Here is a 1153433-nt window from a genome sequence, read left to right as displayed (position 1 = left end):
TTTTGCAATCTACTCATCTGACAAAAGGCTAATATCCAGAATCTGCAAAGAACTCAAACAAATTTACAAGAAAAAAGCAAACAACCCCATCAAAAAGTGGGCAAAGGATATGAACAGACACTTCTCAAAAGAAGACATTTATACAGCCACAGACACATGAAAAAATGCTCATCATCACTGGCCATCAGAGAAATGCAAATCAAAACCACAATGAGATACCATCCCACACCAGTTATAATGGTGATCATTAAAAGTCAGGAAACAACAGGTGCTGGAGAGGATGTGGAGAAATAGGAACACTTTTACACTGTTGGTGGGACTGTAAACTAGTTCAACCATTGTGGAAGTCAGTGTGGTGATTCCTCAAGGATCTAGAACTAGTAATACCATTTGACCCAGCCATCCCATTACTGGGTATATACCCAAAGGATTATAAATCATGCTGCTATAAAGACACATGCACACATATGTTTATTGCAGCACTATTCACAGTAGTAAAGATTTGGAACCAACTCAAATGTCCATCAATGATAGACTGGATTAAGAAAATGTGGCACATATACACCATGGACTACTATGCAGCCATAAAAAAGGATGAATTCATGTCCTTTGTAGGGACATGGATGAAGCTGGAAACCATCATTCTCAGCAAACTATTGCAAGGACAAAAAACCAAACGCTGCATGTTCTCACTCATAGGCGGGAATTGAACAATGAGAACACTTGGACACAGGAAGGGGAACCTCACACACTGGGGCCTGTTGTGGGGTGGGGGGAGGGGAGAGGGATAGCATTAGGAGATATACCTAATGTAAGTGACGAGTTAATAGGTGCAGCACACCAACCTGGCACATGTATACATATGTAACAAACCTGCACGTTTTGCACATGTACCCTAGAACTTAAAGTATAATAATAAAAAAAAGAATTGCATTCAGGAATGCTAGGCCAATAGAGTTACTATTTCTACCTACTGCCCTCCCTCCCATTCAGAGCGAAGGGTGTTTGACAACTTAGACTTGCCAAAAGGATTAAGCCTGAAAATTGCCTCTGCATTCTGAAGACAGTAAACTACCTGCCTCAGTAGAAATGCTCCAAGGGAATGGGGACATGAGTGTTCATCAGAGGAGAATTTGAGGTAACTTTAGATCCACATAATGATTGTCTACAAACCTATGGTTCTCGCTCCTACTTGTATATTAGAATCATCTGGGAAGCAGTCATGTTGAGAACTACCACTCTAAAGCAGTCTTCCTAAACTTCCATGAGCATAAGAATCACCTGGGACCTTGTTAAATCCAGAGTTTGATTCAGCAAATCTGAGGTATGGCCTGAGATTCTGCATTTCTGCTAAGGGCCCAGGTTCCCAAGTCCAAGGCTTTTGGTGGAAGAACCAAACTTTGAATAGCAAAGATCTAAAAGAAACACAAAAGATTTAATTATAGTTTCAAAATAATATAAATATTAAGCAACTTGATCACATGAAAGTAAAAGTATAGTTAACATAAGTGGGAAAGTGGGAGGAGATAGGAGAGTGAAGATAATTAAAAGGATGATTATTTCATTATCTTTTATATCTCACATTTCAGGGTAAATTGATACTGTATAAAGTTGAAATAAGAAATATGTTTAATTTATTATTGAAATCTATTAAATACATAATATAGCAAATAAGAGGAAGTAAAATAAAAATAGCCATGAAAGTGAGCTAAAATTTTCATCTTTCAAATTTAATAAAAATAAAATTTACTGAGCACATATAAATACTATTGTAAACACCTTACAAGTATCAACTCATAAAATCTTCACAACAACACTGTGAGGTAGGTACTGTTATTATCTTCATTTTTACTTTTGAGAAAACTGAGGCTTAGAGAGATTTAAAAAAATTGCTCAAGGCCACACACCAGGAAGTAGGAGAACCAGCATTCAAACCCAGGCAGTCAGGCTTCAAAATCTATACTGTTAACCACTAACATCTCCTGAATGGAAAGGAGTCAATAGATGCTATCTAAAACACCAAGAAAGAAAAGCATAAACACATTGTCGAACACTAAATTTGAAACCACCTGAAAAGTAGAAACTAGTATAAGTGTTATCTCTATCTGTGGGACTCAAGAGAAGCCGGGGGTGGAAATGAATAAATAAAAATTTACCTTTTATTTTAGAGACTTCTGAGTAGCTTGGAAGTGCTTTACCATGCACCAAAACATTTAATTTTAAAAACTGTCTTAATGCTTTTAAGAGCATTCAGGGCCAGGCACAGTGGCTCAAGCCTGTAATCCCAACACTTTGGGAGGCTAAGGCAGGAGGATCACTTGAGGTCAGGAGTTCGAGGCCAGCCTCACCAACATGGCAAAACCCCATCTCTACTGAAAATACAAAAATTAGCCAGGCATGTTGGCATGCACCTGCAGTCCCAGCTACTAAGGAGGCTGAGAGAGGAGGATGGCTTGAGCCCAGGAGATTGAGGTTGCAGTGAGCTGTGTTCATGCCACTGCACTCCAGCCTGGGTGATGGAGCAAGCCTGTCTTAAAAAAAAAAAAAAAAGGCATGAAGAAAATAAGAAAGAAATACACCAAAATATTAAAGATAACTGTTTTCTATCTGTGGGTGAGATAGGGTAGGAAATTATGATCATTTTTTTTCTTCTTTTCAACCTTTCAACCATTCAAACACAGTGGTTTGAAGATTTTGAACACAAAATTTCCTGAAGTTACTTTTATCTTCTAAACAGTGGAACAAACTTAAGATCTCAATGTGTAGGCCACATCGTCAGAAACAGTAATGCTTTTTGATATTTTATTGAAAACAACTAACATAGAGAGGTTAGTGGTGGTCCTGGGACTTCCTTGAGACATCTTGAGAGGAAGACTAGATCAATGAAAAAAGTCTTACCCTAGTATGGCCCTGCAAAATCAATATGGATTATTATCTAAGTCTTCCTGATCCCTCTGCTTGTCCATTCCTCTCCCACATCCACCATGAAAAAGTAGGTTCCTTAACCAGTTATGTCAAGAAGCTTGTCAGGCTGTACTCTTTTACAGTCCTTTAAATATCAGAATCAATTCCAGGACATCAGAAAGTGCTTCTGTCTGAGGTTTTCATGCAAACAGATTTTGGATATGCTACATTTAGCATGGTCAAGTTAACATGAAAACTGCCTTCTTGAAAAATACAATTCCTCCATACAATGAATTCCTTATGAACAGATAACTCATCTTGACAGCTTTGAACAGCTTACATTTCTGGGGTGGTTCTCTTGTGGATGCCCCCTCCTGATCCAGTTCAAGACCCAGGCTAATCTGAGATCCCTTTCAGTTAAACATGAAATTCAACCAGCCTAAAGAGGTGAGTCTAGGAGATCTTTCAGCATTAAAATTTCCTATGGATATGACTCAATATAACCTAGAATTTGCAGGGGCAGACAGTTCAGGATACCAGCATTCAATTAGTATGCTCTTAGAAACTCAGCAAGGGACTCTAATGTGTTTTACCTACTGACATGATATAAAGAATATATCTCTCTGGTTTGGAAAGTAATCCTCAGAGAGACTTGAGAATAGTACAAATAATAAAGACATAGCCATAAAGCTACTTGTGGTTATTCTTGATTTCTGTTACAACAGAGTTGTCTCAAAAATTTGTACAGAATTCTTATATATAGATAATCTTGCTCTTGAGTTTCAAGCAAGTGGAAATGTTGGTAGTGACTTTTTGGGGTTAAAAGGAAATAATAAAAAGAGGTGGTTGATGTTCACTCCATACATGGAAGCCAATAATTTCTTAGCAGCCTAGAAATTGTCCATTAGCTATTTCTGATAAGCTTCAAACCACACACTTTTTTTCTCGGTAGACAATGAAGTGACTCAGAAATTTTTGACTTTTATGGAAGAAAAACACAGTAAAGATTGAGTTGCCCCAGGGAAGCTTATGCATCCTTATTTTAGGGAGTTGAGGGTCTCACAGTATAGCCCAGGCTGGTGTGCAGTGACTATTCACAGGTACAATAATCACATACTGCAGCCTCAAACTCCTGGACTCAAGCAATTCTCCTGCCTCAGCCTCCGTAGTAGCTTAGACTACAGGTGCACACCACTGTGCTCAGCTCTAGATCTTGCATTTTTAAGGGAATGGACTCCCCTGCATCTCCTCTTGCTGCAGATGGGTACGAAGGGGTAAAGAGGTTGCCAGTTGCCTAAGAAAGTAACATTGGAAAGATGGACATTTTATTTAGTTGTTTCTTGTGTTTGATTTAACTAAACAAGACTTGAAATAATATCCTCAGATATTATTGGAATATATTATCAAACCTGGAGCCATCAGATGCAGAGTCTTTGTGAAACCCTGAAAACTTCCAGAGAAGATGGCAACTTGAATCCATGGCAGGTACTTAATTGGGAAGATTCCTTATTGAGAATGCTCTTACAGATTTTTACAGTAGTATCATCTGATGCTTGATACACCTGGGCAAGTTCATTTTACCAAGACGTGCCTGATAACAAGAATATCAAGGAGTTACTCAACTCCTAAAGCTGGACACAGGAGTTGGGCTGGCAGATAAGTGCCTTGTCCACAGAGCACTCATAATTTTTTATAAGCTCACAGGGTATAAATTTATACCTGTTGTGAGGACTTAATGAAATGCTAAATCTCTTGTTTTTCTATCACTTAGGATAAAATGCATAGTGAATTGGTACAGCAACTAGAAGTACACTGAGTAACACTGGATCCTTTCTGAAAGTTCCTAGGTCCTCAGAGAAAATGTTGAGAAATCTGTTGGACAGTTTACTCTAATTAAAATGTTCTAATTTTATAAATGTCTTCAACACTGATTCCTGTGTGTATGGACAAATTCCTTCTCAAGAGGTTTTTTGTACCACTCAAGATACTTCCTTGACAAATGACAAAATATAAAAAGCAATAGTTTTTAAGCATTTGATAGTGAGCATACAGGTCTGCTATGCTCAGCAGAGGAGAAACATACAATTTGACTTTCACATACTCCTTGGCTTTCTGCCTGTGGGAAATTTCCAAATTCCAGTGCAGGGAAATGGAGCCCAGGCAGAAAGCAGCAGTCTTGTGGAGTGAAAGAAAGAGAGATCAGAATTATGAGCTGCTAAGTTGACTAAAATTTGTAGGGAAGTTACTGGAAATTAGGGGGTTAAAGGAATTTGTGTAAGAATGCTTTTTGTTTCCTTGACCAAATCTTCAGCTCTTCATGTTTAGGTTAGAACTCTATGAGGCCTAGCAGAGAATCCTTATTAGGAGTCTGGGAGCTGAATGGAAATTTCATAATGTACATAACACTGAGGATATTTTAGAGTTCTGAACCCTCCAGAATGAAGCGACCTTGGTGAACACACTAGGCAGTCACTTGAGACCTGAGAAAGGCCACACATTAGGAATAAGAACCACAAACTAGGATTAAGCATTATAAGTCTGGGGGGAAAATAAAAATAGCTGCCTTCCACCCCCAAATGAAGCCTAAAACCAGGCCTTGACAAGATCCAGGAGATTCAGCAGTAATTTCAGTGCCTTCCAGAAAAACAAACAAACAAAAACAAAACAAAACAAAACAAAACCTTAATCCTGAAAGAAGATAACCTAATTCAGAGTTTCTACAGCATGTAATTCACAATGTCCAGCGTACAATAAAACAATTCATAGACCTGTGAAAAATCAGAAAATGTGAACCACAATACTAAAACCCAATTCATTAGGAGACCTAGAAATTATCCAGCTATTGGAATTAACAGGAGGAAAATTTAAAATAGTTATTATAAATATGTTTTATAAATTAGAGAAAAAGTGGAAAACTGTAAAGAAATGTAAAAATTCAACAGAGAAAAGGAAATCCTGAAAAGGACAATATGGAAATTTTGGAACTAAAAAAATGTATATCTAAAATAAAGAAGTCATTGAAATAGAAGACTACCGAACATAACAGAAAAGGCTTAGTGAACTCAAACACAGATCTTATGCTGCCTCAGAGATAGACATTATCCAAACTGAATCAAAGATATTACACAGAAACAGAATAAAGAAAAAAAATACACATCAGAGACTTTTAGGGCAATATCAAATGATTTAGCCTATATATAATTGGAGTTTTGGGAGGAAAGGAAAGAGCGAGAGTAAAGCATAAAAATTTTTGAAGGGATAATGACTGAAATTTTTGAACATTAAAAAAGGATACCAAACAACAAATCCAAGAAGCTCCACAAATCTCAAGCAAGATAAATATGCAGAATGCACTTACAGACATCATAGTCAAATTCTGAAGACCAAGGGAAAATAGAAAATCATGAAAGTAGCCAGAGAATACAGTAGCATTACATATAAGAGAACAATGATAAGAATGACAGCTGGTTTCTTATCAGAAATAATGAAGGACAAAATAATCTTTTAAAAATGGAGGTGAAATATAGACATTTTAGATAGAGCAAGTTGACAGAATTCATCTCCCACAAACCTGCACTGTAAGAAATATTAAATGAAATTAAATAGGCTGAAAGGAAATAATGTCACATAGAAACCTAACTTTTCAGAAAGAAAAAGTATCAAGAAGAATAAATTGGTCAATAAATATGAGTACATTTCTAAACATTTATTTTTATTTTTATACATATGGATTATTTAATGTCTTAAAAACTATTGGCTATTTAATGTAAAAATAATGACAAAGAAAGTGCAGTTTATGGCATATGTGAAAATGAAATATATAATAACCCAAAGGACGGGAAAGCGGTAATTGAAATATACTTCATAAAGTTATTGAATATTTCATGTAGTAATATATTTTGAATGTAGACTGTGATAAGTTAAATATGTATTGTAATCTCTGTAATAATTATTAAAAATAATACAAAGGAGAATAACTAAATTGTCAATAGGGGAAATACACTAAAACATTTAAATTTGATTAAGCCAAAAAAGATTAGGAAAGTAAGAACAGAAAAATAAAGGGCAGATGAGGCAAATAGAAATCAAATGCCAACATGGTAGACTTAAATAAAAAGTATCAATAATTATATTAAATGCAAATAGACTAAACACCCCAGTTAAAAGGCAAGACATCAGTATATTACCAACTGTGGTGGCTACTGGGCAAAACTCCTGCTATCATCAAACTGGATGATAAAGTAAGATCCTACTTACTTTAGGTTTCTTACTTATGTTTTTTACTTGATATATGTTTTAAACATAAATACATAAAAAGCTGAAAATGGAAGGATGGAAATAAGTATTCCATGCAAACTCTAAGCATACAAATGATGTTATGGCTATATTAATATCAGACAAAGTAGAACTCATGATGAAGAGAATTACTAGAGATAAAGAAGGTCATTTTACAATGATAAAAGAGATGAATTATCAAGAAGAGATAACCATCCTATATGTGTTGCACCTAAAGGCAAAGTCCCCAAATATATGAAGCAAACTCATCAGAAATAAAGTGTTGACAAATTTACAAATGTAGAGACTTTAACATCACTTTTCTCAGTAATTTATAGAACATGTACAGAAAAAAATTAGAAAACATATGGAAGACTGAAACAACATCATCAACAATTTGACCTAATTGACATGTGCAGACTATCAGACCCATTAATGGCAAAATACAGATTTGTCTAAAGAATTTTTACCAGTATAGGTTATATGTTGGGCCACAAAACAAGTCCTGATACATTTTTAAGGATGGATATTATACAGACTATGTTCTCTGAGCACCCAGTGATTAAAATAGAAACCAATAACAGCAAGATACACAGAGTCCCCAAATGTTTTGAAATTATATAAAACACTATTAAAAAATCTCATCAAAGAAGAAGTCATGAGAAAGATTAGAAAATATTTTTAAAAGAATGCTAATAAAACAACATATCAAAAATTGTACGATGCAGCTAAAATACACCTTAGAAAGAAATTTATAGCTTTAAATATCTATATCAGAAAAGAAAAAATAAAATTAATGACCTTCATTACCAACTTAAGAAATCAGAATAAGAACCAATTAGGAGGTGGAGCAAAATGGTGGAATAGAAAGATCCACTTATCATCCTCCCAACAAAGACATAAAGTTAACAACTGTCTACACAGGAAAACACCTTAATGAGAACCAAAAATTAGGTGAGAACCCATAGTACTTGGTTTTAACTTCATATTATTGAAAGAGGCACTGAAAAGATAGAAAAAAAACAGTCTGAAATCACTGACACCACCCCTCCCCAACCCTAGCAGCAGAGGTATGCTGCAAAGAGCCTCTCTGAACACTGGGAGAGGGAGAACACAGTAATTGTGAGGCACTGAACTCAGTGCTGTACTGTTAGAGTGGAAAGAAAACCCAGGCCAAACTCAGGTGATGCCTGACCATGGAAGGAGCATTTAGACCAGCCCTAGCCAGAAGCGAATTGCCCATCCCAGCAGTTCAAACATGAGTGCTTGCAAACCTCGCCACCCAGGGTTACAGAACTCTGTGTCTCCAAGTAAACTTGAAAGACAGAATAGACCATAATGACTGCAACACTTAGGTGAGTCCTAAGGCTGAACTAGGCCCAGAGACAGTAGACTATGGGGGCACGTGACATAATGAGACACCAGCTGGGGCAGCCAAGGGAGTGCTGGCATCACTCCTCCCCTAATCCCTAGTTGCACAGCTTGAGTCTACAAAAGAGACCCCTTTTTTCCACTTGAAGAGAGGAGAGGGAAGAGTGGGGAGGACTTTGTCTTGCATCTAGGATACCAGCTCAGCCACAGCAGGATAGGGCACTGGTCAGAGTCGTGAGGACCCTATTCCAGGCCCTAGCTCCCATACAACATTTATAGACACATTCTGGGCCAGAAGAGAACCCAGTGCCTTTGAAGGAAAGGATCCAGAGCTGGAAGCATTCATCACCCGAAGAGACCCTGGACCCTGAATAAGAAGCAGTGATACCCAGATACTACATCGAGGGCTTTGGATGAGCCTTTGAGACATGCTGGCTTCAGGTAAGACTCTACATTACCATCTGTGGTGAGTACTGGGCAAAACTCCTTCTGCTTGAGAAAAGCAGAGAGAAAAGTAAAGGGAACTTTGACTTGCACCTTAGGTACCAGCACAGCCCACAAGGGTAGAGCACCAAGCAGACTCCTGGGTTCCCCTATTCCAGGACTTGACTCTTGGACAGCATTTTTGGACCTGCCTTGGGACAGAGGGGAGTCCACTGCCCTGAAGGGTGAATCCCAGACCAGGCAGCATTCACCACAAGCTGAATTAAGAGACCTTGAGCCTTAAGGGAACATCAGCAGTAATCTGGCAGTACCCTCGCTGGCCTGAGGTGGTGGTGGCTATGGGGTGAGGCTCCTCTGCCTTTGAAAAGGGAAGGGAATATTGAGAAGAACTGCATCTTGTTGTTAGAGTGCCAACTCAGCTACAGTGCAATAGAACACCAGGTAGACTTCTAAGGTTTTTGACTGTAGTCCCTGACTCCTGGGTGGCACGTCTGGGACACATCCAGATCCTGGGTGACCTCACCACCATGAAGGGAAGGATACAGGCCTGGATGGCTTTGCCACCTGCTGATTGTAGAGCCCCAGGGCCTTGAGTGAACATAGGCAATAGCCAGGGAGTGGTTACAGCAGGACTTGACTGAGAACCAGTGTTGTGCTGGCTTCAGGTTTGACCCAGTATAGTCATAGTAGTTATAGCCACAGGGGTGCTTATGTCACTCCACCCCCAGCTTTAGGTGGCTCAGAACAGAGGAGAGACTGTATGTTGGACAGAAAGTGAGGGGAGAGAACAAGAGTCTTTGCCTGATAATCCAGAGAAGTATCCCAATTCTTGTCCAAGACTATTAAGGAGATGCCTCTACAAGTCTGCAAATACTATGGTGTTACTGGGCTTGGGGTGACCCCTAAAGCAGATACAGCTTAGATCAAAATACCCAAGTCCTTTCAAATATCTAAAAAGCCAACTGAAGAAGGACAGCTACAATTAAGGCCAGACAGTGAAGACTACAATAAATACCTTACTCCTCAATGCCCGGACATCAAACAGCATCTACTAGCATCAGCATCATCCAGGAAAACACGACCTCACTAAATGAACTAAATAATGTACCAGGGACCAATCCTGGAGAAACAGAGATATGTCACTTTTCAGACAAATAACTTGAAATAGCTTTGTTGAGGAAACTGAAATTCAAGATAACACAGAGAAGGAATTTAGAATTCTATCACACGAATTTAACAAGGAGATTAAAATAATTAAATGAGTCAAACAGAAATCCTGGAGCTGAAAAATGCAATTGGCATACTGAATAATGCATCAGAGTCCTTTTAAAGCAGAATGAACGAAGCCAAAGAAAGAATTAGTGAGCTAAAAACAGGTTATTTGAAAATACACACTCAAAGGAGACAATGGAAAAATAAAAAACAATGAAGCACACCTATGGGATCCAGATAACAGCCTCAAAAGGGCAAATCTAAGTTATTGGGCTTAAAGAAGAGGCACAGAAAGAGATGGGAGTGGAAAGTTCATTCAAAGGGAAATAACAGAGAACTCCCCAAACCTAGAGAAATATATCAATATCCAAGTACAAGAAGAATATATCATGTGAAGCATATTTAAGTCAAAAACTACCACAAGGCATTTAGTAATCAAATTCCCAAAAAACAAGGATAACAAAAGGATCCTAAAAGCATCAAGCAAAAGAGACAAAGAACATACAATAGAATTCCAATACATCTGTCTGGGCATTGAGGAGACTTTTCAGTGGAAACCTTACAGGCCAGGAGAGAGTGGCATGACATATTTAAAGTGCTGAAGGAAAAAAAATTATTTACCTTAGAATAGTAAATTCAGCAATCATCCTTCAAATATGAATGAGAAATAAAGATTTTCCCAGACAAACAATAGCTGAAACATTTCATCAACACCAGACCTCTCTTACAAGAAATGTTAAAGGGAGTACTTCATTCAGAAAGAAAAGGACATTAATGAGCAATAAATAATCAACTGGAGGTACAAAACTCACTGGTAATAGTAAGTACACAGAAAAACAAAGAATTTAGTAACTTTATGATTGTGGTACATAAACTACTCTTATCCTAAGTGGGAAGACTCAAAGATAAGCCAATCAAAAATATTAACCATGACAACTTTTTAAGGCATAACCAGTACAACAAGATATAAATAGAAACAACAAAATGTTAAAAAGTGAGAGAACTAAGTTAAGGTGTAGAGTATGTATGAGTTTTCTTTTTGCTTGTTTGTTTATGCAAATAATGTTGTTTTTATTAAGTTAAAATAATGGGTTATGAGATAGTATTTGCAAGCCTCATGGTAACCTCAGAGCAAAAAACATGCAATGGATACACAAAAAATGAAGCAGGAAACTAAATCATATCACCGGAGAAAATCATCTTCACTACAGAAAGGCAGGAAGGCAAGAAAGAAGGAAGAGAAGATCATAAAACAATGAGAAAACATATAACAAAAAAGCAAGAGTAAGTTATCAATTATAACTTGAGTTACTTATCAATAATAACATTCAATGTAAATGGACTAAACTCTCCAATTGAAAGGCATAAACTGGCTGAATAAATAAAAAAAAAACAAGACCCATTGATCTGTTGCCTACAAAATACCCACTTCACCAATAAAGACACAAATGGACGGAAAATAGAGGGATAGAAAAAAAGGTATTCCATGCCACTGGAAACCAAAAAAGAGCAGGAGTCACAATTCTCATATCAGACAAAATAGATTTCAAGATAAAAACTATAAGAGACAAAGAAGGTCACTATATAATGATAAGGGGATCATTAATCTAGAAGATGTAACAATTGTAAATATATATGCACCCAACACTGGAGCACCAAGATATATAAAGCAAATATTATTGGAGCTAAAGAGAGAGATAGACCCCAATACAATAATAGCTGAGGACCTCAATAGCTGGAGACCTCAACAGCTGACATTCAGCATTGGCTAGATCTTTCAGACAGAAAAATCAACAAATAAACATTGGACTTAATCTGAACTATAGACCAAATGGATCTAATAGATATTTAGAGAACATTTCATTCAACAGCTTCAGAGTACACATTCTTTTCCTCAGCACACAAATCATTCTCAAGCATAGACCATATATTAGGTCATAGAACAAGTCTTAAAATATTTTAAGAAACTGAAATAATACTACACATCTTCTCTAAGCACAGTGGAATAAAACTAGAAATTAATAACAACAGGAATTTTGGAAACTATACAAATACATGGAAATTAAACAATATGCTCCTGGATGACCAGTGGGTCAATGAAGAAATTAATAAGAAAATTAAAAAATGTCTTGAGACAAATGATGAAACACACATGCCAAAACCTATGGAATGCAACAAAAGCAGTACTAAGAGGAAAGTTTATAGCTATAAGTGCCTACATCAAAAAAGAGAAAAAACTTCAAATGAGTGATCTAATGATACATCTTAAAGAACTAGACAAGCAAGAGGAAACCAAACCCCAAATCAGTATGAGAAAAGAAATAATGATCAGAGCAGAAATATAAAGTTGAAATAAAAAAGATAGATAAATAAAAAAGTTGTGTTTTTTTAAAAGTTAAACAAAATTGACATACATTTAACCAAACTAAGTAACAAAAGAGAGAAAATTTTCAAATAATATCAGAACTGAAAAAGGAGACATAACAATTGATACTGCAGAAATTCAAAGTATTATTAATGGCTACTGTGACCAACAATATGCCAATAAATTGGAAAATCTAGAACAGACAACTTCCTAGATCCATTGAATCTACCATGATTAAACCAGGAAGAAATCCAAAATCTGAACAGACAAATAACAAGTAACAAGAATGAAGCCATAATAAAGTCTTCTGCTAAAAAAAATCCCAGGATGTATAGCTCCATTGCTGAAATATTACAAACATTTAAAGAAGAATTAATACCAAGCTTACTCAAAGTATTCCAAACAATAGAGGAGGAGGTAATATTTCAAAATTCATTATACGAGGCCAGTATTGCCCTGATACAAAAATCAGATGAAGACACATACGAAAAACAAAACTACAGACCAATATCTCTTAGGAATATTGATGCAAAAATCCTCAACAAAATACTAGCAAACTAAATTCAACAATACAATAGAAAGATCATTCGTCATGACCAAGTGGGATTTATCCCTGGGATGTAACGATGGTTCAACATATGCAAATTAATCAATGTGATACACCATATCAACAGAATGAAGAATAAAATTCATATAATTATTTAAACTGATGCTGAAAAAGGTTTTGATAAGCTTCAACTTTTTTTATGATAAAAACGCTTACAAAACTGGGTATAGAAAGAACACACTTAAACAGAATAAAAGACATATATGACAGACCCACAGCTAGTATCACACTGAATGGGGAATAAGTGAAAGCCTTTCCTTTAAGATCTGAAACATGACCAGGATGCCCACTGTCACCACTGTTACTCCACATCTTACACGAAGTCTTAGCTAGAGCAATCAGACTAATGAAAATCCAAAGTGAAAATGAAGATGTCAAATTATCCTTGTTTGCAGATGATATAATCTTATATTTGGAAAAACCTAAAGACTCCACAAGAAAACTATTAGAACTGATAAACAAACTTAGTAAAGTTACAGGATACAAAATCAACATACAAAAGTCAGTAGCATTTCTATAACCAACAGTGAGTGACTTGAATAAGAAATAAAAAAGTAATCCCATTTATGATAGCCACAAATAAAATTAAATATGAGGAATTACCAAAATAAGTGAAAGATCTCTATAATGGAAACTATAGGACACCGAAAAATATAAAAGTATTCCATGTTCATGGATTGGAAGAGTCAATATTGTTGAAATGTCCATATGACCCAATGCAAGCTACAGATTCAATGCAATCCCTATCAAAATATCAATGACACTCGTCACAGAAGTAGAAAAAAGAATCCTAAGCTTCATGTGGAATCATAAAAGGCCCAGAATAGCTGCAGCTATTCTAAGTAAAAATAAAAAAACTGGAGGAATCACATTACCTGATTTCAAATTATACTACAGAGATATAATAATGAAAACAGCATAAAACTCACATAAAAACAGACACGTAGACCAAAGGGACAGAATAAAGAACCCAGAAAAAAATCTACACACCTACAGTTAACTCATTTTGACAAAGGTCTAAGAACATACACTGGGGAAAAAGACAGTTTCATCAATAAATGGTGCTGGCAAAACTGGATATCCATAAGCAGAGGAATGAAAATAGAATCCTATCTATAACTATATACAAAAATCAAATCAAAATGGATTTAAGACTTAAATCTAATACCTCAAAGTATGCAACTTCCACAAGGAAACATAGGGGAAAATCTTCAGGTCATTGTCCTGGGCAAAGATTTCTTGAGCAATACTCCACAAGCACAGGCAACCAAAGCAAAAATGGACAAAGGGGATCACACTAAGTTAAAAAGCTTCTGCACAGCAAAGAAAACAATCAACAAAGTGAAGAGACAACCCACAGGTTGGAGGAAAATATTTGCAAACCACCCATCTGACAAGGGATTAATAACCAGAATATATAAATAACTCAAACAACTCTATACTAAAAAGTCTAAATATCTAATAAAAACGGGCAAATATTTGACTAGATATTTCTTTAGAAAAACCTACAAATGGCAAACAGGCATATGAAAAGGTGCTCAACATCATTTATTATCAAGGAAATGCAAATCTAAACTACAGTGAGATACCAATTTGGCCTAGTTAAAATGGCTTATATCAAAAACACAGGCAACAACAAATGCTGGCAAGGACATGCAGAGAAGGGAATATTAGTACAGTGTTGGTGGGAATATAAATTATTACAACCACTATGAAGACCAGTTGGATGTTTCTCACAAAACTAAAAACAGAGCTACCATAGAATCCAGGAATCCCTCTCCTGTGTATATACCCAAAAGAAAGGAAATAAGTATAAAAAAGAGATATCTGCACTCCTGTGTTTGTTGCAGCACTGTTTACAATAGCCAAGATTTGGAAGCAACCTAAGTGTCCAGCAGTAGATAAATGGATAAAAAATGTGGTACATATACACAATAAAGTACTATTCAGCTATATAATAAAACAAATGAGATCCAGTCATTTGCAACAACATGAATGGAACTGGAAATCATTATGTTAAGTGAAATAAACCAGGAACAGAAAGACAAACATCATGTGTTCTCACTCATTTGTGGGATCTAAAAATCAAAACAATTGAACTCATGGACATAGAGAGTAGAAGGATGGTTACCAGAAGATGGGAAGTGTAATGGGGGCCTGGATGGGGAGGCGGAAGTGGTAATGGTTAATGGGTACAAAAAAAATAGAAAGGATGAATAAGACCTATTTGATAACAAAGTAGCATGACTATAGTCAATGACAACGGTATGTTTTAAAATAACTTAAAGTGTGTAATTGGATTGTAACTCAAAGGGCAAGGTGATACCTTGAAAATTATTGAGAAAGTGAATTCCCCCTGATGTGCTTATTTCACATTGCATGCTTGTATCAACACATCTCATGTACCCCATAAATATATACACCTAATATGTACCCACAAAAATTAAAAAGAACAAATAAATCCAAAGTAAGTAGAAGTAAATACATAATAAAAATAAAAATAAAATTAATAAAATAGAAACTAAGAGTAGGGATTTTCAACAAAGGCATAAACTTGTTTTCTGAGAAGATAAATAAAATGAATGAACAATGAGTGAGATTTATCAAGAAAACAAAATAATACATTACCCTAAACCCCCACACCATCATCTTTGCCACCGCAAATGTATGTGTGGAGATTGGTAACCTTGTCCCCACTGCCACTGTTGCAACTGCTGGTAGTATAAACACATTCAGGAAAGCTGCAGTCCCACCCCCTCCAGTACCCCACCCCAGCCAATGCACATAGATCTCACAGCACTGCTGCTGCTGGCATGTGTTAACAGGCATAGATCACACTGCCACCATTCCAAGGGAGTGCTTTGGCTGGTGCCACCGATCAGAGTGCTGTGGCCAGTGGCCAGGAACAACTGGACCCCTCTAGCACAGCAGATTCCTAACTTGAAGGGCAAAAGAACAAAGCAGGGGTCTTGATACTAGCTCCCGAGAGTTAGATAACACAGCCCAAGAGTACTGAGCTGAGCCTTGACCTCTTAAAATATTCCAGAAAGGAAACCAGTCAACTGAATTCAACTTATATCACATTTGAATCCCCAAGGGCATCAAAGAAAACAAAAGCAAAGCAAAAAAAAAATTATCCTAAAGCCAGCAACTGTAAAAATTGAAGGAACATCAGCCCAAACAGATGAGAAAGAACCAGCACAAGAACTCTGCCAACCCAAAAAGTCAAAGTGTCTTCTTATCTCCAAACAACTGCACCAGTTCTCCAGCAATGCTTCTTAACTAGGCTGACATGGCTGAAATCATAGAAATCGAATTCAGAATATGGATAGGAATGAAGATAAGATCATTGAGAATTAGAAGTCTAAACCCAATCCAAGGAATGTAAGTAATACAATAAAATGATATAGGAGATGATAGACAGAATGGCCATTTTAAGAAAGAACCAAACTGATGTGATAGAGCTGAAAAACTCACATCAAGAATAACAGAATACAACCACAAGTATTAACAGCAGAATCAACCAAGCTGATGAAAGTATCTGAGCTCAAAGACCAGTTCTCCAAAATTACTCAGTCAGACAACAATAAAAAAGATTAAAGAAGAGTGAACAAAACATCTCCCAGAAAAATTTATCCAACCTTGTTAGAGAAGCCAACATTCAAATTCAGGAAATGTAGAGAACCACTCTGTACACGATACTATATGAGACAACCATTCCCAAGACACACAGTCATCCAATTCGCCAAGGTTGATATTAAAGAAAAAATGTTAAGGGCAGCTAGAGAGAAGGGGCAGTTCACTTATAAAAGGAAATCCATCAGGCTAACAGCAGACCTTTCAGCAGGAACCCTGCAAGTCAGAAGAGTTTGGGGGCCTATATTTAGTATTCTTAAAGAAAAGAAATTCCAACCAACCAAGAATTTTATATCTGCCTAATTAATCTTCATAAGTGAAGGAGAAATAAGATTCTTTTCAAAAAAACAAATGCTAAGGGAATTCATCACCACCAGACATGCCTTACAAGAAGTCCTTAAGGGAGTGCTAAATATGGAAATAAAAGACCAATACCAGCCACCACAAAAACACACTTGAGTACATAGACCAATGACACTATAAAGCAACCACAAGATCAAGTCTGCATAATAACCAGCTACCAACACAACAACAGGATTAAATCTGCACATATTGATATTAACCTTGAATATAAATTGGCTGAATGTCCCAATTAAAAGGCACCAAGAGCAAGTTGGATAAAGAAACAATCCCCAACAGTATGCTATCTTCAAGAGACCCATCTCACACGCATTGACACCCATAGACTCAAAGTAAAGGGATGGAGAAAAATCTACCAAGCAAATGGAAAACAGAACAAAGCAGGGATTGCTATTCTAATTGCACAGAGAACAGACTATAAACCAACAAAGATCAAAAAAGACAAAGAAGGGCATTACATAATGGTAAAGAGCTCAATTCAACAGGAAGACCTATCCTAAATATATATGCATCCAACTGAGGAGCATAGAGATTCATACATCAAGCTCTTAGAGGCCTATGAAGAGACTTAGATGACAACACAACAATAGTCAGAAACTTCAACACTCCACTGATAGTATTAGACAGATCATTGAGGCAGAACATTGGCAAATATATTTGGAATCTGAACCTGACACTTGGCCAGATGGACCAAAAAACCACGTACAGAACTGTCCACCCAAAAACAACAGAATACACAGACTTCTCATCTGCACATGGCATATGCTTTAAAATCAACCACACAATTGACCATGAAATAATTTTCAGCAAATTTAAAAAAAAATCATACTAACCACAATCTTGGACTATAGCATAATATAAATTGAAATTAATACTAAAAAATCACTCAAAACTATAAAATTACATAGAAATTAAACAATGTGCTCCTGAATGACTTTTGGGCAAACAATGAAATCAAGGCAGAAATAAATTATTTGAAACTAATGAGAACAAAGATACTTCATGCCAGAATTTCTGGGACACAGCTAAAGTAGCTTTAAGAGGGAAGTTTATAGTGCTAAATGACCACATCAAACAGTTTGAAAGATCTCAAATTCAAAATCAGTGTGCAAAAATCACAAGCATTCTTATACACCAATAACAGAAAAACAGCCAAATCATGAGTGAACTCCCATTCACAATTGCTTCAAAGAGAATAAAATACCTAGGAATCCAACTTACAAGGGACGTGAAGGACCTCTTCAAAGAGAACAACAAACCATTGCTCAATGAAATAAAAGAGGATACAAACAAATGGAAGAAAATTCCATGCTCATGGGTAGGAAGAATCAGTATCGTGAAAATGGCCATACTGCCCAAGGTAATTTATAGATTCAATGCCATCCCCATCAAGCTACCAATGACTTTCTTCACAGAATTGGAAAAAACTACTTTAAAGTTCATATGGAACCAAAAAAGAGCCCACATTGCCAAGTCAATCCTAAGCCAAAAGAACAAAGCTGGAGGCATCACACTACCTGACTTCAAACTATACTACAAGGCTACAGTAACCAAAACAGTATGGTACTGGACCAAAACAGAGATATAGACCAATGGAACAGAACAGAGCCCTCAGAAATAATGCCACATATCTACAACTATCTGATCTTTGACAAACCTGACAAAAACAAGAAATGGGGAAGGGATTCCCTATTTAATAAATGGTGCTGGGAAAACTGGCTAGCCATATGTAGAAAGGTGAAACTGGATCCCTTCCTTACACCTTATACAAACATTAATTCAAGATGGATTAAAGACTTAAATGTTAGACATAAAACTATAAAAACCCTAGAAGAAAACCTAGGCAATACCATTCAGGACATAGGAAGGCATGGGCAAGGAATTCATGTCTGAAACATAAAAAGCAATGGCAACAAAAGCCAAAATTGACAAATGGGATCTAATTAAACTAAAGAGCTTCTGCACAGCAAAAGAAACTACCATCAGAGTGAACAGGCAACCTAGAGAATGGGAGAAAATTTTTGCAATCTACTCATCTGACAAAGGGCTAATATCCAGAATCTACAATGAATTCAAACAAATTTACAAGAAAAAAACAACCCCATCAACAAGTGGGCGAAGGATATGAACAGACACTTCTCAAAAGAAGACATTTATACAGCCAAAAGACACATGAAAAAATGCTCATCCTCATTGGCCATCAGAGAAATGCAAATCAAAACCACAATGAGATACCATCTCACACCAGTTAGAATGGCGATCATTGAAAAGTCAGGAAACAACAGGTGCTGGAGAGGATGTGGAGAAATAGGAACACTTTTACACTGTTGGTGGGACTGTAAACTAGTTCAACCATTGTGGAAGTCAGTGTGGCAATTCCTCAGGGATCTAGAACTAGAAATACCATTTGACCCAGCCATCCCATTACTGGGTATATACCCAAAGGATTATAAATCATGCTGCTATAAAGACACATGCACATGTATGTTTATTGTGGCACTATTCACAATAGCAAAGACTTGGAACCAATGCAAATGTCCAACAATGATAGACTGGATTAAGAAAATATGGCACATATACACCATGGAATACTATGTAGCCATAAAAATGATGAATTCATGTCCTTTGTAGGGACATGGATGAATCTGGAAACCATCATTCTCAGCAAACTATCGCAAGGACAAAAAACCAAACACTGCATGTTCTCACTCGTAGGTGGGAATTGAACAATGAGAACACATGGACACAGGAAGGGGAACATCACACACCAGGGACTGTTGTGGGGTGGGGGGAGAAGGGAGGGATTGCATTAGGAGATATACCTAATGTTAAATGAAGAGTTAATGCGTGCAGCACACCAACATGGCACATGTATACATATGTAACAAACCTGCACATTGTGCACATGTACCCTAAAACTTAAAGTATAATAAAAAAAGGTGTATCTGCACTACCATGTTTATTGCAGCACTATTCACCATAGCCAAGATATGAAATCAATCTGTGTTCATTAACAAAAAAATGGATATAGAAAATGTGGTGTTGGCCAGGCATGGTGGCTCATGCCTGTAATCCCAGCACTTTGGGAGGCCAAGGCGGGTGGATCAGTTGAGGTCAGGAGTTTGAGACCAGTTTGGCCAATAGGATGAAATGCTGTCTCTACTAAAAATACAAAAATTAGCAGGGCAGGTTGGCATGCACCTGTAATTCCAGCTGCTAGGGAGGCTGAGGCATGAGAAACAAGAATCGCTTGAACCCAGGAAGTGGAGATTGCAGTGAGCCGACATCATGCCACTGCACTCCAGCCTGGGTGACAAAATAAGATTCTGTCTGAAAAAAAAAAAAGAAAAAATACATACACACATTAGAATACTATTCAGCCATAGAAAAGAACAAAAATCTTGTCATTTGCAATGACATGGATGAACCTGGGGAACACCATGATAAGTGAAATAAGCCAGACACAGAAAGACAAATACTGCATGGTTTCACTTACATGTATAATCTTAATTTTTAGAAAAGCTGATATCACAGAGAATAGAACAGTGATTATCAAAGAATGGAGAGGGGACGGGGCAGGGGAAGATGGAAAGAAGTTGTTCAACAGGTACAAAGTTACAATTAAATATGAGGAATAAATTCCCATGTTATATTGCACAGAAGTATGTCTACAGGTAACAGCAAAATATTTTTTTCCAACTTTTAAGTTCAGGGTTACATGTGCAGAATGGGCAGGTTTGTTACATAGGTAAACGTGTGCCACAGTGGTTTGCTGCACAGATCATCCCATCACCTAGGTATTAAGGCCAGCATCCATTAGCTATTCTTCCTGATGTTCTCCTTCCTCCCACCACCCACTCTCTGACAGACCCCCAGTGTGTCTTGTTCCCCAGGATGTGTCCATATGTTCTCATTATTCAGCTCCCACTTATACATGAGAACATGGCATATTTGGTTTTCTGTCCCTGTGTTAGTTTGCTGAGGATAATGGTTTCTGACTCCATCCAAGGACATGATCTCGTTCCTTTCTGTGGCTGCATATTATTCCATGGTGTGTATGTACCACATTTCTTTTTAATCCAGTCTTTCATTGACAGGCATTTGGGTTGATTCCATTTCTTGGCTATTGTAAATAGTGATTCAATGAACATACACTTGAATGTGTCTTTATAATAGAAAGATTTATATTTATTTGGGTATATACCCAGTAATGGGATTGCTGGGTCAAATGGTATTTCTGCCTCTAGGTCTTTGAGGAGTAGCCATACTGTCTTCCACAATGGTTGAACTAATTTACACTCCCACCAACAGTGAAAAAGTGTTCCTTTTTTTTCCCCACAACCTTGCCAGCATCTGTTGTTTTTTGACTTTTTAATAGTAGCTATTCTGACTGGTGTGAGATGGTATTTCATTATGATTTTGATTTGCATTTCTCTAATGATCAATGATGTTTAGCTTTTTTTTGTCTGATTGTTGTTGCATGTATGTCTTCTTTTGAGAAGTGTCTATTCAATGTCCTTTGCCAACACTTTAATGGGGTTGTTTGTTGTTTGCTTGGTGATTTGTTTAAGTACATTATAGACACTGGATGGATAGATTGCAGAAATTTTCTCCCATTCTGTAGGTTGCCTGTTAACTCTGATGATAGTTTCTTTTGTTGCGCAGAAACTCTTTAGCTTAATTAGATCCCATTTGTCACTTTTTGCTTTTGTTGTCATTGCTTTTGGCATCTTCATCATGAAATGTTCTCCTGTGCTTATGTCTTGAATGGTGTTGCCTAGATTTTCTTCTAGAGTTTTCATAGTTTTGGATTTTACATGTAAATCTTCAATCTACTTTGAGTTTATTTTTGTATATGGTGTAAGGTGTCTAGTTTCAATTTTCTGCATATGGCTAACCAGTTATCCCAGCACCACTTATTAAATAGGGAATCATTTCCTCATTGCATGTTTTTGTCAGGTTTGTCAAAGATCAGATGGTTATAGTTGTGCAGTCTTATTCCTAGGTTCTCTATTCTGTTCCATTGGTCTATGTGTATGTTCTTGTGTCAGTACCATGCTGTTTTCATTACTGAAGCCTTGTAATATAGTTTGAAGTCAGGTAATTTGATGCTTCTGGCTTTGTACTTTTGCTTAGAATTGTATTGGCTATTCAGGCTGTTTTTTGGTTCCATAGGAATTTTAAAATAGTTTTTTTTTTTTGAGTTATAGGAAGAATGTAGTAGGTAGTTTAATAGAAATGACATTGAATCTATAAATTGCTTTGGGCAGTATGGCCATTTTAATAATATTGCTTCTTCCTAATCTTGAGCATGGAAGATTTTTCCATTTGTTTGTGTTATATTTGATTTCTTTTTTTTTTTTTTTTTGAGATGGAATCTCACTCTGTCACCCAGGTTGGAGTGCAGTGGCATGATCTTGGCTTGCTGCAAGATCCACCTCCTAGGTTCATGCCATTCTCCTGCCTCAGCCTCCCAAGTAGCTGGGACTACAGGTGCCCGCCACCACACCCAGCTAATTTTTGTATTTTTAGTAGAGACAGGGTTTCACCATGTTAGCCAGGACGGTCTCGATCTCCTGACCTCATGATCCACCTGCCTCAGCCTCCCAAAGTGCTGGGATTACAGGCGTGAGCCACCGTGCCGGCCCCTGTTTGTGTTATATTTGATTTCTTTGAGCAGTGGTTTGTAGTTCTGTTTGAAGAGGTCCTTCGCTTGCCTTGTTAGCTGTATTCCTAGGTATTTTATTCTTTTTGTGGCAACTGTGAATGGGAGTTCATTCATGATTTGGCTATCTGCTTGCCTGTGGTTGGTGTATGGGAATACTAGCTATTTCCCATAGTATTTCCAATACTAGCAATCAATACACATTGATTTTGAATCCTGAAAATTTGCTAAGATTGCTTATCAGCTTAAGAAGCTTTTGGGCTGAGATGATGGGGTTTTCTAGATATAGGGTCATGTCATCTGCAAACAAAGATAGTTTGACTTCTTCTCTTCCTATTTCAATACCACTTATTTCTTTCTCTTGCATGATTGCCCTGACCAGATCTTCCAATAGTATGTTGAATAGGAGTGGTGGGAGACAGCATCCTTTTCTTGTGCTTGTTTTCAAGGGGGAATGCTTCCAACTTTTGCCCATTCAGTATGATATTGGCTGTGGGTTTGTCATATATGGCTCTTATTATTTTGAGGTAAGTTCCTTCAATACCTAATTTATTAAGCGTTTTTAACATGAAGAGATGTTGAATTTTATCAAGGGCCTTCTCTGCATCTATTGGGATAATCGTGTGGTTTTTGCCTTTAGTTCTGTTTATGTGACGAATCACATTTATTGATTTGCATATGTTGAACCAACTTTGCATCCCATGGATGCAGCCTACTTGATTGTGGTGGATAAGCTTTTTGATGTGCTACTGGATTCGGTTTGCCAGTATTTTATTCAGGATTTTTGCATTGATGTTCATCAAGGATATTGACCTGAAGTTTTCCTTTTTTGTTGTACCTCTGCCAGGTATTGATATCAGGATGATGTTGGTCTCAGGGAATGGGTTAGGGAGGGTCCCTCCATTTCAAATTTTGGAATAATTTCAGTAGAAATGATTTCAGCTCTTCTTTGTACCTCTGGTAGAATTCAGCTGTGAATCCATCTAGTCCTGGGCTTTTTCTGGTTGGTAGGCTATTTATTACTGCCTCAATTTCAGAACTTGTTATTGTTGTTGGTTATTGTTCCATTCAGGAATTCAATTTCCTCCTGCTTCAGTCTTGGGAGGGTGGATGTGTCCAGGAATTTATGCATTTCTTCTAGATTTTCTAGTTTATGTGCATAGAAATGTTTATAATATTCTCTGATGGTTGTTTGTATTTCTGTGTGGTCAGTGGTGATATCCTCCTCATCACTTCTGATTGTGTTTTTTTGAATCTTCTCTCTTTTCTTCTTTACTAGTCTAGCTAGTGGTCTATCTATTTTATTACTTTTTTCAAAAACAAGCTCCTGGATTTGTTGATTATTTGAAGAGTTTTATTTTTGTGTCTCTATCTCATTTAGTTCAGCTCTGGTTGTGGTTATTTCTTGTCTTCTGCTAGCTTTGGGGTTTGTTTGCTCTCAGTTCTCTAGTTATTTTTGTCATAATGTTAGGTTGTTAAGATCTTTCTAGCTTTTTGATGTGAACATTTAGTGCTATAAACTTCACTCTTAACACTGCTCTAGTTGTGTTCCAGAGATTCTGGTACATTCTATCTTTGTTCTGATTAGTTTCAAAAAACTTCTTGATTTCTGTCTTAATTTCATTATTTACCCCAAAATCATACAAACACAGGTTATTTAGTTTTCATGTAATTGTGCGGGTTTGAGTTATTTTTATAGTCTTAATTTTTAATTTTATTGTGCTGTGGTTTGAGGGAGTGGTCATTATGATTTCAATTCTTTTGCATTTGCTGATAATTGTTTTATGTTTGATTATGTGGCTGATTTTAGAGTATGTGCCATTTGGTGGTGAGAAGAATGTATATTCTGTTGCTTTTCAGTGGAGAGTTCTGCAGACGTTTATGAGGTCCGTTTGAACCAGCGCTGAATTCAGGTCCTGAGTATCTGTTAATTTTCTGCCTCAATAATCTGTCTAACACTATCAGTGGGCTGCTGACATCTTCCACTAATATTGTGTGGGAGTCTAAGTGTCTCTGAAGTTTCTAAGAGCTTGTTTTATGAATCTAGTTGTTCCTGTGTTGGGTGCATATATATTTAGGATAGTTAACTCTTCCTGTTGATTTGATCTCTTTACCATTATGTAATGCCCTTCTTTGTCTATCTCGATCTTTGTTGGTTTAAAGTCTGTTTTGCGCAACCCCTGCTTTTTTCTGTTTTCTATTTGCTTGATGGAGAGAGAACTCCATTCCTTTGTTTTAAGCCAATGTGTATCTTTGCATCTGAGATGGGTCTCTTGAAGACAGCATACTGACAGGTCTTAGTTCTTTATCCAGTTTTCCATTCTGTGTATTTTAATTGGGGCATTTGGCCTGCTTACATTTGAGGTTTGTATTGTTATGTGTGGATTTAATTCTGTAATCATGATGCTAGCTGGTTATTATACAGACTTGTTTGTGTGGTTGCTTTATAGTGTCACTGGTCTGTGTACTTCACTCTCCTTTTGTAGTGGCTGGTAATGGTCTTTCCTTTCCATTTTTAGAGCTTCCTTCAGAAGCTCTTGCAAGCCAGGTCTGCTGGTTACAAATTCCCTTAGCATTTGCTTGACTGAAAAGGATCTTACTTCTCCTTTCTCTTGTCTAAGAGAGAAGGCTGGAATTCAATAGAGAAGTGATGGCAAACACCTAAGGCAAGAAAGGACAGGCAAGACAGGCAGCCTGCTCGGCTGGGATTAACTGGGAGCCTAGTGAGGCTCCTCAGTGTGGGGAAAGGGTAAGTGAGTGACTCCTAGCAGTCTACATTCCCACTTCCTACTCTTGCAATTCCAGTCATAGGAGAGTTCCTTAACCCACATGGGCCCTGGTGGTAAGATAGGGAACTGCCTAGGAACCACACAACAGTGTTGCTCCAGAGAGGAAACTCACATTGGATCCCACACATTTCCTGAGTCCTAAGCAGCTACAACAAGGTGCCATATTGAAATCCCAGGCCTCACCAGATTGCATCCTGCCATGGGACCCCAAATCCCCTGCATCTCCACATTTTGGAGCCCCATTAATATCCTTTGCACAAAGCCAGGCACCACTGCTGGATGCTGTCACTAGGGCTGAAGCATGAGCCATTGGCAGTGATGCCACCATGGCTTCCAGTAGCAAGGCAACCACTCATTTAACCCACCCTGAGGAAGGTTTCTCCATTTATAGCCACCCCCTAGGGCTGAAGTGTGTATTCCTCAGCCACCTGACTATGAATGCTGCCACTGAAAGCAACCCCACCCTCCCCACTATAAATGAAGGAAAAATAAGTTTATCCCAGACAAGCAAAAGCTGAAAGAATTCACCACCACTAGACCAACTACAAGAAATGTTTAAGGGAGGCCTGCATATGGAAGCAAAAGAACGATATCTATCATAATAAAAACACACAAAAGTATAAAGCCAACTCAGAGCAAACACACAAATGAGAAAGAAAATGGCATTCAAAGGTTACCATTACAGAAAACTACCAAACCACAGTGATGAACAGTAAGAGAGAAAGAAAAAAAGAATATACAAAACAACCAGAAACAAATTAATAAAGTGAGAGATATAGGCCCTCACACATCAATAATAACCTTAAATGTAAATGGCTTAAACATTCTACTTAGAAGACATAGACTAGCTGAATTAGTAAAAAAAAATTACCCAACAATATGCTGCCTACAAGAACCTCATCTCACACATAAAAATACATATAGAATGAAAATAAAGGGATAGAAAATGAAAATGCATGCAAATGAAAACCCAAAACAAGCAGGAGTAGCTATTTGTATATCAAAGAGACTTTAAGTCAAAAATTTAAAAAAAATAGAGACAAGGAATGTAGGTCATTATATAATAATAAAGGGATTAATTCAGCAAGAGGTTATAACATTTCTAAACATATGTACACCCAATGCCAGAACACTCAGATATATAAAAAATATAATTAGATTTAAAGGGAGAGACAGACTCCCATATAATAATAGTTGGGGACTTCAACACCCCACTTTTAAATTATACAGATTATTTTGACATAAAAATAACAAAGAAACATTGGATTTAAACTACACATAAGATCAAATGGACCTAACACACATTTTGAGAACATTTTATCCAACAGCTACAGAATTCACATTCTTTTCATCAGAACATGGAACATTTTCCAGGATAAGCTGTATGTTAAGACACAGAATAAGCCTCGACAAATTTTCTACAATTGAAATCATATCAAGTATTTTCTCAAACTACAATAGAATAAAAGTAGAAATCAATAACAAGATAAACTTTGGAAACTGTACAAATATGTGAAAATTAACCAACATACTCATGAATGACCTTTGGGCTGAGGAAGAAATTAAAAAGAAAATTAAATATGTATAATGAAACAAATGAAAATAGAAACACAATATACCAAAGCCTATGGGATGTAGGAAAAGCAGTGTTAACAGGGAATTCTTTAACAGTTAATGTCTCCAACCAAAAAGTAAAAACATCTCAAATAGTACTCTTCAAGGAACTAGAAAGGCAAGAACAAGCCATACTCCAAATTAGTAGACGGAAAGAAATAATAAAGATCAGAGAAGAAATACATGAAATATAGACAAAGAAACCCCAAAACATTAATAATATTGGTTTTTGAAATAATAAACAAAATTAACAAACCATTTGCTAGACTAGCCAAGAGCAAAAAGAAAGATGACCCAAGTAGATAAATCAGAACTGAAAAGGGAACATTACAACTGATATCACAAAAATACAAAAGATTATCAGATACTATTATGAAAACTATACACTAAACTGAAAAACCTAGAAGAAATGTGTACATTTCTGTACATATACAACCTACCAAGATTGAATCAGGAAGAAACAGAAAACCTGAACAGACTAATAATGGGTAGGAAGTATGAATCAGTAAGAAAAAGTCTCCCGATCAAGAAAAGTCCAGGACTAGATTACTTCATTGTCAAATTCTACCAAACTTCTAATGAAAAGCTAATATTAATTCTTCTCAAATTATTCCAAAAAACTAAAGAGGATGGAATTCTTCCTATCTCATTCTATGAGTTCAGCATTACTCTGATACCAAAACCAGACATGAACATGACAAAAAAAGAAAATGAATCAAGACCAATATCCCTAATGAACATAGATGCAAAAATTCTTAACAAAATACTAGCAAATCAAATTTAACATCACATGAAAAAAATGATACAGCATGGTCAAGTGAGGTTTATCCCAGGGATGCAAGGGTGATTCAACATACCCAAATCAATAAATATGATACATCAAATCAATGGAAAGAAGAACAAAAGCCATATGATTATCTCGCAAGTTGCAGAAAAAGCAGTCAATAAAATTCAATATCCCTCCATGATAGAAACTCTCAACAAACGAGGCACAGAAGGAACATACCTCAACAAAATAAAGGCTACATGGACTCTTCTCTGAGAACTGGAACAAGGCAAGGATGTCAACTTTCACCACTTATATTCAACATAATACTGGAATTCCAAACCAGAGCACTCAGGCAAGAAAAAATAATAAAAGGCATCCAAACTTTAAAATAGAAAATTAAATTGTCTATCTTTGTTGATGACATGATCTTACATCTAGAAAAACCTAAAAACTCCACCAATACACTTATATCTGATAAATTTAGTAAAGTCTCCAGATATGAAATTAACATACAAATCAGTAGTGTTTCTTTATACTAATAATAAACTAGCTAAGAAATAAGAAGGCAATCCCACTTACAATAGCTACAAAAAATAAAAATACCTAGTAATAAATTTAGCAAAGGAGGTGAAAAACCTCCATAAGGAAAACTACTAAAGTCTAATGAAAGACATTGAAGAGAGCACAAAAAATGAAAAGACACTCCATGCTTATGGATTGGAAGAATTAACATCATCAAAACGACTGTAAGACCCAAAGCAAACCATACATTTAACGTATTCTTTATCAAAATATCAATGCCATTTTTTGCAGAAATAGAAAAAAATTCCTAAAATGTCACAGAACAAACAAACAAAAAAGATTCAGAATAGCCAGAGTAATCCTGAGCAAAAAGAACAAAATAGAAGTAATACAGTACCTAACTTCAAAATATGTTACAAGGTTAGAGTAATTAAAAATCATCGTATTGGGATAAAAAAAAAACACATAGACCAATGGAACAGAATAAAAAAAAAAGAAATGAATGCATGTATTTACAGCCAATCGATTTTTGACAATGGTACCAAGACCATACATTGGAGAAATAAGCACTCTCTTCAATAAATGGTGCCGGGAAAATTGAATATCCATATGTTTAAGTGGTGGGGGGGAAAAGGAGAGTTTGGTTGGTGAGAACAAGCTTTCACTTAGATGGAGGAAATAAGTTCTAATTTTCTATGGCTGAGTAGGGTCACTATAGTTAGGAATACATATTGCATATTTCAACATAGCTAGACAAAAGGACTTGAAATGTTCCCAACACAAAGAAATGATAAATAGTCATTATTATGGGTACCCCAAATACCGTGATATCTCATTACAAGTTCTTTGCATGTAACAAATACTCACATGTACCTCATAAATATGTAAAATAGTATCAATCAATAAGATAAAAATTTTTAAAAAATGCATGCACTCCTATGTTTATTGCAGCACTATCCACAATAGCAAAGATATGGAATCAACCTAAGTATCCACCAATGGATGAATGGATAAAGAAAATGTGGTATATTTACACAGTGGAATACTAATTGGCCATAAAAATGAATGAAATTCTTTCATTTGCAGCAACATGGATTTAACTGGAGGTCATTATGTTAAGTGAAATAAACTAGGCACAGAAAGACAAATACCACATGTTCTCACTCATATGTGGCAAGTAAAAAATTTGATCTCATGGAGGTAAAGAATAGAATGATAGATGCCAGAGGCTTGGTGAAGGAGGGAAGATGAAGAGTGGTTGTTTAATGGGTACAAACATATAGTTAGAAAGAAGGAATAAATTATAATGTCAATAGCAGACAGAGTGACTATAGTTAATACGAATGTAAAACCTTTTGTTGGTCTAAGTTCTAAAGAGTTCCTGATGTTACAGTTGAGTCAAGGTGGTGGCTCCTTCCGCTCCCCTGCCCTTGGTATGCCAATGGTACCCATCAAAAGAAAAAAAATGGTGGCAGGCAGGGGAGCAACATTAATATTATTATTAATTTTTAGAACAACTTGAGAGTATTATCAAGGCAACTGGTGATGTATAAAAATGGTAGAATCTATTTGAACTTGATCCTTGGAATATTCTCTACTGATTGGTATGGAAGCATAACATTGATTCTATAGAGAGGCAGTTATACTCTCAGTCCACAATGTGGCTGTACAATGAATTCTATAGTTATAATCATATAAACACTGCTTGCTGATATTCAACTTTAGGATCACACTAAGGACATATTGCATGACACTTAAATATGGTTACTTAATAGAATGTAAATGTTATGAATCTTGACAATATAAAAATCAAGGTGTAACTGAGAGAGATTAAGAGGTGTGAGATGATGATGAGCAATAAAAGGAAGAATAAGAGTGTTAATGTCTTCATCTTATGAAGTGGGGCATCAAGAGAAATGGAAGTTAAATTGTATTTAACATTTCAGAGGTAACTAATGGTAGAACTGAGAATAGAGACATAAAATGTATTGGGACTAGAAATGGACAGGAACTTATATAAATTCACCACATCTTCAACTAGCATAGCAGAATATCAATAGATAATGCCTCAAATCAATTAAGAATGGGCAATATAAACATATTCCTTACAGATACTGAGATAACATGAGAAATCTTAAAATGTTTAAAAAGCTTAAAAAAAAAGTATAAATCTTTCTGTGCTATTTGATTTTCTAACCATGTATTTAACCATTAACTGTGCTAAAATATTTTAAAGTTTTAAAAAGGAGTAACTTTGAAGGATTTGATTATAAATTCTATGTATAGAGAGAACATACTCTATATACTTTACAATGTGCTATCCAAGAATTCTTCAAAATTATCTTGGTAAGTGTGATAGCACAGCCCTTCAATTAATGCAACAATGACCTCAGAATACTTTAAATTCTGTTTATTTCAGTCATCCACCAATGATTAATGCTGAAGAGCAGTGAGTTCTCCATAATCCCACAAATTCATGCTGTGTCTTCATCCCATGTCATAGATACAGGGATTTATGATAAGTAGGGACAGCAATAATAGTAGCACATGTTGCGCTGCCATCAATTTTTAGAAGGAAACCATGTTTTAGAAGGAAACCACTTACAGCCTTGGGAAAATAAATGTATTTTAGCATATGAATATTAGGGAGCAGGCTAACTTTGAAATCTTTACAATACCTCCGAAGAGCCACTTTATGTAAAGGATGTTTTTATTGTAATATGGATAATCTGTTATTTACTAGTCTTATTAGTGAATGGGTTTGTACAATACAATAATACTAATGACCAGATTCTACTTATCTTTTCTTTTCTTTTCTTTCTTTCTTTCTTTTTTTTTTTTTAGAGACAGGATCTCACAATGTTTCCCAGGATGGTTTGGATCTCACGGCCTCAAGTGATCCTCCTGCTTTGGCCTTCCAAAGTATTGGGATTACAGGCATGAGCCATTGCTCCTGGCCCCAGATATTTTTTTAAAAGAAAATAACAGAATCCCATCCTTGTAGCCATAAAAATGTTGATGTTGAGAACCACTAAGCCAGACAATGGACAAACCAATCTTAAAAACAAAAACAGTATTTTACAGGTACCAAATGATTCTGAAACTAACTTCACTCTAGTCACTGTATTCTACAACCACAGTCGCTAAAAGGAATTAAAGGAATATGTAACCATTTCATGCGTAAAGGTTGTTTTCCTGGAATACTTGAATTCTAAATTTTTAAAAAATAAATAATAGTTATATAAACAATGTTTTATTTTATTCCCTTATTTACAACTCTAACTCAGCCATAATTCATGGTCTTGCTACTGTAGGAAGACAGTGGAAAAATCGTTGCTGGCTATTCTCTCCATGTATATTTCTCTTTTCCTTCTTTGTTTTACATCTTTCCTTATTTTCAACTGTCCTACTTGCTTCTTTTTGTTTTCTTTCTTGTTTTCTCCTACCAAAGCCCTAGGTCTACCACTGGCACCCAGTGGTACCCCAAGGCATTGCTGTTTGCACTCAGCTATTTTAAGTGGTTGCTGACCACTATCATTATTTCTTTGCTAAGGAATTTTCTGTTGAAATTTTAGTTGAATCATCAAAATTTTTCCTTAATCTTCATTTTTCCTCTACTATAATGTGACTTTTTTTCTAGATGTCATTGCTCTGTTACATTTTTTAGTAGCCTATTTTTCCAGTATATGATTAACACCTACCTTTATTGAAAATTTCAAGATGGTTAAAAACATCAGTTCACTTAACCTTTCCCCTTGAGTCAGAGTCACAAATACCTATGTTTCTTTGTCTTTTGCAATACTTATCTTCTCACTAACCTATTTTTTAAGAAAGACGTGTGAGAGATAATGCAGAGGCTTAAGAAAATAAACTCGAAAATCTAAACTTTCTTGCCTCGGCAAACAAAGCCCAAAAGATGCATATTAGGAAAGCCTAGTCCTCCAGAAATGAGTTGCCAATGAGGTGAGGAAATGGGTTTGTGAGCTCACAGAGCCTGCTAATGGAAATCAACATCAGTTTCTAGTACCTGTTTGAAGAGGCAGGTAAAGGGGATATCTTGAGAGCTCCCATTCTCATTCTGGTGTCTGCTTATTATGTTTCTGAAAGGACACATAGCATTATTCAGCCACTTCTCCAGAAAGGTAACTTGCAGATTACCCAAGTACTGAACTTTACATACTGAACTGCTGTTCAGTATGTAAAGTTCCCCGAGCCTACTTTCATCTACATCTGGCAGAATTTCCCATATGAATTTCATTCTAAGTACATACTTCTTATTTATTTTGTTTTCCAAAACTCAATCATTGAAGATAATTTAAAAATAAGATTGGTCTTCTACTAGTGTATAATACTATCTCCCTATACTGACTATTTTTCTCAGATAAGTGTTTTCTTGTCTGATAAGTATAGAGAGGTAACACAATACCCTCTCATGACAGCTATTTCTGTCAAAAAAGAACACTGTGTAGTGCAGTCAATTCTTAATTAACCAGGGTCATGGGGAACAGGCAAATTATGGATTAAGTATAATTCTACAGGTAAGCCCTACAGTTCATTTTTATCCATTAATTTAAACCTCTTTCCTAATCACAAGTTTTATCAGAGCTCTTGATAATTAAGTAAATGTGGAGATTTTCGTTTCACTTCCTTTCTTATCCTTGTCTAATGAGCAGGGCAATGGAGAGTGGGGAACAAGGGGCAGTGGTATTATCTCCTAATATGATAATCAGTTACTGGATCTGAAGAAGTAGTCTATGTTGGCTCATTACATAGTCTTAGTTTCTTCCTGAAGTTTCTGGGGTTTCATTATTAAGACTTGACCACAAATCAGGAATCAAAAGAATAAAGAAGAGATAATTTTTTTTAAATCCAGAATGGTTTCAGATGTCTGAAATATAGCCACTAGCTGTATACTTCTGGGGTCAAGAACTGCTAATTCAGGCAGTTTTAATCCCAGTACTGCTTTTGTCTTTCTGAACAATCTTTCTGCTTGCAAGCTTTGATTTTCTGTCTGTGAAAAAAGGATTCCTCCAGACTATCCTTGGGTTAGTTTGAAGACAAACTGATAATAACAAAAAAAATGTATTTTGTAAAAATAGATGCAAAATCAATGTGGTAGTCATTGAGCTGTGTTCCACAGAGACTCTAGCTCCAGAAGACTACCCTGGGAGACTATGTCCAGCTGGAGATCCACAGAGTTTCTGAATCTCATCCACGTGAATATAAACACGTGCATAGGTCACTCTGCAATCTTCTATGCGGGTTGCAAGTGTTCCAGGCCTGTGTGATAGTTGCATCTTCCTAGCACAAACAAGCAGTGAAAGCAACTGTATATATAAACTGTGTGCTAATAAATAAATACACAAATAAATAAATTATTACTTACATTAGAATTTCCCTTTCTCTTGGCCTCATTCACTCCCATCTGTAAAAAGAGGATGTTGGACTAGATGATCTTTAAGGCATTGTCCAGCTCTATGAGTCTGTGATGCTTGTTGTAAAACTTACAACTTTGCCCTGTTTGTTCTTCCCTTTGAGTCTTGCCCTCAACAGAAAGTCAAAATGTCTGAACTTCTGATGTCAGCCATACTGCTGAATAGAAAAAAAAGAAACATGGCTTTTTCTCCTCTATTTGGGTACTTTTATTATACTTTGAAGACAAGAAGTGCTGAAATTAATGTGGGTGCATATTACAATTTCTTTGTTCCAGTCTGATATCTATGTTTGGTAGTCTAACAAATTTTACCAAAATGAGTTGATATGTTAAATGAAGCTGAAAATAACTAAATACCAATTTAGAGTGATGACTCAGGCTGGACTTGATAACAAATAAACAGGACTTTTTAATAAAAAATCATGTTATTCTTGTTTAAAGAGAGATTACATGTTTGAAAAGAATAGATCATTATTATCTAGTTCTCAAGAACAACATAGGCATATACTATATCATGGGCACCAATTAGCAATGATTTTCTTAAACCAGTTTAGTAGGGACAAAAAGACATGTAAATAGACAAGTGCGAAAATATGTCCATATGTGGAACAAGGTGGATCATGAAGGAATAAGTAATCAGTTTGAACTAGAGGCAGAGGAAGTGGCCAGAACATAGGGTGTAAATAAGGACCCATGGAGAAGTAACGCTCAAAAGCTATCTGGCCCCATAAAAGACATTATAAACCCCAATAAGGATTTTGACTTGATCCTTTAGACCAGTGTGTCCCAAAGTGTGCTGCACTTATGAGAGATTATTTTGGCTGGCATATGAGTGAGTTTTGTTATTTTTAATAGTGTGATATGTATTTTAATGTGTATTAGCAAAAATGAATTAAGTCTCCAAAGTTATGGTTTCACAGATGTTATTGCTCAGAGCAAAGCTAATTTTTTAAATGAATAAATTTAAAGTAAAATATTACCTAAATAATAGTAAAGATGGTACACAGGTATGGCCAAAAAAATATAAGGGTGAAATGCAAGTGACCAGTATTTGGGAAACACTTCTGTATGGGAGTTACTGGAGGGTTTTTTAGGCAGTAGAATAAAATTGTCAAGTTTATGGTTTAGGAAGATCAATCTGCCTGTAACACAGAGGATGTGTAAAAGAAGGGAATAGTTAGGAGAATATTGCAGTAAAGCCTGAAGTAAGGCAGTAGCAGTGAGACTGTGTAGAACATATAGATGTGAAAGATATTAAGTACACAGCATCCATAGTTCTTGGTGACTTTATTAGTTCATGGTCCAACCAGCAAAATGGAAGCCATTCTAAATATAACTGAGATGACAAAAAAAATAATAATAAGGATTAGCAACAGTGGGAAGCCCGTACAACTCCTAAGGCTGAAAGGACAATAAGAAGAGATTGTGGTGCCAGAGACAGAGAGCAGAGGCCACCCCATGGAGGCTTGAATCACAGCAAAATTGTCCAGTATTAGCTGAAGACATGGAGGAAACACAGCTGTTACAATTAGACATTGGAGTATCTTTTCTTCCCATCTTTCAACTTCCTACCAGTGTCTCTTATGGGTTGAATTCAATCAGAAACTCCTGTCAAAGAACCCTGGGAAACACAGACTGCAGGAATCAAGCATTCTGCAAAAAAGAACAGACCAGGGAAGGGTGAGGAATTCATCGAAGGGTAAACAAGTCTATGATTGGCATACTTATGGATGGAAAGTGAGGGAGAAAGAAATATCTAAGACAAAATCCATATTATGACTCGAGGAGTTGGTGGTTAATATTTTCATCCTCTGAGATAAGAAATATTGGAGTGGAAATAGGTTTAGGGGTATGATGAGTTCATTTCTTAACAAATTACCTTTGAGATATCTGTGGAACATCCAACTAGAGAAGACCTGTAGAGAGTTGAAACACAGTAGGGAAAGCTGGCTGGTGATAAAGATTTAATCAAGAGTGGTAGTTAAAACATGAAAATTAATTGATCAGAAATATTGTGCAGATTGAGAAGATGAGAGAGCCAAGGAAGTTGCTTTAGGGAAAACTACCAATAAAATGATAGGCAGAGAAAAAGAAGGCAGTAAGGAAGCCTGAGAAGGAAACTTCGAAGAGGTGGGATTGCATATAGTATCTCAGGAGCCCAAGCAGGAGACAGTTTCAAGAAGGGAATCTTCAACAATGCCAAATTCACCCAAAGTGATCAAGTAAGGTGAGAATTGAAAGAGGTCCATGGTCTCTTCCTAATAGGTCATTAATGTCCTTTGAAAGAGCAGATTCAATGGAGATTTAGAAGTAGACAGCATTTTATAATGGTCTGAGGAGAGAATGGGAAATGAGGAAGAAATTGGACAGAGTCGTGTGCACCACTTCACAAAAAGTTTGTTAAAAAAAAAAAGATCCACCTGCCTCGGCCTCCCAAAGTGCTGGGATTACAAGCGTGAGCCACCGTGCCCGAAACCCCGTCTCTACTAAAAATAAAAATAAAAATAATTAGCTGGGCATGGTGGCAGGCGCCTGTAATCCCACCTACTTGGGAGGCTGAGGCAGGAGAATTGCTTGAACCTGGGAGGCGGAGGTTGCAGTGATCCGAGATTGCACCACTGCACTCCAGCCCGGGGAACAGTGTGAGACTCCGTCTCAAAAAAAAAGAAAGAAAGAAACAGAAGAGAGGGTAATAGCTTGAGGAGAGTGCAGGATCCAGAGAGGTTGGTAAATTTTCCTTTTCTTTCTTTCTTCTTTAAATTTTATTTTTCCATAAGCTATTGGGGTACAGGTGGTATTTGGTTACCTGAGTAAGTTCTTTAGTGGAGATTTGTGAGAACCTCGTGCACCCATCACCTGAGCAACTTGGACCTGCTTATATGTGTATGGAAAGGAGTAAGAAACATTGAAGATGCAAAGAAGAGAAAGAATAGTTAATAGAATGATATTCCTAAAGAAATGTTAAGTGTTAGGCACCAGAAGCAAGTAGAGATATTAGACTTGGACAGAAGAAGGAAACTTAGGAGCCCAGAGGAAAGGAAATGAGAGAGAGTTCACAAAAAGATGATTTTTAGAAATGATGAATTAAGAGCATCTATCTGTAACAGTCTCAATTTTGTCTGTGAAGTAAGAGTTAAGATAAACTTCTAAAGATAGTGGGGAGGTGATGGAGTAGAAAGTTTTGGAATTGTCACCCTGAGGTCTAGACAAGGACAGGGACCGGAAGCATAAAATTGAGAATGAAATAAGATTGGAGAACACAAATTTGCCACAACACCAATTTGCACAACTGTGTGATTTCTTCCAGCAGTCTCAATATTATTCGTTGTAGAAGTTGAGAAGCGAGCAGTTGGAATAGTCTAAGCACAGTGGATATGTCAGAAAAACTGGAAGTGGAGGCCATGGAACTTGTTTATCAAGATAGTGGTTTCAGTGAAGCATTAGGGGTCCAGGATCAAGAGGTAAGGGGCTGAAGTAATAAAAGAACCTGGAGATCCCATCATTTGACAAATTCTTCTGCTGGAATTTATAAATGTGACACTAGTGTAGTATTGGATTGTTTCTGGTTCATTTCACTTAAGTTTTGTGAGCTAGAAAAAAATAAATAAATTAGAGAGCTATATATGTATTACATCCTGGCTACATAAAACACATCATTTTAGTTAACCTTCACAATTATCTGTAGAGTAGATATCCATTTTAGAGAGGACACAACTGAAGCTCAGAGAAATCTTGCTGAAGTTAACCATGGCTGGTTATCAGCACAGAAAAGACTCAAATTCAGATCCGTATGACTTCAAATTCAGTGCTGTTTCCACTATTTCCTGCTGTCTCTCTACCAAAAAGAGAAGAAAATTTATATGTGAATTTAACATATGATCAAATGGGCATGAAGCACTCCTGGAAAGCAACACTTCCCAAAATGATGTTTCCAGATGGGACCACTGGTGTTCTCCAAAGGTCATCCTGATCAGGTCCATAGACTGATCTCTTGTAGGTGTTAACATTTACAGTATAGCAAGGCCTCTACTTTGTTTCCTGGCATGAATAAATAATTTGCTTATAATATTTAAACAAGACATCATCTCATTGGTGTTTCACTTAAAGTAGTGCCAGCCTTCCCATTAGTTTTAAGGAGTTTGGGTTTGTTTTCTTGACTGTGGCAAGTGAGAGTTGGAGGTGCACATGATCCACAGAGCTTTTACCACTGGTAGAGGTCCACAGACTGAAAAAGATAGAAAGCCACTACAACAACGTCCTGGAAGCTGTGTACTACCTTCAGAGCTTAAAGAAATGACTGTGTACTTTAGCGAGGTAATGCCTGACACTCAGAATCTTGACTAAAGTTAGTAAAGATCTAAACTGAGTCAGGGGCAGATTAAAGTAGCACAACAACCAAAGCTGGCAAGCCAGAATTCAGCAACCTCGCCCTAGAAATCCTCCTGGTCCCCAGCCTTAAGCTGAGACAACCATAAGACAGCTGAGTTCTCTAGACTCCAGTTCTTGGTATTGAAAGCAGGAAAAGGGCATCGTTTTCTTTTCCAATTTGTGAACACCTCCTCCCCAAAAAAAGCCTTAATAATTGCAGTATGATGGAATTAGGCAGTAGGTACTCTGGAATCGGTCAGTGATTCCCTTACATTGAGTACTGAAATAAAAGGAAGCATTTGTTGAGCATCTAATGCATGCTATGCACTAGTTTTATCCTCATAATAACCCTTTGAGGCAAGAATCATTACCCCTACATTAGAGTTGATAAAATGAGATACAGAGAACCTAATTAAGTTTATCAAAGTTATGTAGCCAGTAAATAGCAGAAATGCGTTTTGCATGTACATCTACGTGATTGTAGAATTCCTTATGTCATAAGATTTCTAAGTAACAAAAGGGAGATAGTCATTTGTAATAGCCACATAAGCAAAGTGATTGCAGCTTATCCTTCCCTGAAGCTATTTATGAACAGCAATACTACTTATATAATGCCTTATGAGAGTTCCTTAAAATTTTTTGTGTGTTCCATGAAAATCTTTAATATCTGGAGAAGCCTCTAAAGCCCTTTTAAAATGTGTAAAATACAAAAGAATACAATGTAAATACATTGAACTGAAATTTAGTTATCAAAATTAAAAAATTCATATGGCAATATATACACTTTTTATTAAGATTTTAAATGAAAGATCCAGCAGTGGATCTGCCTATAATTTCAAAATACATTTATAATCAAAGGATATCCTAAATTTTACTTAGAAATTAATAAAAATGAACATGTAATTTTTCTTATAAATTTTTTTAAGCCTGAATTCTATTCTTTTACTCTGTGAGGGCTTCACAAGGGGACTACACAGAGACGTGTTGGAGCTGACATGAACTGGCATGCAAGAGATGATTATGGAATTTTCAGGAAGTTTGCAAACTGGTTGCTCAATGCAGTAATTGCTAAAAAGGTAAATTATATAATTTTACAATTAAAGAAATTATATTAAAAACAAAGGCAATAAACATTCAAAACTATTATTTCCTAATTCATTCACTGCATTTTATTATTGTCTATGATTTCTAGGTTATATATTTGTATCTATTGGATCTGTATGATGGAAGTGCTGTGTATCTGTACAGTGCATTCCACCATGGTATCACTTCCCAAGTCCACATTCAGTGACATCAAGTCGGTAATTTGAAATCAGCTATGGAGATTGGCAAGTGCTACAACCTTGGGTTTTTTATTCTGCACTGTCAGCTGTTAAATACTCAATGGGACTCCTTCGTGTTGCTGCACTCCAGGTAAGAACATCTAGTAGGACAAGTAACACACCTGAAGATCTATATCTAAGGAATTCTTTCAAATCAAGGTTTTAGGGTAGTTCTAACAAAGATTGGATTTCATCCAAATTAAGAACTTCTGCTCTTCAAAGATATGCTTAGGAGAATGAAAATACAATCAATGGACCTGGAGAGAATATTTGCAAATCTCATACCTGTTAAAAGATTTATATCTAGAATATATAAAGAATTATTAAAACTAACAATAAGAAAACAACCAACCAAATAAATAAAATGGACAAAATATTTAAATATACGTTTCATCAAAGAAGATATGTGAATGACAAGTAAGCCCATAAAAAATTTCCAATATCATTAGTCATAGGGAGATAGAAATTGAAGCTACAGTGAAATACCACTACTTACACACTCAAGAATGACTAAAATTAAAAACACTGGACATACCAAGTGTTGATGAATGTGAGGAGCAACTGGAATTATCATACGTTGGTGGTGATGGGAATGTAAATTGGTGCAATCTCTTTGGAAAAAAGGTTGGCAGCTTCTTATAAAGGTAAATTTTCCCCTACCATATGACCTACCCAGTTCAGTCCTTGGTATTTCCACAAGAAAAATAAAAGCATGTGTTCATACAAAGACATGCCCATAAATGTCTATAGCATAATTATTTTTAATAGTTAAAACTAGGAACAACCCATATGTCCATCAAAAGATGAATTGATAAAACATTGTGGTATAATAATTTAACTGACTACTACTCATTCATAAAGAATAAGCTATTAATACACAAAACATTAATTAATCTTTTAAAAAATTATGCTGACTGGAGGAAGCCAGTCAAAAACGAATGCATATTGAGTGATTTCACTTAGAGAAAATTCTAGAAAGTGCAAACTCATCTGTCATGGCATAAAGCAGATCAATGTTTGCCTGGGAGTGGGAAAGGGTAGAGAAGGTGGGGACGGACATGAAGGAAGGATTACAAAGGGGCGTGAGGAAATTTTGGAGAGCGACAGACATATTCACTATCTTTTGATTGTAGTAATCATCAGTGTATACATTTGTCAGAGCATCAAATTGTATGCTTTAAACATGTGCAGTATACTGTATGCCAATTGTACCTCCAAATACACCTTTTTAAAAGAGTAACACTGATTCTATTAGCAAAAGCTCTAAATAGACATTACAGCAAATAAGATATATGGATGGCAAATAAGTTCTTTAAGCAGGGTTATTATATTTCCTGATTAACATGTTTAAGGCCCTTTCACTATGCCAAGTCACTAGGGACCAATTATTTGAGAAATAACTCTTCCAGATTTGCTAAGTGGTATCCTCATAAGGTCTAAATATTCCACCCAAAGTAAATCACACATTTTCCTCCATATCTAACACATATTATGTGAACTATGTGGAAGGTGTAAGCAGAGTGAGTTTTCCTTTATAGGCAGAGAAGGTAAGACAGAGATATTAAGCCATATGTCTCAGGTGACACAATTGGTCAATGGCAGAAATGGGACTAGAATCCAGATATCCATCTTCTCAGTTAAATGACTAAGAGAAAGGTCTGTGTTGGAAGAATTTTCAGTGATTCCACAGGGTGATTAGAATTCATAGCAGGCTACTGAGAGGTAAGTCTGCTTGTTGGAGGAATCCGTTTTCTGTTCAATTTTAACAAGGCCTTGGGAGAGATTGCAGTGTAATCAAACTTGGCACTCCTAAATGTTTAAAGCATACTTTAAGTTTGGTAGCATTTTTCCTTCTTAATCAAAAGGCCTCTTATCAATATGCTATTGCTTGATACTGCTAATCTGTCCATTTAGTACATAGAAGACTCACATTCATCCACAGATCCAGGAACAATATCTGAGCCAACATTTCATTAACTTGTATATTTTTCCCAAACCAACGATTGGTTGTGTCCCCATCCCCTGCTTGCCCCACCCCTTTTCTCTTTAGATGTTGCTGGGGAGATTCTGGCACAGCCCTCCAGGAGGAGGAGGGAAATGGGTAGAGAAAGGGGGAGTTAAAGGGTGAGTTACCAGAGGTCACTGTTCTCAAAACAGACAAAAAGGGAGAAAGGAATGGGAAAACCCAAGCCTCTGCATGCCTCTCCCAGAGACAGGGCCTCCTTATGTGGGAATCCTGCCAGAAAATTTGAGGTAGCTTTGAAAAGGAAGGCCATAGGGATTAAGGATGTTCTTATACTCCTGTCTAAGGACCATTTACAGAGTATAGGCAGCCTATTATACACAAACACCTATTCTTCAATGGAAGACACACACGTCACCTACTTGTGTGTACACAATGGTAAACAGAGGCCTCAGCAGCTACAGAGATACGCACACACTCTCAGGCAGAAACAAAGGGACAAAGGGACGCATCCAGAAAAACGCACATTTTCTAAGCCCTCTAAAGATCACTTAAGCCCAGAAGGAAAATGTGGGAGAAAGAGTAAGGAAACCCATAGGTGGTAGGTGAGCCATAGCGAGTGGGACTAGGGTGGGGTTTGGACTTGCAGAGGTGAGAGACTGGATTAGTAGTTAAGTGTGAAAGAGTGAGGGTAAATGAGTTAGTCTGATTCCATAGAAACTCTACCTAAAGGTAGATTAGAATAGAATGAGCTACAAATCTTCCCAAATACTAGTGTTTCAAAGCTAGAATTCTCTGTCAAGGCTTGCATTCTCCAAACTAAAATAAATTTTAATAACTTTTCCACCTTCTCCAATAGATTTACATTTTAGCACAATTGTGGAAGTGCAAAATGACCATATTAATATGTATGGTTAGATTTATTTTATTTAAATAATTCAAACATATAGGAAATATATTTCTAAGGAAATGAGCATGCACCTCAGGTGACAGAAAGGCAAAAAGCCAAATGCAAAAACAACTAGAGCTATCTGAGAACAAGAAAAAAAAACATATAAAATTGAGGGCATCTTTTAACCATTGAAAAGCAGAAATTAGACAAAGAGAATAAAAAACTACCTATTTCCTTTTTGAATTGTTTTTAGTGTTGGCACATATTTGAAGGCACATATAGAGACTGCTAAATCAATGCCCAATATAGTCTCACTATACTATTGTGAGTCACTGGAGGCAGGGCTACGCTAAAATAGTGGAAAATCTGAAAAACACATTTTTAAAGATATGTACCTTTATTAAGACAGTTACTTCAACTATGTTAACAAAATTTTGCTTAGGAAAGTATCTGTTTTCCACAAAGAGTTCAGAACGGATGTTTAGTACAACTGCAATTACCCTTAACCCAGCTAATGAGAGTTTTTCAATGAAACAGATTCCCCATTGGCACTCCATCTCTCGGGGAAATAACAATAGCTAAAGTTTGTTGAGTACTTCCTATGTACCAGGCAGACATTGTTGTAAGCATTTACATTTTTTGTCACATTTATTTCTCACAATTACCTTATGAAGTAGATTCAATGATTATACCCATTTTACTGATGAGGAAACCTGTGACTTCCAAAAATTAGGTACTTTCCTCAAAATTATACACGTAGTAAGAAGTAGAGTCCAGATTTGAACCCAAATAGGCTGACTCCAGAGCCTGTGCTATTAGCTGGAGTACTGTGCTTTCTCAACATAAACAACCTTTTGCCTCAGGTAAAAAATCTGGTATCAGGGATTTGTTTTCAAAATGAGAGAAACTTTCAGAGTATGTTTTGGCATCAGCACACACTGAACCCTCTCTTCTACATCCTCCATCTCGGCAGCTACATATGTGGTTCCAAACAAAGCTCACTGACTTTCAGAGTCATGAGCCTCAGGGTCTGCAGGGATCTTCTGGCATCGAAGAAAGAGCCAGTTATCTTCAGTGGACTCTATTTCTAAAGCTGGAAAGCAAACTAGCACCTTTCAGAGGAATTTGTAACATGGATTGAACATATAATTGTTTTCTGCCTAACTTTCAGTTAACCAGGAAAGTAAATCAACTACAACCTCCCATCCCTGAACAGTCCAAGAAATCAAGGCTTTGCTGCAGTGAGTCTAACAATTATTTACATGTATATGAATACACTTTTAAAAGTGCACCTCCAATCATTTCTTGGAAAACCTTTTCTTCTTTAGCTACTACATAACTTTAGCCCAGCCCTACCTTATTGCAATTTTCAAAGATTATTAATTACAAGAGTCTGGATTAATGAAGATTTATGTATTTGCCCTTGATAAGAAATACTAACGCCAATCTAATATAATCATTCAATGTTTTTATTGTATAATAAAATAATGCACTTTGGGAGGTCGAGACAGGCGGATCACAAGGTCAGGAGATCAAGACCATCCTGGCTAACACGGTGAAACCCTGTCTCTACTAAAAAATACAAAAAATTAGCCGGGTGTCGTGGCGGGCGCCTGTAGTCCCAGCTACTCAGGAGGCTGAGGCAGGAGAGTGGCGTGAACCCGGGAGGCGGAGCTTGCAGTGAGCCGAGATCGCGCCACTGCACTCCAGCCTGGGCGATAGAGTGAGACTCCGTCTCAAAAAAAAAAAAAAAAAATGCTGTATGAATCAACAATGATTATGACTATAGACCAAAAAAGGAGAGGGGGAAATTGAAAGAAAACTAAATAAATAATTTTGATAGGTTCAAAAGTTAAAAAGCTACTGGGTTAGTTACCATGGATACCATGTTCTGACTGTAATACTGGGCTTTTGCTCACAGACACTAAAGGTCTGACTCTCCAGCTGCATACCTCCTTTCTGTGCCTGCAGTAGTAACTACTTGAAATGAAAATTCTGTATTTTGATGAATGAGAATGCAATGAGAAATTTCCTGTGCAAGAATCGTAACTTGCTGAAAACATATTCCAATGAGGTTAATTCCAAAAGGATTTTTATCTCATTTTATATTACCAAAGACTTCTAAATAAAATTCACTACACGACAACCTTTATAAATCCATAGTAAAGAATCAGAAATCAGGAATTGTTCAGAACTACAATAGGCCTATATGGCCCTTTTTTTTTTATCATTGACTCTTGCCACCCACTGGCACACATTCTTACTGCCCATTTATTGAGGCTTTATGGGGTCTGGGCAGAACAAATAAAATGGCAGATTGGGAATTCCCTCCATAAATTGCAGAGACACGAATACCAGAAATATTTACCAAAATAAGTAGCTGTGTGAAGAGTTCTTTGCTTCCTTCATACCCTCTGGATTTAACAAAATATGTAAGACATTTTCTATTGAATTACAAGAGAAAAAATGAGCAGATAAGAGGATTTAAAAAAAAGGCAAAGAAGGAGAAACACCCTTGTGTATAGCATATGGACTATAGGGTAAAATAGACACAAAGTTAGTGTCTAACACGCTCAAATCCCAGCTCTGTCATTTTACTAAATGGGTAACCATGGGTAAATTACTCAATCTCACTAAGACTCATTTATTTATAGGAAAGAGACCATAACTGTAGAGTTGCTCTAAAGATAAAATGAGTCATATGTGTCGAACACTTGAAACAATGTCAATTATTCACTAAATGTTAATTTTTAAATTATTATCTGACATCTCTTAGTCACTGATTTCCTTCTGGCTGTGGCAAATTTACGAGCTTCTTGCCATATCAACTACTTTCCATATTGTAAGGGAACACTGACAAAATCTTCATTTCCTACGTGCTTCTTCATGCACCTCCCTACTTCTCCCTGCCCCCAAGTTTATTCACTATCAGGCTTTCTAACCCCATAATCTGATACCTGTTTCACCTGGCCTTCTACGCAGCTCATGTTCTTCACTGTTCTCTGCTCCATGAGAAACAGAACCCGGCCTTTTGTGGCCCTGTATCTTCCTTGCCCCTGAGTTATGTGAATCAGTAATTTTCCACAGACTTCAGGACTTTACCTTGTTCTCGAAACCTTGACTCACTCTTTCCTTTATTTTTATATTGCAAGCCCCCTGACTAATCTGAAATGATCCTCTCTATCTTTAGGGAACATTCGTCTCTCTAAATATTTTTACTTATCCACTCTATTGTGCTTTCTTCTGTGCCCTGTGAATTGCTTTTTTCAGAATCTTCATATGCTGTTATCAAAAGCTTTCTACACACTCAACAATATAGCTATAAAAATTCCTTTTTTAAAAAATTTACTTATTTATTATTATTATACTTTAAGTTTTAGGGTGCATGTGCACAATGTGCAGGTTAGTTACATATGTATACATGTGCCATGCTGGTGCGCTGCACCCACTAACTCGTCATCTAGCATTAGGTGTATCTCCCAATGCTATCCCTCCCCCCTTCCCCCCACCCCACAACACCCCAGAGTGTGATGTTCCCCTTCCTGTGTCCATGTGTTCTCATTGTTCAATTCCCACCTATGAGTGAGAATATGCGGTGTTTGGTTTTTTGTTCTTGCGATAGTTTACTGAGAATAATGATTTCCAATTTCATCCATGTCCCTACAAAGGACATGAACTCATCATTTTTTATGGCTGCATAGTATTCCATGGTGTATATGTGCCACATTTTCTTAATCCAGTCTATCATTGTTGGGCATTTGGGTTGGTTCCAAGTCGTTGCTGTTGTGAATAGTGCCACAATAAACATACGTGTGCATGTGTCTTTATAGCAGCATGATTTATAGTCCTTTGGGTATATACCCAGTAATGGGATGGCTGGGTCAAATGGTATTTCCAGTTCTAGATCCCTGAGGAATCGCCACACTGACTTCCACAATGGTTGAACTAGTTTACAGTCCCACCAACAGTGTAAAATTGTTCCTATTTCTCCACATCCTCTCCAGCACCTGTTGTTTCCTGACTTTTTAATGATCGCCATTCTAACTGGTGTGAGATGGTATCTCATTGTGGTTTTCATTTGAATTTCTCTGATGGCCAGTGATGGTGAGCATTTTTTCATGTGTTTTTTGGCTGCATAAATGTCTTCTTTTGAGAAGTGTCTGTTCATGTCCTTTGCCCACTTTTTGATGGGGTTGTTTGTTTTTTTCTTGTAAATTTGTTGGAGTTCATTGTAGATTCTGGATATGAGCCCTTTGTCAGATGAGTAGGTTGCGAAAATTTTCTCCCATTCTGTAGGTTGCCTGTTCACTCTGATGATAGTTTCTTTTGCTGTGCAGAAGCTCTTTAGTTTAGTTAGATCCCATTTGTCAATTTTGGCTTTTGTTGCCATTGCTTTTGGTGTTTTAGACATGAAGTCCTTGCCCATGCCTATGTCCTGAATGGTAATGCCTAGGTTTTCTTCTAGGTTTTTTATGGTTTTAGGTCTAACATTTAAGTCCTTAATCCAACTAGAATTAATCTTTTGTATAAGGTGTAAGGAAGGGATCCAGTTTCAGCTTTCTACATATGGCTAGGCAGTTTTCCCAGCACCATTTATTAAACAGGAAATCCTTTCCCCATTTCTTGTTTTGGTCAGGTTTGTCAAAGATCAGATGGTTGTAGATGCGTGGTATTATTTCTGAGGGCTCTGTTCTGTTCCACTGGTCTATATCTCTGTTTTGGTACCAGTACCATGCTGTTTTGGTTACCATAGCCTTGTAGTAGAGTTTGAAGTCAGGTAGCATGATGCCTCCAGCTTTGTTCTTTTGGCTTAGGATTGTCTTGGCAATGCAGGCTATCTTTTGGTTCCATATGAACTTTAAAGTAGTTTTTTCCAATTCTGTGAAGGAAGTCATTGGTAGCTTGATGGGGATGGCATTGAATCTATAAATTACCTTGGGCAGTATGGCCATTTTCATGATATTGAGTCTTCCTCTCTATGAGCATGGAATCTTCTTCTATTTGGTTGTGTCCTGTTTTATTTCATTGAGCAGTGGTTTGTAGTTCTCCTTGAAGAGGTCCATGACATCCATTGTAAGTTGGATTCCTAGGTATTTTATTCTCTTTGAAGCAATTGTGAATGTGAGTTCACTCATGATTTGGCTCTCTGTTTGTCTGTTGTTGGTGTATAAGAATGCTTGTGATTTTTGTACATTGATTTTGTATCCTGAGACTTTGCTGAAGTTGCTTATCAGCTTAAGGAGATTTTGGGCTGAGACGATGGGGTCTTCTAAATATACAACCATGTCATCTGCAAACAGGGACAATTTGACTTCCTCTTTTCCTAATTGAATACCCTTTATTTCTTTCTCCTGCCTGATTGCCCTGGCCAGAACTTCCAGCACTATGTTGAATAGGAGTGGTGAGAGAGGGCATCCCTGTCTTGTGCCAGTTTTCAAAGGGAATGCTTCCAGTTTTTGCCCATTCAGTGTGATATTGGCTGTGAGTTTGTCATAAATAGCTCTTATTATTTTGAGATACATCCCATCAATACATAATTTATTGAGAGTTTTTAGCATGAAGTTCTGTTGAATTTTTTTGAAGGCCTTTTCTTCATGTATTGATATAATCATGTGGTTTTTGTCTTTGGTTTTGTTTATATGCTGGAGTACATTTATTGATTTGTATACGTTGAACCAGCCTTGCATCCCAGGGATGAAGCCCACTTGATCATGGTGGATAAGTTTTGATGTGCTGCTGGTTTCAGTTTGCCAGAATTTTTTGACGATTTTTGCATCAGTGTTCATCAGGGATATTGGTCTAAAATTCTCTTTTTTTGTTGTGTCTCTGCCAGGCTTTGGTATCAGGATGATGCTGGCCTCATAAAATGAGTTACGGAGGATTCCCTCTTTTTCTATTGATTGGAATAGTTTCAGAAGGAATAGTACCAGCTCCTCTTTGTACCTCTGGCAGAATTCGGCTGTGAATCTGTCTGGACCTGGAATGTTTTTGGTTGGTAGGCTGTGAATTATTGCTTCAATTTCGGAGCCTGTTATTGGTGTATTCAGGGATTCAACTTCTTCCTGGTTTAGTCTTGGGAGGGCTTATATGTCCAGGAATTTATCCATTTCTTCCAGATTTTCTAGTTTATTTGTGTAGAGGTGTTTATAGTATTCTCTGATAGTAGTTTGTATTTCTGTGGGATCGGTGGTGATATCCCCTTTTTCATTTTTTATTGTGTCTATTTGATTCTCTCTTTTCTTCTTTACTAGTCTTGCTAGCAGTCTGTCAATTTTGTTGATTTTTTCAAAAAACCATCTCCTGGATTCATTGATTTTTTTGAAGGGTTTTTTGTGTCTCTATCTCCTTGAGTTCTGCTGTGATCTTAGTTAGTTCTTGCCTTCTACTAGTTTTTGAATTCGTTTGCTCTTGCTTCTCTAGTTCTTTTAATTGTGATGTCAGGGTGTCAATTTTACATCTTTCCTGCTTTCTCTTGTGGGCATTTAGTGCTATAAATTTCCCTCTACACACTGCTTTGTATGTGTCCCAGATATTCTGGTATGTTGTGTCTTTGTTCTTGTTGGTTTCAAGGAACATCTTTATTTCTGCCTTCATTTTGTTATGTACCCAGTAGTCATTCAGGAGCAGGTTGTTCAGTTGCCATGTAGTTGAGCAGTTTTGAGTGAGTTTCTTAATCCTGAGTTCCACTTTGATTGCAGTGTGGTCTGAGAGACAGTTTGTTATAATTTCTGTTCTTTTACATTTGCTGAGGGTGCTTTACTTCCAACTATGTGGTCAATTTTGGAATAAGTGGGATGTGGTGCTGAGAAGAATGTATATTCTGTTGATTTTGGGTGGAGAGTTCTGTAGATGTCTATTAGGTTCACTTGGTGCAGAGCTGAGTTCAGTTCCTGGATATCCTTTTTAACTTTCTGTCTCGTTGATCTGTCTAATGTTGACGGTGTGGTGTTAAAGTCTCCCATTATTATTGTGTGGGAGTCTAAGTCTCTTTGTAGGTCTCTAAGGACTTGCTTTATGAATCTGGGTTCTCCTGTATTGGATGCATATATATTTAGGATAGTTAGCTCTTCTTGTTGAATTGATCCCTTTACCATTATTTAATGGCCTTCTTTGTCTCTGTTGATCTTTGCTGGTTTAAAGCCTGTTTTATCAGAGACTAGGATTGCAACCCCTGCCTTTTTTTGTTTTCCATTTGGTTGGTAGATCTTCCTCCATCCCTTTATTTTGAGCCTATGTGTGTCTCTGCATGTGAGATGTGTCTCCTGAATACAGCACGCTGATGGGTCTTGACTCTTTATCCAATTTTCCCGTCTGTGTCTTTTAATTGGAGCATTTAGCCCATTTACATTTAAGATTAATATTGTTATGTGTGAATTTGATCCTGTCATTATGATGTTAGCTGGTTATTTTGCTCGTTAGTTGATGCAGTTTCTTCCTAGCCTCGATGGTCTTTACAATTTGGCATGTTTTTGCAGTGGCTAGTACCGGGTGTTCCTTTCCGTGTTTAGTGCTTCCTTCAGGAGCTCTTTTAAGGCAGGCCTGGTGGTGACAAAATCTCTCAGCATTTGCTTGTCTGTAAAGGATTTTATTTGTCCTTCACTTATGAAGTTTAGTTTGGCTGGATATGGAATTCTGGGTTGAAAATTTTTTTCTTTAAGAATGTTGAATATTGGCCCCCATTCTCTTCCGGCTTGTAGGTTTTCTGCCGAGAGATCCACTCTTAGTCTGATGGGCTTCCCTTTGTGGGTAACCCGACCTTTCTCTCTGGCTGCCCTTAACATTTTTTCCTTCATTTCAACTTTGCTGAATCTGACAATTATGTGTCTTGGAGTTGCTCTTCTCGAGGAGTATCTTTGTGGTGTTTTCTGTATTTCCTGAATTTGAATGTTGGCCTGCCTTGCTAGGTTGGGGAAGTTCTCCTGGATAATATCCTGCAGAGTGTTTTCCAACTTGGTTGCATTCTCCCCATCACTTTCGGGTACACCAGTCAGACATAGATTTGGTCTTTTCACATAGTCCCATATTTCTTGGAGGCTTTGTTCATTTCTTTTTATTCTTTTTTCTCTAAACTTCTCTTCTCACTTCATTTCATTAATTTGATCTTCAATCACTGATACCTTTTCTTCCAGTTGATTGAATCGCCTCTCAAGCTTATGCATGTGTCCTATAGTTCTCGTGCCGTGGTTTTCAGCTCCATCAGGTCATTTAAGGACTTCTCTACACTGGTTATTCTCGTTAGCCATTCGTCTAATCTTTTTTCAGGGTTTTTAGCTTCTTTGCGATAGGTTCGAACTTCCTCCTTTAGCTCGGAGAAGTTTGATCATCTGAAGCCTTCTTCTCTCAACTCATCAAAGTCATTCTCCATCCAGCTTTGTTCCATTGATGGCTAGGAGCTGCGTTCCTTTGGAGGGGGAGAGGCACTGTGATTTTTAGAATTTTCAGCTTTTCTGCTATGTGTTTTCCCCATCTTTGTGGTTTTATCTACCTTTGGTCTTTGATGATGGTGACGTACAGGTGGGGTTTTGGTGTGGATGTCCTTTCTGTTTGTTAGTTTTCCTTCTAACAGTCAGGACCCTCAGCTGCAGGTCTGTTGGAGTTTGCTGGAGGTCCACTCCAGACCCTGTTTGCCTGTTTATCAGCAGCGGAGGCTGCAGAACAGTGAATATTGTTGAACAGTAAACATTGCTGCCTGCTCGTTCCTCTGGAAGCTTCATCTCAGAGGGATACCCAGCCATGTGAGATGTCAGTCTGCCCCTACTGGGTTGTGCCTCCCAGTTAGACTACTCGGGGGTCAGGGACCCACTTGAGGAGAGTGTCTGTCCATTCTCAGATCTCAAACTCCATGCTGGGAGAACCACTACTCTCTTCAAAGCTGTCAGACAGAGACATTTAAATCTGCAGAGGTTTCTGCTGCCTTTTGCTCAGCTATGCCCTGCCCCCAGAGGTGGAGTCTACAGAGGCAGGCAGGCCTCCTTGAGTTGCAGTGGGCTGCAGCCAGTTCGAGCTTCCTGGAGGCTTTGTTTACCTACTCAAGCCTCAGCAAAGGCGGTGCCCCTCCCCCAGCCTCACTGCCACTTTGCAGTTGGATCTCAGACTTCTGTGCTAGCAATGATTGAGGCTCCGTGGGCATGGGACCCTCTGAGCCAGGCATAGGATGTAATCTCCTGGTAGGCCGTTTGCTAAGACCATTGGAAAAGTGCAGTATTAGGGTGTGAGTGACCCAATTTTCCTGGTGCCATCTGTCACAGCTCCTCTTGGCTAGGAAAGGGAATTCCCTGACCCCTTGCACTTCCTGGGTGAGGCGATGCCTTGCCCTGCTTTGGTTCATGCTCGGTGGGCTGCACCCACTGTCCTGCACCCACTGTCTGACTAGCCCCAGTGAGATGAACCCAGTACCTCAGTTGGAAATGCAGAAATCACCCGTCTTCTGTGTTGCTCACACTGGGAGCTGTAGACTGGAGCTGTTCCTATTCCTGTCCCATTTTTTAAATTAAGAATTTCAGCATTTATTGACAAAGTGTAAATTAGAAGAAAACCACATTCTATAAAAAATGAAAAGTGTGGAAAATAGCAGAATCAAACAATGTAAAAGTGTGAGACTAACATAGATAACTTCAACAATGTAAGTGGACTTATTACCAAAGCAGAAAATATATTCCAAAGGGTCTAATTAATTTTCAAACTACCAAGTATTTCTTTTACAAAATTATGACCATATATTCATTAAAATATCTTCAAGTTCTTAAACCAAGGGAAAAAAAAAAACATATAACCTGTAACTTAAAAGAGATTTGAAGGCATGCATTGTGGCTTGGGTGATAAATTGAAACCTTCTGTCATTGTTTATTCATTCTTCTTCATTTTCTGTGGGTAGACAAGGTTTTCCAGCAGAGCTGGCCCAGTAGGCACACCTAATAACATGAGGTAACTCTTACAGGAATGGTTTAGATTAACTTGCAAATCAAAGAGAATTGTTACCACTAGCAAGATGAAATCAGATTTACTTATTTAGTTTGCTCTATTTTTTAATTGGGATTTTTGGTTCTCATTGAGTTATAAAAGTTCTTTGTATGTTTTTGATTACAGTCATTTATTATATATGTCTTTTGCAAAGACATATATAAAAATATTTTATAAAATTTTCTCCAAGAAGTCTGTGGTTTGTCTTCTCATTCTCTTGACATTTTCTTTCGTGGGGAAGAAGTTTTATATTATAATGAAGTTCAGATTGTCAATTATTTCCTTAATGAATTGTGTATTTGGTGTTTTACTGAAAGCAATCATTGCAATACCCAAAGTCCTCTAGGTTTTCTCCTATGTTTCCTTCTAAATGATTTAAAGTTCATCATCTTACATTTAGGTTTGTTAACTATTTTAATTTTGTGAGGGTTGTAAAGTCTGTGTCTACTTTCATTGCTTTTTGTGTAAATGTCCAGTAGTATGATGATCATTTGGTGAAAATATTATCATTGCTCTATTTTATTGCTTTTTCTCTTTTGTCAAAGATCAGTTGACTATATGGGTTGATTTCTGGGCTCTCTAGTTTTCCCCATTGATCTATTTGTTTATTATTTCACCAGTACCACACTGTCTTGATTATTGTAGCTTTATAGTAGGTCTTGAAGTCAGGTAGTGTCAGTTCCCAGAATTTGTTTTTCTTCAATATTGTGCTTTCTATTCTAAGTATTTTGCCTCTCCATATAAGCTTTAGATTGAGTTTGTCAAGATCCACAAAATAATTACTAGGATTTTGATTTGGATTGCATTAAATCTGTAGATCAAACTGGGTAGAACTGACATCTTGACAATATTGTCCTCCCATTCCTGAGCATAGAATATCTCTTCATTTAATTAGTTCCTTTTTGACATTTTCCATCAGGGTTTTGTAGTTTTCCTCATACAGATCTTGTACCTGTTTTGTTAAATTTATATCTAAGTATTTCAGTTTTATGTTAATGTAAATGTTATTGTTTTTAAATTTCAAATTCCACTTATTCATTGCTGGTTTATAGAAAAGAGTTTGACTTTTACATAGTAGCCTTGTATTCTGCAACCTTGCCATAATCTCTTATTAGTTCCAAGAGGGTTTGATTTGGTAGATTCTTTCAGATTTTCTATATAGACAATCATGTAACCTGTGAACAAAGACAGCTTTAATTTTTCCCCCAATCTATGTACTTCCTATTTCTTTTCTTGTCTTGCTGCAATATCTAGGGCTTCTGGGATAATACTGAAAAGCAATGGTGAAAGAAGATATCCTCCCTTCTTCCTCATCTCAGTGGGAAAGCTTTGAGCTTCTCACCATTAAGTATGATGTTAGCTATAGGATTTTTGTAGACATTGTTTATCAAATTGAGAAAGTTCTACTCCATACCTGTTTTACTGGGAGTTTTTATCATGAATAAATGTTGAATTTTGTAAAATGCTTTTTCTGCATCTACTAATATGACCATGTGATTTTTCTTCTTTAGCTTATTGGTGTGGTGGATTACATTATTTGATTTTTGAATGTTGAACCAGTCTTGCATACCTGGCATAAATCCCACTTGTCTATGGTGTAAAATTCCTTTTATACATTGTTGGATTTGATATTTTGTTGAAGATTTTTGCACCTATGTTTATGAGAGAAATTGGTTTATAGTTTTGTTTTCTTGTAATGCCTCTGTCTGGTTTTGGTTTTAGGGCAATGTTGGCCTCATAGAAAGAGATAGGAAGTATTCTCTCTGATTCTATATTCTGAAAGATATTATAGAGAATTAACATAAATTTCTCCTTAAATATCTGTTAGAATTCACCTTGATAGAATTTACCATCTGGGCTTGGTGCTTTCTTCTTTGGGAGATCATTAATTGTTGACTCAATTTATTTAATAGACATAGGCCTATTCAGATTATCTATTTTTTCTTGTGTGAGTTTTGATAGATTTTGTCTTTCAAATAACTGGTCAAGCTTTCTTTTATTTCAAATATTAGTAATTTGTGTCCTCTCTTTTTGTTTTTATCTTAGCTCATCTAGATGCTTATCAACTTTATTGATCTTTTCAAAGAACCAGCTTTTGTTTTCATTGATTTTTTAAAATTGACTTTCTGTTGTCACTTTCATTGATTTCTGTGGTAATTTTTAGTACTTCTTTTCTTCTACTGACTTATAATTTAATTTGCTTTTCTTTTTTTAGCTTCCCAAGGTGCATACTTGGTGATTTATTTTAAATTTTTTCTCATCTCAGTGTTATAAATTTTTCTGTAAGATTGTTTCACTGTATCCCATAGATACTGATATGTTTTCATTTTTATTTAATTCAAAGTACTTTTAAATTTTTCTTGAATTTTTTGACCCATGTGTTATTTAAAACTGTATTGTTTAATATGCAGTGGGTATTTTTTTTTTGGATTTTCCAACTATCTTTCTCTTGATTTCTAGTTTAATTCCATTGTGATGTTGTTGGGCTCAACTCCAACCTTACAGATTTTTTTGCCTGATAGATATGTTCATCTCTTATAAAGGGTTGTTGAGGTATCTAACTCTAATAGTGTATTCATCTATTTCTCTTTGAAGTTCTATCAGTTTTTGCCTCATGTATTTTGATGCTGCGTTGTTAGGCACATGTACATTAAGGATTATTATATCTCCTTGGAGAATTAAATTAACATTATGTAATGCCCTTCTTTATTCCTGATAATTTTTCTTTATCTGAAATCTGCTCTGCCTGAAATTAATATAGTTGCTTCTGCATTCTTTTAATTAGTATTAGTATGGTATATCTTTCCCCATTCATTTAATGTATATGTGTTTTCAAGCTTAAAGTGAGTTTCTTATATACAACATATAGTTGGATTTTGTTTCTTCACCCACACTGACAATCTCTGTCTTTTAATTGGTACATTTAGGCCATTGATGTTCCATATGTTTCCTAACAGAGTTGAATTTATATCTATGATATTAGTTACTGTTTTCTTTTTTTATTTTTTATTGTTTTTAATTATACTATAAGTTACGGGATACATGTGCAAAACTTGCAGGTTTGTTGCATAGGTATACGTGTGCCATGGTAGTTTGCTGCACCCATCAACCCATCATCTACATTAGGTATTTCTCCTAATGCTATACCTCCCCTTCCCCCCAACCCCTGACAGGCCCTGCTGTGTGATGTTTCCCTCCCTGTGTCCAAGTGTTCCCATTGTTCAACACCCACTTATGAGTGAGAACATGTTTGGTTTTCTGTTGCTGTGTTAGCTTGCTGAGAATGATGGTTTCCAGCTTCATCCATGTCCCTGCAAAGGACATGAACTCATTCTTTTTTATGGCTGCATAGTATTCCATGGTGTATATGTGCCACATTTTCTCAATCCAGTCTATCACTGATGGACATTTGGGTTGGATCCAAGTCTTTGCTATTGTAAATAGTGCTGCAATAAACATATGTGTGCATGTGTCTTTATAGTGGAATGATTTATAATGCTTTGAGTATATACCCAGTTATAGGATTGCTGGGTCAAATGGTATTTCTGGTTCTAGATCCTTGAGGAATCACCACAGTGTCTTCCAAAATGGTTGAATTCATTTACACTCCTACCAACAGTGTAAAAGCATCTTATTTTTCCACATCCTCTCCAGCATCTGTTGTTTCCTGACTTTTTAATGATTGCCATTCTAACTGGCATGAGATGATATCTGACTGTGGTTTTGATTTGCATTTCTCTAATGACCAGCGATGATGAACTTTTTTTTTCATATGTTTGTTGGCCACATAAATGTCTTCTTTTGAGAAGTGACTGTTTATATCCTTTGCCTACTTTTTGATGGGGTTGTTTGTCTTTTTCTTGTAAGTTTGTTTATATTCCCTATAGATTCTGGATACTAACCCTTTGTCAGATGAATAGATTGCAAAAATTTTCTCTCATTTTGTGGGTTGTCTTAACTCTGATGATAGTTTCTTTTGTGGTGAAGAATCTCTTTAGTTTAATTAGGTCCCATTCGTCAATTTTGGCTTTTGTTGCCATTGCTTTTGGTGCTTAGTCATGAAGTCTTTGCCCATGCCTATGTCCTGAATGGTATTGCCTAGGTTTTCGTGTAGGGTTGTAATGGTTTTAGGTCTTACATTTAAGTCTTTAATCAATCTTCGGTTAATTTTTGTATAAGGTGTAAGGAAGTGGTCCAGTTACAGTTTTCTGCATATGGCTAGCCAGTTTTGCCAACACCTTTTATTAAATAGGGAATCCTTTCACCATTGCTTGTTTTTGTCAGGTTTGTCAAAGATCATATGGTTGTAGATGTGTTATATTATTTCTGAGGCCTCTGTTCTGTTCCATTGGTCTATATATCTGTTTTGGTACCAGTACCATGCTGTTTTGGTTACTGCAGACTTGTAGTATAGTTTGAAGTCAGGTAGCATGAGGCATACAGCTTTGTTCTTTTTGCTTAGGATTGTTTTGCCTATATGGGCTTTTTTGGTTCCTTATGAAATTTAAAGTAGTGTTTTTCTAATTCTGTGAAGAAAGTCATTGGTAGCTTGATGGGAGTAGCATGGGAGAGCAGGAGCTCTTGTAAGGCAGGTCTGGTGGTGACAAAATCCCTCAGGATTTACTTGTCTGGAAAAGATTTTATTTCTTCTTCACTTCCCTTTGCTTAAGAAGTATAGTTTGGCTGGATATGAAATTATTGGTTGAAAATTCTTTTCTTCAAGAATGTTGAATATTGACCCCCACTCTCTTCTGGCTTGTAGAGTTTCTGCAGAGAGATTCACTGTTAGTCTGATAGGATTTCCTTTGTGGGTAACCTGACCTTTCTCTCTGGCTTGCCTTTAACACTTTTTCCTTCATTTCAACTTTGGTGAGTCTGACGATTATGTGTCTTGGGGTTGCTCTTCTCGAGGAGTATCTTTGTGGTGTTCTCTGTATTTCCTGAATTTGAATGTTGGCCTGTCTTGCTAGGATAGGGAAGTTCTCCTGGACAATATCCTGAAGAGTGTTTTCCAACTTGGTTCTATTCTCCCTGTCACTTTCAGGTACACCAATCAAACATAGATTTGGTCTTTTCACATAGTCCCTTATTTCTTGGAGGCTTTGTTCATTGCTTTTCACTCATTTTTCTCTAATCTTGTCTTCATGCTTTATTTCATTAAGTTGATATTCAATTTCTGATATCCTCTCTTCTGCTTGATCAGTTCAGCTATTTATACTTGTGTATGACTCACGAAGTTCTAGTGTTGTGTTTTTCAGCTCTAACAGGTCATTTATAATCTGTTTTAAACTGATTATTCTAGTTAGCAGTTCTTGTAACCTTTTATCAAGGTTCTTAGCTTCCTTGCACGGGGTTAGAACATGCTCCTTTACCTCAAGGACTTTGTTATTACCCACCTTCTGAAGCCTACTTCTGTCAATTCATCAAACTCACTCTCTGTCCAGTTTTGTTCCCTTGCTGGCGAGGATGTTTGATGCTTCGGAGGAGAAGAGGCATTCTGGTTTTTGGAATTTTTAGCATTATTGCACTGGCTTTTCCTCATCTTCATGGATTTTCGTACCTTGATCTTTGATGCTGATGACCTTTGGATGGGGTTTTTGTGTAGGCATGCTCTTTGTTGATGTTGATGTTATGGCTTTCTGTTTGTTAGTTTTCCTTCTAACAGCCAGGCCTGTCTTCTACAGGTCTGCCGTAGTTTGCTGGAGGTCCACTCCAGATCGTTTTCCTGGGTATCACCAGCGGAGGCTGCAGAACAGCAAAGATTGCTGTCTGCTCCTTCCTCTGGAAGCTTCGTTTCCAGAGGGGCACCTGCCAGATGCCAGCCAGTGATCTCCTATACGAGGTATCTGTCGACCCCTGCTGGGATGTGTCTCCCAGTCATGAGTCACGGTGGTCAGGGACCTACTTGAGGAGGTAGTCTGTCCCTTAGCAGAGGTGGAGCGCTGTGCTGGGTGATCCACTGCCCTTTTCAGAGCTGGGGACAGAAATGTTTAAGTCAGCTGAAACCGCACCCACAGCTGCCCCTTCCCCCAGGTGCTCTGTCCCAGGGAAATGGGAGTTTTATCTATAAGCCCCTGACTGGGGCTTCTGACTTTCTTTCAGAGATTCCCTGCCCAGAGAAGAGGAAGGGTTCCAGGCGCCATTGGGGTATGAAAAAGAAATCCTGCAGCTAGCTCAGTTTCTGCCCAAACGGCCACCCAGTTTTGTGCTTTAAACCCAGGGCCCTGGTGGTGTAGGCACCCAAAGGAATCTCCTGGTATGCTGGTTGCAAAAAGTGTAGTATCTGTGCCGGCTAGCACTGTCCCTCATGGCACAGTCCCTCATGGCATCCCTTGGCTAGGGAAGGGAGTTCCCCGATTCCTTGTGCTTCTTGGGTGACGCGACGCCCCACCCAGCTTCTGCTCACCCTCCATGGGCTGCTCCAACTGTCTAACCAGTCTTAATGAGTTGAACCAGGTACATCAGTTGGAAATGCAGAAATCAACCACCTTCTGCATTGGTCTTACTAGGAGCTGCAGACCGGAGGTGTTTGTCTTTGGCCATCTTGCTGAGTTACCCTCTTGTTACTGCTATCTATTTGTTGCCCTTGTTCTTAGTTCCTATTTTTGTCTTTCACTCTTTTTTTGCCTTTTAATTTTAATTGACCATTTTGTATGATTCTAATTTCTGTCCTTCATTAACATATCACTTACACTTCTTGTATTCCTTTATTAGTTATTGCCCTAGAATTTGCAATATATACTTACAATTAATTCAAAGTCCATTTTCAAATAACACTACACCATGTCACAGGTAGTGTGAGTAACTTATAATAATAAAACAAGTCTAATTTCTTCCTCCCATCCCTTGTATAATTTCTGTAATTCATTTCACTTATACACAAGTGCATATCTATGTATGTATAATCTATTGTTGCTATTATTATTCATTCAATTAGTATAAAAAATAAAAATCTTAATTTTGCCATAACTTATTGCTTCTTCGATGATCTTCATTTTTTTACATAGCTTGAGCTTCTGACCTTTATCATTTTTCTACCCTCTGAAGAATTTCTTTTAACATTTTTTGCAAGGAAGGTCTACTGGCAACAAATTTCCTCAATTTTTGTCTGTTTGAGAAAGTCTTTATTTCTCTTTGACTTTTGAAGGACAATATCAAAGGGTACAAAATTCTAGGTTAGTGGATTTTTGTTCTCAATACTCAATATTTCACTTCACTATCTTCTTTGTCGCATAATTTCTTAGAAGTCAGATGTAATTCTTATCTTTGCTGCACTTAGGTAAAGTGTTTTTGCACTCTGGACATTTTCAAAATTTTTTCTTTATTTTTAATTTTCTGTAGTTTGAAAATAATATTAATAAGTGTAGTTTTTGTTATTTGTCTTGCTTGGTGTTCTCTGATTTGATGTCTAACATTAATTTGGGAGAATTATCATCATTATTGTTTCAAATATTTCTTTTGTTCCTTTGTCTCTTCTCCTTTTTAATTCTCATGCATATATACCTTTTCAAGTTGTCTCATTGTTCTTAGATATCCTGTTGTTTTTTAAGTGTTTTTTATCTTGTTTTTCAACTTTAGCATTTTATATATAGAATTCTTCAAGCTCAGAGATTATTTCCTTATGTGTTCAGTCTACCAATAAGTCCATCAAAGGCATTCTTCATTTCTGTTACAGTGTTTTTGATCTATAGCATTTCTTTTGGGTTCTTTCTTAGAATTTCCATCTCTCTCCTTACATTGCCCATCTGTCATTGTATGCTTTCTACTTTATCAGTAATAATCCTTAGCATCTTAATCATACTTGTTTTAAATTCCCAGTCTGATAACTCCAAGATTCCTGACATATCTGAGTGTGGTCTGATGTCTCTGCAAATTACCTTTATTGCCTTTTTGTACATCTTGTCATTTTTTCCTCGATACCCAGATATGATGTACAGGGTAAAAGCAAGTGCTGTAAATAGGCCTTTAGTAATGTAGTAATAAAATGTGGGGGGAGAGGAAAATGTTCTATAGTCTTACAAGGAGGTCTCAGTCTTTTAGTGATTATGTACTCTAGAGACTGAACTTCACATTTGTTTCTCAGTCTCTATTCTCCTGCAGTGTGACATATGGCTAGAGCAAGCTGGAGTTGGGTATTTTCCTTCCTCTAGGTCAGTTAGGTTCTGCTTACATCCCAGCAGGTGAGGCTCTGGTTAAAGGGTTTCTCCTGAGGGCAGACCTTGTGAAGAACAGAATGCTCTGGCATATTTCAAAATGGCCCCTTTTTCCCTTCCCCTGCTGGAAGCATGAAGGGATTTTTTCCCCTAATATTTACTGTGAGAACCTGGTAGTGCTCCAGGAGGTAAAACTCACAAAAGTGTGGGGAACCTCCCAATGACTGGGTCCCCTTGAAGTTTTTATTTTTCAGACTTGTCCACACTAAGCCTCCATCAATTAGTCAGTTATAGTTCAGGTTTCCCCACCTCAACATTTGTTCCTGTGGAAGTTTATGCTTGTGGGTTTCTGTTCCAGCAAGCTACAATTTTCTGCATTTGCCTTTTTTTCTCCCAAATTTGAAGGGTAATGATTTGTCCTGTAATCTCATCTATCTGATAGACTTAAGAAGAGTTGTTGATTTTTTAAATTTGTTTAGCATTTTACTTCTTAGAACAGAGTGGTTTCTTCCAGTTTCTTATATGGTGGACCAGAAACAATAATTCCCCAGTGATTTTTGAGAATTATTCTTTTATTTAACAAATAGTAATTGGTTGCCTACTATGTGCTTGGAGATAGAGCAGGAATAACAATATATTTATTGCGCTGGGATTGGCAAGTGTTTATTAACAGATGATTTCTTTGCTTTTCCTATGTTGCTTGAATTCTTTCTAATGAGGATGTATTTATGTACTACTTTTGTAATAAACTATTTTTTAAAATTCAAATATTGAACTTAATGAAAGGAAAACCTCCTGGCAAAACATTGAAGTCAGGCTGTTTTAAGGGGAGGAACATTTTGGGAAATTCTATGTGCCAGGTGCTATACCTTCGAGGACACCCTCTGGAATATGAACTTCACTGGAAGACAGCCTACTTTGGGATGCTAAAGAAGGCTGTGAACTCTATGCTGAAGTAAATTAAAAAGGTGGACAAGGGTCCTAGGACATATGCTCAAAGTGTTTCAATATCCAAGAGTAGTAGGAATTATCTAGGCTTCAGAGTGTAGAGAGAATAAAGTGCATGGTAAAAAGAGGGAAGCATGGAGCCATGAGTAAATAATCTTATCTGATCTGAGGGCATACACAAGAGAAATTTGCAAGAATGTAAAATGATGAATAAGGAGTATATCAGTTAGTGTTCATAGTTGCAAGCAATGAAACCCACTCTAGCTATTAAAAGCAATAAACACATTTTTAAAGGGATTCTAGGTGGCTTCAGTATCATTGAGAAGGCTCAAGAATGAGGATTAAGGCTAAACTTCCAGAAATAATACCTGAGGAGAACTACAAACCACTGTTCAAAGAAATAAGAGAGGACACAAACAAATGGAAAAACATTCCAACCCCATGGATAGGAAGAATCAATATCCTGAAAATGGCCATACTGCCCAAAGTAACTTATAGATTCAATATTATTACCATCAAACTACCATTGACAGTCTTCACAATATTAGAAAAGTCTATTTTAAATTTCATATGAAATCAAAAAAGACCCCATATAGCCAAGACGATCCTAAGCAAAAAGAACAAATATGGATGCATCATGCTAACTGACTTCAAACTATACTACAAGGCTACAGTAACCAAAACAGCACTGTACTGGTACCAAAGTAGACATATAGACCAATAGAGCAGAACAGAGACCTCAGAAATAACACCACACATCTACAACCATCTGGTCTTCGACAAACTGGACAAAAACAAGCAATGGGGAAAGGATCTCCTATTCAGTAAATGGTGCTGGGAAAACTGGCTAGTCATATGCAGAAAACTGAAACTAGACCCCTTCCTTACACCTTATATAAAAACTAACTCAAGGTGGATTAAAGACTTAAATGTAAAACCCAAAAGCCATAAAAACCCTAGAAGAAAACCTAAACAATACCATTCAGTACATAGGCAGGGGCAAAGACTTCATGACTAAAATGCCAAAAGCAATTACAAAAAAAGCCAAAATTGACAAATGGGATCTAATTAAACCAAAGAGCTTCTGTGTAGCAAAAGAAACTATCATCAGAGTGAACAGGCAACCTACAGAATGGGAGAAAATTTTTGCAATTTACCAATCTGACAAAGGTCTAATATCTAGAATTTACAAGGAATTTAAACAAATTTACAAGAAAAAGACAAACAACCCCATCAAAAAGTAGGTAAAGGATATGAACAGACCTTCTCAAAAGAAGACATTTACATGGCCAACAAACATGAAAAAAAGCTCAACATCACTGATTATTAGAGAAATGCAAATCAAAACCACAATGAGATACCATCTTATACCAGTCACACTGGTGATTATTAAAAAGTCAGGCAACAATAGATGCTGGTGAGGCTGTGGAGAAATAGGAACACTTTTACACTGTTGGTGAGAATGTAAATTAGTTCAACCATTGTGGAAGACAGCATGGCAATTCTTTAAGGATCTAGAGCCAGAAATGCCATTTGATGCAGAAATCCCATTACCAGGTATATACTTAAAGGAATATAAATCATTCTAGTATAAAGACACATGCATATGTATGTTTATTGCAGCACTGTTTACAATAGCAAAGACATTAAACCTACCCAAATACCCATCAATAATAGGCTGGATAAAGAAAATGTGGCACATATACACCATGGAATACTATGCAGCCATAAAAAGGAATGAGATCATGTCCTTTGCAGAGACATGGATGAAGCTGGAAGCCATCATCCTCAGCAAACTAACACAGGAAGAGGAAACCAAACACAGCATGTCCTCACTTATAAGTGGGAGTTGAACATTAAGAGCACATGGACACAGAGAGGGGAACAACACTCACCAGGGCCTGTTGGGGGTTGGGGGGTGAGGGGGGAGAATTTAGAGGATGGGTCAATAGGTGCAGAAAACCACCATAGCACACGTATACCTATGTAACAAACCTGGATGTTCTGCACATGTATCCTGTTTTCTTTGTTTTTTGTTTTTTCAGAAGAAATAAAGAAAAAAAAAGATGTTGGCATAGATGTGGTGAAAAGGGAACACTTCTACACTGCTGGTGGAATTGTGAACTAGCACAACCACTATGGAAAACAGTGGAGATTTCTTAAAGAACTAAAAGTAGAACTACCATTTGATCCAGCAATCTCACTACTGGGTATCTACTCAGAGGTGAATAAGTAATTATACGAAAAGATACTTGCACTCACATGTTTATAGCAGCACAATTCCCAATTGCAAAAATGTGGAATGAACCCAAATGCCTATCAATCGATGAGTGGGTAAAGAAACTGTGATATATACATATATATACACAATGGAATACACTCAGCCATAAAAAGGAATAAATTAATGGCATTTGCAGCAACCTGAATGGGATTGGAGACTTATTCTAAGTGAAGTAACTCAAGAATGGAAAACCCAACGTTGTATGTTCTCACGCCTAAGTGGTAGCTAAGGTGTGAGGATGCAATGGCATAAAAACGACACAGTGGACTTTGGGGTCTCAGTGGGCAAGGGTGGGAAGGGCGTGAGGGATAAAAGACTACAAATTGGGTTCAATGTATAGTGCTCGGGTGATGGTTGCACCAAAATCTCACAAATCACCACTAAAGAACTTGCTCATGTAACCCAGGAACATACCAACTGTTCCCCCAAAACCTATGGAAATAAAAAAAAATAAAAATAGGATTTGTATATGTAGAGATGTGGGTTAAAGGAGAGAGGATATCATGAGCAGCACAAAATATTTGAAGAAAGAACAAGATGTCTGTATTGGCTAAGGTTCAGGATGTACAAAAATGAAGTTGAAGATGTACATTAAGACCATATTGTGGAGGATCTTGAATGCCAAGCTGAGGGGGTCTGAATTGCATCCCATAGACAAAAGAAAGCCACTGAAGGAACTGAGATCTTAAGTGACACAATGAGAGTTGTGTTTTAGAATGATGAATATGACATCTGTCAGGAGAGTGGTCTCAGGATTCAGAAGCTAGGAGATCATATAGCAAAGTATTGCAGTGGTCGAGGTGAGAGATAATGAGTAGTGGATAGGCAATGAAGAGGAAGAAATGGATCTCAGGACTACTACGGAGTGGGACTTATTAGATGTGGGCTGCAAAGGAGGAGACAAAAGGCAACAGTCAGGTTTTCAGCCAGGATGAATGAGAAGGCTGTTATTTGCCTTTAGACTTAGTTAACTTCATCCAGCACTTTAAACTGCTAGGCCACACTACTGCCCATGGGCCAGATAACGTCAAAGAGAAAAAATATTTTGTGATTGTTATGTAGACAAAGAATTGAAACAATTATTTTGATAATTTTAATGAAAAAAACCTGCCATTTAGGGAAAAGAGTTCTATCATCTAAACCACTTAACACTCCTTATTATGATTATGTAGACAGAGGTGTGTAAACTTATGACAAATATGGAACCACAAAATATGTTATTTGCTGACAGGAGATGTCAAGATTCATCATTCCTCATCAATTAGTAATATATTAAATATTATTAAAATAAAGTATTTAAGCTTTATGAGGTCATGAACTTATCCGGTGTTGTTCATTGCCATAACTCATGCACCTAGAACTGGGCTTACCACACAGTAAGCAACCAATAATATATGTTGAATGTATGTATAACCAAACTAGGAAAATTTTACTCTGATCTCATTTCTAATGCCATTTATAGTCACATTGCTCTAATGGGCAGGCTCTGTGAATCTAACAGAGAACCTACATAACAATGAAATTATGAAATTAGGCATTAACAGGAAAGAAGATAAATCATTGTTTCTGTTCTGATATTTTGCTTTTATTTTTATGTTTACATAGTAGGTGTATATATTTATGGGGTACATGGATATTTTGATTCAGGTATTTAATATGTAATAATTGTATCATGGAAAATGGGGTATCTATTCCCTCAAACATTTATGCTTTGTGTTACAGACCATCTAACTATACTATTTTAGTTTTTTTAAATGTACAATTAAATTATTTTGATTATAGTTACCCTGTTGTGCTATAAAATACTGGGTACTATTCATACTTTCAAACTACTTTTTGTACCCATTAATTATCCCCACCTCTCCCCAACCCCCACTATCCTTCCCAGTCTCTGGTAACCCATCCTTCTACTCTCTATGTGTTCAATTGTTATGAGTTTTAGATCCCACAAATAAGTGAGAACATGTAAAATTTGACTTTTTGTGCCTGGCTTATTTCACTTAACATGATGACCTTCAGTTCCATCCATGTTGTTGCAAATGACAACATTGTATTTTTTTGTGGCTGAATAGTACTCAATTGTGTATAAGTACCACATATTCTTTATTCATTCATCTATTCATGGACACTTATGTTGCTTCCAAAGCTTGGTTATTATGAACAGCACTGCAACTATTTTTGAGCATTGAAATTATTGACTAGCCCACTGCTGTTAGGTGAAAATGAGCACTCCATTCCCAAACAAAATCAGAAACTAAAAGCAACAGAGTTACTATCATACCTGAATAGGACCAGCCACATAATTTGCAGGGGCCAGTGCAAAACAAATGTGTGGGGCTTCTTGTTTTAAAAAAATGCCTTTAGAGGTACTAAAACATAACGCTTTTTTCCCTTTCTTCTGCAGACTGTCACACCCCTCTCTGTTGTTTAATGCTATGTTAAATAGTAAAATAATAAAATTTTGAGTCATTAGCATGAATTTTAACATTAATCTTTATATTGTGCAATGTTCAGTTTCAGATGCAAATATAAGGGCATTGAAATCATATGGAATCACTGAAACGATATAATTCATATTTTATAGCCCTAACATGCACATGCATTTTGTTCTTACCAGAACAGTAGAAACACTGCACAAAATTAACTCAACTGTTTTTCTTTCAGTTATTGTTACACTCATATTCTACCAACAGTATCTTCAGCTTACTAATGAATATGAAAGGATTGAGAGGGAAACGAAAAATGGTTTCTTCTACCTTTCCATTTTCTTATTTGTATTGTTTTCATCTTAAGTAGTTGGTTGATATGGGGAAGTAACATAAATAAGAAATAATATCGTAAGTTTCCCTGATAGTTCATATTTTTTAGAATCCTGTTGCTTTCTTTCCCTGTTAGAGCTAAGTTCTCATAGGAATGGAAACTGTGACCTCTCTTAACAGCAACTTTCTTACTCATTTTAAGTCTCACTGAACTACCACACTGAGCGGGTCCACAGGAATTCTGTGCTCTGGGGCATCCATGAACACTACATACAAATAGGGTGGAATTGTGGTGGACATGCATATTGCATGTATTTCCTCTGCTCATATGCATCTTCCATTGTCCCATCTGACTACACTTACAAAACACAATTTTAAAGATAAAATTGTTAAGAATGTCAAGATGGTGACAGCAGAACACTAAATCCAGCATGCACGGTGCTCTTCTGAGTGTGGAGTCCTATGTGACTCTACAGGTCATATGCCCATGAAGCTGTCCATGGACCTTATCCTTTCCATCTCAAATCCTACATTGTTCTCCCAAACAGAAAAAAAAAAAAAGAAAAAGTATGTATGTTAACAATGTGGGTGGTCACATCAGAGTGAGGAGGTAGCAAACTTTCCTGATCTGGCCATCAACAATGAAAACTCTAAAAAAGGATCTTTAAGTCACTTGGTTAGGAAAAGAGAATGATTAAAAGTATTTTCTGGCTGGGCACGGTGGCTCACACCTATAATCCCAGCACTTTAGGAGGCCAAGGTGAGTGGATCACCTGAGGTCAGGAGTTCAAGACTAGCCTGGCCAACATAGTGAAACCCCGTCTCTACTAAAAATACAAGAATTAGCTGGGCGTGGTGGTGGGTGCCTCTAATCCCAGCTACTTGGGTGGCAGAGGCAGGAGAATGGCTTGGGCCCAGGAGGCAGAGGTTGCAGTGAGCTAGTGAGCTGAGGTCAAGCCACTGCACTCCAGCCTGGGCGACTGAGACTCTGTCGCAAAACAAAACAAAAAAACAACAGCAAAATTCTTCTGCTTGTTGGAGCTTCTGTGAATGTCCTTATTCACATATATACAAACATCCTCAGTAGATGTTTACATCCTCCTGTATAGGTCCTCCACACTCATATAATCACAATGGTCACAATCTCTAACAACTCCTACGTGTGCGCATTTCTAGCTCAATACAGCAAGATGTCTACCATCATAGTTAGAAAATAAAGGTAGAGAGAATGTGAAAGAAAGGAAGTAAGGAAGGTAGAAAGAAGGAAAAGGAAGAGAGGAATGAAGGAAGACGGGCTGGAAAGCAGTGGGTAAACAGACAAGCAGGTGAAAGAAGTATGAAGACTGAATGATAGATAAGAGAAAAGATAAGGACAGACAGGAGGGTGGGCAGAATGAGTTAGACCATGATAAATGGAAGCACTTGCGGCTGTTCTGTATTGACAGAAAATGAAGTTGAATGATTAAAAACTCTGACTTAATTACAGATAAAGACCAATTTTCTCAAAATATGGGACCCACTCTATATCTCATATATACGTAGCTAGTTGAGAGATTATGAAAGATTTGACTCTAATAACAGAATCAAACAATAACCTATTTCACTCTGCTACAGAGTACAGCACATCCAGCTCCTGTCTCTGATAGGGTTGACTGAACTTCTTAAAAGAAAATTTAGTTTCTGACCACATTAGTTATGTTTCAGTAATGCTAGTTTGCTGTTTCTTACTTTATTGAGGTTTCTGAAATGCCCATTAGTTTTAGCTGCAACTAGGCCTCTATGCATACAGGGTCACAGCAATAACACTTTGAGTTTCTCCTCTTATGAGGAGTATGAGGTCTCCAAGGAAACAACACAGGGCAATTGTACCAGCTGCTGTTTGGGGTCTTGAAAGCTACTGGAAGTGAATTTTCTTAAAATTGAGACCTTATTAAACTTTATGGTACATTTTCCTCCAAGGACATCAGCAGAAGCAGCATTTTAAAACAAGATGGTTATTACTTGAGAGTAGGTCAAAAGCACTGCACATTTATTTGGTTCAATTTTAGTGCTCCCTCTCCACCTACCCATCTATTTTTTTTCTTTCTGAAGTAGTTTTGGACTTCCTGTTTATGTACAGTGGGGAATGATTACTAAATTTTAAATAAGAACGTGTCCAGGAATTTAACCATTTCTTTTAGATTTTCTAGTTTATTTGCATAGAAGTGTTTATAGTATTCTCTGATGGTAGTTTGTATTTCTGTGGGATCAGTGGTGATATCCCCTTTGTCATTTTCTATTGTGTCTGTTTGATTATTCTCTCTTTTCTTCTTTATTAGTCTGGCTAGTGGTCTATTTTGTTAATCTTTTCAAAAAAAAAAAACAGCTCCTGAATCCATTGATTTTTTTTTTTTTTGAAGAGCTTTTTGTGTCTCTATCTTTCAGTTCTGCTCTAATCTTAGTTATTTCTTGTCTTCTGCTAGCTTTTGAATTTGTTTGCTCTGGATTCTCTAGTTGTTTCAATTGTGATCTTAGGATGCTGATTTTAGATGTTTCCCATTTTCTGATGTGGGCATTTAGTGCTATAAATTTCCCTCTAAACACTGCATTAGCTGTCTCCCAGAAATTCTGGTACGTTGTCTCTTTGTCCTCACTGTTTTCAAAAAACTTCGTTGTTTCTGCCTTAATTTTGTTATTACCCAGTAGTCATTCAGGAGCCAGTTATTCAGTTTCCATGTAATTGTGTGGTTTTGAGTGAGTTTTTAAATCCTGAGTTCTAATTTGACTCCACTGTAGTCTGAGGGGCTGTTTGTTATGATTTCTGTTCTTTTGCACTTGCTGAGGAGTGTTTTACTTCTAATTATGTGGTCAATTTTAGAATAAGTACAATGTGGTGCTGAGAAGAATGTATATTCTGTTGATTTGGGGTGGAGAGTTCTGTAGATGTCTATTAGGTCTGGTTGGTCCAGTGCTGAGTTCAAGTCCTGAATATCCTTGTTAATTTTCTGTCTCATTGATCTAATATTGACAGTGGTGTGTTGAAATCTCCCACTATCTCTCTGTCAAAGGTCTAATATCCAGAATCTACAAGGAACTTAAACAAATTTACAAGAAAAAAAAACTTCATTAAAAAGTGGGTGAAGGATATGAACAGACACTTCTCAAAAGAAGACATTTATGCGGCCAAGAAAAATGAAGAAAAACTTATCATCAGCGGTCATTACAGAAATGCAAATCAAAACCACAATGAGACACCATCTCACACCAGTTACAATAGCAATCATTAAAAACTCTGGAAACAACAGATGCTGGTGAGGATGCAAAGAAACAGGAAAGCTTTTACACTGTTGGTGGGAGTGTAAATTAGTTCAACCATTGTGGAAGACAGTATGGCAATTCCTCAGTGATCTAGAACCAGAAATACCATTTGACCCAGCGATCCCTTTACTGGGTATATACCCAAAGGATTATAAATCATTCTTCTATAAAGACATATGTACACGTATGTTTATTGCAGCACTATTTACAATAGGAAAGACTTGGAACCAACCCAAATGCCCATCAATGATAGACTGGATAAAGAAAATGTGGCACATATACACCATGGAATACTATGCAGCCATAAAAAAGAATGAGTTCATGTCCTTTGCAGGGACATGGATGAAGCTGGAAACCACCATCCTCAGCAGACTAATACAGGAACAGAAAACCAAACACCACATGTTCTCATTCATAAGTGGGAGCTGAACCATGAGAATACATGGACACAGGGAGGGGAACATCACACACCGGGGCCTGTCAGGGGGTGGAGGGTTAGGGGAGGAGGAGCATTAGGAAAAATACCTAATGCATGCGGAGCTTAAAACCTAGATGATGGGTTCAAATCACCATGGCACATGTATACCTATGTAACAAACCTGCACATTCAGCACATGTATCCCATAACTTAAAGTAAAATAAAATAAATAAAATAAATTTAAAAAATAGAAAAAATAAGAATGAAATTTTGTACTACTGCAGAAACTTTCATGGAACTGTTCAAAACGTTTTTCAGAAAAAACTTGCTGATGTCCCAGTATTCAAAAGAAATTGGGCAGGTTGTTTTTCTTTTGCACACTTTACATTGCTACTGTAAGAAAGAACTGTAGGCTGCATTCTTTCTTTTTTTCTTTCTTTTTTTTTTTTGACAGAATTTTTCTCTTGTTGCCCAGGCTGGAGTGCAATGGCATGATCTCGGCTCATGGCAACCTCCGCCTCCCAGGTTCAAGCAATTCTCCTGCCTAAGCCTCCCTAGTAGCTGGGATTACAGGCATGTGCCACCACGCCCGGCTAATTTTGTATTTTTAGTAGAGATGGGGTTTCTCCATGTTGGTCAGGCTGGTCTCGAACCCCCGACCTCAGGTGATCCACCCGCCTCAGCCTCCCAAAGTGCTGGGGTTACAGGCATGAGCCACCACGCCTGGCCTGTAGGCTGCATTTCTAATTCCAATGGGGAAGGAAAAGACTATGGCAAAAGAGGTTTCCTCTTCGGAAAAAATTTACTTTTTCCCAGTTTCACTGAAGTATAAATGTATAAAAATTGTATATATTTATGGTGTACAATGTGATGATTTGATGTACATATGCATTATAAAATGATTACTACAATTAAGTTAATTAACACATCCATCACCTCAAATACTCTTTTTGTCATGAGAACACTTTAGATCTACTCTTTCAGAAAATTTCAAGTATACAATATAGTAGTATTAACTATAATAAGAAACTTCCTCTTGAAACATCTTAATAATACTAATATTTTGCTTTATATAAGCTCCTTTCATTAACTGCCTTTACAATTCATTAATTAACTGAACCTTATAAATTCCTATAAGGTAGAGTAAGTGTTAAACCATTTTCATATGATAAACTAGACACAGAGAGAGCAAACTATTTGCCTGCTAGCATATACCCAACCAATGCCAGAACCAACTAGGGAGCTCAGGGCCCTAATAAAAACATGGCACAAGGAGGGAGCCAGAGCAAAATGACTGAATAGAAACCTCCAGTAATTGTCCCCCAACAGAAACACCAAAATTGAACAGCTATCGTTGCAAGAAAGCACCTTCATAAGAACCAAAAATCAGGTGAGCAAACACAGTACCTGCTTTGAACATTATATCAAGGAAAGAGGCACTGAAGAGGGTAGGAAAGATGGTCTTCCACTGCCTGCATTACCCTCCCCAATCTCCAGCACCACATAGTATGGAAAGAGAATCTGTGTGCTTGAGGGAGGGAATGCGAAGTGATTGCATGATGTTGCATTGAAACTAAGCGCTGCCCTATCTATCACAGTGAAATACAACACAGAATTCTGCCAGCACCCATGAAGGGAGCATTTAAACTAGCTCCAGCCATAGGGGAATTCTCCATCCCAGAAGTAGGAACCTGAGTTCCAGCTAGCTCCACTACCAGCTGATTAAAATGCCCTGAGGTCCTGAATAAATTTGAAAGGTAGTCAAGCCACAAGGACTGTAGTTTTTGGGCAAGTCTGGGTGCTGTGCTAGGCTTAGAACTAGTGGAATTGGAGTGCATGCAACCCAGTGAAATATCAGTTGTGGCAGCTGAGGTTGTGCAGGTGTCACCCATCCCACAGCTCCAGGCAGTAAAGCTTCGAGAGAGACTCCTTCTGATTGCAGAAAGGAGAGGGAAGAAAACTTTGTCTTGCAACTCAGCCACATTAAAATAAAGCACCAAGCAGATTTCTGAAGCCCCCAGTCTCAGACCCCAGCTCCCGGATGGCATTTCTAAACCCACCCTAGGCCAGAAGGAAAACAGCAGTGGTGAAGAGAAAGACCCTGTCCTGGCAGGGTTCATCACCTGCTGACTAAGGAGCCCTTGAGCCTCGAATAAACATCAGCAGTAGCCAGGCAGTAGTAATCACGGGCCTTGGGTGAGACCAAGCAGTGTGCTGGCTTTGGGTGTGACACAGTGCAGTCCCAGATGCAGTGGCCATGGGATTACTTGCAACATTCTTTCCCCAACTTCAGGCAGTCCAGGATGGAACGAAGGATTTCTTCTGCTTGGGGAAAAGTGAGGAAAGAACAAGAGAACAAACCTGGTAATCTAGGGAATTCTCCTGGATCCTATCCAAGCCTACCAAAGTGGTCCAAGAGTTGCAGTGTTACTGGGCTTGGGGCACTTCCTAGTGCAGACATGGCTGGAGTGACCAAAGGTTTGGATCACAACACTCCTTTGTTTACCTTTCAATACCTGAAAACCTTTGAATACCTCAAAAGCCTTTTCAAGAAGGATGGGTATAAACAGGCACGGACTGTGAAGATGAGAATAAATAACATTTCAGTGTCCAGGCTTTGACAAATATCGAAAGCATCAAAAACACCGAGGAAAAACATAATCTCACCAAATGAACTAAATAAATCACCAGTAATCAATCCCAGAGTGACAGAGATATGTGAGTTTTCAGAGAGAGAATTCAAAATTATCTGCTGTTATGAAAAAGCTCGACAAACTTCAAGAAAACACAGAGAAAATTCAGAATTCTATAAGTTTAACAAAAAGATGAAAATAATTTTTAAAAATCAGCAGAAATTCTTGAGCTTATTCAGTTGACAAGCTGAAAAGTGCATGACAGTCTGTCAACAGCAGAATTAATCAAGCAGAAGAAAGAATTAGAGAGCTTGAAGACTAGCTATTTGAAATTGTACAGTCAGAGGAGAAAAAAAAACAGTAAAAAAGAATTAAACATGCCTATGACACCTAGAAAACAGTCTCAAAAGGGTAAATCTAGTTGTTGGCCTTAAAGAAAAGATAGAGAAAGAGATAGGGGTAGAAAGTTTATTCAAAGGAATAAGAATAGAGATCTTTAAAACTTAGAAAAAGATATCAATATTCAGGTACAAGAAGGTCATAGAGTACCAAGAAGATTTAACCCAAATAATCCTGCCTGAAGATATTTAATAATCAAACTCTCAAAGATCAAGGATAAAGAAAAGGTCCTAAAAGCAGCAAGAGAAAAGAAACAAATTACATATAAAGGAACTTCAATATATCGGGCAGCAGATTTTTAAGTGGAAAGCTTACAGGCCAAAAGACAGTGACATAACATATTCAAGGTCCTATAGGAAAAACAAACAAACAAACAAAAAAAACCTTCATCCTAGAATATAACACCCAGCAAAAATAGTCTCCAAACATGAAGGAGAAATAAAGATTAAGACTTTCCTAGACAAAAGAAAAGCGGAGGGATTTCATCAACACTAGACCTGTTCCACAAGAAATGCTAAAGGGAGTTCTTCAATCTGAAAGGAAAGGACATTAATGAGCAATAAGAAATCATCTGAAAGTACAGAACGCACTGGTAACAGTAAGTACAGACAAATACAGAACGTCTAACAATAATTGTGGTGTGTACACCGGGGCCTGTTGTGGGGTGTGGGGAGTGGGGAGGGATAGCATTTGGAGATACACCTAATGTTAAATGACGAGTTACTGGGTGCAGCACACCAACATGGCACATGCATACATATGTAACTAACCTGCATGTTGTGCACATGTACCCTAAAATTTAAAGTATAATTAAAAAAATACAAAATTAAAAAAAAGAACTCATGCTTCTTGAATTTACATCTTATTAGTCCTAGATAATTCTCAACCATAAATTTTTGCATATTGCTCTTTTTCACTAAATATCTCCTTCTGAAATGCCTATTAGATGAATATATGACTTTTCTTCTTGTTACATGAAGTCTATCCTTTATATAACAACATCTTGTCCACATGTGTTATCTTTATCCTGCATTTGGTGTAATTTTCTCAAATCTGTCTCCCAGTTCATGTAAAAAAGCATAAACATAAGAGCACAGGCTCTAGAATTGGCATGCTACAGATCAAATCAGAACTCAGCACCTACGAGCTGTGTCACCTTGGACAAAATGACTTGTATTTTGGTTTCCTCATTATGATTATTAGGATAATATAACTAAATATTTCATGGGGTTTTCTGAGAATTAAAAGAGTCAATATATGTGAAGTGCTTTAATATTTTCTGATATTGTATCAATAAGGTGAGTTTTTAATTTTAATGAATAAATCTTTAATTTCTGGACAAAAACATAATTGTGGTGTGTAAACATAAAAAGGTTTTTATAAAAATAACAAAAAGTTAAAAAGCAGGATGGGAGTTAAAATGCAGTTTTTATTAGTTAAAGCATAGAGACTTTCTTAGCTTTCTTTATGCTTGTTTGTTGTTGTTTTTGTAACCAGAGTTTAATTCTTATCAGTTCAAAATGCTTGATTATAAGAGGTTATTTGCAAGCCTCATGATAACTTCAAATAAAAAATCCTAAAACACAGAAACAAAAAAAATATAAAGGAAGAAAGTAAAGCATATTACCATAGCAAATTATTTTTACACAAAGGAAGGAAAGAAGGAAGGAGGGAAGGAAGGAAGGAAGGGAGGAAGGGAGGGAGGGAGGGAAGCAGGGAAGGAAGGAAGGAAGGAACCACAATCCACCAGAAAACAAATTAAAAAATGGAAGTAGGAAGTCCTTACCTATCATAACAACAGTGAATATAAAAGAACTAAACTCTCCCATCAAAAGCCATAGAGTGGCTGAATAAATTTTTTAAAAGGATCCAACTATATGTTGCTACAAGAAACTCACTTCATCTATGAAAACACACACAGAATGAAAATAAAGGGATGGAAAAAGATAGTCCATGCAAATGGAAACCAAAAAAGAGCAGGAATAGTCATACTTACATCAGATAAAATATATTTCAAGACAAAAACTGTAAAAAGAGACAATGAAAGTCATTATATAATGGTAAAGAGTCAATTCAGCAAGAAGAAGTAACAATTGTAAATATATATGCACTCAACATTGGAGCACACAGATATATAAAGCAAATATGATTAGAGATAAAGAGAGAGAGAGACTCCAATACAATAACAGCCTTCACAGAAAATCAACAAAGAAACATCAGATTTAATCAATACCATAGAACAAATTGACCCAATAGGTATTTACAGAATATTTTATCCAACACCTGCATTTTTCTCCTCAGTACAACAATCATTCTCAAAAATGGACCATGTTAGGACACCAAAACAGTCTTAAAAATTTAAGAAAAATTATGTCAAGAATCTTCTATGACCACAATGGAATACAACTAGAGGAACTTTGAAAACTATATGAATACATGGAAATTAAACAATATGGTCTGGAACAACCAGTGGATCAATAAAGTAATTAAAATAAAAAATTTAAATTTCTTAAAACAAATGACAGTGAAAACACAACATAGCAAAATTTATTATATATTACAGAAGTGGTACTAAGAGAAAAGTTTACAGCAATAAGGGCCTACATCAAAAGTAGAAAAACTTCAAATAAACAACTTAACAATACATCTTAAAGAACTAGAAAAGAATACAAACCAAACCCTGAATTAGTAGGAGAAATAATGAAGACCAGACCAGAAATAAATGAAATTTAAACAAAAGTAATACAAAAGATCAACAAAACATAAAGTTGGTTCTTTTTAAAAGATAAAATCAACAAACTTTTAGCCAAACTAAGAAGAGAGAAGACCCAAATAAATACAAGCAGAGATGAAAAAGGAGACATTATAACTGATACAACAGAAATTTGAAGGATCATTAGAGACTACTATGAACAACTGTCTGCCAATAAATTGGAAAATCAAGAAAATATGAATAAATTCCTAGACACATAAAACCTATCAACATTTAGCTATGAAGAAAAACTTGAATAGACTAATAACAAGTAATGAGATCAAACTCTTAATAAAAACTCTCTCAGCAAAGAAAACCCAGGACCCAATGACTTCACTGCTAAATTCTACCAAACGTTTAAAGAACTAATACTAATCCTACTTGAAGTATTCCAAAAATTTGAGGTGGAGGGAATATTTCCAAACTCATTCTATGAAGCCGCTATTACTCTCAAACTCATTCTATGAGGCCACTATTACTCTGATAGCAAAACCAGACATGGACACAACAAAAAAAACACTGTAGGTCAATATCTCTAATGAAAATAGTTGCCAAAAATCCTCAGCAAAACATTAGAAACCAAATTCAACAACACAACAAAAAGGTCATTCATCATGACCAAATGAGAATTATCCCAAGGATGCAAGAATGATTCAACATATGCAAAATAATCAATGTTGTACATCATATCAATAGAACAGAGGACAAAACCGATATAAATATTTTAATTGATGCTGAAAATGTATTCAATAAAATTCAACATTCCTTCATGATAAGAACTCTCAACAAACTGGGTATAGAAGGAACATACCTGAACATAATAAAAGCCTTATATGACAGATCCACAACTAGTATTAAATGGTGAAAAACTGAAAGCCTTTCCTCTAAGATCTGGATCAAGGCAGAATGCCTACTTTCATCATTGTTATTTAATACAGTAGTGGAAGTCCTAGCTAGAGCAATTAGACACGAAAAAAAAATAAAGAGCATCCAAATTGGAAGGGAAAAATTCAAATTTTCCTTGTTTGCAGATAATACAACCTTATATCTAGAAAAACCTAAAGAATCCACCAAAAATCTATTAGAAAACTGATAAATATGTTCAGTAAAGTAGTTGCATGATACAAAATCAACATACAAAAATCAGCACCATTTATACATGCCAACAGTGAGCAGTCTGAAAAAGAAAAAAAAAATCCCTTTTACACTAGCTACAAATAAAATAAAATACCGAAGAATAAACTTAACTAAAGAAGTGAAAGATCACTACAATGAAATCCATAAAATTTGATGCAAGAAATTGAAGAGGACAAAAAAATTTAAAAAATATTTTATGTTCATGGACAGGAGAAATTAATATTATTAAAATGTCTATACTACCCAAAGCAATCTACAGATTCAATTAAATCATTATCAAAATACCAGCAATATTTTTCACATAAATAGAAAATATAATGCTAAAATTTAGATGGAACACCCAAGACCCAGAATAGCCAAAGTCATCCTGAGTACAAAGAACAAAATGGGAGAAATCACATTACCAGACTTCAAATTATGCTACAGAGCTATAGTAAACAAACCAACATAGAACTGCCGTAAAAACAGACACACAGAATAGTGATACAGAATAAGAGCCCAGAAATGAATCCATAAATCTACAGTGACCTCATTTTTCACAAAGGTGCCAAGAATATACACTAGGAAAAGGACAGTCTCTTCAGTAAATGGTGCTGGGAAAACTGGATACCCATATGCAGAAGAATGAAACTAGACTACTATCTCTCACCATATACAAAAACCAAAAGAAAATGGATTTCAAACTTAAATCTAAGACCTCAAACTATGAAACTACTTGTATTCATTCATTTTCATGCTGCTAATGAAGACATACCTGAGACTCAGTAATTTATAAAGCAAAAGAGGTGTATTGGACTCACAGTTCCGCATGGCTGGGGAAGCCTCACAATCATGGTGGAAGGCAAAGGAGGAGCAAAGGAGCATCTTACATGACAGCAGGCAAGAAAGCCTGTGCAGGGGAACTGCCCTTTATAAAATCATCAGCTCTCCTGAGACTTATTCACTATCATGAGTGAGACTTATTCAGTATCATGAGAACAGCACAGGACAAACCTGCCTCCATGATTCAATGACCTCCCATCAGGTCCCTCCAAAGACACATGGGGATTATGAGAGCTACAGTTCAAGATGAGATTTGTAGGGGGACACAGTCAGACTATATCATTACTAAAAGAAAACTTAGAGAAGCTCTGCAGAATTGGATGGGGCAAAGATTTCTTGACTGATAGCCCACAAGCACAGGCAACCAAAACAAAAATGGACAAATGGGATCACATCAAGTTAAAAAGATTCTTCACAGCAAAGAAAACGATCAACAAAGTGAAGAGATAACCACAGATTGGGAGAAAATATTTACAAATTACCCATCTGACAAGGGATTAATAATCAGAACACATACAAAGCTCAAACAACTCAACAAGAAAACAAGCCCAAATAATCCCATCAAAAAGTAGGCAAAGAATAGACATTTCTCAAAAGAAGACATACAAATGGCCAACAGGTATATGAAAAGATGCTAAATATTACTAATCATCAGAGAAATGCAAATCAGAACTACAATGAGATATCATCTCATCCCAGTTAAAATGGCTTATATCCAAAAGACAGGCAATAACAAATGCTGGCGAGGCTGTGGAGAAAGGGAAACCCATGTACACTTTTGTTGGGAATATAAACCAGTACAACCACTATGGAGAACAATATGGAGGTTCCTCTAAAAACTAAAACACCTCGTTCCTCGTGATGTGCTTACTTCATATTGCATGCCTGTATCAAAACACCTCATGTACCTCATAAATATATACACCTACAGTGTACACACACAATTAAATAAATAAATAAGCTTTTTTAAAATAAAGGAACTACCATATGCTCCACCAATCCCAATGCTGAGTATGTACCCAAAAGGAAGGAAATCAGTATACCAAAGAGATATCTGCACTCACATATTTATTGCACCAATATTCACAAAAGTCAAGATTTGGAATCAACCTAAGTGTCCATTAATGGATAAGTGGATAAAGAAAATGTTGAACATGTACACAATGGAATATTATTCAGCCATAAAAAATAAAATTTTGTCATTTGTAACAGTGTGGATGGAACTGGAAGATGTTATGTTAAATGAAATAAGCTAGGAACAGAAAGACAAATTTTGTATGTTCTCAGTCATATGTGGGAGCTAAAAATTAAAACGATTGAACTCATGGAGATAGAGCGTAGAAGGATGGTTACCAGAGGCTGGGAAGTGTAGTGGGTGTGGGGTGAATTGGGAATGGTTAATAGGTGCCAACACACAGTTAGATAGAATGAATGAAGTGTAGTATTTGATAGTAAAACAGTGACTACAGTCAATAATAATTTATTTTATAAAAATAACTAAAAGTGGATTAGAGTGTTTTTAACACAAAGAAATGATAAATACTTGAAGTGGTGGATATCCCCCCTAAAAATGTCAGTTATTCTCTTTTAAAATGTATTGAAACATAACATATGCAAAAAAGTAAAAATTTACATTTTCAGCCCAGTTACTTTTCACAAATTGAGTGTCTCCACTTAACAGCACCCAGATGGAAAAACAGAACAAAACTAGCATCCCAGAAGCCCCCTCAAGTCTTCCAGTCAATACCTTACAAAGGGTAACTAGCATCCTGACTCATAACATCATGTATTACTGTTGCCTATGTTTGCACCTCACATAATGAAATCATACTGTAGGTACTCTTTCGTGTGTTCTTTTTGGCTTACTAGAATGTATTTATCCATATTGTTGATGGGTATTTGAATCCAGTGTTTAACTGTTATGAATACTACTGCTATGAGCATTCTTGTACATGTCTTGTGTCAATCATGTTACATCATTTATTTTGTGTGAGTATATAGGAGTGATATTGCTGGGTTATAGGATATGCATATGCTCAGCTTTTAGACAATATTGTGAGATAATTTTCCAGAATAATTGTCTGAATTTATACTCCCACTACCACTATCTGAGTTCCAATTGTTTCTGATATTTGCTGTCTTTCTCATTTTAGCAATTCTGGGTCAATATATGGCAGTATCTCATTGTGGTTTTAATTTGCATTTCAATAATGACTAGTGAGGTTGAGCATCTTTTGTATATTTATTGACTTTTAAAATATCTTCTTTTTAGAAATGCCTATTTAAATCTTTTATCCATTTTTCAATTGGGTATGCCATATTTTAAAAATTGATTTGTGGATGTTCTTCATATATTCTTTTTTAAAATTTAGATTCGGGGGGTACATGAGCAGGTTTGTTATGTGAGTATATTGCATAATCCTGGGAATCAAGCTTCTGTTGAATCCAATCACCCGAATATTTAACCTAGTACCCAATAGGTAGTTTTTCAATCCTATCCGCCTTTCCTCACCCACCCTGTTTTGGATTCCCCAGTATCATTTCCATCTTAATGTTCATAGGTACTATTGTTAGTTCCCACTTATAAATGAGAACATGCAATATTTGATTTTCTGTTTCTGCATTAATTCACTTAGGATAATGGCCTCCAGCTGTATCCATGTCTCTGCAAAGAATATTATTGCATTATTTTTTATGACTGTGGTATTCTTTATGTATCCTTTACCTATCCTCTTTCAGATATATGAATTGCAAATAACTCTTATTCTATGGCTTGCCTTTACAATGACAGTAACTTATTAAATATAAATAGAGCCTATTTTAAAAGACACCACAAATACCTCATGTATTCTTAGCCAGCCTCTTCAGATAGGTAGGGACAGGAAATTCTGCCCATTTTACAGATATGGACATCAGTGAACCACGTTAAGACATTAAAGCCTAGAGAGGAATCTCATTACCTTGATTTTGTTAGTGTTCCATAAATACCAGGTACTATTTGGATTCCTCTCTCCTCAGACCTCTCCCACCATACAATTTGACTGCATATTAATACTTGGACTTCTCTCAGAGGAAGTACAATCTTGATGTCAACTGTAACCAAAATCAGTTTCTGGCTCTCTACTCCATTCGCTGTTCCCAGAGATATTACACAATTGTTAAACTGGTCACCAATTAAACCTATTTATAATAAGATTAAACTACAGTATTGGTGGAAAGATGCCACACACATTAAAAGTGCAGCAACTTCTATTTAATAACAAAATTTACACTGAAATTTTAAGGTTAGCCGAGGTTAGCTAAGGCAAAAGACTAAAGTACTCAAAAGACCTACTTCTGGAAAAAAAAAATGCTTTCAGATGCTCACTCAGTATTCATTTAAGGTAGAAAAAAAGAAAGGTTTTCTTTGTCTCCAGGAGGACATATTTACCAACTTCATAATGAAGAATAAGATTTATAACTTCAACTGAATTTTTGTCAGAGTAGGAAAAAGTGTATACCATCACAAAAAGGTGAATCTGATATCCTGATGTCTCTGCCTTTAGCCTACAGTAAGCTGGTAAAAGTCAGAGTTGTGTTGGAAGACAACAGTTACAACGGAGTGATTTCACAGATCTAAATAAGCTTTCTTCTCCCTCAGACCCAGTTGTTTCCTTGTCATCTGGTTGAAAACACACCCAGAACTTTATTTTGTACTTCAAGGTTTTGACATCTATTAAAATTAAATTTGAAGATGTGGAGCCATAGAAAAAGAAATGCTCTCAAATTCTTTCAAATACTTTCCTGAGAAAAGATTTGGATGAAGGGAAATGTGTGTGTGTGTGTGTGAAAAAGAAAATAATATATTTATTCTGGTGGCTTTAAAGATATTGCAGCTTAAACTAAAGAAAGGGATTTCATTAGATATTTTTTCCTACACGTAATTTGTTCTAGGACTATCTCCCTGCTGGATGAGCTGTGGTCCAAATTCAATTAGACACTCTTTTCCCACCTTGAGTTTATTCCCCACTATGTGTCTTTACTGACAAGAATGTTGGCTAACAAAAAACCATATGCTAAAAGTAGTCCTTAATTTAATCTGCTTAGAAAATTGACAAGCCACATGTGGAATAAAGAAATAAATCCTCACTTCTCACTTTATACAAAAATCAGCTCAAGATGGATCAACTTATATCTAAGACCTGAAGCCATAAAAATTATAGAAGATGACATCAAAAAAACTCTTCTAGACGTTGGCTTAGGCAAAGAATTCATGACTAAGAACCCAAAAGCAAATACAAGAACAAAAATAAATAAATGGGACCTAAGTAAACTAGAAAGCTTCTGCACAGCAAAAGAAATAATCAGCAGAGTAAACAGACAACCCACAGAGTGGGAGAAACTATTCACAAGCTATGCATCCAACAATAGGCTAATATACCGAATCTACAAGGAACTCAAATTAGCAAGAAAAAAAAAAAACAAATAACCCCATCAAAAAGTAGGCAAAGCACACAAATAGACTATCCTTATACAAACAGCCAACACACATGAAAAATGCTCAACATCACTAATTATGAGGGAAATGCAAATTAAAGTCACAATGGGATACCACCTTACTCCTGCAAGAATGGCCATAATTAAAAACTCAAAAAACAATAGATGTTGGCATGGATGTGGTGAAAATGGAACACTTTTATACTGCTGGTGGGAATGTAAATTAGTACAACCGCTATGGAAAACAGTATGGAGGTTCCTTCAATAACTAAAAGTAGAGCTCCAATTCAATCCAGCAATCTCACCACTGGGTATCTACCCTAAGGAAAAGAAGTCATTATATGAAAAAGATACATGCACATGCATGTTTATAGAAGCACAATTAGCAATTGAAAAAATATAGAAACAACCTAAGTGTCCATCAACCAATGAGTGGATAAAGCATATGTGGTATATACATATGCCATGGAATACTACTCAGCCATAAAAAGGAATGAAATAATGTCTTTTGCAGCAACTTGGAAGGAGCTGTTAGCCATTATTCTAAGTGAAGTAACTCTGGAATGGAAAACCAAGTACTGTATGTTCTCACTTACAAGTGGGAACTAAACTATGTAAAGGCAAAGGCATAAGAATGACATAATGGATTTGGGGGACTTTGTGGGGAAGGTTGGGAGTGGGGTAAGGCGTGAAAGACTGCATATTGGGTACAGTATACACGTCTTGGGTGATGGGTACACTAAAATCTCAGAAATCACTACTAAAGAATTATTTATGTAACCAAAAACCACATGTACCCCAAAAACTACTGAAATAAAAAAATTTAAAAAATATATTTGGGCTAAATGCATTACCTTTGAGAGTAATAAAAATTTTGTTTTATTTTTTCTCCAGTTGAAGCTGTAGTGCTGATAATGACTTAGCTCAACCATGTCCTCATTGGTGGAGCTTCTCTTGACTTTCAGTATTTAACGTAATGTTTTCTTCGTTTTCAAATGAAATGTTGTACATATTTAAAAAATTAAAAATGAATAAGAATAGGCCAGGTGCAGTGCCTCAGGCCTGTAATCTCAGCACTTTGGGAGGCTGAGGCAGGAGGATTGCTCGAGCCTAGGAGTTTGAGACCAGCCTGGGCAACATAATGAGACCCGGTCTCTACAAAAAATTAAAAAACTACTCTTGCATGATGGCACATGCCGGTAGTCCCAGCTACTTGAGAGGCTGAGGTAGGAGCATTGCTTGAGCCCACAAGGTGAAGGCTGTATTGAGCCATGATTGTGCCACTGCACTCCAGCCTGGGTGACAGAGAGAGACCCTGTCTTCCAAAAAAAAAAAAAAGGAATAATTGTTAATTAGTACATTTAGTATATCCAATATTTTATTTTATTATTTTTATCCCATTTTTAAAATGTTTTGTTTTGCACTTTTTTGTACATAGGAAGTGTATATAGTTATGGGGAATATGGGGTATTTTGATACAGGCATACAGCGTGTCATAATCACATAAGGGCAAATGGAGTATTCATCATCTCAAGCATTTTTCCTTTGTCTTACAAACAATCCAATTATACCTTTTAGTTATTTTTAAATGTACAATTGTTGTTGACTACAGCCACCCTGTTTTGCTATTAAATACTAATCTTATTAATTATTTCTAATTATTTGTTTTACACATTTACCATCCCCACTTCTCCCCAGCCGCACTATTCCCAGCCTCTGGTAGCCATCCTTCTACTCTATCTTCAGGAATTCAATTGTTTTAATTTTTAGTTCCCACAGATAAACCAGAACATATGAAGTTTGTCTTTCTGTGCCTGGTGTATTTCACTTGACATAATGATCTCCATTTCTAACCACATTGTTGTGAATGACAGGATCTTATTCTTTATTATGGCTGAAGAGTATTTCATTGTGTATAAGTACCACAGTTTCTTTGTCCATTCGTCTGTTGATGAACACTTATGTGAATAATGCTGCAATAAACATGGGAGTGCATCAGTGGCAGATTGGATAAAGAAAATGTGGTACATGTACATCATGGAATACTAAGCAGCCATAAAAAAGAATGAAATCATGTCTTTTTCAGGAACATGGATGGAGCTGGAGGGTATTATCCTTAGCAAACTTTCAGAAACAGAAAACTGAATGCCACATGTTCTCACTTATAAGGGGGAGCTAAACGATAAGAATTTATGAGCACAAAGAAGGAAACAACAGACACTAGGGTCTACTTTATGGGGGAGAGTGGGAGGCAGGAGAGGAGCAGAAAAGATAACTATTGGATAGTGGGCTTAATACCTGGGTCATAAAATAATTTGTACAACAAACCCCTGTGACATGTGTTTACCTATGTAACAAACCTTCACATATGCCCTCAAACCTAAAATAAAAGTTTAAAAATGAAATAAAATAAATATGGGAGTGGAAATATCTCTATGATATACTAATTTTCTTTCTTTTGGGTGGATACCTAGCAGTGGGATTTCTGTATCATATAGCAACTCTATTATCAGTTTTTTGAGGAACCTCTAAACTTTTCTCCATAGTGGTTGTATTAATTTACATTCCCACCAACAGTGCCTAAGTGTTCTGTCTTCTTCACATTATCGCCATTATTTGTTATTGACTATCTTTTGGACAAAGGCCATTTTAGTTCGGGTGTGGTGTCTCATGCCTGTAATCCCAGAACTTTGGGAGGCCAAGGCAGGTGGATCACTTGAGGTCAGAAGTTTGAGACCAACCTGGCCAACATGGTGAAACCCCGTCCCTAACAAAAATATAAAAAATTAGCTGAGTGGGGTGGCGCATGCCTGTAATTCCAGCTACTCAGAAGGCTGAGGCAGGAGAATCGCTTGAACCTGGGAGGCAGAAGTTGCAGTGAGCCAAGATCATGCCACTGCACTCCAGCCTGGGCAACAGAGTGAGACTCCATCTCAAAAACAAAACAAAACAAGCCATTTTAACTGGGGTAAGAAGATATCTCATTGTCATTTTTATTTGCATTTCTCTGATGATCTATGATGTGGAGCATCTTTTCATATACATATTTGGCTTTGTAAATCTTCTTTTGAGAAATATCTATTCAGACTTTTTGTCCATTTTATTGTTAAATCGCATAACTAGATTTTTTTCCTATAGAGATGTTTGAGCTCCTTATGTATTCTGATTATTAATCCCTTGTCAGATGAGTAGTTTGCAAATATTTTCTCCCATTCTGTGGGTTGTCTCTTCAGTTGGTTGATTTTTTCCTTTGCTGTGCAGAAGCTTTTTTACTTCATTTGATTCCATTTTTCTATTTTTGCTCTGTTTGCCTGGGCCTGTGGGGTATCAGTCAAGAAGTATTTGCCCAGTGCAATGTCCTGGAGAGTTTCTCCAATTATTTCTTTTAGCAGTTTCGTAGTTTGAGGTTATAGATTTAAGTAATTAATCCATTTTAATTTGATTTTTGTATATGGTAAAAGACAAGGGTCTAGTTTCATTCCTCTGCACATGGATATCTAGTTTTCCCAGCATCATTTAATGAAGAGGTTGTTAGTTCCCTGATGTATGTTCTTGGCACCTTCGTTGTAAATGAGTTCACTGTAGATGTATGGATTGTTCCTAGGTTCTCTATTCTGTTTCATTGGTCTATGTGTCTCTTTTTATGCCAATTCTATGCTGCTTTGTTTACTATACCCCTGTAGTGTAATTTAAAGTCAGGTAATGTGATTCCTCCATATTTATTCTTTTTTGCTCAGTATAGCTATGGCTATTTTGGGTTTTTGGAGGTTCCATACAAATTTTAGGATTGTTTTATCTGTTTCTATGAACAATATCATTGCATTTTGATAGAGGAGGGGTGCATTAAATCTAGATTTCTTTGGGTATTACAAACATTTTAACAACATTGATTTTTCCAATTCATGAACATGGAGTATCTTTCCATTTTTGGGGGGTTGTTCTATTCAATTTCTTGCATTAATGTTTTATAGATTCCATTGTAGAGGGATTTTACTTCTTTGGTTAAGTTTATTCCTAGGTATATTATTTTATATGTACCTACTGTAAATGGGATTATTTTCTTAATTTCTTTTTCAGATTGTTCACTGTTGGCATATAGAAGTACTACTGATGTATGTATGTTGATTTTGTATCCCGCAACTATAATGAATTTGTTTATCAGTTCTAATAGTTTTTTTGTGTATTCTTTAGGTTTTTCTTGATATAAGATTATATGATCTGCAAACAGGGATAATTTGACTTTTTGCATTCTAATTTGGATGCCTGTTATTTATCTGTCCTGTCCCATTGCTCTAGCTAGGAATTCCAGTACTATGTTGAATAACAGTGGTGCAAGAGGGCATCTTTGTCATGTTCCAGATATTAAAGGGAAGATTTTCAGTCTTTTTCCCACTCAGTGTGATACCAGCTGTGTGCCTGTCACATATGGCTTTTATTATCTTGAGGTATGTTCCTTTTGTACCCAGATTTTTGAAGGTTTCTATCATGAAGAGATATTGGATTTTATCAAATGCTTTTCCAGCATCAATTTGAAATGATCATATGGTTTTTGTCTTTCATTCTGTTATGATGTATCACATTGACTTGCATATGTTGAATCATCCTTGCATCCGTGGGATGAAGCCCACTTGGTCATGACAAATGAATATTTTAATGTGGTGTTGAATTTGGATTACTAGCACTTTGTTGAGAATTTTTCCTGAATGTTTATCAGATACTGGCCTATATTTGTCCTTTTTTGATGCAAGTTTGTCTGGTTTTGGTGTCAGGGTAATACTGATCTCATAGAATGAGTTTGAAAGTTTCAAGAAATTTCTCAATTTCTTTCTTAATCTCTTTATTGACCCAATGCAAGAGTATATTATATAGTTTCCATGTGTTTCTATAGTTTCCAAAATTCCTCCTGTTGTTGATTTCTAGTTTTATTTCATTGTGGTCAGAGATGGCTGATATTTCAATTTTTGAATGTTTTCATACTCTTTTTGTGGCCTAACCTATGATCTATCTTTGAGAATAATCCATGTGCTGAGGAGAAAAATGTGTACTCTGGAGCTGTTGGATAAAATGTTCTATAAATATCTATTAGGTCCACTTGGTCTATAGTACAGATTAAGTTTGATGTTTTTTCATTGATTTTCTGTCTGAAAGCATTTATGTCATTGCATTTTGATAGAGGAGGGGTGCATTTAATCTATAGATTACTTTGGGTAGTACAAACATTTTAACAATATTGATTCTTCCAATTCATGAACATGGAATATCTTTCCATTTTTTTGTGTGTCCTATTCAATTTCTTGCATTAATGTTATATAGGTTCCATTGTAGAGGTATTTTACTTCTTTGGTTAAGTTTATTCCTAGGTGTATTATTTTATATGTACCTACTGTACATGTATATGTAGATGTACTGTACATGTAAAGTCCAATGCTGAAAGTGTGGTGCTGAGGTCTCCAGCTATTATTGTATTGGAGTCTCTCTCTTTAGCTCTAATAATATTGGCTTTATATATTTTGGTGTTCTAGTGTTGGATGCATGTATATTTACAATTGTTATTTCCTCATGCCAAATTGATGGATTTATAACTATATTATTTGTCTCTTCTTTTAGTTTTTGTCTTGAAATCTACTTTATCTGATATAAATTTAGCTACTATCCTGCTCTATCCTGGTTTTTGTTTATATGCTGTGTTAGTTCATTTTCATGCGACTGATAAACACATACCAGAAAGTAGGAACAAAAAGAGGTTAAATTGGATTTACAGTTTCACATGTCTGGGGAGGCCTCAGAATCATGGCAGGAGGCAAAAGGAACTTCTTACATGGTGGTGGCAAGAGAAAAATGAGGAAGAAACAAAATGGAAACCCCTGATAAACCCATCAGATCTTGTGAGACTTATTCACTATCACAAGAATATCATGGGAAAGACTGGACCCCACGATTCAATTATCTCCCCCTGGGTCCCTCCCACAACACGTGGGAATTCTGGGAGGTAAAATTCAAGATGATATTTGGGTGGAGACAGAGAGACAAACCATATCATTCCATCCCTGGCCCCTCCAAATTTCATGTCCTCACATTTTAAAACAATCATGCCTTCCTAACAGTTCCCCAAAGTCTTAACTCATTTCAGTATTAACCCAGAAGTCCACAGTCCAAAGTCTCATCTGAGACAAGGCAAGTCCCTTCTGCCTATGAGCCTGTAAAATCAAAAGAAAGCTAGTTACTTCCTAGATACAATGGGGGTACAGGTATTGGGTAAATACAGCTGTTCCAAATGGGAGACATTGGCCAAAACAAAGGGGCTACAGGGCCCATGCAAGTCCAAAATCCAGAGGGGCAGTAAAATTTTAAAGTTGCAAAATGATCTCCTTTGACTCCAGGTCTCACATACAGGTCACGCTAATGCAAGAGGTGGGTTCCCATGGTCTTGGGCAGCGCCGCCCCTGTGGCTTTGCAGGGTACAGCCTCCCTCCTGGTTGCTTTCATGGGCTGAAATTGAGTGTCTGCAGCTTTTCCAGGTGCATGGTGCAAGCTGTCAGTGGATCTACCATTCTGGGGTCTGGGGGAAAGTGGCCCTCTTCTCACAGCTCCACTAGGCAATGCCCCAGTAGGGACTCTGTGTGGGGACACGAACCCCACATTTCCATGAGGCTTGCAAATTATGTATTATAAGACATTATTTTAAACTGTGACAATGCATCATTAATTACATAAACAAACAAGCAAAAAGAAAACTAAAAACCTCTGTACTTTGACTTCATTGCCCCACTTTTAAACGTTTTGTTGTTTCTATTTATACCATATTGTATGTATTTATACCATACAATATGGTATAAAGACTATCTCTGTCTTAAAAAGTTGTTGCAGTTATCATATTTGTTTGATATCATCTTTTCATGTTTCTACCTAAGATATGAGTTGTTTACACACCACAATTAGTGTTGTACCGTTCTGTGTGTTTCTGTGTACTTACTATTACCAGTGAATTTTGTACCTTCAGATAATTTCTTTTTTAAAAAAATTTATTTTATTTTAGGTTCCAGGATTCATGTGCAGAACATGAAGGTTTGTTACATAGGTAAACGTGTGCCATGGTGGTTTGCTGCACCTATCAACCCATCACCTAGGTATTAAGCATTAGCTATTTGTCCTAATTCTCTTCCTCTTCCCACCCTGACAACAGGGCCCGGTTTGTGTTGTTCCCCACCCAGTGTCCTTGTGTTCTTATTGTTCAGCTCCCACTTATGAGTGAGAACATGTGGTGTTTGGTTTTCTGCAGATGATTTCTTATTGCTTATTAACATTATTTTCTTTCAGACTGAGGAACTCCCTTCAGCATTTCTTGTAGGACAGATCTGGTGTTGAAGAAATTCCTCAGCTTTTGTTTGACTGGAAAAACCTATTTCTCATTCATGTTTGAAGGACATTTTTTCCAAATATACTAGTCTGGGATACAATGTTTTTTTTTTTTCCTTCAGCACTTTAAATATTCATACCACTCTCTCCTGGCCTGTAAGCCTTCCACTGAGAAGTTTGCTGCCAGCCATATTGGAGCTCCGTTGTATGTTATTTGTTTGTTTTTTTCTCTTACCCATTTTAGGATATTTTATTCATCCTTGGACTTTGAGAGTATGATTATTCAATGTATTGAGGTAGTTTTCTTTGGGTTAAATCTGCTTTATGATATATAACTTTCTTGTATTTGAATGTTGATGTCTTACTCTAGGTTTGGAAAGTTCTCTGATATCAACCCTCTGGTAAACTTTCTACTCCTCTCTTTCCACCTCCTCTTTTAGGCCAATAACACTTAAATTTGTCCTTTGGAGGCTGTTTTCTAGATCTTGTAGCAAGCTTCTTTCTTTCCTTTTTATTTTATTTATTTTTTAATATTTCCATAAGTTATTGGGGTACAGGTAGTATTTGGTTACATAAGTTCTTTAGTGGTGATTTATAAGATTTTGGTGCATCCATCACCTGAGCAGTATACACTGCACCATATGTGTAGTCTTTTATCCCTCACCCCGCTCATGCTCTTTCCCCCAAGTCCCCAAAGTCTATTCTATCATTCTTATGCCTTTGTGTCCTCATAGCTTAGCTCCCACATATCAGTGAGGACATGTGATGTTTGGTTTTCCATTCCTGGGTTACTTCACTTAGAATAATAGTCTCCAGTCTCATCCAGGTTGCTGCAAATGCTGTTAATTCATTCCTTTTATGACTGAGTAGTATTCCATCATATATGTATATCACAATTTCTTTATCCATTCATTGATTGATCTTCATTCTTTCTTACTCTTTTTTTCTTTTGTATCTCTTGACTATATATTTTCAAATATTCTATCTTAAAACTCACTGATTCTTTCTGGTGATTAGCCTTCACCACTGGAACTGTGCTAGGTCATTCCTGAAGCTGGCACACACTGAGTCTTACCCATGGCCCTCTGTAACCACTACCTGGCTACCATCTATGTTTGCTCAAGACTCTAGTAATCTAAAATCAGGAGATGGTGAAGCCAGTCAGTCTTGTGAACTTCCCTTCATGGTGGTGAGGTCCCCTGGACCCTGGGCACATCCAGAGATGCTGTCTCAGAGTCGGGGCCTGGAGTTAGAAATCTACCTGGTACCCTATTCTACTGCAGCTAAGCTGGAACCAGAAATACAAGACAAAATTCTTCCCACCCTTCCCTCCCCTTTCCTCATGCAGAGGAGTCTCTCCCTATGTCCACGACCACTACAGGTTTATGGGGAATACTGCCAGGGTAACACTGATGTTCACTTAAGGCCCAAGGGCTCTTCAGTCAGCTTGTGGTGAATGCTATCAGGCTTTTTATTTACCCTTCAGGGCAGTGGGCTCCCTCTGGCTCAGGGTAGGTCCATAAATGCTGTCCAAGCACCAAGGCCTGGAACTGGGGACCCCCAGAGCCCACTTGATGCTTTACCTCACTGTGGTTGAGCCAGAACTTAAACTTCAAGACAAAATCCCTTTTACTTTTCCCTCTCATTTTCTCAAGCAGAAGCAGGCTCTTCTTGTAGCCACAACAGCTGTGAATATGTTGGGTCACACCTAAAGCCAGCATGTCTTAGAGTTTTACCCAAGGCCCACAGTGTGTACTACCTAGTTACCATTGCTGACTATTCAGGGCCCAAGGGCTCTTTACTCAGCAGGTGATGAATCCTGCCAGGACTGGGTCCTTTCCTTCAAGGCAGTGGGGTCTCTTCTGGCCCAGAATTTGAAATGTCATCTGGGAGCTATGGCCTGGAATAGGGGCCTCACAAGTCTGCCCAATGCCCTATTCTGCAGTGGCTGAACTGATATCCAAGTTGCAAGACAAATCCTCTTTAGTCCTCCCTCTCCTCTCCTCAAGCAGAAGGTAGGGGTCTCTTTTGGAGCTGTGAGCTGTGCTGCTTGGGTTTGGGGGAGGCAAACACTCCTTTAGCCACCCCTGCTGGTGTTCACTAGGTCATGTGCTCCCCAAGTCCACTAGCTCCAAGTCCAGTACAGAACTAGGACTTGCTTAGGAGTTGCAGTCCTTGTGACCTGATTGCCTTTCAGGTTCATTTAGCACCCTAGAACACTTTAGCCCAGTGTGGCAGGGCTTGCCCAAACTCAAGTTCCCATTGCTGGGAGGTGTGATTCCTCTCTGGCTAGGTCTGGTCTAAATGCTCCCTCCATGGGCATTGGCTGAGTTCTCCCCAGTGTTGGCAGAACTGAGTTCCAATCCAAAGCCCCACAATTGCTGCACTTTCTCTCCCTCAAGTGCACAGATTCTCTCTCTGTTATGCAGCCATTGCCAGGAGATGAGGGAGGAGTGGTGTCAGCCATTCAAGACTGTCTTTCCTACCCTCTTCCATGCCCCTTTCAGTGATATGAAGTTAAAACCAAGAACTGTGATCACACACCTGATTTTTAGTTCTTAGGAAGGTGGTTTCTTTTTTTTTTTTTTTTTTTGCATAGATAGTTGTTAAATTTGGTGTTCCTGTGAGGAGGATGATTGGTGGAGAATTCCCCGATAATCACGTAGGTTCTTTTCTATTTTCCTAAGCGTTGGCTAGCTTGAGAAATAAAGGGACAGAGTACAGAAGAGAGAAATTTTAAAGCTGGGTGTCCAGGGGAGACATCACATGTTGGCAGGATCCGTGTTGCCCCACAAGCCACAAAAAACCAGCAAGTTTTTATTAGGGAGTTTCAAAAGGGAAGGGAGTATATGAATAGGTGTGGGTGACAGACCTCAAGTACTTAACAGGGTAATAGAATATCACAAGGCAAGTGGAGGCAGGGCGAGATCACAGGACCACAGGACCTAAGCGAAATTAAAATTGCTAATGAAGTTTCGGGCACCACTGTCATTGATAACATCTTATCAGGAGACAGGGTTTTGAGATCAACCGGTCTGACCAAAGTTTATTAGGTGGGAATTTCCTCTTCCTAATAAGCCTGGGAGCGCTATGGGAGACTGGAGTTTATTTCATCTCTGCAATCTCGACCATAAGAGACAGGTACGCCCTGGGGGGGGCAGTTCAGAGACCTACCCCTAGGTGCGCATTCTCTTTCTCAGCGACGTTCCATGCTGAGAAAAAGAATTCAGCTATATTTCTCCCATTTGCTTTTGAAAGAAGAGAAATATGGCTCTGTTCTGCCCGGCTCACCAGCGGTCAGAGTTTAAGGTTATCTCTCTTATTCCCTGAACAATTGCTGTTATCCTGTTCTTTTTTCAGGGTGCCCACATTTCATATTGCTCAAACACACATGCTGTACAATTTATGTAGTTAACACAATTATTACAGGGTCTTGAGACGATGTACATCCTTCTCGGCTGACAGGATTAAGAGATTCAAGCAAAGACAGGCATAGGAAATCACAAGGATATTGACTGGGGAAGTGATAAGTGTCCATGACATCTTTACAATTTATGTTTAGAGATTGCAGTAAAGACAGGCATAAGAAATTACAAAAGTATTAATTTGGGGAACTAATAAATGTCCATAAAATCTTCACAATCCACGTTCTTCTGCCATGGTTTCAGCCTGTCTCTCTGTTTGGCGTCCGTGACTTCCCGCAACACACTCAGCCATCTTGCTTTGCCTCCCTCCTGTATATCAATTCTTTTATATAAAATAACAAAATTTTCCTAGGGTCCTTGATTAAAGTTACTATTATTTTGCAAATATGAAGAAATAAATTTCTAAGGTAATCTTGAGTCTGGTCAATCTAGGTTGTCCCAATTTTTGAACTGGTATAATCAGAATTTTGCACTTATTGATTTTAAAATTTACAGTATAATGTATTCATGTATTAGCTAATTAATTACCTGTGTCAGGGCACTGTACTGGGAGCTTAGGATATCAAATACATCATCTTAAATATGGAAGCTGACTGTCTAACATGGGGAACACTCATATAAAATATTGTTAAAATGTAAATCGAGAAATGTCATTGTTTTAGCAAAATATTATAACATCACAAAATAAAAATTCACTATTTGGGGTACAGCATGAGAGAGGACTTTTCAGGGAAAGCAACATTTGCGGTGGTTATTGAAGGAAGAGCAGAATTTGCTCAGTCAGTACTGGGATCAGGGATTCATTGCAAGTATGGAGGCCAGCATTATTAAAAGCAATGGCAGGTCCAGATAGTTTATATAGGAGTCACTCAGGTTGGTAATCTGGATGGCAGGAATGTTTAGGAGACTTCTCGTAAAGTAAAAAAGAAAACAAAAAAATCTAAAAACAAAACACATTTTCATGGAAGACATGTCACTACTCCATAGCTTGGGTAGTTATTTGTGATAGCTTTGGAGGGCTGATGGAGGTTATGGGAGTTCTGAAGCCCTCCCAAGCTCTAACTACATGAATGAGTATATTCAGGAAATGACAAAGAATTGGCTCTGTTTGGCAGAAGCATTCAGGTGGAGGTGAGGTAGTGAAGATAGCCCTCCCTTCTCTAGTAGAAACGACAAGAAATGAAGCTTTCACCATAGCAAATCATAATCCCACCTTTTACTGAAGGACAATTCATAATTAAAAAATAAGAACCCACTTCAATTTTTACAACCAAGGCTATTCATTTGATTGGTTTTAGCAAGAGAATGTGCCTTCATTAAAGTCATTTGTTCCTATGATTAAGCACTAGCATTTTTCAAATTTACTTCAATGGTTGAAGTCCATGTGTCTTGTATTTCATGGTATGGGTAAGAAGTTCCACAAATAATTTTATATATTGGTCACTGCTAACCAGGCATAACAATTAATTTTAGTTAACAAATGTTTATTTTTCACACTACAAGTATAACCTCGACCTCAAATCATAAATTTACTAGTTGTTCCTCCCTACAGATTGTACTAACTGCTGTTCATGCCTATCACCTCGCTGTCTCCAAACAAAATACACCTTAGTCTGGGTTGATCTACCAAACTCAAAATAAGTACAAATTTTATAACGAGCAGCATTTTCCTCACTTCTCTATACACTACATAGAACATAAACCAAATGATAAGCATAAGCAATAATAGTAAGAATGGCAATTAGTATCTTTGTTATCAAATATCAGTTTCTTTCATTAAACTGCCAATATTATAACAAACTATGTTATTCACTTCATTTTTTTTCTTCTCATGAAAGGAGCAGACATGTAGTGGGAGAGAATATCAAAAAAGACTTGAGAAGTAGCTTAACTGGTATAGAGTGTAATCTAGATGGTTATCAAGACTCACTATGAGGGGGATTCTGGGATGATAGTTGGCATACCTCCCCAATTGGGAGCAATGGTCTAATGGTGAGCAGGCAAGTACCAAACAGACGATACAAGGATGAAGGCCTAAGTCAAGGTGTGGTCAGCAGGCAAAAGCAGACACATAAGCAGAGACATATTACTATGGAAGGTGAGGTGGAGAGAGGTCATGGATAAGAAGGAGAATTGAACAGGTAAGGGATTGGTAGAGATAAGGATTAGGTAGAAATAATTATAGAAGATCCTTGAGACAGGAGTTAGTGAGTTAGACAAGAAGTAAAAGTTACAAGAACTCAAGAATATAATGGGTATAGGAGTGAGTAATGATGGTCAGGCTGGGGATGGAGTCCAGTAAAGTATGAAGGTCATCAGTTATCTGAGTGAAGTGAATAATAGCAGAATAATTGAGTGCCACAGTGAGATCAGAGAGCTTGTAAGAAGATTGTGGTTTAAAAGAGAGCTGGATAGAATGAAGGTCTATCATTGTTGGTGAGTAGCAAATGTAACACAAAGGCAAATATTTAGAGGAACAATGACTTCTCTGTCTCTGGCATCTGACAGGTCACCAACAATAAATATTTACTAATACATGGCTCAACAAAGATGTTGCTGAGAAAATGGCTGGGGAAGAAGTGAAGAGGAAAAAGTCATCTATATGCTAGTTATCCACAAAGAAGGTGATAAAAGGAGAGAAGTGGGTCTGAGCTATCATAGTTATAATTAGCATATGAATAAATCTTGAGATATATGAAGTTTAAGGAAAACCCTCTGAGCCTCACATTTGTTGTCTGTAGAACATGGTGGGGAAGGTTTTGTACTAGTGATCAGTAGGGTTCCCATTTAGCTCTGATACTTCATGGTTTACATTATGTGGTGAAGTTCTGAGTGTGCCACAGACACACCTCCTCTTCACTTCCACTGACTTGAAAGGACCTCCAAATATTTGAAAAGGCCTCCTTGTTGAAGCAGTAGAGAAGTCTGTGTTTGCAGGAAAGAGCCAGAATTCCACCCTGGTAAGATAAAATGGAGAGGTAAGATGAACTGTGTTCCAAGATTTGGTAGGGAGTTGAGGTTGTTCTACATAATGAACTGGAATAAAGAGAGAGATGATAAAGAACCAGAGATGTTTTTAGGGATGTAGTAAGAATATGCTATAGGATTGTTATGTTTAAAGACAGGACCACAGTAATGAGAGGTTTGAAATAGGACCAATAACGTGGAGAAGAGGGATGAGGAAGACATTTTATTGAATAATACAGTAAAGCTCCAGAGTTAGGCAGGCAGAGAGAAAGAGTGAATTCAGGGCCACAAGAGGGATATGTTAATTTGAAATTAAACAACTGGCCTTTCATTCTTATCTTCTCTTCTGGTTCTTCAACCTGTAAGTATGGACAGATAAACACCTAACTTCTATTTTTCATTTCTCTGAGGCAATATGACACAATGCAAACATAGGCGCTTTAGAGTCAAACAAATGTGGTTTGAATCCAGCTATGTACTAGCTGGATGACCTTGAATAAGTTACTTTAATGTTCTGTACCTCGTTTTTCCTCAGCTACCAAATGGATAACAGCACCTACATCATACGATTACTGTGAGGCTTAAATGAATTAATTCAAAGAAAGGCCTTCTGTCCTCTCCTCCAACTTATGGCCAACCAATCCCAACAATTGCTACCTCAACCTTGATATTACTCCTGTGCCCAAAGTAGGAACCTAAAGGGTAAAAGGCTAGTGGGTCATAAAATCCTGTTAAATGTTATGTGGCCAGACTCTTCTAGTGGAATGCACACAGGTTTTAGAATAAGGCAGAACTAAGTTCAAATCCCAATTATGTCACTTATAAGCCATTTATTTATTTATTTATTTATTTATTTTGAGATGGAGTCTTGCTCTGTCGCCCAGGCTGGAGTGCAGTGGCACAATCTCGGCTCACTGCAAGCTCCGTCTCCCGGGTTCATGCCATTCTCCCACCTCAGCCTCCCAAGTAGCTGGGACTACAGGTGCCCGCCACCACACCCAGCTAATTTCTTGTATTTTTAGTAGAGATGGGGTTTCACCACTCACAGCATGGTCTCGATCTCCTGACCTTGTGATCCGCCCGCCTCGGCCTCCCAAAGTGCTGGGATTACAGGCGTGAGCCACCGCGCCCAGCCTGTAAGCCATTTTAACCTTGTGTAAGTTACAGAACTTCTCTGAGCCCCCATTTCCTCACTTTATTGTAAGGTAGAAATGAGATAAATGTAAAGTGGCAGGTACATAGTAGGCATCAATAAACTTTCATTCTCTATTTTTCATCACCAAATTTCTGGAGTATGTTGTTAATACGGTACTGTTAAAAGTCTTTGGATTGTTCCACCCTCAACTTGGCTAGTTAAGGTCACTGAAAAACTCAGTGCCACATCAAGGACAATTTTTCTTTATTACATATACTTCTCTGCTGCTGTTGATGGCATGAGTCATTACACAATCTTAAACATACTCCCCAATCTGGGCCTCAGGGATATCAGTCTTCATTGGGTTTGCATCTCATATCTTTGGCTTCTTCTGTATTATCTGTTTCCATACTTCTGAATCAAAGCATTTTCCACTGGCCTTATGACTCCCATTTAGGATTTTTTTATTATTATTCAAATGAAGCCCTGGCTGTTCTTGGAGGAACTGTTAGGGATCCCCAAATCAGTGGGACTTATAGACCTTTTCACTATAAAAAAAGAGAGAAAAGTTAGTTATTCTAAAAGCTGTCAACAAGGGATATGGAGGTACCTCTTCCTTGACTGAATTAATAAATCAATCAAGCTAAAAGTGCTATCAAGAGAGATTAGCAGCTACGTGCTGATTGCCCATAGCATTGGCTTCTGCTGACATTCTAAAACCACCAAGTTGCACAATTCTGGACATGGTAGGTTTACTGTACCAGGGTCAATACCATCTGTCTCCTGGATTCAATTATCATTTCTGTGGATGACACACAAATCTCCTTGTCTGTGCTGCACTTAATCCCTGGGTTCAGTCCTGTATAACTAAGGCAACCATATTTTCTGCAACAAAAATCAGGAGACACATGCATGGTCTGACAAAGGATTGTTTTTTTTCTGATCTGTGAATTATTCATATGAAGACTTGCAAAGATTGAAAAATTCAATCACATTTAGTTGTACTTTTAATGAATTTACTTTACTGAAAGATATCTAGCAGATGTCTATCGGTGTTACCATCAGCATGAACATACATTTATCCTCTGCAGCTTCCTCCAGGCTAAATTTTCCTAGCATAAATAGGAAATTTGATCTTTTTTTTACATCCTTGGTGAGGTAACTTAGGGAAATGTTCAACTTATCTAACCTCTTGCTCCACACATCAATCAGTTTTTAAATTACCACTTCTTTTAGGAAAAAAAATGTTTTTTCACTACTTTATTCTGCCTAACTCTGCTGCCACAGTTGTCATATATAAGGCTAATGATTCATCAATCTATGTGTGTGCCAGAAACAACTGATGAAGCTTATTAAAATACAGATTCCTGAGCCCCACCTCCACAGAGATTGATTTAATAGAGCTGGTTTAGGGCCCAGAAATTTGCAGTTTTAACAAGCTTCCAGTTGTTCCTGATGCAGGTGATCCAAGTATAGTATCACACTTTGTGTAAATCTTTTCTGTGTGAATTGTCTACTTTGGTATTTAATGTTTAAATTCAATTATTTTAGCAAAGACTTCTATTTGAGGCCATAAAAAGATATTGAGGAAAAACTAATGTCTGTGATCCAACTTGAAGATAAAATATGTGTCTTGTAGATTTCATCATGATACTGAATGAATCAAAATACCTACTGGCCTCATTCTGATAGCACTGTAATCTTATTGTGGGACAAAGTACCTGAGGAGGATAAAATAGTGGCTTGAGGGCTGAATCCACATATTGAGACTCATAGCATAATAATGGTAATGAAACAAACAAAACCTACAAAGTGAGCAGATGGAAGCTCATCGCAGCTTCTTTTCATTTTTATTTCACTCTTATTTGAAACCTTTTTTATATTACTAATAAACTGCTTATATTCAACCAATAGTAACTTTGAATACCTGTGAATGTCCATCTTAGCATGTAAACCGACAGAGAGGTTATAATTTCACTTTACATTGCACCCAGTTTAACTTCATATTCACTTTCTGATCTGTGATATGGGAGCATCCCAGGCCAGAAGAGAATTGGATCTAATAACAGAGTAGGACTGGATGCTTGTGAGCATCAGTTTTAAATGGAATATGAAGTGGTCTAATGTTCGGCCTCAAGAGGATACACTGCCTACATACCAATTACACATTCACAAGACCATGCTTTTAGAAATTCTTATCCTGTATTGTCTCCTCTAGCATAAGACCCATGCTGTTAAAATTCTTTTCCTCCCTAGCCTCGATGGCTCCTCATCTCCCTGCATACCCCTGCCCAGTTGTCTCCATTGCTTACACTTCATCCTCATTCACCTGTAATCATTGCTTACTCAGACAAGGTTTGTTTAGTCCTGTAGAGACGTAATTGCAAAAGTAATCCTTTACTATTATTGTACTTACAAATGTTCCAGGATGAAGTAAAAATTATATTGCACTTTCTTGGTTGGGATTGGCTATGTTTCCCAATTCATAGGCATGCTGAGGCCCTTTGTCACCTCCTTATCTTGTACAAAATTAACAATATGTCCAGTGAGATTGCCGTTCTGCTCTTGTGTTCCTTGGTTTGAGGAAGAGAATTACAGATGCATTCTTTTTTTAACTTTCCTTTGTATAAATAGTAACATACTATATACAGTGTTGTCTAAATTGCTTATCTCACTTAGTAATTTGTCTTGGACACCTTTCTATATCAGTAATATAGAGCTGCCTCTTTTTTTAAAAACTGGTACCAAATATCCCATTGTATAAATGTACAACAACTAATTTAATGAATTTTCTAATGAAGGTTATAAGTTTCTATCAATCTTTTTCTATTAAAACAGTGCTGTAATAAACATCCTAGTACACACATTATCTATGCAGGGGCCACTAGAATACTAAATCACAGGGTATGTGTATTTTTATATGGATGTATAAGGCCAATTTATCCTCCATTGAGTTTATATTCCATTGATATTTTAAAACTCTAACAGCAAAGAGTTCTTTCTTCCCTACTTTATATACTTTTGCCATTTTAAATTAATTTTATTTAAAATTAACATATTCTCTCTTTAAAAAGTAAAAAAAAAATAGAGTAGGCTAAATCCTATTTTACAGTATTCCCAAATCTTGTCTCTTGTCTAATAGTCATCCCCTCAAAGTAATCACTATATTTTGTGAGATATATATATACTTATTGACTCTTTTGTATGCATTGAAAATGTATGTATAGCTATTGAAGATATACAGTAGTACTTTGCAGTTTACATTTTTTACACAAATGGTATAGTATTATGTATATCATTTGCATGTATTTTTACTTAACAATAAACTTTGGAATTCTATCTCAGTTGATTTAAAAAAGGTATATTTCTGGTATATTTCTTGCTCAAGCTACATGTCCATTAAGGACTGTTAGAGGGCTCTGTTCATTGGAATCACTTAGGCACCCAGGCTGCTGGAGCAGATACCACTTTAAACATTGACAATATCCATGAATGAAAGAAAGTTCTTCATAGTTTCCCACTTGTCACAGAAACAACAACTCATTGACCAAAACTAGACACATAGCCCCAACCAGCCATAAAGAATCACTGAGTGCAGTCCTACTGTGTGCCCAGGAGAGGAGAACTGGATAACAGTGAATAACAGTAATGAATCTAAATATGAGAAATAAAACTGAAGTGTCATAAGGTATAAATATTTCCCACTTTAATAGACAAGACACTATCAAATTATATTCCCAAGTAGCTATACCAATTGGCATTTCCACTATCAGTTTATGTGTATATGTATCTACTCATATTCTTCTCAACACTTATTATCATGTCTTTAAAAATTTTTTAGTCTGATGAGAAAAAAATGGAAATAATACAATTTGTATTTTCTGATTGCTATTGGAGTTGAGCATCTTTTTGTTTGTATTGGCTATTTTTATTTCCTCTTCTGTCATTTGCATGATCACCTTCTTGGCCATTTTTCAATTAAGTAGTTTGTTGTATTGTTATCAATTTGTAGAAGTTCTTTAAATATTCTGGATATAAATTCCTATCTGATATATATTGCATTTTTTCCAGATTGTCACTACATTTAATGTCACTTCATTAAATTAAGTCTGTTTATTTTTATTATTCTCCTTGGGCACAGAAAACAATTGCTTTTAATTTCTCACATAAAGTCCCCTGAAACATTTGAATGTAGTCATCAAGTCATCCCCTAGCTCTTTCTTCTTTGGACTAAATAGCCTCAATTCCTTTACCTTATCCTCGTAAAACTGATATTTCAATTTGTTTAATCACATTTCCTCTTTGTCTACACCTTATTAAAATAGTGGCCTACTATAAACACCATTAACTTCTAAACTGTATACCTTGCCTGCTTTCTTTCTTTCTTCTCTTTCAAATTGGTAGCTAAAAAGCTTAAAGCTAAATCTACTTTCCACCAACAGAAAGGACATATGTCTTTATAGTTTGCATTATTTGAGTCCCAATTCTAGTCTTTTCATGTTCTCACACTTGTTTATGTTTCTTTTTGGCCATCTATTTTTAATTGGCATTATATTTTATTTTATGTGTCATTCTAAGATGCCTAATTATATTTCTGAGAAAAGGCACAGTGTTATATAAACAAATGGGTAAGGAGGTTTGAGAGGCATGGAGAGAGAGAGAGATCTAACAATTTTACAATATACAGGATCATCTCCCAGAACATTTTTACCTTAAATTTACCCCAATATTTGGTTAGATACTTTTCCTGCAATAGCTTTATGCTATAGATTATGCCAAGTTTTTATTTTCTCCATCCTTGCCAGTCTTTTCCTTCTACACAGGTGTCTAATCATCAGTCCATTCTAAAAGTAACAATTTGTATTTTTCCCTTTTAAGTTTCATTATGTGTCTGTAGGGGCATTTCCCCCAATTGGTCAAGGTCTTTTTGAAGTGAATTCTGCTTTTGAGAATATGCAGTAGCCCCTGTGTAATTCAGCATCATCTGCAAACTTCATGAGATTTTTCCTCAAACATACATCTCAGACAAAGTTGTATACTTAAAGACAATTTTCGTCTTGGTAGTTTGATTAGAACTTCATTGTTTTCTGATTGCTGAGGATTTCTAGTGGCACAGCTATTTATTTCAGTCCTGGTTTGCAACATCAAGTAGTGTTCCTGCTAAGCAGAATCACCAGAATGGCAGTGTCGCTTATAAGATAATGCACCCAGGCCTGCTGAAAACAACTGAGGACCCCAGAAAGCTTGCAGATGAATACTATGACTGTCACCTCTCACTCTAGGTAGATCCTGTGTCAAATCTCTTAGCAGTTACTGTGCCTTCATTTCAAAAACTCTTGTTACAGCCATCATTATTGCTCCTTCTTTTCTATGTCCATCACCCACACCTTGTGCAGGTTAGTTGCCTCAGTTACTTTTATACTGAAATCACTATGCATTAGAATGTCACCTTGTTTAGTATTGTTCTAGTAAGAAAAAAATTGAGGCCAGCAGATTTCAGTTTTCCATAAGCAAAAACATTCTTACAATTGGAGCTTATTCCAACAAAGGAACAGACTGTCTCTTGAAATAGGTAGCTCCTGGGGGGAGGAGCCAACATGGCCGAATAGGAACAGCTCCGGTCTACAGCTCCCAGCGTGAGCGACGCAGAAGACGGGTGATTTCTGCATTTCCATCTGAGGTACCGGGTTCATCTCACTAGGGAGCACCAGACAGTGGGCGCAGGCCAGTGGGTGCGCGCACCGTGCGTGAGCCGAAGCAGGGCGAGGCATTGCCTCACCTGGGAAGCGCGAGGGGTCAGGGAGTTCCCTTTCCGAGTCAAAGAAAGGGGTGACGGACGCACCTGGAAAATCGGGTCACTCCCACCCGAATATTGCGCTTTTCAGACCGGCTTAAAAAACGGCGCACCACGAGACTATATCCCACACCTGACTCGGAGGGTCCTACGCCCACGGAATCTCGCTGATTGCTAGCACAGCAGTCTGAGATCAAACTGCAAGGCGGCAGCGAGGCTGGGGGAGGGGCGCCCGCCATTGCCCAGGCTTGCTTAGGTAAACAAAGCAGCCGGGAAGCTCGAACTGGGTGGAGCCCACCACAGCTCAAGGAGGCTTGCCTGCCTCTGTAGGCTCCACCTCTGGGGGCAGGGCACAGACAAACAAAAAGACAGCAGTAACCTCTGCAGACTTAAATGTCCCTGTCTGACAGCTTTGAAGAGAGCAGTGGTTCTCCCAGCACGCACCTGGAGATCTGAGAACGGGCAGACTGCCTCCTCAAGTGGGTACCTGACCGCTGACCCCCGAGCAGCCTAACTGGGAGGCACCCCCCAGCAGGGGCACACTGACACCTCACACGGCAGGGTATTCCAACAGACCTGCAGCTGAGGGTCCTGTCTGTTAGAAGGAAAACTAACAAACAGAAAGGACATCCACACCGAAAACCCATCTGTACATCACCATCATCAAACACCAAAAGTAGATAAAACCACAAAGATGGGGAAAAAACAGAACAGAAAAACTGGAAACTCTAAAACGCAGAGCACCTCTCCTCCTCCAAAGGAACGCAGTTCCTCACCAGCAACGGAACAAAGCTGGATGGAGAATGATTTTGACGAGCTGAGAGAAGAAGGCTTCAGACGATCAAATTACTCTGAGCTACGGGAGGACATTCAAACCAAAGGCAAAGAAGTTGAAAACTTTGAAAAAAATTTAGACGAATGTATAACTAGAATAACCAATACAGAGAAGTGCTTAAAGGAGCTGATGGAGCTGAAAACCAAGGCTCGAGAACTACGTGAAGAATGCAGAAGCCTCAGGAGCCGATGCGATCAACTGGAAGAAAGGGTATCAGCAATGGAAGACGAAATGAATGAAATGAAGCGAGAAGGGAAGTCTAGAGAAAAAAGAATAAAAAGAAATGAGCAAAGCCTCCAAGAAATATGGGACTATGTGAAAAGACCAAATCTACGTCTGATTGGTGTACCTGAAAGTGATGCGGAGAATGGAACCAAGTTGGAAAACACTCTGCAGGATATTATCCAGGAGAACTTCCCCAATCTAGCAAGGCAGGCCAACATTCAGATTCAGGAAATACAGAGAACGCCACAAAGATACTCCTCGAGAAGAGCAACTCCAAGACACATAATTGTCAGATTCACCAAAGTTGAAATGAAGGAAAAAATGTTAAGGGCAGCCAGAGAGAAAGGTCGGGTTACCCTCAAAGGGAAGCCCATCAGACTAACAGCGGATTTCTCGGCAGAAACCCTACAAGCCAGAAGAGAGTGGGGGCCAATATTCAACATTCTTAAAGAAAAGAATTTTCAACCCAGAATTTCATATCCAGCCAAACTAAGCTTCATAAGTGAAGGAGGAATAAAATACTTTACAGACAAGCAAATGCTGAGAGATTTTGTCACCACCAGGCCTGCCCTAAAAGAGCTCCTGAAGGAAGTGCTAAACATGGAAAGGAACAACCGGTACCAGCTGCTGCAAAATCATGCCAAAATGTAAAGACCATCGAGACTAGGAAGAAACTGCATCAACTAATGAGCAAAATCACCAGCTAACATCATAATGACAGGATCAAATTCACACATAACAATATTGACTTTAAATGTAAATGGACTAAATTCTCCAATTAAAAGACACAGACTGGCAAGTTGGATAAAGAGTCAAGACCCATCAGTGTGCTGTATTCAGGAAACCCATCTCATGTGCAGAGACACACATAGGCTCAAAATAAAAGGATGGAGGAAGATCTACCAAGCAAATGGAAAACAAAAAAAGGCAGGGGTTGCAATCCTAGTCTCTGATAAAACAGACTTTAAACCAACAAAGATCAAAAGAGACAAAGAAGGCCATTACATAATGGTAAAGGGATCAATTCAACACGAGGAGCTAACTATCCTAAATATATATGCACCCAATACAGGAGCACCCAGATTCATAAAGCAAGTCCTGAGTGACCTACAAAGAGACTTAGACTCCCACACATTAATAATGGGAGACTTTAACACCCCACTGTCAACATTAGACAGATCAACGAGACAGAAAGTCAACAAGGATACCCAGGAATTGAACTCAGCTCTGCACCAAGCAGACCTAATAGACATCTACAGAACTCTCCACCCCAAATCAACAGAATATACATTTTTTTCAGCACCACACCACACCTATTCCAAAATTGACCACATAGTTGGAAGTAAAGCTCTCCTCAGCAAATGTAAAAGAACAGAAATTATAACAAACTATCTCTCAGACCACAGTGCAATCAAACTAGAACTCAGGATTAAAAATCTCACTCAAAGCCGCTCAACTACATGGAAACTGAACAACCTGCTCCTGAATGACTACTGGGTACATAACGAAATGAAGGCAGAAATAAAGATGTTCTTTGAAACCAACGAGAACAAAGACACAACATACCAGAATCTCTGGGATGCATTCAAAGCAGTGTGTAGAGGGAAATTTATAGCACTAAATGCCCACAAGAGAAAGCAGGAAAGATCCAAAATTGACACCCTAACATCACAATTAAAAGAACTAGAAAAGCAAGAGCAAACACATTCAAAAGCTAGCAGAAGGCAAGAAATAACTAAAATCAGAGCAGAACTGAAGGAAATAGAGACACAAAAAACCCTTCAAAAAATTAAGGAATCCAGGAGCTGGTTTTTTGAAAGGATCAACAAAATTGATAGACCGCTAGCAAGACTAATAAAGAAAAAAAGAGAGAAGAATCAAATAGACACAATAAAAAATGATAAAGGGGATATCACCACCGATCCCACAGAAATACAAACTACCATCAGAGAATACTACAAACACCTCTACGCAAATAAACTAGAAAATCTAGAAGAAATGGATACATTCCTCGACACATACACTCTCCCAAGACTAAACCAGGAAGAAGTTGAATCTCTGAATAGACCAATAACAGGAGCTGAAATTGTGGCAATAATCAATAGTTTACCAACCAAAAAGAGTCCAGGACCAGATGGATTCACAGCCGAATTCTACCAGAGGTACAAGGAGGAACTGGTACCATTGCTTCTGAAACTATTCCAATCAATAGAAAAAGAGGGAATCCTCCCTAACTCATTTTATGAGGCCAGCATCATTCTGATACCAAAGCCGGGCAGAGACACAACCAAAAAAGAGAATTTTAGACCAATATCCTTGATGAACATTGATGCAAAAATCCTCAATAAAATACTGGCAAACCGAATCCAGCAGCACATCAAAAAGCTTATCCACCATGTTCAAGTGGGCTTCATCCCTGGGATGCAAGGCTGGTTCAATATACGCAAATCAATAAATGTAATCCAGCATATAAACAGAGCCAAAGACAAAAACCACATGATTATCTCAATAGATGCAGAAAAAGCCTTTGACAAAATTCAACAACCCTTCATGCTAAAAACTCTCAATAAATGAGGTATTGATGGGACGTATTTCAAAATAATAAGAGCTATCTATGACAAACCCACAGCCAATATCATACTGAATGGGCAAAAACTGGAAGCATTCCCTTTGAAAACTGGCACAAGACAGGGATGCCCTCTCTCACCGCTCCTATTCAACATAGTGTTGGAAGTTCTGGCCAGGGCAATCAGGCAGGAGAAGGAAATAAAGGGTATTCAATTAGGAAAAGAGGAAGTCAAATTGTCCCTGTTTGCAGACGACATGATTGTTTATCTAGAAAACCCCATTGTCTCAGCCCAAAATCTCCTTAAGCTGATAAGCAACTTCAGCAAAGTCTCAGGATACAAAATCAATGTACAAAAATCACAAGCTTTTTATACACCAACAACAGACAAACAGAGAGCCAAATCATGAGTGAACTCCCATTCACAATTGCTTCAAAGAGAATAAAATACCTAGGAATCCAACTTACAAGGGATGTGAAGGACCTCTTCAAGGAGAACTACAAACCACTGCTCAAGGAAATAAAAGAGGATACAAACAAATGGAAGAACATTCCATGCTCATGGGTAGGAAGAATCAATATCGTGAAAATGGACATACTGCCCAAGGTCATTTACAGATTCAATGCCATCCCCATCAAGCTACCAATGACTTTCTTCACAGAATTGGAAAAACTACTTTAAAGTTCATATGGAACCAAAAAAGAGCCTGCATTGCCAAGTCAATCCTAAGCCAAAAGAACAAAGCTGGAGGCATCACACTACCTGACTTCTAACTATACTACAAGGCTACAGTAACCAAAACAGCATGGTACTGGTACCAAAACAGAGATATAGATCAATGGAACAGAACAGAGCCCTCAGAAATAACGCCGCATACCTACAACTATCTGATCTTTGACAAACCTGAGAAAAACAAGCAATGGGGAAAGGATTCCCTATTTAATAAATTGTCCTGGGAAAACTGGCTAGCCATATGTAGAAAGCTGAAACTGGATCCCTTCCTTACACCTTATACAAAAATCAATTCAAGATGGATTAAAGATTTAAACGTTAGACCTAAAACCATAAAAACCCTAGAAGAAAACCTAGGCATTACCATTCAGGACATAGGCATGGGCAAGGACTTCATGTCCAAAACACCAAAAGCAATGGCAACAAAAGCCAAAATTGACAAATGTGATCTAATTAAACTAAAGAGCTTCTGCACAGCAAAAGAAACTACCATCAGAGTGAACGGGCAACCTACAACATGGGAGAAAATTTTCGCAACCTACTCATCTGACAAAGGGCTCATATCCAGAATCTACAATGAACTCAAACAAATTTACAAGAAAAAAACAAACAACCCCATCAAAAAGTGGGCGAAGGATATGAACAGACACTTCTCAAAAGAAGACATTTATGCAGCCAAAAAACACATGAAAAAATGCTCATCATCACTGGCCATCAGAGAAATGCAAATCAAAGCCACTATGAGATATCATCTCACACCAGTTAGAATGGCAATCATTAAAAAGCCAGGAAACAACAGGTGCTGGAGAGGATGTGGAGAAATAGGAACACTTTTACACTGTTGGTGGGACTGTAAACTAGTTCAACCATTGTGGAAGTCAGTGTGGCGATTCCTCAGGGATCTAGAACTAGAAATACCATTTGACCCAGCCATCCCATTACTGGGTATATACCCAAAGGACTATAAATCATGCTGCTATAAAGACACATGCACACGTATGTTTATTGCGGCATTATTCACAATAGCAAAGACTTGGAACCAACCCAAATGTCCAACAATGATAGACTGGATTAAGAAAATGTGGCACATATACACCGTGGAATACTATGCAGCCATAAAAAATGATGAGTTCATGTCCTTTGTAGGGACATGGATGAAATTGGAAACCATCATTCTCAGTAAACTATCGCAAGAACAAAAAACCAAACACCGCATATTCTCACTCATAGGTGGGAATTGAACAATGAGATCACATGGACACAGGAAGGGGAATATCACACTCTTGGGACTGTTGTGGTGTGGGGGGAGGGGGGAGGGATAGCATTGGGAGATATACCTAATGCTAGATGACGAGTTAGTGGGTGCAGCGCACCAGCATGGCACATGTATACATATGTAACTAACCTGCACAATGTGCACATGTACCCGAAAACTTAAAGTATAATAAAAAAAAAAAAAAAGAAATAGGTAGCTCCTGATTCCAGAGGTATTCAAGCAGAGATTTGGAAAGCTCCTATTTTCCCTCTAAATTATACCTTCTGTCATCATTAAAACCAATTAATTAAATTTTTAATGGTGATATCTATTATGGTTTTTTTTCTGAATATACAAGAGTATTGTAAGAGAAAATTAAAACCTCCAATATTATCAAAAACCCCAGGGATCACCAGTGTTAACAATTTCATATATGTTCTTCCAGCTATTTAATTTGACTATATAAACATATTTGTTTTATTTTTTTATTATTTTATTTTTATTTTACTTTAAGTTCCAGGATACATGTGCAGAACATGTGGGTTTGTTACATAGGTATACGCAAATGAGATCATAGTATATATATGACTTTTTGTAAGTTGTTTTGTTCATTGAGAAGATTGGATATCTTTCCATGTGAATTCAAAATATTTTATATTGTAACTTTGTATTAATTCTGTTAACTTACAGAGTATATGCCAAACTCAAAATCATGGAGAATCAGAAAAAGTTGAGTTACAATGAAAACATACTATGCATAATACTTTTCAAAATTTTATTATGATAATTTTCATTCAGAAAAATTGAATGAAGTGCACAATGAATCTCTATATTCATGCTACCTTGATTCTGTAACTGTTAACATTCTCTTTGCTTTATCACATATCAGTCCACCTTAATTTTTGATACCTTTCAAACTAAATTGCTGACATTAGTACAGTTTACCCCTACATACCCCTAAATCATTTTTCAACAAAAATGACTTCCAGCAGCAGCATATCTTTAACTTGAGCCCAGTGTTTGCTTATGACCCTTTAATTAGATAAAATTACATACATTAAAATGCATATATTTAATTATTTAACCATTTAATGAGCTTTTAATAAATGCATGCACCTATGCAACTCAGGCCACTATCAAGATAGACATCACACCCAAAAGTTCTTGCTGCATGGCATTTTGTTTATATTTTCTGTTTTTCATGCTGCCATGAGAAAGTAGACGCAATGCTATCATGTAGTGTGCTTTTTTTAAGTTAAAAACATATTATGATAATGATTTGTTGCAAATAAATATAGATCTCATTTATCTTTTTTTATAAACAAAAAACATGTTTATGCTGAAAATTCAAATGGTAGTTTTTTCTCTCAAGTGGTGACATCATGTAAACAATACTGATCTACAGTGTGATTTTGTGGTTTCATTTTACCATATCTTGAGCATCTTTTCATACCATTAGTACATACTGAGCTACTAATCTTTTCCACGTATATAAAATTGTATCAGTCCATTTTCACATTGCTATAAAGATACTACCTGAGACTGGATAATTCATAAACAAAAGAGGTTTAATTAACTCACAGATCCACATGGTTGGGGAGGCCTCAGGAAATTTACAATCATGGCAGAAGCAAAGGGGAAGCAGACACCTTCTTCACAAGGTGGGAAGAGAGACAGAGAATGGGCAGGGGACACTGCCACTTTTAAAACCATCAGATCTCATGAGAACTCACTCACTATCATGAGATCAGCATGGGGGAACAACCCTCATGATCCAATCACCTCCCACCAGGTCTCCCCCTCAACATGTGGGGATTAAAATTTGAGATGAGATTTGGGTGGGGACACAGAGCCAAACCATATCATTCTGCCCCTTGTCCCTCCCAAGTCTCATGTCCTTTTCACATTTCAAAACCAATCATGCCTTCCCAAAAGTCCCCCAAAGTCTTAACTCATTCCAGCATTAACCCAAAAGTCTAAGTCCAAAGTCTCATCTGAGACAATGCAAGACCTTTCCACCCATGAGCCAATAAAATCAAAAGCAAGTTAGTTACTTTCAAGATCCCATGCGGTTGTAGGTATTGGATAAATGTAACCATTCCAAGTGGGAGAAATTAGCTAAAACAAAGGAGCCACAGGCCCCATGCAAGCCTACAACCTGGCAGGGCAGTTATTAAATCTTAAAGCTCTGAAACCTCCTTTGACTCCATGTCTCACATCCAGGGCAAGCTGATGTAAGGGGTGGGCACATACGACCTTGGGCAGCTCTGCCTCTGTGGTTCTGCAGGATGCAACCCCCACAGCTGCTTTCACGGGCTGGTATTGAGTGCCCGTGGCTTTTCCAGGTGCAAGATGCAAGCTCTTGGTGTATCTACCATTCTGGGATCTGGAGGACAGTGGCCCTCTTCTCACAGCTCCACCAGGCAGTGCCCCAGTGGAGACTGTGGGGGCTCCTACCACACATGTCCCCTCTGCATTGCCCTAGTAGAGGTTCTCCATGAGGGCTATGACCCTGCAACAGACTACTGCCTGGACATCTAGGCATTTCCATATATCCTCTGAAATTTAGGAAGAGGCTCCCAAACTCTTGTCTTCTGTGAACCTGCAGGCCCAACACCACGTGGAAGCTGCCAAGGCTTGGGGCTTGCACCCTCTGAAGCAACAGTTCAAGCTATACCTTGGCCCCTTTTAGCCACAGCTGGAGCTGGACTAGCTGGCATGCAGGTCACCATGTCCCCAGGCTGCACAGAGCAGCAGGGCCCTGGGCTCAGCCCATGAAACCATTTTTCCCTCCTAGGTCTCTGGGCCTTGGATAGGAGGGGCTGCCATGAAGACCTCTGACATGACCTGAAGATAATTCCCCCAAATTAGCATTCAGGTCCTCATTACTTATGCAAATTTCTGCAGCCAGCTTGAATTTCTCCCAAGAAAATGGGTTTTTCTTTCTACCACATGGTCAGGCTGCAAATTTTCCAAACCTTTATGTCCTGCTTCCCTTTTAAACGTAAGTTTCAAACCATCTCTTTATGAATGCATATAATTGTATGCTTTCAGGAAGACAGGTCACATCTTCAATGCTTTTCTACTTAGAAATATCTTCTGCCAGATACCCTGACTCATCTCTCTAAAGTTCAAAGTTCCACAGATCTCTAGGATAGGGGCAAAATGCTGCAGTCTCTTTGCTAAAACATAGCAAGAGTCACCTTTTCTCCAGTTCCCAACAAGTTCCTCATCTCCATCTGAGACCACCTCAGTCTGGACCTTATTGTCATATCACTAACAACATCTTGGTCAAAACTATTCAACAAGTCTCTGGGAATTTCCAAAATTTTCCACATCTTCCTGCCTTCTTCTGAGCCCTCCAAACTGTGTCAACCCCTGCTCATTAACAATTTCCAAAGTAGCTTCCACATTTTCAGGTTATCTTTATAGCAGTACCCCAAACTCCTGATACCAATTCTCTGTATCAGTCTGTTTTCACACTGCTATAAAGATACCACCTGAGACTGTGTAATTCATCAACAAAAGAGGTTTAATTAACTCACAATTCTGCATGGCTGGCGAGACCTCAGGAAACTTATAATCATGGTGGAAGGTGAAGGGGAAACAGGCACCTTCTTCACAGGAGAGACAGCACGCAGGAGAAACTGCCACTTTTAAAACCATCAACTCTCGTGAGAACTCCCTCACTATCATGAGAACAGCACAGGGGGAAACCACCCCCCACAATTCAATCACTTCCCTGAGGTCCCTTCCTTGACTCGTGGGGTCTACAAATTGAGATGAACTTTGGGTAGGGACACAGAGACAAACTGTATCAAAAATATTCAATAATAGGTATGTAACATAATTTTTTTATGTTTTACTTTTTGGAACTTTTATTTTAAGTTCAGGGGTACATATGTAGGATTTGCAGGTTTGTTACATAGGTAAAAGTATGTAATGGGGGTGTGTTATACAGATTATTTCATCACCCAGGTATTAAGCCTAGTATCCATTAGCTATTTTTCCTGATCTTCTCCCTCCTCTCACCTTCCACCCTCCAATAAAACCTAGTGTGTGTTGTTCCCTTCTATGTGTCCATGTGTTCTCATAATTTAGTTCCCACTTATAAGTGAGAACATGCAGTATTTGGTTTTCTGTTCCTGCATTAGTTTGCTAAGGATAATGGCCTCCAGCTCCACCCCTGTCCCTGCAAAGGACATAATCTTGTTGTTTTTTATGGTTGTATAGTATTCCATGATGTACATGTATCACATTTTCTTTATCCAGTCTATCATTGATAGGCATTTAGGTTGAGTCCATGTCTTTTCTATTGTAAATAGTCCTGCAATGAATATATGCATGCATATGTCTTTATAATAGAATGATTTATATTCTTTGGGTATATACACAGTAATCAGATTGCTAGGTCAAATGGTATTTCTGCCTCTAGGTCTTTGAGAGATCACCACACTGCTTTTCACAATGGTTAAATTAATTTACACTCCCATCAACAGTGTAAAAGCATACCTTTTTCTCCACAACCTCACCAGCATCTGTTATTTTTTGACTTTCTAATAATAGCCATTCTGACTGGTGTGAGATGGTATCTTTTTGTGGTTTTGATTTGCATTTCTGTAATGATCGGTGATGTTGAGCTTTTTTCATATGATTTTTGGCTACATGTATGTCTTCTTTTGAGAAATGTCTATTCATGCCCTTTGTCCACTTTTTAATGGGGTTATTTTCATTTTTCTTGTAAATTTGTTTAAGTTTCTTATAGATGCTGTGTATTAGACCTTTGTCAGATGCATAGTTTGCAAAAATTTTCTCCCATTCTGTAAATTATCTGTTTACTCTGTTGATAGTTTCTTTTGCTGTGCAGAAGCTCTTTAGTTTAATTAGATCCCCTTTGTCAATTTTTGCTTTTATTGCAATTGCTTTTGGTGTCTTTGTCATGAAATCTTTACCCATGCCTATATAACATAATTTTTATAACCACCTCTCGTTGATGAACATTTGAACTTTTCAGTTTTTCAACATTGCAAACAAGTTTACAATAAAAAACTGTATAGATATTTATCTCCACACTTGTTTTATTGTATCTTTAGGAAACCACCCAGAGATGGAATAACAGGATTTTAGGCAAAGTACACTCCCATACACATTCTGCACACCCCCCCAAAAAAGTGTATGTGATTTCTATTATCTGATCTTAATTTGTGTTTTACGGATTTCTACAACTGGCAAGATAAAGCTTATATTATAAGGCTGGGGAATAAACTTAGAGATTCAAGGATGAAAAAAAAAAGCCCTGGGGCTTCTAAGTTAGGAATCCAAGCACAAAGCCCAAGTACAAAAGGAGCTGAGACAATTTTAACAATATTAATAATAGCTAACACCTGAAAACAATTTATCATCAGCCCCAAACAGGAACAAAATAAGGAATAAAGATGTGTAATTATCCAGGGAATTCATAAAGCACAAAAATCTAGAGCAGTAGTTCTCAAACTTGAATTTATATCAGGATCACCCACAGGGTGTGTTAAAAAAACCATTGTTGAGCCATACTCCAAGAGTCTGATTCAGTGGGTCTTTAACAGGATCTGATAATCTCAATTTCTAATAATTTCTCAGGTGGTGCTGATGCTGCTGGTAAAGGGACCACATTGAGATGCCCTGATCTGGATAACATAGACTAGAAAGGTAACTCTCTTATGTTTCAGCTGATATTGGTCAAAATATTGTTCCAACTTTTCACTTAGCCCATGTGAACAAATCTCTGTAGATAAAGATCTAGTGATAACTAATTTCTTCCAACTTTTGTCTGAATCTCCTTTTTTTCTATGTGTTTCTGAAACCAAGCCAATTTTCCTTTAATCTCTGCTCCCTTAATGTTCTATATCTCCCCATCTCCATTACAGGACTGATATTAGAAATTTAAAATTTAATGAAAAACATCTTCAATAACTGAATTTGTCAAGTGACTATATCTGAAAAGTAGGTACGGATCTTTGTCACATATGCCTGCATAGAGCCAAGCTAGAGAAAATGCACAGATTTAATATGTATAGTGGAAAGTGGAATTAACTACCTTTCTCTAGATATAATGCATATTAATTCTGTTAATTTACAAGGCTACATGCCAAAGTCAAAATCATGCTGAATCAGAAAAAACAAATTACCAGTATAAATGCTTTTGTATGCACAACCACACTATTCCCCAGGGCTATTTAACTGCTATTTAACTTTTGAGACATCAAATGTACCAGCCCTAACCTTTTAGCCTTTTAGTAACAAACCACATCCATATGTCACAAAATTTCTTGTAAACAATATATATATATGCAAATTATATATGTATGTATATATATATATATATAATGCAAGTTTATATGCTGAATTCTGCTGTTTCTTATTTTGTCACTACTAATATTTCAAATAAATTAAACGTCACTTACAAGTTTAAAAGAGTAGCCAAAATTATGTCAGATTGTGCAACTCAAAAGACATATGTTTCCAACATTTACTGGACGCCCACTATGTACTGTTTCCTAGGTGCTAGGAGTACAAATCGTAATGAGACAAGGGTTCCTGCCTTTGAGGAATTTAGTCTAGTGAGGGAAACAGATATAAAAAATAACTACAAGCCTATGAGAGAAGAGCTATCATAGAAGCATGAAGAAAATGCTGTGGAATTACAAAGAAATGAACCAGTGGTTTTTTTGGTAGGAATCAGGAAAGGTCTTCATAAAAATTGTGACATGTTAAATGGGTCTTAAAGAAATTACCTTGTCAAAAAGATAAAAGACCATTTTAGGCAAAGGGACTTGTGCACATGCAGAAGTTTGGAGTTATCAAAGAGCTTAGTGTGTTTAGGGGAGAGCAAGCAATTTGGTGGCTATGTTCTAGGTGAGAGAGACAGAAGCAGTGGAAGATGAAGCAAGCAATGTAAGTATGGACTATGTTATGAAGGACTTTGAAATCCATGCCAAAGAGTTGGCACAATACAGTGAGTGGTGAAACTTGGAAAGAGACAGATGGTATTTCTCTGTTAGAGCTAAAACATTTTATTCCACCTGTGTAAGTGCTTATTCATTTATTCATTCATTCAACAAACATATAGTAGGAATCTATTATGTGAAAAAGCACTATACCAAATCAGTTTGAGAGATGAATCAAATACAACCAAGCAACATGCTCCCTAAACTTGTGTCCTATTTAATTACTCTTATACAAAAACAGCTTGAGCAAGGACAGGGAGAGTGCTTTGCACTGAATTATGTCCTCTTACCAAATTAACATATTGAAGTACAAAACCCTAGTGTTACTGTATTTGTAGATAGTGCTTGTATAAAGTAAGTAAGATAAAATGAGGTCATAAAGGTGGGATCCTAATTTGATAGGATTGATAACCTTATAAGAAAAGAAAAAAAATCTCCCTGTCCCAATATATGCATGTGTATAGAAGAAAGGCCATGTGGGCACACATCAAGGAAGCTGCCTGTAAGTCAGGAAGAGAACCCTCACCAGAGTCCAATCAAAGTGGAACCTTGACCTCAGACTTCTAGCCTCCAGAAAAAAATTATGTTGTTTAAACTACCTAGTCTATGGTATGTGGCTATGGCAGCCTGAGCAGCCTAAGACAGAGAGGGAGTGTATTGCTAAGTAGATTTTGCCCAAGAGTAAAACAGGACTTCTCTAGACCAAATGGCCACCAAGTGTAAGTATCAATTCTTCAGGATCCCTTAGCTTGAAGCTATCCAGTGATAAAGGACTCACTACATAATGAAGCAGCCCATTCTATAATGGATAACTTTGGTGGTTAGAAAAGTCTTATACTAAGATGTGTAAGACTTATTCAACATATGTACTTGTAAAGGCATGTATAAGACTTTTACAAGACATATACAAGATGTCTGCCTCTAATTGCCATTGGTCCTTTATTTTGCCTTGTAAAGTCACCCAGCACAGATTGGTAACTACTAGCTCTAAAAAGCATCAAGTGTTTCTTTAAAATGCTGAGACCTTTCCCAATAACGTTACATTTCTAAATTGACCTGAGGTTGAAGATTTGTGCTTCTCCTAGGAGCCATCTTTGGAAAATGTAAACTGACTGAGAATCCCAGAGAATTTACATTAACTCACTTACCTGGTGTCTGCCAATGTGGGTCCCTAAAACAGCTGCTGCTCCACCTGGGGTATGTCCTATCTGATTATAACTTATAAATTGTGGCTCCCTATCTGCTGAAGTTCCTCCAGCTCTGTAAGAACTCTCAGTGTTGATACAACATGCTGTAGCATGAATGCATTTTATTATTACAACAAAGTCCTTTCCTTGCACATAAAATACTGGGTGCTTATTTGTATTACAAAGGATGGTCTAATAGAAATACTGTGAGTTATTTGTCAGAAAATCTGGGCTTTCTATTTATATTCAATTAGAAATCACTACATGACTTGGGGGAAATATCCTAACACCTCGGTGCCTCAATTTCTTCATCTCTAATATGTGAATATTATTTGCTTTTCAATTATAAATATGTGGTGAGAATAGAATGAAAAAGTCTTAAGAAATAGTCTACACAGTTCTAAAACCTCTTAGGAACTTCTGTTTCTGGTGAGATATAGTAGACGTTCTTTCCTCTATTCCTTCCACAAGTCTAACTTTAATATGAACATTATATATAATACGAACAAAAGAGAGGAGAGGGCAGACTGACTTAAAACCTCAGGATCCAAAAGACAACATGGTGGTGAGTTCCCTAGGTTTTCTTTCTGCTTCATGCTGAAAGAACCAGAAACCCCAACATGCCAATGTACCCAGACAAAAAGAAAACCCGGCAATATCCTGCTTCCTCTAGCCGAAGGACCAGAAAAGGGGCAGCTTAGCCAGATGAAATACTTTTAGACTAATAAACACTATATTCCAGCCAAACACCATAGAAAACACTGTGGACACACACACACACACACACACACACACACACACACCCTCCAGCAAAGGCCATGCTAGCCAGAGTATAATAAGTTGCCCCAAACTCCCTGCTGGGGTGCTATCAGAGAAGGCCAACTACAGAGAAGTACCAAGCGTAGACTTCATCCCTTCTGGGAAGTAGTATGATTCTCACTACTGACTCTTGCCACCTCAGTATCAGTGGAGACCATGTGGGGAACCTGGACTTCTACTTGGCATCTGGCAATAATAAGCCACCACGCCCTCCCTGCATTGGGATGGTGTCAGAAAAGGCCTAGAAGAGTGTCAAGAATTTCCCCACCACAGAGTGGTAGTGAGAGCACAATATGGTGGTGTCAGTGGAGGCCATATTGGGAGCAGTAGTGAGGAGGACCTAATCTTCCCATCCAGGGAGGTATCACCGTAGGCCTATTGGGGAACAGGATCTCCCACCCTCACTCAGCAGTCATGAAGAGCACCGCCCCCCACCTTAGGTATTAGTGGAAGCTGAGTAGGGAAACTGGATTTCTACTTCCACCTGGAATTAATGAGGTAGCACTCCTGTTTCCTCTGCTGGAGCAGTATTAGAGGAGTCCAGCAGAAGCAGGTTTAAATAGGAACCAGAGTCTCATAACATAATATCCCAAATCCAGATTTCAATCAAAAATCACTGACAACAAGAATCAAGAAGATATCTAACTGAATGGAAAATAACAATGAATAGATGTCAACAGTGTGATAGGAGAGATATTAGAATAATGTAACAAGGGATTCATAAAATTATGCATCAAAAGGTATTTATGGACATGCTTGAAACAAATGACAAAATAGAAAGCCTCAACACATTAAAAAAAAGATGTCAGCAACTAAACAGAAGATTTTTTTTAAAAAGACAAATGGAATGCATTGAAGTTATATGGTACAAGAGCAACACATAAAAATTAGTTATATTTTCATACACTAAAAATGAACAATCTGAAAAGAAAATTAATAAAATAATTCAACTTACCATAGCATCAAAATAATAAAATGCATAGAAATAAATTTAACCAAGGAGACAGAAGGTTTGTACATTAAAAATTACAAAATATTGCTGAAGGAAATTAAGGATAAACTAAATAAATAAGTCATCCTTTGCTCACAGATTAGAAGATTTAATATTGTTAAGACAGTAATACTCCCCAAAGTAACCTACAAATTTAATTCAATACCTATAAATATCTCAACAACTTTTTTTGTAGAAATGGAAAGGTTGACACCAAAATTCATAATGGTATTTCCAGGGACCCAAATAACCAAACAACCTTGAGAAAAAGAAAATTGGAAAACTCACACTTCCCCATTTCAAAACTCATTACAAGCTATAGTAATCAAAACAGTGTATTACTGGCATAAATATACACATATATATTAATAGAATAAAATAGAGATTATAGAAAAAACCCTCAAATTTATGGTTGATTGATCTTCAATAAGGGAGACAAGATCATTCAATGAAGAAAGAATTGTCTCTGCAACAAATTATGTTGAGACAAATTGATGGCCATATGCAAAAGGATGAAAATGGACTCTTACCTCACACTATAATACAAAAATTTATTCATCATAGAAAAAAGACCTGAATATAAGAGCTAAAAACACCAAACTGTTAGAAGAAATCATAGGGGTAAATCTTGGGCCCTGGATTTGGCAATGGTTTCTTAGAAATGACACTAAAAGCACAAGCAATTTAAAATACAGATAACTTAGACTTCACCAAAATTAACAAACATTTGTGTATCAAATGATATAACCAAGAGAATAAAAAGACAGCCCATACAATGGAAGAAAATATTTACAAATCATGTATTTGATAAGGATCTAGTATCCAGACTATATAAAAGACACTTACAACTCAACAACAGAATGACAAACAACCCAATATAAACATGTCAACAGACTTGAATAGACATTTCTCCAGAGAAGATTTACAAATGGCCCACAAGCACACAAGAGGTTTCTCAGCATCACTGGTTATTAAAGAAATGCAAAAAAAAAGCACAATGAGATACCACTTTACCCACACTAAGATGACAATAATAATAATAACATCAGCAATAAAAAGAAGAAGAGGAAGAGGGGAAGGAGGGAGGGGAGGAGAAGGAGGAGGAGAAGATGTTAGTGTTTATGACTATGTAGGACATTGGACCCCTCATACATTGCTGGTAAAAATGTAAAAAGGTGCAGCTACTATGAAAAACCATTTGATGATTTCTCAAAAAGTTAAACATACAAATACTACATGACCCAGCAGTTCCACTCCTAGGTATATACTCAAAAGAACTAAAAACAAATGTTCAAACATTTGTAAACAAATTTATACAGCACCATTATGCACAATAACCAAAAGGTGTAAACAACACACGTTCATAAAGTGATGAATGAATTAAAACGATGTCCGTATCCATACAATGGCATATTACTCAGCTATTAAGAAATGGAGTACTGAGAGAGTGTAGCAAGATGGCGCAATAGAAGACCACTAATTGTGACCTCCCCCAAAAGTACACTAATTCAACAACTATCTACACACAAAAAGCAGCTTCATAAGAATCAAAAATTGGGTGAGCACTCACAGTACCTGCTTTTAACTTCATATTGCTAAAAGAGGCACTAAAGAGGTAGGAAAACAGTCTTGTATTACCAATGCCACCCCTCCCCCATCCTCCAGCAGCTGCAGCATGATGCAGAGAGTGTTACTGTGTGCTGGGTAGATGTAGAGCACAGCAATTGTGAGACACTGAACTCAGTGCTGCCCTATTATAGCCAAAAGTAAAATTAGACCAAACTCAGCTGACACCCAGCCACAAGGGAGCATTTACAATAGCCATAGCCAGAGGGGAATGGCCGAGCCCAGCGGTTGGAACTTGAGTTCTTACAAGCCTTGCCACCATGGGATAAAGTGCTCTGGGGCCCAAAATAAACTTGAAAGGCAGTCTAGGGCACAGGGACTGAAATTTTTAGGTGAGTCCTAGTGCTGAACTGGGCCCAGAGACAGTGGACTAGAAAGCATGAGGCCTACTGAGACACCAGCTGAGACAGCTGAGGGAGTACAGGCAATACCCTTCACATCACACCAGGCTTCACAGCTCATGGCTTCAAAAGAGACCTCTTCCTTCTGTTTGAAGAAAGGAAAGGAAAAAGTGGGGAGAACTTTGTCTTGCATTTTGGATACAAGCTCAGCCACAGCAGGATAGGGCATGGATTAGAGTTGTGAAGCCTCTTTCCTGGCCCTAGCTCCTGGTCGACCTTTCTAGATACACTCTTGGACAGAAGGGAGCCCAGTGCCTTGAAGGAAAGGACCAAGTCCTGGCAGGATTCATCACCTGTTACTTAAAGAGCCCTTGGACCCCAAATAACCATCAGCGATACCCAGGTACTATGACAAGGGCCTTGGGCCAGGTGCTATGTCAAGGACTTTGTCTTGTGGTTTGAGACACTGAGATATGCTGGTTCAAGGTAAGACTCAGCACATTCCCAGCTGTGGTGGCTATGGGGCAAGAGTGCTGCTTGAGAAAAGTGGAAGGAAATGTAAAAGGGACTTTGTCTTGTGCCTTAGATACCAGCTCGGCCACAGGGGGATGGAGAACCCAGTGGGCTCTTGGGTTCTCCAATTCCGGGACTTGACTCTTCGATAGTATTTTTGAACCTGCCCTGAGCAAGAGGGGAGCCAACCACCCTAATGGGTAAAGTCTTAGGCCAGGCACTATTTGCTACAGCTGACTGAGGAGCCTTGGGCCTTAAAGAAATATCAGCAGTAGTCTGGCAGTACTTCTCATGGGCCTGTGGGGGCAGTGCCCATGGGGAGAGGCTCCTCTGCTTTTGAAAAGGTGAGAGAAGAGTGGAGAGGAGTGTGTCTCATGGTTTGATTGGCAGCTCAGCTGCAGTACAATAGAACACCCAGTAGACTTCTATGGTATTTGACTCTAGTCCCTGACTCTCAGATGTTACCTCTGGACCCACCCAGAGTTTGGGGGAACTCACCACCCTGAAAGGAAGGACATACACTTGGGTGGCTTTGCCACCTGCTGATCGTAGAGTCTTAGGGCCTTGAGTGAACATAGGCAGGAGCCAGGCAGTGGTTACAGCAACTCTTGGGTGAGACCAGTGCTGTGCTGGCTTCAGGTCTGACTCAGTGCAGTCCTAGTGGTGGTGGCAACAGGGATGCTTATGTCACTCCACCACCAGGTGACTCAGAATAGTCACCTGGTGGTGGAGTGACTCAGAATAGAGAGAGAGACTTTTGTTTCTTTGGGAGAAAGTAGAGAAAGAAAAAAAGAGTCTCTGCTTGGTAACCCAGATAATTCTCCTGGATATTGTCAAAGATCATTGAGATGTTACCTCTATGCGTCTGCAAGAACCACAGCATTACTGGGGTTGGGGTGTACCCTAAAGCAGATACAGCTTAGATCACATTACCTAAGTCCTTTTGAATATCTTGAAAGTCTTCCAAGAAGGATGAATACAAACAAGCACAGATTGAGAAGAATACAATAAATAAATAACTATTCAATGCCCAGACACAGACAAACATTTTAAAGTATCACAACCATCCAGGAAAACATGAACTCACTAAATTAACTAAAAGAGCCAGCAGGGACCAGTCCTGGAGAAACACAGATATGTGAACTTTCAGACAGAATTTTAAACATCTGTGTTGAGGAAACTCAAAGAAATTCAAGATAACACAGAGAAGGAATTCAGAATTCTAGCATACAAATTTAACAAAGAGATTGAAATAATTTTTAAAATTATTTGTAATTTTTTAAATTGTAAAAATCGAGCAGATATTCTGGAGCTGAAATCTGCAACTGGTATACTAAAAAATGAATCAGAGTCTTTTAATAGAAGAATTGATCAAGCAGAAAAAAATTATTAGTGAGATTTAAAACAGGCTATTTGACAATACACAGTCAGAGGAGATGAAAGAATAAAGAATAAAATACAGAGAAGCACGCTTATAGAATCAAGAAAAAAATAGTCTCAAAAAAACAAATCTAAGAGTTACTGGCCTTAAAAACAAGGTAGACAAAGAGATGTGGGTAGAAAGTTTATTCAAAGGGATAATAACAGATAACTTCCCAAACCTAGAGAGATATATCAATATCCAAATAAAGGAAGGTTATAGAACACCAAGCAGATTTAACCCAAAGAAGATGTGTTATTCCGTTCTCATGCTGCTATGAAGAAATACCCATAACTGGGTAATTTATAAAGAAAAGAGGTTTAATTGGCTCACAGTTTCACATCACTGGGGAAATCTCAGGAAACTTACAATGATGGCAGAAGGCACCTCTTCACAGGGCAGCAGGGGAGAGAATAAGTGCCAAGCAAAGAGGGAAGCCCCTTAAAAAACCATCATACTGAGAGGGGCCAAGATGGCCGAATAGCAACAGCTCTGTTCTGCAGCTCCCAGTGAGACCAACGGAGAAGGAGGGTGATTTCTGCATTTCCAACTGAGATACCCAGTTTATCTCATTGGGACTGGTTATGCAGTGGGTCCAACCCACAGAGGGCAAGCAGAAGCAGGGTGGGGTGCTGCTTCACTCGGGAAGTGCAAGAAGCTGGGGGACCTTCCTCCCCCAGCCAAGTGAAGCCCTGAGGGACTGTGCTACCCAGCCAGGTTACTGTGCTTTTCCCACAGTTTTTGCAACTGCAGATCAGGAGATTTCCTCGTGTGCCTACACCACCAGGGGCCTGGGTTTCGAGCACAAAACTGGGCAGCTGTTTGGACAGACACCAAGCTAACTGCAGGATTTTTTTCATACCCCAGTGGCACCTGGAACCTGAGTGAGACAGAACCGTTCAGTCCCATGGAAAGGGGGCTGAAGCCAGGGAGCCAAGTGGTATAGCTCAGCGGATCCCATCCCCATGGAGCCCAGCAAGCTTAAGATCCATTGGCTTGAAATTCTTGCTGCCAGCGCAGCAGTCTGAAGTCAACCTGGGACACTGGAGCTTGGTGAGGGGAGGGGCGTCCACCATTACTGAGGCTTGAGTAGGCGGTTTTCCTCTGGCAGTGCTAAGGAGGCTGGGAAGTGTGGACTGGGCAAATTCAGCACAGTGTGGCAAAGCGGCTGTGGCCAGACTGCTTCTCTGGATTCCTCCTCACTAAGCAGGGCATCTCTGAAGGAAATGTAACAGCCCCAGTCAGGGGCTCACAGACAAAACCCCCATCTCCCTGAAACAGAGCACCTGGGGGAAGGGGTAGCTATGGGAGCAGCTTTAGTGCATTTTATTGTTTCTGCCTGTCAGCTCTGAAGAGAGCAGCTGATCCTGTCCAGAGGGATTCTCCCAGCATAGTGCTCAAGGTCTGTTAAGGGCAGACTGCCTCCTCAATTGGGTCCGTGACCCCCGTGCCTCACCCTTCATACAGTAGAGCTCTGGCTAGCATCAGGCTGGTGCCCCTCTGGGATGAAGCTTCCAGAGGAAGGAGCAGGCAGCAATCTTTGCTGTTCTACAGCCTCCACCGGTGATACCCAGGTGAACATGGTTTGGTGTGGTCCTCCAGCAAATTGTAGCAGACCTGCAGAAGAGGGGCCTGACTGTTAAAAGAAAAACTAACAAACGGAAAGCAATAACATTAACATCAACATAAAGGACTTCCATCCAAAAACCCCATCCAAAGGTCATCTGCCTCAAAGATCAAAGGTAGATAAATCCACAAAGATGAGGAAAAACCAGTGCAAAAACGCTGAAAATTCCAAAAACCAGAATACCTCTTTTCCTCCAAATGATTGCAACTTCTCTCCAGCAAGGGCACAAAACTGGGTGGAGAATGAGATTGATGAATTGACAGAAGTAGGCTTCAGAAGGTGAGTAATAATCTCCTCCAACCTTAAGGAGCATGTTCTAACCTAATGCAAGGAAGCTAAGAACCTTGATAAAATGTTACAGGCACTGCTAACTAGAATAACCAGCTTAGAGAGGAACATAAATGAACTGATGGAGCTGAAAAACACAGCATGAGAACTTCGTGAAGCATACGCAAGTATTAATAGCTGAATCGATCAAGCAGAAGAAAGCATATCAGAGATTGAAGATCAACTTACTGAAATAAGACAAGATTAGAGAAAAAAGAATGTAAAGGAATGAACAAAGCCAACAAGAAATATGGGACGATGTGAAAAGACCAAACATATGATTGACTGGTGTACCTGAAAGTGACAGGGAGAATGGAACCAAGTTGGAAAACACACTTCAATATATTACCCAGGAGAACTTCCTCAACCTAGCAAGTCAGATTGACATTCAAATTCAGGAAGTACAGAGAACACCAGTAAGATACTCCTAGATAAGAGCAACCCCAAAACACATAATTGTCAGATTCTCCAAGGTTGAAATGAAGGAAAAAAGTTCAGGGCAGCCAGAGAGAAAGGTCTGGTTACCTACAAAGGGAAGTCCATCAGACTAACAGCGGATCTCTCTGCAGAAACCCTACAAGCCAGAAGAGAATGGGGGTCAATATGCAGCATTCTTAAAGAAAAAAATTTTCAACCCAGAATTTCATATCCAGCCAAACTAAGCTTCATAAGCAAAGGAGAAATAAAATCCTTTACAGACAACCAAATGCTGACAGATTTTGTCACCAACAGGCCTGCCTTACAAGAACTCCTGAAGGAAGCACTAAATATGGAAAGGAAAAACCAGTACTAGTCACTGCAAAAACACACCAAAATATAAAGACCAATGACACTATGAAGAACCTGCATCAACTCTGTGCAAAATAACCAGCTAGCATCATGATGACAGGATCAAATTGACACATAACAATATTAACCTTAAATGTAAATTGGCTAAATGTCCCAATTAGAAGCACACGCTAGCAAATTGAGTAAAGAGTCAAGAACCATCTGTGTGCTATATTTGGGAGACCCATCTCATGTGCAAAGACACACACAGGATAAAGACAAATGGATGGAGGAGTATTTACCACACAAATGGAAAGCAAAAATGGCAGGGATTGCAATCCTAGTCTCTGATAAAACAGACTTTAAACCATAAAAAACATCAAAAAAGACAAAGAAAGTCGTTACATAATGGTAAAGGAATCAATGCAACAAGAAGAGCTAACTATCCTAAATATATATGCACTCAATACAGGAGCACCCAGATTCATGAAACAGGTTCTTAGAGATGTACAAAGAGACATAGACTCCCACAAAATAAAAGTAGGAGATTGTAACACCCCACTGTCAATAATAGAAGATCAACAAGACAGAAATTTAACAAGGATATTCAGGACTTGAACTCAGCCCTGGACCAAGCAGACCTAATAGACATCTACAGAACTCTCCAGCCCAAATCAACAGAATATAATTCTTCTCAGGACCACATGGCACGTATTCTAAAATCGACCACATAATTGGAAGGAAAACACTCATTAGCAAATACAAAAAAAAAAAACAGAAATCAAAACAAACAGTCTCTCAGACCACATTGCAATCTAAATAGAACTCAGGATTAAGAAACTCACTCAAAACCACACAACTACATGGAAATTGAACAATCTGCTCCAGAAACACTTTTGGGTAAATAACGAAATTAAAGCAGAAATAAATAAGTTATTTCAAACCAATGAGAGCAAAGACACAATGTATCAGAATCTCTGGGACATAGCTAAGGCAGTGTTTAGAGGGAAATTTATAGCACTAAATGCCCACATGAGAAAGATGGAAAGATCTTAAATCAGCACCCAAACATTACAATTAAAAGAACTAGAGAAGCAAGAACAAACAAACTCAAAAGAAGACAAGAAATAACTAAAATTACAGCAGAACTGAAGGACATAGAGACACGAAAAACCCTTCAAAAAATCAATGAATCCAGAAGGTGGTTTCTTGAAAAAATGAAAAAAAATAGATAGACTACTAGCTAAACTAATAAAGAAGAAAAGAGAGAAGACTCAAATAGACACAATAAAAAATGATAAGCGGGATATCACCACTGATCTCACAGAAATACCAACTATCATCAGAGAATACTATAAACACCTCTATGCAAATAAGCTAGAAAATCTAGAAGAAATGGAGAAATTCCTGGACACATACACCCTCCCAAGACTAAACCAGGAAGAAGTCGAACCCTAAATAGACCAATAACAAGTTCTGAAATTAAGGCAGTAATTAATAGCCTGCCAACCAAAAAACAAAAAAGTCCAGGACCAGACAGATTCACAGCCGAATCCTACCAGAGGTCCAAAGAAAAGCTGGTACCATTCCTTCTGAAACTACTCCAAACAATTGAAAAGAAGGGACTCCTCCCTAACTCATTCATGAGGCCAGCATCATCCTGATACCAAAACCTGGCAGAGACACAACAAGAAAAGAAAATTTCAAGCCAATATCCCTGATAAACACCAATGTGAAAATCCTGAATAAAATATTGGTAAATTGAATCCAGCAGCACATCAAAAAGCTTATCCATCACGATCAAGTTGGCTTTATCCCTGGGATGCAAGGCTGGTTCAACATATGCAAATTAATAAACATAGTCCATCACAGAAACAGAACCAATGACAAAAAACACATGATTATCTCAATAGATGCAGAAAAGGCCTTCAATAAAATTCAACATTGCTTCATTCAAAAACTCTCAATAAACTAGGTATTGATGGAACATATCTCAAAATAATAAGAACCATTTTTGACAAACCCATAAGCCAATATCATACTGAATGGGCAAAAGCTGAAAGGATTCCCTTTGAAAACTGGCACAAGAAAAGGTTGCCCTCTCTTACCACTCCTATTCAACATAGTATTGGAAGTTCTGGCCAGGGCAATCAGGCCAGAGAAAGAAATAAAGTGTATTCAAATAGGAAGACAGGAAGTCAAATTGTCCCTGTTTGCAGATGACATGATTTTATGTTTAGAAAACCCCATTGTCTCAGTCCCAAAACTCCTTAAGCTAATAAGCAACTTCAGCAAAGTCTCAGGATACAAAATCAATGGGCAAAAATGACAAGCAATTCTATACACAAACAATAGACAAGCAGAGAGCCAAATCATGAGTGAACTCCCATTCACAATTGTTACAAAGAGAATAAAATACCTGAGAATATGACTTACAAGGGAGGTGAAAACCCTCTTTAAGAGAAAATATAAGCCACTGCTCAAGGAAATAAGAGAGGACACAAATAAATGGAAAAAAAAATTCCATGCTCATGGGTAGGAAGAATCAGTATTGTGAAAGTGGCCACACTGCCCAAAGTAATTTATAGATTCAATGCTATTCTCATTAATCTACCATTGATTTTCTTCACAGAATTAGAAAAAATGACTTTAAATTTCATGTGGAACCAATAAAGAGAAAAAAGAGCTCATATAGCCAAGACAATCCTAAGCAATAGAACAAAGCTGAAGGCATCACACTATCTGACTTGAAGCTATATTACAAGTCTACAGTAACCAAAACAGCATGGTACTGGTACCAAAACAGATATATAGACCAATGAAACAGAAGACCAACCTCAGAAGTAACACCACACATCTATAACCATCTGGTCTTCAACAAACCTGACAAAAACAAGCAATTGTGAAAGTATTCCTTATTTAATAAATGGTGCTAGGAAAACTGGCTAGTCATATGCAGAAAATGGAAACTGGACCCCTTCCTTACACCTTATACAAAAATTAACTTGAGGTGGATTAAAGACTTAAATGTAAAACCCCAAACCCAAAAACACTAGAAGAAAACCTAGGCCATACCATTCAGGACATAGGCATTGGCAAACACTTAATGACTAAAACACCAAAAACAATTGCAACAAAAGGCAAAATTGACAAATGGGATCTAAGTAAACTAAAGAGCTTCTCCACAGCAAAAGAAATTATCATCAGAGTGAACAGGCAACCTACAGAATGGGAGAAAATTTTTGCAATCTACCCATCTGACAAAGGTCTAATATCCAGAATCTACAAGGAAATTTAACAAATGTACATTTAAAAAAAACCAGACAACTGCATCAACAAGTGGGTGAAGGATATGAACAGACACTTCTCAAAAGAAGACATTTATGTGGCCAACAAACCAATCACCGCATGTTCTCGCTCATAAGTGGGAGTTGAACACTGAGGACACATGGACACAGGGAGGGGAACATCACACACCAGAGCCTGTCGGGGGTTGGGGGACAAGGGGAGGGAGACCATTAGGACAAATGCCTAATGCATGCAGGGCTTAAAACCTAGATGACAGGTTGATAAGTGCAGCAAACCACCATGGCACATGGATACCTAAGTAACAAACCTGCACGTTTTGCAGACGTATCCCAGAACTTGAACTAAAATAAAATAATTAAAAAAAATTCAAAGATTCTGGATAATTGTGATGCTCCTTGGAATGTCATAATTCTATCCATAGTTACTGGATAATGTCTATACTTTTTAGAATGCAAAAAGAACCTTTGTGATCCATCCTCTGACTACTTCATCCACCTTTTCTCTTCATTCCCCTCTACACTCAACCTATGTTTGTACAATATTGTCAGAAGTTATTACATTATCTTTGGCCATTTGTGCTGTTGTGCATGCTGTGCTATCTTTCTGAAATGCCCTTCTTCCCTTGGATAACCGCTACTCTGCTTTCAGGACTCATCTTTCCCTGACTACCCTCCTGCTACTTCTGTGACCTATTATGACACCATCCTACATGCACTGTAGCAGCTTGTATTGATATTTCAGTATTTCATCACACTTTATTACAATTATCTATTTACTTGTCTTTTCTCCACTGGACTGTGGGTTCCTTGAAGATGGGGATACAATATATATTGAACAATCAAACTCCAGAATAATGACTTTGATATATGTAAGGCATCCATGAGAACCAATCAAATTGCTTTGGAGTCACAAGCTTATATCTTGTTTTATTACATATGCATACATTAAAAATTCTTTGAAATAAAAAAATCAGATCATTTAAAAATTCACTCACTATCACAAAAACAGCATGGGGGAAACTACCCCCATAATTTAGTTATCTCCACCTGGTCCCGCCCTTGACACGTGAGGATTATTACAATTCAAGGTGAGATTTGGGTGGAAACACAGCACCAAACCACATCAGAAGACTACCTCAATACATTTAATAATCAAATTTACAAAGATCAAGGATAAAGAAAGGATCTTAAAAGCAGCAAGAGAAAAGAAACAAATAACATACAATGGAGCACCAATACATCTGGCAGCAGACTTTTCAGTGGAAGCCTTACAGGCCAGGAGAGAATGAGGTGACATATTTAAAATGCTGAAGGAAAAAAACTTCTACCCTAGAATAGTATATCTTGTGAAAATATACTTCAAATATGACAAAGAAATAAAAACTTCCCCAGACAAATAAATAAATAAATAAATAGCTCAGGGATTTCATCAAAACCAGACCTGCCATGCAAGAAATGCTAAAGGGAGTTCTTCAACCTGAAAGGAAAAGACATTTTTGAGCAATGAGAAATCACCTCAAGATACAAAACTCATGGGTAAGTATACATAAAAACACAGAATATTACAACAATGTAACTGTACAACAACTTTTTAAGGCATAGATAGTACAATGTGATAAAAATTAGAAACAACAAAAAGTTGAGAAGAAGAGAGATGAAGACAAGGTGTAGAGTCTTTATTAGTTTTCTTCCTGCTTGCCAGTTTGTTTATGGAAATAGTTTTAAGTTGTTATCAGCTTAAAACAATGGATTATAAGATACAGTTTTCAAGCCCCATGGTAACCTCGAATCTAAAAACATTCAATGAAGACATAAAAAATAAAGATCAGGAAATTAAAACCTAAAAGAGAAAATCACCTTCCCTAAAAGGAAGGCAGGAAAAAAGGAAACAAAAAAGAGAAGATAACAAACGACCAGAAAACAAATAACAAAATGGTGGGAGTAAGCCCATACTTATTAATAACATTGAATGTAAATGGACTAAAATCTCTAATCAAAAGCCTTGAAGTGGCTGAATGGATTAAAAAACCAAGACCCAATAATTTGCTACATACAAGAAACACACTTAGCCTATGAAGAAACATGCAGACTGAAAACAAAAGAATAGAAAAAGATGTTCCATGCCAATGGACACCAAAAAAGGACAGGAGTAGCTATACCTGTATAAGATAAAATAGAGTTCAAAATCAAAACTATGAGAAGAGACAAAGAGGGTCACTATATAATGATAAAGTGGTCAATTCAGTAAGAGGATATATTAATAATAAATTTAAATATATGTACACCCAGCATTGGAGCACTCAAATATATAAAGTGAATATTAGAGCTGAAGAAAGAGATAGGCCCCAATACAATAATAGCTGGAAATGCAAACAGCCCACTTTCAGCATTGGACAAATCATCCATACAGACAATCAAAAAGGAAATATTGGACTTAATCTGCACTATAGACCAAATGGACCTAACAGATATTGACAGAACATTTCATCCAATAGCTGCAAAATACATATTCCTTTTTATTTTCTTTATTATTATTATTTTTTTTGAGATAGGGTCTTACTTCCATTGCTCAGGCTGTATTGCAGTGGTGTTATCTTGGCTTACTGCAGCCTTGACATCCTGGGTTCAAGTGATGCCCCCACCTCAGCTTCCTGAGTAATTGGGACTACAGGTGTGCACCACAACATCCAGCCTTTTTTTTTTTTAATTTTTTAATAGAGATGGGGTTTCACCATGTTGCCCAGGCTGGTCTCAAACTCCTGGGCTCAAGCAAGTTGCCTTGGCCTCACAAAGTGCGGGGATTACAGGTGTGAGCCACCCTGCCCAGCCAAAATACACATTCTTTTCCTCAGCACATGGATCATTCTCAAGGATAGACCATATATTACATCACAAAACAAGTCTTAAAACATTCCAAAACATCGAGATAATATTAAGCATCCTCTCTGACCACAATGGAATAAAACTAGAAATCAAACCAGAGGAATTTTAAAAACTATAAAAATATATAGAAATTAAATATGCTCCTGAATCACCAGTGGGTTAATAAAAAAATTAAGAAGAAAATTGAAAAATTTCTTGAAACAAATGATAATGCAAATACAATATATCAAAACCTATGGGATACAGCAAAAGCAATACTAAGAGGAAAGTTTATGGCTATAAGTGTCTACACCAGGAAAGAAGGAAATCTTCCAGTAAACAACTAACAATGCATCTTAAAGAACTAAAACAGCAAGAGCAAACCAAACCCAAAATTAGTAGAAAAAATAATACAGATTAGAGCAGAAATAAATAAATTGAAATGAAGAAAACAATACAAAAGATCAATGAAACAAAAAGTTGGTTTTTTTGAAAAGTTAAACAAAATTGGCAAACCTTTAGTCAGACTAAGAAAAAAAAAGAAAAGACCAAAATAAATAAAATCAGAGATGGAAAAGTAGACATTACAATGGATACTGCAGAAATCAAAGATTATTAGTGGCTACTATAGGCAACTATATGCCAGTTAATTTGAAAATCTAGAAGAAATGGACAAATTCCTAGACATATACAAGCTACCAATCTTGAACTATGAAGAAATCCAGAACCTAAGCAGATCAATAACAAATAACTAGATCAAAGCCTAAATAAAAAGTCTCCCAGTAAAGAAAAGCCTAGGACCTAAAGACTTCACTGCTGAATTCGGCCAAACATTTAAAAAAAGTCTTAATACCAATCCTACTCAAACTATTCAGAAAAATAGAGGAGGGATGAATACTTCCAGACTCATACTGCAAGGCTAGTATTTTGCTTCAAAAAGAATAAAATACCTAGGAATCTAACTTACAAGGGACCTGAAGGACCTCTTCAAGGAGAACTACAAACCAATGCTCAATGAAATAAAAGAGGATACAAACAAATGGAAGAACATTCCCTGCTCATGGGTAGGAAGAATTAATATCATGAAAATGGCCATGCTGCCCAAGGTAATTTATAGATTCAATGCCATCCCCATCAAGCTACCAATGACTTTCTTCACAGAATTGGAAAAAGCTACTTTAAAGTTCATATGGAACCAAAAAAGAGCCTGCATCACCAAGTCAATCCTAAGCCAAAAGAACAAAGCCGGAGGCTTCACGCTACCTGACTTCAAACTATACTACAAGGCTACAGTAACCAAAACAGCATGGTACTGGTACCAAAACAGAGATATAGATCAATGGAACAGAACAGAACCCTCAGAAATAATGCCACATAACTACAACTATCTGATCTTTGACAAACCAGAGAAAAACAAGCAATGGGGAAAGGATTCCCTATTTACTAAATGGTGCTGGGAAAACTGGCTAGCCATATGTAGAAAGCTGAAACTGGATCCCTTCCTTACACCTTATACAAACATTAATTCAAGATGGATTAAAGACTTAAACGATAGACCTAAAACCATAAAAACCCTAGAAGAAAACCTAGGCATTACCATTCAGCACATAGGCGTGGGCAAGGACTTCATGTCTAAAACACCAAAAGCAATGGCAACAAAAGCCAAAATTGACAAATGGGATCTAGTTAAACTAAAGAGCTTCTGCACAGCAAAAGAAAGTACCATCAGAGTGAACAGGCAACCTACAAAATGGGAGAAAATTTTCACAACCTTCTCATCTGACAAAGGGCTAATATCCAGAATCTACAATGAACTCAAACAAATTTACAAGAAAAAGACACTCAACCCCATCAAAAAGTGGGCAAAGGACATGAACAGACACTTCTCAAAAGAAGACATTTATGCAGCCAAAAAAACACATGAAAAAATGCTCACCATCACTGGCCATCAGAGAAATGCAAATCAAAACCACAATGAGATACCATCTCACACCAGTTAGAATGGTGATCATTAAAAAGTCAGGAAACAACAGGTGCTGGAGAGTATGTGGAGAAATAGGAACACTTTTACACTGTTTGTGGGGCTGTAAACTAGTTCAACCATTGTGGAAGTCAGTGTGGTGATTCCTCAGGGATCTAGAACTAGAAATACCATTTGACCCAGCCATCCCATTACTGGGTATATACCCAAAGGACTATAAATCATGCTGCTATAAAGACACATGCACACGTATGTTTATTGTGGCACTATTCACAATAGCAAAGACTTGAAACCAACCCAAATATCCAACAATGATAGACTGGATTAAGAAAATATGGCACATATACACCATGGAATACTATGCAGCCATAAAAAATGATGAGTTCATGTCCTTTGTAGGGACATGGATGAAATTGGAAATCATCATTCTCAGTAAACTATCGCAAGGACAAAAAACCAAACACCGCATGTTCTCACTCATAGGTGGGAATTGAACAATGAGAACACATGGACACAGGAAGGGGAGCATCACACTCTGGGGACTGTTATGGGATGGGGGGAGGGGGGAGGGATAGCATTAGGAGATATACCTAATGCTAAATGATGAGTTAATGGGTGCAGCACATCAACATGACACATGTATACATATGTACTTAACCTGCACATAGTGCACATGTACCCTAAAACTTAAAGTATAATAATAATAAAATTAAACAAACAAACAAACAAAAAAACAAAGACACATCAAAAAAAGAAAAACTACAGGCCAATATCTCCAATGAATACTGATGCAAAAATCCTCAATAAAATACTAGCCAATTAAATCCTACAATACTTTAAAAAATCATTTATCATGATCAAGTGCAATTTATTCCTGGGATACAAGGATGGTTCAAAATATATAAATCAATCAGTGTGATACATCATACCAACAAAATGAAGGACAAAAAGCATATAATCATTTCAATTGATACTGAAAAAGCATTTGATAAAATTTAACATCCTTTCAAGATAAAAATATCAAATGACTGGGTACACAAGGAATGGCCTTCAACATAGTAAAGTCATATATGACAGATCCACGGCAAGTATCATACTGAATGGGTAAAATCTGAAAGTCTTTTCTATAAGATTTGGAACATGGCAAAAATACCCATGTTCACCACTGTTATTCAACATAGTACTGGAATTCCTAGACAGAACAATCAGACAAGAGAAAGAAACAAAGGACATCCAAATTGGAAAGGAAGAAGTCAAATTAGCCTTCTTTGCAGATGACATGGTCTTATATTTTCAGAAACCTGAAGACTCCATCCAAAAATTATTAAGACTGATAAATTCAGTAACGTTGTAGGATACAAAATCAACATACACGAATCAGTAGCATTTCTATATGAGAGCAGTGAACAATCTGAAAAAGAAATTTAGAAAATAATGGCATTTACAGTAGCTACATATGAAATAAAATACCTAAGAATAAACTTAACCAAAAGAGTGAAATATTTCTATGGCAGAATCTATAAAACATTGATGCAAGAAATGAAAGAGGATGCAAAAAATAGAAAAATATCCCATGCTCATAGATTGTAAGAATTAATATTGTTAAAATGTTCATACTACCCAAAGTAATCTGCAGATTCAATGCAATCTCTGTCAAAATGCAAACAACATTCTTCTCAGAAATTGAAAACACAATCCTAAAATTTACATGGAACTTCCAAAGACCAAGAATAGCCAAAGCCATCCTAAGCAAAAAAGAATAAAACTGGAAGAAATGCATTTCCTGACTTCAAATTATACTACAGAGATATAGTAAACAAAACTGCATGGTACTGACATAAAAACAGACACATAGACTAATGCAACACAATAGAGAACCCAAGAACAAATCCACACAGCTACAGTGAACTCATTTTCAGCACAGGTACCAAGAACATAAACTGGGGAAAAGACAGTCTCTTCAACAAATGGTGCTGGGAAACCGAATATCCATATGCAGAAGAATGAAATGAGACTCCATCTCTCACCATATAAAAAAAGCAAATCAAAATGAATTAAAAACATAAATATAAGACCACAAACTATGGTACTACAAGAAAACTTTAGGGAAACTCGGCAGGACATTGATTTGGGCAAAAATTTATTGAGCAATATGCCACAAGTACAGGCAACCAAAGCAAAAATTGAAAAATGGGATCACTTCAAGTTAAAAAGCTTCTGCACAGCAAAGGAAACTATCAATGAAGTGAAGGGACAACCCACAGAATGGGAGAAAATATTTGCAAAATACCAATCTGGCAGGGAATCAATAACTAGAGAATATATAAGGAGTTCAAACAACTGTATAGGGAAAAATCCAAAAATTTGATTTTAAAAATGGGCAAATAATTTGAATAGGCATTTCTCAAAAGAAGACTTGCAAATGGCAAACAGGCGTATGAAAAGATACTCAACATCATTGATCCTCAGATAAATGCAAATCAAAATTACAAAGAGGTATTATCTCACCACAGTTATCATTGCTTGTATCCAAAAGACCGTTAATAACAAATGCTGGCAAGAATGTGGAGAAAAGGGAACCGTCATACATTCTCACTAGAAATGTAAATTTGTACATCCACTGTGGAGAACAGGTTGGAGGTTCCTCAAAAAACTAAACACAGAGCTACCCTATGACCCAGCAATCCCACTTCTGGGTACATACCCCAAGAAAAGGAAATCAGTATATCAAAGAGATATCTGCACTCCTATGTTTGTTGCAGCACTGTTCACAATAGCCAAAATTTGGAAGCAACCTAAGTGTCCATCAACAGATGAATGGATAAAGAAAATGTGGTACTTATACACAATGGAGTACTATTTAGCCGTAAAAACAATGAGATCTTGTCATTTGCCACAATATGAATGAAATTGGAGGTCATTATGTTAGGTGAAATAAGCCAGGCACAGAAAGACAAACATCACATGTTCTCACTTATTTTTGGCATCTAAAAATCAAAACAATTGAACTCATGGAGACAGAGAGTAGAAGGAAGATTACCAGAGGTTGGGAAGTAAGGGGAGTGAGGGGTTGCAAGGGGAGGTGGCGATGGTTAATGGCTAAAAAAATATATATAAAGAACAATAAGACCTACTGTTTGGTAGCACAACAAGGTGAATATAGTCAATACTAATTTATTTGTACATTCTAAAATAACAAGAATTGTATAATTGGATTGTTTGTAAGACAAAGGATAAATGCTTGATGATATGGATACCCCATTTTTCATGATGTGAGTATTACTGATTACCTGCCCCTTTTAGCCATAGCTGGAGCAGCTGGGACACAGGGCACCAAGGCCCAATACTGCACACAGTAGGGGGGCCTTGGACTTGGCCCAGGAAACCATTTTTCCCTCCTAGGCATCCAGGCCTGTGATGGGAGGGGCTGCTATGAAGGTCTCTGACATGCCCTGGAGACATTTTCCCTGTCATCTTGGTGATTAATATTTGGCAAACATCACATGTTCTCACTTATTTTTGGCATCTAAAAATCAAAACAATTGAACTCATGGACATAGAGATTAAAGGAAGATTACCAGAGGCTGGGAAGGGTAAGGGTAGTGACAGGTTGGAAGGGGAGGCAGGGATGGCTAATGGTTACACAAATATGACCTACTATTTGGTAGTGCAACAAGGTGAATATAGTCAATACAAATTTATTTGTACATTCTAAAATAACAAGAATTGTATAATTGGATTGTTTGTAAGGCAAAGGGTAAATGCTTGATGGTATGGATACCCCATTTTTCATGATGTCAGTATTACTCATTACCTGCCTGTAAAAGGTGCCAGTGTACAGCTCAGGCTGTTGCTTCAGAGGGTGAAAGCCCCTAGCCTTGGCAGCTTCCATGTGGTGTTGGGCCTGCGTGTGTGCAGGAGTCAAGAATTGAGATTTGGGAACCTTGGCCTAGATTTCAGAAGATGTATGAAAACGCCTGGCTGTCCAGGCAGAAGTTTGCTGCAGGGGCAGAGCCCTCATGGAGAACCTCTGCTAGAGCAGTGCCAAAGGGAAATGTGGGGTTGGAGCCCTAACACAGTGTCCCCACTGGGTCACTGTCTAGTGGAGCTGTGAGAAGAGGGCCACCATCCTCCAGACCCCAGAATGATAGATCCACTAACAGCTTGCACCATGCACCTGGAAAAGCCACAGACATTCAAGGCCAGCCCATAATAGAAGCCAGGAAGGGGGCTGTACCCTGCAAAGCCATAGGGGTGGTACTGCCAAAGGCCATGGGAGGCTACCTCTTGCATCAGTGTGACCTGGATGTGAGACATGGAGTCACAGGAGATCATTTTGGAGCTTTAAGATATGCCTACATTGCTGGATTTTGGGTTTGCTTGTGGCCTGTAGCCCCTTTGTTTTTGTCAATTTCTCCCATTTGGAATGGGTTTATTTATCCAATGACTGTACCCCCATTGTATCTAGGAAGCAACTAACTTGCTTTTGATTTTACAGGCTCATAGGTGGAAGGGACTTGCCTTGTCTCAGATAAGACTTGGGACTTGGACTTTTGAGTTAATACCCGAATGAGTTAAGACTTTGGGGGACTGTTGGAAGGGCATGACTGTGTTTGGAAGTGTGATGACATGAGATTTGCATGTGGCCAGGTGCAGAATTACATGGTTTGGCTGTGTACCCACCCAAATCTCATTTTGAATTGCTGTACCCATAATCCCAACATGTTGTGGGGGAGGGTCCTGGTGGGAGGTAATTGAATCATGGGGACAGTTACCTCCATGCTCTTCTTGTGATACTGTGTGAGTTCTCATGAGATCTGCTGGTTTTATAACGTGTTTTTGCCCCTTTTGCTCGGCATTTCTCCTTGCTACTGCCATGTGAAGAAGGATGTGTTTGCTTCCCCTTCCACCATGATTGTAAGTTTCCTGAGGCCTTTCCAGCCAAGTTGAACTGTGAGTCAATTAAACCTCTTTCCTTTATAAATTACCCAGGCAGTCTTGGGTATGTCTTTATTAGCAACATGAGAATGGATGAATACAAATGGCATCAATTAGAAAATGGATTGGAAAGTTGGACTGGAAAACACGACCAAATTCTGCTGTCCAAGAAAATTGGGATCAGATATAAAGATATAGGCAGGTAGAAAGTAAAATAATGAGAAAGATATATAAAAATTAATCAAAGAAAATCAGGAGTGAATGTTTCAGAAAAAGTAAACTTCAAAGCAAAGAAAATTACCAAAAGCAGAAAGGGATATTATATAATAAATAAAGTATCAATCCACCAAGAAGACAGCAATTCTTAATGCATCTGCAGCAGACACCATAGCTGAAAAATATGTGAAATAAAGACTGACAGAACTAAAGGAAATACTTAATTTCACAATTATTGTTGGAAATTTAAACATTAATCTCTGCAAAATTGATAGAATGACTAGACAGAAAATCAGAAAACAGAGAATTCAAAAACATCATCAAACAACAAGATCTAATCAACATTTAAGAAACACTCCACCCAACACCTGAATACATGCTCTTCAACGGCTCACAGAATGTATACTAAAGTAGAATACATCCTAGGGCATAAAAATCTCCTCAACAAATTTAAAAAATTGAGGTGATACAAAGTATCTTCACTGACATAATGGAATCACACTGCAAATCAGTAACGGAAAAGATAACAGGAAAATATCCAAATACTTATAAATTACACAACACACTTTTAAATAACCCATGGGTCAAAAAGTAAGTTTTGACTCAAGTGAAATAGAAAAAATTTATTGAATAATCTGTTATGTGATTAGAGAAAAAAACCAAAAGTACATAAGAAAATGAAAATGATATATCAAATTTTGTGAGCTACAGATTAAGTAGTGCTGAAAGGAATATTATAATACTAAGTAATAACATTAGGAAAAAAGGAAAAATCTCAAATCAATAATTTAAGCTCTCATCTGAAGAAACTAGGAAGAGACAATAAACCCAAAGGAAGCAGAAGCACACATAATAAAGACAAAAGCAAGGATCAATGAAATTGACAACAAAATATCACTTAAACAAAGATCTGGTTCTTTGAAAAAACTGAATAAATTTGACAAACCACTAACAAGACCAACAAAAGAAAGAAAGAAGACACAATTACAATATAGGAATAAAACAAAGGATATTACTACAGACCCTGCAGACATCGAAAGGAAAATAGAATGCTACAAACAACTCTGCACATATAAATTTAACAACTTCAATGAGACCAATTCATAAAAAAACAGAAATTTCCAGCACTCACTGGAAATAGAGTCATCCCTCCCTATATATGAGGCATTGGTTCCAGGATTCCTTGTGTATACCAAAATCCATACATGCTCAAGCTTTGTGGAATATGCATACAGAAAAAGCTGTCCCTTTGCGTATGAGGTTTTGTATCCCATGAATACTGCATTTTCAATCTGTGTTTGCTTGAAAAACATTCTCATATAAGTGGACCTATGCAGTTCAAACTAGTGTTTTTTTAAGGGTCAACAGTAGATAATTTTAATAGTCCTATATCTAGGGAAATTAAATTCTTTATTTAAAATTCCCCATCCAAGTTTCCAGGCCCATGTGATTTCACTGGAGAATTCTATTAAACTTTTAAAGAAGAATTATTGCCAATTTTATATAATCTTTTCCAGAAAATATAAAAGGAGAGAATTAATTTTATGAAGCTAGTATTACCTTAATATCAAAATGAGAAAAAGTCAATACAAAATGAGAAAATTACAGGTCAATATTTCTTATGAATATAGACCATTTGTTGAAGATATCTTTTCTCTGTCAAATTGCAAAAAATATAAATTGCAAAATGTTAGTGGTAAAACTCAGCAATACATAAAATGATTATACACCGTGATCAAATGGAGTTTATCACAGGGATCTAAGTTTAGTTCAATATTTGAAAACCAATGAGTGTAATCCATCTTATTGCCAGTCTAAAACAGAAAAATCTCATGATTATATCAATCAATCAATACAGAAAAATCATTAGACCAAATTTTACACTCATTCATGATTAAAGCAATAACTCTCAGAAAAAAAAATAGAAATAGAAAGAAATTTTCTCCACTTCATAAAGAGCATCCATATTAAAACTAAAGCTAAACTTACTTAACGGTGAAAGACTGAATGCTTTCTATTTAAGGTGGCAACAAAGCATGAATGTCTACTCTCACCACTCTTATTTGACATATTATTGAATATTCTAGCCAGAGCAATAAGGAAAGAAAATGAAATTTAAAAGTACAGATTGGAAATGAAGAAATAAAACTATCTTTATTTGTGCATCTCTTGATGATTTCAGTAGAAAATTCTAAGGAATCTATAAAAATCTCTTAGAACTAATAAATGAGTTCAGCATGGGCAAAGTATGTAAAATAAACATATAAAAATCAATCATATTTCTATATTCTCAAAATGGATACATATGTGGCCATTGAAATTTTAAATACAGTACAATTAAGCATTCAAAAATAAATTACTTAAGTATAAATGTGAAATACATGTACAGTATTAACAACTAACAAAATAAATTTTAAAAGATCTGAAAAAATGTGGATAAATGTTGTGTTATTGGATTGGAAGACTCAGAAAAATTAAGATACCTGCTTTTCCCAAACTGATGTGTATAATAAATTTCTATCAATTCTCAGCAAGTTTGTTTTCAGTTATAGACAAGACTGTTCTAAATATATATGGTGTCTTAGTTCTTTCAAACTGCTATAACAAAATACTTTAGACTGGGGAATTTATAAATAACAGAAATTTACTTCTCACAGTTTTGGAAGTGGGGAGTCTAAGTTCAAGGCTCCAGTACTTTCAGTGTCTGGTGAGGCCTTGCTCTCTGCTTTAAAAATGGTGCCTTCTTGCTGTGTCCCCACATGCTGGAGGAGCAAATAAGATCCTTTGGGCCTCTTTTATTAGGGCAATAATCTCATTCATGAGGGCTCTGCCCTCATTACCTAATCACCTCCCAAAGGCCTTACTTGACTATTAATACCTTGTTGGTTAGGTTTTAACATATGAATCACACATTCAGACCATAGCATGTGAAAAAGCAAAGACACTGGAAGAGATAAAACCATTTTGAAAAACAAGAATAAAGTGGAAAAATCACTCTATCTGATTTCAACGCTTATATAGTCATGTTACCCGGTGTAATGTCTATTTGACATAGCTGAATTTCTACCCCGCCCTAACTCTGCTTATCTTTAAGAAACAGAGTGCCTGTGTTAAAAAGTTCCCTCTGTAACTGGACCAGCTGAGACTGGTTAGAACCAAGATAGCCAACTGAATTACTTCAAAAAGACCTCAGGCTTCATGATAATCTCATTTCCATGCTAAATTACACTGCCACTAGTGCCATGACAGTTGACAATTTCTATGACAATGAATGGAATAAGCCATAAAAGAACAAAATGGAAAGCAGCCTTCTCATTCTGGGAAGTTCACAGCCCACTTCCAGAAAAGACATGAATATTCCTCCCCTTGCTTTCAATGTCCAACCCCTTCATTAAAGAAACCCTGTTTTTTAAACCCCTAAGCCCCACACTAGTGGAGGAGTTGACTTGTTAGTCATGCTCCCACTTCTCAATTTCATGGTCTTCAAATGAAGCCTATACTACTTGACACTCACTTTTGGTTTCGTGTATTGGCTCTGTGACACTGAACAGGAAAAAATCCCATCTTTGGGGACCAGCTTTGTTGGTAACAGTCATACTAATCAAGGCTATATGGTATTGGTTTAGGGAAAGACACAAAGATCAATAGGATAGAATAGAGAACCCAGAAGTAAACCCACACATGTACACCCAACTGACTTTTGACAAAGATGCAAAAAGAAAAAAAGCAATTCAATAGAGGAAAGACATCTTCATCAAACAGTGTTAGAGAAAATAGACATTCATAGCAAAAATCAATTGACCTAAGTGTCACATGTTGTACAAATGGTATCTCAAAATAGATTACAGAATTAAATGTGAACTGTAAAATATAAAAATTTTAAGAAAAACCTTCAGGGTCTAGGTCTAGGCCAAGAGTTCTTAGACAAAATATCAAAAGTACAATACACAAAAGCAAAAATTGATAAATTGGACCTCATCCAATTAAGAAGCTTTTGCCCTGTGAAAGAGCCTAGTAAGATTTTTAGAGGATTAAAAGGCAAGGTATAGACTTGGAGGAAATATTTGTAAGCCAGAAACCTGACAAATTACTTGTTTTCAGAACATAAGAATTATTAAAACCCAGCAGTAGGGGAAAATCCGATTAGAAAATAGACAAAGGACATGAATAGACATTTCACCAAAGACTATATACAGATAGAAAATAAGCACCTTAAAAGATAATAGTCAAAATCACTTAACCATTGTGGAAATCCAAATGAAAACCACAATGAGGTATCAGTGCTTCTACGAGAATGGCTAAAATAAAACAAAAAAATATAATAATGGTAGCACCAAATGCTAGTAGGGATGCAGAGAAGTGGATCACCCATATATTGCTGGTGAGAATGTGAAATGATAAAGCTACTTTGAAAAACAATTTGACAGTTTCTTTAAAAACTAGGCATGCAATTACCATACAACTCAGCAATTGCATTTTTGGACATTTATCCTGGAGAAGTGAAAACTTACATTCCCACAAAACCTGTACACGAATGTTCATAGTAGCTTTACTTGTAATAGCTAAAAGCTGGAAACAACCTAGATGTCCTTCAATGGGTGCATGGTTAAACAAACTGTGGTACATCAACCCCATGGAATACTGGCCATAAATAGAAAGAAATTAACAGTTGATACATGTAACAACTTGGATTAATCTTTATAGAATTATGCTAAATGAAAAAAAGACAATTATGAAAGGTTACATACTACAATAATTTATTTACTTTATTGAAACAGCAACAGGGTTGAAATGAAAAACAGATTAGTGGTTTCAAGTGTTTAAGGGAAGGGTGCAGGCAGAAGAAATGTGGGTGTGATTATTAAAAGGCAATATGATGTATCCTTATGGTGACAGAACTATTGTGCACCTTTACTGTATTGATATTCATATCCTGGTTGTGGTATTGTACTATACTTCAGAAGATACTGCCATTGAGGTAAACTAGGGAAAAGGCACAGGCATACCTCAGAGATATTGCAGGTTCAGTTCCAGACCACCACAGTGAAGCAAGTCACACTTATTTATTTTTTTTTTGGTTTCCCAGTGCAAATAAAAGTTATGTTTACACTAACTGTGGTCTATTAAATATGGAATAGCATAATGTCTACAGAACAATTTAATACCTTAATTAAAAATACTTTATGCTAAAAAGGCTAATGATCATCTGAACCTTCAGTGAGTTGTAATCATTTTGCTGATGAACAGTCTTGCTTTGATGTTGATGGCTGCTGACTGATCAGGGTAGTAGTTGTTGCAGAAGGTAGGTTTATGTGGCTGTGGCTATTTCTTTTTCTTTCTTTCTTTCTTTCTATTTTTTAGAGATGAGCTCCCCCTATATTGTCCAGGCTGAGACTACAGGCTGCACCTATGCACCTGGTCACCCAGCTGTAATTTCTTAAAATAACAGAAAAATGAAGTTTGCCACATTGGTGTACTCTTCCTTTCACAAAAGATTTTTATGTGGCATGCAATGGTGTTTGATTGCATTTTACCCACAATAGAATTTCTTTCAAAATTAGAGCCCATCCTCTCAAACCCTGCCACTGCTTTATCAACTAAGTTTATATGATATTCTGAATTATTCATTGTCAGCCAGGTGTGGTGGCTCACACTTGTAACCTCAGCACTTTGGGAAGCTGAGGTGGGCAGATCACCTGAGCTCAGGAGTTCAAGATCAGCCTGGCCAAAATGGTGAAACCCTGTGTCTACTAAAACTACAAAAATTAACCAGGCATGGTGGTGTGTGCCTGTAGTCCCAGCTACCTGGGAGGCTGAGGAAAGAGAATCGCTTGAATCTGGAAGACAGAGGTTGCAGTGAGCTAAGATCACACCACTGAATTCCAGCCTGGGTAACACAGTGAGACCCTGTCTAAATAAATAAATAAATAAATAATTGTTATTTCAACAATGTTCACAGCATCTTCACCAGGAGTAGAATCCATCTCAAATAATCACTTTCTTTGTTCAACCGTAAGAAGCAACTCCTCATTCATTACATTTTTATCATGAGATTGTAACAATTCAGTCACATTTTCAGGGCCTACTTCTAATTCTATTCCTCTTGATATTTCCACATCTGCAGTTAGTTTCCCTACCAAAGTCTTGAACCCCTCAAAGTCATTCATGAGGGTTAGAATTGACCTATTCCAAACCCCTGTTGATGTAGATATTTTTAATTCCTCCCGTGAGTCACCAATATTCTTAACGGCACTGGAATGGTCCATCTTTTTCAGAAAGTTTTCAATTTACTTTGCCCAGATCCATGACAGGAATCACTATCTGTAGGAGCTACAGCTTTATAAAATGTATCTCTTAAATAATAAGGTTTGAAAGTCAAAATTACTCCTTGATCCATGGGCTGCCGAATGGATATTGTGTTAGCAGGCATGAAAACAACATTAATCTCCTTGTATGTCTCCATCAGAGCTCTTGGGTGAGTAGGTGTATTGTTAATGAACTGTAATATTTTGAAAGGAATCTTTTTATCTAAGCAGTAGGTCTCACAAGTAGACTTAAAATATTCAGTAAACCATGCTGTAAACAGATGTGCTGTCATCCAGGCTTTGTTGTTCCATGTATAGAGCACAGGAAGAATAGGTTTAGCATAATTCTTAAGGACTCTAGAATATTTGGAATGGTAAATGAGCATTGGTTTCAACTTAAAACCGAAGGCTGCATTAGCTCCTAACAAGAAAGTCAGCTTGTTTTTTGAAGCTTTGAAGCAAGGCATTGATTTCTCCTCTCTAGCTATAACAGTCCTAGATGGCATCTACTTCCAATAGAAGCCTGCTTCATCAACATTGAAAATCTGTTGTTTAAGTGTAGCCATCTTCATAAGTTACTTTAACTAGATCCTCTGAATAACTTGCTACAACTTTTACGTTTAACACTTGCTACTTCACCTTGCACTTCAATGTAATGGAGATGACGTCTTTCCTTAAAACTCATGAACCAACTTCTGCTAGCTTCAAACTTTTCTTCTGTAGCTTCTTCACCTCTCTTAAACTTCATACAACTGAAGAGAGTTAGGCCCTTGCTCTGGATTTGGCTTTGGCCTAAGGGGATGCTGCAGCTGGCTTGATCCTCTCTTTAGACCACTAAAACTTTCTCCCTCTCAGCAGTAACGCTGTTTTGCTTTCTTATCATTTGTGTGTTCACAGGAGTAGTACTTTTAATTTCCTTTGAGAACTTTTCCTTTGCATTCACCACTTGGCTAAGTGGTGCAAGAGGCCTAGCTTTCAGTTTATCTCAGCTTTCAACACGCCTTCCTCCCTAAGCTCAATCATTTCTGTCTTTTGATTTAAAATGAGAGACAGATGACTCTTACTTTCACTTGAATGTTTAGAGGACATTGTAGTGTTATCAGTTAGCGTAATTTCAATACTGTTGTGTCTCAGAAAATAGGGAGGCCCAAGAAGAGGGAGAGAGATGGAGAAGGCCTGAACAGTGAGGCACTCAGAACATACACATTTATGCATTAAGTTTTCCATCTTATATGGGTATGGTTTGTGGTGCTCCAGTACAATTACCATAGTTTGACACCAAATGTGACCACAGATCACATATCACCATAACAGATACAATAATAATGAAAAAATCTAAAATATTGTGAAAATTACCAAAATGTGACACAGAGATATGAAGTGAGCACATGCTGTTGGAAAAATGGCACTGGATGCAGGGTTGCCACAAAACTTCAATTTGTAAAAAGTGCAATATCTGTGAAGCATAAAAAAAGAAGATATGTCTGTACCTGACATACTTCTGTATTTTTTATAACTGCATGTGAAGCTACAATTATCTCAAAATTAAAAATTTAACTTAAAAAAGGCTACACAAATGCTGCAAATTATAACATTTTTGATATTTTATGATATTTTTAAAAGAGCTCTTTTCTTTCCTCCATAATTTTCTGACTGTTTAAAAAACCACTAAAGAAATATGAAAGATTATTCTAGAGCCACAATTTTAAACTTTCCAATCAAAACACAGGAAGAACCAATCAACCAAGTAATATATATATTTAGATCTTAGCATGTGACATATATTGCAAAGGGTTATAGAAAAGTCTAAGACACAGACTCTGATTTTGAGCAGTTTACAATCTAGGCATGCACATAAGAAATGATGCAATTTACATAAAACCATATTTCATCAATTCTATTATGTACATTTTTCTCATGTTAACTTTTCTGAAATCAGAATGGCATCTTGGAGTCAATGAAATGCAGTAGACAAAAGGCAAGATGTGACATGTCACAAAGGAGTAGGATAGGAAAAGTGTCCTCATAATAGTTCAGAGGATAATTCATTGTAATTTGAAGTGGCAAGGGAAGACTATATAGAGGAGGTGAGAATGAATCAGGCCTAATGTGTAGGTAATATTACAATAGACAAATGATATGCAGGTGAGTGGTTTAAATGGAAAAGCAAAGAGAATGGAGCTAATTATAAGATATAGCATAAGAAAAGACTGGTACTTGGGAATATGCAGATCACATTTTAGGTAACAGGGCATGAATCATTTTGGCTTTAGTAGAGCATACATTGAAAAGAAAAACAGAGCAACCTCTGCTTCTGATAATTATGTAGTTCCTACTGATGGCTCCCAGTTGAGAAATATTTAAAAATCATCTTGAAAGTAGCAAAATTGGAATTACTTATCAAAATCAAAGAGAAAGCAATATCTCAAAGAGATAAGCCTAGTATTGAAAGCTACTTTTGCCCTGAAGTCTTTGACAGTCATAAAGAGATAGCTGTGAAATTGAGTAGTGGTTTTGCCAGTATTACAGGGTGAGAGGGACAGAAGTCAAAGCCCAATATCTTATCAATATGGAGATTCTTATGAACTCCAATAAGCTTGGATCCAAAAGGGCGACATCTTCAAGTGTAAAGGGGAACTGGGCTTTCCCTTCCACAGACTTGCAATCAAGTTTATGAGTGGTCCAGGGAATGTCATGCCATGAACTTAGGTTAACATGGTCCCGAATTGTTAAGCCCCCCTGGTGCCTGGCAGAGGCATCTCTGGTGAGGATACCTTCTACCTCAACCTTGAATTATTCCTATTAAGAAGTATTAAGATGCAATTGTTAGCCTACATTAAAAGACAACCAGGCATACATAAAAACAATATATTATTTGAATGAACCAGCAGAAAAACAGCAGAAACAGGTCTACAAAACTTCAGATTTTGTACTTATCAGCCACGGACTATAAAATATATATTTACTATGCTTAAAGAAATAAAGGACAAGTATGAATATTTCTGCACAGAATATGAAAATATGAAAGTGACATAGCAGATATAAGAAAGAACAAAACATAACTTCAGAACTGAAACATTTAATATCAAACTAGAAGCTCTTTGGCAGATATAACAGCAGATTACACATAGCAGAAGAGAGATTGATGAACTTAAAATAAGTCAAAACATAGTATTCGAATACAGCACATAGAGTAAAATAATGGAATATACAGAATAGAGGGTAAGAGACAAAGAAGAAAATTGACATATGTTTAATTGGAATACAAAAGGAGAGAAGAGAAAAACATGGGGCAGAGGCATTATGTGAGGAGATAATGATTGACAATTTTTTAGACTAATAAAAAAACCCAATCTATAATATTTAAATTCCTAGAAATATAAAGCAAAATAAATATAAACAAAGTCACACCTGGAAGCATTGTAGTAAAATTGCAGTAAACAGATAGAGAGAAAATTTTAAAACGCCTGATTTTAGAATGGCAGATTACCAACAAAGGAGTGAAAAGACTGACAACTGACTCTCAAAAGCAACAACAACAACAACAAAAACAGAAGACAAGCGAATGATAACTTCAATTAGCTTAAAGGTAACTGCCAACCTAGAAATCTGCAGTCAACAAAATATCACTTAAAAATAAAGAGAACATAAAGACTTTTTCAAACAAACAAAAACTAAGTGGTCCATTGGTAGATCTGAAGTATAACTAAAGCTATTCTAAAAGATATACTCCAGGAAAATAAAAGAAGAAATGAAGAACAAGGAAAGTAGTAAACATATGAGTAAATCTAAGTAAACATTGCTTGTCTGATACAATAATAACTGCATGTAGGATTTTAACAATATAAGATTAAAACACAGCATCACACTCTGGGGACTGTTGTGGGGTTGGGGGAGTGGGGAGGGATAGCATTAGGAGATATACCTAATACTAAATGACGAGTTAATGGGTGCAGCACACCAGCATGGCACATGTATACATATGTAACTAACCTGCACATTGTGCACATGTACCCTAAAACTTAAAAGTATAATAATAATAAAAATAAATAAATAAATAAAAAATAAAACAATAAAACCGCTCTTAAAAAAAAACACAGCAACAGGAGCATAGAAAACTGCACGTAGGAAAACTGAGTTAAATTCTTCTAACAGATGATGAAAGATAAGTTTGAAAAGACTATTGGGGCCATATTATTAGGAAGATTAAATGCCAAAATAAGGAATTAAGGCTTCAATGAAGAGACAATAGATTAGGCACTTAATGACACAATGAGAATAGTATATTAAGAGGATGAGCTTAATCTTTTGTTCAAGTGGTTTAGAGGAAAGAAATACAAGAGACAGAGAGGTTAGCACAGTAAACCAGGTGTGAAATAATAAGGACCATAACTATGGGTTGGGGACAGTGGAAACAAAAACACACAGGGATAACATAAGAGTAATTGGGAAAGAAGAATAGATGGAACTTTGTGACTGACTGGGTGTAAAAAAAACTGACAAAAAGAAGCAAAGGTTTCACAGCTAGGAAAATAGTCTGCTAACAGAAATAGTTAAGTCAGAAAAAAATTATTTTTGCAGAAAGAGTAGCAAACTAGTGAACTTATTTCAAGATCTTTTAAGTTTAGGTGAAACAACCAACTGGGTCTATCCAGTAAGGAGTTTAATATGAAAGGACCTGGAGAAAGAATTGGGATTCAGGCATATTTTGGCATTTTAAGCAGCGTGAGAGAGTACATGCAAAGAGAAAAGCAGATAGCCAAAGACTGAGCCAAAGACTGAACCAAAGCACACATGCTTGGGAAATACGATTATGAAAGTGATCCAAAAAAGAAGATAGAAGAAGAAAAAGAAAGTGGTGGTGAGAGAGGTAGGATAAGACCAGGGCAGTGTAGTGTCATGGAAACCAAAAGAATAAAATTTCAAAAAGGAGAAGATGATCTAAATTAAGAGTTATAGGCAATTAGAGATGCAGAAGAATGAAGTCCGAGGACAGGCCCTTGAAGCATCATCTATTCTCTTCTTACTTTCTCATCAGCTTTAACTTATTGAAGTGGGGCAAGTCCCTTTTGAAAGCCAAAGAAAACAAAAAATGAATTAAAGATAATTTGCAGGTCATTTTTATTTACAATCTAAATCCAGCTTTCTCCAAGATTTTTGTGGTGAGACACTATTACGCTCCTCCACCAAACCAGCATGAACAGCTACTACTGAAATCAGAAGATGCAGAAGCCTCCAAGAGTTCCTCCATAATCTACTAGGAGAGGCAAAGGGAGAGAAGAATTACATCAGCATTTCAGGCAGTGAGTTAAATTATGGGACATTCCTTCCTTCCTTCCTTCCTTCCTCCCCTCCTCTCCCCTCCCTTCCTCCCTTCCTCCCTTCCTTCCTTCCTACTGTCTTTTCTTTCAGTTGACAAAAATAATTGCATATACTTATTGGGCATAAAATGATGCTTTGAAATATGTATATATTGTGAAATGGCTAAATTAAATAACATATGCATTACCTCACATACTTATCATTTTTGTGGTGATAACATTTAAATTTACTCCCTTAGTGATTTTCAACTGTACAATATATTGTTATTAACTAGAGTCACAATGTTGTACAATAGACCTCTTGAACTTATTTCTCCTATTTAGCTGAAATGAGACCATGCAATATTTGTCTTCTGTGCCTGGTTTATTTCACTTAACACAATATCTTCCAAGTTTATCCATGTTGTCACAACTGACAGGGTTTCCTTATTTTTATAAGGCTGAATAGTACTCCATTTTATAGATATACCACATTTTCTTTACCCATTCATTTGTTGGTATACACTTAGGTAGATTCCATATCTTGGCTATTATGAATAATGGTTCAATGAACATGGGAGTGCAGATATTTCCTTGACATATTGATAACTTTTATAGATATACTCAGTAGTGGGATTGCTGGGTCATATCAAAGTCTCATTTTTAATATTTTTGAGAACTTACATAGTGCTTTCCATAATGACTGCACCAATCTACATTCCCACCAACAGTGTAAAAGGGTCTCTTCTCATTTCTCCATACCTTTGCCAACATTTATTTCTTGTCCTTTTGACAACATCTAATCTCACTGTAGTTTTAATAGTCATTTCCCTGATGATTAGTGATGTTGAACATGGTTTTATATATCTGCTGACCATTAGCATATCTTCCTTTGAAAAAGGCTATGCAGAGCCTTTGCCCATTTTATTTTATTTTTTTAAATTTCAATAGTTTTGGGGGAATAGGTGGTGTTTGCTTGCAAGAAAAAGTTCTTTGGTGATTTCTGAGATTTTGGTGAACTTGTCACCCAAGCAGTGTACACTGTACCCAATGTGTAGCCTTTTATCCTGCAGACCACTCCCACCCTTCTGCTACAAGTCCCCAAAATCCATTATAAAATTCTTATGCCTTTCCATCCTCATAGCCTAGCTTCCACTTTTGAGTGAGAACATATGATATTTGATTTTCCATTCCTGAGTTACTTCACTTAGAATAGTCATCTCCAACATCTTCCAGGTTGCTGCAAAGGCCATTATTTAATTCCTTTTATATGGCTGAGTAGTACTCCATGATATGTATGTATGTGCATATATTATTTCATTATTATATAATATTTTATTTATCTATTCATTGACTGATGGGCTTTTGGGCTGATTCCATATTTTTGCAATTGCAATTTATGCTGCTATAAACATGTGTGTGCAAGTATCTTTTTCATATAATGACTTCTTTTCCTCTGGGTAGATACCCAGTAGCGAGATTGCTGGATCAAATGATAGCTCTACTTTTAGTTCTTTAAGGAATCTCCATATGGTTTTCCATAGTGGTTGTACTAGTTTACATTTCCACAAGCAGTGTAAAAGTATTCTCTTTTCACCACATCCACACCAACATCTATTATTTGTTAACTTTTAAATTATGGCCATTCTTGCAGGAGTAAGTTGTATCTCACCGTGATTTTGATTTGCATTTCCCTGATAATTAGTGATGTTGAGCATTTTTTCATGTTTGTTGGCCATTTATATGTCTTCTTTTGTGAAATGTCTATTCATGTTCTTAGCTAACTTAAAAAAAAAAGAAAACTAGAAACTTATTTGCTCACAGTTCTGGAGGCTGGAAAGTCCAAGATCCAGATGCCAGCATGGTGGTTTTTGGTGATGGCTCTCTTTCTGGCTTGTAGACAGCCACCTTCTTGCTATGTCCTCACATGTTGAAAATAGATCTCTCTTTCTCTTTTTTATTTTATTTTATTTTATTTTATTTTATTTTATTTTATTTTAAGTTCCAGGGTACAAGTGCTGTATATGCAAGTTTGTTACATAGGTAAATGTGTGTCATGGTGATTTGCTGCACCTTTCAACCTATCACCTAGGTATCAAGCCAAGCATGCATTATCTATTTTTCCTGACGTTCTCCTTCTCCCCACCCCACTCCCTCAGCAGGTCCAGTGTGGGTTGTTCCCCTCTCCATGTCTATGTGTTCACATTTTTCAGTTCCCAATTATAAGTGAGAACATATAGTGTTTGATTTTCTGTTCCTGCATTAGTTTGCTGAGGATAATGGCTTCCAGCTCCATCCGTGTCCCTGCAAAGGATATACTCTCATTCCTTTTCATGACTGCATAGTATTCCATGGTGCATATGTACCACATTTTCTTTATTCAGCCTCTCATTGATGGGCATTTAAGTTGATTTCATGTATTTGCTATTGTTAATAGTGCTGTAATAAACATACTCATCGTAGCTGACTTCTTGATGAGCTTATTTTTTTCTTGCTAATTTGTTTGAGTTCCTTGTAGATTCTGGATATTATTCCTTTTTTGGATGTATAGTTTGCAAAGATTTTCTCCCAGTCTGTGGGATTGTCTGTTTACTCTGTTGACTATTTCTTTTGCTGAGCAGAAGCTTTTTAGTTTGATTAGATCCCATCAATGTATCTTTGTTTTTGTTGCATTTGCTTTGGGCTCTCAGTCATGAACTCTTTGTCTAAGCAAATGTCTAAAAGAGTTTCTCCAATGTTATCTTCTAGAATTTTTACAGTTTTAGGCCTTAGATTTAAGTCCTTGATCCATCATCAGTTGATTTTTGTATAAGATGAGAGATGAGGATCCAGTTTCATTCTCCTATGCGTGGCTTGCCAATTATCCCAGCACCACTTGTTGAATAGGGTGTCCTTTCCCCACTTTATGTTTTTCTTTGCTTTGTCGAAGATCAGATGGCTGTAAGTATTTGGCTTTATTTCTGGCTTCTCTATTCTGTTCCATTGGTCTATTTGCCTATTTTTATACCAATACCATGCTATTTTGGTGACTATGGCCATATAGTATAGTTTGAAGTCGAGTAATGTGATGCATCCAGATTTGTTCTTTTTGCTTAATCTTGGTTTGGCTGTGTGGGCTCTTTTTTGATTCCATATGAAGTTTAGGATTGTTTTTCTAGTTCTGTGAAGAATGATGGTGGTATTTTAATGAGAATTGCATTAAATTTGTTGATTGCTTTTGGCAGTATGGTCATTTTTACACTATTGATTCTACACATTCATGAGCACGGGATGTGTTTCAATTTGTTTGTGTCATCTATAATTTATTTTAACAGTATTTTGTTGTTTTCCTTGTAGATGTCTTTTGCCTTTCTGCTTAGGTATATTCCTAAGTGTTTTATTTTTTGCAGCTATTTTGTTAGGTATTTTTTTCAAGTTATTGTAAAACGAGTTGAGTTGTTGATTTGATTCCCAGGTTGGTCACTGTTGGTGTGTAGCAGTGCCACTGATTTGTGTACATTAATTTTGTATCCTGAAACTTTACTGAATTCGTTTATCAGTTGTAGTTGCTTTTTGGATGAGTCTTTTGGGTTTTCTAGGTATACAATCAGGTCATCCACAAACAGCAACCATTTAACTTCCTTTTAACCAACTTGAATGCCCATTATTTCTTTCTCTTGCCTGATAGCTCTGGCTAGGACTTCCAGTACTATGTTGTATGGAAGTGATGAAAGTTGACATCCTTGTCTTTTTCCAGTTCTCATGGGGAATACTTTTAACTTTTCCTCATTCAGCATAATGTTGGCTGTGCATTTATCATAGATGGCTTTAATCACCTTAAGGTATATCCTTTCTATGCTGATTTTTCTGAAGGTTTTAATCATAAAGGAATGCTGGATTTATCAAATGCTTTTTCTGCATCTGTTGAGATGATCATGTAGTTTTTGTCTTTAATTCTGTTTATGTGAGGTATTACACTTATTGACTTCCATATGTTAAACTATCCTTGCATCCCTGGTATTAAATCTGCTTGATCATGGTATATTATCTTCTTGATTTGCTGTTTGATTGAGTTAGCTAGTATTTTGTTCAGGATCTTTGCATCTATGTTCATCAAAGATGTTGGACTGTAGTTTTCTTTTTTTTGTTATGTTCTTTCCTAGTTTTGATAGTAGGGTGATATTGGCTTCATAGAAGGATTTAGGGAGGATTCCCTCTTTATCTTTTGGAATAATTTCAGTAAGATTGATACCAATTCTTCTTTGAATGTCTGATAGAATTAAGCTGTGAATGCATATGGTCCTGGAATTTCTTTTCTTGGCAACATTTTTTATTACTGTTTCAATCTCACTACTTGTTATTTGCCTGTTCAGAGTTTCTGTTTCTTCCTGATTTAATCTAGGAAGGTTGTATATTTCCACGAATTTCTCCATCTACTCTAGATTTTCAAGTTTGTGCACATAATGGTGTTCATAGTAGCCTTGAATGATCTTTCGTATTTTTGTGGTGTTGGTTTTATCTCTCATTTCCTTTCTAATTGAGCTTATTTTGATCTCCTCTCTTCTTTTATTGGTTAATCTTGCTAATGATCTATCAATTTTTATTTTATTTTCGAAAAACCAGCTTTTTGTTTCAGTTATCTTTTGTATTTTTTTGTTTCAAATTCATCTAGTTCTGTTCTGATCTTTGTTGTTTCTTTTCTTCTGCTGAATTTGGGTTTGGTTTGTTCTTGTTTTTCTAGTTCCTTGATGTGTGACCTTAGATTGTTTATTTGGGCCCTTTAAGACTTTTGGATGTAGGCATTTAACTTTCTTCTTAGCACTACTCTTGCTGTATCCCAATGGTTTTAATAAGCTGTGTCACTATTATCGTTTAGTTCAAATATTTTTAAAATTTTTATCTTAATTTTATTGTTAAACCAAAGATCATTCAGGAGCAGATTATTTAATTTCCATGTATTTGTATAGTTTTGGAGATTTCTTTTGGAGTTAATTTCCAGTTTTATTCCATTGTGGTCTGACAGGGTACTTGATATTATTTCAATTTTTTAAAAATTTATTGAGACTTTTTTTGTGGCCTATCATGTGGTCTATCTTGGATAATGTTCCATGTGCTGATGAGAAGAATATATATTCTGCAGTTGTTGGATAGAATGTTCTATAAATATCTGTTGTCTATTTGTTCCAGGGTATAGTTTAAGTGCGTTGCTTCTTTGTTGACTTTCTGTTTTGATGACCTGTCTCGTGCTGACAGTGGAGTATGAAAGTCCCCCACTATTATTGTGTTGCCATATATCTCATTTTGTAGATCTAGTAATAATTGTTTTATACATTTGGGAGCTCACACACATATTTAGGATTGTGATCTTTTCCTGTTGGACTACTTCTTTAATCATTATATAATGTTCCTCTTTGTCTTTTTTAGGTGGTGTTGTTTACAGTCTGTTTTGTCTGATATAAGAATAGTTATTGTTGCTCAGTTTTGGTTTCCATTTGCATAGAACATCTATTTTTCCACCCTTTTACCGTAAGTTTATGTGAGTCCTTATGTGTTAGGTGAGTCTCGTGAAGATAGATACTTGGTTCGTAAATGTTTTATCCATTCTGTCATTCTGTATCTTTTAAGTGGAGGTTTTAGGCCTTTTACATTCAACATTAGTATTGAGATGTGAGGTACTATTTTACTCATCATGCTAGTCGTTGCCTAAATACTTTGGTTTTTAAAATTGTGTTATTGATTTATAGGTCCTTTGAGATTTATGCCTTAAGGGGGTTCTATTTTGGTGTATTTCAAAGTTTTGATTCAAAATTTAGAACTTCTTTTAGCATTTCTTGCAGTGCTGGCTTTGTAGTAGTAAATTGTCTCAGCATTTGTTTGTCTGAAAAATACTTTATCTCTGCTTCATTTATGAAGCTTGGTTTTGCTAGCAAAATTCTCAGGAGGAAATTATTTTGTTTAAGGAGGCTAAATATGGGCCCCCAATTCTTTCTGGCTTGCAAGGTTTCTGCTGAAAAATCTGCTGTTAATCTGATAGGTTTTCCTTCATAGGTTAGCTGATGCTTTTGCCTCACAGTTCTTGAGATTCTTTCCTTCATCTTGATTATAGATAACCTGACAATTATACACCTAGGGGAAGATCCATTTGTAATGAATTTCCCAGTTAGTCTTTCAGCTACTTGTATTTGGATGTCTAGATCTCTAGAGGGTCCAGGGAAATTTTCCTTATTATTTCCTCAAATACGTTTTCCAAACTTAGATTTCTCTTCTTCCTTGGGAACACCAATTATACTTGGGTTTGTCCATTTAACATAATCTCAAATTTCTTGGAGGCTTTGTTCATTTCTTAAAAAAAAAAAAAATTTTTTTTTGTCTTTGTTCAATTGGGTTAATTTGGAAGACTTGTCTTTGATCTCCAAATTTCTTTCTTCTACTTGTTCCAGTCTATTGTTGACACTTTCTAGTGCATTTTGTATTTCTCTAAGTGTGTCTTTCATTTCCAGAAGTTGCAACTGTTTTTTCTTTATGACATCTATTTCTTTTTTATTATTTTTTAAATTATACTTTAAGTTCTAGGCTACATGTGCACAACGTGCAGGTTTGTTACATATGTATATATGTGCCATGTTGGTGTGCTGCACCCATTAACTCATCATTTACATTAGGTAAATCTCCTAATGCTTTCCCTCCCCCTTCCACCCACCCCACGACAGGCCCCAGTGTGTGATATTCCCCTTCCTGTGTCCAAGTGTTCTCATTGTTCAATTCCCACCTATGAGTGAGAACATGCAGTGTTTGGTATTTTGTTCCTGTGATAGTTTGATGAGAATGATGGTTTCCAGCTTCATCCATGTCCCTAAAAAGGACATGAACTCATCCTTTTTTATGGCTGCATAGTCTTCCATGGTGTATATGTGCCACATTTTCTTTTCTTTTCTTTTTTTTTGTGTGCAACAAGGCTGCTTATTTCACCTGGGTGCAAGTGGGCTGAGTCCGAAAAGAGAGTCAGTGAAGGGAGATAGGGGTGGGGCTGTTTTATAAGATTTGGGTAGGTAAAGGAAAAAGGGGGTTGTTTTCTGGCAGGCAGGAGGGGGGGTCACAAGGTGCTCAGTGAGGGAGACTTTGAGCCAGGATGAGCCAGGAGAAGGAATTTCACAAAGTAATGTCATCAGTTAAGGCAAGGACCAGCCATTTTCACTTCTTTTGTGGTGGAATGTCATCAGTTAAGGCAGGAACAGGCCATTTAAATATCACTTCTTTTGTGATTCTTCAGTTACTTCAGACCATCTGGATGTAAACGTGCAGGTCACAGGGGATATGATGGCTTAGCTTGGGCTCAGAGGCCTGACATTCCTGTCTTCTTATATTAATAAGAAAAATAAAACATAACAGTGTTGAAGTGTTGGGGCAGCGAAAATTTTTGGGGGTGGTATGGAGAGAGAATGGGCGATGTTTCTCGGGGCTGCTTCGAGCAGGATTAGGGGCGGCATGGAAACCTAGAGTGGGGGAGATTAAGCTGAAGGAAGATTCTGTGGTAAGGGGTGATATTTTCTGGTTGTTAGAAGAAACATTTGTCATATAGAATTATTGGTGATGGCCTGGATACGGTTTTGTATGAATTGAAAAAAGAACGGAATAAGACAAGGAGAAAAACAGGTATTAAAGGACTAAGAATTGGGAGGACCTAGGACATCTAACTAGGGAGTGCCTAAGGAGGTTCAGCATACCCTGCCAGCAAAGATTATTTATTTACTTTAAGAGGGAGTTAAGAGTGGCAGTTTGGGGATAGCACCAGGACATATCAGCTGTGATGGCTTGGAGAAACAGCGCAAACTGGCAGTGTAAATAAGACCAGGGCATTTATGAGTAGTTGAGAATGGTGAATAGGAGTATGACTAGATGGAAGATAGTAGGGATGATTGTGCCACATTTTCCTAATCCAGTCTATCATTGATGGACTTTGGGTTGGTTCCAAGTCTTTGCTATTGTGAATAGTGCCGCAGTAAACATACGTGTGCATATGCCTTTATAGCAGCATGATTTATAATCCTTTGGGTATATACCCAGTAATGGGATGGCTGGGTCACATGGTATTTCTAGTTCTAGATCCTTGAGGAATCATCACACTGTCTTCCACAATGGTTGAACTAGTTTACAGTCCCACCAACAGTGTAAAAGTGTTCCTATTTCTCCACATCCTCTCCAGCACCTGTTTTTTCCTGACTTTTTAATGATCGCCATTCTAACTGGTGTGAGATGGTATCTCCTTGTGGTTTTGATTTGAATTTCTCTGATGGCCAGTGATGATGAGCACTTTTTCGTGTGTCTGTCGGCTGCATAAATGTCTTCTTTTGAGAAGTGTCTGTTCATATCCTTTGCCCACTTTGTGATGGGGTTATTTGGTTTTTTCTTGTAAGTTTGTTTGAGTTCTTTGTAGATTCTGGATATTAGCCTTTTGTCAGATGAGTAGATTGCAAAAATTTTCTCCCATTCTGTAGGTTGCCTGTTCACTCTGATGGTAGTTTCTTTTGCTGTGCAGAAGCTCTTTAGTTTAATTAGATCCCACTTATCAATTTTGGCTTTTGTTGCCATTGCTTTTGGTGTTTTAGACATGAATTCCTTGCACATGCCTATGTCCTGAAGGGTATTGCCTAGGTTTTCTTCTAGAGTTTTTATGGTTTTAGGTCTAACATTTAAGTCTCTAAACAATCTTTAATTAATTTTTGTATAAGGTGTAAGGAAGGGATCCAGTTTCAGCTTTCTACATATGGCTAGCCAGTTTTCCCAGGACAATTTATTAAATAGGGAATCCTTTCCCCATTTCTTGTTTTTGTCAGGTTTGTCAAAGGTCAGATGGTTGTGGATGTGTGGTATTATTTCTGAGGGCTCTGTTGTGTTCCATTGGTCTATATCTCTGTTTTGGTACCCGTACCATGCTGTTTTGGTTACTGTAGCCTTGTAGTATAGTTTGAAGTCAGGTAGCATGATGCCTCCAGCTTTGTTCTTTTGGCTTAGGATTGTCTTGACAATGCAGGCTATTTTTTGGTTCCATATGAACTTTAAAGTAGTTTTTTCCAATTCTCTGAAGAAAGTCATTGGTAGCTTGATGGGGATGGCATTGACTCTATAAATTACCTTGGGCAGTATGGCCATTTTCACGATATTGATTCTTCCTACCCATGAGCATGGAATGTTCTTCCATTTGTTTGTATCCTCTTTTATTTCCTTGAGCAGTGGTTTGTAGTTCTCCTTGAAGAGGTCCTTCACATCCCTTGTAAGTTGGATTCCTAGGTGTTTTAGTCTCTTTGAAGCAATTGTGAATGGGAGTTCACTCATGATTTGGCTCTCTGTTTGTCTGTTAATGGTGTATAAGAAAGCTTGTGATTTTTGCACGTTGATTTTGTATCCTGAGACTTTGCTGAACTTGCTTAAGGAGATTTTGGGCTGAGACGATGGGGTTTTGTAAGTATACAATCATGTCATCTGCAAACAGGGACAATTTGACTTCCTCTTTTCCTAATTGAATACCCTTTATTTCTTTCTCCTGCCTGATTGCCCTGGCCAGAACTTCCAACACTATGTTGAATAGGAGTGGTGAGAGAGGGCATCCCTGTCTTGTGCCAGTTTTCAAAGGGAATGCTTCCAGCTTTTGCCCATTCAGTATGACATTGACTGTGGGTTTCTCATAAATAGCTCTTATTATTTTGAGATACGTCCCATCAATACCTAATTTATTGAGAGTTTTTAGCATGAAGGGCTTTTGAATTTTGTGAAAGGCCTTTTCTGCATCTATTGAGATAATCATGTGGTTTTTGTCATTTGTTCTGTTTATATGCTGGATTACGTTTATTGATTTGTGTATGTTGAACCAGCCTTGCATCCCAGGGATGAAGCCCACTTGATCATGGTGGATAAGCTTTTTGATGTGCTGCTGGATTTGATTTGCCAGTATTTTATTGAGGATTTTTGCATCAATGTTCATCAGGGATATTGGTCTAAAATTCTCTTTTTTTGTTTTGTCTCTGCCAGGCTTTGGTATCAGGATGATGCTGGCCTCATAAAATGAGTTTGGGAGGATTCCCTCTTTTTCTATTGATTGGAATAGTTTCAGAAGGAATAGTACCAGCTCCTCCTTCTACCTCTGGTAGAATTTGGCTGTGAATCATTCTGGTCCTGGACTTTTTTTGGTTGGTAGGCTATGAATCATTGCCTCAATTTCAGAGCCTGTTATTGGTCTATTCAGGAATTCAACTTCTTCCTGGGTTAAGTCTTGGGAGGGTGTGTATGTCAAGGAATTTCTCCATTTCTTCTAGATTTTCTAGTTTATTTGTGTAGAAGTGTTTATAGTATTCTCTAATGGTAGTTTATATTTCTGTGGGATCAGTGGCAATATCCCCTTTATCATTTTTATTGCCTCTATGATTCTTCTCTTTTCTTCTTTATTAGTCTTGCTAGCAGTCTGTCTATTTTGTCGATCTTTTCAAAAAACCAGCTCCTGGATTCATTGATTTTTTGAAGGTTTTTTTGTGTCTCTATCTCCTTCAGTTCTGCTCTGATCTTAGTTATTTCTTGCCTTCTGCTAGCTTTTGAATTCATTTGCTCTTGCTTCTCTAGTTCTTTTAATTGTGATGTTAGGGTGTCAATTTTAGATCTTTCCTGCTTTCTCTTGTGGGCATTTAGTGCTATAAATTTCCCTCTACACACTGCTTTAAATGTGTCCCAGAGATTCTGGTATGTTTTGTCTTTGTTCTCATTGGTTTCAAAGAACATCTTCATTTCTGCCTTCATTTCGTTATGTACCCAGTAGTCAGTCATTCAGGAGCAGGTTGTTCAGTTTCCATGTAGTTGAGCAGTTTTGAGTGAGTTTCTTAATCCTGAGTTCTAGTTTGATTGCACTGTGGTCTAAGAGACAGTTTGTTATAATTTCTGTTCTTTTACATTTGCTGAGGAGTGCTTTACTTGCAACTATGTGGTCAATTTTGGAATAAGTGGGATGTGGTGCTGAGAAGAATGTATATTCTGTTGATAGGGGTTGGAGAGTTCTGTAGATGTCTATTAGGTCTGCTTGGTGCAGAGCTGAGTTCAATTCCTGGATATCCTTGTTAACTTTCTGTCTCATCGATCTGTCTAATGTTGATAGTGGGGTGTTAAAGTCTCCCATTATTCTTGTGTGGGAGTCTAGATCTCTTTGTAGATCTCTAAGGACTTGCTTTATGAATCTGGGTGCTCCTGTATTGGGTGCATATATATTTAAGATAGTTAGCTCTTCTTGTTGAATTGATCCCTTTACCATTATTTAATGGCCTTCTTTGTCTCTTTCGATCTTTGTTGGCTTAAAGCCTGTTTTATCAGAGACTAGGATTGCAACCCCTGCCTTTTTTTGTTTTCCATTTGCTTGGTAGATCTTCCTCCATCCCTTTATTTCGAGCCTATGTGTGTCTCTGCACATGAGATGGGTCTCCTGAGTACAGCACGCTGATGGGTCTTGACTCTTTATCCAATTTTCCAGTCTGTGTCTTTTAATTGGAGCATTTAGCCCATTTACATTTAAGGTTAATATTGTTATGTGTGAATTTGATCCTGTCATTATGATGTTAGCTGGTTATTTTGCTCATTAGTTGATGCAATTTCTTCCTAGCATCGATGGTCTTTACAATTTGGCATGTTTTTGCAGTGGCTGGTACCGGTTGTTCCTTTCCATGTTTAGTGCTTCCTTCAGGGTCTCTTGTAGGGCAGGCCTGGTGGTGACAAAATCTCTCAGCATTTGCTTGTCTGTAAAGGATTTTATTTGTCCTTCACTTATGAAGTTTAGTTTGGCTGGATATGAAATTCTGGGTTGAAAATTCTTTTCTTTAAGAATGTTGAATATTGGCCCCCACTCTCTTCTGGCTTGTAGGGTTTCTGCCGAGAAATCCGCTGTTAGTCTGATGGGCTTCCCTTTGTGGGTAACCCGACCTTTCTCTCTGGCTGCCCTTAGCTTTTTTTCCTTCATTTCAACTTTGCTGAATCTGACAATTATGTGTCTTGGAGTTGCTCTTCTCGAGGAGTATCTTTGTGGCGTTCCCTGTATTTCTTGAATTTGAATGTTGGCCTGCCTTGCTAGGTTGGGGAAGTTCTCCTGGATAATATCCTGAGGAGTGTTTTTCAACTTGTTTCCATTCTCCCCATCACTTCGAGGTACACCAATCAGATGTAGATTTGGTCTTTTCACATAGTCCCATATTTCTTGGAGGCTCTGTTCGTTTCTTTTTATTCTTTTTTCTCTAAACTTCTCTTCTCACTTCATTTCATTCATTTCATCTTCAATCACTGATACTCTTTCTTCCAGTTGATTAAATCGGCTACTGAAGGTTGTGCATTCGTCACGTAGTTCTCATGCCATGGTTTTCAGCTCCATCAGGTCATTTAAGGACTTCTCTACACTGGTTATTCTAGTTAGCCATTCATCTAATCTTTTTTCAAGGTTTTTAGCTTCTTTGTGTTGGGTTCGAACTTCCTCCTTTAGCTTGGAGAAGTTTGATCATCTGAAGCCTTCTTCTCTCAACTCATCAAAGTCATTCTCCATCCAGCTTTGTTCCATTGCTGGTGAGGAGCTGCATTCCTTTGGAAGGGGAGAGGTGCTCTGATTTTTATAATTTTCAGCTTTTCTGCTCTGTTTTTTCCCCATCTTTGTGGTCTTATCTACCTTTGGTCTTTGATGATGGTGACTTACAGATGGGGTTTTGGTGTGGATGTCCTGTCTGTTTGTTAGTTTTCCTTCTGACATTCAGGACCCTCAGCTGCAGGTCTGTTGGAGTTTGCTGGAGGTCCACTTCAGACCCTGTTTGACTGGGTATCAGCTGCAAGGCTGCAGAACAGCGAATATTGCTGAACATCAAATGTTGCTGCCCGATCGTTCCTCTGGAAGCTTTGTCTCAGAGGGGTACCTGGCCATGTGAAGTGTCAGTCTGCCCCTACTGGGGGTACCTCCCAGTTATGGTACTCAGCAGTCAGGGACCCACTTGACAAGGCAGTCTGTCCATTCTCAGATCTCAAACACTGTGCTGGGGGAACCACTACTCTCTTCAAAGCTGTCAGACAGGGACATTTAAGTCTGCAGAGGTTTCTGCTGCCTTTTGTTCGGCTATGCCCTGCCGAACATGTTACTATATGCCTAATACTGCCGAGCGCAGTATTAGGGTGGGAGTGACCCGATTTTTCAGGTGCCATCTTTTACCCCTTGCCTTGGCTAGGAAAGGGAATTCCCTGACCCCTTGTGCTTCCAGGGTGAGGTGATGCCTCACCCTGCTTAGGCTCACACTCGGTGGGCTGCACCCACTGTTCTGCCCCCACTGTCCAATGAGCCCCAGTGAGATGAACCCAGTACCTCAGTTGGAAATGTGGAAATCACCCATCTTCTGTATTGCTCACACTGGGAGCTGTAGACTGGAGCTGTTCCTATTCAGCCATCTTGGAACCCTCTGTATGATATCTATTTCTCTGGAGAATTATTTATCCACATCTTATATTTTTAAAATTTGTTTAAGTGGGTTTTTATTTTTCTCTGGTATCTCCTTGAGTAGCTTAATAATCAACATTCCGAATTCTTTATCTGGCATTTCATAGACTTCTTTTTCGTTTGGATCCATTGCTGGGTAGCTAGTATGGTCTTTTGGAGGTGTTATAGAACCTTGTTTTGTCATATTTCCAGAACTAATTTTCTGGTTCCTTCTCATTTGTTTAGGCTATTTCATTGGAAAGATCTGGAACTCAAGGGCTGCTATTCAGATTCCTTTGTCCCACAGGGTGATCCCTTGATATGTGGCACTCCCCCTTCTCCTTGGGATGGGGCTTCCTGAGAGCCAAACTGCAGTAATTTTTATTGCTTTCTGGGTCTAGCCACTCAGTGGGTCTACCAGGCTCCAGGCTGGTGCTGGGGAGTATTTGCAAATAAATTCCTGTGATATGGTCTGTCTTCAGACTTCCCAGCTGTGAAAGAAGTGGCAAGCTGCCTTGCCACCAGCACCTTCTCTGCTAGATGTAGCAGGGGAGTGAAGTAGACTCTGTGAGAATCCTTGGTGGTGATATGTTTATTGTTCTGGCTTTCTCCAAGACTGGGTTTGCTAGCAGTGAAGTTGTCACATGGACAGACTCAGGATCTCTGGTTACCCAGGATGTAGAAGGCAGTGGAATTAGCTGTTCTTTTCTCTTTCCTTGTAGCAGGGTTATTCTGTCATGAGTTGCTGTAATGTCCTGAGTTGGTTGGCCTCCAGCCAGAAGGTGGCACTTTCAAGAAAGCACCAGCTATGATAGTAGAAGTGGGGATACAAGCTTGCCCTAAGTTGGCCAGGATAAGTATTTGGGTTTCTCAGGCTATGACCAGAGCCATAAAGCTCCCAAGAGTTTATGTATTTTGGGATCAGCTACCAAAGGTGGGTAGAGAAATACCATCAGGTAGAGGCAGGGTTAGGTGGGTCTGAGCTCAGATTCTCCTTGGGCATGTCTAGCTAAGTGGGGGGTGGATGAGGAGGTGGTACTCAGGCCAATGGGTTATGTTTCAGAAGGAATTATGGCTGCCCCTGCCACCAGGAAAGTGGGGCAAAGCTGGTAGTGATAGACCTCACCCAGCTTCCATGCAGTTGACTAGACCTGTCTCACTCCCACTGTGCCCCGCTAACAGCTCTGAGTTTATCTCCAGGCAGCCTGTGCACAAGACTCAGACATTGCCCTAGGCTACAAACTTTTCTCCTGAGAAAGCAAGCAGGGCTTTCAGGCCTTGCCACCACACCCCCACCACCACGACCCAAAATCTGCCTACACTGTCATCCATGGCCCCTGTGCTCTTTTCTGCAGCAGTTCCTGTTTGCCCCTAGGTTCTGCTCAAGAGAGTTTGTGCCCAGTCAAAATTATTACAAAGCTCAATTGGAAACTTCTTTCACCCTGTGACCCCTTCCAAATTCTGCCAGCTGCCTTCTCCAAGGACCCCTGTGAGATATAGTCAGGGATGGCTTCCCTAGGCTCCAGCTGGAAAATGGGAGTGCCTACAAGGCTCTCCCCGCTGCTAAGTCTACTTTTGTATTTCATGCTAAATCTGTTTCAGCCCTAGGTATAGTTAAATTCTTTTTCTATAATCTGGATTTTCAGGCTCCCCAGTGGACAGGTTTTTCCCTTTCACACTTTGGGAACTCACAGTTTTTCATGTCTCACAGAATTTGCAGCAGCTTGCCACTTCTTTCAAAGGATCTGTGAATTCTTTCAGTTTTCTTGGTACATTTCTGCAGTGGTTCTTGGAACAAAAGTCCATGGTGTGAGTCTCCAAATGCTAGTCTCTCTGTCTAAGTGGGAGCTGCACATTAGCCCTGTCTCCTATGCACCATCTATTGCCCATTTTTAAATTGAGTTGTTTTCTTGCTATTGAGTTGTCTGAGTTCTTTATATATTTTGGAGATTAACTCCTTATTACATGTATGTTTGGCAAATATTTTCTCCTATTTTATAGTTCATTACCTCACCCTGTTGATTGTTTCCCTTGCTTTATAGAAGCTTTTTAGTTAGATATAATTCCATTTGTCTATTTTCACTTTTTTTGGCTGTGCTTTTGGGATCTTATCCAAAAATCATTGTCCATACCAATATCATGGAGCTTTTCCACTATGTTTTTGTCTAGTGGTTTTAGTTTCAAGTCTCTAAGTTTTTATCAGTTTTGAACTGATTTTTGGATATGGTATGAGGAATTGATCTAATTTCATTCATGTGCATGTGGATATCCATATTTCCCTATACTACCTATTGAAGAGATTTTTTTTCCCCATTCTGTGCTCCTGGAAACTTTGTCAAAAATTAATTGACCATAAATGCATAATTTATTTCTTAACTTTATATTTATTTCACTGGTCTGTGTCTACTTTTATGCCAGTATTATTCTATTTTTATTATTATGCCCTTCTATTTTATTTGTAGTCAGGTAGAGAGATGCCTCCAGTTTTGCTCTTCTTGCTCAAGATTGCTTTGGCTATTCAGTCTTTTGTGGTTCCATATGAATTTTAGAACTTTTTTTTCTATTTCTGTGAAAAATGTCATTGGAATTTTTCTAGAGATTAGATTTAATCTGTAGATCACTTTGGGTAGTATGGATATTTTAACAATACTAATTCCTCCAATCTATGAACATGGAATATATTTCCAGTTATTTGTGTCTTCTTCAATTTCTTTCATCAATATATTAGAATTTTCAGTGTACAAGTCTTTCCTTTCTTGGTTAAATTTATTTCTCAGTAGTTTGTAATTGTTTTTGTAAGTGGGATTGTTTTCTTGTTTTCATTTTAGGATAATTTTTGTTAGTATATAGAAATGCTAGTGATTTTTAAATTTTTTTTATTTCCATAGGTTACTGGGGAACAAGTGTTATTTGGTTACATGAGTAAGTTATTTAGTGGTGATTTGTGAGATTTTGGTGCACCCATCACTGGAGCAGAATACATTACACACTCTTTATAGTCTTTTATCACTCCTCCCTTCCCACCCTTTCCCCCAAGTCCCCAAAGTCCATTGTGGCATTCTTATGCCTTTGCATCTCCATAGCTTAGGAAAGAGTGGTGTGTGTATATATATATACACACACCATATATATACTATATATATGGTGTATATATATACCATATATATAGTATATATATAGAATATATATATACTGTATATATGGTATATATATACACCATATATATAGTATATATATATACTGTATATACAGTATATATAGAATATATATATACTATATATATGGTGTATATATATATAAAATATATATATACTATATATATATAAAATATATATATACTATATATATAAAATATATATATAGTATATATATAAAATATATATATACTATATATATATAAAATATATATATACTATATATATATAAAATATATATATACTATATATATAAAATATATATATACTATATATATAAAATATATATATACTATATATATATAAAATATATATATAGTATATATATATAAAATATATATATAGTATATATATATAAAATATATATATAGTATATATATATAAAATATATATATAGTATATATATATAAAATATATATATACTATATATATAAAATATATATATACTATATATATATAAAATATATATATATACTATATATATATAAAATATATATATACTATATATATACTATTTCCATAGCTTAGGAATATATATATAATCTCAGCCATAAAAGGGAATGAATTAATGACATTTGCAGCTACCTGAATGAGATTGAAGAAATGCTACTGATTTTTGTATGTCGATTTTGTACGTTGTACCCTCACTGAATTTGTTGTAGTTTTAACAGGTTTTTAAGGGTTTTCCATATATGTGATCATGTCATCACCAAACAGGGAAAATTTCACTTCTTTCCAATTTAAACTTATTTATTTCTTCCTCTTGCCTAATTTCACTGGCCAAGACTTTCAGTGCTATGTTGGATAGAAGTAGTGAGAGTGAATATCCTTGTCTTGTTTCTGATCTTAGAGGAAAACTTTCCAGGTATTCACCATTGAGTATGATGGTAGCCATGGGCTTGTTTCATATGGTCTTTATTGTGTTGAGGAACATTTCTTCTAAACCTAATTTGTTAGAGGTTTTTATCATGAAAGGATGTAGAGTTTTGTCAAATTTTTTTTCTGCATCTTGTGAGATGATCATATAGTTTTTATCTTTCATTCTGTTAATGTGGTTGGTGCATCACATTTATTGATCTGCATATGTCAAGCCATCCTTGCATCCCAGACATAAATCCCACTTGATCATAGTGAATGAACTTTAATGTGCTGTTGAACTCAATTTGCTAGTAATTTGTTTTCAAGGATTTTTGCATCTATGCCCATCAAGGATATTGGCTCATACTTTTTTTTTCATGTAGCATTCTTATCTGGCTTTGAGTAAGGGTAATGCCGGCCTTGTAAAGTTAGTTTGGAAGTGTTCCTTCTTCAATTTTTTCAAAGACTGAGAAGGATTGGTGTTAGTTCAGGACTAACTTATGTTTGGTAGAATTCAAAAGTAAAGCTATTAAGTCATAGGCTTTTCTTTCATGTGACTTATTATTAGTGATTTAATTTCCTTACTCATTATTGGTGTGTTCAGATTTTTATTTCTTTGTGATTCAATCTTTGCAAGCTGTATGTGTGTCATAATTTATCCATTTCTTCTAAGTTTTCCAATTTGTTGGCATATAATTGTTCATAGCAGTTCTATATAACCCTTTGTATTTCTGTGGAAACAATTATAATGCCTCCTCTCTCATTTCTGATTTTATTTGAGTTTTTACTCTTTTTTCTTTTTCAGACTAACTAAAGGTTTATCAATTTTATTTATATTTCCAAAAACCAACTCTGGCTTTCGTTGATCTTTTCTATTGTTTTTCCAGTCTCTACTTCATTTATTCCTGCTATAATCTTTATTATTCCCTTCTATCTGCTAATTTTTGGCTTAGTTATTTCTTGTATTTTTCAGTTTCCAGAGGTGTAATGTTAGAGTTTTTTTAATGTTAGCTTGTTTATTTGGCATATTTTTTCTTTTTGGATGTGGGAATTTATTGCAATAAACTTTCGTCTTACAACTGCTTTGGCTACATCCAGTTTGTTTTGGTATTTTGCACATCCATTTTTGTTTGTATCAAGATGTTATTTTAATTTCATTTTCAATTTATTTTTAGACCCATTGGTTGTTCTGAAGGATGTTGCTTAATTTTCAGGTATTTGTATATTTTCTGAAACTTCTCCCATTATTGACTTCTACTTTCAGACTGCTGTGGTTGGAAAAGATACTTGATTAAATTTGTTGAGTTATTTTGTGGCCTAACATATTTTCCATGTGCACTTGCAAAGAATGTGCATTCTGCTGCTGTTGAAAGGAATGTCCTGTATATATCTGTTAGGTCCATTTAGTCTAAAGTGTGGTTTAAGTCCAATATTTCCTTATTGATTTTCTGTCTTAATAATCTGTCCATTTCTGAAAGTACTGTAGTGAAGACCTGGTATTATTGTATTATCATTTCTCTCTCTCTTTGGAAGTACTAATTTTTGCTTTGTATATTTAGGTGCTCCAAAATTGGGTGCATATATATTTACAATTTTTATATCCTCTTGATGCACTGACCCTTATATGATTATATAACCATTTTCTTTGTCTCATTTTATACTTTTAGAGGTATTCTGCTCTTTTTTGATTTTCATTTGCATGGAATATCTTTTTCTATTACTTCACCTTAAGTCTATATGTGACCTTACAGAAGAGTGAGTCTCCTGCAGGCAGCATATATTTGTTTCTAGTTTTTCATTAATCCAATCTGCCATTTAGTGTCTTTAGTTAGAGATTTTAATCCATTTAAATTCAAGGTAATTATTGGCAGGTAAGAACTTACTTATACCAGTTTGCTAATTATTTTCTCATTATTTCTTTAGATACTTCGGGGTTTTTTTCCTTTCTCTCTTGCTGTCTTTCTTTGTGGCTAAGTAATTTTTCTCTAGTGGTATGATTTGACTCATTGATTTTTATCTTTTATGTCTCTACTATAGGTTATGACTTTGTGAGTACCATGAGGCTTATGTGGAACATATTATAACACAGTATTGTAAATATTTTAATAGCTTTATCTTCAACCTTTATACTGAATATATAAGTGATTTATACACCATTACAGTATTCAAGTATTCTGAATTTGACTGTGTATCTACTTGTTCTAGTGAGTTTTATACTTTTGGATGTTTTCATGATACTCATTAGTATCCTTTTCTTTCAGTTTGAAGATTTCCTTTTAGCATTTCATGCAAGACAAGTCTGGTTGCGATGAATTCTCTCAGCTTTTCTTTGTGAGGGAAAGTCTTTATCTGTCCTTCATTTCTGAAGGACAGTGTTGCTGGGAAAAGTGTTCTTGTTTGGCAGTTTTTTACCCCTTTATATCCTGTAAATATATAACCCCACTCTTTTGGCCTAAAGGTTTTTGCTGAGAAGACTGCTGCTAGCCTACTAGAACTCTTTTATATGTCATGTGCTTTATTACTCTTGATGCTTTCAGAATCCTCTCCTTGTCTTTGATTTTTGACAGCTTGATTAACGTGTCTTGATGTATTAGTCTGTTCTCATGCTGCTAATAAAAAAATACCTGGGAATGGGTAATTTATATAGAAAAGAGGTTTAATTGACTCACAGTTCCACATGCTGGAGAGGCCTCAAAATCATAGTGGAAGGTGAATGAGAAGCAAAGTCACGTCTTACGTGGTGGCAGGTAAGAGAGTATGTGCAGGGGAACTCCCCTTTATAAAACCATCAGATCTCATGAGACTTATTCACTATCATGAGAACAGCATGGGAAAGACCCACCCCCATGATTTAATTACCTCTCACTGGGTCCCTCCCATGGCATGTGGGAATTATGGGAGCTACAATTCAAGATGAGATTTAGGTGGGGACACCACCAAAGCATATCATTCCACCTCTGGCACCTCCCAAATATCATGTCCTCACATTTAAAAACCAATCATGCCTTTCAACAGTCCCCCAAAGTATTAACTCATTTCAGCATTAACTCAAAACTCTACAGTCCAAAGTCTCATCTGAGACAAGGCAATTCCCTTCCACCTATGAGCCTGTAAAATCAAAAGCAAGTTAGTTACTTCCTAGATACAATGAAGGTACAGGCATTGGGTAAATACACCCATTCCAAATGGGAGAAATTGTCCAAAATAAAAGGGCTACAGGCCCCATGCAAGTCCAAAATCTAATAGGGGAATTATTAAACCTTAAAGTTCCAAAATTATCTCCTTTCACTCCATATCTGTCACACCTAGGTCACACTGATGCAAGAGGTGGTTTCCCATGGCCTTATTCAGCACCACCTATAGCTCCCCTCCTGGCTGCTTTCATGGGCTGGCATTATCTATGGCTTTTCCAGGCACATGGTGAAAGCTGTTAGTGGATCTGCTGTTCCGGGGTCTGCAGGATGATGGCCTTTTTCTCACAGCTCCACTAGGCAGTGCCCCAGTGAGGACTCTCCAACCCCACATTTCCCTTAAGCACTGTCCTAGCAGGGTTCTCCATGAGGGCTCCCCTCCTTCCCCAACAGCAAACTTCTGTCTGGAAATCCACGCATTTCCATACATCCTCTGAAATGTAGGCAGAGGCTCTCAAACCTCAGTTCTTGACTTCTGTGCACCTTCAGGCTTAACACTATGTGGAAGCTGCCAAGGCTAAGAACTTGCACCTCCTGAAGCCATGGCTGAAGCTGTACCTTGGCCCCTTTTAGCCATGGCTGGAGCTGAAGTTGGGATGCAGGGTACAAAATCCCAAGGCTGCTCACAACAAGGTGGCCCTGGACCAGGCCCAGGAAACCATTTTTCCCTCCTAGGCCTCCAGGCCTGTAATGGGGGGGGGGCTGATGTGAAGACCTCTGACATGCCCTGGAGACATTTTCCCCATTGTCTTGGCAATTAGCATTTGGCTGCTTGTTACTTATGCAAATTTCTGCAGCTGGCTTGAACTTCTCCCAGAAAATGGTTTTTTCTTTTTTATTGCATCATCAGCCTGCAAATTTTCCAAACTTTTATGCTCTTCTTCCTCTTGAGTGCTTCACCACTTAGAAACTTCTTCCCCCAGATACCCTAAATCATCTCTCTCAAGTTCAAAGTTCCACAGATCTCTGGAGCAGGGGCAAAATTCTGCCACTCTCTTTGCATAGCAAGAGTGACATTTACTCCAGTTCCCAACAAATTCCAAATCTCCATTTGAGACCACCTCAGCCTGGACCTTGTTGTTCATATCACTATAAGCATTTTGGTCAAAGCCATTTGACAAGTCTCTAGGAATTTTTGAACTTTCCCACATTTTCCTGTCTTCTTCTGAGCCCTCCATACTGTTCCAATCTCTGCCTGTTACCCAGTTCCAAAGTCACTTCCACATTTTTGGATATCTTTATGGCAGTACCCCACTCTATGTGTACCAATTTACCATATTAGTCTGTTCTCATGATACTAATAAAGACATACCCAAGGTTGGGTAATTTATCAAGGAAAAAGGTTTAATTGACTCACAGCTCCACATGGCTGGGGAGGCCTCACAATCACGGCAGAAGGTGAATGAGGAGCAAAGTTACATCTTACACGGTGCCAAGCAAGAGACTGTGTCCAGGGAAACTCCCCTTTATAAAACCAGCAGATTTCATGAGAGTTATTCACTATCACTAGAGCACCAGGGGAAAGACTCATCCCGATGATTCAATTACCTCCCACCAGGTCCTTCCCACAACATGTGGGAATTATGGGAACTACAATTCAAGATGATATTTGAGTGGGGACACAGCCAAACCATATCACTTTTTGTAGTATTATTTGGAATGAATATGCATGTAAACCTTTGACCTTTCTGTGCCTGGATATTTACATCCAAATTCCAGATTTCTGCTATTATTTCTTTAAATAAGCTTTCTACCCCCTTGTTTCTCTCTTCTCTTTCTTTACATTCTATACCTTAAATGTTTGCTTTTTCAATGCTGTCCAATAAATCCCGTATGGTTTATTCATTCTTTTTTCTTTGTTTTCTCTAACTGAATATTTTCAAATAACCTGTCTCTAAAATCACTGATTCATTATTCTGCTTGATCAATTCTGCTGTTGATGTTTTCCATTGCATTTTTCATTTTGTTCATTAAATTTTTAGCTCAAGAATTTCTGGGGATGGCTTTACAGTTTCATTCTGTGTTAATTTTCTAGTTTTAGTCACATATCATTGTCCTAATTTTGTCAAATTTTTTTTTGTATTTTCTGGAGGTTTGCTGAGCTTCCTTAAAACAATTATTTTTAATACTTTGTCAGGAAGTTTATAAATTTCCACTTCTTTAGCATTGGTTATATGTGCTTTCTTTTGTTCCTTTTGTGTTTTTCTTTTTCCTTGATTGTTCTTGGTCCTTATGGTCATGTGTTGGTGTCTGTGCTTTGAAGAAGTAGGAACTTATTTCAGTCTTGGCAGACTGGCTTTGTCTGGGAAATCCATTCACTAGTCAGCCTTTCCAGAGATTCTGGGAAAGACATCTGGTCTGTGGGCAGCCTTGCTACCAGAGTCCTTAAACAAGCTGGCCTGGTGCTGGGATCAGCAAATGGGCAGACATGGGTCCTGGGTTTGTGGCTTGAGCTAGCAGCCCTTATCCACTGGAATGGAACTGTTGATTGAGTCCATGGGTGTGAGCTGAAAGTCTAGGTCTATAAGGGTGGACCTGGAACCTGCATTGTGTTCATGAGAGCCAAACTGAACACTAGGTCCACAGGAGCTGATCTGGTACTGGGGTAAGCCTTGAGCCTGAGTCTGCAGGGGTCAGCCAGGCACTGGGATGGGTCTGGAGCCTTCATCTGCAAGGTTGGGCATGGATTCTGAGTTCACAAGGGCTAGTCTGGAGTTTGGGTGTGCAGGGGTGATCCTGGAACCTCAGTTTATGGGGCTTAGCCTTGCGCTTTGGTCTACTGAGACAGACCTGGACCATATGTCTGATAAAGCATGGGGCCACAGGAGTTGGTACAAAGTGTGGAGCCGCCTGGACCAGGCTGGTACAGAATAGGCCTGGAGCCTGTGTCTATGTGTGCTGTTGTGGTACCTGAGGCTAGGCATGCCGAACCCTGGGGCTGTGTGAATCTACCTAGCTATGAGCTGGTCTGGTGCTTAAGGTGCACCTAGAGTCTTGGGGCTGCAGGGATTGGCTGGCAATGAGTGTACCTGGAGCCTGTATCTATAGGGGTCAGGCTGGAGACCGGGTTCATACATGCCAGCTTGATGACTAGGACTGCAGAGGCCAACCTGGTATTGGGACAGGCCTAAAGCCTGAGGCCTTCGGGACCATCCCTGTCCTGGAGGAAGACCTGGGGTGGGTCTACAGACTGAATCGACAGATTACTCTGCCACCTGCAGCCTGAGTATTTGGGAACAGGGTTGTCACTGGGGCCAGTCAAATGCCTGTGGCTGCTGTAGCTGAGCCTGAGACTGCTGGGTTTGGCCTGGTGGTGGGGCAAGTTTGGAGACTGAGTCTGCAGGGCAGATCTGCAGCCTGGAGCTGTGGTATCTTGTCTGGCATCAGGACAGGTCTGGAATCTCAGTCTATGAATACCTACCTGGAGTCTGGGGCCCTGGGTGCCTGCCTGCTGCTGGGCTTTCCCGGGGTGGGCCCAATGTTGCGGGTCTGGGGGGAAATCTGATGCTCACTTCTCTTTCCTTCCCACAAGTGGATGGTACCCTTCTTCATACTGTGCTGCTTTGGGTTGAGGGAGTGATGATGTGGGTAAGGTAAAAGTGTCCTTCCTACCCACTTCAATGCATCTTTTGTCTTTTATTTCTGTGGTACACCCAGGTAATCTTTCATGTGGTTTCCTAGGTATTGTGGTGATATTTTTGCTTGTGTCAAGTTATTCAAATGGATATTTCTGCATGGAGATAAGCACTGGAAAGTCCTATTATGCCATCTTTTTTTACATCAGGACTGAGGCTATGGGGGCATTCTGACCCACCATCAGCCAGGTTAGATTCTGCAATAAACCACAGGGGCAACATTACCAATAGACGGTAGTTTCAAAAAAATTATTATGTGATTTTTTTTCTGTTGTAATTAAAAGCCTACATTTGTACAACCCACTAAAAGCATCAACATTATGAGCAATAAAGTACATGCCTCAATTTTCATGCAAAATTTATTAGTCTTTGATGAATTCCTTTAAAGTTTCTTCTCGTTGATCCAGGTAAGAGATAGCTTGTGATTATAATTAAAAGCTGCAACACCATATTAAGTTCAGACATCAATTTTCAGTGTTACTTTTACCTAAATCTCATTCATAAAACCAATGAATTGACTGTTAATATGCTATATTTATTATACAACACTCCAAACTCATATACTCTAGATGCTTTAAACATCTGTATATAATTTGGCTGAGGTACAAATATGACCATGATAAAGACCCATCTCTACCTATCATTTGTCCTCCTAGAGAGAGATGGCCAATTGCATCTATTTTATCTTCAACTGGGTCCATTTCTCACCTACTTTAATCACATGCTACTATTCCTGAGCTGAGACAATTTCCCTTTACCTGGCATCAGTCTGTTCTTGGATTCCTTCAGCTGCTTGGCAACCACTGCAGGTTCCTGTTGATGGCATCATTACCATCTCTGTTTATTTTCATTCAGTATGATGCCTGCAGCTATAGGAGCTGGAAATACAGGATGTTTGAAAGTTTTCTCATCACACTCAGGCTCAACTATTAAGACATTTTATTAGCAAAACATTTCCTTTAAATTGTCATATTTACAGGGAGATTCAGATTAGGTTTGTAAGCAAGAAGAAGGACAACTAGACTTGATTCAGATTAGGTTTGTAAGCAAGAAGAAGGACAACTAGACTTGATGAATAATTTATATCAGCCCTCAAAGATCAAGCTACTCATTCTTCCTGTAAAATATTCAAAAAGGAGTCAATGGTTGATGTTTGGATGAGGTAAACTTTATATTTCTTTCAGGCCAAAGGCCACATAATGAAGGCTATTGTACTTGATGTGACTATCCCATTTCCCAGGTCATCAGACTCACTTTTTAATTTAATAATTGTGCTAGTCAGGATTTTCTATAGAAACATAACCAATAGGCTATCTATATATCCCTATATCTACACACATACACACACACAGAGATATATATATATATATATATATATATATATATATATATATATATATATATAGAGAGAGAGAGAGAGAGAGAGAGAGAGAGAGAGAGAGAGAGAGAGAAAGAGAGAGAGAGAGACAGAGAGCGATTATGGGAATTGGCTCACGTGGTGTTGGAGCCCAAGAAGTCCCATGATCTGCTGTCTGCAAACTGGAGAACCAGGGTAGCTGATAAGTGTAATTCTTAGTCCAATGCCAAAGCCTTGAGAAACTGGGGCAGGGGGTTGTAAGTCCTGGAGTCCTAAGGCCCAATAACCAAGAGCTCCAGTGTCCAAAGACAGGAGAAAAAATATGTCCCACCTCAAGAAGAGAGAGAGATAATTCATCCTTCCTCTGCCTTTTGTTTCATTCACGCTCTCAACAGATTGGATGATGCTAGCCCATATTGGTGGAGGAGGATCTTCTTTACTCAGTCCAAAAATTTTATTCTAATCCCCTGCAGAAATATCCTCACAGACATGGCCAGAAATAATGTTTTATCAGCTATCTGGGCATTCCCAACCATCACAATAATGATAACAATAATAACAGTAACTAAAATTTATTGAGCACTTCGGATATGACAGGCACTGTTTTCAGTGCTCAACTTTTATAGTGTCAGGCACTCTTACATTTTATAAGTGTCAAATGAATGCACCACAAAGTATTGTGAAAAAGACAAGATAAAACCTGGCCCCTGTTTGCCATACAAAATTTAACATCTACAATATAATATAAAATTATAATAGAACATATTATATAGAAAATAATGTAAACTATAATAGAAATCAGAAAATAGAAATTAGAAATAGAACAAAATTATAAATAGAACAAAATTTAACATCTACAATATAAATTATAAGTAGAACATAAAATTAAAAGCTTCCATATGACAAAAGACAAGTTAAGAGACAAGATAAACAACTAATTAGGAAAAATATTTGAAATATGCATGACACAAAAAGGGTTAATGATTTTAATATAAAAATAGTTATTTTGTATAAAAATATAAACTTTTGTTTCTCAGGCATTCAAACAAGGACGGGAATCTATTCCATTGTCTGTTCACCTCTCAGGCCTTTAAACACTGCAACGTCAGTTTTCCTGGGTCTCCAGCTTGCAGATAGTAGATTACAAGACTTCTCAGCCTCCATAATTGCATGAGGCAATTTATTACCTTATAATAGATTTTTTCATATATATATAAAATAGATTTTTTCATATATATATATTCTGTTTCTCTGGATGAAACTGACTAATATTTTTCCTCACTATTCAAACAAATATAATTTAAAATAACTATAAGAAAACCACTTCTCACACATCAGTTTAGCCACGAAAAATATAGAAATACTCAAGGATGATTGAATATGTAGAAATGGGCACATTCATATATTTCTTATGAGAATATAAGTTGGTATAACCCTTTCTGGAAGGATATTTCACAATATGCATCAAAAGCCCTATGTAAAAGGACAGGATTTTACCTAGAAATAATTTACAATAATATATTATGAGAAAATAATAAAATAATGTTGCAAGGATACATGCACAAGGATTATCATCCCATTTTTGTATATAATATTGAAATATTGTGAACAAATGTCAGCCATAGGTGATCCACTGAATACAATGTAGTGTATATGTACAATGGAATATTATATAACCATTAAAAAGATTGTGTCAATTTATATTATTTGGAGTACACAGATATATTTCATTAATTAAGTGAAAAATCAAATTTAAAATAGCATGTATAGTCCTATGCTTTTAAAATACATATATATCTTTATGCATGTGCATAGTAAACAGGCCAATATGTATACATCTAAATGCCAATGGTGGATTTTGCTCTTTTTTCTGTTTTTCTTTTTATTAAATAAACTTGATTGAAGTATAATTTGCCTAAGATAAAATACACAAATTTTTAACATAAATTTTACTGTGTACATTTAAAGTATACAACATGATGTTATTAGACAAATAACAAAATTGTTATAATAGTGAATCAAATTAACATATCCATCATCTTTCTGTTACCCATTTTTGTGTGCATCAAGGGCAGCTGCACAATCTACTCATTTAGTAAAAATCCTGAATTCAATTCACTATTATTAAATATAGCCCTCATGTTGTACATGAGATTTCTAGAGTGTTCATCCTACATATCTGTTATTTGTACACTTTGATCTACATCTTCCATTTTCTCCCCAATATTGACCCTGCTCTTGGTAATCATTGTTCTATTCTCTATCTCTGTATATTTGGATTTTTAAAAGACTTCATATATAGGTCACATCATGCAGTAATTTTATTTCTGTATCTGGCATACTTCATTTACCATAATGTCCTCCAGGTCTATTCTACATTGTGGCAAATGACATGATCCCCTTCTTTTATAAGGCTGAATAATATTCCATTGTATATAAACACCCCAGTTTCCTTAACCATTCATCTGTCAATGGACACTTAGGTTGTTTCTATATCTTGGCTATTGTGAATAATGCTGCAATGAGCAGGGGAGTGCAGCTATCTCCATGAGGTCAGAATTTCATTTCCTTTGGGTATATACACACAAGAGGGATTGCTGGATCATCCAGTAGTTTTATTTTTAATTTTTTAAGGAATCCCCATACTGTTTTCCATAATGACTGCACCAATCTACATTCCTACCACATTGTATAAGGGTTCTCTTTTCTCCATATGATCTTCAACACTTGTTTTCTTTTGCCTTTTGGTAGTAACTATCCTAATGGGTGTGAGGTAATATCTCATAGTGATTTTGATTTCCACTTCCCTGATGACTAACGATGTTTAACAACTTTTCAGATACTTGTTTTTCATTTGTATGTCTTTGTTTGAGAAATGTCTATTTGGGTCTTTTGCCCATTTTTCACTTGGATTATATGTTTTCTTTATATTGTGATTTATGAGTTCCTTATACATTGGATATTGACTCCTTATCACGTATACAGGTTGCAAATATTTTTCCCCAATCCACAGGTTGCATTTTCATTTTGTTAATTGTTTCCTTTGCTATGCAGAAGCTTTTTAGTCTGATGTAGTTCTATTTATTTGGTTTTTTATTTGGTATACTAAGCTTTTGGTGTGATATCCAAAAAAAATTGTATATCTGCACCTATGTTTTCTTCTAGGAGTTTTATGGTTTCAGGTATTATATTTAGGTCTTTTGTCCGTTTTGAGTTAAACTTTGGTATGGAGTAAGGGTTCAATTTTATTCTTTTGCATGCGGAAATCCAGTTTTCTAACACCAGTTATTTAAGAGATTATCCTTTCACCATTGTGTATTCTTAGTTCCTTTGTCAAAAATTAGTTGACAATATATGTTTGGATTTATTACTGGGCTCTGTATTCTGTTCCTCTGGTCTATGTGTCTATTTTATGCCAGTTTCACTGTTTTTATTATTGTAGCATTGTATATGAAATTGGAAATCAGGAAGTGTTATGACTCTAACTTTTTTTTCTATCTCAGAATTACTTTTGCTATTTGGGGTCTTTTGAGTTTCCATTTGAATTTTAGGATTTGTTTTTCTATTTCTGTGAAGAATGCCACCAGGATATTGATTGAGATTGCATTGAATATGTGTATTGCTTTGGGTAGTATGGGCACTTTAACAGTATGAATTCTTCTAATCCATGAGCACGAGATATTTTTCTATTTATTTATGAGTTCCTAAATTTCTTTCATCAATGTTTTACAGTTTTCAGCATACAGGCCTTTCATTTTCTTGGTTAAATTTGTTTCTACCATTTTTTGATACTTTCATAAATGGGATTGTTTTCTTGTTTTTGTTTTGGTTAGGTTGTTATTTGTGTATAGAAATGCTACCAATTTGTGTATAGAAATGCTACCAATTTGTGTGTGTTGATTTTGTATCTTGCAACCTTACTGAATTCATTTATTAGTTCTAACAGGTTCTTTGGTGGAGTCTTTAGAATTTTGTATATGTAGACTCATGTCATCTGCAAATTTAGATAATTTTACTTCTTCCTTTTGGATTTAGATATCTCTTTTTCTTGTTTGATTGCTCTTGTTAGTACTTCCAATTCTAACAAGAATAGAAATGGTGAGAGTGGGAATCCTTGCCTTGTCCTGGATCTTAGTGGAAAAGCTTTCAGTTTTCCCCATTGATTTTAATGTTAGCTGTGAATTTGTCATAAGTGGTTTTTCCTATGTTGAGGAATTTTCCTTCCATACCTAAACAGTTGAGAGTGCTTATTAAGAAATGATGTTGAACTTTGTTGAATGCTTTTTCTGCATCAGTTGAAATCATGTGGTTTTTATCTTTCAGTTTGTTAATGTGATGCATCACATTGATTGAACTGTGTATGTTAAACAAGACTTGCATGCCAGGAATAAATCTCACTTGGTCATGATGCATAATCTTTTTGATCTGTTGTTGAATTTTGTTTCTTAGTATTTTACTGAAGATTTTTGCATCAAAGTTCTTCAGAGATGTTGGCTTATAGTTTCCATTTTTTGCAGTATTTTCATCTGGCTTAGGTATCAAAGTGATGCTGGCCTCCTAAAATGTGTTAGGAAATATAATCTCTAGCTCTATTTGTAAAGGGTTTATGAAGTATTTCTATTAATTGTTCTTTGAATGTTTGGTAGTATTCAGCCATGAAACCATCTGGTCCTGGGCTTTTCTTTGTAGATAAGTTTTTAATTACTCTTTCAATTTATTTATTATTAGTCTGTTTATGCTTCCTATTTGTTCTTGATTCAATCTACACAGATTGTACTTTTAAAGGAATTTATCCATTTCATCTAGGTTATCCAATTTGTTGGCATATAATCATAATAGTCCCTTTAGAATCTTATTTCTGAAGCATCTGTTGTAATGTTTCCATTCTTATTCCTCATTTTATTTGATTATTAGTCTTGCTAAGGGTTGGTTGATTTTGTTTACTTTTTAAAGTAAAACAAATCTAGTTTTATTGACTTTTCCTGTGGTTTTTCTATTCTCCATTTGATTTATTTCTGTTTTGATATTTATTACTGTTTTCCCTCTGCTAACTTTTGGTTTAGTTTGTTCTTCTTTTTCCTCTTCCAAAAAACACAGATATTAAGTAAATAGTTCTAAGAACATTTCAAAAATTCTACTTTAAAAATCTTTATCAGGTCAGGAATGGTGACTTATGCCTATAATTTCAGAACTTTGGGAGGCCAAGACAAGAGGATCCCTTGAGCCCAGGAACTCAAGGCTGCAGTGAGTGAGAATCATGCCACTGCACTCCCGCCTGGGTCACAGAGCAAGACCCTGCCTCTAAAAAAACCCACAAAGCTTTATCAAGGAATAATTAACGAACAATAAACTTTATAGATTTTAATTATGCAATTTGATATATTTTGACATATTTATACACCCATGAAACCATTACCACCATCAAGGTAATGAGCATATCCATTAGCCCAAAAAGTTTCCTTGTGCATCTTTATAGTAATCCTTTCCCTCCCTCTGTCCTACCCCTGTTCCAGCTACCACAGCCTTGCCTTCTATCACTATAGATTGGATTTTCTAGAATTATATATAGGTGAAATATGCCTTTTTCCTGCTTTCTTTCACTAATAATAATGCTTTGAGATTCATTTATGCTGGTTAGTTATCAATAGTTCTCATTTTTAAAATTCTCATCTCACACCATATGAAAAAATCAACTCGATTGGATTAAAGAGTTAAAGGTAAGACCTGAAACTGCAAAAGTGTTAAAAAATCATAGGGAAAAAGCTTATTGACATTTGTCTGGGTAATGATTTTTTTATATGACCTCAAAAGCACATGCAACAAAAGTGAAAATAGACAAATGGTATTACATAAAACTAAAAAGGTTCTGCACAGTAAAAAAAAAAAAATAACAGAGTGAAGAGACAACCAATGGAACAGGAGAATATATTTGCAAGGCATATAGCTGATAAGGGGTTAATATTAAAAATATATAAAGAACTTAATTCAATAGTAAGGGAAAATAGCCCATTTTTAAATAAGCAAAGGAACTGAATAGGCAATTCTCAAAAGAAGACATATAAAAGGCCAACAGGTACATAATAAAGTGCTCAACATCATTAATCATTAGGGGAATACAAATTAAGCCCACAATGAGATGTCACTTCCCACCTGTTAAAATGTTATTATCAAAAAGACCAAAGATAAAGTATTAGGCCATTTTTGCATTGCTGTAAAAAAAAAAACTTGAGACTGGGTAATTTATAAAGAAAAGAGATCTAATTGCTTATAGTTCTGCAGGCTCTACAAGGATGGTGCCTGCATCTGTTAGGCTTCTTGGGAGGCCTCAAGGAGTTTTTACTCATGGCAGAAGGCAAAATGGGAGCAGGCCCTTCACGTGACAAAAACAGGAGTTAGAGGTTGGGGGAGAGGTGACACATACTTTTAAACAACCAGATCTCACGAAAACTCACTCACTATCATGAGGACAGCACCAAGCCATGAGAGATCTACTCCATGATCTGATCAGCTCCCACTAGGCCCCATCTCCAAAATTGAGGATAACAATTTGACATGAAATTTGAATGGAGACAAATATTCAAACTACATCCTATATTAAGTGTTGACAAGGATGTGGAGAAATGGGAACTCTTGCACACCATTAGTGAAAATGTAAATTAGTGCAGCCACTATGAAAAACAGTATGGGGAGTCCTCAAAAACTTAAAAATAGAACTATCGATATGATCTACCAATTCCACTACTGGGTATATATCTTAAAGAAAATAAAATCAGTATGTCAAAGAGATATCCACATGCTCTCATGTTTATTGCAGCATTAGTCACAATTGCCAGATATGAAAGCAACCTAGATGTCCATCAAAGGATCAATGGACAAAGAAAATGTTGTATATATATACAATGGAATGCTGTTCAATCTTCTAAAAAAAAAAGACTATTCTGTCATATGTAACAACATGGATGAACCTGGAGACCATTATATTAACTGAAATAAGCCACACACCACATCATCTCACTTACATGTGGAGTGTAAAACAGTCGAATTAAAAAAAACAGAGAGTAAAATGGTGGTTACCAGAGGCTGGGAGGTTGAAGGAATTAGGGAAAAGTAGGTTAAAGTACATAAATTTTCAGTTAGACAGGAGAAATAAGTTCAAGAGTTCTATTTTACATCATGGTTACTACAATTAACAATATATTGCACACTTAAAAATTTCTAAGAAAGTAGATTTCAAGTGTTCTCCGTATTTAAAAAAAATAAGTATCTGAGGTAATGTGTATGTTAAATAGCTTAATTTATCCAACCACAGTGTATACACATATCAAAAAATCATGCTATATACCATAAATATGTACAATTTGTACTTGTCTATTAAAAAAATTAAAGTATCCTTTATCTAGTCCATGGCTGCAAAGTTTCTCTCTGATGTTTTTTATTAAGCTTTTATATTTTACATTTCTGTTTTTGGACATTTTTAGTTAATATTTATACAAGGTATGAGGTTTAGGTTGAGGTTTTGTTTGCTTTTTTTCTATGGATGTTTAATTGCTCTAGCACCATTTGTTGAAAAGGCTATCCTTCCATATTGAATTGATTTTGCACTTTTGTAAAAAATGAGTTGACCATCATGTGTGAATTTATGTCTGGAGTCTATTCTCTTCCAATATTTCACCAATACTGCTAATATAAATTGCTGTAGAGATAACTCTTGAAATCAGGGAAAGCGATACCTCCCAATTTATTAGGCTTTTTCAAAATTGTTTTAGCTATTCTAGTTCCTTTGACTTTCCACGTAAGTTTTAGTATAAGTTTGTCTATTTCTACAAAATACCTTGGTGGGATTTTTTAAATTGTGTCAAACCCTGGGGAGAATTAACAACTTTACTATGTTAAATATTTCAATCCCTGAACATGGTGTGACTCTCCATCTATTTAGATCTTCTTTTATATCTTTCATTCATGTTGTGTAGTTTTAAATATCTAAGTCTTGTACATGTTTTGTTAGATTTACACATCAATATTTCATTTACTTTGGCTGATTATAAGATATAATTTAAATTTTGGTTTCCACAAGTTTACAGCTGGAATATGAGAATACAATTGATTGTTGCATGTTGATCTTATATCCTGTGACCTTTCTAAACTCAGTTCTTAGCCCTAGAATATTTTTGTAGATTCATTAATATTTTCCACTAAAAACCACCAGGTTATCTGCAAATAGACACAGTTATATCTTCCTTTCTGATCTGTATATCTTTTATTTTATTTTCCTGTCTTATTATACTGACTAAAACTTCCAATATGATGTTGAATAGTGGTGGCAAAAGCAGCAGACATCCTTACCTTGTTCTGAATAGCAGTGAGAAAGCATTCAGTTTTTCACCATTCAGTATGATGTTAGCTGTAGTTCTTTTGTAGATATACCTTATCAAAATGAGAAAGCTCCTTTCTATTCCAAGTTTGCAGAGAAATTTTTTGATGAATGGACACTGAGTTTTGTCAAATGATAGAATTGGGTGATTGTTTTTTAGCCTATTCATATGTTGCATTGAATTGATTAATTTTTAAATGTTGAACCAGACTTACATATCTGGAATAAACCTTGCTTTTTCATGGTGTATAATTTTTTATATATTGTTGAATTCTATTTGATAATATTTTGTTAAGAATGTTTGTATCTGTATTCATAAGGGATATTGGTGTATGGTTTTGATAGACAGAATTATACCCATCCCAAAGACATGAACATATTATTATCCCATCCCTGTGAATATATTACTTTATATATTCACGAATATGTAAATAGACCCTGCAGGTATAATTAACGACCTTGTGATGAAGAGATTATTCTGGATAATCTAGGTGGGCTCAATCTAATCACGTGGGTCCTTAAAAGCAGAGAACCTTTCCCAGATGTGGTCAGAGGGAGATGTGACTATGCAAGAAATAACCAGAGAAATGACAGCATGAGAACTTGGGCTGCAGTTGCTAGCTTTGAAGATAGAGGAGGGGGATCATATGCCAAGGAATGAAGGTAGCCTCTAGAAGCAGGAAAACTCAAGGAAACCGATTCTCCCCTGGAGCCCCCAGGAAGAAATGCAACCCTGCTGAAACCTTTATTTTGCTGAATGAGACCCATTTTGAATGTTCTGAACTATAGAACTGTATGATAATAAATATGTGTTGTTTTAGGCCATTACATTTGTGGTAATTTGTTACAGTAGCAATAGAAAGCTAATACACAAGTTTTCTTTTTTGGGCTATCTTTTTCTGGGTTTTGAATCAGACTAATACTAGCTTCATAAAATGAACTAGGAAATTTTCCTCTTCTTCTATTTTCTGAAAGAGATAGTATAGGATTCTTCTTTAAAGATTTAGTAGAATTCTCCAATAAAACCATCTGTGCCAGGAAATTTCTTTTCAGGAGCTTTTAAAATACAATTTCAGTGTTTTTATAGCTATAGGACCATTCAAATTATCTGTTTAATATTGGATTAATTTGTTAATTGGTATTCTTCAAGTAGTTGATCCATTTTATTTAAGTTGTATTAATAAAAGTTGTGTGTCTACAGTTGTTCATGGTATTTTTTCTTATGTTTTTGATGTCTGTGAAGTCTGTAGTAATGTCCTCTGTTTTATTTCTGATATTGGCAATTTGTATCTTCTCCTTTTTCTTTGTCTTTGTAGGGAAACAGTTCTTTGTTGTATTGATTTTCTGTTTTCAGTTTCATTGATTTGTGCCCTTATCTTTAGTATTTTCTTTCTTCTGCTGGTTTGGGCATTTTTGCTCTTTTTTCATAGTTTCTTCTTGTGAAACCTTATATTACTGATCTAAGACTTTAGCTCTTTTCCAATAGAAGCACTTAGTGCTATAAATACCCATCTCAGCCCAGCTTTCAGTGCATCCCACACATTTTCATATGTTGTATATTAATTTCCATTTAGTTCCATGCATTTTTATTTCCTTTAGACTTACTATTTGATCCACAGATTATTGAGAGTTATTTTCTTAAATGTTCAATTGTTTTGAAATTTTCCTGTTACCTTTTAATTACTGATTTTTAGTTTGATTTCACTGTGGTCAGAAAACACACTCTGAATGATTTCAATTCTTTTACCTTGGTTAATGTTTGTTTTATGATCCAAGATTTGGTCTACTTTGGTATATGTCCCATGTACACTTGAAAAGGAATGCATTCTGCTGTTGTTGGATGGAATTTTCTACAAATGTTGATTAGATCCTGTTTGTTGATGGTGTTGTTTAGTTCTTATATATCCCTGCTGATTTTTTCTCCGTTCTATAAGTTGTTCACAAGGTGTGTTAAACTGTTCAACTATAATTGTAAATTTGTCTATTTTTCCTTTCAATTCTATCTGCATTGGCTTTGCATATATTGCAGCTCTGTTGTTTGGTGGATATGCATTAAGGATTGCTATGCCTTCTTGTTGGATTTACACTTTTAAAATTTTGCAGTAATATACCCACTTCTCTTCTATTGATTATATTTACATGGCATATTCTTTTGCATCCTTTTACCCTCAGTCAACCTATATTTTTACATTGAAGTGGCTTTCTTGTAGGTAGCATGTAGTAGGGCCATTTTTTGTTGTTGTTGTTATCCATTCTGCCAATTTCTGTCTTTTGATTGGTGTATTTAGACCTTCTACATTTATTGTAACCATTGATGTATTAGGCTCAAGTCTGCCAATTTATTTTTTGTTTTCTCTTTGGATTCTATTTTTTATTTCCCTGCCTTTATATGAGTTACTTGGCCACTTTATAGAATTCCATTTTGATTTATTTATAGCATTTTTGAGTGCATTTCTTGTTTTGTTCCTTTAGCATTTGCATTATGTATTATATATACTTAATTTATCACTATTTATTCCTGTTGACATTTTACCAGCTAAAGTGAAGTGCAGAAATCTAACTTCTTTTACATTTCTTTACCCTACCTTATTTATGAGTCATAAATAATTCTCCCTACACATTAAGAACCAAAGCAATAGTATAATTTTTTTCTTTAACTATCAAGCATAATTAAGAAAACTCACAAGGAGAAAGAAAATCTATTATATTTACTCATATTTCTCCCTTACACTTATTCTTTCTTCCTTCCTGAGGATCAAAGATTCTTTTATTGTTTCCTCTCTATTTAAAAAACTTCCACTAGCCATTTTTTTAAAGACAGATTTGGTGGTAGCAAATTTTCTTAGTTTTTTTTCATATAAGAATGTCTTGACTGATCTTATTATAGCTATACCAATTGTCATATGCTTATCATTTGCATAAGATATTTTTTCACATCCTTTTTATTTCAACTTAATTGTGTCCTTAAAATTTGTCTCTGCTGTGCAGCATGTAGTAGGTCTTCATTTTTTATAAAATCTGACAATCTTTGCCTTTTACTTTGAAATTTTTTGTCCATTTATATTTAAAGTAATTATTGACACATTTCACTTTAAATATCTTTCTATTTGTTTTCTGTTTGTCTCACCCACTTATTTCTCTCCATTCTCTGTCTTCTTTTTCACTAAATGAATATTTTTCAATATTTCACTTAATTTTGCTATTAACTTCTTAGTTCTATCTCTGTTTATTTTTAATGGTTGCTCCTGATATTGGAATATACATCTTAAATTATCATAATTTGCTTAGAATTAATACTGTATTTTTTCACAATTCATACATTTCAAAAGTAAATAATGTGACAGCAGTATAATTCAATTTCACACTCCCATCCTTTGTGTTATTGTTTTTATATGTTTTTCTCTATAATACATCATAAACTTTACAATGATATTATTTTCGTTTAGTAATTTTTTCTTTAAGAAAATAAGAATAAACACAGCTCAGTCTCATACTTTATCAATATTTCATTCATTATAATCTTTGGTGCTCACTTTTCCTTCCTGTACATATATATTTCTACATTTCCTTTCTGCCAAAAAACTATATTTTAGTATTCCTTACAGTGAAGATCTATTAAAAATTGCTTCTGCTTTCATTTATCCAAAACATCTTTTTTTCACCCTGATGTTTGAAGATTATTTCTCACTAGATACCGAATTCTGTTACAGTTTTTTAAATGATGAGAATATTTATGATCACTCTCTTAACAAATTTTAAGTGTACAATATAACATTATTATAATCGCCATGCTGTACTTTAAATCTCCAGGATTTACTCATCTTATAACTGAAAGTTAGTACTCTTTGACCAACATCTCATTTCCCCCACACCTCAGCTCCTGGCAACCATCATTCTACTCTCTGTTTCTATGAATTAGATTTTCCTTTTTAGATTCCACACTAAGTCATACTAAGTCATATAATATTTGTCTTTCTCTGTCTACTTTCTTTCACTTAGCATAATGCCCTCAAAGTTCATTCATGTTGTTTCAAATGATAGTATTTCTTTCTTATTTTGGCTGAATATTCATTGTATGTATATATGTATGCATGCGTGTAGATGTGTGTGTATGTATGTATATATACACATACACATATACACGTATGCATATATGTGTATATATACACATACATACACACATACAAACACATATATTACATTTTCTTTATCCATTCATCTGTCATTGGACATGTAGGGGTTGTTTCTATGTCTTGCTATTTTGAATAATTACACAATAAGCATGGGGTGCAGATATCTCTTCAAGATACTGATTTTGTTTCCTTTGGTTATATACCCACTATATGGTTTGGCTCTGTCCCCACCCAAATCTCATCTCAAATTTTAATACCCACATGTTGGAGGAGGAGCCTGGTGGGACCTGATTGAACCATGGGGATTTAATTCTCCCTGGCTGTTCTCATGATAGTGAGTAAGTTCACACAAGAACTGATGCTTTTAAAATGTGGCACTTCCCCCCGGCTCACTCACTCTCTCCTGCCACCAAGTAAGACATGCCTAGCTTCCCCTTCCCCTTCCACCATGATTGTAAGTTTTCTGAGGCCTCCTCAGCCATGCATAACTGTAAGTCAACTTAACATCTTTTCTTTATAAATTACTCAGTCTCAGGTAGTTCTTTATAGTGGTGTGAAAAAGGACTTATACCAAAAATTGGTACTAGGGGTTTGGGACACTGCTATAAAGATAACCTGAAAATGTGGAAGTAACTTTGGAACTGGGTGACAGGCTGAGGTTGGAACAGTCTGGAGCAATCAGAGAAAGACAGGAAGATGTGGCAAAGTTTTAGAACTTCCTAGAGACTTGTTGCATGGTTGTGACCAAAATGCTGATAGTAATATGGACAATAAAGACCAGGCTGAGTTGGTCTTAGATGGAGATGAGAAACTTATTGGGAACTGGAGTAAAGGTCACTCTTGTTATGCTTTAACAAAGAGAGTGGCAGCATTTTATCCCTACTGTAGAGATCTATGGAACTTTGAACTTGAGACAGATGATTTAGGGTATCTGGCAGGAGAAATTTCTAAGCAGCAAAGCATTCAAGAGGTGACCTGGCTTTTTCTGAAAATGTACAGTCATATGCATTCAGAAAGAGAAGGCTTGAAATTGGAACTTATGTTTAAAAGGGAAGCAAAGCATAAAAGTTTGGAAAATTTGCAGTCTGACCATGTAGTAGAAAAGAAAAACACATTTTCTAGGGAGGATTTCAAGCCCAAGCTGGCTACAGAATTTTGCATATGTAATGACGAGCCAAATTCTAATAACCAAGATAATGGGGAAAATATATCCAGGGCATTTCAGAGATCTTCATGGCAACCCCTCCAATTACAAGCCCAGAAGCCTAGGGGGAAAAATGGTTTTGTGGCCAGGTCCAGGGCCCAGCTGCTCTGTACACCCTCAGGACATGGTGCCCTACATCCCAGCCACTACAGCTCCAGCCAGGTCTATAAGGGGCCAAGGTACAGCTTGGTCCATGGCTTCAGAAGGTGCAAGCCCCAAGCCTTGGCAGCTTCCATGTGGTGTTGGGCCTGCAGGTGCATAGAAGACAAGAGTTCAGGTTTGGGAACCTCCACCTAGATTTCAGAGGATGTATGGAAACACCTTGATGTCCAGGCTGAAGTCTACTGCAGGGGTGGAGCCCCATGGAGAACCTCTACTAGGACAGTGTGGAGGGTAAATGTGGGGGTTGCTATTTATCACCAATTTTGAGGAATTTTCAACCGTTACTGCTTGAAATATTCTTTTCTCCCTCATTCTAGCTTTCTCTCTTCATCTGATATTCCAACAGGCCATTGAGACTCTGTTCTTTATTGTCTTCAATCTTTTTTTACCTCCCTTCTTCAGAGTGGATCACTTAATTACTCTGTTTTCAGATTCACTCCCCCTTTCTTCTGCTTTCTTCAATCTGCTGTTAGGTTCATCCACCTTATTTTTTATGATATACTTATACTTTTCATTTCTAGAATTTCCAATTGGCTGTGATTCCCCATGTTTTCACTCATTAAGACCATATTTTCCTCTAAATGGTTGAACATGTTTAACATTATTGATTTAAGGTCCTCAGCTGATAATTCCAAAATATGGGCCATTTCAAAGTTGTTGTCCATTGACAGTACATATTTTTTCTTGATTTTGTCTGAATTTTTCTCCTTCTTCATATGTCTAGTGTTTTTATTGTATGCAGGTTATTGTGAATGACACATTTTAAGGTGTCTGAATTTATCTTCCTTTAAAGAATGATAAGGTTTGTTGTGAGTGGTAGTTTATTTTCTAGTGGTTCTCCTTGAATGTGGGGATGCTTAACTTTAAGCTTTCTTTTGATGTGTCTAAAGTAGCCCCAGTACTAGGGAATGGACTTTACTCTTGTTATGGCCTTCCTGGTGCCTCTTCTTTGGCCCTAGGTTTTTAGCAAGCTCTCTTCCTTCTGTCTGGACCAAAATTCCAACATCTCCATACACTGTGTTATCTCTAGTATCTCCATTTTGTTCACAACCTGTAGCAGCCATTCTCTGCTAGGCTTCCTGGCGTCTTGCTCTACCCTTTTGCAGCTCAGACCTCAGCCAAATACTTGCAGTAAATGCTCTCACTGAATACTGGTCTCTGTGTCATTGCCTCCAAACAGTTAAATGGAGGGAATGTGAGACTCACCTCATTTGTCTCCCTTCTCTCAGGGTTCATATTTCTGTGCTGCTGCTTGTTCAATCCCTGATAAGGGTTTCCTCAAATATTTTTTTCCAGTTTTACAGTTATTTACATCAGGAGGGCAAGTCTATTGCCAGTTGCTTTGTCATGATGGCATAAGATATCTGGTTTTTTGTTGTTGTTGTTGTTTTGTTTTTTGTTTTGAGACAGAGTCTCGCTCTGTCACCCAGGCCGGAGTGCAGTGACACGATCTCGGCTCACTGAAATCTCCGCCTCCTGAATTCAAGCAATTGTCCCACCTCAGACTCCTGAGTAGCTAGGATTACAGGTGCGTGCCACCACAGGCCACTAATTTTTTTTTTTTTTTTTTTTTTTTAGTACAGATAGGGTTTCATCACGTTGGCCACGCTGGTCTCGAACTCCTGACCTCGTGATCTGCCCACCTTGACCTCCCAAATTGCTGAGATTATAGGTGTGAGCCATCACTCCCAGCCCAGGATGTCTGGTTTTTATCCATTACACTTTTCTAAATTTTTAATATGTTTACTATGAATTTATATTGCTTGAATAATAAGAAGAAAGAATAAAGGCATTTTATTATGTAAAATCATAATTAAGTCAAATGTAAACCAATGAGAAAAGGTCTATTTATGAATCAAAGGCAGTATTAGATCCCCATGTTGCACCCTCTGTTAGCAATATGTTACTAGAGTTACAAAGATGGAAAAATATAAATGATTTAATTATTATATTGGAGTACTATAACAATTCTTTATTCTATTTTGAGTTTCCCTTGAATAGTCAAGCTTGAGAAAAGCATCGAAACATGTGAGCAGGAGGTTTCGTGTGCAAGTTAGTATATAAAAGATTTCTGAGTGAGAGTATTTATGGATGTGTGTACAATCTGAGTATCTGAAAGGAAAGAGATGTGATTGAAGGTAACAAAAGAAAAGGGGAAGAAGTAGAAGGAGGCACGATGTATGTTGGGAAACAGAACACTCAAAATAGGAAAAGAATGCACATAAATTTAGAAGATGTCACTCTCATTATTCATATTATATATTAAATTTACTCACAGTATTTATTAATCTGGGAGTAGCTGAATGCACAGTAGGACTTAATAAGAATGTGTTGGTGTAGTGCTTCATTCATTGCTTCTGAATAAATAAATGCAGATTGTATCAGCTTTATTTTTTCTTGCAGACCACCCTATTGGGACAGAAAGACCATCTACTATTGAATCCCAGTTCTTCATCATCACTTACCAAATTAGCAAAGATAGCACTTTATATATATTTGCAAATGAGTATGCTTGATGGGTGCAGGGAAGCATGAATTGAGAGTGGTTTAGACAGCATGAATAATAATTAGATTGTGAAGCCCAGGAGGCCCATCTAAACAATGAATAGAAAGAAAAGCTTGGGACCCAGGTGTGGGAGTGAAAGAAAGCAGGCACATAACTGAAGAGTCAGTCAGGGACCAATGAATTAGTCCAAAAGTCAGTAGGCTTCTGTCACATTGCTTCTCCTTTTGTGTGTGTGTGTTTTTAATTTCTCTGTCTTTGGCTGTTCCAGCTCTCCTTCCTCCCACTTATTCCCTCTGACAGTCTCCCAAAGTTCAGTTCTTGCCCCCTGTCTATTCCCTTTTGTCCTCACTCCTTCAGGGGAGTTCATGTATTCTTTTGATTTTGGCTACTCCTTGTGTACAAATGACTCTAATATGTCCAGCACCAGCACTGACTTAATTCGAACTTCTTGTTTTCATTGCTGTATTCTCGTTTCAGTTGCCTGCAAGATATTTTTCCCTTGGGTTTCCTACTATCCCCTGAAAATTAATATGTCAAAATCTTAATTATTCTCCCTTCTCACTTGTCTGACCCTTTTCAAAACAAGAATTCCTCCTAACCTCACCATTACCACCAATAGCACCATTAGTTTTCCAATGTCTATCCTTGCAGCTGTGGAATGATTTTAATCCCTGTTAAATCTTTATACTACATCCAATATGCTGCCAAATATTTCTATTCATTTCTCTGCAAACTCCTTGAATTTTAACTTATTGTTTTCTTTCTAAAATCACATTAATATGTAGGTTATTACGATATGTTCTTAAATGGCTTCCCTGCCTTAGCTTCTCTGCTCTACTGCATCCCTCATACAGATGGTAAATTCAAATCATGTGACTACACTTCTCTGAACCCCTTTAGTTTGCTGATTTAGTCAACTCACTCTTTAGCATAGAATTCAGTACCATGCCTCAGTTGTCTCTCTTTCCATGCCCATCTCAAATTCTGCTTTCATTTATCCTGAATGTAGAATCCCAGAAAATACATATTGGAATGGAACTTTAAGCTGGAAATTCACACCAGGCATTTAGAAGAGATTTCTAGATATCTCGAACTAGGTGTGAAAGACATCTAGACATACATATTAGTTGAAGAGGTGGTAGTACATAAGACACTGGGGAGGTGCAATATGATGAAAGGATGGGTCCAAGGGCAAAATCTCGAGGTATGGAAATCTTTCTAAGGAGACAGGAGGAGGAAGTCCTGCTTAAGAGATTTTAAAAAGCAATTACAAAACGTGGGTAGAAATAACTTAATTTGTACCAACTATATACTGGGTGTTTTACATCCTTTTCTCTAATCTTGACAACTCCTGGCAAAGTAGACATAATCAACCCCTTTTCAAAGATTTAAAAAAAAAAAAACCTATGGCTCAAAAAGTGACATAAAGGTAGGGCCAGAATTTGAATTCAAATCCACATCAGTTTTGAGCTGAAGTCTATGCTCTTTTCATCAAAGCACACTACAAAGGGATTAAGAAAAGGAAAACTAAAAATATGTTTTTGAATTTGATGAGAAAGAGGACATTAGTTACCATCCAGAGTTCAGCTTCTGTACAGAAATTAAAGTAGAAGTCAAGTTGCACATTGACTGAGACAGGAAAAGCAACATAACTCTTAAGAAATTTGAAAAGGAAGAGAGATGAAGCTGTAGCTTGAGTGTGTGGTAGGGTTAATGGAAAGTATTTTATGGTATGGTGTTTTATTTAAGAGACCGAAACCATGTATACTTGTATCCAGAAGGAAAGGAGCCAGTTGAAAGAGAGGGTTTGAAAATACAGGCAAGAAAGAGGATAAACAGTGGGAAGAGATGGAGATACAAAAATACAGGTACAGAGGAGTCAGCTTTTAGCAAGAATGAGGTGTCTTAGTCTGATTCCTGTTGCTATAACAGAATATGAAAAACTGGGTAATTTATAAAGAAAAGAAATTTATTTCTCACAGTTCTGGAGATTGGGAAGTACAAAAGCATGGTACTCACATCTGGTGAGGGCTTTCCTATTACATTATCACAAGGAGGAGGGTGAAGGAGCAACCAAGTGCATGAAAAATGAGAAAAAAGGAAGGGCTAGGCTTGCTTTACGGCAACCCACTCTCAAGATAACTAATCTATCCCTACAATAATGCATTAATCCATTCAGGAAAGAGGAGCCCCCATGACCTAACCCTTCTTAAGATTCCATCTTGGCCAGGAGCGGTGGCCTAGGCCTGTAATCCCAGCACTTTTGGAAGCCGAGAAGGGCAGATCACGAGGTCAGGAGATCGAGACCATCCTGGCTAACGCGGTGAAACCCCGTCTCTACTAAAAATACAAAAAAAAAAAAAAAAAATTAGCCGGGCGTGGTGGCAGGCGCCTGTAGTCCCAGTTACTTGGGAGGCTGAGGCAGGAGAATGGCGTGAACCCGGGAGGCAGGGCTTGCAGTGAGCCGAGATCGTGCCACTGCACTCCAGCCTGGATGACAGAGTGAGACTCCATCTCAAAAAAAAAAAAAAAATTTTCCATCTCTTAATAACTGTTACAATGGCAAATAAATTTCAGCATGAATTTCAAAAAGGACAAACACTCAAACTATAGCAGGGGGGAACAATTATTTCTTAAAGACAGAATATATCAAGAAAGAGAACAGAGGAAATTAAAGATTTTGAGATAGAAACCATGAGAGTTCTCACTGAATCTCCCTATACTCTTGGTGAGATGGCCAGTCAGGGGGTACTTAAGGAGAGTGGGAAGGAGTTAAGGAAACTAACATTCCATAAGGGCCTACAATATTCCAAGCTCCTTAAATGTGTTTTCTCTCCCCCAGCCCCATCCTTCAACACTTCCTTTCTGGATCACATTTCCTGCTAATGGCTCACTTTGTTCTACCCACTATGCATCTTCCCTATGCCTTAATAAATTCCAGGCATGCTCCCATTGCAGGACCTTTGCACTAGCTAGTCCCTCTGCTGCAAAGCTCTTCCCCCAGAAATCTGCATAATTCACTCTCCCAGCTCCTTCAATTTTCGGCTTAAATGTCACCTTCTTTGTGAGGGCAATTCAGACTAGTCTTATTAAAATTGCAATTTGTGATACCCATCCCCACATGTACACTCCCAATCTCTATTATTTTGTTCTACTTTGTTCGATAGCACTCATCACTGTCTAACATATTGTATCCTTTACATATTTTTCAAGTTCACTGCTAGTTGTCTGTCTCTCCATATTAGAATATGAACTCACGGGCAGGGATTTTTGTCTCTTTTGTTGACTGATATATTGCACATACCTGGAACAGTATCTGACACATGAATATCTGTCACTGAATATTTGTTGAATAAATGAATGAATTATGGTTTCATTATAGTTATAGTAAGAGAGACCAAAATTCAGAGTTTGGGTAAAGCCATGGAGGTAGAAGAGCTGTGAGTGGCAACAAAGTCTGAAGTTATAGCCTCCCATGAGAGGGATGAGGAAGTGGTGAAAAAGATCACTGGTACTAAGAAAGTCAAAGTCACCTTGGTACCTGGCTGGTCGCAGAGGCATTGAGGAGACACTATGAGTATTATCTGAGGAGTCTTGTAGCCTAAAATTGCTGGATGCAACAAAGAAGGATACTCTCCTCACTTACTGTCACACTTACAGGGCTTTTTCTGCAAGTTCCCCCCACCTGCTCTTCAGCATCTAGTTATGTGCTGAGCACACTTCAGAATGGCATTTGAATTAATCATCGAGAGGAAAATAAAGGAGAAATAGTAAAAGAGAGCTCAAAGGATCTGCATTAGTAGAGGAGTAGGACTTAAGGAGATTCTCACAACCATTTTTGAGAAGTACTGGTACAGAGCACTTTTTAAAATCACACACATATAAATTATGCTCAGCTACTCACAGGGCTAAACTACAATTTTCACAAACTTTACCCTTTACACAAATGTTTATACAAGTTTGCTCACATGTGCTCATATCTCTCTAAACACTCAGATCTCGGACACATATTCCCCTATACAAACACATTTATTTGAGATACTTAAACACACATCTAGGTATCTACCATGTCCTCATGTAGGGACATACATCCAGACTTCTTTATATCTGCTACTATACACACAATTCCTTAACTCCTTCTCCTCCCTTCTTTATGTGCTCACAGACAACCATAGTTTTGTGCACCGATAGGCAAATACATCAACCATATGAGTCAGTTCCAGAATAACTCATCTCCACTCCCCTGTCCTGTTTACCATCTGCAATGGAAAAGAGCTCACCACCTCTATAGAGAATAACTATTAAATAGATACGAACCAGGAAAAATATTTTTTGTGCATTATTGTCAGCTATTTGAGTAACCAGATCAACAAAGCACTGTTATAACAGACCACCTGCAGTGACAGGTAAATCGCTGTTGTAAAGATCCTTTATAACAGGAGTTTACCTTTGGCTAAGAAAAGTGTCTGCTCATAGATTTAAGTGTAAATAAGGGAAATGTCAGCCTATTTAAGTGAGAGTGAGGGCCTTAACCAACCTTCATTTATATTTAAATAATTATAAATAATCCTTATCTCTTTGTTAAAGCACTTATAGGAGTCTCCTAGATTCTCTTTCAGTTAGCAATATGACTGGATACATTTGAAAGTAATACAATCACATTTCTTTCAAACTGTTCTACTACTTAGATTTTTCATTAATTCAGACTGATTTCAACTCCTCCCTTTCTCCCACTCCCAACCCTTACCCTGCAATCAGAATGAATTAGGGCAGTTGCAGTTTGTGTAAAGACTTAAAAGTTTTTTCTCCTTTTCTGCTGTGTACTAGGAGGAAGTAAAGGAAAGAGCAGAATGTCAACACTGAGGCCCCTGAGGGGAGAAATCTGGGAGGTCTGAGCAGATGGATCAGAAGGAAGAAAAACAAGAGGGGGATTATGAGGGAAGTGAGGAGAGAGTGGGAGAGAGGGGTACAGAGAAGGGAGTGCAGAGAAACATGACTCAAGAAGAAAGAAGCAGGGAGAAAGAAGGTGAGAGAGAAAAGGGCCAGGCATCTAAGTTGGAGGAGGCAGGAGAATCTACAAGGCGTAAAGGAAGGGGAAACAGGAAACCCAATTTGGGTGGTGATGAGCAGGAGCTGAGGGAGGAGAGTCCTGGGAAGTCAGCAAGATCTGACATCCAGAACCAATCTATGTGCTAAATACTACAAGCCACACACACACACACACACACACACTTTTTCTCAAGTTTGTTTAGTTCAGTTAAAATATGAGTAGACCAAAGTATCAAACATGCTTCCTTCACCATTTTGTCCAAGATCAATTATGTACATAAATATAGCCCATAAATACTGACTCATGTCTTCTTTAGAAGGTGAGAAATCATTCTGCTACTTTGAAGAGATTTACAACCATCCCGGCATTGTTGCCTATGACTATACATACTCCCTTTTAATTTCCCAACATCATTGTGATTACGTAGGCACTATGTCACTGATTCATTTCTCTTCATTTCTCACCCACAATACCCCCCTGCAACCTTCCCTCCAAATTCTTTCCAGCCACTCACCCCTCTGAAACAGCCAAATGATATTCCACACCTACTCTGGTCTCACAACGTAAGTGGCTACTGTATAGGCAGCTTGTGGGTGTCTCACGGACCAGCTGTGAAACTGCTCTGAAATGTGGCATATCCTTGTGGTCTCTGGAAGCAGCTGAGGAAAACGGCCACTGGCTAAACACATTGTCTCTGCTCCCGGCTGAGTTGGGGCAGCTACTCACCTCAGTAACATTTGCAATTTTTCCTGAGGCTCTCAAAGGGTCATCTGGCTCCTCAGTTCACATTCCCCTCTGCTGAAGACCTTGGGTGCAAACTGTCAGGACCTAGGTTAGACAACATTTTACCTACTTACTTATTCTATGTCTTACTCAAAAGTACTCTTTCGAAAAATGAGCCAGTGAGTCAAGATATAGTCCAGAGCACTCAATTCTCATCTACTTCTGGGTAAAATCCTTTATCATTCTTGATACCGTGACTCCCTTCCCCAGAAGTTGGGGAGTAGTGTGACAGTAAGCTTTGTATCTTCTCTTTGATCAGGAGTGTTAGTGTTATTGTCCTGTAGCCTGACCACTGGTCATCAAATTCTCTTCATCATTAACCCGAAAAGGTCTTGTAGTCCTGATGCAAGTAGGCCCATTGGCAATAGTTGCTCATAAAGTAAGGTAGGAATGGGGGTATGTGATAAGTACCTCCATCTCTAGATGCCAACTCAAACCCAAAATTATGTTCCTCTTTAGAATCCCTGTAAATCCTCCAGATGGACAAAAGGAGTAATAAGGAAGTGAATACTATTCTACCTAAAGTAACCCAATAACCCCAAGACTTGGTTCCCAGGATGGAGCAGGCTTCCACATGTCAAGAACTCTAGGCTGTGTGGGTGGCACCTTCTCCTGTCTGGCACCACAGAGATGTAGAGATGAGATAAGCTACATGCAAAAGGAGTTTCCAGCATACACCTCCACCGGCCCCCATCTCTCCCTGCCAACTCCAACCTCCAATAACTTCTATTCACAGGACATTTTTTTTTATAAGAAAATTCCTCACCTAGCCCTCTTGTTTCTTTGAGTCCTGGTAAACATAGCACTTTCAGAGCCTGGGTGCTCCCATCCCAGCTTCCAGGCAGCTAAACAAGGGAGTCAAAGAATTCAGTACTGCATCTTCAGCTGCAGGTTACGGGAAATAGGTAGTGCAGAAAAGATTCTTTGTTGTTTTTTTTTTCTGAGACAGAGTTTCACTCTTGTTGCCCAGGCTGGAGTGCTATGGCTCCATCTCGGAGCCTCACCGCAACCTCTGCTTCCCGGATTCAAGTGATTCTCCTGCCTCAGCCTCCCGAGTAGCTGGGATTATAGGCATGTGCCACCACACCTGGCTAATTTTTTGTATTTTTAGTAGAGATGGGGTTTCACCATGTTGGTCAGGCTAATTTTGTATTTTTAGTAGAGATGGGGTTTCTCCTGCCCTCCTTTTGTTATTCCCATTTTCCCTCACCTGATCATCCAAAGACATTCATTCAAGTCTCTTAATCCTAAGGACCCTCTTCAAGCATATTTATACTTATTTTAATAATTATTGTCTTTATACTGTCTTATACTGTCTTTATTCATTAGTGTCAAACATTTGTGGACACAAATATTGTGACTAGCCCTCTCCCAAATTTCTTGTGTTAATCACAAGATGAGTCTTAAACTTTGATTTTTCTTCTCTTTCTGTTATTCCTGTTATAGTAACTAGATTTTTAAGTTTAGGCAGAGGCTGAAAGAGTTTGGAGGACTCAAAGAAGACAGGAAGATGAGAGAAAATTTGGGACTTCCTAGAAACTGGTTGACTGGTTAAATTGTTACCAAATTGTTGATAGTTATATGGACAATGAAGTCCAGACTGAGGTCTCAGATGCAAATGAAGAATTTATTGGAAACAGAAGTAAAGGTCACTTTTGCTATGCTATGCTTTAGCAAAGAGCCTAGCTGTATTGTGCCCCTGCTCTAAGGATCTGTGGAATTTTTAACTTAAGAGTGATGATTTAGCATGTCTGGTGGAAGAAATTTCTAAGCAGCAAAGCATTCAAATGTGGCCTGGCTGCTTCTACCAGTCTATGCACTATGAATGAACAAATAAATGACTGGAACTTATATTTGAAAGGGAAGCAGAGCATAAAAGTTTGGAAAATTAGCAGCCTGGCCATGTGGTAAAAAAGAAAAGCCAGTTTTTCAGGGGAAAAATTCAAGCAGATTGCAGAAATTTGCATAACTAAAAGAAAGGCATGTGTTGATGGCCAAAACAATGGGGAGAAGGCCTTGAAGGCATTTCAGAGACCTTCACAGCAGCCCCTCCCATCACAGACCTGGAGGTCTAGGAGAATGGAATGGATTCTTGGGCCAGGCACTGGGCCCTGCTGCCCTGCACAGACTTGGGACACTGCTCCTTGCATCCTGGCCACTCCAGCACCAGCTATGGCTCAAAGAGGCTCAGGTACAGCTCAGGATGCTGCTTCAGAGGGTGCAAGCCTTAAGCCTTGGCAGCTTCCATATGGTGTTAAACCTGCAGGTGTGCAGATTGTAAGAGGTGAGGCTTGGGAGCCTCTGCCTAGATTTCAGAGGATATATGAAAAAGCCTGGCTGTCCAGGCAGAAGCCAGTTGCAGGGGCAGAGCCCTCATGGAGAACCTCTACTAGGGAAGTGCAGAGGGTAAATGTGGGGTTGGAGCTCCCACATAGAGTCCCCATGGGGGCACTGTCTAGTGAAGCTGTGAGAAGAGAGCCAACCTCCAGAACTTGGAATGGTAGATCCACTGAAAGCTTGCACCATGTGTCTGGAAAAGCCACAAGCACTCAATGCCAGACCTTGAAAGCAGCCATGGGGGCTGAACCATGCAAAGCCACAGGGACAGAGCTGCCCAAGGCCCTGGGAGCCCATCCCTTTTATAAGTGTGCCCTGGATGTGGGACATGGAGTCAAAGAAGATTATTTTGAAGCTTTAAGATTTAATGACTACCCTGCTGGGTTTTGGACTTGCATGGGGGGCATGTAGCCCCTTTCTCTTGGCCAATTTCTTTCTTTTGAAATGAGAGTATTTACCTAATGCCTATACCCTCATTTTATCTGGGAAGTAACTAACTTGTTTTTTTTTTATTATTTTGCAGATTCATAGGCAGAAGGGACTAGCTTTGTGTTAGATGAGACTTTAGACTGTGGACTTTTGAGTTAATGCTGGAATGAGTTAAGACTTTGGAGGACTATTGGGAGGACATGACTGTATTTTGAATGTGAGAAGGGCATGAGATTTTGGAGGGTCCAGGGGCAAAATGATATAATTTTGATCTTTGTCCCTAACCAAATCTTAAATTGAAATGTAATCTCCAGTGCTGGAGGTGGGGCCTGGTGGGAAGTGATTGGATTGTGGGCACAGTTTCTCATGGTTTAACACTATCCCTGCCTGCTTGGTGCTGTTGTTGATAGTGAGTTCTCATGAGATCTGGTTGCAAAAGTGTGTGGCACCTCCCCCTCACCTCTTGCTACTGTTCTGGTCATGTAAGACATGCCTGCTTTCCCTTTGCCTTACAATATGATTGTAAGTTCTCTGAGGCCTCCCCAGAAGCTGAGCACATGCCAGCATCATTGTTTCTGTACAGCCTATAGAACTGTGAGCCAATTAAATCTCTTTTCTTTATCTATTACCCAGTCTCAGGCATTTATTTATGACAGTGTGAGAATGGGCTGATTCTTATGGTGGCAAAAGAATCAGCAGGATTTGGTAGTAATCAACAGCTTTGGTATATCTCTGCAGGCTTTATGGCACATCCTCAACATTGTTCCTGGGAGATGGGGCACACTTTCACGTTGGCCTCATTGAGTTATTCTCAACATCCTCTACACTTCTATGGGCAATACTAGTGAACAAGGCTTGGCTCCTCTGAGATCTGTAGCACAATCCCTTACTTCTAATAATGTGCAAGCATTCTTAGCTTTTTAAGATGGTCTGGTTCACTCCATTGTGGTTAGGGTGGTGGACCTATTATTATCTATTTCATATATTTGTATCTATATATTTACAGTGGTACAGTGATTCCTCTGCTTCACTTCTTTTTCAATGAAACTTTCTCTCACTCCCCTCATAAGTACCTTTTATAAGCCATGACATCTTTGTCCCATGGTTTCTAGGATGCTGCTGCTTCTTCAAGAGGTCAAGCATCACCCTCTGGTTAAAAGATCGGACACCTAATAGATATGTTACATAACTCACTGGGTCAGAGTTTTTCAATTTCTCCCTTTTTCTAATCTGTGACACATTCAGCTAAAATTTAACTACTCACAAAAGAATCAGAGTAGTCAAAGCAATCCTGAGCAGAAAGAACAAAACTGGAGCCATCTCAGTACTTGATTTCAAATTATACTACAAAGCTATAGTAACCAAAAAAGCATGGCACTGGCATAAAAACAGACACATAGACAATGGAACAGAAGAGAGAACTCAGAAATAAGTCCATACATCTACAGTGAACTCATTTTTGATAAAGTTTCCAAGAACATACACTGTGGAAAGGACAGTCTCTTCAATAAATGGTGCTGGGAAAACTGGATATCCATATGCAGAAGAATAAACTAGACCATTAATTCTCACCATGTACAAAAATCAAATCAAAATGGATTAAATACTTATATCTGAGGCCTCAAACTATGAAACTACTAAAGGAAACATTGAGGAAACTCTCCAGGACATTGGGCTGGGCAAAGATTTCTTGAGTAATACCCTAAAAGCACAGGCAACTAAAGACAAAATGGAAAATGGGATCACATCAATTTTTTTTAAAAAAAGCTTCTGCATAGCAAAGGAAACAATCAACAAAGTGAAGAAATAATCCACAGAAAAGGAGAAAATATTTGCAAACTATCCATCTGGCATGGGATTAATAACCAGAGTATATAAAGAGTTTAAAAACTCAACAGCAAAACACCAAATAATCCAATGTAAAATGGCCAAAAGATCTGAATAGGCATTTCTCAGAAGAAGACATACAAATGGCCCACAGCTATATGAAAAAGTGCCCAACATCATTAATCATCAGAGAAATGCAAAACTAAATCACAATGAGATTATCATCTCCCCCAGTTTATTAGGCTACTATCAAAAAGACAAAAAATATGAACTGTTGAGGAGGATTTGAAGAAAGGGGAACTCTCATACACTGTTGATGAGAATGTAAATTAATTCAGCCATTATGGAAAGCAGTATGGAGGTTCCTCAAAAAACCAAAAATAGAACTACCACATCATCCAGCATTCCCACTGCTGGTTATATATTTAAAAGAAAGGAAATTGGTATATTGAATATATATCTGCACTCCCATGTTTATTGTAGTAGTATTCATAATAGCCAAGATATAAAATCAACCTAAATGTCCATCAATGGATGAATGGATACATAAAGTGTTGTATATGTACACAATGAAATATTATTTAGCCATAAAATAATGAAGTTCTGTAATTTACAACAACATGTATTGAACTGGAGGACACTATACGAAGTGAAATAAACCAGGCACCAAAAGGTAAATACCACAAATTCTCACTCATATGTGGGAGTTAAGAAAAATTGATCTCATAGAGGCAGAGAGTAAATGGTAGTTACCAGAGTCTGGGAAGGGTAGAAGGAGGGGGTTAATAGGTAATGGGTACAAACATACAGTTAGAAGGAATGAGATCCAGTATTCAGTAGCACAATAGCAACTATAGTTAACAATAATTATTTTATATTTCAAAATAACTGGAAGAGTAGAATTGGAATATTCCTAACACAAAGACATGATAAATATTTCAGGTGACAGATATCCTAATTACTCTGATTTGGTCATTACACATTGTATGCTTGTATCAAAATTTCACCTGTACCCCATAAATATGTACAACTACTATATACCCCAAAAATAGTAATTTAAAAATTAAATTAACTGGAAATAAATAAAAATAAAATTCAACTACTAGCAAGGTATTTTTTAGGGGCAGTGGATACAATTCCATATTCTCTAAAATAGAAGGGCTGGCAGTCTTGTTTTAGCTTTGAGTTCTTTCTATGTTATTAGAAACTAAAACTTCTTTATTTTTTAAAAATAATATTGCCTCAATTTTTGTGGATGCTTTTTATCTTCCCTGATAATGTAGAATCCAGAGAGATGGTTTTACAACCTGCACTTTCTCCTCAAGAACAGCAGCTAGATGGTTTTTGGTAGCCACACAGTCAGTGCTTAACTCTAACTGGAAGTACACTCACTTCAAGATACTAGAAAATTCCCTTAAAATTTTCTTCTCTTATTTTGGTTTGAGATTCCATATATATCCTCATCTTTTATGGGCCCTCTTGGTAACCAACTGATTCAACGACCTTAATTTATCACATTTTCTGTTGCCCTAATAATATGAGCTTCTGTTTAGTACTTTGCCAAAAAAAACCCAATGTCTTCAGAAATAAATATTTAAATTACATCTATAAGCACACAAATAGCATGCAATTTTACATAAAAGTTTTATAAACACACAGCAAGATGCCTTTTTGAAGTAATTGGCTTACCATCACTAGGGATATTGAAAAAAACTGTATGACCACTTGTAAGAGTGTAGTGGAGATTCCTATGTTGAGTTGGAGGCTAGTCTAGGTAATCTCTAAAGTTTTTTCCAACTCTAAGACTTCATACTTAAAAACTAACCCTCAGAGCATATACCCTATGCTATATGACCCAGAGCTAAAGTCTTAAGCCCTAGGAGCCCTCCACATGTGTTGTGGATATCTGGCATTTTTGGCATCCCTGGTGTATACTCTGAACTCTGGGATAGTTGTCATACCATATGAGGACTATGTGACTGAATACACTGCCCGAGGTAGGTAGCATCTTCATATTCTTCACTACATTTAGTAAAGTCATGCACATGTTAAGAACAAAATAAATATTTGCTGTATTTGAATTTTCAGATCCAAAGCTGTCATGGAGTACATGCTTTCTGCCATTCCTGAAATTAATGGTGGCATGATGATAACACTCTTTGCCAGGTTGTATCCACTGGCTTGGGCAATTTATGTTTATGTTCCCCTCTATCAAGACTTTCCTTGGGGTGGCATGAATCTAGGGTCTTCCAGAGGGGGAATTCATGGAGGAAACCACACCATGTACTTTTATCCACTCTCTATACATATTCCTAAACCTACTTATAGTAAAATAAGATTCAAATATACATTAAATGTAGCATTAAATGAGGAAAATAAAGTTATAAAATAGATATATTGGAAGTGAGAAGAAGTAGCCTGATTATTTTACTTTGTAGATAGTTGGAGATTTTATTAGGCAATTGTTTGTATAATGGTCTCAATTTTAGTAGTCACAAAAGGAGTCACTTTTCCCTCACTACCAATCCCCTTGGGCAAAGAAGACAGGGAAATTTTCAATTCACAGTGCCCTAGGAAAAACTCTGCCTCAAATTTGTAATGATTTTTGGTTTAATTCCTAAAATGTTGAGTTCCTTTCAGGTAAAATCCAAGGTTACACCATATATTAGTAAACATAGTGATAACTGTAGTTCTTTTAGATGCTATATGGGTTGGTAGGCAGGTAGAAAGTAAACGGAACAGATGATTGAACAGGTAAATGAGAGAATGGTTTACATTGGAAAGAATGGCGGAGTAGGTTGATGATGGAGACTGGTGTTGGCATTATTAAAAGGTCACCCTTTTCCTATGTGAATTCTGAATCATATGTGACATAAGACAAGACAGTGAACCTTTATTACTGATAAAGTCTGGATTGAAGGATGTAACTATTGTTACTGGTCAGGAGTATTTCTTGACACTGAATCTTAGCATTAACAATTATCTCTATCTAGTTAAAGGTGATGCTGTATGAGAGCATAGGTTGCATGGGGAGTCATTTTCTCAGAAGAGCAAAAGAGGATGTAGATGGTATCCAGTAACAAAGAGGGGGCTGTATTAAAATCCAGTTTTTGTTCCCAAACTTATTAACCATGTCACTCTACCTCTCATGGTGGAAGAATAGTAAAGGGTGAAGAGAGACCAAGTGCATTACACATATGGTGATGCCTCCATAGAGTAGAAAACATTAGCAGTAGTGAAGTATTTCACTCCCAAAGGGGGCTTTTAGGGAAGAAAAGAAGTTATTAAAAAGTGACTATAAAATATTAGCCATTTTTATTTGCTGAATGAGAAACACTTATAGCAAGATCCACAGTGTACTATTACTTCAGTCTGCTTATCCGAATCCAATTAGATCAGGAAAATCTTCAGCGTTATCTACTACAGTGATGAAAAAAGAAAGTTCTTGTCACATTTCAATATTCTGTATGACATAGAAGTGCCCTTACCTAGGGTAATTTTAGCACATAAATGATTCCTTTTGACCATCTTGATAAGACATCTAAAGCCCAGAGTAGAAATAAGACTTCAGTATGAATAGAAAGAGACTGCCAGTAGTATTGTATTGCAACTATCTAAGAACTTGCATAATTAATAGTTGAATTCCTCTGATACTGAGCTTTTACTGACAAACACATGGGTAGAGCAAGTTGTTCCTTGGATTTTATAACAATTGCCATCTCTCCTAGAGGTTGATGGCAAGTTAATATTTTTTATTTTTCTAGAAGGCAGCCATACCAACAAGGCAAAACTTAATAACCTTGTCTATCAATCATTATTTATACATGGGCAAACTCGGTATTGGGCTTAGAATTACAAACAGTTAATTCTGAGCCAATATACATCAGCATTTTTAAAATGAATTCTGACTGGAAGCTATTACATTTAACTGGTTATTTTCAAATTTAAAATTAAAAACACATTTTTAAAAACTACCACACACAATTATCATTTGCATTATTCCTCTGCAGATTTAAAAAACTACATTCAATGTAAACACAATTTGGTTAGAGACAGAACTGATATTGATATCAGGGAAAGACTAGTTTACAGTTTGAGCATACCTATCATGTACCATGCCCCAGTTTTGATCCTCTACGCAATGATTAGGTCTCTTCCCTCTTAGATTAGTGCAAACTTCCAAATGCAATGAATGAAAAAGATAACTAGGAACTTTCTTTTGATTGCTGCACAAGCTACAATAGAGACAGACCATTGATGAGAGAAGTAATTAACAACATCACTGTCAGTTGAAGTTACACTCTCTGGATCTCTCCAATGCGTGTGAGAAAACCAACAGCATAAAAATAATGTAGCCAAAAATATTAGTTTTAATAATGATATTTAACATTTTAACATTTTAGAAGGTTAACTACTGTCAAATCAACAATATCTACTTTCCAGAGTTTCTAGAACAGTCAAATCAAAACTGAACATAAAGGACATTTACATTAAAGCAAATATTTTTGTTGTCCTTCCATGCAGTTAGATATGTAGTTTTATGTATGTTGTGATTTATTGGGTCCAATAAATATATTTCCCCCACTGATAACTGAAATTTCATTCTTTCTTTGGTTTCAAAAACTCCCTCTTTGGCCTTTTACTTCCCATTAAAGGCAACCAATATTTATTGGACACTGACAGTTCCAGTGTGCAGGTTGCTAGGGTTACAAAGATGAATAAGAGCCATTCCCCACCCTCAGGTAGTAAAAATACTCTTCAGAGGAGTATCATTAAATCCCTAACACCTAAGTGAGAATTGGTTTTATCGATCCCTTCCTGCAAGAGATACTAAGGAATAAAAAGGTAGTTGGAGGATGATTGTGCTCTGGATTTGAAAATGCAGGGAAAGGAAGGATTTTGAAAGGGAAATTTGGAAATAACTTCTACTAGCATGAAGGCCTGCCTTCTGTCAGTCATTAATCCGTTTCAATTTTATGAGGAATAAATTCCAAATGCATGGAATAAAGCTAATTATGCAAAATCCTTAGTTGTTCCAGCAATGTAAAGTCATATTTCTTTCAACTACAGGACGGAAACAGGTTCCATGGCCACACATCAATTATCGGTAAAATTGGGGTTGGGGTATGGTGAAGAAAGGCCTTGCTTTATAGGCGGACAGGCCTAGGTTTCAATCCTAACTTTACCATTTACTACCAGTGGGATCTGAACCACTTAATGCCCTAAACCTCTGTTTTCTCATCTATAAAATGAGGAAAATAATATATAATGTATACAAAGTATTAAGCACAGTGCCTAACTTATAGTAAGTATTTTATAAATATTGCATCATTTTCCCTACACTAATAGTGTAGAACAACTATTCTAACTATGTAGTCCGGGAACGCTTGCAGGTCTCTAATCCCTTCTCAGGGTGTTCATAAAATCAAAACAATTTTTATAATAATACTAAAATAATATTTTCCTTTTTTACCCTCATCCTCTTACAAGTTTACAGTCGAGTGGTGTATCACAATGGGCTGAATGCAGAAGTAGATATGAGAATCCAGCTGTCTTCGGTTAAGCCAGACATTTGGAAAAATGTAAAATTATGGCACTCTTCTTGCTATCATTTTTTAAAATTTAATTTTATTTTAAGTCGGGATACATGTACAGGACATGAAGGTTTGTTACATAGGTAAACATGTGCCATGGTGGTCTGCTGCACCTGTCAACCCATCACTTAGGCATTAAGCCCTGCATGCATTAGCTCTTTATCCTGATGCTCTTTCTCCCCCCACCCCCACCACAGGCCCCAGTGGGTGGTGTTCTCCTCCCTGTGTCTATGTGTTCTTATTGTTCAGCTCCAACCTGTAAGTGAGAAGGCGCCATGTTTGGTTTTCTGTTTCTGTGTTAGTTTGCTAAGGATAATGACTTCCAGCTCCATCCATGTCCCTGCAAAGGACATGATTTCATTCTTTTTTAGGGCTGAATAGTATTCCATGTTGTATATGTACCATATTTTCTTTATCCAGTCTATCACTGATGGGCATTTGGGTTGATTCTATGTCTTGGCTACTGTAAATAGTGCTGCAATGAACATACATGTGTATGTATCCTTATAATAGAATTATTTATATTCCTTTTGGTATATACCCAGTAATGGGATTGCTGGGTCAAATGGCATTTCTGGTTCTAGGTCTTTGGGGAATTGTCACACTGTCTTCCACAATCGTTGAACTAATTTACATTCCCAACAAAAGTGTAAAAGTGTTTCTATTTCTCCACAGCCTTGCCAGCGTCTGTTGTTTCTTGACTTTTTAATAATCACCATTCTTTACCTACTCAAGCCTTGGCAATGGCGGGCGCCCCTTCCCCAGCCTCGTTGCTGCCTTGCAGTTTGATCTCAGACTGCTGTGCTAGCAATAAGCGAGGCTCCGTGGGTGTAGGACCCTCCGAGCCGGGCGTCCAATATAATCTCCTGTTGTGCCGTTTGCTAAGACCACTGGAAAAGTGCAGTATTAGGGTGGGAGTGACCAAATTTTCCAGGTGCCATCTGTCACCCCTTTCTTTGACTAGGAAAGGGAATTCCCTGACCCCTTGTGCTTCCTGGGTGAGGCGATGCCTCGCCCTGCTTCGGCTCAGGCTCAATGCGTTGCACCCACTGTCCTGCACCCACTTTCCGACACTCCCAGTGACATGAACCCGGTACCTCAGTTGGAAATGCAGAAATCATCCCTTTGACCCAGCCATCCCATTACTGGGTATATACCCAAAGGATTATAAATCATGCTGCTATAAAGACACATGCACACATATGTTTATTGTGGCACTATTCACAATAGCAAAGACTTGGAACCAAGCCAAATGTCCAACAATGATAGACTGGATTAAGAAAATGTGGCACATATACACCCTGGAATACTATGCAGCCATAAAAATGATGAGTTCATGTCCTTTGTAGGGACATGGATGAAGCTGGAAACCATCATTCTCAGCAAACTATCACAAGGACAGAAAACCAAACACCGCAGGTTCTCACTCATAGGTGGGAATTGAACAATGAGAACACATGGACACAGGAAGGGGAACATCACATACCGGGGCCTGTTGTGGGATGGGGGAGGGGGGAGGGATAGTATTAGGAGATATACCTAATGTTAACTGACGAGTTAATGGGTGCAGCACACCAACATGGCACATGTATACATATGTAACTAACCTGCACGTTGCACACATGTACCCTAAAACTTAAAGTATAATAAAAAAAATAATAATCACCATTCTAGCTGCAGCCAGTAAGGTGCATGCCCCACACGGCTGCACACCCCTTCATCAGCTGGGCCTGCTCCAGCACAAAGAAAAGGCCACCACAGGCACAGCACACCCCATCAATCTCCTTCCAGTCCCTACCAGGCCCTGCCAGCAACTTCCACCAAGAGCCATGGCTCAACACCAGATGGAAAGTAGACATCATGATCCCTCCAGTTAGCCTTAATTACAGACCCCAACAGTACAGCTTGACAGCTCCCAGGACCATCACTTTCTTCATCTGACTTTATTGAACTTTTACAAACTAATAGTCACCAGCACCAAAGAATTAAGTCAACTAACCTGCCTTGAATATTAGACCAGCAATCCATATGGCTTTATCTGGTATAAAGCTGCCTTTGATCACTTCTGGACCATAGGAAAAAGGAATAGCAATCATTAAAATCTTGGGCCAGAGAACACTATTTTTACATAACAGTTTCTTAACCTAAAATCAAGGCCTTGGACCCTTCCTTGAGGGTTGCCTAAGATTCCTTCATGCTTTCTATTCAGGGCTAAGTCCTTTATTGCAGAAGTGTTAGCTCTAATATCTCCCACAAGCTAGAGGAACTTGAGAGTATATTAAGGACACATCTGACATCCAGTGTTTGGTTAGAATATACAGTACATTTTGATAACACAAAAAGTGGATTCATCTTGTATGATTATAGGCAGAAGGTATTTTGCACATTTTTATGTATTGTTTATGTACTGTACAAGTAACTTATTCTTGAATAATGCAATTTTTGCTATAGTGTACAAATTGCTATATGTACATTAAAAGTTTTCAGAATCTTGAAAAAAACACCATTCTGACTGACTTGAGATGATATCTCATTGCGGTTTTGATTTGCATTTCTCTAATGATCAGTGATGTTGAGCTTTTTTCATATGTTTGTTGGCTGAATAAAAGTCTTCTTTTGAGAAGCGGCTTGTTCATATTCTTTGCCCACTTTTTGATAGGGTTGTTTATTTTTTTCTTGTAAATTTCTTTAAGTTCCTTATAGATTCTGGATATTAGACCTTTCTCAGATGGATATACTGCAAAAACTTTCTTTCATTCTGTAGGTTGTCTGTTCACTCTGATAATTTCTTTTGCTGTGCAGAAGCTCCTTAGTTTAATTAGATCCCATTTGTCAATTTTTGCATTTGTTGCAATTGCTTTTGATATTTTCATCATGAAATCTTTGCCCATGCCTATGTCCTGAATAGTATTGCCTAGATTTTCTTCTAGGATTTTCACAGTTTAAGGTTTTACGTTTAAGTCTTTAACCCATCTTTAGTTTATTTTTGTTTAAGGTGTAAGGAAGGGATTCAGTTTCTATGTTCTGCATACAGTTAGCCAGTTTTTCCAGCACCATTTATTAAATAGAGAATCTTTTCCCCATTGCTTGTTTTTGTCAGGTTTGTTGAAGATGAGATGTTTTTAGATGTGTGGTCTCATTTCTGTGATCTCTATTCTCTTCCATTGGTCTGTGTGTCCTTTTTTGTACCAGGACCATGCTGTTTTAGTGACTGTAGCCTTGTAGTACAGTTTGAAGTTGGGTGGCATGATGCTTCCAGCTTTGTTCTTTTTCCTTAGGATTGTCTTCGTTATATAGGCTATTTTTTGGTTCCATATAAATTTTAAAGTATTTTTTCTAATTCTGTGAAGAACGTCAATGGTAGTTTAATGGAAATCACATTAAATCTATAAATTATTTGTGGCAGTATGGCCATTTTCACAATATTGATTCTTCTTATCCATTAGTATGGAATGTTTTTCCCATTTGTTTGTGTCCTCTCTTATTTCCTTGAGCAGTGGTTTGTAGTTCTCCTTGAAGAGGTCCTTCCCTTCCCTTGTTAGCTGTATTCCTAGGTATTTTATTCTCTTTGTAGCAATTGTGAATGGGAGTTCATTCATGATTTGGCTCTCTGCTTGTCTGTTGCTGGTGTACAGAAATGCTTGTAATTTTTGCACATTCATTTTTTATCCTGAGACTTTGCTAAAGTTGCTTATCAGCTTAAGAAGCTTTTGGGCTTAGAGGATGGGGTTTTCTAAATATAGGATCATGTCATCTGCAAACAGAGACAGTTTGCCTTTCTCTTTTCCTGTTTGAATGTGCTTTATTTCTTTCTCTTGCCTGATTGCCCTGGCCAGAACTTCCAATACTATGTTCAATAAGAGTGGTGAGAGAGGGCATTCCTGTCTTGTGGAGGTTTTCCAGGGGAATGCTTCCAGCTTTTGCTCATTCAGTATGATATTGGCTGTGGGTTTGTCATAAATGGCTCTGATTATTTTAAGGTATGTTCCATCAATACCTAGTCTATTGAGAGTTTTTAACATGAGGGGATGTTGAATTTTATCGAAGGGCTTTTCTGCATCTATTGAGATGATCATGTGGTTTTTGTCATTGGTTTTGTTTACATGATGGATTACGTTTATTGATTTGCATATGTTGAACCAGTATTGCATCCTGGGGATGAATCTGGCTTGTTTGTGTTGAATATGCTTTTTGTTGTGCCACTGGATTTGGTTTGCCTGTATGTTCTTGAGGATTTTTGCATTGATATTCATCAGAAATACTGGCTTGAAATTTTTTTGTTGTTGTATCTCTGCCAGGTTTTGGTATCAGAATGATGCTGGCCTCATAAAATGAGTTAGAGAGAAGTCCCTCTTTTTCAATTGTTTCGAATAGTTTCAGAAGAAATGGTACCAATGGTACCAGCTTCTCTTTGTACTTCTGGTAGAATTAAGCTGTAAAACTGTCTGGTCCTGGCTTTTTTGGGGTTATTTATTACTACTTCAATTTCAGAACTTGTTATTGGTTTAAGCAAGGATTTAACTTCTTCCCAGTTTAATCTCAGGAGGGTGTATGTGTTCAGGCATTTATCTATTTCTTCTAGATTTTCTACTTTATTTGAATAAAGGTGTTTATATTATTCTCTGATAATTGTTTGTATTTCTGTGGGGTAAGTGGTAATATCCCCTTTATCGTTTTTTATTGTGTCTATTTGATTCTTTTCTCTTTTCTTCTTCATAAATCTAGCTAGCTTTCTATTTTATTATTTTTTTCAAAAAACAACCCCTGGATTTATTGATTTCTGAAGGTTTTTCTATCTCTATTTCTTTAAGTTCCACTCTGATCTTGGTTATTTCTTGTCTTCTAGCTTTGGGGTTTGTTTGCTCTTGCTTCTCTAGTTATTTTAGTTGTCATACTAGGGTATTGATTTGAGATCTTCCTAGCTTTTTGATGTGGGCATTTAGTGCTATAAATTTCCCTCTTAACGCTGGTATAGCTGCATCCCAGAGGTTCTGGTATGTTGTCTCTTTGTTCTCATTGGTTTCAAAGAACTTCTTGATCTCTGTTTTAATTTCATTATTTACCCAGGAGTTATTCAGGAGCTGGTTGTTCAATTTCCATGAGTTGTGTGGTTTTGAGTGAGTTTCTTTATCTTAAGTTCTAATTTGACTGTGCTGTGATGTGAGAAACTGTTTGTTATGATTTCAGTTATTTTGCATTTGCCAAAGAGTATTTTACTCCCAATTATGTGATTGATTTCGGAGTAAGTGCCATGTGGCACCAAGAAGAATGTATATTCTTTTGATTTGAGATGTAGAATTCTGTAGATATCTATCAGATTTACTTGATCCAGAGCTGAGTTCAAGTCCTTGTTCATATCCTTGTTGTATTAGTCTGTTCTCACGCTGCTAATAAAGACATGCCAAAGACTGGGTAATTTAAAAAGGAAAGAGATTTAATGGACTCACAGTTTCACATGGCTGTGGAGGCCTCACAATCATAGTGGAAGGCGAAGGAGAAGCAAAGGTATCTTACATTTTAGCAGGCATGAAAGCTTGTGCAGGGGAACTCCCCTGTATAAAACCATCAGATCCCATGAGACTTATTCACTACCATGAGAACAGTATGGGGAAAACCACCTCACTGATTCAATTATCTCTACCTGGACCTGCCCTTCACACATGGAGATTATTAAAATTCCAGGTGAGATTTGGGTGGGGACACAGCCAAACCATATCACTTGTTAATTTTCTGTCTCAATGACCTGTCTAATATTGACAGTGGAGTGTTAAAGTTTCCCACTATTATTCTGTGGGAATCTAAGCCTCTTTGTAGGCCTCTAAGAACTTGTTTTATGAATCTGGGTGCATATATATTTAAGATAGTTAGCTCTTCTTTTTGAATTGATTCCTCTATTATTATTTAATGCCCTTCTTTGTCGTGGGTGACCTTTGTTGGTTTAAAATCTGTTTTGTCAGAAATTAGGATTGCAATTTCTGCTTTTTTCTGCTTTTCATTTGCTTGGTAAATATTCCTCCATCCCTATATTTTGAGCCTATGTGCGTCTTTGTATGTGAGATGGGTCTTGACTCTATCCAGCTTGCAATTTTGTGTCTTTGAATTGGGACATTTTTAAGCCCATTTACATTTAAGGTTAATATTGTTATGTGTTAATTTGATTCTGTCATCATGATGCTATCTGGTTATTTTGCAGACTTGTTAATGTAAGTCCTTCATATTGTCATTGATCTTTGTACTTCAGTGGGTTTTTTAAGTGGCTTGTAATGGTTTTTCCTTTCCATATTTAGTGCTTCCCTCAGGAGCTCTTGCAAGGCAGGCCTGGTGGTGATAAAATCCCTCAGCATTTGCTTGTCTGTAAAGGGTTTTATTTCTCCTTCGTTTATGAAGCTTAGTTTGGCCAGATATGAAATTCTGGGTTGGAAATTCTTTTCTTTAAGAATGTTGAACATTCACTTCCAATATTTTCTGGCTTATAGACTTTCTGCTGAAATGTTCACTGTTATTCTGATGATCTTCCCTTTGTAGGTGACCTGACCTTTCTCTCTGGCTGCCCTTAACATTTTTTCCTTCAATTTGACCTTGGAGAATCTGATGATTATGTGCTTGTGGTTGATCTTCTCATGGAGTATCTTACTGGAGCAATTTGGATTTCCTGAATTTGAATGTTGGCCTGTCTTATTAGATTGGGGAAGTTCTCCTGGATGATATCCTGATGTTTTTCAACTTGGTTCTTTTCTCCCTGGCTCTTTCACGTACCCCAATCATTTGTAGGTTCAGTCTTTTTACATAATTTCATAGTTCTTGGAGGTGTTGTTTGTTCCTTTTCTTTTGTTTTTCTCTAATCTTGTCTGCCTGTCTTATTTCAGCAAGAGAGTCTTCGGGCTCTGATTTTTTTTGCTCTGCTTGGTCAATTTGGCTCTTGATACTGTGGTTGCATTGTAAAGTTCTCGTGTTGTGTTTTTCAGCTCCATCAGGTCGTTTATGTTTCTCTCTAAACTGTTTATTCTAGTTAACAGCTCCTGTAGTGTTTCATCATGATTTTTAGCTTCTTTGCCTTGGGTTAGAAAATGCTCCTTTAGTTCAGCAAAGTTTGTTATTACCCACCTTCTGAAGCCTACTTCTGTCAATTCATCCATCTCAGCCTCTGCCCAGTTCTGTGCCCTTGCTCCAGAGGTGTTGCAATCATTTGGAGGAGAAGAGGCACTCTGGGTTTTTGTTTTCAGCATTATTTCACTCATTCTTTCTCATCTTCACGAGTTGTCTTTGATATTTGAGGCTCCTGACCTTTGGATGGGGTTTTTGTGGGGACTATTTTGTTGATGCTGTTGTAGTTATTGTTGCTTTCTGTTTGTTTTTCTTTTAACAGTCAAGCCCCTCTTCTGTAGGGCTGCTGTGGTTTTCTGGGGATCCACTCCAGACCCTATTCACTGGGATCCCTCTCACACCTGGAGGTGTCATCTGTGGATGCTGCAGAACAGCAAAGATGGCTGCCTGTTCTTTCCTCTAGGATCTCTGTCCCAGAGAGGCACAGACCTAATGCAGGCAGGAACGCTCCTGTATAAAGTGTCTGGAAACCCCTGTTGGGGGGGTCTCACCCAGTCAGGAGTCATGGGATCTGGGAACTGCTTAAGAAAGCACTCTGGCTGCCCCTTGTCAGAGGGGCTGTGCTACAATGGGGGGAATCAACCTCATCTGGACTGCCCGGATTCCTCAGAGCCAGCAGGGGGAAAGATTAAGTCTGCTGATCTGTGGAGACTGCAGCCACCCTTCCCCACAGAGGCTCAGTTTCAGGGAGTTCAGAGTTTTGCCCCTAAACCCTTGGCTGGAGTTGCTGAAATTCCTGCAAGGATGCTTCATCCAGTGAAGAGGGATGGGTCAGGGTCCGGCCTAAAGAGGCAGTCTGGCCATGATCTGCCATAGCTGCTGTGCTGCACGGTGGGGAAATCCTCCTGGGTTCAAACTGCCCAATCTCCTTGAGACAGCCAGGAAAAGATGGCTGACTGGATCTGCAGTGATTTTTGCTGCCTCTCTCCCAGGGAGTTCAGACATCTTAGGCTGCAGGCAGCTGTAGTGATGGCTGCCACCCCTTCCCCCAGGGACTTCAGTCATCTTAGGCTGCAGGGAGCCACAGTGATGGTGGCCACCTCTCCTCCCAGAAACTAAGTAGTCTTAGTCTGCAGCCAAGTGGCCATTGACAATCTGCACAGCTCTGTGCTTGGGAGCCAAGGCCTTGGAGGCGGGGGCTCACGAGGGGAATCTCCTGATGCATGGGTTGCACAGATCCATGGAAAAAGTGTGGTTTCTTGGGCAGGGTAGCACTATCACTCACTACCTCCCTTGGCTGGGGGTGGGAGCTCCCCTTGCCCCATGTGGCTCCCAGGTGGGCCATTGCACCACCCTGCTTTTCCTTGCTCTCCATGGGTTGCACCAACCATCTAGTCAGACTCATTGAGACAACCTGGATACCTCAGTTGCCAGTGCAGAATTCACTTGCCGTTTTCTTTCTTGTCTGTGAGAGCTTCTGAATGCAGCTATTTCTAGTCGACTATCCTGGCCCCTCCCCCCATACTATGGCTATCTTTTTTGTTTCTGAAAATGTAGGGGTTTTTCATACTTATATTATTATGTTAACATATAATAGATATATTATTGTTCATCTTAAATGAATTAATAAAAAATATTCTTAACATTTCTCAGTTTTAATTATTGATATGGTAAATATTGGAGGATCTAATTTACATAAACAAAAGGTCTTTAAGCTTTTATGTTTCAGAATCACTGGAGATAAATCATTGTAATTCTTAACATGCTCACCCCCAAAACTAATTTGAGACCTTGGCTTTCCTATACTTACATCTATATTTTTCGTAATTAATAAATATCAACTGATTTAAGGTTTATCCCATTCTCATTTTAGCATCTATCACTTTCTGGTAGAAGTGTGAATATGCCAGAAACCAGCCAAAATGTCAACAAGAGAAGAAGAAATGGGCTTGGAAATTTCACCGAATAGTTAATCAGTTGTGACTAATTGTTAATGGAAATAGTTAAATAATATCTTACAATGTGTTTTATTAATGTGAGATTAATTTAGATACATTAAAATCCCCCCTTTTGGTGTACAGTTCTGTGAATTTTGAAAAATGCATACAGCTGTATAATCACAATCATGATTCAAAAATTTCCCTTGTGTCCCTTTGTAGTTAGAACTTCCCAGCTCCCCTCCCACCAGCCACTGGTCTGATTTATGTCCTTGTGGTTTTTTATTTTCTAGAATATCTTATAAATGGATTCAAACAGTATATAACCTTTTGAGTCTGATTTCTTTCGCTTAGCAATACACATTTGAGATTCATCCATGTTGTTTCATGTATCAATAGTTTGCTTTTTTTTATTGATAAATTGTGTTCCATTGTGTGGATGGATGAATCAGAGTGTTAATTCATTCACTAGCTGATGGACATTTGGATTGTTTCTGCTTTGGGGAGATTATGAATAGAGCTGCTATAAACAATTGCATATAGGTTTTTATATGGACATACGTTTCCCTTTCCCTTGAGTAAATGCCTACTAAAAAATATCCAAACTGTTTTTCACAGTGGTTATAACAATGACTTTTCCATCAGTCATGACGTTGATAAAGATTTTACAACTATCATAATAAGAAAATTGATTTCCTGTTGGAGAGTTTTCTTTTTAAACAGTAAAAGACAAATACTGGGGAGAACAAATGCATTCTGTGTCTCATCTTAAATTTAATCCTGAGAAACTGGGTTTAAAAACCCATAAAACAGCTCTGATTTTTCAAGGGTTTTTTAATTACAGAAATGTTATCTGAATTTTATTGTCATTAGAAAATATAAGTTTATGCATGTTGAGTGGTGCTGTCACAACAAAAATTGACATTTGATGTTTGTTTTTCATCTGCCATCCACCATAAAATATAAAACAAAACCAGAGGGAATGTGTTCACTTTCCTTTCCAAAAGGGGGAGTGAACGCAGGAGAGTTATTTCTTTTTTAAAACAATTTTTTTTTTATTTCCATAGGTTTTTAAGGAACCAATGGTATTTGGTTACATGGGTAAGTTACTTAGCGGTGATTTGTGAGATTTTGGTGCACCCATCACCTGAGCAGTATACGCTGAACCCAATTTGTAGTCTTTTATCTCTTACCCCCTCACCCTTTTCCTCAAGTCGCCAAAGTCCATTGTATCATTCCTATGCCTTTGTAGCCTCATAGCTTAGCTCCCACTTATGAGTAAGAACATACGATGTTTGGTTTTCCATTCCTGAGTTACTTCACTTAGAATAATAATCTCTAGTTCCATCCAGGTTGCTGCAAATGCCATTAATTCGTTCCTTTTTATGGTTGAGTAGTATTCCATCACATATATATACCACAAATTCTTTATCCACCCATTGATTGATGGACATTTGGGCTTGTTTTATTTTCTTGCAATTGCAAATTGTGCTCCTATAAAGGTGTGCACCAGTATCTTTTTCGTATAATGACTTCCTTTCCTGGGATTGCTGCATCAAATGGTAGCTCTATTTTAGTTGTTTAGGGACTCTCCACACTGTTTTCCATAATTCGTTGTACTAGTTTACATTCCCACCAGCAATGTAGAAGTGTTCCCAACATCTATTTTTTTTTTTTTTTGACTTTTTGATTATGGGCATTCTTGCAGGAGTAAGGTGGTATCACATTGTGGTTTTGATTTGTATTTTCCTGACCATTAGTGATGTTGAGCATTCTTTCATATATTTGTTGGACATTTGTGTATCTTCTTTTGAAAATTGTCTGTTCATGTCCTTAGCCCACTTTTGATGGGATTCTTTGTTTCTTTCTTGCTAATTTGTTTGAGTTCCTTGTAGATTCTGGATATTAGTCCTTTGTCAAATGTATAGGTTGTGAAGATTTTCTCCCACTCTGTGGGTTGTCTGCTTATTCTTTTGATTATTCTTTTTGTTGTGCACAAGCACTTTAGTTTAATTAACTCCCATTTATTTATCTTTGTTTTTATTGCATTTGCTTTTGGGATCTTGGTCATGAAGTCTTTGCCTCAACCAATGTCTAGAAGGGCTTTTCCAATGTTATCTTTTAGAATTTTTATAGTTTCAGGTCTTAGATTTAAGTCCTTGATCCATCTTGAGTTGATTTTTGTATAAGGTAAGAGAAGAGGCTGCAGTTGTTTTTTGTTTTTGTTTTTGTTTTTTTGAGACAGAGTCTTGCTGTCGCCCAGGCTGGATTGCAGTGGCACAATCTCGGCTCACTGCAAGCTCCGCCTCCCAGGTTCATGCCATTCTCCTGCCTCAGCCTCCCAAGTAGCTGGGACTACAGGTGCCCGCCACCACTCCCAGCTAATTTTTTTGTATTTTTAGTAGAGATGGGGTTTCACCGTGTTAGCCATGATGGTCTCGATCTTCTGACCTCGTGATCTGCCTGCCTTGGCCTCCCAAACTGCTGGGATTACAGGTGTGAGCCACCTCGCCTGGCCGAGGATGTAGTTTTATTCTCCTCCATGTGGCTTGTCAATTATCCCAGCACCATTTATTGAATAGGGTGTCCTTTCTCCACTTTATGTTTTTGCTCACTTTGTAGAAGATCAGTTGGCTGTAAACATTTGGCTTTGTTTCTGGGTTTTCTATTCTGTTCCATAGGTCTATGTGCCTATTTTTATACCAATACCATGCTGTTTTTGTGACTATTGCCTTATAGTTTAATTTGAAGTCAGGTAATGTGATCCCTCCAGATTTGTTCTTTTCATTTAGTCTTGCTAAGTCTATGTGAGCTCTTTTTTGGTTCCATATGAATTTTAAGGGTGTTTATTCTAGTTCTGTGAAGAATGGTTGTAGTATTTTTATGGGAATTGCATTGAACTTGTAGATTGCTTTTGGCAGTATGGTCATTTTCACACTATTGAGTCTACCCATCCATGAGCATGGGATGTGCTTCCATTTGTTTGTTTCATCTATGATTTCTTTCAGCAATGTTTTTTCGTTTTTCTTATAGAGGTCTTTCACGTCCTTGGTTAGGTATATTTCTAAGGTTTTTTGCAGCTATTGAGAAAGGAGTTGAGTTCTTTATTTGATTCTCAGCTTGGTCACTATTGGTGTATAGCAGGGCTACTGATTTTTGTACATTAATTTTGTATCCTGAAATTTTGCTGAATTCATTTATCAGTTTTATGAGCTTTTTGGATGAGTCTTTAGGGTTTTCTAGGTATAAGATCATATCATCAGCAAACAGCAACAGTTTGATTTCCTCTTTACAGATTTGGATGCCTTTTATTTCTTTCTCTTGTCTTATTGCTCTGGCTAAGATTTCCAGTACTATGTTGAATAGAAGCGGTGGGAGTGGGCATTCTTGTTTTGTTCCAGTTCTCAGGGAGAAAGCTTTCAACTTTTCCCTAGTCAGTATTATGATGGCTGTGGGTTTGTCATAGATGGCTTTTATTACATTGTGTTATGTCCCTTGTATGCCAATTTTGCTGAGGGTTTTAATCATAAAGGATGCTGGATTTTGTCAAATGTTTTTTCTGCATCTATTAATATGATCATGTGATTTTTGTTTTTAATTATGTTTATGTACTGTATCACATTTATTGACATGTGTATGTTAAACCATTCCTGAATCTCTGGTATGAAACCCACTTGATCATGGTGGATAATCTTTTTGATATGCTGTTGGATTCAGTTAGCTAGTATTTTGTTAAGGATTTTTGCATCTATGTTCATCAGGGATACTGGCCTGGAGTTTTCTTTTTTTGTTACATCCTTTCCTGGTTTTGGTATTAGGGTGATAATGGCTTCATAGAATAATTTAGGGAGGATTCCCTTTTTCTCAATTCTGTGAAATAGTGTCGATAGGATTGGTACCAATTTTTCTTTGAATGTCTGATAGAATTCAGCTGTGAATCCTTCTGGTCTTGGACTACTTTTTATTGGTGATTTTTTATTACCATTTTAATTTTGCTACTTGTTATTGGTCAGCTCAGGAGTTCTAATGCTTTCTGATTTAAGCTAGGAGGGCTGTATATTTCCAGGAATTTATCCATCTTTTCTAGGTTTTCTAGTTTATGTGGATAAAGGTGTTTATAGTAGCCTTGAATGATCTTTTATATTTCTGTGGTATCAGTTGTAATATCTCCCATTTCATTTCTAATTGAGCTTATTTAAAACTTCTCTCCTCTTTTCTTAGTTAATCTTGCTAATGGTCTATAAATTTTATTTATCTTTTCAAAGAACCAGCTTTTTGTTTCATTTATCTTTTGTATTTTTGTTTTAATTTCATTTAGTTTTGTTCTGATCTTTGTTCTTTTATTCTGCTGGATTTCGGTTTCATTTGTTTTTGTTTCTCTAGCTCCTTGAGGTGTGACCTTAGATTGTCTATTTGTGCTCTTTCAGAGGTTTTCTTTTATTATTATTATTATACTTCAAGTTCTAGGGTACATGTGCAGAACGTGCAGGTTTGTTACATAGGTATACATGTGCCATGGTGGTTTGCTGCACCCATGAACCCATCATCTACATTAGGTATTTCTCTTAATGCTATCCCTCCCCCAGCCCCCAACTTCCAGACATGCCCCTGTGTGTGATGTTCCCCTCCCTGTATCCATGTATTCTTATTGTTCAACTCCCACTTATGAGTGAGAACATGCAGTGTTTGGTTTTCTGTTCTTGTGTTAGTTTGCTGAGAATGATGGTTTCCAGCTTCATCCAGGTCCCAGCAAAGGACATGAACTCATCCTTTCTTATGGCTGCATAGTATTCCATGGTGTATATGTGCCACATTTTCTTTATCCAATCTATCATTAATGGATATTTGGGTTGGTTTCAAGTCTTTGCTAATGTGAATAGTGTCACACTAAACATAAGTGTGCATGTGTCTTTATAGTAGAATGATCTAAACTACAAGAAATGGATAATTTCCTGAACACATACACTCCCCCAAGACTAAACCAGGAAGAAGTCAAATTGCTGAATAGACCAATAACAAGTTCTGGAATTGAGGTAGTAATTAATAGCTTACCAACCAAAAAAAGGCAGGACCCAACAGATTCGCAGTGGAATTCCACCAGAGACACAAAGAGGAGCTGGTACCATTTCTTCTGAAACTATTCCAAACAACTGAAAAGGAGGGACTCCTCCCTAACTCATTTTATGAGGTCAGCATCATCCTACTACCAAAACCAGGCAGAGACACAACAAAAAAAGAAAACTTCAAGCCAATATCCCTGCAGAACAATGTGGCGTAAATCCTCAATAAAATACTGGCAAACCGAATCCCAAAGCACATCAAAAAGCATGTCCAATATGATCAACTTGGCTTTATCCCTGGGATGCAAGGCTGGTTCAAAATATGCAAATCAATAAACTTAATCCATCACACAAACAGAACTGAAGACAAATACTAAATGGTCATTTCAATAGATGCAGGAAAGGCCTTATATAAAATTCAACATCCCTTCATGTTAAAAACTTTCAATAAACTAGGTATTGATGGAACATATCTCAAAATAACAAGAGCTATTTAAGACAAACCCACAGCTGATATACTGAATGGGCAAAACCCAGAAACATTCCCTTTGAAAACGTGCACAAGACAAGGATGCCCTCTCTCACCACTCCTACTCAACATAGTATTAGAAGTTCTGGCCGGGGTAATCAGGCAAGATAAAAAAGTAAAGGATATTCAAATAGGAAGAGAGGAAGTCAAATTGTCTCTGTTTGCAGATGACATGATTTTATATTTAGAAAACCCCATCGTCTCAACCCCAAAACTCCTTAAGCTGATAAGCAACTTCAGCAGAGTCTCAGGATACAAAATTAATGTGCAAAAATCACAATTATTCCTATACACCAACAATAGACAAGCAGAGAACCAAATCATGAATGAACTCCCATTTGCAATCACTACAAAGATAACAAAATACCTAGGAATACAGCTAACAAGGGATGTTAAGGACCTCTTCAAGGAAAACTACAAACCACTCCTCAAGAAAATAAGGGAGGACACAAACAAATGGAAAAGCATTCCATGCTCTTGGATAGGAAAAATCAGCATTGTGAAAATGGCCATACTACCCAAAGTAATTTATAGATTCAATGCTATTCCCATCAAACTACCATTGACATATTCCCCGTAATTAGAATAAACTACTTTATTTCATATGGAACCAAAAAAGAGCCCGTACAGCCCAGAAATCCTAAGCAAAAAGAACAAAGCTGGAGGCATCATGCTGCCTGACTTCAAACTATACTGCAAGGCCACAGTAACCAAAAGAGCATGGTACTGGTACCAAGACAGATATATTGACCAATGGAATAGAGCAGAGACCTCAGAAATAACAACACACATGTATAACCATCTGATCTTTGACAACCCAGATAAAAACAAGCAATGCGGAAATGATTCCCTGTTCAATAAATGGTGCTGGGAAAACAGGCTAGTCATATGCAGAAAACTGAAACTGGACTACTTCTTTACATCTTATACAAAAACTAACTCAAGATGGATTAAAGACTTAAATGTAAAACCCCAAACCATAAAAACCCTAGAAGAGGAAGGAGGGATAGCATTAGGAGATATACCTAATGTAAATGACAAGTTAATGGGTGCAGCACACCACATGGCACATGTATACATATGTAACAAACCTGCACGTTGTGCACATGTACCCTAGAACTTAAAGTATTTTATATATATATGTATATATATACATGTATACATGTATATATATATGTATATATATACATGTATATATGTATATATATGTATATATATACACGTATATATGTATATATATACACGTATATATGTATATATATACGTGTATATATGTATATATATACGTGTATATATGTATATATATACGTGTATATATGTATATATATACGTGTATATATGTATATATATACGTGTGTATATGTATATATATACGTGTGTATATATATATATATATAAAACAAAAGTGAGCAAAGGATATGAACAGACACTTCTCAAAAGAACACATGTATGTGGCCAAAAACTGTGTGGAAAAAGCTCAACATCACTGATCATTAGAGAAATGCAAATCAAAACCATGAGATACCATCTCATGCCAGTTATAATGGAGATTATTAAAAGGTCAAGAAATAATAGATCCTGATGAGGCTGTGGAGAAATAGTAATGCTTTTACACTGTTGGTGGGAATGTAAATTAGTTCAACCATTGTGGAAGACAGTGTGGCAATTCCTCAAGGTTTTAGAACCAAAAATACTATTTGACCCAGGAATCACATTACTGGGTATATATCCAAAGGAATATAAATCATTCTACTATAAAGACACATGCACAAGTATGTTTATTGCAGCACTATTTACAATAGCAAAGAAATGGAACCAACCCAAATGCCCATCAATGACAGACTGGATAAAGAAAATGCAGTACATATATGCCATGGAATACTATGCAGCCATCAAAAGGAATGAGATCATGTCGTTTGCAGGGACATGGATGAAGCTGGAAGCCATTATCTTCAACAAACTAATACAGGAACAGGAAACCAAACACCACATGTTCTCACTCCTTATGGGATACAGCAAAACCAGTTCTAAGAAAGAATTTTATTGCAATAAATGCCTACATTAAAAGAGAAGCTCTCATATAAACCACCTAACTGTACACCTCAAAGAACTATAATAGCAATCTAAGCCCAAAGTTAGTAGAAGAGAGGAAATAATATAGATCAAAGCAAAAATAAAAGTAATAGAGGCTACAGAAACAATAGAAAATGTTAACAAATTAGGGGTTGGTTTTTTGAGATGACTAACACAATTGATAAGACCTTAGTCTAGGAAAAAAAGAAAGTATATGCAAATAAATGAAATCAACGCTGAAATAGGAGACAGTATGACTAACATCAAATTCATAAAAAGGATCACAAAAGACCACCATGATCAATTCTACAGCAACAATTTGGATAAGATAGAAAAAATTGGATAAATTCCAAGACACATACAACCTACCAAGACTGAATAATAAATATATATATAAAATCTGAACAGACTAATAATGAGTAAGGAAATTGAGTCAGTAATAAAGAGTCTCCCATTAAACAGACTCTCATTAAAGAGTCCAAGCCAAGGACTTGATGGCTTTGCTCCTGAATTCTATCTTCTGCACAGCAAAGGAAACAATAAGCATAGTAAAAAGACAACATACAAATTGGGAGAAAATATTTGTAAGCCATACATCTGATAAGGGGTTAATATCCAAAATATACAGGGAACTCAAACAACTGAATAGCAAGAAAACAAATAACCCAGTTTAAAAATGGTAAAGGATTCAACACAGAAATCCCACTACAAGGTTTATGCCCAAAGAAATATAAATATTTCTATTATAAATACACACGGACATGTATGTTAATTGCAGCACTACTCACAATAGCAAAGAGATGGAATCAACCTAAATGCCCATCAGTGATAGATTGGATAAAGAAAATGTGGTACATATACACCATGGAATACAATACGGTGATAAGAAGAATGAGATCATGTCCTTTGTAGGGACATGGATGGAGCTGAAGGTCATTATCCTAAGCCAACTAATGCAGGAATAGAAAACCAAATATCACATCTTCTCACTTATAAGTGAGAGCTAAATGATGAGAATGCATAGACACAAAGAGGGGAACAACACAAGCTGGGGCCTTTTGGAGGGTGGGGCATGGGAGAAGAGCGAGGATCAGGAAAAATAACTAATGGGTACTAGGCTTCATAACTGGGTGATAAAATAATCTGTACAGCAAGCCCCCTGTGACACAAGTTTACCTATGTAACAAACCTGCACATGTACCCCTGGACATAAAATAAAAGTTAAAAAAATGTTAAATTAATAGAAATGGTAAAGGCCTAAATAGATATTTTTTCAAAAGGAGACATACAAATGACCACATATTTGAGATACATGAAAAAATACTCAACATCACTAATAATTAGGGAAATGCAAATTAAAACCATAATGAGATATTTCCTCACACCAATTAGAATAGATGTTACTAAAAAGATGAAAGAGCAAAAGTGTAGGAAAGGATGTGGAGAAAAGAAAATCCTTGTACACTGTTGGTGGGAATGTACATTAGTATAGCCATTATGGAAAACTATATGCAGTTTCCACAAAAAACTAAAAATGGAATTACCATATGATCCAGCGATCCCAGTACTGTGTTTATATCTAAAGGAAATAAAATCAGTATGTTAGAGTTAACTGCACTTTCATGTTCATTGCAACATTATTCACAATAGCTAAGTTATAGAATCAACTTAAGTGACAATCAAAGGATGAATGGATAAAGAAAATGTTTTATATATGTGCAACTGAATACTATTCAGCATCCCAAAAGAAGAAAATTCTCTCATTTGAGACAACGTGGATGAGCCTGGAGGACACTTTGTTAAACAAAATAAGCTAGGCACAGAAACAGAAACACCTCATTATCTCACTTATATGTAGAATCTGAAATAATTGAACTCAGAAGCAGAGAGTAGAATGGTGGTTACCAGGTCTAGGGGGCAGATATAAATGGGGAGATGTTGGCCAAAGAATACAAAGTTTCAGTTAGATAGGAGGAATAATTTTTTGAGATATATTGCACAGCACAGTGACTATAGTTGATAATAATGTATATTTCAAAATTGCTAATAAGACAGCAAACTTCCAATGTTTTCACTACAAAAAATAAGTATTTGAGGTGGTTAATGTGTTAATGAGTTGATTTACCCATTTCTCATTGTACACATACATCATCACGTAAATTTGTATCCCATAAATCATGAATATATACAATTACAACTTGTCAATTTATAATAAAATAATAATTTTAAAAGATAAACTAAATATTTTTTGTGTTGAGAACCTCTGCGAAGAAAACCACAAAACTTTACTAAGAAACAGAAAAGACATAAAAGAAGGCTTAAATAAATGCAGAGACCTTTCATGTTTCTCAAGAGGAAGACAATAGTGTAAAGATGTGATGATTCCTTCTCTCTTGAAAACACATCCTTCTCTTGGAATTTGTGCTACAACCTTTTCCTGTTTGTGTTTCCACCTTACTGTCTGCTCCTTTCAGCTTCTTACCTGGATTTTCCCTTTCCTGAAAACTTCTGAAGGTTTTGGTCCTTAACCATCTTCTCTTCTCTATTTGCATTCTTCCTAGATGAACTCACCTTTTCTTATGGTTTTAAATATTAACTATATGTTGATGACTCCAACCCTGACCTCTCCCCTGACTGCCAGTCATGTACCCAATTATCTACTTGGCAAGTCACACTGATAAGTCTTAGCATGTCAAACTTTGAAGGTACAAAACAGAACTCTTGGCTTCTAACTTCAGTTTGGGACACTTTTGCTTCAGATCTTCACAAGGCTTCTTCTCATAATTCAGTTCTCAGATCAAGTGTCACCTTTTGAAGCCACCTGATCTAAGCAAACCCTCACCATTCGCTGAGATGGTCATATTACATTATGCTGTTTAAATGTTGCCATGACCTTCATTACTATGTGAAATTATCCTGTTTGTGTACCTATTTGCTTGTTTATAATTTATCTCCATATCATCGCATCCAACTAAAATGTAAGCTCCTCAAAATTAGTGATATTGCTTGACTTGTTCACTGACATGTTCACCTATCACTAGTATGTATACTAGTGTCTGACAAATAGTAAGTGCTCAGTAAATACTTACACTTTAGTCTTCTCCTAAAGGATAAATTCCAAGACTGCAGTGGACACCTGAAGCCACAGATAGTACCCAACCCTATAAGTACTGTTTATTGTATGTATGCATATATATGATAAATTTTAATTGATAAATTAGCATAGTAAGATATTAACAACAATAGCTAATAATAAATAGAACATATATAGGAATATGCCAGTATCACTATTCTTGTGCTTCGAGGCTGTTATTAAGTAAAATAAGGGTCACTTGAACACAAGCACCATGACAGTCAATCTGATAACCTACATGACCACTAAGTGACTAATGGGTGGGTAGCATAGACAACATGGTTACACTGAGCAAAAGGAGGATTCATGTCCCAGCACTGCAATAGCACAAGATATCATCATGCTACTCACAGTGGTGCACAACTTTAAACATGACTTGTTTAATTCTGGAATTTTCCATTTCATATTTTTTGGGCTTCAGTTGACCTCAGGTAACAGACACTGTGGAAAGTGAATGGCAGATAGAATAAATGAATAAAATAAAAATAATGTTTAAGTTTTAACTCATTTCAATCAAATCCCAGCAAATCCCAGTAGTTTTGGGGGTAAGCAGATCTGCAACAAAGAGATTATTAAGTTGTTTGGAAAAAATAAACAAAATAAGATACTGAAGAAATTTTTGTAAAAAATAGTTAAAAGAATTTGCCCAGCCAGGGATTTTTCAATGTCAAAAATTAAATAATGAATCATTAAAATTGTGTGGTACTGTTGAGGAAGGAGTGGTAGGTCCATAGAATAGAGCAGAATGTCCAGACAAGATCTAAATACATATAAGCCTTTAATATATGATAAAAGCAATGTTTTAGATCAGCCACTGACAGTAGTGAAAGGTAGATTATTCAATAAACAATGTAGTGATAATTGGCTAAGTCATTCTTTCTTCTGTGTACTACAGTATCTCTGGAGTTTTGCCAGTTTCTTGTGTATCCTGCCAGAGATAATATCTGCACTTTCAAAGATTTTATATTTACGGATTCCATTCTCCCCTAAATAAATGGTACGACGTTACACTGCTCTGCATCTTGCATTTTTCACTTAAAAACATATCTTGGATGCCCTTCAGCATAACTACATATTGAGCTGCCACATTCTTTTCAATAACTACATAGAGTATTCCATTAGATAGATTTACCATAATTTAACTAGCCCTCTGTTATGGCTGTTTCCAATATTTTGCTGATAAAAACTATGCTGCAATTATTATTTCACACAAATGTAACTATTTTTACAGGACAAATACTCAGGAGTGGAATTTCTAAGTCAAACTACTTGTTCCTCTTTATTTTTGTTGTATTATTTCCAAAATGCCCTCCATAGAGAGTGTGCCAATTTAAACTTACACTAGCAATGTATTGTCTTCACTGATTCCCTTCACTGTTCCCAATACAGATTGTTATACGTTTTCTGATCTTTACCAATCTGATAGGTGAAAAATGTTATCTGAAAGTTGTTTAATTTACATTTCTTTTATTTGCTTCTTTTTCTGCAAACTGTCTAGTCATAATTTTTACATATTTTTCCTGGTATATATTATTGATCTGTTTGCTTATTGACTCGTAGGAATTATTTATATAGTATGAAAAGTTGGCTCACCATTTGGAAAAAAAATTCAGCCCAATACCATAAGTTAAAATGAATTCTATGTGGATTGAAAATGTTAAGAGAAAAGAAGAAATAATAAGATGCTGGTGAATATATATAATCTTGTGGTGAGGAAAGACTTCCAAATATGAACTTAAAGGCAGAAGACATAAATGAATATATTAAACTATATCCAAATTTCAAATTTATATAGGGAAGAAACCAACTATAAGCAAACTTAAGAAGCAAACTACAGCTAAATATGTGCACATGTTGAGGTGAGAGAAAGGGAGAGAGAAACTGAAATAGAGAAAACAAACCTCGTGAAAGTAGTGAAGAATACAGACAAGTGGTCATTATACATCTTGAGCATCCTGCATTTGAAAATCCAAAATCTGAAATACTCCAAAATCGGAAACATTTTTAACTCCAAAATGACATTTTAAAAAATGCTCCTTAAAGCATTTTGGATTTTGAATTTTCGGGTTTGGGATCCTCAACTGGTGTAATGCAAATATTCTGAAATTAGAAAAAAAATGCTTCTGGTACCAAGCATTTTGGGTAAGGGATACTCAACCTGTACTACTCTTGCAACTTTTCTGTAGCCTTAAAATTTTTCAAAATAAAATGTTGAGAAAAAGTAATATTAAAAATAAGCAATAGAAAAGGTCAAGTAATAAAAATTTAGAATTAGAAAAATTAAGCAATTACTACAGTGTAATAGAGATTCTTAGAAAAAATTCTTATAAAGTTATATGCAATAAATTGGAAAATCTTGAAATAAAAATGGCAAACAGCAAAATATAATATAATGTTTGAAATATAGATGACAGCCAGATGAATAATATCCTTAATATAGAATGTGTTCTTATAAATTAATAAGAAAAAGTGCATACTCCAGTATGTGACAGTAATGGGCAGAGAATAAGATCAAGCAATTTACGAAACAAGAAATACAAATGACCAACAAACGATAAGAAAAAGTTCAAACAAATTCAATTTTGTTAGTAGTTAAAAATGAAAATTAAATGACATGCCATTTTCTGTGCATACGGTTAGCAAAATTTAGAAAAAAATAAAAATGCTCAATGTTGAGTAGATGGAGGAAAATGGGTGCTGTTTTAAAGTGTTGGATGGTGGAAAGGTAAATTGTCGTAACTTTTCTGGAGAGCTACTTAGCAACTTGTATCAAAAGTCTTAAAAGTTCATGCCATTTTACTTTGCAATCCTTTTTCTAGGAATTTATCTAAGGAAATAATTGGAAAAATGTTAAGATATTTGTGCACAAGGATGTCCTTCATATCATTATTTTTAATTCAAAAATTAGAAACAACTTATATTATAAATAAGAATTTGGTTAAATATTTTAATTAATGCAGTGGACTATTATGAACCATTAAAACGCATATGTACATGTATACATAGAAGGATGGATAGATAAATAGATATGAAAAAATTCACAGTAAACTAAGTGAAAAAAGTTATGCATATTATGATCTCCCTCTTTCATGCCCCAGATAAGCTTTGTTTTATGTCTCTAAGAACTTGCTTATTCTAGGCCCTTCATATAAATGGAATCATTCAGTATTCATTTTTTCATATATGGCTTATTTCACTTAGCATAATGTTTTCAATTTATCCATGTTGTAGCATACATGTGATCTACTTTTTTTTCTACTTAGAAATATATTTTGACTGTCTGTGCCAGTTATGTAAAAATAAGAATTTTAATCATTGCAAAGCATTTCTTTAAAATATGGATTTATCATAATTTAACCAACTGAGATTGAGATTATTTAAAATATCTTACTTTTATAAATAACAATTTGCTGGATATTCTTTTTTATTATTTTATTTTATTTTATTTTAACTTTTATTTTAAATTTGAGGGTACACATGCAGGTTTGTTACATAGATGAACTTGTGTTGTGGGTGTTTGTTGTATAGATTATTTCATCACCCAGGTATTAATCCTAGTACCCAAATAGTTACTTTTCCTGATCCTCTCCCTCCTCTCTCTCCACCCTATGATAGGCCCCAGTGTATGTTCCCCTCTGTGTGTCCATGTGTTCTCATCATTTAGCTATCATTTATAAGTGAGAACATGCAATATTTGGTTTTCTGTTCCTGCGTTAGTTTGCCAAGGGTAATGGCCTCCAGCTCCATCCATGTCCCTGCAAAGGACATGATCTCATTCTTCTTATCACTGTATTGTATTCCATGGTGTATATGTTCCACATTTTCTTTATCCAATCTATCACTGATGGGCATTTAGGTTGATTCCATGTCTTTGCTATTGTGAGTAGTGCTGCAGTGAACATACATGTGCATGTGTGTTTATAATAGAAAGATTTATATTTCTTTGGGCATAAACCCAGTAATGGGATTTCTGGGTTGAATCCTTTACCATTTTTAAATTGGGTTACTTGTTGTAAAAGTTTTGGAAATGGAGATAGTGGATGGTTGCACAGCTTTGTGAATGTACCTAATGCCACTGAATTATACATTTAAAAATGGTACATTTAAATATGGTAAATTTTATACATATATGTATTACTACAATAATACAGCAGATCACAAATAATTATGTAAAACATGATCTTATTTTGTACCTACCCATATGTGTGTATATAGTCACTCAAAAGTTCATTTGACTAAGCACCACATGTAAATAGTAGTTTTATGTCAGGTGGCAGCTTTGTAGGTGATTTTATTTTATTTATCCATATTTGTCTGTATTCTCTTCTTTCATGAACATGAAATACATGTGTAAGAATATTTTACAAAATTAGAAGTGCTAAATATCTGATAAACACAGAATTAGAAAGAAATCTTTAAAAATTTAGGAAAAATACAAAACAAATATAACTCTTAGTTAACTTTCATTTCTCAAATAACAAAAATGACTCTGTGTTAGACTTTGGAAGCAGGTTCTTCAGTTTATGTTTATAGGCCCTTTATCAACTTATATAAATCTTTCCAAGTTAAGCCTTAAAGTTTTATTTCATTAAGTCTAAAATCTTCAAAATGGAACTTATTAGTGTAGATCTTTATTGTCACTTTAACTTACTTTCATTTAACTCAAGGATTTCTGGGCTTTGCTTTAAAATGAATATCTCTAAAATCTTAACATTATTTGACAGATAAATATTTATGATCCTCTTGGCTTCTAATTTAGATATTGCATTGATTTGAAAATTATGCTTATATTAATGAACTTCAAATTAAAATTTAGTGAAAATGAGAGTAAATAATGTGTCATTCGGTCAGTCAATAATATTTATCGAATGCCTAATACAGCAGTGAACAAATCAGGCTTAACTTCTACCTTCATGATAAAGTAAAATTTCAGTTGAAATCTTAAGAATGAGCAAAAGTAATCAAAGTTACATGAAGAAGCAGGAAAAACATGACTCCAGGAGAACAAACTAGGTTGTGTAAATTTTCAGAAGCAGGAAAAAACTTGAAATGCTTTGAGATCTGGTCTAGAAACTTTCATGTCACTGGTATCCAATGATCCGCATCATCTTTTCATTAGCTTTTGAAACTTTCATCTTAAAAAAAAACAGAACAGAACAACTCTTTGGGATTCACTTAAGCTTTTAATAGAAAAATAAAAATGCCATGGATCTGGGGAAAAAGTTGAGTGTTCCATTTAGGGGAAAAATCAGGCTAGCAGTGGATTATTTGTACAAGATGAACTGCATTCAATGTGGCTAATGCTGTTTTCCAGAAGTTTGATTATGGAACATAAAAATAAAATGAAATAGAAAAAGGTTAAGGCAGATGCACATCAAATGGGATACAATACTTAATACAAGTAAACACTACAAAATGGAAAGCACTTACCAGTAACTCAAATGTAACCCATTATTAGAGAATGCATTCCATAGAAATGGTTTTAATAGTAGTCATATCCAAACAAAAAGATACATCTTCAAAAACATACACAAAACTATGGAACATGATTTGGGTACAGACAGACAAGTACTATTCATCGGCAAGGCTATATCTATAAGCGCACAGTGAATGAACTGGAGCCTAACCAATCCATTTACTGTGATATCCTCATGATTGATGTGGAGAGCCAAATGATTGAGTGAACCCGAGCAATCAGCATCAATCTTGATGATGACCGAAATGAACAAAGTGGCTGTACCTAACCGAACAAGTCATCAAGTCAAGTGAACAAGTGCTTTTATAGCACTGGCTGTATGCCCAGAAATGTTCTAGATGCTGTGAGGGCTACACAAAGTTAGAATACATAGCCTGTGCCATAAATTAACATGATTTTGTTGGAATCACAAGTTCTAAATACATAAACTATCAAAACATATAAAGCCAAATATAGAGTACACTGTATTATACATGCTGTATGACTTCAGAGATTGGTGTGAACTAGATTGAATAAAATTAAATTGGCATAAAAGAGAAGATACAATTTGAGTTGTCAAAGAGAAAGAGAGGAGAACTGTAGTACACATTTGCTGAGTGCTTTCCAGGAATCCCATTTCTCTCTTCTTCTGGCAAACTTCAATCTTGTTTGGAAAACCATTCCATCCACAATTTGTAGCCAAGTGGTTCAGACAGAGTTGACTTTAACTCCATGTGTGCATCATAATTGTCTTAAGTCAATCAGAATATTCTGTCCTCCTGGCACTAGTGACTGACTTAGGGAAAGGTATATAACTCAAGCCTAAACTAATTCGTGCATCTTATTCCTCTGGGCCCAGTAATTAAATTGAAGCAGACACTGAAAGGGTCTTATCAGAGTAAACTTCTGTACATTTTTTGGAAATGCTAGGACACAGATTCTCTCTTCTACCAGATGGTATTTTATGGGGATACAAAGCTTATAGCCATTAAAAACCAAATCACATGTGTGTGGTGAAAGGAGACCATGTGGTCTTTGACAGTTGGTATGGACACCATCGAAAACAAAGTGGAAGAGATTTAATCTGGATCCTTGGCAACATCACTCAGACGCTAGATCAATCCTTGCCTAAAGCCATTTTCTCTGGATTTTTAGTTAAATGAGCTAGTAAATTCCCTTTATTATTAGAGACAGTTTAACTTGATTTTTCATCATGTGCAATACAGAATCCTAACTGATACAAGAACATTTCAAGTAATAACACTAATATAGAGGTAAGGATGAAGTCAAGTTTTGTCCAACAATTCACCTGGCAAAAGTAAAGGATTTCTGTTGATGAATACTGAACAATCATATCAGAAAATGAAGAAAGTTCATATTCTAGAGAAACTTGAGTAACAGGGACAGGATTTTTGACTTGATTTGTGAGGCAATTTGAAATTATGACTTGTTCCTGAAAAAGATAATGATTTGAATGAAGTGGTGGCCTAGGAATATTGATCAGACTGAGATGAGAAGAATGGGTTGCAGGAAAAAGAACAAGAAGGGAGGGAAATCCTTCAGGAGGAATTGAGGCTTAGGTTTATGGTGGTGGTGATGGAATAGAGAAAACATAGATGAGAGGCAATAAACTATTGGTTAATAACATGAGTTCTGGAGACAGATGGCCTAAGTTTGAATCTGGATTCTGCTATTGTTATTTACTCTCTCCATTACCCTGCTTTGGACACCAATCATATCACTTCTATCCAACTATTCACATCATCTTTCAATTGGCTTTTGAAAGTTTAATCTTGTAAAGATTATGCATCCTTGGATAAATTAAACTTTCTGACTCTCAATTATCTCATATGCAAAATGGAGATAAAATAGCACCTACTCCCTGAGGTTATTATTATGATTAAATGTGGAAATACATGTAAAATGCTTAGAAGAGTGTCTAGGACATTGTAATATTCAATAAACGTTAGCTATTATATAAACACTTTTCCAAGGCAGAATCTAAAGTACCTGGTGACTGACTGAAGGAAACAAAAAGAGGCAAAGAGAACTAGATTAGGATACATGTGCTCTAACTCCAGGTTTGCCACCCTAGCTGTAGTGAACTTGAGCAAATTTCTTGGCCTTGTTTGGGACTTTGATTAGTCATCTGTAAAAATATGTATTTGTATTAGATGATCCCTAGGGCTGTCTTCAGGTCCAATATATTATAAGTTTATAAAATCTAAGTATTGTTATATCATAAAAATTTATAAAACAATTTGAATGCATTAATTTAAACTTTTTAACAACCCTGTGAGATAGACCATTTTACAGATAAGGAAACTGAGGCTTAAACTATTTTAATGACTTCTTCAAGCATGTATAGTTGAAGCTAAGACTTAAAGTCAGAGGTTCACATTTTGAGCAACATACCATTTATTATGACCCATTATCTTCAATTTAAAATGCCAGGATTAGTGTGGGAGCTGTAGTGTTCCTGAACTCTTGGCTATCATAGAACAGGTCTGTTTTCTGTTGGTAAATATAGCAGATGTGGCAGATACAAACAGCATCGAAGGGCCTCTAGATTATTGTAAAATATTCTCATTTCCATGAGGGCAGTAATTGTGGTTCTAAGGAGGAAAAGGGCCTTAAAGAAGGTTGGCTTCAACAAGAAATGACCCTTTGATGAGATCCAGGCATCATTATTATGCCACCGTGTACTATATACAGAGAATATGTCTCTGAGATAGGCTAGTAAGAAATGGCATGCGTAGGTTAGATTGTAGAGTGTGTAGACAGCCATGTGTATGATAATAATGAAGGTTATGTGTTAGAACAAAGCTGTGCTAGCTACATGGTAACCTTTTAATATTTGCTAGGCCAGCCTCGGGTGATGGCAGGGGAGGAAAAGCCAGTGGTCACTGCACATTTAAATATGAAGACTTAAGAAAATATAGTACTGTAGGCCAAATTTAATGCCCTAGAAATGAATTCAAGGCCAAGATCTCTAGGGTGATGCTTTCTCAAATAGCATCTGTTCCATACAGAGAAAAAAGAGTGGGCACTCCAAATTCTCCAGAATCCACAAGAACTCTTTTTAATAGTTATAGGATACACAGGAAGGCTGGGCTACACTTTAACAAAATGTCATCATGAATCTTGTATTAAAAAGGAAAAACTACGAGGCAAGATAGGAGAAAAGGCAAACTGTTGCAGATTCCACTAGAGTAAAAGAATATAAGAAAAGTTTGACAAATGGGCCAGGGCTATGACAGTGAAACAAAGAAAATTGGAGGCAACTTATAATGCCAACCTTAAAATAATTTACTGATACATAATTTTTGTACATATTTAAAAGACCATGTGATATTTTGTTACATGCATAGAAGGTGTAATGATTAAGTCAGGTTATTTAGGATATTAATCACCTCCAGTATTATCATTCCTATGTGTTTGAAACATTTCAGGTACTCTCTTCTAACTATTTTGAAGTATGTAATATATTGTTGTTATCTATAGTCACCCTACTCTGCATTAGAACATTAGAACTTATTCCTTCTATCTAACTATATATTTGTACCCATTAACCAACTTCTTTTTATCCCCTTCCCCACAACACATCTTTCCCAGCCTCCAGTAGCTACCATTCTACTCTCTATCTACGTAAGATCCACCTTTTTTAGCTCCCACATGTGAGTGAGAACATATGACATTTGTGTTTCTGTGACTGGCTTATTTCACTTAATATGATGTCCTCCAGTTCCATCCATGTTGCTGCAAATGACAGAATTTAATTCTTTTTATGGCCAACTAGTATTTAGTTGTGTGTATGTACCACATTTTCATTATCCACTCATCCGTTAATGGACAGAGGTTGATTCCATGCCTTTGCTATTGCGAATAGTGCAGCAATAAACATGGGGTGCATGGTTCCCTTTGATATACCAATTTTTTCTTTGAAATAAATACCCAGTAGTGGAATTGCTAGACTGTATGGTAGTTCTAGTTTTTTATTTTGGAGAAATCTCCATACCGTTTTCCGTTATGGCTGTACTAATTTATATCCCTACCAAAAGTGTATAAGACTTCCCGTTTCTCTGCATCCTCAACAGCATCTGTTATTTTTAGTCTTTTTAATAATAGCTATTCTAGCTAGGGTAAGATGCTATCTCATTGTGGTTTTGAAAGAACAGCTGACATATATAGGGAGGGGTAAAAAGTAACTAAAATACGATATACATATATATACTTTTTCTAGAAGCTTTAAAAGGAAAATAGCTGAATTAGAATATAGGCCAGGATGCAAGGATATATAACTAGACTTTAAGCAATTTGGTAGAAGGAGAAAAACCAACCACTTGCAATGCCAAGGTACATACAGACTACAGGAAGGCCCAACCTGGACAGATAAGTAAGCATGTTGCTATGTGTATGAAGGCAAACATACATAGTATAAACATAGAATATTAGATAAAGAAAGGGTAATAAAAAATCTGTGAGTGGAAAAATGAAATTTTTTAAATATAAAATGTGTTGATAAAGTTACAGGCCTATAGTCATTACAGAAGACTTGACAGGAATAATACAATTTTGGCCACATTATAGAAATTAGGTGATGTAATTTTGGGAGGTCTTCAGTTATCCACAAACTGATCAAATATTTTGTCAGAATGAAATGTAAAATTGAGGTTTGCATAAAAAGTATGGCTACTTACTATAATGAGATTTGTAGGATTCAAAAGAATATGGTTTTGAAAGAATATAAATATCTATAGGAGATACTATATAATAGTAATTTAATTTTACATACTAGCTTAAGCAAGTAAACCAGAATTATCCATCACTTGGTTATCCACCTTTAGGAGAAAGAGTGACAATACAATGTAGGTATTGCTATTTCAAAAATATATTTTCACAGATTGAAATCCCATAGGAGTACTTTTCAAAATCACTTCAAAAAGACCAAATATACACTCAGTGTATCAAAAATAATTTAGCAGTCAAACAAAATCTAATTTATCCATGGCTATATGACAAAGTAAAGAGCCTTGGGGAGGTAGGAGGACAAGAGGAGCATATTTTTTTAATGAAAAAAAAAAAGCTGCCTACATGCAGACAAGAAATCTGTAAATGTTGGCCAATAAAGTAAAAAATAATAATAATAATTCCAAGGATCACCTTATAAGACACTCCTAAATGAATACTAAATTTTTTTAAAGACAACAAAATCAGGAAGTGAGCTACAGAATCAGTGGGGCCACTTTATGATATAATCAGGTGTGAAAGAATGGTAACAGAGAGACTCAGTGAGGTATTGTGGTTATTTTCTTTACAGAGGAAGCCATTAAGGAGAATCTTTAATCCATATGAAATTTGAAGTACCAGAGGCATTCAATCATAAACAGTTAAACAGGCAAGTTCTAGACCTGACGGTAAATAATATACACATCAGGTGCCACTTACTCAGATATTCTGAAGAAACTCAAGGGTGAAATGGTGGTATAACAGCTTCAAGTCATGAACTGTTCCCGGAAACAGAACTAGAAGATTTTCAAGATGACTAAAATCCACCAACAAAAACCTGGACCAGAAAAACCTCCTTTGGGGATTCTCTTATATAATTAGCCACCTGATAAAATAAATAGCATAAACATAATATGTTTAGGAGCAAGAAGCAACCTGGCATCGATGTTTTTGATGCTACAGAAGTCAAACATGTCGCCCTTCTATTCCCAAAGTCCTCTACCCTTGCCTTAAACACAGTGATACCTCTATCAGAATATATTCCTCTAAAAGAGCTGACACTCTCTGATAAGCTTTTAAGGATTTTCAAAATATTTTCAAAAATTAAAATAACCTTTACCAGGATGAAAAACTTGGCCAGCTTTTTGATCTTTGCAATTTTTTTTTTGGGGGGGGGTGTCAGGATTTCTCTAAAGAGCAAAAACTTCCTACCCCTAGAAAAGAGTTTCTAATAAAACAAAAATCATGGCCCCAAAAAAAGAGTGATCTTGCCAACACAGGCTCTGAAATACCTCACAGATTTTGAAATTCACTTCTTTCTGATAGTTCATTCCAGTATTAATTCATCAGAGAAATAAAGCAGCAAACTATCAGTATAATTACTTATTATAAATTTATGAAATAAACTCAACACTACTTCCAAAGGAGATAAGAGCATGTCATTCACATTGATGTTTACATTTTTTTCCTTTATTGCACAGTTGACCTTTAGAGGCATTTTCCATGAAACTGTTTATCATTCTGCTTCCCATTTTGGCTATCAAAAATGCAGCTTTATTAGACAGCATCCTTCTTATGAATTTTAAAAATCATTTATTATAGATTTAACCATCTTCTAACTCTTCATGCACCAACATTATACTTTTTTACATTGAACTTTTATTTTGAGATCATTGTAGATTCACATGCAGTTGTAAGAAAAACACAGAAATATTCCATATACACTTTACCTGCTTTCCTTCAATGTTAACGTCATGCAAAACTATAGTACTATCACACTAGGATATTGACATTGATACAATCCACCTACCGGTTCAAATTTCACCGATTTTACTTGTACTGTTTTGTCACCATAAAGATCACACATGTTGCCATTTTATAACCACATCCACTTCTCTCACACGCCCGTAACCTGCAGCAACCATAATATGCCCTTAACATTTATAATTTTGTCATTTCAAGCATGCTATATAAATGGAATCATACAGTATATAACATTTTGGATTGGCCTTTTTCATCCAGCATAATTCCCTGGAGTTTAATCCACATTGTCATGTGTATCAATAGTTTATTTTTATTGCTGAGTACTATTCCATGGTATGGATGTACGACAGTTCATTTAGCCATTCACTTGTTAACAGACATCTGAGTTGTTTCTAGTTTGAGGCTATTAGGATAAAGTTGCTATGAACATTTGTATGCAGGTTTTTGTGTGAAAAAAATAATTCATTTTTCTGGGATAACTGCCCAGACTGAAATTTCTGATTTGTATAGTAGATAAATGTTTGATTTTCTAAGAAATTGCCAAATCATTTTTTGAATGGGTGTACCATTTTATATTCCCACCAGCAATTTATCAATAATCCAGTTTCTCTGTGTCTTTGCCAGCAACTGATGCTTTACAACTTTTTATTCCAGGCATTCTGTTAAGTATGTAGTAATAGCTCATTTTTTGTTTCAATTCACATTTTCATAATAGCTAGTGATGTTGAATTTTTTTATGTGCTTATTTGACATTCATATATCCTCTTAGGTGAAATATCTATTAATGTCTTTTGCTCGTTTTCTAATTGAATTGTTTGTCTTTCACTGTTGAATTTTGAGAACTCTTCATATATTCTAGACACTAGTCATTTGTCAGACGTAGAGTTTGTGAATATTTCTTCCAAGTCTATGTAGCTTGTCTTTCTATCCTCTTAACAGTGTGTTTCACAGAGCAAAGTTTTTTTAAATGAATGAGGTCTAATTGATCAATTTTTGATTTTCTAGATTGTGCTTTTAGTCTTAATTCAAGAACCCTTTTCCTACCCCTTGATCTTGAAGATTTTCTACTATTTTTTTCCCTAAAAATTTAATAGTTTTATGTTTTTCATTTAAGACCATAATCCATTTTCAGGTAATTATTTTCTTTTTTCAAATACAAAATGTTTTACAAATTTGCATGTCATCCTTGTGCAGGTGTCATGCTAGTTTTCTCTGTATCATTCCAAATCTAGCATATGTACTGCAAACTGAGCACCACTTTGAGGCATTTTTTTTTAATAAGATGTGAGTTTAAGTCAAATTTTTTGTTGTTGTCTGTGGGAGCCAATTGCTCCACCATCATTTATTGAAAAGTATATTCTTCTTCCGTTGAACTGCTTTTACACCTTTGTCAGAAATATGTTGGGCATATTTTTGTGGGTCTATTTTTAGCTTCCATATTCTCTTCCATTAATCCACACATCTGTTACTCCACCAATATGACACTCTTGATTACTGTACCTATTATATAATAATTCCTACTGTAAGATATAATGATTTCTCCCACTTTATTCTTCTTTTCAAGATTGTTTTAGCTATTCTAGGGCTAGGGCCTGTGTCTTTCTACATAATTTTTAGAATAAGTTTTTCTATATTTTAAAATCTTCGCTACAATTTGAATAGAGATTGCATTAAATCTACAGATCAATTGTAGAGGACTGACATTTTTATTATATTGAGTCTTCCAATTCATTAATATACCATACTCCACAACATGGTAGGTTGTGTCTCTTTCTTCTGGTCTCCATGGTTTCAGATGAGAAATCCTCTGCCATTCCAGTAAGTGTTCCCCTATAAAGGCATCACTTCCCTGTGGACGATTTGAACGTGCTTTTGGCCTTTAGTTTTTAGATGTTTAATTGTGATGTGCCTTAGCATGGATTTTGGTGGGCGGTTATACTATTTGTGGTTTGCTCAGATTCTGTAGATGTATGCCTTTTGTCAAGTTTGAGACATTTGGGTCATTATTTTTTTCATGTGTTTTTATTTTTTTTTCTCCTTCTGGAACTCATAGAGCCACTGTATTTATAAGTGGTATGTTTTCCATAATTGCCCCACAGGTCCATGTGCCTCTAATCAGTTTTTCTCACCTTCTCTCTTTTGCTCAGAACGTGTAAATTTTATTTATTTGTCCTCTAGTACATTGTTTCTATATTCTTTCATATCCACTCTTACTATTCATCCCATCCAGTGATTTTAAAATTTTAGCTGTTGTATTTTTAGTTCTGTAATTTACATTTGATTCTTTTATAAAACTTCTCTTTTATCAATAATGGTTTTCCTTTTAAAAATGTGACCAAAAAAAAAATCAGGCTGGCAAGATGGCCGAATAGGAAGAGTTCCAGTCTGCAGCTCCCAGCAAGATAGATGCAGAGGGCAGGTGATTTATGCATTTCCAACTGAGGTACCCGGTTCATCTCATTGGGACTGGTTGGACAGTGGGTGCAGCCCATGGAGGGCAAGCAGAAGCAGGGTGGGCAGTCACCTCACCCAGGAAGCACAAGGGGTCGAGGGATTTTCCTCCCCTAGCCAAAGGAAGCCGTGAAGGACTGTGCCATGAGGAATGGTGCACAGATACAGCACTTTTCCCCCAGTCTTCACAACCCACAGACCGGGAGATTCCCTCCGGTGTCTATGCCACCAGGGCTCTGGGTTTCAAGCACAAAACTGGGCAGCCATGTGGGCAGACACTGAGCTAACTGCAGGAGTTTTTCTTCATAACCCAGTGGCACCTGGAACACCTGCGAGACAAAACTGTTCACTCCCCTGGAAAGGGGACTGAAGCCAGGGAGCCAACTGGTCTGGCTCAGCTGGTCCCAACCCCATGGAGCCCAGCAAGCTAAGATCCACTGGCTTGAAATTTTTGCTGCCAGCACAGCAGTCTGAGGTTGACCTGGTATGCTTGAGTTTGGTGGGGAGAAGGGCATCAACCATTGTTGAGACTTGAGTGGTGGTTTTACCTTCACAGTGTAAACAAAGCCACCCACCCAGGAGTTTGAACTGGGTGGAGCCCACCACAGCTCAGCAAGGCTGCTGTGGCAAGACTGCCTTTCTAGATTCCTCCTCTCTGGGCAGGGCATTTCTGAAAAGAAGGCAGCAGCCCCAGTCAGGGAATTACAGATAAAACCCCCATCTCCCTGGGACAGATCACCTGGGGGAAAGGGTGGCTGTCAGCGCAGCTTCAGCAGACTTAAACATCCCTGCTTGATGGCTCTGGAGAGAGCAGTGGATTTCCCAGCACAGTGTTTGAGCTCTGATAAGGGTCAGACTGCCTCCTCAAGTGAGTCCCTGACCCCTGTGTATCCTGACTGGGAGACGCCTCCCAATAGGGGACAACAGACACCTCATACAGGAGAGCTCCAGCTAGCATCTGGTGGGTGCCCTTCTGAGACAAAGCTTCCAGAGGAAGGAAAAAGGAGCAATCTTTGCTGTTCTGCAGCTTCTGCTGGTGATACCCAGGAAATAGGGTCTAGAGTCGGCCTCCAGCAAACTCCAGCAGACCTGCAGCAGAGGGGCCTGACTGTTAGAAGGAAAAATTACAAACAGAAAGGAATAGCATCAACATCAACAAAAAGCATGTCCACTCACAGACCCCATCTGAAGGTCACCACCATCAAAGACCCAAGGTAGATAAACCCAAGAAGATGGGAAGAAACCAGCATAAAAAGGGTGAAAATTCCAAAAACCAGAATGCTTCTTCTCCTCCAAAGGATCACAACTCCCCACCAGCAAGGGAATAAAACTGGATGGAGAATGAGTTTGAAGAACTGACAGAAGTAGGCTTCAGAAGGTAGGTAATAACAAACTCCTCTGAGCTAAAGGGTCATGTTCTCACTCAATGCAAGGAAGCTAAGAACGTTGAAAAACGGTTAGACGAATTGATAACTAGAATAACCACTTTAGAGAAGAACAAATATGACCTGAAGGAGCTGAAAAACACAGCACAAACACTCTGTGAAGCATACACAAGTATCAATAGCTAAATTGAACAAGCGGAAGAAAAGATATCAGAGATTGAAGATCAACTTAATGAAATAAAGTGAAAAGACAAGATTAGATAAAAATAAAAAGAGTGAAAAGCAATGAACAAAGCCACCAAGAAATGTGGAACTATGTGAAAAGACCAAATCTATGTTTGATTGGTGTACCTGAAAGTGATGGGGAGAATGGAACCAAGTTGGAAAACACCCATAAGGATATTATCCAGGAGAACTTGCCAAACCTAGCAAGACAGGCCAACATTCAACCTCAGGAAATATGGAGAAAACCACTAAGATACTCCTCGAGAAGAGCAACCCCAAGACACATAATCGTCAGAGTCACCGAGGTTGAAATGAAGGAAAAAATGTTAAGGGCAACCAAAGAGAAAGGTCAGTTAACCCACAAAGAGAAGCCCATCAGATTAATGGCAGATCTCTTGGCAGAAACCCTAACAGCCAGAAGAGAGTGGGGGCCAATATTCAACATTCTAAAAGAAATGAATTTTCAACCCAGAATTTCATATCCAGCCAAATTAAGCTTCATAAGCTAAGGAGAAATACAGTTATTTACAGACAAGTAAATGCTGAGAGATTTCGTCACCACTAGGCCTACCTTATAAGAGCTGCTGAAGGAAGCACTAAACATGGAAAGGAACAACCAGTACCAGCCACTGCAAAAACATACCAAATTGTAAAAACCATTGACACTATGAAGAAACTGCATCAATTAACAGACAAAATAAACAGCTGGCATCATAATGACAGGATCAAATTCGTACATAAAAATATTAACCATAAATGTAAACAAGCTAAATGCCCCAATTAAAAGACACAGACTGGCAAATTGGATAAAGAGTTAAGACCCATTGGTGTGCTGTATTCAGGAGACCATCTCATGTGCAAAGACACACATAAGCTCAAAATAAAGGGATGGAGGAATATTTACCAAGAAAATGGAAAGCAAAAAAATAGTAGGGGTTGCAATCCTAGTCTCTGGTAAAACAGACTTTAAACCAACAAAGATCAAAAGAGACAAAGAAGGGCATTACATAATGTAAAGGGATCAATGTAACAAGAAGAGCTAACTATCATAAATATATATGCACCCAATACAGGAGCACCTAGATTCATAAAACAAGTTCTTAGAGACCTACAAAGAGACTTAGACTCCCATACAATAATAGTGGGAGACTTTAACATCCCACTGTCAATATTAGACACATCAATGAGACAGAAAATTAACAAGGATATTCAAGACTTGAACTCAGCTCTGGACCAAGCGGACCTAATAGACACGTATAGAACTCTCACCCAAAATCAAGAGAATATACATTCTTCTGAGCACGACTTTGCACTTATTCTAAAATTGACCACATAATTGGAAGTAAGACACTCCTCAGCAAATGCAAAATAACAGAAATCATAATAAACAGTCTCTCAGACCACAGTGCAATCAAATTAGAACTCAGGATTAAGAAACTCAATCAAAACTGCACAACTACATGGAAGCTCAACAACCCTGAAAATAACAAAATTAAGGCAGAAATGAAGATGTTCTTTGAAACCAATTGGAGCAAAGACACAATGTACCAGAATCTCTGGGACACACTTAAAGCAGTGTTTCGAGGGGAATTTATAGCACTAAATTCCCACAAGAGAAAACAGGAAAGATCTAAAATCAACACTCTAACATCACAATTAAAATAACTAGAGAAGCAAGAGTTAACAAATTCAAAAGCTAGCAGAAGACAAGAAATAATTAAAATCACAGTGGAACTGAAGGAGATAGAGACATGAAAAACCCTTCAAAAAATCAATGAAGCCAGGAGCTGGTTTTTTTTTTAAAAGATCAACAAAATAGATAAACTGCTAGCCAGACTAATAAAGAAGAAAAGAGAAGAATCAAGTAGACACAATAAAAAATGATAAAGGGGATATCACCACTAATCCAACAGAAATACAAACGACCATCAGAGAATACTATAAACACCTCTATGCAAATAAACCAGAAAAACTAGAAGAAATTGATAAATTCCTGGACATATACACCCTTCCAAGACTAAACAAAGAAGAAGTCGAATTCCTGAATAGACCAATTACAAGTTCTGAAATTGAGACAGTAATTAATAGCCTACCAACCAAAAAAGTCCAGTACCAGATGGATTCACAGCCAAATTCTTCCAAAGGTACAAAGGGGAGCTGGTACCATACCTCCTGAAACTATTCCAAATAATAGAAAAAGAGGGAATCCTCCCTAACTCATTTCATGAGGCCAGCATCATCCTGATACGAAAACCTGGCAGAGACACAACAACAAAAAGATAAAATTTCAGGCCAATATCCCTGATGAACATTGATGGAAAAATCCTCAATAAAATACTGGCAAACTGAATCCAGCAGCACATCAAAAACCTTATCCACCAGAATCAAGTTGGCTTCATCCCTGGATGCAAGGCTGTTTCAACATAGGCAAATCAATAAACGTAATCCATCACATAAACAGAACCAATGACAAAAACCACATGATTATCTCAATAGATGCAGAAAAGGCCTTTGACAAAACTCAACAGCACTTCATGTTAAAATCTCTCAATAAACTAGGTATTGATGGAATGTATCTCAAAGTAATAAGAGCTATTTATGACAAACCCACAGTCAATATCATACTGAATGGGCAAAAACTGGAAGCATTCCCTTTGAAAACCAGCACAAGACAAGGATGTCCTCTCTCACCACTCCAGTTCAACATAGTATTGGAAGTTCTGGCCAGGGTGGTCAAGCAAGAGAAAGAAATAAAGGGTATTCAAATAGGAAAAGAGGAAATCAAATTGTCTCTGTTTGCAGATGACATGACTGTATATTTAGAAAAACTCATCTTCTCAGACCAAATTCTCCTTAAGCTGATAAGCAACTTCAGCAATCTCAGGATACAAAATTAATGTGCAAAAATTACAAGCATTCCTATACACAAATAATAGACAAACAGAGCCAAATAATGAGTGAACTGCCATTCACAATTGCTACAAAGAGAATAAAGTAGCTAGGAATACAATGTACAAGGCATGTGAAGAACCTCTTCAAGGAGAACTACAAACCACAGCTCAAGGAAATAAGAGAGGACACAAACAAATGGAAAAACATTTCATGCTCATGGATAGGAAGAATCAATATCGTGAAAATGGCCATACTGTCCAAAGTAATTTATAGATTCAATGCCATTCCCATCAAGCTACCATTGACTTTCTTCACAGAACTGGAAAAAACTACTTTGAATTTCATATGGTACCAAAAAAAGAGCCTGCACAGCCAAAACAATCCTAAGCAAAAAGAACAAAGCTGGAGCCATCATGCTACCTGACTTCAAACTATACTACAGGCTACAGTAGCCAAAACAGCATGGTACTGGTACCAAAACAGATGTATAGACCAATGGAACAGAACAGAGGTCTCAGAAATAACACCATATATCTAACCATCTGATCTTTGACCAATCTGACAATAACAAACAATGGGGAAAGGATTCTGTATTTAATAAATGGTATTGGGAAAACTGGCTAGCCATATGCAGAAAACTTAAACTGAATCCCTTCTTTACACCTTATACAAAAATTAACTCAAGATGCATTAAAGACTTAAATGTAAGACTGAAAACCATAAAAACCCTGGAATAAAACCTAGGCAATACCATTCAGGACATAGGCATGGGCAAAGACTTCATGACTAAAACACCAAAAGCAATAGCAACAAAATCCAAAACTGACAAATGGGATCTAATTAAACTAAAGAGCTTCTGCACAGCAAAGGAAACTATCATCAGAGTGAACAGGCAACCTACAGGATGGGAGAAAATTTTTGCAACCTACCCATCTGACAAAGGGCTAATATCCAGAATCTACAAATAACAAACAAATTTACAAGAAAAAAGAAACAACCCCATCAAAAAGTGGGCAAAAGATATGAACAGACACTTCTCAAAAAAAGACATTTGTGTGGCCAACAAACATATGAAAAAAAGCTTATCATCACTGGTCATTAGAGAAATGCAAATCAAAACCACAATGAGATACCATCTCACACCAGTTAGAATGGCAATTATTAAAAAGTCAGGATACAATAGATGCTGGAGAAGATGTGGGGAAATAGGAATGCTTTTATGCTTTCAATGGGAGTGCAAGTTAGTTCAACCATTGTGGAAGACAATGTGGGAATTCCTTAAGGATCTAGAACTAGATATACAATTTGACCCAGCAATCCCATTACTGGGTATATACCCAAAGGATTATAAATCATTATACTATAAAGACACAGGCACACATATATTTATTGTGGCACTGTTCACAATAGCAAAGACTTGGAACCAACCCAGTTGCCCATCAATGATAGACTGCATAAAGAAAATATGGCACATATACACCATGGAATACTATGCAGCCATTAAAAAAAGAATGAGTTCACGTCCTTTGCAGGGACATGGATGAAGCTGGAAACCATCATTCTCAGCAAACTAACACAGGAACAGAAAACCAAACACTGCATGTTCTCACTCATCAGTGGGGGTTGAACAATGAGAACACATGGACACAGGGAGGGGAACATCACACACTGGGGCCTGTCTAGGGGTGTGGAGCTAGAGGAGGGGATAGCATTAGGAGAAATGCTGATGTAGATGACAGGTTGATGCAGTGCAGCAACCTACCATGGCACGTGTATACCTATGTAACAAACCTGCACGTTCTGCACATGTATCCCATAACTTAAAGTATAATAAAAAAAATTAACAAAATAATAAGAGCCATTTATGACAAACCCACCACCAATATAATACTGAATGGGCAAAAGCTGGAAGCATTCCCCTTGAAAACCTGCAAAGACAAGGATGCCCTCTCTAACCACTATTATTCAACATACTGTTGGAAGTTTTGGCCAGGGCAATCAGGAAAGAGTAAGAAATAAAGGGCATACAAGTAGGAAGAGAGGAATTCAATCTGTCTGTGTTTTCAGATGACATAATCCTATATCTAGAAAACCACATTGTCTCAGCCCAAAAGCTCCTTATGCTGATAAGCAGCTTCAGCAAAGTCTCAGGATAAAAAAATCAATGTGCAAAAATCATGAGCTTTCCTATACACCAACAATAGATAATTGACCGTATGTGGAGAACCAAGGAACATAATGAAGCTGATTGGTTCCTCCTAAGTTCATTGGACCAAATGATGAAGAAAATGACGAACTCAGGGATTCTACCTTACAACTTCAGAAGCAAATACTGAGCCTCAAATCTGCCAAGACTGCCCTGAGTGAGAACCTTATCTCCTGTAGAGAAAGAGCTGAAATTGTGGAAAAACATACACAAGCTCTTATCATGCAAGTGGCTGACCTGCAATGAAAGGTGCATGCACAGCCTCACCAGGTGTCTACTGTTAAAGTGAGGGCATTGATTGGAAAAGAATGGGACCCTGAAACTTGGAATGAGGACTTGTGGGAGGACCCTGATGAAGGTGGGTACACTGAGTTTGTAAACTCTGGTGAACCTTTTTTTGCCAGAAGAAACAGCTCCCCCATCCCCAGTAGTGGCAACATCCCCTCTCCGGCCCATGCTGCCATCAACCTTGACACCTTTGTCTGAGGAGATAAACCCTGTGCTGCATGAGGCAACAGTGATGGCTTCCCCTGAGGCAGTAGTCAGCCAAGATAACGTTGATTCTCAGGAGCCACCCCCAACACCCCTGTTTGCTTCCAGACCTATAACTAGACTAAAGTCCTGGCGGGCCCCTGGAGGTGAGATTGAGAGTGTGACCTGTGAGGAGGTGCACTACACTCGAAAATAACTGCTTGAGTTTTCTAATTTATGTAAACAGAAATCTGGAGAACAGGCATGGGAACGGATATTAAGGGTATGAGATAATGGTGGAAGGAACATAGAATTGGATCAGGCTGAATTTATTGACTTGGACTCACTACGTAGGGACTCTGCATTTAATCTTGCAGCTCAGGGAGTTAAAAAAGGTTCCAATGGCTTATTTGCTTGGTTAGCTGAAATGTGGATTAAAAGATGGCCCATTGTGAATGAGCTGGAAATGCCTGATCTCCCTTGGTTTCATGTAGAGGAAGGGATCCAAAGGCTTAGGGAGATTAGGATGGTGGAGTGGATTAGTCACTTTAGACCAACTCATTCCAGGTGGGAGGATCAAGAAGAGATACCCTTGATCAATGCCTTGTGAAATAGATTTGTGAGGGCAGCTCCTTTATCTTTGAAAAGCCCTGTAATTGCTCTTCTCTGCATGTCAGATCTAATGGTGGGAACCACAGTCACTCAACTACAAAATTTAAATACAATGGGAATAATTGCATCCCGAGGTAGCAGCGGCCAAGTGGCAGCACTCAACCATCAAAGGCATGGTGGGCTAGCTACGGTAATGGACAGCAGAGGCAAAGCAGCAATCAGAATAGTCTGATTCATGTGGAGTGCTGGCATTGGCTAATTAATCACGGTGTTCCTAAAAGTGAAATTGATAGGAAGCCTACTGCATTCTACTTAATTTATATAAGCAGAAAACTTCTATGTTGAATGGACAAAAGACTAATTTGAATTAAAAATAAAACAGAGAATCATGGCCCATCAATCAATTTCTAGACTTGAGCCACTTTACAGACCCAGAACCCCTTGAATGAAGGGGAGACTGGGTTCCCTTGAGGAAGGACCCCACTATGTTACTGACAACTTATGCAGTGAATCTTTCTCCCATTCTTCCCCAAGAAGACCTCTAGCCTTTTACTGGGGTAACTGTGCACTGGGGAAAGGGAAATGATCAGACATTTCAAGGACTGCTGGGCACTGGCTTTGAGCTGACATTGATTCCAGGGGACCCAAAACGTCATTGTGGTCCTCCAGTTAAAGTAGGGGCTGATGGAGGCCAGGTAATGAATGGAGTTTTAGCTCAGATCTGACTTACAGTGGGTCCAGTGGGTCCCTGGACTCATCCTGTGGTCATTTCCCCAGTGCCAGAATGCATAATTGACATAGATATACTCAGCAGCTGGCAGAACCCCCACATTGGCTCCCTGACTGGTAGAGTGAGGGCTACTATAGTAGGAAAGACCAAAAGAAAACCATTAGAACTGCCTCTACCTAGAAAAATCATAAATCAAAAACAATATCGTATCCCTGGAGGGATTGCAGAGATTAGTGCCACCATCAAGGACCTGAGAGACAGAGGGGTGGTGAACTGCCTATAATGAAGTGGGTCCTTTCTGATACATCTAGCCATAAAGTGGGTCATGCACAGCAGCATTCCATCATCAAATGTAAGTGGTATATACGTGATTGGGCTCAAGCAGTTCCTGAAGGCACAAGTAAGTTACATGAGGAAGTGGCTCAAATGCCATGGTCTCCACTCCTGCCACCCTGCCCTCTCTTCCCCAGCCTGCACCGATGGCCTCATGGGGAGTTCCCTATGATCAGTCGACAGAGGAAGAGAAGACTAGGGCCTGGTTCACAGATGGTTCTGCACGATATGCAGGCACCACCTGAAATTGGACAGCTGCAGCACTACAACCCCTTGCTAGGACATCCCTGAAGGATAGCAGTGAAGGGAAATCTTCCCAGAGGGCACAACTTCTAGCAGTACACCTGGTTGTGCACTTTGCATGGAAGAGAAATGGCCAGATGTGTGATTATATACTGATTCGTGGGCTGTGGACAATGGTTTGACTGGATGATCAGTGACTTGGAAGAAGCATGATTGGAAAATTGGTGACAAATAAATTTGCGGAAAAGGTATGTGGATGGACTTCTCTGAGTGGTCAAAAACCATGATGATATTTGTATGCCATGTGAGTGCTCACCAACAGGTAAGCTCAGCAGAGGAGAATTTTAATAATCAAATAGATAGGATGACCCATTCTGTGGACACCACTCAGCCTCTTTCCCCAGGCACTCCTGTCATTGCCCAATGGACCCATGAACAAAGTGGCCATGGTGGCAGGGATGGAGGTTACACATGGGCTCAGCAACATGGACTTCCACTCACCAAGGCTGACCTGTCTATGGCCACAGCTGAATATCCAATTTGCTAGCAGCAGAGACCAACACTGAGCCCTCAGTATGGCACCATTCCTTAGGGTGATCAGCCTGCTACCTGGTGGCAGGTTGATTATATTGGACCTCTTCCATCATGGAATGGGTAGATGTTTGTCCTCACTGCAATAGACATTTACTCTGGATATAAGTTTGCCTATCCTGTATGCAATGCTTCTGCCAAGACTACCATCCGTGGACTCACGGAATGCCTTATCCACCATCATGTTATTCCACATAGCATTGCCTCTGACCAAGACACTTACTTTACGGATAAAGAAGTGTGGCCGTGGGCTCATGCTCATGGAATTCATTCATCTTACCATGTTCTCCATGAGCCTGAAGCAGCTGGATTGATAGAGTGGTGGAATGGTATTTTGAAGTCACAATTACAATGCCACCTAGGTGAGAATACTTTGCAGGACTGGGGCAAAGTTCTCCAGAAGACCTTGTATGCCCTGAATCAGCATCCAGTATATGGTACTGTTTCTCCCATAGCCAGGATTCATGGGTCCAGGAATCAAGGGGTGGAAGTGGAAGTGGCACCACTCACCATCCCTGATGATACCCTAGCAAAATTGTTGCTTCCTGTTTCCAGGACATTACATTCTGCTGACCTAATGGTCTTAGTTCCAGAGTGGGGAAAGCTGCCACTAGGATACACAACAACGACTCCATTAAACCAGAAGTTAAGATTGTCACCTGGACAATTTGGGTTCCTTCTACCTTTAAGTCAACAGGCTATGAAGGGAGTTCCAGTGTTGGCTGGGTTGATTGACCCAGACTATCAAGATGAAATCAGTCTACTACTCCACAACAGAGGCAAGGAAGAGCATGCGTGGAATACAGGAGATCCATTAGGGCATCTCTTAGTATTACCATGCCCTGTGATTAAGGTCAGTGGGAAACCACAACAGCCCAATCCAGGCAGGACTACAAATGGCCCAGACCCTTGGAATGAAAGTTTGGGTCACTCAATCAGGAAGAAAAAGAAAAAACAAACAAACAAACAAAAACAAAAAACATGACCTGCTGAGGTGCTTACTGAAAGCAAGGGGAATACAGAATGGGTAGTAGAAGAAGGTAGTCATCACTACCAGCTACTACCACATGACCAGCTACAGAAACGAGGACTGTAATTGTCATGAGTATTTCCTCCTTCTTTTGTTAAAAACATGTTTGTGCATGTATACACTTGTACTAAGAAAATATCTTCATTTTATTTTTTTCTCCTTTATCATGTGACATAAGATTTATTGAATTCACATCAGCATGTAAGTATTGTTAACTTTATGAAATACTATTTGGGTTGGGAATTGGTGCTTTTCCGGTTGTATGAAGGATAGTTGTATCATGTTGGGTGTAATTATGACCTTATTATTGTCTTTATCTGAAGATTATGTATGATCTCAGGAAATTTGCATGGGTTTAAGTTGACAAGAAGTGTACTTCTGATGGCTAATACTGAATGCCAACTTGATTGGATTGAAAGATACAAAATATTGATCCTGGGTGTGTCTGTGAGTGCGTTGCCAAAGGAGATTAACATTAGAGTCAGTGGACTGGGAAAGGCAGACCCACCCTTAATCTGGGCTGGCAAAATCTAATCAACTGCCAGGGAGGCAGGCCAAAAAATGTGAAAAAGAGAGACTAGCCTAGCCTCCCAGCCTACATCTTTCTCCTGTGCTGGGCGCTTCCTGCCCTCAGACATAGGACTCCAAGTTCTTCAGTTTTGGAATCAGACTGGCTCTCATTGCTCTTCAGCATGCAGATGGCCTATTGTGGGACCTTGTGATCGTGTGAGTTAATACTTACTAAACTCCCCTTTATATATATATGTGTGTCCCTCTCGAGAACGCTGACTAGTAAACCAACTTCAAAATATACTACAAAAACAGCATGGTACTGATACCAAAACAGACACATAGACCAATGGAACAGAATAGAGAGCTCAGAAATAAATCCACACATCTACAACTATCTGATCTTCAACAAACTGGACAAAAACAAGCAATGGGGAAAGATTCTCTGTTTAATGAACCGTGCTGGGAAAACTGGCTAGCCATATGCAGAAAATTGAAGCTGGACCCCTTCCTTGCACCTTATAAAAAATTAACTCAAGATGGGTTAAAAACTTAAAAGTAAAACTCCACACTATAAAAACTCTAGAAGAAAATCCAGGTGATACCATTCAGGACACAGGCATGGGCAAAGATTCCATGATGAAAACATCAAAAGGAATTGCAATGAAAGCAAAAATTGACAAATGGGATCCAAACCAAAGAGCTTCTGAATGGCAAAAGAAACTATCATCAGAGTGAACAGACAATCTATGGAATGGGAGAAAATTTTGCAATCTATCCATCTGACAAAGGTCTAATATCCAGAATCTACAAGGAACGAAAACAAATTTACAAGAGAAAAACAAACAACCCCATCAAAAAGTGGGTAAAGGATATGAACAGATACTTCTCAGAAGAAGACATTCATATGGCCAAAAAACATATGAAAAAAAGCCCAACATCACTGATCCTTAGAGAAATGCAAATCAAAACCACAATGAGATACCATCTCATGCCAGTCAGAATGGCACTTATTAAAAAGTCAAGAAACAATAGATGCTGGCAAAGCTGTGGAGAAACAGGACCACTTTTACACTGTTGGTGGGAATGTAAATTAGTTCAACCATTGTGGAAAACAGTGTGGCGATTCCTCAAAGATCTAGAAGTGGAAATACCATTTGACCCAGCAATCTCATTACTGGGTATATACCCAAAGGAATATAAATCCTTCTGTTATAAAGATACATGCACGAGTATGTTCATTGCAGCACTATTCACAATAGCAAAGACATGGAATCAGCCCAGATGCACATCAATGATAGACTGTGTGGAGAAGGTGTGGTGCATATACACCATGGAGTGCTATGCAGCCATAGGAGGGAGTGAGATCATGTCCTTTGCAGGGACACAGATGGAGCTGGAAGCCACTATCCTCAGCAAACTAACACAGGAACAGAAAACCAAGCACTGCATGTTCTCACTTATAAGTGGGAGCTGAACAATGAGAATGCATGGACACAGGAAGGGGAACAACACACACTGGGGACTGTCAGGTTGGGGGACGGGGGCATGGAGAGCATCGGGAAAAATAGCTAATGCATCCTGGGCTTAATACCTAGGTGATGTGTTGATAGGTGCAGCAAACCACCATGGCCCACGTTTACCTATGTAACAAACCTGCATGTCCTGCACATGTATCCCAGAACTTAAAATAAAATCAAATAAAATATTTAAAAAATGAAGTAATCTCTAACTACTGTTGAAGCAATGTTATGGTGGCTACCTTAAAATATTCATCAGATATTTCCAACTTCTGATTAACTTCAGTATTGCCATTAATTAATTTTTTAATTCCAGTTGTGATTTGCCTGGATCTTGGTATGATGGGTGAATTTCTATTATATTGTGTATATTTTGGATATTAGGAAACTCAATGCTATATAGATCTTATATTTTAGCAAGCAGTCACCTTGTTTAGGTTTAGTACATAGGTTCTGGCCTACTTTTGTGGTCTGTAGTCCCAATGTCATTTAGTTTTCTGAGCTCTTATGGTACTATTCTGGTCAGTTTCCTTCTAGCTCCACTCAAGTTCCTGCTGGATCCTTGCTGGTGCCATCTGGTATCATTAGGTGTGGAATGGAGATACCAGACCCACAAGATGAAAAGTTTTTCTCCTGACCTGTTCCCCCATCACTGGATGCCTGCCAGTGGGCTTCCCACTATTATTTCTGCTTTTGCCTCTAGGGGAGGAAAGTACCTACATGGACCACCTTCTGACACTAGGTGGAGGGGCCAGAAGCTGCTGAGCCTGTGTGGCTTTCTGCCATTCAAAGGAGAGTCAGGATGCAATATCCCTGGGTTATATTCTGCTGCTGGATAAAACCCAGGAGACATCAGGCATGCTAGTGCCTCTACTGTGGGCAAAGGGGCCCACTTGCTGCCTCTTAGTATTGGATGTGAGGTGAGTTGTCCTGACCAAGTTCTGCTATTACTGCTGTAGGCCGATTGGGTCCACTTCAGCTGGCAGGTGAGGGATGTAAGGTGGGCTAGCACCACCAGGGTCAGTCCATTTTTGCCACTGCTTCTAATGGGTAGACATGCTTCTACCAGCAAGTATATTTCTTCCTAGTAAGTCCCTGCTGGGTTTCCCATTTGGCCAGAGAGAGCAAATGTTTTTTTTTTTACTTATTGGGTAGTTTGTCTACACCTGTTGGTTTTTCTACATTGCAGAGCGCTTCAGCACACAGTTCAGGCTACTTGGGATATAAAGATAAGACCCAAGGAGCTCACTGCAGTGTCCTTCTCCAAATTCTGAGTTAGCCAATCCACCATTTTTTCCATCTTTTGGATATTCTTTATGATTGTATTTAGTTATATTTAGATAGAAACAGAGAAAATGTAGTCTATGTCATCTTGTCCAACATCATTCTTTATAAGGGCTTTCCAAGTCATCATTAAAGCCAATTTGACATTATTTACACTTTTCTGGGTAATAAAAATGTCCAGTGATTTCTACATTTTAGCGTATATTACACTATAACAGAAGTTGTCAAACTATGGTCTTCTATGGGCCAAATCAGCCCATATATTCCAAAGTCTGAGTTGAATAGTTGCAACAGAGACTATATGTGTCTTGCAAGTCCTAAAATAATTTTTATATGTCTCTTTACCAAAAAATCGCTATTCCTTGCACTATAATATTTTAAGCTTAGTTAATTAATTAATTTGGAAATATGGACACCACCACAGAAAAGAGTGTTATTACAGTGCTAAAATGAATTTTTTGTAGAAGGAAAGAAGGTATCAATTCAAGTGACAGGGTTAATTTTTTAACAAGAGAGGACCATAGCACTGCACCACTAAAACCCAATTATGGTAATATCAATATTCATTCACTAATTCATACAGATATTTATTTTTTATGTATTTACTTATTTATTTATTTAATAAGCATCCATTGAACATTATAATAGGTATGGTAGCAACAATAGAGCTCATATATAATAACACAGATACACTGGCACACAGAGGACATTTAATGAACATTAATTGATGGAATAAATTATGAATATTGACTAAAGTCCCAGTTCTCAAGAAACCCACAATTTAGTAATAGATCAATGAGGGAGATAGATACATAAAATGATAATCATATTACAAATGGAAATGTGCTTAAGTAGTATTATGAGAACCTCCTAGATGGGTATAGCAGAAATCACAGTTCTCCACCATTTTTCTCCCTTTCTTGGGCACACAACCATACTACATTCTAATCTCTAATGCAATTATATGTGGCCAGGTGAATAAGCTGTCTCCAGTGAAATGAGAACAGAAATGGTGTACCTCATTTCCAGATCTGGGTTTTAAAACCTCCCATGCATGCTCCTCTGTTCTCTTTTCCCCTTCTGTATGCCTGGGGTGCCAACATTCAAGGCAACTTAAAAGCCCTGTTTTAAAGATTGGAGTGCTTTCTCAGCTTAGGTCTTGAATGACTAGATAGAAGACAGCTATCTCACCATCTCACCAACCTGAAAAATCTTTCACAACTATTAAAAGACAAAGACAAAAATATTTATACAGTGCTAATGTGTGATAAAATTTGGGAGCCTATTTGTTAAAGCAGCCTGAATTTCCAGTACTAACAGTGAAGTAATAACTTCACTATGCCTGGCGAAGTTAGGCAAGGCTTCACAGAGGAGATAATGCCTGAGTTGGGTGTTTAAAATTAATGAGTTGCCTTGGTGTCAATGAAAAGAAAGATATGTATGGTAGCAGCATGGGAGAATGAGATAGAAATAGAGAGAGAAAATGATAGGAAAGGAGGCTGGAGAACAGATTAGGACTGACTGTGAAGGGTCTTTTTTGTATGTAGGGAGTTTTACTTTATCATTTTGTTATTGAAGAGAAACTGAAGGTTTTTAAACTCGACAGTAAAATAATCAAGATAGTAGCTGAGAAGTGCTACTGAAAGCACCAACGGTGATAGATTAGCCTTTGGTTGCATCAAAAATACAATTCTTTGTAACTACCCTGTCTCCAAGTTTTAATGCCATAATTGAGATCAGAAATTTGTTAGAATTAAAGCCACTACTGAAAAAAATGCATACTCAAAAATCTCAAAAAGACAGTTTTAGCATAGAGGTAGAAGAATTAGAACTCCAGTTTGTGGTCTAATTAAAATGATATTTGTATTTCGTTTTAGAGGTGAACAAATTCATCTGAATCAGACATTTTAACAATTCTTAATATTTTGCAAATTCTATAATACTTGAATATTGTGCTTTTGACATGTGGGAGTATTAAAAGCCTTATCTGTAAGTATGAGGTGGTTGACAGAAATGAATATAAGGTTGATTTCATCATTCACATTATATAAATTATGATATTATATAATGATGGTGTTTATTTCAGATTTGGAAATCTTAGCATTGATTTTGGATCTTTCAAAACATTAAATTATTTTTCTTTGAAATTTACTTCATTTATGTCTAAAATAACATTTAAATGAATATAACTTCATTTCTGAATAGTGTCATAGCTATCCACAAATGTCAAAAAAAATTGTTAACTATTGATAGAAATTCTCTATGCTTAGTATAAATTAGCAGAAATTGTATATTGTAACAGTATATGAAATGCTTTTCTATAATGTAAAGGCATAATGAAAGTTTTTATTAAGATTTAGGGGAGTGAGGGGGAGGTGGGGATGTTTATTCAGTACAAAAACCAGAAAGAATGAATAAGACCTAGCATTTGATAGCACAACAGAGTGACTATAGTCAAAAATAATTTAATTGTACATTATTAAATAAATAAAAGAGTATAACTGGATTATTTGTAACACAAAGGATAAACGCATGAGGTGATCGATAACCCCATTTACCCTGATGTGATTATTATGCATTGCATGCCTGTATCAAAATATCTCATGTAACCCATAAATATGTACACCTACTATATACCCACAAAAATTTTAAATAAATAAATAAATTTTAAAAGTAAATAAAATATTTGGGGAACTCAATAAAAAGCAAAAAATGTCATAAATTCAGAAATTGTAAAGATTAACTGAGAATTACTTTCTTTTACTTCAAATTATGGCATTGTTTGACAAAAATCTGACAACTTAACTTTTTGTAGAAAAAAAATTCAGGACTTTGAAAATTATTATATCACTAAAGAATATTATACCCTAAAAATAACAGTGCAGAATATAAGCCATTCCATATTTTCAAAGCATCACTGCCAAAAGAAGTTGATTCTCCCCTTATCACAAAGACAGACAAATCTTTAATCAGGTGATAGAGATAATTCACTCATCACAATACACCTTTGTGTATACACTTTGAAATAGTGAGCCCTATAATCTATAGAAATTGCCAAAGTGTGTTCCATTTTATCTCAGATCTGCAGAAAGATAACGCTGAAGGTTTTGATAACATTTCTTCAAGTACACTGGTAAGTAAAGATGTCTTTGAAGGCTTTCTTTTTAAAAATGAAGCAATGAACTCATCCTTTTTATGGCTGCATAGTATTCCATGGTGTATATGTGCCACATTTTCTTAATCCAGTCTATCATTGATGGACATTTGGGTTGGTTCCAAGTCTTTGCTATTGTGAATAGTGCCGCATTAAACATATGTGTGCATGTCCTTTGTAGGGACATGGATGAAGCTGGAAACCATCATTCTCAGTAAACTATCACAAGGACAAAAAACCAAACACCGCGTGTTTTCACTCACAGGTGGGAACTGAACAATGAGAACACTAGGACACAGGAAAGGGAACATCACACACAGGGGCCTGTCATAGGGTGAGGGGAGGGGGGAGGGATAGCATTAGGAGATATACCTAATGTAAATGACGAGTTAATGGGTGCAGCACACCAACATGGCACATGTATACATATGTAACAAATCTGCACGTTGTGCACATGTACCCTAGAACTTAAAGTATAATAAAAATAAAAATAAAAATGAAGCAATGAATAATGCCGAATGAATTCAGAGTTAACTCTTGTAATCTGATCTTCAAGGAGAGAGGAAAAAAAGTTGATAATAGCAATTATAATGGAATTTATTTGTTTTTCATTATTGATATATTGTTTCTAGTCCTTCTGTATCAACCGTATTGTCAACCATGACTACCACAAAATAAAAATATGTCTACCACCAAAAAAATAGTACAATATTTTTGGTGCACACAAAATATAGTAAAACATATAAACCACATTTTTCTTGTCCTCTTGAAAGCAGCATGACAGACTACATGCTCAGACTGATCTTCTATCTGAAAAACAACAAAAATAATGGGTCAAATATTTTTCAAAAGATTGTTAACACCTTTTATGAACTGACAAAAAGTGAGGAATTGTTAGGCCAGGGATTAAATGAAAAGGATAGCTACCCAGAAAGTTAAGTACAGCCCTGAAGCTTTTATGTTAATAACACTTGGCAAACTAGATGAAATTAAGCATTACTTTTTGAAGACTTAAAGGATTTGGGGAACAGAAGACAAAGTTGAGGAGCCCCTAAAGTGAGAAATGAATTTAAAAATTCTTCCATAAATTTGGAATCTCTGATGTTTGAAGCTTATTTAAGAGTAATCCACATATAAACTGGCTTCTGAAGGGGACCAAAAAGAAAATGGATTATCTTGAATCTTGGTGCTAAGTGATGATAGAAAAATAATTCCTGAGAACTCATAAACAGAAGAAAGCTTCACGTAGGTTTACATATACAACATTTTTTACCAAGAATATCCAAAAACTCAAACAGAAAATTAATTAAAGTGGTTTTAGACTATTGGTATCCCCACACATCTCAAATATGTAACCCAAACATTTTCTGTAGGTACTCACCTAAGCATCATTTAATCTCCACTGATGAACATTCAAAGCAAGTAAGTGATTGATAGTCAAAAGTCTCTATGCTCAAATGGTTAAGAAGAAAGCACCATAAAAGACAGCAGAAAAGAAACAAGAGAATCAAACCAATAAAAAAACAAAACTAAAGTTCAAATCTTGAAATTATAAGACAGAGAACATAAAGCAAGTATACTTAATATATTACAAAAATGAGAAATGTTTAAAAATAAGTAATGAACAAACTATAGAAATGATCCCACACATGTACCCTAAAACTTAAAGTATAATAATAATTTTAAAAAATGAAAGAAACATGAAAAAAATAAGTAATGAACATGGCAATTTTTTAAAAAATAGAAATTCAAAACATTAACAATATAGTAAATGAGATTATAAACTCAATGGACAGATTTAACAGCAGATCAAATAAAGCCAAAGACAGAATTAGATATCTGTAAAAAAAAAATTCAAGAAATTTTCTTTTTTTTTATTATTATACTTTAAGTTCTAGGGTACATGTGCACCACGTGCAGGTTTGTTACATATGTATACATGTGCCATGTTGGTGTGCTGCACCCATCAACTCGTCATTTACATTAGGTGTTTCTCCTAATGCTATCACTCCCCCAGCCCCCCACCCCCAACAGGCCCGGGCGTGTGATGTTCCCTGCCCTGTGTCCAAGTGTTCTCATTGTTCAACTCCCACCTATGAGTGAGAACATGTGGTGTTTGCTTTTCTGTCTTTGTGATAGTTTGCTGAGAATGATGACTTCCAGCTTCATCAATGTCCCTGCAAATGACATGAAACTTGTTCTTTTTTTATGGTTGTGTAGTATTCCATAGTGTATACGTGCCACATTTTCTTAATCCAGTGTATCATTGACAGACATTTGGTTTGGTTCCAAGTCTTTGCTATTGTGAATAGTGCTGCAATAAACACACGTGTGCATGTGTCTTTATAGTAGCATGATTTATAATCTTCTGGGTATATACCCAGTAATGTGATTGCTGGGTCAAATGGTATTTCTAGTTCTAGATCCTTGAGGAATCGCCACACTGTCTGCCACAATGGTTGAACTAATTTGCACTCCCACTAACAGTGTAAAGGTGTTCCTATTTCTACACATCCTCTCCAGCGTCTGTTGTTTCCTGACTTTTAATGATTGCCATTCTAACTGACGTGAGACGGTATCTCTTTGTAATTTTGATTTGTATTTCTCTGATGACCAGTGATGATGAGCATTTTTCATGTGTCTATTGGCTGCATAAATGTCTTCTTTTGAGAAGTGTCTGTTCATATTCTTTGCCCACTTTTTGATGTGGTTGTTTTTTTTTCTTGTACATTTGTTTAAGTTATAGATTCTGGATATTAGCCTTTTGTCAGATGGGTAGATTGCAAAAATTTTCTCCCATTCTGTAGGTTTCCTGTTCACTCTGATGATAGTTTATTTTGCTGTGCAGAAGCTCTTTAGTTTAATTAGATCACATTTGTCTATTTTGGCTTTTGTTGCCATTACTTTTGGTGTTTTAGTCATGAAGTGTTTGCCCATGCCTATGTCCTGAATGGTATTGCCTAGGTTTACTTCTAGCGTTTTTATGGTTTTAGGTCTAACATTTAAGTCTTTAATGCATCTTGAGTTAATTTTCGTATAAGGTGTAAGGAAGGAATTCAGTTTCAGCTTTCTACATATGGCTAGCCAGTTTTCCCAGCACAATTTATTAAATAGGGAATCCTTTCCCATTGCTGGTTTTTTTCAGGTTTGTCAAAGATCAGATGGTTGTAAATGTGTGGTGTTACTTCTGAGATTTGGCTCTCTGTTTGTCTGTTATTGGTGTATAGGAATGCTTGTGATTTTTGCACATTGATTTTGTATCCTGAGACTTTGCTGAAGTTGCTTATCAGCTTAATGAGATTTGAGGCTGAGACAATGGGTCTTCCTAAATATACAGTTATGTCATCTGCAAACAGGGACAATTTGACTTCCTCTTTTCCTAATTGAATTCCCTTTATTTCTTTCTCTTGCCTGACTACCCTGGCAAGAACTTCCAACACTATGTTGAATGGGAGTGGTGAGAGAGGGCATCCTTGTTCCGGTTTTCAAAGGGAATGCTTCCAGTTTTTGCCCATTCAGTATGATATTGGCTGTGGGTTTGTCATATATCGGTCTTATTATTTTGATATATGTTCCATGAACACCTAGTTTTTTGAGAGTTTTTAGCAAGAAGCGCTGTTGAATTTTGTCAAAGACATTTTCTGCATCTATTGAGATAATCATGTGGTTTTTGTCATTGGTTCTGTTTATGTGATGGATTACATTTATTGATTTGCATATGTTGAACCAGGCTTACATCCCAGGGATGAAGCCAACTTGATTCTGGATAAGCTTTTTGATATGCTGCTGGATTCGGTTTGCCAGTATTTTATTGGGGATTTTTGCATCGAAGTTCATCAGGGATATTGTTCTAAAATTTTCTTTTTCATTGTGTCTCTGCCAGGATTTGGTATCAGGATGATGCTGGTCTCATAAAATGAGTTAGGGAGGATGCCCTCTTTTTCTTTTGATTGGAATAGTTTCAGAAGGAATGGTACCAGCTCCTCTTTGTGCCAATGGTAGAATTCGGCTGTGAATCTGTCTGGACCTGGAGTTTTTTTGGTTAATAGGCTATTAATTATTGTCTCAATTTTAGAACCTATATAGGTCTATTCAGAGATTCAACTTCTTCCAGGTTTAGTCTTGGAAGGGTGTTTGTGTCCAGGAATTCATCCATTTTTCTAGATTTTCTAGTTTATCTGTGTAGAGGTGTTTATAGTATTCTCTGATGGTAGTTTGTATTTTTGTGGAATTGGTGGTGATATCCCCTTTATCTTTTTTTTTTTTTTTTTTTTGCATCTATTTGATTCCTCTGTCTTTTCTTCTTTATTAGTCTTGCGGTCTATTTTGTTGATCTTTTCAAAAAACCAGCTCCTGGATTCATTGATTTTTTGAGGGTTTTTTCGTGTCTCTATCTCCTTCAGTTCTGCCCTGATCTTAGTTATTTCTTGCCTTCTGCTAGCTTTTGAATTTGTTTGCTCTTGCTTCTCTAGTTCTTTTAATTGTGATGTTAGGGTGTTGATTTTGGATCTTTCCTGCTTTCTCTTGTGGGCATTTAGTGCTATAAATTTCACTCTACATGCTGCTTTAAATGTGTCCCAGAGATTCTGGTATGTTGTGTCTTTGTTCTCATTGGTTTCAAAGAACATCTTTATTTCTGCCTTAATTTTGTTAATTACCCAGTAGTCATTCAGGAGCAGGTTATTCAGTTTCCATGTAGTCATGTGGTTTTGAGTGAATTTCTTACTCCTGAGTTCTAATTTGATTGCACTGTGGTCTGAGAGACAGTTTGTTGTGATTTCTCTTCTTTTACATTTGCTGAGGAGTGCTTTACTTCTAATTGTATGGTCAAGTTTAGAATAAGTGCAATGTGTCCTGAGAAGAATATATATTCTGTTGATTTGGGGTGGAGAGTTCTGTAGATGCCTATTAGGTCCACTCGGTGCAGAGCTGAGTTCAGGTCCTGGATATTCTTGTTAACTTTCTGTCTCATTGATCTGTCTCATATTGAGAGTGGAGTGTTAAAGTCTCCTATTATGATTGTGTGGGAGTCAAAGTCTCTTGGTAGGTCTCTAAGAACTTGCTTTATGAATTTGAGTGCTCCTGTATTGGGTGCATATATATTTAGGATAGTTAGCTCTTTTTGTTGAATTGATCCCTTTACCATTATGTAATGGCTTTTGTCTCTTTTGATCTTTGTTGGTTTAAAGTGTGTTTTATCAGAGACTAGGATTGCAACTGCTGCTTTTTTTGCTTTCCATTTGCTTGGTAGATCTTCTTCCATCACTTTATTTTGAGCCTATGTGTGTCTCTGCATGTGAGATGGGTTTCCTGAATACAGCACACTGATGGGTGTGCTCTTTATCCAATTCGCCAGTCTGTGTCTTTTAATTGGGGCATTTAGTTCATTTACATTTAAGGTTAATATTGTTATGTGTGAATTTGATCCTGTCTTTATGATGTTCGCTGGTTATTTTGCCCATTAATTGATGCAGTTTCTTTCATAGCATCGATGATCTTTACAATTTGACATGTTTTTGCAGTGGCTGGTACCGTTTGTTAATTTCCATGTTTAGTGCTTCCTTCAGGAGCTCTTGTAGGGCAGGCCTGGTGGTGACAAAATCTCTCAGCATTTGCTTGTCTGTAAAGGATCTTATTTCGCCTTCACTTATGAAGCTTAGTTTGGCTGTATATGAAATTCTGTGTTGAAAATTCTTTTCTTTAAGAATGTTGAATATTGGCCCTCACTCTCTTCTGGCTTATAGGGTTTCTGCCAAGAGATCCGCTGTTAGTCTGATGGGCTTCCCTTTGTGGGTATCCCGACCTTCCTCTCTGGCTTCCCCTAACATTTTTTCCTTCATTTCAACCTTGGTAAATCTGACAATTATGTATCTCGGGGTTGCTCTTCTTAAGAAGTATCTTTGTGGTGTTCTCTGTATTTCCTGAATTTGAATGTTGGCCTGCCTTGCTAGATTGGGGAAGTTCTGCTGGATAATATCCTGAAGAGTGTGTTCTAACTTGGTTCCATTCTCCCTGTCACTTTCAGGTACACCAATCAAATGTAGATTTGTTCTTTTCACATAGTCCCATGTTTTTTAGAGGCTTTTTTCATTTCTTTTTGCTCTTTTTTCTCTAATCTTGTCTTCTCACTTTATTTCATTAATTTTATCTTCAGTCACTGATATCCTTTCTTCTACTTGATCAAATCAGGTATTGAAGCTTGTGCATGCATCATAAACTTCTCATGCTGTGGTTTTCAGGTCCATCAGGTCATTTAAGTTCTTCTCTACACTATTTCTTCTAGTTAGCCATTCGTCTAACCTTTTTTCAAGGTTTTTAGCTTTCTTGCGATGGGTTAGAATATCCTCCTTTAGCTCAGAGAAGTTTATTATTACTGACCTTCTGAAGCCTATTTCTGTCAACTCATCAAACTCATTCTCCATCCAGTTTTATTCCATTGCTGGTGAGGAACTGTGTTCCTTTGGAGGAGGAGAAGCACTCTGGTTTTTGTAATTTTCAGCTTTTCTGCTCTGGTTTCTCCCCATCTTTATGGTTTTATCTACCTTTGATATTTGATGTTGGTGACCTACAGGTGGGGTTTTGTTGTGGATGTCCTTTTTGTTGATGTTGATGCTGCTCATTTCTGTTTGTTACTTTTCCTTCTAACAGTCAGTCCCCTCAACTGCAGGTCTGTTGGAGTTTGCTGGAGTTCCATTCCAGGCCCTATTTGCCTGGGTATCACCAGCAGAGGCTGCAGAGCAGTAAATATTGCAGAACAGCAAATATTGCTACCTGATCCTTCCTTTGGAAGCTTTGTCCCAGAGGGGCACCTGCCTGTATGAGGTGTCTGTCGGCCCCTACTGGGGGGAGTCTCCCAGTCAGGCTACACAGGGTTCAGGGACCCACTTGAGGAGGCAGTCTGTCCGTTATTGGAGCTTGAATACTGTGCAGTGAGATCCACTGCTCTCTTCAGAGCTATCAGACAGGGATGTTTAAGTCCACAGAGGTTGTCTGCTGCCTTTTATTCAGCTATGCCCTGAACACAGTGGTATAATCTAGAGAGTAGGCTGTGCTGAGCTGCAGTGGGGTCCACCCAGTTTGAGCTTCCCAGCAGGTTTGTTTACCTACTCAAGCCTCAGCATTGGCAGATGCCCCTCCCCTCACCAGGCTGCAGCTTCACAGGTTGATCTCAGACTGCTGTGCTAGCAGTGAGCAAGGCTCCTTGGGTGTGGGACCCACCGAGCCAGGCATGGGATGGAATCCCCTGGTGTGCCAGTTGCTAAGACTTTGGGAAAAGCACAATATTTGGCTGGAAGTGTACCGTTCCTCCACGTACAGTCTGTCACAGCTTCCCTTGGCTAGGAAAGGGAAATCCCCCAAGCTCTTGCACTTCCTGGGTAAGGCAATGCCCCGCCCTGCTTTGGCTCACTGTCCATGGGCTGCACCCACTGTCCAACCAGTCCCAATGAGATGAACTTGGTACCTCAGTTGGAAATGCAGAAATCACCCATCTTCTGCGTCAATCACACTGGGAGCTGCAGACCGGAGCTGTTCCTATTAGGCCATCTTGGAAGATCTCCCAAAAATTGAAGAAATTTTTTTAAATGCTATCCAAAAAACAGTATGGAAAATGTAAAAAAGAGAGTAAGAAAGCAGGAAGACAGAATAAGAATATATAACACATGTCCAATTGAAGTTGAATAGGAGAGGAGAGAAAAAGTAGGTTAGAAATAACACATGAGATAATGGCAGAGAATCTCCAGAAGTTAGGTTTGGTGATCAAAGCCACCAATAAATAGATTCAAGAAACCTAATGATTCCCAAACAAGATGAATAAAACAGAAATTCACACCTTGATACAGCATGACCTTCAAAATGTCAAAGATAAAGAGAAGACTTTAAAAGTAATCAGAAATGTTTAATATGCTGATAAAAAGAAAAAATAAGCTATCAAAGTAGAATTTTACACATTAAAAATACCTTTAAAGAATGAGAAGAGAATAATGATTTTTAAACCAAAAAAAGATACGTAACCAGTAATTCCTCACTAAAATAAATTCAAACATACAATTTCAAGGATACAATTTAGATGGGGAAGAGAACAAGATAGAAGGCCTGAGATGCAAGAAAGATAAAGAAAATGTTGAGTACGTAGTTTACAATTTCTAGGGTAAAAACTATAAAAGTAAGAATAGAGTATATGAAAGAAGATGTACAAATGGCTAACAAATATGTGAAAAGATGGTCAACATCAGCAGTCATAAGAGAAATACAAATTAAAACCTTAATGAGATATTACCTCATACATGTTAGGAAGGTCACTATCAAAAGAACAGAAAACAACAAGTGTTGAGGATGTGGACAAATTGGAACCCTTGTGCATTGCTAGTGGGAATGTGAAATGGTGTAACCATTATGGAAAACAGAATATATGTTGCTCAAAAAATTAAAAATAATATAAATTACCATGTGATCCAGTAATGCCACTTTTGGATGTATATTCTGCCTTGGTAAATTTTGTAGTGTTGTAACAGAATATCAGAAACAGTGTATTTTATAATTAAGATAAATTTATTTCTCACAGTCCTGGAGGCTGTGGAGCCCGAAGTCAAGGTGTTTGCAGCTTTGATGTCTGGTGAGAATCTGATCTCTGCTTCCAGGATGACACTTGGAATTCTGCACACTCCAAAGGTGAAGAATGCTATGTTCCTCACATGGCAGAAGGCAGAAGGAAAAAAAAAAGGGATAAAGTCCCTCCACCAAGCCCTTTTATAAGGGCATTAATCCATTCATGAGGGTAGAGCCTTGAGGACCTAAGCATCTCCCAAAGGCCACACCTCTCAACACTGTTGAATTGGGGATTAAGTTTCTAAAACATGAACATTGGGGAACATGTTAAAATAATATACCCAAGGGCTTGGCATGGTGGCTTATGACTGTAATCCCAGCACTTTGGGAGGCCAAGGCGGGTGGATCATGAGGTCAGGAGTTTGAGATCAGCCTGACCAACATGGTGAAACCCCGTCTATACTAAAAATAGAAAAATTAGTTAAGCATGGTGGCACGTGCTTGTAATCCCATCTACTCAAGAGACTGAGGCAGGAGAATTGCTTGAACCCAGGAGGCGGAGGTTGCAGTAAGCAGAGGTCACGCCACTGCACTCCAGCCTGGGCGACAGAGTGAGACTCCATATACATATATATCCAAAATAATTCAAGGCAGGATCTTGAAGAAATAATTGAACACACGTGTTTATTCTATAATTCTTCACAATAGCCAAGAGATGGAAGCAACACAAATGTCTGTTAGCAGATAAATGTATAAAGAAAATGTGGTATGCACATACAATGGAATATTATGTAGGCTTAGAAAATAAGGAAATCCTATCACATGCTACAACATGGATAAGCCTTGAGGACATTAGGCTAAGCAAAACAATGCAGTCACAAGAGCACACATACTGCATTATTCCATTCATAGGAGGTATCTAAAGTAATCAAATTATAGAAACAGAAGGTGGAAAGGTGTTTGCAAAGGGTTAGAGGGAGAGAGTAGAGAATATTAGAGTTTAATGGGTATAGAGATTCAGTTTTACAAGATAAAAAAGTTCTAGAGATATGTTACACACCAATGTAGATATACTTAACACTACTGAACTGTACACTTGAAAAAGGTTAAGATGGTAAATTTAAGGTTTTTTTACCACAATAAAAAAGAGAATAACTTCCATATAAACAAAAGAATGAATAAAATGGGGAAATAATTAATAAATCAAAAGATGATAGCCAATAAAGCAAACAAATATAGAAATGGCAAGAAAAACAGAAATATAATGCTCTAAAAAGAAATCTAAATACATCAGAATTACATTGTTTGTAATCGGAAAGTATTCAAAACAATACACATGACCATACATAGGCTAATCCTTGTATAAACTATATTATATTAATATAATGGAGTATATATACCTGTAACAAAAGAATGAGTGGACTTCTGTTTTCCAGTCTAGCATGTAAGGAGGTTGAGATATGTCTTTCTCATTCACAAAACAAGAAAAAAAACTGAACAAAATGAAAATCAATCTCTTTTTAGATTCATCAGGGAACTGATATCACAGGGCAAACCTCTGCCCCCAAACTGGAAGAGATGGACTGATAGAGATGGAGGATCACAACTTACCCTAATGGAAAGCAATGAGCAGAAACCTCCACAGAAACCAGTCTGGGGAGGGGGGAAAAAAAACACCTTATGATGACTACCTAGAAGCTTAGTGTGGACAAATTTAAGAGTTTAAAATTCCAGACAGCCTAGTCTTAGTGGGGATTGAGGGAGCTTGGTTTTACCTCCAGGAGCTTTATTATATTCTCACAGTCAAGACCAAAAAATAGTCCCTTCATGCTTCTGGTAAGACAAGAGATAAAGTAACAATTTAAAAATATGCTCAGAGTATTTTTTTTTCTTAACAAGGGCTGCCCTCAAGAGAAGCTATTTTAGTGGAGTGTAACCTACTGGAGCTTTACAAAGTCTAACCAACTTGGGGAAAAGGAAAATATCCACCTCCAGCTTTTGCTACCTTCCACATGGAGGAAGCGAAATGTCCAACTCTAGTACCCTCTTAGCCTTCCTCACTGTCCTAAAAAGAAAAACAAACAAACAAACAAACAAACAAAAACCTCAGAAGCACTTGTAAATGTCACAGCCCAGTAGTACAGGATTACTAAAAAGACTTTGATCTAATCATGGAAATACAGATTGTTGTCCCACTACCCACCCACCACCACAATAGAGCTCATGTATAATACAGAAATAGAACTGAAATAACCCTGTGCCTCAGATGATATTTAATAATTCTCCAAGGAAAACGCAAAGACAATAGGGGAGACAAAGCAAGGACGCTAGAGAAAAGTTTAACTTCTAAATGTACAATGATAGCAAATAGTTAACACAGCCTAAACCCTAACTAGATAAACAAAAAATCTCACATTAAAGGCCTATTTACTTCAGTTCTTTTTAAGCAGTATATTGTGCCTGGGTAAAAAAAAATTTACCAAGGATACTAAAAGACAAAAATCAAGTTTGAAGAAACAGAGCAAGCATTAGTCAGACTCAGATATGACAAAGATGATAGAACTATCAAACCAGGAATTTAGAACAACTATAATTAATACGATAAGAACTCTAATACAAAGTTGGACAACATTAAATAAGAGATAGATAATATAAGTGGACAGACAAAAACTCTAAGAAAGAATAAAAAAGAAATGCTAGAAATAACAAATTACTATAACAGAAATGAAGAATTCCTTTGATAGTCTCATTAATAGATTGGACACAGCCAAGGAAAGAATTAGCAATTCTGAAATCCATAAAGAGAAAAGAATGCAAAACAGAACAGAATATTTACCTCAGAACTGTGAGTCAATAACAACAGGTGTAAACACACAGAACGGGAATACCAGAAGGAGAAGAAAGACCCCCTACCCCCCCCCCCCAAAAAAAACACAGAATAAATATTTGAAGCAACAATAACAGAAAATTTGCCAAAACTAACAATAAAAACTAACCCACAGATCCAGGAAAGTCAGAGAATACCAAGCAGGATAAATACCAAAAAATCCACACCTAGAGATAACATTTTTAAACTTCACAAAATCCAATGGAAAGAAAAAAAATTGAAAAAATCCTTTGAAGAAGCAAGGATAAAAATTATATTGAGAAGAAAAAGCATAGCAAGATGGCCGAATAGAAGGCTCCACTGATCGTCCCTCTTAAAAGGACACCAATTTAACAACTATCTAGATGGAAGAAACACCTTCATAAGAACCAAAAATGAGGTGAACCCTCACAGTACCTGGTTTTAACTTTGTATTACTGAAAGAGGCACTGAAGAGATAGAAAAAATAGTCCTGAATTGCCTATGCCACCCATCCACCACACCCCAGCAGTGACAGCATGGTGCGGAGAGCATCTGTGGATGCTGTGGGAGGGAGAACACAGCAGTCATAAGGCATTGAACTCAGTGCTGTCCTGTTAGAGCAGAAAGGAAAATCAGAAAAAATGTTGACCATGGAGCGGGCAATTACACCAGCCCTAGCCAGAGGGCTAAGCTAGTCACCACAAGATAAAGTGCTCTGGGTCTCTAAATAAACTTGAAAGGCAGTCTAGGCCATAAGGGCCACAACTCTTAGGTGAGTCCTAGTGCTGAACTGGGCCGAGAGACAATGGACTATGGAAGCATGTGACCTACTGAGACACGAGCTAGGGCAGCTAAGGGAGTGCTGGCATCACCCTCCTAAACCCAGGCTGCACAGCTCACAGCTCCAAAAGAGACTCCTTCATTCTGCTTGAGGAGAGTGAAGGGAAGAGTGGTAGGACTTTGTTGTATATCCTGGATACCAGATCAGCCACAGCAGGACAGGGCACTGGACAGAGTTGTGAGGCCCCAGTTCCAGGCCCTAGCTCACATGGCAGAAGGCAGACATTTCACCTGGACAGCATTTCTAGACACATTCTGGGCCAGAAGGGAACCCACTGACTTGAAGGGAAGGACTCGGTCCTGGAAGCACTCATCACTTGCTAACTGAAGAACCCTTGGGCCCTGAATAACCAGCAGCGATAACCAGGTACTATATCAAGAGACTTGGGTGAGACTCTGAGACTTGCTGGTTTCAGGTGAGACTCATGACATTCCCAATTGAGGTGGTTATGCGGTAAAAGTCCTGCTTCAGGATAGCAGAAGGAAAAGTAAAGTGGACTTTGTCTTGCACCATAGGTACCAGCATGGCCACAGAGAGGTAGAGCACCAAGTGGGCTTTTGGGGTCCTCAGTTCCAAGACTTGACTCTTGAATGGCATCTCTGGACATGCCCTGTGCCAGAGGGAAGCCTACTTGCCCTGAAGGGTGAGTCCCAGGTCAGGTAACATTCACCACAAACAGGCTTAAGAGCCCTTGGGACTTAAGTGTACATCAGCAGTAGTCTGGCAGTACTCCCCATGGCCTGTGGAGGCAGAGGCTATGGGGTTAGGCTCTTCAGTCTTTGGAAAGGAGAGGCCAGAGTGAGAAAGACTGAATCTTGTGGTTTGAGTGTGAGCTTGGCAACAGTATAATAGAACACCAGGTAGAATTCTAGGGTTTTTGACTCTTCTAGTCCCTGAATCCTGGATGGCAACTCCAGTCTCCTCCGAGACATGAAGCAACTTGTCACCATGAAGGGAAAGATACAGGCCTGACTAGCTTTGCCACCTGCTAATTGTAGAGCTGCAAGGTTTTGAGTGAATATAGGCAGTAGCCAGGGAGTAGTTACGGCAGGCCTTGGGCAAGGCCTAGAGGTGTGTTTCCTTCCAATCTGACTAAGCATAGTCATAGCGGTGGTGCCACAGGGGTATTTATGTAACTCCACCCCAAATTTAGGTGATTCAGACCAGAGAGAGAGACTCAATTTGTTTGGGAGAAAGTAAGGAAAAAGAATAAGATTCGCTGCCTGGTAATCCAGAGAATTCTCCCAGATCTGGTCCAAGACCATCAAGGTGGTACCTCTATGAGTCTGCAAGAAACACAGCATTACTGAGCTTGGGGTGCCCCCTGAAGAAGACACAACTTAGATCACAACATCCAAGTCCTTTCAAATATCTGAAAAACCTTCCCATGAATGCCCAGACAATGAAGACTACAATAAATACCTTACTCTTCTTCAATGCCCAGACACCAATGAACATCCACAAGCATCAGCACCATTAAGGAAGACAAGACCTCATCAAATGAACTGAATAAGCCACCAGGGACAAATCCTGTAGAAACAGAGATTTGTGACATTTTCAGACAGAGAATTTGAAATAGTTATTTTGAGGAAAGTCAAAGAAATTCAAGAGAACACAGAGAAGGAATTCAGAATTCTATCAGATAAATTTAACAAAGAAGTTGAAACCATTAAAAAGAATCAAGCAGAAATTCTGGAACTGAATAGTACGACTGGCACACTTAAGAATGAATCAGAGTCTTTTCATAGCAGAATGGATCAAGGAGAAAAAATAAGCGTGAAGGCAGGCTACTTGAAATTACACAGTCAGATACAAAAACAGACATGTAGACCAGTGGAACAGAATAGAAAACTCAGAAATAAGACCTCACACCTACAACCATCTGATCTTTGACAAACCTGACAAAAACAAGCAATGGGGAAAGGATTCCCTATTTAATAAATGGTACTGGAAAAACTGGCTAGCCGTATTCAGAAAATCGAAACTGAACCCCTTCCTTACAACTTATACAAAAATTAACTCAAGATAGATTAAAGACTTAAATATAAAACCCAAAACCATAAAAACCCTAGAAGAAAATCTAGGCAATACCATTCAGGACATAGACACAGGCAAAGATTTCATGAAGAAAACACCAAAAGCAAAAATTGATAAATACGACTTAATTAAACTAAGGAGTTTCTGCACAGCAAAAGAAATTATTATCAGAGTGAATAGATAGCCTGCAGAATGGGAGAAAAGTTTATCAATCTATCCATCTGACAAAGGTATAACATCCAGAGTCTAAAAGGAACTTAAACAAATTTACAAGAAAAAACAAAGAACCTCATTAAAAATGGGCAAAAGACATGAACAGATACTTCTCGAAAGAAGATATTCATGCAGCCAACAAACCTATTAAAAAAAAAAAAAAGCTTAAGCCAGGCACAGTGGCTCAAGCCTGTAATCTCAGCACTTTGGGAGGCCAAAGCGGGTGGATCACCTGAGGTCAGAAGTTCGAGTCCAGCCTGGCCAACATGGTGAAACCCCATCTCTACTAAACATATAAAAATTAACCGGGTATGGTGGCCCATGCCTGTAATCCCAGCTACTTGAGAGGCTGAAGCAGGAGAATCACTTGAACTCAGGAGGCAGAGGTTGCAGTGAGCTGAAATCAAACCATTGCCCTCCAGCCTGGGAGGCAGAGCGAGACTCTGAGAAAAAAAAATGCCTATCATCACTGATTATCAGAAAAATGCAAATCAAATCAAAACTACAATGAGCTACCATCACATGCCAGTCAGAATGGCAATTATTAAAAAGGCAAGAAGCAACAGATGCTGGTGAGGTTGCAGAGAAAACGAAATGCTTTTATACTGTTGGTGGGAGTGTAAATTAGTTCAACCATTGTGGAAGACAGTGTGACAATTCCTCAAAGATGTAGAAGCAGAAATACCATTTGACCCAGCAATCTCATTACTGGATATATACCCAGAGAAATATAAATCATTCTATTATAAAGATACATGCATGCATATGTTCATTGCGGTACTATTCACAATAGCAAAAACATGGAATCAACCCAAATGTCCATCAATGATAGACTGGATAAAGAAAATGTGATACATATACACCATAGAATACTATGCAGCCATAAAAAGGAACAAAATCATGTCCTTTGCAGGGACACATAGATAAAACTGGAAACCATTATTCTCAGGAAACTAACACAGGGACAGAAAACCAAACGCCAAATGTTCTCACTTATAAGTGGGAACTGAACAATGAGAAAACATGGGTATATGGGAGAAGAAACACAAACTGGAGCTGATGGGGTGGGCAGGGGGTGGGAGAGCCTCAGAAAGAATAGCTAATGGATGTTGGGCTTAATACTTAGGTGAGGGTTTGATCTGTGCAGCAAACCACCATGGCACACGTTTTCCTATGTAACAAACTTGCTCATCCTGCACATGTATGCCAAAACTTAAAATAAAAGTTGAAGAAAAAAATAAAATAAATGTTCAGAGTAGACAAAAGAAAAGAGAATACAAAACAATGAAGGACACCTACAGGATCTAGAAAAGAGCCCCCAAAAGACAAATGTAACAAATATTGGACTTAAACAAGAGGTAAAGAAAGAGACAGGGGTAGAAAATTTATGCAATAGTGTAATAACAGAGAACTTCCCAAACCTAGAGAAAAATATTAACATGCAAGTACATGAAGGTTATAGAACACTAGGCAGATTTCACCCAAAGAAGAATACCTCAATACACTTAATATTCAAACTCACAAAGATTAAGGATAAAGGATTTTAAAAGCAGGAACAGAAAAGAAACACACAATGGAACTCCAATAAGTCTGGCAACAGACTTTTCAAAGGAAACTTTACAGGTCATGAGAGAGTGGCATGACATATTTAAAGTGTGGAAGGAAAATAACATTTTTACCCTAGAATAGTATATCCTGCAAAAATATCCTTCAAACATGAAGGGGAAATACTTTCCTGAACAAAAGTTGAGGGATGTCATCAGCACCAGACCTTTCCTACAAGAAATGCTAAAGGGAGTACTTCAATAACAAAGAAAAGGATATTAATGAGCAATAAGTAATCACCTGAAGGTACAAAACTTACTGGTAATAGTAAGTACACGAAAAAAAACAGAACACTATAACACTATAGCTGTGGTGTGTAAACTACTTTTATTCTAAGTAGAAAAATCAAACGATGAACCCATAAAAAATAGTAACTACAACAACTTCTCAAGACATAGACAATACAATAAGATATAAGTAGGAATGAAAAAAGGTAAAAAGGAAGGAGAAAAGCTAAGGCAGCAAGTTTTTATTAGTTTTTTCTTTATTTGTATGTTTAGGCAAACAATGTTAAGTTGTTATCCACTTAAAATAATGGGTTATAAGAGAGTATTTGCAAGACTCATGGTAATCTCAAACCAAAATACATAGAATGGATACACAAAAAATAAAAAGCAAGAAACTAAACCATACCACCGAGGAAAATGATCTTCACTAAAAGGAAGATGGGAGGGAAAGAAAGAAGGAAGAGAAGACCACAAAAAAACTGGAAAACAACAAAATGGCAGAAGTAACTTCATACTTATCAATAATAATATCAAATATAAATTGACTAAACTCTCCAAAGAAAAGACATAGATTGGCTGGCTGAATTTAAAAAATGAGACCCATTGATCTGTTGTCTACAAGAAACACACTTCACCTATAAAGATATCATAGACTGAAAATAAAGAGATTTAAAAAAATTTCATGCCAATAGAAACCAAAAAAGAGTAGGAGTAGCTATACTTCTATTAGACAAAATAAATTTTGAGAGCAAAATGATGAGAAGAGTCAAAGAGGGTCACTATATTATGATAAAGGGGTCAATTCAGCAAAAGGATATAACAATTTTAAATATATATGTACCCAACACTGGAGCACCTAGATATATAAAGCAAATATTATTAGAGCTAAAGACAGAGATATACTCCAATCCAATAATAGCTGGAGACTTTTAGCACCCCACTGTCAGCATTGGACAGATCTTTTAGACAGAAAATCAGCAAAGAAACATCAGACTTAATCAGCACTATAGACCAAATGGATCTAATAGATATTTACAGACTATTCCATCCAATAGCTACTGAATACCCATTCTTTCCTCAGCACAGGATCATTCTCAAGGGTAGACCATATATTGCATCACAAAGCAAGTCTTGAAACTTTCAAAAAATTAAAATTATATTAAGCATCTTCTGTGATGACAATGGAATAAACTAGAAATCAAAAATAAGAAAATTTGGGGACTACACAAATACATGAAAATTAAACAGTATGCTCTTGGACGATGAGTGGGTCAATGGAGAAATTAAAAAGGAAATTGAAAATTGTCTTGAAACAAATAATAATTAAAACAAAACAAACCAAATCCTATGAGATACAGCAAAAGCAGTACTAAAACCAAAACAAACCAAATCCTGTGATATACAGCAAAAACCATACTAAAAGGCATTTATTGTTATAAATGTGTACAATCAAAAACAAGCAAAAATTCAAATAAACAGCCTAATAATCCATCTTAAAGAACTGAGAAAGCAAAAGCAAATCAAACTCAAAATTAGTAGAATACAATAAATCATAAAGATCAGAGCAGAAATAAATAAAATTAAAATGAAGCAAATAATACAAAAGATCAATGGGAAAAAAAAAGATTTTCTGAAAAGTTTTAGAACATGCCAAACTTTTAGCCAGACTCTATTAGTCCATTTTCATACTATGAAGAAATACCCAAGACTTGGTAATTTATAAAGTAAAAGAGGTTTAATGGACTCACAGTTGCACGTGGCTTCAGAGGCCTCACAATCATGACAGAAGGCAAAGGAGGAGCAAAGGCATGTCTTACATGGCAGCAAGCAAGAGAGCCTGTGCAGGAGAACTGCTCTTTATAAAACCATCAGATCTCATGAGACTTATTTACTATCACAAGAACAGCACAGGAAATACCCACCGCTATGATTCCATTACCTCCCACTTGGTCCCTCCCATGACATGTGGAAATTGTGGGAGCTGCAATTCAAGGTGAGATTTGGGTGGGGACAGAGCCAAACCATATCACAGACTAAGAAAAAAAAAAAGAGATCCAAATAAATAAAATCAGAGATGAAAAGGGAGACATTATGACTGATACTGCAGAAATTCAAAGGATCATTCATGGCTACTATGAGCAACAAATGCCAATAAACTGGAAAATCTAAAAGAAACAGACAAATTCCTAGACATGTACAACCTACCAAGACTGAATTATGAAGAAATCCAAAACCTGAACAGACAAATTACAAATAATGAGATGAAAGTCATAATAAAAAGTCTCTCAGTAAAGAAAAGCCTGGGACTCAAAGGCTTTGCTGCTGAATTCTACCAAGTGTTTAAAGAGCTACTACCAATCCTGCTCAAACTATACTGAAAAATATAGGATGAGGGAATACTCCCAAACTCATTTGATGAAGCCAGCATTCCCTTGATACCAAAACCAGACAACACATCAAAAAAAGAAATCTACATGCCAATATCTCTGATAAATATTGATGCAAAAATCATCAACAAAATACCAACAAACCAAATTCTACAATACATTAAAAAGATCATTTATCATAACCAAGTGGGATTTAGCCCAGGGATTCAAGGATGGTTCAACACACACAAATCAATCAATGTGATACATCATAACAAGAGAATGAAGGACAAAATCTGTAGGATCATTTAAATTGATGTTGAAAATGCATTTGATAAAATTCAACAACCCTTTATAAATAAAAACCATCAATAAACTGTGTATAGAAGAAACATACCTCAATATGATAAAAGCCATATATGACAGACTTTCAGCTAGAATCATACTGAAAGGGGAAAACTGAAAGCCTTTCCTCTAAGAACCAGAAAAGGACAAGGACACCCACTGTCACGACTGTTATTCAATATAGTACTGGAAGTCCTAGCTAGAGCAATAAAAAAGACAAAGAAGTAAAGGGTGTCTAAATTGGAAAGGAATCAGTCAAATTATTCTTGTTTGCAGATGATATGATGTTATATTTGGAAAAACCTAAAGGCGCCACCAGAAAACTATTAGAACTGATGAATAAATTTCGGAAATTTGCAGGGTACAAAATCAACATACAAAAGTTAGTAGCATTTCTATATGCCAATAGTGGACAATCTGAAAAATGAATTTTAAAAAATAACTCCAATTTACAGTAGCTATAAATACAGTAGAATACATAGGAATTAACCAAAGAAGAAATCATAATCTATAATCTTTTCATTATAGAAGATATCTATAATGAAAACTATAATACATTGATGAAAGAAATTGAAGAGAACACCAAGAAATTGAAATATATTCCATAAATTAAAAGAACCAATATTGTTAAAATGTCAATATTACCCAAAGCAATCTACAGATTCAACACAATCTCTATTAAAATACTAATGACATTCTTTACAGAAATAGAAAAAAAAATCCTAAAATTTATATGGCATCACAAAAGACGGAACAGCCAAAGCTAACCTAAGCAAAAAGAACAATACTAGAAGAATCACATTACCTGACTTCAAATTATACTGCACAGATATAGTAACCAAAACAGCATCTAACTGGCATAAAAACAGACACATAGACCAATGGAACAGAGTAGAGAACCTAGAAACAAATTCATATGCCTACAGCGAACTCATTTTTGACAAAGGTGCCAAGAACACACATTGGGGAAAGGACAGTCCCCTAAATAAACGGTGCTGGGAAAACTGGAAATTCATATGCAGAAGAATGAAACTAGACATCCATCTCTTATCATATACAAAAATGCAATTAAAATTGATTAAAGAGTTAAATCTAAGACCTCAAACTATGAAAATACTACAAGAAAACATTGGGAAAACTCTCCAGGACATTGGTCTGGGCAAACATTTCTTGAACAATACCCTACAAGTACAGGCCACCAAAGCAAAAATGGACAAATGGGATTACATCAAGTTAAAAAGCTTCTGCAAAGCAAAAGAATCAACAAAGTGAAGAGACAACCCATAGAATGGAAGAAAATATTTGCAAACTACCCATCTGACAAGAGATTAATACCCAGAGTAGATAAGGAGTTCAAACAACTCTATAGGAAAAAATATTGTAATCCAGTGAAAAATGGGTAAAATATTTAAATAGACATTTCTCAAAGAAGACATAGGAATGGCAAGCAGGCACATGAAAAGGTGCTCAGTGTCATTGATCATCACAAAAATGCAAATCAAAATTACAACGAGATATCATCTTACCCCAGTTAAAATGGCTTATATCCAAAAGACAGGCAATAACAAATGCTGGGTGAGGATGTGGAGAACAGGGAACCCTCTTCCACTGTTGGTGGGAATTTAAATTAGTACATCCATTATGGAAAACATTTTGGAGCTTCCTCAAAATATTTAAAATAGATCTACCATGTGATCCAGCATTCCCATTGCTAGATCTATGCCCAAAAGAAAGGAAGTCATTATATCAAAGAGATATCTGCACTCCTATGCTTGTTACAGCACTGTTCATAATAGCCAAGATTTGGAAGCAACCTAAACGTCCATCAACAGATGAATGGGTACAGAAAATAAATGAAGTGGTAACTAGCCATAAAAAGAATGAGAGCCTGCCATTTCCAACAACATGGATGGAACTGGAGGTCATTATGTTAAGTGAAATAAGCCAGGCACAGAAAGACAATTATTGCATGTTCTCACTTATTCTTAGGATCTAAAAATCAAAACAATTGAACTCGTGGAAATAGAAAGTAGAAGGATGGTTACCAGAGGCTCGGAATGGTAGTGTTAGGGTGGGAAGGGGTGTTCAGAATGGTATATGGGTACACAAAAATATAAAGAATGAAACAGATCTAGTATTTGATAGCACAAGAGGGTGACTGTAGTCTATAATAATTAAATTGTACATTTTAAAATAAGTAAAACAGTATAATTAGATTGTTTGTGACACAAAAGATAAATTCTTGAGAGGATTGGATACCTGCCCCCCCCCCCCCAAAAAAGAGACATCCACACTCTGGCAGAAAAATCTTTGCAAAACAAATATAAAAAGGACTGGTATACGAAATATACAAGGAAATCTCCACATTAAAAAAAAAACAAACAAAACAAAAGAAAACAAAGAATTCTGTTTTAAAAATGAGACAGAGATCTGTACAGACACTTCACTGAAGAAGATATACAGATGGCAATAAGCATATGAAAGTATGCACTACATCATATGTCATTAGAGTATGGCAACATAAACAACCGTGATATACTACTACTACACACCCATTAGAATGGCCCAAATCCGAAAACACTAACAACCCCAAATGCTGGCAAGGATATGGAGCAACGGGAACTCAATATTGCTAGTGGGAATGCAAAATGGTAGCGCTATTTTGGAAGACAGTTTGTTTCCTGTAAAATTAAACATACTCATACTATATGATCCAGAAGTCTTGCTCCCTGGGCATTTATCTAAACGGATTGAAAAGTTATATCCATCCCAAAACCTGCAAATGAATGCTTATAGCAGCTTGATTTATAAGTGCCAACTCTTGGAAAGGACCAAGACGTCATTCTAGAGGTGAATGGATATACAAACCATGGTACATTCATACATTATTCCATCATAAAAAGAAATGATCTATGAAGCCACCAAAAGACATAGAGAAGCCTTAAATGCCAATTGCTAAGTGAAAGAAGCCAATCTGAAAACTCTACATGCTGTATGATTCCAACTACATAACATTCTAGAAAAGATACAACAGTAAAAGATAGTAAAAAGATTAGTGGTTGCCAGGGATTCAGACAGAGAGAGGGATGGATGGGCAGAACACAGGGGATTTTTAGGGTAGTGAAATTTTTATTCTGTATGATACTGTAATGGCGAATATACATGATTATACATTTGTCAAAACCCATGGAATGTACAACACAAAGACTGAACCCCGATGTGAACTATGGACTTTAGTTAATTTATCAATATTGACTTATCATTTGTAACAAATGTGCCACACTAACACATAATGTTAAAAATAGAGAAAATTGTTGTGCGGGGTAGTGAAGGGCATATGAGAACTCTGTATAATTTGCTGAATTTTTTTTCCACAAACCCACAACTACTCCATACATTAAAATCCATTAAGTATTAAAAAATAAGTAAAATCTCTGTGAACATCAGTTCGAGTACATCATAAAGTGGATAAAGCAAAGTGTAAAAGAATATCTATTGTAAGCTATATTTTGTGTAAGAAAAAAAAGGGAAAAAAGAAAAAACATTACACACACACACACACCCTAGTCTGTTGGTTTATGCAAAAGGAAATGCAGGAAGAAAAATGTAGAAATAATTAGATTGGTACCTATGGTTGGTGGGAAGGCAGGGTGGGAAAGGATGGGGGTTATTATACTTCTCAGAGTACATCTTTCTCTACACCTCTGAACTTTGGAACCATGTTAATGTTTCACATACTCAAAAATGATGTGACTAAAATCAACAAGTATGGAGGAAAACAAAATAAAATGGAAACAGAAACAAATGAACTTGTCACCAAACTGAAAGAGAAGGCAAAATGAACCTAAATATTGTTTGAACACAATATTTTGAATATATATCCTCAGACTAAAGACAAAACTGTAAACAAATATTTAAATTGAATTACAGGTTTGTTTTTCATAGTAGTATAGGCTATCAATTATGAAACTGCTGTGCATTTTAGGATAAGCAAATGAGTAAATATATTGTGGATAATCGGAACCAGATTTCTCAACATTGAAAGAAGAGAAAATGCTAGAATTAACCTGCATTATTGGATTGGAATTTGAGTTATCAGTGTAAACTTTTGGTTTTTATAAATACATTTCACAATATATGTGATTATATTATAATTAGTATAACAAATTTGCATTTTATGTATATAAATAAATATAGAAATAGAGGTAGTTTGGCCTATATAGACATAGAGGACCTAGAAGCAATGACATTCCAATCGCAATAAACACTAGTAGCACCCAGGATTCCTTGAAGAAAGGGCCCACTTCAGGGCTGGAACTGAGAAATTAAAAGATGAGTCTGGAGTATCTTGTAAAGTCAAAATATAAGAAAGTGCTCACTCTTGGACATAAACGTGGGAACAATAGACACTGTTGACTACTAGACGGAGGAGGGATGAAGGGGGTCGTAGACTGAAAAACTACCTATTGGGTACTAAGGTCTCCACCTGGGTGCAATATTCCCATGTAACAAACCTGCACATGTACTCCCTATATCTAAAATAAACGTTGAAAATTAAAAAAAAAATAAGGAAGTGCTGAAAGAATGATAATCACATGGCAAAGAAAAACAGGTGTCGGTTTGAAAGGGCTTTCACCAGCCAAATCTAGGACTATTTGAGTACCAAAATAAATAATGATGGTAATGGATTAAACCTATCAAATAGATTGAGTCCATAAATCCATACTACTATAAGTAAATAAGTACACACATAAACAAAATCATGTTATAGTAGAATGCCAACTAATAAATGTAGAATGAATGATCAAATAGGAAAATTTTAATTTCGTAATAATCAGAATAACAATAGACTCAGGCTAAAATCTCCAATGTATACTAAAACAAGTTGGCGAAAGATGTAGAAATAACAGAATATTTACATAGTCCCAAAACATCTTCCCATAAGATATTCCTTAGTTACAAGTTTTACCTTATAACTTTACGGTAGAGAAACTTAGTAGATTCTACCTTAGGCAAGAAATCAAAATTTAACAACAGAAAAGGACAAATCAACATTGTTGATTCCTCACATGACATTCTGAGAAGAACACAATATCGTTTTTGTGGTACTCTTATCAAAATGTGTAGCCTAAATGTAGTCACGGAAAATCATCAAATAAAAAAAAATGAGGGTATTCTAGTATGCTACTAAAGCAGCCTTAACTCTAATAGTATTGAGATCATTATAAACTAAGAAAGAATGAGGACATTTTCTAGATCAGAAGAGGCTAAAGAGACATGACAAATCAATGTGATATGAGATCATGGATTAGATCCTGAAGCAGAGAACAAAAATATTTTCTGTAAATGTTATTATTAAGATACTTGGCAAAATTTGAATGAAGTTTGTAGATTAAATAATAGTAATGCACCAATGTTAATTTTCTGATTTTAACCATTATAGTCCAGTTATGTAAGAAAAAATTTTAAGAAACACACTGAAATAGAGATAAAAAAGCCATCATGTCACCAATATACTTATATATTTGAACTCCATGTCTATTGATAGCTATACAAATAATGTAGTAAAGATATAATAATAGCCAATTTGTTTAAGGGTATTAAAAATCCTTAAGATGGCCGGCCGCGGTGGCTCACGCCTGTTATCCCAGCACTTTGGGAGGCCGAGGTGGGCAGATAACCTGAGGTAGGGAGTTGGAGAACAGCCTGACTGATATGGAGAAACCCCATCTCTACTAAAAATACAAAAAATTATCTGGGCGTGGTGGCGCATGCCTGTAATCCCAGCTGCTCAGGAGGCTGAGGTAGGAGAATCACTTGAACCCGTGAAGCCGAGGTTGCGGTGAGCTAAGATCGTGCCATTACACTCCAGACTGGGCAAGAAGAGCAAAACTCCATCTAAAAAAAAAAATCCTTAATATTCTTGCAACTTATATGTAATCTGAAATTACTTCAGAGTAAAAAGTTAAATAGTTTTTTAAAGTTAAAAAATAAAATTTGTGAGACTGAAGAAAATGTTCAGCTATAGGCTAAAAGAGACAGCCAAAATATAAGGCTACAGTCAATTTGAAAGTAAAATAGCAGAAATAAAGACTGAAATTTGGTGTAATTATACTAATAACAGGCAAAATATAGGAAAAAAGAACGAATAGAGATAAAGGCAAAAAGAACTACTAGAGAAAAAATGTTCACTGTATAATGCTAAACATTTCATTTCACAAATAAAATATAACAGTTATAAACTTGGGTATACCTGACAGCATGACTTTCGAATATGTAAAGCAAAAATTGTAGAATTCCTTGGAACAACAGACAAATATACCATCAGAGTGAAAATTTTTAATACACTTTCACCAGTAATTAGTAGATCAAGGAAACAAAATATCAGTAAGGAAATGAAAGAGCTTAATGTCACACATCAAAGTCTGATCAAATATATATAGAGAGAACACTGAATCCAACTGTTACCAATTACATACTGTTTTCAATTATATATTATTTTATGTAATACAACCAAGAAAATGATCATTTTTGAGTCATAATATTAGTCTCAACAGAATACCAAATGACTTCTATCACACAATGTTCTTAGACCAGATTGCAATTAAAAATTAATAACAAACAATGATAGGTAGAAAACCCCCATATGTGGGAAATTAATAAATACACTGACAACTGATCAAAGAAAAAATTATAACTAAATTAGAAAATAGAAATAAACTATAAAAATATTACACTTGAAACCTAGAGTATACACATAGGTCAATATTTAGAGGGAACTTTACAGGTTTAAGTACTTCTATTGAAAAGGAGAAAACTGAAAATGAAAGCTAAGTATCCATCTTAAGAAATTTGTAAAAAAAAAAAACAGTAAAATAAACCCATATACTATAGGAAAAAGGAATAATTATAAAAAAGCATAAAATCAATAAAAAATGAAAAAGTAAACAATAGAGATCATAATGAATTAAAACAAAATATGATTCCTCGAAATGACTAATAAAATTAACAAAATCATTACCAAGATTGATCTAGGAAAAAGAAGATAGAAGTCAAAAATAATCAACATTAAGAAAGAAATGGTTTACCTAACTATGGATAGACAATAAAATACATTTAAAATATATAATTAAATTATATTGACAAATTTTATCAACCTGTATAAATCACAATTTTTTAAATAAATAATTATAACTTACCAAAATTGAAACAAAAAGAAGTGAAAACCTGAATAGTTTTATAATCCTTGGGTAAATGAATCATTCAAAAATGTGTCTATAGTGTGAACTCCAGATCCACAAGGTTTTACCCATGAATAATACCTAACATTCAAAGAAAAAGTAATTCCAATCTCACATTAATGATCCCAAGCCAATCTCATTCATGAACTGAGATACAGAAATCATAAAGGAAACATTAGTAAACCAAATTCAGAAATGTAAAAAAAAAAAAAAGTATGCCATGGCAAAAATGTATTGATTCAAGGAATACAAACTTTTTAGTTTTAATAGCAAATAATGTAATTTGCCACATTAAAGATTAAAAAAATAATTGAACATCTCAACTGATATAGAAAATACTTTTGATAAAATTTGGCATCTATTTATTTAAAACATTCTTAGAAAACTAAAAGTAAAAAAATTTTCATCTGATAAGTTATATCTGCAAAAATCCTTTATAAAAAGAGCATACTTATTCATAAAACAATTGAAGGCATTCTCTTTAAATTCATGAAAAAGACAAAATCATCCATTATTATCACTTCTATTTACCATTGTGCTGAAGAACCTAGCCAGAACAGTAGGAAATAAATTGAAAATAAAATACAAATAAAAGTCATACAGATTGGAAAGGAAGAGGCAAAGCTTTCATTATTCACAATGTAGCACACCAAGAGTATGGACAAGCAACTATAGATAAATCATTAGAATAAATAAGATAGCAAGGTGGTTGGACAAAAAATCGGTATACAAAAGTCACTTGTATTTATATACACTGGAAACAAAAATATTGAAAAATTTTTAATTTTGCCATTTCTAATACATATAAGAAAAAATTAAAATAGGACTAAATCTAATGAAAGATATACAAGCATTCTATAATGAAAGCTACAATACATTGCTGAGAATAGACATAAATAAACTGAGCCTTATATCACGTTTTTGAACTGGAAGACTTAACATTGTTAAGATATCAGTTGTAACCAAATTGAACTACAAATTTGGTACAATCTAAATGAAATTCCCAGGAAGAATGTTTGTCAAAATTGATAAGCTAACTTTAAAATTTATATTAAAATATAAAGGGTCTAGTATAACCAAGAAAATCTTGAAGAAGAACAAAGTTGGAGGATTTACACTGTTTATTGGATTATAAAATTTACAATAAAACTACAGTAATTCAGAATGGTGTGGCATTGGCAGAAAGGTAGACAAGTAGATTAATGAAAGAGAATGGAATCCAGAAATAGGCTACCCTGACAACAACCTCATACCATACAGAAAGACTAATTCAAAATATATCATATTTCTAAATGTAAAATAAAGTGAAAAGGCTCTAAAAGAAAACATAAGGAAACAACTTAATAACCTTGTATAGACAAAGATTTCTTAAGACCCAAAAAGCAATAATAATTTTAAAATAAAAAACTGGTCTTTATTGACATTAAAAACTGTTCAAATATAATCATTAAAGTCGGTGGCTCACGCCTGTAATCCCAACACTTTGGGAGACCGAGGTGGGTGGATTACCTGAGGTCTGGAGTTTGAGACCAGCTGACCAACATGGTGAAACCCCATCTCTACTAAAAATAGAAAAAAGTAGCCAGACATGGTGGCACATGCTTGTAATCCCAGCTACTTAGGAGGCTGAGGTAGGAGAATCTCTTGAACCCTGGAGGCAGAGGTTGCAGTGAGCCAAATTCGCGCCATTGCGCCATTGCACTCCAGCCTGGGCAAAAAGAACAAAACTCCGTCTCAAACAAACAAACAAAACCCTTTGTTTGTGAAAGTACACCACGAAAAGAGAGAAAGGGCAAGTCAAATATCTGACAAGGGCCTTATATACAGAATATACAAACAATCCTTACAACTCAACAATAAAAATAGAAATAACCCAATTAAGTATGGGCAAATAATTTGAATACACATTTCTGCAAAGGAGATACACAAACGGCCAATACATACATGAAAAGATGCTCAACATCATTAGCCCTCACAGATATGCAAATCAAAACCACAATAATATGCCACTTCACATCCACTAAGATGGCTATAACTTTTTAAAAAGACAATAACAAGTCTTAGTGAGGATATGGAGACATTGGAACCTTCATATATTGCTAGTGAAGATGTAAAATGGTACAGCCACTTTGGAAAACAGTCTGCCTGTTCCTCAGTTAAACATAGAGTCAAAATATTATCTAGGTATATTCCCAAAAGAAATTAAAGCACATGTCCACAAAATCATGTATAAGAGTGTTCCAAACAAGCATTATTCTTAATAGCCAAAAAGTGGAAGAATCTCAAATGTCCTTCAATGGATTAATGAATAACCAAATGTGGTATATCCAAACAAGGGAATATTACACAGCTATAAGGAATGAAGTACTAATGTATGCTATAATATAGATGGACCATGTTTACTCTAAGAAGCCCGTAACAAAAGACCACGTGTTATATGATTCTATTTACGTGAATTTTCCAGAAAAGGCAAATCTACAGAAACAGAAGGAAGATTATGTGGGAATTGGGAGATAATGGAGAGTGACTGCTGATAGGTACAGGGTTTCTTTTTGGAGTGATGTGAATGTCCCAAAATTAATTGTGTTTATGGTTGCACAACTCTAAAAGCCATTGAATTGCACACTCGAAAGGAGTAAATTGAATAGGGTATGAATTGTGTCTCAGTAAGACTGTTTAAAAATAAGTTGTTTATAAAATGGAGAAGTAAGCTAGAGGATTGCAAAAGGTATCTGCAATGCATGTATCTGACAAATGACTCATCAAGTATACATAAAGAAAACACACAAATTAATAAGAGAAGAAAATACAACAAAAACATGGCAACAAACTTAAAGAGACACTTTACAAAAGAGGCTATTATCAATTGGATAATGACCAATTAGCACTTAAAAAGGTGCTCATCATTTAACAATTATATTAGTGAAATGCAAATTAATACTGCAACCAGATACTACCCACTAGACTGACTCTAATTTAAAATATTGACAATACTAACTATTGGAAAAAATGTGGAAGAACTGGAACTCTCCTACACTCCTCCTGGAAATGTAAAATTGTATAGCCACTTTTGAAAATTGTTTGAAAGTATTTACCAAAGCTAATCATATGCCTACTTTATGGATTAAGACCTAGTAATTTCATTCCTGGGCATATATAGCCCAAATAAATGAATGCATATACTCACCAAAATACACACACAAGACTGCTTCTAACAGCTTTATTTATAATAGCCAAATTAAAACCAAGTACTCACCATCAAAAAATCTGACAAATAGTAGTATATTCATACAAGGCAATACTACTTAATAAAGGGCACATCAATGACACCACAACAACATGGATGAATCTCACAGACATAATGATAAGCAAAAGAAGCCAGACTCCAAAGACCACATACTGTAAGACTGTTTTCATATGGACTTCAAAAAAGTTAAAACTAATCATTAATTTGTAAAAACCAAAATAGCAGTCTCCTTTGGGGGGATAACGGACAGCAAAGCTCACATATTCTAAGGTGCTGCAAATCTTCTTCATCTTTATCAGAATGATAGTTAGATGGGTGTATGTATGAATTTTCAAAAATCATTGAGATGTGCAATTAAAAGTAGTGTATTTTATGTGCTTTATTGTATCTATGTTATCCCTTGATATAAAACAATATCATCAGTAATGTAACTTAATTTGAGTGGAAGAAGACAGACATAAAATAATACATACTTATTGTTCCATGTCTATAAATTTCAAAAACAGACAAAACAATACGTTGTTTCTTTTTAAGGATACATATTTAAGTGCTAAAAACTTTGAAGAATCAAGGAATGATTACCACAAAATTCAAATGTTTATCTCTTGGGAAATGTGAGGGAAATATGATGACACAAGTTCATACACTAGGCTTCTGGAGTAGAGTAATATTCTGTTCCTTGGACAGGGTGGTAGGTACAAGGATGTTCCTTCAACTGTACATACATTTTCTTATACTCTTGTATGTATGCTAATCTTCAAAATTAAGAAAAATGTAAAACAAAATAAAACAACTACACTATAAAGGAAAAAATATATTAAAGTATCCATATAAATTTGGATCCCTGAGAATTTCACTAATATCTTAAGGCTGGATAATTTCCTAAACGATACATTCCTTACCATCAAAAGAGTTAGTGAGTGTTTTATAATTGGTATGGAATAAAAACATTGCATTCATTCATGCTAGGGAACTAGTGTTGGAAAATGTTTCTGAACACTAGGAAAATTTTTCCAAAAGAAAATACTCAGAATATTAAAGTTATGAAAATATATATCCAAGTTCAGCAAAATATTCCCATAACTGAATCATAAGAGCAATCAAAATAATTATGTAGAGATCTGGCAAAAGAGTATGAACTGATAATATACCAGAAAATGGAACTAGCTCAGTATTTTCAAATATATTCATTTTCTGGGATATTCATGGAAAGGTTCTTTATAATAGCAAAAATTGCAAGCAACATATGTCTACCAGTTAGGTATTAGTTCAACAAGTTACAGTGTATTAATAAAATGAAGTACTCTGCAAATTATTAAATGAATATGTATATTTTATGTTCCTGGGGTGTCCAGTACGGTAGCCGCTAGCAATATCCAAATTTAAACTAATAAAGTTAAATAAAAGTTGAAATCCAGTTCCTCAGTCAAATTAGCCACATGTGATTAGTAGCTGCTGCATTGGACAGTACAGAATACAACATTTCTGTCATTCCAAAAATTCTACTGGACAAGTATTTTTAAATGTCTTTAGCAAACTATTAAGCAAAACACGTAAATTATAAAAATAGATTTCTTTTAATCTATATTTGCATTTGTGCATATTTGTGGGAAGATATACCAAAATGTTGACAGTGGTTATCTTTAGGACTAGCTTGTGAGTGAGGATGATTTTTGCTTTCTTTCTCCTACTTTGTTTTCTGAAAATTTTTACAATAGCACATATAACTTCTATAATCAGAAAAAAGTCAATAAAAGATTCAATTTACTGGAAAAAATGACAAAATGTGCTCTTTGATATATTTCTTGAAATATATCTTCAGGGAATAATCAAAATTGCAGACAAAAGTTTAATCACAAAGCTGTCCATTGCAGCATTGCTCGTAATCAGGGAAAACGGGGAGGGGCTATATATCCAGTAATAGTAACATGGTTAAGTTAATTTGTGGTATGATTTACGATGTTTTTCCCAATGGGAATGTATTGTCATATAATATGTAATATGTTATGTTATGAAGACAGAAAACGAGTCTTCTTAGGAAATTTTCCACCACACAAAATAAAGCCAAAAGTATAGAGGGCTTCCAAGAAGGATGGCAAATTGAATGCATGCATTTACTTTTGCTCCCTTCTGAAATTCCACTAAAGCAACAGTAAGGGGAATTGTGTAAAGGCATCAACCAACAGAGACAAATATATAATAAAAGAGGAGATAAAAGTAGCAACATGTTAGGTAAGCAAATATCGCATGTAAGGAAAACCATATTTCCCCACTCAGTTTTTTGAACATGGGAAGCCAGACCTAGGCCTCTCAGGCAAGAGATTTAAGTATACTTCTCAGGAATCTAAACAGCTTCTAAAAGGACATTTCTAGAGTACAAATTTGGGGTTTCCCACAAAAAATGACTTAGCCCTTCCAAACAACATTAAAATTATTTATTGTGAAATATTACATACAAGTATATATATATTTCATATATAATCTATTATACATTATATTATACATATTATATATTATATTCTATGCATTACACATTATATAATATATAATATTCAATATATATTACATATTTTATAACATATTATATTCTATATATTATATTATTTATAGACTATATATAATATATAGAATATAACATATCATATATTATATATGAAATATATAAAATATTACATAATATATACTACATATGAAATATATAATGTATGATATGTAATATATAATATATATGAAATATATAATATGTGATATACAATTATATAACAAATATGTAATATGTGATATATGATATATAAGAAATATATAATAATTGATATATAGAATATTATATTTGGAAAAAATATATTATATATAATATATTAAAATCTATATATTATATATAATGTTATATTCTATATATTATATATAATATTACATTCTATATATTATATAAAATGTTATATATATTATATAAACTATTATAATATATATTATATAAAAGATAATACATAATATAATATAAAATATTGAATATATAATACATACTATATATAACATATATAGTATATAATATATATTATCTGTAATATTATATTATATACTATATAATCTTACATAAAATATATATTGCATATTATATATAATATATAATATTATATAATATATACTGTATAGTACATATTAATATATGATATATATTATATACACTATAGTATATAATGTATAATATATACAAAATAAAATATGTATAATAGACATTATATATGCAGTACCTATAACATATATATTTCTAATATATACTATATATGTATTATAAATAACAACATATAATACGTATATATTCTATATGATATATATCATATAATATATAGTATATTATATAAAATGTATTATATATGATGTATAATAAAATATGTTATATATAATATAAAATATATTACATATGTCATATATTATATAAAATATATTACATATGTCATATATTATATATATGATATGTAATATATATAATATGTAAGATTATATAATATATAATATATATTACATATAATATATAATATATATTACATACAATATATAATATACTATTACAAATAATATATATTACATACTGTACATAATATATGATATATTATGTATTGTATATATAATATATAGTATATATAATATATGTTATATATAGAATGTATAATATACAATACATAATGTAATATAAGTAATATATTACATACTTTATAGTATATATAATTATATACTATATATAGTATATATACTATATATAGTATATATACTATATATAATTATATGTAGTACATATAATTATATGATGTATATGCATTATATATACTATATAAAATATAATATACATATATATACTATCTACTATATATGATATTACATATACTATATATAATATAATGTTATATATATTATATATATTGTATCATATTATATATATTATATAAAATATAATACATTGTACACACTACATATAATACATATTCTACCATATATAATATATATAATATGTCTGATATATTAAATATACAATATACAATATATTATATCATATATACTATATATGATATATATTATATCATATATACTATATATGATATATAATATCATATATAGTATATATAACATGTATTATATCATATATACAATATATAATATCTTATATGTTATATACAATATATAATATATATTATGTACACAAAATAAAATACATATAATATATATTATATCTACAATACGTAATATGCATTATACATACAATATATATATTAAGTATTATATATAAAATACATAATGTACATTATATATTATATATACAATACACGAAATATTTTATATATTATATATACAATATAAAAATATATACTGTATATTATATATACAATATAAAAAATATATACTGTATACTATATATGCAATATAAAAAATATATACTGCATATCATATATGCAATATAAAAAATATATACTGTTTATTATATATACAATATATAAAATATATGCAGTATATTATATACACAATATATAAAATATATAGTGTATATTATATACACAATATATAAAATATATAGTGTATATTATATACATAAGATATAAAATATATACTGTATACTATATACACAAGATATAAAATATATGCTGTACATTTTATACACAAGATATAAAATATATGCTGTATAGTATATACAAAAGATATAAAATATATGCTGTATATTATACACACAACATATAAAATATATGCCGTATATAATATACACAATATATAAAATATATGCTGTATATTATATACACAATATATAACATATATGCTGTATATTATACATACAATATATAAAATATATGCTGTATATTATACATACAATATATAAAATATATGCTGTATATTATACATACAAAATATAAAATATATGCTGTATATTATACGTACAATATATAAAATATATGCTGTATATTATAAGTACAATATATAAAATATATGCTGTATATTATATATACAATATATAAAATATATGCTATATATTATATATACAATATATAAAATATATCCTGTATATTATATATAAAATATATAAAATATATCCTGTACATTATATATACCATATATAAAATATATCCTGTACATTATATATACCATATATAAAATATATCCTGTACATTATATATACCATATATAAAATATATCCTGTACATTATATATACCATATATAAAATATATCCTGTACATTATATATACCATATATAAAATATGTCCTGTACATTATATATACCATATATAAAATATATACTGTACATTATGTATACCATATATAAAATATATACTGTATATTATGTATACCATATCAAAAATATATACTGTATATTATGTATACCATATCAAAAATATATCTTATATATTATGTATACCATATATAAAATATATATTATATATTATGTATACCATATATAAAATATATATTATATATACCATATATAAAATATATATTTTATATTCTATATATAATATATAAAATATATATTTTATATTATATATACAATATATAAAATATATATTATATATTGTATACAAAAAATATGAAATATATATTATATATTATATACACAATCTATAAAATATATACTATATACACAATATGTAAAATATATATTATTTATTATATATTATTTGTAATAATATATATATGATATATATTACATGAAATATATATTTTATATTATATATTGTATAATTTTATATATTATATATTACATATAATATATAATATTTCAAATATATAATATAATATTTACAATATATACTACATAATATGTTAAATATACAATATATAATATATAATATCTTAAATATACAATATGTAAAATATATAATATACTATATATAAAATATATATGATATATAATATATTATATATAAAATGTAATCTATACTGAATACAAAATATGTAATGTACATTGTGTACACAATATATAATACATAAAATATACATTACATATAAAATATATAATACACATATAATATATGTGCATAATATATAATATATACAATATAACATATGTTGTCTACACAATATATAATATATAGCATATACAATATATTATATGTTGTATACACAATATGTTACATATACCATACACAATATATAATATATATTGTGTACACAATATATAATATATATTGTGTACACAATATATAATATATATTGTGTACACAATATATGATATGTATATTGTATATTGCATATACAATATATATTATATATTTTTTATATAATTGTATTGTATTGTACAATTTTATTGTATTGTATTGTATGTATAATATATTGTATACATTGTACATACAATATATAATATATTGCATATATAATATATTATATATCACATATATTGTCTACATAGTATATATTATATATTATATATTGTGTATTTAACCACTTACATGTTATGTATTGTATATATTATAGAAAATATGCTATATGTGACATGTTATATATTATATCTAAGATATATAATATAAAGGATTATATAATATATAATATATATTACAAATAATATATTATATAACATATGAAAAATAATATTACAGATAACATACATTATGTATTATACACTATATATTGTATATTCTTTTTATCATATATAACATATTGTATGTTGTATATATCATATATAATATATTATATAATGTCTATATAATATGTAATATATATTTTATACATTGTCTATATGATGAGTAAGCTATATTATATATTGTATGTAGACTATAATATATAATATATTGTATATAAAATATATTATATAAAACGTATAATATATAATACATTATATATACAATATATTATATATTTTATATATCGTATATTGCATATATAATATACCATATCTACAATATATTATATATAATATATTGTATATACAATGCATTATATATAATATATATTATATGAATAACATATTATACATATTACATATTGTATATAAAATGTATTATATGTTATATATATAATGTATTATATCTTATATATTGTATATATAATGTAGTATATGTATACTATATATTGTATATATATTGTATTACATATATTATATATTGTGTATATAATATATAATATGTATCGAATATATAAAATGTAATATATAACATATAGTATATATAATATGTAATATATATAGTATATACTAAATATACAATGATATATATTATATATAGTGTATACTACATAAAATATACTGTATGTGGTATATAAAACGTAATACATATTTTAAATTTATATATAATATAATACATATATGATATACAATTTATACAATACCATCTATATTATATATACTATACAACATGTAATATTTATCTTATGAATAGTATATATAATATACATATTTTTATAGTATATGTAATATAATTGATATATTTTATATAGTATATATACTATAATAGATATATGTAGTATATATCATATAATATATATATTATTTTTGGTATATATAATATAATATATTATACATTATATACACAATATATAATATAAATTATATACACAATATATAATTAAAATTATATATTATAAATTATGTACAGAAAGTATAATATATATATTATGCATTATGTATAATATATACTACACATACAATATATATTCTATATAATACATTATATATACATGATATATGGTACATATTGTATAAACAATATATAAAATTCATATTATATATTAAATGTATAAAATATATATAATTTATTATAGATGCAATACATAAATTATATATTATATCTCATATATTATATGTATAAAATATATATTATGTATTATATGTACAATACATATGATATTCTATATTATATAAACCATATACAATATATTATAAATTATATACAAAATATATAATATATTATCTCTTATAGACAACATATAATATATTATATATTATAGACAATATATAATATGTTGTATATTATAGACAATACATAATATAGTATATACTATAGACAATATATAATACGTATTATTTGAGATATTACAATATATATTATATGTAATATATATGATATAATAGTATATGTTACATATTTCGTTATATGAAATATAACCTACATTGAATATAATATATATTATATATGGTATATCTTATACATTGTATTATTATATGTTGTATTGCATATTGTATATACAATATATAATATATTATATTATATTATACATATAATATATTATATGATGTATGTATTATATATGATGTATTAAATATTATTTATTATGTATAATATGTATTATATATAGTATATTATATATGTATAATATGTATTATATATTATATATGTATCATATATATTGAATATTATTTATGATATCTATTTTATATATCATATATTATATAGAATATGTATTACATATATTATATAATATATATTATATATTATATATTATATAATATATATTATATATTATAAAATACATATTATATATTATATAATACATATTATATATTATATATATTATATAATACATATTATATATTATATATATTATATAATATATATTATATATTATATACATTATATATAATATATATTATATAATATATATATATTATATGATATATATTATATAATATATATATTATGTAATATATATTATATATTATATATATTATATAATATATATAATATATAATATATATTATATAATATATATTATATATTATATATATTATATAATATATATTATATATTATATATATTATATAATATATATTATATATTATATATTATATAATATATATTATATATCATATATTATATAATATATATTATATATTATATATATTATATGCATTATACATTATATATACAATATGTACTGCATATATACACAGAATATAATATATACATTATGCATTATATACCCAGCATATTATATATAGTATACATTATATACACAGTATATACTATATATTACACATTATATACACAGTATATAATGTATATAATATTATACAAATAATTTATAAAATATATATTACATATACAATATATAATATATACAAAATACTATATATACAATATATAATACAGGCAAAATATTACATATACAATACATAATATATATAACATTAAATATACAATATATAATACATAAAACTTGTTATATAAACAATATATAATATATATCATATTATATAGAATATATACAATATATATAACATATAGACAATATATAATATATACACCATAATATATAGGCAATATGTAATATATGTAACATATTATATAGACAATGTATAATATATAGTACATATTATATAGACAATATATAATATATAGTACATATTATATAGACAATATATAATATATAGTACATATTATATAGACAATATATAATATATAGTACATATTATATAGAAAATATATAGTACAGATTATATAGATAATATATAATATATTGTATATTATATATACAATACATCATGGAGTATATATGATATATGCAATATACAACATATTGTATATAATATGGACAATATACAATATATTGTCTATAATATAGACAATATAAAATATGTATAATAGAGACAATATACCATATATTGTATATAATATACACAATATACCATAAATTATATATAATATATATTATATGTTATGTGTAATGTTATATTGTATGTATTATATAATATGTATTATATGTAATATATATTATCATATATAGTTTATACGCTATATATAATATACAATATTATGTATACTATGTAATGTAATATATAGACTACATAATATAATATGTATTATATATTATCTACAATGTCTATATTGTATATTATATATATTGCATATATATTATATATACCATATATATAGCACATTATATATGCTCTATGTAACATGTATTATATATATTGTATATATAATACATGTTATATATATTGAATATATAGTATATATTATATATTGTATATATTTTATATTATATATAGTGTATATATAATTTATATTATATATGGTGTATATATAATATATATTATATATAGTGTATATATAAAATATATTATATATACTGCATATTTTTTATATAATGTATTATATATATTATTTGTATTATATAATATAATATATTATCTAAGATATATAATTAATGTTACATTATGTACTATACATAACATCTTATATATTATTATGTATTATAAGTGGTATATATAATATATAATATATATCATATACAGTACATAAGATATAGTATATATTATATACAGTACATAATATATAATATATATTATAAAGTACATAATATAATATCAATTATAAATATTATATAATAAATATTATATAATGTAATACAATATATTATATATACTATATATTATCTTGTATATACTATATATACAATATATATTGTATATATATACATAATATATCAATTATAAATATTATATAATAATTATGTAATATATACAATATATTATATATTGTATATATTATATTGTATATATTATATATACTATATAATATATTGTATATATTATATAATATAATACAATATATTAAATCTTATATATACTATATATTATATTGTATATATTATATAATATAATACAACATATTATATATTATATATGATACATAATATATAATATATAATATATTCCATATTATATATAATATAGTATATATAATATATAATATATATAATATAGAATATATAATATATAATATAGAATATATAATATATAATATATATAATATAGAATATATAATTGAATATATAATATATTATATAGTCTACATTATATATAATATAGAATATATTATATATTATATATTATATATAGTATATTATATACGATATATAATATATTATACATTACATATTATATAATATTCTATATATAAGATATAATATATTATATATTTTGTATAATATATAATATATTATATATAATAGATTATATATAATATATAATATACTATACATTATATAATATTATATATTGTATACTATATATTATTTACTACACTATATATTACATAATATTATTATATATTATATATTATATATTATACAATATATATTATATCTGATATATTATATATAGTATATTATACATTATACATAATGCATTATATATAATACATAAGATATTATATATTATATATTATGTATAATATATGAAATATTATATATGATGTATTACGTATTTTATATAATATATAATATATAATATATCATAGATTATATATCATATATAATGTATTACATATAATATATAATATACTATAGATACTATATAATATATAACGTGATATATGATATATATAATATATCATATATAATATACAATATATCACATATAATACATATAAAATATAATATATTATATCTAATATATAATATATTATATCTAATATATAATAAAGAATATATAATATATAATATATTATATCTAATATTTAATACATAATATATTATGTATAATATATAATATATAAAATATTATATATAATATGTAATACATAATAGATAATATATTATCTATAACATGTTATATATAATATATTATATATAAGATATAATATATAATATATTATATATATAACACATATTATATTTAATATATAATATATAATTTGTAATACATGTATTATATATTATGAAATTATATATTATATATGTAATAATATATTATATCATATATATTACAGAATATGTAATATATATGATTACATAACATATAGTAATAATATATTATACAATAGATATTAATCGTTTATATTAATTAATTAATATGTATTAACATATTAATAAAATAACTTACACTATCTAATATATTATGTAGATTACATGATATGTATTATATATGATATATTATATGTTATGTAATATATATTATGTATGATATATTACATATAGTATACCGTATATTATATATGAGATATTATATTTTATATATAATATATGTTATATATGATATATTATGTTTTATATATACTATATATTACATGTAATGTATGATATATATTAGGTAATATATTTTATATTTAACATATTTCATATATTATATATAATAGCATATACCATATTTAATGTTATGTAATATATATGTGTTATAACTTATATAATTATATTTAATACACATCATATATATAATATATACATTATATTATACGTATTATATATTATATAATACAATGTAATAGATTGTATTATATTTTATATCATATATTATATATTATATATGATATATTATATTGAATATCATATTATACATATGATATTATATATAACATATTATATACATGATATTATATATAATATAATATATTATATATGTGATGTTATATATATCACATATTATATATATGATATTATACAATATTATATATTATATATAATATAATATATTTTATATGTTGTCTTATACAATATTATATATTATATTATATTATATGTGTTATGTTATATAATATAATGCATATTTTATAGAATATATATTATTCGTAATATATTATTTTATATTATATTACATATATTATATGTAATATAATATATTATTTAACATAATATATTATATATTGTATAATATATTTTGTTGTATATGAAATATACATATTTATAGTATATATATGATATAATATGTATATTATATATAATACATATGTTATATTATATATAATATGTATCTTATATATATCATACATAATTAGATAACATATAGTAATATCTATGTGATCATATAATATTGTATATAATGTGTTATATATTGTTTATACAGTTGATAATACATTCCATAATGTATACATAGTATTATATATATTATATAAGACAATCTATAATATATACATTGTATAATATATACAATACATAATACAATCTATAATATATACATTGTATAATATATGCAATATATAATATAGATTATATATTACATGCAATATATAATATATATGACATATATGCAATGTATAATATATATGATATATTATATGCAATATATAATATATATGATATATTATTTGCAATATATAATATATATGATATATTAGGTGCAATAGATAATATATTATATATTATATACAATAGATAATATATTATATATTATGTACAATACATATTATATAACAATTAAAATATTGTATATTGCATTATAGATAATATATCATATTATATTATACATAATAATATACAGTATACATTATATGTACCATATAATATTTATACTACATATTAATATATACTATTATATATTATATTGGGTATATATAACATAACATATATAATATATAATATAATATGTTATATGTACGATATTACATATACTATATACTAATATTTGTACTATATTATATATTATGTTAATATATATTCTATTATATAGAATATATATTAATACATGTGTTATATTACATATAGTATATGTTGATATATGTAGCATAAGATATATTCTACAGATAATATATATACTGTATATTATATATAGTATATATATCATGATGTATAATATAACACAGTATATTATATATAATATAATATACAATATTTTAATTATTAGATAATATTATATATTGTATAAGTTATTCATTTTATATATTATATATGGTATTATATATTGTATATACAATATATATAATATATTACATATTATCTATACAATATATAGAATACATTATGTGTTTTGTTTTGTATATATATGTGACATGTATTATATATAATATATTATATAGAATATATATGATGTATGATGTATGTTATATATTATATATTACATATGTTATATGTAATATGTATTATATATATTAAATATTACATGCTTTATATGTTATATAAAATTATTGATATCATATACATTAGCATATTATATAATATATGTAATGTGTAGTATATATTATAGTTTATAATATATATACTATATATAATATATAATATTATGTATTATATTCTATTTAATATAATTTCTATAATATATAATATGTAACATATATTGTATATATATTATGTATTATATATTATTTATTGTATATATAATGTGTTTTATATATTGTATATATATTATATATCATATATACTATATATTTTATATATAATGTATTACGTATATCATATATTGTATGTAATATATAATATATAATATATGATATATATATTATATAATATATATCATATATTATATAATATATAACATATATGTTATATAATATATGATATATTCTATATTATATAATATATCATATATTGTATAATATATTATATGTCATATATTATGTAACATAATATGTAATATAATATATAATATATTGTATAATATATTATATATCATATATTATATAATGTATGATATCTCATATAATATATCATATATCATATATGATATATTATATGATATATAATATATTATATAAAATATAATATATCATATATGATATAATATATCATACATAATATATTATATAAAATATAATATATCATATATGATATAATATATCATATATAATATATGATATAACATATAATATATATTATATAATATATAATATAATAGATTATATATTATAAAACATATAATATAACATTTTATATCTTAGAAAATATATAATATATAGTATCATGTAATATATATAATATATATTATGTTATGTAATATATAATATATATTATATTTTGTAATATATATATTATATTATGTCATGTAATATATAATATATATTATATTGTGTAATATATTTAATATATACAATGTATTATATATTTTATGTGTTATATATAACATATATATTATATATAGTGTATATATTATGATTTATAATATAATATATAATGCAATTTTATGTTATATTTTATAATATGTAGAATATATTATACATTATATATAATATATTGTATTTAGTATAATATATTAGATATTAGATATTAGATATAATATAGAATAGATATTATATATTATATATTTTATTATATATTTCATATAATATAGAATATATATTTTATATAATATATTTTATTATGTATTATATATTATATGTAATTTAGAATATATATTATATTATAATATATTACATTATTTATGATATTGTAATATATTACATTATATATTATATCATATTTTATTATATATTATGTTATATATATTTTATTGTATATTATGTTATTATATATATATCTTATATTTTTTGTATAATACATATTATATATTTTATCTGATATATATTTATGAGGGAGAGAGAGATAGAATAGAAGATCACACAGAACAAAGTACAGCTAAGTGAATTATGACAAACAATCTCTTAAATACCCTCCCAGATAATTAAGTAGAAATTTGCCACCAGACCCATTATCCCCATCAAGATACTTTTAAATCTCTGCCTGCTCCTTCCTCACCTACAGGTAACCAGTATGTCAATTTTTATAGTGAGCATATTCTTGATTTTCTTTATAACTTTCCTACCTTGGCATGTATCCTCAAACATTGTTGTTTAGGTTTGCTTAATTTTTAAAGCTTCATATAAATAAAATCATGTAGTGCATATTATGTATGGCTTCTCATAGTCAGCATTATATTTGTGAGTTTCATGTGTGTTGCTGCATATTGCTGCAGTTGATTCATTTCATTGCTGTCGATTAGTGATTCTCAAACTTGAGAGTGTATCAGTATCACCCAGATGGTTTGTGAAAACAGAGATTTCTAGGCCCCCAATTTGCAGTTTCTGAGTTAGTCAGCCTAAGATGGGGCTCACGAATTTGCACTTCTAACCACTTCCCAGGTGATGCTGGTGCTGGTGGTTGAGGAACCCCACTTTGAGGATCACTGCTATATAATATTTTATTTTCTCTGAAGGTACCATGATTCACTTATACATTCCACTGTTAATGGACACTTAGGTTGTTTCCAGTTTCGGGCTATTTAGAAAATGCTATTATGAATAGTCTCGTACATGTTTCTTGGTGTCCATATGCACACATATCTATAAAGATTATACCTCTGCTGGGTTATAAGGTATGGATACTTTTTTTCTTTTCCTTCCCTTCCTTCCTTCCTTCCTTCTTTCTTTCTTTCTTCCTTTCTTCTTTCTTTCTATTTTTTCTGAGATGGAGTTTTGCTCTTGTTGCCCAAGCTGGAGTGCACTGGTGAGATCTTGGCTCACTGCAGCCTCTGCCTCCCAGGTTCAAGTGATTCTCCTGCCTCAGCCTTCTGAGTAGCTGGGATTACAGGCACCCACCACCACACCTGGCTAATTTTTTGTATTTTTCGTAGAGACAGGGTTTCACCATGTTGGCCAGGTTGGTCTTGAACTCCTGGCTGCAGGTGATCTGCCCACCTCTGCCTCCCAAAGTGCTGGGATTACAGGCATGAGCCACTATGCCTGGCTGATGGATATTTTTAAATTAGTGGAAGAGCCAAATGGTTATTCAAAGTTGTTTTACCAATATACATTCCCTCTTAGCATTGTCTGAGGGTTTTGGTTAAACCACATCCTTGTCAACACTTGATATTAGCCATTTTGTTGCATTGACATTTTGTGGAATTTCCTAATAACTAAGAAAGTTGATTAACTTTTCGCATGTTTTTGGTCATTTGGTTGTCTAGTTTTGGAAGTGCATAGTCATGCTTTTTTTCCTATGGATTTGCAGGCATTCTTTGTCAGATAAATGTATTGAAAGTATGTTCTGTAGCTTATCTTTTCCCTTTCTTAATAGTTTCCTGAATAGATGCTCTTAAATTTATTATCAAATTTATAATTTTTCCTTTTAGTATTTTTTAGCATGTTTAAGAAATATTTATTTACTTCAACATCATAAAAATATTCAATTATCTCCCAGAAGCTCTGTCATCTTGCCTTTCACATGTAGATCTACATTCCTTCTGAAACTAATTTTTTATATATGGCATAAAGTTGCAATCAAGTTTCTTTTTTCTTTCTAAATTGCTATAAAATTATTCCTACATTGTTCGTTGAAAAACAGCCCTTTCTCCACTGCTCTGCAATTCCAGCTTTGTCTTAAATCAAGTGGCCAAATATGCATAAGTCTGTTTCTGGGCATGCTGTTCTGTTCCTTTGCTCTTCTCTATTTCTGTCCTGATACCAAGCTTAATTAATGTTGTTTTATAAGTCTTCATGTGTTGTGGAGCAAATTCTATGATCTTGTTCATCTTTGCATTTCCATATAAATTTTACAATCAGCTTGTCAAGTTTCACAAAAACCTCTTGGGACTTTAACTGAGATTTCATTAAATATATACAAGTTTGGGAAGAAGTGACATGTGTTTAAAGTTGAATCTTTCAATCCTAGAAAAAAGGGTGTGTCCTTTCATTTCTTTACATGTTCTTCAATATTGCTTAATAATGATCTATAGTTTTAGGTATAGAGGCTTTATATATCTAACGTTAGATTACTGTTAGATTTATTCCTAGGCATTTGACATTTCAATGTTATTGTAAATTATATGCTTTTATTTATATTTCTGTCTATTACTGGTATGAGTTTTACATATTAACTTTATATACCACAAAATTTATAAACTCACTTATTAATACTTATATTTGTAGGAGATGACTGTTTTATATCTTTCTTTCCAATCATAATACCTTTTATTTCTTTTTTTCTATTTTTCCCTTAGTGTACTGGCATTATCCAGTACAATATTAAATAGAAATGGCGATAGTGGTCACTCTTCTCTTATCTCCAACCTAATAGAGAATGCCTTCAACATTTCACCATTAAATATGAGAATTGCTGTGGGATTTTATGTATCAGTATATTTTATCTGCCTCGAACCCTGTTTTCTGTTGATGTTTATCAAGACAATTTGTGCACCGCTGAACATAGACCCTTATCAGTAGTTCTCCTTTTTGCCCTTTGCTTTGTGATCTTTGTTGGACCCTTATCAGTAGTTCTCCTTTTTGCCCTTTGAAGCATGTGATCTACTCCCTGTTCTTACACCCCTCCCCTTTTGAAACCCTTAATAAAAAACTTGCTGGTTTGAGGCTCAGGTGGGCATCATGGTCCTACCCATATGTGATGTCACCCCCGGAGGCCCAGCTGTAAAATTCCTCTCTTTGTACTCTTTCTATTTCTCAGCCGGCTGACACTTACGGAAAATAGAAAGAACGTATGTTGAAATATTGAGGGCGGGTTCCCCCAATATGCTTCCCCTTCTGCCATGATTGTAAGTTTCCTGAGGCTTCCCCAGCCACGCAGAACTGTGAGTCAATTAAACTTCCTTTGTTTATAATTTACCCAGTCTCAGGTAGTATCTTTATAGCAGTGTGAAAATGAACTAATAACTAATAACATTAGCTATTTTCTCCTTCTTCTCCTCCTTCTTTTAGGTTAGTCTTGCCAGGAGTCTGTCAATTCTTTTCATATTTTCAAGTAATCCACTTTTGTCTATACTGACCCTCTCTATAGTACATTCATTTTCTATTTCGTTGATTTCCATTCTTATCATTGGTATATCCTACCTCCTTAATAAATTTAATTTACTGTTCTTTTTAACTTCTTCTGATACATGCTTAGCTCAATGATTACAGCCTTTCTTCTTTTCTGTTTTTTTCATGTAACTGTACAAATTTCCTTCTGAGCATGGCTTTAACTGAATAATGCAAGTTTTGATATGCAGTATATTTTTGTTATCATTCAGTTAAAGTAGTTTCTAAAAATTTCCATTATGATATATTATTTTACCTATTGATTACTTAGAAGTGTATTTTAAATTATTAAACATGTAAGTGTTTTCTAGGTATCATTTCATAACTGATTTCTCACTTCACCTGTGATCAGATAACTGACTCTATATTACTTAAGTCCAATGAAATTTGCTGAAACTTGTTTGATGGCCTAGTGTATAATGAATTTTTATGTATGTCCCATGTGTGCTTAAGACAATGTATTTTATGCAATTATTGGATGTACTATTCTATATGTAACAATTCAATCAAGTATTTAAATTACGTGCTCAAAGATTCTTTATTCTTAGTATTTATTGTTGTTTACTTGATTGGTTACCAAGATAGATATATAAAAATATCTAATCATGATTGTAGATTTGTCTATTTCTCTATGTAATTTTGTTGGATTTTGATTTACATGTTTTGAAATTATAATATTAGTTACATATATATTTAGTGTTTTTATATTTTCTTGATAAATTCACCGTTTTAAATGTAGTGCCTCTTTTTATTTCTACAAGTATTTTTGGCTTAAAATGAATTTAACAAGATTAATACAGTTAGACCAGCTTTCTTTTTGGCTAGAATTTATATAGCATATCTTTTCCATTTTTTTACTTTCAACATTTCTATATCCTTTCAGATTCTCGAGTAAACAGCATGTAGTTGGGATTTTAAGCTGTCTGACAAGCTTGTCTTAATTGGAATATTTAGTCCCTTTCCACATAATATAATTACTTTTTATTTTGAGTTTTTAAATACACCTTAATGAGGCATTATTGACATAAAACATAGAAATATTAAGTGTAGAACTATGAATTTTTATACATATATATACCCAGCTGACTGCCATACAGAACAAGATTCTATTTGCTTAAATCTACTATTTTATTATACACTTCTATTTCTCCCATTTTCTCTATTTTTCCTTTTCCCTTCCTTTCTTCCTTTCTTTTGGAGTGAATATTTTTATTATTTTATTTCCCCCTCTATTGGCTTAAAAGTTATACACTCTTGTCATGTAGCTAAAGTAGTGCTTAATATAGGCTTTTAGTTTAAAAGCCTATATTATAAAATAAGAAAGATCTCAAATCAATAACTTGACTTATTTAAGACAATAGAAAAATAAGAGTAAACTAAACCTAAAGCAGAAGGGAGAAAATAATAAATGCTAGATTTGTAATGAATAACATAGGGAGTATAAAAACAATAGAGAAAATCAACGAAATCAAAATTGGTTATTTAAATACATCAACAAAATTGACGAACTTTTAGATAGATGAACCAGAAAAAATAGAAAAATAAAATTATTACAATCAGTAAAGAAAAATGTACATTGGGACCGAATTTGCAGAAATGAAAGAGATTATAAAGAAATACTATGAACAACAGTATGTCAACTAATTAGGTAAATTAGATAAAATGGACAACTCCTATAAAAGCACAAACTTCTGAAGCTAAGTGAAGAAGAAATAATCTAAGTGGGCCTATAACAAGTAGAGAAAACAAATTAGTAATTTAAAATATGTCACAAGGAAAAGCCAAGGTCCAGATGGCATCACAGGTAAGTTTTATCAGAAATTTAAAGAATTAACAGCAATCCTCCACAAATTCTTTCAAAAGGCAGAGGAGAAGAAAACACTCCCAAACTCATTCTGTGAAACCAATATTGCTATGATACAAAACAAGACAAAAGCATTGCAAGAAAACTGCAGATGAATATCTGTTATAAATAAAATAATCCGCCACAAAACACTAGTAGAATAATCCAGAAACACACAAAAAGTATTTTACACCATGACCAAGTTGAGTTTATCCTAAGAATGCAATATTGATTTAACAATTAATGAAATACACAATACCTATACAATAAAAGACAAAAATCACATGCTCACCTCAATATAGGCAGGAAATAATTTGACAAAATCCAACACTATTTCATGGTTGAAAAAAAAACTCAACAAACTAGGAATAAAAGGAAACTTCCTCAACCTGAAAAAGGACATCTACAGATGACCCACAGATAACATCATACTTAATGGTGAAAGATGGAATGCTTTCCCAAGACCAGGAATGAGATAAAGATGTCCACTCTTGACACTTCCATTTAACAGCATATAAGAGGTTCTAGCTAAGGCAAGTAGGCAATAAAAAGAAATAAAAGGCATCCGGGTTTGAAAAAAATAAGTAAAACTCTTGGCATTCAAGGATGATATGATCTTTTATATGGAAAAATTCTAAGAAATTAACCATTAATACTAAAATACTTGAACTAATATTTATAAATAAATTCAGCAAGGTTGCAAGACAAAATATATAAAGATTAATTATATTTCTCTATGTAAACAATGAACAAAATGAAATTGACAACAATTCTGTTTACAATGGCATCAAAAGGAATAAAATACTTAGAAATGAATTTAACAAAGGAAGTGCAATGTTAAAGAAACTTTAAAAATTGGTGAAAAAATAAATAAAATCAGTATAAATATAAATACATTCTTTTTCAGAAGATTTAATATTCTAAAAGTGGCACTGACCTCCCCCCAATTAATCTATAGATTCAGCAAAATTTCTATTAAAATCCCAGCTGTTTGGAAGTTTTTGCTTGCAAATATTTACTAGCTAATCCTAAAATTCATATGTAAATGCAAGAGATAATCTGGAGAAAATGTTTGAGGATGCCATTTACAATTTCAAAACTTGCTACAGAGCTGCAGGGATCAAGACGTATTAGCATAAGGATAGATACGTGAGAGTTGAAACAAAATTGAGAATCCATAGATACACACTTTCAGTATGGTCAATTGAGTTTCAGTAAGGTTCCAAGATAGTGCAATAGGGGAAAGAATAATTTATTCAACAAATGGCAATGAAATAACTGGATATCCACATGCAAAAAAATAAAGTTGAACCCCTTCCTTAAACCATACACGAAAATTAACTAAAACTTGATCATGGACCTAATGTAAAAGCTAAAACTAGAAAATTCTTAGAAGAAACTGTAGGAGTTAATCCACATGCTCTCGAGGTAAGCAAAGACTTTATAGATAATGACACCAAAAGCATAAGCAACAAAAGAAAAAAATATATGTTTGACTTCATCACAACTTAAAACTTTCTGCTACAAACAATTCCATCAAACGAAAGGACAATACACAGAATGGGACAAAATATTTGCAAGCATCTGATAAGGGATTTGTATCTGTAATATATAAAAAATATAATTCAATTATAAAGACATAAATATCCCATTTTATAATGGGCAAAACATTTGAATAGATATTTCTCTAAAGAGTACATAAAATGGCCATAAGCATATGAAAAGATGGTCAAGAATATTAGCCACTAATGAAGCACAAATCAAGAGAGCAATGAAACAATGAACTTCACACAACTAGGATGGCTATAACCAAAAAGATAGACAATAAAATGTGTTATAAATGGCGTGGATAAATTGCAGCCGTCATGTATTGGTAGTGGAAATGTAAAATGACTCAGCTGCTGTAAAAAAAAATTGGCATTCTTCAAAAAGCTAAACACAGAGTTATCATATGGCTCAGCAACTCTACTCCTAATTATATGTCCAAGAAAATGAGGACATACATTCACCCAAAAATCTGTACACAAATGTTCATGGCAGCATTTTAATAATAGTCAAAAAGTGGGTAAGAAAACAAATGCCCCTCAATGAATGAATGGATAAACAAAATGTTACATAACCACACAATGAAATAATATACAGCCATAAAAAAGAATAAAGTAATGATGCATAAGTAGGTTTAAATTTAATTTTTAAAGTGTGCAATATTTTTATACCCATATTCATAACAGCCTTATTCATAATAGCTACAAAGACGATGCAAACCATATTCATAGATGAAAGAATGATTACATAAAATTTAACATATACATACAATGGGATGCTATTAACCCTTAAAAGGGTGGGAAATTCTTACACATGCCAAGACATGAAAGAACCCTAAAGACATTATGTTGAGGGAAATAAGTCAGTTAAAAAAATATTGTAAGATTCCACTTATGTGAGGTACCTATAGTGGTCAAATACATGGAGACAGAAAGTAGGATGGTGGTTGCCAGTGGCTGTAGGTGGAAAATGCTGTGGAATGGGGACCTAATGATTAATTTGTATAAAGTTTTGGTTGGAGAAGATGAAAAAGTTCTAGAGATGCTTGCTGGTGATGGTTGTACAATAATGTGAATCTACTTAATGCCACCAAACTGTACGCTTAAAATTGTGGCAATAATAAATTTTAAGTTATGTATATTTTTACCACAACAAAAAATTATTTGATTTTTAAAAGTGCACAAGTAAGTTACACTGAAAGCTACCAATTATCGATGAGAGAAATTAGAAAAATCTAAGATAAATAGAAAATTCATGTTCATAGATTGGAGGCTCAATATTGTTAAAATGGATGTTTTCCTGTAGTGCCTTATAGAATTGATGAAATCTCTGTAAAAATTTGAGCAGCCTTATTGGAAAAATTAACAAGCTCATGCTAAGTCCCATATGGAAATGCAATGTACCAAGAATAGCCTAAATGATTTTGAAAGTGAAGAAAAATGTGAGAGACGTTAAACTACCACATTAAAAAATTTACGATAAATCTACATTAATAAAGACAGAATGATCCTGGCTTAATGATAGACACGTACATCAATAGTGCTTTGGTCTAAATGTGTCCTCCAAAATGCATGTGTTGGAAATTTAATCCAACAATGCAACAGTGTTAGGAGGTAGGATGTTTTGGAAGTGTTTAAGTTATAAAGACTCTGCCCTTATGAATGTATTAATGCTGTTATAAAAGGGTTTGATTGGGGGAGCTTGCTCTGTTGGACTTCCACCTTCTACCATGTGATGACAGAACATTTTTCCCCTCCAGAGAATGCAGCAAGAAGGCTCTCACCAGGCACCAGATGCCAATGCCTTCTTGGACTTCCTGGCCTCCAGAACTGTGAAAAATAAATTTATGTTGTTTATAAACTACCCAGTCTCAGATATTCCGTTTTAGCAGCACAAAACTACTAAGACAAAAATTGGTACCAGAGGAATGGGATGTTGCTATAACAAATACTTTAAAATCTGGAAGCTGTTTTTGAACTGGGTAATAGGTAGAGGTTGGAACAGTTTTGAAGTGAATCCTGGAAAAAAGTCTGTATTAACATGAATACAGCATTAAGAGTGATTCTGGTGAGGGCTCAGAAGGAGAAGAGCTATAGAGAAAGCTTCACTCTTCTTAGAAATTACATAAATGATTGCGAACAGAATGTTGCTAGAAATGTGGGCAATAAAGACTGTTCTGATGAAGTCTCAGGTGGAAAGGAGGAACAATGTGCCGGAAACTGAAGAAAAGGTCATCTTTATTGTAAAGTGGCAAATAACTGGGCTAAATTGTCTATGTCCCGGGACTTTATGGAAGGCAGAACTTAAGAGCAAGGAAGTGAGATATTTGGCAGAAAAAAGCTCTAAGGAGCAGATTGTTCAGGACACTGCATGGCTTCTCTTAACTGTTTATAGTAAAACGCCATAAGAAATTATTTGAAGACAAACCTTATAATTAAAAGGAAAGCAGAATGTAAAGATTTGGAAAATTCTCAGCCTGGCCATATCAAGAATGTAAAAGTGTGATTAGTAGAGAAAACTAAGAGCATGGCCGACAACTTTTTGATAAGGAGATTAGTATGAATAGAAAGAAGCCAGATTTTGTTCACCAAGACTATGAGAGAGTGATCCTGAAGACATTTCAGGGATCTTCTAAGCTATCCTTTTCACCACAGGCTCAGAGTACTAGGCCCTTTGGAGTAGAATGATTTTCATTAAGGGGCCCAGGGTACCTGCAAGACCTCAGGGCTCACTGCCAAGGGTCACCTCAGGTCTGTGCTCTCCACATTATGGTGCAGTACTCCTTGGCCCACCCCATCTGTGGCTCAAGCAGGCCCCAGTGTAACTCAGACCACTGGTCCAGAGGGCACATGTGGTAAGCCTTGGCAGCATCCCTGTGGTACTAATTCTGCAGACATACAAAGTGTAAAAGCTGTGGAGGCACGGCTTCCTCCACCTAGATTTCAAAGGATGTCTTAGACAGCCTCAGGGCCCAGGCAGACACCTGTCAAAGAGGCAGGTCTCTCACAGAGAGTTCCCACTAGGGCGATGCCTAATGGAGCCATGGAAACAGGGCTGCCCCTGAGGCCTCAGACTTGTAGAGTTACCAGTATTCCACATCAGCCTGGCGTAGTTACAGGCATCTGACTCCAAACCATGAGAACCATGGGGGTAGGGTTTTGGGGAGCCTTGGACACCCAACCTCTGCCCCAGTAAGTCTGGAAGGTGGGATATAAAGTCAAAGAAGATAACTCTCCAGCCTTAAGATTTAATGATGTTCGTCCTTTTGGGTTTTGGACCTACTTGGGACCCACTACTCTTTTCTCCTTTCCTATTTCTCCCTTTTGTGATAGAATTGTATAACCTGTGCCTATCCCACCACTATATTTTAGAAATGCATAACTTGTTTGATTTCACAGCCTCACAGATGGAGGGAAGTTTGCCTCAGGATGCATCGTGTCTTGAGTCTCACCCGTATTTAATTTAGATAAGACTCTGGATTTTAGGCTTTTGAGTTGATACTGGAATGAGTTAAGACTTTGGGTGCTTTGGGGATAGAATGAATGTATTTTGCATGTAAGAAGGACATGAATTTTGAGAGTCCAGAAGCAAAATGCTATATTCTGAATGTGTCTCCAAAAATCCACATATTAGGAACTTAATCCCCAGTGCAACTGTTGGGTCTTTGGGGAGATGTTTAGGTTATGAGGGCTCTGTCCTCATGAATAAATTAATGCCATTATAAAAGGGCTTGATGAAGAGAGTCATTGACCTTCTGCCTTCTGCCATGTAAAGACACAACATTCTTCACCTCTGGAGGAGGCAACAATAAGGCCTTTGACAGACACCAGATGCTGGCTCCTTGATCTTGAACTTCCCAGTCTCTAGAACTGTGAGAAACAAATTTATTTTATTTATAAATTACCCAGTCTCAAATAGTCTGTTACAGCAGCACAAACCAACTAAGAAACATGAAAAATAATAGAAAGCACAGAGAATATCATTATATTTATGCTAAATTGATGTTCATTAAAGTTATCGAACCAAATTGCTAAGGAAAGAATAGTCTTTTCAACAAATAGTACTGAGACAATTTGATAACCATATGCATAAAATGAAGTGAACCTAGATCATTACCAAAAACCGTATGTAAAAATTAACTCTCAATTTATTATAGCTCAAAATATAAAAGCTAAAACTATAGAATTTATAGAAGAAAACAAAGATGGAAAATTTGTTTTGACCTTGGGATAAGCAAAGATTTCCTAATATTACACTAAAATCATGGCACAAAAGAAAATAAAATTAATGAATTGGAATTCATGAAATTTAAAATATGTTTGCTCTTCTTCAAAAGACATTATGTTGGGCTGGATGTGGTGGCTCACGCCTGTAATCCCAGCACTTTGGGAGACTGAGGTGGGTGGATTACTTGAGGTCAGGAGTTCAAGACCAGCCTGGCCAGTATGGTGAAACCCCGTCTCTACTAAAAATACAAAAATTAGCTGGGTGTGGTGGTGGGCGCCTGTAATCCCAGCTACTCTGGAGGCTGAGGGGGGAGAATAGCTTGAACCTGGGAGGCGGAGGTTGCAGTGAGCAGAGATTGGGCCATTGCACTCCAGCCTGGGTGACAGAGCAAAACTCCATCTTAAAAAAAAAAAAAAAAGACATTATGTAAGTGGAAATTCTGTCCCAGACTGTAAAAATCATATACGCGACAAAACAATATTATTCAGAATATATAAAGAAAACTTACAGCTCACTAATAAGAAGATAAATAACTTAATCAAAATGGGAAAATATTTGGACATTGCACCACAGAAGTTACACAAAAGATGCTCAACATTATTAGTCATTCAAGAAATGCAAATCAAAACCTCAATGAGGTTGGGAGTGGTGGCTTATGCCTGTAATCCCAGCACTTTGGGAGGCTGACATGGAAGGATCACTTGAGTCCAGGAGTTCAAGACCAGCCTGGCAACATATCAAGATTTCATCTCTATAAAAAAAATAGCCAGGTGTGGTGGCACATGCCTGTAGTCCCAGCTAATTGGGAGGGCTGAGGCAGGAGGATCACTTGAGCCCAGGAGGTAGAGGCTGCAGTGAGAGGTGACTGTACCACCACCCTGCAGCTTAGGTGACAGACAGAGACCCTATCTCATAAATAAATAAGAGTGACTTACATTTTCTCCTCTGGCTGCTTGTTGATCGTATCTTCAGTTTGGGTTTTCAGCAGTTTTACTATGATAGGCTTAGGTGTTTAGCTCCTTATACTTATTCTAGGACAGTTAAAATAGAAAAGACAGACAATGACAAGTGTTATTCATTTTGTGGAAAAATTGAAACCCTCATACACTGCGGTGGAGATATAAAATGGTGCAGTTGCTTTAGGAAATAATTTGGGGCTGGGCGCAGTGGCTTACACCTGTAATCCCAGCACTTTGGGAAGCCGAGATAGGTGGATCACCTGAGGTCAGGAGTTCGAGACCAGCCTGACCTATATGGTGAAACTCCATCTCTACTAAAAATACAAAATTAGCCAGGAGTGGTTGCGCATGCCTGTAATCCCAGCTACTTGGGAGGCTGAGGCAGGAGAATCACTTTAACCAGGGAGGTGGAGCTTGCAATGAGCCGAGATCATGTCATTGCACTCCAGCCTGGGCAACAAGGGTGAAAATCCGTCTCAAAAGAAAAAAAATTGGCAGTTCCTCTGAAAGTTAAGTTAATTATATAGTTACCACATGACCCAGCAATTCCACTTCTAGGTAGATATCCAAGAGAATTGAAAACATACATCCATGCAAAAACTTGTACACAAATGTACATAGCATCATTATTCATTATAGCCAAGTGGAAACAACTCAAATGTCCATCAACTGATGAATGGATAAATAAAATGTGGTATGTCTATACAATGGAATATTATTCAACAATAAAAATGTATAAAGTACTGATATATGATACAACACGGATGATCCTTGAAAACATTATGGTAAGTGAAAAAAGTCAATCATAAAAAATGCAGAATGTATGATACTCTTTATATGAAATGTACAGAATAGGGGAATCTATATAGACAAAAGTAAATTAATGGCCGCCCAAGGATTAGGATGATAGATTCTGGGAGAATGGATATTGACTGCTAATGAGAATAGGGTTTCTTTTTTGAGTGATGAAAATGTTCTAATATTAGAGGTGATGGTTGTACAGCTCTGGGAATATATTAAAACCATGGGATTGTACATTTTAAAAGGATTAATTGTGTGGTATGTGAATTATATCTCAATAAAGCTGTCAAAGAAAGTTGTACACTCTTGTATTATCTTCAAGCAGTTACCCCAGAGATAACAAAGATAGAATCTAATGCTCATTTGTATCTTTACCTTTTATTTGAAAAACACAAATATTTTAGAACAGTTTAAATCAATTTACTCCCTTCCTGATTACTGTCTTGTATTTTCATTCTCTATATTTGTTAAAAAGCAACAAGATATTATTAGGAAATATTCTTTCAGTTTAAGGTACATATATTCTATTTTCATTGTTTATTTCTCTTGTGTCTCCAACCTTTTATCTGTATCCTATTTCTTCTGCTTGAAGAATATCTTAGAGTATTTTCCTTGAATTGGATCTGTTGTGGCAAATTCTCTTGGTTTTTGGATGTTTGAAAATGATTTTATTATACCATCATTCTTTAAGAGTATTTTAACTAGACATAGAATTCTACATAGGCAGTAACTGTTTTTTCAGTACTTTAAAGGTATCATTTCATTGTCTTCTAGCTTCCACTAATTATACTGAGAAGTGAACTGTCAGTCTTATTTTGTTCCCCACCTTTTTTTGAGACAGTATAACTCTGTCACCCAGACTGGAATGCAGTGGCACAATCATGGCTCAGTGCAGCCTTGACATCCAGAGCTCAAGCAATTCTCTCACATCAGCCTCTGGAGTAGCTGGAACCACGGGGGTGATTGCCATGCTCAGTTTTTTTTTTCATAGAGAAGAGGACTCACTATGTTGCCCAGGCTGGTCACAAACTTGTGGGCTCAAGTGATCCTCCCGCCTCAGCCTCGAAAGTGCTGGGATTACAGATGCGAGCCCCTGGGCCTTGTCTTACTTTGTTCCTTTTAAAGTGACCTCTAGGCCAGGCACAGTGGCTTATGCCTGTAATCCCAGCACTTTGGGAGGCCAAGGTGGGAGGATCGTTTGAGCTCAGGAGTTTAAGACCAACCTGGGAAACATAATAAGACCACATATCTACAAAAAACTTTAAAAACTTAGCTGGGTGTGGTGACACACGCCTGTGGTCCCACCCTACTCCAGAGGCTAAGGTGGGTTGGTAGCTTGAGCCCATGAGGTTGACACTGCAGTGAGCTGTGAGCACACCTGCACTCCAGCCTGGGCGACAGTGAGATCCTGTGTCAAAAATAAATAAATAGATAAATTGACCTATTTTTCCTCTACCTGCTTTTTTTTTTTTTTTTTTTTTTTTTTTTTTGACGGATCTCGCTCTGTCACCCAGGCTGGAGTGCAGTGACATGATCTCAGCTCACTGCAACTTCTGCCTCCCAGGTTCAAGCCATTCTCCTGCCTTGGCCTCCCAAGTAGCTGGGATTACAGGCACGCACTACCACACCCAGCTAATTTTTATATTTTTAGTAGAGACAGGGTTTGACCATGTTGGCCAGGCTGGTCTTGAACTCCTGACCTCAGGTGACCCTCCCTCCTTGGCCTCCCGAAGTGCTGGGATTACAGGCATGAGCCACTGCGCCCAGCCCTCTGGCTGATTTTATAATGTTATCTTTAACTTGGGTTTGAGCAATTTTACTATAATAGGCTTAGGTGTTTAGCTCCTTGTACTTATTCTGTTTGGGTGTCTCAATGTCTTTTATTAGTTTGGGAAAACTCTCAGCCATCATTTCCACAAATATTACTTATGATCTATTCTCTCCTCTTTTTCTGCATCTGAAGCTAAACATATGTTAGACCTTCTCTTTGCATTCTTTATGGTTCCTTCCTTGTTTTAGTGTTTTTCATCTTTTGAGCGTGCTTTATTCTGGATATTTTTCTTCTGATCTTTCCGAGGAAAAATTTCACCAAATTTCAGTTCACCAAATTTTTCTTCAGCCAGATTTAAACCTCCTGTGAGAACACATCCATGGAATTCTTAATATTGTTTTTCATAGTTTTTCAATTCTAAAATATCCATTTTATTCTTCAAGTCTCATATCTTCTTAGTTTTTATTACTCTGCCAAAATTCTCAATCTTGTATTATAACCCCTTGAATATGATAAACATAGTTACCTTAAAATTTGTGTGAGATATCTCATATTTCTGGATCACCTGTGGAGATGCTACTATGGTCTATTTTTTCTGTTGATTTTTGTTCACATTCTTTTTTTCCGGTGTGATTTTTACCGTATGTTAAACGTTGCAATTAAAATTGGTTATAAAAATAATTCAAAGTTTAGGATAATGTTATCTTCCTCCAGAGAAAATTTACATTAGCTTTTCCCAAGCTGATTTTTTCAAATTTCGGTCGTCTCCTTGGATCCAAGTTCAGTGTTTTTTCACTACCTTATTAACTCTCAGATGCACTGAAGATATTAAGAGATATTACTTCTTTTTTGTGGTTTAGTCCAACTTACTTATTCTGCAATTACCAGAAGCAGAAATCTCCAGTCAACATTTCAGTTCTACAGTCTTTAACATGAGCGGGCAACCAAGAATAACCTGATAACTTTCTCTTGTGAGAGACAGCAACCAAAACAAATAGAAGAGATCAACTTTAAGTAAACAGACTATGCAATGTATTAGATAAGTTGCAAATTCAACTTCGTGTAAATGGCAGGTTACCTTCTTCTCATTACCTCACCCTCAAAACAGCAAATATAAGATAGTAGAGTAAGAATAAGATAGAATGCAATTAAAACTGAAATTGGCTGGGCACAGCAGCTCACGCCTGTAACCCCAGCACTTTGGAAGTCCAAGCTGGGCAGATCACTTAAGCCCAGGAGTTCGAGACGAGCCTGGGCAACATGGCAAAGCCCCATCTCTACCCACCCCCACAAAAATACAAAAACTAGCCGGGCATGGTGGTGTGCACTTGTAGTCCTAGCTACTGAGGAGGCTGAGGTGGGAGGATTACTAGAGCCTAGGAGGCGGAGGTTGCAATGAGCCAAGTCACGCCACTGCACTGCAGCCTGGGCAACAGAGAGAGACCCTGTCTCAAAACAAAACAAAAACAAAAACTGATATTGAAGCAAGGTAAAAATGAGAACATGTGGTAATCACTGCCCTGTAGCAATCATCAAATTCTGTTCAGCATGATTGAGATAATTTCTATTGTTTAAATTTTATTTTAGATTCAGGGTGTACATGTGCAGGTTTGTTACAATGGGCATATTGCATAATGCTGGAGTTTGGGTTTCTATTGAACCCATCGCCCAAATTGTGAACATACTACCCAATAAATAGATTTTTAGCCCTTTCCCCCCTTCATCCTTCCCACTTTTGTAAGTCCCTGGTGTCTATTATTTCCATCTTTATGCCCATGTGTACCCATTGTTTAGCTCCTACTTATAAGTGAGAACATGTGGTATTTGGTTTTCTGTTTCTGTGTTAATTCACTTAGAATAATGGCCTCCAGCTGCACCTATGTTGCTGAAAACGACATGATTTCATTCTTTTTTCTGGCTACATAATAGTTCATGGTATTACTTACAAAAACAAAGTTAAGTGTAAAATAGCCTCAGGCAAGTCCTTCAGGAAGTATTCCAGGAGAAAGCATTGTTATCATAGGATATAAGAGCTCTATGCATATTACTGTCCCGAAGACCTTCCAATGAACAAGATGTGGAGGTTGAAGACAATGATACTGATGGTCCTGACCCTGTGTAGGCCTAGGCTATTGTGTGTGTTTGTGTCTCTGTTTTTAGAAAAAAGTTAAAAAAAAATCAAACTTTTTAACAATAGAAAAAAGATTATAGAATAGGGATATAAACAAAAAATTGTACAGTTGTACAATGTGTTTGTTTTAAGCTGTGTTATAACAAAAGAGAAAGTTAAAAATAGTAAAAGTTTGTAAAGTAAAAAAGTCACAGTAAGTTGCATTTATTATTGAAAAAAGAAAAATAATTTTAAGAAAACTAAGAAAAATAATTTAGTGTAGCCTATATGAACAGTGTTTATAAAGCCCACAGTAGTGTACAGTAATGTCCTAGGCCTTCATATTCACTCACCACTCATTCACAGACTCACCCAGAACAACTTCCAGTGGTAGAAGCTCCATTCATGGTAAGTACCTTATAGAGGTATAGCATTTTTAAAATCGTTTATATCATATTTTCACTATACCTTTTCTATGTTTAGATGTGTTTAGATACACTAATACCATTGTGTTAGAATTGTATACAGTATTCAGTACAGTAACATGCTATACAGGTTTGCCACCTAGGAGCAATAGGCTATACTCTATATCCTAGGTGTGTAGTAGGTTATAACATCTGCGTTTGTGTAAATGAACTCTATCATGTTTGCATAGTGACAAAATCGCCTAACAATGCATTTTCTCACAACATATTCCCATCATTAAGTGATGCATTCCATTGTATAGATGAAATCTATACACTGTATAAATAAAACAAACTTTGTCCCTTTATTTACCAATTAAAGGATATTCGGGTTGTTTTCAGTTTGGGGTAATCATAAAAAATAAACTGCTATAAATAAATGCAAGCTTTGTGTGAATGTAAGTTTTCACTATTTTGTCTAAATAGCTAGCAGTGGGATAGCTGGAATGTATTGTAAAGTGTCTGCGTAACTTTATAAAAAACTACCAAGATGTTTCCAAAATAGCTGTGACATTTTGCATTTCACTAGCAACGTATGAACGTTCCAGTTGCTCCTCATCTTCACCAACATTCCATGTGCCAGTTTTTTTTTTATATTTTGGAAATTCTCATAAGAGTGTAGTAATATCACATTGTAGTTTAAAATTGCACTTCACTAATGACTAAGATGCTGAGAATTTATTCATGTGCTTTTTTGTCATCTGTGTATCTTCTTAGGTATATAGTGTCCATTCAAACTTTTAACATCTTTTATATTGGAATTGTTCATTTTCTTTTTATTGAATTTTGAGAATGCTTTACATGTTCTGAATACAAGTGTTTGATCAGATGTATGTTTTGCAAATATTTTTCCCACTTCATTTCTTGCCTTTTCATTTCTCTTAAAAGTGTCTTTCACAGAGCAGAAAATTAAATTTTGAAGAAGGCAAACCTACAAGTTTTTCTTTTATGGATCATGTGCTTAGTGTCATATGCAAAAAATTTTTGCCTAACTGAAGGTTAACAGATATTTTCTTATATGTTTTCTTCTGGAATTTTTGTAGGTTTGGGTTTTACATTTAGGTGTAACACACATTTTGAGTTAATTTTTTTATAGGATGCAAGGTAAAGATCAAGAATAAAAAGTTCCCAGGACCCAATGGCTTCACTGTTGAATTTCAGAAGAAATTTAAAGAAGTAATACCAATCTTACTTAAACTTCACCAAAAAATAGAGGAGGTGGGAATACTTCCAAACACCTTGTATGAGGCCGGCATTATTACCCTGATACCAAACCCAGACAAAGACATGTCAAAAAAATTAAACTACAGGCCAATATCCCTGATAAACATTGATTCAAAAATCCTCAAGAGAATACTAGCAAACCAAAAAACCAAATTCAACAACAAATTAAAATGATCATTTGTCATGATCAAATGGGACTGATCCCAAGGATGCAAAGATAGTTCAACATATGCAAATCAATCAAGGTGATACGTTATATCAACAGAATGAATGACAAAAACCATACGATCATTTCAATTGATACTGAAAAAGCATTTGATAAAATTCAACATCCCTTCATGATACAAATCCTCAAAAAACCAGGTATGGAAGGAACATACTCCAACACAATAAAGGCTACATACAACAGACCCACAGTTAGTATCATCTTGAATGCAAAAAAATTGAAAGCCTTTCCTCTAATATCTGGAACAATACTCGAATGCCCACTTTCACTACTCATATGCAACATAGCACTGGAAGTCCCAGCTATAGCAATCAGACAAGACAAAGAAATAAAGGGCATTCAAAATGGAAAGAAAGAAGCCAAATTACTCTTGTTTGCAGATGATATGATCTCATATCTAGAAAAACCTAAAGAGTCCACCAAAAACTATTAAAACTGATAAATAAATTGAGTAAAATTGCAGGATACAAAATCAACATACAAAAATCAGTGTCATTTCTATATTCCAACAACAAAGAATCTGAACAAGAAATAAAAAACGTAATCCCATTTACAATAGCCACAAATAAAATAAAATACCTAGTAATGAACTTAACCAAAGAAGAGAAACATCTCAACAATGTAAACTGTAAAAAACTGATGCAAGAAGTTGAAGAGGACACAAAACAAATAAAAAGATATTCCATGTTCATGGATTGAAAGAATCAATATTGTTAAAATGTTTATATTAGTTGAAGCAATCTACAGATTAGATGCAATCTCCATCGAAATACTAATGACATTGTTCACAAAAACAGAAAAAAATTGTAAAATGTATGTGAAACCACAAAAGACCCAGAATAGCCAAAGCTATCCTGAGCAAAAAGAATGAACTGGGAGGAATCACATTACCTGGCTTCAAACTATACTACAGAGTTATAGTACGCAAGGTATGGTACTGTCATAAAAACAGACATAAACCAATGGAACAGAATGGAGAACCCAGAAATAAATCCATACATCTACAGTGAACTCATTTTTGACAAAGTTGCCAAGAACACACGTTGGGGAAAGGACAATATCTTTAATAAATGGAGCTGGGAAAACTAGATATCTATATGCAGAAGAATGATACTAGACCCCTATCTCTAGCCATATGCAAAAATGAAATTAAAATGGATTAAAGAGTTAAATCTAAGACCCCAAACTATGAAAGTACTACAAGAAAACATTGGGGAATATATCCAGGACACTCGTCTGGGCCAAAATTTCTTGAGCAATACCCCACAAGCACAGGCAACCAAAGCAAAAATGGACAAACAGGATCACATCAAGTTGGAAAGCTGCTGCACAGCAAAGAAAACAATCAACAAAGTGAAAAGACACCCACAGAAGGAGAGAAAATATGTGCAAAATACCCATCTGACAAGGGATTAATAACCAGAATATATAAAAAGAGCTCAAACAACTCCATAGGAAAAAATCAAATAATACAATTTAAAAATGGGCAAAAGATCTGAATAGACATTTCACAAAAGAAGACATACAAGTAGTAAATAGCTATGTGAGAAGATGCTCAACATCAGTGATCATCAGAGAGATGCAAATTAGAACTACAATGAAATATTATCTCAGCCCAGTTAAAATGACTTATATCCAAAAGATAGGCAATAAGAAATGCTGGTGAGGATGTGGAGAACAGGGAACCCTTGTACACTGTTGGTGGGAATGTAAATTAGTACAACCACTATGGGGATCAGTTTGGAGTTTCCTCAAAACCTAAAAATAGATCTACCATATGTTCCAGCAATCCCATGGCAAGGTATATACCCAAAAGAAAGGAAATCAAGTGTATTGAAGAGATATCTGCACTTCCGTGTTTGTGGCAGCACTATTCACAACAGCCAAGATTTGAAAGCAACCTAAGTGTCCTTCAACAGATGAATGGATACAGAAAATATTGTACATATATACAATGGAGTACTATCTAGCCATAAAAAAAAGAAATGAGAGGCCGGGCATGGTGGCTCACGCCTGTAATCCCAGCACTTTGGGAGGCCAAGGCGGGCAGATCACGAGGTCAGGAGATCGAGACCATCCTGGCTAACACGGTGAAACTCCGTCTCTATTAAAAATACAAAAAATTAGCCGGGCGTGGTGGCGGGCGCCTGTAGTCCCAGCTACTCAGGAGGCTGAGGCAGGAGAATGGCGTGAACCTGGGAGGCGGAGCTTGCAGCGAGCCGAGACTGCGCCACTGCAGTCCAGCCTGGGAGACAGCCAGACTCCGTCTCAAAAAAAAAAAAAAAAAAAAAAGAGAGCCTGTCATTTGCACCAACATGGATGGAACTAGAGTTCATTATGTTATGTGAAATAAACCTGGTACAGAAAGACGAACTTTACATGTTCTGACATGGGAACTAATTTGTGGGAGCTAATAAAATTAGTTCTGTCTATCTCCATGAGCTGAAACTACTGAACTCATGGAGATAAGAGGAAATCATGGTTACCAGATGCTACGAAGTGTCGTTGGGAGGCAGGTGAGTGGGGATGGTTAATGGGTACAATAATATAGTTAGATAGAATGAATAACATATAGTATTTGATAGCACAAGGGGATGACTACAATAATAATGTATTGTACATTTAAAAATAACTAAAAGAGTATAATTGGATTGTTTGTAACACAAATGATAAATGCTTGAGGTACTGGATACTTCATTTATCCTAATATGATCATTACACATTGTATGCCTGTATCAAAATATCTCATATACCCCATAAATATACACACGTACTTTGTACCCACAACAAAATTTTAATAAAATAAAGAATCAAGGTTTTTTATTTTGTTGCTGTTGTTGTTTGCACATGGATGTCCAATTTTTTCAGCACCGTTTGTTGAAAAGATTACTCTTTCTCCATTCAATTGCCTTTGCACCTTGTTTCTGGTCTCTATCTTTTGTCCATTGATCCATACGTATGCTCTTTCACAAATATCACACTGTCTTGATTACCATAAATTTATAGTGAATTTTGAATTCAGGATGTGGGCCCTCCTACTTAAATCTTTTTCAAAGTTGTTTTGGCTATTCTAATTTATTTGCTTCCTATATAAATTCTAGAAATTGACTTGTTGATATCTACAAAAGATCTTGCTAAGATTTTTATTGAAAATGCATTTAATCTATGGATAAGATTAGGGCGTTTCAACATATTAAGACTATTGAGTCTTTCAATCCATGAACATAAAACATTTTTCTATTTCTTTAGGTCTTCATTTCATCAGTCTTTTATAGTTTCCAATGTACAGCTCATGCACATATTTTATTAGGTTTATATGTAATATTTCACAGGATTTGGTGCCATTGTATCACAGGTTTTCGGAACCTTCGTAGCTTCTTTGGCAATTCAATATCTTTAAAAACTTACAGGCTTCTAGACTCATTACTTCTTCTCAGTCTCATGAGGGAGTAAGAACATACAATGACCTTTTCTAGAGTTAGTTTTTAATCCGATCTCTGATATTTTATTCATTAGTCTCTGTGTTTCTCCTTACTCTTTCTATCTCAACCTAATGGTGGATACCTGGAAGTCATCTAAAGTAAGTTTCAGTGGTAAGAAAATTCCCTTACTTTAATTTTTGCTAGATCCCATCATCAGGAAGAGAACTCTTAAATAGACCCTCCTAAAAAAATACTTGGGGCCAAAATTTTCTCTCCTTCTAATACCATCTTATTGATTATCACTGTTTCATTTTGTCATATTGAAAGTAATTGTTTTTTTTCATCTGTGCATGTTCCGCAAGTAAAATTAGATTGTAAACTACAAGCATAGCATGCCTCCTTTTGGCTATCTCTGGATTGCACTCTCTCTCTTGTGAGAAAACTTAGTAGTTAAAAGCAGCACAAAGTAAGAGATGCACCAACATTATGAATTTTTAAAAACCATTTCCTCTAATACTGAAGGCTCAGTTAGCAGCATGTGGTCGGACTTGCAAGATATCCTAGGTGACTGTTACCTTTAACAAAAGTGTACCAGCTTTCTGGTATGAAAAATCTGTCCTTGCCACCTGCTGTCTAACCACTTCCAGTTTTCCAGGATGTTCAGAGGCAATGAATTTTCTCTTCCACATGCAGAGAGAATAATTATAACTAAAATCAATATCCCTGATATTAGAGAAGATATTGAACTATGAAATAATAGGATCCTATTTAAAAATAGAGAATAGAAAAAAAACTTTTCAAAGATGAAAAAATATGAAAGCAGAAATGGAATACTCAATAAGAATACAGCAAAACACCTGGAAAATAGGACAGCAAATAAAACTCAAGGACCTCCTGGGTCTGAATAAATTGAAAGCATATTTAGAAAATAGGTGGAAAATATATGGTTGAATTAGTGCTACTAACAAAAAATTCAACAGCCAAAAAATATTAATTCCAAGAAGAATACAAAGTAATAGAGGAAATGCAAAGTATCCTAGTATGTTACCTGGCTCACCTGTTAATTGCATTTGCATAGTCAAAACAATGGAAACACAGTATATCTGCAGTGGAAAAATGAAGGAATGTGAAGGGTGCATGTGTGTGGAGTGTATATGATTGTCTATGTATCTATGTGAAATAGATCAAAATACTGATCTTTCATAGAGAGAAGTTAACAGATACCTAAACCTGAACAATCAAGACATAACAATATAAACACTTAGCTTAGAAATAATGAGCTAAGAATCAAAGATAAAGGCATAAGAGATGAATATTGTTGCCTCTGGAGAGGAGAAAATGGGGGAAGAGGACTGTTGTTTTTATAATAATCTTTGTAGAGCTACATAATTTTTAAAACCATGACCCCAAATGCAGCGATAACAAAACCCTGCCAGGATGCTACACATAAGTGTAATTCCAAATTAAATGAGCACTAGAGCTTCTCACTCCATGTTTTCCATGGGTGTTGATCATTGGCTACTATGGAGATCCTGAGGGCCTTTTGGAATATTTTTATTAATGTCTTCTTTTAGTCCCCTCACCTAACTTTAAGTGGCAAGACAGTATCTTGGCAAATGAAATGAAAAGGATAGATGAAAGCAGGTATGATCATCTTCAGAGAGGAAATAATAACCAAGGAGAACAGAGGAAACATTTCAAGGGCAGTCTGAATATGAAAACTTCAAACAATGCAGCATTGGATATCCAGCTGAGAAATAACAGTAGCAGAAGACACATCAGTTTGGTTTGTTTAGCTATCAGAGACTGAATGTCTGTTTCCAAACAAAGTTTCTAGGGTAGCACAATAATAATCTGAAAATAACATTCTCATAAAGCTATGAATCACCTTCATGCGTGTTCTGCTTTTGTGCAACAGACTCTTATAGTCCCGCTCAAAGATGAAGATAGCTAAACCCATCATTTAATTCATATTATGTATGATAGCATTCATCATAAAAAAGTTTAATACTATATTTGGAACTAAGTAGGACAAAACTTCCTCCATTGCTTTCAGGTGCTCCTTTTACCTACCCTTCTGCAAGCTAATCTCCAGAGTTACACAGTAATTTTACAATTTTTAAAATTTTTTAAAATAAAATGACAGTAATTAATTGCCTAGTACATGAAGGTACTTAATACATATTTGATAAAAAATGGAAAACAGACCTGGGAAAGTAGTGTGGAATTTGACAAAAAATTAAATTGGTAGTATTTTTTAAAATACCAAATACATTTCAAGATTAGGGTGATAATAGGAATAATAATAGAGGAATATATGAGACTGATATAGCCATGCCGAAAATGACAAGGGCTAGGATTTATGTTCATATAGTTGTTTGTGTAAATAATATTAAAAATAACATCAAACTGTTCAAACATTCTGCTTCACTGATTACAGCTATATCAGTTCTGCCTTATCCTCAGGGGACACTTTCTGAAACCCCAGTGGATGCCTGAAACCGTAGATAGTGCTGAACCCTCTATCTGCTGTTATTTTTTTCCTGTACATTCATACCTGTGACAAAACTTAAGTTATAAACTAGGCAGAGTAAGAGATTAACAATAAGAACTCATAATAGGCCGGGCACAGTGGCTCACGCCTGTAATCCCAGCACTTTGGGAGGCCAAGGAGGGCGGACTGCCTGAGGTCAGGAGTTTGAGACCAGCCTGACCAACATAGTGAAACCTCATCTCTACTAAAAATACAAAAATTAACCAGGCGTGGTGGCAGACGCCTGTAATCTCAGCTACTTGGGAGGCTGAGACAGGAGAATTGCTTGAACCCAGGAGGCAGAGGTTGCAGTGAGCCGAGACCGGGCCATTGCACTCCAGCCTGGACAACAAGAGCAAAACTCCGTCTCAAAAAAAAAAAAAACTCATAATAATATAGAACAATTATAACAAAATGCCAGCATCACTTATCTTGCATGTTGGTGTTATTATTAAGTCAAATAAGGGTTACCTGAACACAAGCACTGCAATACCATGACAGTCAATCTTATCACCCAGATGGTTACTACGTGACTAACAGGTGGGTAGAGAAGACACTGCTGATACACTGGACAAAGGGAGGATTCATGTCCTGGAATGGATGGAGCGGGATGGCACAAGATTTTAACATGCTATTCATAATGGTGTGAAATTGAAAACTTATAAATTATTTATTTCTGGAATTTTTCCATTTGATAATTTCTGATTGTGGTTGACCACAGGTAACTGAAACTACAGAAAGCAAAACTACATATAAGAGGGGACTACTATACAAAATCACATGTGTGTACACAAAAAGATGGGGAAAATGAAGTTATATAGAGTTTAATGTTCAATGGGTTCTATTTTCCGTAAAAATGTTTAAGTGCATAAGAACTCCACTAAATCTCTTCATGCCAAACACCTAGGAGTTAGCTTTGATTCACTCCTGTCCCTCACAATCTAAATCCAATCCTGTTGCAAGTTCTGTAGACCTTACCTTCCAGATACATCCCAAGTTTGTGCAATTATCTCTACATCCACTACCATCACCATTGTCTAAGCCATCTTTATCTAGAGCACTAAAATATTCTTCTAGTTGGTCTCTCAGCTTCCACTTTTGGCCACCTACAATTCAAGTGGCACCCAGAGTGCCCTTTTAAAACATAATCCAGGTAATCTCATTCTCCTGCTACAATCTCTCCAGTGGCTACCTATTGCACTTTGAATAAACTCCAGACTCTTTACCCGTCCTATAAACCCCTCCCTGATGTGGCCCCTGTATCTCTGATCGCACTATGTTAAAGTAAACTGGCCTTCTTTCTGTTCCTCCAATATTCCAAGCTCACGAAGGCTTTTATACCTTTGTACCTTTCTGATAGCTTCTGTTCCTCTGCCTGGAATTCTTCTTCTGATCTTTGCATGGCTGGTTTCTTCTTGGCATTTGGGTCTCAGAACAAAGTCTTCTCCTTTGGAAGAGACCTTCCCTGATGACTCAATATAGTTAAATTATCCATCATATCACCCAGTTCCATTTTAATCATAGCATTTGTCACTACTTAATATTTTCTAATGTGTTTATTTATTTGGCTACCCCCTTACTGGAATATAAACTCCATAAGAGTATAAAGACCTCATCTGTCTTATTCATTGCCATATCTGCAGTACCTTAAACACTAGCTAGAACATATCTGAACTGCAATAAATGTTTTTGAATAAATGAATGGAAGAAAAAAGGGATGAAAACAAAGTTGTAGTTATTTTAAGATGTTCCATTGTTACATTTTTTGTTCTGAGAGTACAGTGAAACATTCTCTGTGGAAATGATTCAACATAAGAAACAAACTAAACATACAGAAACCAGAGAGTACCTATCTGTCCTCTTTCTCCCTGTCTCAGAAACATTAGAAACGACTGGGTTCTAATCTCTCATTTTTTAAAGAGTAAACTGGGATTAAATGGCCTACTTAAGATCACACAGCTAGTAAGTGGCAGAAATGGGACTAGAACCCACCTCCCCTGAGTTCCAGTAGAGTGTTCTTTCCATACCTTTCTTGTTACTAAAGATCAATATTGTGGTCATTATCAAATACTGGTTCCATTATGGCATAACAAAGGTCAAATGGCAGTCCAACTAGTTCGCGAGGAGACATGAAGGGTTAAAGAAAGTTTTATTAATACTTATGAGTAGGTGGTATGCTATGGGTATGTACTTGAAATTGTAAGACAAAGATATATCATACATGTACAATTCTTATGAAAGAGGAGCACTTAGCCAAAGCTGAATAAAGATCTCTAAAAATTAGAGACCGTATTTAGCAATACAGTTGCTAAAAGTAATTTGTAACACTGTAAACTATGACAATGATTAAATTTTAACATATGAGACTTTCAATTCAAAGAAAGATTATGGAGAGGAAATCAGTTTGTACTTCAAGTAATAGAAATTTAAAGATACATTTCTCAAATATTATGTCATGCTATTATTTTAGGCATAAGCCTATGGTTCTAGTAAATTCAGTGAGTTTTTGTTTGTTTTGTTTTAATTTAGGGTAGGTAAGAATACCAAATAATCAACTTAAATTGAATGTCTGTAGAATGAATAATATTTCAAGATTCCAAATCACACCTGCTTTCAAATTTATAGTTTAATCATTTTAATTATACCAACACCCTAAAAATTTACAATTAATGGCTATTACTGCCTCCAGATGGTATACATTACAAAACAAGAGGCTGTTATATCTATCTTCTAGCATACTCTTTCGGGTATAAAATGGATGAGACAAAGGAGTCACAAGCTATCAGAATGTGACATGTATGCATTTGAAAATCAAGCAAAAGTATTAGGTGACTAACCAGAGTTATGCCACGCAGGGAGCATGAAAGCCAGGCAATAGATTATCCCTATCCTCAAGAAATATATAATCTTGTTCATGAGAAAAAATTATACTAAAACCGCAATTATATTGTAAACACATATACACAGACAAAATCATAGAAAATGAATAAGCTTCAAGAAAAAAGTAAGTTTTCTCTGATAAATATCAACTTGTACAATTAGGTACTTTGAATAAGATTTCTCCGTTTACCTGTCTCACTCTTTGCAGTACTCTCAGCTTTGATTCTATTACACCTGGAAGATTCCAGGGGAGTGCTGAACCATGTGACAAAAGTCTTCAGGTGGACCTTAATCTTTCAAGAAATCTTTTTAGGTAGACAAAACACTTTGCTTCGTTTGGTTTTTTATTTTTTAATACTGAAAGCACCAATTTTATTTTCCAAGGGACACTTCCTTTCAGACGCAAATGTCAACCATTTCTTAAATGCTGTATTCAAATGTTAACATTATTCCTTTCTGAATGCTAATTAGGAAAAAGAAAAAATGATTTACTTGTTTCTTAATTTTGAATCAGTGTGAAGTATTAATATGCTTCCCTCTTTGGACCAGATTTTGCCTTAAGGTATCTATTTTGTTTTATGTTGCAAAATATATCATATATACAGAAAAGTACATAAGTACATATATGCAGTTTAAATAGTAACTATAAACGGAATGTCCAAGTAACTATGACTCAGGTTAAGAAATACAATTCTAGGTATTTTTAACGCAGTCATAGAAGGAAGAGAGCAGTTCACTATGAGAGTCTAGATTTCTTTGTTCCATGACCACAAATGAAAGTTTTCCCTCCTTATTTCTCTTTTGACTTCTTAGTCTCAAATTTAGAAAAGGTCCTGAAAAAAATAAGCACAAACATTTTGCCTTCTAACTCCTGAACTCAAATCACATTCTTTATGTAATAATTCATGATCCTCCGTGATAATGAATTTAAGAGGAAGAAACAACATATAATTAATGAAAGAAATATTTTAAACTTACACTGCTATTTTCATAATTATAATTTATTGTCCTGTATTGCTGTCTTTTTAAATAAACCTTATGTGAAAAATTTTGTCAAAGAGGGATGATTAACAAGCCTAAAGAAAATGTATTCTCTAACATGACTCACAGCTGCAGTGGCCCTAAATACTGAAAAGTGTATTGAATGACTGATATTTCACCTTCTGCAAAAAATAATACATTGTTCTCTGAGTTCATCACCTTATGTAGTATTTTGCATTTAGGTAAAATCTTTTCATTCAACAAGTAGTTACTGGGTTCCACGCAGTAGTAGACACCATGAAAGGGCAAACAAAAGTAGAAGAATGCAATCCCTGCCCTCAGGAGGGCTTACAAAACATTTGGGATGATAAAGCATCCACTCAGGAGGCAAATGAAAAGTACTTACATTTCATAAACAATCATCTGACAGTAAAATAAAGACTGAATACAGAAACTCAGGAAACTTAAAATGGTTGTATTTCAAAAGCAGTTTGTAAAATGATTGCTTCAAACTTAGAACACATTTTACCAATAGAAACATTTTAAATAAACGCCGATTGGATTTATATATTTGCCAAAAGAAACCCATTTAATTCACAATATGTGAAAATTCTGTCTGCATATCTGCTATGAAAATACAGTAGAAAGAAAAAGTGTTGCAATACTAACAATTAGAGAAACATTGGAAAATAAAAGTGATTACAAACTAGGCTTATAAAATATATCTGGACATATTTTGAATGCTGATGATTGAGAAAGAGCATGTTTAATTAAAGCAGATAGATGAAGATTTCTGTATAGATTCTTAAGGGGATCCTTTACAAAAGCACTTGTGATCCTTGAGGTATCTCTATTTCAAAACTTTTTTTTAATTTTCACTCACTCCTTCAGCATATATTTATTGAGAGTAGTATCTACCATGTGTCAGGCACTGTTCTTGGCATTGGGAATACAAGGTAAGTATACATGGAGAATATATGTGAATATAGGGAGCTTATATTCTAGTGGAAGGAATGAGAAAGGAAAAAAAAATGGTATCAGGAACTGCTAAGTGCTTTTCCTTAATGGAGGTTTATCATCACCATTACCCTAAGACTAATATTAAGTAAGTTTACACTTATAACCTTACATGATTAAGGTTAAAACTTCTCTTTGTTCCTAAATGGAACTAAAGACAGGAGGGGGAAATCAATGGGCACAGACATTTCCTGAGGTTTCTAACAACAACTACAAGATGGGAAAGAAATATGTGTGAGAAAAAGATTTGCTGACCTGTGATAGATGAGGAAAACAATGGGCGTGATATTTTTGAGAGGGAAGAGATGTTAAGTTGGGCATAAGTCACCAAGCCTTGCCATCAGTCATGGAGAGTTTTGGCATGGTTGCAAGTGATTTGGAGGGGGAGGTAGTCTGCATTGATGTTTTAGACCAGTCTTGAACATTGTTGTTCTTCTCTTTCCCTTCTCCCTTGTCCCTCCCTCCCTTCCTTCTTCCTTCTTCCCTTTCCTTCCTTTAATCCTCTTCCCTTCCCTCCCCACTACCCTCCCTCCCACTCTTCTTTTCTCCTTCCTTCCTTCCTTGAAGCAAACATGTACTGATAATTGCCAGACTGTTATACCAAGCATTAATTCCTGGTCCTCGAGGAGCATATAGCCTAGAACCGTGTTCTCAACTCTGGGATTAGTTATATCCAGGCATGGTAATTTTAACTGTTCAACAACCTGCGTAGCACAAGCCAACCAATAAGAATGTATGTCAGTCAAAATTTGAGTATGGAATCCTGGAAGCCCCTCAATGTGCCAGTAGTTAACCTTGTAGTTGCGGGATAGTGGAGAGGTAAAAGGTCCTAACGGAGGTGTTGTAGTAGCCAGGACAATGGGTGGGCAAGAAGACTACTCAGTGGGGAACAGTTTCAGGGCAGTAGCTATTTACTAAGTGGTAGAAAAGTATTCGTTATTTTACCAATGACTATCATTTAACAATGATATGCCTGTATGGATGAATACCAACTAAATCCTTAGCTCCACCTACATCCAATGCTTAAAGAGATTAGGCGGTGGGATTATGTGATGGAGGAAACCTTTTTCTGGGTCTTGATCTTATTCTTGAGAAAGATGATTGGCATCAGTTGGTGATGAGGAAAAAGAGGGAAACAGCTTAAGTAAAGGTGGAAATTGAGAAATCATATACAGAATGCCATTAAGAAACCAACCTGTGTGGGGGTGTGGGCAGCAAGAATGTACTGTAATAGAATGGGAGGCAAATTTGGAAGAAAAGGTTGTATACAGCAAGAGAGAAAAAGAGGTTGGTTGTCGTGTCAGTGGAGAACAGGGAAACATATTAGGGTTAGTTATTTAATTCTGATATAGCAGAGAAAGGGGGAGGGGGGCTTTTGTATGTCCTTGAGCAGGGAATTGTATGATGAAAGGAACATATGAAAGGAAATATTCTGCTGGCTATATGAAGAAGAGACTGAAGAATGCAGAAGCCAGTTTAAGAAGTTACTTAGGCAATTCTGGTAGGGTTAATTATGGCAGGGACAAGGATGGTGACTATGAAAGTGAAACAAAGGGTTCAATCTGACAGATATTGCAGGACCATGTGAGGAGTGGAGAGAGGGGAAACAACAAGAAACATAATACATATTATCCTAAATATGACAGCTGGCTTTCTAAATATCCAAAGAAAAATATAAGTCTATGATACTAACTCCTTTAAAATAATATATTTAACCATGTAATTATCCTACTTGATTTAAAAAATAAAGATTCTAACTTTTGAAGACAAGGCAGTATGAATTGATAGCCTTTTGACACTAAGAAAAATACTGCTATATGATATTAATACGGAAGAGCATAGCATTAAGCTAAATTTTCTATTATTGATTTATATTAGCATGGAGAACATGTATGATGTTAAATCATTAAAATTTATGTGAAACCTAGCAGACTTCATTGTTCTGATGTTTATCTTACTTAGTAAAAGTTATTTCCAAATGAAACTTTTATCTTTTGAAGGTGGGAAGAAATGCTTGATTTTTAACTAAGTTAATTTTAAGTTGACTCTTAAGATAACAGGAAAGCTTTAGGAGCCTAATTAAACCATGTATTTGCTCTAATTACTTTCGCTGGAGACTGCTAGGAAACAAAAGCAGCAAACAGACCTGTTCTGTGTGCAGCAGTCAGGCATTTGATGGTTGTTTTCTCTAGCAGAGGTTTTGAGTAGCACAGAAGTAAAGAAGCTGAGAAGCAAAGCCATCATCTACAAACTGGCTGCAGCCACAAATCACAGGGCAGCCCTTATTCCTGCATAGTGTAGAAAGCATCTTTCATTGTACATGATTTATGTCCCAACACAGAGAAGCAATTGTCATCACTAACATCATTTTTTAATATCAAGGGTAGCATCACATTTTTATCAGCATAATTGGACGTTAGCTCATGAAGCTTTTAGAATTAATACTTAGAAGATAATTTATACATGGGACAAGAATAATAGTTTTTTGATACCGGTTACTTTTCCTCTTAGGTTTTATTCTCTTGAATAATGTAGTCCATATTTAATACAACAGTTTAATTTTTAAACTAAATAAATCCACACTTGAATTACCCATTTTGATTTTAGTACAAGTTGAGTTTAGAATATTCATGATCATGTATGTAAGAAAAGAAGCAGATGAATTTTTGTTATCACTGACAAGTCAATTCAAACAATTGCTTTCTTAAAACAGGACTCACAGGAAATTCCTTTTAAAAGCACACATCATTAAAGGCATATTTCTTCATTAGTTGGAATTGGTTTTAAAGGTATTGTGGCTATTTATCCATTTACATTAGTTTATAGCCATAAAATGCCAGTTACAATGCTTGTGTTTTTATCCCTTGAGTTGAATTGGCAAACTAAAACAAGAACTATTTTTTAAGTCTTATTATTTATTATCTGTTGTTTTAAAAATCTGTATTTCAGACGCTTTGTGCAGATTCCAAACTTTACAGTTGTAATAACTGAATATGCAAGGCAACTTTAGCCTTCTGGGATAAACTGTCCTAAAATGAAAACAAAAACGAAAAAAAATAAGAGACAGGAATCTATAACCAAGAGAGGGTAGAGCATTAAAGCCACCATTGAGTGAGTTCAAGCCAAATAAAAATTCTCTACATTTTGCCTAAACCATCTAGATATCTGTTTTACTTTGCCTATGAGAATCTGATCTAAACTAAATGACTATTCTATATCATTAAGTTGTCCAGGAAAATGAAAATTTAAATGTATGTCAGACAAGCTCTAGCATCTGGTACAATTCAGTAATGATGGTCTGCTCTACAGTGCTTCAGTGTTGAGACAACTTTAGGACTGAGAAGGTTTGGTTGACCTGTAGGAAGAAAATAATGTTCTAGTCAGACATTCTCCCAGTTTACAAGTACTCATGCTTGCCAGATTAGGAAAGATACAAAGTAAAATTCCTCTGTGAAGCATCTCACTATAGCTCTAATTCCACTTTGCTGCAGCCAAATAATATACCCTGGGTACAAAGTGATCAGCACTGTTCATCTTTCACTGTAATAGTTTAGAAATTATTTTCACACTTCTTTTTTTAACACATTGATTAATGCTAGATATTTCCCCTTAAAATAGAAAATGTCTCATAAAGTATTATTTCAGAGTGATAAATAAAATTTAACTAATTTAGATGCTCTCTTATAATTTGTTGACAAAAGAAGAAACCTATTTCTCCTTTTAAAAGAGCATATAAGCTGAAATATATGAGATCTTTTAAAAGAAGTTTAAAAGTGACCATGGTGACATTTGTATCAACAGCTCCCTTTCAAACTGTGCTACAAATCACATCGTGCCCAATTTACATATCTTTCAAAATAGAAGAACATCAAGTTAAATGTGATTTTTAAAGTCAACAGACTGGGGAAAAAAAACTTGCAACAAATACCACAAAGTTTTAATGTATTTATTACATAAACAAGTTACACATAAGAAGAAAATACTAAGAATACAATAGACAACACAAAGGACATATTATAGGAAATATAATGTCAGTGAATATATATAAATGTTTAATCTCACTAGTTAAAAAAAAAAAAAAGCACATTGAAAGAATAGTGGAGGCCAGGCGCAGTAGCTCAGGCCTGTAATCCCAGCACTTTGGGAGGCTGAGGCAGGTGGATCACAAGGTCAGGAGTTCGAGACTAGCCTGGCCAACATGGTGAAAACCCTTCTCTACTAAAAATACAAAAAATAGCTGGGCATGGTGGCGGGCACTTGTAATCCCAGCTACTTGGGAGGCTGAGGCAGGAGAATTGCTTGAACCCGGGAGACCGAGGTTGCAGTGAGCTGAGATCACATCATTGCACTTCAGCCTCGGTGACAGGATGAGACTCCATCTCAAAAAAAAAAAAAAAAAGAATAGTGGAATACCGTTTCACCCATCTTATCTCTAATTTTTTAAAAATAAGAATGTCCAATGCTGACAATCAGTCTGCTGACAGGGTAAACTAATATAATATTTTTGAAAAATAATGTATTAAATATTCATATCTTTTAGCCTACTAATTCCAGTGCTCAGTTTTTACCCAATGGGAATTTTAAAAGGCTGTAGGTAGAAGATATTCATTGACATGTTATTTATAATACTGAAAAAAATGAAAACAACCTAAATGCCCCAAAGCAGATGATTAATTACATTAATATTCATTGATTGTGTTGGATAATATGTTGTATTTTAAATGATATTTATGCTGATGCATAATAATATGGGGAAATATTGTATAATGTTCAGTGAAAAGAACAGGATACAAAATTATATAAATTGTAAGCCTACTGCTCTATGTAAAAACTATATGTACAGGAAAAAGGACATGAGGATTTAAAAATCTCCAGTATTTTCCCATTTCATTTAATATTCATTTTGATATTTTCAATGTCATGTTATTACTCAAAGCACTTTCAAATATGTTGCCTTATTTGTCACATTTCTCTTTAAAAAAAAAAAGAAAAAAACCTTGTGCTTGGAAAGACTTATAAAATATCCTAATGACTATCAAACAAAATCCCAAATGAAAGCATTTGTTATCATTTTGGTTGTAAGTGCAGGGAATCTTGTATATATGTGACTACGCAGCTGAAATATGTAGCAGTCACAGTCAGGGATCTCTCAGCATCCACACTCGTTCTGCCTCTAGCTCCCTTCCGAAACCACGGCTGCTTCCAGCACCTGTGAATATATTGCACTTATAAACCATTGGCAGCAGAGGGAATGTTATTGAATATTTGTAATATCTGGGGGACAACCCAAACCAATTTCTTTTTCTCTTAAATTATAGCATCAAAAAGGAGCCATTTATTCAAATACGTGTGTTCTGTTTCTAACAGAGAGCAAATTCTTAAGAGGGCAGAGATATGGTTTATTTTTATGATATACACATTGCCTAGTTTACTGTTGGATTTTATAAATAGTACCCTTTGCCATATCAACCCTAGAGCAAGGGTGAACTGACATTCCATTCTTTCAGAGAGAAATGCTGTATTTCTCTCCTCCTCTCCCTCCATTCCTCTTTGCAAACCTGGTCACTCCTTTGATAATTCACGACCCATCTCCACCATTAAGAGTCTAAAATCCTAGTCAAGGAATAACTGGGGTGGTGGGGGAGACAGGGAGAGGGAGAGGAGTCTAAAATCCTAGTCGAGGAATAACTGGGGTGGTGGGGGAGAGAAGGAGAGGGAGAGGGAAAGGGAAAAGGAGAGGGAGAGAGAGAGAGAGAGACTTGAGGAGGTTGCACTTACACTCCGGCAGTTTTTCCAGAAATGAGGGAGGCAGTAGTTCTTACTTTTGTGATGTCAACTTGTAGACTGAAATGCATCAAAGCTCCTCTTCTTCTTCTTGTTGACGCGAGGGATGTGAAATGTGCTCTAGAATATGCATTCAGCGTGGTCCTTTGTTCTGGGTATGAGCTTTTCTTTTTCTAAAGTTTTTCGGTCTCGCTCAAGGAAAGGAAAGCAATATTTTGAGATTCTTTTAAAGGCACCTTCCAAAGCATTTCCCACAGAAAAATACCTTCACAGCCCAACACTGGTTATTTCAGTAAGAATCGAGTCCAATTTTTTCCAATATGGCTGTATACATTGCAGGCCCCCAAATTTGTGCTTTCATAGTCATCGTTAATCAAATAGGCAGAAACACTGTATTTAGGGAACCTGTGTTTCGTGGGCTAGAAGTGCATTCTGATTAATAAAGATCATGTTCATTTTGAATTCATCGCTGTTATTCGTGTGCCTTAGAGTCGCGGGCTTCTGTCAGGGGTGCAGCGGGCTCGGGAGTGCCTGCAGGGCGGTGGGAAGCAGTTCTGAGCGCCCTGGTCGTCAACCCGTTTTCAGGGGGTGCCGACACTTTCTCCCAAGAAGCTCGATCCACCGCCTTGTGCGGCTGGAAAGAATGAACCAGACTGTGACAGGAACAGAGAATTTATGTGATTGACAGGGAGTACCAGGGCACCCGACTCCATCCCGGGTCACCACGGCTCTGGGATTTGCACGAGTTTACCACCACCATTAACAGCTATTTGCGTAAGGTTGTTTACCGCCTGAGAGCGCCACAAGCCGACAGCGAAGCCACTTTGGGACCCCAGCCACGCCCCCTCTCCCCTCTCCCCTCTCACCCCTCCCTCCCGCCAAACTAATGATTTCGGGGCTGCCTTCTTGCCGGACCCTCCCATTGGCTCCTATCCCAACCAATCAGAGCCTTGCAACAGTTTCACCTGGCTCCCGCTTCCCAAATAAACAAACAAACCGTCCCGCGACTGTGCCCGCTCTGCACCCTGGCGCCGCAGGCAGGCACTGCTTGCGCTACGCCCCCTCCCACCACCTCCCACCAATGGGGTCCCGACTGTGGCGCCCTCTCCCGACCCTGATAGCCGGCTGCTTTCTCCTCCGCCCCTCCAGGCCTTCTCCCGCCCCCTCATGCCTTCCTGGACTCCCTGTTAGAATCAGCTTGGCCAGAGAGCCCCGCCTCCTCCTCTCGGTCCTCCCTTGGCCCACAGGCCTGGAGATTCACCGGGAGGGTTTGGCACAGCCGGAGGTGGCTCCGCCTCCCGAGCCCGCCGCCTCCTCCCTTGCTCACCTCTACTGGTGGCCGCTCGCGCCCCTCCATTGCGCCGGTAGCAGGATCCGCAGCGGCCGCCGCGTGAGGCTGCGGTCACGTGTTGTTTTGCCCGCTGTCGTGCGCTCAGAGTGGAGTGGGCGGGGGCGCGGGCCAAAGCAGGAGGGGGCTGGGGCGGGCAGACGAGGGTAGACAGCCTCTTCCCCCAACCCTCCCTTTCCTGAATTCCCCCTCCTCCTCGCTCACCTTAAAACCATCGTGCATCACCATGGCGAGTTGCTCCTTCACTCGCGACCAAGCGACAAGAAGACTAAGAGGTGCAGCAGCGGCAGCAGCGGCAGCTCTAGCAGCAGTGGTGACCACCCCGCTTCTTTCCTCGGGAACCCCGACCGCACTCATTGGGACCGGGTCGTCTTGTCCGGGAGCCATGTGGCTCTCCACGGCCACTGGCTCCCGGTCAGACTCCGAGTCCGAGGAGGAGGACCTGCCCGTCGGGGAGGAAGTCTGCAAACGCGGCTACCTGCGGAAACAGAAGCATGGGCACAGGCGCTACTTCGTGCTCAAACTCGAGACTGCTGACGCCCCAGCTCGGCTGGAATACTACGAAAATGCCAGGAAGTTCCGGCACAGTGTCCGCGCCGCGGCGGCTGCAGCAGCGGCGGCCGCCTCTGGCGCCGCGATCCCCCCGCTCATTCCACCGCGGCGCGTGATCACCCTATACCAGTGCTTTTCCGTGAGCCAGCGAGCAGATGCAAGGTACCGACACCTCATTGCTCTTTTCACCCAAGACGAATACTTCGCGATGGTGGCCGAGAACGAGTCGGAGCAGGAAAGCTGGTACTTGCTGCTCAGCCGCCTCATCCTCGAGAGCAAGCGCCGCCGCTGCGGCACGCTCGGCGCGCAGCCGGACGGAGAGCCGGCCGCGCTGGCGGCGGCAGCGGCGGCGGAGCCACCCTTCTATAAAGATGTGTGGCAGGTAATAGTCAAACCCAGGGGGCTGGGGCACAGAAAAGAGCTGAGCGGCGTGTTCCGGCTGTGTCTAACCGACGAGGAGGTCGTGTTTGTGAGGCTGAACACCGAAGTAGCCAGCGTGGTCGTCCAGCTCCTGAGCATCCGTCGCTGTGGACACTCGGAGCAGTATTTCTTCTTGGAAGTAGGCAGGTCCACTGTCATCGGTCCGGGAGAGCTCTGGATGCAGGTCGATGACTGCGTGGTTGCCCAAAACATGCATGAGCTGTTTTTGGAGAAGATGAGAGCCTTGTGTGCAGACGAATACAGAGCCCGCTGCCGCAGCTACAGCATCAGCATCGGCGCCCACCTGTTAACCCTGCTGTCCGCTAGGAGGCACCTGGGCTTGGTGCCGCTCGAGCCGGGAGGCTGGCTCAGAAGGTCCCGCTTTGAGCAGTTTTGCCACCTCAGGGCCATCGGCGACGGGGAAGACGAGATGCTTTTCACCAGGCGCTTCGTAACACCCAGCGAGCCTGTGGCCCACTCCAGGCGAGGAAGACTGCACCTGCCCAGAGGGCGCAGGTCAAGGAGAGCGGTTTCAGTGCCGGCCAGCTTTTTTCGCCGCTTAGCACCCAGCCCAGCACGTCCCCGGCACCCTGCAGAAGCCCCGAACAATGGAGCTCGCCTGTCTTCTGAAGTGTCTGGCTCTGGCTCTGGCAACTCTGGGGAGGAAGGCAATCCCCAGGGCAAAGAAGATCAGGAAGGAAGCGGAGGTGACTACATGCCCATGAACAATTGGGGCTCAGGAAATGGCCGGGGCTCAGGAGGTGGCCAGGGCTCAAATGGACAAGGCTCCAGTAGCCATAGCTCGGGAGGAAACCAGTGTTCAGGCGAGGGACAGGGATCCCGAGGTGGTCAGGGCTCAAATGGCCAGGGCTCAGGAGGAAACCATTGCTCTGGAGATGGCCAGGGCACCGCAGGTGGGCACGGTTCAGGTGGTGGCCAGAGACCTGGAGGTGGGCATGGCTCAGGTGGTGGCCAGGGACCTGGAGATGGCCATGGCTCAGGTGGTGGCAAGAACTCTGGAGGGGGCAAAGGCTCAGGAAGTGGGAAAGGATCCGATGGTGATGGTGAACGTGGAAAATCTCTGAAGAAAAGATCCTATTTTGGCAAATTAACTCAAAGCAAGCAACAGCAAATGCCACCACCTCCACCACCTCCTCCTCCACCCCCACCAGCTGGAGCAACTGGTGGAAAAGGGAAGTCTGGGGGAAGATTCCGACTTTATTTTTGTGCTGACAGAGGAGCCACAAAAGAACGCAAAGAAGCCAAAGAAGTGAAAGATGCAGAGATCCCAGAAGGTGCAGCTCGAGGTCCCCACAGAGCCAGAGCTTTTGATGAAGATGAGGATGACCCATACGTGCCAATGAGGCCAGGGGTGCCCGCCCCTCTTGTAAGCTCCAGTGATTATATGCCAATGGCTCCTCAAAATGTCTCTGCTTCAAAAAAGCGCCACTCTCGATCCCCTTTTGAAGATTCAAGAGGGTACATGATGATGTTTCCCAGAGTGAGCCCACCACCTGCTCCGAGTCCTCCAAAAGCACCTGATACTAATAAAGAGGATGACTCAAAGGACAATGACAGTGAGAGTGACTACATGTTTATGGCTCCTGGAGCCGGTGCAATTCCAAAAAACCCCAGAAATCCTCAGGGTGGCTCTTCCTCCAAAAGTTGGAGCTCCTACTTCTCTCTACCGAACCCTTTTCGGAGCTCACCTTTGGGACAGAGTGACAACAGTGAGTATGTGCCAATGTTACCTGGAAAGTTCCTGGGGAGGGGCCTAGACAAAGAAGTCTCCTATAACTGGGACCCCAAAGATGCAGCTTCAAAGCCTTTAGGTGAGGGATCATTCTCAAAGCCTGGAGATGGGGGATCACCTTCAAAGCCTTCAGATGATGAGCCCCCAAAGAATAAAGCTAAGAGACCTAACCGACTTTCTTTTATTACAAAAGGATATAAAATCAAGCCAAAACCACAAAAGCCCACACATGAGCAGAGAGAAGCTGACAGCTCTAGTGACTACGTCAACATGGACTTCACTACAAGAGAGAGCAATACACCAGCTCCCTCTACTCAAGGGCTACCAGATTCGTGGGGCATAATTGCTGAACCCAGACAGTCAGCCTTTTCTAATTATGTGAATGTTGAGTTTGGAGTGCCATTTCCAAATCCAGCAAACGACCTCTCAGATCTTTTAAGAGCTATACCACGTGCCAACCCCTTATCTCTGGACAGTGCTAGGTGGCCACTTCCTCCCCTTCCCCTCAGTGCTACAGGTAGCAATGCTATTGAGGAAGAGGGTGACTACATTGAAGTAATTTTCAACTCAGCAATGACACCAGCCATGGCTCTTGCTGACAGTGCCATTCGCTATGATGCTGAAACAGGTCGAATCTATGTGGTCGACCCATTTTCTGAGTGCTGTATGGATATTTCTCTCTCCCCCAGCCGATGTTCTGAACCACCACCTGTAGCTAGGCTGCTGCAGGAGGAAGAGCAGGGGAGAAGACGCCCACAAAACCGTTCTCAAAGTTTCTTTGCAGCAGCCAGAGCCGCTGTCTCTGCTTTTCCAACAGACAGCCTCGAGAGAGACCTTTCCCCATCCTCAGCCCCGGCTGTCGCTTCGGCTGCAGAGCCGACTTTAGCCCTCAGCCAAGTTGTAGCTGCGGCCTCCGCGCTCGCCGCAGCCCCGGGCATCGGCGCAGCAGCCGCAGCTGCTGGATTTGACTCCGCCTCTGCCCGCTGGTTTCAACCTGTTGCTAATGCTGCTGATGCCGAAGCAATAAGGGGAGTCCAAGACGTTGCCGGTGGCTCGAACACTGGAGCCCACAACCCATCTGCAAACCTTGCCAGAGGTGATAACCAGGCTGGCGGGGCTGCCGCTGCAGCTGCCGCTCCGGAACCACCACCTCGCAGTCGCCGGGTGCCAAGACCCCCGGAGAGAGAAGATTCTGACAACGACGACGACACTTACGTGAGAATGGATTTTGCCAGACGTGATAACCAGTTCGACTCTCCCAAAAGAGGTCGGTAATTTTAGAATTAATTTCCCTAAAGTGAATGGTCATTGTCTAATGATTCGATGCGCTACAGTCTACAGTGTTAGGGATAATATTTCATTAACTGGTGCTATTCGACATGGAGTATATAATTCAGTTTTAATTATTCACAAATGCCTTTTTGATCTTTGCAAAAATTTGTTTTTATCTAATCAATTTCTTTATCTGGACAGAACTGATTATCATTTAAACACTGGTTCTACTTTTTTAGGAGTAGTTAAAACGCAGACATAAAAAGCGTAAGGATACTTTTAAACATCCTTCCCCATCATTTAATGATAATGTAAAGCAGGATATCGTAAATTGGGTTCCACCAACTAATTTTCAAATCAACAATTAAAAGCTGCTTTTCTGCAAATGCCCATATTTAAGTGTAGGAATTTAATAAGAGCACAGACTATTAAGCAGTAATAATCAACTATTTATGTTTAGGGAGGATAATTTTCTCCTCTGAAAGTTACTTTTTAAAGAGCAGTCATTGTTATGCTAGTTTGCTGTGATTTACCAAGAAAGTTAAATCTCAATTGTTAACGTGAATGTCTGGGGGGAACAAAACATAAATAATCCAAAACAGGAGGTGATTAAAAGAAGATAGTATTTGGCTCTGGAATGTGTTTGTGTGTTGATTTTCTTTTTGTTTTTACACAGGATAAATTCCAGAAACCTTGAGTGTTCCTTTTCTCTGTCACTAGTAATGACAGGCAAGTCACATTTGCTGTGCCTCATTTTCTTCTTTTAACCCCCCACCCTTCTAAAAGAGGGTGTGGTGACAACTTGATAATGGATATGAGTATTATTTCAAAGGTTTAAAAAGCAGTTAAAACATTTAATTCGTATATCTTATGGGAAATCAAGGAAAGCAAGATAAGGCTGACTCCAGGGGCAGCTTACCCTGGAATGGTGGAAGTTTTTAAAGGGCTACTTTTCCAAAGGAAGAAGTAAGGAAGAGTAGGAGCTGTCAGACTTGGAAACAAGACTTAGAGTAATTCTACTGTGTACAGCATTGTGGAATGTTGTCATCAGTGTGTCTTGAAACATTTTCAAGAGATGATTGCAGAAGATGATGTCTCCATAGTCTCAACTACCTTGCCTCTTAAGTAGAATATGCTTCTTTCCCAGTGAAGGGAAGGGATGGACCCCAGCAGTTTTCATTCCAGTAGTCAGTTTAGTGAAGATTTTTGCTTTGCTTGCTTTGTGGAATGCTTTTGTGATTGGATCTCTGCCCACTGTGCTTGATCAGGCAGAACAAGTCGGGGACTGATCACAACAGTCACCTAACAAGCTCCCTATTTAATGCAGGTGTAGCCCCCCCCACATCCCCTTTTTCTCCCTGCTATAGAAAACTTGCCATACACAAACTCACATTTGCAGCGTGGACACATTAAAGAGTGATCATTAAAACAACAAAAGGATGCTTTGGCTTGCCAAAGGATTCAATTCAGACCTCTTTTAAACTGTGAGTTCCCTCCCCAACACACACACATACACACACACACAAACACACATGATCACCACTGCTACCATAATCATACATTTAAAATATATAATTTCATTTCCAAGTCTTTAATCCATAATAAGATTTTCAAGAGTAGATCTACTTTATTCTGTAGAATATACCTGAAAATTGATCTCAAGCTATTGTTTGAGTCTAACTATTGAAGACACCATTTATAATTTTGATGTAGATGATACCTAGTTGCCTGTGTCCCTGTAGTACTTTCAAAAGGACCAGTTTTCATAGAGGTTTATTTTAAGAAGTTTAAGATTTAAATAGTGAAATCTTACTGTTCCTTGAATAAATTCTGACTTCCCAAGGAATACCTAGACACAATGATCATTATTTTAGCATAAATTCCTGATTTATGACTTTGTAGCTATTTTGGAGATTTAACATTCTGTAAATGCATTGTTTATTGAGGAAATTCCTAGCTTTATTGAGTGACTTTAGCAAGGAAGCTCTATCTCACAGGGAGGCAGGCGCTTAGGTTGAAATAAGAGAATCAACGTGGAAGCACTTTGGAATGTTAAAGCACTTTACAAATGTAAGATATTTTTAGTGTCATTGGATTAATACTGAAGTGAAATTTCGGCAGTTTAAACTGATTTAGTTTCTTGCAAAATAATTGATCTTGAGGGTGATTCCTGCACATAATTTGCTGAAATACATGAAAGGAATGGTGGGGATTGCCGGCGGGGGGGTGCGGGGGTGGGGGGGGGGGTGGTGTTGATGGTGGTGAAACAACCCATTGTAGGAAATGACTTTGGTTAGCATTTTAATGTAAATTGTATGGTAGAATGTTGTCTGTGAAGTGTTAAGAACAAGCTGAATGATTCTGATCCTTTTTTTATTATAAAGCTGTAGAATAATTTTCACTCATTTCTGATCTCTATTTTCCTATCTAACATTAAAACAAAAACAATCACGTTAGGAAACAAAGACATAATGCTTTGACAGAGGAACAAATACCATCTTTATTAGAAGTTATGTATTTCAAAAAGTCATTTTAATTGATGGCAGGTGCTTAGAACAGTGCCTGGCATATAGTAAGTACTATACATGAATTATTTTACAGTTATTGCCATTGTTATTGTTGCTACTGTTATTATTACATTTAGAAAAGCAAACCTAAATTAAGATTCTCCATCTGAAAATCTCACTTTTCAGTTAGTCTTTACTTGCATTTAAAATACTTTACATTATTGTTCAGAGTTGGCATCTTTATAGATTACCATTTAAGTGAAGTGAGATTATAAATCTGTGAGACAGCTGTTCTCATGTAATACAAAATTAATATGTAATTCCATTTACCTACAGTCACATTGCGTATAAGGAAGTACCGTAAAGGAATTTACTCAAGTCGATTAGAAAGAAACACCCAGAAGTATAACCTTAGACATGACTGTATTAATAAATGAAATAATTTTTAATCATTTATTAAAGATGAAGTCTTCACATTTTAAACACATAGGTTATAGGCATTAGCATTTAGGAGAAGAATGTTGTTTCTTATGTAGTTTAGTTTGACTGTTAACCTATGTATGACTATTTGCTTCTTTTTCTACCTTACCTGATGTAGAATTCATAGTTCAAAATGACTTGAGGTGAACATTTTCCTGGTTTTTTTATTCAAGAGATGGGAGGATATAAAAGGGCAGCTCTAGGAGGGGTGAGAGAATCAGTCAGCCAAATTAGTAATGCTATGATGGCACTTGGCATTAAAAAGCAAAAAAAAAAAAAAAAACTTTAGTAATTAATTTTTGAGTGTTAGACACTGTTATCACCATGAAGGAATCTTATGCTTCTTTTGAGTGTACTACTGCCAAACTTGTTGCTATCAGTTATAGGCACTAAGAACACATTGTTTTTATTCCATTGAAGTTAATTATTATAATTTATTAGAATAAAATTTCCATATAGCAGAAATTTCCCAGCTACCATTGACGGATCATTTATTTGAGGTAATATTCAACACCTCAAAATTGGACAGTGTTTGGACTAATGAGGTATTTGACCTATAACAATTAAAGAGGACCTCACTTAATTAAAGTTAACTAAAGTTGTTCACAATCATTATTCATTTGCATTCATTCTATTTTAAGAGTGATGTTTTCAGGGTAAAAATTTCAACTACTAGCAAAATACTTACCTTAAACAAGGACCAGAACTTTAATTAAGCACACCAGAATGTCACACATGTATAAAAATTCGAACGAGATCTCTTACTTTCTTTTTCTCTCCCTAATCCCCTGTTTTGGGAACAAACTTAGGCTTCTCAGAGTGACAAAAAAATAATTCCTGTGGGAATAGATGTGGCTGACGAGTGTAGGGAGAACTAAGGAATAGTTTATGTGATTTAAAAGGGTCTATTGTTAAATTGTCAAATTGTTGATTGAGGAAATGCTTTCCAGTTGCAGATTGCCTTATAGTTTGCAAAGCACATTCACATTCATTATTTTACTGATGGACGGTAAGTACTGGAAATGAAGCCCATGTTGAGAATTTTCCCAAGATCAAAAAGGTAAGTGGCAGAGCTGAAAATCTAACTCATACATCTGATTTCAAGTCCAGCGCTCCACCCAACACATGACACCTCCCTTTAATCAGGTGTTTAGTCTGTTATTTTTCCATTGGTGACAGATTATTACATGGTTAATGATTAGGAAAAAATTACAAGTTTGCTTTCACTTGATAGTAGCAAATTTTGTTGTAAGTAATTCATTCAGAGCATTATAACTGTGGACTATCTTCCAGGACCTGGGTAATTTTATTACATTGAACTGTTTGCCCTGGCTCTTAGAATAAAAGAATTTGACTTGTGCTGGAATTGAATGTTTTAAATCTGATATAGGGAGGAGTTGGTTAATCTTCACTGCCCAAACACAAATAGTGTATGTATCTATTTAGATCCCACAGAAACACTGAAAGGAAAGAAAGTGAATTGAGGGTGCATTCAGTAAATTTCCATTAATGGTCATTTCTTTAACTGAAGTTAGATTTCTTTGATTTTCCTAATAATTCATTGACATCTGGGAGTTACAGCAAAAAGTCTTTTCATTTAATTTCTTCCTTCATTATAAAATTTGGTATTCTAATCTAAATCAGCACAGTAGGCAAAACAGGATAAAGTAAGACAGGTGGAAGAATAAGCAGTGTAGCAATAGACGTTCTTCATTTGTTTAAAAAGTGAACTTGCTTTTGGCAGTCAGGCAAGTAGATTTTAGAAGCCTTGAAAATCAAACTCTCTCCTTGGGACATAGAAATCCCTGTTTACAATTAAGTTCATTTTGATTTAGCACCTTTTTTAAGGCTTTAGGAGTATATAAAAATAGCCCAGACGTTTTATTGGCAGTATTGGAAAATAGCTTTTGTAAAATGCTTAATTAAAACTTTCAGTATATTTTCTCTAAGAGGTGCTGCCAGACTCTTAGATAGTGAGGATCATTTACTAGAAAACGTTGCTTGGTCTTGAATGAGAAATGAGAAATTTAAGACACTGCTTTTTATAATAATGAAATAAATATATCACAAAGCACTGAGTTTTTGCCACAATCATTGGATTGCTGATTTTAAAGCTATTGATAAAATTGCCAAGAAAAATGTGCTTGCCATATGAACTTAAAATATATTCTCCAGCAATTCTGCATTGATTATTGGTAATGTAGCTACAGGACTCACATTTCCACCTTATTTTGGAAAAGTAGACTCAACACTTGAGAAATAGAATGTTTAAAGATTTTTCTAGTGTAAATTATATACTGTTTTAGATATGCATTTTTAGAGGGTACCTTTCAACTTCTGGCTGAATAATTAATTCCTTTTAGAATGGAAAACATGTACTTAAATACTTATTAAGTGAAATGAGAAAGTTACTGCTATTTTCTCTTAGCTTCCTGATACCTCTTTCTTATTGGTTAGGGTTGCATTGGTTGTGTTCTGTGAGTCTTACCCTCATGTGCCCTTTGCCAAACTTGTGCCCTTGAATTCAGGCAAACATGCCCTTTCCTGGTCTCTCTCTGGCTGAAAAGGTGAGGGCCACTGTGGGAGTCCTGCAGGGCCCATAGAGGGCTTCGCCAGATGTTGATCACTCCCAGTACACAGCCTTCTTGCACTTAGCTTGCAGAGGCAACCTTCCTTGTAGGGATCCTTGTTGTACAGATCCAAGGCTGTGCTGCCTGCCCTACTGTCACTTGGCACAGAAGCAGCTGGGCTGGTGTTTAAAGCTATTTTCATGGTTGGATTGATCACAATATGTTTGATGCTAGCCACACCTTCTGGATTTACTGAATATCTAATTCCCTATATATTGTAGTCACTTTAGCTGGTTTTGACAATTTATATAATTTTTCTCCTATGATTAATAATTTCCTACTTATGGACTTGAAACTTAGAATAACAGTGAAGTTTCCATCTCACAATTAATCTTGAAAATTGCTCACATGTGTATCCATGGGGCCCTTGAAAGTCTGACCAGCAAATGTGATTTTTTACTCTTGCTTTTTAAAGTTTTATGCCTCCAGTCTTGAAAGCTTACCAACCTTGTCCTCGCACTCAGAGTCCTGTGCCCCCACCCACCTCCATGATGAAGTCCTTATTGTTGCTGCAGCTTTTACCATAGTTTCCCTTCGGCTGTCACCCTGCCTCTGACTATTCCAACTGGTTGAGTGTGGGGGACACAATTCCTATTGCCATGGCTGGAAGACATATATTCCTGGAGTCTCAAACTGAAACTTCACATACATCTTCCCTCAGAAATGATGACTGGGTATAGTCAAAATAGTTCTCTGTTAGTTCAGGAGTTGCATAGGTTAAATATAGGCATATCTAGACAAAGCTATAAACCTATCCACCATTAATTTATGACATTGTTTCTACAAGATAATTTATTCTGAGTTTCAACTAAACAATGACCTTGGAATATGTCTGTTTTGTAAATTTGAAACTGCCTATATTAGAATTCTAGTAACTTGCATTCTTTAAGTTGGCAGTAACTAGGCAGCAGAGTGAAGTGGCCCATGTGTGTGTTGGGAGGTAGTGGAGAAGCTGACCTACCATGAAAATCCTGTAGCTGATCTCCATAGAGTTTGTATCCAGATACTCAAGACTGGAATGCACATGCATAAGTGGCCCAGGGCCTGCTAACAAAGGGCAGGTGTAAAACGATTGAGCTGACCTTTGAGGAGATGGGGGTTTACAAATGTCATACATTTCCCTTACAGATTCTTTTGAGCATTCTGTCCCAAAACTATTGCCATTGTGGGAACAAAGGTATTTTATCATCCGATCTATGAAGGAGATAATAGTCTGGTATAATTGGTGTTGTAAAGACTAGCAGCGATTATTACTAGTTTTTAGCCTTGAGCAATAGCACTTAATTTTATCAAGTCCTAGAGAGTCATCCTCCTCTACAATCACAGGGCACAGAAAAGTATGATGATCCTTTCTTATTGAGAAAAAACAAAAAAACCTACATATACTCCAGAGACAATGCTAAGCTAACTAATATAATTGCATTATTATACATTCATCTTTGGCATGTATGCTTCAACGTATCTTTCTTTGCTTCCCTTTTTTTTTTTTTTTTTTTTTTTTTTTTTTTTTTTGGTGCTTTGCTTGGTTGCCCCTGCTTATGTGAGCTCCAGTTGATCGCAGGGGTGCAGGGATAGCATGCTGTCAAATGAACAGAGTGAGGAATTTGCAAAAACCCTTGAAAAACATTTTTGAGCTCCAGGAAAATTGGAGCTGAAAAGATAACTAAGACAATAAGTTTGCAGAAAGGGAAAAGAGAATGAGAGAATAACAATATATTGTTATAGGTTCACCTTTCTCTGAGCAGAGGAAATACTGCTGTTTCGGACTTCAAAATGTAATAAAGGCATATTTATGATTCATATAAAGAGGTCTGAAATACCCTGGAGGAACTGCCTTCTTGGCTCACCCTACAAATTTCCAGGGATATTGAAGTCATCTGTGCATTATTAGCGTATTAAAGATTAATGTTCAGGTTTATATCATTATGTAACTCGAAACAGAAAAGTTTACTTCATTTGTTTTTGAGAAAAAAAAGTTCCCTGCCAGATTTTGGTAGGAGGAGTAGGGAAATATTTTGACTCATCAGAGTCCACTGAGGTTTTCTATCTTACAGAGAAAAATTACCTGAAGAGTATACCACCCATTAAAAGGGGTGAAATTAACTTGTTGTTTAAAAGACCTTTGATTAATTGGGAAAATAAGAATATACAATAAGGTAAGTATTTATAACCTGTCAGTATCAAATGGGAATAATACATCCAAAACAGACCACATTATTACAAGCATCACCATTTACCTTGCTGATGGTGAAATCACATAAAAATGAACGGGAGACAAATCTAAGGTATGACTTTTAGCCCTTTAATATTCATTTTGCAGACTGTTCACAACCAAGTTTTAGTCTTGAATTGCTTTCCTTTGCCACCCAGCAAGCTTCTGAGTTGCTTCCTTACGCTGTTCTTTGGAATGTGCCCTGGGAATGTAAACTCATTTTAATATTGGCCTAAGTAAAATAGGATTATAAAGGCAAATCTGTGGCTCAAGTTCCCATAATGCATTTCAAAAGCAAGTTAAATTATTTTGGGATTATCCTGTTTGGGATAACATTATTCCTTTCTACTAGCATAGTTAATCAAGAATTGACAAATGTATTTTGTGAAGTAAACATGAAATTACACAATTATTTGTCACTTTTTATTAAGTTACCAAGCATTCACTTAATGCTGGTGTAGGTGTTATAGGAAAGCAATGGCAATATGAATCAAATTTTAGTAGAGGCTCTGTCATTTAAAAAAAGGAAAGAGAAAGAAAAACAACTCCAATAAAAGCAAATGTTCCTAATCTTAGTATAATGCCAATAGGGTAGTTATATGGAGCTTAATTTGCAGGTTTCTGGGAAAATATATATGAAATCCAGTGTATCATATAAGACAGCAAGAAGTCCCTTTTAAAGCACATGCAATGTGCTATATATGGACATATGAAAATAATTTTGGTATTAAAACAAAATAGTAAACTAAACTAGGTGAAATACCTTCCTAACCTTAAATATCTATTTTAAAATGTAGCTGATATCTGATAACACTGTAATACTGGTACTGGTCTAGCCTAATTTTGCAGCAAATTAACAGTTACTAATATGCATTCTCACAGTTAACTGTGGTTATCACAGACTCCTTTCTTCCTGTGTAGAACTAGATACATAAAATGTAAAATTTCCTAAACCCACTGCTGACAGGAAAGCTTAATATCTTTACTAATCTATGGCATTTTTTTGAGACAGGGTCTCACTCTGTCACCCAGGCTAGAGTGTAGTTGCGTGACAGGGTTTCACCATGTTGCCCAGGCTGTTCTTGAAATCCTGGCCTCAAGGGATCCACCTGCCTTGGCCTCCCAAAGTGCTGGGATTATAGGCATGAGCCACCATGGCTAGCATTTTTTTAACCTTCTAATCTACAAGAACAAACCTATACATTGAATCTTAACGAAGAGACACAACTAGTAAGAGGGAAATGTGCTGTTCCCACTCAGTGCTTCATCCAGCTGCAAATTTGTTACATTTTAAAAATCCTTGAGCCCAGGAGTCTGGGTGGAGCTGCAGTGAGCCATAATGATGCCACTGCTCTTCACCCTGGGCAGCATAGTGAGACCTCATCTCTTTAAAAAAATTGTAAAACCTTTGATGAGAAAATGAATACTTAAAATGTATATTTCCAGTTTAATAGACAATCTTGTACTTGAAGCCCACTCTGGGGGATGTTTTCCATGGATTCTTTTAGGATGTCTCAAATAAAATAGAATACTTGGTACTTTGTGGTGACTTGATCTTAAGGTAACACTGGCATCCCATAATCAATTTGCTGATCATTTATTCCTATCCCTTCTCTGGTCCAGCACCTTCTTCTATGTATCTGATCACCCCCTGCCACACTCCCCATTATGCACCCACTCAAAAGCAGAAAGCCAAGAGAATAATGCTGGAACTTTTTTCTTTTATTAAACAGATGGGAATTTCAACTCTCCTTTGCAGGTATGACTTTGTTCTATTAGAAGAAATACAATGATTGAGTCTAGAGACCATCACCAAGGCTGTACTTAAATCCTATGACTTGTGCCACATAACCTGGTGAAGGCAGAGTCAAACATGTAGAAGAAGAAGAAAAAAATCTGTTTCTCTGCACAATGCCTGGCTCACTTGTGGGCTCCACTGGAAGAAAGTAGAACAGTGCACGCACGTGCAAAGATGCTGTCCACTAGAAATGTCAGTGACAGCCTGGGGGCAAGAAGAATAACTGCCCTTGTGTCTTTGCCCAGCTGATATTCCTCACAGGCAGCCAGCAGAGTTGATTAACCATGTCCATGCCCAGGCAGTCTCCTCTGTATATCTCTCAAAAACTTCTAGTTAGATTTTGTTTTGTTTTATGTTGTTTTGTTTTAAAACAGGGTGGGGGTGACAGCTCTCCACATTAATTCTGCAAGTAACTTTTGTTTTATTATCTTTTTCCTAGAGTGATTATATTGCCACAAAAACACATTTTAGAAGAAAAGTGTTGCTTATGGAATTTTATCTTCGTCTACTCCAGATCTGCCTAAAGGAAAGAAAACTCAGAGGCTTCTGAGTAGAAAGCAACCCAAATTTCTACAAGCCTACAAGTGGACTCTGGCAATTGAATGATCCTATTCATGCAGATCATTCATACTGCTGCTTATGGATCCAGTGATTTCTAATTAACAATATTTACACTGTGCTTTGTTTTTTGTTTTCTGGTTTTCCTCCCCAGTCTGTCCCTTTGAAAGGAAACAGATACTATACAAGTGAGCATCTCATAACGCTTTCCCTCTTTAAAAAAAAGTAACTTAGAATATGTATAAATTTGGTCAATGCCAATTTTAATAATGTAAAATATTTAGATTCAATTTTGAAGTTGAAAAACTTTAAACCAGGGCACATAAAGAAAAAACAGCTGTCATAATTGGAAGGAAGGTATGATCTGGAATCTTTTTTCCGAGTATTACACACACAAAACATTTCTTGATCAATGAATTAAATGTCAACTGAACTGATATCTTGATGGGGCATTACCAGTATTTTAAAGGCAGGACTAAAGGGCAGATTATTTCAAGTTTTGCTCATTAGCAAAACTGCAACATTCTGCTCACGTTATATGTCAATGAAACTAATATCTTGATTGAGCATTTCCAACATTTTAAAGGCAGAACTGAGAAACAGCTATTTGTTCACATACAACATTGTGATGTTCTGCCTGAAAATCGATTGAGTATTTCCAAACCTATTATTTTTCATTTATTGTGAAACCTACATTTACCTCCTAAAAGAAGCAAAGCTCTTCAAAAGTCTCTTCCCAAGGCCCCTCCCTGCTTCTCTGGGCCTCTGCCCACTTTCAACCTCTATTCTACTTTTTCTTATTCTTTCTCAATTTTCCCCAATGCACACTCTTCCTCCTATGCCCATGGCTACTATAAAAAGATCAATTTCCCATATTCAAGAAATTAGTATTTACTTATCAATCAATATTCTGACAAAAACTTAAGCCAAAAGGAACCTCTTATAAGGCCTTGTTTCCTTCTGGATATTGAGCCAATATAAGATGTACCAAATTAAAAAACAAAAATCAGAGCAAGCTCCCCCCCATTCTATTTTTGCTTGCCTCTGATGTAAACTGAATTAAGATTTTAGGAACCTGGACCTTTGAGAACATGACACTAGCAAGGTGGTGACCACAGAGAATAGGTACAAAGGTCTTGAAGCTTGCTTAGAGCTTTGTTCCGTGGTGGCACACAAATCTTGGCTTGCTGTACCATCATTGGCAAACCTCATCATATCACAGTTGGGTGTGTTTGTATGTGTGTGAGCACTAGTGTGTGTGTGTACATATTCGTGTGTATGCACACCTTTGTGTACCTGTGTACATGTGATTGTAGATGTACCTGTTGTGTGTAAACTCTGTTAAAATGAAATTTGCTTCGCATTTAATGTGCAACTTTGAAGTAGTGTAATATTTATCTAAAGGTTTTCACTACTTGGTTTTAATGTCTTTGAACGTGTACTTCTATCTTCAAGCAAGCTTATAGTACGTGTTGCTAAACTAACTTTTCCAAAGAACCGAGTTGACTTCTATTTTTCCTTGCCTACCAACCAAAGGGATGGTGGGCTCTTTTTCCCCTCTTGTAAATTGTGCTGAGGAGAGGACGTGGCTATGAGATCAGTCATTGTTCCAGTTACTGGTCATTGCTAGGGCATCAACTTTATCAGTTCCTTCACACTCTTCTCTTTTTCCAACCTAATCAAATAATGCAGTGTGGCTTTTGTTCATTATAACAATGCGCTCTTTAGGCAACTTTTTTTCAAGCCTTCTGTCACCATTTTATTTTTTCAAGTAAGTTAAGTAATAATTGTTCAGAATTGTGGGAAAAAAAGATTACTTGGGGGAAAATGCTGTATCACTTTATTTGCATATTAGGTTCAGAAGCTGCCAGCAGACAGGGTACAGAGGGTACAGCACAGATGTAACAGTTGCTGAATAAATGAATGAGAAACCTCATACACAGTAGTACGTATTATACAAATAGTAACAGGTACACATAGTCACAGGTACTGCATAACAAATGCAATCTTGTTCTCATTATTTATTAGTTTACAGACAATTAATTTATTCAGTATTGTGCTGGAAGAATCTTTATGGAATATGTTTACCAACTTATCACTTACCTTCCAGCTATCAGTTCATGCTGCTAAGAAAAAACAATGATGGAATTTTTGTGTGTGTGTGACCTCTACATTTAATTTGGTATCAGGCATAGTCACTTGGTCGTTAAAAACTGAAACTTTACAGTTCCACCAGCTAATTACATCTGCTATTTCTGCTTCACAGATGTGCTTTGAGTTGCTTTGGCTTTGTCTTCCTTTGTAAATACTCTTGTACTTTCTTTTCCTTGTAAACATCTCGTTTGCAGTTTTGGGAGACGACTTTGCAACTCTGTATAGTGTTTATATATATATGTATATCTATATATATCTGACTTGCCTTTCCATAGAGCTACTCACAATAAATGTGTTCATGTAAATTATTCCTGTGGAGATTCATTTTTTAATACTATTGTCTCTATTATAAATATATTTTCCTGCTTTGTAGTAGGATTGACTGCATTTTTCAGAATGAAACAAATGGGGTATTTTAGGGTTTGGGCTAAAGGTACTTTGCCTAGAAACATGAGGCTTTTCAATAGAGTCAATAAAGTCAACTCTTGATTTTTCAAATGTAGAGGTGATACTAGTGTAGAACAATTTATAAAATGACTTACCTAAAATTTCATGCAGACCTTGGATAATGAGTGAATCCTATATTGAAGCAACTACTCAAGGAGGTTGAGGTGATCATTTACTTTTTTTTTTTCTGTCTCCTTCCCTTGACACTTAATCTTGCTCTTTAAATTACTCTTTTTTTTTTTTTTTTTTTTTTGAGACGGAGTTTCACTTTGGTTGCCCAGGCTGGAGTGCAATGGTGCGATCTCGGCTCACCACAACCTCCGCCTCCCAGGTTCAAGCGATTCTCCTGCCTCAGCCTCTCAAGTAGCTGGGATTACAGGCATGAGCCACCACGTCCAGCTAATTTTGTATTTTAGTAAAGACGGGGTTTCTCCATGTTGGCCAGGCTGGTCTCAAACTCCTGACCTCAGGTGATCCACCCGCCTCAGCCTCCCAAAGTGCTGGGATTACAGGCATGAGCCACCGTGCCCAGCCTAAATGACTCCCTTTTCATTTTCTTATTTTTAACCACTAGGAAGGCAACTGTGAGTACATGGAAAATATACTCATCACAGACAAGAAAGTATGCTTGCACTGATGGAATGTAAAAGGATAGATGGGTTGAATATCAATAATTTGTTAGCAAATTATAATGCCTGCCTTATTGGAAACTAAAAGTTTAAAAGAACTCTAGAAAAATAATTGGCCCCTACTCCTGATTCTTTCTTTACCAAATCACCCTTGCCACGCAGAAGGGCGGTAAGAGTAAGACTTAGAGACCAGTGCCTGTCCAAAGAAGGCATCTGTGGGATCACATGGGCCACAGGATAGGAAAGCAAGTCACGAATGGTGTGCAAAAATCTACAAGGTACATGGATTGTCTATATACAGACAATTAAGTTGATTGTACAGCTTCACTTCACTTGATGCACCTAGGGGGGATTTTGTAAAACAATATCTACATCACAATAGGAAGGTGTAATTAGACTGCCTTTATATTAGAAACTGTTAGAAACTGTCTACAGCAGAGACCATTTTAGGATCAGTATATATTTACATACTATATACACATATGTATATATACATAAACTTTAATCCTCACTTCAAGGGGGCAATCTATATTTGCCAGGGCATAGTCCAAATATACTTTATTCATCCAAACAGCCCCTCAAAGACAAATAGGTACACCTGTGCTTCTCAGTCCATCTGATTTTGTATACCCCTTTGGGGGTTTACATCTTAATGGGACTTGAATTCCTGAAACAGTAACCATAGTCTGTTGCTGCTTAGACAAATCATCAGAACTCACTGGCAGGAAGGATTACATTCAAGAGTGCATAAGCAGAACTTCAGCTTCCCCACTCTCCTAGACTCATATATGCTAACCAAATGTTTGCTGTAGAATGTGAAGTAGTACTGTTTCTTTATAACATAAAACCTGTTCATAAGACTTGTCAGGTAAAAGATGCATAAGTGCACAGTAGTTAAACACCTCCCATGACTACTTGGAAGAATATTACCAGGTACTAATTGAGCCCAAAGAGCATCTTGGAAATGCACCAAGATGCTTTTTCATAATGTTTTGAAAACTTACATCAGCATAGTGTGGGAAGAAAAGGAAAAATAAAATAAATGTTTTGAAAACAAAGCAGACAAGAGGCACAACCTGGAAAATGTGAGCATGAGAATTTGGGTAAGTCAGATCATGGTCCTTAATTTATAAAATGTGTAAAAGAGAAATTATGTAAAATTAATGCACAGAATGAGATGGAACTGTATTCTGCTTTAGAAAACCCAATTCATTTCCCCCCCCCCAACCCCCCGCAAGATATGCATGTTAATGGACGCTGGTTTTCAGGCAGCTACCTTAAGTCCCAGTTTGCTGCTTAAATGTACTTCAGAGATAAGAAATGCAACTGAGCTATACAAAATGAGACAACTTCCCTCCTGTCTTTTGTGCATGATAAATGCTAAAGCAATTAGGAACCACTGTTGCATGCTACATTGGAATTTCTCAGCAACATCAGTGCCATTCTATGTAAATGGGGAAAGCTTATTTAGAATAAAGTCCTGAGAATTTAGGAGGAGACCATTGATTTTACTTAATATTAAATGTTTGGGTCCATAGAACTGAACTAGAAGCAATACCCTCCTTCACTTTTCAATCTCAGAATATCCATTATAGGATCTTCTATTTCACTGGCAAAAATCTGAATTAGTGTTTCAATAACAAAAGGAGCAAGGAAATATTGAATTGGAAAACAGATTCTTAAATATCTACAGAAAAAAAAATATGAAGTTTGCAATTCATTCTGTATTTCCACACTTGTAATCCCCAAGAACGTTTTCAACATTTTTGGATTTTCTGCATTATTTTCAGGGAATTAAAAGTATGTAGGCCGTTTAAAATATATCCATGCTCAGACTTTTGTTATAGTTGTTTTAACTTTCTCACAAGCAGCTAGGGACTATCTTTCTAACCTTGTTTTTCATTCTGTTTTCCCCCTTTTTATATTAAGGTTATGTTCATTCCAGGAACACAGGAGATATTGGTGGTGGTGCTTAGTGCTTAGAATTATAGCTAAATATATTACTTTAATTACAGTAGATAAAACTCATGTGTGATATAGATACTTGAAAAAAACTTTTTTGAAAGACTACCATGTCTTTTTGTGGATGTGTGACAATGACACTTGGTCAACATTTAGTCTTGAAACGGTCTAGTTTGACTCCATAACACTTTAGAAAATGATAGTTGACTCTGTATAGAGTGGGTATTCTGGAATTGGGTTTAGAATTGCAAGGAATCTTAGATATAGTATAGACCAATCCCTATTAGTCTTCAACTATGTCTCTGTTCATTTACTTCTCTCCCTTGGAGAAGTTATTTTAATCATCTTTCCTAGCTATTAAAGTCCTAATAAAAGGTCTTGCAGGGGAATGGGATGGAAAGATTTCTTCTTACACTACAGTTTTCTGACTCATAGTAGTCATGGAAAATGAAAGTTTGCCATATAGGATTTAAAAGGAATATTGTCTCCTCTCCCTCCCTGTTATGATTCTCCCTACCTTCAACAAGAAATGGCTTAATTTCACATGTGTTCACAGGACTTCTTTCTGTGAATTCCAAGACTTTAAAACCATTTTCCACTTTCTTCACTTATGATAGGAAAAGTAAAGCCCCATCCTGCTAGAATTAAATAAAAACACATGTTAACTGAAGTTCCAGTTGAGAGAAAACTGAGACACAACTGAGACAAAAGATTAGGCCATCTTATACAAGTATTCATATTGCAAGAGACACAACAGATGACCCTACACTGAAAGCCTATGTGCCACATAGTAAACAAAATCTTCTCGAAGAATTTTGGCCTGTTGTTGTAGTGAATATATACCCTGCCCTGGCACCAAGGCATTGGAAGTAATGAGGACTAAAAAACTTTAGGAACACTTCAGCTTCTGGCCAAGATGGATCAGTTTTACCATTCCACCTGAACAATCCCCAAAACACCCAAAATATGAAACAAGGGTTTTTTTTGTTTTTGTTTTTGTTTTAATGACACTTGAATCAGGCAATAAAAGACAGGGATCCCTAAGAGACGACAAACTTGGTGAACCCTACAATTGCCTGGGCTTACTGATTTGAGAGCGATTTTAGGCCATGGGGTAGAGTTGGGGAACCCAAGTAGACTTCCTAAATTGAAGAGATGGAGCTCAGGGTCCAAAGAGAAGAAGGTGGCTATAATTCATGGGATAAGGAATAAGAGAGGAGAGAGATTCACACACACACACACACACACACACACAGAACTCCAGAGATCTGCAGAGGGAGGGTCCTCCTTGAGTATTCATCAGACTACTGATCATCTCACTCATACAATGAAATTATCTGAGGCCAAAGAAAGAACAACCTGAAAGAAGTAGAGGTAACAGTGGTTGACATTCACACATACTCAGCAATAGGACATATTCCCATTAGCCAGAATAGCAAAATTCAGGATTCATGGAATGTTACACAAAAGTACACAGAAGGGTCTTGCCCCAGTAATGGGGAAAAGTTGATCCTAGACTGAGCATTGCTCCAGACTTAGCTAAAAAAATATTACTAGCAAGAACTGAAAGGAACAAACAGTTTCCAAGTAATTTAACTGTTTCAGAACAAAGCTAAAAGTATTTTTAAGATTAAAAAAAACACAGGCAGGGCGTGGTAGCTCATGCCTGTAATCCCAGCACTTTGGAAGGCCTAGGCAGATGGATCACCTGAGGTCAGGAGTTCAAGACCAGCCTGGCCAAAAGGGTGAAACCCTGCCTCTACTAAAAATACAAAAATTGGCAGGGCATGGTGGCACATGGCTGTAATCCCAGCTAATCAGGAGGCTGAGGCAGGAGAATCACTTGAACCCAGGAGGCAGAGGTTGAAGTGAGCCGAGATCGTGCAATTGCATCCCAGCCTGGGCAACAAGAGCAAAACCCTGTCTCAAAAAAAAAAAAAAAAGAAGAAGAAGATTAAAAAAATACGCAGCATTCAACAAGATCACAATGTCCAGTATTAAATCAAAAAATTACTAGACATGCAAAGAAACAGAAAATTATGACCCACATTAGAGAAAAAAATATGTGTAAATCTATCCAGAAATGACAAAGAGGATGGAGTTAATAGACAAGGTCGCTAGAACAGTTATTATAACCATATTCCATATATTAACAGTTAAGTTGAGACTGACAAGATATATTTATGTAAATGAAACAAGTAGAACTACTAGAGACAAAGACTACAATTACTGAGATTAAAATATACACTGAATAGGATTAATGGCAAATTATACACTGCAGAAGAAAAAAGTTTGTTTACCTGAGGTCATAGCAATATAGAAAATTCAACATGAAACACAAAGAGAAAAATAGAAGTAAAAAATAATAATCAACAGAGCATCAGTGAGATATGGAACAACTTCAAGTGTCTTGATATACATGAATACTGTCTGTACAGCAAAAGGGAAAAGGGCAGAAAACTGTTTTGAGAAATAGTAGATGAAAATTTTCCAAATTAAATGAAAGCATAAATCCACATATCCAAGAGTCTCAATGCATACCAAGTACAAGAAATATGAAGAGAAGTACACCAAGACACAGCATGATTATGTAACGTAGAAAGAACAAAGATAAATATGACAACTTTCTCACCAGAAAGTATGCACGTAAGAAGATGTTGGAAGAGCATATTTAAAGTATTGATAGGATTAAAAAACTATTTACTAGAAATCTATATCTAGTGAAATTGAAGGCAAAAATAAAGATTTTTTCAGACTTATAATAGCTGAAGGAATTCATTACCAGCAGACTGCTCCATAAGAAGTGTCAAATGCTGGTGAAGATGTGAACAGAGAAACCGCGTACACTGTTGTTGGAAATGTAAATTAGTACAACCACTATAACAATTTGGAGTTTTCTCAAAAAACTGTAAATTGAGCTACCAAATGATTCAGCAAATATGCACTGCTGGGTATGTACCCAAAAGAAAGGAAATCAGTATATGAAAGAGATTTCTGCAATCCTGTTTGTTGCAGCACTGTTTACAATAGCTAAGATTTGGAAGCAACCTAAGTGTCCATCAACAAATGAACGGATAAAGAAAATGTGGTACATATACACAATGGAGTACTATTCAGCCATAAAAAGAATGAGATCCAGTCATTTGCCACAACATGGATGGGACTAGCAATCATTAAGTGAAATAAGCCAGGGACAGAAAGACTAACATAGCATGTTTTCACTTATTTGTGGAATCTAAAAATCAAAACAATTCAACTCATGGACATAGAGAGTAGAATGAGGGTTATCAGAGGCTGGGAAGGATACTGAAAGGTTGGGGGAGGAGGGAATGGGGATGGTTAATGAGTATAAAAAAGTTAAAAAAAAATGAAAAGACCTAATATTTGACAGCAGTCAATTTGATTTATTGACTACAGTCAATAATAACTTAACTGTACATTTTAGAGAACTTAAAGAGTGTACTTGGATTGTTTGCAATTCAGTGGATAAATGCTTGTGGGAATGGATACCCTATTCTTTATTATGTACTTAATTCATATTGCATGCATGTATCAAAACAACTTATATACTCCATAAATATATACAACTACTATGTACTCACAAAATTTTTTTAGAAAAAGAAAAAGTAAAGAAAGGTCAAAGGAATTCTCTCATACGTGGAAAATAATACAACATGGAAATATAGATTTATACAAAGAAATGAAGAGCATTGAAAATGTAAACTATATATAAACTATTTTTATTATTTATTTCTTATTATTTAAATGAGGGCATTAGTGGAAATGGTGCTCTAAGAAACTCTGAAAATTCACTTCTCCATAAAAGCAAAGAGAACACTGAAAAAATTTTCAGAATCAACTTTTTAAGAACTCTGAAAATTAACAAAAGCCTTGTAGCAATCTGGGGAGTGTTTATTTAAGAAAAATGTCTGCATCTCAGTAAGAACAGTGAGATTCCTAGTATTTTAACTTGCTCTATTCCCATCTCCCTCTCCCCAAGCTCTATAGTAGCCTAGTAAACTAATAGCCCTCAATCATAATCATGATGAAAGTCACCCACCTGGTAGCCACTGGAGGGAGCAGAAAAGGGTTGGAGCGTTTTGAAAGCTTCATTCCCAGAGAACGGCCATTATTGACCTGTCTGGTGATTCTGTGGACACCCTAATCACAAGGCTTGTCACTATTTGCCCTGACACAGAGCTCTGCCCATGCAAACAAATTTTCCTTGGGGGCATTTGTTGAAAACACTCAGTGGCAATTGTTTAATATTGCAGCTGCCTGAGGTGGTGAATGACAGTTGGGGAAAACATTAGGCTAACTAAAAATCTGAAAAAGAAAATGGGAGGGAGAATGAGATGCCCATAGGAGACTTTGAAAAGTTACAAAATAGTTTGAAGAACCTAGAAGAAAAAGTACAGGTGTAGTGATATGATAATGCCCAGGGCTATGTACAGGCTCAGGAGAGGCATGAGAAGGCCCAAATCTCTCATCACTGCCTAATCTTGATGCTTCTATATAAGCAAGGAGTGAAGACTAAGGCAGAGCTAAAAACTGCCTAGCTGAATGTTGAAAATGTGTCCTAATGAGCACACAGAACCACTCAGAAATGACTGGGAGATTTATTAATCCTAGTCATTTAGGGAAATCTCTCTAAAATAATTAGCTGGAAACCAATTTAACTGAGCAAAGACTTTAGTGGCTACACATAACAATACAGATTTTACAAAATTAGTACACAAACACCATTAAACAAACAAAAGACAACAAAAAATAGCAACAACAACAAACTCTGGGAGTTGGGAGTAGTGGTGGAATCTGGTTTCCAAAGTTGCCAGATTATATTATGTTAAATGTCCAATTGTGAATAAAAAGTATGAGAAGTAAAAAAAAAAAAAAACAACAAGGAATTATGGCTGACACACAGGAAAAGGAGCAATCAATAGAAAGTGTTCTTGAGGAAGCTTTCACCTTAGACTTACCAGACAAAGACTTTTGAATTAGCTATTTCAAGTATGCTCTAAGAACAAAAGGAGACCATGTTTATAGGACTAAAGAAAAGTCTGGGAAGGATCTCTCACCAAATAGACAATATTGATACAGAGAGAAATTATAAAAAGAACTAAGCAGAAATTCTGGAGTTGAAAAGTACTGAAATAAAAAATGTACTAGAGGGGTTCAACAATAGATTTGGACTGGCAAAAGAAGGCTTCAGCACCTTTGAAGATAGGTTCAATGAGTTTATCTAGTCTGATAAACAGAAAGGTAAAATAATTTTTTTAAAAGTGAGCAGACCCTCTGAGAAATATGGGGCACCATCAAGCATACAAACATGCATATAATGGAAGTACCAGAAGGAAAGGAGAGTATACAGGGGCAGAAAGAACATTTGAAGAAATAATAGCCAAAATCTACCCAAATTTGATGGACTACATTAATATATACATCCAAGAAGCTCAACTCCAAGTAGGAATAACTCAAAGACAACCTCAGCAAGATACGTTATAATTAAACTGTCAAAAGTAAAAAGACCATTTCTCCAAAGATATACAAATGGCTAATAAGCACTTAAAAAGAGTTTCAACATCACTAATCATTAGGGAAATGTAAATCAAAACTGCAATGAGATAACACCTTACATCTCTTAGGATGGTAACTATGAAAATAATCAGAAAATAATAAGTGTTGGTGATGACGTAGAGAGGTTGGAACCCTTGTACACTATTGATGTGAATGCAAAATAGTACAGCCATTGTGGAAAACAGTATAATGTTTCCTCAAACTTATAAAAGCAGAATTACTGTAAGATTCAGCAATTTCATGTCTTGTTATATATCCAAAAGAATTCACAGCAGGCTCTCAAAGAGGTATTTGGACAGCCATGTTAATAGGAATATTATTCACAATAGTTAAAACATTGAAGCAACCCAAGTGTTCATCAACAGATGAATGGATAAGCAAATGTAGAATATAAATACAATTGAATATTATTCAGCCTTAAAAAGGAAGAACATTTTGAAATATGCTGCAACATTGATGAACCTTGAGGACATTAGGCTAAGTGAAATAAACCGGTCACAAAACCACAAATACTGCATGATTCCATCTATGAGTTACTTAAAGTAGTCAATATCATACAGAAAGAAGGTAGAATGGTGGCTGCTAGGGGCTGGAGGGAGGGGAAAATGGAGAGTTATTGTTTAATGGGTATAGAATTTCAGTTTTATAAGAAAAACAGTTATGTAGATGGATGTGGTGATGGTTGCACAACATTCTGAATATATTTAATACCACTAAACTGTACACTTAAAAATGGTTACGATGATCAATTTTGTGTTACATGTATTTTACCACAATAGAAAAGTTTTAAAAATAAAAAAAATTAGTCAAAGGCAAAGAATCTTGAAACAGTAAGACAAAAGTGACTCATCGTGTACAAGAGATGCTTCATAATATTATCAGCTGATTTCTTATCAGAAACTACAGTCTAGAAGGAATTGGGATAACATACTCAAAGTGCTCAAAGAAAATAAAGACTGTAATTCAAGTGTTCTATTCCAGTGCATCTATCCTTCAAAAATGAGGGAGAAATTAAAAGATCACAAGATAAGTAATCATTAAGAGAATCCAACACTAGTGGATTGCCCTACAAGAAGTACTAAAAGGAATTCTTCAGGTAGACATGAAAGGACACTAGACAGTAACTTAAATACACGTGAAGAAATAAAAAACACACGTAACTGTAGAGGTACATATAAAAGACAGTATAAATGTAGTTTTTGTTTATAACTCTTTTTTACTCCTAATTTAAAGGACAGCTGCATAAAGCAATAATTATAAATCTGTGTTGATGGGCATACCATATATAAAGATGCAATTATATGACAGTAACAGAACAAAGGAGGGGAGAAATAATGGAGCCGTTTAGGAGTAAAATTTATTTTTACTATGAAATTAAGTTGCTAGATTGTTATAATTTAAGATGTTAATTGTAATCCATAGGGCAAACAATAAGAAAATAACACCAAAAATATAGTAAAATAAATGATGAGGGAATGAAAATGCTATTTAACACAAAAGGACATGATGGAGAAATAAAGGAACAAAAAGACATGGCACATACACAAAACAAATGGCAGCCATAAATCCCACATTATCGGTAACTGCATTAAATGTGAATAGATTAAACGATCTATTCAAAGGCAGAGATCGGCAGAACAGACATAAAAAACATGGTTCAAGTGTATGCTGCCTAGAAGACAAACAGTTAATCAAAGAATCAGCAGGCACGGTGGCTCATGCTTGTAATCCCAGCACTTTGAGAGACCAGGAGGGTGGATCACCTGAGGTCAGGAGCTTGATACCAGCCTGGCCAACATGGTGAAACCCCGTCTCTACTAAAAATAAAAAAATTAATCGCGCATAGTGGCGCTTGTAGTCCCAGCTACTCCAGAGGCTGAGGCAGGAGAATCGCTTGAACCCAGGAAGCGGGGGTGTAGTGAGCCGAGATCGCTCCACTGCACTCCAGCCTGAGTGACAGAGACTCCATCACAAAAAAAAAAAAAAAAAAATTCAAAGACACAAATACATTGAAAGTAAAGGGATGAAAAAAAGATGAAAACGGTAACCAAAAGAGAGCTGGAGTGGCTATATTAATATCAAATGAATAGCCTTTTCAGACAAAAATGGCTACCAGAGATAAAAAGGGCATTTTACAAAGATAAAAGAATAAATCCATAAAGAAGACATAACAATTATTCAAATAATATATAACACATATATATATATATATACCTAAGATCAGAGTCTCAAAATGCATGAAGCAGAATCTGACCAAATTGAAGTGATAAATAGGCAATTCAACAATTATAGCTGGAGACTGGAATACCCCACTTTCAATAATGGACAGAACAAGTAGGCAGAAGATTAACAAGAAAGTAGAAGACTTGAGCAACACTACAAATCAACCAGATCCAATAGACTTCTATAGAACACTCTACACTGACAGAATACATATTGTTCCAAAGAGTATATGGAACATTATATAGAACAGACCATATGTTAGTCCATAAAACATATCTCAATAAATTTTAAAGGATTGAAATCATACAATGTATGTTCTCTGACCACACTGGAATGAAATTAGCAGGTGGAAATTTGGAATATTAACAAATACATGGAAATTAATTAATACTATTCTATGTAACCAATGAGTAAGAGAAGAAATTACAAAGTAAATTAAAAAAAAATTTGAAATGAATGTAAACAAACCACAACCTACCAAATCTTATAAGGTACAGCTAAGCAGTGTTTAGAGAGGAATTTATAGTTGTAAATAAGCAGAAATACTTTAAATCAATAACCTACTCAATAACCTTCCACCTTCCACCTTGAAAAACTAGAAAAACAACAAACTAAACCCAAAGCAAGCAGAAGAATGAAAATAAATGAAATGAAGAATAGAAAAATAATATGGAAAATTAACAAAATCAAAAGTTGATTCTATAAAAAAATTAACAAAATTGATTAATCTTTCACTAGATAGACCATGCCAAAATAGAGAGAAGACTCAAATTACTAAATTCAGGAATGAAAGAGGGGACATTACTACTGACATTAGATAAATAAAAATGACTATAAAATAATATCATGGGTTGGGTGGAGTGCCTCACATCTGTAATCCCAACTCTTTGGGAGGCCAAGGAGGGAGGATTGCTTGAGGCCAGAAGTTCACGACCAGTCTGGGCAACGAAGACAGATGCCCGTCGCCACAAAAAAATAAAAATTAGGTGGGCATGGTGGCACACAGCTGTACTCCCAGTTACTCAGGAGTCTTAGGCGGGCAGATCACTTGAGCCCAAGAGTTAGGCTGCAGTGAGCTATAATCACAGCATTGCACTCCATCTTGGGTTAGAGAATGAGATCCTGTGCAAACAACAAACAAACAAAAAACAACAAAAACAGAAACAAAAAAACCAATACTATGAACAATTGTATGCAAACCAATTAGATACACTAGATGGAATAGACACATTTCTAAAAGGACATGAGCAATAGAAATCAACAGGAAAAATGAGAAAACTGCACAGATATAAAAATAGAGATTGAATTGGTAATTTAAAATTTTTAACAAATAAAAGCCCAGGACAGATAACTTCACTGGAGAATTCTACCAAATGTTTAAAGAAGAATTAACAACAACCCTTCACAAAAGTTTCTAAAAGATGGGAAAGGAGATGAAACTTCACAACTCGTTGTAGAGGCCAAAACTTCACAGAGGCCAAAAACTTGGTACTATAACTAGACATGAATACCACAAGAAAAGAAAATACAGACCAATATCCCCTATGGACATAGACACAAAATAAAAAAAAATAGTAGCAAATCCAATCAAGCAACATATTAAGAGTCCAGGACCAGATAGCTTCACAGGTGAATTTTAACAAACATTTAAATAATTAACACCAATCCTGCTCAAACTCTTTTTAAAATTGAAGATAAGGGATTTCCCAACTTACGCTCTCTGAGGCCAGTAATATCATGACAACAAAGCCAGATAGACAGTATAAGAAAACTATAGAGCCATATCCCTTACGAATAAATATGTAAAAATACTCAACAAAATACTAGCAAACCAAATTCAACAGCGTATTAAAAATATTATACACCATGACCAAGTGGGATTTATACCAGGAAAGCAAGACTGGTTCAACATATTTAAATTAATCAATGTCATACACCTAGTTAATAAATGAAGGATAAAACTCACACAATGATCTCAATTGGTGCAGAAAAAGCATTTGACAATATCCAACATATTTTCATGATAAAAACACTGCACTCAACAACTAGGAATACAAGGGAACTGTCTCAAACTGAGAAAAGGTATCTATGAAAATCTACTGCTAACATCATACTTAATGGTGAAAGACTAAAACCTTCCTCCTTAGACTGGGGCCAAGAAAAAGATGTTTATTCTCATTGCTTCTATTTAATATTGTACTGAAGTTTCTAGCCTAATCAATTAGACAAGGAAGACAAAATAAAAAGCATAAAAACTGGAAAGAAAGAAGGAAAGCTATGTCAATTTGCAGAAGACATGACCTTATATATAGAACATCCTGATAAGTCCACTAAAAAACTATTATAGCTAACAAATGCATTAGGCAAAGTTGCAGGATACAAGATCAATATACAACCAAAAACAAAAATTGTATTTCTATACACTAGCAATGAAAAATATGAAAAGGAAATTAATAGAGAAATTCCATTTATAGTAACACAAAAGAATAAAATACTTAGGAATAAAAGTGCAAGACTTGTACACCAATAACTACAAAACATTATTGAAAGAAATTAAAGAAGATCTATATAAATAGAAAAAGAGTGTTTGTTCATGGGTCAGAAGACTTAATACTGTTAAAATACGATACTCCCCAAAGTGATGTACAGATTCAGTGTAATCTATTAATATCCCAGTTGTCTTCTTCTTCTTTTATTTTTTGGCAGTAATTGACAAGCTGAGACTAAATGCATATGGAATTGCAAGGGAGCCTGAATAGCCAAAACAATCTTGAAAAAGAACAATGTTGAAAGACTGGCACTTGACTATTTCAAAACTTACTGCAATGTTACTGTAATCAAGACTGTGAGGCCAGGCACAGCGGCTCATGCCTGTAATCCCAGCCTTCTGGGAGGCGGGGGCAGGAGAATTGCTTGAGCCCAGAAGTTTGAGACCAGCCTGGGGAACAAAGTGAGATACCGCCTCTACAAAAACTTAGCCAGGCATGGTGGCACCACCCATGGTCTCAGCTACACAGGAAGCTGAGTAAGGAGGATCACTTGGACCCTGTAGGTAGAGGCTACAGTGAGCCATGTTCATGTCACTGCATTGCAAACTGGGTGACAGAGTTAGACCCTATCTTAAAAAAAAATAGACTGTGTAGTACTGGCATAAACACAGACATATAGATCAATGGCACAGAGAATCCAGAAATAAAGCCATACTTCTGTGGTGGATCCGTTTTTGACAAGTGTATCGAGACAATTTAATAGAGGAAAGAAAAAGTCTTTTCAACAAATGGTGCTGGGACAACTGCATGCAGAATAATAAATTTGAAATCTTACTTCACACTATGTTTAAAAATTAACTCAATATAGATTAAAGACTTAAATGTATGAGCCAAAACATAGGAGTTAAACATTGTGCACTTGGATTAGGCAATGATTTCTTACATGTGACACCAAAAGCAAAAGTAACAAAAGGAAAATATTTTTGATATTTCATTAAAACTAAAATATCCTGTGCTTTAAAAGACACCATCAAGAAAGTAAAAAGATAACCCTCAGAATGAGAGAAAATATTCAGAAATCATATATCTGATAAAGGATAGGTATCTATAATATATAAAGTACTCTTACAACTCACCAGTGAAAAGACAAATAACCCAATTGAAAATGGGCAAAGCATTTACATTGACATTTCTCTAAAGAAGATACACAAATGGCCAACAAGCACATAAGACTCTCAGAATCATTAGTCATTAGGGAAATGCAAATCAAAACTACAATGAGACCTGTGCAGTGGCACCATGCCTGTAATCCCAGTACTTTAGGAGGCCAAAGCAGGAGGATAGCTTGAGCCCAGGAATTTGAGACCAGCCTAGGCAACAAATCAACACCCCATATCTACAAAAAATAAATAAAAATAAATTAGCCAGACATGATGGCATGTGCCTTTAGTCCCAGCTACTCAGGAGGCTGAGGCAGGAGGATTCCTTGAGTCCAGGTTTTGAGGCTGCAGTGAGGTATCATTCTGCCACTGCCCTCCAGCCTGGGTGACAGAGCCTTGTCTAAATAAAAACAACACCACCACCACCAAAAACCACCACAATGAGATACCACTTTACACTCACTGGGATGGCAATAATTAAAAACGGAAAAATAACATATTTTTGTAAAGATGTGGAAAAATTGGACTTTTGCACATAGCTGGTGGGAATGTGAAATGGTGTTGGTCCAGTAGAAAACAGTTTGGCTTAACTTCCTCAAGAAGTTAAACAGAATTACTATATGACTCAGCAAATTCACTCCTAGGCATACCCGAAAGACTTGAAAACAGGTATTCAAACAAATATTTGTCCATGAATGTTCATAGCAGTGCTATTCAAAATCACCAAAAGGTGGAAACAACATATTTGTCAATGGATGAATGGACAAACAAATGTGGTATAACCATACGATGTATTATTATGCAAGATAAAAAGAATGAAGTACTCATACATGCTATAACATGGATGAACCTTGAAAACATTATGCTAAATGAAAAAAAAAGCAGACCCAAAAAACTCACATATTGTAAGATTCCATTTATATAAAACATTCAGAATAGGTAAATCTATAGAGACAGAAAGTAGATTAGTGCCTGCCAGTGGCTATGGGGACTGGAGAGTGACTCCTTAATGGATACGGGGTTTTCTTTTGGAGTGATGAGACTGTTTTGTAGCTAGATAAAGGAGGTGGTTGCACCACACTGCACACTGTGGATGTACTAAATGGCACTCGAATTGTTTGCTTTAAAATGGTTAGTTTTAAGTTACTTGAATTTCACTTGAATTTAAAAAATAAAGGAATGAAGTACCAGCACATGCAACGACATGGATGATCCTTGTTAAAGAAGCCAGACACAAAAGGCCATATATGTTGTATGATTCCATTTATACGAAATGTCCAGAATAGGCAAATCTATACAGACAGAAGACAGACTGGTGGTTTCGTAGGGCCGAGAGGAGGAAGGGATGAGGAAAATGGGGTGTGATTGCATGGGATTATTTTCAGGGTGATGAAAATGTTCTGGAATTAGACAGGATTGATGGTTGAAAAATTTTGTGAATATACTAGAAACCATTACACTGTACCCTTTAACAGAGTGAATTTTATTGTATATGAATTATGTCTAATATAAAAGAGAATATACTGTTTAAACAAAAATAACAACAATGTAGTGTGGTATTTATAACATAATAAACATAGCGTATGAAAATAGTGGTGCAAAGATCAAGAGGGGAGAATTGAAAGTATACTATTGTAACATTCTTATAGCATACATGAAGTGGTATTATGTGACTTGAATATAGACTGTGATAAGTTAAAAATGTGTGCCATAAAACCTAAAGCAGCCACTAAATTAACCAAACAAAATGTTATAGTTAATATCCACAAAGGAGATAAAAGGGAATCAGAAAAAATATTCAATTAATCCAAAACAAAGCATAAAAAGTGAACCCATTATGAATGAGGCAAATAGAAAACAAATAAGATAACAGAGTTGAACTTAACCATATCAATAAGCACATTAAGTGCAGTCCATTAAAAAGTAAAAATTGTCATATTGTATTAAAAAGTATGATCCAACTATGTGACCCTCAAGAAATGCACTTCAAATAGAAAGACAGAACTAGGTTAAAAGTAAAATAATGAAAAAATATGTTAACACTAACACAAGGAAAGGTGGATGGCAATATTGCTATCAATGTAGTTTTCAGAGCAAATAATATTAACATTTTCTTTACTATATTACCATTATCATAATAATAAAGAGATCATTTTATCAAGGGGATATAACAATCATAAATATTTATGCACCTAAAAGCAAATTTTCAAAATAGATGAAGGAAAAACAGAGCTGCAAGAAGAAAAGCACTAGCACACTTTCATGCACCCATGGGTGCTTCTGCCTGCTCAGAGAATAAAAGAAAATGCTGCTTTCTGAGTAGGAGAAGGAAGTGTTTGTAAAAATGGCTTCAGGTTGTTATCACTTTACACTCCATGGGGAGTAGTTTTCTGTGCTGTTGCTGGCCTTAAGGTGGGCAACAACTGCCACATCTGAAAGTACATAGTCAACTTAATAACATACTTAAACCCAGTAACCTCAAAGCCAGGCTTATTTCTGATTACAAGAAGCTATGCAGAGCCCTATTTTAGCCCACATGTTCTGTAACTTGTCTTTAACCTTTCCTGCCTCTCTAATCTGATAAATAGCCACATACTGCTTGGCCCAGCTGGCTTTATGTTTGCTCATATGATTCCCAGTGTAAATTTCTGCTAAAGGGAGTCAAATAAGGGAAACTTCTGCATGTAAAATGTGACCAATGGAGGTTACAGTTAGCAAACTCAAATTGCTTCTATACGTTTATGTATATTAAGTGTAAACAAAATATAATGAACTTTACTGTTGGAGCTAAAGAAATTTTCCCCTCCATGGAGTCCTTTCTGCATAGATAATAAAATTAGTAGGATGGTCTCAGATTTACAAAACTGGCCCTTCCTTAGAAACTAATAGCATTGACGAGACTGCAGGCCAGGGCATTTAAATTCCAGGAGTTCATCTGGATTCAAAAGCCCTGAAGAAGTTCACATGAGGGCACCAGGCCACACCCATAAACTTTTCTTTAGCTATAGAGGCTTAGACCAGACAGAGTATCCTGAGGTGCAATGGATTAACTATAAGCCCCCTGTGTCTAAAGGTTAATTCCAAGGGGTTTCAGGTGCTGCAAAGGTGCTAGGAAAGCATTCATCCTTACCTGGGAACCAAGACTTCCAAAACATACAGCCTATCACTTCTCATGAGGCAGAGACCTCTATATATATTGCTATGAATGTCTACCACACAGGATTATAAGATTTTAGATATAGGCATCTTCATGGCTCAAAAGTGACGATTAGATTTGGAGTGAAAAGAACTTAGTAACTTGTCCTGTGACTTTTGGGGTCAGTTAACCATTCCAAGGCTCAGCTTCCACATCTGTATATTGGAGACTAATCCTTGCACTGCTTGAGTACATCAGAGTTGTTGAGACTCAGATGAAATGTGTAAAGGATGATATTTTAATAAGAACTACATACATAAAAGGTGTTAGTCTTATTACTACTGAGGTGTTAGAGGTAGCCTTCCTTGCAGCCCAAGCAAAGGTCAAATTATTGTGTCAGAGAGACACAAGGATCTGACATCGGGGGTTACCATTGTAGCTTATGATAGACTGGCAACAGCAAGCACTTTGCTGGCCCTATGAAAATCAACCAGGAAACTATTTTGCTTGAAGAGAAAGTATGTTGGCTTCTTGGTAGGTTCGGTGTGGGACTGGTTGAAATTACCAAGTACAGTATTCTCAGGCTGTCTTTGGCTTTAGAACATGACCTGTCTTCCATAATCCCTAGTATAAGCATTCACTCTGGTACCCTTGAACAGAAGGGAAGCAGATCTGAAGAACTTCTGCAGGCTTACTTTTACAGATGCTCTTGAGGCTAGAAAACCACTAATAAATTACTCATTTCTCAGCTAGTAACACTTCAGGGCTTTTCACTGACTGCAAGCAGGTATATCTGGCTTAGCAGATTCCTCTGGTTGAAGTAATACTACCGGGAGTTTCTTTTTGGAGCTTTCAGAGATGAGTTATTGGTATTTGTAATCTAGTCTGCTAATGGGTTAACAAATTAATTATTTGAAGTTAAGATGTAGGAAGACAAATGACTACCTGGGGGAAATAAAAGTGCATTCTTTAGAGATCCAGTGGGACACTAATTGGAAAAAGATAAATAATTTAGGATCATAAGGAACATATTTTGCCTCATTTCACCATAAGTACTCTGGAACACAGCTTCCAATAACTCTTGATAAACTAGGTCTTAGAGTAAGTGGTGTTAAGTCATATTTCTGCTGGCCCATCCCTTAGTTCAAAGTCAAAGATGCATGCTTAATCATGCATGTCAGTTTTATCAATTCACCCTCATTTTGTCACATATGGAAATAAAGCACTTTCTCTAGATTTTGGAAACTAGAAGTGTTGAGTATTCGTTGGAGTATCAACAGCAAAAGTACAACACACTTAAATTAGGATAATCTGAGGAGAGTTTAATTAGAAATATATAGATGGTGTGGAGGGGGAATCACAAACGGTTGTTCAGGAATCCAGGTCTAGCAGCACAGCAACAGCAGACTTGTCACTATACCCATCACACCTAGACCTGAAAACATGAGAAGGGGTTAGTGGAACCAGAAAGGAAGATAATTAGGAATAGTAAGTCATCTTGAGAGCAGTAGGGACATTCAATTGAGAGTCACAAACCAACCTGAGGTAACCTCATAGAGAAAGAGCCATGAAAATAAATACCCTAACCCAACTCTTGTCCCCTCCTCTGGTATTCTGCTGGGACTTCCAACTGGTTGAACCCAATCAGAAGCCAGAGGGCTCAGGAACCCTCTGGGGCAGAAAGCAGGATGAAATGTGATGGTAGAGGGGGAAACAGAAGATATTTGGCATAAATTGGTATTATGTAAGCAATTTGTTATCCTGTAGGGTCAGGTGTCGGGTATGCAGTCCACTAACAGAGAAATAGATGATTAAGATTACATAAATGTGATTTTAGCCCATGTTTTGGGGAACAGGTTGGTGAGCCAGCTTCCTCCAGACAGCTACTCTTGCAAAAATCCCCATTATCTGGCCTAGAATTAGTAAGATTTGGTAGTCAAAGACAGACTAGCATACCTCTTTTCCAGTGTACATACAGTAAGTCCTCAGTTAACGTCCATAGGTTCTTGGAAACTTCGACTTTAAAGCTAAACGACATATAACAAATCCATTTTTTCTTCATCAACATTATAACTGAATAATATTGGACATCGTTTCCTTTAAAGTCACAGCTTCTAAAAATATATTGACCACGTGAAGTGAGGATTTACTATATTATGGTCACTGCTTATTCTCCTGGTTGAGTTCATTTTAGATTGCTATCCGTCATGGTGTCCTTAGCTAACAAGCATCCAATCAATATTTGTTGATATAGAACTCAGGAGACAGGCCTCTCTGGATTCAATTCCAACTTAGGAGTATTTCCACCAAACAAACTTTCCAAGCTCCCTGAATATACTCTAAAACCACTGCTCTAAAATGGAAATGACATATGATTTTAAAATATTATTCAATTTATTTTGGAGCTGCCTAGGGATGAAGGTGTTTGTATAGTCCAGCCTGAGAACTGAGTTTCTCTGCCAAGGAAACCAATTGAAGTTCCGGCCAAACAAAAGTGATTGCTCCTTGCTTCTGTGTTGAGAGGCATGGGAAGTGCTACCAGAACCAACTGTTAATCAGGCTCTTAAGAAGAGAATCTAACCAACATGAAGAAACCCCGTCTCTACTAAAAATACAAAACTAGCCAGGTGTGGTGGCACATGCCTGTAATCCCAGCTACTCTGGAGGCTGAGGCAGGAGAATCGCTGAACCCAGGAGACGGAGGTTGCAGTGAGCCGAGATCGTGCCATTGCACTCCAGCCTGGGCAACAAGAGCAAAACTCCGTCTCAAAAACAAACAAACAAACAAAAGAGAATCTTTGACAGCAAAGCTGTTCTCTTCGTTTTGGATGCAGACATTGGGAAACTAGGCCACCTCTTCAAGTACTTGCTAATGATTTTTATGAGGCTGAAAGAATAAATGAAACTTAAAACAGGGAATCTAGAGACAGGACTTTAGACAACCCTACCACCACCAACAATGAGCTCAAACAAATCATTACACATGCTGATTCATTTTTATAGGCAATAGTGCCCTCTTGTGATTAACTTCTGAATAAGCATTTGATGGCTTGGCATGACATTGAGGCAAAGAACCTTATTGCCACTACAAGAATGAAAAAGTGTTCTTCAAATTTGGATGGGTGGGAAAAAACATCATACAATCACAAGGTGTCCAATACAACCTCCTTTGGAAGCAATGAGTGTGACACCAACATGGCATAGATCAGGCCAATAAGCTATAAAAATAATTGGAATGTCTACTTTCTTACACAACATATGTGTGTGTATACACTTATCCATGTGTGTATATATATATTATATATATGTATATATATAATATGTATATATAATATATATTATATATATGTATATATATATGTATATATAATATATATTATATATATGTATATATATAATATGTATATATAATATATATTATATATATGTATATATATAATATGTATATATATACTATATATATAATATATATATAATATATATATATAATATATATTCATGTAGACCTCAGTTTTTCGGAAGATACATGTGCATGTGTGTGTGGGTACACACACACACACACACACACACACACACACACACACACAGCTATAAAATACTAGGATTTGGTCCTTAAGTAACATCTGAATCACGAAAGATTCATTAACTGGTAAAACCACATTTGGTACACATAAATATTTGGTAGTCAAACTATCTGATTAAGCAGAATAGTTCATTCATTTCCTGCCAATGTGAGAAAGCTATTAATTGTGTATGACTGTAAAACTTACCATAGTACTTCTGGAATTTTCACAGATGATAAAAAAGCAAAAAAAACAAAAACAAAACAAAACACAAAAAACTCACCATAGGTAACTAGTAGAGCAGCTAGATTAATCTTTGAATAATTCATGGCAAGGGAGGGTTAACAATATTAATGTCCTGGAATGAATTTGTGTACTTCAAACAACAAAGCAGGGCTAGGAATAGTTAGGAGATTTAAGAAACACATAGACTAGCTGCACGTGCAACAATTTAAAAATTAGGAGGTTCTGGGATGGGCGTGGTGTCTCAGGCCTGTAATCTCAGCACTCTGGGAGGCCGAGGCAGGCAGATCGCTTGAGCTCAGGAGTTCAAGACCAGCCTGGGCAACATGGTGAAACCCCGTCTCTACTAAAAATACAAAAAATTAGCCGGGTGTGGTGGTATGCACCTGTAGTTCCAGCTAGTCTGGAGGCTGAGGTGGGAGAATCGCTTGAACCCAGGAGGTGGATGTTGCAGTGAGCCGAGATCACGCCATTGCACTCCAGCCTGGGTGACAGAGGAGACTGTCTCAAAACAAAACAAAACAAAACAAAACAAACAAACAAACAAAGGAGGTTCTTTTTGGGCCAAGGCTTTCAACCAGCTATAAATGAGAGGGAAAGCTACAAAAAGCAAAATCTTTGGAATTAGTGTTTGCGACTATAACAGAAGGGGCACCTTTGAGTGTACACCATGTAGAAGAATCTGTGGGGCTGTGATATGGTGTTTTCAGTTACAATTACTCATTACTGACTTTATGCATGGGACTAAATGAAAAAATAAAGCTAAAATTTGCGATTGGTGGCTATCCAGAATCAATAAAATAATTAGATAGTTATCATTGTTTGGATCCTAAGTTTTACCACCAGAGATTCTAAGCTTTAGATTTTGCATAGGTCCATATTAGGATTTAGAATACTCAAAATTGTTTTGGTTGTTTTATCTTTTAGCTGTAACACAAATTTTACTATGGAAGTTTTTAATATTTTATTTTTAACAAGTCCTTGACTATTTTAGAGAACTATGCGTGTTCATTCTTAATCATTAAGAATATTAGGTCACTAACCTGCTTTAAACATTATTAATGAATTCTTCCCCAAATAGAAGCCAGTTGTTTCCTTTCTTAGCCATTAACACAATGTTGTCAAGAAATTTATTATCTCGGAAATGTCTTCCAATAGGTAGTTTTCTTCATTGGAAAAAGTTTACATTACTATATGTTTTCTATCTACTATCAGAGTGATCAAAGCATGGAGAAACTGATTCCCTGGGAAAAGATGACTTGTTGATGTGCAGATTGGTAATCTATCTGTAAATGAGCAGGGGTTTTTTCCACACAGGCTGAAGAGACACACAACAGACCATCCTTACAACATATATTTTTAATTAAATTTATATTGGTGGGTTTAAAAAACATTAAGTGAGAAGATGATAGCTAGGGAAATAAGGTATCCTGTGAGTATTTATAACAAAATATTTAAAATTTAAAAAGAATAAGAAACATCAATTGGCTTTTTGTAACTTAAAAGAGACTAACCAAGTGTTGTTTCCCAGTTTTGTACAAGCAGAGGCCACAGGAGGATTCTTACATAAGAAGCACAGGGAAAAGAATTGTTAATTCTGCGTGTGTGTTTTTGTTTCTCAGAATTGTTTGGAAGAACTTTGTCCAGTCAGAAATGAGTGAAAACAAGATGTAAGAAACATTAAAACAGGGGGCATATGGTCTTAAGAGATAATCTTGGAGAATATAGCAAAAGACAAATTGCTCCATTAGATATTATAATTTGGTATGTAACATGAACATTTAAAATTCTGATTAAAGTGACTAAAAGGGTTTGTTTTTTTAAAAAAAATCAAAACAGAACTTACGGGATAAAACTCAAAATAAATTTACTCTCAGTAGTAACTTGATGTAGGAATATAAGTCCTCTCACTTTGATAAACATGAATATAAAATATTGCTGTCTGTATTCTAGGGTTTCCTACATTTTCTGTAAAGAGTGATTCATGCTATGTCATATGTAAATGACTCAACATTTTGAGCTAAAAGGCTGTTCACAATATACACATTCTTTACTTACAAAGCAAAATAAGCTTAACACCTTTATATTAAAAACCCGGGATACAGCAGGATTAGTAGCACCGTGAAAAATAATTCTTCCCACAAACTGCAGTCTTTTATTTTACTCAATGTGACTCTTCTCTTAATTGAATTTTTAATGTACCATTTTAGTAACTGGGCAAAATATATAATTTTCATCTTATAATTCTTGGAGAAAGTCATTCTGGACCCAAAAAGTAAATTCACTTCCTTATTTCTTTAGTAGAAAAATAATAGAGACTTTGCTCTGGCGCATTGCTGAGGTACATCTGAATCTTCATGGTTACTAGTCAGCATGTTATCTTGGTCATATATAGTAGCACCATTGACGGCAGCAGTAGTAAAGTTGGGGACAATGAGACATTGCATCCTAGGAATTTTATATATTTATATATATATATATCACATTTTAAAACACAAAAGGAATTCTTCAAAATGTTATGTCCTCTTCATGCACACTTGACATCGGCTAATTCGTGTCCTCAAGTCTCCTGCTTTCAGCGTTTCTGACTGAGGTTTACTGGGAAATAAGAAATAAGACAATCAGATCCACATTTTCTGGTATTTCAATTCTGTTACTGGTTCAAATTTATAACTAAACTTTTTTTTGTGTTAAGTAGCTCTCTTGGTGACTTAATGGTTTACTTTTCAGCAATATGATCTAATGCAGCGACTAGTATGGTTTAAGAGCCATTAGTGGTCATAGATATTTTGTAACGATTCTCCCCACCACTATTATCTTTGTATATTTGTGTCTCCCTCTCATTTTCTATCTTTTTCTCTTTCTCTCATACATTTTTCTAATATTCACAGGATGAGGGAAATCTGGGCAACTGACGATGTTATGATAGATAACAAGGACCATAAGAAAAATACCAAGTAGTGATAACCCAAAAGCAACACATAAAAATAAATTTAAACTGAAAAAAATCAACAGAATGAAGTATCCTGAGGTACATATATTATGTATGTCTTGCTCATTCAAACACTTAAATGAGAATCTTTAAAATATCCTGGGAAAGGAGACCACTGGACTGAGAGGGAAAAGACAGACTGTAACTTCAATTCCTGGGGTGGCCTCAATCTAGTTGAACAGCTGCTGACTTATTAGGAAGGTCACATAACCTTTCTTTATCTCTGTTTCATTATTGAAGGATTACTACTAAGCTATCACAAACCAAACTCACCTAATATTAATAATCAAGTCTGTTTTTCTGACCTGAGTCATGTATATGAGAAGAACAAGCAAGAATAAAGTACACAATCCAATAAATTCCTAACATTTGTTGAGGATAAACCATCCATAAATTGTCTCTTTCTTCCCTAGCATCTCTGAAGGAAGCTTTGGACCTGAATTAAAGCTATAAGCACTTTACCTGAACATGTCTGACACATCTACAGTTGCCAGCCAAAAGCTGTAGGAGTTGGCATAGTAGTTACAGGTACCCCTCCCATGACATTCGATGAAGGGAGCTGAACGAAACTCTTCCAAGCAGGAACCAGGGGAGGCTAGGGCTTGACCTGAGCCTTCTGCCCCTGCACTTGTATGCTATAAAAGACAAGGAAAAATGTGCCGCAATACCCATGTGCCATAATAGCTTAGTGAATATCCAAAGATGTGTGCTGAGCTTGGCCAAATTCAAATCTAGTGAAGGAACAGGCCCAGAGGTAAGACAATAGTATCCACACCAAGGGTAGTCAAAAAAAAGTAATAGGCAGATTATGAAAATATGTTACAAAAAATGTGTGAGGGGGAACACAGTGCTTGGATAGAAGCTGTTTGAAGTTTAAGCTTCTTATTATGCAAATGACAGGGATTCCTCATATTGGGAAAAAATGTAGATGGAATGGACAGTCAGCTATGATGACAAATGCAAGGAAGAGTGTAAAATACCATCATGAAGGAATAACCAATCCACAGAGAATCCCATCCCTGAGGACAATGGGGAATCTGGATCGTCTGACTGTGAACTGCGATCACCACAGCTGGAGCTTCACATACTGCACATCTGGTAAAGGAAAAGGAGAAGAAACATAATCTACAGAGTGAGCATGTGAGAAGTAGCCATCCTGCTTCACTGGAAGCCTTCTTAGTATGGAAGCCGATTAATGTCTCTTTCAATGATCACAAAAGGTGAAAAAATGCACTTTGAGGATTGCATTTGCTAAGTATTGTCTCCCAGTATGCATAATAAACTGTAAACTTTTTTCAAAACACTGCAGAACCAGTGCAATGGCCTTTTAATATTCCATTATGCCCTAAATGTCTATTCATACTTGCTATAGTCAATGCCTTAATTGCCGTAAGAGTTTGGTTTGGTGTATTGCACATACTACTTGTTGTCAAAGTACTCAATTGGAGGGGAGACATTTAGTAATGCTGAAACTGTGGTAAGAACAATGTCAGAAAGACTGGAAAATATAAGAAACGGACACTTTCTCAATCTCTACTCATTATTCTTGGTCCAAAGGACATTTATAAACATTTGACTATATCTGGAGAAGTACACCATATCCAGAATGCTGGGCAGGTACCCAGGCACTTGGAGATGTGGCTGAAATCTATAAAATCAAGTAAAATAGCAACAGAATGAATATAGCTGAGACTTCCATATCTTTAATAAAAAACATGAGTGGACCTCTTGACATATTACTGAGGCCAGTTTTGCAGTTTACCTAACAAAATAGTTAATACATTTAGACAAGCTTTTACTCCCAAGAGTTGGGACTGACAAAATTGTACACACACACACACACACACACACACACACACACACACACACTCCCAAATTCCCAAAGGATTCAGGAAAATGTATTAAAAAGGGCACCATGAATTTGCTACTAAGGCTGAACCAGCTTTAATCTTTATATTTACTATCAAAGGAACGAGAATTTCCAGCAATTCATCCTTTATGGTTATTGAAATCCTGGGTCATGATCAGAATAAAAACGGCAATAACCAACATTCCTAAGAGACTGAGTTAAACTAGGTTTCAAAATGGCAAAACTCTAAGAGATTTCTATTAATGGTATCACCCTCCTCTTAGTTACTCATGCTCCAAATCTCAGCTACCACCTTCTTCCCATAGCTAATCAACTGTCAAATCCTATCTAGCCTAATAATGTGATACATGTACCCCACTGTGAGTTCCAATTTACTCACATCAGGGCTATAGCAATACCCTTCAATCCAACTGGTCTCTCTACCTCGAGACTATCCCTTTTGTAATCCATGTTACACATTGATGGCACTATAATCTAACCTGAAGTGTAGCTCTAAAATATTTCAGGGCTCCTTGTTACATATCAAATAAACTTTAAACTACAATTTGGTACAGAAGGCCTTCTACCATCTGGGCCCAAGCTAACTTTACAATCTTTTCTCCCAACATAATCTTTACATACTACATCTTAGACACATTATTTTATTACCCATTGTCATTTATCTGCCTAGTGTATATCTCCCCTTTATAACTGCCTGTGCCTCAAGTCCTTTTAGTCATTCAAGGACTGACCAGTTCAAGACATATTTTTTTCCATATGGCCATCCCACATTTCTCCAGTTGAAACTAAACATCTCTTTTCCTATGTTTTCATAACATTTTTATTATATCTATTATAGAACTTAGCCCAAATCTGATATATATTAGACAAATTTATGTAATAAATAATTACTACACTGTGCGTTATCTGGCTATTACACTATGTCTATCATGGGGGCCTGGTCAAAAGCAGACCCCCAATAAATATGAGTCAAACTAAATACTTAATTGAATATTAAGAGGTAGCTCTGCTCTACCTAACCTAGGAGGAATATCATCAGATTGTTAGCTTTGGACTCAAATCTGACTAGCTAACTAACTGGGGATTGGTAAAAGTCACAGCTAAATCAATGCCTTACCGACTAATGAATGGCTGGATGCTCTGGCCCTTTAGGGGTTGCATGCTCATTGGCATGGGCTCTGGGGTAGAGAGCCAGTAAGAATAGTCATTTCTTGAAGCAAAGTTGCAAACATTATTGATGTTGCAGAACATGAAAGGCATGGTACTAAAGCGACGAAGGCAGCTGCCAGCCGTCCCTAGAAAGATTTGGAGAGAAAACAGTAAAGGACTGCGTGATAATGATACTTTGGTTTCTTCTAAAACAATAGCAAACAGCCTTTCAAGGAAACTTGCCAGCCTTTCATAGGTAATAAATATACTATATTTCTTAAGTCTAAGATTTACTCATATTTTAACATTTATAAAATTAGGATGTGTTTAATAAAGTATGTTAATATTTATTGTGGTAGCTCATTATATATTCCCTAATGCTGTTTTTAAACTAGTGATGCATCTTATAAACAATGGTGTCTTATGGAGAATATTTAGTAATTCATTGTGTACAAGTGAAGGACACATACTGAGTCCTTACGATATCTTATCAATATTTCGTGCTCCAGGCTGCCCTCTCTTCTTCTAAGACTTCCTCAGTATGTATCTTGTGTGAATCTGCAATCTTCTTAGGCCTAGGGACAATAGTAATGCTGGCCAGTGTGCACAGCCACCACAGTCAGGTTTGAAGAATACGTAAAAAGGAAAAAAATAAGACAGGAAGGAAAGATGTGAGGGGAAAACAAACAAACCAAAAAAAGAAAGAAACTAATCTTTGAAATTCAGAGCTAGTAGGGACAAGAGAGGTTATCTTTACTTGTGATCAAGCCTTTCTTTTCTCATTTACTCACAAAAGAATGATGAAAAATGCACTCTCTTACACTTTTGAAAGTTAACATATCTAAAGTTTTGATATCTAAATTTCATCGTAAGTTTAAATTGATACTGTGCCAGTATTAAGATATTAGTCATTGTCTCTCAGCTCCACACCCACCCTTCTGTATTCCACTTTGTAATAGCAGGGACTGGGAATTTGCAAACCACATTTCTACCTTGCCAGCTTTCATTTATGGTGTTTTGTGAATATTGATATCTAAGAACAAACTTTTATATCACTCTTTTAAATGCATCCAATATAATGATCTGAGATCTAACATTAACCATTATATAAAATATATAAACTTGTCTTTAGCAGTTGGAAATTATACATTGTTCCTTCTACATTTAAAAATTATATTTCCATTCCACTTTTCTCACACAGTTTTTTCCTAATGTAACATATTTTTATTTTTGAAAGTTTTTTATTTATCATGCTATCATATTTCTCAAAAATTAATACTGAATATACCTTTTGAAAACTTTCTGTGACTATAAGACTTTACATGTTAAATGTTTTATTTTGACCTGTCATTGTTATTATTAATTCAAAACTGATAAAAATATATGTATTATAAATTTTTATATAATTATTACAAAAAAACTTTTATTAGAAACGTATTTCTTAGAAGGTTGGATTAAAAGTGAATTACAGAGCTTGAGTTAATGGAGACTTTAACAAAACCATTAATTTTTTATTTGTGCAAAATTATGGGGCACATGAACATTTTTTTATGTATATAATCCATAGTGATCAAGTCAGGGTATTTAGGGTGTCCATCACTCATGTACAATATATTTTTTAAGTATAGTCATTCTCTTCTGCTATCAAATATGGAATTAATTCCTTCTATCTTACTGTATGTTTGTATCTCTTAACCCACTTCTCTTCATCCTCCCCATTCCCCACACTTACCCTTCCAAGTCTCTGCTACCTGCCTTTCCACTCTCTGCCTCCATGTGTTCAAATTTTTAGCTCCCATATATACGTGAGAACATGTGATACTTGTTTTTTTTGTGCCTGGCTTATTTCACTTAAGATAATGACTTCCAGTTCCAACCATGTTGCTGCAAATGACATGATTTCATTTTTATATGGCTGAATAATATTCCGTTATGTATATATACCACATCTTCTTTATCCATTCATCCTTTGTTGGATACTTAGGTTGATTCCATATCTTTGCTATTGTGAATAGTGCTACAATAAACATGTCAGTGTAACTATCTCTTTGATATACTATTTTCCTTTGGGTAAATATCCAGTAATGGGATTGCTGGATCTAATGGTAATTGTATCTTTAGCAAAGCTGTTATTTTGAATTATCCCTTTGAATTTGTCTGTCAGAAGTTTTCAGACTTCAAGGCAATGTGCAAGAGTATGACTCTTAGAAAGTGGGGAATGCATGACAGTGAAAGGAGATATGGGAAAGGAGATTGCCCAAAGCACATCTGCTAATGTCAGATTGACTTTAGGAGAAAATACATATAAAAGTCGAGGAGTTGAAATTTGATTTTTAAAAAATAATGCCTCTGTGCATCATGGAAATTCTTCATATATTCAAAGGGGTATGCTTATCTCAGACTGAAGATGACTGATAAAAGACCAATAGACCTTAAGCCTGTATTATCAGAATTATTTGGAATTTTTATACAATGGATTTGGCATAGGACTAGGAGTCTTAAAAAATTCCCTAGGTTGAAAATCATTGATTTAGTCTAATTTATCCCTTTAAAAAACTCGTTAAGAAAAACCTGACTGACTCACAGTCATGTAAGAGTGAACAACATGGGAAAATTTAAAAAGAAATGGATTTAGAATTGGCAGGTGTTACCTCCATCACTTTCTAACTGTAAGTTATTTAACCTATTAGCCAGTCTCTTTGTGTATAAAATGAAAAAGCAGAATATTTATATACATTTTTCTTAATCATAGTTGTGTAAATTAAATTAGACAATGGACATGAAAGTGCTTTGTACATTATAAAGTAATTAAAAAAAACCTATTCTACTGCCTAATTTGGGACAGAGCTGAAAATATCCAGTCTCGTAAGGAAAAGAAAGGTAAATAAAAGGAAGGCCCATAATGATGGAAGTATCTGGAGTATCTGGTTGCACCTGTGGCTGCCCACAATGATGCAGAATTCTGGGTTATAGTCTCCAAATTTTCGAAGAGAGAGTGATCCCATATACTCCCAATGCCCTCTATACCCCATAGTTATAAGACTTTAATAGACTAATGGTTCTCAGTATGTTTTTCTTTTCTCCCAGACAGAAAAGCTTTAGTATTTAATCCATCTTCTCTGTCTTCTTTCTTACATCCTATAATCCTTCCACTAATTCAACACAGACTGCATTTATTCGATCAGGAGGTAATTGTTTCTTTAACATCAAAGTGACAGCTGCCTGTATCTTTGCTTAGTCATCAAGATACTTCCAATGTGATCCTTGTGTGAGCCCCAGCAGAGCCTCTGCAATCCAGGACCATTCCTAGGATCTTGGGCTCTGTCATGGCCTTCCTGTGTCTGAGGCCTAAACTGTACCAGAGTCAGGGCCAGTTTATAGATTCCAAATCCAATTGTTCTTATTAGAGAAAATACATGGATTCTGAAAAGTTATAATTACATGCTGATAGCAGATTCCATCTTCTAACTGCATTACATTTTTGAATTTCGTAGTGCTCAAAACTTATAATGGTTCCTCTGTTGACCTGGTAGGTTAGGGATTTGAAGTTTAAAGTTTGATTATAAGTCTGACAGTGTAGAGAGAATGAACAAAAAAGAAATTTATAGGAGAAAGACTAGAGAAAATTACCTGAAGATATTAAATTAAATTAATTATTTAGATATTCATTATTCGATTAAATTATGGAAAGATAATTTAATTACTAATTTAATGAAGATTTGTCAATTATAAAATTTAAAAAGATGTAACCAAGTGAAAAGGAGAAAGAAAAGTAGCAGAAGAAAGTTGAAAAGGAGAAAAAGGAAATATAAACGGAAGAAAAAAAGAAGATGGAAAAGAAAACTATTGGGCAAACCCTTACATTATTTGGTTTCATAAAATGGCCTATGACCACTGACTTACATGTAAGTGAATATCCTTACTCTGGTGGGCCAGAACTGGTGTGGCCATATGCCTTGGAAAAATAGGGAGTAAAGCTGACCTCCAGGGTCTCTGCTGCTGCAGAACCATTTCCACAGAATGAATGGCCCAGACAATGAGATCTCAGGAAGCTTCTCATCATAGAGATCCCAGAAACTGGGAGCCCAGACTATCTTCTTAAATGTCTTTATGGAGGCAAAGGGGATAGTCAGTCTTAAAATATGCAGCCCTGCTGGGTGCGGTGGCTCACGCCTGTAATCCCAACACTTTGGGAGGCAGAGGTGGGCAGATCACGAGGTCAACAGTTCGAGACCAGCCTGGCCAACATGGTGAAACCCCGTCTCTACTAAAAATACAAAAATTAGCCAGGCATGCTGGTGGACGCCTGTAATTCCCAGCTACTTGGGAGGCTGAGGCAGAAGAATTGCTTGAACCTGGGAGGCAGAGGTAGCAGTGAGCTGAGACCACGCCATTGCACTCCAGCCTGGGTGACAGAGCAAGGCTCCGTCTCAAAAAAAAAAAAACAACACAACAACAACAACAACAAAATGCAGCCCCAGGTAAGACAATGGGACTTCAACATCCAAAGTCAGAATTCCAGGAAAAGAATTCATGGGGATGGAAGAGTCCTTGAGAGTGATTTAGTCCCCTCATCCCATCAACCTAGCTGTCCACCCCAGTATAGAGAAGATATATGGGAACACCTTAAATGAACTGGATTTTGTACAGAAATGTCATACTTTATATAGCTTTAAATGACTCCAGTAATACTTTATAAAGCTAAGGCACTTATTTTAGGAACTACAAACTAGCATAATTAAACAATGACCTTACTTTCTTTGATCTATGAACCAAGATTCTCTTCAGAACTTATGAACTTGATGAAGACCAGTTTCAAAGACGAGGTAACTATCTCCCATGAATTATAAACACTGCACACTCAAGCAGCTGCTATACTGCAAAGAGCCCAGGGAAACTGTTCCCTTAATAACTAATCTAACTAAAAGTAAATGTGGCCTTTTTGAAATGATCTGCTTTAGGCCAAGAATTGTACCTCACAAGAGCTAATTAATGCTTTTAGTTTAAGGTTAAATATTATTTATTTAAAAATCATAGTGAATATATTCAGTTGCCTTTGACATGGTTTTCAATTCGGAAGCCCCAAAAGAATAGAGAGAGGCACTTTGGCCAAGGCTACTCTAGAACCCAACAGGATTTCTGAAACAAAAACAAAAGGCACAGTAGGAAATTAGATATTGATTGTCTCACCCAAGTCTTGACCGTGGGCTCTTTTATTTCCTTGTACATACAGGAGAGAAAAGCCTTCATAGACCTGAAGTGTTCCCTGCGGGCATTGTGGTGCATCCGTTGTCTGGCTGTGGCGTGTAATAAGAAATCCATGTGCAATAGAGGAGGTTCCAGGGGGACCTGGGGGACCTTGCAATCCATCTGGACCGGGGGGACCATCCAAACCACGGGTACCTATTTCCACGAAATAATCAGTATACAAGATTAAGTAAGCTCTGATCCACTCTTATGGGTATTGACAAAACATTATGACCTCATTTGACTAGTTAATTTATTTGATATTTATAGAGTGTCTATAAAGGCATTGTCAGATATCATGGGCTAGGAGACAAATAAAATATGCTTATTTGGAGAGTCTGTATGTTATTTAGTCTCTCGTTGTACTAAAAGAATCTGAACCCCATGGTCAATTTTCAGCCTGCTGTTTTGTTCATCAATGAGAAAGGAAGGGTGTGGTTGCCATCAATCTGCCAGCTTCATTGCTGAAAAACATTTTCCTTTGAATCTGTCTGGGGGAATTATTCTCAGGCATACCTTTTTGTGTAGAGAACAGGCAGGGCATTCTAAAGAAGTATTTTCAAAATGCCCATTTTCAATCCACCACTGGCTTCCCTTCCTGATTTAGCCTCTTGGTTTGAGTTCATTTAATAATTTTCTGTATATACAGGCCTTTGGACAGTCTGTGTATAAATTTTCATTTTAGGGAAACTTCACAGAAACACTTGTGATGAAGATGACACTAACTTGTTATTTCCCTAGAAATATAGCATTAATGAAATGTCAGGGCATTGACTCTAGGAAGGCTATAGGTATTACCACTCTGCTGTGTTGCCACTGATATTTGAAATACAAACTCTTTATGTTTATTTATTAGAGTCATATTTATATAATCTAGAGTTGTTAACATATATAATGTATGATCCTCTATTTCTATTTTAGAAACCTTAACATTAAAGTATTTTTTATTTCAAGTTGACTCAAATTCTTTTTGGAAGTAGGTTGAGTACAGATTGAAAATCTAATAGATACCAGACTCAATATTATCAGGAGCACCTATTAATGCTCCTAATATCAATTTATCATCTCAATATGAAACTTCACCATGACTCTTAAAGGTCTATGGCAACTGTTCATTTATATTTGCTGCTCTTTATGAAAGAAATTACAGCCTACTGCAATATTTTCAAATGTGGAAATATTCACAATAGTTTCAAGATGGTCAAGGGATTTAAATCAACATATTGAAAATTTGCTGAACAAGTAAGTACAGTGAGTGCTTGGAAAATTCAACTGAGTTTTCCACTGCTCTAAACACAAATAAAAGCAATCTTGTATGCTTCTCTTATAGTGACAAATCTCCTTATTATGTGCTTTCCTATTTTCCTCAGGTCCACATTCACCAGTCAGCTACACTAACATCAAGAGAAGATCTCACAGCTCTAAGTGGAGGCCCTATGTCCAGAGGTCTCCCAGACTCAAAGACTTTCCCTCCACCAACAGCATGTTTTACTTGTCTTACCTGGCTGTCCTGGCAGACCTGGGTCTCCTTTGCGCCCTCCTGCACCATCAAAGCCAGGGAGTCCATTGCGTCCAGGATCTCCTGGAGGGCCAGTTGGACCTACAGGAAAAGAATGAGGCATTCAAATATGAGTAGAATATTTTCACATCTGGACAGATCTAGGAGACATAAGGTTCTCGAGACACTGAATTCACAATTTGGTTTTGTCTTAAATCCAGAAAAAAGAAGAGATAACTCAAGTCCAGGACCAAAGAAGCCAACAAGGATTTAGCTTTAGTTTTCAACAATCCATTTGCTTCTGGGATGCTTTTAATGGAGTTGTGTTCTCTTCGTCTTCAGAATCAGACAAGAATGTAAGTCTCAACTTTCGTTTTCTATTCCACCATAAGTTACTGCCAGGTATACTTTGTTTTTGATAAGACTGTCACTTGATCACTCAATAAGAGCAAAAGACTGAAGTTAGTTCTAGCTTTCTTTTATAATGATTAATGAAAGTTGGCTATAAGCGTAGAGTCAAATGGCCAGCTAGACACCAGTTAGTTTAAAAGACAAGGGGCTTCACAGTGGGAAACTGATAGCCCACCAAATCAGCCTTCAATCTTTCTGCTGGATGATGTACAGAAAGCACCAGATCTTAAATGCATTTTCATTTCATTATAAATTTTTCTAACATTAACTAGTTGTTCAAATTGGAACAGCCAGAGGGGCTAACAGTAACCTGACATAGTCTAAGAGAAATTCAACCATGAGAAATTAACACTTTCAAGAAAAAAGAAAATGGAACTTGTGGTCTGGTATTCTACTAGTTGCTTAGACTCCTATTGTCAGAGACAACCTCTGACATGTAAAAGGAGAACTAGGGAAATGTTCTCCAATGAATAAGCCTTAAAAGAATGATCTGCATAGGAGTGGTGAGAGAGGGCATCCTTGTCTTGAGCCGTTTTCAAAGGGAATGCTTCCAGCTTTTGCCCATTCAGTATGATATTGGCTGTGGGTTTGTCATAAATAGCTCTTATTATTTTGAGACATGTTCCATCAATGCCTACTTTATTGAGAGTTTTTAGCATGAAGGGCTGTTGAATTTTGTCGAAAGCCTTTTCTGCATCTATTGAGATAATCATGTGTTTTTTGTCATTGGTTATGTTCATGTGATGGGTTACGTCTATTAATTTGTGTATGTTGAACCAGCTTTGCATCCCAGCAATGAAGCCGACTTAATCATGGTGGATAAGCTTTTTGATGTGCTGCTGGATTTGGTTTGCCAGTATTTCCTTGAGGATTTTCGCATTGATGTTCATCAGGGACATTGGACTGAAATTTTCTTTTTTTGTTGTGTCTCTGCCAGGTTTTGGTATCAGGATGACGCTGGCCTCATAAAATTAAGGAGGAGTCCCTCTTTATCTATCATTTGGAATAGTTTCAGAAGGAATGGTATCAGCTCTACTTTGTACCTCTGGCAGAATTTGGCTGTGAAGCCGTCTGGTCCTGGACTTTTTTTGGGTGGTAGGCTATTAATTACTGCCTCAATTTCAGAACTTTTTATTGGCCTATTCAAGGATTTGACTTCTTCCTGGTTTAGTCTTGAGAGGGGGTATGTGTCCAGGAATTTATCCATTTCTTCTAGATTTTCTAGTTTATTTGGGTAGAGGTGTTTATAGTATTCTCTGATGGTAGTTTGTATTTCTGTGGGATCGGTGGTGATATCCCCTTTATCATTTTTTATTGTGTCTATTTGATTCTTCTCTCTTTTTTTCTTTATTAGTCTTGCTATCAATTTTGTTATCTTTTCAAAAAACCAGCTCCTGGATTCATTGATTTTTTGAAGGGTTTTTTGTGTCTCTATCTCCTTCACTTCTGCTATGATCTTAGTTATTTCTTGCCTTCTGCTAGTTTTTGAATTTGTTTGTTCTTGCTTCTCTAGTTCTTTTAATTTTGATATAAGGGTATTGATTTTAGATCTTTCCCGCTTTCTCCTGTGGGCATTTAGTGCTATAAGTTTCCCTCTAAACACTGCTTTAGCTGTGTCCCAGAGATTCTGGTACATTGTGTCTTTGTTCTCATTGGTTTCAAAGAACTTATTTACTTCTGCCTTAATTTCGTTATTTACCCAGTAGTCATTCAGGAGCATGTGGTACAGTTTCCATGTAGTTGTGCGGTTTTGAGTGAGTTTCTTAATCCTGAGTTCACTCCTATTCAACATAGTATTGGAAGTTCTGGCCAGGGCAATCAGGCAAAATGAAGAAATAATGGGTATTCAATTAGGAAAAGAGTAAGCCAAGTTGTCTCTGTTTGCAGATGACATGATTCTATATTTAGAAAACCTCATTGTCTCAGCCCAAAATCTCCTTAAGCTGATAAGTGACTTCAGCAAAGTCTCAGGATACAAAATCAATGTGCAAAAATCACAAGCATTCCTATACACCAATAATAGACAAACAGAGAGCCAAATCATGAGTGAACTCCCATTCACAATTGCTACAAAGAGAGTAAAATACCTAGGAATACAATTTACAAGGGATGTGAAGGACCTCTTCAGGGAGAACTATAAACCACTGCTCAAGGAAGTAAGAGAGGGCACAAACAAATGGAAAAATATTCCACGCTCATGGATAGGAAGAATCAATATCATGAAAATGGCCATACTGCCCAAAGTAATTTATAGATTCAATGCTATCCCCATCAAGCTACTATTGACTTTCTTTACAGAATTAGAAAAAAACTACTTTAAATTTCATATGGAATTTAAAAAAGAGCCCATATAAACAAGACAATCATAAGCAAAAAGAATAAAGCTGAAGGCATCACGCTACCTGACTTCAAACTATACTACAAGGCTACAGTAACCAAAACAGCATGGTACTGGTACCGAAACAGATATATAGACCAATGGAACAGAACAGAGGCCTCAGAAATAATGTCACCCATCTACAACCATCTGATATTTGGCAAACCTGACAAAAACAAGCAATGGGGAAAGGATTTCATATTCAAATGGTGTTGGGAAAACTGGCTAGCCATACATGGAAAACTGAAACTGGACTCCTTCCTTACACATTATACAAAAATTAACTCAAGATAAGTTAAAGACTTAAATGTAAGACCTAAAACCATAAAAATCCTAGAAGAAAACCTAGGCAATACCATTCAGGACATAGGCATGGACAAATACTTCATGACTAAAACACCAAAAGCAATGGCAACAAAAGCCAAAATTGACAAATGGGATCTAATTAAACTAAGGAGCTCTGCACAGCAAAAGAAACTATCATCAGTTTGAACAGGCAACCTACAGAATGGGAGAAAATTTTGGCACTCTATCCATCTGACAAAGGGCTAATATCCAGAATCTACAAGGAACTTAAACAAATTTACAAGAAAAAAACAACCACAATCCCATCAAAAAGTGGGCAAAGGATATGAACAGACACTTCTCAAAAAAAGACATTTATGAGGCCAACAAATATATGAAAAAAGCTCATCATCTCTGGTCACTAGAGAAATGCAAATCAAAGCCACAGTGAGATATTATCTCACACCAGTTAGAATGGTGATCATTAAAAGTCAGGAAACAACAGATGCTGGAGAGGATGTGGAGAAATAGGAATGCTGTTCCACTGTTTGTGGGAGTGTAAATTAGTTCAACCATTGTGGAAGACAGTGTGGCAATTCCTCAAGGATCTAGAACTAGAAATACCATTTGACCCAGCAATCCCATTTTGGTATATACCCAAAGGATTATAAATTATTCTACTATAAAGACACATGCCTACGTATGTTTATTGCAGCACTGTTCACAATAGCAAAGACTTGGAACCAATCCAAATGCCTATTAATGATAGGCTGGATAAAGAAAATGTGGCACATATACACCGTGGAATACTATGCAGCCATGAAAATTGATGAGTTCATGTCCTTTGCAGGGACAAAACCATCATTCTCAGCAAACTAATACAGGAACAGAAAACCAAACACCACATGTTTTCACTCATAAGTGGGAGTTGAACAATGAGAACACATGGACACAGGGAGGGGCCCATCACACACCAGGGCCTGTCAAGGGGTCGGGGGGCTAGAGGAGAGATAGCATTAGGAGAAATATCTAACGTAGATGATGGGTTGATAGGTGCAGCAAACCACCGTGGCACATGTATACCTATGTAACAAACCTGTACATTCTGCACATATATCCCAGAAATTAAAAGTATAATAATGATAATAAAGATGATCTGCATTGGTACCTGGTAAGCCTTGAGGTCCTTGGGGTCCTGGTAGACCTTTTAGCCCAGGCTGGCCAGGGATTCCTGGAGGACCAGCATCTCCTTTAATTATGATACTCTGTCCTGAAGGACCAGGTAATCCAGGAGGACCTATGAGACAAAACACACAAATTTTAAGGGAAAGAGAAAGGTTACAAGAAATGGAAGCCAAAGTGACCTAAGTTCAGGACAAAAATGGGTGTGAGAGAAACCAGTTTTTGAATTGCTGCCATATCTAACAGAAATCTGTTTAGGAAAACTAAAAATTGAAAAATAATTTTCAATTGAAAAATAAGTTTCTTAGGGTCAGTGTAAAAATTAAGCATATCATCTCTATTTTCAAACCTTGAATCTTACTCAGTTACTACAAAGTCTCATCCATCTGTGTTCAAATCTGTGAACACTGGTGTCAGGGGAACACAATTTTATTCCCTTACACATCCATTCTGACTCCAACATCATTTGCAGTTTTTGCTTGCTGTGCTTGTCAAGGGACCCTTTGATCTAGTAGGGGAATTTAGCAGATTCCTTATTTCTCAATTTATAAGAAACCTCTATAAGCCTCTTAGGAAAAAGAACTATTTTAATATCGAAAATATTATAAAAAATTCATATGTGACTTGCTCTTGTGATCTGTTCAATTGAATTTGGGGAAGTTAGTATAGAAGCTAATGTCAAGGAAGCATTTTTGTTGATCCTGCATTTATCTTAACTTTAAAAGGTCTGCTATCAATATTATGTTAATAAAATAGAGAATTTAAGAGATTAGTAAATAAAGGCAGAGCCTTGTTTATTTTGCCTCAGTTGTTGGGGACTTAGCCTCCGATGGTCTGGCTGAAAGACAGAATGAAAACTTTCAAATTCTTTAAAGCATCTAAGTATCAGGTATAACTATCTTCAGGAATAAGTCTTACCTGGAGGACCAATAAGTCCCGGTTCCCCCTCAGGGCCAGCTGATCCAGGTACTCCACTGGGTCCTTTCATGCCTGCACAGAAGGTACATACAGTTTTATGGCAAAGCAACAGGGCTACAACCTTTACCCAGTCAAATCAGAAAATGGCTATCTTGCCCCAGAGGAGTTTAATATAAAGGGAAACCACAAAAATCCCTTCAAATACCTGGGAATCCTGGAACACCAGGGAGACCAGGATCTCCTTTCATTCCATTGAGACCCGGCCGGCCAGGATTACCCTGAATAAATAAAATCATTAATGTTACAAAAAAATTGCAGCGAGGGGAGGAAGGTGAGTGAGGGCATAAGAATTACATAGTGGCATATAGCACTATTTCTAGAGTCAAACTTCCAAGACTGTAATCTCAATTTTGCCTTATAGTAGCTTGTGTGAATTGAGTTGATTATTTAACCTCCTTGATTCATAGTTTTCCCACCTCAAATTTGGAGAAAATAACAGTATTTACTTCATAGGGTTGTGGTGAGAATTAAATAAGACAGTTCATATTGTTAAAATATACCCCTGGCTGACAGACAAAATGAACTTCCCATGGCTAACTGAGGTGCGCAAAGTTAAAACACAACCAACTGGCCGTGGTTGGGTAAGGGAAATGTCACATACCTTGTGTTCTTGGAAAGACGTTGTAAAAGTGTCACAGGATCTCCCTTTCTACAATCAAGTCAAACCACTGCGAAGATAAACTGTGGCTTGAACACACCCCCTGCCCATTGGCCATTTGAAAGAAACATCTGGCAGACTTCTGGCTTTGGTTTTGGAAATCACCTGATCAGGGCTCAAGTATTTCAATCAATCAGAACTGACAAGTCTGAATCCTTCATTTGCATAAATGGACCTGGTTGAGAACATGGGTGAGAACTTTCCCTACTTAAGCCAAACCCTCCCTTTGTTCTTCAGAGATCACGCTTTCGCTTGTACTGAAAGCTGTGCCTTCCCAATCCGCAGATTACTTTTTACAGAAAATAAAGCTCTTCCTTTTTCTCCTGTAGATCTCATTGTCTTTTGCTGACAATATTAAGTGCTTAGAAGACTGGTGTGTGGTGTGTACTTAATGAAAGGTAACTATTATTTTATTCTTTCTTTTTTCTTTCTTTTCTATAGAGATAGGATCTCACTATGATGCCCAGGCTGGCCTCAAACTCCTAGGCTCAAACAATCATCCCCCCTCAGCCACCCAACTACAGGAAGAATATAGAATAGCAAGATCATATAGGAGGCTATTGCTCTACTTCAAGTGCAGGACAACGAAGCTTATGTTAGTAAGAATGAAAGAGGAACAAGCCTGGAGCATCTTATTATGAAATAATATTAAAAAGTGCTAAAAAAATAGTTGGAGGGAAGTACATATCAGAAAAACATCAAATCCAGCTTGAAGGGGCTTCCAAATCTGGAACAATGAGAGCATCGAAATAAGTAATGATAGTTTAGAAATTGTAAATTAGTGGAAAACATGAGAAAAAATGAGTCAAAAATGATAAGAAATGCATAAGTAAACCAGAGAGAAGGGAGGGCTCTTGCTTACAGTAGGACTGACTAGTATATGTGGAGGTAGTGCTAGAGTTGAAACAACATCATTTTGCCACTATCCCACTAGAGATTGGTTGAGGCAAAATCATTAATAGATGTTAAATCTAAGGGAAATTTTTGATGAGTATTGGTATATTTGCACTATCTTAATGTGCCTTCCTACAGTTTTATTAGTTGCAAGGAAAAACCTAATGATACAGTGGAGAAACTGAGCAACAACTTGACTGGATGATCAAAACTAAAACCACAAATGAGAAGCAGATAGACATCATGGACCTCCTTATCGGTTAGCCTGAGAAGGACACAGAATCACTCATGTAGTATTCCAGCTGGGGATGCATAAACTGAATCTAATTATGAATAAACATCAGGCAAAAAAGGAATATTCTATTTAAAAATGGGGGTGGCGGTACAATTTCTTAAAAATGTCGAGGTCATGAAAAAAAGAAAATAGACTTAGGAACTGTTTCAGATTAAAGAAGGCTAAAGAGATATGACAATTAAATGCAAAACATGACTTGGCCTGGATCCTGTACTGGAAGAAGAAATGCTAAGAACATTATTAGGTCATTGGACCCAACTGGAATATGAAAGATAGAAATTAATGTATATCTATGTTAAATTTTCTGAAGTTAATAAGTGTACTGTGGTTATATAATTAAAAAAAATTTAGAGACAGGGTCTTGCTATGTTGTCCAGGCTTGTCTCAAATTCCTGGCCTCAAGCAACCCTCCTGCCCCAGCCTCTCAAGTTGCTGGGATTACAGGCTGCAGCCAAGACATTTGGTAAGAATTTTATAAAATATAAACAATCCCATAGCTTTTTATTGTCATCTTATAATAAAACATGAGAATATTTTTAATCTTAAGAAATCTGCATTAAAATATTTAGTGGTAAAGGGGTATAGCAGGTGAAACTTAATTGTTTCTGGAAATATGCATATTTATAGGGAGTGAGTAGAGAATGAGTAAACAGAAGTAAATTTTTAAGTCTAGGTAACTGGAAGAATAGTGATGGCATGGGGAAAAAGATTAGATTTTGAAAAGCTTTAAGGACCACTACTTTAAATACTTTTCTTCTGCCATAAAGCAGTCTTCAGAATTAAAAGACAGTCCAGATTGTGTTGACTGCCAAATCCACCAGCAATCATCTTGACCGAATGGAGGCAGTTTTGAGAACCCATAAAGAGGAATGTGACTCTCTGCTCTGGGTCACTCAAACCAACATAGAAAGCACATGAGTGGATATGTTATTATTCTCTTTTTATAGGTGAAGACAGAAACCCAGTGTCTGCTTTCCTCATAGATACAAAGCAGAAGTGTGCAGGGGAGCTGACATTTGACCCTAACTTTATCTAATTTCAAAGCCTAAAAGATGCCTCTATTCACCATAATTACTTCTCTATGGGTGGATTCATCTATATGCAATGCTCTAATATGCATGTCTCCTTTGCATAAATTTGCTTTCACTGAAATGAAGGCTACTCAAATCCAAATATGCATACCAAAGACTCCAGGTGAAGTATCTTTTCAGGAACTCTGACTATAATATAGCAAAGTCCCTTTAGGAGACTATAGGAAACTTGCCTTCTACTGTCTTTTTAATTCGCCAGTGAGCCACACATAGAACCTTGTCTAGTGAGTGTTAATTAAAACGATGCAGCTTAGAATTCACATTTTGAATACAAACACCCACATTCTTCTCTCATCAGATATCTACTTCCATTTCCTACCTGGAGTCCTGGTGGTCCTTGATCTCCTTTCAAACCAGGCAAGCCAGGTAGCCCAGGTTGGCCTGGATTTCCCTTCTCTCCTTTAATACCTCCATTTCCAGGGAGACCTGGAGGACCTTCTGGACCTGGTAGACCTTAATAATCCACAGCAAATGACGACATTTCAGTATAGTGTAAGAGTAGCATAAAAGTCAGGCTTTTAAAATATCAGTCATCTTCCTATTAGTTTGCAGAATAAAACCCACACAACATTAAAATATCTAGACCTATGCTGATTTCCTTTCTAATATAAATTGAACTGGATTCTTTTTGTTATGAACACTGATTTGCAGACTCTTTTAGTTTACATTTTATTATATATTAAATTCAATAAAATAACATCTAAAGAAAAAGACTCATGGCTTAACAATGTGTGGCTCTGTAATTCTTAACAAAGAGTTTGACTTAAAGTTAAATTAAACAGAAACTGTAGGGCATTTTCTCAAATTGGAGCATGCATCAGAATCAACTAGAGGGCTTGTTAAAACAGATTCCTGGGCCCACCCCAAGAGTTTTGGATTCCGTAAGACTGAGGAGACTGGTCTGAAGGTAGTGAGTTATCTCAATTGATTGTTCAGTTATAGATTGAACTCCTTGTTCAACTCTTTCCTCCCTTCTTGTTACTGCACTTGACCAGTCTTAAGAATAAATAATTTAGAAAAAAGAGACTTAGGAGAGGCCCAATAATTTGCATTCTAACAAGTGCTTTGTGGAAGCTAAAGCTGCTAGTTCCAGGACCACACTTTAAGCATCACTGCTGTAGGGCAATCAGAAATTCAAGCCATGTCTCATTGTGATTAAAATCAAACTGCTTTATTGGTAAGTAGTTACATTTATTCAGCTTTTATTACTATGCAATACAGATAGCAATTTAAGCAAACTAATTTCATTTTAGTGATATGCTTGATACATAGGAATTTTTTTAAATGTTAGAAATTTATTGAATCTATAAAGTACTTTAAAATTCATTTTTAAAATGTTTTCATATTCTTTACATTTTAAATATTTTTCAAGAAAAATAAAGAATTCTGTATGTATCTTGTGAATAAACAAAATAATTTAAAACAGGATTTTGCTTAGCATTTTTACTTTTGCTGTGTTTTTAATTTCTTTTTCTGAATAAAGGTATGAGGTCCATTAAGCAACCAGGGAGATCTTATCATTGGCCAAGTCTTTTGTCACCAGGTGGCAAATAGGTGTTACTTGCTTGCAGAGTGTTCAGTGGCTGAGGCTGAGACTAAGTAATCCTGCCTTAAGAAAATAATTACAAAACCCTAAATAATGAACAGCCAATAGTTAGCATTTACACCTTCTCTCCTCTAGTCATTTCAAATTTTATTGATTTCAACAAAAAATGAAGATATGTAGGGATTATTTTTTGAGGAACTATAATAGGCACTTGTTATGAATTTAGAATAGAGTTCATTCTTATGGACAAAGGGTTGTCTTTTTAATCTAAAATAAAATTCAGACTTTAGTTCCCTTTCCAATACTCTTAAGATTCAGAATCAATGGCAAAATACTAACAAGGCAGAATGACACTGTGATTAAGAACACTGGACTTTGGAGCTAGAATGCTGGGTTACAAATACAGCTCCATTAGTTATTAGCTGTTTGACTTCAGTAAGATTATTAATCTCCTTGGCTTCAATTTCTTCTTCTATAAAATGGAATTAAGAATAGCACCTACTTTAGCAGGTTGTTCCAAGGATTAAATGAGATACCATGTAAAAATTACTTAGCACAGTGCCTGGTATATAGTAGAAGCTATGGAAGGACTTTTTAAAATTATTATTATTTTCTTTATTAGTAAAATTGAAGATAAAAACATATCTTAAAATATGAGCATCTTTTTAATCTTTCAGGTATTTCTATGTAATTTCATAATATAACATGACTCTATCTGGCATATGAGAAAGAGGAAGGAGATTTACAATAGTACAACAATTGTTTTACATTTAAACAATTTAACTCATATAGTCACCCTAGCCTGGCAACCAGTCAACACAGAAATTCCCTTCTCAATCATAACGAAAAGGTTTAGTACATTGTACATTTGAATAAAAAAACAGAACTTCAGTGTTCTAAGCAAACTTGTCAATTTAATCCACAATGTATGATTTGCACTAGAAATTAAGTAGCAAATCAGCTAATTATGAAAAATAAATAAACTGTGAATCAACCTGATAATAACAAAGTAAGATGGGAAAAAAAGAAACCTTTTATGACCCTCTACTCCATTTTAAAAGTTATCAGAACACTGTATCATCTGAAATAACCTAAGGCACTGCACTTTTCGAAATTAAAAAAAAAAATGGGAAACTTGCATGTTAATTCAGACCTGATGTTTAGAGTCCTTCAAATTATGAGTTATTAATTACATAAAGAACATATAAGTTTTATTTTTAACAGTATTCAATAGTATATCTCTGCCATCACTGAAAATAGCCATAAATACACAGATCAGGGCAATCTGAGAAAACAAAATTTTGAGAAAATAAAATCAATATTCAGAGATTACAAATAGGTCATATGCTTGCCTAAATATTTTAATGCAGTCTTGAAGGTAAAAATAAGTGTATTTCCGTTTAAAATTCAACATGTCTTTATGTATTGATTACTTATTATAAACAATTGCAAACACAAAGACCCTAACGTCATTTGAAACTTAATTATAATCAAGTCACATTACCTTCATCAAAATGTTAAAACCCCAGCTTGAGGATAACAGCACTCTTCAATGACTTCTGAATTATAGCAAAAAATTGCATTTCTCTTATCACACACACAAAGCATTAAAAAAAAAAAAAAAACGAATTGACCAGTGAAGAGTCTAACCTTGAAAACCTGGGAAGATCAGAGTTCACCAAAGCCCAAAGATCGATGTTAGCAGTATCAGACATCACACAGTACAAAATAAGATTATGAGTTAGAAGTGGTTCACATTATAGTACAAGTTAAAACAATAATGTTCTTTGCCAGCATTTCTTATACTTACAGCATAATCAGTATGTAAACAGAACCATACAGAAGTATAGAGAGCCAAACTGTTTCAAATAGAGCTTATTCTAAAGGATAAGCTGTTGGTCTTCGTTAATCCAGAAAATAGAAAACTCTACTGAAGACATCATGTTAACACTGCTACTGTGGCTTTCCAAAAATTAGCTTCTCAAAACGTTAAAGTTGGCTAGATAGTACCATTTCACCAACAGCCTTCAAATTCCTTTAGCAAAGGGGTATTTTTGGATTAACGCTGAAGTTTATCTTGGCTTGTGTTATCTTTTAATAAAAACACCAGGTGCCAATTTCTTGATATGCTCAGACTGCTTCAAGAAGATACAGTTGACTTTAAAGGCCTCATTGGCAATAAATATAAAGATCATGGGTTACAGAATAGAAAAATCAAAACATGAATATACGATGGCCATTACCAACTGTACTTTTGCTTGTATTTGAAAAGCATTTCATGAAGCCACATTCTGATTTTTTTCATAATTTACCAGGAGGTTTTCCTATTACTATTTATTGAATTATTATTATTATTATTATTATTATTATTATTATTATTATTATTATTTGGACAGAGTCTCACTCTGTCACCCAGGCTGGAGTGCAATGGTGTGATCTCAGCTCACTGCAACCTCCACCTTCTGGGTTCTAGGGATTCTCCTGGCTCAGCCTTCCGAGCAGCTGTGATTACAGGCACCCACCACCACGCCCGGCTAATTTTCCTATTTTTAGTAGAAACGGGGTCTTACCATGTTGGCCAGGCTGGTCTTGAATTCCTGACCTCTGGTGATCCACCCACCTCGGCCTCCCAAAGTGCTGGGATTACAGGCGTGAGCCACCATGCCTGGCCTATTATTATTATTATTATATTATTATTATTATAGTACTTGCAATAAGTTACTTAAGGAGAAAAAGCCAATATATATTTGTACAACATTGAACACAAAAATAAAGATTCAACTTTTCCAAGATATGAAGCCTATCAGTGAAAGGGTACTTGAAAATGTTTTGGCATGCAATATCCCACCCCAAACCACAGAAAATATCATATTTACTCTATTATTATTCAATGCACATATTAAGACAGGCTATTCACTATTAAAAGAAGGATCATTAAATAAAAAGATTAAAAGCCTACAAATAGAGCACCTCTTGGTTAGTGTTAATTGACTAAAAACACAATTTTCTTTTCTTACAAGTCTTGCTATGATTTATAAGCACCAAATGTTAGCAGAGAGAATAAATTGTGCTAGAGCAATGAATCCTAGGAGTTAGAAGACCTAGGATCTATTTTTGACTCTGCTACTTAATAACTATATGACTTTGGGCAATTCAATCTTTCTGAGTATGGTTTTTTACCTGTAAAATGGGAATACTGGTATCTGCCCTAACCTCCCTCACAGGAATGTTTTAAAAATCAAATTCAAGTTTTAAAATACTGGCCTAATGTCTGCCATGTGCAAGGTGCTACAGGAAACACAAAGATGAGCAAGACTCAAACTCTGCCCTTAAGATGCTTACAATAAAAGTACATTATATGATGTAAATTGTGGCATGTCATATAAACAGAAAACATTATCATTATCTCCTAATAAAATTTGCAAAGCATTTGATACTTTGAAATTCAGAAAGCTAAATATTGGCTTCTGTTTATTTAAATTGTTTCTAAATCACAGACAGCAAATTAACTCAAGACAATACTTAGAGCAGAGTCTGGCCACAAAATTAGTTAAATAAATTAGAATTCCCAACTAAGACAACTCAGGGTTTGAGTAAAGACATTTTATATATGTGTTTGATATAGAGGGACCAATAACAAGAACTCTCAGCAAAATATTTCATTGAAATATGACATTTCAGCCTGAGTAATTAGCAAGGAAAACTGTGGATCATATCATAGCAAAACTTCTAAGACTCTATTTTAAAAGGCAACATTTTAATGAGCTATATGCCAAGTCAATTTTTTTTTGTATGAGGTTCACAATCCATTATTTTTCAACTATGTAACAAAGTTAAACTGAAAAAGAAAACAAAACAAAAACCTAAAATATTGTCCATAAGTAGTGATTACTAAAGGTATACTGATGAATTGACTGGTATATTTTAAATTCAGTTTCCACTTAAGGTTGTAGTCTTGCAAAGAAGAAAACATCACAGAGACCAAGTTCCAACAACTATGCAATTTAGAGCACATTTTGTAAATAAGAAATTGTTAAATTTCTTTTAAAGGAATGTGGCTACTTTTCTTTTTCTTCTTTGAATATATTATAGTAACTCAGAAGATAGAAATCTCCTAGCTAACAGTAGAGTTTAGCAGTAATCAAAGTGGCAAAATTCTATGTAGGTCAGATAAGGTGGGACTCAACATTACTTCAAAGTAACCACCTAGTCTTTGCTTTATCTTAGTGATAGTTAAATAGTATGCACTGTCTTAATCTTTTTGATGACATCATTTAAGAAGAACACAAGAAGCAATCTGGTTGATGGAGGTGTTGACGGAGCTTTTGAGGTAACAGAAAACAAGAAAGTGGATGCAGCGAACAGTCTGCTCCCTGTAGAATAGACACCTAATTGATCACTGGGGAGCCTTAAGTCAGAGTCCCAGTTATGCCACTAACTAACAGTATTACCTTGAGCAAGTTTCTTAACCTCTTTGGGCCTCAATTTTTTCATATGTGACAAAGATTCCTTGATCAAACTTTAGACAGGCTCCTCTGAGCCCTCCTCTCAATTAGGCCTCATCCTTGGGCCTACTTTTTGGCCTTCCAAATCCATTTACATCAATAATCCTGCTAAATCGGTTTAGAGAGAGTCCCTTCACCCCGATATCTGATCAAGTTCCTCATCTCCCACCTTTGATGTCTAAATCCTTGGCCTGTTTCTGGCAAAAATCCTGTTGGGCCAGTTTAACAAGAACCCACCCCTCTCTACCCTTGATGTCTCCTCTTAGTAATTTTCCACTACTGGCCCTCTCACTCTGCTCCTTGGCTGTAAATAATCACTTTTCTTTGTTGTATTTGAAGTTGAGCTCAGTCTCTCTCCTACTGCAATAGTTTCTACTCTAATGCAATAGTCCTGAATAAAATCTGTTTTGTGGATAATTTCTCCTTGACATAGGTAAAACTTAGGTCCCTTCTAGATCTGACATTCTATGGTTCTATGAAACAATGAGTTTGCAGTGGAGTAAGAAACTAGAGAATCAATTCAGGTAGAAACAAATGGCTCCCTAAAAATAATCTTGAAAAATTATGCTTTTTTAATTTTATAAGATGAAAAAATGTCCTGCCATTCTCAACAGCCAGATATCATGGGGTATACTATTATCTCTTTTGATTCTTTCTTAAAAATTTGAAAAGGACTATTTATTTTGAATAACAATAAATACATTCAAATATTTGTGGCTCTTTTTACTGCTAATTAGGTAAACAAACATCTTTCACTAAGAATCAGCAATTTTCCATTAGGTAGCTCTTGGTAATTGTTCTTTGGTGTGTACTATTTACACATGTATAATGAAAATAAGATTAAGAACCTTGTAATCTGTGCTGGTTGCATTGATTTTTTTTTTTCTCTGTGCCTATTAGTCTCGCCCAGGCTGCGGTGCAGTGGTGCGATCTCAGCTCACTGCAACCTCCACCTCCCAGGTTCAAGCAATTCTCCTTTCTCAGCCTCCCTAGTAGCTGGGACTACAGGCGCACACCAACACGCCTGGATAATTTTTATATTTTTAGTAGAGATGGGGTTTCACTATATTGGTCAGGCGAGTCTTGAACTCCTGATCTCAGGTGATCCACCCGCCTTGGCCTCCCAAAGTGCTGGGATTACAGGCATGAGCCATGGTGCCCGGCCCTATTAGTCCATTTTTAACAGCAGTAGAATTGAGAACTTTGTGACAACCCAAAATGTGAAGGTGGGATAGTTTGAAAACCTGCAAAAGATATGGCAAGTTAAGAATTACATATTTTCAGGATCTGATAATACATATTATTGTTTAAAAAAAGAATGTCCTTTTGAAGGATAGTTCAATTCGTTTGCATTAACAGATATAAATTAAACATAAGAAACAGACTCCAAAGAAAGGTAAAATATATAAGGCTGTTTTCGGTACTACAGATTTTCAACTGAAAATGACACAAATATATGAATTTTTAAATGTTAAATTAGTTTTCCTAGTTAGGTAATTTTGGGTCTTTCCAATAGACAGAAACACTGGGTTCTATAAGTTCCTAAAAACTTAAAGAGATAAGCCACTATGTAAGAATTGAATTGGCACATATGCTCTTAAAATACATTCAAACACTTGAAAACATTTGGTACAGGTATATAAGTTTCAAACTTCATGCAGTTACTACTTTGGAGTTAAGGAGCTAACCTGTAGGACCTGGATAGGGATCAAAGTTCACCAAGGCCCAATGTCATCATTAACAAAAAGGAAAAATATCAAAACTGTTAGAAATATCAAGAAACTAAAAAGCATTACACTAAATACTTTCAAGTTAAAATTTATTTCAATAAAAGAATACTCTGAAAGTTCATATCCATGCATCTGTATATAAACCAAATTATCACCACTTAGTGACAAAACTAAAATGAAAACAGCACACTGTGGCGTATTTTTAAAGGCCAAAAGTCATTGCTATCATAATCATTACTATGAGCTCAGACTAAGAACAATCAATTCTAAGAGCAATGGGGTTTACAACTCAGTTTTAATTTATAGTTTATGAAATAATTTGAGAAGTCACAAACACTCATCAGGTGTGCATTCTTCTAACTACTTTTGTTATTATTTCTTTAAAAATGTAATTTTTAGGACATCTTTGTGACTAATGGCTTCATAGCAACAAATTTCAAAGTAAGGTTCAACAGTGAGCTCATTACTCATTCATTACTAGTAAGAACGAATAACCACAGTGATGATTAAAATATAAAAAAGATAATAGTTTGGTTTATTTGAATTACTGCATGCAAAACCAAGCAAGATACTTGCTTCAGTTCTTTACATGCAAGAGAGTTAACATGGCTGAGGAGATTTTCACTGGTTTTCTTCAGTAGTATACAAACATAAAACCTTAAACAATACTTTCCATCAGATTATGTCAGATCAGATAAAATTTGGTTTTGAAAATGATCCTCTGAACACAGTATGTGATCCCATTTAATTCATGTGTTTAGAACATCTTATTAAAATGAATTCCAATCACTTTAGATTTTACTGTAATATAAATAACATTTTTCATTTTGAAATGCACTTATATAATGTCAGAGACTTTCAAAGAATAAAAGGACATTTACTTCCAAGTTTTCAGTGACCAGAAATATAAAATTTGAATATCAAGTCTCAAAATCTGTTCATAACCTATCACCAGTGACTAGGCTCAGCAACATTAATCAAGGATGAAAACGAGCATTTCCAAAATTAGTAAAATGAAATGACACAGCACAGATACAAAATGAAAAGGTGAACATTGGATGCAAAACTGAGACTACTAGAGCAGTGAACACAAGACAAATGAGGTATAGACATGAGGTTGGTATGAAGAGATCACTAGTCAATTTGATCATGCTGTGATGTTGGAGATAAATTTGATTGCCTAGTTCCTATAGAAGATAATTTTTTTAATTGTGCCTGGTGAGATTTGCTGATCGTATGACAGAACCACAGCAATACTTCTGGTATGGACCACAAGCATCTATTGGGTGATCACTAAAATGATTTCTGTGATGACATGCTGAGAAGCTCACATTTAAAAATGCAGATGGCATTTTGCTGACAGGTTAACAGTATAGTTTTACCTTTTAGTAACAAGACTAATAAAACTACCATTTCCTTTATTCCTCCAAATTGTTTTACTTCCTCTATATAAATGATGAAATGCATTACTAAAGCAAATTATTAGAACCATGGAAATAGATGGAGTTAGCTATGAACCAAGCTATTTACTTGTAAGAAGTTATTATATCACAAATTTTAAAGTCTTTTTTTTAACATCCTACAATGCACTGGAAAAATTCTAAAGTCTTAAAGACTGAATAACCTGCCAGCAAAACGAAATACATGGACTAATAAATAGACCATTCTCCTACCACTCACAGACATACCTGGTCTCCCAGGAGGACCTTGGGGCCCAGGGTTGCCTTTAGGTCCTTCCAGAGCTGGACCCGGAGAACCAGGAGGGCCTGGGGGACCCTGCACACCAGGGAAACCGTGAAAGCCTGGTTCGCCCTTTGGACCTGGAAGGCCAGGATTTCCTGGAATCCCAGGTAATCCTCCATCACCCTTTTGGCCTATGAAAGTAAAGTATAATTAGAAGATAAATAATACTGGGTTACAAGCTTGCCTATAAGGTTAGCTATTCACATACATTAAGGCAATTAATGGAATTCACAAGAGTCATTTCTATCTCCTACCAAATCCCAAATCTACCCAGAAAACCATCCTTCCTATTAAATATATGCATTTGTTAGCAGAAGTATTTATTAGAGTATACATAGAAATGTAGAAATAATAATAGCTTTCATCCTAAAAGGTATCCTTTGTGTTAAGACAGAGCAATGATACATCACCAATAGCTGTGAGGAAAAAAAGTATAAAGTATCTTCAAAAATAGTTTCAAGATGGCTGGAGGAAATTTCTAAAACAAATATTTTGAGTCTAATTTTAAGACTAATGAAAGATATGGCTCTTCAATGGTTGTCATGTGTCCCCGAAGACCATTCTACCCAATATTTATAATCACCGTCTAGCAAAATTGTTCTCAACATTTTTTCTCTACCTCTGACACTTTTAAGAGCAATATAACAGTGGCACATTAAAGTAATAATTTCCATGTTGGTATCATGGGAAGGATATCTATCTGACTTTACAGGAGATATGTGTATGGTTTGAGAAAATCTCCATAAAATGGCCAGTCATCATTTCAGAACATAAACATACATGTCTGTATGTACATTCAGTCCTTCTACTATTTGGTGCTCACAGTAAGAGTAAGCACAAAAGAGGGAGGGTAGATGTGTGTGTGCACACACACATCTACCCAAATATGCAAAACATATATTAAGACTGAAATTTCCAGAAACATTTTTATTATTGGCGTATATTTCTACAGACTTTTCTTATCTTCCTGCAATTTTGCCTTCTTTCTTTATTATTTCCTCAGCACTTATTTATGAATTTAGTGAAGAGATCTCTACATGTAAATTTCCTTAAGGATACGTTTTTATTTAACACCACTCCTTAAACTAAGTTGCTAAATAATAAATGTTTTAACGTTAACACTCGGTTTGAGTTTTCTGGGTTCTTACATGCATTTTATGATAGTAAAAGGTGGAGATGGAAAAATAGATGTATTTGGAAATAATCTCATTTTATTATAGATTGATTTAGCATGTTTTATTAAGGTTTACCAGAAAGTCCTGGAAGTCCAGGGGGTCCTGGGTTTCCAAAGCCTGGTTGACCTGTCAGAGTACAAAACAAAACAAAAAAAAAACTCAAGTGGATAATACAAACTGAAACAAGGCCAAATTATTTTTAGATCATTGAGGTTTTCATTAGGTGCAGCAATGTATATTATATGAAACATGCAGAAGATTTATTTCCAACATAGAACTACAATTCTAACATGAGAAAATGATCTAAACATATATTCTATTTCCGATGAATGTTAAATATATCTATATGCTTATAAGAAAAAAAATCAATGAAATATAGATTGCATAGTAAACCACAGAGAAATTTGCAAAGGCTAGGTAACTTCTTTTTGATATAAAAAATTAGACAAGAAAAGATATGGGTTTTTTTTGTAAGAGGCAACTTGATCAAGATACATGAGCTAATAGTCTCAGGATGAAGAGGAAGACGGTAACTAGGAAAAGGGGAAAGTGTGTGGTAGCTTAGTAAGAAAGAAGATACAATTTCACTGTGGGTAATAAAAAGGCAAGTTAAATTCAACACGGAGAAAATTAGAAAAATAGGAAAAATGAAAAAATACAGCACCTGGTTCACCCTTCTGTCCAGCTGGTCCAGGAATACCATCTTGACCGGGTTTGCCTTTTTCGCCTGGAGGCCCTGGTTGCCCAGGACGACCTCCACCACCTGAAAAATTGAGTACAGCAGGTTACACCCAGTTTTCCAATTTCCAACTCCCTTTTACTTCCATATGCTCCCTTCTTTATCCAAAAGAAACAAGGTGCTTTTGAGACACTCCTTTGGATCACAAAATGTTATAAAGATATGAAGGAGGATAATGAAAATAAGGAATAGTCATTCAGCATCTAAAACCTTTCAGTTCTTCATTTTAATATAGTTTCAGAATATCTAAGAGAGTAAGGTGCGAAGGGTGGTGGGGAGAATTATAGGCCTCATATGGGGCCAAGAGAAGTTATTTACTTTAGAAATCAATAAACAAACTTACTTACTACAGCCTGCCATTCTAAAAAAATCAAAGCTTCTATTCTAGGACACTTGAATTAACTCTCCCTGGAAAAAGTGGGCCTAGAAAATAAGGTCACATATGATCATTTTAAGTCCTTTTTTTTTTTTCGAGGGTCTTGCTTTGTCACCCAGGCTGGAGTGCAGTGGCACGATCTCGGCTCACTGCAACCTTCACCCCTTGGGTTCAAGCACTTCTCGTGCCTCAACCTCCGAAGTAGCTGGGATTACAGGAGCCCATCCCCATGCTCAGCTAATATCTTGTATTTTTAATAGAAATGGCGTATCACCATGTTGACCAAGCTAGTCTCGAGCTCCTGACCTCAAGTGATCCTCCCACCTCAGCCTCCCAAAATGTTGGGATTACAGGCATGAGCCACTGTGCCCAGCCAATTTTAAGCACTTTTTATTAAAAGTTATTCATTCTGTACCTCACATGCAGTGTTAAGTGAATGAACACTATATTTCCTTGTGTTGAAAATGTTCACAGCTGAACATGATTTGACTTTCCCAAACTTAATATGATAAACATTAGTTTTATAAAACAGCAAGCTGTTATTTTTCATGCTTACCTACAGGACCAGGTTCTCCTGGAAGGCCGGGGTTCCCAGGAGGGCCACTAATACCTTTTGGTCCAGGAGGGCCTGGGGTTCCTAGAGTAAAGAGCTCAATTTAAAAATGAAAGAAAAACTGCATTGCTTTAAGAGCTACAATTCAAACTTACAATTTATAGTGCTAGCATAGAAACAGCGAAGAACAAAAAGAAACCCAAAAGATGCTGGTGTTTGTTGGCTATTTTTAATAATAATTTTATGTTTTTAACCATTTATCCTGAAGTTGGCATTATTATATATTCATAAACATAAAAATAACTACCACCATATTATACTGGTAGGATTTGTAGGACTCCATTTTATGAATATACCATAATTTAAAAACTCCATTCCTCTTGCTGGACTTTTGGTTTATTGACAGGTTTTAGTTATTACAAATATCCACTTTCCTATTTATAAAAACCTGTTTTATTTCCAGCTTTTATCTATTATAAATAAAGCTGCTATGAGTATTTCTGCACAGGTCTTTTTGTAGACCACTGCCTTAATTTATCTTAGGTATATAACAAGAAGTGGAATTGCTGGGTCAAAAAGTAGGTATATGTTGTGTTTTATTTAAAAATTGCCAAACCATTTCACACTCAGAACAATGTGTGGAAATTCCAATTGTTCCAGATCCTTGCACAACCTTTGTGATGATATCAGTTGCTGTAATAACAGACATTCTGGTGGGTATGTGGAGCTACCTCATTGTGGTTTTAATTTGCATTTCTCTGATGGCTAATGACATCGATCACCTTTTCATGTGATTATTGGCCACTTGTATATCTTCTTTTGTGAAGTATCTATTCAAAGTTTTCTCCATTTTTCAAAATTGGATAATACATCTTGTTATTATTGAGTTATTGAAGTTTTTTACATATCCTAGATATCAGTAATTTGTCAGGTATGTTTTGCAAATATTTTCTCCTTGTCTGTGGCTTTCCTATTCATTTTCCTAGCGGTGTTTTCTGATAAAAGTAGTTTAAAAATTTAAATCTAATCTATCAATTTTTTTCTTTTACAGTTACTGCTTTTTGTATCCTAAGAAAATCTGCCTATGCCAAGTCACGGAAATATCTATCTATGTTTTCCTCTAAAAGCATTATGGTTTTAGCTTTTATGTTCAGACTAAGATCTAATTAAAAACATTTTTTTTTCTGTATGATGTAATGTATGAATTAAGTTTTGTTTTTTCCCCATACGAATATCTAGATGTTTCAGGGCCATTTGTTGAAAAGAATTTGCTTTCTCTAAAAAATTTATTTGATACCTTTATCAAAAGTCAATTTATTGTATATTAGTCTTTTTTATCCTCCATATTCTGTTTCGTTGATCTATTTCTCAATCCTTATCAAGTACCACACATTTTTTTTCTTTTTGTAATGGAGTCTCACTCTGTTGCCCAGGCTGGATTGCGGTGGCGCGATCATGGCTCACTGCAACCTCCACCTCCCGGGTTCAAGCGATTCTCTTGCCTCAGCCTCCCGAGTAGCTAGGACTACAGGTGCATGCCACCATGCCCGGCTAATTTCTGTAATTTTAGTAGAGACAGGGTTTCACCATATTGGCCAGGCCAGTCTCAAACTCCTGACCTCGTGATCTGCCCGCCTCAGCCTCACAAAGTGCTGGGATTACAGGGGTGAGCCACTGCGCCCGGCCTCGTTTTCAATATTGTTTTGGATATTCTATGTCCCTTTCATTTCCATACACATTTTAGAATCCATTTGTCAACTGTTACCAAATAAAGGTTGTTGGGTTAAACTGGAATCACTTTGAATCTATGAATGACTTTAGAGGCAACTGGCATCTTTTTTTTTTATTTTAAGTTCTGGGGTATGTGTGCAGGATGTGCAGGTTTGTTACACAGGTAAACGTGTGTCATGGTGGTTTGCCGTACCTATCAAACCATCACCTAAGAATTAAGCCCAGCATGCCTTAGCTATTTTTCCTGATGCTCTCCATTGCCCTGACCCAAACACCCTGCTCCACAGGCCACAGTGTGTGTTGTTCCCCTTCCTGTGTCCACGTATTCTCATTGTTCAGCTCCCACATGTCAGTGAGAACATGCAGTGTTTGGTTTTCTGTTCCTGAATTAGTTTACTAAGGATAATGGCTTCCTAACAATTTTGATCTTCCATTCCATAAGTATGACCTATCTCTTCATTTATTTTGGTATTTAAAAGTCTATCATAGCAGGTTTTATAGTTTTCAGTGAATATACCATGCAAATATTTTCTTAAATTTACCCCTAAACACTTCTGAGGCGAGCCAAGATACAATAAGCCCACTACAGCCTTTTTTTCTCACTGATTATAATTTAAAACTTGACAGAATACAAAAAGCAACTATTCAAAGACCCTAAAATAAATACTAACAAGCATATTTAGGAGGGAAGTAAAAACTTAAATAATGACCAAAAGGATAGTGCATTAGTTTTCTCTTGCTATGTAACAAATTACCACAAAGTTAATGACTTAAAACAATACCCATTTATTATCTCACCATTTCTGTAGGTAATATTCTGGGCACAGCTAAGCTGGATTCTCTCCTTAGCAATGTTACTATGGCTATGACATCACTAGGTGATAAAAGCCTTGTAGTATAGTTTGAAGTTAGGTAGCATGATGCAACCAGCTTTGTTCTTTTTGCTTAGGATTGTCTTGGCAATGTGGGCTCTTTATTGGTTCCATATGAAATTTAAAGCAGTTTTTTCTAATTCTGTGAAGAAAGTCAGTGGTAGCTTGATGGGAATACCATTGAATCTATAAATTACTTTGGGCAGTATGGCCATTTTCATGATATTGATTCTTTCTATCCATGAGCATGGAATGTTTTCCATTTGTTTGTGTCCTTATTTCCTTGAGGAATGGTTTGTAGTTCCCTTTGAAGAGGTCCTTGACATCCCTTGTAAGTTGTATTCCTAGGTATTTTATTCTCTTTGTAGCAATTGTGAATGGGAGTTCACTCATAATTTGGCTCTCTGCTTGTCTATTATTGGTGTATAGGAATGCTTGTGATTTTTGCACATTGATTTTGTATCCTGAGACTTTGCTGAAGTTGCTTACCAGCTTTAAGGAGATTGGTTTTTTACTAAATAACCAGGGGCCAGAAATCTTGGGGTGGAGATGGTAGAATTCTGTCTACTATGTAACTCAATAACAAGTGAAAGCACAATGGAAATGTTTTCTAATGAATGACAGCTAAGACAATTTGTTGCCAACAGACTTCACTATAAGAAACACTAAATGAGAACATGCGGTGTTGATTTTTTGTCCTTGCGATAGTTTGCTGAGAATGATGGTTTCCAGTTTCATCCATGTCCCTTCAAAGGACATGAACTCATCATTTTTTATGGCTGCACAGTATTCCATGGTGTATATGTGCCACATTTTCTTAATCCAGTCTATCAGTGGGAATTGAACAATGAGAACACATGGACACAGGAAGGGGAACATCACACACCAGGGACTGTTGTGGGGTGGGGGGAGGGGGGAGGGATAGCATTAGGAGATATACCTAATGCTAACTGACCAGTTAATGGGTGCAGCACACCAACATGGCACATGTATACATATGTAACAAACCTGCACATTGTGCACATGTACCCTAAAACTTAAAGTATAATAATAATAAACTTAAAAAAAAAGAAATACTAAATGAAATTTTTTATATAAAATTACCCCAGAAAACCCACACATTAACAATAAAGCCCGTATGCCAAGTCCAAGGGATACACGTAAGACAAAGGGCATTGGAAATAGCCCTGCTATAACAAAATCTAAAACTCCATCACTGCAGGATCAAGTTGATACCAGGAATTGAACTGCCAGGTAGAACAATATTCAGCATTCTTCAAGAAATTTAATAGAATCCAGAATCTTTATACCATACTATCCATATCATTTAGTATACAATAAAAATTAGCAGATTGGAAGAAACTTGAATATGTGGTACTTATTCAAGAAAAACAAAACTACCAATAGAAATAGACACATGGATATCTGAAAATTTGGAATAAGCTGAAAAGATCTTTAAAATAGCTATAATAAATATGTTAAAGAATCTATAGGCAAACATGTATATAATGAGTAAAAAATAGGGAATTTCTGGAAAAATATGATAACTCTTAAAAGAACCAAATGGAAATTATAATTTTTGTGGCGATTAACAGAATATTGAACACATCAAAAAATCAGTAAATTTGAAGGCAGTGAATAAAAACCATCCAAATTAAACTCAGATAGAATAAAAATTGAAAACATACCTAGACCCTCAGTGACCTGTGATACAGTATCAAGTGATCTAATATGCACTCCAAAAGAAGAGGAGAAAATACGACAGAAGAAATACAGTTATGTGTCACTTAACAACTGGGTATGTTTTAAGAAATGAGTTGTTGGGCGATTTTGTCATCGTGTGAACATATAAAGTGTATTTACACAAACTTAGATGGTATAGCCTACTATACATTTAGGCCGTATAGCAGAGCCTATTGCTCCCAATCTACAAACCTACATAGCATGTAACTGTACTGCATCCTGTAGGCAATTATAGCACAATGGTAAGTATTTGTATAACTAAACCTAGAAAAGGTACAGTAAAAATACATTATAAATGTGATACAATGTTACTATGGCTATGACATCACTTGGTGATAGGAAATTTTCAGTTCCATGATAATCATATGAGACCACCACCATATATGTGGTTTGTTGTTGACCAAAATGTCGTTATGTGACACACGACTATATATGAGGAAAAGATAGCTGAGATTTTCCAAAGTTATTAAAAAATAACAACCCTACAGATCCAGGAATATCAATGAATAGAGGGCAAAATAAATACAACCATAACTAACCACAACAAAAAGAAACTATTGAAAACCAATTACAGAGAGAAAATCTCAAATACATCCAGAGAAAAACCAGACATAATATAAAGGAGCAAAATATTAAAAATAATTGATGTGTTATTATCAGGAAAAATGGAGACCAAAAGACAGTGGAAGAAATATTTAAAGTGCTGAAAGCAACAAATATCAAAAAGGGATTTCTATATCCAGTGAAAAATTTATTTAAAATGGAACTAAAACAAAGACATTTGCAGATAAATTAACGGTGAGAGAATTTGTCACCAGCAAAATCATTTTACAATAAATGACGGTGGAAGAACGTCAGGCTTTAGGGAATGATACCAACTAGAAGTCTGCTGCACAGGAGGGTAGAACAGTAGAAATGTAAATATGTTGGTAAATATGAAAATTGGTTTTGTTTCTCATGCTAAATTCTTTAGAAGAGGCTGTTTAAAGCAATAGTAATAGCAATTAATTGTAAAATTTATTACCTATATAATAATCATCTGAAATATATAAACACAATCACACAAAAGAACATTATATGTAAATAAAATTACACTGTTGTAAGAATCTTACATTATATGTGAAGTCACATAATATTAATTTAATGCAGAATGTGGTAAATTACGAGTGCACACTGAAATCTTTGGAGCAATCATTTTAAAATAGTAGAAAGAGGGAGAGCTTAAAAGCCAATAGAGGAGATAGAATGGAATACCACAGCGTATCTGATGAACCCAAACAGAACAGGAAACCAGGGACAAAGGAGGAGCATAAAACAAATAGCAATGTGGAAGACTAAAATCCAAACATAACAATATACATTAAATATAAATCGACTAAACACTTCAAATAAACGGGAAAGATTGTTGGACTGGAAAAGAAGCAAGATATGAATGCATTTTATTCCTAAAAAACATATTTTAAATGTACAGACAGGTAAAAATAAAAATTATATAGAAAAAGTTATACTGTACTAACACTAAGTATAAAGAATCTGATGTATCTATACTGATATCAGACAAAGAAAAATCCAAAGAAAAGAGTATTATGAAAATAAAGAGGGTCTTTACATAATGATAAAAAGGTCAACTCTTCAAGAAGACATACGTTTCCTGAATTTATATATACCTAATAAAAATATCTCAAAAGACATACAGCAAAAAATTGACAGAAAAGGAGAAATAGAAAACTCTACAATCATAATGGAAATTTTAACACCTACCTCTCAGTAATTGATAAAACAATTAGGCAAGAAGTTGGTAAGAATACACAAGATTTTAACAACCCTACCAACAAACCTGACCTAATGGACATTTATAATGCAATACACCAATTGCAGAATACAAATTATTTTCAAGGGTACAAGGAAAATTCACCCAGATAAACCCTAAATTTGGCCATATGATAAGTCTCAATAAGTATTAATAGTTAAATCATACAAAATATGTATTCTGGCCACAATAGAATCAAATTAAAAATCAATAACATAAAGATATCTGGGAAGCCCCCAAATATTTGTAAGTTGAGCAACACAATTCTAAATAATCTATGGAGAAAAACAGAAATCAACAGGAAAATTAGAAAATATCTTAAACCGAATGACTAAAGGAAAAATGCAAAAGAACAAAATTTGTGGGATATGGTTTGAGCACTCCTTAGATGGAAATTTAAGTTTTTAAATACATCTATTAGAAAAGACAAAGCTGAAAAATTTATGATTTAAGCTTCCAGGTAAAGAAGCTAGAAAAAGAACAGCAAGATTAAATCCATAGAAGGTAGAAGGTAGGAAATAATACAGATATAAGCAGAAATCAATGGAATAGAAAACAAATGGTAGAGAAAATCACTTACGAAAGTTAATTTTTAACAATTAATAAAGCTTAATGAATGCCTCGGAGGCTTGATCAAAATAAAGAAATAAAATTACTTATATCAAAACATTATTAAAATGCAGACTTCAGTACACATTCTGCAGAAATTAAAGGGACAAAACAAGGATATTATCAACAACTTTCTGCCAATGAATTTGACAATTTAGATGAAATGGTCAATTTCCTTGAAAAACACAATGTATTTAAACTGACATAAAAATAAATCATGTGAATAGTAATATAACTGTTAAAGACTTTTAATCTGTAATTTAAAAAGGTTTCTACAAAGAAAACTACAGATCCAGATTCCTTAACTGGTGAATTCTATGAAACATTTAAAGAAAAAATAGAGAAAGAGGGAATATTTCCCAGCTCATGAGGCCAGCAAATCCCTATACTAAAACATTGACAAGGACACTATGAGAAAAGAAAATCGTAGGCCAATCTCTCTCACGGCCATGTATAATTTTTTAAAAAACAGCAAATCCAGTCCAACAATACTTAAAGATAATGTGTACAGTATGACCATCTCGGAGTTTATCCCAAGAATACAGGGTTATTTTTACATAAAATATCAATCACTGTAATTCATTATATCAACAGTAAAGGAGAAAAAACAATTATCATCTCTGTAGATTCAGAAAAAGAATTTGATAAAACTCGCATCCATTCTTTATAAAAATTCCCATTATAGTATGAATAGAAAGGGATTTCCTTAATTTAGTAAAATATATGTGCCAAAACCCTGGCACTAACATTACATTTAATGGAAAAATAGCAATCATTCTCCCTCTGAGTTTAGAAAAAAGATAATGATGTTGACTATAACCACTTCTATTAAACACTGCACTACAGGTCCTAACTGGTGCAATTAAGCATGAAAAAGAAATAAAAGGTATAAAGAAATGAAAAAGAAGAAATAAAAATATCTAAGGTGATATTTTATAAAACAAAAAATTATACAAACTCAGAATTTTAAAAAGTGAAATTGGCAATTTTCTCATATATTATTTCAATATTCCTAAGTCAAGTATTTCCATATACTTCCAAGAAACAACTGGAAGATTAACTGGGAAAAGCAATATGATTTAAATGTCACCAGAAAGCATCAAATTTCCAGAGATAAATTTAATAAAATATGTTCAAGATTTACAAAACAAAAAGTGCAGCATACTGTTAAATCAAACTCAATACCTACATAAATGGAGAGATAACATGTTCATTTTATTGGAAGGTTGAATACTGTCAAAATATCAATTCTCCTCTACCTTACCTAGAGAGTTATTGCAAACTTAAAAATCCCTACAGATACTTTAAATGGAAATTGATAAACTGATTTCCCCTGCAAAAAAATTAGAATAGCCAAGACAAGCTTTAAAAAACTGAAACAAATTTCTAGTACTTACCCACCATTTTTCAAGGCTTAATATAAATTTACAGTAATTCAGTGTTGTGTTAAAGCAGCAATAGAAAATAAACCATTGGAACAGTACACAGAGTCTGGAAATAGCCCACCACATGTACAGTCATTTGGCTTTCTTACAAAGGTGTGACTGTAATTTATTGGATGCGTTTAGGTTCTTTAAAAAAAAAATAGTGTAGGGAGCAATTGGATAACTGTGCTGGAAAAAAAATGAACCTTGACCCCTACCTCACACTGTAAAAATATTTTTATTTGAGATAGCTCATAAGCCAAATATGAAAGTTTAAACATGAAACATGTTATAAAAATTAGAAGATTATTTCCATAACCTCAAATAGACAAATATTTATTGAATTGAATAAAAAAATCACTATTCATGAAAGGAAAGATTGATACACTGGATTTTATTAAAATTAACAACTTTTGTTCATTACACAACAGCATTAGGAAAGGCAAATCTGAGGCACAGAGAATAGATTTGCAATATATGTATCTGACAAAGGACTCATATCTTGAGTACATAAAGAACTACTCTGAATCTATTTGAAAAAGGACAGACAATTCAATAAAAAATGAACAAAAGTACTTAAGAAGAAACTTCAAAAAGATGCTATCCAAATGGCCAATAGTATCATAAAAAGATGATTAATACTATTATTCATTAGGAATATGTAAATTCAAACCTCAATTAGATGCTTCTACATACTCATCAAAACAGATAAAATTAAGACCGACACTGCCCAGTGATGGTGAGGACATGGGCAATTGGAGAACTGGACATTTCATACATTGCTGTTGAAACTAATTTACAAACCACGTTGGAAAACGGTTTGGCAGCATCTACTAAAGTTCAATGTACACCTACCCTGTGATTCAGTATTTCTACTACTAAGTTTTTGTCTAAGAGAAATCAATGTATATGTTTACCAAAAGATATGTAAAAGAATGTTAATAGCATTTTTAAAAATAATAGTCCCAAACTGGAAACAACCCAAAAGTCCATCAACAGGGGAATGTGTAATTGACTGTGGTACATTCTTCAATGTAATATTGCATAGCAATGATAAAGAACAAACTACTGACACGTGTAACAAAATAAATGAATCTTTTACACATAATGATGACTGAAAAAAGCCAGATACAAGGATCACTGTATGATTTCATTTATATGAATTTCAATAACACGCAAAATTAACTGATGGTAATGGAAGTCATAGTAGTGGTCACCTCGGGGTTGGGGGGCGTAGGGGCATGGGTAAAATTCATGTGATGAAGAAACTATTTTATATCTTGATACATATGGTCAATTAAAAGATATATATGTACTTAGGTAAAAACTCATCTATAGTCTTAAGTGTACTTTACTACATGTATGCTTCACTTCAATAAAAAGGAAAGGTTCATTCATCCATGCCACTGTGTAATTCAAAAAACAAACAAAAAATAAATTCAACCCTAAACAAGTAGGTACTATAATAATCTAGTTCAGGCTACATAATTGACTATAGTGCTAATCTCTTACTTGAATGACTCAATCCTTGCCATTTGAAGGAACTGTATGATTGTTCTACCAACCGCTACCAGCGGTGTGCCTGGGCATACCTTTCTAAGATAATCAGCTGCAGGCAGAGGCTTGGAAGTATATATTATCACCTACAAAAATAGCAAGGCTTCTTAAGTGATTTGTGGCTAGCAGTCAAAGATTGAAAAATGCTCCACCAAACAGTCTCTCTGTCCACAGGATATTGTCCTGCTGAGTCAGTAATATTCATTCTCATTTTATACTGAAATAAATTTGGGCAAAGAAAAGGTAAAGAGATAGTTTGAGATTATGTTGCTAGTCAGTATCTGATTGGGAAATAAAATATAAGTCTGCCAAATAAGAAGCTGCTCTGTGATACTGGTTGGAGTAGATAAGGAAGGAAAGAAGGAAGCATTTAAGAGAAGAAATTTTACCTGGGAATCCAGGAAGGCCTGGTTGTCCTTTTGCTCCAGGGGTTCCTGGTAATCCGGGCAAACCAGGATCTCCCACAGAACCTTTGATACCAGGGTTCCCTGGGTATCCAGGCAGACCAGGCTCACCCTGAAAACACGAATAAAAAGATAATACTGAAGTCTCTACACGACTTAGATTGTATAAGAACATAACATTATTTATAGAGCTTTTATTATATGTCAGGCACTCCAGTAAGTACTTGATGTAAATTGCTTCATTTAATCATCACAACAGTTCTGTGAGTTAGGCTTCATTACCTCCATTTATAAATGAGAAAACTGAATCTTGAGAAGCCAAGTGCCTAAGGTTTTTGTAAGTGGCAGAACTGGGATTTGAACCAGACTACAATCAGCTATGCAGTCAATCAGACTACATAGCCCATACTATTCTCACAGTATGTAGATGTATTATTCTCATTAATTCTCATTAATCCTTAACAACCCTATTAGAAAGATACTGTTATTATTCCCATGTTATAGTGATGGAGCTAGTAAGTGATGAAATCCGAATTTGGATTCAAACAGTCTGACTTCAGAACCTGTGTTTATCATTCCTACTGTGCCATAATGCAATTCATTGCTTCCAGTACACATGTCAACCAAAAGCTATAGTACGTTCTACTGAAAAAGGTGATTTTCACTGTAACATAAGGAAGTCTATCAATTCTTCAGTGGGCATCTAAAATCCCACTTCTGGCTGAGTGTTGTGGCTGTAGCACTTTGGGAAGCCAAGGCTGGAGGACTGCTTGAGCCCAGGAGTTTAAGATCAGCCTGGGCAACAAAGGGAGACTCTGTCTCTACAAAAAATAAAAAAGATCAGCTGGGCGTAGTGGTGCATGCCTGTAGTCCCAGCTACTCAAGAGGCTGAGGTGGGAGGATGGCTTCAGCCTAGGAGGTCAAGGCTATATTGAGCCGTGATCATGCCACTACAGGCCAGCCTGGATGACAGAGGGAGCCCTGCCTCTTAACAAGAAAAGAAAAATCCTACTTCTTCCATGAAGCATTCCTGGGCAAAGAGAGTTTACCCCAAGAGGTTAGGGTAGGTTCTTACTCTGTCATGTCTACAATGGCTTCATATATGCAAGTCTTAACTCCTTAATTACGTTGAAAGTTTATTTTGGGTAAGAGATAATTCACATATGTAGAACCGTTTTTGCTCAATGAATATTTGCATTAAGGTTTTTTCCAATAGAGCCTTAGAAGAATTCATACCCATTTTCACAATTAAAACAAGTTTTTCCCAATAACAATGGCAACATATACCTTAACACTAAATCTCTACTGCAGGGCTTACTGCTCTGTGCATGAAGATCAGGACCTTTACAACAAGGTGCTAGTGTTCAACATCACCTACTGAATACTTCCTTCCTCACTTAGTACATACACTTGCAGGTGAGTAAGATCTATTTGTGACTCATGTTTCTGCATTATGGTAATAGCTCTTTAAACTAAAGTCTCTTTTTCCTTACATCCTATTATTTAAAAAAATTAAGAATCTTGGGCTGGGAATATATACATTTTTTCTGAACCTTGTAAATCAAACATCTAGTTCATTTTGAGGCACATAATAGGTATACAATTAAATTTTGGATTGAATTGGTCCCATCTTAGGTGTTTACATGGGAAACCTTTGAATAAACTATCATGATTCTTTTTGTTATTCATGAAAAAATTAAACGTATATACCAAAATAAAAAACAAGAAAAAAATTCCAATATTCTGCTAGTGGTAAATCTGAAAGGCAGAAGGCAAACTCTGGATTATTTATGATACTAAAGTACATTAAATTCTAAAAGTACAGAAATTCTTCCTTATCCATGGTTTTGCTATCCATAGTTTCAGTCACCTGTGTTCTGAAAATATTGAAAATTCCAGAAATAAATAATTTATGTTTTTAATTGCACGCCATTTTGAGTAGCATGATAAAATGTCATGTTGTCCCATTCCATCCCTCTCGAAACCTGAACTACTCCTTTCCCCAACATATCCATGCTGTAAACACTACCTGTCTATGAGTCACTTAGTAGCTGTCTCTGTTACCAGATGGAAAAAAAAAAACACACAGTATATAAAAGGTTAGGTATTATCCACAGGTTCAGGCATCCAGCGGGGGGTCTTGGAATGTATCCCCCTTGGTAAGGGGGGACTACTGTAAGCCCAGTCTCTAAGTTCAGCCAGCACTTGCCCTCAATACCGTTTCTGTAATCATTCTTATGGCCCTACTCCTTCAAACCAAGTACCTTTTAAAAATAAAGTAAATATCTTATTAGGGCTTCTGAAAAAAACACTGAAATTTGCTAGCTTAAGCTTTATCTAGCCTTTTATTATTCATACACAAACTCATTGAAAACAATGAGTTTCAAAAAAAGGAAAGCAAGAAGAGATAAAGAAGACAGTGCTCAGAAAATCTACAAACTGGACACAAATCACTCTGAGAAAGGAAAATTCAAATCTATTTGCACTTCTAGGTAGAAGCGATTTGAATGACTCGGACACACAGCTGCAAATATCTACATCTGTTCTAATGTCAAGCTTTGATATAATTCTGAAAATGAAATATCTCATACCTAATAAGTCACATTTACCATTGTGAAACTATCTAATGACTACAGTAACACTGGAAGACAAGCCTGAAATTAGAACTGCTTTCAAGGTCACTGTGTTGTATCACGTAGAAAAAGGAGTCAATTTGATATCTTCTTTGTTGTTAAGATTCAAATTGTAATTTAATGGTATTTGGATCATAGCCAATCTCTACTATGTCCTAGTAATAGCATCTTCTCCTCCATTCCATACTATAACCTAAAATTCAGAATAAACTTACAGGCTTGCCCCATTTTACAGAACAGAAGACATCTATTGGTAAAAAAGCTAATCACTTTTGTTCTTGCATTCCACTGTAAAACTAGAGAAGCATTGCCACTGGGGGGAAAAAAAGACAACAAAAGGAAAATATTTGAGGAGAAAGAGTAAACATCATATCTTGCTTTATGCAAGAAGAATATTACAAGAGTAGTCCATCAGTTGGAAGTTGTGGTTCCCACATAATTGTTAATGTTTTTACAACCTTATCTGTATTTGGAGATTAAAGACCATGAACAAAACCATAAATAGGTTCTATTTTAGACCCAGAATATTAACAGAGGGAAATTTAAAAGTGCATGCAGAGATACTTTTTTAAAGCTTTATTAATTTATATATAAAACTGCACATAATGCATACATACTTATGAGTTTGGATATATGCATATACCCATGATACCATAAGCACAATCAAAGTACTACACATATCCATCACCTCCAAAAATTTCTTCATGTTCTTGTGTCGGAGGGTTGTGGTAAGAGCACTTAACATGAAATCTATCCTCTTAACATATTTTAAGGTGAACAATACTGTACTGTCAACTGTAGGCACCATATTGTATAACAGATCTGTAAAACTTACTCATCTTGCATAACTGAAGCTTTATATCCATTGAGCAACCATTAACATTTTAATTATCTAGAAAAGGAACTATACAATAAGACCTTCAAATATGCATGTTATTTAGCTCTTCCCAGTAGTGAAATGTTAAGCTAACAGTAACAAACTGATAAATAATGGCTCAAGGCTGCCTGAGCAGGCCAAAGCCGCCACATGAAATTCAATAGTAGTATGTCTAAGGTAATGATGAACTTAGAGAAAAAGAATATGAACTAAACTTAAAAGATAATGAGCTCTATACTACCCTTTACCATATAAGATAGGCATAATAGCAAATTGCTCCAAACATCAGCTCAATGAGCCTACAAGTGGCTCAAAATACTAAAGAAATATTAAAGAAAAAATATGATTCATAAATCATGCTATTCCATACTAGCACAGCATGTGTAGTTCTAGTAATCACAGCACATACAATTACTTAAAATGTGCCCAAAGTTAATTGTGAGGAAAATAACACCCATTTGTTCATCAAATCTCAGGATTCTAGAACTAAAAACATCCTAAAATAAAGATAGTAATTTAAAGACAACTAAAAACATTACATGTTATTAGCAGAAACTTTGTAGATTTTCTATAATGTGCATTGTTTTAAAATAACTTTATTGAGATATAATTTATATACCATACAATTCATCCACTTAAAGTGTACAATTCAATGTTTTCAGTATCTTCATAGGATTGTACAACCATCATCACAATCTAATTTTAGAAAATTTTCCATTTCCCCCTAAAAGAAACTGTACACATTAGCAGTCATTTCTCATTCTCACTCCCTCCAAGCCCTAGCAAAACCTAATCTGCCTTCTCTTTGTACAGATTTGCCTATTCTGGACATTTCATATAAATGAAATCATATGATATGTGGCTATTTTGTGCCTTGCTTATTTCACTTAGCATAATGTTTTCAAGGTTCATCCATTTTGCACCATGTATCAGTACATCATTTTTTAAAATTGTCAAATGATATTCCAGTGTATGGGATAGCACACTTTGGTTTTTGTTTACTTGTTTTTTTTTTTTTATTTTTCCATATGTTATTGGGGTACAGGTGGTAGTTGGTTACATGAGTAAGTTCTTTAGTGGTGATTTGTGAGATTTTGGTGCACCCATCACCCGAGCAGTATACACTGCGCCGTATTTGCAGTCTTTTATCCCTTGCACCCCTCGCACCCTTCCCCACAAGTCCCCAAAGTCCGTTGTATCATTCTTATGCCTTTGCGTCCTCATAGCTTAGCTCCCACATAGCAGGGAGAGCATGCAATGTTCGGTTTTCCATTCCTGAGTTACTTCACTTAGAATAATAGTCTCCAATGTCATCCGGGTCGCTGCAAATGCCATTAATTTATTCCTTTTAATGGCTGAGTAGAATTCCATTGTATATATGTATACATACCACAGCTTATCAGTTCTTTGATTGATGGGAATTTGGGTTGGTTCCATAATTTTGCAATTGCAAATTGTGTTGCTATAAACATGCGTGTGCAATTATCTTTTTTTTGTATAATGACTTATTTTCCTCTGAGTAGATACCCAGTAGTGGGATTGCTGGATCAAATGGTAGTTCTACTTTTAGTTCTTTAAGGAATCTCCACACTGTTTTCCAGAGTAGCTGTACTAGTTTACATTCCCACCAGCAGTGTAGAAGTGTTCCCTGATCACCGCATCCACACCAAGATCTACTATTTTTTGATTTTTTGATTATGGCCATTATTGCAGGAGTAAAGTGGTATTGCATTGTGGTTTTGATTTGCAGTTCCCTGATCATTAGTGATGTTGAGCATTTTTTTTCATATGTTTTTTGGCCATTTGTATATCTTCTTTTGAGAATTGTCTATTCATGTCCTTAGCCTACTTTTAGATGGGATTGTTTCTTTGTTTTTTGTTTTTTTTTCTTACTGATTTGTTTGAGTTCGTTGTAGAGTCTGGATATTCGTCCTTCGTCAGATGTACAGATTGTGAAGATTTTCTCCCAGTCTGTGGATTGTCTGTTTACTCTGCTGACTGCTCCTTTTGCTGTGCAAAAGCTCGTTAGTTTAATTAAGTCCCAATTATTTATCTTGTTTTTATTGCATTTGTTTTTGGGCTCTTGGTCATAAAATCTTTGCCTAAGCCAATGTCTGGAAGGATTTTTCCAACGATATCTTCTAGATTTTTTATAGTTTCAGGTCTTAGATTTAAGTCCTTAATCCGTCTTGAGTTGATTTTTGTATAAGGTGAGAGATGAGAATCCAGTTTCATTCTCCTACACGTGACTAGCCAATTAACCGAGCACCATTTGTTGAAAAGGGTGTCATTTCCCCACTTTATGTTTTTGTTTGCTTTATCTAAGATCAGTTGGCTGTAAGCATTTGGGTTCATTTCTGGGTTATCTATTCTGTTCCATTGGTCTATGTGCCTATTTTTATACCAGTACCATGCTGTTTTGGTGACTATGGCCTTAACAGTATAGTTTGAACTCAGGTAGTGTGATGCCTCCAGATTTATTCTTTTTGTTTAGTCTTGCTTTGGCTATGCAGGCACTTTTTTGGTTCCAAATGAAGTTTAGAATTGTCTTTTCTAATTCTGTGAAGAATGACGGTGGTATTTTGATGGGGATTGTGTCAAATTTGTAGACTGCTTTTGGCAGTATGGTCATTTTCACAATATTGATTCTACCCATCCATGAGCATGGGATGTGTTTCCATTTGTCTGTGTCGTCTATGATTTCTTTCAGCAGTGTTTTGTAGTCTCCCTTGTAGAGAGGTCTTTCATCTCCTTGGTTAGGTCTATTCCCAAGTATTTTATTTTATTTTATTTTATTTTTTGCAGCTATTGTAAAAGGGGTTGAGTTCTTGATTTGATTCTCTGCTTGGTCACTGTTGGTGTAAAGAAGAGCTACTGATTTGTGTACATTAATCTTGTATCCAGAAACTTTGTTGAATTCTTTTATCAGTTCTAGCAGCTTTCTGGAGGAGTATTTAGGGTTTTTGAGGTAAACGATCATATTGTCAGCAAACAGTGACAGTTTGACTTCCTCTTTACCGATTTGGATGTTCTTTTTTTCTTTCTCTTGTCGGATTGTTCTGGCTAGGACTTCCAGTACTATGTTGAAGAGGAGTGGTGAGAGTGGGCATCCTTGTCTTGTTCCAGTTCTCAGAGGGAAAGCTTTCAACTTTTCCCCATTCAGTACTATGTTGGCTGTGGGTTTGTCATAGATAGCTTTTATTACATTGAGGTATGTCCCTTGTATGCTGACTTCGCTGAGAGTTTTAATTGTAAAGTGATGCTGGATTTTGTTGAATGTTTTCTTTCTGCATCTATAGAAATGATCGTGTGACTTTTGTTTTTAATTCTGTTTATGTGGTGTATCACATTTGTTGACTTACCTATGTTAAATCATCACTGCATCCTTGGTATGAAACCCACCTGATCATGGTGGATTATCTTTTTGATATGCTGTTGGATTCAGTTAACTGGTATTTTGTCAAGGATCTTAGCATCGATGTTAATCAAGGATATCAGTCTGCAGTTTTCTTTTTTGGTCTCGGTATTAGGCTGATGCTAGCCTCCCAAAATGAATTAGGGAGGGCTCCTTCTTTCTCTGTCTTGTGGAATAGTGTCAAAAGTACTGGTGCCAATTCTTCTTTGAATGTCTGGCAGAATTCTGTTGTGAATTCATCTGGTCCTAGATTTTTTTTTATTGGTAATTTTTTAATTACCATTTCAAGCTTGCTGCTTGTTTTTGGTCTGTTCAGGGTATCTAATTCTTCCTGATTTAAGATGGGAGGGTTTTCAGAGGTACAAGGAGGAGCTGGCACCATTCCTTCTGAAATTATTCCAATCAATAGAAAAAGAGGGAATCCTCCCTAACTCATTTTATGAGGCCAGCATCATCCTGACACCAAAGCCTGGTAGAGACACAACAAAAAAAGAGAATTTTAGACCAATATCCTTGATGAACATTGATGCAAAAATCCTCAATAAAATACTGGCAAACCAAATCCAGCAACACATCAAGAAGCTTATCCACCATAATCAAGTGGGCTTCATCCCTGGGATGCAAGGCTGGTTCAACACTCGCAAATCAATAAACGTAATCCAGCATATAAACAGAACCAAACACAAAAACCACATGATTATCTCAATAGATGCAGGAGGCCTTTGACAAAATTCAACAACCTTCATGCTAAAAACTCTCAGTAAATTAGGTATTGATGGGATGTATCTCAAAATAATAAGAGCTATCTATGACCAACTCACAGCCAATATCATACTGAATGGGCAAAAACTGGAAGCATTCCCTTTGAAAACTGGCATAAGACAGGGATGCCCTCTCTCACCACTCCTATTCAACATAGTGTTGGAAGTTCTGGCCAGGGCAATCAGGCAGGAGAAGGAAATAAAGGGCATTCAATTAGGACAAGAGGAAGTCAAATTGTCCCTTTTTGCAGATGACAGGATTGTATATCTAGAAAACCCCATTGTCTCAGCCCAAAATCTCCTTAAGCTGATAAGCAACTTCAGCAAAGTCTCAGGATACAAAATCGATGTGCAAAAATCACAAGCGTTCTTATACACCAATAACAGACAAACAGAGAGCCAAATCATGAGTGAACTCCCATTCACAATTGCTTCAAAGAGAATAAAATACCTAGGAATCCAACTTACAAGGGATGTCAAGGACCTCTTCAAGAACTACAAAACACTGCTCAATGAAATAAAAGAGGATACAAACAAATGGAAGAACATTCCATGCTCATGGGTAGGAAGAATCAATATTGTGAAAACGGCCATACTGCCCAAGGTAATTTATAGATTCAATGCCATCCCCATCAAGCTACCAATGACTTTCTTCACAGAATTGGAAAAAACTACTTTAAAGTCCATATGGAACCAAAAAAGAGCCTGCATCACCAAGTCAGTCCTAAGCCAAAAGAACAAAGCTGGAGGCATCACGCTACCTGACTTCAAACTATACTACAAGGCTACAGTAACCAAAACAGCATGGTACTGGTACCAAAACAGAGATATAGATCAATGGAACAGAACAGAGCCCTCAGAAATAATGCTGCATATCTACAACTATCTGATCTTTGACAAACCTGACAAAAACAAGCAATGGGGAAAGGATTCCCTATTTAATAAATGGTGCTGGGAAAACTGGCTAGCCATATGTAGAAAGCTGAAACTGGATACCTTCCTTACACCTTATACAAAAATTAATTCAAGATGGATTAAAGACTTAAATGATAGATGTAAAACCATAAAAACCCTAGAAGAAAACCTAGGCAATACCGTTCAGGACACAGGCATGGGCAAGGACTTCATGTCTAAAACACCAAAAGCAATGACAACAAAAGCCAAAATTGACAAATGGGATCTAATTAAACTAAAGAGCTTCTGCACAGCAAAAGAAACTACCATCAGAGTGAACAGGCAACCTACAGAATGGGAGAAAATTTTTGCAATCTACTCATCTGACAAAGGGCTAATATCCAGAATCTACAATGAACTCAAACAAATTTACAAGAAAAAAAAAACAACCCCATCAAAAAGTTGGCAAAGGATATGAACAGACACTTCCCAAAAGAAGACATTTACACAGCCAAAAAACACATGAAAAAATGCTTATCCTCACTGGCCATCAGAGAAATGCAAATCAAAACCACAATGAGATACCATCTCACACCAGCTAGAATGGCGATCATTAAAAAATCAGGAAACAACAGGTGCTGGAGAGGATGTGGAGAAATATGAACACTTTTACACTGTTGGTGGGACTGTAAACTAGTTCAACCATTGTGGAAGTCAGTGTGGCAATTCCTCAGGGATCTAGAACTAGAAATACCATTAGACCCAGCCATCCCATTACTGGGTATATACCCAAAGAACTCTAAATCATGCTGCTATAAAGACACATGCACACGTATATTTATTGTGGCACTATTCACAATAGCAAAGACTTGGAACCAACTCAAATGTCCAACAATGATAGACTGGATTAAGAAAATGTGGCACATATACACCATGGAATACTATGCAGCCATAAAAAACGATGAGTTCATGTCCTTTGTAGGGACATGGATGAAGCTGGAGACTACCATTCTCAGCAAACTGTCGCAAGGACAAAAAACCAAACACCGCATGTTCTCACTCATGGGTGGGAGTTGAACAGTGAGAACACATGGACACAAGAAGGGGAACATCACAAACCAGGGACTGTTGTGGGGTCGGGGGAGGGGGGAAGGATAGCATTAGGAGATATACCTAATGCTAAATGACGAGTTAATGGGTGCAGCACACCAACATGGCACATGTATACATATGTAACTAACCTGCACATTGTGCACATGTACCCTAAAGCTTAAAGTATAATAATAATAATTTTAAAAAAAAGTAACCAAGATCTGGGAGCTAGATATGCTTCCCATTTTAATACTAATTGTAAAAAAAAATAGATGGGAGGGTTTTATTTTTCCAGGAATTTAGCCATCTCTCCTAGGTTTTCTAGTTTATGTGCATAAAGGTGTTCATAGTAGCCTTGGATAATCTTTTTTATTTCAGTGGTGTCAGTTGTAATATCTCCTGTGTCATTTCTTAATGATGTTCTTTGGATTTTCTCTCCTTTTCTTAATCTTGGTAATGGTCTACCAATTTTATTTATGTTTTTGAAGAAGCAGCTATTTGTTTCATTTATCTTTTGCAATTCTTTTTTGTTTCAATTTCATTTAGTTCTGCCCTGATCTTGGTGACTTCCTTTCTTCTGCTGGGTTTGGGTTTGATTTGTTGTTTCTCTAGTTCCTTGAGGTGTGACCTTAGAATGTCAGTTTGTGCTCTTTTTGTCTTTTTGATGTAGGCATTTAGGGCTAAGAACTTTCCTCTTTGCACCACCTTTGCTGTATCCCAAAGGCTTTGATAGGTTATATCATTATTATCGTTCAGTTCAAACAATTTTTTAATTTTCATCTTGATTTCGTTTTTGACCCAATGCTCATTTAGGAGCATGTTTCTTTTCTTTGCTTTCTTTTTTTTTCTTTTTTTTTTTTTTTTGTTGTTGTTGTTTGGAGACGGAGTCTTGTTCTGTCACCCAGGCTGGAGTGCAGTGGCATAATCTTGGCTCACTGCAACCTCCGCCTCCCGGGTTCAAGTGATTCTCCTGCCTTGGCCTCCCGCGTAGCTGGGATTACAGGTGCCTGCCACCATCCCCAGCTATTTTTTGTATTTTTAGTAGACACAAGGTTTTGCCATGTTGGCCAGGCTTGTCTCAAACTCCTGACCTCAGGTGATCTGCCCAAATTGGCCTCTCAAAGTGCTGGGATTACAGGCGTGAGCCACCATGCCCGGCCCAAGAGGAAGTTGTTTAAATTCCATGTATTTGCAGATTCCTTTTGGATTTGATTTCCAGTTTTATTCCACTGTGGTCTGAGAGTGCTTGACATGATTTCAATGTTCTTAAATTTATTGAGGCTTCTTTTATGGCCTATCATATGGTCTATCTTGGAGAAAGTTCATGGGCTTTTGAATAGAATGTGTATTCTGTGGTTGTTGGATGGAATGTTCTGTATATATCTGTTAAGTCCATTTGTTCCAACGTATAGTTTAAATCTATTGTTTCTTTGTTGACTTTCTGTTTTGATGACCTGTCTAGTGCTGTCAGTAGAGGATTGAAGTTCCTCAATATTATTGTGTTGCTGTCTATCTCATTTCTTAGGTCTATTAGTAATTGTTTTATAAATTTGGGAACTCCAGTGTTAGGTGCATATATATTTAGGATTGTGATATTTTCCTGTTGGACAAGGCCCTTTAGCATTATACAATGTCCCTCTTTGTCTCTTTTAACTGTTGTTGCTTTAAAGTTTATTTTGTCTGATAGAACAATAGCTACTCTTGCTCGCTTTTGGTGTTTATTTGCATGAAAGGCTTTTTTCCACCCCTTTACTTTAAGTTTATGTGAGTCCTTATGTGTTAGGTGAGTCTCCTGAAGGCAGCAGATCATTGGTTGGTGAGTTCTTATCCATTCTGTAGTTCTATATCTTTTAAGTGGAGCATTTAGGCCATTTACACTCAATGTTAGCATTCAGATGTGAGGTATCATTGCATTCATCATGCTATTTGTTGCCTGCGTACCTTGGTATTTTGGGGTTTTTATTTTTGCCTTTTAACTTGTAGTTTTGTTTTGTAGGTCCTATGTGATTTATGCTTTAAAGAGGTTCTGTTTTTATGTGTTTCCAGGATTTGTTTCAAGTTTTAGAGCTCCTTTCCTCAGTTCTTGTTGTGGTGGCTTGGTAGTGGCGAATTCTCTCAGCATTTGTTTGTGTGAAAACAACTGTATCTTTCCTTAATATATGATGCTTAGTTTCACTGGATACAAAATTCTTGGCTGATAATTGTTTTGTTTGAGGAGGCTGAAGATAGGGCCCCAATCCCTTCAAGCTTGTAGGGTTTCTGCTGAGAATTCTGCTGTTGATCTGATAGGTTTTCCTTTATAGGTTACCTGGTGCTTTTGCCTCACAGCTCTTAAGATTCTTTCCTTCATCTTATCTTTAGATAACCTGATGACGATGTCCCTAGGCAATGATCGATTTGTGATGAATTTCCCAGGTGTTCTTTGTGCTTCTTGTATTTGGATGTCTAGGTCTCTAGCAAGGCTGGGGAAGTTTTCCTTAATTATTCCCCAAATATGTTTTCTAAACTTTTAGATTTCTCTTCTTCCTCAGAAACACCGATTATTCTTAAGTTTGGTTGTTTAACATAATCTTAGACTTCTTGGAGGCTTTGTTTATATTTTCTTATTCTTTGAGCTCTGAATTTCTTTCTTCTACTTGTTCAATTCTATTGCTGAGACTTTCCAGAGCATTTTGCATTTCTATAAGTGTGTTCATTGTTTCCTGAAGTTTTGATTGTTTTTATTTATGCTATCTATTTCCTTTAATATTTCTCCATTCAATTGTTGTATCATATTTTGGATTTCCTTACATTGGGCTTCACCTTTCTCTGGTGCCTCCTTGATTAGCTTAATAAGTAACCTCCTGAATTCTTTTTCAGGTAAATCAGGGATTTCTTCTTGGTTTGGATCCATTGCTGGTGAACTAGTGTGACTTTTTTTTTTTTTTTTTTTTTGGAGAGGGGGAGTGTTAAAGAGCCTTGTTTTTTCATATTACCAGAGTTGGTTTTCTGGTTCCTTCTCATTTGGGTAGCCTCTGTCACAGGGTAGGTCTAGGGCTGAAGTCTGTTTTTCTGATCCTTTTGTCCCATGGGATGTTCCCTTGATGTAGTACTCTCCCCCTTTTCCTATGGATGTGGCTTCCTGTGAGGGGCACTGCAGTGATTATTGTCTCTCTTCTTGGTTTAGCCACCCAGAAAGTCTACCCAGCTCTCAGCTGCTACTGAGAATTGTCTGCACAAAGTCCTGTGATGTGAACTGTCTATGGTCTCTCAGCCACGGGTACGAGCACCTCTTCCAGTGGAGGTGGCAGGGGGTGAAATGTACTCTGTGAGGGTTCTTATCTTTGGTGGTTTAATGCTCTATTTTGGGGCTGGTTGGCTTCCTGCCAGGAGGTGGCACTTTCCGGAAAGCATCAGCTGTGGTAGTACGGAGAGGAACCAGTGGTAGGTGGGGCCCTAGAAATCTCAAGATTATATGCCCTTTGTTTTCAGCTACTAGGGTGGATAGGAAAGGCTCATCAGGTGGGGGCAGGGCTAGGGACCTCTGAGCTCAGACCCTCCTTGGGCAGGTCTTGTTGTGGCTGCTGTGGGGGATGGAGGTGAGGTTCCCAGATCAATGGGGTTGTGTACCTAGGAGGATTATGGGTGCCTCTGCTGAGTCATGCAGATTGTCAGAGAAGTGAGGGAAAACCAGCAGTCACAGGCCTCACCCAACTCCCACACAAATCAAAGGGCCGATCTTACTCCCACTGTGCCCCTATTAACAGCCCCAAGTCTGTTTCCAGGTGGTGGGCGAGCAGGGCTTGAGAACTTGCCGCAGGCTACCTGCCACCAAGCTGCAAAAGAAAAGGGCTTGGTTCTTCCCCCATCTGTGGAGTCTGCACACTGGATTCATGCCCTCCCCCGAGTTCTGGCCAGGAGGCTTCTCGCCTGGTTCAAATTGTTACAAAGTTCAGCTGGAGGCTTCCTTCTCCCTGTGGTGCTTTCCCCCACTCCTCTGGCTGCCCTCCCGATGGATCCCTGTGGTGCCAGGCAGGAATGGCCTGCTTGGTGACCCAGCAAGCCCCCAGGGCCTTTCCTGCTGCTTCCTCTACCCCTGTATTTCACTTGGCTCTCTAAATGGACTCAGCTCCAGGTAAGGTCAGAAACTTCTCCCACAAACAGACCTCCAGTTTCTCCAGTGGCAGTGTGTATTTGGGAGAGAAGGATCTCCACTTTCCACTTCTATATTTGGGGCACTCACAGTATTTGAGGTGTCTCCTGGGTCCTGCAAGAGAAGTCCACTTCCTTCAGAGGGTCTGTGCATCCTCTTGTGATTACTGGTTTGTTGTTGCAGTTGATCTGGAACTAAATTCACAATGCGTACCTCTGTATGCTGCTCTGTCTGTCCAAGTTGGAGCTGTAATCCAGTCCTGTCTCCCGTCCACCATGATGATCCTCACTCTCCTCAATTTTCTCTGGGATAGCACATTTTGTTTAGCCATTCTTGTGATTTGGGTTTTCTTCACTTTTGGCTGCTGTGAGTATTCAAGTACACGTTTCTGTGCAGAAATACAGCTTCATTTCTCTTGGGAAAATACCTAGGAGTGGAATTGCTGAGCCATACGATAACTCTTTATTTAACTTTTTGAGGCACTGTGAAATATTTTTTTCACAGCAGCTGCATCATTTTACATTCCCACTGGCAGTGCAAAAGGGTTCTAATTTCTTCACATCCTTGCCAACATTTGTTATTTTCTCTCTTTATTATGCCTACTCAAGTAAGTGTGAAGTGGTATCTCAATGTGGTTTTGATTTGCATTTTCATAATGACTAATGAGGTTAAACACCTTTTCATGTACATACTGGCCATTTGTACATCTTTCTTGGAGAAATAGCTATTCAATTCCTTTGTTCATTTTTTCACTTAAAAATATTTTAACTGATAAAAACTATATACATTTATAGAGTATGATGTGATGTTATGATACATGTACACATTGTGAAATGATTAAATCAAGCTAATTAATATTTTCATTTTATGTGGCTTTTTAGAGTATCAAAATATACAAAACATAAATCTTACCATTTTAATTATTTTTAAGGGTATAGTCCTGTGGCATAAACAACATTCACACTTTTTGCAACCATCACCACCATATATCTCCAGAATTTTTTTTATCAACCCAAATGGAAACCTTATACTCATATCCACAATGAAATTAGTTAACACATCTAGCACTTCACCTAGTTACAGTTTTTTTTTTCAGTGTGTGGTGAAAGCAATTAAGATCTACTCTCAACAAATTTCAAGTATACAACACAATATTTTAAACTATAGTGCCCATGCTGTACATTTGATCCCTAGCGTTTATTCATCTTATAACTAACTAAATGTTTGTACCCTTTGGCCAATATCTCCTTATTTTCCCCTCCCCCATCCCTGAGCAATTACCATTCTACTTTCTGTCTCTATGAAATTGACTGTTCTAGGTACCTTATGTAACTGGGGTCATGTAATATTTGTCTTTTTATAACTGGCTTATTTCACTTAGCATAACAGCTTCAAAGTTAATCCATGTTGTAGTATGTATCAGAATATTATTCCATTTTAAGGTCAAAAAATATCTATTGTATGTGCATACCACATTTTATTACACATTCCTCTATCAATGGACATTTGGGATGCTTCCACCTTGTGACTTGTGAATAATGTCACAAGCATGGCTACAAAAACATCTCTTTGAGGTCCCATTTTTGTTTTCAATTATGTTAGATGTGTCTCCAGAAGTGAAATTGCTAGATCATATGATAATTCTGTGTTTACTTTTGAAGAACTGCCATAATGTTTTCCATAGTGGCTGCACAATTTTACATTCCTACTAGCAATACAGGAGAGTTCCAACTTCTCCACATCCTCACCAACACTTGTTATTTACCGTTTTTTATATAATAGCCTTCTTAATGGGTATGAAGTGTTATCTCACTGTAGAATTGACTGCATTTCCCTAATGATTAGTGATGTTGACCATCTTTTCATGTACTAATTTGCCATTTATATATCATCTTTGGAGAAAGGTCTATTCAAGTCATTTGCTTATTTCTGAATTGGGTTGTTTGATGGCTTTTGTTATTGACTTGTAGGAGTTCTTTTTAAAATTCTGGAAATTAATCTTTTACCAGATATACAATTTACAAATATTTTCTTCCATCCCATGAGTTGCCTTTTCACTCTATTAGTAGTGTTCTTGGATGCACAAAAGCTTAACATTTTGATGTTGTCCAATTAATCTATTTTTTCTTTTGTTGCCTGTGATTTCGGTGTCATATCCAAGAAATCATTGAAAAAAATCTAATGTCGTGAGGCATGTTGTCCCATGTTTTCTTCTAAGAGTTTTATAGTTTTAGGTCTTACATTTAGGTCTTCATTCTTTTTTGAATTAATTTTATATATGATGTAAGAAAATGGTTCAACTCCATTCTTCTGCATATGGACATTCATTTTACCCAGCACCCATTTGTTGAACGCCTTTCCCCATTGAACATCCTTGTCAAAGATCATTCAGCTACAGACCAGAGATTTTATCTCTGGTCTATCTATTACATTGGTCTATTTGCTGTCTTTATGTCAGCACCACACCGCTTTGATTACTATAACTTTGTAATATGTTTTGTAATAAAAAATTATTATGAGTCCTCCAACCTGGTTCTTTCTCAGAATTGTTTTGGCTAGTTGGGGTCCCTTGAGATTTCCTTGTGAATTAGACTAAGTTTTTCGTTTCTGGAAAAAAAAAAATGCCATTGGAGTTTTGATAGGCGTTGCATTGAATCTGTGTATTGCTTTGGGTAGTATGGACATTTTAACAGTATTAAATCTTCCATTTATTTCTGTCTTCTTTAATTCCTTTTAGCAATATTTTGTAGTCTTCAGAGCACAAGTCTTCCACCTTCTTGGTTAGGTTTATTCTTAAGTATTTTATTCTTTTTGATGCAACTGTAAATTTAATTTTCTTAATTTCCTTTTTGGAATGTTCATTGTTGATGCATCAACACATTCAAAACTGACTGCTGTGTGTTGATTTTTTATCCTGAATCTTTGCTGAATTTGTTTATTAGTTCTACCAATTTTCCTAATATATGGTATCTTTATAGAGTTTTCTACATAGCATTATATCATCTCTGAACAAAGATAATTTTACTTCTTCCATTCCAATTAAGATGACTTTTATTTCTTTTTCTTGCCTAATTGGTCTGGCTAGGAATTCCAGTACTATGTTGAAAGGAAGTAGTAAAATTAAGAATCCTTAACTTCTTCTTGGTCTTAGAGGAAAAGCATTCAGACTTTTACCATTGTTAGCTGTGGGTTTTTTCATATATGACCTTTATTATAAGTAGATAGTTCGCTTCTATTCCTAGCTTGTGGTGTGTTTTTTTAATGATGAAACAGTGTTGAATTTTGTCAAATGCTTTTTTTTTGCATTAATTAAGTGATCATGTGGGATTTCTCCTTCATTCTGTTAGTGTGATGGTGTATTACACTAATGATTTTTGTATGTTGAACTATCCTTGCATCCCAGGAAAAAATCTCACTTGACCATGGTATATAATCCTTTTAATATGCTGTTGAATTCAGTATGCTAGTATTTTGTTAAGGATTTTTTGCATCAATATTCATAAGGGATTTTGGTCTGTAGCTTTCTTTTATTGTAGTGTCTTTGTCTGGATTTGGTATCAGGGTAATCCAGGTATAATATAATGAGTTTGGAAGTGTTCCCTCCTCTTCAATTTTTTTGGAAGACCTTGAAAACAAATGCTGTTAATCCTTCTTTAATTGTTTGGAAAATATTTGGGAGGCTGAAGATCACTTGAGCCCACAAGGACAAGGCTGCAGTGAGCCATAACTGCACAACTGCACTCCATCCAGCATGGGCAACATAGCGAGACCCTGTCTCAAAAAAAAAAAAAAAAAGATTGGTAGAATTCACCAGTGTAGCCATCTGGTCCTGAGCTTTTCTTTATTGGAAGGTTTTTGATTACTGAGTCAATCTTCTTACTCACTTTAGGTCTATTCATATAATCTACTTCTATGATTCAGTCTTGGTAGATTGTGTCTTTCTAGGAATTTGCCCATTTCATCCAGGTTATCTAATTTGTTAGCAAACACCTGTTCATAGCAGTCTCATATATTTTTAGTTCTGTAAGATTGGTAGTAATGTCTCCTCTTTTATTTCTGATTTTAGTTGAGTCTTCTCTCTTTTTCTCATAGTCAAGCTAGCTAAAACTTTTTCTGTTTTGTTATCTTTTTGAAGAAACAACTTTTAGTTTTGTTGACTTCATCTATGATTTTTTTAGTTCTGTATTTTATTTATCTCTGCTCTAATCTTTATTATTTCTTTCTTTCTGCTGGTTTTGGATTTAGGTTTTCTTTTTCTAGTTCTTTAAGATGTAAAGTTAGGTTTTTGATTTGAGATGTTTCTTCTCTAATGTAAGTATTTACAGCTATTAATTTCCCATTTAGCATTGCTTTCACTACATCCTGTAAGTTTTGGTATGTTGTGATTTCATTTTCATTTGTCTCATTATATTTTCTGCCAGACATGGTGGCTCATGCCTGTAATCCCAGCACTTCGGGAGGCCAAGGAGGGTGGATTGCTTGAGGTCAGGAGTTCAAGACCAACTGGCCAACATAGCAAAACCCCATCTCTACAAAAAATTAGCTAAGCATGGTGGTGCGTATCTGTAATCCCATCTACTCAGGAGGCTGAGGCATGAGAATTGCTTGAGCCTGGAAGGCAGAGGTTGCAGTGAGCCACAATCACGCCACTGCACTCCAACCTGGGTAACAGAATAAGACTCTGTCAAAAAAAAACAAAAAAAAAAGACATTACATTTTCTAACTACCCTCGTGATTTCTTCTTTGCCTCATTGGTTAAGAGCGTCTTGTTTAATTTACATGCATTTGTAGATTTTCCAGTTTACTTTCTGCCATTGATTTCTAATTTCACTCCATCATGATTAAAAAATATATGCTGTGTGGTTTTAATCTTTTTAAGTGTATGAAGACTTACTTTGTGCTCTAATATATTGTCTATTCTGGAGAATGTTCCATGTGCAGTTGCAAAAATGTATATTCTGCATTTTTCTTGGATAGAATATTTTGTATATGTTTGTTAGGTCCAATTCACTTTGTGCACTTTTAAAAACTGAGTTATTTGCTTTCCGTTGAATTATAAGAATTCTTTATATATTCTGTATACAAATCCTTTATCTCATATATGATTTGCAAATATTTTCTTTCATCTCCGTGAGCTGTCTTTTCACTTTCTTGATGGTATCATTTGCAACAGAAAACACATTAAATTTTAATATAGCCCCATTTATTTTTTCTTTAGTTGTTTGTGCTTTTAGTGCCATAGCTAAGAAACCATTACCTAATGCAAGGTCACAAGAATTTAGTCATCTTTTATCCTAATATGTTTATGGTTTATGGTTTAGTTCTTATATTTAGGTCAGTAATCCAGTTGGAGTTAATATTTGTATACAGTATGAGACAGGGGTCCAGATTCATTCTTTTGCAGACAGGTATCCTCTTTTCCCAGCATGATTTGATTTTTTTTTTGTTTTTTATTTTAGATCCAGGGGTTATGTATGCAGGTGTGTTACATGGGTATATTATGTGATGTTGATGTTTGGGCTTCTAATGTTCCCATTGCCCAAGTAGTGAACATAGTACTCCATAGGTTTGTCAACACTTCTCCCACTCCCTACCCCTTTTGGGAATACCCAGAATTTATTGTTCCCATCTTTGCGTCCGTGTATACCCAATACTTACCTCCAAACTTTAAGTGAGAACATGTGCTATTTGGTTTTCTGCTTCTGCATTAATTTGCTTAGGATAGATAGTAGCCTCCAGCTGCATCCATGTTCCAGCATCATTTGTTGAAAAGACTATCCTTAACTCCCTTTAAATTGTTTTGGTACCTATGTTGAAAATCAGTTGACCAAAAATGTATGGGTATTTCTGGACTCTATCTATTCCATCAGTCTCTATGTCTACCCAGTGCTGGTATCATAGTTGTAGTAAGTTTTGAAATCCAGAAGAGTGAGTCCTCAAAATCTGTTCTTTTCAAGATTTCTTTGACTATTCTGGGTTCCTTGCACTTCCGTATGAATTTTAGGATACACTTGTCAATTTCAGCATAAAAGCCATCTGGGATTATGAAAGGGATGAATCTGTAGTATGATTAGATTTTAAAAAGGAGTTATGAAGGTTAGAACAATTACACTATATTAAAAGAGCATTACAGATTCATATAGTTCCATAGAGTCATTATATTTGAGAATTCCAGATATCTTAGACACCCTCTACTCCAGCCCTTTCATTTTAGATAAAAAGAAATACTATGTATAGAATGCTTTATAATTTACAAAGTGTTTCATTCCTTTTCCTTTTTTTTCTTTTTTATGAAGCATGTTTAATCTCATTGAAACCTCACAATAACTACAAAAAGTAGGATATTTTTTTCTCCCACTTTTTATGGACAAGGTACTGAAGACACTGAAGAATTAAGTGACTTATCAAGGTCATGTACACAAACCCAGGACTCAAATGTCTGCCTACTGACTCCTTGTCTGGGGTTTTCAGTATACTTTATTAATCATGCTTTTTGACTAACAGAGCTGTTGTTTCATAAACAGTGACATCCATAAAACAAACTACCTATCTGATATTTTACCACTATCCCTATTTCTTAACAACTCAGTAATTACAGAAATTTCTCTTATGCTTGTTTTCCCTCAATCATACCATTATATTTCCTAAAACTGTTCTTCTTCTCTTCCTTTATAATATGGGTACTCTTTGTTTCATGTGGTAGTGTGGAACTGGAAAAATGAAACTGCAAACCAAAATCATGTAAAGTGATCTTAATAATCAATGGGGGAAAATGTGATTATTCTATGACCTTTAAAAATGTTATCAAAACATTAAAATATGTTTTAATGTCAGATACACATGTATAAAGAAATAAAAAATAGTAAATCCAATATTTATTTGGTAAATGCTAATTTAAACATTAGAAACATTGAAAAATAAAGTGATTTATTTCATTGTAAAAAAGTTACCAAGAGTAATTTGAACAGTGTCTCCCTTCTTCTCGTATAACTTACAATACAGAGCACACATCTTTTCTATGCCTTGGCACAGAAATTGTCTCACTGTTTCTAAACTGAGATCAGCTTCCAGCATGTTAACCTTTATACTTTCAAACTTGTAAAATATCTCCAAGAGTTCCTTTAATGTGAAATTTGTGATGGCAACACTTCCTCTGTGACATCTTCATCCTTTTCATCAGTGCTCCTTTCCTCATTAATGTTGATAAGTTTGCCTTCACTAAGTTCCTTAGCTGCATATCTAGAGTCTCTCAAATGGTGGCAGTGTCTACAATTCTATGGTTGGCTATTAATTCTATAACCCCATTTACTTTAGATTCAAACCTTACTTCCAGTGCTATCACTTTCCTTTTTTTTTGTTGTTGCACTTTCTTCTTTGTTGGCTAATTTTCTCTTTTGATTATCCATTTTTGTAAAATGTCACATTGCTTTATCACTGGGAGACAAGGAGGTGACACAACTAAATGCTTTGCTGTCAGTGCAGGAACTGAACAGATGCATGGTTACTAATTAGTGACAGAATTTGAAAGAAGTGAAATTACTGTCCACTGACTGCAATGCACATCTGTTATTTAGATGATGATTTATAAATGGAAGAGTTAATATATCATAGCAACTAAAATTTAAACAATGTTGTTGTGGATCGGTGTTAAGTAATGATAACTGAAATTTGTGCAAAAGCAAAGATCACCTGTACCTAATAGAACTGAGCTAAAAAAACTTTTATTTTTTCAACATGTCACTATTTTAATGTATAATAATGCCATCTGAAAGAAACAACAGACTACTTTACATTATTTCCACAATATCATCTTTGTTAAGTTTCTAAATTTAGTGTAAAATTTGCTTACTGAAATATACTTGTAGGTCACACAGAAGAACTAAAAGCTAACCTCTCGCTTGTAGAGTTGAATATACTTTGGACATTTACCAATTAAAACATATTTTTCTGCTATCACCCATTAAAAATGTAGAGACAATTTATTATGGTAATTTTGATTCCATTAGTAAAATGTTAAAATTCACTCATTCCAGAAAAAAAGTTCATGAAAAAATTTGGAAAAGAAATTTAAATAGAATTTTATATCAGTGAATAAAGAATTGAGTTTGTAACAAATGAGGCTCAGTCAACTGGATATTTATTTGGGAAAAAAAATAAAGTTAGTTTCTCACCTCATACAATATACAGAAATACTCAGGTGCATTAAAATGCAAATGTACAGAATAAAACCATGAAAATCCTGTAAGAAATATATAAATCTATTTTTATAATCTGAGGATAAAGAAGTCTTCATAAGTAGAAGACTTTTTTTCCAAAAAATCCTAAAACCTATGTGACAGGCCTCAAGCCTTCCTTACCTCTTCCTCCCTCTCCCCCTCAATTGATGAATTTCCTATTTCAGCAACAAAATATTGACAATCAAAAAACTATGTTCCTGAGACTTTGCTGAAGTTACTTATCAGCTTAAGGAGATTTGGGGCTGAGACGGTGGGGTTTTCTAAATATACAATCATGTCATCTGCAAACAGGGACAATTTGACTTCCTCTTTTTCTAATTGAATACCCTTTATTTCTTTCTCTTGCCTGATTGCCCTGGCCAGAACTTCCAACACTATGTCGAACAGGAGTAGTGAGAGAGGGCATTCCTGTCTTGTGCCAGTTTTCAAAGGGAATGCTTCCAGTTTTTGCCCATTCAGTATGATATTGGCTGTGGGTTTGTCATAAATAGCTCTTATTATTTTGAGATACGTTCCATCAATACCTAGTTTATTGAGAGTTTTTAGCATGAAGGGCTGTTGAATTTTGTCGAAGGTGTTTTCTGCATCTATTGAGATAATCATGTGGTTTTTGTGTTTGGTTTTGTTTATGTGATGGATTACGTTTATTTATTTGCATATGTTGAACCAGCCTTGCATCCCAGGGATGAAGCCAACTTGATCTTGGTGGATAAGCTTTTTGATCTGCTGCTGGATTCAGTTTGCCAGTATTTCATTGAGGATTTTTGCATCGATGTTCATCAGGGATATTGGTCTAAAATTCTCTTTTTTTTGTTGTGTCTCTGCAAGGCTTTGATATCAGGATGATGCCGGCCTCATAAAATGAGTTAGGGAGGATTCCCTCTTTATCTATGGATTGGAATAGTTTCAGAAGGAATGGTACCAGCTCCTCTTTGTATCTCTGGTAGAATTCGGCTGTGAATCCATCTGGTCCTGGACTTCTTTTGGGTCAATTATTGGGTTAATTATTGCCTCAATTTCAGAGCCTGTTATTGGCCTATTCAGAGATTCAACTTCTTCCTGGTTTAGTCTTGGGGGGAGTCTATGTGTCGAGGAATTTATCCATTTCTTCTAGATTTTCTAATTTATTTGCATAGAGGTGTTTATAGTATTCTCTGATGGTAGTTTGTATTTCTGTGGGATCGGTGATGATATTCCCTTTATCATTTTTTATTTTGTCGATTTGATTCTTCTCTCTTTTCTTCTTTATTAGTCTTGCTAGCGGTCTATCAATGTTGTTGATGTTTTCAAAAAGCCAGCTCCTGGATTCATTGATGTTTTGAAGGGTTTTTTGTGTCTCTATTTTCTTCAGTTCTGCTCTGATCTTAGTTATTTCTTGCCTTCTGCTAGCTTTTGAATTTGTTTGCTCTTGCTTCTCTGGTTCTTTTAATTGATGTTAGGGTGTCGATTTTAGATCTTTCTTGCTTTCTCTTGTGGGCATTTAGTGCTATAAATTTCCCTCTACACACTGCTTTAAATGTGTCCCAGAGATTCTGGAATGTTGTGTCTTTCTTTTCATTGATTTCAAAGAAAATCTTTATTTCTGCCTTCATTTCGTTATGTACCCAGTAGTCATTTAGGAGCAGGTTGTTCAGTTTCCATGTAGTCGTGTGGTTTTGAGTGAGTTTCTTAATCCTAAATTCTAATTTGATTGCACTGTGGTGTGAGAGACAGTTTGTTATGATTTCTGTTCTTTTACATTTGCTGAGGAGTGCTTTACTTCCAACTATGTGTTCAATTTTGGAATAAGTGCAATGTGGTGCTGAGAGGAATGTATATTCTGTTGATTTGGGGTGGAGAGTTCCAGAGATGTATCATAAGCATTCTTATACACCAATAACAGACAAGCAGAGAGCCAAATAATGAGTGAACTCCCATTCACAATTGCTTCAAAAAGAATAAAATACCTAGGAATACAACTTATAAGGGAGGTGAAGGACTTCTTCAAGGAGAACTACAAACCACTGCTCAACGAAATGAAAGAGGACACAAACAAATAGAAGAACATTCCATGCTCATGGATAGGAAGAATCAATATCGTGAAAATGGCCATTCTGCCCAAGGTAATTTATAGATTCAATGCCATCCCCATCAAGCTACCAATGACTTTCTTCACAGAACTGGAAAAAACTACTTTAAAGTTCACATGGAACCAAAAAAGAGCCCACATTGTCAAGATAATCCTAAGCCAAAAGAACAAAGCTGGAGGCATCATGCTACCTGACTTCAAACTATACTACAAGGCTATGGTAACCAAAACAGCATGGTACTGGTACCAAAACAGAGATGTAGACCAATGGAACAGAACAGAGGCCTCAGAGATAACACCACACATCTACAACCATCTGATCTTTGACAAACCTGACCAAAACAAGAAATGGAGAAAGTATTTCCTATTTAATAAATGATGCTGGGAGAACTGGCTAGTCATAAGTAGAAAGCTGATACTGGATCCCTTCCTCACACCTTATACAAAAATTAATTCAAGATGGATTAAGACTTAAATGTTAAACATAAAACCATAAAAACCCTAGAAGAAAACCTAGGCAATACCATTCAGGACATAGGCATGGGCAAGGGCTTCATGACTAAAACACCAAAAGCAATGGCAACAAAAGCCAAAATAGACAAATGGAATCTAATTAAACTAAAGAGCTTCTGCACAGCAAAAGAAACTACCATCAGAGTGAACAGGCAACCTACAGAATGGGAGAAAATTTTTGCAATCTACCCATCTGACAAAGGGCTAATATCCAGAATCTACAAAGAACTTAAACAAATTTACAAGAAAAAATCAAACAACCCCACCAAAAAGTGGGCGAAGGATATGAACAGACATTTCTCAAAAGAAGACATTTATGCAGCCAACAGATACATGAAAAAATGCGCATCATCACTGGCCATCAGAGAAATGCAAATCAAAACCACAATGAGATACCATCTCACACCAGTTAGAATGGCGATCATTAAGAAGTCAGGAAACAACAGGTGCTGGAGAGGATGTGGATAAATAGGAATGCTTTTACACTGTTGGTGGGAGTGTAAACTAGTTCAACCATTATGGAAGACAGTGTGGTGATTCCTCAAGGATCTAGAACTAGAAATACCATTTGACCCAGCCATCCCATTACTGGGTATATACCCAAAGGATTATAAATCATGCTGCTATAAAGACACATGCACATGTATATTTATTGTGGCACTATTCACAGTAGCAAAGACTTGGAACCAACCCAAATGTCCATCCATGACACACTGGATTGAGAAAATGTGGCACATATACACCATGGAATACTATGCAGCCATAAAAAAGGATGAGTTCATGTCCTTTGTAGGGACATGGATGAAGCTGGAAACCATCATTCTGAGGAAACTATCGCAAGGAGAGAAAACCAAACACCGCATGTTCTCACTCATAGGTGGGAATTGAACAATGAGAACACTTGGACACAGGGCGGGGGACATCACACACCCTGTCATGGGGGAGGGATAGCATTAGGAGAAATACCTAATGTAAATGATGAGTTAATGGGTGCAACAAACCAATATGGCACATGTATACATATGTAACAAACCTGCACATTGTGCACATGTACCCTGGAACTTAAAGTATAATAAAACAAATAAATAAATAAAATAAAAAACTATGCTCCTGATCTTTCTCACTAAACCTGCTTTTTTCAAAGTTTTTGTATTTCAGCATATAGCAACTCCACTCTACTTGCTCAGGATAAAAACTGGAGTCATTCTTGATTCCTCTCTCTCATATTCCATACACAAATCTTCCTGGCTTGACATATATTATGTATTCAAAATCTGCCCATTTCTTATCACTTCCCCTGCCACTATCTTGATCCAAGCCATCAACATCATTAGCCTGCATTATTTAAATATCACTATAACTGGTTTCCCTGCTTTCCATCCTTGCTCCTCTATGATCTGTTTCCAAAACAGGTGCTGTGATAGTTCTTAAAATTAATGTACAATCATGTTAACTCTTTCCATTTGCTCCCCGATTCACTCAGGAGTAAAAGCCCCTACTATGATGATCTATAAGGCACTATATAATCTTTCCCCCATTACCAATCTAATCTCATCTCCTACTTAGTTTCAACTCACTCATTCTGTTTAACACACTGGACTCATTTATGTTTCTCAAACATGTCAGGTATGCTCACACCTCAGGGTTTTTGTATGACTTACTCTCTTACTGCGGTGTGGTCACTGCTCTATCTTATCAGAGAGACTTTCCCTTAGTAACCTATTTCAAAATATAACAATTTCCAGAAATTCCTATCATCAAGTCTTGCTTTACTTTTCATCATGAGATTTATCACATTCTAACATAATACAGACTTATTTATTTTGTTTATTGTATGACTCCTTGACTAAATATAAGCTCCATGAAGGCAGTAAAAGTTTGTCTGTTTTGTTCAGGCTGTATCTCCAGCACCTAAAACAGTACCTGGTAAATCATACATACTCAACAGATATTTTGTGAATGAATAAATAAATGAGTACATAATTTGCCTATGTAAAAATTTCAAACATCTACATAATGAAATGCACAGTAAACATGCTATAAGACAAACAACTGACTGGGAGAAAATATTTGCAACAAATATAACAGACAGTGGATGCATCTTCACATTTATAATGTACTCTTACAAATCAGTATGAAATACATAACCAAGTCCTCTCGTAAAACAGTGAGGCAAAGAGTATAAATAGACAATTTACAAAAGAGTTAAAAACATCTGAAACCCCACTTGTAATCAGGAAAATTCAAATATAAACAATAATGATACACTACTTTTCACCCATTAGATTGGTAAAATTTTTTAAATTGATAACACCCAATATCTGTAGAATGAGGAGAAAATCACTTACACTAATCATGAAAGTATAAAGGTGTAGAGTTACTTAATTGGAAAATTTGGCAGTAAATATAGATATTAAAAAGGCATATATGCTGGGTTCTAGCAACTGCTCAGAATTTATTCTATGGTGATATTTACCAAAGATTCTTAAGATACGTATGTAAGAATATGGATAAGAATCTTCAGTGCAAAATATGTTTGTAATCATGAACCTAGAAATAATTTTCATATTCATAATAGGTTAAATTATTTATAGTGAACCCCCATAAAAATACTATATAATTATAAAAAATAATAAGGCATACATTTATAGGCTGATAAAGAAAGTTTGTCAAGATTTACTATGTGGTGACAGCTAGGTACAGAGCAGATGTATAGTATAATTTTGTATATATAAATTAAAATATGAGAAAACATCTACATTTGGAAGGTCCAGCATCATTTCATGTATCAATAATTGGGGAAAAATATTTACAATTTTAATTGTAATATGCTTTCCATCATAATAAGATGCATTCCAATATTAGATATTTTGGATGTAAAAAATGAGTATTAAAACTGATGAAATATCATATATGCATGCATATAAATGCATTTAGAAAACCTTTCTTGAAGAATATGAGAGAAACTACTAAAAGTGGTTACCCTGGAGAAGAAGAACTGGGGATTTGCGGTTTGCGAACATGTAAAAAGGAGAGTTTTTATTTTACATCTTTTCATACTGGTTGTATTTTAAAATCAAGTTCATATGTTACATTATTATAAGCGTTTTAAAAAGCCAAAAAATTAAATGCACTTATCCTTTGATCCAACAATTACACTTTTATGAAACTATACAGTATAAATAACTACATATATGTCCACAGATATAATGTATGACGACAAAGAAAATTGTCTAAGATATATTGAAAAAAGAAATAAAAAGGGGTAAGTGATAAAGCAAGGTACAGAGTAGCATGCATACCATGATTCTACATATATACAATGTGTAGAAAAAGCCCCAAACTCTATATGCATATATATAAATGTGTAGAACAAGGAATTCAAATTTATATATCAACTATTGACAGTGGGCCTCTATTAGAAAAGGAATGATAAAAAGAGGATGGGGCATGAAGAAGATTTTCACTCTTACTCTTAATATGTCTATATTATTTTTTAATAAAATAATATATTCAATGTCACTGGTAAAATATAAATATAACAGAGAAAATTAAAATTCACTTCAAGAAACTTCACATTGTTAAACTGGAATGAACATACAGAAACTTCTCTTGATTATCTCTTTATAAGACATTGATCAATTAGATGATCAAAATAAAGTATTTTTATATAATATTAAAAGAAAAATTATCTTTACATACAATTCAGTAAATTCTTATATCACTGGGAACTTTCACTATTTCCATGAAAACTGAGTACCAAAATTCCTTTTCTAATACTTTTTAGGTCTGTGGTCTGACTACATGATTAAGGAGTTACTACTTTTTGACATGGAACTAAACAATTGTCAAATAAATTCCTGTTGAGTCCAATGATTCTGAAACAAATTCTAAATTTGATTACTTGAGAAACACCACCAAAGTTTTCACATTGAAGAGAGAAGTAGAGGGAATTGTAAAACTGTATTCAGAGGACTATCTCAGACACACAGTTAAGAATACTACTACATTAGCATTAACTGTCACTTTGTTTATAAGTCTTTTCAAATTAGTGAATAATAATATTAGGACAAAGGCCAACAACTCCATCACTAAAAAGGGATGGACTAACAAGACCAGAAAAATCTAGGCATTGAGATTATTGAAGTATATCCAGAAATTAAGATAGAAGAAAAACAAAGAAACCAGAAAGTTTTCCCTTTTTATTTTGGACTGGCCACAAACCCTAAAACATATCTTCTTATCATCTAAGAGAAAAGAAAAGGAATAAATCTCTTATCCAGAATATACTATGTCATTCTATAGTTTGTTTAATGAAAACTTAGGAATGAGCATAGTATTAAAAAATTTCATATCTGCTCAAGTATGTGCCTAAAACTATATGCCAAAGATTACCTTTGGACCAGGAAGACCTGGAAGACCAATGCTTGAAATACCAGGATCACCTTTGTCGCCTTTCTGTCCAGGTAATCCTGGGGAGCCAGGTTGTCCAGGAACTCCAGAAGGTCCAGGAGGCCCTTCCACACCCTGAGGCCCTGTTGAAAATATGTGATATATAATATTTTACAAAATATGCTTTACTTGTGGATTATCTAAGATGCATATGACCAAGCAAAAAGATTTTTAAAAACCTCCGCAAACTCTGAGTTAGATAATAATGAGCCTCACAAACACAATTATATAAAAGCCTACTTTTAAAGGAAGTTTAAATAAAAGGGGGTATAGCTGGAGAAAAGATGTTTGTGAATTACAACTTTTAAGGTTTCTACAATTTTGTCCCTTAATTCCCATTTTAAATATTTGTGTAACAAGAGAACACTACCCACTGATTACCTCAGATATTGTTTCAGTCTGATTCTATCAACACCAGTCTCTTTTCTGACAAAAAAAGAGATAATGAACCACCTTTCATTAATGGGACTACATATTTGGAAGATTTTCATCACTCACCTGGAAAACCCATATCACCGATGGTTCCTTTAAGTCCAGGAGGTCCTATAAGACCTGGCTGTCCAGGGAGACCAGGGTTACCTTTGGGACCTAGAAAAGTCAAATTGGTAAAATTAAGACAATGTAGCAATATTGGGGTTGTCTGGTTTCATGGGAATGGATAGTCATTAAAATGCAAACATGGGATTAGATGGATTAAATCTGAATATATGATTAAGGTCCACAGATAGAACCCAACATAAAACATCTCCTTGGGAACATATTACAATATAACCATGGTAATAGAGGTCTCCTAATATAACTTTAAAAAAAAATTAAAAAGTTACCAGAACACCTTGTTTCTTTTCCTAAAACAATTCCAATCACCTGAAGTGCTATTTGCTGTATGTGTACAACTACCCTTAATGTATTTTCACAGATAAATCCAATATAATAAGTCTGTTTTTTAAAAGATTCAGAAATGGGCTTCTCATGTAGAGCGTGATTATATGAGATCAGAAAGAGAAAAGGTGGTAACCTGTTATGATATAGTTTAGTACATTAGGCCAGGGAGAGATTAGAGGTGGTGGACAGATACTGGGCAGTGACCTGAACAGGCATGGCTGCTCTGTTTGTACATTTTTCCTAGCACATAGGTGCTTGAGCTCTGTGATGTCATCTGGGTTTTTTCCTAGGACCACAGTATTGCCTTAAACTTTTTTTATTTTATTTTTTTCCTTTACAATGACTTCTAACTTGGAAAAGAGAATGCAGAAGATGTGAGGGAGAGATAGGAAGGGAGTTTCTCTTTACAACTATATCAAGGCCATGTAGTATGGAGTCTAGAGCAAATAACTGAACTTAAGGGACTTTGTAAGAATGGGGACCGCTGCTCTTTATTTCCTTAGGAAACAAACTAAAAGAAAGTGGCTGAAGAAGAAACAAGAAAGAGTTTTAGTAGGATTTAAAAAAATGTCGACTCTAAGAGTGATTAATGCTGTAACTGACTACCAAGAGAATTTGTGAAATTTTCATGCCTAGAAATTTAAAAAAACAGAATCAATAGCCATCTGTTTTACATGGTTTAATGACTGACTTGTCTAAAGGCAGAAAGAAAAAAAAGCAGGACAAGGTGAATTCTTCAGGCCTTCATGAGATAATTGTCTCATTTATATATTTTGCAATGTATGTAACAAAACACAACACCTTATTTGGATCACACTTCTGATTCTGTGTATACCCTGCTGCCACAAAAAGAAGAAACTGAATAATCAAGGCAAAATATCCTATAAAATCTTGACTGCTGAAACTAGAGCCAAAGGGCAATATTTTTGCCGAAAGTGAGCTCCATATTTCAGTAGCTACCCAAGCTTATTACCATGACCAAATCCACAGCATCTTCAAACATGACAAACACATAATTATTTATCCAGAATTCAGTGTCAGCTAAGCAATTGCTACAAATGGCCTATCACACTTACCTGGTGGTCCTGGTAATCCAGGTTGTCCACTCAGTCCAGGTTGCCCTGGGTCTCCAGGCAAACCCTGATAACCTTTTGGCCCTGAAACTCCAGGTATACCTTCCAAGAATGAGTAGAAGAGGCAAGTTAGGATGATATTGTTCATCCATGAAATAACTTTGGCAAAGCAAGCTACTCAAGTGTTAAACTATAAGTGAATTAGAGGAACTGGTGATATTCTGATATAGTATGAGCTATTAGTACTGGACTCACACGAAAATCCTTCACTTTTTAGTTACCTACCATCAAGAAATTCAGAGCACTCAGTAGTGAAATCACTTTCCTATTTTGGGCCTCATTTTCTTACAATGGAAATGAAGAAATAAGGAATAAGGACAGATAATCTCTAGGTTATCTCTTAGATTCTGACTATATTTAATAAGCCTATAGTAGAGGTCAAGTATAGTTTACTGCCCCTATTATACAGGAAGCATAATTGAAACAGAAAAGAAGCCTTGCAAGGGGTAAGCCAAGAAAGTCATTCCATAAAAAATTAGGTGACCCTGCCTCTTTCTTGACTATATACAACACTGAATTAATATTTTTAATTCTTTTTTGAGGAAAAATCCCACCAAATCCTGCTCATAGGGAAACTGTTAACATCTGTGTACACTCACATACACATACACATACACATACACATGAACTGACAATATTGATGGATAGAACATACAAAGAGCCACAAACTTTACTATAAGCTGCAGATACACAGATATAGCTAGTTTTAACATTCCATATTGCTTGAAAGGCTATTCTATATAGATTGGGTGCCAAGTGCTTTATATAATGATTTATGCTTATCTATATTTTATGATGTTTTGTTATGAACATGTTATACTTCTATAAAAAGGAAAAGGTTTTTTTTTTTATTGAAAACCCCACGTAATATTTTACGCTGTATTTGTTTCTAATAAAATAACTATATGGACACAATTGTTCCCTAGATCTACTTTCAGTGACTTCCCCTCGGGCTGAACTTGGCTGTTCATAGTCCAATACTTGTTTATTCTGCCAAAGTAGAATAACGGTGAACTGTATTTGAAAGACAAGTATGATATGGATATCAAAATACTGCAGGACAACAATGTACCATTCATCCTTATCTGGTATCAATGAGAAAAAAATGAAAGGACTAGCAAATTTCCTAAACACTGAAATTTGTTTTTCAAGTGATTGTGGCTATATATCCTTTTCCTGTATTACTTTTTAGAAAGCTAGTAGTTGACTGCCTAAGTCTATTTTAAAACCTCACTAGTGGTTAGGTAAAGCTCGTGATAGGTAAACTATAAAGAAAATACTCAAACAAAAGTTCATTGGTGAAACAGTATGAATGAAGTGAAAATTAATATGTTACCAAAATTTGATGCATTTAAGTGCCTTTGTTGGTGAATTCTGTATTATAAGTAACTTTTCATGCTATTTAAAAATTAAACTTCAGATATATCAGGAAAAATATTCATAAATAAATTCATTCACTCACCTGGTAAGCCAGGTTCCCCCTTCTCTCCTTTTGAGCCCAGAAGATTTGGATCCATTGGTCCAGGAGGGCCTGGAAGGCCAGGCTCTCCTTTACTACCTTTTTCTCCTGCAGGGCCAGGAAGTCCTGGCTGACCCTGCAAGCCATCATCACCTAAAATCAATGTGTGCGAAAACATAATATATCAATTTTATCCATCAAAGATTAATGCATATAAAGATTATTGATACGTTTCATAGTTGAGTAGGCCACTGGCCACTCAAAACATTTATGCACCTTGGATGTACTCTATGAATTACTTGAGTGCATACACATTTTTATACTCAGATAACAATCCCTCCATCTGGAATTCCTTGACAACAATAGAGGCCGACTATAAAAAAATTAATGCTTAATCCAGACGGGCACGGTGGCTCAAGCCTGTAATCCCAGCACTTTGGGAGGCTGAGGTGGGCAGATGACTAGGTCAGGAGATCGAGACCATCCTTGCTAACATGGTGAAAATCCTTCTCTATTAAAAATTACAAAAAAATATTAGCCGGGCGTGGTGGCAGGCGCCTGTAGTCCCAGCTACTCGGGAGGCTGAGGCAGGAGAATAGTGTGAACCCAGGAGATGGAATTTGGAGTGAGCTGAGATCACACCATTGCACTCCAGCCTGGGCAACAGAGCGAGACTCCGTCTCAAAAGACAAAAAAATTAATGCTTAATCCTTATATTTTGTTATTTTGAGCTAAGCATTTACCATGTATCATGGTATCCAAACTAAGCATGTAACCAAATTGAAAACAAGACCTATTTAAATGCCATGTTACATAGAAACACAAGTAACCATTGCTCATTTTAAAACAGTCAACAAAAATATTCTGTACTGACGTAAAGCTATATTTAATTTTCCCTCTCACATACGTCTGGCAGCAAACCTTGATTATTACCTTTAAGACCAGGTACACCACTCCTGCCAGGAATTCCCAAAGGTCCTGGTGGGCCTGGAGGTCCCATCATACCCATTTCACCTTTGGTACCTTTGAAGAATATCAATAAGTAATGTTTGCCTTTCTTTGACTTAGGGAACATAAAAAGTAAGTTTTAAGATGTCAACTAGAAAACTATTGAGGGTTGGAGGTAAGGCACTGTTAAGTTTTAGACGTTTTGACCATAGTGCCCACTACTGCTGATACCCATGAATAAGGAGACTCAGTCTGGTAGCTAATCTCTAAAGATGGCCCCCCAGTGAACCATATGTCCCAGTATGTACAATCTACTATAAAACCCTCACCTGGAACTAGGGTTGATTCTGTACCTCACACTTGACTAAATGACATTGTGTGACTCCCAAGCCTAGATCAAAAGAAGTCTTGCAGGCCAGTCACAGTGGCTCATGCCTATAATCCTAGCACTTTGGGAGGTTGAGGTGGGAGGATTGCTCGAGGACAGGAGTTTGAGAGCAGCCTGGGCAACATAGTGAGACTCCATCACTACAAAGAAAAAAATAAAAAAAAAAAAATAGCTGTGTGTGGTGGTATGTGCTTGTAGTCCCAGCTACTTGGGAGGAGGCTGAGGCAGGAAGATGGCTTGAGCCCAGGGGTTTGAGGCTGCAGTGGGCTGTGATCATGTCCCATTGCACTCCAGTCTGGGTGACAGAGTGAGACCCTGTCTCAAAAAAAAAAAAAGAAGGAAGGAAGGAGAGAGAGAAAGAAAGAGAGGAAAGAAAGAAAGAAGAAAAGGAAAGAAAGAAAGAGAAAAGAGAGAAAGAAAGAAAGAAAAGAAAGAAAAAAAGAGAAAGAAAGAGAAAGAAAGGGAAAAAGAAAGAAAGAAAGGGAGAGAGAGAGCGAAAGAAAAGAAATCTTGCCGCTTCTACCTGTAGTTCCTGAAACACTCACTTTTCTCTTGTGGGATTCTCCCTGTTGGAAGCCAGCTGCCATGGAAGGGGAGCAACCAGCCTTATACTACCATAATGTGAGGAGCCTAAGCCATGCGAAGAGGTATCATGGACGATGAGATGACATGTGAGCTAATGAACACCCAGATGTCAGAGAAGTGCCATCTTAGAAGTAGACCTTTCAGTCCCAAACACTCCAGCTGGGGCAACGTGGGTTAGAGATAAATGACCCAGTCAAGTCATCCCTTAATTCTAGAGCTGCAAAATCTTCAGCAAAATTAAAAGGTTGGTTAAAATCATTAAGTTTTGGGGTTGTTTGTTATACAGTAATATATAACTGGAACTCTCACAGAGGAAAATGTGCAGTGAAAATAGCAAAGTGAGCTTCCTGCAGTCATAGATATTTAATGCTCATCCTTAAGGGATCACGTCAATCTAGAAAAGTGTAACATGGGAATTATCTACCAGAGTCGTGTTAGTTTTAATTTCCTTAATCCAAATCAGAGAAAACTTTAAACAAATTACCTGGAAATCCAGAGGCACCTGCTTTTCCTGGAAGCCCTGGTGATCCTGGAGGTCCTATAGGACCAGGTGCTCCGGGGATCCCTGGACTGCCTCTTTCACCTGGGGGTCCTGGAACATCAAGTCCAGGGGGTCCTGGATCCCCCTTCTCTCCTGGTATTCCATGTAAACCTAGTTAATACAATATCAATATTAATAAGTACTGAAGCAGTTTTAAAAGATGTATCTGGTTATATTTCTAGTAAACAAGTGATAGAACCCTGTATATAACAGACCTAAGAGTGAGTTAGAGATACTTTTGACATCATGCACACAAAATAACTGAACAATCAAGCTTTAGGATTTTCAAGCAGATTGCTCTAAGACAGTGCTTCTCAAATTATTTCTGGCAAAAGGCCAATCTTTTCTTAATTCCTAGTTAATCACAGGCTAATATTTTTTATAAAATACAATAAAAATTACTAAAACTGAATAAAAAGCCAAAGATGCAAAATAAAAGCCTACCTTTTTGGTTATTATATTCAACAGATACAATTACACTATCAAATTGCTATAAAAGTTTCTAAATGCTTACTCTCAACATTTGTATTAATCCTATTGTAGACTGATAAATTATTTGACACTGGTCTATTGAACACACTTACATTTGCATTGTTCTAATGTATTATAAATTATTAGTACACATCTCTATGAGCTCCCAAAATTATTGATTACTGAATAAGTCACTTAAGTGGACCTCTTAAATTGTATTTTACCTTTGTTTTGCACATTGTTTTAATAATACATTAATAATATGTTACTATTAGTATTTTTTGTCATCTTTTGTTTCTCCAACCAAGATTTTACAGAAAAAAAATGACACAGCAAAAAATATTTAACCTTAGTAAGTTTCTGTAAGGCTGATTTTCCCCCAAAAGCAAGGTGGTTAAAAAAAGAGTATGTTTATGGGAAAAGAATTACACTAAAAATACTATGTAACTTCCCACTCCAAAGCCTACCAGCTGTGAGACTTACGTGAGTCACTTAACATTGATCCTCATCTGCTAAATGGGGATTATGCCATAACCAATTGGAAACTAGGGGTTGAGCCAGATGATCATTCCAAGTCTCCTTTCAACAATAAGATCTAAATTTATTGTTGAAGACTCAGTGGTGATTATTTTTGTAGAGAGTAAGATGCTAGGGTTTTAAGATCTGTTTTATGTCATATTTCAGCATGGCCCTAAACTGACAAAATCCACTTTGAAGATTAGAGAATTACACTCAGTTGGCAAAGTAGCGATAGTTCCAATGCTGCCATTTTGCAGTAAAAGACTATAAAAAGGAGAGAGAGATTTTTATATCATATTTGTGAAAGATGATATGATGCCTAACAGTGAACATGATTATAGCTTTATATGGATCACTATCTATTGTTATATTATAGCTCACAAAGATTTTTAATAGTTGGGTTTTCAATATAAATAATTTATCTTTTGAAACATGCTCCAAGAGAGCAGTTCTATAAAATAAGGAAAATAAACCAAAGACTTAAATCTGGAGAAATGTTTGTTTTCCATGTTTAAAGCTTTACTTTAAGATATGGCTTTTGAGGAAGAACTACAGTACCTGGTACACCTGATGTTCAAGAGGCAGGGAATTACAGTTCAGCAGCAAGTTGGGCCACCCAAGCAGAAGTAAGTTGCAAAAAGTTTCATTAGGTTAGGGGAAAAAAAACTAAGCATTTAAAAATTAGAACATAAAACTCTACAAATAGAAGTTATTAGACCTCGATTCACTGCTGTCATATATTAGAAATGAGTGAAAAAACTTATTTTAGGCATTTGCTTAGATGTTCATATAGCATATTCTATAAATGAAATGTATTTGCCAATAATGACATAATAAAATATTTACATTCACAAAAGTATTACCTTTTGGTAAAGGTCAGCTTTTCAATTGTTTATCTCTGACTTAATGATTTAAATAATCATTTTGGAATTTAAGCTCCTAAAGTTTAGTTCAAATTTAAAAATTAATTTAATTTTATACTACAACAGGTTGAGTATAGATAAATCAATCATTATTAGCATATGATTATGGAGAAACAACTTGCATGCACTAGGCAAGGATTTCTTTCTTCATCGTTATTATTAGTAGTAGTAATAACAGACATTACACTATACTTCCTCCCATAGCATAGATTTTTTCCATGAATACTGTCAGGAATACACATCCTGGTAAGATCCAGGATGAAGAAGTCAATATAAATCCCAAAATTCCGCTAAATTTCCCCACAATAACAAGAATTATATGGATATGTCTACAGATGTGATATAGGGATATATTGATGTTCTACATTTATTGGCAGCCGAATGGAACCAGTTTATAAAAAAAGGAAAATTTCAAAAACATGTATTATTCGTGAGAACTTTCCATACACACACATACACACACCCTCCCCCTACCCAAGGGTTTTGTAGCCTCCTGAAGTGTTAGAAAACTATTTTCTCCTTCATCTATGAAAATGACATGAATAATTCATAAACAATTCCTAGGGTTTTGCTGTTGTTGTTTTGTTTGTTTTGATTCACATTAGTGGTGATGAATTTTTTTTTCCTCTTTAGCTGATTTAGCCATATGCTTTGTCCTAAGACTGGACACGCACTATAACACATTTGGTTCTGGTTATGATATGATCTGTGAACATGAAATAGAGCATATTTAACTGATCTCTAAAAAAATTCAGTAAGACAGTAATTGTACAGGTAATGGCCAAAGAAAATAACAGGAATCAACAACCTCCATTTCTGCCTGGGTTAGTAGGTCATGAGATGAAAAATATTTTGTTTCTAGTCCTTTGGCAATTTTTCTTTTATTTCCCTGCTATGGAATGCGAAATTGATATTCAATGGGACCTTAACTTATAAACGTGTTAAACTGTATAGCCTGGTTTAGAAAAGAGAAAGGTAAATAGTAAAAGCTTAATTAAATAATAGAAAACTGGAGTTCAAAGGAAAGCCTAAAAAGCATAATGTAAACATTCTACAATAGAGAGATAACAGTATAGAATATTTTGCATTTTTCCTATCGCAAAATGAAATACAAGTATATTAAATAAGCTTATTACAAAAACATTGATAGAGTTTCAGCCATGCAACATAAGTAGGTTTATCAAGATATAAGTAATAATCTTTCCGATTACCTTATTATTGAGATTTATGGACATAAATCAGGATATTTTTTAAATGAACTAAGATAATATTCTACTTTGGTGATGTAAGTAAAATTTACCTAGAAAGTGAGTATATGTGCCTTGTATAAATATGAAATGTGGTCCATCTCATAGTAAAATGAAAAGTACTGTGATTTGAGAACATTTCTATATTAAGGGTGAATTCAATAAATTTTCATGCTAGTTCCTGTTAATTTCATTTATTTGTTGAATCATATTAATATCTTGAATTCTATGGCTATACATATATTTACAAAAGAAATAGATGAAGTTTAATTCAGCATTATTACTTTTCTTCCTGCCCATCCTATTTATACTTTATAAATCAATATCTCTATATCTATATTATATTTATATCTATATATTTATCTATATATTATATTTATATCTGGTTATAAGTCCTTTGTCAGATATATAACAGAGGGAGAAAGAGAGAACATTAGATTAATAAAACATTACAAGGTATCAGGTAAATCTGAAAAAGCGTGACACGTGTTAACATATTTGTATTTTGTTTAGATTCATATTAATGGTGTTCCTTTTTTTATTCGCACTCAGCTGTGACTTAAGAATTCAAAATGCTTCTAAAGACTCATGCACTTTTTGGAACTGAAACAAATGACAAAACACCATAGGAGTGATAAGTTCATTTTATCCACCTCTGTAAAACAGCAGGGGCCGGGCACAGTGGCTCACTCTTGTAATCCCAGCACTCTGGGAGGCCGAGGCGGGCGAATCACCTGAGGTCAGGAGTTCGAGACCAGCCTGGTCAACATGGTGAAACCCTGTCTCTACTAAAAATACAAAAATTAGCCGGGGGTGGTGGTGCATGCATGTAATCCTGGCTACTCCGGAGGCTGAGGCAGGAGAATCGTTTGAGCCCAGGAGGTGGAGGTTGCAGTGAGCTGAGACTGCAGCATTGCACTCCAGCCTGGGCAACAAGAGTGAAACTCTGTCTCAAAACAAAACAAAACAAAAACAACAACAACAAAAAAAAAACAAAACAGCAGGTCAAACCTAAAAATAAGTGCTTTTTCCTGAAGATCCCTCTGCTTTGTTAGTTGGACAGAATGTTTTTTCCATAAGTGATAAAGCAGCTATTTTGTAACAACCTAGTTCAAAGCAACACTCTAAGTTTTCTTAGTTTTAAATCAGTAGTGACATGTCAGGGACCATAAAAAGGTATAATGTGCCATATAATCAATTGTAAAATAGTACATAATGAAAATAACATTTACAAGCTTTTTATATTGTTAACCCGAGTTTCTAAATTTTTAGAATAATAACAAAATATCTACTGCCATTTAAGGTCAGGAAACATATAGCCATTGCTTCAGATAAATGTATGCACATCTGAACTCTGTGTTTAAGCCTTCAGATGTATTCATGTGAATTAAGGAACAATTAAATATTTCATATTTGTTTTAATTTCATAAATTATGGTATTTTGCAATAACATAATGATGGCCCCAAGGTGGCCTTTACTGTACTTACCTAGATTAACATAATGAGAATTCACATCACCAGACAGCTCAGAATCCAGAAACTCAATATGCTTTCACACAAATTTAGAGGAACCATATGATTTCCTATCTATAGAGGCAAACCCATTAGGTTACGTGTTGACAAAAGACCTTTTTGAGTATCCAATATAAAATATTAAAAGTAAAGATTTGGAGTGCTGATGAATTGCAAAATGATTGCTATTTTAGGGGCAAAAAGGGAAAATAACTCACTTACTGAAAAAAAAAAGAAAATGGGAATGCCTAAAATACACTTTTACAGAAAGTTTTGCTGAACCCTAATTCTAGTTCTCATGTGCTAAGAAATGTCAGGAGGTTCCACAAAGGTCTATGAATGCTGTACCGCTACTCAGATCTGAAATGATCAGCACTAGAAGTTTCTAGGCCTCTGCTTCCAAAACTATGTCTAACTCAACAATTACATATCAATAATACACTGCAATTGTATTATTGGAAATACATCAATTTTAGATGAACTCAGAAGGGAAATATCAGGGATTAAAGTAGCTTTTATGCTGTGGCTTGTACTTTTCCACTTTTATAAAATCACACACGTAGATACATTGCCTTTTAAGTCAGCTTCTGGAAGACTGTTTTGTAGGTTTCACTTTATTGATGAGCTAACCAATGTATATATTATGAGTGCTACAAAATGCACATTTAATCTTACCAGGTTGACCTATTGGCCCAGGAATCCCTGGTGGTCCTGGTGGTCCCTGAACACCTATTCCTGGCAGCCCAGGAGGTCCCATTGGTCCAGGTTGTCCATTTGGTCCAACATCACCTTTAAGAAATAAATACAGTTTAAATATTAAAAGCAACACCTGAGTCACTAGTCCTTGGGAATCATATCATATTAAGCAAGAATCTTGAAAAACTGGGCATTCATTCAGCAAGAAAAGTACACATAAGTATCAAGAGCAAAGGATAGGGAATCCATTAATAGTTACAGCCTTATAATTTAACATATGCTGATCACTACTTCAATACTTAAATCAACTTCACAAGAAAGTACAAAAGATTACAAACCACATATTCCTTCTACTTGTAACTCATTGTGGACAGTTATATATTCATAAGTTTAAAATATATTTTCAAGTTACCTATATTTTAAGATAGATAACTTCAACATTTTCCTTTTTACTAACTCAGGGCCATGGCTTATAAACATGTTCAAGCTTCTCCCTTCATTAGTAAAACATCTCTTTGACATTAGAAACTTAACTGTCCATCTCTCCATCTTCTGTCTGTCCCTTTGTCACTCCCACTTTAAACAATTTTTACATGTACTAAAATTCTGTCTTTTTAGTGTACACTTTGATGAGTTTTGACAAAGGTATGTAGTCATATAACCACCACTAAAATCAAGACATAGAACATTTTCATAAACCCAAAAAAGCCCCTGTGCGCTGTAGTCAACTCGTCCCCACATCCCAATTACCTGGCAACCACTGATTTATTTTATGTCTTACAGATTTTTCTTTCCCAGAATGTCATACAAATGCAATCATATAGTATGTAGCCTTTTGAATATGTCTTCTTTCACTTAATACAATGCATTTGAGATTCACCCATGTTGTTATGTGTATCAGTAGTTACTTTTTACTGCTGGTTATTAGTCTATCAGATGAATATGTACATTTTGTTAATCTTTTTGCAATTTGAGGCACATTTGGGGTGTTTACAATTATTGGTGATTATGAATTAAGCTGCTATGAACACTGTTCTACGGGTTTCTATGTGAAGCTTCACATTTTTCTTGGGAGTAGAATTGCTGTGTCATGTGCGAAGACAATGTTTAACTATATAAGAAATTGTCAAACTGTTTTTCAAAGTGGCTGCACCATTTTGTGTATTAACTAGCAATGTATGAGAGTTCGAGTTACTCTGCATCCTTAGCAGCACTTATTGTCAGTTATCCTTTTTGAAAAAAGGCCAATTCTAATATTTATGAAGTGGTATCCCATTGTGGTTTTAACTTGCATTTCCCAGATGATAAATTATACTGAGCATCTTTACATGTGCTTATTAGACATTTGGGTGTCTTCTTTGGTAAGGTATCTACTCAAATTGCTCATTTTTCCAACTATATTTTAAAAGTTGGTTGTTTGTTTTCTTATTGAGTTTTGAGAGTTCATTATATATTCTGCTTATAAGTCCTTTGTCAGATATATGATATGAAAATACAGTTAATTTTAATAAAGTCCAATATATCCAATTTTTCTTTTATGAATTGTCTTTTTAGTATTCTAACAAGTTTTTGCCTAACATCTGATCACAGAGTTTTCTCTTATGCTTTTTCATCTAAAACAAGGGATGACAAAGTACTTCCCATGGCTAAATATGGCCTATAGGCCTCTTTTTGTGCTGCCTACATGCTAAGAATGGTTTTTACACTTTTAGACGGTTGTTTAAAAAAGAATATGTGACAGAGACCATATATGTAGCCCATAAAGACTAAAATATTTACTCTCTAGCTCTTTGCAGAAAAAGTTTGCCTGCTTCTGTTCTAGAAGTTTGATAATGTTAGGTTTTACATTTAGGTCTGTGATCCATTGGGAGTTAAATTTTGTGCAAGGTAGGAAGTGCAGGTAGAGGTTTGTTATGTTGGTTTGTTTATGTATTTTTTTGCATATGGATGTCCAATTGCTTTATATTTTAGCAACATTTGTTGAAAAGACTTACCTTTCTGTTGAGATTGCCTTAGCAACTTTGTCAAAAATTAAATATGTGGGTGTATTTCTAGACTCTCTATTATGTTACAATGATCTATTAGTCTATATTTCACATATACCACACTATTTTAACTATTGTAGCTTTATTTTAAGTCTTAACATCAAGTACTATGAATTGTCCAACTTTGTACTTCTTTCTCAAAATTGTTTTGGCTATTCGAGGTCATTTGTTTTTCCATGTAAATTTTAGAAGAAAAATTGTGTGTTCTCCTTGAGAATATTTTCAATCTATGGATTGATTTGGAGAAAACTGATATCTTAACAATATCCATGAACACAATATACCATTCCATTTATTTAGGTATCTGATTTCTGTCAACAGTGTTTTATAATTTTCCACATACAAAGCCTGCACATTTTTGTTAGACCTATGCATACCTAAGCACTTCATGTCATTTGATGCTATTGTAAATTTTACTGTTTTTGCTTAATTTTTATTTCTAGTTGTTCATTGATAGTATATAAAAACATAATTTATTCTTAGATATTTGCTTTGTCCTATGATCCTACGAAATTCACCTTTTAGTTCTAGTAAATTTTTGTAGATTTATTAGGGTTTTCTAAGTATAAAACCATGTCATCTATGAATATAGGGAGTTTTATTTCTTCCTTTCCAATCTGTATGCCCTTCATTTATTTTGCTTGTCTTATAACATTGGCTAGGACTTCCAATACAATATTGAACCTTTTCATACCATCAAAGATGGTAACAAATAACATCTTTGTGTTACATAACTTTGGGGAAAAGTATTCAGTCTTTCACCACTAAACATAATGGATCAAGATTTTGTAAATGTCTTTATCATGCTAAGGAAGTTCCCTTTTATTCCTAATTTTCTGAGACTATTTTTCCAGGAATTAATATTGAAACTTATCAAATAATTTTCAGGATTTACTGAGATTATAATATAGTTTTTCTTCTTTACTCTGTTGATATGGCAAATTACATTGATTTTAAAATGTCAAACCAGCCCGTATTCTAAAGATAAGCCTCACTTGATTGTAGTGTATTATCCTTTTCATATATTGCTAGATTTGATTTGCCAATATTTTCTTGAGGATTTTTATGTCTATGTTCATGAGAGATATTGGTCTACAGCTTTCTTTTCTCATATGTCTTTGCTTGGCTTTGATATCAAAGTAACGCTGGCCTTATGTAATGGTTGGAAGGTGATCCCTCTACTTCTGTTTTTGGGAAGAGATTGTGTAGAACTGGTGTTACTGCTTCTTTAAATGTTTGTTAGAATTTACCAGTGATGCCATCTGGATTTGTAGTTTTCTTTGTTGGTGGGTTTCTAACTACAACTCAATTTTTAAAAAAATAGATTCCTGGATTACCTATTTCTTCTTTAGTGAGCTTCAACAATTTATGTCTTTCAAGAAATTAGTCCATTTAATCTAAGTTGTCAAATGTATGGGCATGCAGTTGTTTGTCATATTTGCTTGATATAGATTTGTTGTTAGCATAAATTATATACTTTTGTATTTCTTTCAACATTTCCAAGCACACAATATTTGTCACAATAATACCTTTGGATGTTGTTCTTGCTGCCTGGAACACCTTTCCCTTAAGTCTAAATTCAACTGTCACCATCTATATAAAACCTCTCCAGGTACCTTAGATAAGGCCCTGAACAAAAGTAATATATGAGGTAAACTGAATGCTTCCAAAATCATCTTTTTTTCTCTTTTGTATAATCTGATTCTAACGTTCAACCTTAAGCACATTTTCTTCCTCACATAGATATATCATGATGAGTATTAGCCTTATTAATTTATTATTGGTCACTACATTGTTTTGAGAGTGTTGCATCAACCTTTCCTACAGTTTAGTAACTGAGTTCTAATACCCATTCATTGGTGTGTGGTGTGTGTTTGGTAGGTGAACTTTTATTGTGATCTGCTTGCTGAGTTTTGAGTGTAGTCTACTGATCCAAAATATTAGTGATACATGTTCATAGAAGTTCCCATTGAGATAATCACTTTCATGGTGATGCTACCTAGATTTTCTCACAGTAGAGGGCAATCCTTGAGATCTTCAAGATCAGAAACTATGCATTTGAGCTTCTAGTGATTCAGGTACTAGCTGGCATAGAACATAATAAATGTTTGAAGAATGAAGGAGTTACATGGCAGAATATCCCAAACACTTATTTTTCTAGCACCTAAAGAACTGTACTCGGCTTTTAATAATTGAGAATTACTCCTGTGAGGATATGGGAATGCCATATCCTAATTTCCTTCCAAAGATTAGGCAAATACCTGTTAAATTCATGTTTAAATAGCCTTCAATGGATTTCTTCACTACCACTGTGTCTCAAGAATATATATAAACAAAATACAGTAAGTGGGTAACTTCCACAGGAAGACTGTTTGCCACATATTTCAAATATCTTTATCTGCAATTTTTGTTGTTACAGGTCTACAGCTAGGGGAGATAACTGGTGGGAAACACAACTTGTAACTTTGAGTGTTACAGTTTACAGCTGGCCTGAATTGTTTAGTCAAAAACAGAAAGGTATTTTTTTAAGAGCTTATCTAAGAAGAGTTTGTATTGGGCTAGTCTGGGGCTTTTGCTGGCAGAATACAATCTAGCCTGGTTAAAATTGGATTGGGCTGTCTTACTGCTTTAATAGAAATCAATCCAACATGTTCCAGAAGCATGGCCCTGTTCAGATTGTTCACTAGGAGCCAAAACATTGACGACGGAAGTTGGGTTCCTTGCAAATCAAAGGAAAAAAAATGCAAGTCAGCTTTACTAATTCTATTCCTTCTCATTATTAGATAACTCAAAATCAAGGGAGTAGAAGAAACAACAGAGAAGTGGGTAAAGGATATTGGCAGTTAACAAGAAAAAAAAATATGGTCCTTAACACATAAAAGGATGGCCAATCTCACTCATAGTAAGAGACATACAATTTAAACCACTCTGAGAGTAAAGGCAAAGGACCTAATATAGCCAAAGAAATGTGTTTTTTTTTTTTTAAGAACAAAGTTGGTGGGTTACATTACCTGACTTCGAGTCTTACTATAAAGCTACAGTAATATAAACAGTGTGGTACTGGCTTAATGACAGCAAAATAAATAAATAAAACAGGATTGACAGCACAGAAGTAGATCAACACATACATTATTATTTGATCTGACACAGATCCCAAAGTAATCCAATAGAGAGGGGGTTATTTTAAACAAATGATGATGAACAAAAATTATTTGACATGTGTAATAGTTTTAAACACAGAAACTAAAACTATAAAGCTTATAAAATAAAACATAGAATACCTTGGCAACTTTGGGGCAGGCAAATGTTTCTTAGACAAGACACAGAAAATTATAACTATATAAGAAAAAACTGATAAATGAAACTTCAATAAAATTAAAACTTTTATCCATCAAAATACAGTAAGGAAATGAACCGGTCAGCCAGCCAGGGCTAAAATGCTAATAAATATATATCTAGGAAAGGGCCAGTATGCAGGACATAGAAATAACACTTCCAACTTAATAATAAAGTGAGAAACAAACCATCTTTCAAAATAGACAAAATATTTGAATATGTAAGTAGCTCACAAGTACATAAAAAAGAACTCAACATCATTAGTCATCAGGGAAATGTAAATTAAAATCACAATATGATGCTACCACACACCTACCAACATTCCAAAATTTGAGAAAATGTGGAACAATGCAAATTTCTGAACCACTTTGGTGTAAATTTAAAATGGTATCACCATTTTGGAAAAAGGTCTAGTAGTTTCTAGTACAACTAAGCATCCACTTATGATCCAACAAATCTGCTCTTAGTTGTTTATTGAAGCAAAATGAAATCACATATCCATAAAAAAGAACTGTAAAAAATGTCTTTAACAGCTTCACTCATAGTAGCCAAAAACTTGACACAACCCAGGTATCCATGATACAGTCACATAATAAAATACTCAATGATTTCACTGAAAGAAAAGAACTATTGATAAACACAACAACATGGATGGATCTCCAAAACATTATGTTGAGTGAAAGAAGCCTTAGAAAGAAAGTACATACCGTATGTTTCCATTTATAAGGAGTTCCATTTATAAGGAGTTAACAGGCGAAATAACTTATGATGAAAAAATCAACAGTATAGTTGCCACTGTGGATGATGGGATAGGGACTGACTGGAAAGGGGCATAAGGAAAATTTCTAAAACAATATCTTGATAAACATTTTGTGTTATACAAGTGTATGCATTTGTCAAAATCCAGTAAATGTACCCTTAAGATTTATGCATCTCCTTTAATGTGAATTACATATCAGAAGAAAAGTAACATACAGCTATGGAATTTTAGTTATGGTATGCATGCTGAAGTATTTAGAGAGAAGTATATTGTTGTTGTAATTTATTTTGATATGCATCAAAAATAGATGAATGGATGGAGGCAGGGATGGATAGATATGTGACAAAGCACATATAGTAAAATGTTGACAGTAAAATATCAGTGATGGGTATATAGTAGTCCCAATAAAGTTCTACTTTATTATATTTAAAATTTTAAAAAACAAAACGTTGGCAGGGAGATAAAAGGTTCATTGTAGAATCTGGGTGGTAGATATACAGCTGTTAACTGTACTATTATTTTTCACAGTACTTAAAACTTTTTCACAATAAAATGTTTAAAAATATACTTAGAAACCTACTTACTTCATCAGGTTAGCAAAAATCCAAGAGTTTGTCAGCATACTCACTTATCAAGGCTGTGGGGAAACACACTCATACATTGTGGGTGGAGTGTAAATGGTGCAAATTGAGAGGAATCTGACAATATCCAGAGATGCATTTACCCTTTAATTCAGAAAATCCTTTTTCATCACTTTATTTTACTATTATACCTGAACACATCTGAAATAATATGCATGAAAGATTATTCACTATGGCATTATTTGTAATAAATGATTGGCAAAAATCCAATCTAGCAACTAGCAACTGGGATGAACTATGGTATATCCATGCAATTTAACACTAGGCACCTATTTTCAAAAAGTCAAGATCTCTGTCTACTGATATGGAGTGATCTTCAGGATACAAATTTCAGTAAAAAAATAAAGTGCAAATAAAGTCAAAAGAAAATACCTTCTCCTTTAAGAACAGAGAAAATAAAATAAATTCTTGGCTGGTATTTATATAAGAAACACCAGAAGGATCCCAACACTTTGGGAGGCCGAGGCGGGCGGATCACGAGGTTAGGAGTTCGAGACCAGCCTGGCCAACATGGTGAAACCCTGTCTCTACTAAAAATACAAAAATTAGCCGGGCCTGGTGGCATGCATCTGTAATCCTAGCTACTCAGGAGGCTGAGGCAGGAGAGTTGCTTGAACCTGGGAGGTGGAGGTTGCAGTGAGCCAAGATCACGCCATTGCACTCCAGCCTGGGAGACAGAGCAAGACTCTGTCTTGGGGTGTGGGGGGAGGGTGGGGGGAAGAAAGGAAAATAAAAAATAGTTACGCAGGAGGATGGAGAGGAACAAAGTGGATGAAGATGGGCTGGAAGGAAGACTTCTCAGTGTTACTTTTATAACATATATGATTGTATTTTTTTTTTTTTGAGACAAAGTCTCACTCTGTCGCCCAGGCTGGAGTGGCTTACTGCAACCTTCACCTCCCAAGTTCAAGTGATTCTCCTGCCTCAGCCTCCCAAGTAGCTGGGATTACAAACATGTGCCACCATGCCCAGCTAATTTTTGTATTTTTGGTAGAGACGGGGTTTCGCCATGTTGGCCAGGAGGGTCTTGAACTCCAGACCTCAGGTGATCCGCCCACCTTGGCCTCCCAAAGTTCTGGGATTACAGGCGTGAGCCACCGTGCCGGGCCATGATTTTATTATCTATTCAATGAAATAAAAGACAAAAATAATCAATGAAGGATTGAAAAAAATGTGTAGCAGTAACAGAATGGCAGCATGGGGTTTCCAGTTAATTGGGCTTATCACCCATAAACTTTCCCAAAGGTGTCAATTTCTATAAAAGTTAAAAGCAAGTTGAGATGCAGTGACAGCCTCCATACCTTTTGGTCCAGGGAGCCCATCTAAGCCAGTGCGTCCTGGAGGACCTGGAGGTCCTGGGAAACCACGATCACCTTTTGGACCAAGTGTTCCTTTGAAACCTGGAAGTCCTGGTGGCCCAGGTGGCCCAGGTAATGCAAATCCTGGTTCACCCTTGAGCATACACATGACAAAACACAACAAAAACTCCCATGACTTTTCTGTCCTTATTGTTTGCCACAGAGAATTTAATGCCGAAAATACAAGACAATACTTTTCCTTCCATGGGGGGAGAGGAGAAGATAATTAAATAAAAAGTAATTGGTATGTTGGAGAAAACATATGGAAGGATGGGAAACAGGGTTTAGTAAAACAAATTAGATGATTTGGACTGGTTTCAGGATAAAAAAAAAACTGAGAGAGCATGAGATTAAAGAACAGACTACCCCTGTAGGGAAATATGATTATAGGCTGAGTATTAGATAATACTAAACAATTATTTTTAATTTTACTAAGTATGATAATAACATTGTGGTTTTTGTATAAAATGTCAATTTATTTAGAGATGAGTGCTGATGCATTTATAAGTGAAATGATACTGTGTTGAGATTTGGGTAAAATATTTAAGCAAAGTAAAAAGGACTAGATGAAGCAAATGTTGTAAAATCATAATAATTTTGAATCTGGGTGATGGATATGTGAAAGCTCATTGTATTATTCATTTTACTTTTATTTTCATTTGAAAATGTTCATAATAAAGAGAATCAACCAATAGAGAAGTGATTTTCTCATGAGAACTGGTGTCACGGGTTAACTGTTTTTCCCATGAAAAATAAGTAATAATTACAAAACACAGGAGGTTTAAATCAATGACGCAGAGATAAAATATATAGGAATAGTCACAGTAATTACATGCCACAGCAGCTCTTTGCTGAAGGTTGACTCAGGAAAGCTTAACATTAGATAAGAAATAACAAAAGGAATGAAAAGTAACTGAAACACAGTATTATTTATTATTAGTATTACTAAGTCAATTGCAGTGATTTGCATTATGTATCTGTAATGGAATTGGGACAGAGGACAACAGTATAGAAGGCCTGGAAATGATATTCAACACCATTTCAACCAATCATCACACAGGCATGAACAGAGATGACATGGGATGATGACTCTATAGAGATGCACGGAGGGAGCGGACCATCGTACAGGCATACCTTATTTTATTGTGCATCATTTTGTTGTGCTGTGCAGACACTGCACTTTTTACAAATTGAAGGTATGTGGCAACCCTACATTGAGCAGGTCTATCAGCGCAATTTTTCCTATAGCATGTGCTCACTTTTTGTCTCTGTGTCACATTTTGGTAATTGTCACAATATTCCAAACTTTTTAATTATTATTATATCTGTTATGGTGATATGTGATCACTGATGTTACCATATAATTGTTTTGGGGTACCATATACTGTGCCTGTATAAGATGGTGAACTTAATAAAAAAATGTTGTAAATGTCTGACTGCTCCACTGATCAGCCATTTTCCCCGCATCTCTCTCCCTCTCCACAGGTCTTTCTATTCCTTGAGACATAACAATATTGAAATTAGGCCAATTAATAACACAACAATGGCCTCTAAGTGTTCAAGTGAAAGAAAGAGTCACATGTCTCTCACTTAAAATCAAAAGCTGGAAATAATTAAACTTAGTGAGGAAGGCATGTCAAAAGCTAAGGTAGGTTGAAGGCTAGGTCTCTTGCACTAAACAGTTAGCCAAGTTGTGAATGTGAAGGAAAAGTTCTTTAAGGAAATTAAAAGTGCTACTCCAGTGAACACACGAATGAGAAGAAAGTAAAACAGCCCTATTGCTGATATGGAGAAAGTTTGAGTGATCTGGACAGAAGATCAAACCAGCCATAACATTCCCTTAAGCAAAAACCTAATCCAGAGCAAGGCCCTAACTTCAATTATCTGAAGACTGAGAGGTGAAGAAGCTGCAGAAGAAAAGTTGGAAGCTAGCAGAAGCTGGTTCGTGAGGTTTAAGGGAAGAAGCTGTCTCCACATCATAAAAGTGCAAGGTGAAGCAGCAAGTGTTGACATAGAAGCTGCAGCAAGTTCTAGCTAAGATCATTGATGAAAGTGACTACACTAAACAACATTTTCCATGTTGATGAAACAGCCTTCTATTGGAATAAAATGCTCATAGGACTTTCATAGCTAGAGAAAATAAGTAAATTACTGGTTTCAAAGCTTCAAAGGGCAGGCTGACTCTATTTTTAGGGACTAATGCAGCTGCTGACTTTAAGTTGAAACCAATGCTTATGTACCATTCTAAAAATTCTAGGGCCTTACGAATTATGGTATATCTACTCTGCCTGTGCTCTATAAGTGGAACAATAAAGCCTGGATGACAGCAGATGTATTTAAAGCATAGTGTACTGGCTATTTTAAGCCCACTGTTGAGACCTACTCCTCAGAAGAAAAGATTCCTTTCAAAATTTTACTGCTCATTTACAATGCACCTAGTCACCCAAGAGCTCTGATGGTGATGTACAAAGAGATTAATGTTCTTTTCATGCCTGCTAACACAATACCCATTCTGCAGCCCATGGATCAAAGAGTAATTTTAATTTTCAAGTCTTATTATTTAAGAAACACATTGTGTAATGTATAGCTGTCATAAATAGTGATTCTTCTTATGGATCTGGCAAAACAAATTGGAAACCTTCTGAAAAGGGTTTCATTCTAGATGTCACGAAGAAAATTCAGGATTCATAACAAGAGGTCAAAACATCAATATTAACAGGAGTTTGGAAGAAGTTAATTCTAACTCTCACAGATGACTTTGAGGGTTTCAAGACTTCAATGGAGTAAGTAACTGCAAATGTGGTGGAAGTAGCAAGAGAACAACAATTATAAGTAGAGACTGAAGATGTGAATGAATTGCTGCAATCTTATAATAAAAGTAGAACAGATGAGCAGTTGCTTCTTATGAGCAAAAGTGATTTCTAGAGATGGAATCTACCCTGGTGAAGATGCTGGGAACAGTGTTGAAATGACACTAAAGGACTTAGAATATTATATAAACTTAGTTGATAAAGCAGCAGCAGGGTCTGAGAAGACTCACTCCAATTTTGAAAGAGGTTCTACTGTGGGTAAAATACCATCAAACAGCACCACATGCTGCAGAGAAATCTTTTCTGAAAGGAAGAGTCAATTGATGTGGCAAACTTCATTGTTGCCTTATTTAAAAAAATGGCCACAGCCACCTAACCTTCAGCAACCATCACCCTGATCAGTGGGCAGCCATCAATATTGAGTCAAAACCCTCCCCCAGCATAAAGATTATAACTTGCTGCAAGCTTAGATGATTGCTAAAATTTTTTAGCAATAAAGTATTTTTAATTAAGGTATGCATATGGTTTTTTTAGACCTAATGCTATCGCACACTTCAAAGACTACAGAATAGTGTAAACATAACCTTTATATGTACTGGGAAACAAAAAAAATTGTGTGATTCACTTTATTTTGATATTCACTTTATTGTGGTGGTCTGGAACTAAACCTGCAATATCTCCAAGGTATGCCTGTATTCTCTAATCAAAGAACTGGGCACTCAAAAGTAGGTACAGAAATTAGGTTGTTTTTTTTTTTTTTTTGCTCCAAATGTGACCTTGGACTATTAAAGATGATTTGGGGTTAAATATTTTTTTAACGGAAATATAATAAGTTATCTATATATTTATAGTAAAGACTTGGGGCTTGGGATGATATCTGAGTCAAAATAGAGAGCTAGAAATAAGGAAGGTGGGAAAGATAAGAAAATGAGAAGGAATAAAGAAAAATGTCCCAGACCTTTGGTCCTGGAAAGCCAGGTGGCCCAGGAGGGCCTTCTAGACCAATTCTTCCAGGTGTCCCAGGTGCTCCTGGAGGTCCTGGAATTCCAGGAAAGCCTGTAAAATGATAAGTCATTTTTTAACCACCAAAGGAAAGGCACTTTAAGAAAGATATTCAAATTCCCAAACCCACATTCTACTCATGCTTAGTGACAACAGTAAGATGTCAAAAGCACAATGACATTCTACTACTTAGGATTAAGCCTTACAATCCTCTCAATCATCTTACATTCCTTTTATTTTCACATAGAGCTAATGTATGTGGAACATATGCTTTTCTGAAGAAAATGAGGGCTATTATATAATAAGATAGAACTAAATTGTAAGGAATGAATCCCACACAAAAATGCCCAAGAACTTTTCTTCTGCTTATATCTGGATGTAGTATGACAAAGGGCCTACCATATAATTTTGGAAATGAACTAAAAATAACTGCAGATATTATAGATACATACGCACATAAAATCAAACCTGATACTTTTGAAAGCATTTTGTATAAATGAGTAAAGATATATTTAAGAACTGTCCTCAGACCACTGTGTGCTCTTGCCATTTGTGAGAATAAATTCTGTGAGGAATAAAGCAGAACTGAAGCATAAGCCCTAAAAATTTCAATAAATCAAGAAAATATTATTTAGCATAAAACATTACTTGGCTACACATGTGCAATAAGTCTGTTTTCTGCTTAAAAAATCCTTTAACTCAATAAATATCAAGTGCACACTATGTGTTAGGAACTGTTCTAAACCCTGAAAATACTATGGTGAACACAAAACACAATAATTCCTGTGATTTTTAAGCTTATATATCACTTCTGCATATCTAAAACGTAGATATTTTCTTGTCTGGACTGTTTTAGATAAAGATAATGAACTTACAGTGAAAATACATTGTGATTTTTTATTTACATTCTTTATAGCACAGAGAAAAAAGGTGCAATTAATATATTTTATTTGTTGAATGAATTTTATGAGAGAATAACATCATGCTAAACTTGTAACCTACTCTGCCTGCTACCCATTTCAACATACCTTTGGGACCAGGTGGTCCAGGAAGCCCAATTCCAGGGATACCTGGTTCTCCTTTGCTACCAGGTATCCCTGGCAAGCCTGGTTGCCCTGGGAGTCCAGGGTCACCTATGGAGAAACAGCAGTTATTGAAAGGAAAACGTTCAAAGAAAGAAGCCATCAGGGCCAGGTGCAGTGGCTCACTCCTGTAATCCCAGCACTTTGGGAGGCTGAGGCGATGGGTCACCTGAGGTCAGGAGTTCGAGACCAGCCTGGCCAACGTGGAGAAACTCCGTCTCTACTAAAAATACAAAAATTAACTGGGCGTGGTGGTGAGCACCTGTAATCCCAGCTACTCGGGAGGCTGAGGCAGGGAGAACTGCTTGAACCCAGAAGTAGGAGGTTGCTGCAGCAAGCCAACATCACGCCACTGTACTCCAGCATGGGTGACAGAGCGAAACTCTGTCAAAAAAAAAAAAAAAGCCATCGGTGTTGAAGTTACTTTGAAATAAATTCCTCACATACCTGGAAGACCTACATCACCATCTCTGCCTGGGTTACCAGGCAAGCCAGGCTTCCCCGGCTGGGTTATAGTCTGACCTGGATCCCCTTTAGGACCTGAAAGCAAGAGTAAATCAATGGTAAATGATAAGTATTTACTCAACTAAAGGTCTCTTTTTAATTAAAAACAAAAAAGAAAATTATCAGCAATCTTTTGAAAATATAAACTAACAAAAATTCACAAGAAAAACAATCTTCCACTATATATTCAAGAAATATATAAAACAGAAGGATAGAATTTCAAAAAGAAAAAGGATATGACAGCCTTAAGGACTTCCATGATTCAAGATGTATAATGGTTAATTTTAGGTTTCAACATGACTAGATTAAGAGATACTGAGATAGCTGGTAAAGCATTATTTCTAGATATGTCTGTGAGGCTGTTTCCGAAAGAAACTGACATTTGAATCAGTGAAACGAATAAGGATGATCCACCCTCACCCAATGTGTGTGGGTACCATCCAATCAGCTGAGGGACCGGATACAACAAAAAGGCAGAAAAAAAGGTGAATTCTCTGCTCTCTCTCTTTTGAAACTGGTACACCCATCCTCTCCTATCCTTGGACATCACAACTCCAGGTTCTCTGGCTTTCAGACTCTGGGACTTGCACTAAGCAGCCACTGAGGTTCTCAGGCATTCAGACTAGGACTGAGCCAAGCTACTGGCTTCCCTAGTTCTTCAACTTACAGGTGACCTACTGTGGGACTTCTCAGCCTCCATAATCATGTAAGTCAATTCCCATAATAAATCACCTCTCATCTATCTATCTATCTATCTATCTAATCTACCCATCTGTCCATCCTTTTTATTGGTTCTGTTTCTCTGGAAACCCCTAAAACAGGGTGTTACCTATATAAGTATTTTTAAAATGTAGGCCAAAAGAGCGTTAAAAATCAAACTGTAGTAAACAAGGAAAATATTTTTTTGGCTAATAGGTACATTTAGGTTTTACATGTGCAAAGTTCAAGTATATCTGCTTCTTATTAATGGAAACATGAACTTGAAATTGGCTCAAGAAAAAAAAAGATTTCCTAAACATGACACAAAAAACACTAACCATGAGAGAAAAGATTGATAATTTTGATGATGTGAAAGTTGTTTTCTGCTCATTGAAGACACCAAACAAAGAGTAAAAATGGCAAGCCACAGTAGGTAAAGATTTCTTTTCGCAAAATACATAGGTAACTAAGAACTAATGCACAGAATATATAAAGAACTCCTCTAAATCAATAAAAAAAGAAATAATCCAATATAAAATTGGTCAAAGTACTTGATTAGGCATTTCACAAAAGCAAATTCAAATGACCAATAAACACATGAAAAGGTGCTAAACTTTAATCAGAGAAATGCAAAATATCACACTCAACAGATTGGGAAAAGTGTAAAAGTCCGACAACACAAATTGTTTCCAAGGATGTAAATCAACATAAAATATTCAACACTGCTTGTGGTAGTAAAAATTGGTACAATTGGTCTGGATATAGTTTGTAATTATCCAGTCAAGTGGAAAATGCACTTATCCTACACTTTGAAAATGCTAATCTTAAATACATACCCTAGCCCAGGTATTGGTAAGCCTTTTGTGTAAAGGACCAGAGTAAATACTTTAGGCTTTGTGGACCATCCAGTCTCTGTAGCAACTACTCAACTCTTCAGTTGTAGTGCAAAAACAACCACAGACAAAAGTGAATGGTTGTGGAAGTGTTCACATAAAACTTTTATTTATAACAGGTGGTAGGCTGGATGTGGTCCATGGACTGTAGTTCTGTAGTGTGCCAACTCTTGCCCTAGAGAAGTGTGAGCACATGAACACAAGGAGATATAGGGATCTATCTATCTACCTAGCTATCTATCTATATGACTGTATACAGAAGCATTATTCATAATAGACCTGAACTGTAAATAACCCAATTAACCATTAACCATAGAATGGATCAATCAACTGTAACACACACACACACACACACATAAACATACATACAATGAAATCCTATATAGCAATAAAAATGAATACACTATAGCCACACGAAAAGTTAATATAAAAAACACTTACCCTATGATTCCTTTAACATGAAGTTCAAAAAGAAACGAAATTAAAATACTCTGTTTAAAAATGCATACAGAGGTCATAAAACAGAGGGGTAATGGAAGAAAACTATGTAAAAGTCAAGACAGTAGAGAGGAGGAAGGGGATTGTGATTAGGAAATGACAGGGAGAAAAGGTTAGGGGTTTCTAGGATGCTGGTAACATTCTATTTTTTGATGTGTGTGGTAGCTACCTGTGTGCTTCTGTTATAACTATTTATTAAACTTTGCATTATGTATCATGTACTTAAAAAGAGCAAAATTAACAGTAACAATGAAACAGTTAGAAAAGATTTAAAAAGAAACCCCCTTATAGAAAACATTGTGATCCCTCGCTAAGATGCTCTGAAGAGTTCAAATATAAACAGCCAGGGAAACACACCTCTCGGGAAAGGAAGCCATGAGTAGCCAAAACATAATAAATTTCTGTTTTTAAGCACCAAGTTTAAAACAAAACACAGTAAACTTACCTGGTATTCCTGGCTGGCCTGGATTTCCTGCCACACCTTGTATGCCTTTTTCACCTACTGGGCCTGGAGGGCCGAAACCAGGGGGACCCATAGGCCCTATATTCCCTGGGAGGCCTGGTAAACCTGGGTTCCCAGGGGGACCTCTTTCACCCTTAAAAGTAATTCCACCCTAAAAAGGGAAAAGTTTAATACAGAAACATATAGATACAACAACTATCTGTAGGTTTGTACTGAATACAACTGGGGAAAGGATATAGCCATAAATAGTTCTTCTTAAAAGCTATATAAGTGAGTGGTATTATGAGATGGTATGTGTGATCATTCCACTTACTCATTCCTCCAACAAATATTTTTGGGCTCCTACTATGTGTCAAGTGCTGGTGATACAACAGAAAACAAAAATACACAAAAATCTCTGACTTTATGCAGCTTACATTTTAGTGTAAGTCAGAAAGGTTATAGTCTAGATAACATTATAAAATATCACTTCCTACCTAAATATCCTGGGCTGTGTGTTATGTACAAAATAAGATTGTTCATTTATGTTAAATCTTTCAGTTCTGTGGCACATTGAACATGGCTATCTACTTGTACTATTCTCTAAGCTTACTATATATATAGAAACAAGTTAAACTGCTGGTTATGAGGTTTGTTTGTTTGTTTATTTATTTATTTATTTATTTATTTATTTATTTATTGTGATGGAGTTTTGCTCTTGTTGCCCAGGGTGGAGTGCAGTGGTGCAATCTCGGCTCACTGCAACCTCCGCCTCCCGGGTTCAAGTGATTCTCCTGCCTCAGCCTCCCGAGTAACTGGGATTACAGGCGCCCACCACCATGCCCGGCTAATTTTTGTGTTTTTAGTAAAGACAGGGTTTCACCATGTTGGCCAGGCTGGTCTCGAACTCCTGACCTCAGGTGATCCGCCCACCTCGGCCTCGCAAAGTGCTGGGATTACAGGTGTGAGCCACCATGCCCAGTCATGAGGTTTAAGTAAACCCAAGGAAAGATATGTGGGGGTTAAGAGATGGGGAACCTTATACTGTCTCATAAACATCTTAACCTCCTGCCCACCTATTCATAGAAAATATTATTCAATATTAATGGGTTTAGAAAAATAAGTTTACAAAACAAGTGAAAGAAAAGAGTAGTGCAGAAACCCTATATAGTCAGTAACAATGTGCCATTACTGTATGGTCACATTGTTTTAAGCATTGATTGGGTGTTTATCTCAGCATCAGTCCCATCCTTTGAATTAACTTAGAAAACATTTCTAAGTGAAAATTTAACATCACAAAACCAAAAATATCAAACCAACTCACAGGCTCTCCTTTCGGGCCAGGAAGCCCTGGCAATCCATCCTGTCCAGGAGTGCCAGGTAAACCAGGAAGCCCTGGAGCTCCAGGGGAACCCAACTCTCCTTTGTCACCCTTCATTCCTGGAAAAGTGAGGATATCACCAGGTTCACCTTTAGATCCAGGAAAGCCTGGAGCACCTGGAGCTCCTGGAATGCCCTGAAATGAGTAAGGAAAAAAAGAAAAAGAGTGGAAAAAGAAGAAAGAGAAAAAGAAAATCAGTTTCTTTTTTTCTAACATTTTCTTCTCTCCAGTTTACCCCTTCAACCCGTCCAATAACATTTAATGTACAAAGGGCTGAATCAAGTGAGGCATGTGAGTCAGGAAGAGTCAAGGAATCAAACAAAGTACAACTTAATGGAAAAATTAAATTGTATATGTGTGTATATATATGAATAATTGAAAATCAATGTGTAAAATGCCTTCCTTCTATTTCTTTTTGTTTTATAATATACTCAAAACTTACTGGTAATCCTTTGGGACCAGTTGCACCAGCTTGTCCTTTTTCCCCTTTCTGTCCAGGGAAACCAAGAGATCCTAACACACACACACACAAACAAACACACACACACACAATAACGTAAGCTTTGAGCTTGAACTCCTGACAAAGCTCATACAGAAATCATCAAGTCAGAAAGTCAAGTTTTTAAAATAAGAACCCCATTCAATCCCATTTAAGTCACATTTGTATTTTCCTTTTATGTTCACAAAATGAGATAATCATCCTTTTTAAAAAATAAATTTAACATTTCATGTTACATACAATATTGTATCCTAAGAAACTTTCAACTCCAAAGCAGACTTTCTCAGACCCTGCAACTGCCAAATACTATGCACAACATTTCCTGGGTTCCTATGATGTTCCCATTGCCAAAGGGAGAAAAAAGATAATGAAAAGGTTTGAATATCTTTGTTCTGACTTATGCAGTTTTCCTAGATCCTTACCAGTCCTTTCTTTGGTTTGTCATTCCCTGAAATTTGGTTTATGAGAAACATTTGCAGCCCAAAGACTAGAAGAAACATTACTAAAGCAGTGGTTCTCCAAATGGATCCCTGGACGAGTGGCATCATCACCACCTGGCTACTAATTAGAAATGCTAATTCTTGAGCCTTCATCCAGGTCTACTGAATTAGAAACTTTGAGAGTGAGGCTCAGCATTCTGGGCTTCAATAAGTCCTCCAGGTGATGCACTCTCAAGTTTGAGAACCATGAGACTAGAGGTACAAGGCTAGATTATTAATGTCCAATAATGTCTACAAGATTTGTTGAAAGTATTCCCAACCTCCAAATGAACTGGTGTCCTTAGTAGACTCACTAGACAGAAAGGTAAGAGATCTGGTGTCTATTCTCAGCCCTGACTCAAACATAAAGTGTAATTTCAAGAGAATACTGGGATACCTAAGGGGCAATTAAATGAAACAGTTGAGGGTCTGACAGATATCACATATAGTTTTGACTGGAAAGGGGGGTAGATGTGTTATATATAGAGAGAGAGGAATACTGGCAGTTGATTGCCAAACTCCAATAGAACCCCTATTCCTGAACAACAACATGTGATACATCCCCAGTGACTGGAATCTCTGCCACTGGAAACTATACTCAGGGGCTAGGCATTATGAACTTTTCTCCCAGTATTCTGGAAGAAAGAAGTCTGACTCTGTATAAGTGATTTTCTTCTCCATATGGAAAATGGGGAAGATATATTTCCTGAAATTATATTGTCACAATGCTTTAATAGAATATGTTGGTAGCTTCAGGTATTAGAAACAAGAGCATAATTAATTTGATAACAAATGGAGGCATTTCATACTTAATTCTTTATAGATATGAGTGACTAGTTATAAAATGAGAAACTGGTAACATTCTAAAAGTATAAGCTCAACAAAATCTAGCCAAAAAATATTTAGAAGGTTACCCTGAGGCATAATTTACCTGGAGGACCTGGGAGACCTGGCAAACCAGGTTGACCTGGAGGCCCTGAAATACCAGTTCCAATGCAGTTGAAGCAAGTGTCACCTTTGTCACCTAGTGAAATCATAATAACAAACAAATTTTACTGAAAGGGGTACATATACCTTCTATAGATAGGTTCTAAAAATGTTAGCACTAAGGGACAGCATTTCCACTTAATGGTGTGATTGGAGAAGCCTATATCCTGAATCAATTTATGACAAATAAATTACTGAGTGCTTACTGTGTGCCAAGAACTGTTCCAGATGCTTGTGTTACATTGGTGAGCAAAAGAAAAGTCATGGATAAAAATTCATGTCTACATGCCTCACACTCTACCAGGGGAAAGGGATAATAATCAATAAAGGAAATGAATTATCAAAATGTATATATGAAATATTTTAATAGAATATTAAGTATAGGCAGAGTGCAGTAGCTCATGCCTGTAATCCCAGCACTTTGGGAGCCCGAGGCAGGCAGATAGCTTGAGGTGAGGAGTTCAAGACCAGCCTGGCCAACATGGCGAAACCCCATCTCTACAGAAAAAATAAAAACATTAGCCAGGCATGGTGGTGCATGCCTGTACTCGCCAGCTACCCAGGAGGCTAAAGTGGGAGGATTGCTTGAGCCTTAGGAGATTGAGGCTGCAGTGAGCTGTGATTGCACCACTGCACTCCAGATTGGGCAACAGAGCAAGACCCTGTCTAAAAAAATTAAATATACATTAAATATTTAATATGCTTTAAAAGATATTATTTTTATAGGAAAAAATAGAACTACATAAGTGGTATTGAGTATGCCAGGGAAGGGTGGGGGGTTGCAATTTTAAATAGGGTAGTCAGGATAGACTTGATTGAGAAGTTGTTATATGACAAAACTTAAAGGACATGACATGTGCATAAGAGTGTAGAACATCCCAAGCAGAAAGAATAGCCATGTTTGGTATATACAAGGAACAGCAAGCAGACCAGATTGCTAGAGCAGAATGAGGGAGGGGAACAAGGTCAGAAAGTTGACAGTTTATAACGAATGGCATATAGGCATATAAGAAATATAAAGGCTGTGGTTTTTACTGTGAGTGAAATGAGAATCTAGTAGAAAATTTTAAAAAGAAAAGCAACATGTTATAACTTAAGTTTTTAAGGGATGACTCTAGCTGCTATGTTAATAGCCTCTAAAGGCAATGATGGAAACAGGGTAACCACTTAAGTGGCTACTGTTGCAATGATCTAGGAGAGAGATGGTGGTAGCTCATTCCAGAGTGACTGCAATGAAAATGATCAGAACCGGTTAGATTATAGACATATCTGAAAGTAGAGCCAATGGGATGTTCTCATGGATCATATATGAAATACAAAAGAAGAGGGGAATCAAGGATGACTCCAAGGTTTTCAGCATGAGCAACTAGAAGGCTAAAGTGGCCTGCTTTTTAAGTAAGAAGCTGAAGATGTGAGTGCAGCAACTATGGGGAGGAGGTGGCAGAAATCAAGACTTCAGTTTGATCAGGATGTCAAGTTCAAAATGTTGACTAGGCAAATGGATACACAAATCTAGAGGAAAAGAGTTATATCTGGATAGAAGGCATAAATTTGGAAGTCATGGGCAATTAGGTGGTATTAACAGTCACAAGACTGAATAAATGAGTTTATATAGAAAAGAAGAACAAGGACTCAACCTTGGAGCATTTTAAACTTAAAAGTTGGATAGATAATTCTAAGATGCACACAAAATAATGCAAAGAACCTAGAATATCCAAGACTTACAATAAAGCCACAGTAATTAAGATAGTATCGTATTGGTGCAAAGAGAGACTAATGAAACAACAGAACAGAATAGAGCAGTCAGAAACAGACCTACACACATATGGTCATGTGATCTACAAAAAGTGCTAATGCAATTCATTGGGGTAATTGATGATCTTTTGTTCTATAGTACTGAGTCAACTGGACATCCATATGGGAAAAATGAACTTTGATCCCTACTCCAAACTATACACAAAAATTAATTGAAGAAAGATCAAAACGTGAAAGGTAAAACAATAAAGTGTCTAGAAGAAAACACAGAGGAATATCATCAGGCCTCTGAGATAAGTAAAGATTTCTAAAACAGTGCATAAAAAGTACTAACGATAAAATAGGAAATTAATTAATTTGATTTCATTTAATTAGTAACTTTTGTTAAACAAAAGTTAACAAAACAGAAGATAGTTTTAATACATATATCCAATAATCAAATTAAAGATAAAGACAGGCACTTTACAAAAGAGAATATAAAAACTGTAAGAAAATAGTTCATAATCAAGTCATTAGGCAAACGCAAACGAAAATCACTTTGGAACATGGTTTGGTAATATCTATCAAACAAAACCTACAACTAACCTATAACCCAGCAATTCAATTTCCAGATATATCCCCAATAAAAATTAGTGTTTATGTCCTATAAAAAAATACACGTACAAGAATATTTATGACAGCTTTATTCACAATAGCTCCAGACCAAATGTCCATCAACATTAGAATACTGAGGTAATGTGCAGTGGAAAACAAAGAATGGTGGAAAAATACTGCAACAAACAAGAACATAGATATATCTCACATATATTATATTTAGCTAAAGAAACCAGGCACAAAAGAGCTCATACAGTATAATTCCATGTACACAAAGTTCAAGATTAGGCAAATTAATATATGCCAGAGGATAAAATAGTGATTACCTTTGGGGGATACTGAGTAGGGAGCACAAGAGTCTTCCAGGGTCCTGAAAATGTTCTATATTTTGGTTTAGATGGTAATTACATGGATACACATACACACACACACACACATATATGTACACCACAGAGGAATGAAAAAAAAAAAACAGGAAATGTACTGAAAGCTAAGGGATGCAAATGTTTAAAGAAGGCAAAAAGCAAGCAAAAAAAGGACAGACCTGACATTTGGATTAGTAGGATATAGACTGCTGGTGACTGACCAGCATTTGTGGAGTGGTAGGCAGTGGGGAGTTGGGGGAAGAGGGGATGAAATCCTGATTGGAGTATGTTTAAGAGAAAACAAGAGGAGAGTATCTAGAGGTAATGAGGAGAAAATTCTTAGGAAGTTTTGTTGCAAATGAGAATAGAAAAATAGAGAAACAGCTGGCAGGGAATGTAGGATTACATTTTTTTAGATAGGTGAAAAAAGCGTATTTGTATGCTCCTTGGAATGACTGAATAGAGAGGGAAAAATTAGTGGTGTGGGAGAGGCAAAAATTGCTGGAAAAAAAAATCCTTGGGGAAATAAGAGGAAATGGAATCTATTGTATAAATAGAAGAACTGGCTTTAGATAGGAGCAGTAACAGTAATATGCAAGAAGGGAGACTATATGGGCACAGGTGCAAGTAGGTAAGTAAATATGGTGGTAGCAATCAGTGAAAGTTCTCGTTATTGCTTTAATTGGTCAGTGAAGTAGGAAGCAAGGTAAGAATAGGGGAGGAACTGTTAAAACTTGAAAAGAGAAGAGAAAGTGTAGGCTCAGAAAACATGAAAATTTGGATTATGCTTTTGTTCCAAGTGAGTGCAATGAAGTGAGAGAAGGGCAAAGGAATCATGGATTTATGAATGGAATTGATTACAGTGATTGATAATGGAATTTAAGCAAGGTTAAGAGGGAAGAAAGGACATCAAAAAGTTAAGCATTAGTCAAAGTTGCTAGGTCTCAGTGGGGTTGGAGTATTGCTGGAGTCAGGTTACTAGAGGTAGTAAGCTAGAAAGAAGAGAGCGATCCAAAAAATGGGATGCATGAAACCAAGGTCATGTAAGTATAACACTATTGGTAATGAGATGGTCTTGGGGTATGACCATGGGAGTCAGTGGCTAAGGTGTGATGGAGGATACAGGGGATTTTGCTGATGATTTGAAAGAATGAAGAAAATGAAGGAATGAATATGTTTGGAGATCAAACCTTTCACTCCTTGTTCTCCTTGGAGTCCTTTATCACCTGGAGATCCTGGGGGGCCTGGAGGGCCTGGTTCACATATCTCATCACCTGAGTAAGATAAAGAAAGGATAGCAAGCTAATTGTGAAATATCCAGAAGATTAAACAAAAGAAAGCCTGACAAGCCAGAAAAAGACCTATTCTCTGAAGAAATAAAAGTACCTATAAGCAAAAGGAAAATATAACATTGCTGATAAATACTATATGAAGAGCAAATGTAAACATCCAAGAACTACCAAAACCCAAAAAGCAGAAGCAGTGGTAGAATTTCTTAGATATCAGAAACGCAACAAATGAGGCCAACCTTTAGCTAGAGTTACTTATAAACAAAATAAACAAAAACAAAAATAGAACTTAATAGGAGAAAAATATAGCTTACTAGGAGGGATGTGAGGGCCAGCAGGGCCAGGAGGCCCTGGAAGCCCAGGAGCCCCAGGCTGTCCATCAAGTCCAGGAGGTCCAGGAATGGAAATTCCAGGTGGTCCTTCATCACCTTTCTGACCCCTTTCTCCAGGAAATCCAGGAGGGCCAGGAGGACCCATAACTGCAGCCCCTAAGATTCAAAAAAGTGATCAAAATGATTTCATCTTAGAGATGTTACTTTAGTTCTCATTGAGACATTAGATAATGATAAGATCGTCCTTTAACATATAATTCTGGTTATGTTATTTTTTTTCTATGAGACTCAAAAGTCTGAAAAAAAGGTTGAAAAGTTTCAAAGAATGTAAGTAACAGTTTGAGGGTAGGAAATAATAATTTAAAGTAGGTTTACTACTTTTGGAAATTACTAGTAACCCCATCCTTTGACAATCTGTTCTTATAATCTCAAAAATACCGGAAAGTCATTAGCAAGATAAAAAGGTATTTCAAAGTTACCATATAAACATGGCTCTGTTTCCGGACATTCTTCTGTTACACTGGTGATTCATGCACCATTAACACACTTTTTAGTTACTATGACTTTATAATGTTTTCAAAACTGCTAAGGAAAATACGCTCGTCTTTGTTCATTTTTAAAACCATCTACAAATTTACTTTTCCAAATAAATTTTTCAGTTTCATTTTCAAAAACTGGTTGGGATTCTGAATGGGATTAATTTGAATTTAAAGATTATTTTTTGGTAGAATCAACTGTTTATTATATTGGCTTTTCACATCAAGTAATAATTAAATTTATTTATCTAGCAATTTTATATTATTTAATAATAATTTACAAAATTCTGCAAAGAAGTCTTACACATGTATTGTTGGGGTTATTCATGGGTTTGTTTTATAACTACTGTGAATTTTAATACTATTACTATTGTGAAGTGTATTTTTTTCTCTTGTACGTTTGCTGGTGAAGAGGAAGGCAAATTAAGTATGCTACTCAGATCTGGCCATCTTGCACACATATTCTCTTTAAGTTCTGGGAATTTGTCAATGGATTTTTTAAAACTTTCTGGTAGATAATCAGATGGTCTCTGAATAACTGAAATTATTTCTTGCCCAAATCTGTTATTTTATGACTTTTTAATAATAGCCATTCTAACGTGTTAGTATCTCATTGTGGTTTTACTTTGCATTTATTTGCTGATTAGTGATGTTAAGCATTTTTTCATGTTTGTTGGCCACATATATGTCTTATTTTAAGAAGTGTTCTGTTCATGTCTTTTGCCCAGTTTTTAATGGGGTTATTTTTTTCTCTTATTGATTTGTCTAAGTTCCTTATATTAATAGATTCTGGATATTAGTCCTTTGCCAGATGCACAGTTTACAATTATTTTCACCCACTCTGTAGGCTATTTACTCCACTGATTGTTTCTTTTGCTGTGCAGAAGCTCTTTAGTTTAATTAAGTCCCAATTGTCTACTGTTGTTTTGGTTACATTTACTTTTGAAGTCTTAGTCATAAATCTTTACCTAGGTCAATGTCCAGAAAAGTTTTTCCTGCATTTTCTTCTAGAATTTTTATAGTTTCAAGTTTTGAATTTAATTGTATTTCATACTATATTAGAATTGCTAAACCAGCTTTTTTACGTATAGCATTTGCCCAATATATACTGCATTATTTTCAGATTGTATCTGTCACTTTGCTTTAGATATGTCTACTGTGCACTATATATAGGTATTTTTAATTTCAATTTTATTTTAGTCACTGTCTTTTAATCAGTGTTTAGTTCTTTCAAATTTGTTGGAGTTACTGACTTATTTTTAATTTCTTCTTGTCACCTTATATTTTATTTTCTATTTACCCAGATTTGTCTTTATTTTGCCCCCATCTTAACTTATACTATATATGAGATTTTTAGTCATTTTCTTTCTTCAATTGGTGTGTATGTTATACATTTTATTTCTATTCTTCTCTAGTGGCTACTATTAACATTTTAACCTATGTACTTAAACCTATACATTTCTAAACATTTATACAGTTAACAAGATTTATATTATCTTTCCCTAACAAGACAAAAACTCTTATCCTTATTCTCTCTGCATCTACACATCACATGTTAATAATGTTTACAATTATAGCTCCAAGTTGTTACTTAAAACACCTTTTTAAAAAATGACCAGTACTGATTTAGACTTAATATGCTTTACTAATATATTTTCTAAGCTTTGGTTCTTGCATCCTACCGCTATTCTCATTTTATCCAGAATTCCCTTTTTTCTTTTTGGAGTAAAACCTCCAGTAACTATTTCAGAGACAGTCTGAAGGTGTTAAACTTCCTATGTATCTCATCTTCACATTAGGATGATAGTTTAGTGTAATATAGAATCCCTAATTCATAGTAATTTGTCCTTATCACTTTGAAAATGTGCTCCATTATCATCCTCTGACTCACTGCTTTGTAGGTGATCGGCCTTTTGTTCTCAAATAGTTTTTAAGAGCTTCTTTTTATCCCTGAATTCTGAAATGTCCCTACAATGTGTCTAGTTATGGACCTTTGCATTACTATTATTTTACTATTGCTTAGTGCTTCATGAGCTTTTTCATAGTGATGCATGTGTTTTTTAATAGATGGAAGTTCTCAGCCATTATTTTTTTTCAAATGCTGCCTCTTGTCCCATTCTCTCCTCCTTGACCTCCCTCATGAGATAATTTTGGAGCTTCTAGGTTTACCTTTTATACCTCTTAACTTTTCATTCATACTTCCCAACTCCTTGTCTCTTTTACTGCATCCTGAGATAATTCTTTATTTCAATTTTCCAGATACAGTCTGTATTTAATTCACTATCTTGAGATTAGGAATCTGAAGTTCACATTTAGGAATCTGAAGTTTGCATTTAGAGCATAATGGAACCTATATTTATTTTCTTTCTCTTGGGAAAGATCACTGAATATCACTCATCTCATCATTTTAGTATTTCATTAGCCACGTATTTTTGAAGGAAAAGGAATAATAATTTATTGAATATGTATGTGTGCCAGGCACTGTACCACATGCATCTAGAAATCTTACGGAAATCACTATTATTACCCTATTTCAGAGAACATTCAAATAAACATTCTAGATAAGGGCAGTACTCAATTTGTGGCCAAATTAGAAATGTTCCACTATACTGTGTGTTTTCAAAGGGAATAATATAAAACTCAGTATTGAGCTCTAAGATTTTATTGCATAACAAAATCACCATGGGGATTTCTAGTTAGGTATTTCTGAAATTTTAGGTGGATAACGCTGCTTGCCATTTTTATACAGGAAATCTTGCAAAACTAGGCATTACTTGGGGAGAATATCCTTCCCTATTAGCATGAAAAGTGTGATGATTTGCCTACTAAATTAAGAATTGTTTGGTGTAATTTATTAATAATAAAATATACCCCAGTTAATATGGCTATCATCAAAAAGACAAAAAATAACAGATGCTGCAAGGATGCAGAGAAGAGGGAACTCTCACACACTGTTGGTGGGAATGTAAATTAATGCAACCATTATGAAAAAAAGTATGGAGGTTCTTCAAAAAACTAAAAATAGAACTACCATATGTTCCAACAATCTCACGTCCGGGTATATATTCAAAAGAAAATAAATTAGTAATTCAAAGAGATATCTGCACTCCCATGTTTATTGCAGCACTATTCGCAATAGCCAAGATATGAAATCAACCTGAATGTTCATCAGTGGATGAACAGATAAAGGAAATGTGGTATAAATACACAATGGAATATTATTTGGCCATAAAAGAACGGAGTTCTATCATTTGCAGCAACATGGATGAGCCTGAAGGACATTACGTTAAGTGAAATAAACCAGGCACAGAAAGGCAAATACAAATGGATGTTCTCATTCTTACATAGGAGGTTAAAAAAAAAAGTTGATCTCATGGAGGTGGAGAGTAGAATGATGGTTACCAGGGGCTGGGAAGGGTCGGGGGAAATGAAGAAAGGTTGGTTAATGGGTACAAACATACAGTTAGATAGAAGCAATAAGTTTCAGTGTTTGGTAGCACAGTAGATTCACAGCAGTTAACAACAACTTACTGTATATTTCAAAACAGCTAGAAGAGAAGATTTTGAATGTTCCCAACATAAAGAAAAGATAAATACTTGAGGTAATGGATATTCTAGTTCCCTTGATTTAATCATTATACATTGTACTCATGTATTAAAATATCACATGTATCCCATAAATATGTGCAATTATGTATCAATAAAAAATAAAATGTAGAAATAGGAATCTTAGGATTAAAGGACACTATTCACTTGGGCTTTTTTAAAGTACAAGTGAGTAATATGGTGAGAGAAGGTATAGTAAGAGTTGGGAAGTATCTGTCAATTAAAAAGGACTTGTGTCTTCTACTTCCATGCTGACCATGGAACTAATCTGATAAAAAGTATACATGGATTAGTAAGGATGCTATAAGAACAAGGCCATAAATGCAATCTCATTTACCTGGAGGTCCAGGAAGGCCAGGTGGACCCTGTATTCCAGGAAATCCTCGCTCTCCTTTTTCTCCAGGCAAGCCAGGCAACCCAATGTTTCCTTTTTCTCCTATAGTTATACCAGTCCCAGGTCTAGGAATTACCTTTATTACAAAAGAAAAAAAAATAAACAAATGCAAAGAAGAAAAGCCTTGTTCTCCTGAAAACATTATGGGAGCTACATATGATTACAATGTCATCATTTTCACATAGTTTATGAGTCACATTTTTTATCACTCCCATCCTCCAACTGATTAGAAAATGTCCAATACAAGTAACAACATTACCATGTTCCTGAGCCCGAAGCATATAAAACTAAAAGTATTTTTGATGTCTCTTCTCCTATAATTCACATTCAATTCATTCCAATCTCCTAAGCCTGACAATTCTTTACAGAAAACGTCTCTCCAATTTGCTCCCTTGATTTCTGCTGCCACAGCTATATTATCAACTCACACTTAGAGTAATAGAAGCACCTCTGATCTTGTCCCTTGAATTCCAATCTATTGTTAGGATATGCTTCCTCAAAAACCATTTGTGTGTGTGTGTTACCTATTCTGCTTAAGGACTCAAAATTGCTCACTACTTTTTACTATAAGTGCTGCTACTTTTAATCCTGAACTGTAAGTCACCTCTCACTTCCAATACTTCTCTCACCTATTTAATCTCCTACTACGTCTTACAATAAATTTTTATTATAGTGAAGTCTGTCTGATTCTAACCATTTCATTCAACTTGCACTTTCTTGTCTATGTCTTTGCATATTTCATTCCAAACATATGTAATGCCTTTCCCCAATCTTTCTCTTTATTAACCCACATTTATTTCTTCCTTTAAAAAAGAAAACTCCCCCATAAATATATATACCTACTATATACCAAAAAAATTTAAAAATAAAACCCGTGTTCTTTATTGATTAAACCCAACTAACTAATCATTTCTTTTTACTCTGTATTCTTGTAACTCATTAAGTATTTTCTTAAAAAACTTAACATTAAATAAATTAAATATTAACAAATTCTTCTTATAGACCTATAAAGGTAAATGAACTTCAGATTTAAGAGACTGCCAGTCTGATGTACAAATCAACACCTAATAGCAGTGTGATATTTCATCCTGTCTCTATTGGATGGATATAAGAAATATTCACACAAAAGAAGACAAAAAGTTGTGGGACCTAAGATTGGAATAGTGATTCAAAAGGGAAACTAGGCTGCTAAATAGGACTGTACTCTCAAAATTTCCATTTCTTCTGATACTTATTAAAATTTTATCTTCTCATTTTATAAAGAGATTATTTCCTAGAGGACTGAAGCTGATTTTAAAATGAAAGTGAATAAAAAATATCTAAGATCTTCTTTAAGTATATCCTCATTAGATTTAGTACAGTCCTAAGTATTAATAACTGAGACTCACTATGGATAATACGAATTAAGTTAATGTTACTAACATGTCTGGACACATAAGTTTTCCAACATTCGCACTGTTGCGGCTTCAATGCAGTTTGAAGTCAAGAGTCTTACTAAATTTCAACCACAGAAAAACCAATATGTTAAACCTCAGCAATGATATTTTATTCCTAATAAGACTGGAAGTATATTTGACTTAACTTTCATAGTGAACACAAACATGACAGAAAATCTGTAGCTCCGCCACCCTCAATTATTCTTTCATAAAGCAGCTTCCTACATGCGTTATTAAAAGTCCCTAGAAAGCACACACTCAGGAAAGAAAGAAGTGTGAATCAGACAATTACAAATTGAGAAAACCTATTAAGACCAAATCTATCTTTCTCCTGAGCTCTGCAGGGGAAAGGACCAATCCCCCAACCTCACCCCAACTTCCCCAAGTTTTGTTTTGTTGTTGTTGTTTTCATTGAACCTTTGTAAGCAACACTTGCACCACCTGCTGGTTGCTTGAGAAATGATCTGGCAATCATGAGGCAAAACAACCCAATGCCATAATTTTAGACCTTTACCATGCAGAAGTAATGCATAGGCAGAACAATACAAAGACCTTGAGGTCAACATTACTGAAGATTTTAGATGTAAAGACTTTTAAGCCAGTAGAAATTGATAATGACTTGAAATTTTGTGTTCTATCAAGAAAAAGTAGGGCGTATGCAATTAAGGCACAAAAATGATAATGCATTAATAAATTTGATAAATGAAGACTAAAAAAAAAAAACTTACAAGTCCAGGAGGTCCAGGTGGGCCAGTGTCACCTTTTTGGCCCTGTTGAATGCAATTGTAAAATAGGTTAGTAAAATTCACATGAAAACATCAATTTCCTCAAGAATATAAGAGAAACTTTCCAAAAAGACCCAGAAATCAATCATAAAATACCTCAAATGAGAAATGCAACATGAAGTAATGAAACAATTCTGAGCTAAGCCTAACCTGTGATGTTGTCTCAGATTTACTAGCTATATAATCTTCACCAAGTTAATTAACTTCTTTGGTTTATATAGAAAGAATAAAGATTTTTGGACCAGAGTTTTAAGGTATTTCTAGTTGTAATATTCTTTGATTTTTAAGATTCCTATTTCTAGCCAACTACAAATACTCTATAAAGAAGATAATAGAAAAAAAATGGTAGCACTAGAATCAGTGAAAAAATTACTTTTTTTTTTTACATTTAGCCATGTTTCTTCTCATAAAACTAGTCAAGGACATAAATGTAGTGCCATTTCTATTAGTGACAGATATTTTAGATGTGACGGACTTAACTATCATCAATAATAGCTAGTAAATCTGAATTGCTTTCATGAGCTTGCTCTTAGAAGTTAATGAAAGACAAGTTCAGATAAAACTTTTATCCTTGATTAGTAGCTACAACAGCATGAAAAAAACCACAATATTCAATATTCAAATGTTACTCTACTACTGGCCAAGACACAAGGATGGTCTTTTTCATACTTCTATTCTGACTCTAGACTTGTTCATAGAAGCCATCCATATATATACAAATACTATTTGACAAAAAATCATTTTATCGGAGTATTTCCTACCTCCATCTATTCTAATTGTGCCTTTTAAGCCATGCTAGAACTTGGACCTAATTTAAAAATAAACCACCATTAAAATATGTGCCTTCTGGGTACACGCCTTTCCTTCCTTGCCTGAAAAACCAAAAAGCTTTCAGTTTTTGATACGAAGCAATTAAAAACAAGAGGGATTGGAGGACTGGTTATTTTGTGCCCTGCTAAAAATCTGGTAATTGTATGCTTCATACAATCTTTCAAAGTCACTTGAAAAATAGGTAACTAAATAAATGACCTCAGTCAGGCTGCATTGGCCCAGTAGGGGGGAAAAAACAACAAAGAATTAGCCACAGACTTACAGACAATAATTGCATACAGAATGGAAATGTTTAGTGGCAACGTTTTACATTCACAGTTATAAGCCTCACTAAAATAGTGGACCTCACTAAAATAGTGCTGAATTCTCTTTGTGGAAAAAAAGAAGTTTTGCCGATACATGCTCAAAGTAAAGGCAATGACTTTTCACAGTGGAAATGCTAAAGTTAAACAATGCTTAATGTATTTCTGCAACATGGACTGTGATTTATGGCAATGGAATAAAATTTAGCAAGTGTGGTATAAAAGAAAAATGAGCAAAAGATGAATAAAGAAGGCATATTTTGAATATAAAAGCTAGTTATATAGACTTTTTCCATTTATAACTCAAGCCTGGGAGAAGAAAAGGATTATTTTAGCTAGACTAAATCAGTCACTTCAAAGTATTGAAATTCTTACCTTTTCACCATCCCTTCCGGGTTCACCAGGGTAACCAGGATCACCAGGCAAACCCTTTAAAACATAGAGGATAGGGTGACATCAGCACAAATGATGGGGTTAGGAAATCTCCAAAGATTGTCTTCTCCATAGAAGCAATGAGAATACTGGCAAAAATGGTCAGTCAGAATTAACTTTCAGAACTTAACCAAAGCTTGCAGCAATTCAAGGAGTGTTTTCTCAGGAAAAAAAAAAAAAAAAAAAAAAGCTGAATCTTGGTGAGAACTCAGAGCTTTGTGGCATTTTAACTTGCTCTATTCCCACCACCTCTCAGAGATTCATGGCATTTTAACTTGCTCTATTCCCACCACCTCTCAGAGCTTTGTGGCATTTTAACTTGCTCTATTCCCAACACCTCTCCTCACAATCAAGGTGAAAACCAGCAGCCTAGCAGCAACTGGAGAGGAAAGAACAGGGTTGGAGCTCCTTCAAAGCCCCATTTCCAGAGAATTATCATTATTTGATCTGTCTGCTGGTTCAAAAGAAGGCTATTTGCAAGGCTGCCTTTATTTGACCCAACTTGGGTTCTCCCAGTGCAAACAGAGAACAAGAGAACAGCCTCCCCACCCCCCAACCCCAATTTGTTGAAAACACTAAGAGGCAATTGTTGAATATCACAGCTGCCTGAATCAAGACAAAGACCAATTGTTCCAAAAGAAGCCAGGAACTGAGGCCCTGAATTTACCTCTTGATATTTTATAATATAAAATATTTTTGAACTAGAGATTGTAAGTTGAGGATTGCCTGTTTAGTAAAATATCCTGAAACCAATTTATCTGAATTTAGTAATTCTAACCTGTCTTGTTAAGAATTATCCTTTTCCCTTAGAATAACTTACAAATTTCATCAAATATTCTCTCTGTCTTTGAAAAACTCTTGCCTACTGTGGATACTCTTGATACTGAAGCTGCTTGAAATAATGTTCTTGGACTTACATATTTTATTTCCCATGCCCCTTTTTGGTATTAAGTAGAAAAATTACCTGTCAAAACTTTTACTGAAAAAACATGTTCACACACACAAAAAAAACTGTATGGGAATATTTATATTCATATAAATATTTTTATATGAATATAAAAGTTTTATTCATAATGGCCAAAACACAGAAATAACCAAAATATCCTTCAATGTGTAAATGGATAAACAAACCATGGTATATTCAAACTATCAAATACTACTCAGCAATAAAAAAATGAACTGATACACAATTCAATGTATTATGTTATGTGAAAGGATCCTGATTCGAAAGGCTACATACAATATGATCCAATGTATCTGACATTTGGGAATAGGCAAAATTAAAGAGATTGACAAAAGATCAGTCGTTACAAGGAGGTTGGGATAGGGGAATAGGGAGGGGATAACTAAAAAAGAGCATGAGGGAACTTTTGAAGGTGATGGAAGTGTTCTTGATTATGGTGGTGGTGACACAACTGTATGTGTTTGTCAAACACAGAACTGTAAACTAAAAATAGTTCCTTTTACTTTATGTAAATTATATCTCAATAAATCTGACTTTAAAAAATAGAGGAACCTCAAATTTATATTTGGTGTAACTGGATTGTTTGTAATGCAAAGGATAAATGCTTGAGGGGATGAATACCCCATTCTCCGTGATGTCCTTATTTCACATTACACACATGTATCAAAACATCTCATGTACCTCATAAATAAATATATACACCTACTATGTACTCACAAAATTTTTTAAAAATTGAAAATTATATTCAAAAGACAAAGACTGGATAATTTCAATTCATTTAAACTATTTCCAGACCCCACAATTTTTGTCATACTGCTTCTCTGCCACCTCATGTTATACCAACACATAAATGTCTCCAGTTTTGCAGGGGGAAAGAACCTTAGCTACTTACAGGAATTCCTGGTTGGCCATTTTCTCCATCTTTGCCTGGTTTACCCTATAGGATACAAAGAAATGATAGGGCAACAACATACATTTGTTAGTTAGGAAGCATAAAGTTAAAGAATATAACAAGCTTTATTCCTGGCTTGGACTATATTAAGTAGACTTTTTAGACATCAACATTATAATGTCAGTAGTGATATTTTGAAACAATGGAAGTAAGATGTAGGAAGAAAGAATAAAATCACGCACACACACACACACACACACACACACACACATTTAGAATTTTTTTGCAAAGAATATTAGCAGTTACATCACTTACTCTTTTGCCCGGCTCTCCTTGCTCACCCTTCTCACCTTTCTCACCACCTGGGGGACCCTGTACACATAAAAATAGTTTCACAGTGGTTCATGGGATACTGTGTACCAATACCAATTTTCATTAAATGATGCTAAAGCACTTTAGGTTACTTACTGTAGGACCACGTATCCCTGGAGGTCCAGGAGGCCCTCGGTCACCAGGAAGTCCCTACGCAGTAGTAGGGGAAAGGAAATCAATGTTAATACTGGAACATGCATTTTCATTATAAGCACTAGAGCTAGCTAGGAGCATTTTTAATAAACTGAACCACAGCTACATCTATGTTGGAGCAACATGGTTAGAGCTGGAGGCTATAATCCTAAGTGAATTAATGCATGAACAAAAAATCAAATACCACATGTTCTCACTTATAACTGAGAACTAAACATTGGGGACACAAGGACATAAAGATGGCAACAATAGACACTGGGGACTACTAAGAGTAGAGGGAGGCAGGTAATACTTGTAAAACTAACTTCTGAGTACTATGTTCACTACCTGGCTGATGGGATCTGTACCCCAAACCTCAGCATCACACAATATACCTATGTGACAAACCTGTACATGTACCCCCGTATCTAAAATAAAGGTTGACTTTTTTAAATAATAAAATAAAATAAAAATAAATCTCCCCCTAAAAAAATTTAACTGAACTGAATACTTATGTAGTACAACCAAAGATAATAGGGTGTTTCTAACTTAAAGTTGAAATCTTCTAGGCAAAATTAACTAGAGCTATCTTTGCTCATTTCAGTTAATTTTTTGTCTATATACAAGCCAAGATTTGAGGTAAATAACAAGGCAACACTTAAAATGAAAATAATGACAATTTTTTATTCTTATAAAATATTTTATAAAAAGCAAGAATACCTAAAACAAAGAGATTTTGGGGTCACACGGCACACATATATTTTGGGAGATAATTAAATGGCCAAATTCATATTGATGATGGAGTTTCAATACAACTTTTCCTTTATTCTTAACTTTCTTATTCACATTTAAATGAAATAAAAATGCACACATTCTGTTTGTTAAAGTGTGGGCCAGTATGCTTTAAAAATATATCTAATTTCCCTCATCTACTCTAGCAAAAGCAGGGTATCAGATAATTATTTCTAAACACAACAAAGGTTTATAGAGTAACATTATCTTTCTCCTTGCATATCAGTGAAATGTAGGGAACACTGTCATCATTCTGACTTACCGTAACCTAATTTTATACATGAATGGATTCTTCAAATAGCCAAAAATGGAAATAACCCAAATGCCCATCAACTAATGAATAAATGGATAAACAAAATGTAGACTATTTACACAATGAAATATTATTCAGCCATAAAAAGGAATGAAGCACTGATATGTGCTGCAAAGTGATTTAACATGAAAACACTATGCTAAGTAAAAGAAGCCAGACACAGAAGACCACATATTATATGATTCCATTTATATGAAATATCCAGAATAGAAAAATTTACAGAGCCAAGAAGTAGATTAATGATTACCTAGGGCTGGTCAATTTGGGGAGAAATAAGGAGTACAACTAACATAGGTATGGAGATTTTTTTGAGGAAGCCTCAGAATTTTCTAAAGTTAGATTGCATTGATAGTTTCACTACCCTGTGAATGCACTAAAAAAAAAATTGAATTGTACACTTTAAATGGGTGGATTATATGTACGTAGACTGTATCTTGATAAAGTTATTTTGAAAATTTAATGATCTTGGCCAGGCGTGGTGGCTTATGCCTGGAATCCCAACACTTTGGGAGGGCGAGGCGGGCAGATCACGAGGTCAGGAGTTCGAGACCAGTCTGGCCAACATGGTGAAACCCCATCTCTACTAAAAATACAATGATTAGCAGGGCGTGGTGGTGGGCACCTGTAATCCCAGCTACTTGGGAAGCTGAGGCAGGAGAATCACTTGAACCTGGGAGGCGGAGGTTGCAGTGAGCCAAGATCATGCCATTGCACTCCAGCCTGGGTGACAAGAGCAAGACTTAGTCTCAAAAAAAAAAAAAATTAATAATCTCAAATCCTTGTTATTTAAAAAAAAATACCCTTATATATAACCACATTTCAGCTTATAATGCATTTTAATGGAATTCCACTTACATAGAAATGTTATTTTTAACTGTTTATCATTTTATTTTTTCAGCTTTACTGAGGTATAACTGACAAATTAAAAACTGTATATATCTAAGGTGTAAATGTGATGTTTTGATATACATATACATTGTGATGTGATTACCACCATCGAACTAATTAACATATCCATAGCAAGATTTTCATTGACTTCCTCCCTACTTACTCACCTGATCTCCTTTCTGAAACTCTACATCAGTTGGTCTTTTCTGTTCACTGATCTGCCCAGGTGGCCCAGGTGGGCCCTGAAGACCTTGCTCACCCTGTTTGCAAGATAAAATAAGACAGTGGTGATACTTCATAACCTCCACAGACAGTAATATAACATGTAAGATAAGATAACTTCAAGAAGCAAGAGAAAGAAAAAGACAGTTCAAATGACTACAAAAAGAGAAAGCTGAGGGCTGAATAACCAGCTCTCTTTCTTTACTCACTTTTTCACCTTTGGGTCCCTGGAAATTTAAGCCCATATTCCCCTGGAGAGAGAAGTTTCCATTTAAAAATCTCACTGACAGTAAGAAAATGAATCCACACCAAATAAAAGATATAAAGAAAAAGAAAATTACCTTAGGTCCTGGAAGTCCTGGTGGACCAGGAGGGCCCTAAGAAGAGAAGACAAAAGAGAAAATAAAATGTTATATTAATAAGTTAATTTTAAAAGTTATTTAGTTTCAGAAAGAGTAAGGTATGAAAAAGCCCATCAAAATAGTATTTTCTTGTTTGTTTTCATTTTAGTCAGAGACACACATTTTAATTGACTAAAATGAGCTAGATGAATGTGAGTACCTCTGATGACAAAATAGAAATGGGCAAGAGAAAAAAGCTGGGATGGGCAGAGGTAGAGAGGTAGCCCCATTGTCAAAAATCAATTCAAAAGTTAATCTCAACAGACCCATCAAATTTTTCACATCAGAATTACAGGTAAACTTAGGTACCATAAAGCAATTAACTCTAATTAACTCTCAAGTTCTAAAAAGCATGTGTTTATTTTTTAAACTCCAGTTTGATTTTTATACAATATGACTTTGTGTATTTGAGAATGTTTCAAGGTTTAAAAAATTAAATAGGCACCTTTCTGCTCAAGTATGTTGCCTCTTAACCTCAATGGGCCTATTTATTTATATATTGTATCTTGGTGGCATTTCTTTCTTTCTTTCTTTTTTTTTTTTTTTTTTTTTTTGAGAAGGAGTTTCCCTCTTGTTGCCCAGGCTGGAGTGCAATGGAACGATCTCGGCTCACCACAACCTCCGCCTCCTGGGTTCAAGCGATTTTCCTGTCTCAGCCTCCCGAGTAGCTGGGATTACAGGCATGTGCCACCATGCCTGGCTAATTTTTTGTATTTTTAGTAGAGATGGGGTTTCTCCATATTGGTCAGGCTGATCTCAAACTCCCAACCTCAGGTGATCCACCCACCTTAGCCTCCCAAAGTGCTGGGATTACAGGCATGAGCCACCGCACCTGGCCTCTTGGTGGCATTTCTAAGATTTGGCTTCACCTGTTGAATTAGCGTTAATTCAAGGAATATCCAGAAACGTAAAGTGAATCGGTTAAGTGGCCACAATGGTTGAGGAAATTCAAGGTGTAACAATATACTCAAGGGGCACCAATGTTCCAACAGCAGAATTAGGAAAAAGTGCGAAAGTCCATAGTTTCATGCTGTGCATGAAGTCTACAACTAAAACAAACGAAAGGGTTTTCTCATCTTCCCCCAAAAAGTTACAGGAAAGCAGAAATCACAATCTTTTCTGGTAGATTCTTCTAGCAGTTATCAAACATTATTTCCTTCACTCAAAAGTGCAGGACCAATTGTCACAAACAAAAATGTACAACCTATAAAGGTATAATGAAAACTGTCACTTAAATATATGGTAGATGAGAGATACAGTGGCACATGAGAAATTACTTCTACTGAAATACAATTTTCTTGCCCTTTTAAGAGGGCAACAGCAAAGCTGTAAGTCCAAAACATGACTTGAATGAAATCTAAGTATTGCAGAAGTAAAAATACTTAGAATTTACTAGGATAGAAAATGAGAGTGACTATAGAGCTAGTAAAGTAAGAGAACCGGTTGCACATTCAGGATCTGTAGAAGTTTTTGGGGTACAAAAACCTGTGACCAATTGCATAGTGATCACTCCCCTCACCAATTCTACTGTTTTGTCCCAGGCGCCTACGAAATGAGAACCAATATTTTTTATGAAGCCCTGCTTTTGCTCTTCTTAAACAAACAATTGCAGTTTGAAGAAACATGTTTCATCAAGTGATTAGAAAACTGCCTTAAAAGACTTTCTGAAATGGCCAGAATTGACTTCAACACTGATACATCAAGAGCAACCAACAAAATATTTCATCGTAAATCTTTCCTTTTATATACCTCATTTTTCCATCTATAAAATGGAGCCATTACTTAGAATGCATACTATTCACCATATCATTGTAAAGTCACCTTTAAATAAGAAAATTATAAATTATGAATGTTGAGAATGCATTATGTTTTCAAGTATTATAAATAATATTAATATTCCTGAAAGAAGTCAGAAAGGAAAGGGGGGAAAATTAAATTAAAGAAGAGAGCTTACCATCAAACCTGGTGGTCCTGGGGGACCAATTGGCCCTGGTATACCAGTGGGACCAGGTGGGCCCTGTTATAAAGTGAGTAAAGAAAATGATGAAAAAAAAGAAAAACAAGCCCCTCATTGTATTTTTTCTTTTTTTACACAAAGTCTCACTTGTGTCGCCCAGGCTGGAGTGCAATGGCATGATCTCAACTCACTGCAACCTCCGCCTCCTGGGTTCAAGCAATTCTCCTGCCTCAGCCTCCTGAGTAGCTGAGATTACAGGCACCTGCCACCAGGTCCGCCTAATTATCGTATTTTTAGTAGAGACGGGGTTTCACCATGTTGGCCAGGCTGGTCTTGATCTCATGACTCGGTCTCCCAAAGTGCCAGGATTACAGGCGTGAGCCACTGTGCCCGGCCCCCTAATTGTATCTTACAAAGAACTAAATGGATGAAATTTAGACTTCATTTAAACTTCAGTCGTCATTGGAATTCTGCTCTACAATTTTATCATTCAGCAATATTATAAGTGAAATTTTAAAATGCATAGGGATAAAAGGATTAAGTAATTATAAGAAAACTTGTGGTTTAAAGTGGTAAATAAACATAAGACAAATAATAAGGAAAATTTACAAAACAAAGTGATAAAGGTATGCATTTAGTTGGGGCTTTTATGCTACCAATGAGAAGGGAAAGGCTACTACTTTCAAGATAGCTTCTCTAATTTTAAAATAGATAAGATTAAAGACAGAGGGAAATGAGAGGAACTGGGATAAATTATAAGAGAATGATACAAGTGTTATGGAATAATTTGGCATGTTAAAAACTGAAAATTTGGCCTACAATCTAGCAATTCTATACTTAGATATAAATCATGGATTTTTTTTGTAATGAAAAAATTGTAGGCTGGGCACAGAGGCTTACACCTGTAATCCTCATACTTTTGGAGGCCTAAGCAGGAGGATCACTTGAGCTCAGATGTTTGAGACCAGCCTTGGCAACATGGTGAGAACTTGTCTCCAGGAAAATTTTCAAAAAGTAGCCAGGTGTGGTGATGTGCACCTATGGTCCCAGCTACTCAGGAAGCTGAGGTGGGAGGATTGCTTAAGCCCAGGAGGTTAAGACTGCAGTGAGCCATGATCATGCCACTGCACTCCGGTCTGGGCAAGAGTGCAAGACGCTATCTCAAAACAACAACAACAACAATAACAAACACCACATAAAACAAAAAACACCAAATGGTAGTATGTTCACAAATGGAAAGTTATATGAAAGTGAAACGGAGTGAACTAAAGCCATATCCAATAATATGGATGAATCTTAGCATATCAAGTAGAAAAAGTAAGTTGCAGAAAACTACATAAATATTACATTATTTTATAAAGCAAAGCTAAATATTATATTGCTTAGAAATATATGCATATATAATAAAGCTATTTTTAAGGCACAGATGGTAGCTATGTCTTGGGGGAATGCAGAAGGATTTGATTACCAAGGGGGATACAGGTTGATTCAAAATTATTTGTAATTTTCTAGCTCTTAAATGTTGTTCACTTTATAGTTATGCTTCATAACATACATATATTTTGCATGTATTCTGTTGTATTTTCAAATATTACTTCATAACAATTTATAAAATATAAAGGGCAAGATTCAGTGAATTTTAAAAACTATGGATGGGTGATATCAAGTAAGGAATGACAAGGGAGCTAATGAAAAAAGTCCCCAATCTTGTATCTTAGTGATAAACTACCAGGAAGTTTTGATTTTTTATTTTTGGCAAAGGATTCGATTATCATGAAATATAAACCCTAAGAAATTGACCTCGTAATCTATACTCAAAAGTTACTGCTCTCTCTATGCATGTTTTCTGTAGGCTAAAATTTTTTTCTTAAGATTACATTTGATGTTCACCATGCATAAACTGTATTCCTTCAGCCTTCAAAATATGTTCATATATTATGCATAACTGATAGTGTTACAAATGATATATCTTAATATATTCAATGGGACTTCCATAATTTTTATTTTTAATTAGGTCTTTTGTAAATGTACAAAAGACCCTACTGCTCTCCACAGTACAAGAATAAGAATATAGAACCCTATTTCTGCTGCCAATCCCCAAAACACTGGATACAGAGGCAAAAGAATGAAGCCGATGTTGTTAAAATTCTCCCTGGTCCAGATTGCTTTTATTTTCAGGTAGAAAGTACATGTAATGTCTAGTAAACATCTGATGATAATTTTTATGACAAAAACAGAGAGTACTAAAGGTTGAGGGATTGTTGTAATCTTCTGGTTTAATCAATATAGCAAAAAAAGAAAATCACTGGATACTTACTTGTATTCCAGGAGGACCTGGATATCCTGGATTACCCTTTGGTCCTGGCAGTGATGACATAATTATACTACCTGGTTCACCCTAAAAGAAGCCATCAATGGAAGTTCTAAGACACAGTTATTATACATGAAAACCAGCAAAACCAGAAAAATGATCTGAAGATTCAATTTGTAACAGAGATGTACTAAAAGATTAGGCCATCTCAGTAATAAAAATGATAAGTTTACCTTTTAAAGGAAAATGAGGAAGTGGCCAGAGTACACTGAAGAACAGTAGATTTATTAAGAGTGTAGTACCTTCAGTTACTCATTAAAAAATATGTAGTAAATATTAAGTATTTGCCAACAATTGTGGTAGGTTCTGGGTAATCAGTAATGGAGAAGATAAACAAGGCCTCTGTTCTCATAAAGCTAACAATATAATGGGAAAATACAGACCCTAATATGTAAAAATATAAGATGACAATATCAAGGTCTGTGAATATTAAGGGCTATGAAGAAAAATAACATGGTACAATAATTGAAAAAAAAAAACTAGTGGAGAAAATTAGCTTGGGTAGTCAAAGAAGGGCAATCTGTGAAGGTAACATTCAGGTTAAGACCTGAAGGATAATAAGGAGTCATCCAGGCAAAGATAGGAGGAAGAACATTAGGCAAAGTAAACCGTATATACAAAAGACCCTAAAAGCAAAACGTTTGGCACATCCCAATAACTAAATGCAGACTGATGTGGTCAGTGAGCTAAGGGATAAGTTTAGTGGTTTAAGATAAGGCTGTCAATGTAGGCAAGGACCAGAGCATGCAGTTCTTACAAACAAACTATGGACTTTACCTTAGATACACAGTAGAAAGCCCTTGAAGGTTTACTGGCAGATTAAATTATCAATTAACACTTTTAAAATGTCATTCTTGGTTGCTTTGTAAAGAATAAAACAGGATGGGAGGTAAGGGTGGAGTAGTGGTGAAAAAAAGAGACTAGAGACTACATAAGAGGTTATTGCAGTAATCCAGATGAGACATTATGATTAACGTGGTAACAGTGGGAATGAAGAAAAGTGGATGAATTTAAGGTGCCTTTTACAGGCACATTTAGTGTTTAGTGATGGAATTGAATGAGGAGGTGTGTGAAGGAATGGAAGATATAAATATTAACTCCCAGGTTTTGAGATCATGTAAAAGTGTACATAACATATAAAGATGCAAATTTGAGATATGAGGAGCCACAGGGAGGAGCGGGTTTATTTTGTGGGTGGATTAACTTGGAACATGTGGAGATGTCAGAGAGGCTGATGAATACACATAGCTAACTCAGAAGAAAAGTCTGACTTGGTATTTAGTAACTAGATAGTAATCAATAATATGGGCATTAGTAATATTTCTGGGCATTGCAGGGAAGAAGGAGTACAGACTGTGTCCTGATGCTTGATGGACATAAAATAATGACCTTACATAGAAGACTGCAAATTAACCAGAGGTGTAGAAGAAAAATCAGGAAAGGATAGTGTCACAGAGGCCAGGGAAAAAAGTAATTCTACAGAGAGTAGGTGGTTAACTGTATCAAAGTGTAAGAAGATGAAGACTTAAAGTGTCAGCAAAGAAACTCAAGTCTGATATACACATTTTCAAGTGTATCAGCACATACAAGGTACTTAAAGCCATGGGAACACAGGAGACTATTTAAGGAGAGCTTGTAAGTTTACACCTGCACAACTTCTAGAAACATCAATTTTAAGACAGAAGTTTGAGTCATTATCCTACTGAAGTTGCCGGCTTTCCTAATATTTTATTCAAAACATTTGTTCCCCAGAATGAGATGCTTACCTTCATACCTGGGATCCCAGGGGGGCCCTATTATTAAAAAGAAAAGGGATTATTTTATATGCATGAGAGAGAAACAAGCCAATTACAGAATGCTTTCTAAATAGAGTATAAAATGAGTAGACTGCTGTAGCGTCATTTCTGAATAGGATATACCCTAGGATACTTAGAGGTGACATTTATATACATACAAAATCCTTGCTTTTGCCCAGGAGAAAGCTATGTTACCAACTTCTTTTTGAAACATTTTCCTCTAGTTTATTACTTTAAAATGTATTACTTTGTTCCACATGAATGCATTGGGCTCTCTCACTACATTTCTGCTTCTTTTGTTAATTCCTGTGTTCATCATAATCCCACATTTTATAACTTACTGGAGGACCCTGTAAACCAGGAAAACCGGGACTGCCTGGAAATCCACGTTCTCCCTAAAAGGAGTTAAAAATAAAGAGCATGGAGGAACAAGAAACAAAGAATAACTATACCATCAAGATATGACTTCTTGAAAAGATTTCTGTAAAAGCCATTTTGAAACATGCCAGATTGCCAAAAAGTTCATTAGCCTTCACTTTCCAATTACTTCAATATCAACTATCCATATCAATTCAACTTGTATCCCAATTCATCTATCCCAATTAGAAGTAAAGAAAAAAAATCATCTACCTCAGTTCTTTTCTTCCAACAAAGACATTTTGAGACGATCACGCCGCAAATTCTATCATCACATTTAATAGTTAATGATCTGCCCCATTTCCTGCCCATGTGTTATATGGATTCTTATTTTAACTGCTCTATTGCATTTTTCTTTTATTGTAAACTATTTCAAATTATTTTTGTAAAGGGGAAAAGATGGTAAGAAAGAAGGCCATTAATATCACCAAGAGGACAATAATAGCAATAGTTCTAGCAATTGCAGGTCATTATGTTTTCTAAGCACCCAGCTTTTCTCACTCACTATTGTAAAGTACTAATATGGACACTTGGTTTAGAAAACAAAAGCTGAAATTGCTGTAGAAGAACACCAAAGCAACCTCCTTTTAAATACCTGTATGCCACGGTAATCCTAGAAACAACTTCATCAGAAGGTTTGAAAGAATAAAATTACTACTGTTGTGTGTCTTTGTGAGTCCAATACCCTTCTCTCCACCTTGTTACACATGGAAAAAGTAGGTCCCGAGAGAAAGGAAGTGGCCTAGACATCAAGTTTAAAAGACAGAAAAAGAAAAAAACCTATACATTGTGGCTCCAACTTTAAAGTTCATTCTTTTACTTACATAGTAAGAAATATAAGAAAAGCATTCAGACTTTAAAAATATGCATAATAAATCAATTTAATTTGTTTAAAATTTGTTACTCACATAATTGGAAGCCTGAAACACAAGTTAATCAATGCTCCCTTTAATCACATAGCACACTGTACTGATTATAGATACATTGGCCCTTCAAATTTGAAACTTTGGTTAATGGTCTGTTTGTTTCTTAAAGCACACTGGCAAAAATAAATAAGTAAATAAAAATAAACAAATAACCAGAAGAGGCACAAAAATTTAGTCCAATTTAACATGAAATGTATCAGGCAAACCAACTCCACATTGGTCTTACCACTTTAAGGTTGCCCTAGCTAAAATGAAGAACACGATTAGTCCTCATGAATCCAAAATTTTTTTAAAAAATTATTATTATTGACAAGGGTTACATTGACCTGAAGAAATATTGGAGATGAAAAGAACTGTACTGCCTCAAGTATATAGTACAGTAATTATCACAAAATATGGCCACTGTAATGCAAAATAGTTGTTCAAGTTATTTTAAAAATATGCCCTATATAAAATCTGACATATGCCATTAGTTAGAAAGATCTGGCCGGGCGCGGTGGCTCGCACCTGTAATCCCAGCACTTTGAGAGGCTGAGGCAGGCAGATCAAGAGGTCAGGAATTCGAGACCAGCCTGACCAACATGGTGAAACCCCATCTCTACTAAAAATACAAAAAAATTAGCTGGGCATTGTGGTGCGTGCCTGTAATCCCAGCTTCTCAGGAGGCTGAGGCAGGAGAATCACTTGAACCCGGGAGGCAGAGGTTGCAGTGAGCCGAGATCGTGACATTGCACTCCAGCATGGGCAACAGAGCAAGACTCTGTCTCAAAAAACAAAAAACAAAAAACAAACAAAAACAAATAAAGAAAGAAAGAAGGACCTAAGGTATTTTATGAATAGTTTTACAGAATATTATGTGAAAAACAGAAAATACCAAAAGAAAATACAGAGAATAACAATATATTGCATTAACCTAAAGGAAAAGGAGAAAGGGGAGGGAATAAGAATTGGCTATAATATGTAAGCTTACAAGCAGAGCAAATTTTCCTCATTTTTTCTTATTATCTCTTACTTTATATTCAATCCAACAGTTGACTAAAGAGAAGAAACATTGGATCAGAAAAAAAAATGTTTGCTATATCTAAAGTTAGGGTTATTTAAAATTGTTAAATGTATCATCTTTGCTGATGAAGAAGTTTCAGGTTTCATACTGACAGTTTATAGTAAAAACGGATGTGCTGTATTACATATAATTTTTTAAGATTTTTCTTAAGGAAGTTATTCAGCGTGTTAAAAAATCTTAAAAACATGAAATATTTGAAAACATAAATTGTACCTAGTTTTTTAATAATGGCAAAGCAAATGAATGACATTCAGAAGTATTACTTTCAACAATTGATATAATATTTGAAACATATATATCCTAATTTCGTTTTAATTCTCATCCTACTTTATGCTAAAGTCAAAAAAGGGTTTGGTAAGTAATCTTCAACCCAATGCAATATCCCAGCTAATTATACATGTTTAATGAAATTATTGATAGTTCAATATATAGAAAATTGTAGTCAGAGCATACTTTATGTAATAGCCAAGACCTGAAGCCACTATATCCCTTCTTCTACATTCTTCATATTGATTTCTTTAGGTTTTTAAGTTAATTATTGTCAAGTATACTACCCAAGATTAAATGGATGGATCTCACCTTGGTTCCATTGCATCCGGGAATACCTTGAGGTCCTGGGGCCCCATCGTGGCCTGGCATTCCCTTTGAAAAGCGACATAACACATGTATAATATGTCTTAGATTACTTTTCAAGAGATTTCAAAGTAAAAAGTGAAATGCTACTTACAGGAAGACCTGGTGTCCCTGGAAATCCAGGAAGTCCAGGAGGACCCTATAAGAAGAAATAAAATCCTTAAACTAAATGACAACCAATAAAAATAAAATAATATCCTACCTAAGGATATTATGAAAATTATTTTAGAATAGATTTGGAAAAATTGTGTCTCACTATTTGTTACTACTCATTGTTCTTTGAAACATTAGAGAAAAATCTCTTACATGTGTTTAAAAGTCTCTTTTATTGAAAACTATAAAAGAAACTTCAATTTGAGGGAGCATTGTCTTCATTGCACTTATTAGGAGCAGGCAAATTCGTGGATGAAATGTCTCTTCTAATGAATAAGGATCTCCCAGGTTTGTGATGAAAAATTAATTCAGCAGGGGATGGGGGAGTGGCAAATATATTGCCACTGAAGACATTAATAGTCATCACCCCCAAAATTCTTAAATTTCTCTGTCATGATTGGCAAAAATACAAGTTTGACAATATTCTCTGTAGGTAAGACTATGGTGAAAAAGTATTCTCATATACTGCTAATGAAGATTCAAACTCTATGGAGAGAAATTTGAAAATATCTAGCAAAATTACCCATGCATTTGCCCTTTGACCTAGCATTTCAGTTCTAAGAATCTATCCTGAAGATACCCTAGAAATTATGAAACAAAATATGAGAAACAAAGTTAACAATTGCAGCATTATTATAGCTAAAGTTTAGAAACAACCATGTAACCAGTTATAGTTAAAATTAGAAACAACTTGATATGGTTTTGCTGTGTCCTCACCCAAATCTTATCTTGAATTGTAGCTCCCATAATTCCCACGTGTTGTGGGAGGGACCCGGTGGGAGATAATTGAATCATGGGGGTGGTTTCCCCCATACTGTTCTTGTGATAGTAAGTCTCACAAAATCTGATGGTTTTATAAGGTGTTTCCCCTTTCGCTTGGCTCTCATTTTCTCTTGTCTGCTGCCATGTATGATGTCCCTTTGCTCTTCCTTCATCTTCTGCCATGATTGTGAGGCCTCCGGAGCCATGTGGAACTGTGACTCCATTAAACCTCTTTCCTTTATAAATTACCTAGTCTTGGGTATGTCTTTATAAGCAGTGTGAGAACAGACTAATACACAACTCAAATGACCACCAATAGGAACATGACTAAATAAATTATGGCACATTCACATAATGTAAAACTATGATTACTATGTAAAAACTAATGATTACCTCTCAGAGGAAGATTAAAACACTACGGAAATGGCAAGAATGAAAGAGAAGCATCTCTGACTACACCTTGTCTTATAAAACCACGTAGATGTTTTAAATAATTTAAAATTTTTAAAAAGGTAAAAAGGAAATCATTAAAAATGAAAAATAAATTGGATCCAGTGTACGTCGGTTTCAAGTTGTTGACAAAACCATACAGAGAAAAGAATTACTTCAAGTGCCTTTCATCAAACATGGTATCTTAACTCTAATTCTTTAGCAAAACTGGTCAATTCAAAGGGGGAAAACTCAACAAAGAAATAATGGTTTTCAAGAATCCTATTATCCTATTATCACTATTAAAATTTAAATTTTTATTTTGTTAAGTTATACATTGTTATTTTGAAGCATATTGTAGGAAATAGGCATATTGTAGGAAAAAGCAAATAAGAAATTACATTTATGTTATTAGGAATGAACATTTTCACCTCAATAGAGAGAGAGATGAGGGGAAGAGATAATAAGTATACAAAACCTTTCTTAATTTTAAATTGCAATTGGAAGCAATAATATGAACTCATGTTAATTTTTCTCTTAAAAATACATATTTCCACTGAGAAGACATTGAAACAGTGACAAATCGAGTAGCAATAAAAACCGCTCACTTTGGGAGGTCGAGGCGGGTGGATCATGAGGTCAGGAGATCCAGACCATCCTGGTTAACACAGTGAAACCCCGTCTCTAATAAAAATCACAAAAAATTAGCCGGGCGTTGTGGTGGATGCCTGTAGCCCCAGCTACTCGGGAGGCTGAGGCAGGAGAATGGCGTGAACCCGGGAGGCGGAGCTTGCAGTGAGCCAAGATCGCGCCACTGCTCTCCAGCCTGGGCGACAGAGCGAGACTCCGTCTCCAAAAAAGAAAGAAAGAAAGAAAGAAAAAAAACCCTAACATTCAGACTGTGGTATCTAAATCACATTTTTCACTAAAAAGAACCTGGAATCAGAGACATGTCCCATTTCAGATCTAAAGGGGAAATGCCAAGGATGAGCATGAAAGAGCTTGTTGTGTCAAAAAGGGAGAAGTTATCAAAGATCAATGGAGTTTTCTGAAAAGAGCACAGGACAGGAGTCAACTTTAAAAGGCTTTCACAGGCAAAAGATGGGACAAATTGGCCTTCAAAAACATGACTAAAATTGATTGAAACACACAAATTCCATGTGCATATAATGAAAAAAAAAAAAGTTGAAGAATTTTCCTTGATGACCACTTGAAGTTTCTGGTGTAGCAACTCATTGTCCTATTAGAATTCCAGCTAATAAATGAATGATTAATAGAATTTTAAAAATCAGCATCTTGCAAGTCTGAGCAAAATAATGACCATCCATGGGTGCCAAATCATTAGTCAAAGTTGACAGGGAAATTTTTGATGGCAGAATCAGGCTAATGTTATCTGAGACTACTGATCAAACCTAACATCAAAAAAAAAAAAAAAAAGAAGAAGAATAGCCTGATATTCATGCTTCATAATGTTATTCAATAGTTAAGTTCACAACACTACCTATAAAGTATACTTTTTCCTATTTTCTTTAATGTTATTGCAGTATGATTTATGCATAGCAAAATATACTAATCTTAAGCATACAGTTCTGTATCCCCAGAAAGTTCTTTAGTGCCTCTTCCAAGGCAACTTGAAATTTGCAATAAATATGGGGGACAGAGGAACAATTTAAATGACATCATGAGGAAACAAATCAGCCAAATTCAGAATGTGGAATGCAGTACAATGACCCAGTTTTTCTGATGGCATAGTAAAACAAGCTTAATAAACAGCAACCCAAAGCAATACGTGGAACTTGCTTGGGTTGTAAATTGAATAAACCATTGTAAAAGGACATCTTTCAGACAACTGAGGAAAACTCAATGTGGACTGAACGTCAGAGTATTGAAAAAACTATTCCTAATGCTTAAAGGTATGATGATGGTTTAGTTGTTACGTGGTTGTTAGAGGGACATGCTGAAGTTTTCATTGGTAGAATGAATGATGTGAGGGATTTACTTTAAAATATTTCAAAAAATAAAGTGGTAAGGTATATGTTAAACAAAACTATCAAAATGTTCATTTTTGAAGCTGGGTGATGGGTTCATGGGGGTTCATTATACTATATGTTCTGTACATTTGTATACATTTATCAGTTTCCACAATAATGTCTTCAAAATTCCGCGTGTCAAGAATTGCCTGTGAGCTGACACCTGAGGATGCAGAAACTATCAGGCCACCTATTCCTAAGCACTCTTGGAGTTCTAGTTGAGGGACATGGAGTATCCAAGCAATCTCAAACACCTGCAATGGAAACTGAGAAAATAGCCAATTCTTTTTAGTTTCAATAGTGCTTAGAATATAGAATATAGTTAATGTTAACTATAGGGATATTAAAAAGTATTTTTTATTATTATAAAGAGCTTTAATAGTATATTGATATCAATTTTTAACAGAAAAATAAAGAATTATGTCTGCTGAAATAAACTAAGGGTTTTAAGTTGCTTCCCTGCTTCTCCAGTACCCTATCCGTATCAGTCACAAGATGCACATAAGGCAAGCTCCATGATGTTAAGAAGTATGTAGCAAACAGAATGTTTTTAATGTTTGTAAAATTATGCATCTACTAAATTTCTGATGATCAAATGGTTATCTTTGTCACACACGTAAACATGCTATGTCACCAACTATATATTTTATTTTCAAATTAGAGAACTTCATCAATCTATGAACACAGTATTTCAGAGCTAAAAGGGACCTTGGAGATTGTTCTCTTTAGCTCTCTAAGTTAACAAATGAAGAAACTGAGGGTCAGAAAGCTAAATGTGATTTTTTAAAAGCCAGTACTATTTTTTTAAACTACAGTTTCCTCTCAGTTGTAAAATACACTGTAAGACATATGTCAACTTAAAAGCTTTTGAGAAAAAATTATACTAAATGTACATTTCAATTTTGAGATGCATCCTTACTTTTCAGAGCCTCAAGACTTGAAAAGTCATGCACATTAGATTTGAAGAAATGCAGTATTCCAAAAATAGTTATTCTTTAATACAGTGGTTTAAACTAAACTTATTCTCTTCTAGATACACAAAAAAATGATAATGTTTATACATGGTACACTAGGAGGATACACAGCCTGAGGTAACCAGCCTTCTGGACCTAGGCTGAGATAATCACACTGGTTAGGAAGTTCTGGTTTAAACCAACTATATGATATAGATTTTTAATTAAATGACAAACTTTAGAATTTAGGACTTTCATAATTCTCAACCATAAGCTACTTTAAAATCCTTTTATATTAAATAGACATATATATATATAAATATATGTAATAGCTATTAAAATACTAAAGAAGGGCTAGTTATAGACATATACCAACTCTTAAATTTAACTTTTTGAAGACTGTATTTATCTTCTTGGCTTTTAATATGGGTCTTTTCCAATTGTCTCACAATACTTCATTTGTTCTCTATCTGTTTCCACCAACAAAGTATTTGATATAGAGAAAATACTACTTACTCTGATTCCTTTTGGTCCTGGTGGCCCTGGAATTCCATCATCACCCTGAAAAATGCAATATTTTTAGGTTTTTTTCCGTCAAAAAAGTCCTCAAATAACTCATTTTCAATTATAAAATAGGAGATTTAAACTACTGTAAACATCTGTGAAAGTTAGTGAAAAACTTATACACCCAAGGAAGAAGCATTTATTATTGAGACTGAAAGCACTGAGGTAAATTGTATGACCCAAAATAAGAAAGGCCTTTATTTCCTGAGAAGGAAATCGCTGACATATGAATGAAACTCTATACCTGTACAGTTAATTATGAATCATACAAGAAAACAAAGATAAAATATTGATATAGTCATTCCCCAAATAATTTATTCGTAAACAAAATAGGAGCTGAAAATCTGGGCATTTCCCACATTATGTTAATCTGCTTGCCGTGCTGGTATAATGAGCATCATCTCTGAGCCTAAATATGTGCTGTTCTTGAATTTGCTGTTTTCAAACCTCTGCTTTGTTTTATAATGCACTTTGTATTGGCAGAGCGTAAGAACGATTTAAAAAGAACCATAAACTTTCCTTCCTAGCTGTCAGTTCCATGCAAAAGAACCTACCCATGTGTGTATGTTAATATATGTACCCATTTCTAGTCACAACCGCATTGCTGAGAATTTAGTCTTACCTCACTGAGTTTTCGTTAACTATTTTCTTTAAAAAAATAGAATTAAAAAACCTAATTCTGCTCCAAGGAAAAGGAACTTTTAATAGCAAAAAATTGAAACCTACCTAAATAATCATCAATAGGGGACTGGCTTAATAATTTATGGTTTATACATACAATGTTAAGTTATGGTTCATATATACAATGAAATACAGTGCAGTTATACAAAATGAGGAGGTTCTGTATATATTGATAATAGGATGTCTACAATGTATATTAAATTAAAAACAAAGGTCAAACAGTGTGTTTAATGTGCTACTATTTTACAAACAAAGGTGGTTAAAGTGTGTGTAGGTAACTCAGGGACTAATGGACACAGGTGAGAAGGAGATCTTTCATTGTATACCCTCTTAACTTAAGTGACATGAACGTACTGCCTATCAAAATTAACTAAATTTGATTTTTTAGAATAAAAAACCTTTGGAAAATTGCGAGTGTGCATATTAAAGAATACTCCTACAAGTTTTTCGACTTAGTATATATGTTAACATACACATGTACCAGAATACCCAATCACATAAAAGGTATAAATTCAGCCATTTGGGGAAACATGGAGTCATACTGGATGCAGAAGTACACAATGCTTCAAATTCAGAATCCTGAAAGTTTAGAAAGCAGTTTACCTTCTCTCTTTTTAGACAATTGAAATGAAATCACAAAAAAAGATTGGACTGCTTTCTAAACTTAACCTGCATACAAGCACACCTTTATAAATGATCATGTTATTGTAGAATAGTCCTAGTTAATACTAAATTATTTCAAAGGAATTCTAATTTAGGTAACTTATTTTAATTTAATACAAATCTTTATTAAAACTACCATCTCTCAGCAAGCATGGGGTGCAAGAAACTCAGTCCCTAATCCCAAGTAAACTCAGATACAAGAAATGTAACTTTTCCTGTAGCTTAACTTAATTTCTCTTCCAAAACACCTATTTCTATAACATGGCTGAAGTTTAATCTCAGTCCATTGGAGTTGCCACCTCATTTTCACAAGATCGTGTCTAAGTTTTGGAGAACTTAACTAGCTCCAATATGTTGAGGAGTGTGACAGTGTAGTCCAAGCTGGTATTCATTGAGTTGTTCCATGCCAATAGTATGCACAGATTGCTGCCAAGTTACTGCTCAATTCCATCCACTTGACTCTTTCAGATATCTCTGATACTTCTGTGCTACTCCTGGGTGCACAAGAATCATTCTGTTGCTCTTGCTCTTGATGTGCCATTAGACACAGGAAATTCAGTTGAGTAGTTCATCCACCAAAATTGTATGCACACGTTTAGGGTCCTGCTGTTTTCTAAGTATTAAAGTTCTACTTGGGAAATTTAGCACAGGTCCCTTCTGCTCTTGAATCTAACAAAACTACCTGATGTAATCCTATTTTCCCAGAGATCATGACCAACATTCTCCCCAAATCTAAGCTCTGATTATAGTTAAGTGTTAAAAAATATTCATGCATTTAAATTAATTTTCTCCCTTTATTGGAAGACTACCTGGTGAGTATCCATTTGATTTTCTTAATACTGTAACAACATGATGTACCACCATCATATAAAATAATAAAATTAAGAAAAAGGGTTTTAAGCCAGTTTTCCTTTCCAGGCAAATAAGGAGAAGTAGCCCTTTTATATATCAATTCACCAGTCTACATAATACAGATGGAAAAAGGCACTCAGCCAAAAGAGTCATTAAAAAAAAAAAAACCCAGAAAATTCTCTGAGTCTTAAGTTCACTATTATCTCTTCCAATTCCATATCTTAATATGCACATTGAGATGCTATTCTTGCTCATGGTATAGGACAGACTGCCCACATGGCAGTCAAAAGACAGAGTCCCCACAACTGATAGGTTGAGACTACCTCCAGATCCATGAGCTGATCCATGGGGCTGATCCATGGGGCTGGAAGGTAGGGATCTAACCTCTCTTCCCTTTCTCCTACAGACTAACCTTGTGACTTCCACCTTACTAAATTCATTGATTGTCTGTCCCAGGTAGTTCACAAGATTCTGATTTTGACAAACTAATGGATATGTCACCTATCGCTGAACCCTGCAGATAAACATCTGATTGCTGTGCTGCTGAATATTACGAATGGACGTTTCTCTAAACATGGACCATTTTAGTACTTCATGTACCCTAACTTTATTACACTGGATCTGATAGATTGCAACAATTGACTCTGATACCACAGGAAGAAAATACCTCCTGGGATGTCAACTCACTCCTGTCCCATATAGAAGCAATTGAATTATCTGGGAAAAGGGACATATGATCTGCCATTTGAGCCATTTTGGCCTCGATGGTGGTGGCAATTTATTTCTCTATTTCTGCCTCCACCTTACACAAATTTTTCAATTCCACTCAAATACTCTGCTCACCAGGAGGGACTTCTGGCTGGTTGATCGCCATGGTAACCAATGACTCTTACATTGCCAGAACTGTGTGCACTCTTCTTGGGGTATTATTTCTTTTGTAAAAATCAGGCTTTCAACATTCCTACCAATGTAACATACATAATAGGACATTGATAAGAGATACTCAAATATTCAAAACAGTCCCTCCCATTAAGCATATAACATTACATAAAACAAAATGAGAACTCCAAAACTAGATAGACTCCGGTTATTCAGGAGAATTGCCAGCTGGCATTACCTACTGTCTACTCATGGGAATACTCCAGACAACTTTTCTCACTGTGAGCATCGCTCAATTAGAAAAGGTTGTCCGCAACCTGTCTTTGACCCTTGCTGAGGTCATTAATGACATTACTTCAGCTTTGGAAACAAAACAGACTAGCCTCAACTCCTTGGCCCACATAGTGTTAGCTAACCATATAGCCCTTAACTGCCTGCTGGCCAACTGTGAGGGGTCTCTGGAATTGCCAGCACCTCATATTGCACCTAGATCAATGAAAACTGGCAAAGTAGAACAATCCATCATAAGGCTTAAGAAAAAAGCCTCCTGGCTCTCTAACGTAGATCAAGTGGGCTATGGGACATCTATTACTGGCTTGGCAATAGCTGGGGCTCATGCTTACATTCAGTTCTCCAAGCAGGCCTGTTCATCCTGCTTAGAACATGATTGATCATGACCATAATCTACTGTGGCCTCAGACATTATCCTGTTTTTTGACAGAGCCCTTTAAAGTCCAACCCATTCAGGTCCATGATGGGGCAGCTTATGTTTCTCACTCAGGTCCTGAAAAATCAAGGTATGGAATTGAGAATATGGCTCTTGTCTAAACATCTATGACTGTTCGGGTCCAACCAAAGTCCTCTTGGTAGGCCTCATAAGGGACAGCTACCCTCCACACGGCAAACTTGGTGCACAGCTAATGCACTGCAGTCTCTGAAGTATCAGTCAAAGATTCAGGCTCCCATGGCTGGCTGTGCTCAACTGCATTTCTGCATTTAAAGGCCTCTTTTGGTGGAGACCTTCTTATGAGAGGAGAAAGAAACCATAAAAATACTTTTTCTGCACTCTGATTCAGTACGTTTCCATCCTAGCTCTTCTCCTTCTCCCACCCTGCCCCTGGGTCCATACAACTGCACGAGCTTTTCGTTCTGAGCTCCCTCAGCAGTCAAATGATTTCCAACATCTGTGCTGATCCATCTGACCTTTGCTGATGCTGCACCATGGGGACAAATAGAACAGTGGGGGAGTCAGCACTTTCTCCAGTTTAACTTTCTGCTTATGATACTGCAGTAAGTGAGTAAAGGTTTGACTGTTACTTTCATTTTGGCTTCTTCTCTTAATCAGCTACCCTAACAACTGGTAATTCAGCTCTCTCCAGCTCAGCTAAGCTCTTGACAGAACTTAATTTTTGTGAAGGCAGCCAATAACTATAAACAATCAACAGCATCTTCCAAAAGCATCTGAATATGGCAGTAATATTTAGTTTTTTAACAAAATACAATAAAGTACAGACTCCCCGTCATTCCATTGTTTCATTTACATATTAGTTTCTTGCTATAATTCAGTAACTTTTTAGTTGATGTGACACCTAGTCCCACATTTAAGATGACTTAATTCACCTGGCATTACTGGTTGGCAACATGATACATACCTTTTGTCCCCGAGGCCCTGGAGGCCCTTCTGGACCTGGAAATCCAGGCAATCCTGGGTGTCCTTCCAAACCTGGAAACCCTCTCTCTCCCTGCAATTAAATGAGAATGAAAGGTAAGGTCATTTGTGAATTTTCAAGCACAGGCATGGTTGAGATTCAAAAAGATCACATGACTATCTAGACAAAACTAACTTAATTTAATTATGTAAATTCACAGTATCTACTAACATGGGAAAACCTGTTAAGATGTGGGGGGAGAAAACACAAACCGCCTGGAAGTTATATCATATGTGGTAATCTCTTTCTTTCTTGTAAAAGTAAAAAGCATATCAGAGATGAAATGAGATTTAAACATACTGACATCAAGAGTTTAACAGGGAAGATAGCAATAAATCCAGGAAACCAGATCTGTAAGGGCTACATTAAATAAGTATGGAGCAGGGAAGGGTAAAAGGAAACCATCAGAGAAGCTCCCAGACTTGAAATTAACCAGAAAAAAACCTTCAAAACATCAAAACTTTTATTACTTTTTCTAATTGTAAAATTAATACTAAAAAGGAATACATATTCACTGTAGAAAACAAAAGTATAAAGAAAATACCACCATTAATTCCTTTACTCAGAATAATTACTTTAATTGTGACTCAGGTCTCAGTTCTAACCACAGCCTTTATCATCACCAGGACAGGAAGACTGCCTATCTACCAGTGAGGACCCATCATATCTTATCAGCACCTTTACAGTAGGGTTGCCTGATGTGAATATCTGTACAGCCAGAAAGGTGGGGAAGCAGAGCCAGCATGTGTACTAATGCTATTTGGATTAACATATTAGGGTTAGTTAATCTGCATATAGCCAATCCTAGTAAGGGTGTAAACTCCAAAACTAGGGGATCCAGTTACACAAAGATAATTCATCACTATGAAGTTTAAGAACCCCGAAGGCTCAGAATGATGGTTTCCAGCTTTAAAAAACCAAACACTGCATGTTCTCACTCATAGATGGGAATTGAACAATGAGAACACTTGGACACAGGAAGGGGAACATCACACACCGGGTCCTGTTGTGGGGTTGGGGGAGGGGGCAGGGATAGCATTAGGAGATATACCTAATGTAAATGACGAGTTAATGGGTGCAGCACACCAACATGGCACATGCATACATATGTAACAAACCTGCAGTTGTGCACATGTACCCTAGAACTTAAAGTACAAATATATATATATATATATATATATATATATATATATAAAAGAACCCCGAAGGACAGCTTCATGGCACGTGCTCCCAACTACAGGGTTACAAGTAGTTCCTCTACTTTTCTAAGGCTCGAAGGCTGTCTCTGGTCAGACCTCATTCTGGGAACCCTCTTAACAGATCCTACCCACAGTGACAGCCTGGACAGCACGTGAGAAAGAGAAAGCATCCATATCTACTAGGTGGCTGACTAATGGGCCATTGAAGACACATATCTCTAGAGGTTAAGGTACAGCACACTTTTATTTCTACTCTGAAAGTGTGTGTGTGTGTGTGTGTTTTGTAAGTACTAAGTTTAGTCTAAAAAGCTTAGATGATTTTATACTGAATAATTCAACAAACATCCTATAATAAATATAAGTACTTTGAAAAGACTACTTCTGGTCAGTTTCCACTTTTCATTTCAAAGTTAATGAAGCTAATATTAGTCAATTAATGATAGATGGCAACATTCCTGTAGTTTTGACAATAATTATTACTGACATATTACTACATTTCTTATTTTCTAGACATATATCCCTTTGTTGTTTTAATTAGTGATTAAATTATGATAATTTAGTATTCATCAACCTCAACACAATTGTTTTTGAGGAAATAAAACAAGAGGAAGAAATTAAAAGTTTTAAAATTTTTAGAGCTAGATTCCCTCAAATTATTACTGGCAGAGCTAGTAGTAGAAATCTGATCACAAGTTTCAGTCAGAAAGAAAGCACAAAGGAAAAAAATCTAGTTACAGTAGATTTTCATGAGAGGAAAACAGGTACATTTTGGGATCTCAGCTGGTATTTAGAGCATATCTCTGCGAAAACTGGAGGATAATACTTGAAGAAAGCCATATTTTCTCAGAAGCAAAACTGCTATCTCGCCTACAGATAAGAGAGGAATAAGCTAAAAATTTTAAGTGGAGGTGCTAAAAAGCTTAATTTTGTTGATATTAATAAAACCATATACCTATAAATGATATATCCTGAAATCTCCTTGCACTACAGTCAAATAATATCATGGTCCTATCTAGCAGAGTGAGCAATATTATAGTAAAGAAGAGAGAAGGGCAACTACCAGACAGTAGCAAAAGGAATTCAAAGATCAATACCACAGCCTTTGAAAGGTACTAAGGTTACTAAGTAGAAATTATAGAAGCCTTGAGCGAGGATGTGGTGGGGATGGGATCCTCCACCTAATTCCTAATACATATGGTAGGGAAGGTTGACGTTTGTTGTTGCCTACTCTTTGCTGCCTGTTGTTAGGCACTCGTTTAATCCTTACAACTACTGTAGATTTTCCTGTAATTTGCTAACACTCACAAACAGAAAATGGCTATTTCTAAAGGTCAAACTTAAAAAAAACTGGTTTATGCTGCCTGCCCATATTTGCATAAAAATATCATTCGTATTTTCCTTTGTGCAATAATATTTCTCTCTCTCTGCCTATCCTTTAAATACTGGTATTACACTGGATTCCTTTTTTGATCTTCTCTCTCTTTACCTGGGAATCTAAAATATCAACCCTTTTTCCTAAAAAACTAGGCTCTCATAGGCAACTGTCTGAAACATCTTCACTTGAATGCATACAGGCACCTAAAACTCAATGACAATAATAATAGCTAACATGTATTTAGTGTTTTCTATATACCAAAGAATTACTCTAAACTCTTTCCATGTTTTATCTTATTTAATACTCTCAATGATAATATGAGGTAGACATTATTATTTCCATTTTATATATGAAGATTCAGGACAAGGAAAAATTTTGTAATTTTCCTAAGAACAAACTTGATATAAACAACACTGAATTCATGTTCTACTGTCTTCTCCATTCCAGGAAATAGCACAACCCAACTACCCCAGCAAGAAATTTGTAATAACTTTAACTCCCCTCGAATTACTACTTCATCTAATCAATTACATCTTCTTCAACTTTGTATTCTTAGTGCCCAACAGAACAAATACTCAGTAAATTCTCATTCAATGAATAAACTTCCTTAATGGATTAAATAAAATATATGGCATACGCTTTTGTCAAAAGTTAAAAACATGTAAGATTTAGGGCTAGGGGAAATTATACAAAGGATAACTTTTAGTGATCCTTTGGCTGGTTTATATATCATAAGCTAGCATTAAGAAGAATAAAAATCTAATGTACTGAGAAGTAGACTAGTTTGTGAGTTAAAGGCATCCATAAAAGTGTTACCATCTTCAGGAAGCGCACTTTATAATGACAATAAGACAGTTGTATAATCATGCCACTTTAAAATAAAAAAGCATTTTAAGAATAGTTTCTCAAGGAAGAAAAATTAAACAGGAAAATATTAGAATTCTGAGGATAGGAAAAATACAAAATAGGACAAACTGCTGTAATAATAATTGAGATTAAAATTACTTCAGATTATAATATTGTAAAAATGCAGACATATGAACATATTTATATAAACATGTGGAGAAGGCAAGACCCTTAATGAACAAATGAAAATGATAATTTAATTAGGTAATGCAATTATAGGCAATTTGGTTCTCTTTTTTGCATAATGTCTATTTTGTTTTTGTAGTTATGTAGCACTAGAAATATTTGATGTATTACAATTTGTAGAACAAGAAAATAGACCTTTGGCGACTGTCAAAATGGAGATACTCTAAGTCAGATATAAAACTTTAGCTTGCATTAGAACCACTTGGAGACCTTATTAAAACACACATTACCTGGCCCTGACACCAGAGTTAGATTGAGTAGGTCAGCTGCAGAGCTTGACATTTAGCATTTCTAACCAGCTCCCAGTAAATGCTGATGCCACTGACAGAGGCACACTTTGTTTAGTTAATGTTTGATTGTGTCACAGATTTTACATTGTCAACTGGTTAACTTGATCTCATCAGGGGTCTAGCAAGTTTTCTTTGTTTAGTAATGTGCACTTGGACACACTCCTTTTAGGGAAATCTAGATGTTTTATTTCTATGTTAAAAACATATTTTTTAAAAGCAGTTTTACTGAAGTATAATTAACATAGAATAAATCATACATGCGTAGAGTATGCTATTTTAAAAGTTTGGGTTTTTTTGTTTGTTTTGGGGGGTGGTTGTTTGAGACAGGATCTCACCTTGTTGCACAGGCTGGAGTGCTGTGGCACAAACACAGCTCACTGCAGCCTATACCTCCTGGGCTCAGGTGATCCTGCCAGCTCAGCCTCCCTGAGTAGCTGGAACTACAAGTGTGTGCCACCATGCCCAGCCAATTTTTATATTTTTTGTGGGGACAGGGTTTCACCATGTTGCCCAGGTTGATATCAAACTCCTGGGCTCAAGCGATCCACCTGCCTCAGCCTCTCAAAGTGCTGGGATTACAGTTGTGAGCCACCATGCCTGGCCAAAAGTTTTGACACATATATACACCAGTGAAACTGATTTGGCTCTGGGTCCTCACCCAAATCTCATCTCGAGTTGTATACCACATAATCCCCAAGTGTTGAGGGAGGAACCTGGTGTGAGATGACTGGATCATGGGGCCAGTTTCCCCCACACTGTTCTCCTGATAGTGAGTGGGTTCTCACAAGATCTGATGGTTTTATAAGGGGCTCTTCCCTCTTTGCTCCTCACTCTTCTCTTTCCCGCTGCCTTGTGAAGAAGGTGCCCGCTTCCCCTAAGCCTTCTGCCATGACTGTAAGTTTCCTGAGGTCGCACAGCCATGCGGAGCTGTGAGTCAATTAAACTTCCTTTGTTTATAAATTACCCAGTCTTGAGTATTTCTTTATAGCAGTGCAAAGATGGACTAATACAGAAATCATCACCACAATCAAAATAATGAGCATAGCCAATCCATTACAAAAGCTTCTTTGTGCCCATATCTTCCTTATGCCTATATCCATCTCCCTACTCCTATCCACCCCAGGCTATTAGAGATCTGCTTTCTGTCACTGTAGATTAATTTGCATTTTCTAGAATTTTATATAAATGGAATTATAAAGAATGTACTCTTTTTGTCTAACTTTTCAGTCAGCATAATTACTTAGAGATTCAAACTTGTTATGGTGAATATCAATAGTTCATTACTTTTTATTGTTGAGTAGTATTCCATTGTAGAGATATACTGCAATGTGTTGATTCATTTACCTGTTGATGGGAAGTTGAGTTGTTTCCAGTTTCTGGCTATTACAAATAAAGCTACTATGAATTTTCATGTACAAGTTTTTATAGGCATATGCTTTGATGTCTCATGGGTAAATGCCTAGGAATCAACAGGGTCATTTAATAGGTGTTTAACATTTTATGAAATTGCCAAACTGTGTAGATCATTTTCCACTTATACCAATAATCTATAATTGTTCCAGTTGCTTCCACATTCTCATCTATACTTGCTTTGGCTAAAAGTTTTTATTAGATATTCTAACAGGTTTATGGTGGCATCTCATTGGGGTTTTCTCTTGCATTTCCCTAATTAATAATGTTGAGGATCTTTTCGTGTATCTATTTGCCATCTATATATCTGCTTTTATTTAAGTGTCAAAATATTCTTCCAATTTGTTTATAATTAAATTTTATTTGGAGCTGTATGTTTTATTATTAAATTTTTAGAGTTCTTTATATATTCTGGATACAAGTCTTTTATCAGATATGTAATTTGCAAATATTATTTTTCCTGCACTGTGGATTATCTTTTTATTCTTTTAACAATACTTTTAGAGGAGAACAAGTTATTACTTTTGAGGAAATACAACTTAACAGTATTTTCTTTGGTGGATCGTGTTTTTGATATCAGATCTAGGAAATATCTGCCTAACCCAAAGTCACAAGGATTTTCCCCTTTGTTTCCTCCTTAAAGGCTTTAAGGTTTAGATTTTACATCTAGGTCTATGATGCATTTTGAGTTAACTTTTATATAAAGTGTGAGCCATTTTTGTGCATACGCATATGCAACCCTTCCAGGACTATTTATTGAAAAGACTTTCTCCACTACCTTTGCATTTTTGTCAAAACACAGATTCACTATTTACCTGTGAGTCTCTATTATGTCCCATTCATCTACATGTCTATCATTTGGCTAATAGCACACTATCTTGTTTACTGTGGTTTTATACTAAGTGTTGGAATTGTGTACTGTAAATCCTCCAACATTGTTTTTTATAAAAGCTGTATTTGCATTTCCATCTAACTCTTAGGATCAGCTTGTTAAATTTGTAGCCCCAGAAAACCACAAGAATTTTGATTGGAGTTGCACTGAATCTATAGATAAATTGGGGCCAATTGTCAACTTAACAATATTGAGTCTTCCAATTCATGAATATGATATCTCCATTTATTCAGGTCTTCTTTTATTTCTCACCGCAATATTTTTGCAGTTTTCAGGGTATGAGACTTGCACATTTTTGTCTGATTTATTCCTAAGTATCTCAAATTTTTGTTGTTATTTTAAATGGCACTATTATAATTCCAATTTACTACTTTTCATTGTTAGATTATGGACATATGACTGATTTTTTTTCAAATGTGCATAACAACTTTATTCATAATATTCCCAAATTGGAAAAGAAAAACAAAAGCAGATGTCTTTTAATGGGTGAATGGTTAAACAAACTTTGGTGGATCCATACCATGGAATACTAAGCAATAAAAAGGAAATAACTATTGATACATGCAGCAACTTGGATGCTTCTCAAAGGAATTATGCAGAGTGACAAAAGTCAGTCTTAAAAAGGTACATACTTTACGATTCCATTTGTATAACATTTCTTTTTTACCTACTTTTAGGTTCGGGGGTACAGGTGCAGGTTTGTTACATGGGTAAATTGCATGTCACTGAGGTTTGGAGTACAAAGAATCCCATCACCCAGGTAGTGAGTGTCGTACTGATAGGCAGTTTTTCAACAGTCTCCCCAACATCTTCCCCCACTAGTAGTCCCCAGTGTCTATTGCTGCCATATTTATTTCCATGTGTACTCAATATTTAGCTCCCACTTGTTAGTGAGAACATGTAGTATTTGGTTTTCTGTTCCTGTGTTAATTAGCTAAGGATAATGGCTTCCAGTTGCATCTATGCTGCTGCAAAGGACATGATTTCATTCTTTTTTATGGCTGCATAGTATTTCATGGTGTATATGTAGCACATTTTCTTTAGTCCACCACTGATGGGCATCTAGGTTGATTCCATCTTTGCTATTGTGAATAGTGCTATGATGAACATATGAGTGCATGTGTCTCTTCAGTAGAATGATTGCTTTTACTTTGCGTATACACCTAGTACTGAGATTGCTGGGTTGAATGGGAATTCTGTTTTAAGTTCTTTAAAAAATCTCCAAACTGCTTTCTATAGTGGCTGAACTGATTAAAGAATCTCCAAACTGATTTCTACAGTGGGTGAACTAATTTAAATTTACACCAACAATGTATAAGAATTCTCTTTTCTCTGCAACCTCACCAACATCTGTTTTTAACTTTTTAATAACAGCCATTCTAACTTTTTAATAATAGCCATTTTAACTGAGACAATGGTATCTCATTATGACTTTAACTTGCATTTCTCTGATGATTAGTGACATTGAGAATTTTTTCACATATTTGTTGCCCATATGTGTGTCTTCTTTTGAGGCATATGTGTTCATGTCCTTTGCCCATTTTTGAACGGGGTTATTTATTTATTTATTTATTTTCTTGCTGAATTGTTTAAGTTCCTTATAGATTCTGGATATTAGATCTTTGTTGGATGCATAGTTTGCAAATATTTTTGCACATTCTGTAGGCTGCTGGTTTACTCTGTTGATAGTTTCTTTTGCTATACAGAAGCTCTTTAGTTTAATTAGGTCACACTTGTCAATTTTTGTTTTTGTTGAAATTGCTTTTGGGAACTTAGTCATAAATTATTTCCCAAGGCCAATGTCTAGAATGGTATTTCCTATGTTTTCTTCTAGGATTTTTATACTTTGAGGTCTTACACGTAAGTCTTTAATCCATCTTGAGTTAATTTTTGTATATGGTGAAAGGCAGGGGTCTGATTTCATTCTTCTACATATGGCTAGTCAGTTATCACAGCACCATTTATTGAACAGGGAATTATTTCCCCATTGCTCATACAACCAATTTTTATTTACTGATCTTAGTTTGTTGGTTTTGTTTATTCTGTGATCTTTCTAAACTCACTTATAAGTTTTAAGAGTATTTTAGCATATGTCATAACATTTTCTACATTGACAAATCATGTCATCATCAAAAAAACAAAAAAAAGTATTTCTTCCTTTTCAATACGGATACTTTTTCTTTTCTTTTTCTTGTCTTACTGTACTGGCAATGTTGAATAGAAATGGTGAGAGCAGATGTTCCTGAAGTTAGGAGAAAGGAACTCAGTCTTTCTCCATTGAGTATAATTTTAGCTTTAGGGATTTGGCATATGCCCTTTAAGGTTGAGGAAATCTCTTCTACTCCTAGTTTACTAAGAGTAACTTTTATTAGAAATGGATATTGAATTTCATTAAATGCATTAATTATTGGGGGTTTATATATTTATGCTCTAAATTTTGTTTTGGTCTTAATATAGTGAATCACAATTTTTGATTTTCAAATGTTAAACCAAACATGGATTCCTGGCATAAATCCCACTTGGTCACAACCTATCATCCACTTTATATGTTGTTGGATCTGATTTGCTAAAATTTTAATAATTTCTGTATCTATGCTCATGAGGGATACTAGTCTGTCGTTTTCTGTTTCTGTAATTTTGTCGTTGCTTGGTTTTGGTATCAGGGCTTTGCTTGCTTCACAAAATTAATTGGAGGGCATTCAATATCCCTCTATTTTCTGAATAAATTTATGCAAGATTGACACTGTCACTTGCAAAAATGTTTCATAGAATTCATCAGTAAACTCTTCTGGAACAGGAATTCTAAGTTGGAAGGGTTGATAATTCAACTTCCTTAGTATATATAGGGCTAATTTATATTTTGCTTCTTTCTTTCACTCACTCACGCATTTATTTGTTTTTGTTTTTGGTAATGTATGTTTCTTAAGGAATTTGTCCATTTCACCTAAGCTGTCAAATTTGTTACAAAGTCATTTATGATAGTCCCTTATTGATCTTTTAATGGCTGTAGGAACATTCCTGATATGGGTAATTTGTGTTTTCTATTTTCTTATCATCTTTTGTGCTATCAATTATCAACTTTTGACTGTGTTTTCTATTTTTTTTGTAGTTAATATATTGCTACTTTTGTCTTTATTATTTCCTTCATTCTCTTAAATTTAATTTGCTTGTCCTTTTCTAGCTTCTAAAGTGAGAAACGTAGGTCACCAATGTTAAATCTTTCTTCTTTTCTAACATAGACATTTAAATCTATTTCCCACCTATGCCCTGCTTTAACCCCATTCCAAAATTTTCAGTTTTCAACAATATGTAACTAAAATCATTTTCTAATTTTCCTTGATTTGTTCCTTGGTCCAGCAGTTATTTAGAACAGTGCTTTCTAAATTCCAAATAGTAGGAATTTTCTACAAATATTATTATTTATTTCTTACTCATTCCATTGTAATAAGAGAATATACTGATATTTTTAATCTTTTGGTATTTAGAGGGTCTCATTTTGTGACCTATCACTTAGTCTACACTGGCGAAAATTCCTTGGCTCTTGAAAAAAATTATATTCTGTAGTTTTTTGATGTTGGGCTCTTTTTATGTCAATAAAGCCTAAGTTGTTAAGAGTGGAACAACTGAAATAGGAGTGTTAGAATCACAACCATGATTGTGGATTTGTCTATTTCTCCCTTTAATTCTGTCAGTTTTGGCTTCATGTATTTTGAATCTCTGTTGTTACACTTGAAACAGTGCTTTCTGTTAAATAAATAGAGGAAAAGAGATACAATCCTCTTATATTTACCCGCATTTACACCATTTCTATTACTTTCCATTCCTTCCTATAAATTCACACATCCATCTAGTGAGATTTCCCCTTAGCCTGAAGAAATTTCTTTATATTTATTTTAATGCAAGCCTCTTCATGAATAATTCCCTATTTTTATTATGAGAAAATGTCTTAAATCTGCCTTTATTTTTGAAGTATATTTTCACTGTATATAATAATTGTGCTTGCAAATTTTTTAAGCTCTCTAACAATGTTTTCACATTGCTGTACATTATCCAATCTTTTTGATGAGAAGTCTGTCATCATTCGTATAATTGTTCCACTATACACGGTGTAAATTTTTCTCTAGCTTTTTTCAAGATTTTCTTTCAATCTCTATTTTTTCAGTAGTTTCATTATGATGGGCCTAGGTATAGTTTTCTCCGTTTTTACTTTGCTTGAGGTTTGCTGGACTTCTTATAACTGTAAATTTATACTTTTCACCAAGTGTGGAGAATTCTTGCCATTCTTAGTGCCCCATAATTTATTCTTCTTTTTGCTTCCCTGTTCTTTCTCTCCTGTCCTTAGAGGACTCCATTTATATTTGTATTAGACCATTTGACACTGTCACAGAGGTCACTGGGGTCCTATTCTGTTTTTTCTTTTTTTCATTTTTTCTTCAGTGCTCTTCAGATTGAGTTGTTTCTTCTGATTTATCTTTAAGATTACTGACTATTTCTTCTGCCATCTTCATTCTATTGTTAAGCCATATGGTGAATTGTTTTTTCTTATATTCTGCTTTTCAAATATAAATTTTCCTTTTTAAAATACAGTTTCCAAAATGGGCGGTTCCAAGATGGCCGAATAGGAACAGCTCCAGTCTACAGCTCCCAGCGTGAGCGATGCAGAAGACAGGTGATTTCTGCATTTCCAACTGAGGTGCCAGGTTCACCTCACTGGGGATTGTCAGACAGTGGGTGCAGGACAATGGGTGCAGCGCACCGAGCGTGAGCCAAAGCAGGGCGAGGCATCGCCTCACCCGGGAAGTGCAAGGGGTCAGGGAATTCCCTTTCCTAGCCAAGGGAAGGGGGGACAAACGGCACCTGGAAAATCGGGTCACTCCCACCCTAATACTGCACTTTTCCGATGGTCTTAGCACATGGCACACCAGGAGATTATATCCCGTGCCTGGCTCAGAGGGTCCTAAACCCACGGAGCCTCGCTCATTGCTAGCACAGCAGTCTGAGATCGAACTGCAAGGTGGCAGCAAGGCTGGGGGAGGGAAGTCCACCATTGCTGAGGCTTGAGTAGGTAAACAAAGCGGCCTGGAAGCTCAGACTGGGTGGAGCCCACCGCACCTCAAGGAGGCCTGCCTGCCTCTGTAGACTCCACCTCTGGGGGCAGGGCTTAGCTGAACAAAAGGCAGCAGAAACCTCTGCAGACTTACATGTCCCTATCTGACAGCTTGGAAGAGATTAGCGGTTCTCCCAGCATGGAGCTTGAGATCTGAGAACGGACAGACTGCCTCCTCAAGTGGGTCCCTGACCCCCGAGTAGCCTAACTGGGACACACCCCTCAGTAGGGGCAGACTGACACCTCACACGGCCGGGTACCCCTCTGAGATGAAACTTCCAGAAGAACGATCAGGCAGTAACATTTGCTGTTCACCAATATTCACTCTTTTGCAGCCTCTGCTGCTGATACCCATGCAAACAGGGTCTGGAGTGGACCTCCAGTAAACTCCAACAGACCTGCAGCTGAGGGTCCTGACTGTTAGAAGGAAAACTAACAAACAGAAAGGACATCCACATCGAAACCCCATCTGTACGTCACCATCATCAAAGACCAAAGGTAGATAAAACCACAAAGATGGGGAAAAAACAGAGAAGAAAAACTGAAAATTCTAAAAGTCAGAGTGCCTCTCCTCCTCCAAAGGAATGCAGCTCCTCACCAGCAACAGAACAAAGCTGGAAGGAGAATGACTTTCAAGAGTTGAGAGAAGAAGGCTACAGATGATCAAACTTCTTTGAGCTAAAGGAGGAAGTTCGAACCCAATGCAAACAAGTTAAAAACCTTGAAAAAAGATTAGAGGAATGGCTAACTAGAATAACCAATGCAGAGAAGTCCTCAAAGGACCTGATGGAGCTGAAAATCATGGCACGAGAACTATGTGATGAATGCACAAGTTTCAGTAGCCGATTCGATCAACTGGAAGAAAGGGTATCAGTGATTGAAGATCAAATGAATGAAATGAAGCGAGAAGAGAAGTTTAGAGAAAAAAGAATAAAAAGAAATGAACAAAGCCGCCAAGAAATATGGGACTATGTGAAAAGACCAAATCGACGTCTGATTGGTGTACCTGAAAGTGACGGGGAGAATGGAACCAAGTTGGAAAACACTCTGCAGGATATTATCCAGGAGAACTACCCCAATCTAGCAAGGCAGGCCAACATTCAGATTCAGGAAATACAGAGAATGCCACAAAGATACTCCTCGAGAAGAGCAACTCCAAGACACATAATTGTCAGATTCACCAAAGTTGAAATGAAGGAAAAAAAGCTAAGGGCAGCCAGAGAGAAAGGTCGGGTTACCCACAAAGGGAAGCCCATCAGACTAACAGTGGATCTCTTGGCAGAAACTCTACAAGCCAGAAGAGAGTGGGGGCCAATATTCAACATTCTTAAAGAAAAGAATTTTCAACCCAGAATTTCATATCCAGCCAAACTAAACTTCATAAGTGAAGAAGAAATAAAATCCTTTACAGACAAGCAAATGCTGAGAGATTTTGTCACCACCAGGCCTGCCTTACAAGAGCTCCTGAAGGAAGCACTAAACATGGAAAGGAACAACCAGTACCAGCCACTGCAAAAACATGCCAAATTGTAAAGACCATTGATGCTAGGAAGAAACTGCATCAACTAACGAGCAAAATAACCAGCTAACATCATAATGACAGGATCAAATTCACACATAACAATATTAACCTTGAATGTAAATGGGCTAAATGTTCCAATTAAAAGACCCAGACTGGCAAATTGGATAAAGAGTGAAGACCCATCAGGGTGCTGTATTCAGGAGACCCATCTCACGTGCAGAGACACACATAGGCTCAAAATAAAGGGATGGAGGAAGATCTTCCAAGCAAATAGAAAACAAAAAAAGGCAGGGGTTGCAATCCTAGTCTCTGATAAAACAGACTTTAAACCAACAAAGATCAAAAGAGACAAAGAAGGCCATTACATAATGGTAAAGGGATCAATTCAACAAGAAGAGCTAACTATCTTAAATATATATGCACCCAATACAGGAGCACCCAGATTCATAAAGCAAGTCCTTAGAGACATAGAAAGAGACTTAGACTCCCACACAATAATAATGGGAGACTTTAACACCCCACTGTCAACATTAGACAGATCAACGAGACAGAAAGTTAACAAGGATATCCAGGAATTGAACTCAGCTCTGCACCAAGCGGACCTAATAAACGTCTACAGAACTCTCCACCCCAAATCAAAAGAATATACATTCTTCTCAGCACCACACCGCACTTACTCAAAAATTGACAACATAGTTGGAAGTAAAGCTCTCCTCAGCAAATGTAAAAGAACAGAAATTATAACAAACTGGCTCTCAGACCACAGTGCAATCAAACTAGAACTCAGGATTAAGAAACTCACTCAAAACCACTCAACTACATGAAACTGAACGACTGGCTCCTGAATGACTACTGGGTACATAAGGAAATGAAGGCAGAAATAAAGATGTTCTTTGAAACCAACGAAAACAAAGACACAACATACCAGAATCTCTGGGACATATTTAAAGCAGTGTATAGAGGGAAATTTACAGCACTAAATGCCCACAGGAGAAAGCAGGAAAGATCTAAAATTGACACCCTAACATCACAATTAAAAGAACTAGAGAAGCAAGAGCAAACACATTCAAAAGCTAGCAGAAGGCAAGAAATAACTAAGATCAGGACAGAACTGAAAGAGATAGAGACACAAAAATCCTTCAAAAAATCAATGAATCCAGGAGCTGGTTTTTTGAAAAGATCAATAAAATTGACAGACTGCTAGCAAGACTAATAAAGAAGAAAAGAGAGAAGAATCAAATAGATGCAATAAAAAATGATAAAGGGGATACCACCGATCCCACAGAAATACAAACTACCATCAGAAAATACTGTAAACACCTCTATGCAAATAAACTAGAAAATCTAGAAGAAATGGATAAATTCCTCAACACATACACTCTCCAAAGACTAAACCAAGAAGAAGTTGAATCTCTGAATAGACCAATAACAGGCTCTGAAATTGAGGCAATAATTAATAGCTTACCAACCAAAAAAAGTCCAGGACCAGACGGATTCACAGCCAAATTCTACCAGAGGTACAAGGAGGAGCTGGTACCATTCCTTCTGAAACTATTCCAATCAATAAAAAAAAAAGGGAATCCTCCCTAACTCATTTTATGAGGCCAGCAGCATCCTGATACCAAAGCCTGGCAGAGACACAACAAAAAAGAGAATTTTAGACCAATATCCCTGATGAACATCGATGCAAAAATTCTCAGTAAAATACTGGCAACCCGAATCCAAGAGCACATCAAAAACCTTATCCACTACGATCAAGTGGGCTTCATCCCTGGGATGCAAGGCAGGTTCAACATACGCAAATCAATAAATGTAATCCAGCATATAAACAGAACCAAACACAAAAACCACATGATTATCTCAATAGATGCAGAAAAGGCCTTGGACAAAATTCAACAGCCCTTCAGGCAAAAAACTCTCAATAAATTAGGTATTGATGGGACATATCTCAAAATAATAAGAGCTATTTATGACAAACCCACAGCCAACATCATACTGAATGGGCAAAAACTGGAAGCATTCCCTTTGAAAACTGGCACAAGACAGGGATGCCCTCTCTCACCACTCCTATTCAACATAGTGCTGGAAGTTCTGGCCAGGGCAATCAAGCAGGAGAAAGAAATAAAGGGTATTCGATTAGGAAAAGAGGAAGTCAAATTGTCCCTGTTTGCAGATGACATGATTGTATATCTAGAAAACCCCATCGTCTCAGCCCAAAATCTCCTTAAGCTGATAAGCAACTTCAGCAAAGTCTCAGGATGCAAAATCAGTGTGCAAAAATCACAAGCCTTCTTATACACCAGTAACAGACAAACAGAGAGCCAAATCATGAGTGAACTCCCATTCACAATTGCTTCAAAGAGAATGAAACACCTAGGAATCCAACTTACAAGGGATGTGAAGGACCTCTTCGAGGAGAATTACAAACCACTGCTCAATGAAATAAAAGAGGATACAAACAAATGCAAGAACATTCCATGCTCATGGATAGGAAGAATCAATATCGTGAAAATGGCCATACTGCCCAAGGTAATTTATAGATTCAATGCCATCCCCATCAAGCTACCAATGACTTTCTTCACAGAATTGGAAAAAACTACTTTAAAGTTCATATGGAACCAAAAAAGAGCCTGCATCACCATGTCAATTCTAAGCCAAAATAAGAAAGCTGGAGGCATCATGCTACCTGACTTCAAACTATACTACAAGGCTACAGTCACCAAAACAGCATGGTATTGGTACCAAAACAGAGATATAGACAAATGGAACACAGCAGAGCCCTCAGATATAATACGGCACATCTACCACTATCTGATCTTTCACAAACCTGACAAAAACAAGCAATGGGGAAAGGATTCCCTATTTAATAAATGGTGCTGGGAAAACTGGCTAGCCATATGTAGAAAGCTGAAACTGGATCCCTTCCTTACACCTTATACAAAAATTTATTCAAGGTGGATGAAAGACTTAAATGCTAGATCTAAAACCATAAAAACCCTAGAAGAAAACCTAGGCAATACCACTCAGGACATAGGCATGGGCAAGGACTTCATGTCTAAAACACCAAAAGGAATGGCAACAAAAGACAAAATTGACAAATGGGATCTAATTAAACTAAAGGGCTTCTGCACAGCAAAAGAAACTACCATCAGAGTGAACAGGCAACCTACAAAATGGGAGAAAATTTTTGCAACCTACTCATCTGACAAAGGGTAATATCCAGAATCTACAATGAACTCAAACATATTTACAAGAAAAAAACAAACCACCCCATCAACAAGTAGGCTAAGGATATGAACAGACACTTCTCAAAAGAAGACATTTATGCAGCCAAAAGACACATGAAAAAATGCTCATCATCACTGGCCATCAGAGAAATGCAAATCAAAACCACAATGAGATACCATCTCACACCAGTTAGAATGGCAATCATTAAAAAGTCAGGAAACAACAGGTGCTGGAGAGGATGTGGAGAAATAGGAACACTTTTACACTGTTGGTGGGACTGTAAACTAGTTCAACCACTGTGGAAGACAGTGTGGCGATTCCTCAGGGATCTAGAACTAGAAATACGATTTGACCCAGCCATCCCATTACTGGGTATATACCCAAAGGATTATAAATCATGCTGCTATAAAGACACATGCACATGCATATTTATTGCGGCACTCTTCACAATAGCAAAGACTTGGAACCAACCCAAATGTCCAACAATGATAGGCTGGATTAAGAAAATGTGGCACATATACACCATGGAATACTATGCAGCCATAAAAAAGGATGAGTTCATGTCCTTTGTAGGGACCTGGATGAAGCTGGAAACCATCATTCTCAGCAAGCTATCACAAGGACAAGAAACTAAACACTGCATGTTCTCACTCATAGGTGGGAATTGAACAATGAGAACACTTGGACACAGGAAGGGGGACATCACACACCGGGGCCTGTTGTGGGGTGGGGGTGGGGGGAAGGATAGCATTAGGAGATATACCTAATGTAAATGACGAGTTAATGGGTGCAGCACACCAACATGGCACATGTATACATATGTAACAAACCTGCACGTTGTGCACATGTACCCTAGAACTTAAAGTATAACAATAAAAAAATAATAATTAAATAACATACAGTTTCCATTACTCTGTTGTGATTCCTTATTTGGTCACGCATCATGAGGAGATTTTCCTTTTCTATTTTCTGCTTTAAATCATAGTCTACAAATTCCAACATCTGTGTTAGTTCAGGGTTGGTTTTCATTGATTGGTCTTTTTATTGACCGTAGATCACTTTTACTTGGTAATTTTTAATTGCATACTGGACATTGTAGGTAATATGGAGAGATTCTGGATTCTCTTAACTTCCTCTGAAGAGTATTGATTAAACTTCTATTTTAAGAAATAGTATAGTTAACTCAGCTGAACTTGAACTTAAAACTCCATTCTCCTTTCAACGGACAACGGTTAAATCTATGCTCAGTTATTGCAGACTTCCAGCTGTTCCTTTTTGCTGGGTTGTATGAACCTTCCTCTATAGCTATAAACTTCAGGATTCAAGCAAGAATTTGGACGGAATCTATAAGCAATTTTTTGAGCTCTTTCCAATGTGTTTCCCTACATTCCAGTATATCCCCCTTCACTTTTCAGCCATTCTGGCATCCTCAACTCTGTCTGCTGACTCAAGCCAGTAAGACCATGGGTTTTTGTCTGGGTTTTAGCCTTCCTTTGCCATGCAGACTAAGGGCTGTACTCAGGGGAAAAGCCATATAAATGCAAATATGCCCAGTGTATTTCCTTTCTTTCAAGTGCAGATGCCTCTCCTCTTTTTCCTTTGGTTATTCTCTTGTACTATCAAGTAGCTGTTATATTTTGTCCAGAGTATTCCATTCTTATCTCAAGAAAAGTTAATCTGATAAACATCACTCTACTATTATATGAAGTTAATCCCTCTTGGTATTTTCTCCACTACAGAAAGCACCCTTACTGTGAAACTACTCCCATCAAACTAATGTTACTCAAATAAGTGTTCTGCAGAAGACTATCCAATTAATATTAATAGCTGCTCTGTTAAGGGGAAAGTCTATAACATGGTCAAATGGGGCTTGGAAATGTAGCATTACAAAACAAACAAATAGGTTTCTTTGCTCCAGAACTTTTAAGAATGTCTAATATGCTAACGTACCTTCTATACCTCTAAGTAGATTATGCCCTAGACATACTGTCCTAAACTGCTTCATATATAATTAGCAGCATTCACTCATTCATTCAAAAATATTGAGCCCCAAAGAGTGGAGACAAGAGTATGATCCCATCTCCTAGTATAACTCTCTTTAGGCTATAATTTACTATCCCTTTTTTATTTGATAATACTAATGTCAGTCACTGATAGTGATTAGGCTTATGCTATATAATCTTCACCAATGCTTACTTTGTAATCATAATATCTGTACAATAGGAGATGCTGCTGTGGAAAAAGTAAGATAGAAATAAACATTCAGCTGGGCATGGTGGCTCACGCCTGGAATCCCCTGCCAAGGTGGGCAGATCACTTGAGGCCAGGAGTTCGAGACCAGCCTAGCCAACAAGGCGAAACCCCATCTCTACTAAAAATACAAAAATAAGCCAGGCATGGTGGTGCATGCCTGCAATCCCAGCTACTTGGGAGGCTGAGGCACGAGAACTGCTTGAACCCAGGAGGCGGAGGTTGCAGTGAGCCTTGATTGCGACACTGCACTCCAGCCTGGGTGACAGAGCAAGACCGTGTCTCAAAAACAAAAAAAACAAACAAACAAAAAGATGTTCATCTATTATTAACCTGCATAGACTAGATAAAAATACATGATATTGCCTGGTATCTGGCAGAGATTAGTAGCTTGATAAATGTTTAGTTTCCTTCTTAAGTGTTTTTCTCCTGTCTTTGCCTATTAAGTAAGTCAGTGCCTTCAACAAGACCAATCAGAGTTTGGCAGATTATAGCTCTCAGGCCAAATGCAGATATTAAAGGACCCCAACACTTACCCAAAGGTAGCCATTGAGCTAGGGTTTCTGCACTATAGTCCCTTCTGTGGTCGCCAGAAATGTTACAGGAAAGGGGTCCTGATCCAGATCCCAAGAGGCTCATGTTCTATGATCCAAGAGCTAAGAATATTTTTTAGTCACTTTTAAAGGTCTATTTATATAAATAAGTTAAGAATATGTGACAGAAACTGATGTGTCCCATAAATCCTAAAATGTTTGCTATATGGCCTTTTACAGAAAATCTTTGCTGACCTTAAGATATAATCTAATCCTTATAAGCTCTCTAAAATAAGCAATACAATAGGATTCATTTCACTTACTTAAGTACTGAGATAGAAGCTCTGTTTTTTAAAAAATATTTATTAAAACCATTAGTTTACTGGCTTTACTAAATTTTCAAATGCCAATCTAAGACCTCACCTTTTCCCCTTTTATGCCACTGCAGTCACACTTTGATCCTGGAGAACACCCATAGCAAGCCTATAAGGAAGAGAAAGAGGGAAGAAATCATTAAATATGAACCCAAAAATCAGACTCTGACTTACAGCTCAACTGAAATCAACAATCCAAACTTGAAAGATAGATACCAGAAAAATATCTGAAAAGATATACGAAATTGCAAATAGCAGTTACCTCTCAGGAAGCTTGCACCTTTTATTATATACACTTCTGTCTGAACTTTTCAAAATGAGCAAACATAATTTTTATAATTTTAAAGTGAAAATATCATTTTACAAGACATTAAAAATGAGATATCTCTCAATAAAGGCTAAAGATGGAAAGCTACACCATCTTCTACTTACAACAACAAAAACCCATGCACATATATTCACATATAAAGTACAGACATACATTTCAAAGTTAATTATTCTTACATTAACAGCCATTTGGGGTTATCACTACCCTTTACCTCTTCATTAATGCATGAGTGTTGACAGTATGCACAATCTAAAATATGTTAAAAATGGAAAATAAATTCATACAACTTCCCTGTAATATGATTTGCCACATGTCCAAACTCTCAGGAACTCTCCTTTTTTTTCTTCTAACATTGCTTGTAAAAAATTACCTCTCACTCTGTATTAGCAATGACCTTGGCAACTAGACAACAATGCCTACCACTTCAAGTCACTTGTTTCTCTCCATTCATGAGCAATCATGGAGCATAAAATATATAACACTATCTTTTACCACCTTCCTTTCTTTTCTTTGCTCCTACTCCTTCATCACTAATAATAGCTCAGTCTCTAACAGCTTTACCATAAATGCTGCTCCCACAGTCTAGATGTTCTAAACAGGCATTCAATCATATTAGGAATTGAGGTCCTCAAGCCAGAAAAATATCCTCCTCTAAAATAGAAAACCTATAGAGGAAAAGAATACAGTATGTGACTTCTGCCATTCAGTACTATCCTTTACTCTTAGAAAATGAACTGCTTAGAAAAACAAGTTAGTTTAATATACATGGATAGCTCAGTGTTTATTTACAAGGAGGTGGCATTCTTTTCATCAGATAGATACCAGACTGAGTTACTGAAACCTTCAAGTGACATAAATACCAAATAATGCCCATCAATCTTGAGGGCCTTTGATATAAAATACCTTAGCCTGCTGCTCAACATTCCATGATTTCCTTTACTCTAGTCACTACCAAAGTACCCTCCTCAACCCTTTTGAAAGTACTGACCTTATCCTTCTGGTCAGAACTCCTAACTCACTCAGCTGCAACTAAAAGTCACCTTCATACTGAAACCTCTTTTCCTGATTATAAGAGCAAACTACAATGGCTTGATGTTGCAGTAATCTCTCGCTCACACTACAAGAGGCTGCTCCAGTGAAAGCTATGCTCCTGACATGTCAAACAGAAAGTCTGTTATGCCGCTATTATTTATTATTCATAGATGTTTGGGGGTTATATACTGATTTTAGTATTTTACGCTAACTACACTACAGATTAAATAGGCTTATTCAGACTTATTCATCAAACATGAATTGAATATTACTAGAGGACAGAAAAATTGTTAGGCACTAGACTTCTAAGATGAGTAACACACAGCTCCCTCCAACATGTGTAACTAATTCAAGAAATACTTACTGATCACCTGTTATGTGACAGCCACTATGTTATGTTAGGTGCAAGTAGAAGTACAAAGTACATCATTGCTCTCTAATGGGAAGGATGAACCCATCTACAAAAAATTATATTACAATGTGCAGGAAACAGAGGTTAATTAAAAATATATAATATTTTTCTGCAAACATAAATTTTAAGTTCCAGACTATGGATTTTATAAAATTTAGAAGATACCGTTTCACAAGAAGATACTGATTCACAAGTTCACAAGACAGTAACTGTCAACAGTCGTAGTCCCTGAATTAAATTGTGCATATTGTCAACACTCATGCATTAATGGAGAGGTAAAGAGTAGTGATAACCCCAAATGGCTGTTAATGTAAAAATAATTAACATTTGACACTGAAATGCATGTCTGAACTTTATATGTGAATATATGTGCATGGGTTTTTGTTGTTGCGAGTAGAAGACAGTGTAGCTTTCCATCTTCAGCCTTTATTGAGAGATCTTCTTCTTTTAAATACAAATTAAGCTCCTAAAAATAATGCAAAGCAATAGCCTGACAGGATTTCATTGATATGAACAAGTTTCTATGTGACCTTTCTTTATAATTGCATTTTGACTTCTCAGTATCCAACGATAGCCCCTAACTCCTAATATAATTTATAAACAAGCAAAACCTTAAATACTCTCGCATGTTATTTTACAAGTAATTTTGTATAATTTTTTGCAATTTTTTATTAACATGTAGCTTTACTTTAGAGAGAACACAGATTAAAACAGTTGTGAATTATAGATAAATGTGTTTAAATTCAATTTAAAATTTTAATTTATAGTCTATTTATTCCACCTAGGTTATGAGAATGACTCTGGTACTCATAGGTTAAAACAAAACAGGCAATTGTAATACGCACACCAACCACTAGATGCCACTTTCTATACAGTTATAACAGTGGCGCCCACAAGGAGATAGCCCCAGTTTGACATCTGGTTAATGGAACAATTTGTTTTTTTACCAACATCTATTAATATTGATTAGGTGTCTAATAAACACAAGCACAATAATAGTTCTATGAGTTGTACAAAAGTAGATGCAGGTGCTGCCTTTAAGGAACTTCCAGTCTAGGTTTTTTGTTTTTTTAAGTAACTAGATATTTTATTTTTTAAGTAACTGGGTATTTTCAGGACATATGAAAAGAATATCAAAATACAATGGAATAATGATACAGCGGTATATCATAATTTTACTTCAGAAGTTGAAACATTTGACCATGGACTAATCATTTCCATACTCTTCGGCTGTTTTCTCATTTGTAAAATGGCATACATAGACAATATGATCTCCTTAGGTAGCTTCCAGATTTCACTCTCTGTGATTCTGTAGGATTTGCCAGGTAAAAATGAGTGGTATAGTCAATAATTGCTATCAAAGTTAAGAAAAACAGTTCCCTTGAGCCTGAAAGTATTGACAAAGGCTCTGTGGAGAAAGTGAATACCTGGACTTCAACTTGGAAGGATAGACAGAAAGCTACCTAGAGGAAAAATTGCCATGCTAAGCATGATTAAAATATAAAATTGATTGGGGCAAAGAAGTAAAATGAACATTAAGTACCTCAGTCTAAAAGGCTAAGTTCATATGAAAAAAAACTAATTCTTCGAAATCACTGAAGATGAAAGAAGCAAGAAAATGATGAAACTACAGTAATATTTTAAATTTTTATTGTGGGAGAAAGTAATAAATGAGTAAGGAAAGTTTTGTATTATCACACAGTAAAACACATCACAACACTACAATAATTAAAACAGTATGGTATTCAGTTAACAAAAATAGGAAGGCCAGAAACAGATTTACACATGCAAGCACACGCACACACACACACACAACTACTATATGATAAAAGTTGACATGTCAAATAGATGTGAAAACAATGAATTTTTCAACATATGGTGCTAGAATAAACATAAAAAATAATAAATTTAGATTTCATGCTGCTACAATTAAAACAGCAGATATTAGACTTAAAAGTACAAATAAAAACAAATTCTGTATGAATTAGGGTCACCTAAAGAACCTCACAAAAATTTACATACCAGCAACCCATCCTAAAGATTCTTCCAGTAAGCCTGAAGTTGAATAGCAGAATCTGAAATTTTAATAAACATCTCTAAGTAATTTTGATTCAGGTGTTCCAAGGAGACACATACTACAAAATAATGGCAGAGAGAAATAAGAAATATTCCAATAATGTGGCCTAGTTAGGTACTGAAATGCTTACTTAAAAAAAAAAAAATGCTTGGAAAAAAGTAAAAACTTCTTCCTAAAAGCATCAAAGGGAAGCACAGTAGGATTTATCAAATCAAAATCTAGGGAAAACCAAAAAATGAACTGATCAATGAAACTACTTTTTCCCGGAGGACATCTGCCAAACTTGGATAATTTTTGGGTTTTGTTTTATAATTTCTTTTACTATAAGGGTGTACCACGCATAAATGTACCTCACAATCCCACACCCAGGGAGGTGGAAGAAAAGATCTCTTGGTGCTTAGCAGAGAAGTACAGGAAAAAAAACCCTTAAAAAACTCACCACAAACTGGCCAGATTTGCAATCCAAATTAGCATTACCTGAGTGGACTCTGACTGCATTGACCTTCTAGAGGCTGGGCAAAAATACATACTGACTCTACGTAGAAAAAACATGCCTTCATAGTAAACTTCAAATAATTCTAATGCATCATTTTTTTAAAGGAAGATGAGATTTCCTAATTAAAAACCATTAAGCATACAAGAAAAAAAAACCATAAGCAAAAGCCAAAAGAAACATATGACAACAGAAAGTACTCACTAAATATTTCACACATTGGAATTATCAGATAAAAAATATATAGTAACTATCTTTACAATTATAGAAGAATTTTTCTAACTTAAAAATAAAAAAGGGAGCCAGCAATTGTATGAAAATGACATAGCTCAATCGAAATAAAATATAAATTCTAGAAGTAAAAGCTATAGTAATCAAAATTTAAAACTCAATGGATGGGCTTCACAACAGACTAGATAGAGCTGAAGAGAGACAGTATAAAGTTAAAAGACTTAGTAAAGTTAAAAAGAAATTATATATAATGTGGCATAGAGATAAAACATGGAAACTGTGAAATAATCATTAAGAGACATGGAAGAAAGAGTGAGGAAGAATAACATAAAGGAAATTGGGATTCTAGAAGAGGTGAGAGAGGGAATAAAGACAATACTAAAGAGACAACGGCTAAGATTTCTCAAGTAAAATCTACAGATATTTGTGATTCAAGAAACCAAACAGATTCAATGGCATAAAAATAAAACCTGAAACTAGGTGCAGCAGAACATAACTGCATAACATAAAAGTAAAGGAAAGGCCTTAAAAGCATCAAAAAAGACAAGACAGACCGCCTTCAAGAGAGTGAAAATTAATTTACAGATTAGTTCTCAGAAGCAATAATCAAAGCCAGAAGACCACGGAATGACATCTTTAATATGCTAAGAACCCAGTTCTCTTCATCCTCCCCCTCCTTGACACTTACCCTTCCCAGTCTCTGTTCTCTGTCTTTCCACTCTCTACCTCCATATGGTCAATTTTTTAGCTCCCACATACAAGTGAGAACATGCAATATTTGTCAATCTGTGGCTGGCTTATTTCACTTAAGAGAATGACATCGAGTTCCATCCATGTTGCTGCAAATGACATGATTTCACTAGTTTTTATGGCTAAGTAGTATTCCATTCTGTATATGTACCACATTTTCTTTATCCATTCACCTGTTGATACACACTTAGGTTAATTGCATATCTTTGTGATTTTGAATACTGCTGCAATAAACAGGCAAGTGTAGGTATTTCTTCGATATATTGATTTCTTTACCTTTGGATAGATAGCCAGTAGTGGAATTGCTGGGTTGTATGGTGATGCTATGTTTAGTTTCTTTCTTTCTTTCTTTCTCTTTCTTTCTCTTTCTCTCTCTCTCTTTCTCTTTCTCTCTTTCTTTTAAATATCCATACAGTTTTCTGGTGGCTGTACTAGATTATGTTCACAACAGCATATAAGAGTTCCCTTATTTTTTTTATCCTTGCCAACATCTGTTGTTTTTTGTCTTTTTATTAATAGCCATTTTGACTGGGATAAGATGATATCTCATTGCGGTTTTCATCTGCATTTCTCCGATGATTAGCGATGTTGAGCATTTTACATATACCATTTGTATGTCTTTTTTTTTGAGAAATGTCTATTCAGGTCTTTTGCTTACTTTAAACAGGATTAATTGGAGTTTTATTTTGTTTTGTTTGTTTTTTTCCTGTTGTTTGAGTTCCTTTTGTATTCTCAATATTAGTCCCCTGTCAGATAAATACTTTGCAAAAATTGTCTCCCATTCAACAAGTTGTTTATTCCCTCTGTTGATTGCTTCGTTTGCTGTTCAGAAGCTTTTTATTTAATATAGCCCCATTTGGCTATTTTTGTTTTTGTTGCCTGTGCTTTTGAGGTCTTAGTCAAATTCTTTGCCTAGACCAATGTCCAGGAGAGTTTTCCCCTGGAATTTCTTCTAGTAGTTTTATATTTTCAGGTCTTATATTTACATAAAATTTTAGCTTGTTGAATTAAGTTCCTTATAGATTCTGGATACTAGACCTTTGTTGGATGCACAGTTCACGAATATTTTCTCCCATTCTATAGGTTGTCTGTTTACTCTGTTGATAGTTTCTTTTCCTGTGCAAAAGAAGATTTAAGTCTTTAATCCATCCTGAGTTAATTTTTGTAAATGGTGAGAAATACGGGTCCAGTTTCATTCTTCTACATGTGGCTATCCAATTTTTCCAGCACCATTTAATGAAGAGGATTACCTTTCCCCAGTGTAAGTTCTTGTCAGCTTTGTTGAAGATCAATTGGCTATGAAGATGTGGCTTTATTTCTGGGTTCTCTATTCTGTTCCATTGGTCTATATTTTCACAACAGTATAATGCAGTTTGGGTTACTACAGCCTTGTAATATATTTTGAAGTCAGGTAATGTGATGCCTCCAGCTTTGTTTTTAGGTCAGGGTTGCATTGGCTATTCAGGCTCTTTTTTGGTTTCATATACATTTTAGGATTTTTTTTCTAATTCTGTGAAAAAATTGCATTGGCATTTTGATAGCGATTATGTTGAATATATAGATTCCTCTGGGCAATATGATCACTTTAACAATATTAATTCTTCTGATCCATGAGTATAAAATATTTTTCCATTTGTTTCTATCACCTGCATTTCTTTCAACAGTGTTTTGTAGGTTTCCTTATAGAATCTATCCTCCTTGGTTAAATTTATTCCTATGTATTTTACTTATTTTACCAAATGTAAATGGAATTGCTTTCTTTATTTCTTTCCTGGTTAGATCATCATCGGTGTATAGAAAGGCTACTGATTCTTGTACATTGATTTTGTATCCTGCAACTTCACTGAATTCATTCTTTAAGTATCTCTAGATAGATATATCGGTAAAGAGGGGCAATTTGACTGCTTCTTTTCCCATTGGGATGCCTTTTTTATTTTTCACTTGCTTGATTGCTCTTACTAGGACCTCCAGTACTATGTTGAATAGGAGTGGTGAAAGTCAACATCCTTGTCTTGTTCCAGTTTTTAGAGGAAAGGATTTCAGCTTTTCTTCATTTAATATGATGTTTGCAGTGGATTTGAAGTATATGGCCTTTATTATGCTAAGGTATGTTCCTTCTATGCCTAGTTTGTTGAGAGTTTCAATCACGAAGGGATGTTAAATTTTATCAAATGCCTTTTCTGCATCTATTGAGATGGTCATATTGTTTTGTCCTTCAATCTGTTGATGTAATGTATCACATTTATTGATTTGCAAAGGTTGTGCCTTCCTTGCCTTCAATCCCAATGGACCATGTGTATTATATTTTTGACGTACTGTTGAATTTGATTTGCTAGTATTTTTTAAATTGTTTTTCAATCAATCTTCACCAGGGATATTTGCCAGTAGTTTTCTTTTTTGGTTGAATCCTTGTCCGATTTTCATGTCAGGGTAATGCTGGCCTCGAGGAATGAATTAGGGAGAATTTCCTACCCTTGGATTTTCTGGAATAGCTTCAGGAGGATTGGTATTATTTCTGTCTTGTATGATTGTTAGAATTTGGCTGTGTATCCATCTTGTCCTGGGCTTTTCTTTCGTAGGGAGAATTTTTATTACTGATTCAATCTCACTACTCATTATTGGTCTGTTCAGGTTTTCTATTTCTTCCTGATTCAATCTTGGTAAGTAGTATGTTTCCAGGAATTTATCCATTTCTTCTAGGATTTCCAGTGTGTCAGTGTATAGTTGTCCATAATAATCTCTGATGATCCTGTGTATTTTTGTGATATCAATTGTAGAGTCTTTTTTTCATTTCTGATTTTATTTGGGTCTTTTCTTGGTTAGACTAGCTAGCAGTTTACAAATTTTGTGTATCTTTTCAAAGAAGCAGTTTTACATTTTGTTGGTCCCTTATGTTTGCTTTTGTAGTCTCTGTTTAGTTCTGCTCTGATCTTTGCTATTTTTTTTTCTTCTGCTAACTTTCGATTTGGTTTGTTCTTGCTTTTCTAGTTCCTTGAGGTGCATTGCTAGATTGTTAAATTTTTATTTTTCTACGTTTTTAATGTAGGCATTTATTGCTATAAACTTCTCTCATAACACTATTTTTGCTGAATATGTATGTTGTGTTTACATTTTCATTTCAATAAATTTTTTTTAATTTTTTTATTTTTTATTATTTATTTATTTATTTATTTTGTTATTATTATACTTTAAGTTTTAGGGTACATGTGCACAATGTGCAGGTTAGTTACATATGTGTACATGTGCCATGCTGGTGTGCTGCACCCATTAACACGTCATTTAGCATTAGGTATATCTCCTAATGCTATCTCTCCCCCCTCCCCCAACCCCACAACAGTCCCCAGAGTGTGATGTTCCCCTTCCTGTGTCCATGTGATCTCATTGTTCAATTCCCACCTATGAGTGAGAACATGTGGTGTTTGGTTTTCTGTCCTTGAGATAGTTTACTGAGAATGATGATTTCCAATTTCATCCATGTCCCTACAAAGGACATGAGCTCATCATTTTTTATGGCTGCATAGTATTCCATGGTGTATATGTGCCACATTTTCTTAATCCAGTCTATCATTGTTGGACATTTCGGTTGGTTCCAAGTCTTTGCTATTGTGAATAGTGCCACAATAAACATACGTGTGCATGTGTCTTTATAGCAGCATGATTTACAGTCCTTTGGGTATATACCTAGTAATGGGATGGCTGGGTCGAATGGTATTTCTAGTTCTAGATCCCTGAGGAATTGCCACACTGACTTCCACAAGGGTTGAACTAGTTTACAGTCCCACCAACAGTGTAAAAGTGTTCCTATTTCTCCACGTCCTCTCCAGCACCTGTTGTTTCCTGACTTTTTAATGATTGCCATTCTAACTGGTGTGAGATGGTATCTCACTGTGGTTTTGATTTGCATTTCTCTGATGGCCAGTGATGGTGAGCATCTTTTCATGTGTTTTTTGGCTGCATAAATGTCTTCTTTTGAGAAGTGTCTGTTCATGTCCTTCGCCCACTTGTTGATGGGGTTGTTTGTTTTTTTCTTGTAAATTTGTTTGAGTTCATTGTAGATTCTGGATATTAGCCCTTTGTCAGATGAGTAGGTTGCGAAAATTTTCTCCCATTTTGTAGGTTGCCTGTTCACTCTGATGGTAGTTTCTTTTGCTGTGCAGAAGCTCTTTAGTTTAATTAGATCCCATTTGTCAAATAAATTTTTAAATTTCCATCATAATTTCTTCATTGACTCAGTGGTCACTCAGGAGCATGTTATTTAATTTCCATGTATTTTCAGAGTTTCCGATCTTCCTCTTTGTATTGATTTCTAGTTTTATTCCAAAGCGGTCTGAAAAGAAAACTGATATTATTTCAATTTTTAAAATTTGTTGAGACTTATATTGTGGCCTAACACATGATCTATCCTGGAGAATGGTCCATGTATAACTGCAGGATGTATATCCTGCAGTTGTTGGGTAGGATGTTTTGTAAATGTCTGTTAGGTTTATTGGGTCTAAAGCCCTATTTATACCCAATGTTTCTTTGTTGATTTTCTGTCTAGATGATGTGTCTAAATGCTGAGAGTGGAGTGTTGAAACCCCCACTTTGATTGTATTGTCATCTATTTCTCTCTTTGGAATATTTGCTTTATGAATCTGGAAGCTACAGTATGGGGTGCATATATATTTGGAGTTGTCGTATCTTCTTGCTAGATTGTTCCATTTATCATTACATAATGACCTTCTCTGCCTTTTTTTTTAACTGTTCTTGACTTAAACTCCCTTTTATCTGATATAGGTATAGCTATTCCTGCTTACTACTATTTCCCATTTGTATGGAATATCTTTTGCCATCCCTTTACTTACAGTCTATATGTGTCTTTACTGTTAGGGTGAGTTTCTTATACGTGGCATATAGTTGCATCATGTTTTTTAAAAAATTCATTCAGCCATTTAATATATTTTAAGTGGAAAATATAATCCATTTACATTCAAGGTTATTATTAATATGTGAAGCTCTGTTTCTGTAATTTTGTTAATGGTTTTCTGGTTGTTTTATATATTCTTTGTTTATTTCTTTTTCTCTTTTTAATTGTTTTTGAGGTTTGGTAGATTGCTATAGTGTTACCACTTCAGTCCTTTCTTTTCCTTCTTTGATTGACTGGTTTATCTGTGAGTTTTATACTTTCATGTTCTTTCATGATCTTAAATATTGTCCTTTTGCTTCCAGGCTTAGGACTCACTTGAGCATTTCTTGTAGGGTCAGTCTAGTCATAAAGAATTCCCTCAGCATTTGCTTATCTGTGAAAGATTTTTTATTTCTTCTTCATTGATGAAGGATAATTTTGAGGGATGTAGTATTCTTGGCTGGCAATTTTTTTCTTTCAGCACTTCAAATATATTTATTCCCTTTCTCTTCTGGCCTGTAAGGTTCTGCTGAGCAATCCACTGTTAATTTGATAGGGTTTCATTTAGAAGTGAGTAGACACTTTTCTCTTACTGTTTTCAGGATTTGCTCTTTATATTTGACTTTAGACTTTCTGACTATAATGTGTCATGGAGAAGATTTCTTTGCATTATATCTACCTAGGGATCACTGAGCCTCCTGTATCTGATTATGTAAATCTCTCACTAGACTTGGGAAGTTTTCACCTATTCTTTAAATAGGTTTTCTAATCCTTTCTTTGTCTTTTCATCCTCGGGGCTAACAATAATTTTTAAGATTTGATCAATTTATGTTGTCCCAAATGACACAAAGCTTCGCTCATTCTTTTTAAAATTCTTATTTCTTTATTCCTACCTGACTGGTTTATTTAAAAAGAACTGACTTCAAATTTTGAGATTCTTTATTCCACCTAATCTATTTGGTTCTTTTTAAAAATACTTATCTCTTTAGTAATATTGTTCATTCTTATCCTTAACTGTGTTTTGATTTCTTTGTATTGTTTTTCGGAATTATCTTATATCTCACCCAGCTTCTTTAAAATCAATATTTTGAATTCTTTCCCTGGAATTTCAAAAGTGTCTTTTTGATTAAGATCTATTGTTGTAGAATTATTGTGTTCCTTTGCAAGTGTCATATTTCCTTGCTTTCTCATATTTCTTGTGTCCTTGTGTTGGTAACTGTGCATCTGGTGTAACAATCATTTCTTCCTATTTTTGAATTTACTTTCATAGGGAAGGATATTTTTCTGAAGATGTGTCTAAGATATTGGCTGTGTATGGTACTTTGACTTTGATTTTGTCCATAGTACTGTAGTCTCTGTGTGATCTCTTTGGCTGTAAACAGCATTAGTGGTGTTTATGGTTTCCTTGGTGTGTTAGGGTATGGTTATTAGTGAAGGCTGTGGTGAAGTTGTGCTGGGGACTGGAACAACAGGTGAGCTAGTCTTAAGGCTGCGGTGGTGGCACCAGTGGGCTGAACATGCATATCTTTGTGCCCTAGAGCATTTTACACTGGCACTGGTGTTGGCTGTTGTCAGTGGGCCTATTCTTAGGCCTCCAGGTGTCTTGCTTGGATGCTGATAATGCCAGCAGTGGACCAGGTGGGTGAGCAGGTTCTTCAGTCCCTGGGCAGCTGGCGTGTTGTGGGTGATGGCAGTAGCAGTGGACAGACAATTGTCTGGGTCCTGAGCAGTGTGCACTGACGTTGATAGTAGCTGCAATGGGCTGGGTAGGCCCGTGTCCAGGCCCATATGTGGTGCTTGCAGGCAGGTACCAGCTGAAGTGGTAGTGGTTGGGAGTTTAGGCCCAACCTCAGGCCCCCAGGAGGACTGGGGCCCACGGTGGTGGATTGGGTTAGATAATCCCCAGGACCTCAGGCTATGTGTTCTCTCTCAGAGCAGAAGCTCGGCTCTGCAGCTTGTGCTCAGGACCCCAATGGTGAGTGCAAGCACCAGCTCTGTTAGGTGGGGGTAGGGTAATATTCAGTATCCAGGTGGAGTGTTCAGGTGAGGCGTGGTAGCAGCCATGCTGAGACTCTGCCACTGGAAAGAGTGGGGCTGTCCTTGGTAGCCTCAGCTTGGGCTGGTGGGTAGGCAACATGCATCTCTTTCATACTGTGGCATTTAAAATATAGAATTGAAAGAAATACACATTGGTAATATGATGTAAGTGAGATAGGGTGAAAGAAGTTAAAGCATTCTTAAGGTCTTTGTAACTGTATAGAAAACTGGTAAGGATATTGATTACTTTGGACTTTGATACATATACAACCTAGAAATTGTCATTTCTAGGGTAAACCTTTAAAAAAGATAAATAGAGTATTAATGCCAAAGTAATTGAGGGGCACAATACTTAATACATCCAAAAGAAGACGAAAGAGAGGCAGACAGAGAAAGTGATACCTTAAAATGCAAGACAAATAAAACAAATATATCAGTAATTACATTAAGTGTAATTAAGTGTACATCAACACAACATGGGACAAATTTGGAATAAGGTACATTACAAAAAACAACTAGCACAGACTCTTCAAAAAGTCAATGCCAGCTGGGTGTGGTGACTCATTCCTGTAATCCCAGCACTTTGGGAGGCCAAGGTGGGAGGACCACTTGAGCCTGGGAGTTCACATCCAGCCTGGGACACAAGATGAGATCCCTATCTCTACAAAAAAAATTAAACATCAACCAGGCATGGTGACATGCACCTGTAGTCTTAGCTACTCAGGAGACTGAGGAGGGAGGATCACTTAAGCCTATGAGATTAAGGCTGCAGTGAGCCATGATTGTTCCACTGCACTCCAGTATGTGCAACAGAGCAAGACCCTGTCAAAAAAAAAAGAAGGAAAGGAAAAGAAAAGAAGAAGGAGGAGGAGGAGGAGGAGGAAGAAATGAAGAAAGAAAGAAAGAAAGAAAGAAAGAAAGAAAGAAAGAAAGAGAAAGAAAGAAAGAAAGAAAAAAGAAAGAAAGAAAGAAAGAAAGAAAGAAAGAAAGAAAGAAAGAAAGAAAGAAAGAAAGAAAGGAGGGAGGGAGGGAGGGAGGAAAGGAAGGAGGGAGGAAAGGAAGGAAGGGAGAGCGAGAGAAAGAAGGAAAGAAGAAAGAAAGAAAGAGAAAGAAAGGAAGAAAGAAAGAGGAAAAGGAAAGGGAAAAAGTCAATGCCATACCATGGGAGAGATGACTTTGTGAATGGCAGTGTGAGGACCTCTGTGGACCATCTCCCTAGCAAAACAATGGTAAGTGGTGAAATTTATGTTTTAAAAACTCAAGTATCTGGATATTGTCCTACGAACATACAGCCAATGAAGAAACATTCAACAATATGTGTTAAATCTTGATATGTACAACAGGTATCTATGGCATTATGACCTGCTCCTTCCTTCTCCACCTCCCTTGCTCAGCTTCACAAAGGCTTCACCCAAGGTAGATGCATCCATAAACCAGGGCTCCTTCTCCTCCCAGCTCCCGGTTAAGCACTACAGTATCTCACAGGAAGGAACAAGTCATCAGCATTTCTGATCTTCCCCTACCGTGTGTTTCCTGTTATAGAAGCTCTGTTCCAAGTGAGAGTAGCTGAGAGTTCTTAGACTCTTGTCCTCCACACAGCCCTAACTCATAAGGCAAAAGCTCTACTCCAGCCAGGCACGGCAGCCCAGGAGTATTTGATCTGGTTGCCCTTACTCTAACTTGCTCATAGAACAGAAGATGATGCTGAAAGAGGCAAGCCAGGAAGATCAAAGGCTATTCTTCCTGCTTAGTGCCCTACTAATAAAGCAGGGGTGTTACTCCAAAAGAAGGGGAACAGTGTTCCCGCTCCCAGCTCTGGAACAGTATCAGCAATTTTGCCTAGAGTAAGAGAAGACAGTAAGAATAGAGAACTCTATAAATCTTAAGTAAACTCTAATAGGTTATAATTTACGTGGTAAGCAACCATTAAGAAAAACAAATAAAAATACATTAAATAAAATCATTAAAGAAACTGCAATATTAAACTAGAAAATATTCACTTAATAAAAAAAAGGAGGCAGTAAAGGAGGAACATAAGAACAACAAAAAACCATGAGATACATAGAAAACAAAAAGTGAAATTACAGACAAAAATCCAACTATATCAATAATAACATTGAATGTGCATGGATTAAACAAGCCAAACAAAAGTCAGAGATTGGCAGACTTCATAAAAAAATCAAGATCCAATGGCAGCTACAGAACACATTAGATTAAAACATACAAAAAGGCTGAAACTACAAGGATTGAAAAATACAGTCATGCTAACAGCAACCTTAAGGAAGCTAGAGTAGATGTGCTAATAACAGATAAAATATATTCTAAAACAAAAAAAGTCTAGAGATAGAGAGAGGAATTTTATAATGATAAAAGGGTCAATTCTACAGGAAGCCATGTCAATTACAAACACAGATACATCTAACAACAGAACACCAAGATACATGAAACAAAAATTGGCTGAATCGAAGTAAGAAATAGACAATTCAAAAATAGTTGGGGACTTCAATACTCCACTTTTAATAATGAGTGGAACAGTGAGAGACAGAAGATCAACAAGGAAATAGAGGACTTGAACAACACTATAAACCAACTGCATTTAAGACACATCTATTCAACACTCTGCCCAATAACAGTAGAATATACCTTTTTCTCAAGAATGCATAGAACATTCTTCAGGATAGATCATATGCTAGGCCATAAAACAAACATCAATGAACTTAAAAGTATTGCAATTACACAAAGCATGTTTTCCAACCACAATGGAATAAAATTAGAAATCAATAACAGAAATAAACAGGATATCAACAAGTATACAGAAAAGAAATATTTCACTTTTAATTAACCTATAGGTCAAAGAACAAATGACAAGGTTTATTAGAAATATTTTGAGGTGAGTGAAAATAAAACCACACAATACCAAAACATATGGGACTCATTTAAAGCAGTGATTAGAGATAAATTTGCAGCAGTAACTGCCTATATTAAAAAAGATGCCAAATCATAAACTAACATTTCAATGTAAAACATTAGAAAAAGAGAGCGAAGTAACCCTAAAACGAGTAGAAAGAAGGAAATAATAAAGATTTGAGCTGAAATTAATGAAATGAACAATAAAAAATGAATAGGGAAAATCAACAAGATCAAAAGCTGGTTCTCAGAAAAGCTCAAAAAAATTGTCAAAGCACCAAGAAAAGAGAAGACTCAAATTAAAATCAGAAATAAAAGAGAGGACATTACTATTAAGATCAGAATAACAGGGAAATTCCTCAACTTGATAAGGGCATCTACAAAAAACCCACAGCTAACGCTATACTTAATGGTAAAAGACTAAATCATTTCCCTATAAGACCAGGAACAAGACAAGAATGTCCACTCTGTCATTTCTTTTCCACATAATCCTACAGGTTCTATGTAGGGCAATTACACAAGGAAATTAACAATCCCTATGCAAATTTTTTCATTTTTAATTTTTTGTGGGTACATAGTAGGTTTATGTATTTATGGGGTATATGAGATGTTTTGATACAGGCATGCAATGTGAAGTAATCACATCACAAACCATCCATATCAAAAAGAAGGAAGTAAAGCCCTATCTCTTTGCATAAGACACAGTCCTGTATACAGAAAATCCTATTAGAGCAAATAAATGAATTTAGCAAGGTCACATGGTACAAGATCAATATATAAAAATCAATTGTATTCCTATAGACTAGCATAAAGTTAAGTGAAAAAATCCATTTACAACTGCATGAAAATGATAAAATTCTTAGGAATAAACTTAAGAAATGAAAAATTTTTACTCTGAAAAACTACAAATCATTGTTGACAGAATTTAGAGAAAACCTAACTAAATAAAAAATTATCCCATGTTCATGGATCAGAAGACTTAATATTGCTAAGATGATAATGCTCCCCACATTTTTCTGCACCTTCAAGGCAATCCTTATAAAAATTCCAACCACCTTCTTTGCAGAAATGGAAAAGCTGATCATAAAACTGACATGAAATTCATAGGGAATTGCAAGGAACCCCAAAGGCCAAAATAATATTTAAAGAACAAAGCTGAAGGATTTACACTTTCCAATTTCAAAATTTGCTACAAACCTACAGTAATCAAACCAGCGTGGTACTGGCAAAAGGACAGATGTGTAGATCAATGGGACAGAATTGAGATTACAAAAATAAACCCATACATCTATGGTGAATTGATTTTTGACAAAGGTGCCAAGGACATTCACTGAGGGAAGGAATAGTATTACAACAAACACTGCTGGAACAACTGGATACCTATATGCAAATGAATAAACTTGGACCTCTTCCACACACTATACATAGAAATTAACTTAAAACGGATCAAAGATTAAACACAAGAACTAAAACTATAAAACTCTTAGAAGAAAACACAGAGCTAAATATTCTTGGGCCAGGCAGGGTGGCTCATGCCTGTAATCCCAGCACTTTGGGAGGCCGAGGCAGGCAGGTCACCTGAGGTCAGGAGTTCAAGACCAGCCTGGCCAACATGGTGAAACCCCATCTCTACTAAAAATACAAAAATTAGCTGGGCATGGTGGCACGCGCACCTGTAATTCCAGCTACTCAGGAGGCTGAGGCAGGAGAATCACTTGAACCCGGGAGGCGGAGGTTGCAGTGAGCCAAGATTGAGCCAGTGAACTCCAGCATGGGTGACAGAGCAAGACTCTTGTCTCAAAAAAAAAAAAAAAAAGTAATTTTTTTTACCTTTGTTTAGTCAAAGCCTTCTTAGATATTATACCAACAGTACAAGTAACAAAAAAAATTAAAAACAATTTTATCAAAATTGTAAAAGTTTGAGCTTCAAAGGACACTACCAAGAAAGTGAAAAGACAACCTACAGAATGGGAAAATGTATTTGCCAATCATATACCTTACAGGAGAATCAGATCAAGAATATATAAAGAATTCTTATAATGTACTAGAAAGCAAATAATACAATTTAAAATGGGCAAAAGATTTGAATAGACATTTTTCAAAACATATATATATCTTTTTATGGGCTTATTGTACATAAATTCATGCTCAACATCGTTAATAATCAGGGAAATGAAAAGAAAATCAAAATCACAATGAAATACCACTTCACGCACACTAGATAGCTATAATCAAGACAGACAATAACAGGTATTATTGAGGATGTGGAGAAACTGAAACTCTCCTACATTGCTAGTGGGAATGCAAAATGGAGTAACCACTTTATAAAAGTCGGGCAGTTCCTAAACAAAGTAAACGTGATCCAGCAATTCCACTCTTAGGTGTAAAACAGAAACATGTCTATGCAAAAATCTGTACATGAATGTTCATAGCATCATTATTTATAAGAGTCAAAAAAGTATAAAACAACCTAAATGTCCATGAAAAAATGAACTGAAAAACAAAATGTAGTATATGCATACAATATAATATTATTTGGCAATAAAGAGGAATGAAGTACCGATTTATGCTACGGCATGGATGAACCTTGAAAACATTATGCTAAGTGAAAGAAGCCAGACAAAAAATACCACATGTTGCATGATTTTACTTCTATGAAATGTTCAGAATAGACAAACCTATAGTGACAAGTAGATTGATGGTTTCCTAGGGCTGGGGGGCTGGGCTGCCATGGAACGTGACAGCTAAGAGACATGAGGTTTCTTTTTGGGTTGATAAAAAATCTAAAATTGATTTTGGTGATGCTTGCCCTACTGTAAGTATTCTAAAATTACTGAGAACTTTAAATGGGTAAAATGTATGGTATGTAAATTATATCTCAATGAAGCTGTTAAAAAAAATCAGTGCAATGAAGTAAAAAGTGGGAAGACCATTCTGTCAAGAACCGTGAAGGGACTAAGACTTTTCTATGTTTGAAAGTTAACAAGTTAGCCTTGCCATAGTTTTATAGACACCAGCAAATGCTACAAGACTTCTTAATCAGAGACAACAACTAATTTATTATTTACAGTAATAGCCTGTGTTTCCCCGAGCCCCAATTCCCACAAGGTGATGTAAAGCAGACAAGGTGATGCCTTCACATGCAGTGCAACAGGTTATAGAAGAAAAACTGGGTGTTTAGGGAATCCATATATTTTATAGTGGGCAGTAAGCTTGCTTTACCTTTGCCCAGAGATATTTTTAATATCTTTATTGTACTAGAAGGTAGACAAACCTGGCCTTTCCTCCAAAGTGAGATACTATCTCAATTTTCCGAGTTATTCATTATAACACGTCCTTGGAAAGAGAGTTTAGAACAATGACAATGCCTCTCTTCTCAGGATGTACAGAGACATGAAAGATCCATGGAAAATTTTCCTCCAACGCATTCTAGATATTCAAATTTGTAAGAGAATAAATAAATGCAGTACATGAACAGCTATGAAAGACTTTTTAGGACCATTAGGGAAATTTGTTTATGACTTGAATATTAAATAACACTTTAAGATTGCTGTTGATTTTCTTATGTTTGATAATTATGTCATGTTTATGTTTCCTTAGGTGAGGCATGATGCATGCTCAGGTATTTATGCATATAAAGTGTCTGATTTCTGCAACTTACTTTTAAATGGCTTAGCAAAATGTATATAAACACACATATACTTACATAATCATTAAACACATGCACACACATAGATACTCTGGAAAGCAAGAGACACACAAATATGGCAAAATACTAACAAGTGTTGAATCTAGATGAATATGCAATGGTGTTCATTATATCGTCTTTAAATTTTTTGAAAATCTGGTTACTCAAAAGTTAGGTAAGTACATTGAGAAACATTCTAGAGACAAATACCTTCAGACTGCAAAAACAGGGGCAAATTTCAACATTTGAGCCATTCATCAGAGATACCAAAGACATACAGTTACACAGAAAGGTTGGAATTAAAAATTTTGATAGTCATACACAAATAATAACCAAAAGAAGCTAGTATAGCTGTATTAATTTCAGTCAAAGTAGATTTTGAGGCACAAGTGTTGCAAAAGCTGAAACAAGGCCACTTCAGAATGATAAAAGGTTTGGTTCCCAAGGAAGATATTAAAATAAATTGAAATAAACAAATTGAAATAAACAAATCCACAATCAGAGTCGGAGATTTTAAACAGACCTCTAATGGCTGATTGAACATGTAAAGAAAATAAACTGTAAAAACGTAGAAAGATTTCAACATAACTAAATGAAATTTGATTATTTTATATAGTGTTGGCTCTGTATAGCTCATGTGGGGTATACGGAGATTGTTAAATATCTCCCCAGAAGAACTTTAAAACCCAATAAGGACAATAAGAGAAATAAACAAGTTAGTATTTATTAGATAGAATGAGATAAATGGTATAAGACAAACATAAAATATTATGAATATTCAAAAGAGAAAAAAATGCTTAGAAAACTGATGGTAAGGCAAATAAGATGTATTTTTTCACATGCTACTGAAGTAGATTTTTCCGTAGCATGCATTCCCAAAGTTTTGAAGTGAAACAAGCAATGTTTGAAGGAAATAACTATTTGTATCTGTTAATCACCTAAATTGGAAAATAAACATAAGTAAGGATCACAGCATAGAATTAGCAGTTTTCCAGTCTTCGGCTCTACATGATGTATGATATCCACCTAAAATATTTCTAGCCATCCAGTCACACCTTATTAACACCTCCAATGATGAGGTACTCACAAGGCAGCCAGACCATAGTACTGACATTTAAGACATTTCCCCAATACACATTTAACCTGCTTACGTCCTTGATAAAGAAAATTCAATGATGCAAACTCAAATGAGTAATGGATTAAAATAATCTTACAGTGAAATCAACTCAAGGAATCATTTAATACTGTTTCTTAAAAGCTATAACAGAAGGAGCAGAGAAACATTTAATTTTCCTATTCAAACTGAAAGCAGTTATTTTACTTTGGGAATGGGGAGAGATGGACAGTGCTTATAATTAAATTTCTTCTGCTGTCATGATTGTTATTCATTTATAATATGAAACCTTGGGAAGAAAATCTTGAGATACGTATATTTTCAAAAATAAAATGAAACATACATTCTCAAGTTATATTATTATATCTAACCTGGCACATAAGGAATTATATACATGGGATTGATGTGTTAAGAAGCTTGAGTTAAAAGCATTGCAAACAACATAAATGATGACGAACATTTGTATATTTCTTTGCAATTTATAAATAATATGACATATACTTATCTGGTCCTCTCAGTAATAATGCTCTGATGTATGCAGGAATATTTACCTATGTTTTCAGATATAGAAACTGAGGTTTAGAAGGCTTAAATGAATATTTAGATTAGAATAGCACAGTAGGCTAACACTTGAACTCCATCTTTTGCTTTCAAATGCCACATTCCTTCCATTACTAACTAATTTCACTGGAAGAAATTATCCAAGACTTCCAACTAAAAATTAGTGGTCGAGAATGGTGAAGTAAAAAACATGAGTAACATAATAAAATCATCAGATTTTAAGCTAGAATTTATTTCTGGATGTTATGAAAATGTCCAATATCATTTGGAATGATTTACTTCCAGATACATGAGTTAATCAACAGATATAGCCTTACTGTAAAAAGAAAACTGGGAAATAAGATGAACCTTAATTTTATGGTAAGAATATCTTTATTGATGGCCTATTGACAGTACTGCAGCTTTCCATTCTACCAGGCATGTACAGACGTATCCTGTGTTTCATTATCTTTCTCTGGATTGCAGCAAAGCTGTTCCATAAATGTAAACAGATTAACACAAGTTGAACTTAACTGTAGTTATTTGTTTTAACCTGGCCTTGGAAAAGTACTAACATCACAGATAAAAGAAGCAAACAAAAAGACCACAGTACCGTGATAATAAGAATAAAAACTTCAGAGTTGTGCTGAGCATAAATATGTCTGGAATGTCTCCTATGAAGCAGTCAAAATCTGTGTTCTAAGTGCATTTAAGACTCAGTAAGTCTAACTCCAGGGCTCTATGCCAGTGTAAAAATGCACTAACATGCCATAGGCCTCCCTGTTGCCTGCTGACAGGCAGTAAGAAGAAATTGGTTTTTGCCTTTACACCAAGTGGACCAACCATTTCCTGTGCATTTCTAACACAATTACTGGCTGATCATCAAAGCATCTGGAACTCACAATAGGAAGAGCTAATATGGTCTTTACTTCACAGGCAGCAAAGAAGAAGCTCTGCTACCATTTTCAGTAAGGCAAGTGTTCTGCATGAAAGTTCCCATGGTATTTTCCAACATGAGCAGAAATCAGGAAAACCATAGTTTAGTAGGATCACAAAAACAAGGAATGCTACAGTTCTGGCTGTTTCATTTGTAACCAACAGAAAAAAAATGCAGTCTTAATAATGTTTTTTATTATCAAACACTGATTACATAAAATCAGATACCAATGGTGGGAAAAAATGTACCACTGCCACCACAGACCTTTCCAAATTCAAAAGCTCCAGTTCTATGCAACAGGCTAGTGATTAATATTTAGAAAACGTATGATTTCCTCAAATATTAAAGCTAGTAGTGTTTTCTCAATACTCGTCACTCAAATATAGCAATTATTTCCAAAGCAGCTTCCATTTATATACTACTCAAAATCTACTGTCACTTTATGCTCTTGTCATGACAAAAAAAAAACTGTCCTTTAATTAGCTCCATCTTACAGAAATCAGTGGAAGCATGGGTGAGAAAGACATTTAATAAACAGGTCTGGAAGATGGAGGTGCAGAATTCTTTACAGGCAGAAAGAGTCCAGGATATGTCTTATATGCATATCGTCAACCAATGAGCTTTGATCTTAATAAAAATAGCAACAACCTGGCAATTTGCTGCTTCGCCTCTTGTTGACATGAGGTTATACTTGATATTTATCATCAACCTCTTTCTTATTAGCATAAATTATTCCTGCCAAGATGGAGGCCTCAGGACCAACCACAACAGTAGAAAACTATTATCCAAGCAACTATTCTCTCTCTTCCTAAGTTTCCCCTCAGGAAGACAGGACCACGGGAAACACACATGGACAAAATATTCCACAAACCTGTGTGGAAAAGTGAACATGGAAATGCAGAGGCCATGGAAATGTGATGCTCAAATCTGTGCAAGGGTCATGGTTAACTGACAGCCTAAGGTTCTGGACCCTTCTAGATCAACTCTCATAGCTGCCCTAAGCCCATGCTTCACCCAGGCTACTCCCCAAGCAATCACTGAGCACAGGGGGAATACTAGTACAGACCCATTCCTGTAAGTCAAGGGACTCCACTAACAGATGACTTTGGCTCAGTGACTATCCATTGACCTGGCCAAAACTATTAGATCCTGCACTTCAGTCTGACACACTTTCTTACTCAATCCTTCTTTTCTCTTCTCTTTGTACAGATGTCAGACCTGCAATGCAATCCTACTTATTACTGCTTCTCTGCAGTTTATGGCACTTGTTATTAAATAGCAAAGTTATTAAAATCAAGTTGCCTACTGAAGGCTCTAATGGTCTCAGAAAAAGGGACAATTCTATCAAAAAAGATAAAAGAATACCAGATAAAATCTGTAAAGTAAACCACACAAAACGTGAATCACCATTTCAAAGAAGCTTTCATGATTTAGAGGAAAAACAGAAGCCCAAGTATATGTAAGTCAACGATTTTTTCAAGAAAGTGTTATTGATCCACTTAAAACAGTCTTGTTTCTTGAACACACCCTAAATGAGATGGCCAGTTATTTTAAATTATGTTCATATTTACTTCAATACCAGATGTATTGTTTATATCATGTAGACAATTACTCTCAAGGAATATAAAGTCTGCATTGTCATTGGTATTCAATTTAAGGAGCTAAACTATAACTTTTTACCTAACACCAACATGATGATATCATGTGCAATGTTATCACATTTGCAGTAATTCCATGCGTACAAGATGATATGCCAGAACACTCATAAGTAAAAAAATTATTTAAAATGGGTAGCAACAGTAATAAAAATCAGCAAATTTCCTACCTTCTCCTATTCACATAATGGAAAGGAATGACAACTTTTAATTTCTAACCAGTTAGGAAAAACTCATAGTTTCTGATTGAGGCAATCATGCTGATAATGAACTTTTTGAGCATCTATTAGTTAACAGAACATGGAAAGAAATTGGAACAAATGGAGAAATAAAAAACTATGTAAGTGTATATATAAAATTGTTTATTCATTACATTTTTAACTAGACACATGTTAGCAACCTCAATATATATAATGTTCTTACATAAATCTATCTTATACACAGGATTCCCAATGGTCGAAATTGATTGGAGATGCTATACCCATGAGACAACTGCTTTAGTGTCAAAAAAGCTCAAAGAATTATAAACACATAGTTTCCACTTTGGCAAAAAAGCACACCACTTTTTTGCCTCCATAATTTATAAATGTCCAAACTGCAATATGCAATGTAACAACCTTACTATATGCTGGATTTCAGCTTTAGGGACTGTGGGTGATAAAAGAAGAGGTGTGAAGGGGATGATCTGCGGTGATCTTATACATATATACTTTAGCCAGAAAGCTCTACTTTTATCTGCTTTACTTTTTTGATACAATTAAAATAAGTGATTGAAACTAACCTTACTAGTCTATCTAAAAGATACCAGACACATGACGACCTACCACTTTATACCACAAATATTTCTTTTATCTCTTTCCTCATCTTTCCACTCTGTTCTAACTTCTTTCCACTCTGTTCTAACTTCTTTCTTGCTTTTATTTACCTTTCTAGCAACTATGCCAGTGTAAATGGTTCCCTGGAGCTGAGCAGTGCAAAACTAGTGCAGTGGTCCTGAAAGCCCAAGTTTGACCAAGAGTTCCAGGAAACATTACCCAATGCTAGGTCTAAATATTCCTAAGGATTATGCCTCAAATTATACAAATTATTAGAGCAATTTTCCCAGGAAATGGTAATGACTTTTAACTGACTTTAAAATGACTTTAATGGTTCAGATAAACAAGCTGAAAATGCTCCAAGCGAATCATTATTCATATTATAAAGATGAAGGCATTGATTATAATTTAGTTAAAAGCTTGCTTTTCTTTATTAGATCTTCTGCATAATCTTGGGATGTGGGTTGGCCACAAACTTGACTTCCAGACTTATTATAAAGGTACAGTAATTAAGATGGTGTGGTATCATCTTAAGAATCAGCAAATAAATCAATGAAACAGAATAGAGATAGTGTATTTGATTTTCAACAAAGGTGCCAAAGCAATCCAATAGGGAAAAAACATATTCCAAAAATGGTACTGGAATACTGGATATCCCTATTGGAAAAAATGAGCCTGAATCCCTACTTCATTACTAAGTGCAAAAATTATTTGAGAAAGATCATCGATTAAAACATAAAAGGTCATGGATTAGAAACATAAAACATAAAAACCTACAAAACTTTTACAGGAACACAGAGTAAAAAACCTTTATAAACAAACATATAAAAAACAAAACATGACTTGAGATTAAGCAGGATTTTTTGGACAGGGCAAAGACAGGAAAAACCACAAAAAGTGGATAAATAACTCATCAAAATATACAATTATTAATATGAATAAGCAAGCCAGAGACTGAAAGAAGATATTCACAATACATACATCTAACAAAAAACTGGTATCCAGGATATAAAAGGAATTCCTACAGCTCAACAATAAAAATACAAACAACCCAATTGACATATAGGCACAAGATTTTAACAGACTCCTCACAAAAGAAAATACACAAATGTCCAATAAGCACATGAAAAGGGCTCGACATCACTAGTCATCAGGGAAATGCAAATTAAAAGCACATTGAGATACTACAATAAAACCACTAGAATGGTTAAAATTTAAAAGACTGACATCAAATATTGGAGTAATTATAGAACAACTGGAACTGTCATACTTGATTGATGGGAATATAAAATGATACAACCATTTTGAGAAAACTGAGGCAATTTTTTTTTTTTTGAGACAGAGTCTTGCTCTGTCGCCCAGGCTGGAGTGCGGTGGCACGATCTCGGCTCACTGCAAGCTCCGCCTCCCGGGTTCACGCCATTCTCCTGAACTGAGGCAATTTTAAATGAAACTAAGCATACACCTTCCCTATGACTCAACAATTCCACTCCCAGCTATTAATCCAAAAGAAATTAAAACATAGGTTCACACAAAGCCTGCTTAAAAATATTCACTGCACCTTTATTCACAATATACAGAAACTAAACCGAGCATAAGTATCATTATGATAATAAATCTTCATTGGTGAATGCACCCCTGAGGGTGGGTCTCTAAAATGGCCCCCTTGGGTGTGGCCGTCTTCTACGGTCGAAACTGTAGGGATGAAATAAACCCCAGTCTCCCATAGCGCTCCCAGGCTTATTAGGAAGAGGAAATTCTCGCCTAATAAATTTTGGTCAGACCGGTTGCTCTCAAACCCTGTCTCCTGATAAGATGTTATCAATGACAATTCGCCCGGGTCCTGTGGTCCTGTGATCTTGCTCTGCCTCCATTTGCCTTGTGATATTCTATTACCTTGTGAAGTACGTGATCTCTGTGACCCACACCTATTCGTACACTCCCTCCCCTTTTGAAAGTCCCTAATAAAAACTTGCTGGTTTTGCGGCTTGTGGGGCATCACGGAACCTACCGACATGTGATGTCTCCCCCGGATGCCCAGCTTTAAAATTTCAAAAAATAAAAAAAATTAAAAAAAATAAATCTTCATTGGTATATTCATACAATGGAATATGACTCGGTCACTAAAGAAATGCAACAATATGGATTAATCTCACTAATAGCAGACTAAGTGAAAGTCTTACATAAAAAAGTACCTATTAAATTATGCATTTTATATAAAATACTAAATCAGGTGGATAATTCCGTGCTGGAAAACAATCAGATCAAAGTATGCCTTAGGTGGTACATAGGAGAAAACTCACTAGAAGGATGACAGGAGGGAATTTCCAAGGGTGATGTTAATGTTCTATAACATGATGGGGAATGGATTACACAGATGTATGTATTGTCAAAACTCAGTGAATGTTCACTTAAGATTTCTGCATTTCATCTTATGTAATTTTTATATCAAAACCAAAATGCATAAACAAATATTGAACCCTAGTTATTAATATAAATGTTGAACCATTTAGGAGAAAGTGTATTTGTTTCTGCAATTGCTTTTCTCTAACAGCTTATTGGGCTATGACTTCCATACAGGTCAATGGTTTTCAGTATATACACAGAGTTATGCAACCATTACCACAATCAATTTTAGAACATTTTTATCATCCCAAAAAGAAACCCCATACCAATGAGTCACTTCAAATTTTCTTCCAACCACATCCCCCACCCAGTCCTAGGCAACCACCAATCTAGTTTCCGTCTCTATAGATTTGCCTATTTTGTACATTGCATATAAAAAATCCTTTTTGAATTAAATTTGGCATAAGGTGGGTAATATAGGTCCAACTTTATTCTTTTGCACCTGATATTCAGTTTTCCCAGCACCATTTGTTGAAGAATATTTTCTTTCCTCCAACTCTCTTGGCATCCTTGTTGAAAAACAATTGACTATAAAGGTGAGAGTTTTTTTCTGAGCTTTCAATTCTACTCCATTGATTTATGTCTATCCTTATGTCAGCACCAAACAGTCTTGATTACTGTAACTTACTAGTGAATTTTGAAATCTGGGAAGAGTCTTCCAACTTTGTTCTTTTTCAAGACTGTTTTGACTATTCCGGATCTCTTACATTTCCATACGATACGAATTTTTAGGTCAGCTTCTCATATTTCTGCAAAGAAACCAGCTGAGACTTTGAGGAAGACTGCACTGAATGCTTAGATCAATTTGGGGAAGTACAGTCATATTAACAATATTAATTTTTCTGATGCATGATCATGAATGTCTTTCTGCAATTTATTTCTGAATGCATCAATATGTATTAATATATAGATAATGGAATGGATAAACTGACACTGATAAAACTATAGCAAAATTTAACAGTAAAATCTAGGCAGCAGCTACAGGAGTGGCCACTGTAAAACTCTTTCAACTTTATGTTTAAAATTTCTCATATTAAAATATTAAGTAGAAAGAAAGAATTATATATTTATAAATATAGTGACACAATATTAAAAATTGGTGAATCTGGGTGAAAAGTATACAAGGGTTCATTGTACTATTCTTTAAACTTCTTTGTAGTTTTGAACAATAATATATAGTTTCAAATAGCTAGAAGGAAGATATTGTATATTCATCACATGAAGAAATAATAAAGGTATGAGATGATAGATATGCTAGTTACCAAATATGATCACTACACATAATATGTTTTGAAACATCACTATGCACCCCATGAATATGTGCAATTATTATTTGTCGATTAAAAAATAAAATTTAAAAAATAAACAAAAAGTTGTATGAAAAGTACATAGACAGTAAAAATAGAGGAACTAAAGCAAAACCAAAAACACATGAACGTTTCATAAAACTTTGGGAGACAAGGTATCACAAAGGCAAAATATGAGAATGAGGAAAACTACCAATAGCCACCAAACCTTCAATAGAATGGTATCTATTATTCCTTCCTCCCCTTTTCTTTCTGTTCTAATTCCTTTCCTGCTTTTATTTAATATTCATCCGACTATGGTGGTAGTATTCGTATTGTTATTCTGAGGCTGCTGTATTTCTATTGTGAAATAAGATAAATGAATACTTTCAGGGTATTCTAATTCTGTCATCCCTTCTAGCCTTAAAAAGTACAATTCTTGGTAGGAAAGACAGCAAATAGGATGGAACAGGAAAAAAAAGTTAACCAGAAGTCTATATATATGGCATTGCATTTGAATTGCAAGTATCAATATAAACTCATAAGGTTTTATGTGTGTTAATTTTTTAAGATTACAAAGTACTTTTTTAATTATTATTATTTTAACTTTTATTTTAGGTGCTGGGGTAAATGTGCAGGCTTGTTATATTGGTAAACTCTTGTCACGGGGGTTTGTTGTACAGATTATTTCATCACCCAGGTAGTAAGCCTAGTATCCAATATTTATTTTATCTGCTCTTCTCCCTCCTCCCAGCCTCCACCCTCACATAGGCCACAGTGTCCATTATTTCCTTCTGTGTTCATGAGTTCTCATCATTTAGCTCCCACTTACAAGTAAGAACATGCAGCATTTGGTATTCTGTTCTGGCATTAGTTTGCTAAGGATAATAACCTCCAGCTCCATCTCTGTTCCCACAAAACACATGAGATCATTCTTTTTTATGCCTGCATAGTATTCCATGGTGTAAATGTACCACATTTTCTTTATGTAATCTGTCACTGATGGGCATTTAGGTTGATTCCATGTCTTTGCTATTGTGACTAGTGTGACAATGAACATTTGTGTGCATGTTTCTTTATGGCAGAATGCTTTAAATTCCTCTGGGTATATATCCAGTAATGGGATTGCTGGGTACAATGGTAGTTCTGTTTTCAGCTCTTTGAGGAATTGCCATACTGCTTTCCACAATGGTTGAACTACTTTACAGACCCACCAACAGTGTATAAGTGTTCCTTTGCCTCCACATCTTCAACAGCATCTGCTATTTTTGACTTTTAAAAAATAGCCATTCTGACTGGTGTAAGATGGTATCCACTGTGGTTTTTATTTGCATTTCTCTAATGATCAGTGACATTGAGCATTTTTTCATGTGTGTTGGCCGCATGTTTTGTCTTCTTTGAAAAGTGTCTGTTTATGTCCTTTGGCCACTTATTAATGAGGTTGTTGGTTTTTCTCTTGTAAATTTGTTTTTTAAATTTGTTTTAACTTTTAAGTTCAGGGGTACAAGTTCAGGTTTTTTACATAGGTGAACTGTGTCATGGGGGTTTGTTGTACAAATTATTTAATTACACAGATATTAAGCCTAGTACCCATTAGTTATTTTTCCTGATCCTCTCCCTCTTCCTACCCTCCACTCTCCTAAAGACCCCATTGTGTGTTGTTCCACTCTATGTGTCCATGTGTTCTCATCATTTAGCTCCCACTTATAACTGAGAACATAGATGGTGGATATTAGACCATTGTCAGATGCATAGTCTGCAAGCTATTTTCTCCCATTCTGTAGGTTGTCTTTTTAGTCTGTTGATAGTTTCTTTTGCTCTTTGCTGTGCAGAATCTCTTATGTTTAATTAGATCGCATTGCCAATTTTTGCTTTTGTTGCAATTGCTTTTGGTGTCTTTGTCATGAAATCTTTGCCCATGCCCATGTCCAGATTGGTATTGCCTAGATTGTCTTCTAGGGTTTTTACAGTTTTGAGTTTTACATTTAATTGTTTAATACATTTTGAGTTGATTTTTGTATGTGATATAAGGAAGGAGTCCAATTTCAATCTTCTGCTTATGGCTAGCTGGTTATCCCAGCACCATTTATTGAATATAAAGTCTTTTCCCCATTGCTTGCTTTTGTCATATTTGTCTAAAATCAGATGGTTTCAGAGTGAAGCCTTATTTATGGGCTATTATGTTCCATTGGTCTATGTGCCTGTTTTTTATACCAGTACCATGCTGTTTTGGTTACTGTAGCCCTGTAGTGTAGTTTGAAGTTGGGTGATGTGATGCCTCCAGCTTTGTTCTTTTTGCTTAGGATTACCTTGGCTATGCAGGCTCTTTCTTGTCTTTTTTTTTTTTTCCTACATGAATTTAAAACTAGTTTTTTCTAGTTCTGCGAAGAATGTCACTGGTAGTTTGATAGGAATAGCACTGAATCTGTAAATTGCATTGGGCAGTGTGGCCGTTTTAATGATATTGATTTTTCCTATCCATGAGCATGGAATGTTTTTCCATTTGTTTGTGTCTTCTCTGACTGCTTTGAGAAGTGTTTTGTAATTATCATTGTAGAGATATTTCACCTCCCTGGTTAGCTGTATTAGCAGGTATTTCATCCTTTTTGTGGCAATTGTGAATGAGACTGCCTTCCTGATTTGGCTCTTGGTGTGACTGTTGTTGGTGTATGGGAATGGTAGTGATTTTCTACATTGATTTTGTATCTGGAAACTTTGCTAAAGTTGTTTATCAGCTGAAGGAGCTTCTGGGCCAAGATTCTGGGGTTTTCTAGATATAGAATCATGTCGTCTACAAACAGGAATAGTTTGACTTCCTCTCTTCCTGTTTGGATGCCCTTTATTTCTTTCTCTTGCCTGACTGCTCTGGCCAGGACTTCCAGTACTATGTTGAATAGAAGTGGCGAGAGAGAGCATCCTTGCCTTGTGCTGGTTTTCAAGGAGAATGCTTCCAGATTTTTCCCATTCAGTATGAGGTTGGCTGTGGGTTTGTCACAGAGAGCTCTTATTATTTTGAGGCATGTTCCTTCAATACCTAGCTTATTGAAAGTTTTCAACATGAAGGAATGTTGAGTTTTTTGTTTTTTGTTTTTTTTGAGATGGAGTCTCGCTCTGTCGCCCAGGCTGGAACGCAGTGGTGTGATCTAGGCTCACTGCAAGCTCTGCCTCCCAGGTTCACGCCATTCTCCTGCCTCAGCCTCCCCAGCAGCTGGGACTACAGGTGCATGCCGCCATGCCCAGCTAATGTTTTGTATTTTTAGTAGAGACGGGGTTTCACCATGTTAGCCAGGATGGTCTCGATCTCCTGACCTTGTGATCCACCCGCCTCTGCCTCCCAAAGTGCTGAGACTACAGGCGTGAGCCACCATGCCCGGCCAGAATGTTGAGTTTTATAAAAAGCCTTTTCTGCATTATCTATTGAGATCATCATGTGGATTTGTCTTTAGTTGTGTTTACATGATGAATCACATTTCTTTATTTGTGTATGTTGAACCAACCTTGCATCCCAGGGATGAAGCCTACTTGATTGCAGTGGATTAGCTTTTTGTTGTGCTGCTAGATTTTGTGTGCAACTATATTGTTGAGGATTTTTGCACTGATGTTCAGGGACATTGGCCTGAAGTTTTCTTTTTTTTTTCTTTTTTCTTTTTTTTGTTGTTGTTGTTGTGTTTCTGCCAGGTTTTGGTATCAGGATAATGCTGGCCTCATAGAATGAGTTGGGAAGGAGTCCCTCCTCCTCAAATTTTTGGAATAGTTTCAGTAGGAACAGTGTCATACCTTCTTTGTACATCTGGTAGAATTCGGCTGTGAATCCACCTGGTCCTGGGCTTTTTTTTGTTGGTAGGCTATTTATTACTGATTCAACTTTGGAGCTTGTTATTGGTTTGTTCAGGGAATCCATTTCTTCCTGGTTCAGTCTTGGGAGGGTGTATGTGAATTTATTTTTATATTTCTTAGCTCTCTCCACTGAAAAGATGTATAAACAATGACCACCAGGTGTGGCGGCTTGCACCTGTAATCCCAGCTACGCAGGAGGCTGACGCAGGAGGATTTCTTGAGCCCAGGAGATCAAGGCTGCAGTCAGCCATGACTGCCCCAGTGCAGTGTAGCCTAGGCACAGAGTCAGACCTATCTCTTAGGAGTCCCCAACCCCCGGGCCATGGACAGGTACCAGTCTATGGAACCAGATCGCACCATTAGGAACCAGGCCACACAGCAGGAGGTGAGTGGTGGGCGAGCAAATATTACCACCTGAACTCTGTCTCCTGTCAGATCATCATTGACATTAGATTCTCATAGGAGTGCAATGCGAACCCTATTGTGAACTGCACATGGGAGGAATCTAAGTTGCCCTCTCCTTATGAGAATCTAATGCGTGATGATCTGAGGTGGAACAGTTTCATCCTGGAATCATCCACCTCATCCCCTGAGTATATGGAAAAATTGTCTTGCACAAAACCTGTCCCTGGTGCCAAAAATGTTGGAGACCACTGTCTTATAGATAGGTAGGTAGGTAGGTAGATAGATAGATAGATAGATAGATAGATAGATAGATAGATGATAGAATAAAGGGCTAGTGGGAAAAAAAACAATTATCAAAGAAGTAACAATAAGTATCTTTTCCACCAAGACTGTGGTATTGAGATACCATTATGAATTCATAGAAACAAGTGACATATGTAGAATGCCTGATTCTAAATTTGAGGCAAGGAATGTATAAAATGAACCAGAAACATTGTGTCATACTAGGTAATAAGAAAGCTTTTAAGGACTAGAGTCTTGTTAAAGGACTCAGGAGCCAACTTGTGGACACTCCCATTAGTCAACTATGACACAATATGTGCTTCAGTGACAACAATATTTGAAATGGATTGAAACCCATCAAATATGTTTAAGTTCAAGAGTTCATAATGATATTGTAAAGAGAAAAGAATTACTCACTTTAAGAGGATGATGGGGAACCAGTTCATTTTCTTGAAAACTGGTAAGTACATACAGAGAAAGCCTCAAACATTTATAGTCTCTTCAATATAAACAGTATCACTTGATAACCAAATAATGGATGGGGGAAACTATCTCTTTTTAAAAGTATTCCAACTGTATTAGTCAACTCAGCCTACCAAAACAAAATATTGTAGACCGAGTGGCTTAAACAACAGAAAATTATTTCTTTCACTCTTCTCAAGGCTGTGAGATCAAGGTTCTGGCAAGGTCTGATTTCTGGTGAGGGGTCTCTTCCTGGCTTGCAGATGTCTGCTTTCCTGCTGCGTCTTTACATGGCAGGGAGTGAGTGAACTCTCTGGTGTCTCTTTTTATAAGGACACTAATATTGATTAGAGTTCCACCTTTATGACTTCATTTAACCTTAATTACTTTCTTACTCCATATACAGTTACCTTGGGGTTTGAGATTCAACATATGAATTTTGAGGGACACAATTCAGTCCATAACACCAACTAACACATGAAAACAAATTACATTAGAATATCACTACTTTTCTTTGAGTTTTTTTTTTATTTCAATAGCTTTAGGGGTACAAGTGGTTTTTGGTTACATGGATGAATTGTATAGTGGCAAAGTCTGGGATTTTAGTGTACTCCAACACCCAAATAATGTACACTGTACTGAGTATGTAGTTTTTTTTTTTAATCCCTCACCAACTCCTCACTTCTGAGTGTCCAAAGTCCATTATACAACTCTGTATGCTTTTCTGTACCCATAGCTTAGCTCCCACTTACAAGTGGGAATATACAGTATTTTATTTTCCATTCCTGAATTACATCACTTAAAATAATGGCCTCCAGTTTCATCCAAGTTGCTGCAAAAGACATTATTCCATTCCTTTTTTGTGGTTGAGTAGCATTCCATGATGCATATATACCACATTTTCTTTATCTACTCCTTGGTTGATGGGCACTTAGGTTGGTTCCATATCTTTGAATTGTGCTGCAATAAACATATGCATGCACATGTCTTTTTCATACAATAAGTTATTTTCCTTTAGACAGATACCCAGTAGTGGGATTGCTGGATTGAATGGTAGGTCTACTTTGAGTTCTTTGAGAAATCTCCCTACTGTTTTCCATAGAGGTTGTACTAATTTATATTCTCACCAGCAGTGTAGAAGTGTTCCCTTTTCACCACATCCATGCCAACATCTATTGTTTTTTGACTTTTTAATACCGGCTATTCTAGCTGGGGTAAGGTGGCACTTCATTGTGGTTTTAATTTGCATTTACATTGATGATTAGTGATATTGAGCATGATTCCATGTTTCTTGGCCATTTGCATGTCTTCTTTTGAAGACAGAAATGTCTATTCATGTCATTTGCCCACATTTTGATGGGATTATTTGATTTTTTCTTGCTGATTTGTTTCAGTTCCTTGTAGATTGTGGCTATTAGTCTTTTATCAGATGCATAGTTTACAAATATTTTCTCCCATTCTGTAGGTTGTCTGTTCGCTCTGTTGATTATTTTTTTCCTATGCAGAAGCTTTTAATTTAAATAGGTCCCATTTATTTATTTTTGTTTTTGTTACATTTGCTTTTGGGGTCTGAGTCATAAATTATTTGCCTAGGTCAATGTCCAGAAGAGTTTTTCCTAAGTTTTATTCTAAAATTGTATAGTTTCAGGTCTTAAATTTAAGTCTTTAATCTATCTTGAGTTAATTTTTGTATATGGTGAGAGTTAAGGATCCAGTTTCATTCTTCTACATGCAGATATCCAATTTTCCCAGCACCATATATTGAATAGGGAGTCCTTCTCCATTGTATATTTTTGTCTGCTTCATAGAAGATCGGTTGGTTGTATTTGGCTTTATTTCTCAGTTCTCTATTCTTTTCAATTTGTTATGTGCCTACTTTTGTACCAGTCCATACTGTTTGGATTACTGTAGCCTTATAGTATAATTTGAAGTCAGGTAGTGTGATGCCTCCAGATTTGTTCTTTTGGTTTAGGATTGCTTTGGCTATGCAGGCTCCTTTTTGGTTCCATATGAATTTTGGGATTGTTTTTTCTAATTCTGTGAAAACTGACATTGGTATTTTGATAGGTATTGCATTGAATCTGTAGATTGCTTTGGACAGTATGGTCATTTTCACAACATTGACTCTTCCAATCCATGAACCATTGTTTTTGTCATCTATGATTTCTTTCATCAGTGTTTTGTCATTATCCTTGTAGAGATCTTTCACCTCTTTGGTTAAGTATATTCCTAGGTGTTTTACTTTTTGTAGCTGTTGTAAAAGGGACTGAGTTCTTGATTTGATTCTCAGCTTCATTGTTGTTGGTGCATAGTGGTGCTACTGATTTGTATACATTGATTTTGTAACCTGAGACTTTACTGAATTCATTTATCAAGCCTAGAAGGCTTTTGGAGGAGCCTTTAGGGTTTTCTAGGTATAAGATTATATCATTGACTAAGAGAGATAGTTTGGCTTCTTCCTTTACAATTTGGATGCTCTTTATTTCTTTCTCTTGCTTAATTGCTCTGACTAGGACTTCAAGTACTATGTTGAAGACAAGTGGTGAATGTGGTGGGCATCCTTATCTTGTTCAAGTTCTTACGAGGAATGCTTTCAACTTTTCAACTTTTCCCCATTCAGTATGATATTGGCCAAGAATATCACTACTTTTCAAACTGAGTTAACTAATATTGTCATTAACCACCAATAGCTACTACTATCACAAAAAGAGAGATGAGCACACATTATCTTCCCCATATATGACTGTCAGACACCACTTACAATCTTGCCAGAGATCAAAACTAAGTCTGATCAAGCCACTGGATCCAGCTGCCAATATGCAGAAAATATAAATGGCAGAAAAAAATGTTAAACTGCACCTTGAATTTGCAGTCAGAAGAATCCAAAAGGTGAGATGCTCTGTAAGTCAGATGGCATAGGTTCTTCGAAATATTAATTGTAAAGAAAAGAAAGGGATAGAGGGAAAACCCACACATTTAAGAGATATTTAAAAAACATATCAAAGTTTTCTAAATGAACAAGAATAAAACAGTAATACCTAGGAACGCAAATTTGGGTGATAAAACCATAAAAAGTCCAAAGAAAGTCAAGACGATGTTTATTTCTGTGGAGCAACTGGGTTGGGATTAGGATGTGGTCCACAAAAGGAGCTTTTGGGGTGGGTAGCATAGTTCTTATTTCTTGACCTGGGTGTTAGTTACAAAGGTATTTACTTGGTAATAATTTATTAAACGATATATTGTGTGTGTGATTTTCTAAGCCTGTCTTTATTTTTAAATGAAAAAAAAAATGTTTTAAATTTCAGGCAAAGGACTACACAAAAAACTATTACCTTCCAGTAGCCGGGCGCGGTGGCTCATGCCTGTAATCCCAGCACTTTGGGAGGCCGAGGCAGGCGGATCACCTGAGGTCGGGAGTTCGAGAATAGCCTGACTAACATGGAAAAACCCCGTCTCTACTAAAAATACAAAATTAGCCGGGCATGGTGGTGCATGCCCGTAATCCCAGCTACTCAGGAGGCTGAGGCAGGAGAATCACTTGAACCCCGGAGGTAGAGGTTGCAGTGAGCCGAGATTGCGCCATTGCACTCCAGCCTGGGCAACAAGAACGAAACTCCATCTCCAAAAAAACAAAACAAAACAAAACAAAACAAAACACAAAAAAACTATTACCTTCCAGCATACCTGATGTGGAAAAATAGTAACATGAACTCCAATCCCACTGTCAGAACTATAATGTTCACCTGGATCTCTGGATACTGCCTGCTACCAGCTACCCTGGCTCTTGCACTCAACTCACCTATGAATGATAGCTACCACACTCTCAACCATGTTGACTACCCGGATATCTGAGCTAACATACTGCCTACTACTAAGACCTATCTGTTCTATAACCTGGCTGTAGTCTATACTCTTGTCTATGTTTACTGTACATCTGGATTAAAAGAAAAAAAAAAGCAGAAGTGATACTTCAATTTGCTCCACCATAGGAGTCCATTTCCTTCTCCCTTGGTTTCCTACCTCTCAAATAGTCTAAGGGAAATAAAGAAACATGAAGAACCCAATGAAACTTGGATGACCAAAAAAAAGAGTCAATAACTGTAGTGCTTTCCATATGTTTTCAAACTGCCAAATTCCCACATTACAAAAAGCACTAAGACATGAAATGTTCCCCACAAATTATATAATAGTAATATGTAACTGAAAGGTCATTGACACAACTATATCATGGCTAAAGGTAACTTTATCATGCTGCTTCACTTCCAGCACAATTGTTAGCAGATGGCTTTCTGATTAGGACCAAAATTTTCCAAAGAAAATACCACAATACTTATAGTGTACCTAATAATGAGCAAAGGAAATGAAATCACAAGGAGATAATAGCTGTTCAGCAATCGGTTGCCTAGGCTCTCTCACAAACTAAGTAACTTGCCCTATACTGCTCTCTGGCCTAAAGGTACATTATTCAATTTAGTACCTTATCAAAACAGCAAAAAGGGGGTTTTACAAGCAGTGTACCTTTAGTTCAGAAGTGAAAATAAGAGTGATAAGGTAAAACATTTTTGAAACAGAAGACATCCATTCCAGATGAAAGAAATGATGCATATGTGGTTTAAGGGAAGGATTATGGGGTAAAAAAGGAGCAGCATTATGGATTAGGAAATAATGGGAACAAGTCAGCCTTATACACTAGATAGTAGTGATTCTCAAACATCCATGTATTATGAATTATAGCAAATAAGAAGATATTGCTCTTCTCCTTAATTTCTTCATAATTTTCTCATTGCCTCATCGTTTCTCTCTAGTGTCATTTAATCCCTCACAGAATCCCTAAGAATAAATTATTTTGGGTACAGAACCAGATAGGAACACTCTGAAATCATCCAAATTCAGGAATTAGGCAATTTTTTTCACCCTATACCTAATAAATACACCTTTTAATTTTTCTCTAATTATTTTGTTTCTTATCTCTCTCTCCACCTCCCAACATCCTCTCATTCTTCTTCGGTACTCTGTACCCACTCCTCCTACCATACTCATCCCTCACTGGTTGGTCTGAAATGCATGTGTGTATATATATGCATGCACCTTTAAAAAGTCTTCTAGATATTTTCTGTCCTCTCAGTGTTACTTCTAAAATTTATAAACTGTACAAGGCCAAACAAGAAGTTAAAAAGTTTAGCCAGCACCCCTAAGTTGTCACCTATTTAATAATTTAACAAGCACCCAATAAAGTATCCATGCATTTTTTTTCCAGTATTTCTTGAGACTTTGAGCAATAGAGGCTATTTCTTAATTATCCTGAAAAACTGGAGCCATCACAATGGATTACATGTCTAAAATTTTTACTTTATTCTATCATTACCCACATTAACCAAATTTGACTAGATAATTCTTCAAAGTAATTTTCATCTCCCTTTCCCCTATCAAGCAACTTTAAAAATTCAAGCCAAATTTTTCCAGTGTCACCTGACGTTGCGTAGCCTTCAATGCTCTAAATGAAAGGGAAAATGCATTTTGCTGTGACAATTTTCATTCTTTTAAGACTTTTGAAGAAGAAAAAAATAAAACCTGGACCTCGTCCCAAAAAGCATAAGTGCCCCATTTGGCAATTCTCATGGGAGCCTGAAAGACTGCACCTCCTCCGACAACATTTAATGTTCCGCTCTTGGGTGGTGGGGGATCACAAACATGAACATTGCTATAATTTTAATTACCACGCAGTATTTTGGTAATTTCCCTACCTGCCTGTGCTAGCTTAAGAAATTATCCATTTTTTAATTCTCAAGAATGAAAACAGTTCAGGTATTTACTTTCTAATTATAGAGTAACACTCTTGGTCTGAAAAGAATAGGAATACTGAAAACTGTGAAAGAAAGTAAAAAGTGCCCAAACTCCCAACATCCAAAGTTAAACTCTGTTAATGTACTGATATATCTAATTCTAGAGTCCATCAGTCTGTCTGCCTCTCTTAGTGGGTCTATGTGTGTGGGCATGCATATGTACATTTTTATACATACATGTATTTATTATGTATGTATACCATGTATGCAATATACTATATTATGCATACTTCATATTATATATAAACGTATACATACATTTGTATACAAATACACACATACACACAGACGTATGTTTGAGAAAAAAAGTAACAGTTATGTAGGGGACTAGTTACATATATTACAGTATATTTATTCAAATGAGTATTATGTAACTGTGAAAAATCTTGGTTTTGAAAAATATTTAATGAAATAGAAAAGTGCCCATGATAAAACGTTAATTAAATAAACACAATACAAAATTGTACTGTTGCACAAAGAAAAATCTAGGCCAAGACAGCTTCATTAGTTAATTCAATCAAATATTTAAGAGAAAAATACCAATACTACAAATGCATTTTTGGAAAATGAAGGAAGAGGAAGCACATTCGAACTCATTTAGGAGGCCTATATTACACTGATATGAAAACCAGATAAACGAATTACAAGAAAATGTAATTATACACAAATATCTCTCAAGAACACAGATCCAAAAATATTTAACAGAATATTACTAAATAGAATACAACAACATATTAAAAGGATACTACATCTTGCTCAAATAGAATTTAATCCCCAAAATGCAAGATTGGCTTAACAATAAAAATCAACAAATAAAACTTACTCATTAACAAATTAAAGGAGTAAAATTATACGATCATTGAACAAAATTCAATACCCATTCATGATAAAAATTGTCACCAAACTAAAAATAGAGGGAACTTCTTCAATCTGATGATGTGCATGTAAAATACATACATATTGCATAATACTTAATAGTGAAATACTGAAGTTTTTCCTCCTTACGCTTGGGAAACAGACAAAAATATCTTATCTCATCACTTTTATTTAGCATTTGCCATTGAGCTCATCCACCGCAATTAGATAAGGAAAAATGCAAAATAATTGAAAAGGGAAGAGCAAAATCATCTCTTATTTGAAGATAATGTGATTATTAATTGTAGAAACTTCTAAGTAATCTTTAAAAAGCTATAAAATTTAAACAAGTAAATTTTGTATACTCACAGTATAAAAGTGATTATAAAACTGAAGTTAGTAAATCAGTTATCATTATAAAATGAAAAATTTTATACTAATACCATTTACAAGGGCATCCAAAGTCATAAATTACTTAGAGATAAAATTAGTGAAAGACGTGCAAAACCTATGCTATGAAAATGATAAAAACATTGCTGAGAAATATTAAATGTAATGTAAAGTAAATATATACCTATCAAGTAAATGGAAATTTATGCTAGACTCATATACTGGAGATGAAATATTCTTCAGTTAACAATCTTCCCAAAATTTGCCCATAGATTCACTACAACACCCATCAAAATCATCAGAGATATTGTTGTAAAAATTGACAAAGTGATTATATAATTTATATAGAAATGGAAAGAACATAAACTATCAAAAATCATATTGAAAAGAGGAAGTTTTAATATTTATATTTAATATTTACTCTACCTTATTTTAAGACTCACTATACAATACCAAGACAGTGTGGTATTAATGAATGAACAGGTCAATCAAACAAAATGGAGAGTCCAAAATTAGACACAGACAAATAAAGTCAAATGATCTTTGAACATGGTAACATAAAAGTTCACTGGGAAAGGAAATCTCTCCAATAAATTTTGATGAAACAACAGTATACCCATATTTTAAAACAGAAACGTCAACCTCTAATTCACACCATTCAAAAAATTACTTCAAGATCAAAGATGTTCTTAAATATAAAATACTTTAAAGCTTCTAGAAAAAACAACAGGAAACAGCTTTGTGACCTTGGCATAGAAAAATATTTGTTAGGCAGCAGAAAGCACAAATAATAAAAGAAAGAATGATAAACTAGATTCATTAAAATGTAAAACACCTGCTCACCAAAAAAATCATTAAGAAAAAGAATAAGCCAGCAACAAACTGGAAGAAAACTTTTGTGAAATGTACATATAATAAAGAACTGGTATCCATAATATATAAAAAACAGGTAAACTCATTATTAAATGACATTTTTTAGCTTGAAGATGTAGAGAGCTAGAAAGATGTTACTTCTAAACTTGCAATAAGAAAAAAGTCAAGCAGGTTTCAGAGTAACAATTTTTCTTGGACCTATCAGAGATAATAGAAATCACAGCAAAGAATCAGCCCAAAACCTCCAGAGAGAAATAGGTCCAGAGCATTTCCTTACTTATAAGCAAATTGAATATTGAATGACAATATAGAATGCAATACAGAATACAAGCAGGTAGGAAGATTCAATTAGACATTTCAACTAATTGCTAAAGGCCAGGTGTGGGCTAATAAGATAATGTGAAACTTCTGGGGCCCACAAACATAGAGGAACTCACACTCTCTAACAGCCTTCTCCAGGAACCCCACCAGGCTCTCTGGTGAAAATAGAAAATGATGCAGTCACTTTAGAAAACAGGATGTTAGGTCCCCAAATGTTTACACATAGAGTTACCACATCACGTGGAAATCCACTTCTAGGTATATACCCAAGATTAAAAAAACATATATCTATACAAAAACTTTTACACAAATATTCATAGCAGCATTATTTCTTTTTTTTTTTTTATTAAACTTTAAGTTTTAGGGTACATGTGCACATTGTGCAGGTTAGTTACATATGTATACATGTGCCATGCTGGTGCGCTGCACCCACTAACTCGTCATCTAGCATTAGGTATCTCTCCCAATGCTATCCCTCCCCCCTCCCCCCACCCCACCACAGTCCCCAGAGTGTGATATTCCCCTTCCTGTGTCCATGTGATCTCATTGTTCAATTCCCACCTATGAGTGAGAATATGCGGTGTTTGGTTTTTTGTTCTTGCGATAGTTTGCTGAGAATGATGGTTTCTAGCTTCATCCATGTCCCTACAAAGGACATGAACTCATCATTTTTTATGGCTGCATAGTATTCCATGGTGTATATGTGCCACATTTTCTTAATCCAGTCTATCATTGTTGGACATTTGGCTTGGTTCCAAGTCTTTGCTATTGTGAATAATGCTGCAATAAACATACGTGCATAGCAGCATTATTTCTAATAGCCAAATGAGGAAACAACTTGAATGTCCATCAACTTATAAACTGATAACCAAAATGTGGTATATCCATACAATGTAATGTGATTCAGTGATGAAAATGAATCTAATACTGATTCATGTTACAACATGGCTGAACCTTGTAAACATTCTGCTAAGTGAAAGAAACTAATCACAAAATACCACGTAATGTATAATTCAATTTCTACGAAATGTCCAGAATAGGCAAATCTATAGAGACAGAAAGTAGGTTAGTGGTTGCCAAGATTTGGGGGATTACGGGAGAGTTACTGATAATGGGTATGGGATTTCTCTATGGAGTGATTAAAATGCTCAAAATTTAGACTGTATGATTGTACAGCTCTGTGAATATGCTAATAAACATTGATTTATACATCTTAAATTGGTGAATCACAAGTCAATAAAGCTTTTTTCAAAAAGAAACGACTATCAAAAAACAAAGTTGTAATAGTGATATTAATTTTTGACACTATAGATTAAGAAATATAATCCAAGAGAAAGAGGAAACATACATAACAATAAAGGGATCGATTATCCAAGATGACATAATATTTGAATGTGTATACAACTAACAGAGCTTCAAAACATGAGGCAGAACCCGTCAGAAATAAAAGGAAAAAAACGCAAACACACAACTATATTTTGTGACTTCATCAGTTCTCTCTCAGTAATTAATAGAAAAAATATGAAGAAATCAGTAAGGATATGAATAATACTATCAACCAATTTGATATAGAATATTCCATCCAGCCAGAATGCACATTCTTCTCAAATGTATATAGAACACACACCAAGATAGAACATATTCTGGGACATAAAAAAAATTATAAATTTAAAAAATAGCAATCATACAAAGTACATTATCTGATCATAATAGAGTTGAACTAGAAATCAAAAAAGAGAATGATATTGAGAAGATCCTCAAATGTTTGCAAATGAAACAAGACACTTCCAAGTATTAACATATGAGTCAAAGTAAAATTATTGAAAAAAACTGTTTTGAGTAAATTAAAATGAAAACGAAAACATAACATGTCAAAAATGAGTGGTGTGTAGCTAAAATGTTCTTAGAGGGAAATTTATTACATTAAATGCATACATTAGAAGAAATGTCTCAATTCAATAATCTAAAGCTACATCCTGAGAAACTGGAGAGGAAAAAACAAAATGAAGCCATTCATGGACAGTTTCGGGAGAAGCACTGCAAAGCAGGGAAGGCAAATCCATATCCTGATTGTCTGTTCCATTAAAGACAAAACGCTGCCTCTTCCATGGGAGAAGGGGTCCGATGTAATCAACCTCCCACCAGAGAGTTGGCTGATCACTCCAGACAATGTTGCCTTATCTGGAACTCAGTGTTGGTCTCTGCTACTGGCAGATTGGACATCCAGCAATGGCTATAGACAGTTTGGTCTTGGTGAGTGGAAGCCCAGGATGCTGAACCCATGCATAATTTCCATCCCTGCCATCATGGCCATTTTGCTCATGAGCCCATTGGGCACTGACAGGAGTGGTTGGGAAAGAGACTGTCTGATATCCATAGAACGGGTCATCCTATCCACTTGGCTATTAAAATCCTCCTCTGCTGAGGTTGCCCTTTGATGAGACACGATTATCTTCATGTTTTTTGCCCATTCAGGGAGGTCTATTCACACATCCCTTCTCCAAATTTCTTTGTCACCAATTTCCCAATAATGTTCCTTCCATGTATATCCTCTTACATGAAATGTATGATCATATCTTTTGTCCATTTTCTAATGGGATTTTGGGGGGTTTTATTGAACTGATAAGTTTCGGGAGTTTTAAAAATATATATTCTAAATAATAATCTTCTACTGGATATGTGTTTTGCAAATATTTTCTCCGTTTATAGCTAGTGTTTTCATTCTCCTAACAAGGACTTTCACAGAACAAACATTTTTAAAGTTTGATTATTTAATGAACTAGGCTTTTGGTATCATGTCTAAGAACTCTTCATCTAGCTCTAGGTGATGATTTTATTTTTTTCTAAAAGTTTTATTGTTTTCTTTTTATATTTAAACCCATGATGCATTCTGAGTTAACTTTTTTGTAAGGTGTGAGGCTTAGGTCAAGGTTCATCTTTTTGTCTGTGGATGTTCAATTGTTCCAGAATCATTTGTTGAAAAAAAAAGTTATTCTTCCTCTATTAAATTGCTTTTGCTCCTTTGTCAAAAAATGGCTGGGCATATTGTAAAGGTCTATTTCTTAATTCTCCCTTCTATCATATTGATCTGTGTGTCTGTTCCTTCTCTATTACTGCAACTGTTTTAATTAACTACAGCTATATAGTAGGTCATAATATCATGTAGAGTGATTCCTCCCACTATATTCTTTTCCAATATTCAGGACTCAGTCTTTAAGCATCTTTTTCTAACCCAGAGCCTGAATGCATCAAGTGAAAGTCTAAGTATTCATCCCCAAAGACACAAAATCATGGGGCTGAAGATAATGGAAGGATGAAAAATGCTAAATTTTATGTTAACTGCACAAAATTTGCACTATTTCTTCAGTATAGAATCTGCCTCTAATATATCTTAAAACATATAGGATTTTAAGAACTTGTGAGTGACTCAGTGTTTGAACGTTCACTTAGAAAAACGATCATTTCCACATAAACCTCCCTCTGCGTTATCTAACTTAGAAGTGCACTGAAAAAAAAAAATCAGGCCTTTAATTTATAAAACCAAAAGTCCTTCTGAAAGTAAATGCTTATGGCATGATGGAATACAAACTAAGAAAATGGTATGACATACGTGTTAAAACTTGAAATATTTTCTTGCATATAAAATATTTGAGGAACTCAAAGTAAAAAAAATATAGAAAGAAGAACCAAATTCCTGTTACCTCCTGCCCCTTGTACTAATTGTATTACATCTTTTCTTACGGAAATTTTTTCCTCTTTTGCTCTTCCTATCATCCATTTGTCGTTAGGATACTTTTTATAAAATGCTGACCTACAAGAAAATCCATGTGTCAGAGTGGTGCTTTTTTCTAGAATAATCATTACAAACAATTAAATTAGGGGCCACCTGAAAGAAGCATCTTTTATTCAGTCTCAATAATGCTAGATCTGTTTGGACCTGCAAAGAAATTCTTAAGAACTACACAAAGAACTCAGTATTACAATTGTTTAGGTCAAAAAATAGAACTTAAAATAGTATTTAAATTTTAATTTATAAAAACAAGAAAAAGTATTGTAGACTTAAATAGTTGCAATCTATTTTCTTATGGAAATTTTTATCATTTTCTGTGCATCAGGCAATATCAAAATAAACAAAGTTACCAAAGCATAGTCAAAATTTAACATTTTATTTTAAGGTCTTTCAGGCATGGCTTTGACCCTTTCCGAGCAAAATAAGATATACAGAACCATTAAGAGTGAAAATTGATTAAATGTCAAAGAACATTTAAAAGATACCATTAGCTACATCCGTTTTTTTTTTTTCTTTTTAGATTTGAGATACAAGGTAAGCCATATAAATGCTGGTTAACTCTCTCATTCATTTGGGGAGCTCCCTCAAGAGAAATATGGTACTACAGTTGATGGCTATGTAGATCCAAGAATTAGGTCCCTGTAATCCCTGTATAAGTGAGAAGCTACATTATCCATTAATTTATTATTTTTTTGAAAAAACAGAACTGAAGTTAAATAGCAGCATATCTATTCCCTTATGATTTCTACTAACACATGATTCACCAACATGAGATATGTAAATAAAAACCATTATAAAAAAGAAGCATCTTACTCACTAAACTTAACTTCTTCAAAGAAGGCTTAATTAAGAAAAAAGTTAACTTACCTTTAGGCTGTCCCAGTATATTTCCTAAATGACAACTACCTGAGTTGGCAACTTATGAAGTAAAATTATTACTTTTCTCTTTGACATCATTCATTTTTCCTTTGAACTTATTCTACTGAAGTCGCTTCATATGCATGGACCATACTTAGTTAATAAAATTGAGAGTCTTTCCCCATGGTGTTCTCTATTTTCTAATGAATGAAATCTCTAAAATAAATGCACAATGCCAGAATCACTTATTGAATTCCTCTCTATACTTGCTTATAAATATATCATTTTAAAAACTCTTTGGCCCTTTGCTAAGTCATTATAACCACTAAGGGTCTATAGTTAAAACAGTACAAAAACTACTCATTTTTAATATAGCTATACAATGATTTCCTTATAAAGATGAAAATGATAGTCAACTGTACTTAACATAATATTCAGCAAATAAAAATATCCAGCACAAGGCACAAGTGAGACAGCCAGGCATTGAGAATTAGGCTATCTGCTTGGTAGAAAGAGAAACATAGCAGATCCAGGTACTATTTGGGAAAGAGTTCATACATACCATTTTATCTAAAGTCAGAGACCAAAAAATCCTATAAAAGACTCAATGATTTTCTGCATTTGAGCAAAACTCATCAATTCATTTGCTCATAGGAAATGAGTTAGCTTCCATATATCATATATCACAAGATAAAACGAAAACTAAAATTTAACTTAAGGTTATAACGCAATAAAAATGGCCAGACATTTTTGGAACAGCTATCCATCTCTATAAAAGCATGTTTTACTAGTAAATGGGGATCCTCTAGTAGTGCTCAATATTCGATTTGTCCATTTTACTTGTTCAATCAGCTAAATAGCAGATTAATGACTCTCCCATACTACAGCCAGGGGATTCTTTGGGGAATTATAGTAATTTCTTCTTTCCTATGTGTAATACTTTCTTTTTAATTTGCATGGTTCATATTTTTATGAAGATAGGACATTTTGAATATTATGATGCAGCAAATCTGAAAATCAGATTCTCTTCCCTCTCCAGGGTTTGTTATTGATGCTTATTATAGTAGTTGTTTGTTTGTTTAGTGACTTTTCTAAACTAATTTTGTAAAGTCTGTATTCTTTGTTGTGTGGCCACTGAAATCTGTTTCATTATCTTAGTGAGCATCTAGTGATTTGAAACAGAAATTTCCTAAAACACCTGGAACAACAACAACAACAAATTCCCAGTCTTTGCAGATGTGCACACCTTCAACACTCAGCTAGGAAGTTTACTATTCTGCATTAGCCTTAAATTCCTGCTAGTTGAGACCCTGAAGATAAGCCAGAGGTGAAAGCTTAGGGCGTTCTCAGGTCTTTTCTGAGCATCCACATAGCCTTGGGGGCACATGGCCTTCGAAATTACCGGGAATATGTTGAAGCTTTTCAAAGCTCTAATTCTCCAAAGCATCTCATTTCCCAGACTTTTTTCCCAAGCTTTTTAGCTAGTTTACTGTTTGACCAACCTTTATCCCTACCCCTAGGAAATAGCAGCTAATACATTTGCCTGTAAATGTTTTCACAAATCTCTCCTCCACCCCCATGGCTGCCTCAACCTTGGAAAAGTTCTGAGTTAGGCAAAATAAAGGCAAGCCTTCTGAACTGGTCCCTCAGATCCACAACACAGATCAAAACCAACAAACACAATCATTTAAGAATAAGGTTACTTCTACTCCCTCAGGTACTAAGAACCTGTACTCAGTGGACTAGTACAGTGAAATGTAGACTGTTGCCTTCAGAGCCACTGCCAAGCTAGAGAGAAGGGGGTGGGACAAGGGTAAGCTAAAATGCCACAAATCTCTCCTACTGAGATTCAACTTTTTTTATTATTAAGCATTTGTCTGGTTGCTGTAAACTTTTGATTAGTTTCCATAATGCCAGTAAAGTTGATTCTGAGAGTATTTGCCAGTTTATTTAGTGCATTTGTAAAAAAAGATAAATTTTGAGGGTTCCCTACTCTGCCATATTTGCTGGCATCAAGCTTGATGACATCTTAAGACTTATTTTCAAGCCAAAAAAATTAAAATAGTATTTAGTAGTTAAATCATAGCAAACAATTAATAAATGAAGTGTCACACTTTGACATGGACAAGAGATGCTCTCCAATGTAGCAGACCCCACTCTAGCCATTCCTCAGCTGCTCTCAGTTTCAGAGAGGAAGAGTCTGCGGGGCAAAAGGGAAAGAACCACTGAAAGCCTGTGTTTCCCCTTCCATATCATAATTTGAGTACCCAAGATCCTAAAATTCCTTGTCCAAATAGCTCCAAGACACTTTCATGAGTATTCTACCATAAAGACATGTGCACACATGAATGTTCACTGCAGCACTGTTCACAATAGCAAAGACATGAAATCAACCTAAATCCCCATCCGTGACAGACTGGATAAAGAAAATGTGGTACATATATACCATGTAATATTATGCAGCCATAATAAAGAACAAGATCATGTCTTTTGTGAGAACACGGATGGAGCTGGAAGCTATCATCCTTAGCAAACTAATGCAGGAACAGAAAATCAAATACTGTATGTTCTCACTTATAAGTGGGAGCTAAATTATAAGAACTTATGAACACCAAGAAGGAATCAACAGACACTGGGGTCTACTTGAGAAGAGAGGGTGGAAGGATGAAGAGCAGCAGAAAAGATAACTATTGGGTACTAAGCTTAATTCCTGGGTGATGTAATAATATGTAAAACAAACCCCCATGACACGTGTTTACCTGTGTAACAAACCTTCACATGTATCCCCAAACCTAAAATAAGATAAATTTTTAAATATTTACATAAAAATACTCATTAAAAAGTATAGCACATACAATTATGCAAAGTACATAATACTTGATAACGATAAAAAAGGCTAATCATAAAAGGTTATACTACATTATTCTATATAAATAACATTTTTAAATGACAAAATTTAGAAGTGGAGAACAGATTAGTGGCTGCCACAATTTAGGATGATAGGGGTCAGGGGGTGGTTATAAAAGGGCAATGTTTGATAATGCAATGTGTTGGTGAGGGTTAGGAAAACAAACACAGTTATACATTGCTGGTAGGAGTGTAAATCTGATAGAACTTCGATAAAGGACATTCTGGCAATACCTATCAAAATGACAAAGGTACAAACCATCCAACCCAACAGCTCCATTTGTAGAAATTCACCCTACAGATAGCATACTTCTGAACATATGCGATGTTGGAACTGTTTAGTATTTTAACTGTGGTGGTGGAAACATGAACATATATAGGTAATAAAATTGTACAGAACACACATACACATGAACACAAGTAAAACTGGTGAAATGTGAATATAGAGTGGCAGATTATATTAATATTAGTATCCTGGTTATGATAGTAGGCAACTGTTCTGCAAGATGTTACCACTGGGGAGAAATGCATAAAGTGTATAAGGGATCTCTCTATATTATTTCTTAGAGCTACATATGAATCCACAAATATCTCAATAAAAATTTAAATTAAAAAACACCACTATCATTTGTACAGCTGTTTACTCTGCTATAGAACCTTCTAAATTCCTTAATATTAGCAATGACCAGAACTTTAATTGCACATTTCAAATGGCCTATATAAATTGGGAATCTTAGTGAGATGAAACAAATAACATCCCGCACTAAAGTGTCTAATCTTCCCACTTTGCTCACTAAATATTTAGAATTGCCCGAGGCTAAAATTAAAGCAGGACTCTGATGGTTAAAACTATGAACAGCTAGGAAATATGCACAATAAAAATCTGCCTCTTCACTGATATTATTACAGGAGTATTTTGAATAATTATTCTCAATACAAATTCAATAATATTAGCAGAAAGCAAACTCGGGCGGTATTAAAATAAGACTTTACATTTAAAAAAGCAAACAATACATGGAAAAACGTTTTTTAAAAGGCAACCTCAGAACCTCAATATAAATATGATTCAATTCAGTTCAACAAACATTTTATAAGTCTGAAATATATGCAAAGCTCTAGGCCAGTGCTAGAGGGGAATACAAATTGTATCCTCTAGAAGTTCATAATCTAGTGACAAAAGCAGACACATAAATAAATAATGACAATACATGACAGACTTTGACAACTGCTATAATAGAGGTGATCTACAGTGCCATAGACAAAGATCTGACAAAAATTTGTTATGTGATGCAAAAGAGTCCGGGGCCATTTATGAATCAGTCAACACATTTAAATATACACTGAACTTCTCACCTTCCTGCAATGTGGCTTAGGTATTAAGGAAGAAAATTTCAAATACATATTGCAAATGTAAACAGACCATAATTTAAGATAACTCCGTGCAAATTCTAACACACTGGTAACTTCCTAAATAAAGGATAATTCTATTTTTCTTGGAATATGAAAAAATTATAAAGTATGGTGTATATTAAGTAGTAACAAAACCACTGAGTTAAATTTCTTGAGTAATTTAAATCATTTAAAGTTACTAGGGGATGTTGGTTCATTTGTTTGTCAACTATAATATGTTAGTTGTATAATGAGTGAATTATAAAATGCTACCGAAATTTTAAAACACAAAGTGTTCCTGGCTTATTTATTTGACCTAAATATGCTCTTTGGAATCACTCTCATACTGCTGTGTAAAAGAATATACCTGCAGGTATAAGTTAAGGAGAAAAGACACTGTGCCTATCAATCCTGTGGCATTCCAGCCATTATAAAAAAGGAAATTATTTTTATAAATATCACAGGACCTTAAATATATGAAAAGATGCTCAACCTTATTCAGAACAGAAATGCATATTAAAAACATAGTATTTTTTACATATCATATTCATAAAGATATAATGTTTGATAACACAATGTGTTGGTGAGGGTTAGGAAAACACAGTTATACATTGCTGGTAGGAGTGTAAATTGGGCACGACTTCTATAGAGGACATTCTGGCAATATCTATCAAAATGACAAGGGTCCATACCATCCAACCCAACAGCTCCATTTCTAGAAATTCACCCTACAGATAGCACACATCTGAAATGATGTATTACAAGATTACTTACTGCAGAAATGCAATAGCAAAAGACAGGCAACAAATTAAACATCCCTCAATAGGGGACTTGTTAAATAAATTATGTCATCTCTATACAAACAAATAATACTATGTAGCCATAGCTCCTTATGCACTGATATGAAATGCTCTAAAGCATAGTACAGAAAAATGTGTAAAAACAAGTGGGGGGAAGAATGTGTGCACATGTTTGCAAGTGCCTGTGCTTGTGTATGCATAAAATATTTATAAAAGTAAAAACACTGGTTGCCTCTGGGAAGAACTGTGGGGGTGGGCACAAAGAATGTGAGACCTTTAATTGTATACTCTATTGTAAATTTCAAATTCTGAACCACATGAATGTGTTACCTAATCAAAAATAAATGTAAGAGGAAAAAATACAAAGAAGTAAAAAGAAAAATAATCAAAAGTAGCATAACTCACCTTTCAGAGGAAATTATTACACCTAATTTCCCCTGTCTTAAAAAACACCTTGGGGCAGGGTAAGAACGAAAGGTACCATTTTATTTCAGTCACAAAATCAGTAGCTAATCAGGCTGATGCTTAGTTCATGGTATTATAAGTTTCCCCACTGAAACTTCTTGATTAGCTATAAGAGCTTTCCCTTTTGGAGATCCTCCAGCTCCAAAAGACAATATTTGGTCAGAGAAACAACATTCTGGCATAAATAAATCAACATTTTGGACACATGGGCGGTGGAATTATATTACTACATTGTAAGTCATTATTTTTGAATTCGTTTAAGTGGAATAAACAATCTCATTTAATTATTTTGCCTTTGAAAACATATCAGTTGGCAAATGGCCGACAAACATATGAAAAAATGATAAACATCACTAATGATCAGGGAAATGTAAATCAAAACCACCATGTGATACCATCTCACTCCCCAAGAATGGCCATAATTTAAAAAAAATCAAAAAATAATAGATGTTGGTGTGAATGTGCTGAAAAGGGAACACTTCTTCTTCTTTTCTTCTTTTTTTTTTTTTTTTTGAGACAGAGTTTCGCTTTTATTGCCCAGGTTGAAGTGGAACGGCACAATCTCGGCTCGCGGCAACCTCCATCTCCCGGGTTTAAGTGATTCTCTTGCCTCAGCCTCCTGAGTAGCTGGGATTACAGGCAGGCACCACCACACCCAGCTAATTTTGTATTTTTAGTAGAGATGGGGTTTCTCCATGTTGGTCAGGCCGGTCTCCAACTCCTGACCTCCGGTGATCACCTGCCTCAGCCTCCCGAAGTGCTGGGATTACAGGTGTGAGCCACCACACCCAGCTGAAAAGGGAACACTTCTACACTACTGGGGGGAATGTAAACTGGTACAAACACTATGGAAAACACTGTGGAGATTTCTTAAAGAACTAAAAGTAGATCTACCATTCTTTCCAGCAATCCCACTACTGGTTATCTACCCAGAGGAAAAGAAGTCATTATACAAAAAACAAACAAACAAACAAACAAGCAAAAACAAACAAACAAAAAAACAAAACAAAACCTTGCACACTTGTGTTTACAGCAGCACAATTCACAATTGCAAAAATATGGAAACCAGCCCAAATACCCATCAATCAATGAATCCAATGGGTGGATAAAGAAAATATGGTATATATATAGCATGGAATACTACTCAGTCATAAAAAGGAATGAAATAATGGCATTGGCAGCCACCTGGATGGAGTTGGAGACCATTATTCTAAGTGAAGTAACTCAGGAATGGAAAATCAAACATTGTATGTTCTCACTCATAAGTGGGAGCTAAGCTATGAGGACGCAAAGGCATAAGAATGATACAATGGACTTTGGGGACTCATGGGAAAGGGTGGGAGGGGTATAAGGGATAAAAGACTGCACACTGAGTACAGTGTACACTGCTCGGGTGATGGGTGCACCAAAATCTCAGAAATTACCACTAAAGAACTTATTCATATAACCAAACACCACCTGTTCCGCAAAAATCTATTTGAATAAATAAATAAATTGAAACTTAATCAATTGGGGGTGGAGCAAGATAGTAGAATAAAAGGCTGCATTGATCATCCCCGCCCTGAACACCAAATTTAACAATTATCTACACAAAAAACCACCTTCATAAAAAAAACCTAAAAATTAGGTGAGCACTCACAGTACCTGATTTTAACTTCATATCACTGAAGGAGGCACTGGAGAGGGTAGAAAAGAGTCTTGAATCACTGACACCACCCCTTCCCCACCCATTGGCAGCAGCCATGTGGACTGAGAGAGAATATATGTGCTTAGGAGAAGGAGGCTGCAGTGATAGTGAGATGTTGCACTGAATTCAATGCTGCCCTGTCACAGCAGAAAGCAAAACAAGGCTGAACACAGCTGACACCCGCCTGCAATGGGAGCATTCAAACCAGCCCTAGTCAGAGGAAATCACCCATCCCTGTGACTAGAACTTGAGTTCCAGCAAGGCTCACCACTGCAGGCTAAATTGCTCTGGGACATTAAATAAACTTGAAAGAAAATCTAGGCCACAAAGTCTGCAAGTCCCAGTGCTGAGCTGGGCTTGGAGACAGTGGATTTGGGGGTGGGGAGGCACACGACTTACTGAGACACCAGTTGGTGCAGCTAAGGGAATGCTTGTGTCACCCCTCCCTCAACCCCAGGCTGCGAAGATCACTCGTCCACCACAGATCCCTTCCTTCCACTTGAGGAGACAAGAGGGAAGAGTAGAGAGGAGTTTTGTCTGTGTCTGGGATACTAGCTCAGACACAGTAGGATAGGGCTCCAGTCAGAGTCATGAGGACTCCATTACATGTCCTAACCCCCAGGTGACATTTCCAGACACACCCCAGGCCAGAAGGGAACTGGCTGTTTTGAAGAGAAGGGCCAAGTCCTGGCAGGATCCATCACCTGAAGACTAAATAACCAGTAGCCCTAAATAACCAGTAGCAATACCCAGCTACCCAGGTAGTACACCATGGGCCTTGGGTAAGACTGAGATACACTAGCTTCAGGTAAGACTCAATATATTCCCAGCTGTGGTGGCTATTGGGAAAGCCTCCTTCTGCTTAAGAAAAGGAGAGGGAAAAGTAAAGGGGACTTCGGCTTGCACTTTAGGTACCAACTCTGCCACAGTGGGGTACAACAACAAGAGGGTTCTTGGGGTCCTCAATTCCAGGCCTTGGCTTTTGGACAGCATTTTGGGACCTGCCCTGGGACAATGGGGAGCCCACTGCCCTGAAACGTGAGGCCCAGGCCTGGCAGCATTCACCACAAGTTGAATGAAGAGCTCTTGGGCCTTAAGTGAACATAGATGGTAGCCTGGCAGTAGTCCCCGTGGGCCTGTGGTGGTGGCGACCATGAGGTGAGGCTCCTCTGCCTGTGATAAGGGCAGAGAAGAGTGGGAAAGACTCTGCCTCATGGATTGAGGGTCAAATCTGCTAGAGTAAAATAGAACACACCAGGTAGAGTGCAAAGATTTTTAATTCCAGTCCCTAGCTCCCTGACAGTATCTCTGGACTTGCTTGGGGCCTGGGGGAACCCGCTGCCCTGAAGGGAAGGACACAAGCCTGGATTCGCCACCTGCTAACTATAGAGCCCTAGGGCCTTGCACAAACATAGGTGGTAGCCAAGAAGTCGTTGCATTGAGCCTTGGATGAAACACAGTGCTGTCCTAGCTTCAGGTCTGACCCAGCACAATCCCAGGGGTGGTGGCCACAGGGGTGCTTGTGTCAACACATCTCCAGCCCCAGGTGGCTCACCACAGAGAGAGTCCCTTTGTTTGTGAGCAAATAAGGGAAGAGAACAAGAATCTCTGCCTGGTAATCCAGAGAATTCTTCTGGATCTTATGCAACACCGCCAAGGTGGTACCTCTGCGAGTCTGCAAGAACCACAGCACTGTTGGGCTTGGGATGTTCCCTAATGCAGATACGGCTTAAATCACAACATCCAGGTGCTTTTGAATACCTGGAAAGCCTTCCCAAGAAGTACAGGTACAAACAAGCCCAAACTGTGAACAATAACTACCTAACTATTCAATGCCCAGACACAGATGAACATCTACAAGCACCATGACTATCCAGGAAAACATCACCAAACTAAATAAAGCACCAGAGACCAATCCCAGAAAAATGGAGATATGTGACCATTCAGACAGAGAATTCAAAATAGATGTGATGAGGAATCTCAAAAAATTCAAACACAGAGAAGGAATTCATAATTCTATCAGGTAAATTTAACATAGAGATTGAAATAATTTAAAAGAATCAAGCAGAAATTCTAGAGTTGAAAATGCAATTGACATATTGAAATTAAAAAGCTTCTGCACAGCAAAAAACAAAAAAACTATCAGCAAAGTGAATAGAAAACCCAAAGACTGAAAGAAATAACTGCAAATTACCCATCTGACAACAGATTAATAACCAGAATATATAAGGAGCTCAAACAGCTGAACAAGATAAAGTCTAATAATCTGAATAAAAAATAGGCAAAAGATCTAAATAGACATTTCCCGAAAGAAGACATACAAATGGCAAACAGATATATGAAAAAGTGCTAAACATTGTTCATCAGAGAAATGCAAATGAAACCTACAATAATATATCACCTTACCCCAGTTAAAATGGCTTTTATCAAGAAGACAGGCAATAACAAATTCTGGAAAGGATGTGGAGAAAAGGGAACACTTGTACATTGTCAGTGGGAATGTAAATTAGTACAACCACTATGGAAAACAGTTTGGAGGATCCTCAAAAAACAAGATAGAGCAACCATATAATCTAGCAATTCCACTCCTAGGTAGACATCTTTGATAGTTAATACTGAGTGTCAACTTGATTGGATTGAAGGATACAAAGCATTGATCCTGGGTGTGTCTGTGAGGGTGTTGCCAAAAGAGATTAACATTTGAGTCAGTGGTAGATCCATCCTTAATCTGGCGGGCACAATCTAATCAGCTGCCAGCGAATATAAAGCAGGCAGAAAAACCTGAAAAGGAGAGATTGGCCTAGCTTCCCAGCCTACACCTTTCTCCTATGCTGGATGCTTCCTGCCCTTGAAAATCAGACTCCAAATTCTTCAGTTTTGGGACTCAGACTGGTTCTCCTCGCTCCTCGGGTTGCAGACAACATATTGTGGGACCTTGTGATCGTGTACATTAATACGTAATAAACTCCCCTTTACATACATACACACACACACACACACACACACAGACACACACACACACACACATATCCTATTAGTTCTGTCCCTTTAAGAGAATCCTGACTAATACAGATTCTGGTACGAGGAGTGGTTCTAGAGGAACAGAATATTAAGGATGGAGTTCTTTTGGGGGTTTCTGGAGTTGGCTGCTTAATATGATTAGACCCCAAAATGCTAAGGACTCTACTTCAAATAGTATGGAGAACAATGATAGTCTTTGGCATGAACTATTTAGAGAATTATGCAAAATAAATGCATTTGACACTCTTGATTCACCACTCATGAGAGGCAAAGAATTTAGTGACTCTATACATAATTTGACCTTATGTGGAGAACCAAGGAACATAATGAAGCCAGTTGGTTGCTCCTAAGTTCAGAGGACAAAGTGATGAAAGAAAATAAGGAACTCAGGGATTCTGCCTCCTGGCTTCAGAAGGAGATACTGAGCCTCAAATCTGCTAAGATTGTCCTGAGTGAGAGTCTTCGCCCTTGTAGAGAAAGAGCTAAAATTGTGGAAAAACATACACAAGCTCTTATGTGAGTGACTGGCCTGCAATGAAAGATACATGCACAGCCTCTCCAGGTGGCTACTGTTAAAGTGAGGGCATTGATTGGAAAATAATGGGACCCTGCAACTTGGAATGGGGATGTGTGGGGGGACCCTGATAAAGCTGGGGACACTGAGTTTGTAAACTCTGATGAACCTTTTTTGCCAGAAGGAACAGCTTCCCCATCCCCAGTAGTGGCAACATCCCCTCCCTGACCCATGCTGCCATCAGCCTTTCCACCTTTGTCTAAGGAGATAACACTGCCTGAAGCAACAGTGATGGCCTCCCCTGAGGCTATTGCCAGGCAAGATAATGTTGATTCTCCTCAGAAGCTACCCCCAACACCTCCGTTTGCTTCCAGACCTATAATTAGATTAAAGTCCCAGTGGCCACTAGAGGTGAGTTTCAGAGTGTGACCCATGAGGAGGTGCACTACACTAGAAAAGAACTGTTTTAGTTCTCTAATTTATATAAGAACAGCAATCTGGAGAACAGGCATGAGAATGGATATTAAGGGTATGGGATAATGGTGGAAGGAACACAGAGTTGGATCAGGCTGAATTTGTTGATTTGGGCCCACTGCTTAGGGACTCTGCATTCAATGTTTCAGCTCGGGGAGTTAAAAATGGTTCTAACAGTTTATATGCTTGGTTAGCTGAAATATGGATTAAAAGATGGCCCACTGTGAGCAAGATGGAAATGCATGATCTCCCTTGGTTTTATGTAGAGGAAGGGATCCAAAGGCTTAGGGAGATTGGGATGGTGGAGTGGATTAGTCACTTTAGACCTACTCATCCCAGCTGGGAGGGTCCAGAAGATATACCCTTGACCAATGCCTTGTGAAATAGATTTGTGAGGGCAGAACATGCATCTTTAAAGAGCCCTGTAATTGCTCATCTCTGTATGTCAGATCTAATGGTGGGAACTGCAGTCACTCAACTACAAAATTTAAATTCAACGGGAATAATTGGATCCTGAGGTGGCAGTGGCCAAGTGGTGGTACTCAACCGCCAAAGGCAAGGTGGGTGTACCTACCGTAATGGACAGTAGAAGCGAAGCAGCAATCAGCATAGTCTGACTCATGTAGAGCTCTGGCACTGGCTAATTAATCACAGTGTTCCTAGAAGCGAAACTGATAGGAAGCCTACTTCATTCCTACTTAAATTATACAGAGAAAACTTCTAGGTCGAATAGACAAAAGCCTAATTTGAATTATAAAAACAGAGAATCGCAACCTCTCCATCAATTTCCAGACTTGAGCCAGTTTACAGACCCAGAACCCCTTGAATGAAGGGGAGGCTGGGTCCCCTTGAGGAAGCACCCCACTACATTACCAACAATTTATGCAGTGAATCTTTTTCCCATCCTTCCCCAAGGAGACCTCTGACCTTTTACCATGGTAACTATGCATTGGGGAGAGGGAAATGGTCAGGACACTGGCTCTGAGCTGATGTTGATTCCAGGGGACCCAAAATGTTATTGTGGTCCTCCAGTTAAAGTAGGGGCTTATGAAGGTCAGGTAATTAATGGAGTTTTAGCTCAGGTCCAACTTACCGTGGTTCCAGAGGGTCCCCAGACTCATCCTGTGGTCATTTCCCCAGTGCCGGAATGCATAATTGGCATAGACATACTTGGCAGCTGGCAGAACCCCCACATTGGATCCCTGACTGGTAAAGTGAGGGCTACTATGGTGGGAAAGGCCAAATGGAAGCCATTAGAGCAGCCTCTACCTAGAAAAATAGTAAGTCAAAAACAATATTGTATCCGTGGAGGGATTGCAGAGATTAGTGCCAAGATCAAGGACTTGAAATATGCAGGGGTGGTGATTCCTACCACATCCCCTTTCAAGTCTCCCATTTGGCCTGTGCAGAAGACAGACGGATCTTGGAGAATGACAGTGGATTATGGTAAGCTTAACCAAGTGGTTACTCCAATTGCAACTGCTGTACCAGGTGTGTTTCATTGCTTGAGCAAATTAACACATCTCCTGGTACCTAGTATGCAGCCATTGACTTGGCAAATGCCTTTTTCTCCATTCCTGTGCATGAGGCCCACCCGAAGCAATTTGCCTTCAGCTGGCAAAGCCAGCAATATAGCTTTACTGTCCTACCTCAGGGGTATATCAACTCTCTGGCTTTGTGTCATAATCTTATTCAGAGAGACCTTGATTGCTTTTCACTTCTGCAAGATATTGCATTGGTCCATTATGTTGATGACATTATGCTGATTGGATCAGTGAGCAAGAAACAGCAAACACACCGGACTTATTGGTAAGACATTTGCATGCCAGAGGATAGGAAATAAATCCGACTAAAATTCCAGGAACTTCTACCTCAGTAAAATTTCTAGGGGTCCAGTAGTGTGGGACCTGTCAAGATATTCCTTCCAAGGTGAAGGATAAGTTGCTGCATTTGGCCCCTCCTACAATCAAGAAAGAGGCACAACGCCTAGTGGGCCTATTTGGATTTTGGAGCCAACACATTCCTCATTTGGGTGTGTTACTCAGGCCCATTTATCGAGTGACCCGAAAGGCTGCCAGTTTTGAGTGGGGTCCGGAACACGAGAAGGCTCTGCAACAGGTCCAGGCTGCTCTGCAAGCTGCTCTACCACTTGGGCCATATGATCCAGCAGATCCAATTGTGCTTGAGCTATCAGTGGCAGATAGGGATGCTGTTTGGACCCTTTGGCAGGCCCCCATAGGTGAGTAACGGCAGAGGCCTCTAGGATTTTGGACCAAGACCCTGCCATCCTCTGCAAAAGACTACTCTCCTTTTGAGAGACAGCTCTTGGCCTGTTACTGGGCTTTGGCGGAAACTGAACATTTGACTATGGGTCATCAAGCCACTGTGCAACTTAAACTGCCTATCATAAACTGGGTGCTTTTCTGACCCATCTAGCCATAAAGTGGTCATGCACAGCAGCATTCCATCATCGAATGGAAGTGGTATATACGTGATTGGGCTCGAGCAGGTCCTGAAGGTACAAGTAAGTTACGTGAGGAAGTGGGTCAAATGCCCATGGTCTTCACTCCTGACACCCTGTCTTCTCTTCCCCAGCATGCAATGATGGTGTCATGGGGAGTTTCCTATGATCAGTTGACAGAGGAAGAGAAGACCAGGGCCTGGCTCACAGATCGTTCTGCACGATATGCAGGCACCACCCGAAAGTGGACAGCTGCAACACTACGGTCCCTTTCTAGGACATCCCTGAAGGACACCAGTGAAGGGAAATCTTCCAAGTGGGCAGAACTTTGAGCAGTGCATCTGGATGTGCACTTTGCATGGAAGGAGAAATGGCCAGATGTGCAATTGTATACTGATTCACGGGCTGTAGCCAATGCTTTGGCTGGATGGTCAGGGACTTGGAAAAAGCATGACTGGGAAATTGGTGACAAAGAAATTTGGGAAAGAGGTATGTGGATGGACCTCTCTGAGTGGTCAAAAACTGTGAGGATATTTGTATCCCATGTGATTGCTCACCAACAGGTGACCTCAACAGAGGAGGATTTTAATAATCAAATGGATAGAATGACCCATTCTGTGGACACCACTCAGTCTCTTTCCCCAGCCACCCCTGTCATCACCAATGGGCCCTGGCCATGGTGGCAGGGGTGGAGGTTACGCATGGGCTCAGCAACATGGGCTTGCACTCATCAATGCTGACCTGGCTACAGCCTCTGCTGAGTGCCCAATTTGCCAGCAGCAGAGACCAAAAATGAGCACTCGATATGGCACCATTCCTCGGGGTGACCAGCCAGCTACCTGGTGGCAGGTTGATTATATTGGACCTCTTCCATATGGAAAAGGCAGAGGTTTGTCCTCACTGGAAACAGACACTTACTCCAGATATGGGTTTTCCTATACTGCATGCAATGCTTCTGCCAAGACTACGATCCTTGGATTCACGAAATGCCTTATCCACCATCATGGTATTCCACACAGCATTGCCCCTGACCAAGGCACTAACTTTTTGGCTAAAGCAGTGTGGCAGTGGGCTCATGGTCATGGAATTCACTGGTCTTTCCATGTTCCCCATCATCCTGAAGCAGCTGGATTGATAGAACGGTGGAATGGCCTTTTGAAGTCACAAATACAATGCCAACTATGTGACAATACATTGCAGAGCTGAGGTAAAGTTCTCCAGAAGGCTGTGTATGCTCTGAATCAGCATCCAATATATGGTACTCTTTCTCCATAGCCAGGATTCACAGGTCCAGGAATCAAGGGGTGGAAGTGGAAGTGGCAGCACTCACCATCACCCCTAGTGATCCACTAGCAAAATTTTTGCTTCCTGTTCCCACAACATTACATTCTGCTGGCCTAGAGGTCTTAGTTCCAGAGGGAGGAAAGCAGCCACCAGGAGACACAACAACAATTCCATTAAACCGTAAGTCAAGATTGCCACCTGGACACTTTGGGCCCCTCCTACCTTTAAGTCAACAAGCTAAGAAGGGAGTTACAGTGTTGGCTGGGGTGATTGACCCATACTATCAAGACGAATTCAGTGTACTACTCCATAATGGAGGTAAGAAAGAGTATGCATGGAATACAGGAGATCCATTAGGGTATTACCATCTCTGTGATTAAGGTCAATGGGAAACTACAACAATGCAATCCAGATAGGACTACAAATGGCCCAGACCCTTCAGGAAGGAAGGTTTGGGTAACTCCACCAGGAAAAAAAACCACGACCTGCTAAGCTGCTTGCTGAAGGCAAAGGGAATACAGAATAGGTAGTAGAACAAGGTAATCATCAATATTAGCTACAACCATGTGACCAGCTACAGAAATGAGGACTAACTGTCATGAGTATTTCTCCTTCTTTTTTTTTTTTTTTTTTTTTTTGAGACAAAGTCTCTCTCTGTTGCCCAGGCTGGAGTGCAGTGGCGCGATCTCAGCTCACTGCAACCTCTGCCTCCCAGGTTCAAGCCATTCTCCTGCCTCAGCTTTCCAAATAGCTGGGGTTACAGGCATGCACCACCACACCCGGCTCATTTTTATATTTTTAGTAGAGACAGGGTTTTTCTCCACGTTGGCCAGGCTGGTCTCGAACTCCCAACCTCAGGTGATCCACCCACCTCGGCCTCCCAAAGTGCTGGGATTACAGGCATGAGCCACCGCGCCCAGCCTTTCCTCTTTCTTTTGTTAAAAACATGTTTGTGCATGTACACACTTGTACTAATATCTTCATTTTATTTCCTTTCTCCTTTATCATGTGATGTACGATTTATTGACTTCATATCAGCATTTAAGTATGTTAACTTTATGTAACAGTATTTGGGTTGGGGATTGTTGTGTTTCCGGTTGTATGAAGGATAGCTGTATTATGTTAGGTGTAATTATGACCTTATTATTGTCTTTATTTGAAGATTATGTATGATCCCAGGAGATGTGTATGGGTTCAAGTTGACAAGCGGTGGACTTGTGATGGTTAAAACTGAGTTGTCAACTTGATTCGACTGAAGGATACAAAGCATTGCTCCTAGGCGTGTCTCTGAGGGTGTCACCAAAAGAGATTAACATTTGAGTCAGTGGGCTGGGGAAGGCAGATCCACCCTTAATCTGGTGGGCACAATCTAATTAGCTGCCAGCGAATATAAAGCAGGCAGAAAAACGTGAAAATGAGAGATGGGCCTAGCCTCCCAGCCTACATCTTTCTCCCATGCTGGATGCTTCCTGTCCTATTCGTTCTGTCCCTCTAAGAGAACCCCAACTAATGCAATATACAAAACAAAGGAAATAAGTAGATCAAAGAGATATCTGCACTCCCATGTTGGTTGTAGCGCTATTCACAAGAGCCAAGATTTGGAAGCAACCATGTGTCCATCAACAGAGGAATAGATAAAGAAAATGTGGTATATATACACAATGGAGTACTATTCAGCCATAAAAGGAATGAGATCTTGTCATTTGCAACAAGGTGGATGGAACTAGAAGTCATTATGTTAAGTGAAATAAGTCAGGCACAGAAAGACAAACTGCATGTTCTCACTTATTTTGGGGACCTAAAAATCAAAGCAATTGAACTCATGGAGATAGAGAGTAGAAGGATGGTTACCAGAGGCTGGGAAGGGTAGTGAGGTTGTGGTAGGGAGGAGGTGGGGATGGTTAATAGGTAAAAAAAAAAAAAAAAAAAGAACAGTTAGAAAATGCCTAGTATTTGATACCACAACAGGATGACTATAGTCAATAATAATTTAATTGTACATATAAAATAACTAAGAGAGTATAAATGGATTGTTTGTAACACAAAGAATAAATGCTGGAGGGGACGGATACCCCATTTTACATGATGTCATTATTACGCATTGTGTGTCTGTATCAAAACATCTCATGTATCCCATAAATATACCTACTATGTACCCATAAAAATTAAAATCAAAAACTTTTTTAATTAAAAATTTAAATAAATCAAGGTATTTTTTATATTCATAGAATACATGAGTATAAAGGAGTATACAATCAGAAGAAAAACCATCTGACATAAATTTCATAGCCATTTCTGATGAAAACTCTTAGCAGACTAAGAGATAGCTTCTTCAATCTGGTAAAGGATATCCCTTAAAACCTACAGGTAGTACAGAGTTTCTCCACAGCAACACTATGGACGTTTTGGGCTAGATGATTTCTTGTTGCAGAGTCTGGGTGAGTGGGTGTCCTGTGAATTGTAGGATGTTTGGCAGCATCTCTATAGACCCTTAAATGAAATCCTGAAATGCTTATGTCTATATACTGTCTGAAAATCAGAATTTAGAGAGGTTTATATACTGTACAAGTTACATAACATTGTGTAATTGAACAAATTCATATTTAGCAGTAAAACTTATGAATATCCTAAGGTTGGATCAAGACTATAAGTAGTTTCATATACGTTCCCATCAGTTTTTGCGATTAATTGAGTTTTGGTGCCAGAGTTAGTAAAACATGAAGGGGCTCTAGGCCTGGAAGAGGGGCTCTGGTGAGCTTCTACTCATTAAAAAACCAATAACAGCCCCCAGTTGTGACAACAAAGAATGTCTCCAGACATTGCCAACTGTCCTCTGGTGGGTGAAGATCCCCCACTCATTGAGAACCACTGAGATAATATCACATTTAATGGTAACAGACTGAATGCCTTCCCACTAATAATAGAAGCAAGTTGAGGATGTCTGATCTCACTGCTTTGCTCTCACTGCTTCTTTTGAATATTATATTGGAGGTCCTAGCTAGTTTAACAAGGCACGGAAAACAAATAACAAGCATATAGGGAAGAAAGGGAGAAGTAAGACTGTCTCTTTTCAAAGACACCATAATTGTGCATATTAAAAATCTTGAAAAATCTACAAAAAGCTACGAATACTACTACTAATACTACTACTACTACAAGAAATAATAAAACAGGTACACTGAAATGTATAAAACATTGCTAAAATAAGTTCTTAAAGGCCTAAAAAACTAAATATACCAAAACATGTATACAAAGACTCAAAGCGATCCACAGATTCAATGCCATCCCTATCAAAATTAAAATGCTATTCTTCACAGAAATACAAAAAACAATAATAAAATTAATATAAAACCACAAAAGACCCCAAATAGTCAAAACAATCTTGACCAAAAGGAACAAAGCAGGAGGTGTCACACTACCAGATGTCAATATATATAACAAAGCTACAGTAATCAAAACAACATGGTACTGGAATAAAAACAGACATATCAACAAATGGAATAAGATAGAGAGCCCAGAAATAAACCCATACATCTACAGTCAGTTGATTTTTGACACAGGCACCAAAAACACAAATTGGAGAAAGGACAGTCTAATAAATGATGTTGAGAAAACTGGATATCCACATAAAGAAGAAAGAAAATGAACTTTTATCTCATCCCTTATAGAAAAATCAACCCCAAATGGATTAAATGTAAGATCTGAAACTATAAAATTACTAGAATAAAACATAGCGGGAAACTCCATGACATCGTTCTGGGCAGCGATTTCTTGTATATGACCCCAAAAGCACAAGCAATAAAAGGAAAAATAAACAAATGGTATTGCATCAAACTAAACATCTACAAAGCAAAGGAAACAATTACAGTCATGCATCACTTAATAATGGGGATATGCTCTGAGAAATGCATTGTTAGGCAATTTCATCATTGTGCAAACATCATAGAGTGTACCTGCACAAACCTAAATGGTATAGTCTACTATATTCCTACGCTATATAGTATAATCTATTGCTTCTAGGCTATAAATCTGTACAGCATGTTACTGTACTGAATATTGTAGGCAACTGTAACACAATGGTATGTATCTAGAAATATCTAAATATAGAAAAGGTACAGAAATATGATATAAAATATAAAATATGATATAAAAGATTTTAAAAATGATATAAAAGATTAAAAATGGTACACCTGTATAGGGCACTTACCATGAATGGACATTGCAAGACTTGAAGTTGTTCTGGTTGAACCAGTTGAGTGGGTAGTATGTGAACATGAAGAACTAGGATATTGCTGCATATTACTATAGACTCTGTAAACCCTGTACACTTAGGCTACATTAAATTCATAAAAAATTTCTTCCTTCAATAATAAATTAACCTTAGCTTACTTTGAATGTCTTTATAAACTTTTTAGAATTGTTTTAGCTTTCTGATACTTTTGTAATAACACCTAGCTGAAAACATAGATATATTGTACAGCTGTACAAAAATATTTTATTGGCAGGGCACAGTGGCTCACACCTGTAATCCCAGCACTTTGGGAGGCCGAGGCAGGCAGATCACTTGAGGTCAGGAGTTTGAGACCAGCCTGGCCAACATGGTAAAATCCCATCTCTACTAAAAATACAAAAATTACCCAGGCGTGATGGCAGGCGCCTGTGAGCCCAGCTACTTGGGAGGCTGAGGCAGGAGAATCGCTTGAACTTGGGAGGCAGAGGTTGCAGTGAACCGAGATTGCGCCACTGCACTCCAGCCTGGGCTACTGGAGAGCAAGACTTCGTCTCAAAAAAAAAAAAAAAAAAAAAAAAAAAATATATATATATATATATATATATATATATATACATATAAAACTTTATATCCTTATTCTATAACCTTTTTTCTATTGTTAAAATACTGTATTTATTGTTGAACTTTTAAAACTTTTTGTTAAAAACTAAGACACAAGCACACATATTAGTCTAGGCGTACACAGGGTCAGAATCATCAATATCACTGTCTTCTACCTCCACATCTTGTCCCACTGGAAGGTCTTTGGGGGCAATAACATGCATGGAGCTGTCACCTCCTATGATAACAATACTTTCTTCTCAAATACCTTCTGAAGTACCTGACTGAGGCTGTTTTACAGTTAACTTTTTTGTGTTATGAGAAGAAGGAATACATTCCTTCTACTTATGAAGTAGTGATAACAAAATAATGGTAAGAATGTAGTATGGTAAACACATAAACCAGTAACATAGTGACTCATTATATTACATACTGTAAATAATTGTATGTACTATACTTTTATATGACTAGCACTGCAATTGGTTTAAACCAGCATCACCACAAACATGTGAGGAATGTATGTTCTAAAGACTTGAATAGACATTTAGCAAAAGAAGACATACAAATGGTCAACAGATACACAAAAAAATGTCCAACATCTTTAATCACCAGAGAAATGCAAATCAAAACCACAATAACACCCCACACCTGTTAGACTGGCTGTTATCAAAAAGCTAAAAGATGAATGTTAGTGAGGATGTGGAGAAAAGGGAGCCCTTATATACTGTTGGTGGTACTGCAAATTAGTACAGCCATTTTGGAAAACAGTATGGCTGTTCCTCAAAAAACTAAAAATGTTATTACCATAAGATCCGGCAATCCCACTACTAGGTATATTCCCAAAGGAAATGAAATTAGCATTCTGAAGGGATTCTTTCAACAAGAGGTTCACCTTAGATTCAAAGATGCAAATAGGCTGAAATTTCAAGAAAGAAAAAAGATATCCCAGGCAAATAATGACCAAAAGAGAGCTGGGGTGGCTGATTATAATAATATCCAACAAATTAGGCTTTAAGTCACCCCTGTTACAAAAGACAACAATATTATTTATTGAAAAGAGTGTAAATTCGTCAACATATAACAATTATAAACATATACACACCAAGTAACTGAGCCTCTAAATATAGGAAGCAAATCTTGACTGAATTTTAAAAAGAAATAGACAGTTCTATAATGATTGTTGGATACTTCGAAAATCAATTTTCAATAATGGATTGAACATCTACACAGAAGACCAATAAGGAAACAGAAGTCTTGAACAACATCATAAGCCTATTTCTAGACATATATAGAATACACAACAGTAAAATACACATTCCTCCCAAGTGCATATGTAACATTCTCTAAGACACAACATATGTAAGGCCACAAAATAAGTCTGAAAAAATATCAAAAACTGAAGTCATACAAAATATAATCTCCAATCACAATGGAATTAAACTACAAATCAATAAAAAGAAGAAAGCTGGAAATTTCACAAATATGTACAAATTAAATAATGTAGCCCTTAAACAACCAATAGGTCAAAGAAGAAATTACAAAACTAATTAGAAAATACTTAAGAGAAGAATGAAAATAAAAATACAACATACTAAAAATTATGGGATGTAGTGAAGGAAATGGTAACGAGGAAAATTTATAGTAGTCGATGCTTACATGAAAAAATGAGAAAGAGCTCAAATAAATGACCTATATTTATACCTTATGAAACTAGAAAAGGAAGAGCAAACTAAACCCAAAGCTAGCAAAAGAAAGGAAATTATGAAAGATTAGAGTGGAGATAAGCAATATAGAAAATATAAAAACAATCGAGACAATCAATGAAACCAAAAGTTGGTTCTTTAACCCCCATCCAAGTTCATACCGCAAGGGCAAAAGCTGAAAGTATTCTACTTAAGAACCAGAGCAAGATAAAAATGCCCATTCTCACCACTCCTTTTCGACATAGTACTGAAGTCCTAGGCAGAGCAATCAGGCAGCACAAACAAATAAAAGGCATCCAAATTGTAAAAGAAGTCAAATTATCTCCCTTCACTGATGCTATGATTCTTTACTTAGAAAACCCTATTGACTCCACCAAAAGGCTCCTAGAGCTGACAAACGAGTTCAGTAAAGTTTCAGGTTACAAAATCATGGTACAAAAATGACTGCCACTTCTATATACTGGTAAGGTTCAAGCTGAGAGCCAAATCAAGAAAGCAATCTCATTATCAATAGTCACCAAAAAATATGTAGGAATATACCTAACCAAGGAGGTGAAATATCTCTACAAGAAGAACTACAAAACATTGCAGAAGTAAATCATAGATGATAGAAACAAATGGAAAAACATTCCAGGCTTACAGATGAGAAGAATCAATATCGTTAAAATGGCCATACTGCCCAAAACAATCTACAGATTCAAAACTATTCCTATCAAACTATCAATGTCATTTTTCACAGAATTAGAAAAAGACTATTTATACATTCATATGGAACCAAAAAAGAGCCCAAATAACCAAAGCAATCCTAAGCCAAAAGAACAAAGCTGGAGGCCTCACATTACCTGACTTCAAACTACACTACAAGGATACAGCAACCAAAACAGCATGGTAATGGTACAAAAACAGACATATAGATTAATGGAACAGGGTAAAGAACCCAGAAATAAAGCCTTTCACCTACAGCCATCTGATCTTCGACAAACTCAACAATAACAAGTAATGGGAAAATGACTCTCTATTCAATAAATGGTGCTGTGATAACTGACTAGCCATATGAAGAAAAATGAAACTCAATCCCTACCTCTCACCATATATGAAAATTAACTCAAGATGGATTAAAGACTTAAATGTAGCACATCAAACTATAAGAATCCTAGAAGAAAACCTAGAAACCACCATCCTGGACATTAGCCTTGGGAAATAATTTATGACTAAATCCCCAAACGCAATGGCAACAAAAACAAAAATTGACAAGTGGGACCTCATTAAACTAAAGAGCTTCTGCACAGCAAAAGAAACTATCAACACAGTAAACAAACAACCTACAAAATGGGAGAAAATATTAACAGACTATGCATCTAACAAAAGTATAGTATCCAGAATCTACAAATAACTTAATTCAACAAGCAAAAGACAAATAACTCCATTTAAAAATGGGCAAAGGACATGAACAGACACTTCTCAAAAGATGTCATACATGCAAGCAACAAATATATGAAAAAATGCTCAACATCACTAATCATTAGAGAAATACAAATCAAAACCACAATGATATACCATCTTAGACCAGTCAGAATGGCTATTATTAAAAAGCAAAACAAAACAAAAAACAGATGCTGGTGAGACTGCAGAGAAAAGGGAATGCTTGTACACCGTTGGTGTAAATGTATGTTAGTTCAGCCACTGTGAAAAGCAGTTTGGAGATTTCTCAAAGAACTTAAAACATGACTACCACTTGGCCCAGCAATCCCATTACTGGGTATATACCCCCCCAAAAAAGAAATCATTATACCAAAAACATGCACTTTCATATATTTCTTTGTTCACTGCAGTACCATTCACAATAGCAAAGACATGGAATCAACCTAGATTCCCATCGATGGTGAATTGGATAGAGAATATGTGGTACATATACACCATGGAACACTACACAGCCATAAAAATGAGTGAAATCGAGTCTTTTGCAGCAATATGGATGCAGCTGGAGGCCATTATCCTAAGTGAAATAATGCAGGAAGAGAAAACCGGATACCACGTGTTCTCACTTATAAGTGGGAGCTAAACAATGAGTACACACAGACACAAAGAGGGGGGCAATAAACACTGGGGACTACTAGAGGAGGCAGGGTGGGAGGGAAGCAAGGGTTGAAAAACTACCTATCACGTACTGTGCTCGCTGCCTGGGTAATGGGATCATTCATACATCAAACCTCAGTTACACATAATTTACCCATGTAACAAACCTGCACATGTGCCCTTTGAAACGAAAATAAAATTTGAAAATGAGCCTGAATATATGTGCAAATTATGTTGTTTACTATTATAGCTTTAAAGCAAAAAGAAAACTTGAAAATAAAATAAAATAACAAAGGTTAGTGCTCTGAAAAGACCAAGAAAATTGACAAATCTTTAGCTAAACTAAAAAATAAAGGGAGAAGATACAAATAACTGCAATAAAAAATGAAAATGAAGACATTACTACTAACCTTACAGAAATAAAAAGAATTATAAGAAAATACTATGAGCCAGGCATGATGACTCATCCCTGTAATCCCAGCACTTTGGAAGACCGAGGCAGGAGGATCATTTGAGCCCAGGAGTTTGAGACCAGCCTGGGCAACAAAGCAAGACCCCATCTCTGCAAAAAATAAAAATTAAAAAATTAGCCAAGCACAGTGACAGGTGCCTGTAGTCCCAGCTACTCGGGAGACTGAGGAAGGAGGATCCTTTGAGCTCAGGAGTTTAAGACTAGCCTAGGTGACAGAGCAAGATCCCGTTTCAAAAAAAAAAAAAAAAAAGAGAGAGAGAGAAAATACTATGAAAAATCATACACCAGTAAATTAGGCAACCTAGATGAAATGGGCAAATTTCTAGAAACATACAAATTACCTAAACTAACTCAAGAAAAAATAGAAAATCTGAAAAGATTCATAACAAGTAAAGACATTGACTCAATAATCAAAAACCTAACAACGAAGTAAAGTCCATAGCTAGATAGCTTCACTAGTGAATTCTACCAAAAATTAAAAGAAAACAACACCAATTACTCTCACACTCTTCCAAAAAGCAGAATAGCACTACCTAACTCATTCTATAAATATAGTTTTATTCTAATACAAAAGCCAAAGATGCTAAAGAAAATAAAATTATAGATTAATAGTCCCTGTAAAAATAGAGGCAAAAAAAAAACCCTCAACAGATGCTAGCAAACCACATCCAACAGCATGCTAAAAGAATTATAAACCATGACCAAATGAGAATTATCCCAGGAATGCAATGTGGTTCAATATAAGAAAACCCACTGATGCAATATGCCACATTAATAGAACCAATAGGAAAAAACATTTGGATCATCTCAATGATAAAAAAAAAAATCTGACAAAATCCAACACCCTTTCCTAATAAATACACTCAAATCCAGGAATGTAAAGGAGCATTCTCAGCATGATAAAAAAAAAAAACACTTACGAAAAACCCACATCTAACTGAATGCTCAAAGGTGAAAAACTGTTTTCCTATAAGATCAGGAACAAGCTAAGGATGCTTGGTTTCACCAATTCCATTCAACATAGTACTGGAAGTTTTAGCTACAGTAATTAGGCTAGAAAAAGACATAAAAGGCATCCAAATTGGAAAGGAAGAAACAAAGCTATCTCTCTTTGCAGATACATTTTTTTCATACAGGTTGAGCATTCCTAACCTGAAAATCCAAAATCCAAAATGCTCCAAAATTCAAGTCATTATGAGTGCCGCCGACAAGATGCCACAAGTGGGAAATTCCACACCTGATTTCATTTGATGGGTCACAGTAAAAACGCAGTCTAAACTTTGGTTCATGCATAAAATTATTTAAAATATAGTATAAAATTACCTTGAGGCTATGTGTATAAGATGTATATAAAACATAAATGAATTTCATATTGAAACCTGGGTCCCATCCCCAAGATATCTCATTATATATATGCAAACATTCCAAAACCTGAAAAACTCCAAAATCTGAAACACTTTTGGTCCTAGGCATTTCAGATAAGAGATACTCAACCTGTATACAGAAAGCCTTAAAGAATCCACAAATAAACTACTAAAGCTAATAAATTCAGCAAAGTTCTAGGGTACAAAATCAAAACACAAAATTAGTTTTACTTCTATAGAGCCCAAATGAACAATCTGCAAAGGAAATTAAGAAAATAATTCCATTTACAATAACATCCAAAAGAATAAAACACCTAGGAATAAATTTGGCCAAGGAGGTAAAAAACATGTACACAGAAAACTAGAAAACAATGAGGAAAGAAATTAAAGAAAACCTAAATGAATGAATGACATCTTGTGTTCCTGGATTGAAAGACTTAATATTATTAAGATGGCAATACTACCCAAAGCAATCTACAGATTCAACGAAATCCCTATTGAACAGCCTTTTATGCAGAAAGAGTAATAGTAAAGTCAATCTTCAAATTCATATGGAATTGCAAGGGGCCCTAACAACCAAAACAATCTGGAAAAAGTAAAAGGAAGCTGGAAGACACACACTTTCTGATTTCAAACCTTACTACATAGCTGCAGTAAGCAAAACAGTGTGATACTGGCATAAAGATAAACATAGCCATTGAGATAGAACTGAGAGTCTAGAAATAAGCCCATACATCAATGGTAAATTGATTTTTGATAAGGGTGCCTAGACTAGTCAATGAGAAAATAACAGCTGGGACAACTGTATATCCACATTTAAAAGAATAAAGTTGGACCTCTATGCCATTTACAAAAACTATTTCAAAATGAATCAACAACCTAAACATAAGAGCTAAAACCACACAACTTGTATAATAAAACATAGAGATAACTCTTCATGGCTTTGGATTTGGCAATGGATTCTTAGATATGATGCCAAAAGCATAAGCAAGAAAGGAAAAAAAACAAATTGGATTTCATGAAATTTTAAAATGTTTCTGCATTAAAGCACATTATCACAAAAGTGAAAAAAACAACCTACAGAATAGGAGAAAATACTTGCAAATTATGTATTTGTCTAGTATTCAGAATATATAAATAACTCTTACAATTCAACAACAAAAAGATAAACGGCCCAACTTGAAAATAGGGCTGGAATCCCAGCTGCTTGGGAGGCAGAGGCAAGAAAGACCAGCCTGGGCAACATAGCAAGACTCCATTTCTAAAAAAAAAAAAAAAAAAGCCACCTTGGCCATGTGGTGCCACCTGCCTGCAGGCCCAGCTACTCAGGAGGCTGAGATGGGAAGATCACTTGAGCCCAGAAGTTAAAGGCTGCAGTGAGGCATGATTACACCACTGCACTCCAGCCTGGGCAACAGAGCAAGACCTTAAGTCTAAAAAAAAAAAAATACTGATGGTCAAAGGACTTGAACAGATATTTCTCCAAAGAAGATATACAAATTGCCAACAAGCACTTGAAAAATGCTTAGTATCATCAGGCATTTGGAAAATGCAAATCAAAACCACAATGAAGAACCACTCCATAACAAACTAGGATGGCCATAATTAAAAAATTAAAACTTAAAATAAACAAAACAAAAATAACAAGTGTTGATAAGATTGTGGAGAACTTGAAATGCTGATACCTTGCTGGTGGCAAAGTAAAATGTTTAAACCGCCAAGGAAAACAGTCTGGTGGTTCCTTAAAACGTAAATATAGAATTACCATATGGCCCGTAATACCACACCTAAGGATACACCCTTAAATATTAAAAACAAGTACTCAAACGAATACATATATATATACATGTTCATAGCAGCACTTGTCACAATAGATAAAAAGTGGTAATAGCCCAGATGTCCAACAATGGATGAATGAATAAACAAAATGTGGTATATCCATACAATGCAAAATTATTCAGCCATAAAAAGGGATGATGTACAATGAAGTTGAACTTTGAAAATACTAAGTGAAATAAGTCAAACACAAAATGTCACATAATGTATTATTTCATTTATATGAAATATCCAGAATAGGTAAATCCACAGAGACAGAATGCAGATTGATGATTTCCAGGGACAAGGTGGAGTGAGAGAAACCAAATTTTATTTTGGAGTAATACAAATTTTTGGAACTAGGTAGAAGTGGTCACATAACATGATGAATATACGAAATGTCACTAAATTGTTCACTTTTAAATGACTAATTTTATGTTATGTAAATTTCACCTTGATAATTTTTTAAAAAATTAAACCAGGACCCTTAACTCACACTGCACACCAAAATAACACTAAGTTTATCAAAAGTTAAAAGCACCAAATATCTAGAAGAAAGCAGGCAAAATTTAAAACTTTAGTGTATTAATAGTTAAAGGATTCTTCCTTATAATGCAAAGGGCAATAAAGATCAAAGAAAAAAATGATAAGCTGGGCTTCATAAAATTTTTGAATTCTGCTAATTAAAATATACCATTAAGAAAAAGAAAATACGACCCACAGAATGGGAAAAATACTAGGTGTGTGTATAATATACGTGTGTGTATATTTATGTAAACATGACAAATAAAGAACTCTTACAATTATAAGAAGGCAAGTAATCCAACTTTTGAAAAAAATGGGCAAAGATTTGAGAATATGCATCACAAAAGAAGATATTTGAATGGCCAATAACCACATGAAAATATGCTCAACATCAGAAAAAGCAAATTAAAACAACAAGATACCACTTCATACCCACCAGGATAGCTATAATTAAAAAGATCTTATAAACTGCTGGTGAGAATGTAAAATATTCCTATTATTTTGCAAACATATTTGTTTCTTGTAAGGTTCAATACATTACATATTTATGCAGCCCAGCAATTCTATTCCTTTGCACTCACCCAAGACAAATGAAAATTATGTGTACAAAATGACTTGTACACAAATATTCATAGTGACAGCAGGTCAGTGGCTTTCAGGGTACAGGGATAGGGAAAGATTTACTGGGAATGAAAACAAACGGAACTTTCTGGGGTGATGAAACTGCTCAATATTGAAAATGTTGTGGGTGCGCACATTTGTCAATCATTAAATTGTACACTTAAAACTAGTACATTTTATTGTATGTAAACTATACCTCAATAAAGTTGATATTTTAGAAAGTGGAAGGGAAAGGAGCCTGAATTGGGACCTAGACTTCTTCAGTAAGATTTCCCCAGGCAACTCCCATGAGGAACGCTTCACTGAGGTCCCTGTTTGCGCCAAGGAATGCGGAGGCAAAACATTGTTGGCATAGCTAAGTTATTCACTTGTTCCCTTAGATTTGCTAAATGGCATGCTGTATTTACAGAAATATCCAAAGTATTTATTTAAATTTCTTTTGGGTGAGAAGGAATCCCAAAATTAGTTAAAGTATAAGAAACTTAGGTGTATTTAACATATATGCATACAGACAGACATATCTATATACTACATTTATCTAAATATTTAATTCAACCCAATAAATAGTTTAATAACTTAATTTAAAATCTTAAGAAGCCTCCTAAGAAATAAAAATGTGCAAGGTAATTTGAACAGTTCTTCCCTATAGTTGCAGATAAACCTGCTTTCTTGTTTACACATTGGTTTAAATTTCTCTTTACTACTACTCCCACTTCCCTATTTTCCTGTCCTCTTTTGAGACCATTTTATCTCTAATCAGACAATGCTATTCTAGGGATTATATTTGTTTTTAATATATAAAATATTGGTATATGCATATAACTGACATGAAGTCTAGCCAATACCTCTAGAAATAAACTAAAAAAGTGTTTCTAAGACATCTTTCCCTCCTATGGTAAAATGCTAGAGATGAAGAAAGCTGATCAGGAAGGAAAACAAACTATTAGGCTTAAGATTGAACTAAATTATATTGGAAGAGGACACTATAGATCCTGTGGAAAATTATTTATTGAACACTTACTCTACGCCAGGCATTAAGACACTTTAGACTAATAATGTTAGCCCAATTGTTAGGTGGAAGAGTCTCGATACAAGTCGAGTCTGACATCCATGCCCATACTCTAAACTAAACCATTACACTATAGTGCCATAGTAACGTTAGAGCTAGCTATTAAAGGGATTTTGTACTGCCATAAAAAGAGGGGAATCTGCCCTATCTATTGCAAAGTAACACAAAAATGCTAAAGCAGTCCATCTTTCCAATTGCTCATCCTCTGGTGTCCAGGATAAACTCTCTTGAGCATTCTCTCTCTACCCAAGCAATAAAATCTAGTCTAACTTCCAAATCCTGCTCTTTCCAATAATTTGCTGGATAGAGTACTACACTAAGCTAACAATGTGGAGAAGTGGAATATATCTCCCATGTTACACCTTTGTTACCTGACAAAGGAAAAACTAAGAGATATGCAGAATCCTAAAAGGCGATGGGCACAACATGCCTAATGGGATGCCACTGTCATTTCTCCCAGCAGCATCCACCTATATCATCTTCAAAACAGAATCAGAAAATCTACATCCTTTCTTCAGTAAAATCCTAAAAGCGTTATCTCCCTCCCACAACACCCTGTCTTCCAGCTTAGCTATGGAGTCAACTGTCAAATAATCACTGAGGTTTACTCAATTTTCCTCCTCAGGAAAGTTACAAGCTGGGCTGGGGATTGGGGCAGTAATAGGTAATATGACTCAATATTTTCAATGAACATTGAGAAAAGCATAAACTAATAGAAATTTGATTTTATTAATGCTTTAGAATAAATTATAGTACTCATAATTAATTAAATACTGAGATACTTTCTTGACGTATTTATTAGAGAGTTACTACATATATAACAAAGCTTTAATATTCTGAATTCAACTAGAAACAATTAAAACATAAAGTTTTAAAATTCTTCCTTTTTTTTACTAAGAAGGAATTTGTATCTTAAAGCAACTCCGTGTCAATTTATCTAAAGATTTTTGGTGCTTTCACGAGACCTTAAATTAAAATTAAAGGTTTCATACATAAATTACGCATTTCATTCCAAATATAAGTGGAAAAAGGTGGATCCAGCATTCTTAAAATCACTCTTTTTAATGTTGGTAAAGTGAAAGAGAAAAGCTGTTTGTAACCCACTTGGAGGGAAGGACAAGAAGAATATGTGTTACACTTGATATAAAAAAGAGTGCATACAAATTAAGATGACTCCTCTCCATTATGTTCAATGACAGAATTATTACTGGCATTAGGCTTCTTCTGGTAGTCTCTGGAATTTTTTACTGGAAAAAAGCAACTGAAGTTCTCCTTTAAGAAAGCCAAGTAAAAGAAAACTTTAAAAATTACCTAAAACATTTATTACAAGAGAGGGAGGATAGGAAGGGACGCAATGGCTCAGGCCTGTAATCCCAGCACTTTGGGAGGCCAAGGCCAGTGGATCACTTAAGTCCAGTAGTAGAGACCAGCCTGGGAAACACAGTGAGACGCTGTCTCTGCAAAAATTAGCTGGGCATGGGGGCGTGCACTTGTAATCCCAGCTACATAGGAGGCTGAAGTGGAAGGATTGATTCAGTCCTGAAGGTTAAGGCTGCAGTGAGCCATGATCATACCACTGCACTCCAGCCTGGGTGACAGAGTGAGATCCTGTCTGAAAAAAGAAACAAACAGAAATAAAATAAAATAACCCTACGACTGTAAAATATGTTGCTAAATTATTTAAATCCAAAAACTGTTGAAATATATGTTAAACTAATATTAAATATTTTAAAATCATTTTATTGTAATAGTAATAGGCATTTACTATTACTATTTCTCTGTAGGTAACAGAAAATACATATAAGAAAAAATGACTCATAATCTCAGCACTAGTATTTAATATTAGTATGTATCTTACTCTAAATCTTTTTTCCTCCTTCAATTTTGAATAAACATTTATTATAGAGAAGTTTTATGTTAATATAAACAAATTCATGTTTAAGCTAATGTTGCATTTTTAAGGACAGTGGTATGAAAAGGAGATGAAACTTTAGGCTCCAGAATATTCTACCCAAAAAGAGCATAATTAATTTTGCTATGAGTATACATTTCCATTAATTGTGATTTAATGAGAACCTATGTCTATATTCTTGCCTTTTATAATACTTTTTCATTGTATTAATGTTTAAACGCACTACAAATCTTTATAGAGGCTGGGTGTGGTGGCCCACTCCTGTAATCCCAGCACTTTTGGAGGCCAAGGCAGGCGGATCACCTGAGTTCAGGAGTTCGAGACCAGCCTGGCCAACATGGTGAAAACCTGTCTCTACTAAAGATACAAAAAATTAGCCGGGGGTAGTGGCGCATGCCTGTAATCCCAGCTACTTGGGAGGCTGAGGCAGGAGAATGGCTTGAACCCAGGAGGTGAGGTTCCAGTGAGCCGAGATCATGCCATCCAGCCTGGATGACAAGAGCGAAACTCCAACTCAAAAAAAAAACAAAAAACTTTATAGAATGTTTAAGTACCATAAAGTAAAACAACAGATGAAGAAGTAGACATGTAGGGAAAACTAAGAAAAATATAATAATCTGAAATAATTTAATCACTGTTACCTCTAAACATTTTCAGTTTTTTCCAACTTAAATTGGAACCTGATTTTAAAACAAATCCTAAGTAATATAATATTTACAATGCCTCATGGAAATCAGAAAGATCTGATTTTGAACCTACCTTTGTTTACTAGCATATTACCAATTTCGAATTATAACATTAACCATCTGAGGGGAAAAAAATGCCTCCTTTTCCATATCTGCATATCATGGAGTAGAGAAAACTGAGAATATGGATTTGGAAATCTACTAGGATACAGATAAATATTTTTAGTATAAAGGTTGTCAATCTGCAAATTTGAAAGTGGCAGTAAAATTAGTCAGAAAAACAAATCCAGGCCCCAGAAAATGAATCTCTTTTTCAGCCTCTAAGAAAGGCGACCTTTTTCAGTTTGATCTCACTTGTTAATTTACAACATTAGTCTTTTTTTTCCCATTATATAGTATACACAAATGAAGGCATGAAGGCTGTGATAAGGTCTAATAAGCTTGCGCTATAACAGAAAGAAGTCTTTACTGCAACTGTGGAGAAAAATGATATGTCTAAATAGGCTGTAAAAGATAAGCAAGCAAATAGAATTGAGAGAGGCTGGTGCTAAGAATGAATTTATTCACTATTAACCAAATTCCTATAACTTGAGTATACTATTAATAAAAATATTTTAAAACATTTAAACCCTAGGAACTCAGCCGAACGTAGTGGCTCACTCCTATAATCCCAGCACTTTGGAAGGCTGAGGCAGGCGGATTACTTGAGGTCAGGAGTTCGAGACCAGCCTGGCCAACATGGTGAAATCGCATCTCTACTAAAAAAAAAAAAAAAAAAAAAACACAAAAATTTGCCAGGCGTGGTGGCAGGCATCTGTAATCCCATCTACTCAGGAGGCTGAGGCAGGAGAATTGCTTGAATCCGGGAGGCAGAGATTGCAGTGTGCCAAGACCGCACCATTGCACTCCAGCCTGGGCAACAAGAGCGAAACTCTGTCTCAAAACAAACAAACAAACAAAAACCCTAGGAACTCACCTGACCATAAGAACTGGAAGAAAAAAGCTATTATTTCTCTCCTTCCAACATACATCAAGTATCTTTAGAGGGTGGAGGGAGTTGGGGGCAAGGAAATCCACGGCCTAGGGTGATTAATTTTGCCAGACATTGAAAAGCTTTAACATACCCACATCTAAGAAAAATGTATAGCTTAATTTTTTAAATCAAAATGTATCGGGAATTGGCCCTTTTATTTTGAAACAAAGTAATGAAAATTAACATAAACTTAGAGCTAGGGCAAATTGGCCTGTTTATAGCTAGCTAGCAAAACTATTCAGAAGGAATACTAAAGCTTGAATAAATGCTTCCTATTTCAGAAGCCTTCCTGAAACTAAATTAACTCAAATGAACTTAAAATGTGTAAGGCCACGTCCTACAGGGTCATTGCTCAAACAACATCCTACAAAGTTAACACAAAATGTAGGAAAGTTAGGAAAAATGTCTTCCCTTTCTCAAAATAAACCAAATTTTATTTTTTTTAAAAAAATTTTTAACAGTGGCCAAAGTTAAGACCTACATATTTCTTGTTTCCTACAACATTATCAAAGAGAAATAAGACAGTTAAAATGAAGCAAAATAAAGTAATAGTAAATTAAAACTATGGTAATGATCACAGTCTTTTTAGACTTCACAGGCAAGATTAGAAATATCTCTATGCTATAGTTAAATAGATACTCTGGGTATGAGAAAATTAATCATAAAGATTTTACTTTCCATTAATCCAATGAAAGGCTGTCTGCTAGATGATGCAAGGTATATAAATTTGAAATATAGTCACTGCTCTTGAGGTAGCTCTTATACTGTAGGTTTAAATATGCAGGCAGAGAGATAGACACAGATATATGTATATAGATTACAATATATAGTTTTAGAACTCTGTTCAAAGGAAATAATCTGAAGTGCAAATACGTTCAAAAATGTTCACATCATTGTTATTTATAAATATCAAAAAACTGAAAGCAGATTTTGTTGGAATGACTGCTACCAGACTTGCCCTCTTGCTACAAACAACTAGGAAACTGTACAAAATGTGTGAAGCATATGTTTTCAAACATTGGGAAAAGGCAGCAAAGAACTGGGGTCTTAATGCTTACATTAAACGTTATCCTATAGGCCCTAATTAGTACAATAAGGGGAAAAAAGGGAGTGTGAAGACTAGAAAGAAAGAAGCAAATCTATCTTATATCTTAATTCACAGAAGACATAATCATGTATGTAGTTAATTATAAATAATCCATGAAAGAGCTACTAAAAATAATCAATTTAGCAAGACCACAGTCTATAGGTCAATAGAAAAAAAAAATCAGTTGTATTTCTATATACCAACAACAAACAATTGAAAGAAAATAAAACACGATACCATTTATAGTACAATTCAAATACATGAATAATTAGGGGATGAGTTCAATAAAGTACATATAAGACCTGCACACTGAAAACACTGCTGAGAGAAATTAAAGATGATTTTTTTTTTTTTTTTTTTGAGACGGAGTCTCGCTGTCACCCAGGCTGGAGTGCAGTGGTGCGATCTGGGCTCACTGCAAGCTCTGCCTCCCGGGTTCACGCCATTCTCCTGCCTCTGCCTCCCCAGTAGCTGGGACTACAGGCACCCGCCACCACGCCCAGCTAATTTTTTGTATTTTTAGTAGGGGTGGGGTTTCACCGTGTTAGCCAGGATGGTCTTGATCTCCTGACCTCGTGATCCACCCGCCTCGGCCTCCCAAAGTGCTGGGATTACAGGCGTGAGCCATCGCGCCCGGCCAAAGATGATCTTAATAAACGGAAAGATACACCATGTTCACTTATCAGAACACTGAATACTGTTAAGACATCATTTTTCCCAAAAATGACCTATAGATTAAATACAATCCCATTCAAAACTCCAGGAGTTTTACTTGTACAAATTGCCAAGGTAACTGTAAAACTTATATAGAAATTCAAAGAAGGAGGAGGTGGGGAAAGAGGAGACCCCAAAATATGAAAAGAACAAATTTGGAGAACTTATACTACCTGATTTCAGACCTTATCATAAAAGTACAGTTGTGAAGACATTGTGGTATTGGCATAAGGATAGACATAGAGATTGGTGAAACAGACTAGAATACAAAACAGACCCACAAAACAAAAGTATCAAGGTAATTTAATGGGGAAGGGATAGTCTGTTCAACAAATGGTGCTGGAACTAAACACATGGGATAAAAACTGAACCAGAACTCTTATCAAACACCACACAAAAATAAGTAAATGGATCAAAAGCAAAAACTATAAAATCATTTAGAAGCAAATATGAAATAAAATCTTGGTGACCTTGGGGAAGTCAAAGATTTCTTATAAAGGGGACAGAAAGCTATAACCATAAAAAGGTGATAAAATGGACTGTATCAAAATTCAACTTTTATTCTCTGAAAATTATAGGTAAGAAAACAAAAACGCAAGCCACCAAATGGCAGAGCATATCCGCATGACATGTATGTACGAAATGAATATATTATATGCAGAATGCACAAAAAGCTCTTCCTACTCAATTATAAGAAAACAAATAAAAAAGAAATGGACTACTGATGCATATAACATGGATGGATCTCAAATGTATTATGCTAAGAGGAAAAAGCTAGACTCAAAATTTTACATACTGGATGAGTCAATCTATAAGACATTTATAAAAAAGGTAAAATTATACGAACAGAAAATAGATGAGTGATTGCCAGAAACTGTGGGTAAGTAGAGAGGTTAATTACATAGCAACATGAGGAAACATTTTGAGGTTATGGAAGTATTCTGAGTCTTGATTACGGCAGTAGTTAAAGGTTGTATGCTTTTATCAAAACTCATAGAACAGTACACCAAAGACAGCGAATTTTACTCAATATAAACAAAAGGTGACTATAAGAAAATGACAAGAACATACCAATACTAAGATATCAAAATGACTAAAATTAAAAAGAATGACAATATCAAATGCAGGTAAAAATTTTATTTTTAATTACTTGTTGCTAAGATGTAGAGATGTGATTCATTTATATATTGATCTGTTTATCCAAAGATAAAATGCTAATTATTTTTCTTATGGTATGATTTACATACTGTAAAATTCACCCATTTTATGCACAGTTCTGACGAGGAACAACTACAACTTTCATACTTCAGTGGAAAGTACAATGGTACAACCACTTAGGAAAACAATTTGGCAGTTTCTTGTAAAGCTAAAAATAGACTAATGCTACAACCCAGCAATTCCATTCCTTGATATTTATCCAAGGAAAATGAAAGCATTTGTCTACCCAAAGACTTGTTTACAAATATTCACAGCAGAGGAAGTGGGAGCAAACGTTGAAGACACTTCTTTCCACTCTGACTCAGTACTAGGTACTTTTCCACACCTAGCCTTTTCCTTCTTCCTCCCCCAAACCCCTGGGTCCCTAACACTGCCAGAGCCTTTTGTTTGGGGCTCCCTTGTCAGTGAGAAAACACAGACCCCCGAAGCCTGTGCTGGTCCAATCTACCATGGGGAAAAATGTAACTGGGAAGTGAGGAGAGTCCTCAGCACTTTCTCCGGTTTAGCTTCTTGTTTATATAATCACACTAAGTGATTAAAGGCTTGACTATTATTTTGATTTTGGCTTGGTGTCTGACACCTAGCAGCTCGGCTGAGCTCCTGACAATATGATTGTTTAAAGAGATACAAATTATTTTTTGATGAAATTTAACATTCATTACTTTAAAAAAGATTTTCAGCAAATAGAAGAAAAAGGACCACCTTGATCTGTAAAGTTTATGGAAAACCTACAGCTGATATAATAGCAAAATATTGAGTATCTTCCTTAAAAGACAACAAAAAAAAAAGTCATTCTTTACTACTTCCATTATATTTGTACTGGAGGTCCTAGCCAGTGCAATAAGATAGCCAGGACAAAAAGACATAGGTAATGGAAAGGAAAAACTATGACCCTCTTTATTTTCAGATGATATGATTGTATACATAGAAAATCCAAAGAAATTGACACGACTACTAGAACTAATGAATAAATTTAGAAATGCTGTTCTATATCTTGATTAGAGACTATATTTATATTACTGTATACATCTGTCAAAAATAATAGAACTGTGCATAAAGTGGGTGAATTTTACAGTATGTAAATCATACCGTAAGAAAAATAATTAGCATTTTATCTTTGGATAAACAGATCAATATATAAATGAATCACAACTCTACATCTTAGCAACAAGTAACTAAAAATAAAATTTTAAAAATGATACCATTTAGAATAGAATTATTCATATAGGAAGAAATTTAACAAACGATGTGCATGACCTCTATGATGAAGCTACTTAAAGAATACCTAAATTAGTGGAGAGGTATATGGTGTTCATGGATTGAAAAAAATAATAATTTTAAGATTTCAGTTGTTCCTAAATTGATCTATAGAATTGTTACAATTCCTATCAAAACCTCAAAAGGTTTTTAAGCAAAATTTGGCAAGATTAATGTAAAATTTATATGGAATAAATAGCCAACACAAAAGCTAACACATTCCTGAATAAGAAGAAATGTAAAGGACTTATGCTACCAAAGTAATGCCACAGTAATCAATACAGTGTGATATTGGCATAAGGATGGACAAACAGGTGAATAGAACAGACTAGTGAGTTTCAACCTACACCTGCATATACACATTCCATTGATTTTCAATAACGTCCTCAAGGTAATTCAATCAAAAAAAAAGGAATTTTTCTTTTCAGTACACAATACTGGAACAACTGGGTATCTATATAAGAAAAATGGACATAAATACAAAATCTGAAGCTATAAAGATTATGGAAGAAAACATGTATCTTCACAACCTTGTGGCTTACTATTTTTCAGACAAGACACAAAAGACATTGAAATGGGATGGGCATGAGGGACCTTTCCAGGGTAATGGAAACGTTCTACATCTTCACTTGGTTGGTAGTTACCAAAGTATATACGATTGGTATACACTTTGTTAAGTTATAATTGAGTTAAGTAATAATTGAGCTGTTCACCTAAGATCACTGTGTATCACTTTATGGAAATTATAGCTCAATTTAGTACTTTTAAAGTGCAAGAAAATGCCCATAGCAACTTTACTTTAATAGCCACAAACAAAAAACAACCCAAATGTCCATCAACAGTGTGGTGTATCAATACAATGGAATTCTACTGTGCAATAAAATAATAAACTATGGACACACACCATGACATGGATGAATCTCAAAATAATTATGCTAAGTGAAATAAGTCAGAGCAAAGAATGTATACATATCATATAATTGCATTTATATAAAAATCTAGAAAATGAAACTTTCTACTGTACAGAAAGCAGATCAGTGGTTATTTGGGGATGGAGGATGGGGGTAGGAAGGGAGGGATTACAAAGAGGAATAAAAATCTTTTGGAGCAATTTACATGTTCATTATCTTGAATGTTGTGATGGTTTCGCAGGTGTATACATATGTCACAACTCAAATTGTACACTTCAAATATATGCATTTTATTGTATGTCAATTAAACCTAAAATTTGCTTTAAAATCATAGAAGTAGGCCAGGCGTGGTGGCTCACACCTGTAACCTCAGCACTTTGGGAGGCTGAGGTTGGAGGATCCCTTGAGTCCAGAAGTTTGAGATCAGCCTAGGCAGCAGGAGACCTTGTCTCGATAAAATCATAGAAGTAGACTTGAGCTCAGTAAGAAAGTATTTTCCTTCTAATTACCAGAAAAAACAGAATCTTAGAGTCCAAAGGGACCTCACGGGTATGTTGGCAGACAGAGCAGCATCCACCTTCTATTTGAGCATTTTTAGTAAAGGAACATTCCTATTATTAATGAGACATTTCCATTACTAAGTAGCAAATAATTAACTGTTAGAAAATTATTGCTGGCTGGGCGTGGTGGCTCACGACTGTAATCCCAGCACTTTGGGAGGGCGAGGAGGGTGGATCACCTGAGGTCAGGAGTTTGAGACCAGCCTGGCCAACGTGGTGAAACACTGCCTCTACTAAAAATAAAAAATTAGCTGGGTGTGGTGGTGGGCGCCTGTAATCCCAGCTACTCAGGAGGCTGAGGCAGGAGAATCACTTGAACTTGGGAGGGGGAGGTTGCACTGAGCTGAGATCATGCCATTGCACTCCAGCCTGGGCGACAGAGCAAGATTCCTTCAAAACAAAAAACAAAACAAAAACAAAACAAAACAACAAACAAAAAACAGAAAAGAAAAAAGAAAATTATTGCTATCCAGGGTTCCTGTAACTTAACCCATTGATTCTAAGTCTTGCCTTTTAGTGTTATCCAGATAAATCCACTCCTTCCCCAAATTCAACATTCATTCAACAACTATTTCCTGAGAGATAACTACATAGAAGAAACCAGTCCATGCACTGTGGTGAATACAAAGATATGTAAGATAAGAACTCTGGTTTCATGAATTTTCCAATTTAGTACCTAAAAGTAACTGCAACTTTAGCTATTTTTTGTGTGTGTCTCTTCTGCTGTGGTTTGTATAGCAAGAATGTTTCTGACTTGGCAATTGGATTGAAAATGGTAGGCAAGACGAGTACAATCTAGTATCTACATTTTCTATTTGGTATTTTAACTGTATCTACCACGATGAACAAAATTACCACATCATATTATCAATTTACCAATCCCTAAACCAATGTAGTATACTGGAGAGAGGACGAGAATAAGATTCAGAAAATACAGATTCCATCTCTGCCTCTGCAACTAAATAACTAGTTATCATCTTTCATTAATCACTTTCATGTAAAAGATGGAGTTGGCCTCGGTATAGCAGTAGTTTTCAAACTTCTTGTTTTCAAGACCTTTTTACTCTCTTAAAAAGTATTGAAGACCCCATCATCTGGATTACATCTATCAACATATACCATATAAAAATTAAAACTGAGTAATATTTAAAATTATTTATTCATTTTCAAGTGACAATAAACCCATTAAATGTTAACATATATTATGAATTTTTATGAAAATTACTTATATTTTCCAAAACAAAAAAAAATAGTGGGAAGAGAGATTATTTTACTTTTTTTGTAGATTTCTTTGCTTTGACAAAAGCTGAATCTTCCTATCTGCTTCTGCATTTCTTCTGTTGGAATACATTGCTTAAAATATATGAAGAAAATCTGGTTTCAAATAGTTATATAGCTGGAAAAGTGTGCATTCTAATAGCCTTTTAAGATAAGGTTAGTTGTAATGTAGAATCTGAAACTTTATTAACTAGCTTTTTTTAAGCTTATCCACCATGATCAAGTGGACTTCATCCCTGGGATGCAAGGCTGGTTCAATATATGCAAATCAATGAATGTAATCCAGCATATAAACAGAACCAAAGACAAAACCCACATGATTACCTCAATAGATGCAGAAAAGGCCTTTGACAAAATTCAACAACACTTCATGCTAAAAACTCTCAATAAATTAGGTATTGATGGGATGTATCTCAAAATAATAAGAGCTATCTATGACAAACCCACAGCCAATACCATACTGAATGGGCAAGGAAGCATTCCCTTTGAAAACTGGCACACAAGACACGGATGCCCTCTCTCACCACTCCTATTCAACATAGTGTTGGAGTTCTGGCCAGGGCAATTAGGCAGGAGAAGGAAATAAAGGGTATTCGATTAGGAAAAGAGGAAGTCAAACTGTCCATGTTTGCAGATGACATGATTGTATATCTAGAAAACCCCATCATCTCAGCCCAAAATCTCCTTAAGCTGATAAGCAACTTCAGCAAAGTCTCAGGATGCAAAATCAATGTACAAAAATCATAAGCATTCTTATACACCAGTAACAGACAAACAGAGAGCCAAATCATGAGTGAACTCCCATTCACAATTGCTTCAAAGAGAATAAAATACCTGGGAATCCAACTTACAAGGGACGTGAAGGACCTCTTCAAGGAGAACTACAAACCACTGCTCAAGGAAATAAAAGAGGATACAAACAAATGGAAGAACATTCCATGCTCATGGGTAGGAAGAATCAATATCGTGAAAATGGCCATACTGCCCAAGGCAATTTATAGATTCAATGCCATCCCCATCAAGCTACCAATGACTTTCTTCACAGAATTGGAAAAAACTACTTTAAAGTTCATATGGAACCAAAAAAGAGCCCGCATCGCCAAGTCAATCCTAAGCCAAAAGAACAAAGCTGGAGGCATCACGCTGACTTCAAACTATACTACAAGGCTACGGTAACCAAAACAGCATGGTACTGGTACCAAAACAGAGATATAGATCAATGGAACAGAACAGAGCCCTCAGAAATAACGCCACATATCTACAACTATCTGATCTTTCACAAACCCGAGAAAAACAAGCAATGGGGAAAGCATTCCCTATTTAATAAATGGTGCTGGGAAAACTGGCTGGCCACATGTAGAAAGCTGAAACTGGATCCCTTCCTTACACCTTATACAAAAATTAATTCAAGATGGATTAAAGACTTAAATGTTAGACCTAAAACCATAAAAACCCTAGAAGAAAACCTAGGCATTACCATTAAGGACATAGGCATGGGCAAGGACTTCATGTCTAAAACACCAAAAGCAATGGCAACAAAAGACAAAATTGACAAATGGGATCTAATTAAACTAAAGAGCTTCTGCACGGCAAAAGAAACTACCATCAGAGTGAACAGGCAACCTACAGAATGGGAGAAAATTTTCGCAACCTACTCATCTGACAAAGGGCTAATATCCAGAATCTACAATGAACTCAAACAAATTTACAAGAAAAAAACAAACAACCCCATCAACAAGTGGGCGAAGGACATGAACAGACACTTCTCAAAAGAAGACATTTATGCAGCCAAAAAACACATGAAAAAATGCTCATCATCACTGGCTATCAGAGAACTGCAAATCAAAACCACAATGAGATACCATCTCACACCAGTTAGAATGGCAATCATTAAAAAGTCAGAAAACAGCAGGTGCTGGAGAGGATGTGGAGAAATAGGAACACTTTTACACTGTTGGTGGGACTGTAAACTAGTTCAACCATTGTGGAAGTCAGTGTGGCGATTCCTCAGGGATCTAGAACTAGAAATACCATTCGACCCAGCCATCCCATTACTAGGTATATACCCAAAGGACTATAAATCATGCTGCTATAAAGACACATGCACACGTATGTTTATTGTGGCACTATTCACAATAGCAAAGACTTGGAACCAACCCAAATGCCCAACAATGATAGACTGGATTAAGAAAATGTGGCACATATACACCATGGAATACTATGCAGCCATAAAAAAGGATGAGTTCATGTCCTTTGTAGGGACATGGATGAAATTGGAAATCATCATTCTCAGTAAACTATCACAAAGACAAAAAATCAAACACCGCATGTTCTCACTCATAGGTGGGAACTGAACAATGAGAACACATGGACACAGGAAGGGGAACATCACACTCTGGGGACTGTTGAGGGGTCGGGGGAGTGGGGAGGGATAGCATTAGGAGATATACCTAATGCTAAATGACGAGTTAATGGGTGCAGCACACCAGCATGGCACATGTATACATATGTAACTAACCTGCACATTGTGCACACGTACCCTAAAACTTAAAGTATAATAATACTAAAATAAAAATAAAAAATAAAAATAAAAAACTAGCTTTTTTTATTCAATTACATTAAACTCGATCTATCTTGCCCTTTGAATGGATCTTTTCCCTATGCATGATTTTGTAACACTGTGTATTAGTCATTTGGAAAACATTAGTTCACTGACCTATGCAGAGCTTCCAAATGTTAGCACAATTTATTGTACAATATAAAAAATACATATTAATATAATTACCAGCTTCATTAGAAAAGTCTTAAGATTTGGGAAGCTGTCACACTCATAGTGTCAGGTTCAAGTTTTCCAAAATTCTCATTCTTACTTGAAAAGCTCGAATTTTTCATTGGCCACAAATACTGCCAGTAGTTTTCCTTGAAGTGGTAGGCTAATTCTACTCATTTTCAAGAAAATGCCCACCAAATACCCAAGTATAAATAACCACAGTTTGTCTCAGTTGTTTTTCAAGTAAAAATGAATTTTGGCTGGGCTTGGTGGCTCATGCCTGTAATCCCAGCTCTTTGGGGGGCTGAAGCGGGAGGACCTCTTGAGGCCAGGAGTTCAAGACCAGCTGGGGCAACACAGCAAGACCCTGTATCTAAAACAAACAAAAAAGCGTTCCATGCAAAAATCAACTGGTTCAGCTCGCAACTCAAACAACTGCACAAGAGCTTTTCCTAGAAACAACTATCTTACTTCAGCGTACATAAGTGCTTTGTGTATACTTCCCATTTTGTCATATGTAATATTAAAAAGACATACACTCAAGGGCCAAAATTCAATTAATATAAATTAATGCTACATTGAGGACACTCTGAGGTAAAACTGGCTTTCTCTCCCCTGAGAGTATGACGAATACAACTACTAAGAAAATGTGGTACACTGCACCAGTAATTTTACTCACCATCAGTGCAAATGTCAACATAGTGAGAAAAGTAAACATTCTTCATATTTGCTATGATACATGTTTATGTCCCCTCCAAAAAAATTCATATGTTTTAAAATTATAATCTTCAAGGTGATGGCATTAGGAGGTGGGGCCTTTGGGAGATGATTATGTCACGGGGTGAAGCCCTCATGAATGAGATTAGTGCCCTTGTAAAAGACGCTCCAGAGAAAAAAAACCCTTTCCCCTTTCACCATGTGAGGTCACAGAGAGACCATAACATCTGTGAACCAGAAAGAGGGCCCTCACCAGACACTGAATCTTAGGTTTGATCTGCCTTGATCTTAGGCTTCTCAGCTTTCAGAACAATGAGATATAATTTGTTGTTTATATGCCACCCAGCCTGAGGTATTTTGTTATGGCAGCCCAAACAGACTAAGATAATATTACTGTTAAAATATTCCTCATGTTCTCTAATAGGATTTCAGGAACCGTAGGGGTCCACAGACCACAGTTTGAGAACTACTGACCTAAAAGATCACTAATGTCCCTCCAGCTCTAAAATGCCTATGAACAGTCAACAACTTTCATTTGTAGAACTATACAAAACATTCGTTTCCCTAGATAAGTAATATATCACATTTAACAAATACACCAGTTTCTTACAAATCTTTTGTATCAACTGATCCTGAGGACAAACTCATGAGGTTGTGAAACAGAAACTGTTTCTTCCTTCCCCCCAAAACATCATGAGTTTATTTACATATTTTCCACCCTCCAACTTTTCTAGGTAGCAATGTGTTTTGGCCAGACGCGGGGCAGGGAGAGGTGGTTGTGTAAGTGACTGGACTAACTCTACGTTTATGTCCGTATACCACTTGCCAATGTACTGGTGTAGGCATATACATATAACACAATTTCAACCAATGATAAATAAGAGGTGTTTTCAGGGTGGTGCTGTGGGACTCCTTAGAAAGTTTCCATTGCTAGTAAAAAGAGATACACATGAATAGTTCATACTCTCTTTCTACTGGGCATTGCAGTGTCTGCATGTGATTCCTGGAACTGCAGCAGCCATCTTGAGAGTATGAGGGGGACTAATATTAGAGGGCAAGTTGATAGGCAGAGTATGGCAGTACAGAAAAATGGAACAAACTCTGGCCCTTACTAGTGTCATTATTTGGCTGAATTAATTAACTTTGGAGATAATCAACCTCCAAACTTCTTGTTATGTGAGCTAAAAATTGTCTTTATTGTTTAAGACAGATAGTGTTTTTTAGCACTTGCAAGAAAAACAACCTATCTAATATAAACAGACACCACCATGACTATCTTCCACATACAGAAACATTTTACTACATCAATTAAATTGTGAGAATATGGACAGAGAAGAACCAGTCCTCCTTTAGCAAGGTTTTGGAGGGCTTGTAAACACACAATATACTAAATAATTCATCAGTCATGTACCACTCCTAATACCACTCCCCCTCTCAAAGTTCCATATCTCTTTCAGTACTCAATTAATGTCATATACACTGTAAGAAATTTTGAAAGCAAACCAGCCAGTTCTCCTATATACAGGAAAAATATTATTTGATTGAATTATAGCATGATACAAATTCCTTAACAGAATTTCTTGAAGTCTTATTTTATTACTGTCAAAAACACAATTCCATTAATCAGAATAGAACTTGCTTGTAAATGGTACTTACATTCTCTACAAGTTAGTAAGCATCTGACATTTATAACAGATTCATTAAAATAAAAAAAGTTAAAAATTAAATTTAGCAAAAGCCTGTTTCTTTTATAACATTTGCCTTTGACTGTCTTTAATTAATGAAAAGCAAGGGATTTAAGGTTCCCATTTCAACAGGGTAGCAAGTACCATCATAGACTGCCCTTTTGGTTAAAGGCCAGCAGAAGCTGCTAAAGGCACAAAGTGTGGGTGGACCTGGACAGACTATGGAGGTAAATAAGTTCAAGTTGCATAAAATGAGAATCTGGTTTGTTAAAATGAAAGAAGCCTGTGTGTCACATATCACACTGAAGGTGTTTCTCTAAAATCCTCAAGCATTACTGCTATTTAAAAACAAATCTTTATAATAAAGATTAAGCTAAGTGTCTGGGTGGTTCATTTATAATGTTAATTAGAAAGAATACATTTTCAAAAATTACTTCTGTTCCGTAGCTGCTATCATCACAAGGGGATGAGATGATGGAATGATTACATTTGTAAAAGAAAATCATTAGAGACTAAGACCAAATCAGCCAACCAACTGGCAATCAATTGAGCATCAATTCCATAGTCACTGTAGTAGATAGTAAAGAAAAATTAAGTCTGTCTCACAGGCACTCTTATACACTACTGATAGGAGTATAATTGGTAAAACCATTCTGGAAAGTAACTTGGCAAGAGCAGATCCCTATCACTCAGGAGCTTAAAGTTCAGCCACTCAAATGCCACCTGGAAAAACCACATGCATAACAGTTTGTGACTCTGCAGAGAAATAAATTTGAATTGCGCAAGCTATAGGGCTGGCAAACAGGCAATGAAGTCATTTGGCTACTGAGGAAATGTGAGGAGAAGGTAAAGTGAGTATGTTACAAATTGGGAGTGGTACAAAATGGATGGGGGACCTCACATTCCGTATGTACTAACCAGTTTAATTTTCTAAAAAGAGGGAATTGAGGCTGTGATATTATCTCCCCAAAGTGGGAAAAAAAGATTAAGAATTAATGAAAGGAAGTTTCTGAGTATCACTAAGGGAGAGATGAAAGCTAGGGACAATACTAGGTAAAGACACAGCCATTTAAGTGTAAGCCTGAAAGGCAGCTACAGTGCAGGGGCTGGTGAGAGGGGTGGGGAAAGTGGTCAGAAGGGGCTCTCATTTCAGATGCATATGCACAAAACTCTTCTGGGGGAGGGAGAATGTCAATGAATTTGAGTATGTTATACCACTGTTATAGCTGGGAAGAGATCAGTAGGAGAGGTATTTGTGGAGGGCAAGCTCCACCTTCTGCCCAGGGGAGAAAAGTAGGAGGATATATTGTGCACAAAATTAAAATTTAAGCCCTTAAGGATGAATGGCCTAGGCAGTTTTGGTAAAGACTTATTAAAAGATGAGCCAATGGAGAGTCTTTCTTTAGAATCATCTTAAGTGACCAGTCACAGAAGGGTTTACAGAAAGGGCAATGAGAATTATTCAACTTTTCATCATGACTTTACTTTTCTCTATTATCTACCATGTATGAAATAGGGATTGAGGAGAATCTCATGAGCAGGTTCTAGAGCCTTGGTTTAAATCTTGGCCCAATCATGTATCAACTGCATGACCTTTGGCAAGTTATTTAACCAATGTGGGCTTCTGATTCTTTGTATATAAAAGTGGAAATAACATTAGCTACCTAACAGGATATAACATAGTAACCACTAAAAAAGTTACCATAATTTATCTGTTGATACAGCCTTTTTAAATATCAGGGTCTACTGTATGTATCAAAGACTTGAAAAATACTTACAGCGTTTAACCCACTAATTCCCCATGAAGGCGGCTGTAGCAATAAAATAATAAAAATATGGAATAAGAAATGTTCATGGCAGCACTTCTTACGATGGCTAACAAATCTTGACATTTTAAAATATACTCTACAAAAGTGAACAGGTAAATAAATTGGACTGTGTATAAATACAAGTTTTATGTAATCATTTTAAAATAACGTTTTAAAACTAAGAATGTTAACATGGGAAAGTGCTTGATAAGTGATCAAACAGTAAGAAATAAAACTATATGTAGAATAAGCCCAACTTACTTTTTTATTTTAACCAGCTTTTTTTTTAGTTATTAGCTAGTGTTTATTTAATCAGGTTTTTTAGTATTTTAAAAATTCAGTATCTTCATGAAATGAAAACTTTACCATAGCAATTGAAACATGAATTGTGCTTAGAGTTTCATGATTCACATCCAAACCTTAACATATCATTTACAATTCAAAAATTGTACTCTTACAAGTCATTGTTCTATGCCAAATTTATTTTTAAAAACATATTATATATATAGGAAAGAAAATAATAAAGACAACAATAATCAAAACACACACCATTATTCTGTGCTCAGCCAGCACAGTTCTGGCCTGCTGGTAGAACTGTGGACATATTTTTATTTTCTTTATGTTTTTCAAGTTTCCAACATTGAGCAGCTGTTACTTTTGTTACCATATAAAATCAACATATGAATTGGTTGAATGAACAAATATATAGTTATTGCTTCAAAAGGGACTTTAATCAAATAGAAAGAACAGATAAAATGTCATAAAACAAAATGCCTGTAAGACCAAACACACGCAGATACGAAACTGGGAGAGGCTAAATATTACAAATGTTCAAAGAAAGGTACAATCAGTATTTGATACTATAATAAGGGAAAGTTTCACAGGACTATTTATCTATTCTCACCAGTATGTAAACACCATGAAGGGAAGAACCTTGTCTTTATTTGGTTTTAGCCATAGTGTCTAGCACAAAATGATTTTGTAGGCAGTACACCTCCATGAATAGAAATAGAACAGCATAAATAGAATTTTTGAGTACTTAGAAGTTGCATAAATATCTGCTGAATAAATGTAAACATTTGCTAGAATTGAGCAAAGACTTGGATCCACAAAATTCTAATCAAGATGGAGGGCCAAAATGTGTATGCAGTGCTCACAGGATTGTAGGAAAGCTTACCTAGGCTAGACTGGAGGGAGTATATTGTAAACTGTAATGAAAAATAAGGTTGGATAAGGGAAAAGATCATGATAGGCCTTGAAAATCAGACAGGAGATTTGAGAGTTGATGTAGTAAGAAATGGTAAGTCAATAAATATAATGACAATAATGAAATCTAAAATTGATTTAACATTTACTATGGTGTCAAATACTATATGTTTTACATAACTTTTCTCGTTTTATCCTAAAAAAAAATATGTGAGATAGGTGCTACTGCCTTCCTTTTGCCAATGAGGAAATTAAGCCTCAAAGATTACTATTTTGCTGAAAGTTACACATCTACCAGTCAGATTCCATGTCTGACTTCAGAGGCCAGCCTCTTGAAGACTCTGTATAAGACCTCTACAAAGTCCACAAAACGTGTGAAGAGAAATACCAGAAGAGAATGAGATCATGTATATTTATTCTAGGGTCTTGGACTGGAATCAGATGTATCATTATGAATCCATGATTTTGACATACATAAAGAGGAACTTCAAGAAATCAATATAGAAACAGGTATGTGTGCATATATACATATATTTCCTAGCTCTGCCTGCTGAGAGGGCCTAGAGGCAATGACACCTCAGTAGCAATAAGCATGCCAAGCACCCAGATCTTGGCTTCTACATACCATTCTCCAATAAAAAGAATCAGAGCTCCTTGGAGAAAAGATTCTGATTCCAGAGTTGGGGCAAGGAAATTAAAAAATGAGTCTGGAGGCCAGGTGCGGTGGCTCACACCTGTAATCCCAGCACTTTGGGAGGCCGAGGCGGGTGGATCACGAGGTCGGGAGTTCGAGACCATCCTGGCTAACATGGTGAAACCCCGTCTCTACTAAAAATGCAAAAAATTAGCCCGGCATGGTGGCTGGCACCTGTAGCCCCAGCTACTTGGGAGGCTGAGGCAGGAGAATGGTGTGAACCCGGGAGGCAGAGCTTGCAGTGAGCCGAGATCATCGCGCCACTGCACTCCAGCCTGGGTGACAGAGCAAGACTCCGTCTCAAAAAAAAAAGAAAAAAAAAAAAAAGAGTCTGGAACATCTGTGGTGCCAGAAAGTAAGAGGGTGCTTAAAAAATGATGGAGACATGTTGAAAGGACACAGGAGCCAATTTGAAGGGGCTCCTGTTGGCCAAATCTGGGTTTCAGCAAAAACAAAAAGTAGTAAGAGCATAATTCATTATAACCCATAGAATAAAACAAATATTAAGTCCATACTGCTATAAACAGCTGAATAAATATATACATTAAGCGTAAAGAGAAAGTTTTTTATTACAGTATAATTCAATCAGTTAATAAATGTAAAAATGTTGAAAATTGAAATCAATGTCTGGCAAATGTCACAACAATAATTTATTCAAGCCAGAATCATCAACATATGCTAAAATTAGTGGGCAAATATATGATGAGAAACAGGATATTTACATTGTCTCACAATATTGCCCTGCATAGTCTCACTTTGTAATTACAAAAGAAAAAATAATGACTTTATAGTGAATAAACCTAGCAGACACTGTCTTAACCAAGCTTTCAGGGATGTAAAGAGTCTCATGTCTTACATGTACAGACATCAAAAGGTAAATAAAAACACAGGAAAAAATACAAACTCTTACACTGCCACAGGACAGATACATATATAGATATATGCATAAGACTAAAGATATATATCTATATAGTTTGTGAATAAAATTGGATATGATAGGTAGGCAAATTAGTACAAAAAAAGAACAAAACTAAATTAAGCATGTTAAGTAAAGTGTGTTACCATACACACATACCCGGTTGTTTCACAATAGACATGCTCCTGAAAAGTTTGGTGGACTTAAAATTAATGCAGTAACTGAGTAATTAAATAATCATAAGGCAAATCTTCCTTCAAAATAAATCATCTGTCACAAATTATAGTAGTTATATAAGTTGAAATGTTTACATATTGTGATTACATAAAATCATAAAACCTTCAACAGCGTTTGCTTTTAGATTGCTTTTAAATAATCTCACTCTATTTAGATACAGATACAGAGGTCAAACTCTGATCTTTTTATTCTAGGCCCAAAGCTATTTCCATTACACCATGCTGCTTCTCCTAACATCAGCAGGAAGACATGTAACCCCCATTATCATTTCCATTTCACCTCCTGTGTCCAAAAAAAGTGGCAGAGATCCAAATACTTTACACACCAGTAAATCTCTATAGACCACATACAAAGTAGGCAGTATAGGACAGTCATTAAGGGCAAAGATTCTAGAGCCAAACTGCCTGGATTCAAATTTTCCAGCTTCACAAGTTACTGCCTACATGACCGGATTTCTGGGAATGTATTCAACGTCTGTAATTTGTAGTTTTCTCATCTGTAAAGTGGGGATAATAACGGTATATGTCTCATAAGTCTGTTCTGAAGATTAAATATGATAATATGTATTATCATATTAGCACAGTGCCTGGCACATAGTAAACACTCATTATGTTATCTACATTAGTAATGATGACAATGATGACAAGTTTTTCCTATGGAGCAATATACTTCATAGAGGATGAAGTGTTTCATGGCTACAAACAACACTCCTACCCTTGATAAATTCATGCCGCTGGTCACAAGGAAGATAGTACGTTTAAAGTAGACAAAAATATCCAATCTACTGCACAGAAAACAACTTACTAACTATGTAAAATAACTACTAACATAATTTTACATACTACCCACATCCACAAATCTAAGTGCATATCCCACTGACAGTGAATCAGTACAGGTATAATTACCTTCACATAAAAATGTTATTTCCATCACTAGAAATTATATTTCCAACTTAAAACTGTCTTCTCTTATTACTAACCTTTTGGCATAGAGGTTACTTTATTCCACCTAATGAATGCTCTACCTAAAAAAAAGATCTTCCACATATTTGTGATGTACCAATTTGGCATGATTTCAGAGATAAAGAAATCATTTACCTATAAAAGAGTAAAGCACCTTAAATAGCAACACTTTTTTGATATAAAAACCCCAATACTAAACTACTCCAGTCAACGACTAGCCCTACCAACAACCAGTTTTACTCTGGAAATGGTCACCGATATCTCCAGCACTAGTATGGGGAGCCGATATCATTCATATTTTTGAGCCTATTAAAATATTTATGTATGAACCAGGAAAAACAAACCCTTGGTTTTAATAGAGGCACAATATCCTAATGATAGGAAAAGGGGATATAAAATGTTCTTTAAAAATTATATAGGAGGGAAAGGGAAAGAGCTGTAATGACTTCATGAATACTCATTAGTTTAAGAATCCAAGAAAACAAGCTTGCTCTCAAGTTTTGTCAATAAAAAGAAATCTCATTGTTAACATAAATTGATTTAATATAAATTGATGTGTAGTGTTGCTATACATACCTGTATAGTTGTCATCTGGTGCAAATTTGTTAAAAGTAACATCAAAAAACATATATATATTTAATCAAACATCTACAAAATCTTTGTCCCTGGGCCAAATGCCATAAACAGAGGGCACCAAGAAGATGTTTTTAAAATGAACTATTTTCAACAGCACAACTGCAGTTTTATCCAAGTCTGTAGCCCTATTGACTGGCTAAACCTTACCCCCATTAAGATGCTCTGCATCAAAAAAGCATTTTTAAATCATTTGTCTACTTTGATGGAAGAAAATTATGGCATGCATAGTAAAAATATTTGATATGCATGGTTTTTCAGCAAATTTGCTATTATAATTACGTTGTGCTCAGAGTAATATGAAAGTTAGTTTTCATACACCGGGTACACACCTTCAGAAGGATAGAAAGAGGACATGTGATTTGAGGCATGCTAAGTGCTATAGGGAAGCTAGACAGCTAACTTAAAAGTGGACCCAGATGAGCTGTAACATAGCAGCTGCTTACAAAGAATTGACAGTCACTCAACCATGTGAAGGCCTAAGCCATGATCTCATATTAAACAGTTTTTAAAACCATCCATAATGATCACTCAAATAAATTTAAATAATTTGTCACACACTTATTCTTCAGAGGTTATATGAAATTAAAGATGATGGGCTTCAGGCTGGAGAACATTTTCTCTCACAAAGCCATTCATTTTTTAACATCTGGCCCTCATCCCCAATAGGACAGTGGGTGGGACTACCCAGATACCCTTCTAAGAGATATACTGAGGTTTGAATTCTACATTCCTAAAACTGAATGGAGCTTTTTGCTGCTATTTCACGTGTACATCCTCCCCCACTTTCCTTTAAACTGGAACACTGATTCTCCTTTGAAAAAGGAAGATTCTCCTTTGAAAAAGGAGTATTTTCCTTTGAATAGGTGATGGGCAAATTCTCAATTTGATCAGATGCCTTGGTAGGTTTAAAAAAAAGTAAACAAACAAAAAAACCCATAACTTAGAAAAAACAACAACAACAAAAAGACGCAAAAGACCTGAAGCCTGAGACTTTACCTCACTCTTCTTGGTATGTTGCCTTAGCATTTCATTTGTAACAAGGATGTCAAAAGGGAAAAGCAGGTCAGTGGCTTGAATGACCTGAGGTGGGGGTAGGTTCCTGTTGCTTAAGGAAAGAGCAAACGGGACGAACTTCACTAAGGCGCTAAAAACACTTTGATGGAAGCTGGATTTTCGAAGAGCCGAAATATTAAACTACAGGCAAAATTCAAAGAGTGGGCTGGGTACAAGTAGTGAAAAGGTTAGTCGCCAGGCAGGGAAACACCCGACGGTGGAGGGAGGGGAGGAAAAGTTTTAAATACCCACCACAGCCTAGTGAGCCGTTAATTAGCGTCCCCCACTTCTGACTTTGCTCTTGCCCCCGGAGGAGCTAGCTGCAGGGAAGCAAGCAGCCCTATTTTTAAGCACTTAAACCTCTCCGTTGGACTTCAGAAGGCTTGAGTTACCGGTGTTGCAAATAACGTTTCTTCCTAAACATAAGAAAGCAAATTTGAATTTCCTAGTCAAGGCCAAAAGGAAGATAAAGGGACCCCCCCCCAAAAAAAGGTAATTTCAGCGTGAAAGAGCGGTGATGGGCGCGGGGGAGGGGGAGGAAGGACTTACCGCAGCCTCTGCAGGCTGCCCCCAAAGACTCAGGGCCAGTAAGAACAAGCCGGCAGCCAGGCTGACTCCACGCAGTTTCATTCTTCTCCGGCTCCCGCGGCTCCTTCAGCACCCGCACGAAATTCCCGGCTGGCTCTAACCAATTGACATAATCTTGAGGGTTTATATGGAGAGAGCTAGAGCCGGAGAGGGACAGTGAGGCTTGGGTGAAGAGAAAGAAGCTTTTTAAGAGTGGAAGAAAAAAAAAAAAGAAGAAGAAGAACGAGCTACTCTTCCTTCCCCCCTCCCCTCCCCTCCCCAAAGCCGGTCTCTCAGGAGAACTTTTCCCTTCTGTCCAGACTTGCAAACTTTTTCTTCACTCAATTCCTACAGATCTACTTTCCTCCGTCTCTTCCCCCTGCAAGGCCCCCCTCCTCACCAGCACAAGGGAATTTGAGTATCACTCCGCCACAGTTTTAGACTGCACCGGCAACCTGCGAGGGAGTGACGCTCAGTTATTTGGGGGAGGGAAACTTCCAGACTAGTTGACTGAGCACCATGAGTCCAACCGGGAAGCTTTTCTATTCGTTCATTTACACCTTCCGTTGATACTACTTTTCTAGGCTCAGTTCCAATCTCATTGGTGTGAGTACCAAAGCCAATTACAAATAGATCTAAACTGGGACTATTTTTTTTAGCGGATGGATCTCAGAGGGGCCGTGCTTTTTATTGTTAATCATTAGAAACAAATTTTGGTCGGTGCTCCCTGGGCTGCTGGTCTTCTTTACCTTCCAGCTGCTCACAGAACAGAGGGTTTCTACATACAAGCAGAAGATGTGAAAATATTGGGAATAAATAAAGTATATGCTTATAAACAAGTAAGAAAATAAACAAGTATATGTGCGTGAATACTTTATGTGTGTTATATACATATAAGATCTGGGAGCATTCAGCAGGTATTGGTAATTATTCTATGGTATTATGTTATAATACAGCTATATCTCTTTGTTTAGCTGCATTGAATCCTATAATTAATGCCTCCTATATTGAGCTAATGTAAAAGGTATTGACTCTCATTGTAGTTGTGTTTCAGAAAGATTTAGGGCAGGAAATTAAATAAATTTAGTGCAGTGTTTCTTAGAATTAATATAAACACTTAATTGGAAATATTTAAATAGAGTTGATGGCAGCTGAATCGATATCTCCCAAATAAAGACTTGAATGTTCCTTTGATAATTCTGATATATAGATTTTTTTTTAAGTAACAAAAGAACTAGAAAATACTTTCTGCGGACTCCTTGGAGAATCTTCAAGAATTTGATGAAGAATTCTTCACAACATTTCTATCTTCCTAGAATTAACCACTTTAGAGTCTTTCAAGGTTTTGGATCTATTTCACGAGGGCCCACTCATCCTTAGGTTCTGCTTAGCTCAGAGTGGATTTACAACTCCAGAAACTGTCTCCCCTTCCCAATAGCCTAGTGTACTATCAATTTGAATCAGTGTTGTATGCATTTGGGCATGTGTGCAAGGGCACTTTCGGGCCCATCTGTCTTATGTGGGAATAGTATGCCTATGTCTCTTTATGTGTAACCTAACAGTAAAGTTGAAAGTATATGATGCACAGTTGCTTAGGTCTTAGCGTATAGGTCTCTAAGGGGCTGTGTGTGAAGCTGTGGAGATACTTAGGGCTGTTGTGTGGAAAGGTGCCTGAAAGTGAGAAAGACTACCGGCTGCCCAAGGTAGGGGGGATGATTGACAGCAGACAGCCCCGCCCCTTTCCCCTCCATTCTTTCGTCTCCTGCTGCATGGAACTGTCTCCTGAGTGCTGCAAGTTGTAACGGGCACCGCTGAGCCTGTTTCCCTTTGGAGCACTTCTTATCTAGAAGCTGTGTTTAGTTTCTTCCAAACTGGGCTACTTCGTCCACCTACTCTGTTCTGAGTAAGGAAACAGCCTCCAAGCATCAGCAGAGCCCAGATGAGCCCGGGCCGCGGAGCCGCTTAGCAGTCTCCCGGGACCCAGCTCCGGAGGAGCCGCAAGCATGCACCCTGGGTGAGCTGTTGCTGCCCCGAGCTCCCCTCCTCTTTCTTACTTCGGGTTACTTTGCCAGGCCGGGACTATACTGGTACTTCTGTCACTGCAGAGAAATTGGGAGCAGGCATCCAAAAGGGTTCGGGGGACGACAGGCAGACGCACGACCCCGAAGCCTAGAGAGCCCATTACTCACCCTCCCTCCCATTTCAGGTTGTGGCTGCTCCTGGTTACGTTGTGCCTGACCGAGGAACTGGCAGGAGCGGTGAGTCTCTTCTCACGACCCTTTTCCGTCCCCCTCCTTTGACCCTCTCACCATCCCCATCTCTAGTATTTATGTTAGGGGGTTGCAGAGAGTTTCACCACGAGACGGAGTCCACACCACTCCCCTTTCTAATGGGAGTTAATGAGATTCTTGGAGAGGAATAGCACAGTGTCAAGTCAGTGTTTTTGGGACCAAGATATCTTCCAAAACTTCGTAACGGGTTGGGAAAATAAAAGTGGAAGACACAAGATGCACACATTTCTGAGCGTCTTCCCCAGACGACTTAAGATGACTAGCATCAATCTCCACGGCAGAAGAAACATAATTTTCCCTGGTCTTCAAGAACTTGAATTGGCACACTAGTTTGAGAGTGGGAGGAGAGCACAAGGAGTGGAACTTGAAAGTGCCGCAGATGCTATGGAAATGAAACTTAAGTACATGCTTAGAGTCGTTTGACAGTACCAGGTGACAACATCTGGATTCTTTAACTACCTGAATTGAACTGATACCACTAGGTGATGTTCAATTTCTGTCTGATGTGTCCTGTTACTCGTTTCTGCGTCACCAGAAAGTTAAAAGATAAAGCTGTTATAATAGAAAAAAAAATCAAAGTTAATATTTCATAGGCTGTTTAGATGTCGTCTATCAAATCAACTAGGGACTGCAGGTAAAGAAATTTCTGAAGACATTTATTTGGTCAAGAAAAGTTTAATGGGTCCCAGAAAGTAGAGAAATCTCCAGTAGAATTCCTAGGATAATTTCACAAAGATGGAGTGACCCAAATAATCAAAGATGCTGCAGTTTTCCAGTTTCACTAGCTACTTAAGCTGGCAGAAATAAAAACTGTTGAGTTTGAATATGAAGTTGTTCAATTGTTGAGTATATTTCACTGCTGCATTTTTTAAAAAAATTCTTAATGATACCCAAAGCCATTCCCTATATAGATGAGAGATGAATATATATTCCAAATATTTATCTTGTGGGTTTTGATCATTTTAACTGATTGGCTCTACTTTTTAATATTTTAAATATTTTTAAATACTATTATAGGGCCATACGTAATTCAACCTAATAAATCACCCAATGTGTTTATGAAAAAATGGATTATTTTATCTTGGCATATGATGTCTTTAAGAAAATACCAGAGTGAAGCTATTTTTCTTGTAAAGAGAGGAAGATTCCAGAAAACTTGAATACCAACATCTTGTGACCCCTTAACTCAATATCAGTTCCTATGTAAGTAAATTCTGGACTTCATAAGCAAAGATATTGATCTAAGACTCTGTGTACTTCTCCATCTTATTCCTTCAATATACAAGTTTAGTTATGTATTACCTTGAGGCTCAATACTACATTAATTGAAAATGCCAAGATTTGATTAGTTAACAATTCATCCAGGAATCTTGCCACTTGTAAAAGTGTCATGCTTGGGCAGAATACCCTCAAGCAAAACTTTTATTTTTAGACTCTGGCTGATTTTATTCAGTGTACTTTTGGGAAAAACACTACAGATCATTCCAGATAGCTGAAGACTTCACAAACACTGCATCCTGTCACTTAATACCTTTAAAAACCACTTTAATGCTTGCAATTCTTTCAAGTATTGAAATGAGTCTCCAAAATTAAGCACTGCTTTGGTGTATGAGTTTTAGACTCTGTCTCATTGTTTTATGATGTCACCTGCTATGTCAGTGTGATTGACCATGGTAAGTCTAAAATTGACGTTGAGTTCCACAGATAATACTTTATTTTTTGACTTATTTAAGTACAGAGCCACTTCCTTCACTTGTTGTTTACTTATGCACAATATCTTTGACATTGTAAAGCTACTTTTTTTCAGTTTTGGGGAAAAAGACAAATATAAAGACAGTCACAGAATAAGTTATCAGAAGATGACTTTTCTGAAGGGATGTTTTGTTTTTCTTTTACACTCTTTGCACTGGATTCTCATCTATACGGGCTGGTTCTCATGTTCTACACTCAATTCCAGTTTATCCTCATGAGTTTGTGTGTTTTTCACCCTTTGGATTCTTTTAAACATTTAAATTCTCTGTGCCATGTTTGACTAATATTAACGAAAATAGCTATTAAAAATAGATTGGCAGGAACTATGTTGTGTTTTGCTATGAGAAAGTCTCTTTACTGTGAGAATTAAGCTGCCAATAACATTGGCAAGCATTTAAAGATTGGGTCATTTAGGGGCTTTTGGGCTCTTTCTTTTCCCGAGTTTACAAAGCACATCTATAAAAAGTAAAGGAAAACTAAATGTTAAAATCCATGTTAAAGAATGAGCTTCCATTAAATTTACTTTAAAGGAGTAATGATCTTCATTCAGGTAAAATATTTGCACAATTTATCTGCATAAAACAGAATCTAGGATCTCAGAACATCCATAATTGTCTTTGGCTGTTAGGCGCTTAACTATCTAAGGGGCTGTGCTAGGCTAACCACAGCATGCAAAGATTTATTTAAACATAGTTCCTAACTCTCTAGGAATTTGCTTTCTCGGACAATGGTGGTCATTATGTTCCTTAGAAGATAGGATGCTTAACGATAAGTCATTATCTACATGTACTTGCATCGTGTTAGAGAAAAGTCTAGAAAGATACAAATCTCACCATCAGCCAATATATCTAGGAAAAAACATATATCCCGAAGTCGTCAGATCCTTATGTTTTCTTCACACTTTGCCCCCTCCAAATGAGCTTTCAGGAAAAGGTCTAATACAATCAAGCATATTTAAAGTCAAAAGCCTAGGGGGATACTTATTTGGGTTGGGAGGAGGGTAAGGAGAGAAAACATTTCTATTGTTCCTTCTGCAGAGAGCGTAGGTAAAATGCCTTTAGCTGCACTCAAATCAAGGTCTGATTGAAATATCAACATCTTTCTTTAAAGTTGTAACATGCCCAGGTTGGTCCTTTCTGTTGTGATTTTCAGTCTTATAGTAGTCATCAAAATATGCATATTATGTTAAGGGAGTTCAGCGATGGAGACGATCTCTTCCAGTTCTAAAGACCAAGAGGAATATTTGCATTATCTGGGGCTGTGTCTCTATAAATCCTTAAAGTACCCTTCTACTTTACCTGCTAGCAAATATCCTATATCAGCTAGCTATGAAAAATCACAACATATAATATACGTGTGTGTATATAAATATATAATATATATATATCTTGGGATGACTAAGGATACTGATAGAAATGTATGAGTACACTATTAAGTAAATCATCAAATGACTGTAAATAGATAATCCATAGATGATAATATATTTACATTATTTATAGGTGAAATTCAAATATATTTTAAGATAAAAGAGGAGGGGATAATAGATGTTATTATCTAAAGTGTTACTAAAGAAGCAAATATATAACCATTTCAAAAATTGTTTTATTATACATTTTAATGATTGTATTTCAGTGTAATCAGTTTCCATTGTAATCCCATGTATTTTATTGTATACTTCTAAAACTAGCAGGGTGCTGTGGTGTGTGCCTGTAGTCCCAGCTACTTAGGAGGAGGCTGAGGCAGGAGGATTGCTTGAGAACAGAAGTTTGAGGCTGTGACGCACCATCATCTTGCCTGTGAATAGCCACTGTACTCCACCCTGGGCAGCAGAGTGAAACCCTGTCTCAAAAAGAAAAAAAAAATAGTATTCTAAAAAGGAGTCCATAGGCTTCACTAAACTGCCAAAGTATGGCATTAAAAAAGTACCCCTAGTTTAAGAAAATTGGTTTTACAAAAACAGTCATTTTCTAATGTTTGTTCAGGCATGAGGGGAATTGTGTTGACTCTAAGTGCCAACAATCTTTTAATTTTTAAGCATAGTTTGGAGTCTTCAATAAATATGCTCCTATATTCTGTAAGCTCATAATCAAGCCATATGACTGGAGTAAAGTATACTGTTTCCCTTATTATCTCATTAATAGAAAAAACTGATTGACCTCAATTATTAATATTGGTTTTTATTTGCCTGAATTATATGGATTATTTCATAATTTTACCACAGGTGCAATTATGGTACACCACAGCCTCAAGCAATCCACCTGCCTCAGCCTCCTGAGTAGCTGGGACTATAGGCACACACCACAGCTCCCTGTTAGAATAATCTTAAAAGTATGGCTGGGTGCAGTGGCTCATGCCTGTAATCCCAGCAGTTTGGGAGGCCGAGGTAGGTGGATTGCTTGAGCTCATGAGTTCAAGACCAGCCTAGGCAACATAGTGAAACTCCGTCTCTACAAAAAATACAAAAATTAGCTGGGCATGGTGGTGCACGCCTATAGTCCTATCTACTGGGAGGCTGAGGTGGGAGGATGGCTTGAGCCCAGGAGTTGGAGGTTGCAGGTGAGCTGAGATCATGCCACTGCACTACAGCCTGAGCAATAGAGCTAGACCTTGTCAAAAAAAAACAAAAAGAAAAAAAGAAAAGAAAAAGAAAGAAAAAACAGTATACAGTAATATACTTGGAGTATAGACTTGTCTTATACTGTGTAGGTGACAAGACAAACACATATAAAAAGAACATCGTGGGATAACATCAGGCTATATTAAACTATCAAGTCCTTTATAGCTGCCTGAATGTCCCAGTGAGGCAGATCATAGGGCTTTTACTTGTTTTAAAGTCTAATTAAATGTAAATAGAAGACCTGATAAGCATGCTCAAGGGAAAATAGTAATGGGAAAATTAGCTAAGAGCAATTATCAACTCTCTTACTTTCTTTAATCTATCCCTTTCCTAGGGTTTCTATTTTTCTTCTATAAACAATATTGAATTCTCCTCCGTTATAACAATGAATTTAAACAAAATCACTTCATTTTCTTTAATAGCTCTAACCTCTTCAATTGCATTACCCCCAAGTTCCTGGGTATTGTCTAGTCTTCATCACCAACCACTTACCCTTCAACCTATTATAGTCTCAACTGAGTCTACTCCAGGCAAACAGCCCTCTTTCAAGCTGCTAATGGCTGCCTAATTACCAAACCCAATGGCTTATTTGCAGTCCCCATTCTATCTGACTTCACTGTGTTAGCTGACATTTCCCAGTTACTCTGATACTTCTTTATCCCCCTTTTTTTTTATTTTGTTTTGTTTTGTTTTTTTGTCTTTTTGTTTGAGACGGAGTCTCACTAGGTCACCCAGGCTGGAGTGCAGTGGCACAGTCTTGGCTCACTGCAACCTCCGCCTCCCAGGTTCAAGTGATTCTCCTGCCTCAGCCTCCCGAGTAGCTGGGACTACAGGTGCCCGCCATCACACCCGGCTAATTTTTGTATTTTGAGTAGAGACGGGGTTTCACCATGTTAGCCAGGCTGGTCTTGAACTCCTGACCTCAGGTGATCCACCCACCTCGGCCTCCCAAAGTGCTGGGATTACAGGTGTGAGCCACCGCATCCAGCCTCCTCTTGTTTTTCAAGACATTATACCTCACTAGGGAGCTGGTAATAATCCTGAAATAAATAATCCCAAATCCCATAATTCTAAATGTTGAAATCCTGAAAGATCAAAATCCCAAAAATATTCTGGAAAAAGTAATTTTAAAAATTATTTAAAAGATATTTACTTACATTTTTTAAAGGGTAGTTGTTTGAGAAACATAAAACACAACAGAACATTCCAAAGGTCACTTTACATAATAAAATAGACAATAATAACATACATAGTTTTGTAAGGATAAACACTTAGTATATACTAGTGACAGTCACACTTGTATGACAGTTATAAGTAGTTGAACTGTATTCACAAAGAAATAGGTCAAAAGGAAAATGTATAAAGACATATCACTATGGTTGGTAATTGTGTGCATCCAGCTTTATAACTGTAGTCATCTGAAATACCTTGATGAACAACAAAAGTCTTTTGACAAGATAGATAAAAAACCACCATAGGTGACCACCGTATATGCAGTCATCAGAAGAGCCAAGATCTTGAGAAATTTTATCTTTCACAAATGCGGGTGTACAAAAAGACATCTCTTCATTCACTGAGGAGGTTTTCACATTTTTACATACACACACAATGCTTACACAGAAAGTCAACACTGTGATAATACACGTTCATGGAATCAAATTTCTGATGTCCAACGCAACAGAAGAAAAGTCTGCCCCAGGTCTCAGAGAGACCAATTTGCCTTCTCTATTTGTTCTCTCCCAGCCTCTAGCCTATGGGATGGTGCCAGCCCACATTGACGGCAGTTCTTCCCTAGCTTGTCCACTGGGACTCATACATGAATCTCCTTTGGAAACACCCTCACAGACACACCCAAAATAATACATTACCGGGTTTCTAGGTATTCCTTAATCCAGTCCAATTGAAACTAAAATTAAGTCCGCAAGTCCACCCCTTGTCAACTTGGCACCCGTTATGCGTCTCCTTAAACCATACTTAATTTCTAAATAAAGACAATAACAAGGAAATAGTTCCACTTCACATGATGCAACTAACATGGCACAACTATCCCATCTGTGACCAAAAACACACTTCCCCAGAATTCAGTTTTCAGGATTTCAACATTCGGGATTTTAATCTTTCAGTATTGTGATTTTCAGGATTTTAGATGTTAAAGATTTTAGACTCTAGGGATTTAGACTTTAGGGATTTTGATCTTTGGGATTTCAACATTTGGGATTATAGCATTCAGGATTGTGTCTTTTGGGATTATGACACAAACTTGCCTCACTAGTTCTCCTTATACTTCTCTGATCTTTTTATTTATGCTATTAATTCAACAAATATTTATTGAGCAACAACTATATTCCAGATAGTATGCCAGGCCCTAGTGACACAGTGGTGAACAAGTTAGCCATGAACTTTGCTCTTATGGAATTTATAATCTTTATCAGTCTCTTGTCCTAAAATGGTGGATTTTTTCCAAAACTTAATTCTTTACTGTCTTCTTGCCTCAATGGTTTTAACTATGCCTCCTATATAGTGATGATTATCAAATTTATATCCCCAGCCAAGACATCTCTTTTGAGCTCTAAATCTATGTTTCCATTTGCCTACTAAGCCCTTGTACCTGTCTCTCAATTGGTTGATATATACAAAACACTTAAAACAGTGCCTGGAGTTTAGTATAGGCACTCAGCCAAAGCCAGCTATTATTATTTTTATTGCCCCAAATACAGTATAGTTAAAGGTGAAATTGTTTTCTTCTCCTTCCCATGACACTCCAACCAGCTGTGATCTTTTTTATTTTTGTTAAATGTCATCACCATCCACCAAGTTTCAGCAAGAAGCTACAGAAGCAGCCATCAGCTTTCATTATTTCCAAAATTCTCACCAAGTTTTGATAATTTTACCAAAAATCTGTAGAATCTGGCTTTTCCATTCATATTCTGTTGGCTTCAAACTTCATACATCAGTAGCCTCCTAACTGGTTTTTCTACCTCCTGACTCCATCCTTATCTCTACATTGCCACCAGAGTTATTTTACTAACAACAAACCCAATTATGTTATCTTCTGATTTAATGCCTTTATTGGTTTCTTCTTTCTTCCAGGATAAAATGCATACTACTTGGTTTGGCACATTTAAGGGCTTTCATTTTCTGACCCAACTACTTTTCTAGCCTCATGTCTGTGTGTTTCTTCCTACCAGTCCTTCTTTCCAAACTCATGGTGTATATTACACTTCATTCAGACTGAACTTCTCACCATTCCCAAACCACTTTATGTTCTTTCACATCTCTTTGCCCCTGGATATGCAGTCCCTCTCTCTGGAATATCCTTCTGTATTGTTTCTACCTTCTTTTCTATCTAATGAACTCCTACTCAATCCTTAATACCCAGACCAAATATAATTTTTTCTATGAAACAGTTCCAGACCTCTTCAGAATGAATTTATTCTTCCTTCTCCTGTGCTTCCAAGGAGCTTTGGGCCTCTTTGGTAGCACATCCATGTGGTGGTAAGATTCCTATGCTTATATGACTACGTTACATTCTTCAACCTTGTACTTAGGATGTCCAGGATACTGCCAGGCTGAGCATAGGTGATCAAGAGATGACTTTCAAATGAGTAAACATCTCCTAATGGCTCACAACAAACTGCCTTCTCCCTGTCTATCTTAAAAATTACTAATGTTAACTCCAATAACAATTGAATTGATGGAAAAATATCAACCCTGTTCAATAGTATAATGTTTAAGAGAAAGCACTCTAGAATCAGACTTTTGTCTAAATGTTGCCTCTGCCCTCTGACACTTCCTAGGTGTGTGACTTAGAGTAACTCGTTTTACCTTTCTGAGATTTAATTTTCTTTTCTCTTTTTGAGTGTTCAATGAAATTTTTATTGAGATAATTGTAGATTCACATGCAGTTGTGAAAAATAGTACGGAGAGATCCTGTGTACCCTTATCCAGTTTTCCCCTAGTTGTAATACTATAATATAATATCACAACCCAGATACTGACTTTGATAACATTCACTGATCTTATTTCATTTTCCTCGTACTCATTTGTATGTGTGTATTTTGTTCTATACAATGTCCTCACAGGTATAGGTTGGGATTTCCATTGCCACAGTCAAGATACCAAAGTCAACAAGGATCCCTCATGCTGTCCTTTTATAACCACATCCATATTTCTCCTCCAACAACATATATTAAGTTTTGACAAATGTATACAGTTTTATAACTGTCTCCACAATTGTAATAAAAACATTTATTTCCCAGAAAGTTCCCTTACACTCTTTGCAGTCAATTCCCTCCTCCTCATTCTGCACGCTAGGCAACCACTGATCTGCTTCCTATTATTGTAGTTTTGCCTTTTCTAGAATTTCATGTAAATGTAATCAGCATAGCGCTTTTGAGATTTATCCATGTTGTTATAAGTATCAGTAGTTCATTCCTTTTATTGCTGAGTAATAAAAGGAATGAATATATCACATGCTAATTCTTTCTTCATCAGTCCATAGACTTTCAGGTTGTTTACAGTTCTTAATTATTATGAGCAAAGCTATGAATATTCAAGTCCTCATGTGAACATGTTTTCATTTCTCTTGGGTAGGTATCCAGGAGTATGATTGCTATATGGTAAGCACATATTTCATTTTGGATAGTTTCTAAGTCTATAGCTTCATATTCACTGATTTTTCCTTCTTCAGAGTCTAATCTGATATTAATACCACCTGTGTGTTTTTTTCATTTCACATATTATATTTTTCTTTTCTAGAAATTCCTTTTGGATTTTAAATTTTACAAACTTCCATTCTTCTCCTCATCCTGGTCACATTTTCCTCTACCTTCTTGAACCCGTGAATCTTTTTTTTTTAAGTTTTATTTTAGGTTCGGGGGTCATATGTGCAGATTTGTTACATAGGTAAACTCGTGTCACAGGAGTTTGTTGTACAGATTATTTCATTACCCCAGTACTAAGCCTAGTACCCAATAATTATTTTTTTCTGACCCTCTTCCTCCAAGGTTTAATTTTCTCATCAGCAGAAAAGGGATGATGATATTATACTTTGTTCTTGAGGTATTATTGTGGATGCTGTATGTGAACATGCCATGCACCAGGTAGGTGCTAAATTCCTCTCCCATCTTTTCCCCCCAGTATCCTCAGAGACTTAAAAATCATTTCCCAATTTTGGCAATTGATGTTTGATAAGATGAGAGAAAGGGAGATGTCAGAGAAGGCTCTCTCATTTGTAGATTTTATGTCTAGAACAAACTTGTCCAACTTGTGGCCCAAAGGCCGCATATGTCCCAGGACGGCTTTGAATGCGGCCTAACACAAATTTGGTAAACTTTCTAACTTTCTTAAAACATTACGAGATATATTTGCTATTTTTTTTTTTAGCTCATTAGCTATTGTTAGTATTACTGTATTTTATTTGTGGCCCAAGACAATTCTTTTTCTTCCAATGTGGCCCAGGAAAGCCAAAAGATTGGACATCCCTGGGGACAATGGCCATATTTCTCAGTTGTCCCCCTCATCTCTTTATCCCAATTTCACCACCATAATAGTAACATATGTTTTCAAGTCTTTCAAGTTTACAAAGCACTTTATCATATATTATTTTGTTAGCTGCTCAAGACAACCCTGTGAGGGACAAATATTCTCATCCCAGAGAGATTAACTGATTTATCTAAGGTCACAAACCCAACAAATGGCAGAGTTAAAGCCCACTCTACTGTGCTATCTCTTTAATTTAGGTTTTTTATCATCTCTTATCTGGACTCCCTACAGCAGACCTAACTGTTCCAGTTTCAGACTTTCACTGCCTCCTCATTGGCTTTCCTGATATCCATCCTCTCTGAAAGCAAAGAGCTTATTCTAAAACACAAATTGATCATGCCACTCTAACATTTGTGGAAGCTCCCTACACCCATGGAGTATCTGATCTGGCCCTGCCTACCCATCCAATTCCATCTCCTGTCTTGTCCTCATGTAGCTGATGTTTAGGTCACAGTTATACTTGTGATGTTGGCTTAACAGGACGTGCATATTCACTCCTTCTGCTTCTCCTGCTTTTTTCATCCTCTGTCTTGCCTTCCTCCTGTCTCTACAGATGGACATATTGTTCTTCTCTTAGGAAGTTAAGTTAGTATTTTTCTGAAGTCTCCTCTTCTTTTGTCTTTCTGTTTCTCACTGTTTTTTCTTCCCTTCAACTAATATTTATTTAGTGACTACTATGTGCCAGGCATTGTGGTCAACCCCATTGTGGGAAGGACTATGTCAAGTACTAAGCCACTGTAGCCAGAGCACAGGGAAGGGGAAGAGGAAAGAGAGAGGTAGAACTTTGTGAGATGTGGATGGAGGATAGGAAAGAGACCTGCTCTGCACTCTTACTTGCTCCGTAACTCCTCAGAGCATTTACCTAACACCTGTACTACCGTATATCTCTCTATGTGGGGTGTCATTGACATTATAGTTATTGCCGGCCACTTATTTTGTGTCCAGTTCTCTAACAAACCCTTTATACATGGAGGACTCACTCCTGCAGCATATATCTGGTCCTTCCACATTTATCAAATGTAGGCAAGCCATGAGGCATGTGTCTATTCTCAAGCTTTTTGGGGGTTCCGTATTTAATTCTGGATGTCCATTTCCTGATTTTTTCCCCTTCTATTTCTTTATGAAGTGGTTAAAAAATTAAAAGCTGTAACTTTAAAGCCAAATATCCCCAGGTTCAAACACAAACTCCACTATTAACTACGGCCTTAGGACAAATCATTAAATATATTATTAACTGTAAAATTATTACTATAGCAGTTATTATTTTCCCCTCATTCATTGTGATTGCCTTTCTACTAGAAATGGGTAGTGAGGCCACTTGGGTGACAATTTAGGAAAAAAAAGTTGCTTAATTATTTGTTGAATTTGTTTTTCAAGTGTCCTAGGAGAAAAAGAGTTAGAATTGTTATTTGACTTGTTCCAGTTTCCCCAAAGCCACTTCTACCTCTGCTGCCCTACCTTTGTGATTTCCTGTAGAGACCTGCTTCCCAACTAAAGATTATGCCCAAAGACACCGCCCCAGGCATCTTTGAACTCCCAGTTCCCCTTTGTCTAAGAACAATAAGGCTAGTTTGCCATTATCTTTCAGTCTGGTTTGCTTGTATTGAGGGGGAGTTGGTGTTATTCAGTGGAAAATTTCCTGGTCATAAAGCTCTACAACATTTACCTCAGAGAGACCAAGCTTTCCCAGAATTGTCTGGCACCTCTGGCTCTGAGGCTGAATTGGTCTTATGGGAGACAGATTTTTCTCTTGCGGAGGGAATAAATGTTAGTTATATTTTTCCTTGCTCTGTACAACTTTGAGTGACCATTTTTCCGTACCCAAGGGAAGAGGATTGGCAAAGAAAATTTAAAATGCCTAGATTTCTAAACTCTGTGAGCGTAGCAGATCCCTTAAGGACTGGAACAAACCTTAGATGTATGAGATTTATATTGTCTTTTAGATATGATTAAGTTGCATAAATACCATCTAGCACCTAGCATGCAACTAGATATCCAGAACATGCTCATAGATACTGATGTTGAGGTTGCTGTTGATAATGAAGAAAAATGGGACACTCTATTAGAACATTTTTCAAAATTTACGACAATAGACCCCTTTTCCCCCAAACTAAATCTCATATGCCCTCCCCAGAAATATCAATGTATTTATTAATAATTCAAATTTTTAACAGTAATTTATAAAGTCAGTAAGAAGGAAGAGCTTGAAATGAACATAAACATCTGAAATTGAGAGCTACATAAGTCTCTGTGTGTGTGTGTGTGTGTGTTGTGCTGTTGCCCAGGCTGGAGTGCAGTGGCGCGATCTCAGCTCACTGCAACCTCTGCCTCTCGGGTTCAAGCTATTCTCCTGCCTCAGCCTCCCGAGTAGCTGGTACTACAGGCGCCCGTCACCACGCCTGGCTAATTTTTTGTATTTTTAGTAGAGACAGGGTTTCACCTTGTTAGCCAGGATGGTCTCGATCTCCTGACCTCGTGATTCATCCCCCCTTAGCCTCCCAAAGTGCAGAGATTACAGGCATGAGCCACCACGCCTGGCCTGAGAGCTATAGAAGTCTTAATCTCCAGTTTATTTCTGTTTATTTTATACAATGTTGAGAAAATCCTGATGTAATAGTGAACATCATGGGGTGAGGGCTTTTTTATCTTGCTATCTCAGGATGCTCTGCAGTTAAACAGAAATAGCAAGAAAACCTATATTTCCAGGTCTTCACACATAATTCACGCTCTCTTTGTCTCTCTCCTCTCTCTCCTCTCTGTCTCTCTGTCTCTCTGTCTCTCTCTCTCTCTCACACACACACACACACACACACACACAGACACACACATACAGTTAACTGGGCAGCACCCATTAATACAATCAGTGTTGGTTTCCAATGTGTTAATGTTTGGTATGTAACCCATTTGAATGGTGCATGCTTTGTTTTATAACAGTTTTAAAATATGTTATTTATTTATTTATTTATTTTACTTATGGATTTTTTGAGACAGGGTCTCACTCTGTCACCCAGGCTGGAGTGCAGTGGTGTGATCACCACTCATTGTAACATCAACCTCCCCAGCTCAAGCGATCCTCCTGCCTCAGCCCCCAGAGTGGCTGGGACTACAGGTGTGGTCCCCCATGCCCAGCTAATTTTTGTATGTTTTGTAGAGATGGGGTTTTCACTTTGTAGGCTCGTCTCAAACTCTGGGCAAAAGCGATCTGCCCACCTTGGCCTCCTAAAGTTCTGGGATTACAGGCGTGAGCCACCCCATATGGCCTAAAATATGTTTTTTTTTAAATGAAATTAAAATCTGATGTTGTGGAACTGCCAAAATTTCAAACAGCACAATTTCAGTTACTTCCACAGTTTCAATACACTATATCATATGGTAATCAGTCATTAAACTCCATAAGACAGAATAAAATGCTACAGAAGGTGTAAGAAGGGAGAGGTCAATATGGATTGTAGTTAGGGAAGGCGTCACAGAAGTATGATTCGTGCTGGGTCTTAAAGAAATAGTAGAAAATGAGTAATAAATATCTATATTATATATTCTAGATTTTCCAGGACATCCTTGATTTTATGTTTTCTTCTAAAGAAAACTTCTAGAAAAACAAGTAAATACACAAATATATTTGTATTTATCTGGATTGATGACTTATCTTTGCTTTCAAAATGCAGTCCTATTAAATATTGGAGGGACAGGCTGATCAGAAAGCATAAATTAAAACATGTAGGAAGAATCAGAGTGCTGCCACCCCATACAGAATCTTTGAGGATATTAGAAAAAGGCACTCCTTCCTCTAGGCAGTCATAGTTCTGTGCCATGCCACACTCATTGGTAAGCAATGAGCAGGCTGGACTTCTGCCCCCATTTGCCCCATCAATCGGGTTTTCTTTTGCAGTGAACCCTATGAACAATCATACACTACAGTTCTAGCAGGAATGAACAAGATTGAGTGGAGGGCAGTGAGAAGAGCTAGAGCACAGGATGATTATTATGGAGTAAAAGGAAACGACTGTGGACAGTTGGAACAGGGTCAGGCTATGGAGACCTTAACCTCAAGGCAGAGGGAAGAATTGGCTTTGATTGGGGATGTGGGTATTGTTACAACTTCTTGAACAGGGGAAAGATAAAAGTGGTTAAGAGGGAAGAAACTAAAAGCAAAGACTGTGTTTAAAGGAAAGCCTTTATTATAAAAAGATAGATTGTAGACTCTTGGTAAGTATATCTATGTTAGATATATAGGATACAGGGAGTTATATGTACAAAAAATTATCCTGCATTAAGAACAATGAGCAAAAGACCTTTGATCATGTCAATATTTCCCCCAAATAGCAATCAGTGCTTTGTAGGTGTCAGAAGTCAGAGGTGTGTGCATTTAATAATCATGTTATTAATAATGAGAGTTTCCATTTGGAGAGATGTTACTTTAAGTGAGGTGCTGGAACCAGAATGTTAGATCGAGGTTTAAAACTGTTCTTTCTTTGCCATTCCTAGCTGTTTCTACTTGAGGAAGTCATCTTAACTTTTTTGTGTTCCACTGTTACATTTGTGAAATAATGGGATTTACTTCATAGAGTTATTGAGATGCTTAAATGAGATAATGCACGTAACACTCTTAGCATTACTCTTGGCACTCAGCAAGTGTTAATTAAATCTTATTTGCTATTATTATTGTTGATGTTAGGGTTATTGTTAAGAACTTGATGCCAACCATTTGATTTCTGTCCATTGGAAGCATGTTTCTCACATTTAACTGGTCAATTGCCAAATCTAGTTCTCACAGTACACCACATCACATAACGTTTTGCCTTGTAAATTTTCTATGTGTTTATTGCCATTTGTTTAAACATTCTTCCCTCAAAGGAAACTTAGAAGACAAGATTTGAAACTGACATAGTGGGTATCAAATTTAGTAAGATTTTCAGTTTTTGTTGTCTGAAAAAATAAAGAAATCGCAAACTAAAGGCAAAAATATCATTTTCTCAGTTTTATATCTTAGTGAAGTGATGAGACTCTTCCAACAGTATATTCTGTGTCAGGGAGTTTGCAGCTGCGATCCTTAAACTTCCAAATTCTTCTGTTTTTCTGTCCTGCCAAATCCCTCTACTGCACCCCAACCTAGGACTACTGGAAGAATGGAAGGCACAATGGTCATGTTAGAAGAGACCTGTAGCTTTCCCTGTTTTGATGTCCAGCACCTGTTTTGAGCCCTCAGCCTAAACTTTCCAGTCCTTGAAACCACGAAAGTAGGTTGAGGCTCCCATTCAACCTAACGGCTAGGATAGCCAAAGGTGCTGAGATTGCTCCTTCTTTGTCCATGGGCTTTTAGTTTTCAGAGTATAAGTCAGCAGGGAGAAGATTTTTGACATAAAACATTGCATTTTAGAGTCAGATTGGTGGCAGTTCCTTTCTGTATTTCAAAGGATCTCTCTATACATTTCTATGTGTATATTCCTCTGGAAGTTTGGTTGTGCCCTCCTGAATTCCTTCGAGAGTATGTGTTCATTTATGGATTTTTGTTTGTCAATTTGTTTTCCTTTTAGTGCTGTCTTTTACTGTCTTTGTAACATTTTGAAACAGTTTCAAAATTACAGAATAGTTTCAAGTATAGTACAAATTTTTATTTCCTTTTTCTTTCTTTTTAGACAGAGTCCTGCTCTATTGCCCAGGCTGGAGTGAAGTGGCATAATCATAGCTCATTGCAGCCTGGAACTCCTAGGCTCAAGTGATCCATTCACCTCAGCCTCCCATATGGCTGGGACTACAGGCATGCACCACCATGTCCAGCTAATTTTTTAAAAATTTTTTGTAGAAACAAGGTCTGCCCAAGCTGAGAACTCCTGGGCTCAAGTGATCCTCCCATCTCAGCCTTCCTAAGTGCTGGGATTACAGGCATGAGTCACAGCACCAGGACCGTTTTGTTTTGTATAACTACTGGAGAATAAGTTGCCAATATGATGCCACATTACCCTCAAATACTTTAATGTGCATTCTTCAAACAAAGATGTTATGCTATGTAGCCATTTTTCTATATTAAAAATTAGTATGAAATATTTTAGGCAACAAAAAGCTATAATATCATTTATATAAATATGACATAAAGTAACATAATGAACACCTATATGACCATCACCCAGCTTAAGAAGTAAAACACTGCCAATGCAAATGAAACCACTTATGTACCACTTCCATGGCCCCGCCTCCACCATCATAAATTTGGCGTATATCGTTCATTTCTAACCTGGGGTTCTTAAGTTAGTTTCAGGTAGGTCTATGAGCACCCTCAAATTGTATGTAGAATTTGATGTGTCTCTGGACTTTTCTGGGGAAAAGGTCCATAGCTTTAATGAGATTTACATGGATAAATCTCTGGCAAAGTACCAGATTTTGTGAAAAAATTGTCTACAGCTAGTGCATATACTTTTCTGCCACTCATTTATTGCTTAGCTTTTTGTATTCTAGCTTTCTATCTAACCAGTTCATTGAGATTAATTTCTTAAAGTTCACTTCCTCATCACTAAATCCAATGGCTTCTTTTCATCCTTATCCTCATTGAACTACCTGCAGATTCTTACTCTTGGCTCACTTGTCCTTCTAGATTATTTCCCTTCCCTTAGCTTCTGCACTCTCTTGATATTCCCCAGTCTCCTCATTTAGAAAATACAATGCCTAACTCATGTGGTTGTGAGAATTAGCTGTAATGTTCCCAAAGCACCTGATTGTTGTATGCACTCAATAAATTTAGCTGTTATTAGCAATTAATCCTCATACCACTGTGTTGCATCTCATCATCTTCCAGCTCTTTATTCAAGATGTTGCTAATGGACAGAGATCATGCCAAAAAGACAGCCAGCAAATACTGCCTCAATGTCCTGCACTGCTGTTCATTAGCTTACTAGCAGCCTTATAACTACTAGTAGTTCCGGTTAGACAGTATCAGTAATCTGTAGAGTCTTCAGGAGAAAATCATTTAGGTAAAGACTAGTTAGCATTAAATTATATAGAGATAGAAATTTAATTTCATCTCCTAAAGCTTGTAACACTATTGTTGGCCCGGTCACTTTTAAGGACCTCAGAAAGTAAAAATGTAGTTCTCCCCTGCTTGTTTATTCAGCTTTTTGCTCATTCTGCTACTAAATAGACTGACAAATGAAAGCGTCAACACTATTATGAAGGACACCTGCTTGTTTCAAGCTGGGCTGGGGCCAGTTATTCTGGATGGACCATTGAAGAGCCATATGACTTTCAATCACTATTTACTTGGAGCAGAATGAGAAGAAGCATTTATACCAGTCCCCTGAGGCTGCCCTGTCCTGAATTGTGCCTTTATCTTTTCATGTCCACTATTAGATGCCAGTAACAGTGACATACTTTTGTTCATATTCATAATAGAATCCTACAGTATTTTAAGGCACAATCCTCTGAGAAGCACCAAGGCCCCTACTGAGGCTCAACTGCCTGGAGGAAAACAGCCAAGCTATCTTTGCCCTCTTTTGGGTAGAGTGCTTGAACTCCTAACTGCCATCCATTCTCTCAGGATGGGGTAGGTTATGCTGTCATAGCAAACAACTCCCCAAATCTCAGTAGCTTAAAATAACCTAAGTTTCTTCTTGTTTATGCTACATGTCCATAATGAGTCACCTGGGGGACATTACAGAGTCCTCCCTCTGGGACCTAGATGGACCAGCCACCATCTGGAACACTGCTTATTATCATGGCAGAAGGAAAGAGAGTTCTGGAGGTCTCACACTGCATCACCAATTAAATATGATTCCTGGAAAGGATATGACACTTTTTTCTCATACACCATTGGTCAGCTTTGATTGGGGCTAGTTAAGGGACATCAAGTATAATCCTACCATGTGCCCTGAAGGTGGAGAGCTGAAAATATTCAGTGAGCAGCCCTAATGACCCCCTTGCACACTTAATGCACCCTGTAGAAAGACATCTCTGGTCTCTCTAGCCCTGTCCCTTTCCCTCGAACATCTTACTAAGTCATGTCCCTTCGATTTCACTCATTCTTGTTCCATTGCTCCTGCAGAAACCAAGGAACTTGTCAATTTGGTAATTTTTGTGCATATTGCAGTCTGTATTGTTTAATGCAAGACCATGGTCTTTTTTTGCTCAGTTTGAATTTTTTCTACCCCTTTGGTGTTCTCGCAGTTGTATGCTGTAGCGATGGACAAAGATATTAGCTTATAACAATTTTGTTTCAATAAAATTATCTATTTTTGACTTTTCCTGCCATCTTGTGCTATTTAGTGTTATGGTAATAGAATAGCTATAATTCTGTGACCCTTTGACCATAACAATGAGATTAAATGATTTGCTTAAGGGTATGTAACAAGGTAGTATTAAAGGAGCCTGAACTAGAACTCAGGTTTTCTGACTCATAGACTGTTTTATATTTATTATGCCACGTCCTATTATTTAAAAGGTTGTATAACTGACAGCAGTGTAATTTACTTCCAGAGACAATTGATAACAAAAGAATCTGGTCTTTAATCTTGAATAGAAGGAATTTTCCATTTAAATGCCTCCTTTTGAATATTTTGATGAATTCCATGTAGTAAAATCAGATTCCTGGGATTCCTATGCCAACAAGTGTGTATTCTTGCTTGAAGCAAATAAGTAACTGGCCCTGAATGGATCAATAATATAATCCTATCTATAAGACTCAAATAAATAAGAACTTTCACCACCACTGCTTCACCTCAATCTAAAATAAGGCATTGTATATATTGTATTATTGCAGGTTTGTTTCTTACTAGTGTTTAGAATGTCAGGCAATGTTCCAGGATTAAAATTAAAAATGAAATCAATAGCCTGGTGACAGCATTATGTTTATGCTATGTCAACCTGCCTCAGTTTGGAGTTACTTTTTATATGATATGCTGTGGATTCTTCTCATATATAGTTTACTATAAAGCTCTACAATAATTCCTCTTGTCTTAAGCAAATTTTCTACTAGTAAGGGCTTAAGAGAAAGCACTAGCCAACGAGATTATCACTAAAAATCACAAATGATAAAGGCAGCATCTTGTATACAAACAAATCTTAATACATAGGCACAGAGTTATTGTCAAGATATCAACCAAATGTCACACGGGTGGTCCAGGGTATCTGCAGGTACCACCAACCTTTGCCCAAGATGCAGTGGAAGGATACATCATTGGGTTTTTATATGGATTCAATAATTTAAATTTGTAGATTAAGAAAAAGAAGACTTGTCAAAGAATGCCACACAGAAATTATTAGAATCATGCTCTGAATTGTGTTAATAGTTTGTCCTCTGGCATCAGGTGATCTTTATTACTCTTCTGACACTAAAATCTGGGATTATTATTTTATGTAGAAGCACAAAGCTACATATCTGAGGACAATGGCCATTAGTGCAAAGTCAAAGCCAGTTTTACTTATGGTATATCTGCCATGATAGAGACATTTTCCATAATATTTTCTTACAGAGTTATTTCTTGTAGTTATGTAGCTATCAGGCTGATTTTTTTTTCTCATGGAAAATTTTGTGCAAAATGAAGCAGAGTAAACAGTGTTCCTATCACTGAGCTTCAACAGTTATCAACTTGTGGCCAATCTGCTATGAGACCTTTATGAAGATTATCATAATCGTTTGCATTTCATGTCTGTGAACTGTTTTTTAATTATTTTTCACTTTCCAGGGCAACCACAGGTATAAGTGTTAGGATTTTACATAAGGAAAGAGAATTTATTCAAACCACTTGAAAATAATATCCAAAGTATTCATGCCATTAGCATAGCTCAACCACAGATATCAACCAATTTCCTAAGATATTCTTAGAGGCAGTCAGACAGCATCCTTCTATTAACACCTATTCGTTATGTCAAATCACTTAGAAGCTAGAAAAGCACCATTGCTTCTCAACTATGGTCTGCAACATTTGGGTGTCTGCAAATATGTTCTTGGTGATCTAACACTTCTTAAGTTTAAGAAACACTGTTTTAATATCAAAATGGTAACACTCCTTTTGAGTGTTCACTCTTACTCAGGTTGAATTATTTTACCAGTACTTGTTTTTTAAAATGGCAATGCATCATCAAAACACATTTCCATAATATGATTTAACTTTCTTATGTCAGTATTTCTCAAATAGGTTCATGAATCCATTGTAGAGTTCCTCAGAGTTCTCTGAAGGATGAGAAATACCACTCTAAGGGAAGAATGTAGAATATTTGATAATTTTGTGAAACAAAATACATGTATGGTATAGAAGCCTGTTTCCCAATCTAGGTAGGATGCTGTACCGGGTTTTCATACTATGTAAGTAAAACAATATTCTCTATATATTTGTCTTAATTAATAAACATTGAAATTTACAACAGTTTATTTTTCTCATGCAGAGCTGAACATTAAAAATTATACCTATATTACAAAGAACAATAATTTGGTAGAAAGAAGGCTCCAGACTACTGATACACAGGTTATTCAGTGGCAGTAAGAGGCTTCTAAACTGACTTCAGAATAGAAACTTACTAATGCTTTCAGTTTTTTCAGAACTGTGAAAGAACAAGAACATAGTTTAGGCCAGTCTATGTACATTAATTACTGCTACTACTACTACTACTACTAATATGATAACAGTGGCAAAAGGATGATGATAATACTATATGCCAGTCATTGTACTAAGAACCTTATTTACATTTTTTACTTCATCCTCACCACCACCCAAACGCAGTAGGGTGGTAGGTTTCTTCTTCATGTGTGCTTGTGGTGCTGCTGATATCAGGCAGTGTCCTTTGGTGGAAGCTCCTGGAGTCCATCTGCTTGCAGTTCATATGGGCAGTTTCTCCTTTCCCATCTTGCAGTGGGTTGCTACTGCTATAACATTCATTCCCATATTGCAGTATCAATACTTCATCAGCATCTAATATTTGTACACAGTTAACACAGTCTCTTTTACACATGTGATCTCATTTGATCCTGTCAGGAACACAATGAAATAAGAAAGGAAAATAGAGTATTAAGTGAACTTTAGATGAGGAAATGGAGGCTCAAATATTTCTTAATTCATCAAGGTATAAGTCTTCTTCATATTACCTTCTACTATTGTTATGTTGAATCTTGACTCTTCTTTAAGTGTGAAAAGTACAGTCATCTTTGTTTACCAGTTAATAGGGAGATAGATCTCAATCCTCATTGATTGTGCCCTTCTACACCCAACAAGGTATCAGGCACACCATAGGCACTTAAAAAATGCAGTGACTTTGCTTGTTAGATTTTATACTTAAATGGATAAAGAGCTAAAAGAATACAATAAATTTCAGGTACGTCTTGCAGCAGGTTAGTATGTGGTTATTCATTAAGCTGTGTAATTTCTAAATCTTAGGAACTCCCTAATACAGAAGGGCCCCAGATATTTTCCTACCAATGATCACACACTGTCTAAAAGTAAACTATTGTAGAAACATTCCTTTGGCCACTGATACTCCTAGACATTATCCTAAATTCCATACATGTCTAGGAAGTACAAGTAATTTCCACATTAGTGAAAAATAGATTTTTAAAAACATTTTTACCGAGGATTTCACTCAGGCTGTTTTTAAAAAGATAAAAGATAGTTTTGGAGCAGGGAACATGATTGGGGTGAGTTTACAAGGAGTGCTGTAACAAATTGTTTATTTTCTACTCTAATAATTATAACGGGTGCTTTTTCAGCATACACTGCGTGCCAGACTTTATGCTATAAATAATATTATTATTCCATTTTGCAAATGAGAAACCTGAGACTCAAAAGTTAAATAGTTTGTGGAGGGTCAAAAGCTAGCAAGTGGCAGAACTGGGATTTAAACCAATGTCTGACTAAGCCCAAATCTCCTGTTTTTAACAATAAACCTTCACTGCTTTGTCAGTGGGAGTTAAGAAGAAGCAGCGAGGATGAATGGGAAAGAATATACAAATGGTTGCTAGGAAGATACCCATGCCAAACATTTACTTAAGTCACAGTGGAGACTACAAGTCTGTGGACTCAAGTCCTATGGCAGATATTTTGGCTTAAATCCTCCTGGAGGTAACCACTTCCGTTTCATTCAGCGTCACTAGCTACTTTATTTTTCCTGTGCTTATTTGGTTACCCTCTTTGGTCTTCAGTGTTGTTGTTTGCCAGGTGAAGCCTGAACAATATAGTCAGATCTCCTTTGCATAAACCTTATCTTCAGTATGCAGCTCAAAATGTGTTATTTATAAATTCTCATCATTTAAGGCTACTAGCAGCAATGAATAATTCATAGTAAGAGTTGCTTTTTGCAACTAGTAAATTGAAAGGTTGATCATTCTTCCAGAGTGAACTTTAAGAAACTCATTCTCACAGGCTGGAATGATGAATGATAAGGATATTTCCTTTAAACTTGTGTTTAGAGTATTTATATATATTATCTGAATTGAACTACTTACCAGTTATATCAGATAGGTAGGGATTATATACCCATTTTGTAGACGGAAGTGACTGAGGCTTAATGATATTAAGTTACTAACTTGCTAACAGATAAAATAACCATTTACAAAGCCACAAGTTGAATCAGTTGGTCTTCCCATAATCCTGCATTTCCTGTTCTTCTTGCCCATCCTGTGACCTAGTACATTCCTCTTCCTCTAATACAAGCTTCCTGTGTGAACCAAATAAATAATATAGGCATTACATTTTACAGTAGTCAGTTGGGGTGATTGAAGGGAGAGCCCGTTTGGGACCAGGGTAAACAGGAAAGTTTTTTCGGAGGAAGTGAAATTTGAGTCGCCACATGAAACAATGGCTTACTGATCTCCCTCATTCTTTCATAAATCCTGTAGGTAGGAAAGAGATATGCTTTCCTGATTCCAAATTAATTCAGCTATGTGTAGATATTTGCTAATAGAGAATGGTGGGTATGGAGAGGATGTTATTTGTAGACCTTTTAAAAGTATGTTTACATTAAAGGAATTAGTTGGAGAGAAGAGAAATCCTACTTTTCTGCCAAGGTACCTTCAAATTGCACTACCTCCACAAATTGTACTATGACTGCTCTGGCCTCCATTAATCTTACATTTATCTGAAATCCTCTAATAACTATAGTGTAGACTAGCTGTTACAAACTGGTGATCCATGATCCTAATATGGTTCAAAGACATGTTTTGTTTTCACCAGTGCTGCTGTAGGCTAGGGGTTGGATTATTTCTTCTTTTATTCTTTTTGTTTTTGAGACAGGATCTCACTCTGTTGCCCAGGCTGGAGTGCAGTGGCACAACCATGGTTCACTGCAGCCTCAACTTCCCAGGCTCAAGTGATCCTTCCACCTCAGCCTCCCGAGTGGCTAGGTCTACAGGTGTGCACCCCCATGCTCAGCTTCTTCTTCTTCTTTTTTTTTTTTTTTTTTTTTGAGAGAGAGGCAGGGTCTCGCTATGTTGCCAGGGCTGGTCTTGAACTCCTGGACTCAAGCAATCCTCCCACCTTGACCTCCCAAAGTGCTGGGATTACAGGCATGAGCCACTGTGTCCAGCCAAGGGTAGGATTTTATTTATTTTCTTGGAGAGAAGAGCAGGATTCTGAACCCACAGACTTGCCATAACCTCTCAACAAGGCTCTCCAGATGTTTTGGTATGGTGAAATACGACCATATTGGGAGATTTAGGTTTCAACAGTTCATAGCCAAGGACATGTGTGGTCCATTGAGCAAAATGACCCTCTTCTTCCTCAACACTTATGTGGAATACACTTAGGAATGGTCTCAGCATTCGCATCTTCCTAACTGGAGACAGAAAGTACAAAATGGCATCCAGCTTTCTGAGAGATTAGATCACTGCCCTATTATGTTTCTTTCTGCCTCAGAGCATTTTCCTCTGAAATTGATTCAAGTCTTTTAGTTAACAGGCAGATTGAATATAATCTTTTCCTCTTCAACCTATTAGTCACTGACTACTGAGCATAACTCAGAGGTTTGATTACAGAGTTCCATTAAAAATCATCATACACTGCATTTTCCATGTCTCTATGAATTTCGCTTTGCTCTGTGCAGTGGCCATAGACTTAACCCTCAACCTGCATTTTGTAACAAATGACATGAGGAGAGAATGAAACCTTTAATTAGTGTCTCTTGAGGATGTTATGGTTCTGGAAAGCTCTGCACCGATGAGAACCACCAGATATTATCTACACTGTGTCTGAAAACCAGTAGTAATAGATGTTTAACTCCTACATTGCCTTCAGTCTTTGTGACTCTCCAGAGTACCATGGACCAAGGCTGGGAAACTAGTTCTAAGTGGACTGTCTAGAAGCCAGGCAAGGCCGGCACATCCTATTTCCATCAAAGCAGTGGAAACTGACTGAATACTGCTAACAAGGTGAAACCCCGTCTCTACTAAAAATACAAAGAATTAGCCGGCTGTGGTGGCAGGCGTCTGTAGTCCCAGCTACTCAGGAGGCTGAGGCAGGAGAATGGCGTGAACCTGGGAGGCAAAGCTTGCAGTGAGCCGAGATCGCGCCACTGCACTCCAGCCTGGGCGACAGAGCGAGACTCTGTCAGAAAAAATAATAATAATAAAGAAAAGAAAAAAGAAATGCTTCTGATGACCTGTCAGGTTATCTTTTCCTTTTGGATCCTAAAGAACATGCTGAATCAGCTCACATGGACTGGAATGACACTAGACGCCAGTGTTATGATTAACTCTGTAAGCCAGACAATCCATTGGCTAAATTCTATCCAACAGATTCTTTTCATTCTTTTAAAATATGTTAAGATTAAATGTATCATCTTCTTACACCTGAATTTTGGCATCAGTACTCTCATTTGGAGATTCACACTTTTGTACCCTAATTTTGTGTGGGACTGTGACGCTAACTCTCTAGCACCAAATAAAGCCTTTTTACTTCATATTACTTTAACTAGTGTAGCAATCCTGCTGTGTACCTTTAAGAATACTAAACATTAAGGGTCTATAACCTACTCTTCCAAATTCCACAGCAAGGTATTACCTTCAGCTTTCTTCAAACAAGAGCAAATGAGTCAAATGATATAGACTGTAGAGCAATGACTAACAAGACCTTTTGAAAGAAACTCACTTCCTCACCTTTGATTCTTTGGCATGCATACCCCAAATCAATTACATGGGACTCCAGGCTGTGTTGATTTTTTTATTTGTGCCAAAATTTTGTGGAATTAGCTGGAATATGAAATTAAATGTGTTTTCACCTGGGTCAGGGAAATGCCTTTGTTATGCAGTGGTTGTTCAGCTGGCAGGTGTGTACCTGCTTGGTTCATTATACACTGGCTGTCAGAATCAGAATCCTACCTTTCCCATGTTAACTAGGCTCCCTTTTAATTCAGTGAAGTTGGTGCCTGAGGTGGTTGGGTACCAGAAGGCAACAGAAGAGACAAAGACATTCAGTTATTTTGTCAAATTGGTGGGAACATCAGTAGAGTGGAGTGCTAGCTTTACAGATCTCCTACAAACAGAAAATGGCCCCTGAAATGGCATGCGATGACAGCGATGCATCCTTACCTCTCACCTATGCTTCTTCCTTCTTTATGAATTCATGGCAGTCTTGGATTTAGTAGAATGCTTCTTTGCACAATAAGTTTAGACTTGTTAAGCGTGAGAGACTATATGTTCAAATTTCCAGTGAGAGGGATATAGGAACTCCAGCCAGTGAACTATACTGATGTATCTAATATTTCTGAGAGAATATAAATTTTGGTTTGTCCTATGTTATGCCATATTCTCTAAGTAATGTAATTACAAAGAATAGGAATAAACCAGTATTTACATATAATACTTGTTTTTGGAAAGCTAGATAAGCCTATAAATCTTATGACACTATCTTTTACTCCTTTTATTGAGCAGGCATTTTGGATGGGTCCCAGAACACATTTCATGCTTTTCTATTAAAACAAACACAATGTTATTCCTGTGTGTCTTTTCTTTTTCTCTGATAAGGCTTATCTCGTGCTTCTCTTCAGTAAGATCTAGGTGTGCTTTTGTGAAAATCCCTATTTTAGTCTGTGAAATGCAGCCTCCAGCAAAACAGGCACCCCATGGCCTCCCTTGCATAGTTTCCATAAACCTTTCTTTCTTCTTCCCTCTGATCCCACCCCTATCCTCAACACTGAGCAACCCCTCCCTTCAAACAGCACTAGAGGAAAAAATATGAAACTAAAGAGATGCACTTGAAATGCCTCCAGGTTTTGCAATAAAGCTTAATGTTCTAAGCATCAACTTTGGCATGCACAAGCACCCTGGATTTACAAGTCTGAGATAATTACAGTTCTAAGCAGTTGAAGTATATCTCACTCTCTGTTTTTCCTGCCATATAATATAATATCCTCAATATATTAAATTAATAAATGACCTAGTACCCTCATCTAACCCTCTGTTTTAAGGGGACAAGAGTAATGGAAACTCACTGGGTACCAACTAGGGGGGAACTTCTGGCCCTGCCACTGTGGCCTTAGGGAATTCACTTCAACTCTTCTTGAGTTGCTTCATTTGTAAAGTGGAGATAACAGTGTCTGTCCTGTTCACCTCACAGGGTTGTAGCCAAGTTCCCACATACTAGTGTATATGTACACAGGCCCCACACACCTTGAAAATCATCTTATTTCAGACTCCCTCCTTCCCTATCACAGACAAGACAAAATTGCATACCTCTTTCTATAAACTGGCATCTAGAAGAAATTAAAGGGTAAACTTACTATCATAATCATCAGTCTTATCTGTCTTTTCCTTATATTTTTAAGGTATTGTCCACTTGCCAAGTGAAAAGTAGCTCTTACAAAAGACATTATGATTTCTGTATGTAATTATGATTTACTGGCAAGATTTTTAAAAGAAGACATTAACTAGTGCCTGCCTTGGCCTACCTCTGATCCTATCTTTTGTATGCATTAATCACCATATTGAAATGCAATTTATTCATTTTTCATTTACCTTTGCTGTGCCCAAATTCTTCATCTTTGAGATGTTGATTGTTTTACCCTTTGACAGGCATTTCTGCCTTCTTCCTATGAGTTGATGTCTAGACAGATAACAGTTATTAAAAGCTTGGGAAATGATTGTTATCCTAGGTAGGCTGGTGCAGGGTTTGTTAAGAAGTAAACATTCTCTGTTTAAGCTTGCTTTGAAAAATATAACTCATTTGTCACTCATTTAAGATGGAAATTGAGTTCTTGGTGAAAATGTCACTAGAGAAAATGCAAGTATGGGGTACCTAAGTGTCATGAATGGCTGGAGTCTTGCTGGGGAAGGGATAAAGCAACTCTTTGGGTACTCTAAAATGTTGATAATCAGTTGTCAAAGAAATATTAATTGATTAATGATTTTAATGATGTTCTTACTGCCATAACATTGGTGGGAAAGGGGGGTAAATTATTTTTAAACTGATATACCCAATCCCACTTCCAAAGAAATTGACTAGAGATAGGCTTAAAGTTTGAGATTTCTCAATTATGTCATGTTTTATCCAGAAACCGCTATTGCCAAACAGCAAATGTTATTAATATGTGCTTATTTAATTTAGAAAAGTGTACATCAATCTAACCTGGAAAACATGGTAAAGGCCATCCTTTACCATGTCATCTAGGATATTACCTATCTGTTTTATATGTCTGCCTTCTTATCTATATGAAAAAAACTCTTGAGTGCCTGAATTATTTTAACATGCCCTTACCTATGCACCCACTAAGCTACTTCTACTCAGAGTAGGTGTTCAATAAATGTGAAAGTGATTAATCAGGTAATTCAAGAAAACAGAGTGGTGCAAAATCATGGTGGCTAAGGAGTGATAAAAGGGTCCTTGACTTAGTGGCCATGCAATCATGTTTTCCTCTGGCTTCTTCATTGTTAGGCTTCCTAGACCATGTTTGGAGAGAATTTCACTGACTCCAGGACTTTTGGCACTACTCTGGAGATGAGAATGTTCAGGAAACATACTGATCACTTTCCAAACACCCTCAGACCAGCTGCTTAATAGCCACCTGAAAAATTCTTTAATTTTAATTTCTCACCTTCCCGGGGATCTCTTTCCTGGATGATAGGAGGAGGATTCCGGGGAAGACTTCAAGAGACAAGCCTGGAATGAGCTGCTTGAGAGAAACAGAAGGGTTGATCCTGCCCAGCTTAGGGAAGACATTGTTGGAGAAGATTTCATTAGTCAGTCATTCAATGAAAAAATGAAGAGCATCCCCAATCCTTGATCATCTAATACCACTTTTGTCCTACAGAGGGGCATAGCTTTCAGCAAGACATTCGTCATCCAACCCATTCTCTGCCTGATGCCTTCCCATTCTTTCATATTACTTTTGAGGGGCTTAAATTTAAAAGGGTAGCATAATGGAGCTTTTACATAGCTGACTTGTAGGGTGGTTGCTCTTGGCCATAGTTGTTAGGAGCACAGCAGGTAATGTTAGACTGACCTGGGTTCTACTCCAGCTTTTCCACTTCCTAGCAGTGAGACTTTGCACAAATGACTTTACCTGTTCGAACTTATCCAAGCCTGAATTTTTGTACTGGTAAAATCATAGTACTCATCTCTCAGGATTGTTTAGAGGAAAAAGTGAGATAACAGTTTTAAATCACTTAGCATAGTAGTCACTTGATTGTTGCTACTAATTGTTCCCAACATCACAGTTTCATTATGATAATTATTATTTTAAATAATAAATAACTTCCTATCTTTGTGCCCTTTATGAAAGGTCTCTGGGAACCTCTATTGGCTACAGCTTAGGGTGAAGAGTTTGCTAGATTCATCTCCTCACATACTCAGGCTAAGTTACTTCTATCCAAGGTAATTGTCTTCTACAAATACAACCTGCTTAAAAGTTAGGCATTACAACCACAAAGTTATCAGCTACGGAGGTCAAAGATCCTGAACATTTCACTTAGGCTGCATCTCTTTTCACTTCTGAATCTACTCCTTCAATTATCTAGACCGGTGGTTTTCAAAACTTTTGAACAGCAACATACCCCTTTTGTATCCAAGTGAAGTCATATACACAACCACAACACATAAAGTATATGAAAGTAGTATTTTATTCATTTATTTTTTTGAGACAGAGTGTTGCTCTTGTTGTCCAGGCTGGAGTGCAATGGCGCAATCTCAGCTCACCACAAACTCTGCCTCCCGGGTTCAAGCGATTCTTCTGCCTCAGCCTCCTGAGTAGCCGGGATTATAGGCATGTGCCACCACACCTGGCTAATTTTGTATTTTTAGTAGGGACAGGGTTTATCCTTGTTGGTCAGGTTGGTCTCGAACTCCCGACCTCAGGTGATCCACCCATCTCAGCCTCCCAAAGTGCTGGGATTACAGGCGTGAGCCACCGTGCCCGGCCATATTTTATTAACATGAGTTTTTTCATAGTTTCATATGCATGATATTTATATATTATTTTCAGTACAAAAAAATGAAACTAGGTACTAAGATTGACAGTTGTAGTCTTTTATTGGTGTATAATTCAACTTGGTCCTGCATTTTTTTTCTACACAGTATTGAAAAATAAAATTCACATCTCTGTAGTAAGTGCAAATGGCTGCAGATTTTTTGTCGTTTTAATAAGTGATCCATAAGCTTAAAAGAACAGTAACCGAAAAAAAATTGTGTGGACTGGTAAAAGCTACTTAGCTTGCTTGCTTGCTTGCTTGCTTGCTTGCTTTCTTTCTTTCTTTCTTTCTTCCTTTCTTTCTTTTCTGAAACAAGGTCTTGCTTTGTCACCCAGGCTGAAGTGCAGTGGCCTTGTCTCCGCTCATTGCAAACAGCAACCTCTGCCTCCCAGGCCCAAGCAATCCACCCACCTCAGCCTCCCTCCCGAGTAGCCGGGACTATAGGCCATGTGCCACCACAGTTGGCTAATTTTTAAATTTTTTATAGAGATGAATTCTCACTATATTGCCAAGGCTGGTCTTGAACTCCTGGGCTCAAGCAATACTCCCACTTCAGCCTTCCCAAGTGCCATGATTACAGGCATGAGCCACCCTACCCGGCCTACTTAGCTTCTCTGAGCCTTGGTTTTCCTGTTTGTAAAATAGCAATCACAATAGTACCTGTCTCAGGGGGTTTTGAGGGTTAAGTAAGACATTGTATGTAAAGTCTCTAAGGAATTTGGCAGACTTTTCAGAATGCTTGGCACATAAGCAATCAGTAAATACTAACTGGTACTAACGCCATCACCACCACCATCGGCAGCAGAATCCATTTGAATTCCGTAAATCATACAGCAGGAAAATTGGTAAGTAGATTCCTTAGCTCATTTCATCTTCATTGTTTGGTGGGAAACACTTTTTCAAATCAATCTTACAATATTGTAAAATGCTTAACCTTAAATGCCCATCTCTGTCAGATACTAACTCTAGGTCCTGTAGTACGTAATTTGGAAACCAGTGGTGTAGAAGTCTGACCAAGTTTCTGCAAAGATTGCCTGGTAGATTATGAGCTCTTTGAGAGCAGGGGCTATTTTATTTATCTGTGTATTCTTTCTGTTGCCTGAGACAGCAGATGCTCAAAAAATATTTCTTAGATTATATTCAGGTTCATGTCTATAGATTTTAAAGAAGCTTACTATTACCCCTAATTACCTTTCCATTTAAAATCAAATTTTCTTTTTTGTCTTCCTCTACATTTTCTCCAACATTACTGTAAATTTTAAAAATTATCCCCTGAATCAAGAGTCCCAACCTTTTGTTGGTAAAGAGTTCCTCAGTTCCTCAGTTGGAACTTCCAGGTTATGAAGGCCTTAATATCCTCTGAAGAAGGAAAGCAATTTAGCATTAATCTCTCAAGGGAGAGGCAACAAACATTTGATTTTAGACTTGACAATTTCTGGTTATAAAAGTTGCTTTTAGCAACCATATAAAAGTCATTAGCAGTCATAACAAAGGCGTTCTATTACATATAATTCGCCCCCAGAGTTGAGATTTCTGGTAGTAAAATCACAAACGCCATAAAACTGTGGCAGTTGGCTGTTAATACAACCTGTCCTTATGTTCTAGAAGGCAAATTTAGATTGCCATTGCTTAAAGAATTACAGAACTTCTAACTTCTTGCCTCCCTTTCTTCCTTTCTTTCTTCCTTCCTTCCACAATCATTATATCACCATCACCCCTATCAGTTCTTGCCCTCAAGTAGTTAAAATTCTAGCAAGGAAGACAGACAAACACAAAAAAATGCCTTCACATTTATTGCATGGCATTCTAATTGAAATATACAAAGTATATTATAAAAGCACAGAGCAGGGAAGCACCGAAAGCAGCATTAGTGGGATATCCTAAAGGATAGATTGGAGTTATCCAGGAAAAGGGGTGAGGATGGAAAGAAAGACTATTTCAGGCATAGGTTGCGGCATTGAGGATAAAGCCAGGGCAAGATACACCTACTATGTACCCACAAAAATTAAAAAGTAGAAAGTAAACAGGGCAAGAACCAGCATGGTGTGTGTGGAAAACTCCAAGTAGTTCATTGTTAGAGAGGCATGAAGTGCCAGGTAGAAACTGATGAAAAACAAGCCTAGAATAGGCAGGTACCAGATCAAGGAGGATGGATACTGGAAGGTTAGTAGAAATGTTGGGTGACAATTTTCCTAAGAAGTCTGGTAAGTAAAGGGTTAAGATAAGGTCAGGAGGTAGGGCGAGGATTGTAGAAATGGAGTGGAAAAAACAGATTCATGGGCTTGGTGCGTTGGCTCACACCTATAATCCCAGCACTTTGGGAGTCCAAGTTGGGAAGATGGTGTGGGTCCAGGAGTTTGACACCAGCCTAGGCAACATAGTGAGACCTCTTCTCTACAAAAAGTTAAAATAAAATTAGCCAGGCATTGTGGCATGTGCCTGTAGTACTAGCTACTCAAGAGTCTGAGGTGGGAAGATCACTTGAGCCCAGGACGTCGAGGCTGCAGTGATCCAAGATCACCCCTCTGTGCTCCAGCCTGGGCAACACAGCAAGACCCTGTCTCCACAAAAAAAGAGATAAATAGGAGGTAAAATTGGCAGGATTTCATAATTTAGTGCACATAGGGTAAGGGAAAGAAGAATTATTAAGAAATGTCTATCTTAGGTTTCCTGCTTAGTGATATCAATGACAGTGGAAGATGGAGAAATTTAGGAGGAGTTAGACTTGACATCAGCTTTGGATGTAAGTTTGAGAAGCCTGCTCTCCCTTGGTCCATGCAAGTGGAATTAATTATAAGGCAGTTGGAAATACTAGTTCTTGGTAGAGGTTTGGCCCAGATATAGATATGGGAATGATGGGCATATTGATGATAGTCGAAACTAACTATAGGAATGGATGGGTTTACTCAAGGAGAAAATGTAGCATGAAAAGAACAGAGATCTGATAATGGAGTCCAGGCATAACATCAACATTTAATAAATATTTCTTGAGTGCTTACACCAAATACAGGAAAGCCCTGACCTAAAGGACTTCACAACCTAGTTAACAATGATACTGAATTTCTGGCCGGGCACGGTGGCTCACGCCTGTAATACCAGCACTTTGGGAGGCTGAGGCGGGCGGATCACTTGAGGTCAGGAATTCAAGACCAGCCTGGCCAACATGGTGAAACCCCATCTCTACTAAAAATACAAAAATCAGCCAGGCCTGTAATCCCAGCTACTGGGGAGGCTGAGGTACGGGAATCGCTTGAACCCGGGAGGCAGAGGTTGCAGTGAGCCGAGATCATGCCACTGCATTCCAGCCTGGGGGAAAGAGGGAGAACTCCGCTTCAAGAAAAAAAAACAAAAACAAAAACAAAACAAAACAAAAAAAAACCATGATACTAAATTTCAAACTGCTTCTCAAAGTGCCAGGTTTCTGAGGAGTTGCAAAGGATAAGGAATAGACTGAGCAGTCTTTCACTCATGCTTTAATTAGAAGAGCTTCACTTCTACGTGTGTGTGTGTGTGTGTGTGTGTGTTTCTTTTTCCATTGTATGTTTGTTTTGTGTGGGGGGTAGATGAGATTGCTGTTGTTAAAAAAGAGAAGTTTGACAACCATTGTGCTAAAAATCTGATTTAAATATAGTAAACAAAATATTCAAGATGAATACCTGGCTCAAACTCTACTTTTGGTGAAAAGAAAGGGATTAAATCAATTTCAAAAATTGGCAATGATATATGGCTGGTGTTCAGTTCTATTTCACTCACTTCAGCATCATTAAATCATCATACATTACTAAGTATGAAAGAATAGAGGAGAAATTGGAATACATATTTGTTAGGAGATGCATGCCAGATGAGGTATTGAGTACATGAAGCAGGTAAGGTAGATTTTTAAATATTTTGCTACTGACTTTGGATATGATGAGATGAACAGTTAGAAGCCATTGTTCTCCAGTAGACTTTTGCCTTAATGTATGTTTTAGAATAAATTTAACCATATCACTGACCACATATAACACATGAGGTGAATAGAAAATTAGCATTCCTAAAGGATGAAATTTCTACAAATCAAAACTTCCGCAGGGATGTTGGTCAATGCTTCTTTTAAAACCGAGGATATAGATAATTTGTATATGGGAGTGATATCCTCTGTCTCCCCTCCATGCCACTCTAATAACTAAGCAACAAGATTTATATCATGTTTAGAATTTATCAGTAGAATAAATAAGTCCCTGGAAGTCAAACATATAAGGATAATCAATGTTATCATCATCTGACAGTAGTAGATTAATAGGATTTGTATATTTTAAAAGTGAAAAGTAGTCATTTTTATTTACTAAAATAATATGTCTTAGTCTATGTTGCACTACTATAACAGAACACCACAGACTGAGTAATCTACAAAAGGCAACAATTTATTTCTCACAGTATTGGAGGCTGGGAAGTTCAAGATCAAGGTGCGGAAATATGGGAGTTGCACTGAGGAGAAAAGCCTATAGTAGTTCTGCTTTCAATTTGTTAAGACTTGGAATAGCAGCAAGGTTGAGGGGCACAAAGAAGGAGCCTCTGAATCTAAGACCCCCTCATTAAATCAGGACACATAAAGAGAGCAAATGGTCCCAGATTGATAGTGTTCTTCCCTTCCAGTACAAGCAGACAAGAATATTATTTAAAAATCCCCAATTTAGATATACAGTTTTACAACAGATTATGAAGCAGATCTTTGATTCACAAATATCAAAGATCACCAAGTACTGAGGAAGTAAGTCACCATAAACAGGAATCAGCAAAAACAATAATGAGCAGATTTATATCCCTAAAGGCTTTATTTAGAATATTTATGTATGATGTGTTGAAAAAACTAGGGATATATCACAAAGATGAGCTATCAAACAAAAAGAGACAAATATGAGTTACTAGGGAAATCTGCAAAATAACTAAATGGAACTTCTAGAATTGAACAACGCATTTATTAAAATAAGTGCAGTGAATGGTTAAAAACAAAAATAAAGAGCAAATTGGGGAACTAGAAGAAAAATCTAGAATTATCTACAATGGGGATAGAAAAACAAGAGTAGCAATATTAAAAAAATAAGAGATGTGGAGCACAGAATGCAAATACTTAACTCATATTGAATTAGAGCGCCAGAAGGAGATAATAGAGGGAATTGAGGAGAGGTATTATTTGTATACATAATTATGAAGAATATTTCAGAATTTATTAAAGATATGAATCCTCAAATTCAGGAAATACAACATATACCAAAACAAGATGAGAGAGAGAGAGAGCTAATCTTTGCATAGATACATTGTGGTGAAACTTTAGGACACCATCAAGAAAAATATCTTAACAGCAGAGAGACAGATCACACAGAGAAGAACAACAATTACACTGATAGCAGATCACTTACCGATCAAAATGAAATGCAAAATTTAATGCAATGCAAGAAGAAAATAACAAATCCGCTATCTTAGAGGAAGATTTTTAAACACCTCATTCAATTGTGAATACTTCAAGCAGATAAAAAATTAGCAAATATATAGAATATTTGAACAACCTAAGTACAAGCTTGATATAGTAAATGTTTATAGAACACTATACCCAACAGTTAGAGAATACACATTCTTCTCAAGCAGACATGGAACATACATAAAAATTGAGCATGTATTCTGCCCTAAAGCAAATTACAACAGAATTTAAAGAAATCCGTACGTCTAGAACATGTTGTCTAACCATATGACGTCAACAACAAAAAGATAATTTTCAAAATCCCTATGCATTTAGACATTGAAAACACACATAATATTATAATAAAAATTAAATTTTAGAATTGAATGATAACAAAAATACTATATATCAAAACTTGTAGCATGTAATGAGATTTATACATGCAAAAATGTATGGTATTCAACACTTATAATAAGAAAATGAAGACTAAAAATTAATGATACAGATATTCAACTTCAGAAGTTAGAAAAAGAAAAACAGAACAAATCCTAAAAAGTTGAAGAAAAAGTTAGGAGGAGAAATTAATTAAATAGAAAACAAACGTGCAGCGGAGAGGATCATTAAAGTCAAAGTTGGTTTTCTGAAAAGAATAATAAAACTGAAAAACCTCTGGCAAGGAAAAAATGTCGCAAATAATATCAGTTATTAAAAAGAAGATATAACTATATATGCTCTGGATATTGAAAATATGATAAGAGGATGTTGCAAACAACTTTATGCCATTAAATTTTGCTTAAAATAAAATAGACAAATTCTTAGAAGAATAACGATTAAAGAAATGCATTCTGTAGTTAAAGTTATACTAATCTTTTATGAAACAGATTATCTCAGTCTTTATACAGATTTTCCAGAGAATAGAAAAAGCAGGAGTACCCCACCAACTTATTCTATGAGATCAGTATAACTTTAAGGGGAAAAAAAGATAATGGCAAAAAGAGAAAGGAAAATTACTGGCCAGTTTCTTTTATGAACATAAATGTAACAATCCTAAACAAAATACTAGGAAAGTAAATCCAGTAGGATGTAAAAAGGAAAATCTATCATGATATGTTGGGTTAATCTCAGGAATGTAACAGTGGTTTTAACATTAAGACATGCATAAATTCAAATTACAATATCAATAGATTGAAGGAGGAAAAATATACCCATCTCAGTAGAGAGATTTCCAGACAATAGTACATGGATAACTCTCTGGCAATTCACTTGACCTCCATAGTGGATGAAACATTTTAAAAGCAATAAGCTGTGAGTTTTAGGTCTTGGTTTTCAGTTTGGTTACTCCCTGTTAACATGTAAATGCTGCAAATTTTTATTTTAGTTAAAAATAAAACATATTGCCTGACTACAAAATAATATACCTGCATTGTAGAAAAATGGAAAAATGCAGAAAAGAATAAGGAAGAAAAGTAAGAGTACCCACCCATAATTCCACAATTTTTAACTTTTTCAGTTCATATCCTTCCAATAGATTTTATGTATGTGTATATATTTGTATTGTAAAGGAATGTGACCATACTGTACATATTATGCTATCGTAACCTATTTTCATTTATCAGTATCATGAATATATTTAATATAATCTCCCTAACAGCCTTATACATCACCTATTAATGACCACATTTTATCATATTAAACAGATATATTATATTTTACTCCCATATTGTTACACATTTTAGGTTGTTTTCAACCTAAGTTATTGAAATTAATACTGTGATTAACACTTTTATAGCTGAGGCTTTATACTTACTTATTTTCCTCAGGGAACATAACTACACATAAAATTACTATGTCAAAGGATGTGCACATTTTTAAGGACTCAAGAAATGACTATTTTCAGACACATATCTAAATATATATATGAACTTAATAAATAGTGAAGGTAGCACCTCAAATCAGCTTTTTTGGAGATAGTTGACAGTAATTTTGAAAAAGTGAAATCTGTATTGCATACAAGACACCACAATATACATCGGGTATAATAAAATCTTAAATGTGAGAGACAAAACCTTGAAAAATTCTACAAGAGAACATAGAGAAATATTCTCATATAAGTGTGGAATAGGGAATGACTTTCTAAATTCTAAGGATGTTATAAAGCCTGAAAGGCTAAAGAAAATTCTTGATACCTTTGAACGCTTTCTAAATTTTTTGTGTCAAAAATAGTTCATGAAAAAAATAGTAGGCAAATGCCACATTTGGGCAAATATTTACAACACGAGTAAAAGAAAGGCTTAATTCATTATTATATAAAGAAATGAAGGCTATCTTTTGTTTATCTGTGCATTTATATTTAAACACACATACACATTCATACACATACACATACACACACACACACATACATACATACATGGGCCTTTTTCAAAAAACAGAAGATAAGACTTTTTCTTTTGTCCTTTTTCACGGAGCTGGAAAAGAGATTTTCTGAAACCAGACTGTAAATTGCAAAAGGCATTTTTCTCTGGGGTTCAGGTGAGATGAGGCAGCAGTTTCACCCTGCTGTATTTGGACCCTAGATAGAAAGCATATTCCTTTTGTCATTGCTCTGAGATGCAGCTCTAGCCTTGAGCTAAGAGCAAAAATAAGTGAGCTATGAAAATCTGGATGTGACTACTAAAATGCTGATAATTTAATCTATTACAAGCAAAAATGAGTAATGAGATAGTACCATCTTTATGTGATATATGGCCAAAGTTTTTAACATTGTAGTAAAGAAGTTTCTTATTTTAAGAGACTCTGAAAGAGCGAGGAGAGGGGGAAGGAAAGGAGGGAGAAAGCGGAATTAAATGACAAACCTAGAGACTTCTATTTCCTGGGGGTAGTAACAGCAAAATATTTGCCCAGCAGTAAAGAGGGCAAAGAAATCACTTCTTAGAGAATTGTCTAAAGACATTTTTTCCTAGCAAATAATAATCTCTACAAACCTTCACCTCATAATAAAGGAGGCTCAGTACTGGCCTTCAGAAAAGAAAAGTTTTATTGGCAGCCATGTAGTCTGAATACAGAGTCTGATAGAAATCATAAAGCATGTCTTGACTGGTAGTCATGATGACAGCAATAGAATGGCTTTCAGGCACTAAAAGGAACACAGTAAACTCCCTGAAATTAGCCATCTCCACTGTCTTTTTCAATGTGAGACTGACAATACTTAGTTTACAATTCAGTGTGATCTCCATGTTAAACAAGTAGGAAAATCAGAGTAGGCTGGGAATTTTGGAAGCTTCTGCATTATCTGGGTTTATGTTCTTAGATGGGCTTTTCTATAGTCCCTTTGCATTATCAAACTTTCAAAATGGTTAATAATGAAATATACTAGGATGAATCATTGGATTATTCAATGGTGATTAAAATCTGCTGCTTTCCCTGGGTGTCTCATCTTCCTTCCAGCCCTAGCATTTTGTGTGTTGAAAAGAACATTGCCTGAAGGGAAAACACTTGCACAAACAGTACACTTGGAAACAATCCAACTGAAAACTTGGAGGCATGTTCCTGACCCAAATAGGAACATATCGTATTGTCTTTTTGCCCCAGTTTTCCCTGATTTGTAGTATTTAAAGAGTTGCTGTTTTGAAGAAATTACAGTATAATTTATACCAATCTAGAATGTAAATGTAATTGGACAATTTACAAATTAGATAGGTCTAGTACTAATGAAAGGCACAAAATAGAAAATCTTAGAGTCTATTTGAGACCATTAACCAGGGCAGAATCTAGCATAGGACATTGAACTTAGTGGGCATTTCATACGTGTTTGTTAAATTAAACTGAATGAGTTCATAAAACAGCATTCTCTCTATTACTGCCTTGCTAAAAAATCTTCCATGGTTTTTCATTTATGAGAAATCCAAGTTCAACTCCTCCTCCCCTTCTGTACCCAGCAGTAGTCAGCAGCTTTATTTCATACTACCTACTTATGTGCCTCCTTCACCATGGCCAGCAAAATAGATATAATGCCTCCCAAGACTTTGACTGGCCATACTACAAACAGGATGCTCTCCCTTCAATTTATCCAAACACTTCACAGCCTTCTACTTACAGCATAGATTCCACATCCTTCTGCTTATTCTGCCCTGACACTCTAGCTCCAAAGTATTTATTGCCACTTTTCTCTTTTGTCTTTCCCTCTTGTTTGACTCTTACCAAGTATACTTATTGGTTTCTCCAAATTCGCAATTTTTCAGTCTTTTTTTCTCAGATTGTCAACTCTTAGAAGTGAGAAGATCCTAGCATATATCTCTCTGTACACACTACCTCTTTTTTCTGGGTTCTTAATCTAGGGTCTTAGTCAAGGAAGGCAATCCCTTAACGGTCTGTGGATAGAACTATATTTCAATGTAACCTATTTTTTTGGTAATCCTATAGGTCCTATTTTAGTTTTGAATTTTTTCATTGAAGTAGAACATCCATCTAGAAAAGCGCACGAATCATAAGTGAATTTTTGCATGATGAATAGAACTGTATAACTACCACCCAGAACAAGGAACAAGAATGTTACCACCACTACAGAATATAGAACCTAACACATCCTGACTTCTGACACCATAGATCAGTTCTGTCTGTTCTTGAACTTTAATTAGTAGGAATCACTGTTATGTGTTTAGTTTATGCATTTAAGAAATTATTCTGAGAAGGTGTCCAAAACACACAGACACACATAAATTTTAAAAGGTACAGAACCATGGACAACCTTTTAGGCTTTCCCAGATCTAAGATTTCTGAGTTTGATTCTTTACATAAAATGAGGGGGAATTTGCAGAAGTAATTGCAAAAGTAAAGTGACTCAGAATCAGAATCTGATAATGCCTAAAATAGATGGGCAGTGCCAAGGATTTGCAAAGATTGATTCATCATTAGTCAGTTCTTGCCGTGAGGGTAGGGTGGGGCGAGTACTTTTTGACCTACCAAATGAGCTTTATTTAACTATTTTAACATATATTGCTCACGGCTTTGTGTTTTACTCTTTAACAATAATTTTAAGAATAGTCAGCTGTTTTGTGGACTAAACTCTCACATCGTCTAACACGGGGTCTTGAGTGTAAAAAGAACTCAGTAAGTATCTGCTTAACCATTTTGTGCTTCAGTATCTGCTTGGCCATTTTGAACCACAATGTCAGCTAATTAGCCTTTTCAAAAAGGTACATTTTTGTCTAATTGGTAGTTTCTACCAGAGTTCAATGGAATTCCTTTGCTTGGTATCAGCTATAGAAAGATGTGTTTGCACTGAGGGTGGACAACACTACAGCAAGGACCTACATGTGTAGGCAGAGACTGATCTAACTAATCAGTAAAAACTGCAAATGAGCATCAGTTCCATACAATGTCTTTGTGATATGATTACATCAGTATACCTACTTCTCCATATGTGTTTTTTTTTTTTCAGGGAGTTAGATGGCTCCTCTCTGCTTGTTCTTTTTGCCTAATATTTTTGTTGTCCTGAATATCTTCCATTAATTGAATGTCATGTTTTTATTGCTTACTTGAATGCATACAGCATTCAAGGGCTGTGGCAGATGAAAAAGAAATAGAATGTGCTGGTCTAAATCACCTAGTAATTTAATGACTAGTTTGAGAAACAAGACATAAAAAAGAGATAAACAAAAGTGCACGCATGACTATATTTAAGCAATAAATGATAAAGACATTAACAGTTGTTGATTGTTAAGTGAGTAACCTACTTTTGGAGAGGATGAGGAAGGCCTCAAAGAACAGGTCATCACCATCATAGCTAATTCATAATTTCTATGTAGAATAGGCTTAGGGTATAGCAATCTGAGTAGAAGGAAGGGTTGAGGGACTTGTCCTGAAACTGCATTTACATTAACAAACATACTGTTCTTATGTAGATTATATGCTTATTTATAATGGATCTTGAATGATACTTAGGGCCTGGCTTAGTGAAGGAGAGAAAATCTTCTTGGTTGAAGAGTCCCAATCTTCAACCAATCTGTGGAAGATACGATGTGTAAGACAAGGTTCCTGTTCTCAATAATGTTGTAACCTGCGTGGAGAGGCACCATATACATGAATAGAAAGTCATTACAAATAGAAATAATTTTGAGATAAGTGTCATTTGCAAGTACTAAGTGATCAAAGGAGAAAGAGAGGTCAGCATTTGCCTTGGTGGTCAGGGAAGCCTTCCTGGATCAGGTGAAACTTTGAGCTAGGCCTTGAAAGAGACATAGAAATCGAACAGGCAGAGAAAGGGAGCTCATGTCAAATTACATTGATTGTCTTCCCTGACTTCACAGTCAGCACTGAATGAACTCTCTTCCTGTGACTCACCTTCTGAATGACATCATTTTATAAATCTTAGGTGCATCATGACTTGCGTTACTTTTGAATTGGAAGTGTTATCTCCCCAACAGCCGGTGGAATGATTATTTAGCACTGGCAGGTGGTGCTGCATCATACCTTTCTGTCCTGAAAGAGTTAACAGAGCTTCTATAGGTATCCAACCAGAAGTTCAGGCACTGGACCTAGACTTTAGATAACAGAAATGCCTTTGTGCTGGAGTACACTTAATGAGAGAGAGCACCTCTGTCCCGACACATTTGATGAATTCACTCAATTTGGGAAAACCCAGACCAGTGCACAGACACTAAGATGAGAAAAGAAAAGGTTTTGTTCACCTTCTTCATTCCAAGGTTGTGAATTCATTCTTGGGAGGCCTTGAAAAAGGGAGGGTGGAAAGAGTAGGAGGAGGAGTGGAGGTGGGGGATACGGAGTTTCTGACCTGAATTCCACAACAGAGGAATGTGTGAACAGCAAGAGACACAGGTACAGGCTAGTGCTCTCACATACCTGAGGAAAACAGATTTTACCCAACTTCCACTCTGTCCACTCTGCAGACAGTTGACAGTGTGGTAAAGAGAATTAATAATTCTATATAATTATTTTATTTAATAACTTATTTTTATTTACTAATTTTATTTGTTATTATTTATTAATATGTTTTATTTCCCAGAGTTTAGGGAGGGTACCGTGAAAAAGGAGAGAGAATTAACATTTTAAAACACTTAAACACAAAAAAGAAATTGGCTGTAGAATGTCCAAAGTGAACAGTTTAATGCTGTTTAAAGCGGTCCTGGATCAGCCATGTTTAAATGAGGTATATGAAGAACAAAAATCATGCTTGTTCTGATTCGTCATAAAACTACAAGGTGGTTAACTGGGAGAGAAAATGAGGTCAGCCCCTCTTATTATGAAGCCCTTTGGGAAAGCTAGTTAGATGTATTTTTTACTATCTTTGTGAGAGACCCTTGGGACAGAAGTTAGTTTCAGAAAATGCAAAACATACACAGGGACAATCATAGTACATTTGTTCACATTGCCATGCAAACTGTAAAGGCAAATATAAACTATAATTCAGGGCACATAGAAAAGTTAAGGAAACATGGAAAGTTGATTCTCCTGCTTTATAAGACTGACAGGACAAACCAAAGTCAAATCATTTATATTTTATAAGCTGTAATGTTTTCTAGATATTGGGTTAAGGAAAAACATGAGATACCTGCAGTTATTGCATCAACTCATTGTAATTTTTGCTTATAGTTCTTTTCTTTTGAGATTGATAAATATTATCTCTGAGGATTTTTCTTCTCACCTAAAGAAAGTTCCTTTGGCTGATGGGGCACATTTCACAGTATACACAGGATCTGCTGTCATAGAGAATAGCCCCATAAACCCTCAAACTGATAAGTTATTTCAACTTTCAACTGTGAGTCAGAATCTGATGTTCCAGAGGCAGCATGTGGAAGATCACACAGTAACACATGTTTAGCTTTTGATGAAGAGCTTTATAAACTTTGCTAGGAAAAGGTACTCTTGCCCTTGATCTTTCAGTAGTGCATTGAGTGACAAAGACAAGCAACAGTAAATTGGTTGGGGTGGAGTGGAATGGTGATGACATTAATATAAAAACAAACTTCACTGAATAATCTATGTAAGTATACCATCCTAGAGAAAGTGGTATATGGCAACATAGAATCTCAGAACCTGTATTCATATGGATTATTTTTATTATTAATTTTTATTGAGTAATAATATACATTCAATGAAATATAAAAAAAAACTTAACTCTTCTGCTTAATATATAAAACCACCTAGATCAAGATATAGAACATTTCCAGAATTGCACCAGACTTGCTTCTAACTTCTATCACCATAGATTAGTTTTTGACTCTTCTTGAATTCATAAAAATGGAATTACATGGTGTAAATTCTTTTATGTCTAGCTTTTTTGTTATCATCTGTAAGATTGTCGCTAGTAGCATTTACAATTACTTTTAATGCAAATTGATCAGTGAACAATTCAGTGATTCCACAAGTAGACAATAAATGCCTTCTACATGCCAGACATTGTGCTAGGTGCTAGGAATTCATAACCCAGTTATATATGGTTCCTTCCTTCAAGGAACTAACAGCTTTAGTGGAAAAGATGAACAGGCTAAAAATAAGAATATAGCCACACCAGCTTTTTTTGTCATTAGTATTTACAAAAGATACCCCTCCCATCTTTTTATTAGGTTTGGTGCAAAAGTAATTGAAGTTTTTGCCATTACTTTTTTTTTCTTTTTCTTTATTTTTTATTATTATACTTTAAGTTCTGGGGTACATGTGCAGAACGTGCAGGTTTATTACATAGGTATACATGTGCCATGGTGGTTTGCTGCACCCATCAACCCCTCATCTACATTAGGTATTTCTCCTAATGCTATCCCTCCCCTAGACCCCCACCCCACGACAGGCCCCAGTGTGTGATGTTCCCCTCCCTGTGTCCATGCACTCTCATTGTTCAACTCCCGCTTATCAGCGAGAACATGCAGTCTTTGGTTTTCTGTTCTTGTGTTAGTTTGCTGAGAATGATGGTTTCCAGCTTCATCCATGTCCCTGCAAAGGACATGAACTCATCCTTTTTTATGGCTGCATAGTATTCCATGGGGTATATGTGCCACATTTTCTTTATCCAGTCTATCATTGATGGGCATTTGGGTTGGTTCTAAGTCTTTGCTATTGTGAACAGTGCCGCCATAAACATACGTGTGCATGTGTCTTTATAGTAGAATGATTTATAATCCTTTGGGTACATACCCAATAATGGGATGCTGCGTCAAATGGTATTTCTAGTTCTAGATCCTTGAGGAATTGCCACACTGTCTTCCACAATGATTGAACTAATTTACACTCCCACCAACAGTGTAAAAGCGTTCCTATTTCTCCACATCCTCTCCAGCATCTGTTGTTTACTTTTAAAGTTACTTTTTATTACTTTTAAAGGTGAAAATCACGATTACTTTTGCACCAACCTAATAATTTCAACCATGCTATGACTTTATAGTTATTTGGTGACAGCTTTATTGAGATGTAATTCACATACCGTACCACTGAATTCACTTATTTAAAGTGTATAGTTCAATGGTTTTTAGTATGTTCATTGCTGTTTATAACTATCACCACAGTCAAGTTTGGAACATTTTCACCAGCTCAAAAAGAAATCCCATACCTGTGGGCAATGATCCCTCTATAACTTTATCTCCCCAAACCCCAAGCAACCACTAATCTGCTTTCTGTCTCTATAGATTTGCCTATTCTGAGCATTTCATATAAATGAAACCATACAGTATGTAGTCTTTTGTAAATGGATTCTTTCACTTAGTATAATGTTCTTAGTGTTCATTAATTGGTAGCATGCATCAGTACTTTATTCCTTTTTATGGTTGAATAATATTCCAATGTATAAATATACCACATTTTGTTTATCCATTCATCAGTTGAAGGACATTACAATTCTTTTTTCACTTTTTGGCTATTATGAATAATGTTGCTATGAATATTCATGTACAAATTATTGTGTGGTCATTTTTTTCCTCTTGAGTGTACACCTAGATGTGAAATTGACAGGTCAGATCACAATTCTATGTAAACTTTTTAAAGAGCTACCAGACTGTTTTTCAAAATGGCTGCACCATTATACATTCCCATCAGCAATATACTAAGGTTTCAGTTTCTCATATCTTTGTCAGCACTTGTTATCTCTTTTATTATAGCCATTGTCTTAGTCCGTTTGGGTTGCTGTAACAAAATACCATAAACTGGGTGGTATATAAACAACAGAAACTTATTTTACACAGTTCTATAGGCTACAAAATTCAAGATTAAGGCATCAACAGATTCAGTGTGTGATGAGGGCCCACTTTCTGTTTCATGGACAGTGTTCTCACTGTGTTCTCATGTGGTGGAAGCAATGAACAAGCTTTCTTGGGCCTCTTTTATAAGGGCACTAATATCATTTATGAGGTTTCCACTCTCATGACCTAATCACCTCCCAAAGGCCCTAATTCCTAATATCCTCACCTTGGGGGTTAGAATTTTAGCATGCTAATTTTGGGGAGACTCAAAGATCCAGGTCATACACAGCATCCATTCTCATGAGTGTGAAGTGGTATCTCATTGTAGTTTTTATTTGCACTTCCCTGATGGCTAATGATATTGAGCATCTTCTCATGTGCTTATCAGTCACTTAAATATTTTCTTTGGAGAATAGTTTTTTTTTTTTTCAGATCATTTGTCCATTTTTAATTGGGTTAATTGTCTTTTTGATGTCCAGTTGTGAGAGTTCTTTATCTGTTCTAGATTACACGCTCCTTATCAGATAGATGATTTGCAAATGTTTTTTCCCATTGCGTGGGTTATCTTTTCAATTTCTTGATAGTGTCTTTTGAGGTATGAAAATTTTTAATTACAATAAAATCCACTCTATTCTTTTTCTTGTTGTTCATGCTTTTGGAGTCATATACAAGAATCCATTGCCAAATTTGAGGTCCTAAGTATTTATATGTTTTCTTCTAAAAGTTTTATAGTTTTAGCGCTTACATTTAGGGCTTTGATCCATTTTCAGTTAATTATTTCATATTGTGTGATGTAGCAGTCCGAGTTCATTCTCTTGCATGTGGATATCCAGTTGTTCCACACCATTTGTTGAAAAGACTTTCTTCCTCATTGAATGGTCTTGGCACCTTTGTTAAAAATCAACTGAGGCGGGAGAGCTGGCAAGATGGCCGAACAGGAACAGCTCTGGTCTGTAACTCCTAGCAAGATTGATGCAGAAGGCGGGTGATTTCCGCATTTCCAACTGAGGTACCTGGTTCATCTCATTGGGACTGGTTGGACTGTGGGTGCAGCCCATGAAGGGCAAGCCAAAGCAGGGTGGGGCAGCGCCTCACACAGGAAGCACAAGGGGTTGGGGGATTTCCCTTTCTTAGCCACAGTAAGCCATGAGAGACTGTACTGGGAAAAACAGTACACCCCGGCCCAGATACAGCACTTTTCCCACAGTCTTTGCAACCGGCAGACCAGGAGATTCCCTCTGGTGCCTGGCTCGGGGGGTCCCAACCCCACAGAGCCCAACAAGCTAAGATCCACTGGCTTGAAATTCTTGCTGCTAGCACAGCAGTCTGAGGTCGACTGGGAGCTTGGTGGGGGGAGAGGCTTCTCCCATTGCCGAGGCTTGAATAGGTGATTTTACCCTCACAGTGTAAACAAAGCCACCAGGAAGTTAAAACTAGGTAGAGCCCACCACAGCTCAGCAAGGCCTCCTGCCTCTCTAGATTCCTCCTCTCTGGGCAGGGTGTCTCTGAAAAACAGGCAGCAGCCCCAGTCAGGGACTTATAGATAAAACCCCCATCTCCCTGGGACAGAGCACCTGGGGGAAGGGGCAGCTGTGGGCGCAGCTTCAGCAGACTTAAACGTTCCTGCCTGACATCTCTGAAGAGAGCAGCAGTTCTCCCAGCACAGCGTTTGTGTTCTGATAAGGGACTGACTCCCTGCTCACCTGGGCCCTTCACCCATGTTTATCCTGACTGGGAGACACCTACCAGTAGGGGCAGACAGACAGCTCATACAGGAAAGTGCTGGATGGCATCTGGCTGGTGCCCCTCTGTGACAAAGCTTCCAGAGGAAGGAACACCATCTCCACTGGTGATACCCGGGAAAACAGGGTCTGGGGTGGACCTCCAGCAAACTCCAGCAGACCTGCAGCAGAGGGGCCTGACTGTTAGAAGGAAAACTAACAAACACAAAGGAATAGTATCAACATCAACAAAAAGGACCTCCACTCAGAGACCCCATCCAAAGGTCACCAACATCAAATCCATGAAGATGGAGAGAAACCAGCACAAAAAGGATGAAAATTCCAAAAACCAGAGTGCCTCTTCTCTTCCAAAGGATCACAATGCCTCGCCAGCAAGGAAACAAAACTGGCTGGAGAATGAGTTTGATGAACTGACAGAAGTAGGCTTCAGAAGGTGGGTAATAACAAACTCCTCCGAGCTAAAGATGCATGTTCTAAACCAATGCAAGGAAGCTAAGAACCTTGAAAAAAGGTTAGACGAATTGCTAACTAGAATAACCAGTTTAGAGAAGACATAAATGACCCAATGGAGCTGAAAAACACAGCACGAGAACTTTGTGAAGCATACACAAGTATCAACAGCCGGAACGATCAAGCAGAAGAAAGGATATCAGAGATTGAAGATCAACTCAATGAAATAAAGCGAGAAGAAAAGATTAGAGAAAAAAGGATGAAAAGAAACGAATGAAGCCTCCAAGAAATATGGAACTTTGTGAAAAGACCAAATCTATGTTTGATTGGTGTACCTGAAAATGATGGGGAGAATGAAACCAAGTTGGAAAACACTCTTCAGGATATTATCCAGGAGAACTTCCCCAACTTAGCAAGGCAGGCCAACATTCAAATTCAGGAAATACAGAGAACACCACAAAAATACTCCCCCAGAAGAGCAACCTCAAGACATATAATTGTCAGATTCACCAAGGTTGAAATGAAGGAAAAAATGTTAAGGGCACCCAGAGAGAAAGGTTGGGTTATCCACAAAGGGAACCCCTTCAGACTAAAAGTGGGTATCTCTGCAGAAACCCTACAAGCCAGAAGAAAGTGAAGGCCAATATTCAATTCTTAAAGAAAAGAATTTTCAACCCAGAATTTCATATGCAGCCAAACTAAGCTTCATAAGTGAAGGAGAAATAAAATCCTTTACAGACAAGCAAATGCTGAGAGATTTTGTCACCACCGGGCCTGCCTTACAAGAGCTCCTGAAGGAAGCACTAAACATGGAAAGGAACAAGCGGTACCAGCCACTGGAAAAACATACCAAATTGTAAAGACCATCGACACTGTGAAGAAACTGCATCAACTAATGGGCAAGACAACCAGCTAGCATCATAATGACAGGATCAAATTCACGTATAACGATATTAACCTTAAATGTGAGCTAGCTAAATGCCCCAATTAAAAGACACAGACTGACAAATTGGATAAAGAGTCAAGACCTATCAGGGTGCTATATTCAGGAGACCCATCACACATGCAAAGACACACATAGGCTCAAAATAAAGGGATGGAGGAATATTTACCAAGCAAATGGAAAGCAAAAAAAAAAAAAACAAAAAAAAAAAAACAAAAAGCAGGGGTTGCAATCCTAGTCTCTGATAAAACAGACTTTAAACCAACAAAGATCAAAAGAGAGAAAGAAGGTCATTATATAATGGTAAAGGGATCAATGCAAAAGAAGAGGTAACTATCCTAAATATATATGCACCCAATACGGGAGCATCCAGATTCATAAAGCAAGTTCTTTGACACCTGCAAAGAGACTTAGACTCACACACAATAATAGTGGGAGACTTTAACACCCTACTGTCAATATTACACAGATCAACAAGACAGAAAATTAACAAGGATATCCAGGACTTGAACTCAGCTCTGGGTCAAGTGGACCTAATAGACATCTACAGAACTCTCCACCCCAAATCAACAGAATATACATTCTTCTCAGCACCACATCTCCCTTATTCTAAAATTGACTACATAATTGGAAGTAAAACACTCCTCAGCAAATGCAAGAGAACGGAAATCATAACAAAACAGTCTGTCAGACCACAATGCAATCAAATTAGAACTCAGGATTAAGAAACCCACTCAAAACCACACAATTACATGGAAACTGAACAACCTGCTCCTGAATGACTACTGGGTAAACAACGAAATGAAGGCAGAAATCAAGATGTTCTTTGGAACCAATGAGAACAAAGGCACAACATACCAGAATCACTGGGACACATTAAAGCAGTGTGTAGAGGGAAATGTATAGCACTAAATGCCCACAAGAGAAAGCAGGAAAGATCTAAAATCGACACACTAACATCACAATTAAAAGAACTAGAGAAGCAAAAGCAAACAAATTCAAAAGCTAGCAGAAGACAAGAAATAACTAAGATTAGAGCAGAACTGAAGGAGATAGAGACACGAAAAACCCTTCAAAAAATCAATGAATCCAGGAGCCAGTTTTTTGAAAAGATCAACAAAATAGATAGACTGATAGCCAGACTAATAAAGAAGAGAAGAGAGAAGAATCAAATAGACGCAATAAAAAATGATAAAGGGGATATCACCAACAATCCCACAGAAATGCAAAGTACCGTCAGAGAATCTAGAAGAAATGGATAAATTCCTGGACACATACACCCTCCCAAGACTAAACCAGAAAGAAGTCAAATCCCTGAATAAACGAATAACAAGTTCTGAAATTAAGGCAGTAATTAATAGCCTACGGACCAAAAAAGTCCAGGACCAGATGGATTCACAGCCGAATTCTACCAGAGGTACAAAGAGGAGCTGGTACCATTCCTTCTGAAACTATTCCAAAGAATAGAAAAAGAGGGAATCCTCCCTAACTCATTTTATGAGCCCAACATCGTCCTGATACCAAAGCCTGGTGGAGACACAACAAAAAAAGAAAATTTTAGGGAATATCCCTGATGAACTTCGATGCAGAAATCCTCAATAAGATACTGGCAAACCAAATACAGCAGCACATCAAAAAGCTTATCCACCACGATCAAGTTGGCTTCATCCTGGGGATGCAAGGCTGGTTCAACATACACAAATCAATAAATGTAATCCATCACATAAACAGAACCAATGACAAAAACCACATGATTATCTCAATAGATGCAGAAAAGGCCTTCAACAAAATTCAACAGCCCTTCAGGCTAAAAACTATCAATGAACTAAGTATTGATGGAAACTATCTCAAAATAGTAAGAGCTATTTATGACAAACCCATAGCCAGTATCATACTGAATGGGCAAAAACTGGAAGCATTCCCTTTTAAAACCAGCACAAGGCAAGGATGTCCTATCTCACCAGCCCTAATCAACATAGTATTGGAAGTTCTGGCCAGGGTAATCAGGCAAGAGAAAGAAATCAAAGATATTCAATTAGGAAAAGAGGAAGTCAAATTGTCTCTGTTTGTAGATGACATGATTGTATATTTAGAAAACCCCATAATCTCAGACCAAAATCCCCTTAAGCTGATAAGCAACTTCAGCAAAGTCTCAGGATACAAAATCAATGTGCAAAAATCACAAGCATTCCTGTACACCAATAACAGACAAACAGAGAGCCAAATCATGAGTGAACTCCCATTCACAATTACTACAAACAGAATAAGATACCTAGGAATCCAACTTGAAAGGGATGTGAAGGACCTCTTCAAGGAGAACTACAAGCCACTGCTCAAGGAAATAAGAGAGGACACAAAGAAATGGAAAAACATTCCATGTTCATGGATAGGAAGAATCAATATTGTGAAAATGGCCATACTGCCCAAAGTAATTTATAGATTCAGTGCTATCCCCATCAAGCTACCATTGACTTTCTTCACGGAATTGGAAAAAACTACTTCAAATTTCATATGGAAACAGAAAAGAGTCCACATAGCCAAGAAAATCCTAAGCAAAAAGAACAAAGCTTGGAGGCCTCATGCTGCCTGACTTCAAACTATACTACAAGGCTACAGTAACAAAAACAGCATGGTATTGGTACCAAAATATATATAGATCAATGGAACAGAACAGAGGCCTCAGAAATAACACCATACATCTACAAGCATCTGATCTTTGACAAACCAGGCAAAAGCAAGCAATGGGGAAAGGATTCCTTATTTAATAAATGGTGTTGGGAAAGCTGTCTAGCCATATGCAGAGAGCAGAAACTGGATCCCTTCCTTACACCTTATACAAAAATTAACTCAAGATGGATTAATGACTTAAACATAAGACCTAAAACCATAAAAACCCTAGAAGAAAACCTAAGCAATACCATTCAGAGCATAGGCATGGGCAAACACTTCATGACTAAAACACCAAAAGCAATGGCAACAAAAGCCAAAATAGACAAATGGGATCTAATTAAACTAAAGAGCTTCTGCACAGCAAAAGAAACTATCATCACAGTTACCAGGCAACCTACAGAATGGGAGAAAATTTTTGTGATCTATCCATCTGACAAAGGGCTAATATCCAGAATCTACAAAGAACTTAAACAATTTTACAAGAAAAAAAAACCCCATCAAAACGTGGGCGAACGATATGAACATTCACTTCTCAAAAGAAGACGTTTATGCAGCCAACAAATGTATGGAAAAATTGCTCATCATCACTGGTCATTAGAGAAAGGCAAATCAAAACCACAATGAGATACCATCTCACGCCAGTTAGAATGGCGATCATTAAAAAGTCAGGAAACAACAAATGCTGGAAAGAATGTGGAGAACTAGGAATGCTTTTACACTGTTGGTGGGAGTGTAAATTAGTTCAACTATTGTGGAAGACAGTGTGGCTATTCCTCAAGGATCTAGAACTAGAAATACCATTTGATCCAGGAATCCCATTGCTGGGTATATACACAAAGGATTATAAATCATTCTACTATAAAGAGACATGCACATGTATGTTTATTGTGGCACTGTTCACAATAGCAAAGACTTGGAACCAACCCAAATGCCCATCAGTGATAGACTGGATAAAGAAAATGTGGCACATATACCCCATGGAATACTATGCAGCCATAAAAAAGCATGAGTTCATGTCCTTTGCAGGGACATGGATGAAGCTGGAAACCATCATTCTGAGGAAACTATCACAAGGACAGAAAACCAAACACTGAATGTTCTCACTCATAAGTGGGAGTTGAACAATAAGAACACATGGACACTGGGAGGGGAACATCACACACAGGGGCCTGTCAGGTGGTGGGGGTTAGGGGAGAGATAGCATTAGGAGAAATACCTAATGTAGATGAGGGGTTGATGGGTGCAGCAAACCACAATGGCACATGTGTACCTATGTAACAAACCTGCACGTTCTGCACATGTATCCCAGAACTTAAAGTATAATTTAAAAAAAGAAACAAAAATAAAATCAGTTGACCAAGATGTATGGGTTTATGTCTTAAGTCTCAATTCTATTTCATTGATCTATATCTCTGTCCTTACAGTGGTACCATACTGTCCTGATTATTGTTGCTTTGAAGTAAGTTTTGAAAGGAGGAAATGTGAATCCTCCAGTTTTATTCTTATTTTTCAAAATTGATTTGGTTAATCTGGAAACCAACCAGTTCCATGGAATTTGAATCAGCTGATCAATTTCTACAAAGACGCCATCTGGGATTCTAATGGGGATTTTATTGAATCTGTAAATCAGTTTGAGGGAGTATTGCCATCTTAAAAATTTTGTCTTCTGATCTATGAACATAGTCATGTCTTTTATTTATTTAGATTTTCTTTAATATCTTTTTTAAAATGTTTTGTAGTTTTCCAACTAAGTTTTGCCTTTTTTGTCAAAGTAATTCCTATATATTTAATTCTTTTTGATAGTACTGTAAATGGAATTACTTTTCGTAATTTCATTTTCAAATTGTTCATTACCAGTGTACAGAAGTACTATGAAAAAGGCAAAACTTAGTTGGAAAACTACAAAACATTTTTCCCATTCTATACACATACTATATTTCCCATTCATATAGTATATACGACTAGGAAAAAAAATAGTATATATAAGAATTGGTACTATCTGAGGTTTCAGGCATCCAACTGGGGTCTTGGAAAATACCACCCATCCCCCACAGATAAGGCGGTCTACTGCATACAAAGTGATGGCATGCTAACAACTGTGACATCTGATCCTTCCAAAAATACACTGAGTAATTGGGATTATTGCCACTTTTACAGCCAGCAAAGTTAAGTCAAGCAGAGGAGCAAAGTCTTGGTGTATGTTTTGAAAACATTCTGAAGTCCAATATTTTTTCCCTTTAGATTCCCCATGTGACCTTAGACAAGTTATTTGACTCTCCAAATCTTATTTCCTCATCTTAAAATGAGAGCAGTTGAGAGTCGACATTTACGTTTCCTTTATTCTCTAATATTCCATTAGTTTTGAATTATCCCCTTTTGAGGTGTCCTTCTTTCTTTCCATATTTCAAAAACAATTATGTTCTCTCTCATGCCTACCAAGTAGGATTCTATTCCCTCAGAATGGAAAAGCTTGCCGCTATGAGCCAGATCCCCAACACAGTGTGTATCCCTCTCATGCAATAGTCTCCAAACAAACCAGTTTACATTAATAACTGCACGTAAACTGGAATTAACTCAGAGATTTCCCCTACGTGCTTCCCAGGTGTTTTCCTCATTGTTTGAGATAAAACAGTCATTCATATTTGCCTGTTTCTTGAATCTGTGCCTACAATCATTGCCTTGCCCCTGCCAAGTTGAATTTTGCCTAAGGAAAATGATGTTTGGTTTTTCACAGTAAATCAGATGGATGGATGGAGAGTTGAGATGAATAGCTGGGAAGATGAATGGATGGATGAGAAGATCAAAGAATGGCTGGAGGGCCAGAAGAATGAGGAGATAGATGTCAGGGTGGATGGGTAGAGGAATAAGTGAATGGGTAAGTGGCTAAGTGGTTAAAAGTATAGAGGATAAAAAGGATAGAGAAATGGATATATGGGTAGATGAATGGATGAGTAGGTGGGTAGGTGGGTAATTGGATGAATGAATGCATAGACAGGTAAATCGATATGTAAATATAAGTAACCAAACTTAGATGCAATAAAAAATACATACTCAGTCCCATCTTCACCACTTTGCACTGTGATTTGGGAAGCCCCCAGTTTGGGCCAGAATAGATTTATCACATGGTTGTTCCAGAGGAACTTAACTTTCTGTATTTTTCCAACATTGAGATCCACATCAATATCACGCATGTGACTTGCATCTGGTTTGAGGGATCCTTTGAAAATCTCATATTGTTTTGAGTTTCCATTACTTCCATACAAAGCAATCCTGATGTACCCACTCACTTTCTTTTTTCCAGACAGTGTGACTGATACCTTATATCTCCAACTAGTAAAGTTACCACTCTCTCCTGTGTTGAGGAAAAATATTTGTTCAACGGCACTGGTTTTCCCCTTAAATTGGTCAGCATAGTGCCCCATTTTGGGGCATCCTTCAGCTGGACAAGGGAAACAGCTATTCGCCTCGCATTCGTTGCAGAGTTACATCTCTTTGTTCTGTTCTAAGCCACAGGAATGCAAAACACCCAAAACAGGGCCACCAACATCTTCCTCAGGCTTCTGGGGTAACCTACCTCCCAAAACTCATTGTAGGAGGCACAGGGATAGCCCAGGAAGCCATCAGGGTTGAGGATGCTGCTTGAGTCAAGGTTTTACTTCTTATAGCTTGGTGCTCTGTTGCTAGATGCATATATGTGTGTAATTGTTATGTCTTTCTGATGGGTTGACCCTTTCATCATGATAAAATGTCCCTATTTTTCTCTAGTAACATATTTTGTTTTAAAGTCAATTATGTCTGATTTTATTTTTATTTAAAGTGTGACTCTTTATACTTAAATTATAACTCTGTAGTTGGGTCAGATGGGTCTTGCTTTTTATTCATTCTGACGATCTCTGCATTTAAATTGCAGTGATTAATCATTTACATTAAATGTAATGGTTCTTATCGTTTAAGTGTACTAACTTGCTATTTCTTTTATATTTCTCTTTGTTCCTTTGTTCTTTTTTCTTGCCTTTTTGGAATTAATCAAAAGGGTTTATTATTATTATTATTTTTTTCTGGCGGGGGAATGGAGACAGGGTCTCACTCTGTCGCCTAGACTGAAGTACAGTGGCATGATCTCCGCACACCGCAACCTCTGCCTCCCGGGTTCAAGCGATTCTCCTGCCTCAGCCTCCCGAGTAGCTGGGATTTCAGGCACGCGCCACTACCGCCCAGCTAATTTTTGTATTTTTAGTAGAGGCGGGGTTTCACCATGTTGGCCAGGCTGGTCTTGAATTCCTGACCTCAAATGATCCACCCACCTCTGCCTGCCAAAGTGCTGGATTTACAAGCGTGAGCCACCGTGCCTGGCCTAGTTTTTCATTTTATCTCATTTCAATTTTGGATTTTTAGCTATGTGTCTTGGTTGCTGTTTGGGGATTGGAGGGAGGTTTTTTGTAGTGATTGTTCTAGGGATTACAATTAATTTATCACAGTATACACATTCATGGCTATGGAGGTGTGGAATAATCTGACATATTTGGAAAGTGAGATGTTCTTTGTGCCTGGATCTTAGAGATTAATGTAGGGGTTAATGTAACCATTAATCAGACTACAGTGATGATAATATTTTCATTTATTAAGTACTTATTATGTGCCAGGCACTGTGGTAAGTGTTTTATACATATTCAATTAAATCATTTCATCTTCACAACTACCCAGTGGGTAGATACGAGAAAACTAAGGCTTGGTAACTTTCCAAAGGTCACATGGCAAGTAAGAGACAAACCCAGGATGAAAATCCTAGCAGACATAATGAAGGTGAAAAGAAAATGGTATATTTGTATTGGGGTGCATTTGAAAATTTCTGAGGAAAGACAAGATGTGAGCAGACTTATATTTTAACACAACTCTGCCTGCTGAATTGGAAATAATTAGAGGGCACCAAAACTTGGACTGAGATACCAGTGAAGATACTGCTGTTAGAGTCTAGGTGAGAAATAATGAGTGCCTAAAATAGGAAAATTAAAAAGAGGGTAAAAAAGAAAATTAAAATTCAAGAGAAAAATCAATATGAGCTGAGATATTAGTCATAAGGAGAGAGAGATAGGAAGAAAATAGAGAATGAAAAGTCCTTATTTTGTGCTAAGCTTAGGAAGAAAGAGTAGATTCAAATATCAGTTATTACTAATACCAATATCATCAGTTGCATATGATTTTATTTGTTAGACTGTATACTAATGCTATTGGCATTAATAACATTATTGTTGTTGTTGTTAATGAAACTTTCATTACCAATAACTTTTTAAATTATTATTATAATGATTAACATTTACCAAGTGTTACCTATGTGCTAGGTACTATTCTAATTGCTTTGTTTATATGTATTACCTCATTTAATTCCCATAATAGCCTTGTGAGTTAGGTACTAATATTCCATTTTGCAGTTGTGGAAGCTGAGGTCCAAGGAGGTTAAGTAACTGCCCAAAGGCACACAGCTAATAAATAGTACAGCCAAATCTAGTCTGAAAGTATTGATATAATTATTTGGCCTGTACAATGCTTCTTTTTTTAAAAAAATGTTAATTTGTTTTCAACATGTAGACATCAACATAACTTAAATTTTTTAAAGATACATATTTCTCAGCTTCTTTTAAAGCAGTATGCTAGAATCTGGCTATACTGGGTCTGCTTTCCCATATGGCAGTGTTCAGCTGGACTTAATGAGCTGCCCCTTTAGACAGATCATAAGCTCTCAAGTAGAACTCAGTGCCCATCCATCCTGCTTACCTTATTTATGTTACCTGACTATCCCTTTTGGGATGAGTTACAAACCTTAAGGCACAAGAATACCTGCAGTTCTCAGGAATTGGGGGCTAAGACAAACAAATAGAAGATAATAAATAAGATAACCTATAATTTAATAATACACTCATGGTTGAGGGCACAATATTTTACAGGGACAGTGACGAACTGGGAATTTTTATAGAAGATGGTTTACATTGAAGAGTAGATGCAAATAGAACCGTGAAGGTGGGCTTGATCCACTTTATAGGTAATAATACTCTAATAATAATAATGCTCACTATGTCTCAGGCATTGTAACAAATGCTTTACATGCATATATCTCTTTGAATCCTTTCAACAACCCTATGGAGTAGATTATTATCCTCTTTTTACAGATGAGGAAAATGAGGCCCATATCACTTTGGTAATTTGTGCAAGAATACACAGCTACTTTTTGATTCAAGAACTCTGGGCTTCTGATTCTGGCTTAGAGCCCTTTATAGTGTAGTTTCAGAAAGTGCTGAAAATCTTCATAGTTTCCATATTCTGTAAGAAGAATTTGTAAACTGAGTAAGTAATAGTGTTGCAGAGAACTTACAAGTATGATTTGCCTCAGGTGTTCCATAGTTGCCTCTAAATTTCTTTCAGGGAACTGTTGAATAAAAGATGAGACAGATCAGTAGTGGTGAAAAAGATCCCAAAAGTTAATCAATACCACAGGTTGTTCTGGATTGAAATGGATGTCACTGCCTTATGGAAAAGCTCCTAGGTTCAATGTGTATCCAGTTTCCTGTCTATTTTAAAGCTCAGTAAATAACGCGTAGGCCAATGGAGACTTCACTGTTCACTCTGGCCAGTGGATGACCTATTCCTCCAGCCCTGAAGAAATCCAGTTTCCAAAAAGTGATTCAGTTAAACTTTTTTTTCTTAAATGGCAATTCAGCTATTTATGAACTAGTTTACTGAGACAATCCCCTTAAGCTGTAGAGGACAATTTATTTAGGAAAGACTATCAACATTCTTGATTCACAAAAGTAAAAAATAGGCTTCTTAAATTTAGTTTGTGTTAATTAAATATACTATCTCCATTAGCTTGTGTTTTTAAAATAGTAGATTGACAGCATTACCTGGTTGAATGAGTATAAAGCAAAAACTCTCCTGCTGAAGAATCTCAGTAAATGCATAAACCCAGGAGCTTCTATGCTGACTCTTTAGCATGTTGGATTATTTAGCATATTCTTGGAATTATTATCAAATATTGGCGGCAGAGAGATTTGTAGGACAGACCACCAGGTCCAGCCTGATCATTGGCAATAATGAAGAGAGAAGACACAAACAGAGTCAGGGGCAGGGCAAAGAGAAGACTTGGGGTCTCCAGCTGCTGGAGGGATAGTCTTCTCTCTGTACCATCCAGCCTTGAGAGCTTTTTAAAAATATTAACTTATTTTAAATGTGAGATTGAGACAAATCTAGTATGTTTCACCTGTATTTGTCATAATACTACTAGTGTGTCTCCATCAGCTGTGAAGTATACTGCAATTAACATATTAATAATAAAATAGTAACATTTGTGGATTTTTTGATATAAATAAAGCAGAGTCAAGATTATCCCTTAAATCAGTCAGAGTCTCAGCAGGAAGTGGATAGTACACTAAAAAGACTAATTTAGAAGAGTTTAGGTAAGGTAGTTCACACCTGTAATCCCAGCACTTTGGCAGGCAAAGGAAGGAGGACTGTTTGAAGTCCAGGAACTTGGGACTAGCCCTGGCAACATAGCAAGCCCCTTCTCTACAAAAAAAAAAAAAAAAAAAAAAAGTTTTTTAATTAGTTGAGAGTGGTGGTGTGCAACTGTAGTCCCGTGTAGTCCCAGCTACTCAAGAGACAGGTGGGAGGATAGCTTGATCCCAGGAGGTTGCGGCTGCAGTGAGCTATGATTGCGCCACTGCACTCCAGTGTGGGCAACAGAGCGAGGTCCTGTCTCAAAAATAAAAATAAAGGAATTTAATGAAGTGACTATTCACAAAAGTGTGGGCATTCTCCCTGGACCTAAAACAGGGTGAAAAAAGGTGGAGCATTGAGATCAAACGGGCAAACATAATACCTAACACATCTTTTAACAATATGTTAGGCCAATTACAGTAATTTTTAAAAATCCAAAATATTGGGAGTTTAATATAATAAAGATCCAATGTGGGTCCATGGAGGAAATAGGTGCCTGTGTCCCATGCAGTCATTCAGAAACCCAAGCTCCTTCCATGAACTTTCTGCCATGGCCTAAGGCAGGAGTCAGCAAACTTTTCTGTAAAGGGCCAAGTAGTAAATACTTTGGCTTTGTGCGTCTGCCTCTGTCACAACTACTTATCTCTGTTGTTGAGCACAAAAACAACCATAGACAATACTTAAAGGAACAGGTATAACTGTGTTCCAATAAAATTTTATTTACAAAAATAGGTAGCATCAAGATTTGGCCCAGGGGGCCATAGTTTGCCAATCCAGGCCTAAGGCGTCATAATCTTCCATGGAATCCTTTACATCTGAGGGCAGATAAGAAAAAAGAGAGTATGTGGAAGATTACATGAATAGTTTTTATGGATCATACCTGGAAGTGGCATACAAGAATCCTACCCATATTTCATTGTCCAGAACTGAGTCATGTGGCTGCATCTAATGTCAAGTGAAGCTGGCGAATATAATCTATGTGCCCAGAAAGATGAAAAAACTCTGGCAAACATCTGGCCAGCTTCTATAGCTTAAAATTTCCTCTAATTTCCTTGCTCTAAGCCAACTTTTCCTAAAGGGTATCTCATATATACAACACATGTACTGGACACTTTTTAGGGAAAAAATGGGTTCTGAGACCATATATGATTAGAAATAATATTTATAGGTTCTTCATATTGAGATTCACAGTGCATATTAACATATCAAAGGTTCTGAAAAGTCTTATAGTGTGAAACAAAGAAACAAACAAAAAACTCCCTAAAATGTTGGTAAACACTATTTTATAATAAAGTTACTGATGCTCACTTGCATTTGGAGTGGGAGATGAAGGGAGTAGAGTCCAGGCAGTGCTGGGGAAATTATTTATGATCCCATATATTTGCATTGGAATTTCTTGTGCATAAAAACTTTTTAAAATATAAAAAATATATATATATAAAGCCACTACATGAAAACATTTTTTAAAAAAATTTCTTCACATCCTTACCTACCACCTACACAAATGGACTGCCTACTTTAATTTCTGAATATTGTTCATATGCCTATTTCTGACTAGAAAGTTGAGTTAGAGCTTTTTTTTTTTTTTTTTTTTTTTTTGAGACGGAGTCTAGCTCTGTCGCCCAGGCTGGAGTGCAGTGGCGTGATCTCGGCTCACTGCAAGCTCCGCCTCCCGGGTTCACACCATTCTCCTGCCTCAGCCTCGCTAGTAGCTAGGACTACAGGTGTGCATCACCACGCACACCACCATGCCCATCTAAATTTTTGGTATTTTTAGTAGAGACGGGGTTTCACCGTGTTAGCCAGGATGGTCTCGATCTCCTGACCTCGTGATTCGCCTGCCTCGGTCTCCCAAATGCTGGGATTACAGGCGTGAGCCACCGCGCCCGGCCGAGTTACAGCTTTTTAAATTCTCCTCCTCCCCTTAACTATTATTAAGAAACACCCAAGAATGATCAACAAATACTAAAAAAAAAAAAAGAAGAATTTTTTTTTTCTGTACAGAGAAAGTTGAAACATCCATTCCCATGTTTGGGATGAGAGAAGATTATTTATGTTAACTGGAAAACAGAAGATTATAGACTGTCAATAAACTTTTACTTTTAAATGAATAAATAATACATGACAATTCTTTTCACATGGAAAAAAAAAAAGAAAGAGGAAGACCTCTTTGCAGTTGAGATAAGAGGAAGGCATCTGTCTCCTGCTCATCCATGGGCAATGGAATGTCTCAGTGTAAAGCCCAATTGTATATTCCATCTACTGAGTTAGGGGAAAACCGCCTTAGGGCTGGAGGTGGGACATGCTGGCAGCAACACTGCTCTTTAATGCATTGAGATGTTTATGTATATGCACATCAAAAGCACAGCACTTTTTTCTTTACCTTGTTTATGATGCAGAGACCTTTGTTCACGCGTTTTCTTACTGACCTTCTCTCCACTATTACCCTATTGTCTTGCCACATCCCCCTCTCTGGGAAACGCCTGATAATGATCAATAAATACTGAGGGAACTCAGAGGCCGTGGCCGGCGCGGGTCCCCCTTATGCTCAACGCTGGTCCCCTGGGCCCATTTTTCTTTCTCTATACTTTTTCTCTGTGTCTCTTTCTTTTCCAAGTCTCTCATTCCACCTAAGGAGAAACACCCACAGGTGTGGAGGGGCAACCCAGCCCTTCAAATTTACATAGAGTTAAATATACACATATTACTCTGAAGATAAACCTTAGGTGTAAGAAAAGTATTGAGTGTGTTTGTGTGAGTATGAGTTTGTACATATTTTCAGAAAAAAAGAGCAATAATTGCAACAAAACAAATAAATAAGCTGACTAATAGAAAACTAAACACCTCAAAAATGCTGAAAGCAAATCTATACTTTTTGCTTTGTCTTGAACTCCTTTATTCATTTCATTTTATTTTATTTTATTTTATTTTATTTTATTTTATTTTATTTTATTTTATTTTATTTTTTTGAGACAGAGTTTCACTCCTGTTGCCCAGGCTGGAGTGCAATGGCACGATCTTGGCTCACTGCAACCTCCACCTTTTGGGTTCAAATGATTCTCCTGCCTCGGCCTCCCAGTAGCTGGGACTACAGGCACGTGCCACCATGCCCAGTTAATTTTTTTTTTTTTTGTATTTTTGGTGGAGACTGGGTTTTACCATGTTGGCCAGGCTGGTCTTGCATCCCTGATCTCAAGTGATCCATCCACCTCGGCCTCCCAAAGTGATGGGATTACAGGTGTGAGCTGCCACATTCAGCGTGTCTTGAATTTATTAATGTAAAATGTTATGGCTTATGGTTCGGATTCTCCCTAGAATCTGCCTATTAAAGCACAGGCATCTTTGTCTTCAGAAATAACACTCTTGAGTAGAACAATAAAAGCCCTCTTCAAACAGAAAAAAATAATCATTTTTAACACTTATTTTAATGAAAATTTAACCAACATTCAGTAATTGGATATATTTTTATTGTTTTGTGTGTGTGAATGTATAAAATGGTACATACAGGAAAAAAAAATTAAGCCAGAAAAAAGATGTAAGTTAATATTTGTAATGAATGAAACTGGAGAGTAGTTAATTATTATTTGCAGATAATATCTTTGTTTATGTAGATAACAAAAGGAGCAGAAAGACTATTTTAAAAGTTTATTTAGGTGAGTAGGCAACATTTTAAGATAATACCCTGGATTACCAGTCTGTTGCACACCTGCTGTGTCATACTTTCCTCTTGAGTGAAAAAAAAAATGTGTGACTGTGGTGGGAAATCACTCATGAAATTAGGTTACTCATCTGTTGACTTCGTGTTTATCAAAACGGAGATTATTCTGATTGTGCTAAACTTAATCACAGGTGCTTCTAAGAGAAAGAGACACATAGAAAAAAAAAAAAAAAGATTTAGCCTAGGGTTTGGAGTATGGTTGAGGCTGCAGCTGGGAGGCAAATGGCTCCAGAAGTGAGAACTGCAAATGTTAGAAATCAGGTAGAGAGCTGACCTACATATTAAGATTCCAGGAGAAAAGATAGTTTGGAATAGATAAGGACACCTCTTTTATTCAGAATCCAAAAAGAGTATTAAAAACAAGAGGTTGGTAGCATTTTCCAAGAATCCCAGCATCATGTTTCTAAACTCTCATTGATTTTGATTATAGAAGGGTTTTCCCCAGGTAACTCAGAAAAAAATATTTTAGGATAATACTCTTTCTTTCATCTTAAGTCAAATTAGTAAAAATTCCTGAGACCAGCAATTTGCATGAGGTAGGTTGATTGTTATACAGACCCACACAGGCCAGTGTCTTTCATTATATACTACATTTGGAAAAAATAACCTTAATTCCTGAGATAAGCACCATCAAAATGATTGAAAAATCTACAGTCCAAATCATTCACTTCTTAATCCCAAGAGATGCTCTTCCCCTTCAACCTAGCTGAGTGAAGAAGGCACTTCCCTGGAGATGGCAATTAGATTAGAAAGCCTGGAGCCTTCCCCTTGATTACTTAAAATGATCCTAAGTCCTTGAGCTAACTTAGATGGATGTTAATGGTTTCCAGGGGACAGACAACTTAGAAAAGACAACTTCATTGCACTTCTCTTTTCCGTTTACTTACTTAATGCCTTGAAAATACGTTTCTAAATTTTATTAAAGAGACTGCAAGCCCTTAAAAATGAATCAGAGTGCTCTCTCCTGATTTCAAATAGCTGAATGAAATTCTGCCAAGTGCCAATAACAATCCTTCTGTGTCATGGATGGTCAACCCTTACTCCCACACCCTTAAAGCAAGTGTGAAGTCTAATCAGTATAATGACAAAGTAGTTATTAACATTTTGAAAAACCACCCTAAATTGCTGTACTTCTATGAGTTATACTGGTAGATTCTAACTCTTTTTCTTTGGCCAGATTGCTTGTCTAGGGACTTTGTGATTAAAAAGGCAGGAGATTATTTACGAAATGAACAAATGAGGTGGTTGTTTACTTTACCAAAGAATTTACTCACTCCTGAGAACCTTCTCTGTGCATTGAAAATAATAAGTGATTGACAGCCCCTTTTAAATTACCTTTGAATACTAAAATGTCAGCCAAACCTGTATTTTAATTTTAGGTTCAATTCTGTTAGTGGTTTATGAGCATTAAAAAATGTGTTAAATATTTCTTCCGTGGTTATATTCCTTGGACAGCTTTAGGCCCCTACATGTCTCTTAGCCTGCCTGTCTTAGTTTCCCCATTGTTCAAGTGGGATAATAATACTTTTTTTACCCCAAAGAGGTGATTTGAAAATTAAGTGGTGAATGAGCTGCTTTGAAGATGAACTGCCATGTTTTCCTGGTTCCTTTGCTTCTAGTTTGGCTCATTTTGCTACAGCAAAAATGTTGTAAATATGCCATGCTCAGTTTTCACGTAAGCATACACTCTTGAAAACAAAATTTGCTTAAAATATTTTCCCACTTCTCTGCCTTTGGTTTGTGGGGCTTTGGGTTAATTAGCATCCTCCAGCTCTTATCTAAGCCTTTGCTAAGGGCTAATTAACCAGTGTATACTTTGTCAAATTCTAATGAGAACTGATAAGGAGTCTTTTTAGCCTGTTTTATTTTCTTTTGGGGGAGGATATATTCTTTTAGCAAACATTTGTGTTTTTTGCAAGGAGACAATGTTTGTTAATTTAACCAATGTTTACTAAGCATCTTTAAGGCCTTTTGGGGGACACAAAGGAATATAAAAGGAAAACAATTTTAAAGGAGCAAAGGATCTGAGGAAGTTAAGCTAGTTATAGAAATCTGTAAGCTACAAACATTATGCATATGTGTGAAGAGACTCTAGAGTAAATAAGCACTGAAGTGGGCTTAAGGTGACAGGCTTGACTGATGTAGAGGCCCTGCTTTGGATAGTAATGAACAAGATGAAGTGTGTAGGATGGACTGGGGGCTGGGGAGATATAACAGTCTTAATCAAGGAAGGAGAGAGACATAATCAGGGATGGGGGTGGAGTAACAGGGACAGGGAGACTGGAGGGAAAATAGTGTTGCACTGGGATTCAGGAGACCTGGGTTTAGTCCTGATGCAAACTTCACCATTCTGTAGCTCTTTGACCTTTGGCTTGTCAGTTCCCCTCTTCAAACTTTAGGTCACGCCCTCCACAATTCAGGGTCAGCACTATGTAAAAGATTTCCAAGGAGGGCATTCTGGGATTTGAAAACTTCCTCAAGAGAAGTGAGCTTTAAATTTTAAATTCAGTCAAGCTCTCAAGTTTTCAGTAGACCTCATGGCTGAAAACAAAGAGATTACAGAAGAGAGGGATGGACCTTATGAAGGCCCCTTTATTTGTCTTTTTTCCCTTTGTGTGAAGAATAGGGTCTTGCTGGGTTGCCCAAGCTGGTCTTGAACTCCTGGGCTCAAGCGATCCTCCTGCCTATGCCTCCCTAAGAGCTGAGATTACAGGCATGAGCCACCGTGCCTGGCTGAAGGCCCATTTATTAAGGCCCAGAACCAGCATAAGGAGAAGTCATATGAAGAAAAAAATATATGAGACAGAAAATTTTGTATCAAATGCATTAGATAGATATGTGGAAAAGAGTTATCATGTAGTAGAAAAAAACACAAGCTTTGGGGTTGAATAGACCTGTCTAAGGTATGAATCCACTTACCCACTTAGTTGTGATTGTGATTTCAAGCAAGTTCCTTAACCTCTCTGAACACGAATTTTCTAATTATTAAAGTGGAATAATAATACTACATACTAAATAGGGTTGATTTGAAGACAAAATGAATTAATCTGAGCAAAGCACATGTGGCTTACCATAGCACTCAATAAATGGTAGTCATTCATAGCTTCCAATTACTGTAGCCCTCGTTTGCCTGATCTGTTTTGCTAGACAAATTAGCCTACACAAAGGGGACTCTTTAGCTCCTCCTTAGAGACTGAGCTTTTATCATCTTGAAATCGAGGTCTTCCATGTCAGTTTACACAACAGCAACCCCCTCCCTCTGACACTCTTAGACTTCCTCAACATCCCTCCCAGAAAACTGGTTTTGAAGCATCTCTGCTATTTTCAATTTGTCAGTATCTGGATCTGCCTGGTCCCAATCAATCTAGATGTGGAGAGTTGGACTGCATTCTTATTTTCCAAGTGCCTTTGATTTTATTCTTGTGAATGTAGAGTTTTCACAGAGCACTGAGGAAGGCAAACAGCCCAATCACCCTTTTCTTCATTCACAGGGGCTTATTGGGGGCCTCTGCTAGGGTAAAGATTTCAGTTCTGTTACTCAGATATGTTAGGCAAAGATCTGTTTGGTGATTAGTTTTGATTAGATAGGAGTTTCACACAAAAGGGGGCTTGTGCATTTATTGTAGTTACTGAGATTAAGGGAGCTAGGTACTGCTGTGGGAAGCTGCCCCATTGAAAAGAGGGGCCATTCTTTGATGTTGAGAGGCCCGGCCTTCCCCAATGAGAAAAATGACTGTTAGTCTCCCTGATTTCGCAAAGCACTTGAAAAGTGCTTTAACCAACTCCTTAGCTTTCATAATGCTTGTTTACTGGTGGGGGTTTAAGTCTGTGCAGGGGAAGCAAAATGGAGATTTCATTTTTCTTGTTTCCCATGATCTCAGCAGCAGCTCAACTTTTTTCTTCCTGCTTTTATTCTTTCTCTTTTTTCCATCGTTTACACTTAATCACACACTCTTCTTTCCCAGCTCCTATTCAGGCCTTTTTTTTTTTTTTCCTTCATATTGGACCTCTGTCGTGCTACACTGATCCAACCCATACCTCTCCAGAGCACTCACACACTTTATTTATGTATTTGTTTGTTTGTTTGTTTGTTTATTGAGAAAGGGTCTTGCTCTGTCACCCAAGCTGGAGTGCAGTGGCACAATCATGGGTCACTGCCACCTCGACCTCCTGGGCCCAAGCAATCCTCCCACCTCAGCCTTCCAAGTAGCTGGAGCTACAGGCATGCACAACCACACTGGCTAATATTTAAAAGAGTTTTTTTTTTTTTATATAGAGACAGAGTATTTCCATGTTACCCAGGCTGATCTCAAACTCCTGGTCTCACTCAAGTGAAAATTAAAGTATATAAAGATGTGTTTAGAATTTTTTTAATGTTTTAATAAGCTACAATACATACATAAGTTCTAATATATATGTGCAAATGTTTGCTGGTGGAATATGCAAGAAACTGGTTATCAAAGGTTTCTTCTGGGCTGAGAGTCAGCTAGTGGGAGACTTTTAATTTTTGTTTTGTACTTTTTTGTACAGTTTGAATTTTCTTACCATGTTCATATATTGCTTTTTTAAAGGCCAAAGGGGGTTTCTGGAAGATGAATTATCATTCTTTTTTTTCTTTTTGATGCTTTTCTATATTAAAAAAACACAATAGATGTTATTTTAAAAAGGAAATCAGTAAGACAGACCCTGTCTCAGTAGAGTTCGTAGTGAATGTGATAAACCAGAGAACAGATGCTTTACTAAATCCAAGAATAGAGGTTTGAACAAAGTTCTGAGGAAAGCATGGAGGAGAAACTGGTTCCATTTCTCCAAAGGTATCAGGAAAATGTCACAGAAGAGGTGACATTTGAGCTAAGTCTTGGTAGAGCACAGGACATTGGTGGGCAACATTCCAGGAAGAATGGATGGACCATACAAAGGCACAGTGGTGTGGAAGGCCATCGTTTATTCAAAGAGTGTTTATTGAGGTTGAAGACACATTAATATGTGTCTGCAGGTGATTATGTAAGGGAGATTGGTAAGTAATAACAACACATACTATGTGCTGGACGCTGGGCTAGGAGCTTTAATTTCTCCACCTCTAATCCTTAGAAGGGTGTTCAGGAATCTCTGGCCTTAAGAACAGCAGCAGTAATAGAGACAGCAGCAGCCCAGAGTTTGGATGTGGACCAAATCGGGTTGCAATTATAGCAATTTGGTCTATCTAATCCTTCCTTAAAGCACTGTGTTGAGGTTTTAGAGAAGCTATATATAATGTCCTTGATGTATAGGCAGACCTCAAAAAATTAGCTGTTATCTCATCATTACCATTCCTTTTCTCCTAACTCCAGCTTAGTGCTGCATATACAGTAGCAAATCCCTACGACTGAATGATTGATGAGAGAGTTGATTAAGGTATATGGCAGGACATGATATGACAGGGATCTCACTTCCTATTTCTCCATCCGGTCCTTAGTACCAAGAAGTCAGAACATTTTGCCTAAGAGAACCTAGTACATACCATCTCTGAATTTGTGAGGAGGCAGAGCTCCAGGTACTTGAAGAAAATAAAGGGAGTTGTATATTCTTTCTGTGAAGATGATCACCCCCAAGGTTTTTAGACTACATGGATGACAGAATAAAAAGTAAAAATGAAAAACCATCAACACAAACCAAATTTAAGATAATGTCTCTTAGCTTCAATAAACAAGGCAGGATAATGCTAACACCAACACTGAAGCAGGAAGACCCTGAAACATGGCTGCTTTGTAGTGTCATGAGAATTAAAATGGGAGTTGGAAGTTCCCACTTTCATCTTTTAGCTGTGTGATCTTCAACAATGTTATTTCCCCCTTCTGGGGAAATGGTCCCTCTTTGTTATGGGAGTTAAGATTGGATTAGAGTTAGAGTCAGCAAACTGCAGCCAAATCCAGTTGGCCACCTGTTTTTATAAATAAAGTTTTATTGGAACACAGCCACTCTATTCATTTAACTAATATCTGTGGTTGCTTTCCCCCTGCAACAGCAGAGTTGAGAAGTTGTGACAAAGACTATATTGCCTGCAAAGACAAAAACATTTACTGTTTGGCCCTTTACAGAAATAGTTTGCTAACCTCTGATTGATGTGTAAGGTCACTTCCGCCTCTGACAATCTGTGATATCCGTACTGCTAAAGACTTAATGTGTCAGACCATTTGCAATCCTTAGGTTCACCTGGAAACCTTTCATGAAATTTGGAAATACTCCAGAGATCCCACCTGTATGTTTATTATTTTGTTTTTGTTTATTATTAATCCAAAAACGTTTTAAGAATTTGCTGTTTGCTAGGTACAGTGATAATTCTGGGGTGCAATGGGGAGCAAACCAGACATGATCCTAGCAGTCATGGAGCTTAGAGTCTTCTGGAGGAGACAGTTTTTAACAGAACCTCCTCATATCTTTCACTTTGGAAAGCAAAGCCAACAAATTATTTCATGGTAGGTTGAACTGTCCAGGTTTACATTTGGGTTTATGAACACCTTTATTCATTCATTTATTAGTTTATTCTTTCATTCATTCAATATATACAGTCATGCACTACATAATGACATTTTGGTCAACAGTGAACCACATGTACGATGGTAGTCCTATAAGATTATAATGGAGCTGAAAAATTCCTATTGCCTAGTGACATTATACCCATTGTAACATCATAGCACAACACATTCTTTATGTGTTGGTCATGATGTTGGTGTAAACAAAGCTATTGCACTGCCAGTTGTATAAAAGTATAACACATATAATTATGTACAGCCATGATACTTGGTAATAATTATAAACTACTATTACTGGTTTTCGTATTTACTATACTATTATCATTATTGTAAAGTGTACTCCGTCTACTTCTGAAACAAAAAAGTTAACTGTAAAACAGCCTCTGACAGGTCCTTCAGAAAGTATTCTAGGAGAAGGCGTTGTTATCATAGGAGGTGACAGCTCCATGTGTGTTATTGCCCCCAAACACCTACTAGGATGAGATGTGGAGGTGGAAGGAAGTGATATTGATGATCCTGACCCTGTGTAAGCCTAGGCTAATGTGTGTGTTTGTGCCTGTGTTTTTAACAGAAAATTTTAAAAATTAACAAAATAAAATATTTTAGCAATAAAAAAACTTATAGAATAATATAAAGAAAAACATATTTTTGTACAGCTGTACAGTGTGTGTTTTAAGCTAAGTGTTACTACAAAATATTCAAGTCTAAAATATTAGAATTATATAAAGTAAAATAGAGTAAGATAAAGTTAACTTATTATTGAAGAAAGAAAATTATTTTATACAGTTAGAGTAGCCTAAGTGTACAGTTATAGCCATTGTAACATCATAGCAGTGGCGTAGTGTTTATGAAGCCTACAGTAGTGTACTGTAATACCCTAGGCCCTCACATTCACTCACCACTCACTTACCCACTCACCCAGAACAACTTCTAGTCCTTCAAGCTCCATTCATGGTAAGTGCCCTAGACAGGGATATAATTTTTTAAATCTTTTATACCATATTTTTACAGTGCCTTTTCTAGGTTTTGATATGTTTGGATAACAAATACTTACATTGTTTTATAATTGCCTGCAGAATTCACTTACATGCTATATGGGTTTGTAGCCTAGGAGTAATAGGCTATATCATATAGCCTAGGTATATAGATAGTAAGCTATACCATTTAGGTTTGTATAAACCTAAATGAAATTGCCTAACAACACATTTCTCAGAAGGCACCATGGTGGTTAAGAGACATATGACTATATATATAAAGTACTTATTATGTGCTAGGTGCTGGGCTGGGCTAGATGGAAAAATATACTAATGAAAAAAAAAAACAAAGTTTCTGTTCTCATGGACCTTAGATACATATTAAATTTTAAAATGACAAATAAGTATATAATTATCAACTGTTAAAAATGGTCTGAAGAAAAGGAACATGGTCACATGGCAACAAATAACAAGGGAATAAGATCTAGACTGATGACATCAGGGAGAAGCATTCCAGCTAATATCCGAAGGATGTGTAGGACCAATAAATCGAGATAGTAGTACTGATAACTGTTTCCTTTCTTGGTTGATGAAAATGGAGGTTGGAAACATGTAAATTAGTATTTTTTCAATCTGAAGATTGAAACCCATTTTGAAAAAATCAGTTATATGGATCCTGACCAACATTTGTTTCCTATGCAATAGAATGGAATGGACAAGATTGAAATAGAATGGAATGAAAATTTCCAGTTGTTTTCTGGAAATAATTGTTTTGTAAAACTATGTAAAATGCATTTCCTCTCATCGTGGGCCTCAGTCCAGAAAGATCACTGACCCAAAAGATCTGCTTTGGCTCTATATAATTACAATTTGTCACATAGATAACAGCTTCTCCAGGTTCCTGTCTTTAAGACACGAGGGTATGTTCTGCAGGTACTTCCAAGCTTACCTTTGTGCTCTTTTCAGAGTAAGTGTAAGAGTGAGTGAATGAACACCAGCCACCATTTACTGAGCACCTACTCTGGGACCAGACAGTGCACAAAGTACCTTGTGTACATTATACCATTTAATCCTCACAGTAATCCTATGAAATAGGCACAATTCATCATCTCATTATCAGATAATGATATTTGAGGTTCAGAGAAGTTAAGGCACTAGCCCAAGGCCACACAGCCAGTATATTTTTTTGCCTACATAATTAGTAATGAAATAAACACAAACTCAATTTGATATTCTCTGAACTTTCATCAGATTTGATAGAAATTAATCAGGTTTGAAACACTGGTTGAGAACCTGCTAGATTTCTAACACTTGTTTCATGATCTGAGTTCCGTAGAGCTTCAAATTAAGTCTATCCCTCTTCTCCTTTCTACAAAAAGTATTTTCTAATTCCTGAGCTGCTTTGATGGAATTTTAACCCACTTAATTCCAATGTGGCCAAACACATTGTTTGCAACTGAAAAGAAAGAATGACACTGATGTCATACACTATTAGTCCCATAGACCTGCAGATCTCCAAAAAAGAATCTGTAAAGAAGGGAATTTGGGGAACAATAGACTCCTATAGGGTCACAATAGGCAATATCAGAGTGATCAGCTCTCCAGGCTGGGAGATATAAATAAAAGGTGCATGGCAAGTGAAACTACAATAGCAAGGCCTCAGGGAGCAGAGTTTGATGCTATCATTTAGAGATTGGAACTGGTTCCATTTAATTTTCCTAAACAAAATATATTAGCAGGTGCCACCCCACATTTTTACTCCAGTAATTTCATTCTTCTTTAACATACAGTGAGAATGGTAGGGGGCAGGGAGAAACCCCTCAATGACTAAATAGAAAGAAATTAATAGCCTTTTGGGTCAGAGAATTATAATTCTGAAAGCAGATTTTCCTTAACCAGATAATGAGCTGCAGTTAAAGAGAAGATTGGAATAATGTGAAGATAATTTCATAAGTGCCACTTTTCAGGACACTCTGGTTTAAAGGGCAATCTCAACATGATGTGATGCAAAATCACTTTGCAGTGGTAGTGATACAAATTGGTTTTGGTATTGCCTCTAATCCAAGTTTGGATAACCTTGGGAAAAGTAACTTCACTTCTGTGGAGCCTCAGTTTCCTCATCCTGTAAAATGGGGATGAAAACAAAACACCTGGCCCAACTCAGAGGGTTGTTGGGAGGATCAGGTGGCAAATACATAGGAAAAATATGTCTCATGAACTGGACATTTCTATACCAATATAAGGTATGAGAATGATACATCAAGTTCTTGCTTAAGAATGTACAATATAAAGTCCAAACTCCTCAGAAGACTTTTTGATGCAGCTAATAATCTGATCCCACCTAACCTCTCTAGAATTATCACTAATTATGCCTTTATTAGACCCCTCTGCTCCATTTCTGTGGTTTTCTTACTCTCCTGGAGATACTCTTTTTCCTGCTTTTGTTACTTTACTTATGCTCTTCTTCTTGCTTAGGTTGTCCTTTTCATCTAACTAAAGCAACTTGGAAGTGCACCTAGCTTAAGAAGTGCCCCCTCCAAGAAGGCTTTCTACACCTTCATCACTACTCAAAATATGATCCTCACACCTGACTATTAGAAATGCAGATCTTCAGGTCTTGCCCAGACTTACTGAATCAGCTTCTGCATTTTAACAAATTCCCCAAATGATTTCTTGGCACATAGAGTTTGAGAAGTGCTTTCCAGCCCACATTCGCTTCTCCCTTCTCTGGACTTTTAGGGCATTTAACAGTGTCTGTCTTGCTACTGAAAACTATTGTTTTCAACTTTGAGATTGTAGGCACTTGGGAGGCAGCTATATATTTACTGATTTTGTGTTTAAGAAATTTTTTTACCTGCTTTCAATACCACAGAGGTTTATTATGGGTCTTCTGTGTTTAAGCCACTGTGGGTACAAAAAAATGAGTAAGATGTAGTGCCTACCCTAAAGGGACTCAAGGTCTAAGAAATGGAGAAATTGCTTTCTTGCTTATTTCATTGCTTCCTTCCTTTCATCTATCCTTCAATATTTTATAAACATTACTCTTATTTCAGATACAGCACTAGTTGTTGGGAATTTGAGGATAGCTGAGACAAAACCTCTTATTTTGGGTCTAGTAAAAATACATATGACCATAAGCAAGTAAATTTACATTTGTTAATGCTGTAATAGTATTGCCTTGGGAGTGCAGTTGAGTGATTGATTTGGGAAATGAAGAAGTAGAAAAGGTTACAGAAAGAAATTAGAGTTGAATTTGGAAGTTGAGTACGAACCCCCAGGTAGACAGGGGTCTCCCATACAGAGGGAAGAGCATGCGCACATACACACTAAATACATACTATGTTTTATGTTTAGGGAATGTTGAATCATTAGGTGTGGTGACATCGTGGAATATGTGTGTGTTCTGGGGCAGGGGAAGTCTGGGTGGCTAGAAATAAGGCTCAAAATTAGGCTGGGATATTCCAGCACTATTCACCATAGCCAAGATATGGAATCAACCTAAGCGTCCATTAGCAGATGATTAGATGAAGAAAATGTGGTAATTAATGGAATACTATTCAACCAGAAAAAAGTGGTATACAATGGAATACTATTCAACCATAAAAATAATGCAATAATGTCTTTTGTAGCAACATGAATGGAACTGGAGGCCATTATCCCGAGTGAAACAACTCAGAAAGTCAAGTACCACACGTTCTCATTTATAAGTGAGAGCTGAAAAATGTGTACACATGAACCTAGAGTGTGGAATGATAGACATTGGAGACTCAGAAAGGTGGGAGGGGAGTGGGTGATGTAAAACTATTTAATGGGTACAATGCACATTGTTCGTGTGATGAATACACTAAAAGCCCAGACTTCACCACTCTGCAATGTATCCATGTAACAAAACTGCACTTGTACCCCTTAAATTTATACAAATAAAAATTAAAAATTAAAAAAAATTAAGCCAAAAGTCACATTAAACATGTCCTATGTGACACTTACCACAATAAGGAACTTAGGTTGATTTTTTTCCTTTCATTAGACAATGGGGAGTTCTCGGTGATTTTCAGATCTATTATCTCATAGCAGGTGCTCAATAAAACTTTCTTGAATAGATTGTGGAAGGAGATAAAAGGTTCTTCTCAAGGTTGTAGGCAAAGTGTTCTTTAATTTACTCTGAAATGAAGCTTGTTAAGAGGCTACTGTGGGCCAGTCGCGGTGGCTCACACCTGTAATCCCAGCACTTTGGGAGCCCTGGATGAGCAGATCACTTGAGGACAGGAGTTCAAGATGAGCCTGGCCAACGTGGCGAAACCCGTCTCTACAAAGAATACAAAAAAAATTAGGGTGTGGTGGCACACACCTGTAATCCCAGCCACTCAGAAGGCTGAGGTGTGAGAATCGTTTGAACCCAGAAGGCAGAGGTTTGCAATGAGCCAAGATCGCACCACTGCACTCCAGCCTGGGTGACAGAGCAAGACACCCTCTCAAGGAAAAAAAAGGTGGGGGGCTACTGTGATGAGAGAGGGAAATATGCCTAACTATGCATAACTTAATTAAGAGACTTCCCTATCAGAATGGCAAAATCAAAGCACAACTGTAAAGCCTCAGAACAAATTGATCTGAATAAAATGCAGGTTATTATGTCATCCAAACCCAGACAGAATGTCTGATATAAGTGAAGAATCTTTGAAATCCCCCTTTACAGGTAGCAGGCCTGTGAGTGTCTGGAAAGTGAAGGCAGAAGTACATGCACATGGTTTTGTTATAAGCTTGCAGCTGTGAAGAAAAAGAATTGTGCTTAAGGGTCTGGACAACCAACTTCCAAGCCATGCTCTTCTACTTACTAGTGGTGTAATTTGGGGGCAAGTTATACCTGTGTTTGGGGGCTGAAAATACGCCCCTGCTACTTTTTATTTTTATAACCTGCTTTCCTATTTGAGGAAGATCGTGTATGAAACCACCAGGGCAAATGTGGTATTATATTACTAAATGCCCACTAGATTCTTTGCAGGAATTTACTGACTCAACTTTTGAGGAAGCTCTGAAGAGGTCCACATATAGAGATTTATGAGCAATTGTAGAATGCCAATTGATTCATAGAATCATGGAATTTCAAGGCTCAAAGGAAATGTGGAAGTAGTATCGCTTTTACCTCACCAAACCTCCTCTATAATATTCCTACCAGATAATAATCTTGCTTTGTGTTTGTCCCCTTCCAGTAGGACACGCATCACCTCCAGCTACATACAGTCCACTCTCTCGTGTGCTAGTGCAATTCTCCTCAGCCACTCTGAGTTTTAGCAGTTCCATCCTTGTTTTGAGCTACTGTAATCTCACATTGCATAAATAGAAGTAAAAATAGCACAGTATCTAGACCAGGAGACTTCATTGTCTTGAATTCTTCTGCACTCAAGGGTAGATCATACCTCAAAGTTTAAGGATGGCTCTGGGGCATGAGGTTTAGCAGATATGTAAAGCAACTGAGTTGTGTCCAGAAGAGAGTGGCTTAGGACATGAGGGCACAGGTGAAGAAAGTGGGGCTGTTGAGACTGGAGAAAAGACTCCTGGACAGGTTAGCTGTGTTTAAATATTTGAAGGGCTGTCATGGGGAAAGGGATTTACCATGTTCTACATTGCCACAGGACTAGAGCTAGGATCAATAGATTGAAGCTCTAGGAAATAAATTGTAATTCAATATAAGGAAAAGCTATCTAATAGTCTGAGTTCTCCAAAGGAGCAATAAATAGGCCACCTTCAGAGGGAAGGAGTACCCAGCAACTGCAGTTATTTCAACATAGGCTGAATGCTTTTTAAAAATAGTGAGGATAATGTAGAGGACATTTTTGGATTGGGAGCCCAGCCCTCATGGACCCTTGGGTGGATCTTGAGATGTTCCCAAGGAACCTTGATGTTCCCTGGAATCACTTGAAAAGAAGTGGACTAGGCAACCTTTACAGCCCAGTTTATCCCTATGAGTACACATCAACATGCCTGTGATCCAGTTTATATATCAACATGCCCATGATCATGTATTAACATTTTACCCATCTGTTCAAGTTCTACCTTCTTGTAACCTACTCCTCTTTTTAAAATGTTTTGTTAAACTTACTGTAAGAGGAAAGATCCAAGCTGTCTAATAGATTGTATTCCTTTTGGCCTGGAGCCAAATGACCTGTGACCACTCCCTACAGGCAGGCAAAATAGTTATTAGAGTAATATGGATGGTATGTTATTTCACTTTCTATTCTCTTGAGCACATGTGCTCTCTCTCTCTGTCTCTGTCTCTGACTCTCTGTCTCTGTCTCTCTGTCTCTCTCTCTCTCACACACACACACACACACACAAACTAGTTTGATGGAATTGAGATCTAGAGATGCCAAATGACTTGTCCAAGTTCATATAGCTACTTAATGTTAGATCTAGGAATGGAACCAGAACAATATACGTTACATTATTAATAGTGTGCCTTGAATTTCTGATGAGATTGTAAGCCCTTTTTCTCCTCTAATATATGCTCTAAATACTTACAGAGTTAATTAATTTAGAAGTGTGTGTTTGTGATAAATCTGTAGTTTCAAGATATACAACAACATCTGATGGTATTTATGACTCCTTTTATCTCAAATCAGTGAGGTTTCACTGGCCTTAGAAGCTGTGGTGATCTTAATACATGAGACTTAAGATGACTATGGGCATGCCTGGTGCTCCCAGGCTCTCTCCTGTGAAAAGATTCTGGGTTGTTCTTTATGTATACTGTCCACGTTTTATGACTTGAAAGTTCCATTCAGCTTCCTTTAAAATCCCTTGGCTAAAATCGAATGCTGTCCCAGGGATGACTTAGTGCACTGGGCCTAGGAGAGAGGGCTTCCTCTCTTGGATGGCTGAGTAGTTCCTTTAATCTATTTACCACAAGTGTTCATTGCTCTGAGGCTCTGGGATTCTTCAGGATGAAAGCCCTCTATAAATATTTGTTATTGTTATGATAACCAGTATGGCTTCCTGAGTCAGATAAATTTGTCTTCTGGCTTCTGCTTTTCATAGCTTCCCTCCCTATCCTTTTATTTCTCTGTCCAGATAACTTTTGTATTGGGGAAGTAATCTATTTGTGCAGTTAATTAAGCTGAGTGCAATGTGATAGGCATTAGTGACTGTCCAGGTTGTGACTGCTAAAGGATGAAGGCCTTAGAGCTGAGGGTTCATACCATAAATATATATTTTAATCAACCAGAGGGAAAAATCCTTGAAAACAGAATTAAAAATGATAGCAGAAGAATAATTAAATATTGCATGGAGGGGTCATGGGGACTGGTTTCCACAAAATTAAAAATGGCAAATCGATGTTTGCAATATCCTGTAGACTATCATCATGATAGCTCTGACTCCCAGCCTCCTCTAAGATGATAGTCAGACTCTTTACAGGGAGCACAGCCTTCCCTGATCTGCCCCACGCTAATTTCCCAGACTTACTCTTCACTCTCTAATGAATCATTCCCATTCCTCCTTGCTTATAAAATGACTCCACTTCTTAAAAGAAAACCCCCGGTCCTTCAAAAGTTAAAGTGTTGGCCGGGTGCGGTAGCTCACACCTGTAATCCCAGCACTTTGGGAGGCCGAGGCGGGCAGATCACGAGGTCAGGAGTTTGAGACCAGCTTGGCCAACATAGTGAAACCCTGTCTCTACTAAAAATACAAAAAAATAGCTGGGCATGGTGGCAGGTGCCTGTAATCCCAGCTACTCGGGAGGCTGAGGCAGGAGAATCGCTTGAGCCCGGGAGGCGGAGGTTGCAGTGAGCCGAGATTGTGCCATTGCACTCCAACCTGAGTGACAAGAGCAAGACTTCATCTCAAAAAAAAAAAAAAAAAAAAGTTAAAGTGTCAACTCTCATGAAACTGCCCTGTCTATACTAATCCCAAAACATCGATCTCTCTACTCCTTCTTCTGAAATCCTGTACTCCTCTCTGCATTCTCATGTGGCATGTCATAGTTTGGGGAAGTAAATTCTGGTAATCTTCTCATGTGAGTCATTCTTGTCTCCCAAATATTATCAGTTTGTAAGCTCCTGAAAGACAGAACCCAATGCTTCTTTATATAATATGTCCTTGTATTCCCAACAGCACTTTTTGCATAGTAGATACTGGATTAATTGGTTAGTTGATAACTTCATGTTTGAGGAGAGTCATAGTTGAACAGAATGGAAAAGGAAGACTCATAGTTGTATATTGACAAGAATGAAATTATGTGGGGACCTCAGCCATTGAGATGAAGGAAAACTGGATAGATCTCTGGAGTTTCGGATTATTTAGCAGTTGGGTAAGAAGATTCGATGGTAGTACTGCACAGACCAAAACATCTGGTTGCCTCCAAATATGATCAGCGCAGCTGTTGGTGTACTTAGAATTACTTCTCTTCCAAGGTTAATGACTTTTGTCCAGCTGTGTCCAGTCTTCTAGCAGCTACTCAGAATATAGCCATTCTCGATCACATCTGTTGACTCTACACAAGTAAGAAATGCACACGGAACTTCTTTATTTCTTTAACTGCAAATATGTTATGTAGGTGGTATTACCCTGAAACTTATACTTCCTAAAGGCAAATTATGGCAGCCCCTATACTTTAACTTTCCTGAACATATAAGCATTTAAAATGAATACCATATATTTGCTCACTCACACCTGCCCCCCACTGTCTTGAATTCTGCATTGACACATTGCTCTTACTTCAAGCCAAGAACTTGTTTGTATTGAGTCCTGAAACACAAAGTAGGCACCTAGTAGGCACTTAATAAATTTTGGCTGATTTAATTAAAGATCTGCTAAATAGAGTCTAAACACCAAACCACCTGTATTTAATTTTAAGAAGAAATGACCAGAGATAGACATAATCATGAATCTCCTGGTACAGGAAAGAGTATTACAGGAATAGTGTAGACAGTTATCCTTCATTACCTTGCAAGACAGGATAATAGGAAAAATACCTGCAATTGCAGCTTGCCTGAGTTAGATAAGAAGGCAATATTAGCAGAATGATTAAAAACAAGGACTTTGGTGTCAGACAGATCTGGATTAGAGTCTTAGCTCCCATCACTGATTAGCTGTGTGGCCTTGGGTAATTTACTTATTCTTTGGCCCTCAATTGTCTAATTTATAAAATGAGGATAATGATATGGCCTACCACATGGGATTGGCTTGAGGATAAAATAAAATGATGTAGGAGACTTTCACATTTTTTAAGAGGAGGAGAAGGAGCCAGTGGAGAATAAAAGGTTGATGATACAAGAAAGGGAGAGAATAACTGATTGGCAAGGACTTGGAGATAATATCTTTTGAACACTATGGACAGATCTGCCTTCAGAATGGTTTGGAATTCAGCTCTTTCTTGAACCATATTCAAACTACTTATCTCTAGTGCAGATCCGGCCCCTAGGACTCTGAAGCTCTTTTCAATGTACTCCCTCTCCCTCATGCCTGCTCCAGAAACACCACCCTCTAGAAAGGATCAGGACTCCTAGCTTTCCATTTCAGCCACCTTATTGTACCCATACCTTACCTTATGTTATGTTGCCAGCTTATAGACAGAATTCAAAAGAAAAGACTGCTGAAGAAAGCCTTCTGCTTTATTATGTCTGCAGTCTTCTGAAGTTAAAAAAAAATTCAGTTATATCATAACCAATGGAACGGGAAGAGAAAAGTTTTTAAAAGTCATTATCAGCCAGGCATGGTGGCTCACGCCTATAATCCCAGCACTCTGGGAGACTGAGGAGGGCAGATCACCTGAGTTCAGGAGTTTGAGACCAGCCTGGCCAACGTGAAGAAACTGCATCTCTAATAAAAATACAAAAATTAGCCAGGTGTAGTGGCTCACGCCTGTGGTCCCAGCTACTCGGGAGGCTGAGGCAGGAGAATTGCTTGAACCCAGGAGGCGGAAGTTGTAGTGAGCCCAGATTGTGCCACTACACTCCAGCCTGGGCACAGAGTAGTGAGACTCTGTCTCAAAAAAAAAAGTCATTATCCTTGAACTTAGGTCTTCTTAGACGTTATAGCTAAAGCAAGGTAGAGCCATACTAGTCCTCAAAGGAATTCTTACTATTTTCTTAGTTACTTTACCTGTCAGTGTTCATGCTTCCATTCCATAAAATGCCTACAGCTGTGCCTGGTATTGGAAATACAGAAATGAATAATATACTGTCCATGCTCTCAAATAATTTGTAGTCTGATAGGGGAGACAGAAGAGGAAAATTACAGTTCCTATGCTGAGTTCTAAGTGCTATGCAGCACCAGGGGTGCTGTGTGCATCTGGGGCACCCTACGTTTTGGGGAAGGTGTCAGGCAAGACTTCTTGGGAAGCCTGAGGGCTAGTGATATTATACAAGAATAACCTTGAATCTGCTTTCAACTCTTGGCAAACTTTGGTACTTTAGCAATTATTTGTAACAAATTATTTGGATATAGCTTACAACTGATTTTAACAGGCCGATGATGTGTTATAAGGGTTACAAGACTATAAAATGCCTTCCTATCTGGGTTCCCAGTCCCAAGCCATCCCTATTCTAGGACAACATATATGTAACTGCTAGAGTTACTCTCCCAAAAGTCCTCCAAGAAGAAGTGGCAAGTTGGAGTTATCCAAGAGAAGGGGGAGAGGGAGAAGCAAGGAGAAGAAGAAAAAGGCATACTGGGCAAAGTAATATCGTACGCAAAAGGCAAGGGGTGAAAGAGGGGAATGTGTAGTGTGTAGTGTGAAGGGAGATTGGTGGAAGTGACAAGAGAAGTTCAGAGAATCAGGCATGGAGGGACATGTATGCCATGGTAAGGAAGTTGGATTCAGTTCTACAAGGTAATGAGAAATCACAGAAGCAGTTTTTTCAAGAGTGACCATCTATCTATGTGTTACCACTGTCTTACCTCAGTGTTTGTCAGGTAGGGAAACTGAGGCCAGGGTGTAAGCAGAATTTTATCAAATTCCAGGTTGGAGTGGTATTTTAGGGCCAAAGCTGAGATGGAGTCAAACCATTTCATGCCTTTACTGACAAGCCACCTAGCTCTGGTCTAGGGACTGTGAAATAGTAAGCAGAGAAGGCTTAGACTTATCAGTAACAGGTTTGGGGAATCACGTATAGTCTTGTTCCCAGTGTGTATAATGATAAGACTCTGCCAGAAGTCTTCTAGCTCTAACATTCCTTTTCTCTCTTGTCTCAGTCCTGTGTATTTTCAAGCTCTCTTCCCATCATTGTAAGCATTCACTGAGTGAATTATCTATATTTGTATGTTTGCATATATGTATGTATGTTGAGAAGGTAATACTAGAAAAACCAAACTGCTAAAAAGGAATAGAGAACAGCCTAGAAAGAGGTAATATAAATAAAAAGCATTTAGGGTTCGAAACATTTCTTTTTTCTACTTTAAATGCATGGAAGAGAGTTTTCTACTCTTTGTTGTTGTATCACGAGGATGATGAATTAATGTCTGCCAGCATTTTTAGCTTTTTTTTTTTCAGATGAAATGTGCTTCTTCTGCTCTTATTATTCTAATAGATAAATATTACAGATGAAAAATTCCAGGAAAATAAAGAATGATGATTACATCCCTGAACTGTCTGTATTGATGACTTGTTGCCAGTTTCTTCATACTTATCTTAAAGCCATTTAATTAAACTTTTTCTTGGAGAACTCTTTCAGTAGGTGATAGAAACTTGGATTTATATTGTCATTTATGTGAAGGGCTAATATTCTTACACTGTGGTATTTCCTGCCTTTTTTTTGGACATTTCTGCCTGTTATGGAAAAGTTTAAGTCTTGGGGCTCAGGGGTAACTTGATAAATCAAAATTCCATGTTTCAAATCTGGCTCAATATGAAGTGAGTTTTTCACCGTTCAAACCTATTTACTTCCTAGGAGCCTAGCTACTGGTTTAGCCCCATATCTTCCTAGGCTGCTTCACAAGACTTTTCAGCCTTTGTTATGTAAATTCCAACTCTTAAACGTAGATTCCTGTATTGTTTGAACACCTCCCCTCCCATATGGTTAAGACAGATAAAGACTTTCTTTTTTTTTATTTTATTTTATTATTATTATACTTTAAGTTTTAGGGTACATATGCACAATGTGCAGGTTAGTTACATATGTATACACGTGCCATGCTGGTGTGCTGCACCCATTAATCATCATTCTCAGTAAACTATCGCAAGGACAAAAAACCAAACACCGCATGTTCTGACTCATAGGTGGGAACTGAACAATGAGAACACATGGACACAGGAAGGGGAACATCACACTCTGGGGACTGTTGTGGGGTGGGGGGAGGGGGGAGGGATAGCATTAGGAGATATACCTAATGCTAAACGACGAGTTAATGGGTGCAGATAAAGACTTTCAAGCAAGATCGCCTAGGTTTCAATCCTTGACCTGACATTTACTAGCTGTCAATCTTAGGTGTTTTTTAGCTTCTCTTTGGCTTAGTTTCCTCCTCTGAAAAATGGGGTTATTAGTAGTATCTACCTTGTCAGGTTGTAATGAGAATTAAATAACTTCACTACGTAAAGCATTTGAAAAGTGCTTATCACATAATCAATATTATTATCTGCCTGCTAATTATCTGCTGATTTTGTTATTCCTTCTATTTTGTATTTGTTATTCCCTCAATTTGTAACTTTCTTCCCTAAGAGTTTTGCATGGCTGACTCTTTATCATCAGGCAGGTGTCCATTCAAATGTCATCCCCTCAGGGAGGCATTCCCTGTCCACCCAATCTAAAGTAGATCCCTCCCTGCCAGGCTCTGTCATATCACCCTGTGATTGCCTTAATTGTTCATGTCCACCATCTGTAATTATCTAGTTTTTTATTTATGTACTATTTGAGTACTTTCACCAGAACATAAGTTCCATGAGGCCAGGGACCTTGTCTGCCTTGTTCACCACTGTACCAAATAGCATGTGGCAATGTTCAGTTGAAATGCATTGAATGAATAAACAAATACTGTGATTCCATTTTCTGAACCAAAGCCAGTGCACCTAGTCTGTCAAAGAACCTTTATTTGTGTGCTTCTAGGTGTAGAAACTACTGGACAGTATATTTTGGATTATAAAAATGGAAACTTCTTGTACATTTTTGATAGTTTAGGTGGAGACAGCACTGAGAATGTCATTAGAACTGGCTTGGAAAACCCATTCATGTGATCTCTGTAATGCCAGTGTTTCCTACAGTGGTCCTTGCAAAATGGGTACCCGATAGTGTTAGTCACTCCCTCCTCTTGTCCCTTGGGTCTCCCTGGATGGATCTCGACATCTCAAGGGGTATGACTTTGTAATTTTTATTTTGATGTCTCTAGAGCACTTAGTACAGTGATTTGTACACAGTGGGTGCTCAATAATTGTCCACCCTGTGAATGAACCTTCTCTTTTTCTTTAACATCACAACTTCATATATCAACGAGGTGTGGAAAGAAAAGAGACAACTTACGTAGGGTTGTCAAGAGTTATGACTTATATTTGAGGGTTTGAAAAGCAAATACACTAAAAACAGCCAATCACCTAATAAGAGATTGTCTAACCCAGGCCCTAGATACTTCTCAAAGAGACCATTGTTTGGTGATTTCAAGGTGGGTTCCCTGTCAGACTTTCAGGTTGCCATAGAGATGGCATGTTTTTCTTCCTAAATGATATTTGCTTGTAATCTCAGAACTCTGTTCAGGAAATTAGCACAGGTTATTTGGGAGTGAGAAAGGAGTGACTATGGCAGCTTCGAGCCTTGCTACCTGGTAAAGGCCTAGTTTGCTAAATGAAGTAAAAAAAAAAGGGGGGGGGGATTTAAACTGCATTCTAAGGAAAAGGCTAGAGTTGTGAAGCCTTTCTTTTCCCCTACTGTGAATGAGGAGGTGATATACAAGGAAAGAAGAAAGAGTTCCAAGTCACAGGGTTCAAAATTCAGGGCTATATTATGCCTGTAATAGTTGTTGCCACAGAAAATGGGACTTGTGGAAAGAAAAAGTTATCATCAGTGTCATCTAATAAAGCACTTATAGAAATGTACTGAGCACCATGGAAACATTTTGTAGTGTCTGGTAGTTATAATTTATCTTAGTATATGCTTGTTGAGGGAAGAGACCACATCTTACCATTCCCTTTGCATCCGGTGCAGCACCTTAACCTGTCTCATCTGCAAGGTCTCTTTCCTTTTCCTGCTCCCTTGTATTAATCTTTCTAAATTACTCTTCTCATAGCGTCACTTATTTTTTTTTTTTTGAGATGGAGTCTAACTCTGTCACCCAGGCTGGAGTGCAGTGGCACAATCTTGCAATCTCAGCTCAGTGCAACCTCTGCCACACGGGTTCAAGCCATTCTTGAGCCTCAGCCTCCCAAATAGCTGGGATTACAGGCACATGCCACCATGCCCAGCTAATTTTTGTATTTTTAGTAGAGACAGGGTTTCACTATGTTGGCCAAGCTGGTCTCAAACTCCTGACCTCAAGTGATCCACCTGCCTCAGCCTCCCAAAGTGCTGGGATTACAGGCGTGAGCCACAGCGCCCGGCCAGCATCACTTTCTATCAAAACATTTAATGGTGTCTCCTTGTCAGTTGAATAAAATCAAACCCTTAAGCCTAACACTAAAACCCTTTCAAGATCTGTCTTTCTAGCTTACTTTCCCACTACTTCCATAATATACGCTAATCTCAGACATCCTGGAGTACTTATCTTGCATTTCCTGTATATGCCCTGTGCTCTTTTGGTTTGATCTTTCCCACCACCCCCTCCTCCACTGAATGTTTGCTTATGCTGTTCCTTCCCTCTGGAATGCCTCTCCCTCACCCTATAATCTCTAGCTAATGAAATTCTTCCCATCCTTTAAAGCTCATTTAAATGCTACCTCAGTAGGAAGTGATCTTTTGGTGTTGTGAATTCCTTTAGCCTTTTCTCCTAATCTTCTTTTCATCCTCCTGAGGCTTAACACAAAGCCTCCCATACAGGTATTCAAATATTTGAAAAAATTATAAATGAACTGTAGGTTGAGTCACATATATGCCTCCCAGAGGCAGAAATGACAGCCATCTTGCAAGGCTAGCTAAGAGGTGTTCTGTATACTGAAGCTTGTTTTCTCATTGTCTTCCATGATAAAAAGAGAAGATGAATTTCAGGATTGTTTGGGCAGCAATAATCAGGTAAAGAGAAGGAAATTTACATGAGTACAACTAAGGATTTTCTGAGAAGACCTGGCTTGTCACTGCTTCTAGGAGTAGAACCCAGGCCTTAGGGGGAAAGATATGGAGACCTAGAAACACTGAGGACAGTGGACTTGTCTAGCCTTTTTTTCTTCTTATCACCACTACCCTGTATAGCTCAGCCACGCTGGTGTTGCCTTCACCATCACCTCATCAAACAGTGTCCTGTCATTCTGTTGCCAAGGAAACTATATGGTGGGATTCCACTGGCGGGGATTAATACAAGGAAAGAAAACAAATATACATTCCCTTAATTAAGACATCCCCACAAGGAAGCCCAAAGTTCTGTCAAGACTCATAAGATGACAGGCAAAATTGCCTGCTACCTTGTCCAGAAGCAGCATGGCATACATAGCTCAATGCTAATAACAGAGGGCTATAAGCACGTAATCCCTTAGGACCATGGCATGATGGTCCAAAGCACCTACCATAAGTGTAATTCTCATGCTTTATCTTAAAAATTCAGACCTATTTTGCAGTCTTCTCTAAAATGTAATTGTGTTTGTTGGGATATTTAAAATAATGTTTTAAGATGAAGTTGATGTTCCATAGATGTGTGTAGGTTTATGCTGTAGCTTTAAAGGACTACCTGGGACACCTCTGTATATTCCAGTATTAGTCTCAGCCCTGATGTGGTGAGGATTAAATGAGATAATATTTAGCATGCAACCCAGTGCTAGAAACATAGTAAGTGCTCCATATGGGACTTGTTTGTGGTTAATTTCTCTCAGAATACAGTTTCTTTGTCCATTAAATGAGATTACAGTGATATCTTCATCAAAGATTTGTCACTAGGACTCTGTGAAATATGCATGCAAAGTACATTGACTCCTTGTTGCCTGGCAATGTAAAAGCCCACTTTTGAGGGGAGGACTTTGCTATTCACATTCCACAGAGTAAAATGTTGGGTCGTATTCACATTCAGCACAGCTTTAGTGTTCATTTCTTATGCATCAGGCATGTCCTTCTCTTTTTATGTGGAGATAGAGGAAATAAAATGGAAGCAACAGCAGGTAAGCAACACTTGGGTGCACACACGCTTCACAACAGCCGCAGAAATACTTCTCCAAATGCCTGCATTCACCTGACTCCAAAGAAAAGGCCGCAGGCAGAGTATTCTGACCAAGATTCCTGTGTCCCAAAGACCTTGCCACATTGATCGGGGAAAAAGAGGTTTTGTATTAAGATGGCAATTACCCAGACAATTTGCAAAGGGTATTTTACCTGCCAGTATGTTCCCTGGCAGAAATGATCTCTGATTACAAGCCTCATGCAGTGAATATATAGATATCTTGTTTCACTATCTTACCTCTGTGTGGGGTGTGTGTGTATGCGTGGATGTTGAAGTGTGTGTTTAATTTATGTTTCTTGCTGCTTGAAGAGATACAGCTTCGATGTTTTTTCTTTTCACATAAAATCACTATTTATCCCCAGCTGAAAATAACTTTTTTATTGTTCTTGTTTTTGTCTCCTTCTTTCTGTGCCTCTACAAGCAAAGCTTCCTGTTGAATCTTGAAACATCTGACTTTAAAATCAGGGTACAGTCTTGTGAGGGTATTTCCACATGCAATCAGTCACAGAAGCCATGCAGCCAAGTGCCTTAGTAGATTACAATCACAGGGTTGTATTCACTCGAGGTGTGGCTGTGAGGGTCTCCCCAGCTACCCTTCTAACATACACATAGCTATACACAGGCATACACACATACACACACACACACACACACACAGAGTTACCTCCTTTTTTAATACTGTTTATTTGTATGTTTAAAGACTGAATTTTATAAATTAAAAATTAAATTATACCCATTGCTACAATGATTTATTTTCAAATCAGAAAATGCAGACAAGTATAAAGAAGAAACAAATACCATTCCACCCCTCAACCCCAAGAAAATAGCCACTGTTAGCATTTGTAGAAGTGACTTACATTTTTCTAGGACACAAATTCATTTAATTTCACCTTAGTAATGAAAAGAAAACTGTCAATAGGGCACAATTCTTTGGACGATGACAGTAATGTGACTTGAAATGAAGCAAAGTCCAGGCGCTAGGATGTGCACCTGAGAGATGATTGGGACCCCGAGGCTAAGCTTGGCTGCAGCGGAATTCATTGTGGGGAAAACAGAGAATTAAATGCCAGAACAGAAGCTATTACAGAGGGATTGACTGTCCTTGCCCAGGCTCTATAGCGTAAGCAAAACTTTCCCTACTCCTTGCTGGCTGAAACCCTGAGTCCTGACTCTTGAGAAGGAAAGGGTTCGATTTTGACAGTCAACTACACATAATCACCATCCCGCATTGTCCCCAAACCAGAAACGGAGTCAGTACTAAGTACCAAGGTCCTTTGAACATCATTTATTTTTCAGGAACCACTCTTTCAAAAAAAAATCAATTACAGATGCTTTTTGGGAGAGTGGGATGTGTAGCAAAGAGACATGAAACTCAGCGTTCCGCAAGATTTAGTTGTTACTTATGGGAAGATGAATGATTTAAATCTCTCTTGAAGCTGAACCTCCTTAAATATCCACTTATATTGTTACTACCCATGAGCATGTCAGGGCAATATATGTATATATAGATTTACCTAGATGCCTGAATTGAATTTGTTTTTTCATTCTTTCCACCAATTCCTACAACTCTGGTTCTCAAACTGTAGCCTTAGAAGCACCTGTAGAGCTTGGAGATGGAAGGGGGTGCTACTTCCAGAGTTTCTGACTTTAGTAGGTCTGGGATGAGGACCTGAGAATCTGCATTTCCTACAAGTTTCTAGGTGATGATGATAATGCTGGTTTGAGAACCAGATTTTGAGAATCACTGCCCTACAAGAATATATAGGCATGATTTCATCTCAAAATATTTAGGGAAAAGATGAAACTGTGAATTTTCCAAAATATTATTCCTGATTTAGGCTAATTTTGGTAGAAAATTATTGAATTTAGCCACCACTACTCCATTACCCCATATATATTGCAGATTGTATTTTTCAGTTTATGATAGCATTTTTGTTTTAGAGTTCCTTTTTATCTATCCTTCTGCCCTCCGATCAACAGAATTTCTCCCATCTTTGTCTTTCTGAAAAAGTATAATTTCCTAATACCATCAGTGGTATGTGGGCAGTCTTTTTTGGAGAAGATTTCTAGCTCTGCCAATTATTAGCTGTAGATCCTTCAGCAAGTTAGCTAACATTTCTGAACCCCAGTGTCCACATCTGTAAAAAGGACAAAACCAAAACAAACAGAAAAACATGTGGCTCACCTAGGGAGCGTGTGCATTAGACAAGATAAATAGTGTATAAAATGCCTAGCATAGAGGAAAATAAATGTTAGGCCCCCATATCCCTTCTATTATCTGTATTTATGTTGCAGGGATTGTTACTACTATTTCTAGTGTTGATTCATCTATAATAGAATATAGTATCTATCTAATGGAGCCAAGGCAACATCTCCTGGAGATCTCAGCAAATCAAGATTTCCCTATGGTTCTAAGACATATTTTGTGTCAGGGACAAGTGGGAACAGGAATAATTACAGCAAGCATTTATTGGTGCCTGCTACTATGATTGCTGAGAATGATCTCATCTAATCCTAATGACAGCCCTATAAGGAAAGTATTATTATTATCATTATTTTACAGATGAGGAAATGGAGGCTCAGAAAAGTTAGGTAACTTGCCTGAGGTCCCACAGATGCTAATAAATGCAGAGCCAAGATCTAAACCAAGGGCTATCTTTTCTCCAAAGTCTGAGCCCCCTAATTATTGCACAACACTGCCTCTCCAGTTCAGTATCATAAGCTGTCCCTGTCTAGAAGGGACCTTAGACATCACAGAGTAATCCTTTCATAGTAGAGATGAAAGAACTGAGGCCTGGTGGTGGAGTGAGATACATCACCTCACTGATGGCAAAGCCAAGAGCTAAACTTGGGTTGACTCTAACCTCTGAACTTTTTACAGCAATATAGTTTTGCTTTGGTACAAATGAAAAGTTTTCACTGTGCCGTTCAAGCATCAGACAAACAAACAATGACTCTACTGAATCAGAGGGAAAATTTAACAATCAGCTCTCTGTGGAGGAAGGGAAAGCCCTGATTTGTAGCTTTTGCCAATTTCCGTGGTATAAACACTCCCACCAAGGCTGATTTCAACTTATCCATGTCATGGCACTGGATGCTAAGTTGGGAGGAGATGCACGCAATCCACTGCCTCAAGCTGTTGTGATCTGACTCTAGCATACCACTGCATCCGTCCTCATGGAGAATGACAACCAAACCCTGAGTATTGTTCCAAGCTAAGATTCTGATGGTGAAGAAAAAAATGAGTGTTTCTTATATGCCAGGATTCTGAAATTCAATAGAATTGGTATCCTCGCCAACTCTTCTTTTAGAGTTTAGGACTGGTTCTATTACTGGGATTGAGCCTTTGCCAAGGCCCTCTTGTGACTTATTTATAGAACTTTTCCCCCCCAAAGGATATATGAATATATTGTGTCATGCTCTATCTTTAGAAATGCTAATCCCTTGTCTCAATTGATATCTTTGAAATTGAGGATAAATTAAAGTACACCAAAGAAGTTGTTTGTTTTTATTTTGTTTTAATTTAAACTACCAAAAAAAACAGTTTTAAAACTTATAAAATGACCCAAAGAACACATATTTATTTTAGGAAATTTAGAAAACTCATGCAAACAAAAGAAAATAGGTTTTAAAAAAATCCGTTTTTCCAAAATCCAGAGGTAAACATGGCTAACATATTGGTGTACATATTTCTAATGTTTTTTCTCTTCCTATATGCAGATAGAATTTTTTTCCAAAAAAAAATAGCCCTACAATAAAGGAAATCCATTTGCAAAATGAAAAGCTATCACAGATTATTATCTTCCATGTACAGGTCCTGCCATTCTATTCATATTCACGGAAATGGTATGTTAGCTATATTTATGCTGATGTTCTTCACGCATTTGAAGATAATACTGCTAATGGGGATTGTTATCTGTGAGTACAGATGGGACTAAAAAGACCAGGGTGATAGACTCAGCCTTTTCCACTCCATAGACCACTGTACACACAAAGACTGTTTTTGAGTTACAATTGCAGCTGTGCGGATATGGTGACTGATTGGGACTCTGCCTCTGAGACCCGAGGTCATCCTAGAGCTCAGAAAACAACCCCCTCCTGCACTCCCTTATTGCTGCAGCCAGCCTGGCCTGCCTGCTGCTTGTTTCCTGCTGCCTGCAGCTCAGCCCCATTGTTTGAAGTGGGGCTTCAGAGCTGCTTTAATGGGTTTTCTTCTGCCCTCCCTGCTTGGGGTTGCCTCACTTCAGTTCACCATACAACAGTCTGATCTGGCATCCTGGGGCCATCCATCCTTCACACATGTCCAGCCCAGTGGGGCGCTGTTAGAAATGGAATTTGTTCATTCCCTCTCCTCAGTCTTGATTTTTGTGAAACAATACCCTAGAAAAATTTACCAGTCATAATAACAATGCTAGATGACTGACTCTGGGAAATTAATGTTTCTTTCTGAAGTAGATGCTCATTAATAAGTTGGGGAATAGTGGCCAACAAGACTTACCAGAAGGTAAGGTAAAGTAACTGACCTCTCTGGAATCTTTGCTTTTGGCTGTGAGTCTCAAATGTGGATTTGACAGATCCTTTTCTGACATGTTCCTGAGTTCAATTCCCTCCTTGAAGGCCAACGTTGAAAGACAGATAATCAGCAAATGTTTGGGAAATGCAGCTCTTAATTAGGAGTTGCTTAAATCCTCGTGTGGTAAATTGTATATACAGCAGGTCCTATTCAATGCCATTTTATTAAAATGTTAATGAGGAAAAAAATTGATTCTCCCCAGGGCCACTGTCCATGTGGAAGGTGCACATCCTCCTCATGTCTGCGTGTGTTCTTTGGGTACTCCGCTTTCCTCCCACTTCCCACACTTGTGCACATGAGGTGTCTAAGTTGTCCTAGTGTAAGTGGGTGGTGTGTGAGTGCTCCCTGCGACGGGATGGCATCCTGTACAGGGTAGTTCTCACCTTGCATGCCCCTTGTGCTGCCAGGATGGGCTTCGGCCACCCACAACCCTGAGCTGGAATTAGCGGGTTGGAAAATAACTAAATGAAGTAATACAAATTATTAGAAAATAAAAATTTGTAAAGTATATGATAACCATACAAATGCATGACAATAAACGACACTATAGGAAAGCACTCAACAAGCTGCCACATTTGTGATTCTTCTGGAACTGCTGGGTGGCAGGAGGTGCTCCTTATGATTTCGCTTTGCAAACATTTATATCTTGACCTGACCCACCATCACTACGACCGCTGTCACTCACCAATTCACCAAAAATTGGGCAAATAATTCTCTTTCTTGTTCTTATTAACTTTTCTTAAATGTATGTATAGCTCACACTTATTTAAATGTTTAATATTAGAAGTGTTTTGGGTCTTTATTTAGAAGTTTGGTGGCTTTGACCAGATGTATGCTGTAGGAACTTAATTTTTGTTACTCTTGTTTGTATCAATTAGCCTAGAGTAAAATTGGCTTCATTATACATCATTTCACTTACAGTCACACTTTCCAAGAACCTATTGATGTTAAGTGAGGACTTACTTACATACCATTGTATAAATGGGTGATATTTGGTGGGTTCATGCTGATATTTTTCGTATAGCACATTATTTATTGGTAGACTGTCAGGCTCTCTCCAAAGAGAAGAAACCTTTTTGGTGGGAAAACAATGTAACAAAAGAGAGCCCAGGCCTCTGGACAGTTTGTGAAAGACGGTACTTTTTTTCATTTCAGAGGAATTAAGAGTACTAGTTGAATGACCTTAAGAAAATAATTTCACCTGTCCTGTCTCAGTTTCCTTCTTAGTAAAAGGGAAATACTAATATATTCTCTATGGTGATGTTGTAAAGATTAAATGAAAAAGAGTAGCACTTGAAGCGCTTCACACACACTGCCTGGCACATAATAAATTCTATGTTCATTAAATGATGGCTATATTCTCCAAGGGGAAGGCAGTATCCACATGGCTCCAGGTGGCAAGGTAGTGTTCCCCATGCAGGGGAGCCAGTTGACCCTCCAGTTAAATGTTGGTGCCACGGTGTGTGGGGGGTGCGGGGGTGTTTCTGGTTTCCCCTATTGTGTTGCTTCAAATCCTGGTGAATCACAACATTTAGACTTGTGTTTCTCAACCTTGGCTGCACATTGAAATTATGTGGGGAGCTTTAAAAAGTATGGATGCCTGAGTCCCACCTTCAGAGAGTCTGATTTAATTTATCTGCAGTGGGACCTGGGCAAAGGGATTTTTCAAACTCCCCCAAGTGATTCTAATGTGCAGTCAGAGTTGAGAATCACTTGATTTTAGGCAGATGCTCCACATCTGTGACAAAGATGATGAAAATTAACATCATGCTATAGGAGGCAGTGTGCCACTACAGCCTTGATCATGGATTCCTTCCAAATCTCTTGACCCAGGGCAATAACCACCAACCCACAAAATCTGCATTAGCCCCACCTGTATTTATCAAATGTCACCATCAGCCATACTGTACCACACTCCATTAAATGCGCGTAATTTGCATAAGGGGCAGGGATAAAAAGCTCACACCTGGTTTTGTAATCAGGTTAAGAAAATGTACAGTCTAAGAGTTAATCTCATTAATGCTGATCTCCTATGCTTGGGTTGTCAGCTTTTATTAATTTAGGCTTGAACATGTATCTGCCTTGTCCACAATTCCAGATGGTGCTATAACTCATGCCCTTCTGTCAGTTCCAGAAGATGACTACATGTGTTTTATTTAGATAAACTGAAATTATTTCAGCTTTCAACTGTTTTGGTAATTTTGTTTCATTTATGGATGATGAGTGGTAAGATCTACTCTTCATTTTTACATACTAAAAGTCATCTGAAAACAGATTTGTTTGGTTAATGAAGTCTTATGGGATGGGAAAGATTGAGGAGGGAACATAGTACTTGAAGTTTTAGTTAGTATAGATTAAAAACAAGTAGGGCAACTTTTGTTTGCTTGGAGGGCTCAAAACCAGGTAAATAAAACCCTACGTTGAGATTCAGTAGTTAGGAACAGGTATTCACTCTATATGTCTATGATGCGTACTAGCTTAATTTAGGTTTAGTTTAGCTTAGTTTAGACACTTAATCCATGCTGGAGACACTATTAGTAACATAGAAACATTCATCCCCCACCCGTGGTTAGTATCCATCTGGGTAACAGGCCAGATGAAGTTAATTTCTATATAAAATGGAAATATAAATCATATCCACTCAAATATTTGAATTTATATCTGGATTCTTTCCTGTAAATGTCTTGCTGCTCTTGATGGAGGAAAATGGATATGGTTTTTACATAAGGACATGATTTATGAAGCAACTCTCTGAACCCCAAAAAGCCTAGTGGCAAATAAATTTGTCAATTTGAAATCAAAGGATCTTGAATCAGAAACAAATTATTGTTGATCATAGAATATTGTTTTAATTTAAAGCATTTTTTCTCATAATCACTCATTGGAAATGAATTGTTGATACTATGGCTTTTAATATGTGACTTAAATTGCTCAAAAAAAATGAAAAGTATCTTTTTGAAACATCAGGAAAAAAAAGCCTTCTGGACGGGCCTTAGTGCTGAGTCTCAGCAAAATTCAAGTTTTATCTTAAGCACATATCTTTTATGTTCCAAAATCTTTCCGAAAACTCTGAGATTCTGCCAAGTTGGATGAAGAAAGCAGAAAGGGAGCATAGTTGGTTTTTGTTTTGTTTGTAAAGCTGTTCCCTCTTTCTTGTTTATTCTTGGTGGCCAAGAGACAGATCCTGGGTTGCTTTGTTCTTTGGCTGGGATCACTACCTTACCATATGAAGGGATTTTTAAAGCTTCGGTTTGCTTCCTTGAAGTAAAAGGCAGATGCAACTTTTGCCTTTAAGTACATTCTCAGTGGAAACTAATGTTTGGGGTGTTTCGAGGGGCTGATTTTAGACATGGAGTCCTGTCCTGGAACTTTCAGTGCAGATCTGAGCCTGTGAGAAACATTACTTTTTGAAATGGAGTTGATTTTATTCTTGGGATTGACAAAATAGAAACAATACTTACTAACTACAACCAGTAAAGTGGATCTTTACAAACAGAACATTCATGGAAAAAAAAACATGCACTTTTATTTTATCCCTACCGTTTGATAATAGTTAAGATTGTCTAATCAATTTCACTACTGTTGCACTTCCAGGATGCTTGATTGGGTCACCTTTCGTTAATGGCTAGTAGTGCTAAATGGCATGCAACTTAACTCCCCCCAACGCTCACCCCTCCTTTCTTCACTGCCTTTTTTTTTTTTTTTTTGGCTTTTTGCCTTTGCAGCCAAAAATAGCTGGCAAATTATGTTCATTTTCAACCTAATTTGGAATGGAAGGGAAAAACCAAAATTTTATTGCAATCTTTTTTATTGCTTCAGTTACTCTGAACATTTAATATTTACTATTATCCTTTATCTGGATAATGACTGCTTTGTTTGCCATTTCAACCAATAGTTAATTCATCAGCAAAATCAAATCTCAAACTTCACATCTCTTCCAATCCACAAATCCTGTTCATCTCTAATTCCAAACTTACATGCCTCTATGACTAGGGATATTTATTCTTGTTTAGTAATGTTTATTTTGTTATGCTTTTCCTTGAAAGAAGGACTATTTTATAAGCAGTAACTTTTCTTCCGTAATTAAACATTCCATCCGACCAAAAATAGACCTTGAGAATCTCAATCATTTTTTTACTGCCCTGTATCATTGTCTATACATCTCGGATCTTGCCACAGTTCCGTCCCCCTGATTTAGATGGCATGAAGACAGAAGCCACATTTAGTGGCTTACACATAGCAGGTGTTTGTTAAATTGAATTGAGTCACTTATGGGCACCATGTCAACTCCCAGCCTTTGTACACACACACACACACACACACACACACACACACACACATACACACACTCTCTCTCTCTCTCTCTCTATATATATATGTTCACATTAATCTTTTTCATAGCGCTCTTTTCCTTTCGTTTGTAGTATTTATTATAAATTCTAAATTTCTAGATTGATAAAAACTGAACTTCATATCTACACACATTAAAAAAAGTACTGCTTAGTACCTTTCTATATGCTTGTCACTTGGAACAACTCTGTGAGTCATGTAAGTTCCATGAGGCCAAGACTCATGTCCCACTTGTTTTCCACTGTATCCCCAGTAGATAATGCAGTGTCTAACACATACCAGGCACTCTCAAATACTGTTTGAATAAATGAAGAAAAATTTTTTACTTACCCTTAAACTAGCTCTATATAACTGTCTAATTCCACCATTAGAGGGCATGTAGGGTCAAAGTTTCGTTCAATAAATATCCATTGGGTAGCTACCTAGACAAGCACTGTGATCTGCTCTATTGCAGGCCCAAATAATTTAGCAAAAGATGCCTGCCCTTGAAAACCTTGTTTCTAAATAGGGATGCAAGACATACCTTGTGCAGCAAGATGTCTACCCATAATTATTCGTAGAAAGTGCCATTGCTTTTCTCATTCATTGAACAAAGTGTATTTTTGGTTCAAAAGGGGTGTTAGCTTAGGAGTGTTCTCAGAGGAAGGTTACCTGGCCCTTTGGGTGCACCTTACTTAGTTCCCCATATTTCTGGGTCTGGCCCTAAGCTTTGCCCACTTGGGAATTTAATTTTGTCAGCCCAGGGGTAGTAGGGATATATCATTTATTAGCCTACACTAGCCAAGGTCACAAGAGGTGGACACCTAGACTAGAATACAATTTATTGAATTAGCATAAGAAAAGATAATTGCTAAGCATCTGATGGTCACATGAACAAGTCTTCTGCCTGTAGGAAAATCCATGTGGGAAGCCAAAAGATAACAGAAAGGTTGCTTTATGTGTGTAGCACCATTGCAAGGGGAGTTGGTTGCATAATCTTAATATTTTGTGGCAGCCAACTCTAATGGTCTGATCCATCCGTCTTCAGGATGGGGATTTGCTAACCTCAGTTAATGGAAAATAGATTTCTTGAGCCAGAGGTTCTTCCTAGCCTTGGGAGTGCTGCTTTGCCAAGAACTTCCTTCTGAAAATCCACATTTTGAATATTTCCAACTGACCTTCTTCCTCTCAATGGACTCTCTCTTTCCTTAGATATGATAATAACATTGTTTGGGTTACTGTCTGGACTGGCTTTCAGCCTGGAACCTCTGCTGTATCTTTTAAGGTGACTTTGCACCTTTGGTCTTATCTAATGTGTTTTAATTTTATTCATCAAATTCTCAGAGTTTAGTGGGTGCATTTATCGGTCCTCTGGGAATCTTTATATAATCTAGTACAATTCTCAAATGAAAGAGGGAAATGCATTTCTGACCCAAGAGTCACTGCCATTTTTTCAGATGGAAGAAAAATTTTTCAGTGGTAGAAGTGATTAGTTTTGCCTTGGGGAGTGTATTAGTCTGTTTTCACGGTGCTGATAAAGGCATACCCAAGACTGAGTGATTTATAAAGAAAAAGAGGTTTAATGGACTCATAGTTCCATGGGGCTGGGGAACCCTCACAATCATGATGGAAGGCAAAAGGCACATCTTTCATGGTGGCAGGCAAGAGAGAATGAGAGCCAAAAGAAAGGGAAAACCCCTTATAAAACCATCATGTCTGCTGAGACTTATTCACTACCACCAGAACAGTATGGGGGAAACTGCTCCCCGTGATTCAATTATCTCCCACTGGGTCCTTCCCACAACAGGTGGGAATTATAGGAGCTACAATTCAAGATGAGATTTGGATGGGGACACAGCCAAACCATACAGGGAGTTAGGAAAGGCTTTCCAGAAGAGGTGACATTAGAGCTGAATCACAAATTAGAAGCTCTAGATGTGGAATGGAGAATATGGTAATTTCCAAGTGGCGAGAACAATTTGTACACATGTTATTGTGCACTTGTAAGGCATTGTTGCATATTAGGATGAATAAGACACAGCCCAATGGATATTTAGGTAGGTTCAATGACAGAAAGCTCAGATAGATCCCCTGTTGCATGACTCTCATTCAGCCTTACAAACCCTAGGATACAGCAGCTATTGCCCATTCTGTCTGAAACACTGCATCCAGGCCAAGTCTTGATCCTTAAATTATTAAAATCTTTTCTAAATACACAAACACAAATATGAGAGTGCTTCCTCCATAAGCTTCTAAAGCATTTTTTCCTTTCATGGCCTTTATAAAGTATAGTTATTTGTGTAAATATATAAATTTGACCTGCCCTCCTGTCCATTCCCCCCCTCCCCCACTAGTAGATTATAAGTTCCTGGAAGAAAAATAACTTTATTTTTTAATGAACTATTTTAGATATTTGTCATTCCTATGTATGTCTTTATATTTTTACTGCATTTTTCAGAAACATAAAAGTGTTTTACATGTTTTTAAACCTTGTTTAAATGACATGAAACATCATTCTACAGCTTGCTGTTTTCATTCATTTTACTTACATCTTAATAATCAACTATATTATATTTCTATTTCTTTCATTTTAACCTTTATTTATTACTTCATTATATGCCTATAATCATAATTTGGTGATCTTTTCATTTCTTCCTGAATATTTAAGTTATGTTTACATTTTTGGGGTAACAGAGACTACCATTTTGGAAAACATTTGCCAATATATAGTAAAGTTGAAAATGCACATGCTTGTCAACTAAGTAAGTCAATTTCTAGATATATACACTGGGTCTGCACTGTCCAACATGGTAGCCATTAACCACATGTGACCATTTAAATTAAAACTTTAATTAATTAAAATTTAAAAATAAAATAGTATTTAAATTTCAGCTCCTCAGTAGAAGTAGCCATATTTCAGGTGTCTAATAGCCATAGATGGCTAGTGGCTACTGAATTGAACCACACAGATATAGAGCATTTCCATCATCACAGACATTCTAATGAACTCTCCAATGCTGCCCTGGAGAATAATTTTATTTGTATTTTCCCAGTACACTATGAACATAAAAAGCACTAAATAGCTATGGAGTGAATGAATGAATGTGAAAATACTGCATTACAGAGCTATATATGGTAAATGGTAAATGAGTTCCAGGAAGAAGAGCTATACGAGGTTAGAGGGGGTGATTGCGTATAAGGGTCCTGGGCATGGGCTTGGAGGAGGATCCACTAAGGCATCCAGGGCAATCAACTGCAGCATAGCAAGAGGAAGAGTTGGAAATCATTATTGCAGAGAAAATAAGATAACTTAAGAACAGAAAAGCCGTAGCAAGAATCAGATCCAAAGCAAGACTGTGAGAGGGAAAAACGAGTTATGAGGTCAGAAGCCAAAAAGATTAAACGGAGGCTAAGAGGTGGAGTGCAAGGCAGGTCAGAGAGAGCAGTTCAGGACAGATGCTGTGAATAATGTAAAGTATCTGAAGTCTGCGCTCTGGGCTTTGAGGGCTGAGTAAACTCTCAATCCTGTGATCAAAATATGTTCATTTCCTAAGTATATTGCCATCATCCACAAGACCTATCTACTACTTTGAAAGCTATGTTTAAGAGAGGGTTATCTGTAAACATGTGGAAGAATAGGATTTGACTCCCACAACATATAGCTATCAAAATTTGGGAGGGTGAGGGTGAGGCCTGAACTGGGCTGCTAAGAACTGAATTTCTGAGGTTAATTACTCTAGGAAGAGGAAGAGACCATGGAGGGAGCAAATGTGGTATAGAAGAGTAGATCAAAAAGGAAAGGAGGATGAAAAGGGCGAAGGTCAGCCAAAAATCGAATACAATGAGAGGGGACGTTGTGCAGGTCTTAATATTGGTTTTCAGTTAATTGTACAGTTATTTCTATAAACTTAAAAGCCAGCAGGAATGTGATGTGGGATTCAGAAGCTGTTGGTCTAATTTAGTCAACAACTACAGAGAGCTCTAGCCCCAGGCTTTCGCCTGGCTTTCTGAGCTGCTTTGTAGCCCACTCCTGGTTTTCACAAAAGTTTCCTCAGCTCTTTCCTGCCCCACCAACCCCACTAACTTTCAGAGTCAGAGGTACTGATTAAAAGATCTGATTCCCAACATTTTTTTTTGGCAGGGAGAGAGGGCAGGTGTGTGGCCACAGGGGAAGTTGGGTATGAGTGAAAAATCAGAGACAGCCATTTTAAAGTGCCTGAGTCAAGCAGGCTATCCTATGCCTCTCTCATATCTTGTAAAATTCAGCTTGACGGTAAAAATCTCATCTCTCCTGCCCACTCCCTTCACAATTTTACATACTATAGTCCAAACTAATTTAAGCTTTCAGCTGTTATTTTCAAAACTTGATAATCAGATTAGTGCCTACCTTTGTTTACAAAGGTATAACCGATTCTAGGGCCAGACCAAACAAAGCTCTGTTTATGTGTTTGTTTGCAACAGTGCAATCTCATTTTTAACCATGGCTTTTGAGAATAGCAGCATATTACAGAAGGGCTAGAGAAAGCTCACCCAAAGGGGCGAACAAACCATTCTACCTGACCTTAGGAAATTAATCCTTCAAGTGTCGATTGTGCATTATGAAAGCAGCCAACTGTCTGCCAGCAGTGAGTTTGCAATCCCAGAAATCTGATGCTTTTCTATACCTTCAAGCAATACTAACAGAGGTTTGGATTCCTGAGCAAGACCAGTCTGAAAGAACTATATGTGGGCATTGCTAATTCTTTACAAAGATTACAAATCTTCATTCCCAAGACTATTCCTTGTTCTGACCTCTCTACTTTTTTCCATCTCATGTAACTTCACTCTTTCAACCTCAAATCCCTATGCCTAGGCACAAGCCAGTCTACCGAAATGTGGGCAGCTGTCTTGGCATGCATGGGCAATCAGATGTTTGAAGAAAATTGATGAATAACCATGTGTCCAAGACATCCAAAGGGCTTAGAGAATTAAAAGCCTTATTCTTATGGTTAAACACTGGGAATGCCATCTCATTCCTCCCCAGTGATTTCTCTATTATCAGCTGGAAAGCCACCAGCAGATCCCTTGTTCATTGGCCAGGATGCAAACTAACACTTCTTTCAAGTCTCACTTTTGTTCTCAGGGTTAGGAACACTGCCATTATTCAAAAAAAAAAAAAAATCTGGTTGGTCCAGCTAATTGGACTTCTTAGGTCATAATTACAGTATCGTGACATCAGCCTACATTTTCCTGGAATTGATTATTAAGCCTCATTATCTATATCTTTGTGCCCTGATACCACCATTTAGGACCAAATCATTGAACCTACCATACTATATACAACTAGGCTAAATGTTCCCTAAGTCCTAGGACTATGAATAAACTGTTTCCTTAGGAAGATTTGGGAAAGTAATGGATAATCATAAATACTAACATGTATTAAGTGCTTATTAACCTAGCATTAATGCTTGCATTATCTCATTGAATATTCACAACAAACCAACAAGGTTACTTACTATTATTCATATCCTCATGTTTACAGTTGAGGAAACTGAGGTTCAGAAGGGTGAGAAAACTTGCCCAAGATTACACAGCTAATAAATACTGAATTGGAATTTACTCTCATGTCTGTTTTGATTCAAAGCATATGCACTTGCTGCTTCTTGGAAGGTGTCTGTCTGCTCCTCACTTCACGAGCAAGAACTCATCTGATTTTAATTTGTTAGAAACTGAAAATACAGTAGAATAAACAGATGTTTCCTTTCTGATGGAGTGATGGGTTATAATGTCCTGTTTTACATGTCAGCAATAGTTTTGAGGCCAATTGTGGACATTTGTAGATCTCTCATCCTAAGTATTTATTGGGCATCTATTATGTACCAACACATGGTGGGTGATTCAAAGAAGTGTAAGGAATAGGAATTACCAGGAGTGAGTGTCTTACCAGAGAAATGAGGTTACCTGACAGGAACACCCTCAGAACATATATACACATGTAAAATAATATGCCAATTCATGTGACAACTCTAAATATTGGGTGAGACACTGAGGTGTTAATAGAAAGGACACTGGTCTGAGAACCAGTGTTGTTTTAGAAACAGTTGTGTAATGTTAACTTTTAATGCTAATTTTAAAATAAAGTGGGCCTACCTCAGTCATTCTGGGTTTCTTGACTAGAGGCAGAGAAGAAATAATCAGGAAAGTCTTCATGGACGAGCTGGACTATGAAGAATGGGCAAAATTTGAATTGGTGGGAAAGGGAGAGGAGACTCCAGGTCCAAGGAGGAACAAGGAAGGAAAAGTAGAAGTTAGGGTAAAGAGAAGGGAAATGAGCCCAGAGTGTTAAATGGTTACAAAGGTATAACCAATTCTAGGGCCAGACCAAACAAAGCTCTGCTTATGTGTTTCATTGCAACAGTGCAATCTAATTTTTTTTTTTTTAATTGATCATTCTTGGGTGTTTCTCGCAGAGGGGGATTTGGCAGGGTTACAGGACAATAGTGGAGGGAAGGTCAGCAGATAAGCAAGTGAACAAAGTTCTCTGGTTTTCCTAGGCAGAGGACCCTGCGGCCTTCCGCAGTGTTTGTGTCCCTGGGTACTTGAGATTAGGGAGTGGTGATGGCTCCCAAGGAGCATGCTGCCTTCAAGCATCTGTTTAACAAAGCACATCTAGCACCGCCCTTAATCCATTCAACCCTGAGTGGATACAGCACGTGTTTCAGAGAGCACAGGGTTGGGGGTAGGGTCACAGATCAACAGGATCCCAAGGCAGAAGAATTTTTTCTTAGTACAGAACAAAATGAAAAGTCTCCCATGTCTACCTCTTTCTACACAGACACGGCAACCATCCGATTTCTCAATCTTTTCCCCACCTTTCCCCCCTTTCCATTCCACAAAACCGCCATTGTCATCATGGCCCGTTCTCAATGAGCTGTTGGGTACACCTCCAAGACGGGGTGGTGGCCGGGCAGAGGGGCTCCCCACTTCCCAGTAGGGGCGGCCGGGCAGAGGCGCCCCTCACCTCCCGGACGGGGCGGCTGGCCGGGCAGGGGGCTGACCCCCCCCCCCACCTCCCTCCCGGACAGGGCGGCAGGCTGGGTGGTGGGCTGACCCCCCCACCTCCCTCCCGGACGGGGCGGCTGGCCAGGTGTGGGGCTGACCCCCCACCTCCCTCCCGGACGGGGCAGCAGGCTGGGCGGTGGGCTGACCCCCCCACCTCCCTCCCGGACGGGGCGGCTGGCCGGGCTGAGGGGCTCCTCACTTCCCAGTAGGGGCGGCCGGGCAGAGGCGCCCCTCACCTCCCAGACAGGGCGGCTGGCCGGGCTGGGGGCTGACCCCCCCACCTCCCTCCCGGACGGAGCGGCTTGCCGGGCAGAGGGGCTCCTCACTTCCCAGTAGGGGCGGCCGGGCAGAGGTGCCCCTCACCTCCTGGAGGGGGCGGCTGGCCAGGCGGGGGGCTAACCCCCCCACCTCCCTCCCGGACGGGTCGGCTGGCCGGGCAGAGGGGCTCCTCACTTCCCAGTAGGGGCGGCCGGGCAGAGGCGCCCCTCACCTCTCGGACCGGGTGGCCGGCCAGGCGGGGGGCCGAACCCCCACTTCCCTCCCGGACAGGGCGGCAGGCTGGGTGGTGGGCTAACCCCCCCACCTCCCTCCCGGACGGGGCGGCTGGCCGGGCGGGGGGCTGACCCCCCCCACCTCCCTTCCGGACGAGTCGGCTGGCCGGGCGGGGGGCTGGCCCCCCCACCTCCCTCCCAGACGGGGCGGCTGGCCGGGCGGGGGGCTGACCCCCCCACCTCCCTCCCGGACGAGGTGGCTGCGGGGCGGAGATGCTCCTCACTTCCCAGACGGGGTGGCTGCTGGGCGGAGGGGCTCCTCACTTCTCGGGCGGGGCGGCTGCCGGGCGGAGGGGCTCCCCACTTCTCAGATGGGGCAGTTGCCAGGCAGAGGGTCTCCTCACTTCTCAGACGGGGCGGCCGGGCAGAGACGCTCCTCACATCGCGGACGGGGCGGCAGGGCAGAGGTGCTCCCCACATCTCAGACGATGGGCGGCCGGGCAGAGACGCTCCTCACTTCCCAGATGTGATGGCGGCCGGGAAGAGGCGCTCCTTGTTTCCTAGATGGGATGGCCGCGGGGCAGAGATGCTCCTCACTTTCCAGACTGGGCAGCCAGGCAGAGGGGCTCCTCACATCCCGGACGATGGGCGGCCAGGCGGAGACGCTCCTCACTTCCCAGACGGGGCGGCAGCCGGGCAGAGGCTGCAATCTCGGCACTTTGGGAGGCCAAGGCAGGCGGCTGGGAGGTGGTTGTAGCGGGCCGAGATCACGCCACTGCACTCCAGCCTGGGCACCATTGAGCACCGAGTGAACGAGACTCCGTCTGCAATCCTGGCACCTCGGGAGGCCGAGGCTGGCCGATCACTCCCGGTTAGGAGCTGGGGACCAGCCCGGCCAACACAGCGAAACCCCGTCTCCACCAAAAAAACACGAAAACCAGTCAGGCGGGGTGGCGCGCGCCTGCAATCGCAGGCACTCGGCAGGCTGAGGCAGGAGAATCAGGCAGGGAGGTTGCAGTGAGCTGAGATGGCAGCAGTACCGTCCAGCTTCGGCCCGGCATCAGAGGGAGACCGTGGAAAGAGAGGTAGGGGTAGGGGTAGGGGTAGGGGTAGGGGTAGGGGTAGGGGTAGGGGTAGGGGTAGGGGTAGGGGTAGGGGTAGGGGTAGGGGTAGGGGTAGGGGTAGGGGTAGGGGTAGGGGTAGGGGGAGAGGGAGAGGGAGAGGGAGAGGGAGAGGGACGGGGACGGGAGATACAGTTTTCACAGAAGTAATCCAGTGCAATCTAATTTTTAACCATGAGCGGAGACATGCATGCATGCTTTAAAGGAGCAAAACCCATAGTTAGGCATAAAAAAATCAGGGACCAACGGATTGATTAATCAACTGATCGATTGATTGATTTTTATTGTGGTAAAATATACATAATATAAATTTTACCATTTTAACCATTTAAACAGTACAATTCATGGCATTAAGTACACTCACAATATTGTACAACCATCATCACTATCTACTTCCAGAACTTTCTCACCACCCCAAATGGGAACCCTGTACCCATTAAGCAACTACTCCTCATTAACCTCTCTCCCCAGCCCCTGGCAACCACTAATCTTTTGTCTCTATGGATTTAGTCTTTCTGAATATTTCATATAAATGAAATAATAGAATATATGGCTTCTTTAATTTAGCATAACCTTTTCGACATTCATCTGTGTTGTAATATGTATCAGAATTTCATTTCTTTTTATGGCTGAATTGTATTGTATTTATGGCTGAATTCCATTGTATGGCTATACCACATTTTGTTTATTCATTTATCTGTTGATAGACAGTTGGGTGGCTCCCACCTTTTGACTATTGTGAATAGAGCTGCTATGAACATTGGCGTAGAAGTTTTTGTTTGGACACTTGTTTTCAATTCTTTTGGGTATACACCTAGCAATGCAATTGCTGAGTCATATGGCAATTCTATGTTTAATTTACTGAGGAACTTTTAATGTAAATCTGTCATATTACTTAAAAACAAGGGCTTTCAAGTTTGAGTTGAATCCTGGCTTTGTTACTTGCTAGTTGGCCGACGTTGAGCAAGTGATATAACCTGTCAGCCTCAGTTTTCCCATCTGCTGAATAGGGTTGTTTTGGGGATCACATGGCATGATGCATATAAAGTCTCAACACAGTGCCTGACACATATTAAGCGTTAGATACCTGTCAGCTACTAGGAATATCCTGTAGTAGTCTTATTCAAAATGTTCTGTATAGTCAGCATCACAGACAAGTAGAGGCATGACCCTCTTATTTATTTTGCTACTTACCTCTTCACCCCCACCTTGTAGAGCTCTGGAAGTGGTCGGAATTTCCAGAATAATGATCTACCCTGGTTTCTTAACCCCCAAATTTTAAATTATTAGAATTGTGCATGTATGTATGTGTATATATATGTGTGTGTGTTTCTGTATATATTTACACACATACATATATACATACACACTTCCATGTACTGTACACACAAATTATTCTAGTGAAAACATTTCTTTAAAATCTCAAAAGCCTGCGTGTCTTTTATAAAACCGACACTTTCCAGGAAGAGGCAATGCAATTTAGTAGTTAAGAGAATATGTTTGAATCAAAATAGACATGGGAATGAATGAAAATTCAGTGTTTATTAGCTGTGTAATATTGGGAAGTTTACCTCATCCACCTGAGCCTCAGTTTCCTCATCTGTAAACCAAGAATATAAATAGTAGTACCCACCTTTGTGACTTTTTGTGAATAATAGATGGGATAAGGCAAGCATTAGTGCTAGGAACACAGCAAGCATACAATCTTCAGTCTGGTGCTACAAAGATACCCATGACTTTGACCTTCCTTGCTTTCCCACACACCACAGGCCACCAAAGTGGCCCACAGGAGTTAAAGAGCCAAAGACTTTAGCTAGGCCTGAAAGAATATCAAATGGTCATAAAGAGTTTTTCCAAATGAAATGAAATTACACCATAACAAAAGCTGTTCAAGACTCTGTAATCTCAAATGTATCCTTTGAGTATCCTGATTACGCTTAGTCTCTGTTGGTAGTTACACTTTTCTAAGAGGAATTAACTTTCCATCTGCACAGAACAGTACCATATAGTATTTGAGCTGAAAGGGAAAATGACAGTGAAAGGGGTTAATATCTGTGATACTCTGCACTCACCTTGTCTTATTTGATCATTATAACAACTCTGTTATGAGGTAAATATCCTTATTCCCATTTTGGAACTGCAGAAACTGGGGCTCAGAAGAAACTTGCTCAGAATTAATAAGTGTCAGAAGCAAGATTTGGACCCGGATCCTTCTGAAGACTCGAATTTACTATACCACACACTTACTTTAAAGAATTTCTGAGATTTTCTTTTGCTGTTGGTGAGGCAGAAACCAAGAAAGGTAAAGTGAGTTGTCCAAGGTCACTCAGCCATTTATTATAATAAGAAAGAAGGACTGGAAACCAGTTCCAGGAATGCCATCTCATGTTACTTTATTGCCTCTAATGGATGAATAATGTAATAGTTCATCAGTTAAAAATGATTAAATGATGGGAGAAAATCTGAAAATAAATTTCATCCATAACTTATTTTCATCTCATATTTCACCGACCTTATTGAAAAACTGTTTTGTGTAGTTAGAAATGAACTAATGACCTGGTGTTCCCTGATGTCTGTGTGCCCACTGTATTCACTACTTGATGTTCAGAAGTAAATATGCAAATGCAGGCAGTCCACGGGTTATTTCAGTTCTAGTTTATAACCACTGTGGTGGGTAATTTTATGTGTTGACTTGGCTAGGCTATGATGACCAGAAGTTTGGTAAAATACTAGTCTAGGTGTTATTGTAAAGATATTTTTAAGATGTGATGAACATTTAAATCAGGAGACTTCGCAGTATAATTTGAAGTCAGGCAATGTGGTAACTCCAGCTTTATACTTTTTGCTTAGGATTCCTTTGGCTATTCAGGCCCTTTTATGGTTCCATATGAATTTTAGAATTGTTTTTTTCTAATTCTGTGAAAAATGACATTGATAATTTAATAGAAATTGCATTGAATCTGTAGATTGCTTTGGGCAGTATGGTCATTTTAACAAAATTGATTCTTTCAATCCATGAGCATGGGTTGTTTCTCCATTTGTTTGTGTCATCTACAATTTCTTTCACCAATGTTTTGTAGTTCTCCTTGTAGGTATCTTTTATCTCCTTGTTTAAATGTATTCCTAGGTATTGTTTTGTAGATACTGTTAATGGGATTGGGTTCTTGACTTGGTTCTCAGCTTTATTGTTATCAGTGTACAGAAACACTACTAATTTTTTCACATTGATTTTATATTTTGCAAATTTATTGAAGTCATTTATCAAATCTAAGAGTTGTTTAGGTTTTTAGATATAAGATCATATCATCAATGAACACAGATAATTTGACTTTCTCTTTTCCAATTTGGATGCCTTTTTTTCCTTCTATTGCCTAAATGTTCTAGCTAGGACTTCCAGTACTATGTTGAATAGGAGTGGTGAAAGTGGGCAAACTTGTCTTGTTCTCGTTCTTAAAGGGAATTCTTTTAACTTTTTCCTGTTCAATATGATGTTGGCTGTGGGTTTGTCAGGTATGGCTTTTATTATTTTGAGGTATGCTCCTTCTCCATCTAGTTTGTTGAGGGTTTTTCTCATGAAGGGATGCTGGATTTTATCGAATGTTTTTTCTGCATCTATTGAAATGATTATATGCTTTTTGTTTTTAATTCTGTTTATGTGGTTAATCACATTTATTGATTTGCATATTGAACCATCTTTGCATGCCTGGAATAAAACCCACTTGATCATGATGTAGCATAGTTCTAGTATAAAAATAGACACATAGATTAGTGGAATAGAATAGAGAACCCAGAAGGAAAGCCACATACCTACAACCAACTGATCTTTGACAAAATTGACAAGAATATTCATTGAGGAAAGTGCCCTCTATCAATAAATAAGGCTGGAAAAATTGGACAGCCATATGCAGAAGAATGAAACTGAAGCCATATCTATCACCATATCCTAAAATTAACTCAAGATAGATTAAATGCAAGATCTCAAACTATAAAAATTCTAGAAAAAAAAACTAGGAAAAATACTTATGAACATTGGCCTAGGAGAAAAATTTATTACGAATCCTCAGAAGCAAACATAACAAAAACAAAAATAGACACATGTGACTTAATGCAACTAAAAAGCTTCTGCACAGCAAAAGAAATAATTGACAGAGTAAAAAGATAACCTATGGAATGGGAGAAAATATTTGCAAACTATGCGTCTAATGTCTAGAATCTACAAGGAACTAAACTAAAAAAAAAAAAAACTAACAAATAACTCTATTAAAAATGGGCAAAGGACCTGAACAAACGATTTTTTCAAAAGAAGAAATGCAGGTGGCCAACAAACATGAAAACATGCCCAACATCACTAATCACCAGAGAAATGCAAATTAAAACCACAATGACATACCTTCTTACAGCAGTCTGGCTATTATTTAAAAGGCAAGAAACAACAGATGTTGGTGAGGATGCAGAGAAAAGAGAATGCTTATATTCTGTTGGTGGGAATGTAAATTAGTACAACTGGTATGGAAAGCAGTATAGGAAGTTTCGCAAAGAAGTAAAAATAGAACTACCACTACTGTGTGTCCAGCAATCTCACTACTGGGTATCTACCAAAAGGAAAAGAAATCATTGTTTCAAAGAGACACCTGCACTCATGTATTTAATCACTGCACTATTCACAATAGCAAAGTCATGGAATCAACCTAAATGTCCATCAATGGATGTTTCAATAAAAAGAATGTGGTATATATCCCATGGAATGACAGCCACAAAAAAGAATGGAATCATGTTTTTTGCAGCAACATGGATGGAACTGGGGGCCATTTTCCTAAGTGAAATGACTCAGAAATAGAAAGTCAAAAACCACATATTCTCACTCATAAGTGGGAGATAAAAAATGAGTTAGACATGGACATACAGAAAGGAATAATAGACATTGGATACTCCAAAAGGTTGGAGTGTAGAAGTGGGGTGAGGGATGAAATACTACCTATTGGGTACAATGTACACTGTTCGGGTGATGGGTAACACTAAAAACCCAGACTTCACTGCTACTCAACATATTCATGTAACACAACTGCACTTGTACCCCCTAAATCTATAAAAATCAATAAATCAGTAGACTTTGTGTAAAGCAGATTACCCTCCATAATGTGGGTGGACCACATCCAATCAGCTGAAGGCCTCAAGAGAAAAAGACTGAGATCCCCTGACAAAGTAGCAATTCTGTCTCCAAACAGCCTTTGGACTTTAGACAGCAACGTCATCTCTTCCCTGGGTCTCTACCCTGCCAGCCTGCCCTGCAGATTCCAGACTTGCTAGTTTCCACAACTGAGTGGGCTAATTCCTTAATACAAATATAATCACCTGCCACAAACAATGTCTTGGTCAAGGACGGATGGCATACACAACAGTGGTTCCATAGTATTTTAATGCTGTATCTTTCTGTACCTTTTTAATGTTCAGATATATTTAAACACGTAATTACTTAACATCGTGTTTCAATTGCCTGAAGTATTCAGTACTGTAACATGCTGCACATGTTTTATCCTAAGAGCAATAGGCTATAAAATATAGCCTAGCATGTAGTAGGCTATATCATCTAAGTTTGTGTAAGTATGCTATGATGTTTGCACAGTGACGAAATCGCCTAAGGATGTATTTCTCAGAATGTTTCCTAGTTGTTGAGTGACAGGAGTGTACATACACACACACACATACAAATATCATTTTGGCTATATTTTCCTGGAGATCCCGAACTAATAACAACCACCTACTAATGTACCAGGCACAGTGCTAGGCTCTGGGAATATTTAGAAGAGACCTCTGTACAAAGAAATTTGCACAATATGGCAAAATGTGACAAAACACATTGACAAAGGTAGGTCAAGGCGGGAAAATAAAGCCACAAGAAAAGCATCCAGGGGCATTTCATGATGTCCTTTACACGTGATGATAACTAAGGACACTCAGACATTTATCTGCAAGTGGGAAATTTATTTAAGTTAGAAGGAGAAACCTTGCAAAAATAGAGGTAAAAATAGACTCCCCTCTTTACTTTAGACTATCCTGTTTGTTACATCTACTCAATACATTAATTCAATAAACATTTATTGAATCTTAGCTTTGTGCACAGTGTGTAATGACATAGTTGTGATGATATAAGAAACCTCAGATTTGCCAGCGTTTCCCCCTAAACTTGGCTTAATCTCTGGAACCCAAGCTAGGGTTGGAAAAATTACTTGGTATAGCTGTGGAGTGAAAACGGGCACACAGATGCTCCTGCTGAGACCACCTGTATCTCTGACAACTTTATTTGGGCCAAATTAGAAATTGAATATATGGGCTGGTGGCAGTTACCTGTCCCCTGCCTTCCACCTCCTGGTTTCCGGGATTGCCTACTCAGTTTTCAGGCTCTATCAGTACTTAGTTTGCATTCATCAACCATTTAAAAGGCCAGCCCTGGGTATTTCAGGGAAGGATCATGTCCTTAAAATGTAGTGAATTCCACTTATTCCCAAGGATGCAAGCTCTTCTCTGACTCCCTGCACTGAAGTCATTTAGAGTCTTTTGAGAGATAAGACTAATTAAAGCTCATAGAGTACTTGGAGAGCCGTGCATGACAGCACATGAATATTTTCAAAGCGGTGTCTTCTGCCTAGTATCTGGGCCAGGACCAGGCCTATAGAATTTAATTGAATGTGTATCCCTGGTTAAAGTTTGAGCTCCCCAGTGGCAGAGTCTTTGTCCCATTCTGCTTTGTATCCATATAAGTTTGAGCCCTACTTTCTCTGCACAGATCTTTAAGGTAGATGTCCGTCAGGGCTTTTTCCCAGAACTCTTTCACTCTCTGCACAAACTCATCCTTGCATAATTCTACGTTCTATCCCAAATCTGTCTTCCAAGCTCCAAGCCCATATATATATAACTGTTTAGACATATTTTCCTGGCTATTCACAGATATTTCAAACTCAGCATGTCCAAAACCGAACTCATTTTCTACACACGCACACGCACACACATACACACAAATTGGTCCTATTCCATGCTTCCCCATCTCAGCAAATGACATTACCATCCTCCCTGTTGCTCAAGCTGAAAGAGTCACCTTCGACTCCTCTTTTTCCTTCCCTTCCCACAAAGGTTAAGTCATTCACCTTAATCCACCCATTTACCAACTCAGAAACTTAAATCCCAAACATAAAATAAACTTAAAACATAAAAAAATAGAATAGTACAATGAAACTCCTCCCATGTACCAATTGCTCAGCTTCAAATTTACCAATTCATAGACAGTCTCATTTCCAACAATCCTCACTTCTCACCCTCAATCGTTGTGAAACAAATACCAGAAATAATCTCATTTCATCTGTATTTCATTAAGTATCTCTTAAAAGTAAGTTATGAAAACATCCAAAATCCCATTATCACACCAACAAAATTGACAATAATATAATATAATCGAATATCCAGACAATGTTCATATTTCCCCATTGTTTCATAAATGGATTTGCTTCCTTACATTTGAGTATCCAAATAAAGTCCCTACATTGTGATTGGATGATAAATCTCTTAAGTCATTGTATTTTTTAAGTTTTATTTTGTTTTTAAATTGACTCATAATTGTACATACTTTGAGGGTACAGTGGGATGTTTCCATACATATATAAACTGTGTAATGATCAAATCCTGGTAATTAACATATCCATCACCTCAAACACTTATCATTTCTTTGTGGTAAGACATTCAAATTCCTCTATTCTAGCTATTTTGAAATATACAAAATATTACTTTTGACTGCAGTCACCCTACTGTGCAGTAGAACACCAGAACTTATTCCTCGTCTCTAACTATAACTTTGTATCCATTGACCAACTTCTCTCCATCATTCCCAGCCCCCTTCCCACTCTCCTTAGCCCCTAGAAACCATTATTTTACTCTCTACTTCTGTGAGATCAACTTCTTTTAGATTTCACACATGAGATCATGTGGTATTTATTCTGTTTGACTTTTCTCACTTAACATAATATCATCTAGGCTTATCCATGTTGTTGCAAATGAGAAGATTTTGTTCTTTTTATGGCTGAGTAGCATTTCTCCATGTACATATGTACCACATTTTATTTATCCATCCATCCAATGATGGACACTTAGGTTGACTTCATATCTTGGCTATTGTGAATAGTGCTGCAATAAATCTGGGATCACAGATATCTCTTCAACATGATTTCATTTCCTTTGGATATTTCATATTCCTTTGGAATTGCCAGATCATGAAGTAGTTCTATTTCTAATTTTTTGAGGCATCTCCATACTGTTGTTCATAATGGCTTTAATCTGTAGCTTCTCCTCAATCTCTCTTTTTTCTCCCTGAAATATTTGTGGAAAAAACTGGATCATTTTGTCTTGTAAGTTTCCCACAGTTTTGATTTGTTGGTTGGTGTTGGCATTGGTATTGGTTGGTGCTGGTATTGTAAAGCTTTGGTAGTTAGATCTAGAGACTTAATCATATTCTATTTCTCTCTCTCCTTCTCTCCCTCTTCCTCTCTGCCTCCCTCCTTCTCTCCCCCTTTCCCTCTCCCCCTTCCGCCCCCTCTTCCCCTTCCCCTCTTTCTGCAAAACTATTTAATCACGTAGTGTTTTATTTTTCCATCATTATTGATGTACAAAATGTCTGCAATGTCAGCTTGATCTTCTTTCTGAAATACTAGCAGCTGTTGATGTCTATTACCTCAATCTATTACTTCACTGGGAGTTGCAAATGTTGATTCTGTAATTCTGTCTTTTCTTATGCATACCGTACCTGAATACTTTATTTAGGAGAAACATCCCTTCATTAATTTTTATGGTTATCCTGAGTTATAGTTCATTTAGGAAAGGCAGAATGAATGCTTGATTCCACTATCCTTTTTTTAACAAATTTAAAAAATAATTATTTCCCTGGCATCCTCCAAAAGTGACCTGTGAAGGGTTTTTTTGTGTGTAGGTTACCATTATGGATTCAAGAAGTTCCAAATATTTTACAAATTTCATTGAATGCAGTTATCGTTATTGGTGTTCAGGCCATCACTTATTTGGGCAGTGGGAACCTATTCAGAATGACTTCTGAGTCCCTTTGCTGTGTTTTTTTTAACAGTGTTACTGAGATATAACTGACTTATAGTAAACTGAACATATTTAAATTGTACAATTTAATAAGTTTAGGCAAGTATGTACAAGCATGAAAGCATCACCACAATGAAGATAATGAACATGTCCATTATCTGCAAAAGTTCCCTCATATTCCTTTGTAATACCTTCTCTCACTCCTCTCTGCCACCCCCCATCCTTGGGCAATAACAAATCTGTTTTCTGTCACTATAGATAAATTTTAATTTGCTAGAATTCTATGGAAATGGAAACATAAAATACATGTGCTTTTCTACATAATTAAAAAATAATTATGCTTTTTACTCAGCATAATTATTTTGATACTCATTCATGATGCTGCCTATACCAATAGCCCTGTATGACAAAGGTCCCCAACCCCCAGGACCGGTTGGGGACTGCTGACATACGAGACATGTCAGCAGTCCCCAACCTTTTGGGCACCAGGGACTGGTTTTGTGGAAGACAATTTTTCCATAGAAGGGGCTGGGGTGGGAGGTGTAGGGCGAGGGATGCTTACAGGATGAAACTATTCCACCTCAGATCATCAGGCATTAGTTAGATTCTCAAAAGGAGCATGCAACCTAGATTTCTTGCATGTGCAATTTTCAATAGGATTTGTGATCCTATGAGAATCTAATGCCACCACTCGTCTGACAGGAGGCAGAACTCAGGTGCTCACATGCCCGCTGCTCACCTCCTGCTGTGCGGCCCAGTTCCTAACAGGCCACAGACAGGTACGGGTCTTTGTCCTGAGAGTTGGAGACCCCTGAGATATGTGATATGCAAATATTTTCTCTCAGTCTAGAGCTTATCTTTCCATTCTCATAAGAATATCATTCAAAAAGAAAGTTTTAATTTAGATGATGTCCAATTTCTTCATTTTTTTTCTTTCATGCTTCAAGTTTCTGGTGTTGTATCTAAATCTCTGCTTAATCTAAGAGGACAAAGATTTTCTCCTAATTTTTCTACTGGAAATTTTGAAGTCTCAGGCTTATATTTACATTTACAATATATTTTGAGTTAATTTTTGTACATAGTGTGAAGTATAGATCAAAGTTCATCATTTGTTTATTTTGCATATTGAATGTCCAATTGTTTCAGCACCATTTGTTTAAGACAATTCTTTCTCTACTGGACTACCACTGCAGCTTTGTCAAAAATCAGTTGACTATATATATGTGGCTCTATTTCTGGACTCTATTCTGTTTCATTCATACTTTTGTCTATCTTTACACTCTCTTGATTGCTGTAGCTTCACAATAAGTCTTGAAGAAGGTCCTGTACGTCTTACAGCTTTTTCTTTTTCTAAGTTGTTTGGGCTATGCTAGGTCCTTTGGATTTTCATATACATGTTCAAATTGCACTGAGTTTATGATCATCAATTGGGGGAAAATTGATATCATAAAGATATCTTTCCATTTATTTAAGCCTTCTTTAATTTTCTCAGCAATTAACTTTGCCATGCAAAGCGACTGCACATCTTTTGTCAGATTTATTCCTAACTGTTTTATATATTTGATGTTATCATATGACATTTTTATTTCAGTTTCCAATTGTTTGTTGCTAGTTTACAGAAATGCAACTAATTTTTGTATATTGACCTTGTATCATCCAGCATTACTAAACTCACTTATTAGTTCTAGTAGCTTTTTTGTAGATTTCATGCTATATTTTATATAGATCATGTTATCTGTGAATAAAGACTTGTTTTGCATCTTCCTTTTGAATATGGATGCCTTTTTTGCACTGGCTAGAACCTCTAGCACAATGTTGAATAGAAGTGTAAATGTGGACATCTTTGCCTTGCCCCCAATCTTAGCAGGGAAAGCATTCAGGCTTCCACCAACAGACACGATGATATCTGTAGTATTTTCCATAGATGCCTTTTAGCAGGTTAAAGAAGTTCCCTTCTATTTCTAGTTTGCTTTGAGTTTTTATCACAATAGAGGCTGGATTTTCTTAAATTCTTTTTCTGCATCTATTGAGATAATCATAGGTTTTTTTTTTTTTTCTTTTTGGTCTGCTAATATGGTGAGTTACACTGACTAATTTTTAGATGTTAAACCGAACTACCATTCCTGGAATAAACTGAACTTGGTCATAATGTACCATCATTTCTATATATTTTTAGGTTCAATTTTGTGAATTTTTGTTAAGAATTTTTGTATCTATATCCCTGAAAAATATTGGTCTATAATGGTAATGCTGGACTCACAGAGTGAGTTAGAAATTAATCCCTCATCTTCGATTTTCTGGGAGAATTTGTGTAGGATCAATATATTTATTCCTTAAATGTTTGGTAGAAATCACCAGTGAGGCCATCTAGCCCAGGAGTTTCCTTTATTGGAAGGTTTTTAACTGCAAATTCAATTTCTTTAATAGATAAGGGACTACTGGGATTTTCTACTTCTTCTTCAGTGAGATTTGGTAGTTTATGTCTTGCACAGGAATCACCAAAGATAAAGTCTTGCCACAGAAGGGCTTTTAAAAATTAGTTTTGCATCTCACTGTGGTTAGAAACAAAAAGAAAAGTAGATGAGTTTTGAAGTCATGAAATATGGAATTAGAGACAAAAATACTGGACCACTCCTTCGCCTATGGCTTTGATTAAGCCCAAAAAGTTTAAACTGGAGTTTGAACTTTGCTTATGACATGCAGTGCTTTTTTTCTAGCATGATGCTTTTTAAAGTCCATTCCCACCAACCAAGTAGACTACTTGACTTGTTTCTATTTTCTGCCTATGAGAAGGGATTAGGGCTGTTTCTCCTAATTTTAGAAATGTAGGCATACGTGACAAGTTCGTCTGTCTTGTTCATGCTGCAAGCAAAATGAAAATTAACTTCTGAAAGGATTTACAGCTTAATATTGCAGCCAAAAAATAGGTAAAAGTAATATGTTGTTCTTTGCAAATGAAGACAGAGGTCCTGGTGTATTTGCTGGGTTTTGTACTTTGTAGGATTTTTTTTCCTTCTGATTTTTCCCCCTAGTCATGAGGGATGGATTTTCTATGAGGCACTCAATTTTCCTGGTTAGTCTTCTCCACATGTAATCTTTCCCCATCTGTGAGCAAGTTAAAACATCTTTTGCCTTATCAACACATGTAAGCCTTGTAGATAATTAACAAATAACAGAATTTGTTGTTTGAATCACAGATAAATAACAAATAGATCTTAAGTATAAGTATATCCCCAAATATTGCATGGAACATATACTAATTTGGGACATACTCATACTAAAAAGTTACTTGTGGTTTTTCTGAAATTCAAGCTTAATGTGCATCCTGTATTTTTATTTGCTAAATCTGAGTATTCCTCACATGCTCCCTATGACTAGCCTTGGGAAGTGTTGTTCTTTCATAGCTACTCAGTAAATTCTTACTAACAGAAGAAAAAGAGGCTTCTATTTTAGGAACATTATGGGCAACATTTAGTTTGCCTGTTTGTGTGTTAAATGTGGAAATGACCTGTATTTGTCTCCTATTCTGTCTCCTAATAGCTGCTACTACTGGAGAACTACACACATGAACTCACCATCTGTCTCAACTGGGCGTTTGTTAGACTGTGTCCCACTAGTCCAAAAGACAGAAATGGCACTGCCCTTAACCATTTGGACTTAATAACAGAGGAGACAATCTGCCAGGATATTTCTAACGGGACACAGTCTCTGTCCTGGAATCCCAACCCTTCCTAATTCTGTAGGCTTAAAAACAAAATTCTTAATCTCCCAACTAGAAACATTAAAGGATTTTGTTTTCAACTTGTAATGATTTTCCTAAAGCTATCATGTTATAAATTAGCAGACAGGCTCTGTGCCAAGCCACTAAAGGCCATGACACTCACTGTATACTTAAGGTCTAGTAGCAAGAGTAAGCTCACACGATGTAGAAGGACATACAGTTTCTCCACGCATTGCGCAACTGAGGAAATTGAGGCCCAGCTCAATCACCTGAAATAATTTTGAATATTTTTATTGGAAAACTATTGCCACAGTTTCTCTAAAGTAGTCAAAAAGGAAGGCTGTTAGAGTGAGCAACGAATACAACAGTGAAACATTAGCAGTGCTATTGTTGGAAAAGACAGAAAGTGAAATTTAAGAAAGGATGTGTGAATTGTGTGATATATGAGTTCTATCTCAGTAAAGTTTTTACAAAAAGGAAAAAGGACGGATGTGACTAGAATTTCGAGAGAAATGGATGAAACATGAAAGGTATTCCAGGAAAATGGAATAATAATAAATAGACTTCTATGACTAGAGGGGGTGACAGGTGGACTTACAATGGTAGGTTGAGCCTAATTTTGAGTGCCCTTAAATATCATGCTTAAATTTTGAACTTTGTGGGTAATGGGGAGCTATCAAAGGCTTTTGAGTGAAGACAGAACAATCACATCCAAGTTTTAGAAGCATATCTTTTTATCTTCTCCAATGATACTTCTCACTTTCTCCTTTTGACTGCAGTTATCTCCTGTATCAAGCTTTTGGTTTCCTGAGTGCAAGGAACATGTTTTCTAAATATTTGTCTTTTTTCCATAGTGCCCAACACAGTGCCTTTATACATAGCAGGTGTGCATTAAAGATTGTCTAGCAAGCACACAGCAGGCCAGTACACAGCAGGCACTCAATAAATACTTGCTGAGTAAATGAATAAATGTAATCATTGCAATGCTAGTTATAACTCTACTTCCCCCTCCTACTTTGGAAAGCATATAAGAATGCAAATGAGTAGGAGTGACTCAATTACAGAAAGAAACATGAATCCCCTCTTAATTTTCTGAAAAATTAAGGGGAAGAATTTGTATTTTGACTATTATTACTAACAATTATTTTTGACACACATCATAACTGAATTTGTCACACAAGTGTGCCATGATGCTACTTGTAGGGTTTTCAGACAAAACAGATGACACTCAGTTAAATTTGAATTGCAGATAAATAACAAATATATCTTAAGTATAAGTATATCCCCAAATATTGCATGGAACATATACTAATTTGGGACATACTCATACTAAAAAGTTACTTGTGGTTTTTCTGAAATTCAAGCTTAATGTGCATCCTGTATGTTTATTTGCTAAATCTGAGTATTCCTCACGTGCTCCCTATGACTAGCCTTGGGAAGTGTTGTTCTTTCATAGCTACTCAGTAAATTCGTACTAACAGAGGAAAAAGAGGCTTCTATTTTAAGAACATTATGGGCAACATTTAGTTTGCCTGTTTGTGTGTTAAGCATTTGCTTGTTGGATTTACTTTAAGGTCTAACTGGGTAGTACTATATCTCCTCAGGCCCTGGTTCATACTGGCTGGCTAGAGCTTTTCAAGTGAAACCTGACATGCCTGTTCCTCTTCTACCCCTGATGCCATCAGTTGTTTTTATCTATGGTGTGAACACAGTTGAGCAGATGTTGGAGGGAAATGGCTTCCTGAAATATTCAGAAATGTCTGGTGTCAGCTTCTTCCTTAAAATAAAGTATAGGTGACAAGTCCCACATGGTAGGAAGCCAGCTCCCACAGATCACTTCCTTCTCTTCTCAGAGTCTTTCATTCATAAACTCATAGGGAGCTGTTCTTAAAAGGCAAATGCACATTAAACATGGGACAGAACCCAGCTTGGTTTAATGTGTGTTTGAATGTGTGTGTGTGTTTGTGTATGTGTGTGTGTGCCCGTGTGTGTGTATGTTCACATTTCAATGCAAAGGTTTTAGGTTTTGTTTTAGAATTGCTCAAAGTAAAGCCAGATTCTCTGTATTATTAGCAAGAAGTTCATAAACGTAGGGTGATGCTAAACAGGGCCTAGTTTAAGGGAAGAGCTCTAAGATTTTGAGCCAAACCTGGGTCTGAATTTATGCTGCTCCCTAGCTGACTGACCTTGGGAAGGCAAACTAACCCCTTGAAGCATCAGTTTTTTTATCTGTAAAATGATAATGGTAATAGTGCCTACCTCATAGTGGAGGTGGAACAGTTCAGTGAGATAACAAAAGTGAACTACTTAATTAGGCACATAACAGATGCTCACGGTAGCCATTATTGTGAATGTGGCCCCAGGATAGGTCTGATCTAGCCAAAGAGGCCTCAGAATTTCTGGACCCTGAGGCCACTGGCAGGGAATGAAGATTATATATATATATACCTCAGCATCTTGTATTATTTTTCTCTTTTAGATGTTTGGCTCTCTTCACTTTGTCACTTAACTAGCAAATGATACCAACTGTCTGAAACTCAGGATTTTTTTTAATCTGGAAAATGGTCATATGAAAAATAATTCATTTCAAAAGTAGTTATAAGAATTATATATGAAGGTTATTTAGAAAATGTACACACAGTACAAATAATATTGTGAAGTAAGTAGAGTAATATTGATGAAAAGTACCCCCAAATAGGCACCTGTCAACACTCATCTTTTTTTTCCTGACTTTTTAAGTTTCAGGCCAATTCCTGGAACTAGTGGCAGCAGTTCCAATAAAAAACAACAACAACAAAAACAAAAAACAAAATGAAACAAAACAAAAAAACAAGAGTCACACAGTTGAATGTATCTGGTTTCTTATCCCCACTCTGATACTTAACTTTCTATGTTGAAAAAGTCACTTAACAGCTGAGTTTTCATTTCCTCGTCTTTAAAATGGGAATTAGTCATTGAATGAGAACCTATTAGGCATCCACATGCACAGTACTAGAGACTGTAATTGTAAATAATACCAGCTGACATAGATTGAGCGTATTCTCAATATACCAAGAACTTGACAAAGAGCATCATCTTATTTAACCTCACTAAACCCTATAAAGTAAAATATCCCTATTTTATAGTTCAGGAAATTGAGGCTTAAAGGATTTCCATTGATTTGTCTTATAGTGAATCCACGATCTTCATCTCAAAGGAACCTAATGTCTAGGAGGGTAGGTGAAGATATAAATAAATCATTGTAATGTTGCATATGTGTCTATGTCTCTACACACACACATACATCTAAAATATCTATTTCAGATTTATGGTGGAAAATCAAATGAGATTTTATGTGAAAGACATTTTGAAGAAACCTGAAGTTATTAAAAGGGGATAGTTTTATTATGCTGTGTGAAACCAGGAATGAGCAGCCATTTCAACAACCATTTACTGTGCTAATTCAAGACAAATTTATTATATTCCAAGGACTGTCTTGTTTTGCACTGTGCAGAGTATTAACAGAGCTAACGTCTTTACAGGACCACACCTTCTTTCTTCTGAGACATAGTCACAATCCTAAAACCGATGTATTTCTTTAACCCCACCAGAGTCAATCATTCATTGATCCTACTACCTTTCTACTGCCCCTTGCCCACCGCCTGTGCTCAGTTCCTTCCACAGGAAACCTAGATCCTATGGTCCATAATCATAATCACTTCTTTCCATATACCCTTGACTCCCTTGCCCCTCTTTTCCTTTATCATCCTCACCTAGCAGACCCCAACCTTGATTAAATCCAACTCTTCCTCTAATCTTCATATGTATCCACGTGGCTGGACAAGTCTACCGAAAACCTCACAATATTGATAACTGATGATCGTTTAAGTCCATGACCACCAAATTCAAGTGGGCCCTTAGAGCTGCCTTGCAGTCCTGCCACATTTCCCTAGTTCATGCCTTCTCCTTGCTCTCCTAACTGATCATGTCACACCTTATTTCTCCACAAACCTCCAGTAACTCCTTCATGTTCTTATTCTCAGTTGATAACCTTGATTCTTGTTTCACTGAGAGGAAAAAATAAGTATGTTGAAGAGAATGTCTGCATGCTTCCATTACCACATCAACTACCCTACCTGCATCTGTATCTATGTATTCTGCCTTCCCACCTGTCACTGTGGATGAACTTTCAATTCTTTTACCTAAGGGCATTCCATCAACTTCTGTATTAGATACCATCCTCTCTTGTACACTTAAAGTCATCCCCAACAATTTTTCCATCTCTCTCCTGTGTCAACACATATTCCCTCAAACTACTAATATATTTCAATATCTCCAATCTTAACAAAAAAATTAAACATACTTCTTACCCCATGTCCCTCTCTGGCTACAGTGCCATTTCTTCCATTCCCAATACCCCTTTAGATAATTGGCTATCCTGGATTACTCCAGTTCCTCACTTCCCACTCTCTATTGAACCCCTTGCAATCTGGCTTTTAGCCACACTAAGCCACTGAAATTTATCTGGTACAGATCACCACATTGCTAAATCCATTGGTATGTTTTCATATCTTGTCTTACTTGACCTGTCAACAATTTAAGTTTATCACTTTTTTTCCTCCTTGCTTTCCAGGACCCCTCTGGTTGTTGATTCTTTACTCATCTCACTGGCTACTCCCTCTCAGATTCCTTCTCAAGTACCTCCTCATGTTCTCTTAACACTGACATGCTTCAGTGCTTAATTCTAGGGTGTATTCTCTCCCCTTTATCTACCTTCACTCCCTTGGTAATCTCATCTACTTTGCAGGCTTTTTGTTTTTTTAGACAGGGTCTCACTCTGTCACTCAGGCTGGGTGCAGTGGCACGATCAGCCTCAAACTCCTGGGCTCCAGTGATCCTCCTGCCTCAGCCTCCTGAGTAGCTGGGACTACAGGCACATGCCATCACACCTGTCTAATTTTTTTGTAGAGATGGGGTATCACCATGTTGCCCAGGCTGGTCTCGAACTCCTCGGCTCAAGCGATCCCCCGCCTTGGCTTCCCAAAGTGCTGGGATTACAAATTACAGACACAAGCCACCACACCTAACCCCTTGGCTTTATATAGCAATGATAGCAGAGATGGTGATCTCCAGATAAACCATGTTCTCTCCTACTCTCCATGTTGTTAGGTTTTCCAGTATGTCTGGTTCTTTTTAAAGAGAATATGAACACAAGAGATGTATCACTTCCAGTAATGGGGAATTAAGAGCAGTTACTAGGATCTGAGATAGCGGAGTTGCTAGACAAAAGCAGCTTGGAAATCCAAGTCACCTTTGGAGAAGGCCACTAAGAGGAGCTGCTTGTGTCTTATTGGATTATGACTCTATAAATTGCCTTGGGCAGTATGGCCATTTTCACGATACTGATTCTTCCTACCCATGAGCATGGAATATTCTTCCATTTGTTTGTATCCTCTTTTATTTCATTGAGCAGTGGTTTGTAGTTCTCCTTGAAGAGGTCCTTCACGTCCCTTGTAAGTTGGATTCCTGGGTATTTTATTCTCTTTGAAGCAATTGTGAATGGGAGTTCACTCATGATTTGGCTCTCTGTTTGTCTGTTATCGGTGTATAAGAATGCTTGTGATTTTTGTACATTGATTTTGTATCCTGAGACTTTGCTGAAGTTGCTTATCAGCTTAAGGAGATTTTGGGCTGAGACGATGGGGTTTTCTAGATATACAATCATGCCAGCTGCAAACAGGGACAATTTGACTTCCTCTTTTCCTAATTGAATACCCTTTATTTCCTTCTCCTGCCTAATTGCCCTGGCCAGAACTTCCAACACTATGTTGAATAGGAGTGGTGAGAGAGGGCATCCCTGTCTTGTGCCAGTTTTCAAAGGGAATGCTTCCAGTTTTTGCCCATTCATTATGATACTGGCTGTGGGTTTGTCATAGATAGCTCTTATTATTTTGAGATACGTCCCATCAGTACCTAATTTATTGAGAGTTTTTAGCATGAAGTGTTGTTGAATTTTGTCAAAGGCCTTTTCTGCATCTATTGAGATAATCATGTGGTTTTTGTCTTTGGTTCGGTTTATATGCTGGATTACATTTATTGATTTGCATATATTGAATCAGCCTTGCATCCCAGGGATGAAGCCCTCTTGATCGTGGTGGATAACAAGGTAATTTATAGATTCAATGCCATCCCCATCAAGCTACCAATGACTTTCTTCACAGAATTGGAAAAAACTACTTTAAAGTTCATATGGAACCAAAAAAGAGCCCGCATCGCCAAGTCAATCCTAAGCCAAAAGAACAAAGCTGGAGGCATCATGCTACCTGACTTCAAACTATACTACAAGGCTACAGTAACCAAAACAGCATGGTACTGGTACCAAAACAGAGATATAGATCAATGGAACAGAACAGAGCCCTCAGAAATAACGCCGCATATCTACAACTATCTGATCTTTGACAAACCTGAGAAAAACAAGCAACGGGGAAAGGATTCCCTATTTAATAAATGGTGCTGGGAAAACTGGCTAGCCATATGTAGAAAGCTGAAACTGGATCCCTTCCTTACACCTTATACAAAAATTAATTCAAGATGGATTAAAGACTGAAACGTTAGACCTAAAACCATAAAAACCCTAGAAGAAAACCTAGGCATTACCATTCAGGATTATGACAAGAGTGAGAAATCAAACTTTGTGTGCTAAACCATTGCGATCTTAAGTTTGTTACCACAACGTAGTCAAGTCTATACTGACTAAGGCATCTCCCTCGAATTCCAGACTTCCATAGCCAGCTACTCAACTCCTCCATTTGAATATCTTATACACATCTCAAAACCAGAATTCCTGATGCTTCCCAAGCAAGCTTCTCCAACAGTTTTCTCCATCTGAATAAATGGCAATTGCATCCTTGTAGTTGCCTAGTACAGAAACTTTGGAGTCATTCTTGACTTCTCCCTTTCAGTCACATCCCACATCCAATCCATCAGCAAATCCTAGCAGCTCTACCTTTAAAACATACCTAGAATCATTTTACTTCTGTCAGACTCTATAACTGCCTCTCTGTTATAAACCCATCATCCTGCTGAACTACCGCAACAGCCTCCTAGGTGGCCTTTCTGCTTCTGTGCTTGCCCCACTACAGTTCACATGGCAGCTTGAGTAATCCTCCTTAAAAAGTAAATCAACTGGTGTCACTCATATGTTCCAAGCCCTTCAGTGGATTTCCAGGGGCAAAGCTCTTACATTGGTCTATGAAATCTTCTATGATCTGGCTCTTGCTCCAACTCTGGCTTTACCATGTATCCCATCCCCCTATTCACTGAACTCCAGGCTTCTGGCCTCCTTGCTGTAGCCAAAACATCAAGCATATTCTCTCATTTACTGCCTTTGCACTTGCTGTTCCCTTTGCCTAGAATACTCTTTCCTCAGATATTCACATAACTCATTCCTTCATCTTCTATAGCAGTGTTTCTCAAACATTATGTGCATCAGAATCACCTGAAGGGCTTGTTAAAACATAGATTTCTGAGCCCCACCCTAAAGTTTATGATTCAGTGGATCGTGGAGGAGACAAGAATTTGCAACTCTAACAATTTCCCAGGACTGGATGATTCTGGGCCAAGGACTGTGCTTTGAAAAACACTGTTTTCTGCTCAGAAGTCCCCTTATAAGCAAGGCCTTCTCTGACTTCCTTATATAAAATAACAACCTAACCCCAACACTTCCTACCCTCTTACCCAATTTAGTTTCCTCCATAATACAGATCAACTGACAAATATGTATGTAATATTCATTTACTGTTTGTCTTCCCTCTAAATTTTAAACACCATGAAAACAAGGACTTGGTTTCACTTATGGCTGTATGATACTGCCACTATCACCCATCTCTAACGCAGTGCCTAGTACATAGTAGGCACTTAATAAATATTTGTTGAATGAATGGTGAGAATAAAATTATACACAGCCAGTCTTCTGTGACCTAAGCTTCTGGAGAAAATTGCTCACAAAGATAACTGGCCTTTGCAATCCAATCACTTCAGCTAAGCCTCTGTTACTTCCTATCTTGCTTCCTGGGTTACCTTTTGCATCATTGTCATCCTTGCCAACCCCCATGCAAGAAAGCACTGGTCATGCCTAGAAAAGCCTATTGGTTGGTGGTAGAGGCACTGTGATGTAACTCTTTATTTCAGGAGACCCAGGAGAAAGGAAGAATCCCAACTGATGCTGATCTCTAACACTTGTAACTCAATTGTTCTGAGAGCAATTATTTCACAGCCCTTCACTGAATATCTGCTGTGACAGGGCTGCAGAGAAGCATAAGACATGGTCCTGATCCCAGTCTGATGGCAGAATCAAATTGAGTAAAATACTGCAAAACTCCATCAGCAAAGAGAAGAGAGTAAGAACTGCTCCTGAAATTGCTGAGAGGGAGGCAGAGTATAAGGGTGTCTTCACCAAAAAGATGGTTGAGCTGGGTTTAAAAGAATGAATAGAAGTTTTGTTTGTGGTAAAGGGAGTAGGAAAACATTTTAGACATAGGAACCAGCATCAGCAAAAGGATAGATGTGTGGAGTAGAGATTATATTTAAAATATTTAGCAATATTTAGGGTTATGGTTTAGCAAACCCTAACCTTTAACCCTAATTGCTAAATATTTTTAGCATTTAAAAATAATTTTGGAGGCCGATGTGGGAGGATCACTTCAGGCCAGGAGTTCGAGATCAGCCTGGCCAACATGGCGAAACCCCGTCTCTACTAAAAATACAAAAATTAGCTGGGTGTGGTGGCAGGTGCCTGTAATCCCAGCTACTTGGGAAGCTGAGGCAGAGAATGGCTTGAACCTGGGAGGCGGAGGCTGCAGTAAGCCCAGGTCGCACCACTGCACTCCAACCTGGGTGACAGAGTGATACTCCATCTCAAAAAAAAGTTAAGTGAGTGCAGTGATTCTCTGAAATGAGAAATAACTCGTGGTGGTGATCTGGGGGAAAAAAGTACAATCTTCCCTTTATTTACTAGGCATTTTTATTCAGTAACAATAAAACCATGAAAAATTCATTTCAATGTGTAAAATGTGATTATGTTCTTGATTCAGATAATTACATATACAGACATCAACAAATCCAAATGGACATCCTGACCAAGCAAAGTGAACATCAGCTATAGACAAACTGGCATGATCATACCAGTGCACAGCACTTGATAAGGAGCTCCAGAGAGAGACCAGAATGTTGCAAAAAATGCTGAGTAGTCTAGTATAGCTAATGTTAATATAATAATAATAGCTGACACTTAGTGCATACTATAAGCCAGGTACTATGTTTTGCATGCTTAATCTTATTGAGTCCTCCAATCAAACTCTATACAGTAAATACTGTTGCCATCCTCATTTTACAGATAGGAAAATTGGGTTTCAGAGAGATAAAGTCACTTGCCTAAGTTCATCCAACTCAGAAATATTAGAGCTGGGATTTAAACCTGTACAGACTGACTCCAGAACTTATATTCCTAATTAAGGGATACTGCCTCAGATATTGGCTAGAACATAGTTTTGCCCCTTAACACTGTGGTTTTATACAAAGGAGTAAAATAAATTGACTTTTCCCTTATAAACGTTATGGTCTGGATGAGGAAACAAGACTCTCAGCTATGCAACCTTAGGAACATTGCAAAGACTCTCCCATAACAACGTAAGACACTTACCCAGTGAATGGGACTTAGTGAGTATTGTGGTTCACCGAAGCTGAAGTGGTTATGGAAAATATAGAACTTGAATTTGGCCTTGAGAGGTACGGAACAGCAGGAAGAATATTGCATTATGTTCAGAAGTGTTAGAATCCACTTGTTAACGGTGTGACCCAAGCCAAAATAATCTTCTTCAGTGTTATCATCTGTAAAATGGGTGATTTGGATTAGACGAATACTTCTTAACAAAAGTACACCCCAGGAGGTATTTTGGAACTTGTGAGGCCATTTGTGATTGTCAAAATGATCAGGGAGTCAGGGACACTTACTAGGTGGCTGCCAGGAATGACGGGTGTTCTGAATACTATGCATCCTGAAGGATAGAGAAGACCTCTGGATATTCATGGAGATGAAAACTCTGTTTATAATTATTTAAGTCTAGAACATAACCACATTTTACATATTGAAATGAAGTTTTTCATGGTTTTCTTGTTACAAATAAAACTGCCCAGTAAATAAACGGAAGATTGTACTTCCTGCCCCCCACCCACGATCATCACCATGAGTTGTTTATCATTTGAGAGAATCACTGCACTTACTAATAGCAACTGCATTCATGATACTTGAATCATCAATACTACATCCCAGTGTCATTCTGTGTCAGCAGCCTGTTACATTCATAGTAATTCTCTATAGAGCTGTTGGCCTCTGACTACCACTTCATGACATCTTCTAATACAGCCATGTATGAGCTTTTATATATTGAAATACATATCTCTTTATTATAAATTACTTTTCTTCTTTTTTTTCTTTGCAATACAGTTAGGGCATAATATGTGCTTTTAAAATTTTTGCTTAATTAGGAGATATACCTAATGCTAAATGACGAGTTAATGGGTGCAGCACACCAACATGGCACATGTATACATATGTAACAAACCTGCACGTTGTGCACATGTACCCTAAAACTTAAAGTATAATAATAATAAGATTTAAAAAATTTTTTTTGCTTACATTTTTATTATAACTTATTCCTATGAATTTATTTTTAGGATAGCAAGGGAGAGTAATAATTATAATAAAAATAATAAAGTACTGCTCGGATAGAGTTAAGAACCACTGTATTAGATGATCTCCCAAAGCCTTTCCAGTTTTAATTTTCTTGGGTATAAGATGGGCTTGATCTTGAGAGAAAAGGGAGAGCATTCCAAGGTGGAAATGACACCAGCCACATGGCCTGGTCAAGCAGGGGGTGGAGTGTCCCCAGACAAGCCAGGATAAGGCAGAGGCTTCTCAGGTCTAGTCTGGTCATGTTCCCTGGAAGCCTGCCTTCACTCCTCCCACCTCACTGTAATTGAAGACTCCTGGGGAAACTGCCAGGGCTGGCATTACAGGAAATTGCCTTGTGGCCAACAGGGCTTCTCTGGTTACCTTCCTCAGTGACAAAGGACAGTGATGATTTCCTGTCTGTTAGCTGAGTGTCTTTGCCTCCTTGTTCTGACGAGTTCCTAAGAAACCTTAGCTTCTGATTCTTATGGTTTTGTTCAGCTCCTGCTATTGTTTTTTTTACCCTGTCTTATCCGGTTCCCTTGCTTCCAGCCTCTTTGCTCCATGCTTGAGGGGTCTGGAAATTTTTCATCTACTATAGACCAATTTTATGGAACACTCAAACAGACATTGTTTGGAAGTAGGCCATAGTTCCAAATAGATGCCATTTCAACTTTGGCAACACCTGTCAAGTTCTCTTCCTTGAAGGGGATGACTTTTATCACTTAATATTATGTATTATTTTGTATTCTTAATAATTATATGTGCTTGTTGAAGACTGCTTAGAAAACACAGAAATGTATGGAGAAGGAAATACAAATTATCCATAATACCAAGAAATATAGTACTCAACATTAGACAAGGGTAGCATAGGTGAAGATAAAATTCAATGCTGCTCTCTCAGTTCTCTCTTGTATTCCAGCCCCTAGCTTCCTCCTGCCAGAGTACCTCTTGATCTCACCCTTATTAAAACTTGCCTGTCCTATATTCCATAAAATGGAAGGTAAACTGGAAAGTGTGCAATAACACTTACCATGTCAAGGGCTTATAAGAGAGATAAAATATAACATATAAGGAAGGTGTTTGGAATCTAAAATAGTAATATTTTGTCATAGCTTTGCCATCTTTACCTTATTACCAAGGTGTTGTGATGATAAACTGTTGTGGGAATGTCTAAAGAGATAAGAGACCATCTGAGAAATTTACAGTGCTCTCTAGGAATTAGGAAAAGGCACACAGTACACAGAGGCAAGAATGATTAAGTGTGAGGTCAGCTCATAAATATGCCTTTCTCTTTGGAAAAAACATCCAACATTAAACAAAAAAGTTGGATGGTACTAAATCCATCCCAGAGATAAAGTTCTTGTTACAGATAACAGTTAGAATTTATGTTTTGCTTTTTTCCCAAGGTGTATATGGTCAGAATGGCAGTTTTTCTCATTGTTGAGTCCTTGTATTGAGGTTCTGGTAGACAAAGGACTTAGAAAACACTAAGGCTTAAGGGTTAAGGTCAAGACTTTGGAGTTAGTCAGACCCGAGTTCAAATCCTAACTCCATTAATACAGTCACCAAAAATTCCTTGAGTGTCATCCATGGTTTTAGACATTGGAGATGCAGTGTTGGACAAAACAATGAAGTCCCTACTTACATGAAGCTTACATTCTAGTAGGAGTAAACAGAATGTCTAACGATGAAAAGGTAATGAAATGATATGATTGGAAGTAACAGGAGACTCAGCAATGGCCTCTCTGAGAATGGACAATTGAACTGAGACCTGAGTGATGAAAAGAGGCCAGGATTTTTAAAAAATATCTAGGAGAAGAACATTGCAGAAAAAAGTAACAGCGAGGGCAGAGGCCCTGAGGCAGGAACAGACTTGATGTTTTTAATGAACAGAATGAACGCCCTCCTGTGTGACTGAAGCAGAGTGAGCCAGAGAGAAAGGAGATGAGGTTGGTGAGGATCAGTTCATGTCAGGTCATGTGGGGGCCTTGCAGAAATTCAGCTAGCAATCATCACCATCAATCAGAGGAGTGGGAAAAATGAAGTTAGAGAGCTTGGGGGGTACTGTAAAATACCAACTGAGGAATTTGGATCTGACTAACTGGGCATGGGAGTGCCACTGTAAGGTGTGAATTGTGTGCTGAAATGGAGTTTGAGGAGAACAATTCCGAGAGCAGAGTACAAGGTAGCCATTTTCATTTGTCACTACATATCTAGCACTTGAATTTCACTCAAGTTATCTGCTACAGCTACTTCTTTACCAATGAGTGCAAATCCATAAGTCACTGGACACCTGTTTTCACAGGAATATGTCTAGAGTCTATTTCCAGCCCCCAAGTAAAGATATTCTGTTGTATATTGTGCCTGGAATTTCTACCAGTGAGGAGGTGTCTAAAGCAAAGTTGCCAAACCGGCTATTTATTTGATGAGGTATAGACCTGAACTAAAAGGATGCTAGCTTAAGTTTAGTTTTTATTTCATTTGACTACTGACAACATCAGATAAGATCATTAAGCCGCAATAGATTTACTTGGTAAAGAAGCTAAGAGTTAGGTTTGCTGGGACAACATTGCTTCTTGGTTCACATGGTTATTAACTTTTTCCTTTTTTTAATAGGGAGAGAAGTTTTATGGAAAGCCATGTGGGGGCCAGGACTGCAGTGGGAGCTGTCAGTGTTTTCCTGAGAAAGGAGCGAGAGTAAGTTGCTTATTTCATTGTTGAAAGACAAATAGTTGCATGGGAGCTGTTATCTGTTTTCTTTAGAAATAAACTGCTTAGAATTTACTCTTATGACCTCATGGAACAAGCAAAGTGATGAGGACCAGCTGGAAGGAGCTTTGCTAACTAATGATAGTCAGAGTTAGATTGGTCAAACTCTCTGAGGTACCAAGAAGAGGTTTCCTTCATTCACTTAATGCCAGGGTTTCCTCAGAGTTTCATCTGGAGTTTTTCCAAAAGCCAATTAGGTTGTAGAGAGCCAGATTGTGACAATGTTTGTAGATAAGTGTACATTTTCATAGCTCACTTGATTCTTCCCTCCCAGTCTGGGGAACAGGTGTTCCAATTGTTATCTACAGACTGTGGATGTGACTTGTCCAAAATCACCCTGCTTGTTAGTGATAGACTCAAGAGAACAAGGTAGCCATAAAGTCCAGAAATATAGGTGACGATACATAAAGAATGGTTTATAGGTATTAAATTACAACATAGGATACGTTTTAAAATGTTGTGACACAGTCCGTGTATTGTCCCTCATTAGCAATGCACAGTTCAAATTGTTGTGCAAATTGCAATGAACTCAGTCATTGACACAACATTTCTATCAATCCCTGAATATGCATAGCCCCTAGATATTTGTATCTATGATTTTCACTGAAATAAATGCATTTTTATTATAACCCAGGAAAAGTGTTGAAAGGGGTTCAATCTGAAAAAAAAATTAGACACATACACAAGTTGAGCATCCCTAATTCAAAAATCTGAAATCTGAAATGTTTCAAAACCCAACATTTCCTGAGTACTGATGTGACACTCAGAGGAGATGCTCATTGGAGCATTTTGGATTTTGGATTTTTGGACTAGGGATGCTCCATCTGTGTGTGTGTGTGTGTGTGTGTGTGTGTGTGTGTGTGTGTGTGTGTGTATGTGTGTGTGTTTCCAGGATTAATGGCCATCCTACAGAGTTCAGAACTTCCCATTTCTAGCATTGTGAATACACTCTCATCACACTCAAAGAAGACTAAGGGCTTATACTGTCAAAATAAGGTAGTACTATAAATAGGTCAACCAAACTTTCAAACCCATAGCCAAACAGGGAACACAGTGACCGTTCTACCTTCTCTTTCATTATCTTACATTTGGGGTAAAGTAAAATGTCAAACTATGCCAGAATTTGAAGGAAGAGAATAAAAATCCATCTTCTCATCAAAGGGGACTAGATCTATTCTACATTAAAGACATGGACTTAGAGAATCATAAAATATGAGAAAGGGAAGGTATCTTATTAAGCTTCACATCTTATTTGTTGATTGTACAGAGGAAACAGACGCAGAAGAAAAATTACTTCCTGGGATCACATAGCAAAGTGATGACAGATTCCAGGCCTTTATCTGGGTCCTTTGATTTCTCATCTATTTACGTCACCAGCTTATCTACTGCTGCCTCTCACGGAAGACATGTTCACTGTAGCCACCAAGACCCATGCCCTCACCTCTGAAACATTCCAGAAAAAAAATTTCACAATAAATATATGAACACATTCCTGAATAACATGCAAGCAGTATAGACAAAGCAAAAATCTCTCTTGGTGCTCTTTCAGTGCCATTATTGTCTTTCTAATCAGAGATATGTACACGTTTGTCTAAAAATAGTCTCATTATCTGATTTTCTTTTCCAAAATAGAATTCTAAGTATATATTCTGGGCCCCTTTTGTAAACTTAACGTGTCCTTAAGATCTTTTTCTCTACCCCATAGTTTAATTCAGCCACCCTTTTGACAGCTACTTAGGTTGTTTCTAAATTTTTGCTATTTGTAAAATGGCAGAGCTACAGTGAAAATCTTAGAGCAGGCCTCCTTGTGTTCAAGCATAGATACTAGCTCAAGCATAGATAAATCTCTAGCATAGATACTAAGGATCATAATTACCTGGTAGAAGGGTAATAGACATTTTTAACCTTCAAAGCCATTGACAAATTAGGCTACAAAGTATTCTCCAATTTATATTCCCATCAGCATTGCACAAAAATGCCCATCTTTCTACACCCTTGCCAACACTTGATATTTTTGCTAATATGATGAGTGAAAATCATTCTAATTCCCTGAGTTTAAATGTCTTTTCACATATTACCTGGAAATTCATATTTCTTCTGTGAATTTCCTGGATATATTCTTTAGCCACTTTCCTAACTGATGATTCTTATTGACTTACTTTACCTCTGCAAAGATACAGCAAATAAAAATGACCCAAATCGATGCAAGTGAGATTTGAGGTTTGACACAAAGGACATTTCCTGATGGATTGTGGTGGGGTGAGAAGCAGTTAGACACAACAACCAGGAAACTGAGAAGCTCTGGGCTGTTTGTTGGGTTGGGGAGCCTTTAAAAGTAGAAAATCTTACATATCTGATCGGAGGTCAGTCCTACACCAGGCAAACATGCCTACAGTGACCTCATTGTTAAGCCCCTGACTAAGATTTTGATCTCTGGAAATGGAGGGCAGTAGATTTATTTCATGAGGAGCCCTCATTTAGGTTTCAAACATCTGGAGCCTTAGTCTGGCTTCTCTTTTGAAAACATCTGAGTGGCTGACGGGATGGAGGATGGAGGAAATTAGAATATCCCTGCACAGATTTTTACCTCAATATTTAAAAGACACAGACTCCACACTGTCAAATATGTTCCTAAAAATGTATCTGCAAAGTCTAAAGTTTCAAAGAATGTTTGTCAAAGTTGCTGAACCAGACCAAGCCATATTTCATGAGGCAAGAACAGGAATGTCCTATTTCCCAAACAGATAAGACCGATGCTCATGCGGAAAACTGAACGTGGATGCTTGAAGCACCACCAGGTCCTGTTTAGTCATCCTCCCTTTCCTCCTACCTTCCCAGGGCCAAGCAGAATTGTTTAAACTGGCCCCAGCACTATTGACCCTGCAGGACAGCCTCTCAGTACCCCTTGTGTGCAGATGTCAGAAAGATTTGGGACTGTTTTCCTTAGCTGAGCAGAGGGCACCATTTATATTTCAAGCTGTTCCTCTTGAGCTGGGAGGGCAACGGAACATTGGGTCACCCCGAGATATGCTGCAGCCCTTGGCAGGCCTGCCCCCTGCCTTGGGGAAACATCAAGCGCATAGCTTGCTGGGCAGTGTGTACTTTTCCTTTGCCAAAGTCCTCTTGAACTGACTAGGACATTTACACAACACCTAGCACTCCTGCAAAACTGCAATCCAACCCTTTTTGGATGAAGCTATCTCAAACCGATTTCTCAAAGGTGTGCCCTGCCTCGTAAACGTCCCTACCTAATGTTGGTGCACTGCTTTGCAGTTTCCAAAACATCTTCTTTCAGGGGCTGTAATCCTGTATGTATGCAACAAATAAAGAAACTGGCAAGTGACTTGCCCAAGGTTACCAGCCTGCTAGTAGCTAAACCTTATTTAGCCAACTTTAAGAGAATGGCAATCTTTAAAAATGACCTGCCTCGTAGTGTTAAATAAAGGCATTTTCCCCCAGATGTTCAGATTTGAACTTAATATATGACTTTCACTTTTCTTTCTTAGGAGTTAGGTGTTATTATCTGGAAGAACTATTCTTTCGGGTTGTTCTCTTCCCTGGTATTTTTTCTCCTGCCACTTGATCAAACAAAACATTTTAGGTTGACATTTCCAACACTTCTCTTTTTTTCCCTACTAGATCTGAAAGCTATCTCTGCATTATACTCCATCAGTGTGTGTTTGTCTGAAGTTGGAGTTGGGAGGAGGGGGCAGTTTGTTTTCTTCTGAGCCTAGTATTCCTTAATACTCTTTTAGAGTTTTCCCTGTTGTAACATTGTTCTGGTGTTTATCTAAAACATGGTGACCCCGTAATTATCCATGCCATCTAAAGAAGCATTATCACAGATAATCCAAAACCATGGGGAATGCTTGGATTGCCCTCTAGGTAAAGGCTGTTTGTCCCCCATTTTATGACTTGGGACTTTATGCCTAGTTTGAGAGTTTATGAAGTTAGCCTGAGTTTCATGAGAAACTGAGCCCAGGTTTCTTAATTCCTTATCTCCTGCCTACATCCTGCTGTTCCACTGCCACAAAATGTGTTTCCCATGAATTCCAGAACCTAGATGCATTAACAACTAGCCCTTCAATTTATTCTCCTCCTGCAAACATCTGGCATTCCCTGTGTCAGCTGACTGGTGCCATGGCTACCAAGAAGCCTTTCCATTTTCTCCTGAATTAGGAAATTGCAATGTATATCTTTCCTCCTCCCTGTGTATCCCCTCATGTCCCTCTCCTGACTACCCACTACAACACACACCAATGTCTTTGTCCTCTACTGCTCCAACATGAAAGCTCATATTGTATATCACCTTCTTGGGTGGCCAGGCCTTTCTCCAGCTGCCTGCACTTAAGTTTTGTGCCTTATTTCATGACAAATATTTGCCCTCTCACTCCTCAGACATCTGTGGGCTGGCCCTATTGCTGACACTAATCACTACTAACTTACTTGTTGCCAAATCCAATGGATATTTTTCATTCTTTATCTTCCTTGATGGCCCTGCTATATAAGACACCTCCTTCTCTCCTGAAACTTTCTGTTCCCTTGAATGTTATGCTATCCTTTCCTAGTTCTTTTCCTACTCTGATTGGGATCCCCCAGAATTCTGTCCTCATCCCACTTTTCTTCTCAGTGTAGGCCTCTCCCAGGGTGGTTTTATATACTGCAGGGATTTCAGCCACCATCCATACAATGATAAATATTAAATCTCTAGCTCTAGTTCAGATCTTTCTTCTTAGTTTCAGATTGGCATTGTCAATTTCTTTCTGGATATCTCTGCTTAGATTTCACTGGCACCATAAACATGTCTATACAGAACTCCATTACCAACCCCCACCAGATGTACTCCTTCCTAAATTCTATCCATGTCTTCCCCATCACAACAAATGGCATCAACAAGCACTGAGCTGCTCAAGCCAGAAAACTGGGAGTCATGCTTGTCTTCTCTTTCCTTTCCCTACTACCTCCAATCCATCATTAAGTCCTGTCCATTTGTCTTCTGAAATTGAACTTGAATACATACACTTCTCTCCATACCCATTTCTCCAATCTAGGCTTATATAATTTCTTGCCAGAATTACCTCAATAACCTCAAGACTGATCTCTCAGCCTCTAATCTCACTCTCCCCCATCAATTTGCCACTGTCCTGCCATAATCTTTCCAAAACACAAATATGTATCATGAAATTCTTGCTTAAAGTCCTTCAGTGGCTCCCCCATGGACTTCACAATAAAATCCAAACTCTAGAAAACCTATAAAGTCCTTCATTACCTGGCCCTGGACTACCTCTCCAATATTATCTCTCATTATTAGGAACCCTCCTTACTTCAGAAAACAAAACAAGACAAATATTTTCAAAAAACATATGAGTTCACTGAACTATTTATAGTCCTCAGAGCTACTGTGTTGTTTAATGTGTTGCAGGTTTTATACTTGCCACCCCTTCTACATATACTAGTCTTCCACTAGCTCTGCCCTTTCTCTGTTGACTTGCGTCTATTTTTCCATCCTTTAAAACTGAGCACAGATTTCACCTCTTTGGGAAGATTTCCACGATCTGCCAGGCTGGGGTTATCTACTCTTACCATCATTTCTCTTCACTTGTCTGCTCTCCACTATCTTAAGAATAATTAAAGGGCAGAGACAGTGTTCTTAGACTCTGCAGAGTCCGTAGGCACTACACACTGTCTCATGAAAGACTGACCAACTGACCAAGCAATTTTGCATAGATGTGGTTCTAGCCCTACTCTCCACATCCAGGATTAGCTGTTAGGATGCTGTGAAGTTGATGGGAAGTCTCCTGTTGAGGGAGTAATCCCTGCTGCTGAAAGAAGGCAAAGAGCTGGGGCAGTCATTTTCACATCTTCTTTAGCTCCTGTTAGCTGCAAGGACCACACATCTGATTTTGATAGTTTTCTCCGGGATTCTGCTTTCCTTAACTCCTCTGAGTTTTTGACCTGGCCTCTTCTTTTGCTTGATTGCTTCTTACTCTATACCTAACAATGCAAGGGACTTGGCAAAATGCTTATCTTTTACTTCCAACAATTCATTCTTTCTCCAAGATGAGAACATTAATGAATAATTGTGAGTCAAAGGTAATCCCTAACTTTCTTTGTGACGTTGTTTCCACCCTCCTCTCCACCAAACCTTTCATTAAAAACCTCTTAACCTTTTGCAAAGTTGATGGTCTTGTTCCTCTTCCTTGTGGGAGGGGGGAAGTAACTTCTGAGCAGAGAAGTAGCCACTAGGTGGTAGTAAGGGAGGGGGTAGAAAATCAGGGGTCTTTGTATATTTACATATGGTTCTTTCGGTTCAGGATAATTAATGATAGTGTTAAAACATGTGTCTCTGCACAGAATCAAGATGCAATCATAGCCCTGCAGATGTTCGTGGTTATCTTAATCATTTATTTGATTGTATTGTGACATTACAGGATTTATGGAATATATTATATGTACTAGTGAGGGAGGCTTCTGCTAGAGAAGAGCCAAGGAGCTGGAGAAGGAGATAGATAAATACACAGCTGTGGAGACAAGAACACTGCTTTAACTATCCAGAGACCTAAGTGTCATGCGTGAGCTTTGCCAACTGGATGACTTTGGTTTGGTGCTTTCCCCTCTCAAGGTCTCAGTTTTCCCATAGCTGGGATGAGAGATTTGGGATGTGTGATCTCAAAGGACCTGCAAGCTCTGACAATCTAAGTCAGATACCACATTACTGTACCCTGATTGTTCCTTGCCCCTAGAGCGCATTATCGTGCTTTCTAGTATTGAAGTGAGATATGGAAGGTTATGTTTGACAATGTCCTATCCTCTGAATGGTGTCTTGGCAGCTGCCTCAGATATAACTCATTTGCTGTGGCTTCTTTACTGCTGCTGCTTCTAGATGCTCCTGACAGCTGACATTGTGCTTCTGCAGGAATGTGCAGGACTCTCCTTCCTTGGTCATCTGGATGGTGTGATTTGAAGAGTCACAGGAATTTCTCTTCACCAAAACCCGAAAAAATCTTCCCTGCCTTGCCTAGGAGTCATTCTGCTTACCGTTCTAGCTTTAGAAACTCGCTCTTTAAATGAAGCATTGCCCTGTCCTTGCATTGCTTGAATAAATCTCATGTGCCTCTCTGATGAGAGGAGCCATGCTCACTCTGCATATCTGTGTGCACAAATCACAAATTTTGTGGGACCACTCAGTTTTCCTTTTGCTCTCCCTGCTAAGTCATATGACAGAGACATCAGATAATAAGACATGGGTGAGCATCTTGCAGGTCAACAAGCGACATATTATCTCCTCCTAGTCTACCCCCTCCTTCAGTTGCCAGATGTGTGCCCCTTTTTGCTTCTTGTTCTTCCTTTCCTCCCTAGTCTCTAACTTCCCCTTTTCTCCCTCAAGACTTCCTTCCCTCTTGCTCCATTTCTAGCTTTCCATCCCTCATTCCTGGTTTCTCCACCATGGCCTCCTCCTCACCTAGTTTCTCTCTTCTGCCTTCAGTTGCCTGGGATTGCTTCCTATGTCACTTATCTTTGACTCCAGTTTCTATTTTTTGTCATTTATCAGCACACATGAAAACTGCAGCAGCAGGATAGCAGGGAGGAGTTGCTGCAATGTACTTTATAGAGGCATCCCACTTATCCGAAGATTCTTAATCTCAGAGCCTGAATAAGTGGTCTGCAAATTGGGGGGGTGGAGGGGGGAGGGCATGCTGGTCAATCTGTTGGGTATAGAAGAAAATATGAAAATTTATTCACATTTAATTTGAGAGACACTAGAAAGAAATTAAGATTTAGGATTAAATAATTTATGTAAAGTGTTTAAAGCTGTGTGGTTCACTAAATGCTATGTATTAGACTATTATTATTACTATTATATGTAACATGTGTATTTTCACTGGCATCCTCATCAGGTGAGTTGGCTTTCTTCGGCTTTCCTGTTGTGCATACTCTGTAAGGTATCTTGAGGGAAGAGTGGGGGCTCCACAAGATGGAGGGCTGTCCTTGGGGCCCTTACTTTTTTTTCTGAATATATACCAGAGATGTTGATGTTTCCTTGGACCTAGTTAAGTAGATTTATGGATATTATCTAACTACATTTAACCCTCACAAAATGGACAAGCAGCTTAAGAAGATTCCTGCAAATAGACCATGTATTAGAGATAATACTAGTAATGTAAGCACATGGCAGAGCGCACACTTCTACTCCTAAAATGAGATTTTTATCAGCCTCATTATGAAGTAAAAACCATGCTAATCTAATTACACCTGACAAGAAGTCAGCAAAAACATATTGCAAGAATAATGAAGAAGACTATATGAAATATGGATTTATATCAATTCTCAATGATGAAAGATCTTGCCCTAAGTATATATTGTGCCTTAAGGTATTAGCTAATAATATAATAAAGCCATCACAATTAACAAGACATTTAACATGCTGTTTATTTCATCTTTCTCTCATCCTTTTACACTTTTTATTTATTGTGTGTTTCATTTTATATATATTATCATTAATATATGGGGGAGAGATTAGGACATGTGTATGATTTATATAATTGTTAATAATGTATAAATATACATGTTTTGAGGAAGCATGCTCAAAGCTTTTCTAATTGAAAAAGGGTGTGCAATCAAAAGGATTTGGAGACCACTGGCCTAAACCATACTTAAAATAGCTGTGAGCCCGCAGACAGAGGCAAAAGAACTCTGGATAAGAGAAAAATAACTGTCACAAAGTCTCTTGCTCTTTCCTGATAGCATAGTCATGCAACCAACTTTAGAGCTTCACCTTGACAATTTCACATAGAATAAAGCAATGGAGATCTCAGGAACTGGGAGAAGTGAAACACCAAAGGAACTTATAAAATAATAAAACTGCAAGCCTGGAAGGTTGGATCCAGCCCTCAAGAGGTACATCGTAGGTTACAAAAGGCTTTCCTGGCATGCCTATGAATGCTCTTTCCCTCACTTCAATTATGAATGAGCTTGGAAGAAAGTTTCAGAGAGATTAAGAGACTGTCCCAAGATCTCTTGTAAGTGACATAACTGAGATTTAAATCAAGTGTTCCATTCCCCTCCATAGTGTTCTTTCCACCATGTCAAATGACCTCTGAAACCTTTGTGGCCATAATCAGCTGAGCTCCCTGCATTACTCGTTGCAGTCAGATTGTTGTGATTGGAGGAATACTTGGAGTGGAGAAAATCTGCTAGGAAGACATCCACGAGATATCAACAAATCAATTGCCCTTCGTCCTCTACCCTAGTGAGTAGTAATTCCTGACTGCATGTATAGCATCCATTTATATCCCTGTCTGGGTTTTAAAGTGTTTTTCTAATATCCTTCTCTTTTAAAGGTTTAAGAAATGAATTCCAAGCTTAAGGAAAGCATGTTTTTTATATGTGATTACAAGTTTTGTGAGGAGTCATGTCAGTTTTCACAGCTCTAATGTGTGTCTGTCCCTTTATGTAGGCCACTGACTGTATGAAAGTTCACTGCAATGGAGTTAGAAACATGTGGAGATGAAATTACCAAGTATATGTCAGGGAAGCAATTTGGTGTCTACTTTGAGAAGACTCGCATTAGTGGAAGTCTTCCAAGAATGTTTAAGAAAATTAATTGCACAGCAACTCTCTAAGCTATAGTAGAAGTTGATGGAAAAATGTGCATTGCTTTGCAGAAATTTGCTTCACTATCGTCTTTTCAAAAGAGCTTTTATTTCAACAAATGAAGCACATAGCCAATTATTTAATGACCATCTTTACTTTTAGAGGTGGAACTCCTAGACTATGTTCTGTGTTTTCTTTTATCTCATTGTGTTTTGTGAGGTTCAAGCCCCCTAGAAAAACATTTAAGAAAGTACTCTGGGGGCTAAATATTGGTGCAGGCACTGTGGGGAATGGAAACATTTCATAAGTACCAGACTTCTACTTAGGGCGGCTACACACACACACACACACACACACACACACGCCAATGTTTGACTACCCATCACTGCATCTGATTAAAAGTCTAAATGGTAAATCACGAAACCTCAAATGGATAGATTGGTATGGTCTGGAGTAATTAAGCTATCTCTTTTTAAAAATATTATGACAAAAAATACTTCTTTAGGAATATTAATTTGGTGAGGGTTATCCAGGGTGGATTGGAGTAAGAGACATGATAGGCAGACACTAAGCTCCCTATTTTTAGATGTAAGTGGCATGTCCAAGACCCCCTAGCACAACAGAATGGAAACTTTGTTTTTTCTGCTGCTTAGATGCTTTCTTTCAGTGGTTTTCTCTATTCCTGAATACACACACACACACACACACACACACACACACAGAGAGAGAGAGAGAGACCCAAACTAGTGATTTGATGATGTGACCTAGTCTTCACTTTAGATGAATGTATGACATTTTAATTTTTAAAAAATTAGCTGGAAAATAGTTCTAGCTCCTTTCCCTCACATTTCTCTAACTCTTTGGAAACCAGTGTCCCCATTGGTTAGTCCCTACTGATTCCACTTAAGGAGAATTCATCATAAAATCAAGTGGAATTGGCATCACTGAGATGATGCTGTCTTGATTCCAGAGGTAGGACTATTAGATGCTTTTCTCTGTGGGATGTTAAAAGCTCCTGTAATTACTATGATGCCCAGGGAGAAAGACCAACTCAAAGGGTCCTGAAAGAGCATCTGTTTCCTACCTGACAAATTTTATTGTGGGGGTTATAAGTATAAGGCAGAGTTTGGGGAATCATGAAAGAAGGAAGTCATTGTCTCATATAAAACAGATTTTAAAGCTTGGTCAGCAGAAAAGTCTGCAGAGTACCTTAGAATTGTGCCCTTATCCTGAATTACTGGCTGTGACCATGGCAGGCTCCTACTGTGGACTTAGCTAAGCCCTAGGCTTTGCTATGACAGCCTTTACACCTTTTATCCTCAGCCTTATAAGCTCAGTTTTACTTTTTAATTTTTGAAGACCGAAAGAAAAAATGCTCATTTCTTTAGCCCCAAGAGAGATTAATGTATATGTTTGGTTATCAAAGAAACTGTGGTCTCTGTCCTTGTACATGTCTTTGCTAGTTCAAGTAATTGTAGTGACTTTGCATTCCATTACTTCAGTTAGGTTCTCTCTCAGAGCTGACACGAGTCAGTGATTGCTACCCCCTTCACAAGTTGTTGGGGGAATGCCAATACAGCTATGAGCAAGGGAGGGAGCTGTGGAGGAACATGCTGTGGGGCCCAGAGCGGAATAAGGGGTAACCAGGGTTCAGGAGCCAGGTTTCCCCAGAGAGAGACAAAAAGAAAGCAAACAAAAGGAAGAGACAGGTCTAAACAGGCTCCCCAGACAGGGCCCCTTTGCTTCAAGAACAGAGCCTTAAACTTCACAAAGCTCAGTGAGGAAGGGAAGCCAGGGGTTAAACATGGCCTTTGAAATTCAGTTGAAGAATTATTAACTGAAAATATACAGAGAGAAAAGCCACACATATACACAGCAACATTTGCTATTCTTAAAACCCATTCAGACACTCTATGAATTTAGAAATGTGCTTAAACCTGCATATCCACATAGATACTAATATTGACCCCTCAGGAACCACAAAGGTACCACAAAGACACAGATAATAAACATAAGAAGAGGCTCAACAGCAGGAGGACACAAGAGTCCCAAGATGCCTAACGTGGGTTGCTTTTGGAGGCATGTGGCAGACAGTTTAGTGTTCTGATGCGATCCATTATCAGAACTGGGGTCCCATTGCTCCTGTAATTGGTACCAGAGTAAGAAATTTAAACTTCTCCCTGAATTTTACTTTTTAAATCAAGTCCAAACTGAGCCAGAGCTCTGAGAGCAGAATAGAAGCCCGTCTCTCCCTCTTCCCCCTCCTTCATAAAAGGAGCAAGGAGACTTGAAGGCCTCCAAGGTCCCTTGGAGGCACCAGAGCCTGCAATGTGGCAAGTCCGCCTGCCCCCTCCCTGCATTTACAGTCCAATGACCCAACGCCCCCAGACCCCAGACAGTTTAACCAGCCCCCACAGGGCCTCCTTGAGAGTTTCCCAGATTCCTGAGGGGAACCTGATCCCGCCCTGGGATCAGCACGGGCTCTTCACAGCATCCCCGAGAGATCCTTGCTCCTCGGGGAGCCCCGAGAACAGCACCCGTTCCCACACACAGCCATCCCTACAGCGCCATCACCCACCCGTGGCTGGGAGGTGACCTCCCAGGGTCAGTGGCGAGGCCGCCCAGGGAGAGGGCCCGGAGGCCAGGCGGGAAACAGAGCAGAAGCGACAGAAATTCCCCCTGCCAGCCCAGGCTGCCAAGGTAGCCCTGGACAATGCCCTGTCTGACCCGCCGCCCCACCAAGCCAGGCCACGGCCACAGCCAGAGCGGCCCTCAGCCCTGAGCGACAGGAGAAGGCAGTTCTGAAGAAGCAAACACGGCACAAAGACAAACGCAGCCTGGGAACTTTGCACCAGCTTCCACACTGGAAGGCCTAAAACGTCCCTTGTTCCAAACACCCCCCTCACTCCCCCCAACAAAAGTATTTACCTCATGAAAAAAGGGAGAGCGCTAGACTCACAGAACAGATGGCAGAGCCAGAAGGGCGATCATCTAGTCTGACCCTTTCATCTTACATATGAGGAAACAGGCCCACAGTAAAGAAGAGACTTAAACTCTGAAGAGTGTTTTTGAAAAGTCTTTCCTTGATTATGAAGGCAAGGTGTGTGTGTGTGTGTGGTGTGTACTCACACACGTGAGAGGGAGAAAAAGAGGTGTGGGGACGAGATGGGATAGAAAGGAGAAGACAGGAGAGGGGAGGGAAGGGGAGAGAAGCAGAGGGGAGGGGAGGGACTGCATGCAAGCCTGAGCCAGGGAACTTGTGAGCAGGAACGCTAATTGCAGTGCAAACAAAAACATCTTTGAGTGTAATTGCCCCTCACTCTAGAGACCAGATTTTCTTCCCACTTCCCAGGGGCCCACAGGGACCCAGAACAGGGTAGACAAATTTGCCATTTGGGGAATACAAGTAAGGGCAGTGGTTGAGAGCATGGATTTTGGAGTCAGATAGCTAATCTTTTAAGCCCTGGTTCTATCATTTACTAGATGTGTAAATGATACACATTTACCCATTGATTCTCAACCATATTGCCCCCCCAGGGAACATTTGGCCATGTCTGGGAACATTTTTGGTTGCCACAACTGGTGGGGTGATACTGGCATCTAGTGGGTAGAGGACAGGGATGCTACTAAACATCCTATAATGCACAGGACAGCCCCTCACAACATAGAATTATCCAGCCCCACATGTCAATAGTGCCAAGGTTAAGAAACTCTGCATTAGGTGAATGGTTTAGCTATTTTCTGAACTTCTATTTATTTATCTGTGACTTGAGAATAATATTACCTATCTTTCAGGGTTGTTATGATAATTAAATAGGCTAATACCTATAAAGCAATTAACATAGTGCCTGGCACAAAGTAAGCACTCCATTAATTATTAGATTTGACTATTATCAAACCCTCCCTTAACTCCACCATCTCCTATAGTTACCATCCTATTTCCCTGTTCCCCTTATAGCATAATTTCTTGAAATATTTGTTTATACTCAAAATCTCCACTTTCCCAATTCTCTCTTGAACCTATTCTAATCAGGCTTTCGTTGCTACCACTCCTTTCTTATAAAGGTCACAAGTGACGAACACATTGTTAATTACAATGGTAATCTCTCAGTCCTCATCTTACTTGACCTACCATCAGCATTTAAAATGCCTTTTCACTCTCTCTTTTTTGAAAAACTTTCTTTGCTTGACTTCCAGGATACTATTCCTTTGATTATTTTCCTACCTTGGTGGACAAAGCTTCACATTTCCTTTGTTCCAAGAGTAGAGGGCTTGATCTGATTTGTTTTGTTGAATGAATGAATCGACAAATAATATTTACTATGAAGATTAAAAGAGATAATTGTTTAAAGTGCTTAGCACACATTAAGTACTCAATAGTCATCACCACCATCACTACAACTGTTAGCATTGATGTTATTGCTATTACTATTATTCTCCCCTACTGATTATGAGCCCCTTGAAAATCAGACTAATGGTACTTTGTCTTGGTTCTCCTTTGTACAGAGCTTTGTTCAATAGAACAGTATATAGCCAATATCCAGAAAACAGTTTCCAATGGGCAGGATTAGCTGAAGATGGCGTGAGAGGAGAAATATGTTATAAAGAGTTTTACTGGGGTTAGAGGTGGGTGGCTAGAGGCTCAGAGGAACAGGCCTGCAGTAGGAGGTCATACCCTACCCATTTTCACTCTCTGATTCAGGAATGATAGGACCATGAAAGGCAAGGAGTAGCAATTCTCACCCATTAATCATCCCAATACCTCCTTGCCCAGGTATGGAGAAGTGGGCCTGTGGCCAAATATTAGCATGAACAGAGCTTATCTGTTGGGTTTGACAGAGTGAACAACATAAATTCACTTTTCTCACAGTACTGGATTAACTTAATTTTCAGTCATCTTGAACTTTGAGTAACTTTATACACTTTCCTGCTCCTACCACCATCTTTACAAATTTGCAAGTGGCATTTATATTACCCAGAGAATATGGTCCCTTAGGGATAGTCATTAGAAAAAGCACACAACCCAAATCTATTAGAAAACTTTTGAACACTCAAAGCATCCATTAGGTGTTGCTGATCGTTCTGATAACATAATTTGGCAGCATTTTCAGTTAAAATGAGGTAATAACCAAATAGGATCTTTGGACAAAGTTTCTTTTTTCCACTAAAAACAGAATGTCTAGATTTTTATATAATATTCAAGCCATTAACTACCACCAACTGTGGCATTAAATGGTGGCTAGTCTCTCCTTTATCCACTTTACCACTCATACCAAGAAAACATCCATAATTTGGACCCTGACTTGGAAACGTCATTAAATAAAACCCATATGTTTCCAATCCCTGACCATCCAAAACCCACACTCCTCCTCACTTGCATTATCGCCCATATGCAATAACCAACTTGCTTTGCAGATGGGTCAGCCTATCTGTAAATTGCCAGATAGGACCTGTCTAAGTGCAGAGAAAAAGTTTAGTCCGATTTGCATAAGCAACCAAAGAAAAATGTTTGATCCACAAAACCCAAACCATTAACCTCAAAAGGAATTATGATGATACAACTTTATTTTCAAAACAGCATTTTTTCACTTTTTTAAACAACAGTCTTATTTTTTAAGCCTTCCAGTAGGTGCTTAATAAATATGCAAGTGACATAAAGGCCACCATGATTTTCCAACTGGCTTGGCTATTGGTGGCTTTGGCAGTTCTACTATTATTTGTCAAAGATCCTTCAGTATCCATCTGGGCCCACAGAAAGCCAGAGCTCCCGAAAGAAGTGTTGATAGAGCCCAAGGGGGAAGTTGCAATTCATTCTGGAAAGGTGACCCAGCTGCCAGCATCCCCTGAGCCTCCTGTAGATGCCAAATGAGCTCCTTGTCTAGTAATCCCATCTGTGATCTAAATGTATACGGAAACTGCCCGATCATCTCCTCCTCTTGACTAATGTGCACATGGAGATGTATTTGTCCTACTAAGATACAGAGATTGCTGTCAGATCTATTAAAGATAACAATTGTCATCTTTTTAATCATCATTATTGTAAAAATGATAAGGATAACACATAATAATGAGATAGTAATAGCTGTTGCTATCTGTATTTACTCTATGTCAGGCATTGTGCTAGGTATTCTATATATGTCTCATTTAATTTTTTAAATGAGATATAAATATCATACCATAAAGCTCACCCCTTGAATGTGTAGAATTCAGTGCTTTTTAGTATATTCACAAGGTTCTGCAACCATCACCACTATCTAATTCCAGAACATTTCATTACCTTGTCTCGTTTAATTTTCACAGTAGCCCTGGGGAATAAATATTTATTTTAAACCCCATTTTGCAGATGAAGCAACATTTACAGAGGTTAAATGATTTGCAAAGCTCCCATAGCACTTAAGTGGTGGAATTGAGAGTCAAAGACAGATCTCTCTGGACCCCAAACCGAAGCGTCTCTTTCTACCTCCCTGATGGTTCTTTATTTGTGCCATGGTCTATTTTCATTTTCATTCATAGGAACACCAAAGGGAACAATTGTAACCTTCTTGTTTTGCTCTTCTACTTCTTCCCCTTTTCTCCTTTGTTCCTTAAGGAATTGATGGCTTTGGTGTCCCTAGCAACTGCCATCCTCCTGCCTACGTACACCACATACACACACACACACACACACACACACACACACACACACACACAAAACACAATTGCCCTAACAAAATTTATTCTCAGCTAGTGACATTAGTTTGCAATGAAGATCTTAAACACTTATAAAACCTTAATTTGTTACACTTTGTTAGACCTACTTTTGTTTAATAGTAAGTCATTATTTAGCATAGTGATAAGAAAAGAACTTAGGTACCAAGCTTGGATTTTACGTTTGGTCTGGTTTCCCCATACTAAATGTGTTACCCTGGGCAGTTGACCCCTGTAAGCCTCAGTTTCCTCAGCTGAAAATGAAAATAGTAATCCTATGTACATCACAGGGCTGCTATGAGGGCTAAATTGAATATACATGCTAAATGTTTGATGCAATGTCTTGAAACAGAGTACATGCTCAATAAATGCTGGTAGTTATTTTGGTAGCATCACTGAGTGGATAGAATGTGGAATTATAGAGTACTTGTCAAGTTATATGGCCTAGAATCAACCTAGGCTGCCTGCCCACAAGGTGAGTTTTGATAAAAAGCATTTATTAAGCAAGGAAGTGCATGCCAGGTGGTATACCAATCAAGTTAAATAGCTCCTGCAAATTCTTGCCAGTTTAATCAACTAAAAACATAAAGATAACTTTTGGCTTTAAATCGCTGACTGCTTTCCTCATGGCAGTCACAACATTTTCCTCTTTAAGAATCTACAATGATTCCCAGGTGTCATCAAAAAAAAATCACTTGACCTGTGGAATACCTAGTGTAACCTGGACTTGTACGGTGTCAGGTTGGGTCTCACCTGCCTGAGTAAACCAAGTAGCCTCAGCAGACCTGTATGGTTGGGTAGAATCCGAAGTCCCAAATATAGTTCAGATTATAACCCATGGGCTATTTTAGAGTTAGCAGGTTGGGATGAGAATCTGGAATAGATTTCAAGCCATGTTATCATTTAAGGATTTAAGTAGCTTCCAAAGTCCATTCTAAACATGGGCAGGGTGGGCAGTTGGCAGAGGTCCAAATAGGCTGCCTGAACACAATGTAAGAGCAAGTACCAGAGACCTAAACTTGAATAATAATAATATTAAGTACTTATCATAGGTGAGACACTTTGCTAAGGGCTTTATTATGTATTAATTATCTCTTTATTCTTACAACAGTTTTGTGAGAATAAGTGGTATCATCCTCTCCATTTTAAAAATAAAGGAAATCAAAGGTCACATAACTGGAAAGTTGTGAAGCTGAGATTCAATCCCATATCTGTCTGGTTCAAATATGCATACCCTCAACCATTATACTGTAATAATGCCTCCCAAAACACTAAAGTACTGCTGGCAACCAAAGGCTTGGAGACTTGGGCACGAGGATAAAATGGTCCCGGCAATAAAGCTGGCTTGCTGTTTTGCTAGACAATTATTGAAGAGGAAATCATGGCTTTTTTTTTTTTGCTTTTTTCCTTCTCTTTCCTTTTTTTTTTTTTTTTTTTCCTAAGAGACGGGATCTCACTGTGTCATCCAGGCTGGAGGGTAGTGGCATCATCATAGCTCACTGCAGCCTCGAACACCTGGGCTCATGAGATCTTTCCACTTCTGCCTCCCTAGTAGCTGAGACCACAGTGCTTTTCCTTCTACTGTGTGGTAGCAGCAGTAAGCCAAGAGGCTGAGATGGGGGCTGAGACTTTCGGGGAGGGGCTCAGAGAAGTCCTGAGTTGGATTGAAACAGATTACTGTGGTGATTTTTCAGGGTTTTATTTCTGTTGCTGTTGTACACAAGTTCACTTTGTCCTATAGATATGTCCTTGGAATTTTGTCTTGATTGCTTCACATATTCTAATTTTCATTGTTCACATATAGAATAATAGCTTCTATCACTCTGCCTTTAAAGTTCTCATCTCCTTCCCTTCATCTAGAAGAGAAAACGCAACAAGCAGAAGAAGATGACCCTTTCACTCTTAAAGAGCTTCATAAACTCCTAATAAAGGAAATGATAACAATCTTTCTAAGAGGTGGCGCCATTTTGCAATGATGAAGTCTAGATGCTACAGAAATAGTCCCAGCAGGAAATAGCTGAAGGCGGAAGGCAGTGTTAAACAGAAAGCATGTGTTGAAAACCACCTTGGTCCCTTTGGAAGATGAAAATATGTTGTAAGCTACTGCTGAATGTTTTCTCCCCTCTAGTGGTCAGTGGAAGGAGGAGACAATGGTGGTATAAGTGGTGCCTACTTTTTAACTGTAAATGCAATATTACAAGTGATATTCGAAGAAAGTTGCTTCCATAAGAACAATGCTATAAATGGAATTATGTTTCAGACCAAGGATACTGTATCAAAAAAATTAAAAATATGACCAACAGTTTGTGATACTAACAAAGGTACAATTACAGTAGGAGTATAATAATTCTACATAAAAAATTAAGTTGTATGCCTTATATTGGGCATAGATATATTCTATATAATGATTAAAAAGAGGCCTCTGCTATATCATCTTTGTCATCTAAATCTAAAATGCCACCTACAATAAACAATACAATACACATTGACTAAGCATTTCATTAACAATTTTGTTTGCCTTCTTAGATTTTAACTTTAAAGTGCTCTCCAAGGTAATCTAAGTTCTCGCCACAGAGCCATTTATAAAAAGAAGCTCCACATTCACCCAGATATTGTTTAAAGCGTTTCCAAATGTGTCTCTAAAATTAATACTGGCAATTTCCCTTCTCAGCTAATCCTCTCTGCATTTTTGGCATTTTGTATCAATAACATTAAAAATGTTCACAGTCTTTAACCCAGGAATTCTACTGTTATGAATTTAATTGAAGGAAATACAGGAGTAAGAAAGATTTATAAGTGAAGATACTAATCAGAGCTCTATTTGTAACAGTAAAAAAAAAAAAAAAATAGAGAAAGCCTATATGTCTTACAATAGGAGAATGGTTACATAAACAAGTATGGTATATCCCTTACAGTGGAATATCATATGGTCACATAAAGTAATGTTTCTTGGAAGAATGTTTAATACTTGTAAAAATGCTTATGGCATAATGTTAAGTGAGAATTATGGAAAACAAGTATTTATACAATATGATCACAATTTTGTAATGATAATTATTCTACACCCAATTTTTAAAAAAGGTTGAAATGACATGCACTAAAATGTTGTCAGTGCTTATCACCAGCAGAGAGGATTATGGGGAAATTGTTGGACATGCAGAGAAAGAGAAGACCACAAAAGAGACTGAGAAAGTATCAGTAAATAAGGTCCTAATGAGAGCTAAGGAAATGAGGTGACTGGAGCTAGATAATGGAGCTGGGTAGGTCCTCTTGGACAGAAGCCTAGGTTGATTCTGCGAATGAGAGGGCAGACCCAACTAGAGTGACTAGCCACCCTGGTTTGCACAGGACTGAGGGCTTTCCCAAGACATGGGACTTAATGTGCTAACACTGGAAATTTCCTAGGCAAACTGGAATGAATTGGTCACCCCAGACTCAAGACGTATCTGATTTGGAAGGCCCTATGTGATCTCCAAATTCAACCTCTTTCTTTTTCAGATTAAAAAGCACCCTGGAACTGGGAGATGGGTAGTGTCATGACCAAAGTCACACAGGTAGCAGAGCACAGGACTGAGAGTTCAAAGGATTTAGCTCTGCTCTCTGCTGTCCTGCTTATTAACAAGACATTTAATCTGAGGTTTAGGTTAAGGACGTAACATCTTGCGTGTTCACCAGGTTATGACAAACACCAAATTTAATTATTCACAAATACAAGGAGTTACCAGTAACAATAAACAAGTATTAAGCACATACTACATTGCTTTGGGCTCAATTCTAAGATCAAGGAAGTATTAATAATTCCAAATTTATAGAATTATGGTAAAGTCTAATTGAGATTATATTTCTAAGCAAATTAGTACAATGTTTGCCTTCTACAAAGGACTCATTAAACGTTAGCTCTGATGATCATATGTCACATTTTAATACATAGATGTGGAAATCCCACACCACTTAATAGTAACTCTGTGAGACAGGTACTTTTATTAATGATCCCATTTTAGAGACAAGAAAATTGTGGCCCAGAGAGGTTATTTGCCTTGCTTAATTTTATACAGTCAGCAAGTGACAAGGCCATTTGTCTCCTGGTCAAGCCCTCTTTTCTACTTCATTAAATTCCACTCAGTAGAAAGCCTTTTTGGATGAGAGCACAGTGAACATTTTTTCTTTTTACAGTAAACTTCCTTCTTCCTACTTACATCTTCAGTTTAATGAAAGCCTCCTCTTGGACTAAATAGAGGCCACCAGGGAGCCTTCCATGAGATATTTTGTTAGCAATCTTCTGAGAATTTCAAGATCCTTTAGAAACATTGTAAAACAATTATAGAGTCTGCAGAATATCGCTTACAGGGTAAGGATTAAAGTTAGGGATGCTCTGGTAAATGTTTAACCACTGGCTCTGGGAGAGGGTGAGAGGGGGACACTGATTAGTAACATTTGCAGATATCCATGGTGTAAGTATTTCCAGCATGGCTGATTTCAAACTACTGACGAGATTCGCTCCTGCAAACCAGTGCCAGCCAATGCAGGCCAGTGCAAGCCAGTTCCAGCACACCACTGGAAGCAGAATTCCATGAGGCCATTGCTATCCTGAGTTTATATAAATTCAATAAGAATTAAAGTGTGAGCGTTATTCAGGGAGCTTGGTTTTAATATATGCAAAAGGGAGAGAGAAGTGAGTGCAGGCCAATGGGCTGGGATATTGCAGAGTAGGACAACTTAAGGGAATGCCCAGAGGAATGGAAGTTGCTGCCTGCAAGTTTATGTCTGGCCCTTCTTGAAACCTTTTAGGAACACCAAAGCTTGCACCTACAATAATTAGAGAAGTTTTTTTTAAAAAAACAAACAAACAAACAAACAAAAAAAACTTGGCACAAGCCTTTTGTTTTCCTGCCAACTTTTTAATTTGAACATTTTCAAACCTTCAGAAAAGTTGCAAGAATAGCACAAAGAACACCCATATACCTTTCACCTAGATTCACCAATTGTTAATATTTTTCCACACTTGCTCCATCTCTTTATTTCTACAAACTATTTGAGAGTGAGTTGCAGATATTTGAATTTTGACCCCTAAATACTTAAGCATGAATCTCCTAAGAACAAGGACACTCTGATACATACACACACACACACACACACACACACACACACACACACACACACTATACTCATCGCTCTTGGGAAATATAACATTGATAAAATATACAGGTTTAGAGTCTGTAGTCAAACTTCCCCCGTTATCCCAATGATGTCCTTATAATTTTGTTTTTTCAGTGCAGAATCCAATCAAAGATTATGCTTTGCATTTAGCTGACAGCCTCTTTGATCTCCATTAATCTAGAACAATTCCCCAGACCCCCACTTTTATTCTTTTGTCTTTTATGATGCTGACATTTTTTAAGAGTCCAGGCCAGTTGTTTTGCAGAATATCTCTCAGTTAGATTTGTCTGATTATTTCTCATGAATACATTGCAGTTAAACCTTTTAGTTTACTACCATGTTATGTCCTTCTCAGTGTCTCACATCAGGAGGAACATGATGTCATTTTTCCAATTATTGGTAATGTTAAACATAATCATTTGGTTAGGGTGGCGCCCAATATATTTCTCCATTGCAATGATACCAGTAAAGCTTATCATTTGTGTGAATATTCAGTTCCAGGAGAAGCTTCTTTACACTGAAAGTATAAATTACTTGGTTCACTGCAGAACCATGGGTTGAAAAGGCATTATCCCTAATTAAATGAAAAAAAAAGAGATTTATTTAAAAATAAGCTGGCACTAAGCTTCTTAGCCAAATTCATGAACTATTCACATGACAAGGGACCTTATCTAAATAAGGAGTTCCATATCTAAATTGTGAACTCCTGGTAGAGTATTATGCCCCAGTCTACACACGCCTTTATGTCTAGAACTTAGCCTAGCGCCTAGGCTATAGTATATGCTCAGAAAAAGGTTATTGAATAAACTTCTGTCCAATTGGAATTACTGTCTCCATGAATGAGAAATTAATCATACTAAACAAAAAAAATGTACTTTTTATGTCAACTGGCACCAGCTGGAATTGATTTGGCTGCTTAAGTACTATGTTTCTCATGGGAAATGGCAGAGCTTTTCGTTTTCATCCAGGTATTTGACCTTACTTAGGCACTATTCAAGCCTTTGGCTGTTCTAAAAATCTTAGCTTTTCTATATCAAAATTAGAAACTGTTCTAAATAAATTAAAGATCAACCCTGTGCTTGTTAAGATTATATTTGGCTACAAATGACAGAAAACCCAAAATAACAGTTAATTAAACAATACAGTCATTTATTTCTCTCTGATATAAAAGTTCCCACTTTTGGCCAAGATGGAGCAACAGGGGCTGGACTTACCCTCATGCCTAAAACAAGTGAAAAACCAGACAAAAGGAAAACAATGGTTTTCAGACATTGGATACCAGGCCACAAGGAACAGTGATTCCTGAGAGACAGGAAACAAACAAGGTGAGCCCTATGATGACCCCAGCTTATTACCTGGACAGAGTTTCCCGGCAGAGGTACAAGGACAGGGAACTGAGGCAAAGCCCAGTAGATGAGGAGATGCAGCTGGGAATCCAGGGAGACCTAGACAGGTAGAATTTGCAGAACAAGTATTAGAGAAGAGAGAGCTGCATGAAAAGAGAACTCCGGAGATATTTGGAGTCCTCCTTGAATCTTCGGTTGAGCACTGAGCAACACGTGTGTGTAAGGAAACTAACCTAGACTGGGGAAAGAACGACCCAAAAGGAGCAGAAGGAACAATCCTCAGAGATCATATAGGGCTGTAAATAGTGCCTGCCCCACCAGCCAGAATAGAAAACTTTATAACTCACATATCATCAGAGTACTAAAAGGATCATGCCTCAGTAGCAGTGCCAAATTAGCCCTAAACTCAAGGCTGCTCTGGAGCTGCCAAATAAAGTTTTAAAACAAGCCTTGAAAGAATCTGTTTCCGAGTAAGTTAACTGTGTCACAGAGCAAAGCCAAGGAGTATTTACAGAAACACAAAATATCCAGCACCCAACCAGATAAAATTCACATCTGACTTACAAACAAAAACGACCAGGTATCAAAAAGAGCAGGGAAATAGGACTCCTAATGAGAAAAGTCAACCAACCAAAACTGACCCAGAAATAACACAGATTATAGGATTACAAGTCAAAGACGTTTAAACAGTTATTATAGCTTTTGGTGTTTTTAAGAACCTAGATGAAAAATTGAGTATATTAAGTCAAGACATAAAAGACCCGAATAGAACTTCTAGAGTAGAAAAATTCAATGTTGAGATGATGTAAGAGTCCATGTAGGTAGTTGTGGGCTTGAATGGCATCTCCATGATCATCAGGGACCCAGGCTACTTCTATCTTCTTTCTCCACTATTCTCAACATATGATTTCCAATTCAGGGTCCAAAATGGCTGCTCTAGCTTGAGCCATCGTATCTTCCTTCCAACAGCACCATGAGAGACTAGGGGAAAGGAGTATGCCCCTCCATTTAAAGATGCTTAGAAATCTCAGCCAGACATGATCGCTCACACCTTAATCCCAGTGTTCTGGGAGACCTGGATGGGAAGATCACTTGAGCCCAGGAGTTCAAGACCAGCCTGGGCAACATAGTGAGACTTTGTCTCTACAAAAATTTTAAAAATTAGCCAGGTGTGGTGATGTGCACCTGTAGTCCCAGATTCTTGGGAGGCTGAGGCTGGAGGATCACTTGAGCCCAGGAGCTCAGGGCTGCAGTGCGCTATGATTGTGTCACTGCACCACAGCCTGAGTGACAGACTGAGACTCTGTCTCTAAAAAAAGAAATATCTCATGACATCCCTTTTGCTTACATCCCATGGTTCAGAACTTAGTCCCAGGGTCACAGTCACCTAAAAGTGAGATCAAGAATTGTAGTCTTTATTCTGGGTGGCTATGTGCCTAGCTAAAATGTCAGAGTTATATCATTTAATGAAGAATGGGAAAACTGAAATAGGGGAACAGCTAGCCATCACATCTCAAGTTCAGAGCCTTCTCATAGTGCAGAAGAGGTCCTGATCCAGTTTGAATAGCATTATGATCCCTGGCTTAAAAATAACTTGAATAAGACGGCCCCTCGGTGTTTTTGTTACCTAGAAATTAAAAACTTGTTTGTGGTTGTTTAAATTCCAGCCCCCACGCTTCTATATACTTTCGGGTTTATCTCAAACAAACTGCCAGAGTTGCTTCATTTTCCAAATCAGTGACACCAAGCTAGAGGTGGAGCTTAACATTTTGTTTGACTTATGCACATGTTTATCATTGCCAAGAAACCAGGGTCACCCAGCCTATTTATACCCTACTCCTGAAAGAGCTCACTTTCTTTCTTTCCTAATAAAGTCACTAACACCTGCAGCTGAAGCAAACATTCACAGGAGCATCCACACTGCATTCTTTAGAACACCAGATCCTTCTTCCTGATGGAGAAAAAATTGGCTCATAATAGATACAACCCTTTTCTATGGGACCACTTCACTCCTACCCAGAATTTCTTTTGGTTAGCCGTACAGCTATTCCTCAATCTTGAATCACCTGGCTGTTACAACTTATTGGTCCTTTTTAACAGCTTTTCAGTGTTTCTGGGTATATTATTGCTCTCATAATGCCAAAGTGGATGCCATTCTTCTCAAGAGATGGTAGGTGGGCATACAGTTGATCTGTTTTTATCAGGCAAGACTGTATTGCTGAAAAATGGCAGTTTTTGCAAGGTGCCATACAAACCAAGTGTCATGGCTGGCTCACTGAGTGTTCCTGCAGAGCATTTTGCACTAGCTCTGTGTGCTGTCTTGAGCAACGCAGACCCAAAAAAAATCTGCAGGAAGTCAGGCCTGGGTGCTTTCCAGTTGCTGATGGCTTTGATTGCTTTAACAACCCTCCGCTCAGACATTGCCATATGACATTTCCACTTTACCCCGATAAAAGCTTTCTCATCCTGTAATCACACTGCTTCTCTATGATTAGCATCACAACTATCATTATTCTTTACACCAAGTAATGGTGAATTGTGAAGTATAACATTCACAGGGGTTTTAGTATAGCCAACTAACAATCTAGAGAAATACTTTGGTGGAAGAGATTGGGATAGAACTTCCAGTGCTGATTTGGACTCCAGATTGTGACTTCAGAGGAAGATTCTTTCCTCTTGGGCTCTCCTACTGTGAACCTGTCCACAGAGGCATGATAGAAGATGCCCAATAAACACACTCACTGACCTGCTGTGCCCTATCTGATTTGATTTCCCACTGGGCACCCAGTAGACCCAGAGTATACAGCCTGGGCCGCTTGGGAAAGAACAGGTGGTTTTTGACTTGACAAAATGCTGTTTGTCAGGTACAATTTCATTTTCAGTAAGACCTTGCTGTTTGGATAAAAGGAAGGATAGGGGTAGAAAGTTGAGGTAAAGGGAAGATAACTTGTGGGATTGGCCAGGTGTTTCTATGAAGAGGAAATGGACACTGAAAGGCTAAGTTATTTTCCAGGTGAAAGTAAGAAGTAAACCTTTGTTAGACATGGAGGCACGTTTGAAGCTTGATGCTTTATGAACTCGAAAAACTAAAACTCGGTTCCATTTATTTTAAGTAGTCCTTCTTTAATCATGACTATCAAAAGATTGGTGTAAAAGCTTGAACTGCCAATGACTATTAATACTGTAAATTGCAAACATTTGCTAGCTGAATGCCTGTCTTTCTGACCACTTTTTTATTGATTGGGAAAGCATAACATTCTTTAAACTAGTTTGCTACAGATCTGTAAAGTGTCTGGATCCAAATAGTGATTTTCTCCAGTTGAGGCAAATCAAAGAGTTTTTTGGTAGTTTGTTTTGTTTTGTTTTATTTTGTTTCTGTATGTTGTCACCTGTATTCATGCTTTACTATATTGGATCATGTCTTTTTCTTTTTCTTTTTTATTATACTTTAAGTTCTGGAATACATGTGCAGAACATGCAGGTTTGTTACATAGGTATACATGTGCCATGGTGGTTTGCTGCACCCATCAGCACATCATCTACATTAGGTATTTCTCCTAATGCTATCCCTCCCCCAGCCCCCCAGCCCCCGACAGGCCCCGGTGTGTGATGTTCCCCTCCCTGTGTCCACGGTTCTCATTGTTCAACTCCCACTTAAGAGTGAGAACATGCAGTGTCAGTTGTCTTTAAGTAAAAAACTTTAGAGTTTCACCCAATTATATAAAAAAGAATAATTCAGCTTTTTAGGTTTTGTATCTTTCTTTTCAGTGGGTTAAATCTAAAGCACAAGAGCTGTCTGTCTTCTGCCAATCAGGCAGAGCAATGGAGTAGTATTAGCAAATCAATAAATATAACACTAAACCTACTGAATGTATCACAGTTATTTCTGCCTCTGTATTTTGGGCTTCATCATCTTGCTCACATTTCTCAAGTGTGACCCTTCTTCATATGTTGTCCTCTATCACCAGAGCATCTTTTCAAACAGCAAATTAGTATCCATCAATCTTCCTCCCCCATAGCCCACCTTTTATTAAAGAGGCTCTACCTTCCTCCCAAGCCCTCTTTTTTTCTTGGAAGACCATGTCTAATACATTCTTGTCACTTTGTATGCCTTTGTCATGGTAGATTTTAAAGGCTTTCTTAAGTGCTCCAGCTGTAAAGCACTGTGTCTTGCTGTTCCCTGTAATCAAGGATGTCAGATCTCACATGATCAGCTTTACGTACTGAAGAGAATAGAAAGATAGTCTTTGAGACTCATTCCACTCCCCCCAACCCCGCCGCCAACCCCCCCCCCAAAAAAAACTTGGGGGGATCACCCTCTGGCCAAAGGAGAATGTTCATCTTAAGGTACAGATGCCCTAAGGCAAACATTATTTGAACTGACAAGAACATAGCAAGTACTTACTGAACACTTAGAAGTGTACAGAATTGAGCTAAGTACAGGAGCGGAAATACAAGACTGGCATGGTATGGTTGTTGCCTTGAAAGATGTTCTATTTCCAGCTTAGGGAAGAGAGAAATAAACTGCAAAACTGTAAGAGTAAACTGTCCATCTTATAAACCATCAAATGTTAGAGTTGGAAAGGACCTTTAGTTATCATCTAGCCAAACTGTGTTTTCAAACTGTGGATCACCAAGCCCTAAGATTCAGCAGAGTGCCTCAAAGGCTGACTATCTGCCCTTCTTGCCTCTATACCTTTCTTTTTTTTATTTTATTTTATTTTATTATTATTATACTTTAAGTTTTAGCATACATGTGCACAATGTGCAGGTTAGTTGCATATCTATACATGTGCCATGCTGGTATGCTGCACCCATTAACTCGTCATTTAGCATTAGGTATATCTCCTAAAGCTATCCCTCCCCCCTCCGCCCACCCCACAACAGTCCCCAGAGTGTGATGTTCCCCTTCCTGTGTCCATGTGTTCTCACTGTTCAATTCCCACCTATGAGTGAGAATATGTGGTGTTTGGTTTTTTGTTCTTGCGATAGTTTACTGAGAATGACGATTTCCAATTTCATCCATGTCCCTACAGAGGACATGAACTCATCATTTTTTATGGCTGCATAGTATTCCATGATGTATATGTGACACATTTTCTTAATCCAGTCTATCATTGTTGGACATTTGGGTTGGTTCCAAGTCTTTGCTATTGTGAATAGTGCCACAATAAACATACATGTGCATGTGTCTTTATAGCAGCATGATTTATAATCCTTTGGGTATATACCCAGTAATGGGATGGCTGGGTCAAATGGTATTTCTAGTTCTAGATCCCTGAGGAATCGCCACACTGACTTCCACAATGGTTGAACTAGTTTACAGTCCCACCAACAATGTAAAAGTGTTCCTATTTCTCCACATCCTCTCCAGCACCTGTTGTTTCCTGACTTTTTAATGTTTGCCATTCTAACTGGTTTGAGATGGTATCTCATTGCGGTTTTGATTTGCATTTCTCTGATAGCCAGTGATGAAGAGCATTTTTTCATGTGTTTTTTGGCTGCATAAATGTCTTCTTTTGAGAAGTGTCTGTTCATGTCCTTTGCCCACTTTTTGATGGGGTTGTTTGTTTTTTTCTTGTAAATTTGTTTGAGTTCATTGTAGATTCCGGATATTAGCCCTTTTTCAGATGAGAAGGTTGCAAAAATTTTCTCCCATTTTGTAGGTTGCCTGTTCACTCTGATGGTAGTTTCTTTTGCTGTGCAGAAGCTCTTTAGTTTAATTAGATCCCATTTGTCAATTTTGTCTTTTGTTGCCATTCCTTTTGGTGTTTTAGACATGAAGTCTTTGCCCATGCCTATGTCCTGAATGGTAATGCTTAGGTTTTCTTCTAGGGTTTTTATGGTTTTAGGTCTAACATTTAAGTCTTTAATCCATCTTGAATTAATTTTTGTATAAGGTGTAAGGAAGGGATCCAGTCTCAGCTTTCTACATATGGCTAGCCAGTTTTCCCAGTACCATTTATTTAATAGGGAATCCTTTCCCCATTGCTTGTTTTTCTCAGGTTTGTTAAAGATCAGATAGTTGTAGATATGCGGCGTTATTTCTGAGGGCTCTGTTCTGTTCCATTGATCTATATCTCTGTTTTGGTACCAGTACCATGCTGTTTTGGTTACTGTAGCCTTGTAGTATAGTTTGAAGTCAGGTAGCGTGATGCCTCCAGCTTTGTTCTTTTGGCTTAGGATTGACTTGGCGATGCGGGCTCTTTTTTGGTTCCATATGAACTTTAAAGTACTTTTTTGCAATTCTGTGAAGAAAGTCATTGGTAGCTTGATGGGGATGGCATTGAATCTATAAATTGCCTTGGACAGTATGGCCATTTTCATAATATTGATTCTTCCTACCCATGAGCATGGAATGTTCTTCCATTTGTTTGTATCCTCTTTTATTTCCTTGAGCAGTGGCTTGTAGTTCTCCTTGAAGAGGTCCTTCACATCCCTTGTAGGTTGGATTCCTAGGTATTTTATTCTCTTTGAAGCAATTGTGAATGGGAGTTCACTCATGATTTGGCTCTCTGCTTGTCTGTTATTGGTGTATAAGAATGCTTGTGATTTTTGTACATTGATTTTGTATCCTGAGACTTTGCTGAAGTTGCTTATCAGCTTAAGGAGATTTTGGGCTGAGACAATGGGGTTTTCTAGATATACAATCATGTCATCTGCAAACAGGGACAATTTGACTTCGTCTTTTCCTAATTGAATACCCTTTATTTCCTTCTCCTGCCTAATTGCCCTGGTCAGAAATTCCAACACTATGTTGAATAGGAGTGGTGAGAGAGGGCATCCCTGTCTTGTGCCAGTTTTCAAAGGGAATGCTTCCAATTTTTGCCCATTCAGTATGATATTGGCTGTGGGTTTGTCATAGATAGCTCTTATTATTTTGAGATACATCCAATGAATACCTAATTTATTGAGAGTTTTTAGCATGAAGGGTTGTTGAATTTTGTCAAAGGCTTTTTCTGCATCTATTGAGATAATCATGTGGTTTTTGTCTTTGGTTCGGTTTATATGCTGGATTACATTTACTGATTTGTGTATGTTGAACCAGCCTTGCATCCCAGGGATGAAGCCCACTTGATCACAGTGGATAAGCTTTTCGATGTGCTGCTGGATTCAGTTTGCCAGTATTTTATTGAGGATTTTTGCATCAATGTTCATCAAGGATATTGGTCTAAAATTCTCTTTTTTGGTTGTGTCTCTGCCCGGCTTTGGTATCAGGATGATGCTTGCCTTATAAAATGAGTTAGGGAGGATTCCTTCTTTTTCTATTGATTGGAATAGTTTCAGAAGGAATGGTACCAGTTCCTCCTTGTACCTCTGGTAGAATCCGGCTGTGAATCCATCTGGTCCTGGACTCTTTTTGGTCGGTAAACTATTGATTATTGCCACAATTTCAGAGCCTGTTATTGGTCTATTCAGAGATTCAACTTCTTCCTGGTTTAGTCTTGGGAGGGTGTATGTGTCGAGGAGTTTATCCATTTCTTCTAGATTTTCTAGTTTATTTGCGTAGAGGTGTTTGTAGTATTCTCTGATGGTAGTTTGTATGTCTGTGTGATCGGTGGTGATATCCCCTTTATCATTTTTTATTGTGTCTATTTGATTCTTCTCTATTTTCTTCTTTATTAGTCTTGCTAGCGTTCTATCAATTTTGTTGATCCTTTCAAAAAACCAGCTCTTGGATTCGTTTATTTTTTGAAGGGTTTTTTGTGTCTCTACTTACTTCAGTTCTGCTCTGATTTTAGTTATTTATTGCCTTCTGCTAGCTTTTGAATGTGTTTGCTCTTGCTTTTCTAGTTCTTTTAATTGTGATCTTAGGGTGTCAATTTTGGATCTTTCCTGCTTTCTCCTGTGGGCATTTAGTGCTATAAATTTCCCTCTACACAGTGCTTTGAATGTGTCCCAGAGATTCTGGTATGTTTTGTCTTTGTTCTTGTTGGTTTCAAAGAACATCTTTAATTCTGCCTTCATTTCGTTATGTACCCAGAAGTCATTCAGGAGCAGGTTGTTCAGTTTCCATGTAGTTGAACAGTTTTGAGTGAGTTTCTTATTCCTGAGTTCTAGTTTGATTGCACTGTGGTCTGAGAGCCAGTTTGTTATAATTTCTGATCTTTTACATTTGCTGAGGAGTGCTTTACTTCCAACTATGTGGTCAATTTTGGAATAGGTGTGGTGTGGTGCTGAAAAAAGTGTATATTCTGTTGATTTGGGGGTGGAGAATTCTGTAGATGTCTATCAGGTCCACTTGGTGCAGAGCTGAGTTCAATTCCTGGGTATCCTTATTAAATTTCTGCCTCGTTGATCTGTCTAATGTTGACAGTGGGGTGTTAAAGTCTCCCATTATTATTGTGTGGGAGTCTAAGTCTCTTTGTAGGTCACTCAGGACTTGCCTTATGAATCTTGGTGCTCCTATATTGGGTGCATATATATTTAGGATAGTTAGCTCTTCTTGTTGAATTGACCCCTTTACCATTATGTAATGGCCTTCTTTGTCTCTTTTGATCTTTGTTGGTTTAAAGTCTGTTTTATCAGAGACTAGGATTGCAACCCCTGCCTTTTTTTGTTTTCCATTTGCTTGGTAGATCTTCCTCCATCCTTTTATTTTGAGCCTATGTGTGTCTCTGCAGGTGAGATAGGTTTCCTGAATACAGCACCCTGATGGGTCTTGACTCTTTATCCAATTTGCCAGTCTGTGTCTTTTAATTGGAGCATTTAGTCCATTTACATTTAAGGTTAATATTGTTATGTGTGAATTTGATCCTGTCATTATGATGTTAGCTGGTTATTTTGCTAGTTAGTTGTTGCAGTGTCTTCCTAGCCTCGATGGTCTTTACAATTTGGCATGATTTTGCAGTGGCTGGTACCGGTTGTTCCTTTCCATGTTTAGTGCTTCCTTCAGGATCTCTTGTAGGGCAGGCCTGGTGGTGACAAAATCTCTCAGCATTTGCTTGTCTGTAAAGGCTTTTATTTCTCCTTCACTTATGAAGCTTAGTTTGGCTGGATATGAAATTCTGGGTTGAAAATTCTTTTCTTTAAGAATGTTGAATATTGGCCCCCACTCTCTTCTGGCTTGTAGAGTTTCTGCCGAGAGATCCGCTGTTAGTCTGATGGGCTTCCCTTTGTGGGTAACCTGACCTTTCTCTCTGGCTGCCCTTAACATTTTTTCCTTCATTTCAACTTTGGTGAATCTGACAATTATGTGTCTTGGAGTTTCTCTTCTCAAGGAGTATCTTTGTGGCGTTCTCTGTATTTCCTGAATCTGAATGTTGGCCTGCCTTGCTAGATTGGGGTAGTTCTCCTGGATAATATCCTGCAGAGTGTTTTCCAACTTGGTTCCATTATCCCGTCACTGTCAGGTACACCAATCAGAGGTAGATTTGGTCTTTTCACATAGTCCCATATTTCTTGGAGGTTTTGTTCGTTTCTTTTTATTCTTTTTTCTCTAAACTTCCCTTCTTGCTTCATTTCATTCATTTCATCTTCCATCACTGATACCCTTTCTTCCAGTTGATTGCATCGGCTCCTGAGGCTTCTGCATTCTTCATGTAGTTCTCGAGCCTTGGGTTTCATCTCCATCAGCTCCTTTAAGCACGTCTCTGTATTGGTTATTCTAGTTATACTTTCGTCTAAATTTTTTTCAAAGTTTTCAACTTCTTTGCCTTTGGTTTGAATTTCCTCCTGTAGCTCGGGGTAGTTTGATCGTCTGAAGCCTTCTTCTCTCAACTCGTCAAAATCATTCTCCGTCCAGCTTTGTTCTGTTGCTGGTGAGGAGCTGCGTTCCTTTGGAGGAGGAGAGGTGCTCTGCGTTTTAGAGTTTCCAGTTTTTCTGCTCTGTTTTTTCCCCATCTTTGTGGTTTTATCTACTTTTGGTCTTTGATGATGGTGATGTACAGATGGGTTTTCGGTGTGGATGTCCTTTCTGTTTGTTAGTTTTCCTTCTAACAGACAGGACCCTCAGCTGCAGGTCTGTTGGAGTTTGCTAGAGGTCCACTCCAGACCCTGTTTGCCTGGGTACCAGCAGCAGTGGCTGCAGAACAGCGGATTTTCGTGAACCGCGAATGCTGCTGTCTGATTGTTCCTCTGGAAGTTTTGTCTCAGAGGAGTACCCGGCCATGTGAGGTGTCAGTCTGCCCCTGCTGGGGGGTGCCTTCCAGTCAGGCTGCTCGGGGGTCAGGGGTCAGGGACCCACTTGAGGAGGCAGTCTGCCCGTTCTCAGATCTCCAGCTGCGTGCTGGGAGAACCACTGCTCTCTTCAAAGCTGTCAGACAGGGACGTTTAAGTCTGCAGAGGTTACTGCTGTCTTTTTGTTTGTCTGTGCCCTGCCCCCAGAGGTGGAGCCTACAGAGGCAGGCAGCCCTCCTTGAGCTGTGGTGGGCTCCACCCAGTTCGAGCTTCCCGGCTGCTTTGTTTACCTAAGCAAGCCTGGGCAATGGCGGGCACCCATCCCCCAGCCTCGCTGCCACCTTGCAGTTTGATCACAGACTGCTGTGCTAGCAATCAGCGAGACTCCGTGGGCGTAGGACCCTCTGAGCCATGTGCGGGATATAATCTCCTGGTGCGCCGTTTCTTAAGCCCGTCGGAAAAGCGCAGTGTTGGGGTGGGAGTGACCCGATTTTCCAGGTGCCGTCTGTCACCCCTTTCTTTGGCTAGGAAAGAGAACTCCCTGACCCCTTGTGCTTCCCAAGTGAGGCAATGCCTCGCCCTGCTTCAGCTCGCGCACCCACTGTCCTGCGCCCACTGTCTGGCACTCCCTAGTGAGATGAACCTGGTACCTCAGATGGAAATGCAGAAATCACCCGTCTTCTGCCTTGCTCACGCTGGGAGCTGTAGACCGGAGCTGTTCCTATTCGGCCATCTTCGCCACTATACCTTTCAACTGGTGGTACTTCTTTGAAATTCTGTAAGATTTTGTTTGGACAAAGGTTCCATTGCTTTCAAAATTTTCCATGTTATTAATCTAGTCCAGCTTTCTCATGATACAGATGAAGAAACAGAGCCCCAGAAAGTAAGGGAATGTTTGAGGTACATAGCCAATTAAAGGCTGAAATCCTCAATATCCTGATTCTAGTGATCCACTTCCCCATGCCACCTAGCAGCCAAGCAGCAAACACCTTTAAAATGGCAGAGTGGCCTGCTGCCTTAGGAAGAGCCACCTGCCTTAGGAGCAGGAAGAAGTTGCCTTTGGTTATCCTGAGCCAGGTGCTCAGGTCTGCATTACTCTAGGAGGTCAAAAAAAGGGAGAGATCAGTAAGGGATGTAGTTTAGCCTTCCATTTTGCTGCCCTCAAATGTCCTCATCTTTCACAGGGGATAAGAGTACCTAGCTGGTAGAGTTGTTGTGAGGATTAATCTAGATCACACATGCAAAGTATCTGGGACATAGTAGGTGCTAAATAAATGGTAGAACTTAATACTATAACTATTTCTTTGGAACATAAAGTGCCTATCTTCTAGCTTTGTGGCTCCCAATTATTCTATAAGCAAAGACAATGAGAATCTGTGAATCAGAATCCAGGTCCAAAGTTTACCTGGTTTACCAGCTAAATGTCAATTTCACGTCAGTTTGTGGGATCAAGGAACAGCCTTAACTTGCCAGAGAGCTTGGCATGCTTTGGCAAGGTCTGTGCCCTACTGTGCCAGAACAAAGTGCTAAAAAGAAGATGTGGTATTAGGGCTTGTTTAAGGCATAGGTCTGGAAAATACAGTTCTTTGCTTTGCCTCTCATAATCTGACTGGCATAAATGAGGGAGAAAATTGTCATAAGGGATGGTTGTTTTTCTTGGATAAATTCCATTCTTGAGAAATCACAAATGAAATTTCCTCACTTGGAACTAACATTAGTATACATTGCTACAAAGAGATCTAAACAGGAGGAACCTTCTGTTTTAGAGAAATGGCCTGGAAGACATCATGGATGGCATTGCCTGCTTTCATAGAGTATGTGCTTCCTGTTTAGTGTCTGTGACTTTGGCTGGGGAATTTTCCAAGGCAAAGGTTACATTTTGGGCTTGAACTTCAAAGCTCTACTCATGTGCACCCATATGCCAATCTCAGTCCTACACGATTGATTTCTTCCTGAAGGCATATGTGCTTTCATTTGGGTTTCTGCCTTGGAGACTTCAATTCCAGTGTTTGTACTCTGCTAATTCCCCCTTAGATTATAAATTGCATCCCCTCTTCTTTCAATTGCTTTATCTCCTTTGAGCAGTGATCCTGATTTATTAAAGGTTAAGCAGTTTACCCCAATTGCCCAGTTAGAATGTGGCAAGAGCCAAGAATAGAAACTAGGTAATATGACTCTAGAATTTGGGAGCTTAACCTCTATACTCTATTGCTCAGGGATTTCAAAAGCAAGAGGAAACACCTCATGGCTGGTGGAATCAAGAATGAACTCATACAGGATAGAGCAATCGGCTTTGTGGGATGCATAGGATTTTAACAGAAACGAAGCAGTGGAGTAATTTGAGTGTGCCATACAGATAGGAAAACACAGGATAAATATGGGCCAGGGTACTTGGCTTGTCTTGAATATAGGATTGCTTGAAGGAGGTATTGGTAGATAATTCCTTGAACATAGTTGAAAGTATCTTATGGAGAAACTGTTTTGATAGAATGAACTATGCTTTTTTGGAAGTAATAGAAGGTTCTTCCTTTCTTCCTTATTTACCTTTTCTTCCCTTCCTTCATTTCTATTTTTCTTCCTTTCCTCCCAAGTAATACAAGTGCTTTATAGAATAAAAACTATAAAATTTCAAAATAGAATACCACTTGAAAGCAGGGATGATTAGTGTTAACATCTTAACATATATACCCCTAGATTTCTTTCTTATTAAAATATATTAATATAAAATAATTCTGTGCTATGGAAGACAAGATTCTAAGACTCCCACCCCCACCTATATGCCCTGTATAATTCCCTCCTCTTGAGTGTGGGTGGGACCTGTGAATATGATGGGATATTGCTCTCCTGATTAAGTTATGTTACATGGCAAAGGTGCTAGAATAGTCATTCCCATGATTATATTATAGAAAAATGTCCAGCTGGCTTTGAAGAAAAATCTTCATGCTGTGAGAGGGCCATGTGGCTGGGACCTGAGAGTAGCTTCTAGGAACTAAAACTCACTCCCAACAGGCAGCCAACAAGAAAACAAGGACCCTGGTCCTAAAACCACATGGAACTTAATTTTTCGAACAACCAATGAGCTTGGGTCACAGTCCTGGCTGATACTACAATTTTAGCCAGTTGAGTGTATTAACTATATTTTCTTATTTTCTGTATTCCTGATGCTCTGGCCTCTGGAGCTTCACTGAATGGGAAGAGATTCTCCACGGCTAGCTATATCTTAGAGACAGCAAATAACTTGCCTAAGACCATGTATTTCATATGTAAGCCAAGTGACCCAGAGCCCACACTCTGAACCACCTCCTGCGTCTGGTTCTTACATACCAGAAGGCAATATTCTTCTGCCCTGATCATCGCAGAGCCAGTAACCAGGAAACTAGAGACCATCCTTATACCCAAGACCCACTGAAATCATTCAAGCTAGCCAATCCAAAACATGCTTATCCTGCCTTGCCTTTCCCATGGAAACCACAATAAAGGCTCTGGGCCATGCTTTCTCCTCACTTCTTCTGCCTCCTGACTGACCCTGGTGCTTCCCCATGCAGCCCCATGTAGCATGGCAAGCTCCCTCCTCTTAACTGTGAGCAACAAAACAGCTTTTCAGTGGCACTCATCTCTTGCTCTGTAGACCTCATCATACCTAATTAATAATAAGACCTACATTTCAGGACAGTGAGAGTTCCTAAGCAGAGGGCCCAGCTAAAACATGTTCACACTTCCTGTTCATGGAAACTGACAATAAATTTGTGTTGTTTTAAGCTGGTAAGTTCATGGAAATCTGTTACGCAGCCATAGAAAACTAGTACACGTGAAAAAAATTATATATAAACATACTCTATCTTTCTCTAACCTATGTGTTCCCACTTATTATTAGCATGTATATCTCCATGCCATTGAAAGATTTTGAGTAAAGGAATGGAACAATTGAAGCTGAGATTTGAAACAGCAGTAAAATGTGGGACACGTGAGAAAACATGGCAGGAGATTATAGAGATCATCTGGATCCATGGTACTCAGCCTTGGAATCACCTAGAAACACTTTTAAAATACAGATACCAGCTTCATCCATGTCCCTACAAAGGACATGAACTCATCCTTTTTTATGGCTGCATAGTATTCCATGGTGTATATGTACCATATTTTCTTAATCCAGTCTATCATTGATGGACATTTGGGTTGGTTCCAAGTCTTTGCTATTGTGAGTAGTGCCGCAATAAACATACATGTGCATGTGTCTTTATAGTAGCATGATTTATAATCCTTTGGGTATATACCCAGTAATGGGATGGCTGGGTCAAATGGTATTTCTAGTTCTAGATCCTTGAGGAATCGCCACACTGTCTTCCACAATGGTTGAACTAGTTTACAGTCCCACCAACAGTGTAAAAGTGTTCCTGTTTCTCCACATCCTCTCCAGCACCTGTTGTTTCCTGACTTTTTAATGATCGCCATTCTAACTGGTGTGAGATGGTATCTCATTGCGGTTTTGATTTGCATTTCTCTGATGGCCAGTGATGATGAGCATTTTTTCGTGTGTCTGTCGGCTGCATAAATGTCTTCTTTCGAGAAGTGTCTGTTCATATCCTTCGCCCACTTTTCGATGGGGTTGAGAACACTTGGACACAGGATGGGGAACGTCACACACCGGGGCCTGTCATGGGGTGGAGGGAGGGGGGAGGGATAGCATTAGGAGATATACCTAATGTAAATGACGAGTTAGTGGGTGCAGCACACCAACATGGCACATGTATACATATGTAACAAACCTGCAAGTTGTGCACATGTACCCTAGAACTTAAAGTATAATAATAATAAAAATAAATAAAAAAGAAAGTAAAAAATATATATAAAATAAAATACAGACACCTAGAACTCACTACTTGTAGATATTTTACTTTAATTAATCTGAGATACAACCTGGGAATCTGGTACTTTAAATCTCCCCAGATGACTCTAATGCAAAGCCGAGGTTGATAACCATTGGCAGATAGAAATAGAGAGTGCTATCTCGAATTAAAGTTGTCCTACTGAAATAAAAAATGAGAGATGGGTTAAAAAAAAAAAAAGCATTTCTGGAGAAGCCACTGATAACCAAACAGTAAGAAGACCGGGAATCCTACTGCTTATCTCGCTTTTGTTGTTGTTGTTGTTTGTTTTGTTGGTTGATTGCTTGGTTTTAATTAAATTTCCACTCATCTGATTTTTATTATGAAGAGAATTTTCATGGGGAGATAGAAATTTGAGGCTGGCTATACATACATGGAGTGACAGGATTGTTGAGGAGGTCTCAAGGAACATTTTAGGCAAAGGAAGTGGTTTGAGTAAAGTCTCAAAAGTAAGAATCAGTGTTCTAGGTACCAGCCTGAAGTGGGTTGACACAGTGAGTGAAGTTCGAGTAATAAGGCTGCTACACAGAGGCTTTGATGCCATAGGAAACCAAGAGTCATTCATATTCCTTTAAAAGAATGAGAACAAACTGATTTTTCTAAACAGTAGCTCAGCAAGATGACCTGAGTGCAATATAAAGAAAAGTTAGAGAAAACCTAGAGGCCAGGAAGTTTATAGGCTGTTACAGTAAGCAAATCATGAGGGAACAGAGCCTAGACTAGGGCAGAGCAATGGAAACAGAGGGGCAGGACAGATCTGGAGATGGACCTGAAAAAAAAGCAAATGTGAAAGACCTATTGGATATGGGAGTGAAAGATGACAGGGGTTGCACTTGGGCTTGGTACAAAGGTAATAAGGAATTTGATTTTGGCATTTTGGTTAGAGGAAGGGTAAACTGGTTAATTAGCTTTCAGATGTTATTGTGTATACCCGAAGGCAGCTGGATAATACAGGAAATACATGTACTGTAGACTCTCTCTTGCCCAGGGTAGCTGGATGAGGAATGGATTTCACAAGAGAAACATGGTGTAAATATAGTAATTAAAAGTAGTTTGCTTCTTTCTCCCTCACTGTAAAAGAGAGAACTTCCTTTGGACTATTGCATGAAGTGAGAACAATCACAACCGCCAATAGAGTATGATTTTTTTCCCTTTATAGACCCCCAAGGTAGAACTTTCTAGGGCCATATCTGGTTATGATTCGTGTTTTTGGCTGGGGTTCAGGCCTTGGCATGTGACATGTAAGCTGGTCACTCATACCTGGAGCAGCAGATGGTTGTTCCTCCCTCCCTTTTATGGCTGAGTCTGCCCTGAATCCTTAGGACTGTAAATTATTTACTCTTCATCTGACTGGATCCATTTAATATTATTTCTTAAAATAACCCTGCCTCCACTCATATTTACTTATACTTTTCTTGCCAAGATTTTCTAAATATCCTTTCTGATATTTATTTTATCAGTGGAAATACTGGCCTGACACAAATTTTGAAGTAAATTGTGAAGCATAGGATCATCTTTAGTCAGCCCAATGGGATTTTTAAGTACCACTGTCCCTCTCCCTTGGGGGAGTCTTGTACCACAAACAATGGTGTGAGATCCTGCTTTCCATCAAGAGTTTATTGGTTAATGAAGCTTGTGGCTGGTGTGGTTTTCCTGTGTTTAGCTTTTGGAGCTCTCAGAAACAGTTGCTTGGAAGAGAGCTGGCAGAATTATTGCCCAGCAAACTTGCCAGCCAGAGCCCACAAGACTCCACCAACGCTGACAAATTTTATGGCTGATTTAATGAATAGAACAAGTATTTGAATAAGCAGAGTAAAGAGCTGTTGGCATCCTGCTTCATCGTCTGAAGAGGTCTGAAAGTCTTCTCATTAAACCATCCTTACTATCTCCTTTTGCTCTAAGCCGCGTTGCCTTTTCTCAAGTGCCTGAACAGGAACTCATAGGCAACCATAGTTTTGAGATGAGGTCATAGGGATGGATCCTCGGGACTTAGTGCCCCTAGTTTTCTCAAGGCAAAGGGAACTCTTTCAATTAAAACCTACAGGAACCAAATATGACCTAATTCTACTTTACTTTAGCATTCCAGGCCTTTAAGTTACTTACCCATTCTTAGAACAATAATTTGTACAGTTTTTTGTGTAAACCTTTGAAAAAAGGTTTGAAAATTTGAAAAAAGACTCATTCTTTAACACATTTAAGGTTCATACCACCTCTGTGAGTTAATGTATCAATTAGCTGTCACTATGTAACAACCCACTCCAAAACCCAGTGGCTTCAGACAATTACTTCTCACCAGTCTGTGGGTTTGCTGGGCATCAGTCAGTCTGGACTGGGCTCAGTCATTAGTCCAGGTTACCTGATCTGGGCTAGGAGTGGCTCTGCTGCATGTGTTCCTCCTTCTCTTCCTAGGACCAGTGGGCTAGCCTGGGCAGATTCTTTTCATGGTTACAGCTGACATGCAAGAGCAAACAAAAACATAGAATGCCTCTTAAGGCATAGGCTTGTAACTGGCTCACTGTTTTCTTCCATATCATCCTATCTGCTAAAGCAAGTTACATGATTGAACCCAGAGTCAATGAATGGGAAATATACTCCACCTCTTTTATGGAAGGAATGAGCCAAATGACATGGATAGAGTAGGGGGCAAAGAATTGGGGGCAGTAATGCAATTTGCCACACGTAGATGGGGCAGGTATGACAGTTTCCATTTTACAGATGAGAAACCTGAGACTCAGAAAGCTGAAATTATTTGTTCAAGGTAACACAGAAAATTTGGACAGTGCTGGAATGCAAACCCTACTCTCAAGACTTCTCTGCTTTTTGCCACACTGAATTCCAAGATTCCATAAGAGGCTGTATCAACTAGTTAAAGGCCCATGGCTCCAAAGGACAACTCCAAGGACGACTCCTTGTGGCCTGCTCCTTTTTTCTTTTTATCTTATGTCCCTGGGGTTTGGCCCATTTGCCTCCTTCATAGTTGTCACCTACTCTTCCATTTGGACCTGTTTGAGGTGGGGGTTGGTTAAAGTTCCCCTACTAAAACACAAATTCTTCCACCCCTGAAACAGACATACCAGTCTCTCCATTTTTAATAAAAATTGATTTTTAAAAGAAAATCCAAACGTCACATGATAATTGAACCAGAATGACCTCAAACCCCAAAATACTATAGTTCTTTGAAGAATGGGAGTATTGTAATCATCTGAAATGTGTCAACATGCTTATTACTGACACTGAGCTTCACTTAAATGTTAATTGGTCTGAGCTAGTTTTCTGTTAGCCCTTCCCTGACTGCCTTTGTAGAGTTCCTTCAACGGCCCTTGAATTGTGAATCTGCCCCATCCTGCCCAGTCTGGTCTGAGTCAAATTTTAGACCGAGTTGCTCAAATCTAGCTTGAAAAGATTTGAGCTAGTATCTCTGAGATCTCAAGTCATTATCTGTGAGATTTTTTTCAGGTGTGAGTCTCCATGGCAACTCTATGCCTCTGGTTTTCAGTACATTTGCACTCTTAAATCTGGCCTCCAGCATCCTACAGGTAGAAAATATCATTGGATCTTAAATTTACCTCCTCTAGGTTTCCAGCTGATCTGCACTGACAGTGTGCTTTGCTCTCACGAACCTTCTAGACAAATGTCCTCATGAGTGCAGGCTCCGAAAGTCCCTTCTTTTTCATTGGCACAGTTTGCTTTCCTGATCTATTATTTTTTTTTTGTCTGCAGCACAACTTGCAGCTACTGAATGATATGGCTGGCCAGCTCTACCATTTCAGTGAGGTTCTGCCTAATCTCTTTTGATTCTAAGGGGTAATGTGGCTCAGCCACAGCAAGGAGGCTGAGTTCTGACGTTCTCTTTCCCCATACTTCTATGGAAGACTGGAAGACAGATTACTTGCAGTGATTTCTGGAGGCAGAAGATAAGCAAGTGGCCTCTATGATGGTAGAACCAAGAAAGAATGATCATTGTCCTTAAGCCTTCAGAGATGACAGCTAAATGCAGAGGGAAAATAAATAGGGATAAGATTGTAAAAAAAGTTGCTGCTGGAGAAAAAATAGCTGCTGCTGATAAAGAACCTCAATAAATTCAAACAATGTCTGCGTTTGGCCCTCAAATGTCGTGCTGGCTCATTGCTTGGGAGAAAGAGCTGTACAACTACCATGTCAGAGGAGATGAGGAAGCAAAGAAGTCTGACTAAGGGCACTGCCATGGATATTCTTGCCCCTGCTTTGGAACAATCTATCATTGGATTGTGGAGAGGAAGCAAGGAGGCAGCTGGCAGTGTGACACCACGTGCTATGACTCATGACTGTTTTGCCTGATGGTTGGCAACATAGTATTGGCACAGTTGTGGGCTCTAGAGTACCTGGGCCTGAATCTCTATTGATATGTGCCATTTGGCAAATTTCTAAACTCTAAGTCTTAGCTGTCTCATATACAAAATGGGCATAATACATCCTCCCTCATATGGTTGTTGTGAGGATTAATAAAACAGTGTTTATAAAGTGCTTGGCACAGTGCTGAACACATAGCAGTAAATAAATATTAGTCATTATTAATATTAGCTGATGCACATTTGGGGGCACTTTCAAGAAAGAATTGCTTACAATAGTAAATTGAGACTATGGCATCTATTGATTGTTCCTTTTTAAATGAACTATTTAAAATACAGTAAAAACCCTCCTCCCTGGCCTCTGCTTAACTTCCTTTATGGAGTAAGTCGATGTTTTTCCTTCCTATTGGAATATACACTGGCCAATGCTCAGGGCACAATGGAAGCTCATGGGCAGGTAAGTTACTTCTGGTGAACACTTATATTTCTGCTTCCACACAACAAGTTGATCACTTACCAAAAGTTAGCTGTGTTTTTGCCAAGCCCATTTATGGCAGTTGTACTCGTTATTACAAGTAGGTGATTTAATGTAAATTTGTGAAATATGAATATAAAAAGAAAACTATTATTTTCATGAAAACTAAGTTCAATGCTTTGGAAAGACTTACTAAAGAAAAGTTGCTTTTGAAAACTGCCATATTGTTAAAAATAAAACAAAACTGAAAGTGGAAATCAAATGTGATGCATTAGGAATGTAACTTATGTGAAAAAGAGTCTGTGAAATCCCAGGGTGTGGCCTCACACTCAAAGAAAAGGCCTTGGCCTTACAACACATCACCAGAGTGGTGAATGAATGTACCTTTGTGTGTTTTAGGTTGAAATAAAATGTTTTATGTATGTATATACATGTGTGTATGTATGTACGTGTGTATGTATGTACATGTGTGTCTGTATTGTTTTATATGATTCCTCACTTTAACAAATTATCACTTATTCTAAGGGCTATTCAAGAAAGCTTCTACTGTATAGTCAATGTTCTATGTTAAGTACTTTACGTGCTGTGGGCTTACAAGAAGGGAGCACAGTCCAGTAGAATGTATTTACCCATTTATGGATTGGAGCTTGTGGTAGGCAGAATAATGTTTCCCCTTCCCAAAGATGTCCACATTCCTAATCCTCAGAACCTGGAGATATATCATGTTATTGGCAGGGGGCAATTAAGGTTGCAGATGGAATTAAGATTGCTAATCAGATAAACTTGAGTTGAGGAGATTATCCTGGATCATCTGGATGGTCCCAATGTAATCACAAGGGTGCTTATAAGTGGAGGAGGTAAGCTGAAGACAGTGTGTCAGAATGGTGTTAGGTGACAAAGACTTACCCTGATGGTGCTGGCTTTGAAAATGGAGGAAGAGGCCACAAGTCAAGGAATACAGGCAGGCCCTAGAAGCTAGAAAATACAAAGGAATGGATTTCCCCCTAGGGCCTCCAAAAAGAAATGCCATTCTGCCAACAGCTTGACTTTAGCCCAGTGACATCCATTTCAGACTTGTGACCTAAAGAATAGTAAGATAATAAATAAATTTCTTTTGTCTGGTTTTAAGCCCAGGTTTGTGATAATTTGTTATAGCAGCAATAGGAGGCTAATACAGAGGTTGAGTCAAGTTGATGACAAAAAATCCTATCCCTAAATCCCTATTCCAAATGTACTCACAGGATATCTAGGCTCTTCATGCTTTCACATGCCCTAAACATAGGATTTACACTAATATCTGGGTCTAATCTTAGTATCACCATGTTCATTAAGTCCATACCATTTGCCAGGCAATATGCTAAATGCTTCAGCAAATTATTGTTATATGCTGTTTATAGTAATGCTTAAATATATTCTATTTCAGAATTCTATACTTACATATTATATGCTATTTATAGCATATAACAAATTACCACCAATGAACAAATTACCATTAGTGAACAGCATAGACATAGGGCATGTCTTTATTGAGCTTTCAGGCTATTTTCACTATTATCTTTCTCATTTCAAAACGTGTACTTGGGCAAAACCCTTGCCCAAGTACACGTTTTGAAATGAGAAAGATAATAGTGAAAATAGCCTGAATACCTTTATATTTCAGGAAAGATAATAGTGAAAATAGCCACAATACCTTTATATTTCAGGACTGAGGAACACCTGCAGTGTTTGGGGGTTTTTTGATCTTTTGTAAAACAGAAGATTTAAGCATTACTAGCTCCATTCTTCCTTTAGTCCTTTCCCTCAGTTTGCCTGTGATTGTGACTCTGGCATCTGCTCTTTCACCTATTTCCCCATCCCACCAAGTGATTTTCTGAAATTCTGTCAGCACAGTCTTCCAACATCAAAATAGCAGCAAAACAGATATTTCCACCAAGGAAAAGGAAGAGTGGTTCCCTCATGCTCTATCTTCCCAAGGTTCATTTTAAGCCAAGTTCACTTTAAGCTTTCCACTGCACTCATATATTTTCTTCCATTCAAAATAAACCACCTCATCAAACCGAAGTATCTCCCAGTTATCAAATCCAGCTTATGTCTGCCTCCAAGGATGCCCTCCCCAGCCCTAGCTGCTCACCTTTGCCTCTATAGTACATATAGTTCTGAGTCATGCATTAATATCCCTTATTATTTACTGGGTTGTTTTGTTCTGTTTTTTTTTATGTATGTCATCCGCATTTTGACATTTTCCTGACCAGATATCCCTTCAGTGGTTTCCCACTTCCTTCAGGATAAAGTCCAAACTCTTCATCATAGCACTCTAGGTCTTCATGATCTGGTAGCCCTGTCTTTCTCTTCCAACTTCATCCCGTGCCATTATCTCCCTCTCTATCCTCAGCAGCCATTCTGATATCTTCAAACATTGCCATGTTCTCTTTACCCTCAGGACCTTGAACACACTATTTCGTCTTCCTGAAATAGTGTTTCATTAACTGTTTCTTTGTCCACTCCCACCTCTACGCTCTCCACTTGGCTTCCTCACCCAACAGTTCACAACTTGAATATGACTTACTGTAAAAGTTACCCTTGTATTAGACCTCCTTAGATACTAGCCTCCCTCAGATACGTAATCCCTTAGCACCATGCATTTTTGCAGCCCCAGGTTTTATTTGTAGTACTTAATAACTTGTAATTATTTAGAGTTTTTGTCTTCCTCTGGATATAAGTTCCATGTTTGTCAAAAAAAAAAAAACTGAATAGGTGAATGAATCAATGAATTAATAGTCTTTTAGTCACAAGTTTTTAAATTGTTTGCTGTCACTCTCCTCCAACTAGAATGCCTGATTTTCAAACCCAAACCCAATTATGATTCTTTAGATCCAGAATCTGCATTTTAACAAGCCCCCCCTAGATCATTCTGATGCTGAATGTCCAGGAATCATCTTTTGAAGAAGGCTAATATGGATTTTGAATGGGATGTCAAAGCAGTATAGGGACCTCTCAAATAATAATATCAACTACCACTGATGGTTACTGTTTGTTTGCCAGGTACTGATCTAAGAAGCTTTATAGAAAGATATTACCTAATTTAATCCTTTCTTCTAGCCTATGAGGAAGGTACTATTGTAATCCCCTATTTTGTAGATAAGAAAGCTGAGGTTAAGAGAGGTTAAGTAATTTGCTCAGTGTCACACAGCTAGTAAGTTATGGAGTGATTCAACATATTCTGCCTCCAAAGCCCATGCTCTTTCTCTTAATTCTAGGCTGCTTGTTCCTCACAGAGTTTTCCTCATTTGCAGACTTCAGGATCCTTGGCATGCTTAATGTGCACTTACCTCTCCAGTCCTATTAGAATTACGATCTGTTGCCTTTAAAGATGCTTCTTTGTAGGTTACCAAGAGGCAAAAACTCTGTCTCCCTGCAGTTCTTTGTTCTGCACTTGTTGAAACAATAGGCCCCAGGGAAAGAAGCCCTTTTTTAGAAGAAAAAAACCATGTTCTTTCTTCTTTCCCCACATACCATATTAATTATCAAGTACAGAAGAAACTGCTGAAACTTCTGGCTCACTTGGCTCTTCTCCTCCAAAGCAGGAAGTAGCACAGCAAGAGACAAGTTTAATTCTGAAGCTCAAGCGCTCTCCTGCATACCATGGCCTAGGAGAAAGGTTCAGTGAATTCGGTATTAGTCCATGATAAGACAGGCTTCTATAAGGTAGAATGTTTATGGAAAATAGATTGGGATATACAAACAAGAACATAGAGGATCCCATCAGGGATTTGAGGTAAACATTAAGTGAACTCCTTTCATGTTTGGCCTTTCCTGTACACTTGGTGTTAGGAGGTCTTACAGAGGCCCTCTGTTAACCCAATATGTATACAGTAGATAAATTACTCTGCATAAAGCTTTCTACTTTTAACAGAAGCTGGGATGAAAGTGCTTCCCTGGGTAGTAGAGGTAGCTAGATGATAGATCTCTCTATTGCACCCACCTCCGGCTTTTACCTTCTCCTACTTCAGAACAGTGTCCTGGCAGACAATAATCTCGACATTTAAGTACTATCCCTAGAAACAAAACCCAGGAAGGACTCTCTAGAAGTCATTAACTTTCTGCCAGACTGGATCGAAGATAAAGATAGCAAATAGTAGTTGTATGCCCACTCAATGCATGGGAGTGGCTGCCTAGGACAATATAGTGAGAAGAATTATGAGGCCACATATGGGCACTATAGGGATTGATTATTGATGTCTGCCATGGACATGAAAACACGGAGGGTCAGCAAACAGGCTACCTTTTATCCATCCTTGCACCAAGCCAGTGGTTCCCAAACCTAATTGCACATAGAATTACTGAGAGCTATTTAAAAATATTGACACCTGGGATCTACCCCCAAACTAATTAAATTAAATTATCTGGAGGTGAGATTCAAGCAATCAGGCATTGGAGCAACAAAGGTTGAGAGCCACTGCTGTGCACAATTGTAGACATACAGATGACTTAATTCAGTAGTTACCAAATGCATTTCTTCCAATCAGGACCTGCCAGGATGGCTTCATAAGAATTATGTGAGGAGCTTGTAAAATTGTGGATTCCTGGGACCAACTCCTAAAAATTCTAATTTGGAAGTATGGGGGTAGAATACAAGAATCTTTATTTTTTAAAACCACACAGGAAGATGTTGATGGGAACCACGGTCCTAAGCTATTCTCAATGCCTCAAATGAATGAAAACTTTGAGCAGAACCTTGTGCTCTAGAACAAAGGTTTTCAACCCTAACTGTACATTGGTATCCCCTTGGAAACTTTTTTAAAACACCAGTGCCTAAGTTCATCAATTAAATTGGAATCTCTAGGGTGGAATCTGGATGATTCGAATGTGTAGGTAAAACTGAGAATCACTGGTCTAAGAAGTGGAGCACAGGAATCTCATTTGAGGACCTCATCAGAAAGATTTTATTGTTCTTTTTCTATATATTTAGTCCCTGAGTTAGTCTAGTAGCTTCAGCTTGATATTCGATGGTAGAACTGCTTCTGTTCCCTGAACCTTGTTTACAACCAGAATCTGTCATTCATGATGTTTGTGGTGGTCTCATGAATTATCCTGGACTTAGTAAACATTGGCTGCAATCACTCACCCATGCTTTTTTTTTTTTTTTTTTTTTTGAGGCGGAGTCTCGCTCTGTCACCCAGGCTGGAGTGCAGTGGCGCGATCTCGGCTCACTGCAAGCTCCGCCTCCTGGGTTCACGCCATTCTCCTGCCTCAGCCTCCCGAGTAGCTGGGACTACAGGTGCCCGCCACCACGCCCGGCTAATTTTTAGTATTTTTAGTAGAGACGGGGTTTCACCGTGTTAGCCAGGATGGTCTCGATCTCCTGACCTCGTGATCCACCCGCCTCGGCCTCCCAAAGTGCTGGGATTACAGGCGTGAGCCACCGCGCCGGGCCTCACCCATGCTTTTAAACAAATGGTTATGGAATGTATCTTAATGTTTGTGAAATGTAGATTCCAATATCTTCTACTAGTCTAAAGAAAGGTTTTTGATAAGGGTTTGCTTATTTTTAAAAAAATAATCAAATGAAATGTAGGACAACTGATGGTCTTAAGAGACAGAGGCTTTGTAAAGACAAAGTTGTATTTAAACTTGGAATCTTGCAAGGCCCATCAACTATGAATTAGTAGGGGCAAATAGACATCTTAACCACCAATCCGTGATTGGTCCTACTGGTCTCTTTTGAAGCAACTGGTAAAGATATAATTTCTTTCTCTTAGAAGCTTTGCCTGTATGTTTATTTGCCTCACATTAGTCGTGTAAGACAGCCAGACAACCTCAGACAATCAGCCTTGCATGGATGGTCATGAACTGGTGAGACTAGTAGAGTTCAGCAGGACTCTCCTTCTTCTTCAAAATGCATTTTTAAAAAATTACACCCAGTTTTTTCACTTATGCTTGAATTTCCACCATTAGTGATTAATGTATTTGGTTTAAACATTCCCTCTTCAGATTATTGTTTCTAAATATAAACAGAAATAACACATTAAGTCCCTCCAATACTCTCAGGAAGGAAGAGCCATGACTGTCTTGGAGGACCTCACAAATACAGCCTGAGGTTGAGAGGACCAACTCTTCATGTTCATGCAAGAATTCAAGGGTCAATCCTAAGGAGCAATGGGAGGACAGTGAACTAGGGCCTATTCATCTCTGTAGCCCCAATGTCTTACATTAGCACCTGGTTCAGAGTAGTGGAAGGAATGGCAGCCAAAGAAAATATACCATCTTAGAACTGCCGTGAGAAATTTTGAATCCAGCCTTGGACTCATCCAAATGAGACCCAGCAGCTGAACCTCCAGAAGACAGCCTCACCAGCCTTGTAAACAAGATCATTTCCTTTACCCCCATGGAAAACAGGACCCAACAAATCCCTTGCTGATGCAATACCACATGTTATAAGAATAAACCATTGTGTTTTTGCCAAGAGTTGGTTATCCAGTGACTAATGTGTTCCTATACATTTACACTCACTGCAGAGTATCCTGGGACATGTTTATAGTTAAGAAAGGTTAGTATTAACATTGTGTCAGAGGATTAATCCATTTTAATTGTAAATGCCAAGAAGAAACCTGCTTCCTTGGGGCCCAGATGTATGACTTTGGTTAAATATTTATAGATCTGATGGAATGTTTACTCTTAATTCTGGAGCTAGGTATTTACTTGCATAATTACATACTCCTCCCCTGCCTCCTCTTGATCCAGTGTCCTCCTGATATTTTCTCTCTGAAATACAAGTGTGTTGTGGGAGATGATGAAAACATCTGGCTAATGGTTTAGAGCTACTGATACTGGTGAGAGGTGACTATGGGATAGTAGAGTAACTAGGAAAATGCTCTATGTATATAACCAGGATCATGGAATGAGCAGGGGCCACAGAAGCAGGAAAGCTGGATTCTAGTTCCAACTCTACCGGAAATTAGCTATGTGACCTTCTCTGAGCCCCATTTTCCTCATCTATAAAATGAGAGAGATGAATTCAAATTTTTAAGACTTCTTCCAGAGATGAGCCTTCATGGCAGCTTTCTCTAAACCATCTTGGAACCCCTACCCACTCCAGGTATAATACTTATGCTTTCTAGGGCAGTAACATCCAATAGAACTTTCTGCAATAAGGAAATATTCTACATTTATGGTGTGCAATACAGTAGCCTCTAGCCATATGTAGCTATTGAGCATTTAAAATGTGGCTAATGTGGCTGAGAAATTGAAATTTCATTTTGTTTTATTAATTCAAATTTAATAGCTATGCACAACTAGTGGCTACCATATAGGGCGGCACCATGCTAAATGATTAGCAATCGTGTTGGCCAGCTCCTTGAAGAAGGCCATTGTCTGTGCTAATGATGTCTTCTAATTTGGGGATGATTAAAGAGGTAGTTGAAAAATACTGCTCAGTGGGAATCCTTTTTCTCCAATGTGGAAGGTAGGATACAGTCAAATATTGTAGATGCCTTGAGGTTTTCAAAATGCACAACTCCTGAGTTTTTATTTATTCCACTAAAAAGTGGAAATGGGTGGCAAGTCATTGAACTAATTTTCCTTTTTTTCTATCTGAAAACTGTTAATATGCTTCTAGCCACATTATGTTAAATTAGGAAAACAGTATCACCATAGGGCATTCCAAGACATACACAGCAGATTCCACAGAATCAACTTCAATCATCCCACATTAAACATTTTTCACACAAAAAAGAACTTGTTTACTGCATTAGTCCATTTTCATGCTGCTGATAAAGACTGGGCAATTTACAAAAGAAAGAGGTTTATTGGATTCACAGTGCCTTGTGGCTGGGAGGCTTCACAATCATGGCGGAAGGAAAAAGGCACATCTCACATGGTGGCAGACAAGAGAAAGACAAAGCTTGTGCAGGGAAACTCCTGTTTTAAAACCATCAGATGTCGTGAGGCTTATTCACTATCACAAGAACACCATGGGAAGACCCGCCCCCATGATTCAATTGTCTCCCACTGGGTCCCTCCCACAACACAAGGGAATTATTGGAGCTACAATATGAGATTTGGGTGGGGACACAGAGCCAAACCATATCATTCACTTAATTTGCAAAATGTTTCTTTTCCATTTAATAGTTTGTTGATCTATTTCCCATAGCATTGATGGCAGAGAGTTATTAAACTGTCTGACTTAAAAACAGTGACAGGTCCTCATTATGCAACTCATTGAGCTGAAAATCAGCTATGGACCAGTAGATAGATGCTGTTTCTGGACTTGACTTTTCTGCTTTCAAATTTATAATAATTGTAATAATATAGAAAATAATTAGTATTATTATTAGTTAATATTAGTATTATAGCTAAATAATTATAAGCATTTCTTATCTAGTCGAGACTTTTCTGTCATAGTTTTTAGAGAGCATACGACACTCATGATAAGTTTTAGTGCATCCGAAAAAAAAAATACTAAACTTTAGCTCCATAAACTGGTTAGAATGGAGGCTTCTAATTAGTATGATTCAGTTCCCAAGTGATAGTATCTATATCTGGAATGGTAAATCCATCGCACGAAAATTGTCATTTCTCACCTCTTCATTTGTCTTTGGCATTCTTTCCTGCTGAGTTTGGACCTAGCCTCAGAATTCTTAACACAGCATTTTAGGCAGCTAGCATCAAGCAGCTAGGGCATTTAAATTACAACATCTAAGATTAAAGTTATTTTCCCTCTCTAATCTTTGCAGGTGGTTGTGATCAATTTGTAAGAGATAAAAACACAATAAAATACATACAGTCCTAGAGCTGAAAGGGACCTTAGAGAGCACTCAACCTTAATCCTCTTATTTTATAGATGAGAAGAGCAAGGCTTAAAGAATAATGGGGAATTGTCCATGGTTACACAGACAGTTGGTGGCAAAAAGTGGGACTAGATTCCGGCCTCCTAAATCGGAGAGAATCCCGCAAGACACTGCCTTGAGCCCACCATGTAGTAGTACTTGTACATCTACATCTAATGTAGATGATTATAATCACTTTTAAGTTTACTGGAAATGATGTCTGCTTGCCTGGACCATTGAGGCTAGACAGGCCTGGCTATTAAACTATGATAAACTATTTATTTGTGGGGTGGTCATATCCAAATAGATTATTTGGTGGATTTTCCCATAAGTAAGACTTACATGTTTTCCAGGCATCTGTGTCCAGTGCCACCTGATTAGAAGAAAGAAATAGTAGCCCATTAATTTAAACGATGGGATTAACTGTGGGGTCTGACTGAAAGAGGAGCTGCTTATCAGGATCTGCTGGAATGTGTAGCTCTGATTAACAAATGCAGTTTCCATTATTATAATGAGCAAATTTCTGGATGTTTGCCTCTGTTAATGTGTTGTTCTCCACCTAATAATTTACTCCTCTTACTTATGGTCTATGCCTTCAATAGGGACTATTCTTATTCCAAAATTGTGTTTATTAAGTGTACTAACATTGATATCACTGTCAGGCAATATCTAAGAGTTTAGCCATCACAGTTTCAATAGAGAGGAGAGAATCCTGCTATTCCAGTCAGAGGCAACAGTGGGAACATAGGAGTCTTGGTTACCAGTTCTTTAAGTTGTTTTTTATGACCTAAAGTTTTGAAATGTTAAGTGATTTCTAAAGTGAGAAATACCATTATTATTTATTAAATACTATAATTACTACAAATGGACACTCAGGAGAGGAATATAATTGTGGTTAATGGCATTATCATTTAATTTGCAGGTGCATCTGTTTCTAAACAAATATTCAGTGCCTCTGTTTAGAACACATGTTTATACCCTAAGGTTTCCCCTGCTGCTGAACATGCCCACTGAAGATCAAGTTGTATTCAGGTAGTTTACCTTCCCTCCTTTTTATTTCCTTTTAACTATTTGTTGTGTCTTAAAGATTACAATCTTGTTTTTGCAATTGGTTCCTTATAATGCTTTAAGTAAACTAAATTTCAATGTGCTTGAAGCAGCTCAGCTTTTCCAAAGTCATTAGTAAGATAGGCCTGATCCCCCAGTTTCCACTGGAAGAGTCACTCTTTAGCTAAGTGACTTATACCTCTAGTTTTCATTACAAGACTGGCTTGTCTTTTACCATATCCTGAGGTCTAGGAAGAAGTGGGTAAGACACCCAGGTTTCTTTGACACAAAAGAAGGTGTGAGTGTCCTCTCCACCAGAGCCAAAGTGTAAAAGGTAAAGTTGTAAAAGTTTGTTTTTTTCATATCATCTCAGCTCCTCCTTTAGTCAGGCCCCACAGTTCATTCTTAACAAGCTGTCTTCTGTTTTGCAGATCATCTCCTTTAAGCTATTGGCTCCTAAAATGTTATTTCTCCCAGAGGTATTTTTAGCTTGGGGGAGGTCCCTCCTGAAGAGCATTATAAGTGTACACTCATAAAAAGGAAAGTCTGACTGCCAACATTAGCCCCTTCAACTTCTGACAAACATTCTTCTTTCTCGATCTTGCTGCCATTCCCTTCCCTATTTTCATATGGAATCAAAAACCTTTTGACTATTCAAAACTTAAGGTATCTTATCCCTCACTTCTGTCCTTCTTTACCTCATTACCCACACGTTACTCTTAACCTCAAATCATCCAACCATGAAATATTTCCAGAGTAAACATCTTCACTCATACAGCAAAGCATGATTGGGGAAGAACCTTTTATTAGTTTGGTACCTCTGTAGAGCAGCTTCCAAGATCGTATTAAATATGCAAGAGTTCTTCCAGGGGAAGGTGACTTTGAGAGAAAAAAAGGAAGGGAGCCAGAGGAGATATGACTTATCCGACCACAGGGCAGGTCCAACCTCTGTGGAGGAGAGAAGGAAGGAAAGAGGATTGGACAAGCAGAATCTCAGATTGGAGCACAGTTCTAAGAAAGTTTCAGCCAGGCCAATAGAGTTCTGAAGCCAGAATCAGTGATCAGAGTTTTCTGTCTTGCAGTAATGGGTCTACCTTAGTATTCTTACCATGCACAGTCATTAGCTGTGAAATGCCCACTGGACACGTGGCCTTGGCTCAAGTGCAGTGATGGACTCAAGGGGTCAGCAACTAAGTGCATGGATCAAATATGCTCCCTAAAGCAGGAGATCCAAGCATGACTGCTACAAAACCCTAATAATCACTGGGCTTGTTTCACTGGAACATCATAATCTCCAGCTGCTACTCTAACTTAAGTATTACAAGTAAATATTATTTCACCCATGTCAATGTTGTGGCTCACAGCAAAGTTTGTTTGAATCAACCATCTCTTTCCTCAAAACCCAGTCAGTTCCTCTTTCCTTAAAACCTCTACCATCACTGAAAGCTATTACTCATATTTTGTCATACAGGTAAAAAATTAAAACCCTCAACTTCTTGCCTTGGTTCGTCTTTCTTTGCCTTTTCCAGTTCTTTGAGAGATAACCATCCTCATTTTCCTTTGGGACCTCCAAACTACTTTCTTCCCCTCTTGTGTTTCCATAATCTTAAACTGCCTTCCTCCTTTCTGCTATTAGATGTATCCATGCTTCTTCAATCTTGCATAAACCTTCACTCTACCTCAATTTGACATCCAAATTACTTTCCTCTCATTCCACACTTGCTGCCATTGGTTCAGTATAGTGTAGTACAGTGCAGTATAGTCTAGTATACACTCAAATTTGAATGAGAAACTCAAATCTGAATCACCTGCTGGGCTTGGAAAACAAAGATTATTAGACTCCACCTCCAGAGTTTGTGATTCAGTAGGTCTCGGGGTGAGTACCTGATAATTTACATTTTTAACAAGCTCCCAAATGATGCTGATGCTCCTGGTCCGGGAACCACTCTTTGAAAAGTACTGGTATGGCTGTTAAAGAGTGTGTCCTCTAGATTCAATCAGCCCAAGTTCAAATCCTGGCTCTGACTCTTAAGGTGTGTGACCTTACGCAAGTTCCTAGCCCCTCTATATCTCAGTTGCCTCATCTATAAAATAGAGATAACAATGATCCCTGCCTCATAAGGTTGTGAAGATTGCATGATTTTATATACATGAAGTGCTTAGAACACTGGCACTTGCCTGACACATAATAAATGCTGTAAAATGTTAGTTATTATTTCATTGACTCAGGATGCTAGAGCCAGTAAGAAACATTTAAGCCCATCATTCACCAAATCCAAGTCGAAATGTGCATAACTCTTGCTATATGTAGCATTTATTATTTTAATAAATGCTTTTCTTTAGGTTGGTTCTCAGGTTTACCCGAATAAATTTATTTTAGAATGAAACTGGGAATGGAAAACCAGTGTTTTGCTAATGTAAAATAAAATACATACAATACAATTAGAATACAAAAGATTTACCCGTGTGGTTTGTGTATTCCTCTTTGCAAAAGCTCTGATTTCACTATATAATTCTTCTTTTTTCAAATAAGGAAACTGAAATCCAGAAAAGGGACTTGCTTATGATCACAGAAAGTTGGTGGTAGAGCTGACACTAGGTCTCCTGTCTCCCTGGCTAGTATACTTTACGTACCACCTCTTGAAGAAATGCCCCACTCCTCCCTCCTCCTGCCTTATGATGACTCCATGGCAGCTGTATCTCTAATGCTGAAGATACTTAATTTTCTATGAAGCCTTGATCATTCAACTTAATTTTGTATGTTCTGTGAAGGTATATGTTGTTATAGCACAGATGTTTTGGCTGTGGTTGATTATTGTCATAAGAGCTTGGAGTTGAAAGAGAGTCCAAATGTGCTGGCTGCTAGATCATTAGGTGGAAGTGTGAAAAATGAACATGGGCAAGCAAAGAGTCAGAGTTTGTTAACAGGGTGAGTTTGGCAGAACCAGTGACAAGAGAGGACTGAAAAACAGATTCAGGGTACGTACAGAACTTGGCTCTAAACAAAATTAGGGGAAAGAAAAGAGAAGAATGAGGAGGAAAAATGAGCCTCTGAATGCTGTATTTTTTGTGGCGGACCTTGGGCAGGCAAGGGAAAAGTATATTTTGCCACTGAGTCCCTTTATTGAACCATCTTTCTCTCATACACACAAGTTCCTTCAGCCCCCAAGGTCATCCTGACCTTCCCTTTGAGAAATGCTGCTTTACGTTTTAAAGTTACTAAAGTGTGGAGCACTAACACAGACTCTTCTAGATAATGTAGCCTCTCTCCTTGGTCCAATTCAAACAGCAGGCTATCAGAGCAGAACTTTGGAGAAAGCTCTCTTCAGGAAGTAGCCCCCCCCCCCCCTTCCATTTGAGGATGCCTTTCCTTTTTTTTTTTTTTTTTTTTTTTTGCTCCCTGTGGGACTCAGAGTGGCTTGAGCAATCAGCAAAACTAACACTGGGGGTTCTTTGTATATTTGCTCTCAAGAGGGGTAGAGCCTTCTTAAGGCTTCCAACTTTTGGAAAGCTTTCCCGGCAGATCTAGAGAAGAGTTTATACAAAACTTGGGCAGAGTTCACTTTTTCCCTGAGGCACCATTTTCCATTGTTACTTTTTTAAGATCACTATAGTTAAGAAGTTAGGATTTGCTCAGATAAGGTTAAGTAAATAAAATGTTTTACTCCACTAGTGGTTTCTCCAAACCTAACTTCTCCTCTCCTCACCTACTCCCATACCTCCACCCCAGCCACCACATTCCTGGCATGTACTCACCTCTGACCCCTATTCCATTCCATACAATTCCCCCAAGATAAGCAAAACTAATACAAGTGGGTATATTTAGAGTGCCTACTGGTATCACCACATCTATTGATGCAAGATTTAGATAAGTGTGTGAGCCATATAAAATGGACATTCCAGCCTCAAATTAATGTGCATTTAACGTGTACAATTGATTGATTTCACTTTTTCTTCCCTAGGCAGCAACTCATTATTCCCACTTGCATTTTAGCAAATCAACCTGTTAAGTTGTTTGGGACTAGGAGTGTGTTGATTCAAAGTGAACTAAAAAAAAACAAAAAAACAAAAAACAAAAACAAAGTGAACTACAAGAATTCCCTGATGTCAACTGCAACTGTCTAGAAGTGCTTTCGTTGAAACCCTGTTTCTGCCACCTTATGGAAGAAGATTGTAGAATGAAAGTAATTTCTCTTAAATTAAGTGTGCCCATAGGATTACAGGTATGCCACCGACATGCTCAGTAAAATCCTGATAGGCTAGAACCTTTGCTATCTGGAATGTTTGTGGCATTCCTCTTTTAGGAGGAATCATATACCATAGGAAAATGATCTAAGAAAAGATCAGGGATATAAGCCAGGAAAAAAAAAGCAGCCTCCAGGTAGTGTCCAGGGATACTCAGTCATTTAGTCTCCCTCCTATACCTCTTATACCTGCAGTCTCAGACAATGGAAAATGATCTACTGGAAAATAACTTGGCGACACAGCTAGTCCTCAAATAGCAAAGAAAGATTTTCTGTCATCTCCACTTGACTGTACCTTGTGAGGCAGGAAGGTTGTGTCTGACAGTTTAGAAAGATTTTCATCAATAAAAGTTTTCCCCTTAGGCCTCAGTGAACCAAACAGTTCTGTAAACTTGCACGGTCTATTCTCCAAGAGGTCCCATTATATGAAAGATTCACTGTAATCTCTAACAAATGCCTTAATAAAGTAATGGGCTATCTGACAGATGGGGGCCATAGGAACCCACAAATCCTAGAATAAAATTCCCAAAGGCTTGTGAATCAAGACAGTGCCATATGCACTTAGGAAAGAACTAGGGGTTATGGATATGTTCCATTCTGTCCTGGACTCCACTGGGCTGGATGCATCCTTTATTCTTACTTGGTTCCTGGGCTTTTACATGCCAATCACCAAGTGGTATCAGTATCTACACAGGGCTCTAGGATTCTCATTTCAACAAATATTCCTCAAATATTTCTTGAACACCTAACTGGGCTGTATGGATACAAAGATGAATAAGACATAGTCCCTGCCCTCAAGCAGCTCATTACATGGTGATAGAAGAAGACCAGGATATTAACAATCACAATTTAGAGAGGTAAATATATAAAGGTATAAACATAATGTAATGTGAACATGTTTTGTTGATTTAACAGACAGTGGGAGTATCTATAAAACTGAGTATTTCCTTTGTTGATGGCCACTTTGTTATTATGGGTTAAGATCAGATTTATCTGAACAATAATTTTTAAAAAGATAGATTTTTGTGTCCTACAACTTTGCTTAATTCATTTATTAGTTCTGAGAGTTTCATAGTGGAGTCTCTATGGTTTTTTTATATAAAATCATTTTATTTGCAAATAGGGATAATTTGACTTCCTCCTTTCCAATTTGGATGCTCTTTGTTTCTTTTTCTTGCCTAATTGCTTTGACTAGGAGTTCCAGTACTATGTTGAAAAGAAGTGGTAATCACAAGTGGGTATCCTTGTCTTGTTCCAGATTTTTAAGGGAAAGCTTTCAACTTTTTTTCATTCAGCATTATGCTAGCTGTGGGTTTGTCATATATGGCCTTTACTGCGTTGAGGTACATTCCTTCTATACCTAATTTGTTCACGTTTATTTTTATGAATGGATGTTATCAAATGCTTTTTCTGCATCTATTGACATGATCACATGGTTTTGTCCATCATTCTATTAATGTGGTTTATCACATTGATTCATTTGCATATGTTGAACCATCCTTGCATCCCTGGGAAGAATCCCACTTGATCATGGTGAATGATCTTTTTATGTGCTGTTGGATGTTGTTTGCTAGTATTTTGCTGAGGATTTTTGCATCTATGTACATCAGAAATGTTGGCCTGAAGTTTTCTTTTTTATTGTGTCATTGTCTGGTTTTAATATCAGGGTAATGCTGGCCTTGTAGGAACAGTTTGGAAGAATTCCTTCCATTAACTATTTGGAATAGTTTGAGAAGAATTGGTATTAGTTCTTTAAACGGTAGAACTCAGCAGTGACACTATCAGGTCATGAGCTTTTCTTTGATGGAGGACTTGTTTATCACAATCTTACTACTGGGTGTATATGTAAGGGAAATGAAATCAGTATGTTGAAGAGATATATCTGCACTTCCATGTTTGTTGCAGCACTATTTACAATACCTGACATATAGAATCAATCTAATTGTTCATCAAAGGTTAAATGAATTTTTAAAATGTGGTATATGTACACAACAGAATATTATTCAGCCATAAAAAAGAATGAAATTCTGTTATTTGTGACAACATGGATGAACCTAGAGGACATTATGTTAAGTGAAATAAGCCAAGCACAGAAGGGTAAATACCACATGAACTCACTCATATATGGAATCTAAATAAGTTGATCTTGTAGAAGTAGAGGGTAAAATAGTGATTACCAGAGTCTAGGGAGAGTAGGGAGAAGGGGAGAGGGACATTGGTTGGTCAATGGGTATAAACTTATAGTTAGATAGGAGGAAAAAGTTCTTGTCTTCTATTGCATAGTAGGGTGACTACAGTTAACAATAGTGTATTGTATATTTCAAAATAGCTAGAAAAAAGGATTTTGAATGCTCTTACCAAAAAGAAATGACAAGTGTTGGAGGGGATGGATATGCTAAGTACCCTAATTTGATCATTAAATAGTGTATACATGATTGAAACATCACACTGTACCCCATAAATATGCACAATTATTATGTGCCAATTAAAAACAAAACTTTTAAAAAAGGCAAGTAGAAAAAGAAAAAGAAACATAATTCGTCATAACCATACACTGTAGAATATATATTGACCAGCATAAAACTTGTTGCAAAATATGTTTGGCATGGAAATTTATGTTTGTGCCTTTATTTACTCTATAACATTACTTTTGTTTATCTGTCTCTCCTCCTATAATGTAAGCTACTTAAGGGTAGGGAATTTTGTCTATTTCATTCACTGTTGTATCTACAGAGGCAGTAAATGTATAATAAATATTTGTTGAACAGATGAGCAAATATGAATAATTTAAAATTATGATAAGTACTATGAAAGAAGTTAACATATACGATTAGAGATTATAACAAGGGGATCTGATGTAGATTGGGAAAACAGTTTAGGCCTCTCTGAGGAAGAGACATTTAGGCAGAGACATGAGAGAGAGAGAAGGAGTTAGCCAAGACAATCAGACAACAGACAGCTCACATCTGGCTTGCAAAGGTCTCTGGAAATCTGATGATGTTTGGTTTCAAATGACTCATATTTGCAGGCTACTTGGTTGATACATTGGGGAATCAGTTTGATTGACATATTAGGGAATCAGTTTGATTGATAGCAATTTTTGTGTTTTTCCTGTTCAAAAGATGTTTTCATTCTCCCATCTATATCTAAATCTTTGGGTTTAAAGCCAAGGAAACAAAGTTCAGACTCAAGTTTCCCTCCTGCCTCAGTCCGCATGTGGAATCCTGAGTTAGACTTAGCTCTGTGCATTTGGCCCCTTGAAACTCCCCTGTGACCCGTTTCTGGCTAGCACCTCAGCTCAGAAGGCTCTTATTTCTTGGTTTGCCTGGCAAGAGATGGGTTCACCATCTGGAGTCAAAAAAACAGCCTGCCAGCCACTGAACAGTTCGGCCTAGGCCCCGGACAATGAGAATCAGGCAATAGCCAATTCCTTGTCTGCAATTTGCTGATTATCACACCCCAGGGTGTGGGATTGTACAGCCAGGACTGCTTTGCTCTGCCTCTCATCAAGGCAGAATGAACACAGATCCTGACAGGTCAAATCTTCCCCCAGACCTCAGAGGTTGCTGTACAAAGGACCAGGCTTAATCTCTGGCCAAGTGTATAATTCATTTATCTGCACGGTCATGAATTCTGGGCTCTCAGAATTCTGAGCTCTCAGGGCAGGAAGCATGGGGCATTGTGACTGGTTCTACAGGCCCAGGGAGTCACTTAAGCCCTGATTGTATTGTGGAGGGAGGGATTTTCGAGACAAAGGGCCCTGTCCTCCCGAGATTGAGCAGATTTGAAGGGGAGCCTATGCACACAAAGGAATGGTGCTTTAGGGAGAGGTTGACAGCCTTGTCATCAATGTCCATGAACTTCTCTAGATCATCTAAGTGATGACGAGGGGGCTGGAATTAATTATTTCATAGACTTTGGCCAAGAGGAATTGAGATAAATAAAGAGTTCATCTCAGGATGTTTGCCCGATGCTCATCCGCCACTTTGTAGTGGAGGGAAGTTTTAAACACCGAGAAACGTTTTCTCACTCGGCCCCTTCTCAGAAACTTGTTGGGGCTCTTAATCTTTGCCTCCAGCTTTCAGAGCTCCTTTACTACCACCAAAAAGACTTGAAGTAAAAGGCAGTACTCTATAGAGAACAGCTACATTAAAGCGAATTGGAAATTGTTTAGAAATTTATAGTTTCCCAACTTGGCCAGCTGTTTTGCTTTCTCTGATCCTCCAGACTTCCTGCTGAATAGAGATGGGACTGGGATGCCATTCTGTGTTCCTGGAGTTTCGTTTGCACAGTTCCACAGCCTGAGGGGGGTTGACCCATTGCAATAAATCCAGCTTCAGATTAGTTATTTGGATTTTGAAGTATTTCAAGCTCCGTGTCCTTCATGTCACTTCACTGCAACCTACCTTGAACTTTGCAATGGAAGACATTTTAATCATGGATTGTATATTATACAACTGCAGACTCCTGAAAGGGAGGAAATGGATGTCGTGGAAGGCAGATAGCGCTGGAGAGGAATGGAGAGAACAGAGGCTCTAGTGCTTACTCTTACTTCGGACAGACATTTCACCTCTTTGTGTGGTTAAAAAAAATCCTGATGCTCCTCCATTTTTCCTTTTCTCCCTATTCATTTTTGGGGTGGATGTGAAGGACATGAGGAAACCCCAAGTGCAGACCTCCCCAGCTATTCCTGACAATCATTCTTCACCCCTATGAAGATATCTGAGTGCTGTCATTATCTGAGATTGGGACACTCATTAAATACATTATCAGTCATTAATGCTTTACCCCTCAAATACATTTAATAAATTAGTCTCAGCAAAAATTGGAACCCCTGGGGAAATGGACTAGAAGTATAAAGCTTTCTGGGATGGCTGGACAGGATTGTGTTTGCTCAGGCTTTTTACTCTTTGACACCTGGTTTCTAGATCATCAGCAATAACTAAAGATTCCCTGCTTCATATGAGTTTCCTCATTTGCCAGTCAATAGCCTTATAATTAGTAGAAATATGAGAGGACTCTATATCCTGTTGTATCCCGAGCAGTTTATTCAGGAAGTCTCTACTAAACACTTGTTCCAGCACTGTACTAGGTCCTATAGAGCAGCAGTCTCCAACCTTTTTGGCACCAGGGACTGGTTTCATGGAAGACAATTTTACCACAGACCAGGGGTGGGGTGGTTTCGGGATGATATAAGCGCATTACATTTATTGTGTGCTTTATTTCTATTATTATTATTACATTGTAATATATAATGAAATAATTACACAACTTACCATAATGTAGAATCAGTGAGAGTCCTGAGCTGCTTTTCCTGCAACTAGATGGTCCCATGTGGGGGTGGTAAGAGACAGTGACAGATCATCAGGCATTAGATTCTCACAAGGAGCATGCAACCTAGACCCCTTGCATGTGCAGTTCACAGTAGTGTTTGCGCTCCTATGAGAATCTAATGCTGCTGCTGATCTGACAGGAGGTGGAGCTCAGGTGATAATTCCTGTGATGGGAAGCTGCTGTAAATACAGATGAAGCTTCACTTACTCACCCTCTGCTCACCTCTCACTGTGCAGCTCAGTTCCTAACAGGCCACAGACTGATACCAGTCTGTGGCCCCAGGGTTGGGAACCCCTGCTATAGAGGATATGTCTTCTTTTAATGAGCTTGCTTTCTAGTTGTGGAAGATATGTCAATAATAAAACATGCAACATATATATCTAAGAACCATCTGCTTAGGTAATACAATGAGTGTTAGAGAGTTTTGTAGCGGTGTAGCAGGTGGATCAGTCAGAACCAGCTTCTTGGTGGAGGTGAGATTTTTCCTCGAGCCTTGAAAAACAGATATCATTTTAATATGCAGGGAAGAAGGGAGAGGGCAGTCTGTGCAAAGAGAAGCACATAAACCAAAGTCCACAGGTGGGAATGAGCCCATTATATATGTGGAAGTTCACATGAAAGAGTAAGGGTAGAAAAAATAGCTTCAGACCACAGAGTGAAGTGCAAAGGAATATTTATTTGATCTTTTGTAGCAGTATCCTCAAAACCTTTTTGATCATACACACATATAAGAAAAATAGCACACCCTCAATATGTGTATATTAATATACTGTATACTTATAGTAATATATTAGTACATTATAAAACATACACAAAATCATACAGGATGATGTAATACAAAGAACAAAATAGTTCTGATAGTTTCTTTTCATACCCCAGAAAACCATCTTGTACTCCCCCTGGGGTATCTGTACCCCTACTCTGGATACCACTGCTTTAGAGCATCTGTTAAACATTTTGGGGACCACAGACCCCTTTAAGAATCTGATGGAAGCTACATATCCTTTCCTCTCCTCAGAAATGTATGCACAGATGCTTAACATTTTCTTCATATAGTTAATTTCAAGGAAAGGAGTGGGCTATGGACCTCCTGAAGCCCATTCTTGTACCCCAGTTTAAGTTTCTCTGGGTGGAGAAAGGCACAGAAGGCTTTTGAGTAGCTTAGTGGTACATACTCTTTAATCTTTTAGGAAGCTGAATCTGGTAGTGTGCAAAATGAATTGGTGGCAGTGGGGGGCAGGTGGACAAAAAGTAGAAGCAGGGAAACAAGTTAATAGGCTATTTCAAAACCTCATGCCGGAAATGCAAATGCTATGTAAATAGAAAAGAGAGGACAGATACAAATGGTATTTCAAAGGAAGCATAGGCAGATCTCAATGATCAATAGTGGATGAAGGGAGAAGGGAGGGAAGAGAATCAATGGCAACTCTGAGGCCTCAAGTTGGGGGTGGTGGGGGAAGGGTAATTATTAACTGGTTCAGATGACAGCCCAGCATCCCAGCAGACATGGTCTGAGGGCAGGGGGAAATGTGGGGATAAAGCTAGGGAGAATAATTGGATAGGAGACACAGATTGGGGTGTTGATATGGTGAGAGTAGAAAGGTTATGAGAAGAGAGAGAATAAAAATAGTAAACACTTATGCACTAGGCGTTGTTCTAAGTGCTTTATATCAATTGATGCTGTTAATCCTCATCATCATCTCTGTGAAACAAGTGCTCTTATTAACATCGTTCCATTTTATAAACAGGAAACAGAGATAAAGCAGCTTGCCCAAGGTCACAGGCTAGGAAGGATCAGAGTAAGGATTCAAACCTGAGCAGTCTCCAGAATCTATGCCTGTGAGCACTGTGCCATGCTGCCTCTCAATAGTGAGGGGTGAGAGGTGAGTTGTGGGAAAGTCCACAAGGGAAAGGGGAAAAGGGAGGAACAGAGGAACAGACTAGAACCTATTGAGTGTCCACATGGATCAGGCATTGTACTAGTGCTTTAATATTAATAAGCATCATCATCATTATCACCAAGAGTTTTCCATATGCAAGGCCCTATGTCAAGAACTTTATGAGGTATAGTGAATATTTGTCATTTTTTAATCACTCAGCAGGAAAATGCCTTTGCTAGTTGAAAAGAATCCCTCATTGTATGAGTCTTGATGTGAGTTGGGGCCCACCTCTCACTGTGGAAGCCAAAAGAGTTCAGATACCCCTCTTCCTGTCCCTGTGTAGCTAGGAAGTGGTCATAGGTCCTAGGCTGGACTAATACGACCCTTTCTCTGTGGAGCAACTGAAGCTAAGATCATGAGCCAGAGTTCAATCACAGTAGTAGTCAGCAGCTGTGATTATGATACCCTGGCCAGATTGCTCCTGCTATGTAGCTTCAAAAGTCTCCTTCACCTTTTCATCTGTTCTGGAAGTCTATATCATAGATTGGCAAACCATAAATCTGACCCATCACCTCTTTTTCTAAATAAAGTTTTGTTAGAACACAGCCACATCCATTTGTTTACTTATTGCCTCTGGCTGCTTTTGTGCTACAATGATAAAGTAGCTGTAACAGAGACAGTATTGTCCACAAAGCCTATAATATTTACTATTGGACTCTTAGCAGATAAAGTTTGACCACTCCTGCTCTTTCCAGTAAATCCGTTTTTGGCTTAATATATTCAGAGTTGACTTCTGTTGCTTGCAGCCAAGAACTTTAACTGATATAAATGGATTATCTCATGTAATCCTTATAATAACCCTCCCAAGTAGATGCTATTGTTAATCGCATATTGAAGATAATAAAACAGACACAGACAGGTTATCTGCCCAAGATCACACAGATAGTAAGTAAAATCACTGAAATTCCAACCCAGATCTGACTCTATCATACATGAAAGAGATAAAGAAAATGGAGATGGAGCAATTAGCAGTCCCAGGCCTCTTTTGAGATACTGGAGAAAAGAATCATTTTCCCCCAGTAGTTCAGAGGAACCCAAGTAATCAGGGCCATGGAAAGTGAGAGGAAAAAGGAATAGAGATATCAGTAGCTTGGTTCTGACACATTTATCTCCCTCTTGGCCACTTCTATACAGTCTATTGAAATGTTGGTTTAAGCCTCTGTCAAAAGGGTACACTAACCTATCAATTCTCAGATCATCTGCCAGCTTTTTGCTTGCTAAGAAATTCAGAATTCATTTGAGTTGCATCTCAGAACTATATTAGGCCGTAGAGCTTGAATTCCTTCTTCCAGGTCACTGGGACCTACACTGGATCCAGACTGACAGTAGCCAAAGTCATTGTTTCCTCTGCTAAAATATGCACCCTTTGAGGACAGGGTGTAAGGCTTGCTCACTGCTGCCACCTGCATATCGAAATATGGAGTCTGTACCCTCTTTCGAGGTGGCTCAAGTGCAGATGACCACAAAAGCTTATTTGATAGGCAATCCTCCATCGTCTCAGTGTGGCTGGGGCAGATTACCACTTTCACTCCAGGCTTAGCAATCTCGAGCTTTTGCTTTGCTAAATGCTAAGATACTTGCCAATACGTCACAGCTTTGGGGGAGTACGTGGGAGGAGGTTTAAGCATATTTAGCTTTTCAGCCTTACCTACTAGACTCAGAGTTCCTTCCATGTGATTCCTGTAAATGCTGACAACATGGTGCTCCCTCTGCTCAGTGCACCATTTAATTGAGCTAATTAGTGACAAAAATATCTCACAGCAGTGAGCCTTCTGTTGGAAGCATCTGAAGGGAAGGAGGATCAAACTGCAGAGTGGTGAAGAAGACTTCTTGGATAAAGGCATTGGGAATGTTATCGGACTGACCTTTTTGTTTGTGTGCACACATGCACGCACCCTTCTGTTAAAATAGCCTTTTAAACTAGGTGGGAAAGTTCATGAAAGACGTTTGTCTTGTCACATGTACTGATGAAGTGTTTTCCTCTGTGATTTTACCCCCAGCAAACTTCTCTCACCAGTTAAAGCAGAAAACCCTACTTCTGCCAAGTTGTTGTTTGCAAGAGAATTTGTGAAGGCCTGCCTTTTGTAGCACATGACTGGTCCCTCAGGAATATCTTTTTAGTCTCTGCTAATGTAAGGGAACATCTGAATGGTGTCTGAAAAGAGAAATCTCTTTTCCTTGGGTCAAGCCTAGCCCTGTGGCCACCTGATCTGGCTCTTTTTTGGATGAGTCCCTGGGGCTAACAAGCGAAAGAGTGAACCTTAGGAAATTGTTAGATATTTTCATGATCATTTCTTGATTATCTGTATCTGGGAAAGAAGTGGTGGTTAGGACAGTTGAACCAACCTAAAGCTTACTCATTCCAACCATTTCAGCACCCTCAAACATTCTCATGACCTAATCATCATGCTATGGTCTTGTTCACCGAGTACTGAATCCTTTTCTAAAGCCCTTTTCCATTGAAGATTCAGACTTAATCTTTACAGCAACCCAATGAAAGTTCCATGATGAGGAGCGACGCTGTAGTTCAGTTGGTTAGCAGGTCAAATGCTTAGGTGTGTGTTTTTAGGTGCCCTGATCCTAAGACGTGAGGAATTGCAGCATTATTGGTCAGCCAAGAAGAAGCAGAGCCTAAGTAAACTGAGCTCACAGTGGAATGTTTTTGTGATTAGTGGCCAATAGCACACAGCAGATGACCAAAAAAAGACTATGGGTTTTCGCCCTAATCCTTTGATTTTGCTATAAAAGTCTTTCAAGGTAGATATATTCTTTTCTGATGGAACTCAATGTTGATTTCAAGAACTCCAGCTCTGAGAATGCTGCTTAGAAGTGAACACTAAATAACATGTTATGGCAGCCCAGCCTTGCCTGGTGTGATCAGAGAAGAGTGTTTGATAGCTCTCTTATCATTCTCCTGTGAATTAAGCAAAAAAAAAAAAAAAATTGGTGAACATACCTGAAGGGTTATTCTTTACAGGATTTTCCATATGCCCACTCAGAAAAAAGGATCATATGTCTTGGTTAAGAAAATACAAATAATAACATTGTCCACAGTCTTTCTCCTGAAGAGAACTAAAAGAGAAAATGTGACCGCTGTCATTTTATAAACATCACATAAGCTCTCCCAGGTTTTGGGGAAGCCACTGATGTCCTTGATGAATATGACTAAGTTGTTTGTGTAGGAGGGTGTTCATGTCTATCCTGTAATTAACTGGTGAATTGGGTTGATGTTTCTCCAAGCATATTCTGTAGCTTTTGTGTATGAGTGATGCATGGGTATGTGAGTGATGCATGGGTATGTGAGTGATGCACCTTTGACATTGCATTCAGTTCAACTACTATTTAGAGCAGAGGTTCCCAAACCTTAGCTGCACATTAGAATCACCTTGAGAGCTTTTAAAAACCCCAATGTCCAGGCCATGCCTTATCTTAGTCAGATTGAACTGCCATAACAAAATGCCATAGACTAGGTGGCTTAAACAACAGAAATTTATTTTCTCACAATTCTAGAGGCTGGAAGTCCAAGATCAGGGTGCCAGTGTGGTCAGGTTCTGGTAAGGTCTCTCCTCCTAGTTTTAGGGGGTGGCCTGGTTTTATGCTGTGTCCTCACATGGCAAGAGAGAACTCTGGTATCTCTTCCTCTCCTTATAAGGGCACCAGTTCTGTTGGATCAAGGTGCCACTCTTATGACCTCACTTAACCTTAATCACCTCCTTAAAGGCCTCATCTCCAATACAGTCACGTGGGGGAGGGGGGCTTCAACATATGAATTTGAAGGGAACACAATTCAGTTCATAACATACCTTAAACTAATTAATTAAATCAGACTCTCTGGAAATGGGACCCAAATCTCCTAGGTGATTCCAATATGCAGCCAAGTTAAGAACTACTATTTTATATCCTTGCTGTTCAATGTGAAGTCGCTTCAGCAGCATCAACATCACCTGGGAGCTTGTTAGAAAAGCAGAACCTTGAGTCTCCCGCTGAATCAGAACCTTTTTTTTTTAACAGGATTCCTAAGCGATTTGTAGACACAGGACAGCTGAGAAGAACTGATTGAGAGTATCTAGCATGTTTCTAATCTAGAGAGTCTTCTTCTTTCTTTATTTTGCCAAATACTTGCAACAGTAGCTATGTGAGCTTTTTATATGCTATGGGATTGTTCTCAGAACCAGGTGCTTGACTGTGCAGTCTTCCGACAGTTGCTGAATGGTACAGAATACATGAGGTGGTGCACTGGTGAGTTTGAGAGGGCCACCGAAGACATCCAGACTGGGTAAGTCTCATCACTCACTCAGGTGCCATGCACATTGCTAGGTAACTGCCAGGGAGTGAGTCAAGCGACCACTTTTAGGTTCTCTTCTGAAAACAGGAGTATAGTCCTCTTGTTCTTCCTGGTGATTTGTTTACTTTTGGATTGTTTTCACAGAATTGTGTCTTCTAAAAACCATTTATTTGCAGCTTCTTGTTCAGGCTATAGATTTCATTCAAATAGGTTGCTTAGCTTATTATTGCCAAATATTTATTTATTAAGAGGGTTTACCACTAACTCAATCTAGATGTTTTCTACATATTCTGTCTGGTCTTGTTACAGCTTAATAGTTAATTGTGCGGTGGTGTTTCTCTGGGCTCCAGCTACTCTGGACTACAGGTTTTCTTCGTTGTTGTGAAAATTTATTTTACTAGTTTCAGTTGGAGTAAATGAAAAAGATCTGGCAATGGATGGTGGAGATGGTTGTACAACAGTGTAAATGTACTTAATGCCACAGAACTGTATACTTAAAAATGGCTAAAAGGGCCAATTTTATGTTAGGTATTTTTACCATGATCAAAAACAAATTTCAGTGCATTTTATTAAATGTGATTAGGTATCCTGGTTTGGATTCTGGAACAGAAAAAGGGCATTAGTATAAAAACTGGTAAAATCTGCCAAGCACAGTGGCTTGCACCTGTAATCCCGGCAATTCAGGAGGTTGAGACAGGAGTATCGCTTGAGGCCAGGTGTTTGAGACCAGCCTGGGCAATGTACTGGCATGTCTCTTAAAAAAAAAAAAAAAACTGGTGAAATCTGAACAAAATATGGAGTTCTGTTAATAGTATCTACCAATGTTAATTTGCTAGTTTTGATGAATGTACAATAGTTACATAAGATGTTAACATTAGTAAAACCAGGTGATGGGGTTAGGGGTGTACTGGAACTCTCTGCTATCTTTGAACTTTTCTATAAATCTAACATTATTCCAAAATAGAAAGTTTTTTTTAAGAAAATGGATTCTATTTTGACCCATCATTTTGGAAAGGAGGTAGAAAGGACCATTAGAATAATCTGGCAGAAGACCAAGAGGTAGAACACTTTTCTTCTCCAGAGCTTCCAAGTTCAGCTCCTTAGAAATGATGGTAGCTAAGGTGCAGTAGAGCACCCCTCACCAAGCTATGCTACTCTGAAAACAGCTCAGTCAGAACACTTTTTGTTCAGGGTTTTTTATATGTATGTGTATATATATATATATATATTTACTATTATATATTATATTATTATGTATATTTATTATATATGAATAATATGTAAGATTATATATAATATATGAATCATAATAGCACTATTTACTGGATGGCAGTTCAGCATAGTGATTAAAAGTACACAATCTGCAATCAGACTGCCTGGGTTTAAATGGTATTTCTACCACTTTCCAACTGTATGATTGTGAATAGTTATTTAACTTCTCTTTGCTTCATTTCCCTCATACATAAAATGGAAATGATAATAGTACCTACTTCATAAGCTTTTCTGAGCATTCTATGGTACCATCTTTATGAGATGCTTAGCACAGGCCTGAGTTAGTGTAGGTATTATTATTATGTGTCAGGCATTATATTAAGTGTTTTATATACATTTATATTACTTGTGAACTGCTATAATGTCTCATTTTACATTTTTTATAACTTCTAAATTATATGATATTTATAGGGGCCCAAATCATAAGTGTAAAGTTAGCATACCCAAGTACCCACCAACCAGATCCAAGATACAGAACATTATCATCACCCCAAAATTTCCTATATGCCCCCACCCAGTTATTACCCACCAAAATTAACTCCATTTGTTTCTGTTTCTATTCAGTTTCAGAGATACTTCCCCCTCCATTTTTCATAAGTTAATTTGGGGATTGTAGAAAACATTAGCATGATTCAAAATGCAAAACCATAGTTAGTAATGTTTTTCCTCTCCCCTCTGTTTCCTCCAATATTTAATTTGAAGCACTATGGCTAATTTATTTTTAAATGAGAGTCATGTGGCATTTTTGTCAGAAAATTGCATGAACAGTAATTTTCAAAGCATTCTGAAGTGCTTCACAGCCCCCTTCATTCAGTTCAACCAATATTGAGTGAGCACTTAATTTGGCAAAGCACAGTAGTGGAAAGAAAGGTGAACCAAACAAAGGCTTGTCTTTAGATGCTCCAAGCCCAATTTGGGAAAAAGGCCCTTAGACATAGAATTCTAGTCCAAAGCACACTCTGAATATAATAATAGAAATGCGAAGTTTTACATGTAAAATTACCATTTACAATAACAACAGAAAAGAAAACCTGTAACATATCTTTTTTATTAGTAATTTACCTGACAAAAAGTATATTGGACATTTTATAGATAAAAATTTTAAATTCTACAAACAGATGTAATAGATCTGAATCAATGGTGGGATATACAATGTTAATGGATGAGATGACTTACTGTAAATATGTCAATTTTTCCCAAATCTACAAATTCAATGCCATTCTTTTTTGTTGTTGTTGTTGTTGTTTTGTTTTTGTTTTTGTTTTGAGACAGAGCCTCACTCTATTGCCCATGCTGGAGTTCAGTGGTGCAATCTTGGCTCACTGCAGCCTCTGCCTCCCGGGTTCAAATGATTCTCTTGCCTCAGTCTCCCAAGTAGCTGGGATTATAGGTGCCCACCACCACGCCCAACTAATTCTTGTATTTTTAGTAGAGACGAGGTTTCACCATGTTGGCCAGGCTGGTCTCAAACTCCTGACCTCAAGTGATCTGCCCACCTCAGCCTCCTAAAGTACTGGGATTACAGGTGTGAGCCACCACACCCAGCCAAATTCAATGCCATTCTAATGAAACTACCAGCAGGATATTTTAAGGAACTTTAAAAACTTATTCTAAAATGTAGATAGAAGAATAAATGTCTATGAATATTTAAATTGATTTTTGAATAAAGAACAGGTGACTTTCCCCTCTACAATTTGAGAAATGCTGCAAAGACATATTATTATTAGTAATAAGTAGGAGTGCACAGTAAAAGGCCAGTAAACCAATTAATAGAATATAGAGCTCAGAAACAGATGATGAGATAAAAGTAATTTTATATCAAGGGAAGGATGGATTTTTGGTATTGGAATGGGTGGATCATCATGTGACAGAGCTTCCAAACCAGTGTGTCACATTACAAGCTATAAATGGACTATAGGTATACAGAGCTATTGATCTCCTTGACCCTTAGGATATCCAGGAAGAACCTAACGTGGCCAGAGCTCCCAGGCTGGTGGCTTCCACGGGTGACTATGAGCAGTCCCACCAACTTACCACATTATGCTAAGCATATGCTATCATATCCTCTTGGTTCGATTACCTGAAAAAGAAAAGAAAAGCACTGTTATCTGGAGAAAAATAGAGTTGGATTGCTACCCTATATCACATACAAAGGTGACCTCTAGACAGATTACAAACCTAAATGTGAAAGGTAAAACTGTAAATGTAGGAGAATTTCTCTATAACCTGAAATAGTGTAGAACTTCTTAAATAAGACCCCAAACCACAAGACATAAGGTGGAAAGTCATAAATTTTACTACATCAATTTTGAGACTTCCGGTTCAATGAATGACACTATAGACAAAGGTAACAGACAGATGATAGACTGGGAGAAGGTATTTGCAATGTCTAAAACTGACAAGGCATTGATAGCTACAATGTCCAAGGAACTCTGGTAAATCGACAAGAAAAAGGCAGAAGACACAATTGTTAAAGTGGGAAAAGCATATTCACAGAATGGACAGACCACAGAAGAGGAGAAACTGCATTGGCTAACAAGTCTATGAAGAGATGATTAGCCTTGCTAGTATTCAGAGACGTGCAAATTAAAATAACAGTGAGATATCAAGTTATACTTATCAGATTGACAAAAATTTTAAAGTCAGATAACACCAAGTGTTTGTTAGCATGAGGAGAAAAAATGATTTTTCATGTATTGCTGATGGAAGTATAAACTGTTACAGCTTACAATCTGACAGCACTCATTGGTATTAACCATGTATTCCTATACCCAGAAACCTCAGTGCTGCGTATATATCCTGCAGAACCTCTCCATGGTTTGAAAATAGGACACTTACGGGGATGTTTTTCACAGAATCATTTGTTTATCACAGAATTTTTTGTGTAAGGGATTAGAGGCAAACTAGATGTCTATCCATAGAGAGATGTACATGTAAGATGTGGTAAATGCATACTTTTGAATATTACATAAGGGTTAGAAGCAATAAAGTAGTTGTGCAAATAGTAATATAGATCTTGAAGACATTCTTGAGCAAGAATGAGAAATAGAATGTGATCTATAACCCAAAGACAGCAATATCAATTTAAAATACACACACATGCCCGGGTGTGGTGACTCACGCCTGTAATCCCAGCACTTTGGGAGGCCAAGGTGGGTGGATCACGAGGTCAGGAGTTCAAGACCAACCTGGCGAAGATGGTGAAACCCCCCATCTCTACTAAAAATACAAAAATTAGCTGGGTATGGTGGTAGGCGCCTATAATCCCAGCTACTCAGGAGGCTGAGGCAGAGAATTGATTGAACCTGGGAGCTGGAGGTTGCAGTGAGCCGAGATCACGCCACTGCACTCCAGCCTGGGTGACAGAGCAAGACTCCATCTCAAAAAAAAAAAAAAACACACACACACACACACACCCCCAAAACCAGATAGATAGATAGATAGATAGATAGACAGACAGACAGACAGACAGACAGACAGACAGACAGACAGATAGATAGATAGATAGATAGATAGATAGATAGATATAGAGAGGTGATAGGTAGATGACAGATAGAGACACATAGAGATAGAAGATAGACAGATGATAGATAACAGAGACACATCGAGATTGATGATAGAGATAGATAGATGATAGATAGATAGATAGATAGATAGATAGATAGATAGATGATAGAGACAGAGGGAGAGAGGGAAAGAGAAAGGGAGAGATAGTTGTTAGATATCCTGGACTCATATCAAATATATTAAAGAAGATACCTGAGAGGGATAGAAATGAGAATGGGGATGTGGATGAAGGAAAAGATCTTTTCAAAATGAGGAGCTGGACATGGACTAATGATGACATTTTATTATGAACTAATAGATGTAATTAACTTGGCTCTTTATAGCTGAGTCATTCCCCCAAAATTTTTAAGTGATTTGGGAAGGGAGACATCAACTCCAACCAGGGAAATCTGAGAAGTCTGTTTGGAAGAGGGCAGATTTGAGCTGAGCTTTGAAAGATAGATAGAGCCTTGGTAGAAAGTTCTGGAAGAGAAGGGTATTTTTGGTGAGGAAGCAACTTGGTTGGAAGCCAGGTGGTGAGAGAGTACAAGATGGTTTTAAGTATCAGCAAGGAGACTGTAATTTTTGAAGTCTAGGGCAAGTAGGGGTGTTTTGCAGAAAATAAGCCTGCAAAGACAGGTGGGAGTTGAACGGTGAAGGGCTTTCAATGTGTGATTAAGGAGTGTGGGTTTTATTTTGAAAGTAATATGGAGTGGTTTACAATATTTGAGCAGGAGAGCAATAGGACCAGACCTAGGACAATTACTGTCACAGAGTGTTAGATAGATTGCTGCAATGTTTGACTGGACACAGAGATAACTCCAGAGGCTGTTGTCATTATCGAGGTGAGAGCTAATGAGGGACTGAGCTAGGCTTTGGTTATTGGTTCCTAAAGGGTCTAATAAGAGTGGCATGACAGGACCTGAGAAATAAATTAGAATGCTGTCTCATCTTTATAGCAAAGGTGGTGGAAATTGTAGGAGATGGATGAAGTCACCATGAGAGAGACAAGAGCCTTTGGGCAAAATGGAAGGGGCCAGTGAAGACGATGATGAAGGGACAAAGGACTGAAGAGCCCATAGTATAGTGCAGTGAAAGCCAAGGAGGGGGTTTCAGAAGGGAAAAGAGTGTTCGGTGATGACAAATGCTGCAGAGGTCTATGGGATTAGAATTTAACAGAGGTCACTGGTTACTTTCCAGAGAGTACTCTCAAGAGAGAGGAGTTGGTAGGCCCGGATTGCCAGGGATTGGAGAGAGTGAAAGGAGAGGAAATGGATGCAGTGAGTGTTGGCTGGTTTACCATGAAGTTTGTTCTGGAAAGGCAATGGAGAGATGGGATCGTAGCTTACAGGTAACGGGAGTAAGGGAGTCAGAGGAAGCATTTTTGTTTGTTTTATTGGTTAGTATCAGGCACTCCAGAGCATGTTTCGAAGATGAAAGGAAAGCAACCAGTCCAGAATAGTTACTGGAGTAGGGTCCCAAGGGCTAGGATCTCTGGAGCAGCTACCTGGCAGTGCTCACTGCAAGCTAGCCTTGCTGTATCTTGGTGTGCACCTTCCCCCTAATCGTGCTCTTTAGCTTTGCCTTTGGGAGATCTTTCCTCTTGCAGATACACTTACTAGAGCTTCTCCCACCCCCATAACAACCCCTCACTTTTTCTTCTCTTGGGTTCCGGAGACTGGTTGAAACTGGACTAACAAAGACACCTGTCTTTGTCAAGTCTGCAAGTCAAGGGATGTGATTAGCTGCTTGGTTCTCAGGCCAAAGGACCTGAAGCACTCAAAGCCCTGAAGGGGAAAGTACTTGAAGATTTGTTTTCCACTCAGCTTTAAGGGACAAGTGTTGCTACTCTTGGCCGTGGCAGCCTTCATAGGGGACTTTATCTCTACAGAATTCTGTATTAACTTTTTCTGAAAGATTGCCAGCACCCGATTCAAAAGCTTTTAAAATCCTCATAAAACTAGAGAATGAAAAAAAGCAATAATGGAGGTGGAAGGTAAGCAGAACATGGGACTTCCTGCCCAGTTCACCATCCGGCCAGGCCCCTGGTCTGGCCAACTCCTTTTCACCTCTTTTTCTCCCCGAGATCGTAGGATTTAGCCTGTTTTGCTTGCTTTTCTGACTGCCACTTCCCCCCTCCTCGATTTCCCATCTAGATACCTTTAGGGATGGTTTCCTGATTTATCCCTAGCTCTGCTTTCTCTAAGAACCAGATAATGGACTGTTAATTTGTTTAAAGTGTTTTCATTGCTACAAACTCTAAGGAAACAGTTGGGCAGAGTGAGATATAACCAAAAGTAGATGATGGTGTGAAAGTTGGGAAGGTACAGAGGATGAAGAACCCTGACAAAACATGAGTCTTTAGTGAGCTGTGAACACATGGGCTGCCTGCTCTCCTCCCTATACAGGCCATAGACTCTGGCCTGGGAGTTAGCACCATTATCTCCCCAGCAGCTGAAACCGTCTCTCTTTGAGTTAAATGCTAGACAAGGTCTTCAGCCTGAGGTAGATGTGGGGTGAGGTTGTTAACAGTCTAGTGGATTTTCCCCACATGTGAATCCTCAGGTTGCTCTCTCTGACTCCAGATTTGTCTTGACAGAATAGGCTCAAGTACTAAATGTTGTACATAATTTATACCTCTAGGTGGTTCAAGCGTCTCACTTTGAGCAAGGGCAAATTTTCTTATAAATCATTGTTTACCAGGAATTGCTGGCTCCCCTCTGGCTCTCTCTCCAGTCTGGAGCCCAAGATCAGCTATTTCCACATTGTTCTTACTACCTTCCTCCTATTGGACTTATCCCTCTCCCTCACCTGCATCCTCAGCCCCAGTACTTCTGATGTATTTGCCAGTGCCCAGACCTGGAAAACCCCACCACCTGCTTTGCTTCCTCCTGCTCCTAAGCTGCCAACTATTGTTTGAGGAAGGTTCCTCCACACATAAAAACATGTTCTCTAGTGTCGGGGGAGCTCTCAGTGCTGATTGGTAGGCCTTCACACTTTTCTAACAATTGACGTCCTGCCACATCCTCCATAGCATCTCCTTCTGGCCCTCCCCAGTCATCCTCGACCTCAAATACCTTCCCTCTCTACTCATGACCTCACTTCCTACATTTGTTGAGAAAGTTGAGATCAATTTGAAATAGACATTCTCCACTTCCCTCTTACTTACCAAAATGTGTCCTGGGTCTTTTTCTTTATATATCTTCTACTCTCTAGTTTGGAAGAATAAAAAGCCCTCCTCTATCTCCAAGATAAACCCATCAACAGTCCTTGGGTTGAGAATCATATCCCTCCTGCCTTTCTATGCCTTATGGTATATACTCATGTGCATGCATAACTTCTCTTTTCTAACTTGGATTGAGAGTTCCTCAAGGACAAGGCCCATGTTGCATTCATTTCTGTGTTTCCAGCATGTTGCACCATGGCATAGTCAGCAATCAAGAAATTGCCTGATTTATCTCTAAAAAATTGACTCATCGATTTACTGAACCGATGAGTTGTCGGTGGAACAAGTAGACTGATTTGAGTTCTTTGTCCTTTGTGCATCTACGTAATTGATTGCTAAGGGTGCCACTGGGCAGCAAGAAGAATTCAGGGAAGAGTCAAGAGGATTCAATACACTCCAGACCCAGGGTTTTTGGTGGAGTTACATGACATTTTATTTGGAATTTTTGACCAAGAATTGACCTATCACTTTATTAAGGGAATAGTTGGAAAAGCTGCTAGACTCAGACTAAAGATCTTGCTCTGCTGCCCGTAAACTGCGTGGCCATGGACAAGTTAACCCCTGGGTCTCAATTACTTTCTCTAGTACATTGAGGACAGTGTTATGAGCATTAGATGGAGTCATACATGTGAAAACACTTTGAAATCTGAAGCACTTCACCAACGTAAACTTGTAACTCTTAGACCTGATGCCACCAACAGCTCTAGAGCTTCTACTCTAACGATGCCACAGCTGCCACCACCTCCACTGCCCATCTTTCCTGTTGTACACAGAACTTGATCTCATCTCAGCTTCCAACTGTCCATGATGGAAAGGGAAAATATATCACAAATGTGGAGATCTCATTCCCTTCCCATCTTTTTGCCTGCGTATGTCTGTGCAGAGGGCTTTACTAGTCCATAGGGACTACTATATATTGTTGTGAGGGTCAAGGGAAGGGAGCTGTGTCATCTCATCTTCTTGAATTCAAATCCATGATTGTCTATGATAATCCATGATTATATGGCAGACTATGCCAGAGTACCAGCAGGCCCTACCATTTTAGCAGGCTCTCGTGCCTGTGGGCATGTGTGTTTGGATTGGAATGTGTATCCCTTTATCAGCATAGGTGTGCATATTAATGCTCCTCTGGTTCTAAATGAATACAGGGATGTGAGTTTGCATGGGAACAGCACTGAAACTATGTAAGTAAATTGCTTCCCTCTCTTCCTTGCCCTTCCATCTCAGAGCTCCCTGAGTTCTCTGACAAGGAGGTCCTGACATAATTTCTTTGATCCTACCCTTTTTTTACTCCTTCTATTTAGGGAATAGTAGTTGGTTGCTCCCAGTTACCTCTCACTCCCAGAACTTGATGGCTTTTCACCAGAGAATCAGGGAAGTCAGCATTGATCCAGAAGCAATCAGCTCCCACCAGCTCAGTATTGGACCAAAGGTTGTGTAGCATATCAATGATGGGCAATATATTATGTCAGAGAATAATGCCAAAAGTATCCCTTGTCTAATGGAATAGATACACTACAGCAAAAATTGCTCTGAAGTGAATTTCTGGCAAGTCCTGTTTCACTTTGATTTTTATTATAAAACCATAGCTGTGTTTTGCTAGAAAAACTAAAAGAAAAAGGTTGGCTCCAGATTGTAATTAAACCATGTATTTTTAAATAAACCATACATTTGTAATAATGTAGATCTAATCATTTTAAAACTGTAATGAGACTCCTGTGAAAGACAGTCAATTTGCTCCCAACTTTCACAGCTTTAAATTCTGCTCCTTTTTTTATTCAATCTTTTTTCTACTGAAAGCTCTTCCTTAAGGGTTTACTGCCTCATGAGTCTAGCAAATGAGGTTTGTTTGTTTGTTTGTTTGTTTGTTTGGTGGACAATTGGAGTTTGGTTATTCGAGTTTTTTCTCCAAAAGCAAAGTTTTGTCAGTGGAATGAAACTATAGCTCCTTTTCACATGCATTGTCTCAACTGATGCTCAAGGCAACCTAGGAAATGGGTAGAACAAGTAATATCCCCATTTTGCTGATGAGAAAACAAAGGCCTAGAGATTAATTAACTTTTTCAATATCATACAGCTAGAAGGTTGGAGCAGGGAATTGAATCTAACTCTTCTGCTTCAAACAGGAGACTTTTTTAAGAGGCAAAGGTGACATCAATTCAAGTTTGCTAGAAAATTTTCAAATCAAAATCATTCTCAAATTAAGTATTTCATGTTTTTCCAACAGGTATATTAGTTTTAGGTTAAATTCATCCCAAGTAAACTTGTATTTATTTTCTCATGCAGTCTGGAAACTTGGTACACACTGGGGATCTTTGTATAGACTGAATGCCCATTCCAAGTGATATGGGGGCTCATTCAACCATTTATAATAGTTAGAAAGGTGTTTAGTTGTTCTGTTTTTATTTTTATGTCCAACTGTTGATCATGTTTACAGTTTTATGTGATTTTTTTATTCTTGCAATTCCCATTAAATATCACAAAAGGGAAGTTTGGTATGGTTCCTGATAATAGTTTTATGAATGTGTTATGGAGGAAAGGGAGACCTGAAGATTCTTCCATGAATTTATTTGCCTCTATCTAGGCATCCCCACTTCATCCTATTTTAACAATTATTGACATTTCCCAGGGGTAAGGGAAAATATGACATGTCTAAAGACTAATTCTCCAATTTCTGCTCAACCTAATGACCATCAAGTTAGCATACTGTGCCTATATTCCTTCTGCCACTAAACTAATATGCTAGCATTGGAGACTCATAGCACATCAGAATTTGTCTACCAGAGCCTAGATAAACTAACCATTACCCACTGACCAGGTAAGAAGACCACTTTAATTGTGGAACCAGAAGAAATCCCCCATCTTTTAAGTTCTAGGGAGTGCCATTCCTTGAAGTGCATCTTATTTCTTAATTTATTAATTATATTAATACATTTCTATTAAAGAGTACCTATTCCAGTGAAAAGTGTGGGTAAATTGAGATAAATTGCTTTGGTATCAATGAAAATAACAATATTTTCTCTGCAGTGTAGCTCTTACTGCTCCTGTTCATGGGTTTGTGTCTCTGCGTTCAGAGCATCATTCAATGCAGAGACAGTGTAGCTTGGTGGAAGAAACAGAGGCTTTGATATCAGCAAATTGGCTTCACCAGTTGCTTGCTGTGTGATCTCAGGCAAGTTCCTTAATCTCTCTGTATTTGAGTTTCCTCATCTGTAAAATGAGGTTAATACCCACCTGTTGGGGCTGTTAAAAGATTAAAGGAGGTGAATTTAAGGAATAGCACTTTATAAACTCTTGGTAAAAGAAAGTTATTATTATGTTTTAGAAGAGAAATATCAGTAAACAGGTAGAAGAAATGGATGCAAAGTCTTGCCTAGCAAGAGTTAACTTTATCAGTCAGGATATGTCTTCCAAAAAATTTCAACATGCTGACAATAACCAGTGGAATGGGTGTATGTATCTTTGAAAACAAAACGTGTAGATGCATGTCTTCATGCCTGGGCTGGCTGCTTCAAACGCTGATTATAGATGAAGAACTAGAAAAGAAATGTGATTCCATTTGAGTGTTGAGGGGGAGACTCTGATACTATTTATTAGCTGTGGCAGACCTGAAAATTGCCTTTGCAAGACGTCAGTCACTATGTATGTATGTATGTATGTATGTATGTATTATGTATGTATGTATGTATGTATGTATGTATGTATGTAGATGGAAAGGGTCACTGCTTTTGTTGGTAAATTGTAGGTGATGTTAACATTATCAAGCTGATCCAAAGCTTCTTGGGCCACAAAATAGGTCTCTATATCTGCATGATATGAGTCTTTACCTGCCATATGCTAGACACATTGTTCACCACCAGCGTTCTTTCTTTTTTATTTACTTCTGCAGGCAATGCTAGTTCATTAGTGCTGTTACTAGGAGAGTGAAGTGTATGGCTCTATGGATACTCATCTCCGTTTGTTTCAACAGAGAGAGCACAGAGTTGACTGGGAGGCTCTGATGTAACTCTTCCACTGTGCAGCTGTGTGACATTAGCCAGCCTGTTGGCTAACTGCTTTGCAGCTTGGTGCCCTTCGCCTGCCTTGCAGATGTGTTGTGATGATCCAAAGGAATGGTGAAAAGAAAACTGCTGTGAAGTTTAAGTATTCTACTCATGGGGGTGTTATTATTAGTATCTTTCTTACCACATTTCATTGCTAGGAGAAAGATCCCTGGCTACTGAGGTAAAGTTTGTTAAGTTCTTGCATTTCCCCCCAACCATTAGCTGAAATGAGAATTTCAGTTGTAAAGCAAAGACAAATTGTAAAAATCAAGCCACCTTGTTTCTAGGCTGGAGGTCAAGGATCTCTGCTCCCCCTTCTCAAAAGGCCACAAGGAGTTTTTTAGGATAGTGACATTCTTTTAATTCCATTTTGCTCCTAGCAAATGAGACTTGGAAGTGGCCTTCTCAAAGATTCCCAAGTGCATATTTAATTCTCTATTTTCATTCATTTCATAATTATGCATTTTCCCCACAATTATGTTTTGTGTGTCTACTGCACACCAAATACTGCATCTCCGGGGATATAGTGGTGAACAAACCTCACTCTGTCTCCTCAAATCTTCCTGTTTTGTGGGGAAAATGTGCTAAACATCTCCCTAGATGTTTGCCCAGGCATCTTAAATTCCACCTGTCCACAGGTGAATTCCTCATCTTCCACCCAAGACTCTTCTTCCTCTAAGTTCTCTCATGTCATCAAAGAGATCCACTCGGTTGCCCAATCAAGAAACACTGGAGTCATCATTTGCACTTTCCTCTGTTTTACTCATAAGTTCCAATATGGCACTAAGTCCTTATAGTTTTTAGCCTCTGAAATATCTCTCAACTATGTCTTTTCCCTGTCTCCACTGCCATGAACCTAGTCCATGTCACCATTATTTCTCTTCAGGAGGTCATAGCCCCCTCATGGGGTTCCCTGTCTCCAGTCTTGCTACTCCATCCACTCCTTTCCTCTTGTGGTGTGTCATAATGAGGAAGAAGGAGAGGTGCCCTAAGTCATAGTGATAAAGGAATGCTGAGGGCCTCTCAGAGATTGTGAACTCCAAACCTGCACAAGCCATAATCATTTGCTAAATAATAATACATCAATAACAACAAATAACTTTTATTGCACATTTAATATATGCAAGGTGCAATGCTAAATGATTTACAACAGGGATTCTCCAAGTGTGGTCTTTGATCCTGTAGAGTCAGCACCACCTGAGAACTTGTTAGAAATGCAAATTTTTAGACCCAGCCGGCACTACTGAATCTGAAACTCCAGAGCTGGAGCCCAGAAATCTGTGTTTTAATCACCTCTGGGTAAGTCTGATGCATGCTACGAAGTGAAAATAATGATCTACTCGAATTTTCTTATTTAGTCTTCGTAATTACCCTATGAAGTAGACACTGATATTATCCTCACTTGACAGCTAAAGAAATTTGAAGATGCCATTTGTCCCAAAGTCCTACGGTGGTGAAGAGGGAATTTGAATCCTAGACTTTTGAACTCTGAACCCTGTACACTTAGCTAGCATATCATCTCACTTCACTAAATTCTGAACCAAACTGGAAGCCAAACTAAAGTTTAAAACAAAACATGCTAATGTACCAGATTAAACACCTCAGCATCTGTAAATTTTTGTAGGTTATCCTCTATTGCCCTTTCTTACTGATTCTCTGTGATCTCACCGCTGCTCCAGCCAGACCCAGGCTTCTGACTGGCCCTCGCTTACAGAATTCGCTGATTCCCATCAACATGTTGTTCTTCATGTTTAGAATGCATTCACTAACAGTTTGTTGGGTCTTTCTTTGCCCCTCTGCTCCCTTGTCAATTCACACGTCTCTGAATTCCTCTTGGACTTGTGGTATATACAGTATAATTTTAAAAATGCATTGCATATGACTGGTATGGTTTGGCTATATTCCCACCCAAATCTCATCTTGAACTGTAGTTCCCGTAATCCCCACATGTCGTGGGAGGGACCCAATGGGAGGTAATTGAATCATGGGGGTGGCTACCTCCATGCTGTTTTCTTGATAGTGAGTGAGTTCTCATGAGATCTGATGGTTTTATAAGGGGCTTCCCCCACCCTTCACTCTGTACCTCTCTTTGCTGCCACCATGTGAAGAAGGACATGTTTGCTTCCCCTTCTGCCATGATTATAAGTTTCCTGAGGCCTCTCCAGCCATGCTGAACTGTGAGTCAATTAAATCTCTTTCCTTTAATGCAATGACCTTATCTCCAATACTTTCTGTGATATGGCCTTATCTCCCCCAACAAGCTTAAATGTTCCTTGAGGGCATGGGCCATGCAGTGTGTTTCTTTTGTGTATTGCCTTCTCAGCCCCTACGTGTATATTCATACTTGCCAAGCACAAAACTCAGCATGAGATGAAAAGTGTTTAATTAGGTTGGTGATGGGCCATGCATCATCTGTTTTCAAGGGATAACATAACTATAAGTTTCATGAATGCAGAAACTATGTTTTACCTGCCATCTTAACCTCTGTGCCTGGCACAGAGTAAGTGCTGAATAAATCATTGTTGAATGGATGAATTCCATTCAGGATGAGAATCAAAGCCATTTCACTCAGAGATCTCAGAGAACAAAGAATGCCCAGAAACTACATTAGATGTAGACCATTTCTGTTTTCAAAGGCTCTAAAAGGTATTGTTTTAAAAGTCTACAGTGGATGTTGTATGAACTTGGGCAAGTCCCATTCTCTTTCTGCCCTTCAATTTCTCCATCCTGAACTGGATCAATTCCTGAGTCTTATGCAGCTCTCTTTTCAGTGATTCTGTGATCAGATGTTTCCTGATTGCACTCTATTGCAACTATCATAAATTAAAGTTAAAATTCTAAGGTCCCCCCAACCATCTGAATGGATCCGTCCTCTTGGCTAGGGGCTTTCCAAAGCTAACCTGGAAAACTAGTTCAGTCCATGTTAGGAACAAGGAACCAGACATGCCTCATTATACTCTCGTCCCTTTTGGAGTTACTGATAGAACAGACTCTTTACGTCTGAGAAGAAACATTTACCATCTATTCTCTCTGAAGCCTGCTACCTGGTGGCTTCATCTATTATGATATATCCTTGGTTTCCACAACCCCTTATTATAACCCAGACATTCTCTTCTATTGATAATAACTCTTTCGACAAATTGCTAATCAGAAAATCTTTGATTCCACCTATGACTTGAAAGCCCCCCGACCCTTCCCCAGGCTTCCAGTTGTCCCAGCTTTCCAGACTGAACCAATGTACATCTTACATGTGTTAATTGATATCTCATGTCTCCCTAAAATGTACAAAACCAAGCTGTGGCCTGATCACCTTGGCCACATGTTCTCAGGATCTCCCAAGGGCTGTTTCATGGGCCATTAGTCACTCATATTTGGCTCAGAATAAATCTCTTTAAATATTTTACAGAGTTTGACTTTTTCCTCAACACTATTTAGACTTCCAAACAAGATACCGCTGTACCTGGGCCACTGGCTTCTCAGTCATTTCTCAATCATTTCTTCACTCAGCAAACATTTACTGATGCCCACTGTGTACCAGGCATAGTGCTGTGCACAGGTGATTCAGTAAAGAGTAAGACATAAGCCCTGTCCTCAAGGAGTTCAATCTGTTGGGAGGTATAGACACATAAACAGGCAACCTAGCCCACACATTGGGTGGGGGTAATCATAGAAAGCTCCCTGGGGAAGCTGATATCTTGGTTAGAGCCCGAAAGATACAGAAGTGGTAGCCAGGAGAGCAGAGCCATATACAAAAGCACATAAAAAGGCCCTGGGGTAGGAGGTTAGGAGAGAGTAACGCAAGATTGGAGGTCACAGACCATTTGGCAGACTGTGGCAACACTCCAGGCGAGAGATGAGAAAGACTTGAACTAAGACCATGGGGCTAGAGATCAATGAACAGGTTTCAGTTAGATTTTGGAGGTAGAATTCACAGTCCTTGCTAATGGATCGGATGTGGGAGATGAGGGAATGGAAGGTTCATGGAGGACCCCTGAGTTTCTGGCTTCATCAACTTTATGAATGGTGCCATTTACTGAGTTAACTCAGAAAAAGGGAGCTGGTTTGGAGAATGGGGTTGAGGAGAAGCCAATGTGGTTCAGTTTGGGGCATGTTGGGTTTGAGTTGGAATATCTATTTGAATAGATCTGTTATACATCATTGACTATAAGGATCTGGCACACTCAGAAGAGAAATCTGGGCTGGAGGTTCAGATTTGGGAGTCATTAGTATGTAGATTAAAGCCCTTCAGGAGGAAAAATAAACACTGAGAAGCCAAGTACCCAGGAGAACCAGGACACCATTGCTATGTAAAAGGAGAAATGCTCTCACAGATGTGGGGTACTGGCATACATGCTCATCTATTCCCAAGCACACATCTCTGCCCCCAAAGAGGGTTGCTCAATGATGTCTGTGCATCTCCAACTGCAACTTAAGAGAAGGAGCATTGGTGCCCAATCCTAAACTCTCCGTTTTGCCATAAATGATGCCTAAAGGAAAAAGGGAACTGATGCTTTCATTCTATCTGCCAGGTGTTTTATATGTATTAACTCATTTAAATGCTGACAATAATCCAACGTAAGAGCTATTATTACACTTCAGCCCTTGATACTCAAGATGGTTATATCCCTTGCCCAAGGTCACACAACTTAATTGGCAGTAAGGAGACTTCACTTAAAGTGTACCTAACAGCACTGCACCACCTTCTACAATACAACTGGATCCTTAGGAAGGCCTGTGCACACCCTTCTCCCTTCCCTGCTTCATAAATACCATTTGCATCCCCTAGCTTAATGCTTTGCTTTACAAATCCCCCTGGGAAAAGCAAAGCTCTAAGTTGTCAGTCATTAACGCCTCAGTGGGAATGAGTTTCAGATTCTTCCTCAGGAATAAATGTTAATTTTATGGGAGAAGAACACTGGAACCTTAACGGAGGTATAAAAAGGCAGAAAGGGACTAAGTTATGAAAAGTCAGCCCCCTCCACCAGTTTCACCGTCCTGTCTAGTGTGAGGCATATGCTTTTAAGATTCTTCGATGATATTTCTACATATGTCTACTACTTTATAGGCAGCCCCATTTCTGGGTCTTTTACCCTAGTTATCTGGGTCTGATCAGAGGCCACCTTAAACTGCACACTGATCCCAACTCACTGTGGTTGGCAGGAGGAAGCCAGCCTGGGCTGTGGTTGCAGACCTGGCCTTAAGCACAAGTCCCAACTCATTCCCTTGAGAATTAGACCCTGATGTGCATATTTAAAATCCTGAGCAGATGGAAGCAGGAGAGCTCACTGGAAAGACTTGGAGGAGTTCCTTCTGCCCTGTCTGGGTCTATTTGCCAAAATAAATGACATGTATCAGGGCAGGGCATTAGTCCAAGCCCATTGAAATTCTGCTAGCTGTCCAAACAGTGATGGTGTTTCAGATTGGTTCTGTGAAATGATCAGGGTTAGGAAAAAAGAAATAATGTGTGAGCATCTGGCTGCTGCAGCCTACTGATGGGGACAGTCCCAGGGGCGGGCCCAGGGTAGTGGAGGGGCAGCCTCAAGGACCCCCTAAGACATCTGCCACTGGCAAACAGGGAAACAGTCACATACTGGCAGCAGGTGGTCTGTTTAGTTCCATGCCGTTCCTACTAGCTATGTGACCTAAACAAGTCCTTCCTCTTCTCTCGGCCTTCCCCCTTCCCCCCGCCCCCAGCCCCATGTATAAAATAAAGCCTGGATTGAATGGTCTCTAAGGGCTTTTCCTGCTCGAACATTCTGTGACTTCTCTGACACTGGTTTGATTTCTTTTTCTCTGTAGAGGGAAAGGCCCACCCACCCATCTGCTTATCTGTAGTCTCTATGTTCTCACACTGACCTCTGCTGGCCATTATGAAAAAATGTCGCTGATAGTGTCGGGTGGGAAAGGAAAGGAATTCACCACTGATTTAGTTAATATTAAGCTTTAGCTGTATGGGTAATGAGGCAGAAATCCTGTGCATTAGAGATGAGGAAAAAAGATCATACAGCTATAAGCACAAAGTAAGCGTATCTGGATGACAAAACAACCCGCAGAAGAAATGGGTCTCCCTCTTTTTTTTCTCAGTCACCTTCATTTGTTCCCGGTGTTCTGTGCCAGTGTATGAAAGGACATCCATGGATGGGAAGGTTTTTTTCTCATATCCTATGACTGCAGGCTCCATAAGGGCCTCACACCATGCTGAGGGGACAGTTCCGGATGAGAAGGAGCCTAGAAACTTCCCACAGGCCCTGCTTCTGGCCCCTGATTCAATGTGAGAGGTTCAAACTGAGCTGCTGGCACGCCCGCCAACCCAAGCTGGAACCTGGGGCCAGTCCAGAAATGCATGTTCCTCTAGGGGGTGCCTTTTCAAACTTCCATTTGGAAAAAGAATTAGAATTTAAAAAATATATGTGAGTTCTTTAGGAGAGTGCCTTTCAGCTCTCTGGTTGGAACACAGGGGTCAAGAAATTCTGCATGCCTACCAAGCCAGGAGAAAGGAAGCAGGCTGTGGGACCCTGTCTTTTCTGCATGGAATCAGAATTCCAGTTAGGCCCAGCCCTCGAGTTGCCTACCTCCTAAGTCTCCTTGCTTACCCTTGCTGATAAGCATGTGCTTGCAACGGTAAGAGACCAGAGGTAGAGGGTGCCAGTCCCTGTGCCTATGCTGGGTGCTGCTGGGACTCTTCTCTCTAATGGTGTGAGCAGGATGGGACTGGGCCACATCACAACCTGCTCTCTCAGTAGCTGCTCAGTGATTTACTGTCCTCTTCCCCTTCCTTCCCTTGATGTGGGAAAACTTTTGTCAGGGCTTGGATTTGGGTCAAGCATTCAGTGCCCTGACTGGATCCTCTCTGCTAGTAATAACATGGCCTCTGCAAGCCCATCCTGCCCTCCATTCTCCCATCAAGCAGTTCCCTCCTCCTCAACAGCTGCTTCTTATCTGCCTCTCTTGTCCCAGCCTCAGGCAGGCAGCCCTGGCCTCATTCTGACATACACATGTTATCCTGAATGCTTCTTGATGACTTTCAGCCCTGAAAGACTGCTCTTCTCCCAACTCTCCCCTGTTCCCAAACCTCTGAGGGTTCCCTGTGTCCTGCCACATCAAGTCTTCGACTTTTCTGCGGTGCTTTCCAGGCCCACTTCAGCTGGAACCTTTCCAATCAACCTTTCCAATGTGGCCCATGACTTCCCCCAGCCATGGGCAAAATGTAAGCATTCCACAAACCCTCCATTGCCAACTCTTTTTTCGTGTTCCCACAGCACGTAGGCTCTGTTCCAAATTTGTACTGTTTGCTGTGATTTTGTATGCATTAGTCTTGCACCTAGGCCCACATTTTCTTTCTTTTTTTAAAAAAATTATACTTCAAGTTCTAGGATACATGTGCAGAACGTGCAGGTTTGTTACACAGGTATACATGTGCCATGGTGGTTTGCTGCACCCATCAACCCGTCATTTACATTAGGTATTTCTCCCAGTGCTATCCCTCCCCTTGCCCACCGCCCCTCAACAGGCCCCCATGTGTGATGTTCCCCTCCCTGTGCCCATATGTTGTCATTGTTCAACTCCCACGTATGAGTGAGAACCTTCGGTGTTTGGTTTTCTGTTCCTGTGTTAGTTTTCTGAGAGTGATGGTTTCCAGCTTCATCCATGTCCCTGCAAAGGATGTGAACTCATTTTTCTTATAGCTGCATAGTATTCCATGGTGTATATGTGCCACATTTTCTTTATCCAGTCTATCATTGATGTAGGCCCACGCTTTCGACCTCCTACTCATTGTCAACAGAACCCCAGCACTATTTTTTAAGTACTGCTCTTTTTCTTTTTATATTATTAATATGCATTATACACATATACATATATACACACATATTTATTGATTTTGTGAAAATACCAATAATAATAAATAACAGAACCACTGTAAACAAAGTTCCAACAATGGGAGGTAGGAGCCTAAAAAGTGAAAGTTTACTCCACCCCCATCATTCCCAGAATGAAGCCTGTTAAACAGTTTGCAACCTATCATTTTTTGTAGGCCACATGTTGGGTATTGGAAAAGGTTGAGTGGTAGGTGGTGCCCAACAGAACTGCATTTCCTTGGACAGAGCGTCTTTTACTTCCTTGCAAGGGTCGTAGGTCTTCGTGGGCCTGATTGACACTCGAAATTATACTCCAAAGGATCATCACAGCTGGTGGCCACTTGCATCTCCAGTACTTAACTGTAGCCACAGCATAAGGCATCTGTCCCATTTTCAGCCTTTTAAAAAGTAAGCCTTGAAGGTGAACAGTAAAGGGCATGCTTAATGCGCTTCTTTTCAAAGTTTTTCACAGATTTGTAGGAAATGATGGACAGTCAGTAAAGGGGCCAAGAGGTGGAGATGGGAAGCATTTATGAAAATGGACTTTCTACCAGATACGGTGTTGTGCTCTCTGAGAGGTAATGCATATTACTAATGGTTTTCATTTTTCTGCCAAGAAAATTCAGTCCCTACTGGGATTTGTTCTAAATGATAGACCAGCCTGCCTGTGTTGCACCCACTGGGGTCAATGCTCAGTCTGAGTCCACTTTGAAATGTCAGCCTGAACTCTCAGACTTAATTGTTACAGACATTTTATAAGCAGGGCATTTAAAATCCTCAGGCTGTTCCCTCTTGCTATCATAATTGATACTTAATAGATATTCTTAGGCTTCTTGTATTTTACACATTCAACACTTTACAGATTGGAGAGGAGAGGAGAGAGGGATAGGAAGAAAGAACAAATAAGCAATTCATGTGTGTATATGTGCATGTGTATGTGTGTTTTCCCTGTGAATGTCTGCTACTAGGTGCAGTGATGGAGTCCTGGGATCTGCCAACGAAGATGAGCTCTTGCAGGTTTGTCATCCTGTAGGTTTCTGGGCCCACTCTGGCCCCCTGGGGCAATGTTCTTTAGCCACAGCCATTTCTGGATTTCACTGCAAGCACATGGTTGGCCATTTGGACATGAGTTATAAAATGTCATGATGCTCTCCAGCGCTCTGTTCTTTCACTATTTTGACAATCTGATGGATGGCCTGGCATTAACTAGGAAGAGGACAATATTATCCATCCTGAATAACTAATTTCCTAAGAAGTACAAAGTTGAAGGATCTTGGTGCACATGAATCTTATTAAATGTGCTTATAAAATGTGTTCTATCCAAATAAGCTTAGCAATCCCTAAAATAGCCTTTTCTGATCCGTGTCTGGAACTTTGGCGTGCCTCACAGATCTCTTAGCCAAAATTATTCAGTGAAGTGATGACAGTGCACTTTGTGCGTGGGAAAATGAGAAGTATTAATGCTAAGTCCTCTATTGACTAATTGCACTTCTTCTGTCCACCTTAGGGACGACCTGGACCAATTGGAATTCAAGGCCCAACAGGTCCTCAAGGATTCACTGGCTCTACTGGTTTATCGGGATTGAAAGGAGAAAGGGGTTCCCCAGGCCTTCTGGGACCTTATGGACCAAAAGGAGATAAGGTAAGACCAGCAAAGCTTGATTTCTCTTTGATGCATGGGCTACAAATGTAAAGATCAGAAGTTCTCCATCCCAGTTCTGCTCATTTATGATGTCATTCCTGAGTAGTTTGGTGCCAGGCTGCATTTCTGCATTTTTTTTTTTTTTTGAGACAGAGTCTCGCCCTGTTGCCCAGGCTGGAGTACAATGGCGTGATCTCGGCTCACTGCAACCTCTGCTTCTTGGGTTCAAACGATTCTCCTGCCTCCACCTTCCAAGTAGCTGGGATTACAGGTGCCTGCCACCAGCTAATTTTTGTATTTTTAGTAGAGATGGAGTTTCACCATGTTGGCCAGGCTGGTCTCAAACTCCTGATCCACCAGCCTCAGCCTCCCAAAGTGCTGGGATTACAGGCATGGGCCACCATGCCCCACCCAGGCTGCATATTTTAATAAGAGATCGGATGGGTGATGGCCTGCCAATGGATCAGCCCACTTCTGGAAGGACTCCCATAGCAAGCACACCATAAAGTAAATGTATTAGCTGCTTGCTAAACAAGTGGGCTCACTGTGGTAAGAAGTCAGGTGGGTTTGAACTGTGCATGGACTGGAAGTCCAATCACCTGGGCAGCACAGATCAGGAATCCAAGCAAGGATACAGGGAAGAAAGGGGTCAGAGTGCTTAGAAGCAATCTAGGCCACAAATATAGGGAAAGAGCTGCGAGAAACGAGAGTGATAATGTCATGGTGGCAGGCTGACTGCTCAGCAGCTCAGTTTATGTTCCCTGCCTACTTTAATCACCTTCTATTCGCCCTGTTGGTGAGGGAACGATTCCCTCACTAGGATCATGGGGATGACTAAAGATATGACACCTGACACTGGGCAGATGAAGTTGACAGCAATTTATTAGTCACATATACTCACAGCTCAGGGGAGGAAGATACCACACACCACATAGGGCCACATAGGTATAGCACTTGGGAACAGAGTTTAGAAGAAAAGGCTGTGCAAAGCAGACTTTGTAGTATCAGTAGGGCAGGGTGCCCCTGGTTCCTGAAGGTGGATGCAATTGGCTTGTTTGAATAGTCCAGTAGGCCAGCAAGAAATTGAAACTGCTATTCCAGGATAAGCTGGAATTGCACCTGGTCCATTTGATAAGGAGAGTTGTTCGGCTAGGGGACCTTATCTGTAGAATCATAATGCAGAGGGAAACTTGTGATTAGGTCGTTCAAGGTTCTCCAGTTTTCCCCAGATGGCAGCAGGTAATAGTAAGCCTTAATTTTAAAACCTCGACTATACTCCTTTAAAAAAAAGAGCTGGTTTCGGAACAAAGACCTGTCTAAGGCCTTAGGTAGAGGTAAATGGTCACTTGGAACTGCAGTAAGAATCAAGGGAATACAATATGGGGAGGGGGTTACGAAACACTTCTTAAAAATGTAGGCCATTGACTCTCATAAACAAACCTACTGAGTCTAACAAACATCAGTTGGATTGTGTCTTACATTCCTCTCCCTACTCCTTTTTTTAGGGTCCCATGGGAGTTCCTGGCTTTCTTGGCATCAATGGGATTCCGGTGAGTGTGTCCACAGATGAATTTTTCATATCCTCCTTTAGGTTCTGCCTCATATTTCGGACACTTTGACCTCAGCAACATCCTGTCTCATGCAAGCATGCTCAGGAACAAGTGTTGAGATATGTGTGGTGAGGTTTAAAGGGCAGTGGTCACACACAATTGCCCTTGGATTCAGGCACAAGCAGCCCTATGTCGGATGATTGGAGAGCAGAGGGACCTGTGTAGCCATAACATCAATATCTTAGCCAACATGAGTTAAGTCTTGTGGGTTGAGTGGAGCTTTGATTGGAGATGAGGAACTGGTTCTAAGGTGTAAAGATAGAGCCACATTAGAGGATATATATCCTCATATAGGGAAATTAAGATGGTACATGAAATTAGAGGGTAAAATCCTTCATGATATCTTGATACATTCCATTTTGTCATTTGTTCTCTTCAGCCATACCTCATTTCAGAGTGAATTTTCCTTTAAAGTTTTTACAAAGTGACTACTCCAAAGATCACTTTGAGGCAGCCTCTTGCAAAATTTGTCCTGTGGACCTCTGTTCTGCCCAAGAGAAGTGGAAGGTTTGGAACTTGCAGACATTTCTTTTTTCCATCCACCCAGCCTAATCCCTTAGTTTCTCTATTTTCATCCTGTATCTGCGCCTATCCCACCACTGGTGATTCCGTGGTAGCATTGCACCAGCCTTTAAAATACAATATTTGGAACTTACTGTCTATCTTTTTTTAGTTTTTCTCTTTGACACTTCTCCATATATTTAAGCCATAGTCTGGGCTATGTTTGTCTACAGCAGCAGTTTTCAATCTTGTTTAATAGACGAACAGAATCTCAGCATATAGAACAGAAAAAAAAAGTGCAGCTCCTCCATTTGTGGGAGGTCCTAGAGCCTGCTTTTATCCTTCTAACAGCCTCTCAGAGGTTGTTCTGAACCTTATCAAAGCATGGTTTTTGGAGGCCCTGTAATTAACAGCTTTTGTGTTATACTCAGTAATAATCTAGTGTCAGGAAAAGGGGTTCAAATCTCTTTTTGCCAATCTGTAGATATTTAACGTTCCCCTGCTATATGTTAGCACTCAACCTTGGGTATACAGAGGAATCATGTGGCTCTGCCCTGAAAGATAATATCATCTGATTCATTGTCTCCTCTGATCTAGTAGAAATTTATGAATTTGAAGAATTGAAGGCTCACTTACCTCATATCTGTTGCATGTATCAACAAATCGGCCATCAGACTTCAGCATTTTATTCAACTGCAGAGTCTGCAAAAATGCCCAGAAATAGACCAGTGGGAAAATAAGCGGACGGGGTTGGCCATCCTTTTGTGATGTCTCCTGACATTTTCTTATGGCTGTGTTCCTATGGCCCCTTTAGCCAGAGTCTCCACCCAGACTGTGTATCTTCTGGGAGCCACTGGGTAAGGGAAACTAGCAAACTGGAGGCAGCCTCTTCCATTCATCCTGTGGACCTGGCTTTGCCAGAGATGAGTGGAGGACTTGGAGCTTTCCGTCTTAGTATGCCCTTCCTCCTGCAGTCTTGTTTTAATGGGAGCTGGAAGGAAGTGAATCCTGTGAGGCTAAGGCTGTTTCCAATTCTGAGCTGGAAACGGCCCCAGAGTCCAGCTGGATACTCTTGCCTCCAACCTGTGGCCAAGAGAGCCCTAGAGCTTGCAGGAATTGATCACTTCTCTTCGAGGCTTCATTGCTTGACAGAATGAGTTGCAGCTGTTCAGACCCCTCTTAATGAGCTTACTGCTCCCAGTAGAAGTCCCCACTCCCTGTGGGGTATCCACATCTTTTACTTAGGCCTTATCCTTTTCTAGTTTTCTTGCCTGAACTCCTGATATTTCCTTTCCTTGACCAAAAATTATATGTGTTTTCTTTTGACTTCTGATTGCCCTAGCTGCAGGCTCCAAACCTCATTACTCCATAAAATCCCACTTTCTTGTTGTTTCTCTCTCTTGCAGCCTCTCAAGAAGTATTTGTTGAACATCTTCTGTTCAGTGCTTACCTCTTCCTTCCATTTCTAATCTCCCAGGAGTCATTGGTACCTGTCTCAAATACTCCAGCGTCTCACTACCTACAGCCCTATGGGACTTAGTGATAGATAGTTTTTTGTGATAGTCTCATCCAGCTCCTAGAAAGCAGAGATTATATCTTCCATTCCTCTCAGAAGCCTGAGAGGCCCATGACCGAACTCTGCATAGAGTAAACACTCTAAAGATATTGCGGTGGAGGCTGACTCCAACCTCTAGTGCCTAGCAATAGTTCTTAGACTGTCAGGGCTCCCTCAGACAGAAAAACACAGACACCATAGGCCTAGTCAGACTGATTATTTTGTTCAACTTTCAGTAACACATATTAAGCAATTTGGCTGAAACCAACAGCTTTCCCAACACATCTTACTAAACTGGATCACTGCACAGATCTGCTTCCCCTCTTAATATTAGCTGATTGTTAACATATGTGTCACTAGCTTTGTTCTCAAAACTCCATTTTTGCTGTCATGTAGACAATCTCAACATGAGTGGGTTAGTCGTCACTTCATGATAACCTAAGTCTTTGCACTAAAGGGCACAGCAACTAATCAAGAGAGTGAGCAAACAAGCATTCCTAAGATAGTCAACATTAGAACAACATAGACTAGGAACAGTAGGGCTGTGGCTTTTAATGATATCCCAGCTGTGAGTTGGGCCTGTTGGCATCCACAAGAAATGTGTGTTTATCAAATGTTTTCAGTTCAAAGCAGTTGGGAGCAGAGATTTTCACTTTGCAATTTATGTTTAGCTTTCCCCATGGAGTCAATCCTGAATCTCTAGTTCCCTGCCTGGAGACTTGTAAATGAGCACATGAGATTTATATCCTCAAAGTGAACACATACCACTCACCAAATGGAAACTTTTCCTTTGAAACTGGGTTCTGAGGAACATTGCTTTAGCTTTTCTGGAATACAACAGATCCACCTATTCCATGTGCTCAGTCCCTTGAGGCAATATAGAACTATGGTTTCCCCCCTCAAAGAGCTATACGCTCTTGGAGGGTTGGCACACACATATGTAAAATCATTAGCTATAAGAATGAAGGGCAATGTGCCAGAAATTCTGTGGTTCTGAGAACTGAGAGGAGGTAGAGCTCAGTCCTGTGGTTTACCCTTGCTGACTTGACTGAGAGAAGACCATTTATTGAGCTCCTACTTAGTAAACCTAGTCTCACTTATTTTAACCATAACCCAGTGGAATAGGCATTATTCACTTTTAATGCTGACAATGACTCTATAAGGTAGGTATTAGTCATCACCATTTGACAGATGAGGGAACTGAGGCTCAAGCTGGGGAAGGGAAACAGTGGGATTGGAGCACAAGTCTAACTGGCTCAAAACATGCCTTGTCTACCCATTCCTTGGTGTCAGCTGGATGAAAAGGGGCTGATAGATCTGAGTCAGAGGTCAAAGATTTATTTCCAGAGAATTCAGCTAAGGTAGGAAAGTGTAAACAGGTATCCCTGAAATCCTACAGGTAGGAAATATCAGGAGTTCAGGCAAGAAAACTAGAAAAGGATAAGGCCTAAGTAAAAGATGTGGATACCAAAGGTTAAGAATCCAGACAAAGGTTTTGGTGTCAAACAGAAACAAGGACTCAGGAGTAAGGAAGACTCCTGGCACTGAGCCAGCCTGTTGTTTTGCATCAATTTATCCCTGTAACCTGGCTGAGAGATAACCCCTAGCAAGTTTGGCTGGGACATTTTATAATAGTGGTGATCAGGATCCCAGCAGGAAACAGACATTTCACCTGAAGAGTTTAACTGAATAGAGTTGAGTAAAGGCTATATTTAACAGATATGGGAAAGATTAAGGGAAACAACAATGGATGGTGGAACGACTAACTCAAAGCTACCCCAGACCCGAAAGGGGAAAAAATGGAATGGTAATTACTGGAGTCCTCTGAGATCTGGAACCATGAAAAAGCTGTTGCCGAATAGGAACTAAGACTATGGAAAAATTTGTTCATTTCCTTGGAATATAGCCAAGGAGGGAGGGCATGGGAGAAATAAATAACCTGTGTCTTTCTCTTCCTGCTTTGATCTCTCCAGTCTGTGTCTCCCAGTGGCCAAATACAACTGGAAGACAGAAGGAAAGGGAGCCTAGGTGGCACAGTCCATAGAGGCCAGGCTCCTAGGACACAGATCTGAGGGAGACAGAGTGTAGATCTTCAGGGCAAACAAGAGTAACCATCCCAGTTACTAATAAAAAGTTGCAAACTTTAGTGAGCTGCATCAGCTTCCCCAGTGCAACTAAAAATCATCACCTGAGTCTGCAGAGGCACAGATTGCAGCAACTTTGTTGTAAAGACAAGTTTATTGACCATTCCTCTGGACTTAGCATTCCGTGAGTCCAGTAGTCTAGACTCACACTTTTGTATTAACAGTGTGTCTAGCTCTTACAACTATAATAACAACGAAAATGAAACAGAATTCTATAGAATATTTTCTCTATAAGAATTTGATAAAAGGTTGTTTCCTCTAATAATTTGAAAAGTTCATTTTTGAACATAGAGCATGTTTCTCTCAAATCATTAAATATATATACTTGGCTTTTAAAGTGTGTTTGCGTCGGCAGGGGGGAAATCTACCTTTTATTGACCTGTCTATATTTCTGGTCTTTCTGGTCATCTCTTTGCTCCATGCCCAACACACAATTGGCTTTTGATGAATTAAAAAACGTATATTATCTACAAAAGGGTAGACTCTATGTACCAAGGAAGCCCAACTCTGGAAAATTATTGAATTCAGATGAATTGTATGAGAATGATTACTAATTCCCCAGCAAAACAACTGCCTCAGTAGTTAGTACGGAGAGGAAAACATACAGTTTTCTAACTGAAGCAATAGCCTGATGTGTGAGCATGATAAAATGAGATTGAAAATGTAATTCTTGCAGGACTTGCTTATTTTGGACCAAGCAACTTTCAGGAGAGGGGGTGCTGTGGGAACTGCTTCTGCTCTGTTAACCAAAATCCAGCATCATTTCCCATGCAGAGCTTCCAATACTGAATGTCATGCCAGGCTGCTCAGCTTCTGTCTGGCCTGAGGAATCCCAAGGCCTGGCATGATTCCCTGTTGGTATCACTTCAGCTGCCAGACAGCTAAGCCCAATTTTAGTACATCTTTGTATACAAGGAAGGTAAAGTTGCAAGACCTTGTGTATCCCATCTGTTCATGCTTGATCCCTTTGGTTTCAGCTTGGTCGTTATTAAAGCATTCATCCTTTTGGGAGGGGCAACATTGAGATATGATTAGACACATATGCTTGAGTATAAAGGAAAGACATGCAAACATACATGATGGGGCTAAGGGAGTGAACAAGGAGCCACAGTTTAATAGCATGCTTGGCTTTTCTCGCTGTGGAGCCATTTAGAATAGCTGACAGTCCTTTGGCTAACTTGATCCCTTCTTTTCTCTTTGAACAGGGCCACCCTGGACAACCAGGCCCCAGAGGCCCACCTGGTCTGGATGGCTGTAATGGAACTCAAGGAGCTGTTGGATTTCCAGGCCCTGATGGCTATCCTGGGCTTCTCGGACCACCCGTATGCTGCCAGATATTTGCATTTTATTTCAAATGGCTTTGCTTGTCTCTACGTGTGCCCTTTTTCTGCCTCTCTGGAAACCTCATTAAGATTTTGTGGGGCAGCCACTACAGACCCTTGTCCAATGTAGGAGTCAATACTGGCAGCACCACAACAGTAAAAGTCTAAAGAAGAATACCAGTTGCAGTGGGGTGTGCACATGCTACACTGTTTAGGGTTGCCTTTTTTTTAATGCAGCTTGTGAAATTGGCAAGATTGTTAAAAGGCCGTAGTAAATTTCATGGCAAAATACACACTTGGGCTATTTGACATGGTCCCACATCAGACAATATTGAGGAATGTTTGGAAGACTTATATGGGATCATGGAAGCACTAACCAAAACCCAAAGCGGCTTGCAAGCTTGGTCTATACCAGTGGTTTTTAACCAGAGGTGATTTTTGCCACTCAGGGGACATTTGGCAATTACTATTGATATTTTGAGGTCTCACAATTGGTGGTGTGCTACTGGCACAAGACAGCCCCCTCCCCAACATCTAGAAATCATTTGGCTCAAAGTGTCAATAATGCTGAGGTTGAGAAACCCTACTCTATAGTAACAGAGTTTGTGGCTACACTCCCACATCATAACCCTTGGTTATGGTATTGATAAGGTATTTACTGGATTCCAGTGTCACCACTTTTATTTAATTCCATTCATCCAGATAGGGCTCAGATATTTTGATCTAAGGGATCTCTAGTAAATACAATGCCTTTCCAGGCTGATTTTACAAGTGGCTGGAAAGAGAAAAATAACACATTTCAGACTCATTGTCAACCTCCCTTGAAATAATCTAAACTCATGAGGGTACTGATCTGAGATATTTAACTAGAAATCACCCCATTCATTAGACATGCTTTATAGCTACATGAATTAATTGACACTTCACTGGAAGAGCAGCACCACCACCTTCAGTGACCAGGTTGGGGTGTGGGTATATGTGTGAGAAAATGAGATAGATGGACAAAGCACAAGCCCCAGATTGGCATATAGGACTTTGACACCTAAGGACCAAATCAATATGCCGGGGGGTGGGGAGGTAAGGAAAGATGTATTGCTAACATAGGATGAGATAAGTGGGTTGCAAAGTTCTCCAAAGATTGCCATGGCAACCAGGTATAGAACAAAACATTTCCATGAAAATCCAGCAAAGCAAGGACATGCTACCCCCTAAAGGGAGAAAATAAATGTTGAGGTAATAAATACCCATTGACAAAGGACAAAGGAAAAAACCTAGTTCTGTCTCTAAACTTAACCTCAAGCCTAAATAGGAACTTGGGCATGTATTTTACTAAGTGGAGATGTATCCTTTGCTGAATAGCAAACAGATCATTCAGTCGGCTTTTTTGAAGCTTCTTTCAAGACAGTAGTGGCCACAAGAATAAAGTGAAACAGGCAGTGATAGGAAATAAAGTGAAAAAAAAACCGGTTTCTGCTCCTGGGATCATGTTGTTGTTTTATGATACCAATAATCCCTGTGCTGAAGGAATCAATCATTCAATAAATGCTTCAGTCCGCAAAGCTTAGCCCTACCCCAAATACTAATCCTGACTTCCCCTTAGGTGTAGGGACGTTGATTATCCCCAGGTGTACAAACTCTAGCAGATATTAGCCAGCATCTGCCAGTAAGACAGCAAAAAATCTAGTTGAAAGATTGGAATTGTGTACTTTGAACCATTTTTCATGTTAGCAGTGAGATACAACAGCCTCTTAGACAGACTTTGAATCTGAAGTTGTGTGGTAGAAGTACAGGATGAAGGTAGTTTTGTAGATATCTTTTAGACCAGAGGTCTACAAACTGGACCACATGGCCTTTGGCTTGTGGCCTGTTTTTTTTTTTAATAATAATAAAATAGAAAGAAAGAAGAAGAGTATAAAACAGAGTTTAGATATGACCCAAAAGGCCTAAATTATTTACTATCTGGTTCTTTTCATAAAATTTTACTAACCTCTGTCCTAGACAAAGGTTCTGTCAGTGACCTATACCTGTGAGGGGTGAAGCAGCGAACTCTCCATTACATGAGTTATTTGTGGTTGTTCAGACCAGTACTCTGAATAGATGTAAAGTATCTGACTTTAACACATTTCAGACCCATTCAAACCCTTTCCCTTTACAGACTTCTGGCTTGGGGATTGGGAGGGCATACAGCTCTGAATCAGAGCACCCGGTCAAGGAATGTGTTTTGCCCCTTAGTACAGCCAATTTTGCCATAGAAAAAGTCACATGGTTTCAGGCTCTTGCTGTCCCGTCCTCTATCTGATCAGATAATGCAATTAAAAAGACTATAAGTGTGTGTATTTCTTCAATTTTTTGAACTATTTTACTCAGGGGCTTCCTGGTCAGAAAGGATCAAAAGGTGACCCTGTCCTTGCTCCAGGTAGTTTCAAAGGAATGAAGGTAAGAACCTGTAAGTCAGATAGCTGAGTAGGCTATAAGCTGGGTTCCCCAGCATTGGGCCCCACCTCCAGTGAAAACATTTCCAGAACTAGCATCTGTGTCTCTATTTAAGGAGCAGACCAAGCTGGATTCAAAAGAATCTGGAGCTTTTTGTGGTGGAAACATTGACATAAATGTTTGCAACTATACTGTCAAAGAGATTTGCTCTGCAGGATCTAGACCAAAAATAGGAGACAGATCAGCAAACAAACAGTTTGCATGGGTATCATTTTCTTTCACAAACCAAGACATTTCCTGGAGGCAGATACCTTTTATCTACTCCAGAATCCTTGTCGTCTGTATTCCTTGGTTTGAAGCCATGTATGTCTCTGCCCATCTCAACATGGCCTTTAGCCAAAGATCCTGGTTCTGCCCTTCTCTGTCACTGCACACCAACCCATCACCCTAGCTGGGCCCCTGGATGTCTGCAAAAATTGCCCATCAGCCCTGAAGCTGGCTGGAAACTTTCATCTCTTTCCAGAATTGACAAGAACCTTCTGTGTTCTTGTGACTGTGTTGCCTGATATCCTGTGGGGCCTAAGTAAACCCTGGCTCCAAATGATTGGCCCTATTCCCTTGCAGAGCGGGACAGGAGTCCATCATTTCCCTGGTAGCAAATGAGAATGTATGTGCCCAACATCTGAGGAGAAGATGCACCAAGTTCACTCAGCTAATTGATGGCACTTTTCTGTCTTCCATTAGTGCATAGAGCCTGGAACATTGGAAATCGCTTTGGAAGGCAGTGATGGGGGTGGGTGGCTGGAGAGCCAGACAAGATTTAGGGTATGGGCTTCTAACTATAGATGCCATAGTAGAAGATAAAATGTTTGAGTTGGAAAGGACCTCATGATTGTTGGACTCGTATTGCTCATTTTACAGACAGAAAAACTGAGGTGTACTGAGGCTATGTGACTTGCTCAAAGCCAGTTCACTAAAGAGCTAAAACTCAGGCAGTGCTCTTTCCATGCTACAGAGAGCTGATTTTTTACTGTAAGCCAAGTGGAGTAAGACTAGCAGGTGTCAAAATTTGGTCATTGTCTTAGAAAACATTGATTAAATGGTTTTGCCAAATATCAAAGAGACCCTGGATTCAGTGGAACACAACAATTTTCACAAGATGGTTATATTACTGATTCATGCAGTAACTAAAGATGCAGCAAAGTAATTAAAACATAATCAGAGAGTGTATGCTCTGTTGATTTTCCCTTGAAATGTCCGCTTTGCATCATATACATATGGGCACAGAATCTTTGGGGATGAAGGCACACAGGAAGGTAGCTTTGCTTTCCTCCAAAAGGAGTAGGAAAATCACCAGCCCACAGAAGTAGTTTCTAATTGATAAGTTCCTAGCAAAGGTGAAAATTAATTAATCCAAGTAAAATGTGAAATCCTGTTCAGCCAAGGCTATAATATGTGTCTTCTACAGTCCGGATTTTTCTTACAGAAAAAATAAACAATCTAAACAGTCGAATATGTCCAATTCATACATTATTTAAAACACAAGACTTTGACAGAGGAGGCCCAAGGTTCAGAGATGTGTTTTTGTCCCTATAAATGTTAAGTTAGTTATCTGAAATATTGCAGGCTTAATTTATTAAACTCTTCAGTGTCCTGCCTTTGTTTCTCAGGGGGATCCTGGGCTGCCTGGACTGGATGGAATCACTGTAAGTTGTTATTTATGTGTTGAGCTCTCAGTGTTGACTAAAAATCACTAATGGTGCATTTTCGTTCTTCTCTATGATGTTCTAAGGTCTTTGTAGACCTCAAGGAAAATCTAGACAGTTGAAGTAGAATGGGTCACAGTATTGACATTTTCCAAATGAGAAAGCACTGAGAGGATGAACTGTCCACTGTCAAGTTGCATGACAAGCAGGCTTTCAGACTTTAGGCCAGAGACATGTATTCACTGGGATGTACTTTCCCCTAGGAACGTATTTTGCCTTTCCTTCAGCAAGCACTTACTAAATGTTTTCTGTGTGTCGAGTGCTGTGAGTAAATCAAAAGAAGTAGAGCACATTGCTTTAAAAGGTATTCCACACAGAAATTCCTTTTAGGGACTCTTGATAATGGTGAGTCCATGTAAGGCTGTGAGTTATGTTAATAAGAGCATTATTTTTCTTTGAGATTCCACATTGTCGTCACTTTTTTTTTGAAACAGCTTAAGAAAAAACGTTTCTTTCCTCTTCTTTCTTTCCCTTTCCTGTATTCACTCTTTCTTTCTTCGCTCTATCTTTTTTCAGTAATCTCTGAGACAATGTAGACACAGTCCCTGCCCCGAAGGGTGGGAAAAACTAGTAGGAATGTGGCATAAGAATTCCACAGCAACTTAGAGGAAGAGATGCCATTCACTTAAGGATATGTCATGTGAGTCTTTATGTCTAAGAGACAGAAGGTAGCTTGTGAGAAGTGTGAATGGTGTTTAGCTGGCAGTGGGAGGAGACTTTCTAAATAGAGAGTTACGGAGTTTCATGAGAAAAAGTAGGCAAAAAAATGGGATGTGTGCAAGCACACACAAAAACAGAGATGAATAAGGACCAAGGCCATACATATTCCCTAGGGCAAAACAACTGGCTTAGATAGTGTATTCATTAAATTTACAGAACAACATCCACTGTACTTGCTGCATAGCTTCTCTTAGGTACTTGTTTTCCTGCCCACAAAGGCTCAATGTTTGTCCACACACACAGGCATGATATACAAACTGCTTCAATTTGGGGAGAGGGCATTTGGTGGCTAAGATATTTGTGATCAGCAAGGTGATCACACGTGGCTAGTTATTTTCAAAACAATGTTCAGACTATCATTTATTTCTGGAGGCCCTTTGAACCCCTCCTTTCTCTTCCTCCTGTCTGAGTTCCAACTTTTCTTACCCTCTCCGCCCCTTATCCAGGCCCATGTCAAGTTATTCCTGCTCCACAATTGGAAATGGACCCTTGCATTTCACCAGACCATTTTTCTCTTGTGATTTCACTGTCTTATGTTTAACATTGTTGTTATTTGATTCAAAAATTTTCTAAGTTCCCTTATGATTTTTTCTTTGACCCATGGAATATTTAGAAGTGTGTTGCTTCGAGTCCAAATATTTAGTAACTTTCCAGCTATCTTTCTATTATGGATTTCTAGTTTGATTTTATTGTAATTAGAGTGAACACTGTGTTATTTCAGTTCTTTTAAATTTGTCAAGGTTTATTTTATGGTCCGGCATACAGTCTATCTTGGTGAATATTCCATATGCACTTGAACAGAATATGTATTCAGCTGTTGCTGGGTTTAATGATCTTAAAAATATCCATTAGGTCAAGGTAATGGATACTATTGTTTGGATCTTCTGTGTCCTGACTGATATTTTTGTCTAGTGTTTCTGTTCATTATGGAAGGAGGGATGTTAAGATGTCCAACTGTAATTGCAGATTTGACTGTTTCTACTGAAGTTCTGTTAGTTTTTGCTTCATGTAATTTGAAGCTCTGCTATTATGTGCATAGGCATCTAAGATTGTTATGTCTTCTTGATAAATCGACCTATTTTATCATTTTGAAATGTCCTTCTTTATCTCTGGTAATATTATTTGTCTCGAAGTCTACCTTATCTGATATTAATATAATTTTTGCTTTTTTAAAAATTTTTTTGTTTTTTTATAACATTCTAATAGGAAAAATTTCAAATATAGAGCAAAGTAGAGTGAATTTTGCAATGAACACACATACCATTAATATTTTACTATACATCATCCCTTGGTATCCATGGGAGATTGGATTCAGGACCTCTCATGGATACCCAAATCCATGAATGCACAAATCCCTCGTATAAAATGGTGTCATATTTGCCTGTAACCTATACACATCCTCCCCTATATTTTTAATAATCTCTAAGTCACTTATAATACCTAATACAATGTAAATACTATGTAAAAAGTTGTTATACTGTATTGTTTAGGGAATAGTAACAAAAAAGAATTTGCATATGTTCCATACAGATGCAACCATCCTTTTATAAAAAAAAAAATTTCAATCAGTTGGTTGAATCCACAGATGTGGAACCCACAGATACAGAGGGCCAACTGTACTTGCTTTATCCTCCTTCTATCTATCTATCCATCCCTCTCTCTGTCCATCAATCCATCCTATTTTTAAATTTTTATTTTAAGTTCTGGGGTACATGCTCAGGATGTGTAGGTTTGTTACATAGGTAAACAACGTGTGCCATGGTGGTTTGCTGCACCTATCAACCTGTCACCTAGGTTTTAATCCCAGCATGCATTAGCTATTTTTCCTGATGCTCTCCCTTCCCCTGCCCCACCCCCCGACAGGCCCCAATGTGTGTTGTTCCCCTCCCTGTGTCCATGCATTCTCATTGTTCAGCTCCCACTTATAAGTGTGAACATGCGGTGTTTAATCCATCCTATTTTTAATGAATGTCAAAGTAAATAGTAGACAAGAGTTCACTTACTCCTAAATCCTATAGCATGCCTATCTTTCATTAGACTTCAATATTTGTTTGCAGTTCTTTCTTTTTATATAACATTTACATACAATGAAACACCTAACTCTTAAGTGTATGTTTGCTGAGTTTTGACAAATGCATACTTGTATGTAATCCAAACCTCTATTCAGGTATAGAAAATTACTATCACCTCAGAAAGTTCCCTCCTGCTCGTTCCCTGTCAATCTCTGCCCCAATTCACCCCAAAGGCAACCACAATCCTGATTTTTCTCCTTTATGCCAGTCCTAGAACTTCATGTAAAGGGAATGATATAACCTCTAGCCTTTTGGGTCTGGCTTTTCGCTTAACACAGTGATTTTGAGATTCATCCACATTGTTTCGTATATCAGTAGTTTGCTACTTCTTATTGTAGGCATTTATTCCACTGTTTGAATCTATCAGAGTTTATCCTTGTATCATTGGACAACTGGAACATTTCCAATTTTTGACTATTATGAATAAAGTTGCTATGAACATTCTTGTACAGTTCTCGTGGACATACATATTTTCATTTTTCTTGGAAAACTGCCTTGCTTTTTGAACTTGGTAAAAACTTGCCTCTCTAGGGCCCACAAGGAGCACCCGGATCTCCTGGAGCTGTAGGACCTGCAGGACCACCAGGATTACAAGTAAGATCAATTTAAGCCTCGTTTGTGATCACAGTGTTCACATGACTGTTTTCCCTACATACTATGGATTCAATGTAAACCTGTGTAATTTAGGTCCTCCTGGGTGAGCAAGGGCAACCTCCATTCTTGGAGGGTTAAAGTAAAGCATGCTCTTGCTAGGAGCTATTGGAGTTATTTATCAGAGTCTATCTGACCATCCAATCTGTGCCTCTAAAGCCTCCCACCCTAGCTCAACCTAAAGTATAGCCCAGGGATGGCAGATCCCTGACACATTTATTGCCACCTTCCATTTCCTCACCCATGACAGGTATTGCTAATTAATCATACCACCATCACTATCACCCACCCTGAATACTGAAGAAGCTTCAAATTCCTTCCTAACACTGCATCTTGGGCAGCTCTACCTACCTACCCATTTTTCTGACACAAAACCTGTTTATCATCACTGGTAGAGGAAAAGCATAGCCAGTCATCTATGTGGTTCTGGGAAAGCTGTGTCCCCAGATTGTTCTCTCCACTGCAAGAAATCCCATTACTCAGTACTTTGGCTTAGCTTCACCAAAGGTCATCATTTTAAAATTTCTGGCCTGTTGGGAGGAATGACACATGAAGTCTTCACTACCTTAGCATTAATGTGATTACCAGGTCAATTTGGGGGATTTCAAAGGAGATAAAAGGGAACCATAGGAAAGACAGCTAGAATCTACTATGCCAAAGCAGGAGAGATGGCTGAGTTACTGGGGAGTGACTCTCAACATGCCGTGTTCTTTTTGACTGAAACTAACAAGTGCTAACTCTTTCTTATTTTTTAAAAAAAATCTAGGGTCCTCCAGGGCCTCCTGGTCCTCTTGGTCCTGATGTAAGTATACTTTGTCTTAGGGCATTTTGCTTCCTACTCCTAAGTACTCTGGATTTCCCAGAGAGATACTGGTTTGGTTAACCCTACTTTCTGGTAAAAAAGATTGCATTCCAATTTAAGTTCCCAGAGCTTATTTAGTAATCGATTTTGTTTTTCCTCCCTGTATCCCTATTCCCTAGGGGAATATGGGGCTAGGTTTTCAAGGAGAGAAAGGAGTCAAGGTAAACAGCTTTTAAAAAATACAATCTGCATTCCATATGCTGCAAGAAATGTGTCTGATTACACACATGTGCCTGCTTGTGTAAGAGGATTTGTTTTTTCGCCTTGGGAAATGAATATTTCCCAACCCACATAGATCCTCTGGTGGGATCTCTTGAGGGCTACATGTGTACATGCCACACATGGGCTATTGTGGTTCTTTTCCCTTCAAAATATTGTTATTTCCCTGCTTCCTACCTGTGAAAGGTGTATGTCTTACAAACATATTCCCTTGAAATAGATTCTTTCTCTTCCTTCCATCTGGGTCTTTCCTTGGTGTTTTGTGTATTCTGTTCCCTTCTCTTTCCTTGTCTCTGCTTCCCCTCTTCTCTCTACCCTTTCTCCTCCTCCACTTCCTCCTTCTTTTCCTTTTTGTCCTCCTCTCTCTCTGTATCTCTCTCTCTCTCTCCTCTCTCTTCTTTAACCTCTCTTTCACCATTCTCTTTTATTTCCCTCCTTCTCTCATTTCCTCTTTACAAATTGCATTGTGATTTCAGAGCCTCAAGCGAGGCTGAGAACTTGCCATTCTCACCCTTCTGTTACAATTGCACTGCCTTCTGAAGGAACAACTCTTGCCTCCAATGTTCTAATATGAACATCATTGCCTCTGATTGTGCTCTTTGCAAGGATTAGACCACTTAGAGTTGGATCATTGTTGCCAAGAGGTAGCCATTCACCTCGTTCTGATTCCTTTTTTAATCTCTTCTAAACATCCTTTCCTAGCAACCATGAACTTAAAGTTTCCTTCTATCCATCTTGCTCTTCCCTCTGCAGTGCTGGTACAAAATTCATTGGTCGGGCTTATAATTCTTCTCACCCTTTGGCAGTGAGAGTTTTGTTTCCTCATTGGCATGAGGGTGAAGAGGCCAAAGTAAGAGACAGTTTATTTGTGAGTTACATCCAGAGGACAAACCCCCACTCTGGAAAAACGGTCGATGTGATTGTCACTTTGCTTAATGTTCCATTTGATCTTACAGGGGGATGTTGGCCTCCCTGGCCCAGCAGGACCTCCACCATCTACTGGAGAGCTGGAATTCATGGGATTCCCCAAAGGGAAGAAAGGATCCAAGGTAGTGAACGTTTAAGAATAGGAAAAAATTAATAAAACTTTTCCTATAATTATAACACAAGAACTTAACTCTAATAACCAGACAATACTGGAAGAATAGAGGGTTCTGGGTAATGGATTTTTGTTTAGAAGTGAGAGTAAAAAGCCTTCTTTGTTTTGCCCCTTATGAAAAGCTTTCTTAAAAGGCTGAGTATGTTTCTTGGTGTGTAGGTTTGAGTGTGCCTGGGCATCTGAGTATTCATTTAAGCGCTATTTTCTCTGTTTTAGTGTTGCAGATTCAATTTTTGATATGCTGAATAACGTAAACATTAAATAGTTGTGTTTTTCCTCCTAACTCCCAACCCTCTCAATACTTATGGTGTCCCCAAAGTGCTGTGACAGAACACATAGGGTATGAATGGTTGCTCTTGAATTATCTTTTTAAAGAAGTTATTTGCTCTTAAAACTTGACCCTGAAAATAGGATATACTGTCACCAAGTGGTGACAAGAGATGCCCTAATTTACCGGATCTGAACTACCAAGGCTTACACTATAGACCTGTTTGACTGAAATATTTTACGATCTGTATTTTTATGTGAGTCACTGTATACTACCTACATGGTTGTAATTGAATGGCCGTGTACTGTTAAGGTGTGCAGTTATCTTTCAGTAACTTGCATTTCCTGCCAGGGTTCCTTTAAGCTTAGTGATTCGGTTCCCATGGCCAAGGGGCCTAGGCAGGGAAATGTGTTTAGTCTCCTTTCTTTAAATTTGTCTTCGTGGAAGCTGTAACAACTCCAAGCCCCTCCAGGTTTACAGGAAGTAGTTGTTGATTTGGGAATGGTCTGGCAACATAAAAGAGATTGTCTGCTTCCTTGATCATTCCCAAAACTTAGGGAGCTTTTCCATGGCACGTATAGATAAATTCACATATCAGGGAATGACAGATCAAATGGTTATGTGTCCCTATCCAAATTGTAATTGTTACCCTTTTCCCAAAACTATGGATTTCTCTGCTGCCTCTAATTTGCTATAGGAAATTGTACTGAACAGCTTCTTCCACTAGAAAGAAAACAGACAATCATCCTTTCTGTCTCCCAATTAGCCTCAGTATTTGACATTCTGTTTTAGACAGTTATGGTCCATAATCCTTCTCCCACAGCAAAGAGCTCCATGAACTAAGACATCCTGGTACAGCTGCTAGTTAGGGAGCCTGGGGAATCTGCACCACTCTCTGCTACCCTAATCTTGATACTTCATTGGTTCCCCACTCCTCAGTCCAAGTACGTGTGGAGAGCCATCCTACTGTGTGTTCACTGCTTCCTGATGCTACTTACTAACCTTGGGCTGATTTTCCAGGGTGAACCAGGGCCTAAGGGTTTTCCAGGCATAAGTGGCCCTCCAGGCTTCCCGGTAAGTCTCTCTATTTGATCAATATGTATTCAAGGGTCTGATTGGACAAAAGCTGTAGCAATAGAAGGCTAACAGAAAGACCTCTTCCCATGGATATTGTAGAGAATGCCACCATCTTTATTATTAGAAGGTATTTAAGGAGATGTTCTTGTTTCTCAAACACATGGAGACGTAAGCATGGTTCTCCATGAGGCTGTATACCTTAGAGGTTATTAGCTCAAGCTCTATAGTTAAAACAGACCTAGGCTTGACTGCTGATTTTGCCAGTTTCTAACTATGTGAACCTGGATAAGTTTCTTAACTTTTCTGAGCCTCAGTTCCCTAACCTACAAAAAAGGGGAGAATGATGGGGTGGTTATGAGGATTAAATGAGATAATATGCATGAAAAGGGCTTACTACATGTCTAGCACTTATTATTCAGTTAATGGTAGCTAATCTTAGTAATCCTACCTCCACTTTCATATCTGCCTTTCTAGCTTAGATCCTTACACTCATCAGTTACCTTTTGAGGGTCCCTATGTGCCAGGCATTCTGCTGGACTTGGAGGTTACAACAGTAACTAAGTAAAAGTCCCTGTCCTTGAGATTACATTGTAATGGGGGAGTGAGGGAAAAAACAAACAAGAAACCAGTAAACAGATGAATCTATAGCAAGTTCATATAGTGGTTATATAAGTTCATATATATAAAAGATGAAAGAAGGGTAAAGTGATGAAATGTGGATGGGGAACAGGGTGGTCTACTTGGGACAGAGTGGTCAAGAAGGGCCTTTCTGAGGAAGTGATGTATGAGCTGAGACCTGCATATTATGAGAGAGCATGTCTTGTGAAGATCAGAAAGAGGGTTTAAGGCTGAGGGAACCGTAAGTGCGAAGACCTTGAGGTTAAGAAAACCTCAGTACTTTTGAGGAACAGTAAGAAGGTGAGTAAGTGGAACAGAGTAAGCAAGGCTAATAATTCCAGACAGAGAAGTAGGAACCAGATCTTGGCTACCTTCATAGGTCAATGTGGTGTTTTATTTTTAATGTAATGGGAAGCCGTTCAAAGGCTCTGACTTGTATTGTTAAGATCACTCTGGCTGTGGGAGGAAGGGGAGAGGGAATGGGAAGGGTGGAAGAGCAAACACAGAGGGTATTGCAGTAGTCCAGGCAAGAGATGGTGGTGGTGACTTAGACTATAGTGACAGCAATGGAAATGGAAAGAAGTGGATAGATTCAAAATGTAAAAATGTTCAACCTTGTTATTAGGGAACATTTCAAACATTTACAAAAGCAGAGAGAATGTCATAATGATTCCTCGTGTACCCATCACACAGTTTCAATAATTAGCAATTTATGGCCAATCTGAAGCAAATAATAGACATATCATTTCATCACAAATACCTCTGAATATTTAAAAGGTAGGGGCTTTTTAAGACATAGTGACAATATCATCATCAGTAATTTGTGATCAGTAATTAATATCAGTTAACGAGGCAGAATTCAAATTTTTGATTGTCTTATAGGTATATATATATTTTTACAGTTGCCTTGTTTCAATGAGAGGCCAAACAAGACCAATACATTACATTTGTTTAATGTGTCTTTTAAATCACAAGATATGTTTTGAAAGAGCTGACAAGATTTTCATGGATTGGGAATAGGGATCAGGTGGGAAATGGATGAATCAAAGATGACTAGGCCTGCCTGTGCTTGCTGGGCCAATGGTGATAGATGACTCCATTCCTTCCCTACGGTACTTTGAAATAGTTTGGGTCTCTCTGGGTGGCCAGAAAGCAGAGCCAGTGGAGCCAGTGGCACAGGTTCCTTCTATGATGATTCTTATTACTCCATAGAAATAAAGGGGGCATGGAGAATCATCTGTTCAATGCACTTGATTTCAATCACCTCTGTATCTAATGAACCAGAAAGGAAGAGAACCCTAGTGTTGGAGACAGAACACCCAAACTTCAGATCCAGCCCCTGCTCTGGGACTTTGGCAAGTCACTGAACCTCTCTTTATATCTGTAATTTGACAATGGTCATATTTATACTTTTTATTAATAGAAAATATTTCTACATATTTATAGGGTACATGTGATATTTTGTTACATGCACAGACTGTGTAATGGTGAAGTTAGGGTATTTAGGATATCCATGACCACAAACATTTATCATTTCTATGTGTTGGGAACATTTCAAATCTCTCTTCTGGCTACTTTGAAATATACAGTACATTGTTGTTAACTGTAGTCACCCTACTCCACTATCGAACACTAGAACTTATTCATTCTGTCTAACTGTGTGTTTGTACCCATTAACCAACCTCTCTCCATCTCTCCCACCACCCCACACTCACACCATTCCCAGCCACTGGTATCATTCATTTTAATTTCTACCTCCATGAGATAAATTTTTTTAGTTTCCGCATATGCGTAAGAACATGCATATAGCTACTCTTTTAAGACCCAACTAATAATGTATGCGAAGTTTCTTTACAAAATATAAGGCTGTCCTGTTCAATAAGATAACAGCCAGCCATGTGTGGCTACTGAGCCCTTGAAATGTGGCTGATCTGAAATGAGATGTACTGTAAGTATAAAATACACACCAGATCTCAAAAACGTAGTATGAAAAGAAATCTAGAATATCTCAGTAACATTTTTTACTTCAGTGTTAAAATGACAATATTTATTATATATTTGGTTAAGTAAAATATATCATTTAAATTAATCTCTGTTTACTTTGCTTTTTTAATGTGGCTACTAGGAAAATGAAAATAACGTAGCAGCTCACATTATATTTCTATTGGACAGTACAGATATAAAGTACTTTGCAAGTGAGTTTGGGAATAAGGTTTTCACCTTTCTTTGTAGAGCATTTCACATAGATTCTAGCCACCTGGCATTGTCCCTGTGAGGTAACCAAGGTGAGCCAGGCTTATCTTCCTTGTACTGATGAGGAAACCACAGCCTCAACGGGTGAAGAGGTTTGTCCGGAATCACGCAGCTAATTATTAACAGAGCTGAGATTGAAATTCAGCTTTCTTGAATTCTAGCCAATTTGGTGGCTTTTTCCCCATACCATACTGCCCCCTACAGTCCAGTTTGCTCTAATCCCAGCCGTGGTGGGATTTTTATCTCTAAATCTCTGAAAAGGATTTTATGATCTCCTCTGGTGTTATTGGCTTCACTGGCTCACACTGCCTCCCTCCCCTTCCCTTCCACATCCGAACCCAGAGTATTTCCTCTGCTGCAATTTCAACCCATTCCCTTTTGTCCTGTAAAAGAAAGAGACTGACGACAATGCACGGTGATAAATTGCAGTACCATTTCAAACTCAGTATTTCCAGTGTTTCAGAGTGTGGGCTGAAAAATAGAAACCCCAGTTGATTGTAAAGACATCAAAGCTAGAAAATAACCCCTTTACATAGAACAGCATGTTTTCATACGGTGGGAATTAAGAAACCAGAGTTCTCAGCCCACTTTGGCACAGATTCAATGTGTGACCTTGGCCAAATCAGGTAACTCCTTCAGTCCTAATATCTCTATCTGTTTAATGGGAACATTCGTAGGTACTTTATATGAATGGCTTATGACAGAAAAGTTATGAAGAGAAAGGTGGTAATGTATTTGTGATACTCTGGGCTTTTCAGAGGAAATGTGCTTCTCAAATCCAAAGCCTTCACATCAGCTTTCAATTATCCACACTCACTGAGAAACAAGGCAGCACTGAAGACAGAAATCTCTAGGGAATCCAAAATGTTCCTTTTAACTATTTGTTTTCTTCCTATATGAGTCCAAATCTTTGTAAGAGACAAAGTGCCCAACCTGACATATTTGCCCCTTACCTTCTTTCTCTTGGCCCCTCTGCAGTGACCAAACATCCCTGATTTTCTGGCTCAGTCCTCACCTCACACATTTTATCCCATTGTCTCCAGCAACACACTCACATTTGTAAGCCACAGGTCCTTCCATGGAGGTCATCAGAGAGAATTGTATATCCATGTGCCCTCTGTTCAAGGGACTAGCAAACACAGGGGAAGGCAAAAACGGAATAGATGAGGGGAGGGATAAGAGAAGAAACTGGCAAATCCTGAGGTAACTATTGAGTAGGTCAATAGTTACCCACACACCTACCCAGTAGGGGTAACTACTAGGTAGGTGGGGTTCTTCAGTTGAGCCTCCTGAGAACCAAAGAGCATCAGCAGTCCAGAGCCCAGGAGAGCAGGCCTGGAAACAGTTAAGCTAGCCCCATTGAGGCTTTCCAGGCCATGGGTAAGTAGGAGTGTGGGAGCAGCATTTGCAAGATTACTCATGAGGAGGACTGACTGTCATGGGGCCAGTCCCAGGGCATCTTGCTAGAACAGCTTGTTCAGCAGGGTCCCTGTACAGTGCCTCCCTATTCTGGGAGACAAGTTGAACCTACAGCACAGCCAGTGTCTTGCCAAGCTATTTATCTTTTCTTGGCTCTAACCCCCACACAAATTTGTCTTTTTTTTTTTCCTTTTTACATTTTTTTTTACATATTTATTTTTGTTCACACTATAGCATAAGCTCTCAGGCCCTCTGAGAAAGCAAGACTCTTCTGCTTTCTGGAGAAGGAGTACAAGGCCCCCTTATGTTTACAACTGAGGGCAAGATAGATGGGGGCACAAGATGGTTCCTGAACATCATTTCCTTCACCCTTTGCAATAGTTTTGTTCTCTTGGCCATTATTCCATTCAGTTCAACAAGTATTTACTGGACCACCTTGTATGTGTTCAGACTGTAGTAATGGGCCTTGGAGAAAGATAAAAGAGAGTGTAATATAGGTCTCATGCTTACAAAACTTTCATATGCAACCATTCTTTGCACTTTAAGAGTTTGGGGCAGCATGGGCTGCCACAGATTTCATGGACAGGTCAGAGAAGGCTTCCTGAAGCGTTTGACCTCAGAAGCCAATAGACATTCCACCAAGTCGCAGCATGCCTTGGTTTGATGCAGAAAAACTCATATTTTAAATAAGTTTGCATTCAGTTTAACCCACGAGCCTTTCACATTAGAAATTTAATGTAGCATGAAGGCTGAGCTATTTGATGCACAGTTATATAAATGCAGAAAAGAGAACAGGTAAGTACGGGACCAAAGCCTGCTTTGAATTGGATCCTACACACACACATACACACACACACACACAGACACACACACACACACACACACTCCTCCCAATAAAAAGACAATGAAAACAACCCACATTAAAGAAACAAAAACATGACTAGCCAAAAGGAAACAAAAATGAAAAACCCTGGGCCCAGAAAGCCAAGGGGTCCTCAACCAGCTTTCAGTACTCATGGGAGTGCACTGAGTATGTATGTAAAAGGAAGAAAAAGCTACAAATGGGATTTGAGCAGGTGAGCCAGGTCACATTAAAGGGACAACAGATGTTCCACAACATTTAGTGCCTTTTCTTCATTGCCTCCTTTACTTTCATAATAAGCCAAGATGTTGTTTGCTAAATCTATGCTCCAAAAAGTACAATTTTAAACAACAACAAAGTGGCCTCATTTAAGTTTTCTGTGAAAAACATTATTCACTTTAGTACTGAACTATTCTGTATCTTGGGGGCCCAGACATTTGCCTTGGACCCAGAGGGAAGTCACTCTGCTTCTTGGAGTTCCTGCTTTTCCCTAGAGAATCCCCAAGTCATATTCATGGCTACAAACCCTCACCTCTGATGAGCAGGGCAAGAGGGCTTGGAGACCATCTCACAGTCCGCTTTGGACTATCTCTAGGGCCAGGCAAGAGCCCTACAGTCCCAGTACAGGAGCTGCAGGGTTTCAGACTGTGCCTAGGTAGAAATACTTCTTCTCACTGAAAAGGATGTTGTGCTCATTATGTCTCCAAAGGGGAAAAGCTCTTGCTCTTCCCCCTAGTATCAACCCCCAAGAATTTGCATAATCCTCCATTTGTGGGTCAAATCATCAAGTTCCTAGATGATAGAAGGCAGCTTGTTTTAATGGAAAGGTCCCCAGAATGAAAAACACAAGATATGGCTTTCTCATTCATTTTTAACCCATCTAGATGTTGGTTTCCTCATCTGTAAAATCAACAAGGTTAGATATTTAATCATTTCTATGCTGTTAGCCCATGATACTATAAATACATGGAACAGTGTTGTGGGTAGGGGGAGACATTACTTCTAGAACCAAAAGGGAACCTTGAATGAATGGTCCAATTTATATTCAGACCCTATGTGCTTCTCAGGCAGTGACAAGAGACAGCATGGTGAGCCTCCCTAAGGGGAGAGTGCAGCTTAATTAAAATAGCCTCCTTGCTTTGGATGAAGCCAGGAGACCGACGAGAAAACAAACGTTATAACTTGTGGTTTCTTTTTTCATTTAGGGCCTTGGAACTACTGGAGAAAAGGGAGAAAAGGGAATCCCTGGTTTGCCAGGACCTAGGGTATGAACCTGGAATGTTACTTGCCTGGATCTGTCAAGTCACCTAGTCCATTTTCTTTCCTGTTTGCTTCTTTATGTTTTGCAACTTGATTGCCACCTAAGCTTCTCATTTCTCCTCAACCCAGTGGCAGATTCCTAAGACCTCCTTCTCTCTTAGCCCCATTCCCTTGATTGAATGGCTCCCTTGAAAAGGAATGAGGCATCCCCTACTCTAGGTGGCTCCTCAGCCTATTTATCTCCTTGCTCTCATGTATCATTGTCTTCTGGGCTAAAGAATGATATGAGTGTTGCCTTGCTTTCATTCCATTCTATTCTGAGGGAATTGAGCAGGGAAGTGGCACAGGAATGGAAGAAAGACGGCCAAGTGCAACCTTTATAGGACAGAAACAAGCCTGGAAAGTTCTAGAACATAGTGAGTGATGTTTGGAGTCAACAGTTTCCAATAATAATCTCATTTGAAATGGAAAAATAACTATTAGCCTCTCTGATTCCTAGCTTCGGGCACTTAGGTCTTGAGCTAGAAGCAGTGGGCCAAGCTTAGCCTCAAAGAAGTAACATTTTAGAGAATTGTGTTGTTAAGTTGACTATGAAGTTTATTAAGAGTCTTTTGAGTATTCAGCCATACTTATCCATTACCCTGCCATTTCTTTCTCTACTTCCCCCCCCCTTGTCTTGAAAATACATATAATCACCAACAAAGAATGCATTTGAGGTGGAAGACGAGGCCCTCCCATAATCTATTTAAAGATCTCCTGACTTGGAACTAATGCAGACTAAGTATAATACCACCCAGCCTTTCTATCAAATTCCACCTACTACTTAAACTGTTTCCATTTATTTAGATCTTAAAAAATGCTCCATGTGGCTATTTAGCCTGATGGATTAGAGCTTAGAAAGAAGTCATTAGGCCGGGCGCGGTGGCTCATGTCTGTAATCCCAGCACTTTGGGAGGCCAAGGCGGGTGGATGACTTGAGGTCAGGAGTTCAAGACCAGCCTGGCCAACGTGGTGAAACCCTGTCTCTACTGAAAATACAAAAATTAGCCAAGCGTGGTGGCGCATTCCTATAGCCCCAGCTACTTGGGGGGCTGAGGCAGGAGAATCGCTTGAACCCTGGAGGCGGAGGTTGCAGTGAGCTGAGATTGTACCACTGCACTCCAGCCTGGGTGACAAAGTGAGACTCCATCTCAAAAAAAAAAAAAAAAAGTCATTAAGCTAGGTCTAGGAACATTCGCTTACCTGATTTTAGGAGCTGCTAAATCCTGAACTCAGTTGGATAACTTTGTTATATAAGTCTAGTGGCTTTTTCTAGGTAGCGTATTGCTCTTTCTAAGGTGTAACTATTTTCTTTACAGGGTCCCATGGGTTCAGAAGGAGTCCAAGGCCCTCCAGGGCAACAGGTATTTTGGTTAATATCATTAAAGCCTTGGTGTATAAAATCCCAATCAAAAGTCCCACTTGCTTTACCTAACATGGCCAAAGGGAGACATTACTTATAATGCAAATTGTTCATCTCCCTTTTTTTTGGTATAATCTTAGCCACTGTCCTCTTTTCTTTTCACTCAAGAACATGGGTATCCAGTGTCAAGTTCAGTGCCTTGCCATGCCATGCTGTGGTCATACATCTTTGGCATGCTGTCAGGGACTAGCAAGGCCAGCCTGCTTGTATCCGTGTCTAGCCTTATGGCCCTTGTACCTCCTAATATGTAAATTGGCTACCTACTGCCATATTGTCTTCTGGAAGATTTTACAGCTTCCAGACTCAGATAGAAGCCACATATACCCTGCAATGTCATCCAAGATCCCTGTGCCATTTGCCCTGGCTTAATCCAAAGACCAGACTCTCTTATGCTCTCATACTTTCCACTTAGTGGTAACTATGTTTCTGTCACAGGGCAAGAAAGGGACCCTGGGATTTCCTGGGCTTAATGGATTCCAAGGAATTGAGGTAATGTTGGGAAGTGAAAAATCCAGGGTTGGTAGGTAGAAGAGTGAATTACCACAAATGTCTGTATATAAGACAAAGTATTTTTAATATTTTGACCTTTTAAGTTTCAATTCTGTCTTAAGAAATGCATGTAATCTGCTTTGAACACACAAAGCTGCTAATGAGCATTTCTTAGATACTACTTGATCAGTGGTAAACTAAGGGGCAGGAGCTGGTGGGAGCAAGTCCATCCCGAAGATGAGGAAAATTTTATTCATATTGCTTAGAATTTCCAACTGTTGGTTTCACTATTGTTTTAAATTCTCTACAGACAATGCATCCCCTTTTTGCCTACACCTGGAGCATATAACTGCCACCATCACACCCTGAATATGCCACTGTATGTGTTTTTGGTACCTAAATCCCTCTTTGGGGAGTATTAGAATTCCTTTAATTTCCTCTGCCTGACATCATCCACTAACAAGGGTTGTGATGGTAGTAGAGGCCCAGGCCTGTTGAGAGTGGAAAAAAGTTAAAACTCTGTTCTCTCCTTAGCACTACTTAGGTACAGCCAAGGCCCAGAGCAGACTGTCCTTGAGTAGAGTTGCAAAATAAAATTGGGATCCCTTGTCCTTGACAGGTTTCCAGTTGAATGTTAGGCCTCTGGCCTGCTTTGTGTCACCTTCATCTTAAATTTATGGGACTTTGAAATTAACCTATGGACTAGTTGATCCTGAAAATCCGGGGTTATAGAAGGAAGAACCTTTCATTTTCCTAGGGATGGGCTTTAATGGCACATGATCTTGGGTAATAAGGAAATGGAAATATTTGTGTTTAATGTACTTAATCTTTGCAGGGTCAAAAGGGTGACATTGGCCTGCCAGGCCCAGATGTTTTCATCGATATAGATGGTGCTGTGATCTCAGGTGCAACTTCTCATTAATTTGAGTGGAAAATAAAGACAGGAAGTTAAATCCTATATCCCCTGTAATTATTAAAAGGATACTTTGTTAGTTACTCGATTGTTGCTAAACTTGACACACCCAAGAGCCCCTCATGGCTCCTAAGCTTGGGGAATAAAGCTATCTCCAATCTCTTGGGCAGAGAAGCCAAGCCCAGCACCCCATTTTTGTGTTCAGTCCACTAAGCCTAGGATTTGGGTCTGCCTGGGCCTGAATTTGATGAAAATGGTTCTCCTGGCAATGCTTTGGGAAGGATTGATAACCACCCCCAAGCTGGGCTGACTTCAGTTTGATACTATGGAATACTCAGGGCCTCATGTAGGTGATTCCATGTATGCTTGAGCTTGACAATTTCATAGGAAGTGGAAAAGTACCTTTGGTTAGGGGAGCAAGTGGCTGAGAGCCCTCAAGAGTATGATGCTTAGAAAGTCTGTCTTCACCTCTCCTTGTCCTAGTTATTTTGTGTGCCCAACTCTTCCCTTTACCTTCTCCAAAGACTGAGATGCCCAGTATCTCCAGCTACCTCTTGTTTGACCAAAGGCTTCTACTGTAGTGACTCTTCCATGGATCTTCCAACTTATCCCTCTCCTCTCATCCTCTAAGGCCCATGCCCTATTTGGTATTAATATCTGACAGTGGCTTCCTGTGTACCACTCCCAGGAAACATATATGTATAACGTAAATAGTGGACTTCAACATCTTAATCCAAATGGTAGACATTTTAGGCATTACAGCAGATTAGTGGTAGAAGAAGAAGAAGTACTTACCAGAGCTTATCATGAAAGGCAGGCCTTGGCCAGAACAATTCTTAATACACTAATTTTGGCTCCAGAAGGCCCCTTGGCTCCAGAAGACCCATTATCATGTGAGGCCATTAGCATTAGAGACTTGGGAAAGGCATGAAAGGCACTTCTAATGCCAGGACAGCTCCTGCACCTCTTCTTGGGCATTTTGTAGCATCTGTGGGCCTCCTCTGTCTTTATTTACTATTTTCTTTCATTACAATGCCAGGTAATCCTGGAGATCCTGGTGTACCTGGCCTCCCAGGCCTTAAAGGAGATGAAGGCATCCAAGGCGTACGTGGCCCTTCTGGTGTCCCTGGATTGCCAGCATTATCAGGTGAAAAAAACTAACCCATTTCCTACACAGATCAGTCCTCTATACACTGTGGTTCCCAGCATTCCCTTCTATACCTCTGGGTCGGGGCACACACCTAGCCAAAGTCAAACAAGAGGTAGACTGTAGTCAGTAGGTTCCCGACTGCCAGCCCAAGGCTAACGTATGTGGGGGTAGTGAGGGCCTGGGTGAGCAGCTTTTGTTTTTGGCTTAAATAATGTATCATAGCTGGACAGGCAATCCTAGACTGTCACTGAGGTTTGCAGCAACAAGAGGAGTCCTGGGTTGAGTTGCTGGAGCTTTGTCACCCTCCTGTGGATGTGCCATCCCAGCTGATGCTTGCCAAGAGGGGCTAGCAAAAGCCCAGAGGAAGATTTGTACCCAGAACCTTGCTGTAGGATTCAGCCAGGCACTGAATGGTCCCAGGATCTTGTGGGTAACACTCTTGAACTAATCACATCCATATGTCATTCTATAGTGACATGTGAGAAAAGGGCATGCCAGAGTCTGGGAGGCAGTGATGCCCCAGATATAAAGTTCAACTTTTACTTTTAAAGCCACCAGTTTCTAAATTCCTTGGAGATGGGCTGCTGTGAGGATACCTATGTTTTTAAAGCAGCCACCTGGAAATGGTACAGCTGGCCCCAGGACCAAGTTGGAAAAAAATCAAGAAATGAAAGGCTAGAGACCCAGATTTTCCTCTCAGGTTTGCCACTGAGAAATGCTGGGCCCCTGATCATGTTTCCTCTCTTCTTTGGGTCTCTGTTTCCCAAGAGGTTAGGCTAATTGATCCCTAAGGATCCTTCTAACTCTGATACAAGAGAAGGGCAAATGCTTCCCTAAATTCTTCCTTGGATTTGTTTCCAACATATGCCACAGATAGGAATACTCCAGAGAGTAGGGTGATATAATGAGCATTTGTGTGTGGGCTTATTCTTCCAGGTGTCCCAGGAGCCCTAGGGCCTCAGGGATTTCCAGGGCTGAAGGGGGACCAAGGAAACCCAGGCCGTACCACAATTGGAGCAGCTGGCCTCCCTGGCAGAGATGGTTTGCCAGGCCCACCAGGTCCACCAGGCCCACCTAGTAAGTTACTCATTTCTCTTTTTGGTCTCAAGATTCAGATGTGATCCAGACTGCAGAACAGTCATGATTTTTGAGGGGGCATCTCACAGGTGAAACAGCTAAGCCAGGATACATGATAATTGCAGAGGGGCAGCCATGAAGGCCCCGTCGTCTCTGAGTCAGATCCCTGCCTCTACCAGTTATTGATAACAGCAGAGTGTTCTCCATCAAGGAACAAGCAAACTAGGGCCTAATGCCTTCCAAGTTTTGTACCCATTCCCACTCCATCTTTCACTGTTCTCAGCCCTTAAGCCTTTGTTTTTTCATCTCCTAAAGAAGCAGGATTGGTTCTTTTGAGCTTGCCCTGGTCCACAAGGCTCCAATGGGGTGGGCTGAGAGACTGAGAAAAAAAGAAGCCAAGCCTGGACCCTCGAGGTGGCTGGTAAAAGCCTACACAGGGCTTATCCTTCTTAGATCTCCTACTTGAGTGTGAGATTCTAGATTCTGAGAGAAAAGCTGGAAATGTTGCCCAGAATGTTTCTTTGTACCTTAAAGCCCATGTCCACTGTGGCTTGCACCTCTTTCCTCTTTTGTCCTAGGGGAGGTTTCTGGGGTAGACATTGGGACTGCTGAGTTTTGGAAGCTACCTTGTTCATTCCTCTAACCCCACTGTCTAATACGGTGCCTGGAACATAATGGACATTCTGTAAATATTAGTAGAGTGAATTGAGCCAACAGAGGTCCTGTTGACTCCTTGCTGCAGATTTGGGGTCCCGGTCTTGAATTTTATTTTTTTGTCTCTGCTCTGTTGTTCAGCCTCAAGGACTTGGGCCTTGGTGATTGAGCTGCTGTGTTGAGTCAGGGAAGTCATCAGGCTTATACAAGTTGCTAATCCTTTATCTTTTTTTTACCCAAAGGTCCAGAATTTGAGACTGAAACTCTACACAACAAAGAGCCAGGGTTCCCTGGTCTCCGAGGAGAACAAGGTCCAAAAGGAAACCTAGGCCTCAAAGGAATAAAAGGTGATTTTGTCCCCTTGAGTTTCTTGGTCCTCCAAACTCCTTAGAGAAGGCTTCCTGGGGAATGAGAAAACCAACAGCCTCGGGAACCTAAACAGAAGCAACTGTGGATCTTGTTTGGGGCTTTGATTATAGGATTGTTAGAAGTGCTATATTTGGGTCTCTAAGACTGAGGCTGGCAATGGAGGCCACACAGGACCAAGTTGCTCACAGGCTTCTTTTTCTTTCTCCTCCACCTGCAGCCCAGGCTGTTAACCAGTGCATGCTGCTACCCCTCCCAGTTTGCAATACCAAGGATGTAAGCCACTTATTACCTTCAGCCTTAAGCAAAGTGCTCTAAACAGGTCAAGACCTGGGACTCTGAAAAACCCAACTGGCTCCAGGAAAACAACCCTAGCCCCCACTGGTGTTGGAGAACTGATCAATGACCACAGCTGCCTTTGGGTCATTTCCCCCTTCTATCACTTACTCTGAGGGGAAGATGCTCAATAAGTCAATTAATTATGGTTGTGGCCTAGGCCAGGGGAAGGAAGAAGTGAAACTACTGACTGAAGAGGGGTTTTGGGATGGCCTAGGGTTCAGTTATTCAAGATCTCTAGGAATGAACTGCTTTCCTCAGCCTCAAACAGAGATGTTCTAACTTACTCCTCTCCTTTCTCATTGCTCTGTCATAAAATGTCATTACCTAAGTATATAGAGTCTGGTTAAGAAATGCCTGAAAGCTTGTTCTCTGCTATTCAGGTCCCAGGAAAACTATTTGATGGAAAAGGGCATTAAGTTAACTTAGATGTTAATTTTGGCCCTTACCTAACTCACTACAAAGCTGATGTATTTCTTGATACCATTCACAGTCCTAAAAGAGGGACATTTCTGATGCTCCCCATTCTGTATTTCCATGGGGCTGAAAGATTTTCTCTAAGTATGGAATAGTGATAGGGATTATCAAGCTTCATTATACATGAGAATCACCCAGGGGAGGTTATTAAAAATTAGATTATTTGGTCTGGCCTCCTGAGACTGATCGATTAGGACTGAGATAGGACCCAGCAAGCTGCCTTATAAATAAGCATCACAGATGACTCATGCAGGATCACACTCAAGAAACACTAATCTGAAGAACAGACTATTCTCTTAGAGTTTTAGGAATCATCAATTTTCTTAAAGTAAGAAGGGGCCCTTCAGAATCTTAGGGAAACTCAGGGTCACCTATGTTGGCACCAATTCTTATTTTCCAGACAATAAGCATGGAAGATATAGGGAGTTAGACCATAGTGCTAGTGACTCCTTGATACCTCTTCAAAGGTGCTTTGCTGAAATCCCTATCATTATTTATTTGGCATTTGTCTCAACATTTACAGAAATATGTACACATTTGTGTCATATGTACAAAAGTCAGGGGAAAAGACATTTTGGTAAAGAAAATTTTTGAGCAGCTTGAATTCCAGACTCTCAGCTGGTTAGTAGAGGTCAGTGGTTCTCAACTATGGCTATACTTTAGACTCACTGATGGCTGAGCCTCATCCCTGACTAACAAAATCTGAACCACTAACACAGACATACTCTGCTGGAGAGTGAACCAAGTTCATTTGAGTGTGTTCTCTGCAAGCCTTCAGATTCCCTCTATGGAGTTGTTCACGTCACAAATAACCATGATCAATTCTTTATTCTTCTTGGAAAAAAATGACCCACTTCATTCTATGTTGTCTTTTTCTCCCAGGAGACTCAGGTTTCTGTGCTTGTGACGGTGGTGTTCCCAACACTGGACCACCCGGGGAACCAGGCCCACCTGGTCCACGGGGTCTCATAGGCCTTCCAGGCCTTAAAGGAGCCAGAGGAGATCGAGGCTCTGGGGGTGCACAGGGCCCAGCAGGGGCTCCAGTAAGTCTTGCCAAACTTTGACCCTGAGGAAGCAATGGAATCTTTCAAGTGCCCTTCAATCCTCCCAGTTACTTTTCTAAAGCACATACAAGAGAGATGGGATTAAAACAAAGTTTTGGGGTTTTGATCTACAACATGAAATCTGACTATAGAGTCTCTTAAAGTCCTTTCTGCTTTAACCTACCTATTTTCCCTTTTCTCTTTCCACAATTTCTTCCTTCCACAACGTTGTTTACCTTTGCCTAGCAATGTGCTGGCCCATGAAGATAAAATAGGAATTAAGGTGAGGTTTCCATCTTCAAAGATTTCAAAATTTACAAAAGGTGCAGAAATAAATGGGCAACTATTATTCAAGATTACAACATAATCAGTGTCTAGAACAGTGCCAATATGTACCCAAGGTTCTGCTCTAAGTCATAATGCTAGGTGCCGGAATTCTATGAAGTCTACATCTTCTGACTACTCCCTCTTCTCTCTTTGTCAGGGCTTAGTTGGGCCTCTGGGTCCTTCAGGACCCAAAGGAAAGAAGGGGGAACCAATTCTCAGTACAATCCAAGGAATGCCAGGAGATCGGGGTGATTCTGGCTCCCAGGGCTTCCGTGGTGTAATAGGAGAACCAGGCAAGGACGGAGTACCAGGTTTACCAGGTCTGCCAGGCCTTCCGGTAAGTTGATCGTTCATAGGTGATTAGCTCCACAGATCTTCACACCTGACTTTGTTGGGGGGTCTGATGGCCACTGGGCCATGAAACAGGGAAGAACAGAGTCTAGAGGACCTTGCCCTGCCTCTGCCACTGAAACTTTTTGCTTTTTGCTTTTCCTTTATGTAAAGTGGGAATCATTTTCTCAGAATGGATCATTGTCTCATTTGATAAATGCTAGTAACACCTGACCATATGACTTAAAAATACTTCAGCTTCTCAGTGACTTTTCTCCTCAAGTAATCTAGCCACTTTCTGTGATCTCTGGGGTTGTTATTATCCTGCTCATTTCTTGCCCTGTCTCCTCACCCCTATCCAGAAACTTTTGCGTTGTTAGATCATCCAGAGTAGACAAGATTCATATCCACTAACTAAAGTCAGAGGAGACTGATAGATAAACTATGGTGATGATAGGTAATTTTAACAAAACACAAAGCATTGGTCACACTGGCTACCTCTTTCTTGTAGTCAGAGGACTGTCCAGATAAATCTCTGAGTTGAATTTTCATTCTTTGTTTTATGTGTTGTCTAGGGTGATGGTGGACAGGGCTTCCCAGGTGAAAAGGGGTTACCTGGACTTCCTGGTGAAACAGGCCATCCTGGTCCACCTGGCCTCCCAGGAAATGGGTTACCAGGACTTCCTGGACCCCGTGGGCTTCCTGGAGATAAAGGCAAGGATGGATTACCGGGACAACAAGGCCTTCCCGGATCTAAGGGTGAGTCATAGAATCAGATGGCTTTGGACTTGGAAATTTGACCCCTTGTAGAGTAGATATGACTCAGGTGCATGAAATGTATCATAAGAAGAGACTTGTCTGACCATAATCACTACTTTCAACCCCCTGAAGGATTTGCATGTGAAAAAAAGTATTATAATTGTATTGTGGTAAGCTTAGGGGGCAGAATAACATAGATTTCCACTCTACTTCGTGAAGAACTTCCTACCAGAGCAGTCTGAAAATGTAACAGAGCTACCGAGGGAGGTTATGAGCTCATAATCCCTGGGAGAGTTCAAGAAGATGGATGACCACTTATTGCAAATGTCATCAAAGCAATGAGTGGGAGATTGGACAAGGTGCCCTCTAAATTGTGTGGTAATATCATCAGCTGGGAAAAACCTTTCCTCAACTCATGGAATCTCAGATTGGGCAGAAATCTAGTTGCTTATAGTCTAATCCCCCATTTTATCCCTTAACTCGTTCCTCTTTATATAACTTCTTTTTCTACTTGAATTTTAGAAATTATGTGTAACAGTCCTGCTTATAGTTTATGAAGGTGCTATGCTAATAACTAATCTTCTTCAATACAGCCAGAACAGCTGTTCATCCCAACTTCTGGGTTTCCAAAACTTCTATGCTTCCATTAGTGACACCACACTTATAATAATCTGAAGTTTAAAATTTTGAGATTATCTCTTATTTCCTTTGCAATTCCTCTTATATTCTTTCCTTCTCTTATTGCTACTAAACTCTCATTATCTCATGCCTAGTTTTTCAAATACCTATATGCTTGTTGGAATAAGTGGATGGTTGGATGGATGGATAGATGGTTGGATGGATGGATGGTTGGATGGATGGATGGATGAGTGAGTGAATGACAACAACTTCGTAAGTAGTTTTTACATTCAATTCTATTAAGAACACTGCAGCCAATTTAATATCTGTAAAGTGCCAATATCATGTAACTCCCCTAGTTCAAAGCCACATATGGTACCAATTGAACAGAGATCATATAATGTCCAAACTCCTCAACTTGGAATTCAAAAGTCTCCAAACATGGATACAACCAACTTTTTCAACCTTATATCATGCTCTTAATTGAAACAAAAAAACTAAGACACCAGTCTTCTTCACTATACCCAAACACAATATGTTCACTTCCAGCTCCAAATTTTACCATGTTGCCTTTTTCTGGAGTGCTCTTCCTCTTTGTGTAGTCATATCATATTCCTCTTTCAGGGTTCAAGATAAACCCCACTTGTTCCATTAAGCTTTCCCTTGACCTCCACAGTATGTCATTGCTACTTAAATTATATATTTCCTTCTATTACTGCTTTTACTTTCCCCAACTGCATTGTAAGTCTCTTGATACTAGGGATGGTAATACTTCTTAGAGTTTCTTTACATGCCTAGCATAGTGCAGTGTTCCATAGAAGACTAATATTTATTTGCAGAAGAAAGAGCCTTCCCAATAACCAAGGGGCTATTTCTTAAACATATTTCTCCTGTTTCCACCTTATCATCTTGAAGAATTACAATAAAAGAAGACAGGATACCAGGTCTTGCAAAATTTTATTTATTTCTAAATCTATTTTTGTGAGTCGGTGTAATAAGGTTGATGGTAGATGGTACAGGTTAAAACTTGATAATTCAAGATTCTTAAAACCGAGTCAATATATCATTTCACAAATTATTGTGAAGGTTGTAAGGACATTTTCCTTTTTTTTTTTTTTCTGAAATGAAGTCTTACTCTCACCCAGGCTGTAGTGCAGTGGCATGATCTTGGCTCACTGCAACCTCTGCCTCCTGGGTTCAAGCGATTCTCCTGCCTCAGCCTCCTGAGTAGCTGGGATTACAGTCACCCTCCACCACACCTGGGTAATTTTTGTATTTTTAGTAGAGACAGGCTTTCACCATGTTGGCCAGGCTGGTCTCAAACTCCTGACCTCAAGTGATCCACCCGCGTTGGCCTCTCAAAATGCTCGGATTACAGATGTGAACCACTGCTCCTGGCCATAAGGATTTAGCAAATAAAATCACTCTGCCTGTTGGCAGTCCTAGTGTCAGCTATAGCTTTGCTTCTAGCTCTGTTCCCAGAGACATTACTCATGGTCATTCTACTGCTCCTCCCGTAATTGGGTCTTCACTGTAGGTTAAACCATTTTGCAAGCAACAAGGTTTTAAACTGAGTTATAATAACATGACACCTATAAACTTACACACTTCCAAGTCTTCTGGCTATTAGCAACATTTCAACTATTTGAGAACCGGCTGAGTGAACAGAAGGAAGCTTGCAGGACCATTTTTATCCCAAATATCACTAGTCCTTGGATACAGAAAGTTATTAGGAATATGATATGGTAAGCTATAGCCTGGGAGATGCCTTATGCAGAAAATGTTTGTCTTATTCCATTTTCTGTTGCTACAACAGGAGATCTGAGACTGGGTAATTTACAAAGAAAAGAGGTTTATTTAGCTCATGATTCTAAAGGCTAGGAAGTCCAAGATTGGGCAGCCCATCAGTTGAGGGCCTTGTGCTTCAACTCATTGTGGAAAGCAGAAGGGCATATGCAAAAGAGTCCAAACACTAAAGCAACCTTGCTTTATAACAGCCTGCTCTTGTGGGAACTAATCCATTCCCTTGAGAAATAACCCAGTCTCCCGAGAAAGAGATTAATCCATCCTAACAACCTAATTACCTCTCAGAAGCACCACCTCCCAACACAGCCATTCTGGAAACCAAGTCTCAACATGAGTTTTGGTGGAGACAAATCATATTCAAACCATAGCCATGTCCTTCTTGCAGTATGAAGAGTTTCAAGAAATTACTTTAATTAAGAGCATTAGCTTTCTTTTTCTATGACAAACAAATATAATTTTTCAAACCTACCTTTCTTCTGCACAATTTTAAAAACAAATAACCTGTGGTCCCCACACATTTGCATTGTAGCCATTTCTGTTGCTAGAAAAAAATTAAGATGCTATTCCTGAATGTGCCCACTCCAATCAATGGTAGCCCAGACTAGGACAGCTGCATTGCCAGGAAAGAGGATGCAATCATCAGAAGCCTTTCAGCCTACTAGTGTGAATTATTAAAAACTTTGGGCAAGCAGACAACTGGCTATTTCCAAAGAGGCTCTGTTCCAGATGCTCATAGTAATCAATCACCCTGGTTATTACTGAACTGTGGTGACTGTGTGCTTGATCTCATGTGGGTGCAAGTGCTCTCCACTAAGTTCAGACAAGGGATTTGGTTGGTGGGCATATCTGGGCTGCTGAGAAGACTTCCCTTGGGCCCCAAGGAACTTCTGTCCTAGTTTAATTTTCTTCTTCACTTGATTGCTCTAGGTGACTGCTGCTGTAGAGAGAAGGTTGGTAAAGGAGACTTAGACACAGAGAGAGGTGAGAGCTAGCTAGGTCTACAAGCTCTCAGACACTAGTCTTAGCTAAACAACCCTTTTTTGTTTACCTTTGTCTCAGACAGTCACGATGGCCTGAGCACCACACTGGATGCCCTGTTTGGGGAGCGGGGAGTCTAAGGCTGGGATGCAAAGGCTGACACCAACACTGCTTCAGAGGCTCCTTAGCACATACCTCTTACAGCAGGCAGTACGGGATTGAGTGGGCATGCAGTCTCTGAGAGGGGCTGATTTCCTTCACCATGCATGTCGATGGCTTGGCTGATCTCTACCTTAAGCAACTTCATTTTCTGAACTTCACTGGGGCCATAATCTGCCTTGAGAGGTACCTGAAAGGATCCACACATGTCTGAACTTTATTCATTGGGCCCAGAACAAATTGGGATGTTAAAATCTTGGGAACCAGAGACTCTTTTTATTCTGAAGATGGATTTGGGCATTAATGGGAAAAATTCTGAATAATTAGGTCATTTGTTGCAATTACTAAACAGAACATGGGTAGAGCAGATTTTTGCTTTGTTGAGAAGGCTCTGAATTCAGGAATGTAAAGTAGAAGATAGTATAAAGGAAAAGAGCCAGATACCAATATGACTTGAAGTCCTTCCCTCTCACCATTTTGAACCTCTGCTTACAATACACAAGTGTGGTGTGGCATACAGGCATAAGACAAAATTGTTGAGAGAAATATGTCATTGATTTCCTCTGGTTTCTAACCATCTTTCCTTTAACCATTATTTTTCTCATCCTGGAACCTTTCCGGATGCCTGTCCTCAGCTTCATATTCTAAAGGCTTTGTTTTTATCTGGCTGTCACAGATGAAAAGAAGCAATTAAATCAGTCTGATAAATTAAGGATGAATGGCTTAATATTTGGACCCAGCCCAGGGATATTTTTATTTTACTAAGTTTGTTTCCTAAGACATAAAACAATGGAACTGTAATGTTAGAGTTTGACACATTGGAGCCAATGAGCTACTGAGATTGTTGAGGGCAGGAGAGTCTTTTGCCGGATCCCTCTCATGATACACCCTCTGGAGGAAATTCTTCAGCCTAACTCAAAAAGCCCAGGCCTGAGCCAAGCACAAGGTTGAAAACCCCCTCCCAGTGAAGCATCTCACCATAAAGTGTTGGCCCGTAGAGCATATTTCCATAGTAGGGAAATAACTATCAGAAATAGCTCTGTCATCTTGATGTCTGGCAGGGTGGAGGTGGGTTTGACCACCTACGGAGGAGGATCCAGGCCTATGGCCATCTGTTCACCTCTGGAAATATAACTATAGAAACCTGAAGTCTGGAAGGCAGAAAGTGCTGCCCAGACTACAAGCAGTGTCACTAACCTGGGGATGGCCTTGCAGGAGCTCTACTGAGTACTCATTCTTACATAAGATAATAGTTCAAGATAATAAGAACTATTATTAATTGAGCATGTACCAGAGTGCTAGACACTGTGCTAAGTGCACAGTTTCATGTAATCCTCACACACACCATATGAGAAAAGTAGAAGTAGTTCCCATTTTGCCATGAGGCTCAGAGAGGTTTAAGTATCTTGTCCACGCAGCTGGTTAGCAGCAGAACTAGGATACCAGCTAAGGTCTGTCTGGCTTCAGAGCCCAACTTGTTAACCAATACATTATACTGTTCAATTCCCAACCTTGATTTCAGAAAATAGAAGTGGGATCAGGGGAGAATGCCAGCGAGTTCAGTAAGCAGTTTGAATCATAGGATGTGTACATATTTTTCAGAAATGTAATTTGTGATTTAAGTACAGGCAAAAGCTATAGATGTTTATTAAAACTGTTGGCTCTGTGGTTTAAAGCAGACCTTGGGGGATTGTTTTAATGAATAGGCAAGGCTTATTTAATTAGCATAGCAATTGTTTGTAAATGGCACTTGAGGGAGCCCGCAAACAATTTGTTCACCAGTATTTTATTAAACCTCCCCTCTGTGATCTTATAGATTCTTTTTATTTGCATTATGAATGGGCAAGGGAGAATTTGCTAGGGGAAGGGCTATGCATGCCAATTTTGACATCTTGAATATTAAAATTGCTACTTTTTCTCCTTGAGCAGCAGAGTTGACAGTTTCAAATAAGGAGCTGAGGGAAGGGTCACCACTTGCCTGTCACGGACAAGAGAGTGGTCTTAAGTGTTTGCATAGTACAGTCATACTGGTACATTTGACCAAGGACAATCAATAGGTTTCAGCAGATCCCAAATGAAGTGCATCAAAAGAACCCAGTGGTTTGGGGAAAACCTCATTCCAAGGAAAGGGTAAACATGAGAACTTGAGGGATCTTGGCTTCAAACCTTCCAATCTAGTCAAATAAGCATAATGGACCCTTAGGACTAACCCCCAACACCCATCCTAGGGAAAGGCTCTATCTGAGGGCAGGGTGAGTAGGCAATTGCTGTTTGCTGCTGTTCCTGCACAGGCAATCTCTAAGAAACCTTGTTAGGTAACATCTGCTGCATAGGTGACTGTTTGCCCACTGGGCATCAGTGGTTTGATAAGTGATATCCTAGCACTTGGACACTACGAGCATTCTCATCTGTAAGCAACTGTACTGGTTGTAGCTCCCCAGAGCTCATGATGCCAAGGTTTTCCAGTGTGGGCTCCCAGCTGCTGAGTGGGAAGAGCTTGGCTGTCCTATTAAATGGAATAGAAGTAAAGGAGCGTACTAGGGAGAAATCTTCCCTAACTCTGGGTTCACTGAATGCATACATGTTACCATTTACAGGAATCACCCTGCCCTGTATTATTCCTGGGTCATACGGTCCATCAGGATTTCCAGGCACTCCCGGATTCCCAGGTATGGAATGAGGCCAGAGAAAGCCACTAAACACTCTTGTAAGGGCCATGAGGCAAAGGAAGCAGAGGATAGCCCAGTAGTATTTGGGGATCCACATTCCTCCTGAGGGCAGCCTTGGGGATTGAGGAAACAGGATGGCTGCTGGAGAGGGCAGTGTGGGGAGGTGAGACAAGGAGAGGCTCTCCAAGAGACTGGGATTCTTGACTGAACATCACAAATCATACCTAGCACACCGACTTTCCTTTCCCCTCACTGCTTACATTTGGGTTTTCAGGCCCTAAAGGGTCTCGAGGCCTCCCTGGGATCCCAGGCCAGCCTGGGTCAAGTGGAACTAAAGGAGAGCCAGGGAGTCCAGGATTGGTTCATCTTCCTGAATTACCAGGTAAGAAAAGGAGTGTCTCCTCACCTGCTTCTCTTTGTGTGTGTGTGTGTGTGTGTGTGTGTGTGTGTATTTGGGTTGTGGTAGTCCTCTGCCAATTACAGGAAGCCAAGTTTGCTCTCTGGTGTGGGTAGGATGGTTTAATTTTATACCCTGGCAAGACACAGCATACAGCCATAGAATGACAGCATATTAGAGCAATAAGGACCATTCAAAATCAGCTGGGGCAACCCCTTAACTTTCATATGAGGAAACTGAGGCCCAGATGGGAAATGACTTGTCCGAGATCACTAAACCACTAGTGACAGAGCTAGGACTCTGCCAGGTTGTCTGTCTGCCAGTTCTATGAGTTTCCTGGATCAACTCCTTAAGGGCCAGTGAAAGAGATTGAGATCAGTCAGAGGGAAGTTGTCCATTGCTATCCCTTTTCTCACACTCTCTTGTTCCAACTTGAGCTTCATGATTCTTCACTGTACTAGTGGTCCTCAAACTGTACTCCATGGGCCAGCATCAGCATCACCTAGGAACTTGATGGAAATGCAAATTTTCTGCCTCTCCACAGGATCTGCTGATCATAACCTCTGGGGATGGGCCCGGTAATCTGCTTGTTACCCCAGGTGATTGTGATGCTTGCTCAGGTTTGAGAACCGCACTGCTGTAGGGCTCGGGGCTCATCTTGGACCATGTGCTCCAGGGTCCCCTCCAGTACCCTCTCCCCACCCAAGAAGAAGGAGGCATGACAGCAGAAGCTAGAGAACTCCAGAAGAGGTTGAACTTTTCTCAGGGTGCTATGGGGTGGCGTGTGTTCTTCAACAACTGTAGGACCCTCAGGAACAGTTTGTGGACCTCCGCCCACAGCCCTGCCTCCCAGAACTAGAACCTCCTCCAGGTCACAGGGCACAGTCCCTGCCTCTGCACAAGGCCTTGCAGGAACAGAGACTCCTGACCTTCAAGAGAAGTGACATATATTATTAATATGTTAGCTTTCATATTAGAAAAATCTGTCTCAGAGATCTGTACCCAGACAAATTGCTTCTAAACAGCCATGGTCTTTTATGTTCACCTTTTTACGTTTAGGATTTCCTGGACCTCGTGGGGAGAAGGGCTTGCCTGGGTTTCCTGGGCTCCCTGGAAAAGATGGCTTGCCTGGGATGATTGGCAGTCCAGGCTTACCTGGTTCCAAGGGAGCCACTGGTGACATCTTTGGTGCTGAAAATGGTGCTCCGGGGGAACAAGGCCTACAAGGATTAACAGGGCACAAAGGATTTCTTGGAGACTCTGGCCTTCCAGGACTCAAGGGTGAATCTTTTTGCCCCAATTATTTAACAATCTACAGAAAGCCTTATATTAATTTGTATACTTCCATGAATACTTGCATAAATCTGGGGTGATGGTTTAATTAAGGGGTTAAAATGAAATATTTTATTCTGTCCCTCCCTTTTGTGAAATTTTCCTTAAATAGCCTGAGTCGACTTTACTGTCTTAGTAATTCCAAAAGTGACCATAACTAATAGTCAAATTTCTTGCAAAGACTGGGTTACGGCTGGGAATAGCAGCAAGGCTGGAGCTGAGAAGACAGTGGCACCTGGGATAAGTCCTGGAAGTTGGTTTGCTGACCCACTCACTGCAATCTCTCCAGGCTGTGATCATTTGCCCTTCTCTTTTATCAGGTGTACACGGGAAGCCTGGCTTACTAGGCCCCAAAGGTGAGCGGGGCAGCCCTGGGACACCAGGACAGGTGGGACAGCCAGGCACCCCAGGATCTAGTGGTCCATATGGCATCAAGGGCAAATCTGGGCTCCCAGGAGCACCAGGCTTCCCAGGCACCTCAGGTAGGTCCTTCAGAGGAAGAGTCCCACCTTGACAGACTTCAGCTAGGCCCTGGGCCCAGATGCCCTGGGGGGGGGCAATAGCAGTAGTGGGACATGGTCAGAATTTAGAATGAGACTTGACTTCCCTAAGCTCTCAAGTTTCAAATCTCAAGTCACCCTTGCAGTACCAAGCAGAACAGATTGCTGCAGGTTAGCTTCCAAACTGTTGCCACAAATCTTTCCCCTCCCCCCGCCTCCTCCATGGCCTCATGCCCAGTTTTCAGGTTTCAACTCTCCCGACCTCCCCAGTTAGAGAAGCCACCCTCATCGTTGAGGGAGTCTAGTCCATCTCCATGCCTTCACTGGTGCTGTGGGCAGCCTGCTTTTGTTTGGGGAGAAGCTTGAGCAGAGTGTGACCACACCGGCAGCCTGCCTCTCAGGCGAGCGTGCCTCCAAGGACCCATGGCCAAGTGTCTTTTACTCAGCAGTGGGGCCTGACATTTGCTGCTTCCAGACTCGTGTTTGCAGCTTTGCCTTTTTCTCGCACCACCCTCCTCAACCTGCTTTGGTGACTGCACCATTCCCAACCGCCCCTTACTCCTGGCCTAGTGACTGAAGCTGAGTTATTTGCAGAGCCATTAATGTCCTTTTTATTCCCTTTGTCTCTCTGTGTTTCTGAGATCTTCACATAGGCTGCCTCAGTGAGAAAACACAGCACACAAGCTCACAGACTAACACCCCCACTGGCTCTGCCACTCAGGAATGTATCTGATTATACACTATAACATGGCCTTGCTTACAAGGCCAGGGATCCCTGAGCTCCTGCTGTGGGGTTGGCTCCCATTGAATTTTTCCCTTGTTGTGGAGTTCCCTTCACAGCCTCCCATTTGAATCCTGGGGCTTGCAGCTACTTGATGCTTTTCAATCCATAGAAAGCCAAGTCAGCCATTCATTTGGGTCCTTGGGGACCCAAATACCTCTGTCATCATGATTTAATCCTTTCGTTTTTTAATTTCCTTGCTTTGTACCTGAACATTCCACTTTGGCAGCAGCTCAGGAGGTTAATCCCATTGACCAACTTTAAAGCGTGGTGAAAGACGTCTCAGAATACCTAGGAGACCAAATGGGCCTTGTGGGTTTCTACAGTACTTGGCACTAGGGGGTCTTTCAACCTTAATGCCAAGGAACTGGCTGACTTAACTGATTGCTTGAGGGATTAAAAGGGCAGCCCTGTATCCAAGGCTCCCTGGGAGGCTGAAACAACAGCTCAGCTTTAACCTCTACTTCACCGATTGGCTCAGGAAACAGCCACTGTGGCATGATTCAGACTGGAAGTACCAGGAAACTGGAGCCTACTTGCCACCCTGGCTTCCTAGAGCTCCATTCAGGGGCTAAAGTGTAAACCACATTCACAAAGAGACAAAAAGTTATAATCAGAAGGGGTTTGCTCTCCCTGCCAGCTACTGTGCCATGCTGGAAGTAATAACCATTGGCGTGGCACTCTGGGTAGTAGATGCTAATGCTTCAGCCAGCTAAGAACTCTGCCTGTTAGCAGTTTGCATGTGCTATTGTTAAAGGGCCATTTACAAAACCTAACAAGCCAAACCAATCAGAAGCTATGATATAGGCAGTGGCCCAGATCTGGCCAGAGCCTCACTTGACAGCTGTCCTGTGTTCTCTCCTGTGCTGATTCAGGACATCCTGGAAAGAAAGGAACAAGAGGCAAGAAAGGTCCTCCTGGATCAATTGTAAAGAAAGGGCTGCCAGGGCTAAAAGGCCTTCCTGGAAATCCAGGCCTAGTAGGACTGAAAGGAAGCCCAGGCTCTCCAGGGGTCGCTGGGTTGCCAGCCCTCTCTGGACCCAAGGGTAAGTGAAGTGATCAGTGAAGTGACCAGTGGTTGCCAAAAAGGAGCATTTCAGCTGCGCAGCTTGCTCCTTCCTCTCTGCCTAGGAATGGGAAATGGGGAGGGACTTGGACAGGGCTTTTTGTGTCAAGATAGTTGGACAAGGCTAGTGCTAAAGGGGGACCTCTGGTCAAGGTGAGTCACCCTCACTGCCTGCTGGGTGGAACACTAGGCTGAGTATCATGGTCAGCAAAACCCTGGGCAGTACCAGCCACACTGGGTTTATTCATTTGCATAGTCCTACCATGGAGGCTGATAGCACTCACTTCCTATGATTGCCTTGATAGCCATTGGTAGTTGGGCAGGTGGTATCTCCATTTAGAAAAAGGGAAAGTGAGTGATTTAAGGTCACACAACTGGTTAGCAGCAGAAGCAGGCTAAAGCTCATCTCCTTGCCTCCTGGCCCTAGGCTTTTTTTTTTTTTTTCCTGTGTCACACATGAGCTATAACTTAGTGAATCATAAGAGAGGGGCCCAATTTTTTTTTTTTTTGACAGAGTTTTGCTCTTTTGAGTGAAGTGGCACGATCTCAGCTCACTGCAACCTCTGCCCCCCAGGTTGAAGCAATTCTCCTGCCTCAGCCTCCCGAGTAGCTGGGATTATAGGCACCCGCTACCACGCCCAGCTAATTTTTGTATTTTTAGTAGAGATGGGGTTTTTCCATGTTGGCCAGGCTGGTCTCAAACTCCTGACCACAGGTGATCCACCCTCCTCAGCCTCCCAAAGTGCTAGGATTACAGTGTGACCCACTGTGCCCGGCCGAGACGAGCCCACTTCTTTCCTTTGTATTGTGTAGTGCCATGTCCCTATTCAGGAAGGTAGTATAATATGTAATAAATAAGAGTTTAGTAATGACTAAGACTTTGGAATTAGAGAAACCTGGGTTTGAATTCCTTCTCTGCAACTTCCTTGCTGTATGACTTTGGGCAAGTTACTCAACCTCCCTGAGCCTCCATTTCCTTGTATGTAAAATGGGAGTAATAATAAAAGTTCTTGTTTTTCAACAGGAGAGAAGGGGTCTGTTGGATTCGTAGGTTTTCCAGGAATACCAGGTCTGCCTGGTATTCCTGGAACAAGAGGATTAAAGGGAATTCCAGGATCAACTGGAAAAATGGGACCATCTGGACGCGCTGGTACTCCTGGTGAAAAGGGTGAGCTGGGGAATTGAATTCTGGAACTGCTGCCCATGCTTTTCAATATATATATTTTGTTTGTTGACTTGGTTATTCCTGTGGTTTGTACCAAATCTATGTTAGATAATAAAATTTTGGGCTTCTGAATTAAGTCCTTTTAAGCCAAAAGGCTTAATCCCCTCTTAGTTAACACTGCATGTTAAAGGCCATGTGTGCCCATTCCCAGAAGACCAGTGGAGGAAGGTTTTGAGGAGAGTCTAAAGTTGCTGATAGACTTGGGATTTGTAGAAGAGGACATACACAGAAATGTGAAGTTGGGGGAATAGGGGTGGGGAATAAGATGGAAAGGCCCCAAAAGAGGGCTGTGATGGTATGGGAAGAAATGATGTGAAAGGTCAGCCTTTGCCTGACCCTGCGTCTAAGCTCTCTTTCTCACGCTGATCTCCATCCCTGCAGGAGACAGAGGCAATCCGGGGCCAGTCGGAATACCTAGTCCAAGACGTCCAATGTCAAACCTTTGGCTCAAAGGAGACAAAGGCTCTCAAGGCTCAGCCGGATCCAATGGATTTCCTGGGCCAAGAGGTGCTGGGGCAGGGGATGGATAGGAGAAATGCTCAAGAAAGGCTTCATAACCAAACTTGGCTTCCTTTTTGAGCAAAGGCCCTCAAGTACAGCCCCCCATCCCCAACCTCAGAGCAGCAGTGTGGTTGGCAGCAAGGAATCCAAGAAGGCTACCTCCCCTGGGCCTGAAGGCTGCCTGGACTTTGAGACTGCCATTTGTTATTGCCACTGTAGAACTGAGGTTTTCAACCACAGGCAGTGGTACCCCTGGAGGACCCTGAGCACTGTGCTGCTTTCCCAGTGGTATAGCAGAAGCAACTCTGTCGATGCCCCATAAGACTGAAAGCATCTCTCCCCACTTCACCTTTACCTTTAAGCTAACTGCTCCCTGAGCCTGCACTTGGCCTGCAACCTGGGGCACCTGCATCTTGGCAAGCCGGGTTTTTCTTGCCCAGTGTCTTTTTCCAAGTCTTTTTATTTCTTTTACAGGTGACAAAGGAGACGCTGGTCGACCTGGGCCACCAGGCCTGCCTGGAGCTCCTGGCCTCCCAGGCATTATCAAAGGAGTTAGTGGAAATCCAGGGCCCCCTGGCTTCATGGGAATCCGGGGCTTACCTGGCCTGAAGGGGTCCTCTGGGATCACAGGTTTCCCAGGAATGCCAGGAGAAAGTGTAAGTGTGACCAGATCTTTGTCTTTATACCGGAAAAGGCCCCCCATCTCACAGGGATATACCCCCACTGCCCACCTCTCTGATCCCAGCTTACTTCTCAGCCCCTTCTCCCAGGACATCCTCAGAAAGAGCTCTCTCCTTGAGTCTGACAGGTCTTCCCACCCTTTCCTGAACATCTCCTCCTCTGTTCTTTTGTTCACATCTCCCTGAAATGGCAGAGCCTTCTCTTGCCTTTACAATTATCCAATATCTGCCTGCCCTTCAGTCCCCAGCCCAGGCACCGTCTCCTCCAGGAGTCCCTGAGCTCCCACCCAGCTGCCACTCTATACTTATCACTGCTGACATCAATTCTAGTTGCTTCTGTGTGGGTCTGACTTCCTCAATGAGACTGTTACAGCTTGAGAACAAGAACTACCTTACATGCTTTTTTCTCTGCACCCCACTGCCAGCATTTCATGTTCAGCCTGGCACATTGTAAGAATTCGTAAAAACTTCTTGATGTTTTGCTAGAAAGGTCTTTGAAGCTCCACAAGGTGCAACGACTAGCAAATAATCAAGTCCAGCTTATCTGGGCTCATACAAGGCAAGGTGGAAGAGGTGGCTTAGCAATGAGACCAACCTGGATTTGAACCTCAGCTCCATTGCTCATTAGCTCTGTGATCTTGTACACACTGTTTACCTTACCTAAACCTCACTTTCCTCATCTGTAAAAATTGGGAATAATATTTAAATAGCCTTCAGACAGTAGGGAGGGTTAAGTGACATGACTCATGTAAAGCTCTTAATATTGTGTCTGGCACATAGCCGGCTCTGCATAAATAGCAGATGTATCAAATGGTCTCAATGAATTGAATCACAGAACACCTGGACTCCTTGCAGGCAAAGTCCCTGAACTTCAAAAGTGTCAGTCCATCTGATGGAGAGAACTTGGTGCGTGCGCACACACACACACACACACACACACCTGAAGCAATTGAAAATAAATAGTTCTAGACTGGATAGTCCTGACTACTTACATTCTAGGGGGATGAAAACAAAGTGGGAATGCATTCTAGGAGAAGTCCCAGCATGAACAGAGGCTCAGAATTAGAAGATATGGCAATGTGCCTGATGAAGCCGGGCAAGGAAGCAGCCACAATGGAGGGGTGTCCTGGGTAGTGGTCCAGTGCACACAGTGACCCAGCCCAGTACTCAGCCTCCTACCCAAAGCACTAAGTGGCATAAATCTTTACTGGATACTGGGTACATCTCAAAATGAACCAAAACCATAACAGATATCAAGAAAAGAACTTTGCTGATGGCAGCTGACATGGCCACTTCCCAGACTCAGATAGTGTGTTGGACATTAGCCAGTGAAGGCAGATTTTCTTCTGAAAATGGTAACATTTGCCAAAATTCAGACTCCAGCACCTGCACACATACCACCTGCTACCTGGTGGCAGAAAGACCTTGTGTTCCTTGCGGAACCTGTGGCAGAGGGCTAACCCTGCAGGGTGAAGTGAAGCTTCTTCCTATGCATAATGGCTCCAGAGCTTTGGCAAGGACAGTGGTAGCCAACTGTGTGTTGAGTCCATTGAGTGCCTGGCCTGTCATCTTCTGCATTTTCTAAGAGACTCGCTAGAATGGCCACACTGTGACTTTCTAAGATTCCCATTTTGATAAGCAGTGGGATCGAATCCTTCCCCTACAAACCCTAAGTATGTGCTCTGCCCTTTGTTCATCACCTTCCCGTTTGCAGGACGTAACATCCCCACTTCCAGCCCACAGTCCACCCTTGCCACAAAATACATGATGGACATCTCTCAGGCAGTGGCTCAGTGAGGGGTGAGGGAGTAAGAGGGTGGGCAGTTCTGAGCTCTGGGCAGAAATGATGATTCCCATATTGCTTTGAAGGGTTCACAAGGTATCAGAGGGTCGCCTGGACTCCCAGGAGCATCTGGTCTCCCAGGCCTGAAAGGTAAGGAGCATTTTTTTTTCTTTTAATGTGTTCTAGAGCAAGGTAGATTTCTAGCAGGCCCAAGGGTCTCTCCTTTTTTTTTTTTTTTTTCTTTTTTAGGCAGAGTCTCGCTCTGTCACCTAGTGTCACCTAGGCTGGAGTGCAGTGGCGCAATCTCAGCTCACTGCAACCTCTGCCTCCCGGGTTCAAGCGATTCTCCTGCCTCAGCTTCCTGAGTAGCTGGGATTACAGGCATTAACCACCACGCCCGGCTAATTTTTGTATTTTTGGTAGAGACGGATTTCACCATGTTGGTCTGGCTGGTCTCAAACTTCTGACCTCGTGGTCTGCCCACCTCAGCCTCCCAAAGTGCTGGGATTACAGGCGTGAGCCACTGCACCTGGCCATCCCAAGGGTCTCTTGCGAGGGTAGCGGAGAGTCTGTGTTTAGGGGAAAGTCAATTAATTTACATTTTCCCTTTGGCCAAACCCTTTTTGCAGTCCTTGTTCCTCACAGACAATGCAACAAACAATGGTACTTACCAAGATCTCTCTCTGTGGCTTTCATGGATCCAAGTAAAAGGCTGTCCTTTGGCTTTGTGGTTTTGCCCATCTGCTTTCCAGACTTAGCAGTGAGGAGAACCTCGGCTCCAGTCTCTTACCCTGATAAACCCAGCCCACTAGGCAGGAAAATTTCCCATTCTTGCTGGCATCACTGTTCCATTCTGGTGATGTTTGAGGGCCCTGCCTACCATCTTCTCTGCCCATACTGAGCCTAGTGATGTGTTTCCCAAAGGAGATATGCTGTATGTAGCAGCATTTCATGCCAGTAGTCTGGTAGCAGCATCCCAGCTCCTGGATGGTGGTTCATCACTTTTTACCCAATAGATAATTTTGTCAAGGAGCTCCTCTGGCTACACTGAATCTGAAAAAAAAAATTGTGTTCAAAAGATCTCAGTGGTGCAAAATGAGCTATAGCTTCTCCTGGCCATTTAAACAATGTATTGGAATCCTCAGGAGACAACGGCCAGACAGTTGAAATTTCCGGTAGCCCAGGACCCAAGGGACAGCCTGGCGAATCTGGTTTTAAAGGTAAGGTTGCTATATTTTTGTCTTGTTTGCCTCACAGACTCCACAAAACTGAGGATTAGAAGGAATTTTGGAGGTCAACCCCAAGTTCTGCAACTTCTATCCAGTGCAGAAAATTTCCTATCTATCAATTCCCCAAGCAAATCAGCCTACTCTTCCTTCAAGACTCATAGACTGGCAAAGACCTTTGGGATAATGGCCTACATCCCCTTAGTTTAGAAGTTGTTATCTAAACTGTCCTTCTTGAACATTTCCACTTATTGCTCCCACTTCTGAAGGGATACTCATAACAAATTTACTTGCTTCTCAATTGTAGGGCACCTTTCTAATGTGAAAACAGCCACCACTATCTTTTTTAGAGTTTCTTCATTGGGTCTAGCTCCTTCAGCAATTCAGAATCTACTCTTTCCCATAGAGGAATGCACTGCTAGAAATATGGCCTAATCACTCAGCATTTTTCTTGGTTTTATAGGTACAAAAGGAAGAGATGGACTAATAGGCAATATAGGCTTCCCTGGAAACAAAGGTGAAGATGGAAAAGTTGGTGTTTCCGGAGATGTTGGCCTTCCTGGAGCTCCAGGTACCATGCCACATGATAACCTTATTCTGAAAGAGTTTGGATTAGCTTCAAGCCATGCCCCATTCTGAACCTCTGCCTTGGTTTCACATTTAGGATTTCCAGGAGTTGCCGGCATGAAAGGAGAACCAGGACTTCCAGGTTCTTCTGGTCACCAAGGGGCAATTGGGCCCCTAGGATCCCCCGGATTAATAGGACCCAAAGGTATGTGTATTTGGGAGCAGGCAGTGGGGAAAAGTCTTTCCCTCGATGAAGGACACCAACTACTTTATCTTAGAAGATACTAGCTAGGGTTAAGCCATGCCTACAGGAGTCATTGGACATGAGGAATCATGGGAAAGGAAGATGAAGAGTAATGAAGGCAGGCAAGTATGAGTGTGAAGAGAAGAATATGGGATCCATGAAGAGAAGAGCTAGCAAGGAAGGCAATTGCCCTGGCATGTGTAGCCTTTCCCTGACTTAGAGATTGGGCAGTGAGTTTCTGGAACCAGTCTCTGGGAGCTGACAACTCAAGGTCTTGACATTGCTACTCTGAGTTCTTCTTCAGGATACCTAATGAGCTGCCGTCTTACTCCTAAAGCTGTATTGGTCTCTGATAAGAGTCATGAGAACCTGTGGTATAGGATATAGGTTGAGAGTGTTTTCTTCTCCCTTAGGGCATTAAGTAAATGCCTCAAAAAAGACCAGGACTTTAAAATAAGGACCTCGCAATGCCTTTGGGGGCAGGTAGCTACCTCTTGCTGATGCTTCATTATTCAGAGTTGCTGGAGCCATTTTTGACATTCTCTCCCCTCAGGCTTCCCTGGATTTCCTGGTTTACATGGACTGAATGGGCTTCCGGGCACCAAGGGTACCCATGGCACTCCAGGTTAGGAAGACCCTCAGGGTGAAGAGGAGGGCATCAGCTCTTCCAGAAGCCTGGCAAGGGCTGGCCATGAATTCTCGACTGTGGTGTATCCCATATCCTTGGACTCATAGCTCTCCTTATTAACCTCCAATTTGAGGTCCCTTGATATGGAGAAGAAAGAGGATGGGTTTTTTTCTTCTACTCAGATTAACTTTCTTTCTTGTTACTTCAGTACTCTGCCTCTGGTGTCTGTCAGTCAGGCTTCTCAGGCCACAGGCGAGTGAGTTAGGCAGGAAGGCCTCACCTCCACTGAGGTCTGCCCCCTACCCCTGCATCTCCTCCTAGGACCTAGTATCACCGGTGTGCCCGGGCCTGCTGGTCTCCCTGGACCCAAAGGAGAAAAAGGATATCCAGGAATCGGCATCGGAGCTCCAGGGAAGCCGGGCCTGAGAGGGCAAAAAGGTGATCGAGGTGAGTCCAAGTCAGGCCTTGTAGAGGCTGAGTGAGGCCTTGCTGGGAGAGTCAGGTTTAGGGTACAGCAGGGCCATGTGGCTCACAGGGTTGGGCTGTGAGTGTCTTCACATCTCTGGGAGTCTCACAACCCAGTGGGAATGACTGCTGAGAAAGAGAGGTTAGGCTGTGCTTAGCATTTTCCAGTGAAGACTGTCAGGGCACAGTTCACCAAGTCCATTTTAGCCTCCAGATTCTCTTCTGTTCCTCCTTACTAACCTCAAGCCTCTCTGGCATGCTTGGTCAGAGCTTGCAATTATTGGTCCTGAGGGACAGGGCTTGTCCATTTAGTGAGAGGTTGGCTGGCATTTCCTCAGCGTCCAGTGTGGATGACACTCCCAGGGCCCTGGGAAGACAGTGTGGCTGCGGGAAGGATCCCAAGACTAAGATGATACAAGTCTCCACCGGACAGAACCACAGCATACCCTCAACTAGAATTTGTTGGGTTTACTAGAAAGCAGGTTCTACCCTAATCTCGGCTCCTGACTCATCACATGGCCTGAAGTCCCTTTCTGAGTCTCCCTTTCCCCACCTCTCAAAAAGTAAGAATGACTTGTGTTCTTCAACTTTTCCTCAGGAAAGTTCCAAAAACCTGTGTACATTCCACTCCATGTTAACCAGGAAATGAATTCACCATAGCATCATGGTTAAGAGTATGGGCTCTGAAATCAGACTAGCTGGGTTCAAATTCAAGCTATATCTCTCACTAGCTATATGACTTTAAACAAGGAAGTTACTTGTTCCTCAATCCCAAATGAGCCCTTAGTTTTCCTTTTCCATAAAATGAACATTATAACAGAACCTACCTCATAGGTTTTTTGAGGAATCAATGAGGAACGAGGTAAGATATACAAAAGCTCAGTGCCTGGCACATAGTATATACTTAAGAATATTATTGCATGTTACCTGGGGAAATCATATTTGCAAAATTTCCTGTTTCTCTCTGCTCTGGGGCTTGAGGTCTCACCGCATTTTGTTTATGTGCATGTTTGTGTACAGTGTGTATGTTTCCGAGGGACTATATTCATATATTAATTCATTTCCTGCTGCATTTTAAATTGATGCATTTGCAGTTTCTGTGTTTCTTCTTCCCTTTGATCTGGACCAAACTGTTCTTTTCTGAAAGCCAGCAGCTTCTCCAGAGGAAGGGCTCAAAGCAGGGTCCGAGCCTGCCCAGAGACTGTCTTCTTTCATGGGCTATAGGGAAAAGGGGACTGGATAAAAACACAGGGACATTTTCTTTTGTTTTCAAATCTTGATGGTCATTAGATTATTCATTTTCTTTAGCTATCTGAGATAATAAAATCACAATTACGCACGTAGTAAACAGCACAGGTCAAGAAGGATACATTTCAGCAACATAGCACTAAGCAAAAAACAAACATGTCACAGAGGAATACATTTGGTATGATTCCATCAATAAATGTTCAAAAATAAGCGAAACCAACCAATACATTGTTTAGAGATATACATGGTCAAACTGAAGAAAAAGGAAGAGGATGATGAACAAAATTCAGGAGTGATTGCCTCTGAGAGGAAGGGAAGGAAGAGGGTGGAGGGCACACAAGGAAATTCAAAACAAGTGACATCTTCTTAAGTTGAGTGGTTGAAACACAAGTGTTCATTGTATCTGAATTATTCTTTGCATATTATAAATATTATGTCATATCTTCTCAATATCTAATTAAAACAATTTCTTTAAAAAGAATACAAGAAATATCATACCACGCCCCCCCACCCCCCACAGGAAGCTATCTTTGATTTGACAACGGGAGTCAGTGCAATATGATGATTTACTCCTAAGAAAACATCATAGAGTGGTTGGGTGCAGTGACTCATGCCTGTAATCTTAGCACTTTGGGAGGCCATGGCAGGCAGACTGCTTGAGCCCAGGAGTTGGAGACCAGCCTAGGTAACATGGTAAAACCCTGTTTCTACAAAAAATACAAAAATTAGCAGGGCATAGTGGTGTGCACCTGTAATCCCAGCTACTTGGGGGCTGAGGTGGGAGGATTGCTTGAGCCTGGGAGGTTGAGGCTGCAGTGAGTCCTGACCACATCACTGCACACCAGCCTGGGCAACAGAGCAAGACCCTATCTCAAACAAACTAACCAATAAAAAAACTTCATAGAGCAATCCCTCTCATTACAGTACTGTTATCTAAATAACTTTCAATGATACTATTTGTTTTCATATTTGCACTAAATACATAGAGGCTGCATTTATATATTTTGTTTTTTCAAGGCTTTGACACTGGACTGAGTTGGAAAAATGGGCTGTTTTGCATTTTCATCTGCTCATTTAAAGTGTTTTATTGTTAAAGAAATGCATGAGCTTTTTGCAATACTTGAAGTCAGTAGTGCCTTTATTTCAGGTTTAATAACACGTAAGTGTAATTATAAAATTAAGAAACAGGTAAAGGGAGAAAGAGTCTCCAAAAACTGCCATGGGAACTTTTATAATTTGTGTACTGCCCACCACTGCCTACTCTATTACACATGTGGTGTCTTGTTTATTAGTTTTGCATAATTTCAGTTTATATATATAAGCTATACATATATATGCTTTATATGTATATATACGTAATATATGTGTAGAGCTGTATTTTCAGAAAAAAGTATACAATATGTCTTTCTTTTCAGATTTTTACCCTGGGGATAAAGAAAAATATTTCAAAGGTTCGCCAAACCAGAAGTAACAATGCTATGAGTACCACCACGTGGCTTAGCTACTAGTTTTCTTTTTGTGTTTTTTCTTTTTTCCGGACCTAAGAGACCTAGAGAGACTTTTCTCAAAATTTATTTTTTCTTTGTCTAAATTTCAAGATTCAATTAATTAATGAGCTATTTAAAAACACCCAAATCTACCATCACTTTTATAAATTTTCATGGATTTACCTTAATAAGAGAAATTCAGCATATTTTTGCATTTTTCTTGTCACAAAAGATAAAATTCGATATTAATATTTTTGGATTTTCTTGTCGCAAACAAAAATTAAGAATCTCAACCACCAGAACAGTTTATCAACCAGTTTGAATCCATTTATCTTCATTTGAATATCTTCTAGAATATCCCAAAGTAATAAATATATATCTTCCATGCTACATGTATAATATCAACACCTACATTTGTGTTTTCCCATCAAGATTACCATCTATGTATTTGATATGTGAACATTAAATAAATCTTCTGTGATCAGATGAAAGTTTTGGTTTTGAACATATTGCAATAGAAATAGTTCCACAAACAGAAAACATGTAAAGCAGTATTAAAATTAGAGCAAATGAGTATTCTGTATCTATTGTAATAAGTGGTTATTCTCTTTGGCCAAAAAGGGAGGAGGGGTTTAGTACAGAGACATTTGTTCCATAGGCAATTAAGCAATCACTTGGCTCATATCATGAATGACCTATAAAAGATTGTTTTCCAGTTTGCCTAGAAATTGCAGAAGATAGCCCTAGAAGACACAGAGGCACCGCATTCTTGCTGCCTCCATTCTGATCAGCCTGGTGTCTGTTCTGACTGGCTGGGGCCTGTGGCCTACGTTCTGTAACCTTTGTGCAGCATCAGACATAACTGGCTAACTTAAGAGGTGTTTTTTGACACAGACAGTAGGTTTAAAATCACTTTGGAAACTTAAAAGTCCAGGTGCTCAGTCATGCCTTCTTTTCTTTCTGGTGTGGGGGAAGTTGGCCTAAAATATTTCCATTACCAGTGAGGCAAGGGAGCTAGAACTTTCCAATAAAATGCAGCTCCAGCTGGAAAAGGGGAGTCTCTGAGCCCTTGTCAGTTAGTTTGTCTGCTTTCTGGGAAGGAAGGATTAGGGGAGAAGAGCCCTCTGCTGGCTTTCTCTGGTCTGGCTCCTACCTAACTGCTTCCATTTTCTCTGTGTGAGCTTCCATTTTCTCTGAAAGAGCCTGGCCATCTTCTGGGCACACGGAGCCTATCCAGCCCCTTTTATTTATTCTTTACAGGTTTCCCAGGTCTCCAGGGCCCTGCTGGTCTCCCCGGTGCCCCAGGCATCTCCTTGCCCTCACTCATAGCAGGACAGCCTGGTGACCCCGGGCGACCAGGCCTAGATGGAGAACGAGGTAAAGACAGGAAGCCCAAAAGAGGGCTAGCCACCACCTTTTGTCTGACATTTGGGGAAGTCACGTATACAGCGCAGCCAAGTCCCTGTTGCTGGACATATGTGGGCGTGTTTGGCTTCGCATCCCTCCCCGAGTGGGGACACAGGGGACTTGAGCCAAGTGCATTTTGCTAAAATGGTTTGGGAAAGTCTGGGCACTAAGACCCCACAGATGGTGAGGGAACATTCTCTGTCCTGGGAATGGGCTTTGGAGTCCTGTCAGTCCCTAGGCCTTCTGCAGTGGCTGCTACCTGTTCACCTGCCCCTCGCCCCTCTTCCGATCTTATCCCTAGGCCACCCAGGCCCCCCTGGACCCCCAGGTCCCCCTGGGCCATCCTCGAATCAAGGCGACACTGGAGACCCTGGCTTCCCTGGAATTCCTGGACCTAAAGGGCCTAAGGGAGACCAAGGAATTCCAGGTTTTTCTGGCTTCCCTGGAGAGCTAGGACTGAAAGGTATGGCTGCTCAGCTGGCTGCTGGGCCCTTCCCCACTCCACGGCCAGGACTCCTTCCTGCAGTCCTGTGAAGAGAGGCCGGTGGCTGATGTTCTTCCCTACCTCACCCCTGCCTATCCTCCACCCCTACCACCCCTACCATGCCAGGACCTGACTTGCTTCCTTTGGGCTTTGTCAGGCATGAGAGGTGAGCCTGGCTTCATGGGGACTCCAGGCAAGGTTGGGCCACCTGGAGACCCAGGATTTCCCGGAATGAAGGGGAAGGCAGGGCCAAGAGGTAAGTTGAGAGCATGTGCTGGGCTGATCCAGAGCTCGAGGGAGGGGCCTGGTGGTAAGGTTCCTTCAGGCATCATTGCTCACCACGCCAAGAAAGTCTGGATGTCTAAAACAGCTGGATCAAGGTACCCCAGAGAGGCAGTTTCTCTACCTTGGGGATCCTTCAGCCTCTATCACCTCCCAGGACTGAAGACCACTGCTGCCTTGCCACCATGGATCCTGCTACTGACTGCCTCTCTGTGTTAATTTCTGCACTAGTGGGCATTGGGTTTGCACTCAGATCACCACCCACCCGTTTGCTCAATTCAGAAATAAAGAACCATCTTTTGCATCCTTTCCCACCCTCACTCACACACATGCAATCTAGTAGCAAACCCTGAGGCTTGTACCTCCTAAATGTGCCTTGCATCTGTTCACCTCGCAGTACCTTGGTTGCTACCCCCAGAGCCAAGCCACCAATAGTTCTCATGCAGCACCCTTCCTCCCCCGACCCTAGTGGTCACTTTTCCACATAGTGGCCAAAAAGAGCTTATAAAAACATAAATCATCCAGTGGCTTCCCATGGCGTAGGAATGAACTCACCGTGGCCCGCAAAGCCCTGTGTGATGCCTCCCTCTTCATCCTCATGGCCAGCCCTTCCCCTTTGCTGCTCACTGTGCTCCTGCCATACTGGCCTCTTTCAGTTATCCAAAAACACCAAGTCCTGGCCTACCACAGGGCCTTTGCACATGCTACTTCTACTTCCCAGAGTGCACTTGCCCCTCTACTCTTTAAATAGCAAAGTCCTTCTAATGTTTTAGTGGTCTCAGTTTAAATGTCATTGCTTGCAAAAGGCCACTGATCATTCTCTAAAACAGATGCCTCCACCCCATACCACCCTCTGCTCCCTCCGAGTGTCCCTGTGTTAGTCCTTTCCTCCACAACACTTCTCCCAACTTACACTCAGATTAACAGTATTTGTCGAGTTAGGCATTATTCATCTTCATCACCAGACCATAATCTCCATAAATGTCTTTCATATTCATTGCTCTATCCCCAGAGCTACCAGGACCCTGGCATATAATAAGCACTGGGGAAATATTTGTTCAATGACTTACTAAGCAAATTATGCTATTAGAAAGGCAGCTGGCTGGCGCCGGGTTCCTAGGCTGGGATGCCAACTGAACCTCTGGGGTTAGAAGCATCCCCTCAGCCTCCTTGGCACTGTGCTCTAACCAGTGAGTAAACCAGCCACCCCAGCCCTGAGAGAAGGCTCAGCTCACCATATTAGCAGCAAATGCTTCTGGACTGCCTGTCACCCACTGGGCACAATGCTGGGCCCTGAGGAGACAGGATGAATATGACCCAGTTCCTGCCCTCTTGGAGCTACCCAGCCACTGGAGAGAGAGATGGATAAAGAAGGCATTGTATAACATCACACAGTGCCATCCTGGAGATATCCGGGTATCCTGTGGGGACAAACAGGGTAGAAAGCTGTTGATTGCAAGTTAGTAAAGAAGGCTTCTGGGGCCCCAGTCACCTCCCTCTGCCTCAGCCTGATGTTCTTATTTCCCCCACCTGCCCACAGGCTCTTCTGGCCCCCAAGGTGCTCCTGGACAAACACCAACTGCAGAAGCTGTCCAGGTTCCTCCTGGACCCTTGGGTCTACCAGGGATCGATGGCATCCCTGGCCTCACTGGGGACCCTGGGGCTCAAGGCCCTGTAGGCCTACAAGGTGAGGAGGGTGCCAGAGAAAGGAGATTTGTTGGGGAGTTGAGACAGTTTGGCTGAGAGGCTGGCTTGGATGTCCAGCTCCAAGGGTGTGTCTTCATCAAGCGTTGCCTCTCTTCCTTCACAAAGCTCCCAAGCTTCCTGTTGGGGAGAAGAAGGGCCAGCAGGACCAGCAGGGTGGTTGTACTTGGTAATTGGCTTTAGAGGATGTGAGGGCAGAGCAAGGTTGCTACTCCAGACCACTCACCCCTCTCTAATGTGCTGCAGAGAGATGGAGGGAGTGTGGTGGTGAATAAAGGGCCACACAAGACAATGAAAAAAGTCCAAGGCTGGGGGACAGAAAACCTGGCCTCTAATTGGAGTAAGTTAGAAGTCTCTCTGGGTCTCAGTGTCCTCATTTTCTTCTTCTTCTTCTTCTTCTTCTTCTTCTTCTTCTTTCCTCTTCTTCTTCTTTCTTCTTCTTTCTTCTTCTTTCCTCTTCTTTCTTCTTCTTTCTTCTTCTTTCTTCTTCTTTTCTTCTTCTTCGTCTTCTTCTTTTTCTTCTTCTTTGTCTTCCTCTTCCTCCTCCTCTTCTTCTTCTTCCTCTTCTTCTTCTTTTCTTCTTCCTCCTCCTCCTTCTTCTTCTTTTTATTTTTTTTTATTTTTGAGATGGAGTCTTGCTCTGTCACCGAGGCTGAGAGTGCATTGGTGCCATCTCACCTCACTGCAACCTCCACCTCTCGAATTCAAGTGATTCTCCCGCCTCAGCCTCCGGAGTAGCGGGGACTACAGGTGCATGCCACCACACCCAGCTAATTTTTGTATTTTAAATAGAGACAAGGTTTCCCCATGTTGGCCAGGCTGGTCTCGAACTCCTGACTTAAGGTGATCTGCCTGCTTTGGCCTCCCAAAGTGCTGGGATTACAGGCATGAGCCACTGCGCCCAGCCTCGGTGTCCTCATTTCTGATATGGGATGCTCGCCGTTGCCCTGCATAATTCCCATTGTTGCTAGGAGGATGAGAAGAAGGGAGGAGGAAGTGGGCATGAAGGGGCTCAGAAAGGCTAAGTTGTGGGCACTGCCCCAGGGCAGAGATGCCCCCATGAACTAAGAACTAGCCCAGGCGGCTGCAGCCTTGATGTGCAGTGTGCACACCAAGTCGACAGCCAAGTGCATCGTCTCCTAGTGAGTCTTGGGCATGACACATAAGTCCCCTTTCCTGGGGAAGGTGCCTGGGGACCCTCTACATTGAGTACCCTCCTTTGGGCTTTCTCTCCTGCAGGCTCCAAAGGTTTACCTGGCATCCCCGGTAAAGATGGCCCCAGTGGGCTACCAGGCCCACCTGGGGCTCTTGGTGATCCTGGTCTGCCTGGACTGCAAGGCCCTCCAGGATTTGAAGGTCTGATGATGCCACATTAGGAGGCAGGCGGGGCGGGGATGGTGGTCTGGGAGGGTTTGAGGCTGGGGGTGAGTAAAACTTCGAGTCTGAAACTTAATAAACCCAGTGGTAGAGCTTGACACTCCTAAGATGCTCAAAAACTGGGCTCTAAGTCCATTCACTCCCCACTACCCTCTGAGCCTGTGAAGGGATACCCTACATTCTGGAAGGCAAAGGACTGTTCCAAATCCAAATCCTTTTCTGGGCTCTCTCCCAGTGCTGAAAAGGTCTGACTTTATACTGCAGATGGCCCCCTGCCCTTTACCTCCCCTTTTCTACCCAGGGATTCTGACACACGAGAGGGGGATGTTCAAGGGATAACAACACTTGAGATAAGGTGTGGCTGTCCATATACCTCTTCTATTTGTGTCCCACTTTATATTGGGGATGACAAATTAGTTGTCCTGAGTAGAGAACAGTTCAGAGGCTCGGTGGGAAACTGTGGCAGTTGATTTGTCATGTCTGTCATGGGCAGGAGAGGAGGGCAAGATTTTACCCTGCTAATCCTAACCCTGCTTTCGATGACTCTGATTCAGCAGCTACATAGTTATCTCCTATGAGGGCCTGCAAGGCTGGACCTGAGAAGTATCCCTCTTCACACCCTAATCCCCACTCAGAGAGACCCCAAGGCCAGGTGGCTATGGGAAGGAAGCCTAACAATGTACTTTGAAAAATGGGGCGTCTGTAGCTGGATACATCTGAGATAGAGTTGTAGCTCTACCACTTACTAGCTGTAGGACATCTGAGCCTCAATTTCTTCATCTAAAAATTGGGGTGGTAATACCATTTTCCAGGGTCATCATGAGGATTGAGTGAGATAATACATGTGTATAACATGCCTTGGACAATGTGTGGTACAATGTGAGTAGCTGATGTTGTCATTAGCTGCACCACACTCACCTTTTATGATCTGTCTCTCTCAGGAGCTCCAGGGCAGCAAGGCCCCTTCGGGATGCCTGGAATGCCTGGCCAGAGCATGAGAGTGGGCTACACGTTGGTAAAGCACAGCCAGTCGGAACAGGTGCCCCCGTGTCCCATCGGGATGAGCCAGCTATGGGTGGGGTACAGCTTACTGTTTGTGGAGGGGCAAGAGAAAGCCCACAACCAGGACCTGGGTAGGTACCAGCTCTGACAGCCAGCCCTGGTCACCTGTCCCCACAAACACCAACAGCCAACCCCTCTCTTCTCCCAGCCCTTTCTAGGTCCACTGTTGTGTAGTGAGTTACAAGCATCAGCTCTGGAGTCAGGTGGATCTGGATTCAAATCCTGGCTCTATCACTTACTAGCTGTGTACACTGCATTAGTTATTCAACCTCTCTAGGCTTTGGCTTCCTCCTTAATGGAACAAAGCTAATTCTAGTATCTATCACACACGCTGGTGGAAAGATTGCATGAATCAATCACCCAATGTAAATTGCTTAGAGCAACATTTGGCATTTAAGCATCCATTAAATATTAGCAATTAGTAGTAGTAGTAATAATAATATGACCTGCAGGGCAATGATGATTACCTGAGAATAATTGTTGTCTGCAGGTGTGCTAAATCTTAAAAGCAGACTCAGTCTATTAAACGCTGTTTCTTTCAAAGCAGATTAATTAGGGCAGAATTATACAGCTTATAAAAAGATTCTTGTTATTATCAAATTTCCCTGGTGCATTTAAAATAGAATTTGCTCAACACACTTCGGCACATGTACAATGTTACAGGATTGGAAGGAGAGGGCTGCCTCAGTCTGGTGCAAGTGGTTGGATGTAAACCCAAACCACCATCTCGTCAAAGCCCCTCAGCCAGACCTCCCCTGCCCTTGCCCACTTTCTCTCCTTCCAGGCTTTGCTGGCTCCTGTCTGCCCCGCTTCAGCACCATGCCCTTCATCTACTGCAACATCAACGAGGTGTGCCACTATGCCAGGCGCAATGATAAATCTTACTGGCTCTCCACTACTGCCCCTATCCCCATGATGCCCGTCAGCCAGACCCAGATTCCCCAGTACATCAGCCGCTGCTCTGTGTGTGAGGCACCCTCGCAAGCCATTGCTGTGCACAGCCAGGACATCACCATCCCGCAGTGCCCCCTGGGCTGGCGCAGCCTCTGGATTGGGTACTCCTTCCTCATGGTAAGGTCCTGCACTGTCTCCTCCCCCAGTTGGAGGCAAAGGGCCCCTTGGACTGGTTCCCAGGCTCAAGGGACACCAGGTAGAAAGCATAGAGTTTGAAAAGAAGAGAAATGCTTGGACTGGGCTTGGCTAAAGAATGGAGAACCCAGTTCTGCATGAATGGCAGGTAGTTATGGGTGTAGCGGAAAGACAGCAGTTTGCACCCAGTGGTTCAGGGGCTAGAGTATCTGTGAGTCATAGGTCAATGCCCCGCCGTCTCCATGCCCGCTTCAGTTATGCCACACCCAAGGGAAGAGCAAAACACACTAAGATCTGGGAGGACAGTGAGGGAGAAGCTGTCACCACTTGGGGCCAGGACACAGTCTCACTAATCAGTCCAGCCATGGCACTGTCCCCTCTTCTCTCCACCCTCCCAGATCCCTCTGGCCTCTGCTGTCTCCTCCCAAAAGGCTTTGATGAGTGCATGCTGTGTTTATATGTCCTTGCTGGTATTTTTGCTGCCTCTCCATTTCGGTGTGAAGGCAGCGGCCAGCCATGCTGTGTGTCTTGCTAAGAAAAAGAATATCTGCAGGCCCAAAGAGGCATCAAGTCCCTCACATAATATGCTGTGAATACCTGGGGATGTTTCTTCAAATAAAAGGTCAGGTTTAGGGTCAGGACATCCCCCAGAGAAAACCACTGTGGCACCCATTGAAGTACTCTGCCTTGCCAGAGCTTCTCTGTTGAATTGCCAAGGGTGAGATGGTGAGAGAGTGTCTTTAAAAAATGACCAAAGCTGCAGGCTCCCCAATATTAGTGTACCTACCTGGGGAAAGGTACTTTTCCTTGTTATGCCCTGTCTTTGGACATTGGATAGTTTATCCCAGTGTAATACAGAATCACCTCACCTGTCCTTCTGTCCTGTCCACCACCCTGACCAGGAAATAATAAGAGGCCCCTGAGCTTCCACAGGAAATGGTACAAATGCTGTGTACTAAATCTCATGTGCCCTGCTTATGGGAGGGCTCTTAGCCCTTATTCAGAATCTCTTTACTCTTCCTTTACACATTAATTCTAACATACTAGAATATTATTCCTGAAGATATGTAAGGGTGAGAAGTTGGACTGCCTAGCAAGGCATCTTGAAGCAATGAGACATACCTATTAAAAAGGAGAAAATAATTCAAAGGAGGCCCAAGGATTCTACGGGCCGTACCCCTTGGTATGGGGCTCTTGCATAATCATCCCCCACAAAAACTGACATTCACAATGACAAGCCTGATTCATCTGCAAAGTTTAAAATAACCTAGTGTCTGCTACTTAGTAAAGCAGGAAAATGTGTTGTGCATCTTAGAAAGTTTTTGATTCTCAGGGTCAAAGTGAGGAAAATTTTGATGCTTCGGTTGTCAGGAAAGGTCACCTGAAAGGTCCCATGGAGACTCTCACTCTTGCAAAGTTCTGCAAAGTAAGGAGTCCCTGTGTGCCAACTTGGGCATTTGTCTCATTGGCCATTTGCTGACACGGTTGTGTATTAGGCCTCTTCCCTATCTCCTTGTGGTCCAGATGATAGCCCAGCTAAAGTGAAGAGAAACAGGCAGGAGTGTGGAGAGACAGGAGCTGCTGTCTATGTGAATAGTAACTGAAGACCACCAGCTCATGTGTAGCCCTGAAACTGAATACTGAGAGAGCCCTCTGAGGTGAGGGCCAGGGTATTTGGGCCAAATACAACAAATTAAGGAGAACTTCAGTAGGTTTTGGACTGTCCTTCTTTCCCTTCTTAGAGTACAATGCATGGTTGAGAGAGGGCTCTGAGAACCGCAGTCCAGAAGCCTATTGAATTTTCCTTCACTCAGCTTTTCTCAGATCCATTTGTCTGAGGAAATTTTGCAAGGGGGTACCTAACACACCTCTGAACCCAGTGGGACAGTAGCAGTTTGGGAATTGCTGCTTGACATGTAGTCATTGCCCACATAATGGGTTAGGAGGGCACTAGGGAGCTTGGAAGGGGGCACTCTTGGCCCTGAAAGCCGCTATGAGGGAGGACAAGCAGCCCCTGCCCCTAAAACACAGCTCTTGGTATGCTGGCTTGAACTGGGGGCTGAGACAAGGAACCAGGGCTTAGGAATGGAGCTCATGTGCCCCTGTAGCAGTGGAGCACCCATCCCCTCCCCACACCAACCCTTGGCAGGCACAGCTCACGCACTAATCTCCTGTCTGTTTCAGCACACTGCCGCTGGTGCCGAGGGTGGAGGCCAGTCCCTGGTCTCACCTGGCTCCTGCCTAGAGGACTTTCGGGCCACTCCTTTCATTGAATGCAGTGGTGCCCGAGGCACCTGCCACTACTTTGCAAACAAGTACAGTTTCTGGTTGACCACAGTGGAGGAGAGGCAGCAGTTTGGGGAGTTGCCTGTGTCTGAAACGCTGAAAGCTGGGCAGCTCCACACTCGAGTCAGTCGCTGCCAGGTGTGTATGAAAAGCCTGTAGGGTGGCACCTGCCACTCTGCCCCTTGCCCTCCCCTGCCCCTCACAACAGTCACCTCACAAACCTGAATGGTCTGAAGAAGGAAGGCCTGAGCCCCTTTGCCTATCTGTCAAGTTGTACATTGGAGTCTCATTTGGGCTAGACTACCGGACACTCGTCACCCCAGCCCTCGGGTCCATAGAGATGAGCCCACCCTGCTGAGATCTGCTGTCCCGTTTCTGTCAAGCTGGTGCTACTGTTTGATTTGGATGATTGTGTGACTATTCATGGCTACCTCAGAAAGATTTGATGGGCCACAACTGTCTTAGACTGCTAGCTTTCTCCTTACCGCCTTGATCGGAAAGCTCTTCCTAATCGCTAATCAGTCATTTCTTCATGTACAGAGGTCAGCACACATTATTTGGCTTAAACCAGAACCCAGGGTTTCCACACTTACTTAAATTCTCCAACTGAACATTCATGGATGGCTCAAGTCTGCACAGAGCAAGTCCTCACTCTTCAAGGAGGCCCACTGTGTCTAGACAGGCAAGAGAATTGAAATGAGGTGCCACCCAGTAGCCCAGAGTGAGCTTTAGCTCCCTCTAGAATGAGCAAGACTGGGCCCATATGGCTTAGAGAGGCTTGAAGGCCAGCAGCTGGGTTGGGGGTGGTGGTCATTAATGGCATATGGTCCTAGACAAACCATCTCCTCCTTGCCAGCTCCCCCTCCAGCCAGAGACAGAGGACGTGGCCTGGTTCAAAGTAAAGCAGAGGACGCAACAAATGTGGCCAAGCCTATCAAAGGAAATGAGAATGACAGCCTTTTTTCCTGGGCCAGGAGTAGAGGGGTGGGTGCGTAAGGATGTGTGAGTTTTGCTTTTGACTCCAGGAACAAAAAGGTAAATCCCACATCCCAGTTTCTCAGAAGTCCCTGTTTATTCCAAATGCCATCCAGATGTGTGCAATGTGGCAAACTGAAGCTGCACAGTGTTGGTTTCCTTGTATTCTGAGGATGTTAAAGACTTTGTTAAATGGTTATCCAATTGCTCTTTCACAGGTAGCCTATTAAACTATTTTAATATGTTTTTTTAAACCTCATAAAAATCTAGCACACTCTTCTCTTGAGCAGTTAGCAGACCTAAAGCAAGCCTGAATTGGCTATGCAGTACATTGTATTCTGTTTGGGGGAATTTGTTTTAGCCATTTTCTTTAATTACCAGTTTTCCAGAACACTCTTAGCTATGTTGACATGAGGCAATTCCTTCCAGGTGATTCTGTTTCCTTAAGTATTATATAAACTGTGCCAATACAGACAAAGCATAATCAGTATAATCTGAATTATTGTTATCTTCACCTCCTGAGTAATAAGCATGGTGTCAGTTTTGTACATAGCAAATAAAATAAATGAAATCTGAACATGTGACTCTTTTGATGTTCTTTTACGAAAACTTTTCTAATGTCCATCTCACTGCAATTTATGAGTCCCTCTCAGAGCCTGAGAGGTTTCTGCTACTGCCAAGTCGAACTCTGTAACAAAACACTGAGGCAGGAAAAAATTAGAAGATGATCAAAGTCAAAGGGCTGAAACAGTCCTTTAACAGTCAACAAACCCATAAGCTGCTTCAAGATAAGCCTATGCCTGCTTTTATCCCTGTCACACGCTAGAGTTCAACATATCAAAGCATGATGTAGGTTGATAAAAATAAATAATTTTTTTGAATAAAAAAAGAGTTCAAGAAAGGCATTTTCATACTTCTGTGGCCTTAGGATCATTTGTAGATAAAACAAAAGTAGAGAATGTTAAAGTCATTAAAATCAAATCCAAGCTGTGTGTGTATGAGTGTGTGTGTGTATATGTGTGTGTGTGTGCATATATTTATACATGTATAAAATATATCCTGAGAGGATAAACAAGAAATTAATACCATTGGGAATTTCCAAGGGAGGGAACTGACCTATCGGAGAGAGAGACAAGTCACTGAATATCATTTTACATCTTTTGAATTTTGAACCATTGGAATATATGGGGGAAAAAAGAAAAACATGGAATCTAAGGAAGCAAGCAGATTGGTTTGGTGCTAGCTTCCAGTTGCTGGCCTTCCTCGGGACTTGATTAAGGATGGGGGTGAAATGCAGGCAAGTTAAGGAAGCAAGAAAAGGAAAATGGGAAGGTATTGCTGGGGCTTGAGGTTCATCCTCACAGGAAAGTGGTTAGCAAAGCTAATTTGATGAATACATGCTTTAAAACCTATTATGTTGCTAGTCCTCAAACGGTTTGGAATTGTATATGATGCACAGATAAAATGTGTAATTCACCACATGAATAATTCTAAATATGGCTGTCAACCAAGTAGGGTATACTTCAAACACAATTTATTTTTAATTTATCAAACAAAAATCAACAATTTAAGTCACTGATTGGCAAGCTACAGCCTGCAGGCCAAACCCAGCCCTCCACCTGCTTTTGTAAATAAAGTTTTCTTGGATTACAGCCACGCTCATTTACATGCATATTGTCTATTGCTGCTTTTGCATGTCAACAGCAGAGTTGAGTAGATGTGACAGAGGCCGCATGGCCTGCAAAGCCCAAAATATTTACCGTCTGGCCCTTTACAGAAAAAGTTTGCTGACCCCTGATTTAAGTGATCATGATTTAAGGACAGGGTGATATCTGACAAAAGTATCAGTAAGAATGGGATGGGGACAGTGACCCATCAAATAGTAAGATTCCTGCAAACAGAAGGGAGATCAAGAAGTGTATATTTGACATCGTTTCTTTGACAAATGTTTTGATATAAATTATAATTACTTCAACTACACAACCAAATAATTTAACAAGAACCTTTTCCTCCCTGATTCAGTCACTTTATTATTTGAGCAAGAGAACAGATTGCTGCTTAGTATTTAGTCCAAAAGAGGTCACATCTGAAAGGGTGAAGAACAGCTTAACCATCTCTTATCTGCTGGTGCTTGAAGCAAGCTGAGAGTTGCTGTTTGTCTTCCAGATGCCCATTTCCTCATTGCAGCAGCTGAAGACTTGCTGTAGCCATATAAGACAAGCTGGGAAGCAATGAACTCCTCCTCATCTCCCTGCTCCTAGGCTCCATGATTGTTCTATTTCTTTCCGGGGAAGGGTTACTGTCATTTGTTTTGTTTTGTTTTGTTTTTCTGAGAAACAGTGATTGGCTCAGTCATGATTGCTATTGAGTTTATATGCTATTGGCATATCAGGCACTTGCTGACTAGAAAAGTTTTATGTAATAAGTTCATGTTTTTATGGTGCCAGATGGAAGACAGACCTTCAAGTTGAGTTCCCAGGATTCTACACACTCAGAATCTCAAAATCTTCCTCCAGATCAAACTCCTCCAGTTGCTCAGTAGAGTCAATGAATTCTATCAGAATACGGAAATGAGAAAGAAGAAAAGCTTGACACTTGGGTTGAAGTGGTCAGTCAATACTTTACTCAGTAGTTAAGACTAAGCATTTTTAATTGCTGTACTAAAGAAAGACTTGTGTGGAGGAGACTTACAATTAGAACTACTGCCAAGTATTAGAAATTATCTATAAAGACTCAAAATAGCCAGACTTGTTACATAAACCTAACGACGGTGATGTGGCCAAGGCTCTGAAAGCCCTTCAAGATACCTTTGAATTATCGATGGCCTCAATTTGCTATTTTGAACCAGACCATGAAAAAGCAATCCTAGTCATCTTGATTTTGCATAGAACTTTTGCAATGAGCTCATTTTCTTCTTTTATCATTCTTTGAAATTGGTAAATATCAGCTCATCGGAAGATTAAAATAACCAGAAGCGCCATTTTTTTATCACTCCAGCTGAGTAGAAATTTTACTGTCCACAGAAAGCATGGGCCACAATTCTTCTTTCTCATAAAACAACTGCTATACGTGGGTCTGCTAGCTGAGAGCCATTGAACAACAGCTTACCTGCCCCAGTGGTTGTCACTTCTGGCTTGGCTGGAGGTACAAAGGGAGGCCAGTGTGATGGATGTTTCTGAACTAATTCAAACATCCTTAAATTCTCCTTTAGAATTTCCTGGGGAGATAACAAAACAGTTTTAAATACTTCAGAGTCACAACATTTCTAATTGGCAATCTTTGACCCCAAACCCTGAGACAGTGGTCTGCTGGTTGCCAGGTGAAAACAGGGGCCTAGAAAATACATGCATCCTCTACTTGAACCATCTGAAGACTCAGCCATCTTCAATTCTAGATACTGTTTAGCCAGGAAGGAAGAACATTGCGGGGAGTATCTGATGAAGGCCAGCACTCACTGCCTATTCTCCATCATGAGGCATAGTTCCTGTGCCAGACGCATGGGTCCAGCTCACTTTAGGGGTGACATGTTCCTGAAGCATTGGCTCCAAAGAAATGTCAGTTAGTGAAATTAAATCTGCCCCAAGAGACTATTGCTACATATTGGCATGGTTTCAGTGGCAGTCCAACATGTATGGTATATATCCTAATTTACATGGCATAGTCTTAGCTGGGCATGGTGGCTCACGCCTGTAATCCCAGCACTTTGGGAGGCCGAGGTGGGCAGATCACCTGTGGTCAGGAGTTCAAGACCAGCCTGGCCAATGTGGTGAAACCCTGTCTCTACTAAAAATACAAAAATTAGCTGGGCGTGGTGGTGGGCGCCTGTAATCCCAGCTACTCGGGAGGCTGAGGGAGGAGAATCGCTTGAACCTGGAGACGGAGGTTGCAGTGCGCCCAGATCCCGCCACTGCACTCCAGCCTGGGTGACGGAGCGAGCCTTTGTCTCAAAAAATAATAAAATAAAATAAAAGGCATAGTCTTATCAGAAAATTCTCATTCCACCTTTAAATGTGACATAAAAACAGTTTTGCTGCATTCTAAAACGTAAGTATTGCCTTTAGAAAATAATTGTCTATTAATGAGATAAAACATTAGGTTTCATCACTAAAAATATCACTCCCTTGACATGCTAAGCATATTTCAAACCAAAATTTTTGTTCAGTTCCCCGGAAGTTATGCACAATTCCCCACACCTGATAGTTTCTTTGTTGCCTTAGTTTCTTTCTCTTGCAGTAAAGTCGTATCAGAGTAGGATTTTTTTTACTATGAAAAACAATCTTGAAAAGGAATAAAATTGAGTAACTTCATTTTTCAGACTAAGAAAAACATATAGCTTTACCTTCTGAACAAGGCTACACCAGTTATCAAAGTCTTTTTCTTCTTTGCAGAAAAATCCCTTGGGGGAAAGCAAAAGAACACAACTTAGAATTACCTTTGGTATTGCACAATGGAGCTGTTGGCCCAGAATTAGGATGTGGGCCAGTCTCTGTGGATGTGACTTCTCAGCAATAAAGGAGGAAGACTGCCTGGGCTTCTCTCTCTCCTAACTCATTGCCTTACTCAGACATACACATCACTCTCTCAGTCTTGCTCTCATTCTCACCCTTGCTCTCTGTCCCTTTCCCTCTTTCCTCATGCTGTGAGATATTTTAACTTGAAGATCATCTTCAAAGTGTAGGGTTAATTCCATTACTTTCAGTGTACAAATACACACATCTCCAAAGAACATTCAATTAAGCCAACAAACAAAAGCCAAATGGTACTTTTAGCTAGAGGCAATACTTAAGAAGATGGCATTGACCTTCAGGAAATTATCTATCAGAATAGAGAGAACCATCAGTCTGTGCTTTCTCAACCTCAAAGCCATCCCAGAGTAGTGAAAGAATGGTTCACAAGAGGAGGACTTGCAGCTCCTGGTCACTGGTATACTGACAATTGGATTAAACTAGAGGAGAGGATGCAGACAGGCCTCAGAACCACTGGCTACTTCACAGGCAGATGCCCCTTCAGTGTGTGTAGACACCAACCATACTTCTGGGGGAAAATCCTGCAGCTTCCTAGATTGTGTGCACCCAGGGCATCTTGCTCCCTTATCTCTCCCTAGTGATATCCCATCTTCCTCCCTGTGCCTGGGTAGCAATAATTTGAGGACAAGAAGGAAACAGGGGAAAGAGTAACTAACACTTATAGAATGCTTACAATGTGCCAGGCCCAGTGCTAAGTGCCTTACACGCATTGCACCTCATACAACCCCATAAGGAACGAACTATTGTTTTCCTCATTTTAGAGATGAGAAGACTGAGGCTCAGAAAGATTGTGTGACTCCTCCTAAGTGCGTAGTTAGTGATACGGTTTGGCGGTGTCCTCACCCAAATCTCATCTTGAATTGTAATAATCCCCACGTGTCAAGGGTGGGACCAGGTAGAGATAACTGAATCATGGAGGTGGTTTCCCCCATACCATCCTTGTGGTAGTGAATAAGTCTTATGAGATCTGATGGTTTTATAAATGGGAGTTCCCCTGCATAAGCTCTCTTGCCTGCCACCATGTAAGACATCCCTTTGCTCTTCCTTCATCTTCCACCATGATTGGGAGTCCTCCCCAGCCATGTGGAACTGTGAGTTAACTAAACATCTTTCCTTTATAAATTACCCAGCCTCGGGTATGTCTTTATCAGCAGTGGGAGAACAGACTAATACAGTTAGTAAGTGGCAGAGCCAAGATTCCAACTGGAGCAGTTTGGCTCCAGGGTCCATTCCTTCCCCACTACACTCTACTGCCTCTAATGGGGATAGTGAGCAAACATACTCTTGCCTTCCTACTTAGCAATCTGGATAACTCCCAGGGAACCAATCTGTACACATCGTATCTCCTGGCCCACCCAACCTACGAATACCCACCAATGCAACTGAAGGATCCAGGTTTAGGATGTTCATTCGCTGTGGGGACTGCAGGCAATGGAAAGTCTGGTCATTAACCGTTCCATTCTCTTCAGTGTCAACAAAGGTCTGGGTTGTGTGAGGGTCCAAGAAGATGAGCTCGTCACCTGTTTTGAAGGAGATATGCTTAACCTTCAAAGGATTACCGGTCCTGGCCCCACTGCTGTTGTTAGGAGGAGGCACTCTGGTTCTCTTAACCCCTCCCTTGGTGACAATGAGAATGGAATGACAGAAAGCCTGAAGCCAGGGTGAGCATGCTTAAAGGAAGCCACTTGCGCCCAAATCTTATCATTCAATGAGAAGATGTGCCCTAGCATTTACATCTCCTCAAAGTCCAAGTCCAAAAATGGAAAGTGACAGGTTTGAGAAAATGTGGGAATGAGAGACCACAGATGGCATGGCAGGCTCTGTGAGCAGCAGTAGCAAAGAGGCGGTAGGTGGAGTCACCAGGTCGTGGGCCCAGGTACCATTAGGGAGCTTTCTGCCTCTTTTGACATTGGAAAGCATCTCAGGCTAGACTGCTGGTTCTCAGCCCCATGCTCAGAAAGCACCTCTGGTAAGGGAGGAGGTCCTGACCTTCAAAAGAAATGCTGACTTTTTATGGAATGGGAATGCTGACTCTTTATGGATGAGAAACCAGTGAGCTGACTTCTGGTCCTGATTAGCTAGCAAGTTAGTACTTATTAGCAAGTTAGTAAGTTCCTGTCAGAAAGCACTGCCTTTGTCACATTAACATCAGTACAGATACAGCTCACTTGGAAAATTCACTTTGAGATGACTGACCTTGACACAAGAGATATAAGCTATGCTTCATTAAATTGAAAAAGTCTAGGCCCAAAATAACATGGGAGGAGTTTAGGATAATAAAATTTCTGCTTTGACCTGATATTCAAAGGGCTGAGAGTCCCTCTAATGTTCATCAGCCACAGGCTGAGGAGGCAAAAGTGCCTAAGAGGTACCCCAGCCTCACTGTCCGGGCCTGAGGGCCATCTGGTTCTCTGTGTGCTCAGCTATATCAGGCGAGCAAGGAGAGATCTACCTGCTGCCAAAGACTGGGGTAGGGAGGGATGCCCCAAAGACTCCCTCTGGAATGGTATCCAGGATTGTATTGTGTTGGGCACATCTACATGTTTCTGTCAGCAAAGAATATGTTCATTTCTGAAGTCTCATGAAAAGTTTAACATTTTTCTGTCATAAACCAAGGACAAACCACTTAATTCACTCTGTCTTAATTTTCTTGTTTTTAAACTAGGGTCATCGGGCCTGTTCTAGTTGCCTCATGGTATATTACAAGGACCAGAAGATTTCACCTCTGTGAAATGCTTAAAACACAATACAAATAGAAAGTGGCCAGAGAAATATTTTACTGCAAATCAACAGTATTTTCCTACAAATGCATGTTTAAGAGTATATAGAAATCAATCCCCCCATATGACTTGCTTTATGAAAGTCAAGGTAGATGTTTTTCCCCTAGACCACAGGTGAGCAAGATCAGTGATACTGAAAAAGCCTCAGATTACACTAAAGAGCAACCAAGATGGCTAGAAGGAAGCCTACCTAAGACCACAGAAAGGTCTGAGGGAAAGGAAGTTGTAGGCAAGAAAACAGAAAGCCAAAACAGGGTTAGAACTGAGTCATCTAATGGGATGTTTGGAGTTAAGGTGTTGAGAATAATAACATCTTCTCTGACTCTGACCAGGACCTTTTCCCATGGGTGGTGTGTGTGTGTGTGTGTGTGTGTGTGGATGTGTGTGTGTGTGTGGATGTGCATGGAGTGGAGCTTTACGTGTGTGTGTGTGTGTGTGTGTGTGTGTGTGTGGATGTGCATGGAGTGGAGCTTTACGAGCTGCATCATTTTTTTTTTTTGAGACAGGGTCTCCCTCTGTGTGATGGTTAATACTGAGTGTCAACTTGACTGGATTGACAGATGCAAAGTATTGATCCCAGGTGTGTCTGCAAGGGTGTTGCCAAAGGAGATTAACATTTGAGTCAGTGGGCTGGGAAAGGCAGACCTGTCCTTAATCTGGGTGGGCACAATCTAACCAGCTGCCAGGGTGGCAGGCAGAAAAATGTGAAAAAGAGAGACAGCCCTAGCCTCCCAGCCTATGTCATTCTCCCATGCTGGATGCTTCCTGCCCTCAAACATTGGACTCCAAGTTCTTCAGTTTTAGAACTCAGACTGGCTGTCCTTGCTCCTCAGCCTGCAAATGGCCTATTGTGGGACCTTGCGATCATGTGAGTTAATACTTAATAAACTCATATATATATATATATATATATATATATATATATATATATATATATATATATATATATATATTCCATTAGTTCTGTCCCTCTAGAGAATCCTGACTGATACAGATTTTGGTACCAGGAGTTGTTCTAGAGGAACAGAATATTAAGGATGGAGTTCTTTCATTGGTTTTGGGGTTTCTAGAGTTGGCTATTTAATATGATTAGACCCAAAAATGCTAAGGACTGTACTTCTAATAGTATAGGGAACACTGATAGTCCTTGGTGTGAACTGTTTAGAGAGTTATGCAAAATAAATGCATTTGACACACCTGAATCATCGCTCATGAGAGGCAAGGAGTTCAGTGACTATACATAATACAATTGACCATACGTGGAAAACCAAGGAACATAATGAAGCTAGTTGGTTGCTCCTAAGTTCAGTGGACAAAGTCATGAAAGAAAATGATGAACTCAGGGATTCTAGCTCCAGGCTTCAGAAGCAGATATTGAACCTAAAATCTGCTAAGATTGCCCTAAGTGAGAGTCTTATCTCCTGTAGAGAAAGAGCTGAAATTGTGGAAAAACAGACACAAGCTCTTATCATGCGAGTGACTGGCCTCCAACAAAAGGTGCATGCACAGCCTCGCCAGGTGTCTACTGTTAAAGTGAGGGCATTGATTGGAAAAGAATGGGACCCTGCAACTTGGAATGGGAATGTGTGGGAGGACCCTGATGAAGCTGGGGACACTGAGTTTGTAAACTCCGATGAACTTTTTTTGCCAGAAGAAACAGCTTCCCCATCTCCAGTAGTGGCAACATCCCCTCCCCGGACCATCCTGTCATCAGCCTTTCCACCTTTGACTGAGGAGATAAACCCTGTGCTGCGTGAAGCAACAGTGATGGCCTCCTCTGAGGCAGTTGCCAGGCAAGATAATGTTGATTCTCCTCAGGAGCCACCCCCAACACCCCTGTTTGCTTCCAGACTTCAACTAGACTAAAGTCCTGGTGGGCTCCTGGAGGTGAGGTTGAGAGTGTGACCCATGAGGAGGTGCACTATACTCAAAAATAACTGCTTGAGTTTTCTAATTTATATAAACAGAAACCTGGAGAACAGGCATGGGCATGGATATTAAGGGTGTGGGATAATGGTGGAACGAACACAGAGTTGGATCAGGCTGAATTTATTGATTTGGGCCCACTATGTTAGAGACTCTGCATTTAATGTTGCAGCTCGGGGAGTTAAAAAAGGTTCTAATAGCTTATTTGCTTGGTTAGCTGAAATATGGATTAAAAGATGGCCCACTGTGAACGAGATGGAAATGCCTGATCTCCCTTGGTTTTATGTAGAGGAAGGGATCCAAAGGCTTAGGGAGATTGGGATGGTGGAGTGGATTAGTCACTTCAGACCTATTCATCCCAGCTGGGAGGGTCCAGAAGATATACCCTTGATCAATGCCTTGCAAAATAGATTTGTGAGGGCAGAACATGCATCTTCGAAGAGTACTGTAATTGCTCTTCTCTGTATGTCAGATCTAACAGTGGGAACTGCGTCACTCAACTACAAAATTTAAATATAATGGGAATAATTGGATCCTGAGGTGGCAGGGGCCAAGTGGCAGCACTCAACCATCAAAGGCAAGGTGGGCATAGCTACCGTAATGGACAGCAGAGGCAAAGCAATAGTCTGACTATTGCTTTCAGACTACTGCAATCAGAATAGTCTGACTCGTGTAGAGCTCTGGCATTTGCTAATTAATCATGGTGTTCCTAGAAGTGAAATTGATAGGAAGCCTACTGCATTCCTACTTAATTTATATAAGCAGAAAACTTCTAGGTCGAATGCACAAAAGACTAATTTGAATTACAGAAACAGAGAATCACAGCCCATCAATCAATTTCCAGACTTGAGCCAGTTTACAGACCCAGAACCCCTTGAATGAAGGGGAGGCCGGGTCCCCTTGAGGAAGGACCTCACTATATTACTGACAATTTATGCAGTGAATCGCTCTCCCATCCTTCCCCAAGGAGACCTCTGGCCTTTTAGCAGGGTAACTGTGCATTGGGGGAAGGGAAATGATCAGACATTTCAGGGCCTACTGGACACTGGCTCTGAGCTGACATTGATTCCAGGGAACCCAAAATATCATTGTGGTCCTCCAGTTAAAGTAGGGGCTTATGGAGGTCAGGTAATTAATGGAGTTTTAGTTCAGGTGCAACTTACAATGGGCCCAGTGGGTCCCCAGACTCATCCCGTGGTCATTGCCCCAGTGCCAGAATGTATAATTGGCATAGACATACTTAGCAGCTGGTAGAACCCCTACATTGGCTCCCTGACTGGTAGGGTGAGGGCTATTACAGTGAGAAAGGCCAAATGGAAGCCATTAGAGCTTCCTCTACCTAGGAAAATAGTAAATAAAAAACAATATTGCATCCCTGGAGGGATTGCAGAGATTAGTGCCACCATCAAGGACCTGAAAGACACAGAGGTGGTGATTCCCACCACATCCCAGTTCAACTTTCCCATTTGGCCTGTGCAGAAGACAGATGGATCTTGGAGAATGACAGTGGATTATTGTAAGCTTAACCAAGTGGTGACTCCAATTGCAGCTGCTGTACCAGATGTGGCTTCATTGCTCGAGCAAATTAACACATCTCCTGGTACCTGGTATGCAGCTATTGACTTGGCAAATGCCTTTTTGTCCATTCCTGTCCATGAGGCCCACCAGAAGCAATTTGCCTTCAGCCGGCAAGGCCAGCAATATATCTTTACTGTCCTACCTCAGGGGCATATGAACTCTCCGTCTTTGTGTCATAATCTTATTTGGAGAGACCTTGATCGCTTTTCACTTCCACACTGGTCCATTACATTGATGACATTATGCTGACTGGATCCAGTGAGCAAAAAGTAGCAAACACACTGGACTTATTGGTAAGACATTTGCATGCCAGAGGATGGGAAATAAATCTGACTAAAATTCAGGGACCTTCTACTTCAGTAAAATTTCTAGGGGTCAGTGGTGTGGGGCCTGTCAAGATATTCTTTCTAAGGTGAAGGATAAGTTGCTGCAATTGGCCCCTCCTACAACCAAGAAAGAGGCACAATGCCTTTTGGGCCTATTTGGATTTTGGAGGCAACACATTCCTCATTTGGGTGTGTTACTCTGACCCATTGAAGGGAAATCTTTCCAGTGGGCATAACTTCGAGCAGTGCACCTGGTTGTGCACTTTGCATGGAAGGAGAAACGGCCATATGTGCGATTATATACTAATTCATAGACTATAGTCAATGGTTTGACTGGATGGTCAGGGACTTGGAAGAAGCATGATTGGGAAATTGGTGCCAAATTTGGGGAAGAGGTATGTGGATGGACCTCTCTGAGTGGTCAAAAACTGTGAAGATATTTGTATGCCATGTGAGTACTCACCAATGGGTGACCTCAGGAGAGGAGAATTTTAATAATCAAGTAGATAGGATGACCCATTCTGTGGATACCACTCAGCCTCTTTCCCCAGCCACCCGTGTCATCACCCAATGGGCCCATGAACAAAGTGGCCATGGTGGCAGGGATGGAGGTTACACATGGGTTCAGCAACATGGACTTCCACTCACCAAGGGTGACCTGGCTACAGCCCCTGCTGAGTGCCCAATTTGCCAGCAGCAGAGACCAACACTGAGCCCTCAATATAGCACCATTCCTCAGGGTGATCAGCCAGCTACCTGGTGGCAGGTTGATTATATTGGGCTTCTTCCATCACGGAAAGGGCAGAGATTTATCCTCACTGGAATAAACACTTAGTCCACATATGGGTTTACCTATCCTGTATGCAATGCTTCTGCCAAGACTCCCATCCATGGACTCACAGAATGCCTTATCCACCTTCATGGTATTCCACACAGCTCTGACCAAGGCACTCACTTTATGGCTAAGAAAGTGTGGCAGTGGGCTCATTCTCATGGAATTCACTGGTCTTACCATGTTCCCCATCAGCCTTATCCAACATCTTGGTATCCCACACAGACTCTGACCAAGGCACTCACTTTATGGCTAAGAAAGTGTGGCAGTGAGCTCATTCTCATGGAATTCACTAGTCTTACCATGTTCCCCATCAGCCTGAAGCAGCTGGATTGATAGAATGGTGGAATTTCATTTTGAAGTTACAATTACAATGCCAACTAGGTGACAATACTTTGTAGGCCTGGGGCAAAGTTTTCCAGAAGGCTGTGTAAGCTCTGAATTAGCATTCAATATATGGTACTCTTTCTCTCATAGCCAGGATTCACAGGTCCAGGAATCAAGGAGTGGAAGTGGAAGTGGCACCACTCACCACCAGCCCCAGTGATCCACCAGCAAAATTTTTGCTTCCTGTTCCCCCGACATTACGTTCTGCTGGCCTAGAGTTCTTAGTTCCAGAGGAAGGAATGCTGCCATCAGGAGACACAACAGTTCCATTAAACCGGAAGTTAAGATTGCCACCTGGACACTTTGGGCTCCTCTTCCCTTTACGTCAACAGGCTAATAAGGGAGTTATAGTGTTGGCTGGGGTGACTGACTCAGACTATCAAGATGAAATCAGTCTACTACCCCACAATGGAGGTAAGAAAAAGTATGCATGGAATACAGGAGATCCATTTGGGTGTCTCTTAGTATTACCATGCCCTGTGATTAAGGTCAATGGGAAACTACAACAGCCCAATCCAGGCAGGACTACAAATGGCCCAGACCCTTCAGGAATGAAGGTTTGGGTCACTCCACCAGGAAAAAAAACATGACCTGCTGAAGTGTTTACTGACGGCAAAGGGAATACAGAATAGGTAGTAAAAGTAGGTAGTCATCAATACTAGCTACGACCACGTGACCAGCTACAGAAACGAGGACTGCAATTGTCATGAACATTTCCTCCTTCTTTTGTTAAAAATATGTTTGTGCATGTATACACTTGTACTAAGAAAATATTCTCATTTTATTTCCTTTCTCCTTTATCATGTGACATAAGATTTATTGACTTCACATCAGCATTTAAGTATTATTAAGTTCATGTAATAGTATTTGGGTTGGGGATTGGTGCGTTTCCAGTTGTACGAAGGATAGTTGTATTATGTTTGGCAAATTATGACCTTATTATTGTCTTTATTTGAAGATGATGCATGATCTCAGGATATGTATATGGGTTCAAGTTGACAAGGGGTGGACTTGTGATGGTTAATACTGAGTGTCAACTTGATTGGATTGAAGGAGACAAAGTACTGATCCTGGGTGTGCCTGTGAGGGTGTTGCCAAAGCAGATTAATATTTGAATCAGTGGGCTGGGAAAGGCAGACCCACTCTTAATCAGGTGGGCACAATCTAACCAGCTGCCAGGGTGGCAGGCAGAAAAATGTGAAAAAGAGAGATGGGCCTAGCCTCCCAGTCTACATCTTTCTCCATGCTGGATGCTTCCTGCCCTCAAACATCAGACTCCAAGTTCTTCAGTTTTGGAACTCAGACTGGCTCTCCTTGCTCCTCAGCCTGCAGATGGCCTATTGTGGGACTTTGTGATCATGTGAGTTAATACTTAATAAACTCCCCTTTACATATATATGTGTGTGTGTGTGTGTGTGTGTGTATGTATGTTATATACACACACACACATATATATATTCACACATATATATATGTATATATATTCCATTAGTTCTGGCCCTCTAGAGAACCCTGACTAATACAATCTGTCTCCCAGGCTGGAGTGCAGTGGCACAATCTTGGCTCACTGCAGCCTTGACCTCCTGGGCTCAAGCGATCTGCTTGGAAGCGATCTCCATCCCAGCCTTCCAAGTAGCTGGGTCTATAGGCATGCGCCACCACATCCAGCTAATTTTTTGTATTTTTGGTATAGACGGCATTTCACCATGTTGCCCAGGCTGGTCTCGAACTCCTGAGCTCAGGCGATCCACCTGCCTTGGCCTCCTAAAGTGCTGGGATTACAAGTGTGAGCCACTGCGCCTGGCCACAAGCTGCCACAAGCTGCATCATTTCTGAGAGTGCTTATAAAAGATATAGTACACTTAGGATAATGGCCTCCAGCTCCATCCATGTTGCTTCAGAGGACATGATTTCATTACTTTTTATGGCCACATAGTATTCCATGGTGTATATAACACATTTTATTTATCTAATCATCATCCATTGGGGTACAATGCTCAATATTTGGGCGACAGGTATACTAGAAGCCCAATCCCCACCATTACACATGTAATAACTATGTAATAAACAAACACATGTACCTCCTGAATCTGGAACAAAAATTTTTAAAAAAAGATATACAATAGATGTAAAAAGCTCTAGAAATGATCTGGGGACTAAACAAAGGTCTCCAGTGAGACCTGGAGTGAAGAGGCAGGCTGACCAACCACCTGCAGAGACAGGGCTAATGCTATGGATCTCCAGGTGGCAACCTATACCCAAGTGCAAGGAACCAACATCTCCTTCTCTCTAAGCAGGCAAAATTTGAAGGCCAGAGTGTCATCCTGGCCATATCCTCCCACACCTAGAGCTCTCTCAGCTTCCCACTGGGCAGGAGGGCCCTGGGGGAGCAATGGAAGGTGGTAGGTAGAGATGACCAAATTGGGATCGACTCTTGGCTTCACCACTTTCTAACAGAATCACCTTGAAGAAATAACTTTTTAATCTCTCTTAATTTTAGCTCTTAGTTTCACTGCATGTAAAACATAAATAACAGTCTCTACCTCACAGAAATATTGCGTGTATTCTTGATTAATAATCAAGTAGATAGGATGACCCATTCTGTGGACACCACTCAGCCTTTTTCCTCAGCCACCCGTGTCATCACCCAATGGGCCCATGAACAAAGTGGCCATGGTGGCAGGGATAGAGGTTACACATGGGTTCAGCAACATGGACTTCCACTCACCAAGGCTGACCTGGCTACGGCCCCTGCTGAGTGCCCAATTTGCCAGCAGCAGAGATCAACACTGAGCCCTCAATATGGCACCATTCCTTAGTGATATATATATATATATATGTATACGTATATGTATATGTAATACTTTGTGTATGTATTTGTATATGTAATACTTTTTGTATGTATTTGTATATGTAATACATTATATATATAAAATGTATATGTAATACTTTGTGTATGTATATGTAATACATTTTATATATATTTTATATATACATTTATTTTATATATTTATATATTATTTTATATATACATTTATATATACAATGTATTTTATATATACATTTATTTATATATACAATGTATTTTATATATATATTTATACATTTTATATATTTATAAAATGTATATAATACTTTGTATATGTATATGTATGTATATGTATATGTAATACATTTTATATATATTTTATATATATAATGTATATATATGTATATATATGTATAAATGTGTGTGTGTGTGTGTGTGTATATATATGTGTAGACAGAGAGATAATATACTTTGCGAAGTCTCTGGAACAGGACAACTATTTAGAAAATGGCAATTTGCATCTCTTCCCTCCCTTCAGAAATTCTGCCAATCTGGACCACTCAACCTCAAACAGTAAGGGTGTGAGTCAGAAAAGGGGAGTCGGAGGGACTTAAAGCCCTCAAGTGAAGTTTGCACAAAGGACTTATAAAAGTTAACAGGCAAATGGGCACTATGTGAACCTCTGTCTTGGGGTATTAAAGAACTGAGGATTGCCCACATCTTTTTAATGAGTAGTCAAACTTCACAAAAGCTACTCTGACCCAGTGGCCTCAAGAAACAGGAGGGCTACACCAACTTGGAGAAATTCTCTGTAGGTAACTTGGGATAGGGAGGCCAGGGCACCCAGGAATCACACACACTATTCACTGAGATTCCTCCAAAGTTATTTTCTAATCTGTTTCAAAGCTGTCCTCAAACACTGTTGTGGACTGAATGTTTATGTCTCCCTAAAATTCATATGTTGAAATCCTAATCCCCAATATGATGGTATTAGGAAGTGGGGTCTTTGGGAGGTGATTTAGTCATGAGGGTGGAGCCCCTATGAATGGATTAGTGCCCTCATAAAAGAGACTCCAGAAAGCTCCTTTGCCTCTTCTGCCATTTGAGGACACAGCAAGAAAACAGCCATCTATGAACCTGGAAGTGGGCTCTCACCAGACACCAAATCTGCCAGTGCCTGGATCTTGGACCTCCAGCCTCCAGAACAGTGAGACATAAATTTCTGTTGTTTATAAAGCCACCTAGTCTATACTATTCTGTTATAGCCGCCTGAACAGACTAAGTCATGCATGAGCAAGTGGAAATCTATTTTTTGCAACATTTTCTTTGAACCCAAATGCTTAGGAACAGAGGGCATCTGATTTTGCAGAACCCCAAACACTAGGTTTTATACTTAGAAAAATAAAAGCCTTTACAGGCTCCACATTTTCCATTTAGCTGTAATTCTTGGGCTCAACCAATAGATGGCAGCATTAGAGAGAGCAGAGGCAGCTGTGCAATCCCCACGCCCTGCTCCACACCCCCCAACCTAGAGAGGAAGAAGGGGCTGGCAAAGGAAATAGGTATTGGGGTAAAGCAAGGTGCAGCCACCTTTCAGTGACTGTCCTATATGCCTGGCTCTTTGATGAACACTTTACTGTAAGATGACAACAGGGCGAGTCAGGCATTAGCCCTATTTTACATAATAGGAACCTGAGACTGAATATTGATATCTTTTTCCTGAAGTCACACAGCTAGCAAGTGGGGGATTGGCATGCAAAGCCACGTGTGTCTGTTCCCATCCCACCTCACCTCCCTGAATGTCCAAGAGGAGATGTGTTGGGGAGGATAACTAAGGCCATCTCCGCCCTGTCCTTTGCACGTGCCCTCATGCCATTCCCTTGTAACTCCTGTAGCTCTCCTTTGTCTGTCAACCAATCTGACCTCATAACTTTCTTGAGGCCAAGTCTCAGACCACTCCACCCCTGCAACAGGTGTCCTGTACCAAATTTTCCTGGCCACATCACTCTCTAACTTATGCTCTTCAACACTAACCAGGTGTTTAGGCCCTGGGTATGCAAAGTGTGGTCTGTGGACCAGCAGCATCGGCACCACCTAGTTAGAAATGCAGAAACTCAGACCGCACCCAAGACCTACTGAACCTGCACTCCAATAGGCTCTCAAGGTGATTCATGTGCATGCTAAAGCTTCAGAAGCACTAGGCTAGCTTACCTTGTGTACCAAGGACCTCAGATGTCTCTGGTCACAGCTAGTGAGTAAAGAGACTGGGTTTCCAGAGGTGCCTTCCTATGCAGGGAATGTTGGGTTGCTTGCTCGGGTCCACATTAAGAGGTTAGTGGTTTTAAGGCTTAGCCCCCATTCTCAGGAAAGGGGTACTTCTGTCTTTGCCTCCTCCAATTCCCATCCTGTCACAGCTCTGAACAATGAGCCAGTAGGCCCTAATAAGAGAGATATTGGCAAAGCCAAGGGATTGAAATTCCACCACCCTGGGCTCCACGGGCAGGAGAGAGACGTGCTGGAGCAATGCTATGACCTTGGTGCTATCCAGTGGGAAAACAATGGAACCATCTTATCAAGAAGCAAGGAAGTAAAGGCATTGAAATTGGACCTGCTTTCCATCAGGCACACAGAAACATCACTCTCCATCAGTTAGGCCGGAGACAGAAGGAGCTGACCAGAGGCCACGGCATTCCTGGGCTAGACGGGAACCCACTAACTGGAATTGCCTGGTCTCCCATGCAAACCTTGTCCCCACGCCCTCCCCTAGCCCACGATGACTTACTTGTGATTCCTCCTTTCTTACCTAAGAATCCTATGAAATAATACGCGTTATTTGGTTTTCCTCCTAATGCCCCTAAAGACTGTGGCATCTTAAAACACTCCTGGAGAGAAAGACAATGCAAGATTCTCAACTCACTTGTGGACTGCTGCTCACGGATCTCTGTGCTGAGATGGTGGTGTGATGGGCAGGCAGCAATGGGCTCAGGGAAAGAAGTGACTTACTTTGAATGCATCAACATAGACAGGATTGATTTGGTTTATGCCCAGGCGAAGGGGCACAATGAGCAGCAGGGGTTTCCAGGCTGAGCAGTAGGCAGAGGTGCCCTTACTCTGGTTTGAAGCAGTTAAAGAATCGGGAGGCCTGTCACCAGCTGTGTCAGCACTCAAGGGAAGGACACGGCACATTTTTTCTAGAAATGGAAGAACAGAATATTGGATAAGTAAGGAGTCTTCAGCCCTAGAAGATATTCCAATATCAAAACTAAGGGGAACCTCACATGCCCCCCACCCTGCCTAGAAGGCCCTCTCCTCTGCCACCAGGGCTCAGCTGACTCCCCGCCTGCACAAAGCCCAGGCCATTCCTCTAGGGCTCATGCTCTTCATTCTGGCCACTGGGTACTTGTTTAGCTCCCAATAGGGATTCTGGGCTTATTGGAAGAATCTCATTTCTCAAGTCTGCCAGGGCCTTTGAGACAGGGACTGTATCTTTAGGTTGCTGTCACTCCTCAGTGCAGGAATCACACGCCTGGACAAGGGTGAGCCTCCATGAAAGATGTGTTGGTGGTTGAATAAATTATTATACACACTTTGTGTTTTCTGCAGGGAAGGAGTGTGGTACCTCACTGAGGAGGAGCAAGGCCCCTATAATGGTGTTCTCTCTCTCAGAAAGCTGAAAAGAAAGAGAATCAGAGCCCTGTGCTCCCCTAAGCTCCCCTGCCCTGGTGGGGAAGACCAGAGAGACTCTCTTGAGCCCCAGAATACTGAATGGTGAGGGAGGAACTCATCACCCATCAGCTGGGAAGTTAAACAGGCTGGTAACTCACTGATATCTTCAATGACCACTGTGTTATCCATTGAAACATAAACAGCCAAGGAATTCCATTCGTCAAATAAAGCAAGTTTTCTGCAAAGCAATGTATAATGAAGTCACAATTTGGGAAGATGGAAATATCAGCAGAAAACAGTACAATTTATGCCCAGTGTTCCTAAAGTCACCAAACACTGAGCCATAGAAAAGCTGGTGTTCAGGTCAGCTCTGGCTTCTTTGCCAGAGCTCTGGGATGCTCCATGTCTAGAGACCTTGAGAATGCCACAGAGTCACTGTATCTGAACCTCAAAAAGAAGTTTCTGCTTTACAACCTGGAGAAGTCTACTTCACAAAATGATGGGACACCTACTGGGGAAAAAAGAAAAGTTACCCATGCATCTGCTCTCAAAGTCCCAAGAGACTTTGTTTTCTTAAATAAAAGACATTCTGACTTACTGAATTTTTATTTTACAAAAGGGAAACTGTAAAAAAAACTTTTAAAAAGGAAGCTGTCCTTAAAAAATAGATATTTGTTTGGGATCATAGATAATATGGAGAATATGTTCCAGGTAAACCCAGAGATAGAGACAGTGGGTGGAGGGGAAAGAGAGAGAGATTACTTCCACTGTTCCCCAGCTGCCCTGAGAATGCCTCTCAAGTGACATAGGCTGCAGATTGACTCGGGTGCCAAGCTTTACTGGTCAGCAGCTGAAGAGAGCCACCATGCTGAACTGTAGGACTTTATGGTGTATTAGAAAGAAAACCCCTTTAAAAGAGAGATGATCTGAAGTCTATGTAAAGTACCCTGCCTGTTTCTCCCTTTCCTTCTTCTTTCCTTGCCAGTTAAGTAAGGCCATGTTTAACCTGGCTACGTCTGGGATGTGTGGGTAAAACCCAGTCTCACTGGACCAAAGAAAACACATTCTCTCTACCAGGTAGCTCCCAGAAAGAGGTTAACTACCATCACCCTTGTACTTCATTCATTTTGATGTATTATCTTTCCCCAGAATAATAACAATAATATAATAATAATAATAATATGCTGTTGTTAATGCTAATGATCATGATGAATTGGAACCCATTTACATTCTTTAAAAAAATCTACACCAGGCGTGGTGGCTCACGCCTGTAATCCCAGCACTTTGGGAGGTTGAGACGGGTGGATCACAAGGTCAGAAGTTCGAGACCAGCCTGGCTAACATGGTGAAACTCCATCTCTACTAAAAATACAAAAATTAGCTGGGTGTGGTAGCAGCCACCTGTAATCCCAGCTACTCGGGAGGCTGAGACAGGAGAATGCTTGACCGTGGGAGGTGGAGGTTGCAGTGAGCCGAGATTGTGCCACTGCACTCCAGCCTGGGCGACAGAGTGAGACTCTGTCCTAAAAAAAAAAAAAAAAAATCTAGGTTTCCACTTTGTTGTTGGTAACCTTAAAATTTAGAAGAAAGAAGCAAATTCTGAGGGATGTTATTTTAACACCAACCATTTCAAGCCGGGTTTTGGGCTCAGCACAGCCATTCTAATCTCTTATACTTTCCACACTACGTTCATACAGTGATTCCTGAAATCCTACCAGATTTTCACTCAGCAGAGTCAGCGATGCCCAAAAGGCACTCTGACTATGGCAAGAGAGCAGCCTCAGAGAGGTTACATTGTTAGGAAGGAGTAAAGTCAATACAGATTTTCCTTGGGTCCCCAAAAAATCCAGGCCACTCCCCTCACAGACACATTCCCAAAGCATTCTAGTTCACTGAAGACTGGTTAGTAATGGAAACAGGGTCCTGTCTGTACTTTGCATGGAATAGGTTCCCCCATAATGCCCAGGAGCTTAATATTCTACACCAAAGGAGGCCAGAAGGTTTCAATCTTCTGATCCCTAAATCTGGCCTCAGATTCTGGCTGCCATTTTCATGTATTCATCGAGCATTTATTGAGTACTTATGCATGCCAGGCAGTTCTATGTGCTAGTGTTACAGAGTGAACAAGATAAATACAATCTCTGCCCTCATGGAGTTTCCATCCAGTGATAGGTTGTTAGGAAGGAGAGTGACAACAGGTAAGGTGGTCTGCAGGTGTAAGTACTAACATCACTCACCCCGTTTGCTTTCAAAAAGTTGGTCCTGACCTCTCCACCTTGCCTCTTGCTGTGGGAGGTGAATTCTGGAATTTAACAAGACAACTGGAAAAATACCACACTGGGACACCTTGAGTCTGCTATGAGATGACAAACTGATTCCAAGACTTCCCTGGGGTTTGTCGCCCCCAACAGGTGGTGAGTTCCTCGAGGCAAGGACTGTGTCAAGTTTATTTCTGCACCCCCAGAATTTAGCACAGTAAAGGTACACAGAAAATGCTGAATGAACAGGGTTTTTAAATATTATGTAGTGCATGTGGGAGCCCTGTGGGGGTCCATTTCTTGCTTAGGCTGGCTTAGCCTCTACCACTTAGTATGAAACTTTTGGCTTCAAAGGGACCCTCAGGCCAATGGCTCCCAGGCACATGAGCATCAATCTGTAGCATGAGACACTGAATGAGTCCTAGGATACAGCCACATATACTGCTACCAGTGAATATAACTCTGATACACCAACACCAAGACAGATATCCATGCTTACACATTTCAAAGAGCCATCTGAGCAAAATGGCAGATATTTGATGGTTTAGTGGGAGGAGTAGCTTAGCGGGATTGCAAGAATACCTCGGTTGATGGGAGGATTAGTTGTCTAGGGAGGGAAGCATAGGAGACAGCAGAATAAGGCAGATGCCAGACTCTTTTACTTACTTTAACACCTGTGCAACTGTATTTGGTCCAAACCATTCTCCAATTGATTTCCCTTCTCCTACACCCATTTGTGCTGTTTTTAGTGTGGAAAAAAATAACATGTTAGCAAAAGATCTTCCAATAAGCCACAAAATCTTAATTTTTTGCATAAATAATTAAGCAGATGGACAACTTAATGGAGCCACATATAAGGCAAGGGAAGAGAAGGAACAGGAATAGGCACTGCCTTTAAACTATTGATTTATGACCTTACCCATTTGATGGATAGAGTAGCAACAATCTTTTCTATCTAAGAAGCACTGTAGGATGCGTTGGTATTCTTTGGGTTGTTCTTTTTGTTTCTCCCAGCTCCAGTCTTTTTAAGAAAAAAAAATGGGTTAGAAACATTTTTATAACTGTTTATTACCTCTCTGCACTTTTATTGTAACTACAAAGTTAGAAGGAAAACAAAGGCACCACATCTAGAAGGCAGGGATGACCAAGTTAGAACATTTCTAAGTATCTTTCATTTTGATGACAAAGACATCTGGAAAGTGATTGCTTTCAAGGACTCAGTGGGTATAAAGTAAAAGCAAAACAAGAAGTTGACCAAGGAACTGACTTAACCCAAGGGCTGGAGCTGGATAAATATTACATAAAAACAATGTCACAAAGGCCTTTCTGGCCAGTTACTCAGTGAACAGGAGGTCACCACAAAGCCCGGCAGTACATCGGTATATAAGCCAGATGCCATAGCATCTCATCTCCACATAGACAGCAATGGCTTTTGCTCTTATATTTTGGCAGCATTGACAAAAGGATCTCACGGGTAAGAAGTGCTATTCTGATATACGACAGTTCACAGGGGAATATACACAGCTCACAACTAAGGAAGCTTAAAAAAAATTGCATGCTGTCGTTTTTACACCACCTTTTAAAAAGTCCATGATGAGCTTTGGGAAAACAAATACCTTTGCTATCAGGTGTTCAAGGTTTCCCTAAGACCAATGCCAAAGTAACTGCATCTGTACGGATACCATCTGTGCCTTCAGCACAGCCCCCTAAATCCTACAGAGGCCATTCGTAACTTGCTGAGGACAACTGCAAAAACTCTATGTAATCACTGCAATCCTCTCAGCTCTAGAAACGCTGTCTAATGGGACAGATTTTTGAGGCTTAGTTTGCGTCCAAGACAAATTTTTCTCCTGAGGTTTTAAAGAGTTTGAAATAAAGACTGAACTACACTTGAAGCCAAAGGCCATTATCTCCAGACTCTTCAGTTGTCTTTTGCTTCTAGTGTTTCTAAAACCAAAGTTTTTAACTTTGGATCCAGCACAGCCCTCAGAGGGTGAACCACATCCAACTTCTTTTCATTAGCTACCAAATTGTCCAATTCTGGGGAAATCCTAATTAGCTGGCTGCTAAATAGCACTAAATATTCACTGACGACAATGGCAAGTGAATACTCTACCTTAATTTTAAAATAGCTGAATAGGAAACAATCCAAAAGACATCTTTACAAAATTACTCTTTTAACTCATCTTAGCTACAAGATCTATTTCCAACTTCTTCCTGCTACTTGATTTTGTATTGAAACAATTGAGATTGCTGACTGTGGAGTTTTTTTTTTTTTTCCAGTTTGCTCCCTACTTCCAGAACTCGCTTCCAAAATAATCATTTTGAAGTGTGTTATAAATGAAAAAAAATTAAATAGTAAGAATGGATCTACACCAAGAAGCATGTATAAACAAGGGAAATCACTGGACAAGGAGTTGGAATATCTTTATTTTATCCCCAAATCTTTGATTTCTTGCTGTTTTACCCTGGGTAAATCACATCACTTCCCTGAGCCTCGGTTTCCTCATCTGTAAAATGGAAATTATTATACTATCCAGGGGAAGCAGGATATCCCAAACCCTGAAGAGAAGGTAACAAGCCCTGAAACCTCCCTAGGCCCTTCTCCAATCCTCTCTGAAAGCTGTAGCAAAATCTGTGAGTTTGCACAGTGGGAAAAGGAAAACGATGTTTCTATACTTCTGAACCTCAATTAGCAACAGCCAATGAGTTCAGCAGCCCAATCTCACCCAAAGTGTCCTTTCACTCTCTCATCCCCAAGTCCAACTGGACCTTCACCCAAGTGCCTGAACTGGCATCCAGCCAACCCCATCCTTCAGATGCCCATAGGGAAGTATGTACATGTCTTAAGAAAGCAAGACTCAAGAGTTCCAACAACCAGCCAGGCGCGGTAGCTCATGCCTGTAATCCTAGCACTTTGGGAGGCCAAGGCGGGTGGACCCTCTGAGGTCAGGAGTTCGAGATCAGCCTGGCCAACATGGCAAAACACCATCTCTACTAAAAATTCAAAAATCAGCCAGGCGTGGTAGCAGGCACTTATAATCCCAGCTACTCAGGAGGCTGAGGCGGAGAATTGCTTGAACCCGGGGGTCAGAGGTTGCAGTGAGCCAAGATCGCACCACTGCACTGCAGCCTGGGAGACAGAGCGAAACTCCGACTCAAAAAAAAAAAAATAGTTCCAACAACCATTATCAGAAGGCTTTCTTAATTAAATGTCCTCCCAAGGAAGCAAATTTAAAGATTCCTTCATCATCAGCTGGACATCCTTAGTGAACCAAAACCAAAATAGCGCCAGCTCCCTCTATGCACTTCCTTTAGGTCACTTACATCCTTCACCAGGCAGATATCTTAAACGAGGTCAAGAAACAGACTTAATCACCACACCCTTCTTCCTGCTCCCTTTGTTATCTTGCATTTCTAAGGACTTACTCAAACAATAGCAAAGATGGAAAGGATAAATGACATACCTCCCTCGATGTTCAGTTCTGTCCCAGGAAAATAACTCCCTGGCTTGGTGACTCACAAGGAAACACTAGCTGTTTCCTTCTTATGAGGGGCTTTGTTGACTTGTCAGCCCCACCACTTGAGCTTGCAGAGAGCATTTTAAGACCCTCAAGTTTGTTACTGAGTGTTCCCAAGGCTCAGCATCAAGCTAAATCAACAGCAGCAAGTGATACTGCAGAGGTCTCTGAGAAAGTTTATAAAACAAATTTAACTCACCCCTTCCCAAGTGTCTACAGATAAGGGCTTGAGCCAGCATCATCTGTCCACAGCGTAGCATACATCCCCAACCAGCATCTGATGAAGGGCCCGTTCCACCTGTTGGCAAAATGGAAGGGAATTAATATGGGTTCCTCAAATTGCCCTTTCCTGAAACATCAGCATATTTGGGACTCACACAAGACAGGCAAATATATATACTCTGAAAAGTGAGGTGACAGATACACCCACAGATCAAATAAGATTTGGGTATATGGTTGGAACTTGCAAACATAGTGCTGAGTCAACCAAAACAGGTTCTATGGCCAAACATAAAACAAGCAAATGAACTAAATGTGTCCCTTATGTTTTCTGCTTGAAGACTTCTAGGTATACATGCAATTTTGGTAGGTGACTGCCATGTATGAATACCAACCCTTAGTCCATTCCATGTCATCATCTGCCAGACCCAAACCTGGCCTTGCATAGCTCACTTGCATGGCCCTGAAATTCTCAGGGAAGCCAGTCTTACTTAGATAAAGAACAAATACTACCAAAGGCAATCACCAAAATGGTCAAAGAGATTTGGAAGGCTCATGACTATTCTGAATATACACTATGAAGATCTGAACAGCAAGAAGGACATTGTAAAATAGGGGAAAGATCCCTAGATGAGGCATCAGAAGGCCAGTCTCTAGTTATCTAATCTAAATCTCACCTATAGGCTGAGCATAATAGTACATACTCTGCCTACTATCAGTGGGTATTGTAAGAACTGAGAGAATATCTGTGAAAGTGTTCTAGAACCCATAGAGGATGATACAAATACTTGATGTTTTGAGTATGATCATAATTTAAACCCATATTAATAAATTAGAAATGTATCTTTAAAAGGTATAAAATTAGTTAATAAACGAAATAAGACAATAGGTTCCATTTTAAGAACACCTTATGCAAAGAAAATCCCACATATGAGGCCAGGGTGAGCTCAATATCCTTTTCCAAGGGGCCAATGAAATCAGATAACTTGTATGGCAGAGAGGATATTTTGTTTTCATTGTTTTCTTTTCCCAGCGTGGAAGTGGAAAAATATGCTATAAGCATGATCTCAGAAGACTAACTTCAAAGGGGGTCATCATCCTTGTAGGACAAGTGGGTCAAGTTGGTCACCCCTTTCTTTTAGTTGTGGGGACTGAAGGAGAGTTACTACAAGAAGATGGGAAGGAGGGAGCCAATTTATGACCTGGAAGGGGTGCCTTTTGGCTCTTGCTAATGCTGGGATTATTGGCCAGATTAGTATGGAAAAGATGCAATGAGGCCCACATAAAGAAGAGATCATCTATTGCCAAAATATTGGCAGAGTAAAATTAGAAATATTTTCCAGCCTTGCAAAGAGCTCCTCAGCCAGAGAAAGTTAACAGTTCAGAACCACTGGTTACTAAAGATTGTTCTTTTGTTTGTTAGTGACTGGGGTATTTCTGGGGAGAGCAAAAAAAAAAAAAAAAAAGGGCCGGGCGCGGTGGCTCACGCCTATAATCCCAGCACTTTGGGAGGCCGAGGTGGGCGGATCACGAGGTCAGGAGATCGAGACCATCCTGGCTAACACAGTGAAACCCTGTCTCTACTAAAAATACAAAAAATTAGCCGGGCGTGTTGGCGGGCGCCTGTAGTCCCAGCTACTCGGGAGGCTGAGGCAGGAGAATGGCGTGAACCCAGGAGGCGGAGCTTGCAATGAGCCGAGATCGCGCCACTGCACTCCAGCCTGGGTGACAGTGCAAGACTCCGCCTCAAAAAAAAAAAAAAAAAAGAAAGAAAAGAAAAGTCTGTGTGACCTTCATTTTTGGCACTGAACAGAAAGGTTGATTTCATTCTAGTTTCCTCTTAGAAGAGTAGATTTCACCATTTGTAGGCCCTTTTCCTACAGGGCCATGATACTAGGAAGTGGCCACCCTACTTGCAAATGTGTTGTATATCCTTTATGAAGACAGCATATTCACTTCACCTACTGAGCTGTCCTTTTTTCTAGTTGACAGCTGGTAACAGCCTAGAATTAGTTCCAAGGAAACTACTGTAATTTGTCTCTCAATGGCAAGGTGCTTTCATGTCATAAGGGGGAAATAAAACAAATAAATTATTTTCTTTCTTTCAAGACACAATTTTCATTAATAATCATGTAGTTCCACAAAGCAGTGGATTGTAATTTAACAGATATTATACAAATTAAAAGATTATGTGATTTTCCCCCTTAATCTCAAAAGTATAACAAGTAATATCATCTGGTGCCTGAACACTTGGAGGTGGTGTCAAAAGTATACTGTCATAATCCCTCAGTGAAATAGAGCCATATGTGAAAGGATACTTTAGCAATGAAACTTTTGGATGAAGTGTAAGATTTACCTAGTCTCCTCAATCAAATTCTTTGCTATAGTGAGCTGTTAATTCTGAGGTTTCTATGAAGTCACTGATAACCTCAGGCAAGCTATCCACAAGGAATAAAGCACAGTAAAACAAATGATTTACCTACCAATTGGTGAAAATTTCCTTCTGTATGTAAACCATAGACGAGCACTTATATCAGACAACAGCTTAGATTTTTCTGTAATTAAATGTAAAATTAAAATTAAATCACCATATCTAAAAATACCCACCTTTACTTCTGAGCCAGCTACTAACTTAATTTCAAATAACCAGTCAATTCCATTATTATGGGGCTAGGTAAATTCACAGGAAACCCATTCTCATTTTAGCCAAATAATTTCAGTATTTCTCCCAACCTATGGTTTGACCAGAGCTATTTGACTGGTATAATGACCTTGGGTAGCTCCTGTCATCTTTTCACTGAGTTCCACAGTCCTGGCAGTTACAAACACTGGGATCATTGCCAAAAGACAAGGAATAAGAAAATTAAGGATCCTAGAGAACCCACTAACAAGACTATCAGCTCCAGCCTGAATGATGGTTGGTTGGATCTTGCATCAGCACCCATCATCCCTTATCTAAAACTAGAGGTTTGGCTGGGCCCAGCGACTCACACCTGTAATCCCAGTGCTTTGGGAAGCTGAGACAGGGAGATCGCTTCAGGCCAGGAATTCAAGACCAGCCTGGGCAACATAGTGAGACCCCATCTCTACAAAAAAAATGAGGTATGAGGATCACTTGAACCCAGGAGTTCGAGATTGCAGTGAGCTATGATCACCACTGTACTCTAGCCTAAGTAACAGAGAGACCCTGTCTCAAGCAAAACAAAATAAAATAAAACAAAACAAAAACTAGGGGTTAGCTTGTTTGTGTGGATGCATGTGTGTCTGTTCATGCACACATGTATGCTTAAATAAAAAGGAAATGTCTTACTAAGCAAATTAGGTGTGTAAGAAATGTATCTATAGCAACTAGTGCAACTGGCACTTATAATCTAAATGCATATATAATATCACAAATGTTTTTGTGTCTTTTTTCAAAGCATGCTTTCTTGTATTCTATGACATAAATTTACTTTGATGGGCCACAAATATGGCTTCCACATTTTTATCGGTACTTAGATGTGGCTGTCTTTCTTAGTCACCTCTCTCCCTCTTCTCAACAACATGTCTGTATTATATTATGTATAAAACTTATAGTCACTGCACTTAAAAAGAACAAAGGGAAATCTACTTTTAGCCAATAGTTTCTATTTTGTGTCTTCCTTTTCTTTGGAGCAAATCGGAAAGTTGAGCTATCTGTATTTTCCCTCCCTTCCATGCCCCGGTGCCTAGCATATTCAGGGAAGCAGATGTATAATGGTTAAGAGTAAGACACCTGAAGTCATACTTTGCTTGGGTTTGAACCCTGACTCTGCTACTTACCAGCTGTGTAACCTGGTTAACTTAACCTCTCTGAGCTTCAGTTTCCTCATCCATAAATGGGGAGAATTATAGTACCTACTTCATTGAGTTGTGAGTATTCAAAAGATAATACACGTAAAGTGCTTGGATGGTGACTAGTATGCAGTGAACCTATAACAGATGTTAGCTGTTATGTGCTCGTCATCTTAAATGTCCACACCCTCACTCCTGCCTCTGACAGTCTTTATGCCTTCCTGTGTGGCTTTACGCTGGGAAAGTTGTATGGACATTTTAGCAATGATTTCATTTTAAGAGGTGTTTCCCAATTTAACATTTGAATATGAGTGGATTTGGCAACCTGGGGATTCCTGTTGTCATGGAATGCAGAATTAGAAGAGATCCCCTCAAATCCCCTCATTTTAAGTACCACTGAAGGAAGTTAAGATCCAGAAAGAGACAGTGACTTACCTGAGTTAGAAGAGTCTGAATACAAAAGGTCTCCTAATCGCTAGCTCCAGGCTTTCCACTGTTCAGAATTCTCCAATCAAAATAATGAAGCCAGGCTCAGGAGGAGCTCCACAATGCCTAACTTCCTCTCCTGCCTTTTCATCTGCCTCTTCCTGTTCCTTCCTCCATGCTAAGTGAGGGCCTCTGAAGAGGATGTCTCCTCAGAAAGACACAAATCTCAGAGCTGCCTCTTTCCAAGCTCTGGCTTTATCTGGGTGCTGGGCTGTTAGCAGTTTCAGGTTAAAAGGTCTTTCTTTCCCAATCTATAAGAATGTAATGGTAAGGAAGAAAAATTCAAGCCTCCTTTCCATCTAGCTGCAGTGGCTAAAAGTTCTATACAAAATCAGAATAAACTGACACAGTGCTACGGTCAGCAAAAGATCTAAAACTTAAGAAAAACTTAGGTCTGATATTGTTTCTGAGGTCCATGGGTTGTCTAGAAGTCCTTGGGTGTTTTTATCTAGCCAGACAAGCATGTGAGAGTAATAAATACGTAGACCAGTCACGAAAGGCTAGAGACTGATTAGTGATACCAGGAGTGGGTCCGTGTTTTTTGAAACCCAAGGCTTCTAGAATTTGGGGATTCTCCTTTAAGGAAAAGAATAAAAATATATTACTTGTGCAAATTGTGCAAAAACCTATAACCATGTAAACACACTACTAGGGCCTTTCAGGGCCTTGGAAGGGGCCTGTCCAAGCAAAAGTCCTGAGGCTTAAGCTCCTTTGACTACAAGTTAAATCCACCTCAGAGTAGCATTAACATTGAGCAAGACAATGCTCTGCCAACCCAAGAAGAAAAACTACAAACCCTGAACCACAGGTGCCTACCTCATCTGGGTTCTTACAGACAAATGCTACCAAATCTTACCTGTTTTAAGGAGATGCTGCTTCCCTAAGATCCATACCAGCTCATCTGTATCTGGATATTCTTCTAGGTAGTCAGTGAAAATAGTAATCTGATCTTCATACTTGGATAAAACTAAAAGAAAAGGAAAGAAACAAGTAAAATGTAATAGAAGGGGCTTATCTTTGTGGTTGACTGATTATTACCTTTGCCCTGAAGGTGAAAGGTCAGCAGCTTGAATCTAATGGAAGCAATTCCTTTTCCTTGAGGAACAAACACACTCACAAGACCTCTAAATCCTTTAGTTGAAGGATTTCCTCTTGACCATCTCTTTTGACCTTCCCTTTCTCAAGGTCCCATTTAACACCATCTCCAAACAATCATTTGGCCACAGTTACTTCAAAACATTTTGTACCATGGGGCCTTCTTTGTAAATAGCCAATTATCCAGCTTCCCCTACTCTGAGTGTGTTGAGGTGATACAATACCTGCATACCTAACTCCTGCCCATGTCACAGGGAATATCATGAGGTTTGTATTGCGAGGTTTCTAGTGGCCAGTGGCTTGGAAGGTGCTGTGACAAGCCTGAATGTTTGTACAACTGTGTATATGGTAATATTTTAGCTGAAAGGCCAGATGTTTTCACAGTATTTTTATTTGCCATTTTATTCACATATGGCTTCTGCAAAGAAGGATCTTGAAGTTAACAGTAAACATAACTTGTTCTTGGAATTCACAGATGACTATTAAGATATAGTAAGAAATATATATTTAGTTTCTATCACTGTTTTCTGGCACAGAGCTCCTAAAACCTTTGTTATGGTGAGTGACAGGGATGCTACGCACATCTTTTCTTCTGAAATTTGGCCTTTCTCCCTGGTTCCTGACATAGAGCTCCTAGTGAATTTCCTGGGTGATAAGAGCATCTTCCGTTCTAATGAAGTATCTCTTGGTGGGCTTCTGGATGGAGGCTGGTTACCAGAAAGACTAAGCCATGATCAGAAGCTTGGAACTTTCAGTGCCAACCCCCATCTCTTTAAATAAATAAATAAATAAATAATAATAATTTTCTGAGAGAAATTATATTATAAACAGTAAATACATTTCCAAGCTAGTCCACAAAACCTATTTTAATCTGTAACTAGAAAATTTAAATTGATAGTTTATTTCACAGTTTATGGTGCTATATCTATGAGAAAATATATTTCAAGTTCAAAGCTAAGATACTCAACATACACCTCTCAACTCATGGGGGCTCCTCAGCCCCTGTGAGGAAGGGAACACAGAGAAAGTAGGGAGCCATTTGTACAACTACAAGTAGCTGCAGAGATTCTCTAAAAGAAATCCCTTGAAAGGATAAATTGTTTTATTTTATTTTTTGTTTTCTAAGGCAAGGGCATGTTGTTTTCATAGAAATAAATGCTCCTAAATATAAATGAGTCTGTTCTGATAAAAAAAAAAATGAGTCTGTTCTGATCATATAAATATTTTGTTGGAAGTTGAAATTATAATTTGTACAAGTACTTTTAGAAACACAGCTGAGATCGAGACCATCCTGGCCAACATGGTGAAACCCCGTCTCTACTAAAAATACAAAAATTAGCTGGGCATGGTGGTGCATGCCTGTAGTCCCAGCTACTCGGGAGGCTGAAGCAGGAGAGTCGCTTGAACCCGGGAGGCCGAGGTTGCAGTGAGCCAAGATCGCGCCACTGCACTCCAGCCTGGTGACACTGTAAGATTCCATCTCAAAAAAAAAGAAAAAAAAAGAAAAAGAAACACTGTTAACCAGGGATATTACCTTTCTTAAAATATCTTACAGAATTCCAGTCATTCAAGGATTTAAGTAGCCCTTCTCCTCAATATATTTTAATTATTAAGATGATAGTCTCTGCAGTGTTTCAAATCTAAAGAAGTTAGAAACAGCCATTTTGTTCCCCAGTGAAAATTCATCACTACCAAATCTGACAGGGAGCCTGTGCCATCTTAGCCTCTCTGCTGCTGGCCTCAGCCCCTGGCCCATGCCCAGGAAATACCAGGCTAAAAATGATTATCCAGGTCAGGCCATCCCCAGGAGGTGGTGGACTGAGGCAGGGCAAATCACACTGTGTACCTCCCCACCCTACCCTCTACCCCTCACAGGCAGAAGAAATCAGGTTTAAATGAACATATAGTGTAGCCTAAAAAGAGAAAGAAAATCAGAAAATAAGTAACTTGAGTAGACTGTAGGAAAAGGGCAACCTCTCTGGCATTGCCTTGGTAGGGGTGAGGATGGATGGCATTGGATGAATGTACAGCATGTATGCATATAAGCCTTGGGTCTTTTTTTAGTACTGGCCAAAGAAATACCATTTCTCTATCGCCAACCCTGTCTCAGTGAGTCACTGGCCAGTTATCTCGTCAAATTAGTAAAGCCCTTTAAAGCTTGTGACAACTGCCTTGCTTCATTTGGGATGGCTCTGATCAAAATGGCAGCCAAAGAATTTTACTCTTGCACTTCACCCCCTCTCAGGCCTAGCTAGGCCAGCAAGAAGGTCATTACAGTCTCTATTCTTCTTGATTCTTCTCTTAAAAGATAGACACCCTGAATGCAGTATGTGAGGCCACAGCCATCCTTGAATCGAGGCTACATGTATGGAACAAATGAAACAACAGAAAATGAAATTAACAGAAGCAAGAAGCAGTGAGATGGGAAGATTATGTACATGGGGGTCTAGGGAGGAAAGAGGAACAGGTCCTACATAGGGAGAACTCATATGAAAAAGCAATCTGGGAAGTGGATGAGGTACAGAAGTAAAATATCATTTCCAATACAATTACTTCTGATTAACAGCAATGCTTTTTGTTTTAAATTTTTCACAAACTACCTTTGTCTTGCCTTTAAAAATAAACAAACCAGATATCAGGCTGATATGAGTTCCCTGCCTTTTCTGTCTGTTTAAAGAGATAGGGACTATACAGGCAGAGCTACAAATCTATAACTTGGTGGACCAAGAATTAGTTTCTACAAGGTCTCAGGGACAACAGGCTGCACCCTGTTCCACTGTACTTTAATAATAATTACTGTACTGAAGTCTCTGCTGGGTTAGTTTAGTGGCCAGCTCATAATTAGACAAAGATTTCCTTAAATTCCTGGAAACAAAAAGCCTCCCAGTTTTGGCCAAGGGACTCTGTGTACATGTTGGGGCATGTCTTCAACACTCAGCCACACAATGTCTTCTGCCTTTGTCTTCACTTTCTGCTTATGCCAAGCTCAAGATCAGCCAGAGTGAGAGCTTAGGACCTATTGAGGTCTTTCCGGAGCATGTGCACAGCCCTATGCATGCGTGTAATCTTGTAGATTCCCAGGAATATGCCCAAGCTTTCCAAAGCCCCAAGGAATCTCATTCCCCAGCTTTTTCTTCAAAGCTTTGTGGTTAGCTGGAAATGTTATCCATTGCTTCAGGCAGCTGAGAAGTTAATTGACTGCCTCTAATCATTTTCCAAAAGAAAGGCCCTGGGGAAAAGGCTTTCTGTGGCTCTGTGTCAGGCCAAATAAATAAAGTCTTACAAGTGAGGGGTCTTCTGGGGGAACTCCAGACAGATCGAATAATGACAATTCTCTAGAAATGAGGCTGTAAAGGAGTCCCAACCCTATTCTGTCTCCTCTGGTGGCTGCCAGGCTGCTGGTTTTCCCTGTGAGTGAAGGCTATTGATTTTGAAGGCTACTGCACAGCCAGGGAGAAAGGGATGGGAATAGGGTGAATGAAAATACTAATGCCACAAAGCTCACTGGTCTTATCAACATGCAGCTGTTTTTCTTGAGTAAATGTTCCCTGGATTGCTGCAAGCCTTTAGTTCATTTCTAGAGTTCTGAAAAATTTGATGCTATTTCTGCCAGTTTTTTCATTGCTATTATGGAGAGAATTTTCAGAGGTACTTACTCTGCCATTTTTGCCAATGTCTTACTTTAATAATATGGCTTCCGGCAATTGACTACATTTCTAAGGGTTATTTGGAAAATTGCAAGTAAATGAGAAAATCACTTTGAAAAACAAATTTTCTGACAGGGCTTAACAAAAACACTTATACCTCATGACATGAATTTCAGTCAATTCATCTTAGATTCTGTGGAGCTTGTGCTAAAGAAAGAAGCACCACAAACTCTCTAAAGTGAAATTAAAAGGCCATAGAATCTCAGGGCCAGGAAGGGTCTGAGATATAGGATAACCTCCTTATAGGTCTTTCAATTCTAACAGCATGCCAGGACACTGCTGGTGCTAAAACAGCCTTCTCAGCAATGCATACATCAAATCACATCTTAAAGAACTTGGACAACATCCACAGGGGATAGGTATGGTAACAGCTGAATATTCATTCATATTTCATTCCATAAACTTTATAGAGTATACCTACTATGTGTTAAGTATAGAGGGTAAAACATCAGTGAGATACAGTCTCCACCTTCCAAAAGCTTTTTAGTGGAGAGGCTAGGTCTGGAAACAACTAACAGAAGTGCAATAAGTGAAAGGAAAGTGATGCGCAAGACAGGGAAAGAAAAGGAAATAAATACAGTAATTAATTCCAACTGGGGGTGAATAGGCTTTCTACAACCTAGAAAAGGTGGCATCACAGCTGAGCCTTAATGGAAATAAGATATAAGTGGTAAGGGGGACGGGAGGGAATTCCTGATTGAGGGAACACCGAAAGGGCTTGGCAAGCAACTGAGTGTAGGGTGGGGCAGGGGAGAGTGAGAGAGAGTCAAAAATAACTTGCAGTTTTCAAGTGTTGGTGATGAAATGGTGGCAGAAAACCATGGGGGTGGGTAGGGAGATAATAAGCTTGGTCTAGCCAGAATCTGTTGGACTCAGTGGATTTGTGGACAGGGGTTTAAAAAACAGTGAAGGGAGAGTCAACCTGCACAGGGCTTTTGAAAACAGGCATGCTAGATGGCAGGTTAATTAGCAGGGCCTGGGAAAGCAGGAAGACAGCCAGAAGACCAAGGCTCCGGCCCAGCCTGCAACATGCTTTCATCCCCTTCCTCCTGGGTTCGCTTACTCCCCTGTTAGTCCCCAGCTTCTGCTCACCTGTGCACAGGCCCTGCCCCATCTTCATTTGTCTTCCACCCTGTGACCTGCTTTTCTGACAACCAAGAACTTAGAAAACAGAAGATTGGGCAAAAATTCTTAGCATTTCAAGTGGATTTTCACAATCAAAACAGCAAGTTTTCTTGAATTTACTCAGCAAGTCACATCCTAGCAATGCTAGGTTGTCAAATAATGCAAAAGACATGAATGATTTCTCTACAGACTGGTATAAACTTTGACTTCCTAAGACAACAGTGAAATTTTCAAACTTACATTAGAGAATCTTAACCAAAGAGTTATCCTTCAGCTAGAGAGGACTTTATGGGATTCTATTTAACTGACTGGTGTTAGCGGTGGTGGAGCAGAGGAGGCTACACCTGATAAATTTCAGGGCAAGTCAGCAAAGTAACCAGTCTGGTTAGCAAGGGACAATTGTTAAGCTATAAGACTCTGGTTTTCAGCTAGAAAAATTAATCAGGCCATAGATAATTTGGCCCCAGAAAATATGACATTTCTTACAGATTTCAGTTAATTCATCCTACTGACACAATGGTAATCCCACTGACAAATGTAATGCAAAATTGGGCTATTTCTGTGTTTCCTTTAAAGTGAGGCTTTTGAAAATCTTATTCCCTTTTTAAGTGTATTTTTCTTGTTGTTTTCACTTAGGGATAAATTGCTGCCTGCTGTCTGCTGAGTGAAATGCATTTGGAAACGTCTATGGGGAAATGAGATTCCATACACAAACTGGTCAGGAATGTACTAACACATAGACCACTGCACCTCTGAATTGCTGCCTCTTTTTGCCTTTGCTAAGATAGCTCTGCTCTTTTTTGATAGATGCCATTTCCAGAAGGATAAAAAGACTAGCTTTGAAAGGAGAGTCTAAATGCCTCTGTGATAACAAGGTGCTGCTCAGAGGATGCCGCCTTTGTAAAGGCTATCGTTTTTGTTGATAAGGCATACAAAAAGGGTAGCACACTGGATGTATTGATGAAGAAAAATATTTGGTTGGCAATATAATTCAAGACTAGAGGCACCTTTTTCACAAACTGAGGTGAGAATCACCTTGATTCTTCAACAGGTTTTGTTGTTTAGAATCAACCTGCTGGTCAGTTGTTACTGGGAAATTGGAGGAAAGCATGATTGAATTCCCAAGGAGGACAGTTTCACATTAGTGCCACTGCCAAGCCATGCAGTGGGTTAAAAGAAAGCTTCCATGGTACTGTATCTTTGATTTTGGACAATAACCAAACTAAAAAGCAACAATACTCAAATACTGAGCTCATGGCTCATTTAGGAATCAAGACACCATGAAAATATTTAATCAAAATGAATAGTGTGTCGACTTATTTTTCTTTAATATCCAGCATGGTGAGGAGAAGGAGGAAAAGGAAAGGGAAAAGGAGGAAATGCCTACATCCCTGTTAGAAATAGCTCTATTCTAGGAGCCCCAAAATTTGTGTTCTAGTCCTGCCCTGCCACTTAATATATGACCTTAGAAAATCTACTGCACTTCTCTGGACCTCAGATTCTCCATCTATAAAATGAGCAGTGTGTTTTCAAACAGCACATCCTAATTTATCAGTGGGTGGTGAAATCTATATAGAGGGTTGCAATCAGCATTTTTAAAAAATGAAATTGAATAGAATAGAAAAGATCAGTATACTGCAGATAAGAAGTATTGTTTCATGAAACTTGTTTGTGTGTATAAAAACCACGTTGCAATGTAAAATGTATTTCTCATTGTGTTGTTATGATAAAAAAAAAAGTTAGAAAGCCACCGGTCCAGACCTACACTGTCCAATACAGTAGCCACTAGTCACATGCAGCTGTTTAATTAAAATTAAAGACAAAAATGCAGTTCCTCAGTCACACTAGCCACATTTCAAGCACTCAATAGCCATGTGTGGTTGGTGGTTACCGTATTGGATAGCACAGATACAGAACAGTTTCAGAATCTCAGAAAAATTTACTGGACAGTTTTATTATAAGGAGTTTTTTATGATTCTGTAGTACGTGGAGGCAGGATGGGGTGTTAGGAGGAGTACCCCGAGCCCTAGGAAGAGAAGATGTGTTCACTTGTCTCTCTTAAGAGAGTCTGTATGTGAACTTCTAAATAAATGAACCAACAATTATTTATTAAGTTCTAAACTTGGTTCTATGAGGAATACAAAGGAAGCATCCTCATAAACATTCACTGGATGTTAAATGAACCAGTGAAGGCATCATAATATCATAATCGAATTAAAGATAGGAACCTTATGTAAAAGAGTTAATAATAAAGGGTAATGTACAGACAAGTGTTAATAATAACTAAGTGCTGTCAAAATGCACAAAAGGAGGAAATTGAGCACTGGAGTCATCAGGGAAGATTTTAAGGAGGGAGTAGAATTTGGACTGGTCTTTAAATTATTCCTTGAATTTGGGTGAGCAGAGACAAGAGGGGAGAATATTCCAGATGACAGCACCGTACATTTACATGCATTGGAGAGTGGGGTAGGTTCTGGGGGATATTCAGAAATGAGATGAAAGAGGTGGCATGGGACTAGATTCTGGAAGGTATAAAGCCAGCCAGTGGAGTCCAACTCTTGGTAAAGCTATTAACAGTTTTCAGAGCACTTTCACATGATTCTGGTGACAGCCCCTTGAGAGGGACAGGGCAGGGACCATTACCTCCATTTTAGAGTTGAGGGAACTGAGTCTCAGAGAGGTGATATGACTTGCCCAAGATCATATAGCTAGTGAGCAGTATAATCAAGATTCAAACCCAGTTAATATTACTCTTCATCCAGTATTCTTCCCACTATACATTGCTGTTATGAAAAAAAAAGCTGGATTCTAAGCACAGGAGATAAGGAGACCAATGAGAAAGTCGTTGCAACAATCCAGGCATAAAGTGTTGAAGGCCCGGCCTAAGGCGGCAAGAAACCAGATGCTCTGGTTATATAACACACTATAAAACAAACTGACAATGCAATACCCACTGTTTATAAGGGACAATAAGAGCAGACAGTCTGAGGTTAGAACATTATAGTTATGTTTAACTGAAAGTGATCTAAACTACTCCCAGAGGAATAAATATTAACAATATAATTCACATACTGTGTCTGGATTTTTCCAGACAGCTGAAAGCAATGTTTTGGACACGGTTCCTAAGCAAACAACACTTTATATGTCTATACATTATTATGAGGCACTTCTGTCTTGGTAGTGTTTCTTTCCCCTGTCAATTTCTATTTTCATTTTTCAGAACTAATTGGTCATATAATCTGTTACCTCATCTAGATTTCCAGTGAGAAAAGACAGGTGCAAAAAGGTAAAAGAGCTAAAGGCCTTAGGGTTTTTCCACACTACTTAGCAAAACTATAGGCTTAGCAATTAATTAGTTAATAATGATTTACTAAGATATGCCATTGCCAGACTAATGTTACAGGATCTCTCTGCTGTTGACAATAAAATGCTAAACATCTTCCATGGGCTTCCAAGACTGTTCCACCTGACAGGAATCAAATATAAACTCATCAACGTGGCACTTAAAGCCCTCTCTAATAAGGCCCACTTCATAAATTTCCAGTTGTTTCCCATTACTCATTACTCCTTCATAATATCTACTCTTTTCAGTCAAAATAAAACACATGATACAGAGGAGATTCTATCTTTGCTCATTCATGTTCTACTTGCCCTTAAATCCCACCTCAAATGCTCCTTTCTTGATGAATCATTCTTCTTCAGTTTTCCCAACAAGGAGTACTTGCTCCTTCTTCTAAACATCCACAGTCCTTAATTTATACCTCCTTTATGACACTGAGCACTTTCTACTTTAGATTATTGTTATTTGTGGACATGTTATCTCTCTGCTATTGAAATGAACTCCTTAAAGTCTCAGTCCATGTAATGTTCATCTCTCTATCCCCTACAGCTCTGGTCATAGTGCCTTGCAATAAGTCCTCTCCTAAGGTTTAACGTTTGTTGAATGGATGGGTACAGAAAAAAAAAAAAGCCTAAAAGCTGGTTTATATGTCCATCCAAATGTCAATTTAACAATCCTTTACTGAGTACCTACCATGTAACCAGTACTGTGCTAGGCCTTAGCAGTAGCAACATATCTTAGTAATTCTGAGTCTAATGGGAAGAAAGAGAAGGAAGAGTTAATTTTGATGCAGTATGTGATGAGTATCTGTATAGGAGGCTAAGGAAGAATAGAAGAGGATCATCTAAGTCAATCCGAGGCATAAAGGAGGCTGTGGAAAGAAAGCTGATGGCAGCACTCGACCTTAGAAAATGAGTGAGAGTTAAGCAAATTCATCAGGGAAAGGACATTCCAGACAGAGAAAGCTTGTACCAAATGCAGAAGGCTAAGAGACTGTGGAATTAGTGATGCTGTACGGGGACTGGCAAGGGTTGAGGCTGGAGAGGAAGGTGGAGCCAGGAGATGCTGGCCTTGGCAGCCTTGGTCAGAATTCTGGACTTAAGCCAGACTTCATGGGGCCCCTAAAGGGTTTCGGATACACCCAAAATCCAGTCTGGGTATCCTGCAATTTGCAGAATAGAAGTGGTGCACCAAGTAGTCACCTAGAAAGCAAATCCTAGCTCTTTGAACATTCATCATCAAATTAAATTCTGTTAAAAAAAAAAAACAAAGACCGGAAGTGATTCTCTTTGTTGAGGAGGATGGAGGTTCTCTGTCTCACAGCATGTGAAGTGTTACAACACCAGGGGAGAAGTACAGAGTCTTTTCCAGAAACAGTACTCTTTGGAGCACCTTCCCAGTTTTCTCCTCAGTTTACAACCACCTCACCCTCTTCCCATACCACAGGAATTTTCCCCATACCCTTTCAACATCGCACCTCATTAGTAAATGTTGCCAGCAGACATATGATGTTTAAAAATTCTTTACCTTAGAAGTAATGTAAAATTATACTGCCAGAGTTAAGTTTTGGGATTACATAAAATTACACACGTACCTTCACTTTCAAAACAAAAGATGTATTCCAAGTTAATCCTAAGGCACATTTCTGTAATGTGAACTTGATTTTCCAATGTTATTTTATGATCATTTGAGCCACATCGCCCAAGAAAAGACAATTTGACCCCATCCAAAAAAGATACAGCTTGCAATTAAAGGGCTCCTCATCCCTGATGTGCACTGTATGTAGCAGACACCAGGAAAATAAATATCTACTCACAAGTGTGAAAGACCCAGCCCACGGTGTGAAGCAAAAATAGTCTGTAATGTCTGACAGGGAATATGTCCTGCTAAACAAAATATGAACCCATTTTTAATCTCTAACAGTGGCTCTTCATAAAGTGGGTTTTCTTATAAGATGGTTAGCCATCAGTTCCTTCATTAAGACTTTTCTAAGTTAAAACTTTTTTTTATCATACCTACCCTAGTGAGTCTACTCCTAGATTTATATCCAATAAAAATGAGTGCTTATGTCCACCAAGAGATATGATCAAAGATGTCCATAGCAATTTTTATTCATGATTTTAAAAACCTAGAAACAACCCAAATGTCCATCAACAGGGAAATGGATTAAAAAATTTGTGGTGTACCGTACTTTGGAATGCTACATAGCAATGAAAAGGAACTGAATCTCACAGACATCATGTTAAACAAAAGAAGCCAGATTCAAAACAGTAGATACAGTATGACTCAATTTACATAAAGTTTGAAACCAGGCAAAACGAATCTATGATGACAGTGGTCAGAACAGGTGTTACATTTGGGAGGTGGTATTACCTGGGAGGAGGCAAGACAGAACCTTCTGAGGGACCAGAAATGTCTATAACTTTCCAGTGTGGAGTTTACACATACATAAAATTTCACTGAACTATGCACTTAAAATTTGTGCATTTTACTGCCAGTAAGAATACCTTAATTAAAGAAAAAAGAAAATGGTAAGTCTCTATACTAGATTTATTTCTGGTATAGACTGTCAAAATTATACTAACCACAATCTCTTATTTATCAGAAGCAGAAACATAGTTCTGAATTTATCCCACCCCTCAGTACACACACACACACACACACACACACACACACACACATGCATACATGCACACATGCACACATACACATCAAATCTAAATGCAAGCAGTCAGGGGCCTCAGATATTATCTATAAGGCTAATTTATTAGATTTTTCCATTTATAGCACTGCAGAATGCTACCTATATTTACAGACTTGCTTTGACTACAAATTTATAAATTCATTAATTGTTCTTTTCTACTATAGCATTAGATGATCTTCATCACATAAATACATTAAGTCTGTTAAAAAAATTAATTGAGAGGTCATTAGGCTGAGATGGCTCCAGTGCCTTTGGTTCCTACTTGAGCCAACCAATACCCAAGTCACTGTAAATAGCAAAATGACACTTAATTTTAACCAATTAGAAACCAACAACTAACCTCTAACTAGAGACTTTACCAATTAAAAACTACCAACTAACCTCTAACTAGGGACTTTCCACTTTAACCAATCAAATAGTTTCTTTGTCTTATTTCTGCAAGAATCTTATAAGTTTTCCCTTCACATCCCTGCTGTGGAGCCAAACCACTTCTGGTTTGGTGCTACCCAATTTATAAATCACTGTCTGCTCAAATAAACTCTTTAAAATTTTAATGTGCCTAAGTTTATTTTGTAACAAGTTTGTTCCCCAAATCTTATTGAAAGAGGGCATAGTAGACTAGAACGCCACAGAATACCAGAATGCTGGCCTATGAATTAGGAGAGCTGAGTTCTATTTCTGCTCTGCCTTTTACTGCAAAGTCACTTTGGGCCAGACTTTTAAGCTCTTTAGGATTTCTTTCCCTCAGCCATAAAATAGAGATAATACCTTCTCCACAGGGCCGTAGTGAGGATCAAATGAGAAAATGAATATGAAAATGCTTTGTAAACTTTCAAGAAATGTTAATATGCCCCAAACTAAGCGTTTAATAAGAGCTTGTGCCTCGGTGTAGCCAATAAAAAAAGTACTTTAATTTCAAAGCTTGTATTCAAGTTTCACATATCTAGCTTTCACCAAAGAGTCAGGATCAGCAAGTATACTCAAATTCTAACATCTCTGAGAAGTCAAAACAATGCCATTATAATAAATACTAAAAACAGACATGTAAAGAGAAGTACAATTAATAACATCCTTCCTGCTTTTCGCAATTACGACTTTTAGATGCATCTCTAGCCAAAGTTCTAGATTTAGTTCCCTAATCTAGAACTTTGACCTGCATCTGCAACACCCATGTGGTACACTGATATGGTTTAGCTGTGTCCCCACCTAAATCTCAACTTGAATTGTATCTCCCAGAATTCCCACATGTTGTGGTAGGGACCCAGAGGGAGGTAATAGAATCATGGGGGCCAGTCTTTCCCATGCTATTCTCGTGATAGTGAGTAAGTCTCATGAGAGCTGATGGGTTTATCAGGGGTTTCTGCTTTTGCTTCTTCCTCATTTTCTCTTGCCACCGCCATGTAAGACGTGCCTTTTGCCTCCTGCCATGATTCTGAGACCTCCCCAGCCATGTGGAACTATAAGTCCAATTAAACCTGTTTTGCTTCGCAGTCTCGGGTATGTCTTTATCAGCAGCATGAAAACAGACTAATACACATGCATAGTGCCATAGTCCCCAACTCCCAATTCTGAATTTCACAATAACTGCCCCTGAAAACTGCTCTCCCCTTTCTACCCTCTGCCATCCATCATGAGCCCCATAACAAAATTTTAAAATACTCCTCATTCTGAACTCCTTGTCAGTGCCCCAAATACTCCTTGCCAGTGCCCCCCAATGGACAGTGTCTTTTCTTGTGTCACCTTCTGAAGCCTGTTTCTCTGATGAGAAATGATGTGCACCAGAGTTGCCTAAAATGCTTCCTGTCACCAACTATTCTTTCTAGTATCCCCAGCAAGAAACCTCCAATTGGAGAGCCCTGCAGTGTGCAAGGAGCTTGAAAGAAGGAAAAAGTAGGGTGACCTGGTTTCAAAGTCTGCAGTAGTTTTTGTTTCTGTAGATTTAGTTATTAGTCCCACAAATTAGCTCTCCAAACTAGAACATGATTGTAGATAAAGAAAAAAAAAATGGACTAGATAAGGTAAATACTGAACCTCTCAGGACCCTTGAAAAGCATTCCCTTCAGGCATCAAGACCAATGAAGAAGCCTTGATCGGCTACAAGCCTACTGAGCTAGGAGATGGGGAGTCAATTTTACAAAAGTAGGTTGACAGAAGCAAGAAGGGCTAAAAGACAAGAAAAGAGATAAAAAAAAATCATAAAAACCTAGTATGGTTTCACACACACACACATACACAGACTAAATGTTCGGGGACCATTTAGTACAGGGGAAGACACCAAAAAACATTTCAATAGGCCTCAGAATATCAGTGTATTATAGGATAATACAACAACTAACAGTCATAATAATGATCCTTACACAAAACAAATTTATATTCTATATACTGTTTAAGAAGTCAGGGAAGGGCCGGGCGTGGTGGCTCACACCTGTAATCCCAGCACTTTGGGAGGCAGAGGCGGGCGGATCACGAGGTCAGGAGATGAAGACCATCCTGGCTAACACGGTGAAACCCCGTCTCTACTAAAAAATACAAAAAAAAAAATTAGCCGGGCGTAGTGGCGGGCGCCTGTAATCCCAGCTACTGAGGAGGCTGAGGCAGGAGAATGGCGTGAACCCGGGAGGCGGAGCTTGCAGTGAGCCGAGATTGCGCCACTGCACTCCAGCCAGGGCGACAGAGCAAGACTCCATCTCAAAAAAAAAAAAAAAGTCAGGGAAGTAGATTGTGTTTTAGAAAATACTATTCAGGATGGTTAAAATGTTAAAAGCTCACAGTGCTTAAATTGATCAAATCATGAGCCATTTGGGAAAAACTGGTTATTAAAAATGTCCTTGTGGGGAGGTTAATGGGTACAAAAAAATTAGAATGAGTAAGATCTACTATTTGATAGCACAACAGGGTGACTATAGTTAATAATAATTCAATTATACATTTTAAAATGAATTATAATTGGATTGTTTGTAACACAGAGGATAAATGCTTGAGAGGATGGATACCCCATTCTCCATGATGTGATTATTATGCATTGTGTGCCTATATCAAAATATCTCATGTACCCCATAAATAGATATCCCTAGTATGTGCCCACAAGACATTAAAAATTAAAAAATTATTAAAAAATGAATAGGGCCAGGTGTAGTGGCTCATGACTGTAATCCCAGCACTGTAGGAGGCCAAGGTGTGAGGACTGCTTGAGGCCAGGAGTTTGAGACCAGTCTGGGCAACAAAGCAAGACCATGTCTCTATTTTTTTTAAATAATTGTTTAAGAATGTTTAAAAAATAATTAATAAAATATACTCAGTGAAAATGCAACTCTAAAAGAAATAAAAATTTTTAGAAGCCCTTTTCCCAGAAAGAGTCAAGTAACCAAGGTTTTACTCTACTTGGTGAGACACGATGAGTGTTAGCTTGCACAGTAGAGGCAAGTGTTATAGGAGGCCAGAAAAGGGAGATGAACATGGGAAGCATAGTCAGAGAAGGCTTCATGGAGGAAGCAGGGCCCAGAATTGGGTTTAATTTGAGTTTCTTCATCCAAAGCCTGGTGCTGCCTTTCTTGATTGCAACCCTTATGCAGTACCGCCAGGGCCTCAGGTTAAGAGTCACTGAAGGTGACTAGTCTTCAGGAAAATTTCATAATAATGAATAAAGAAAAAGATGGGAAGCAGACTCTGGTCCCATTCTATTGCAGTGTAAAGGAGCCAGCCAAGGCTTAATGTCTAAATAAGCAGAGCCTCTGGCATGGGCAGCAATTTTGCCAAGCAGCAAATAATTTGTAGGACCAATGAAAAGTACCCCAATCATAGTTCTGTAACCTGAAATTATTGGAAAAGCAAGATTTAGCAAAGAATCTTTACTTTATAGTTGACTTTAATTTAATATATAGAAGGATAGCAATGAGAGCCAGGCATGATGGCTCACACCTGTAATCCCAACACTTTGGGAAGCTGAGGTGGGAGTGCTTGAGCCCAGGAGTTTGAGACCAGTTTGGGCAACATAGGGAGACACTGTCTCTACAAAATATTTAAAAATTAGCTGGGTGTGGTAGCACGTGCCTGTGATCCAAGCTACTCGGGAGGCTGAAATGAGAGGATCACTTGAGCCTGGAAGGGTAAGGCTGCAGTGAGCCGTGATGGCACCACTGAACTCCAGCCTGGGTGACAGAGCAAGATCCTGTCTCAAAAAACCCAAGTATACCAATGAGAAACTACAAAATATTCCTAAAAGAAATTAAAGAAGACAAAAATAAACAAAGAGACAGAAGGACTGGAAGACTTAATATTGTTATGATGTCCATACTACTTGAAGCAATACGCACATTCAACACAATCCCTATCAAAATCCTAACACTTTTGCAGAAATAGAAAAAATGCATTCTAAATAATCCAGAAACAGAAAGTTAAATACCACATGTTCTCATTTATATGTGAAAGTTGAAAAAAGTTAATTTCATAGAAGTAAAAAGTAGAACAGAGAATACTAGAGGCTAACGAGTGTAGTGGTAAGGGAGAGGGAGAGCTGTGTTAAAGGATACAAAATTACAGCTAAATAGGAGAAATAAGTTCTAGTGTTCTATACCATTGTAGGATTACTATAGTTCACAATAACATAGTTTCAAATAGCTAGAAGGAGGATATTGAATGTTCCCAACAGAAAAAAAATGATAAATATTTAAGATGATGGATATGCTAATTACCCTGATCTGATCACTATACATTTTTTTTTTTCTTGAGACAGATTCTCATTGTGTTACCCAGGCTGGAGTACGGTGGCACAATCTCGGTTCACTGCACCCTCCTCTTTCTGGGCTTAAGGGATCCTCTTGCCTCAGCTTCCCAAGTAGCTGGGACTACAGGCACCCACCAACACGCCCAGCTAATTTTTTTTTTTTTTTTTTTTTTGTGGAGACAGAGTTTCGTCATGCTGCCCAGACTAGTCTCAAACTCTTGTGATCCGCCCCCGCCTCGGCCTCCCAAAGTGCTGGGATTACAGCTCTGAGCCACATACCTGGTCTCAGATCACTACACATATTTATAAAAAACATCACCATGTATCCCATAAATATGTACAATTATTCTGTGTGTCAATTAATAAAACCAAAATTTAAGAAAAGGAAAATTCATCCTAAAACTCATATGAAATCTCAAGAGATCCTGAAATGCTAAAACAATTTTGAAAAAGAACATTGTTAGAGGACTCAAAGTTCCCAATTTCAAAAGAATTATAAAGTTACAGTAATCAAAAAAGTATGGTACTGGCATAAAGGTAGACACATAGCTCAAGGAAATAGAATAGAAAGCTCACACATAAACCCTGTCATATTCAAATGATCTTCAACAGGGTGCCAAGACCATTCAATGGGTAAAGAACAATCTCTTTAACAAATGATTTTGGGGACAATGGATATCCACATACAGAAGTATGAAGTTGGACCCTTAGCATATACCATATACAAAAATTAACTCAATATAGATTAAAGACCTAAACATAAGACCTAAAACTGTAAAATGCCTAGAAGAACACATATGAGAAAAGCTTCAAGACATTGGATTTGGTGATGATTTCTTGGATATGACATCAAAAGCACAGGCAACAAGAACAAAAATAGACAAATGGGACTACGTCAAACTTAAGATCTTCTGTGCATCAAAGGATGCAACCAACAGAGTGAAAAGGCAATTTCCAGAATGGGAGAAAATATGTGCAAATCACATATCTGATAAGGGGTTAATATCCAGAATATATAAAGAACAACAAAAAATCAAATAACCTGATTAAAAACGGGCAAAGAATTGAATAGTTATCTAAAGATGATATACAAATGGCCAAAAAGCATATAAAAAGATGCTCAACATCAACTTTCAGAGAAATGCAAATCAAAACCATAATCAGATTTCACCTCACACCCATTAGGATGACTATAGAAAATAATAAGGGTTGATAAGGATATGGAGAAATTAGAACCCCTGTGCACCACTGGTGAGATTGTAAAATGGTACAAGTGCTGTGGAAAACAGTCTGAAGGCTCCTAAAGAAATTAAAAATAGAACTACCATGTGATCCAGCAATCCTACTTCCAGATATGTATCCAAAAGTACTGAAAGCAAGGTCTCAAAGAGATATTTGCACACCCATGCTCATAGCAGCACTATAATAGCCAAAAAGTAGAAGTGACCCAAATGTCCATTGATAGATAAATGGATAAAGAAAAAATGTATATCTCAGTCACAAAAAAGACTAATACTGTGTAATTCCACTTATATGAGGTATCTAAAGTAGTCAAATTCATAGAAAGAGAAATTAGAAGGGTGGTTGCCAGGGACTGGAAGGAAGAGGAAATGGAAAGTTGTAGCTTAATGGGTATAGAGTTTCAGATTTCCAAGATAAAAAAGTTCCAGAGATCTGTTTCACAACTATGTGAATATACTTAACACTACTAAATTGTACACTTAAAAACGATCAAGACGGTAAAATTTATGGTTTATATTTTTCACCACAATTTAAAAAAAAGCTAAAAATAAAGAAGTATACCAGTGAAGGTAGTGATCGTGGTGATTTTCCCCATTCCTAACTAAATTTTTACTGGGAGAAAGGCTATAACTAACATAATATCCATATTTTCATTAAGTTATCACTTTTATATTCTGGTTCCAAGAAAAGATAGACTAGATGCACTTTCCCCTATTTATCCCTCTATATCTAAAAACACTGGACATTATAAATAAATAAATATATATATATACATAACTCATACATCTCTGACAGGTAAATAGAAGGAGGCAGGTGACTTCTTCTATTCCTGGTGGCTAGGAATCTCAAGACCCAAGTAACAATATGGCAGTGAGTTCCCTGGATTTGTTTTTGAGTAATGTATCCTGGACCTGGTGATGGAGAAGCCAGCAACCCAGCAATGCCATGGGTGCAAAAAAAAAAAAAATGTGCCTCAAAAAACTGGCTATCTCTAGCCAAAGGAACAGAAAAGGGGTAGCCTAGAGAGACAGAAAACTTTTAGGTAATAACTTCCCTATCCAAGGCAAACACCACAGCAGAAAAAACTATACTCCTCCCTCCACTGCCCTCAGCAAAAATCAAGTAGGGAGCCTAGATTTCTACCTTCAACTGGTTTTAAATAGTCACACATCCCCTTCTCCCTGAGGTGGTTTCAGAAATGACCGAATGGAGATCTGGGACTTTCATCTTTGTCAGGCAGTAATGAGTCCCCCAGCATATGATGGTTGTAGAGGCCTGTCAATGGAGGCCTAGGGAGGTGTCAGTGGTGTCACTGGAGGCCTAGTGAGGATCCTGAAATTCCACTCCTTCCTAGTATAATGGCATCCCTACCCCTACCCTGGGTATCAATGGATGGTGAGTGAGGAACCTTGACTCCCACCTTTCCCTGAATAATAAAACTGTGCTCCCATTCCCCCACCAGAATGGTGTCAGAGTAGGCCTACTAAACAGAAGATTAAAATAAAATCCAGAGTCTCATAAAATGCCCAAGATACAATAGAAAATCACTCATGATAAAAAGAACCAGGTACATCTCAACTTGAATGAGAAAAGACATTCAACAGACACCAACATTGATATGACACAGATTGGAATTAATCCCACAAGGATTTTAAATCAGTCATCTTAAAAATGTTTCAACAAGCAATTACGAACATGCTGAAAACAAATTTTTTTATAAAAAGAAAGTCTCAGCAAAGAAATAAAAGACACAAAGGAGAAGCAAATGGAAGCTTTAGAACTGTAAAACACAATCACCAAAATGAAATACTCATTGAATGGGCTGAATAGCAAAAAGGAGACTGAAAAAAGAATCAGTGAAACTAGTGACAGAACAATAGAAATTATGTGATTGAACAATAGAGAGAAAATAAATTGAAAAAGGTAAACAGAGCTTCAGGGACACACGGGACTTTAATGATACATTAAACATTCATATCATCAGAGTTCCAGGAGGAGAGGAGAAACAGTGTGGGACTAAAGGGGTATTAAAAAAAATAGGTGAAAATCTCCCAAATATTTAACAATCAATTAATTTTGTTAATTGACAAATAAAATTGTATGTATCTATGGTATACAACATGATGTTTTGATATGTGTATACATGTGGAATAGCTAAATCAAGCTAATTAATATGAAAATCTCCCCAATTTGGCAAAAGACGTAAGCCTACAGATTCAAGAAGCTGAGCAAACCCAATAGGATAAATCCAATGAATTCCACAGTAAGACATATCATAATCAAACTCCTGAAAACTAAAGAAAAAGAAAAAAATCTTGAAAGTAGTGAGAGAGAAGAAATACCTTACTTATAGAAGAAAAACACTTTTAATGAGAGTAGATTTATTAAGAGGAACCATGGAGTCCAAAGGGAAATGGCACATTTTTCAAATGCTGAGATAAAAGAACTGTCAACCTAAATTTGCATATCCAGTGAAAATATCTTTTAGGGGAAAATCAAGACAGTCTCAGGTGAAGAAACACTAAGAATTTGTTGCCAGCAGACATACCTAAAGGAACGGATGGCTAAAGGAAATTTGTGAATTGGAAAGGAAAGATAAAAGAAGGAATCTTTAGGTATCAGGAAGGAAGAAAGAAAAATAGAGTAAAAAATATTACCAAATACAACAGACTTTGCTTCTTTTTTCAGTTTTCTAAATTATATTTGACAGTTAAAGCAAAAGTCATAACATTGTCTGATGTGATTCTAAAAATATATGGGAAAAATATTTTTAAAATTATATTATAGATGGGAGAAAGTAAAGAGACTTAAAGGGAAGTAAGGTTTCTATAGCAAAGTATTTCTCTAACTACAATGGAATCAAACTAGAACTCAATAACAGAAAGGAAACAAGAAAGTTTTTGAAACAATTGGAAACTAAACAACATACCTCTAAATAATCCGTTGGTCAAAGAGGAAGTCTCAAGGGAAGTAAAAAAAAAAAAATACCTTGAACTGAACGAAAATGAAAATACAACATATCGAAATATGTGACATAGGAGCAAGATGGCAGAATAGGAAGTTCCAGCCCTTGTTCCCCTACAGGAAGGCCAATTTAACAATGATATATTGAGTAAAATAATTTTATGAGAATTCCAGAATTCAGTTAAGAAGTTGCATACCCCAGGTAAGCACAAAGTCAAGAATAACCACATTAAAATGGGTAGGAAGGGCAATCTCACCTTATCTGCATCAGCCCCTCTCCCAAGCTGGCACAGCTCAGCACCAGGAAATAACATCCCAGCCTTCAATTTCAGGGTGGGGGGAACAAAGACTGTACAAAGTTTTCAATGTTCTGTGTTTTTGGAGGGCTGCTCAAGGAACCAGGAAGAGGTTTCTATTTTGCCCCACTGGAAGCACTAACAAAACCAGCATACTTTGGCTGCCTTGAGGCTGCTGAGAACAAAGGAAAGTGGTGGGTAACTTGCTGTGGCCAGCACAGTTCAGCACAGTTGGGAGGAGATACACAACTTAAGGCTTCTTCCTCAGGAGGGAGGGAAACAAGTGGAATATTCATCAGCATTTTGACTTTTCACCAGGCTGCCTAAGGTACTAGTATAGGTCTCACCTGACTTGGGGCACTGACTTAGGAAGCTAGCACACATTGGATACCTGATGACCACTGAGAACAAAAAGAGAGAGAGGAGGCCTACTGATATAGAACCAGAAAACTTGCAGTGTTGTAGACACAGAGGGAGCAAGTGATTATAAGCTCCTGCAAAAGAAACTGGTAAGCTTCTAGTTGAGAAATTACCTACACACGCCCAGAGAAGTCAAGTATCCTCCAAAAAGGTTTCAAAGGCCCCCAGAATCTCTAGCTGGGCTGACTGGTGAGGTTCTTTCCCTGTACAAAGCCAGTCCATAATGACTGAAAGAAGTTACCAATGTTTCAGATGTGCAGATCCCAACAAAAACGTCAGAGACATATGAAGAAACAGAGAAACATGGTCCAAAGACGCAAAATAAATCTCCAGAAACCAATCCTAAAGAAAGAGAGGTATATCAATAACCTGAAAAAGAAGTCAAAATAACCATCATAAAGATGCCATCTATGAGTTCAAAAAATGACAAATATCAATAAAGATTTAGGAAACATAAAAGAGAACCAAACAGAAATTTAGAGCTGAAGAATATAACAGCTGAACTGAAAAAAAAAATGACAGGTATTAAACAGCAGGCTTGATAGGGCAGAAGAAAGAATTGGTGAACTCAGAGACAAGTTATTTGAAATGATATAGTCAGAGGAACAAAAAATCAGTGAAGAAAACCTAAGGGATTTATGGGACACCATCAAACAAATATATGCATTATGGGATTCCAAGAAGAAGAAGGGGTAAAGGGACAGAAAGTTTATTTAAAGAAATAACATCTCTAAATGTGTCAAATCTGGGAAAGGAAACGGACATCTGGATTCAAGAAGCCCAACAGACTCCATGTAGGATGAACCCAAAGAAATCCACACTGAGAAACATTATAATCAGATTGTCAAAAGTCCAAGACAAAGAAAGAATTCTGAAAGCAGCAAAAGAAAAGCAGCTTATCATGTACAAGGAAATCACCATAAGATTATCTGTGAGTTTCTCAGCAGAAACCTTGCAGGACAAAAGGGAATGGAATAATCAAAGTGCTGAAAGAAAAAAAAAAAAAAACCTGCCAACCAGGAATATTACATCTAGCAAAATTAGCCTTCAAAATGAAGGAGAAATAAAAACGTTCCCACATGACCAAAAGCTGAAGAATTTCTTCACCACTAGAACTGCCTTACAAGAAATGCTAAAGAGAGACATTTGAGTTGAAATAATAAGATGCTCAACAGCAACTTGAAAGCATAAATCTTACTGGCAAAGGTAAATATGTAGAAAAATACAGAATACTGTAACACTGTAATAGTGGTGGGTAAATCACTTTTAATTTTAGTATAGAAGTTAAAAAACAAAAGTATAAAAATTGGCTGGGTGCGGCAGCTCATGCCTGTAATCCCAGCATTTTGGGAGGCATCCCCTGAGGTCAGGAGTTCGAGACCAGCCTAGCCAACATGGTGAAATCCCATCTCTACTAAAAATACAGAAATTAGCCAGCCATGGTGTCGGGCACCTATAATCCCAGCTACTCGGAAGGCTGAGGCAGGAGAATTTCTTGAACCCAGGAGGTGGAGGTTGCAGTGAGCTAAGATCGCACCATTGCACTCCAGCCTATGCAACAAGAGAAACTCTGTCTCAAAAAAAAAGTATAAAAATACCTATAACTATACAAACATGTTAATGGATACACAATATAAAAATGTAATTTGTGACATCGATAACATAAAGTGTGGGGTGGATAATATAAAAGAGTAAAGTATTATATGTAATTGAAGTTTAAGTTTGTTTCAGCTTAACGTAGGTTGTTATAAGATGTTTTCTATAAGTTCCATGGTAATGTCAAAGAAAATCCCTTTAATTGATACACAAAAGAATGTGTGAAGAGAATCAAAGCATGTCTCTACAAAAAAATCAATGAAACCCAAAGGAAAAGAGAAAGAAAGAAAAGGAAGGACAAAAAAGCTACAAGACAGAAAACAATGAACAAAATTGCAATAATAAGTCCTTCCCTATCAATAATTACTTTAAATATAAGTGGATTAAACAGTACGGTACAGTCATAAAGACAGACATATAGATTAATGGAACAGAACAGAGAGCTTGATCATAAATCCATACATATACAGTCATCTAATCTCCAATGATAGTTCCAAAAATACACAATGGGGAAAAGGGTAGTCTCTTCAACAAATGGTGCTAGCACACATATGTCCATTTCAGCACTATTTACAATAGCAAAGACATGGAATCAACCCAAAGGCCCATCAATGATAGACTGGATAAAGAAAATGTGGTACATCTGCACCATGCAATACTGTGCAGCCATAAAAAGGAAAGAGATCATGTCCTTTGCAGGGACATGGATAGAGCTGGAAGCCATCATCCTCAACTAACTAACATAGGAACAGAAAACCTAACACCACATCTTCTCACTTGTAAGTGGGAGCTGAACGATGAGGACACATGGGTAGGGGGAACAACACACACTGGGGCCTGTCAGGGGGGTAGGGGGAGGAGGAGGGAGAGCATCAGGAAGAATAACTAATGGATGCTGGGCTTAATACCTAGGTGATGGGTTGATCTGTACAGCAAATCACCATGACACACGTTTACCTATGTAACAAACCTGCACATCCTCCACATGTAACCAGGAACTTAAAAGTTTTTGAAAAAAAAGGGGGCAAAGATCCAGCCCAACTCCCCCGCAAGAAAAAAAAAATGGTGCTAGTAAAACTTTATATCCACATGCAAAAAAATTAAATTGGATGTTTATTTCACACTACATATAAAATCAACTCAAAATGTATTAAAGACTTAAACATAAGACCTGCAACTATAAAAGTCCTAGAAGAAAACATAGGGGGAAAGCATCATGGCATTGGTCTTGGCAATGATTTCTTGTATATGACACCAAAAGTATAGGCAATAAAAGTAAAAAGAGACAAGTGGTACTACCTCAAACTAAAAAGCTTCAGCAGAGCAAAGGAAACAACAGAATGAAAGGCAACCTACAGAATGGGAGAAAATATTTGCAAACCATCTGATAGGGTTCAATATCTAAATTATTTAGCTCAATAACAAAAAATCTCACCAAATAATTCAATTAAAATATGAACAAAGAACTTGAATAGACATTTCTCCAAATAAGACATACAAATGACCAACAGGTATACGAAAAGATGCTCAACATCACTAATTGTCAGGGAAATGCAAATCAAAACCACAATGAAGTATCACTTCATAACTGTTAGGATGGCCATTATTAAAAAAAACAGTAAGTGCTGGCAAGAATGTGGAGAAATTGGAACCTTGTGCACTGCTGGTGCGAGTGTAGAATGGTGCAGTTGGTATGGAAAAGAGTATGGAGGTTCCTTAAAAAATTAAAATTTCCCATATGATCTAACAATCCCACTTCTAGGGATGTATCCAAAAGAATTGAAATTTGGGAGGCCGAGGCGGGTGGATCACGAGGTCAGGAGATCAAGACCATCCTGGCTAACACGGTGAAACCCCGTCTCTACTAAAAAATACAAAAAAAATTAGCCGGGCGTTGTGGCAGGAGCCTGTAGTCCCAGCCACATGGGAGGCTGAGGCAGGAGAATGGCGTGAACCCGGGAGGTGGAGCTTGCAGTGAGCTGAGATCGTGCCACTGCACTCCAGCCTGGGCAACAGAGCGAGACTCCGTCTCCAAAAAAAAAAAAAAAAAAAAAAAAAGAATTGAAATCAGAATCTTGAAGAGATATTTGTACTCCTATGTTCATTGCAGTATTATTCACAATAGCCAAGAGGTGGAAACAACCTAATGTCCATCCACAGATAAATGAAGAAACTGTGGTATATACATATAACGGAATCTTATTCAGCCATAAAAAGAAACCCTGTCATATGCTACAATATGGATGAACCTTGAAGACATTATGTTAAATGAAATAAGCCAGACACAGAAGGGTAAATACTGCATGATTCCACTTATATGTCTAAACTAGTTATGTTCATAGAAACAGAAAGGAAAATAGTAGTTGCCAGGGGGTTGGTGGGGGGTGGGAAATGGGGAGTTGCTGCTCAATAAGCATAGAGTTTCAGTCATTCAAGATGAAAAATTTCTAAAGATCTGCTGTACAACATTGTGCTTATAGTTAACAATATTATACTGTACACTTAAAGTTTGTTAAGAACTAAATCTCCTGCTATGGTTTTTTACTGTGATAAAAAAAAATACATGACATGTAGCTAAAGCAGTGCTGAGATGGAAATTCATTGCACTAAATGCTTAACTTAGGGAAGAAGAAATGTCTGAAATTAATAATCTAATTTCCCACCCTAAGGAACTAGAAAAGTAAGAGCAAATTAAACTGAAAGCAAGCAGAAGTAAGGAGATAAAGAGCAGAAGTCAATGAAATTGAAAACTCAAAATCAACAGACAACATCAATGAAACAAAGAGGTAGTTCTCTGAAAAGCCTCATAAAATTCACAAACCTTAAGCAAAACTGACAAATAAAAAAGATAGGCCACAAATCATTAATATCAGGAATGAAACAGGAGATATTATTATAGACCTTGCAGACACCAAAAGGGATTACTACAAACAAATATGCATGTATAAAGTTGATAATTTTGATAAGCTGGATAAATTCCTTGAAAAGCACAAACCACCACAACTCACTCAATAGAAATTAGATAATTTGAATAGCTTGGTAACTATTAAGAAAATTGAACATATAATTTTAAAACTCAAAAAAAAATTCTTCATTGAAACCATCTGGGCCTGAATGATTTCACTGCAGCATTCTACCAAATACTTAAAGAAGAATTAACACTCATATTACACAATGTCTTCTAGAAAATAGAAGAGGAGGGACTACTTCCCAACTCTTATTATAAGGCCAATATTGCACTGATAACAAAATCAGACAAAGACAGTACCAAAAAATTAAATTGCAAGCCAATATCATTCATGAATAGAAGCAAATATCCCCAGCAAATATGAGCAAATATAACATATAAATTATACATCGCATCCAAATGTGTTTTATCCAAGGATGCAAGGCTAGCTCAACATTTGAGAATAAATTAGTGTAATTCACTGCATTAGCAAACTGAAGAAGAAAAATCACAAGATCATATCAGTTGATGCAAAAAGTATTTGGCAAAATTCAATAGTTATTCACGATAAAAACCCTCAGACAACTAGAAATCAAGAGGGAACTATCTAAACTTCAAAAAAAACTACATTATAGTTGATGCTGAAAGACTGACCTCTTCTTCCCTAAGACTGGGAACAAGACAAGAATTTAGCTCTCACCACTGCTATTCAACATAAAACACAGAGTGGAAAGGAAGAAATATCACTGTCCCTCTCTGCAGATGACAAGATGGTCTACATAGGAAGTCCTAAAAAACAATGAAAACAAAAGAAAAAAAATTAGAAAAATACCTTTTAACCCCCTAGAACTAATCAGTGAATTCAGCAAGGTTTCAATATGCAAAACTATCATACAAAAATCATTTATATTTCTATATACTAGCAATGAATACATGGAAACCAAAATTCAAAATAAAATACCATTAATAGTCACTCCAAAAATGAAATGGTTATGTATAATTCTAACAAAACATACAAGATTTCTATGCTGAAAATTGAACAGTGCTGATAAAATAAATAAAAGAAGATCTAAATAAAGTGAGAGACATATGGTGCTCATGGATTGGAAGACTCAGCATAGTAAAGACGTCAGTTTTCCCCAAACTGATACACAGGTCTAATACAATTCCTATCAATATCTCAGCTAACTTTTTTCAGATATAGGCAAGCTTATTCTAAAATTTATAGGGAAAGTTAAAGGAACAGGCAATATTCAAAACAATAAACTAGGAGGAATCACTCTATCAAATTTTAAGATTTATTATAGAGCTACAGTATTCAACACTGTGTGGTATGGCAGAGGGACACATACGTAGATCAATGAATCAGATTAGAAAACTCAGAAATAGATATACACAAGTACGGCATACTTATATTTTACAACAGTGCAAAAGCAATTCAATGGAGCTGAAGTAACTGGATATCAATAATCCAAAATAATTAACCTTGACCTAAACTTCATATTTTATGCCAAATATTAACTTAAAATGGATCATGGACTTGAATATAAAATGTAAAACTATAACATTTTCAGAAGAAAATCTAGGAGAAAATATTTGAGACCTACGACTTGGTGAAGACTTCTTAGATGTAACAACAAAAGCACAATCTATAATAGCGAAAAAAATCAGTAAGTTGAATGTCATCAAAATTAAAAGCTCTTTCTCTGTGGAAAATCCTATTAAGATGAAAAGACAAGCCACAGACTGGAAGAGAATATTTGCAAGCTACATATCTGACAAAGAACTGGTATCTAGAATACATAAAGCACTCTGAAAACTCAACAGTAAAACAAACAATACAATACAATTAGAAAATGGGCCAAAGATATAAAGAGATATTTAAATGAAGAAGATATGGGGATGACAAATAAACACATGAAAAGATGTTGAACTTTATTAGCCATCAGATAAATGCAAATTAAATCAGTAATATATCACTACACACTTATCACAATGGCTAAAACTTAAAAAAAAAAATAGTGAGAATACCAAATGCTGGAAAGGATGTGGAGATACTGGATCTCTCATACCATTGCTGGTGAGAATACAAAATGGTACAGTCACTTTGGAAAAATAGTTTGTCAGATTCTTTTAAAATTAAACATATATTTACCGTCCCACCTTGTAATTGCTCTCCTGGGCATTATCTCAGAGAGATGAAAATTTCCATCTACACAAAACACTGTACTCAATGTTAGTAAGAGGTCTCTTCGTAATAGCCAAAAACTGGACATTTAAAAATGTCCCTCAATAGATGAATGGTTAAAAAAACTGTGGTACCTCCATGTCGTGTAATATTTCTCAGCAATAAGAGGGAATGAATTATTGATACCAATTTGAATGAGTCTCAAATGTATTATGCTGGGTGAAAAATAGTGGAAAAGGTCACACACTTTATGATTCTAAAAATTAAATCATTTTAATTATACATAAAATTCTTAAAATGACAGTTATAGAAAAGGAGAACAAATTAGTATTTGTCAGGGGTTATCAATGGTGGGGGTAGGTGGTGGGTGTGACTATAAAGAGGTAGCACAGGAAAGATGGAATATTTCTTGATTGCGATAATGGTTAAACAAATCTACACATCATAAAATAACATAGAATTATACACACGTATCATTCCAGTATCAATTTCCTGGTTTTGATATTGTATTATAATTATGTAAAATGCAATGATTGAAGTAACTCAGATGAAGATTATATGGGGCCTTTCTGTACTATCTTTGCAAATTATTGCGAGTCTCTTATTCATAATAAAACCCTTTTAAAAAAAGAAACCACTTATAAAGCAAATAACTTAAAACAAGAGTGTGGAAGCTAAAACTCAGGGAGTAAATATAAAGTGCTTTATTATAACAGCCTGTAACAGTTTGCCAGTTTTGTGAAGGAATCGCTTTTAAATGGGGAAGGTTTGTATAGCCCAGTGACATATAACACCAAGGACATTTAACATGTGGGATCAAAACATGGGATTAAAAAAAATTAGAGCCACAGCACACACCAGGGCCTGTCGGGGGGCGAAGGCCTGGGGGAGGGATAGCATTAGGAGAAATACCTAATGTAAATGACGAGTTGATGGGTGCAGCAAACCCACATGGCACATGTATACCTATGTAACAAACCTGCACGTTGTGCACATGTACCCCAGAACTTAAAGTATATAAAAAAAAATTAGAGCCACAGATTAAGATGTCTCATCTTAAACCAAGCAACTGGCAACTGTAAAGTGCAATAAGCCACATAAATTACATTTGTAAGCAGTGAAAAATCAATTGCAAAAGGTTTTTGAGCCAGTTATGGAACCTTATTTAGTAAGTGCTGGGAATGGAGAAGTTTCATGGTGGATAACCCAGAACCTGTTCCTGCAACTGTCATGCAGTTAATTGATTTGCGTATACCCTCAAGTTGTTTTTCAGTATAGAATATATTCACTTCCTGTTGTGCTATGGAAAGAATATTTGCATTGGGTAAAATACTTAGTGTAATTAAAAAGGAACAAGTGGGGGGAAATGATCTCTCTCTGCACTGTCCAAGATGATTAATAATGAGTCACACAAAACTATTTACATGTAAAACAATTACAATTAAATGACATTAAAAATTCAGTTCCTAGACACATTGTAAGTCTTTAAGAGCAACATGTGGTTATGGTTACCATACTAGAACAGTGTAGATATAGAAGTTTACCATCATCACAGAAAGTTCTACTGGACAGCGCTGCTCTAGAGCATTAAAATCTTGTCATTTCACCAAAATCACAGGTAGAGTTACAGCCCAAAGAACTCTGACAGCATTTTGTATTGCATTATTTAGGATTTTCATTTACACATAATTCCATTTTCAGCAATATTTAGCAGCATGTTGCAGTGGTTAAGTAGTAGGACTTTGGAGTAGAATTGCCTGGATTTCTATTATAGCTCCAACTAAACTGTGTGACCTTGGGCATGTAACTTCTCTCCTCTGTGCCTGTTTTCTCATTTTAAAAAAGGTAGGAGCTGCAGGATAATAGTACCTACCTCACAGAGCTGATGTGAGGATTGCATAAGATAAGCTCAGTAACTGACAATGTCATCTATAAATGCTAGTTATTATTGGCATTATTCTTCAAGCCTAGAAGATGAACTTAGCTTGTTTTAGTATCTAGAATCCAGGTGATCAGTGGAAAAGGCAATAGGGAACGTTCAATCATAAGAGCAGAAAGGGAGTCAGACCCTAACAGGGCCCCATTTGTCTCTTAATGGACATAAACAGCAACCACATCATTCCTCCATAACTTGGGGCCAGCCACAAAAGAGAAAAGACCCTCTCCTCTAAGACCTATTTATCTTGCAGCTTTCAAAAAGTCAAAGGATAACTTCCCCTTAGCCTTAAAGGACTCAGAATTGAAAGTTAATTACCATGTCACATAAATAACATAACATAACATAACATAACATACAATAAAATAAAATAAAATAAAATATACTGTTTATAAAAGAAGACTACCCAAACAAGTCACTCAGTAGGAAAGGCACTTGGAATTGTTTTTCCAGCTTTTCTACCAATCAGATCCAAGTACTTGATGCATTTTTATGGTGAAAGGTCACTATACCCAATACTTTGTGAATACCACAACACAGGGATACTGTACCTCCATAATCAACTAGAGAAGTATTTATTGAATATGCAGGGCACTTCTGCTCTACACCAACTATGACTGGCAGGCTAAATTCAGCCCATCTCATGTTTTTGTGTGGCAAGCAAGGTATGAATGATTCTCATAATTTTAAATGGTTGGAAGAACCACCTTCAAACACTGTTAGGGAACACTGAATGGCTTTGGAAATTAACTTTTGATGCAGGCTGGATAATGTTTATTAATTAATTCAACCTAAAACTACAAGGCAAAACAATGCTTATATATGAAAAAAACTGTAGTAAAGTCATTTTGACAATATTGTTTGAATCACAAGTAATGTCAAGATGCTTTATCCACTTCCCATGCTGTCACAAGTCAAAACAATAAAACCACAATTAAATACCACTTTATACCCACTAGAATGCCTATAATCAAAAAGATAGATATTAATAAGTATTGGTAAAGATATGGAGAAATTTGGCTGGATGTGGTGGCTCACGCCTATAATCCCAGCATTTTGGAAGGCCAAGGTGAGCAGATCACTTGAGGACAGAAGTTCCAGACCAGCCTGGCCAACACGGCAAAACCCCGTCTCTACTAAAAATACAAAAATTAGCCGGCATGGAGGTACATGCCTGTAATCCCAGCTACTCAGGAGGCTGAGGCACAAGAATCACTAGAACCTGGGAGGCAGAGGTTGCAGTGGGCTGAAATCATGCCACTGCACTTCAGCCTGGGCAACAGAGTGAGACTTTGTCTCCAAAAAAAAAAAAAAAAAAAAAAGAAAGAAAGAAAGAAAGAAAAGAAAATAAGAAAAAAAATGTGGATAAATCTGAACCCTCGAACATTGCTGATGGGAAGGTAAAATGGTACGGCCACTTTTGTAAAGAGTCTGAAAGTTTCTCAAAAACTTAAACAGAGTTACGATATGACCCAGCAATTCCACTCCTAGTTAAGTACTCAGAAGAAATAAATGAAATCTCAGCTGGACATGGTGGCTGACACCTGTAATCCCAGCATTTTCTGAGACCTAGGTGGGAGGATCACTTGAACCCAGGAGTTCGAGATCAGCCTGGGCAACATAGTGAGACCCTGTATCTATAAAAAATCATAAATTGGCTGAGTGTGTTCGTGCATGCCTGTAGTTCCAGCTGCTCCAGAGGCTGAGATGACAGGATTGCTTGAGCTAGGGAGGTGGAGGCTGCAGTGAGCCGTGATCGTGCCACTGCACTCCAGCCTGGGCAACAGAAGAAGACCCTGTCTCAATAAAAAATAAAATAGGCTGGGCACAGTGGCTCATGCCTGTAATCCCAGCACTTTGGGAGGATCACCTGAGGTCAGGAGTTAGAGACCAGCCTGGCCAATATGGCGAAACCCTGTCTCTACTAAAAATACAAAACTTAGCCAGGCGTGGTGGCATGCGCCTCAGGAGGCTGAGGCAGGAGAATCGCTTGAGCCTGGGAGGCAAAGATAGCAGTGTGCCAAGATCGTGCCACTGCATTCCAGCCTGGGTGACAGAGTGAGACTCTGTCTCAAAATAAAATGAAATAAAAGTTAAAACAAGAAGCAAGATATCTATTTCCATATGAATTTGCAGCATATATATTTTCTGAATTCAGACTACAGTTCCAGCAGCAGTTTTTGAACCTTGAAGCAAGTGCAAAGGATATTCCATATTCCAAAATCCCTTTAACTGTGCAATTGAGCAGCTTTCACCAAACTTTCAATTGGAAGTGATTAACCTGCCACATAATGCTAAAAGGCACTATTAAGAGAAGAACAGAATTCTATTCCACGCAATGAATATGCTCAATTAAAATCATGTTTGAGGATAGTGTATGATGAGAATGTGGTACTTGACCTCTGCAGACTTTCTTCCAAACACATAATGCCAGTCTAAGCATAAAATTGAGGGGTTTTCTACAAAATACCTGACCAGTACTCCTTAAAACTATCAAGGTCACCAAAACAAGAAAAGTCTGAGAAAGTGTCACAAACCAGAAGAGGCTAAGGAGATACAATGACTAAACGTAATGTGGTATCCTGGATGGGACAGCATCTCTAGAGATAAACTAGTGAAACTTGAAAAAAAAAAGCATGGGGTATAGTTAATAGCAATATACCACTGTGGGCTTATTAGTTGTGACATAGCATAGCAATGTAAGATGTTAATGATAAGAGATTCAGCAAATGGTGCTAGGACAATTTCTACATCCACATGCAAAAAGATGAATTTAGATTCTCACCTCACATCACAGAGAAAAAATGAACTCAAAATGAATCATAGACTTAAATGTAAGAGATGAAGTAATAAAGCTTTTAGAAGAAAACATTGGAGAAAATCACTGAGACCTTGCAATTAGGCAAAGACTTCTTAAGTACAACACCAAAAGAATGGTCCATGAAAGAAAAAAAAATGATAAATTGGACCTCACCCAAATTCAAAACGTTTTCACTTCAAAAGACACCATCAAGAAAAGAAAAAGACAAGCAACAGACCGGGAGAATATATGTGCATATCATATATCTCTCAGGGACTTGATCTAGAATATATAAACCATCCTTACAACTCAACACTAAAAAAACAAATAACTCAATTTAAAAACAGACAAAAGATATAACAGACACTTCACTGAAGAAGATATATGAATGGCTAATAAGCACATGAAAATATGCTCACCGTATTATAAATTATAATTTATAAATTAAAACCACAATGAGACACCACTTCACACCCACTTAGAATGGCTATAACAAAAAACACAGTAAATAACAAATGTTGGCAAGGATGTGGAGAAACAGGAACTCTCATACATTGCTAGTGGAAGTGCAAAATGTTGCTGCCATTTTGGAAAACAGTTTTGCAGTTTCTTAAGAAGTTAAGCATAAATTTTCCCTGTGATCCAGTAACTCCACCCTTAAGTATCTATCAAAGAGAAATGAAAAAAATATGTCCGCACGAAGACTTACATACTAATCTTCTTAGCAGCACTAGTCATAGTAGCCAAAAATTGGAAACTGATGTGCCTATCTAATAGTGAGTAGATAGATAAAAATGTGTTATATCCATAAAATGGAATACTATTCAGCAATAAAAAAGTAAGGAAGTACTGATACATACTACAATATGGATGAATCTCAAAAATATTATGCTAAGTGAAAGAAATCAGACACAAAGACTGCATATTGTATGATTTCATTTATATAAAATGTCCAGAATAGGCAAATTTATAGAAACAAAAAAGTAGATTAGTGGTTGTCTGGGGCTGGGAATGGGACAGAGGATTGATTAACTATAAATAGGCATGAGGGACCTTACTGGAGGGATCAAAAAGTTCTAAAACTGATTTATGGTGATGGTTGCCCCACTTCAGTAAAGTTACCAAAAATCATTTAATTATGCACTTGAAATCAGTGAATTTTATGATATGTAAAATGTGCCTCATTTTGAGTCAGTGTTATACAGGAACTCTACTAACCTTGCAACTTTTCTATAAATCTACAACTATTCTGAAATTTTTGAAAAATTAATTTAAATAAAAATAAAAATAAAAAAGTATATGTTTATGAATTGATATCAGTATTTGGCAGTACCTATCTATGTAAAATGACATTTTCAAAGATTAAATAGGTAAAAATTTCCTAACAGATCAGCATTAACAGATGAACACTTAAAATCAATTTTGACAATAGGGAACACTAATTCTGAGCCCCAATTAAGCAAAATATTATCCCCTAAAAAGAATTCTATTCTTCTCATTGGTAGTCTTCCTGTATTACAAAAAAAGTACTCAATTACTATTATATTTTGAATTTCATCAATAAAAATTTGTTGAAATTTGTTTTCTCTTTTGTCATAAAAGTACCAACAAAATATTCTTGATTTTGCCTTTTGGCCTACAAAGCCTAAAATATTTACTGTCTGGCTCTTTACAGAAAGTTTCCCAACTCCTGTTCTACACTATAACAGGATAAACATAAACATCATCAGTCTCTTTCTTGAATGTATTCTTATCGTTACCTAGTTGTGGCATAATGTCCTCTGGATATGCCCTATAAAGGATCAGTCTTGCATTGCTTCTGCTATGGCACTATTTGGGATTTCTATAAAAAGAAACACTATTAGCTTAATAGTTGTAGCAAAGCCTTGACAACATAGTTAATATCGTGATATTAAAATGCCAACACCACAGCCCGGTATCCTTAAGATGACCCTCATCAAGTTGTGATGTCACCAGGCTATGGACTCACCGAGGTCTCTTAGATATCAAGTGGCTCCCACGGCATCACACCCTGCCTTTGGCATCACCCTGGCACATCACCTCAGTACGGTGCCATATGCTATCACTGCTGTGGTAGAACCCTGTCCTGATGCCACACCGCCGAGATGTCAGAGTAATTAACCCCCACTTCTTTCCACTCCCTGGGCGGTGGCAGGGAGGGGGAGGGTAGCCACAGTCACCGGTTCGAGCTCAGGAGGTAGTACTCAGCTCCAACCCTTGTCCCTTCCGCCTGCCACTGCAGGTCAGGAACCCCGGGGGACAGGACCTTTAGGCTCTCATAACTCTTGCCCTGCCCCCGAACCTGTTTCATATGGCCGACTCAACGACCCGCCAGCGACTACCCACCCCGGCTCTTTCACACGGTTCCACTCAAAGCCGCTCCCCGTACCTGACTCCATTCTCCAGCTGTCATCCTGGGCCAATTCCACCGGCAACTTGACTACGGACGGACGGTCGCTAGGATCCCTGGGACTTGTAGTTCTGCACTGCTAGGGGCCAAGTCTGTGAGGGCAGCAAAGACGCCTCCCTGCCCGGAACTGCTCTCAAACTGCAACTCCCAGAGGCGCCGCGCGACGGGAAAAGAAAAGGGAACGAGGAAGGCCGGTGATTGGTGAAGCTCTAACGGCTGTTTTGACTGGCAGCCGGAGCCGGCGACGTGAGGCGGGCGTTGCTCGCGCGACAAGTAGTTGCTGGGACAGCGAAATGGAGGGGTGTGTGTCTAACCTAATGGTCTGCAACCTGGCCTACAGCGGGAAGCTGGAAGAGTTGAAGGAGAGTATTCTGGCCGATAAATCCCTGGCTACTAGAACTGACCAGGTAAAGCAACGCTAGGTCTCTCCGCAGTCGGCGACGTCGGCGAAGCCCTACGTGGCTTTCGGGGCCCGGCCCTAGCGGAGGCCCCGTTTCTGAGAGAAGCAGAACCCCGCCTCCGCCGCCCCAAGCAGTCCCCCTGGGTCACCTCGGGACTCGCGATAGGCCTGCGGGAGCTAGCCCCACAGACCTCAGATATTTTCCCGTTGGCCCGGAGCTCCGCTCCCTGATTTTTGGATAGTTCTAGAACGTCTACCGCATTTCTCAGAAACTCCCAATCAGTAAAAAGGAAGGCTTTTTATATGGATTTATTTACCTTTACTAGTAACTGTATTCAGTAACACATGTGAAATTGAACGCCCCTTCCGTGCCAGGCAGTTTGCTAGGAGCTGGGGATACGGTGGAGTGGAAGATGCAGACAATAAAATAAGCACAAAAACATGTCCGATTACAAATTGTGGTAAATACTCGGCAGAGAAGTTTACATGGTGCTTTCAGAACACGTTAATAGGAGGATCTGATGCTGAATATGACTGTCGTTAATTGGAAAAGTTTTTGCAAAGAAGGGAAGGTTAGTTAGACTTTGAAGCATGAGTGGGATTTCCATGGGGGAATGAGTGGACATTCTAAGCAGAGGCAGGCAAAAGTTTAGAAGTGTTTCTTTCTGCCCTCCTGCTCACAGGACTCTCGTGCTTTCATCCTCAGTTTCTAGGATTCATGGTGCCTTTAGTAAGCCCACAAATATTTATAGATGGCTTTGTGTTTCGCAGGCAGTGTCGTAAGCACTAGTGAGACTGTCCCATACTTACAGATCTCCATTTTGTGTCTTTTGGGAGAGAATTAGAAATCAAGAGACTGTTTTCTCTTTTCTGGAACTTTCCTTTATTACTCAAGCTGAAAATGGCCTTATCTTTACCTGGTTTACTTCATTATGGTCTGGTGATATTTAAGGATTTAAATTTAAATGTAATACTTTATATTAAGTTAAGATTTAATACTCCATTGGAAATTTAACCATTCTTCAGTCAAGTCAGTGGCTTAAAAAGGGAAAGGAACTATTCAGGATCAAGAGACGTAAAAAATATGAAGAAATGCAATTTATGGATCTCGTCTGGTTCCTGATTTAAACAAACCAACTGCAAAAAGACATTTGGGAGACAGTTGGGGGAAATCTGAATACAGACCGGATATTAGACATTCTAAAGGAGTTAGTGTTAATTTTAGTAAGTGTAATAATGGTCTCATAGTTATATAAGAAATACCTTTATTTTTTACATACTGAAAGAGAAGGGTGAAAAGTCATGATATTTAGGATTTGTTTTTGGAAAGCTCAGCAAGGAAAAAACTAGTTAAAGCAAATAGGGCAAGATGTTTGTTGTTAAATCTAAGCAGTAGGCCTGTGGGTTTCTATTCTATTCCCGCTATTTTTGTGTGTTTGAAATTTTTTTGTAATAGAGTTTAAAATACTATTTTCTATTCTGTGGGGCTAAGAAGTATAGCAGTCACTGCAAATAGGGATTCCCTTTGACAAATAATGACTACTATAGCTTTTTTTATTTTTATTTATTTTTATTTATTTATTTTTTGAGACAGAGTTTCGCTCTTGTTGCCCAGGCTGGAGTGCAGTGGTGCCGTATCACCTCACTGCAACCTCTGCCTCCCGGGTTCAAGCGATTTCCCCGCTTCAGCCTCCCAAGTAGCTGGGATTACAGGCGCTTGCCACCACGCCTGGCTAACTTTTGTATTTTTAGTAGAGACGGAGTTTCACCATGTTGCCAGGCTGGTCTAGAACTCCTGACCTCGGGTGATCTGCCCACCTCAGCCTCCCAAAGTGCTGGGATTATAGGCGTGAACCACCGCACCTGGCCATAGCTTATTATTTTTTATAAAAAGTAATTTTCTTGTTTTCTGTGTGTTGTGTTTTCTAAATTATATTTCTAATTTATTTATGATTTTAAATTCTAGATAATTTCAACTAGTTTAATGAACATTTCTTCCCCCATTAGATTCATGTGTTCCTTCTACAGCATCTAACTTGAGGTCAGTGTGGTAGTAGAGATTTCAGAGTCAGAACTTCACTGACAGTTGTGCCCCAACTTCACCATTTACTATCCGTATGACCGTCCACAAGTTGCTTACCCTGAGGAGTTTTAGTTTCCTCATCTGAAAAATGGAGATAATAAGCACTGTGTAGAATGGTAGGAATTAAATGATACTATACATGTAAAACTCCCAGCACAGTGCCTGACATAAAAGTACGTAAATAATGTAATAGTAAAACAACCAAAGATGTATTTCTGTCAAAGCATTGAAATCAGTTTCTTGCTCTACTACTTTCCTTGTCGTATTCTGCCCAGAATTACGTATGTTCATCAATGTCATTCTCCCCATGTTACTTAAACCTTCATCTGTCTTATACCAGTAAGTAATATAGTTTAAGGTTACCTACCTGAGGATCCAGTGCTCTGCATTTCGTATTTTCAAACTATAGATTTGCCAGCACCAGTATTTTTTTTCTTGCTTTTTTGCCTTCTATTTCAAGAATGTTTCTATTACTGCTTCTCTGTAGGACAGCAGAACTGCATTGCACTGGGCATGCTCAGCTGGACATACAGAAATTGTTGAATTTTTGTTGCAACTTGGAGTGCCAGTGAATGATAAAGACGATGTGAGTACTTTGATAAAGTTAAGTTGATAAATTCCCAGTTATCTTTGTACTCCAGACTGGTGTTTACTGAAGCCTGTGCATTAAGCTCATAAAGAAAATTGTAACCTTTATGACTGGAAAGTTACATCATGGCCCTTGTGATCAAGCATGAGACTCATGGTTGCATTATTTTACAATGTTATGTTTGCCACTCATACTCTGTGATTTAAGGTAAACATACAGGAGAGGCTGAGGTAGGAGGATTGCTCCAGCCCAGTAGTTTGAGGCTGCAGTGAGCCATTGTACTCTATCCTGGGTGACAGACTGAGACCTTGTCTCTAAAAATAAAAAAACAAAAATAAACATACAGATCAGGGCTTGTTATGGTGAACCCTAAAAGACCATAAACTCTTTCTATTATGTTGGATTTTTTGTTTTTTGGTGAACATGGCCTGAATGATGAGGACCTAAATAACTTTTTTGTTACATAAAGAGATTTATTCTAATGATATGGTTATATTAGGATTAGATTTGTGAAGAGTAAGAATGAAACCTTTTTTGTAGGCAAATATTTTTTTGCCTTTGTAAAGCTCCTTGCTAACCCTGCCTAAATGTTAGCACTAATCCTTGTGCCTTTTTCCCCGGTATTTCTACTACCTACTTCTTTTATAGGCAGGTTGGTCTCCTCTTCATATTGCGGCTTCTGCTGGCCGGGATGAGATTGTAAAAGCCCTTCTGGGAAAAGGTGCTCAAGTGAATGCTGTCAATCAAAATGGTTGTACTCCCTTACATTATGCAGCTTCGAAAAACAGGCATGAGGTATGGTTCCATCCTAGGCTACTTCTGTTGAGTTCTAAACGTGTATACAAACACAGATAGATTTCTGCATTGTTTTCTTCTTTCTTCTCCGTCTTTCCAGATCGCTGTCATGTTACTGGAAGGCGGGGCTAATCCAGATGCTAAGGACCATTATGAGGCTACAGCAATGCACCGGGCAGCAGCCAAGGGTAACTTGAAGATGATTCATATCCTTCTCTACTACAAAGCATCCACAAACATCCAAGACACTGAGGGTAACACTCCTCTGTAAGTGACAAGTAGCAGTCATTTGTATTCTGCCTGACATTAGCCTTCTTGCAATAATTCTTATACATCATTTCTTTTTTTATTCTGCTTATAAATGCAATACGTGTTAATGGCAAAAATGTTAAATTGCACAAAATATAAAGATAAAAATTGCCTATTATCTTGCCACTCAGAAATAACTACTGATCACATTCTTGTGTATTTCCTCCTGGTCTTTTATATTCAAATGTATATATTTTATACGTACATATTTTTTAGCAAAATTGGGGTCATACTGTGTATGTAGTTTTAGCTCTTGTTCTTTTCACCTCATAGTATAAGCATATATTAAACATGTTTAAAACCTTTTTAATGGGTATATAAAATTCTGTATAGATGTGCCATAATTTAATAATTCCTCTATTACCGTATATTTAAACTTTTGTGAGTTTTTCACTATTATAAATAATGGTACATTGAGCCAGGCATAATGGTTCATGTCTGTAATCCCAGCACTTTGTAAAGCCAAGGCGGGAGGATCACTTGAGGCCAGGAGTTCAAGACCAGCCTGGGCAACACAGCAAGACCCCCCCGTCTCTAGAAAAAATTAAAAACTTAGCCAGGCATGGTGGCATGCACCTGTAGTACTAGCTACTCGGGAGGTTGAGGTGGGAGGATTGCTTGAACCCAGGAGCTCCAGGTTACAGTGAGCTGTGATCACACCACTGCACTCCAGCCTGGGGAACAGAGCAAGACCTTGTCTCTAAAATAGTTGACCAACTTTGTACAGAAAACTTTTGGCCACATTTCTGATTATTACCTTCTTATAGACTCCTAGAAGTGGAATTGCTGCGTCAACAAATACACACATTTTAAGACTTGCTATATGTTGCCAAATTGCTTCCAGAGGAGTTGTATCATTTTACCCTCCCAACAGCAGTGTAAGAGTGCCTATTACCCCCTCACCAACACTAAATTATCCTTTTGTTATGTGAAAATGATATTTCATAGAGGTAATTTATATTTTTATTATCAGTGAATTTGAACTTTTCTTAATATCCATGGCTAATTACATTTCTTATCTAATTGTAACTTTTTGTGTCCCTTTCTCTGTTTCCTTTTGGGGAATTAATTTATTTTCACTGGGTTTTAAGTGCTCTTGATTTGGCATGGTAAAACATTAATTTTCTGCAATGTTAGTTGAAAATATTTTTCCTAGTTTATCTTTTCATTTTGTTCATAATTTCTTTTACATAAGAGAAGTTTTAAAATTTCTACGTAGTCAAGCCCATTCATCTTTCCTCATGACTAGAAAGCTCTTCCTTACCCTGAAATTAGTTAAATATTCACCCGTCTTTTATTATAGGTTATTTTAACGTTTCATTGGTTTTGATTGAGGGTTAGTGTTATTGTTTTGCATTTAACTCTTAAAATCCATCTGTAATTGAATTATGTGTATGATCTGAAGCTGGCCTTTACCTTGATATTTTTCCACGGTACTTGGCCACTTTTCTTCTGTGTTGAATGGTGACTTTTTCTTGAACCAGAAGTTCTGTGAGTCTTCTTTTTAGTCCAGAGTGAGGTTCAGCCTTTTCCAATTTGACTTTAAACCAACTTTTAAAAAGTGTTATTTTCTTAACTCTTAGTTTTTAAAATCTTTCCTGCATTCTAAGAGACCCTGTTTAGAAAGACCTGTATGCCCTACCTCTTTTCTCCATAAATAGAAAGGCAGGATGGCCTAGAGGAAATCTAGGAGTCAGACAAGATAGAGTACTGGGACGAACATAGGATTTATGAATAGCTAGATGATGTTCACCCAATTCAGACTCTACCACTTACTAACAATATTAAATACTTATATTAAACAATTTATAAAAGTTACTTAATCTTCCTTGAATCTTAATTTCCTCATCTGTAATATAAGGATAATAATTCCTTCCTCACTAGATTATTGTGAGGTTTAAGTAAAGCAACATGTAAAGTGCCTCCTAATACCCTCCTGGCAAACTCTTAAGTGCATGGCAAAAGTTGTTACCCTCTTCCACTCAGTCTACTGCCAAAACATGTCAGCATAGGTAGGAACTTTAACCTCTGTCACCATTTCAACTGTAAAATGATGATAATAATACTTTGCTAACTTATAAGATAGATATATGGACTAAATGAGATAAAATCTTTTAAACTGCTTTTTCAAACTTTAAGCTGCACGAATTACTATTAACAGTTTATGAACTGAGGCTTTTCTAAATTCTAACCCTGAATTATTACATGTAGTGTTTGAGGTAAACAACTACTTATCTCTGTAAAATGAGAAAGTTGTTCCTTAGGCTAGCATTTAGATCCCTTCTTCTATTGTAAGTAGAACCAGAATTATGATTTACGATCTGGTATTACAAGGCTTTTTTTGTAGATTTTAACTTACAGTCTCCCTATGCAAACTGATGTTTCTTTCCTGATTAAATAACTTTCCAATGTTACCATTTCTTAATCATATGCACTTTAGACTACCTAGCAAGAAATCCTAACCATTACATAGAATTGGTAGTGATTAATTGGTCTCTGGTGGTCCCTGATTTCAGACACTTAGCCTGTGATGAGGAGAGAGTGGAAGAAGCAAAACTGCTGGTGTCCCAAGGAGCAAGTATTTACATTGAGAATAAAGAAGAAAAGACACCCCTGCAAGTGGCCAAAGGTGGCCTGGGTTTAATACTCAAGAGAATGGTGGAAGGTTAAACAGCGTGGATTTATTCTTACTTTGTATGTTGTGTTGTTGTCCCCAGTGTCCTACAAACTAATGTATTTGTGCACAAGACATCATCTATGAATGATGACGTTTTCTCACCTTCAAAGTCTTATAAACATGTTGACTCTTGTTCCTGCTGAGTTACTTGTTCGAAGCTTACAGCTTGTTTTCCAGGCATCAAATAACTGTTGAGATTGTTCTACTGTTGTCGTATATTCTTCTATATTGAATTCTGGTTAATTTGGAGTAACTAATTCTGTGGCTGTTGTGAGTCTTCAGCACCCTCCCATGTACCTTATATCCCTCTCTGAAACAGAACAGCTCCAATAGCAACAAGCCAGTTGTTCTGCCAGATGTTTCTATGTGGATTCTGTAATGTTCCTCCATACAGTTAAAACATCCTAACTTGTTTTTCAAGCTCACTCAGGCCTACGCCAAACGTTTCTGTTTTTTTTAACCATGAGGTTTAATTTATTTTTGTGATAGGAGGGATATTTACATATTTTAGTGGACCACATTTTAAGTTGGACGGTGTGCTCTAAAATACTGAAAAACAATAGCCCATATACCTATGTATTTGTTTTTGATGGGTTGTTTACTCTGAAATAAAATGTATGGTTTTCTTAAAAGGAAGTTTTAAAGTACCTATTTTGTGTCATCCTGTATTGAAAAGAATGTCAAGCTTGTTAAAATGACATGTAACAAAAATGTATTTTGATTTGTATTTCAGAAACTAAAAAATAAAATGTTGAAAGAATCTTCCAATTTTTCTTTCAAATTAGTTAGAATTCACTTAAGCCTTAGAATCCTTAGTAAAGACATTTCTCAGTTTTTGGTAGCTCTGAGTCAATAAAATTAGTGAAGCTTGAATTGTAGCTAAAATCTTTTAAAATAGCCATCTTCTGAATTGCTAATTAAATGTAGAACAAAAGGAAATTAGTAAGTATAAACTTGAGCTCCATTTAGGGAAGCATCTTAACTGGTACTAGTCATAAAATCTAATGAACTCCAAGTGACTTTCAGATTATTTTTTATTTGAATTTTATGCTGCAAATACTGCTCGAAATAAGTGATCCAAGTGAACCTACAAACTTGCATTAATTTTCGGTCAAAGTCTTAATGATCAGTAGCTAAAATGAGTTTCGTAAACACGAACTGTGTTACTGATATAGAAACTTTTTACAGAAGTATTGTGAGTGCTAACCTTAACAATCAGAGAAGCATCTTATGGAACAAAACTATTGAATGCTGGAGATAGAATTGATAGCAGGGGAAATAATATTTCTAGTATTTTTAGTGTGATCAGAGTAAAGTTTTGTCTGTTACAACTGAAGACATTTACTCTTCATAAATATTGAGTTAATTGTTTGAGGTGATAGGTTTTGTGGGTGTAAAAGGAAATTCATCCGAGTTCTTCAATAAGTAATACAGATGGAGCTAAGCCACAGGTAATTTATAGGCTTTTGGCATTTTAAATGGCATGACTTGTTAATATTTAGATCACAGATTTGTATAAAATAAAGATATTAGTGGCCTCGGATATTGATCAGATTGTTACCTGTGTCTGTAGGAAAGGTGTTAGAGATGAAGCTGATTCAAGGTCAGCAGATTTTACAGTTTCAAAACAAAGATAATTTGGCTGGGCGTGGTCTCTCATGCCTGTTATCCCAGCACATTGGGAGGCCGAGGCGGGCAGATTACCTGAGGTCAGGAGTTCAAGACCAGCCTGCCCAACATGGCGAAACCCCATCTCTACTAAAAAAATTAGCCGGGTGTGGTGGGCGCCTGTAATCCCAGCTACTCAGGAGGTTGAGGCACGAAAATTGCTTGAACCCAGGAGGTGGAGGTTGCAGTGAGCCGAGTTGGTGCCACTGCAGTCTAGCCTGGGTGACAGAGCGACAATTCATCTCAAAATACATAAATAATTTAATGGTAAAGCTTAACTGAGAATATACGATGGAAGAAAAAGGCCAATGAAAATAGTGAAAATATTTACATTCTTAAATATGTTATAGAGAATTACAATTTCACTGAGGTTTTGTGAACTTCAAAGTAAATCTGTGTTTTTCTTCATAATCTTTGACTTAACATTTAACTGTATGACACTAGTGTTTGATTCCCCAATTTCTCAGCTGTACCAACTACAATGAATTCCTTAGGTGGCTGCGTCTGCTGCTTTCTGCTCCCATATTCTGTTACACTACAAGGCCTCCAAATCAATCTGTTGGCAAGTCTGATAGAGTATAAAGATTCTTGACTTTGTGGTTTATGGCTCCAGCTTCACAGTTCTATTGACTGCCTAAAATTGAAAGCAGAAATTTGTAATGTGAATTTCTCTGGGAAGAGGATTTATTGCTTTCATCAAATTCTCAAGGACATCTGTGATTCCCCCAAAAGGTTAAAAATCCCTGGTTGAGACAAAAAAGAATACTGAATCAGTTGTCAGGAGACCTCATTTCTACAACTATAGTTCTACTACAGTTTTTTAATTTGTAAGTTTTCACATCTATTCTCACTGTAGTCTTTAAGAAGGCAGAAATCATCTCCATTTTACAGATGAGAATATACCCAGAGCTAGAGAAACAGCCAGTACCAAAATCTAGCTTTCCTGGATTCTAATTCATTTTCTTTTCTGCCTCTTCAAAAACAGTGGACCAAATGGAAGGAATTCTGGCATTTTGAAAATAACCGGTTAGTTGAAACACCTATCCTGGTGCTTTTCTTTAATTTGGCTGTGATGTAATAAGAAATACATATTTGGTCTCAGCCCCCAGTACCTGAAACAGAGCTCCTAAAACCCTTGACAGTTCCTGAGTGATAGGAGTGTCTTACATAGAGCTTCTAAACCCCTTGGGATTTCCTGGGTGATAGGAGTGCCTTTTGTTCTAATGTTGCAACTCTTGGTGGGCTCCTGGATAGCTTTAGAACGGGGGCTATTAGTGACCAAGCCATGATTAGAGGATTAGAACTTTCAGCCCCAACCCCCCATCCTCCAGGGAGGGAAGAGGGGCTGGAGATTGAGTTAATAGTTGATCATACCTATGTGATGAAGCCTCCATAAAAATTCATAAACTACAGGATTTGGTGAGCATCTAGGTTGGTGACACACCCACACGCCAGAAGAGTGGTACACCCCCACTCCATGGGAACAGAAGCTCCTATGTTCAGTACCCTTCTGGACCTCACCCTATGTACCTCTTCAGCTGGCCATTCATCTGTATCCTTTATAATGTCCTTTATAATAAACTGGTGAACAACAGTGTTTCCTTGAGTTCTATGAGCCATTACAGCAAATTATCAAACTTGAGGTTGCGGGAACCCCCAATTTGTACCCAAGTCTAACAGAAGTGTGGGTACACTGGGCACCCAATACTTGTGATGTGTCTGAAGTTGGGGGCAGTCTTGTCAGACCCAACCCTGGGTAGTGTCAGAACTGAATTAAATTGTAGGACACCCAGTCAGTGTCTGCAGAGAATTGGAGAATTACTTGGTGTGGAAACCCCACACATTTGCTTTCTGAAGTGTTGTGAGTAATGAAACAGTTTTTCTTTATTGGCATATCTTTTTATGGTTTCCTGGAGCCCTCATTATCATCTCTGAATTATTTGTTTTGTTTTTAAACCAAAGTTTCAAAGACAAGTGGGAGTATTGAGTCTTTATCGATTAGTTTAAACCTTTTATGAGGCCCACTGATGTGTTTTCCAGCAGGTAGACATTGTAAAACAACTTTTTATTACTAAAGCTTGGGTTTGTTTCACTGAAATTAGTAGTTTGGTGCAGTTGAAAAGCATTGCCCTGAAATCCAGATGATGTGGATCTAGTTTTGACTTTGCGTAATCTCAGGCAGATTATTTTACTTCTCTGCACTCAGGGATTCTCCTCTAGGGGCTGGGTGGCAATATATAAGAGTGAACCAGCTTTTTAAAAGAACATTTACCCCTTCCTGTCTCCCCCACCAATAATTTAATTGTACATCATCTCCCACCTCCAGCCTCATCATTGTTAGGAGTGGCCCACTGTATGTGTTATAACTCAGGTGTGCTGGGGTTGAAAAAGTTTGAATACTATTTATTTCAGAGCACTCTTCTAGCTCTGATCAAAGTTGATCAAAACTGAGTTGCCCAGAGTAGATTGAATGGGTGGTAAACCACCTGGTTTGATTTGAAAGGGGCTGAGAAGTTTCCTTTTTTCAGAAATATATCTCCTCTGGATTGTTTAGACTCTTCAGATTAAGGATTATCTGTGCGTGAGTCCTCTTTAAAAGGTAAATACTCCAAAGAAGACTAACTCATTTATCAACCTAATGAGATCACTGAATGATGAAAGATCATGTTCACTGGACAAGAACAGGTTACAGAACAGCTACTTTAAGTCCTGCGCAATGAGTCTTGCCCGAGGGAAGAAGAACTGAGAGGGTCACTGAGCTAATGGGAGCATGAGAATCCTGGGTGTTTGGAAAATAAGGTGCCACAAGGCCAGAAATGGCACTGAAAGGAGAGATCCAAAGGTACGAATTCAGATTAATCTCATGTGCTTCCTAACCTTGCCCATGTAGGGTTTCTGCCTGGGCAACATGTACTTCATATTTTTAAATCCAGATTTTTCTATTTATTCCTGTCAAATTCATTTTGTTGGTTTCAACTCCACTTTTGAGCTATCAAGATCATTCTGAATTGTGATTCTTTCTTATAGCCTAGTGGCCATTCCCCCTAGGAGCAAGTCATCCACAAATTTATTAAGTGTACTTTGTGTGTTTTGATCTAAGTAACTGTTTCTTCATCTTGGATTCAGGGAGTCTGTAACTCACCTGAAACTATTTGTGACACTTTGTGTGTATAAGCATCTTTCAGTGAAGATGAGTTTAGAGTTTTCAGCAGATTCTCAAGGTGTTCCATGACCTCAGAAAAAGGTTACAAGCCACTGATCCAACTATTCACCAGTATTTTGAACAGAACAGTGCTAATAAGGACAGAGCTCTATAAGACTACCAGTAGTGCTTTCTTTCCTGGACTGCACTGATCCATCAAAAATTTTGGGGTGTAATTGTTGACTATTACATGTCAGTCTCTTGCGATTTGCCTCTATAATAAAAATGGAAAGGAAAAATGAATTCCAGCTACTTGGGCATTCTGGTAATTGAGATGTTTACACTGTTGTTTACTTTTTAATCTCTAAATATTAGGTCATTCTTAAGACCTTCATTATTTTGCTTCTTGTGTCCATCAGACACCATATACCATACTATCATATTTAGTATGAATGAAATTATAAATGCATCAGAAATCCCTGACATTTTCTGAAAATGGACACATCGAAGAAAATGCAGAAATAAACGCTTGCTATCTCTTCTCTCCATGGCTCTAGATAAGTGTAATGTTAATTTCCATTTTAACTCTCCTTAAAACCTACAGAGACTCTACCTCAATCTGTGTATGGTTATGATCTATATAGAAAGGAGTTTGCAGTTTAAGAAAATATTTTACATGAAAATCTGAAAGTGATAAATGAGAAACTCACTACTTCGTTTAAAAAGGATTCACCTTAGAAGGAAGTGAGACACAAAAAAGTACATACTGTATCATCCCATATGTATGAGGGCCAAGAAAAGGCAAAGTTAACCTCTAGTGATGGAAAACAATGAGTGATTTCCTAGGTCCAGGGCAATGGTGGGATCACACAAAGGGGCATGAAGAAACATTTTGGGCTGATGGAAATGTTTTCTCTCTAGATGGGTGTGGTGGTTTCATGGGTATGTGCTCTGTCAAAACTCATCAAATTGTACACTTTAAATGTCTGGTTTATTATACATAAATGCTATGTCAGAAAAGTTGTTTATAAAAGGACTAGCCTTAGGAGTCACTAAAATGAGACATTATGAGTATTATTTATTGAGCCTTAAAGTAAGATTTAAATATGATTAATTCCACAAGTGAAAAGGTAAGTCTACCTGTAAGTTTCTTCAAGGTGAGATGTGGGTGAAATATGATCATGAGAAAGCTTTTCAACAGGGGAAGAAGAAGTGATATCAGTGCATTTTAGTAATATTAACATTCATATAAGATTGGTATCGCTTTATTAATGTGGAATGTACAGGCAGTAAAACAGGTTATTTAATTAGTTGAAATTATCTAAAATAGATCTTAAGAGTTCATTTAGAACACTTTTCTGGTCTGCCTTTCAAAGTAGATAACATCAGACACAGTGATAACATAATAACTCATTCAAAACTAAATTGTACATCACCTATGATATCAACATTTTGTATTCACTGAAGGAAATTATATTTGAAAGTGTTTGCCTGTACATTATTTGACAAAGTTGTTGGGATTTTTTGTTTTTTGTTTGTTTGTTTTCTGTTTTTGTTTTTGTTTTTGAGATGGAATCTCACTCTGTCACCCAGGTTGGAGTAAAGTGGCACAATCTCGGCTCACTGCAACCTCCAACTCCTGGGTTCAAGCGATTCTCCTGCCTCAGCCTCCCGAGTAGCTGGGATTACAGGCATGCACTACCACACCCAGCTAATTTTTGTATTTTTAGTAGAGAAGGGGTTTCGCCATGTTGGCCAGGCTGGTCTCGAACTCCTGACCTCAGGTGATCCACCTGCCTCGGCCTCCCAAAGTGCTAGGGTTACAGGCGTGAAATTGTGTTATTTTTTAAATTTGCCATGCTCAGATATTGGATACCAGGGTGATTTCTTGGGAAATCTAATATGAGGAATGAAGCATTAATTATAAGACCTGATTTTAAATGCTATGTACCAATTAATGTATACCCTTTACATATTCTCCTCTATTGTATTTGGAGAAAATTTTCCAATCTATGAGATAATGCTGATGAATTATTTTCTTAGTGGTCAATATAAAAATGAATGAGGAACTATTCCTAGAAACAATATTGAATCTAATTAATGCCACCTTGTCGTATGTGCATGTGGAACATAAGAGTAGCTAAAAAGAGGCCGGGCGCAGTGGCTCATGCCTGTAATCCCAGCACTTTGGGAGGCCAAGGTGGGGGATCATGAGGTCAGGAGATGGAGACCATCCTGGCTAACAAGGTGAAACCCCATCTCTACTAAAAATACAAAAAATTAGCCGGGCGTGGTGGCACGTGCCTGTAGTCCCAGCTACTCAGGAGGCTCAGGCAGGAGAATCGCTTGAACCCAGGGAGCGGAGGTTGCAGTGAGCCGAGATCGCACCACTACGATCACAGCCTGCACGATGGAGCAAGACTCTGTCTAAAATTAAAAAAAAAGAGTAGTTAAAAAGAGAGAAATAATATTTTCTGAAATAACAACACAGGTACTGTTGCAAAACTCAACTAAGTTAGAAATCACTTGCCTTGTCATTTGTTATGCTTACATGTTAGTAAAATTGTTAGTATTCTATATTGGTAATACAGGAACCCTTGCTGATTTAGCTGTTATCTTGGCGTGTTTATTCTGGATTCATAGTAGGAATGAGCACCTTGTTAGAAGAAGGTTGGTCAAAATGGAAGGAGGAGGTGGAGGTTGGTTAGGTTATTTGAATTCCAAATGGCAGTAATGGGTTCCTTAATGATTAATGCTGTACTTAGGCCACCAGCCTATGCCTTAACCACTCCCTTTTCATCTTCACTTAAGGGCTCAACTACAACCCCAGGCTCTGACTCTGGCTCTGGCTCTGGCTCTGGCTCCAATTCCGACTGCGTTTCTGGCTCCAGCTCCAGCTCGATGTCAAGGTCAGGCACTGCCATAGGCTCTGATCCTGTGGCAGACTCTGGGGCAGGCTCCTGAGTAGGCTTTGGCTCATAGTCTGGTTCTTGGATGGTATCAGGGCCAGTCTCATGAATGGAAGGTGGTAGAGTTACTTCTAGTTGGGTAGCGTCTTCTCTTGGCATTGCTTCGCTTTCTCCCCTTGGGTTTATCTTTGTCATTGGCCTGCAAGAAAGAAGGCCCAGAAAAGAACAAGTTAGGGAGATGCTAACTTTGAAATTTCATGTGAAACCATATGTTCTGTAGCTTCAATGACCATAGGTCCCAGACTTCAGGAAATCTGTTATTTCTGATATTCTGACTCATTGTCAGGCCATAGGTCATTTTGGATTCAGAAAGGTTAGGTCTCAACAATATCGTGAAAGTTTAAGAAAGAGCAGTGTTTCAAGGTGGGAAAATAATGTCAGAATGAAAGAGTCTAAGAATCTAATAAGGTCTTTAAGGTCCAAATTCATAGCTCTGATGTATCGCTATTTCTCACTCCATCTAGTACAATACTTGGCACCTGGTTGATACCCAATAGATAGTTGTAGAAGCAAGGAGATGAAAAAAGTGAATGAGTGAGATACACACTAGGAAAGAAATAGAGTGATTAAGAGCATGAGCTGTGGGCTGGGCCACATTCTAACTTCTGTGTTCCCTGGGCACTGTCCTTGTGGGTCTCTTGTTCCATAAAAAAATTTAAAATTATATTTCATGACTATGTTGGTATTAAGACAAGTATGTTAGTATTATATATGAAAATGTTTTCTTGGACCTAAAACTGTTGTGATAGCTAAATGAGTTGATGTACATAAAGTGCTTAGAACAGGGCCCGGCACACAGCACTCAATAAATAGCAGCCATCATCATTCTTTTTTAAATTCAATGAGAGTAAACAGAAAGATACCTCTGATATCTTATACTAAAAGGAGTGCTTAGGAATTGATGACTGAAAAAGACATGCCTGAGAAATGTTTGTATTCAAGTAAAGACAACAAAATGAAGGCTTACTCAAGTTCCGCAATGGTCTTAGAATTTCTTTCTTTTGCCTTTGCTTTTGCCTTATTCCTTGCGAAGCACACAACAGAGATGATGATGGCAGCACCTACCAGGCTACCAATCAAGGCCCCAACAATGATTCCAACTTCTGGATCTGAAGGATACAAGCAGCTGGTTAATAAAGTGGAATATATTGTCATTTTATAATGTGTGTTTGTGACTAGTGGGGAATATCAGGGCCATTCACATAGTGGGAAAATGACTTGTATAGGCTAGGGAAATGGAAACCCCCAGAACTCTGTCATTTGGACTCACAGTGGGAGAAGACTATTGACATTTGTGCACATAAAGAATAAAATGTGGCCAACTTGGAGGAGGTGGGGTTGCTTTTGAAATGGGATTTAGAGAAAAGAGTCCTGAGACACCATGGAGTTGTGATCTGGTCACTAGAGATAAGCCTCTGTTACAGGCAGGGACATTTCACTAGGCTTTCCCAGAGCACAGGTGAAATTTGTCCCTAAAAACCTCCCCCATGGCGTCCATGCTTACGAAAGAACCTCATGCACTCTGGTCACTGGGAAGTGATATGCCCATTTTGATAAACAGGCATCTGGTTTATTGTCTCGGTCTATGGACAAACTTAATGAGTGGGACATTATCCAGCTGAGCACCAGACCTTCAAGCCCTGAGGTGTTGTCTCTGGAAGACCACATCTGAGTTATAAGCCAACCCATCCCCATCTGCCTCCCCTCACACAAGGATGGACACCTTATATTTTGAGCTGCCTGATAATAATTCCTTTAACTTTTTATGATTAAGAGAATATAAGTAAATAGTTTAAAAAGTCAAATAGTTCTACTACATGTCTCACGAAAACAGCAGTTCCCTGCCCGACTCCTTCCCGTTTCTGAGTCCCATTCACGAAAGGCAACTACTCTTAACTCTTTTTAAAAGTCTTCTTGCCCCCATGTTTTTATTATGTTTGCTCTGATATGTCCTACATTTTTTCCATTTCCATCATTTTCTTTCAACTTCGTACCCTAGAAGTTGGAGATTGAGCTCTTTTACACCACTCCCCTCACACCCACCATGTTCTTCCAAAATAGTTATATCACAAGTTTTAGTTAAATCCAAGTTTGCAGTAGTATGGCTATATAAATATTGTTCACAGCTGAGGAACACAGTATACTATGATTCTTTCTTGTACAACATTTACAAAAATTTTCCTGGAGGTTAATAATTGCTTCATTTGGGGATTAATAAATGCATTATCACTCATCCCAAAATTTCCAACAAAACCATTAAACTTCTTTCAATTGATTCAAACATATCAGATGATATATCGGTTTCTTGTGATTTTTCCCTCAGAGACATGCCATGTGAAGCCCTCCATTCTCTTCCCCCATCATGACCTGGGTTGCCCTCCTAAGCCTGCTGCTCTACCGTCATCCTTCAGCTTTCCCATTTTATAGATGATGAGGCTTTGCAAGTTCCTTCAAGATCCTGCTCAAATAGCACTTGGTTGGTAAAGCCATCCCAGTTCTATAAGCATAATTTTCCTCCCTTGGTGCTCTATAGACCCTGTTCAGACTTCTATTATAGGATTTAGCATGTTTTAGTTGTGTTTGTCCCTCTAGCTGAACTGTGAGCTCCTTGAGTATAGGACATACATCTTCTTTATCTCTGTATCTTTATCACCTAGGACAGTCCCTGGCACACAGTAGATATTCAATAAATATTTGAGGAAGGAAGGAAGAAAGAAGGGATGTGGAAGGGAGAGAGGAAGGCAGTGCTGGACATCACTGGAAAAAAGACTAGAAAGGAAGAAATGCTCAAGTCCAAATCCTACATATCTCTACATCTGCAGTATGACTGTACCTCTGAGAAGGCAAAAAGATATTGAGGGAATTCTAAAGAAAGATAACAGAAATGATGCAGGAAATATAGCTGAAAGTGATAGGAGAATAAAGGAGCAAACTTCAGGAGAAATAAAAGGAAGAAAGTTCAGGTGCATAGGAAGAGCAAAAACCCACTGGAACTTGCCATCCCTGGATATGGCATATATTAAAACCACAAATTCAAAGTAAGTTTGAAAAAAGATCCTAAGTGTTATTAAATGATCCTTGAGATGTTTGGTGAGATATTCCTTGTGAGGAGTTGCCCCTGGGTCAGCTCAATTGGACAATTCCAGGAGTCTTAAATCTTACACTCAGAGAGTGAGTAAGCACCTTTGAATAGGAAAATTGAGGTTTAGAGGCATCCTGGCTCTGCCAGTTACTAACTGGATGACCTTGGGCAAGTCATTTACTTCCCTGAGCTTCAGTGTTCTTTTCAGCAAAATGAGGCCGAGAATAGTCTGCCTCCCTAGATGGGGTGGTTGGGAGGAAAGAGTGAGATAATACTCAGCATAATTCGTGCTCCACAAATAGTAGCTTCCGTGATTGTGGGTACGAGTGTTATTATTATAATACTATTATTATTAGTGGCAGATCTTTGCAAGGTATATGTTTGTCAGAGCTACAGTGTCACCTGGATTTACCAACAGCATCACAAAGAGAAATTCAGCCTGCTGTTACCAGAAAGGCTTCTTTTTTAGTATTGAATAGTAATACCTACCTTCTAGCGATTTTGTGAAGCTTAAACAAATTGCTTTTTGTAAAGGATTTAGGGCAGCATATGGCATATATTATTATGTGAGAGCATTAGATATTAGGATGGTCATTCATCACATCAGCCTGTATATAAAGCACACAAATCTCCAGAGAAGCAGGAAGCACTAACCGGGGATCCTAACTAATTTATTTGGCTGACAGGCCCAGACTACTTGATTTAAGGAGAAACCGTTAAAGTTGTATGGTCAACTCACGTGAAGAAGTGAGATCGATTTCGCAGGAACTATTGCCAAGTCTGTTGATGGCGGTACACTGGTAATAACCTTGTTCAAAATTTGTCAGATTTCCAATGACCAAAATCCCGGTGGTTGGGTCTGTTGAAACCAGGGAATAGACTTTTGAGATCTCTTCTGTGCATACAGATAACATCAGTGTAACAGATCAATGTCCACCCACTCCCCCATATTGGCCTCTCTTTCTTGAGATGTTCAGGATTCAACTAGGCCCCTCAGGACTGTTCCAGTGCTAACTCACCTGGGACCATGCCTGTTCCCTACATATTCACCATCTCTGAGCTGGCTTTTAGAATTTGGGGAGTAGACCAGAACACAGTCATCGTGTTGGGAGACAGGCATTCTTTTTACATTACCAGCTCCCCCCTCCACCCGCCACCACTGAGAAAACAAGAAGATTGAACTGTAATGTCAAGCAGCCAACCACACACTCCTGCTGTCATCCAACCACAGACACCAGGCCTTTCCAGGGTCTACTGCAGGTTATGCTTACTGAAGTTTTCTTTCACTGGCACGATGTCTCTTCCCTCAAGTTTATGCCAGTAGTACACAGGGGAAGGTGTTCCAAGCGCAGAGAGACAGGAAAGGGAAATAGTGTGGCCAGTTTCTGGTCTTCCTTGAATGCTACAAAGGGGCTTAGAAGGTTTCACTGTAAGGCAATAACAAAGAATAAAAATTCTTTAGGATGAATGGCATTCTGTGATAATTGCAGTCACTTCCTCACTTTCATTTTGAATAATATGTGTGTTTATTTATTTTTTTAAAAAATTCTTGGCCAGGCGCAGTGGCTCATGCCTGTAATCCCAGCAATTTGGAAGGCCGAGGTAGGTGGATCACCTGAGGTCAGGAGTTCGAGACCAGCCTGGCCAATGTGATGAAACACCATCTCTACTAAAAATACAAAAATTAGCTGGGCGTGGTGGTGGGCGCCTGTAATCCCAGCTACTTGGGAGGGTGAGGCAGTAGAATCACTTGAACCTGGGAGGCGGAGGTTGCAGTAAGCCAAGATCACCCCACTGCACTCCATCCTGAGCAACAAAGTGAGACTGGGTCTCCACAAAAAAAAAAAAAAAAATTATTAAAATGTATTTTGGCAGTTTTCTGCTTGCACCACCAGGTGGGAGTAGAGCACTTCAGGTGCAGGGCCCTTCTAGTCAAGAGGCCATTAAGATTCAAATAGTGACTCCTCTGTCTGCCTCCTCCTCAGATTTATAACCGTGAATTTCCGCATTGTGTCTTAAAATATGCCTTTATTAAAACAGCCAAATATAAGCAAATACTAAATGACTAGGAACATAGTTTATGCTTTAAAAGCACAGTTTTAAAGGAAAATAGAACCCTTAAATACTCTGAGATAACCTATTATTCTTTTTAAAATATTTAATGCTGTATTTCTCTTTTCTCTCATGATTATTTTCTTTTTTTTTTTTTTTGCATTTGTTCATCTGTGGGTGACACAAATAGTTGAAAGGTTTGTATTTGCCTGTGTGCATCATCAGTAGGGGAAGTCCATTTGGGGGGTGCACACTACTCAGCACTGAAATATGTATTCATCCTTCACTCAGCAAGCACCCATGCCTTCTGTGGGCCTGGCATGGGACTAGGCACCAGGAATTCAAAAGTAACTTTGACACAGTTCTAAAGTGGGGTGGGAGAGGGATGAGAGATGACTTTAGAGAGGGGAAGAGGCCTCCAAGACCACAGCAGGAAGAACAGGTTTTAGGTGAAGGGGTGACAAGGAGGAAGGGGTACTAATGAGGTCAGTCCGGGACATAGAGTTTTAGCTGCTTATGAAAACATGTCGGGGGAGAAGTCCTGTGGGAAGCTGGGAATCTGAATCTCCTCATTCATCTTACTTACTTGCACGGTTTATTCTATCTTACATATCTTATACATTTATATATCTATCATATCTACATATCTATCTTATATCTCTTATCTTAGATATTTATTTTATATCTATACATCTATCTTATACACCTTATATATCTATCTTATATACAGACAATGATGTAAATTTCTATACTTTCCAACTCACCTTGCTTATCTTCATTTTGCTCTAGAACCCTTTAAAGCTTAGGTTCTCTAATTTAGGTGAGTTAGACATGAAATGTGTCATATTACTCAGTCCTACAGCTCTTACCTGAGACGCAGTGGTTAAGGGCACAGCTCTGGATCCACACAGAATATGGGCTTTGTAACTCTACCCTGGATCTGTATAGGCAAGTTACCTAACTTAGCCAAACCTCAGCTGACTCATCTGTAAAACGTGACTAAGAGATTATCTAACCTCTGGCTGATCCAAATATTAAATACAATAATAAATATAGGGCCTAGAACCTGGAATTTCTATTGGCCACAGCAGGACTAATTCCTGCTACTAAAGTTACTCTCCCATTGACTTCTGCTCAGTTCAGCCTTCCCAGACTCTCACTATCTGTACACAGGTGCGAGAAGACAGATGCATATAGCTATAATTCTTAAACATTTTACTAGCCCTATCTTTTAAGCAGGTGTCTTTTAATTAAAAGAAGTATCCTTCTACTTAGTTCTTTATTCTTCCTTATCAAAGATTTTCTCAGGTAGGAACAACTTGTTGGATGTGCCTATCCTAAACTAAGCTATTTAACCAGAAGTCCATTGCAGCTATCACTAGATTTAGATACTGCCTTTTTAAAAAGATGGCTATTGTATAGCCTTTACAGCAGAATAGAACAATTTGAACAGAAAATTAAATGGGGGTGTTTCATCACAAAGTTGGACACCAGGACTTGAACTAAATTATGGCAAAAACCTGGAATGACTTGCACTCATTTCTTGAGCCCAGAATCAAACCCAGATAGGCATTTTTTTTGCTTAGAATATTTTTCTCCTTTTATTTTTTATTAACAAAAGATTTAGTGAATCACTTTGAACCAAGTCCCAAACCTATATATTTTCTAAAACTACTGACCCAGGATTGAACTGACATTTCATCCAGTTAAAGTCCCCAGTGGAACTTGGGTATTTTACTGGCAAAGCCATTGATCTACCATTTAGCTTTATTGCTTTCAACAGAATTGGGGTGGGAGGAAAAGGCTCAGCTCAGAAAAAAAAAAAAAAAAAGAAAAAAGAAAGTGCTTCAGTAGGTTCTTAAACCTTCCCTAAATCAATCATTTTCTTTTTATGTGCCAAATTGCGGAAGGTAGATGATGCTCATTCCAAATGCACACAAAATAATTATTCAAACTTGATCTGGGTATTTTTCAGAGATTAATTTTCCAAGGTTGTCATACCTAATGGAAAGCTCTCAAATGAATGGCCATCCAAACCACCTGGTTCTTTGCCCATTGCTGTTTCCGTCACCTAAACTGTGCCTTGCCATCTCAGCCCCTCTTCTTCATCACACACTCTTGCACATCCTTCAACATTCAGCACAAAAGTCACTTTCCTCAATAAGCCTTCTCCAATTCCTGATACAGCTTTTTGCCCTTTCCCCTGTGCCCTCATAGCTCTCCTCTCATACCTCCACTGAAAGCTTTTATGTTACGTGTCTGTCTCCTTCACTAGACTGAATTTTAGAGGGCTAAGACCCTATCTTTTACATCTCCCCATGTCCATTGCTTAGCACAGTAACTGGCACGTGTGCTCAGGGTTTGTTAAATGAATTCATGCATGAACGAGTAAATGCATGGGATTGATGCTCACTGCTGGGTAACAAAACATCTGAAAGATACATTGCTATGAGAGTCATCTTTAAGGAAATATCAACACCTCTCCCCACAATTAACCTGTCTCTCTTACCCACCTGTCCCCATCTTGCCTCACCTTTCAGTCAGGGCAAGCAAAATTGTCACTCATATACAATGAGATTTGAGAATTGCAAATAGTCGCTGCAATTTTTAGAGAAAATTAGCAGTCTCAAATTTTCCAAAAAGCCTACATTTGGAGGAGGCCTTTGTTCTTTGCCCAATTAACAAAAACAATATTTTTTAGAGTTCCTAAACAAACAAGGAAATCCACAGACCCTTCTGCCTCTTACCTTGTCTGGATCCTGGCTGCTTAAGGAAAAGTCATGACACAGAGCTACCTGACACAAAGACTCATGGGAAAAAACACCTCTGAGAGGAAGTGACCCTCAACTTCTTATGGAAATTGATTTGGGATCCTCTGAGCTTTAAATTTAAGAATATTAACCTTCTTTTCTAACTTTATCTCAGGGCTATTTCCAAGCTCTGAGATGAAGAGACTTGGCTTCTTTAGATTGTTTCTGGTCAGAACATCCCAGAACCAGGAAGCAACAGAAAATCATTAGCTAATCCCTCCAGTTTTTGAACATTTAAAAACCCCTTTGATCTCCAGTATTTCATTTTATAGGTAAAATAACAAAACTGTTCATAACAAACCTGTAAAGAAGACAGGGCAGAAATTATAACCCCATCTCACAATGGTCAGAGAAAGGTGGACTGACTTGTATAAGGTCACTGAGTACAGAGTAAGATCTAAAACTCAGGTCTTCTGAGTGCCAGTTTGATGCTTTGGCATTTATAGCACATCACTTAGTTCCCATGTATATAACTAGTTGATATGGTTTGGATCTGTGTCCCCATCCAAACCTCATGTCAAATTGTAATCACTAATCTTGGCGATAGGACCTGGTGAGAGGTGACTGGATCATGGGGGCGGATTTCCCCCTCGGTGCTGATCTTGTGATAGTGAGTGAGTGCTCATAAGACCTGGTTGTTTAAAAGTGTGTGGCATCTTCCCCTCCCCTTCCTCCTGTTCCAGCCATGTGAGACATCTTGCCTCCCCTTTGCCTTCTGCCATGATTGTAAGTTTCCTGAGGCTTCCCAAGAAGCTGCTATGCTTCCTGTACAGACTGCAGACCCGTGAGCCAATTAAACCTCTTTTACTTATAAATTACCCAGTCTCAGGTATTTCTTTACAGCAATGCAAGAATAGACTAATACACTAGTCTTCCAAACTGAAACAGAAACTCTCCCAGGAATGTGCTTGAGTAATACTTCTCTTGTCTGTTCCTGTACCCCAATTCCTGGCACAGAACTCAGTAAGATAAAAATATGATTGATTAAGCTAACCCACTCTTAAAAAATAGCTCTTAGGTACCTTTCCCTCTTTCCCAGGTGGGTAGATGCAGTGGCAAACCTCACAGTAAATGTCAGCTGGTTCCTTTGTGGCATTACCTGAGTGGCAAGCCAGGACAACTGTAAACAGTTCTCTTAGGTATGCACCTTGTTACCAATTGCTGCTTTTCCAAGCTACTCAACTATTAAGTCACTGATTTGATGTAGTTCCTCCTTTCTTGTGATGTGTGCACACAGCTTGAGAGCAGCAATGACTAGATCAGCTCCATTTGGGGCTACCTAGAAGTGGGAAAATGTTCATCTCAACTGGTCTGTCTGTAAGAGTTGAGGATTGGCAGCCCTTTCATCCCTTGCTTCGATACTTCCCAATCCCAGCCTGCAGATGGAAGTTTAGCCCATATTGTCCTCTCAGAGATTGGAAGGACTTCTAGAAATGGCCAAAATTGGGAGCTTCCCAAGGGCAAAAACAACACCTCCATCACTGTAACTCAATAAATACTGAACAAATGAGATTCCAAATTCATTTTAAGAGCAGATACGGCTTGCCCAATATCATATAATGAATATTTGTATGCAAATATGTTGATTCTCAACACTAGATTAATTTCAGTCCTTTTTCCAAATAACATTAGCATTTTAAAAAATGGACTCTCCTGTCTTTATTTAAAAGAATAATTTAATGGTGGGAATTGTGTCGAGCTTAAAAGGAATAATAAGTTGACAGTAGTCTCCCCCAGGTAGATCTGGCTGTAAATGGAGGTTTCCTCTAAAAGAGTTGCTAGTGATCATTTTGTGGGACGGTGGATTGTCTCATCTGTTCTCATTCCATCCCTCAGAGATAGGGATCACTGGAGGTTGGGTCATCTACTGCTGTCATTTTGGCAGCCCGTTTGCACAATTGTTCTGCATGTTTTATGAGTGATTTCTCAGTGTTACTGTATTGGTTGGGCTGGTGGCTTGTCTCTATTTCCCTGATAATGAAAATATTAGGGAGTATATTTACCTACAGAGACTTAATTGGCATCATAACTCACTGTCCTGGCTCATTCAGTGTCCTAACTTTTTCCAAGAAAAGAAAAAGCAGAAAAAAGTGCTCATACCTAACACACTGACGTTGAGGACGCCTTGGTTTTGGCCGAGAAAGTCTGGGGGGTTGTTAACATCGCAGATGTAAATTCCACTGTCTGCTGGCTGCATATGCGAGATAGTGATAGATGCATTACCTGGATCGCTGGACCCTGTAATTCGATCTTTAAATTGCCCAATGGCTACAGCTTGTCCACCTTGAGAAAAGTAAATCTAGACAGAAAAATAACATAAATGAGAACTGGAGAGTGTCCAGGACTAGGATAAGCTACCTGAAAGCTTCTTCTAAACACATTACCTTTGATAAAGAAGCAGCATCTTCCCCCCACCAGGAACAGGTCCCTGTGGCCAAGGTTTCTCAACTCAGTGGGGCACTTTAGTTTGCTCACAGCTGCGCATTTGGCCCTCAGAGCAGCTCTGTGATGTCATCAGGGCAGGGATTAGTATGCCTATCTTACAGAGGAGGAGGCAGCTGGAGTTGACAGGATTCAACACCTAAGCTTGGGCTAGGAGATCAAGATGCTCACTTAATGAATCCACCTGAGAGAAACTCATTATGTAGAACACAAATGTCTGATGGGAAACCAAAACCATCATTTTTTTTTTTACCATTTTATAAACTTCTTAAAATTTGAATTAACCTTACCCAGTGAGACTATCTGGTTTCCTTAAATGTTCAAATGTTCATGCTCCTTTTAGACACACCTACTCTTTTGGATAGACAAACTTGGGTTTGTTTTGTTTATTAGAAGCAAAGCGGAAAAGCATCTTAGAAATCATCCGGTCCCATCCCTTTATAGTGGTGTTGTGAAGATGAAACTAAGAAATCTAGTAAAGGACCTCGGAAGTGCTCAGCCAATGATAGCTACCATCTTTCTCCCCATGTGGCAGAAGGCAGAACTGGAATTCTTCTATCATTTGAACAAATAAGGCATCTCAGACCCAGAGAGATTAAGTGACCCATCTGAAGCCACAAGGGCTCATTTATTATTATTATAACTTATTAAACTTAAGATCAGGATTCTAGTCCCATCTCTATTAAAGAGCATAGATACTTAGATCATAATGGCAACTGTGGGAGCAGCATGATGTGGTGGAAAGGGTCCTGGTCTAGGGGTCAGGTGGCCTGAGTTAGTCACAGCTCTGCCCCTCACTGTGATATAGTTAGGGGAAGTGGCCTCTAGTCATGCCTCCATGGCAGCCTGGTTTTAGATAAGAAACAAAGTTATTTAATCTCTCCAACCTTTACTTTCCACATCTGAATGAGAAAAGAGAGTAATGTTTTCCAAAGTATGATATGTATTTACCAAGTATAGGCATTTCAGTTGATTTTAGGTAGTATATAAACGAAAACTTACAAATTTCAATGTGTATTAGAAACAGAAAAATCTAGCACATTAAATCTATGACTTCCTGAATATTGTTGCATAGGGTAGATTAAGGTAGATATTTTTTAAGATTTTAAGAAAACAAGTCAATACAGAAAATAACATTAAGTAATAAATAGTGCTGGTGATACACAAATATGACAAAAATCATGTAGATGGTACATGAATGACTGAAGCTGGGAAATCACTGGATTAGGTAATTCCTGATGTCCCTTCATAATACGCACCTTCTATGTACATGTTTTGTTGGTTTCATGTAAATGTATATTATTCAAGTGATTGTTATTGTTCAATAAATTGTATTGTCTTAGTCTGGTGAGACTAATTTTTCATAAAATCTACTGGAAGGCCTTACAGTTCATTTAATTCACTTCCCTCACTTTACAGAAGAAACCAAAGCCCAGAGAGGTTAAAAAATAAAAGACAAAATTGATGGTTGAGACAGATCTGGAATCCAATTTTCCTAATTCCTTGTACTGTGGGCTTTACCTTAATAGGCCAATAAAAGAGGGAAAGCAATTAGAACACCAAAAGATATTGTCTAGATGAATTCAAATGTATTCTCCTTTAAGCAGAAAGTCAATATATTTTAAAACTAAGGCAGAAAGCTGGATTTTGAGGGAAAAATCCCAGGAAAAGAGTACATTTACAGAGAAAACTATTTGTTTCTCTCCCGTTTTTTCTAACATCAACGTGCTTTCTTGCCTGCATTATAAATGCAGCCATTTATAATTCATTCATTCACACCTACTGAAATCACAAACTCTTACCCCAGAATGGTCTTGTTTGACTTCCAAACCAGATAGCCAGGATTAACTCCAGGTATTCAAGTGGGACAGAAGGAGGTTCAATACATCAGAGGATTACTTTCATTTGAGTTGACACCCACGCTATCAGGCTTTCAATTTCACTAGGCAGCATGGGGCTTATTTACTTTCTAATTGACAGTTTGAGGTCTTGTTGTTTCTAACCTGGAGTTCAGCCTGCTGTCCATCAAGAGTGCCCTTCACAGCCTCAACATCTGGCCACTTCCCCTCCTCCCAAGGAGACTGTGTACAGTGTAAAACATCAGCCCTGTTTTATACTGATGCTTGATGACATCACAATGAGATACAACATCAGTCATGCCTGAGGCCCACAGCAAGTCCCAGAGGATCCAGGTGAAAAGGACCTTATTTCTGCAGAGATCTTGAGGCCAAAATAGTGTGTTTTAGGCCAGAATTAGGATATGAGAAGAAGTAAAAGTGTCCACTGTATCCATGTGTCCATACCCACTGTAAAAGTCCCATAGTTGGGCATGAGTCAAGGTGAAACGAGTATATAAGCAATGAGGCCCTGGAACCTTACCTATGAAAAAGACCTTTACTACCTCTTACATGCTAGCTCCTCATGCTGTAGTCTAATACATTTTGCCCTCTCACGATTGACACTAAAAGGTATTAGAGACAGAAATGGGGATAGTGAGGGCTAACAATGGAGACCTAAAAGAGCCAAGGCTTTGGCTTCACAGTTCTCTGTAAGAAGTAAAGTACCTAGGTGTAGACAGCAGCAGCCAGACACTTACATGGAGGGGCTTTCTGTTAAGGGGAAGTCCACACAGTCACACTGTCCTTGTAAAGAAAAAAAGAAAGAAGTGTTTTCCTGAAACTGCTTATCTAATCATATAGGAAGGGCTACAACTTGATTCCACTTTCCATAAAAGAATAACTCTTTTAAAAATCAAAGCTGAACAGTGGCCAAAGCCTGGCCCATGATCCTGTGTGGCTTGTACACTTTTCAAAGAAAGAATATTATCAATTTAGACGTCAAAGCAATGGAGATCCAGAAAAAGCCCCGGATGTACAATGGGCCACATCTTTGGGTGGAGGTGGGGAGGAGGTGATTTTTTTAAGGAAATCCATCCCAGTGTTCCCATAAGGGGCGCTTGTTAATTTTTTACCCACCTGCACTTTGTGCTTGGGTTCATGGTAGACTGCCCTGCTTTCTCCCAAGGTCCTCTCTACCTGCCTCCAGGGTGACGCTAGAGGCTGATAGGTGGAGTCATAATTGCACATTAATTATAAGACCTCTGTGAGATAGTTTGGTTTGTGGTTTCTAAGGTTAAGGGGCCTTCAGGAGCCCGATGGATATTGGAAATATGGGAAATGGCTGGGAGGGGCTGGTAAGTAGTGGTAAGCTCATAACAGATATGGGGACTGCAGGGAACGGAAAAGTCAACGCAAACAAGGCATTCAAACTGTTGAAACAAACAAACAAAATACTGGGCAGGCCGACTGAAATACATCCACTGGCCAAATCTGACCCAGAGGCCTGCGGTTAGTAAACTCGAATTCATCCTTTTCTAATACAAAAAAGGACACCGAGGCCTCAATAGAGGGAGCCATTTTCCCAAGGTCACACAATTTACAGTCAGACCTGGAATTCAGACCTCCTGATTCCCACTGAATATATTAAGATGGCACTCACAGTGCTTCTTAAGATGAGAAAGATGATTCCTGGGCAACCTTCTCCTTTTGGGACCATTCCATTCCCTGCTCCAGCCCAACCTTTCTCCTGCCAATTGTTGCTATTTATTGGCATGATGCTTCCCATGCTGAGTATGTTCACCACATGATGCCCTCAATATTTGCCAGCTGCAATTGTAGGCCCCTCAGTTCTTTGCAGAGCAACCTTTCCCTTCCTACTGTGCCAAGTTCCTATTCACACAAGGCCGTGCAGCTGGGAACCAGATTTGTCCTAAAAGACTTTTTCCTCAGCTTAGTGACACTGCTCTCTAACTAGAAGCATGCAGTATAAACAAGAAGGGTTGAAAGAATTCAGTCTGCTTTCTGTTTGAATCTGAGTTGGAGTTAGCTTCCAGAGCTGCTTTTGCAGATTCCTTCTGGGAAGGTGGAGGACATGGACATCCACAGCAAACCACCCATTCTTTCCTTTCCAGCTTCTTGCTTTCTTGTACTGCTGATAGAGGGGTTAGCCATAGGATAGGGAAGGGGTGTGCAGGTATAAGGTGGCAATGGTCACAAGCTCAGAATTTTATTTGGACTGTATTGCGGTGCAGGGATGGCATGTGGAAGAAATAGGATACCAAAAGAAAGACTCTCTCGCTTCCAAACCAACTCTTTTACCAACCCTCCATTTGCCTGGGTATCTGCCATTTGAGTTGCACCTTTTGGAAGAAGGCATGGAAGGTCCCATTCAATGCATTCTTTAGAAGAGAATAAAATAAGCTTTCCCTAGTCCCTAACACCTTACCATGAGATTAATTTATCAGATTTAGCAGAAAGTGAATGGGACACAATACATAAATTTGATGGTGGGGTGCGGAAGAACTTGCAGTATTTCTCAGTAGGGGTGGCACTGGCATTTTGGGCAGACAACTCTTTATTGTGTGGCTCTGTCCTGTGTATTTCAGGTTGTAAAACCTGAGAAGCCAGAGAACATAAGAACACTAGGTCCTGGGAAAGAAGTTGTCTAAGTTGTTTATGAGACTGGCAAAGGGTATTTTTTTCACTATGAACATTCTTGAAGAATAAGTATTGTCTGAGAGATTCATGCTAAGCAGAGTCAAGGCATGGTCTGTTCAGGGACAGGTGGGGTCTCTGTAGTGTTAGCATTAACAGGCTGGATGGAAGATGAGGCCATCTGTGTGACCAGAAAGGCACCAGACCACCCCAAATTTCCATGTTAGCCTGCCCATACCTGGCCTAGAGTTTTCAGCTGAGATTCCCTGCTGAGGGATTGACTATCTAAAGCTGTTCATATTTTCTGAGAGGAATGTTTCTCTGAGAGAAGGACCATGCTAATGAATATCCTGGCCTTCTTGGTGGGAAGACCTGTGGGATACTTCCGTCTCTATTCTCCAAAGGGGATAGTCAGTAAGAGATAACATCAGCCCCTAGGTATTGAGGAATACCAGGCCTCAGAGTCAATTGCTAATCTAACACAATGATTTCAGGAAAGGGAAGATGGGACTATGGAAAGAGCTGGCCACTGCCCTGATCAGGGCAGCAATAGGGTCCTGAGCCTTTAGGAAGAGGCAGAAAAACTCCAGACATGGATGTGAGAAGGTAAACTCAAGACTGTCCCAGTTTTGTCAGGGGCTTGTGCTGATCTTGATTGTTACCAAAGTCAGACCCTCCCATCCCATTCCTAAAGCTGGTGCCAGTGCCCTGGAGTCTCCAAACAATGAAGAAGTCCAGTAGTACACCAATAAGTGTTCTTACCTCAGAGGTCCAGCTACATCTTCCCCGAGCGTCTCTTGCGTGCGTCATTTTTAGACACTGACTGACTGCCTTTTCCTCCATACCCTCAGTACTGAGGCACGAGCTGTGCTGTGTTTGAGCAGAAATGGGTGGATCTGAGAGCTGAATGCTATACAGTATACTGCCACATCAACCCAGGAGTTGAACTGAATCTCTCAGTGTGACCACTGATGTCTGGCAACATCTTAGTCCCATAAATCACATAATTGTCTAATAGTGCAGCAGTCTTTTTATCCTCCCATAAATATTCCACCAGCAATCCCTAGATTAACATACAACATGCTCCACAGAATTTTGAATGTTTTCAAAGAGGAAACAGTCTTGAAATGGAGGCCAAATCCCATTTTGAAAAATACCACCTCAACACAGGATGTCTGCAACCTCTTGGTTGAGCAGGCTGTCAGTTCAGGGATAAGCAGGTAGAGAAAGGGCCTGAGCCCTCCCTTTAGCCACAGTGACCTGGTAAGCAGTGGAACTCGAAGCTGATCTTGGGCTAGGATGGCCCTGAAGAGCTCTGTCCCTGTTCAAGTGTATCTTCTTGAGCTAGGCTCCCTAGTGCCCATGAGTCAGTCCCTCTAGATCACCAGGGGTATGGAGGGAACAGGGATTTTGCAAAATCGCCATTTTGTAAGTGATGATGCCAATAATAAAAGCTCGCATTCACTGAATGCTTACTGGGTAGAAGGCTTCGTAGTGCTTCACAAGCATCATCCCATTTAGTCTTCATATTCAACCTATGAGATAGGTAAGTAGCCCCATTTTAAAGATTGGAAACGGAACAACTGAAAGGTCAAACGACTTGTCTAAGATCACGCAGTCAATAAATAAGTGGCAGAGCAAGAAGAATTGACATTCATCATGAGATTTCCACTAGGACTTCAAAACTACTCATCTGGTAAAGCAGTGAGAAGCCCATGCCAGCAGGATACGGGGAGTCAGGGGAAGGACTCCAGTTCTTTAGAAGTAGAGAGCTAAAGATGGTTGTAATGGGGATCTGGCTAGGGTAAGCTAAAGAAAGACAGGAAAATAGAAGGAGGATAAAATTTGCTTTTAGGGGGATGGTTGTTATTGCTCCCAAGCTGTGGGAGCAATAAAAACACAAAAGCTTGTCTTCTATGCAGCTAAGGCACAGGCGTAACACAGGTATCATGCAGCTTTAAGATCAGAGAGCATGTTTTGCCTGATCCAGCAGCTCAGTGCAGAGGCCCTCCTTTGACGTGGACATTCCAAAAGAGTATATATCTTAAATCACTTGCCCCACCTGTACCTGACATTTTGAAGAATGAAGCAAATGGCAAGTAAATAAGCTACTCAACAAATATTTATTTGTTAACAGATTTTTTTTTTAAAGTGCTTCTAAGAGATGTTCTGGGCTCAGGCCACGCTCAATTCAATCACCGTATCTTCTTCCCTTGCATTTCCTGGTATAGAAAAAGCTCATTGCTGGTCACAGGATCCTTCGGCTCTGCAGCTCCCTCCCAGTTCCTCACTAGACACACAGTTCAACCAAGAGGTAGCCTTGTAAATCCCAGTGTCAGAGGAGGCATAAATAAAAATTTGTGGCCTTGCCCATCCTTCAGTCAGTTGAGAACATCTTGATTTGAGTATCAAGCAGAAAATATTTCAAAATACATTGGCAAGGTCTCTCTAAATCCAGCCCCACCTGGCAAAATGAGAAGGATTTCAAGCCTACAGATAAAGAATGTGTTGAAAAGACTAGTCCGGAAATTGAATTTCAAAAAGGAAGAAAGGTCATGTGATTATTGCCATCTACAATCTAACAGAGCATCCTGCAAAAGAAGGCAATAATTTCTTAGTTGACTCCTACATACAAGGCCTTGGGTCTGGACATCTTGGGTGATGGAAACTGGTAGAAGCACTGTTGGTGGTGGTGCTGCTGTGGACGATGATAATCATAATAGTGTTTACAAGGGATAAAACTTACAGGGCTTTATATTTTTCACATGCATTATGTCAGTTGATTCCCCATGGGTATTGCTGATCTACAATATTTTAAAGAGAGGTGCAGAGTGATTCAGATACTTGTCCAAGGTAACCAGTATTGAGCAAAATTGTTTAACTTGGACTAGAGAGTGGCATTGATGGAATCTCCCCCTGTACGGCATTTCCTGCTAAACAAATGCTCAGGATTTGTAAACAGAGGACTCAGCACTTCTGAAGGACTAGTGATGGCTGAAGTGACACTGGCCAATGTGTGGCTCCTCTAAACTAATGCCTTCTTTCTTCTCCACCCCTGTCCCTAGGCCTCCCCCAGCCTCCTCAACTTGCTCTCCCTCTATCTTTCTACTAATCAAAACCTTTTCTTTCCTTCAAGGCCCAATTCAGCTGCATCCAACTATTCCAAACCACACTGACTTGTCTCTTCTCTAAACTCTGCTTTGGGTCATGCAGCCTTTTGAGAACCTGATGAAAGCTACAGACCTTTTCCATCAAGGGATATGTGTAGGCATGCATGGCATATGTGCTCACATAAACATGTGCATGAACACACAAACACACACACGCACGTGCGTATGCATGCACACACACACACACCTTTGAGTATACAATTTGAATCTTTGGGCTAAAGAAGGAATTTCCCTCAAGGCCTGATGAAGGAAACCTGGGAATAGGCAGCTTGCATGTGAAATCATTCTCCTCCCTTGACTTTCAACCCATCCTTTTCTGGCAACCTCTTCCCCCCGACCCTATGCCTACCTACTCCATCCCCTGTCCTCTATCCTCATGCTGTTCTTGATGAACTACGCAGGGTTCATCACTACTATGGCCCTTCTTCATCCATCTGAAGAGTCTCATTCTGTCAGGCCTCAGTCTAGCACAGTGAGCTAGTTCACTTGACAGCCAGATTCCAGATATTTAATTTGGCAGAGATCTGCAGATCAATCAGGACTTGCATTTGAACTAGTTTCTTCTGGAAATAATAGGGAGATAAAGGTGGAGGGGGAGCCCTTTCAGAATTACTATTAATTTCACCTATGAGAAGAACCATTTCTGTCTTCTCTAAAATACATGATCCACTTGATGTGGACCTACACAGACCGAGATAATGGGTTATAACTAAATATGAAGAGAGGACAAGAGTCAAGTCACTTAGATGATGATCTTCTGTATACAGCTGTCTTCAAACTTTTTGTATCTGAGATTCCTGCCACTACTGTCACTGGCATGCCATTCTTTCACATTTCACATTTTTTCTACCCCAACAGTTTTCAGTCAGAACTACAAAAGGGGAAGAGTTTAGGAAAAAGTGTCCTTACAGAAATTGGCTCCATCTCCTTCTTATGGAAGAAAGACCACTGGATGGAAAGCTGTTCTCGGGAGGCCACAGTGGTGGTGTAGATGCAGATGAGAGTGACATTAGATCCAACAGTCACGTTCACGAAACCGTCTGGGATGGTCACTTGCACCACACTAACCTGACCTGAAAAGATAATCATAAAAAAATCAATAGTACGTACTCAAATTCTGATAACACTGTTTCATCACAGAACACTTACAAAGACATCCTATTTGAGGAATCCAAGGTGAGGGGAAGAAGGTAGAATAAACCATACAAGAAAGTTGAGTTTTCTTGGGGCTCACTGGGGTAGTGGGAGGAGAGTTTCTAACAAATTATCATATGAAGATACTCAAATTCTAGATGATGGTGTGGTAATAACACTGAACTGAGAATTTCTTCTGTGTTAAGGGCGGCCTTACACAGGTTCTTAAAGTCTTGTCCAGGGACCCAAAACTGTCTGGTAGTATAGAGAACAACTGACTCAGTTTTCCCAGTACCATGGGAATTCCTTGAATGTGGGACTTATAGTTTTAAAATCGGGTAAATCTCAGGCAAAACATATCAGTTTCTTTTTGGGGTCCTCAATAATTTTTAATTAAAATTTTTATTTATATATTTGTAGATTCACATGCAGTTCTAGGAAATAAGACAGATCTCAGGTACACTTTACCCAGTTCCCAGCAATGGTAGCATTCTGCAAGATGATGGTATAATATCACAACCAGGATACTGACATTGATAAAACCTATCGACCTTATTCATATTTCTCCAGTTTTACATGTACTGCTGTGTGTGTGCACATGCACATTTAATTCTATATTTTATCATGTGTAGATTCGTGTATTCACCACCACAGTCAAGATATTGAACAGTTCCATCACCACAAAGACCTCTCATGTTGACATTTTTATAATCACACTCACCTCCATCCTGCACCTCATTCCTGTCCTAATCATGGACAACCACTAATCTGTCTTTCATGTCTAAAATTCTGTCACTTCATAAATGTTATATACAAGGAATCATGGTAACCTTTTGGAATTGATGACTCTTTTTACTCAGCATAATTATCTAAAATTTCACCCAAGTTGCTGTGTGTATCAGTAGTTTGTTGTTTTTTATTGATTTGTAGTACCCGATGATATATATGTAATACAGTTTGTTTAACCATTCATCCATTTAAGGACATCTGGGCTGTTTCTAGTTTTTGGGTATTGGATAAAACTCCAGTGAACATTCAGGTACAGATTTTGCATGAACATAAATTTTTATTTCTCTGGCACAAATGCCCAACAGTGCAATTGCTGGATCATATGCCAGTTGCATATTTTATTTTATTTTAAAAAACCAGCCAGGCTGTTTTCCAGAATGACTGTACCTTTACACATTCCCCCCACCACCACCAAATAAAAGGATTCAGTTGTCCTGCATCCTTACCAGCATTTGGTGTTGTCACAGTTTTCTACTCTAGCCATTCTGGCAGGTATGAAGTAATATAATCATCGTGGTTTTAATTTGCATTTCTCAAATAGATAATGATGCTAAATATCTTTTAATGGGATTATTTGCCATTTGTACATCTTCAGCAAAATATCTGTTTATATCCTTTGCTCATTTTCTAATTGGATTGTTTAGTTTTTTAATGATTGAGTTTTGAGAGTTCTCTATATAATCTAGATGCAAATCTTTCGGGGATAGAGAGTTTTATTTCTTCATTTCCAATTTGTAGGCCTTTTATTTATTTTTATTGCCTAATTGCAGTGGCTACAACTTCCAGTACTATGTTGAATAAGAGAGATGAGAGTGGACATCCTTGCATTGTTTCCAATCATAGGGCAAAAGCGTTCAGTCTTTCACCATGAAGTATAATGTTGGCTGTAGGTTACTTGTAGGTGTTTTTATCAAGTTGAGGCAATTCTCCTATGTAGGGGGTTAAATTGTGTCCCTCAAAAAGATAAGTTCAATTTCTAACCTCCAGTATATGTGAATGTGACCTTATTTAGAAATAGGGTTTTTGCAGATGTAATTAAGGATCCTGAGATGAGATAATCACTGATTCAGAGCAGACCCTAAATTCAATGACTGTTGTCCTTATAAGAAAATGGAGAGGGAGGCTTAACACAGAGACTCACAAAGGGAAAGGCTCTGTGAAGACAGAAGCAGAGACTGGAATGATGCATCTATAAGCCAAAGAATACCGAGAATTGCCAGCAGCCATCTAAGAGAGACTCATGGCACAGATTCTCCTTCAGAGACCTCAGAAGAAACCAACAGTTTGATTTAAAACATTTGGCCTCCAGAACTGTGAGAGAATTAATTTCTCTTGCTTTAAGCCACCCCATTTGTGGCAATTTGTTACAGCTGCTCTGGGAAACAAATACACCCTCTATTCCTAACTTGCTGAGTTTTAATGATGAATGGGTATTGGATTTTGTCAAATGCTTTATCTGCATCAGTTGATATGATCATATTTTTTTTTCTTTAGCCTGTTGATATGGTGGATTACACTGAATGCTTTTTGAATGTTGAACCAGCCTTACAAACCTGAAATAAATCCCATTTGGTCATGGTGTATAATTCTTTTCATACATTGTTGGATTCAATTTGCTAGTGTTTTGCTAAGGATTTTTGTGTCAAAGTTCATGAGAGAGATATTGGCCTGTAGTTTTCTATTTTTGTACTGTTTTTGTCTGGTTTTGGTATCAGGATAATACTGGCCTCATAAAATGAGTTGGAAGTGTTTCCTCCTGTTCTATTTTTTGGAAGAGAATGTGTAAAACTGATCTTAATAATTCTTTAAATGTTTGCTAGAATTATTTGCTGAAGCTATCTAGGCCTGGAGATTTCTTTTGTAGGAGCTTTTAAAATTATGAATTCAATTTCTTTAATGGTTATAGAGCTATTCAGATTATCCATTTAATATTGGGTGAGTTCTAGTAGTTTGCTGCTTTGGATAAATTGGCCAATTTTTTTCTAAGTTGTCAAATATATGAATGTATAGTTGTTCATAATATTCTCTCATTATATTTTTAATGACTGCAGGATCTATAGTGATGTTCCATATTTCATTTCTGATATTAGTGATTTGGGTCTTAACTCTTTTTATTAGTCTTGCTAGAAGTTTGTCAGTTTTACTGATTTTTTTTCAAAAAAGCAAATTTTTGTGTTATTAATTTTTCCCTATAGTTTTTCTATTTCAAATTCATTGATTTCAGCTCTTTATTATTCCCTTCCTTCTGCTTGCTTTGGGTTTATTTTGGTCTTCTTTTCTAGATCCTTGATGTAGAAATTTAGGTTATTGACTTAAGACCTTTCTTTATTTCCAATGTAAACATTTAGTGTTAGAAATTTCTCTCTCAGAATTGCTTTAGCTACATGGTACATATTTCAATATGTTGTGTTTTCATTTGCATTCAGTTCTACGCATTTTCAAAAAATTCCTTTTGAGATTTCCTCTTTGATCCACCGATTATTTAGAACAGTGTTGTTTAATTTCCACGTGTTTAGATACTTTTCTGCTACAGATTTCTAGTTTCATTGCATTGTAGTCAGAGAATATACTCTGTATGATTTCAATTATTTTAAATTTGTTTAGGTTTGTTTTACGGCCAAGCACATTATCTATCTTGGTGAATGTTCTGTAGGTGCCAAAAAAAAGTGTGTTCTGCTGTTGCTGGGTGGAGTGTTCTATACAAAGAGATATAATTTAAAATCACTATGGATAAACTAATATAAAATCGTAAAAATATTCAACTAGATCCTGTTAATTGACTGTCTTTTTCAGATCTTCCCTATATTTACTGATGTTCTGTCTAGTAGATTTATCAGTTTCTGAGAGGGGGTATTGAATTTCCCAACTATAATTGTGGATTTGTCTCTTTCTTCTTTTAGCTTGATCAGTTTTTGTTCATGAATTTTGAGGCTTAGTTGTTTGGTGTGTACCCATTAAGGATCATTGTATCCTCCTGCTGGGTTGATCTATTTATCATTAGGTAATGTCTCTGTTTATCTCTTTTAACTTTCTTTGCTCTGAAGACTACTTTATCAGATATTAATGAAGCTTCTCCAGATTTTTGAAAAATTAATACTTATGTGGTACATCTTTTTCTATATTTTTACTTGCAATCTTCCTATGTCATCAAATTTAATGTGAGTTTCTTGTGAATAGCATATAGAGTAGTTCCCCCTTATTCCAGGGAGATATATTCCAAGACCCCCAGTGGATGCCTGAAACCATGGATAGTACTGAACCCTATGTATACTATGTTTTTTTTTCCCTATACACACAAACCTATGATAAAGTTTAATTTATAAATTAGGCACAGTAAGAGATTAACAATGATAACTACTAATAAATAGAACAATTATACCAATGTACTGGAGTAAAAATTATGTGATTGTGTTCACAAACTCACACTTTTTCTCACAAAATATCTTATTGTACTGTACTATGGGTAACTGAAACCTCAGAAAGTAAAACCACAGATAAAAGGGGACTACTGTAGTGGTATTTGCATTCAATATAATTATTTAATGTAATTATTGATATATTATTCTTGTTTGCTATTTTATTATTTGTTTTTTGTTTGTTCCCTTTAGTTCTTATTCTTCTGTTTCCCTTTTCTTGCTTTTCTGACAGTTACTTGAGCATTTTTTATGATTCCATCTTGACTTATTCATAGTGTTTTAAAATATATATCTTTGTAGAGTTTTCCCAGTGGTTTCTCTGGGTATTTAACATTCATGTGTGAGTCATAACAGTCTACTCATATCAATATTTTACCACTTTGATTGAAGTGTATAAACCTCACTTCCATTTAGGTTCCTTTACCTTCCCCACTTTTAAATATCATTGTCTAGAATATAAAATGGTGTTATAATTTTGTTTCAATTATCAAATATGATTTATAGAACTCATGAGTTAAAAGATAGTCTACTTTATGTACTTACATTTCTGCTCTTTCTGTTGTCCTTTCATCCTTCCTGATTGCTCTTTATCATTTATTCTCTGTTTGAAGAAATCCCTTTAGCTATTTTTTAACAGTATGTCTGCTAGCAACAAATCTTTTTGTTTTCCTTCAACTGAGAATTTAATTATTTCCCCTTAATTCCTGAAGGATAGTTTCACCAGATATGGATTCTATTTTCTGTCATCTCTGCTCTTCTATTGAGTCCATCAGCAAGTTTTTCATTTTTGTTATTTTATTTTACAGTTCTATAATTTATATTTGTTTTTTGGGGGGAGGGGACAAACAAGCCAGTTTTATTCAAAAAATAATTCCAAGGGGGAAAAAAGAAAACTGAGAAAGAACCTATAGATTGTAAGGGTCTTTAGAAAAATAGTAGACAATTGCAAAGTATGTATTTTTTAAATTCTTGTTTTTAACTTAACTTTTATTTTAATTAATTTTTATTTTAATTAATTAACTAATAATTATTGCATATATTTATGGGATACAATGTGATATTTTAATATATGCATACACTGTGGAATAATTACATCGAGCTAATTAACATATCCATCACCTCACGTGATTTATCCTTTTTTTTGTTTTTTGTTCTGTTTTGTTTTGTTTTCAGACAGGGTCTCACTCTGTCACCCAGGTTGGAGTGCAGTAGTGTGATCTCGGCTCACGGCAACCTCTGCCTCCCAGGCTTAAGCAATTCTCCCATCTCAGCATCCCAAGTAGCTAGGACCACAGGCACATGCCACCATGCCCAGCTAATTTTGTGTGTGTGTGTGTATTTTTGGTAGAAATCGGGTTTCACCACGTGGCCCAGGCTCTTCTCGAAATCCTGAGCTCAAGTGATCCACCTGCCTTGGCCTCCCAAAGTGGCGGGATTACAGGCATGAGCCACCACATCTGGCCTACCTATCTTTTGTTTCGTTTTGTTTTTTTCGTAGCAAGAACATTTAAAATCTATTATTTTTTTGAATACTTTTTTGGGGAACAGGTGATGTTTGGTTACGTGGATAAGTTCATTAGTGGTGATTTCTGAGATTTTGGTGCCCCCATTACCCGAACAGTGTACACTGTACCCAATGTGTAGACTAAAATCTTATGCTTTTAGCAGTTTTGAAATGCACATACATTATTATCAACTATGGTGAGAATGCTGCAAAATAGGTCTTAAAAACTTATTCCTCTTGTCTAACTGGAACTTTGTACCCTTTGGTCAACTTCTCCCCATTTCCCACTCCCTCCAAGCCACAGTCCCTGGCAACCATTCTACTCTAATTCTGAGTTCAACTCTTTTAGATCTCACATATAAGTGAGATTATGTGGTGTTTGTCTTTCTGTGTCTGGCTTGCTTCACTTAGCATAATGTCCCCCAGGTTCATTCATGCTGTAGCAAATGACAGAATTTCCTTCTTTCTTATATTTTTATAACTTCTTTTTCTTTTCTGCAAGTTTCCTTTTTTTTCTTTATTTGTTTTAAGATAATGTTAATTGATTGTTGAAGCATTTTTATGATGGCTACTTTGAAATCCTTGTCAGATAATTCCAACATCGAACTCATCTTAATGTTGGCAGTAGTTGCCTTTTCTCAGTCAAGTTGTGATTTACTTGATTCTTGGTATGACAGATGACTTTGATTGAACATTTTGTCTACTATGTTAGGAAACTCCTATTTACATTTTTTATTTTTGCAGTCAGTCACATTATTTATGCTTCACATGCAAGCAGGTGTTGGCTTACTTTTGTGGTCTGTTGTTCTAACAGCAGTTTAATTTTCAGTATTGTTTTGCTCTGTTAGGTTTATCGGGTATCACTGAGGCTGACATTTGTCCCAGATCATATCGCCTGAAGGAGCAGAAAGGTTTCCCTAGGTCAGGCTTCCAGGTGTCTCTCAGTTGGGGTAGGTATGGTGGGACACTTCTACTGGCGCCCTGCACTGTTGGTGTCTCTATGGGTAGGAGAGGACAGTCATACACCCACTGAGACAGAGCCTTCCCAGACTGGGCCGCTTGCCATCACTTTATGCCTCGTGTCTGTTCTACCCTCCCACCTCGATATCTCTAGGTGAAAGTGGGACATCTCAGGCCTGGGGAGAAGGCGAATGCCTCTTTTGTCCACTGTTGTTGGTGGGGTTTCTGAAGATCCCCCCTTACCTGTGGTGTTGGGCCTACCTGATGTTGTCAGAGGGACTCTGAGGGAGGAGTAAGCTTACCTGGGCTGCCCTCTGTTGTTCAGTTGGGTATCAGGAATGGCCAGGACTAGGTTTCTTTCTTCTGCTGGGTGGGAAACATAGGATACCCTTGCTCTTTGTTTTTCCCTGGGTCTCAAACCAGTTTGCCTTCTTCTTACAACCTTCCAGAGTTCTACCCTGGTTGTCTCTTGCATTATTTCCAGGGTTTATACTTGTGCTTAGCAGTGAGGAACAATGAAAAACAGGTATGTACTACATGTCCAGACCAGAAATCTCCCTCAGTTTTTAAGAGTGTAAAATTGTCCTGAGACCACAAATTTTGAGAACTGTTGGCCTTACACAAAGATGAAGTAATTAAGCTCCCCATAGGATTTGGAGGCCCACCGAAGGGCACCCTACCCAAATCCAGCCTGCCACTACACTAAAATTCTCAGTTCTATATGAGCACTTTCCAAAGGGCTATTTTAGGTGATGGCACTTTGGGGAGCACTGTACAGTCACTGGCTTATCTTATTAACCGGTTGCTATCCATTGCATTGTCGAAGACTATAAAAGTTCTCCAGGATGGGTCACAGGATTGACAGGCAAGCACTGGAAGAGAAAGTCAAGTTCAAGAGACGCTCTCTATGCTGTCCTAGTTGCCTGCAGGGTCACAGAGGGTGTTGGAGGGTTGAGGGTGAAGGGATGAGGATACAGAAATTATGGAAGATTCAGAGGAAATTGCATAGAGGGACTAATTCCTGTCCATCTTCCCAATTTTGCATACCCAAAGACTTACTTATTTCATATTTTTCTTACTTAATGACAGCAGTCAGACAAAAAGAACTTAAAGGATTGACAAACACTTTTAAAAAGTAAAAGAAAAAAAATCATTGTACTGATTACTCTTGGTTTCATGGATTCAATATCTGTGTTCTCTGTCACAGCCAGGCCACCTGGTCCAGCTGCTTTCCTGCCAGAAGCTGGCTGTTTACATGGCAACCAATGCACTGATAAATTAAGAAAAGTGCCTGAGTGCAAACATAAATGCAGCACTTTTTAACTCCATACAGTTTCCCTCTTCCAAATATTCTCCTCCCCATGCTTTCCTGGTTTCCATAATGCCTCCTCCAAAAAGGAAATTGGCTTTCAGAAAGCAGCTAATCTTTCCAACAAAAACTTCACTGGAGAAAGATGGTTCCCTCCCACCCTCAAAGAGCCCATTTCATTTCTCCTGGAAGTTAGCCACATCTCTGGCCATGCTTAAATGATGACTTCCAAATGTCTTTAAAGTGTCCAAAATAAAAAGGATAAAACTGGGGTTTTGGTAGCCCTTAAAGTTCCCAGACTTATTCCCTAAAAACAGAGATTTTAGAGATATTATTTGGCCATAATTTTTGTTCTCTAGTTTGGGACCCAGTATCTGTTACGAGATTGGTTAAGGGTGAGAATTTATGAACAGATAAGGCAAAACAATAAACAAAACCCCACAAACCCCCTTTGAAGACCACTCTTGGAAAAAGTGTTTGATGGCAGAGTACACACAGTACTCACACAAGTCAAGCCATGGAAGAGGCTGTGGAGCCTAGCAACAAATATCAATTGAGCACCCATTTTGTGCCACAAACAGTGCTGAACACTGGGGAAACAATAATGAACATGACAGACACAATCTCTGCCATCCCTCAGTGCAGCAGGAAGCCATTTATAGCACAGATGAGAATAGAGGTGAATGAAAATCAAGGATTTGGAAAATATAAATCTGATTCAAACATTTCCAACATTTTAAATATAGAAGATATATAAATGTGTAACTAATTAGAAATCTGCAAAAGTTTAATAATATCACCTTGGAATTAGGATGGTAATTTCAAATTTTAAAGTGAGACAATATTTTTTGAGGTACTACATATTGTCATGTAAATAAGCAACAGTTGGCAAAGCAAAACCTCCAGGCCATTTTATTGCCCAGATTCCCAATTCTTAGCACCATAACCAATTAAATTCTGAAGAAAAGATGTTTTTCAGACATTGTCCAACCATGATATAGTGATGATATGCTTCAGAGCTAAAAATTATATATTTCCAGATGAGCCTTTTTAAAATGTCACATCATTCAATTAGTGCACATTACTTAAAACCTCTGAGCTCACCCTTACAGTGCTGTCCAACAGAACTTCCTGTGATGATGGAAATGTTCTATCTCTGCGCCATCCAGTTCAGTAGCCCAAATAGAATTATCAAACACTTGAAATGTGGCTAGTGAAACTGAGGAACTGACTTTATAATTTTCATTAATCTGAAGTGATTTAAATTTCAATAGCCACATGTAGACAATGGGCAGTGCAAATTTAGTCCTAAAGTGGAGGTGATTCTCCGAGTGTCAGGGAAAAAAGTTCCCTTCTTTTGGATTAAGTCATTCTAAGTTGAGAAATTATTTAAAAATTGAATAAGTCAGAAAAATCTCTACATCAATAGGACTGTGAATAAATAGCAAAGTAAAGATTAGTATTTGATTTAAACAAAACCCAAGAACGCAATGTCCCTCTCTGACTTGACCAAATTTAAAAACAAAACAAAAATGCATATGTGGTTGAAATATGTGTAATCTCTTTTAAAAACCGGTGCTTACCTGCACAATGTGCACATGTACCCTAAAACTTAAAGTATAATAAAAAAAAGAAAAAAAAACTTAAAGTATAATAATAATAAAAAAAGTGCTTATTATTAAAGAAAAATAATCCAAGATGTACACACTTAATCAACATTTAAAAATATTTTTAGGCTGGGCGCGGTGGCTCACTCCTGTAATCCCAACACTTTGGGAGGCTGAGGTGGGCGGATCACCTGAGGTTGGGAGTTCAAGACCAGCCTGACCAACATGGAGAAATCCTGTCTCTACCAAAAATACAAAATTAGCCGGGCGTGGTGGTGCATGCCTGTAATCCCAGCTACTCAGGAGGCTGAGGCAGGAGAATCACTTGAACCCGGAAGGCGGAAGTTGCGGTGGGCCGAGATCGCGCCATTGCACTCCAGCCTGGGCAACAAGACTTAACTTCGTCTCAAAAGAATATATATATATATATATATATATATATATATATATATATATATGTATAGAGAGAGAGAGAGAGAGAGAGAGAGAGAGAGAGAATGTCTTGTATTTTGGTGGTGATTGTTCATTCATTTAATGCCTACAAGGTGGCAAACATTTTGCTTATAGAAGGATTATTATCCTCCTAATGTACCACAGCAAAATATCCCCCAAATATTCATATTTAATCTCACAGATTTGAAGTGATTTAATTTCCAGCAACTTCATATATAATAGATTCATTTTGACTTAGGAAATAATATAATCAAATGATCACTCACTTTTTTGGATTTGACTGCAAACTCAAAGTTCAAATATATTACTCCTTTAAAATGCATAGCATATACCTCCAGAAAATGAAACCCACATTAACATATCTTTCTAAGAGGTGACTAATACATATTTCAAGTACATAAAATGATATGCATAAATTTTTTGCAGAAGTTTGATTAAAACTCGTTTTCCTGAATTAGAATTTAACCTAAGAATTTCTAAGAAGTCATTGGAAATATTTTGATTTAAGCAAAATCTGACCTGTTTAGTTATACCAAAATCAATTTTAAATATGTATGTGAAAATGATGTCTGGATGTTTGGAATTTGGGAAAGTAATTCATTCTTTCAACAAACATTTACTATGCATCCATTATGTGTTAGGCACCATGCTTAACACCAAAAAGTGACATTCTCTCCAAAACAAGTCCAGGAAGAACATCAAATTGCACATTGATGGAAACACTATCAGTTGTCCAGATCAACTGATGAACACTGCTAATGACAGGTGTAGATTACTAAAGTGATCCTTTCTCTGACTTCAATACATATGTAAGCACAGTAAACGACAATAGAGCATACCACAATTTGCTGTACTGACACTACTGCTTTGGGCCAACTAGATAATATGTGTGTAGATACATAGTGTACACTATATACCAACAAAATCAGTTATATAGTAACTTAGGAAACACACTCTGAAGTATTTATTGGTCTTGTTCTAAAAGTCACAATAAAATAAAATCCTGACATGATGCTAAACAATTTTTTTAAACAATAAAAAAGTATACAAGGAATAAGCCCAATTTTTAAAATGTAATATATACACCTGCAAATAAAAGAATAATAATTCACCCAAATCTGAGTGGTAAAATTGCAGATGACTTTTATTTTAAATTTCCCTATTTCCCAACCTTTCTACAATGACCATGCATTACATTTATAATCAGTAAAAATTACTTGTATGTTAGGTACAGTTAAAAAAAAAAACTGTTCTTAACAACCGTTCCAAACCCTGTGTCTAGTATGGGCCAGGGCAAGGCCTCACATAGGGAAACAGGTATGATCTTAGAGGGCTGATGCAGAAGGCCCAGGGGTCGACCCAACTGGCTAATGACTGGAAACCCTTTAAGAAGAGACAAAACTTCCATATCTAAAGTTACATTTAAATGAATATGCCTGGGGAGAAGGGAAAATAGGAACATGTGTTTCCAGCTCTAGGGCCTAGTTAGGTCACTGGACAAATGGAGTATTGCCTTCTGGTGATGTTTAACTCCATAAAACATCTAAGCTTAAACATTTAGTAATGAACATTTAAAGAACTATTTCTAAACATGAGATCATTTTGAAAAGTAACACTTTTTTCTAATTATAAAAATAGCATAATGTTCTTCGTAGAAAACCCAGGAAGTATGAAAAGCTGGGAAATAAAATTAAAATCATCTATAATCCCATCACCCAGAGGCAACCACCATGAGCACTTTGGTATATAACCTTCTAGTAATTTATTCTAGGCATATGTGTGCATCCTGCTTTTTCACTTAATATTTTATCCTGGGTATTTTCTTATGTCATTAATACGCCTAGTAAACCTCATTCTAACGACTGACTAATATTACTAATGGCTTGAAAATCCTGTTTTTGGATAAACAATATTATTGTATTTACTATAAACCTAACTTATAAGAACAGATGCAAAATGTATCTGATATTTGAAAACTACCCAAGGGATTTTTGGAATTAATGATCTCTCCTGGATCTAACTAACATCAGTATTTTGATTCCAAAATTGATTTTCTTCTGTTCAGATCCCTAAAATCACCCATGTTGTGCACCATAAATCACTCACATATTTTGCAAAATACAGTCTTAGGATTGGAAAACCACAACTCCTTAAGAAATATTAGACAGTAAAGTACTCAGTAAATTTCTGTTCTTCCCATGTGTAAGCCAGGGCAGGCCCTCCAACCCAGGCTCTGCCTGCTAGAGCAAGTCAATCACTGAGCTTAAAGGAAACACTAAAGTAAGTAAAACAGAGACAAAATTATCCCTAGCACAAAGTTTGGTTTCTGAGTAAATTCATTTTTTTCACTTTTCAAAGTAAGTAAAGTAATAATCTATATTTTTTTCTGAGAAAATTTTCATTCAGAAGCTCCATAAAACAATAATATTATGGGCTTACACCCCTAATATATCAGCATGGCATATGTTTGCTAAGCAAGAGTTCTGAAAATTAACTCATCATACTAATCACAATTCATTTGAAGTACAGGAGATGAAAATTCTATGTAAAAATGTGGAATTTTTATTTAAAAGGAAACTCTGTTTCCAATTATATTTGGTGGTTTGGAGATCCTTTCCTTACCTGCAAGGCAGCTTAGGATCAGAAAGACCTTCCAAAATGCGAACACCATTGTGTGGAGGTTAGTTGAGAGCAGCAGGTGCCAGTAGCTTGCCTGGACTAGGCTGAGTCTCAAATTGGCTTCTTCGATCACACCGAGGTTTGCCAGGCTTATCTGCTGGGCATCGCCAAGCAAACATGCCTCTTTGGGCTTACTTATTGCGTATAGACTTTTCTCAGTACAGATTTGTGTTTCTTTGAAACACTTTTCATGGGGCGTGTTTCCTTGATATATTTGCTACTGTGTTAATAATAAACCCACGCATTTAAATTATTCAAGCTCCTTGTACACAGATTCTCTAAGTCTCATTGTTTAAAATCAATCTTACTAAAACGTTGTACTTGGGCTGGGGGATATGGTTGAAAGAGAGCCTATGCAAATAAAAGCTGACAAGGCTAATTAATTTCAAATATTTCCATGAGTCTTACAGAATTGATTCACTAACCTCCTTTTACAAATTAAGTTAGTAAATTGGTGCTATATCGTTTCCTGGGGAGAGGGGGCTCACGGGAAGGGCACAGGGGTTATGAAGCTAAAAAGCATTCATTTGTGTGTGAACAAACTCTGGATATGTTACTCTTTTTTGAAACACTGGCAGTTGTCACTACCCTCCACCAAAACTAGCAGTAAAATGATTTACATGCTTTTGTCTGTCGGGTTAGAAACCTTATAGCACGTATTTGCTAATGTAATTTTGCAAAATCAAGTTAGTGAATACATGCTTAAAGACTTTCTTTGGAGAAGTCTGATTTTTTGGAGAATTAAGTTACTCAGTAAATGCTATAGGGTTTCCTTAGAAATGGAGGTTCACCAGGAGGGCATGGGAGGCTCCACAGGTAAGGAACTTTCATGGGAACATGAACTTCTAATAGTGTTCCTATTATGCTTAAGTTACCCAGAGAAACCTAAGGACTTTCTCTGGCTCTTCCCATGTGATCTCTAAGTCCTATCATTTCCATCTCCACAGCGACTTTCAGATGTGTTCTTTCTCCAATCCGCTGCTTCCGTCTTGGTCCAGGTACTCAGCTCCCCACTTTGGCCTATCATAGCAGCTTCCTAAGTGGTCTCCCTGACTTCTTCCACCTTCATCCTGTGTGCCAGCCGCAGGCGAATGTTCCAGCCCTAGTGAAATATTTCCAGTAACACCATAAATGGACTCTTTCATCAAATCCAAAGTCCTTAATATGGATTCCCATTCTTCCAATATCTGATCCTCACCTCATCTGAACTTTAGCCACATTAACTCATGCCCCTGAAAAAGTATGTCAAGATTTATTGCCTCAAAGTGTTCAGTCACATGAAATGTGTACAAATTTCAAGTGATATGTTTTATGTTCCTGTCTTTAATTTACAGGAAATGTTTGACCCCATCTTACTTTAGCCATTCCAATCTCCCACTGCTTCTTAGAAAGCCATTTTGCTTCCATCATGCCTGATTCCTCCTTGCAGCCTATCCTGTCCATGCTCATGTCTGATGCCAAACGTTGGCTCCAGGTGATTTCCATCACTAGAGTTTTCTTCTTCCTCTTCTTACTAGCCAAGTATATTCTTAGCATAGATCAGTCATACTGTCCTATGTGAGAATTTCAATGAACCGACATACCACCCTAGCATAAATTTGCATTTTACTTAAAGCCAATATCCTACAGCTGACCATTGATTATTCTCCAGTAGTTTCGTATTTATTAACTGGTCTACCTTAAATCTAGTCACTGTGAATCCCTCCAGGGTAGGGACCATGTCTTATACAGGCAGTTCCCAACTTTAAAATGAGCGTGTCCCAAGATGTAATGGTAAACTCGTTGACTGGATGCAAGAACTCCTGCAGAAGCAATGTTATAATATGAGTCTCACTGTCAGGCATGTAGCACATAATCTGGCACTGGCTTGAATTCTGCATACTGGGCCGTATAAGACAGTGGAGGGTGAGGAGGAACAGCAGGTGACAGAGAAAGAATGTTCCTTTCATTTCCCAAGATATGAGTTGTGCACAAATCAACATTTTCCCCCAAATAATTATTGCATGTCTCTGACATCCACCTTCTCTTCTGCCTCCCACCTTCATGGCCCCCTGGCTCCTGGGTCCCTAGTTTGCCCTAAGGGAGAGTCTCATTCCCCAGAATATCTCATGCTCCAAAATTACTTTTTCCTTTTCACCTCTATTCCTCCCAGAAACCCTCCCTTTCCCCTGTATAAGCAGACAGCAGCTCCATGTTAGGAAGGGAAAAAAAAACGTTTCATTGAACATTCCCCAACCTGTTTGTGCTATTAAAAATACAGTGCTTACTTTCCTCACATAAATCTCTGACCAGGAGAATTAGGCAATGCAATAAAGAGAAATAGTTTGAGAGAGAAGATTTTGCAAAGGAGGACAACTTGTAGGGTGGGTCTCTGGAGATCCATACCACCTTTTCTCAGGCTTGGTTCTGCCTTGACTTCTAAGTCCACCAAGTCTCTAAAAGACCCACAGTTTTCACAATGCCCCCCATCCTGGAAGTAATACCAGTAGTTCCAGTGGTGAGGATGTGGCATGGGGAGCGAAATTTATAAGTCTGGCGTTTGTAAGCCAGAGGCTTCCTGTGTTTCCTTCCATGCCCCATAAGTGATTATAGTAGTGTGACCATTGATCATTAAAACTAGGACACTTTTGAAAGTGAAAGGGGCACTATTAGCAATTACCTGGGAAAGACAGCATAAACAGTAACAGTGCCAGACAAACCTGGGTGTCTGGTTACCTACCCACAGGGGATTACTAGGCACAAAATAGGTGCTAAGTAAGAGCTTGCTAATTAATTCAGTATGTCCGAGTTGGTTGGCCCTAAGATGAGTGCAGCAGAGGGTATGATTTAAGGATATTGCCCAAACCCATCTGCACCAAAATCTCTCGTGCAAACACAAAACACTCTGGAATATTTAAGTAAAATACCTATACTGCTGCTATGTAAGACCTAACCAGGACAGGAAGAATTCTGTTATAACAAACTCTAAAAGAGAATTTAAACTCTCTGCTTGGACCTGAATTTTGATGTTATTAACTATTGCTTTAAAAAGTGGGTCATTAACTAGGACACGAAATATTAAATATCCTTTGCAGTTTTATAGAGCTTTATAATTTTTAAACTCATTTTCTATTTTATCTTTGTAGCTTTCCAATACAACAAATAAGTCAGGTATACCTACATTTTCTATATAAGAAAACTGAGGCTCAAAAGTGCTGTGCTTTTCCCAAGGTCACCATAGCACGCATTAGAAGCTGTTCCTATCACACCACACAATGGCACAGTGTGATTGTAATGTAACAAATATGCTACTGCCCCCAGTATTCTTCCTTGGGAACTTTCAGAAATATGTGATATCTGATTTATCCCTCATTTTTAACTTAAAAATTACAAAAGTAATACATTTTGATAGTAAATGGTTTTCAAAGGACAAACAAGGATACAGAGGAAAAAAAGTCCCATTCATTCACTCACACATGTGATCCCTTTCCCAGGATCACAAGGAACAGGAGTTTAGCATTTTTCTCAGACCTTTTTCTATGCATGTACACATGCACAAACACACACACACACACACGAGGTTTTTGAAACATAAAGATGATAATACTGTACATTTTGTTCTATAATTTGCTTTTCTCCCTTAAAAATGGTATTTTTATTCTCTCTTTCTGTCACTGGGTCCAACTGCATCTATAGATCAACCTTGTCCATGTTAAGGCTGCATGGTATTTCATGATATGAATGTACCTCAATTTATTTAATCATTCTCTCATTGGTAAATTCTTAGATGGTTTCCAGTTTTTCAATATTATTGACAATGGTGCAATGAACATGTAGCTTTCCAATACAACAAATAAGTCAGGTATACCTACATTTTCTATATAAGAAAACTGAGGCTCAAAAGTGCTGTGCTTTTCCCAAGGTCACCATAGCACGCATTAGAAGCTGTTCCTATCACACCACACAATGGCACAGTGTGATTGTAATGTAACAAATATGCTACTGCCCCCAGTATTCTTCCTTGGGAACTTTCAGAAATATGTGATATCTGATTTATCCCTCATTTTTAACTTAAAAATTACAAAAGTAATACATTTTGATAGTAAATGGTTTTCAAAGGACAAACAAGGACACAGAGGAAAAAAAGTCCCATTCATTCACTCACACATGTAATCCCTTTCCCAGGATCACAAGGAACAGGAGTTTAGCATTTTTCTCAGACCTTTTTCTATGCATGTACACATGCACAAACACACACACACACACACACACACATGAGGTTTTTTGAAACATAAAGATGATAATACTGTACATTTTGTTCTATAATTTGCTTTTCTCCCTTAAAAATGGTATTTTTATTCTCTCTTTCTGTCACTGGGTCCAACTGCATCTATAGATCAACCTTGTCCATGTTAAGGCTGCATGGTATTTCATGATATGAATGTACCTCAATTTATTTAATCATTCTCTCATTGGTAAATTCTTAGATGGTTTCCAGTTTTTCAATATTATTGACAATGGTGCAATGAACATGTAGCTTTCCAATACAACAAATAAGTCAGGTATACCTACATTTTCTATATAAGAAAACTGAGGCTCAAAAGTGCTGTGCTTTTCCCAAGGTCACCATAGCACGCATTAGAAGCTGTTCCTATCACACCACACAATGGCACAGTGTGATTGTAATGTAACAAATATGCTACTGCCCCCAGTATTCTTCCTTGGGAACTTTCAGAAATATGTGATATCTGATTTATCCCTCATTTTTAACTTAAAAATTACAAAAGTAATACATTTTGATAGTAAATGGTTTTCAAAGGACAAACAAGGATACAGAGGAAAAAAAGTCCCATTCATTCACTCACACATGTGATCCCTTTCCCAGGATCACAAGGAACAGGAGTTTAGCATTTTTCTCAGACCTTTTTCTATGCATGTACACATGCACAAACACACACACACACACACGAGGCTTTTTGAAACATAAAGATGATAATACTGTACAATTTGTTCTATAATTTGCTTTTCTCCCTTAAAAATGGTATTTTTATTCTCTCTTTCTGTCACTGGGTCCAACTGCATCTATAGATCAACCTTGTCCATGTTAAGGCTGCATGGTATTTCATGATATGAATGTACCTCAATTTATTTAATCATTCTCTCATTGGTAAATTCTTAGATGGTTTCCAGTTTTTCAATATTATTGACAATGGTGCAATGAACATCCTTTTGTCAAGATCTGCCCACTTGTGTGATTATTATTGTAGATTAGGTCCCTAGAAATGGAATTGCTTGATCAAAGGATATGTAGTTTACATTTTTGGTAGACTGCAAAATTGTCCGCCAGAAGTTCTTTACAAACCATACCTCCATTAAGAGTGTATGAGAGTGCCTGCTTCTCCACAGCCTTGTTGGCAATGAAAATTATCAGTCTTTTATTTATTTATTTACTCTGTAAACCTCCTCTGTGGTCCTCAGCCTTTTATTTTTACTAGTATCATGGGTGAAAATTGGTATTGTGTTGTTGCTTTTATTTGTATTTCTGTAATGTGGTTGGGCCTCTTTGTAGAGGTTTACTGGCCTAACTGGTATTCCTTTCCCTGTGAATTGCTTGTTTACAAGCTTAGCCCATTTTTCCACTGGGTTATCTGTCTTCTGATATTATAGAAGTACTCTTTATATGTTATGAATCTTACTCTGGGTTTGGTATCTATGTTATAAACATTTTCTTCTGGTCTATCACTTTCCTTTTTAATTTTATGTTTTTCACCACAAAGAAATTTTCATTATGTTTTAATCTATCAATTTTTTTCTTTGCAGCTTCTGAGTTTCATGCCTTCCTTAGGCAAGTCTTCCCCAATCCAAGACTATAGAAATATTATTCTATATTATTATTGTATAATTATGATATTATATATTCTGTTAATGCTTCTATAATTTTATCTCTTGCAATCTCAGTTATAGCAATTCTGTTCTTCTAGTTGCTCAGGACAAAACCTTGGTATCATCCTTGAGTCTTCTCATTTTCTCATATAACACATCTAATTCGTCAGCAAATTCTTTGGGCTCTGTGTTTCAAGCCTATCTAGACTCTAAGCACTTCCCCCATCTTCGCTGCCCCCCTCTTCATCTGAGCCACCAGTGCCCATTACCTGGATCATGGCTATAGCCTCCTAACTGGTCTTCCTGCTTCCACCTTTGTCCTTCTCACAGTCTATTCTTATCACAGCAGGCAAAAGGATCCTTTTAATATGTAAGTCAGACCATGTCTCACCTTTGCTCAGATTCTCCACTCGTTTCCAATTTGGTAGAAACCAAAGCATTTAAAATAGCTAGAGGCTGGGTGTGGTAGCTCACGTCTGTAATCCCAGCACTTTGAGAGACTGAGACGGGTGGATCATTTGAGGTCAGGAGTTCGAGAACAGCCTGGCCAACGTGATGAAACCCCCGTCTCTACAAAAAATACAAAAAGAAAAAAAATTAGCTGGGCGTGTGGTGGCACACACCTGTAATCACAGCTACTCGGGAGGCTGAGACAGGAGAATTGCTTGAATCCAGGAATTGGAGGTTGTAGTGAGCCCAGATCAGGCCACTGCACTCCAGCTTGGGCGACTGGGGAGTGAGACTCCATCTCAAAAACAATAACAAATGAACAAACAAAAAATTACCTAGAAATGTATAGCCCATGTGTGAAGTACCCTAGTTAACACATTCTAGGTGGTTGATGGGGGGCAATTATAAGCCCCTAAATTTGCTAAAGTCAATTCCAGTGCCCTTTGTATTTCTCTTACAGTTGTGCTGTCCAATGTGGCAGCCACAAGCCTCAAGTGGCTTTTGAACACTTGAAATGTGCTGTAAGTGTAGCAAGCACATTAGATTTCAAAGACTTAACATGGAAAAATATCATTAATTCTTATGCTGATTATAGAAATAATAATATTTGGAATATATTGGGTTAAGTAAAACATATTATTAAAATTAAAAAAAATAAAAAAGCTTAGAAGACACTAAAATGATCTGTCTTACCCACACCACCACTTCTCTGACCTCATCTCTTAGCATACTTCCCCCCTGCACTCTGCTCTAGCCATACTGCTCTCCTTGTTGAATCCTCAACTAGCCTGGCACATGCCCACTTTTAAAAAGGCATTTAAGCTGCATAGTATTCCATGATGTATATGTGCCACATTTGCTTTATCCAGCCTATCACTGATGGACATTTGGGTTGGTTCCAAGTCTTTGTTATTGTAAGTAGTGCTGCAATAAACATACGTGTACATGTGTCTTTATAGTAGAATGATTTATAATCCTTTGGGTATATACCCAGTATTGGGATTGCTGAGTCAAATGGTATTTCTGGTTCTAGATCCTTGAGGAATTGCCACACTGTCTTCCACAATGAGATCATGTCCTTTGCAGGGACATGGATGAAGCTGGAAACCATCATTCTCAGCAAACTAACACAGGAACAGAAAACCAAACACCGCATGTTCTCATTCATAAGTGGGAGTTGAACAATGAGAACACATGGACACAGGGAGGGGAACAACACACACCGGGGCTTGTCACGAGGTTGGGGGTCAAGGGGAAGGAGAGCATTAGGAAAAATAGCTAATGCATGCAGGGCTTAAAACCTAGATGACTGGTTGATAGGTGCTGCAAACCACCATGGCACATGTAAACATATGTAACAAACCTGCACGTTCTGCATATGTATCATGGAACTTAAAGTAAAATAAAAAAAAGAAAGATGAAAAAAGGCGTTTATACTAGCAGTTGACTCTGCCTGTGTGACACTTTCACCCTGGGTATCAGCAGAAATGACTCCCTCATCTTCTCTAGATCTTTGCCCAATTATCAGTTTTCAGCAAGGTTACACAATTTTAAATTTTAACTGTCCCCACTCCAGCCCTCCCAATCCACCTGCTTTTTCCTTTTTTCATAGCACTCATTACTTTCTCACATAATACACAATTTACTTATTATTTGCTTCACCACCCAGCTAGAATGTAAGTTTCAAGAAAGTAGGAATTTCAGTTTGTTTTGTTCACTATTTATCCTGAGGGCATAGAACTGTGCTTTACGCACAGTAGGCACTGAATAACTATTTGTTAAATTGGTGAATTTATGAATTCGGATTTAATCCATTTGGAGTATTTTTTGTGTATTGTGTGGGATAAGGTGAAATGTTTTTTAAATGTCCTAAAGTCTGAAATAGTGGCAAATCATTACCCTTTGATGAAGATTTGCTCTTTGGAAACAGCTAGGTCACTTGAGGCAAATTCTAATTAATAAGGTGGTAATCAAGTGCACTAATGTTGCTTCGTAGTCAATAAATGAGGTGTAATCATAAAGTAAAGAGGCTACTGTCTTTGCGGTGCTTGGGAGCTGACTTAGAAGGCAGTCTGGGGTTTCTAAAAGGCAGTCCAATGTAATTTTTATGGCACCAGCATGAGAGAGAAACAGAAACAGGGTAGATGGGGAAAATCTGAGGCTAAAGCTTTTTCATATATATTTTTTGATCATCAAAGTAAGCATCAAAGGAAAATCAGAATTTATTGATTGAACTTTCTTTTACATATTTTGTGGTTTTGTATAATTTTTTAAAAATCTGAATTACATATGGAAAGGTGAAATCTAGTCAGTGCTTAGAGTCTAAGGATTTTAATTCATTTATATTGGAATGGTTCTAAAGAAGGTGTTTCAAAAACCCCTTGGGCAATAACTGCACCACTGAGGCTTCATTACTTTTTCCAACTGCCTGCCATGCATCTCCTCTTAAAGATCCCCCTGGCACTTCAAATTCCACCTCATACATCTCTCTGCCTCTCCAAACCTGAAAACCTGTGCAACATTCCAACCACTGTTGCTGGTGCCCTCATTATAATAACTCTTCACTGCAGTATTCTTTGACTCCTACTTTTATTCACCCACCATTCTACCAGTATCCACTCCTACTGACGATAGATCTGAAACTTCTCTTCAGTCCATAGTCTCCTTTCCATGTCATCTGCCACACTGTATATTCCAGCCCCTGTTATCTCTCATTTAGACAGTTGGAGTAGCCTCCTGGCCCATCTCCTGGCCTCCAAACTTCCTCCCTTTCGTTCATCCTTTATAATCCTACCAGATTATAAGTTTTCCTGAAGTCCAATCATATCATCCTTATACTAAAAAATCTTCCATGACTCCCCATCATCCTTTTCCTTAGACATAAACATTTTAATCTAACATTTAACTGGTACGCAAACTGCCTTTCCTGTCTATCTTCTGATATTTGTAACAAAAAAAGTCAGAGCTGGCAGAAGTCTTACAAGTCGTCTCCAGACAAAACTGAATACACTCTGTTACCTGAATGTATCCTCACTTTTCCACCCTTGTACCTTCATATAGGTGATTCCATTCCCTTCTCCTAGGTTACTCACCCCAAGTCTAATTGACAAAAATTCTACTAATCCCATGAGCCTCACCACAATTGTTCACTCTTTTATGGATTGTCTACTGACTCCTACAGGATGTGAACTCACATTTACAGCATAATTTAATACCTCTCACATAGCACTTAAAGTAAGCTGGGCACAGTGGCATGTGCCTGTAGTCCCAGCTACTTGGGAGACTGGGGCAGAAGGATCACTTAAGCCCAGGTTTGAGGTTACCATGTGCAACACAGTGAAATCCGCATCCCTAAAAAATCAGGTGAAGTGTATGTCCAAGCTGTTCATGTACTGGCCCTCTTCGTGGCTCTAAGACTGAAAGCTTCTAACAAGGATAGGGACTGGGTTTTAGTGATTTTTACCTGCACATATGCGCATGTGCTTATTTTGGGCCAGGTATTGTGCTAAGTGCTTTATATGCATTATCTCGTTTAATCATCTCAACAGCCTTATGAAGTAGGTAGTTTCAACTCCATTTTTTATGTGAGACAGTTGAAGCACAGAGAAATTAAACAATTTGCAGAAATCTCATAGATAACAACAGATAGACTCAGGACTCATATTCTCATCCCCCTCAACTCACCTCAGATATTCCCGCTATGTAGCCCATGTCCTATTTCACACATGCAGTTAGGTAGTGTTCTCTTCAGTGGATGATACCTATCGGCTCCCCCTCCCTGTTCTTTATTGCATATGTCTATAGTGAGCAGCTATTTTTATCTTGTTTTACCAGTTCCCAGTTGTGAAATGGCTGCTGGTCGTCCTCCTCACAAGTATGGCTGTTGTTGGTCAAGACATCAGTTCCCAGTAGCCACCTTAATGCTAAAACTGAGGCTTAGAACGAAATTTTCGGAAGATCACATAAACACTAGGGCCAGGACCTCAGCCCAAGTCAGTAGGCTCCAGAGGCTGTGCTCTTAACTTACGGTTAACTTACTGTGGCTTTAAGGACCCGGCATGGTATTGGCACATAAAAAGTATTTAAGAGATGTTGGGTGAATTCACTTTTTCAAGTTCGTGATCTCTCAAAGTGACTATTTTGAAGGGTGACCCTCATTTGGATGTTCATAATCTGGTATATTTGTTGAAAAACAAACCCCAAATTGTATCATCATCACCGTCAATGACAGCAAACTTTCTTATTCCATATTAAGACTGAATTGCTTTAGAAACAATAAAAGAAGAGGAAGCAGCACATAATTCTACAATTCTCTAAACCAAGAGTTGGGAGTCCCAGGCTAGGGACTCTCACAGTAAGAGAAACCCAAGTGAGCTCTGTGATGTTGTTACGCAGTGAAAGTCCTTCTTCTGCCTGCCATCCCCACTCATAAGGACAGTAATTTTTCTCAGTGATGAACCTAGTGTGACCACACATCCCTAAGTGTGCCTTCTGGACATCTTACTGGGAGTCCTCCAGAGGCCTTCAGAAAAGTGCTAGAAGTGGATCTCAGTAAGGCTGTGAAGCAGGGGAATTTCAAGGGCGTATTGAAGGAGGGCCATGGAGGTTCCTGTCATCTTGAATTTGGAATATCTTTGTTTCCTGTTTTAGAGGGAAGAACCACGCAGAAAGTTCTCCTTTGGCAAGTCATGTTTTAACAATAAGTATGAGTCAGCTTGTGCTGAGTAGCCTGGGATTGCTTACCTAGTGATAGTAGGGAGGCTGGAGTGGGTTAGTACCAGGAACTCTATGTTAACTGATAGTGTGACTCAACCTATTATGTACATTGAACTGTTTGGGGAAGCCTACTCCTAGGCAATTTGTGTTGACGCACTGTACAAACACATGTCATAGATTGCTTGGAAAAAAATCACAGGCATGTGCAGTTGCACCTCCCCCAACCCCTATTCAACACAAAGAGGTCCTAGACCCTCCAATTCTTTCAATTCTGGAGAGGTTAAGCTTGACCAGAGCCACAAAAAAAAGTCACATTCTATTTCTATAACTGCAGTGCCTTGTATTTTTTGACTGGTCCTATCCAACACTTCCTAAAAATGCCATACCTGAGTGAAATTAACCCTAAAAAACAGACATCCTTTTGGAGCCAAGAAATTGAAGCATTTCACAGATACCAAAACTGATTAATGGTACCTGTGACATAGTGATAAGAGCTACGAAATGCTGATGACATACTAGATGACAATAAGGCCCTGGCTGAAGCATTTCTTATGCATTATGTTTCACAATAATCATATAAAGGAAGTGTTAGTTATAACTCCTCATTTTACAGATGAGGAAAATGAAGTTCAGAGAGGTAAGTGACTTGCCATTGGTCACACAGCTTGTAAGTAGAAGACCAAGACTTGAGCCCAGGTGGGACGGCTCCAAAGCCCATGCCCTTACCCATTATGTGATACGGCCTCCCGGCACTGGGCAAGGGACAACAGAATACATAGTCAACCCAATTCCTGCTCCCCAGGGTCACACTCTTGCTGGGAAGATAAGACAAATACACACAAAATAGGGATTAATACTAAGAAGTATTATAATTATGAATAGCTGCATTATGCAACACAGAAAACAAATAAATACAAGTACAGGAAAGAGACTGTGGGTCATTGCATGGGATGTCTGTGAGCCCTCAAATACTCATTGCTCATTGGGGTCCACCTGGCAGGGGAGAGGAATTCTGGGAGGATTTGATCATGAATTTTGAAAGTGAGAATCTAGAATGGACAATAAAAAAAAGAAAAAGAAAAAGAGAGAGACAAGTAGCATTTCAGAGACCAAGAATGGCAGAAAGGCAGGTGGCAAGATTGGTTGTACGTAAGGGCTGGAAAATATCAGTATTGTAAATATCTTTTAAAAAAAAAGAATTGTTACTGTAATCCCAGCACTTTGCGGGGCTGAGGCAGGCAGATCACTTGAGATCACAAGTTGAGACCAGCCTGTCCAACATGATGAAACCCTGGCTCTACTAAAAATACAAAAAAATTAGCTGGTTTTGGCAGCACATGCCTGTAATCCCAGTTACTCGGGAGGCTGAGGAAGGAGAACCGCTTGAACCCAGGAAGCGGAGGTTTCAGTGAGCCAAGATCATGCCACTGCACTCCAGCCTGGGCAACAGAGCAAGACTCCATCTAAAATAATAATAATAATTGTTAAGACAGGAGTTAGGCATGAAGGAGTGTACAAAGTAGACACAAAAGCAGGAAAAAATGACAAAGATGGCAAATTCTGTTTTATTGGGTTTAAATCATAAGAAGCAAACAAAAGGTCTGGGTGTGTGTGTGTTTTTTATTGTTGGTCATTTGTCTGTTTGGTTTTAGTCCTGTACAGTGTTTTGCATATGCTTTGTTTCCGCTGTCTTTGGTTTTAACGAGAGGCAGCACAGCCTAGTGACAAAGAATATGGACTCTAGAATCAGGCAGCTTGGCTTTAAACTCAGGCTCTGCCACTTACTGGCTGGGGGACCTTAGGCAAATTATTTAATTTCTTTGTGCTTTGTTTTCCTCATCCATGAAATAAGGTATAATAAAACTTACCTATAAGATTGTTATAAAAACTATATAAGTTACTATTTGTGAAGTGCTTAAAACAGTGCCTGCAGACAGTAAGTGCTCTCGATATGCTTGTGGTATAAATGCAAAAGCAATTCATTCCCAACACTGAAATGTGGGAAATTTCTAAAATCATTGTGTAAAGATCTTTCTACAAACAAACAAACAAACAAACAAACAAACAAACAAACAAAAAAACACCTGGTAGATGTGGCCATCCAGGCAGATGGCACCATGGCAACAATTGACGATATCAGAGTAGTGGCTGCTGCCAGCTCCCACAATCCCCTTCACTCCCTGCTGCTTATACCTGGCCCACTTCGTGTGATCTTGTGACTCCTAGTTTAAAGTGAAAGGAACATCTTGGCTCCTAATATGCCTTTATATTTTCAAAGAGAGCTCATAAAGGAAGCAATTTGGGTCTGGAATCCAGACCTGGCTGAGTTCACAGGATGCTCTAATCCTTAGAATTCAAGAGAACATATCCATCCTCCTCTCCCAGCCAGGATCCCCCTGACCTGAGATGCTGGGTCACCAGGCTGTACAAGCACCCCCAACCCCAAAACCTCCTCCACTGCCTCAAGTCTTCCTGCCCAGTTCAGCCCTTCTGATAGGAAGGACTTAGGACTCCCACAATCCTTTGCAGCAGCAACTCTAGGGGAAGGCCAGAGCTGAGATTAGCAAAGCAAGAATGTGCAGCCTTCCTCTGAGTTGCCAGACAGATAAATTGTGTCTTCCTTTTTCTGCTTGTTTAGTGGATTCAACTGTGCCTCACGATCTAAAAAATCCACAGCTGAGGAGTTATTTACACAGCAACTAGCCCTAAACCAAACCGTGAGATTAACTATTTCTTCAGAGCCCTCATCTGTTAAGGCTTTTTTTCAGGCAGTGAGCTTTCTAATTTTCCCTGGCTCATTGTGGTCTGGAGCTTCTCGGGAACACTCAGTAGTGAGCCCCACATCAGCCTCCCCCAGTGGTTTTCTAACAGTCTCAGCTCGTATCATTCCCCCTCTGGAGAGATGCCTTTCCTTTCTGCTCTCCAAGAGGATGACTGAGCCCCATCTGGGCAGGGCAGACATTCAGGCCTGCTGGCTCCTTTACCCCTGGAGATGGTCTCCCACCTTTGTGGGGAATGACTAATGGCAGAAATGTCAGGACACCCAGGAGAAAAGTGTGGAGGGAGACGTTCAGGAGAAGAGACATTGGGGCTTCAGTCAAACCCCACTACCTGCACTGCTTTTGAATAAGCAGCCCAGCTGTGCTTACACCTGGGTGCAGCAGCATGAGGAGGGTCACAAAAGACCCACTGCCAGGAATAGAACTCAGGTGGCCCACCATGCAGAAAGCGTTAAGACACAGAGGTGACCCAACAATGCTAGAACAAGTTCAAATCCTTCATTTCACAGAGCCCAAAACCTGCCCTGGATCTCACCGCTCGTTGTAGTGACAGAGCAGAGAGTAGAACATGGGTCTCCTGACTCTTTTGGTGTGACTTCCTGGGAGAGGGAGAGGTGCAAAGGAGGGAAACTTGAGAATGGTTACACACAGCAGCGTATCTGATGAATAACAGCCCTAGAGCCCCTTCCAACTAGGCGGAGGTGCACAGCCTGGTCCCAGCCCCAACCAGCAGGAAACAACTTTGGCCAATTTCCACCAGTTCATGACCCTCCCAAGGCAAACAGTGCCTGGTCTCCTGTAGGACCTGCATCTGAGAACCTTGTGGGAAGGGCTCTGGGTAAGGAGAGAACTAAGGAAAGCATCTATCTGTAGGGAAAGCTGTTTTGTCCTACATATAGCTCCCTGGAACTGCCACCACTCACCCCAGCAATATTGAAATTTCTTACCACATTATTCAGTGAGGGTATGTGTTCAATGGGTGGTTGGATAAGTTGATGGCATATGGTCTAGACCTCCATTGCCTCTATGACCTCATCTCCCACCACTCTTTGCTCAGCCTTCTGCAGCCACTCTGGCCTCCTTTCTATTCCTCAAACATGCTAAAAATGCTCCCACTTCAGGGCCTTTGCATTTGCTGTTCCTTCCATTTGGTATGCTCTTCTCCAGTTGTCTGTAGGGTTTTGCTCCCTCTCTTCCCTCAAATATTTGTTCAAGTATCACCTTCTCAGCGATCCCTTCCCCAGTTGCCCTATGCACCTGTCACCCTAAAACCCCTTGCCCTACTTTTATTTTCTCCATAGAGCATTTATCATCATGTTACATTACAGTACATATTGTGTTTAGTGTCTTTCTGCACTAAAATATGAGCTCTGTGAGGACAGGGACTTTGTCTGGTATGTTCATTCCTGCATCCTAATCACCTAGAACAGGGCCTGGCACATAATAGGTGCTCAATAAATATTTACTGAATAAATGGATGGGTGGATAGAGAAGCGGTGCATGTTTACATAAAAGAAAGTGGCTTTGTAAACATATATTCATTCCATTTATTCATTTTCTAAAGAAATACTTCTTGCATTCTCTTATGTCTCAGGCTTCCCACCCAGTCTAGTGGAAAACAAAGATGAGTTGACATGAAATGACGATACAGCAGAGTAAGCACTATCCAGGGTTTGTGGAAGCATAAGAAGAAATTGGTGAAGGCTTGTCAAAGGAGATGGCCCTTGAATAACAGAAGATGTTAGTCAGGAAAAGAAAATTGAAGTGGGGATGTGGAGAAGGACACTTCAAGCAGAGGGAACAACATGTGCAAGAAAAAGGCTCATCTGGGCAACAGCTTTACCATATGGGGCCAGAGAATGGCAGGGAAGGAAAGATGTTGGTAGACGCAAGGCTGGAAACGAAGCAGAGGCCCTAGTTTGAGAGCCTTGCCTGCTGTTATAAGTATCCAGTTAAGCCTTTAAGTCAGTATGGTAAACTTGCCAAATGCAGAGATCCAATTGTACAGTGTAGTGACTATACTTAATGATGACATACTTTAAAAGATCATGTTGTACACGATAAATATGCACAATGATATCTGTCAATTTAAACAACAAAAACACTATAAACATTTAGTATACAGATGTGTATAGTTTGACCTATAAAATTATTCCTTTAAATTTGGTGGCCAATATTTTAAACATTAAAATATTTCACATAAAAATCCAAAATACTTGCTTTTCTTGAAATACCAGAATATCACACCCCACCAGGCCCACATGGCTATGATTGCCAACATCTGAGCAGGAGTTATCTCCACTAAACAGAGCTCTGGCTCTCCAGTTTGTCAAAGCCCCAAATTAGCCTTTTTCAGTGATTATGTTATGGCTGATCCTCAAGCTCTGGTATGGCCAGGAAGTGGCAAGGCTTGGGATTTGAGCCTTTCTCCATAAAGCCCATACTCTTATCCAGTACATGATTAATGATTGGCACACACACAAAAAGACACTCCATAATACTGTATTTGAAGAAGGAACACACTCATTCCATTGTCTCCTACTGAAAGATCTTTGCCTCTGTTTCTACCCTGGCAAATCCTGCCCTATCTCTCAAGGCCCAGCTCAGATGCAGCCTCCTTCATGAGGCCTTCCCTGATTTCATGCTCCCCACCCCAACAGATGTGGCTAAGGGATGGAGGACCTGAAGGCAACAAAACTGGGATGCGGAGGAGTATTTGGAGGGCAGATCACTGGGATCATTAGAGCTGGGCTGTAGGTAGAAGAAAATATCTAAGGTTTGAACTTTGGAATGTGTGCATCTGAGTGGGGAGTGCGTAAATGGTGGAAGCTGAGAGACAACTGTAAAAGAATTAAAACAGACTACAGTTTTTCCTTGCTTGAAACTTTGTCTCCTTTTATTTTATCCTCTTATTTACCTTTTTTTCCTTCCTATGTCTCCACTTCCTGTACCTTAACTGGCATTAGACAACTCACCAGCTTACAAAGATCACATTTGAAAGAACTATCCTGACAGTAGCCAAAATGAGATTGCACCAATGATCCCGAGAAACCAGAACAATTTCCAACCATTCCAACTGGAAGTTTTGCAGCGGTTACAGAAAAAGAAAACTGCAAGCTGGGACAAGACCACAGTCACAGAAGAGATGAGGAGTCTCCGCTGCTTGTCCTATAAAAACCCGATCCTACTTTGGCTCAAGGAGTTACTTAACATTGAGTTGCGTGTTCCCTGATGCACATCAACTGAATAAAGCCTGTAACCTCTATTTGAGTCACTTTAACTATTTTGGTCCTTAACAGTTTTGTCACTGTGACTCAGATTGGGTCTGAATAGGCCCTTGAGCCTACTGAGGTTTCAGATAAAGACAGAATGAACTGAGGGACCTTCTTCCACCCTTCTTGGAGGGCCCTATTGGGTCAGATAAGTCCTGTTCCCACTCACGTGCTCCAATTTTTTTTTTTTTATTATACTTTAAGTTTTAGGGTACATGTGCACATTGTGCAGGTTAGTTACATATGTATACATGTGCCATGCTGGTGCGCTGAACCCACTAACTCGTCATCTAGCATTAGGTATATCTCCCAATGCTATCCCTCCCCCCTCCCCCCACCCCACCACAGTCCCCAGAGTGTGATATTCCCCTTCCTATGTCCATGTGATCTCATTGTTCAATTCCCACCTATGAGTGAGAATATGCGGTGTTTGGTTTTTTGTTCTTGCGATAGTTTACTGAGAATGATGATTTCCAATTTCATCCATGTCCCTACAAAGGACATGAACTCATCATTTTTTATGGCTGCGTAGTATTCCATGGTGTGTATGTGCCACATTTTCTTAATCCAGTCTATCATTGTTGGACATTTGGGTTGGTTCCAAGTCTTTGCTACTGTGAATAATGCCGCAATAAACATACGTGTTCATGTGTCTTTATAGCAGCATGATTTATAGTCCTTTGGGTATATACCCAGTAATGGGATGGCTGGGTCAAATGGTATTTCTAGTTCTAGATCCCTGAGGAATCGCCACAATGACTTCCACAGCGGTTGAACTAGTTTACAGTCCCACCAACAGTGTAAAAGTGTTCCTATTTCTCCACATCCTCTCCAGCACCTGTTGTTTCCTGACTTTTTAATGATTGCCATTCTAACTGGTGTGAGATGGTATCTCATTGTGGTTTTGATTTGCATTTCTCTGATGGCCAGTGATGATGAGCATTTTTTCATGTGTTTTTTGGCTGCATAAATGTCTTCTTTTGAGAAGTGTCTGTTCATATCCTTCGCCCACTTTTTGATGGGGTTGTTTGTTTTTTTCTTGTAAATTTGTTTGAGTTCATTGTAGATTCTGGATATTAGCCCTTTGTCAGATGAGTAGGTTGCGAAAATTTTCTCCCATTTTGTAGGTTGCCTGTTCACTCTGATGGTAGTTTCTTTTGCTGTGCAGAAGCTCTTTAGTTTAATTAGATCCCATTTGTCAATTTTGTCTTTTATTGCCATTGCTTTTGGTGTTTTGGACATGAAGTCCTTGCCCACGCCTATGTCCTGAATGGTAATGCTTAGGTTTTCTTCTAGGGTTTTTATGGTTTTAGGTCTAACGTTTAAATCTTTAATCCATCTTGAATTGATTTTTGTATAAGGTGTAAGGAAGGGATCCAGTTTCAGCTTTCTACATATGGCTAGCCAGTTTTCCCAGCACCATTTATTAAATAGGGAATCCTTTCCCCATTGCTTGTTTTTCTCAGGTTTGTCAAAGATCAGATAGTTGTAGGTATGTGGCGTTATTTCTGAGGGCTCTGTTCTGTTCCATTGATCTATATCTCTGTTTTGGTACCACTACCATGCTGTTTTTGTTACTGTAGCCTTGTAGTATAGTTTGAAGTCAGGTAGTGTGATGCCTCCAGCTTTGTTCTTTTGGCTTAGGATTGACTTGGCAATGTGGGCTCTTTTTTGGTTCCATATGAACTTTAAAGTAGTTTTTTCCAATTCTGTGAAGAAAGTCATTGGTAGCTTGATGGGGATGGCATTGAATCTGTAAATGACCTTGGGCAGTATGGCCATTTTCACGATATTGATTCTTCCTACCCATGAGCATGGAATGTTCTTCCATTTGTTTGTATCCTCTTTTATTTCCTTGAGCAGTGGTTTGTAGTTCTCCTTGAAGAGGTCCTTCACATCCCTTGTAAGTTGGATTCCTAGGTATTTTATTCTCTTTGAAGCAATTGTGAATGGGAGTTCACTCATGATTTGGCTCTCTGTTTGTCTGTTGTTGGTGTATAAGAATGCTTGTGATTTTTGTACATTGATTTTGTATCCTGAGACTTTGCTGAAGTTGCTTATCAGCTTAAGGAGATTTTGGGCTGAGACAATGGGGTTTTCTAGATCTACAATCATGTCTTCTGCAAACAGGGACAATTTGACTTCCTCTTTTCCTAATTGAATACCCTTTATTTCCTTCTCCTGCCTAATTGCCCTGGCCAGAACTTCCAACACTATGTTGAATAGGAGTGGTGAGAGAGGGCATCCCTGTCTTGTGCCAGTTTTCAAAGGGAATGCTTCCAGTTTTTGCCCATTCAGTATGATATTGGCTGTGGGTTTGTCATAGATAGCTCTTATTATTTTGAAATACGTCCCATCAATACCTAATTTATTGAGAGTTTTTAGCATGAAGTGTTGTTGAATTTTGTCAAAGGCTTTTTCTGCATCTATTGAGATAATCATGTGGTTTTTGTCTTTGGTTCTGTTTATATGCTGGATTACATATATTGATTTGTGTATATTGAACCAGCCTTGTATCCCAGGGATGAAGCCCACTTGATCATGGTGGATAAGCTTTTTGATGTGCTGCTGGATTCGTTTTGCCAGTATTTTATTGAGGATTTTTGCATCAATGTTCATCAAGGATATTGGTCTAAAATTCTCTTTTTTGGCTGTGTCTCTGCCCGGCTTTGGTATCAGAATGATGCTGGCCTCATAAAATGAGTTAGGGAGGATTCCCTCTTTTTCTATTGATTGGAATAGTTTCAGAAGGAATGGTACCAGTTCCTCCTTGTACCTCTGGTAGAATTTGGCTGTGAATCCATCTGGTCCTGGACTCTTTTTGGTTGGTAAACTATTGATTATTGCCACAATTTCAGCTCCTGTTATTGGTCTATTCAGAGATTCAACTTCTTCCTGGTTTAGTCTTGGGAGAGTGTATGTGTCGAGGAATTTATCCATTTCTTCTAGATTTTCTAGTTTATTTGCATAGAGGTGTTTGTAGTATTCTCTGATGGTAGTTTGTATTTCTGTGGGATTGGTGGTGATATCCCCTTTATCATTTTTTATTGTGTCTATTTGATTCTTCTCTCTTTTTTTCTTTATTAGTCTTGCTAGCGGTCTATCAATTTTGTTGATCCTTTCAAAAAACCAGCTCCTGGATTCATTGATTTTTTGAAGGGTTTTTTGTGTCTCTATTTCCTTCAGTTCTGCTCTGATTTTAGTTATTTCTTGCCTTCTGCTAGCTTTTGAATGTGTTTGCTCTTGCTTTTCTAGTTCTTTTAATCGTGATGTTAGGGTGTCAATTTTGGATCTTTCCTGCTTTCTCTTGTGGGCATTTAGTGCTATAAATTTCCCTCTACACACTGCTTTGAATGCGTCCCAGAGATTCTGGTATGTTGTGTCTTTGTTCTCGCTGGTTTCAAAGAACATCTTTATTTCTGCCTTCATTTCGTTATGTACCCAGTAGTCATTCAGGAGCAGGTTGTTCAGTTTCCATGTAGTTGAGCGGCTTTGAGTGATATTCTTAATCCTGAGTTCTAGTTTGATTGCACTGTGGTCTGAGAGATAGTTTGTTATAATTTCTGTTCTTTTACATTTGCTGAGGAGAGCTTTACTTCCAAGTATGTGGTCAATTTTGGAATAGGTGTGGTGTGGTGCTGAAAAAATGTATATTCTGTTGATTTGGGGTGGAGAGTTCTGTAGATGTCTATTAGGTCCGCTTGGTACAGAGCTGAGTTCAATTCCGGGGTATCCTTGTTGACTTTCTGTCTCGTTGATCTGTCTAATGTTGACAGTGGGGTGTTAAAGTCTCCCATTATTAATGTGTGGGAGTCTAAGTCTCTTTGTAGGTCACTCAGGACTTGCTTTATGAATCTTGGTGCTCCTGTATTGGGTGCATATATATTTAGGATAGTTAGCTCTTCTTGTTGAATTGATCCCTTTACCATTATGTAATGGCCTTCTTTGTCTCTTTTGATCTTTGTTGGTTTAAAGTCTGTTTTATCAGAGACTAGGATTGCAACCCCTGCCTTTTTTTGTTTTCCATTTGCTTGGTAGATCTTCCTCCATCCTTTTATTTTGAGCCTATGTGTGTCTCTGCACATGAGATGGGTTTCCTGAATACAGCACACTGATGGGTCTTGACTCTTTATCCAATTTGCCAGTCTGTGTCTTTTAATTGCAGAATTTAGTCCATTTACATTTAAAGTTAATATTGTTATGTGTGAATTTGATCCTGTCATTATGATGTTAGCTGGTGATTTTGCTCGTTAGTTGATGCAGTTTCTTCCTAGTCTCGATGGTCTTTACATTTTGGCATGATTTTGCAGCGGCTGGTACTGGTTGTTCCTTTCCATGTTTAGCACTTCCTTCAGGAGCTCTTTTAGGGCAGGCCTGGTGGTGACAAAATCTCTCAGCATTTGCTTGTCTGTAAAGTATTTTATTTCTCCTTCACTTATGAAGCTTAGTTTGGCTGGATATGAAATTCTGGGTTGAAAATTCTTTTCTTTAAGAATGTTGAATATTGGCCCCCACTCTCTTCTGGCTTGTAGGGTTTCTGCTGAGAGATCCGCTGTTAGTCTGATGGGCTTCCCTTTGTGGGTAACCCGACCTTTCTCTCTGGCTGCCCTTAACATTTTTTCCTTCATTTCAACTTTGGTGAATCTGACAATTATGTGTCTTGGAGTTTCTCTTCTCGAGGAGTATCTTTGTGGCGTTCTCTGTATTTCCTGAATCTGAACGCTGGCCTGCCTTGCTAGATTGGGGAAGTTCTCCTGGATAGTATCCTGCAGAGTGTTTTCCAACTTGGTTCCATTCTCCCCATCACTTTCAGGTACACCAGTCAGACGTAGATTTGGTCTTTTCACATAGTCCCATATTTCTTGGAGGCTTTGCTCATTTCTTTTTATTCTTTTTTCTCTAAACTTCCCTTCTCGCTTCATTTCTTTCATTTCATCTTCCATCGCTGATACCCTTTCTTCCAGTTGATCGCATCGGCTCCTGAGGCTTCTGCATTCTTCACGTAGTTCTCGAGCCTTGGTTTTCAGCTCCATCAGCTCCTTTAAGCACTTCTCTGTATTGGTTATTCTAGTTATACATTCTTCTAAATTTTTTTCAAAGTTTTCAACTTCTTTGCCTTTGGTTTGAATGTCCTCCCATAGCTCAGAGTAATTTGATCATCTGAAGCCTTCTTCTCTCAGCTCGTCAAAGTCATTCTCCATCCAGCTTTGTTCCGTTGCTGGTGAGGAACTGCGTTCCTTTGGAGGAGGAGAGGCGCTGTGTGTTTTAGAGTTTCCAGTTTTTCTGTTTTGTTTTTTTTCCCATCTTTGTGGTTTTGTCTACTTTTGGTCTTTGATGATGGTGATGTACAGATGGGTTTTCGGTGTGGATGTCCTTTCTGTTTGTTAGTTTTCCTTCTAACAGACAGGACCCTCAGCTGCAGGTCTGTTGGAATACCCTGCCGTGTGAGGTGTCAGTGTGCCCCTGCTGGGGGGTGCCTCCCAGTTAGGCTGCTCGGGGGTCAGGGGTCAGGGACCCACTTGAGGAGGCAGTCTGCCCGTTCTCAGATCTCCAGGTGCATGCTGGGAGAACCACTGCTCTCTTCAAAGCTGTCAGACAGGGACATTTAAGTCTGCAGAGGTTACTGCTGTCTTTTTGTTTGTCTGTGCCCTGCCCCCAGAGGTGGAGCCTACAGAGGCAGGCAGGCCTCCTTGAGCTGTGGTGGGCTCCACCCAGTTCGAGCTTCCCGGCTGCTTTGTTTACCTAAGCAAACCTGGACAATGGCGGGCGCCCCTCCCCCAGCCTCGCTGCCGCCTTGCAGTTTGATCTCAGACTGCTGTGCTAGTAATCAGCGAGATTCCATGGACGTAGGACCCTCCGGCCCAGGTGTGGGATATAATCTCGTGGTGCACCGTTTTTTAAGCTGGTCTGAAAAGCGCAATATTCGGGTGGGAGTGACTCGATTTTCCAGGTGCGTCCGTCACCCCTTTCTTTGACTCGGAAAGGGAACTCCCTGACCCCTTGCGCTTCCCAAGTGAGGCAATGCCTCGCCTTGCTTCGGCTCACGCACGGTGCGCGCACCCACTGACCTGCGCCCACTGTCTGGCACTCCCTAGTGAGATGAACCCGGTACCTCAGATGGAAATGCAGAAATCACCCGTCTTCTGCGTCGCTCACGCTGGGAGCTGTAGACCGGAGCTGTTCCTATTCGGCCATCTTGGCTCCTCCCCTCCTTCTCCAATTTTTTGTTGTGTCAAGGAAGTTCCATGCTTTGATTCTTTGGAAAGGTTAACCTGTTTTCTGATTAAAGTCATTACCTCTATTTTCCTTTTGTCTTTTGGAGTTCTCTGGCCTTTCAGGTCTCCAAGAGCAGAGAATTAGATGATGATCATAATGTAGGACAAGGCCCTTCACCTTTCTTCTGCATTGAACCTTTTTTGTTATGAGCTAAGTGGTATGACCTCAAGGAAGACAATTTTTAGCTGCAGTGGTTCATTTGGGACTCTCGGGACATGTCACAATGCAAGCATTTGCATGATTCTTTAGAGCAAAAGGAAACCAGATAACATATTTACAATGGACAGCTTTCCTTAAGCCAAAAGAAGAAGCTGAGGAAAGAAACAATTCAGAAAGATTCCAATCTGTTGAGTCTTCTTTTAAAACAACCTCAGCTGTCTCTCTCCAAAGACCTCCTCTTTTCTATCAAACTCTATTTCTTCCCCTTACAATCTGACTTTATACTGGCCTCCCTACTCTTCTGCTTTCTGTCCTCCGCTCTGCTCTCTTTCTCCTCCTTTTCCGCTTTCTCACCTTCCTCTCACCTTTTGACCCATACCTTCACCCTTTCTGGATATGCAAAAGCCAAATAGAGAGGAGAAAGTCTTTTAAAGGCAATTGGTGAAGGTTTTCACTATTCCATCGACTGAGGAATAATCCAGACCTGTCAGCAAGGGTGTGATAAATCTGTTTCCAATTTTAGGGACCAATGATAGAAAGCATTTTTAGGAATGCTCAGAGTTGGGCATTAACACTAACACTCCAACAACAATCTGCACATTCTTTACTAATGGCCTTAACCCTGACATATCAGATGCTATTCAGAAGCATAAAACAGGCTGGCAGACCACATCCACTCATGATTTACAACACTTTGAGTTCAGCAGATTTTAAACCAGCATTTTGTGGAAAGCATAGTAAATAAAGAGAGAATCACACCGCAAACTTATGTCATTACAACTCGAACAGCCTGGGGGAAATAAAAAGGCCCTCCACAATTTAAACACAGAGAGACACAGACACTTGCAGATATTGCAGAGAAAAAGACACTGGACCTGCAATCATCCCGCTGTAGCAAAGAAATGAGACACTCAACTAGAGTTGTTAGATTTAGCAAATAAAAATGAAAAAATATATGAATTTCAAATAAATGAGTAACATTTTAGCATAAGTATGTCCCATGAAATGTTGGGTACACACTTGTACTAAAAAATGATTCATTTCTTATCTGATATTCAAATTTAACTGCACTTCCCATATTTTATCTGGCAACACTATACAGGTTACTCAATCTGAAATAAAGCAATTCCCCTTCTCCGAGGAATGTACCCTTCAGTATCCTCAATTGTCTTTGGATCAGCAAGGAGAAATAACTCTATTTATTTGTGAATGGCTACCCAAGCTCATTTTTTAGTAGACCCTGGAGACACACTCTCCATCATTAATTCCTTCTAGTTTCCTACCATCCTTCCTCAGAATAATTTTAAAAAGCTCAGTAGTGGGACTTACTTGTTAAACATATTCACTTCCTCTCTCTAACCCTTTGCTTATCTCTTTGGGATGCTTAACCTCTCAATATATCTTTCTCTTCTGTCTTCCACCCTCCCTAACCTATACAGATGGACCTTTTGGCTCAATGGGGAACTACTATTAGATGTATATCCAAAGGCCTTTTTCTTGATCTCTCAGTCTCTCATGACCCAGTACACCATCCTATGGGGCTTCCCTCAACACCTATGCACCCACTCTTAAGTCCTCTATTCACTTCATTCATTGCATTCACATTGCAAGCCCCCTCACACTTCTCTCAGCTTCTCAATCATAATCTCAAAGACTTACAATTTCCCTGGTCCTCTGCCTTCATCAGATAGTAAGTAACTTGCTCTTATGTTCACCTGATTTAACCTCTTCTCAAGAAGACTCTATATCAGAAACTTTGTTTATAAAAGGAAATATTGTAAGGACAAATTTGTAAGAATAATTTACTGTTTAAATTACTGTATAAAAGGATAAATTTGTAAGAATAAATTACTGTTTCCTTAGGCCCAAGTTCACTATCTAAGCCATGGTATATCCTAGGGAGGCAAATTCCTCCCGGTGGATAGGAGTACGGTCATTCAAAATTGCCCTTGCCCTATTACCAAAAGACAATTTAGAGGATTTCTGGGACTTATAGGATATTGCAGGTGGTAGATTTCCAACTTTTCTGAATTAGCTGGCACCCTCAGTGACATGAATTAAAATGGTATTCCTGAGCTTCGGCCTTGGATGGTCACTACAGAGTTAGCCATTGACCAACCCAAGGCATTTCATTTTGGGTCACCCCAAAATAATACTATCTTTTTTTTGGTTTATATATAAAAGGGATGATCAAGCTCTTGGAGTTTTATCTTAGAAACATGATGGAAATCAGAGACTCATTGGGTATTACAATATTGCTCCATCCAGTAGCTAAACATATCCCTCTTGCCTGGGGGCAGTAGCTGTCGCCGCATTTAATCTTGGGATCACCTTTTCACCTAATGGTACCTAATGAAGCTCAAACCCTTCTCATCACCAAAGCACCCAACATTTCTCTGCTTCTAGACTCATTTCTTATGAATTACTATTTCTGTCCTCCGTTCATATCATCATCTATTAGGAGTCTATAGGAATACTGTACTCTTTTTTAAAAAGTGAGATATGATTCACATACCATAACTTATCCTTTTAAAGTGTACAATTCCATGGTTTTTCATGTTTTACAATGTTGTGCAACCAACATCACCATCTAATTTCTGAATATTTTCATTGTCTTCCAGAAAAATCATTAAGCAATCACTCCTTATTCTCCACCTGGCAACCACTAATCTTCTTTCCAACTTTATGGATATTCTTATTCTGAACATTTTATATAAATGAAATTATACACTATGTGGCCTTTTGTATCTGGCTTCTTTAACTTAGCATAACATTTTCAAGGATTATCCATGTTGTAGAATGTATCAATACATTACTTCATTCTTTTTATGGCCAAATAATATTCCATTATACGTTTATCCATGCATCAGTTGATGGACAATTGGGTTGTTTCCACATTTTGGCTATGATGAATAATGCAGCTTGAACATTTATGCATAGGATTTTCTTTGAAGATGGGTTTTCAATTCCTTTAAGTATATATTTAGGAGTAAAAATGCTGGGTCATATGGTAACTCTATGTTTAACTGCTTGAGGAACTGCCAAACTGTTCCACAATGACTGCACCATTTTACATTCCCACCAATAATATATGAGGTTTCCATTTTTCATACCCTCACAGTTGTTACTGCCGGGCTTTTTAAATTATAGCCATCCTACTGGGTGTGAAGTAGTATCCCAATGTGGTTTTGATTTGCATTGCCCTAATGACTAATGATGTTGAGCACCTTTTCAAGTGTTTATTGGCCATTTATGTATCTTCTTTAATAGTGTCATAATCTTAACGCAGCTAGTTTATTTCCTCTTTCAGAGAAGGTGAAAAGTCTCATGATTGTTTAACTTGAGAACTTTATCTGCCTCTCTGATCTTCTTGAAACTCCTCTACAAAACTCAGAATTCTTTGTAGGTTGGTCATATATTGAGACTGAACAAGTGTATTTTCAAGTTAAGTATGCCGTCACTACTTCCTAAGAGCTTTTTGAATATGACCACCTTCCTGAAGTCAAGTTAGCGTAACCAGCTGAATTTATAGGCTTAACTCTAGCCTACCAAGCTAGCAAAGAATAAAAGGGCTAGCATATACACAGACAGCAGATATGCCTTTGGTATGGTTTATGATTTTAGCATGCTATGGAAACAACACAGCTTCCTAACAGCTTCTGGTACTTCAATAAGCAGCATGAGCACATACAGGCTTTACTAGATGCTTTGCTACTCTCTCAAGGAAGTGACTGTAATTAACGTCAAATCTCATACTAGGGAACAAACCCATAAAGCAAAAAGAAATGCCCTGTCTGACCAGTATGCTAAACAGGCTGCTCTCACCACATTCAATTTGTTCAGCATATTAAAGACAACCTGGTTACTGCAGATTGCTTCCATGAAACTTTGAGCAAATTGCAGTTAAAGCACCAGACTCTGAAAAAAGATACTGGGAGAAATCTGGGTGTTCCCTCCAATCAGATGGGTTTCTATGGAGACACCAAGACTGAACCTGGTCTCTCCAGTCTCTCTGAAACAGAGCTTGATGAAAATTTTGCAGGTTATGATTCATAACAGTAAATAAACTTGAAAACTATTCTCAGACAACATTGTTGGGAAAATTTTAAACAGATAGGAGATGAAGCCTCTAGTGCATGTTCCATCTACAAGACTCATAACCCTGGAAAAACCGTTAAGGTAAGACATAGACAGGAACCACAGCCTTGAGGATTCTTCGAACATTTACAAGTGAGCTTTGTATAACTTCCTTTATTGCAAGGATTTGAATATGTATTCATTACTGTCTTCCTTCTCTCTGGATAGCCAGAAGTTGTTCCTTTTAGCCTTCCTTGTGACAGAGATACTCATTTTACCAGGACTATAATTAAGAGGATTTGTAAGGTATTGCCTGATGGCCAGAAATTACCCATCTCAGCCATTCAGGAAGAATGTAAAGTGCTAATAGTATTTTAAATAATGTTTATTTTTGTTTAACTTTTATAAGTGAATATGTACATTATTGAAAAATTTAAAAACACAAAATCACCCACAGTCACACCCAGCTTACAGCTTGAAATATCTATCTAAATCCTTATGTGTGTACACACACAATTGAGCATATATTTGTATGTGGTTGAGATCATACAGTATGAATCTTTACTAGTTCAAAGAATATCATGAATTTTTATCAATTCAATGTCCCAAAGTCATGAATATTTTGAAAACCAAGAATATACAACACCAACTCAATTGGGAAAGAAATGTAATCCTGCCTTCCATGGGGACAAAAATTTCATAAAAGACAAAAATTATCTGGACAAAGATTTTGGCAGACTTACAATTAAAATACTTTATTCTCTTAATGCTCGACTTAAAATGAGACAAAAACAATAGTGAACAATAAGTATAAGGCTTCTAAGGGAATTCATTCTTAGATCTATACTATTAAAATATTATCCAAAAGATATGTTTCCATTGAATTATTCGACATTTTTCATTTTATATAACAATTATAAACATAAATTCCTCTAATGTGGAGCCTGAAAATATATGAAGCAAAAATTGATAGAATTAAAGTGATAAATACACAGTTCTACATTCATAGTGGGAAGCATCAATATCCCACATTCAACAATGACTACAACAAACAGAGAGAAGATCACCAAGGAAACAGAAGACGTAAACAACAGCATGAGCCATTTTGACCTAATAGATGTCTAGAAAGCAATCCACCCAACAATAGAAGAATAAACATTCTTCTCAAGTGCACATAAAATATTCTCCAAGATAAGTCACATAGTAAGCCATAAAACAAGTTTCAATGAATTTTAAAAGATTAAAATCACATTAAGTATGTTCCTTGGCCACAATGGAATTAAATTAGAAATTAGTAACAAGGAAATTTGGAAAATTCACAACTAAGTGAAAACTAAACACTACTAAATAGCTACTTGAGTCAAAGAAGAAATCACAAAGTAAACTAGAAAATACTTTGAAATGATGATGATGAAGATGAAAACATAACAACCGAAACTTGTGGGATGCAGCAGAAACAGTACTCAGAGGGAAATTTGTAGCTGTAAATACCTACATTATAAAAAGAAGAAAGATCTGTAATTGATAACCTAATAATTTTGCACCTTAAGAAACTAGGAAAACAAGAAGAAACTGATCTCAAAGCAAGCAGAAGGAAAGGAATAATAAAGATTAAAGCACAAATAAATGAGATAGCGAACAGAAAACAACAGAAAAAAACAGTGAAATGAAAAGTCAGTTTTTTAAAAGAACAGTAAAAACTCACAAACTTTTAACTAGACTGATCAAAAATAAAAGACTCAAATTACTAAAATCAGGAGTCGGACTCAGGACATTACTACTGACCTTACAGAAAATTTAAAAAATGAATTATCAGAAAATACTATGAACAAATGTATGTCAACAAATTAGATAATCTAGATGAAATGGAAAAATTCCTAGAAACACACAAATTATAAAAAATGACTAAAATTAGTTAGAAAATCTGAATGTAAAGGAATTGAGTCAGTGTTCTAACTATGTTTTTGCAGATTCTGTATTTGTCTGTTTGGCATCCATTAATTACAGGGCCAAACTAATGGCCAAGTTATCAACATCTCCCCTGCAATCCAGAGCCTATACTTGGAACTACCACCTTATCTAACTCTCACATATCAAGCCACATTTCCCCTGCCCTAAATCAACCCAGGGTCAGGTACCAGACAACTAGGAAGTGTTCCTATGTCCCGAAACCCACCAGAATTATTCAAAGTAGCCAACCCTAAGCTGTTTCTCCTGCCTTGCCTTGCTTTTCCTATAGAAACTCCAATAAAGGCTCTAGCATAAGCTTCCCTCATTTATTTCTGCCTCCTAACCAACACTGGTGCTTCCCCATGTGACCCTGTGTGGCATGATGCATTCCCTTCTCTTGGGAAATGTAATTAACAAAACTTTTTCAATGGGATTAGCATCTCTGTCTGTTGTCATTTGGTTAGCTCTATAAATTAAAATCCTGTGGGTACAATTGAGACACTCAGTAATAATAATTTTAAAAATGCCAACAAAGAAAAGCCTAGGACCAGATGGTTACACTGCTGATGGTTTAACAAATAATTAAATAATTTAAACCAATCATTCTCAAACTCTTCCAGAAAGTAGAAAAGCAGTTAACATGTTTCAATTCATTCTATGAGGCCAGCATTACCCTGATATCAAAGTCAAAGACATCACAAGAAAACTACAAACCAAAACTCCTTATAAATATAGACACAAAATCCTCAACAAAATACTAGCAAACTCACGTTAACAGACTATACAACATGACCAAGTAAGATTTATCCCAGGAATACAAGGTTAGTTCAATGTATGAAAACAAATTAATGTAATACACCATATTAATAGACTAAAGGAGGGGGCACATGATCATCTCAATAAACACAGAAAGAACATTTGACAAAATCCAACACTCCTTCATAATAAAAGCACTGAAAAACTAGGAATAGAAGGGAACTTCCCTAACATGATAAAGGGCATTGTTTCAGTCCACTTTGCATTGCTATAAAGGGATACATGAGGCTGGGTCATTTATAAAGAAAAGACATTTATTTGGCTTACAGTTCTGCAGGCTGTACAAGAAGCATGGCACTAGCATCTACTTCTGGTGAGAGCCTCAGGAAGCTTTTACTCATGGCAGAAGGTGAAGTGGGGGCAGATGTGTCACATGGTGAGAGAGGGAGGAAGAGAGATGGGTGGAGGTGCCAGGCTTTCTAAAACAGTCAACTCTCACATAAACTAATAGAGCAAGAACTTACTCAGTACCACATGGAGGGCTCCAAGCCATTCATGAGTGATCCACCCCTATAACCCAAATACCTCTCACTAGGCCTCATCTCCAATTTGGAAATCAAATTTCAACATGAGCTTTGAAGGGGACAAATATCAAGGCTATTTCAGGCATCTATGAAAACCCCACAGACAACATCATACCCAATAATGAAAAACTGAATCATTTCCTGCAAGATCAGGAACAAAACAAGGATGTTTACTCTTGCTATTCCTATTTAACATTGTATGGAAAGCTCTAGTCAGGGAAATTAGACAAGAAAAAGAAAGAAATGACATCCATATAGGAAAAGAATAAAAAATTTGCTGATCACAAGTTACTTGATCTCATATATAGAAAACCCTGAAATATCCACAAATAAACAATTAGAGCTAAAAAATGAGTCCAGTGAAGTTGCGGGATATAAGATTAATACTTGAAAATCAGTTACATTTCTTTACAATAGCAATGAAAAGCCTAAAAATAAAATTTAGTAAATAATTTCATTTACAGTAGCATCAAAAAGAATAAAATACTTAAGAATAAACTTGACCAAGGAAGTGAAAAAACTGTACACTGAAAACTACAACACTTGTTGAAAGAAATTTTTTAAAACCTAAATAAATGGAAAGGCATCCCATGTTCATGGGTTGGAAGACTTAATATTGAGATGGCAATATTCATTGAATTGATCTACAGACTTAAAGAAATTCTTAGTAAAATTCCAGCTGCCTTTTTTAGAGAAATTGACAAGCTGATTCTAAAATTCATACGGAAATACAAGGGACCTAAAAAAAACCAAAGCAATCTTAAAAAACAACAAAGCTGGAAGATTAACATTTCCCAATTTCAAAACTTACTACAAACTTAGATTAATCAAAACAGTGTGATACTGTCATAAGGGCAGACATATAGATCAATGGAATAGAATTGAGTCCAGAAGTAAGCACGTAAATCTATGGTCAATTGATTTTTGACAAGGGTGCCAAGACCATTTGATGGAGAAAGAATAGTCATTTCAACAAATATTGCTGGGACAAATGAATACCCACATGCAAAAAGCATAATTTTTTTACTCCTATTTCACACCATATGCAAAAATTAACTAAGTGGGTCATATACCTAAATGTAAGAGCTAATATTATAAAATTATCAGAAGAAAACATCGGTGTAAATCTTCGTACTTTGGATTAGGCAATGTTTTCCTAAATATGACACCAAAAGTATAAGCAATGGAATTAAAAATAGGTTGGACTTCACCAAAATTAAAATTTTTTGTTTGTCAAAGGACATTATCAAAAAAGTGAAAAGACAACAAAGGGAATGGGAGAAAATATTTGCAAATCTTATATCTGATAATGGTCTAGTATCCATAATATATAAGTACTATCACAGCTCAATGATGAAAAGACAAACAACCCAATTTAGACTTCCCACTTCAAAATGGTGGCATAGAAACAAGCTGGTTTTACTTCCTACCCTCAAAACCAAAAACAAATATACGGCATTGAGATTATCACCAGCAACATCCCAGAACTCAAATATGAGGATAAGACAGTTCCCAGGGCAACAGAGAAGTGAAAAAAACTCTGAGCAGATGTTAGAGGATCAAACTTCCATATTTGTGATGCCCTTTCCCCCAATCTGCCCAGCACTAAGTGCACAGAAAAATTTCCCCCAACTTATGGTTTCCACACTGGAAAAAGTGTGATTGAGGTAAACAACAGCTTCCCATCATCTTAGGTTACCTGACAGGAGACCTGTCTCTGCCTCAACTCATGGGAAGCATTGAGAGTACCTGAAGAGAGGAATAGTTCTGTAGACAGCCACAGACAAGTAGGGGAATTGGGACTGCCATCCTCAGCCCTGGAAACTCTGCTGTGTAAATCAGTCAAAAGAGATGCCAAAACAGATTAGCTGTTCAGCAGCACCATGCTGTAAGAGGTTCATTCCACAGATCTCCAGGCATGAACCCCTGACCAGTCTTCCCATACTAACAGGATATCCTATTTGGGACCTTCCCCATTTCGGACTGGTAGCACCCTGATTGAGTACCAGAACTGAGGAGGCAAACCTGGGCTTAATTAAGGCGCCATCTAGTGCAAAAAAAGAGGCAGTGACCTAGTGGGAAAAAAGATAACAACAGGTAAATTGCAAAGAATCTCTAATCAAACATATCTAATAAAAACCAAAACAAGCCAGACAGAGAAGACTGGTATAAGTAACTAATCCTTCACTGCAAAGACATAGATGTACATACACAAGAAACAACAGCAAACACAAAACCAAGACCTCCTCAAACAGACAAAGCAAGCAACCGGTGATTCACACCCTAATTAGATGATGATATTTAACCTCTCTGACCAAGAATTCAAAATAGTAGTTTTAAGGAAACTCAGTGATCTCCAAGATAACACAGAAAAGCAATTCAGAAATTTATCAGAAAAATTTAACAGAGATTGATTTTTTTAAAAAATCATACAGGAATCACTGAAAAATACTTTTGCTGAAATGAAAAATTTATTAGCGGCTTCCAACAGCAGAATGGATCAAGCAGAGGAAAGAATCAGTGAGCTCAAAGACAGGCTATTTGAAAATACACAAAGGGAAAAAGAAAAAAAGGTAAAAGGAACAAACATCACCTACAAGATACAGAAAATTACCACCTGGTGAGGGGTTCAAATGGTTGATTAGAGGCATCTCTTACTTGCCTCCTCCACTAGGAAAAACCAAAATAGTGAGTAGATAATCACACTTTGAATAGATCATCAGAGAGAATACTGAAATTCAACACAGAAGTGGCAGGAAACACCCAGAGCAAGAAAGGAGAAGGAAGCAAGGTGGCCTCCTAACCAAGATCGGCTGGGAGCCAGGAGAGACTCTCCTGTGTGGGGAAAGGATAAGCAAGAGACTCCCAGTGGCTCCTGCTTCAGGTTCCTAAAATCCTAGCCGTGGTAGAGTCCCCCAACCCTTGCTGGCCGAAGACTAACATAGAAAGTTCCCTGGAAACTGTGTGAAGGCATTGTTTCAGAGGGAAAACTCACGCTGGGTCCCACAAACCCGCAAGTTCTAAGCAGTGTCAGCATAGCACCATTTTGAAAGCCCAACCCACATCAGACTACATGCTGCCCTGCAACCAGGGCTGAGGCAGAAGCCACAGAAAACAATTCTAACCTCCCCCGAAGAGGGGTGGCTGCACATTCTCGTGTGCAAAGGACAGATTCCACTGCCTGCAACTGCTGCAGCTGCAGACACTGTGGGCCAAGGTACAAGTGAAGCCCATGCCCCTCAACTCTCTGCCTATGGCTGCTCCCAGGGAAGGCAACCTCAACCTGTTCAATAGCAGGGCTGCAGCACAGCCATGCCATCTCCACCTGATCATTCCACTGGTGGCATAGGGCTCACCCTGCCCATGCATACAAAAGCCAGCATTTATATGCAACACGGGGGGGCAGGGTTGAAGCACAATTTGGCCAGGCTACCTCCACCCCAGTACACAAGCACATCAGGGACTGCAGGTCACACAGCCCAGTTCACCATAGTGGCACCTGAGTAATCCTCCTGGAGTCTGAAGTCAGGCACACTCAACCTCTGCTATCACCACAACTGGCACCCACTTGCACATTGCCACTCGCAGGTCTGGGCACCAGCCCTCTCAACCCATCACAGCTCCTACCAATACCAGAGTGGAACACTTATATCCCAAAGTGTTGTCTCACCACTGGTACTGACATTGCCCCTGCCCAGGGGCTAGAGAACCTGTTCACCTGCCTGGCCCACTGCTGCCACTTCCAGCACCCAGTTAAGCCACCTGGAGGCCCCAGAATTAGCTTACCTGGACACACTAACAGTGGTGCCAGCATATGCTGCCCTGAGGCCGAGGAACAGGAGCACTCAGTGCACCGTTACCACCACGAGGGCCCAAAGACTAGCTTAACCTGTCATCCCAGTCCCCAGCAGAACTTCACTGTAACCTCCACTAATAACCACACTCTAAGCCACAAAGGAAATGACAGACACCACTGACACTGTTTACAGACAAAGAAATCATACAGAGACTACACTACTTCATGCACCCAGAATCAAAGCCAAAGTGCCCTACTCAAGTAACACCACAGGTACACCTTCAAAAAAAGTCCCCCTCTGTGAAAGCAAATTCTAAACATTGGAATAAGCAACTACAAAGATGTAGCAAAAATTTCTTTTTTACTTTGGGAAAAAAAAAGCTGAAAGCAGCCTTTTCAAATTATATACACTGGGCCCTCTTAAAGGGGACAGAAAATCTTTCCAAAGTGTATTGGACACTTTCTATTGGCCAAAAGTGACTCTTTATTTTACTTTTTCTGTCTTCCATTATCAAGGTCTGGTAGAATAAAGACAGAGCATTGGTCACTAGATCCCTGCACTTGTGTTCGTCCAGGGCTCCACACAACTGACTGATCTGGCAAGGCGTTTATTTATTGTTGCCAGGGCCAGGTGGCATCTTATCCAAATGGGACACAGCAGTGACTCCAAATCCCCAGACCTGAGTGGGCCCATGGTCTAAAGCTGAGGTGACCCAGCTGGCATCCACACTGACCCACCTTCTCAGACCTCAAGGCCCCTCAAAGCCCTCCTAAGCATTTGGGCTGCGGCCATTCTTCCTGCCCCACCATGTCTGCTGCCCAAAGGCACCACATCCTTGATGGCCTGACCAGGCTGGGCCAAGAAACAAGCAGCAGCAGGCACTGCCTGGGCCTAGGGAGGCCACCGGAGCCATCAGGTCATTGAGATGGGAGTGGGTGGGGTCGCTGCTATCTCAGGACAAAGACTAGCCTGACTGTGGCAGTGAGGGTTCTAGGTTACCATAGGCCAAACTGGCTGGGTGGTCTCTGGGATTAGAACTCAATTCTCACCTTGCTCTCTGCTGGAGCTGACTCAAGCTAACAGAATTTTTAAACCAAAACTTCTTAAATTCTTTAAATATTGACAACTACCTTGGCTTAAGGTATTCTAATCGACACTAAGGACAATCTAATCCTCTCCCTCTGGCAAACATTGATTGTCACCTCATGAATACATCACAAGCAGAGCAGTGAGACTAGGCAATACCCCCTGATTTTAGACTCCACTTTGTTGCAAGCAAATAGGACCAATACTGTAAAAGGCTAATACAATATACTCAGATTTAGCACCAAAAGGTTCAACTGCCTTTCTAGGCCAAGTCGCTGCTTACAGAGAAAGATCTTTACCCCCAATTTTGCACCCTAGAGTTAATGCTTCTATATGAGTATAAATAAGGTGACTATACATCATGGCTTGCCCCAGACAGTTCTGTGACTTACTTTCCTGAAGTGCAAGGCTTGATATACGGTCACTCTTGTCACAGTGTAATGATTAATAGTGCCACTTTTACAGCCTGGCCAACCAGGGACAATAAACTATGGAGTCACCACAGTTATAAACCTCATACTAATACTGATGGGTTAAAGCAGCAAATCTCACAAGCACATCCATGCAGACCCCTGGGGAGGAATTGTGGAGACCATGTGTGCACACCTCACAAAAAGGGAGAGAACATGACTATCATAAGCCACTGCACATGTGCACTGAAGCTTGGGGAGGGGACACTGAAATGTGGGCAAACAGGCCAAGACGGCTTTCCCTGACCAGAGATTAGGGGTGGATAACTTGGAGTTTTGCAATTGAGTTTGTATACTTTAATTGAAGTTGTTACTGACAAAGCTCTAAATCACCAAAATGCACCTCCAATGTGTCAGGGCAGGGGAAAACAGCCCCCTAGAAAGTATATCTCGGGAGCAGGAATTTCATGGAAAGAGAGGCAACATGGCTACCCATTAGACAACTGCACTGGAGTAGTGAGGGTAGGAGTGGGTGACTCCAGAACGGGAGGTTGTCATTGGCAGTAAGAAGGGAGTCGAATGAAAATAAAACAGGTATTTGGAGTCCAAGTCCCTCTGACTCTAAAGCCTGTGCCATTCTTCACCTTGCTCTTAGAGCCTGGCACATAGTAGATACCAGTCAACACAGTTTAAATAAATTAATTCACACCATAGCTTCTTTCTGGAAAGTTCTTTCGTTCCATATCTGGGGAAATTGTGCCCTATCCCTCAAGGCCCAGACCAAATGCAGCCTCCTCCATGCAGCCTTCCCTGATTCCATGCCTTCGTTTAACCCCAACAGTTGCAACCTCTCCTATAACTAGGGGGTGGGTAGGGGAAGACTATGGAAAGACATTAGTGCTGGAAGTGCAGAGGAATATCCTTCTAGGATGGGACAGAGCAGGACTGGAGAAGAACTCTGAGTTGTGAAGATGGAGATTTTTGCTCTTGAGTTTGCCCATTGGAGTTAAGGTTGATACAAGGGATTTTAGGTGGTTAAATCCATGACATGAGAAACCATACTGAATCCTACCTTGGGGAAATGCTTGGAAATTGTTATTTTTAACAAGCAGCTCTGGTGATTGATACAATCAGGCATATTCCGGAAACTGTGCTAATCTAACCCTCTCAATTTACAGGAGGAAACTGAAAATTTCTAACCCTCTCAATTTACAGGAGGAAGCCCAGAAAATGTAACTGACTTAATCTAAGGTCACACAGCCAGTTACTGACATAACCAGGAAAATGATTAATCAATTATATCTCCTCTGATATAGCCTTATATTAAATTCTCCATGGACAATGCTGTGTCTCAAACATACTAGCCATTCGACAAATACCTATATGAATGAATGAATAAGATTAGCACTTGTCATCTGCCAGGATTCAATGGAATGGATGCTAGATGGGTAAATTCTGATAGAAAAAAAAAGTAAGTGAAAAAGTGTTCTGGAACAAGAGAGAGTGAGCATCTAAGTGAATAAAGCAGAAGGCACAGGGGAAAACGTAGCACTTTTCTATAGTCCTTCAGAATCCTCAAGCTTTGAATGTGAGAATAGAAATGACATTCAGAAGGTATTCTGAATAATAGTAAGCAGGCTATATAAGTTTGAAGTTTGAGAGATCAAAGTCTTGCCTGGAAATATAGATTTGAAAGTGATCAACATATAGGTTGAATTTGAAGCTAAATTTGAAGTTATGCTTGTGATTTTTGCACATTGATTTTTCATCCTGAGACTTTGCTGAAGTTACTTATCAGCTTAAGGAGATCTTGGGCTGAGACGATGGGGTTTTCTAGATATACAATCATGTCATCTGCAAACAGAGACAATTTGACTTCCTCTTTTCCTAAATGAATACCCTTTATTTCTTTCTCCTGCCTGATTGCCCTGGCCAGAACTTCCAACACTATGTTGAATAGGAGTGGTGAGAGAGGGCATCCCTGTCTTGTGCCAGTTTTCAAAGGGAATGCTTCCAGGTTTTGCCCATTCAGTATGATATTGGCTGTGGGTTTGTCATAGATAGCTCTTATTATTTTGAGATACGTCCCATCAATACCTAATTTCTTGAGAGTTTTTAGCATGAAGGGCTGTTGAATTTTGTCAAAGGCCTTTTCTGCATCTATTGAGATAATCATGTGGTTTTTGTCTTTGGTTCTGTTTATATGCTGGATTACGTTTGTTGATTTGTGAATGTTGAACCAGCCTTGCATCCCAGGGATGAAGCCCACTTGATCATGGTGGATAAGGTTTTTGATGTGCTGCTGGATTCAGTTTGCCAGTATTTTACTGAGGATTTTTGCATCGATGTTCATCAGGGATATTGGTCTAAAATTCTCTTTTTTTGTTGTGTCTCTGCCCGGCTTTGGTATCAGGATGATGCTGGCCTCACAAAATGAGTTAGGGAGGATTCCCTCTTTTTCTGTTGATTGGAATAGTTTCAGAAGGAATGGTACCAGCTCCGCCTTGTACCTCTGGTAGAATTCGGCTGTGAATCCATCTGGTCCTGGATTTTTTTTGGTTGGTAAGCTATTAATTATTGCCTCAATTTCAGAGCCTGTTATTGGTCTATTTGGAGATTCAGCTTCTTTCTGGGTTGGTCTTGGGAGGGTGTATGTGTCGAGGAATGTATCCATTTCTTCTAGATTTTCTAGTTTATTTGCATAGAGGTGTTTGTAGTATTCTCTGATGGTAGTTTGTATTTCTGTGGGATCGGTGGTGATATCCCCTTTATCATTTTTTATTGTGTCTATTTGATTCTTCTTTCTTTTCTTCTTTATTAGTCTTGCTAGTGGTCTATCAATTTTGTTGATCTTTTCAAAAAACCAGCTCCTGGATTCATTGATTTTTTGAATGGTTTTTTGTGTCTCTATCTCCTTCAGTTCTGCTCTGATCTTAGTTATTTCTTGCCTTCTGATAGCTTTGAATGTGTTTGCTGTTGCTTCTCTAGTTCTTTTAATTGTGATGTTAAGGTGTTGATTTTAGATCTTTCCTGCTTTCTCTTGTGGGCATTTAGTGCTACAAATTTCCCTCTACACACTGCTTTGCATGTGTCCCAGAGATTCTGGTATGTTGTGTGTTTGTTCTCGTTGGTTTCAAAGAACATCTTTATTTCTGCCTTCATTCTGCTATGTACCCAGTAGTCATTCAGGAGCAAATTGTTCAGTTTCCATGTAGTTGAGTGGTTTTGAGTGAGTTTCTTAATCCTGAGTTCTAGTTAGATGCACTGTGGTCTGAGAGCCAGTTTGTTATAATTTCTGTTCTTTTACATTTGCTGAAGAGTGCTTTACTTCCAATTATATTGTCAATTTTGGAATAGGTGTGGTGTGGTGCTGAAAAGAATGTATATTCTGTTCATTTGGGGTGGAGAGTTCTGTAGATGTCTATTAGGTCTGCTTGGCGCAGAGCTGAGTTCAATTCCTGGATATCCTTGTTAACTTTCTGTCTCGTTGATCTGTCTAATGTTGACAGTGGGGTGTTAAAGTCTCCCATTATTATTGTGTGGGAGTCTAAGTCTCTTTGTAGGTCTCTAAGGACTTGCTTTATGAATCTGGGTGATCCTGTCCTGGGTGCATATATATTTAGGATAGTTAGCTCTTCTTGTTGAATTGATCCCTTTACCATTATGTAATGGCCTTCTTTGTCTCTTTTGATCTTTGTTGGTTTAAAGTCTGTTTTATCAGAGACTAGGATTGCAACCCCTGCCTTTTTTTTGTTTTCTATTTGCTTGGTAGATCTTCCTCCATCCCTTTATTTTGAGCCTATGTGTGTCTCTGCACATGAGATGGGTCTCCTGAATACTGCACACGGATGGGTCTTGACTCTTTATCAAATTTTCCAGTCTGTGTCTTTTAATTGGAGCATTTAGCCTATTAACATTTAAGGTTGATGTTGTTATGTGTGAATTTGATCCTGTCATTGTGATGTTAGCTGGTTATTTTGCTCTTTAATTGATGCAGTTCCTTCCTAGCCTCGATGGTCTTTACAATTTGGCATGTTTTTGCAGTGGCTGGTACCAGTTATTCCTTTCCATGTTTAGTGCTTCCTTCAGGATCTCTTGTAGGGCAGGCCTGGTGGTCACAAAATCTCTCAGCATTTGCTTGTCTGTAAAGGATTTTATTTCTCCTTTATTTATGAAGCTTAGTTTGCCTGGATATGAAATTCTGGGTCGAATATTCTTTTCTTTAAGAATGCTGAATATTGGCCCCCACTCTCTTCTGGCTTGTAGAGTTTCTGCCGAGAGATCCGCTGTTAGTCTGATGGGCTTCCCTTTGTGGGTAATCCGACCTTTCTCTCTGGCTGCCCTTAACATTTTTTCCTTCATTTCAACTTTGGTGAATCTGACAATTATGTGTCTTGGAGTAGCTCTTCTCAAGGAGTATCTTTGTGGCATTCTCTGTATTTCCTGAATCTGAATATTGGCCTGCCTTGCTAGATTGGGGAAGTTCTCCTGGATAGTATCCTGCAGAGTGTTTTCCAACTTGGTTCCATTCTCCCCGTCACTTTCAGGTACACCAATCAGATGTAGATTTGGTCTTTTCACATAGTCCCATATTTCTTGGAGCCTTTGTTCATTTCTTTTTATTCTCTTTTCTCTAAACTTCTCTTCTCGCTTCATTTCATTCATTTGATCTTCCATCACTGATACCCTTTCTTCCAGTTGATCGAATCGGCTACTGAAGCTTGTGCATTCATCACGTAGTTCTCGTGCCATGGTTTTCAGCTCCATCAGGTCCTTTAAGGACTTCTCTGCATTGGTTATTCTAGTTAGCCATTCATCTAATCTTTTTTCAAGGTTTTTAACTTCTTTGCCATGGGTTCAAACTTCCTCCTTTAGCTCAGAGTAGTTTGATCGTCTGAAGCCTTCTTCTCTCAACTCGTCAAATTCATTCTCTGTCCAGCTTTGTTCTGTTGCTGGTGAGGAGCTGCATTCCTTTGGAGGAGGAAAGGCGCTCTGATTTTTAGAATTGTCAGTTTTTCTGTTCTGTTTTTTCCCCATCTTTGTGGTTTTATCTACCTTTGGTCTTTGATGATGGTGACGTACAGATGGGGTTTTGGCGTGGATGTCCTTTCTGTTTGTTAGTTTTCCTTCTAACAGTCAGGACCCTCAGCTGCAGGTCTGTTGGAGTTTGCTGGAGGTCCACTCCAGACTCTGTTTGCCTGGGTATCAGCAGTGGGGCTGCAGAACAGCAGATATTGCTGAACAGCAAATGTTGCTGCCTGATCGTTCCTCTGGAAGTTTTGTCTCAGAGGAGTATCGGCCATGTAAGGTGTCAGTCTGCCCCTACTGGTGGGAGCCCCCCAATTAGGCTACTTGGGGGTCAGGGACCCACTTGAGGAGGCAGTCTGTCCATTCTCAGATCTCCAGCTGCGTGCTAGGAGAACCACTACTCTCTTCAAAGCTGTCAGACAAGGACATTTAAGTCTGCAGCGTTTTCTGGTGCCTTTTGTTTGGCTATGCCCTGCCCCCAGAGGCGGAGTCTACAGAGGTAGGCAGGCCTCCTTGAGCTGCGTTCAGCTCCACCTAGTTCGAGCTTCCCAGCCACTTTGTTTACCTACTCAAGCCTCAGCAATGGCAGGCGCCCCTTTCCCAGCCTCGCTGCTGCCTTGCAGTTTGATCTGAGACTGCTGGGCTAGCAATGAGCGAGCCTCCGTGGGCATAGGACCCTCCAAGCCAGGCACAGGATACAATCTCCTCATGTGCTGTATGCTAAGACCCTTGGAAAAGTGCAGTATTAGGGTGGGAGTGACCTGATTTTCCAGATGCCATCTGTCACCCCTTTCCTTGGCTAGGAAAGGGAATTCCCTGACCCCTTGTGCTTCCTGAGTGAGGTGATGCCTCGTCCTGCTTTGGCTCATGCTCGGTGCGCTGCACCCACTGTCCTGCACTCACTGTCCAACAATCCCCAGTGAGATGAACCTGGTACCTCAGTTGGAAATGCAGAAATCTTCTCTGTCGCTCACGCTGGGCGCTGTAGACTGGAGCTCTTCCTATTCAGCCAGTTTGACTCCACCTATGTCTATAACTTACTTTTCAATTAAAATACATTATAAACACTTTGTCCTATTAATAAATGTTCTGTGTAAGCAACATTCTAATACCTACATGGCATTCCTACAGGCCATATTGAAACATCATTTCTTTCCTTGTCAGCATCTATTCTCTTCTGTCTTTCTTTCCCATCTGTCCCCTTCCCTTCCCTCCCTTCCACCCCTACACAAGCTAGTGTGCATTGGAAGTATAATTAATTATGTCAAAATAGACTTAATAACAAATGAAGAAAATATCAGAGAAACATTTGTGTGAAAATATAATTTGTCTTTTTTTTTTTTTTGAGACAGGGTCTCACTCTGTTGCCCAGGCTGGAGTGCAGTGGTGCTATCTCAACTCACTGCAACCTCCGCCTCTGGGGTTCAAGAGATTCTCCTACCTCAGCCTCCTGAGTAGGTGGGATTACAGACATGGGCCACCACACCAGGCTAATTTTTGTAGAATTTGTCTTTTAAGCTGAATGACACTTGAGCATATTTGTACCTAGCAGGTGTGTGCATGTGCGTGTGTGTGTGTGTGTGTGAGAGAGAGAGAGAGAGAGAGAGAGTAGAGACAAGGCAGGGAGGGAAGGTTGTCAAATAATGGCTGAAGGTTTCTAAGAAGGAAAGAGGATACACAGCATAGATGCCATGATTAACCTTAGATGCCTGTAAGTTTGTGAGGGGTGTATCAGGTTGGGTGGCAAGAAGTTTAGGTTACTTCTGGCCCCTATATTTATGGTTAAGTGGGAGTCCAAGTTATCTGCTGAGAGACAGGGGCAAAGGAACTTAGGAAAACAGGTGAATGGCTTAAATAGCTTCTTGGGTGAAGGAGAGAGTGAGAGAATGTGCTAATAAAGGGCACATGGGTCCATAGCACTATTGAAAACCCAATTGAGACTAAAGCCAAACCCCATACATAGAAGGTAGACATTTTGGTGTGATCTAGGTTCAGGATTCAGCTATTATACAAGTACAGTGAACGGACTAGGGGCAAGGCCATTGAAAATATTGGTAAGATGGTTGTCTGGGCTAGAAATGAAAAAGACAGCTTATAGATTGCTTGGGAGATAATGGAGAGATTGAAGAATAAGAGAGTTAAATGAGCTAGAATAGCTGTAGTGACAATAAAGACATAAAAACTAAAGAGATAGAAGGATTTGGTCAGAGAAATAGAACTCTAGCCACCAAAGACACCACTAACAGAGGCTACAAGGATCAAGACTGAAGCCACCTCATCTGGGACCAGTGCCATTCCAGATCATACCAGTGCAGAAACTGTAACTTCTGGGTTTACCACCATGTTAGTTCAAATAGGTAGAGACTATAGATGCTACACTGAGGAAACTCTGGCCATTAGTGCTAGTTTCCATTCCCTGTAACAGTCTTTTGAGGCTAAATCCAAGTGGTCATCACTTCTCCTACAACTGACATCTAGCCTCTATTACACTATCATCCTTATAATGCCATGTACATCCTTACTCCTCATCCAGCACTCCATTCCTCTCCCAGCCCTAGAAATTTTTCTCTGTGCCCTCTAGAATTGTCTCACTGTATCCAGCAAACCCTTCTATATCCTCAGCCTTGTCATCAAGAGTTCCCTTCATCACTGACCTTAAGTGAAACCTGGGCCACCACTGCAGCCCTTTGGAGTAGGGCTTTTCTTTTCTGTCCTCAGAGCAAGATGAAGGGTAGGGTTGGTGTCCTCCTTGCCCCCATTTCTGCTTTCAGACCATTACATTCCTATGCTACTGAAATAAAAGTGTAAACTATAAAACCCGAACCTGATGCTTTGAGTTCATTCAATTATATCCCCTCTTTCACTTCTAGTCATTCCTAGATTTACCTTTGGGCCACTCCCCTTTATTTATCAATGACTTTGGCCCCTGTTCACATCCTTTATTCCTACCTCAAGATCTGCCACTATCCTCAGTGATTTCAACACCCCCAAGGATAACCAATGCAACATCTGACTACTCAGTTATTTGAAATCCATATCTCAGGTGGCTTTTCTCTTTCACCTTAGCCACACACACTGATAGTCATACCAGAGATCCTGTTATTATCTGAAACCACTTCACTCCAGAATTACAAGTTAGTTTAAATCATGAATTGTACCATCCAATCCTCTAGCCACAACCTCCTATTCACAGATTTTCAACTACTAACACTACAATCATTCCTCAGCTCCTATAGTTTATCGATCCTTCTACTTCCTCCAAGTCTATCAAGGATCTCCTTTTTTATTTCCCTCATTACTTAACTTAGATCCCATGCTTCATCATTTTGATAACACTCTTGACAGTACTCTAAGCTCTCTTGCCTTGAACTTGTTTTGTAAAACTTCTACCTTGCTAAACACAATTCGGTATGATATGGTTTGGCTCTATGTCCCCACCCAAATCTCATTTTGTATCTCCCATAATTCCCACGTGTTGTGAGAGGTACCCAGTGGGAGATAATTGAATCATGGGGGTGGGTCTTTCCTGTGCTGTTCTTGTGATAGTGCATAAGTCTCACAACATGTGATGGCTTTAAAAACGGGAATTTGCCTGCACAATCTCTTTCTTTCCCAGCTGCCATCCATGTAAGATGTGACTTGCTTCTCCTTGCCTTCCACTGTGATTATGAGGCTTCCCCAGCCATGTGGAACTGTGAGTTCTCCATTAAACTTCTTTCCTTGTAAATCGCCCAGTCTCAGGTATGTCTTTATCAGCAGTGTGAAAACGGACTAATACACTGTGTTTTTGATACCTGCACCTGAGCACTGCTAGAGAAATTCACAATAGGGCATACTGGTTTACAAGAAGTTTAAGATCATCAGTCTGAAATAGGTTGCCAACACTGCTGGACAATCAATTCTCCAGAACAAATATTTCAAACATTCTTTGTCTCGTCAAATCCTAGTTCTCCCTGACACACCTCCTTCCCTCACATCCTCCTCTGCTCTCAGCAGTTCTTCCTACTTCACAGAGAAAAATATCTGCTTCCATTCTCATCTTATTCTCTTCTGTTACATTAGAAAAACTGTTACTGGCTGGGCACTGTGGCTCACTCCCAGGACTGTAATCCCAGGACTTTGGGAGGCTAAGGAGGATGAATTGCTTGAGTCCAGGAGTTTGAGACTAGCCTGGGCAACATGGTAAAACAGCATCTCAACAAAAAGTACAACAAATTAGCTGGGTGTGGTGGCACACACTTATGATCCCTGCTACTCAAGAGGCTGAGGTGGGAGGATCACCCAAGCCCTGGGAGGTTGAGGCTGCAGTGAGCTGTGATAGCACCACTGCACTCCACCCTAGGCTACAGAGTAAGACCATATCTCAATTATTTAACAACAACAACAACAAAAGAATAGAAAGGTTGTTACTATGTCTCTCCAATGGCAATCCCCCACGCGTACTTTGGATCTTCTATCTTTCAGGAGCCTTGCACTATTGGTGGTCCTTTACCTTTCCTGTTTTTTTGTTTTTTTTTTTTTTAACATTTTCCACTCCATTAGACCTTTCCCAATAGGTTTAAATATGTTTCCATATCTCCACTAAAACAAACGAAAACCAAAAAACTTACTGAACTCCACACATTACTCAAGTTACCTTCTCCCCTTCACAGCCAAACTTCTTAAAAGAATTGTATCTTCCTAGTGTCTTGCTTCCAGGCCTCCTGTTTACCTCTCAATCCACTACTTTTTTATATAATTTCAATTTTAATTTTAGACTCAGGAGGTACATATGCAGGTTTGTTACATGAGTATATTGCATGATGCTGAGGTTTGGGATACAAATGATCCCTTCTCCCAAGTAGTGATCATAGTACTCAACAGTTAATTTTTCAAACTTTGCCACCCTTCCTCCTTTCCCCTCCAGTAGTCCCCAGTTTCTATTGTTGCCATCTTTTGTAGGTGTGTGTGTGTGTGTGTGTTTTGAGACAGGGTCTTATTCTGTCACTCAGGCTGGAGTGCAGTGGCGTGATCTCAGCTCACTGCTGCCTCGACATCCTGGTTTCAAGAAATCTTCTCGCCTCAGCTCCCCAAGTAGCTGGAACTACAGGCGTGCGCCACCATGCCTAGCTAATCTTTTTTTTTTCCTTGAGATGGGGTTTCACTATGTTGTCTCGAATTCCTGAGCTCAAACAATCCACCCACCTCAGCCTCCCAAAGTGCTGGGATTACAGGCGTGAGCCACTGAGCCTGGCCTTTATTGCTGCCATCTTTATGTCCATGTGTACCCAATGTTTAGCTCCCGCTTATAACAAGATATGTGGTATTTGGTTTTCTGTTCCTACACTACTTCGCTTAGGATAATGGTCTCCAGCTGCATCCATGTTGCTGCACAGCACATGATTTTGTTCTTTTTATGACGGCACAGTATTCCACGGTGTATATGTACCAAATTTTCTTTAACCAATTCAGCGCTGATGGTCACCCAGATTGATTCCATGTCTTTGCTATTGTGAATAGTGCTGTGATGAACACATCAGTGCATGTGTCTTTTTGATAGAACGATTCGTTTTCTTTTGGGACTATACCCAGTAAAGGGACTGCTGGGTAGAATGGTAATTCTGTTTTTACTTCTTTGAGAAACCTCCAAACTGCTTTCCACAGTGGCTGAACTAATTTACATTCCCAACAACAGTGTATACACATTCCATTTTCTCTGCAGCCTTGCCAGTATCTGTTGTTGTTGTTGTTGTTGTTTAACTTTTTAATAATATTCCTTCTGACTAGTGTGAGAGGATTTTGATTTTCATTTCTCTAATAATTAGTGATGATGAACATTTTTTCTTATGTTTACTGGCCGCTCATATGCCTTCTTTTGAAAAGTGTCTGATCATGTCTTTTGCCCACTTTTTAATGGAGTAATTAGGTTTTTTGCTTCTTATAATTGTTCCTTATAGATTCTGGATATTAGACTTTGTCAGATGCGTACTTTGTGGATATTTTCTCCCATTCTGTGAGTTGTCTGTTTACTCTATTGATGGTTCCTTTTGCTGTGCAGAAGCTCTTTATTTAAGTAGACCCCACTTGTCAATTTTTGGTTTTGTTATAATTGCTTGAGGACTTAGTCACAAATTATTTCCTAAGGCTGATGTCCAGAAAGGTATTTCCTAGGTTTTCTTCTAGGATTCTTAGTTTGAAGTCTTACATTAAATTTTTAATCCACCTTGAGTTATTTTTTGTATTTAGTGAAATATAGGGGTCCAGTTTCCTTGTTCTGCATATGGCTAGCTAGCTATCCCAGCACCATTCATTGAATAGGAAGTCCTTTCCTCATTGCTTATATTTGTCAGCTTTGTCAAAGATCAGATGGCTGTAGGTGTATGGCTTTATTTCTGGGTTCTCCATTTTGTTCCATTGGTCTATACGCTGTTTTTATACCAGTACCAGGCCATTTTGGCTACTGTAGCTTATAGTATAATTTTAAGTCAGGTAATATGATGCTTCTGGCTTTGTTCTTTTTGTTTAGGATTGCTTTGGCCATTCAGGCTCTTTCTTGGTTCGATATGAAGTTTACAATTTTTTTTTAATTCTGTGAAAAATTATTTTGGTAGCTTGATAGGAATAGTGTTGAATCTATAGATTGCTTTGGACAATGTGGTCATTTTTACAAATATTGATTCTTCCAACCCATGAGTGTGAAATGTTTTTCCATTTGTGTCATTTATGATTTATTTCAGCAGTGCTTTATAGTTTTCATTGTAGAGATCTTTCATCTCCTTGGTTACATGTATTCCTAGGTTTTTATTTGTGTGTGTGTGGTTCCTGTAAATGGCTCTTGGCTTGAGTGTTATTGATGTATAGAAATGCTACTGATTTTTATACAAAGATTTTGTATCCTGAAACTGTACTGAAATATTTGATCAGTTTTATAGCCCTTCACTGGAGTTTTTAAGGTTTTCTAGGTACAGAATCGTATCATCAGTGAAGAGAGACAGTTCGACTTCTTTTCCTATTTGGATTTTGTGTTAGTCTGTTTTTGTGTTGCTATAAAGGAATACCTGATGCTTGGTAATTTGTAAGGAAAAAAAGGTTTTATTTTGGCTCATGGTCTGCGTGTTGTACAGGAAGCATGGTGCCTGCAAATGTTCCTGGTGAGGACCTCAGGAAGCTTACAATCATGGTGGAAGGTGAAGGGGGAGCCAGCACATCACACGGCAAGAGAGGAAGCAGGTGGAGGGTGTCCTACACTCTTTTAAACAACCAGATCTCACATGAACTCATAGAGTGAGAATTTGCTCCTTACCACCAAGACGGCACCAAGCCATTCATGAGAGATCTGCCCCCATGATCCAAACACCTCCAACTGGGCCCAACCTCCAACATTGGGGATTGCATTTTCACATGAGATTTGGAGAAGACAAATATTTAAACTATATCAGATGCATTTTCTTTCTTTCTCTTGCCTGATTGCACCAGCTAGTAATTTCAGTATTATGTTGAATTGGGGTGGTGAGAGTAGGCATCCTTTTCTTGTTCCTACTCTCAAGGGGAATGCTTCCAGCATTTGCCTGCTCAGTATGATGTTGGCTGTGGGTTTGTCATTGATGTTTCTTATTATTTTGAGGTATGTTCCTTCAACGCCTAATATATTGAGGGTTTTTATCATGAAGGGTATTGGACTTTATGAAAAGCTTTTCCCACATCTATCAATATGATCATATGGTTTTTGTTTTTAATTTTATTTATGTGGTGAATCACTTTTATTGCTTTGCTGAACCAACATTGCATCCCAGAAATGAAGCCTACTTGATTGTGATAAATTAACTTTTTGTTGTGCTGCTGGATTCAGTTTGCTAGTATTTTCTTGAGGATTTTTGCATCTATGTTCCTCAGGGATGTTGGCCTGTAGTTTTCTTTTCTTGTTGTGCCTTTGCCAGGTTTTGGTATCAGGGTGGTTTTGGCTTCATAGAATGAGTAGGGAGCAGTTCCTCCTCCTCAATTTTTTGGAATAGTTTCACTAGAATTGGTACTAGCTATTCTTTGTACATCTGGTGGAATTTGGCTGTGAATCCATTTGGTCTGGGGCATTTTTGATTGGTAGGCTTTTTATTCCTGATTCAATTTCAGAACTCTATATTGGTCTGTTCAGAGTTTCCGTTTCTTCCTGATTTAGTCTTGGAAGGTTGTGTGTTTTCAGGAATTTACCCATTTCATCTAGATTTTCTAGTTTGTGTGCATAGAGGTGTTCATAATAACCTCTGAGGATCTTTTGTATTTCTTGGATCAGTTATAATGTCACCTTTGTCATTTATGATTGTGCTTATTTGGATCTTCCCTCTTTTTTCTTTGTCAATGTAGCTAGCATTCTTTCAATCCTGTTTATCCTTTCAAATACACTTTTGGTTTGTTATTTAATGCTTTTTATGAAATTTTGGTCTCAATTTTTCTCACTTTTTCCCTGATTTATTTTCTTCTGCTAGATTTTGAGTTAGTTTGTTCTTGTTTTTCTAGTTCCTCTAAGTGTGATGTCACATCATTAATTTGAGATTTTTCTAACTTTTTGAGGTAGGCATTTAGTGCTATGAACTTTCCCCTTAACACTGCTTTTGCTGTCTCCCAGAGATGTTGTCATGTTGTGTTTCTGTTTTTATTTATTTCAAAATTTTTTTTAATTTCTGCCTTAATTTAATTGTTTACCTGAAAGCCATTCAGGAGCCAACCGTTTAATTTCCATATGATTGTGTGGTTTTGAGAGATCTTCTTGGTATTGATTTCTATTTTTATTCCACTGTGTTCCAAGTGTATGGCTGGTATGAGTTTAATTTTTTTTAATTTATTGAAACTTGCTTTACGGCCAAGCATGTGGTCTTTCTTAGAGTATGTTTAGTATGCAGATGAGAAGAATGTATATTTTGTGCAGCTAGTGGATGGGGTATTCTGTAGATGTCTATTAGATCCAACTGGTCAAGTGTCATTTTGGTTTCAATTCTCAAGTCCAGAATTTCTTTGTTAGTTTTCTGCTTGATGATCTGTCTAATGCTGTCAGTGGGGTATTGAAGTCCCCCGCTATTATTGTGTGACTATTTAAGTTTTTTCATAGATCTAGAAGTACTTGTTTGATGAATCTGGGTGTTGCAATGTTGGTGTGTGCATATATTTAGGATAATTAAGTCTTCTTGTTGAATTGAACCCTTTGACATTATGTAATGCCCTTCTTTGTCTTTTTTTACTGTTGTCGGTTTAAAGTCTCTTTTATCTGATGTAAGAATAGTGACTCCCGCTCTTGCTTGTTTCCCTTTTATGTGATAGATCTTTCTCCAACCCTTTACCTTGAGCCTATGAACATCATTAAGTGTGAGATGAGTCTCTTGAAGACAGAAGATGGATGGATCTTTTTTTAATCCAACTTGCCACTCTGTGCCTTTTAAGTGGGGGCATTTAGATCATTTATATTCAAGGTCAACATTAATATGTGAGGTTTTGAGAAAAGTGTGAAGTTGTTAGCTGGTTTCTTTGTAGTTTCAATTGTATGGTTGCTTTATAGGGTCTGTGAGCTATGTACTTAAGTGTGTTTTTTGACAGCAGGTATCATATTTCATTTACATGTTTAGAACTCACTTAAGGATCCCTTGTATGGCTCGTCTAGTGGTAGCAAATTGCCTTAGCACTTACTTGTCTGGAAAATATTTTATTTCTCCTTTGCTTATGAAGCTTAGCATGGCAGCATAGGAAATTCTTGGTTGGAATTTCTTTTCTTTAAGAAGGCTAAACTACGCCCCCAATCTCTCGTGGCTTGCAAGGTTTCTGTTGAGAAGTCTGCCATTAGCCTGATGGGGTTCCCTTTGTATATGAGCTGACCTTTTACTCTAGCTGCCTTTAAGATTTTTTTCTTTAGTGTTGACCTTGAAAAATCTGGTGACTATATGCCTTGGTGATGATCACTTTGTATAGTATCTCACAGGTGTTCTCTGAATTTCTTGTATCTGGATGTCTACTTCTCTAGCAAGATTTAAGAATTTTTCTTGAATTATTCTCTCAAATATATTTTCCAGGTTGTTTACTTTTTTCTCCATCTCTCTCAGAAAAGCCAACAATTCATAGTTTTGGCCACTTTACATAGTCCCACATTTTTCATAGACTTTATTTTTTAAATTCTTTTTTCTTTATTTTTGTCTGACTGGGTTAGTTCAAAAAACTGGTCTTCAAGCTCTGAAATTATTTCTTCTGCTTGGTCTAGTTTATTGATAAAGCTTTCAGTTGCATTTTGAAATTCCTTAAGTGAGTTTTTCTATTCCAGAAGCTTTGATTGATTTCTTTTTAAGATGTTTATATCTTTCATTTCCTGGATTGCTTTAGAAATTTCTTTGTGTTGATTTTCAGTCTTGTCTTGGATCCCATTGAGATTTCTTGCAATCCATGCTTTGAATTCTTTGTTGTTTCTGAGTTTCCATTTTGATTAGCCACCATTGCTGGAGAGCTAGTGTGATTCTTTGGTAGTTTCACTACATTCAGGTTTTTCATGGTGTCAGAATTCTTGCAATGGCTTCTTCTCTTCTAGAAACACTAGCACTTTCTAATTTTTTAATTATTTTTTACAGGTAGGATTTTTTTGTCTATTTTCCTATAATATTATTATATTTTTTCTTTCCTTTTCCCTTTCTCCGCCTTTCTAGGGTGTGTGACTGGTGGGGAGCGTCTTTTGGTTTTGCTCCTGCAGCCCTATGCACTTCTGTAAGCAGGTTTTATATTGGGCTATGCGGTTTGACTTGTAAGCCAGTAGATGGCGCTTATAGGTAAGAGCCAGCTGCCGTCAATGCGGCTGGGTATATATTTCATCTTTGTTTACTGGGAGAAACTGTATATTGCTTCAGGCGATGGGCTGATCCACGGAGTGCACAGTGATCTGAGCTTCCTGTTCAGCCCCGGGTTGGCAGGGGGCAAGATGGCCAGGCCACAGCCCACCTACAGGTTCCTCTGATGACAGGCACAAGCACCAGCACCAATGGAGCGGTTACCAAGCGCCCAGAGGTGTGCCTAGGCATGGTGCTGGGAAACCTCCTATGTCACAAGTTCTTTGCATGGGGGAGGAGATGGCCTAAACTCCTAATCCAAGAGAGTGGGTGCTCCAGATTCCTGGAGATCTGCCTGGGTGTGGAGTGCAGAGGGCCCCACTGCACCACAACCTCTGCACAGGAGGGGCAGGCAACTCAGACTGCTGACCCCGGCAAATGGGTGCTCCTAATACCTGGTGATCTGCCTGGGCATGAAGCAGAGAGGGCCCCCCTGCACCATGATCTCTGCATAGGAGTGGGGTGTCAGGCTGCTGAACCAGACAAGCAGGTGCTCTGCATGCCTGGAGATCTGCCTGGGCATGAAGCAGAGAGGGCCCTCTGTACCTAGATCTCTGAATAGGAAGGGTGAAGTGACTCAGGCTGTCAATCTGGGCAAGCAGAAGCTTTGAGTGTTTGGAGCTCTGCCTGGACATGGAGCAGAGAGGGATCCATTGCACCACAACCTATTCCCAAGAGGGATGGGGCAACTCAGGCTGCCAGTACATGTGAGCAGGTGCTCCGAATGCCTGGAGTTCTGCATGGGAGTGGAGCAGAGAGGGCTCCACTGCCCCACAATCTCAGGGGAGCAGGCTAGGGAACCCAGCAATGACACATGCACACCAGTTCCAGGTTGCCAAGCCAGCCCTGGCAGCAAGTCTCATCACCCAAGAGAAATTGCAGCTGTAGCAGATCTTCTCTTGTCCCAGGCTCTTATCAGCTGGACGATGTCATGGGGGCTGTTTGCCCATGTCCTCCTCCCTGAGATCTGGGGTGTCCATCATGATTCCAGGGAATTCCCATTTTCCTTCTTGAATTAAAGCTCATAGAGTTTATCTTCATACACTGTTTTGCTATTTCCAAGTGGCCAAGGCACACTAAAAGCCTCTCATCCACCATCTTAACTTAAAAGTTCACATTTAAACACCATGAATTTTGGAATCAGCTTTATTAATGGAAATTGCATTACCATTAAAATAATGGTTCTGGCCAGGTGCGGTGGCTCACGCCTGTATCCCAGCACTTTGGGAGGCCGAGGTAGGCAGAACACTTGAGGTCAGGAGCTCAAGACTAACCTGGCCAACATGGTGAAACCCTGTCTCTACTAAAAATACAAAATTAACTGGGCATGGTGGCGGGTGCCTGTAATCCCAGCTACTCAGGAGGCTGAGGCAGGAGAATCGCTTAAACCCAGGAGGCGGAGGTTGCAGTGAGCTATCTTGCCACAGCACTCCAGCCTGGGCGACAGAGTGACACTCTGTCTCTGTCTCTCTCTCTGTCTCTTTCTCTCTCTGTCTCTATCTATCATCTATCTATCTATTTATCTATCTATCTATCTATCTATCTATCTATCTATCTATCATCTATCTATCTATCTATATAAAATTTTAAAAAAATGGTTCTGCAGACTGTACAGGTAGCATGGCACCAGGATCTGCTTCTGGTCAGGACCTCAGGAAGCTTTTATTCATGGTGGAAGGCACAGGAGGAGCAGGTATGTCACATGGCGAGAGAAGGAGCAAGCTCAGTCTACTTCTACCTGCTTTCCAGCTCCTTTACTACAGCAAGAAAAGCTCTTGTTCATGTCACAATAACCTCCATATTGTCAAACTTTTTTTCATTTTTCAACTTACTTGACTTCTTGGCAGCCTTTGAACCAGTTAATAATTTCCTCCTTCTTGAAATGTTCACCTCCCTTAGCTTTTTAAAATTGAATTATTTTGAAATAACTGTAGATTGATATTCAGTTATAAGAAGTAATACGGAACAATCTCAGGTACCCCCCACCTAGTTTTTCCCAATGGTAACATCTTAGAAAACTATAGTATAATATCATACTCAGAATATTGACATTAATACACTCAAGGTATAGAACAGTTTCCTCTATTTTTTTCCTTTTATACACTGTTCTTTTGGTGTCAAACCAAAGAACCTATGACTAGGTCTAGATCCTAGAGGTCTTCTCCTATGTTCTTCTCCTCTGTTTGTCCTAAAATTTTACAATTTTACTTTTTTTTTTGAGACTGGGTCTCGCCCTGTTGCCAGGCTGGAGTGCAGTGGTGCGATCTCGGCTTACTGCAACCTTCGCCTCCCAGGTTCAAGCAATTCTCCTGCCACAGCCTCCCAAGTAGCTGGGACTACAGGTGTGCACTACCACACCTGGCTAAGTTTTGTATTTTTAGTAGAGATGGGGTTTCACCATGTTGGCCAGGATGGTCTTGATCTCCTGACCTCATGATCCGCCTGCCTCGGCCTCCCAAAGTGCTGGGACTACAGGCGCGAGCCACTGCACCCGGCCTACAGTTTTACATTTTACATGTAAGTTCATGACTCATTTTGAGTTAGTTTTTGTATGAGGCTTAGGCTGGGGCTTTTTGTTTTGTTTTGGCCTATGAATGTCCAATTGCTCCAATATCATTTGGTGAAAAGTCTATCCTTCCTCCATTGAATTACTTGTGCAAAAAAGTGGACACCCCAACACGATACTGTCTTGATTACTATAGTTATATAGTAATCTTAATAGATAATGTCTGTTTTGTTAACAACAACTCCTCAACTCCTTGCAAGGTGCCTAGCAAATTGATACAAAACACGTTTTTTTCTTGATTCAATTTTTTTTTTTTTTTTGCTTTTTATTTTTTGTTTCAATAGATTTTTGGGCAATAGGTGGTGGTTGGTTACGTGGATAAGTTCTTTAGTGGTGATTTCTGGAATTTTGGTGCACCCATCACCCAAGCAGTGTACACTATACCTGATGTGTAGTCTTTTATCCCTCATCTCCTTCCCACCCTTTCCTCTGAGTCCCCAAAGTCCATTGTGTCATTCTTATGCCTTTGTGTCCTCATAACTTATCTCCCACTTACGAGTGAGAACATATGATGCTTGGTTTTCCATTCCTGAGTTACTTCACTTAGAATAATGGTCTCCAATTCCATCCATGTTACTGCAAATGCCATTATTTCATTCCTTTTTATGGCTGAGTAGAAGTATTCCATGGTATATATATACCACATTTTCTTTATCCACTAGTTGACTGATGGGAATTTCAGCTGATCCCACATTTTTACAATTGCAAATTGTGCTTCTATAAACATATGTGTGCAAGTATCTTTTTAGTATAATTACTTATTTTCCTCTGGGTAGATACCCAGTAATGGGATTGCTGGATCAAAAGGTAGATCTACTTTTGGTTCTTTAAGGAATCTCCAGGCTGTTTTCCATAGTGGCTGGGACTAGTTTACATTCCCACCAGCAGTGTAAAAGTGTTCCCTTTTCACCACATCCACGCCAACATCTATGTTTTTTTATTTTTTTATTATGGCCATTCTTGCAGGAGTAAGGTGGTATCACATCATGGTTTTGATTTGCATCTCGTGGTTATTAGTGATGTTGAACATTTTTTCATATGTTTGTTAGCCATTTATGCACCTGTGTATCTCCACTGGTGGTAGCAGGGGAGTAAAGTGGACTCTGTGAGGGTCCTTGGTTGTAGTTCTGTTTAGTGCACTGGTTTTGTGTTGGTTGGCCTCCAGCCAGGAGGTGGTGCTTTCAAGACAGTGTCAGCTGCGGTAGTATAGGGAGGATATAAGCTTGCCCTAGGGTCAGGTGGATAAGTATTCGGGGTGTCTCAGGCAGAGGGTGGGGCCATAGAGCTTTAAAGAGATTATGCCCTTTGTCTTCAGCTACCAGGGTGGGTTGAGAAAGACCATAAGGTGGGGGCACGGTTGGTTGTGTCTGAGCTCAGACTCTCCTTAGGCAGAGCTTGCTGTGGCTGCTGTGGCGGATGGGAGTGTGGTTACCAGGCCAATGGAATTACGTTCCCAGGGGGACTATTATCTGGGGACCTGCCCCAATAATCACGTAGGTTCTTTTCTATTTTCCTAAGCATTGGCTGGCTTGAGAAATAAAAGGACAGAGCACAAAAGAGAGAAATTTTAAAGCTGGGTGTTCGGGGGAGATATCACACGTTGGTAGGATCCATGATGCCCCACAAGCCACAAAAACCAGCAAGTTTTTATTAGGGAGTTTCAAAAGGGGAGGGAGTATACGAATAGGTGTGGGTGACAGACATCAAGTACTTAACAAGGTAATAGAATATCACAAGGCAAGTGGAGGCAGGGCGAGATCACAGGACTACAGGACCTAAGCGAAATTAAAATTGCTAATGAAGTTTCGGGCACCATTGTCATTGATAACATCTTATCAGGAGACAGGGTTTTGAGATCAACCGGTCTGACCAAAGTTTATTAGGCGGGAATTTCCTCTTCCTAATAAGCCTGGGAGCGCTATGGGAGACTGGAGTTTATTTCACCTCTGCAATCTCGACCATAAGAGACAGGTATGCCCTGGGGGGGCCAGTTCAGAGACCTACCCCTAGGTGCGCATTCTCTTTCTCAGGGACGTTCCATGCTGAGAAAAGGAATTCAGTGATAATTCTCCTATTTGCTTTTGAAAGAAGAGAAATATGGCTCTGTTCTGCCCGGCTCACCGGCGGTCAGAGTTTAAGGTTATCTCTCTTATTCCCTGAACAATTGCTGTTATCCTGTTCTTTTTTCAGGGTGCCCACATTTCATATAGCTCAAACACACATGCTGTACAATTTGTGTACTTAACGCAATTATTACAGGGTCCTGAGATGATACACATCCTTCTCAGCTGACAGGATTAAGAGATTAAAGCAAAGACAGGCATAGGAAATCACAAGGATATTGATTGGGGAAGTGATGTGTCCATGAAATCTTTACAATTTATGTTTAGAGATTGCAGTAAAGACAGGCATAAGAAATTACAAAAGTATTAATTTGGGGAACTAATAAATGTCCATAAAATCTTCACAATCCACATTCTTCTGTCATGGCTTTAGCCGGTCCCTCCATTTGGGGTCCCTGACTTCCCGCAACAGACTATGGCTGTCTCTGCTGTGTCATACAGGTCACCAGGGAAGTGGGGGAAAGCAGCAGTGACAGGTCTCACCGGGCTCCCACACAGCCTAAAAGGCCAGTCTTACTTCCACCATGCCCCCGCCAACTGCACTGAGTTTGTTCCCAGGCAGCTGGTGAGCAGGGCTGAGAACTTGCCCCAGGCTACAAGCCTCCCCACTGAGAAAGCAAGTAGGGCTTTCAGGGTTCATGCTTCCCTGCCTGCCACAGTTACCTTGCTTGTATCCACACTCCCCGTTTGCTCCCTCCCATGGATTCTGTCCAGGAAACTTTGCATTCAGTCAAAATTGTTACCCAGTTCAGCTAGAAGTTTCCTTCTCCCTGTGGGCTTTCCCCAATTCCACTGACAGCCCACCCCATGGATTCCTGTGAGACAAAGTCAGGAATGGCTTCCCTGGGGACTGACAGTGCCCACAGGGCTCTTCCCATTGCCTCCTATATCCCTGTATTTTGCTCAGCTCTCTAAATTCAACTCAGCTCCAGGTAAGGTCAAATCCTTCTCCCGTGATCTGGATCTTCAGGATCCCCAGTGAGGATATGTGTTTAGGGGCAAATGTTCCCCCTCTCACACTTTGGGCACTCACAGTTTTTCATCTGTCTCACAGAGCCTGCAGCAGCAAGCCACTTCTTTCAAAGGGTCTGTGGATTCTCTCAGCTTTCCTGGTATGTTCCTGCAGTAGTTCTTGGAGCAAAAGTTCATGATTTGAGTCTCCTCTGCACACTACCCTGTCCATCCAAGTGGGAGATGCAAGTTAGTCCTTCCTCCTACCTGCCATTTTTCCTGATGCAATATTTTTGTGCCTTTAAATTTAGGGACACTTATTTCTTTACTCTTTTTTGTTTTTGTGTTTTTAGACTGGGTCTCACTCTGTTGCCCAGGCTGGAGTGAAGTTTTTTTGTTTTGTTTTGTTTTGTTTTGTTTTGGTTTTGGTTGGTTGTTTAAGAGACAGACAGGTTGGAGTATAGTGGCTATTCACAGGAATGATCATAGTGCACTACATCCTCAAACTCCTTGGACTCAAATGGTCTTCCTGCTTCAGCCTCCTGAGTAGCTGTGACTATAGGCACATGCTACCACATTTGGTTACATTTTTTTATATTTCTGCAGTGGAGCAGAAGTATATATTCTGGGCGAGGACAATGTTGAAAGCTATGCTATCTAATAGAACTCTCTGTGGTGATGTAAATTTTCTGTCTGCACTATCTGATATGTTAGCCACTAGCCACATGTAGCTATTGAGCACTTAAAATGTGGCTGGTGCAAGTGAGAGCTGATTTAAAATTTTTATTTAATTTCAGTTAATTTAAATTTCAACAATCACCTGTGGCTAGTGGCTACTATATTAAGCTGCACGAGTCTAGAGAGTGGACATGAAAGAGGATGTCTAAAATGGAGGCAGGTCAAGGTCATTATGTTTCAAAAAGTCAGGAACTGCTAGGCCAATGGTTTGGAGTAATAAACCATTTGGACTTTGAAACCCCCCAGGACAATGAGATGAATGTTGGCAAGGAAAGATATGTGTTAGAGGCCAAAAGGCCTGGATTACTTTGGGGGCATGACCAGTGGCCAGGCAACAGAGATGAGCTGTGGTAAGTGATTGATTCATCTGGCATAGGTTAAAGTGGTGGTTCCAGCAAGGAAGACAAACAACGGCCTGGAAACAGCCTCAGGAAATCTAGAGAATGCCAGCCCCTTCTCCAGTCCCTGTATTAGAATGGGCATCCTCCACTCTCCACTACTCCAACAGCGTCCTTAGAGAAAAGTTGAGTCAAGTAAGGCAAGGAGGCACAAGTAGCATTTGGTGACAAGGGTGAGCATGTAAGACAGCTTGTTTATCACACAACAAAGAATCTGGGGAACATAGTAGAAATATTTATGAGGAAAGGAAGACATGGAAAGAAGGGCTGGGATAAGAAGCACATCCTATAGGAATATGAGAGACAATGGAAGCAAAACTGCTCTCCAAAAGTCTGCCCAGGTGGCAGTAGAGCTGTCTATTTTTCTCCTTGGAAAAAGGTTCTGTTGCCCTAATTATACAGCTTTGGAAACTTTTTGGCAGGAAGATTAACTTTTTGGAAGCAAGCAATGTATATTACATTTTTCATAAAAATTAACATTTTGTTTAACAAATGTTTTTTATTGTAAAATACACTTAACATGAAATTTACCAATTTAACCATTTTAAAGTGTACAATTCAGTGGCACTTAGTATATTCATAATCAATAAATGGTTTTGAACATAAAAAGGATGTGGCGGGCATTTGTAGTGGTAGCCAGTGATAGGACTCTAGTGGGCTTCACTGTTATCAAGGTTCCAAATGAAATGAAAGTATAATGTCAAGATACTTCAGATTCAGTGCTGGCTGAAGTGCAGGTGATACAGAAGCAGGTGGTGATTCTGGTTTATAGGCACTGAGCTGGGTACAAATACTTTGTTCACTCAAAAATGTTGTATAAGTGAATATTGAGTCCAGTTCTCTCCTTTTGCTTCTGAAGAGCACAGTAACACATTATTCTGAGCCACAGAAGTTAATTAACCCTCTATTAGTCTTGTTTTCTCATGTATAAAATTGACTAATATTAATAGTTCCAGAACTGTCATGAAGATTAAATATATGTAGAATGTGTTAGCACAGTGCCTGACACATACTATACTCTTAATAAATGGTAGCTATTATCATTATTATGTTATGGGACTGATCCAACTCTGCCTTTTATTAGAGCTATTAGAACAATGGTCATATCCCCTCTGTTGAACTAATCTTATTAAGGGCAGGGACGGTACACACTGATCTTTTCATACTCCATAGGTTCAACACATAGTAGGAAGTACAGACACATTTGTTGAGTGGAATGATTGTTTTATGTCTACCTCTTCCTTCTTCCTCTACCTCTAGCTGAAGTCTGTATGAAGATGTTTGATTGTTAAGAGCACAGGTTTTAGAGTCAGATATAGGGTTGAATTTTGGCTCTGCCACTTACTACCTGTATGGCCTTTGGCATATTACTTGATGGCTCTGAGTCTCATAAGTAACATCAAGAAAATAAATATCTACTTCATAGAATTAGATAAGAAAATTTAGTAATGTACCATGCCTGTACAAGTATTAGTAGCTTATTATTATTAATATTAACAGTAATAATTTCTATTAATATTATTGATATGGTTTGGATCTGTGTCCCTGCCCAAATTTCACGTCAAATTGTAAGGTGATTGGATCATGGGGACAGTTTCTCCTGAATGATTTATCACCATCCCTCTTGGTACTGTCCTCAAAATAGTGAGTTTGTTCTCATGAGATATGGTCATTTAAAAGTGTGTGGCACCTCTCCCTTCAATCTCTCTTCCTCCTGCTCCAGCCAGGTGGCATGCCAGCCCCCCCTTTGCCTTCCACCATGATTGTAACTTTCCTGAGGCCTCCCCAGAAGCCAAGCAGATGCCAGCATCATGCTTCCTATACAGTGTGCAGAACCATGAGTCTGGTCTAGGTTCATGGTTCATAAAATCTCTTTTCTTTATAAATTATCCAGTCTCAGGTATTTCTTTATGGCAATGCAAGAATGGGCTAATGCAATTATTAATATCTGTTTATTTTGGAAAAGGGGGCATAGCCCCAGCTCATTCTAATGGGGATTAAGGAGTGGTTTGGTGAGGTGGGGCATGAGACATTCCCACTAGGGAATGGAACATGTTACTGCACCTCCAACTCATTCAAGGAAGGTTTTCTAGAGTTAGAAAAGCAAGAAAGACACAGGAGAGTAAGAGAAACTGGATCAACTATAAATAAAACTGGCAAGTAGGTGACACTTGTTAGTGGTGTGCACCTTCTTTCCCCAGGCCATTACCTCCTTTTCCAGTTTAGGCACTTACAGATATGCCCAGACCAAGCCTGCCATGCTGTCTACCAGTGCTCCAGAACCTCCTCTTCCCCTCTCCTCTTCTAACTACTAAAAGTCACTTGTTCTGTAAGTTCTAGACTCCTGGGAAACAGTCAGGAGCTAATATGCTAACCTAATTAGAGGTCAGGTGTTAACAGGCTGCAAATAGTTTCTTGTTTCTTCACCATACAGTGCTTTCAACCACCTTATCTCATGAGACTTGTGGTGAAAACTGAAGGCCTGGGAATGTGGAAAGGATCAGGTCTTTGAGCAAGGAAAACTTTCCCATGCTGCATAGGCAACTGCTTACTAAGCCCTTGGGTAGAGTGAGCCTTGAAAAAAAGAAAAAGAATATGAAGTGAAATGAGCAGGCCCTTCCCAGTAAACTCCTTTGATGTCCTCAAAGTGGTAACAACCACAATAAACACCTCGAAGTTGCTACCACCCCCATTAGTGTTTACACATTATTCTTGTCGACAGTATCTTTTCTGATCTTCTCTCTCTTAAGGATTTCCTAACCCATGCTTGCCTCAGATCCAGAGTCACTGCCACCTGCAGTTGCCACAAACTGGTAGACCAGTCTTTCGCTTTCTATCATCTTTGAGACTCAATTCCAATTGTAGGCTTGCCTTTCACCAGCCATCTATCACCAATGAACATTTATTGAGCACCTAACGGGTGTAAGGCCCTGTCTTTCCTTCCTGGCTACTACTGAGACTGTATAGTGAATGTACGGAGTTTTATTCACAAATGTGCCACCAGTTATCCCACAGATAGAGACATGTTTAGGCTATTTTTTCCATGAAATATGCAACTTTCAATTGATTTACCCACCTGGTTCCTTTTTTTGAAAAGTGTACAAACGAAGAGTCCAAGGACTGGGTTCCAAGATGGCCGAATAGGAACAGCTCCAGTCTACAGCTCCCAGCGTGAGTGACGCAGAAGATGGGTGATTTCTGCAATTACAACTGAGCTTTGAAGAGAGTAGTGGTTCTCCCAGCATGGAGTTGGAGATCTGAGAACGGATAGACTGCCTCCTCAAGTGGGTCCCTGACCCCCGAATAGCCTAATTGGGAGGCACCCCACAGTAGGGGCAGGCTGACACCCCCCACGGCCGGGTACCCCTCTCAGACGAAGCTTCCAGAGGAACGATCAGGCAGCAACATTTGCCGTTCAGCAATATTCGCTGTTCTGCAGCCCCTGCTGCTGATACCCAGGCAAACAGGGTCTGGAGTGCACCTCCAGCAAACTCCAACAGACCTGCAGCTGAGGGTCCTGACTGTTAGAAGGAAAACTAACAAACAGAAAGGACATCCACACCAAAATCCCATCTGTACGTCACCATCATCAAAGACCAAAGGTAGATAAAGCCACAAAGATGGGGAAAAAAAACAGCAGAAAAGCTGAAAATTCTAAAAATCAGAGTGTCTCTCCCCCTCCAAAGGAACACAGCTCCTCGCCAGCAATGGAACAAAGCTGGACAAAGAATGACTTTGACGAGTTGAGAGAAGAAGGCTTCAGACGATCAAACTTCTTTGAGCTAAAGGAGGAAGTTCGAACCTATTGCAAAGAAGCTAAAAACCTTGAAAAAAGATTAGACAAATGGCTAACTAGAATATCCAGTGTAGAGAAGTCCTTAAATGACCTGATGGAGCTGAAAACCATGGCATGAGAACTACGTGATGAATGCACAAGCTTCAGTAGCTGATTCTATCAACTGGAAGAAAGGGTATCAGTGATGGAAGATCAAATGAACGAAATGAAGCGAGAAGAGAAGTTTAGAGAAAACAGAGTAAAAAGAAATGAACAAAGGCTCCAAGAAATATGGGACTATGTGAAAAGACCAAATCTACATCTGATTGGTGTACCTGAAAGTGACGGGGAGAATGGAACCAAGTTGGAAAACACTCTGCAGGATATTATCCAAGAGAACTTCCCCAACCTAGCAAGGCAGGCCAACATTCAAATTAGGGAAATACAGAGAACGCCACAAAGATACTCCTCGAGAAGAGCAACTCCAAGACACATAATTGTCAGATTCACCAAAGTTGAAATTAAGAAAAAAATGTTAAGCACAGCCAGAGAGAAAGGTCAGGTTACCCACAAAGGGAAGCCCATCAGACTAACAGCTGATCTCTCTGCAGAAACCCTACAAGGCAGAAGAGAGTGGGGGCCAATATTCAACGCTCTTAAGGAAAAGAATTTTCAACCCAGAATTTCATATCCAGCCAAACTAAGCTTCATAAGTGAAGGAGAAATAAAAGCCTTTACAGACAAACAAATGCTGAGAGATTTTGTCACCACCAGGCCTGCCGTAAAAGAGATCCTGAAGGAAGCACTAAACATGGAAAGGAACAACTGGTACCAGCCACTGCAAAAACATGCCAAATTGTAAAGACCATCGAGGCTAGGAAGAAACTGCATCAACTAACAGGCAAAATAACCAGCTAACATCATAATGACAGGATCAAATTCACACATAACAATATTAAACTTAAATGTAAATGGGCTAAATTCTCCAATTAAAAGACACAGACTGGCAAACTGGATAAAGAGTCAAGACCCATCCATGTGCTGTATTCAGGAGACCCATCTCACATGCAGAGACACACATAGGCTCAAAATAAAGGGATGGAGGAAGATCTACCAAGCAAATGGAAAACAAAAAAAAAAAGGCAGGGGTTGCAATCCTAGTCTCTGATAAAACAAACTTTAAACCAACAAAGATCAAAAGAGACAAAGAAGGCCATTACATAATGGTAAAGGGATCAATTCAACAAGAAGAGCTAACTATCCTAAATATATATGCACCCAAGACAAGATCACCCAGATTCGTAAAGCAAGTCCTTAGAGACCTACAAAGAGACTTACACTCCCACACAATAATAATGGGAGACTTTAACACCCCACTGTCAACATTAGACAGATCAGCGAGACCAAAAGTTAACAAGGATATCCAGAAATTGAACTCAGCTCTGCACCAAGCGGACCTAATAAACATCTACAGAACTCTCCACCCCAAATATACATTCTTCTCAACACCACATTGCACTTATTCCAAAATTGACCACATAGTTGGAAGTAAAGCACTCCTCAGCAAATGTAAAAGAACAGAAATTATAATAAAGTGTCTCTCAGACCACAGTGCAATCAAACCAGAACTCAGGATTAACAAACTCACTCAAAACCATTCAACTACGTGGAAGCTGAACAACCGGCTCCTGAATGACTACTGGGTACATAAGAAAATGAAGGCAGAAATAAGGATGTTCTTTGAAACCAACAAGAACAAAGACACAACATACCAGAATCTCTGGGACACATGTAAAGCAGTGTGTAGAGGGAAATTTATAGCACTTAATGCCCACAAGAGAAAGCAGGAAAGATCTAAAATTGACATCCTAACATCACAATTAAAAGAACTAGAGAAGCAAGAGCAAACACATTCAAAAGCTAGCAGAAGGCAAGAAATAACTAAGATCAGAGCAGAACGGAAGGAGCTAGAGACACAAAAAAACCCTTCAAAAAATCAGTGAATCCAGGAGCTGGTTTTCTGAAAAGATCAACAAAATTGATAGACCACTAGCAAGACTAATAAAGAAGAAAAGAGAGAAGAATCAAATAGATGCAATAAAAAATGATAAAGGGGATATCACCACCGATCCCACAGAAATACAAACTACCATCAGAGAATACTACAAACACCTCTATGCAAATAAACTAGAAAATCTAGAAGAAATGGATAAATTCCTCGACACATACACCCTCCCAAGACTAAACCATGAAGAAGTTGAATCCCTGAATAGAACAATAACAGGCTCTGAAATTGAGGCAATAATTAATAGCCTACCAACCAACAAAAGTCCAGGACCAGATGGATTCACAGCCGAATTCCACCAGAGGTACAAGGAGGAACTGGTACCATTCCTTCTGAAACTATTCCAATCAATAGAAAAAGAGGGAATCCTCCCTAACTCATTTTATGAGGCCAGCATCATCCTGATACTAAAGCCTGGCAGAGACACAACAACAAAAAAAGAGAATTTTAGACCAATATCCCTGATGAACATCAATGCAAAAATCCTCAATAAAATACTGGCAAACCGAATCCAGCAGCACATCAAAAACCTTATCCACCATGATCAAGTGGGCTTCATCCCTGGGATGCAAGGCTGGTTCAACATTCACAAATCAACAAACGTAATCCAGCATATAAACAGAACCAAAGACAAAAACCACATGATTATCTCAATAGATGCAGAAAAGGCCTTGGACAAAATTCAACAGCCCTTCAGGCTAAAAACTCTCAATAAATTAGGTACTGATTGGACGTATCTCAAAATAATAAGAGCTATCTATGACAAACCCACAGCCAATATCATACTGAATGGGCAAAACCTGGAAGCATTCCCTTTGAAAACTGGCACAAGACAGGGATGCCCTCTCTCACCACTCCTATTCAACATAGTGTTGGAAGTTCTGGCCAGGGCAATTAGGCAGGAGAAGGAAATAAAGGGTATTCAATTAGGAAAAGAGGAAGTCAAATTGTCCCTGTTTGCAGATGACATGATTGTATATTTAGAAAACCCCATCGTCTCAGCCCAAAATCTCCTTAAGCTGATAAGCAACTTCAGCAAAGTCTCAGGATACAAAATCAATGTGCAAAAATCACAAGCATTCTTATACACCAATAACAGACAAACAGAGAGTCAAATCATGAGTGAACTCCCATTCACAATTGCTTCAAAGAGAATAAAATACCTAGGAATCCAACTTACAAGGGATGTGAAGGACCTCTTCAAGGAGAACTACAAATCACTGCTCAAGGAAATAAAAGAGGATACAAACAAATGGAAGAACATTCCATGCTCATGGGTAGGAAGAATCAATATCGTGAAAATGGTCATACTGCCCAAGGTAATTTATAGATTCAATGCCATCCCCATCAAGCTACCAATGACTTTCTTCACAGAATTGGAAAAAACTATTTAAAAGTTCGTATGGAACCAAAAAAGAGCCCACATTGCCAAGACAATCCTAATCAAAAAGAACAAAGCTGGAGGCATCATGCTACCTGACTTCAAACTACATTACAAGGCTACAGTAACCAAAACAGCATGGTACTGGTACCAAAACAGAGATATAGACCAATGGAATAGAACAGAGCCCTCAGAAATAATACCACACATCTACAACCATCTGATCTTTGACAAACCTGACAAAAACAAGCAATGGGGAAAGGATTCCCTATTTAATAAATGCTGCTGGGAAAACTGGCTAGCCATATGTAGAAAGCTGAAACTGGATCCCTTCCTTACACCTTACACAAAAATTAATTCAAGATGGATTAAAGACTTAAATGTTAGATCTAACACCATAAAAACCCTAGAAGAAAACCTAGGCAATACCATTCAGGACATGGGCATGGGCAAGGACTTCATGACTAAAACACCAAAAGCAATGGCAACAAAAGACAAAATTGACAAATGTGATCTAATTAAACTAAAGAGCTTCTGCACAGCAAAAGAAACTACCATCAGAGTGAACAGGCAACCTACAGAATGGGAGAAAATTTTTGCAATCTACTCATCTGACAAAGGGCTAATATCCAGAATCTACAATGAACTCAAACAAACTTACAAGAAAAAAACAAACAGCCCCATCAAAAAGTGGGCGAAGGACATGCAAAGACACTTCTCAAAAGAAGACATTTATGCAGCCAAAAGACACATGAAAAAATGCTCATCATCACTGGCCATCAGAGAAATGCAAATCAAAACCACAGTGAGATACCATCTCACACCAGTTAGAATGGCGATCATTAAAAAGTCAGGAAACAACAGGTGCTGGAGGGGATGTGGAGAAATAGGAACACTTTTACACTGTTGGTGGGACTGTAAGCTAGTTCAACCATTGTGGAAGTCATTGTGGCGATTCCTCAGGGATCTAGACCTAGAATTATCATTTGACCCAGCCATCCCATTACTGGGTATATAGCCAAAGGGTTATAAAACATGCTGCTATAAAGACACATGAACACGTATGTTTATTGCGGCACTATTCACAATAGCAAAGACTTGGAACCAACCCAAATGTCCAACAATGATAGACTGGATTAAGAAAATGTGGCACATATACACCGTGGAATACTATGCAGCCATAAAAAATGATGAGTTCATGTCCTTTGTAGGGACATGGATGAAGCTGGAAACCATCATTCTCAGCAAACTATCGCAAGGACAAAAAACCAAACACCTCATGTTCTCACTCATAGGTGGGAATTGAACAATGAGAACACATGGACACAGGAAAGGGAACATCACACACCGGGGCCTGTTGTGGGGTGGGGGGAGGGAGGAGGGATAGCATTTGGAGATATACCTAATGCTAAATGACGAGTTAATGGGTGCAGCACACCAACATGGCACATGTATACATATGTAACAAACCTGCGCGTTGTGCACATGTACCCTAAAACTTAAAGTATAACAAAAAAGAGAGAACAAATCCTTGTGCCTTAAAAAAAGAGAGAGAGAGCTCATATGGAGATGCATTTATATCTCCCCAATTTAGACATTTTAAATAGAGGTACTTTGCATAAAATGAGTTTTCAATGTGGATTTCATAACACTTGAATGCTAAAGAGCTTTTGCTTTAAAAAAAATCCCACATACATATTGTGATGATTAATTTTATATGTCAATTTGGCTAGGCCATGGTACCCAGATATTTTGTCGAGTATTATTCTAGATGTTTCTGTGAAAGCACTTTTTAGGTGAAATTAACATTTTAATCAGTACATTTTGAGTAAAGTAGATTATCATCCATAGTATGGTTTGGCTTCATCCAGTCACTTGAAAGCCTTAATAGAAAAAGACTGACTTCCTCAGAAAAGGGAGTTCTACCACCAGACAACCTTCAGGCTCAAAGCACAACATTGACTCTTTCCCAATTCTCTAGCCTGCCGGCCTACCATTCAGGTTTTGGACTTGCCAGCCTCCATAACTGCATAAGCCAATTTTTAAAAATAAATCTGTTTCTGGCTCTGGCTCTCTCTCTCTCTCTCTACACACACACACACGCACACACACACACACACACGCAATTAGTTCTGTTTCTCAGGAGAAACTTGACTAACATGATAACACTTTTTTTTAATTAATGTGATTATGGTGGACTTGAAGTCAGACACATTTGAGTTTTGAATTGGGCCTTTGCCATATTTTTTTACCCTAACTATATTGGACCTCTTCCATTTCCTCATCTGCGAAAATACGAGTAATAATCTGGATCTCTCACAGCTGTTGTGCAGATTAAAAGAATTTGTGCATACTCAGCACAATGCTTAGTACTCAATAATTGCTAAGCATGAGTTATTGTTATTGATAATGTTTCCACTTAAAATGAAAATTGTCTTCCTAAACTTGTTACACAGAAGCAACTTTAGGGACTGCCACATTTATTCCTCCTCTTCATGACTCCTTGAAATGTGTTTTGATCCTAAGACATCCGTCTTGAGTTGCATATTTTTCAAATATTCCTGCAGAATGAAAACTAACAGTTACAACTTACTTGAGCTTCTGTAATTTGCAATTTGGATCTTTTAAGCCTCCATAGAGCAATTTCAAAGCTGAAGCTTCCAGTTTTGTCTCACTAAATTCCAGTTCAGTGAGCCACTGACTGGTGCTAAGAACAGCTGCTAGAGCCCCACAAGAAGCAGAAGAGATAAGGCACTGGTACAACCTTTAGAGAACAGAAGAATGACCTCATTACCACATTCATGCTCTCCCCCAACAGAAATAGAAATTGACCCCCAAAATAAGAATATCAAATAACAAATTATCCTGCTACAATTACCTCAATGTCTGTAATACACAGTTGGGCTGTTTTAATCCTTCACACAGAAGCTTCATTCCTGAATCTTCGAGGGTATTTTTTACAAATTCTAAATCTGTCAGATGCTGGCTAGTTTCAAATACTGAGGAGAGGTCCCTACCACAAGAAGCTGTGAGGCGACAGAAAATCAGTCTGTGTGGAGAAAAAATACATTTCAGAAACCAACAAAAAAAATAAGAGATATCTTTAGAGGTACTTGTTAGCACCTTGCTGATGTAATAAATTATTTCAATTCATTCAATAATTAATATATTGGGTGCTTACCACTGTGCTAGATGCTGAAAACACAAAGATAATTAAGACACAGACTAAACCCTCAAGGAATCCCCAGTTGATGGAGAAAAATGACGAGAAAATCACAGATTACAATACAGTGTGAAAAGTACTGCCAGACATATGCACAAGTTGTTATGGGGACACAAAAAGGTTGCACAATTCAGCCTAGCTTGAGGTGGGGTCTGGAGAATCAGGAAATACAGGAGGAAGAAATGTTTGAGCACTGTCATGAAAAGGGAATAGAAACTGTATAGGAGTTAGGTGAATGAAAAGAATGGGAGTGGAGAGAGCAGGAGGGGATGAGGAGAAATCCGTGCATGCACAGAGGAGCCTGTGCAAGGGCCACAGAGGAAGAGAGAAGATGCTTCGTTTGAAAAACTAAAAATTACTTGCTATGGCCTATCTAAAAGACTATATAACTATTAAGAGGGATTATCACCCAGGTTGAAGGAAGGGTAGGATTATAGAAGTACTTTCCAAGCACTGAAAAATTATTTACAATGATCAGCTGTTACTGGGAGAAACATTTTTTTTCAATTTTGAAAAACATAACACGTTTATTATAAACAATTTTACAATAGAGAAAAATGTCAAGAATATTTTTTAAAGTACTGTATTCCTATTACCCAAAGATAACCACTGTTAGTGGTTATATACTAACCAGTGTTAGTATATAACTTTCCAGATTTGTGATGTATGCATACATATAGTTAGTTATATGCTCTTTATAACAAGCGAAATTAGAGAAAAATGTATTTTAAAGTTAAAAACTTTTTTTCTAACCTCCAGTCCAACCCCACTTCCCAGAGATAATTAATGTTGAGTCTGCTATATATCCTCTCTCATTCTGTTCTCCAAGATTATAGAAACATACAAACATATGCAAACACACACATACACACAAATACGGGATCATAGAAAACATTACTCTTACAACTTTACATGCCCTTTTGTCATTGGCCATCATCATAGATCCATAGGTAGAAACAGATTCAGTTACAGTACAATGTCATGTAATACGTAGCAACGCTGGACTCAACCTGAGATTTGTCTGATTTATCTTGTGGGTCTCAGAAAGTCATTCAAAGTTTTTTTGTTTTTGTGTTTGTTTGTTTGAGACGGAGTCTCACTCTGTCGCCCAGGCTGCAGTGCAGTGGCGCGATCTCGGCTCACTGCAACCTCCGCCTCGTGGGTTCAAGCGATTCTCCTGCCTCAGCCTCCCGAGTAGCTGGGACTACATGCGCGTGCCACCACATCTGGCTAATTTTTTGTAATTTTAGTAGAGACGGGGTTTCACCCTGTTAGCCAGGATGGTCTCGATCTTCTGACCTCGTGATCCGCCCATCTCGGTCTCCCAAAGTGCTGGGATTACAGGCATGAGCCACCGCGCCCGGCCGAAGGTTTTAAGAGACATATTCATATCCCTCTGATGGAAGATCTCTGATATTTCATGTTTTGGTAAAAAGGTGTATTTATGCTACTCCTAACTCTCTTTCTCCCACAGTTGCTTCAAGATTCAAGGCGTTTCAGTAGGGGAGGAGTGGGAGAAGCGGTGATGGGAGGAGTGTGGGGAAAGAGGAACTAAGGGAGGAAGGGCAGGCCAGGATTTGTTAGGGTGTCTGGGATGTTTAGTCCTGAGCAAATAGGGGATAAGCTCCGCTCCTGGCTCCACCCTCTTCCTCCAAGGGCAACTGAGGGGTTCCGGCTGTTTCCTGCTCTAGAATATTCCAGTTGGGGGCGAAACTCCCCTGGCATGGCACAAACCATTATGATGGGGAGGGATAAGTCTTCAACTTGTTCACAAATACTTTTTTTGGTCCTAAGTCCTTCCGGACCACTCCTGTTTCTTTCAGCCTTCAAGGTCTCCCGACCATGTGGCAGGTTCCCTTATGTCTCAGTGGAGTGGCAGAGGCCTTCCTCACTCACTCCCTTTCACCCCTACAGTCTCTGGAAATTGGAACAGTCCCAGAGTAAAATCCTCAAGGGGTGGCCCTGAGGCTTCTTTTCCCGCAGAGCCCTAGGAGGGAAAGAGGCCACCCTCTCTTCAGGCGTGTTAAGCAGCGGGGTTGGCCTGTACTTCCTCTGGCCCTGGCTGAAGAGGTGAGGCCTGGTGGGAGATGTCCTAGGGTAGGACAAGCCGGTCAGAGGGTCATTAGGAGGGTCTTGTCAGAGGGGGGAGGGCGGGAGAAGACAGATGAGGGGAGGGGCTAAGGAGGAGGAAAGAAACCTATTGGCTGCTCCATCCACACAGGGCTAGTGAAACCGTTAAGACCCTAGGCGATCATGGCCTTGAGACCTGAGGACCCCAGTAGTGGGTTCCGGCACGGAAACGTGGTGGCCTTCATCAACGAGAAAATGGCCAGGCACACGAAAGGCCCCGAGTTCTACTTCGAGAATATATCCTTATCCTGGGAGGAGGTGGAAGACAAGCTCAGGGCCATCCTGGAGGACAGCGAGGTGCCCAGCGAGGTCAAAGAGGCCTGCACCTGGGGCAGCCTGGCCTTGGGTGTGCGCTTTGCCCACAGGCAGGGGCAGTTACAAAACCGCAGGGTGCAGTGGCTGCAAGGCTTTGCCAAACTGCACAGATCAGCTGCGCTGGTCTTGGCCTCAAACCTGACGGAACTCAAGGAACAGCAGGAGATGGAATGCAATGAGGCGACCTTCCAGTTGCAGCTAACCGAGACCAGCCTTGCGGAGGTGCAGAGAGAGCGGGACATGCTGAGATGGAAGCTCTTCCATGCCGTAAGATCTCCCGAATGGTCCCTGTCCAATGCCCCTGCCCTGCCCCAACCTGCCCGGACCCCCTGCCCTGTCCCCAGAATGTGTTTCAGCTCTGCCTACTTCTCTCCAGGAGTTGGCACCTCCCCAGGGACAGGGCCAGGCTACAGTGTTTCCAGGCCTGGCCACTGCCGGAGGGGATTGGACAGAAGGAGCAGGTGAGCAGGAAAAGGAGGCGGTGGCTGCTGCTGGTGCTGCTGGAGGAAAAGGAGAGGAGAGGTATGCAGAGGCAGGGCCTGCCCCCGCAGAGGTCTTGCAGGGGCTGGGAGGAGGCTTCAGGCAGCCCCTCGGAGCTGTTGTAGCAGGCGAATTACACCTTTGCGGGGCAGAGGGAGGAAGATCTCAGGTCAATACGAACAGCCATGTCTGTCTTCTCTGGGCTTGGGTCCACAGTCTCACGGGAGCCTCTTCCTGTCCAGCTCCCTACCTCATTCACATACTCATACCCATGCCCTTTGTCCGCCTTCTCAGCCATACCCAATATACCCCCTTCACCAGCAAAGGTCACAGCACGGGTCCCAACTCAGATGCCTTTCAACTGGGGGGCCTCTGATGCTAGCCTGTGGTCAGATGTGGAGGCCCAGGGAATAGACCCTCAAGAGCCCCCAAGAGACAGGAGAGACTCCGAACTCCATCAGCAGAGAAGACCTCCAGTATATCTCAGGCCAGGGAACTGGGACTGCCCGTGGTGTAAAGCTGTGAATTTTTCATGGAGGGAAAATTGCTTCCTCTGTGGGAGGCGAATCTGGCTGCAAAAGCCTCAGTAAATTCAGAAATGTAAAACAGAACAGAAATATATCTCAATGGGAAATCAATCTTCAGGGGGAGAGGGGAGAGGTGGGAGGGGGATTGGGTGGAGTGGGGGAAAGCGGATGAGTGGGAAGATTGGACAGTAGGGGGGGGCAGGGAGGCGGGGTTGTGGGTGGGAGGATGTAGATGACAGGCAGGGAGAGACATGTTTTAATGACTCCCTTTGTATTTCAGAGTATTAGTAGTCAACACTCCAGAACTACTGCAGTTTTTATTTGTGTGTGTGTCTCTAGCTCCCTATCTTAAGTATCTGTCGGACCTGGGCAGTATGTAACACCTACACTCTCTCCCTTCATGTAGGCTTTAGATAATTGGAGCAGGAGTGGATATTTGACCAATCCTGAGCCAAATGAATTTTTACGTTAGAAAATCTGAACAGACAGGCAGATTCCACAGTCAGAATAGTGTTGGGCAATGAAGCAGTGGGTCACTTGGAGTTGGGGCCAGGGTCAGAGCCATGGACACCAAGGCCATAGCTGAGGCCTGGCCCTGGCTGTGGGGGAACAGAACTGGATGCTTCACAGAGTCAAGTGTCTTTTAGAGGATGCCAGTATGAGGTTTCAGGAAGCAGACAGGCATAGAGGAGTTCATCCTGTGACTACAGAGAGATGGAGAGGGTAGTGATGGCCCAATCACTTTTCACTTCCTGTAGTTGTGCTACAGGAAAATCTACTTTACACAGATCCCCTTTACTTTAAACTAATTTGAGTGAGTTTCTGTTCTGAGCAACCAGATTATTTCCCAGTCAGAAGTTTGTACCAGAAGAGCAATTTTGAACAAAAGACCATTAAAGAAAATGGTGGGACTGGCTGGGGAGTTGCATCAGGGTGTGGTGAGCAGTGGAGATTCCTGAATCCCAAGAGTTTCCATAAATGAACTGGATAGAAGTTCATTCATGCTCTGAGTGAGTTATATCACAAGAAACAATCAAAACAGGCCCAGAATGAACCCCAGGTTCATCCTGACTCAAATCAACACAGCAGAGATTTGCCACCCCTAAGGGGAACCCTTAGGCCTACCTACAGAAGACACCAGCACCATGCAGGTGCAGACTGCTATGACTGTATGGCCCCATGACAGGAGAATCCTTTCCAGTCCCCAGTGAGTAGAACCAGGGACAGTCAGATCTGAAAAGAGAACTGCCACTGCCAAGGAGGTGAGTCAGCAACTGATAGTGCTCAGAGGGTTTGTTGGTCTAGACTATGAGCCAAAGCATGGTGCCATCTTGAGAGATTCTCTCCCCCAACCCATCACCATGATAAATGTGGGAGGGAAATCTGGCTACAAAGCTCTCAGTGAATTCAGAAATGTAGAACAGAACAGAAGCATATCCCAATGGGAAATCAACTTCCAGAGGGAAGGGGTGAGGTGGAGGAGGATAGGAGTGGGTACGGTAAGGGGGTAGGTGACAGGTTAGTCTGCTTCTCTCCCTCTGATGATTGTAAGTTTTGTTGACGGGGGCTACATGTATGTTTTAGCGCACAGGTGGAAGGATGAGAAGGGGCTACACCTGGACCAGACTGAGACACAACTGAAGGAGCCCTGGATATTGGCCAGGATCTGTGGACCTAGAGACTAAGAAGCTGTCATGGCCCTGGGGCATCTCTGCTGCAGCTAAACTTGATTTTTAGGTTTTCTCCTGTTGGGGATGAACAATAATCAGGATTGAGGGCCAGGTTCCTGGCCTGCAGTTTCAGAAATGTCTTTGGGTTTCTTTCTATATCTCTAGGGCAGGGTTTCTTAGTCTCAGTACTCTTGACATTTGGAGCTGGATAATTCTTTGTTGCAGGGGGCTGTCCAGTACATTGTAGGATGTTTAGCAGAATTCCTAGCCTCTACCCACTAGTTGCCAGAGCATCCACCCCCTCAGAGTCCCAGTTGTAACAACCAAAAATGCCTCCAGATACTCCCACATGTCCACTAGAGGGCAAAATTGTCCCTGGTTGGAAAATGAGGTACTTAGGAGCAGTCAGAACGGCAAGAATTAGGAGAAAAAGGTCAATGAAGCTGAGGGGCCCTCTCAGATAGGAGCTGAAAAGTATCCACTGGGTCTGGCATTTACTTTGGATCTTCCAGCAGATCTAGGGGAGTGGCAAGGGCAGAAGCCAAACTGCGGAAGTGAGGAGTGAGTGAGGATGATGTGGAGTCAGTGAGGGAGGCTCTTCCTCAAGGATTCTTGGTTGTGAAGGGAAGGATTGAAGTGAGATACTCAGTTGAGAGAGGATTTTTTTTCTTTAATTTTCTTTTTTTTCCTGAGACGGAGTCTCGCTCTGTTGCCCAGGCTGGAGTGCAGTGGTGCAATCTTGGCTCACTCCAACCTCTGCCTCCCGGGTTCAAGTGATTCTCCTGCCTCAGCTTCCTGAGTAGCTGGGACTACAGGCATGTGCCACCATGCCCGGCTAATTTTTGTAATTTTAGTAGAAACCATGTTAGCCAGGCTGGTCTCAAACTCCTGACCTCAGGCAATCCACCTGCCTCAGCCTCCCAAGTGCTGAGATTACAGGCATGAGCCACCGTGCCCAGCCGGTTCTTTTGAATACGGGAGAAATTTGAGCCATGGAGAAGGAGATAGCTGAAGAAAGCTTGAAAATGCAAAACACTTGTGAAAGAATGTGGTAGATTTTGCATACTGTATTGGAGGCATGGCCCCTGTACTGTTAAATGAAGAAAAAATCATATGACAAGGTTGCTTTTGTTTTTGTAAAACAAAACCCCCCAAAGTTCTGTGAGTGTGTATATGAATGTTACAAATTTATGTATTTATGTTTGTCTTACGTTACAGTTTTATGTTTGTGTAAGCATAGAAAATGGTCTGGAAATATATTTAGCAAACAAGGTACCTGGGGTGGGGGTGGGCTCAGGGTCAGGGGATAGGAGGCAGCAGGGTATGGGGATATAGGGTGGGATGGGGTATGAGACAGCTGGGTGGTGGGCTTTTCTTTCTTTATATACCTCTGTGTTATGAAAGTAAAATAATTATTCACAAAAATACAAAAATAATGAAGTGAATTTACTGGCTTGGGTGGCTTGCAAGGGCTGCCTTTTCCTCTGGAACAGGAGGAAAGAAGAAGAGCAGACATTGATCTATAAGGCAAAGGGGTGTGAAAACAAGGGGGCACCTGCTTGTGTGTTTGTGTTGTGGACAAAGTGCTTGGAAGTAAGTGAAGATGGAAGGGCAGGGCAGGGGTGGGATCCTCTTTGGGTACTTTGGGGAATAACTACGGGGTGAAGGTGGGGAATGGAAGGAGAGAAAAGGATCGTCAAGCTGCATGGAGTAGGATAAGACCCAACTTAAAGAAAACTAAGGGGCAGAGCAGTGGCAGTCCGGGAGGAAAAGAAAGTTGGGGTGGCAGATCCAAGTGGGGCAGCACACCCAAATTTATCTCTCAAGTGTTACAACCGTCCACTTACTCATTACAGCAAAACAGTACATACTAAAGGGGAAAAGGCAGGACGGGCGGGCAGAGTTCTGGGCCTGACTCCTTCCTGCCCCTTCTAGGCCTGTAGCATATCTCTTCATTTGTTGCTCCACTGTGGAGAAGCTGAAAACTAGCTATATTTTATTTTCAGGTCAATCAGCTGGGAGTGCAGTTTCTAGAAACCTAATCTTTACCTGCAAATACCTAAGAGTTTAAAGGAAATTTCAACTTACTTCAGGTCTTTGATTTTACAGTATGGAGTATGCGGTGCTTGGCAGAGCAGGTGTAGCTGACACACTGGCAAACTGCGCAGCTGAAAGGACCTAAAAGAGATGAGGAAATAAAAAGTAATTTAAAATAAAACTTAAGTAAAAGGCTTATTTGGCTTTTGTTACCTTGCTAGTAGCACTAATTTACCCCTTCCCAAAACCTTGAGAGGTATCCCATTTTGCAGATAAGGAAATTAGGGCACAAAAAGTAATCTGCTCAAGGTCACATAGGTAGGTACAGAACTGAGGTCATTACTCAGGTCTGACTCCAAAACCATGTTACTATGTGCCAGGCACTGAGGTAAGCACTTTATTTTCACAAATTATCTTATCTGGCCCTTAATCCAATAACAACTATTATAATCACCATTTTCCACATGCTCTGAGTCGTCAAGTGACTTGCCCAAGCTAACTTTACAATATAACTGGTTCTTGGTTGTCGGTACTAATAGAAGAATTCATAACAATAATTAAAAACCAGGAAAGCTCAATAGTAAACTCTTACATAGCCAATACGCTTGGGAAAGAAGAATGTTGGGTTAAATTTTTGATAAGAGTTTAAGCCCTCTGATAAAGGCAATAAGGGTTATGGGGGAGGACGCCATCTAAGGTTGACTTTCTGGAAACCCAGAATGAACCAGAAGACCCTTTGTTTCCATCAGTGTTTCAACTTTAAATGTATTGGTCCATTATTTTACTTTATAATATACAACTGGAATAAGGCTGTATATTATATACATATACAGAATTGGTCAAGACCTTGTAGGCAAGGTCTTTCATAATTCTGAGTCCGTTAAACCTCTCTTAAACTAGAGAGGGAAGGAACTAGAGGTCCTTCCCCCTCTAGTTCCAAACACAAATTCTTGTTAATGCCTCCCTCCCTCTCATTTCCCTCAAACACACATACCCCATGCTCATTTCCACATTTATGCTATTCCCCACACAAGAAATACAACCATAAGGGACACAACTTGAGTTATTTCATTCCTCAAGTGGAGCTTTCTGCTGACCCCTCTCCTCCCAGTCCCCTGCCCCTCAACTGGCCTGAAAACTAAGGGAGAGGCATTATCAATCTTAACCCAAATATTGAGAACAGACTTACAGCATTTTCTAGATAACACAGGTATAAGTCTTCTTTGCTGCTTTAGTCAGTAAGCCAGTAGGACTGTATTTTACGGTATACAGAGTCCATATTATAAAAGTAACTTACCTAAGCCTCTTTCAACTTCAGCTCATGACCTTCTGTGAAGTTGCAAGCTCTGAAGGAAATAACCAGGATTTATAGCAAGATAATACAAGAGTGTACCTCTGCCCCTTACTAACCTGAAGTTCCTTGAGGCCTCAGTGATGAAGTATATTTAGAGGAGAGTGACAACCAATCTAATGTTACGTTTATACCTTTTTCCAGAATGGTCATTACACCAAAATAGCAGAGTCTTCAACTTGATGACCTTACATGCTCATAACACTTTAGAATTACAAACCACATCCACACAGTGACAATGAATACTAATACACACACACACACACACACACACACACACACACACAACTACAGTGCCCGTTGTCTGGGAAGGATAAAAACTGGAGGAAAGACATGGATATACGCACTGATTAAGTGTTAAGGCTGGTGGCACGAATGTTGAGGCTCACTCTTCCTCCTCAAATCCAAGTAGGTGCTGACACTTCAGAGACACTGACAGGTGACTGTGACTGCTTTTTACACAGAAGGACATAACCAGAATGTCCATTTTTGTATAGGTAGGTTGAAGCAGTATAATTGACTGTAAATCATCAATTATCCTTTTTGCATATTCTTCTTCCTGAATCTCATACAAACAGTGAAACGGGTCCACCGGCTCAATCTGTAACCTAGACGACTTATCCTTTATTTCTCTCTCAGTCCACTTCAGTAACTCCTCTTGAAGTCCTGGGGAAACTTTTCTTCCAAAAGTAGTTTCCACAGCCTTTCCTTTTCCTTTATGTAAGAGGCCAAATAAGAATTATATCATTAGTGATGAAAAACCTTTTCCATATTGTTGGAACATTTCTTGCCACATTTTCTCTGCTTGATAAAAAAACATCCAGCTATTGTCATTCTTCAGGGCATGGAAGACAGCAGTCAAGAACTCTTGGAAACTGAAGTGAAGGAAAGTGTAGACACTGACAGCTCCTTCAGCCTTTTTCAAAAAGCGACTGAGAAAAGTGCAGTTGGTATCACACACTCCTATCCCATGTCTTCTGAGGTCACTGACTGCAAACAAAACCTGATGATTTTGCAGACCCTCTGCAGCCAAACGGCAAAGACCCCACAGGCAACTTTGTCCCTCCCATACTGAGATACCTGTAAGGGTTTTGAGGCACTTGGAAAAGTAGAATAAATACACATCAGTCATGGTCTGAAGTGACCTCAAGAGAGTCCTGTCACCATCTCCCTGTGACTGCAGTACATTGCATATCATCCAGGAGACGATGGGAAGTGAAGACATAATGTCAAGGTCTTCATTCTCTCAAAGATCATAAAAGACTTTCATTGTTGTATTAGCACCTGAAAACTGGCTCAATAAATATGCTCTCTTTTTGGTATCTGTAAACCATAATATCTCTGCCTGGATAGGTTGTTTTAACAGAGAGTGGAGCTTCTTCATGGCTGTAGGCCAGGCAGTTATCAGGAGGGAGGATTCGGGGAACAGTTTTTTCCTCACAAAACTGCACAAGAGACTCTCTACTGGCCTCCTCTCCTGGGAGTGAACACTAAGATCCTCTTCTTGGTCACCAACAGGGTCCTGCAGCTCAGGAAATCTGTCGAGAATGAGCAGAATCTTCTCTGGATATATGAGAATAGTGTCCAAGATTGGTCCATTTATATCTTGAAAAGTGTTAGTGTAAGGTCAGCAGCACTAAGGTTAGCAACATGGCTGATTTCAATGCAGTTGACGTAGATGAGATAGTCACACCTGCCTGGAGTAACCGTTCCTGCTGCCCAGTCAAACATGAACTTGTGCACCACAGGTGTTTTCCCAGTCCCAGCACATCCCTGAAGCACCACAGTTTGGGGTGAGCTGGAGCCCTCTTCATTAGAATCAAATACATGTTCCATGTCAGTAAAATGATCTTGTTGAGGAATTCCATATGGTGTCTCTTCTGATATACCATGGTCTTTTACAAGAAGCAGTCGTGACTCTATATGCTTGCCATGCTGATAACATTTATCAACTCCTATCTTTAGGTATTTTTCTTTTAGATGTTTTCTGAATACTTCCTGGTAATCTAACATGGTGACAGCAAGAGTTAGTAATTATAGAATCCCAGACAACAACTCTAACTAGTACCTCTATCACCACCATCTCCACTTAGACGTCTCAAAGGATCCTCAACTTTACATGTCTAAACCCGAGTTCTTGATTTTTATACTCTTCTGTCCCCCACAAAAAACCCTCCCCAGGCATCTCATCTCAGTTAAGTGGTGCTATCCAGTTGCTCAGAAAAATGTTATGAGTATTTTTCCTTCAATCCTCTACATCTAATCAATTAGCAAGGCCTAAAATTTATATTTTCAAAATAAGCCTCAAATCCATTTATTTACCAATATATCCTCAAATACCTCCCAACTCCAGGGCACTGTCACCTCTTTCCTAGACTGGCCAAATAGCATCCTACTAATCTATTCTTGCCCATCTACTGGTTCCTTCCTATGCAGCAGCCAAAACAGTCTTCTACAGATACCAATTAGATCATGTCACTTCCCTGCCCAAAATCCTTCAAGAGCTTTTCATTGTTCTTGGTATAAAATCCAAAATCCTCATCCTACAAGGTGTTCTCATGATCTGGGCCCTCTCTACCTCCCCTCCCTAGCCTCATTTTTTATCATTCTCCTTTTCGCTCTCTACATTACAGCCACACTGGCCTACTTTCAGTTCTCAAAAATGCCATGTTCTCTCCTACTTCAGAGACTTTGCGCTAGCTAATCTTTCCACCTGGAACATTCTTCCTCCTGCTCTTCCCATGAAAAGCTCTTTTTCATCCTTCTGATCTCAAATATTACTTCCTAGAATTCCTAGGATTGCTTCCTAGAATTCCTAGGATTTGTTTGACCACCCAATTTAAAGGAGATCCTCTCTACTATTTCCCTTCGCAGCACCATATATATATATATTTTTTTTTTGAGATGGAGTCTTGCTCTGTTGCCCAGGCTGGAGTGCAGTGGCGCGATCTCGGCTCACTGCAAGCTCCACCTCCCAGGTTCACGCCATTCTCCTGCCTCAGCCTCCCAAGTAGCTAGGATTACAGGCGCCCGCTACCACGCCTGGCTAATTTTTTTTCTATTTTTAGTAGAGACATGGTTTCACCACCAGCACCGTATTTTTACCTTTATAGCTCTTATCGCAATTTATAACTGTCTTGTTCATTTACTTTTTCACTGTCTTTTCTACTATACAATAATACACATGAAGACAGGGGCCTTATCTGTCTATCTCCTTTACAATAAGTACCCTGAGTACCTGGCACTGAGCCCAGCACATAACACACACTCAATAAATATTTATTGAATATGGCTATAAATGCTTTTGGATTACAAACAACTTATTTATTATTGCCTATTCTGTGACAGATACTGTTAGGACCTTTATGTACATTTCTGATTTAATTCTCACAATAATCCCATGAAGTAGGTATTACCTACATTTGATAGTTGAGGAAATAGAAACTTATAATCAGGGCCACCTTAATGAGTGTGCAGTCTGTGCAGTCACACAGGTCTCCATGCTCAGAAGGATGTATACTTGGTTTAATGCTCTGCTATTGCTGTCTTGAAATTCTTAATATTTGACAAAGAGGTTTTGCATTTTCATTTTGTACTGTATCCCACAAATTATGTAGCCAGTGCTGCTTTACATAGCTTTAGGTAATTTGTCCAATGCTAGTAAGTGACATCAAGTACAAACTTATGTTAAGTGAACGTCTATGCCAGTATTTCCCAAATCAGGGTTCCCTGGAAAACTGTCTGCAAGACATTAATAAGTTGAGGGGAGTGCACCCTGTAGTCTCTTAGAGTTTCTCAATGCTTATTAGCATATGAAAGGCTCTTGTACTAGCATATGAAACATTCTTTAACTCTCCTACAGTTGAAAAAGGCTGTTTAACTGCGTTTAACCCAAAGTTTTCTGGTCTTAAATGACTACAGAACCCTTTTCTAACAGCAAAGTTATTAATTATTGCATAACTGTTCCTAGAACTCAGTTTGGGGAATGCTAATAGAGATAACGGTTGGCAAACATTTTCTGTAAAATTTCTTAAATAGTTTAGGCTTTTCGGTCTCTGTTGCAATTGCTCAACTCTGCCATCTTACTGTGAAAGTAGCCATAGATAATATGTAAACAAATAGCTGTATTCCAGTAAAGCTTTATTTACAAAAATAGGCAACTGGTTGGGTTTGACTCACTAGCTATAGTTTGCTGGCCCTGATCTAGATAATTCCAGAAGAGGACTGGCCTTTTCTCAGAATAAAAGTTTCTACATCTAGCTCTTGACCACCACCACCAGTGGTCCTCCCAGTATTCGAATAGGTATTTGAATATATTCTATATGATATAGAAGCCCTATTTGTCGTGACAGTTTGGGGCTTTATAGTTGCCAAAAAAGCAATGATTGTTGCCCCAGTGAATAAGAGGGAAAAATTAGAGAGGAGCGGGGCGGGGTAGGGATGGGTAGTTGGGTTCTTGGAAAATACTATTCTCAAAACAGAAAAAGAGAGTAAAATAGAAAAGACATCTACCTGTAAGCTCTTTACATGAAAACGAAGCCAGAGAATTTGAAGCAACTGTGGAAGAAAGAGTTAAAGTTAGGAGTAGCACAAATATACCTTTATACCAAAACCTGAAATGCACAGAAATTTTGCCACGCTGTAACAGCCATTCATGCTGCTCCCGAAAAAGAAATACAACAAAGGAAGTAAATCATCTCACATCTTTTCTAACTTACCCACAAAGGTATTTTATAGCTAATACGCAACATAAAATAAAACATAAGAATTTCCCAGCTGGGCACAGTGGCTCACACCTGTAATCCCAGCGCTTTGGGAGTCTAAGGTGGGAGGATCACTTGAGCCCAGGAGTTTGAGACCAGTCTGGGCAACATAGGGAGGCCTTGTCTCCACGAAAAGTAAAAAATTAGCCAAGTATAGTGGTGTGCACTTGTGTTCCCAGATACTTGGGAGGCTGAGCCAGGAGGATCACTTGAGTCTGGGAGGTCAAGGCTGTAGTGAACTGTGATTGCATGACTGCACTCTAGCCTGACTGACAGAGTGAGATCCTATCTCTTAAAAAAAAAGAATTTCCCTTATGCATATATTTAGCTGTGGATATTTTAATTTATATCATCAATAAGGAAAATTTTAGGCATGAGCTTAAAGATTCATACATTATTTGAAGCGATTGTTTTCTGCTATTTTCTTTCCACTGAATATTACCCTCTTGCTTCTGTTGTGGCTTCCGTTGAGCCTAACTTGCTAATGGAAAAGAACAGGACTTTGCTGAATATTAATTTGATAGATATATAAGATATATATGATGATCTACATTCAAATACATATTTTACACACACTCAATCCAGATACTTTACATATAGATACATAAATAAGAATACACAAGCACACACACAACTCCACATTCCTATAATTGTTTACTTCTTGCACACTTTTAAAAGCAAGAGTAAGATTTAGAGTGGAGAAGAAGTTGTGACTAGATGGGTGCTAACAGGTGAATGGGAAGAAGCAGGGTATGGATGGGCAGACATTAGACTGTCACAGAAATGAGCAGGCAAGTGAGTGGTCTGTTGAGAATAACTGGTTTCTGTTCCCCACAAACAAACATTCCTTGGATTTCAGGAATCAGCCATAAGAGGCAGGACTCCAGCAATCTTCACTCTTTGTTCTTCTGTGCTGTCTCCTGTGAAAAGCTATGGTTACATTAAAGGAAGAGACTCGGAGTCTTTTATAATTGTAAATGTTTGGGGGATTATGGAAAACAACAGAAACCACAGTTGCCTCTTCTCTGTCTTTCTTTATCCTTATTTTAGGCAACACAAAAATTGTGGAGACAGTTTCAAGAGATTAATGGGTAAATACTGTATCCAAGTAATTCACATCTAACAAAATTTTAAAGTTTCAGAAGAATCTCAAAGGGTATGAGGAAAAGAAACAGGAGAAGGAGAATGAATAGACTTACCTAGTATATACCCTTTCTTATTTCATTCAGTTACTCACCATTCTCTCCAGACAATAAACTCCAGGTACAAGCAAGTTCCATATATTTTCTTTTCTTCTGATTGTTCATCCTGGCAAATCAAGGAGACTGTAATCCAGAACAGCAACGGTGACTATAAGGCCTAGTGGATGCTCAGAGTAAAAAAGTAACTCAAGAAAGACTCTTCATTCAAGGCATTAGAGAGCTGGAGAAAAGAGAAGGCCCAATAACCAAGCAGACAGCTGAGGTAGCACCCTGCGGAATCGCATGAAGACAGACCAAAACTAACAGTCTTCAACTTGAAGAGATAAAAAAGCTGAAAGAAGATAGAATGTGTATAAAGTTTTGAAGGGTACAAATATGGAGAATGTCAAATTGGGCTCTGAATTGAGTCACTAAGAGAAGTATAGGAATTAGGTAGCATACTTCTAATGTCTGAGATCAAGAGAAGTAAGAATGATGATGTCCTTCCACAACATATTTTTGGTGCCATCAATAAAGGGAGAATTCTAAGACTACAGATTGGAATGCTGTGGTATAAGAGAAATAATCTAAAGAATCAGAAGACCTGGGTCCTAGCTCCATTTTTATCCATCCATGGACCTCGAATAAGATTCTTCTCCTTTCTGGGAGAACGGTCTGCTTTACTATTTTCAAAATGGTTCAAGGAATGTTAGACCAGGTTTCTTTCCAGGTTTGACACTGTAAGATCAGTAGTTCTCAGTCTTAGCTACACATTAGAATCTTGAAATATTACTTATCACCTTCTAATATATTTGATAATTTACTTATGTATTATGCTTATTGTTCTTTGTTAGTCTTTCCCACCTAAATTGAATTACTGGCCCCTTTCTCGACCTTTCTCATGAACTTTGCAAATCCGCACACAAAAAACTGGAGCTTATTTTCCTACCTCCTGTCTTTGAGCTCAGTCATGAGACTTTGGTTAATGGAGTGAACCCAGAGTTGGACATGTCATCTCTTATGATTCATGAAAGAAGCCGCAGAGAAACGAGACCCAGCTAGTTCACTGGTCTAAGGAGGATGAGAAATACATGAAGCAGAGCCACCATAGCTTACCCACAGTACTGCGGCAAGGAAAGTACAGTGACCCCAGCCTGAATAAAGTTACCCAACAGAGCCCTCTTTAATCATCTGAGTCCCAGCTGGCCTCCAGATCTGTGAAGATAAATGCTTAATAAGAGATTAATTTTTCATGCCACGGAAATTTTGTGGTTATTGTTACACATCACTGTGGCAATAGCTAACTGATACATCCTGCTAGAATGTAAATGCCTAGAAAGTGTTTGGCACAGAGTAGACATCATTAAATATTTATCAAATAAATTGAATGAGTGAATAGCTTTCTAAAAAACCCAATGACACTGACTTCCACAATGGTTAAACTAGTTTACAGTCCCACCAACAGTGTAAAAGTGTTCCTATTTCTCCACATCCTCTCCAGCACCTGTTGTTTCCTGACTTTTTAATGATTGCCATTCTAACTGGTGTGAGATGATATCTCATTGTGGTTTTGATTTGCATTTCTCTGATGGCCAGTGATGGTGAGCATTTTTTCATGTGTTTTTTGGCTGCATAAGTGTCTTCTTTTGAGAAGTGTCTGCTCATGTCCTTCACCCACTTTTTGATGGGGTTGTTTGTTTTTCCCTTGTAAATTTGTTTGAGTTCATTGTAGATTCTGGATATTAGCCCTTTGTCAGATGAGTAGGTTGCGACAATTTTCTCCCATTTTGTGGGTTGCCTGTTCACTCTGATGGTAGTTTCTTTTGCTGTGCAGAAGCTCTTTAGTTTAATTAGATCCCGTTTGTCAATTTTGGCTTTTGTTGCCATTGCTTTTGGTGTTTTAGACATGAAGTCCTTGCCCGTGCCTATGTCCTGAATGGTAATGCCTAGGTTTTCTTCTAGGGTTTTTATGGTTTTAGGTCTAACATGTAAGTCTTTAATCCATCTTGAATTGATTTTTGTATAAGGTGTAAGGAACGGATCCAGTTTCAGCTTTCTACATATGGCTAGCCAGTTTTCCCAGCACCATTTATTAAATAGGGAATCCTTTCCCCATTGCTTGTTTTTCTCAGGTTTGTCAAAGATCAGATAGTTGTAGATATGCGGCGTTATTTCTGAGGGCTCTGTTCTGTTCCATTGATCCATCTCTCTGTTTTGGTACCAGTACCATGCTGTTTTGGTTACTGTAGCCTTGTAGTATAGTTTGAAGTCAGGTAGCGTGATGCCTCCAGCTTTGTTCTTTTGGCTTAGGATTGACTTGGCGATGCGGGCTCTTTTTTGGTTCCATATGAACTTTAAAGTAGTTTTTTCCAATTCTGTGAAGAAAGTCATTGGTAGCTTGATGGGGATGGCATTGAATGTATAAATTACCTTGGGCAGTATGACCATTTTCACGATATTGATTCTTCCTACCCATGAGCATGGAATGTTCTTCCATTTGTTTGTATCCTCTTTTATTTCCTTGAGCAGTGGTTTGTAGTTCTCCTTGAAGAGGTCCTTGACATCCCTTGTAAGGTGGATTCCTAGGTATTTTATTCTCTTTGAAGCAATTGTGAATGGGAGTTCCCCAAAGGAATATAAATCATGCTGCTATAAAGACACATGCACATGTATGTTTATTGCAGCACTATTCACAATAGCAAAGACTTGGAATCAACCCAAATGTCTAACAATGATAGACTGGATTAAGAAAATGTGGCACATATACACCATGGAATACTATGCAGCCATAAAAAATGATGACTTCATGTCCTTTGTAGGGACATGGATGAAATTTGAAATCATCATTCTCAGTAAACTATCGCAAGAACAAAAAACCAAACACCGCATATTCTCACTCATAGGTGGGAACTGAACAATGAGAACACATGGACACAGGAAGGGGAACATCACACTCTGGGGACTGTTGTGGGGTGGGGGGAGGGGGAAGGGATAGCATTGGGAGATATATCTAATGCTAGATGACGAGTTAGTGGGTGCAGCACACGAGCATGTCACATGTATACATATGTAACTAACCTGCACATTGTGCACATGTACCCTAAAACTTAAAGTATAATAATAAAAAATTAAAAAAAAACCCAATGACTTGTCCACATTACTGTTAAATTATATCAGAATCTTTGATGATGAGGCTCAGCATCATTTTTTTAAAACTTCCCAGGTGATTCTAGTACAAAGCCAGAGAAGAGAGCCACTGTTATAAGATTTGGTTATCTTTGTTAGAGAAAAGTGCATGTTGGTGAAACATATAAGCCTTAGAATCAAGCAAATGTCTTCAAGTACTGACTCTACCACTTACTGACTGTGTGACAACCAGGAAATTAATATTTCCAGGTCTTAGTTTTATCAGTTAGGTAGGGATAATGACGGTACTTTCTGTATAAAGTTTTATTAAGATTAAATGAGATAATGTAAAATATTCAGCACATTGCATGCTACACAGTAGGGGCTCAAGAATCCTAAACCATACCTAATGTTTGTGTTGCTGTATCATCTTATATAGAGTAGAAATTTTTTAAATTCTGGTAGACCTTACGTAAGTCCCATTTCTACCCTTTTTAGCAACATGACCTTGAGTAAATTACTTAAACTCTCTGAGATTTCGGTAACCAAACTGTTAAATGTGGTTGATAATAATACCTACCTCATTAATTTGTTATGAGGATTAAATAAGATGATACTCATAAAACACTCAACACAGGCCCTGGTGCAATATAAATGATAAATGTTACAGAAAAAATAAGATGGCATTTATTGTAACTTTGACAGAAAGATGTTACATTCCATTAAAATCTTCACATAACACGTTCATTCTTATGAAATGGAATGTTCTCAGCACAGTGTTATAGTCTCACACCCTACACTCTTCCCAATCTCTAGGAATATTTTTTTGCACTCCCCAAAATAGGAACAATCCTCCAGCTACAATTACTGTGTAGTAAGTGCTCCTGCCCTTGGGCAATAGAGCTGGAGGGCTGTATGGCCTCTCACTCTCTTTCTGGGCAATCTACACCATGCCCATTATTTCAGTTATCTTTATGATTCCCAATCGTTTATCCCAGTCTAGCCCTCTCCTCTGAGATTCAGACTTATATATTTAAAGGTTTACTCAACATCTCCACTTGGATGTTGACACCTTGCTTTTTTTTCTCCTTTGGTAACTATTGCTTGGTTTGTCCAGCATTCTTTCACTGACCTTGTTCTGATGAAAGTTCCCATCCCTCTTAGTGAAATAATCAGATTCCCCATCCTTGAATTTTTAAACCTGACTGGGGACTATAGAGACTGAGGTTCTGCTACCTAAATGTCTCGAGCTTGATGGTTCCTGACCTCCCTGAGGCCTTGTTTTTCAGCATGTCAATTTAGATTTCAGTAATTCCAATATCCTTCTAAATATTTCTTTTTGTTTAAGTTATGCAAAATCAATTGCTGTGGTCTGCAACTAAAGAATTCTGATTTAAAAATTATACCACAGAGCCAGTTACAATCACCAGACCTTTGGAGGGAATTATGAGGGGCATTTTATAACCAGTTATTAGTCTCGGCTAGACTAAAGGCTGTGAGGTGGCCCGAATTCCATGATAGGAAAATAGTATCCATTATTCTAGGATTTCCACCGATACATATCAGATATTTATACAAAGTACTAAAAGGTACCCTCTTCAAGAAGACAAATCATGCTGAGATGTGTCCTCTAAGTAGCTGAACTACAAAATGGTGAAATGGCGCTCTCTTCTCTTGGATGGGGCAGGACCAAACTAGGATATACAAGTTAGAGAGCAGAGTATGGGTTAATTGTAGTCCCCATTCACACTCTTGGTCCTGTGCCTTTTAAGTCAACAAACTGAAAAACTTTATATGGTGACTCTACATGGTATGCATGCAGCCAAAAATAGGGGAAAGAAATGCTACATTTTTTTCCAACCTTTATTAAGATATAGCTGAAAAATAAAAATTGTGTATATTTAAGATGTACAATGTGATGATTTGATATATATACATACACATTGTGAAATGATTACCACAATCAAGCTAATTAGCACATCCATCACCTCACATGATTACCATTTGATATGGTTTGGATGTTTGTCCCCTCCAAATCTCATGTTGAAAGGTAATCATCAGTGTTGGAGGTGGGGCCAGTTGGGAGGCGTTTGGATCATGGAGGTGGATCCCTCATGAATGGCTTAGGTCCATCCCCTTGATGATAAATTAGTTCTTGCTCTGAGTTCACATGAGATCTGGTTATTCAAAAGAGTGTGGCACCTCCCCCTGTCTTCCTCTGGTTTTCGCCATTTGATGAGCTTGCTCCCCCTTCTCCTTCTGCCATGATTAGAAGCTTCCTGAGGCCCTCATCAGAAGCAGATGCTGGCATCATGCTTCCTGTACAGCCTGCAGAACCAGGAGCCAATTAAACCACTTTTCTTTACAAACTACCCAGCCTCAGGTATTTCTTTACAGCAATGCAAGAACGAACTGATATAGAAAACTGGTACTAAGGTTGGGGTATTAATATGAAGTTACCTGAAAATGGGGAAGCAGCTTTGGAACTGGGTAATGGGCAGAGGCTAGAAGAGTTTGGAGGTCTCAGAAGACAGGGAAAATGAGGGAAAGTTGGGAACTTCTTAGAGACTGGTTAAGTGGTTGTAACCAAAATGCTGATAGAAATATGGACAGTGAAAGCCAGGCTGATGAGGTCTTAGATGGAAATGAGGAAGTTATTGGGAACTGGAGGAAAGATCACCCTTGTTATGCCTTATCAAAGAGCTTGGCTGCATTGTGTCCAGGTCCTAAGGAACCATGGAAGGTTGAACTTAAGAGTGAGGACTTAGGGTACTGGTGGAAGAAACTTCTAAGCAGCAAAGCATTCAAGAAGTGGTGTGGCTGTTTCTAACAACCTATGATCCAATATGGGAGCAATGGAATGACTTAAGGTTGGGACTCACATTTAAAAGCAGAGTCCAAATGTTTAGAAAATGTGCAGCCTGGCCCTGTGGCAGAGAAAGAAAAGTATTTTCAGGGGAAGAATCCAAGCAGGCTGCACAGCAACCACTTGCTAGAGAGATTAGCATGACTCAAAAGAGAGCCAAGTGGTAATATCCAACACAATGGGGGAAAGGCCTCAAAGGCATTTTAGAAGTCTTTGGGACAGCCCCTCCCATCACAGTCCCAGAGGCTTAGTAGGAAATAATGGTTTAGGGGGCCAGGCCTGGGGCACCACTGGTTTGTGCAGCCTCAGGACACTTCACCACCTATCCAAGCCCCTCTAGCACCAGCTCAAAGGGCCCCAAGTACAGCTACAGCCACTGCTTTGGAAGGTACAAGCCATAAGCCTTGGCAGCTTCTATGTAGTTTTAAGTCAGCCTAGGTGACAGGGTGAGACCCTGTGTTTAAAAAAAAAACAAGAAATGAAGTACTGATACATATTACACGCAGGTGACCCTTGAAAACTTTATGCTAAGTGACAAAAGCCAGAAGCAAAAGGCCACATATTGTGAAATTCCATTTATATGAAATATCCAGAATAGGCAAATCCATATAATCAGAAAGTAGATTCGTGGTTGCCAGAGGCTGCAGTGGGGGAAGGAAGAATTGCTAGTGATTGCTAACAGGTATAGGGTTTCTGTTTGGGGTGTTGAAAATATTTTGGAACTAGATAGTTGTAATAGTTCCACAGCATTGTGAATATACTAATATCACAAAAAGGTACACTTCAAAAAAGAGGTAAATTTTATGGTATGTGAATAGAATCAAACAATATCAAATAAATAAAATCCATAAAAATGCAATTATAAAAGAAAATGGGAAAGTGGAAACAACCCAAATGTCCATCAGTGGAGGAATGGATAAATAAAATGTGGTCTATACATATAATAGGCTATTATTCAGCCTTAAAAAGAAGGAAATTCTGATACATGCTGCAACATAGATAAACCTAGAAGACACTATGCTAAGTGAAATAATCCAGACATAAAATGGCAAATATTGTGTGTTTACACTGATATAAGTTACCTAAAGTAGTCAAATTCAGAGACAGAAAGTTACAAGGGGCTTGAGGAAAAGGGTAATATGGAGTAAGTGTTTAATAGTTGTGAACTTTCAGTTTGAGAATGGAGTAATTGTTTAATAGTTGTGAACTTTCAGCTTGAGAATGAAAAGGTTCTGGAAATGGATGGTGGTGATGATTGAACAACAATGTAAATTTACTTAATCCCAGTGAACTCTACACTTAAAAATGGTAAAAATGTCAAATTTTATGTTATGTACATTTTACCACAATAACAATAATAGGCAATTGAAAAAGAAATGAAAAAAATCCCATTTATAATAGCCAAAAGTAAAATTAAATACCTGGAATTAACCAAAGAAGTGAAATATCTTTACAATGAAAACTATAAATGCTGATGAAAGAAATTGAAGAGGACACCAAAAAAGGAGAAAATATTCCATGTTCATGGATTGGAAGAATCACTATTGTTAAAATGCCCATATTACCCAAAGCAATCTACAGATACAACACAATCCCTATCAAAATACCAATTACATTCTGCACAGAAATAGAAAAAACAAACCTAAAATGTATATGGAGTCATAAAAGACTCAGAATAGCCAAAGCTACACTGAACAAAAAGAATAACACTGGAGGAATCATATTACCTAACTTCAAATTACACTACAGAGCTATAGTAACCAAAAGGGCATGGTACTGGCAAAAAAACAAAAAACAAAAAAAAAACCAACAAAAAAAACAGACACATAGACCAATGGAACAGAATAGAGAACCCAGAAAAATATCCATTCACCTACAATGAACTCATTTTCAACAAAGATGCCAAGAATATACATTGGGGAAGACAGTCTCTTCAATACATAGTGCTGGGAAAACTGGATATTCATATGCAAAAAAATGAAACTTGATTCCTATCTCTTGCTTTATACAACAATAAAATCAAAATCAATTAAAGAATTAAATCTAAGACTTCAAACTATGAAAACACTAAAATAAAACACTGGAGAAACTGTTCAGGACATTGGTCTGGGCAAAAAATTTCTTGAGTAATACCCCACAAGCACAGGCAACCAAAGCAAAAATAGGCAAATGGGATCACATCAAGTTAAAAAGCTTCTGCACAGCAAAGGAAACAACGAAGTGAAGATACAACACATGGAATGAAAAAGAATATCTGCAAACTATTTATCTGATAAGGGATTAATATGCAAAATGTACAAGGAGCTGAAACAACTCAATAGGAAAAAAATCAAATAATCTGATTTTAAAATGGCTAAAAGATCTGAATAGACATTTTTCAAAAGAAAACATACAAATGGCAAATAGACATATGAAAAGGTGCTCAACATCACTGATCATCAGAGAAATGCACATCAAAACTACAATGAGATATCATCTCACCTCCATTAAGATGACTTCTGTCCAAAAGACAGGCAATAGCAAGTGCTGGAGAGGATGTGGAGAAAAGGGAATCCTCGTACACTGTCCATGGGAATGTAAATTAGTACCACTAACAAAAACAGTTTGGAGGTTCCTCAAAAGTTAAAAATAGAGCTACCATATGATCTAGCAATCCAACTGCTTGGTATATACCCAAAAGAAAGGAAATCAGTATATCAAAGTGATATCTGTACTCTCATGTTTATTGCAGCACTGTTCACAACAGCCAAGATTTGGAAGCAACATTAAGTGTCCATCAACAGACAAATGGATAAAGAAAATGTACATATCACAATGTAGTACTACTATTCAGCCACAAAAAAGAAAAGAGATCCTGTCATTTGCAACAATGTGGATGGAATGGGAAGTCATTATGTTAAATGAAATAAGCCAGACACAGAAAGACAAACATCACATGTTCTCATTTACTGTGGGATCTAAAAATTAAAACAATTGAATTCATGGAGATAGAGGGCAGAAGAATGGTTACCAGAGTCTGGGAAGTGAAGGTGGTTAATGGGTACAAAAAAATTGATAGAATGAATAAGATCTAGTATTTGATAGCACAACAGGCTGACTATAGTCAATAGCAATTTAATTATACTTTTTAAAATAACTAAAAGAGTATAATTGGATTGTTTGTAACATAAAGGGTAAATGCTTGAGGTAATAAGTACCCTATTTAATTTGATGTGATTATTAAGCATTGCATGACAGTATCAAAATATCTCATGTGCCTGATAAAAATATACACCTACTATGTACTTGCAAAAATTAAACATTAAGAAAAATAAATAAAAAATAAAAATAAGATGAAATTAATAATTACTGAAATAGAAAACAAACAATAATAGAACCATGGAGTAGATCGATAAGAGGAAATAATATTTATTTGAAAAGATTAATAGAATACAAAAGTTTTTGGCAAGTATGATTTCAAAAATAAAGAAGGCAAAAATTAACATTAAAAAATGAAAGGGTATAATGTGGGTCGGCCTGATACTATCAGTTGAAGGCTTTAATGGAACAAAGACTAATCTCCCCCAAGCAAGAAGGAATTTTGGAGTACAGACAAGATGGCCAAATAGGAACAGCTCCGGTCTGCAGCTACCAGCGAGACCAATGCAGAAGGCAGGTGATTTCTGCATTTCCAACTGAGGTACTCAGTTCATCTCATTGGGACTGGTTAGGCAGTGGATGCAGCCCACAGAGTGCAAGCAAAAACAGGATGGGGCATCGCCTCACCCAGGAAATGCAAGAATCCAGGGGAACTCCCTTCCCCAGCCAAGGGAAGCCATGAGGAACTGTGCTACCCGGCCCGGATACTACGTTTTTTCCCCATGGTTTTTGCAACCTGCAGATCAGGAGATTCCCTCATGTGCCTACACCACCAGGACCCTGGGTTTCAAGCACAAAACTGGGCAGCTGTTTGGGCAGACACCAAGCTAGCTGCAGGAGTTTTTCCATATCCCAGTGGCGCCTGGAACCTCAGTGAGACAGAACCATTCACCCCCCTGGAAAGGGGGCTGAAGCCAGGGAGCCAAGTGGTCTCTCTCAGCGGGTCCCACTCCCATGGAACCCAGCAAGCTAAGAACCACTGGCTTGAAATTCTCGCAGCTGGCACAGCAGTCTGAAGTCAACCTGGGACAATCTAGCTTGGTGCAGGGAGGGGTGTCCGCCATTACTGAGGCTTTAGTATTCAGTTTTCCGCTGACACTGCTAAGGAGGCTGGGGGGTTTGGGCTGGGCGGAATTTACCACAACGTGGCAAAGTGGCTGTGGCCAGACTGCTTCTCTAGATTCCTCCTCATGGGGCAGAGCATCTCTAAAGTAAAGGCAACAGCCCCAGTAAGGGGCTTATAGATAAAACTCCTATCTCCCTAGGACAGAGCACCTGAGGGAAGGGGTGGATGTGGGCGCATTTTCAGCGGACTTAAACTTTCCTGCCTGCCGGCTCTGAAGAGAGCAGCTGATCCTGACGAGGATTCTCCCAGCACAGCACTCAAGCTCTGCTAAGGGACAGAACTGCCTCCTGAAGTGGGTCCCTGATGCCCATGCCTCCTGACTGGGAGGGACCTCCCAACAGGGGTCAACAGACACCTCATACAGGAGAGCTCTGGCTGGCATCAGGCCTGTGTCCCTCTGGGACGAAGCTTCCAGAGGAAGGAGTAGGCAGCAATCTTTGCTGTTCTGTGGCCTCCACTGGTGATACTGCTGTTCTGCAGCCTCCACTGGTGATACCCAGTTGAAGAGGGTCTGAAGTGGACCTCCCACAAACTGCAGCAGACCTGCAGAAGAGAGGCCTGACTGTGAGAAGAAAAACTAACAAACAGAAAGCAAAAGCATCAACATCAACAAAAAGGACCCCCACACAAAAACCCCATCCAAAGATGATCAACCTCAAAGATCAAAGGTAGAAAAATCCACAAAGATGAGGAAAAACTGGTGAAAAATGCTGAAAATTCCAGAAACCAGAATGCCTCTTCTCCTCCAAATGATCACAACTCCTCTCTAGCAAGGGCACAAAACTGGATGGAGAATGAGATTGACAAACTGACAGAAGTAGGCTTCAGAAGGTGGGTAATAACAAACTCCTCTGAGCTAAAGGAGCACGATATAACCCAATGCTAAGAAGCTAAAAACCTTGATAAAAGGTTACAGGAATTGCTAACAAGAATAACCAGTTTCGAGAAGATCATAAATGATCTGATGGAGCTGAAAAACACAGCATGAGAACTTCGTGAAGCATACACAAGTATCAATAGCTTAATCAATCAAGCAGAAGAGAGGATATCAGAGATTGAGGATCAACTTACTGAAATAAGGAGTGAAGACAAGATTAAAGAAAAAAGAATGAAAAAGAACAAACAAAACCTCCAAGAAATATGGGACTATGTGAAAAGACCAAACCTACGATTGATTGGGGTCTCTGAAACTGATGGGGAAAATGGAACCAAGCTGGAAAACACACTTCAGGATATGATCCTGGAGAACTTCCCCCACCTAGCAAGACAGGCCAACATTCAAATTCAGGAAATACAGAGAACACTATTAAGATACTCTTTGAGAAGAGCAATCCCAGACACATAATCATCAGATTCCCCAAGGTTGAAATGAAGGAAAAAATGTTAAGGGCAGCCAGAGAGAAAGGTCAGGTTACCTACAAAGGGAAGCCCATCAGACTAACAGCTGATCTCTCTGCAGAAACCCTACAAGGCAGAAGAGAGTGGGGGCCAATATTCAACATTCTTAAAGAAAAGAATTTTCAACCTAGAATTTCGTATCCAGCCAAACTAAGCCTCATAAATGAAGGAGAAATAAAATCCTTTACAGACAAGCAAATGCTGAGAGATTTTTGTCACCACCAGGCCTGCCCTAAAAGAGCTCCTGAAGGAAGTACTAAACATGGAAAGGAACAACCGGTACCTGCCGCGGCAAAAACATGCCAAATTGTAAAGACCGTCGATGCTAGGAAGAAACTGCATCAACTAACGGGCAAAATAAAGAGCTAGCATTATAATGACAGGATCAAATTCACACATAACAATATTAACCTTAAATGTAAATGGGCTAACAGACTGGCAAATTGGATAAAGAGTCAAGACCCATCAGTGTGCTGTATTCAGGAGACCCATCTCATGTGCAAAGACACACATAGGCTCAAAATAAAGGGATGGAGGAATATTTACCAAGCAAATGGAAAGCAAAAAAAAAGCAGGAGTTGCAATCCTAGTCTCTGATAAAACAGACTTTAAACCAACAAAGATCAAAAAAGACAAAGAAGGGCATTAAATAAGGGTAAAGGGATCAATTCAACAAGAAGAGCTAACTATCCTAAATATATATGCACCCAATACAGGAGCACCCAGATTCATAAAGCAAGTTCTTAGAGAACTACAAAAAAACTTAGACTTCCACACAATAATAGTGGGAGACTTTAACACCCCACTGTCAATATTAGACAGATCAATGAGACAGAAAATTAACAAGGATGTTCAGGACTTGAACTCAGATCTGGACCAAGCAGACCTAATAGACATCTACAGAACTCTCCACCCCAAATAGACAGAATATACATTCTTCTCAGCACCACATAGCACTTATTCTAAAATCGAGCATATAACTGGAAGTAAAACACTTCTCAGCAAATGCGAAAGAACAGAAATCATAACAAACAGCCTCTCAGACCGCAGTGCAATCAAATTAGAACTCAGGATTAAGAAATTCACTCAAAACTGCACAACTACATGGAAACTGAACAACCTGCTCCTGAATGACTACTGGGTAAATAACAAAATTAAGGCAGAAATAAAGAAGTTCTTTGAAATCAATGAGAACAAAGACACAACGTACCAGAATCTCTGGGATACAGCTAAAGCTGTGTTAAGAGGGAAATTTATGGTACTAAACGCCCACACTGGAAAGCTGGAAAGATCTGAATTCGACACCTGAACATCACAATAAAAGAACTAGAGAAACAGCCGGGCGTGGTGGCTCATGCCTGTAATCCCAGCATTTTGGGAGGCTGAGGCAGGCAGATCACAAGGTCAGGAGATCAAGACCATCAGGGCTAACACAGTGAAACCCCGTCTCTATTGAAAATACAAAAAAATTAGCTGGGCATGGTGGCAGGCGCCTGTAGTCACAGCTACTCAGGAGGCTGAGGCAGGAGAATGGCATGAACCCGGGAGGTGGAGCTTGCAGTGAGCCGAGATCATGCCACTGCACTCCAGCCTGAGTGACAAAGCAAGACTCCATTTCAAAAAAAAAAAAAAAAGAACTAGATAAGCAAGAGAAAACAAATTCAAAAGCTAGCAGAAGACAAGAAATAACTAAGATCAGAGCAGAGGAGAAGGAGATAGAGACACAAAAAACCCTTCAAAATATCAATGAATCCAGGAGCTGGTCTTTTGAAAAGATTAACAAAATAGATTGACCACTAGCCAGCCTAATAAAGAAGAAAACAGAAGAATCAAATAGACACACTAAAAAATGATAAAGGGGATATCACCACTGATCCCACAGAAATACAAACTACCATCAGAGAGTACTATAAACACCTCTATGCAAATAAACTAGAAAATCTGGAAGAAATGGATAAATTCCTGGACATATACACCCTCCCAAGACTGAACCAGGAAGAAGTCGACTCCCCGAAAAGACCAATAACAAGTTCTGAAATTGAGGCAATGATTAATAGCCTACCAACCAAAAGAAACCCAGGACCAGATGAATTCACAGCCAAATTCTACCAGAGGTACAAAGAGGAGCTGGTACCATTCTTTCTGAAACTATTCCAAACAATAGAAAAAGAGAGACTTTTTCATAACTCATTTTATGAGGCCAGCATCATCCTAATACCAAAACCTGGCAGAGATAGAACAAAAAAGAGAAAATTTCAGGCCAATATCCCTGGTGAAGATCAGTGCGAAAATCCCCAATAAAATACTGGCAAACCGAATCCAGTAGCACATCATGAAGCTTATCCATCACGATCAAGTTGGTTTCATCCCTGGGATGCAAGCCTGGTTCAACATATGCAAATCAATAAACGTAACCCATCACATAAACAGAATCAATGACAAAAACCACGATTATTTCAACAGATGCAGAAAAGGCCTTTGATAAAATTCAACATCCCTTCATGCTAAAAACTCTCAATAAACTAGGTATTGATGGAATATATCTCATAATAATAAGAGCTATTTATGACAAACCCATAGCCAATATCATACTGAATGGGCAAAAGCTGGAAGCAGCCCCTTTGAAAACAGGCACAAGACAAGCATGCCCTCTCTCACCACTCCTATTCAACATAGTACTGGAAGTTCTGACCAGGGCAATCAGGCAAGAGAAAGAAATAAAAGGTATTCAGTCAGGAAAAGAGGAAGTCAAATTGTCTCTGCTTGCAGATGACATGACTGTATATTCAGAAAGCCCCATTGTCTCAGCCCAAAAACTCCCTAAGCTGATAAGCAACTTCAGCAAAGTCTCAGAATACAAAATCAATGTACAAAAATCACAAGCATTCCCATACACCAATAATAGACAAGCAGAGAGCCAAATCATGAGTGAACTCCCATTCACAAATTGCTAAAAAGAGAATAAAACACTTAGGAATGTAGACGTGAAGGACCTCTTCAAGGAGAACTACAAACCACTGCTCAAGAAAATAAAAGAGGACACAAGCAAATGGAAAAATATTCCATGCTCATGGATAGGATAAATCAATATCATGAAAACAGTCATGCTGCCCAAAGTAATTTATAGATTCAATGCTATTCCCATCAAGCTACCATTTACTTTCTTTGCAGAATTAGAAAAAAACTACTTTAAATTTCATATGGAACCAAAAAAAGAGCCTGTATAGCCAAGACAATCCTAAGCAAAAAGAACAGAGCAGAAGGCATCAGGCTACACAACTTCAAACTATACTACAAGGCTACAGTAACCAAAGCTGCATGGTACTAGTACCAAAACAGATATATAGACCAATGGAATAGAATAGAGACCTCGGAAGTAAGACGACACATCTACAATCATCTGATCTTCAACAAACCTGACAAAAACAAGCAATGGGGAAAGGATTCCCTATTTAACAAATGGTGCTGGGAAAACTGGCTAGCCATATGTAGAAAGCTGAAACTGGACCCTTTCCATACAACTTATACAAAAATTAACTCAAGATGGATTAAAGACTTAAATGTAAAACCAAAAAGCATATAAACACTAGAAGAAAACCTAGGCAATACCATTCAGGACATAGGCATGGGCAAACACTTCATGACTAAAACACCAAAAGCAATGGCAACAAAAGCCAAAATTGACAAATGGGATCTACTTAAACTAAAGAGCTTCTGCACAGCAAAAGAAACTATCATCAGAGTGAACAGGCAACCTACAGAATGGGAGAACATTTTTGCAACCTATCCATCTGACAAAGATCTAATATTCAGAATCTACAAGAACTTAAACAAATGTACAAGAAAAAAAAACAACCCCTTCAAAAAGTGGGCAAAGGATATGAACAGACACTTCTCAAAAGAAGACATTTATGTAGCCATCAAACATATGAAAATAAGCTCATTATCACTGGTCATTAGAAAAATGTAAATCAAAACCACAGTGAGATACCATCTCACACTAGAATGGCAATAATTAAAAAGTCAGGAAACAACAGATGCTGGAGAGGATGTGGAGAAATAGGAATGCTTTCACACTATTGATGGGAGTGTAAATCAGTTCGACCATTGTGGAAGACACTGTGGTGATTCCTCAAGGATCTAGAACCAGAAATACCATTTGACCCAGCAATCCCATTACTGGATATATACCCAAAGTATTATAAATCATTCTACTATAAAGACACATGCACACATATTTTTATTGCAGCACCATTTACAATAGCATAGATTTGAACCAACCCAAATGCCCATCAATGATAGACTGGATAAAGAAAATGTGGCACACATACACATGTGGAAAATGTGGCACATATACACATGGAATACTATACAGCTGTAAAAAGAATGAGTTCATGTCCTTTGCAGGGACATGGATGAACCTGGAAACCATCATTCTCAGCAAACAAACACAGGAACAGAAAACTGAACACCGCATGTTCTCACTCATAATGGGAGTTGAACAATGAGAACACATGGACACAGGGAGGAAACATCACACACCGGGGCCTGGCAGGGGTTGAGGGGAAAGGGAGCGAGAGCATTAGGACAAATATCTAACACATGCGGGGCTTAAAACCTAGATGACAAGTTGATAGGTGCAGCAAGCCACCATGGCACATGTATACCTATGTAACAAACCTGTATGTTCTGCACATGTATCCCATAACTTAAAGTAAATTTTATTTAAAAAAGAATCAATGGAAATGCAGAAAAGATCAGTGAAAATATGAACTGGCATAATTATCAATTTGATTGCCACATATGTCTTTTAAGTGTTTCACTTTCTATTCTGCTACTGCAAAAGTTTGTGTCAGAATCTATTTAAAATAAATACAACACATAATCTCAAAAAAATGAAAGGGGACCAAACTACAGAAAGAGACTATACTAAAAAATTATTTTAGGAATACTGTATAACTTTTACACCAATAACTTTGAAAATCTAGGTGAAATGGATAATTTCTAGGAAAATTAGTCCAAGAATTGGCCTATCAAATGGAATACTTAAATAAACCTATTAATCACATTAGAATGTATAATGATAATCAAGAATCTACCTTAAAAGTCACCATTTCCAGAAATTTTGTGGGTGTTTGACAAAACCATCTAGGAACAGATTAATGAAACTTTCCAAACATTTTTTCCATATTAAAAAAATGGTAAATGACACCACACAGCTATAAGGCTGGTATAATCTTGATACCAAAACTGACAAGTAAAGGGAAAGAAAATTATAGCCCATCTCACATATGAACCTTGATATAAAAACGTATAACCTTGATACAAAAATTGGAAAAGCACAAGAGAACTACAGGCCAGCATTTTTCATAAGAGTGCTAATAGCATTTTTGTTGAGACAGTTCTTCATTTAGCAACCCCAGTCACCATTTACTCAATTGTAGTAGGACTCCCCCAACTCACACACTCAATAAACTGACAACCAAAAGCACCTCCAGATATTTCCAAATGCCTTCTTGAGGGGTAATTTTGCCAATTGAGGATCAATGCTATAGGCAATCTCATGTATAAACACAGATTTTTTTAAATGCCAGATAAAATACTAGTCACTCAAATCCTGCAGTAGATTTAAAAAGATACATTATGCCGCAATAGGCTAATCCTAGGACTGCAGGGAAGGTTTAACATTTAAAGATGTGTCAACGTGGAACAGGGTACTAACTCCTTACTTGGAAAACTGGCAATTAAAGGGAAAGAGTTAAGAATTTACTGTGTCTTTCCCATAGAAACTGTATTTTAGGCTTACCAAATAACCCTAGTAGATGAGGGATAGTTCTTCTTACAGAGGAATTCTAGCTGATGAATGCTCAAAGAATGAAAGAATTAGAAAATCATTACTTTGAAACCCCTAATGAAATAATTGATTCGAATAACAATTATGAAATAAATAGTAAAGCAATGCAAAAGGTGAAAGGATAATGGAGAACTTTACAATGAAGGGATCAGACTATCACCACCTCAATCCACTTTTAGTATTACTAAAAGTGAGACAACTGCAAATTACATAAAAGGAAGTACATAGTAACAACCATGAGATATTCTTGCCAAATAATAATTTTAAAAACCTAATCTAATCAAGTTTTTTTTTTCTTTTTTTGAGACAAGGTCTCACTCTGTTGACCAGCTGGACTGCAGTAGCATGATCACTGCCCACTGCAGCCTTGACCTCCCCAGGCTCACGTGATTCTCCTACCTCAGCCTCCCAAGTAGCTGGGACTATAGGTGCGGGCCACCACAGCAGCTCATTTTTGCATTTTTTTTAAGACGAGCTTTCATCATATTGTCCCGGCTGATCTTGAACTCCTGGGCTCAAGTGATCCGCCCACCTCCCAAAGTACCTCTCAAAGTGCTGAGATTACAGGTATGAGCCACACCATCCAGTCTAATCAAGTCTTTAGCTTTACATTCCAGTTTACAAGAAACAACAGGGAATATAGAAACAAGTAAAATAACACCTCAAGGAAGTAATCAGCCGAATCCAGAATATGGGACAGTCTAGAGGACAAATGCCAAGTTTCTTCAACAAGCCAATGTCATCACAATAAAAGAGAGGAGGTACTGTTTGGTTTAGCTTTTAAAATTTTTAAAAGAGGCTGGGTGCGGTGGCTCAAGCCTGTAATCCCAACACTTTGGGAGGCCGAGGTGGGCGGATCACAAGGTCAGGAGATCGAGACCACCCTGGCTAACATGGTGAAACCCCGTCTCTACTAAAAATACAAAAAATCAGCTGGGCGTGGTGGCGGGCGCCTGTAGTCCCAGCTACTCGGGAGGCTGAGGCAGGAGAATGGCGTGAACCCGGGAGGCAGAGCTTGCAGTGAGCCGCGATCGCGCCACTGCACTCCAGCCTGGGCGACAGAGTGAGACTCTGTCTCAAAAAAAATAAATTAATTAAAATAAATAAATAAATAAATAAATATAAAATTTTTAAAAGAAACTTAATAGATATAACATAATATAATAAGGTGACCTCAATTGGATCCCAATTCCAACAAACCTCAATGGCAAAAACATTTTCAGACAATTAGAAAAATCAGATTATTCACCAGGTATTAGTGTGATAATGGCATTGTGACTATATGAGAAGATGTTCTTTTTGCTATAATTCTTTTGCTATGCATACTGAAATATTTACGAGTGAAATTACATGATATTCCTGATTAGCCTAAAATATTCCAGCATAAAAGAGGGGAAGATCATAGTTGAAACAAGCATGGAAAAATGTTGATGGCTATTGAAGCTGAGTTATGAGTATGTACGGGGTTTTATTGTACATTCTGTTATGTACATTCGGAAATTTTAATAAAAAATTTTTAAAGCTATCAATGCAATTTTACGCATTAATAATGTAAAGGGAAAAAACTATATGTCCTACTTACAGGTGAAAAAACAATGGATAAAGCTTTGCTTTTTCATCCCTTCTTGGTTTCTTTTTTTTATTTTTATTTTTATTTTTGAGACAGGGTCTCACTCTGTCACCCAGGCTGGAGTACAGTGGTGCAGTCACAGCTCACTGAAGTCTCGACCTTCCCAGGCTCAAGCAATCTTACTATCTCAGCCCTCACCGAGTAGCTGGGACTCTGTATAGGCACATGCCACCACACCTTGCTAATTTATTATTATTATTATTTTGTAGGGATGAGGTTTTGCCATGTTGTGCAGGCTGGTCTCAAACTCCTGGACTCAAGCGATCAACTCTCCTTGGCCTCCCAAATTGCTAGGATTACAAGCGTGACCATTCTTGTTTTTAAAAAGCCTCGAAAAGGTAGAAATTCAAGAGAGTTTATTTGACTTAATAAAGGGTAACTGCCAGACACCCACAGCAAACATAATACTTGATGAAATTTTAGAAGCATTCCCATTAAATGGAAGGAAAAAATAAAGATATCTGATATTGCTATGATTCAAATTTAAATCCGAGGTCCTAGCCAATGCATTAAAACACAAAAAGTACACATGGTATCCAGGCTAAAGACAGAGACAAAACTATCAGTATTTGTAATAATCTGTTTTCCTACCAAGAAAATCCAACAGAATCAACAAAAAATCGATTAGAAAGAAAAGAGAATTTGTTAGTAAAGTTGCTGGTAAAAGACAACATACAAAAATCGATAGCTTTCTTATACTCCTATGGTAATTATAAAACGAAAGAAAAAGTTCTATTGAAGGTAGCAACAAAAATGAAGTATCTAGAAATAAAGCAAACAAGATATGTTCAAAATATTTACAGAGAAAATTATGAAGCACTACTAAAGGACTTAAAAATTTGGATAAGTGGAAAGCCATACCATGTTTATTCATATAAAGACTCATTCATGTAAAGATGCTAACTCTCCCTGGTTAAATCTGTAAACTCAGTGAAATACCAAATAAAAATGCTAGTAAGATCCTACATGGGTATGATAATCTGCATTTAAAATTCATTGAAACAGTAAATATGTAAAAATAACCACAAAAATGAAAGGAAGCTCTTTCAATACCAGATAACAAACATATTATAAAAATATAAAAATGTAAAGTATTATAAAAATATAAAAATGAAAAGTGAATATGAAATGAAAACACATTACAAAAATATAAAAATGAAAGGTGTGGATGCATGTATTAATACATGGATCAACAGAACCAAATAGAGAATCCTGAAACAAACCCAAGTATTCATAAGAATCTAATATTGATTAAAAGTTGTATTTAAAAGTCAGTGGAGAAAAGAAAGAGGGGCATATAAGATATTCATTACAGCAGGTTTTACATTAGCAAAAATTTAGAAATATCCATGTCAATGGGGAAATGGCTACACAAATTATTTACTCTAGTAGAATATCCTAGTGTTCATCCTAGTATTCATAGTAGAATACTATGCAACAAAGAAAATGGTAGATTTATATGTATTAACATGAAAAGCTGCCAGATATTATGTTGGGTGAAAGTAGCAAATAGCAAAACAATACATATAGCATAACACGATTCATATTTTTAAGGCCACTAAATAATATTATACATTCCCTACACATGCAGATGTGTTTGTAAATGCTTGTGAATTAATAAAAAAAAGACGCAGGAGAGATTCCGTTCCAAGATGGCTGAATAGGAACAGCTCCAGTCTGCAGCTCCCAGTGTAATCAACGCAGAAGACGGGATTTCTGCATTTCCAACTGAGGTACCTGGTTCATCTCATTGGACTGGTTGGACAGTGGGTGCAGCCCACAGAGGGCCAGCCAAAGCAGGGCAGGGCATCGCTTCGCCCAGGAAGCACAAGGGGTGGGGGGATTTCCCTTTCCTAGCCAAGGGATGTCGTGACAGACTATACCTGGAAAATTGGGACACTCCTGCCCAAATACTGTGCTTTACCAATGATCTTAGCAAATGGCACATCAGGAGATAATATCCTGCACCTGGCTCAGCGAGTCCCATGCCCACGGAGCCTTGCTCACTGCTAGCACAGCAGTCTGAGATTGACCTGTGAGGCAGCAGCCTGGCAGGGGGAGGGGAGTCCGCCATAGCTGAGGCTTGAGTAGGTAAACAAAGTGGCTGGGGAAGCTCAAACTGGATGGAGCCCACCACAGGTCTGCAAGGCCTGCTGCCTCTGTAGACCCCACCTCTGGTGGCAGGGCATAGCTGAACAAAAAGCAGAAGAAACCCCTGCAGACTTAAACGTCCCTGTCTGACAGCCTGCTGCCTCTGTAGACCTCACCTCTGGTGGCAGGGCATAGCTGAACAAAAAGCAGCAGAAACTCCTGCAGACTTAAACATCCCTGTCTGACAGCTCTGAAGAGAGCAGTGGCTCTCCCAGCATGCTGTTTGAGCTCTGAGAATGGACAGACTGCCTCCTCAAGTGGGTCCCTGAACCCCATGTAGCCTAACGGGGAGACCCCTCCAAGTAGGGGCCAACTGACACCTCATACAGGCAGGTGCGCCTCTGGGATGAAGCTTCCAGAGGAAGGATCAGGCAGCAATATTTGCTGTTCTGCAGCCTCCACTGGTGACACCCAGGAAAACAGGGCCTGGAGTGGACCTCCAGAAAACTCCAACAGACCTGCAGCTGAGGGACCTGACTGTTAGAAGGAAAACTAACAAACAGAAAGGAATAGCATCAACATCAACAAAAAGGACATCCACACCAAAACCCCATCTGTAGGTCACCATCATCAAAGACCAAAGGTAGATAGAACCACAAAGATGGGGAGAAACCAGAGCAGAAAAGCTGAAAACTCTAAAAACCAGAGTGCCTCTTCTCCTCCAAAGGATCACAACTCCTCACCAGCAATGGAACAAAGCTGGATGGAGAATGACTTTGACGAGTTGACAGAAGTAGGCTTCAGAAGGTTGGTAATAACAAACTTCTCTGAGCTAAAGGAGGATGTTCGGACCTATCACAAGGAAGCTAAAAACCTTGAAAAAAGATTAGACGAATGGCTAACTAGAATAACCAGTGCAGAGAAGACCCTAAATGACCTGATGGAGCTGAAAACCATGGCACAAGAACTACGTGATGCATGCACAAGCTTCAATAGCCAGTTCGATCAAGTGGAAGAGAGAGTATCAGTGATTAAAGATCAAATTAATGAAATAAAGCAGGAGGAGAAGTTTAGAGAAAAAAGAGTAAAAAGAAACAAACAAAGCCTGCAAGAAATATGGGAATCTGCAAAAAGACCAAATCTACATTTGATTGGTGTACCTGAAAGTGATGGGGAGAATGGAACCAAGTTGGAAAACACTCTGCAGGATATTATGCAGGAGAACTTCCCCAACCTAGCAAGGCAGGCCAACACTCAAATTCAGGAAATACAAAGAACATCACAAAGACACTCCTCGAGAAGAGCAACCCCAAGACACATAATTGTCAGATTCACCAAGGTTGAAATGAAGGAAGAAATGTTAAGGGCCAAAGAGAAAGGTCGGGTTACCCACAAAAGGAAGCCCATCAGGCTAACAGCAGATCTCTCGGCGGAAACTCTACAAGCCAGAAGAGAGTCCGGGCCAGTATTCAACATTCTTAAAGAAAAGAATATTCGACCCAGAATTTCATATCCAGGCAAACTAAGCTTCATAAATGAAGGAGAAATAAAATCCTTTACAGACAAGCAAATGCTGAGAGATTTTGTTACCACCAGGCCTGCCTTACAAGAGCTCCTGAAGGAAGCACTAAGCATGGAAAGGAACAACCGGTACCAGCCACTGCAAAAAACATGCCAAATTGTAAAGACCATCAAGGCTCGGAAGAAACAGCATCAACTAACGGGCAAAATAACCAGCTAACATCATAATGACAGGATCAAATACACACATAATATTAACCTTAAATATAAATGGGCTGAATGCCCCAATTAAAAGACACAGACTGGCAAACTGGATAAAGAGTCAAGACCCATCCATGTGCTGTACTCAGGAGACCCATCTCACGTGCAGAGACACACATAGGCTCAAAATAAAGGGATGGAGGAAGATCTACCAAGAAAACCGAAAGCAAAAAAAAAAAAAAAAAAAAAAAAAGCAGGAGTTGCAATCCTACTCTCTGATAAAATAGACTTTAAACCAACAAAGATCAAAAGAGACAAAGAAGGCCATTACATAATGGTAAAGGGATCGATTCAACAAGAACAGCTAACTATCCCAAATATATATGCACCAAAACAGGAGCACCCAGATTCATAAAGCAAGCCCTTAGAGATGTACAAAGAGACTTAGACTCCCACATAATAATAGTGGGAGACTTTAACACCCCACTGTCAATATTAGACAGATCAGTGAGACAGATGTTTAACAAGGATATACAGGACTTGAACTTAGCTCTGCACCAAGCAGACGTAATAGACATCTACAGAACTCTCCACCCCAAACCAAGAGAATATGCATTCTTCTGAGCAACATATTGCACTTATTCTAAAATTGACCACATAGTTGGAAGTAAAGCACTCCTCAGCAAATGTAAAAGAACAGAAATTACGACAAACTGTCTCTCAGACCACAGTGCAATCAAATTAGAGCTCAGGATTAAGAAACTCACTCAAAACCGCTCAACTACATGGAAACTGAACAACTTGCTCCTGAATGACTACTGGGTAAATAACGACATGAAGGCAGAAATAAACATGTTCTTTGAAACCAATGAGAACAAAGACACAACGTACCAGAATCTCTGGGACACATTTAAAGCAGTGTATAGAGGGAAATTTATAGCACTAAATGCCCACAAGAGAGAGCAGGAAAGATCTAAAATCGACACCCTAACATCACGATTAAAAGAACTAGAGAAGCAAGAGCAAACACATTCAAAAGCTACCAGAAGGCAAGAAATAACTAAGATCAGAGCAGAACTGAATGAGATACAGATACAAAAAAACCCTTCAAAAAAATCAATGAATCCAGGAGCTGGTTTTTTGAAAAGATCAACAAAATTGATAGACCGCTAGCAAGACTAATAAAGAAGAAAAGAGAAAAGAATCAAATGGATGCAATAAAAAATGATAAAGGGGATATCACCACTGATCCTACAGAAATACAAACTACCATCAGAGAATACAATAAACATCTCTATGCAAATAAACTAGAAAATCTAGAAGAAATGGATAAATTCCTTGACACATACACTCTCCCAAGACGAAATCAGGAAGAAGTTGAATCTCTGAATAGACCAATAACAGGCTCTGAAATTGAGGCAATAACTAATAGCCTACCAACCAAAAAAAAGTCCAAGACCAGATGGATTCACAGCCAAATTCTACCAGAGGTACAAAGAGGAGCTGGTACCATTCCTTCTGAAACTATTCCAATCAATAGAAAAAGAGGGAATCCTCCCTAACTCATTTTATGAGGCCAACATCATCCTGATACCAAAGCCTGGCAGAGACACAACAAAAAAAGAGAATTTTAGACCACTATCCCTAGTGAACACTGATGCAAAAATCCTCAATAAAATACTGGCAAACCGAATCCAGCAGCACATTAAAAAGCTTATCCACCATGATCAAGTGGGCTTCATCCCTGGGATGCAAGTCTGGTTCAACACACGCAAATCAATAAACATAATCCATCACATACACAGAACCAATGACAAAAACCACATGATTAAGTCAACAGATGCAGAAAAGGCCTTCGACAAAATTCAACAGCCCTTCATGCTAAAAACTCTCAATAAACTAGGTATTGATGGAACATATCTTAAAATATTAAGAGCTATTTATGACAAAGCCACAGCCAATATCATACTGAATGGGCAAAAGCTGGAAGCAGCCCCTTTGTGTCCCCGTTTGCAGATGACATGATTGTATATTTAGAAAACCCCATCGTCTCAGCCCAAAATCTCCTTAAGCTGATAAGCAACTGTGGCAAAGTCTCAGGATACAAAATCAATGTGCAAAAATCACAAGCATTCCTATACACCAATAACAGACAAACAGCCAAATCATGAGTGAACTCCCATTCACATTTGCTACAAAGAGAATAAAATACCTACAAGTCCAATTTACAAGGGAAGCGAAGGACCTCTTCAAGGAGAACTACAAACCACTGCTCAACGAAATAAAAGAGGACACAAACAAATGGAAGAACATTCCATGCTTACGGATAGGAAGGATCAATATCATGAAAATGGCCATACTCCCCAAGGTAATTTATAGATTCAATGCCACCTCCATCAAGGTACCAAGGACTTTCTTCACAGAATTGGAAAAAACTACTTTAAAGTTCATATGGAACCAAAAAAAGAGCCTGCATTGCCAAGACAATCCTAAGCAAAAAGAACAAAGCTGGAGGCATCATGCTACCTGACTTCAAACTATACTACAAGGCTACAGTAACAAAAATAGCATGGTACTGGTACCAAAACAGAGAGATAGACCAATGGAACAGAATAGAGCCCTCAGAAATAATACCACACATCTACAACCATCTGATCTTTGACAAACCTGACAAAAACAAGAAATGGGGAAAGGATTCCCTATTTAAAATAAATGGTGTTGGGAAAACTGGCTAGCCATAGGTAGAAAGCTGAAACTGGATCCGTTCCTTACACCTTATACAAAAATTAATTCAAGATGGATTAAAGACTTAAATGTTAGACCTAAAACCATAAAACACCCTAGAAGAAAACCTAGGCAATACCATTCAGGACATAGGCATGGGCAAGGACTTCATGACTAAAACACCAAAAGCAATGGCAACAAAAGCCAAAATTGACAAATGGGATCTAATTAAACTCAAGAGCTTCTACATAGCTAAATAAACTACCATCAGGGTGAGCAGGCAACCTACAGAATGGGAGTAAACTTTTGCAATCTACCCATCTGACAAAGGGCTAATATCCAGAATCTACAAAGAAATTAAACAAATTTACCAGAAAAAAACAAACAACCCTATCAAAACGTGGGCAAAGGATACGAACAGACATTTCTCAAAAGAAGACATTTATGCAGCCAACAGACACATGAAAAGATGCTCATCATCACTGGTCATCAGAGAAATGCAAATCAAAACCACAATGATATACCATCTCACACCAGTTAGAATGGCGATCATTAAAAAGTCAGGAAAAAACAGATGCTGGAGAGGATGTGGAGAAATAGGAATGCTTTTACACTGTTGGTGGGAGTGTAAACTAGTTCAACCATTGTGGAAGACAGTGTGACAATTCCTCAAGGATCTAGAACTAGAAATACCATTTGACCCAGCAATCCCATTACTGGGTATATACCCAAAGGATTATAAATCATGCTACTATAAAGACACATGCACACATATATTTACTGTGGCACTATTCACCATAGCAAAGACTTGGAACCAACCCAAACGTCCATCAATGATAGACTGGGTTAAGAAAATGTGGCACATATACACCATGGAATAATATGCAGCCATAAAAAAGGATGAGTTCCTGTCCTTTGTAGGGACATGGATGAAGCTGGAAACCATCATTCTCAGCAAACTATGACAAGGACAGAAAACCAAACACCACATGTTCTCACTCATAGGTGGGAACTGAACAGTGAGAACACTTGGGCACAGGGCGGGGAACATCACACACAGGGGCCTGTCATGGGGTGGGAGGCAGGGGGAGGGACAGCATTAGGAGAAATACCTAATGTAAATGACGAGTTAGTGGGTGCAGCAAACCAACATGGCACATGTATACCTATGTAACAAACCTGCACGTTGTGCACGTGTACCCTAGAACTTAAAGTATAATTAAAAAAAAAAAAAGATGCAGGAGAAAAGTCAAACAGTGAGTAGGGACAGAGGAGGTAGAGAGGAAATCAATGATGATCAAAGGGAGTGTTCAACTTCCCTGTAGTGCTCTAATCTTTCAAAAGAAAAATGTATTCAAGTATCATGTGTGTAATTAAATCAATAAATAAGAAATTAAAAGGCTATATAACAATATGAATGAATCCTGTTATGTAAATATATATATAAATACTTATTTATTCACACAAAATGCATGGAAAGAAGATTGTAAGGACACTCACCAAATTGTGGACAGTTGGTTGTTTATTGGGGGTTTTTGGGGTTTTTTTTTTGGTGAGATGTCAGAGAGCAGGCAGGAAAGGGAAGTTTGAAGATTTACTCTCTCTAAACCTGTGTATTATTTTGATCTTTTACCACAACAATATGCTTATATATTATTAATTTAAAAATAAAGACTTGGAAAAAGTCAAAGACACATGGTTAAGTGAAAAAAAGCTAGTTGCAAGATAACACAGTATTAACCTATTACATAAAAAGAAAACCAACGCACCAAAAACATAAATATTTTGCACGCGTTTTATATAGGTAGATAAAATTGCAAATGAAAAAAAGAACAGTTGTCACATTTGAGGTAAGGCGTTAAACTGGGTAGAGGTGAAGGAAAATAATGAGGTGATTAAGAGCCCAGCTCCAACAATAATTAGCTATATGACCACATGCAAGTTACATGACCTCTTTGTGCCCTCAGTGTCCCTATCTGTAAAATGGAAAAAAATAACAGTACCTATTTCATGGATTGTTGTACTAATCTCTTTAAAGCATTTAGAGTGATGTTGGGCACAGTAAGGCCTGTATAAGCATTTACTCTCATTGTTACACATTTCTATATTTTTACAATTTTTATAAGAATATATTCATATATTCCTCACGTAATTCCTTGTGTATTCCTAGTGTAATTTTAAAAATAAAATTTGAAGCATAATATTAGAGAAAAAAATTTACAGAATGGCATATTGCAATTTTGTTAAACTTTTATTTTAGGTTTGGGGTACATGTGCAGTGCAAGTTTGTTATATAGGTAAGCTCGTGTCACAGGCGTTTGGTTTAGATTATTTTGTTATCCAGGTACTAAGCATAGTACCTGATAGTTATTTTTCCTGATCCTCTCCCTCTTCCTACCCTTCTCCTTCAGGTAGTCCCCACTGTCTCTTGCTCCCCTGTTTCTGCCCATTGGGTCTCATTATTTAGTTCCCACTTTTAAGTGTGAACACGCGGTATTTGTTTTTCTGTTCCTGCCTTAATTTGCTAAGGATAATGACCTCCAGCTGCGTCATGTTTCTACAAAGGACATGATCTCATTCCTTTTTTTTTTTGGCCGCATAGCATCCCATCATGTATATGTATCACATTTTCTTTATCCAGTCTATCATTGATGGACATTTAGGCTGATTCCATGTCTTTGCTATTGTGAACAGTGCACACTGCAAAGTAATATATAATTAGAGACAACTTAAATGTCCATCAATAGGGCAATAGTTAAATAAGTCATCATACATTAATAACGTGGAATACTTTGCAACTCTTAAGAATGAGTTGGGCCAGGCTTGGTGGCTCACACCTGTAATCCCAGCACTTTGGGAGCCAGAGGAGGAAGGATTGGTTGAGCCCAGGAGTTTGAGATTAGCCTGGGCAAAATGGTGACACCCCATCTCTATTTGTATTAGTAATAAATTTTTTTAAAAAAAGAATGAATTGGATGTCTATGTATGGACACTGAAATATAACCATTGTGTATTTAACATTCTTTAAAGTGGTGAAATGGTATGTATCATTTTTATATATTATATATGTATACATCTATTATATGTGTTTACATATTATACATGTGTATTTTATGTATACACATACACACATACTCCCCTATACTAACATACACATAAATTGGCCTTTCACTATTTACCCTGTATACTTATGTGTTAGATTTTTTTCTTTGAGACAGGGTCTCACTCTGTCACCCAGGCTGGAGTGCAGTGGCATGATCACAGCTCACTGCAGCCTTGACTTCCCCAGGCTCAGGTGATCCTCCCACCTCAGCTCCCAGAGTAGCTGGAACCACAGGCATGCGCCACCATGCCTGGCTAATTTTTTATATTTTTTGTAAAGATGGGGTTTGTCCAGGTTGTCCAGGCTGGTCTCAAACTCCTGGGCTTAAGTGACCCACCAACTTTGGCCTTCCAAAGTGCTAGGATGACTGGTGCAAACCATCATGCCTGGCCTGATTACTTTTAAAATATGATCATGTCATCCAAATATTACCAATGCTCGTAGTATAAAGCCCCAAATCCTTAAGGGAGCCTGCCACCCAGCCTCAGCTCATATTACTCTCCTATGGCTAGAGTATTACTTAATATGCTCTAGTCATAGGAGATATTTTTCAGTTCTTCAAATTACTATACATGTTCTAGCTTCAGGTCTTTGCACATGCTGTTTCCTCTACCTGGAACACGTCTTCCACCTACCCACCATCCACCTTCATCTACCCTAATTTATCTTTCAGTCCTCACTTCTTCAGGGAAGCCTCCCCTAACTTTCCAGACAGGGTTAGGTTCCTCTGTTATAACACTTACAGAACCCTTATTTTTCATTCATAGCTTTTTTTTTTTTTTTTGAGGGAGTTTCACTCTTGTTGGCCAGGCTGGAGTGCAATGGTGTGATCTCGGCTCACTGCAACCTCCGCCTTTTGGGTTCAAGCGATTCTCCTGCCTCAGCCTCCCGAGTAGCTAGGATTACAGGCACATGCCACCATGCCCAGGTAATTTTTGCATTTTTAGTAGAGACAGAGTTTCACCATCTTGGCCAGGCTGGTCTCAAACTCCTGACCTTGTGATACATCCGCCTCAGGCTCCCAAAGTTTTGGGATTACATGCGTGGGCCACTGCGCCTGGCCCATTCATAGCTCTTATCACAGTTTACAGCTTTCTATTTATAGGTAGGATTATTAATGTCTGTTATTACTCCTGTTAGACTGTAAACTCCATGACAGCATGATTCTTGTCTGTCTTGTTACGTCCTGACATCTAGTAAAAGTTCAGTAAATATTTGTGAAATAAATGACTGCCTTCCGTTAATTAGGATAGACCTTGGCTTTGGCACTGGCTCCATTTTCCTCTCCATTTCAACCCCTGCCATCATGTAAGCAACATCAGTGTATGTGGATGAGTCATCCAACATGCTAACCTCACTGCCCTTTGAGCTCCTCTACTTCAACAACCTCTGACCGCATGCCACTTTCTATGTCATTACTAGCCGTTAGTTTCCTGGACCACCCACTAGGCATGGAGCTGCTCCACTTTAGAATTCCTGAACTCTACTAGCCTAATCTCTGGCTACAACCTCCTACTCCAGTTACTTCTTGGTTCTCAGAATACCCACTCCTCATTCTCTTTCTTTTTTAAAAAAATTTTTGATCAAGGACTCATTTCACAGCCAAACATTTTTCATTCTCATCGAGATCTCCCATCCTTTGATTTCTCCCATTCTCCAGCTCATTATCACCTCATGGCTTCAATCCCTACCCAGTGTAGGTGCCATTGTGCATCACTTCAACCTCTTTTTTGCTGGCTACTTCACTGCCCTTGCCATTTTTAATCTACCATTTATTGAGCAATTACTGTGAGCCACATTACATACATTATCTCTGCAATCTCTCACAAAACCCTTGAGGTGGTATCAGCATTGTCCCCTTTCAGAGATAAGGAAACAGATTCTAAAAGAGGTCAAGTAGACTTCCAGGGCACTGGCCCTTGCTGGGGTGGGCTGGGTGGCAGTTAGGTGGCACAGCCTTGGGTGCCTCTGCTGCCAACTGTGAGCAAAGTCTCACCACTGGCAGCCTGGCATGGCACTCCAACTGTAGCTGTGTCAGTGTGTTATGATGCCCTCCCACATCAACCTGGCTGGAATCTCCGTAGTAAAGTGATATACTCAAGGCTCTCCAGCACAGATGATGGCTACACTGACCTCCAGTTTAAGAAAAGCCCTCCTAAGATCCCTTATAAGGCCACTGCACTTGCCACTGTGCTCTTTTTCGATTGGTGCCTTTCTCATTATCATAGGCTCACCTTCTGGCTACATCAGCAAAGCGGGGGCAGACTGGGCAGTTCCAGTCCTGATCATTGACATTCTGGTATTCCTGCCCAGATTTTACCACCTGCACAGAGCCTACTATGCATCCAAAGGATTACTTATAGGGCTTACCAGGATTACTTCTAGAGGTTGCTTCTAAAATGACATTCCAAACTTTGATGACTAGCACCCACTTCAGCCCCTAGGAGAAGAGTTACATTGAGACTGTGCCCAGCTTCAGGATATTGAGCAAAAACCAAAGCTAATTAAGGGTTAGGGAATTCTGCAGTTTACAGAAGTTTAACAAAACAATGGCCAGATTGTATGGGTCCATCCCAAAAAATGTTAACTGAGCTGACAATTTGCTAACTAAAACATGCTCTATTTTTCATCTCCTGGCCCTGGCAAAAGCTCTTGACAAGTTTTTCCATATGAATATGTATTACGGAAGAATAGTAATGCTAACTGTCTGAGAAAATGGGAGGTTATTCTCTAGTGGAAAGTGTTGTTCCCACCACCCTCCTTAGAGTTGAACATTTCTTTTAAATAATCTTCATTGTCCATTTGTTCTTGTAGCAAATGGAATAATGCTGTATGTCTAACTTCTTATTACTAAGTAATTTATTTTTAAAATATCTCAATATCTAATCTCCTACATTTATGTCTACCTTCATGTTCTGGCGGAAGACCTTGGTAAAGTCAAATATCAGTGTGGGTCCATCTGTAACATTTTTTACTTGTTTTCTTATTGATAACAACCAGGAATTTTTTTTAACCACAGAGGAAGTTTTTAAAATGTAAACGCTTTCTCTATTTACCAATCCTTGGCCAGTTCCAATCCAGTTCACCAATAGGTTGGGCAGCATATAATTTGGGTCGTTGGGTCTTTTGTAGATCAATATGTTCTGTATATCATGTCTTTAAGTAATGGAATTTTGGTTGTTTCCTAATGAAAAATGTAGATAAGTGGTTATTATTTAGAGTTTATAACCCTATTGCTAGCACCTTATATTATGATGTCATTCTGCTAAAAATCGAAAGACTCAGCCTGGATCTCCAGAGGACTAGATTGTCTTAGGTTGAATCTGTTTCCTAGCTTGCAAAAAGTGACTTATATTAAAAAGAAATTAAAATGTTGAAATCCCCCAAAAAAGAAATGAAGTAATTTGTGGAAGATCACACAGCTAGAAAGTGGTGGAGCAGGGTGCAGTTGGGATCTGAAGGAGATATTTCTGACTCCAAGGTCTGTGCTCCAAACCAGTAGGCTATTTTGCCTCTCAGAGGGAAAGATAACTGTGACTGCAACATGGAGAACGAAAGAGGGAAGCAGGCAAATGTGAAGGCTTGAAGACCATGGCAGCAATCCAAGTGAGAGTTGATGGTGGACTAATAATTGTCTACTTGAACACTGCAAATAATTCCAAATAAAGTCCCACTTACTTCAGGCGTGTGACTTTACAGGATGAACTTGGTGGGCTTTGGCTGACAACACAACTAGGTATGCCTACAAGAAACCAAAAGAAAACAGTAGTTTAAGACATTCTTTCAAAATAAAACTTTTAGCTTTAACTTTTCTGCAAATGTATATATATATATATATACGTGTATAAAATATATATATACGTGTATAAAATATATATATATATATACACACATATCATTTATTCCTAGGTATGCAGCCATTTATTAAAGGCTTCCCATGTTCTGGGAATTTATTTAGTCTTATTTAAACTTCCAACTACCCTGTGAACTACCATTTTATAAATGAGGAAAGTGAGGCTGGGTGCAGTGCCTCACGCCTGTAATCCCAGCACTCTGGGAGGCTGAAGCAGGGGTATCGCTTAAGGTCAGGAGCTCCAAACCCGCCTAGACAACATGGCGCGATCCCATCTCTACAACAAATACAAAAATTAGCCAGGCGTGGTGGTGCGCGCCTGTAATCCCAGCTACTTGGGAGGCTGAAACAGGAGAATCATTTGAACCTGGGAGGCGTAGGCTGCAGTGAGCCGAGATTGTGCCACTGCACTCCAGTCTGGGCGACAGAGCGAGTCTCAGTCTCAGTAAATAAATAAACAAACAAATAAATAAAGTGATGCACAAGAAGATCAAGAAAATTGCTTAATGTCACACAGTTAGTTAATCGTAAAGATGGGATCAGAACCCAAGTCTGCTGCTCTCCTTCTAGTCACTTACCCAACGAAGTCCCAACCTTAGTTAGACTCATACTCCCTGACACCACCCACAGGGCGGGGGGTGGGGGGCGGAGGGCGGGGACGGGAATCACGCAAGAAAGCAACTACAAATCTCAACTTTCCAACTTTATCAAGGAACTAACCCGCAAAACCTGTGGCTAGTGATCCGCTTGGGAGGGGCCGAGCTTTATCCTGAAGGCCACGAGGCACCCTTCCTCAGTCTTACTCTGGGCAGTGATCCCATTTTACACTCCCCACTCTGCTGGCACCACGTCCAACAGGAGCAGCAAACCTAGCCTCAAAGCCACAGCAACCCAAGGACAGCTGCTGTTCCATTTTTTCTCTCATAGAATCAAAAGACACAATGGCGGATATCAACGTAATTTATTTGGATCTTCTCCCCTTTTTAAACCATAATCTAGGGTCTACAGATGACCATCAGTGGGTTCACGAACCCTCTGTGCTTACATGCAAACCATGGGCATTTTTTTAAAGGAGGTGGTCAATTGGTCAATAGTTTTCCTTATTTTCAAACGGTGCCGTGTGCATCCTACTGCCCACCTCAAGAAAAACAAAAAGAGGCTAAGAATCCTAACTTTAAGCTCTGCCAGCAAGAGCTTCTCGGCCATCTTTACTCTCAGTTGCGCATGCACCTGGCTCCCGCCTTCCTTCCCGCTCTCCCCTCCCCACCACGCATGCAACCACCATGCACGCACTCCCAACACACGCACCCCCCCATGCACGCACCCCCACCTACGGACCCCCACGCACGCATATATATTAATAAATCTATATCCCCTCACACACACCTCCACGTGCACACGCACACACATCCCCCACGGGCTTCTCGGTGAGTCTTCACGCTCGAAAGCATCTCCATATCACCACTCGCACACTCCCACGTCCGCACCTGTGTAAATCACATCTTGGCATCTCCCCCACACATCACACGCACACAAGCGTTCCCGCACACGCGCGCCTCCCCACATACGCACCTCTCTACACCCCTTCATACACACGCATGCCTTCTCAATACACGTACCAGCCCACTTGCACGCACTTGCACGCGCTTGCACCCTCCACACGCACCGCTCGGAGCTTTTCCCCCTCTCTCCTCCCAATGGCTGGCTTCTGGAGCCGACCCTTCCACGCGCCCCCAGCTTCGCGGCAGCTAGGTCCCTCCCCAGCGCGCTGAGCTCACAGCGCAGGAGCCGGTCGCAGCCACACAGGCCCGTCCGACGGGACCACTGCTTCCCTCCTCACATCCCAGGAGACACCAGGTGGGGCGTGGCACCTCCCACACACGGCTGGAGGGACTCCCAGGATTTCCCGTCCTTCCGAATTCGCGGGGGTCAGGGGACTGCGGGGAGGCGTTTCTCATCCTCGCTGGGGAAAGGACTCACCTGGTTCCCAAAGCCAGTTTGCTCTTCCTCTACTTCCTGCCAGAGGGGAAGGGATTCCAAGAGAAAGACAAGGTCTTTAGGGCGGAGAAGGGGAAATGACTCAGAGAGGAGGCGGCCCAGAGGGAGGGGCTGGGCTGGAAAGGGAGGTTAGTGGGGTGCCGGAGGGAAAGGGGAGAAAAAAAGAGGATGGGAGAATCGCCTCGGGGGCAGTTTTGGGGGTGTCTAGCAAAGACCTGGAAGGCCTTCCCGGTTAACCCTGACTTCAGCAGCTGCTGCACTGGGTCATTTATTTCCTCAGTGCTGGGCCTTAAACTTTACCTCGTACCCAAAGCAGCCATGGCTAAGACCCTTGCTAGCAGCTCACCAGGCATGTAGGAATCTGCAGGCCTGGGCATGGGCGCAGGGATTGATTAACTCTTCATGTTCGAGGGAGCCAATAATAGTCTTTACCTCACAGGATTCCTGGGAGGATTGAATGAATCACTGCATCTCGAGTGCTTGGCTTAGTGCCAGGCACACTGTAAGCAACCAATAAATGATAGCGCCTATAATTCAAAAAGTCTTCATTCGTTGATACTCTGTCTTCTCTCTAGATTATGAGTCTCATGAGGGCAGGGATTATGTGTCTTATTCATCACTGAGCTCCAGCACCTGCCACAAAC

The 1153433-nt window shown here is 38.0% G+C and overlaps 7 protein-coding genes, 2 long non-coding RNA genes and 1 other non-coding gene across 30 annotated transcripts; 4 read left to right on the top strand and 6 right to left on the bottom strand.

Annotated features, from left to right (window-relative positions):
• Positions 1–241309: 241309 nt before the first annotated feature.
• On the bottom strand, positions 241310–241415 carry LOC115932472 (U6 spliceosomal RNA). Its single transcript, XR_004068751.1, has one exon. It is a non-coding gene; the product is annotated as a U6 spliceosomal RNA (small nuclear RNA).
• A 96238-nt stretch (positions 241416–337653) lies between these two features.
• On the bottom strand, positions 337654–340962 carry LOC115932235 (uncharacterized). Its single transcript, XR_004068551.3, has 3 exons — positions 340834–340962; positions 339545–340159; positions 337654–338931 (listed from the first exon to the last, which is right to left on the bottom strand). It is a non-coding gene; the product is annotated as an uncharacterized lncRNA (long non-coding RNA).
• A 2-nt stretch (positions 340963–340964) lies between these two features.
• IRS4 (insulin receptor substrate 4) lies at positions 340965–357495 on the top strand. Of its 2 annotated transcripts, XM_055376260.1 has the most exons (3): positions 340965–344846; positions 354414–354439; positions 354918–357495. In XM_055376260.1, exons 1-3 carry the CDS (start codon positions 341081–341083, stop codon positions 355026–355028), a joined length of 3903 nt encoding a protein of 1300 aa, XP_055232235.1. In that variant the 5' UTR covers positions 340965–341080; the 3' UTR covers positions 355029–357495. The 2 variants fall into 2 exon arrangements, with proteins under 2 accessions (XP_055232235.1, XP_030861776.2); XM_031005916.2 differs by lacking the exon at positions 354414–354439.
• A 22468-nt stretch (positions 357496–379963) lies between these two features.
• On the bottom strand, positions 379964–636894 carry COL4A5 (collagen type IV alpha 5 chain). Its single transcript, XM_004064693.4, has 51 exons — positions 636477–636894; positions 537650–537709; positions 518272–518361; positions 513497–513541; positions 508748–508792; positions 508600–508662; positions 505956–506009; positions 505585–505611; positions 503765–503845; positions 501445–501507; positions 499431–499466; positions 499299–499340; positions 499035–499127; positions 496839–496892; positions 496686–496742; positions 496371–496415; positions 494458–494511; positions 492893–492934; positions 490672–490804; positions 486175–486348; positions 485762–485845; positions 481802–481894; positions 480335–480405; positions 479836–480027; positions 478515–478683; positions 475923–476015; positions 475422–475526; positions 474350–474447; positions 470525–470675; positions 462421–462534; positions 457017–457184; positions 455545–455634; positions 454615–454764; positions 453096–453194; positions 451636–451725; positions 451081–451220; positions 422049–422175; positions 411917–411997; positions 410910–411008; positions 410321–410371; positions 409016–409201; positions 399866–399999; positions 396754–396826; positions 396549–396620; positions 395617–395745; positions 391379–391477; positions 389821–390033; positions 384599–384776; positions 382592–382706; positions 382074–382246; positions 379964–381217 (listed from the first exon to the last, which is right to left on the bottom strand). Exons 1-51 carry the CDS (start codon positions 636555–636557, stop codon positions 381136–381138), a joined length of 5058 nt encoding a protein of 1685 aa, XP_004064741.1. The 5' UTR covers positions 636558–636894; the 3' UTR covers positions 379964–381135.
• A 338-nt stretch (positions 636895–637232) lies between these two features.
• On the top strand, positions 637233–923858 carry COL4A6 (collagen type IV alpha 6 chain). Of its 11 annotated transcripts, none has more exons than XM_055376247.2 (46): positions 637263–637333; positions 638701–638752; positions 768157–768237; positions 858027–858161; positions 859667–859711; positions 865177–865293; positions 867661–867729; positions 869397–869432; positions 872816–872878; positions 873702–873737; positions 873917–873958; positions 874973–875065; positions 876404–876457; positions 882818–882877; positions 884231–884275; positions 884770–884823; positions 885659–885728; positions 886776–886883; positions 887823–887963; positions 888860–888964; positions 890679–890839; positions 891324–891503; positions 892072–892255; positions 898414–898485; positions 898760–898867; positions 899942–900163; positions 900535–900696; positions 902371–902541; positions 903586–903729; positions 904168–904293; positions 904762–904943; positions 906837–906900; positions 907896–907970; positions 908440–908547; positions 908641–908748; positions 909341–909412; positions 909737–909862; positions 913876–913992; positions 914324–914485; positions 914664–914762; positions 916329–916475; positions 917732–917848; positions 918811–919002; positions 919716–920002; positions 922205–922444; positions 923163–923858. In XM_055376247.2, exons 1-46 carry the CDS (start codon positions 637320–637322, stop codon positions 923310–923312), a joined length of 5196 nt encoding a protein of 1731 aa, XP_055232222.1. In that variant the 5' UTR covers positions 637263–637319; the 3' UTR covers positions 923313–923858. The 11 variants fall into 11 exon arrangements, with proteins under 11 accessions (XP_055232228.1, XP_063558885.1, XP_055232222.1 ...); XM_055376248.1 differs by lacking the exon at positions 637263–637333 and adding an exon at positions 638231–638508; XM_055376253.2 differs by having other exon boundaries at positions 637233–637333; positions 922205–923858.
• A 935-nt stretch (positions 923859–924793) lies between these two features.
• ATG4A (autophagy related 4A cysteine peptidase) lies at positions 924794–988179 on the bottom strand. 4 transcript variants are annotated; one of them, XM_063702816.1, is made up of 14 exons: positions 987902–988041; positions 979268–979356; positions 953265–953375; positions 950593–950664; positions 948090–948188; positions 945289–945390; positions 945036–945108; positions 942270–942349; positions 941449–941636; positions 941249–941327; positions 929182–929327; positions 927621–927677; positions 926390–926498; positions 924794–925835 (listed from the first exon to the last, which is right to left on the bottom strand). In XM_063702816.1, the coding sequence occupies exons 2-14, from the start codon at positions 979281–979283 to the stop codon at positions 925765–925767; spliced, it is 1203 nt and encodes a 400-aa protein (XP_063558886.1). In that variant the 5' UTR covers positions 979284–979356; positions 987902–988041; the 3' UTR covers positions 924794–925764. The 4 variants fall into 4 exon arrangements, with proteins under 4 accessions (XP_063558886.1, XP_004064734.1, XP_063558887.1 ...); XM_004064686.3 differs by lacking the exon at positions 979268–979356 and having other exon boundaries at positions 987902–988179; XM_063702817.1 differs by lacking the exons at positions 979268–979356; positions 987902–988041 and adding an exon at positions 987859–987882.
• A 2-nt stretch (positions 988180–988181) lies between these two features.
• Positions 988182–995535, top strand: PSMD10 (proteasome 26S subunit, non-ATPase 10). 2 transcript variants are annotated; one of them, XM_004064690.5, is made up of 5 exons: positions 988182–988329; positions 990893–990991; positions 991643–991789; positions 991890–992056; positions 994615–995535. In XM_004064690.5, the coding sequence occupies exons 1-5, from the start codon at positions 988216–988218 to the stop codon at positions 994766–994768; spliced, it is 681 nt and encodes a 226-aa protein (XP_004064738.1). In that variant the 5' UTR covers positions 988182–988215; the 3' UTR covers positions 994769–995535. The 2 variants fall into 2 exon arrangements, with proteins under 2 accessions (XP_004064738.1, XP_004064739.1); XM_004064691.3 differs by having other exon boundaries at positions 988203–988329; positions 991890–991977.
• A 5108-nt stretch (positions 995536–1000643) lies between these two features.
• Positions 1000644–1034633, bottom strand: VSIG1 (V-set and immunoglobulin domain containing 1). 5 transcript variants are annotated; one of them, XR_008675234.1, is made up of 9 exons: positions 1034398–1034630; positions 1021513–1021676; positions 1018196–1018303; positions 1012599–1012797; positions 1006908–1007063; positions 1006376–1006495; positions 1003522–1003663; positions 1002008–1002693; positions 1000644–1001243 (listed from the first exon to the last, which is right to left on the bottom strand). XR_008675234.1 is itself a non-coding variant. In XM_004064689.4 (8 exons), the coding sequence occupies exons 1-8, from the start codon at positions 1034444–1034446 to the stop codon at positions 1002360–1002362; spliced, it is 1272 nt and encodes a 423-aa protein (XP_004064737.1). In that variant the 5' UTR covers positions 1034447–1034631; the 3' UTR covers positions 1000644–1002359. The 5 variants fall into 5 exon arrangements, 2 of the variants coding, with proteins under 2 accessions (XP_004064737.1, XP_004064736.1); XR_008675236.2 differs by lacking the exon at positions 1018196–1018303 and having other exon boundaries at positions 1001938–1002693; positions 1034398–1034631; XR_008675235.2 differs by lacking the exon at positions 1018196–1018303 and having other exon boundaries at positions 1034398–1034631.
• A 55927-nt stretch (positions 1034634–1090560) lies between these two features.
• Positions 1090561–1152838, bottom strand: LOC129529684 (uncharacterized). Of its 2 annotated transcripts, XR_010132553.1 has the most exons (9): positions 1152772–1152838; positions 1150617–1150680; positions 1149995–1150122; positions 1116729–1116773; positions 1112564–1114222; positions 1110917–1111006; positions 1103362–1103532; positions 1096339–1096460; positions 1090561–1095836 (listed from the first exon to the last, which is right to left on the bottom strand). It is a non-coding gene; the product is annotated as an uncharacterized lncRNA (long non-coding RNA). The 2 variants fall into 2 exon arrangements; XR_008675227.2 differs by lacking the exons at positions 1090561–1095836; positions 1096339–1096460 and adding an exon at positions 1101151–1103044.
• TEX13B (testis expressed 13B) lies at positions 1105716–1107223 on the top strand. Its single transcript, XM_004064681.1, has 3 exons — positions 1105716–1105776; positions 1105928–1106418; positions 1106528–1107223. The coding sequence occupies exons 2-3, from the start codon at positions 1105960–1105962 to the stop codon at positions 1107005–1107007; spliced, it is 939 nt and encodes a 312-aa protein (XP_004064729.1). The 5' UTR covers positions 1105716–1105776; positions 1105928–1105959; the 3' UTR covers positions 1107008–1107223.
• Positions 1152839–1153433: the final 595 nt, after the last annotated feature.

The sequence above is a fragment of the Gorilla gorilla genome, chromosome X, assembly GCF_029281585.2.
Source record: "Gorilla gorilla gorilla isolate KB3781 chromosome X, NHGRI_mGorGor1-v2.1_pri, whole genome shotgun sequence".
Classification (NCBI taxonomy): Eukaryota; Metazoa; Chordata; class Mammalia; order Primates; family Hominidae; genus Gorilla; species Gorilla gorilla.
Note: the sequence above shows the minus strand (reverse complement) of the source record. Positions and strands in the feature narration are given on the sequence as shown.

What these genes read in the sequence shown, in the direction of transcription:
- VSIG1 (XM_004064689.4), bottom strand. Translation starts at nt 1,034,446, where the DNA reads ATGGTGTTCGCATTTTGGAAGGTCTTTCTGATCCTAAGCTGCCTTGCA. An exon ending in GCCAGTGAAAGAAAACTTCA is followed by an intron (nt 1,006,496 to 1,006,907) that starts GTAAGCATAACC and finishes TGGTTTCAACAG; the next exon opens with ACCCAACCACCGGGATTTTG. An exon ending in AATCGATCTCACTTCTTCAC is followed by an intron (nt 1,003,664 to 1,006,375) that starts GTGAGTTGACCA and finishes TGTATCCTTCAG; the next exon opens with ATCCAGAAGTTGGAATCATT.
- TEX13B (XM_004064681.1), top strand. Translation starts at nt 1,105,960, where the DNA reads ATGGCCTTGAGACCTGAGGACCCCAGTAGTGGGTTCCGGCACGGAAAC. An exon ending in GATGGAAGCTCTTCCATGCC is followed by an intron (nt 1,106,419 to 1,106,527) that starts GTAAGATCTCCC and finishes ACTTCTCTCCAG; the next exon opens with GAGTTGGCACCTCCCCAGGG.
- COL4A6 (XM_055376247.2), top strand. An exon ending in GTGGCCCTCCAGGCTTCCCG is followed by an intron (nt 876,458 to 882,817) that starts GTAAGTCTCTCT and finishes TTTTTCATTTAG; the next exon opens with GGCCTTGGAACTACTGGAGA. An exon ending in AGGCTTCCCAGGCACCTCAG is followed by an intron (nt 900,697 to 902,370) that starts GTAGGTCCTTCA and finishes GTGCTGATTCAG; the next exon opens with GACATCCTGGAAAGAAAGGA.
- ATG4A (XM_063702816.1), bottom strand. An exon ending in ACAGTTGCACAGGTGTTAAA is followed by an intron (nt 942,350 to 945,035) that starts GTAAGTAAAAGA and finishes ATTGCTTTGCAG; the next exon opens with AAAACTTGCTTTATTTGACG. An exon ending in GGTGTAGCCTTGTTCAGAAG is followed by an intron (nt 926,499 to 927,620) that starts GTAAAGCTATAT and finishes TTATCTCCCCAG; the next exon opens with GAAATTCTAAAGGAGAATTT.
- COL4A5 (XM_004064693.4), bottom strand. Translation starts at nt 636,557, where the DNA reads ATGAAACTGCGTGGAGTCAGCCTGGCTGCCGGCTTGTTCTTACTGGCC. An exon ending in CAGGACCAAAAGGAATCAGA is followed by an intron (nt 508,793 to 513,496) that starts GTAAGTAGTATT and finishes TTCTTCTTATAG; the next exon opens with GGTCCTCCTGGACTTCCTGG. An exon ending in CCGGAAGGGATGGTGAAAAG is followed by an intron (nt 492,935 to 494,457) that starts GTAAGAATTTCA and finishes TGCATTCAACAG; the next exon opens with GGCCAAAAAGGTGACACTGG.
- IRS4 (XM_055376260.1), top strand. Translation starts at nt 341,081, where the DNA reads ATGGCGAGTTGCTCCTTCACTCGCGACCAAGCGACAAGAAGACTAAGA. An exon ending in GTTCGACTCTCCCAAAAGAG is followed by an intron (nt 344,847 to 354,413) that starts GTCGGTAATTTT and finishes TTTATTAAACAG; the next exon opens with ATGGGAATTTCAACTCTCCT. An exon ending in ATTTCAACTCTCCTTTGCAG is followed by an intron (nt 354,440 to 354,917) that starts GTATGACTTTGT and finishes TCTTTTTCCTAG; the next exon opens with AGTGATTATATTGCCACAAA.
- PSMD10 (XM_004064690.5), top strand. Translation starts at nt 988,216, where the DNA reads ATGGAGGGGTGTGTGTCTAACCTAATGGTCTGCAACCTGGCCTACAGC. An exon ending in CTTCGAAAAACAGGCATGAG is followed by an intron (nt 991,790 to 991,889) that starts GTATGGTTCCAT and finishes CCGTCTTTCCAG; the next exon opens with ATCGCTGTCATGTTACTGGA. An exon ending in ACTGAGGGTAACACTCCTCT is followed by an intron (nt 992,057 to 994,614) that starts GTAAGTGACAAG and finishes CCCTGATTTCAG; the next exon opens with ACACTTAGCCTGTGATGAGG.